This window comes from Opisthocomus hoazin, chromosome 6 (assembly GCF_030867145.1).
Source record: "Opisthocomus hoazin isolate bOpiHoa1 chromosome 6, bOpiHoa1.hap1, whole genome shotgun sequence".
NCBI lineage: Eukaryota > Metazoa > Chordata > Aves > Opisthocomiformes > Opisthocomidae > Opisthocomus > Opisthocomus hoazin.
Window position 1 is genome coordinate 42,623,994 of NC_134419.1, and position 1,153,433 is coordinate 43,777,426.

General features: G+C 39.5%; 4 protein-coding genes across 30 annotated transcripts; 1 reads left to right on the plus strand and 3 right to left on the minus strand.

Annotated features, from left to right (window-relative positions):
* Positions 1 to 76,993: 76,993 nt before the first annotated feature.
* Positions 76,994 to 587,280, minus strand: KCNMA1 (potassium calcium-activated channel subfamily M alpha 1). 21 transcript variants are annotated; one of them, XM_075422929.1, is made up of 32 exons: positions 587,125 to 587,280; positions 586,353 to 586,567; positions 451,249 to 451,413; positions 355,909 to 355,970; positions 289,075 to 289,168; positions 282,637 to 282,748; positions 257,455 to 257,530; positions 253,358 to 253,433; positions 251,457 to 251,627; positions 249,735 to 249,826; positions 237,395 to 237,505; positions 235,040 to 235,145; positions 233,248 to 233,330; positions 231,261 to 231,330; positions 229,286 to 229,441; positions 214,669 to 214,778; positions 206,609 to 206,677; positions 202,454 to 202,465; positions 193,340 to 193,426; positions 189,179 to 189,255; positions 151,149 to 151,242; positions 139,493 to 139,616; positions 136,324 to 136,548; positions 132,887 to 133,079; positions 108,726 to 108,839; positions 107,947 to 108,030; positions 105,336 to 105,466; positions 95,924 to 96,118; positions 94,252 to 94,370; positions 91,924 to 92,148; positions 89,823 to 89,851; positions 76,994 to 84,139 (listed from the first exon to the last, which is right to left on the minus strand). In XM_075422929.1, the coding sequence occupies exons 2-32, from the start codon at positions 586,533 to 586,535 to the stop codon at positions 83,985 to 83,987; spliced, it is 3,600 nt and encodes a 1,199-aa protein (XP_075279044.1). In that variant the 5' UTR covers positions 586,536 to 586,567; positions 587,125 to 587,280; the 3' UTR covers positions 76,994 to 83,984. The 21 variants fall into 21 exon arrangements, with proteins under 21 accessions (XP_075279044.1, XP_075279045.1, XP_075279036.1 ...); XM_075422930.1 differs by having other exon boundaries at positions 587,119 to 587,280; XM_075422921.1 differs by lacking the exon at positions 587,125 to 587,280 and having other exon boundaries at positions 76,994 to 84,136; positions 586,353 to 587,027.
* Positions 587,281 to 655,058: 67,778 nt separating this feature from the next.
* On the minus strand, positions 655,059 to 772,333 carry DLG5 (discs large MAGUK scaffold protein 5). 4 transcript variants are annotated; one of them, XM_075422943.1, is made up of 33 exons: positions 771,778 to 772,333; positions 732,229 to 732,297; positions 713,979 to 714,144; positions 706,339 to 706,482; positions 703,468 to 703,651; positions 699,627 to 699,886; positions 695,635 to 695,947; positions 693,297 to 693,527; positions 691,083 to 691,267; positions 689,948 to 690,073; positions 689,086 to 689,218; positions 686,201 to 686,328; positions 685,316 to 685,491; positions 684,685 to 684,788; positions 683,858 to 683,950; positions 681,918 to 682,937; positions 678,791 to 678,929; positions 676,125 to 676,269; positions 675,514 to 675,635; positions 674,358 to 674,447; positions 672,906 to 673,074; positions 668,869 to 669,031; positions 667,780 to 667,913; positions 667,082 to 667,246; positions 666,514 to 666,697; positions 665,124 to 665,272; positions 664,644 to 664,814; positions 663,328 to 663,524; positions 662,454 to 662,597; positions 662,146 to 662,273; positions 661,233 to 661,342; positions 659,313 to 659,422; positions 655,059 to 656,955 (listed from the first exon to the last, which is right to left on the minus strand). In XM_075422943.1, exons 1-33 carry the CDS (start codon positions 772,067 to 772,069, stop codon positions 656,852 to 656,854), a joined length of 6,048 nt encoding a protein of 2,015 aa, XP_075279058.1. In that variant the 5' UTR covers positions 772,070 to 772,333; the 3' UTR covers positions 655,059 to 656,851. The 4 variants fall into 4 exon arrangements, with proteins under 4 accessions (XP_075279058.1, XP_075279057.1, XP_075279060.1 ...); XM_075422942.1 differs by having other exon boundaries at positions 676,125 to 676,272; XM_075422945.1 differs by lacking the exon at positions 732,229 to 732,297 and having other exon boundaries at positions 676,125 to 676,272.
* Positions 772,334 to 786,899: 14,566 nt separating this feature from the next.
* Positions 786,900 to 825,765, minus strand: POLR3A (RNA polymerase III subunit A). Of its 2 annotated transcripts, XM_075422947.1 has the most exons (32): positions 825,325 to 825,765; positions 824,706 to 824,841; positions 824,049 to 824,186; positions 823,334 to 823,505; positions 821,867 to 822,021; positions 820,678 to 820,917; positions 819,543 to 819,705; positions 819,208 to 819,344; positions 818,539 to 818,642; positions 816,984 to 817,125; positions 816,329 to 816,469; positions 815,013 to 815,082; positions 814,209 to 814,336; positions 812,670 to 812,808; positions 810,589 to 810,753; positions 810,134 to 810,306; positions 808,845 to 808,956; positions 807,750 to 807,868; positions 806,179 to 806,316; positions 804,448 to 804,618; positions 803,528 to 803,641; positions 802,282 to 802,317; positions 798,715 to 798,801; positions 798,547 to 798,629; positions 796,969 to 797,139; positions 796,320 to 796,413; positions 796,133 to 796,225; positions 795,532 to 795,696; positions 794,687 to 794,851; positions 794,234 to 794,365; positions 792,726 to 792,858; positions 786,900 to 788,860 (listed from the first exon to the last, which is right to left on the minus strand). In XM_075422947.1, exons 1-32 carry the CDS (start codon positions 825,366 to 825,368, stop codon positions 788,712 to 788,714), a joined length of 4,209 nt encoding a protein of 1,402 aa, XP_075279062.1. In that variant the 5' UTR covers positions 825,369 to 825,765; the 3' UTR covers positions 786,900 to 788,711. The 2 variants fall into 2 exon arrangements, with proteins under 2 accessions (XP_075279062.1, XP_075279063.1); XM_075422948.1 differs by lacking the exon at positions 802,282 to 802,317.
* A 22-nt stretch (positions 825,766 to 825,787) lies between these two features.
* RPS24 (ribosomal protein S24) lies at positions 825,788 to 831,816 on the plus strand. Of its 3 annotated transcripts, none has more exons than XM_075422949.1 (7): positions 825,788 to 825,894; positions 826,588 to 826,653; positions 827,024 to 827,233; positions 827,712 to 827,822; positions 827,945 to 827,959; positions 830,727 to 830,762; positions 831,615 to 831,816. In XM_075422949.1, exons 1-6 carry the CDS (start codon positions 825,892 to 825,894, stop codon positions 830,727 to 830,729), a joined length of 408 nt encoding a protein of 135 aa, XP_075279064.1. In that variant the 5' UTR covers positions 825,788 to 825,891; the 3' UTR covers positions 830,730 to 830,762; positions 831,615 to 831,816. The 3 variants fall into 3 exon arrangements, with proteins under 3 accessions (XP_075279064.1, XP_075279065.1, XP_075279066.1); XM_075422950.1 differs by lacking the exon at positions 827,945 to 827,959 and adding an exon at positions 828,697 to 828,714; XM_075422951.1 differs by lacking the exon at positions 827,945 to 827,959.
* The last annotated feature ends 321,617 nt before the right edge of the window (positions 831,817 to 1,153,433 follow it).

Below are 1,153,433 nucleotides of genomic sequence, written 5' to 3' on the forward strand. Positions count from 1 at the left end.
ATGCATTTTTTTTCCCTTAAGGAGATCTCCTTTGTAGGTGTGATCTACAGAGCGATCAAGCTATCAGATTTTTAATTTTAAATATTAAATATTCCATGGGTTCAGATGACTTGGCTGTAGCTGCGGTGGTGGTAGTTTGAAATTACTGTGTGCATTTCTAAAATCATTATATATTGAAAACAATATACTTACACCGTATTTGAAGATATGTTCTGTTTTGTTATTATGGTTTTTAATGGCCTTTGTTAACATCTCATCATAGATAGGTAATGACATACGATTAGGATCACTGTGAGAGCAGGGAATGGTTTTAAAATGCCATTGTTTTTTCAGAATGAGTTTTGAGCACCATGCAGAACTGATTGCAGGACAGCAAAGATTGGTGAGATTTGCAGGTCTGATGTGTTGTAGTAATGTGACAGGAAATAAGTGCAAGTTAATGGGAACTCTACCAATTTCTGTCAAGCGGGTGGTCTTTTTTCTCTTTTGGTATTGTAGCAACATTTTACAAGTCTGAATTTGATGGGGGTGACTTTCTTTTTATTCACTAGTTTTACACCAGCACCACCAGCTTGGTTTCATTGGATTATCTCCTGATTTATGTTACTGAAATACAGAATACTCATTTCTCATGCAGAATAGATTTCACATGCTAATTTTCACTTTCATGTTGTTGCTGTTTATTCCATGTGGTATATTGTCTTTTTCAGTAATTGTGAAGTTTCTCCTTCTTTTATCCTTACACATCTATTTGTCAATAGGTGCCTCATTTGTTCAGCGACACTGGGAAAATAGCTAGAAGACTTTATTTCTAAGAGACCTTTCAGCTTCCCTTTCCTTCAAACGGTTAAAAACAGAAGCAAAGAATGAGTAAGAATAAAATGTTTAAAAAGATACACAGATGGATCTTTATCATGGTCTCTCAGTATTTCCAAGATAATGGAGCTGTTAGATCCACATCAGATCATGCTTCTTTATGAGTAGTCAGTACAGTCTGTCTGCTGCCATGAGATCACTTACTGAGGGTTCTTTTAAAGTTTGTGTTGCTACCCGGATTTCTATTTCTGCTTGCCTAGTAAGCAGCATCCATTTTCTTCCTTGTATTGCAGATCCCTTTTGCTTACTTTGTTGACTTCATGCCTGTATCAGAAGCAGCACAGCTTTCAACAGAACTAGTAAGCCTGTCATTAGGGACTTGATGGAAGCCTTCCTCAAATTGTAAATAAATTATACTTTATGTAAGGCCATTATCATCTTTCTCTAGGGGTTTCAATGGCTCCAAGCTTTTGTGGTATAGACCATATCCCTTTAGGCAAGATATCCCTTCAGGATATTTCCCTTCAGGCATGATATGCTGGTTGTAGTCATTACAATATTACTTTGATTATTCTCTAAATTACCCCTCATTACTGTACATTTTCTTGGCTTTTCTCATTACAGATGTAAACATTGTGTGTCTGTTGTGTTTTCAGTCATCTCTCTATTCAGCTCTTTAAGATACAGCTTCTCTCAGTGATTTTTGATAGATTTAAAAAAAAATGCAAAGTTTCTAGGCATGTTTAAGTTTGAAAATACAGGGAAGTCAGAATACGGTTTGTTATTTAATTCAGTGTGCTTAAGTAACTAATTAGCCACAGTAGAATACTAAAAAGCATCTTTATGGCTCTGTTGGGAAATATTATGAAAGAGACCTTGCTCTACGTCTTGATTGTCAACCTTCCTGGGCTCTGTCAGAGCTATAATAAGAGAAGTGAATTCCAGAGGTGGAGGGCTTTTGTTCAGAATTTTCTGTCAACATCCCCTGACATTTATGTTTAGGGACTCAAGCATTGCAGCTGACCTCAGCTGTCATGGTGGAACACAAGGGGAGAAGTAGCTTACTTAATTACAGTCATTCAAACCTGGCCGATGCTTAACAAGTTCTCTCTTACGATTCCCATTGGGTTACACAATTTCATGGACATGAACTCTATTGTCCGTTACATCACATCCTATGGGAGCATATGAGGATTTATTATGGAGGGTAAAATTTATGCGACAGCATCTTAAGCTGACATATTCAGAAAGTTCTTATGACCTTAATGACTTCATTTTCAGTTCTTTTGAATATAAGAGTTATGCCCCTAACGTATATACATAGCAAATACAATACATTTCTGTCAATATCAGTCTGTAATTTGTTCCACTGTTTTTAACAGAACTCTTGAAGATTTACAGAAATTTCACTCTCCATTTAGAAAGCTTGTCTTTCTTTAGCGCCTATAACAGCTCGAAAACCACTTATGAGTGTCAAGTGTTCCTTTTGTCATCACTTTTCATAAGCTCATAGGTTCATCTTCATTTCCATCAATCTTTTTACTCACTGTCCACATATAATGTAGCTTATATTCTGTTTCCACAGAAGACATTACCCTTGTATTTGAATTTATGCTCCAAAAAACAGATTCTCAGGTAAATATCCTCTGCCTTTGGAGGACTTTGGGTTTTATAAAATTCACTGAAACTACCATTTTTCTGTGAAGCAGAATTAGTAAAATAGTTGCTCCTGTACATGTTTGTTTGCTTGTTTGTTTGTTTTCCCCTCAATGCTGGATAGTGTTGAAATTTCTCAGGAGCATTAGCGATACTTCCAGGAAGAAACCTCGCACCAAGGGGAATGTCAGTGTTCTTGTTCTAATGCTGGCTGAGACCTTCTTTGGATGTCAGACCATGCAGCTCATAATTTCTTAATAATAACAGCTAATTATTCAGATATAGCTTTCCCTATTGTTGCATGGACAATCAGTAGGCAGCAGCAGTGGTCCAAATTAATCCATGAGATAGTATGATGGTTCTCCTTGAACCATTTCAGTAGCTGATGGAGTTTCTCTTTAAGCAAAGCTGGAAGCTGTGAAGGATAAAGATATAGTGTTGTCATCATCACAGATTTCTGTTTGTTATCCCTTCGGATTTTTTTTTTTTTTTTAGTTTATATTAAATTTATGTGGCTACATCCAGGATGCTGACAGGCTAAATTATGCCATACTAAGAATGTCAGAATAATTCAGGTATGACTTTTTGACCCTGTCCTGATTTTGGCTGGAATAGAGTTAGTTTTCCTCCCAGTAGCTGCTGTGTTTTGGATTCAGTATGAGAAGAAAGTTGACAACACTGATGTTTTCAGTTGTTGCTAGGAAATCAAGGACATTTTTCAATTTCCCATATTCAGATAACGAGTGGGTGTACAAAAGCTGTGAGTGAGCATTGCCAGGCAGCTAGCCCAAGCTGGCCAATGGAAATATTCCATAGCATAGAAGCCATGCTCTAGTTTATAAAGGCGGGTTGGCTTGGGGGCAGGAATCCTCTCTTATTCCAGGAGTTCGAACTTTTTTGGGAGTTGCGCAAAGTCTACGAGTTCTGCAATCGCTGTTCAGGAACTCGCTACACAACTGGTCATTGGGCAGTGAGGAAAGCTGTATTGTGTATATTCATATTGTGCAATATGTGCATATTCATTATAATGATTGTCAGTAGTAGTAGCATTTCCTTTGTTGTCTTATTAAACTGTCTTTACCTCAACCCATGGGTTTTACCTTCTGTCCATTCTCCTCCCCACCCCTCTGGGGGAAAGGGGAGGGATGAGTGAGCGGCTGTCTGGTGCTGAGTTGCCAGCTGCTGGGTTAAACGACGACACACCCTCTTACGGTGAAGCAGAAGATCCTTTTCCGTTTGAATCTTACGGTATGTTTTTCCAGGACAAAGCAAATGTTTGCTTTAGTCCTTATGATTCTTAAAGACCAGTTTTTGTGGTGTTTGAAGTGACTACCAGTAGCATTTTTCTACCCTTTATTAGACACTGTGTAGTTCCTATGTCATTTAGATTGAATATCAAGTTGAAGAGAGCCTTCAGTCTGTTTTCCTGGTGCTATCACTACCATCTTAAGAAATTTTTTTTTGCCATGTAGATACATATTTGATAAGAAAGTAAGGTCACTTATCATAAATCGGTTCTTTGAGATGTTGCAGTACCTATAGCTCTTCAATTCTGCCCCCGTTTTAAGCGTTTGAAAGTCGCAGTAGCAAGGAGCTCTGAATTGAGACAGAAGTGTGAAAAAGTAAAGAATAGTAATGTAAAGGCTCTTGATGTCTTCCTGTGGAATCTATTAGGTTTAAGCAAATGTATAGTTCTGAAGAATGCTATTAGTTTTAAAAACAGACTTTGGCTCAGTCAGGCCTTTTCTTCTCTTTGAGTGACAGTTTTCATGGAATTTGCAAGAACATTTGTGAGGCTTTTCAAACTTCATTTATGGGGACAAAAAGTTCAAACATTACTCTTGGGGGGACTGAGGCCTTTCTCACAGGAGAAACCTGCCCTGTGGACTTCAGTATAACATCTCAAAGAGCCTGAAATGGCAATATAAGATAAGCAGGGGTATTTTTTCCTTTATTCCATAGAAATCTTGATAAGCTATGGCCTTTTGTCATAGTTTTTCTGACTAGCCATCTCTCTATCTCTTGGTAGTCCTGAGCATCAGTTAATTTCAATTCTTGAAGACTTTTGAATCTGTGGCAGTGCTTCAGGATCAATGTGGCTATGCTGCAGGTAGAATATGCTTGGTCCTAGCTTTAGCTTGAATTATATGGATTATTATGCTATTAATTTTAGGCTAATTCTTTGTCTTGTAAGTTTGCTGTTTTTGCAAGCCTCTTAAAAGGATATTCTACAACAAAAAAATTTGTAAGTTACCTTAAAAAAAATATGCTATTTGTTGCTAAAATCTGTTTACTTTCATTATAGAGGACTCTGCTAAAAGAGATTATTAAATGTTTACACACACACACACATTTATACATGTGTGTATAAAGAAAATTATTGTTTAGAGAACTTGCTCTGTGACTTTAAGGTACAGGCTAATGTGTGAAATAGAAGACTAGATTTGGGGTTTCTGAAGCAATAATATACTCAAAATGATTTTTGCTAAGAGTATTTAAACCTCCAAAGTCAGTTCAAGTTTTTAAAGAAAGCATATGCTAATATCCTCAAATTTTTCTTCAAAATTAAGCACTTTTGCTTTACACTGAATAACTGATTCTAGATTTAGGCAACAGAAATCTGAGGCTTTAGTCTCCATGACCTTTGTTTTTTGTGAGATAGGATGTCACCCTTCAAGTATCAGTTGTATCTTTGGAGTAACTATATACTACAGATTTTTTTTATTATTATTATTTTTTAAATGGCAGCACTGCTTGAACAAGAACTTTAAATAGATATATGTGAAGCATCATGCCAAGAGACACATTGTTCACAAGATTCTTCTCCAACAGGCATTCTTTAAAGCTTCCTATGCTTTTTGGTTTCTGTTTGATCTACGATGGGATAGTTTAGTAATAATTGCAATCTTCAGTCAGAAATGTCAGGAAAGGTATATTTCTTTTCTCGCTAATTCTTCTAGTTGGTGAAGGCACCATTTGAACTAACATTAAAATATTGTCTCCTGATAGAGACTGTAATTGTCATCACTGATGATTATGAACTATCTGGAAGAGTTTCTGCCTAACAATCAGGAAATTACTCAATTTTGATGTTCTCTATGCTTGTTAGAAACCTGAAAGAAATGCCTCTTCTTTATTGTCTTTCAGGATCCATGTGGTATCACAAATACAGATATCTGTCTTCTAGGAGCTAATGGTTAATGGGAAAATATCACTTAGTTTTAAGAAAATCAGCTTTGGTTTTTCAGTTGTTGCAATTGTAGTTTGTTTGCCTTTTATTTTTTTTTTCCCTTTTTAGAATGGTCTGCCATTATGTCAGCTTTAATTTACATGTAGAAATAGATCGTTTTACCTCATTATTTTTTGGTTAACTTGAAGTGAAGTTTCAGTTGTCATATAAAATGAGAGATATCTTAGTCACGTTTCAGAATTAATATATAAAATCCTGTCTTTCCTCAATGTTCTTTCTTATGCATGCACGTACTATCAGATTAGAAAGTAATTCAAGATTAGTGATACATGGTCAGGGTGATTAACAACCAACAATTAAATCATTCCCCAGTGAAAGACCTAAATACTCTTTACTTCTTGCTATTGGGTTGTATAGATCCTAGTACCTATTACCCAGGCTGCCACCAGGGCCATAGGGAATAGTCTTAGCTGCACTTTGTCAAACTCCAGCAGAGTATGTGGAACACCCTGGACAGTACATCTCTAAATGTCTGTGATTCTATCTAGAGACTCTTTTATGCAAAGCATTTATGTAAAATATATCAAAATAATAATATACAATTATCTGTATCCTTGGAAATTTCATGCTACAATGGTAAATTTGTGCTTGAATAACAAATTTTTACTTTGCCTGAAAGCAAACTGCACAGGCTTACTGATGTGTATGAGCTTTACCCAATTATGTAAAATAATGAGTGCTGATTTGAACCTTTTGTGCAACATAAACTAATCAAGGTAAGAATGCAATTGTCAACTGGCTTAGAGAAACACACTGTGTAAAACCTAATGTTGAAAGAATTAAAGAAAGCACTGCATATATGACTACATATGATATACCACTAATAAATTTAGAGCACAGAATGACAACTTCAGGAGGAAGTCTAAGATTCTGTATACTTCCTGTCTAAGGCTTGCTCTCACTGCAAATGTTACTGGGAATTCATTCTTAAAGTGTTGTCTTTCCCTATTTGAGGCTGTGAGCGTGAGCAACTGTTTAAAATTTTCACCGCCTGTTGAAGAAAAACAGAATTGAGCGCTGAAATATTTAAATGTATTCTCTATTTCCTAACTTGTGGGGTTACAGTTCAAAGTCTGCTAGATTTGAAACACAGAAATACAAGTCCTCTGTCACATGCAGCACGGCCAGCATTGCGGCAGCCCTGCAAACTTTCCCTGTCTGATCTGTCAACCTCTGGAGGGCACGATGCTCAGCAGCTGATAAAGTGCTCTGTGCTGAAACCAAAATTATGCGTTCTAATGAACCACAGAAATGTTGCTGTCTTTGAAATGTGACTCCCTGTCCAGTGAGAAGTGGGCTGTTTTCACAATATTGAACAACCACTGGATGATAATGACCTTCAATAGCTACAGCTTGGGGCTAGATTTGAGTTTGATACTAAGAGGTGAAAAGCTTTCAAACTCAGTACCAGTCCCTTGAGCTATTTAGTCCTTCCAGTGACTTATTTCTTGGTAAACATAAATCCCCTTTGTCCTCATCGTGCTTGTTACTCTGCAGCAGGTTTTGTACAGGCTTTGTATCATGTCTTTACGGTAGATTTTCTGTATATTTGAACCCTATTCTATTCTCATTCACATAATCTGAAATCAAAAAAATAGTGCTCTTGGAATGAGGGTTTGTTTCAAAGGCCACCAATATCAATGAACTCTGGCTTTGCTGGGTTTTGAGGCTTCAGTGAAAATAATTTGGGCAGCTGCGTATTTCTTCATCCTTTTCCTTAGTGCAATACACAGCTCAAGCTCAGTGGTGCGGTGCCTATTTCTCAGAAATTAAACTGGTTAAAGTCAACTCAACTCTGTTGCCAGAGTTGTGGGTAAAAGTACATCTTTAAAGCAGTAAGTGCATGAGTGGAATAATGAAAGGTAATCGCTCAGGTTTACTAACAGCTTAGATTTTCTCTTTAACATAGATAAAATGTTCTGCCCAGGGTTCCTCTTTCCTCCTCATAACTTCTGTCTTCCTCTTGATTGAGTAGGTCAGTAATGTAAACTGATAAACTGCTGAGAAACATGATGTGGACATGCAGACTTTCATCAAGCTCATCAGTTTAGAATGGCCTCAGGTGAATAGCATGTATACCTACATGCTTACACGTTTGCTTTATACTGACTATTTGGTAAACATTTTCATGATAGCTATAAAATAACATGCCATGCCCCTGTCTTACGGGGGACATACTGTGACAGTAAGAATTCACACTAAAAGCCACAGCCCTAAAGCATCTTTAAAGTAATGTTCATATTAAATATATCCTTTCCTTACCTCGAGTAGCACCCGCATGTGTAGGCTGGCAAGTACAGAACAGCTTTTTCCTTTGAACATTTCCCTCCCTTTTTTTTTTTATACCACTGACTGATTATTACTGTATTTAGACCATACTTTATCCCTGCAAATTTACTCAGTTATAACAGTGTCCTCTTACAAACAAATTCAGATCCATTCAAATATATCTTGGCTTGGAAAACATATTTACACTGTACTTGATTGTAAGGACCCTAGTAGATTGCAAGCATTATCAAACGAAGAATATAAACCATAAAACCTTTTGTGCCTTTGTTGTTGTACTTTAATTCTGTTAATCGCCCTAGGTAAAGATTAGCTGCTGTTGTCAATTTAATTCAGCTTCAAACAAAGCAGCAAGGTCACTTTTTTTTTTTTAAGCAAACAGGATTGAGTTGTCATGTAGTTCTAATAGGCAGCACAGGGAATCATTAGTCCACCTCAGCTCCCTGACTGATGGGCATTTCGCTTCAGCCATCTGACTGAGCACTAGTGGCCCAGTACTATTGACACCGTGTCAGAACTGAGAGAAGATGCCTTAATCGGCTCAGACACTCTCTGCATTGATTTGACAAGTTGCTGTAATGACCTTCTTGTTTTTCTGAAGGATTACTGTTTACCCAGGGAGGTGCTGCTGAGCGCATGTACTACATCGTCATGGAAACTATTATTGTTGCATCTTGATCCCATTAATGCTGTGGTGTGTGACACTGATATGAAACACTGAGTATTTCAATGAAGTACATCCCACCTCAGTAATACTAATCGCTGACCATTCATTAGGCTTACAAAATTTGCAGCAAGCTAGTTCTGTGTAGCTTGGCCAAGAGGAATTAAAGGGCTGTGGCTGCTTAGGGCACTTTCCTGCTTTCTTTGGGTATTGTATGGGGCACAGGCAGCTTCCTTACTTGTAACTAAATTCTCCCTTGTTCAGTGCAAGCATATTTTTTTCAGCCATTTCCTTCTTACATTTGGTATATTAGTGTGCGATCATTACTATCTCTAGAAATTAGTTTCTTAGTGTGCCACATTCAGGAAGAGGCTGAAACAACCATAGTTCCACAAGAGATTTAGGCAAAAAAGAGTGAAAAAGAGCCACTGATCCGAAAAAAATTTTTCTAACAGGTTAGCCTGTAAGACATGATAGTTGATTTCTTGGAAAAGGCAGTATTGCAGGCTCTCTTGCCCACTAGATCTAATGATTGAACTGCAACAGTAGTGGTTGTTCTGACAAATTTGAGCAATTTCCTGTCTATCGATTTTTGATGAGAAGAAAAGAAAATCCCTGAAGTTTTTTATTTGAAGAATCATCTTTTGTACATAGCTTAGTAACTGGGAAATATTGTTTGAAAACATGTCGATAGAAGATGAGCTCTTAGCTAGTGGCCATGAGCTGCAAATGAAAGAATGATGCTATGGAAGTAGCACTTTAGGAAACGGGGGTTTTATTTGAAAATGAAGAATTATTTCAGTTTCATTCTTCAGTCTTCATCTTACATATTGCAAGGCTACCCAGGCTAAGAACCTGTTATGTCTTAAGATATCTGACTGGAAGTGATGCTGCAATCACCACCCGGCTGCAGGAACACCTGCCATTTCTCTCCATTCAATTCAATACACAATCATCCAGTCATCAGTTAATAGTTTGGGTTATTGACAGATGTGTCTTATTGACTTCCTTGTTTAAACTAATGAATAATGAAATGCCTTTCACAATATTTGAGAAGCTACTGAGCAATATTTGCTGCACTGTGCAATCAGTTTTCATCTCATCACGCAGTCATTAATATTTCTGCTTTGATTCCGAGTTTTCTTGGCAAGATATTGTCACAGTTTCTTAGCACATCATTGCATGGTACGGTGTACTGAATGCTCTTTGTGGCATTCTCCTTTGAGAAAGATGTGCAAAAATCACGTTTTGAAATATTTATTTCTCAGAACACAAGCTAGAAAGGTTTTCCAGTAACATCATCTGGAACCAAAAATACAAATATCTCAGGTTTTTCACATTGATTGACTATTTCAAATGCAGTACTAAGGTCAAAGATGGTTATGACTACATTTTCCTCTTTATGGAGAGGAATAAATCCTTCACAGGTATAAAATGTCTCAAAATCTTTTGGTAAGATCTATTCTTGAAAGGCAGAATATCTGTTCCTGTATTTGCATTTATAGTTATTTCCTGGTGGCCTCTGGGGTCAGTCTTAATGTGGGAAATGTTCTCTTTGTATTAAGAAAACTCTCTGGTGTAGGGCCTGCTCTTTACTTGAGCCAGACTAAGTTTATAAAATGAGTTCTGGCTTAGAAAATCTTTGTCAGGTTCAGATTCTGAGCTTTCGTTTGCTTGGAACGTCCTAGTTCACTGTTACGACAATGATAATTCTGCATAGCAGTAGTTTAGCATTACTTAGTAAATGCATCTTGCTGTAAGTAAGCTCTGGAACTAGTCAGGGTCTGCGACTGTATGGAAGCACTGTCTTCATTGCTTGACAGGTGCCAAAGTGTGCTTGGTTCCATTAGACAGAAGAACTTCTCTGACTGGGACAAAAACATGGCTTCTGTATCTTCTGCCTTCAGCCCAACATACAGGCAGTTGCTTGTTACATAAAGCAGGAAGCAGAATCCAGGAATTCTTCCTTCCCTGATCCAAATGAAGCTGCATCCTCTCACGCCACACACGCCTACCTACTTATTAAAAATACAGCCTTACATTGTCAACTGTTAAACAATCAGGCATAAATAAATAAAGTTAGTAGTATTCAGTATTTTAAAATTATTTATGGGTTAATCTTACGCATTTAGAAATGTATTTATGTGTCAGATGTATACATATTTCATGTACTAAATAAAATGTGTTTCCATACTGTGAAATCAGACAGGAAAAGACAAGAATATGTACTATGTTGAAACAGATTATATGGAGTTCAGTTACATAAATTTTAAAACTACAGACTCCAGAAGAGATTCACTGTAAAACTGCTAGTATACAGTATGTTGTCTGCTGTATCCATATTGCATTACCTGCAATTCAAATTAAAGACTGAGTGAATGTGGGATTATTGTATCACTTTAAATTGAAATATATTTCAAAGTGATAGCTCAGCATAACTGAAGAATACCTATATGGCATAAGACTGTTGATTTAGCCAAGAGGGATACTGCATGCAGCCAAAATAGCACTTAATGACCTTGAAATTAGCAGTGTAATGAGCTTTTCTTTCTTTTTTCCAGGACATACTCTTGAATGAGACCCTTCAGGCTGAAACAGAACACCGAGGCTTAAATTTTTTTGCTTGCTTATCTATTAAAATTTGCCTTGGTCTTGCTTAAAAGCTGAAGTAGATGTATTTACACTTGGAAGAAACTTTTCTTGAAAGCTAATTTTGTGAGACTTCAAAATCAAAGGTATTTTTGAGAACTTTTATATTTGTCGAGATAAAGCATCCTGCACCTAGCACTAACTTGCAGTTTAACCACTCAGGATGTTTGCATTTCATTTTTATAAAGATGCAAGATCTCACGGACATCTATCAAACTTTTTGATGCAGTCCTTTCAGAATTGCTATTCAAGTGCTAAGCATTCAATATCATCTTAAAAGACTCCTCCCTAATCAAATCGAGTTCTTAGGTTTTACTTGCCAAAAGTGAAAACCTACGTGTGACAGGTTTTTTGCATAGAAAATTTGCCTTTAGTCCTTTTAAGAAGAATTTGATCCTTTTCAAGGAGGCCTCTCTGTTCTGTTTGGTTTCTTTCTACGAGCAATACACACAGCTCTTGGTGAGTTATGCAGAACTTGTATTTGGAGATGAATTTTAAAATCCAGATCTGAAAATCAATAAAACTGCATTCTACGTCTTTAAAGCCTGCCTCAAATTTTTACTGGTAGGCTGAAAAGATGATCCTCGTTAGAGCTTGGTACTAAGAGAGGCAAGGGAAGGAGGCATATGTCCCGTTTAAACCAGCCAGCAGAGCTGTGTAACAGACTGGTCCTGGGGTTTCTTTGAGGAGGCATGGTTCTGCTCTAGTAAATTAAAGGACTTTGTCATAACCTAAACCCAGTTTAACAAACTAACAAATGAGTTCTCTTGCATTACTTATTGAGTCCCTTCTTGCAGAATTGGTTCCTATGTTTGCATAGAATACATGGATTTGGAACCACCAGATTTCTGCTGCAATTTCAAAGCCAGTACTTGTATAACTACTGATGCCGTGAAAAGCCGGAATTGAAGACTCAATAGTCGGCAGACTATTAAGCAGGTATTCTTTATTGCGGCGCCGGGCACACGGGGGATCTCTCCTCCAAACATGTGCACCGAAGAGACACAGTTACTAGGTATTTATGCTATGTTAACATACATATTCATTACATTTCCAAGAAATGTTTATCATAGTAATGGCTTTTCGAGAATTCATTAATATATGGTAATGTCCATCGCACATGTTTGTTTGGCGTCTCTCGGCAGGGGTCTTCAGATTATCCTGCAGCCTCCTTATCTCTGTAGTTTGCATACCTGTTCTCCCAAGGCCCAGGCACCTAAAGGGATTATTCAGGAGTCCCTTGTCTTGCAACCATCCGAATTATTCACAAAGTACCAAGACTTGTTTCTGACCACCTGAAGTGATAACATCCCCTACATGTTACATTTGTTACATTTACAGTTATCAATCCCTCCTTTTCTTTTGAGGATTTGTAGCTAGAAAGCTATGAATCCTCACTATTCTATTTTGTAGGTATTATTTTCAAATAATTCTATTTGGTGCCTAATCTTATTCCTTTTTCCAATCACTGTGTGTCTCAACTGAATCCCAACAACACCAAAGGAGACATTTGAGAGACATGCAAACAAGTATTCCTAAAACGACCAGTGTGATCATTCCCATGAACAATTGTTTCAATCACTCTAAATTGGGGAGCCAAGAGGTTAAATTTTGTTCCCCTACTTACAAGTGGGTTGTCTTCCCGTTTGGCTTGTCTCCATGATGTTCTCAATATGCCTTTAGGTATTTGGGACCGATTATATATTCGGTCCTGGCTGACTAGATGACCTATGGTACACATTCCCTTCCAACCTGCAGGGAGTCGCTTTCTGCTAATGCCATCACCACATAGCCACCAATACGTGTTGTGTAATTTACAGGGCCCCATCAGTGGCTCTGCAAAATGTTCCGCGGTTTACCCAGCCAATTGGTACATTCCTAAAATAATCCCAGTTCAAGGGGCTATAGGTTTCTAATTGGGTTCTGTTACAAAAATCTATATATATCACGCCTGTCCCTTTCAAATCCCAAGTTCCTACTTCTACTGTAGTTTTGTTGATCAAATAATCATTCCACCCATCTCTGCAAGTACAATTTTTGTGTGTATGGAAGGGGGTCAGCACGAACAAGTGTTGGATCTTGCTTTCCATAGGCAGCTATTATTGCTGACCAATATCTGGGTGTTGTTATCTAATATCTGTAGGTCACATCTTGGTCCAGTCATGTAGTTCGAGTTGTCATGATCGCAGTATCCTAAAAAGCCTAGGTTTAACAAAGTTACCGCCGCAATCATAGTTTCAAACTGCCAGCCTTTTCGACCATCCATCCTGGTTTAGGAGCCTTCTTCACTCGGGAATAATGGATCCAGGCCGGTTGTTCTCTAATCTTGATTGCAGTGAAGGTAGTCAGCAATACCTGGTAAGGTCCATTCCACTTCTCTCTCAGTGGATCACCTGAAAAATTCTCTTAACATAAACCCAATCTCCAGGGCTAAATGGATGGATCGAGTGATCTAACCCTTTAGCCCTGGTACCCAAAACATTTTTACTAATCCTTTCTAATTGTTTTCCTAAGGATATAACATAATTCTGTAGGTACTGGTTTCCCAACTGGTTCAAATCTTCCCCCTGATATTTAGCCTGATATGGTCTCCCATATAGTATCTCAAAAGGGTTCAAATTTTCTTTGGCCCTAGGCTTTACACGTATCCGAAGTAGTGCAATAGGCAATGCTTGGTACCAATATAGATTCACTTCTTGGCATATTTTTGCATCTTTTCTACTTGCCCACTGGCTTGTGGTCTGTAGGGCGTATGTAACTGCCAATTGATTCCTAACAGTTTGCTGACCTGTTGCACTACTTCTGCACAAAAATGCGTCCCCCTATCTGAGGAGATAATTGTCGGTACCCCAAATCGAGGTATTATTTCATTTAATAATACCTTAGTTACTTCCCTTGCTTTATTTGTTCTACAAGGGAATGCTTCTGGCCAACCTGAAAAGGTATCCGTAAGTACTAATAAGTATTTGTACCCTCCTTTTCTTGGAAGTTCAGAGAAATCAATTTGCCAATGTTGTCCCGGTATACTTCACTTCCCAATACCTCCTAATTGTACCCGGTTACCTGTATTGGGGTTATTTTTAAACACGTTTCACACTGTTGGGTTACTTGTCGGACTGTAGTATACAAATTTTTCCCTATTAATTTCTGATTTAAAAATTTGTACAGGGAGTCCACTCCCCAGTGTGTCCTATTGTGTTCTTCTTTAACCACCCCCCATATCTGTTTAGCAGGGATTATAATTCTGCCATCACTTAAGTAGGCCCACCCCTGGGATGGAACTTGGCCCCCTAATCCCTCTATTAATTCTTCATCAGCTTTAGAATACTCAACATTTTCTTGGTCACTCAGGTTTCTATTTCTATAATCTGGAATTAAGGCTAAAATCTCTTACATTCTCTCTGCTGCCTGTTTAGCTTAAGAGTCAGCCAACCTGTTACCTCTTTCCTGGTCAGTGTTACCCTTCAGGTGTCCTCGGCAGTGCATGATGGCAACTTTTGCTGGTAGTTGAACAGCTTCTAATAGTCGAAGGATTTCCTCAGCATATATAATGTGCTTCCCTTGCGCAGTTAGTAGTCCTCGCTCCTTCCAAATTGTCCCATGAGTGTGGACAACTCCAAAGGCATATTTGGAATCTGTCCATATGTTTATCTCTTTCCTTTTGTTAACTCCAGAGCCCTAGTTAGGGCAACAGTTTCAGCCTTTTGAGCTGATGTTCCAGCAGGTAGTGACTGAGACTCAACTACTTCGTCTGCTGTTGTCACCGCATACCTGGCCTTTCGAATACCTTGTCCGACAATGCTGCTTCCATCTGTGAACCAGGAGTCCTGTGCATCTTCCAGGGGTTCCTCTTTCAGATCTGGTCTGCTGGAGTACACAGTCCCTATGGTTTCTAAGCAATCAGGTACCAATGGTTCAGAGATTAATCCGCTGAGAAAAGAAGCTGGGTTCGTAATATTAGTCCCTGGTATCGTAGAAATTGGGATGGGGAAAGCCAGTAGTTCCCTTTTTGTTGCAGTACAGCTGATACTCTGTGTGAGATCGGTACTGTGATCTCTTGCCCAAGGTGAATTTTCGGGCTTCCTGAATAGTCAAGACCACCGCCGCCACAGCTTGCAGACATCCTGGCCATCCTTTGCTTACTCCATCCAGCTGTTTAGCAAAATAGGCCACAGCTCTTTTGTAGGGTCCCAGCTGTTGAGCTAGGATCCCCAGAGCTATGCCTTGTGTCTCATAAGAAAACAGCCAAAAGGGTTTAGTAACATCAGGCAGGCCCAGAGCCGGGACCTTCATTAGATCCTTCTTAAGTGTCTGAAATGCATTTTGAGCTTCTTTGGACCACATCAATCGGGTGGGGTTGTTTTTCAAAAGTTCACATAAGGGTCTCACTATTATTCCATAATTATAAATTCATAACCAGCACCAACCTGTCAGTCCCAGAAAGGTCCTGAGCTCTTTTACCGTCTGACGGAGGGGAGTCCTGCAGATGGCTTCATTCTGTTCTGTTCCTAGTTCTCTTTGTCCAGACAGCTCGCATCCAAGGTAGGTTACCCGTTGCCACACCATCTGAGCTTCCTGTTGAGAGACTTGATACCCATTTAATCTCAAAAAGTTTAACAAACTGATAGTCCACTGTATACAGTCAGGTTTTGTTTCAGTTGTTATTAATGTACTGTAAAAGGGTTCCATCTCTGGAGGAAGGGTTCCATGCTTCAAGTTCTCGTGTTAGTTGATTTCCAAAGATCGTTGGGCTATGCCTAAAACCTTGGGGTAACACTGTCCAGGCAAGCTGGGGTTTTTTTACCCGTGGTAGGATTTTCCCACTCAAATGCAAATAAATTCAGATTTTCTTTGGCTAAAGGCAGACAGAAGAATGCATCCTTTAAATCCAATACCGTAAACCATATTTGCTACCACAGGGTGTATGCCCCTAACAATATTATTCACTTCTCTTAAATCCTGTACTACCCAGTAAGTTCCACCTGGTTTTGCTTTTTTTTTTTTTTTTTTTTTTTTTTTTTACTGGTAACACAGGAGTATTGTATTCTGATTCACACTCCACTAGTAGTCCATACTGTAAAAAGTTACCTTGCTTCCCCTCTTTTTCATTTTGTTTTTCTGTTGCTTAACTTCTAAGAACTTTGTTTAGTTTTTTTTTTTTTTTTCTTCATTTAGAGCAGCAGCTAGCAAAGCAGCTTGTAACTTGATACCTTTCTGTTCTAATCACTTTACACAATCCTTCGGAAAATCCAGAGGGGTTTTCCTTTGGGGTTTTTTTGTTTTTTTTTTTTTTCAATACCGCGTTAAACTTTTCATCTCTTATACTTTTTAATTGTCCACAAAACCGCATCAATTCTAACAACATATCATAATTCAATTAATTGTTTCCTTGTGAGGGGATCACCTCCCTCCGAAGCTCATGTTACAATAAAATAACTTCTCAACTTCTCCACCAATCGGTTAACACAACAAACACACACACACACACACACAACCTAGAAGCGATCTTTTAAAATGCTTCTGTTTACAAACTGTATCACCTAAGTACAACAATATATACAGGCAAACCACTTGTTAACATGTTTATATACATAGAGCTCTTTCAAAACAATATATACAGTATATTTAATACATACCCCAAAACCAGAGTCCCTAAATGATCGATCAATGCCAAATAACTAGAGAACTTGTAACCCCACAATATATACCAACTTGTATTTTAAAACCAATCCCCAAATTCCCAACTCAATTCCTAAATCATGCCGATTTTCTTTAAGCAAACCAAACCCCATACATTATTAAGATGTTGTTGAGTGAGGGGTCTCCCCCTACTTTTCCCAATGTTGCCGTCTAGATCCTGGGAGAGGCTCTCAAAATCCCCCCCACGGGAAGACCCTGCACTGATCAAATACAACAGTCCCAAGTCAAAAACCGGAAATCAGCAGAACATACAAAACGTACGTGGTGGTTTTTTTTCTTTTTTTTTTTTTTTTTTTTTGACTTACTTGTCTTTCACACAGAGGCTTCATACACAGTCACACAAGCTTTCCAATGTGCTAGAATACATCCTAAGGGGCTTTTCTTTAAAATACCACTGCTTTGCTGTCCCCCCATTTTACTTTACTGATTCTGTACTTCTGTTATCTTTGTCTTAAAATTCTAAACTGTTGTCCCCTTCTGTCCCGCTTTGACCACGTTCCGCAAATGTCACAATTAATATTCTGGTCACATAAAAAAAGAGGTTCGCCGTACAAGGTTCTTAACGAGCCAGTATCCGAGATATCCGATATCCAAGTTCAATACCAACAAATCCGTATCACCAGAAGTACAACTTAAGCAGGTTTCCTAGGTGTACCAATACCAAAAGCACGTTATTACAGAAGTGCAAAACACAACCTGTGCCTGCACCAACGCACCAATACAACAATACCAAAAGCACGTTATTACAGAAGTGCAAAACACAAACCGTGCCTGCACCAACGCACCAATACAACAATACCAAAAGCACGTTATTACAGAAGTGCAAAACACAACCCGTGCCTGCACCAACGCACCAATACAACAATACCAAAAGCACGTTATTACAGAAGTGCAAAACACAACCCGTGCTTGCACCAACGCACCAAGACGTACACCCTCAGGCACTAGTAGCCTGGTGTACAGCGCTCAGCGTAGGACGTCTCCTACGACTTATGAGAACTCTCCAAATGACCGATCTCACATACCAAAACAGAGAAAGAAAGTAAAAAAAAGAATACCTTTACTCGTTTAGATGGTCCTTGTCTGCTCCCACAGTGATCCGAGTGAGGCGAGGAGCCCCTCCGGGAAATCCCGGGGGTACCCTAGGGAGTCCTGTTCTCAGCGGGTCCTGCAGCCGAGCAGAGCGGGTCCCATCTGGGGTGCCAGAAATGATGCCGTGAAAAGCCGGAATTGAAGACTCAATAGTCGGCAGACTATTAAGCAGGTATTCTTTATTGCGGCGCCGGGCACACGGGGGATCTCTCCTCCAAACGTGTGCACCGAAGAGACACAGTTACTAGGTATTTATGCTATGTTAACATACATATTCATTACATTTCCAAGAAATGTTTATCATAGTAATGGCTTTTCCGAGAATTCATTAATATATGGTAATGTCCATCGCACATGTTTGTTTGGCGTCTCTCGGCAGGGGTCTTCAGGTTATCCTGCAGCCTCCTTATCTCTGTAGTTTGCATACCTGTTCTCCCAAGGCCCAGGCGCCTAAAGGGATTATTCAGGAGTCCCTTGTCTTGCAACCATCCGAATTATTCACAAAGTACCAAGACTTGTTTCTGACCACCTGAAGTGATAACATCCCCTACATGTTACATTTGTTACATTTACAGTTATCACTACTGTTGTGTGGAAAGACTAGGTCATGACAGCTAAGCACTAATCTTTTAGAATACCATACTTGATAAATTATCTCCAAAAGCTAAAAACTGAAACTTCAGGATGGGTCTGCTGAGAAGAAAACAGTAAGACAAAGTTGTCCATTAAGCTCCCTTATTCTGTTGTGATATTTCTGCCCTTCATACAATCTTGCTGTTACTACAGTTTAAAATGACATAAAAAAAGCACTGGTGAAGCATTTGATATTATTAGGTACAAAGTGTGAACTTTGAGGCTAGGCTGACAAAAAGATAACTTGACATTATACACAAAGTAAGACAAACTGCAAGCAGACCAGCTGCTGCCTTGCATCTGAATGAGTCTGGACGATGAGAAGGGTGATTCTTCCTACAATCAAGCTGTGAACTTGTCTCGACTGAGCATGAATTGCAAATCTTTTTTTTTCCCCCCCAAATGTACAAAAAGTTTGTGTGTTAAAAAAACATCAATTTAATTTTTTTTTTTTTGAGGGATGAGTCAGCTCTCTTATTGATTGTGTGTTTCACTTGCCACGTCTCAGCTGTCGTAAAGGTCTGCTCTACCTTAGAATTGTCTTAGAAGACTGTTGTTATGCCATCTATTCATGGGGTTGTTGCATCTCCCCTGGTGCCCTGTTAAAGCATAATCAGCCGTATGATGTGCCTTTTTTCGTGCCACCATAAAACAGGTGAGAATGGAAAATAGGCCACTACGTATCATTTGTGATGAGATATATTAGGCCATATCTGCAGTCAGACTGTTAGAAGCTAGGTTTATATAATTAAAACCAGATTGGACAAAGAACTTGTAAATACAGAATGATAAAAAAGTTTTTACTGGCATGATAGTGGGCTACTTACTGTAATTTCAGTGGCCATTTGGGATTATTATTTTTGTTTGTATAATGTAATTTCACAGGGACAGAATATTCAATAAGAAGCCCCAGAAAAGACAACAGAGGTTTTACAGAATAAATCCTTCTTGTGGTATGCCAGAATTTGCATTAACTTCAATCACTAGTCCCAATTCAAACAACTGCTTGTTGCTGGCCAACCACTGTAGCAACTTTTTTTCAGGCGAGACTTCAATAGTCGCTAGGTTTCTGATTTCTTCCGATGAGAATATACTTGCTTGCTGAAACCAGTACCTCCACATTTTCAAGCAGAAGTTCCAATTACCAGTCTGGTAGCATTAAAATATTCTTTATACCAAGATTAAGAATTTTAGCAATATTTCAAAATATATGAGATATAAAGATCGTTCCAGCTGCATATTGCGCACCAAGTATCTAATTTAATTGGTTCTGAATTTTCTTTTACAATGTTTCCTCTTGTTTCTCATAGCAGGGTACCAAATAGTCTCAAACTGAAGTCTGATCAGCTTTCATTTTGCAGTTTGCAATCAAGTATCCTCTAGCTATCCAACTTTTTCAAGCTGAATAACTATGAATTTTGCCAGTATTGAATAGATGTATGTTCCATCATGTTTCTCAAAGCTCTGTTTCCTTTTTGTGGATCTTTTCAATTCTGCTCTGTTGTACTTCTGATGAGGTAAAACATACAATACTTCATACGAGGGCATCCTATTGTGCAGCACAAAGAAGCCTCAGCTCTTCCAAGTCATTTGTTCAGGCTTTTTTAATTATTATTCTATATTAATTGCACTTCATTTAGTAGTCACAGAAACTAAGAATTTCCCAAAGACATTTCTGTTGAAAGCAGTTGGGAAAGCATAAATCTGTTAGCAGTTAGGTGGAGGTCCTGGAGAGTAAGAATACAAGCAAATATTCCTCTGAATATTTCATTGAAAATGTGACTTTTCTGGCAGATTTAAAGCATTTGTTTAGCTAAGCGGAGCTGGACAGTGAGTTGGATTTGGTTAGTTGGTTGTTTTGTTTAAGGAGAGCATATAAATAAATTATTGGTGGTGACACTACCAGACCTGCCATAATTAACATTGCAGTGAGAGATCATTTTAGGTAGCCATAGGGAACAGACCTAGGTCTCCCTGTGACTTTTGGCAGCATACAGTATCATTGCATAGCAATTCATAGCAATAAAGAAATATTACTTTACAGAGCTTTGTTTTTGCCTGTCTGCTCAAAATTATGCTTTTTTTTTGTTCCCTAAATTTTTCATTCCCTTAGTACACTTCCCTTAGTTGCATTTTTTTGCCCTTATGTAAATGAGCAGCTCAAGCTGTATTTAGTTGCAAAAGCTTATGTAGAACTTTGTTTCCAGAACCTGGGCTTTAGTTCAGCTCATACCCTTATGACAGTGCTCCTCGATGTACTTTTCATATCTCATTAGAGTGAATACACTGTTGGTTTTCTTTCAGCAGAACACATCATGCGCTCTTCAGTATTTTCCTGCATTTGGTTATTTAAACCTAAGCCACCAACATGCCCACAGGTGTCCAGAAAGTAAACAGGCATGCACCCATGAAACAGCAGTTGTGCAGTGGTAGTTGCCAACGTACATGGTAGCTGTGATGTAGCTCAGAGCCCTGGGGACAGGTGAAATTATATTTGGGCTTTAGCAGGACAGCCACAGCTGTCCTCACCTTAAGCTAACTCTTCTATATATGCTACCTTTGGTTCTTCAAAGCAGGAGGCCTGAAGATATTCCTGGTAGAATAATCTTTCAGGTTGCCAAGGGTCTGCTGTAATTCCTTTTGAAACCAAGAGTTGGTACAATTCTTTTGGTAGCTTTCCTGGCTTGGCTTCCTTCTCTTATGTCAGTGTGAACAACAATAGGCACATCAAACTCAAGATCAAGATTGTTTCAATCCATATTTCTGTTACTGCCTTTGCTTGCATGCTTTTGAGAAATTGCAAAATTTTTTATGTTTTCTTATTCCATCCTTTTGCAAGATTCCTTCTAAGGTTATTAAATCATATTCTCTATGTGGTGAGGATTGTGCGTGGGTTTTTTCCTTTAGTAGTATGTCTAAATAATACTATTTTATTTATTAATTTAAATGTCTTGTTACTACTTTGATCTGTTTCCTTTGAAACTTTTCCATTTTCTTTGTTGCGGTATTGAATTGTCTGGTCTTTATAAGTTAGCAGAGCTTTGAGCATAGTAGTATGCTGTTTTTTCCTCTCTCTTTCAAAGTGTCTTTTTGAGAGCATTTTCAATACCTTTTAATATTGTAAACTTCTTAAGAGCAAATTTGCTTAGATTAACTACTTGAAGTTTTACTAGCAAATTTTGGCAACACTTTGAATTTTTTTGTAGCGGGAGAACATGTTTGACTTTTCTTTGGCTATGTCTATGTACCACACAATCTAGAGAACAGACATTTTCTGATCATTTTGTGATGGGTCTTTCACATCTTCTGTGGGGAAGTAGCAGCCTTTAGAATTTTTCTGTGTATTCTACACAGAGCAAGGTGTACACCTGTCAGTAAGGGAAGGAAAAGAGCCTTTGCTGATACTGTGGCTTGCAGTTCATCGTGTTGTGTCTCGGAAAATGCTATTTGTTGATTGTTCTGACAGTGGCAGTAAATAGAGCGAAGTTTGTTTTACATCGCTGATGAGAATGTGTATCTCATGACTCTCGATGCACGCTCTGACTTCAGATCACTTCTCCTTATCCCCTTCCCCCATTTAAACCAAACACATTTTTTTCTATTTCATTATATGAACATGAATTAACACAGAGGAAATATGAGAAATCATTTTTATTGCATATTTTTTCGACATGCAAGTCTTCTTTGACTTCTTAGTAAAAATTAACAGCTACAAATTGTATTTCATCTGTGAACCCTGTTATAGATTTCATTATTCACTCAATTGACTGTAACAGTTAAGACGATTACCATCTGTGATCTAAATATATGTTTATATTGGAATGCAGAAAGTATTTCATTATTAATGCCTTCTTATAAATCCAACTCTCATTTAGATGGCAATCAGTTCACTTTATGACAACCAGAGCGTGTTCTAGTTCTTGCTTGTGTTTGATCATTGTGTGCAAGTTGCAGACTCATTTAAAATGTCTTTGACTAAGGAATACAGGTATACATTAATCTTGCTTTTGTTAGGTAGATCATGTGTCCATGATAGATGTAAAATCATACACTAAAATATTCATGGCAAGTTTGTGTAAAGTATTGTGAAATATTGTATTTTAATCAGGAGGAAAAAAACATTTACTTTGCAGTAGTTGGAGTAGTAGTTCATGAATGTGAACCCACTGTCATTTATTTAAACAAATATTCAGTGAAACAGAATTCTTGAAGGTTTTTTGACACATAAGGACCAACAAGTGGTCTCTAGTCTCAATTTTGTTTGATCTTCACTTCCAATCAATTTACAAATGCATCTTCAAAGTCAGACGGATTTTATGGTACTACAATTTCAATTTCTGGGTATCTGCCTTGCTAATATATTGGAATGTTTAAAAAAAGTGATGCAGAGCTAGTACAATTTACAGGACATTTCCTGGTCCTTTATTTCTTGTACCTTTGCAGTACTGCAAAAAAATAAAGAGACTGGGAAGCTATGTATTTCTTATAGTGATTGGAATTCTCTCCAGCTGGCAACAGGCGGAACCAATGGTGTTATGACACCCTGCCAACATCTCTGAAGCTCTCCATGGTCAAAAGTGACTCAGGAAGAAAAAGTGTGCATTAATGGGATCTTCATGCTGATGCCCAGCTGTGTATTCCTTTTGGAGCACAAGCATCTGATAAATGCAAGGTGAGTCCTTGAAGGTCCCGAACTGTACTGGAGCTTGATATTGCACTTTCATTACTTTCGGAAGTCTGTTTCTGCCATAAGTAATGAATCCATTCTCCATCATTCTTCCCTAAAAGATTTGCCAGTTCTTTCTTTATTACAACTCCTGTAATAGCTCATGTTTAGAAAGGCACTGTAACTTAGGTTCAATACTGTGTGTTCTGTGATGAGAAAACCCGCTGCCCCTTCCCTTCTAATGAATGCCAGAATTATCACAATGCTGAGCCCCATGAATAATGTATATAGACCAATTACATGAAACTGCTGTATTATTTCTCATGGGAGGTATCTGGTGGAAATGACAATCTTGTAGGCAACAGCACTGTGTTTGACACCTGAAGCTAACCACATGTAGCTACTTGTAACATTTTAAATCCTATGAATTTATAACTTTTGTTTTCAAGCAAACATAATAATTGTAATTCTGAGTGCCTGAATTTATTTCTTTGCATTCTCTGAGGTTGTAAAATAACTTACACCACCAACTTTCAATGAAGTGTAGTGGCCCTGACTAATACTGGATTCACTTAGGAGGTAGAAGTGAGAGTCCAAGTGAAAGTTTCTGTCTGAAAAGACATACTGATTTAATATCTCAATTAAAAGTAATGTCTTGAAAACAATAGGCTTTTAAACATTTTACTGAAGTTGCTGCAACCGTGGTGGATGGGGGTTCCTCTGTGAAAATGACTCCATCACTGGCTGAGAAATGTTGAAGATATGTAAAGCTTCATCAACCATATAGCTGGAAGAGTAAAGCGAGCGCAAGTGCTGAGACATCCAGTTGACGGCAGCCTTGCCAGCTCTGCTCCAAAAACAGTACAAAAAGAAATCCCAGCTGTCATGGGACTTCCAGCCCTGAGCAGGTAAGTCCATTCAGCATAGCCCTACTTAACGGTTCAGGTCCCCAAGCTGCTAGGAACCTATAACTATGCTCTTCATGAGCTTAAAACTGATAATCCACAAAATCAACTTGTTCTCTCGAGAAGACATCTTGAGATGAAAAGCTGAAATTCAGCTTGCTTATAGTTATTAAACCACATATGGTGCTTTTTAGAACAGCCAATGGAGAGAATAGTGCAGGGTGGGATTTTCAAAAGTGCTTAAGGCATTTAGGAGCATAACTGACACTTAAAGTCTATGGGATTTACACTTTTACACGCCTCTGGCACTTGATTAAAAAAATCCAATTTCAGCAGATAGTTCTCTGGACTGTTGCTGGGACTTATGTTCTGTTGATTCAGCTATGACCTGCTGTTGTGGACCTGCTGTTTCAGCTCTCTCTGCAGCTCTCATCCTGTACTGGCCTATTTAGACAGGCATTTTCAATGACCTCTGGAGTTCTATCATGCAATGGAATCCCCATATCTCCCTGGGTCTTTCCTTTGAACTGATCAGCTTTGGATTGCAGCTTCATAAAGTGAAGACCGTGTCTTCTTAGAACAGGTTTATGATGGGCTTAGCATAGACCTGGGTTTTGATTGTGGCACCTGAATAAAGCTACCATACAAACACCAATATTGCCTTTCTTCATGAGATTAAGATGCTTTGGGTTCTCTGTGAATGTGAAGACTTTTATTATCTTTTATAGAATCATTTTAATTGGAGCTAACAATTTTTTTTTTTTATTCTAACATTTTTTGTGCTTGGAGTCCCATTACCATACTAAGAATGCTCTATGGATGCATAGTCTTATGAGGAGTAAATGAGCATTAATGCAATAGTCTACACATAATGGTACACAGAATATGTCACCTCTGGGCCACTATCTTCAATTTGACTCCGAGATCATTGACAGCACCGAATTATCATCTGACAGCAATGTGTTGGCCTATGTGAAAAACGGTGATTCCAGCCTAAGTGGTCATGTTGCAAAAAAAAACCCAGCTTCCTGTGCTGCTCTGAAAACACATTTAATCTTGAAGTAGAGGTATATTAAGACACCTGTTTGCGTGTTTCCTTCATCCACACTCCTTGGTCTTTGCCTGTGCATTTTAAATCCCAAAGCCTTCAGTGGAAGGGTTCTCTCCGTCTGCCATGTTTGTCCATGATCTAGTGCAATACCCACTATTGTTATCTAATTTCTGTAATAATCTGGGAAGCTTAACATGAGTCTTAGATTTGCAGGTGTATTGCTCAAACTAACAAGTAAATGCTTTGGGGCGTTGTTTCCATCACTGCATAGCACTCAGCAGATGATCAGTGTGATGTAATATACTCACCACATCAAATCTAGAAGACCTAACCAGAGACTAGAGGTTGTCACCTGCTCTAGAACATTGACAGAGAACTCCACTGTAGAGTAATTAACTGAATATAATGCAAATATTGGCTGAGACACTAAAAAATGGAGGGGGGGAAAAACAAACAAAAAAAAACACCCCAAATTTTGTCATCTTGTATACTTCCCTAACAGAAGTCTGTCACAGGTAAATGCTCAATCCAGTTATGAACAGCATATATTATGTGCTCAGTTTCTTTTGTCCAGATCTTTCATGAAACAGGGAAAATATTTGTGCTTAATTTCAGTATATGAACATTAAGAGTAGGTTGTATTTCTTCTCCAAATAGCATGAGATGTCATCACTTCACACAGATCCTAAACATCCAGAAATGGTCTGATGCCTTGCTACACGTGATGTTTGGGGCATAACTATGTCTTTCTTACACTTAACAGCAGAAAAGTTGCATATGCAAAGTTTTTGGAGGTGGCTCAGAACTCCAGTTTATTTTTCTTCTTCACAAGCACCCATCCTTAAATTGAAAACATTCCTGTAAACAGTACCATGAAGAGAAGATTAAGTATTTAAGGTCCTTGTTAATTGCAGCTTTTGATTAAGCTTTTTCTTGAGATTGGCACCTAGAAGATCAATTTTGTTTACATCTGGGGAAATTGAAAAAGGATGTATAAAATGAGCCACTACCATCAATGATGGTAGAAGAGAAGCCTGCTGGAACTGAGCATGAGTAAGGGGGAATTCTGGAATCTCTCTTTTTTTATAGATACTTTCTTAAAGAAAGGAGACAAAGCAAACTAATCTCAACAATTAAATGAATCACTGTCGTCCATTTAACAAAAGGGAAGTTGAAAGAATTCAGGTGCAGAAGAACTACATGTATTGATTCCTTCTTCAAAAAACAGAGACTATATTGTTCAAGGACTTGGAAGTTAACTTTATTTTCAAGTCAATGAGTTGCTATCAAATCATCAAGCTGCTCTGTTGTGTACTATCTTGTTTATGGCTTTTGTGTGGTTGAGCATAAGTCAATTTTTCCTCCAATTTTCTTTACGGGCAAGGACAAGAGAAGGGTGTTGATGTTTATTTGTTTACATTCAAATTATATATCATATCATGAAGGATATACAGCCAAGCACAGAGCACGCTCTTTAGTGTATGAACTGTATACGCCTTGAATATCACATGCTGACATTACTTTCCATTTTCTAAAGAAATGTGTACTTTTATTTTATGATGACAGTTCCTTTCACAGTTTATTTTGTCATAGAGTTCTAACAGTGCTTCAGGTCTGCTTATAGATTATTGTTATTGATGTTACAGCTTTGCTGATCAGAAACAGTTTGTTTTTTTTTTCTCACCAATTAACTTTTTTCAAAACTCAGAAAAGATAAATACAGTAATTACATGTAATAATGAGAAAGCCTTGTATAATGAAGCATGAATTTTAAGATTAATAAATAACTGAATGTGAGCCTGATAGCCTGCTTAATTAATCACTAAACTGTGGAACCACTGCAATTCATACGTCAATCCAGGCTCTTTTATGGAAGTGATTTGAATCAATTGCTAATGAAATTGGGAAATTTAGAAGCAGCTTTCTGACTTTGAAGTGACAGGGCTCATATTTAACTCCAGAAATGTGACAGTTAATGACAACAGAAAAGTGCTGTGAATTATTTTCCAGATCATGTGAGAATTACAGCAACAGCCTATTGAAATAGCTCATAGCTGATCAGTGTGAAAATAAATAGTCATAATGACATATTTAGAAATCTATGATGTTGCTTTATATACAAGAGCTTCTACCTGAAATAAACCAAGGAAATAATTCTACAAGTATAACAATAATATTTCAAGAATTCTCCTAATTTGCTACATAGACAAATTTACTCTTACCACTGTTAAAACCTTAATCCTTTAGAAAATATCATTATCTTTATTAAATCAATTACTTTAAACTGCCAAAGTAGTTTCATGGCTCATTCTTCTCTTTTAATGTAATTAACATGCTTACTGTTACCCAGTTAGTGGAATTTAAAAGATTCTGCTGTTGTATTTTTTTCCTTAACTTTGCACTTCCAGCCACATTTTAATTAATTAAAACTTCATCCAGATATAACGAGACAGTTATTGTGTGTTAATGAAATATCAGTGGAAAGTGCACTAATCAATAATTAATTTAATTAAGTGTGTATGAGACAAAATTGCTATATAATTAACTGAAAACTACATAAGTAACACATGCATATTTAAATTTTCATTAATAAGTTTGTTAGGAATTTTACATCATGCTGTTTTATGGATTTACATGAGATGTATAAAATTAAAATGTTTGTCAAAGAGATTCTGAAATACACATTAAATGCAGTCCATTTTGATAGTCCTCTAGCAAATATAGGCAATTGAAGCCACACTAAGGATGAGAGTGTGCCTTCTTGGAAACGAGATAAAAATCTGTGGGAGATTTCTTTTAAGCTTTGAGAATCACATATGTATGAAAACCTATGAGGTGAAGCTACATGTGAGAAAACATTTCTGTACTTGAAAAACGTGCCTTAGAAAAGATTATGAATAGTGGAAGTATTTTTGCAATTCCGCAGCTAATGCTGGATCATCCCACTAACATGCCGTTCAGGCACCCGCACCCTACTTATTAAGGACTCTGTTCTATTAATATTGATGAAGTTGTCTCATTTGCTCATTGTGAATGATTTTTTGATGAGCATTTATCAATGAATCTGCTATTTAAAGGTGCTGCTAATTTGATACATTTGCTAAAATTTTACATTCCAAATGAATAATACTCTTCATCTTTCCTGTATTTTCAAAGTTCATTACAGTTTGTGTTGTTAATGATTATTTGACCCAATAGTGATTATTATTAGCAAGATTTTTCAAACCCCTGAGGTTTTATAATTAAAAATACAACCTCTTCCTTGGATACCTTAATCATATTGTAACTACCAGATGTTCAGCACAAATCTTGACTTTATAGAGGACTTCTAAAATTGGGGTAAAAATCTGACTCTCAGACTAAAAGTTTCTAAGTTAAAACCTCATTATTGTATTTTAACAACTGCTAATGAAGAGTTTTACAAGGTTAAGTATTTTTCATGAAGAATAGTGATGTTTTCCATAACAGACTCCAACCATAGCAGATGGAAGACTGAGAGATTTGTCATACTGATTATCTTCTACAAAGTGCAGCCCCTATTTTGGATCCATGTCAATTTTTAAAGTAGATTTAATATGCACATTTTTCCTATGTTTAGGTGAAGCACATTAATAGATTTTTCTGTTGTATCTGTTTATTGGGACACCTTCAGTAACCTTGGAAGCATGCAGTCCCACAGAAAGGTGGATGTAGAAGGCCAGTGTTTTCTCCTGGGACAGATTATGGATGTCACTGTATTCTATCTGTTATTTCAGGGAGAGGGAACATTTCTGAGTGGGAGCAGGCAGCATGTACTTTTAAGATGTCTCACATTTTCATTTCATTGCTTTTACAATTTGTGCAAAGTGTGTCAGCTGACAAGGCTACTGCACAAGCAAAGGTCTTGACAGTTGCTGAAATTTTCAGTGGAATTTTTTTCTTCTAATGCATTCAAATATCTCTGAATTTGTTTCTTTTGGGTTTATTTTGAGGTTTTGGGAGACTTTTTTGTTAGAAGTTAAAAACTGTAGCCCCGTAAATATCTTGTTGGCATTGCTTGTTATAGGCCACAGGCTTTGTGTTAAGCTCACAACAGAGACCTTGGGACTTGTCAGGACCTCTCTGGACTTATTTTGGCCCCCCTGGAGAATTGTTTTAGCTTGTAATAACTTTTCTAAAAATTGGATGATTATTTTTCTGATCTGTTTTAAATTTGGCCTAGTGCAATACAACTGTGTTTTAATTCTTATTATTGTATATATCTTTGTAACTGATAGACAGCAACAACAAGTAATTGTTCCAGGTAGGATGAATCGGGTATGATGCTAGAACAAAAAGGAGATTGGAAGAGTCTTCCCTCAGAAGGTGCATCTTCACCAGGAGCCTGAGCATAGCAGGAGAGCACAGGTACCGGCCTGGAATTGTGCCAGGGCTGTAACTCACTCACCAGCTAGGTGTTGTTGAAGGAGCACACCTTTGGCAGAATGCAACCATTTTTAGGGCTAACAAAGAGAACAAAGAACTACAGAACAGAGACACCTTCTCTGTACAGTAAATTCAGATGTAATGTGAAGTTTCTAGCCAAAGAAGAAAGAGGAAGAGGTGAAAGTATTTTAGGCAAAATTCCCCACCTCCAAGTCAGTCTTAGAACGAGGAGGATAAAATCATCAATAACAACATTGTGCCCCCCACAGCAAAGAGGAAAAATACCCCAGGTACCATCAACGTCGTCTTTTGGAGAAGCTGGTAACATCAAAATCCTGCCATAATAGACCCTGCTGACATAAATCCTCGACTTCATGATCTGGAAGTGTAAGTATGATAGCAGAGGAAGGGGTAGATATGGGGAGCGTGTACAATAATTTCAACTGTATTATTATTACTAAAATGTATTCTGTAACACTATTCTTTATTTTCTTTCTTTTTTCCAATCTTTTTCTGCAATGGTTAGACTTGAGATAACGTTAATTCTTTAATTAGACTGTTGTTATTTTAGTTACACTAACTATTAATTCCTGGCTTTATATACAAAGCAAATTGTCATTTTGCCCATAACAAGTTTTTTGAGTATAACAACTGGAACAAAAAGGCTATATCAAACAGTGATAAAATAAAAATTCTCCTGAATGTTGGTGATATTTCCTACAAGATGGAATCTGGATGTCTTGTGCCTCACCCCGACTCTCCAAACTTTCATGGGGCTTCATGGCAACAGAAGTGGAAATAGATTTACACTTGCACTGACCTGAGACTAAATATTTTGGCTCAGTTCCATGAGCTGCAATACTTCAATTTAGATCCATTTGAGCCAAATCTAGTGATTCTATTGTAAATATCAAGATTTCTGTTTGTTTTGTTTCATTTTGGATCATAAACACTTGCAGGGCTTTTGATTTAATTGGTCATGGTTCAATGGAAAACTGTGTTTCAGGGGAATTATTTCAGTAAAATAATTTTTTGTCTTATTTAACAAAAATCTGGCAGAAAATACCCCAGTCACTTCTACTAACAGTATAATATTCTTATATATAACTAAACCATACTACAACATACACAACTAACACATACAAGTCCACATCAAATCAGCAGACATAGTTTTTAAGTGGTATTTGTCGATAATTTAAGTAGTTGTTCCAAGAATTAGCTCAATCCCACTTTGTAAGGAAAACCTGCCACAGCATGTTAAATTTACAGTATCAAATAAGAGAAAAATGATTTTCTTGAAAATAATTTCTATCTATGCAGAATAAAGGTGATGTTTATTTTCATGCCTTATGGATCATAACTTTTTTCTTAGGAAGAGCTGCAAGCATATGGTAAGAAATAAAAAATTTTGACAGCACAGTGGTTTAAAATTAAATTTTAATGATACTTGTTTGGTATTATGAAAGAAGTACATGCCACTCTTGTGCCATTTATTGTACAGGTGAGGTGCTTTTTTTAGCTGAGTTCAGATTTCACCTGTAAGAAGGAAGATTTTTCAAAAGTTAATTTACCTCTTTCTGAAAGAGGTGTTTAAGATGTAGGGAGAATTAATTGTCCTCAGTAGCTCTCTTTATGTCTCAGTTTTGGAGGGAGACTTTACAACTAGCTAACAGTTGCTAGCTAATTTTAAATGGCTTATATTAGGCGAGATGATTTTTCAACTATGTTGCCTGCACATTCAATATATGGTTGGAAGTAATGTAAGTTAATAACAGCTGGTTTTTTTGGTTGCTTTTTTTTTAACTTATTTCATGTTAATACAATAGCTTGAACAATAGCTTTAAAAACTTCTCACTTTCTCTGGCCAACTGCTGTGAATCAGTATACTCATTAATTATATGACTAAAGTTTTTATGTGTTTAGCAATGCAGTTTTCTGTATTTGAGTCATAAGGTAATATTCTATATAAGTATTGATTAATAAGAGTTACAATATTTCAAAGGGATGCTGTTTACATAGAGATGTCATATAGCCACATGCTTATACTGTGAAAAAAAGGTATGGGCCTTCTTTTTTGCCCCTATTATAGGAAAGATTACAAGATTTCTATTTAAAAATGGTGTATATTAATTATACATTATTTATGTAGTATAGCTATATTATTATTATTTCTATAGTATAGCTCTTTTAAAAAATAAAACTATATTTTATATATTAGATAAAATATTTATATCACTAGTTTCAAACACTGGTTAGTGCTTCTCCTGGAAACTGTTAACCACCGTACTAGATAAGACTGATTTCTAAATACATTTTCAGAATCTCAGATTCCTATTCAGCTTAAATGTTATTATATACCAGTCCTCCCTCGGCAACTGAATCTGTTATTTAAAGCGGGAAGTAATGCTGGAAATTGCAGTGTCATGGAGATTGTAACTTCACAGCTGAAACTGAAAAATAGACCCGGAGAGCTGCACCTGTCTCATTTTCTGACCTCTGTGCAAGCTCACGTCCACTCCTGTAAAGCACGGGTGTGCTCTCACAGCGTGGGACTACAAAGGCTCCATCCAAAACTGAAAGCTTTCTGCTGCTGGCATGTCTGCTGAGGGACTGAGCCCCCCGCTATCTCCTGGCAAATGCAGAGATGCTGGTAAGCTCCCACTCTGGAGGGGAAATCTTCCCAGGGAATTCCACTCCCAACTTGAAGAATCCCAATAGCCTAGATCCAGGGTGGCCCTTGATATCAAATACCTGCTGCATTTGAAGAATGTAGGTCTCCTGCTCAACTCTGTTAAACCCCTAGTTGTGTGTATTCAGTTGTAATTGCATCTGTTTTACATACAGGTTGATTTTCCACTTGAAATATAGAGGGTTTCCCCTACAATGTGTCTCAACATGATACAAATACTGCCTTGGAACAAAAAATAAAATAAGAGGTCTTCCTATCACTACAGAGGCAGCAACCTTTGAGCTCTCATGGCTCTACAACGGCCCTCAGTGACAGAGGGAACTCAGATGTCACCTGAAATTCATGTAATAGTAATTTCAGGATTCTGCCTGAGTTGAATACTTGACATGCCTGTCACCTTCTCAAAATCACACTTAGCACAGGGAAAAGGGTGTATACATGTGACTTCATCACGCCAGGAAGACTAACACATTCAGAGAGAATTGGGCATTTCCTTTCGGAAGCAGGAACGTGGCAGACAGAGGCAAGCTACCTCCTTGCAGAGTCCCCAGATGCATGGTATGGTTCAGTCCATTTTGGTACCCACAGGTGAGCATTCCTTAACCACTGAGCACAGAAGCTTGTCCATTCTGTTCTTGTGAATTCTTCCAGCACACTTAAACCCCACTTTTTGGAGCCCTTGGCTGTTATGGCCTCTCAGTTACAAAAAAACCTGCAGAGGTTTCATTTCCTCTGTCGGGAGCTTAATGGAACCCCTAAACCAAATATTTTGTGTGAAACACAAGTTTATCCATAGCTGAAACCTCACTAATAGTGGTATCTCAAGAACCATGTTAAAAAATAATTCTTACTCTTTTGCTAAGGAAATAACCCCCACAAGCCGTGATAGTAAATTGCTTGAAGTAGGTGTAAGGGAATTGTGTTGGCCTCTGTTGAATGTGAAATAATAATACAGTATCTACCACACTGAACGATTCCTTTTATAATTGTAAAAATAAAACCAAAGAAAACTCCTTCCCCCCCAACACTCCAGTAAGAATACAAACTACTTAATGCATCATGCATTTTTTCCCGTGTGTTTTGCTGTAGATCTCAAGGTTATGTGCAGAATTTCTACCTTGGGATCTAGTGTTGGGATAATATCTGTGGAGAGGCAAACTTTTTTCCGTTCGTTCATTGCTGATGCTAGGCATGAAATCCTAACACTAGCATAACTTTAGTTCTATACCAAAATAAACTAAATTTATTCTCTGAGATAAAACAAGGCAGCAAGTCTAGTGCAGCTTGTTTTCATGCCTTCTAGCAACTGGAGTGACATGCTGCTCTTGATGTCCCATGTCAGAATAGACAGGCTTTTGCACCAGTCTTAAGTTCTGTTCATGTTTACTTGTTTCTCCTGAAGTTCGTATGGTATAACCCAAATTCCAATAAAAATAGTGACTGGTAGATGGTGTTTCTTGTTCTTGCTGCCAAAGCAGCATCCCTGTTCATTTGGCTTTTTCAAGGGCTTGATAGTCCACTTAGGCTCTGTTTCTAAACTTGTCCTCCTTTTACTTATCATCCCAGGAAGACACTCCTCCTCTTTGAAGTATCATGAAGAAATGTGAAAAAAATATCCAAGGGGGATGAAAACATTGCAAATTGTTCTCATGATGTCACAGATTCTGTTATTTTTATCTCTTTATATGATAAATATTTTCTGGTAAAGAACTGTAACATACTATGTCATACATAGAGCCTTGTAAGACTTTGGTAACGTTAATTTTTTCAGTGCTAATTGACAAAAACACTAAAGGGCCTTCCCAATCAGGCCAGTCCAGTTGGTTAACACAAATAGACAACGTCTTTCTGTAGCTCTAGCACATGCGAGCGTGATGTGGCTAGCTCTGTCCAGACTCCCCATCTAAAGTCCCAGTTCATATTACAACGTGGGCAGGTCTGAGAAGACAGGCAGATTTCCCTTTCTAGTGCAAATGCAATCTATCTTAACTGCTCTGTTATGATGCTATTTATAGTAAAGCTAGTACCAAATATAAATTACTGCCCAGAAACAATTTAACCATAAGAGCTATGGGGAAATAGAAAATTGAAGATTTTTTTATCTTACTTTTCAAGCCTAAGGATAGTGACATGACATTAGTACAATTTACTGAGTATAAAACTAAATTAAATCGGTGCTTGAAGCTTTCCTCGAATAGGCCTCAAATTCAGTTCATCTACCATTATTGAAAAGTATCAAAATTAAGTCTTAATAATTCTTTACACTAGAGTGCTATTAATGTCATCATTATTATTATACTTCCCTATCTTTGATATATTATAGCTGTTAGAATTGAAGTACAAAAATCAATGGGAAATTTGCATTTGATATAAAATATTCTAATCTATCACAATTAATTTCTTTCCCTGAATTATGCTAATTATCCTCTTCCCCACCTGGGAAGAAACCCCTGTTGCATTCTTGACTAGATTTAGATCTAAAGCTGGTTCCCTGAAGTGCAAATCTTTGATAAAAATTCCATACTTACTCTCTCTTTTCTTCTGTCTTTTGTACAGATAGCACAGTGAGAAATATTAAATGAAACGTTTGGTTTGACCAACAATTTTTGAATACAGAAGACATCTGGTCTTCCTTTAGAAAAAGAAAAAATACTCCCTCAGTTCTTGCCCATGGGCGATTATCTGCACATATGCGAATTCAAGATTAAAAGCAGCACTGAAAACCCACTCATGATTGACTGCTCAACAGTTTATAGACATCTAAAGAAATATCTTTGACATGCAGTTTTCTTTCAGTTGTTTCAAACATTAACTTACCTCCTCTTCCTAGCTCCAGGAGAACTTCTTATCCCCGAAAGTCCTAGAAACTCTTCTTTATTGAGGTATTATTCTAGATAAATGATCAGTTATTGTTCATGGACTTGCACTCCTGTCAGTGAAAAATTGAATATTTGATTTATCATAAAGACAATTCTTTTAGTCTGTTGGCATCAGCATCATTGCTGGCTTTTCCAGACCTTTTCGCAAATATTAGAGTAACAGAATTTGCACCAGTTACCACCGTTTGCACTGGTTTATGTAAGTCTTTGTTATCTCTGTTTTTTGCTTTCCCCTGTGAATGCTGCTTAAGGAATCCCTCTTTCCACCCTGTTCCTCACAGCTGACTGACGCCATGGTCTTTTCAGTTTAAAACACAATTTCTTTATGGCCAACACACTTTCCTCCAGTTTTGCCCACACGGATGAATCACATAGTGCATGGTCATGAACCCTGGCCAGTCTGGGAGCTTGGAAGAGATATATGTACCAAAGCAGAGTGATCCATTGACAAAAGCGGTTCAGTGCCAGACCTGTAAGAATGGGGCTTTAGCCTAAAGGTTGAGGCTGTTTATATATCTGGCTATTTGCCTGTTTTTAACAGCTTTTTTACTTGGTTGTAAGGTTACCACCACCAACAGAAAAGAATTATTAACGCTGACATCTTCTCAAATGCTAAGTTTCTTCTAAATTGACAGTCAGGAAATTTACGTTGTTTAGTATTTTTTGCCACTGGCTTGGAGTTAGTATATGAGATCTTTTTAGTGTAATTTTTTAGTTCCCCTTTGCACACTGGATCTGGAGAAATTTTCTAAAAGAGTAGTGAAATGTCACCACGTCTCTCACTTTAGAATTTGATTTGCAGTTTGACTGAGGTTATAAAGGCAAAATGCAGGAGAAAGTGTCTCTTTTGCTTGCAGCCAAAAGACATGAGGAAAAATCTAGTTCTTTAAACATCTAGTTTTACTGGAATGTGTTTTCTTGATAATTTTACTTCTGTAAAACTATCATTTACAGACAGTCACAGGTTCAGAGGGTAGTTAACACAGAAACTGTTTTGGCAAGGAAGATTCTCGTAGGTTCAAAGTGGCCCAGTGTTATAATAAGTAAATAGTTATGTCATTGATCACAGTGATTATGTAGTTTTGTACACTCCTCTGCGCACTCTCCTTTTATTTCATTTTTTTTTTCCTTAGCAAATAGCAGATAACAGATAACTACAGAATAATTAATCTTCCTCTGGAATTCCTAGCAATTATGTTTTTGAACAAGGGAAATGATTTCTAGTAACCTACAGGGAACAGCTAGAAATTCCTGTGGACTTCACCTATGCTTATGTACTTAAAAGGCAATATATTAGACAAATAACAAAAAGATGTGGCTTTCTATTCAGTATTCTATTTTTTGTGAGTATCCTTGTACATGTCTGAAGTTCATTAAAAGACAAGATTCTTCATGTGGCTTCTTGATACAGTTCAAACAGTGCTGGGGTAGGTAAGTGATATAACGACTGGAGATTTCATCATTCTTTGAAGAAGTTTGCACAGAATGAAAAGAGTTTTTGGGACTCGGCTCTTTCTCGAGCAGAAAAGCCCCAGCCTCGCTTACACACAGTGCAAGGGTGTTTGCCCAGAGCTCCACATGCTTGTGTTTGCAGCGTGCTTAACCTGCTGGGGTTATGCTTTGCGTGTTCAAATGGCAATAGACTATATGCAAACAATACTTAGGAAAGAACATAAGAAATGTGTAAGGTACACTGTGAAATATGAAAGTGATGATGTGTTTCCAACTGTTTTGATAACGAGATACAACACCAAAATACATTAAAAGGCTGTGGACAAAGGAAAAGGAACTCCAAGCCACGGCACACTGGCAGCACTAGTACTGCCTTCTTCTTGTGCAATTCTGAACCATTTAAAAAAATGTTTTAATGGCTGAAACAGACTTTTCATAGGCACGAAACTGGTTTGATAGTGAGATTTAGTAGTATAAAGCCAGATTTGTTGCATCTAGTCATATGGCTGTGGTAGGTCAGAACTGACTTCATTATCACTCCCACAGTAGCAGATCTAGTGAGGAAGATGTTCATTAGAACTGGATTTCAGCTGACTTCTTCCTTGCTTTGAAAGATATTCACTATGTGTATGACTGGGAAATTGCAAAAGTTACAGCTTTTGCATTAAAGAATTTGAGTCTTCAACTATACTTGCAATTCACATTTCGAAGCATACAACTGCTGCTAACGAATGAGATGTGGCTTATTTTCACATATTCATGCTTTCAGTTGCCTTTTCAGTTTTGTGTGGAAATGAAAGATACCTACGATTCTTTATTCCCAGGGGGATCAGAGTGTTTGTGAGAGTGTGGTAATACTGGAGGAGGAGACCAAAGACATATTTTAATCCAAAAACAGGAGCATGAGTCTGGAGAGAGTCATGAACCACATTTTCGTTTGTGATGGAGAAGTACCTCTGGAGTTATCATACTCTGCCCTTGTTTCTTTTGTTGGTATGTAGTACATGTGGTAAAGGGCATTGCAATTGCATTGGTGCTGGTATATCACAGCATACTAGTCCTTTCTTAAGCAGGTGCAATGCAAATACTAATCAACAAGATAATGGGGAAGACACGGTATTCTGGACTAAAATCTGTGTTAACGGTCCCTTGTTTATGACAGTAAGTGCATTTACAATCAGTTTCTATATGTGTATAATGTATGCATCCTAAAAGATGTGGTAAAATACCATCTGCTGCCCAAATGTTTAAAAAGAGCTAGCTAAAACTTCCACACAGTAAAGGATGTTTTTCAATAGATTTTGAAACTTCAGAAGTTCTAGAGGGCTAGAAGAATGCTCTTCAGTAGAAAGGGTGAAGAGGACGAAGCGTACTGTGCACGCCAACACTGATCCTGGGCAAAATAAGATTTCTGTTTACAATAGGACTCGATTAAATTAAAAGATTGTAGTGCAGTTCAACAGGAGACCTGAGAACAAAAGGGCTATAAGAGGCATACTGAATGAGAAGACAGGCAAAATTTCTCTGAATACTAATACAGCTGCTTCTGGAATATGTGTCTGAACTTCATATCAGTTAAGAAGAAAATAGGCAAACTGGAGAAGGTAATAATGTTAGACAAACAATTAGAGGATGAGAAAATATGTTTTTCAGTAAAAGAGTCCATTTATCTTACAGGAACATGGCTAAAGGACTGTCTGATATCATTTTCAAGTATATGCAGGGGAAACAAGTTTGGTAGGAGTTGTAATGTTGCTGGCTGACCTAGAACTTCAGCTCTGCTCAGAACAGACTTTCCTGTACAGACAAACTGCACAAGTATAATGAGAATCACTGAACATGAATTGTGACTGTTTGTTGGTTTATTTTTTTTTCAATTTAATAGTAGTTAGTCAGACTGCAATGGATTTTTCATAGTGAAAGATTAAAATCTTTTTCCAAACGTCCGAGTTCAGGCAGAAGTTAGTTTAAGGAAATCTCAGAGAAGGGTCTGCAGTCGATGTGGGCACCAGGTGACATCATCAGTATGTATGAAGATGTGAACGTGTAAAGAAACTGAATCGGGTAATATGCACCGGCTCAGTCTGGAATGGCTACTGCTCTCATCTAAACCCACAATGAAACCGGTTGTGCTTTGGTATTCTTCTTCCCTTCTCATGACCTCATCATTCCACATTACATGGACAGCTGATAAATTGTTTCTTGAGTTTTCCACTAGATTTTGTTGTGTGCAATGCATCCATATATGAATTGTGTCGGATCTTCAGGCAGCAAAATTTGACAATGTGTCTCTATTTCCGTACTATGTACATGTGAACCAACCTCTGTGTGATTGATCATGCTTGATGCCTGTGCCTGGTTGTCCAAACAGCTGCTGCTTTTGAATTGCCAATCTTATCTTGAAGAAACATGTCTTGTTCAGTTCAGAACCAGGTAGCTTATCTCACGTCTGAGGCTGCACATCAACCTGAGGTCTGAAGTGAAATGACTTCTGCGCTATCAGATCAATTTGCTGTGAGCAGCCCACATCACAATACCGGCACACATAATTCAGCTGGCTTTGGCAGTTTGCTCAGGAAAGAGCTGGGTCTACATTTGCAGGGGCATTGAATTATTTCTCCTCTCTGGAGACGGAGAGTCAGAAAAGATCCCTTCAGGTCAGGGTTGAGGACTCAAAAGGAAGCCAGCAATGAAGCAGCTAAATTTTACTTCAGTATGCTGGGCATTCAACGCTTTTCAAGGCCAAAACAGTGAAGGTCAAAAGGCTAATCTTCTCAAGAACAGATGATCATAGAAACTAATGTGACACATCCAAAGGTTGTGTGTGGCTTCCTAATTATCCTACTTAATAACTGCTTTCTCTTAAATTAGAGTCCTTTCCTTTTCTGGCAAATCGTAGCATTTATTCTGAGTATCCAGAGATGTGGTTGATTGGCTCACAAGACCTCTGTTTTGATTTTCCTTTTAGATGCAAATATATTGCCCTTCACAAACTTGTTTCTTGATAAAGACATGCTCGACTATTTTTGACATTCAACATGCATGTAGGAATACAGGTAATACATTGGTTTCCTTTATTACTGACAGTCAAGTTTTTCTTTCCTTTCTGTAGCAATAAAAAGTAGTTTTAGCTGTCAATATTTAACTCCTAGGCCACCAAATCGATGTCAGTATCTGCTTAGTATTTTAATTTCTATGTTATCAATACCAGAGGAAAGCAGGTAACAGTAAGACACTACATTACGCATCTCATAAGTTACAATAAAATAACAATTTGGGTTTGTGGCACATCTTGGGGTCTTTCCTTAGATATGTGTGAGTAATAAGTCAGACTGACTGTGATCTTAATGCTTACAGGATTGAGGAAACCAAGTGCTGTGTTTCTTTAAGGTAAACACTGGTGCTAGTGCAGCACTTCTCAGTGACTGCCTTCAATTTGAATCAGTTTGGTAGATATTGACAGTTGTTAGGTGCGTTGGTTTTTTGTTTTTCTTTAGCCCCAGGTGCCACGAAATGCTCTTAGCCCATAAGTAGGTACATAAAATGGCCCTCAAAATTGCTAACAATTATCACTGTTAGCCAAGCTCTGCAGAGAGACGAAGGACTGAACTACTTCAGAGGACTGTCTCCCTACTTCTCCAGGTAAGCCTGAAAAGGCTGTTGAAGGGGAACTTGTTTGGTAGGTTAGCTAAAACTCATTTGCTAACACCATCATCTGTATCCACTGCTGCGAATAAGACAAGAACCGCTGTTTGCACTGGGGCGTACTTGGTATTTTTCTGCAGCTTTGAATGTAATTAACATATGGGGTATGTCTATGCAGGAAGGGGGAGGAAGGATTAAAAAAAAAAAAAGAAAGTTTGTTTAAATGCCACAGAGATGTTCTATGAAGGAGGCATTATGGATGAGGGATGGTTAGAATCATTTTGCTAAGCCCTCACCCCTCTCGTGCCCCGCTCTTCTTATCAGCTCTGAGGCAGTTAATATCTATTCTCCTTTCACTTACCCACATTCTCTCTGACACCTTTCACTTACCCACATACATTGTGTTCCCCACGGAGTTTTTCATCTTGTTGTAAAAATGACACTTTCAGGGATATGACTGTAAAGGCTGAAATGTTGATTACCTAGCATTAATCATTTCTGGAAATACCAGTCTCTGAAGATGCTAGTCCTCTGGTGTGTGTGTAATATGCATGGAGAGGGACAGGCTGATAGGGTGTGTTGGGAGTGCGCGGGACAGGGGAGGGAGAAACAGTACATATTTACTCTTGGCCATTTAGGTATTGATTTATCCTTTTGTGGTCACATTTTAAAAATATTGTTGACTTCCCCCTCCAGTTAATTAATTAAAGGAGTCCTCTTCATTTGGTGGTGCTCTCCACTGGTTTCATTAATATGTAATGAAATTTCCCCTTGTGCCTTTATTGTCAATGGTTGAAAGCACATCTGCAGGGAAAGCTTTGTACCATCGGTCCGGAATCCCACTTCATTCTCAGCTGCTTCTCTCCGTATTGATGGCATACAGGATAAACAGAACAAGTTAATTTGTAATCTTAGATAGAAAATGATAGCTGCACTGTTTCTGTCATTGAGCACTCTGCCAGTTTAAACAGCTGATTAGTCAGCTTCTGTGGAATCGATCTGAATCAGTTCCACCTGCGTGCACCCACCAGGAGCCGCTTTATTGTAAATCAATCATTCTGAAAACATCTCACAAAGGGGCCAGTCCTCACTAACAAGCCATCAATTTAAACTGTCTGTCTGGAGCACTCTAGAAATTAGAAGTGCAACAAACATTTATTTTAAATTTATGGAGAAGTTGTTATATTTGTTTTTAAACCACATCCTGTTAGTATTTAGTGCTGGTGGTGATTTTTTTACTTTTTTTTAATTATTATTGTTATTCATACGCACCAGGTCAGTTTTCAGACATCCCAAAAGTGCGGGTGCTTTCTCATAGGAAAAAACAATAGCTTGAGAATTTTAACAACAATGGGTGGAATGGATGGCCTTTATTACTGGAAGGCAATGTTAACAGTAACTCAGAGACTTTATATCCTGCCTTTGTGCCCCTGGGGTGTTAAGATCGATCCCCAGAGTCAGAGAAGTTCTCCTTATTCTTTGACATGATGAATTGCTAAATTTTGCCTGTGCAGAGAGTGGGCCTTCCAGCTGGCTGTGGTTGGAGAAGCTGCCCCAGGGGGGAGATACAGATATATGGCTTGGTCTCCAAACTCTTCCTTTAAGACACTTCATACTACCCTAAATAAAAGAGAGTGGAGAAGGTATATTCTACCTCTTTTTTTTTTTTTTTTTTTTTATTGGCCTGCCTGGGCGTTTCACTTATGTCAACAAAAATGCTGTGAGAATCATGTTTTCAGGTTGAGTGCATTGTTCAGAATCTCTGGAGTCTTATTCAGCTTGAGCAAAAAAATATGGCAGCACTTAGTTTGCACAGTGTAGTGCAACATACTGCGTACGACGTTATGCTGTGTAATTACACGCTGCCACATGATTGCATTGTCAACACTGCATCTGATTACAAGGTAATTGCTTAGTTACTAGTTTTCATGCAAAGCTTCTCAGAGACTTGCATGTTAAACAAGTGTCCCACTCTTGGAAATACAGTCAAAATAAAAGTTAAATGAGACCTCATGTGATTGTATGGAAACTAATTTTACACTCAGATGATGCTGTGCCTGATCTATCTCTGGTTAACCTCAGCTGAAATACTTTCTGTCATCCTCTTTTACTGTAGGATGCTTTGGAGAGATGTCTCTTATCAAAGAGTGTACAGTATTTACAGCAAGTTTGGAGCTTTGGCTTCTTCCTCTTGCAGGGTTCAAAAGTGATGCAGTTTCATACACTTAATATGGCTGTAAGTCTTGCTGTCTTCCAGCCCACGCATGTGACTTCTGCCGTTAGTGTCTCTAACCAGTCTTACTTATTTTTAGAAAAGTCATAAATAGGAATAAGGCAACACGAGCTGTTAAGCCACATTATCTTTTGACTTTCTGACTGTATGGATATTCCCCCCCCTCCCCAATGTTACATGTTACTATTAAAAAGCGGGGTGCCAGGAATTTAGGTGACATATTTCTAACATGCACTTTGCTAATGCCCATTTATGTGTCAATCAGTTGTCACTGAGAGGTCAGGCTGTGGCTCTACATTAAAGCTGCAGAACATGGCAATGATCCTTTCCCCTTCCCAAGCACAAATCTTGCCTTTCCTTGCCCACTGGTCTCAAGGAGCTCAGGAAGCCTTTTCCTTCTCCGTTGCAGAAATTCCCTTCAGCAGTCCTTTAGGAAGGGAGAGCAGTGAAAAGCTGTGCAGCTGCCTTCCCCCAGCCTTGTCTCTCTCTGGCTTTTAAGCCACAGAGGGCAAAACATAAAAAAAAAAAAAAAGCAGTAATCATGTCCTTAGATGCTGCACTGAAGACGCTCTGAAACTGTGGCAGGATTGATATTACAGAATCACAGAATCACAGAATAGTAGGGGTTGGAAGGGACCTCTGTGGGTCATCTAGTCCAGCCCCCCTGCCGAAGCAGGGTCACCTACAGCAGGCCGCACAGGACCCCGTCCAGGTGGGTCTTGAATATCTCCAGAGAAGGAGACTCCACAACCTCCCTGGGAAGCCTGTTCCAGTGCTCCGTCACCCTCAGAGGGAAGAAGTTCCTCCTCATGTCCAGACGGAACTTCCTGTGCTTCAGTTTGTGCCCAGATAATATAATATATAATTACTTATATTATTTATAATATATAAATATAATTACTTATGTTTGGACACTGTGCTAGAGCTCATTGATTTCTAATCCACGCCTTCAAACAAGAGAAATTACTTTGGCAGGTAAGTGAGCTGTTTCTGGGCTGACTGATGACGAGAAGTGTGTGGGATCCTCTTTTCTGTATAGAAAGTTCCCATGCAACTTTTGTATTAGGGCTTTCTCACGGAGATTTCTGGGCTGGCTTCTTTCAAATGAGACTCTTGCTCCTCAGCTGACTTCCAATGCTATTTTCAGCTAGAGCTGGTCCCACTGTTTGCTGAGTCTGTAAAGGTGCTCGGTTTAAATGATTTCCTCTAATATGACAGGCTTGTGCTACACAAGCAAGATGACCGCTGTTTGGTTTTATCAGTCAACTCACATTTTCACACAAGTAATATTTTTGTCAGTGATGGCCATGATTTCTATTTAATTTGGTTTGTATTATCTGATCATCAACAGAATCCCTGAGCTCATTTGTCATCATGATATTTACAATGACAGGTTTTGAGCAGAGTGTGAGTACCAGATAGAAACTCTGCAAGAATGGTTATGGTTTCCTGAAAGGGGAATGATTTCAATACAGAGACTAAAAAATAGGAAAAAAAATTCTATTACACCTAGGTAGGAAAATAATTTATTTCTGTAAGTGTATTATTTACTGTCTGCCCACTCGCTTTGCAGAATTATGCTGTATATCCTCACCCCAGTTCCATGGACTACCATCAGGGTGGGGATCTTTACTTCTACCTAGTCCTCCTGTTGTTGCTGAAACTTGTAAAAATCATCATTAGAAGCAAAAGCCCCAGCATTTGCAATAGCAATAGCAAACTATTGATGCTGTCATTGTATGTGTCCATGAGCACAGCAGCAGATTTTGCAACCTCGGAATCATGAAAATCTGAATATTCCATCAGTGTTGCCCAGAAGATAGTCTGTATTATCCTGTGAAGCAAATATACTTACAGAAAATGTAAATTAAAATGTATATACACCATAATGATTTTAAATTAAAAAAGAAGACACAAATAATCGAAACTTCTAATTACCGGAAGGATGACGTTTCTTTAAATACCTGACTTTGCTACCCTGATTTTTTGTGAAAATGTCTTCAGAAGAAAAGTCTGAGAATTAAAATGAATAGTTCTAGTGGATACCAAGAATTGTAGCTCGGCTGTAGAGGCACTGATGTTCTGGCTCCTGAGATGATATCATGCTATAGATACCTGGTCTGTGCCCAGGGCTCCCAGGACCTACAATGATAGAAATAATAACACATTATTTCCTATGACGAAGTTTTGTTTTCAACTCAGAAAAGTGATACTGCCAATAATCTTCCCAAATTCTGCACTTTCTCTCTCTGATACAGCTGCCTACTTTCTGACACAGAGTTCTGTGTCCTATCTGTGCAGGAAGATATGGCTTTAATTACCAGTTTGGTTTATTACTGTTATTTGAATATGACAGTCCTGATGATTCTACAGTGTGTACTCACTTGATTCTGCATATGGAATGCCTCACAATAGACACTTGAAGATCACCATGTAAGCTGTCTCATGAAGACATAGGGAAGACGATCTTACAAAGCAAGGCTTTGTCTGCTTATAGTAATCCTGTGTTAAAGGAAGTAGGAAAAAAGGTGGTCTGGGACAGTTATGCAGCTGAAACTCAGTACAGCAGAAATGTATGCAAAGCAATTTTAAGCATTGCAATTCTGATTCTGAAAGTACAGTACAGGTTAAAGAAAGCTAAGCTACGTGTGTAAGCATGAGCTTAAAGAGGCAACAGCATAAGCTAGAGGAGACACTGATGCGTTAATGAAACACTGACACAGACTAGTTTGTCCAGCTCCAGTATCCTACTGGTCTTCTTATGAGATGACAATGTATTAATGGGCTGTTATTGGTAGTTCTGCAAATTATCTTTGGCCTGCAGCGGGAGTTATGTAGCGACCGCTGGGTACTTATAAAGATCTTCTTTCTCTTTGTGCTCTTACAACAAGGCAAATTCTTAAATGAACAATGCATTTCAATATCTCTTTCCTGAGTTATTTTTGGCTAATTAGGACTTCTTTCCTTTGTGTTCTTTATGTGTTGGAGTTGAGTGCTTTGCACTACTTTTCAAGTTAGTATATTTTTTTACTACCATCTTGCTGCTAGTTAGCAAGAATGTTGTGCATTGATATTATTGTACTGAATGCTCAAAGGGGTACCACAAGAGGGTACAAATATCATTTTTTTTATAATGACAGCAATTTCTAGAAGATTTAAACTGGAAGATGAAGATAAGGAAAAGTTCAAACATGGTTACTTTCAGATTATTTCATTTCATCATCACAGGATGCTGAATTAACATAAACTACAGTTGTAATGCCCGCATTAAACTGATATTGAATTGTAGAAGTAACAGTTGAAAATATAATGAAAATGACAACTACTATGTGGTGAAAAAAATATTTTAATAGAAAGAGTTATCATTAGCTTATTGAGAGAGATTGTTGGTATCTGTTGATATCAGTAGGTATCTAGCTCATAGTAGCTACTCCTGAAAATCTGATTTGCAAAATCACTCTGAGCATTCTAGTCTGACCCTAGTGGCTGTCTTAATGGCTGTGTTGCAGTGCATTTCAGGATGAAATGGGACAACTGAACACAGTGTAATATGCAGAGTCATCTATCTTCCCTTCCCATCAAATTGTTGATGCATTATGGATTCTTTTTTCACGCTTTTGATCAGGAAAGCAGTAAGGATGTGTCTAGCAAAGACAATATAATGTGTGTGATGGAGCAGTGTGGTTTTATCGAGCATAATCAGTTGCTTTTTCTTTGGGACCCTGGTATGCAAGATCCCACCGTGGGATGTGTATGCTGGCAGTCAGTGAGACTATGCAGATCTCTCCTGACTTGTCAGAGTTCCCTGGCATGTGATGTTGACTTCCCTAATACAAAGCAAAGCCCTAGGCACATCTGCCATTCCAGCAGCTGCCAGAGTCTGGAAGAGCTGCATTAACCAAAATAATAAAGCTCAGAAGTGCAAGGAGTTGCACTGCAGGTATAGTGAAAGTTATTAGCATGATGATAGCTTGTGCACAAGGGATCAAAGGGCTGAAAAATGAAAACAGCTCCATCTGTTCTTGCCAAAAGGAACCAAAGGAGAAACTCACAAATTTTCAGGTGTATGTTCGCTTGGTTAGCTTGCTTAGATTTCCAATATAAAAATGACACTTTAGTAAAACAGTGCAAAACTTCCATAATTTTAATCAATGCTTATCCATATTTTTTTCCTAGTCCATCATTGGTTAGAACACTTTCTGTTGTAGCTCACCCACACTCTAACTGCCTATGTCGTGCTGTACTGAAAGTGGCTCCATTATATGCCATTTGAGGCTTCATATTTATTGTTTTGCAGCATCAGTTGCGCTCTGTTTGCAAGCAAAACAAACCGTATTTATTTTAAATGCCAATTCTGCAAATTTGACTTGGGACCTGGGAATAACAGTTTATTTTTGGAACTGTCTTTTGACCCTGGCAATAATAGTTGAGAATTGGCAGAAATTTCCATAGCTCATTTGAAGAAATTCTCTGGTCCAAAGTCTAAATAGAGAACATATTTCAAAATAGTATGGATTATGTGTGAACTAAAAAGGATTGTGCTTCAGTCACTATGATATTTGAGCCAGTTGAGCTACAATAATAAAAAGTGCTAAAATGTATTTGTATCAGTCAAGTGAACTGATCTAATTTAGAATACACGTGCAAGAAGAGGTAAGCAAATTCTGTTCTGTTGCTTTGGTTTAAGTCTTCTTATTCCATTGATTTAAACTGAATTTCTGTGAACTTAGCCAGTGTAACTATGCTCAAATTCAAGCCTGTGAAGTAAAACTCAGCATTGATGTGAATGATGATCTGAATTGCACTACTTGATCATTTATAATGTCTTTTCGATCAACCAACACTTGATGAACTTCTTATAGTTGCTATTCACATCCTGACACATTTTGACCCAGACTACTGTCTAGCATAAGTAGCCTTTTATTCTAGGCTGTATTTTAACAAATTTGACTTCAAGTGAGCCAATTCAGCCTCTTTTTTGCACTGTACTCTTAACAGTGTTGTGTGGTTTAACAGAATTTGGACTGAAACCTGAAGGGCAGTGAGAATTAAAGAAGCTAGGATAAAGATGATAGGCTAGAGAATCAGATAAAAAGACCATGAAATTTGTTTAATTTTAAAAAGGCACCAAATTATGTCCTTAGAAGCTATTCTGTCATATCCTTTGCTTATATTAGAAATAGGAATGTAATATTTATCCCTGATGGAGAGCTTCATTGAAGCACTTTGATTTGCTTGTCTGAGCAAAGATGGTTTGTTTTTCTCAGGTCTCCACCGGTAGTTCTTTGAAAGAGAACTGCTCTTGGGAAGATTTGTATCTGTGTTATTTACTGATATGATATTATTACTGGACTAAATGCAGAGCTTTTTTAGAGGAATAACCCTCTGCTTAGACATCCAGTCCAACTGCACTCTACAAAGGACTATTAATTACAAAATATGTTGGTCTCGCTAACAAGAGCAACGAGACTGATCAATCCTCCTCAGCAATGAAAAATCAGACAGTCTAAAACACTAGCATGAGAACGATGTATAGTTTGGGACCTAAGAAGTGCAATGACAATAACAATAAAAATCCCCATTTATGGAGCACTTTATCAAACAAACATCTCAAGGCACTACACAATAAAAACATAAGAAAATGAAATCAAACGGAGCTGTGGGCTTGATTGAAGAGAAATCATTGATCCTTATTCCTAAAAGCATAATGACAAACCCCTTCATCTCTTGAGGTCTAGCATGAAAGTTAGAAATCTGCTCTGAAGGCCTAGTACTGATATCCTGGAGACAATTTCTATTCTTGCTAATTCTGGATTTGTTCTGGCATGGCACAAAACAGGGTGCCTGAAACAGTAGATTGATACTGATTTAGAAATTATGGTTACCACCTTCTAGTCCAAAAGGTTGTTCATGATTATAGAAATAATATCTAAAATTTGAGAAACAGCACAGGAGTTCAGCTCAGATAATTCCTGAACTTTTAGATATTTTATCTCCTTTTTTGATGTGCTGTATTCTGTCTATGCTTCAGATCCATGCAGGTGGCTCTGCTATGTGACCGTACCAAGACACAAAACAATTCTGTCCTTTTGGCTGCTTTCCCAGTCCCGGGTCCCTTTCTGTCGATACTGGGATTCCTGTCTTGCATAATTCTTGTGGCATTGGACAAGTTTGTAATACGCTTCTGTAAAAAAAAGTGGTTAAAATTTATCTAATTTGAAGTCAATGGAAAACCAGAAATAAACAGATTTTTGAATTTATTTTGCAGCAGCAGATGCAAATCTTCACTGAATTCATTAAACTTTCATTACAGAATCACAGAATCACAGAATGGTAGGGGATGGGAGGGACCTCTGTGGGTCTTCTAGTCCAACCCTCCTGCTGAAGCAGGGTTACCTACAGCAGGCTGGAAAGGACCTTGTCCAGGCAGGTCTTGAATATCTCCAGAGAAGGAGACTCCACAACCTCCCTGAGCAGCCTGTTCCAGTGCTCTGTCACCCTCAGAGGGAAGAAGTTCTTCCTCGTGTTCAGATGGAACTTCCTGTGCCTCAGTTTGTGCCCATTGCCCCTTGTCCTGTCACTGGGCACCACTGAAAAGAGCTTGGCCCCATCCTCCTGACACCCACCCTTCAGATATTTATAAGCATTTATTAGGTCCCTTCGCAGCCTTCTCTTCTTCAGGCTCCCTCAGCCTCTCCTCATAGGGGAGATGTTCCAGTCCCCTCACCATCCTTGTAGCCCTCTGCTGGACTCTCTCCAGTAGCTCTTCATCTTTCTTGAACTGGGGAGCCCAGAACTGGACGCAGTACTCCAGATGAGGTCTCACTAGGGCAGTGTAGAGGGGAAGGAGAACCTCCCTCGTCCTGCTGGCCACACTCTTCTTGATGCCCCCCAGGATCCCATTGGCCTTCTTGGCAGCCAGGGCACACTGCTGGCTCATGGTTAACCTGTCGTCCACCAGGACACCCAGCTCCCTCTCCACAGAGCTGCTCTCCAGCAGGTCCACCCCAAGCCTGTACTGATGCATGGGGTTATTCCTCCCCAGGTGCAGGACCTTGCATTTGCCTTTGTTGAACCTCATCAGGTTCCTCTCTGCCCAACTTTCCAGCCTGTCCTGGTCACGCTGAATGGCAGCACAGCCTTCCAGTGTGTCTACCACTCCTCCCAGTTTGGTGTCGTCAACAAACTTGCTGAGGGTACATTCTAACTCTTCATCCAGGTCATTGATGAAGAAGTTAAACAAGACTGGGCCCAGTACTGACCCCTGAGGGACACCACTAGGTACCAGCCTCCAACTAGACTCAGCGCCGCTGACGACAACCCTCTGAGTTCTGCCATTCAGCCAGTTCTCAATCCACTTCACCGACCACTCATCCAGCCCACACTTCCTCAGCTTCCCTAGGAGGATATCATGGGAGACTGTGTCGAAAGCCTTGCTGAAGTTGAGGTAGACAACATCCACGGCTCTCCCTTTGTCTACCCAGCCAGTCATGTCATCATAGAAAGCTATTAGATCGGTCAGGCATGATTTCCCCTTGGTGAATCCATGCTGACTACTCCTGATAGCCTTCTTTTCTTCCATTTGCTTGATGATGACCTCCAGGATAAGCTGCTCCATCACCTTTCCCGGGATGGAGGTGAGGCTGACCGGCCTGTAGTTCCCTGGGTCCTCCTTCTTGCCCTTTTTGAAGATTGGAGCGACATTGGCCTTTCTCCAGTCCTCGGGCACCTCTCCTGTCCTCCAGGACCTCTCAAAGATGATGGAGAGTGGCTCAGCAATGACATCCGCCAGCTCTCTCAGCACTCGTGGGTGCATTCCATCGGGGCCCATGGATTTGTGGACGTCCAGATCGCTTAAGCAATCCCTCACGCAGTCCTCCTCAACCAAGGGAAAGTCATCCTATCTGTAGGCTTCTTCTCTTACCTCCGGGGCCTGGGATTCCTGAGGGCCAGTCTTAGCACTGAAGACTGAAGCAAAGAAGGCATTCATTAGCTCTGCCTTCTCCGCATCCTCCGTCACCAGGACACCCGCCTCATTCAGCAGCGGCCCCACATTGTCCCTAGCCTTCCTTTTGCTGCTGATGTAGTTGAAGAAGCCCTTCTTGTTGTTTTTGACATCCCTTGCCAGCTTCAATTTCAGGTGAGCCTTGGCCTTCCTCGTCGCATCCCTGCATGCTCTCACCACGTTTCTGTACTCTTCCCAAGTGGCCTGCCCCTCTTTCCACATTCCATGGACCTTTCTCTTCTGCCTGATCTCCGCTAGAAGCTCCTTGTTTAACCATGCAGGTATCCTGCCTCCTTTGCTCGATTTCTTTCTCAGGGGGATGCATTGCTCCTGTGCATGGAAGAAGTGTCGTTTAAAGAGCGACCAGCACTCATGGACCCCTCTGCCTTCGAGAGCCCTGTCCCACGGGATTCCTCCCAGTAGCTCCTTGAAGAGGGCAAAGTTAGCCCTCCTGAGGTCCAAGGTTTTGATCCTGCTTATCGCCCTGCTTCCTCCACGCAGGATCCTGAACTCGACCATTTCATGGTCACTGCAGCCGAGTCTACCTCCAACCTTCACATCCTCCACCAGTCCCTCCTTGTTTGTTAATACAAGGTCCAGCAGAGCGCCTTTCCTTGTTGGTTCCTCCACCACTTGCATCAGAAAGTTATCATCGATGCTCCAGGAACCTCCTGGATTGCGCATGCCTAGCTGTATGGTCTTCCCAGCTGATGTCAGGGTGGTTGAAGTCCCCCATGTGAACGAGGGCCTGTGACTGTGAGGCTGCTTGCAGCTTCCTGTAGAAGGCCTCATCAACCTCCTCCTCCTGGTCAGGTGGCCTGTAGTACACACCCACCGTAATGTCACCCTTATGAGCCTGTCCCTTAATTCTAACCCACAAGCTTTCAACTTGTTCCTCATTTGCCCCCAGGCCAAGCTCAATGCATTCCAGTTGCCCCCTCACAAATAGAGGAACTCCCCCACCTCTCTTTGTTGGCCTGTCTTTCCTAAAGAGTCTATAGCCATCCATGACAGCATGCCAGTCATGCGAGTTGTCCCACCACGTTTCTGTGATGGCGACCAAGTCGTAGCCGTCCTGCTGTATAATGGCTTCCAGCTCCTCCTGTTTATTGCCCATGCTACGTGCATTGGTGTAGACACACTTGAGCTGGGCTGTCAATCTCACCCCTGGCCTTGGCACGCCAAGCCTAGGCTCATCCCTAGTGAGCTGGGCAATATCCCCTTCCCCCTTCGAACCTAGTTTAAAGCCCTCTCAATGAGCCCCGCCAGCTTAACATTCATTAAATACCCTTGCTGGAATATTAGTCACCATTAAGAAGTACTGTGCTGACTATGTGTACTGATAGGTGGAAATTTTACCCCAGATAGATTATAGAGACTACAATAGGTTTTCCTTACTTTTATGATCCAAATACGCTGATATGAGCAAACTTCTATTAACTTCAGTAACCTGATAAAGGAAATTGCATTTCAGATCTCCGAGACCATTGTCTAGTTCTGCATCTCCGAAAAAGTTTCACAGAGGTTGGTTTAGGCTAACTGGTAGAGCATACTCCAAACAGGAGCAAGTGTAACAAGAAGTGGTGCTCTCAGGTTCTTACTGAGGTAGAACGATCACAGCAGAGCAGATCCCGGTCCACCTGGATGTCTGCTTTGTCTTAGCAATGGTGGATCCGAAATACTGACAAGCAACAGCCAGCCTGCACAGGCGTTAGATATCAGCTATTCTGTTTGACAAAGTTCAGCCTAGGACAGAACCCCTACTCTAAACTTTCAGTCCTATTTTACATTATTTTCTTTTATGTCTACAATTAATACACCTTCTTATGGCTCACAGGTTATCACCTTGTAGGACTATCAAGAAGAAAGACCAGTTTTGCCCCACTGGGTTTGACGGAGTTGTGCAAACATGCAGTGTTTCTTTCTGAAGTCATTTGTATCCTGCCATGCTAGTCATACTGATCCAATTGGTTGGAGAAAACCTGAAAAATTTTCTCTACCTCCAGAAACCATAAAAATTAACAGATATTGTTCATATTTAGTGAGGGATGGTGTCAGACACCTGTTTGTTTCAGGTTTGTAATAGAGCATGTGCTACACAATACATGCAATGGCTTAATCACAAGTCCTTTCCATTAATGATGGCTTAAATATGAAAGAGTCCGAGGACTTTCTGCCCCAAGAGAGGGAGCTGTCACGTGTACAGTTTGAGAAATCTGTGTTTGAAAGGTAGAGGTCTTTAATGACTGATTTTAATTAAATAAAGGCTTCTATTTTTAACTTTATTAACGTTCTCTTTTAACACACCTCCTTTTGCAGTATAAGATCTTTTTAATGACAACAAAATGTACATACATTGTTTATGATCTGATTTAATGCCATTTATAAATGAGAAAGTTTTTAAAACATGAATCATGTTGCAGCTAATAAAAAATGAAAGGAATCACAGGAGCAAATGTCCAGTCAGAAAACTGTGGCTCTTCAATGCAGAAATTTTTATTGTGTGATGCTGTTAAATGAATCACAGGGACTAATCTTTTAGTTTTTTACCAAGGCCTATACGGGAGGAATGAGATTCAGACTAGACGGATGCATATAGTCCATGGGACTTTGTATCTGCATTTGAGTCTTAAATAAAAACTGTCTCTCAAAATGCTTCAAGGAATTGAATACAACTCAATGAATTGATTACAATGCAATGAATGAGTTGCAAATTAGTAAATTTTCATTTGCAGGTTGATAGAACATTTAAAAAGACGATATCTAAGCAGTAGGGGCTGTGATACATGGCACAACTGAGAGCAGCTACCCCCAGTTGGAGGTTTGAAAGCCATGGGGACACACTCCAGGGCATGTGCATGGAGCAAGGAGGAATGGGAAGCTGAAGTAGCTAAGAGCTGTTTGAACTAACTCTCATCATTTTTGTAGCTTTAGTTAATACCAGGAGGTGTCACCATTGGCACCACTATGGCAGAACCAATAAGGTGAAAGGAGGGGTGTGTACCAAGAGGGGAAAGGGTTTTTTTGTTGTGTTGCCTTTTTTTATATGCATAGGTCCATCAAAACCTGGCAGCCTGCAGTGATGGGAAAGATACATAATATGATAAAGCTTGGTAACCGGCATGTGTGACTGAACAAACCAATGAAGAGATAACATTTGAAAGCTTTACAGCTTGGAAAGCTGTTAGCAAGCTGGTGTCCCCTTCATCATTTTTAATTTTACTTTTACTGCCCTTCATTTGCTTTGACGGGTTGATGTTGCCATGGTGCAGTTGAAATTCTCATAAAAGTGCTGTTACCCTTTCAAGATGGCTATTTTTTCCTAGGGTTTATACCACATTTTATAGTTATGTCAGAAGGTTTACTTGGTTTATGAATTCTCCAAGCTCTGAGACTGCTCTAAAAACTCTGGGTTGCAGTTCAGCATTTGCCTTTTAATTTGTGAGATTTAACAACCATCAATGTGTTGTATCCCTACATAATTAGAAAACTCATTTCAAATGTATCCTTTTGTTCATAAGGGTAAATAATATTTCAGCTTGTCCCTCACCTCTTCGATCTCTGGTTTCTTTAACAAAAAAAGAAAAAAAAAAAAAAGCTTTTTTCTGACTAGAGCTATGGGGTTCCTTTTTATAGTAATCCCACAACTTTTAAATGATTTATCTTGTGTAGGAAAATATTTTTAACAGGTCTTTCTACTCCCTGTGAAATACCATGCCCAGTGTTCATAGAGATACTCTCATGCTTGCAGTGGAATTTGATTCATGTCAGATGTGAATTGGTCCCATGGTGCTTTTGCAATCACAATTAATTTCCCCTTTGCTTGCTCTGTAGCAATTCAGGTCAAGGATCTACAGGGCGAAACTCTTGTCAATGGTGTTGTGAGTTAAACTTTTTGCAAGATGTTTTTTTAAAATGAATGTACACGTTTTGATAAACTTGAAAGCCCGTTAGTCATTAGGAACTGTGCTACATGACCCCTACTCAGTGTGAACGACAGACCAGCTTCACAACTTTAATGGAACTTTGGGGTGGGAGAGGATGGAAAGGCAAAGAAGAGTGAAGTGCGACCCAGTATGAGGCAGGATCTCAGATTTACATTAAAGTTTAGAAAAACTGTTCAGGAAAGAAAAGCTCTGTAAGGGCAGCTGGTGAGATTCATTCATTAATTAGCATTTCTGTATTGTTTTGGAAGAACAAGTGAATCTAGTAAATGAACTGTAGCTGGCTTTCGTAGCAATACTGGTGCTAAGGGAAGGAAGGAAAGTTTCAGACACAGCCCTACTGAATTGGTATTTATTGCCTTCGGCAGAATTAGAAGCAAAAATTAGAAGCTCCAGTTCTGCTGTATCTTCCCAAAAGCCCACCTGTAAGGCTCTGGGAAAGACATTAAGCTACATCATTAAAGGCAGCAAAAACTAATCCACAGATGAATGTAAGTTGCACCTGGATATAACTTTTGGATAATCAAAATTTTCAATCTGCTCAGACCTGGTTTGGTCCAATTTCTGACACTAACATAAAATTAAATGAGCAAACAACGTTTAAATGTCAAATAAGAGTCAACAAACAGACCAAGACCCAGAACTGGTGTATTACTACTATGGGTAGTTTTAGATACATCAATTCTTGTGAATAAGTACCTTGCTGAAACAATGTGTTGAAGAGCAACAGTTAGGCATAATTTTATGATGCTTTGGGGAAAAACTAAATAAAATCTCAGATACCTACACCTCAGGAGACCTACACTGTACAATATTTAATCCAGCTCTAACAGGAACAGCTATTGTTAGTGCCTTTCACAGCTTTGCTTTTATTTCCTTCCACTTACCTATTTTACACCATAGTGTACTGACCAGTACAGTTATATATACATTATATTTGTGCAGAGCACAAGGGCTGTTTCCTTACATATGACTGAGTTATATCCTCTAAGCAATAGAAGAACTCAGCTAGTTTTCCTGGATTTATTACTCGCTGAAGTCGTTTTCCCCGAATTTGAAACATACATTTAAAACTCTGGAATTTAGCAGAAAGCTTGTCTTTGGAAAACAGAAGATCAAAAAATTGCATCTCCATATATGTGTTGTCCAGCTATAGATTTTATCGGGTCATTTGAATAAGCAACATATATTTGCTTCTATTTGCTCTTGTAATTTAGGGAGGAGTGAAAAGGAAGTAAAATACAAACATTCTTGATTCAAAGGTATTATTACAGCATGAAGTGGGTTTTTTTCCTCCCAAGTTAATAGGTTTGTTCTCATCACCCTTGCCAGAGTCCAATGCAGCTCTATATTATTATTTCATTTTAGCCGAATGACAGTTTAAATGTCATTGTAATCATGATCTGTCCTTAAAACTGTATCATTTTTTTTGGTCTCTTGTTAAATACTTTCCTCCTTAATTGCCTTTTCATTCAACCAGAAGACTTATAATGGCAACCACAGCACAGCTGAAAAACAATTCATTCTATCAGTCACAGACTCTCATAATGGAGCACGTTAATAAGAGCAAGTTCTGTACTTCTTGAAGGCATAAGATAAATTAGGTTCACAGTCCATTATTTGAACAAGGGTATCTGACTTATGGCAAATCTATCTGAAACAGTATTGTAGAAGTGTATTTTATCTTTAAGAAATGTGTTTTCTAAAAGTAAGATATTTACTTCTGCTGCAGTAAAGGATTTAAACAGAGGAATTTCTCTCTAATGTTTGTTGAATCATACTAGAATGATGAGGTAGAACAGAGTCATACATCAAACAACCAATGTGAAAAACTTATCGTTGTATTTTATTTTGGGAGGGAAGGCTGAGCACAGAATGCCCAACGGTTTTGCCCAGAGCACACTCTCTCTTCCTTATTTACCAAGCTATATATACAGTGAAGGTGACAGCACTCTTAAACTTTTTCTACTGCTGAAATTTACGGATGTGCACATTTACTTTTTCTTTTGCAAAGAACATCACAACGGCAGTACTGGAGACTGCATTTCTCCAGCTCTGCAGAACAGCTACAACCTAAAGCGAAGTAAGGCAGTTGTTCGGTGGGGATTTTTTTTCTGTATATGCCCTATCAGTTTATTCTTTTTGTCAAGTAGAGAGCTGAGAATGGGTGGAAAGAGAACGCTTGCTTTCTTCCCAAGCCTGTTTTTCGGGGCTTTTCCTTGCTGTGTAGTAACAACTAACAAGTACCACGTGTACTATTTACTCTGGTGGCCATTTTCTAATAATGAGTTTTCTACCTTAAGCACTGAACTGACACTAAGAACTCATTTTTTGGGTGCCTGTCAGGCATCATCAGACAACGACTGTTTTTTGTATGATCTGGAATGGATTCTGACTTTCAGTTTAAAATCTGAGAAATACCATAATGCCCTGTTGCTTTGGTTTTGGCTCGGATAACACAGATTCTATCTTCTCATGTGAACACTTGCTCCTAATCTTTACCAGAAGTGTCAAGAGGTCAGCCAATCCTTTCTTGATATTTCCTGATCCACCACTAGGATATAGCTAAGATTTGAAGCAATCAGTTACTCTTTACACAAAGTTTCTCAAAGTAAAAATGGAAAGGAAGCTTACTGTGATTTTTGATCCTGTCTTACCAACCCCTTCATTCAACTGTCTCAACGTCCTTGGCTGGCAATTTGAGCTCCTGCTCCTGCAGTAGGGCTATTTCACTTAGAATAAACAGATGAGATGCCAGGTAAAAAAATGTGGTTACTGCAAGTATGTAGCTCTCCATTCTTGCTGTGTTAGCTACTACTATAATTCTGTGTACGGTTTTACTTTCTAAATACTAACCCAATGAACTGTGCTTAATCACTCAGTCTCCTTGGTCCTGATGAGAAGGTATGCTTGACTGACTGCCAAGTCAGTGAGATGAAGCGGAGACTTAGGAACAAAAGCAAAGTGAGTGAGTAAACTCTGGCTGCAAATGGGTCTACTAGAAGTGGGGTTTCATAACCACTTCACTGGTAAGAGGAGTTAAGTTCAATGGTGCAGTTTCTCCCTGTCATGGATACAGAGTGCCTGCCTAACCAGGTGGATATGATGGATGACACAAGTCCTTCTGGTAAAGCAGGTTTGATTCAGAGTAGTAGATACGTGGTGTTGTAGGCACTTAGAGTAATTACTGGAAAATTTGCAATAGAAATTATATGTGTGGAAGTAGGGAACAAGAAGACTGAGAAAAACCTTACAGCTGCTTCTCCCAGCCATTAAGGGTCCATATCTACTGGGTGCCTTTCTCCTCCTTCTCTCTTGAACAAGGAAACGAATTTCAGGTCTCCCCTAAATACTGGGCCAGATGCTGCCCTGCTATCACACCTGCAGCATCATGCACTGTTTCCTTTGAGCTGCAGACACAGATTTCTGGCCTAAGGATCTGTAAGTCAAATTAGAAGGGCTGTGCATCCATGTATAATTATTGCTGTTGTTGCTAGACATCTGACATTTAAAACTTAAGTTTATGAAGCCACTTTGGGAACAGGCTTCCTGAGTTACGAGAATAATTAACTCCTTCCTTTCTTCAGACTTCTGATTTGCATGTGGCACTCGTCCCGCTAGCATTCCTCTAGGTTTTGAGTGCCTCCTGGGTCAATCTGGTTGTCTTCTGTGTGCTTTCCACTGGTTCAGGATGGCAAGCTAACACATCTCCTTCTGAGTCTTGGTTCTTCAACACACGGGACTCTTCCGTAATGTAGGCTTGCAGTAAGTTCTTCTTTCTGACTTCTAATAAAATAGTTTTACCAGCCAATATTTCAGCTGAAGGTCTGGAATGTCCCATGTCCTGGGGAGACAGATGCTTCTTAGTCTGTACAAACTAAAATAAATGTGAGATTTGGGGTGAAAAATGGCTTTCTGAGCAGATGAAAGAGATTTTGATGCCTGTTGCATGGCAGCATGAGGAACAAACGCGTCTAAAATGAACATAGCTCTTAGATACCTCAGGGTCTGCAGTTACAATAATGAGTTTGTCTGTAAGGTACATGGCGAATTTAATGGAGAACCCTCTTGAATATGTAAGTAAAGACAGTTTCCAAGATGCAAGAAAGAACTCCATAAAGATTACAGCCTAAAATCTACCACTTTGAGACATTCCAGGAGGAGTACTAATTTTATTAGACTTTTATTAAGTTTACTCATGGTGAGAGACTCTTTCCATGATGTGGAAATGTTACCATAACTCCTTACAATTTTGAGTATTTATTCCTACTTTCCAAGTAATCCCTTTCTCAGAGAGGACTAAGAGACCTGTTGTTCTCACACATTTTTATATTGAAAAGTTTAGTGGATCTGTGATGTGGCTGACATGACATTGCTTCTGCAACTGAATATTTTATAATACTGAATCTTCTGTTGGCATCCAATGTCAATAATGTGGGTCAACACAAAAGAAGATATGTGGTATCATGATGGGAATAGAGGCAATATAATTGCTGGAAAAAATATTCTGTAAGAAAAAAATCACTAGCATTGGTTTTCCTTCAAAAACTTAAGAAACAAAGTGTTCTGTTTGCCACACGGATTATATAGACCTCATCTTATGATTCAATAGCATTCTCTTGACCTCAGTCATATTAATTGAATGCCTCTATATCATAAATGGTAAGATTAGGATCACAGCAACAGTTGAACATATAGCTGGCTCCACTAGACCTAGACTTCTGCTTAATGTGCAGATGGATGTTATGTAGAGGGCCTCTGATCTGGAGGTTTATACACTGGTGTTTTGGTTTCGGCTGCCGCCGGCAACAAAAGTGCCACGCGGCCGCCCCTCCCTCCGCCGGCTTGCGGAGGAGAATGAAAAGAAACAGGCAGAAACCGGTGGGTCGGGATAAGGGCAGTTTAACAGAACAGCAAACAGAGGGAAACAGGAACAACAACGATACAGATAAGGAGAAAACACGACAGAAACAGACCCGCTCTCTCGGACCGCACCGGCGCCGCACGCTCCCGAGCCGCGAGAGTGAGTTCCCGCCACCCCCATCCCCCCACCGGAACCCAGCGTGACGTCACATGGTATGGAATACCGGGCTCTGTTTGGCCAGGTGGGGTCAGCCCCCACCCTCCGGCTGTGCCCCTTCCTGGAGTCCGGTGAAAATTAACCCTGTCCTGGCCAAACCCAGGACAACTGGAAATAGTAACACTAGATAGACAGTGTGTGCTTGTTTGACTAAAATATACGCTTCTCTGGGTTGGGACAGTGATAGAGATTTTGGGCATGATCAGTGTTCAGAGGTACGAATGTTTGCTTTGCATGATTTTGCTAGGCTGCTCTAAATGAAGAATAGGTTTGTCAAAACAGTAAATACAAGGAAATTGTCCTGTTTCATTTCTGAATGCAAAACTGTTACATTTCTGAATCCTGGGATAGTAATTTTTTTTTCTCAGCTTTTCCTCTCCAGCCTCTATTGTATTTTGAAATGTCTGTGCCCGGTTTTATATCCAAGACTTCCTAAGATGGGAGTTTGGGGATCCTGGGAGTATGTTTCTGGTGAAGATTTTTTCTTGAAGGAAATTTATCATGAATAGCTAGGTGGATTCTGGTGCAGCTGAAGTGTCTGATACCAAGGCAAATGACATTGCTTGAAAATGATGGCCATGAAATGCAAGTACATTGCAAATCACTCAGCTGCAGAGGCTTGGAATAAGAGCACTGCAGAGCTGATGTATGGACTGATGTTGCCATTTAATGTGGTTTCCCAGCAAACCTTTCATAAAATTCATGACTGTAGCTGACCTCTGTTACTGTGTTCCTCTTAGGGGGGGAAAAAAAAAGGCTATAACCCAGCTCTCTATGGCAGTGCACTGAAAAGTGATGTGTGATGTGAAGCAAGGTGAGGGGAATCATGTTCACTTCACCACAGACACTAGAGGTGAGCCTGTAGTCAAACAGTTGATTAAATGTCACAGCATATTCGACAGTCTTCCAGGCTGACAAGGTTCTGTTCTGACCAGCTTCAAACTAGGAGACTGTTTCAAATCATTTTCTACCAGCTTTACGCCATTGTCAGTGTTGCTATACACCTATGAAAGTAAAAGCAGAATCGGCCATCAGCTGCCAGCAGGAAACACAGAGATTCTTTACATTGTTATTACCACAAAACACGAGACGAGACACTGCTTGTAGTATTTTGCTCTTGTATTAGGTATAGTTATTTGGCTTGTGGTTTATGCAGGACTGTGAGTGAAGATGTTTCCTGAAATCAGCAATTCTGATCTGTCCTAGAAAGTCTTGGCTGTTTCTGTAAAAATTGATGTGCTATTTTTCACTTCCGCTCTAGCTTACAGTCAAGGGACAGTGGTTGATGTATGTTAAATTAACGAGTGCCACAGCAAGCTGAAACTGAAGGAAGAGGACTGGCTGATGCGGTCTTCATGTCTGAGCCACCTCCAGAGGGAGCAGAAAGCAGGGCAGGTGGGACAAAATGTAATAGAGGTGCTCAGGTACCATGAAAATGTGAAAAGAGGCAAAGAGTATCTAGGCAGACAGATGGCATATTTAAAGGGGAGGGGAGACAGAAGCTGAAGAAGCACTTGTTTTCCTCCTTCCTCTGTGTAAAATGGTAAATCAAATCCACCTCTCATTCCTTCTTCCCTGTCTTTGAACTTCCCACCCTCCTCAGAGCACCTCTTTAAATTATTGAGCGTTGAGAAGGCATAGAATCCCGTATATTGGGAAATGGAAAATTAACAGCTACCAGTGCACACTTTTATCGCTACCACCAACCAAAAATAATTTAGCCCTTTCATTCCATCAGATCAAATTAATAAACAAATATGTGCGTAATGCTTTTGTCCGCATGTGAATCTCTACCCTCCTGATGAAAATTTGTGAATACAAATTGAGGGGACTATATGTCTCCTAATCACTTGTGTGATCTTGATAGCCACACGATCTATCAGCAGAGTTTGCCACATTGTATTTGCTTCTCTAGGCGGGTAATCCATTAGCCCCTAAATGTCTGTGGCACAGTTGAGAGCAATAGCTTGCTTCTCCCTAACTCCACCTTGTCCCTTCCAGGTGTCTCTTCCTAAAGTTTTTTTTCAGATTAGCTACCAAAACCATTCTCCCCAGCAGTGATTTGGTAATATGCAGTGGTGACTGCAAGTCAGAAGTTCCACAGTTCCATCCTATTTCCAGCCCAAACAAGATGTATGTATAGTAATATGGTGCAATAGTGTAAAAAAATTTACAATATAATTAATTTTTTTTATTCTAGTTCTCTCTGGACTATATAGTCCCTGCCTGTTGTTTTATTTACTCCATAGCTATTCTTGTTTTGTAGCTATTTCCTTTAGCTTGTATCTCTAAGGTCAGTTTAAGGACAAGATGTCCCTTCCAGAGATGAGTTGTGAACAGTAACAAGTAGGCTGTGTAAATGCTTTTCTTCTGTGTCATTCTGAAAACCTAGCTTAGGAAAAAACAAAAAGAAAGCCTCCTTCAGCTCAGGATTTAGGTCCTAAATTCAGATTTTGAGGTTGACATCATTCCTTTGATGCTGCCGAGTAAATTACAACAAAACAGTTGCAAAGTGGTCCAAAGCCATGCCCATGTAAGTTGTCATTCCCCACGCTGAAACTGTTCTTTGGAGCTGCTAAAATGTATGGGACAGAATTAATTTTTTTTTCTATTTTGCTAAATAATTTTTGTCAATATTCAAGTAATTGTTTGTATTTTTAAAATAATGTCTTTATAAACAATGTTACAGACCTTGCATCATGCTGGAATCATCTGTACTTTGCTAGCACACAAATATGAGTGTAATAGTTATGGCTATTTTTCTAAATATTTACTCCATGAGGGCAGAGGATTTTAACATCCAGCCAGAACAAACAATAGAAATGGAAAGAGTAGAAGTACCACCCTCAACTCCTCTTTTTCTTTCTTCTTCTGGACGATATAAATGTGCTGGTGGTGCTAAATGCCTTCATTCATAAGTGAGTACAATAAAGATTAGTCTTTAATTATTTCTGGCATATGTCCTTTAAATTCAAAGCCTGCAAATCGCAATGGGCAAAGGGTAATATGTCTTAACAGGTTACACCTCCCAAAGGATTTGTTGATTGACATCAAAATTGTTTCCCCTCCCTCTCTTCTGACTGACAGCATGGCAGGTGTGAAGTGATGTCAGTGTGCTGTAATAATGTGTCAAAAGATCTTAAATCAAGACTAATGTGGCTTCAATGCTAAGCTCCCAAACGTTTGTATGGCAGAAAATGGAACTATAGGACAGATTTATCTTGGGACTATTATATCTTTGCACTTTCTAAAACCGCTTTTTAGTTAGGGTCCTTGGATGATTACGGGGCAGAGGTTTTAGAAGTATTTCTTCTTACAAAGTCATCGTGAGGAGAAAACCGTTTCTATACTTACTACTGGGACATGAAGAACTTGCATCTAGTGGCATTTTTTGCACAGTGATCGTTTAATATAAACATAGTCCAGAACCTGAAATAGATAAAAATGTACTTGTTTCAGCAGCTACTGATGGTCTTCCCTTTGAACACAACTCAACATTTAATGCTTGAAGAAACAGGAGAAAGGCAGTGAGCATAAATAAGGGTGAATACACAGAGAGATGGTTTCACGTAAGCCACCTCTGATGCGCAGTTTGTACAGAATTTCCTGACCTACAGGGAAACTGAACTCACGGTCGAAAGGATGATGGGTCATTAAATCTGCATTTTATTCTACAAGAGTCAGTCTTTGCATGAAAAAATATAAAAAAAAATGAACAAAATAGCACAGAAGCTGCTTAAGTCCACTCAAATGGTGATACAAAATAACCCCCAGAGACTTCACGTAAGGTGTCCAGCAATGGTCTGAATTCTGCCCTAAGGGGCAGACAGATGTTCTCTGACCTTCCCAAAGTTTTGGATCAGGGACTTATTCCTCAATTTCTGTATTTGAGGGAATTTGAGTGGAGTGCTTGAGAGTACCAAATGCAGATTTTTGTGTACAAAACCTAAAATGCTTTTACACGTTGTTACAATGCCTCTCCAGACAAGAGATTTTGCATTTGTTACACAGGTTTAGCCAGAATGTCATGAATTCTAATGAGGGAAAAAATGGCAGTCCTGTTGATTATTTCTCTTCTTTGGAAAGCAATTTTTGTGCATTAAAACTGTAGGGCATTTAAAAAAAATCTTTACCCAGAGAACTTCATGGTGAAAAATTATAGAAAACCTGCAATTGGATTTTTGGCATTGTCTATAGAAGTAAAAGCTTTTCTTTTTAAATAATGCAAATATATATAATTTATATATATATATATATAAACAAACAGGGAAATCATTTAATGATAGGTGCAGTGCATGGGTGTGGGAAGGCAGAGATTTCTCCCTTGAAGTTTACTCATCAGCATTTATACAGGATGCGAACAATGGCTGGAAACCCACTGCTGGTGTGATAGACGACATTGAAATGTGCAGGCCAGCACAACCCAGTCGGAACTGAACAAACATTGTAGTAACACCACGTCAGTGTGGGGAGTATAGGAAGGTTAAATTAGAAACGCTGAGTACGAACACCAAACAGAGGCAAATTATTGCTTTGGCCTTAGGCAACGTTCACTGTGGATGAGGGATGAACAGGGTTGGCAGGGCAGGTGGGAGAAACTTCCAATAATTCCTCAATAGCCATTCCTGACCTGTGAGAAAATAGAGTTTTTAGGTTATCGGGGCTCTCCAAACAAATTAAACTAAAGATAAAACAATTGAAGATCTTTACTTAATGCTTTTATCTGTGGCTTCTTGTTTCAGGCTCTGTCTGCCCAGTGGCAATTAGCTAGGACAGGTGGCACAGGAGGGCAGATCTTTATGGACAATTCCACGGTATTTTGTACTTTCTTGGAGACAGCACTGTTCAGAGCTGTTTCCCAGCAGGTCTGCATGGAAATCTCTTAATTAGTTCTCAGCAATAGCATGACAGATACTGGAAAATAAGAAGGACTTGTATGATAATACTGCGTTCTGGGTCAGAAAAAAACCCTTACCACCCTGTGGTTTCTGGAAATGGTCTCTGTTGCAACTCTGGCTGCCTGCTTTGGTGCTTGTTCCTGATGAAACAGGTATGAAAAAATTAGGATAGAAGGTAAGCCAACTCAGGCAAAAAAGGAAATAAACAAAGTCACAAAACAAAAGGAAAGCCAAGACAGTCTCTTTACATTACAAATGTAGGTCAGTTTAAAAAAATAAATTACCTCTAAAAAATTCTTGCTGACAGCAAAGTAAGGGTCATGACAACTTTGGAGAAACCTGTTCTACTCACCTTTCGGAGCACAACTGGGAGCTAGTTCTGACAGAGGGGAGTCTATGCATAGCAAGAGAAAAGACCTGACTCCATCTTCTATACAGTAATATGAGTGAAATTTGACTTCTGGGAGGGGGAGGAAAGGGTCTGTGGTCATGGACATACAAAAGGTGTAAATTAAGCACAAGCAGAATGCAAAATTAAGACTTCATAAAAATTATTGCATAAATAAGTTGACTTGAAAGTAAGAGTATGAAACAACAAAAAAACCTTAGTGCTTCCTCAGTACTACAACTGCAAACTGGTCTAGAAAGTGAAGAAAGGGTTAACAACAAACTAAATTGTGTCACTAGTGCTGAAGAAGATAGATGGAAATATCTATTTATTTGAAGAAATAAATTGTTTACAAAGGCTGAGAATGAAACAAGTCTTCATGTGGTGCAAAGACCTATCTGGCAAGACACAATATAATACAAATGAAAGCTGCCAGACGGAGTGCTCCATTTGCATCATCCATTCACAGTTTATCTCCAGTCTTCTTTTCATATAGCTGCTTTTTAAAGACAACCTCACCCTAAGCTTGAGTCACTCTTTATCTCTCCAGGTTCCCAGTCGGAGACTTCACAAGTGTTTTATCCTTGTTTCTTAAAAAAAAAAAACAAACCCTCAGTTCCCTCCTTCTTATCCCAAACCAAGGCCTAACAAGTGAGCTGCCATTGTCCCCTTCCTCCCTCCCTCTTCTGCATTCACCCTTTACTAAACTCATGCTCCAAGGTTCAGAATTTCAGCTGCTTGCGTACAATGGTACCTAACTTAGGTAACTTCTACCAAAGGTGACTCTACCAGACGCAGACTCTAACAGGATCCCAGTCCTGGCTCCAAGGGTCTACAAGCAAACTTTTCACTCTGTGTTGCTAGTTTCTGTTTTCTCTGTTGAATCCTGTGACCAAATTTCCTTGCTGTTTGATAGCCTGTGTGAAATGATGTAGTAATTTCATTTTATATAAGTACACATACATATAGATGTGTCCCAGTGGACATATATATGGTCCACCTTGTTCTGTTCACCTGGCAATTGGGAAACAAAAACTGAATGTTGCTTGAAATTTGTTTTCATTGCCTAAGAGGGTAACGAGAACTGGAAAGGTGTCAATCATTTTGCTGACTCTTACCTATGACAACTTTAAGACAAATAATTAAAAAAAAACACCACCAAAGCAACAAAACATGAGACAGTCACTGCAGTTTGCAGTGCATTGTATTTCAATGTACACAGCCTCTTCCCCACCCCATGGCCCAATTTCATGGGGGCGTTATTGTCCCTTGGCCCACAGTCGTGGTCTAGGTCAAAAGCTGATTCACAGCACTGATTTTCAAGTTTGGCAGCTCAAATATGCCTGCAACCAATAAATGACAAGGCCACTGGCACACACAACGGAGCACACTAACATACAGTCAGTAATTCATGTTCTATACACTATTCAAATGGGAGTACACTGCTAATAACTATGGAAGAAGAGTTCCTTTTTGTCATCCAAACACTTAAACCAAAAAATGGATTTTGAAAACTTTTGTGCTTTACAATTTCTTTCTTTTTCTTTATATATCTTTTAAGTCCCCCTTACTATGTTTGCGGAATAGTAATAATAATTGAAAAAAAAGAAAAGGTTTAAAAATATTTGCCTTTCTTTTTCCCCAGAGAAGCTTTTTTTTTCCTTTTTTTTGTGGGGTGAGGTGTGAGAGCTAGTTATTTTGTCTGACTGTCAATTTTTTTAACATAAAACTCAGCGAAAACATGCACTATGGTAAAGTCTCAGCCCTCCACCTAAACAATGGATAAGCTGGTAAAATATGACAATATTCCTAAACCTCATTTTTCCTCTGAAGCATTACTTAACCCCCAGGCAATAAATTTAATAACTGAAGTGAGAAATGGACCCTTTTAATAAGGCTTTTAACTACACATTTTAATGAAACCTAAACAAATGGTGTCCCTGCCACTGCTTTGGTTGCATGTGTGTTTATGTATACCACGAAAGCAAAAGAAATATTTTTCATACTTAGAGATTTATTGTTCTATGGTAATTTCTGAACAGCACTGGAATATAAACAGGCAGTTCTTCCTTTTTAAGAACTGTAGTTTGCCAGCTTTCTTCTTTAGGTGACTGATGACCACCAGGAGGGGGTTCACAGCATCTTGGTTTGTTACCAGATCCAGAAAATATGCAGTTTTGTCTACAAGGACAGTGTGTGCATTTTAAGGTATGTTTATCTTGACTCATTTATTTGTTTGTTTTTCTTTCCAAATGTGTAGATGTGGCGCTTTGGGATATGGTATAGCAGGCACAGTAGTGTTGAGTGGATGGCTGGACTTCATGATCTCAGAGGTCTTTTCCAACCTATGATTCTTTAAAGACAACTCGTATCTCTGACCTCTGACACTGGCTAATCCATGCTGCAGGCTGTGCAAATGGAATTTTCCTACCTCCAGGCATTCATTTTGCATTAGTTAAATCCCTGCATGCTACTCTTGCCTCCTTCTCCCCGCCCCCTTCCAATTCTACAGAATTTTGTGCTTTACAAAATCAGGCTGTTTCAAATATGAGTAAATCTGTATGTCAAACCCACCTTCTTCCACACAAATACAAATCTGAATATGAATGTCAGGACCCGTGCACACTCCTAGTTTCTGTATGAGAGCATTCTGCCTATCTGGAGAAGTGATTTGACTTCTCTATATTGCATAAGACCACTGTCATTAACGACAGAGGTGTCATTTTGATGTGATCTGTGAGGCAGTAGAAGCTTTGAAGTTGAAAGATAGAATAGACATGGATAAATTGTGCTCTGAGTATGCTGCTATTGCACCATTATTGCTGGCAATTATTTCACCAAGTGACACATCTGATAAAAAGTCATCCGCCTTGCTATGGAAAGAAACCACAGTTCGCTGAAGCACATGGGGTAGATCTGTCGACTTTAGATCCTGACAAAAAGCTCATTAGTTTTGGCCTGATCATTCTGCACCAATCTTGAACTCTTTTGCATTGTTCCCCCCTCCCCTTCCTTGTGTTTTCTGTTGGCTTCCTTTTCTAAGATAGCAATTCTGCTTTTCTGTTTTAATGTTTGCCCGTTTTCTCGCCCTTCTCCATACCACTTTCCCCAACACACTCCTTCCTAACGATGCTCTTCATATGCCTCCCGCTTCTTTCATCCCTTCCCTAACTGTCTTGAACGATGTTTATTTTTTGTTGGTGTCATAAAGCAGGGTTGTTACACCATTTTTTTTAATCTGCAGAGCATGTGAAATCCAACTTCTCCAAATAAACAGCAGCAGATTCCAGGTAATTAATTTTCAGGTTAGTTTTAAGTTAAACATGGAATACAGATTTGTTCCTTCACTTATGCCTCACAGGGTGAGTTCTTAAGTGGATTCATATTGTGCAGCTCCACCTAAGTAAAGACTTTAAATAAGAGGAAGCATGTAGAACTACTGCCAAAATTCCCACGGGAATTTATTTATGTTGATTCCTTGGACGATGAGATGTCTGTGATGGAGAACAGGGAAGAGAGCATGCAAGCAGGAATCCTTTAAATAAACTGTATGATCAAGAAAAAGGTAAATGAAACTATATTTTTAAGTGTGTAGGTAACAGGGCGAGATAAAAGGCCGTAATTTATCATTAGATGTTTTTATCTGACTGGCAAAGAAAGAAATAAAACAAGACAGCGGATGTACAGCAAGAGAACAATTGCATTGTTAGAGGGTGAACCGTATGCACATTAGAAAGCAGTTCCTTGTCACATTAAAGGATTCTGAGCAAATAGCTCTAAAGCACAAGTTGTAAGGAACAGAGGCATGGAAAGTGTAGAGTTATCATAGGTTTTAGAGATTCTCCCTATTTCTAAGCTAAAGAACAACTTTGTTAGAACACAAGCTCTTGTTCAAATACAAGAAGCTTCAATTCTTGTATTTTCCTGAAGAGGTGAGTTGTAAAAGAAGGTGACCTCCAGCCACCCACCTTACGAAAAGATCTTTGATCGCAGTACATCAGAACTGTTCTTCCATAAAGGGATCACAGAGTGTGTGGCATATATTGCTTCCACCTAAACTCTGGCATCTCAGATATGCAGTTGCATTAGGCTCCCTTCATAGAAAATTAAGACTGATTATCATCTTCAAAAGGCAGTGTACATTAAATGACTGCTGCTTGCTGGGGTGAACATGGTCCACCTGCTTACTAGGCAAGCTAAACCTATTATGAGACAATGGTAGAGTCCATGGAAAGCAAGCATGGCTTTGGAGCATGCTCTGTGAGACTTGGACACAGCAATATGTGGACTCATGTCCAAGAACATGAGTTTTACCAGGATTGTCCCACTCAGTCTGCAGAATTTAAATCTTAAAAGTCTTCCAGACAGTATTATTTTTGCTCTAAATTAATGGTCTCAGTCTAATCCCTATAATTATGTCTTCACAGCATTTATAGCCAGGGGACAGGTGATTTAACTGGCTGGAGAGTCTCAGTTCCACTAGGAACAGGCCTCTAGGTCAGAGGTGTATTAATGAGAGAACTGCTGGAGGATGATGAGCTGATCCTGCAGCCTCTAACAGCACTGGATTAATTACAAGGGACTTTACAGAAAAAAAAACTTCCAGCTAATAACTATGCAAATCATACTGCAGACAGAGCTATTATCATGACTGCAAGCACTTTTGCTGTTTGTCTTGGAGGGGGCTGGGGCAGTTGTAGCAAAGCCCAGGCCACACACAAACTCTCCAGTGGTCACTGTGTAGCACACCACAGTGTTTGAAAGGGGCAGTAGGAATATACTTTACATCCATTCCTTCCAGAACTCTCATCCTGCACCAGCTGAGGTGGAAAAGATCCTGTTTTCTAGAGGGCTTCTCTGACCAGTATTCTTCATGCGATATATCCCATCTCTGCCCAGTATTCTTCAGATGGTGTATCCCAGTAGAAGGAAATAGTAATAGAAGTATTAGAATTACCACACAGAACTAAGCTACGTGTTATAGGGGATAAAACCAAACACATTCTGCTGCTAGTACTTGGTACTATTTGCATTAGAAAAGCATGTTGTAGTTAGGCGTGGCATACCCCGACCCTGTTCATTCTGAAAGGGATCTCTGGGACTATCTTGGATATTTCTGACAAAGGTGGATGAAAAACATAGTTTATAACAAGTATAGATTTTCACATGGTTTATAGGGACAGTTTTGATTTGTTAGTTGCAAGCAAAATGCATGAGGTTGATAACTGATTTGAACAAAGAATGTAAACTAGAAAGGACAATAATCCTTTACTTAGAGCTTCTTGGCACCTGGCAAGCAGTTAGTTTCATCCTGGGCAGAGACAGGCTTTTCAGTGAGATTCGAGATGTCAAAGAAGCATTACAAAGCCCAGCCTGCTGATTTCCCTGCAAAACACCCTGCAGGCATTCAAGCACACATTAACAGAACTATTTCTTGGAAGTCCGGCTACAACAAATTGAATCAAATGGCTGTAAGCAGTTTCATTGTGTGGTGCTATGATCTTCCCTGCAAATTCTTTGGACAGCCTCCAAGTACAAGAAAGCATCTGCAGAACCTAAAGTGATGAAGTAATGTACCCTTGCAGAAACTGATCCAACACTGCAGGGAAAGATGAATGCTGGAGCAATCAGTGAATTTAAACATGTTTGTCACACTTGCCATCCATGCAAAAGAATGGGTTACGCAGCTACCCATATCTCTACCCAGCTCCAAATCCTCTCTCCTTAATCCTCTCCAGCTCCACTGTCAGATATAAATGTCTACACACCTAAACATCTCTTCTTTTTCCGGGTTTCCCAGTCAGGCCATGAGTTTTTAAATAATTTAATAATTTTAATAATCTACTTAGATTTGATTCTGTAAAACACTCTTTCGCAAGAAGTAATTCATCAGGATGGGAGACTATACGGTAGCCTAACCTGACAACTTTCTGGGTTTCCCTAAATTCCACTATCTTGAACATTTTTATTCTTTCTCTATTGCAGGTCTGTCCATATATAGGATGATGAAAGGATGGGAGTTTGCGTTATCTGACTAGAATATTGCAGAAGAAGCCATGAAGTTCACGCATTACGAAAACACAGAACAGAGATGGCTGATCATGTGAAGCGAGGGGAGAGGAAATGAATTTTACAGCACATGTCAGAAACTCTATGACAAGGAAAACTTATCTTTGAAGTGATCTCTTCCTCAGCAGGAAAATATTATATATATATATGTGCAAATCATGGCCTTTCTTGGCTGTAACTGGTATCACCAAAGATATCTTTGAAGTAAAGGAACTAGTCCCAAACATTCAAGCGCTATGGAACTGGCTTTTAAAAAAACATTCAAGATGTAGACATGGGGTGGAGGGCTACCTAATTCAGCCTGCACACACATATCATGCACCCTACGTGTAAAGTCTTTGATCTCTGACAAAACCAACATTTGCTGATTTGTTTTGTACTGTTCCTTGAGATAATTGCATTTCAAAATATACATTGTATTGTATCTGATGTCTAACAAGAAGAGGTTGCTGAGTGAGGCTTGAATGAGTGCACTGAAAAAATTAGGTATGTTTACAGTTTCTCGACAATCAGACGTTTCAAGTACTATATACTGTTTTACAAGTCTACTGTGGTTTGTTTTGCAAACCTCTGTGTAGAGTCGAAGAAGACAAAGATGTTGGAAATAAGAGTTTCTTCTTCCAAGCGGGAAAAACAGTGCTCTAGAGTGTTCATCTCTCACCAACACATCCGCTGGGACTCTTTGAACTCACTCTCCCACTGACTGTAAGATCTTTTTGACAGAGACTGAAAGTGTCTGGTTACTGGACACCAGTGTCTAGTTCTGCAAATAAATGAGCAAGTAAAAACAGGCAAACTGCACCCAGAGGCAGATGAAAATTTTTGCATAATGGATATTTTGAAAGAAGTTATAATAGTGTACATGTGTTTTCAGGCATGGGGCCTGGGAGCAGGGGAGGGGGAGTGCTTTTTAAAGAGGTTGGTCAAGTATGTATAGCCAGAAATCCTGCTTAGAATCTAGCTTAGCTGCAGAAACACTGCATACCTCAAGCCCTGATGGATAGATAATTAAAGTCTTTTTCTGACATAACCAAGCCTGTACAAAATTTGTGCCAATGAAATCTGCCTGTGTTCTTTCCCATTTTGTTATATCTGGATATTGTTTAGTTTATTGACCCTGCTCTTTCCTCCCTTTCTTTCACAGCTAGGCGTTGTTAGATACATAATGCCTATCTGGAAGACTTGGGTCTTTGTGCTAGCTTATGAAACAGCCAGGCACAGTGAACTCACTTGCTGTATAAAAGAGTAAAGATCACATAGAACCGTTACAGAAAACAAAGAAATGCTGCATAATAATTAAGAGGAATTGACCTACTTAATAAAGGCCATTGTATGGCAGCATAGTTCCATTTTAAGAATAAGCACTGGCTTTAGAGATGGAATTCCTTCTTAGAAGGACACTATGAGACAGATAAGCAACAGAGGATAGACATGAGGCTATCATGTTCTATAGTTTTTCCTTTTGGTCCTTTGATGGGGATAGTAACAGGTTTCAGTCCCCTGTCAATCACCATTCTTGAAGAGGATGAGGAGGGAGGGAAGAGCCAGGATTAAAACCTGCATAGTTTTATCAAATACTCGCCGTGAATGTCCAGCTCCTTTTCTTCTGATACTCTTAAGACCTTTTCCCTTGATTTCACTCACATTTGTAATTTGTCTCCTTGGGATTCAATTACATGATAAATTCTCTCTAGTAGTAAATCCAGGCTAAGAAGGTGCAGGTCCCAGCCGTGGAGCCTTTCCCCAGACTTTCCTGATGTGCTTATACACGAGAGAGCCCACAAACAGCGAGCCAGGTAGCAAGCGGGCCCAGCAAAGTGCTCAGGATGAGAAACCCTGCTGTTGAGTTGGACCCAAAGCCTCCCTCCTTCCACCCACCCTATGCTCTGAGCAAGATCCGTGTGGGCAAATGCCTCGCATCCCAGCTTCCTCAGGACAGTTCTGGGGCAGCGTGGGTTTTTCCTTCTGTCTAGGAGTAACTTTCATGCTGTAAGACAACAGAGGCCCCGCTGAATATGAGTAGAAGGACTCGCTTGTGTCCTTTGCTTGGCACATAGCTTTTGAGGTATTAATATGTTAAGCTTTCTGAGGCTGTGCAGACACTTTATTGCAAGGTCTATCACAGCTCTTATATACATCCACAAAAGAATCAGGTGGCAGGGGCTGCTGGTATCTCTTCCATTTCAATAGCAAGTCACATTACTTCCATTTTCCTCCTCATCCCTGTTCAGGTCATAGGGTGGCTTCATATTCCTGTTCGGAATAGGAGCTCCTTGCACCCAAGTACCGTGGCACTGGCAGTCAAACTAGTGCCAAGACATTGGAGTCCCTCACACTCATCAGTTACTCCGCTTCTGCCGTCTTGTCTAGGACTTCCTGGCATCACAGGATGGCTGCACACCAACGAGCACGTCACTGCTGAGGTCCTCGCAGTTACCTGCCAGGACAGCCATGCTCTTAAACTGGGACTCATTCACTGCGCCCTTCCTCAGCCGCAGCTACCTTCCCAAAGGGGAAAAATCCTTTAGTCAAGATACAGGTGTGGTCAACAGCCATTTATCTGAAAGATACACATATTTCTTTTATGTATATTTATGTACATACCAGTAGACATATATACGTGTGTGTCTGAAAAAAAAAAAAATGTACTGCCCTTTAGTCCAGAACACCTAAAGAACAAAAATGCCCTCTAGTCACATTTACTAAAAGCAGACTACAGGTTTCAATGCCCTCTACCAAAACCTATCACTACAAACAGCTCAGTGCTGGGAGCCCTATAATATTTGACGGAGTAAGAACGACCAAAACTGGCCTCATGACAAGGCCTGATTTCACGACTAAGAGGGATTGTGTTAGTACTAGGTGACTCTAGGCGGTAGTCTGCAGCCTACAGCACAGGTAGTGGGGCTGTCACCTACTATAATGCCCAATAATATCTTTTACATTACTACTACTATAGTTTTTGTATTTAAAGACATTTTTAGTGATGTTGGCTATACTTAAGAGCTCAAGGCTGCAAGATTAAACTGATTCATGACTTTTTTTTTTTTTAAGTGATGAAGCACATAGCTGTAGCTAGGCCATGCAAGTCAGTATTGATTAGGAGCAAGGGAGTTTACATCTCTACTACCAACCCACCTGACACATAGCTGTTCTTCTAACAGAGTAGCACATATCAATGATACATCCCACTATTGGCTTTTACGACTTGACAAATATCCCACCACCAAAAAAAAAAACCAACTTAAAAAACAGAATAAATCCTCAACCACACAAAATGCTTAGAAAGCTGAATTTTGGCTACTGGAGTTTACACACACATATTTCTCACCTCAAGATGTCTTTTTGGTCTGTCTTCATTTATTTATTTAAAATACTATGTGTCAGTCCATTCTGCTCGCATTCAAGGAACTGGAAAATCAACTGATTCTGTATAAATCTGGCTTTCCAGTTTCTGTTTTTCCCTTGAGGTGCAACATACAGGCCACCTGGTGTAACTGCACGGTGACGGATTAGTGCTGGTTAGCAAGCAGTACTGGGTGATGAGCCAGCAACTCATCCCTGCTGCTGCGTGGCTGTGCATGACTGGAGGGGAGGTTAAAGGCCATAAACCTGGCACATACATTGCCCGCACTCATTCGACTGTCATGTTTAGCAGATACTGTACAACCACAGCCCAGTGACAAGCTTCACATTTTTCTTTTTCAGGTATTAGCTGTGTCTAAAGATTGTTAAGTTTCAGGGAGAGAGAAACAATCAATTGTTAGCCCTCTTTGTTTTCCCTTTAAACCACAAGATCTAGGAACAAAGCAGAGTTCTTCCATAGTCTAGGGAAAAAAATGTCAGTAACTTTTTGAAAATAGTGCATCGTGTCACAAAATTTTCATCTCTACCTCTGTCATTAGCTGAGTACTATTTCGCTGTCGCTGGCAAAACTTGTGAGCTTGCAAAGATGAAAGCTGCGATGGCTGTGATGCACAATAACTTAACTGGTTAAAGAGTCAATAAGCTCTTTGATTGCCTTTCCCTTAATACTTAGAAATAGGCCTGAATATCCGTTGCCTTTGAAGTGAGAGAAGATTTATGGTGTTTCTTAAAAATAGCTTTTTTTTTCCTAGGGGCAGCAGGTGGGACAAAGGGTGGGGTTTTGGTAACTGAGGGAGGACCAGAAGAGGCTTGTGTGTGTGCAATTAAAATAATAAAATTTGTACTTATCATCATAGACAGCAAAAGGCAATTGCATCCTAATGCAAATACTGTGAAAGAGTAGCAGGGCTGCCTCATAGTAAAGCTGTGGGCAGCCTGTTCATTCACTGCAATGACTTGCTGACCAGGACCACAAAGGGTGCTGCTCAATCTAACTTTTGTACCGATGAGTAACAGGACTGTAGATAGGCAACAAAACAGCTTCTTAGTTTTTATGTGGCCGGGTTTGGTTTAAGTGTTTTTGATAGCAAGACCCTAAAGAAGTTAGTAGGTAGTGACATAGATGCGTAGATATAAATATACATGTCCAAATGCACACACAGGCATTCATGGACTACTATGTATGGATAAATACCTTTTTTGTGATATGATCTTTGTGTAGGGAGAAGACACCTAATTAAACCTGTCATGAAGAATTCTCTTCCCACCTTAAAATGAATACCTGCTCTTGGTGACTTGGGACTTGGCTGTCCCTCACTTCCTTGTTATCATTCTCCTTCTGCAGTTAGACGTCAAGCTTACTAGTCAGTCCCTCACAGCACGACGGGATGAGGTTGAGGAGTAATGCCTAAAGTAGACCTAGCATTCATCTCTGTGCAGATTTACTAACACAGAGTAGTCCTTTCATTGAACTGTTCTAGAGAGGCATCATGGTTTTTAAGGTACGTGCACTCCCTTCCCCAGTGAGAGTATCTAAGGCTGGTTTTGAGAGGTGTACTCGGTGAGGGCTGGACCGGTTTGCTTCATTGACGGTGGTGCTGAGCCAGCTTGTTACACAGTTCTCTGCAGTCCTGCACAAATACTGTTGTGCATTGATTTCTTTTTTTTTCCACAAATCCATTGTTTGCTTAGAAAACACCAATGTAGCCTTTGTATACCAGGTTCTTCATGTTATTTACCTCTGAGTTAGGACCAAATTAACTATTTGTGCTTTTGGGGGTTTTTTTTGGATGCTTAACTGAGTCTTTTGCAATGCTCTGCCCTTCTTCTCTCCTCTCCATGATTCAAACAAGGTTTATCGTACTGTGGTTGATGATTACAAATCACTGTGGTGATGCTGCTGCACAGAAGATTAATGATGGCAACTTTAATGACAAGGTGATTTTAAATAGCAGAATTCCATCCACATGCACGCAGTCTTGAAGACTGCAAAAGAAGTTGAAGTTTTTCTTAAAAACACGGAGTTGCATGTAGGATTATACCTAGTTTCTGCACTGCAATACTAGAAGCACAGACGAAATCTTGCAAATAACTTTTAAAGGTAGTCATCACAAGATATTACAAAATCTTTGAACTGTTTATCAAAATAATCAGTCCATCATGACCTGACCTATCAGAGCTAAAGGTGCCATGAGATGCTCTGTTCAACCATGTAAAGTAGCTAAATTATACCAAATTATAACTGTATTTGAATACATAACTGGTGTCAGGGTGATGTTTGACGTTACTGCAGAATCATTCACTTCCAGCCCTCACAGCATCCTCCACGGCAGCTGAAATTAATTATTATTAGGAAGGGGCTGATTCTGGAAAGCGAGCAAGAGAGAAAGGCAGCTGGGTTAGTCTTAGTTCAAAGCATTAATAGCATTGGTTTTGTGAATAAAGCATTATTCATCACTTGGTGATGCATGTTGCATAACCTTCTGGGACACAGCCTGTCTCGTAGAGCCAAAAGAAAACACAGCAATCTCTCCTTCTTTTAGAACACAAATACATAAATTTTAATCTGAGAAAAATACAAAATGAAACCATGTACAAGTTATGTACAAACCCTTTTTACAGGACAATATATTTATCACTGGATATTACATATGACAAAGTCAGGTAGATCATTTCTGAGCACCAGCATTTGTTCTCTCTCACCAACCCATGATGGTAAAAAGTAAAATGGTGAAGTCATACTCCTTTTTCTTGATGAACTTTTAAGATAATAGCTGGTTCTCAGTGTACCCCTCCATCCCCATTCCCAAATTATAACTAAGTAGACACGTGTAGCCATCAAAACATATGGTACATATGTGTTTGTGTGTGTGCTTTTACTGAAGGAAGGAAAAAAAACACATCATCCTTGAACTCTACAGAAATGCAAGTTAAAATTCTATCAACTTTTCTTTTTTTGGAGAGAGGTTAGATTATTTGCATTGGCTAAGCATGTGTGTCCCAAGCTTTACGATGGCTGAAGCGGCGGGTTTTTTTAACTGCTGCTTAAGGAAACCTTGAGATAACTTCTGCTGACCTTTTCATGTGGTTCTGGTTAGTTAATGTCCAGTTGACAAAGTGGTCATACAACAAATTTTTGGTTTCTGAAAAATCTACGCTTTCTGTTACATGTATTCAACTGCCTATATGTTGTGTTGTGATTATTTTTTTTTTTTGTTACAAAGATCTCCTCTAAAACGCATTGACTGAAGCAGTAAGAAGCTTTCTCTCAACCTCACTAAGGTTCTAATTAGATGCAGCATTACTATGTTTAGCTTCTTAAGCTAGATATTGTTCTTAATTAGACCCAAAGTGATAAAAAAGCATTTTGTATTTTACATTTTCTTCCTTCCCCCTACCCCTTCCCATTTCGACAGTTAACACTAGTACACCATTATATAAAAAGATACATTAGACCAGCACTCCTATCTATTAAATTCAGTGGATTTACCTGCCTATATAGACTACTGCACAGTACAGCCTATACAGTTTCAGTGTGGCTACATGTTCTATAGCAGAGAATATCTGTGCAGAAGAGATACATTACTTATATAAATACAGCTTTGATAAATGCTGGGGCAGAACTGTCGCTACTATAGGCCTACGTGCCATCCTAGGCAGTGACCACAGCTGAACAGCTACTATGTTCCTTTCACTATTTCAGAGCACTCGTATTGCTTGATTCAAAAGTACGACAAAAATTGTGCCTACTAACTGAATATTAGGAGACCCGGTGTGCATATCTAATGAATTTTAAAAAACTATATCCCCTAAGCCTGGGATTGCTCAAACACCCTTAGAATCAAAAAGTAAAAATAAAAAGGTGCTTGTTGAAATGTTGGGAGTATTGGTGGTTTGGATGGCAGGGAGAAGGAACATAAAGAACGATACCCTGAATTTTTCTGTGCCTTTGACTCTGACAGCTATTCCCAGGCCAATCCACTGTAACACAGGGAAAGGCTTTCTGTTTGCGCTTTCCCCTGTTCATCGCCTTTCACACACTTGGTTATTTTGTTCAAGCACATTTAAGACTAGAAATGAAAGGTGAGACACACACTTCTTTTGGTGCTAAAGACATTCATGATGATAACAGCTTTAAAAACAAAATACCACACATACACACATATACACTCTCTCTCCCTGACCTCAAGATGTGCTCATTTCATGTACACCGTGATCCAGAAGCCCTTATGAACATGCCTCTTGACAAAATCATTTAAGGACTTGCTCTGAGTTGAACTTTGAGCCCACGTGCATCAGCTAGCACAGGGCAGTCATGAACATCTCGATGGATTCGTCAGTGAGGAACCAAGAAGTGAAAACATGCATAATTATCCATTGGTAAATTATTGCTTTTTTTGTCATGCATTAATGTATGCATCCAATTATTGCAGTAGTTAGCTGTCATTTACACACCACACCCCCCTGGGCAACAAGAACAGAGCATGCTATTATACTTTCCCCTCCTTCTCCTACTCTATGAAGAGTTCAAGAAATGCAAATCTTCCTTACGCTGGCCAAAAAAACCCAACAACCACCACCACCTCACCCACCACCACCCAACAACCTACAATAAAAGGCTATAGGCAACACTTTTGTACCATCTCTTGGACATTATATGCAAACTACTTTTCCCCTTTTCCACCTTCAGCTGAGGCCAATGAAGTCTTTTCACATCCATGCCACCTGAGTCATTAGGCAGCTTTTTTTTTCTTTAAAATTCAAAAATGGGGAAAAAATATCCTTACTGTGGCTAAGCCTGGCTTCCCGTACAGCCCCAGCTGCTACACCAGCCTATAAGCTGCTGAGGACTGAGCAGCTCTTGCAAGACATCTGTGTGGCTTAATAGGGCTGCACAGGATCCTCACTATCCTGAAGCTCACGCTCTTCACCTTGTCTAGGCAGCACTGGCTTGCCCGTCGCAGGTGAATTGGAAATAGCCCCATGCTTACATTTGCTTGAAGACCTGGAGCTGTCGCATCCCTCTCACCCCCTGCTTTCCCTGTCCCTACACTCCAGGCTTTCGGATCTGTCAGGCTTGCAGGGTCCCTTTGTGGTACAGGTGGGGTAACAACATCGTCCATGAACATGTAACACTGATCACGCCCCAGATCAGGGGGCCTGTGTTTTCCACCACATGTACTTCCCACTGTTTGGCCATCGACGCTGATTTGAAAGCTGAATAGCTGTTAAAACAGCAGTGATAGTTTTAGAAATTTTTTGAGAAGTACAAGCAAATATTTGCACCTTTTTTTTTTTTTCCTATTACTAAATACATCATATACTTATCATAGAATCATAGAATGGTAAGGGTTGGAAGGGACCTTAAAGATCATCTTGTTCCAAATCCCCTGCCATGAGCGGGGACACCTTCCACCAGACCAGGTTGCTCAGAGCTCCATCCAACCTGGCCTTGAACACTGCCAGGGAGGGGGCAGCCACAGCTTCTCTGGGCAACCTGGGCCAGGGCCTCACCACCCTCATGGGGAAGAATTTCTTCCTAATATCTAATCTAAATCTGCCCTCTTTTAGTTTAGAGCCGTCCCCCCTTTTCCTATCACTACACACCCTTGTGAAAAGTCCCTCTCCATCCTTCCTGTCAGCCCCTTCCAGTACTGGCAGCTGCTCTAAGGTCACCCCGGAGCCTTCTCTTCTCCAGGCTGAACAGCCCCAACTCCCTCAATCTGTCCTCATAGGAGAGGTGCTCCAGCCCTGTGATCATCTCCGTGGCCGCCTCTGGACCTTCTCCAACACATCCATGTCCTCCTTATGTTGGGGGCTCCAGAGCTGGACGCAGGACTCCAGGTGGGGTCTCACGAGAGCGGAGTAAAGGGGCAGAATCACCTCCCTCGACCTGCTGGCCACAGTAAGACAGTCACATCAAGGCCTCAAAAAATTGCATTTAAACTCTGAATATCTTTTCTTTACACCTCATCTGCTGCGCTTGGCTCTTGACACCGAAACAACACAGTTTTACGCTTTCGTCTTCATGCTCCTGGGCTTCAGGGGACAAACTGCCATACAGCCACGAGCCAGCCGACTGCCTGCAACGTGGGTGCACATGTGTGCGCGGGGTGAGGAGTGCCCGGGAGCGTGCGGCTGCTCCAGTGCGGAGCAGGGCTTCCGCGGCGTGCAATTAGTGCTCGGCTGGCACGACCAGCAGCACCGGCTGCTTTTTTGGTCAAACCAGGAGGAAACAGCAGGTACAATTCCTCCATGTGCTAGCCTGTAAGTCACGCTTTTGCTTTTTCTTTGTGTCTTTCTCCATCTCACACCCCAAAGTAAAAATGACCACCTGCTTGTGATCACAGAATCACATAATGTTTGGGGTTGGAAGGGACATCTGTGGGTCATCTAGTCCAAACCCCCTGCCGAAGCAGTGATGACTCTATCAAATACATATACACCTCCATATGTATGTGTGCATACATCCACACATACATATATGTGTGCAGGGGTGGACATGCATAAATGCAAACACTCTCTCTCTCTCTTTCCAATACATGCATTACCAAAAAAAAAAATTGTTTAACCTGTATTAAATGTGCAGGCAATTAATGAAAAAGCTGAAATTCCTCCCCCCCCCCCCCTTTTATTGTCTTTTGAGAAAGGACTAAGAACTATTAATAAAGATCAAAAACTTATTTCTACATCAGTCATAAAGGTGTCTGTCAGCTGTCACTTCGGCCACTTTCCCAGCCACCTGCTTTGATGTAACTCCACATATCCAACTATTGGTGCTGGCCTTCTCGTAGTCTTTAACCACTGCACGTCAAAGATCTGCAACAGGTTTCCTACGTGTCACTCCATTGAATTGCCAGCAGCCAGTCCTGCATCTTTGATCATCAAAAAGGGGAGTAAGAAAAGGTTATTGATTGCTCTTAGCTTTTCAAGAAATGGGAAATGCAAACCCGTAACTAGCCTGCTCTCTGCAGGTGTTGTTTTGTCTGTCTGTCGTTCCATATGGAACGCTCTGTGCTGGGAGACAGCGTGTGTGTATTCAGATCTTCTCTGTTGTTTACCTACAGTCAGCAGCATGGTATTTTGGGGTGTGACAGTTAAACTGGACAGAGACACACACAAACCTTCGCTGTACAAGAGTGTTGTAATTGCTTCAGTTGCATGTTTTAGCCAACGAATGCTCACTTCTGACACTCAGAAATGGCACTGTATGTGATAAAGATATGATGTTCTATGCTCCTACAGTAAAAACCAGTCTTGTAAGGCAATAAAAAAACCCACCACGTATTTGGTGAAGTTGAACACAGATTTCAAAACTTCTCCTGTACTCAGGACCAGCTTTTTTCACTCTAGTTATAACACAAATGCAGTTCATAAATGAAAAAGGAGCACTGACTTCAAAGTAAAGGCTGAACATGACCCAACGCAGAAACTGGATGTAGATCATAATGCACCACTAGCTGAAGCAGCATAGATCGGAAGAACTCACCAGAATCGTCTTCTGTTCTGGAGACTGTGAAATGGGTTAAACATGATCTAAAGAATAACGAAATAAACTGCTTAAATTGTTTTGTTACTTTGTAGGAGAGTGAAATATTTTAAACAATCCAATTTTACAGATGCTGTATTAACAATTCCTGTTATTGTCTTTAAATAGCTAGTCTACAAAATGTAACAACAAAGTAGTCACAGTCCAAGAAGTCACTCCAGAAGAAAGCCTATTAGGTGTTAGTATGGTTATAGTTGTACTGCAGCCAGTGGACAAACATTAAAGCTGAGATAGTTTAGCTTAAGTGTTGGATTATATAGTGGAGATCGTTTTCACAATAAATTAACCTGCTTTGTATTTGTTTGAGTCATCGATACTTCTCTAATGATAAAAGTACCACCGTATGTTTTATTGTGGTGTTTAACAATTCTGCAAAATTACAAAGCCTAACGTTAACTTGCACAATGAAAATCTGCCTTTCCTGATGACTGGGTCCTACGTTTTTGTTTTAATCCTTATTAGCACAGCCTTCTATTTTTGTGTGTGTTTTTTTTTTCTTCACACAATTGTGTCAGATGTTGCTCATTTGAGATAGAGAGAGTTACTAAATCTTTTAGAACACCAAATGCGTGGGTGGCTAGACACTGCAGCACAGATATGAAACATCACATCTTTGATGGCTAGAAAGCTTGTTGGCAACTTCGTGAAACCGCTGACACAAAAGGCACCTGTCAAAGGCCTTTTGTAAGTTATCGTAATAAATACATTCATTACTTTTAGTTTGATTTGGTTATAAATGGACTTTTATGTGTGGTGTCCCAGCAAAGCCAAAAATAAAGAAAAAAAAGCAACTGGTAAAATAAGCTGTTGCTCGGTGCGGGAATTAACTGAGAACAACACGTGGTGAGACCATGGAGCTGAGGCTAAACCAGCCTTTATCCTGATCCAAACTCCCCAAAAGGAAACTCGGTGTGCCTTGTACCAAGGTATGAGCTACCACCAAAGTGCAAAGATCTGGAGCTAAACCTCTATATGTATCAGGAAGCGTTTGAATGAAACAAATAAGGCCGATGCAAGGCATCAGCACTTTTCAAGTGAGTACTCAACAAAATACGGTAGATGTTTACAGTTTATAACATCATTACACGCTCTGGGTTAAAGCACTGTAATAGATGGCAAAAGAAGAGGAATTTGCCTTCCTGGAATCAGCACGGGAAGCTGAGTGCAATCGCCAGTTTTGCCGTTTACAGCAAGTGCTTGCCTACGAGCCCCTCACCTACGCAGGTCAGGGCAGCAATGCTCGCTGCGCTCGCGTCGCAGCAAGTTATTGAGGGTGCTGGGCTTCTCTGTGCATGTGGGGGGAGTGTGGGCGGGGGTTACGGAACCTTAACATAACCGGCAATTAAGATAATCTGTATATGGTAATAAAACAAAGAATATTTCAGAAGAATGTTACATGTATGAAAATATGACTTTCAACTTTGAAAATAAATAAGTTCAGTTTATTAAGAGCTGGTGTCGATGCTGAACAAAATACACATCCTTCAGTAAAGAAACATTTTGGTGAACTTGTCTTTTTTTTTCTTCTTTTTTTTTTTTTGACTTACTAAAATACAAGTTGGACCTTTTTTTTCTTTTTGTAAATATATCATTTGTCTCCCTTAATTAAGTGTCCTTATATCTGTGACCATCATTCTCCTTTAAGCCAAAGACTGAGGTTTGGTTTTTTTAAATTCTTAGGAGTCTGGCCACATATGCATTTTTTTTTTAAGGGAAAATACTTGACAATGAAAAAAAAGAAAAATATATTTTTTCTAATAAATAAAAATAATTTAAAATGCTAGATTTGTACATGACTAGTTTTGAATATGTTCATTTATAAATGAAATAGTTTCCAAAATACGTGGAAGCAATAGTAAAGGCAGACAAACAAAGATCTGTCTACTTTATCCTCCCATTAAGCTTGCCCTTCTTAACTTCTCCGTCAGTGGTTCAGCATGTAAGAGGAATAAATGTCACGTCACCATTCATGAAGTTTGTCAGGCTTTAAAAAAATAGTTCTGGCCTCGAAGGAGTCAACATTCATCTTCAACTTCTCTGATTGGTGGTATCAAGCTGCTTGTCGATTTATATTGATTGATCTGATTGGCCATGTGAGTGCTCATGGGCTTGATTTGAATGTTTCTGGGATAGGCATTATCCGGCTCATCTGTAAACCATTTCTTTTCTGCTAAGGAGCAAAATGGGTAGAGACAGAATAAGAAGGGAAAAAGAGAGTTTTAATTAGTGAAGCACATAAACACATAAACACACACACACAAAAAAAGGGGGAGAGCAGTCAGTAAAGTTTATAGAGGAAAGGCAATCAATAGAAGGTGACTTTGACTAATTACTAGCAGTACAGTGCATTAGATTAATACCTCTGAAAACACTTCTCATGAAAGGAGGATGACATGTTTGCAGATTTGATACTAGAAGCTACAGAAAACTGTCAATATGCGAGTTTGCTTGTTAAATGTAAACGAGTGCTCATTTTTTCATGCTCCGGTGAACACCCTCTGATTCATTTCTTGAAAAAAATGATACAAACAAAAGGCTGAACTGAGAAGCCAGGGAGAGCAGATGGGATAAGGGTAATGCAGAAAAGAGCAGGTGAGTCCATACACAGAGAAGCACCTCAAGAATCAGAGGCTTCTCCGAACCATTTTGGCCTCGGGGTGGTCACTACCGCTGGTTCGGAAACCATGAAGGATACCAGCAAGAAGAACTTTCCACAGTCAGTGCTAGAATAAACAAGGCTTGAATTCACGCTGCCAGACGCTGCATTCCTGCACGGGATGGCCATTATATCATTGCTTAGCAAACTGGCTGCTTGGGTGCTGCCGAACTGCCCGGGTTGGGAGGGCGATGCTGCAGGTGACTGCAGATGGGGCTCAAGTTAATCTGGAGTGGATTGGTGGTGATACACAACAGAAGGGAAGCAAGGCCTTAAAGGAAGGTTAGAGGGGAAGCTGTTCCTTCCATATCTTTGGGCAGCTTTTGTCTCCATGATCACAGGAAGACATTTATGGCGCTCTTTTAGGGTGGGGGTGGGAGCGATGTGGAGGAAGTGAGGATGCTGAGAGGCTGCAGCATTGCAGCCATTCCCTGGTTGCTTATGATTGTAACCAGTATACAAGCAGATATGGTCAAAAACTTCTCAAAATTCACAAAAGATTAAAAAGAAGGCAAAAGAATTTTCTTAAGCCCTTTAGAGAGCAAATACTGCCATAATTTCTCAATTACAGGTATGCATCTTTACAAAATAGCTCTATTCAAAGACTTAGAAACTCCTGCTCTTAGAGCAGCTTATGGCCCTGGAGAGCTTGTGCTTCGACACGTATCTGTGAACAGGGGTCTCCATTCTCGCCCTGCTTCCCCCAAGTTCCATGGGTGGGTGTGCAGAGCAGCGGGCAAAAACGGTTCTGGGAATGGCATTCTGCAGCTGGGGCAGGTCAGAGCTGCGGCACTACTTCTTGTTCCAGTGGCGAACCCAAAACGCTTCAGAAGCTCCAGTGTCTCCCTTGCATAACGCAAATTGCTACCGTACTGCTACTGCCGCATCTGGCCTGGAATCAGGGACGGAGGGGAAGGAGTGCTCACTTTAAATAAACAAATTTTAAAAAGAAAGCAAAGCAAAATCCACTTCGGAAACCTAAGGACTGAGCACAAAAGCTCAGGAGGTGAAGGAGAGAATAGAAACTGGAAGACCAGGAAAAAGGACAAATATCTGGGCATAAATGTGTAAAACTGAGCAACTAGCTTCCAAGTTTGGGTCTCTAAAGTAGTAGATTGATTTCCAGAATTAATGTACTTCTCAGGCACTCTTGTGAGTATGAAATTTAAACATTTATGCTTGATATGGATTATAAGCATCTACACACAGCACCCCATCGCCCCAACAACAAACCCCAAACTCCTGAGGGCTTGATTCTTCCCCCCCACCCCCCTGAGATTTATTTGTTACCTGTGCTTATGCTTTTCTAAAAATTTCAGTTGAAAAAAAGGAATCGGATTAATAGTGGTTTATGACTGAAGGTAAACAGAACTAGTGTATTGCTTTTCTTGCCATTTTCTAAAATTTATTTTACTTCTTCTTAAAATATCCTACTCCTTTGCAATTGGGGTAAATAGGTCCCTGCCCCCTTAAAGTTCCCTGAGTCTGAACAATGTTCAATCTCCCATCTCGCTCTCTCTCTCTCACCTATTATAATTAAGTTGCCTTTGATTTGAACAGATTGGATGATAGGAATTCATAGTGTTACATCCTGCACACTGAAGCTAACTGATTAAGTGCTTTAAATTATTCTTCCTGACAGAATGATAAAGTTACAATCTGTTCAGAGATGATCTACAGCTTGCCAGACTCCTACCGCTTCTTTCTACATTCATTTATCTTTTTGTCAAGCAGTTAAAAAAAAAAAAAAAAGGCCCCAATTCCACAGATCTTTTAAAGTCATCAGAACATCTGAATTATTAATGAGACTTTAAGGGAATAGTTCCTGATGGGGGCTGGTTTAAGAAAGGTTGTAGGAAAAAAAAATCTGGGAATGCGTACACATCCAAATAATTTCAGCTCCATTTAAAAAACCATTTTGTTCAAGTGTGACACATGAACCATTATGCATTTGTGGAAACCAATTTTATGTGATCTATGATTAAACTAACCTTTCAGAGAGGTGTAAAGTGTGATGGTTATCATGTTTTAAAAGCCTTGCAAGATCACATAAACAATTTCAAACTAACAGTTTTCTAATGGTTTGTGTTTAAAATGATTTCGAGGCAAGTTAAGCACTGTGAACTTTTATCTCTACCTTCTTTTTTAACATCTGGTGCACAAACTTTCCTCACAAACAGAACCTGGTGCAAGGTAATTCCATCTCGTAGCAAGGAAGGGGAGAGCTGTGTGAGTGCTAAGGATCGGGGGTGAACTGCACCGTGTTTCTCAGCCACCAGGGTAAAGCACCTCCGTTCCCCGGAATTTTCAAAACAAGGCAATTATTTATATGTTAATCTTTACAATAAAACTCCTATCCATGGAGATGATCTTTAAAAAGTTATCATCAAGTCTCTTTTTGCCTTTACCTGGCAAGTAATAAACAATAAATGCAGAAACTGGTAAATTCTAATTTCTTTTGTTGTTTAAATTTCTTTTTGCCAATGCTGAAGCCTTGATCCAGGCACTATCATCTCCAGCATCACATGCTTGGACCCAGCTCTATACCTTTCCTGTTCATCTTCTGCTGTTAAAACTGCCTTTGATCACACGATGATGAATCTCCTGCAAAAGCCCACCGACCTCTACACTTACCTTTGAAACGTGAGCTTGACGCTCATCTTTACTCTTGGCCACTGTGATATTCTGCTCCCAGTCACTAAACATCCTCCTTGAGTCCCTTACATACTTTTCAACCTTTTTTGTTACGCTTACATGCTGACTTTGACATCTTCCAAAGTCAACACAGATTTTTACGTATCTTAAACAAACTACTTAACTCTCTCCTTTATATCAGTCCAGAAAATCATTCTTAAAGTCTTCATATATTGCTGTCTTCACTAATCTTTATTTAGTTCTTGGTCATGTTCAGTCTGTTTCTCTCCCTTTTAGCATCTGCATATTGATCCTTACCATATGCGTCTCTACATTATGGTGAGAACAGGCATGGTTTTCCATTTTCTTTTTTTAAGAGCTGTTCAAGAGAGTCACTGATCTTTCTGCGCTATTTGACGGGTTTGTTTTTGACAGCATCGCCCGAGAGCTGTTGGAACAGCTAAGTAACCTCATGTGCCAGAAAGCAGAAGACATTTACTTCGCTCTCAAACACCTGCTTGCAATGGGCTATCACATCCCAGTGTGTCCAAGCAGGTTCTAAAGGTTTCATGCTCTTACTACAAACAAACAACAATTAACATGCTGTGTAAGGCTGTTCCCTGCAGCATAAAAAGACATAAATCATTCCAGTAAAATGTTCAAAATACAGATTTCTTCCACTTGTGTACAACTCTAGCAATTCTCTCCAACAGATTTATTGTTCTCGTGCTTTAAATTTTCTGTCATTAATTATGGACGGAGTAAGCACATCTGAATAAACGTCACCATGAAAGACCCTTGCTCCTGAGCAGAGGCAAAGCACTAGCTAAACATGACACAAAGATTTACTAAATCTGTATTCGCACCACAATCCCAGGTTACCTTACAATTGTTTTAAACATGCGGTCTTTTTCTTTTGTGACACAGTCTCAAAAGAGCCTGTACGAGTGCGTTTGCGGGCCTCCCTCCCCCCACACAGGCAGCTTGTCTATAGCTAAGCAGAAAATTCTCCCATGCAATATCTTCCTGTATGAGAAAAGAATTAACAAAAGTTTCTCCACCCACCTCCTCAGCAATTCTTTGTTTGGCACATGAATATTTAACATGTAGCAGGCAGTAAAGAATTTGCAGGGAGAGATGAAACTATTTTGACTTTCTGTGAAGATCTTTATTTTGCTTCAAGGCAACTAAAGTTTTGGGACCAAAATGTTGTTCTGGACTTGCTCTCGGTGAATTTTAATTCTTTAAACTAGCAAAATGCTTACTTTTGACACTGGGAATTTCACCGGAAAACGCCTGACTCTGCCAGTTTAGGCCAGTGGGAACCCATGCTGAGAACCTGCAGGTTTGCCAGGTGTGATTTGGTGTCAACCTTCTGATCAATAAAGTTACTAAGAACATAGTTTCCATTGCCAAAATCATGCCGGGACTGATACAAGTGGCAGGACCTCCATTTAAAGCTCTAAAATGTCATCTCTTGACATTGGTGCTGCTTTTCCACTTTCAAAACCAAACCAGGGTAGTTACTCAGAAAGTTTGACTTGGGACAGGTTTCTGAATAAATGGGAGACTGCCTGTTACTTTTCAATATAAAAACTTCTGACAACGTAACATGGTTGATTTAAACATTCCTGTACTTGTAATGACTAACCTCCCAGTTTGATTCATATCCCCACCTCAGAAAATTTCCATCGCTGTAATAAACTATTTGGTCAACTTGACTACAGTTAGCAGTTAAAATTGCACATGGTATAACTAAAAGTCAAAACTTTAAGACTTCAGATTTCAGGACAGAAGACAGGCAAATTAGACTTCAATATGATTTGAAGAATTCAGATTTGCATCCGTATTAGATATTCCTCTTCTGTTGCTCACAAAGTAGACAAGTTTCTTCTCTAATGTACACTGTGTGTATTTTTTCTATTTGAGCTGCACAGTTCTACAAATACCACTTTTTTGGGATAAAAAATCATTATGTAGTATGTGATAAGTGGCTTCATATTAACACCCTTCCTTCCTCTGCTAAGTGGAAAACGGATAAAACATTAATGGAAAAGCATTTTGGTGTCAAAGCCACTAACATTCTTCCAAAATGCATAACTGCTTTCGACTATCTTCATCAATATTGCCAACATAAAAAGATGCTTGTGAACATACACAGGGGACAGGGGAGTAAGGAGGGGAAGGAAGGAAAGGGATTGGAACGAGGAATGGGAAATTAAAGTTATGTCCGCACCAGGATAGGCATCTTCAATGAGCAGGAACCTGGGTGTTTACAAAAGGACACGTGCAATTAGAAAGGCAAGCAGATGAGAGGATAAAAACTAAAACAGGGTTGAGCAACAGCAGCAGCAGCAGCAGCAGCCAGTTTTACTTCTGGTTTGGAGGGAAAAAAAAGGCAAAAGAAAAACCAACAAAACAACCAACCAAACAAACAAACCAATAACTGAATAAAGTTTGTAACTATTTTTTTTTTTTAATTTCACAAGTTTTCACAAGGACAAAGTTATAGAAGGAAACCCACAGCAGTTGCTAGGTCATGCAGAACCATTAATTGTCATACCTTGGCCCATTCTATTCATCCTTGTTGCACTTTAGAAAAAGAAGTAAGCTATGTAAGTTTTACAATGCTTTTAAACTGTCATTTTTCCTGTTGAGCACTTTAACTGGCACATCCTTGCAGTAATAAATATTCTTAGGGCAAAACATGGCAACTTTCTTTGCAAAAAGAACCACACAAATTTGTCTTTATGATGGAAGAGCAACTGTAATAGACTCGTTTGTAGGGGAGCATCCGTAATTTGCAATGTATTTTACTGATAGGACTTACAGCTGCATTTGAATGCACACACACAGATATATATACCGTATTCCAATCGTTACGCTTAACGCTGCACAGCTCTGTAGCCCACTTAACACGGTTCCAGGTTTTGTCAGTAAAAGTGCTTGGCTTCATTGTCAATTCACACAGCAAGCAAATCTTCAAAATTGTCATGCTTGGGGAAGGGGAAGGTAGAAAACAACACTAACCATAAAAGCACCTTGTCTGGGTTGGCAGTTACGATGCTAATCACGCCCACATCCAAACATCGATTTTTCTGTCTGCATGCTTTCTTGCTGGGTAACCACGGAAGGTGGTGTGTGTTTCTGGCCTCCCTGCTCTGGGAAACTCCTCGCACCACCTAGAACTAGTTCTAGATTTCAAAAGGTTGGCATATGAAATTAAAAAAGCAAGCTTGAAATGTCCTTTTTTATGGCCGTTTAGGATAGGCTCCTTTCCACTACTTTCTTTAATTCCCTGCCACAATTTTTGTTTGGCTAGGTGTGTCATTGGTGAGAACCTGCAAGAACCAAACTCTGGCAAGCGCCTGGAACACGATGCCCCAGCACAGTGAGTATTCCCACCCCATCCCTCTCGTTCTGCTCATCAGCTCTCTTGAGCACAGCACCTTTTCTTCCCAAATGGGAGGGACCTTAAAGGCACTCAGTTGTCTTCTCCTGTATTCCTGCGTACTGGCATGCACCAGTTGAAAAGAACCAGCTAGAACATGGAGCAGAAATTCAGAAGGATCTTCACACATCAGGACTCCTGTTGGAAGATTTATACCACCACTCTCACTTGGAAAAGTTAAACGACCATCTGGGGAAAGGAACAAAGCCCCTCGAGATCTGATACTTAAGTATAGAAAAATGCTTGCTCTTTTCTGAACATTATTTATTCTGTACATAAGGTGACTAATTCACCTTTTAAAGACGTAAAAGTCCCAGGAAGGCAGTTTTTAATGACTTACATCCAATATTTATGATACATATGGCTTTTTATCCCAAAGGTCAAAAGTGAAAGAAAATATACCTATTCATGTGGCAGTATAAATAGACAGAATAATAATTTAATATGCAATTAGACTCTTTCTAAACTTAAACCATTGGAGTTTTACAACTCCATGCCCAGACAAATTTCAGTGTTAAAGGGAAAAGACACTATCTCCAAAAGACTAGTATTTTAGAGAAAGTCCTTAAACAAGCAGAAAAGTCCCTGATGTTGCTTTGGTATAAAGCAGGTGCGTAGCAATAATCTATACAAAGAGTGTGAGCTCTATACAACATAAGCTTTGAGAGTGAAAAATCAGTAGGAATATTTTTTGGTTTTTTGTTTTGTTTTTTTTTTCAATGGGTTAGTTTTATAAGCTTCAAATAAATGTAGCAACTCCTGTAAATATGAATATAAAAAAATCTACTGCAACATATATCAACACTTCTGCACTAAATGACTTTCTTTGTGTAACTCTGACATCAAGAGCAAGTGTTCATGTTAAATATACTCTATTTTCTGTTATGTAGAGTAACTGCAGTGAGTTATTTATTTTTTCAGTGTGCCTATGGGTTTAGAATTTTTTTCTCCCCTAGCATCATAAATAACTTTTGGTCCGTCTGCTTTGTTGCTGTTGTGCTTAAGGGTTTTATGGTGGTGAAATAAAAATGACAATCACATGCACACTGTCATACATATGCAAAATATGTGTACAAAAAGGGAGAACTCCATGGGAAAACAGGGAACATTACTGCTGGAAACATTAACTGGGGAGAAAGAATGGGTGGTGAAGGCAAGTTTCACACACAGTGGGAGCAGGTACACATATCAAAGTCTATCTTCCTGCACGTACTTCTGTTTTTCCCGGGAATCCCTGGTCTTGGTGCGGTTCGGTCGGTTTGCTGTTGATGGGATGGAGTGAACAGATGAGCTCTTTTTGCTGGAAGAATAGGAGGAATGGGAGGAATGAGAAAGACTGGCCCGGGACTGGCCAGCGTTGTGGTCAAATTGCATCAAACAGAAGATCAAGTCTGTCGGCACAAGCTCAAATTCATATGGTGGGTTTGTGATAACATAACTGAAAAGAAAGAGAGAAAGAAAGAAAGAAAGAGAGAAAAAGCAGGTTTAGATTTGTACTAAAAAACTTCTTCTAGAGTTGTTTTCTATGAACATTTACCCAGATTTTTGCATTTCTGTTTCCTTCAGCGTGTACCTAATTTTAGCTTACATAATACCCGTTATGATTTAGGACCTTCTTATGTCAGATATCACTTTTCGTGTGTTTTCTGTTGCACAGACGTATTGTCTGAGTAGGATGTTCTTCAAGTGAACCACATCATGATTTTTCAGAGAGGACACCGTACAAATCACCTTCCTTTCTCTAGCTGCACCGTAATGCAAAAGCAAACAGATTTACACATCAACAAAAACCAGTAACATACCCACCAGCAACAGTATTTAAAAGAATTGCTGAAAAGCAGGGAGAGGAGATTTTTAGGTGCAGTTATATCTAAATACACATTTACTATACATTTATTAAATATTTAAATACCGTCAATGGAGCAAGGGATATAATTATTTGTTTGGATTGTGACTGTACATAAAACAAGTTAATGAAAATATATCAGCAAATTTGAAATGAGGTTAATTCTGTTCATTCATTCCACATATACATTCATGGCCTCAGAAAGGCCATGAACATAACAAATGCTTATAAATACCTCAAGGGTGGATGTCAGGAGGATGGGGCCAGACTCTTTTCAGTGGTGTCCAGAGACAGGACAAAGGGCAATGGGTACAAACTCAAGCAGAGGAAGTTCCGTCTGAACGTGAGGAAGAACTTCTTCCCTCTGAGGGTGACGGAGCCCTGGCCCAGGCTGCCCAGGGAGGTGATGGAGTCTCCTTCTCTGGAGATATTCAAGACCCGCCTGGACAAGGTCCTCTGCAGCCTGCTCTGAGTGACCCTGCTTCGGCAGGGGGGTTGGACTGGGTGACCCACTGAGGTCCCTTCCAACCCCGACCATTCTGTGATTCTGTGAAAGCATTTCTAAAGAGAAAACTGCATATCCAAGAATCCAGCATTGCTAAGTATACATCCCAAGCCTGAAATAAAAACTCTATCGATTTCAAGAATCCCCACCTTCAACTAACCACCTTTCAGGGTAGGAAGGGCTTACAGACCCTGCTGCTAAATTTTTTCATGCATATGAAAAACATATTTGAGCAAGGCAACAAGCATTTTCTGCCCAAGTAAGAAAGGAGTAAAAATTTATCACGAAGCTCACAACTTCTTTCAAATTAGTTCAAGGCTTATAAGGAATCGGGCTTAGCTGCCTCAGGGACAGACATCACTTATTAATCCAACAAATAATCCCAAGTATAGGGAGTATGGTGTAAACCTAAGCCGAAAATCATTTTTTCTACCCAATTTTTCCAAATCCTTTAAAGAAGAAACTGCTTTGGTGGGCTGCAGCATTGTTTATTGATATGTTCACACAACAATGACGCTTTTTGTAGAGAATGAAGCAGCAGCAGGTGGTAGATTTGTGATAGTCCTGGTGTGGGTCTGTGTGTGTATTTCTAGCAGGCACTTAATTAGGACACATTTCAAGTAAGCTGCTAAATGGCCTTCAGTTTGCAAAGATGGAAATGCGTCGGCTCTATTTAAAGCACTGAGGTCAGCCTTCGTGCTAGTGAAGTAAAAATGCAGCCTACTAAGAGAAGTAGTAGTTGCATGTACTGTAAGAAATGATGATCAGATACAGACAGTACCAATGGGAAGGCCACAGCAACATTTTCTGAGCATTCAGAAAAAAGGAAGTCTAGCTACTATAATCTAAATTATTATCCAGTAACTTACAGCTGATTGAGACAAGCAAGCTGAAGTCCTTTCCTTGTGTGCAAGCAGTGGATCACCATAAATCAAACAAGATAAAGATATGTTCTGAAAGTTTACTTTAAAAATTTTTGATTAAAATTAGCTGAAAACTTATGCAATAATATCCAGCCTAGGATTTCAACTCAGCTAAAGAGTTCTCATGAAGTCCTCAAAGAGTCAGCTTTTGCAGCAAAGTTAGGTAAAAAAGGTAGAAAGCTCTTTGTCAGATTTATTACAGGAACTGGGATCTTTCTCGCCAAGACAGACCAGTGATGCAGAGATGTTCCAAAAGACTGGACCTACCGTTTAGTGCATTGGCTGGGAGTACTTAGATGTGCATCCCTTAATCGATAAATTCCAAAGCAAAGCATATTGTATGTTTTCAGCGCTTTACAAAATAGATCTCCATAACAACCTCCATCCTAGGAGAAAGAAAGGAGAGGGGGAGAAAAAAAAAAAAAGAGAGAGAATAGCACATTTATTTCCTTTTTTTTTCCCTCTATTAACACAATGTCAGGGAACAGGGTTTTCAGTATGAGCCTGTACAAAAAGGACAATGTATAGACAGTCTGTTGTTCATCACAAATGAGACTGTCTTACCAAGGAAATTAATAATCTATATGTTTTATTTCAAGTAATTACGTAAAATGATCATTATTTCATAGAGCCTTGGCCCAGGAAATGATGGTAAATTGGGAAGAGTGAGTGATTTACTTTAAGCTGGAAATATAAATTGTGGTACCAAACAACGCATATTCAACAAATTACATTAACTGTGGTATTAAAATTTTTTGTATTTTTGACCCTTTTTTGGCAGTAGCCATACTGTCATCTAGACAAATAAATTCACTGGGAAACACAACAGAAGTTACAGTCCTGAGTGGTTAAAAGGATAATAAAATATCTCCCACTTTAAAATAATGATGAAATGTATGCCATTTTTCATAAATAATATAAAATATTTTGATTAGAAAAAAAAAGTCTAGATTTGATAATGTGTATATCTAAAATATTACTTGTTAAGTAACGATGAGTTTTAACACCTTCTGCCTTCACTGGTGTAGTGCAACTGAGGCTCTGGGCAAACAGCATTCAAGGGATTAGTATTGCTTGTTTTTATCAGTGAAATGCCGCATACTCAAGTGTTTTGATGAGCTGCTCGTCTCGGCTCCAAACAGACTTCTACATGAACTGAAAGGCTGTTTACTTCTGTGTACTCTCACCACCCTTAATCCTTAAACTGGGATTCCCTCTCATTTCTGCGAAGAAGGTCGCTCCATTCTTTTTGAACAGAGCTGGTGAACACAAGGTTATTTTCAGAACTATCAAACCCTACATCATCATCAAAGCAAAGTGGATGCTTTGGGATTTGCCTCAAGATTACAAGATTTGATCCAGAAAACATTTCTAGATACTTCTAGATGGTCTACTTAGTTTAGTTTTGGTTTGTTTTTTTTTTTACTTGACTCTTAGGATAGTGGAGTCAAAATATCAGAAAATTGGGATTTCACAAGAATTTTAGTTCATACAGAAACAGCAGAAAACAAATCTTATAGTTCTGTTTTCAAGTTGATAAGCCTATTTTAACCCAGAGCTGGAAGCTCCATAGAAAGACCAAATAAGCTTATCAAAACCCATCAAAGGAATAGATCTTGCTCATGTTTACAACAGAATATTGTTAGAATGGTTATATCACCCAAGTCAGCTCATCCATCTCTAGCTGACAACTAAGAAGAGCCACGGGGTTTTCTGTATGAAAAACCCAGGCAAGGAGCCTGGGAAGACATATAGCTCCTTAAAAAGGGTACGAGCAAACCTGGTACCCTGTGCCGTAAATTGTCAACCGATCCTAAAGCTCTGTTAAATGAAATAATAGAAATTATACGCTAATTAAGATAGAACTCTAATTCCATCCGAGAGGAAAGCAAACCGATTGCAGACCAGCCTTGGTGGTACGCTGCCGTTGTGCTCTTACCCCTAGGTCTGCGAAGGGCCCATCATACAACGCCAGCTGAGCAACTCGACACCTGTCCCTGTTTGCAAGCGTCTGGGGCGTGCTGTAGCCTCCTCGCAAAGCGTTTTCCTCGGCGATCAGCGCTTCCAGCTCTGGTGTGGCTCCTCCTGTTACCAATGTCCGTATCAGTGTGAGGATATTGTCATTGAAGTATGTCTGCAGAGATAAAAGAAAGCTCTTTAAGCAAACACCATTAAAGTCACAACTGAAGACATCCAAATTACAACTTTTCTGGGTTTCTGCTGTTTAAAGTTCTTGACTGTCTCTTCAAATAATTTTATATAGAAAGTGAAAAGACAGCAGCCTCCAATTACTCTATTTTCTTCTATCCCATTAGGCTCCTATACTAGATCCTTCCTTTTAAACACCAATTCAGGCTGATTTTTATTAAAGTACAAAAATTTGAATGATTTATGTTTCCTATAATTGGTGTTAGTAGTGATGCAATGACTGCTTTCCTTCTCATTGCCTTCATGTCTAATAATGGGCTTTAGGACATGTAATTGTAAAATTCAGACCGCATTTAAAGCTTACGCAGGCTAGATTGCCTTTTTACTCTTGTCACCAATTCGTTGGGGAACTGCCTTTGTGCTGCAAATGTCATTACTTATTACTGTGGCTGGACTCTAGCAGTCTAACCGATGTATTGTACTAAACATCTTATTACGAGACTTGACAGTGTTCAGACATAAGCATGTATCAATTAAACATCTTGAGTTCATTCCAGATAAATGTATGATGAGTTTGGGATCCTGGTGGTCCTTTTAAAAAACTCTAGGGTATAGGGTAAGTGTGGTTTATTAGGGAAGATTTACTCCACACTGACATTTTGCCAGCATCTGTAGCATTGCTGGTCTGTCAGGCAAACAATGAGTATTTTAAATATTAATTTAATGCCAGATGAATGACTTTCAAGTTCACTTAAAAGTATACTGGTATAGTTTGGAGATACTCAGTGAAATATCTGCAGTGTAATGTACTGGGCTAAAAACAATGCTGAGCAAAAAAAGGAGACACCATCACTTACAATGTCACTAAAGTCTGTGTTTTTGGAAGCTTTGTAAGCATGGGGGACGTACGAGAAGAAAATGAGCTCTCTGTAGAGTACACAGGATCGGCATTACTGGAACTGTGGATTCCATTACTAGAGTTGTGACTTTTGCTGAATTTAGGACTGGGAACAAATGTCTGTAATCCAACCAAGTAAAAATGAATACTGAATTCTCAAGCAGTGCTTGTTGTCTAAAGATAACGCTTTTTAAATAATGCTTTTCAATGAAATTCATTGCTCTATCCATAGAATGTAATTGTATTTAATACATGGGTAAACTGAGGTACAGGTTGAAATATTTTATCCTGAGATCAAAAAGCAGAACTGGCTTCCTATCCATGTTGCTTTGATATTCCTTCCTTGTATAATGAAACTTCAGTTTTATTGTTCACTTGAGATGACAGATAAAACAGGAGAAAATTAATTCTACGTAGCAATGTTTTTCACTGTTACATTGAAGTTTCGTAACTTCAGGCTTCTCTGCTTACTTACATAGGCATGGATGCCATTCACCTGTTGACTAAATTAAAATGAGAGGAACATTTTGTTATTGTTGTACATACCCTAAAGCAAATATCTGCATCTCTTCAACTCCAATTATTTTAAATTAGCCTGGGTAAGGCACTACGTACTTTAAATACAAAGTGTACTGTAAAGAGATGTCTTGGCACTAGCAGGAGATCAGGAAGAGGGAGGTGATTCTGCCCCTTTACTCCGCTCTTGTGAGACCCCACCTGGAGTCCTGCGTCCAGCTCTGGAGCCCCCAACATAGGAAGGACATGGATGTGTTGGAGCGGGTCCAGAGGAGGGCCACACAGATGATCAGAGGGCTGGAGCACCTCTCCTATGAGGACAGGCTGAGGGAGTTGGGGCTGTTCAGCCTGGAGAAGAGAAGGCTCCAGGGTGACCTGAGAGTAGCCTGCCAGTACTGGAAGGGGCCTACAGGAAGGATGGAGAGGGACTTTTCACAAGGGTGTGTAGTGATAGGACAAGGGGGGACGGCTCTAAACTAAAAGAGGGCAGATTTAGATTAGATATAAGGAAGAAATTCTTCCCCATGAGGGTGGTGAGGCCCTGGCCCAGGTTGCCCAGAGAAGCTGTGGCTGCCCCCTCCCTGGCAGTGTTCAAGGCCAGGTTGGATGGAGCTCTGAGCAACCTGGTTTGGTGGAAGATGTCCCTGCTCATGGCAGGGGGGTTGGAACCAGATGATCTTTAAGGCCCCTTCCAACCCTTACCATTCTATGATTCTATGATTCAGTTAGTCTAAACCAACAACTAATCTCAACCCAGCTCTTAGATATGTGGATGCACTGGGTAACAATCCCAGTGTAATACTAAAACCTTTCTGAACATATTGAAAAATCAACGTGACCCCTTGCAGGAATGTAAGTCTGGAGTGATTACACGATGTTTAATAGGAATTGCCGTGGTGAGAGAGAGAAGACATTCAGGCATGATTGTTTATTCTTCAGTTATTTCTCCCTTGATGTCTCTGAGTTGAGAATTGAAATTGCCCTCTTTGGCAACTCTTCCCACTGTGCTATACCTTTCCAACATGGACACACTCGGAATAAATAAAAATCAGCATTAAGTGTAGTCTCTTTTCTTAGCCTTTGTCAGTGTATTCTATAAAGCACTCAGAACTAAAATAATTAGCACAATTCCTTAGCTCCTGCAGTTAGGTGACAATGTCACTCTACACCAGTTTCATGGATATAAAGCCAAATTCTGCCAGATCTAGAGGTTGGAGGCACTGCAGTCATAGAGGCTGGTAAAGCCCTTTCAGTACAAACATCCTTCAGCATCTTCTATACGGCACTTTAAGCACACATCTTCACAAAAGCGTGCCATTTTCTGCAACAGTCTCTTTTCCCATGCCTTCTCCAATACTTATTCAGTATCTTCGATTCCTTTTTCTTCTCTACGTTATGATATTTAGTATTACTCAAATATGCTATTTTCAGTTTTACATCTACAAATCGAGATAGAAGATGATGAAACAAAAGCATATCTTTACTGGTAGATTTTTCAATTCTGGTTTACAATGAGGCCAGCTATGGCAAGAAATATTCACCTGCTCTAAGACTAATGAATGCCGGTTCATGTAAAATAGCCTGTTTTTATAGACTGCTGACTTGCAGTGATTGGTAAAACATGCAAAAGTCTAAAATTGGACTAATAATTTTAATACTGTTTAGCAGGTATCATTAGGCCAGCCTTCACCGGTTTCCAACTCTCTCTCTCTCTCTCTTTATTCTGTAATTCAAATTATAGAAACTATAGCCAGAATCCAAGATTTAAACACATATACTCTTAGCTTATCTGAATTTTGTACTGTGTAAGTGCACAGTTACCCCTTATTGTAAATTCAGTTGTAGCTCACTAGAGTATGATCTACTACGAAATGATACTGTGGCCATATCGCTCATTATACTACAGATCTCGTATTAAACTGAGAAATGCAAGCAGTGGTAAAATAATGTATGAAGTCATGCACCTGTCACAAATTCATTAACACAAATAAAATACACCCCCCCAAACCTGGGTGCAATTAAGACCTAATGGGCCCGATTCTGACTTCTGTGCCAACCAGGAGTAACTCTGGGAGCCATACACTTGTATAAAACTAATGCAAACGAGAAAAGAATCAGGTCTATTGTCAACAGAACAGAATGCTGTCACCGGAGAAAGGCCTCCTACTGCTAGACAAATGCTAAGGCAAAGCTAAGGCACTTATTAGCCAAGGAGGCAACATTTATTTTGGAACAACGGCTTGATCTGGGTTTTACACCAGGACTGATGTGGATGTCGCCATTTAAGTAGAGGGACGAGTGCAGCCAAACCATGGGGTTTGTTTTTTTTCACATCCGTCAGTGAAAAGGTTCCAACTTTCAGGACAAACTGCTCCAACTGCATGGCAACTGACCAGAAAATGCCCAACCATAAGCAGGAAAGGACGGGTGAAATGGAAGCTGTAACTTGTCACCTTCTGCTAAATAGGGTTGCTTCCTCCTGTACTAATATATTTAACACTCCTCAGGAAAAACCCTTCTGTCCATGCTTTCAGCTGTCACAAAAATCAGACTCCTCTCATTACCCCTTGCCAGTGTCGAACTGGGGGACACTGCAAAGCTGAACTAGCTGATATACATTTCCTTTGGAATACTAATACACTGAAATTAATTTGAAAGTGATCTTGTACTTGCTCTGTGGGAGGGTACGTGGCCTGGATATGCCAGTACTTATAAGAAACCAATCTACAGAATGTCTTTGGAAAGGTGCTGCTGTACTTAAAGTAACAAGAGACTTTCCAGTGATGGTAGCGAATCCTTTTTGTTGACTGTAAAATCATAACTGAAGAAATACTTGTTTGCTACTGCCATTAACTGAACCCCACGCTGGACATCTGTACAGCATCACTATAATCAGGATCTGGAATGAGAATATGAAATAGGTGTAGTCTAAACACAGAAAAAAAAGGAAACGCATCATAGACACTGAAACTGGGCAAATAGCAAGGAAATTCGGACATAGATATCTGAGCTAGCAGTGCCACCTAGCCTGTGCTCCGGGATTCTAGTGCAGCTCTTTCAAACGTTTCGGGGATGATCTCCCGTTTGTTCAATCATTTTTTAAAGTATAATTACCAGAGTGCTTATGTTTTGCAGTTAATGCTGTCAAGCCTTTTAAACTAATTGGTCTTTTACAGAAAATTTAACTGAAAATTAGCACATCTTTTAATAACATTGCTTTAACTTTAATAGCACTTTGCCTTTCATTTATAATTAGTCTAAAATTGTCATTTTCCAAGTCATATCTGCCATTTTTTTGTGTTTGCTAGTGGTTTTTTATGGATTTCTTTTAAGAAGACTCTTCCTCCACTGCATGCAGTTTTTAACATCACTTTCAAACAAATATTTTAACTCGCTTTTCTTTTTCAGCTGGAGGAATTCCGTTGAATGAATAATATATACCCAAACCTGAGGAATGACTGAGCTAACATCAGTAACTTATACCAATAACAAAAGGGCCTTCAAGACAGAATCAACAGCAGAAAATAAATAAGTGTTTCACAGTTTGAAAACCAATAGATTTTTTTTCAAAATACTGTCTGAACTTTAAAGAAGTTTGGGACACTTTAGGTTATGAGATGTTGCTTGCTAATCCCCTGCACAGAATTGCACAAAAAAAAGTCTTCTGTTTCAAAATGTCTGTATCATAGATTAGAACAGTTTCTTTTCTATGCAAATAAGACTGCTGAGGAATCCTGAGGGAGAACTCTTGCTTGAGGGATATACTGAAAACTTATTTTTAACTCTTTTAACTATTATCTGTCATTCTGTGTTTTTATTTATAAGAAGCAAAAGTAGAATTTATTATTATAGAGCTAAAATCAAGACCTGAAGTTCTAGCACAAGGAAATAAATTCCAGGATATCAAATGTTAAGCGGTACAATCTGGTTCTGGAGATCCTTGCCTCTAATGGCACCACTCTGACAGTATATCAAGTCTATCGTCAGCAGTACGTATGGGAGGGACGCCAACCTGCCAGAACTTCTGTGGTTTTCAGAGCTTCAGCGCCAAAAGGAATAACAGAGAAGCTTTGGCTCTCAGGCCAACTGTTCAAACCTTTGAAGGTACTTTGTTGATAAACCCACCTTCCTTGCATGCACAGGATTTTCTGGAATATCTATCTCAGCAAGACCCGGAAAATAAAAAAGAAATTCTCCTCAAAAATTTGCTTCTCTTGAGTTATCCTATTTCACTTAACATTTTAATAGCTAAAGATAATCTTCATACAAAACATCCACATTACCTAAAAGACGCTTCCAATCCCATGTTTTTTAGTCACATTCAATTTGGTGATGAGAATGTGCTTCACTTTTCAGGAGCAGTGCCACCTTGAGACTGACAGACTACATATATTCTTTCCCTGGCTTTGCATATGTTATGACAAAACAAATATTAATATATCATTCAAGTCTCTGATGGCAGTAGATGTCTTTTCAAAGACACAATAATGATTAGCTGGTGCAATTTAACAATAGCCACTGCCACGCTTAAAACATGAACTATGCCTGCAGTCTTCACGCAGAGTACAACAATGTGCTTTAACCAAAGCCTGGAGAGATCACTGCTACCAGCTTCTCAAAAAGACAATGCAGTTTTTGAGCTCGTTATTTGCTTCTGAGCAATGATCTTCGAACTACCACACTGTGAATCATAGGCTTGTGGAATACGTTGCCTTTGCTGCAGAGGACAAACTCTGTGTAGATAGCCTGCAGACAGCATTTTGAAAAGTAAACTTCATCAAGCCTTTTATCTTTGAAATAAGAAATAACTGACAATTTCAAATTTAAAATATCTAATAGTGTCATCTAATAGGATATAACACTAAACTAGCAGAACGTTACAATCTGCAGCGTTCAGATTTGAATCAGAAAGTGACAACACATTTTCTGATCTGTGATTAATGACTAATAAAATATATAAAAGAAAATCATTATTTAACACTGATTAATACTGTTGAATTATTTATTACTCAATAACAAATTATTTTAAATATATTTTATACCTCTTCTCCTATATACATATACCTATATGTATGTTCCAACACCTGCAGGTCAGAAAGAATACTGTATGCATGGGTATTATTTTACTTTCCAATCTTTCTTACATCTGTTTTACCACAAAACTCCACTACTAGAAGAGATTGAACTGCTCTTAATGGAGTAGTTCATGAATTGTACATCTGTATCATAGCCCATGTGCGGAATCGGCATTCCAGAGATATCAACAGAGATCATAAGTTGAAATTTTTTTATAAAAAAATTAAGCAATAAAAACCCCTGAATCACTAAGTGGATCAAATAATGAATTATATCCTTGTCTCAAAGTGAGCTGGCACAGCCCCGCACAACGTGAATTATTTCCTTCTTAGAGAATTTCTGTGCAATTAATAGGATGAAAGCATGTCTGCAGATCTCACAATTTAGTTAGGATTTTGAGGTCAGTTTGCCGGTACTGGCTTGAAGTTAGGCGGAATAAATAGAAGCTGGTCCTTAAAAACTAGTGTACTCTAGGAAAAAAAAAGTGATAATATAGTGCAAGTATATTAGTTTGTGTGAGAAACGCTTTTTCCTTGGAGAAGTGCAAGGAGCTTACAACCTTCCCATGAGCATAAGGACAGTAAGGGAAATATCTCACACATCTTACACTTTCTGAAGGGTCAGGAAGAACTGTACTTTTCCAAATCTTTACTAGGCCTTTGCGGAATAAAAGAGAAAATAACGCTGCCACTGAGCAGCAAAGAGGTGAAAGAAAAGACAGGATGGTGAACAATTCTAACTGACCGAATCCTTGGCTTGTCTTCTCGATTAGTAATTTTTCTGAGTTAGAATTTTCTACTCTTGTTATCACATTTACTTCTCTGGCTTCGGGCTGCACTGTCCCTGATACATTATATGACTACTTCGATGTGAAAACGTCCGAAAAAAAGACTCTGTTGAAGAAAGGACTTGCAGAAGTGGAGAGGCATGTTTCCAAAAACCAAAAGTTAATAAAAGCTAGCAATAACTAAAAATATTGTGAGGATTATATGATGAATTTCAAGGAAAAATTTCTGAACAGTCACGTTCCACATATTTCTTATTGCCTCACTGTTGTTTACGTGATACACCTCTGCACAAGAAAGCAATGGTGTCCACAATGTTTCGCTCTTTTTGTGGCAATGCCAGTGACAATCAGAAGAATTAATCCTACTTTTTCCAAGATTCTGGAAGCGCCCTACTGAATGACTCATTCAGGGACATTGATTTAAATAATAATGTGAGTAGATAAACAGCTCTCAGTATAACAATTTGGAATCTCCATGCTAAATTATTTCCATTTATAATGTGAAAATGCTCACAAGTTTATACCTAGAGATTTTAATTAGAGAAGGTACAGAGATTAATTTTGCTTGCTTAGGCTTCCTGAAATTGTCACGTCTGCAAAATACGGCTAACTTAAAAAAAACAGTATTTCCTGAGTTTATTGCAAACTCCTAGACTGCATTAAAATAAAACTTTTTCAGTGTAGACTGATGTTATTCACCTGTGGATCGAACATATGAGGAATATAGCGGAGAATAAAAATCTGAATTACAGATACATAAATATGAAATATGAATAAAATTTGAAATAAAAAAATCATGGTGCATTTTTCTTAAAAGCAAAAAGCTTCATTGTGAATTTAGGTGGAGGCCAGACTTGGCTCCTTTAGGAAATCTGTTTGCTCTTTTCTAATATTACATGGAGTTTACAACAGAAGATCCCCAGCACTATGGAACTTTATTCCATTGGGGCCTATGCTCAGATTTTAAAAAGACTATGTCCTTTCTACATCTAGCTGAGCTTAAGGTCCTTCTGCAGGAAGCGCAGCTCACACAGAACAAGACTGGTCTGAAAACCTAGCCAATATGAGGCAAGGGACAATGAAAGAAGCATGACTGGGGTATTCGCTTCAAAACTCTACTACGACAGCAAACCAAAAACCCTAATGTAGACATAATCAAAGGCCACTACCTGTAGTTTCTGGCATGAACTTATGTTTTGATTCACAAGACAACTCATGTGAAAAAGAGATGATGACCTTTCTTCACACAAGCAGAGTTCACACAATGCGTACAATGGCTTTCATATACTTCTATCAGTGTCCCCCGGCGCTCATACGCAGAGCGTTGCTCATGGCTACAGGAAATTAAAAGCTCAAAAAAGTCCAGTTCTGGGCTCCCCACTTCACTCTGAGGGTGACAGAGCACTAGCACAGACTGCCCAGGGAGGTTGTGGAGTCTCCTTCTCTGGAGATATTCAAGACCCACCTGGACAAGGTCCTCTGCAGCCTGCTCTAGGTGACCCTGCTTCTGCGGGGGGTTGGACTGGGTGACCCACAGAGGTCCCTTCCAACCCCGACCATTCTGTGATTCCATGATTCTGTGAAAGCACGACTGATGCTGTCTGACATGAACTGTGAGCATAGGGACTGACACACTGAATTTGGGTCTGGGTTTCGGGAGGGGAGTACAACATTTTTTGGAAAATATTATTGTTAAAACCTGACATGAGACTGCTTTTAAAATTGTGGACTCGAGATAGTCCTAGACATCTCAGTTGTTTTAACGTCTCTATGTCCAACTAAAAAGTAACCTACTTTAAGCTCAGAAATTCTCTTGACATCCAAAAGTGTCAGCTCCTGACTACCTGTGGAAAAGGGACTACACTTTCATACTCTTTCACAATAAGTCTGATGGAAGGAAATGAAAAAAAGGTTTCATTTGCTTACTGCGCTCATGAGGGAGTCCAGCACACTGACAGCAAATGCAGTTCCACATGCAAAGGGCTGCGTCAGATACAGTTCTGTGTCTGGATCATCATCATCATCTTGGTCCAAGAACTGAACATTTGAATCATTTACTGCAAATAATAACAACAATAACAAAATCATAAGGTGCTTCTGGGTCACCAGCATGTGACCTTACACATGACACAGTCAGAAAGAAAAAGAAACGGCATATGTCTGGAAACACAGACTTGTGTCTTTAACGTCACTGAAAATGAAATCAAGATGGATGTGAAAATGCGCATTTAAAAATATTTTGACCATTATGTTGCTCGTAAGAAGTGACTCTCGTGCTCGTGAGAGGTGACTATCGCTTTACTGCAAAAGTAGCTTCGTGGTACCAGCTGCCTGCGCTCAAAATGAGACACGCGATGCTTTTTTATACCTCAAGACAATCTGGGTATTGGTCGGGCACAGTGGCTAAGACTGTGTACAGGTACAGTGAAATGTTATCACAAGACACCAAGTCAGAACCCCGTTGTAAAATAAAGGCTGTCCATAAAACTCGGATATAGCCCACAGGCATCTGTTAGATGTGCTGCTGTGATTCTTACTGGAGTGGTGTTAATGCACTTACAGCTCAAAAGAGGATAAGATGTCCCTTTAACATGCAGCTATCTGAACGAATGAGCAACACTCCAGCTATTGTCATGCAGCACTGCCTTCTGTTCCAATATTTGTCTCCATAACTTGACTTCCTTAACCACAAATTCTGTATTACACAGTGTGAAAAAGAATCTACATCAGACTGTTCTAAAGAAAAAGCCCAAATAAAGCAATATTTGTCATCTAGACTTTCTCTGGCGTTTCATTGACACACTTCAGCTCTCTGCCTCCACCTCATTCCACTAAAAATACTTGTTTCCTTGAGATCAGTGTATCAAGTGGATCATATTTCATGAAATATTTCATTTCCATATCAGTCCTCAGGCATGAAAACACAGACTGCTTAGCTATGCCAGTGAAATATCCTTTAACTCACTAAATGACAAATTAATTTCAGTTCCCATGCAAGGAAGGGAAATCAAAAACTTTTTCAGCATTTGAAACGGCACACATTGATTATGTCCCCGTTCCCCACGTGGACACATCTCCTGAGGCAACCCAGCGAGCTTTGCAAACACAAGAGCTGCTGTTAACTTGATCAGGTTTCAGCTCCGGACTTCTTAGGTTAGAAATTCTTCTGCCTGCTATGCTGATCTTCCTTCCTATATAGTTTCCTTTTCCATTCACTCCTTTTCCAACCTGTAGATACTACTGTGCTTGCCATGCTTAGCTTACAAAACATGAAGAACTACAAATAAGCCTCACAACAGCTGTCTAAAAGAAATTGGAATTGTTGTCCTCCATTTTGAGCCCTGTTGCACCAGCACTTGGCCATGATCATTCAGTCAGGACCTGAGCTGAAGTAGGATTTTAAATTCCTGCCTTCTCACTCCATGATGTAACCACGAAAACGTAACACCTCAGCGTTGTAAACAGGGAAGTGTTCTGCCCTGGGAGTCAGGAGAAACTCATCCTTGCAAACACCATATCCACAACGCTCCTTTCTTTGTACAACGCCTATCAATTTATTCTCCAGATTCTTGAGCAAAATAGTATTTAAAGCCTGACGTATCATTTCAAAATGTACTTTTTGAAAAGCTTGTGCCGTGGTTTAATTTGCTAGTTGAGAGCAGGCACTATTGACAGTAGCATCCTTTTTCCACTTACGTCTGGCAGACTAATACCTGACTCTGACACCAGCTTGCCAGCCATGCGCGGTGTCAGTTTCCAAGGTACCACAAATCTAATGTGACTCCTGCAAGTGCGGTTTTATCCTCAATATCTTTATCTTCCTGCTGTGAGCTAGCACGCTAGGACCTCTATGAAAGGTCTCCGGGCTAGGTGAGGTAGGCTCGAAGGTGTAGCGCTGTGCCATAGGAAATGCTCATCAAATGCTGCTCGCAAAAGCTGGCCAGAGCTCTCTTGATTGAGAGGGAGCAACGCAGCAGCTTGGCTGCTTTTTAACAGCTTCAAAACCTGAGCTTTTGAGAAACAGCCTCCTCCCCCGAATCAACAAACAAATAGCTTAAGGGAAAGCACGATGCTGCGGTTTCTTTCCTGATATCTTTTACTTCTTCTTGGGCTTCCTGGGAGAAGTGCTAAGGCACGTCCACCAACCTGACAACAGGCTGAAACAACGAAAAGAGAAAGAGAGAGAGCAAAAAGGAGAGGAAAATTGGTGTGTGTGGCGGGTAGGGCGCAGGAGGTGGGGACCCAGGCCAAAGAAAATGAATTGGTGAGGAGGTGCTATGAAAACAGCCGGCGGGTCAGACGAGGGTGATCAAAGAGTTACTGATGCTGCGTAAAAAAAAAAAAAAAAAAAAAAAATCATTAAGAAACCCCAGAACGAGACAGTGAATTTCAACCAGAACCACAAATAAAACACATTCAAAGCAGTGCCATGAGGGTAGCCCCTCTGATACAGCCAGATAAATAAAGGAAAAGTTGATGACAGAACAACGACGATAGAAAATAAGACGGTGATGTGAAGGAAAAAGGCGCTTCTTACCCAGTTCAGTTATCATTAGAATGTGGGTCCCACTGTTTTTTTCCTGACTGATTGAAACCAAAGGCAGAAGTTTGCCAGGCTTAGCTAATAAGTAAAGTATTTAGGAGGAAAAGAAAGTACAGAAAGAGAATAAAGTAAGGGAAAAAGACAGGTAAGGCTCTAAAAAAATAAAACTGAAAAAGAAAATAAAAAGACAAAGGACCACAAATCAAGTTTGTATTTGCCATGAAAAAAACAGAACAGCTTCTGCACTTCACATCACACCACTTGACAACATAAATACCCACAGCTAGAGTGGAAATCAGAGCCTGGTTACCGACCATCATTGTATTCTCGGGAGTAAAATGTCTCATACCATTATACAGAGTTTGGTTACACATGATTAAACAGTTCTGGACCATGAAGAAATAAACACATGGCCTCTTACTATTGATTAAATGCAGAGGAAATGTCTGCTTATACTTACAGTGGTTTTTTCTTTTCTAACCTTAGCCCAGAGAACCCTGCTTATTTGTTACACTATGTAAAAAGCATTTTGTCTGATAGAGTGCTTATTTAAGAAAATGGAGAAAACCCGAAGGAAAGAGAGAAATGTATTTCAGTTATTCAAATCAAGTGAAACAACTGTACTAATCTTTCTTTAGAGCGAGTAATTCAAAACAGTTATCAGGAGAGAAAACATAGCAGTCTAACATACAGCATAGGTAATTTTCCTGAAACTGCATAAGAAGAGAACTGGGGAAAAGATGTGGGAATGTGTCAATGTTAGCTTGTCTTACCTAGCTCTGTTATAATAGGGATGTTGGCTCCTGTTGTAATGGAGGGTTGGCGTAAGAGGCCATGCACTGGACTGTTGTCTGGAGATGACCTATCCATCCCAGGGGGTGTAAAACCTAAAAGAAAAAAAAAAAAGAAAAGAAAAAAAGATAAATTTTACATGGGACAAATTATATACAAAAAATCCCACCAACATAAAGGAATTCCCTATCTTTAATTTATTATTCCAGAAAAGTATGGTAAAAAAAGTGTCATTAAAAAAATGACTTAATTTTCAGTAATTATTTCTTAAAAGCGTAATCCTTCACAAATATGCAGGTCATTTCTACTGTAAGATATTTGGTAGCTAATGAAGAACCTGAAATCTATTTTGTTATCTTAGGTAGCCTTTGCATCAAAACATGCAAAATGGAAAGAGTAATGCTTACTTACATATAAATTAAAATAATAAAGATTTCAGTGTTAGAGAGATTTAATTTTGTCCTATTAGTATTTAAAATCATCCTGAAACAAATACATTTCCATAAACCTCAATTAACACTTTAAAGAATATTGTTTACAAACAGTAGTACAACCACAAGGAGCAGGTTTTAGGTTTCATCAACATACAGGATTTAAAAATCCTGAACTGTGTTCCAGGAACAGTACAACCCACACAAAGTTGTTTTTTTTTCTTTTCAGGTGTGCCATTCATAATATGTATTTATGAGGATTACAATTATAGGAAGACTGTAACAGAAGGGTCCATTTTAAGAAAAAAAAGAAAGAATGGAAGGAAAAAGGCACAGGTTTTCAAATGGTATGTAAGAGGGATGGCTGAAAAGAAACTAGAAAGACTTGTATACCTTTAGGGTATACATATCAGCAGGTACTCTAAGAAAAAAACAGACCTGGAGACCAGCAAAGTTCACTTCCAAGAAAGATTGTGTTTTCAGCCTGATTTTCTACATACTTTGAAATGGAACTCTTGACACTGAGCACTTTTTAATCTTTTTTTTTTTTTTTTTTTAATAAAAAATACCCAGGCAAAGCCTCTTGGAGTTTGATTGTAAGTACTGAAAAATAGGCAGTTACAAAAAAACTTGTGCAACAGTTGGGCTGGAAATTCACAGCTGAGACCAATGCCCTCCATCTCCCTTGTCCATTAAAGCTGCAGAAAGCAGGCGAATGTCCATTTAATGTCATTATTGCAGAAGTGATGGTGAAGCCAGAGTTTGACTTTAGGGTTTCATTTAGACCAATGTCAAGGCAGCATTTTTAAGCAAATATTTATCTGCTGGTAATAGAATTGAGCCAAGCTTACTTTAAAACACACATTTCTGAGAAAACATCCATTTTTTTGCCACATTATGCCTGAGTTGTTTGACTCCACACCTGACATCCAGGACCAGAGTTTTGATCCTCTGTCATTACTGGTCTGAACTAGTTTTGAATTTTCCATATAACGATTCTAAATTAATAACAGCCAGATTCATTCCTGATGTAACTTCATTATCTTCTTGCGGTGTGGAAACGGTTTCGCTGAGTTAAATTCATCTGCTACTGAATTCAGAAGACGATGATATGATATTATCTACTTTCCCTTTCTTCAGTTTGGAGACTAATTTACAGACCAGGAAATCTCTAAACTAAACTGTAGCTGTCAACACGTAGTATTGGTTTTGTATTGTCTTTCTGAGGGATTCACAGTTCTTTTCCAGTGATAACTTCCACCACTCTTATACTGTCCCTAAACATGACAAACTATAAGGACCAGTAGACCTGGACTTCTTGATTTAATGGTATTTAAATTTTTATTTGATATTCAGTTCTTTTATCCCTATGTTTTGTCTGTATCACATACAGAATATATAGGTAATAAAACTAGAACCAGTGAGAAGAGAGACTTAGCTCTCCAGAAGGTGCCAGTATGAATTCCCTTCTGACTATCACATGAAAGCCAGATACAACATGAGGATTGTAAGGACAGGATAAGTAAAAAGGGAGTGAAGTCTGTGAAGAAATTCCTTAGGAGGAAAGAAGTGGATGTGGTATCTTCAACAGGCTTGCAAGACAAAAACATTGCCACAGGCAAACCTAAGACAGTAAAGCAATTCTATGTAATATTACCGGCACATAGAAAATCTTTAGAAAGCAGATTTCTTAGAGACAATGGGAAATGCTGGCAATGTTAACCATCGGTCATTTAATACTACTCACTACTTCAGTAAGACTGTCATGGTGACAGTGAGCGGCATTCCCACCTGGTATCGGTTTGCAGAGCTTTCCTTGTGCCTGGCACTGCGACCGAGAGCCGCATTGGCTCTTTGAATGCTTACTTCTGCACGGCAGAGCCTTGGCTTTCTCAGGCTCACAGTGTCTAACTGGGTTTCTTCAGCTCCTTCCTACCTTCCTCATGAGTTAGAGGTAACCCTGCCACTCTCACAACCGCAGGAAAATTAAAGCAGGACTCCAAAGGGAGCGAATGCTGTCTGAGGACAGGTGGGTATTGGTGTGATGCCTCCTTCTGCAGCAGGCTCCGGTGTTTAAATTTTGCATTCTGTTACGCTATAGGAAAGGCAAGACATGGCTCTAGCCACGCTATATTAAAAAAAGCTCAAGTAGCTATAGACTCCTTGAGCACTTCGAGCAGCAGGCCTGGTTGCAGAATTACAAGTCAAAACAGTAACAGCAAGACTTTTTACACTCACTTATCTGAGACTAGAGAAAACACATCTTATTCCCACGCACCCTAAGGGTTGTACTTCTGGGAGCATCCCCAGGGGCCCTGCTTCCCTCTTTTTCCTGAAGGCACTTCTCTCCCCATCTCAGGATGCACTCCCTAAAACTTCTTTCAGTGAATCAGGATCTTCAGATAGGAAGAGCACACTGGTGTTTCCCTACCAGCTAAAAGCAAACTAAAGAAAGTTGGCATAACTACGTCTAAATGTGTAAGCCCTTCTTGCCCTGGCTCTGCTGCAACGTGCGCACACATGGAGGCACGCACACGCGCACTCTCCATCGCAGGCTATTTGTAGCCACCTCTCTAACCCTTCAAATATTTGTCTTCCTAGGATGGCGTTAGAAGATTGAAGAAAATGTGGCATTTCTGCTAGACACAGACTGTCAGGAGCCCTGTAATTGCACACTGCACACACAGTGCATTCAGTCTGAAATGCAGGAAGCATGCTAAAGGGATTTTGTTTTGTCCTTGAATGAAAAACGGACTCATGCCATAATATTTTTCATCCTACAGTCTTGGAAGATGTAAGAAATATCTGTTATTTTAATTTAATTTCCTTGCCTGTACTTAATTCAGGCAATTCTATGAGTCTACTTTTTAAAAATAAAAAAAATCCCGTAATATTTTCAGGAAAAGGAAAATTGGAGTACTTGGGGAGTTTGTGTGCCTACGTTTGGAGTCACAAGGCATCATACACCTTCAGGCCACATTCCTGCTCTCAAGTCACAACGTAAATTCTATAGATAGGCTCTCTATTTTTTTCCTCCAGAAGAGAGAGAGAAAAAAAAGTGCAGGAAAACTAACCTGCTTTATCAGAACTTTCATTTAAAGGCATGAAAAACTACAAGTAACAGCTGTGCAGATTCAGTGAATGTGACATTTCTGAATTTCTTCAACTTGACAAGTAAACACCTTAAATCGGTAATGCTATATGCATAATACATGACCTGTATTTTGACATCCATCATCAAATGCTGACTTGAGAAAATACAGGTTTGTAAGTCAAGGAACAGCACCCATAAAGCAGGGAGAAATTCAGGTCACAGGGTATTAGGAAAACTCTATTTCATTACAGAAGCTGAAACAAGCTAAGGCATCAGATTTAGGATCCATTTTCAGCTGTGAAAAGATTCAATTCCTCTGCACAGAGCATTCATTTAGAAATGACATGCTTTCCTCCCAGCCTCTTTTCATTTTCCTCTTCATATTCCATTTTCTCCTTCAGTCCCCAAACCTTGTTCCATTAACGCTCATAAAAATCGTAAAACAGGGCTGATAGCTGTGATCTTCTAACCACTGTGTCTCCTTGTTCACCAAATAACTGAGGGAGCCGTGGCTGCAACTGCTTAACAGGATCAACCTCTACAGTAAAATTCACACGGCCCGTGCCAGCCTGAGCACAGTCCCTGCATAAGGAAACACGGTGGCGGTAGGGGGCTTCTGGAGAAGGGAATTCTCTCTGCCAATGATTAGGAGGTGAGATGCAGCACCATCATACCGGTTCCTGCAGCCACTGTGTCTGATGCTCAATTGCTGTACTGGGTGAGTGATTGCCTTTGCATCACTTGGTTTTTGTGGTTTGTTTTGTTTCACTTTTTCTCTTCGCTTATTAAACTGTCTTTACCTCAACCCGTAAGTCTTCTTCTCACTCTTGCCCTTCTGCTTCTCTCCTCCGTCCCACTGGTGGGAAGCGAGCAGGAGACTGGATAGGGGCTTAGTTGCCAGCCAGGGTCACTGGCTATAAGTGACAATCACCACAGCATCAAACTGAGCAAAGGGCTTGGACTTCAACCGAAGGAAGCAAGCCCCTGTCCCTCTCTGCAACGAGATGCTGCCAGACACAGGCTCTGGGCTCCTGACGGGCTCAAAATCAGTGAGGATTGGCAGTCGGGAGTCACTGCTTCCCTCGCAGCAGCAGCCTCGCTGTCTGAGAGGCAGGGACTCCTGTGCCCTCACTCAGCTACCTGCTCTGAAGGAGTTTGAGCCTCCTGCAGTTTTCTGCAGAAAGCAGCTGGTTCAGCACCTTGATTCTGTGCAAAGAGATGTATTGCCCAGCTCCCTCTGGGATACTACTGCTGACAAAAGTAGGTGAAACAGCCAAACAATTTCATTAGAGGCGAGATACTACCTCTTTAAGAGAGGTATAAAAGTATCTTTAAGACTTTCTAATCTTGGTGGAAGGAGAACCTCAAGGAAACTTCCTCCTCGCAAGGAGGCAAGCTCTTTTTTCCAAGAGTCACTGGGGATCCAGGTGCTGCGTGGCTCAGAGCCCAGCAGGGTCCTTTGGCTATGAGCCCTCCTCGTCTCCCACAAAACACGACATACAAAGTGATGGGCTTCTGAGGGAGCTGTGCCTCCAGAGTCAGGCTGATCCGTGGTCCTCTCAAGAGGGCACTAACTGTGGCTCAGCAGCAGCTTGAAGGTATTCTGGGACCAACAGTGGCACTGTGATGCAGTTCAAAATTAAGGAATGCTGGCATGGCTTAACAGTGACTTCTTCCCACTGAAAGCACCAGCAATAATTATCGTTTGCCCTGCTTACGTGTTGTTTGGAGCAACTGGCCTGATGGCCAAGTGATCTGCTGATTGCGCTGGCCATAAACCACTGCCTTTTGTTCCTGTGCAGTTCAGCTGACTGAGGAACATCCCATGAAATCACAGAATCATAGAATGGTAAGTGTTAGAAGGGAACTCAAATGCAGGAAGCTTTGCTCTGCATAGCAATAAACACATCCTTTTAGTTTGCTGAGGGGCCAGTAAAGGTGTACTGGGGTTTTAACGCAGAAACAAATTTGGCTCTTCGATGTGCACTGCTTCTGTTCCACTGACTTAACTGAGACCCAGATGGGTATATTCTCAAACCAGATTTTTATGTTACATTTATAAAATATCTTCCATTCTAAAGGATTATAATGGATCCTTTATGCTCCTTTTCCCCTTTCCCCCAACCCTTTCTTCTCTGCCTCCCTTCCCTTCCAAAGAGATATGTTTTACTAAACTGGAAATCTACACAGGCAGAAAGCAGTTTCCCAAACTGAAAATCCATTTGGCAGACCTAAAGGTTGTGGCCTTGTCATTAAAGCGCCATGTAAATTGATAGTGCCCTTTAAACAATGCTGTTCTAGGGAAAGGTGCCATGGGATTCACTGGGTAAGGTAGGCACTAAAGTTCTCAAAAATATAATTTTAACAGCACATATACTATTAATTCGCTCTGGCTCATCTAAGGAGAATGAAACAACAATCATATTTTGAGTGAATATGAATAACACACAGGTGGTGAACTGCCAAACACACCCCCAACAAGCTATCAGGCAGGAATATGGGAGGACAAGGATTTTCATTAAGGGGAGCCAGCCAAAAAGAAATAATTCCCTTACAAAACGACCTCACAGCTATATCCCTCTGCTACTGTTTGCTGACAATGTCCATTAATATTCCAGTGAACTCAATTGACTGATAGACTATACCTGTTATTCTCCAAAGTACAGCCACTTGGGTATACCTGGAAAGTTCAGCAGCAGTCATGCAGCTAAAGAGCTGCTGACATTCATGGGAATCTGTTACAGCCATTCAATTTAGAAACAATTCCAGTTTCTACGTCCCATGTGGTCTGAGACAGAGAGCTGTAGCTTGGCCTCAGAACCTGGAAATCCTAAATTCCAGTTTCAGTTCTGACTTCTACTGTAATTTGTGTCTGAAGACCTAATAATCTCCTGGACATAATCTCTAAAGCTCTGGAAAAGAAGAGGAATGTGGGAGAACAGACGTGACTGCATAATCTCCCAGCCCTCTCAGAGACTGCAGCATCTTCAGAGATGCTCCAGGCCTAAACACAGGCTAAGCTGAAGCTACAGAGAGTGGAGGGTGAAGAAGGATAGCTTTCTCCGTTGTAACAGCCCTCCAACGCTTTGCGATTGGAACAACCCCTGGAGCACTGAACGCTGAGAGACGCCGCTATGGAGAACAAGCTGCCGTCCTCCTCCCAAGAAAACGCTCTTCTCCAGCGTCTATTTGTCTCCATACTGTTGAATTACTGAAACCTACAGTGAAAATGTCCAAGTCAAAGCTCCTGTTATGCAATGCAGCCATCTTGTTTCATACACATCTGTCTTGGGCACATAAAATGTACTTCCAGGAGTACAGTGACTTCCTATTCAGCCTCTGGTGCATAAGCAAATGATTCCAAAAGTGTAGAACTTAGGAAAATGATTCCTTATTTTTTAAATCACTGTATAGCACAGAGAAGAGTAAATCACAGAAACCTATGAGGGCCACGAAGATGGGCATAATGGTTACAGCCAAGCAAACCAGGATAATTGCTTGGGGCTTTTAGCCTATCAAGAGGGGAAATTAAATACTAAATTGAGACACTCTGCAGGTTCTCCAGTGTGAAACAAGAAGCAGGGACAGGCCATCAGGAGTTTACTGCCTGAGAGTTAGCACCATCTCGTAGTTGTCTTTAAGCATCTATTTTCTAAACCATCTCCAGAAATGGAAGAGTGATTGGGTAATTCTCTAATTGAAAACACCCAGGACAACACACAGTAAAATACAAAGGACTTCCAGAATGCTGAGGACAACAATTTCCAAACTACTTCACACTTACTCTATCGCTTGGGATGTGTTCACATTAATTTTATGCTATGTTTTCACAAACTGGTCTGAGAATATTTTAACTCCTTCCAATATACCACGTGCTTTGGATTTGTTAAATTCTTGTTTTGTTTTGTAATTGTAAAACCATCTTTTGTTTTCCATCTACTATTTCCCCCCTTTCTCTCTCATTATAAACCTGCTTTTCCAAAGCCTAATCCTGTTGGGAAAGAATTTTGTTCCTTCACATTGTTATTGTAGTGGAAATTTATCTCTTGGTGGCAAGTGACTCTTCATTCTTTCCGGTGGATTGTACCTCTAGGTATAGCACCTACTCCTAACACTATTGTCCAGATGCTGGACAGTAGTTTGGCTACTTCTCACAGGCTTTTTTTACCTTTGCTTTTTCTTACTTTGTTCAGAAAGAATCACTAGAATGATACAAATATTTGGAAAGAGAGAGAAGAAATAGTAACATTTGTTCATTCAGCAATTATTATGGAATACAATTAAATTCATAACATCCAAAATTATCATTCCTATGGTTTTTAGCCACTTTCATTACAAACTTTGTTTTTGAATTGTCCCTACTCTCCATTTGCCATTTAATAGTTTTCTGCACTAGGCATTTCTAGGGCACAAAGTTGGTAGCATCGAAGTGTAGCACAGGTTTGCAGCTAAAAGATTTTAGCATAAAATGACGCCAATTCCTTTTCAGTTTAATCATTAATCAACCTTGCATATTCAGACCTCAAGCAAAAATAAATAAATATGCTGAATAAAACTTATCAAACAAATTAAGCTGTATTGCCTAGTTCAGAGAGACAGGTATTTGATAACTACAAATAAAATGAAAAGTTCACCATTAAAAATGATATATTGGCATGTGAGGAGAGACTCTACATTAAGTCATTATATCCTACATTATATCAAATAAAGTAAATTTTTCCTTAGTGAAAAGGGAACAGCAAAGCCAGATGTCATAACAAGCAATCAATAAAAATATTTTGATAAATAAAAGTAACAATGTTGTCCAACACATGATTGGCAACTACTGAAACATAAATTAAACAAATTTCCCATTGCTGCTTATGGGAAAATTATGCAGATTAGAATTTGATTAGGTTTATATCATGAGACTCAATTTGGACTTTTAATCTATTAAGCTCCAATAAATGAGGCATCTGAATAGCTCCCCTGAGCAGCAACAGTAATAACCACAGCAGTCATTTTTTGCAATATGTATTCCAACAATTTCTTTAGCAGCTGATTCCACGTCTTTAAGTACCATTACTTTGTAACTCCTGTGAAAATTTCAGGTGTATGCAGTGAGGAAATGGATCCACATTAAACGCTTAAACAGACATTTTGTGATAATCAACATCTGTCACTCTGTTCTAGCAATATTGTTTTTCCATCAACTTGGACTTACTTACGGTCGACTTCATGGTCTGTGTGGGCTAAATAGTGCCAACAGACGTGTAAATTACTCAAGCTGGAACTGAGCTGGAAATCTCTGGTAAAATGTCATAAAGTTCTCTATAGGCTGGGTCAAAACTAAAATCCCACATTCCAGACTGTTTTGGGGATCAAAGATTTAACTGTGAAGGCCAAGGCCTCATTTTATCAAAGAAATCTGAACTGGATTCCCAGAGCTGAGCTCTCAGACAGGCTGGATTCAGATCAAGACCACCTCTAATTCAGCTGGCAGGTATGCTCCACAGGCCTCCTGCACATTTCCTGCTGTCTAAGCTATTTAGAAGTATCTTAAAAGCTCCTCTCCCATCTTACTCCGTAATGTAAAAAAGCAACTCTTGGCAAAGCCTGCTGATTAGACAGCATATTATGCTCGTCCTGCCAGATTTCACCAAATCCTGTCACAACTTCTTTGTGGACAGGCTGTCATAAAAGCACATAGTCAAGTGACAGTACACAAGTGATTCCCAAAGATTAAATTTGTAGTTGAAAAACTTCAAGGCTTGATTGAATGCTCAGAGTCAAGGGACGTGGATATTGTATTCAAGCGTGAATCTATTTTTTAAAAGAGAGGCTCAACAGTTCCTTCTGTCATTCATGGTTTCACCATATCACTACAAAGGTTCTTTGCAAGCAAAAAACTTTACCAGAACTCCAAACCGAACACCATAAATGGAGGGAAAACTATCAGTCATGCTCTTTGTCATTCAAATACTGCCTTCTGTAACATACACATCTTCACAGTAGCAGGTTTGTTAAACACATCTTAGTAGATATCATGTGTGAAAATGAGTATCAAGTTGTTTTGAACTATGCCACTCTACACAGCACTAACTCAACCAGCTTATCCATAGAAAGTACAACAAATCACTCACATCCAGGTGCAGTTACCGCTGTGGGGAATGACAATTGCCTAAGGAGTACTTGTATATTCCTTCAAACAAAATCATTGTGATCCAAAAATGTAGCTTACTACACCCCTGCTGCAGTTTAATTTGAACCTTGCAAATAACATATGGTGCCCAATTTGAAGCAGGAATAAGGAAACACTATCGTAGGGTTTAGAGTATACTTTCAAACTGCATACATCATCCCATCAGCACAATTATTTGCACTTCAGAATTTTCAGTATTACTGGCCAGTTTGAAAACCATCCCTGTCACGCATGATAAAGTAATAGGAAGGTAAGTACCTCCAGAAAGTACTTCCATTAAAAGAAATGTCAACCCTCTGATACTGAAGTTCACAGGAATGGCTAACACATCAAAACAGCCTTCTACTCTGCTCATCTCAATATCTTATCCCTGTTTTATGTGTCACATATACATTATGCCACATTCTAGTCCACTTTCAATATAGGTTGACTAAATATCAAAATTGGCTAATTTATTCCAATTACCCTTGACTGACTAGAAATAAACAGACAATGAAGATCTCTTTCTCCTCCTCTTTTTTCACATTAAACAAAAATCTAATAGAAATTGCACAGTTATGGAATCAGGATGAATCTGAAGTAGCTCTCTAATTGCGTATTCTTCAATAATGTATCAGTAGCAGTATAGTAGCTACTAATAATATCTAAGGTTATGTAGACACAACTGCCTGAATAACAGCAGTGATACTACTGGTAGTGCCCAGTCTATAAAGTTTGGGAGCCTCTGCTTCATTCAGTACAGGATCCAGAATCAAGAAGCCAGAAAGAAACTTATGCCTCTGATGGCCATTCTAGGGGGAAGAATATCCAAAGCATACAGCCACCAGTGTAAAAAAAAAAAACAGATAACTTGTTCAAATGTATCAAGGAAAAAGGAAAAGTATTCACAAAGCCAGTGAGGTACTGCCTTTTCTTAAGAAAAGATGAACTTTCCATTGCTAAGTTTGCATTATTTTGGCTCACAGTTTTTCCCCTCTTAGTGGATATTAATCTTAGAAGGAAAAGTAATTCATTATCATGATACAATGACTCATATTATTTTATTAGAACTTTTGCTAAAATCTTTAAGGGCTTTGCCTGCCTCTCATAGTTCATTTATCTTTTTATAGTTAAAGAAGTACTAGAAGAAGCATCTCTACACCAGCTCCATATTTAATTTATTTAAATGGGATCCAAAACCCATTACACTAGCAACCAAGCTGGTAAAGACAATGATAACAGTAAAACATAATGTGGTATTCTCTAAGCAGTGAAAATTAAAGGGCGACCATAAAACATATGCCACGGTATCCAGAGCACAGTACAGTCCTACTGAAAACTTCCAGCAAGCAAGGCTTTTTTTTAGTTTTCAGCATTATATTGACTATTTACTGTCATTCATGCATCTAAGTACTACTGTTGGATTTTAAAATGGCATAACCTCTATAACTGCAACAACATATTAACCTTCCTATGCATTATTATTTACTGGAGGGTTAAATGGGTTGATAAACAATAAAATATTTACTTCCTTGTTTGAATTTCATTAGCACTAGCATCAGTGGAAATAGCTGTCCTTTCAACTAGTGGTTTAGAATACTTCTAAGAGTCTTTAGTCTATTTCTTGCTATTTGACAGGATTCTAAGAATAAATATTCAAGTTGTAAAGTGGATTTTTGTAGCTGGTGAGGTAGTTTAAGAAGATTGGATCTGTGGTTTTGAGCAGGGCCAATCTGAAATATAAATCTGCAGATAAATTATAAGGCCTGGTTACATTTGACATCAGAATGTACATTGCCATCGTATAAAAAAAATCAAGACATGTTCCAAATTTTAAGAAGCACCCTCTTTGTCTATCTAATTCAGTCTACAGCTGTCTCACTGAAACTGGAAGATATGTCCGGATAGACAGAGTTCATATTGCCACTCAAGAACTGAATTGCAGATTTAATTGAAGAGTTAATAATAATCCAATTCTCCAATGTTGAGAAACTTGGGAGACAAAAAGGTAAAGTTGCACTTCTTGAGCAAGTAAGCAGAATTACTTCCCTCTCTTGCAGGAAAAGTATTTTGAAACATGCATCACAAGATACTTTGCATAAGTACTTTCTCCCCTTTTTCTCCTGAGAGATTTCCCATTACTTATCAAAGCTCCTGCTTTGACTCCTGCAAGGAAAGTCCCATGGAGAAATGAGTCAAGAGAACTTCAATCTTGGAGGAAAAGGTCAGGAAGGCACTGCCGTCCCCTGACTCCCTTCACTGGTCAGGAAGGGAAAGCAGAGAGATCTTCAATCCCCAGTCCATCCATCCTCTCGTGAATACCTGGAAAGAAACACTCTAGGTCCTTTCCACATTGCTAGCCACCAACTTGGTCTCTACTGTTTGGCAAGTAAAAAGATTAGGACATTCCTTCCCTTTCATGAATGTTAGGTCTCAACACTAGGCTCATCAACATCTGGAAATTTAAAAATAAAAAGCCTGCAATTTTCATTAGTTTTTAGTAAAATTATTTAGTGCTAGACACTAAAAATAAAGAAGAGGAGCTGCGAATGGAAACATTACATGCCGCGTGTCTGGCTAAGAAAGTGTTGTAAATGAGACGTGTCTGGCTAAGAAAATGCTGTAAACAAGACTTCAAATCTGTGTTTAAAAACTCCATGAATGTCATACTTCAAGGAATCTTTTTCCAAGATTTTATGGAAAAATTCATTTCTTACGAACTCTGAAGATCTGGTAGCAAGCAGCAGGCAATGGTATCAACCAGGATATAATAGAGTATCTGAGGTTTACCTGTTTGCTTAGGCACATTTATTAAACTGGAAACAGCAAGGTTGCTAAATTGGAATTATATGGAAAAATCTTTTTGACATTTGTCTGCTAAGCAAGAGTTCACCAAAACATTAAGCATCTTGCCAAACACTGATTTCAAGCCAGAGTAGATTAGATAAATCAATTCAATAGGGATTTTTTTTATATGGGTGAACTTATTTCTGAAAAGTTTGAAGTTACTGTTCTAGGAAGATATCTTCATACATGAAAAGTCAGAATGGGAACAATTCACAAATTATTGAGGATTTACAACAGATATAATTCCTAAAACAAACAGCTTAATATGCTAAAAAAAAATTGTTCCAGTATCTTTTCTGAATTTTATTTTAGTTACAGCATAAACTGTTTTGAAGCAAGTTCACAATTCTGACTAATAGAACATTTGTTCTTAAGAATGTCTCCTATAACCGTAGCATTATTAATCCAATCCATCTGTCCTCAAACAAACAAGAAACAATTCCACCAAGGTTTTCTCAGCCTCCATATGACACTGGCTGATTTCAGTGAAATCTCTCTTTTTTTTTTTTTTTAGAGGCGGCATTAAAAATGTCTGACTATCTTTGCCCTCACTTGGAGACTCATTTTTAAGTCACAGAACAAGCAGACTGACACGAATTCAGCCGAAATTAGGAAGTCCTATGAGGACATCCAATCACGCTACAATCCTGTCTATGTATTTAAGGAAAAACTCTGTAAAGTCAAACTTACACGAATATATATGCTGTTACACTGTAGAGATACTTTGCCTTACCCTACTAACCAGTAATCATGTTCCTGTATTGGTTTTAAGAGTATTTAACACTTAAAGTCGAATATAAAGTTTAAACCAGCAACCAAACCTCAGATCACTATTAAAGGTCCAATCTCAATTATACTTTTGCAGGTTCTGCTTTAAATCTTGAAAGAAAATTCGCAAAAAATCAGATATTCCTATGACATTGCAGAAATCTTATATAATCTTAATCTTGTGTCCAAATAAGTCAGTGCAAAAATTCCCATTAACCATAATTTTATTGGAGTGTGTGGAATAAAAATAAATCACAATACCTAGTGAAGAACAAAGTTTTCTCTTTTTCCTTCAACAAAAATTCCTACCATATCATTTGAAAAATTCATAGATTTACTTTTTCAGGCTTGGTTTGTTCAGATGTTAAAAAGACAAGCTGCAAAAATACATTATTAGGAGCACAGCAGTATTGACTCTCAAATGAACGCTGTGCCTCTGTTCAGCCTGCATATTCAACTCTGCAGATGCTGAAAGGTCTGGAAGGTTCTTGATAACCAGAAGCTCCCAAGTTTTTAGAGACTGCCTATTATGGAAAGTCTGGGCTGCCTCAAATTTAACCGCGTCAAATTTCAAAATCAACAGGTCTGTCTTGATAAATGAATGTCAAATATTTTGTAAGTTTTACCCTAAAGCTATCGAAGTCCTGCAGCTCACTAGCAAGTGTCAGATTCTGCTGTTCTACAACGGATATTGCAGACTAGGGTGTAACTGGAAGGAAGAAGGAACTAAAATCTGGCTTTCTCCCGTACCGTTATTAGACTGGTGGAATCTGCTGGATATTGATGCTTTGGATCTCTTCCACACTAAAGCAAAACCAGTGATGCTGATCTCTGAATTCATGTATGTCCTTTAAAAAAAACAACCACCTTTTTGCATATAAATAACCATTTATTAAACAAACAATAAGTACTGAAGCAAAGAAAGACACCAGAATTACGCTCATGAGGCTGTCTGCTATGGTACATAACTTTCAAACTATCTTGTAATCCTGTAATATATTATCTATATGTTCCATTTTCTTGAAGTTATCTTCATAAGCAAGATGCCATCACAAGTATCGTGGGCATTGGAACTATTTTTAATTTTCATTTAAAGAGCAATTAAAGAAAGACAATGGATACACAAGATAATAAAGTAAGTGATTAGCAGCATGCAAATGACATAGGCTTAATGATAATACCCTGTTCTATTCTCCAAAGGGCCTGTTGAGAGAAACCCTTCCTACATGTGGTTGTGCAGCTAATGTGCCTCAGCCTACAATTACAACATTGCTGACACCATTAACCACTGCAACAACATCACTTCAGGAAATCTTTGTTGCCTCATTAAAATGCAAAGGGTCAGGTAATTTACCAGCATTGTGTGTCTACTTTTGTTGTGGGTAATTAGCAAGCATTACCCAGCATGGACTCCTACTGGGAAATAGGGAAACTGAAATATTAAAAATATAATTTTTAAAAAATTTGATGGGACTTTGAAAGATCCACGAGTATAACCTCAACACACTTTTGTATTCAAGGGGTCACAAAATACAGACCTTATATACATTTAATGTCACAAGATATTATGGTTGGTTATTTTAGAAACTAAACTTCAAATTAAAAAAAAATTTACTCTTGTATAATTGGATCTAGATACATATCTCCTTTTGCAATTAAGAACTTTTAAAAAAGACAGAGACAGAGAAGCAAAACACCCAGAGAAGCAAAACGCCTTACAGTTTCTTAAGGACTTAAAGAACCAAATGGCTTCTTCAAAAAGACTTTTTTTAAAGTTAAAACCCAGAGATTGGTGTAGTACCTTCTAATACCCTTGTTCCCTTTCTTCTTGCTAATTGAAGTCCCATATCATCATTTAAAGCAACCTTGATAACATTCACTACTGGTTCACCATCTTGTCAGGGAGCAGAATGGTCTCTTATTCTTTAAATGGAAGTTTTGGAACATAAAACACATTCCAATAAAAGTGAACAGAAAATTATGAATTCATTAAACTACTTTGGTATCTTGCGCTATATATAATATTTATATTCCAACTACTGTAAAATATGCTTTAATATCTTTAGGCAACTATAAGGACTTAAATATTTATAAAATGGCTAAAGATAAAGTATAGCTTTCTTATTCCTACATACAGATGATGTAAGGCATGCAATCAAAGACAATAACACTTTCAACCCATTTGTCATCTTAAAGGAGCCTTTCAACTTCAGATCCCTTGTGTGCAATCTACATAAGAGTTGTTGCCTACATAGGCAACTCCAGAGGAGTTTGCTCCTTAAAAACTACCAGGAGTGCTATACTTCACATAAAACAGGGTTTTCTGAAAATGGAGACAAAACTATAAATTTGCAGACAAAACAGCTCCAAGTGGGGCTTCAAAATACTGCTGTATTTATCTCTGGGACATCTGGGAACAGGAAGCATTTTGATTTAATATTTCATAACATTGAGGCAATTGCTTCCTTGCCTGGTGTATAATTAATGCTCATAAAAAGAGCGGGGGTTTTTTATTCCTCAGCATCAGAAATGTACAAAATAGTACACCTTCATAATAGGGGGTTTGCTTTCAAGATGTTGAACAGCAGATAATAATGAAATAGAGTCACCATGAATTTACAACAGTCTTGGGATGGTTAAATATATTTATAGTTCAAGTGTGAAATCACGTCTTGATGTACTGTACGATCTACCTCCTTTGCCCAGTTTTATCTTTCTCCGGCTGAGGCAGAAGGTGTCTTGAAGGCAGAGAAGAAAGAGGCAATTGTGAAAGCTTGAAGGTATTTGGGCTAGGACCTTACAGAATTTCTCCAGTACAGGGAAACTGTGTCCAAGAAACGCGTTTCTCCAGCCATTCCCCAAAGCATTTTTAGGTTATAAGCAACAGAACTGAGAACCTCTTATCAATAGTTTTTCTCTCTTCCAAGGAAAGCTTTGAGAGAGATGGGAGACTGTTCTCCATGTGTGCAAGTTCCAGCAGCTAAGGTTAGCGTCCAGCCTCCAGGAAAATACAAGAAATGCAAATGATGCTGGGCAGGAACTTTTCTGCAAAGGGTTTGTTGTGAAGGCTGGAAAGCTAGCAAGGTCCTAACATAGATGGCTTCTAGAGCACAAGAAACAAAGTTAAGTGAACAGCCTCTCTCCCACCCAGCCACTTTAGTTTATTTAAGTCCAAATCTTGCAAAGACTTGCACCTAATCTAACTTTACACAGGTGGATAGTTTCATTGAAGTCAGAGAGATTTATTAACCTGTATAACATTGAGCACATAAGTTTTGGAACAAGCAAGGCATCAGATTGTAAACTTGCCAGGGCAAAGGCCATATTTTATTCTTGTGTATATCAGGACTATGACAACAGGCTCTTAATCCCATCTAGAGCTCCAGTGTGCTACCACAAAATAAATAACAGCTATCAGCTGATCTATCTAGTTCAGCAGGATAAGAAATTATGTGCATGTTGCAAAAAGGTAATACCAAGTTATTTATCACAGTGATCTAATCCTCCAAGATTGGATTTTTTTGTGAGCAAATGCTGATGTGGGACATGAGCAGGGAAGTTAGAATACCCTTATCTCATTTTTCAGTTATTAATTTCATAGTCAGCCTTTGTTCTAAATAACAATAATGAAACTGAACTACAACAAACACGTCAAAATACTGTTAGTTAAACAGCAGCCAAAGAACCAAGTAGAAAATTTTGTTAATTGGATTATTATTTTTGTCATTTACAACGACTGATGCTAGCAAAAATACAAGGAGCATTCAGAAACACACAGCATAAAAACATCCTTCATCAGGTATAACCCATACACTAAATTATTAATACTGAAAAACCAATAACCCTGATGTCAATGCAAAACACTTGCCATATTTGCAAACATGACTGGTAGGATTGATACTGTCTAGAAGAAAATTTTTCAAAATATCTATGTGATTTACGAAATTATGAGCTATCTTTAAGCATAACAAGCCTAAACTACATTGATTTGCAAAGACACACAGGAATCTAACTGTCGAAAAGATTAAAGTTAGTGCCATAGCTCACTGACACTTATAAAAATTACCCCAAATCTTTTGGTTTTTGCCAGCATGATTCATTTATTTATTTTTAATATTACATCTTCATTTAATAGTCTACATTTACTTCCATGCTTTCCTAAGGAGTTCAAGTAACTCCTTAAACTCTGAAATTATTTAGCTGGCTTGAGTAGAGTTTGATTTTCTGTATTTGAAGGTAAGGATCTTTATTTTTACATTTTCATGTAATATAGCAAATTAAACACAGGAAACAATGCTGGAGTTGCCACAGAATATTGAATTCCATAACAGCTTAAAAAGTAACTGCGTCTATGATTATCAAACCCTATATTCTGAAATCTTCACTTAAACACTTTCTCTTCTAACTACAAATAAGAGAAATAACAGTCAACATTCACCAAAACCCCCTCCTTCAGGAACGAAACTATCGTTTTGAACTTTAACATCTCTAACAGCATTACAATACAGTTATCTCAGAAAGTGACACAAAACCTTTGCTAACCAAACATTTCAGACAGTATTTATCCTTTCCCCTTGTTTAAGACTCTTCTCTCCAAGTTGGATAATACTGTTGTTCTCTCTCTTTTGCTAACATTTCAGAGATAAGACAATCAAGAATTATTGATTGGCAGAGGTGAGAAAGAATATATTACCTGAATCTACAATGGAAAGTAGATCTCAAATTCATTTTAATAGGAAATTTCTTGCAGTAGATTGCGAGACTAAGTCTATCAAAAATTGCAATAATTTAAGAATTAATTGACAGATTGTGAAATAAACCTAATGAAACTCAGGGGCTAACTGCTTTTGTCCTTTCAAACAAAGTTTAAGCCAGCTCCAACAAAAAATGATGATGAAGCCATCAGTGATTTTTAAAGTAACTGGATCAAATGAAACTAAACTTGCACAAGGCTATTTTAGCTTGTGTAATCTGTTACACTCAAAAGTCCATGTGTGAAATTCTGAGTATGTTCACCTGATTTTATAGGATTTTCTCCAGAAGAATCCTGCCATGATGTACAAGATGTATTATCCAGGAGTTCATCCCCTCTTTATTTTTTTCTCTTTATTCTTTCTTGCTGGAGGATCTATTACAAGAACTGTAAATGTAGGCGTTAAAAAGATCTCTATGTGTTGAAATAGTGTTTCTAGGGAAAATTCTCATAAGTTGAAGTCATTCAGAAAACAGCTGCAATTGTTACTATGCTGAAATACATCTACCCTGCTGTACTGTGATCTGTCTTGTAATGTCTATAGAAAAAATGTTGCCATACAGCCTCCCCTTTCTGTACTTTAGACTTGCTTGGAGCCATAAGATCACTTTTCTTTATTGTTCAGTAAGTGTTTTTTAATGAAATGTACTGCTCTTATTACACAGGACTCAAAATAAGATCTAAATCACTATCCAATAAAAGAAAATTATTGAGTTGGATATCTAAAGTTACGACCCAGAGGCTACTCTGGTACAGTATTTATAAATCTCTAAACATTTAAGTATAATTGTCTTTCTGGTTTTTGGGAAGAAAGCCAAATAGCAGTTTTAGTTACAACTGAAGAAAAATACTATGTGTTGGGCCCTGTTCTTCTGGTGGGTAAAACAGCAAACAAAATTCCCACAATGTAAGACTCCGAAAGAAAACAGAAGAAACATGAAAAACTAAATGGGAACAGTCAACTGTTGCTGCTTGAAGAAGAAAGGATGGAAAGGTCAACAGAATGAGGGAAAGGAGAACTACTGGAGCTCTCCCAACATAATTGCCAAGGCAGGGCCCATCCCAGACTCAACCTTCCTGGGTACTTTGGAAGAATATTATGGCTAGAGAGCACAAATGTGTAACATGGATCTAATACCCTGTGGTCTTCTCTCCAAAATACTTCTTGAAAAAATAATCTCAGTATGAAAATCAAGAAGGGTCAAGGGACAATAAAAACAAATTTCTCACATTTGAGGGTGACTTATTTTCTCCATCACAAATACAACTCTTTCCTTCTATGAAGACCATCAGTCAACATCTACAACAGGAACTGGAAGCTAAAAGCAGGACTTCCTTTGTCACTAATAAGACATCTGACTGAGTTTATGAGGCATTTCATGAAGAGATGGGCCAAGCTCCGGCTTTACAGCATTTAGTATCTCTCTTAATGAAAGTCATAGTTTGCTGCGACTTCAGTGGGATACACTTTGGCCTTTCGGCCCTTGGAACCTAGGTCTCCCAAAGGCAACAAACTGCCCTGATGATTTCCAAAACCTCATTTCAGGACATCGGAGTCTGCACCCCTAACCTCTAATGAGTCTAAGGAGTTGCCCAGTCAGCTTTGAAACATTCAATGCAGACAGCCATGAGAATGCTTTCAACATGAAGCTTTCAACAACACAGGTGCAATTTGAAAGATTTTCTTCTTTTCGAGCAGAATTATGCATTTTATGGAAAGGAGACCAGCAAATCCTTCCAGGACAGTTAGTAAGCTTCTCTTTCTAAGGAAGGTACCTTGTTTCCATTTACAGTTCTGTGTAGTCATGCGTTTGGACACATGTTGCTAGACAGCTGATGATGAACATAGATGTGACAACTTAGATAGTCTACTGTCATCTGCTCTGGGTACTCCAGGGTCCTTCGTAGCTCTAGTCCAGAATATGTTTTGTTTTCTGTGCCTTGAGCTATTTTATTCTTCTTCAGGTCAAAGCAGAGCACTCCAGTTGGTTAAGATGCAGTTCTGGCAGGATCAATTAGGACTCGAGGCAGGCAGACCAGAGGATAAAATTGTTGTCACACTACTTAGAGAAGGTCCAGATAATTAATGCTACCCAGTCCAAAAGCCTGGAAACATTCTAACAGTATAAAGAGACACTAGCAAGTCTTTGTCTCTGTGTGAGAACTGCTGTGTGTATATTAAGTTCATCTTGAACTAATAATGAGAAAATCCTTTGGCGATATAAACCAGATTAATTCAGTAGACTGTATTTCAACAGTTAACTTTATCCATTGGGAATTGGTGGCCCTCTTGTTACACAACTTCCCTATCAGGAAGGCTTGCTGTCATATGTCCACCCTCCCATTCCTTCTACAAGGCATTTCCTCTCAATCAGTCCTCTCAGACTGCATCTGGGCTCCGTTGGTGGTGCAATGCTACAATCCTGGTTGCAAAGGGCGGGTTTGGATGGATACAGAAGGTCAGCTAGCGATGAATGTTTACATGCCTAGGGCTGGAAGTGACTTTGGTGTTAAACTAGGTGATGAGGGTGAGGCTTTGGGGAAAAGAGAATGACATCCCCAAATTTCTGGGTTCTTTTTCCACTACCAACTTAGAACAAAGGAGTTATAGATATGCCCCTATGCTTCAGCACTGGCCAATGACTACAGCTTATCTGATGGTTAAATAAATTTGCATCCTGCTTTTTATGGCACACTTCTTGCACTGGTGTTCACATTTGTCTAACACTGGAGTGATATAATCACAAATACAAACTTAAAGAATCCTTGTGCATTCAATAATCTATCAATTAAATGATTGCAACTTTTTTTCTATTTCAGAGGCATAGACATAAACTATGTATCAGGTTTTTGTATGAGATTCCATTGCTTAGTGAGTGCAAAATAATACTAGCTTATTACTTAGAATAGCAAGGGTAAGATTACGCTGTTAATTCCCTCATCAAAAATCTCGCAGCTCAGCCCATATGCTTCTAAGGCTGTTCACATAATTTGTTTTGTTTCCTCTCTTTTCAACACCCTGTCACAGGTCAGCTGACATTCTTCCACGCACCCAGATTTTCTAATGTCAATGATTCCTATGATCAGTAATAGGGGTCACGGAAAAGAACAGCACAGAACACTCTTTCAAGGGATGGTGTTGGTGAGGAATGTCTTAATTCAAATCATACATTCAGATCTAGAAAAATTCAGATTGGCAATACACCAGCTAACATGTTAGGGATAAGTAAGTCAAATAATACACAAATATTTAAGCAAAAATAAAATGTCAGCTTGCTCTGTAAACAAAGGTACTTAATTGCCAGTAAGGAGCTATGAGGTAGTTCTAGTATGCTGCTTGTTGACCAGCAAAAGTTGAATCATGTGGTTTATATAATTGTCATGATAGTTGTGTCTACCATACGTTAAAGCTGCATTTCATAGACAAAAATGTCACATTGGATAGAATTTCCAGTAAAGTTTGTGCTATCTATTGATCTAATTGCTTCTGACAGTCTAACCATTGTATTCAAGGTCTTTCAAGAAAATTTACTGTACTGGAGCAATGCAACCAATTCAGGAGCTGTGGATACCATAAGCAGAGAATTTACTGGGAAGATGATTATTTTCTGAAGCAACTGCTTTTTGAAGAACCCTTCCCTAGTAGGTGCTCCCAACTAAAATGGGTTACCTGCCTTATGTTCTGCCCTGTTTCCCAGAAAAACTACAGAGTTACCTTTTTTTTTTCATATACAGACTGATATCTACCCAAAGAAGTGTCCAAAACTTCTAAAAATGTGTTAACCTACCATGCCTCTGCTTCTCTTTGCATCGGCAACATTGAACAGGGCTGAAGGGATTTGGACCATGGGCCCAGTCTACACCTCCTGATCTATAGGGGCTGTGCTGAAGCAGCATCCTGGATATTATAGAATCATAGAACAATTCAGGCTGGAAGGGACATCAGTGGGTCTCTAGCCTGTCTTCCTGATCAAAGCAGGGTCAGTTACGAGGTCAGATCAGGTTCTTCAGGGTTTTATGCAGTCAGGTCTTGAACACCTCCAAGAACGCCTCCTGAAAGGAGGTTGTAGTGAGGAGGGTGTTGGTCTCTTCTCCCAAGTAACTAGCGATAGGATGAGAGCCAATGGCCTCAAGTTGCATCAGGGGAGGTTTAGATTGGATATAAAGAAAAATTTCTTTACTGAAAGAGTGGTCAAGCATTGGAACAGGCTGCCCAGAGAAGTGATGGAGTCACCATCCCTGGAGGTGTTCAAAAAATGTGTAGTCATGGCACTTCGGGACATGGTGTAGTAGGCATGGTGGTGTTGGGTTGACAGTTGGACTTGATGATCTTAGAGGTCTTTTTCAACCTTAGTGATTCTATGACGGAAAGCAATAAGTGACAGGTGTTCATGTGGTGCACAAGACTGTTATATTGCTAGTTTTTTCCATCTTCATTCAGGGATGATTTAAAATCCAGTGTACTCGCAGAGGTAAAATACAACAGCCAAGTGTTGGAAATATCACTAACCTAGGAGCAAAGGCAGAGGAAGGAAATTCTCCGAAGACTGCCCATGCTCAAGAACAGGAAGGAAAAGAGGAAAGGGGTGAGACAAACAGATTGTATTTTTTGATGATTAAAATCACATGTGTGATAGGAGAGAGAGAGAGACACTTGACAAAGAATAGCCAAAAGACTGGTAGTGAAGGTACGCATCTGGTTTTGAGATACAAAATTTCAAATCCCAGGTCTAAACCAGCAAAATGAGGAACCTGTCTTCCACTTCCACAATGACTTTCCTAATGATGACTGTAAGCTGTCACAGTGGAAGTCAGTCTCACAAAGTTTTAAGGGAAGAACTCTAAAATATTTGGGGTTGTGTTGCTTCCAGGCCACACGTTTGAAACTTCAAACACTCATGGAACTGAAAAAACACTTTCTTCCTCTTCTTCTCTAAATCTACTTGTTGTCTAGAGAACTATCCAACCTGACTTTGAAAATTTCAAACTTTTAGTTTCCTGATACAATTTAACTCCAGTATTAAATTCCACAGTTTTATGGCTGATTCTAAGAAAGAGTTTTCCATGTTCAAGAAGTTTCCATATTCAAGATGTTACACCCCTGCCTCTGATTTTTGGCTCATAATTCTTATTTCCTGATTAGAGTGTAGAGAGGAAAAACTGAACTTAATCTTAGTTCTCGCAGTCCTTGAAGGAAAACGATCTCCAGGTCAGCCTCACAGGGAAATTGCAGCCCAAAGCAGTATCCTTCCTACACCTACATTTATAGCAGGGGGAATCCAGAGAGACCCAGAGGGAATATTTACTGAATATGAAGGTAGGACTTCAGCTGCATAAGCTGCAAGACCCTTTAGGGGTGGAATGATGATTGTTTTTACACTGATGGTCTTTGCCAGGGTGCTTATGACTGCTTTGCACCTGCTTTGCACAGGCACAGTTGGTGTAAAATAGCCTTTGGCTACCTATGAATCAGTCCCCTACTCTCAGCAGAGACAGAAGGATTTTGTTCAATGTCCTTAAACGGAATGAGTACATGTCAAACCATGGGAAGAAATCAGCTTTGAGTTAATTCGAAGTAGCTTTTTGAGCAAGGAGGCACAGCAACTGTAGAGACACTTAACTTTAAAATCGTGTTCTTTTTATTTTAGGTTTTGGCTTCTGTTACTCAGATCTTTTTCTCTGTGGCTGCAACATGCTTTATATATAAAAGAAATCTTGTTAGACAGAAGCTTCAGGTATTCCAAAGTGAGTATGAGTCAGCCATGGCTATATAACAGCAACTATCCTGGTAAGAAAGCCACAGAGCAGGGCAGGGTGAGCAAGCAACAATTTTATGTTTTCTTGAAAAATTTAAAAATGAGAAAAAATGCTAGTTGCACATTCATTCATTTTTCCTCTGCAAGATGTGCTTTGCGACGTAGCAGAGAAACTACGTGACTATCCCTTTAAAAGCCATCATACCAATCAGCAGGTTTAACTGTCAAGCAAGCTGATGTAGGGCTCTTTGAATTACTGAGTGAGGGATATTCTTCCTGCCACATCCTGTCCCCTGTAGGCACTGCAGAGAAGTATTATAGGGCAGTCCTTACCTTGGGAATTAGCCTGCAAGACCCCAATGCTGTCATCAAACTGCATAGATTTGATGTTGAGTGACGCCAAGATGCATTCCTTGTCCTGCAGCGAAGCATCATCAATATTATTCTGATTGGCTGACAGGATAACGCACATGTCGCAGAGGTTGATGTTGACAGCCCTTAAATCAGCCCGACTTAATGGTGTACCCTTCGGCACAGAGAAAAAAAAAGGGGGGGGGGGGGGGAGGAGAGGAAAAAAAAAGAAAAACAAATTAAAGATAGAGAAGGAGCTTTGGGAAATTATTTAACAAGTATCTTTTTTATGCTCTGACATTAAGCTGGTCTAACTATGTGCCAGGGAATAGGAGATGTGCGCTAATCTAAAGGGTAGTTGGTGCTGATGGCAGCATTTTAGGTTCAGTCTCAATACTCAGTCAAGCTATTACTAACAAACAAGAAACAGGAATAATGCCAGCATTCTACATCTCATCGGTGACTTGAAATTGTCTTGATTTAAGTTGCTATCATGTGGCAACCTCTGGCTCTCTGAATATAACAAGGGGTGTGTTTTAAATGCCTATTTATCTACCACCAAGTCACAATGGTCTTGGGCAAAAGAACAGCAATTTTAAGTGGAAAGCATTATGTGTCTTACACAATTGGAATGCAATCAGGATAAAGCTATTTTTTTCTACCTGAAGCAATCCACAAAAAAGGTTAATCCTTTTCAATGCATGTTTTTGGTGCCTCTAGAAGGAAAACACACTGATCTTCAAGGTTGTGTGATTAAACCATTTGAAACAGAAACAAGACTTATCTTAATGGGCACAACTCACGCCACATTCCCTGCTTCCACAATTCTCAATCAGAGACTACAATAATCAAAATGTTGTGGTAGTCTGTGGGGTTGTTTCATAGTTAATGCAAATGAGACACAGCACTTAACCCATTACATTTTGTTTAAATATAACACTTGCTTTTCACATCCAGCAGCCCACACCTCTAGTTACAGAATATTAAGCCTATGTCAGGGGGGTGGCAAGGTCCAGGGAAAAACAGATTTTTTTATGGATACTAGATTCTGCTCTGCTGCCTCACACGGTTTGCTACCCAAAGAGCCTAACGATGATGAGGAGACTAAGCTGCCCCCTTGTCACACAGAAACTTTCATCAAGCCGAGTCAAGACCCTGCTCTTCCACCTCCTGATCACTCATGGTGATCATCTCCTAAACTCCACTGAGAATATTCAATACAAAAGTGACTTTAAAATGCACAAAGTGAAGGCAGAGCTCAGTTCTTACTCAGTGACTGCCACCCGGTTTCAGCCTGACTATTCCACGTTACTCTCAATAATTTGAGGCAGGAAACCTTGTGGAAAACAGTTTCTATTGAACTGATATGATTTAGTTATAAAGTACTCAAAAGTTGGGATATGATTATTCCTGCCACCTTAATTCTGCCCTTTGTGTCTGTACTGTGCACCAAGTGAAGCAGGATTCCTGTGGGGAAAAATAATATGCAATCATGTAATTAATTAAAGGCTTACTCCTAATGATTTTATGCAAAGGGACAGAATTAAGGCTGCCTGAGGATAATTAAAATTGGCATTTGCCTACTTTTTAAGAGTTTACTCAGCAGCTTAAATGCCTCTTTTAATACAGACTTTAAATGAAATTTCCACTTTTTTTTTTTACACCAGAACAAATGTTGTTATATTGAGCTGTAACCGCATCCCCATCAGATATCAGCAGCCGGTTTTACCTCGTGAACCAAAGCACAGAGAAGTAGGAAATGAGTTTGAGTGGCCTGCCTTTAACACTCATTCCTACCAGCATGATCTCAGAAACTTTAGTGAGGACTTTTAAATTAGTATAATTAGAGCCAAATAACGATGATATTTTTAACTTTATATCACCATCTTGAACCAGATTGGCTGGGAAAAAAAAAAAAGAAAATGCAGTAATGAGGTCTGCGTGATCTGCAGCACCCTTGATTACCGTGTAAAATACAAATCCTTTACACATTCTGTATTTTTAAAGGTGCGTTAACTAGCTATTTAAGCTGTTTAACTCGAAATTAGTCCAAAACTACTCTAAATTTTGGTGCAATTTGGGTGCAAACTGATTGGGGAGTGTCAAAGTGGTGTACATTTCCTTCATGCCTCTTGAGAATTCAGAATCTAAATATTACAAATATGTATTATAATAATGGATACACATTATAGTAGTAGTTTGGAAGTAGCAGGTGGATTCTATTCTGCTCCACAGTTCAACAGCATTATTAATTTCATTCTGATTCCATAGTCTTTAGCCTTCACTGTGCCTGGAATTAAAAGGGATTGGCAGGAAGGGGAGGATATTAATTGTCCAAACCTGATATTGACACCATTTTTGTGACAGCAGAGAATCTTGTGACACCATCTGTTGGATCAATTTACAGAAAAAAAGCCAAGGGCTACCACTAAAACTGCATTTACAGTAACAAAGACCTATAGCCTGAATTGATCGGGAAGTGAAGGCAGTCTTCCCACTATATAGCTATTTTCCCAGTTCTTCAGTTTAGGTTACATCCACCATCGATGTATTTATTTTCAACTGCTGAAATGTAATTATTAAGAACTGGTAAATACATAATTTTTCTTTATGATAAAAACATACAAACTAACTTTACTCTGAACAGACAGAGAATTCTCTTTCGTACTTATACCGTGGGCTCGTTTCTCTCCTGCCTACGTCTTTGTGGGTCATTTATAGCTATGACCACCTAAGATCACTTGGAGGGCTTCGTTTGTTTGTCCTGGAGCTGATGTTTCTACATTTTGGGCATAGGATTGAATGATAATGATATATAGGAGAAAAAGGACATCTGATTTGTAGTGTTAATGGTTGACCCTACTAAAAACAATAGGAGCTTTTCATTGATTTCAAAAGGGTCAGGGTTTTGCCATGCTCCCATATATGAGCATGGCAGGACTCTGAACTGAAATGCTATGGCAATGTCCCTTATAAACTAGGCCAGCCTACAGGAAGTTTTTATGAATATAGATAGACATTATATAGATAGAATAACAATAATTTTTTTCAAGGATTTATGGGTATAAATACATAAATAATGTCACAAATAACGACCAACATTCTGTCAGGGAAATCACAGCATCAGAACCGGCTACATGTCGTGCACTACAGTGAATGTTTGATATATAACACAGCTAATACATCTGATAGCAGCTGAAATTCATCTGACGAGGATGACGAGGAACCAAACACTGGGGCAAATATCTTCTAATAAGGTCTCACAGGGCTCTGTTTTCATAGACACAGTAAAGGGAAAATCTAAGTCCTCAGGCTTATAAGCAGACAAAAGTAAAAAAAGCCTAAGATCAAAATCAATACGAATCTGTCCAGCTGGTGTCCTAAATACCAAAGTATCAATAATATGGCTTTGGACTTACAGGCAAGATTGAAACCTTGGGGAAGTTATGCAGTGTCTCCCATTCCCTTCTCAGGTATTCAAGTGAACCCACAAACACAATGTGCTTGAGTTCATGGTAGTGAAAGTTGCTGGCTCGTAATGGCATCACTAAATTTCTTAATCCAATCAAAGCAGATTTAACATCCCCAAATATGCAAACGACTACATGCCCACTTAAAACTGTCATCGCTGCTTCACTTCGAGTCTAAAAAAAAACAAAACAAAACAAAAAGACAAGGGAGAAATGAAACAAAGGGAAGCTTAAATCATGTATTGAGTTTTAAACCAGGAAAAACACAACTGTCAATATTGTTCATGCACAAAGAAGCAGTTTGATAATAGCTGTTCATTTTACCCTTATTTGTCCTTCATTAAAAGTGCTCAGCAGAAGAAAATTTCTTTCTTGTTTGCAAATCCTTCAGTGTTCAGGACGACATTGTACTGGACCGGACTCTGGTCCTGTTTATGTTTCTACACACGTGGATTAAGACTCTGGTTACAATCAAAGTACTGTGGGTTTAGCTAAGAACAGAATTTGACCTACTATGCATTTAGCCATTAAAAGGATTATAGAAAAGAGATGCAAACCCATGCCTTAGCTGGCGAATCACTAGTGGGTTTTATTCAGGACCAATTTGAAAAGGAAAATGTGAGTTCCCACTGGTCTGAGTAGGGCGTTATGGCATTACACATATCTGTTGAATCGAGGACTGTAGTCTCTTAAAGTTCTTTTAGGATAAGCTGCTACTACCCTGAGAAGCAAACAAAGAACGCTCTACATGGCTCTGCTTTACAATGGATGCTCACCGTACTCCACAGAACTTCTCTCAGTAACAAAAAACTAGTGTGCAAGACCGTGACCGATACCAACTTTTCAGGCCCACTGGACCTCCTGAGTCGTTGAACAGATAAAAGGAAAAAAGCCTCATGGGGAACATTTGAATAATGTTCAGAATTATCTTCTTGTCTCAGTGACAAGAACAAATTTTTTTGCACTAATTTCATCAGTGGTAATGTCAGTTGAGCAGGCAACTCAAACACCAGGATGATTAAATAAAGCCATTAGGAAAATATGACTTTCATTCCTAGAACCAGCCTCGGCATTATTGTACTCCATCAAATAGTTGTAGATCTACAATATCATGTTGTCAAGAAGTTGTACAATCAGTATCATTCCATAGAAGTTTTGCCAATGAATAAAACTAAGACAATGGTGGACTGCAAAATTTTCCCCTTACTTATCCGTAGTATATATCCTTTTCGTAATTATGGAAGCGTGACAATGTGCAATACAGATTGGAACATGCAGCAGAGGTGTTTGCTATGTAAGAATGGGAACTCCAAGTAGAAGTTTTTTCACCAGTTAAAAAAATACATGAGCTTTCAATGTCTCTGGAGCAATTACACTGATTTTCACACAACTCTACCAAGAGAGTGGTCTTGGCCCTTCAAACAGCAGAACACATGAACGAATGCTCAAGTGAAGTATGTAAGTTGTCCCATGCCTCTGCCTATGTGTCTGGAATACTCAGACTTTACAAGACAGAGACCAAGTCTTGAAAGAAACTATGTAAAAAATGTCACTGTATAATCATTGATCTGTGTGTAGCCATGTACATTGGACTGTATGTCAAAAAAAGTTCCTTACTACCTGATACTGCTGTAATCTTGCAAAGCCAAAACAGACCTTGGGCAGAAAAAAGAATTCTTCTTTGATTGAGGCACCATCAAGTATCAATTAGAAGACAACCTGGGAAATCCCATCATCTACAAATTATGTACTAATTTGTACTTATGTGATCTCTAAGGACAGCGTTAAATTTGCATGGATATGAATGTAGACATAAACTGTGGACAGTGACTTTGAAAAGGTGTAGGGAAGCATTTTGCTAGCAGTGTCTTTATCGGTGATGATGCATGAAGCAGAAAGAACCTGGCCCAACTTATAGATTGACATGCTGTCGGGGGGAAAATTGACATGGCACCACCATGAGACGACAAATGAGGCACTCCACAGCACCATTTTTGGAGAAACACTTTTCAAAGTGGGACAACATGTAAAGGTTTTCTGCTGAAATGTGTTTAGAACATGAAGGCAGATTTCTAGCTCTGTCTGTTACAAAGTATTGTACAGCAGGGCTTCCCCTCCGTGCCTGCTGAAGACATCTAAATGCATACTATTTAAAGCTGTTCAGCCAAACTCCGTATCACAGCTCAGTCTCTCGAATTTGGAATTGACTTGCTTGACTGTTTAAACACCCATATTGCAATTCCAAGCAATGCCACGGTTATTACAGAGACCCCCGAGGAGAAGTGGAGACAAGCTTTTAACCCCTGATTGCTAGAATAAACTGGGGCTGTCACCGTCATTGGCTACACCATGCCACAGTGCAGGAAAATCTAAGAGAGCAGGCTCAGCAAAAGCTTTATGAAGTGTGACAAAGTGAAGATCCACTAGGGAGTTCATTTCAAATATCATCAGTTTTGTGTATGAGATCTGGAGTTAGTTACTTGTTACTCTTAGGTATGAGTACATGAACACAAGTGGCACAAACTTTCACCAGGCAAAATAGACTGTGATAGGCCTTCTAATTATTTTTAATGACTTGATTCAATTTGATGGTTTCCCCAGTTGCACAAATGAAACCCAGACTAGGCTCACTGCAACATGCTGGAAAGGCAGAGTAGTAATGCTACTTACTCTGGCCTTTTTGGGCATCTTGAAATGTTGGAAATTGAGAGAGAAGTTCTAAGAGAGCAAAATTCACATAAATAAATAAGAGATAATGCAAAGAAACACTTGCCTGTATTAGAATCATTACTGCCTTGTGTAAAGAGACAAACTGTGTATCTAAATATTTAAGGATTTCCAATCTTAATTCTCTAAAGGTTTAAACTCAATATGGAAATTTCAGCTTATGAAAAAGAAATTGCCAATTTTGGACCAATTTTTATTTTTGCACTTGGCATACAGATTTACATAATCATAATTCTTTAACCAAAATGCTAGCTTTGATTTCACCACACTGTGTTTCTGACTTCAATATGTTGGATTTAACAACAGTAGAGGTTAATTTTTTGATCCATTAGACATCAGTTCCATGGTTCAAATAACCTCTTTTCAAACACGACTTATCATCAGTACCTACCAAAATGACCTTTTCAATGTCCTTGGCTGGACACCAATGAAACATCCCTGTAGAGTCATATTTTTTCACATTGGCATCCATATTGTCAATCTGCTCATTGCCAGGAATTAACAAGGGGTCATGCCTGGGGAAAAACAAGATGAGGACAACATAAGTGGAAAATATTATGAATTATGGATGGAAAGATATCCCTAGAGCTGTGTACAAAGAGGGACAAAAGTAAAAAAATGAAATGTATTTACACTTTAACATGCTTTCAACAGGGGCACTTTTAAACAAAAGCTGAAAAGAAAAAGGTTAATTTTTAAATTTTGGGTGCAGTTTCAAAGGTTTTCTACACTCTTTGCACACTAATAACCATTTCATTTTAAATGTGGCTTTCTGACACCATCACATCCATAAAAGTTTTTTTTCTTATCAGTCCCACCCCTCCAAAGTAAATATTGGAGTTGCTATTAGCATCTACAATGAAGTCGAAGGGACAGGAACAGAGCCCCATGCTGACTGACTGGCATAAGTATGGAAAGCCAATTACTTGCTTTTACCATGTACAACTTCTGACGTGATGCTCTTCGCAGTAAAAGCTTTAACAGGCTGCACTTTAAATATTTTAGCAATTTGCCCAATCATATTTTGCCTTCCCAAACTGAAGCCCTTTAAAGATTCAACAGCATGTCATTTCAGAGCAGGCTGACTAACAAATGCCCACATCTGGAATACATGATTTTAATACCAAACAACAATGTCCATTTTCTCTGACAACTCTACCTGTGATAACCTTCAAAGTGCTTTTGCAGAAAGATTTTAAAGCACAAGGCTTCTCAAAGGAGGAGCAAATAAAAGACATTTTTATAAACGTGCTCTCCAGCAACGTAGTAACACCTAAGCACAGACACACACAGTTCTTTAATTTATATGCTAAAATCAAACATTAAGCTAAGTACTAAGTAACTCCAACACTCTCAGATGTTAGCAAGGGCCCCTAAGTGATTGTATTATACAACAGCATTAGAAGGAGGACCGTGTTTACAAGGCACAGGGTAAACCGACCCTAAACTCTTAAGTTCAAGGAGGGAACAGAGCTTTGTCTGGCAAAACTACAGTCTTTACTTAAGTTATTTTGTCATGAGTGCCTGAAATGTCACGATACAGAATTCTAGCATTCAAAAGAAGAAAATATTTGCAATGTAGGTATATGCCAAGTACTCCGAGACAGGCAGACAAATTTTAAAGCAGTTTGCCTTTTCAAGCCTGTTAAAGAAATGCCCATGTTGCCTGAACTCTCAAAACTAGAAAGTTTCCTGCTTTTAAAGCATACGAGCCAGCAGACTGTGGTGAGAAGCTCTCTTCTGCATTGCCTACTAAAGCAGACCTCGAACATTCTGTATGATATAGATTAATTCATCTTGCATATAGTATGGTAGGTTACAATGCTTAAAAAAGTTCTGCTTGCATGTCTCAAAAAGGTAGTCTCTAATTCTGTCTTGGTGATGAATTTGTGTAATTTTATAGCCGCTGATCATACATCCATTGAAATCAGTGGAAAATTGTCATTCATATCACTCAAACGGGGCAACTCCACAGAAAGTGGCTTAAAAGAACTCAAGAAACTATTAATACCATGTTCCACTTCAACCAAAATCTTTTGATGCTTTAAGGAAAACCAATGCACTACACTGGTTGCCACTACTTGGCAAAGCCACAAGCCAGATTCATCTGGAAAAAGAAAAACTACATTTTCAAAGTTTTTTTCCATTCACTCAACAGAGATAGAGCTCAGCGTGTTCCCTTACGGCAGCAGAGGAGTCTCCAGGGCACTGCCTGGAGCCTCTGACCCTACTCCAGGTTTAGTAAGCCTGGCATAAGCTTGCTCCTTCTTTTGCAGAAAGCAGAGATGACTTCTTGGTGCAAAAGCTGTACCAAAGGGTTTCGTTGTGATTCGATTTTTTTTTTTTTTATTTCCAGAAAAATATCTAGGCTCTGCATTCTCTTACTCCATTTGTCAGCGAGCCACAGCCGTGGTAGCTCTGGCTGAGAGCTACCTGTGGTGCCCTTCACAGGGCATTCTGTGCTGCTCACGGTTGCATGTGCTACAGTAAGGTCTCCAAGCATGGATACAACTCCATCTGAAGGTTGCGCTATTGTTCAGACAACGTTTAGCCGTACTCTGTCCCAGCTATGTTTTCTCATGGAATGCGTTAGCTATGTATTTCAAAATAAGCAAGTTTGCCAGCAGGTTAGGAATCTTCAGGAGCTTCCACTGAGCAAAGCTTTCCTTTCTGTTTTTTTTTTCCGTTAACCTTTCACCAGATATTTCCCCATCAGCTTTTCGTAGCACAGCACTGAAACAAAAGCAAAGTTCACTGATCAAATTGCCTCCTATTTCATCCAGAAATTAGATGTACATAGAAAGGAATTTTCCTTTTCCCTTTCACTTCATCAGAGAAACTATAATATATCAATTTGTGAAAAATGCCACACTAATTTTCTAATCAGTGTTTCTTTTCTGCTCTGAGATTTAAAACTAAATAGAACATCTGCAGCTTTCACACAAGTGAGTATTTAGCAATACTCTAACCCCAGTCACAGAAAGGATATAAATTGAAAGGAATCTTATAACAAAGAAGGTGATAACAGATACCTGACATCAAATTACGGTCAACTGCCTTGAAGTCTGAGGCAATTTTTAGTGTGTGCTTAAAGCCTAACATAGTTCCCTCGTGGGCAGGAGCCTTGCATCCTAAAAGGGAATATTCAAAGTAGCTTGTCCAAAGATTGATTAGAATTTTACCTCAATACCATATTTTCTAGTTATCTTAGGTTTAAACAGACGTGTGCTGTGCAAGGGGTGAAGAATGTGAATCATCAGACGTAACTCCTTATTGAAGTTTTAGGTAACTACTAGAGATATTCTTTTAAAAAAATTTTAAAAAATTAATACATGCATAAAATCAATATTTTCAACCTGATAAACTGGATTCTTTCCTTCACTGCTTGGAGTACAGCAAGTGGGAGCCTTAAAAGAAGCAAACAGTATAGGTCACACCCCAAGAAAGTATGCTAATAGATACTATCATACTACTTTTACTCTAGGAAAATGGATTATTGCCTGAGAAGGAAACCGTGCTAAGACTAGCCACTCTGTGTGTTTCAGAATCTGTGGTTTCTTGCATATAAGTGTTTACTAAATTTAAGTCTTTTGGGCTAAGCTATTATTTTTCTCTCTCCTTGATCACTGACTTTTCATTCTCAATAAAGCAATCCCTGAAGATGTTTAAGAAGGTTGAAAACTGTTTACTACTGAGGTCCAAATTTGTCCTCAGATGTTAGAAGATACGCTGGCTTATGTACTTAAAAACCGAATTGATCTTTGGACTTTTTTTTTTTTTTTTAAAAACTATGGTCATTTTATGAAGTAATACAGTAATAAAATAGTATTACTACTTTGGACATACATGCTCTCATTAATATAAACCTGTGTTGCCAATACTAAAAATTAATTAAGACAGACACACAGAGGCTAAGGCTGTTGAATCTGCCTAAGGGTTTGGACACCCTCTTCCTATTAAAATTCATATTACACTAAGTATCACATTTGTTGCCCTTACGGACAGATCATGGACTGAATGTTTCCAGAGCCCCTCTGCCCCCCTCACCCTTGAAGCTGGCCCTGTCAAGCCACGCTCAAGTCACATTGGCAGGTTATTGGGGAGATGCTTGTCCTAGTACTGCAGCTATTATGTTCTCCAGGGCTGTAAAGTCATCTGCTTGAAAAATCAAATTATAAGAAAAAAGCCACCTTCCATCAGCTAAAATCCATAGTGTTTCTTTTAAACTAGATGTTGTCTTTTATGGCTTGCGATGATCGAAGCATTCGGTCATTCCAGTAGGAAAAAGCAGGTGCATATAGCGTGCACGTGAGAAAAGGAGCAGAAAGTTAAACTTCCCTCATCCATAACCCCAGCTTGAAAATAGCTTTTTTAGTTCTTATGGCAGACATTACATACGCATGACTTCAAACGAAGAGCAAAATATCATGTTTTCAATGTTTTGAAGAGCATGTAATGCCACTTATGATCAATTAAACTTGAAAACGACACTAAATGCCACGCTACAGCTGCAACCCCAAAAAGCCTGCCTGGAAGACAACAGCCTAAAGCAAAACCATAAATCCCACTTCCAGCAAATCTACTGCGAGGAAGTCAACATTACATTTTAAAGAGCACTGCTTTCCTAGCACACATTTATAACTACTGCAAGCTTCTTATTTGGCGGTTCTGAGTCTGGAAGTTCTGAGTAACGATGGGATGGACAGAACTGAACAGACCATTCAGGGTCAAAATGTCTGCCTCATTAAATGACTGTTGTTTGGCATATCCTTGGCTTCTGTCACCTTTGTCTTAACCCTCTTGCTATCATTCACACTCACTTTTGAGCATTAGGGCAATACACCTTCACCGATCTGCAGTGGAACCTCTCTATATGTTGAGCACCGGGAATGAGAATACTGAATATGACCAGAAGGGACCCTGGTGGTGTTTGAAAATAAACTGTAACCTGTTAGTCTTTGCACATCAGTAAAATGATGTCTTGGCTACTTTTTAGTCTGCCCTACAATAAAATTCTTCTTATATAACATCAATGGTGAAAGATCCCTGGGAACAACAAAACTCCTCTTTAACCTCTGTTTGTTAAAGTCTGCAATTATGCCCTTCTCAGGTAGATTTACCATATCTGTATTTTGCCCACAAAAAGATTTTCAGCAGTCTCCTGCTCTAGTTTCAAGGTCTTGAAACTCACCTTGCCTTTGGGCCAGGAATTTCGAGTTTTTCTACCTGACCTTGGATGTGAATAACTGTTTGCGAGTGTATGCGCGTACATCCTTAATTTTAGGAGGAAGGAGTGGGTTTGCTGAAGGTAAGATAGGAACTGAAGACCCACTAGAGGATGTCTCATGCCTTTGAAATTTCTCCTACAACTACCCTAACAAATTGTGGCAATTAAGACGCTGTTAGTGTTAGATGTAGGCAGCCAGTGCAGGTGCTAATAATTTAAAAAGCATTTAGAGCTTTTGCACCCTGGCTGAATATTTCATGATGTGCTGCATGTTTCACTATTTACTCAGTGGGCCTCTGTCACTTCAGTCTTCTCTGACTGCTTTGACTGGTGCTATAAAGCTCAAACAAGATAGAGTGACGGCTTGTCACAGGCAAACTCCACTGACTCCGGCAGCTTGCTGGGACTAGCTGCAAAGGTTGTCACGACATTCTGATGGAGTTCAGCAAATGTTTTGTGACTAATACACCCCACATTTGTCGGCTACCATTAGCCATTCACTGTGACCCTCTGCAGTCGGTGCGGATGGCATTAAGCTGTAATGAGAATTTGTTGCCTACTTGTGTTACGCTAATGACACTCTCTGACTGATCTTTTGCAGGTTAATCAGCAATGAAATTCGTAAGGATCCAGTGCTCAGATGCATGGGGCTTTACAGAAGAAAAACCAGTATAACAAGAGAAAGAAAACCCACATTTACTGTTAAACGCTTTTATTGTCACATTCAGAAGCTGTCCTAATATTGGCTACAATCTCACAATGTCTTTCTCCCTAAATCTACAAAGAATGGTGTATCTAATACAGTGGTTGGTACCTAATGTCCTGTGCATGGGCTGAATCAAGAATACTAACAATTCTCCTTCCTTCCCTCTTGCTCTGCTCAGACGCCGCTGGAGCTTTTTTTTATCCTCAGAAGCCTTAGCAAAGGGTTAATTTATCAAGACTACTGAGGACACTGATATAGAGCTGTTTATTGTAAGAGTCTTGTTCATTAAAGTATCTTGATACCTCAGGACATGCTCAGAATACGCTTCTCAAGTATGAGTCCCCTCACATAGAAAAGTAACAAAATAATTAACTTTTAGACTTTTATATGAGCAATTTAATGAGGGGGAAACAAGGCACACAGCCAATGTATCTTCTGCTTTTAATATTTCCCATTGATATCTACTCAAGCTGCAGAACCAGCAATCTTTGAGGTGTAGGAGAATAGACCTGAAAAAATATTTTTTCATTTGTAAAAAAATAAACCCACAGTGAAGTGGCATCATAAAATGTAGGACCATTTTTTACCACTTAAATGAAGTGTGTAGCCTTTATACCTTATGATAAAAGCTACCACTTTTGCAAGTTAAAGTTTATAAGAATACATTATTTTCTTTAAAGCTGGAGAGTTTTTTCTGTCCATTGCCTTGATCTGAGTGGATCTTCTGTTACCCTGAACTTTACAAAAAAGCCTGTTGATTTTTTCTCTTGGAAAATTCTCCTTCTCTTTCCTGACACTGCTCTCCCATCTCAAAAGCACTTGAGCAAGATTTCACAGTACTTTAAAAAAAAAAAATCTGATACTGTTCATATTCCCATGGTTTAGAACACAACTACCAATGGTAACAACAGTCACAGGGCTAACATATACTACCCCCCATCATTCAAACCTTTACATTCTATAACCTTGTTATAAACAGGTCTAAGATAACAGAGTGATAAAACTGGGCTACTCCTGTTGCTCGTGTTGGTTTTAGTGAACTTGTAAAGCAGAATCAGGCCACAAAACGTGCTATTAAATACCTGCCATGCTGAAGATGAGCGATCCTTGCTTACTAGCACTGCATAAAGTTAGCCTTCTAAACCCTTAACAAAGGTTGTACATTTTAGAGTACATGATGGAAATCTTTCAAGGCTGAGGGACATAAACATAAACCATTGCTATGGTTAACCAGTGAGCTTTCACTTCTTCAAACCTTACCTTGATGCCTGGTTTAGGGGAGTCATGGAAAATGATCAGTCTGAGCTTATTTTACCAGTTTTTGCTTGAGAAATGTTCCCCTCTAGACCTCCCATCGCTCTCTCCGGTTCCTATGAGATAGCTCACAGTCTCAGCTCATGGAAGCGCAGCACTGTGATGGCAGGGGCAATGCAAATTCACCCTGAGTGGCATTAGCAGAAATGTGTGAGTTCATCTGAGTATACGTAGCTGGGTGGGTGGATGAGAGCCATTGTTCATATACTTAGCATATTATTTCCCCCTCGACTTCAGATAAATAATCTCATTAGGTTTCCAGAAAGGTATGCCAAAAAGCTCACTTTTTTCCATGTCACTTAGCTGAGTCTTGACAGTCTCTGAGCAAGTTTTATGGTTTGGCTGGGAATTATTTTAGATCCTTGATCAAGAAAAATCCTCAGGCTTATGAAATTCTACTTGGCAACACACTGAAAACCCAGTGTCCTCTGATGCCTCTGATTCTTATGTGATCAGGGACACTAATGATAAAGACCCTTTGCTGAGTATGCTACTTGTCTAGAGGCCTATGTCAACTGCACCACTACATTCAGAGTGGACAGGGACAAACTATTTGTTTGCTCTTCAGGCCCCTTGGGCCCTGTCATATGCTATTTGTTCTTGCATTAAGAGGTAGTTCGACTCAGCTGGGCTGACATTTCCTTCAAGTCAGTGTATTCCACTCATGCAGTAGCAGCTACCAGAGCTTTAAGTGTGGACTTGAGCCCCAGCAACAATCCTTTTAAGTGGCTTTTTTGATGCATATACAGGGCTTTTCAAATTTTTACCGGTCATTCTGGAATCCAGAATGACACATTTTTTTTTAAAACTAGCTTTGCTATTTGATAGTCAGGCGACACAGCCTCCTCACATTTAACATGGCTGTTCATCAGTAACATGCATCAAATCTGTGACTAAATGATGAACAGGGGACTTGATATCACTGCATGACACCTGAGGTATCAAATGGTTCTACTTCTCTGTCTCATGAAGGAGACCTGATATGTGTTTACTCTGCTGCTCGCAGCTTTCCTTCCTTTTCCTTCTACTTCTTATTTTAATTTTTATTGTAATAGGATGTCCTTGTGTTCACATCTCCACAGGAGAAGTATCCATTTTTTCCTGCTGAAGTTTAGGTTATTTTTAAATAATACTCATGTTCTTGTGGGTTTCATTGGACAGACTTCTGTTGATGTAAAACATATAGAAATACTCATGACAACACAGAATATTTTTCTAGTTAATTCACATTTTTAGCCACAGTTGGAATTTAAAGGATTTGTTTCTGATTGATTAGATTCTTCCAGTATTGCATCAGTGCGATTCTGCTCATGTCATTTGATGCGATGCAGGATTCAGTTAGAACAGTGACTTTCTGAACATGAATCTAGACCGTCTGCGATACATACAAAGAACATCTGCATGCCTACCATCTATTCATTTCAGTTCGTAAATTCTTGGCATTTAGAGACAGCAACATCAAAAAGATGACATCGAAAAGATGTCTTCAATCTATCTATGCGAATTGTACTTGGTAATTCATCTTTCTACTTCTGCGTGAGTAAATCTCAAAAATTCCCACTTTCTGACCAGGTCCAAGTAAGCACCTGTCAGACCTCTTCTCCTGACATCCCTGGGAATACCTATTGTACAGCTTCTGTCCTCTGTTCTACTCCAGTGACAGCAGAAGTCCAAGTTTTCTCTCATGGCATAATACCTTTCCCAATTTGCCCCAGTCACTGCAGAAATCTAAAATCTATGCAGAATTTTCAACACTATCTTCACCATAGGGCTGCTCAGAAAGTAATTACAGAGTCACAGCTCTGATGACAATTTATAAATGAGCTTTGCACATATTCCTCCTTTATGTGCTCCAGACTTCTTGTCCTCCAGGCCTCCTCTAGATGCAGGATCACAGCTGAGGAGGGACAGGGATGAAGCCGGCTTTGAAAAGGAGCTTTTAAAGCAAATTCAGGAAAAAATATTGCAAAGATAAATATCAGCTACAGACATGACAGTGCTTTAGCTGATTTACCTCTTGTGTACTTTTAGCTGACATACACTAAAGATTTCTGGGCAGGAAAGCAAGTACCTGTCACTTCAGGTAATTTAGGAGGAGACAAAACAGCAGATAATACAGCCCACCTTTGTTTATCGGAAAGAAGAAAAGCATTTGGCCATTACACACAAAGCTTAACCGAGTTCTCTTCTGATTCAATCCACTTTCTCCTGTTTAGCACCTTGAACCAAAATGAAGTCAGCGTAGATAAAGGGTAAGACAAAGACATGGCTGGGTCTGGGGAGAGGTGGAGGGTGCCAGCACAGAGCTGGTGCATAAATTTAGCAGCAAGGGAGAAGAGGAAGAAAACAATGTCTGGCTTTGGAAGCCTGGCAAGTTCTCCACTCGCTGCTCGACCTGTATTTAGCAATTCTGATGTGCTACTGAGCAGACAGCTCAGGCTCAGGACGACTACTCTCCCTCAGTCCCTCTTCAGCAGGCAATGAAAGCAGGCTCCACTTTGAAAATCTTCCCCCATCATGCAAACTGACACAGGCATGCTTTTCAAAAACCCACAGCCAATCTGTTGATCATTACTTATTTACAAAGGCCTTCGGGCAGAAAGTCCTGTAAAAACCATACTTGATACGGTATACACTAGCTTTTTCTGCTTGTGGAAAAAAGTACCCCTAAGGCTACCTCAAACCATCACTTTCTATTGCACATAAAATGTACCGTGTAACACTAAAGTATTTAATATATATGGTATAATATATCTACAGGAAAGGCATTTGTGTAGAAGTATGTTACCCTGTATTTGGTAATTTGATGTTTTGCTGAAGGCTATGACTTGAAAAAGCCTGCACCTAGTACAGAGGACCTGTCATCTCAGTACCCAAGAGCCAATAGAATAAAGAAGTACCCTTAAGCAGCAAAACTTTGACACAGCTTTGAAGCATATGAAAACAGTATAACTCCCCAGAATTATTATTACTCAAGATCAAAGAAATGAGGCATACTTTACATAGCAAACAGGGACAGTGCGCTCAGCTCCAAATGTTTCCGCTCTTTCTCTCTCTCTCTCTCTCTCTTTCTTTTTATTTCTACTTCCCAAAAATTAGGATGGGGGGGGGGGGGAATCTCTCACATGTTTAAAACTTTAAGTGGTTAAATCTATTAGCACCAGATAAGAAGACTGTCCAAAGGTAAGTAGATTGAAAGCAATGCTAGCATGACAACTGGCACCATAAAAATGAGAAGCTTGCCAGTATGTTCATTTTATTCTTCCTCGTAAACTGTAAACAAGCATGTAAATCAGTGTCACATGGGGAAGGCTGAGCTAACAGCAAGGCAGAGAACTTTTAATGATACGTTTAACAGAAATAGATGGTCAATAGGAAAAAAAAGCCACAGCTGGGTGCATTTTCCCCTGTGAATCAATCTCACTTTTGGTTCTGTAGTCTACACAGACATGAAGATGACTTGTAGAAGTTACGTCCTTGAACATGCCCTAGATTGCAGCAACAATAAACAAATATGGACGCTTTGGTAACTGGCCATAGAAAATTTCCAGTCCACCGATGGAAGTACAAAGAAAAATAATACCTAGCTGTATTCAGAATTGTTAAAGGAACAAAATCATTGTCACCAATAAAAGTAATGAATAACTTTATATATCTATATATAGAAAGAACTATATACTCATATTAATTTTTTTCACTTAACCTCTGCAACTGCACAGCAGTTACTGTCACATATACACCCAAACTGGATGGATGTGTCTGTTTATATATGTAAATAAGTTTACCTTTTTCAGTATACACACACAGTGGAAAATCTCTCCTATGGTATCCAGTTCTGGATACAATTATGGACTGAGGTTCTAGCCTGGCTACTTTAGATATGCAAAACCAGAGCAGGAATGGCTTCCTTGTAGAAAACTCCATGTCGGCTATTCCTGTTCAGAACCTGTTCTGACTGACTTGAGCAGGGAAAAGGTGAAGCACAGTGAGACAGAAAGCAAATGCCATATTATTTTAATAGGTTACAATGTTGTGTTGCAGTTCTAGTTTTACCAAATCTCTTAAAGGTAATTTGTCCTATGGATGGAAACTACATAGTTATACAAAGGCGTATTGGTGTAAAATAATGTATACGTAGCAACAGGGGAAAAATACCATTAATAAGATGATGTTTTCATCACCCACTTTTCAAGTATATACTACCATCTTCAAAATCCCTGTATTTCATAATTAATGTGCTTTTAGCCTGAGTAAAACTGCATTAGTTTTGAACTTTGCTTTGGCAAGTACACAGATTATTAGACTTTTTTATCAGTCTAAATCAATTAACAGAAATTTGATTTCAATCGACAGGATAAAAGGAAGGTAATATTCAGGTTCATTTTTGATTGTGATGATACATCTCACATATGGCCTTAAGTACAGAAAACAGTACTCCGAGGGAATCCAGCAAAAAGAGAATTGCCCGAGGCAAACTAACCACATGAGTTCCCCTGATTGGTTACTGCTATCATTAGTGCCACTGCTGTTTAAGAACTACACACGGACAGGACAGGGTGACAGCTAAGACTTTAAAGTCTATGTATTTTTCAAACAGCTTTTCAAACTGTTTTTCATGACAGATTTTTTTTCAGCTCTATCATTAACTGCTGACAAGCTGACAGAATAAATACTTCAGGCTTTCAGAAACCGTCTAACAACCTTTTTTTTCCACCTCCTCCCCTTAGTTTTGATGTGGGGGGAGGAGAAGAGGAAAGAAGGAAGAAAGGAGATGAAGATAAGAGTTTCCTACAGTCTTACCTCATCAGTTTGGGTGAGGAGTTGGGTGAATTTCGCATGCCTCCGTTTCGCTGCTTTTTTTTGGGTGATAGTGTCGACGGCTGCTCATCTTCAACTGGAAATATAAGGAACTCATGAGATTAAGTACTGCTCTAAGGGCAATACGAAATACAAGTGAAGTAGCAAAGAACACACACTCTATGTCCATTCACGCACTGATATTTCATTGCTAACATAGGCCCAACAGTAATAAAAATCAAATACATGTTAGTTGAAGAGATTGGTTTGAAGGAGGAGCAGGGAAGAGTACCAGGGTTTTGAACACAGGCGTTCAAATTGGTTTCATACTTCAAAAACAAAGCGGGGGGGGGAACCACATTCGGGTTATTCTGAGAGTTATTTTTAGTTAATCTGCACTACAGAAAAGTAGAATTAGTGCTCTGCTATATTCCCAGAAAGATGAAGTACTATTTGCAATACCAACATAACAGCTGCCAGCCTGCTTTTGCTAATGAACTAGACACCAGTCGGTTCTCGCTCCTCACATGCCAAACAACAGAGTCTTCACGAAGAGATGTAAAATATTCAATGCCTTGATGTTCAATGATTCAGTTCGTCGGGAATGGGAACGCAGCCTGGCATTGTGCACAGATCTCCAGCACAGTCAGACCTCAGCGCTCTACCCTTCTCACAAAAGGGAGCTCTAACAGGAGTGAACAGAATGAGGTTGAATGGAAGCGGGGAGACAATACCTGTGTAACAGAGGATGCGTGTGTGATGCAATCTTTTAATGAGGATGAGGTGCATTTTCGATGACAGATCAATCTCCAGATGTAAAATCACTTATGGTTTCGCCAATCATACACTACTCTTGGATAACCTATGTCACAATACATCTTGCTTGAACAAGTGCAGCTTCCTAATAACTCATCTATCAGAATTAACCATCATCTTTTACTGTTTCACGATAGTTACTGCACTTGATAATCGGTGCATAAGGTTTACCTGTGCTATCAAAGGAAATTATCTTATGCCTGCTTTCTCAAATTCACACTAATGCTGAATTGTTCTAATATAAAGAAGGAAAAATGCACTTTTTTCCATCTTCTTGTGAACTGAAAAATGAACTAAAAGATAACATAACTGATGCCTAGGAAGCTGTTACTTTAAAGCTAAAAGGAAAGAGATTAGTAGTAGTAGCAGCTATATTAAAAGAGCTTAATAAACATTAGCAGTGCACAAGCAGAGGCTGGAAAAAAAATTATTTGCAACAAGCTACGTAGGAAGAACACAACCTGGATATCTGTCACCTGCCCTAGACTTATCAGGGAAAAAATTAAGCAATACCCTTCTACTACAACCCTCTTCTGACGCTGGTTTTATTACAGACTTCATTCTAGCCTGTCATGTCTGTCTGCCCAAGTCTGCTACTGAATTTCATTTTGCCTTGGTCAGGACCGAAGGGCTGGGCCCTGAAAAGACAGATGTGCTGTCTTTCTAAATGACCTGGCATCACCTCACAAATCAAGGGAATCAAAACAAAAGAAAGCACTGCAAAAGAAACCCCTCCCCTCCCCAGAAAAAGCTAACCCCAAAATAAATACCCCAAGGACTGGTGTAAAAGGTAATATTCAGATCAGAGCAACGACTATCTAATACTGATTCCTTCCACTAACTTAAGTTTCTTTTCTCCTTGGGCAGCATGCCCAAAGGCAAAGCCATTTCCTTATCATTTGACTTTTCCTTTTTTCCATGTCAGAGTCCCGTAGTGGAAATGCTTATTGATGATTAGTCAAGTACCACTCTTTGTTTGGCTGAGAGATAAATAAGCCCACAGAAAATTTTCAAAAATATACAAATTGAATTTTTTTCTTCTGTGAGAGTTTGTTTGGATTAAACAAGATCACTTCAGTATTTAGCGATTTGTAATATGAACTGACTATGCACAGAAATATACTACTGTATCTTTCTACTTCTAATTATAACAAAGTGCAAGTATTTGTGTGCTTCGGAACACCTCCTGCAAACCACTCTTTTGGAAATGGCCTAGTCTTGTTTTAAACTTGTCTATCAAAGTTATTTGCATGCTATTTCACACGGACAATAGCTTGCTTTCAAGATATACACTGTGCTCTCTTGTTCTGTGTAGGATGTAAATATTCAGTTCCAATCTGATGAATCCACCACTTAAAAAATCAAAGGAACAAGAACCACACAAAATGTTCCTTCCAGAAACCAGCTATAACTGATGTGTTTTGCTCTCTTGGTAGTAAAAATTCTAAATCTTGCTAAACTTAGTCTGCTACCATAGGGTTACAGAATGTTTATCAAGAGATTCAGTATCACACCATAAGTAAAGTGTATTATTATACTATTTTAACAGTTTAAGGAAGATACATAGCCTTCGGGACCATGTGCAAAATCTTACATTAACACAAGCCAGCTGTAGATCATATTATAGCCAGAAATATTTCTGTGAACAACAGAAAACACTATTAAAAAAGAGCCCTTTTCCAAGTTTTCATCTAGCTAATAAGACTCCTGTCTGATCCTTCCAAATACTGAAAGTCAGTACAAGAAGGACCTTTCGTGCTATATGGTCCAACATTTGAGTTCTCCAGTGCTGCCAGGTGACGTTAACCCACCGCCCGATTAAAAAACAAAGTCTTACTAGCAGCTATCCAGCATAACCATTTCTAGAACAGTCATTTCTAGAACTAGATTTCTAGCAGTCTACAGTTATTTTTGGTACTGTGTCTACAATAAATAAGCACCCACATTTGATATGTGCTTGTCATATTCAGACTCTGTTAACTGTCACTAATTGCCTGGAAAGTCCAAGGTGAATGTGGCTCACTAGCTAATACCTATTGGCAAAGCCTTCTGAGGGATCTCAATTTGTTGCTAAAGCAATGCCTTGCCTAAGCAAGGAAGCCATTTATTCTCATTGCAGCCATGAAAAGTGATCTATCTTAATCATATCGCATCCAAACAACACTTTGTTTTTCACAGAAATCTGTGTGCAGAGTTTACAGGGCATCTGCCATTTGGAAACGCAGCTCCATAAGCATGGGGAAAGGGACTCCATGCAGCCGAAATATTTGCATGGTATATAACAGACACCATATGGCTTGGTTCCCAAAGTGTTGAAATTAAATCAAACTCACAAGTGGCTTCTTATTACTAAGATATAAAACATATTTAATTATTATCCTTTAGACACTTATCAGTTTCCTGCATGTTTAAAGGAATAGATCTAGCAAAAGTTTTAGTAAAGCCATAAAATATCATTTCAGTTTCATGGTTCCTGTGTCTGCATTAATTTAAAAGGCACTCTTAAATTTGCTCGCTCTTATGAAAGACAACCATATTTGAATAATAGGCTGTGATACACGACAGCTCAATTCTGATGTTCCATGTTTGACCTAGTGCTTTTGTTAATAAGTATGTGCCCCCATTTTTAGTATTTTTGATGTCTTTATGCTACAGGATTACAGGATTTGTATTAAAATAGAGTCTTCTTATATTATGCAGACTTTCTTTACCAGCTTTCATGAAAAAGGCAAACAAGTTCAAGAATTGGACACAGGATTTTATAGAATCGGAACTCCATCCAGCCTCTGAATTCTAATAAAATTCAAGAGCTTGTTTGCACATCCCTAAGTATAACATTTAACGTAGTGTTGTAACAACCTGGTGCTCACTTGTCTCATAGGCACAGAATCTAACAGTTTTGCAGTCCACAAAGACTCAGTGCTAGAAAAATGTCAGGCAAGTCTAACAGGGCTTCAGATGCTCCAGCTTATGCGGGAGTTTAATCTAAAGTTACACTGATGTTTTATCATGTTTGCTTATTCTTGAGTAAAGAGGATTCATTATTTCAATGACATAACCTCCAGACAACATTTCATGAACTGATTTAAGATGTGCTGGTAATTTTAACAGCCTTAATGGGAAGCCTGAACATCTGTAACAACATATTACTTGACTTCTATCCTCATTTCATTTTTTAAGCAGAATAAAGGGAATGTCTTTCAGAAACAGTGGACAAGTTCATAACTTTTTTCTTTGTTATTTAGTTACCATTTTTTAAATAAATCTGTCTCCTTCCCTGCCTCTGCCAGGTCACAACCAGAACAGTTTACAGACACGGTTTTTTAGACCCCAAGAAGAGCTGGAATTTGAAATAATGTCTATGTTACTGAACATTACATGAATTGGAATACCTGGTAAACTCATTCTGCCTAGCACGTAAATGCTTCAGAGCAAATAAACCATATGAAAGGTAAAGCACAAACCACCCAGAAACATTAATTGACTAGCTATCTTGATTAACTTATTAATCACCACATCTGGAGAAACCCACATCTGTAAGCACTTACAGAGCATTAGTAATGTCATAGCCACATCGAAAACAGACTGCAAAACCATGCACAAGCCAATCTGTAGTGCCTTATGCATCCAACTACGAGGCTACCTAGGGAGGTCTTGGTTCAACCCAGGCTTTTGGGAGTGGTAGCGGTATTTTACAGGCAAGCTGAGTGCCCTTTGCAATCTACAGTACGTAGATTTTCCTTGTTCAACAGAACTCAATAAGTTAAGGTGCAGCAGCGAGGGGTTGTTGGGTAGAAAGAGGCTCCCTTTACGGTTATTAACAAGTGGAACAGGTTCCGAGATTCCTTCAGTGGACTTGGCACCAACCAATGCATTAGTAGTTGCATTCTTGAATTGATATGAACATTTTGGGTAACTTGATCTAGCTGCATTCTTTACTTCTAAATAATAAGAAAAAATTTAAATTAATGTCTTTGTAATAAAATTCTTTCAAACCACAGGCATGAATCAATTTTGATATCATGTGGAATTACAGACTTTAAAGCTTAAAGTATCAGTTTCTACAGCTGAAATAAAGGTTTATACCTGCAGCTTTTTTTTTTTCTAAAAATGGCTTTTTATAAAAGAATACTTATAAAAGGATTATTCCACAATATTATCATCTTTAAGCAATAATCCCATCCTAGGGTAAGTGTGTCTGAGGCAACACTCATTTCCCACATGTTGATAAAGGCTTTAAGATTTACTAGCTGCGGAAGATGTTTATTCCTTTGAATCTACTGAAAATGACAAGGGAGGTAGGGCACTCTGCTGCTATTAAAATAAATAAGGAATAATAGAAAAACTCAAAAATTGTGCAAGCATACTTATGGAATTAAGCTGATGTTTAGGAACCTACACAAAAGTTGCTGGGTATTCAGAAGTGCCGAATACCGTAAATTTCAGGAGGTCATACACAGCACCTCTGAAAAGAAAGCTAATAAATCGATTTTCTAAATATGGATTTAGCTTGAAACTGTGATTCTTAGTCTTCCATTTCTAATATACCAAAGCTAATCAAACAAGAATATATTAATTAAATACCTATACTAACACCTCTAACAAATGCCATCCTCTGTAAAAGACAATAATAAAATGTTTTTCTGGTATAAATATGCCGTAATGATCTTCTCCTAATGCTTGTTTCATTCTGAATGAGTACATCATAGAGAAGAAGGTATATTACTGAGCTACTAAGATCTGATATTCTGCTATGTATTATGAGGTGAGAGGGTTAGGTAGGGAGCAGTTTACAGACTGATAATCTTGCAGCGCTATTTCCATGCTTCAATTGCCTTTAGGTTTCCATAGAGAACTTTGGGTAGACAGTAGCTCAAGATTATTTGAGGAGGTTGGCATGTTTTTTGGCATCTTTGTCTAGTTTACCATCAGCTAGAAACACTATCTGGTAACAGGAGAGAAACATCAATAATATCCACATGCTTGCCATTTGTGTTCAAGCACAAAATCTGTCTCTCTCACAAAAAAGGTGATTATATGTGAATTAAGAGAGTCATCTGAAAGTACTTCTTAACAAGGCTCAACCATTTGGTGACAAAGTATCTGTTCCCACTCAACGATCACTGAATCAATAGCTTGCTACTACTTTGACCACGGTGGATAGAAAAATCAGTGAGAACAGAACTAGGGTCTAACTTGCAATGTTATTCTGCTCTTTGCCAACAGTAGTAACATTTCAAGTATAATGATAATACTGCATACTCGCGAGAGTTCAGATGAATTTTAAATCATTGGAGGATAGCATATATCTTTGATTAGCAAAACTTTCACAAAAAACGTTGTGATTCATATTGGATACACTACTTGAAAATTATCAATCTTACCTTGGAGTTACTGGGTTTTGTCAAATCTTGTACGTCTATCTTTGACATTCCTCCAGTGAAACAATCTTTAGATGATACAATATATCTGCAGAGACCTATCTGTCTACACAAGCCACTGGTCAAGCACTTTAAAATGTGTTAATTTGGTTCTATTTTTAAACTACAGAGATAATGTTTATAAATCCACATGGCGGCATCAGAGTATCTTCACACACCATGAAAAAAGACCAAAATCTATTAATAATGCTTATCCACCCTCCAATTGATTTGTTTAAGAAACATCATGATCTTTTTACAGTCTTTTCTGGAGTTCAATAAGTGATAGTTTCAGATATCAGACCTGACTATTAAGCACTAAACTTCCATAACAGTGTATGTCTTATAGCATATTCCATGCAGACATCAGCAAGCTTTCCCAAGGTTTTGTGCTTGCAGTGGCACAGCATGAGCCAGAACTAAACGACCTTGTCTTTCGGTACAGCTTAATAGCTCGAGCTTGGCATCATGTTTAATAGCATCACATGGTCTTGTTCAGCATGAAGGCAGACTGAGCTGCTTAAAACATAGCCTACTATCCCCTTGTTTCCAACAGTGTGGACAGGTACTACCACTGAAAAGCAAAACATTAAGCAACGGGGATAACACAGTTGCCATTTTTTTTGTCAAATTATTCCAGATTTAAAAGTTCCAACTACCAGTTTCATCCCATGACCTCTAACCTCCTGCCTCTGACAAGAGCTCAGCTATTTCACATGAAAATGGAAGAAGCCCCGCAGTGGATGACTGTGAAATACCTTGTTCATAGGGCAAGTTCCCTTCTGACTTCAACAGATTATGGCTCGTGTCTTTTTACTCCATCTTGAAAAGCAAATATTACACTACAATATCTGAATAACCTATTTTTGGTAGCTATAATTATCTCTTTCTCCATTCCTCTAATACAACTATATATTTTTTTACCCTAGAAAAGTAAAACAGGTTATTATTAGTCTAAATAACCTGCCAAGTTGTACATGTACACTGTCCCACAAACACAAGCACATCAGGATACCTGTGGAACTACATGTGCAAGCAGAGGTGCAATCTGGAACACAAGCTACTACTGTACTTTCAGATTAAGCAGTGTTGTACAACTAGGTGAGAAACATAGGCCAACACTGTCACTTCTGCAGATACATACTATAATGTGCAGAACTTCAAAAGCTTGTGGTTTTTATAGCAACCTGTTGTTCAGCAAAAGCAGTTTCTTATTAATAATTTCATAAAAATCTGATTGGGTGCTTGCACCACTACATGGTCTGGTTCCCATAGAAAACATCTTTGAGAAACAAAGATTGCTGTTAATTATGTGGAACTAAATACATCCTTACTCAATGCCACTGTCTCACTAAGTTTGGCACCCAAACTGTCTGGATTGGGGTAATGCGTTATACCACAGCGCGATGTTAAACCACAACCCCCGAATCCACAATGGTTCTCTTCCAAGTATGCGACGAGTTTAGCACCAGCAAGCCCACTAAAAGAGAACTGTTTTCTAATCATAGTTAGATTAGCTTCTCTTTATCTAATCCAACATGTGCCTTCGTTTCCCATGCAAATGGTCACAGGATGAGTGTGCTGCCTGCATTCCTTACTCTGCCAAAGTTCATTAGAACTATTCTGGAGACTTGTCATATATCCATAAGGAATTATTATCGTTAACTAAGAATAGGGATACTTGCTGGTCATTTTGAGAGTAAATTTTGAATAGCTTTATGAGAATGGCAAACAATAAGGAAGTGGATAAGAGTAGAGTAAGAAATTCCATGTTTTCTGTAGTATTGCCTAATTGCACCCTGCGTGAACATTACCTGCTTTTTAGTTAATGCTGTACAGAACTTGCCCAAGAAACGTGCCAATATTAGACAAATAAACAATAATGTCTATAACATGTGAGATATTAATGCGATTTATGTAAAGGTATTTCAAAGCTGCATACATTCCTATTCGTTCCCCCCACCCTCCTGAACTCCCTTTCAAGCTCAATGAATATACACTTGCCTACAGACTGCATTAGGGAATTGTGCCTGTTTCTATTTCTATACATTTTATTTATTATAATGAAGAAAATTTGAAATGCAATCTGCAACTCCCCGAACATTTTTAAAACAACCAATGTAGTTAATATAATGCCTATGGCAATCTCTATTTATTCTTTGCGAGCATACACTTAGCACAACTTACAACTGGGCTGAGATTTAATTTAAATGTAACAAGGCAGAATACCAGTACAGTGCTTTCAACAAAATGGCTGAAACTGGCTTCAGCATGATTTGCCTGGAAGGGAGGATGAAAATGTGTTTTAAAGGAGAAAAAATATCCTGACCAAGACCAGACATTCTAAACCACCACCGATACCCACTGCTCCTTTCCTCCCCCAGCTCTATCAGCTGCTAGGCTTTCAGCACCGTTTCTCACCAGACACTAGCGCAGTGTTTTCCTTCCTATTCAGCCATCAGCCAGAGCTGTCACTCGCAGATACTTCATTTTTGCTTCAGTCTAATTCATACTGCACCCCCTTAATCTCTGTAGTGAGTAATGCCGTGTCACTGCGCAGATATGCCAGATCGAGCTCTAGAAGTGTAAAGAATGTTTTTAACAGTTCATCTACCTTGGTTTAAAAATATATTTTCTTTCTCCCCCAAACTTAACTGTTCTCTTTGTCCCAAGCATCTTCCCAGCTGAACTCCAAAGGAGCAATCACCACTCTGCAATCGGGCACGTCTTCCACAAAGCTCAGCTTTCACGTGATGGGTGAAGACAAGCCGCAGCTCTGTATTACTAAATGCAGATAATCAATATGTTGATCGAGCTTTTGGCTACCGCCGATCTTTTGATGGGAGTGACAGCATGACTTCCCTCTTTCAATGACAAGCCTGTTTAGACTTTGCTACCTACCACTTTGTGAATCAGGCAACCGAAAATACCCACAGCAATTCCTCCAGACTGTCAGCTATCGCTGCGATTCCACCCAGCACCCCCTGTACGAGACAACAGATTAACCATTAGGCTAGATATGTTGAAAATATACAGCTTCAACCTTTCCCCAGCTAGCTCAGAGCGATGTATAGATGATTATTTCAACCGTCAGCTGCCGCACAGACTTAAACCCCTGCACAATAACTCCTGGATTCATCTGCCCCTTGTCAAACTCGCACAGCTTTAGTTTGAGCATACATAGTGTGGCAGTTTCACTGCGGATCTAGAATAATCCAGACGGCTGCTGTCTCTTTGTTAACAGGAAGCCAAACTGATGAGTTTGTAATGCATTTCTTATCAAAGATAGTTTCAGAAAAGAAAATGTGCCCCATCAGTTGGGGTTGGAACTCAGCATAGTGTTGAAATACAGTTTAATCAGAACATTGTTATGTGTTGGAAAAAAAAAATATTATTTATCCCCTTAAAAAATCACTTTATGCCAATGAACTACTTATTTTACAAATCTATAATTACTACTTGATTTTTTTTGGTGCTAACAGATGTAATGAAATCATTGACTAGAAACGACAATGCAACGGTGCTTGATGAGATACAAGAATGTTAATTTTAGAAACCGCAGAGCTGTGTTTGCTTGGTGTCTGAAATGGCATTTCAAATTAAACACGATTGCTGTTTTGGTTTCTATGTGCATTACAAACTCAGGGAAATGCATTCAATTGCGTCTTTTTTTTATACAAAGAGAAACAGATATGCTGCCTATCTCTACATACTTATACCATTAGAAAAGCAGGTGAGGCTCACTGGCTTTTAGTTGCAGTGCGTGCCAGCTGAAGCAGATAAAAACCATCAGGATCCCAGAATGTCAAGAACACATCACAGTGCTCACATGAGATATTCTCTTTGAAACAGTACAGCCCAAGAAACATCTTTTTTCTTTTTCTTTTTATCTTTTTGTCCCAGGCTTGCACCTTTTGGCTAACGGAACACAAAATTGAATGACAAATGTATTATTCTCAGGTTTCTTTTCTGTTGTCATCCAATGCTTAAATTTTATATTAATAATACACAGTCTTTCAGTCTTAATTCTCCTCACACATAGGATTGAAACTCCGCTACAGATATATTCCTCACCTTTGCTTTTCCCTGAATGGTGTAAAAAGACAGTTAATAGAACATGTGGAACATTCCCAGGCTGGATCCTGTTACAGATTCTAGACGGCTGCTTTGATATTCTGCGAAACCACAACAATCTTTAAGTTCCCAAACTTTTAGGGTTACAGGTGTATATGGCATGAAAGACAGACTGCACAAGTGTTTGGAAACCCAGCAAACTTTTAACTTGAATCTCTCGGTGAAAAAAAGTCCAGGGTATGGTTTCAAACTGCTTTATTTTTGGGGGTAGAGGAACCCCCTAAGGTTACTGTAGAACTTTGATTTTATTTTTTTTTTTGCTCCTCGAGTTGAAATGAAGAGCATAATTATTACAAATGCTTTCCAGAGATACTGGTTGCTATCACTTCTCTATTACTACGACTTCAGCAAGCAAAGGAGTGGTTTAAGGCTGTTCAAATTGTGGTTGATCTACAGTGCACCCAAGTCAAAGAAAACACACTGACTTCAGTGGACTTTAGATCAGGAGCTGTTCATATCTCACACTGCAGGGTGCAAGCTGGTAAAATGAGGCAGCGAGAAAGCCTTTCCCATGTAGACAGCACTTCATAACTGGCTTGGGCAATGTAGAGAAGAAAGGCTTCAGATTTCAGGGACCTGGTTCCTTGTTCCTATACAGAAGTCTATACGCAATGTGATGCTATTTGTACATAACAGCCATCTTCCCTTTCCCCTGAGAAATGTGCACAGCAGAAAAAAGCTACTTTATTTAATTCCTATTCAAATCCTAATTTATATTTAGACTAAGGTCCATTGAAACCTGAACATATTTTCTGATTCAGATTTTAGTAGTCCCTCATCCATTTTTCTTGATTTTTAATTTCGATTCTTCATTACCTTCTCAGTTTATGATTTGCTCTGTAATTGTTTATTCAAGTCATTATATTCTTATTGGAAAATTGTCAAATGAAAAGTTAAAAAAAAAAAGCATCAGTGGGCTTTTTTTCCCCTGTCCATTTAATTGTCCAATTGAATTCTCCATATGTTGCACCCATACAGAATACAATTTGGATAAAGTAATGTTTATTTTGGGAAAGAGCACAGAAAGAGATATGTGTCTAAATTGTAGAACTTAAAAGAGAACACGGTCTCTGTTCACGGGGATCTGTTCTCCAGACAAACATCAAAGGGAAGGGAATTGACTTTGTCTTTTGAGAGTGCACTTTGGAGAATCAGGAAACTCAAAGCCTCTCATCGGGTACGGCGAGTGTAAATATTCTCCAAGTTCAATTTGAAATTCTATTATTTCATTATGACAAGCTGTTCTGCTATCTGAACGCTGAGGAGGAGCAACAGCAAAATGTTACCCCCGTGTGTCAGAAAAGAGCTGTTCAGACCCTGTGTGTCCTACCGCGTCGCAAGCAGCGACGAACTCCAATTTTAGAGTTCCAGCTGCTGCATCTGGCAGAAGCAAAGTACAGAAGGATTGCTCAAAGCCACATGTTAACTTTTTAATAGACTACCTGATGACTCCATGGCTACAAACAGGGGACTGGGAATCTCTTGACTGGAAGTTTAGTTCTACCACTGATCTGTTACACAGCCTTGGGTTGCTCACTTGCAGCCAATTCCCTTTTAATGGAGTTCCTTATTTACAGCTTTTGCTAAGACTCAAGTGACTAAATTATCTCAAATTGTGGCTGATACTCACTAATTTACTTAGATCTACCAGGTATGAGATGGTGAGGTTGCTATCGCTGTTGGGAAAGTACATTGGGAATACATTCCATAAAAGCATACCATCTGCATATGTGATAAGGGCAAACTGTTATTACAGTGTTTTGATTTTTTTTTTAATCAGACAAGATATTGTATGTCTGTAACATAAAACAACTGTGACATCTTTTCTATTTCTATGTGGTTTCTTTCTTTCCTTAAAAAAAAATACAGTGCTGATTAAAGGACAACAAATTCCTTATGAGTGGTCCTCTGACAGTCCCCCAAGGCTCGACATGTCAAGCCAAAAGGCACGTCTTTGGGGGATTCTTCATCACACAGCAAACTGTAGTATTTCCACACCTGTAGATCTACACTCGGCGCACTGTCATAGACTGTCCTTCTCTCAATACGTAGCAATCCAAAGCGTATTGTCCTTCGTCCTACTGCCTCAGAGAGGATTTTGACATCTGCAATGGTCATGGAGGGAGAAGTTACAGCACCAGCAAGGGTAGACTGTAGCTACCTAGTTCTGCCAAACTGTAGGAGGAATCTATCCTGTTTTTACAAAGTAAAAGAAGTTTCCCCTTGGTGACTGAATATATTCACACTTTGATCAGTTACTGCCAAAACCAGGGAAGTCCTCTATGTGGATAAAACATAAGCTCTTCTTAAAATAAAAATTAAAATATAAATTTGAAAGGCCACTCACCATTGTATCTGCGAACAGTTTGCTGCTTACACTCCCCCAGCTCCATTAAATTCAGTGGGAAAATATACAATGCCTAGAGGCAACTAAGGGAAAAAGCACAGGAGTCCTTGGTGATTGCCCTGCTCCTTGGGATTAGAAATCTTGTATTTACTGCATAGATTGTATTCCTCAGCAAGAGAGAATATTTCAGTCCATAGGAAAGGGACAGCTATATGCCGACTTCTTTGGAGCAGGACTCCACAAATTTCAGCTTGGTCTTGCTGCAGTGGTTTCCTTCCCAAGAACATTGCGAAGTGCAGATTCCACTCTGCAGAAATCTAACCAGAATTATTACTTTGTTTTCCAGGTCAACGTGCCTATTTATCTCAACATCTTAAAAATACACATTTCCAGTGTCATTCCAACCTGCACATCCTGAGATTTTAAACTGAAATAACCTTTTCTCTACCCTGCTCATGACAAGTTTAAAAATAAATTTGTTATGAAGGTGTTTTCAATTAAACGTGTTTCCTGACGAAGATGCACTAGGTCCCCCAATGCCCGTTTCCCTGCCAGTACAGAATTGTTGAGTAGAGAAGAGATTTTCATAAACTTCATCTAGATCTATGGGGCTGTATTCTTATCTTCTAAGCTTTTTTATTTTTTTTAATTCTTCCTCTGCTTCCCAGTGAGTTGTGTTACTTCCAGAACACACAATTGAGGGAACGTTGCTCAGTTTGGGTTTTTTTACTAGGTGGTTAATATGCCACCAATAAATTGGATTTTTTTTTTTTTACTTTTTAAACTTTTCTACCATTTAATTCCTTTTCCCGTTTGGCTGTTGTTTACCCTTGTTCAAAATGGTGTGGAAGAGTCTCTGCCTCTGAACAAGAAGCACTGAAATCCTGACATTTAACTCTGGCTTTCTTATTGTCAGTCTCATCCAGTTTTCATCCACATCAGTGGAAAAACTTCCATTTATTAAATGTTAACAGGATCAGGCTCAGTGATCCCCAATACTCTTCAGGTTCAGCTGTAATACTCCTCCGGGATGGAGGTCTTCACACGAGTGTTACTTGTGAGGTCATAATATCATTTTCGTATGTAAACTAAGTATAAAATGCTATGCGTGTTTACATACACGCTGGTTTTATATTCAAGTGCTCACACTGTATATACCTATTCGGAAACACTTCTATACAACTGAAACGAGTTATCTGAAATACTGGAATTTTTATTTTTTTTTTTAATAAAATTTTTTCCTCACCAAAGCTGTACATAGGAAAGTTCCTGGAGGCTTTCCAGTTGCTGCTCATTTCTAAGCCAGCACCACCACCTGCTGGATATGCACAGTTCCGAACTCCAGAGCTGGTTTTCTATCTCCAAATCTATGCGTAAGTACAGAACAGTACTTCTCAGCTGCTCCTATATGTAGAAACGTTATTGCCGGAAGACAGATTTTTAGCACGCTGGTTGCAGTTTAACAATGCTCCATTACCTGAAGTATGGCTTTCACAAAAGCAGGGAATGCTATTTGTTGACAAACTAATTCTCCCATGTGAAGGACTGTAAGTCACAGGGTAATTACCCAAATTAGTCACACAGATTGAACCTGTTCTATTAAAAAGCCTGCTGTAACATATGCTGGCTTTATCATTTACAGATATATAGTTAAATACACCTCACGACACTAAGAAATCCATTGGGTTTTTTTTTTTCTAAGTGCTCCCTACTTTAGTGAGTTCTACAATGTATTCCATTCTTGTCAAGCCTTGTTTTTCTCTGAAGGTATGTATCCAAAAAACAAATATCACCTGGTAAATATATTAATACAAAGAACAACCAAGATATAAATAACTAAGAATAGATCTATAAAATAATAGCAAAAATGGCAATGGCAAAAATAGAGATGGAATATCATTCATTGCTATGGAAAATTAGGGTAGTATAGCACATAATTTCTACATAAACAATGGCAAAACAAAGGAAGTAAAACAAGACAACAATAATAAAAAAAAAGATAAATGGAAATGTGATGTCTTCCTCTGTACCTGCAAAGTACCTGCAAAGGAATTAAAGCTCACGTCTCTGCCAAAGCATACAGCAGCTTGGCTGAAATCGCTCGCTATAGGGAAGCAAGGGCTGGCAATTTCATAAGGGTGGAAAATAAAGCATAAGCTAAGAAATCCACTGGTGATAACAGAACAACGTTACATGTGTGTTTTGATCTCTAACCAGAAGAACGCTCAAAAGGATGGCTGTCTTTAGCAAAGGTCATATTTTTCAAATACAACATAAATAGGATCAAAATACCTCCATACAAAATTTTTAATTGACCGTTCTAAGGTCCCTCTGATTATTTATCTAATACTCCACATAGTGCACTGGTAACACTGAAATACACGCAGAAGGTAGGGTGGAACTATTTCGAATTATTGTAAGAGGGAAATGCATGCCACCTCACAATGACTTCATGTAAGACAAACTATAATGGTATAAAAGTACGCAGACTAACAAGCGAGAAAGCAAGCAAATCATACTAAACCTACCAAACTAAACTTATAGCCAGCTCTAAAAAAAATATAGAATATGTTTTGTTCTTTTTTTTCTTGTCACTTTGCCACTAAAGCTACACAGAGATGTGGAGCTTGCTTAGTTCACGACAAGGACCAGGCAGATCACGCAAAGAGATCACAAGGAACAGCTTTAGAAACAAAATTTCATCAATGGTAAAAGCATCACGCTACGTACTCCTGGCTTCACTAACCGAACCCTGATGAGAATATGGACGTTAGCAGAGCAAGCGAAGGGAGCCTAACAGCAGCACCATCACTGTTCTTACACAGTGCCCTGAAACAAGAGGAGAGGAAAGAAGGCGATGGAGAATTTTTGAGAGAGGACAGTCGAAGTGTGGAATTAGCCACCCAGGTTGCTCAGATATGTCTGCAGAATGCTTGGTATGCTCAGTGTTATACCAGGGAAGTCGCTTGTACTCTGTGAGTATAAAATTAAACACAGATGATGTTCTTTTTCAAAGCAGGTACCACGATAAGGAGGAAAGACGACTCATCAAAAAAAAAAAAAGAAAATTCTGCAGGAAACCACTGAACTGCCAGTATTTCTGTTATAATTACCACATCGATTTCACAATAAAGTCCACAATCACCTGGAGGAGGAACAACTCTCTCCATCAAAGATAAAACTGATATATAAGATCTCGTAAGATTTATGGGTCAGCCACTACCCTGAAAGTAACTGTATCAACGACAAATGACACTGGATGTCAATGTATTTGGAAATAGTGCCGCTGCCAGATGTTTTGAGAGTCAGATACTGAAAGCATCCAGAAATCCAGTACTCGCGAGACACTGACAGCTGTCAAGAAAGTCATCTTCCAACAGTGAATTGCTTGGAGCTCTACCTCTGAGGATTTTACTTTGTCCTGCTTGAGGAGAAAGAAGAGGGCAGACAAAAGACTCATATGCTAAAGGCAGATGAAAAACACATGCATATTTTGACATATTTTATCCTCCTCATGGGCAGAACTCAAGAATACTGCTGAGGAAATCTGTGGGACCCAAGGGACAACTTCAGGATATTTCTTGAGGAGCATGTGGGGACTGAGTATTGAGGTTGAACATATGAGCCTAAAGACACAATTCTTGCATTCCCTCAAGCTACAGTTTGAGATGAAAAACGAGAGCTTATCTATCTATTTAGCAGGAGAAATCCCAGATAAACTGTGGATGAATGAGCTGCAGCATTCAAAGATTCAATCAGCCAACCAAAAACACCATTAAAGCTTAATCAGCTGCTAGCCACAATAACACTAGAAATCCCGAATCCAAAACCAGACAATGCATTTTCATTCAAGTAGGAGGAGACAGTATATTCAGGAATTATTCAGAAAAGCAAGAAAGTAAAAAAAAGTTCCACAGACCATGCTATAATAAAGAAGAACGTGTGGTAGTGATCATAGGAGAGAACTGAAACAAAAATTACAATAATTCCATGCTTGAAAAGAGGCAAATTTAGGTGTAGGGAGTTATAAGAATGGCAGAATTATACAATAATGCCATATTGAAGTGCACATATCAGGCCCAGAATTCACACTACATAGATCAACCTACACAAATCAACATGCAGAAGGATCTGGTGCCAATGGGTTACAGGAATGCCAGTTCCTGCTCTTGCCGAATTTCAGACTGATGTAGTATCAGACAAATCTAGACCACACAATCATGGATCCTTGGCTTGAGTCTTCCCTGTCCCTGCAAGGTCTGTGTTCATTTACTTCTTTTCCAAACATAACCAAAGGCCTTTGCTGAGTCAGATAAATCTCCAAAGTGTAATGTGCCTGTAAGGTGGACTCCTTGTGTGGAAGGATCCTCTCAAATACCTAGGATTACATTACTGATTCCAATCTTTATCCAGTTGATTATCACCACAGAATGTGTGCTGAGACTGGCATCTGTCCCAAGACTACCGTTCTCTCCTCCTTTCTCCTTTATCTGAATGAAGAAATCAATAAGGTATATCTTGTTACTCAGGACAGTGAGACTCGGCCAATCAAACAATCAAAATATATGTAATGAAGTGCTTTAAATATATATATATTCATTTCTTCATGGACAATTCTTCTATGGAACAAAAGCGCTTGGTGCAAAAAATCCACCTTTTAAGAACTATGGAAATATTTAGACCTTTACCTAATGAAAACTGATATAATTTTCAGCAGATGTTTTGCACGTAAAAAGAAACAAAAATTACATTTTCATGTGTCAATTTACGCAAAACATACTTTAGCATCAATACAAAATTAATTTGAATAGTACTTATTTTAAATGTGCAACCTCACACAATTGGACAAGTATTTTTCTGTGGACCATCGAAAGCAGCTCTTCGTGTCCAACAGCTAGTAAAATCTATTTTGCTATTTTGTTGCTTTACCTGACATTGGAAAGCTTATTAGTTTTGTTCATTACCAAGAAAAAAAGCAGTATTTCATGTCAATAACAAGACAAGATGCAAGAATAGCTATAAGCCCAGTTCCATTTTTAGTGGGAAATACTAGCAAGTCATCTGAAAATTTAGGAAATGTTTCCCATATGACACAAAGGACAATACGTAGTGGATGCCAGAAAAGTACATGCTGTGCTATTCAGTGGTGCATCGCACTCCCTTTCACCCTTCTGCTGCCTCATCATGTCAATTTTATTAATTTTCACATCCTGCAATTCTAAATAAATACTGTATCACTTCTTCGCTGCCACCCTTCTTGTGACTGACTGATCACAGAGAACTTGACAGTCCTTGCATGTTTTGGCAGATCTGAAATGAATTCTAACAGAGAAAACGAATGAAAAAAAAATCACCGGACAAAAGCCTGTTAAAGAAACATACTACTAGTTTGCAACTGTGGATTTTACCTCATGTTACTCACGGAATCACAAAATAGGTTGGGGGATCGGAGAGACTTTGAAGGTCATCTAGTCCAACCCAACTGCAGTGAGCAGGGGTATCTTCAACTGGATCTGGCTGCTCAGGCTGAGCCCGATCCAACCTGGCTTGAACACTGCCAGGGAGAGGACATTCACAACTTACTCTGCGCAACATGTTCCAGTGCCTCACCACCTTCATAGTAAAGAATTTCTCCCTTATATCTAATCTAAATCTGCCCTGTTTCAGTCTAAACCCATTAGTCCTTGTGCTATCAGTACGTGCCCTTGCGAAATGTCCCTCTCCATCCTTCCTGTTGGCCCCTTCAGGTACTGGCAGGCTGCTCTAAGGTGTCCCTGGAGCCTTCTCTTCTCCAGGCTGAACCATCCCAACTTGCCCAGCCTTTCGCAACAGGAGAGGTGCTCCAGCCCTCGGATCACTGTTGTGGCCCTCCTCATGGAACAGGAATAAGCATCATCTCTACATTAGGCTCAAAACTTCTAATTGTTTATATTCTTTGGTAGAAGAACCTTAGTTGTACTAGCTGATGAATCTTTATCAGCTAGGCAAATGTTTATCTTGACTTCTAAGTTGTTGTACATATGTCGGATCTTCTATTTTTACTAAAAACCCCAGCAGTATGTCCCATACGGGATCGTGTAAGTACCATAGCAGAGGGGCTAGCTGCAGAATCAACCATCTACATTGCCAGATGGCACACCTGCTAGTCCATTCTGGGAAGAGTTTGCTCAAGAACAGAACCTCCATTTCTTGTTGCCAGTCTTCCTCCATAGCATAGTTATGGTGATGTAAAATCTCTCTCCACATTGTAGCGTCGTGTCAGACAACACATAACACTACTGAGTTAGACAGTGAAGATAATAATGTCAGGAACATGGGAATGGAGAAAGCAACATGCGTAGTGCAAGCAAGATCTTTTATGCAAGAATGAACAAAGGAAATTGCATGACAAAGATCAAAGACGCTATAATGATTTTTTGGATTTCCTTCAGCAGTTCTTCACAGTAAACAAGGTCTGCATTCCAATTAAAGTTCAGAAGCAGCTAAAAACTGCAGACGATTTTTTTTAATTGTTTTTTCCAGAGATCTAGAAATAGATTCTTCCCTGCTGATGCAGATAAACAGAAGGTATTCATGCTCTCTTAGACAGTATCCCCTTTCAAAACCTCCCTAAATTAGACAGCAGCAAGGCACTTCTGGTAATCTCCCCCTTCCTCCCTTCTGTTATGTACCCCATTTCACCTTCCTCCCCTCCTTGCCGTGTATCTATGACCTCCTTCAGCAAAGATCAGAAGACATGAACATTGGCTTCCACAGGGGAATCACTATGTCAAAAGAACACCCTTATATTCAGTACTTCAAAATATAAGGATCTCAAAGCACTTCTCAGCACATAATGTAATATAATATATTGAGAATGCAATATTCTCAGTCTCTGCACGGAAAAGGAACTATAGTCACGTAGTAAGCCAGTGGCACAGCCAGGATTGGGATCTTTGCCTTGTGCCATTTGCCTAGGTGGAATTTCCATTCAAACTAAAACGTCCACATGAATTTTCAACCGGATGACACCGGCCACTTCTTACACAGTAATAACGCTTTCTCCACCCTTCCTTTTCAGAATAATTGTACTGTGCTAACACTTCCTGATCAGCATCAGCGAAGCATGTGTGTGTGAGGTAGCACACAGTATGTTTCCCAAAGTCACTGATAAAAAGTGAATTACAGCATTAAAGCATTTAGTAATATATAAAATATCACAAGGAAAGCTCCATCATTGTATTACAAAAAGGTATGCTAATGAAAGCTGATAAATAAGTAAAAGTACAACTGAACTTTAACCTATTTTAAAGTATACCATCAACATGTTTAAGAAATTACATAATAAAAATATATAGCTACGATTTCTTAAAAATCAAGTAAAAATTTTCCTCTTCTGCTCAATTCCCTCCTGTCTACTATAATCTCAATCAAAGCAATGAGACAGGATGGGTGCTTGTTTTGTGGCACTTGAAGAACCACATACAGAGTCACGCGACAACAATCTCCTCTTTTCATGTAGCACATAAAAAAATCATGAGGTTATGCATCCTGGCATATACGAATACCTGGAAAGGTTCTAGGTACTAAGTAGAAAATATGATGATCCAGAAAAAAACTGTCTTGCAGGTTGCTTCTGGCATCCAGGCTGAGGGCTGGACCATTGGACCTACACTAAACTTGGTAAAATCTGAAGATCTCTGGTTCCAATTCAATGGACTCTCCCAGCTTAAGTAAGCATTAGGTTAGCTCCCTCTGGCTCCAATTCTAGAATCATGCCCATTAGTGGTCACACTGCAGCTAATGTGACTGCTCACCTGATTAAAGGTATACATATGTTAAATGTGCTGGGGGTCTTAATGGAATAATCAGATCCAGGTGACACTGTACTTGATTTTTACCTTCTTTCTGTTGTTTTTTACATCAAAAAGCATCAGAAGCAATAACACTCCAATACATAGTACAAGCTAAGCACATTTTAACTTGGGTTTGGAGGGCTTTTGTTCTAGTTTTTTCTTATAATAAACTGCACTTCACTTTACATATTGCTACTATATTGTGGTCTGTTGTATGCTGCAACAAGCACTTCCTATACATGACAATAATTTCAAATCACACAAAATGTAGAAGTTCTACTTCAGAGGACTTCTTTTTCTACGAATCTAAGGGACCATACTCCAAGTCAGCAAACATATTTTTCCTTTCATTATAAAAGGAGCCAACAAGTAAGGATATTAAATGAAGAAAATATTCTAACACAAGAGTACAAGTACAGACTTTATGAACCAACCATTCATTTTAGTTTGGAATCAATCTGAAAAGAACAAAATTATGCATCAAAGTGTATCTGCAATTAGCATGCGCTGATAGCTTTCTGCCGTTATTGGTTCAATATTAATTTGAGACCTTGCCCAATAACATCAACACAAATTAGCCAAGACTCAGAATGGCAATCAAGTTGGGGGACCTATCCTGAAAAGTGGTACTAACAACTTTCCAGCATGAATGAGCTTCTCAATCCTGCAGCTGTTTTTAAAAGCTTCCTCCCAAAGGCACATTTAGAACTAAATTAAATGCAACTTTGACTTAATTAACATTTTAAATGATAATGAATACAATGTAGATTCACAGAAGGCATTTTCATTGTGTTATAAAACTGATAAAAATTTAATAACTCTTTGTTAATAAGTTATGTCTCTCCAGACCCATAAAGCCTAAGGCAGTCGGTGCTGTAGTCTAAGGTCTAATCCAGGTTCCTGATGCAGGTGGAATAAAGAAGCAGAAGACTGACTTGACACTTGACATTTGCTCTAAGCCTGCTCTGGATCAAGCCACTGCTTGTTCATAAGTACTTTATTTCACATAGTAAAGGTCAGAATTTGGGCTCAAGGCAGGGCTATGACAGAAATGCTCAAGATGAAACTGAGCCAGTTCTGGCATCTGTCGCTTGAAATAGCTTGGAAACAGTAGAGCAGGAGAGCTAACCGGCTAGCATCTGTCCCACACCAAGGAGGTAACGGGAAGAATCTGCTGCCTGGTGGTAAGGAACTGTCATGGTGAGTTTCACGACAACCAGCCACACTCAGGAACTAAAAATGCAAACATAATTTCCATGTCACCTTGCATAAGACCCTCTGCTAAATTCACTCCACGGGATGCAGACAGCGTCTTTTCTAGCTTGTCCCCATCAAAGCAAGCCACTCACTAGTCTCTTCCCTGTGACCCTGGCAAGAATCACTACTCAATGTACAGGCCTAAAGGAATCAAATGCAGACTTCTTGATCTCTTCCCTCCACACACACCTTCCCAGTTCTTCAAAAGATTTTCTGCCAAACACAGCAGTGCCTCCATCCCACAGTGATGCAAGAGCCCATCTCCTTATTACAGACATCACAAATTGGGCAGAGCATCCTCTCATCAGCCTATTGGTAAATACTGCATCACAAAACTAATCTGAAGAGGCATGTGCTTCATTATTGCATGAGTAACAAGTTAAGATGGTCTCACTTTTACCACTCTACCATCTAAAAAGGAACAGCTTGGTTTGGGGGGTCGTTTTGGGTTTTTCCCTACTCTTGCACTTCTACATCTCAGTGTTCATCCATATTCTCATATTATACCCAAAAGCAAGTTAAATAATTTAGCAGCACTCAGGTTCTATTAAAATATAGAATAAAAGGGATTCATATTTAGAGTGTTTGAGACAAACTACATACCTGAAGCCGCCTATTGTAAAATACCTACTGTTTCATGTTACTTCCCCCTGCTCCGTAATTAATGTCATCTATTCAGTGAAATATAAAAGTCTCGGTGCATTCATTCACAGGAAAAAATGATGGAACAGGTACTTGGAGTTTCAGGAGGGCATACACCAGCCCACTCGGATCACTGCTTCTATCTGTTAGCAACGCAGAAAAGCATACAGTTGCGTCAAGGAGAGGATCACCCGAAGGTCTGCACATCAAGAATGATAGAAAGGCAAACAAATCGCAGGTTTGGTTCAGTGAAAGCACTGTTCCAGCAAGCACTTCTGGAATGCTGGGTAAGACTGTGATTGCATATATTGAGTCAATCCATCCTATCTCCTTTAGTAGAAACACCTGCACGCACCTTTGTACAACTGCCACAGGGAGAAGAAGATGGAAAGAAAGTTGGTTAGGTAGAATTGCAAGTATAAACTAAGACTGAAAGTGGAAGAGTAATTAGGAGATTTTCGTTCTCAGAAAAGCAGATCTCAAGGTGTCTGGCTTCTGACTTGCCAGTACCACAGGCTGGAAATATGGCAAATCTCTAGCATATACAAGCATTGACTTCATGTCAGTGGCTAGACCATAAGAACCTGTATAGAACAGCACGGGAACCTCCCACGTTGATATTTTCTTTTTCAATTGTTCCATTGTCTGGTTTTATATGCTTCAGAACCCCACTGGACAGTTTTGGTAACAGCAGCTTTCTTGACAGCAGTTCATTCTAAGAAGGTGGTTAAGGGAGGCAAGTTGGTTTTCTTCATTACTCGGTAGCAACGCAGACTACAGTAATATGTAGATGCCTGACTTTTTTCCAGCTGTATTGGACTTGTATCTTAACTGAGTTATCTAAAATAATATTTTTCTCTGCAAAACTGAACACTTAAAAATATATAAAGGTGTCCATTTTTACATTATTCTCTCTGTTTTTAAAGGGGACACATGCAGTGTTGTAGAGGTATTTAGAAGAAATGTCATATCCATGTCAACTGCTCAGGAACACAATCCTGAATACACAGGAACTGGTGTAAATGAAGTAAAAATCTGTCACCCTAAAAGAAAGAACAACATTTGGAACTAGGTTTACATAAATCAATCTATTACCCACACCATGGTTCACAGGCTTATGATTTATATTCTCTGTAGCTTTGAATTAACAGGAACTTACTTGGCACTGTGTTTCATTCTAATGTCCAATTTTCATTAATCTCATTAAAAAAAAAAAAAGAAAAACAAAACAGGCTACACAAGGTAATGCTATATCACTCTCCACTATACAGAGTTGGGGTCACTCCACAGAAGCGAGCTGTAAAAACATAACCACCTGATTATAATCACTTGCTTATGATGTTATGATGCCATCCCTGAGGGGCAACATCTGTCTTTCTTTTCCAAGCAGACCTTATCGCTCATTTACTCCTTCAATTTCTTCTTCCTCAACACATTAAAGGCGTGCTATAGGGTTTTTGTGCAGGACAAAGATGAGATCGTGTGACCACACAGGAATCAGCAGGTTATATTAAAAAGAAAGCTGTTAATGCAGCATATGGAAAAATAACAATTTTGGAGCAAATGAGTCTCCATCGCTCCTGTGGCCACAACAGAATTCTCACAGCTCAGAAAATGTGTGTAGTGGGAGAGAGCAGTGGTAGTATCCCACCTTTTCCTCCTGAGACTATTACAACTCTAATGTAAATGGGATCACATTTAAAGTTGGTTTGAGAATCTCTCAGTCTCTAGCTGGTATCTCTATCCCATAAAAGGGAAAGCATCGCGGCTAAAGGGTGAAAAGAGAATTCGAGCACTAGCTCATCCATAAAAACAAGTATTTCTTGCTGTCTTGGCTACTTCATCGGGACTAGAGAAGTAGTAGGTTAGTTCTGTTGTGTAGAAAGCAGAAGATAGGAGAAATAAAGACTACACTGTCTTTTCAGCCCGTAATTTCAGAATCGAGGACTTTATAGTCAACTGATGTAGAAAAGCCAAAGCAGAGTTAAACAACTGATGAGTTTTAGATACACTGACCGATGTGTGTGTATTATGCGTTATTCTCTCTAGCTAAATCAGCAAGCCACGTGTCATTTCAACTCTCATTACAGAATTAATTTTTTTTTAAGTTGTAAAGACACACAGGCAGGGCCTACGGTGCCCTAAGCAGCACAGGTCAATGAAGCAGCTGGAGAGTTCCTTGACCACATTGCCAGACAGGTTCAACACAGCGTATCAACCATGGTTCAACAGTCATCTTATTTAAGCTACCCAAAATGTTCATCTAATCTTGCAGAACAAAATTTTAGGTCCTTTGAGAAAAACTCAGCGGCTAACTTCTCTGTTCAGCATAAACCACGTGATGGCACTAGAAGACCAGACAGAATATATGGTTCTAAACTGGGCTTGGCACACAAGTAGGTACATGCTTTGGCTACTTTCAAAAGTTCAGCTTTCCTCCAGCTTATCTTAGCATGGTCCTTCTTTCCAAATAGAATGGCTAGGGGTTGGGGCTGAGCCCTGAATTAAAAATATAGTGATAATTAGTCTTGTCTTTTATCTCTGGAGATCCCCGATATTCCCCAAAGCCAAAGTCTTCACATAAAGCTTCTCAGAACTATCAGAGCATGCCAAAGCATGTTTTCTCACAAGCAGAATTAGATATGCCTGGGCCTAGTATCAAGAATGTCCCTGGAAGTTTAGATTCCCGTGGCAGTGGGCACGGTGACAAGTTTAGAAAAGGTTTCCTTTTGGAACATGAACTTTAGATGTTCCTGAGAAGCACAGCCATATGGCGATATGGAAACACAGAAATTAAATGGTTCAGGTTAAGTTTCTGTCTGTATGAATTCATCATTTGAATGGCACTCTCCAAGATTTGGCACAGACCTAAGCAGAAACATCATGCTTATTAGTCACATAATTTCATTGCATAAACCAGCCCAGGTTTTTTAGTGGCTAAGTGCCTCTCTCCACTCTAATTCACTTGAGTCTCCAGTACAAAAAAAATGCTTGGCCCACTTGACTGCTGTTCATGTAGCAACCTACCCAATGCAGCTAAACCTGAAAAAATGTAGACACAAAAAAATTTAAACTTCTATTTCCTTACATTCACAAAGATCATATCAATTTTTTTCCAGGGAGCTGCCTATAAACTCAAAAGCTATTTTAATGTAATTACATTTAATCAAATTATGATTTTCTTTTTCTGGAAGTACAGGCAACAATATAATAACAGAGAAACCGATTCACAGTGGAAAATACACTGCAAGTGCTGTTTACGTATTATACAATTAGTACACTAAATCTTGTGTACATCACTGAATATGCAAATAGGTATCTTCTATGTGACAAGAGATCCTTACAAACAGCATTAATTCCTACAAAAGCTACTCATTGTTTCAAGAAGTTTCATACAATGGTTTGTGATTTTATTTACCTTGGGAAAAAAGCGCCTGCTTTTATAACCAAAAGGGAAAAAAAAAAAAAACAAACCAAAAAGAAAATGGAAAGAAAGAAATGCATTAAGCAATTGTAGAAGCAAACCAACCCAGCTGGGGCACCACGACCAAAGCAAGCCCTGTAATAGTATAATGACCTTTAATGAGTGTCTGGGGAAACAATACAGTCCTAGCATAAAAGACAAAGGGCAAAACCCATCATGGCTCCAGTAACACTAATTCAAAATGATTTTTAGAACAACTAAAGAATGTAAGAGAGGTAATCTGATCCACCAATCTGACCTCACTTTGATTCCAGGGCCCTGCTGCTGCCATTTCTAATTGTGAAACACTCTACATTTCACATCTGCTCATATTTAATGAAAAGCCGACTCTCACCGCCATTCTTTCAGCTAACTAGCTCTGTCAAGATGGGCATCATACGACCCCTGTGCACTGCAAAGAAAACACACTGATTTCTACTGAAGTCTTGCCAGCGAAACGCTGCACTCGTGTGTGTATATATATATTTTAATTGGAAAAGAAAGGCTTATGCTGCTTTGCAGAGAGTGTGAATTGGTATTGATTTTCGTACATATTATTAACAGTCAAAGGTGAGTAGTCTCACAAGGGGCAGAGGGAGATCTCTTTTGATTTGATGGAGTGATGAAGGGGGGAAAAGGCCCTTGAAAGATAGGATGCTAAAAATCCCCAAAGCTGTCAATATCACTTACTCTTCTAAACATAATGCAGATCTAATGTGTTTCCCAACAGTACTGTTTTTGGTGGCGATAATACCATTATTGTGGAGGTTTTTGGCTCAGCAGGCAACACAATCAAAAATGTTTACTTTATCTTCCTCTGTAGAGTCTTAAGTGAACTTGAAAGCTATGGTAAACCTACAAATCATGGTTTCTCTTTCCTTGCCAAACAGAGCTAATAGCAGAAACTTTACCCATTTGTAGGGGACATAGTCATTTAGCCTGGTCTGGCTTCTGTTAACACTAGTGCTGGGACCCAACCACACACTCTCTGCACTGGTCTGTGTTAACGCAAACTATACCAGGCACTGTGTCATCGAGGCTGTTAGGCTGCGTAAGTAACACTGCCTGCAGTAATTCTCAATCCGGGAGGGTTTCTTGTTCACTCTCCCTAACAAAATATGTTTTGCTATGTTTTACTCTGATAAAGGTCTCTCTTAAGGATGCTCCTGTAACTTAGAATAGGACTTAACACTGGGAACCATCTCCCCTGAGGTCATGCACAAGTTGCAACCAAGAAGATAAAAAGGACATTCAGAGTGCTTATACACATATACAGAGAGATTTCTGGTGAAATCTCTAAGAAATCCTGTTAGAATCAGTTTAATTGACGCAGTCTCCAGACAAAAAATGCTAACAAAAATCATGGTATTGTTATTTACGCCACATTTGTGGCTAGAAAAATAGTTCAAATGGCAAAATAGTTAAACCCATGTCATTCAACCACTTGGACTATTTAGTGCAACACACATATGGTATCAAAAGGCAATCAGATGTGTTATCTACTAACTATAGTACAATCTTAGTAGTGGAAGGCAATTTTCTCCATGATGACTCGTAATATAAAGCAGACATGCTTCCTGATCAAAACTCCTAATACTCCCTTATAGATCTATCTGAATGATATTATAGGTTTTCTTTGCCGTTTGGGTAGGGAAATGAAAACAGGTCGTGTCCCAAGACATAATTTTGCCTGTTATGGATGTCTAAAGAGGGTAAGAAAATAAATAAAAAAAATCCAAACACCATTTTATCTAACAACCTTTCTCAATTGTTGACACCACGCTGATAAAGGACGCTTTGGAATCCCTACTGCTTGCCCACAGAATTAACAGCTATGCAGAATTGTTCTCATTCTGTCTTTTCCCTCTCAACTCTGATCTTTCAAAAGAGCTTTTGAGGCATATTCCAGAACGGTACTGTCCTATGGGACAGATTCTACAATAAATTTCAAAAAGTTTGCCTCCAGAAGTTTGCACTAGCCTAGCCTTTCTAAACAGGCACTACAAAAAGTACAACTGTTTTTACTAAGATTTCTGCAGTTTGGTGTTGGATGGAAGGTCCTGCTTGATTGAGAATGACGGGTTACAAACAAAGCTACAGCTAATGGTAGCAGTACAGAATAGAATTCCAGCTACTACAGGTCAGCTACTAAGTTGTATCCTGTACATTTATTCACTGCCTATTGTATGCTGCTCTAGCGCCAGCACTATTAAAGCTGTCTGCTTAGCATCAGTCATAGATTTAGACACAGGTCTGTCCCTCCACTGAAGCACTTATTGTTTAATTAATGACAATTATATTGTATGAATTAAATAAAAAAGATGTCACCAAACTGCACTACTAAGGTCCTGCATGCTATTGCAAGAGCATGCTTCAGAAAGAGCACACAAAGCAAAATAACGAATTACATTTTTCATATTAAAAAGAAACTAAAACAGAAATATAAATATAGAGCTCTATTAAAATTTGGGTTTGACTTTTTTAAAAAGCATCAGCCCAGTAAAACTCACAGAACTACAATGTACGACACAAGACGGGGATGATACCACAGACACCACAGACATGGAACAGCATGTGTTGGTGTTAAAACTTACAGGCACGTAAACTGGTGGAGCAATCATTAACAGAGACAGAAGAAAGTGGGAAGGCTCTCTCAAGGGTGTCCATGTTACTATGTACACTGCCTGACATGCAAGAGCAGTCACGCTCAGAGCGTCCGCAATCAAAACAACATGCCAGTTTCATTCTCTTGTAGATGGACATCTTGGCTATAACCATGTGTTGGATGGGAGGAGAGGAAGAGCAGCAGGTTAATGGCAAGGTTATATATATAACAAGGCAGCTGGAAGGTAATTTAAGGGATTTAATACAGGCCTTAGTTTATGTTAACAGTCTTGACCCAGAAAAAAAAATGCAACTAGATTATTGATAACGCTTTGGCTGTACATTAAAAGTAGGGCAAAAGATAAATTGCTCTTTATTTCTGTTCAGTCTTACAGGGTGACCGCAGACGTGGGGAAGAATTACTGTTTACAGTCAGGTGTTTAGATCAAAAAAGAACATAGTAAAAGCAGAGCATCCTAAGAAAATATTTTTCCCTTGGCACAATTAATACTATTGGGCTAAAATGAAAAGAAAAATCTAAAGTTGCTAATCCATTAGACATTTTTGGCTTATCCTGCTTCCTGTAAACATCAAGATCTTTTATATATCTATATATATATGTATGTATACACACACAAAAACACACATACACATATATTCTTACATACACACGCTCACACACATATACATTATACACATACATGCATATATATACATATATATAAATATATTCATTCTTAAACATATGCTAATAATTTCTCAGTATTAAACTGTGCCAGGGAACACCTTCATCACAATAAATTACACAGTACTGAAGAATTACAAGATGTTCATAAAATTTTCTGAAAAATTTACTTTGTTTACATTATATCTTCAGGAATTCAAATTAAACTCTTGACAGAATACCAATATTTGTCCATATAAGAGACACAACTAGTAATGGTAAATATGCTCGACATTAAAATCAGTTCACAAATAAGGCATCACCAAAAGCAGACAGAGCATTGGTCCACTGAAACATGCTGAACCAATCGTTGGCACTTTTTCTGCTCTGGATTCAAAGGCAGATTGAGAACCAGATAACCAAGTGTAGAACTAGAGGCTAATTCCAAAAGGAGTGCCGGGTTCGAACAGAACATTTATGTCCTTCAAGTCATGGGAATGTCCTTGTTATTTCTTTCTAGAAATATACAGCATCCTATTTTACAAATGCATGTGTGATTACCATCGTGCAATTTTGTACGTGACCTGAACCACAGGTAAAGATTAAGTCTGAAGAAACGCAAAGGCCACTTCGATTGTTTTACATGTTGCACTGAACCAACACTTTTGGTAATGGTTTAGATTGAACTGACTCAATTATACTCAAAACAAAACAGAACACTGACAGGCAAAAACAAAACCTTAAAAGCAAATGCAGAAAAAAGGTAATGTTTCTCTGGCCTGTACCTTCAGTTTAGGATGTCTTTTTTGCATTATGTTAATGACATTAAATTTAAAATAATTTTTTTTTTTTTTTTTTTCCAGTTTCTTAATGTCACAGTCACCAGGGAAGAAGGATTGAAATCACTCAAATGGGTCAAGTCCTGTTCTAAGGCCTTGATGACTTGCCATACAGTATACTCGTCAAGCAAGGGTAACATTATGATTGTGGAAAACAGGCATTGAGGGAGATGAATGAGTGATCTCTTCAGCAGCGACTCCATTCCTCTAAAACTTTGCTCACATGACTAATGCCATATTCTTTTAGCATCCTAGTAGAGTTATCTTACAGCTGTTCAGAAAGTCATCATGCAGCGCCAGGCTTGTTCATTGCATGGTACATCATTCCTCAAGAGCTCGGCTTTTAGTAAGATGGTTTCCACTGCAGTTTTTGATGCATACACATTCAAACTACACAAAATTCAAAACAGCGTTTGTTTTCCTAGGGTTTCCCTCTGTCTAACTCTTCCCAATACATTCTTTAAAATCGAAAAGTTGGGCAGAAAAAGAAAAGCGAAATATGTTACCAGAAATGTGGAAGGCTTTCAATTGTGCCTATTTTATTATTTTCACTTTACGGAAACGAAAGAAAAATAAAGGGCGTTTGTGAGACACACTAACAGTACGTGAGGTAAAAGGCAGGCCCATTTTGTTTTAATTACAGCTGTTTTGAAGGACTTTTTCTAATCAAATGCTGTAGCAAAACACACTGCTCAGAAATTCTCAACTGCTACGTCATTGGTTAGTAACAGTCCCTGGTTTTCATTTACTCGTAGCCGTATCTTGTCAACAGTCAATAACAGGATAGGATACATTTACGAAAATTCAAAGAAATCATCCTTCAAGGCAAACAGGGTTGGGAAGGAAAACTTTTTGTACCATTTTTGTCAGACTTAAACCAATGAAGCAGGAAATTTAAGACCTTCCGTTCAACAGGGGAAGGACTCCATGGCGCTTCGCAAGAGCAACGCCCTTTCAGGGACTGTTTTTAACTGTTATTATCAGTTGTTCTGGAAATCATGCATCATTTTAATAGTTCACATCATTAACATGCAGGAAACAGGATTCGACCTGGAAATATAAGTAGCAGAAAGGACTTGCTATAAGGGTTTCAATCAGTATATAAGCAACTGCATATCAGAGCAATACATTTTGGAAAGAAAACATGCTGTTACTCTTCATTCCTTTTATACAGTCATTGTTACATTCATACCAAATACAATACTTATTTTCTTTTAAATAAAACAAAACATGGATTATTAGTAGGGATGACTAGTGACAAGATCAAAGACAAGACAGAAATGATTTTAAATGGTTCAGCCACACACATACCATTTCCTACGAAACTTCCATCAACATTAACAAAAAATGGGAATCATCAGAGAGACAGGGGGACCTTAAGAACAGCCTCTGGGTGGGTGTTAAATTCATTTGACACCTGTAGCACCTGCATAAGAATCAACTCATTTCTAGTCATAGAAATGTTATGGATGTGGAATAGAATTGTTCTTTGCAGCTAGCGAAAATGTAAGTTGGGACGCAAAGGAAATTACTTCCCTATTTTCAATTGAATAATAAATGGACAAAAAGGAAGAACAGGTCCTTCTACTTAGTCTGATGACAATCCCACAGCATTCGTAAACTGAATTAGGAAAAATTTCAGGGGAAGTTATCATGGACATAGATGTCAGACTACTTAAATAATTTACTGACAACACAAGGCATATATAGAATCATAGAATCATTAAGGTTGGAAAAGACCTCTAAGATCATCAAGTCCAACATTTTCCGATTTGTTAAGAGAAAAAGGAAAGCAGAATTTCTGTCTATTATTTATAAAGTAAATACTTTCAGAAACTTTTTTATTGCAATTTTTGTTGTATAAAGTAAATACTTTTAGAAACTTTTTTTGTTGCAATTTTTGTTCCAATTTTTCTCAGAAGGCAATAGCCTTCCATTCAGATACGGAAAGAATGTGCCTTAAGATGTCTAAGCTTCTAGCAATACCTTGCTTTGTGTCCTCAAAAACTCAAAAAGTCCAGTCAAAATTTCTAGATTGGCTGGATCTGAGGTGTTACTTAGAGTTCACAAACAGTAATGGGAAATAATTCCAGCTGCAAAAATAAGCTAAGAAAACTGCAGATTATTCTCTACCTAAGATGTCAAGGAACAGCTCCTTTTCTTTAAAGCAAGCAGAATAAAGTATCTCTTCATCTTTGTTGATTTTTTTTTTAAAAAAAACCCCATAGTCTGCCCAATCCTCGTCTTCCACCCATCGCTAAAGCAGTTCTCCTCGGGACCTCAACGCTAACAAAAAGGTAGATCTACGAGGCCATCTAGTGGGTCTCCAGCAGATAACAGCTGGTTAAGAAGATGATTAACTGGAGGTTTCTTGACCAGCAAATGGTAAAAAAAGGTGCTGCTACACTTACGAATTGAAATGCACACGGCGTCATTTCAATTCATCACGTTCTCATGATCCACGCTATGAGTAAAATAGCAGCAGCATTAAAGGACGACCAGACTGATTTGATCGCCTTTTTGCAATGCTGCTCAGCATCATGAGGCTGAAATATTGCAAGGACTTCCCCCAGCAGTTTCAGTTTCCTGAAAAATACAGCAGCCTATCTCAAACTGTTGGTGAGAATTTATTTTCTCTTAACACAACAGGAAAAGCTATCTCTCCATTACTGAACTTTTACAGAACAACTTCAAGACCACCAAGTCAGCTCGTCCACTACCTTGCAATTTCTGCAATCAGAGGCAATTGGTTAGTAGTTTGCTGTAATTCATACGGTGCTGGTCATTCTCCAAGCTGTAGAAACAGCAGGTGACCTGAGTGGCATTTTGCCCTATTTTAGTAGCTATAAGAATGACTCACGGGTTTTGAAGTAATGGCACATTTATAGACCAGTTCATTTGAATTTGCAAATCTGATCATGACCTTCCTTTCATTACCTTAAAGAAGACTCTCAGCCAGCGTACGCTCAAAGCTAACTCCATTTCTGAACAAACTGAAGCTACTGGGGAAATGGAAAAAAATAAGTCAAAGCTACATGACCTTTTCGTTTTGAACACTCTCTTAGCATGAAGAGCTCTTATTTGTTTATTTATTACTATTTAAACTGATTTCTCTGGTACAGAAAGGCCTCGACACAGAAGCACATTTAAAATATATACATTGCTTCAAATAAATCCAAATTATTTCCAGTATTTTGTCTCAACGTCATCAGGATTTATCATCTGATTAATAGAAATTAGTTTCTTTCTGTTTTATTATTCAGTACTGATTCTTGTCATGTTGACCTGTTTCACAATCTGCTTTTTTTGTGCTGTCCCGTCTTTCAGCTGTGTCATCCTATTGGCTGCAAATACATCTTTGGAGAAATTTCTGTTCTCTATTTGAGTGCTTTCTACCACAACAGGATCTCAATCCTTTAGTGTAGTTTGCAGGGGAAAAAAAATCTCAACCCTGATTAAGACCTGAAGAGTTATCACACAATAAATTCAAAATATCTGGTGAAATGTTGAAAAACTCACTTATTTAGAATAGCTGCAGCTGTGCGGTATGGTCTGGTACAGTAATGCCTCACTGCAGCTATGAAATATTTGATCCGTCTCGTTGTTTGAAAGAACAAGCCCATATAATCCCAACACTGCCCTAGAACCAGTACATCTCTTTGCAGTGCAAATTCTTTCCATGTCCCAAATGCTGTGTTTATTTAAATTCTCACAGCTGTACACACCAGAAGTGGCTGACGAGAGCCTTCACAGATTCTGTACACTTTAAAATGGTATGACTTCAACTGATATGAAGTGGTCTATAAAGTTCATATTTTATATATAATAATAATATTAAACTTTACAGCTTAGGTTCTGAAAAGTCAGTGAGGCTCCACTCAAGAAATTAATTTCAAAACAAGCAAGCTGGGGAAAATAATCACTGTAGCTTGCTCCCTGTTGAAGATATCTGTAGGTCTATACATTAAAAATTAGCCACACAATTTTTTTTTTGCTGATGGGGAGAAATGAGTTGGATAGGGACAGTAAAAGACTGTTTTGCTCTGTGTCAGCTATGCAATGGAAGAGACAAAGTACAAAAAAAAAATTGAACACGGGTCTGCCAACAAATTGCACTTAACCAGGCAAACAGTGCTATAGTCGTAATTACCCCAGCCTAACCAATATCCCTAAAAATTCATGAAATATCATTAGAATCATTTCAGGGAAATGCCACTTCCAAGATCTCATTTTCAAATAGGATTAAAAATAAGGTTGTGGGGAAAAAAAGGGGCAAAAAGGTGGAAGAAGGGAAAACTGCTGTATTTTCTTCAGCGTCACCCTAATCTCCGTGGGTGTAAACGATGAGAAACTTGTGGGTATGACGTCACTGCTACATGCAACATAAATAAAGAAAAGAACCAAAATACTGAACAAAAATACTCTCTGCTAGAGAAAGACAGGTTGGACCGTACTCTGGGCTACAGGGAACCCATTTTTACTCACAATAGATCACTATCAGTGTGCAGTTAAAATATAGTAGGGGCCGTGTTCCAAGGCAGCAAGAGGAAAAATAAATCAAAAGTTTGTCAATTGTCATAGATTACAAGAAAATTCCTTCAAACACATCAATGTACACATGATATGTCCCTTCTGGGGCTCAACCCCCACCGTTCACAGCAAGCACTGTCACTGGAAAAAATATATAGACAATTAGACCATAGCTGTTGCACAAAATGAAAGATACAGGAGGAGAAGGTCATCCAGTTTAGAGATTTCATCCCAACGTGGCTGCATTTTATATAAATATATACATATATTTGGCCCCTTGCTGCAAAAACTAGAGTTAAATGGAATAGGAAAGAGACTGAAAACATTAAGAAAAAATATTAACAATCTGCGAACAAAATTTCCACGCAAGCATTTCTCTGGACAATGCGACATCAGCATTCACATGTTATTCAGGGAGTGGGATGGGTAAGGAGCAAGGGGTGGCAAAGAAACTGCAAAAGGAAAGCAAGGTTACTGTAATTATCCCTGGCCTTGTGGAAACGTACCAATCTGCCCTGAAATATTAATATTAGGCCTAACAGGTTTGGACAAATGGCTATGTAGGTCAGACTCATGTTTAGACCCCAGCAATACCACAAGCTAATGTTCAGACTGTAGCTGAATTGATGTGCAACTTCAGATGCATTTTTGAAGAATGTGGTTTTGCAGTGTCGTAGGAAGCTGCATTAATTAATGCCACCATAATTGAGTTTTCCATGTAAAGATATTCTTTCACATTTAATTCACCTGAATGCGTCAATATTTTTACATACCACCTTTCATTTCATCTTACACATTTTGTGCATTCAGTTGCCTCTAATTGCTATGTTACTCACTAATTAAAATACATATTTATCATATAGGACTACAGATATGCATGTGTGACTATTCATAGTGTCTTTGAAAATCAAATTGACGTATTAGCTGTTGACAGATCAGTTGTCAGTTTCCTAATTGAAGTGGGAAAGAGCCTTCTTAATTTATGCTTTGTTCTGGTTAGGCTGCATTTTTTAAAAGCAATGATTTGTGTAGCTTACAGACGGATAACATAGTTAGGATTTTTCAAAAGTGATTAGTGATTTGAAAGCTGAAGCTAAGACATTTTATGTGAATAATAGACTGCACTACTTACCTTGAAATAAAAAAAAAAATCAGGTCCCACAAATGGGATCTCCATATTATCACAAAAAATGGAGAGACCAAAAATCACTAATTACTGTTGAAATTTTTCATTTAATTTTTTTGACAACTGAGGAAAGCAAAGAAATTGTATTATTCCTAATAGTTGTGAGTGTGCTCCTAAGTGGAAGCTGTTTTGAGATGTACTGAGAGCTGCCAGCTATCACCATACCCGTGACCGTATGTGTGTGTGCAGGTAGGAAAGGAAAAGGAAGATAGGAGGAGAGGGAGGGGGGAGACAATGAAAGGGAAATTTAAGATTTTACTCTCACTGAGCATTTTTTTTTCCTCTTTTTCACCTGACTTGGAGGCTTCCCTCCTTAGCGTTCAGCTTTCGCTGCAGCAGCTCTGACAGCCGCCTCCTTCAGCCTCACTAACCCCATCATTTTGTTTCTTCATCTGTCCGACACCCTTTCATTTATCGGACTGCTACGTGTGACCATGCCATTTGGAACATTTCCTAGTGCTACACACAGAAGTCGTCACTCTCACCTCTCCACGGCCCTGCTGCTGGTAATGCATCCACTGCGCTGGCTGAGTAAAAAGATACTCTGTTTTCTCCCTGCTTTCCTAGTATTGAGGAGGTTACATTGATTTCCATTCATAAATAATACAGGGCTCTTGCCCTTTATACTGTGAATTTCTGTTTCCTGTCTCCTAACAGATTTCAATTAAAAGTGTAGATCTCGCTTTAAAATGACAGACCTTTGGGAACTTATTTTTTTTAAATCAGCACATGTGTGAAAAGCATACACTATGTGAAGGAGGAGCAGAGAAGAAAATACAAATAAAATAGGTCATCTTTGGCAGAATTAGATAAAATGAAACAGGTAACATATTTCTCTTTAACTGTTAGGTAATTTGGAAAAATGATTGGGTTTGAGAGTTAGAGACACCCCAAGGCATTTACCAGAACTTACTCAGCAGCCTCACTGGCTTTGGCAGCAGTTCAAAGGTCGCATTCTCACATGGATAAACTGTTCCTGAAGAATTTTTTTCCAATATGTTAGGCAATGCATACATTCCTTCCACATCAGGCATGCTTTCCATGTGCTTTGCTCTCCTTATGGCTACTGGGAGGATAAATACCACTTGCTGTCAGTGTTTCAACTGCTTTCTCTCAACTATACCACTTTGTTCAACACTCCTGCTTTTTTGTGGAGAGAGGAGTTTCTTTAAAAACTCCAGTGACATATTTCTTGTATTTAAAATCATCTTCAAGAATTCATCAATTTCAGGCACCCCTTCAAGGCAGAGAAGGTCCAGTTTAGGCTTTCTTCCATTCTTTAAGACAGATAACACTATGACTGGATCTATAAACAAGAGAGGGTTTTTTTCCCTTTTAAAAGTAATGGTAAAATAGACCTGATCAAAATCTTCCGAGATCTTTCAATTTACCTAATCCATACTTTTGAACTGAATGACCTTTTTCATGGCAGAATACCATGGAATGCACATAAATATTCAGATACCCATTGAGAAATGGATCCCTAAATCCTTTTGGTATCATCATTACAAATACGCATGGGTCAAACACATCTTGGGCCAAAATGGGGTTGTGATAGCTCCTGCAAAAAGTCCTTTCAAAGTATATATAGATAAAATGCTAATTTGTATATCTTTGTAAAAATACAGATGCAAAGCTTGATGTCAATTCCTAAACTCGTTTATCTCTTCATGCAAACTTTTCCAAATGATTTAGAGAGCAAACCTAAGAACTTAACTAAACCAAATACTAGCATTGCAACTATGGAATCTTCTAAAAGGATAGTATCTAAGAGGCAACTAAGATTTAATTTCATCCAGACAATCTCTTCTTCCACTAAAACTGATCGTTTATTTCCATAATAATTTATTTTAAAAGTTATATGATGGAATACTATTCCCTAGTTTCTTCTTTTACAGAATCATGTTCAGCAAGATAGACAGAAGTTCTTTACTTTGTAGAAAATTATGGAAATCACTGGATTTCTGCATGGTATGAGTGAGCGCAGAACTTTACTCTTGGCTCATTCTTAACTGAGAAACCTCCACAATTAGGTCTAGTTTGATTTAATTCTTCCGTTTTTGTTAGCTTTGGACTCTAACTGACTTTTTAATGAAGAAACAGGTGTGAGCGGTGTGAAACGTAGTAAAAATGTAAGCACTTCAGAAATGCAAATGACACTTACTATGATGCTGTGCATTTATTTCTTAGCTTTTCTGTACCACTGTGTAAAACATGTAAACACATGTACAGATATTCTTCAAGGCTGAACAGTTCATAAACAGGAGAGGAGGGGTGTGACAGAAATATTACTTACGCCGTTTGCAGCCACATTTTTTTATCCTTTTGGGATCCGTGATGTCATCATGACAGGCTTTGCAGTAAAAAAATGCCCTAGAGAGACAGAACGGAAAAACTGACACATTTCTTAATCCATACAAATGAAATTAGTCCCACATTTCCTCTTGATGCAGTGCCAAATTAATGAAACACGCCAGCACTAATTTCCTTAAATCTTTGAATAGGTTTAGACATTTAAAGTAGGAAATATTTGCTGCGAGACCATTAATTTCAAACACAAGACTCCAAATTAGTGTTTCTTTTAATACACTTTTACTTGAAAAGTAACTGGGAGAAGGGATGATAATTATGACACAGTGTATCGGTTCATTTGCCTTTCATCTTAGAAAAAAGAGCATCCAATGAATTTTGTCATAAAAAGTATATATAATGAATTCTCTGTTCTTATTGGATATACCAGATTTTTTTTTTAATTTTTTTTTTGGTAAAGACTGTCTAGCACCCTTGGCCAATTTTTCAGCCTGGTCACAAGTAGCACTTCATTTTGGATACAATAAGAAATTGCTATAAGATCAATGTGACAATAACATCAGATAACGCTATTTTCCAAAAAACCCCAACCAAAACCAGATGGGGAAAATCCACTTAAAATAAGTTCCTAAAGGGACATATAAATGTAAGAACTGAAATAATCTTGATTCAGACTATTTTTTTGTCTTTTAAATTTGAATAGAGCAGATCCATTTCAGTTTTGAACAGACAAAAGCCAAAATTTCAAACAAAAATATGCAATTAACAAGGTGAACCATCTAGGTTTCCATTTAATGGTTTTGCTTATGAACCTCTACTCTTGTACCAACTGCCTCACCAAGAGGTGAAGCTCAAGGAAAAATAAGGAAGTGAGAAAGGCTAAACATCTGACTTTCTATAAGATTAAAACAAAACTCCAATTTAATAAATACGCATCAGACTGCCCACAGGAGAACTGAATCATGCCTGTCAAGTTACCGTGTCATGTAAGGCTGCTGCGACAAATTCATGAGGACCACGCAGCTGGCCGCTAGCTGCTCAGTTACAGTTAACCAGGAATCTCACTGGCATAGAAATTAAACATATTTTTTAACCTGCTGAAATCTCCCTGTATTTATCCATATTCAGGATATGTCCTTGCCTAGCTTCTCCCATTGCATACTTCTCAATACAAATTGGCAGTAAGAACCAAAGGTGCCAGTTTGCAAGCACCCATGGATTTTGCTGACAGTACTGTTCATACATTTAGGATGGTTGGATTGCTACAACAGTATGGAGGCCACTGGAACAGAACAATCTACAGTCCAAAATATAAAAAGAAAAATAAACAATATTAATACACAGCCTCTGAATAAACACAGCCTTTGGCAGTTTAGCTAGGATGATCGCTGCTAACTCTTTTTAATTAGACAGTGTACACCACACGTGGAACTATATTAAAGGAAATGTTCAGAAATATGCACTAGATACCTAAATCAAATAGTTACAAATTTATCTAAGTTATTTTACACCTCTGAATAATGGCCCAGGTAAAGCAGCCCAATGGAAGGAAGGCAGCAGATCTAACATATGAGACATAGACCAGAGAATACAAATTTAAATGTGCAGTAAGACCTTGTTGAATGTTATTAATATTTCTAAAATCAAGATAGTACGGGAGCTACTGATGGAAGATATAAGTCCTAAATGTAGCAGACTTAATTTCTCCAAGAAACTTCCAGGAAGATTGCTCTTTCAGACTGTGAAATTGTCTTCTTATTTTCAAGAAGCAAAACGTAAAATGAAAAAGTCTTCTCTGAGCACATGTATACTCTGCTGCAGAAAGTTTCTGGTCTTCAAAATACTCACCTTCCAACAAAAAGGAAACAAAACGTCTCCTAGTAAATGACAATAAAATATTTTTCAAACCTTGAGCCAATGTCAAGACATAAGCAAGGAGTAAAACGCCTCTGACTTTTACAGTTTCTCCCCAGTCCAGCTGTAATCCCCTGTATTGCACAAGAATCCGCTCTCACAAATATTCCCGCACAAAACTTCATCACACGAATTGGACATAGGTCATTTCTACAGATCACTTTTCTGCAGTCCACTGCAGGACAAATGTCCTAAAGAGTACCTTCAACCCTCTGCGCAAAGTCAGCAGCAAATGCCTGAAGTGACTGCTGCAATAAAATTATCTTTCTATATAATTGGGTTGAACTAAGTGGATTTGAAGCATGTGGATTTCTGATGTTAGTGCTAACATGTAAATGGATAAAGAAGAATATAGACACAATTCATATAGTTTGTATTATAAACACTCCACATTTTACACAAGGCTAATTACCTAAACATAATTGTTTCTAGGTATAATTGTTTCTAACATGAAGCTATTGTTCTAAAAATGAAAAAGTAACTCTAGCAAGAAGAGTAATTGAACATCGCATAGCTTTAGCTTAAAGGAGCTGAAATTTCTCCATTAGCATGTGACACAAAAGCAGAATAATCTAATTTGAATTTCAGGTATATAACATGTTTAATTTTGCTTTATTAAAAAATCCTTTTTTTTCCTCCAGAAGACCTCAGTTTTAGAACATTTTTCTGACTAATTCATAGCTCAAAAGGGTGAAATCAACACTTTACATAATTGGGTTTTTTAGTTGAAACACTTCTCATAATCATTTGCTTGGCACAGAAGAGCTAGGAAATGCGGTAAGGGAGGCAGCGTGTTTCTAAACAAAGCCTTCTGCAAAAAGCAAGGCAGAACTGGGAATTTTGTTTCATCTTGTTATTAGATAAAATGTGCTAGATGAATGATGTGTAAACTTTCTATAAGCACATTCATAACAGCCAACATCTCCCTGTTAAAAACGCTATGCCAGGTATGTTTAGTTACAGCCTGAAATAATTCCATTGGAGAGTGTAAAACACCTTATCAATGAAAAAAAGCTGGTATCTCAGTGAAGGAAGGCGAGGACAGTCCTGTATATTCCAATGAAGAAAAGCACCAGTGAGGAAAAGAACTATACACTGAGAGGCAGCGTGGCTGAGGCAGAGCTGGATGCAAATACTCCAAAGGTGGTGCTAGAAATACAAGGGCACAGGAGGCTTCATCTCCTGCTCTGTAGGCTTCATCTAGCCAGAAACTATCTTGGCTCTTTAAATGAAAACAGAAATCGAGCTCTCAGCGATTTCACTGTTTTGATGTTTTGACTTTCATTAAATATTCATGGCAAACATGTATTGCTTAAATATTATTTTCACTGTAATTTAATAATAGAAAGTTTAGGACTTCATAAAGGTTATAATTTGAAAATTTTATCATTCCAATATAGAATTCAGTTAAAACCTCCTGATTATTGATAGCACGACTTACAATAAAAATACAAATTACAGGGAAGCACTCGGCTGCAAATCTTCCTTTTTTTTAAAATCTTACAGACATTGAATAATTATTTCTTTTAAAAAATATTTTCTCACATTGCTCTTTTATTCCTTCCAAGCATATTATAATCCTAACAAACAAAAGTACACACGCTTGGTCCTAAACACAATACCACAAAATCCCTTTTCATTCAATCCAAATCTAATACAGTGAAGTACAACGAACCAGTGAAGTAGTCTACGGTGGCTGGGATACACTGTGCTGTTGTAGTTTGATTTATTATTATGAGGCCATAGAGTACGCAGTTCCAGTAAAGAAAAATGACAAGAACACTAATATTATTCTGCTGATGCAATTAGTAATGAAATACAGTAGCTTGCTCACATCAAGTATTTGCGAGAGTCCTTGTAAATAAGAACTACTCTAAACCTGAAACTTGGACAAAACTGTAATCCCTGTCCTCTCTCAAAGTAATTCCACTGAGAAAAATTCAACAAAAAGAAAGCAGACCAAAATTTTTACATTTTCTAGTAGGACTCAGGACAAAAGCCTCTTCGTCTCTTTTCACATCTGCTGCAAAATTATTTCATTTCCTTGATATTTAGGACTACAGTTAAGAAAATGGCATGCACACATGGCTGGTTCACTAGAGCACCAACTCCATTTCACCTGAGAATCTTTAACCAGATAATAGTGAAAATGAGGTGAGGTGTTCACATGTAAAGAAAAAAACAGAAATTCAATACTATATGTTTAAATTTAAAGATTAAATATATGAATTACCTTTTTACTTCTTTGGCATCACTTGCAATGAAGAATCCTAAAGTACCTTCTTGAATCTTGACATGGTTTCCAGGATTGATTAATATACTGCTCAGTGAAACAAGAACAAAAACAACAGAACCATAAGTTTAAAATACTTTTAACTGAATGTTCCAAAATAGCTTTATTTGGCTTTTTTATAGGGGACCCACTAGTTAGCAAAGGCTGCAAGGACATTTTAAGCCATTCTTCCTTGAAATTTCCAATTAAATAACAGTTTCACATGCTTTTTACAAAAAATTAAGTTTGAGATGGTCACATGCCTCTGCCTATAATCATACCATTTAACTGTTTACATCTGTTTTCTTATGTTTTTGCATTCAATATAGACTACACAAAATAACAAAGCCTCTCAGAAACACGATGTGTGAAGCTGAGCATTTCAGCTTTCTTGCTCTGTCATGCAAAGTGGTGACAAAATCACAATACGGTGAAAAGGGAAGAACCAGTAACCACCACTCAGTAGCAATATAAAATATCGTTTATGAAGCTAAACCCTTTAATGCAAATTTTTGGCCAATTTCTAGTGAAATAGAACATTAATGGGACCCCTATCTGGACACATAATGTTATTGTTTAAAATGATAAATACACACATACACTCAAGGGGAATGGTACAAGACAATCAGTCACGATAGCTGAAAAAACATAATAGAAAATTTTTAAAACACTGCTGTGCAGCCATGGAAGAACAAAAAAACCCCAACCACACTGACAGAATAGCCTCAGCTAAATTTGATGAAGGAAATTACAGACTCCTATCTGGAAGTGAGGTGCTCCTCACTTTGTAAGTCATAATGTAGTAATGGCACACATATGCAATTTACAGTAAAAAAAGGCTACCAGCAATTTAAACACTTATGGACTTAGCAAAAAATTGATTTTTTGGAAGTATACATATACACAAAAATAAATCAAGCCCATTTCTGACCAGATACACATTACTAAAATTTGAAGGCCAAAAGTCCTTCATGTTATTGTTAGGAGGGAAGATGGGTCTCAGCAGATCTCTTATTCAAGATGTTCTTTATTATTTATACAGTAGTGATAAATTAGCATGACAAAAAAATATACATGAAAGCTTTATAATGAGCACATTATTTTGTGTGATTACACCTGCCTTCAAAGCCCTATGAAAAGAAGATGCAGGCTGCAAAATGAAGCGCTCATGAGATAAGAATTAAAAGGTTGGTCATGCAGCCATAATTCAAGCCCCATTATGTAAATATTATGATAAAATTCTTCACTTAATAGCCACAAACTACTTCTTTCTCACAATCTGTGACTGGTGTTTTACTGCCATTACTCCAGGTATGGCTTCACGTAGTTTATCTTTCTTTAAAATCAGTTTCATACTTTTCCTATCTGTTTTTCTGCCGTGTTCATCGCTACAGCATGCAAAAGATTCACAAACACATAAATTATTTTACAAGAAGAATGAAGATAAAGTATTATCCCATTTTACAGATGAGAGATTAAGTCACTATGAGATATAGTAGCTATTAATTTGGGATGCCTACAGGCCATTTCTCGTAAGTGTTTAGCTTTGCATAGCTCCATCTACACCTTCTAGGGACTTCTGCTGCCAGTAGGAGTGCTCAGCATTTCCCAAAGCCCAGCCTCTGGTTCCCCAAATAATAAACACTTTATCAGAAGTCTTCTATAAAAGATTCGGTTTAAATTATTAGCTCACTCTCACACAGATATTCTGTGGCAGTGGCTGGAACAGAAATTAAATCTCAAAGCAAGCATGTACCCAGATATCCTTCCTTTTCCTTCATTCACAGTTTCAAGCTTTGCAACAAAGAGGAGAACTACAGAAAGTGGAAGCTACCCTCACAGCAAGCAGGTTAATCTCCACAGCACACTTCAGCAGTATCGCAAAGAATGAAATGTGAGGGTGTAAACAACACCTACATTCTGCAGGCAGATACGTGGGATGAATTAAAGTTGCACAGCCAAATTTCACACCTCGTATTTCTTTTGTTAGCGTATTGGTCTTAGTGGTTGCGCTTGCAACCAAAACATTTACCTAACGCAGTTCTAAAATGCAATTGCACAATTTTAAAATGGAATAAAATAGGAAAAAAAAACCTCCAAACAACCCCACAAGAATTTCTTCCTATGAAACTCATCACTCCAGTCACAAGTAGGTCAGAAAATTTCGCTTCTCTGCACAACCTTCTGTCACTCGAGCCACCAGAGCACTCACTAGCTGTTAGCGGTACCCGAACAGCTCATCACTAGCAGAGATGAGACACACCCTCTACCAGTATACTCACAAAAAAAGGTCAGATTGGCCTATCTTAAGCCTGCGAGCCTATGTGAGCCCAGAAAAGTCACTTCGCAAGAACCAGGAGAGAATCTTTCTGCCAAAACTTTCTCTCATGTCCGTAACTGCATCTGTGTTTCAGTCTCCACTTTTCCCCTTCCCTGCCTGCTAATCCTTAACCTGCCGTAACACTGATAATTTAGCTTTTAAACTCAAAAATCTCCTACAGATGCCAGTCTCGGTCTTTTTTACTATCTTGTTCCTTCTAAAATATGTGAAGACTTGTAATATTGATAGGGTCGGCTATTTCTCTGAGGTACAAATCGGTACTGCTTTGTCAGAAAAACACTTTTTTGCCCTTATTTCATTCTTTGCCCTTAATCACGGAAGTATTATAGCTTTTCAGTGAAAACAGATAAACGCATTTCTTTACATAGACTCATTTCTTTTTCCCTCATACCATCCGTGGAGATTGATAAACCTTACCCAAACAGTAAAAATTGCTACCAAAAGATCAACAAGCCAAATTCCACAAGCTGACATAACCACTAGATATGTAGTGTTCACTCTCCCTCACAGAACTTCAAATCTGACAAAGTAATAAGGAAATGAAGCAATTCTTTTAAGAAGCAGCGAATACAATCTTAAATCAGAATTAACTGGCTTCATTCATTTTGTCATCTATTGTGACCACGATTTTGTATCTCAGGGTTTTCTGAGACACATGAAATCAGTTCAGATGGGTCTGTGTACAGACTTTATTTTTGTCAGACCTTATACTTCATCCACATATACGTATTTTCACAAATACAATGTATTTATAGTCACAAAGTATAGATGTGATCGCAGTTGATACAGTACGACCCCAGCAGCAAAATCTTCTGTTGGGAATAAAAGTTAATTTGCCCCATCACTGCTACTGGCCAAGAGTTATAGCAAAGGCTCATAAAGCTTTGGGTTTGTACACACACTGATATTTAACCAGAGCAAAGTCATGAGCAATTTCTACTGAGTCTATATAGATTTACTAAATATGATGCTTATTAAAGCAGCAATTAAAATATTTCTTATGAGACCTGTAGTGTCTTTAGCTGAAGTTCTGCTTTGATAAGCACTCACTCTAATACTGACAGCAAGTGAAATGTTTTGAATTTAAAGAACTGAATATAGAGAACAAAGAGGACAGAGAAAAACAAAATAGGTCTATGAGCATAACAAGAAGAATGCATCCACCAGTTATTTAGAGATGCATGTATCTGTTTAGCAGCTCATGAAAATATGCATATCTATATCCCCACAGTTGAGAAGATAAGTACATGGCAAAGTAAATTGGAGTTTTAAGAGAGAAAGCTTCAGCTAATGTCTCATTTTAATCTATCTCCAAGGCTGGGGAGTGTTGCAGGTATAGGAAGATTAAGGAAAAGAGAAAACAGGACAGAAATTCATTATGTTTAACAGCAATATACACAGCTAATTCATATACATTCTGTGCCATGCATTGGAAAAAATGCTGTTGAAGGTGACATCCCTGTTTTTTCCAAATATATGTTTTTATCATAAAATATAATTTGACCTTTTTGTCTCCTAAATCAGCTCATGAAATCAAGTAAGGAATGCCAATTACTCTAAAAGCATCGAAGATCTCAGTGAAATATTCTAATTTTATAACATTTCTAGTTTAGGTTAGCTCAGAAGGTCATCAATTGAGCTCAAAAAACTTTCAGCCATAATTTCCTTAATTCCAGAAATACATTCTCCAGTACAAAGCTTTTCATGACAGGGGTCACATGTCACTGCAAAATAAAAGATTATCTTTTGACTTGCTTGCTCCTTCACACAGGAACATTTAGAACACATGGCAACTACAGCCATGTAATTTGAATATGTGTAAACTAAATATGATTTGGTGAGTTTAACGGGACTTTAATGTACTTCACCAGCATGAACTTAGGAGAAGGTTGTTCCATTACTCTATGATCATACGACAATTTGTAAGCCACTTGTGAAACAGAATATTCGGTTTGGAAAACTCTGCTTTACACTTATCCGCTGTCTAGCAAAAAATTAGTCTATTTGGTAAACAAGCTTCACTTGGTGACTAGGTGCAAGATCACGCATCTAAGAGCAATGAAAATGTCACACATCGAAAACGTAGAAATCACCCTTGAATTCAGTTGAACTCTCAGGAATCACAGGATGGCCGGGGTTGGAAGGGACCTCTGTGGGTCATCTAGTCCAACCCCCCTGCCAAAGCAGGGTCACCTACAGCAGGCTGCACAGCACCGCGTGCAGGCGGGTCTTGAACATCTCCAGAGAAGGAGACTCCACAGCCTGCCTGGGCAGCCTGGTCCAGGGCTCCGTCACCCTCAGAGGGAAGAAGTTCTTCCTCACGTTCAGACGGAACTTCCTGTGCCTCAGTTTGTGCCCATTGCCCCTTGTCCTGTCACTGGGCACCACTGAAAAGAGTCTGGCCCCATCCTTCTAACACCCACCCTTCAGATATTTATAAGCATTTCTAAGGTCCCCTCGCAGCCTTCTCTTCTTCAGGCTAAACAAGCCCAGCTCCCTCAGCCTTTCCTCGCAGGAGAGATGCTCCAGTCCCCTAATCATCTCTGTAGCCCTCCGCTCGATTCTCTCCAGTAGCTCCTCGTCTTTCTTGAACTGGGGAGCCCAGAACTGGACACAGTACTCCAGAATCACAGTATGAACTGTAGAATGGTTCGGGTTGGAAGGGACCCTTAAAGATCGTCGAGTTCCAACCAACCCCATCACAGTCAGGGATATTTTTCACCAGAACAGATTGCTCAAAGCCCCATCCAACATGACACTGAAAACTTCAAGCTTAGGAAAGAACCAGGAACAACAGTGTATATACAGTTGACACCGACTTTCCAAACTGACTGAAATATAAGCAGGCAAAGCAACAAATGGGAATTAGTGCACTTGAGATGCACAGTCTAAAAAAAATGAAAAATTAAAACGGGGTCAGAAAAATTCTAGACTAATGCTTATGGATCTATGTACATAGATTGCTCAATGAAAAGTTAAGAAAGGACACGATGACTTTTCCATATGTCAGTGGAGAATAGGTATTTGTTAATAACTCTGACAGTGTGTTAATTTTGATCAGTTTACTCACTTACGGGATTATATCTTTCTGATGTTTTAAATATACATGCTACCTTCAGTAAAATACAGACAGATGTAAATATCTGTTCATCCATTCTTATTTACCTGAAACTACCCCAGAACATGAGCACTGATCAACACCTTTTTGGTAGTGCATGGATGACTGGCTGCACAATACAACAATACTGTGACCTAGGTAAAGAATACCATATTGCGTCTTCCCTTAAAGCATTAAAAGTCAGCTAAGGTTTTGATTACTAATTGCAGATCTTCCATGTTTTGCTGAACTTCAAGATACTTGATGGAGAACCTGAAAGTCCGAGGTTTGACCTGTAGGACAATTTGTGAACCGACACTTTGGGGCAGGAATAATTCCTTCCAGCTCTCTACTTTTTACTCATTTCTGCTTTTGGGTGATTTTTATTTGTCTCCTGCTTTAAAATATCACAGATGTTGGACTCAAATTATGTTTTTTGGGTTGAACTAGCATTACAAAGTTTGATGGCTGATATTTTTCCATGTTATTAGAATATGTAAAACATTATTTCTAATAAATTTTCAGTATACAAAATACTTCAGTAGAAGAGGAAAAGTATTTCCTGTAGCTTTCTGTAATATTCAGCTATCTTCTATGTGAACCACATGGAAAAAAACAACTGATCAGCTTTAGAGTCTGAACCATCATGACACTGTATGTATTTATTGGTAGGCCACTTGCTAAGTGACATGGCTCCATGATTTGCTTTGCACAGCTTGAAACTGAGTAAGCTTCCATTACTGCTGAAGTTGTAACTGGACATAACTTGGAACTCTTAATCTAGAAATAGCATTTATACAGCAGACGACTCTCAGATTTATAAAACTATCAGTCTTTTGAGAAAAAGTGAGTGATCTTATTAAGATGGCAGAGGTGCAGTAAAGGTCTTAAAACTGAGCTGACAAAGGCATATGGAGACACCCAGCAAGTACAGCACAGGAAACAGGCAAGGGCAACAACATTTTAGCAGCACTATATGAAGACTGAAAATTGGAAGACATAGATAAGGTCAGTCAGTAGAAACGTACAATGGAAGAGTTCATTTAAGAATTTTCCTTGCCATCAGCCTCAGTTATGTACTATTCTTGTTTGTTCTTACTTTTAACGTTACATTTTAGACAGCACTAAAGGTGGGATTCATCTCATCTCTCTTAAAATGGAAGATGCTTACATGAACTGCCTCTCTCTTCCTTTGCAATCATGGAATAAGTTGATAACTACCAGGAGGTTAGACATCTAATATTTAGACTGATAAAGTTGAGATGAATCCCATTATCAGTGACCAACTGAACAGTTCATCCCTGCATCAATGAAACTTGTCTGATTCAGTAAAACTCTCCTTTTTTTTTTTTGCAGATTTATGGCTACCCTTGTAACTGCCATCATCCTTGCCTACAAAAAGAAAAGACTGATTGTTGAATTAAATGAAACACAAACAGCAAAATTTTGACTAAACAAATGACAAAAGCTGTAACAACTCTGTTTTAAACCTTGTGGTAGATGTACTGTACCATTCCCCATGCGACTGAAACAGTAGCAATATCATCTAGTAATCAGGAAGATATAATATTGTTTAAGTACTATTAATACATTATTTAAAACACAACTATGTGGTATTACTGACTATAGCCACCACATCTTAAAATAAAACCAGTTATTATTCCTGATTATTTCATGCCATGCCCAGATGAAATGCACCATTATTAGCGTAACGGCTTTTTAAAGTGTGCCATGTCATTAACACAACTGTAAAATTAGAATTACAAACTTAGTTTGAGACAATTTCTTTTTTTTTTCAGGGTATGTTTTGAAGTGGAGCATGAGGGTAGGTGCACAAATCCCAGAGTGGGAGTTGCGTGCATACCAGCTTCACACTGATTGGAACTCGTAAGTATTGTTTCTTTCTTCTGGGCTCTATCGTTAACGTTAGTTCAGATCCATATCGCTCTACACAGAAAAATCTAGTAAGACACTAGAAAGAATACACGGCAAAAAACACAGTGCACATTACATGCTACAGTATATTAAAGCTTAATTACTACAAGCATATAAAAGGTTGCTCCCAGGAGTTAAGTTCTTTACAATAGCAACTACTAAGTCATGGTCTACAAGATATGCGCAAGGCATTTTACTGGGGCATAGTCCAAACTAGTTCAACTGTGCTGGTGAATTCAACACACTTTGAAACATTTAAATTATTACTTCTGGTTCCAGAAGTGATTGATTATCAGTACAACGAAGCAGCACAATATACTTTATTCTGGGAGCAAGCAACTTCACTTGGTACAACACTTCTTCATATTGCTCATCATGCCAGCGTTAACATGCCTTCACCACAAGATAATATATACTTAAAAGCAAGAAGCGAAGTAGAGGTGCAACAACTGCAGATCCTTGAAGATGCTAAGTGTTGCAGTAACTTCTCTGCAGTTGGATCATATCAATAATGCCAAACTGACAGGAAGCCACCTCTCTTTTCACACATCTACTCAGAAACCACAGGAGAATAAGACTAAAAATTAAATAAATAGAACACATACAACACACGCAACAAAACAGACATGGAAAGTAAAGTTTGGAGAGTATGACAAGGAAGGATATTGAAATATCTGGACAATGAGAATGGGTCTCCAAAGAGCACCACCGACAGTCAGACAGACTGCTATAAGCAATTAGCAAAAAAAAAAGCTGCGAGGAAGAAGAGAGATGAGGAGGGGGGAGACAAGAGGATATGGAAGTGCATGCCCGATTTATTTCATCCAAACCAACAGCAGCAAGATAGAACATAGATTACAGAGGGGCTCACAGCATGGTGTACCAAAAGAAAATGCAAAACATGCCATCCCAAAGAAAAACCAAAACTGAGAAACAAATACATTCGGTAACATCTTCATAAATGAGCTTAATAAATGTCATTAAAATGGATGTGACATATAGTACAAACTATCCATGGCACTTTCACTGGAACAGTACAATAGTTTTGATGAGTACTGTATCATGAACAACTGGGTCCAAAACAGGACCAGCAATAAAAAGAATCAGGTATTTGGTTGTTGTTAATGGAAAGTGAGACTACAAGAGAACATGAACTACTGTACTGTAAGGCGTGTTTTGAGGAAAGACTCTGGGGAAAGGAGGACATCAATGAAGGTGTGAATATGGAGACAATATGGCAGCACAAGGGCTGGTAAAGATGAAATATACATCGTCAGGATACAGTACAAATGAAAAAAGAGGAGAGGAGATGTTAACAGTAAAGTCTGTTTTTCAAATGCAACAATCTGATACATCAATGACTGCACAAGGGGATAAAAAAAAGCCTAAAAAACTGATACCGATTCATTTTGTACTTCCTGCAAAGAAGTTAGTGCGTGAGTCACAAGAATCAACAGAGAGACAAAATACTGTTCTCTCTCCTCTTTGAGATTGGGGGCTCATAGGTAAATATACACACAGATATATATATACACACACACATAGACGGATGAATATACATATGTATATATGTGTGTGTATATACAGAGAAAGATAGACAAAGATGTTATCTTCCTGTATTCTTGGCAAGGAATTAGTCCTGAAGTTAGAAGGAGTGGAGGTAGGATTGAGGTTGGAAGGAAAGGTAACGAAGAGGGCATACCGCTTTCGGCTTCTGCAAACGACAAGAAAAAAATTGCAAATCAAACACTTTGATAAGATATCAAGTGACACCAAAGCAAAAGCAAAAAAACCCTTTATTTCAAAGTCTTCAAGGCTCAAAGGTTTTTCTGCTGAGAATGAGAACAAATATATGGATAGACAAAGAGAAAATTTAACAAGAGGAGTAAACACAGGGTGCAGGAGGGAAGAATCCTGGTTAGGCTTTCCTTCTTGCCTACTCATGTGGGGAAAAAAAATACAGGGGGAAAAAATGAAGGCAAAAATATCTCTAAAAGGTATTTTAGATGAGAAGTTTGAATGTCTGCATTTTGAACTTATATTTCTTACTATCTATTCAGTACTCTCTGCTGGGAAATTTTCAGGTTGATGTTCTCAAAGTTCCGTTACCATTTGTTGTATGGAAGAAACAAAACCTCTCTAAAAATGACCTGAGAAAGAATATTTTTTTAAGCTAAACTATTTGGCTTGCAGCAGGGACACAAAAACTGATTTAAAAAGTGTCTCCTGCTCTTAACAACTGATTATAATATTCACAGACACTAACAAGAGATGAAGGAATGGTAACTCATGATATAACTAAGGTACAGACCTTAGTAACTGGTCAGAAACTCACTGAATTCAGTCACACTTTGTAAACTCAGAGTCTTCTTTGATAACTGAATGGTAATTTAAACATTAAATATATAAATGTAATAACAAAAAATCTAATAATGGTTGTCTTAATTAATCTTTAACATACCCTGGTGAGAAACAGTTGCATAAAAAGATAAACATACTATAGATACTTTATCCATTATTTGAAAACTAGTTTGTATTTATCATATCTATGACTATATTACCTATATTTAGGCTTGAAAACATCTAACTTCTGCTTTTAAGCAATCTTGTAGAAGCATATATTGTTTATAATTAACAATCCATTACTGTCAAAACTTGTTATCAAGGTGTGCTTACTGTTTTGTGTAGCTTTACTAGGAGTCAGGAAAAAAAGAGGAAGAAACCCAACTGCAAGCAGGAAGCTCAGCTACTGCAAACACGTACATTAATATTAGCCTAGATGGAGTTCTGATGAATTATAATTACTATTGATTTCAAATTCCCTATGGTAGAGTTAACAGAATTTGGCAGTAATTCAGGTAGCTCTAGAAAACTGACATCTAGGAGACTACCTAGGGAAAAAAAAAGTGCACAGGTAAATGTGTATTTATGCCATTCTAAGTGTAATGAAGACATTAACAAAGTCAACGAAAATTCTGCCATTGACTTAAAATGGTACTAAGATTTATCCTTAACACTGAGATGAAAATGCAGAGAGGGAATTAGGCAATCTAGAAGGCCCTCACATTACCACTTCTGAGAGCTGCACACACTTCTGAATTCACTTTGTGTTGCTTTAGCTCTGAGTGCAGAGTGATGAAGGCAGATGGAACTAATCTTAAAAGGAAACTCCCTGTGTAAATACAAAAATTGAATATGTAATTTCCTTGTACAGATATTCTGTTATGACTAGTAACAAAAATTAAACTGGTGGGAGTAAGATTTTCTCATTCCTAAGGCAGAAAGAATGCTTTGAAAATCTCCTCTGCTTCTGAAAATACTGGTCCTAGACCTGTCTCAGCTATGGCTGGAAATACTAGCTCTGAATAAAAGTGTCACCTAGATACTATGCTACATTTTTATTTGTAATTATCTTTTTTGCTCTAAATTGTAAAATGTGTAACACCTCTCAATAGTTCTACAAAAGATGAAATTAAAATATAATCATAAAATAATTTAGCACGTATCTACTGTTGGTCACTCATAAAGAGCAAAAGCTCAAAGGGTACCATAATCAGTTCCCCTTCACCTTTATGAAGAATTACCAATAAAGAACTTAAGATATGAAGTAGAATAAAATATTTTTAAAGTCAACATCAACAAATATACTTGGCAAGTGACATATTTATCTTGTTCAAAGCCAGCTTACACTTGTAAACTACGTTATTCTAATTTTTATCTTAAGTTCTCATATTTTCATTTAAGAAGATACAAGGAAATGCAAGCATACCTAAAAAGGGAGAAACTGAAGTTTTGTTCCATTACCTTGCTGGTTAGACTAAAAGGCTCCAGCTCAGAAAACCACAAATATGTACTTAAAATATTTGAGTTGAAGAGCCCAGGAACAAGTAGAACAGTAAAGATACGCTGCAGGTAGCTCTGTGATTCACTGAACAGTGACAATAAAATTATCACTTGTCAATAAAGTCAGCAGATGCCACTGTGGATCGGAGTTATAAGAAAATGTGAGTATCTAGCTTACATGCTCTCCCTCTTGTCACATGCATATTCACAAAATCCAGCTGTTCATATCCCTTTGTTAGTGTTGTTTCCTGCGATTTTTAGGCCTTTTTTTTTTTTCCAAATCAATTAATTGTGAACTGTTACCTGCGCAGCTTTAAGTAAGAAGGAACATATGATTGCATCACGTTGTGCTAATTTTAGTGGGATTCTCTGCATCACCTTGTGATTAAGAGCTCAATCCAACTGCCACTGAAGTTAGTGCAAAGAATTATATGGAAACTATGAATTATCTGTTATTACTGAAAAAGACTGTAATATTAGCACTTCTGTAAGTAAATGACCACTGAAGTTGGGCAATAATTCTTCAGAGAACCAACAGAAACCAAATATTTTCTAATATTAGAAATACAAAATCTGGTAAATAGTTCATCTGCTGTTACTGTCATATTTTTCGTTTTTCTAGGAAGACATTAAAGTGTTCAGAGATAAAAGAATAACAAAACATTTGCTTTTCATTAGCTAATGTAGAATGAGATTATTCAATGGAAAAGTATTTTAAGAGCTCCTGGGAGCTGGAAACATTTAAAAAATTTGATTTTTTTTTTTCAAAAAAGCATTTTTTAACCAGCATAGTGTGGACCAAAATAATATCCGCTAGCACATACACCACTTCACATATCACTTTATAACATAGGAAAGAATCAAGCAAAACCAACTACAGGGCACGGATATACTCTTATAAACACTTGTAACATTATATTTTCCACATCGAATGCTCTGCGTAGATTTTATAGACATGTGTTACAAAGAAAAATGAACACATATATTAACAAACATTAAAATAAACTTTAAAAACCTCAGAAATTGTGGCATGAGCTCAAATGACAGAATTGGATCTCCTGTGTGGAGAAACAATTACCCTCAAAATTTTTAGGTAATTAGTGGCCAAAAATAAGATGAACTAATATATATCAGCCCAGATTTACTACAGAAGTACAAAATGCAATTTTTGACAGAGGAAAATCAAATTCAGCTCAGTGTCAGTATTATCATATTTTTACTATCTGCCCCTCCACATGTTGCAGAGCACATTTATAACATTTTTGTTATACAAAAATGTATGCTGTGTAAAGCACTGATGGACGAGTCAATAGAAGATTGACTTCAATGTTCACACATATGCTTATGAATTTTTGTATGAAGAAAATGCAAGAAACACTTCCTGTCTGTGAATCTGTACTAATAATAATGACTTTTTTTCTTTTTGGTTGATGAAAGGACTCAACCAGTTGGTAATTTCAAGGCTAAATTAATATTTTCGAGTTTCATGATGTTATTCATACATGCAATTTTTCTCAGAACAGATACTGTATAAATACTATGTTTATCCTATATTTCTGTTTATTCTGCATCCTATCTAAATTAGTTCTTCCAAACTCATATGAATTAAATTATTATTTTGAGAATACACACAGCTGTAATGAGTTTTGATATCACATCTGTTTTCTGTTTTTCCATTTTCAGCAAAATAAGTTGGACCTCCAGTTAAAACTGACAGATTATGAACAAAAACATTGAAAGTAAAAATGAATTGCACTTCTGGAGATGGGACATACGGACCACTGCCCGCTCCACCTTCTGCTAAGTGTTCTGACCTAAAGTAATTTTAGCGAAGAAGGAGGCAGAAATAAAAGCCTTCCAGCGCTATGTGAAATGGTGTAACATGATGGCATGCTAATTATATTCTGAAACGTTTCAAAAATATGAGAATAACTATGTTCATTCTGAAAAAAAAGCAGGCACAATTCTTGACAGTGCATTCCAGAACTTCAACATTCGTAGGCATTGGACATACCTGCTTTCTCGTTTTTCCGACTTGTATTCTATGGCTATCATTAAGAGCTTTAGTTTCGCAAACACCAGTCTGCAGGAAGAGAAGAGGCCAAGAGTCAGTCCTTTTTCACAACCAACTTCACTTACGTAGAGATGGCTGCGGGGTATGTATTTTCTTCGAGAACTTACACTAAGATCCTTTCCCATTTTTTCAGTTAGGTATACACAAAACGTATACTAAGGTCTTTATTTTGAAGATAACAAATGCGTATTTTCCTAAAAATATAAACTGACAAGTTGAGAACAGTAGCACAAGCACCAACACTATGTTACTAAGTCTACTTAACCAATAATAACCAAGGTCATGATACACAACATAAAAATGCATTTGGTTATAATTGTGGACGACTTGGGGAAATCTTTCAACTCTTTGCTGGAATTTAGCCATATATTGATTGTGGTGTACATTCCTATGTAAAAATATGCATATACTGAACTGAACTGAGAGTACAGTACTAATACGTCAATATTTGCCGACTACTGTCACAGAGGAACGGCATGAATGGCAGCAATTACTGACCAATGTATGGAAAGTACATTCCAATACTGCAATACAGATTTTTTCAGTTTTAAAAGTCTGTAGAAGTGGCTATTTATTAAAACAACTCAAGGGTGATACTCATAGACTTGCAGAACTGTGAGTTAGCACAACACCATTTGCTTCAAGCTAATGGGCTCTCTGAGAATAAGCAAAGAAACAATTTTCCAATTTTGTCTTTGAAGTGTATGTAAATTCAATGCTACTTGCTTCCTGTTCTATGAAATTGTCACAAATTATTCTAGGGCTCACCTTCCAATTAGATGGCTGCCATGTTCTGCATCACACACTAACTTTTCCAGTGCTCATTGCTTCTCTACAAACTTACTTATTTCAGTGCTGTTCATATTTTTGCATATATTTTGAGAATATTTATTTTCTTTAAGCAATATTCTGCATACTTTGCATCCATCATACACTTGGCAAAAAAACAAGGAACTGGCTGCTGAATTAGTAATATTCCATTTTTATAATAAGTTCCAGAAATCACCGTGAACAGTTAATTTCTGCTATTTCTTCAGGATAAGAGAATAATTACAGATAAGCATGGATGTAGGGGTTCTGAGGCAATGTGCTGCATATCACGTAAAAACACATATAATAATTTGCTTTGTTTAAGTTTTGCAGTGTAATATTTGAGCATAGTTTTTCTTCAAAAAAATTTCCTTTCAAAGGATTGTAAAAGTAGACTACTTGTCTAGGGAGGCAGATGATATCTCGGTACTGGGAGGTAACACAGCAAGACAGATTGGGGCAATACTCATTTCACTTTTTTCAAAACTAATCAAAACTTTTTCTACCCTCAGAACACCAGCCATTGTCACAAATGGGCAGACAAAATCCTGAGAGTTACCAAATTCTCGATTAGGCCATCACCACCCATCACCTTTTAAGAGGTTAACAAAGCCTATCAGCTTCAAAAAAAGAAACATAAAACAGAAATTCAATTGTAATACTAGAGTACATTACATGTTCTATTAAGACTATGACCAATCTGTTTTTAAAAAGATGATATCATAAAATCCAACTTCATGAGCCGTGAAGTGTCAAGAGTTCTAAATCTATTTGTTTTATTTTGAACACCTACATTCCTTTAGGAAACACACTTAACTTCTCTTCCTTGGTTTCCCAGTATTTGATAACCTATCTACACATGTATCTCCCTAAAAACTAAAAATATTTAAGTGGTAAAATAAATAGGTTTACATGCACTTGGCTATGCAATTAAAAATAAGGATTAGTAAATCTCACCATTTAACTGATCTCTAATTATTACGTAGAAGTCCACAAAAACTGTCAATGACAGTACATGAGGCATTAATTTATATTTTATTTTCAACTGTCAGCATCATCTGCTAACTACTGATGAACACAGATGGCCATGAACAAAGGCTCTTCAGAATTTGAATCTGACCATTTCTATCTACCCAGAGAGAAATAAATTGGTTTTGACATTAAATCTTCCTTCTTTACTGGTAAGACTATCATTGGCATAAATTAACCACAGATACCTGCGTTATTACTTGCATGTGAAAGTACTGGGAGTTTTAGAATTTCAAGAAATTATAATTTTCCTTTCTGAGCAGAAAAACATGAAAATACAAACTTGATTAGTTCTCAACTATTTAATTTTGTACCAAACATTAAAAAAATGGTTTTAATTAGAACACCCACTGGAAGAAAGTTTTTTCACTTCAAACAAATTTTTGATTGAAATCCTGTACACCGTATTCCATTCAATTTTTTTCCTCACGGTCACTTATAACATTTTTTGCTGAACTACTTTTGACAAAGGAATAGGTACTCTCCTCAGAGGAGAAAAAGTACTTTCAATCTACTTCCATACCTTGGTTCAAGCTGCAGTTAGCAAAAGTATTTTGATACAAGATAAATCATGTTGCTATTCCCCTATTAAAAAATATATGGAAAAATATTGTTCCTGATAAAAAAAGTAGTGTCTTCTAGTAGCATCTTAAGCTGAGCAAATTACTTACAATATCAAATATATTGTTTTTGTCTTCTTTTCAAACAATTTTTATATACATTGGCAACTGGTGCTTGCTAGTAGGCTGTGTTCCTTAGAAGTTGGAAGTATATCAGGTACTTTAATTATATGGAGCAGCAGTGTCTAAAACAAGTGTAGTCAATGAGGTTTGTAAGTTGAAGTAGAAAATATCATAATATATATTTAATAACCCAAATATCCCTTTTAAAGGTTTGGTAATTTCAGGCTCAGCTAATTTCCAATCATACAAAACCGGCAAAAGCACGGGCACCTTCTGCTTTCAACCCACAGCTGGGTTCTTCCAGATGCTGAGTGTATTTGTACTGCTCAGGCAAGGAAAAAAATGTAAGCAAATACTCCAATAGTAGAGTTTCACAGAACTACTCAAAAAATTTAAAGGTAAGCACTGATGTAAGTGGTTATCTGATCAAGTTTAAAATGATAATAGTATCATAGAATAGTTCAGGTTGGACGGGACTTTTAGAGGTCATCTAGTCTAACCCCCCCCGCAGTGAGCAGGGACATCTTCAACTGGATCAGGTTGCTCAGAGCCCTGACCAGCCTGGCCTTGAATGTTTCCAGGGATGGGGCACCTCCCACCTCTCTGGGCAACCTGTGCCAGGGTTACACTACCCTCACTGTAAAACAATGTATTCCTTATATCCAGTTTAAATCTATCCTCTTTTAGTTTAAGACCATTACCCCTTGTCCTATCACTACAGACTCTGCTAAAAATCCTGTCCCCCATCTTCCTTATAAGCCCATTTTAAGTACACACATTACTTTCTCTATTTACACATATATAGACACAGAAGTACTTCATACAAATTAATTATTTGTACCACTTCCAGTCAGTGGCTGCCGACAAGATGAAGAGCAGGTTAGCAAATAAATGTGCTGCTCACGCTAGTGGACATCAATACCATTACTAGGATGGTAGCGAGAACATGAGCTGAATATTGAACAGGCTTTGGTTGCTGACCTGTCAGTCCGTTATGAAACACTGAATGTAAGAAATGTCAATACAGAACACTACATTGATTTTTGTCTGTTTTTCCCACAACAAATTTTATCTTGGTTTATAAGATGATTACTGATTTGAAATGCAATGGAAGCACTGTGAAGTGCTGCAGAATACATCCCACTCCAATCCACACCTGGCTGAAGAGTTTCATAAATCTTTGTCATTTATTACTTTTGTGTATACTTATCCTGCTACACAAAACTATCACTCATTCTTTATGGCTCCCATTAAAGCTGATCATGTTGGAATAAGAAAACTAAGTAAGGATATTGTTCCAATAAGAGCTCTGCTGAAGGCTTTAAGCACAACAAAAACAAGCTTGCTTTATAAAAATAGGTATTGTTTGCTTTCTAGCCATGAATAGGAAACTTGTCTGCCACATATACAGAGTTTTGAAAATTTATCCAGTAATTACTAACCCACTAATTATTACTTGTACCATGTGTAGTAAAATCCAGGTTATACAAAAACATGGTGTAAACATCGGCAATGGTAACATAGGCCTCCATACTTTACACGCGTTAAAGAACTGTGTGAAGCTGTAAGGCCTCTGTGCTGATCTATGGATAATTTTCTACTGAAACCACCTTTTCATACTCGTGAAAAGGTTGCTGTCCACTGAGACAAAATTAGGGAGCACAGAGGGACCTTACAACATGTTTTCATGCTTTGGATCTTGGAGTCTCGGAGGTGTGCTGGCGGGACCACTCAGCATGTATGCATTGCATAGGTGGAGGCAGTGGAGGTGGCCAGCCTTTCACTGCAGGGACCCAGAGTAGAGTTCCCGAAGGCATAAAGTGGAGGAAAGTGTAAAATATAGGAGACGTCTCTGGCAGAAGCAGATGGAATCTGATTTTAATCACAGTCAGAAGACGGAAAGGTTCATTTAGAGTCATGTCAGTCTAGAGGTTGTCTTGTGACTCAGCCACTATCTGAGCTGGGCTTAGGTTTGTTGAATCCAAAATTTGACACACATCTGCAATGTTGAATAAAACCCTGGGTTTAAGAAAAAGCTCTTATTTTAACAGGTATGGACTGATCCAGCATCACTGCTTCAGAGCAGTGTAACTGGTCATATTACGTGTGGCTGAAGTCTCAAGAGTCCAAAAGTGCCTAAGATATACTTCACTCTCTGAGACAAGTTAGAAATCTAGCTGAAGACAATGATCCAAAGATAGAGGCAAGAACTTGACAGTTGCAGGTAGCCCATGCTGTCTTTGCTCTGCGGAAGACTGGCTTCATTTGGAGTCACTCTCAGACTAGGAAGTGCTACTACTATGAATATATCCAAAACATAAATAATCTGTGGTGGAGCTGAGAGAGAACGCAGACAAGTGCCGAGTTACCTACTCGCCTAACTTGGTTCTCCTTTCTCAGGACAGTGAAGTTTCCAAGACTTCCGTGATTAGCTCACCAAATGGTCTGTTAGAAAACGATATAAAGAACTTCACAACTAATGTTGGACTATACCTTATAGTTATAAACTGTGGAGTCCTGGCTGGACGAGAGGGGACATAGTTTGGTGCGCTGAGCAACCCAGGTTCTGATCCGGAGGTGAGCCTTGGGAGCGGCTGACACGGAACCCTGCTGGGAAGGCAGAGCGACGAGCTCGGGACACTGGAGCAGGGGGAACATCACCGTTTCCTGCCACACTGTCACTTCCTTCCTGCCACTTTGCTGTTTCCTGCCACAGTACTGTTTTCACTTCGAGATGCAGCTCTGCACCAATCACAACGAGTTGCAGTAGTTTTGCCTATATATGGGTTGGGGCTTTAACCATTCAGATGCTGTAATAGTTTTGCTATATAAACCTTGTTTTGCTGACTAATAAAGCTGTACGATCATACTCATATTGGGGTCACATCGTTACAAAGGTCCGTTACCCACGCCTACAATAAACCATACATCAAGATGCTGCATATATACAGTGATAATGACATCTCCATAATTTCACCTTTTATTAAAACATGGCTATGTCATTTGACTGCATGAATGACTTCAAAAATAGAACCAACAGAAAATGGGCCCAACTTAACATATATTAAGAGAAGCGGACACCTTTCATATACTGTTTCCACTGCTAGGTGAAGTGTGAATCCACAGACATGTTGCCTCACTAAGGAAATTTTTGGGTGGAGAACGGTGGGTCTAGAACCTGGGTGAAGGTTAGCCTTGCATTACTAAATATTAGAAAGTCTGCTAGAAGACTCTGTGCTAGTGGGGGACAGTTTGGCTAGTTTACTCTTCAATCAGCACCATCCACATCTGGTGCAACAGTATCCAAGGGCACAGAATAATAGCAATTACATTCACATATAACATATATATTGCTGGGAATATGTTCACACAGTACACACACATTTACTCAGAATTAGAAATAAAAATTGCAGACTGATACTAACTTCTACTTTAACTTAATTTCTTCCCCCTGGTGTTGATATCAATAGCTTGGAATTCCTCAACAATATTGAGTGTCCCATCCCCACTGAAAGAGGAGATGTTTCTGCACTCTCTGTTTGTTATCCAAACTGTATGGCAGCCTATTTACCAAAGCATCACACTCCTAGACCGGGAATCAAGATCAATCAACTGAGGAAGCAGCACATGTCATTTAGTGTCAGGGTTTTAAAATGTCATTGATTGCATGAATTTTCAAAGCTAAATTACAAAAACTGTTTTCAAAGTCTGTACATTTTGTGGGTAGTTGATCACATTAAGCCTTCCCACTGATTTTATTTCCCCTTTACAAACCAATGCAACAGACTTTTTGATGTCCTTTGGTTCTTCTGGAAATCAAATAGACAATTCTTACAGTAACGAAAATATCTATGCCTCAAACTCATTAATATGTAATACTATATTTTAATTTTCAATGTGCTTTAAATAACCTGAATTTAATAGTTATTAAACTATTTGAAAATTTGAGATAAATATTTTTCTTTAATTGAAATGAGGAAACACAGTTAATTAAGCCTCCAGAAAACCAAATGCTTGAGGAGAGCTCCCAATTTCGACATGTTTCTAAATCTTAATAAATGCCCTTTCTTTAGTCATTATTTTATCCCAGGCACAGCTTTATGTCAAATACAGTCTCAGTCACATGTTTCTGAGAACTCCTATAGAAACTCCACTATGTTTGACAATGGTTTGGCATGGAGATTTAGTTTTCATGATTGTAGTTAGTGTAAACAGCACAAATTACCATTCATTCTGAATAGAATACAAGTTTCTAGAATATCTTACGAGATTTTCTCTTTCAAGATATCCAGGCAAAGTTTTGTGCTTATAGTTATAAACATTCTTCTTCAATAACCTAGTCACAGTCTGTTTAACGTAGTGGAGGAATGGACTGTGAGCCCCTTCATTTTGCTAGCAAAGACTGGACTCTCTTCTAGCTACATCCCACCAATAGACAGATTTTTAAATGGGTAACATTTGTCTAACAGTTGTTTCTCCCTCATTCTTATGTCATAACTTATATTTATGCTACTGTAAAAATTCAAAAAGGTGGAAGAAGTGAGAGGAGCCAAACCAAAATCCTTCTCCTTTACATACAAGATGGGATCTTACTTCTTCCTCTATTTACCCCTTTAAGAATGGAGTCGGCAGAAGTTTTTCTGTTATTTAGTTAGACATCAGATCTCCAGAATAAGGTGTCTTTTTAAGCATTTGAACAGTGCCTAGCAAAAGCTGTCCACAGTCTTTGTTGTGACCTTTTGGTACGGCTGTAACGAAGAACAATGCCAACAGAAGAGGAAATGCGACTGTGCTAAACTTTCTTGACTATGTTTGTGGCCATAGCATTTATCATACAAAACCTCTGCATACAAATCTCTCATTCACAGAACCATTCTAGGACAAATAGAAGGATTTTCAGTCTCTAGAAATAAAGCCGTAGCATGGCTTATGCTATGGTTATATACAATACGCTTCAAATGCTTCTTTCTCATTACAAAACAGACATTATTTTTTCTGACATATTTCACTTGTTAAAAGTGGTTTGCAACCAGCTCCACAGAGCTCTGGGTGCCACATTGCTTATATGACTCCGCTACATCTGTTTCAATCAATGAATAGCTTCCTTGGAATGGGATATAAGCCCGGACGGTGGTGCTGACAATCTCTGTTCAAAGAATGGGAATCATTAGAAGCAGCAGTAGGACAGCACTTACGAGTAAATAACTCAATTTAAATAGATTGCCGATTAATTTGCTCAACCCTGAAAACATTTATGCTTTCATTTACTATCACTTAATTCCAAATCTCTTCTGAAGCAGGCATTGCAATGTTTGGAATACTTCTGTGCAGTGATTGCTTTAATGTTTATTTTATTGGACCCCATCTGATGTAGCAACATTAGGACTGTAGCAGAGTGAAAAGATCTCCTGCAGAAACTTAAGATTTCAATTCAGAGAAGGCAAATACTAATGCACATTCATATGTATTTCTACTTACTCACAAACTGCAGGGAAGGACAAACCCACAAAGGCACTAGACAGATATTCTGTGTACATTTCATTTGCAACTCCTTCCAGGTAGTATTTCTGCCACGTATCCTCCTCAATCTGAAACAAAGAAACACAGATGCAGAGGTCTGAGTAAAACCAAGATCGTTCTTTAAAATTTACAAACAACTGCTTAAACATGCTCCAGATTTTAGTAAGTCAGTGGACCCTTGTAGAAATTAATATTGGTTATTTTAATAGGATTTCCTGGAATGCCAAAAAAAAGAAAAAAAAAAAAAAAGAGTCCACATAGTCAGTAAATCAAGTGTTCTATGTAAAAATAATACACTCCATTCTTGGCAAGCACATTCAGCATGAGTTGAAGTAAGGTTGTAAATAGCTTGAGGAAAAATGTTTCTCAATTTTCTCTTTCCAAAAATTCTCCAGTGAAATGGTTGCATTGTATTGTTATTTGAGCTTCTCTAACAATGTTTCAATTGTTTTCACCTGTTTTAGAAGTCGATCAGCTGTCAAAACTCATCGCTTAAAATAAAAATATTTTTTTCTTCTCTGATTCTGTAACTTACAAGGAAATACAAGAAGCATATATTGAAACCATTTCTTCAATGGTCACCAGTGCTTTAGGACAGTAACTGAAGAAAACCTGTATTTCTAAATTCAGAGATCTTTTACTGTTGAAGGTACGAAGAAAAACAAGTTAGAAGTACCACAGGACTAACACCAAAAGCTCAATCTATTTGCCTAAGCAGTTGTTTTGGTTGATATTTCAGATGTGCGTGCAATCCCTCCTAGCTTCCATCTGCTGCCCTGAGGTCCATGGATGCCATGCCGTATCTATACAGCTTATGCCTCAGACACTCTCTAAGGTCTTTCAGTCAGCATCAAACACCTACATTAAGGTCACTAAATTGAGCTTAGTATCCATCAGCAGCAATAGCACTATAATTCAGAAAAGCAAATACAAAGTCAGCTGATATGACTGGAAATATGGCATATGATGAAGCTTTTCACTGTTGAAATCCCAGTTTTCTACACCGTAGTTTGTGCCCTCATCCAAAGTTTGTTTGAGATTTCACTGCCATTCCCAATGAGACCTTCCCAGGCAAACAAAGGAAACCACCACAAACACGCAGCCTGAGATACCTAAGGCTTCACATCACATGCTTGCTTCCCTATTTATTATATCACATCAAAACAGAGCAAAAATTTCAACCACAATGGGACAGTCCTGTGTGTAATTCTCTCTTTGGCTTTATTCACTAATTTTGCTATTTAAGTTTTGTGAACAGAGAAACTCATAGCTGCAAGAAATATACACAGGACCAAAAATGTACGTATGATTATACAGTATATGTAAAATGAGCAAGAAACATGTCAAGTACACCAGACTAGCAAAAATAATGCGACATATTTTTGTTTTCTACATTTTACAAGTCCCAGAGCCAGTGACACAGTGACCAGCTAAGTATGAGCCAGAAATTTTTTTTCCCATTACATAAAGAACTCTCAACATATCAGAAATTCTTATCAAGGAATTCAGTCCAATAAGCTAAGCAACTTACTACTGCTTTAAAATTTTGTGTAGCTACATTACTGCCCACTATGTCACATGCCTTGCATAATATCCAGTCAATGATTTTCATGGTATGAAATGCCTTACGGCAGCAAAACATAGGCCCCTATACTCTTTATGGTAAAAGCATTATGGTATGTTAGGAAGAGTGTGGGGTTTGCTATGAACATACATTCCAAACAGCGATATAAATGTACATCTCTGTCAGTATTGAAGAAAAGAAATTAATACATGGGACACAAGTGACTTGGGTAAAGGTGTCCAAAGTAATTCTTCAGCTATTCAGCAATAAATCAAATTGAGAAAAGCATTTTTAAGCATCAATTTCTCTTTCTCTGTTGTGTCAAACTACAGCTGTTTTAAAACAGGTTCTTGCATAACATACAGGGCTTAAAGGAAATCTCACCATGTAAATTCAAAAAAGGATAAAAATTTAAGATGGGAAAACTTAAAGCACATACTTTAATCACCAGACAGTTCAGGTCTGTGACCAACAACATACTCTCTGCGTTTATAATGTATCCAGCAACTGGCTTTCTGCCTCTTAAATTTCAAAATGAACTCATGCCTAAATAGATGTCATTCAAGACTTTTTTTCTGGATATTAATTCAATTTTTCCTTTAATTGGTTTGTTTATATTGTTGTTTCATTAGTTGTACTTGTTATTCTACTCTAAATTATACTTCTAAACAAGGTATAATCAGATGAAAATTGTAAGTGTTTAGCAAAACTTTTAAGTTCAGTAATTGTTATTTTTTAATTTTAAATTAAATCTTCAGGAACTTTTAAAACCTTACATGCTCTAGGAAACAAGATTATATGAGCACAAGCTGTAAAAGTAAACTACATTTTAAAAACAGAAGCTATAATGGTTATAGAGTTCTATTCGTTCCCCAAGAGTCTAGAACAGATGTATCTTGTTCCTTATTACACATTTTTATTAAACACCTAATATTTTCTAAAAGTTATAAGTTATAGTTCTGTATTCCATATTGTTCCTCCAGCTCCACACCACGAAGCTCACAAAACCCCATAAAATAAGAATTCTACAGAAATGCAGTGATGTTCGTCTCCCTACTCCTTTTTTTGCTCTCTGGGACAGCGGTCTTCATCCCTGCCTGCAGTTCCCTAAGTCTCTGCCCTTGCCTCTGCCTTTTTGTTTCTTCCTCATGTTCAGATAGAACTTCCTAAGCTTCAGTTTGTGCCCATTGCCCCTTGTCCTGTCGCTGGGCACCACTGAAAAGAGTCTGGCCCCGTCCTCGTGACGCCCACCCTGAAGATATTTATAAGCATTTATTAGGTCCCCTCTCAGCCTTCTCCAGGCTAAACAAGCCCAGCTCCCTCAGCCTCTCCTCATAGGACAGATGCTTCAGTGCCCTCATCATCTTTGTAGCCCTCAGCTGGACTCTCTCCAGTAGCTCCTCATCTTTCTTGAACTGGTGAGCCCAGAACTGGACACAGTACTCCAGATGGGGCCTCACCAGGGCAGAGAAAATAATTTCACCTTCAAAAGCTTTAAGAGACAGCAAGACCAATTCCACGTCCAAATAAGATTTTATGGAGAGCCAGTACCAAAAAAAGTGAGGGATGCAATACTGTCATACATACTAAGCTCAGTGTGCAAAACCAGAAGCTACTGGAGAGAGTCCAGCGGAGGGGTACAAGGATGGTGAGGGGACTGGAACATCTCTCCTGCGAGGAAAGGCTGAGGGAGCTGGGCTTGTTTAGCCTGAAGAGGAGAAGGCTGCGAGGGGAGCTTATAAATGCTTACAAATATCTGAAGGGTGGGTGTTAGAAGGATGGGGCCAAGCTCTTTTCAGTGGTGCCCAGCGACAGGACAAGGGGCAATGGGCACAAACTGAAGCAGAGGAAGCTCCAGCTGAACATGAGGAAGAATTTCTTCCCTCTGAGGGTGACAGAGCCCTGGAACAGGCTGCCCAGGGAGGTGGTGGAGTCTTCTTCTCTGGAGATATTCAAGACCCACCTGGACAAGGTCCTCTGCGGCCTGCTGTAGGTGACCCTGCTTCGGCAGGGGGTTGGACTAGATGACCCACAGAGGTCCCTTCCAACCCCTAACATTCTGTGACTGTGTGATTCTGTGATATTCTTCATTGCCAGGAAAGAAAGCAACAGCCACATTAAAAGGCTCCAGAAAGAGAATTACAGCTGAGCAGACGTATGGTTGCAGAAATACACGGCGGGAGTGCAGTGTCCTAGCAGCCTTTACTCCGCTCTTGTGAGACCCCACCTGGAGTCCTGCGTCCAGCTCTGGAGCCCCCAGCATAAGAAGGACATGGGTGTGTTGGAGCGGGGCCAGAGAACGGCCACGAGGATGATCCGAGGGCTGGAGTACCTCTCCTACGAGGACAGGCTGAGGGAGTTGGGGCTGTTCAGCCTGGAGAAGAGAAGGCTCCGGGGTGATCTTAGAGCAGTCTGCAGTACCTGAAGGGGCCGATAGGAAGGATGGAGAGGGACTTTTCACAAGGGTGTGTAGTGATAGGACAAGGGGGAATGGCTGTAAACTAAAAGAGGGCAGATTTAGATTAGATATTAGGAAGAAATTCTTCACCATGAGGATGGTGAGGCCCTGGCCCAGGTTGCCCAGAGAAGCTGTGGCTGCCCCCTCCCTGGCAGTGTTCAAGGCCAGGTTGGATGGAGCTCTGAGCAACCTGGTCTGGTGGAAGGTGTCCCTGCCCATGGCAGGGGAGTTGGAACCAGATGATCTTTAAGGTCCCTTCCGACCCTTACCATTCTATGATTCTATATACAACAGCTACAGCTCTGCTAATTGTCGAACTTAAAGCATTTTCATACCACGGCCACACAAGGCTTGTATCGAAATGTTATAGTAGTGCTGAGCTTTTCAAACTCTTTTACAACTTAAAAGCACCTCTTCCCTGTAACAGCCAGATCCACAGCTCATTTAAACTTCAACCTTCTCTACCGATACCTGCATGCTTACGATCACTATCTGAACAGCACAAAGCCAAAAGAAACAACAGTATGTTTTGACATAATGATTTACGTTAGAAAAAATAAATCAAAATAAATTTCAGATTATATCATTGCTATGGTGCAATTTTATATTATTAAATGAAACTTGTTAGATTGTTGTATTACATTATTAAGTATTACTAGTGCTTTTATATTATATTATTATATGTTATTTTATAGTATAATATAACTTTCATTGGAATTTGGTGTGACAAATCTCTCAGACAAACAATTTTCCAATATTAAAAAAAAAAAAATCTGAATTTCACAGCTATTTTGACAGGACTTGCATAGTATTTTATACAAGTTTGCATTTTTATCCCACAGGCTGAGTACTAATTTGGGATTCATCAATCTTTTCCCCGTATTAAACTAGTCAAAAGGCACTCTTTCAAAAGAATGTTTTAAATAACAGAAGGATTGGAAACTGTTTAAGAAACCAGTGAAATATTAATTACAATGAATTGATTTCTCTTAAATTTTCTTCTCCTGTTGATAGGCTGCCAGGTAACCAGTTACTTTAGTTCTGGAGAAAAAAACAACTGCAAGAATAAATTGCAATATGGAGATGTTCCAAATCATACACTCTCTGACAAGCAGGCTGCAAACAATCAAGACAGAGTTCTTCCCTATAAATTGTTTAACCAGTCAGAGACCATGTGGGACTCTAAAAGGGGTTTGCATTGGGTTTTTCTCCACCGCACACAGGGAAGTCACATCACATTTTTTAGAACCCTTTCATTTATGTGAAGCTTGCAAATATTGCTTATCAGAAATTCTTCATATAGAGAAAGCAAGGACACGTTTGTAACTTATGGTCTATTTTGTGTCTTTTTCTTAAATTGACACTACCTGGGGTTGGAAAAAAATATACATTGCGTGTTTGTCCTTTCTACTTTGTTCCCTTGCTGTCTTTTCTTTAGGCAAATAGCTTTGGTTTGGAGGAAGCAACTGCAGATCAGGCCTGTATGTAGGTGCTCACCCTTCGTCAAGGTCCAAGAAAGGACTGGAAAAAACCCAACTCATCCACAAAGCAGTGATCAAGCTTCACAGGTACTGGTTAGTGTTAAATTGACTTTCATCAAGTGATTGGAATGTTCAAGATACCTTCTGATAGGATATAATGAAATGTTGATTAACAGATTTAGAGAATTACTGATGTTTGGGATGCTACATTATTATAAGGTAACAATAATAATGGACTAAAGATTGCATTTTATCTTGCTCATTTTATCTTGCATTTTATCTCCACCTGAACCACAATGTTTGCCCTGTGATTTCAAAGACAGAGATGGTCACCTGCCTGGTATTTTTTGAAGAGCAGTACCTGCTGGTCTGTTAGAAATGAAACAATTCTTAAGACTCTCCAGTGTTCAGTATGGCTCTCCTAATTCCTTGAGTCTCGTAGTTATCCTGAGTTTTAATACTAAGGTTCCACAGATGAATATAATCTGTTTCCCCCATAATCCACATCAGTAACGTACTAATTTCAAAATCCTTAAAGCAAGAAAAACATACTTTAGGACTCGCTGTGTTCTTGACTAATTTAAGCCTTTGTGATGATATTTTAAAGTCTGCTGCTGCAGTTAATTTGAAAAATTGAATCCCTAAACAAATATGATTCTTCATAATGTGTGTTTACTTTCCTTTAAAATACTTAACCGTAAGTCAAGCGATTGCTGTCCAGTCCACCTCTGGACTTACCGATACTTATCTACTACTTACTCATACTTATCTATACAGTAAAAGTTGCCAAAAAACCTAACTGTTTATATAGAGATGAAAAAAAAAAATCTGTCCCATATGCACTTAGGAAACGGATGTTTCACATGTCTGTTGTCTGAAACCAATGGGGAATAGTTAAACGTTACGCAAACTTTACAGAAGCAAAAAGAGCTGAATTTGGGGTTAGTTTGGTTCAAGATGCTACTAATCAAGCTTACCAAAATTGTCATTCAGTAAAACTATCAAAGTTACTTATCTGGTTAGTGAAAATATTTACCTTGATTTTAGCCTACCTGAAAACATTGCTGTGCTTATAAAGATGAAAACAACCTTGATTTTAACTTGAAAAACAAAGAAAAGCCTACAGTAGTTTCAATTTTACAATCATAAAGACAATTTTGTTACTGCAAAGAATTAATGATCCATCCTGTTTCAGCTCCTGACAGCAGAATCTGGATATTTGTATTTTCTAACTTTGTACAGTATGGACTAATACAGTTGAGACGAAGAAAATAAATTTCATTTCAGTGAAAAGTTTTCTGTGGTAAAGCTTTGCTTGTTGGCTGAACAAACACATACCTTTACTAAGTGAGTTCCAGGAAGCCAAAGTTTAGTTTTGATATGAGAGAGTGACACCAGGCTTTATCTCCTGTTCATCATTACCTCTGCGGGTAACTGCCAGTTTGAGAAGTTCAGAGTTTAGATCATAGAATCACAGAATGGTTTGGGTTGGAAGGGACCTTTAAAGATCACCTCGCTCCCACCCCCCTGCCACGGGCAGGCACATCTTTCACTAGACAGGGTTGCTCAAAGCCCTGTCCAACCTGACCTTGAACAGTTTCAGGGACTGGGCATGTCATCCCCAGATAAAACCTTTACTATTTACTGGAAAATAGTGTCCTGGCAAAAAAAAAAATTGCAAATAATTAAGCAGTCAAATACTGCTTTGGAATGCGGGGACGCGTCTTTGCTGGCAGAGTAACTAAAGCAGAAGTTAATGCCACCCAATATTTAGAACAGAACAAAATGAAGCAGAAAAGCTGCAGTAAGGAAAGAGCATCAGAAGGCATGACACGCACAAACACGAGAGCAGTGAACCACTTCACTGTGGGAAAAATAACCAACAAAAAACACTGACATTATTGGGTCTTGCTATCATTTATTCTTTTCCCTTTCACCTCTTCTCATTTCTTGCATGCTATTTCTGTTTTTATTTAGCCTCATACACAGCCCTCTACAGATCTTACACAAGGTATAACTGTTGGATGAAGGCACACTAATTGATCAAGGACAATTCTATTTCTTCTTTTTAACTCAGACCTCCTTCTTTACTCATCAAATATTGTACACCTCAAGCGCATCACCAAGCAATGACAAAAAGCACTTCTACATGCCTTTCCTTACAGAAAAGGAGCATCTGTCTTTATGAAAGCCCTTCCCCTGCACAACCCTAAGGAGAAGGCTTCACAGGTGACTTATTTTTATCCCTGAAGTTAAATAACTAACATACTTCAAGTTGATACTGCAGCAACACGTGTAAATGTAACACTCTAGAAAGACAACAAGACAGTACAAATAGTCATTGATACAGCAGCGAGGAATCACTCACTATCTTCTAGTGGTGACCACTCTATAAATTGTTAAGAGTAAGCACGTAGCATTTTCTTTTGACTTTGATGTTAAATCATAGCAAAATGTTATCACAGGATAACAACACTACACACACTAAGAAGTAGATGTTTTTTCTTCAGAGACCTCACAAACTCAAGAGAATATCATAACAAGTAGCAACAAAAATTTAAGTTGTTCCAATCACAGCTAAGTAGAAAGTTAAAGAGAGTTTAGATAACTGTTGGACCTGAAACGGAATGTGACACGCCACGACAGTAACTTGAATCCGTATCTCCCAAGTTACTCTCCAGCATTGTAAGCACATGATTATCTTCCCTTGACTACGTAACATTGCAATTCTGTCTCCTGGATAGTCATAAAACAAATCACCCACTGATTCAGTAGTCTGTATGAAGAATAGCTGGAAGATGACATAGTATATACCACCAGAAGAAATCTAATTTTTATCTGTATCTTTCTTTTAAGTCGCAATGCTCCTCTGCTCTGCTCTATCTGTATATAGATACAATGTTGTCATCAGCAAACGTATTTACATAATACAATCATTTCCTAGTGAGGCATGGTGACACAGAGATGAAAAAACAATGTACATCTTGCAAGCAATACCATTAATATTGTCAGGAAAAAACCTAAACCTTTAACACACCCAATCCTACCCCCTAGCAGTGTAATTACCAGGAGCTCTGTAGCCCCAGCTGATCTATCTTGTTCATAGCATTTGCTTCTCAGGGTAACGACGTAAATAGTTACATGAAAGAGACTGAGTATATCTGAACCTGATAATGCTGTATAATCTCTTCTGTCGAGATCTAAGTTTCACTATCAAGACAGAGAACTAACGGTAGAGTTGTAGTGTGACCTAGGATCTTTTACTGAGTTTTTCAAGGAAAAACAGGGAGAGGATGGAGGGGTGTCTTTATAAATATTAAGGAAGTGACACAATGAAAATTCCTTTATAGCAAAACAAAAGCCGCTGTAAAGTCTGCTCTCTAGCACTGAGCAAGCTCAGCTTATCATCACCAAGGAAAGAGCACAAAACAGTACAAAGCTTTTGAGAATAATTTCAGATGTTTGGAAGAAGATCACCCACTTGATATTTTAGACATATATTTACTTTCATAAACAATCCTATCTAACTGAATAATAAAAAACTCTACAAAAAGTATAGTAAATTCTATTAAAGTGATCTTGCTTTATTCTAATAGGCTAACTTCTTTTGTTCAGCATACATGTCCCAGTATGCAGTACTTTGTCTAAGTGCATGCAATTCAGAAATTCCGAATGGTCTTCCCAAAATTATAAGGTTTACATTAAAAAAAAAATCAGTGTTGTGTAAACATGAAAGTTGTTACCTATTTCCTTTCTAAAATACATTAAAAAATTTCTCTTCAAAGAAGCCCATAATGCCATGTAGAGAAATGTGTTAGAAAAATGCCTAGAAAATAACATCTGCACTAAGGCAATTTTCTTGAGCCTTTGCTAAGCTGTTTTCATCTACTTCCATCCAACACAGGGACTCCTGCCTCCCCCCAGGCTCAAAATGCTTCCAGGGCTTCCTGACATGTAATATTACAATTCTCTTCTCCACAGCACTGTGGATTTTTTTTCCAGCAACATAGATGAGAATAAAAAGAAAGTACACACAGAATATTCTTGACTGGTAGTTGAACAAGTTGTACATTGCAAGCTGTGTATTTTAAACATTTCCTCAAGTTCACCTATAATGCCCTTTCGGTCACCCAAATTGCTTGTGTGAATGTCTGGTTTTATTACACCTTTAGATATGGATATCAATATCTGACAGATAAACAGTTGGCTAAAAGAATCACAGAATCACAGAATAGTAGGGGTTGGAAGGGACCTCTGTGGGTCATCTAGTCCAACCCCCCCGCCGAAGCAGGGTCACCTACAGCAGGCTGCACAGGACCTTGTCCAGGCGGGTCTTGAATATCTCCAGAGAAGGAGACTCCACAACCTCCCTGGGCAGCCTGTTCCAGTGCTCCGTCACCCTCAGAGAGAAGAAGTTCCTCCTCATGTTCAGACGGAACTTCCTGTGCCTCAGTTTGTGCCCATTACCCCTTGTCCTGTCACTGGGCACCACTGAAAAGAGCTTGGCCCCATCCTCCTGACACCCACCCTTCAGATATTTGTAGGCATTTATAAGGTCCCCTCGCAGCCTTCTCTTCTTCAGGCTGAAAAGAAGTTCATACATTGCTAGCAAAGAGTGAAGCTTCCTCGATTTACAGTCTTAAAATTAAATTTCCTTGAGCATTATAAATTATCAACTACCTCTTTACTCAATCGCATTGTCTGCTTAAATCATAGCTAAAAAGTATCCTTAGAGGTATAAAAATTTTGCAACATCAGCCAACTATCCCACAGTTCTTTCTGTATGCAAGAATTTTTTTTCTAAATAGGCATGAAAAGAGTGTTTTATAAAACATCAAATATGTTAATTAAGATTAGCTCTAATTACATATGAGAGCTAGATGAACTTTTTCATTGTTCATACTAATGTAGAGTCTCGTAGTACATCAAAGCAGAGAGAGTATTCGTGAAATATTATGACACGTACTTCTTTAGATGCTGGCCTTGATGGGTTTGAACTCGAAGGCATACAAGGCTCTATTTTTAACACTTTCAAATTTACAAAACAGAGCAGTATGTCTATTTAATCATAATGCAAAAGACAGACAGGTGTTGATCTGTTCAAATGATTGACTGAAAAACGCACACCACGGCAGACTTCAGCCTGAGACAAATATACCACGTTTATCACAGGACTGATACTATTTGCAAATAGTGAACAGTTTTCAACCACAACAGTTTTTACTTCCTAGACTCCATGATTAGAAGTACTATATTCAGGCAGACCTTCTAGAGAATAAATATATTTGGGAATAAACATATTTTTGGCTACATTAATATTTGGTCTAAATGCTGCGAGGAGGATCAGGTACTCAGTTCATTATGCAGCCTCCTGAAGAACTTTGTAATAAGTTGAGAAGTTTCATTCCCTCACCACCCCCCTTTTAAAGTTCTCCTTCATTTGAAGAAATTCACTGTGTATACCCTAGTCTCATACTTTAAAACAGTCCAAGGCTGCCTAGGTGACCAAAAATAGATAGCAAACCAGCTGATGTGCTCTATTGGTGCAGGTAAGCACCTGACTGATGTAAATCTGTGTGGATTTCTTACTTGTCTCGTTCAGGCTGGACTAGCAAGGAATATAGTGGGAGAAGTGAGCATTGCATACGTGTGGGTGTGAGCAACGGCTGTCAAAAGAGCCCACAGAAAATTCCTGCTCTCATAATAGCCTAGAGGAGAATTGAGACGGCTCTGGATCATTTTTCAGATTTGGAATGAGGTGTACTGTCTTACCAACAGAGCAAAGACAAAACTAATTTGTTTGTGGACTTGTGTTACACTCCAGAACTACATTCCACATTCTATTAATTCAAACAACAGTACTAGCTCATATTGGTTTGCATCGTTGTATGAAGGGACAAAATTTGACCACCTCTACCTTTTATTCTTTACTTACTCTTTGCAGTGTTTTTCATATGGGTAGGCTTCTGGTACGCATTTGCTAATTCAAACAATACAGAAATTGCACTACAGTATAGTATTTCTGTCTTTTTCTGAGTCCATGCAAGTAATAAAGAGTCCCAAGTCCTTTATTAATACACTAATGACAACATTCTATGTTATAAAAAGAATGGACTATTGAAATACAGTTTACTGGTGTAACTTTGGTGTGCTTTGGTTTTTTGCTTAACATATCATTTGGTGTGCAATCTATCTTTCTTCCTTTAAGTGTTTACAGAACTTTAATCATTTTGAGCTGATTTTGTTATTTGGTGCCAAAGAGAACATAAAAGATGCCATATGAGATCACATCGCTAAAACCAAAAGGAAAATATTAGGAACAAATTTAATATTTTGAGGTTTCTTTGTTTGTTTTGCCTCTAATACTGGGCAGACTGTTTACCCAAATCATTTTGCTGTAAAGTAACACATAATGAGTTAAATGTGTGCGATGCCACCATCAATCATGTTAATTTGTGTTTGACTGACCAAACATTTATGGCACATTAAATTACTTTCTAATCATATTATGAAGGAGGAAAAAACACACATTCCAAGCTTTCTTTTAAAAACACAGAAGTTTCCTGACAATCTCCTCACTTGTGGGAGTCTCCACTCAATGTTTGCCCAAGGAATTTATGAAGGTCTGACAGCACTTAAATTCAGTGCTCTAAATGTAAAGGAGCGGAAGTACTTTTAGGGAATGGACGTCTTTCTTTTCAATAGAGTCCTCTTTAAAAATTCCAGTCAATGTAGCTGCTCTCCTGCAACACACTGTTGATTCACAGCCACCAAGTAATAGTTTTCTCTTTCAAATGCAGTTTTAAGAGTGGGACAGCTTGGAGAAAGAACTTCCTTTCAGCTAAATAAAGAAACAAAGCTTTTGCTGTTGCCAATTGAGTTGGATTCTCATGAAGAAGTATGTCTCAATTCTTGTATGTTTATTTTGCTTTAGATTTTAATATACTCCGAGATCTTGGGAAATGACGATATGCATTTTACTTGCCTGGATGTACATTCTTAGTTAAGGAGCAGATGCCTTTTTAATCTACTCACAGAGTCTTGCATTCTCCCAAGGCACTATTTGACAGCTTTTTTCTCTCATTGCCATCTGAAGATGACATCTGAAGTAAGGCAAGTGAAGGTATGTCTGCATCCTATTCTGTTTATAAGTGTACACAAATCACAGACACAAGAGCAAAACTGGCATTGATAGCTTCCCTCAAATCAAAATCATTGCTATTTTTATGCTCATTCTGTGTCTATAGAAATCCTCAGACGTAATCTGAGCAGTGCCTTGCAAAGCTGAGCCTTCAGCTTGAAACTTGATCAGTGAGGTAGTCCAACCTGTCACTGTACTGAAATTATTACAAGAATATCTTCTAAAGCAAGAAAAAACAGGATTGAAGGTGGGTAAGATAATGACGTAACTGGTTAGATATATTTTCTGGAATGATGATACCTTTACATTTGCAGTTTTTGACTTGCCTAAACATTTTAACTATGAATCCAGGCCATAAATCTGTTTCTCTCTAGTACAGTTCCCCCCCGTCAGATGTTTGTACACTTTGTCACTTTCCAAATCTCTCAGTTTTTTCACAGCAAGTTTAAATTCAGTATTAAAATAACTTGCATTAAGACTGAGGCTTCTGAAGATATCCGTATACTTGGATGCCTGAGAGAAAACTGATCCTTTCTGATTTTTGAAAGACAGAAGCTGAGAAAAAGTTTCAGGCCTACTCCTGGTTTCAAGAGCAAGTTGACAGAACAGGTTGCCTCACTAATTTGGATACACTAGCGTGACTGTTGCAAACGTTTGAGACTCCTGAAAGCTTTGGGTTACCACACCAGCCAAGCGTGAGGCAGACCAAAATGACCGACAAGAAGAATGATGTTAATAAGAGATATAGTTTTCTTTTGGGATATACATAGAAAGGGTTAATATCAAAGTGACCATATGCTGATTAGTCATAGACAGTTCCCAAGTTTGGCTTTACTGAAGTAAAACAGATTTTTTTGTTCAGAACACAAAGAAAGATGCAAACATTGTAAGTGCAGACAGTACAGCGCAGAGCCCAAGCTTATTTCCATATTGAAAACTGGCATTTTTTTGACTATATGTAATAGTCTGGAATATTTTTGACACACAGGAGTCTGCTGTCCCCAGTTTTTTGGAGGTGTCCAAAGGATACCTTAATAAGAAATTCAGGACTTCATGAGAAGTTAGTGAAGATTCACTACCCTGCACTAATACGTCCACACCCGCAAGAACAGTCCTGGCTTTCTCACCTGAGGACATTAGGTTTTTTTAATTTTGCTTACTTGCACAATGGACTTGAAGTGGACCATGGCCTACCTTGTACTCCAGCATTTCCCATCCCATTAACAACACTCATGGGATTGGAAAGAGATCGTCCTTTATGTTTGGAATCAGCATCCCAGAAAAGCAGGAGGAAGGAAGCACAGATTGCTGCCATCAGGGCCTTGGTCAAGTGAACTAGTATTGCTGCCACAGAAGTCTAGGAATAACTGGGTTAAAATTTTGCCATGTAGGTCCAAAAGAGCTCTTTGACCAAGGAGAAACACATACATGAATGATGTTGTATAGGCTTCAGTTCCAACACATGTTCCGTATTTACTCTCACAGTCAGAGGTCTCCTAGCCACTTGATCCAAAAAAACAAAACGATTAGTCCTTTTTTCTGGGCATTTTGTTGCTATATGGGACCTACATAAATCATATTTTTGTTTTAGCAGCAGGGGCTTTTCTCATAGCTAAATATGTGTTTTGACTAAAATAAAGCAAAACATGCAACACCAGAAATATCTCCCTTGAAATGGATGATGCTCTGAATCATCATTTAAAAGCCAAACACTTGCTGAATAAAAATAAAAACATAGCTTGACAGAATCTGGCTCATTACCCAATTTGCAGCAGAGAACTTATGTATCTACATGTGTGCTGGGTTTTTTTTTTCTTTTACAAAATCTATCAATATGTTCCTATCTGTTTCATATTTGAGTCACATTCTCTACTCCGCTTTCTGACAAACTGCATTGTGGACTAAAACATTCTGATGAGACAAGACATTACCTTTATGAACGACCTCATAGAGAAGAGGTTGGCTAACATTGTTGAAAGGCCCGGTGCCAGGCAGCTCTGGGCTATGAAACCCAGCTTGAGCTCGGCAAGACAGATTGCATCATCCCCTTCTTTCCAGTTCCAGCTTGGGATATTTAGCAGATGAGCCTGGAAAACGAAAAAATAAACAACAAACCTACCAGTGAAGAACCAGAAATACTTCTTGAAATACAGTACAGTATTGAAGGAGAGAGCAGTGAATGATTTTCTTTACTACTGGCTTGACTTCTTCTGAGTAGACAGAAACACTAAAAGTATTTTAGAATGTAAGTCTATGCTAAGAAATCTTCTAATCTTTTGTTATAGACAAAATCTTAAAATTTTCAAACCATATTCTGGCTGTGACACTCTGCCAAGCCTATCCTCACACCTGAACAAACCACAGAATGTTGTAAAGATTTCCTTCCCTTCTGTGTATTCCTTTTACAGTATTTTGAACCATTCTCTGACTGGTTACACACATACATAAGATACAGGAAATTACATAACTTAGATTACCACTTGTGTGAAGCTGAAACCTTTATAAGACATTGTAATTTAACAAGGTATACAACATCTTCTGTCTTTTCTATTTTGTTCCTTCCACCCTGAAGGACAGCACGTGACTTAGTCAAAACACAAACTTTTTCCTAAGACTGCTAATTATAAGCATAGAATAAAGAAAATAGCTGATCAAGACAGACCTCCAGTATTGACACTGGTTAGTTAGATAAGTATTAATACTGTTCATTTATTGGCATAACTCTATCGAACTCCCTCATCCATCTGCCTCATAGAAATGCACAGACATAAGGAAACACAGAAGCCTTCATGCTTGTCTCCCTTCATAAGTTAATGTTACAGTTCAGCACTTTGACAAAAGTTAGTCTTGAAGACACATGCACTGGAAATGCAAAGGAAAAAATGCAGTATTTAAAAACTCTTCCCCCTCCAAACCTGTTTAAAGCAGAGAAACACCTTGCTTTTATTCTATGAAAAGACGGGCTCCATCCATTCACATACAGTTAGAAGACATCACAAGCAACAGTAATTGTTGCTCTTGTTCTAGCTGAAGATCACAGGTATAAGGAGTTTTTAGCAGTCAAACCTTCGGAGTACCAGGATTATTGTATTGCATTGAATGAAGGACTACCCAGCCAAGCCTTTTCTCTAACACTGGGCAGTGGTTAACGCTTTTAGAAATAACAAAAGAAGCAGGTCACATATCAGCAGTCTGTCCTCTGATATAGTCTTCCTAGGCCTGCTAGTCAGCAGTTTATGGACTTCCTCAACTCAGGACTGAATGAATTGACCTTACTGTGTTTAAACGCCACAGATTTACCATCTAACATTTACCAAATTCCTTTCCAAAACGGATTTAGAATTTTGACCTCCACAACATTTTTAGGAACAAATTCCACAACTGAAATATGTTTTATATGACAAAACACTTAATTCTGTTTATCTTCTACCTGCTACTTGGCAATTTCAGGTCTACACTGTCATGCAAGAAACACAAAATCACAATAAATCTCCAACACGACTATAATTCTATGATTTTTTTTAAGTATCCACAAAGAACTGACTTCAGATAACTTGCCCAGAGGCCACCAGTTCATCTCAGGTATCTCTAGTGTGATAAGATGAGCAAAACTTACAGAAGCTGAGCGGTTAAAAGCTCAGCTGGAATCAATAGCAACTATGGACAATGCAGTTTTGAGAATTAGACCCTAGGCAATTAATAAATGTCAGAGCATTTTGATAAGATCCCTTGCATATATAAATAAAACTGAACCACCTTGTAACTGGATTACATGACAAGGCTTATTAGGACATTCTTGTTTGTAAAGAAAAATGCTTACTGTTAGTGTAGATAGGAAAACTGTGTATAAAGGATGGCAACGTAGCAAAAAACTCTGGGGAGAGACACTGTTTGTTGTCACGTTACCTTATTGTGATACTGCAACATCTGGGTGATAATTCTTATCTTCGGATGATAATTCTTTATTGATATTACTCTAAAAAAATAAAATCAAGACAATAACTTTTAGCTGGTTGGATATTTGGATAACTTATCCCAATACCTTTATGTTACTGGGCTGTCAAGTTCCACAGTTAAAACTGTACCCTCTTATTCATCCGGCTATAAAGCATATTGATTGAAGTCAGACCTATGCAATATTTAATTCTAGTCAATTTCAGTTAATAACCATCAGCTAATGGTAGAGAACATCAAGCTCTGGGAACTATTCCGTTGAATAGCTCACTCTTATGGAATTTGCAGAAAAAGAAACTTATTTTAGCAGCTCTGTTCAGATACTGTACTCATTCCTTTAAGTAAATAATACACTTGCAACTACTACGTCATTCAGTGATTACCTTCACTTCTTTGAATCAACATAATTGGTCAAGTTTTCCAATGATAAATGTCTGAAAATAATCCCTTTCTGCCCCATTACATATTATTTATTTATAGTTGCAAGACATTAATCATATTTAAACTCTATGAATAATGATTTTGTTTGACATAAATCCACATGCAAATTCATCTTAATTTTTATGGGTTATTCAAAAGCTCAATATTGAAACTGATATCTGATGTCTGAATTTATGAAATATGGGGCTACTTCCATAATATGCAGCTTGACTGCACTCGTAATTACTTAATGAGCCTAAGATATACTCAGCTGTGTACAGACTGAAAGTGGCTGGAAAGAAAAATATTTGAGAAATGAGTGGATTGCCAACATTTTGTGAAGAGATGAACATACAATTTAAAAATTAAAAAAGCATTGAGCAAAATTAAAGAGAGAAACAGGCCAAAAATAATCAGTTCTGTAGACACAAACTAAATACAGAGAAAGAATATAAAACAATCAAAATAGAAAATAATCTGAGTTATTATGGAATCACCAGTCTCATAGGACTCTGAGAGCCATAACTGTTTACACTGGTGTTTTGCAGGAAGCATCTTGCAAACTGCTAGTCTGGCTTTTGCTTTGAAGCATACCAAAGCAAGGGTATGAAATAGATAAAAAAACTGTATGCATTATTTTAATTTATGTTACGTTTTGGAAGGAGAAAACAAGTCTTCCCTCTAATTTCCCATTTCTTACTGGATTATTTGATTAAACATTCAATTTTCTTGAATTAAATTCATCTAAATGTGAGAAAAGACACAATAATTCCACTCTTAAAAGAACATTTTTGCATTCTATTACATGTCATGTATAAAATCTATTAAGAATTCACTAGTCTCCAACTGGAATATTTCCAATGTATTTATGCAATTGATGTCAAAATAAAGTTTCTTGCATTGAAACTCAATAGCATGTTTGGAAAACTAAATTAGGTATATTCAAGCCCTGCACCTTCCATAGACAGACAGATCTCTCGCATCCAGATCTAGGAGACCACTGTATCATCACCATCATGAAGCGTATACCTTGCTTTCCCCGAAGCAGCATAATTACTTGTAGAAGCAGACATACCAAGGAGCAATAAGGTATGAAGTAATTAAGAGTCATTCTGTCCCATCGTTAACACCAGCCTATGCAATACATGCACTCAGGTAACATATTGTTGCAACAACGTAACTGCATTCCCTTTCCTCTCTTTTCTATTGGGACTGAGTTCAGCTACAAATACTTAAATCCTAGGTCCTGCAAAATGACTAAGACTACCAAAGCTTGTGCTACGAGCGTCTCTTCTGACACACTCTTTCTACAACAGTCAAATTAAACCAGTTTAGGCAGGAATTTAGGGTATCTTTTTCCAAAATTTTGAGAGAATCTTTTAATTTGTCCCCTAAAAAAAAATCCTGCAAGTGCAACAGCTGAGTAATAACGTTGTGTGCGGCTATAGCCTATCTGGACACCAGAAGTTAGCTAATCAGAGTTAAGACCCAAAAACCTATTAAAAAGTAATGAATTTACCTCATAATATTGGAGGCATCTTCAGCATCTGGGTCAGCGCAGTATTTATTGGCAAGGATTAGGCACGCATCTGCTGACTCTATCTGAGACACCAAGGAAAAAGCAAACATAAATAACCACTTCTCTTTCCAGCTCTCCTTTCATCATAAAGTATTAAGGAATCCAAAGCTGCCATCATGAGTGTGGAATGTCAGTTCTTAATGCTGCTAATCAAAAATATTATAAGGCTAAAGTGAGTTAATGTGAGTGACGATAACAGCTCTTATAGCAATTTCTTGAAACCTCCTTACGATGCTCAGACCAGACCAGTAGTTCAATTATCGACTCTTGTTTTGCACCAGATGAGGCACAGAGATGTTAATGGACATGTATTTTGTAACCAGAGACTGAATTTTAGACCCCTAAATCCATAGCAACTTCCTGTTATATCACTGCAGTGCTCCCACTGGCCCTGCAGCTTTGTTTGGGAATTGGGAAAATTCAGGAGTTTGGGAAAGAATTGGAGGTAGCTTCCTGTGTCCTGGTTTCAGCTGGGATAGAGTTTATTTTGTTCCCAGTAGCTGCTGTGTCATTGATTTAGTATGAGAAGAATGTTGATAATACAGCAACGGTTTTAGTTTTTGCTGAGAAATCAAGGACCTTTTCCAGTTTCCCTTGCTCAGCTAATGTACAGGCGTACAAGAGCTGGAAGGGAGCACAGCCAGGCAGCCAGCCCAATGGAAGGGGGGGAAGGAGTGAGTGAGCGGCTGCGTGGTCTCAGTTGCCGGCTGCTGGGTTAAGCCACGACATCCTATTAGAGACACGAAGAGGCAGCTGAACCGATGATTTAGAGCACCAGTTTCAGAAAGCTTGAGCAGGAGAACTGATCTGTTCACAGACCTCTATGTCCACCCAAACTTTGGCTCTATTTAGGTCAAAGCAGATGACAAAAGTATTTTTCAGTGCATACAACCAAATACCAATACAAAGAAGGGTGGAATACAGAACACAAAACACCAACGCACAATTTTATGGTCACAATTGGAACATTTTGTTCTGATGAACCAAAACAGTGTATGTTGGGCTATGAAAGGTTATGCAATTTCTGCAGCCAAAATGGACAAAAGACATGATTAATACTCCAGAAAGTGTTAACATTGCACTAAAATATTCTTGGCTTAAGAAGCTTGTTTACTTTCCTTTAAAAAAAAAAAAAAACAAAAATCCCAGAAACATAAGAGTTAACGCTGTCTCTGACAGCTTGCCATCTTTTTTTTCTTCACTTAAGCTTCATGCTTTGCTTTAAGAGTACAAAATAATTTACCATAAAGAATTCTAGACAATAAAACCATCTCATTTTAGCTACTAAAAATCTTAAATTGCATTTTTTTCCCAAGGATTCTAGAAAATAGAAAAAGGGTTTGACAGGTGAAAAATTATTTTCTAATCACTCTGATGAAGGTAAGACAATAGCACTTTAAGCAATTATTGTAAGACAATGTTCTATTACATTGAACATTAATGTAAAATAGACTCTTGAATTAAACCTCAATGAAAAATTCATACATAGTTCAATGGAACGGCAGACAACGTATCTTAAGTCACATTGTTACTGCAGCTTTGAAGATCTAAAGATATAAGGAACACAAGTTTTATAAGGATAGATATTATCATTTACTAGGCAAGCTAATAAAGTTGGAAAAACAATCATCTGGGTTACATGAAGAAGAGCTTTATTTTTCCAAATAATCATATGCAATGAGTACTTGAAAAAAAGTCAGTTAGCAGGAGAACAGAACAACAGAGCTGTTACCTTCACTCTCGCCAGGTCATGGGGATTAAGGACTGAACCCTGATAAAATTCCACCTGAGTGAAGTGTCGCTTAAAAAGAGCTTCCAGCTCAAGGTTAGGGGAGATACTGCATTGGGAAGAGGAAGAAAACACAAGAGCAAATGTGAGTTTCCGTAACTGCCCCGTTTCCTTCATTTATAAACCAACCCATTGCTTCATTGTAGGTATTCAGACTTCTGCTGATGCTTTTCCTGTGGTGCGGAAACAGTGTGCGGTACTTAAAAGACAAATGCTATACTGCTTTCGCTTCCCTACTTCTGTCGAGAGAGCTCCTGGCCCACTTTGTTGTGACACTCTGCATGCTCACCGCCAGTCTCTCACAGACGTGAATCCAGAAGAACCGGTGCAAATAAACGAAATCTTCCTCACGCAGCACTCTCACAGAATCACAGAATCACAGAATAGTAGGGGTTGGAAGGGACCTCTGTGGGTCATCTAGTCCAACCCTCCTGCCGAAGCAGGGTCACCCAGAGCAGGCTGCACAGGACCGCGTCCAGGCGGGTCTTGAATATCTCCAGAGAAGGAGACTCCACAACCTCCCTGAGCAGCCTGTTCCAGGGCTCCTTCACCCTCAGAGGGAAGAAGTTCTTCCTCATGTTCAGACGGAACTTCCTGTGCCTCAGTTTGTGCCCATTGCCCCTTGTCCTGTCACTGGGCACCACTGAAAAGAGCTTGGCCCCATCCTCCTGACACCCACCCTTGAGATATTTATAAGCATTTATTAGGTCCCCTAATTCTCCACAGAAATAATCTAGCTAGACACTCCTCCTCCCCATGCCCCCACCATTTGCAAGACAGCTGATTGCATCAACAAAGCCCAATGCAAAATCACTCAAAGCCCAAGAAGGAACCCTACAGGGACCCTGTGGCCTGTGGGAGCTGCAATTAAACATAACTATACCATGACTTGCTGCCTCATTTCGTTTTGCCGTAAACAAACAAACAAAAAAGTATCACAATGTATTACATCATGTGGCACCAACCTTGCAAATACCTTTTCTGATGCCACTCATTAAAACAGAAGGGATTTAATAGCTACCTAGCAAGTGCATGAGATCTTTGTCATGCCACATGCTAAATTTAACAGGAAAATAAAAAAAGATACAGGCAAATATTTGTCTGTGAAGGTACAGAAGAAAGCAGGCACAAGCAAGTAGCCTGGTGCTAAACTCCCTTCAGGTGCACATACAGTTCCCTGATTCCCATCACCGTGCATCTACATTGTGGAAAGCTGGATCTCTGCTTTCCTCTGACCGTCAATTCTTCTTATTACTCAGAGACAAGAAAGACGCAAAGAATGTAGTTACTTAAGGGTATCATCTTCAGTTCAATTTGAAAGGGATACATAAAAAATATTGTGCAAGTGCTGCTGATTCTTAGTTTTTGATGTTTTGATGATTGTTGAATCATCACAAATCATTCCTTAACTTTTCAACCATTTTCTTTGACAAGAAGAAAAGTGCAGAACTGGCTGCTAAACACAAAAATATTACTCGTTCACAACTTGCAACAGTTCTGAATGGATGCATTCTGGAGCAGAAAAGACTTTTCGTACTGTCTCTCTCTCTAGCACAGGGCTGCTCCTAGCAGCTCCTCGTACAGGCGTGCCTATTTGGTGCTGGATTATGGGTAATACAGAGCCTGCAACAAACAGCAACGACCTTCACACACCTTTCCAAATCCCCCATCAGAAAAATGCCAGAACCTCTGTGTGTAGGTATGTATTTGTGGGTAAAAGAGCAGTACTAATTATCACCCTGACAAGAATTTCTTCTCTGTCTTCACTATATCTGTCAAGTAACACATCTCATTTATATTAAAATTACATCCGCACCTACATTTTTCTTTTTATAAATAGTTTGCAATCATGAAATATGCATTTTTTTCATTGTGAAATCAAAGGTGAAAATACTTTTTTCAGATAGCATAAGTTCGTGATGTGAATTTTTTCACTGGTTTTGCCAATTTTGGTAGTTTCACTAGAAATATTTGCCACTAAAGAAAATTCTCACTTCTACTGATTACTACTTTAATATTTTTAATTTCCCACCTCAGCTTTGTGTATAGCTATCTGCCTCACAACTGACACAACTGGGTCTGAGGCCCATCTGCTTGTAACACCTATACTTTGCAATGGGTTATAAAAATCACAGAAAACGCTGTTTTCAAAATACGTTGATAACAAAAGTAATCACAAACATAAATTTTATGGTTACTTGGAGCATGAAAGATCCCCTGTCTTCCCAAAAAAAGATACATCCCAACTTAATGTGTTTTAGTAACAGATGATACGACTGATCTTGAAAGATTACTCACTTATGCAGAAAGACGATTTCTACGTTGACATCATCCCTATCCTTGTGCAGGAAGTCCTTCAGGAAGTTGGACACGCTTTCAAGTGTTATGTGACCACAGACAACTATGTGCCTGTTACAGAAAAAGCAGAGTTAATCTTGCAAAGGAGGTAAAATGAGCAAACAAGAAAGCAAAGGAGGAAATGGTGATAATTTGTTATCTTCTTGATGTTTCTCTAGATCCTGTTCCTTGAAGTCAGAGGAGGAAAACACCAGTTCCAAGAGGTGCTTTGCAGTTGCATATACATATACACTCTCACTTGCAAAGACTATTATTACAAACCGTTTGGCCAAGTCGTGTTACACATTTAACAATAAGTGGCATAATTTATATATATGTTTATACACTGTTTTAACCAGCCCCTTTCAAAGTCACATTTCTTTATTTTACACATCTTTCTCCACACCTTTATCTCCAATACTGACATTTACCATTTAAATTTTTGGTTTCTGACATAATGAGACAGCAGATCTCCCTAAAATGATTTGATTATTTTTCCATGGTTGAAAGCAGACACGCCAATGAAGGCAGTGCAAAGCTTTCCAATTACAGGCCTTAAGAAGTAAAAAAGAAATCTTTTCCCTAACATAACTCCTACAAGGAGAGTACTTCACAACAAGAAATGATTATTTATTACACCATTGCAATAGATTGCTTAGAAAAATCAAAGGTCGCACAGATTGTGATGTCACAAAGGCTTCTACTGCTCCACATTTCCACTATTAGATGTATCTGCCCATGTAAGATTGAAGCACAATATATACCTATGTACACATCCTTGAATTCTACATCTTCAATTCTGAGACGCTGAAGAAAAGGCCTAGGAAATTGCACTCTTCCTGACTTCAGGGATCTTTGCTCCTTTATTATTGTAAAGCAAAGTCCAAAAATTTGTGATTAGAATATCCTACACTGTCTCACAATGTTCTTCATGGAATAAACTCAACCCCAGCTTCCATTCCCCTCACGGGTTTAAGACAGATGGTATGCCTATTGCTAACACTTCCAGCTACCACACTGCTCCCAGAAGTCAGGAAAAGGGACAAGCTGGTATAGACACAATTCCTGAACTAACAGAAAGTTACACTTTCACATTTGAGGATCAGGATGATTCCTTTGGAAGCCTCAGCAGGCATCTGCACCTTGGTTTCATTTTAGCACCCTGATTTGGGGCTGGACGTTATCTCCCTCCTTTCTGTTAATTTATAGCATGAGACAGTGCCCTGAGCAGTGATTGCAACAAACCCTCCTGGTTTTCAAACAATATTTTCCAGTGAGATACTTGCACTAATTATTGGTTGAAAACTCCCACAGAAAAATGTCCTTTTAACATAAATTATATTTTTGCTTAGAAGTAGAAGAAATTTAAAACAGATTTCCTGCTTGCCCAGAGAGAGTTACTAGGTGCATTATTTAAGAAAACGTGGAGAGCTTATATTGTTCCAATCTGTCCTGTATATGATTTGAAGATTTATAACTTCCTGTTTGTTGCAATAACCATTCCCTTCCCATGTATCACCCCTTTTCTTCCACGCACTGAGAGTTTAAGTAAAGCCAGCATAACTGGATTATCTTTTGCTTTCAGCTAGAGTTGGTTTTGTAGGAAAACACTGTAGGAAACAACTGTTTCTGTTGACCAATTTTTGGTCAACAGAAACATCTAATGTCTGCATTAAGCTTTTGTTTATGAAAAACCTCAAAAATAATACAGTATTACAGATAAATAATTATTATTTCCAACTTTTTTTCATTCTTCAAAAACGAAATGTAGAAATCCCCTTACAATACTGAAAACCAAAATTCAGGAACTTAAGACATTTTTATTGCTGATAAGTATTCAGGAGGATTAAGGTTTCTGTTAAGTAATAGTTGTCATTGGTATCATGTACCAGAGGGGAAACTGGTTTGATATACCAATGGGAATCCATATTGTGTGATTGTGAAGCTGCAAAAAGAATTTTTTAGAGAGAATCAAAAGGTTATCACGAGCCACATTCTATCAACCAATAAAGCCAGACTAAACCATTCTCTCCCATATGTATTTAAAATTCTCAAAATTAATTACAGCGACCAAACAGGAAAAATCAGTAGTTCTACACAGTTGAAATTCTCTACACTACCTAATTTTTTTCTGCTCAAGCATCGACATCACGGTACATTTGCTAAAAATGCACTAGCTTCTTAAAGAGTAAACAAAGATGGCAATAAAAGGTCCAAAGCCACCGCAGATACAAACAGTTTGAGGAAGAAAAAAATGAAATAAGCAAAAGCTAAAACATCTAGAAATCTGACGTGAGATAATTGAGAACATACACTTAATCCATGTAAATAGTACTGTAAATGAAAACAGATCCGTTGTGAATAGGATTCTTCAAAAAGGATTTTTGTGTGGTTCCTCCTTCAGAGGACACAAGACAAAAGGCAAATCTTTTGCCTGTTTATTTTGAAAGAATTTATATCCATTTTATTGGAACAAGTATAAAGAACTTGAAAAAACCCACTCTAACTAGTCTGTCATAATAAATCACAGATAATAAATACAAAATTCTGTTCAGCACTCAGTTGAATATAGGGTGTTCACTTGTCAAGTAACTAAATGAAGTGTGGCACATATTGATCTAGATTTCTCTATAAAACTATAATATTTATATCAAATACATATGCTCAAAACTCTTTATGGTCTTTCTGCTTAGTGTTCAGATCATGCTGTCGTCTATTGCCCGTCTAAATTCTTTCTTTGTGTACCAGTAGCGGGCTGCTGTGGTTGAAGTAAATGGGTTCTTGTAAAGTCTAACTGTTTTTCCTCAACAAAGAATGGGTCTCAGTTACTTTTTCTTATTAAGAAAATCAATAAATGTCAACAGAGACTGTACATACGGTCTTGTTTGTCTATTAGTGATGTGCATTCTTTACATATACACCAGTTTACAATACATTTCTGGCTGCTTATGCTTTTTACAATTTATGTAACATTATTCAAGATTCTATGAATTCAGTTCAAGTAAGTGAAAAGTCTATGCATGTGCTTATGCGTGTCTCATTTGGCTAAACACATGTCTTATTTTAATATGAACTCCGCTCTTACATTAATAGAGTAATAGGTCCTGTACAGTTATGATTTCGTGTTTTTCTTTTCACAGAAGACTCAGACCTAAGGATGGTCCTCTAACGAGCACTTATTTAGCAAATGCATATAGTGAGCCAGAACAATGTTACAATATTTTAAACGTTAAAAAAAGCCTATATATTGCATATATGACAAAAGCAAAGACTGAGAGCCACTCATCTAGAACAGATACTCATGGACCAAAAAAGACATACCAGGTTAGATTTAAAAAATCACTGTAGCGGGTACGAAACAAAAAAGAGTTACTCCCAAACTTGCCTTTCTGCATTAGTCATTTATGTCTCTGAACACAGAGCTCTGAAAACAAGTCACGGGGGTTTTCTTTAAAATTCAACTGTAAGCTCTCTATTTGCTCACTCTGATTCTCAAATCAGGCTCCAGAAATTTTCTAGTACGCAGGAGACAAGTCAAAAATATTCAAGGATATAGCAAATTGTCTGTCAAGTGCGCAACAACCCAGCAACTTTACTTTAACATTTGTTCTGCTTCACCTGTTTGCTGGAAAGCAGATTTTCATTATTCTCTTTACTCCTGAAGGATTAAAAATTTCAAAAGCGTTGAAGTTACAGAGAAGCCAAAAGCATTGACTTTCAAATATGTATCAACATTAGATGTATAAATGAACATGACTACACAGTGACTGGAGATGTGATTGCAGTATGTGAGAACATGTCTGAGGTACCTTTAATTTCTGTAAATTGGACCTGATAGCTTCAGCTGCCAGCTATTTCGGAACCAGAGAGAACTCGTGCAGCCTCTGCTGAAGCCGCTGTGATTAATTCTGACTATTTCTGACAGAAACTATCTGTTCTTTCCAGTAGGTTCCATGCTCTTTGGAATCTCTCTTATGTTGTGCGTAAAGAAAAAGGAATTAGTTCATACCAGATAACACTCAAAGAGCTACATTCAGTGTATAGTACACAGTACAGATCAGTGGAACAGCACTGGATCATTCATTAGACTAACATAAATGGGAAACCAATAACGTCAGGCATTTGAATGTTTCCTCTCACGCAGATACTAAAATACTCAGTGACCAGTATAAGTATGTAAAATTAAGAATCAAGAAGGATTCATTTCAAATTCTCTTAAACGTAAAATTGCTAATGTGTGACAAATATCCAGTCACAAGACGACCCTAATTAGTTGTGAATTCTTACAACTATGAAGCTACTTCAAGTGCACTTATACAAATCCAAGTACAAACGGTACAAAAGAATCCACTTACACAGGTCCTCAAATATTTTATGCCCACCTAAGTGAGATTTCTACTAGAGAACAGGCCAACAGAGTGCATTTCAGATACTTTAATCCTGGGTAAATAGCACACTCCTTTGTTTAAACTGCATATTAGAGCTTGCATCAAAGTCTGTTTGCAATCGCATGCTATCAGAAGAGATTCCCTGTGAGCTGCTTTGTTTCTTTCAACTTCCTTGCTCAGTTACAGCTAAATGAATTTATCTTATATTTTTATGATCTAAGGAACTGTGAAACGCTTGTCTATAAAGGAACTTAAGAAATAAAAGTTAATATTCTTTGCTTGATGCATACCTCTGAAACTGCAATAAGAAGAAGAAAGCACAGTGATTTGTTTCTGCCAGGGTCTGGATTAGTTAAGAAGCTTCCACTGTAGCTTAAAGTAAAGGATGAATTCATCCTTTCCTTCAGTTTTGATGGTAATATCTAGAGTATTTCTGCTTTCATAAAAAATACCACAACATTTAGACACAACACAGCTGTATCACCATAAGAAATAAGTGAATAATTTAGTAGAAACAAGTACAAACTGTTAAATGTTATAGCACGCACAAGGAGTCGATAGCAGAAAGCTTACAGCAAAATGCAGGGCACCTCCAGCATTAGCATCTCGGTTACAAAGAGACCTTAATCTACTGCTCTAATCCAAACCCTGGGTTTCTTTCTTGTACCATTTTGTGCAGCAATCACACACACAAGACACCCTGTTATTACTTTTCAAACCAAATGAAAATATTTTCCTTTAAATAAATTGCTTTCTATGTTCCCATTATTACTCTTTTTCAAATTGCCTTACGCATTTTTTTAAATGCTCAGTGACTCAAAAAATAACTAAAACCTTTGTAAGTGACACAGAAGTTAGCAGAGGCTTTAAGATCTTTCAGCATTTCATTCACGACCAGAGCCAATGCATTTCTTTCCACAGAAATCACCCCAAAATGTCACGACTAATTTTCTGAAACAGAACCTGAGCGAAAGCAAGAAGTCATAATTCACTAAAACTTGCTGATTAATTCACCACTCCTGCCATCTCACGTTGCACTCCTTGGAATGTCCACACTTAAAGTCATGGCCTCTACATTTTGTGGAATATGGCAGATCAGCAGATTTATAAACCAGATTCAGTCTTTCTTGGGTCAAAATTTGGACAGCAACAACTGATATTTTGATGCCAAACCCAGAAGTTTTATTAAAGTTTAGACAGAGAGAAGGAAAAGTTGGAATTTTTACAATTTTCACTAGAAATATAAAATTAGTGCTGCTATTGTAGGAATGGAACGTGATTTGAGACCTAGAACACACATTTAAGTCATAATATTGTTATATGTCACTTCCCATGTTTCCTTTCTTGCTTTTTTCCTGAGAATGGATATAGTTTAATAAGCATGCAAAATTGGAAAAAAAAAAGTTTGCCCTATTAGTTCTATCTGTCAGCCTATTTAACACTCGTCAGATTTTCTTTATCGCTAAGTGAGACTTCATTTGCAACAGTGGGATTAGAAGAATGGCTAGCAGATGGGAAATAGAGACACCCCTGGGGATCATAATGCAATCCATGTCACATTCTCTTATTACAGTCTCATCCCACTGGAAATTAATATCTTACATATTGTATCAAATTATATAATGTAATAATCTAATGTCACTTTCTTTGGAGCTGTGCCTCTCATTACTGCAGCAGACGGAGCTTTGCCAAAGTATCTGGATAAGAGTCAAAACCTTTTTTCTAATTTTTAATCAAATTCAAATGTCTAATGAGTCCAAGATGGTCTGTCAACTTCAATTCTCTGTTTGTCTTTCTGTTTACCATATCTATCTGTCTACAGTTTTTATTTTTCTCTGTGAAGTTTAGTTATTGAATCCCATGTTTCCTTCTGGAAGGAATCTCTAACAGATGATTCTTCCCGTTGATATGTTGATGATTTGCTAATTTATGGCTTGCAAATTTAAGAAATCTGAAGAAATCTCTGGGAAGCAGAGCAGATCATGAGAGAAAAGAAACAACAGGTTTTAATGGCTTATAGAGTAAAGAACTGCGACTTCACTAAAATACAATTTTTAATCTTACGTATGAACTATGGTAACGCCTCTGGATCTTTTTTTTTTAAATCTTTTGAATATTTAACAAAGTTTAGCATAATTATTTACTATTGGGACAAGATAAGCAGTTTATATATACACATACATGTATGTAAAATAATAATAATCCCTCTCTCTGCCAACATCTATTCGTGGGAAGCTATGTTCTGCTTGCTGCCCTCATAAAGAGTTTCCACTGGATTTGATAACAGTTTTGCATGAAAAAGACAAAATTAATTCAGTCCAGGGAATTAAAAGTTAGTAATTCAATTTAGAGGAAATGCTGAAAGAAAAAAAAAAAAATCACTAAGTTATCCAGTCTCTCTCTCAGTCCATTAGTGTACAAATGTTCTTTCCATATGCTTTCCAGAGCTTTCTGCAGGCTGATTTACAGTACGCTAATGTCTTCAACTGGAAAATATGTCACAGAATTAACATCCAGCCTGATCACACGAACACATGAATACAGAAATGAAACCACTGGATAAGAACAAATCTAGATTCTCAAGTAAATGAGTAAATAAAGAATAAAAGATTAATTATAAATTAGTTAGAGGTAAACCAAACCTGGATCTTTAACCAAATCTCAGACCAGACCTGACTAATATGAACACTACACAATAAACAAACATTTTAAAATTTTTCTTCTTAAAAGAAATAATGCAGATGATCTTGTAAGTCCTATTTTGGCTAGACCTGAATGTGTAAGTTCCATATATCACAAAAAGAGTGAAATGGCAGAACTCTCATTATCTAAACCCAAGAATTTCTTGAAGAAAAGCCCTGTCTCATAAGACTTAAAGCCTGAACTTCATAGTTAAGAGGTTCATTAGAGCACTCCACAAAAACATCCAAAACCAAAGTGATCACCGCCTCTCTTCCAGCTTCCAGAGGTAAGCACGCGTGAACTAACCCGTAGGCTTACTGCTACATTCTAAAACCAATAGTCTATTGGCTATGGTGATAGAGTTGAAGACACTTTTTCACCCTTCTACTGTACTTCACTTTAAAAATACCTACTTTAAAATGATCCCTCAAATACTGTCTACAGACAGGTTACAGAAAGAGCCGATGTTTAGGCTCTGAGTCTACCCTGTATCATACTGCAGATATTTTCCAGTGTGATGACACTGGTGAAGTTCCAGTGAAGTTCTGGTGAAGTTCCCACTGTTTGGAAAAGCGAAAAAATAACTCCCATTTTTAAAAGGGTAAAAAGGAAGACCCGGGGAACTACAGGCCAGTCAGTCTCATTTCTGGGCCCAGCAACATCATGGGGCAGATCCTCCTGGAAAGCTGGCTAATGCTAAGGCATGTGGAAAAATAAGATGATTGGTGACAGCCAACATGGCTTCACTAAGGGTAGAACATGCCTGACAAATTTGGTGGTCTTCTACAACGTGGTTACAGCATTGGTGGATAAGGGAAGAGTAACTGATGTCATCTACCTGGACTTAAGCACAGCATTTGACACTGTTCTGCATGACATCCTTGTCTCTAAATAGGAAAGACATGGATTTGACATAGACCATTCAGTGGATAAGGAATTTGCTGGATGGTCACACTCAAAGAGTTACGGTCAATGGCTCAATGTCTAAGTGGAGACCAGTGACGAGCGGTGTTCCTCAGGGACTGGTATTGGGACCGGCGCTGTTTAACATCTTTGTTAGTGACATGGACAGTGGGACTGAGTGCACTCTCAGCAAGTTTGCCGATGACACAAAGCTGTGTGGTGCAGTCGACACACTGGAGGGAAGGGATGCCATCCAGAGGGACTTTGACAGGCGGGCTTGTGCGAACCTCATGAAGTTCAACAAGGCCAAGTACAAGGTCCTGCACATGGGTCAGGGCAATCCCAAGCACAAATACAGGCTGGGCAGAGAATGGACTGAGAGAAGCCCTGAGGAGAAGGACTTGGGGGTGCTGGTTAACCGGAAGCTCAACATGACCCGGCAATACGCACTCAGCCCAGAAAGCCAACCATGTCCTGGGCTGCATCAAGAGTTCTGATGGCTTCACATGCCTGAATTTTATTTCTCAAGTTACTGGGCTGCATCAAGAGTTCTGATGGTTTCACATGCCTGAATTTTATTTCTCAAGTTACATCCTAGGTGTGTATAAATATATTTAATATCAAGTATTTTCTGTCTTTGTAACTACAGTCTGGTTTTCTCTCTGTCATTTATATTTAGTAGTGATTATGGCAAGAAGCGATGGTTTGTTCTGAGCATAACTAAACCAAAGCGGCCAGTATCTTCTCGGCTAGTGACCATCTGATCCTGGTGTATCAGGACACAGCATAAAAATTAGAGTCTCCTGATAAGCTGATCTGTAAACAGTAGCAAAACAGCTGTTTAGCACTAATCTCATCACCTAAAGAGCAGACCTCACTGCTTATAAGTCTGAAAATCAGGATAAGGCTCATCACTTTTTTTGGTAACTTCTTTTCTTTTTTTTTTTGCACTAGGTTGTAATTGTGCCAAAGTGCCTACCTTACTCTTCATTAAATGTGTATGTTTGGTCTCAGTCACATTTTGTATAGATATACTGGTATGCATTTTGGTATATATGCAATAGTGCATATAAATGCTATAATAAATATGCAACAAACCTGTTGTTTATTTAACAGGTGAAACTTCAGTCAAAGACTATAATGAAATTCCTGCTTTGTGTTCTGTGAGACCTTAGAAGTCTCGTTATGGGAATATATAACAAAGCAGAGATTATAAATTAATTTTAAAATTTAAAAATCCCTGTGGAATTTGTAACAAAACTACTTAGTATCCAGTAAATTTAACCAGTGATACTTGCACACTACCTACAAACTACTTCTGTTTCCAAACTCTGTACGTATGTGTCTCATCTAAGAGGGAAGTAACCTTATTTATTGAGCAAAATGATTCCTTTAGAGTTTATTAGTCCTTTGGAGATTTTGCTGGCTGAAAAGCAAAACTAAATGTGAGATCAAACTTCCTGGTGTGTTGGTTGTTTTTCTTCTTTAGTAAGTAGAGTTTGTAGAAGTAATTTTTATGTGTACATTCAAAGTGCTTCATTAGTTACAGTTCTATAGAAAGGCTCTCCTTAGTATAAAAGCCACGTAGTGCAATCCTCAAAACGTATATGATCATATGCTAATTTTAACATCCCACCTGAATGTTTAATAGTCACTTAGAAACGTGTTATTCCACAGACATCGTTCATGAGGCAACGTATAAACATATATATAAATGCTACAGAGCAGATTCCATGTATTTATCTATTTTGGTGAAAGTTAAAAAGTATACACATTTGCTATTTTAAGAGTCAAAACTATATCTTTCAACAAAACTTAGCTGCTTTCATTTTGTACATGCATTTCATTTTATCTGGAAACTTTCTGATGTTAGGAATAGAACAACTGTAGTTTCTCATTACGTTTGCTGACAGAATCTATGCTTGGTTGCTCAACTAAAGGTCTTACATTGCTAATTACTACCACATGCCCATATTCTAAGCAACGGAAAACTTATTGGTTCTGACAATTCATCCTCTCAACACTGAATTCCAAATGAAAACTTAAATTTTGGCCAAACATAACATTTCATCAATCTTGTTCTACTGACTGCAAAAGCAACATCAAACAAGGGGTGCTAATGGCTTTTTACTGTGCAGTTCCCAAGCTTAGATTCTCTGATGAAAGGCCCACATGAGCAAAGGACATCTTTAAACTACTTAGTAATTAATAATTGAACCAGAAAACAATGCATAAACTAAATCGAACAGTTTGTATGCTGATGATAGAGCTGAGTTTCAAACGCCAAGTTATACAGGCAGTAGAGGTCAGCAGAGAAAGCACTGACAGAGTGAGCTAAAACCAAACAGATAGCGCATATAAATAAAAAAAAAAAAGTGAAAAAAAAAAAAAAAATTAAGCACACCCCAAAGCTAGCAGAAGCCTGTAATCTGGAGTTGAGCTTTTCAGTATGTGGGGTTCTGACTGAAGATCAGGTCTAAGTTTAGAGACATCTGAGCAATGCTGGGTACTAGTGACAATGTAGAAGGGGAGAGACCAAAACTCTGTATGTAAAATAATTTTTAACCATATTGCCCCCCGCTTTTGACTCCTTCAGAGCCTCAAAAACAAAGGTGTAAGACCTGTGTTTTGAAAAACTACTCTCTTCAAGAAACTAAGGATGAATACAAATATGAAACAGAGTAGGCCTTTGCTACCAATAAACATTTTTGGAAAGTAATGATACTACCCTATCTCAGAAATAAATTAAGGCATTTTGTTAATCTAGATAAGTGACTTACGATGGAAGTTTCCAACACTAATCTTTACAGTAAAAAATAACTTGAGACATTTGAGAGTATCTCAAAAAATGAAAGTATTGAAGTTTTCAATTGTGTCCTCTAATTGCTTGAGTAGAGCATACAATAGTCTAAGCTGTAAGTAAAGAAAAACTTTAATTTATCTACCCAGTGATATAAAACAGTACTCTAGAATTAGCTCTGTTGGGCATTTACAGTCTTTCTGCTCCACAGAGAGGAAAAACTACTTGATATAACCATAATCCACATTTATAAAATGATGCAGGGGTGATGATTTGAAAGGAATAAAGTAAAAAAACATATCTTCTTAAAGTAAGGAGAGGCACAATTGATTAGATGCGTTGCGTGCAGTACCTTCTTTATGTTATAGTCAAAGGATCCTATATGACTAGTCTTTTAGGGCAAATGTGTCTCTGCCAGTGAACGTCACAATGATATGCAATGAAATAAAAGCTGGCAACACTAATGGTGATATAGAGGAGAAACTACTGTATCTCCAAGTACATGTAGTACATACATGAAAGGCTATAAACCAGCAGGTCCAGCTACTGGGAATGCCAGAAAGAGCTGGCTTTACCTTGGTCAAGAAAACAAGCAGAATTTCAATAGAAATATAATGAGCTGATGTGGTCCAATAAAATTTAACTTTTGCTACCAGGTAAAAAAAATAGTATTTTTTATGGGTTTAGTTATTCTCCATACTATATTGATGCTACGGCTACTACTTGTTCTTCTTAGGACACGTTTTATACAGTGTGTGGAAGAGAGTCACTTTAAAATCCCTGGTCATAGATCTTAAAATCATGAGTGTTTGTAATACTCATATGAAATCAATAGGAGCTTCATGAGATCTGAATTTGCTCTTTGAACGAGAGGCAGCACTATTAGTCTTCACACAGAGTCAGTCTAATGGAATAACTTCATCAACATAAATCTTGTACTTTGCACTCCAGTAAACCCAGCTTTTCTAAAGACCCAAGTTGTTTGAAAATCATGTGAATTATCATTGTCCCTTAGTTAAGAGAAGACCACATGATAATCTGATGTCCAAAACAGTGAAGTGACGAGTCAACCTTGTTCCAGAAGGTAACTGCATATGCAACAGCAGCATTTTTCACAAGATACGTCAGCATAGTCCTAGTGGTATCCAGGGTCTCCTGAAGTAGGGACAAAACGTTGTGACTTGTACCATAGCATAGCCCAGGTCTCTAACTATAGTGTGACAACTCTCCCGTGGTAACATCTGATGCCAAGGAACACAGCCTTACAAGCTGTGAGTCAGCTATTACCACCTTCAGGGGCTCTTTAAAGTCACACAACCACACCTGGTCTTTTTTGACTTACTTTCTGCCTCGGGTTGAGTTAAAAGTCCCGCCGTATTTCTTCCGATTAAGGATGAGAGCAGCAATTTCTGGCACGTAGCGAGCAAACATTGCCTACATGCATGAAACAAAAACAAAAAAAAAAGAAAATGGCATGCAGAGAGTGTTCTACTGCAGCAGAGGCAGCAGAGCCTCTTGGGATACTTACTTTCTTCCACTAACCGCACTATAGGAACCACCATATTTCTTGCGGTTTCCTATTAACTCTATGATTTCAGGGACGTAGCTGGCAAACATGGCCTAAGAAGAAGATAGGAGACAGAAGAAAAGACTAAAAAGAGAGGCCAAAGAAAGGGGGATGATGAATATTTTCAGAAGATACATATCTTTAAGATCTGAAAATGCAAAATAATTTGATCTATGAAGCTGTTTAAAAAGAAAATTTAAAAAATGTAAAAGTTCTTTTCAAACAAAATAAGAAGGGCTCAATGTAAAACTTGGTCTTGGAGAAGACGCACACCTTATAAATTAAGAAAATGGTCAAAAGAGGAAAAATAGGCATACAAAACAAAACAAGAACAAAATTAATTCAAACTGGTATCTAATCACAAAATACAGTTATGTCTAATTCTTACTGAAGCGGGGAGGGGAAAAAACCTATCCAAGCTCCACGGCAAAAAGCAAAAACAAGTATTATAATTACTGTTACATTTCTGTTTGAAAAGACAGACTTCTTTCCCCCATGATTTGGATTCAAAAGACAAAAACAAGATGGAATCAGGGGTTAACCGCCCGTCAAGAAACAAAAAAGTCACCCCCCACTCCCTCCAAAAAAAACAACTTTTCCAAAAGTTCATGTTTTTAAAAAGATTGGAATAACATGTGACAGAAAAAAGGTTTTGAGGAGAAAATAAAAATTATTCTGCCATGTTTTGTCCAACAAACATCTTCCTTGTGGCTGGATACTTCGAAGAGCTACTGCCAGTTGACATGGTCTTTGTATGTCAATAGGCATAGATGGGAATGGATATATTTATGCTCATACATATGCTGACATGTATGTATCTGCATGTGCCTAATGGCATTCATAATATTAGTTATATACATACCACCTTTGTAAGATGGATATATATGTGAAATCAATATATGAGAGTAAAGTAACAATATACATGTGTATGTACGTGCACAATATCTATTGAGTCATCCATAAAGCATCTACCTTGCACACTGTAAATATTAAAATAAACCTTGCTGGTTTAGTGAATAACATTGCAAGAAGTCATATAACATTACTAAGTGATAAATAATACAAAAGTTGACATAAGAAAATTAGCAGCTTTGGTGCTATGTACATACACGACAAAACAAGAATTTGCTGATATAAAAGCACACTGGTTATGGCCATGTGATAAACGGTGAGTTTAAATTGTGCTACATGACATGAAAGGATGTTTGAAATTAAAGAGAATGTGGTTTGCCACCATCTGGATCAGGCAAGCTGCTCTTTAAGGCAGTCCAAAGCCACAGTGTTTGTTGGAATTCTGGGAAGGAACACAGAAGGGTGGGTAGGACTTCTGAAACCGCAAAGTGCCTTGAAGTATCAATAGCAGCCTCAAAAAATGCACGACAGTCAGTCCCTAAGAAGTAAAGGACTACCAATAACGTTCTAAGCTAAATTATTAAGGCACTTCATGTATTCACATGCATTACTCATTTAAATGGATTAGAAAAATTCTGACTCTACTAAACTGGACTAATTTGACAAGGTCTGCCAAAACATTTATCTATAGAAAAAAATAAGGCATATTAAACATAAAAGTTCTGTAATTAATTCACAAAAGCAGGCACATTATTTCTTTAATTACAGCATTGAGATATACAGGATCAAGTATTAAGGTAGCTGGAACAATAATAAAAAAAGAGTTTTTACCAATCCCCCAAGGATGAAGAAGACCATGAAAAGGCGACCAAGGGTTGTTTTTGCATAAACGTCTCCATAGCCAACAGTGGACATTGTAACCATCAGTAAATAAACACATTCCCAATATGTTAGCGGTTGATTATTTTGGAAATTTTCCCATGGATCCCCTGAGTTCTCCACCTAAAATATACAACATATCATGAGTTCACAGAGTTGTACCACAAATTAACTCTACTGATATATACATTGTGAGCATGTGTGTGTATATATGTATAATCTGGCACAAAATACAAACTCTGGATCCTTTCTTGGGATTTTGAACAAATACAGAATCTAACCCTGCCCCAGTTACAGCATTACAGTTATTTTGCCAATATTCATAGCCTTGTCACTCATACTAGTTACAGAAAGTATCTTTTCCATTTACCACTATGTAATACTACTTACTAATGCAACTAGGTAAATTCATTTCATACCAATTTGTTTAGAACTTCTTCAGAGTGAATCTTACTTGTAATGCAATTATACTTCTTAATGTATTTGTTTTAAAGTATTATGTAGCTATTCGTGGCATTAGTGACATGTGAAGTTTAGTGACACACTATTACTTTTCAAAGAAGCCAGCTACTGTATGTGATGAAGCTGTAAATTTATCAGTGGGAAAGGAGGATGCCCTCTAAAATTTGTTCCACAGTAAAAAGTCTGAAGTTTGAGGATTCCTACAGTAGAAAAGAGAAATTTTTGCTGGAAAGCAAAAAAACCAAAAAAAACCCAACAAACAAACAAAATCCAAGTCCTAGAAAACAGCATCCCCTCCCTCCTGATATAATTAAAAAAAGCTTGGGGTTTTTTTGGTTCAAAAATAGAAATAGGTAATGTTCCTATTATAAAAATGCTACATTTGCCCAAAGGAACACAAAACTGCGGTCCATCCATAAATGAGAAATATATAATAAATTAAAACTTCCAACATTTTAGTGCATCTTTATAAGAGTGAAAATCAAATGACTATGTGTTATAAGAAGAAGATAAACATTCTGAATTTAATCTTCTACAGCTGGATGCAGCTCAAGGTGATTCAAGAAGTCAATTAAATTGCTCCAGACTAACATCAATATCATTAACTTATAATATTAGTCCAGAACCATTCCCGAATAACTTCTTACTGCTAGCACCTTCAAATTTTCCTAAGTTGATCATAAAATGTACTTGAAGAACAAACACTTCACCAAATTTAATTCTGTTTTTCCAAACAAATCAGTAAAAGATATTAGTTTAACATGTTTAAAATACACAATTGACATATACCTATCACATATATGCATATTCACATTTATGAACTCACGTGTACTACTATACTATCTTACATGCTTCGAGTATTCTTAAGTGCAGAACAAAAATTTATTGCAACGTGTTATCAGTGACCGAAAGCTACACCACGAAACTTGAAATTTAAAACAAAAGAGAAGGAAACAGTCTCTAAAAAGTTGCTACCCGCCACGTTAGCAATCCTGTTAGTTGTCGTGGAAATACAGAACTGTTCTTTTTTTTCCAGCACAATCATCGACTTCCCAGGACCTCAGCATCATTTCAGCTCCACCAACCCCTTCCAGGAAGCACTCCAGGTAGTTATTTAGGAAACATTGCCACCTCCTGGTAAATCGTAATCATTCAAGAAGTTGCTTCAGTTCAGATCTCACATTTTATTGCTGAGGTTAATGATGTATTACTGTTGAGAATTAGTTTTGAGTAGAAGGCTAAAATTCGGGAAGCTGTGATGTCTTTTTTTATTGTAGTCTACAGATGCGTTAAGGGATTATCCAGAGCAAGGCAATTTCAGGTAATAAAGTAGCTCAGAGAGCAGATGATCCATGAGAACAAGTCAATGAAGTCTTTTCAAATATACTTACCAAATGTATGAACCCAGCTGCTGTCAGCCACGTGCTGATAAATATAGAGCACAGATTCACTAGCTTGATGGAATTACTGAAAATAAACAAAACCCAACAACAAATAGGAACTTAGACTGGAATTTATGATGCAGTTTTAATATGTACCTGTATACTACTGCATACTTGACATTGGAAGAGTCTGATGATGATTTCTGAAGAGATGCAGGCTCCTGAAAAAACTTAATCAAAAGCCTACGCAAAACATGTATTGTTTTGTCTTCGCAGAGTTCAGATTTACAGAATTTAGATAGCTTGAAAGAATAATTCCAATGCATTTGAGAGCAGAAAGACAAATGGAAACCTTAGCTACATCTGTTCTCATAATGAAACAAATAGAAATATATAATGCTTTTTCACAAATCTGGTTGCCTCTTACACTCACCTTCCCATTTTTCATTGCTATATACCTCAGCAATTATATACACGTAAATATTCTACTACGCTGGAATACACCCATGCAGGTCCAATGATGAAACTCAGCAATGCCAGTTAACATTAGCTGCTGAACCCTGCTTTTATACATACAATTGACTGATGGGTTTTTAAATTATTCTTATTTAATTATTAATTTTTTCTTAGCTTGCATGCTTCTTTTATATTTATTGTGCTTTTGACTCCAGACTTGTGGAGGCTTTAAAAATTAACAGCAAGAGGATGCTTTTGTTGGGTACTCACCACGTGTTAACACTTGCACACATGACCACAAGGCAAGACTACTTCCCAAAGTTACAGCAAACAATTAATGGAACTATTGCAGCCAATATGTAAATGCCATGCTGCTTTTGTGAAAAAATTATGACTCCCACATTAAATAACTTGGGTATTTTACAATTCCTGTGTAAAGTTCTAAGAAATTTTCATATTATTCTGCTTGCACGAACTCCTATGGAGTTCTTTGTGGAAATTCATACTGAGCTAGAGTATTTCATACTTCACATTTTTCCAGAAAAAGAAATTTTATTTTTTTTAATTGAAACTGAAAACTCTTTTTAGTCCCATTGAGCAGTATTGCTCCCTATCGTAGCCAGAATTGATTTTGAAGCAAGGACCTCACTCCGTTCAGCAGGAAAATACCACCATACTTCAAAGTTTGTGGAAGAAATATAAGTAAAGCTCGCTACCTCTCTTCTTAAAAAATCACTACGCTTTCAAAAGCTAAGGAGGATATTCAACAAGTACACAAGGAACTGAAGTCCATGTGTTACTATGTCTAAATAATCTTACTCATTTGTGGAACTGTGTTGGAAATAGTTCTCCTTTATTTTTGAAAACATTTGTCATAAATAATAATGCCTCAGAAAAATCACTATTATTCCTAAAGCAATACACTCCAAAAGAGTACAAATCAGGAAAAAATCACTATCGGTGCTAGTAGTAGTAATACTTCTGTTTATAACTACTTTAAGGACAATAAAAATATAAGTTATAGTTAGTGAAATGGGCAACTGTGAGTACTAGGACAGAAACACAACTGGGTAATATGACAGATGCTGTAATGAATAGTGTACTCAAAAATAAGATTAAATACCAGCAGTTCTGCAATTAATTTGCTTTCACCAACATCAACACATATTCCCTACTTCTCTCTTTCTTACGTATGGCTGGTAGGTTCAGGTTTGCATTTTGTTGGTGATAGCATTGAGTTATAGCACAGGACCCTAAACAAAATGATAGAAATCCTGCAGATGTAAAGCTCCAAATATCATCTTAAATATCAGGATGAAGGGCTACATATCATCCTTCACCTGAACTCAGCACAGGAGGGCCTCCTGCTACAACAATGGGTCAGCTGGTCTCCACGTACAATTCCAATAAAGGTAAACGACAGCAGTCATTATAAAGAACTATTTACATGACTTGTTTGGTACATTTTATTTTTGCAGATCTATTCAACATTGTACCTTATCTCTCCTCTATGAAACAGTCCTGTGTTTCCGCCGGAGTCTAAATATAGATGAAGGATTAGTCACAAACATTTTCCTGCTCTTTAAGCTCTTTCCAACATCTGTGCAAAATCCCTCCCTGTGAGCCCTACCTAAGCCTCTGTCGTTTTGTTGAAAAATATTAGAAAACAGCGAAGGAGACAATTCAGTTGAACACCACACCATTCTATTTCCTAAAACACAGGAGCAAAAAATATTGAGCAAAATACATTTAATTTCAAATTGGGGAAACAAATAGATCCTTGGCAGAGTACAGTCTTTCAATATGCAACAGTGAAATTTTACTTTGCCTTACTGATTCTTGTAAAATATAATTAATAATTTTTCATATATTCTAATAATTATCTAACACTCCCACACTACTTTGCTAGTTTTCTGACTGCCTCTGTTATTGCACTGTTTAGCTTCTTCCTTTGGATTCCAGTGTTTGGAAACAACATACATTCGTAAATAACATATGCTCCTTTAATCCTCATACCTCAGCCTCTAATTCCAGGAATAATTTTAATTTACAGGTCAGAGTAAACCTTTTTCTTTACTCTAGGGAAGAGGAAAAGAAGGACAGAATTTCTTCTCTGATTGCACCAAATACTAAACACACAGCAGCGCCCTTTATACCCTACCAGTTTCTCATCTTGTCAGTTGTTACTTGTTGTTAATGCCAAGTACGCTGAAACGCCCCTAGTCAAAAACAGCCATAATACAGAAGCTCTGCTTTACAGGCTTTGTAAATATCAACATTTGGGTTTTACAGATATTTGGACATTCATATAAATTATCATAGAGAGGATAATACCTAACCTCAGAGCACGTTTTGCACCAGACAAAGGCTATTTAAATGAACAGGTCAATCTTGAATAAGCCAGCTCTACATACAGTGAATGTGATTAATGCAGTATCCCTTCATTTATGGATCTGGAATTTTACAAATCCACCACTCCTGAAGGGGCTTTTAGCCTTTTTCCAAAACCCTCTGAGTTTATGGAGCTTTTCCACTGACTGCCATTGCTTTTGGTGATGTTCTCTGTGTTAAGTGCAAACTCATTGGATGTTCTGAGCTCCTGGACAAATTCCTCTCCTTCAACACGCTGGTAGCATTCTAAGCTACTGGACTACATCTTCACTGCACATGCTTTGATTTCTTTCTTTGGTAAGAATTGGATTTTTCAGTGTCACAGGGCTAAAGACAGACTGTGAGAAATTTACGGCAAAGAGAAAAGTTTCAAGGTCAAGGACTGAAGAAACCGCTGTTCACCATGAGTGTGTACAAACCTCAAGGATCTACGTCCCCAACAAGACTTATTAACATAACAAGTAAATGAAGTTACTTGCATATAAAGCCTTCACACGTTCATCAACTGGTGGAGAGCCCACAGGATTTCAGAATGGAACAGAGTTTACTGGAAGCTGAGTTCAATACTTCAGCTGGGGCATTTTAGTGAACAACAAAAGGCATTGTGTCTTCAATTCCAGGCATGGGAAGGCTCCTTTTTTTTTCACCCCTTTCCTTCAGATTGATATTTTGTTCAAATCTGTGCTTCTTCTGCACAACTTTCATGTATTAATAGCCCGAAGAATCAGTGAAAGCCAGAAGGTTACTTGGAAAATTTTAAATATTTTTTCAAAGAAATGACAATAAACACACTATAAAGATAGCTGAGTGTAAAATTAATTTTTAATATGTTTTTTATGTGAAGGATGCTTAGTTCAAAAAACTGAAATACTGAAATAATTTCTCAAAATACTTTTTAGCTGTATTCTGTTGAATTGTGACTTCTGTTTCTCCAAGGCAGCGGAATGTGGAGTGATTATGTGGAAAGAAGCAATATTTAATCAGTGCGGAGCTCTAACTCATTCTGCTTTTAGTTTATCAGCACTCAGTCTTGCTCAGATATTTCAAATGTAACAACACATCAAGTACAATCTTCTACTGATCACATGTCAAAAGATGCTGACACCGGTAAATCATTCATCAGCAGAAAAGGGTTGAAAGAACAGATATCAAGAGTTTTTTTCCAGAAAAGAAAATCCCCTATTACTAGGACCAAAAACCTAAGCCATTTATTTTCTGTCACCAACGCAACTAGCTCAGTATGTAAGAAAAGGTCTTACCTTGTTTTAAGGATATTCAGAAACTGCAAAATTTCTGAAAACTGTATCAGTCTAAGGGCTCTTAAAAATCTTAAACCTGCAGTAAAGACAAAAAACTCTAGTAAAGAATAATTCAAATTATAACATTTCATTTACAATGACAGTGATCAATGAAATCAACATGGGTAGCATACAAAATGTCAAATACCTTTGAAACGTTCTTCCATATTTAATGTTTCCAAGATCCTTACCAGGTCTTTTTCAAATTGTTTTAAACTTCTTTCCTTAATAGATGAAGTATGCTACCAGAAAGCCTTAGTTTATGTAGGCAGCCATGGGAGGAGACATACAGGCTGAAAGCTAAGGGGAAAAAACCTCACTAGGTTCTGTTCGTAGGTCTAGTGCACATGTCCTTCTCTTCCAGGCTGCCAAAGACTCATTCACATCTGAAATGCCTCAGTCCTCCAAGCTCCCACGTTGCTTAGTGAGAAATAAGAGATTATGAGCAAGAGATCTGATAACCTGAATAAAGTAGGCTGTGTATATGCCTGATCAAATTGGTAAATCTTAATGACGTAAAATCTTTTATTGTAATAATGCTCCTTATCTCCACCCTAATTTCCAAAAACTCAAGCAGGAGAACAGAGGAATGACACTTTCTCTCTTAAAAATGACAAATCTACCATAATGCTTTCCACCAGGCTATAACTACAGGAATAGATTACACTTTGACTATCAAAGAAGTAACTATATTTACAAAGAAGCAGCATTTCTGTGTTGAAATCAGGTTGCATGAATAGCAATTCCCAGACAACTGCAAAGCCAGCGAGACATACACAGAGAGTATGCGCAAGAGAAAATATTATAGAAGATTAAGGGCTTAAATTATTAAAAGAGATTTATGCTGATAGTAAATAATTTGGCTGCAGATCTTCCGCATATGAATAGAAGTACATTGTGGATTATACACATCTACAGCTTATAAAATTAAAATAAGGATTTGAGGACAATTTTTATTAGACAGTACAGCCAAGAGTTACGTAAAAGTTGTGTAACATGGTATTGTGACTGTTACAGCTAGATCCAGGGCAGCTTCTTCTCATACTTTCGCTTTGCTGACATTTCTCTTACCCAGTTCCAGCGCTATAAACCACTTTTTATTTCTAGAAACTTAAGACTGGTCCTGGCAAACATGTCAACCTGGTCACAACCTTCGTCATCTCAGTGGAGTCGAGAGGTACCGCTTAAGAGCAAAGACGCTTGTAGTGAGGTGTGTTTAAGTCAAGGCTTTATTTCTGCAGTATTCTTGGAAAGTTGTTAAATAAAATGTTTACTCTTGTTAAGGCTAATAAACAGCCTTGTTCAGGTTCATAAGTAGCCTTAACAAAGTAAAAAATCACTCCTCTTTGTGTATTACATGGATATAAAATTTCTTTTTAATCACTGACTATAGGAAAATCTAAAGATGAATCACAACTTGAAAACTGGATTTCGGGATCTAGACGACAAGGAATAAAACAATGCTCAATAATCATAAACTTCAGATCCATTTGCAATTAGAGGATAATCATTTTGGTTCCTAGCACAGAAACCATGAAAGACATGTCCCTCTGCTCCCTCACAGTAGTTCCCACAGTTGCTACTTCTATCCAAAGAGATGTGGCTGGACAGGGATGGAGATGACTTTTATCAGCAACCCTAAACTTCCTCAGCTCTATTTCATCCAGCTACCTCCCTCCTTCACTCCCCAGGAACGTTTTGAAAGATGGCTGGTAGGAGAAAAATCCTTCTTTTCAAATGTTTTGCATTGCATCTGAAGTTAAGAAGATGGCCAAGTCACCCATTGCAATATTTCAAAAAGAAGCCTGAGAAACAGCAAACTTAGCAATAAAACCTCTGTCTCCAAACTCTTACGACATTTAAGACATATTTTAGTTGCCCAGACATGAAATGATAGAACAAAAAAGTACAGCTTTAATATAATTTTTGTGAAAGGAAAAAAAAATCATTATAGATTAAGTTCTGCGTTTGCTACAGCCTACACTATTTTAAAGAAATCCCTTCAGAGAATAGAATTAAAAAAGTGGAGAGTTTGCTTGGACAGTTTACTTGAACTACAAATGGAACTGGTTTGTAATAGTAGAACGTTACAATCACCTTGTAGCCTCTGTATCTTGTCTCAGACATTACTCATGGGGCTGTGTTTTATAGCTAAAGGAATTATTACACAGGAAAGCATTAAATTTTGATCTTCAGAAACCTCAGTGTATTACCTGATTTGTACGGCTCGAATATGAAGAACAAAAATGAAATTAACTGCTTTCCTTATCATTATGGCAAATGAACTCTTCCCAGTATTCCACTCTCTTCAAGACCCAAAAAGTTCTGTTATTAGGTTCCTGTAGATATGTCCTTTTACACAAGTTTTTGTACTTCCTGTCTTGCAAATAATCTGTGAGTTCCATCATCCTCACATAAAAGTGGTATTTACTAAAAATCTCTTCCTATGTTCATAGTGTCACGACATAACAAGGCATAAGCCCTATTAAACGGCACTAAGAAAAGGCAGATTCTCTAGGTAAGATACTAAAAACTTCATAGACAAACTACCATGATCCTGTACGAAGTTACCTCTTCATATTTTATAGATAACATGTTTTTATTTTATTAGTTTTGTAGAAACACCAGTCATGTCAGAAATATTGAATTTTTGTCTTTATAATAACGTATATTCTCTACTATTCAAAAAAGTCCTCTGGTAAATCAGTATGTATAGGAAATAGAGATTAGGAAAACCCTTCATGACAACACAACTTTGCAGCCTAAAAAAATTATGTATTTCAACTATTTTCAATGCTCATTAAAATCATATTCTCAGTTTTGCTTCAAAGGACTTCTACAGGGTGTTATGTTTTTTTTTTCATGAAAACTTATTTGGAATATAATATTCTTTCCAGCTGTGTAGAGACATCACCTCATATAAATTTATCAGCAGAATTAATATAGCAGGAAAACCATTTTGTTTGCCTAGACAGTGACTGCTCCTGGACAAGCAGTACAACCTGCCTCGGTGGGATAGGGTGTTCGGGTACTGGATTTAGTAACGAATCTACTGCTTCACTTCCGAGCTTTATAATCCCCTTCAGCTAAAGATCTAGCCAACTGAGGGCTTCAAAACCCAGTTGACAACGGCTAATGTCAGAGTCAAGGAGAACTTGGCTCAGGAGGAAACAAGCAGAGACTGGGACTAGCATTCTTCATATAAGCCATGGTGAGAAAGGCAGACACAGCTAGCCAACGGGGTTGAAAGGCTTACAGCTGAGCAGGGAAGAAGTTTGTTTGAAGTAGGAAAATCAGGAATATTCATAAAAGATAGATATTCCAGAAGAGTATAAAAAAAGAACTCTGAAAAGGGATCCGAACAAAACACCAAAGAAAAAAGGACTGGACAATGGTAGGGCTGCAGCTGGTAGGTTTGAGTATCCTTGCCTCCAGGTACCCACAGTATCCTGTTCTCAGGGGCTGACCGTGCAAGCATCCCTTAGTTCAGTGTTCGCAAGTGAAGCCCACTATGTCTGCAGTGTTTACTCCCTGTAACACTATTAACACAGAGTCAGTCAGCCAAAACACCTCTGCATAGTAGGGACACACCTTCTCTTAGGTTACTCCGTGGGAAGACTTTGCGTGGTCTGTGGGGCAACCACCACTAACACTAGCTGAAATAAAACAAGGGCAAAAGGAGAATTCCCCTTTTTGAACAGTTATTTCTAAAGATTGAGTGTGAAAGCAGTAAGAGGTGCTGGTTTTGAATGAATCTGCTTGGCACTCTGAAACGTCTCTTAGCATTGACTGCTTGACCTTCTAGTAAATTACACGCATTTTGAAAGACCGCAGCTAATTCGGAGGTTTTAGCCTTATTCTTCAACTAGACTACAAATGCTGCTGCTGAGAATAAACTGTAAGCATAAAACTTGGATGCAATGAGTTTGCGCCTAAATGTATGATTATTTATACCACCGTGAACTGAGCAAGGGGGTGATGAATCAAATGCATAATTCCCAGAGGAAAAGTCCACACAGCACTTCATTCTGGTGCTGGTATCAATGACGTGCGAAAGTGTGCTTGCAATCATATGTGCATCCGTAAACTGGTGACACAGTAATCCTCACAGCAATAACCTTGTTGCAGTGAGACTATTAAACTAAAAATGGCCTAAATTATTCAGTAGGTACGCTTACTATGAATCCACACAAGATCAAAATTAAAACAAGCTAAAGAGAAAAGATTTTGACAGGTCTAACTCAGGAGTAATTATTGACAAAGGGTCTGTAAAAAACAGCCCACCTCTGAAAACTAATCACATGTAATCAGTAACACAATGTCCCATGCTATCTTCTCTCACTGTTTTCAAATCAAATTTGACTCACAGGTAAGATGTTCTCTCTTTCAGACTCACCAACTCACCAAGAACAGAAGTTTTTGATATTTGTTTACGCATCAACAATAGTAAGCAAAATTCTCTAATAGGAGCATCAACAAAAAAATCCCATTTTCCCAAAGCTGTCTCAGCTACTTAGACAAATCTGTACATTGCTCTTTCCTTAGCAATATTTGGGAATGTATTTTATACATGCAGGGAGGAATAACTTCTTTTAATATGAAATAAATTGAAAACTGTTTTACATTTAAATGACATAATCACTAGTGGAGATAGGGTAAGTTTCTTATGTATTACAGTACAATCTATTCTAATTTTGCATGTTTAGTAGGAACCAGCATGCTAAAGTTAATTGAGCAAACTGCTGAATAGAATGCTCAGGAAGTACTTGCTCGTTGGTCTCCATCACGTCACTCAACTTTTTCATGCTGTGAGGTTTTATATAGGAATCTTCTTATGGGATCTGACTAGAATAGGATATAATCTTCTATATTATGATTTATTAAAAAAAATCAAAATATTTAATTTACCTAGAAAATCTCTCCAATCACAGAAACATATACAGATAAAATGAAGGGCCTCTTCAGGCTGTCACTCGTCTGCTGCTAAATGGATGAGTAAACTATGCTTCCAAGCTGGAACTTTGAGCTGCAACACCGAGGATAAAGCTAAGAGATTCACAGATTTCTAGATCAGGAAAAACTTTCACGATTATCAAACCAGATTCTTTCAATAACATGAGACAAAGAATTTTAGTCAATAGTTTCTGTTTCTAATACAGTAATTTCAGTTGTAAGTATCATGATTCAAATGAACCTCCAAGTATACCACAGGATTATTTTCTTGCTGTGAAAATGTTTGTTTAGCTGCCTGTGTTGCCTGTACAGCCAAAGGACCATTTTCAAAGTACACTGAAAATGCAAAATACGTGTATAACATGTTCTATTATTTTTACTAGGTAATTTCCTGAATAACATGCGTGGTGTAATTTTATTTCAGATTCTAAGTGTCCAACCTGGAATCTGTAAAAAAGAAAAACAGCAAAAAACCTCCCAACAACCACACCTGACTCTCAGGAATCAAATGCCTGCCTCCTGAAATTCTACACACTGAATTTAGATATGAAAAACTGACATATTCACATCTTTCAGGCCAGTTTCGAAGGGTCACTAAGAGAGGCCAAATACCCTTCAACAAACTGAAATCGGTCTTAAATATTACAAAACTCAATAATCTGTGCAACAGGAAACCATGTGCTAGGTTGAAATACTGGGCTAGATCTAAAAATATAACAGGACTATTTTTATTCACTTCACTTGTTTGGTTCTGTGAGGTGAGGTGCAAATAACTCTTCAGCTTTCTGAATGTTTACTAAGGACCCAGTAAAATGGATGCTTTAGACCAGAATATTGATATAAACATGACCCATAAACTATGTGCCACTAGAAACGCAATTAACGTAGAAAATTATTTTCTCGATAATGTTTACAGCAAAACAAACTACTTTATTTCAAACTTTGACTTTACAGTCTTAAAGGTGCGAAATACAGTATTTTCCTGTCTGTCAGACAGTTTTGCAGTCTCTCAGCTGAACTGATACTTTCCACTGGATTAATGTACAGCAGCAATCAGGATTACCCATAGGTTACAAATCCTCAAAAAAGGAAACTTATGATTTTAAATCTCTAAAGGGGAAGAGGAGGAAACCACTACAACTAAACTTGTTTGTCTTTAATGAGATTCCAAAGAAAAGAAACAGGAATTGAGATATTTCTTCATTCAACATTCTGGCCAATCCACCAGAATACCGTCAAACATTACATTTCTCATCAATGAGATACACAATCCCTTTCTTATTGCCATATATTGCTTTTTCTGTCAATAGCATATCCGAAATATTGGTATCAGGATTCAATTCAGAGAGATCCTGTATACCATTCCTATTCCTGACAAACCATTCACCCATTCATCAGAACGATATTTTCGTCAAACCTATGAATGGCTACTTCTACCCTATATTTGATTAAGACCATATGGTTTACTGAAGAGTGAAAAAGACAGAATTCATGTTTAAGAAATCAGAACCTTTTCTGAGATGCATATAATGGAGGGATAATTTTTAGGATGCAAAATAATCCTATTCCAAATGTCTTCACACAATGCAACAGAGCAACCTGAGATCCCACTTCCTGCAGATAGGTTTGAAAATGAAAGCCCAAAGACAAGAAGAAACAGCACGGAAGGAAAAGAATCTGCCATTCCTTGGAAGCAACACAGCCCAAATATTTTGATACACTTCTCTGTCTGTTACACAAGTGTACAAGCAGGGAAAACAGCCCACAGCATGAAAAAAATCAATACCCTGTGAACCAGGACAGCAAAACTGCATCAAGTTCAGAATCTATGCAGGTTGTATACTAATTGCTTTCAAACAATGCTGTATCAAAGACTTGTTAATAAATCTCTCTGTCTCACATTTCTTTAACTTACTGTAACACCCGTGAAAACAATGACAGCAGTTTTAAAAATAATTTCTTAATAACTCCACTAATGCAGATTATTATATTCCACCCTTCAATAAAGACTGGATTACTTGCTTCTAGGTGAATACTGAACCCCTTTGATGGGGTATTGGAGGCATGGGCACATTACAGCATGTAAGTTTGGGAAGGAATTTTTCCTATAAAGCATCTGAAATCCTGTAGCATTACTTAGAAGTTGAAAAATCACATACAATATCTGTTTAGAAAAGAATCACAATAGCGCCAGGGACAGAATCACAAACCATAGTTGTGAAAAAAAGTTTAGAGTTGGACCTTACCCCAGTATGAGCCGACCCTATAACAAGACACCAAGGAGTTTCGAAAAGTATGCTGTTCTTCCTTTTCAGGGATATTATGTCCAGCTTTGACACGATAGCCATTTTGGAACAATTCTCCAAGAGATTTTTTACGCCTTCTAGTACTTTTATAAGTTTCTGTACGCGTGCCCCCAGAAGGGTTGTGGTAGACCAAAATCTTTCCGGGAATCATGACTAAGTATCTTCAGCTTCAGGAGCACTGCTCGTCAGCACTGCAGTCCAGTCTTCAGTCACAGCATCCACTAATGGCGAGGACAGTCATCTATTTACCCTTCTTTTTGCTAATTCGGTATCAACACAGAGAGACAGCTCAGAGTTCTTTCTTTAACAGAACTTGTCTTTGGAAGCAGATTTATTTAACCAGTCACAGAGTAATGCAGAGTTCACCATTACATGTTGTTACCAAAAGATAATTCAGTATAATCTAGTCCATTTCTGTTAGCACAAAACAAACAGAATTAATTCAAATACAAAACTCTGCCTCACAAAACAGACTAAGAGTATCACAAACCGGATGGACAAAACAAATCACAGAAGCAGGCAGGCAGTGCAGATGCTCCTCTGATCCATGATGTATTAGAGCTTAAAAGCCATCTTCTATCCGGATATTACCACATAAGCTTCTTTCAGATACACCAACAAACCACACCCATCGACCCAAAACCCACAAACCTGATGCTGTTCACTTGGAATGAACAGGTACTCTTGTCAAGAATATAGCTGTAGTTCACATACAGAAAGGGAACTGTTTATTGTGTATTATTTTCTTTGGCAACTTTACACATCTGTCTTCCAGTTAAAGGTAGCATGCAGAAGGCAGAGGTCACATAATCAGCCAACTCTCAAAGGATTTATCCCAGATGAAATAAAAAAAAAACCAAAACAACAACCCTTCATCTAATCCCAGTTAATGACAGCTATATTACCGAAGGAGAACAAAAAAACAAACAAAAACACAATTTAGCCATCAAGCAAGAGCACAAAGAATAGAGCGCATTAGTTCTCTCAAGCAGACTTACTCTGTGAATATCCACTAAATTGGATTTTTCTTCAGTCAGCTACCATCTCATTCCATTAGAAAAACACTCTTTAAAATAAAATGTAAGCGTGAGACCTTACCTTCCATGATATATGATATGCTTTCTTAGTGAACATTCCTGCTTTGAGCATAACATACAAACTTCATCTTGAAAAGCTATCTTTATTTTGAGGAATATGCTTATCATTCCTATATTTTGTCCCCAGAGGAGCCACAAGGATGTATATGCCAAAAATACATTCATGCCATCTGGAGCACAATGCAAAGCAGACACAAAAATAGACAGCACCATGTGCTTATAGGAAATGTACAGGATCTCAAAGCATTCTGGAAATGTTATTAGAGTGTGACAATGCCGAATATAGAAATGGGGAAAACAGTACTCACAAATCTCAAGTACTGTGCAGTGAGAGAATCGGAGGCAAACCACTTCTGTGACTTCTTTACACTATAACCTTTACACTATGTTCTTACAAACAAGCTGGCCATGTTCCCACTGGTCACGGTAGTAAAGTTCCTTCAAGTCTAGGAGGAATAGTTATTGATTCTATACATAGGCACGCAGATATGTATGTAATATATCTGTGAGCCCCTGAATCATTCCTCTCAGATGGGAAGGATCTGAACAACGTAGCACTTATCTGTGTTACCGATCATCTCTTGTACAGCTCAAACTGAAATCATGTCCTACTTACTTTTTACCATATAAGGCATTCTATTTTTCATTCTTTTTCTATTTCATTTTGAACAGTATTACAATCTTGTTATTATCCAATTTTAAATCTAGCATTAGTGTACTTTGTGCTTAGTATAGTAAATATTTGAGTGTAGAATCCATTTACCTTGCGAGCCTGGAACATCTCTAAAGGAAAACAGTATCCAAGTAATAAATAGCAAGAATCAAGCTGTTTAGTTTACATAACCTACATTTTGGTTTTAGCAATTTGACACTATTCCTTTAACCCTCTCAGCTCCCTGGCATAGCCAGATTTTTATCAACTTTCTCCCTTTTTCTGTCAGTGCACTGCTAAATTTGTTGCATACATCAAAAATCTGATAACGTGATTTAAATAACAAAAACTGGAAACCAATCTAAAATAAACCCGTTCCACAAGATAAAAATATGAACCTAAATGTCAGCAGCAGCAGGATGATAACATATTGGGCTGAGAAGCACTACTCCATGTCACAGAGCCAAAGATGTTTGTATTACTTTCCTGTGCAGAAGTTTCTGCTTTCCAACAGAATTGTTTTTAGCATTTTGTTCTACAACCTGATTATGCGAGACAGCTGCTTGTTTTCAGTGAGAGTACAGTTCTCTATCATCTATATTATCTAGCTATTACTTGGCCAAATTTTTCATAATAGATGTAAAATTAGATTACAGAAAATTGTTCTCTGTAGGCTAAACTACTTTTTTCTTCAGCTGTCAAGAAAACTACCTTTTAGATATCCCACCACCTAGCTCTGGTGAGCATCTCGGTGAAAGTCTGAAGTCCAATTAAGCAGATGAAGATGATGCCTTTAGGAAAATGGCACTGTTTCCAGTGTTTCCATATTTTTTCCTACCCCTGCAGAGGACACAGTTCACAGTCCTTAAAACTCCTAAAACTCTGCGTTCTCAGAAACGCCGGACATGTGTGCAATCTGCTCTGAAGTATTTACTTCAAACTAATCAACATGAATTCTGTTCTAAAGATGTCTAGGATGACCCGTCAAAACCTACTGTACCTTCAATGAGCCCAAGCTACTTAAAGTATGTTACGACTGAAGTTTTCTGTATTTTCAACAGAAGCGTATCTTTGGAGGATATCACTCCATGACCCTCCTTGAATTTGCATTAAAATGGATAGATATACTTATGGAAGCATTGCTACCACTAAATGACAACTCGCTTTCAAAGTCCACCCAAATGTGAAACTATTAATCTCCAATATGCAGGAGAAGAAAGCAAGACTTCTCAGCAGCTGAGCTCTGCTTTACCTTTGGCTGTGCAGGAACTAGGTGCTGCTGCGCCATCTTGAAGGACGGCAAGGGAAGAGCAGCTCTTTGGCACAGACAACCAACTTATTGGGTAGAAGAAGGTATCAAATCATTGTCCTTTAAAGCACAAGTTAGGCAGGGATGACTGACTTGTTGTGCTTTTGTGGGATACTACCTGCTTACAGTTGTGCCCAAAAGCACAATCTAGAAAAAACATGAAACACCAGGAAACATATCAAGGAGAAACCTACTGCAGTGAAAAATAACTGTGTTCTATCCAGTGACCATTCTCTCTTTGAAACTTATTTTATTTTACAGTATGGCAATACAGGACATGCCACATGTTACCTTTCCTGTTGCTGTTTCTGAAACTACAGTGTAAAAGCCATTGTTCTACAAGAAATAGCCCTTAAAATTTTCATTGGTCCTAATTCAAAAAGAGTACAAAATTATTCACAGAAAAAAAAACAACCTGGTTTTCTCTGAACATAAAAATATACAGGTTGGCCAACAACTACTTTTTGATACAGCTTTGTAGCATTGTCTGTGGGTTATGCCAAAACCAGAACAATCCAATGTCTGTTCTGCCAAGCACTCACCACTCATTAATCTCACTAAATGATTTAGAAGGCAAATTTACGATCCAAACTTGAGTTCCTGAAGAAATGCATGTAGTTGCATTATTTACTTTTTTATCTCCCAGCCTCAAAGTCTTAAGACTTTAAACCATTTTCAGAAAGCTTGACACTAGCAATAACAAAACCAGAGTCACTAATTCTGTAAACACTAACTTTGCTGCTTTATACCACTCCAGGCCATGCCTATGTCATAGTCCATAAGACAAGACCTATTGAGTAGCTAATGAACAGCAGATCTTTACATAAAATCAGAGTCTATTACCTTGTAAGCATTGTATTTTACAAATGAAGCATTATCCCACCAAACTGATAGTTATGCCATTTTTAACAAAAGGTTGAAAGCATGAAGGGAAGGATAAACAATATTCATACTTACCACACCGAAAAAACAGCTAGACAGAAAAGGAATTTATTCATCCCTCTCTTCTTTTTTTATCATCTTACAGTTATGTAATGCTTTCGAGATACTGAAGTCCATTTTCAGAATGGATGCAAAATATGCCTTTTTTTAATTGTTTGATTCTTGGAGAATAAATTAATTGGACACTTTACTGATGATGCTACTGAAATCAAGCTGACCCTTGAAATACAAGGTTCCACCTCAGCAAGCTAACCTCGCAGAGAGAGGTGGCACTGAAGGTTGGAAACTTGGGGTTTGTTTTTTAAATTGCCCATTACAACTCCTCATAAAGTAATTTCACATCCTGAAGAATGATAAGTTAGCATCTTGCATAATTTTCCCTGGCATTCAGCAGGAACAAATTGCACTAAAATCGGGAATACGCTATTCTGAGAGGCTGTAACCCTGGGGTAGGACAAACGCTAAGAACAAAGGCAGACGAAGGACAAAGGCCAGACCTAAAGCCTAACTCATGCTGCAGGACGTTTGTTTAAAGAACGATTTGCAATTCTGCCTGTCTTTGCTCCTGTGAGTCACAAGGCACGGGTCATAACTGCCAAAGAAACAATCAGCACACCATGAAATAAGACTTTAAAAGGAGTCAAATATTTCAGTTCTAATCAACTGGTATCATATTATGCATCCTAGCCCTTTAATCTTCTTTAGCCTCTGAATCATACAAAGCAATTATTTAAAGAATAGATATGAGCAGATACATCAGAAAACTCTATATGTGATTACAATCCAAGGGCAATGAAAATTTAAAAATCTGTTTTCTGACCAGATGGGTGCCAAAACTTGTAAAATATTTATACCAGTCCAAGAGAAGTGATGGCCTTTTATCAGTGTAGGGAATGATCCCTCGCCTATGGCTTAAAATTCTATTGTAATAACCACAAATGGCATCTTACACCAGCTGTTGGATTAAGAATTTAGGCAGAACATTTCATAGAAATCAAAGATTATAGTATTTTAACTGCTTCTTGGAATTATAGCTGTCATGTAGGTCCACATACCAGTTCTCAGTATCCCTTATTCCACACCATGCCAGTACTAAAAAGCAGTCTTCACCTATTCAGTATTGTATCACGTTTAAATACAAAGTCTGAGAACTGCAAGTGCCCATTCAGCACTAAGGCTGAATCAAGAATAAATCCAGTAAAGGGAGTAGCATCCAAAACTCTCCAAATTCATATCAGACAGAAAATCTGTGTGTGATCTGCCTACTGAGAAGGAAATTCTCAGGGAGTTTCAAGTGCACACAAATGCTTGCATTAATAGGCAAATGTTGTCAAATTACTAGGAATAGATACAGAAAATTTCTAGAAATTTCACCTAGAAAAGTAGGTGTCTGATGTTTTCCTAGAAGATGCCATTCCTCCAAATTGATGAATCATTTGCTATTTTCCACTGAATGCAACGTATTTTTTTTTATACGATCCACCTTGCATGCAATTGTGTATCATTTTTTTTAGCTGAATTTCCAAGAGTGAGCATGAGAGAATCCAGATGAACCTCTCTTGGTTTGTTCTTATTTTCTAGACATATCTGCTTTTACAGGGCTGATATTTACACCTTGCCCACAATAGGAATGAAAGTGAAACAATGCAGAAGAATCCAAGTTCAGTGTTAATATAGAATTTAATAGAAAATAAAAGCTATTTGCTTTACAAATTATCCCTTCACGTTTGAATTTACACTTGTAATATTTTACATGTAGACACTCAGATGTTCATTGACTGCCATGCCATCACAATACATATTGCCTGCCAACTAACCACTATAAAAATAACTTTTTCTTAAGAACTAGCATCGTCCTAGCCACATATCTAGCCATTACTAAACACTTCATTAACTATACTTTAATAAGTGTCCAAAATTTAAATAATTAAATTATATAAAAATTATATATGAATTGTATATACACTATACAAATTTTACTACATAATAATAACATTATCATTATCACTTAATCACTTCATCACATATTTACAAAGCAAACTTCTAAATAATATCGTATCTATTACCTACAGCAGTCTTTACATAACAGAACATTTCTAAGAAAGAGGAAATGGCCTCAAGTTGCACCAGGGGAGGTTTAGATTGGATATTAGGAAATATTTCTTCCCCACAAGAGTTATCAAGCATTGGAACAGGCTGCCCAGGAAAGCGGTTGAGTCACCATCCCTAGAGATACTTAAAAGACATGTAGATGTGGTGCTTAGAGACATGGCTTAGTGGTGGACTTGGCAGTGTTAAGTTAATGGTTATACTCAATGATCTTAAAGGTTTTTTCCAACCTAAATGATTCTCTGATTCTATGAAGTTGGATGTTGAATAGCAAACGGATGCAAAGGTGGAATATTGAAAAAAGAATAAATGCAGAGTTTGTGAAAGGCATTCCAATCACATTAGGATTTTCTACTTATCCCACTGTGATTGTTTCCTCATCTGTCACAAGGCTGAAGAGGCATTACATCCTTGAACTTCCCTGACACACTTGACTTACCTCAGAGAAAAGCATTCCAGATCAGAACAAAGTAAAAGTGAGCAAACTGACAGAATGTGAAAATAATACTCACCCTGACACCAGCACACAGTGTCAACGCCGTACTTGGCCACTAACCTTACAGCTGGCTCATAGCAATAAAAGACCTTTCTCCTAGGTAGAAAGAGGTGCTACAGAGGTATGCATCCACAGCCCCCAAGTCTAGCATCAACTGAAATTATTCTCCATCTTCAAGCATACGACACTTTGAATGACCAAGGGGCTGTGGAGTGGATGGATGAGATTGGCATTAACTGCTAAAGGCACGGTGGTTGGAAAGTAACCAATCTCTGTGGCACAGCATGAGCACACCTGTACTCAACAACTTACACAGTTCTGAAAGAAAATGTTCCATGAAATAAGGGGTTGATTAAAGAGCAAAATAACCCGCAATTAGGAAGACAATAAAGTTGATAGATAATTTATACTGAGCAGCAGAGTAACTAGGTGGTAATGGAGAAATAATGACTGGAGAGCTCCAAGTACCTTGGAAATCTCATAATGCAGTAGACGAAACCATTTTGCTCTCAGTCATCTTTGCTTCTGAGGGACTACAATATTTTCCTTTTGATTATGCAATTATCGTCTCCAGATAGCCTGACTTGAATGCAAAGTCTCTTGAAAATGAACTTGACATTTAAGATACTAAATGGAAGATTCTTTGCAGCTAAACCTCCACAGCGATGTCACGATATCATTATTTTTAATAAAAACAGCACTCCTTATAGGATAATGCTGAACAAAATGCTGCATACTCAACCTGCCCCTGGACAGCACACTTCCATCTGCCTTACTTTATAGAGGCTGATTTAAAATGAAGGTAAAATAATTTCTATATAAATCACTCATACCTGAAAAAAAAAATGGCTTTAGAAAAAAAAAATGGTTTATATACTAGATGTTTTACTTCTGTAGAAAAACACTTTTTTTCTGAGTTTAAATACTATTTTTTAATTAAAAGATGCATTATTCTATTTCTGATCTTTATTTGCCACCTGCTATATTTTTACTAGCAACAGACAAAAGAGCTGGTAAAGTCAAATAGGCTGCTTTTCCAATATTTCAGCTTTTGACCCGAAGTAGCAGCTAGGGAGATTTCATAAGAAAGCCTACTTTGGGCAAATGCATGCGCAGTTTTGAAGACAAGATAACCTCAGATAGTTGGAATCTAAAATACCAAGAAAAATCAAATTTTTTGGCTTCATAACCCTTTATACATAGCAAATCAAAGAAGCAAGATTGGTACACAGATTTAGAGCAGAATGTGTCGTAACTAACATAAGCCTGTATAAAATTTGCAAACACAGTGTACTGACTTTTTTCAAAAAAAAATTAAAAACTAAATGCCTGAATGACAAAAGTGCACCCCAGAGTTTAGTAGCAGCTTATTGAACACTGCTGCCTATTAGAAAGTTCCCTGAACAGAAGAAACTGGATAAAGCGGCAGAAAGATCCAAAAGCATGCACTGATAAAGAGCAAACAGATGCTGCCCTCTGAGCATCATCAGCTTTACTGGCAAAGACTTTCTGGTCTGCAGCGCAAGCAGCTATGGAGGAGTCAGTAACTTCAGAGACACTTTTGTGATGCAGAGAAATGCCCTTCCATTTACAGACTGGATTTTCTCTGCCATGTTTCTATTTTCATGTTATTATTTAGAATGTGAGATACCATGATACTGAACACTGCTGAAGGCGATAATAAGGTTCATGAATGCTAAATGTCTGGGGGTCAGCAGGGAATCAAGAATAAGCCCTGCATAATGTAAGCATGGACACTATAAATACCGAAGTACTCGAGAACCTTAGGCGTTTCAAAAAATAGATGGGAAACAAGCAGTCAAAGTGTCACACTATGAAAGACACAGTTTTCTTGACTTAAGTCAATATTTTATGGAACTCTGCCACATAGCATAAATATCCTGCAGCCCAAAACCTCAGAAAAAGCCTTAAATACTGTAGCTAGAAGAACCCTTATCTTTATATCCCAAATCTTCCTTCTCTACGTTACCTGACTTTGTCTGGCAAATTACTGCAGTTACAAAAATTGAATATGGATCAAGGAACAGATCAAGCTGGAAGGCAGCACTGTTACAAACTACTATCCATCCGACTGTTAGCTCTGAAATGCCACAGCAGCAGGAAGGTCAGAATTTTGCTTATTTTTACACCTGAAGCACAGAAGCAGAAGAATTAATCTTCTTAAATCCCAGTGGGTTTTTGGCCTATCAGGTGATGGTCTGCCAGCGCACCTAAATAAATGTCTTAATTGACATTTCAGTACATTTAGTCCAGGGCTTAGAAGATAAAAGTGATCCTTTAAGCCATGTTACAGAAGTTACATGCTTGGAAATACAAAATGAGCTAAAGCTCAAAAACGGTCACCAGAAATCAGAAAACTTAAGTTGAAATTACCAGCATATAAACTTTCATGTTCTAGGTAGAAAGCCTTCTGGCTTGGGGCTTATGCAGATATTAATTATATTATTCATAAAGTATAAAATAGTGCAAGCATGGAAAATTCAAAGTTGAGAAGACCACACTCTGCAACAACCTTACTCAGATTCAATGTATTAAAAAAACCCAAAACAAACAGTTACCAAGAAATCAGTGAAAAGATATCGGGAGAAAACTACTGGATAATGTATAATTAATAGACGGAATGCCTACAAGGTACTGTACAAGTTAACGTACTATCTTCGAGCAGAGACATGAAATTTTCTTTTCAACAGTCTTTCAGCTGACTTTTAAAAATAAGAAACAATTACTTCAATAGAAAATTTAATCTTATCTCTCATATTACCCTCCAGGAAAGCGTACAGGTTAGTCACATGCTGTCGGTAGCTCAGGAAAACTTGGGAAGCACCTGACTAGTGACAACGCAATGATCTTTTTGCACATTACAAGGAGCATTTTTAAACGCCCCTCATGCAAAGGAAAACAAATACCAGAAGACAGCACAAGTGAATTACGGGTTTCCGAAGCAGTTTGAAGGAAAGGGTTTTCTTCTTTTAGAACATTATTCCACATTCTAGTACAGACAAAACTGTACAGTTTGGGAAGTCTTCATTTGAACACAAGGGACTTAATCACAGAGTTTGAAAGACCGCTGAAACCATGAGAGCAGCCATAAAGTAATTCAACTGATAATAGAAAGCAGGGTAAAAAGAAATCATTAGAGTGTTTTTTTCACATAATATCCAGTTGTTGTGAGCGTATTTTGATTAGACAAGAAGGGATATGGAGAGAAGAAAATTACATAATATCTTACCAAAAAATGTAAAATATTTGGCTATTAAGAGGAATTGCAATGATTTATTTTTCAGCATAATTCCCATCTACTTGATATTACCATCCTATTATTACCCTAGAGGGAGTATGACTATATGAAATATGAATGGAAATGTTAAAATCAGTTATTATAAACTACTTACAATTCAGCAGTCCATCTATACCAAAATGACATTGTGTTTCTGAATCACTAAATTTGGCAGACTATGATGATGAATGTTTATGGATTGATGTCCAGAAAAAAACATGAAATAGAACATTAACCAATGATGACAACAGCCAATTTGGGTGTATCAGATGATGTGAAGTCTAGCTGCGTGTGTTCTTTTGTACAACACATGAGGAAAAATTTTTGTTTATACCATGAAAATGTCTATCTGAAAAACATATGCTGAAGAACATTAATATACCTTTAGAAGTTCTAAATATTATAACCACAAAAGAATACTAAGAGTGTTTCACTGAATAGAGGGTTGTCTGTAGGACTTCATCTTGGCAGATAAGAAAAAAGTAACTATGGAACCCAAATTTAGGCTGTTTAAATGAAAATACTAATTACATTTACTGTTCATGGGGAAAAAACAAAACAAAACACACAAAAAAAAACAGAAGTCCATAATGGTAATCTATATTTTGTGTTTAAAAACATCAAATTTCAAAAAGAAGAAAGTATTTACCAGCTATGTTAACCAACCCAGGACTTACTACATTGCAGATAAAAGACATTTTCATTGTAGCATTCTATTACTAGCAGCATAGTGGAATCTCAGTAACAATGGAGCAAAGGCAGGAGTGTCCCATATATATTTCATTTTAACTGAGAAAAAGCCAATCGTGTAATGATGGCACACTTCCCTTCCTATCATGACTAAGGAGAATGCTAATAAACCAGACATTTCTAAGTCAGCATGTCTGGGTAACTTGCGTCCAATAGTTTTAAAAGCTCACTCTGTGGACTACCTAATCTTGGTTTTCAGAGAGTCTGGCACATACAGTTTCAAGGTTCCAGGAATATTTAAGAAATTTAATGTTATTTCCGTATGTTTAAAAGAAGTAACTATAGGTCTATTAATCAATCTTGGACAAAACAAAGAATTCCACTACAAAGTAATTAAGTGGTCAGGATAAAGAATTATATTTATGTCTACATTTTAGGAAAACATACTATCCCCTTAGCTTTTCCATGAAATGTCAAGAACTGTTAAATCTTGAAATGAATCTGACATGTCCTCCCTGAGAATCTTGTCAGGGATGTGTTCTTGACCTTGATCTATTTTATACTTCTACTAAAATTCTGGAGGAGAAGTAAGATCCACACTAAATTAACCAATTGTATTAGAGGATGTAACGTGTGATAAGAAAGAGAACAAGCTAGGGACACAGAGGGCTTGGGATCACATGTAAAGCAGGATGGCAACAAACTATACGCATTTGTTTATAGGTAACTATAAACTTAAGTCTGGATTTTTTTTTTTCCACTAAAGATGCATTCCTGCTCAAACAACTTTCTCATCTCAGAAGGAGAAAAGAGTAGAAAAGATGCAAGAGGTCAAAGTAGTCCATCCATCCATCCAAATAAACTAGGAAGCACTTTTATTTAAGGCAACATAACTGGTACCAGCTATGATATTAACTTGCAGTAGCTCCTCAACATTCAGAGAGCATGACTACTTTTGGGCTAAGTCTGCCAGTCACTCACACAGCAAAAAATCAAGATGATACTCCTACTTATGGCCCCTCCCAATCAGAGTAGAACAGAAACCAGAATGAATTTCGGGTCAATTTTCTATGCAATGTGAAGCACCGCTCACAGACAGCGATAGACTGGGAACACAAGATGATTTAAATTATCCAGTTTACTTTGAATTCAGCGTTGTAGGGAAGCAAGCACAGAGTTTCTATGAACGGCAGCTAGATGACAGGAGCTAATGACACTTGAGCCTAGCACTGTCCTCATGTTCCTCCTCCGTGCCAGTGTCTTTTGAGGAACTTCTCTGACTTCTCCTCAGTGGAGGACAGACGAGAAGAAGCATATTTTCACACTTGTGTGCAATACTATTCATAATGACTGGTCGTGGATGTTATGACAAATACATATTTTTCTCAAGATTACCTTTTGCTATTAACATTGTGCCAACTCAAAGCCTGTTGTGAAGTATCACTAACTGGTACCCTGTCAAAAATTACATGCTCTGTGAAAACTGCTTAAAGTATCTAGAAGAAAGCAAAAAATTGTTGTCTTCAACATAATATAAACACGATACAGCTCACTAAATGACATATTATTGAGAAATCATCAAGCAGATTAAGAACTATTTTCAATAAACTCATTCTGATACCTGTTTGAAGGCATTTGAAGTGTATGCAAAAACGCTACTGCACTTAAAAGCAGTGCATATGCCCACGTACATAAAAGACAATTCTCCTAGGAAATCTTACAGAATTTAGCTTCCATTATATATAAACCAACTTATAATGCAAGTAAAATGACACAAAATGCTTTAAAGCTGCATAAAGTAAACTCACTTTGTAAGAAATGTCGTAGAATTTGGATGTGTATTCAAAATTTTTCACCAATAGATGGCAGAAATGCACAATACTTAACCAACAAAATTATGGCAAATGATTGGAAATTTCAAGCGCTAAGAAAGGGATAGTTTTGACACTCGTGGATGCATCACAAGACAGTAAATGATTTATAAAGTTTTGGAGCTCATAATTCCTCTCTTATACTAGTATCCCTACAATTTAGTTATTAGAGTACTTCTTTGTGTCAGTATAACTAAGGTACTGCTCTGAGTCTCGTTAAACAAACAAACAAACAAAATGTATGCTTTCCAAAAGGAAAAAAGCTTTCTGCAGATTCAAACAGATTTTCAGGCTGAGCTGTTCCGCAGAGGTTATGTCAAAAAAGTCTACAGGGTATTGAAACAAATGTTGTTTTCGTGTCACAAAATTTACCTAAAGCTTCATCTTGAAGCACACTTGCTGGATGGGCAGGAGGCATTCATACCACCAGCTTAACTGCCTTAAGAAGACACGCAGTCTTTTCTCCTAAGCCACCTCTTTCTACAGAGGGAAACCGATTTTGTTCTCTGACTCACAAAAATCGCTGAATGTCTCCCAGAGATATTGGAAACCATCTTCTCACAACATGAATTGATACTGAGAGCACAAGCCTCCTCCAAAATTACTTCAGACGTCTGTGACAGGACCTGGATAGCATTTGAGCAAGGACTGGAAAAAAGGATCCCCTCTCTTCCATACTATGCTAATCACCACAAAAAGACATTTGTTCTCTATGCTGTGCATGTGTCTACGCTTGCATCTGTTGTCTGTCTTCTTTTTCCCCACTGCAAATCTTGCATGATTTTCTGAAAAAATAGCATGCCTTCAGCAGCAGCCTAGACTAAAGAGGATGTCAGGGAAGAAGGCTGATGAAAAAAGCCTTCCTATTAATAGAATTTATTAGGAATCAAACAGTTTCTATTGCTTTAAATTTTCTATAGTAGAATAGATGAAGCACTGAAAGCACATGGTCAGGAAAAGGAAATGAATTAATAGAGCTTTTCTATCTTTAATTTGTGTGATTCAGTAATATGAGACACTATCAAACCCATATATTAGGCTTTATTTAAATCACTGTAGTTCTAAGGCTGATTGTTCCTCATTCACATGTCCTTGTAAATGTGAAGCCGAGATCATACTTTACATGTTTAATCTTCCTCTAACAATACCATCCTGTCAAGACAATTTGTTACAATACAGTCTGCTCATAAAATCAATATTTCCTTTTTCATAACCATGCAAGTACATGCTAAAAGACATTTCAGTTATTTGAAGCGTCTTTGCTATCATGGAAGATAGAATAACAGTTTTTAGTGGTGCGTAGAGTGTAAATCATTACTGGATACAACTGGAAGATGTTCATTTGTTGCAAGGCTCTCCAACTTGGCAGACTGCAAGCCATCCAAAGAAACAAAGATCTGAATCTGAAACATAGCTATGGTACTCAGATCACAATGGCTTTGTGTTAAAAAATGAATTTTACCATGGCATTATTTTTCCCATTGCAAATTTTCTGTTCTCATCCAACAACCTTTGTTTTTCATCCAACAACCTTTTCAGCCTACCTTCACTTAGACTGTAAAGACAGTACCCAGACTCAGCAATGCACTGAAATAATTTGGTTCAAATTAACTGTCAAAATTACCTGTACAATCTCAGGATCCAGAAACTCCACCCTTTCTGTTATCATTCTTCCCTTGGGAAGATTCTCTCCACTCTACAGAAGCCTGAACTTAAAGTGGATTATTGTCCTTCTATCACTATGAGAAAGTTTCTTGTACAGTGTGGTGCAAGATATATTTATGACTTTATGAACCATAGCTTTAGTTTATGTGTAAGTATCTACACAAATGCTACTGTTTGCAAAACGGTTGGAAAAATGTCAACGGGATCTAGATGCAAATGAACATCAGAAAACACACTGATCACAGAATCACAGGTTGGAAAATCCCTCTAAGCTTACCAAGTCCAACCATCAACCCAACACCACCATCCGTACTAAACCACATCCCGAAGTGCCACACCTACACATTTTCTGAACACCTCCAGGGATGGTGACTCAACCACCTCCCTGGACAGCTTATTGCGATGTCTGCTTATATCTGCACAGTTTTATGTCAGAGCATAAGAAATTTTTATACCGACTGTCGGAGCAATGTGTATCACTGAATTGCAGATTCATTAAAATGTTCTTCCCTTTCTCCATTCCACCCCAATCTTTCAATATGCAGAGCATTCCATGGGCCAGCTGTATTCTGCTCATATAGTTAATTTTCTTACGCTACTCTAGGCTAGCAAAAATTATACCCTAGAAATCCTTTCTAAAATATTTATCAAATCTAAAAATTTGATATTTTGCAGGTTTAAAATGCTGTTGTGCCTTCAGCTATACATTACACAGCAAACGCTCTACTATTTCCTAAAAACCTTTTGATGGAAAAGCGTAATCTGATCCGTCTTGTATACTGAATTTTGTTTGCATACTGGAATTCAGGTGGAAGATTACATATGTAACAACATCCTTTATAAATACTGATGCAAATTTTCATTCACATATGGCATTTTGAGATACAAAAATACATTTTATGAACAACTGAATGCAAAAGAGTAGTGGGGAAAGTGGAAGGCTTCACATACAAAGAGCTACGTAATAGCTAAATGGTGGCATTTCTGAGCTAGCATAAGATAAGGAAAAAACGCACTAGCTTTCCACTACAGTACATTAAAAGATGATACATTCAGATCACAGGTACTCTGCTATACTTCACACCTTTCTATGAGCATTTACTGCTTGAAGGCAAAGTTTATTTTTAATTCACAATGGTTTGGGGTTTTTAAATACTGTTTAAACTGTGTGTTTCTACTTTACTGTGAGTCAGCTAAACCAGGACAGTTTTTCTGAAATCAGGAATTCAGGGAGCCACGTTCTGGTGACTTTCATGCTGTCTAGTACTTACATGAACCCATCACAGCTGACTGACATGAATCAATAGTGAAATAAACTGGAAAGACCGTGATGCACAATATATTCCAGACAATGTATTGTATTTGGGCTCCTAAATGATCTTGAAATCTAAGGCGTATAAAGGAACCCTGCTTAATCGGTAACAAATTCTTTAAACATGAAAGAATTATTGGGATACACTGAAGTCCAAACCTGTTGAATGATTTTCACATTGCCTAACGTTAACCACTCCCTATTTACTTGCCTCGCTAGAAGACTTAACTGCCTGTGATTCCTATTTCCACGGGGACACTTGGTGCAGAAACCAAAGCTTCTCTGTTCTGAATCGCCCTCTGCACAAGGATATTTCAATTACTAAAACGACAGAAAAGGAAAAGGAAAAGTAGGCATCTAACCGGAGAGTATAAATAATAAGGTCCAAACAACCTCTTTTCCCCTCCACTCACAGTCCCAATCCTGCTAGTGTATTACCTATAAGTATGTCCAAAGTACTTCAGCTCCACAGGCAGAGTAAATTTTACGATCTCTTTAAAAGGTGTAAAGGAATAGACAACCTTCACTAATACACTTCAGTGCAGTCACTTAAAAACTCTTTCATCACAGCATCTCAAAACAATAATTTTCTGATTTTAATTACAGTTATGTCAGGGACCCTCAATAATCCACATTCTTTAATTAGTGAATTATTTCACTAAGGATGATTTTCCGCAGGTGCAAAGCTCAAACATTATAAATATGTCACTCCTAAGATGACTACACAAAAAAAATAATATGTGCCTCAGCAGATGATAAAGGTCTCAGAAGAATTCCGTGAAAAAAACAGGTAAAGTGGGACTATAAACAAGAAATCAAGAAAAAGTGACTTTGGCATAATTAAGAGAGAAGGAAATCCTTTCAATCGTATGAAAAAATGGAAGTACGATGCTAAACTCTGCCTGCAAACTGACATAAATCTTGTAAAAACTATCCAGCAGAAACTGCTAAACAGCCAAACTCTCTCATTCTTCCTCTTGTTACCGTTAGTTGGATTGCTGTGTCACCATGAGTCAGTCAATTATGCAGTCACTTTCACAAAGGTTGTTCACCTCATACAATTCTCTCTTCGACTCATTTCCCAAATTTTGCAGTTTTGCTATTTTCTCATTTCATATTCCTTTTCTATGGATCCTGTAAGTCTAGTTTTTGCTCTTACTTAGCTTTCGTCTCCAATGATGTCAATCTCAAAGTTCTGGGGAACACCGATATGTCACATTCAGGTGTGAAGATACACCCCCTTAATTCACATAATGCAAAGAATCCAAGATTGAGTTATAGCTAGTGAAATTAACAACTTTCTTTTAAGCATAAGCTTGTTTCAGTTTGCACACCTTCTTTTTTACTTTTATTTCCTATCATAATATGGAATCATACAACATTTTCTCCTTCAAAAAGCATTACTTTGTTATACATATGCGACAGAAGTATGCAATGAAGACAGCAATCATATGAGGATCTGTAGTGATCTCTTCTGGCTTCTTCAATGCTTTCTTCTTTGGCATACTAGTAACAGCTAAAGTATATAGTATAAAATCTAACCTTGTTACATATTTATTAATCTCTTTTCATATAACATTTATACATCAATGATTTTTGCATCTGTGCACTTCTGTATCAAGTTGAAAATATGATGGTACTATAAAGCATCCTCTGTTTTTTTTTCCTTTCCATGTGAAACTTTTAAGATGACCACTCTCTTAAGTTTTCAGGGGCAATGAGTGCCTGTATTTCTGGAGAAATGGATTGTCAAATTGTGAGCTTTCATCTGTTGTCTAAAGACACGGCATTCACCAAGGATGCCATTTCAAGAAGCTTTCCCTGAATAAAAACTCCCAAATCTTGACCTTCATTTTACTTAACTAGAGAGAATATGCAATATGCACAAGAAACTTCATTTGTACATTATGGGTGTTCTTCAATTGATTTGTCTGCTCTGCTTCATTTTATATTCCCTTTTACATGTGGCATATTCTTTTCTAACGCATTCCTAGCAGTCCTACACAAACGTTAAGCCCAGGGTCTAAGCAAATCTTCCAAATCTGTTGTTTCAGTGGATTTACAATTTAGCTATACTGGCTAAATTTCATGGCAATCCAGTTCAGTGAATGAACGGTCTGGATTACCTCCTCAGGCTGTAAACTGAGACAATTACATTATGTTTTATAAAAACGGCCTCATGTTACACAGTACTTCCAAGCTGGAGTGCACCACCACTTAGAGTAGAAGATTCTATTAATGAATCAAGAATAAAACGGACATCGTAAGCGCTTTTTCTAACATAATCCACTTGTCTGCTGAAATGGCAAATTCACTGCAAAAACAATTTTGGTAACATTCTTCCGCTTACACGATGCCATTAGATGAATAAATCCAGCGTCAAAATGTGCAACGTTTAAGTTTTTTTATAACAACTATTAACAGCAAAAACTAGTTTACTTACCAAGCCAACTTCTGTTTAAATATACTGACACAAACACTGGAGGAACCGTGAAGAAGTCTACTACTGAGTTAACTTCTAGCCAAAACCATAGCTTGTCATTGGCTGCTATGAACTGAAAAAAAAAGAGGGGGAGGGATGAAAGAATCAAATTATGCTCACAGTGGTTGCAAGTATGTGCAATATTTTCCATTCTAAAATACTAAACTCCAAAGTTAGTGGAGCAGCAACCGATGTGTTAGGTCAGTCCAGACAGAACTACTTGTCTCACTGGAAGGAAGACTGTATTGTGCATTGCTTGATAACCACGTTGAGGTTAAAATGAAAGGTCTAACTACAGAGACAGATCATTTATATGATGAGTTGTAATATCTGTGCTAAAAAACCTTTTCTCCACATATATTAACAATGTATCAGTAATATTAGAAAAGTGTAGGTAAATATAAAATATTTCAAAGTCTATCACCTTTCCTTTAGCACACCAAACATGGTGTTCGCAGTCTCATCATATATTTGCTCTTCATGGGTTTCTAAATACATTATAGTTTACAAAGAACCCCATTATTATCCTATCCAGAGGTAATCACCAGGCTGACTCCTAGAAGGCATAATTCAGGACTGCAGCAGGACTTCAGTCCTTCGAATTGCTCCATGGAAGAGGTTATTATTTCTCTCTCCTGACTACGAAACCAGCCTAGGGAAACTGGCAAACTTAAATGCCAAGGACATCACAATTTGAACTTGTCTATTAATTTCTGTGCTTAAATACGGTCAAACTGCTTTTCACATTCAAGTAACAATTAAGACATATGCTTTATACAAATCTGAAATATAAATAGACAAATCAGTAAAAGATTTTAGTGCACCACAAAGATATTTAATGGAGTGGTTTCGCTCATGTAAGTCTTAAACCCTGGACTAACCTATTTCAAAATAGTGCTTGTGTTGTTTGAATTACAAACAATATCCATTGTCTTTCTTCCACAGCAAATACTGACATTCTCTATTTCATCTACTTAATATCCTTGCTTTAGAATTACTTAAAAACTTTAACAGAAACTGTTTATGGTGCATACCAACTTTGCTGGAATCCCACATAAAATATTGGAAAGGGGACTTAAATGATGTCAAGAAAGTTGAAATCATACTTAGAAAGAAGACAGACAGTATGAGCAGCATTTGCCTCAGAGGAGGCTCAAAATCAAAAATAAATTGACATTTTATTAGTCTGTATTACTCATTATCAGTGCTCCAGCATGAAAACTGAACAAAAATATCCAGTCTCAGCAGAAGTTTTCAACTGCTTTCTGTTGAATGTAGAAGTAGTCAGAATATTTGGAACAAAAAGCTTTTTAAGATGTCAGATCAATATTTTCATAACCTGCAATATATGTTGTAATCAATGTTTTATCTTCAAAGGTTAAAGTGTGCTATTCAACAATGAAAAAGTCTGTTGACTGTAAAGGCCACTCGTACTTTTTTATGGAAGTATTTGGACAGTTCTTCATTCAGGTAATTAGCAACTAATAAAAGCCCATTTCATTACAGAAGCAACCCTGTCATGCCTGAAGAGATAGCATGTTCTTCTAGAAGCACCAATTCTGTCACTTCCAAAGAAGGATTACTGTCATACCTGCCATATCTCTGCCAGATTCTATTGCTTGATTACGCAATTTGGGCTTAGCCTTCATCAGCAGTTTGCAGACTTCACTTCTGAGTTCTTACATAGTTGGAAACTAGCCAAGAAATATTTTAAAATGGATATATGTGTGTTTGAACACAAATATCTTCTACCTATGAAGTTATGATAGTATTTATGTGATTTTAAGTTACAACATAATTTCAGGGAGAACAGATGGAGAAGGATGAGATTTTAAAATATTTTTTCAAATACTTTAATTTGCCGGAGATATTTATCAGAAAACAAAACCCTTAAAATAGCTAAACGTAGGAGATGCTTATTACAGAACTCGCAAACTCATTATCGATCCAATTCTTGCATCCACATGGCCAAGTATCACCTTTTCCTCAGGAACTCCTCTTCAGTTCAGCAGGACTACTTGAACAACTGAAGTTAAACGACTATCAGCATTTTAAATTAGATCAGGAGTACTAATCCGAAGTGAATCCTTATCATCCCCACTTAACATACTCAAGATGCGTCACTAAGCAGTTTTGGATAACATAAAAATTTGTTTCACAGAATCACAGAATAGTAGGGGTTGGAAGGGACCTCTGTGGGTCATCTAGTCCAACCCTCCTGCCGAAGCAGGGTCACCTAGAGCAGGCTGCACAGGAACTTGTCCAGGCGGGTCTTGAATATCTCCAGAGAAGGAGACTCCACAACCTCCCTGAGCAGCCTGTTCCAGGGCTCCTTCACCCTCAGAGGGAAGAAGTTCTTCCTCATGTTCAGACGGAACTTCCTGTGCCTCAGTTTGTGCCCATTGCCCCTTGTCCTGTCACTGGGCACCACTGAAAAGAGCTTGGCCCCATCCTCCTGACACCCACCCTTGAGATATTTATAAGCATTTATAAGGTCCCCTCGCAGCCTTCTCTTCTTCAGGCTGAACAAGCCCAGTTCCCTCAACCTCTCCTCGTAGGGGAGATGTTCCAGTCCCCTCACCATCCTCGTAGCCCTCCGCTGGACTCTCTCCAGTAGCTCTTCATCTTTCTTGAACTGGGGAGCCCAGAACTGGACACAGTACTCTAGATGAGGCCTCACTAGGGCAGTGTAGAGGGGAAGGAGAACCTCCCTCGTCCTGCTGGACACACTCCTCTTGATGCACCCCAGGATCCCATTGGCTTTCTTGGCAGCCAGGGCACACTGCTGGCTCATGGTCAACCTGTCGTCCACCAGGACACCCAGCTCCCTCTCCACAGAGCTGCTCTCCAGCAGGTCCGCCCCAAGCCTGTACTGGTGCATGAGGTTGTTCCTCCCCAGGTGCAGGACCCTGCATTTGCCTTTGTTGAACCTCATCAGGTTCCTCTCTGCCCAGCTTTCCAGCCTATCCAGGTCACGCTGAATGGCAGCACAGCCTTCCGGTGTATCTACCACACCTCCCAGTTTGGTGTCGTCAGCAAACTTGCTGAGGGTACATTCTAACTCTTCATCCAGGTCGTTGATGAAGAAGTTAAACAAGACTGGGCCCAGTACTGACCCCTGGGGGACACCACTTGTTACCAGCCTCCAACTAGACTCAGCGCCACTGACGACAACCCTCTGAGTTCTGCCATTCAGCCAGTTCTCTATCCACTTCACCGACCACTCATCCAGCCCACACTTCCTCAGCTTCCCTAGCAGGATATCATGGGAGACTGTGTCGAAAGCCTTGCTGAAGTCAAGGCAGACAACATCCACAGCTCTCCCTTCGTCTACCCAGCCAGTCATGTCATTGTAGAAAGCTATCAGATTGGTCAGGCATGATTTCCCCTTGGTGAATCCATGCTGACTACTCCTGATAACCTTCTTTTCTTCCACTTGCTTGATGATGGCCTCCAGGATAAGCTGCTCCATCACCTGTCCCGGGATGGAGGTGAGGCTGACCGGCCTGTAGTTCCCTGGGTCCTCCTTCTTGCCCTTTTTGAAGATTGGAGTGACATTGGCCTTTCTCCAGTCCTCGGGCACCTCTCCTGTCCTCCAGGACCTCTCAAAGATGATGGAGAGTGGCTCAGCAATGACATCCGTCAGCTCCCTCAGCACTCGTGGGTGCATTCCATCGGGACCCATGGATTTGTGGACGTCCAGATCACTTAAGCAATCCCTCACACAGTCCTCCTCGACCAAGGGAAAGTCGTCCTCTTTGTAGGCTTCATCTCTTACCTCCGGGGCCTGGGATTCCTGAGGGCCAGTCTTAGCACTGAAGACTGAAGCAAAGAAGGCATTCATTAGCTCTGCCTTCTCCGCATCCTCCGTCACCAGGACACCCTCCTCATTCAGCAGCGGCCCCACGTTGTCCCTAGCCTTCCTTTTGCTGCTGATGTAGTTGAAGAAGCCCTTCTTGTTGTTTTTGACATGCCTTGCCAGCTTCAATTCCAGGTGGGCCTTGGCCTTCCTTGTCGCATCCCTGCATGCTCTCACCACGTTTCTGTACTCTTCCCAAGTGGCCTGCCCCTCTTTCCACATTCCATGGACCTTTCTCTTCCACCTGATCTCCGCTAGCAGCTCCTTGTTTAACCATGCAGGTCTCCTGCCTCCTTTGCTCGATTTCTTTCTCAGAGGGATGCATTGCTCCTGTGCATGGAAGAAGTGTTGTTTAAAGAGCGACCAGCACTCTTGGACTCCCCTGCCTTCGAGAGCCCTGGCCCATGGGATTCCTCCCAGTAGCTCCTTGAAGAGGGCAAAGTCAGCCCTCCTGAGGTCCAGGGTTTTGATCCTGCTTATCGCCCTGCTTCCTCCACGCAGGATCCTGAACTCGACCATTTCATGGTCACTGCAGCCGAGTCTACCTCCAACCTTCACATCCTCCACCAGTCCCTCCTTGTTTGTTAACACAAGGTCCAGCAGAGCGCCTTTCCTTGTTGGTTCCTCCACCACTTGCATCAGAAAGTTATCATCGATGCTCCAGGAACCTCCTGGATTGCGCATGCCTAGCTGTATGGTCTTCCCAGCTGATGTCAGGGTGGTTGAAGTCCCCCATGAGAACCAGGGCCTGTGACTGTGAGGCTGCTTGCAGCTGCCTGTAGAAGGCCTCATCAACCTCCTCCTCCTGGTCAGGTGGCCTGTAGTACACACCCACCGTAATGTCACCTGTGTGAGCCTGTCCCTTAATTCTAACCCACAAGCTTTCAACTTGTTCCTCATTTGCCCCCAGGCCAAGCTCAATGCATTCTACTTGCTCCCTCACATACAGAGCAACTCCCCCACCTTTCCTTGTTGGTCTGTCTTTCCTAAAGAGTCTGTAGCCATCTATGACAGCATGCCAGTGATGCGAGTTGTCCCACCACGTTTCTGTGATGGCGACCAAGTCGTAGCCGTCCTGCTGTATAATGGCTTCCAGCTCCTCCTGTTTATTGTTTAGTTTCGGTTGAAACTAAAACTGAAAAAGGTGTTCTAGCAGTGCATCTCTCATACTGTAACTGCGAAAGCATGTTTGCTCAACAGGACCAGAGTGGACTTTGCAATACTCTCTCTCCCTTCCAAAAAACAGAGTGTGGATATGAAAGTATTAACATCAGCTCTCAGCATATTGTCTCTTACTGCGCTCTGCTTCTTGATAACGTAGCCTACATTACTGCTTTGAGTAAGAAAGAGTGGCCAATACATAATTTTAATTCCCTTGGTAAGAACACATGACCTTATCTACAGGCATTTGGATACTTCTGAAAAAAGGGCTCTTGGAAGTTCACAAGTACAGTGCATTGAATCTGTTATGCCAAAAAGTTAACCTATATTGCAGGCCTGGTGGACATTTACACAAAAGCTCCCCCAAATCTTCAAGGATTAGGGGGCTATTACACTACATGCTTTTAAAATACAGCTTAGAATGCATACATAGTACTGTTAAAACTGAAAGAATTTCTCTGTTTAGCTAAAGGACAGACACTGCACCTAGACCGAGTAATGAAATAATATAGATTTGCAAAAAAATTCCTTACTGGATCATCAGAAAAGGTTGGTAAAGTTGGTTGGAAGTGAAACAGGAAGAACTCAACTATAATTGTGACATACAAGTTCCTGTGATTCAAGAGCAACATGAACAAAGGAAGATCATGAGGCAATACTTCTATGAAATTTAAAGACCAACGTGGCAGACTTTCTGCTCACATGAGGTTTTCCTTATAGTTCTGTTATGTTTGAGGTCTTTTTTTCCTTTATTTTCTAATGAACAATGAGCAAAGTTAGTTCTCAAAGCATATTTAAAAAAAAAAAAAAAGAACCGAACAAAAAAAAAGCAAACCAACAGCTTCAATCGCATTTGAAAATCGGTTTTCAGAAAGTGAAAGATATACATCTTTGCACGCTGACTAGTATTTACAGCTTCTGCAAAGCATTCATTAGCAGTCTGGGAAAATAGATGGGCATAAAACTGAGGACAGCAGCTGTACCAGCTGTTATCTCAACCTTCGACTGCCAAAGACATACCCAGCAGCAAAGGAATAGATCAAGTATTTCCAAGTCCTGCTGAGGTAGTTATCGCTCCATTGAGAACATTGAAACAAGATTTGATGTCACTGACCAGCACTGAGCTATAACAGTTTTCACTTTCTACCATGCAAGAACATTCTGGAACAGACGGCTCAGCTTACAAACTATCGGTCTCCTTAGCGATCTTAGATGCTTATTATTATTACCTACACGTTCTCAAGTCAAATGCATTGCTTATGCATTTTAGAAATTAGCTGAATTTTGTCCAGCCATGGTAAAGTCAGTATTCAAAGACTCTCCCAACCAAACAGCCATATTCCCTCCCTGACTCCTGCTAGTAAAGATACACTACTTACACGCAAGCCGAAGTAGAGTAGGAAGAACACATTGAAAGCCATGTCGATCTGTAACGTGAAATCTTTGTAGAAATTCTGGCAGGATTCTATTGGGCTATTTGAAAGAAAAAGAAATTGGAGCAAATTGTCAGTATGTGAGTTTCTACTCCGGTGAGATTTTTATGCATTTCATTAAAGACCTTGATTCAGAAATCACATATGGGTTTTCCAGTCGTTTACAAGACACAAGCAAGCATTTCCAATCAATTATTTCATTCATTCAGTTAGTCATTCATACAGTCTTTATATTCATCTGTTCAGGTAATATCCAAGAACTAACATGCAGATACCTTTAAGAAAGGACAAGCAGGAGAATACCTCAGGATTCCTTAACCCCACATTAACCCTTAAAGAACTGACTTCTTTCTGTAGGAGACAGACCTACAATACTTTAGGAGCAAACCTAACAAGCACAGAGCTACAGTGAAGCACTATGTGATTTTAATTCATGCCATAATATCAAACCTTAAAAAAAAAAAAATAGTTGCTTAGGAATACATTACCCATTAGCAACCTGGGGTACTTAATCTTGTAGAATCTCTTGTTTATAAGAAGTTGGTTCTGAGTGGGGTTTTTTTTCTTTTTTTCTCACTTCTTTTCTGTGTATGGCTATTTAATGTACTTTATGTACAGTACTATGAGCTGAGTAGAAAAGCAGCATAGCCCACTGGTAAAATTAAATAACAAAATAAATTGAGGAATTTTGAAGCAGTACTCTAAGGGTTAATTTCTGCATGCAGGTTAATTAAAATACCTTTGTGTGTGTCAGGCAGCCATTGCAAATTCTAGCTTATTATATTATGCTTTATTTAAGAGTAGGACAGGTCCAAAGCATACTCTATACAAACTGGTAAAGATCTACTTTTATCTAAGGAAGGAGATAACTTCCATGAGTGTGCTTAGTGATTTATTTGTGAGGTTTCTAAAATAGCTTGCTGAAGCCACAGACCAAAGTGAAAGTCACGGCCCAATATATGCTGATGTATATACTATATATACATAATGTCCCACCATATATACATATATACACACATATATTGCAAATGATCATATATTCATCACAGTTGTAGTAAAGTGGAAAACTAGAATGTAGACTATTTGATCATTTGGAACTCTAGAAAACATCCTTTTAGCAAAGAAGCAATTCTTTGGCTTCCCGGGTCAAATAAATCACCGAATGTGAATGTAATACCAGTTAGTATAGCAGCAGCTCTGCAAATATAACGCTAGACTGCTCAACAAGCAAGATTCTATGCATTATGAATGTCAGTTACCTAATTTAAGGCATAAAGGAAATTACCTGGGCTACCAGGTCATTACACATGCAGCCAAATTTTCCATTCCTTGTATACGTTACAGGTCAAACAAGTTATGTACAGCATGCCCTCTCCTGTCTTTAGATGCATGAATGTATACAGCAAAATTCTCCTTCACGTACAATAGCTTTATATTTTTAGAAGTTTCACTGCTATAGGAAATTACATTAAAACATTTTTAAAAAAAAACTATCTGCAAAGACGTTGAAGTCGCAAAACATTTCTGTTATAGTTCAAATAAAATTGATTTACAAAAGCAGGCAGAAGGGAAGAGAAGCCAAATGTTAACACACAGGACGGAAGACAGCACCTCATCCTTCACAAATACAGCTTTAGCTACAAAAAGATTGGATGTCATCTGAGAACCCAACAGGATGATTTTCTGTATGGCATTACCAAGAGCAAAGAATTTTGTCAAAATAAGGTAGGCTACACACTGAGTGAGTACACACCCTATCAACAGGAATCACAGCAAGTACAGCAGAAGCAAAATGAACAACCCTGCACCCACCGAGAGGCTTGGACCCTCAGTTCCAGGCTAGGTTGCTGTAAAAGTGCAGGAATTCACTGACGCTAATGGAATTGCACAAATTTATAATGAGGCTAGAGAGCTTCAGTATCTTCCTTTGCACAGGTATTTGCTGTTTGTCATGATTGTTAGATCAGGTCAGCTAAGGTTGCCGCTAACTGCTGGACTCTTATACCACTGCCCTTTACAAAAACCTACAAGAACCGACTAATTAGCTAATGCACAAGACACCTCCATCTTGTTGGCAAAACACTTACCACAGCAGACCACAATCCTGATTTGGGACTTTTGTTTACCTAACACTAGAGCTACTTTGTCTGCTGGTCATATCTCTAAAGCACCCTCCATTTCAGAGATCATCTCTCTCTTTCAATTTCTACGTTATCCATTTCAAATACAAACACCATAGCCTTACCTTTTTATTTTTAACTATGATTGTCAGAAAGGCATGTCACTAGGGCTAAAGAAATTATTATTTATACTCAGAGGATACATTATACCAGATGTTACATTTTCCAAATTAAATTTTGGTGTTATTCTTCGGCTACAATTTTTTGTTTTCACCTGTAGCTCACATTTGAGCCAAGAGAAGAACATGGCCACTAATCTTTATCATGGCACCATTCAGCCTGCTGCAGAAAGGAAGCCAATTTGAAACTCCTCTTTATATCGAGTTTCCCAAAACCACAAGTGCTATAGTTCTCAGAGCTCCAGATAGTAGTGTGCTGAGGCCTCCAGGAGTAATAATATATCCCCTGTTTTAAACTAAAAATCAGACGGGCTTATCCTATGCGATTTCACCCCTTTAGGTCAGCACAGGTTTCACCTTCGAAGGAGGCAACAGACTGTTAGAAATGCTTCTATTACTCTTCTGTGTAAGCATGATTTCATGCATTTACACCACTAAAAAAACAGGAGAAACTACACTAAAATCAATGGAATAACATTATACTAACAATTATAGGAAATATTTAACGTAACTGGGTAAAGTTACAGTAGTGATACACTAACTCTAAATGTAATATTTATGAGCACTTTGAAAGAGCATCTTTAATTTGTTACACAACAAAAAAAAAAAAAAAAAAAAAAAATCAAAAAAGTCCCCTGTAGCCATGGTTTCCTGTGTTTTGAAAAGAAAAACTCATAACACCAATTTTATGTAACACAGGGATATCCTGTGATAATCTATCAAGGACTGTAATTCCCCTTTGCCCTGCCATCTTCTTGTGTCACAAACTAAATGCTACAAGCAATGCCCCGGCTATACAAGCAAGCTTTGGGAGACTGATGGTTTTCCTCAGGTCAGCATTTACATCAAGTTATCCTTTGCTGCAACCGTGTGCTCTGTGCTACAATTTAATATAAAAATCGCACCTAGAGAAACAATGGGGGGGGGGGGGGGGCGCGCATTTGCCTAATCTGCAGGAAAGACAGAACCTTATTTGATTTTTCAGGCCTGGACTACGCTCTGTTAATTCTCTTCCTTCCTCTCCTACTCTTTAACCAGCGCTATCCATTTCAGTTTCACATTACCTCCATTTGCTTGTTTTGTTTATTATGACTGCACTTCTCTAGCAATACTAGTTATACAGGTATCAAAGGCAGAAACTACTTCAGTGAGCATGAGTGACTACAAGAAAAGTAACAAAATTACTCCAGTTTATACAGATGGGGCAAAGTTTTGACAAGGTACTCCCAGCATCCTTAAATCTTCTTTGCAATGGACACCGAAGCCGACGCTTCACATGGTACTTTTACCACAGCTGAACAAATGAACGAACCCCTTGTCACGTCAGTTCAAATAGAATTCACTGCTGTTTAAATAACTACTTTGTCACAAGTTTATTTCATGTATTTATTTATTATTCTCCCTTCTTTCCTGTTCATTTGAAATGCTTCTAATGCATTTGCAATGGTTCTAGTGGGATTATTCTTTGCACAGTCATAGAATGAGTGGGAGAGAGCAAAAATAGTATGCGTTATAATGTTTTTTTAAATTATTTGTTTCCGTGATTACATTAACACGAAACTTCCCTCAGAAGAAGCCTTCACAGAATGTTTCCAGGATTCTGCAATTGCAACAGAGTTGAAAAATATCTGAAGTGTTTTCTCCTGTATCACCCCACCTCTTGACGGGAGCTGTAAAGCCCATTTCTAGCTCCAGCTCCCAGCCCTGGCACTGCACACCAATCTGTGCCACAGGGCAGGCACTGCCATCGTGACCACACTGAAGAAAGGCAAAGAGATTCACCGTTTGCTCAGACTTTCGGCCAGCTTTGCAATCAGAGTGAGATCTGTCTGGATGATTTTACATAAAATGCTCCCCACGATGATGGGAAAGGTTGCGCACAGCCCAATTTGGTACTTGATATAACTATCCAATATGCAATTTACAGTTCTCTATTCTTTCTGTCTAAGGAAGCGGACTCTTGGATTTTTGGCACATGTCATGTCAGACTGCTAATATTTTTTCGCCTTTCTTTTCTTTTTAACGACAACGCCTGCAAAGACTGAGCTGGAAGCCAATGTTTATCTATGTATAATTATATACCAAAACGTAAAAGGGTAATTTTAAGACATATTAATCTAGTTACATTTTGCGAAGTATTTTGAAGATAAGAAGTTCTATGCAAAACATCCTTAAACCACCACAAAAAAAAAAATTACTTTTACTAACTTCAGGAAAGCACTGATGTTAACATTGTACCACAGCTATTACATCTTTAGAACTTTAAGTAGTGATTGAAACTTTTAGAAATTCAGAGAATTGTCCTAATTTACAATTTTAATTTTTGGAAGCAAAGTTGTCTTCTGAATGGTGGAAGAAAAGTACTATTTAAATAATATTAAGAATTAAAATATATGTAATATAAATTAAATGTAAAATTGTAAAAAGTTGGAACTCAGAAAAGAATTGTTACAAACTTTATGTGCCTGAGAAAGAAATATAACAACCTGATACTAAAAAAAATTAGGAAGTTATTATTTTTTTTGGCTCATGACATTTTTTAGATTGCACAATAGTACATTATACAAATAAACACTAAAATATGCAGTTTCTATCAGAAGGAATGTGCATTGATGAGAGTGAATTTTAAAATCAAATTATAATTATGTACCGAAATATCAGTAGAGGCTGCTAAAATATAATGAACACAAATCAGTAAATAATTGAGAGCAACCACTCAATATTCAGAAGCTCTTTAGTGTCTCATCATTTGAAGACATTCCATTCACTTCTCACTTTCAAAGTGTATTTGTATTAATATGTATTAATTTGGGCATGTAAATTTTCTTTGTTCATAAAACTGTTAGTAGTGGTCTTTTTGTTCCCAAACTATTTTATTTTACTGGAAGCTCCTCTGTAATACTGAATTCCTTCAAAATTATTTATAGAATAAAACACAACTTTACAAAGTTTAGAGTAAAAAATCAGTTTGGCACAAATTTGATATGACAGTGTCTGCTTATACTCCTTTAATACATATTTTTAACAGTACAGCTAAAAAAAAAATTAAGGGGGTTATGGTTAGGCTTTTTAACTGTGATGCAGTGATGCAGTACTCAAGTCAAGCTAAGGGAAAAGCCAGATGTATCATTTAGTAAAAGCCATGTTCATTCAGTGCCGAACACTTTCTGTTCCTTTAGCTATAGTTTAGTTGTACAGCTCAGAAGCGAATAAGCAGTTAAAATCTTCTTTACGGAAACAGGCATGAACGTATAGCAAAATTCTACACGTGGATGCATATCAGGTGTCAACCTAGTGAAACAGGTACCATAATTACAATAAATCAGCCATACTAAATAAGAACTGAAAGTGTCAGACATCTCACAGAGCGACAGCATAACATTTTTTCTCTTAATTCAAATGCCTTTAATTTATAAATCAAATTCATAGTATTTTCTTGCAGTATGTGTACTGATTTTCTAAATGCAGGATGCCTTGGTGAATAACTCAGGTTAGAAGGCCTTCCTTTGAGTCATAACATTAATAAGCTCATTAATTTTTTGATGGCAAATGTCTTCTAAATTCCTTCACTCTCACTTGACATGACATGCTCCGCCACCGGGGAAGTTTTGCTACTAGCATTTTCCGTTAGCACTGCAGGATACTGCAGGAAGAGTGAAGTTGGTTTCCTTCCCAAAAAAGGGAGCGGCAGCCAGCTGGATCAGAATAATGCTGCAGTGAAGGCAAGGGGAAGACCCACTTCGCCCCTAGCAGAAGTGCAGCATAACCTGTCATCACTGCCCTAAGTCATGGGATCCACAAAACTCCACAGGATCATTATGACCCTAGGTACAGATATTTTCTAAGGGGTTTTGCGTACCTGGAGCTAGTGAGTGAAGGAGGAACAATTCCTTTCTCACTGAATTCTACAGATAGTGATGACTTGATAGCCAAGGATGACGCTGTGACCATTTCCTGTCTCTGCGTATTTTGTCATTGAGAATGATGTATTTTTGACCACTCAACCTCTCACTTCTAAATCCTTCGCTAACTGTTTCTCCTACACACACACACATACACACCCAAAGAATTTTTTGCTCCCAACATGTTTCAGTGCCATATCCTGGAGCTTCTTCTTTATACTCATAGCTAAGATGCTGACCATGCTTGGTTGTCTCTCTGTCACGCTTTTTTATTGTACCTTGCTCCTGTCTGGACTCCATACTGCCTATCCTTTTATCCTCCTCTTCCTTCAGAGAGCATCACATGAATACTCCTGCAAAATTCCTTGGGACTTGGCCAAGTACCTGTTTTTCATTCTCTATTCTAACTCTCCTTTGCTTGATAAATTAAACCATATTTGCCTTTCCAGTTGCAAAAACTCAAATTCAGCATGTGATGAATTTATTTTGGATTACTCTGTCTTACTGTCATTGTTTCCATCTCCATTCCTGCCTTGTCTACATGTGGAGTGGCCTCTCTTCTTCACTTTGATACACATCTGTGCCTTTCACATTCCTTTTCAAAATGTGTTGCTGACCTTAGGCTCATACGCACTAAGCTGTCTTTGAGTTACATCAACAACCACTATCCTCTTTGTTCAATTTTAAAGTAAATAAGCAAAATAGAAATCTGATCAAAATAAAAGATGAACTGCCAAATAACTTGAAATAAAGCTATCTTCTAAGATTTCTTAGACTGTTTCTTAATCTACACCTTATCAATTGCAAGCACCTCAAGGGAACTGCTTTTCAGAAGAAAAGCATGAACAATGCAAGTGCCTGTCTTTATTTCCCTGTCCTAATTTCTATCACATCTTCTGTTCTTCTATAAAGTCTGACAGATCAGAAGCTGGCATTAGAATATTACCCTTCCATTCCCAACCTAATTAAAAAAATGCATCATGACTCATCTGTTCTGCAGATGCTTTCTACAACTAAGTACTTTTATATTATCTCCCTAGCACACTGGAGAACCTTGACAAGCTTTTAGACTAATTTTGGATAAAATTAGTAAGTTTCCTCATGCTTCTGCAATAAAAATCCACTGTCAGAAGAAATAAGCAACAACAAAACCAGCTAAATCAGTAATAAATTGGTACAGCAGCATCATTTAGTAAAAATTTTTCTAAGAATCACAGACACTGTTTTTCCTTACGACTCTTTCACTTTTCTGGATCATATAGAACAGGGCATAAAAGTGGGGTTTTTTTTTTCCTTTCAATGCTAACTTGTTTTAAATTTAAAGATACATTTAAATGTTGTGACTTGACAGTTTTTAATGCAAAATTAATTCAGTTTAGAAACTGAGATAGAGAAGGACTTCCAGTGGGAAAGAAAGAGAGGCTCTTGATTATAATTTGTCAAATTCATACACAAAATTAAGAGCCAAATTAATTTGGTATAACTGCAGAATAAAAGTATACTTTCCTGATGTCCATCTCAGATGCGCCAGATTTTGCCTGGCGTAACTCTAGTGACTTTTACAGACTATTTGTGACTGACAAAATTCCAAGTGACAGAGTCAAGTTAACTTTGCTAGTACTTACTTTACCTAAATGAACTAATACAACGTGGTAAAATTCAGTATAATGTTGTCAGTTTTCACCTTTCTTTTTCAAGTTTTCTGCGAATTTTTAGTTTAGCATCCTTCTTCATAGACTACCCCAGTAAAACATAAGCCTGCCACAGAACTCCACCAAAATCAATTTATCTTGCTCAGCCCAACCACAAAATTATATACCAGTACGATAACAATAAACTTTTATGTACATTTTTATCTTGAATTGCTGGGATATACAGAAAAGATGCACACTAAAATCGCTCGCTCTGAAAACAGCGTATTTCCTAATTTCAGCAGGGTGCGTGTACCTTCACGACTGCCTGCAGCGTATGCCTTCTCTAATTCCTGACTTCCACAAACAAAAGCTAAAGGAAGATTCCGGCAGAAGAGGAACCAACCAGGAACTGAGTGCTGAAACAGGCACAAGCAAACAGCCCAGAGTCACTCTCCATAACTCTTCTAAGTTCTTGCAGTAATGTACAGAAGACCGAGCATGCGCTTTCTTGCGAAATACACCATTAAGATCTTCATCCTACCTGAGCTAAATGCATTTGAAAAGGTTTGCTGAGAACCACATCGTAGGAAGAGTATAATATTTTATTTTGCATTAGATTTGTTAATTGCTTACCGTAAGGTGAGGACACTGGCAGCTGCAAATAGCATTAATTACCTCAACAAAACAACCTCCCTGATGACAAGCCAGTTCTGAGAGAACAATAGAATAATGTCAGGGATCATATTTTTAATCAAAGGTTTTCACGTGAGACTACTAATACATTAAAAACGCCATTATACTGTTTTGACTAACATTATATTATTACCTTTTTTGACATTTAATAAGTCACTTTAGTTATACTTAGTATGCTGACTGCATTATAGATAGACTGTTAAACTGCACACCCTGCTTACCTAAGCTGACAATCTTGCATGTTTCTACTTTGTAATAAGACTCCTTTCTATTACTTCTCATCTTTTATTATTTGATATAATTGTTCTTTAATATTCCTTAGCAAAGCATATCAAGAAGTAATAAGTTGCTGTAGCTGTTTACTCCACAGAACAGAAAATAATTGGTGACATGAAAATGCAAACACATCATACGATGCTGCAAAAAGAATACTAATCCCTCTTCCATGGTCACATTGAATTGAACAAATGGAAAGAGATCAAGTTAGTGAGAAGTATATCAGAAGCACAAAACTTCTTCAATTAAAACATATAGTTAGTTCTTTAGGGAGAATAGTGAATCTTAGACTTTTAAACCAGTGGTAAATACTTTTCGGCCTGGATATTAGGATCACTTAAAGTCCTTGCATTTGCGTATGTCAACAGAATGATCTACATGTGATATTTCCAAAATTTCCTCCTGCTGTAGGAGAGGGTCTACAAACCACTGATCTCTTAGATAAGTGTCTGCTTGAATAAATTTATGTGTAGCCACTCTTACCTTGCAGTAGAAGAGTGACTTCCTGAGATTCCTTATTGCTCTAATTTATGGGATTCTATTTTGCAGCTGCTGTCTTTTAAAATTACCCAAAGGTGCTTTTCACATTTGCTATCCACTTTCCTCAGACTCAAAGTTTTCAACAGTCCATTATCATCATTGGTTTCCAGTTCCAACTACTCCTCCATCTCAGTGCCTTTTATTATCCTTTTATTCTGTTGGTACTGTTGTCCAACTTTTAAGTCTCCCTCATCTGACCGACCCCTTTGAAAAACATGTACAATATTCAAAAATGAATGTCCTCTACCTACCTTACTTGACTCCAAATTAAGATTATTAATCACTTTTCTTTTGCACATGATCATAAAACTGAGCTCTGATTTTCTGCTTGATATGCATAACAGACTCCTCCAGATGATTCTGAATATTCTTTCCATATATTTCTTGCTTGCTTACATACTGTAACTGAAAAAAATTAATCTCGTCCCATGAAATTTCATCTAAATTCAACTACCCTAACTGAAAATGACAAAAGTACCAGATAAGTTGGAATGTTAAAATATTTCCCATTCATTCATCTGACTTTCTTTTCTAGAATTCTCTCCTGTGATACTTCAACAATAATATCTGGTTACTACCTAGTTTTTACTGAGCAGTAATAAACCTGAACCTAAGGTATATTATTTGACTTTCATGTCAGTGAATAAAGTAATTGAGCAACGAAAGCCAGAATTATGCAAAGTGGTAGAAACTTGACGTTATGTTACTAGATCAGCTTTTTTGGTCATGCTTTTTATTGCATGCACCCAAATCTATTATTATCCATAAAAAGCTATTCATATTGTGTTAATGGTAATTCTAAAGCAGTCCTAATACACAGTTACACCGGGTAGGATATATTGTTTCATGTTTCAAACAAAGGCGTAACTGTAACATGAATCATGTACATTCCTTCTAAAAAGGCTTCATAAAACTAGAAAATATATTAGTCCCAAATAAATTTTCAAAATTTCAGATTCTTTTTCTCATTCCTCATGAGGACCTTTCAGCCTTACCTATCCCATCAGCATAAGGGTCCTTTTAAGCACCTTAGTCATTTAATACCTAAGATATATTTAGAGTGCCACAGGCCACGCAACTCAACTACTCCCAGTCTAAACTACTACACATCTAATACCCTTCTAAATTATCACAGGCATGTCTGTATTTATATACTTGTTCCACTTTACTAGGAATAATGCCTTTATAGGAGGATTAATGACACTGTCTTTCCTTTTGAGTAGGCACTTTATCTCCATTAACAAATGGGATAAGGTATTGCAAACACCTGTAGCAGTTGCTCAAATCAATTATCACAAGCCTGATATAAAACTACTTCACACAAATGTAAAAAGAGGATTATAATGATGTTAAAGACTAATACACAGTAGCCTTTTTTTTCCTCACACTATCTCAGCATAGCTTGCAAACCTGCACTGTATCCATCCAAAAGCTTTTTATCCTAGCTGCTGTGCACAGGAAAATGTATGTGTAGTCAGGCTTACACACTGAGCTACTGGGAAGTCAAAAGGACTGGCGGAATAATCCATTTTGCACCCATTTCAGGAAGAAGAACTTCATGTTGCATATGTCTGAGCAGTTTTACAGTCCTAAAAGAATTTTCCTTCATTAGAAGAAGAAAAATACTGTCATTATGTGGAATACAGAAATAACATTAAAAAGAAAATCTTAAGTAATCCTAAATAATGAACATTGTCAGGGCAGCACAGTATCAGTATGTGGGTGGCATGACAACAGTTGTGGAAATTACTTCCCTTTTTTATTGTTTTGATTGTATTGCACGTTGTCTGTTATCTGCTTAAAAGCGCATACTAAAAGCATATTTCGACTTTTTATATATCTGTTCACAATTATTTTTCAAACATCATAACATTTTACATTATAGGCCCTCAAAGTTAAATGTGTGGGATAAACAACGTTTATTCACCAAGTTGATTATTAATTTAAAATCTGTAAATTAACTTTGACCCCCCCATAAAGCCCAAAATGTAACCTCTGAACACATACACCCAACATTTGCACGGATTAACAGCACTACAAAACTGTGTTCAGACACAATGTTTTAAGTCACTTTCCAAAGCACCATCTCATCACTTTACCAGGAAGCAACAGGATTAGCATTAAATTACATCATCTACTGTGCTGATAAAAGATTTATCTAAAAACCTTCAGAACATATGAATAACAGGTTTCTTAGGATGGTCACAGTGTCATTTTTAAAAGAACCTTTGAGCAGTATTACAATTCTTCACATGAAATTTCATTTTATTTGTGTTTTGTAAATCAATACACTTTATTCCGCAGGCTATTTAATATTATAAAAAACCCCTGCTGCACTTCAAAATTCTTCCCAAAATCTGACTATTAATAAATGATTATGTATAATCTTACCTCCTTCCACTGTCACCTGCTGCTAAAGTTGATAGCAGGGAAAACTTTATCTTTCTGAACACTACTGGCATCGCTCGGCAGTTGTCACAACAGAAGAGTTCGCGCACTCTTCCTTCCCCACATCTTGACCACCCTGCTATTGCCTATCTACTCAATAAGCTACCACAATATGCTGGAAATTTTAAATATCTAGACCTGATACATATTAAGTCTTATTCATTCTATAAAAGCTTAACTAAAGATATTGATAAGCATAATTGACATTTGGTCAAACTTTCTAATTGTATGGGTTCTTTTAATTCCAGTTCATGCACTTAATGCTTAGACTGCATTCAGTGTATACACCGTTATGGTAAGCACATGGCATGCACAGGCAATACAAGAATCGATTCTAATTAATTCCAACAACCAAAAAAAGGTGAAGTTGCATCATGCAATGAAACCACAGCTTGGCCTGGGCTGCCATGCAGAAAAAAACCTACATCAATGAGTCTGCTGTACGGCTCCTAGGTAAGAGTTGATATGAAAGAGGTGAGTTATTTCAGCAATGAAGTCACAGGCTGAAAATGTTTATATTACTGTAAACAAAATACTGTACACAGCACCAGTATTACTCGGGGGGAGGAAAGATGCTTCGAGAGGAGGACAAAAAAGATGAGAAAGAAGAGGGAGAAGGAATTATAAATTACAGTAACAAGTCTGAAATCCAAATGGTCCTTTTTAACAAGCATTTTGTTATTTCAGTCAAAATAATCTCATTTGAGCTTCCAAAGCAAATCTGAATTTTCAGTGTGTTTCGCAGAAAACCAATAGATGAAATAATGAGATACAGGATCATTTCAAAATGTCCATATCGTTCAATAACTGATGAAAAACTGAAGACAATTAACACAGAGATAAGTAGAGGTGAATTTTTCAATGCAGCACACAGGATCTAAACGGCACAACTTCAACTGATTTGAATGCATAACGTATTGGACTGAATGAATATGGGTAATCTACAGGATGCAATGATATGAGTGATTTACTCAGCCACCTTCTGCTCTTCTTTTAGTAAAAGACATCTTTCTGCTGAATAAACCAGGTGCTTTTTTTGCAGAAATAGTGGTAATTCTAAATTGCCTTTACCTTACTCACCTTCATAGTTTTTCTGAATGTAAAAATGTGACCCGAATAATAGGGTGACCACCGAGCCTGTTTTAAGGCATGTACATCAGGCCCAGTACTTCATAGCCTGATTCCAATAAGCTCAGAAACATATAGCTGACCCTGTCATTTATTTTAATGCAACACTCACATAAGAGGATCCTACCCTGTGATGAAAAAAACTATGATTCTGTAACACTATAATATATTATGTGTATATTCCATTAGAAAAAGATTTGTTCCATGTTTTTCAACAGGTATGCTGGTTTTGCAGATTTTTTCTTAATTGCCCTTAATTGTAGGCGGTCACTATTTTTATTACAGTTGGTACCAACGAATTATGCAGGGCAGCAACTCAGGGAATAATGAAAAAAGTTTTATCACAAAACTAAAATTGTACTCATTGAATAATTTTTTAACAGAATCTATTGTTGCTCCAGTTGGAGAACGATTGCTTTTGGTATCTCTGTTTTTACTCCCTGATAATTTTTCAAAATATTAATTTTTTTACTTTGCAAATTGCCACAGAAATTTAGATTTAAATAAAATCTGGTTAATTGACAGTAGAAATTATTTTCTGGCCTCTTGAAATTACTCAGATTTGCTGCAAAAACTGTTTGCATCTTTTGAATTTGACAGCTATAAAAAATATTACATATTCCCATTATAAAACTTCCAGTTGCACTACTCTTAAATAATGAAATACTCTTTTTCCAGCCAAATGCTTCCATCCTTTTCACAGGGACAGAACATCCAGTTATGACCCATACTACTTTCTGCCACTGTGTGCTATTTAACAAGACTAGTAGGACGTTTCATTAATTGTATATTAAAGATGTGAACATTTGCCTGGGTGTCCAGGTATGCACTTACAAATTGTTGCACTATGCATGCAGATGTCGTTGAATAGGAAAAAGTCAAGATAGACTTAAGTACTGCTGATGAAGCCAGCAACCTAGTAAATTAAGGCAAGCAGATGAGAAGCCCAAAAAATTAGAAACTGGACTTGGAGACTTCCCAAGAGTGCCATTCAAATAGGCCCTGTACGGTCATTAACAGGAATTATGGCATACATAGTATGTACCATAACATCTATGTATGTATCACAACGTAAATGATACATATTATGTATGTATACTTAACCATTATTGTGGAAATAAAATAAGCTATCTTTTCTCCCTTGACAAGCACTGATTTAGCAAAATATGAAAAACAGTCCATTTACTCTTAATACAAATAAGACACGGGTAATTTCTCATCTAGTCATGATAGAAAAGTCCTCAAGATGCAGACAGAACTCAGAGCTAGCCTTAGTTCTACAATCTCATCAGTCTGAACGTGAACATAACAACGTAAAAACAAAAGGAGAAGAATCATATCTCTCAGTATCTGCTACTAATGCAGTAGAGGATGACAGATGCTACAAATGTAAGGATCTCTGAAGATCAGGTTAAATTACAGTTTACCATATATCTTCACAACAGTCTATTGTCCTGTGAACAGTGTTTTTTCACTAGTCTTGAGAGATCAAATTATTAGGCTCAAGAAGAGATTCAGTCTTCTGTTTTCAGATTGTTGCTACGAACCAACCTCACATTAGAAGTTTCTCTGCTTCAGCTGGAGAGAAGCTATCAAACTTACTAATTTCCTAACAAGCTAAAATGGTCAAAGTTTCTCCCTTTTGGTATAGCCAAAAGCCATAACGAACTTTATATAGATCATAAATGTTTGTTGCAAATTATAAATTCTAATCACTATAAAGGATTCTGTGCTGTTGAAAATAAATTATCACAGCTATCAAATTTAACTGAACTGATGGGATATTTTGCTCTGGAGTTCAACTCTTTCCAATCCCTGAATATGAAATTCCTTTTAATAAATCATAGAATGCTTTGGGTTGGAAGGGACCTTCAGAGGTCATCTAGTCCAACCCCCCTGCAGTGAGCAGGGACAGCTTCAACTGGATCAGGTTGCTCAGAGCCCCGTCCAACCTGGCCCTGAATGTTTCCAGGGATGGGACATCAATCATCCCTCTGGGCAACCTTTGCCAGTGCCTCACCACCCTCACTCTAAAAAATTTCTTCCTTGTATCCAGTCTAAGTCTACCCTCTTTTACTTTAAAACTATTATCCCTCATCTTCTCGCAACAGGCCCTGCAAAAAAGCCTGTCCCCAGCTTTCTTACAATCCCCCCTTCAGGCACTGGCAGGCTGCTCTAAGGTCTCCCTGTAGCCTTCTCTTCTCCAGGCCAAAAAGCCCCAACTCTCTCAGTCTTTCCTCCTAGGAGAGGTGTTCCAGCCCTCGGATCATTTTTGTGGTCCTTCTCTAGACAACTACTGGCAAAGTTTAGGCTGGCTAGCTTTCAGTTTTCTCCTAGGCATACCACGACACACAGCGGTTAAATCAGATGGGTCAAACTGCAGTCTTAATGTTGTAAATGCTTCTGCCTATATACTGCATGGATTTCAGGTACATTATTCACATGCAGTGTTAAGCACATTGGATGGAGCCTTGCATAAATAGTGTCCAAAAATTCCATACAAATCTACAACTGGTAGTAGTATCACAAAAATAACTGATCCAACCTACTCTTTAAAGAAAGCTCATTGGTATTCAGAGCCTTTTTGTCTAACCCGTTCTGAATACTTGCATGAACAAAGATTTCAAACATCTAGATAGTTTTTTTCCCAATGCTTCGTAGCTCTTACAAATACAGAAAAACCTAACCATGATTAGTATCAGTAATTAATAACAAGCTTTAATTGTATTATTCTTATTGCTTTTGACTGTATTTAGGAAAATGTTTACAGCAACAAGAATTTTCCCCTCTGACTTCAAAGGAAACTTTCTAACATGTCAACATTCTGGCCTTCACTTAATTCCAAGTACATCTAAGCTTCCAGAATCTAGAGGGAGTACTGCATTAGCAAGCTGTTGTCATTTTTTTGCTTAAGTTTGCTAAAACTAAAAGTTGATGTTTTTAAGAAATCCAATGATTGAAGGTCCTGAGTGGTTTTGAAAAATTTAATTCATTACACGTTCCATACTATAAGAAATGTATAAGAATGTGTCAATATTTTTGTATACATTGCTTTTTTCTATGCACTTTGTATTGACATTTCAAAAATTCAGTTCCTTGTGCTTAGTCAGATATGATGTTAAAGTGAAATCAAGTTCAACGAGTCTACAATAAAGACACAATTAAACATTCATCCTTATTTTATAAACCTAAAGAAGAACAAGGACTAAATATTAAAGCTATGTAAGGTGGTACCATCTTGCTTCAAGAAGGAATTTGACAAAACACGCTGTCCTGTGTTCGGCCAGGACAGGGTTAATTTTCACTGGAATCCAGGAAGGGGCACAGCCAGGCGTGCTGACCCCACCTGGCCAAACAGAGCCGGGTATTCCATACCATGTGCCTCATGCTGGGTTCCGGTGGCAGGGAACAGGGCGGTGGGAACTCACTCGCGGCTCGGGAGCTCGCGGTGGCAGTCGTGGAGGGCGGCTCTCTGGGTTGTGCGGTTTGTGTTGTGTTTTCTCCTTATCTGTACCGTTGCTGTTATTGTTCCCTTTGCTTGCTGTTCTGTTAAACTGCCCTTATCCTGACCCACCAGGTTCTGCCTGTTTCTTTTCATTCTCCTCCGCACCGCAGCAGGGGGAGGGGCGGCCGCGTGGTGCTTTTGTTGCTGGTCACAGCCAAACTATAACACATGCCTATACTTTAAATAAAAAGTGTAAGTTGCTAGGAGAAATAGTCAAGAGATAATTTTATCGATATTGCATTAGCATTCACCAAAAATCAGATTACTCATAATATGATGTTGGAAAAAATAGCAGACTATGGATAATCTGGTTTTCTCTATAGTGGAATCACTTAAACCTGACAATTGAAATGAAGATTTGCCACAATGGTGCAATAAGCAAACTGTACTCTTAACACACACCAAAAAAAAAAAAAAAAAAAAAAAAAAACAAAAACCAAATCCATCAACCACTGTTATTGCATTTTCATTATATCTTGTAGTATAGTAGAAATAAAATGACTGTAAAACATTGTTGTCACAAGAGTTTTTGTTTCAGAAAATTAGTAGCCAGCAAAGGGGATCACTAACTGCTATCTCCATATTCCATAATACAGAACAGATGTTTACTCTTCAATTAGAATCTATCAAATTACATCAAACTATTTTAATTTTTTAATGGAAAGCTAAAAAGATTTTTATATTATTAATATAATTTAAAATGACAGAGATTTATGCCACAGATGCTCTTCCAAAATATTAAGATCTAATTTTTACTCTGATATTGTACAATAACAGAATAAAATCCTATATTACAGAATTCTGTATCTATATGTGTTCTAGAATTCTATATCTATAATCCAGCTTTGAGGCTGTGGAAATCATAATATGAAATTAAGAAAAGAATTTATCCTTCAAGAATACAGGAACAGTGAGCCAGAGGAATTAGTTACAATTACATACACTAGACTGAATCTGGGAAAGGAAGAAAACGAAAATGGAGCAGGTCTGAACTTACAGATGTAAAAATTTCACATCACAGATCACGCACTAAAAATATTACTGAGAACAATCTAATCTCTGCCTCTCCATACAGAAGAACGATAGCAAACACAACAAAATTAGAAAGAAAATAAGTGTAAAAACAAAGAGGCCGATACAAGTGGAAGTGCATAATTAGTTACCTAACTTTGAAGCACAATGTACGCCGAAGAGAATAATTGCAAAAAAAACGAGAATAAGCCACCGAGGAAGCCTTGATGATATGTGTTTAATGTACTAAATATCGCACTACAGAAATGTGAAGTCTAATCAGTAAATAAAAGTGATATGAGTAATATTCTGCACAGCCGTGTGCTAACATAACTGTTACTGTCTGTATGATCCCTTTACGTCTTTGGACTTGGTTTCACTTAACCAGGTAGCAGAGTCAACAAGTTTGAGTAACCCTTCTGAATTACTTGACTGAAGATGGCCATAAGCAAGTCACTGGAACTCCAAGGTGACTGGATTCATACCTTTTAAACCACGGTGGTTTGAACAATTGGATTACCACTGCATTTTAGCTACAAAATCAAATGCATTGGAGTTTCAAATTCTCCCTAGGTGGCTAAGCTTATTCAATTCACATCAAGCATTCGTGTTTATGACAGAGAACTGGTCTAGACAGAGAGCTGGTCTAGAGAAAAAGCTTGCTTTCCCATGAAGTAACAGTGCCTTGAGACAAGCCTTGAGATATCATGCTAGAACAGTTCTCAGTGAGCATACTTAGTAGCCACCCTTTCACAGACAAGGGTAGACTAACAGCAGCCTGTCTCAATTGCAGTAGCTGTTTATCTCACCTCTTCCCCCACCTCCATCAAGGCCATTATGGTTCCTTTCCAGAACTCATCTCTTCCCAGCCAGTCTCTCTCACACAAAGAAAAAAAAAAGAAAAAAAAAAAAAAAATCAGAAAATGTCTCCCTAATTCTCCGTTTCTTCCTATAAACACTATTTAAGGACCACACCCCAGTTTATCGCTGTCTGCCCAGGATTTTCTCTGTAATGTCCTTCTATACCTTTTCGTAATTATTTTGTTTTTCCCCAGATGATCTGTAATAGCTGAAAGGATTGATATGCAGGTAATGAAAGAAAGACAGAAAGAGAAGGCAAGACCTAGCTGCCTTCTGGCCAGGAACCTGCGTTGCGTCTGATCTGCTGAAGTGGTCACCACCTGTGATCTACTGAAGCAACCACACCTGGTCAAGAGCATTGGCCTTCGTGATGAGAGGGCAGACTGCTCGTCTCTGCTTCCTACAGGACAACTCTGTCTTTCTTCCCTGCATTCAATACTCCACCTGTCTCTTGCTCCCGCTGCCAAGTCATACTGGAGGAAAAAATACACTCTGTTTTGTTTTGTACTGAAAATTGGAAAAAAACCCTAACTCCCAATTTGTAACGCTTGCATCAGTGGTTCCATGTAAGTGAATTAGCATAACAAATATTACCAGCTGTTAAGTTAAAGAAAGGGCAGAAACCTCTGGCTCTGCAGAATGTGTGTTTGGGGTAAGATGCACAACCACTGCACGGGTGTTGAAAGTTTAATTTATGTAAGATGGTACAGAAAAAAATAGAAGATGAACCATTTTCTTTAAGTCAACATTGCAAAAAAGAATTTAAAAAATAACTAAAATCATTTTACATCCTCTTGAAGGAGCATATCTGCATAAACACACTTGGCAAGGTAGAGCACTGATAGAACCTGGAAAATTAAGAAATACCAAGGGGAAAGGAAGGACACAGCAACTGACATCAGAACTTGTCTAGTCAAGGTCTTAGGGAAGCTAAGGAAAAAGAACAGATGAGAATTTTAAGCTACAACTTATTCATAGAAATAACATGACTTTCTACTAGAACATGATTTAGTAGGGTTCTACATTGCTGACTGGGAATACCGTAAAGACTATTACTAGAATATTCCAAACACCTTTAATCCCAAAGGGCTTGTCTAGACAAAAGCAGGAAGAAAATAAGTCAAATCTATTACAGAACTAGGAAGAGCAGTGTCCCAGGACTTCTAGGAAAAGCAAGCGTACCGTAGTAGTAGATAATGCAGTAAGGACTGAAATACACACTACTTAATCCATCTCTGACAATGACAGTAAAGAACATTTTTCTATTCAATACCTGCTTATCTAAAGAAGTGTTCTGCAATGATCATCAGCCATTAAACGGACTAGCGTGATGGAAGATTTATCAGGATTCTGCTTTATGGAACAGCTGGATCCTTAATTATTCTTTCTAACATAAGGCATTTGATCACAGACTTTAAGTTACAAACCATCTATGACGAACTTTTGCACGGTATTATTGATTAGCATGTTAGCGCAGCCACCATCCCATCACTACTGTAAAATCCTAGACCTTCAGGTCTACCCATAAAGCAGCTTTATGAAAATTTCTGTGGGTAGATCTATATTTTCGTGATGACACTGCCAAAGGACATTTTTTAACAAAGGTGTCAGATTGACAGACCTAAAACTTTGAGCTGAATAAGAGCTGGGAGGAGTTGCAGTTAACTGAAAAACATTTTCACAATAGTTTTATTAAGAAACATATATGTCAACAAAACCTCAAACAAAGTTTCACTAAGCGTATTTATAACTATTTTTACTAGAACTGCTGAAAACTAAAATTCTCATACTTTTGTGAAGTTTAGGCATTTGACTCCAAAGCAATATGATCTGTGGGCTGAACCTTCATATCCCACCAAATTCAGCAGCAGTTCTGAGTGCTTAGTACTTCTGTAAATTAGAACATTAAAGCATTAGACTCAGATACTTATTTTTGCATACTAAATTTTGAAAATTTAACATTGAAAATTACCATAGATAACAATTGTTTGTGTATCATAATTTAAGAGGCTTTTTACTTCTACTGCTGTAGAAAATTATGCAAGCGTTTGAATCATTTCATCGCATCATCACAAGCAATTAAAAAAAAAAACCTCACATGGGAGAAGTCTGCTTTTTGTATGTTCACATAATGCTACAGGACTGAAAGTCTTTTCTATCTGTGTAGCAACAGAACCCATGCACCACCATTTAGTTCATGGCGTAGTAATTCTTTCATTTATGACTCTATTAGTAAATCTCTATATTCTTTATTATCCCTTTGGCACACCCCGCAGAAGCCACTCTGGAAAGCTAGAAGAATTAGCATTTTTGAACACTAAGGAAAATCATCTCCAAACTTCATTAACCACAGAATCATCAAACCATGAGTACTGTAAATCTTGGCACTAGCTGAATAGAAGCAATTAGACCAGCCTTATAAGTCCACAGGGGGCTTCCCTCCCTGCTTGATGCTTGTTTAGGTGGAACACAGACTACCAGAACCAATATTCTGTAATTCATGCAACCTCTTCTAGCAGCTTACATGCATCCCTGAGGCCTTAAAATGGGTTAGATTTATCATACACAATGGCAGCGACACATTGGAAGTTAGAAATTATTGCAACTTCACTGACAGACATGCTTTTCAACTTACACTGAGTCTGATGGTGAATTATAGCCTCGGGAAAAACAAGGAGTTGAAAGACATGTTCCCAGCTGACTGGGACACTACTTCAGTTCCACACCAGTAAAGAAACATATACATACGGAACAATCTCTGTGCTTCCATAACAATCAAGGTTTTCAGTCGACGGACTTTGAAAGGCTACACCAGCTCTATTAAAGCAATATTTTTCTTTTATGTATATTTATTCCCTCTCCCAGAATGCATTAGTGTTACTAATGTAGTTCTAGATCAAAAAAAGATAAAATAAACTATCCTAAACTCCCTTCTCTGATTAATTTTTGAGAAAAACTGAGAAAAGTTTTCATGCCAGCATCACTATTTGGTACGTGCATCAAGGAACACTGCAGTTAAAAATGCCTAAGAATTTAATACTATGCAAATGCATAACTGAAGGGTGATAGAAATTCAAATAAACACAGAGCTAAAACAATCTGTGCACCTGCAAAGTATGAAAACTTTTCCATTTACTAGAGTGGCATGATTTTGCTTTGATATAGACCAGCCATATGCCATAATTGTTTATGCCCTTCTCTCTTACTGTTAACACGAGCAGTTATAATGAGCAGCATAACAATTTTTTTTTTATGTTAAAGTGTAGATTGTACAGTAATTTAGAATCAAAATATTTTAGGGTTTTCATACAAATGCATTACACTACTTTCATTTTGTATGAACAGCAAAGACTAAACGCTCCATAGGAAAGGAATTACTGCTTTTTTTTCCACTGTAAAAGGGTGTCTGTCTTTAGGCTTACGCATATTTAAAAATATAATTCTTTTCTGCCTAGTCATTTTTCACTGCATATTGTGAGCATACAACCACAGATACAAACTTCAACAAATGAAAGACTTAAAGCCAGTATAGCTGGCAGGAGAATAAAAGAGCATATGAGGTACTTAAAATATGTTTCAACTTTTTTTCGTATTAACTACATTTCAAGTTCATGATGTTCCTAAAAATTACATTATAGAACTATACATCACCCATGCTCCAAGTGCTATGTTGCCTTCCAACCTGCTGTAAGAAACTACGCAAAATGTTTATGACATGTACTAACAGACTACCTTTTTTGATATTATGTTAGTAGATAATTATGAGATCATTAATCAAGATGATTGACAATTTTCATGGTCAGTATTTTCTGTGAGGGATTTTTCTTAGTAATTTCTTCGATCCACTTGACAAAGTTAATATCTGAAGGTACACACTGCAACTCAGTTTTCCTGATTTCTATTTCTTTTACTTTGTAAGGAGGCAGATGGAAGCGTATAAAAAGTGGCATGATAGTCTGCTGCAGTTTTTATCACTGAGTAGACTCCATCTTGATTGACTTGCATGGAAATGTGACATGTGTTAATAACATCATAAGTATGGATATTAGTATTTGTGAAAACAGAAATGTATGAATAGTAGACACTTCATGCATCTGAAGACATGTATGTAAAATAAAAAATCTACACATAATTAAAAATGGTCACTTGTCTATCTGAAATACATACTGAAAAGACTTTGAGCCACATTAGAGCACTGACCAGTTTACTCCGGCCTATATGACCTACCCTTGCATTATATATACTTGCCATACAACAGACACTTCAGAGACTGAGGAAATACATTTTAGAAGCTAAATCGGAACAAGAAACAAAACATTATTTTTATCCTAGCTCTACACTAACTAGGCTACCCTAGATATGCAAATGGGCAGGGCAGGTTGGGAGGTGAAGTGCTCGCACTTTAATTTTCACTAGTGGAGTAAAAAAAAAGAAACAAAAACAAAAACCTTCTTTTGAAGGCACAAGCTCCATTTCTGTACAGTTCCTGCCTTTCAATACTCCACCCTGATAAGGGAAGGGATTTGAGATATCCAAGTTCCACACAGATGCTTCCATGACACAGATTGTCATCATTCTTTACACAGGTACATCAAGAAAAGATAGCAGGATCCCAAGATAAACATCCATAGGACTTAAGACTGGAAACTGTTAATGAACTCAGCTGGACGTCTTGTACACCACAAGCCACTGAACTTCACCAGCTTACTTCTGAAGGAGGTAAAGTACTGGCATTGTAACTGAAGTATAATTTATGCCATAGTAAAGTGCACCTTTCAGGAAAAACAATCATTCCCAACACGAACGCATACAGAGGGGAAGAGTCCTCATTTTCTCTCAATAGAATATTTCAGTGGGCAGTCACTCACACTATCGACATTTTATACCTTATTTTCCATTGGAGTTTGTCCAGCATCAGCTTCAAGATACTGATTCTTGCCAAGCCTTTATTACATTAAACAGCCTTTTACTTTCTTTCACAAAGATACGTACTTACAGTATAACCAAATCACACATCAATCCACTTCTCACTAAACCAAAGTGATTAAGCCCTTGAAATCTGCTACTCTCAGGAATTTTCTCCAGCAACCACCTCCAACGCTCTCTTCCACTCACTTTTTGCATCCCTACAGAGTGAGTACCTGCAATCTCCAATATCTGCTTCCACAGACTTGTGATACTGCCCCAAAGCTCTGTGAAGCTCAGTTTCCTTACAACTATAAACCCCTCTTCGCTGGAAGTTACTTTTTCAGTGGAAGACATTGCCACCAACGCGGCTGTCAAGGGCATGCTTTAGTCAGTGTGTATCTCATCTTCTCGTACAGCTCAGCAAGCTGTAAACAGTCGAAAACACTGTTTCAGATCCTCAGACATACCCCTGGGATGGGGCTTGGAGCACACTGGTCTAGTGGAAGATGTCCCTCCCACGGCAGGGAGATGGGAACAAGATGATCTATAAGGTCCCTTCCAACCCAAACCATAAAAAATACACAAACACCCCTGTGAGTTCCTTCTTTATAGAGGTAATGGACACAATTTTGCCTGTCGTTCACACATTGCAAATCACTATTAGGTTTATTTCATTCTAAGCTACATTTTGTGACTACTTTGAGGGGAGACGAGTGGCAGGAAGGTGGAGGGAAAATCAGGCTGTACAAAACAGTCCCGATAGCTTTAAGGCCCTTACAGATGTGCTTGTTGAAGATAATCAAAACCTCAAGACTGTCAAAACCAATATTAAATCTTGTAATTTCTGAACATTTGAAATGTCTTTTTTTTTAATTTGTCTTTGCAAATAGCATGAGGAAATGTGCTTGAACCATCTTTCCAGACGGTTTAAACGTTTCCTGTGAATCTTAAATTCTTTTCTCACTCTTTTCTCTGATTTTTGCTCTGCTAGACACAAATAGATGAGGCTGGCTGATAGTCACAGCAAGTCATATAGCCTCTATAATCTTTAATCTTAGATGACTCTTCAATTTAACATGACCCTTCTTTCCAAGAACAGACATGAAAGTGAACAAGAAGGTTTAGAAAGACTTATAACAAAAGCGCTAAGGACACCCCCCAAATCCTATACGCTTTTATGTCACAATCCCCACATTTTTTGCTTCCTTCCCTTCACATATGTGTGTTTCAGCCAGCAAACAGTTTCACAAATTCCCAGCTGGAGTACCAGCTTCCTCGTATCTGCTGGAAATTAAGACCTAGCTGCATACGAACTTCGTATAACTGCTAGCTGTATTCAGATGGCAGTGCAGACAGCAAGAAAAATTAACAGGAGTTCTGCATTCTCTTCAGCAGAAAGCTTCCTTCCCCATCACTCAAACCAAACCACAGGGGAGTGCATAAGCTATTTCGACTCAGAAGAGGTAGAAGATGAACCTAAGTGAGAGAAGTACCACGGACCCCTTCCTATTCCAAACAATGTTTTCAAGGAATGATGAGAGTAGGGGGTAGACCGGCTGCAGAGCCCTCTAAATGCAACAACACTCGATTCCTTTCCCCATTTTGTCACACAAAATCCTACTCGGAGAATCTGTGTCATGTGACAGGATGCTACTGCAAGGGTAATAACCTCCCTTGTTCCCCTCAGCAGAGCAACAACTGTTTAGAAAGTGGGGAGGTGCAGAGAGGGGAATTCTGTCTATAAACAGTTCTGCCTGAGCTAGGATGACACAGAGTTTTCAAAACTTGTCTTGTGAAACTGATATCCCAATCAATGGATCAGGATGGTGGTGCCAACAACTAGTATTTCCCAACTCCATGTTCCCACCTGCTGTTTTTCATTTGGTTATGAGCTTCAGTTCTTCACACCCTCACACAACAAAACGCTGAAAACATATTAATTTATTTACGTATATCTCTTTAGAAGTGTCCTTTGCTATTGGATGCACGATGTTCCAAGCTGCTAAAAATCACAGTAGGGCAATAGCTTTGGCATCTAAATGTCTATTATTTTAAGGAAGTAAACAGAGTTTTATCAATCATGCATTTCTTTCTTTTAGTGAGGAAAAGGACTTTTTTTTTCTCGTTTAGTCTTCTTTTTCTCTCATGTCTCTCTGTTCTAGTTAATTCGTGAATGGGTTGTATGAGCCAAGACACATCCAGTGGGATACCATACAGAAGGATACTATGAATTCCACACTTGGAATTAAATATGATATTTGTGATGTCAGCAGCCCCAGAATGATTAATTCAAATTGCAACGAGTTACCAACATGATTGACAAATGAGAAGACCACTGAATGATAGAAATTTAAAAGCTTAGGTTACTTAACCTGACAAAGTGAAGAAAATAGGTATGATTCCTCTCTATGCGCACACTGAAGATTAAACACCATGTAGGGACATAGACTTTTAATCCAAATTATGTAGTCAGAAGAAAAACGAGTATTCACTGCCCAGGAATAAATTTTGTTTGGAAATAAAAAGCTTTCTCACTATTACAGTAGGATGGTTATGGAACAGCCTGTAACAGGAAGGGCAGGGCAAAAAAAAAGAAAAAACCCAAATCAGTAGTTTGAAAAAGGAATAAAGACTATTTATTTTAACAAACCACCTCTGAACCCCTCTCCTCCTCTACTAAAATATCTTTTCCAAGAATTTATTATGATCATGACAGAGATTGATATAAATAGCTATGCACCTGCATGGAATTTTACTAGCCACCTGCTGTGAAGTTAATGCCCAGAATATTAATTTGCTTAGTAGGTCTGCTGTCATGCTACGGTCTATTTTCATACTGTGTTCCCTCATTTTGTTGCATGGAAATGTTTCCTTGAATAATTTTTTTACCATGCAACAAACTGTTCCTTTGGGAAAAGCTTTTTTAAGTACTATACATGCATTTGTCTGTACTTCACAGACTTGCCTTCATACCACATCACTTACTTGCTATCCTCTGTAAATACCAAAAAGCATATAACTCTAAAGACAGCTTTTCAAAATGTTGAGAAAATGCAATCTTCAGGGTAATGTCTGCCAATTTTAACTTCTAAAACTCAGAGAATGAGAAATCTGTCTTTATACAAATTATGTCAGCCTGCGAAATGTACTTTTTTTTTTTTGTATTATTTCTTTTTTGTGGTATTTCTTTACCACTAACCTGTAGTTGTCTGCTTGTTTACTAGAATTTTAAACTTAATGTTCTGTTCTCTTCTGCCTGTTCTCTGTCTGTCCGGGAGGCACTCAACCTTGGGGGGTTTTTGTTGTTTGTTTGCATACAGAAAAGAGGAAAGCTCCAAATGTCTATCAGGTACTAGCCTTTGAGTGAGACACTTATGATATTAGACTAGTCTCAGCAGACTTTGTTCTCATGCAGGCAAGTCATTTATTTTCATTTATCTCCTGCCTGAGAGGTTACTCCACTGATTAATCTACACAGGCAGGTTCATTCCCCATCTCTCCAAACCTCGTAAAATTTTTAGTGACATTCCTCGTCAATACAAAAGAAATCTGATTTACTTTTCACTGTCACTTACCTGCAAAAACTCTCTTTCTCCAAAAACCCAAGTTTTATCCATGTAGCAACCAGCATCAGAAAACTTCTTTCTGGAATATTAATCAAACTCGCCCACATATCAACCCTTATTGAGCTTTGGTGCAAGACTTCCAGAAGGTTGTCGACATCCTGCACACTCTTGTACCACTGGGCAGCAGCATCCCGTCCCATCCCATCACCATGTTTTTCATGTACCGATAGATTGGTTGACAAGCACAGACTTTGTCCACGATGAAAAAGTATTCTGTGCTCGACATCCCTATTAATTATGATAACTAAGGACAAATAACAAGAACAATCATCTCAACAATCCTTTTAACACAGCTTGTCCTTGTCAATAGCAACCATCAATGAGACAAACAAATTTCTAGCAGCTGGTACAGACTTTGCTTTGTGTTTTGTAAAATTTCTCCAAATTTTTTTTTTTAATTCAATTCAATTTTTTATTTTTCAACAAATATTTGAGGAAGACAATATTTAGAAGAATAGACTTTATAAAATAATTGATACTTTAAAAGAAATTTTGCCTGACTTTATGATTACAGCAGGAACTCACCCCAGCAGCTTAATTGCCCTAACACTAATGCAGTTTGCAAAATTGCACAGGTAAGGAAGGCCATGGGGGTTTGCAGAGAGAGGGAGTGGGGAAAGAAGAGGGTGTCGTCTTCTGAACAAGAAAGATATATGAAGAAATTCTTGTGACTGGAAGGAAAAAATAAACCTATACAGCTCTATGTATCAGTGAAGAAAATCAGTCTATTACACATATAAAGTCTCAAAGGAAAAATAATGATTTCTCAGCCTTCCTCACGGTTTCTGAGAAAATTTTTCAAGACCAAGTAGAATAAAGGAAGATACACTAAAAGCACCCTTGTTACTATATTAAGTTCATCTGCCATGCTCTCAACTTTGCAGATCTGTAGATTTACTGATTCTTAAAAAGTTATTTTGAAACTCAGCTTCATCAGCTGGGAGGGGGATGGAAAAAGTATGTCCAATGCTCTGTGTGACCAGAAGACCTTAATTTGATGTTCAGTATAAGCACCACAAACAATAGTTTTATAGTTTAAGCAATCTTCTTTCACAGCTCACTGGCACCATAATAGTTAGGGGGTAGGTCTATCATTTAAGAGTTAGGAGGGTCTCAGCCAAGTTAAACATTACAATTTTCTTTAAATATACTATAAATGTGTTTAAATGCCATTTATGGCATCCGTCACAAATTTTGTGAGGAAACATGTCTATGTGGTGAAAGAACCTGTTGACCAGTCTGCTGCCAAATCCGTTCTTATTTCCATCCCACAATATGACTCTTCTCTCTCCCAAAATATTGGAAGATTGTTTTAACTGGGTACTAAACAGCCATGACAGTGCTCTGTTGGCAGAAAAAAATCATGGTTCGCGTGCCAGCTCCCAGAACAGCATGCTTATTAGTCATGGCTTTGTAAATTCTCTCACGTACAATATCTGAACAACTTGAGAATTCCCAGATTTCTCATTGTAAAAATGTATCACTAGCTGCACCTTAAAGTACTAATGCTTAATAGACAGATAAAAAAAGCATTGTCTCCTAATGGTAGATAAAAAAAGTTATAGATACTTGCAAAAGCAATACTCATAATGTCAAATAAATTGCAAAAGCAATGCTCCTAATGTCATACTATAAACTCACTAGGATTAAGGTCTGCCTACATTTCCACTTGCCAAGTTCCAAAATCTTGGAGAAATCTGGTGGTTACACACTAAGTACACAGAAAACACACTCTAAGAATATTTAATCCTCGTAATTTTGCACTTACATGAACCCAAAGAATCTTATCTTTCACGGGTAAACTAGCAGGTACTATTTATATACCTCTTAAAAACTGAATGGGAAACTGGGATGTTTTTAGCAATAACTGCCTACAGAGAAACGCACGCCGTGTTAGTCGACACCATAACTATCCTGTCTTTTCAGATATAACTCCTATTGTATTCACCATTTCCCTAGCACACCTGCATCACGGGAATTTTTACCCATTGTTGTCAAAAGAGAATCTTTTGGAAGTTACCAGTCACATGGCCAGCGATGCGCCCAACTGCCAGTTCCTTCATAACCAAATTGCCTATGACCTCTACATGTAAACTAACTGCTCAAACAACTACTAAAACAAACAAAAAATATTCAGGAAGCTAAAGTTTACAGCCTAGGTTAGAAGATTCTGCAGTCCCAATGGCTTAGCAAGAGACTCTACTCTGACCGTTGGTCAGGAATCACAGATCGTAGCTTGCTGTCTTCGATGGGCTTACCTTCTGAGCAAAATTCTTAAGCTCATACAGACCAGTGAAAATTGCATTATTTTTTTCTTGCACATCCAAGATATTACTATGAATGCCAAGAAATTAGTTTCTACTATCATCTAAAGTAATTAATATACCACTATTTCTTAATGTTGATTTTCAGTTAGGTATGTAGAAGATAAGTTTTGCCAAGTCAAGCAAAAGCACCCCTGGGGAATGCCCTTAAAAATCAAAGGGTGATCTTCATTAGCCTGTTTTCAAAATTCTGATTCCAAAACTGGGACCCACACCTTTGTCAATGTAAGTTACACATACTGTCTTCTTTTACCCTGGTCATCTGTCCTTCCCAACTCTACTGTTGGCAGAAGATGATGAAAAGAGCTAGGAGCAGAATGAACCAAGTCTATCAGCAAATATTAGTTCCATTTTGGGGGAAGATGACTCCCATTGTGTGATGGTCTTTTCTGCCTTTGCTGGTGGTAACCCTAATTGTTGTATTGGTGAACTTCAATTTGCCTTTCCCTTCCACACAAAAAAATAGGAAAGTGAGTTGCTATCAGGAACTACATGATCTAAGAACAGAAGCTTCTGTTGGTGACAGGTGAGGCCTACAACCCACAATTACCAGCTGGAGCTGCAACTGCAATCTCACAAGAAAATCAGCCAGAAATTCCTGATCTAACAGCAGCTGTTCAAAAGATTGTGAGCAGCGGCCAAAAAGTGACAGAAAGTCGTGGGAGTCCCAAATATTTTGAGAGATCTAGCAAGTAAGACAATAATCATCACATGTTAAGCCAGAGCTCTTGATCCAGAACGAAGGTGTGGCATATTGCCCAAAATGAATAAGCTTAGTGACCTTAATTTATTTTGCATGGCTCAAATGATCATATCAATGAGGGAATTAGTGGAGACATGTTTTATTTCTTTCTTTTGATTTTTTCCTTCGTCCTTCTGCTTGTCCTTCTGTCTGTTCTGTACATCCGTATGTTTTTTGACTCTACTTGTGGGTTTGGTAGAGACGAGATTACTTTCTCATTTCTTTATGTAGCATAGAGAGGTTCTGAAGGTTAAGATGCACAGGCCTCAGGGTTACCACTAACAATAACAACAACAATCTTAAAATCCATTCAACACATTTTGCAATCACAGCACCTGTTGCTGGAATGATTAACATGCTGCACAGACACTGAAAATTTACTGTCTTCTCTACCAGATTGTTTTTCCAAACGCCACTAGGAAAAATTAGCTTGTAGTACTGCTGCTGTATTGCTATTACCTTACAAAAGATCACATTTCCTATGTTTGTCATTCAAAAACCTCTCTTACATATGCTTAATCAAAATTGGAACTATGAAGAATAATCTGAGCTACAATATTCAGCCAAAACTGTAGTTTCGCTACAGGTTAAACCACCAGGGGTAATGCAATTGAGCTTGCCTAGTACTAAACAAACAAACAAAATGTACTGAGGATATAAAACCCTAAAATAAAGCACTGATTCTGTAGGTAAAGCAAATGAAAATATTGGTTTCTCCTCTCCTCAAACCATTCTACATGTGCCTCTTTCCTCCAGCTGTAAAATTGCGTTTATAGGTTTGGGGTTGTTTGGAGGTTTTCTTCCTCCTATTATTCTATTACTCATCTTACCCTATGCTCATATCACATTCTGTATTTTACCTTGCATTTGCTCAAAAGCCAATCGATCAGAACCTTGATCAAGCGGACTTAGAGCGTCTACAGTAACATAAATACAGCACAACAGGAAAACTATCCATCTTCTCCCTGGATGACCTAGAAAACTTTGAGGTGAAAACCCTGCTGTGCTTTGGTGTACAAACCCACAATTTCCTGAGTTCACAATCTCAGCTTTTCCAATACAAATCCTGTCTTAGTGTTGAAGCAAATTGTAGCTGATTACAGTTTATTTGTACAATTAATATAACTGCACTACATCTTGGTAAAAGTCTGAGTTATCATATATTAGCAGGTATTCTACTTGCACAAAATCACATTATTATGAGATAGAATAGTACAGCTATGTAATAATGTGGTAGAAAAATCACTAGGGAGATTTCTGAGAATAAAAAAAAGAAAAAAAAAAAAACACACACAAAAACCAACAACATTCTGTGCCTGGTTGGTAGCCCCTATAAAAGCACTGCCCAGGAAACAACATTTTTAACTACAACATAAAGCATGCTTAAAGGAAGAGCTAGGAGAGCAAACAAGACAGGAAGAAAGACTATAAAAATTAATACAGTTTGGATTAACAATTTCAAGGAAAGCAATTAATTTTTTTAATTTAAGATCTCCTTGACTTGTGAATACTCCCACAATTCATTTTAAACTGCTTTCAGCAATCAGGGCTCCACAGATTCTCTCGAAAATTTCAGGCAGAGCGTTCCGGTGCCTCTTCACATGTTCAGCTTTAAACTGATCACCAGATTATGAAACAGAAGGCTTCCCCCACCTCAGCTAAGATGACTGGGGATCGTTGCCAAGCTCTCTGGTTATTTCCTGGGATTGGCTGGGGATTTAATCTAATTTGTATTTTATTTATTTTAATTATCATGGAAAAGTGTCTAAACATTCAAACTGCACGTTTGTGTCACCACCACATCTCACGGAAGTGGATGAATGGCTTATCTTGACGCTGTTCTGCGAAACGCCAGGGCCTCGAGGGCCCCAGGAGGCCTCCACGGGCTGGGCCAGCCTCGCGCACGCCCTGCCTGGGCACCCCAGAGCCCCATCGTGGCACAGCGACGGCGGGAGGTAACCAGCAGCCCCGGGTGCTGTGCCAGAGGCCTGGCTGGGCCCTCACGCAGCGCACTGCTGCCAGAAACGGGTCCCGCCAAAGGTCCCGATCACCAGGGGAAGGGCAAGGCAGGGCAGAGGTGCCTGGGTGGACCCAGTAAATCCCAGCTGAAGCTGAGGCAGCACCCCAGCAGCCCAGCTGCGGAGGAGTGTCAGCGGGCTCCCGGGCCATGTGTGGGGAGAGGCCCCTGCGGAGCCTGTCAGGGCCATTAAGGCCGATTGATGCCAGAAGGAAATTTCTTCCAGGCCGAAACCTAGCAAGTAAATATTTAACCCTGTAGAAAATTTTAATGGCTGAGATGCAAAAGTATTTTTCTGATGGAAATATTATCGCAGGCTTATGTATGGGAGGTTGGCCAGGAGCTGCAAGATTATAAATTGTTGCTTTTAAGTAAAAGCTGCACAGTATTATTTGTGGAATTGCTTTCATAATCTGTCTTCCCTAGTAAGTGCTCTCAAAATTGACTTCCACAGTAAAAATTAATTTACAGGGTTTTAAGCAGTGAAAGAGAGGACAACAAAAATACAGTCTTATGGCTGTTATGCTAAGGACATAAATGAGATGGAACAAACTCAAAATGAGCATTTATCCGCATTATTTTATTTTGTCATTACTACCTAGTGTTATTTTCCATTAAAGGAAAAAGGTAGTTACAAAAATGTGTATCATTAAGAAAATGTCATTCCTACAACATAACCTATGCATTCTGCAGGCACTGGCAAGCATACAGCTGTAGTCTGATCGCACATAAAAATCCATAGAAAAGATGGTTTTCCTGATCCATCTCACAATATAAAGCTACCTTGCTCCCTTTCAGAGGAAGCCCACGAATAAAGCAATAAAATTCTCCTGTAGTTTAGATATGAGTGCTTTTTTGCAAAACATATTTGTACAAATGTTAGCAAAAGTTATTCTAATATTAAAGGACAACAGTAATGCGAAAGAAAGGAAAGTCAAGGTAAAGTACTAAAGGGTACTTTGATAACAGAGAAAAGCAACATGAACATGTCGGAATAAAATATTCGTAACTCAGTTTACAAAAGTCCTGGAATGACTACCAGGCTGCAGAAATTATGTCATGGTTTTATTGGGAAAACACTAACTAAAGGTCATAGCTCCACTGTTGGCTACATGGAAAAGTATGATTTTTCATAACAATGCTGACTCTACAGATTTAAACACTACAGTTAAACTTGAGAAAATTTAAATTTAACACCAATATTAACATCGGTGCAGAAGGACATGCAGATTTTTAGCTTTTTAACATCTTAATTTGTGAATCTTCACAGAACCTTATCTAGGTTTAACCTCTAAATGGCAAGCACTGAAGTGACACCTACAGAAACCAGCTCCTTTGGCTGTGCGTTTCCTGAAACACTTACAGCTTTTAGCCTTCCAAGCAGCCTGGCCTTTAACTACCAATGTTTAGTTGCATAATCCTATGTTTAGGGTCAAACATCATTATCAACACATGTTAACAGAAGTCATTTACAAAGAGACTAGCCAGTGGTTGGGACATCTTTCCTCTTCTGTCAACTTTTTCCCGTATCAACATTTTACATTTGCCTGAAAGTTTAATGAGTGATACACCATCACAGTGCCAGCTTCCTGAAGTTGTGCAATAACTGAGCTCTCTTGATAACAATGTTCTCAGTGCCAGCCAGTGAGCTAACAGAAGCCTGAAAGGTTCTCTGAGCATGAACCGATGCACTTCACCATTATTACAGGAGACAGCTTTGCTATAAGTCTACAGCTTTGAAGTTCTCACTGCAAAACAGCAGCCCTTATTTCAGCAGTCAAAAATCCTCCAGCTCTCAACCATAAACTCCTCGGCCAGCCTTGCTAAGTTACCTATATTTTGACACAGTACAGAGTCTAACAGATATTTCCAAGCCTGCCATGTAATACCGTCAGAGTTGCTGGCAGCCACAACTGCTGTCACATACCATGTCCTTCTGATCTCTGCTGTTAACAATACTTTAAGTGTCAACAGATGTCATCATGTGCAATGTGTGAACAAGAGCCAATGCATGTGTGCTACAGTTCACAGATTTCCTTCCAAGGATATACAGCATGTATATTCTGGAGGCAGGTCCGTTATAGCCATTCAATGTAAATGCACTAGCTGCTTTGGAAGTTTGCACCAGTGTTTGCTTTTAAGGCGAACTGATTCAACTTGCTTTTGGAAAGCGGTTTGATTAAAAAAAAAAAAAAAAAAAAAAAAAAGAGGGGGAAAAAGTGCCCCTCAACCAGACCACTGACAGTTCCTCCTGCTTGCCCATGAATATATCACAGTTCTTTGGCAGCTGGAGATCGTGACCTCTTCCATCCCTGGCTAGACTCTTTGGCGGTTTAACTGTAGTGTTAAGGTTAAACCACCACAGCTCACGGCAAACTGTGAAATCCACCATGGCTACTCTATAGCACTTGCACACATGTAAGGAAACGTTCCGGTATGATTTTCAGACCACAGACATTGAACTTCTAGAGACAGTGTTTGCAGATTAGAAACATCTGTGTGCCCTACCCATGTATCTATCAAATGCATGGAAATTCTGTTTCTTTTAAACAAATCTCTTCATCTAATCCTGTTATGAATGGAACCAATAACTTCCAATGTAATGAATAATTTTCTGAATATACTTAGTACTAAATTTGCATATACGCCAGACCACAAGTCATCAACAAAACACTAACATAAGTGATCACAGTCTGAGACACTCAAGTCAGGAAGCTAATACATCGAACCCGCCAAAACTTGTAATAGGACTTAGCCAGTATTGTTCTGAAGTGTACATAGCCATTTGGTCAGCTGCATTCAGATCACTTGATATGTTCAGCTGTTTGTTCTGTTCTTTTCAGAAAGCAGTAGTTCTCTGAAAACGTTCTATTCACATAAAAGAAAAGATATTCCCACCACAGCAGAATTATTCACTGCTATCCTAGTTTAGAATGATACCACTCTCCGATACAGTGAAAAGATTAATTTTTTAGAGGTTACATCAGCCAAAAAGGAACAGTTCACATATAAACTCTAGTCTACAGTGTGATGCCAAATCAATTACTTGCCAATCCTTTGATGAAATTTGTCAAAGGCTGTCTAACAAACAGCTTTGAGAAACTGAAGAACGGTGCTCAATTTAAATTGGTAACCTTTTGACAAGTACTTACGTGACTAAAGAGTTTTCAGTCTTGACATGACTGTTCAATATCATTACGAATTACTTAACAATAGATGTTGATCTTATTTGAAATTATATACATTTTACATACAAAGAATGGTACTGCACTACACTCAAATAAGAGGACTTAAGGAAACAATTACTGCATTAAACAATGATTCATTAATGTGCAATTTAACGGATTCAAGTTTCCACCAGCATTGCTTGAAGCAATGGAAATACAGGAAATACAGGAAAATACAGATTTTTTTTTTTACATATTGGATGAGATTGTAGAACTCCACAGTTCAATTAACCTGTAAGGTACTGCAAGGGGTAAAACATATTCTTTGCTGAAAAGAATTATTACAAATTCATATTAAAAAAAACCCCATTCATAATACACATATGGAGGGCCACTGTGAATGAAAAATAACGAAAGAACATGCACTTGACTGAACACATAGGAGATCAGCATTTGGCCAAATACTGTTAACGTTTGGAGGCTATTTTGTGATCTCTGAAGGTAAGCAAGAAACACCAGTGTTTCTATGGAACATAAACCCAGCAATTTCAGCAGTCCCTTTGGCAGCATTGTAAATAAAATACACAACTGGCTAGGTCGTTATGATGCATCCGTCTTACACTACAGAGGGTCCATTAAGGTATGTGTCTAAAGAGGCAGGTCTGTCTCTATGCACCGTAATGCATAATGCACTTCTGTTACATTCATTCTGGCACCCTTCGTAAGTGGCAGAGGGACCAAAGTATCTTCAGTGACTAAAATCATTACACAATAACTGGATAAATATATAGATATAATTCTACCTCTCTTTCAAGGATTAAAGAGAGAAAATTGAAACATTTAGACAAAGTCCTATAAAAATGGGAGTTACTTTCCAAAGGTATATGTGAATTTTTATTTCATGCATCTGTAAAATTAACACCATTCAAAAACTTTTGAAAAAAGGGACATTGAGCTCAGAGTCAGACAGCTACCATCTTAGAAAGAAGAAGAAAGAGGCCTTATAAGCAGAATAACACTTGAAAATACACAGCCTGTAAAATAACATTAAAAAAAAGAATTCAAAGAATTTCTTTAGCCAGAAAACAGTTCTACAGTACCATGTTCTCAGTATGAATCTGTTCATTAAATATATATAAAATTCCTTCTGCAGACAGCTGCTACAAAAATTCTTGTAAAAAGCACCTAAGTATACAAGATTTGACTCCAAAGTATACTGTTACACTGCTAATATTAGGAATGGAGAGGTAAAAGTTATTGTGTGAACTTTATAAAGTCTTATTGCTCTGAAGAATTTAGTTTCTATCCTTGCTACAGATGACTTCACCTAAATTGTAACTGCCGAAGTGATTACATGTTTTTACTGAATTGTTTTAAAGCAGGAATCATTAAAAAAAACCAAAAACTCTCACACATGCCAGAGAATTCAATTTACAGTTCCCATCCTTCTTGCAAGCCACCACTTCAAAGCTTTTTTCTATAAGCAGGTTTTGATACTCTGAAATTGTGAATATCCTTCAATATTAAATTGAGCTTTACAAAACTAATTTAGTTACTAATGCACATATATATTCTAGTCAGCAACTAAATGTCTTTCAACTGCTTCATACATTTCTTCTCAAAGCGCCAGATAGTTTCAAATTAAAGTCGACTGGGAGAAATGTTTTGCTTTCCTTCTGGTAGGAAGCGGTTGGGAATGGTAGGAAACGCTGGGAAAACCAAAAGAAATGTCAGAGCATAAGATCAGGGAAGGGGTCTGGGAAAGACAGTTTGGGAGTGGGAGCTCTGTATTGTAAACTACTAGGAGGTGCTGGACATTTTGGGCCATTCGACATCCAACCTTGGACACTACAGCCTGCTTTCTCTTATAAGGTACTCTGATTTGGGCACAAGGACAAGGATTTTATCTGGTTCTGCCACTCTTTTTTTCCTTTGTCTTTCTTTTTTCCTGTTAGAAAACACGTAGCTCTAGATAACAGGATATAACTGAAAGGTGAAAAATCCAAAAGAAAAACAGCACATTTCTGTAGAAGCCCTTTTTTCCTCCCTCACATCCTGACAGTAAATCTTTCATAATTCTAATGAAGAAATTAAACATTGTGTATTACACAGTATGGTTTTTTTGAAGATGACAAGGCCTACCACATTAAAAAGAGAGACACAGGGGAAAAAGGGGATCTTCCTTAGGGAAGAAACAGGTCAAGTTTCTTGAAACATGAGAGCACAACTTAATTTGAATTGGCAAAAACTTGCAAATTCTTGTAACAGGGTAACAGCTTAGGGAAAAATCATACCACAAACTTCAACTGTTTTTTGAAATAAAGCCTCAAAGGAAAGGGAAGGTAAGTACTATCAATCTCACATAAGACTGGAAGAAAACCAACTTGTTTAATAACTCTTCATTCTCTTCACAAACTGCCAGATAATTCTTAATCTACATCATATTTTAAGAGGTTGAACCTTGTATTTAATGCAGACTACCAACTAAGGAAGTTGCCTGTCAAGCACCTGTGCAAATTTTATGCAAATATCTTGTGAAAAACAATGGAATCAATTATTGAAATAATTCTGCAAAACAGTACATGAGAAACAGCTTTGGAAATTCTAGTCTGTATTATACCTACACAGGCTAAATTTCCCAGTAAGGAGAGAAATCTTTGCGTTTTGGGAGGTTTCCATTCATGTTATATATTACCCAGGAAAAAAAAAAAAATCACAGTCCTTTTTAAACATGGCACAAAATGTTCTTCTAAAATACCTACAGATAGACCCTTCGGGTCTGAGCACTCTTAGCTGATAAAGACTGCAGATCAGACTTTCCCCTCTCCTTTTGATGTCTTCCTAGCACAATCTCTTCTCTTTGGGTTGCCACTGACCCTGTCCTGCCTGATGTCAGGTTCCACCAGGATGGCTAGAGTGCTCCAGTAACTAAAGACAAGCCCCAGTACAATTCTGGATCTGGATACTCCAAATCCATCAAGCGTATGTATTGAGATCTATGCAGGTGACAAATGAATTATTATTACACTTTTATAAATGTGTATTTAGCATTTCTATAGCAGCAGCACACTGTGGTGCACTAAGTAGCCCCAAGGGACATGGTAACAACTCTGGTTAGCAAAAGAAAACTCCCATAGCTCACTTATTAAAGCTTACATAAACGCTGGGGAGGTCTGGCTAGATTCTTTTGTCTTCTGATGCTACTACTAACGTAGATGAGGTTTTGTGTGGTTTTGCAAATTCAGTTTAGTAAAGATGAGATTAACACAAAATTACTTTACATAAAAATGATTATATTTAGCTCCGTTTAAAGTCACTTGGGTTAGGAGAATAAGCAGCATGGATGTTGGCTTTATACAGAGGTCAACTGGCTAGGAAAGAACTCAGAATGCTGTTTTACATCCTTAATAACATTAAGAAAATAATTTTTAAAAGGTTTCTAAACCCCTGCTGAGGTAAACCATAGCTATAACTGCTTGAAAAGCTCTTTTCTCTGATCCTAGGTTTATGAAAAATACTTGGTTATTAGATTGAGCCAAGTCCTCTAATGCTTTAATGTGTAGAACAGGTACAGCATGACTGTAACATCAACAGTGTCGATGAGACCTGAAGTCAAAGGACTCTCTAGAGAAATGAGGTAACTGTAACAAAAGACTAAAATTGTACCACAGAGAGTATTATTTAGGAAAATGCATACAGAAATGTATCTAATGAATTCACTTCATACATTAGCGTACCAAATAAGGCTGACATCCTCCTCAGTCATAAAACTGAGTTTGAAGTTGTAGGTTACCCATTTTATTTATGCACCAAACTCAAATACCCAGTGAAAAGACTAAGGAGGGGTTGCTATACTTTTCTGGGCTAGTGCAAAGAGGTAAGAGAATCCCCTTCTCACACTACTGGCAATACATAAATTAACAGGCAATATATAATCAACAAGAGACCACTTGCTCTTCTTAAATTCTGGGGTTAATTTTATGTCTATGCATCCCCTTTTGAAACACCTTTTCTTCTCTGACTTTCTGGTTAAATTGTGGATCTATGCTTGAACACAGTGGCCTGGATTTCTCCTTTTCCTCTCTCTGTTTCTGTTGGGCTCTGACAGATTTGTACGTTTGATAGAGAACATGTCAGGGCTGATCTTTCTGTTGCATCTACCATATGATCTCTCTGTCCCACCTTCACCTCTCCTTGTAACGTCTTTTCAGACACATGGATTTAAAGAATCTATTTCTGTCTCTAATGTGTTTCTACATCAGTTCCTTTGAACAAACTCTGAATTTATGTTAGAGAATCCCTTGTGAGTTACCTCATGATCATGTCATGATTCCTTCCTCATGTCGAATGGGATCTATTCCAGACTCCACAATTTCAGGTGGTCTCCCTTTGCGTTAACAGACATTGGTCTCCTGAATCAGACTGAAGTCCGCACAGAGCATATTCCATTCTATCAGCATTTGATGTAGAAACCTACATCAGATGCCAAGTGGGGGTTGGAAAAGATCTGGCAGCTGGCACGAGTGGGAGTAAGCAGCCTAAGGACAGCATGCAAAATGCAGCAATGAATGACACTTCCATTTTTATCAGAAGCTGAGCCTGGGTTTGCTAAAGAATCTCATCTGCTGATTAGAACTATATTTCTAACCTGCAATTCTTTCTTATTGCTACTTCCAGCACTGATGTGAATTGAAATTCAGTATAAATGGGGCTCACTAATATCTGGAAAAGGAGGGCAAGTTATCACCCTACAGAGTTTTATTGTTCCTTCTCTTTTTGACTGAGGCCTGAATCTGGATTTAGACCTCAGCAGCTGTGAATCTTCTTTGCTTTACTTGTGTTCAGTAGTTATTTACAGAATAGATCAGTCTTTAGACACATACATGTGTATGTGTGCACACACACATCTAGAGAAAAGAGAACATGAGAGACTATCTCTGTGTATTAGATAAGCTTTAACTAAGAGCTTAGTTTACTATAAATGCCCAATGGAAAAAAATAGAAACATTAATATATATTTTGTATTTCAGACAGTGATACTTTAGGTAGCATAACACATATATTGATATTAAAGACCCTTTAGTTTGATGTAGGGGAAAATTTGCTACTAAGTAAGGATCTGTTCAGGAAGCTCAGGAAGTGTGGGCTGGAGAAGTGGTCAGTGAGGTGGATTGAGAACTGGCTGAATGGCCGAACTCAGAGGGTTGTCATCAGCGGCGCAGAGTCTAGTTGGAGGCCAGTAACTACTGGTGTCCCCCGGGAGTCAGTACTGGGCCCAGTCTTGTTCAACTTCTTCATCAACGACCTGGATGAAGAGTTAGAATGTACTCTCAGCAAGTTTGCTAATGACACCAAACTGGGAGAAGTGGTGGATACACCGGCAGGCTGTGCTGCCATTCAGCGTGACCTCAACAGGCTGGAAAGTTGGGAAGAGAGGAACCTGATGAAGTTCAACAAGGGCAAGTGCAGAGTCCTGCACCTGGGGGAGGAACAATCCCATGCACCAGTACAGGCTTGGGGTGGACCTGCTGGAGAGCAGCTCTGTGGAGAGGGACCTGGGCGTCCTGGTGGACAACAGGTTGACCATGAGCCAGCAGTGTGCCCTGGCTGCCAAGAAGGCCAATGGCATCCTGGGGTGCATTAGGAGGAGTGTGGCCAGCAGGTCAAGGGAGGTTCTCCTTCCACTCTACTCAGCCCTAGTGAGGCCCCATCTGGAGTACTGTGTCCAGTTCTGGGCTCACCAGTTCAAGAAAGATGAGGAGCTACTGGAGAGAGTCCAGCGGAGGGCTACAAAGATGATGCCCTCATCATCTGAAGCATCTGTCCTATGAGGAGAGGCTGAGGGAGCTGGGCTTGTGCAGCCTGGAGAAGAGAAGGCTGCGAGGGGACCTTATAAATGCATATAAATATCTCAAGGGTGGGTGTCAGGAGGATGGAGCCAGACCCTTCTCAGTGGTGCCCAGTGACAGGACAAGGGGCAATGGGCACAAACTGAGGCACAGGAAGTTCCGTCTGAACATGAGGAAGAACTTCTTCCCTCTGAGGGTGATGGAGCCCTGGCCCAGGCTGCCCAGGGAGGTTGTGGAGTCTCCTTCTCTGGAGATATTCAAGACCCCCCTGGACAAGTTCCTGTGCAGCCTGCTGTAGGTGACCCTGCTTTGGCAGGGGGGTTGGACTAGATGACCCACAGAGGTCCCTTCCAACCCGTAACATTCTGTGATTCTGTGATCTGAGCCTCTAAGTTGCCAATAGTCTTCAATTCCTATTGAACTCAAAATCAGAATCACAAGATACTCCTTTTGTATTATTTGAGGGAGTGTTTGTAAAGAAAACATACTTAGTTCTGTGTCTGTGATTAATATAGATAACTAAAGGGAATAATACTGTATAATTCAAAACATTAACACTGCATTATGAGAAGCAGATACCAAAATTATTTGCCTATTACTATAAGGTCTTCCTGGTGCCTTTTCATTTTGCTTCAAAAAGATCTTTAGTTAATCTCTCTCAAAAACATGAAGAAATAGGTACATCTGTGAAACGCCTAAACATAATTGAGTACAAATCTTGGTTTTGTATACATGGATTTTACCTGAACCATTTCTAGCTATATTTGTTGTCTTCCAATTATCGTGTATATGTAGCAGTCTCCCTAGCTGCTGAAATATATATTTTGGGACAGATCTGTTGCAATTTTGTATTGCAAGTAATTTCTTAGCATGAAAATCATTGATCAAGGGTGCCCCATCTAAAATAATGCCTTTTCCATCACTGTTAGGAGGAAAAGTGGTAACTGATAGCAGGTAATCTACAACATGACCACTGGGGGTCATTCATTTTACACAAATATTCCAGTACAGTACTTATTGTTTTTATTGAATAGGAATAATCCTTTTAATAGAATTAATTATTTCTAAAGAGAAGAACACTCAGAGATTAATATACAGATCTTACCCACCTGTGTTCTCTAGTTTTAAATGGTAAGTGGGAGAAACGAATACTACATTGTTCAAAGAGCTAGCCAGAATAAGATCAAGAAACTTAAAATAACAGGCACATCATTTAATACCTATACAGAAAGCCCCCACACACACCTTTTCCAGGCTTTTAATTATGTTTTTAAGAGGACAAACAGGAAATTGTAACTGCTCTGACACGTATTATGAGAAATGAAACACTGAACTCTGATTTACCTTGTGTGATTTGTGCTTTTATCTAATGGTCTGCAGTCCTTCTAAGCACTATATAGAAGTCTCAGTGAAAGCAGAGCTGAACGTGAACATTCAGAGAAAAAAAAGCATTTGATTAATAAAATTTTTGTGTGCTAAATAAAAAGCAAGAGAGTTCTTAGAAGCACAAATCCTATATACTTGCTTGCCAGTCAACTGTAAATATGACTTAAATACCAAACTGCACTTTATAAATAAAACAAATGTAACACGCTCACCAAAGGTTCAAAAAAATTTGAAGTAAGAAAATAAATAGTAGGTACCGGCACCTAACATCTCACATCCAAACTTTTTAAAATTTCAAGAAAGTAGTTCATTTTATGTTATAAATAATCTATATTTATATGTACTCATAGTTAAGAAAATGAAGCACAGAAAAACTCTTGAAGTTTTGTTTTCAGCAAGAAAATACCAGCCATACATTGACAATGAATGATGTTGATGTCAGTTTTCCAGTGAAACACTAAACTTTGTTGTTTACCTACTTGTCTAGACAGTATCTGTACACACAGACCACTAGACATGCGTATTACAATTTTCATTTTGAAACTTTAAAATTCTATCCAGCATAACATTAACACTAGATATTGTGGCTTCTAATTTCTGATCAAGAAATCATATGCTTACAGAGAAAGACCAGGCCTCTACTTCAGTTTATATTCTGACTCATTACTGGCTCCAATTTATTACTCCTCATTCCCTCCCAGGCGTACCTACTCTCTTTTCTATAGGCACACTCATTACTCTTTAGAGGACAAACTTCATCGTCACTTTAATGATACGCTCAGAAACGTTTCACATATATAAAACGATAGGGCTTAGCATCTGTTCTAACATAATTATTACCACTGAAGCACAATAAACCTCATGAACAGTGACACAAACCCAAACCCCAGCCCAACCAACTATATACATCCCACAGCTTTAAGGCTCTCCCACCTTCAGCATTCCAAAATGACTTATGCTACAGATTTTTTTTTTTTTTTTTTTTTTTTTTTGAGTCATCTGCAAGCCCTGAAGTCTCATCAGGCATTTCAGACTTGGCAAGATAACTTTTTCCTTTGCCAAAAGAGGAGGAAGTTCACACAGTAATACACCCAGTAACCAAACATGAATATTGTATAGTGGGAAGAATCACTCCCTGTCTTCCTTTACATCTCCTGATGTGTTAATTTTCATTGCCTTTAGTTGAGTTGTTCATTTCAGAAACAACTATATCTTATTTGCTTTAGGAGCAAGTAATTTCCACTGGGGAAAAAAAAATTTTAAAAGATCAACCTATACATGTATAAGGTGTCCTCAAAAACAGAAATGATCCCAACACCACTAATGCCTCTGTTATGCTTTTTGTTTAGTAGTAACAACGAATGCCTCGGCAACGTTAACTCTTTCAATATTTTTTTATATGAATGCACTAGAATCCCATAATAAAACGTGACGTACATGTTTTTGTCCACTAAGTTATCACTAAGCCTTCCAAATCTTGTGAATTCCTGTCCTAAAACTGTATCATGATCTGGCAGTTTAGTTAACTTTTGAAAAATCAAGGTCATGAGGGACATGAATATTAACTGTACTGAGAACAAGTGAAAAAGCAGCAGTAACTGTAAAAACAAATTGTACCACTCAGTATATTCTTCATGTAGTGGAAACTACCTGAAGTAAAGTTTAATAAAGCAATTAGAAAGGCAGAGTACCAAGTTGTTTACTCTCAGTTTTTACATTAAATACGCAACTTACCCCAAAGTTTATCATAGTGCAAATCTGGTTACATTTGTTGTGCTGTGGAAAGAAACGGAGCAACCTCAGAGTTCAGACAACTTCAAAATATTTTGCTCTGTGTAGTGCCAGTTTGACAGAGTTTAGAATTAAATTGAGTGAAAAAATGTTTCGTATGATAAGGATCTAGCTGCATGCTGTTGAGTCGCTCGTTAAATGAGACTTACTGTTCTGGGAGCAACTCAGTACACTGAATTGGTGTAGCCAATCTAATTTGTCATCTACTACAGGGAGCTCACCTTCAGTAACTGGCATCTTCTTTCCTCTTTCGCACAGCCAACATGTCAGTGCCAACAGAAGAAATTTCTTTGCAAAACTGTTGAGTTTTATGAAGTTACTAGAAAAAAAAACCCGAGTTCTATTATTTAAGGAGCATAGAGTTTAGATTAACAATTAATCTACTAATCCATCTCTCACAACAGCCAACTTTGACGTGATCACCATCACGACAGATCACAGTATGAGACAACCGATCTGAGTGTCAGTCTTTAGGTACCTGGTGGCACCTTGTTGCCAGGTCAAACAAGTATTTCGATTACAGAGAAAAAGGCACAAGCAGGAAAACATCGCACCAAGCCAATAAAAGAAATTAACTTGCTATGAACTTTCTGAATTCTGTATCTAAAATATGTAATTTCTTATCAAACAGCAGCTCATGGTGGCCAGATTCTGCTGTGAGCAGCAACAGCTTCCCTGAACCGAATCAAGATAGGGACCCTGTCCAGTGAAGGCTGGCACACTAACCACAAGGTGTCTAACACTGCAGCTCAGACCAGTTTAAAGCTCACACAGAGATTCATATTACTGAGACTCAAAGCTCATCTTCAGCCATGTGAAAGAGTCTTCCTTCAGCTAGGACGCTGAAGTTCAGTACTACCTGGCCTACTAAAACCGAACCACAGAGGAAAAGGAATGACTGTTCAGGTAATCTACAGGAATCCACCTATTCCTAACCCACAGAAGATCGCACCACTTCCCCCCAAAATCATCAGTTTTGGCAATGTGAAGCAAATATAATGCATTTTGATCTTGAGTTACACAGAAACAAGTCTGTGGTCAGGTAAGGCTCATACGGTGCCTGATAAGGCAGGAAACCTGAATCCTGGACTGTTGGAGCCACAAAGGAGCACAACAACGAGCAGAGGCAAAGGCCAGCTAAGCTGCTAACGAGTTAATGTACACCCTCCAACAGCACCAACAGGGCTCCTAGGCCATCCTTAAATCTGGCTTTCCACAGGAGAACCTTCTAGGAAACACAGATGTGTAAACAACATCTGTCCCACCTTTGGAGTGAATCCAAGCTACTGCGGTCTCTCTTGGTGCTATGGATCTGCAACCAGAACCATCGGGATGTGAAGAGTAAAGCAAACCAATTTTTATTTAAGCATTTTGATGATTACGTATCTCAGTTCAAACACAACGTATTGCTGAGCAAAACATTTTGTCTTAACACTATGAATTTGCCATTTTCCCCCATTCTTTTCAGCCTGAATGATCTAGTGTCCATACATAGGAAACACTGCACACTACACTTAAGCACACAGAGGAAAAACAGTGAAAATACGATATAAAGCACAGTGCAGGTTGTTTTATGTAGCGTATTGGCACCATATTAAAAATTATGCATTCTTTACAGATGAAGAGTCTTCTAGGTTTTAAATCAGAGAGGTGGAGTTTCACATCTCTGAAAAATCAGCCATGAAGAATTCGGTGTGGTAAAGTCGCCCCTTAAGATGAGCTAAGAGATGTGATTAACTTTTTAATTTCTGACAAATAATGCACCACGATAGTAAGATGTCTGAGGTAACGTGTAAATACTTCATTTTCATGTCTTCACACAGAAACCGACGCTGACGAACACTTACCAACATAATACATATGTCTGTAAATAAGATCTAAAAGCTATATGTAAATATATAAATGATAGGCATACTTGGAATAGATATGGTTTTGATGAATTATTATTCACTCTACTTATCAATGTATATCATGTAAATTATATCTGTGTAGAAAGCCAGTCTGCTGTAGATTACTTGAATTTTGACTTTACCTAAATGAATTTTACAGGTAACATATGCCCGACATTGCAGGACCCTGGCAAATTTAAGTACCTTGCTGCTTTATAGAAAGAAGAGAGTATCCATTACTTATTTTCCAAAACCCAAGCAGATTCAGATAATCAAGGTCACATACTTATGTGATTAATTCTGAAGTATCAGGTGAGGCAGATGGCGGAGGATGATTAAGAAAAAGAAGGTATCAGAAAGAAAAAACAAAAACTATAAAAATTATGTTCAAACTCCTATTTTTGACATCGAAATACAAAATGCAACCATATGGCTGAATAAAGGGGAAGAAGGAGGACACAGTGCAACATCTGGCAGAGACAAATAAACATCTCCATTTCTGAAGAAATGTAGGTGCTTGAGTCACAGACATTTCTCTCAAGTCAGTCTTCAAAAGACCAGAAAAACCTTTTTTTATGTCCTGCTTCCTCCCGTATCATTATTCTTTTGTAATGTAGTATCTCAGGTGACAACCCAGTACTAGTGCCAGCTGGTGCCAGCCGGTGCTGTGCTACTGCACAGTACTTGCAGCACAACCTTAAATACTTGTACACTACTTCTTTGCATTAATTGTCAGAAAAACTGAAACCCAAGGAAGGCTCGTATCCCTGAGAAATCAGAAAAGGAAGCAACCACGGATATGCACGCAGAGTCACACTGAGGAATATAAAAATCCCCTCCAGTTCTTTGGGAAGTCCCAGCATTATTCATGCCTGAGTAACAAGAGGAAAGGGAACTTTGGCTTCACTGACTCACATGTTCCAGTGACTTTTTTTCTTTTTTTTGGTCCCATTTTTAATCTGAACATTATAAAAAAATCCCTGACAATTATTTCTGCATTGATACCAATTTATTTCATAACTACTGTTACCTAATTGCTGCATAACTTTTTCCATGTTGTGTCTTTCATTCAGCAACATCAAACTGTAGGAATCATAGAATGGTAAGGGGCCTTAAAGATCATCTGGTTCCAACCACCCACCATGAGCAGGGACATCTTCCCCTATACCAGGTTGCTCAGAGCTCCATCCAACCTGGCCTTGAACACTGCCAGGGAGGGGGCAGCCACAGCTTCTCTGGGCAACCTGGGCCAGGGCCTCACCATCCTCATGGGGAAGAATTTCTCCCTAATATCTAATCTAAATCTGCCTCCTTTTAGTTTAGAGCCATTCCCCCTTTCCTATCACTATACACCCTTGTAAAAATTATTCTCACTTTAAGCTCTCGCTGCATTACAGAAACTAAGACACAGAAATTGGGTTTTCTTCAGCTCTCAGATCACACGTCAGGACTAAGGTACAGAAACTAGATGTCCTTCACTGAAATCTCACTGTCTAATCCCACTTACCTTATTCTCTCCATTAAAACATGAATAATATATAGCATAAAAATTCAGAAAAAAAGAATCAGAACAAAAATGAAAAACCACACATACCAGGGCTAGAACCTAGATTTATCTAGCGCAACTTTTCCAATAAAGTCAACAGAAGTTTGGCACCTCTGAAAAAACAGGCTGTAAGCAGCTTGCACACCGTAGTAACAAAAGTTTAAGACTTAGAGCTAAAATATAGTCCAGATCTCTGGGTTTTCTGTGATCCGCTACTAGACTGGGAATAGTAAAATGAGATCGGTAACATACCACAGGTAATTCTACAACATCTCACTAAGAGCATTCAACTAAGATGTGAAAATAATTTCAGCAAAGGCAGCCTTAATTTCAAGTAATACAGTGTTGATTTCTGACTCTGGGTTCAAACAACATCGACATATGCTCTTAAAGTAAAATAAGGACAGCTGTGAAATTGGTCCATGAAGTAACAGCAGATAAGATTCTTAGAAAATATAAAGAAAAAACATAATTCTATGAATCTTTACTGAGAGGAGTTATGGCATTTTGCAACAGTGATGAACAGCTCTTCATCCTACTGTCAAAGTTGTAACTGTGAGAATCGGCAATGCATGGAAATTCTGAGTTTTGTGACGTTTAAGGAAAAAACACTGGCAACAGAAAATGCTGATTTTCACCATGCTAACAAGGCATTAAAAAATCATTCCCTATATCCTGACAATATTTGTCTACTATTCAGTAGTTTCTGCTCACCTTACAATAGGAGAGGTCTGGAAGCTCTTGGAGCTAGCATTTTTATTTGGATCAAAACCATGTTTTTGAAGTTAATCTCCCAACTGTGCCTGCCGGCTGAATTTCAGTTTCTCTTGCAGAATAGTGTCAGAGCACACAATGCAGATTCCTCTATGATGAAACTAGGTAGGAGGCTGTGCTCCAGGGACACTCCTAATAGCCCTCAATTGCTGAAGAATCTTCACTCTCTGGGAGTCAGCCAGATCTAGTCTGAAGTGAACTCCCTTCAAGATACAGTGTGGACACAGACTCCTCAGCACCAACTGTTGTAACCAAAGAACATCTACTACTTTTGGACAACTACTTGCTAACGTAAACACAGCTTTTGTTTTCGTGTTTGCAATTTTCATTTGTTTTTAATCTATAGACAACGATTTCTTATTCAGACAAGCATTGCTTAAAAGGTTAGGCATTAGAAGCCGATTCATTTGCCACTTGTTCCAGAAGTATGCTATGCAACATCTTTGGCTTCAGTAAAGTTGCTCCAGACTTGCATTGGTATGACAGACGAATTAAACAGACTTTCTCCTAAATTCCTTGCTACCTTTAAAATCCCACTAATCCCTACGATGCTTATCCAGCACCCTTGTTCTCCTTCGTGCTGATGACTGCCATACACTCTTGTCTCTGAAGCGGATGATGTAAAGATTCTTTGAAGAACGGGGATTTGCATTCGATAGTCCTGGCTATCCTTACACAGATGCTACCAAATCCACGGACACAGAACACAGAGCTGCTATCATAAGCTGGGGTGGGGGGGAAGGCTTCAAAAACTTCTGTGGTTAAAAAGCAGGAAAGCTCATTTCCACAGCAATGCAATAAGGAAAAAAATATGCTAATAAATCACTAACAGAAAAGCTGTTATGCAAAGACAGAACCTTTTCTACCTCAGTATGTCTTCCAATACGTGATCTCACTAAATAGTCTATGGAGAAGGTCACCAACATATACGTAGGAGAGTAAGTTGTTTCTTCTACAGTTCTGGCAGCACACCCCATCAAAATATCATTTAGAATTCATCTGTAAAAGCTTTAGTGATAATGACAACTGCAAGAAAGACAGACTCTAGACTAATTTGCAACTCTTAGTTTCTGGATGGTAACGACAGAGAATTTACATTTTGACTCTGAAAAAACAAAAATCGAGTTCTGGAGTTGGAGTCCATTACAGAAATGCATATGACATGAAATTGTTTTGAATAATTACACTTTCTCATCTGTTTTGAGAAGTATTTATGCCACCTGCATTTTATTAGTATGTTTCAGTGCTACCATACCTACCTCAGAACAGCATAATTGCATTAAAAAACCCTTGCAACCTTGTTTCGAAGCCAGTGAATCCTACACATCTTTGTTTAAAATATTAGGTTGACAGAAAACAGAAAAAAGTGCCTCCCTTCTGCTTTCAGTAGTTTAAGTGGAATATAGACCCATTTCCATTTATGTCCTGGAAAATATATCCTGTCAGTATTCACAGCCCTGTGACTTAGCAACAGTGTTTGGAGAACAAAAAAAAAAAAAACAAATCCCCAACCCACACACCACACACACTCCAAACAATACTGTTTATATTTCCTGGTCTCCATCCCATATTACATTCAGTGATGACTTATATGAAATTATATTTATCTTTCTGAAGTTTAATAAAAAGGTGATTTACTTACAGAATATACAGTCAAGTAGTATAAAATATCCTGAATTTACTGATCACATTTTATTATTATACAACTATGAATTTATTCTAAAAAAGAAGAATAATGCCTCTTTCTAATTGTTTACAGAGAGTGTTCTACTGTTCTGCTCCATTTCCTTTTACAGGCTTTTACAAGCAGTCACAAACTAATGCTACTGCAGTGAAACTGTCCAGAAAAAACAGAAATACAAATTTTTTTCATTCTATTCATTATAGTCTTTGTACCTTCACATTCTGTATGTCACAAGAGTTGTGAAAGAAACTGGGAGAACAAAGAATATATAAGCAGCTACTGTGCTGATCTACACATAGGGACTATTCAGATCAAATCAAGTTTTAAGAGGACACTGTCAGAAAAGGAATTTCCATACATACACGCAAAAATGAAGTAATACATAATGTGCTAACCTACACATATAATAAATGAGCATGCATATATGGAGACAGGTTTCATCAGTTTCAAAGAAACTGAACCCTAGGCTTCAGTTCAAATAATAAACAGCTTCTACAATGTGAACTAAAGGAAAAGTCTTCTTCGAGACTAATAGCATGATACTGTCTTTGTTTTGGCTGATTCAAAGATCCAGTAGAAAAGAACCTAACCTAAAAACTAGAAAATATTAAGGCTTCTTTGTTATAGTTTCACATTTCTTACAATCCCCTCTATCATAGCTAAACGGGCAGCAGTGAAAACAGAGCACTACGTTAACTTTGCCTTTTATAAGTAGCTATCGCGCCTTTCATAAATAACCAGAGGAGAACAAGAAAATGCAGAGTTTCCACTGAAATGAAGAATTCAAGATCACTGAAAAATTAATGTCCAGCAGCATTCAATTTGGACTGTAAAATACTTGAACCAAAATGTTAGAAATAAAATGGAAATGCCAAGCAGCTCAGAAGAAAAAGTTGCTACAATGATTCAGTCTAAAAACTTGTACTATTTTTAGAAACTGAAAATGAGCTTAGTAAGTTCAATTAATGTAAGAAAATAGAGGGGATTAAAATGTGATTTGTACATGTCTAGAGATATCGCTACAAAATATTACAGTGGAAAGATCACTGACAGCACAAAAGGAGATAAGCAGAAGACGAAGTCAAATGTTTAGATTGAACGTTAACGTACATTTTTAACAGCAAGGTGAGTTAACCACTGCAGTTGGTTCTCTAGGTGAATGGAAGACTTTGTATCACATCACATCTTTAAAACGAACTCTGAATATCTTTCTGATCAGAAGATATGTTTAAAGCAAAATACTGTAGGAACTGCTATATTAAAAAATGTGACAAAATGATCACAGTAGGCCCTTTGGCTTAAATTCCACAACCAGGGCTATTTCACAATCACATTTAGCCTTTTTCCCAGTCTACAACCACAGAAATTTCAAAAAAATAAAGAAATCCTTAACCTAAGATACCACAATGTCTTCATATGCATGTAAGTATGAAATGAAAGAAGTGAAACATCAACATTTTATAATGGATAAGTAATCACCAACAGTGGTCAAGAGGAATTTAATTCTTAGTTTTATGTCATCTTTACAAAATTTTCAAAATCTGTAAACCATAAAATCCTTTTCAACTGATGTTTCCTCCAGATAGAGTTCACAGTTTAAAGAATTTCCCCAGTACCCTGTTGCAAATTAATTTTAACTAAGGCAAGCCAAGATAACCCTGAAGTTATTTTCACTCTTCCCCCTCCCCCCTTTATTCTACTCTCTTTCTTAATTTTACACAAAAGGTTTGCAACGCTTCAGATCTACAGTAAAAGTAATACTGTAAAAGTGTTATAGGGCTTTATATAGAATGATTGAATCTGGCTGATACTCAAATAGGTGATTTTTTTATTTATTATCTTTTTTTACTGTGATGTAAGTTCATAGATTCTAATTATTTCTCCCTTGAATTTTATGATGACAACATAATGCATGTCACTGAACACAAATTTCAAATATAAGGCGAGAAAAATTAAGGTTAAAACTAAGCTATCAAAGAGCTTTAAAGATTTTTCTAAAGCAGTAGTATTATCCAGAAAGATTATATTCAGTGAAGACTGGATTTTCTGTAAATAACACTATACCTGCTGTTGACTTCAGTACTGCCTTCTTTTTTTCAAATTCGAAGTCACCTAAGAGTGTTTTGACTAACATGACTATTTGTGGACAGCAGACCTAGTTATCCGAGTTCAGTTACATTAAGCGGACTTTTACTCTGTTTAAAATATTGTTTAATAGTCTAAATACGATAAAAACATACTTCATATACTCAATATAATTTTATTCTTGTCATTCCATTTTCTCATAGGAGTAGACAGAAACTGAGTCATCTTTGGTGAAAAATGTTATCAGCATAGATGGAGTATAATTAATAGAAATTTGAATAATTGTATGTGAATAGAAAATTCCTCTGTTTTGAGAAAACATTAAGTTCAAAAAGGTAACAAGAACAACACATCTAGCCAATGCAGTATCTTTCAGGGCTACTAGCATCAGACTAATTAAATTGCATGTTCTAATGAATCTTACAGGTATCACACCACCTCTAGCAAACCTCTGCAATGTTCTGAATGATCAAAATTTATTATTTTATAGCTGTCTCAAAGAAACCAGCTTGCATGGAACCCACTTTTTCTACTGCTGACCAAGGTTCAGAGCCTGTGAGAAAAACAAGCCTGCAAATCTCCAGAAAAATACACGGCATTGAAACTGGTTTATGTGCCACCAAATTGTTCCGCATGAGTGGCTGGCCCTCATTTTTGAGGCCAAATAATTCCTACTAGTACCAGATGAATAAATATGCCACAAGCTAACACTTCTGCTAAAAAACAGAGCCTGCCCCTCTCCCTCTAACTGTGCTGGGTCTGATAAGAGTGATAAAAACTTTATGAGTGTTTAAGTGAGCAAGGTCTATTACAATGCAACAAATCGCCGTTTTTAATATTAATCACTTCTGTATTTTATGCTCTCTGTCTCAGTGAGGCTTGCACAAGGTACCCTACCACGTGTACCTTACGCAGAACACAGTTGACTGAGCGCTGCTCTCTTCCAGCCCTCTGCCTATTTGCTCCATTACGACTTTTCTTCTGCACACATTAACCAGATCTTACAATTCCCTTGGTGAAGGTGGTGGTCTGTCAGGTCTCAGACGATTTTAAAAAAGGAGGGAGGAGAGAAAAGTGGGATAGTGATGTTCATTATATTGCACCAGCTCTCTAAGAAAGGCTCAAAATCTCAGGAACATATGGGGAAGGGAGGGAAGCACGCAAGTACATTTGTTTACATATATGGGATTTCCTTTTTCTTTTTTTGCAGTGTTGGATTCCAGCTTTGGTATTTACTGGAGAAATAGCTTCCCCTCCCCCCTCCCCAGCTGCTTAATTAACATGGCATAATTTGCCCTGTAACTCTGTCAGAAATGACACACGCGTCAGAAGCACAATGGGTGTCCTTGCTGCAAGGAATTCTATTTTTAAGCAGAAATGACTCATCAGCTGCTGGGGTGTCCCAAAAGCTACAATTTGTCAAGCTGTCAGGAGAAATGGGAGGAAAAAAACGAAAAGAGGTCACATCTTTATTTGTATCTGTAGCTTGAAAAGCAGAAGGTAAGGCACTGACTGTACGTTCAACTCAACCCCGAAAGGCAATCTTCTATGCAAGCCATGTTTTGATAACAGCTATATGGTATCTTTAAAACCTCGTCTGAGTTACCTCCTCTTTTATATTAAATAGATTTGTAAATTTAACCAGTAGTACGGAAGAATGCTGTTAATTCACCGTGCATAACTAATCTGTCTACAGGGAAAGCAAGCACGGGATGAAACATTTACAGATGCATTGTCAGATGCTTCAGGATGAAGAAAAATGCAGAGATTCCTCTGAAAAGAGGAAAGGGATGAAAACTAAAGAAAGGTTCTAACCTGTATATCAATTGTATACTGGTATGGTTTTTAAAAGAATTTAAAATGTAATTTAAGAATATGTTCTTACAGCAATGCTGGAAACACATCAAGGCACAGTGTGAGTTTGTAGAAAGAGAGAAGCGGAACTGAGCATGCCATAAACGTGATCTACACAGCTTCATTACAGAAACTGATCTCCAAACTACTGCATACAATAGGTGGTGAAAGTCAACACAGGGCAGATTTCCCCAGAACTTGTTCCCAGTGAAAGCTGCTGGAATCTAAGCTGCGATTAAATGCTAGTCCAAATTTTTTTAATCCATATTTCTTAAGTTCAGATCCAAGTCATCATCAAAAGAATGTGTAAGTATAATGGTGTCAATAAACTTATTATTACTTCTGTATAGACAGCAAAATATTATTCAGAGAGACAACCATGATTAGTAAAATTGTAAGTTCAGCCACCAAGTAGCTGCTCTTCAGATGCAGCGTAATATGTAGTCCTGTAACACAAATAGTAAATATAATTTTCAAAGTAAACATAAATTTACAAGACCAGCAAAACACAGGAATGGGAAACTGAGATCTACTGCAATCACTTTTTCATCCCATGGAAACACCCTGTACAATTATTCCCTGAAGCACACTCTTCAGACTAATTTCAAGGGTCCAAGGGAGGAATATTTCCTATTACTATCTATGGAAGACAAGGAAAATAGTAGCAGTAGCACCAGTCCCCGCCTTGGATCAGAAAAGAAATGAACAGACATGGACAGAAATTAAAAATGCACATTGGTTCTGGGGTTTTGAGATAACAGAGGTACTTCCACCGCTCTGGCTTCTCTGGCCTCATGGACCTACGAGTTCATGCAGAGATAGGAATTGAGTATAGTATCAAAATTAATGCAAGATTTATGCAAGCAGGGCAGCAGAGGATAAACTACGCAACTTAAAACACATTTTAGAATTCCTAGGTTTTCTAGACATGCCTGATAATGCCTGACATCTGCTCTGAACCTTCAGGTTTCTTACTCTTACACAAATCAAACTTTGAGATCCCGCCCTACAAAAAATAATGGAATCTCGAGCCAATGGAGACAACTTTCCCAAAACAGAGCTAGGAAGCTACGAAGACTGCCAGGAATCAAGTAGAAGCAGCTGTCAGTTTGCAGTCCTTTTCCAGCCTGATGGGTAACTCAATGCCTTTTGATGTCTCAGTATGCAAAACCAGAAGCAATTCATTGGGAAAGCAAGATGCAGTTTGGCACATCCAAGTGCTGAAGACCAGTCAGTGGTGTTCAAATGCCGTTTACCCATGGGCACTTGCTTGGAGAAAAGTTGCCAGGTGAGACAACAAGCTCCTATAGTCTTTGTCAAGCCACTCTCTTCCCTCCCACCCCATTAAGGAGCTCAGGTATCCTACATAAAACATACAAAACCAAACCAATCTTTTTTTTTTCTTAAACACAGCAGAGAGAAAATAATTTGACTCAAAACCAATTATAACGTAGATGTGCAAACCTGTGCTTTTAAATCTACTTCTTACAACAGCTCCAGAACCAATGTAAACCTTCTTGCCATGAATGCCATTTGTCAGGAGATGACAGAACTGACTTGCAACACAGTAAGGGGAAAATATTTATTTTCTACCTGTTGGTACTACATCCTTGTTGGATTTGTGACTCATTTTCAGGCAAGCTATAAAATGCTAACATTTTCCATCAAATCCTCAGAAGCATTCTTGTGTGCCTATACAGAGCCTCTGGATTAACAACAAAGTTTCCCCACTGATCAGCTACAACAAAAGGCCAAACTCATCTGAGCAATTGTGTCCTTACACTGCACAGCCACACGCTAGGAAAAGAGAGCCTGCCCTGGGCCAGAAAGGATCATACATCTTCCTTGTGCTTGGATACAATTTCAATCTTCTGAGAGTCTCTGAGTTTATTATCATAAATAATAAACTCTGTTATCAAAGATAAGGGCGTTAACGTTAGCTTTTTATCAAGACCATTTTTTAGAAAAAAATATTTTTGTAAGATTGAAGTCTTATAGATATACCCTTGCTGCTCTGCAGGCTTAGATCCTCAGAGCAACAAAGTGGTCTTCATTTCCTTTCAGTGTCCCAGGCCACGTATTACCAAAGACATAATAATCAGACAACCCAGCATCCTACCAACAAGAGTATCAGCAAGTATACGCACAACTGCGATACCATCTTCTTCAAAGGTCCTTTTGAAGGAAATCCCACAACCATTTCACGCTATCCAGTATTTCACCACTGTCACAGCTATCAAACCTTCCTTAAAAACCAAACTAACTCTGCAAAGTTGTAAATTATACAGAATTTGTAGTTTCCCCAGACACCATGGAGATGACCATTGGTTATCCTCCCATTTAGATATTGGAATGGTGTCGTGTCTGTCCTCCTCACATCACAAGGCGGAGGGGTTTTGTCTCCCCCAGGCTGAACAAACCCTTCTCCAACAACCGCTCCTCATTCCTGTAACGTCTCCACCACAAGAATTTTCCTAAACTTTTCATCATTCCTGTTTTTCTGCACATACTCTCGTCAGTTTGTCTACATATTTCTGATAAAACGGTGTGGAAAAAGCAGTATGCTCTGAGGCCTTACCAAGACTTAAGATACTCTACCGGTGTTAGTCTAGAAATTTCACTGCTGTGAAATATTTCCTTTCCTCTCCACAAAAAATATGAAGCCACTTTTTAGTGTAAAATCCTGTCCTTTGAAAAAGCCTTATTCTGTTAATATAGCTAACAGGCTATTCAAATTAGCCAACACTTCATTTAGAGCTGAATTTCCTCCCTTCATCCTCAGCAGAAATAAACTAGAGACAGCAACGTGTCATGCACTCCTGCAAACACACCAGCGATACAGATTTTTGTCCATAATAAAACCAAGTATCTGTCTAGAAGGAAAAACTAATGGCAAAATGCTTCAAAAAACCTTTAGCAAATTCCATCTAGCCCTTAAAAAAAGGATCTGATTCTTGAAATGCCATATTCTCATTTGTCCAGCTAATATTCTAAGAAATGCTGAAAATTTAAACCGTATAAGAATTGGCTCATGAAAAATGAAGACTTAGCTTCTTGAAGATCAAACTCTTAAGCCTGCTATGTTCGGTATAAACACTATTAATTCAAGTGACAGATATTTACATAGAGGCCTATCTGGCAACATTTTCATACAAATAAAGTCAATAAATATCACTGCATGTATAAAGTTTTGATATTTAAAATTGCTGACATTTTTGGAATAACAAAACGACACAAGCTTGAACTTCGGAGATTCCTTCACATGCAACTGGCTGCAGCTGGAGAGCAGCTTGGCAGAAAAGGACCTGAGGGTCCTGGTATACAAGCTGAATATGAGCCAGCAATGTGCTCTTGGAGAAGGTGGTCAGCAGCATCCTCAGCTGCATTAGGAAACGCGTCTCCAGCATGGAGACACAGGCATACAGGAGTGAGACCAGTGAAGGGCCACAAAGATGATTAAGGGACTGGAGCACCATCGTATGAGGAGGGCCAAGAGCTGGGACTGATTTGTCTGGAAAAGAGAAGACTCAACACAGTCTTATCAATGTGTATCAATACCTGACGAAGCCTCCTTTCGGAATAAGAAAACAGAGCAGACTCTTCAGTGACACCCAATGACAGGACAAGAGGAAATGACATCAGCCAAAATACATGGATGTCAATTAAACGTAAGAAAAAAAAAACCCCACATTTGACTGTGAGGGTGATCAGACACCAGAACAGGTTGCTCAGAGAGACCGTGCAATCTCCATCCTTGGAGATATCAAAACCCTACTGGACACAGTCCTGAGCAACCTGTTCTAGGTAATCCTGCTTGAAGCAAGAGGGTTGGATAAACAATCTCTTGAGGTCCCTTCCAATCTCAACAAATCAGAGATTCTGCATCAAGACAGCTGAAATAAAAGTTACATGTTGAAATATAAGCTGCTTAGTAAAATACTGAAAACAAACCAAACAGAAGATGATAATGGCTTGTTTCCAGAACTGCATATACAAAAGCGACATGTTTTATGCCACAAATTAATTTATCAATTTCTCTTTTTTCAGATGTTCTCCAGAAATTTTGACCTTACTGAAATGTTTTACAAGGCCTAACACTTCAGAAAAGTTATCCCAATGCAATTTATCACATCATCAAGGTTGTGTATCATGAGTAATAAGAGTTTCTGTGTAACACCAAGGAGTATAAACAGTAACAAAAATTTCCCCAAAGCTTGATTTGCCTACTTTACTGAAGGAATTTTTTTTGCCATTTTATCTGAAACTCATTCACAGCATTCCTCATTTAATTCATTTGCAACAATTAATTTTGACAATGGAGCAAACACAATCTACTGGCATCGATTAGTAGAAACTTCATTGCATTGTTTTGTCTAGAGAAAACAGGATATTTCTATATTGCCTACACAGTGATTATGTACAAGTAGTGAAAATCATTGTAATCCAATGTTTATCCATCAATATGATAAACACATATAGAGGATTTATCTTTACTTATTATTATAATCTAGCTGAAGAATACTAGAAAGCTTTATTAAGGAGTTTTACAGTCTTCCACAACTCCTAAGCAGATTGGGAGAGTTATTCAGATAGTGTTTTACAAATTTTATCTGCATATAATTTACCAAACTCGAGCATGTCAGAGAACAAATGCAAACATTGAGCTCAGAGATGGATAGCACATAAAACATTCATCTAATTTCTACAGGTATGCCTCACTATATCTGACTTTTTTTAAGAATTCAAGAAAGAGAACACTTATAACGACTGGTTGCTGTATCTCAAGGGACGGATGTTTACCAGCAAAACCTAGAAAACATACGATCATACCTAACCCTGTGTCCTAGACAGCTAAGTGTATGCTAACACATGGAGGACAGTTCCCCCTGCCCCGTTGTGGCTTGTTTCTTTTGGTTTTTAGTTTATAATAATCACATCACTGTTGTTGCTGGATTTCACTCATCACTAACACCACCCGTACCCAACAAAGACCTTCCATCTTCCTGGCACTCACTTGCCTGCAGAGGCCGTGCACTGCATTGCCCGCCCACCAGCTTCAATTGTAGCATGCCATTATGAAAGCAGGGAATCTTAGCTACGGACATTTTCCTATAAAACTCTGCAGAGCAATGAAGAAAATGAACATTCATTGCCACAAAAACTCTGCAAATTGCTTTTCAATTAAACCAACAATGGCATGCACTCAGTTATCCGGTACAAACATAGTAAAGTTAAAATACACCCTGACTTAGGACTGAAAAATCTTATCTAATGCTGTACCAGTTTAAAGAGTGCTGACAGTCTTTATAAACCATACTTTTATTTTGTCATTTGCTGAGAATCAGCAGTAGGAAGAGCTGAAGTTATATTTTTGTTATAACAGTAAAAACCAAGTGACTTTGAAGTAATGACTCAAGAGAAATGCATTTACATACTTAACCAAAATTTTCTTTACATCAAAAAACGACACCTATCACTTCGTTTGACCTTTGAGCAGTAAATAAAACTAGGAGTTGTTTTTAGGAATTCACTCTTTATTTTTCCCTCTTTTTGTAAAGGAGAGGTGGGGAGAACAAATCCAACTGCATTTAATTCAGCATGGGACAAAATGTATCAGCTCACAGAACTGGCCAAAAATTGCCGCAGTATTAACAAAATTAAAAAGAACAAAAAATCAAAATTGACAAGTAAACTGGCTGCAGGGTACCATGGGGGATTTGGATAGTCTGTATGAGACTGCGTTATTTCCCGCGAATTCTCATTATGGAGGGAATAATACTGTTTCAATCTACTTGCCAAGATACAGCCCATAGTAATTTTAGCACAATTTAAGCAACGGTAAATATAATCTAACAGCATTTCCTTGAACCAGATCCCAGAATTTAAAGTCAGCTCCTTCATCTCTGTTCACGCATCATGAAAAAAAGCATGTGTGTATACATTAATTCTACTGTGTATTTAAAGTATGAAGGAATGCTCCAGTGAGCATAGTGTGGTTACTGAGTGTAGTAAGACAAAGAAGAGTTTTATAAACACAATTAAGATATTTTTGCATTGAGTAAATTTCACTCTAAGTAGGAAGGGTTGACACAAAGCTTAGTGTTATTTAAGCCCTACTTACTTAATTCCTCAGATACAAAGACTGAAATGCTATGTAGAATCTGTATGCACTCAAAATACTGGTAAATGCAATACTTAAGAGCATAGAAGCCCGAACTACAAGAGATGTCCTTAGCAAAATGATACAGCACAGCTCCAAAACTGTTTACTGGAGCAGAAAACAGCGTTCTTTTACATTTCTGTGTCTTGCAGTTTTAAAAGAAAAATACATCCACAACGCTTAAAAGAAAGAATCAAACTGTAACCTGAAGCTTATAATAAAATTTATTAGAATATTTTGTGAAATAACAAAATCAAAGATCAAAACATTGAACTTTCTCCAAGAATTGTATTTCTGATCATCTCAGACACATCTCCGTTTTTTTTTTGTATATCAGGCCACTAGGATTCACTCGAAATTCAGATGCAGCAGCATTGAATTGCTTGATTTACAACTGAAATTTCAATTGCTTCTTCCCTTAAAAGCCATGAAACTGAGAAAGAGTTATCAGACTGTTCTGCAGATTAGTCCAGGAGGTGTGGAAAAGCTGACTGATTTTGTAATGAAAATATGAGATTACTATCTAAAAATACTTGATTTTTAGTGTTTACAGAGCCTTAGTGAACTACTCAGTTAATCTTCGTACCTCGGATATATCTGTAAAAGGGGTAACACAGCCTAAACAAAGATATGAATCCTCTTGTGCAGTGACAGTCTGTATCTGTAATAGATTTAAATAAATAACCCTCACCAGGTTTGTAGTACTTCTATAGAACATTTTTCTGCACTAAATCAAATGTCTTTCACAAGACAAAACGGCAGCAGCAGCAAACAAGCAGCAGAGCCAAACGTGGTACACAATCACAACTTATCCTCAAATATTCCCACAGAATAACAGAGTTCATATGGACTTGAAATAAAATGCCACTTAGAAAAAAAAAATTTGCTAGTAAAACATTCCAAGAGAGCTCGCTAATGACACTTTTCTCCTTTTGCTGTGACAGGAAATACCTCAAATATTTATTTTCAGTGCATCCTTCCTAATCTGTTCCCACACAATGGCAAAAAACAGTGTAAATCCTCCAAAACAAGAAACCAGACTTCTCATTTTGCACTGTTTTGTTAAGCAATTTTCAGTATAGCGTCTCTCACATCTGTGTTTCCATCTAATAGTGCTACTAAGCAAGCAGGCAACAAATTCTTGCTTTGCACTAAATAATAAAGTCAAGGCCAAAAAACCGAACTGAAAGGCACCAGAGGAGACAGATGAAGCTCAAGAAAACTGTATTCCAAGAGGGAATGGCAATCCTTTCTAAAAGTCATCCACGTATAGAACAGAACACAAGAATACAATTAGTGTGTCATTAAGTGAGACGGCATCTTTCTGCAGCCAAATATCTATGTGGATACTTTATATACATATATATAATAAAAGTCAGACAAAAGAATGAATAATGATGCACTAGTCCGAATGTCCACAGTTAAGCTGCGGATGTGACAATGGAGCTTAACAATTAAAGATGTTTTTTTCTTTCTTATAAAATTATTTGATTAATGTTTGAAATTAAGTTTGTTGTTTATTGTCAAAGAACACTACCTCTGTGAACCACATCCTACAACAGAGCTGTAAAGGTAATGAATCTGATAAATTAAAACTGTGTTTTGAATTGCATTATCCCGTCCTCTTCAGAGATAAATTCACAATTAATGCAATCCCAGACGGGCCAAACTCTCCCATTCCCACAGAGTCGAGGATGATCAGTGTCAGTCAAACCTTACTTTGTGGTGGCTAAAAATACCTCTTCTTACTCTCTCTCCTGCTGTGGCATTGATGCAAGGGGTACAGATAGGAGGAGGATATGCAAGGTATTTTCTGATAGTTTTAGCAACCTGAGAAACTTTAAGGCAGGTCTAGAATAGACATATTTGCCAAAAGCACAAAGCTTATTTTAAAAAATTAGTTTAGAAATCAAGCTAAGAATCAGAATAAGGGCATTTTCCTTATAGTGTACTTCAGGCAAACTTTTACGTTTGGGCAGTATGCAGGTTCCTTGGGTATCAGATCTAGACAAACGGGATTTTATACAGTCAATATGCAAAAGGAGCACCGTACTTCTAAAAATCTCAGACATACAAAGATAAATAGAACATAAAAAAAAAGTAGAGTTGTCTCCAAGTTTAGCTTTTTTTATTTTCCACATAGAAAAGGAAATAAAGCTGTCTGATTAAGAACGCAACAGCTGAGCACAAGCTCAGGGCTCAGCATCAGCCTATATGTCTGTGTGTATATTTGTATAAATCTTCCTATCCCCAGTGCCACTGTTATTCTTAGATCCAGCTGTTTTACACTCATTGCCAGATGGCACTTTTACGTACAATTCTAATCAAGCACAATACATGACACAGTATAGGAAAAAAGTAGCCGTTGAGGAATAACTACACTGGCGCCTCTGAAAATACAAGCAACTCAAAAAACTAATCTGAAAAACACGTGTGAGTAGAACACAAAGCAAGCTGGGAGAGCTTTTACGTTTTCACCTTGGCACTGATGGGCTCTATTAATTCTACACGGATATCAGTTTTTAGCGAACTGACATCAGTAAATGAGGTAAAATTCAAGAGACAGGACAGTAACAACTGGTCATTAGAAAGCAAGTTCTTTGGCAAAAAAAATGAAATTTCTGAGCCCGAAAAGCACAACTCGTATCTACGGTTGCATATTACATTGCATTGCACCTCTGAAAACAGAAACAGAACAGAAAGGGCTATTCACGTCCTAAACAGTTTCCATGCTACTGCCATTACAAAAAATAGAAAACGTGAGTCCCGAGTTACCAGTTTAGTTGAAAATTCAGTTCTCTGCTAATGCTTTTACTGACCATGCCTAAAGATGAGCATGGCAAGCAAATATTTTCTACTCTATTTGAGTCACTAATTCAGTACGATATGCAGAAGTCAGGATGTCAAATGGCAATGAAAATGAGCATTTAATCTTTAATGCTGATGTAAATAAAACTCAGAGAAGTACTTCTATATGTATCTGCTAAAACACCTTTTACATGCAGAAAAATAAACAGAGGTGGGCACAGCAAGGAGGAAGATCGTGAAAACCATGTACAGAAAAATCATGGAAAATTAAAAAGCACTGGCAGACATCAGCCTCTCCGTTCCACTGCGGCACATTCAGCAGACTCTAGCGAACCATCTAAAGAGTACACACCAAGTCAGATTTTCCTCTTAGGAATGAAGGAAAATTCCATTATTTTCTTACCTTGAAGAATTAAATGACAAACAATTTTAAAGGAAACATGCATTGTAAAAGAACCATCATTAGGATATATGATGCTATTCTGTACTGAAGTAGATCACTTTCTTAATCAAAACTCTTTTAAATAACTGCTTATGACTTTTTCTTTGAATGCTTTGCTTTTATTCAAACTAAAAGACAGACTTTGAAGTGAACGAATGTCTGAAAACAAGTGTTATTATTTGATTATTTGTTACCCAAATAATTACTTGGGTGACACACATATATATATAATATCTCTATGGCAAATGTTTCATGTCAACTGCTACTTCCAGTATTCAAAAATATCATTGTCCAAGAAAACAGTATTTTATGAATGAGATTCTACAAATACAGGAAGGAAGGAGTCTAGTCCTTAGTAATAAGTGAAACATTTCCTGCCAGGATGTGACTGGATTTAATTGACAGGGATGCCAAGATAGTCATTTCTCTGCTAAATAAATTCCCAGTTTAAGAACTGAAACCTTCCATTAGCTGCTACCATGCATCACTGAAAGAGTACATATCCACTTCAAGGAAAAATTTTCTATATACATCTTGTGGTACCAGGAGACAGTGATTCAGGTTGGTGGCTTGTAAAACGTAGAAGCAGTGAATAAACAATAAAATAATCTTAATGAAGGGTACTAGAACAACCCCTATGGTTTTCAAAATTAATAACCTTCATTCTTTCCATCAAGAATGATTATTTTTGTGATTTTGTTTAGAACCTTTCTTAAAAGGCAAGTTAAGTACTGCTTTTTACTAAGAAAAGTCACTTCAGATTAAAGTAGTCATACTGGCCCACAGCCATGCCCGTATTTTGTAATGGAGTATGGTGCAGAGATCCCTAAGTTTGTGCCAGAACCAGAATTAGTAGCGACATATTGTATAGCAACATAAAGCTGCTTAATTGGCTCTGCTGAGGTGTATGATTAACTGGTATGAAGGGTACTCTGTTGATGAAGCTACACTATTTTCTGACCTCAGATGTCTCCAAATAGCATTGCACTGGGCATACCACTTCATGCGGTAGTAGTCTGGAAGAGCACCTGCTAGCGTGATGAGGTTGGTAGCATAGAAATGCTCTAAGTTTACACCCCTCTCACAGCTGTGATGGCATTTATTCAGCCTCCAGTCACATTCCCTATACCATGGATATAGCAGAGGGAGCAACAGGTAGTTGTCTTCAGTATGAGCCTTATTGGCTTCCTCTGTGTCTCCCACTAGAACTAATAATGACACACATCCTCGCCTGACAGAACTCAGTGGTCTTTCCACTCTTCCCCCATCCTCCACCATCCAAGAAAGTGGTGGTGTTATTCCCACCTTTCTTGATGCCCCTTATGCACAAAGTCATGTAGGATTCCTTCGTGGACATACCTGCCATCGCGTCTGCAAAACTCCTGACAGATAAAGTTTTGGATGAATAGATCACTGCTATGTTGTTTCAGAAAAATGCTTACACTTCAGCTTTGGACTGAAGACATGATTTTTGTCACTCTATGCGTAAGATCAAATGACAGCTAAGTGTCCATGGCAGAGGCAGAATACAACAGCTACAGAACGTGTTGTCAGGGACATCATGCAATGGTATATGTCACTGTCTGTCCAGTGTGCACACTAGATCCTGCTTGTCTCCCCTACTCCTGCCCAAGCCGAAGTCTCTGTTCCAGTTGTGTTGAAGCTATCACACGCCTTCCTCTCACTCTACCTTCACTATTTCCTGTTTAAACAAATTCTAAATGGAAATAATTTTACTAATCATGAACTTGGGGATCTTAAATAGACTGGTATTTCACTGCATTTAATTCTACATTGCTGAAATGGATGTCAGATCAGCTAATACAGAATAAAGCAGAATGGTTCACTTCAGGGGTACATTCTGGGAGTTTCTAACCTGAATTAAACTACTAATGAGTATTTACCAAAAAAAAAAAGGGGGGGACAAAGACATACATGTGGGAAGAAAGTAGAGTAAGAGATAAGGAGATTATAAAGGAGAGTATATTAACTTGAGGCTGTTGAATTTAAACTGCAGCTGGAAATTAAAAGTTCGCTAAAAACCCAGAGAAACCTGAAGTTAAAACACTTTTCTATCCCCGTCGACAGAGTAGCCCATAAGCTGGTAGTTGTACATGGATTAGGTGGCCCACAGAAAGCTTAAGCATCCCAGAGACATCTCCAGTGTCATCAGTTTTGCTGTTCTCGAGGAACACAATTGAATAAAGGCTACTAGCATGAAGTGCCTAAAAATCACTGTATAATCTAATAGTTTCACAAAATACACATGCCCCAACAAATAGTTGTATTTTGTTGGTCTGAAATTGAAATGTAAGTGGAAACAGGTTTTATTCTATCTGATACTTTTGACTATTTGTGCTATCTAGGCTACAAAAGTATGGCTCGAAACTCACAGAATACAGAGCTGACATTCATATATTCAAGAATGCCTTTTGCTGGTGCTACCATCTACCTAAATATCAGTACGTACAGGTGTCAACAGCGAAATGTCCGATTTTCCACATCACATAAGGATTGGTTCAGAACATAACCACAGGCAGCTAGGTGGCTCCACCATACCATCTTCACCGTTGCAGTAATGGCAAGCCTAAAACTAGTTTGGAGAAAACCAGTAGTCCTAGAGCTTTGAAATGCTATTGATATTTCAGAATATCATCCTCCCAAAATAATTGGATTCAACAGAATAATATTCTATTAAGTCCCTTTTTATTGGTTTCTTCTGCATTAGGCTACCAATTTGCCTGTTACACCACTGACAGTGTCCGGCTTAATATGAAAGCAAGGATGGAGTCTGAATGATATCAAAGAGAATATATTCCTATTTATACTGGTTTGTATCAAACCATTACACACCCCAAAAGGTCAGGACAAAATCTACTATTGCCTGGCCAAAATCGAAAAAACACTGAGATGCTTTGCTCACTTTACCTTGGGAGAAATCTATCAAACCCAGGAGCTGGAAATACAAAGAGATATGCAAGGTATAACGTTCACACTGACTAATTCATTCAGAGTTTTTCAGAAGTGTTCTTGTCAGTCTCCAAAGGCACTTTTTTTGCTCCTGCAAACTGTAATTTTTTGGCATACACTCTTCCCTTATATTTCTTATTCTCATCTTGAATTTGAAAGATTCCACATATGCCTAATGAAAATAAAAACTACAATTTTGCAACAGTATGCATAATCTCAACACACAAAAGTAGTTTTTCTCTCTATTCATTCTACAGATCCAATGTGATTGTGTTCAGTCTAGTTTATACAAGATCTTTTTCCCGTTCTTGAGTTATTTTGGTAGCCCATGCACTATCACAAAGTTCTTTGCATTCAGGCGATGAGACCAAGCACTGATTTGAAGTAGATGAATGGAGCAATTTAAAGATGTATAATTGCTGCAGGAAAGCAGGGAAAGGAAAACGTACGAGAATACTCACTTTGACGAATCTATGAAGTATATTACAAGAGCACCAATACTAAGAGCGAAGACTAAGACAACCTACAAGAGAAAAGAGAAGAGTCATTACTTAACAGTGTTAAAGTGAAACACTTATTCTTTTACACAAAAAAAAAAACAAGGAAAACAAATCATAAACTAGTATTTTTTTTTTTAATTTCTGCTGTCATTTTCCTAGAAAACTTGAATTTACAACACTATGTATTATCATAGAATGCTTTCTTGCATTGAAAAATAGACAAAACCAAGTTGTATCCCAGCTCAGGGAAACCCAATATACAGTTAGGTCCTGGCTCCTAAGCTCTGCTAAACTACATTCTTTAATTTCAACTGTCAAGCAACAGCATTCAAATCACACTACAGCTTTATCAGACCTATCCTTCAGGGCTGCAGTGAGGTTCTGCTCATTGGTAGGCAAACCAAGAGCGAGGACAGATTAGACTGAATCTCCATTTATATACGTGCTTGTGAAATCCACAGGAGCAGTGTAAGAATATATAAAAATACGTATTTACTTTGCATTCCTGTCCATTGAGACTATAGTTAACTTTCAAACAGGTTAAAACAACAGCTTGATGCAGCACATCCTGATACAGTGAATGCATACCCCAGGCACCTTGTCCCTTTAAATCTGATGAAGTTTTTGAAACAGATAATTTTGTTAGGTCGAGCATCCAGCCCTTATTAACAAGGTAGAACTTGCTTTTCTGACTAGTGCAGCAGCAGGTGGATTAATCACATCTCTGTCTGTCTCTAATTTCTTCTTTCTGAACATGAAGCCAGTACAATTCTCTGTTCTGCTGGCTGCCCAAGATTCTCCAACGGGAAGACTTAGTTTCACATCCTACCCAAAACAGGTCTGCATCTACACAGGACACCACGACAGAAATTTCCATGCTCAAATTTTGGCTTGAAGAAACATGAAGTACGCAACAGTTTGTGTGCCCATTGCAACTTAGATTTCAGACATTCCTACTCCAGGTTTCTGTCTCTTGAACAATGTCATCCACTGAGTAATTTTGAATCTGAAAGCATGAAGCCAATAAGCTATTTTTTGTATCTTAGAGTGCAATTCTTCTGGAAGAAATCAGAAAAGATTCCTGTTTGCTGCGATGAGGATGGGAAACAGATGGAAAGTTATGTCTCCTGTAACTCATCTGATCTGCTGGTCTACAGAATCAAAACATAATGTCCATCTTCTGGCAGGCACATCTCAAGTAGCTGCTTAGAAGTAACGGCCCTTAAAATAAACCCAGAGAACTGATCACTGAGAACTGGGTAAACCAGAGTACTAACTAAGGGGACATGCAGTGCCTCAAACTGTCGGTTGAAATACCACTTCTTAGATCAGAAGTGGCTAAAATTTAAGACGCTATATAAACAACTGCATATGCGAAATAAACTAGGGGTGTCACTTCAGTTCTGAGTAGATTTATTAATCTGTATTAATACCGTAACTAATGCACACTATCTCCACTATTGCTACTTCTGTTGACAGTCTCAACTGTTAAAGCAACAGATGAGCATCGAAACAAAATTTTCTTCAATACAGGCTTCAGACCTTTTTCTGAAGCTGCCATATTGGGAAGGAACCTGACCATCACAGTGCAAGCAATGCAAGGGAACACGCAATGTGGTAATTCTAAATAGACTTACTGAAACAACAATGGAGAAGATCTACTCTGCTATCACTCAACGCTGTAATGGTAGTATCTGAAGCAAGGTATAATTACAATTATATAACCAAACTCAAGCTCTGCAGGGCCAAAATCAAATATGCATATATTTTCCAATAAAAGAAACTCATTAATTTCTTAATATTATGTAATTACTGCAACTTGTTAAAAAATTAATTTCAACTGGAAGTTTAATTAATTTTTCATTCCTTTTAGATCTTGCTGACCGTAAGTTTTTGCTTTGTGAATGTCTGAGAAAGAGTATTTTGCCTGAGTACAAGTACCTGTTGTCTTATCTGACACATCATTCAAATCGGTGAGCAGTGTCAGTCAAATTCAAGGACTGAAGCGTAAAACTCTTCAAATAACATTTTTACTACCTAAGTTTAATATAATGTTAACATCTAGAGTCTGAATCTTCTTTCATTAAACTACATTATTGATCAGATGCGTACAGGTATTGCAAGTTGAAATGAGCTATTAAATCCACACGAACTGGTAAGAGTCTCACCATCTCTAAGCAACTAACATAGTGAACAGAACTTGTGGGTTGTCTCCTGGCAATATACCCCCAGTTATGATTAGCAGTGATCCCAAGAGCTGTTTTTCTCTGAATTAAGTTACTGGAATCAAACTGACTGTGCACATCCCACCCCACCCCTTGCAATATTCCAAGCCACACACATACACAGTTTGGACTGAATCAAACCTGCTTTGTTGTCCACCTCTGTAATTCCTTATTATCAACACATTTCAAGGGAAGTCTTTAGATATATTTTTAAAAACAGAGTTAACCAAGGTGCTGAGAGTTCTGGGAATACAGCACTTACGTTTTTGGTGAAAATTTTCATTTGACCCAAATCAGTTTTAAACACAGGTATTCAATCTTACATGATTTGAAATCAAATGGTCATGTTTTAGCTGACTTTATGTGGAATCATTTATATACTAATAACACCATCAAAGCCACTATTAAATACAAGCATCTCCATAAAAAAAAAAGAAACACCAAAGCAAAAAAAAAAAAACAAACACCACTAAAGCAAACAACTCCACCAACTAACAAAAACAACCCAAAAAACACCTACAATCGAAACAACAGATTCACCCTATAGCAGAAGTTTTGAGCTGAAGAATGCCAAAATGACCATTTAATGCTGGAAATGAAAGTTGAGAAACTAAGCTTGTAATCTGTTTGGGACTCTAATGACACTCTCCTCGTTCTTTCAAGTTTTGCAAAGTACACAAGTAAAGCTGGACTTTTATTTTCTATTTCCCATAGCAAGTTTTAGGTCAGAACCTTCCATCATTGCCTACTAACCAAAGGAGTCCTCTAGAACAAAACCAGCATAACTGTATACCAGCCTCGCATTTTAGTTATATCCAATCCCTTAACAATCATCACTGTGCTGCTTAAATAATCTTATGTAGATTCTGGGTAAGATCTTCCAAGACACTTAAAGAATTTATATGTTTTATGGCAACTCATAGACCTGCCACTAAAATGCAAATATTTACATTTTGCCAGAAGCTCCAGAGTCCCACGCTACACCAAGCAGTGAGGTATTTATGCAAGAGTACACTATTCCCCTACTGTAATATACATATGATTTTAAAATCAAGGCTTGTTTTCTGTTCTATTGCCCCAAAACACATATCTAACCTTACAATTCATAACATCCCCAAAAATCACAGAAAAGGCATCAGAAGAGAACAGAATCCTAAACTCCATTTTTATCCTGCTAGCAGAGAAACACATTTTTCCTTTGCTAAGCGACAGACATATCGAGCTGAACTTGCACACATCAAGTGTGTACAAAAAGCAGAGCCTGAGCCAATCAGGTTAGAGTTACATTAAAATTAAAAAGAAAAAGAAATTTAATACCCTCCCATGCTATATAAACACATTTGATATAGTCTCGGATGCAAGTTTTTTTGCTGTATTCCCATCTAACAAAGCTGAATGCAACCTGATTATTCAGAGCCAGAGAGACAACAACTGAGTTTAGGTCAAGATTCAGATTAGAGTCTTCGCTACATTGTCATGGGAGAGAACACCTGTTTTGAGAAACTTCCTATGCTTGAAGAGAGGTATGAACATAGACAGACAGATACCCAAACTCACAGCAACTAGTATCTAAGGGAGGAAAAAAAGTGTATACGTATGTGAATGATTGCCTTTTTTTTAACCAGGCCATGGGGAGAAGCTTACTCGCTCTGTTTATTATTCCAATGCATTTGGCCCACTGATGTGACTGCCACACACCTACTATAACTTCTCTCTGTCTGGAAGGAAAGAATCTTTTAATCTATAATAACTTACTGTTTGCTTAAGATTGAGAAATGTGAAGTTATATGCTAGCAGCTAGGCTAAGCACTTAATAGAAAGTTAAAAATAACCACCAACCTAGTTAAAGGAAGGAGGGAGGCAAAACATGGAATAGTCACTGCGTATCTTTAAATCTTTCAAAAAAAAAAAAAAAAAAGAAAAGAAAAATCCAGCCACTGAGCTGAACAAAAGCATACAGTGCCTTTTTGAGGCGGGAATCAGAGAAACTGCAGATAAAATCCACTTAAAGATAACTGTAAAAATGCTTGCTCTCCACTGCTAGCAAGCTGCCCCAGAAGAGCTCTGACTGCCCTGTTGCAGTCAAACTTTAAGCATTCACACTAAGGACAGAAAAAGGGGGAGAGGGGACACACACACCCTGGAAATTTTAAGAAGGATTTAGCAACATAATAAAACTGCAGGGAAAGTATAGGCATTGAGAAAATCCCATCAGAATTAAGCCGTGACAACTGCAAAGGGGCTCAGCACACCTTCCAGGACCAGGGCTATGTAAGAAACGGACAATACTGATAACCCAGTGAGTGGCACCGTTTCCTCTACAACTGCACTGAAGCGATGTCCCAGCATTATTGAAGAAACGTGGGGAAATGGCAAGGCTGTTCACATTAGAGAGGAGGGCCACAGTTACTACATCCACGACCATGAGTAATGTAAGGACTCTAGAACAGGAACTTCAATCTCTCTTTACCCTGCAACATCTGGACGGTCTGTGGAACACAAAACAGAACTCACTGAAGTTTCAAAGGCAAATTCTTGCTTATACAATAATGAAATATCCAAACATCACTAATACAATATAGTACAGAACTCAAGAGGTAAAGCAGGAAATAAAAGAGGAATAGTCTATTATTACATTCCTCTCAACACTAAGTATTAAAATAAGAAGTACACAGTGAAAAGAAAAAACTTGCAGGAATCCTGTAATCCCTAACACTTCAGGACACCAGAGAATCTGTATTTTGTTATCTAATACCAATCTGTTGTGTATTCTTCAGAAATGTCTTCTTGAAACTCTTCTTATTCTAAGGTTAATTTTTTCAACCTTTAGCTTACTGTACCACTTAGAGTATATTAAGTTGTTCATTATTAGTATTTTTAGAATTTCATTTAATTTTACTTTCTACATCCATACAATAAATTCTGTTAATAAGCTACTGAGCGTTTTCATACAATGCTTTAAAATAAAGCTCTATTAGCTTTTATATTTCGAATTACTTAAAAAGAATGAAAATAATTTCTTATGATCATAAAGCTACATCCTCAAGGATTCACTAATTTTGGAACACTAAAGTTTGCAATACTCTTACTAATAAGATGTCACTAGCCTGAGGCTTCAACCCAATTTGAATGAAAATTCACATACTTTAAATATAAAAAACAAACTTCCTTTAACCATAAAAATGGAAATCCATTGTATTTCTTTTATGGACAAACAGAATTTACTTGCCTGCATTTGGACAAACAGAATTTACTTGTCTGGATTTGTTAGGCATGAAAATTAACATTTCAGAAGTAGGAATTACTTAATCCTTGCTTGGCAATCCCAGCATCAATTTGCAGATTCTAGGATATGCACCAGCATCTCTGCAATTATTGCAGTTTAACAAAAGTAAGATTTGAACAAGTCTAGACCACAGAAGAGCCAAAATGGCTTACTTAAATTTCTGTCTCATTAACTGATACCCTATATGCAAACAACAAAATTCAGCAAGCATTCCACGTAGGCAAATCTGTAAGTGGTAAGAAATTACGCAGCTGATATAAACAGCTGAGCAATTAATATATCTTAGGTTACTATAAATACAAATGAAATAAGTGCTATTTACTGTAATGCAATATAGTTTCTTGCTCTAAAAATCAGCATTCTAGGACCTGGTACTGTGCTCTGGATGGAGCCATATGCTGACTCTCTGGGCTTAAACACGTTGCCCACTCTCCAGTCTTTCTGCCTCTGCTTCTTTACCTGGTCCTTCCCAGGCCAATGTATAAATAACTAAAACGAAGAAGGCAAAAATACAAAATATCCACCATCGACTCTATGAGGGCGTGAATTCCAAGGGCCTCTTACAAGGTCATTCTACCTCATTCGGGTTTGCAAGCTCATGTGTCTTTTAAGATCTCACTGATGAAATGCTCTCTTGTTCCTCCATCTTGTTCCTATCAGCAATAAATAACAAATGAAAAGTTCAAACAAGGATTCTAAGAAACTGGGAAATTTTCTGTCATTTACCTTTTATTCATGAATATATAGAAACAGATTTTGCAGTTAATGTACTCCCTGTATAAGAGCCATGCTCGATGGAACGTAACACGATGAAGAAGGAGCAGTGATATACGCATTGGTTCTCATGCAAGTACAGGCAAAGTGCAAATTCTCCAGCCAGCGCCTGCTGCTGACAACGGCATACACGCTAACAGCTACGAATCTTCAGGGATGTGTCTGCTGGGTAGCGTGCCAGCTAGGAAATCTGTCTCAGTGACTTCTTGATCCTGCCATTTTGCATGCAGAAGAGGCAGGTGGTGAAGGGGGGGAAAAAAAAAACCAACATCCAAAACCAACAAAAAAACAAGCAAACAAAAAACCCCCTCAAAACACATTTCTACCATTTCTTCCATGCTCTGAATGTCAGATAGGATTTAGCACCCAGTTCTAGAAGGAACTAAGCTCCTCCAAGCCAGACAGTGAGCAACCTCGTCTTTCAGGGAAGTCAGAAAAGGTTCAAGAGGACACAGCTCTGAAGAGCCTTTGCTAACATTTAGTTTTGAGCCTGAAGCAATTAAAATACTAAATCCAAACTTTGCAACTTTGATAGCCACATTAAAAACTTCCCATAAACCCAAAGATTTGAAAATATTTGTACAGAAGTTATGTCCATTTCTGCTTTTTCACTCTGTTTACATTTATTGCACAAGGAGTTAACAAAAAAGTTAATTAGTTATTAAATTCTACAGTAAATAAATCAGTCACCAACATGCATTAAAGAGAGTACTGAAAATTTTGGCAGCTTTACGAGATTCTTTGCTACATAAATTTTCCCCTTCAGCAAAGCTCATACTGACTTACCATTTACCAAGAAAAGTCAAAGTTTATCCAAAAAAAGGAGGTGAAGCGGAGTGAGAAATGACTGTTCGATAAACCAGTAAGTCCCAGTGAACCTCTCTGGGACAATGCGTTGCAAGGATTTAATTTGAAAAATAAAAAGCAGCAGTAAGGTAGGTCAGCACAAGCTCTGGATGCTGATCATGAGCAATGAGAAGACTTGGTTATTAGCCCTAGTTCTGCCACTCAGGTGGTGTGTGACCTACAGCATATTACTTGACCTCTCCAGACTTCCAGTCCTCCCCCCCTGCTTTCATTTGGCAAGGATACTGCATGTCAACTCATCAGGGCAACAGCTGTCTTTCATTACAGGTGTTTGCAATGGATCTCACACAGCTGAGACCTCTACTGCTGCCACAATAATAATAAAAAGCCTGAGTGGGACACTATGTAACAGCATCAGCACTACCTAGGACAGCAAAGGGACTTTATTTATTAAAGCATTTTATTTCAACAGAAAGGTGTCAACATCTCTTTCTAAGATCAGCTTCTTGTTTATCTTTCTGGAATTCTATTTTTGGTCCCATTAAGTCACTACCAAGTATAGCAGAGTTTTACTTTATTACTGAAACTAAAATTACATATTTATTGTAAATATGTCTTCAAAAGTAGAGTTCATACTTAATACATTTCCTTTACAGACCTGCATAATAGTGATAAGAAATATACAAACAAAATTGCCAGGAGAGAAAACAGATACAGCAGATACAGAAGAGTTACCAAAAAAAAAAAATTGGCTACGTATTCAGCTCCCACATGTTAAACTTCTGCATCAGAACAGTAACTTGAGTGTAATCTGAAAGGTACAGGTAAGATGTGTGGTAAAGGCCTGAATCACTGTGAGCTTTCCTAACTATTCATAACTGTAGTAACTAAGAAAACAGGTCACTGGGAGTAGGATACGTACCATCCCTGAATAAAACCATGTAAAACAGAATTAGCGAATTCAGCCTGCTTGCCATCAGCTGCATTTTATTCTTCCTCCAGTAAAAGACTCAACTTTGTTACATACGCTTTAACAGACTACATCTCATTTGAGCAGACTGCTTGAAATTAAGAAGAGTCTTTCTTATTAAAGGGATGCTGTGGGCTCAAAATTCAGGAATCAGAGTAAACATCAGACTCAGATATACGAAAAATCAAGCAGGAAATAAACCAGAGAAAATTAATATCTTAATGTACTTGTTTCCCACACACATTCCCAATCTCATTTGGGGAAGAATTTTAAAAAAGGAAATATCTTTGTTATGTCCTGTTCTGTACGTGTTTCTAATATGAGTTAATATTTCAGCTTCATTTTTCTTTCCTTATACAAAATTTTTTTCCCTCAACTTTCCACTGGCATATTGACAACAAAATGAAAATTTCTGTTCAATCAATAAATTTGAAAAGACTGATATTTTCTAATTAGTGAAAAAGACAAGAGAAAAAGTCCCATCTGTTAATGGTGCTCTGTAGCTTGAAGTTAATTAGGTTTTCTGGGAGAGTGCCTGGCAATAAGACCAATTAAAAGTGCATGCAACTCTTGCAACTCAGTATTTAATTTCATTAGTCGAAAAAACAGCCTCACTTTCTAACACAGTGTGCCATTTTCTATAGCTAAATGCATAGCATTAAATGCAAGGAATGTGTGCGTGTAGATATACATGTATATATTTTTCCTCCAATCTGAAAGGTCCTTCCTCCTGATTACCTAGCAGTCACGTAAATCACCTCCCATTAAAGGTCAACAAAAATAAAACTCACTTTCTGCGTATTAGTAAAAGGATAACTCTGACTGATTTCCAGTGGATGGATGATTGGCTCTACAGTCACACTGAGCAAAGAGTTATGTTGGTAACAGTTACCTGCAAACTATTCTTCCAGTTGTCAGTGTTCTCATTTTCAAGTTCCTCGTACCCTGATTGGAGACAAGAGCCATCACTGAGCCTACTGGCATGTCATTTTAGAGAAACGAGTGACTGACCTGTCAAGCAATCAAATCATGCTAACTGACAAGCAAACTAGATCAAAAGCAAAACTGCTCAAAGGCAAAAAGAACCCAGCCCTAGAGCATGGTCCCCCTATCATACACAGCACAGCATGAGAAGGCTGATTACTTGTAGTTCCATGTCCACTGCTAGGCCCAGGGAAAGCCTCTGCTTATTGTGTCGTGCCTTGAAATGCAGCATATCGTAATTACTTCTGTTGTTGTTGTTTCTATGTTCATATGTTTCAGTTGTGACAGAAGGCTCTTTATCTCCAGGTGAAGAATTGGAACCAAATAACTTCAGATGGAACTCTGTTCTAGTAATACCTCATCCCACCTCAGGATAAAGAAAGTGATCAAGGTAAGTGAGATGAAGAAGCAAGCAAAGACTCTTGCACTGTCTGGTACAGCACCTACACACACACACAAAAAAAAAATCTCTACCTGCGCATGGCACTAACTTATATAAAGAACAAAAGAGACAAGACATGGCCCCAAAACCATAGCCAGAATCTGTATAATTAACTTAGAAAATAATCTATCTACAATTTTTCAACGTCAGGGAAATTAATTACTTGTAAGAAGAAGAAATCAAATAAGGTCTACAACAGTAAAAAGTAAGCATTTGCCAACAGTTAACCCAGACCTGTATCTGGAACACCACAAAACAAAACTGTAAAAAACAAACTTTAAAAAAAAAAAAAAAATATATATATATACTGTCAAATGTTGTCTTCTTGAACTAAACAATTTTCTATTTCTTATTGGTATTTGTTTAAAACAAAAAACCACCCCAAAACCCAAGCAAACCAATTTCACTGCTGCTCTTCGCTTTACTTCAAAATCCTGTAGTCCTCACCCATTCCCATCAGCAATTTGTTAACGGAACAGCAACGTAAGAGAACATCCGAGAAACTGTCAAGGAAAAAAGATAGAAACCAAAGAATGGTGATAAAAACACCATAAAATAATAATATAATAGGGTAAACAAAATACTGTGTCTATTCAATGTTGAAATTGGAAATGTATTTCTGGAGATAAGGGTTTGGGGTAAAAAAACACTAGCAAATGCTCTCAGGAATGAATAAAGTTGCAGACATGGACCTTCTGAGAATTTAGGCCCGATCCCGCAATCCATAGTGTGTTGCTACAATATTACACACACTAACTCTGCTGCTAAAGGAACTTCAAGCTTTATTGCCATGTCTAAAGAAACGACTAAAAGGAACTACTGTCTTTGGAAATGGATTACATGCAATGAAATTATTTACCTTACACATTCAGATTAACGCCAGATTGTATGACGGACAAAGTCATTTGGACATTAGAGTCAAAGATGCAACCTACACAGCAAACAGTCACGTCAATAAATGTTGAAAGAGAGATTAAAGAAGGACTAATTAAAAGAGCCTACTTCCCCTTGCTAAGGTTTTATGATTGAATGGGTTGGGTAAGTCCATCTACTCAGCTTTGCTGTTACTATTCCTAAATTTTCAAATAGCAGAACCCCACAAACACAGAAACAACTACCTCCCTTTTCAGTGGTTTAGGATCTTAGTCACAAGAATCCACACATGCAGCAAAGGGGGATGCAGCTGTGGAAGCAGTCTCTGAAAAAATGGAAAGCTCTTGGCTTCAGTGAAGCCTTGTGAAATTTCATTCAAGAAAAAAAATGAATGAAGAAGAAATGGTCAAATCATTCAGCATACAAAAAAGCATTTGAATGCCTGTCAAGGAACATACTTTAAAACAGTACGAAAACAAGACAGTCTTCAGAAGGGAAAAGAATCACTGCTAAATGCATCTGATTAACTGCAAAAACAGTTTTCTGCTGCAGTACTCGACACTACAGCTCTCATCTTCTATTTAACGTTACCTCATGCAGTGGTTTTTTCCTTAAATCTTTTGTAATACAAAGATCATTTCCAGAATTGCGATATTTCCACTTCCGTTCCCAGCACAAACACAGAGCACAGAGAGTTGCTGATGCCTGCGAATGACTGAAGCCTTGTATTCACCGGTCAAGCTCTGTAAGTCCAGGAAAAGCCAAAGCTGCTTCAGAGACTTCTAAAGAGAAGTAGCCATAAACAGCATGCCTTTTCAAGGTGGACCACTGTACCTTCAGAGATCTGCATGAGGCTTTGCAAAAGCTCGCTATACCTCGAGTCACCTTGTCTAATCAGTAATTAGGCACAGCTTACTACCAACTACATCAGAAGCTTTCTTGTGGCGATTAAATGAAATATCAAACCCTGGACATCAACGAACCAAGTCAATGTGAGGAAACCACACTAAATAGGAAGGGGGAAAACTATTGTTGATGGAGTTAAGCAATGTAGTACTTTTGAAAGTCACCCTTGTAAGCATGTTTTTCCTCCTTTTTCTCTGGCATTGTTTGTCCTTCAGTTGTTTTGCCAAAATTGACAGCTTTGACTGATAGCCACAGGAAAACATCTCTCATACCAACTGGAAGACTGAAAAAATGACTTTTTTGATCATTAGGATTAAGTCTAAACCTACTTAATCACCCAGCTTTCTATACGAATTTGTGACTACAAAAAGCTGCCTTTAGTTAGTGTATGAAAGAAAACTAGAGAGAGCGGAAGTCTGAGCAGTGACTGTAAATTGTAGCACTGACTAAATTTCAGTCATTGTATGGACTTGAAATTGCTGATAATTCTATACAAGAGCATATATCTCAACTTATCAGAAAACAGAAAATAAAACCAGCATATTTTTCCAGGGGCTATTTCAAAATATAATTCTAATCAGAGCTCTCAATCTGTGCAAGTATTGTTACACACTACTACAGGTGAAAACTTGATTCACAATTTGGTGCAAGGCTGCACTGCTACACGGAAGTTTCTTTACACTTTGGTATTTCAGAGAAAGGCACAGAAGTCTTTGATACCATCAATTACAGGCATTGGTGATTTCCATACTGTAATCATCAAGAAAACGCTGATGGCATGTTGTGAGTATTGTTACTATGCAATTATAATTTAACTCCATGTACCAAATGATGAGAAATGCACATGAGGTATGAAACGGAATCAGTGCTTTGCAACTATCGCTAAAGACCAATGTAGAAAAGTAATGATGTGGCAAGCAATGGTGTAGACAACGGTGGAGCAAGCAAAGGTAAAAAGTTATTTTTACACAACAAGCCGTTACGTGTAGTATTTTTTCTGGTTTTTGAGGGGTAGGATGAAAAGAGCTGTTTCTCTGTAAGGATGCAAAGACTGATCTATTCAGCAAACTTGTTTCCTGCAGGTGAGTTTTCCTGTGTTGCTATGTGGCTATAATTCTAAAACTGAAAGCTTTTTTATGAGCCTTTTTAATGTGGTTTAAAGATACAATCATACAATCATATGATTAAAGGCTTGCAGAACCAACTTCCAGTATAACTCTAATAGCCTTGTTTACAACCCTTACTTCTAAAAATCATACAGCAGTGACCACTAAATCTGGCCTTGAAATCAACTGTTACCTCAGCTGACCTCTTCTCTTGCTAGTAACAACACTATGTCAGGTCCTTTAACTTTCACTCTCTGGTGTCATGGCTTTTGGTTTTCTTTTTACCTAACGTGAAGACTTTATCTAAAAGATAACGTTTAAAAGTCGTCCCTTCCTCTGGGTCCACAGTCTTTGCATCGTTTACCTGGCTTTGTTATCCTGTGGTATCTCCCAACAGCATCTTCTTACAGATGCTCTCTTAAGGGTGGGGACTTCTTAAATGGTCTGCCTTCCCACACGCTTTATACGGTTCCTTGCGAAGGTTTAAGGCTGTAAGAGTTTCATTCTGGATTCGTCTTATACACAGACACAAAAAATAGAGGGTGGAGAATGAGGAACTTCAGCTTATGTTCTGTATTATAACTGTTCGTTCGTATATAATTTCTCCTCTTTTCTGCTACAAACACGTTTATTATGAAAACCACCAAAACCCAAAACTGGACAAACCACCAGGGAATCACTTACTACCCTGGCTAAAGAGATTTGTAAGAGGTATTGCTGCAACCCCATGTCCTTATGTTAGTACGCAGTTTTAGTTCACATTTTAAAATATGATGGAATGGGAAGAAGTTGAAAGTAGATATTGGGTTTCGAGCAATTTTTTAAGTGTTGCAAGAAAAAAATTATACCATGTATGAACTACATAAAATCTAGCAGCAAACTTTGCAAAAGGCAAAGGGTTTTTTCTGTGAGTGAGTAGTGCAGAATCTGGCTGAGATTCTGGCCAGGTAAATTGTGCCCTTGAAATACAAACTCCTCTCCTTTTCTTTTTGTTTTCCAATGTGTTTTCCTTCCCTACCTCCTGAATTCTACTTACTATTGATCTATACAGATTCAGTCCTATGTTGCTTTATTTAAAAAAAAAAACAAAACGCTTTATATTCTAGAATATACCATTCCAGAATATATTCTAGAATATACCTTTCTATAATCTATTCTAGAGCAGAAAATTCGAAAGGCATATGTGGAGAAATTACCTTTTTAACACATGCTTTTTAGATGTAACAACAGCTTAAGTCTTCAGTCTGGGATGAGCAGTTTCTCCCTCCCACCCGCAGGCCCAGCTCCTTTCCTCCACTGCACTGAACTCCCAGCCCCACTGCCCTGATGCTCAGCCTCCCTTGAAGACACCGCTGTTCTCTTTTAGTAAAGAGTGAAGGAAAACGTGGCAGGTGGGTGGGCTATCTGTTTCTGTATCAAACCAAAATCCCACCAATCCCCTAGCTCTGCCAATGACCTCCCCCTTCCACTGAACCAGCTCACTGCACATACAACCTCCTGCACAAGACCAAAAAGCGGAAAAAACAAGTAGAAAATCAAAGGTAGTTCAATGACACTTTAAAAACGCTTATACCATCTACAGATGAGAAATATTTATACTCTGGTGATGACACTGAGCAAGAAGACCTTGTGCTCTGCTGGACCTTGTTTTCACCAGCAAAGAGGGGCTGGTGAGGAATGTGAAGCTCAAGGGCAGCCTTGGTTGCAGTGACCATGAAATGGTGGAGTTCAAGATCCTTAGGGCAGCGAGGAGGGCACACAGCAAGCTCACTGCCTGGGACTTCATGAGAGCAGACCCTGGCCTCTTGAGGGACCTGCTTGGTAGAGTACCATGGGATAAAGCTGGGGCCTGTACTGATAGGACAAAGAGTAGTGGGTTTGAACTGAAAGATGGCAGATTTAGATTAGATATAAGACAGAAATTCTTTGCTATGAGGGTGGTGAGGCCCTGGCACATGTTGCCCAGAGAAGCTGTGGCTGCGCCCTCCCTGGCAGTGTTCAAGGCCAACTTGGATGGGGCTTTGAGCAACCTGGTCTAGTGGATGGGTGTCCCTGCCCGTGGCAGGGGGCTTGGAACAAGATGATCTTTAAAGTCCCTTCCAACCCTTACCATTGTATGATTCTATGATCAAACACTATTACGTCCTAACGCTAACAAATTATTCATTTTCTCAACAGCTTGGCTAACATACTTCCTCTCTGACTCCTGGAGAGGGCTGGAAGAAAGAGCTTTCAGCATTCATCATTTCAAACATTAAATTAAGTTAAAATTCCTTTTGCTGATCACCTACAATCTCAAAACCACTCTCTGATCAAAACAATCTTACGACAAAGAGCTATGTAAAAGCGTTCCAAGGCAACTGAACACTGCTGACTCAGAAAGGAAGTCCACCTACTGATTCATCAACATGACTGCCAACAGCACTGACGTCTTCCTGGGAGATCTCTCGTTTAAGCAGTTTCTCAATGCATACTTTGGTTTCTTATCACGGTTCCAGGCATATTAAACACCAGAAAGACCAAACATACACCATATCTGCTTACATACCCGACTCTAAAGCTGTAGCTTTTTCTTAACTATAAGAGCCATAATACCATGTCACTAACAACAATAACACGCTGCAGGGCTATTCCACAGGGTAAAACACGGCCAGGAGGACAGGTGTTTCTGAATGAGGAAAGCCTTTGTTAGAAGGGGTGACACGCACACGGTTAGCACCAACAAGGCAACCCCGAGACAGGTGCTCTGCCACTGACGGTGCAGTTATAATCTGCACATTAACAGCGCAAGCGGTCTTCTGTTTCAGTCCCTTGGTAGATTAGAAGCAAATGACTACTGTACTGAATATATAGAGCCATTAAGCCTGTATTAACTCTAACCACTTCACATATTTTCCCAGAACAAAGCCTTTTGTATGATTCAACAGAACTTCAGCACAATCCCTTTATTTGCAAAAAGCCACAGTCGGTAATTCACCTTCTTCCCATATCTGCTAACTAAATCTGAAACAAAGGCAAGTCTGTGCAGCAAACTTTTTTGGATGATACAGTTCAAACATGCCCATGCAGGTATGGACTTAATTAATTATATATAAAAAAAAATTAAACTAGTTGAATAACACCTTATTGATACTTCTAATTTCTGAAATATTTATATGGAAAAAGTAGAACAACAATTACATAGATGCATAAAAATAACATGAGCAACCCTCTTCTTCCTCTCCCCTACATCCAAAAAGAATCAAGGCTGGAAAAAAATAAATCAATTCCTCCAATGCCCTTCAAAAATCTAACATTTTATAAAAAGCTGACACTTTTAAAGCAAAGACTTTCTTATATAGAAATGTAACAGGTATCAGATCAAAACTTCCTCTCAGTTGCCCCAGAATTCTAAATTTGTATCTATCCCTTCATTTAAGTGTGTAACAATTCTAACATCTCAATAGAAGTTTTTTGATTCCCTGCAAACAAAAGGAGTCAGTACATTCACTTACGCTCAGTTCACGTTTTGAAAAGGTTCTTCAAGACCATAGAGACTAGAAACTTAAAAAATAGAGTTTAGGGAAAGTATTCTGATACCCAGGAAAAACCACAAATTGACAGTGCCCATTTTAAAAAAGAGCTTTTTTCCCCTCTGTGATTTTATGAAAAAAATCCTGCATTTTTTTGTTTCTGCAATCCAAGAGGTACTGAATGATCAAAGCTCAAACACTATTTTGAGTAAAATTCTCAGTCTGTTAGCTTGAGAAAATGACTTTTTTTTATATTAAGACCCCGAGACTCCTGAAGGAGCTCTTCTAGTACTTGTAAAAGCAGCCGAGTGTGTCTAAATTTCTATTTTTGAGAGCCATAAATTGTTCATAAAGAGAGATACCTTGGAGCTACTACTTTCAGATGCCTTTTCAAAAAAGGATTAAATGCAGATTAGAAGCATTTGAGCTCAGTTCTTATCGAGAGGTTTGATGATCTTGCAGAAACACTGCCCTCCTCCATAATCTCCTAGGAACGGTACAGCTGACCAACAGCATCATAACTATTTTAAGTGAAACAGTTACCATTATTAAAGAAAACCAAACAAATCAAACTAATCTCTTCTGCGTTATCTGCAGTCCACTCTTGACAGTACCACTTAACAGCAGTTTATCACGAGTCTTGCCAAATTGCACTGGTTTGGTCTGTCATTTCAGTTTATGTCCGAGTTTCCAGAGACATGACAATACGAACATCTCAGTTTTCATTAAAAAAAATTAAAATTAAAACAACCCACCACAATTATTTTCAGCCCATCTAGTTATAAATTAGAAGGTAATAAAGTCTGACCACAGTGAATCATTTTAATGGTTGAAACACATGAGTTTAACATGGAGAAACCTCACGGTTTTTAAAACCGTATTCTTTTGAACATAATTTGATTATAGACTTGGGCCTGGTAAATACTTTGGGATCTGTGTTATTGACAATACTGCTTATTACATGTTACAAAGCTGGTGATCTTGAACTTTTACAGGATTGTTTAGTTTTCATTGTACAGTTTATGCAATAATTTAAAAAAAAAAGAAATTTTAAAACAATAAAATCCCCTGGAAAAGTTACCACCTTTCAAATTTAACACCAGGTGTACTATGTGCTAAATTTACAACACCAGCTTAAGTCCTTCCACCACAGTAAATTATTAGTAAATGGCTGTAGTTTTTTGCAACACCTGCATAAAGAATAAGAATATATAGACTTTAATAGTAAGGTACAATGAAATTTAGAATGTCTAAAAATTAAGAATAATGTTAAACTCTTCCAGAGAAAAACAACTGCCAAAATATATTGATTCACATGACCTATATCATTCTAAAGAGATAGATGACCCAAAAACTGGAGAAGAATAAGCACAAAGATATGTCAGTTTGCAATGATAAAATTGTACTTATCTTCTCATAAATACCAAGAAATGAAGAATGTTTTAATACATATGATTAGATACAATGACTGAATCAACTTGTCCTCCTGGAAATTTTCGGATAAAGCAGGTTTGCTTATGTTTAACAGCATTATATTTAAAGAAAAAACCCCCAAATCAAACAGCACTTCAGTGGAAGCATACATACAGGTGCAAGAATTTCATCACAGATGGGAAGTCCATCCATTTCAGAACAGCCAGTGGTCACTGGGAAGGGTATTTATCCAAGATGCATGAGTTGTTGCTTGGGGTTTGTTTTTTGAAGTGAGATTAGCGCAGTAAATCTCAGTCTTTGAACACGAGAACCTCCACGGCATCTCTCTCAATTCCTCTTGTCTGAGATGTTCTATTTTGTGTCAATAATTAAATATCCCTTGGAAGACGAGCATGCCACATCTCCCACGACCAAGCTAAGTGCTATAATTAGTCTGCTCCCGAGAGTTCTTCTTACAGTCTCCTTTCTCTCCTCTCAGTCTCTCCTTTAAATTTTGAATTATTATTTTCAAGTAATATGGTTTATCCTGAAGAAAAATTAAAATTTTGCAGAGCTGGTCAACCAGACTCTAGCTTCTTACGCTTTAGTTTTGGGTGGTTTGTTTTTTTTTTCGTTTAGGATTATATAGACAACATTTAGATTAGGACATTTTTTACTTTACTGCTGTTTAGAGTTACTGTGAAACCAACTTATAGAAAGATATATCCCTAGGGACAGCGCAGAGGTACCTCATTAGTAGCATCGTAGAATGATTTGGGTTGGAAAGGACCTTTAAAGATCACCTCATTCCAACATCCTGCCATGGGCAGAGACCCCTTCCACCAGACCACAGTGCTCAAACCCCCATCCAAGCTGGCCTTGAACACTGCCAGGGAGGGGCAGCCACAGCTTCTCTGGGCAATTACAATGCGTCTCTCTATTATTAGATAAAGGGAACTGCATATTTCAGGTGTATTTCATATGTTGCAGTCTTGTACAAGATATGAGATTTATCAAGTCATTTATATCTTTGGTCAGAAATATCTGAACGTATTTGAGTATACCCACTTCAAGTACTCAAGCTGCATCACAGGGCAATTTTGTGTCAGGGAAGCTAACGCTGAGCCTTAAGTGTCCTGACTTTCAGGCCAAATCCTGCATTTCAAAACACTTCTGTCCACATCTGTGAAAGGACAGTTCGTTTTGCTTCTCTGATAAATCTCTGAACTAGAGTTACTACATATTTTAAATTCATTTTTGAAATACATGTGAACGTGTACACATTTTACTCTCTCATAAACATAGACCTTTATGCAAACACTTGTTTTGATGAAGTTACAGAACAACTAGCACATAGTAACTTGTGGGCCCTGTGTAAAAAGTGATAGGAAGAAACAATTGTTTTCTTTTTTTTTTTTCTTATAGTTGCCAGTTCTGTTCATTGATCTGGTTTTGGCAATGAACCATATTAATTTTTGCCAAAGAAAATGTAAGCACTGACATTGTGCTGAGGCTAGCAAATCATGTAGGACTTCATTTCATCAAAGCAAATTGCAACTAAACTGCCAAAAAACCAACAGTGATCCATTACACATCAAAAGACAGGCAGCTTAAGCCCAGATCCATTTACTGTGCAACAAATTCAATAGTCTAATGCCTTCAGCATAAAGCTTTGATAAGTAGTTGTCCATTTTAATCAGATTTTTGCAAACTGTATTATTTGGCTGGTTAGAGGGTTTGAATTTTTGTGTTTTCCTCATACAGTCAAACTTATTTTATGATGCATCTCGCCCGTCAAAAAAGATCCAATGGCTCCAGACAGAATACTGGGAGCTTATTATTTAAAAAGGGACCTTAAATTTTATATTTCATAGAATAGTATAGTTTCTTCACCACTAAATAACCTCCTTTTCTGACACTCCAAAAGAGTTTCTACAAGGAAGCAAAAAGAAAAAAAAAAAGGGGGGGGGGGGGGGGGGGAAGCAGTTTCACACCACAGAAAAGACAAAAAAGGAGCCTATAGTGATAGGACAAGGGGTGATGGCTATAAACTAAAAGAGGGCAGATTTAGATTAGATATTAGGAAGGAATTCTTCCCCATGAGGGTGGTGAAACACTGGACCAGGTTGCCCAGAGAAGCTGTGGCTGCCCCCTCCCCGGCAGTGCTCAAGGCCAGGTTGGATGGAGCTCTGAGCAACCTGGGCTGGTGGAAGGTGTCCCTGCTCATGGCAGGGTGGTTGGAACCAGATGATCTTTAAAGTCCCTTCCAACCCAAACCACTGTGTGATTTAATGTTTCTAAATGATTGTTATTTTTCCATCAGTTATAAAGCCATAGTAATCAAAAAAAAAGCTTTACTATTCCAGCTAGCTACTAAATCTGTCCCAAGAAGCAAGATATAAACACAGCAAGCAGAGGTGTAAAATCAGGGGGTTCATCATAATAACTTTAAGTAACAGTTATAATAATAACTTGAAATAATTTTAATTTGTTTTTTTATTATTATTATCATTCTTTGAGGACAGTGAGCATGCCTTCTTATGTAGAAGAGGAATGCATGACAGAATTTACTCCCATCTCCTTTATCTGCACCCAGCCAGCTGCTGAGCACCCCAGCTTTCTGTCAGCCTCTGTGGAATCTAGATTTCTCAGTTTCACCATACTGCACTACTGATCGCAAAGGATTTCTCCAGAAGGCAACATATCACATTAATAACTAATGCTTGCATTATAAATAAAGTAAATAATATGGTGTAAAAATAAGCAAAGGAAAAGAGAGGATGTCAGCAAAACAATGAGTTCTATTCATCTGCACACAGAATCCAAAGGGAAGCAGTGCTACTCCCATTACACGTAACCTCAGTTCGAAATCAACTCATTTTAGCATATATAAACCCAATGCTTTCAGTCTGAATACTTTAGAGAAGTTACAGCAGAGAGTCAAAGAACACGTACAGGTGGGAGTAGCAACATGATTAGCAAGAGGACCGAGACCTGGCTAACAAAAGTGTTCCCTTAACGGCCGAACAAATTAAAGGTACACCAGACTATTGCTCATTAGTTCACGTGTCCTCCAGTAGTACTGGACTGTACATAGAACTCATTATTTCTATTATATCTGGCTGTGTTTGTCATCTAATTTAGAAAAATACTATGGATATTTTTTATCTAGGAAGTATTAATAAAGTATAAGCTGTATCTTGTAATACATGCATACAATTAAAATTAGCTCAAAGTACCTTAAAATAATATGCTATAACTAGCAGCCCTGCAGTAATAGAAAGGTAGACTAGAATGACCAAACTTTCTCTCTCCCTGGTGCTATAAGGCCAGATATTAAAGCTTAATAGCAAATTCCATTTAGGCTTTTTAAAAAGGGGGAAAGATTTTGATATGAATCATCTCCCATTTCAATAATCCTGACACTAAAAAATGCTTGGCAAAGTCAGTATCGGAGCACTTTAAAAACCCAGTTTTTAACAGAAGTGATTCAGTTACAGGATATTTCCCATTTTGTCCAGAAGCTTTCAAAGCCTATGGCCAGATCAATGCCCATATATTTGATGCTCACTCTGCAGTGTCCTGAAGCATGCACAAACTAGGAAAGAAGAATCTACATTAGACAAATGCATTGCTGTCCCTTTGTCACAGAGAAAAAAAAGAGAAATTGGTATGACTCTGTGATGCCACAGTGTTTTCAGTATATGAATAGCATTTTCTCATGTTGACATACACTGAAAGTATGAGGATTTTATAATCTTAGTTTTGTTTATTCTGTATTTGTTCACGTCCTCAAAATACTGCCTCTAGCAGACTGATGAAAAGCCCAGGCTTTCATCTTTTTTACAACGATAGAAAACATTTTAATGGACAATAGTGCTCGCCTTCTACCAAAGCAGCTGAAGCTGCTTGACTGTGATGCAGAATTCAAAGGAGAATCTGAAACACTACTGTAAAGAATGCTCTAATACAGTAGCGGAAAACATACAAATTGAGGGAAATTTGCAGATTTCCAAGGTCAGACTATACATGGCAATTTAGGATCTAGACTGCTATAAAACTGTTACAGGTTTGCGTGGCAAGGTTTTGGTAGCAGGGCAGTCTACAGGGGTGACTTCTGTGAGAAGCTGCCAGAAGCTTCCCCTATGTCCAACAGAGCCGCTGGCCAAGGCTGAGCCCATTGGCGATGGTGGCAGCACCTCTGTTAGAACATATTTAAGAAGAGGGGAAAACTACTGCAGCCAGGAGAGAGGAGTGCGAATATGTGAGAGAAATAACCCTGCAGACCCCAAGGTCAGTGCAGAAGGAGGGCAGGAGGTGCCTCAGGCACCGGAGCAGAGATTTCCCTGCAGCTCGTGGAGCAGACCATGGTGGGGCTGGCTGTCCCCCTGCAGCCCATGGAGGTCCACAGCGGAGCAGATCTCCACCTGCAGCCCGGGGAGGACCCCACCTCGGAGTAGGAGGATGCCCAAAGGAGTCCGTGACCCCCTGGGGAGCCTGTGCTGGAGCAGGCTCCTGGCAGGAGCTGTGGCCGTGTAGAGAGAGGAGCCCACACTGGAGCAGGGGCAGAGTATGAGGAGTCCTCCCCCTGGGGATGAAGGAGCAGCACAGACAATGTGATGAACTGACTGCAGTCCCCATTCCTCGTCCCCTGTGCCGCTCAGGGTGAGGAGGGAGAGAAAATCAGGAGTGAAGTTGAGCCCAGGAAGATGGAAGGAGTGGGGGGGAGGTGTTTTTAAGATTTGGGTTTATTTTTCATTATCCTACTCTGATTTGATTGGTAATAAATTAAACTAATTTCCCCGAGCTGAATCTGCTTTGCCTGTGACGGTAAATGGTGGGCCACCTCCCTGTCCTTATCTCAACCCACGAGCCTTTTGTTGTATTTTCTTTCCCCTGTCCAGTTGAGGATGGGGAGTGATGGAGCGGCTTGGTGGGCACCTGGCATCCGGCCATGTCAAGCCACCACAAAAACATGGAACAACTCCACTCCCTTGGATTTACCTCCATTTCTGTGAGATTATGATCTTCCAGTATCAAGATCTCAGAATTCTTTAAGATGCTTTCTTGTATTTTACTTCTAGATGTCTTTAGCACAGGGCAGAACATTCTCCTTAATGTATCATTCAGTTCACCATAAATAACAGCTCTGTTTAAACATTGTAGGTGCTAGGGGTTCGATATCACACATAATTCCACAGTTTTGAGGCTATGTTTCTAACTGCATAGTTGGGTGGCCCTACTGGAAGGAGACAGATTACTCAGTCCTGCAGATCCACTGCCCTCTCCGTGGCACAGCAGGAGGAAGGCTGTGTCTGGGGAAAGGCAGGAAGCAAAGAACAGACAGAGCTAAGCAAGCAGTCATGGAACATGCCCAGTGTATACATTAACTTCTGCTTAACTTTAAAACCCCACACCTCTTAAATTTTTCTGTTTATAGCACACACATTTTCTTCACAGTATTTCCTTCACACCATGCGGGCTGACACCATTGAAAAGTAGGCCATGCAAGTTTTGCATGAATAGTGCACTTCAAAAATTGTTCTGGCACTTTGTTTCAAGAGCCAGGTTGTTCTCTGCTGGTCCTGGGGCAGCAAGATGTGGTTTGAATCTGTGACCCATCACATTTGAACTTCCTGTTGGAAGACCACAATTAACCTTGATTGTGTGAAAACTGAACTTGTTTTAACAATGTACAAACTTCTTTTAAGAAAAAAATTAGCTGTATGCTTATTTTTAATTCCTTCTGCCCATTGTACATTCGGCTAAAATTCACTTCATTTTCCACTTCCAGTAATGAACTTGAAAGATCCTGGATTATCTGTTTCCCCTGTACCAAATAAAATTCCAATTTGAACCAACAATTCGCACTCATCCCGCTTCATGATCCTACTTTTCAGTGGTGTGACAACTTCAAGCTCTTCAGTTTTAATGCTCAACAGTGTAGCATCATGCATTAGTCAGCTTTTTAATGTCACTACAATCAAGTTGCATTAGCCATGAGCTTGAGAGCTCCTTTAGCCGCAATTTCAAGGACTCCAGTTTATAATACATCTATGTGTATTTTTCTACACCATATGGCTGCACTTTGCCACTCATTACGAATCAACCAAAAGTTAACTTCTTAATTAAATTTTTTTTTTTTGTTAAATTATATTGCATGCTTTCATTGATACTTTTGTATGATTTCTTGGTGTTTTAATTTGCAGAGACCTGTAAAGCTGAGTCATATGACAATAATAAATACAAAACACACACAGACAAGAAGTTTCCAGTTTGGGTGCTGAAGATGATGGAAATCATTCATGTTCAGCAGTGTCAAAATGAGACATTTGTTCAGGTATCTTAACAGATTAAGTACTTAAATATCTAAAAAACTGGTGCACACAGACAGCAGAAAATAACATTCAACTACACTTAAAATATTTGAAATATGAATGAAAAAATAGTAATATTTATATGCTTTTTTTTCCACTTAAGAACAAAGACAGACAGACTTATTGGCATCATTCAGTCCAGCAAACTTCTTTAAACCATGGTTAAAGGTAAATCTTACAGCATAAAGTATCACCTTTTTGCTTTCATCTACTGGATAAACTGTTTTCATCCAATTTTTTTTCTTCAAAAAATACACATTTGATGTAACCAAGATTATGAAAGCCCGTATGTATTTTTCTGTATTATTTGGAGTAGAAAAGACAGTCAAAACATTATTTCAATCTCTTCAAAACATATTTGCAGCTTTCTTTTATTTCTGAAAGGACTGTATTCTAACAGACACATGTTATTTGGTAAGTAAGAAAGTTATTTATTGCTTTGCGCAAAATCTAAAATAGTATCAAATGTAATTTTAATTGCACCAACTTGTCAGCTGTCACAAAAATAACCTGGCCTGTTATCTATTTCCATCAGTCTAATTATTCTTTTACAACCTCTACTTTGTTTCAAAGTGCAGCTGCCTATTACTGTTAAAGTATCATCTGTGTGGAAATACATCTTCCTCTCAAGGGCCTTGCTGATTTACTAACTAGCAACAACTAACTTCCTCCGTGAGTTTCCAGTTTGCAAAGGCACTCATTAAAATTCACGTTTTTAAGCGTTTACGGCTTTGTTCCCAAAGCAAACACTAGAAAGTGCTGTTGGGGGAAGGAAAATAAACAAACCTTCCAAAGAGTCTTATGAATAAGTGACAAAACAGAAAGCGCATTATCAGGCTGGGCTCATTGTTCTTAGCTCCAATATGGTGTCACAGCATAACAAGGCAATTAATGTATAATGCATTAGTAGCAAAAGGATCACTTTCCATTATATGAATGAAACCGTATCTACACTCTGTCTCAGCAAATGCCTTTTTATGAACTCTACATAGTTGGTATAGGGGCAAAGAGAAACTAATTTTGTTTGATTCTGTGATGTCTGGAGTGGCATTAAAGTTTCAGTTCCTCCGAGAGATCCGACTCTAATTTAGATGGAGTAGCCAAATAGACATGGTGACAGATATAGGATCCAATCTCCTATTTAGAGCAGGCAAAATCCACACATTTTAGCAGCAACAAGAAATAATGCATTTTCTTTCAGGAAAATTTTACCAGGAGACCTGGTTTACTTCATTATGAAGCAGTGAACACTGCATAAGAACTTGAGTAAGTGAAAGACGTTTTTCTGTTTTGGCACACAGATACCCAGCTGCTTTCAAAGAAACTTCATGTAAGTGAGGGCACTGGCGTCATCTCCTTGGAGCACGTCTAAACCTCCCAAGCGCCCCAATATTTCAGCCTGCAAACTGCAGGAGACAAAAACCTTACCATCATTTTGACAAAACATCTTCAAGTGCTCTGCCAAATCAGGCGAGTGTTTCTTTGACTAGTCTGAAATTACTGGCAAAGACAACTATAACATTAGTATAGCTTTTCTGTTGCTGTTAATTAACAGTAGACAAGTGTTTATTTCACACGTGTTTTAATGTCACTCTTTATAAAATAAGTTCCTAACTAATAACAGCTAAGTAGGACATGTCAAATTTCAGGATATGCCAATAATCTAGACCCTATCCAAGGCCATATTCAAGCCAATTTCATATAGCTAAGCTGCTTTACTTGATTTAGATGACAGCAGCTCCATGACAGCATGGTACACAACACAAAAACTTCCCAACAAACCAGAGGAATAGTCAGCTAAGATATATTAAGATCCATCTGCCCTTTCTGTACTGCCAGAAGTACCTCATCTGGTTTTCATAAAATTAGCTTTGCTACCCCAATACTACCAATTATACTTTAAAGAACAGATCTGATGCATTTTGCCTTGAAAATAACATCTGTGCTGTGCTAATGGAAATGTAACCTAGATATAAGAGTAACATTCTACTGGTGTTATCCAAACTGAGTAATGGCAAGGTGTCTCAGTGGGTTTACAAGTAAACCAAAAGCATCAAAGAGCATTATTCAAGCAACTGCTGAAGACCGTCACCCGTCTTAAATACTACTTTATATACCAAATTCCTCATTGAAACAGAAAGAATTGCTTGGTAGATACTGCAGAATACCTGAATGGGGATAAGTGTGTATGTGGGTTTTTTTCAATACACGTATGCATGAAGTTCACACAAAGCTACTCAACCTACATGAATATCCTACATTGATGTTTACTGCAAAGTTGTACAGTTTTGTCACCGAAAGCACATAAAAAATAAGAATACTAATACAGATATGATAGTGAGAAATAAGATTATTTTAGAAAAATGAAGGTGCTACAGTATTTCAAACTTTGTATTAAAATGCCCCAATACATATCCATACCTCTAAGCACTGCAATGTGAATACAACTTCCAAAACCTCAGTTCTAATGACATACTCGCCTCCAGCATTTCTGTTCTACTGAAGTGAATTTTTTCATCTACTAGTGGAAAAGATGTCTGCCAAAGCATAAACAGACTCACTAACATATTTGCAGAGCTTCTTGATTGGCATTACTTTGACTTCAATTTAAATCTATTTTGGTAATCCATTTTACTGCTTTGAGGGGGAGCTGTGGTTATTCCAATGTGGTCTAATGACTTTCAGAGCAGAAAGAGAACAATTTTGATTGCAGAGATAATACAATAGATGACACACAGCCTTGAGTCAGTCATGGTGTCCTATGTGTGTTGTTTCTCCCATTTTCAATCTCATCTGTTCAAAAAAACCCCTTTCTCTTTATTGAGCTATCTATATCAGTGGAATGCCATGAAAATTCATCGTATGATATTTGTATTGAGTTTCAGAATTTTGTTTAAAAAAATCCAGTTTTTTGAACAATATATTGTACAATGTTCCATAGCACAAAGAAGGACATACTCAGACCACATTGTGCGTAACTTAGAGACCAGCTAGCTAATGGGATTAGCAAAGAGGTTTACGGCCTTTCACTTAGAAGACAAAAATTAACAATAAACAAAGTTATTGCATAAGAGTTGCTCAACAAAGTGTATTTCTTAATGAATATACATTCCTCACCTTACCTTACAGTGTAAATACTACCTTCCCCTTTGCTAAAGCTTTTAGGAAGCTAAATATGAGGATGGGGACTGAAATGTCTCTCTTGAAAAGCATTTCTTGTGTATATCCAGAGAAGCGGGCAGTCACATATCCCGAGTTAGTTCTTCTGTTTCCAGATGCTTCAATCTATTTCACTTTCTGGCCCTTACAAGAACAATTGATAAAAACAAACTTCCAATACACTTACAAGTGTTGTATTTTAAATATATTCTAAAGAAAACTGTAAAATTTATTTGAGTATGGATTTCAAGAAAAATGTACTCTTGCAGACTGTTACAGACTGGTGAAACTAATTTGAATTTCTAAGCCTTTGCTTCTTGTCTTTATTGCTTTATTTTTTGTGGAGATTCAGCCAACTAAAAATGTGCTTACTTAACTGAGGTGAAGCTTGTGTTTTTACTCCTTTTTAGAGGAGCAGAAGAATCCTTGTAGAAGAAGTGTAAAATGTACATCCCTACAGACAACACAATGTTGATTCAGTGTTCACTTTAACTGGCATCTCTTTCCGTCTGTGTTCTTTCTTCAATATCTCCCGTGGCTTTTTTCCACTCACCCTACTATGTTTTTCACTGATTTTTTTTTTTCCTCTGCCTCCAACCCACACTTCAACTTCTGCCAAGAGAATTTCGAGCCATTAATTGCTAAGTCAGATTTCCATACTCACAACATTTAACTGAATGCAACAACCCATTCATCCATATCACAGTAAAATAAGCAAAGACAAAAAATAGAACTACTTTGGAATAATGAAACGCCTCTGCTTTCTAGAGTTTGATAATTTCACTTAGTACATAAACATACTCAAGGAACAAACATGCATTAATCAGGATTGGAATTCTCATCTAATGACTTCTTTTGTTGCCGTTTTTTAGACACTTACGTTAAGAGGATCAGAATAAGGGCAAGAAGAATGACACACGAGTGATTAGGCACTTATGCGCTGTGCTTACTTTTCAAATACTGAAATATTGGCTGAAATGCAAAATTTCACCAGGAAGCTGAGTACCATTCTAACATGTCCCCTGCCAGTCATTAAGAAAAATATTTCCATGAGAGGTCAGTGCAACACTGGAACAGTTTTCCCAGAGAGATTATCAAATCTCTGTCCTTGGAGATAGTTTCAACACTCAGTTAAATAAAATCACAGCTGACCTAATCTCTTCAATAGTTCCTCACTGCAAGGATTCACTCATGCAATAACTTTACAAAGTTCTCTAAGTCAGATGTTAAAATAATCTATTGGGGAGTCCCTAACTGAAGGGGTATGAGCAGTTTACAATGACCAAGATAACCTGCAGAGTAAACTAAAGACCATTTTGTTATACAGTCACAGTCTGCCTCTCTGATATAAGAACTATGACATTATTGTATTTTATCAAAATAGCAAAATAAAAAGACATGATAAACCAAATTGCATAGCCAGTTAATTGCAGACTAGAATACTCCTCTTTTAGATGAGAGGAAAAAAGTTAAACATAAAAAGGAAAGAATTACTTATATGAAAAAGTAAACACAACTAGCACATATTTTACAACATTAATTTGAAATTGAGACCAAGAGAACTATCAGTAAGGTAACAAGTAAAACCAGAAATGACTGGAAAATAAAATAGAGCAAGTTCAATTCACTAACCCACAGAAGAACTGCAAAATGAAACAAAAATACAATGGCTGAAAATTAAGATTTTCTTTTTTTTTTTTGACATTGAAGTATTTTACTATATCCCTTTCAAGGCAATGATAGTAATGAGGGTGGTTTGATATTTTCAAGTTGGATGATGTTGCTTCTCATAGTAACGTTCCCTTAAAATCAAGGGGTTTCGTAGTTACGAATGATCACAAACATAAATCCATTTTAAATAGTCTTTTCAGCTGGAGGCCGTAAGGTCTTTGTTGGAGTTCTTATAAATAGACCTTGACCTAAATACCCTGAGATTAGGCAAGCCCTTAAAGAGTTACAGTTAAAAGCATTACCTGCAGGGGATTAGAGTAGACAAGTAGTCATGCTCCATACCAAACTACGACCTTCATCTAACACGAATGTCATGTTCATTTAGGAAGGGTATCTGTGCAAGGAAAACAGCACTCCTCTCAACCAGCTTTCTCTCAACCATGTGGCTCAGCGTATTTGATTTCATACAGTAAGCCCCATACATAACACAGATCACCTGTATTACACAACTTTGCAATGCTCTATTCCACTGAATGGAAAGCTAGACAAACCCTCAGGACTGTATTCTCCCCTTAATGTGTATGTAACTTCTGTCACTGCTAATGAAGCCTAATTACACTCATTAGTCCTATAAAACACCTCCTATTCAACATATCGATTTCAATAGGACTTGCACTTTAGTGTGCAGCACCAACTAAAGCCCACGCAAAAGAAAAAGAAATGCCTTATCTTCCTATTATTAGATTTTTGTTTATCTTCCAAACATTGCTTTTCATTTAGAGCTTAGAGGATGGTGCATATAGTCTGACCTAAAGAAACCAGAAAACAGATTTACATTTAATATATTTATTTAAATGTAATAATTTTGCCTCCTCTGTTGCCTATTCTGTCCTGGTAAATACCACATGTATTTTTCCATGGATTAACTGCATTATTTTAGAGCATCAGTCTTCTGCTGGAAATGCACACAGAAGAGAAGCAGCATAATCACCTTGCTTCAAACCAAGTTAATTTATTGTGAAAAGGTGCAGAAAACAAATAAATCCTTTGATGGATATTAAGTTAAATAGGGCACAGGGATAAACAAATTATAATGCAAAGTACTGCTGTGGTATGGTATGGAGGAAGAGGAGAAAACAGTTTATGATGAGAAATTGCTAAACTTTAGCCAGGCTACAGGTTCCCTGACTACATTACAGAAAGAAAAGCTACTACCACTATGAAATCATTGTAAAATCAAATCATTTTTTAAAATAAGGCTGTTGGAGGACTTGGCAATTTAAATACAGACCAAGTCAAACCTATTTTTTTCACTTGTGGCCATTCTACCTTATATTAATGAGGCCACAGCAACAAAAATACTTGCAAATTTATCAACTATAACTAGGGCCTGAGCATTCCACGGCTTCCTAGGATCATCATTTGTTGCTGAACTAGTATCTGAAATCTGAGCTTTGCTTTGTTTAACTAGCATTGCCATTTACCCTGCAAAGGTGACTTAGTGCAGAGTTATCTGCCTCACACTGCAGACAACACACAACAACAGCTTGGAGAAAGACAAGCTGTCAAAACTATCTCCAAGCTTGTAAACGTTTTTATTTCATAAATATAGGATTCTGTATATGACTCTCTTATTAGAATAATTCACACTATGCTGTAGCCAAGCCCATCAGCATTTTGTTTTCCGTTTCTTCTGTTTTGTCCAACTCTAACTTCCCAATAATTCCACATCAGTTCATAGTTCTGGCATTAGTCCTTAGAGGTCAGCAGGAGGTTATCAAGGAGACAGAGCAACAGTGATGGAAGCCAAAAGAATACTCTATCTAACATAATAAATTTAGTTGCTTAGGCAATAATATGGTCACTCATGGACAGAGAGACAGAAAGTGGAGTAATAGGATGCGACCGTAAATTCCCTTCCCTTCTCCCTTTGCTCTAAGTGGAGATCAAGGATGCCACTGCCAGAACTGAGGAGTGGCAGAATGATGAGCAGAGCTGAGATCCTTTGAAACTACTTTCCTGGGTATGTTTTTATCACACTTATAACATGCAGTATGGAGAAGGACACTGTATCACAATAAAACAAGCTAAAATAAACAGTCAGAGAAATTAGGTTAACTGAGTAAATTCATCATGTTAAATATCAGAGTTGCTGGTTGCATATAAGATCATAAAAAATATTTGAGATGGCAACATTTTCAAAAAGTTAAAAAGAAAACTGTACAATCTTTTAATAGCTTTTTCTGACTTGAGTTCTGTCCAACTTCAAACACTTCTATACACTTAAGAAACACTTTCTGGGCTTGTTAAAACTTTTACCATGGTCCCATGATCATGGTAAATCACCTACCTAAATGGGAATATACATGCCAAACCTTGAGCTGGCAGAAGCAGAAGCTCCATTAACACCAGTTATACTGTGCCTACTTTCACTACAGTGCTTTGGACTCTCAAGGTCCAAAGCTTTAGGGATCTCCAATAATGAAAAGCTCTTACAACATTTTAATAAATTATGAGCATATTCTAACATTTAAATAGCAAGCAGTGCTCCATCTGATCATTTATCTTCTCCTCAGAATTCCAGGGATGTTACAGTAAAGGTGTCCTAAGCAAGAACGTGCTTCATGTATCACACATATACATCAGCACTATCAGCATAGTTGTTTGTTTCTTGCTTAGTCAGGTGGACTTCCTGCCAAGACCTCTACAAACTGCCTGAATTTAGAATATTACTAGGAGTAAAATCCTTTTTTGTATTTACATGTATTTTTATATAATACATATAATTTTGTAATAATACACAGATAATATAAAACTAATATTTTGCTTACTTCTGTAACAGGTTAAAGCTACAACATCACGTATGGACTTGCAAAATTTTTTGAAAAACAGCTTGGTGTGAGAGCTTTCTCAGCCAGTTATCACAAACTGCAGATGATTCTCAGTCCTGCTTCAGGAATGGGACTTAAAGCAACATGGCAACATTGCCTGACCAGCTGTATATCACACATACCTCTGTCATCTCTGCATTTTTTGCCGATTCAGACAATATTAGTTCGTCTTCAGTGAAACAGAGGAAACTTGCACCATTAATCTCAGAATGATGGTTGTTTTGGAACATCTCCATTAAGTAAAAAGCACCACTTACTATAATTGGCCTGAGGGAAAAGATAAATGTAAAGTAATGCCTAATTCTATAATCTGATTCCTTCAAAATAACAAAATTAATTTGGGGGGTTTGATTAGTTGCTCTTTGGTTTGGGGTTTTTTTTGGCAGGGGGAGCTGTTTGGGGTTTTGGGGCAGATTGGGGGATTTTGTTGTTGTTTTATAACAGGAGTACCACCATTGTTTTCCACTAGAATGAACTTTGTTTATTTTCCAAAAACATCAGGCTCCTTTTTATTGTGGCCTCCAGAAACTCTACTCACGGGTTAGACCCCTAGGCTGCTAAAGACAGAATTATTAGCCTTTCAGGTTAAGGACAGCAAAATGTTAGTTAAGGGTGCACTGTATTTTCTGGGATTCTTCTCCTAGTGAACACACGTATCCTGCTGTAGGCTTTGCCTGATCTCCACTGCAGCTGAGCCTGTACCTGACTACGTACCCCCTGGACCGAGACCCCAATCCTGACTCACAGGTCTGACTTCTCCCAGCTTCACCTCAGGCCGTCTTCATAGCATGTCCGGGAATCGGAACTCCTGGCTGAATGCGGTTACGGTTGCCAAACGTACTCCGTTGCTCTGGTTGGGGTACTGCAGAATGATGCCCTGATTGCTCACTTTCCCTGCAGGACAGCCGGCCCTGTTGCTCCCTAACACAAGCTATTGAGGTTTAACAGATAAAATAGAAGGTAAAAATTCTCCACTTAATAGGCATATACAGGGGAAAAACAAAAAAAAAAACCCAAAAAATTATTTGCCTCTAGTAATCCACAGGTCAACTCTGATTCTGACAGCAAAAGATCTAATTAAACAGGAGACTTACACCACTCTGGAAAGTCACAGCTACAATTTCAAACTCCATTGATAATCGCGGGTATGAAGGTACTTGTTCCTTCCTATCTATAAGGCACATCACTAAAGACTTTTTTCTTGATTAATAATAGACTTATCTTGATTAATAGGTATGATTTTAACCTACAAAAAGAGTTACAATGCATGGGCCTTCAAATTATTCTTTTTTCAAGAAGTTTGTTTGAAATAAACTTTGCATATTCCCAACCCCAAGAACGGGCTTGACAGTGCAACTCAACCACGGAGCACGCAAAATACTGAAAGAAAACCAAAAGAAAGTCTACAGACTCTCCCTGAGATGCTGAGAAACTTGACGGATTTCAGCTGGACTTCTAGGAACTTAACTTGGGAAGCCAAGAGAATTTGTGCCTACACAAAACACTATTTCGGAAGCATTTCTGTCAGAGATGTCTCACTGGATGTTGTACAGGTAAATATTCTGTCGTTTACGCCGAGCACAGTGAAGATTTTGATTTGCCTTCTCAATCTATTCTGCTCTCTTATGTCAGTGAATATAGAAACAACAGTAACTTCGGAGCCTTACACTGAGAATTTGTTATGCCAGACTGCCCAGAGCAAGTACTTACAAGAGAAACAAATACGTTTTAAAAATTCTAACAAAAAATACCTGAATTTTACACAGCACAAAGCTATTATTAATTTTCTTCAGAACATATCCCTTAGGACACATATCCTTTTCTTTGTTGCTTTTACATTTTCTCTTACCTTTGAGCTACTGAATATGTACCCCAACTTTTAAAATGTCACGAGCTAGCCTATGAGTTTATTATCTGATCATATGATAAAATGTACTCTTTTTACATATGTACCACATGGCAAACAAAACTGAGTATGTTAAGATTACTCTTCCCAAATGTACAAGGCTCACAAGTCAGGTATCAATTACTAAAAGACTTTGTTTTAAAACAGAATTCAGTGTTCTTTTTAGTCATCTTCTGGTGTGAATTATCTAGAGATCATGTTTTTAGGCTTGGCCCTGAGACTCTTTAATACATCTTTAATTATCTTTCATGTCTTAAGAAGAAAAAAAAAATTAATATTCTTGGGCACATGATAAAATTGCCTTATTTGTAACGCAGTTGTGGATGGCCTTTCCACAAATATGTATTTAAGCAAAGCCTTCTTCAGTAAAGGATTCCGAGATGAAAACAATCCATCATTCACATATCCTGAAAGATCAAGTCTTTAAAGGTGAATACAATTCTTCACTCTCATCAAAGATGATTTAAGGCTGACAAGTAAAGCTCTAAAATGTAGGGAGATTATTAGAGGCCAATAAAGATGGATGAACTGACACATTTGATTTTTGGAGGCAACAGAAGAGCCAGAAACAGCAGCGCTATTTTATTATTAGTTAATAACAAAAATTGAATAGTCTTTAGTTATGTGACCAGCAGTCAGCAAAACCCTTAGGACGTCATTTTTCTAATTTATTCCATAGTAAACTGTTTAAAAGACATGATGTGCCCTCCATTTTTAAATGATATATTTTATAATACTATTTTATTTCAAGACAATCCTTACAAATTCATTAGCCCAGCTTCACTGCGTAATTTACCTTCTCTCACTGTATCTGTTCACAGACACACGGAGGTCAAGGACACGGCTTATAAGAGAAATCATATCAAAACAAAACGCAACCCACTAGCCAAAGAGTCATGCTTCCAATCCTGCAAGTTAAAAGACTGTAAAGAAAAATAATTCAGTGGAAACATAGTTAACAGATAATTAGTTTTATGTGCAGAAAAACAAATTACTATGGAGCGTGGACAAAACCAGATTTTTTTTTTTTTCCAGTAGATCATTCTAACGACTTGAAAGCTATTCGGGTATTTCATGAGTATCCATAGGACCTTTTGAAATCTTGATATTAGACTGAACAAAAGGATTCTTGTGATGGTATCTATTCACTCATCATTTTAGACAGCTGCAATCAGAGACCGTAAGCTCTGCAGATAAAGGACCAATTTCCAATGGTATGTTTATATATTTTGCTCTTTGCAAATTGTGCAAATCATAAACTATTACTGTGTTTTACATAATAAAAAATAGTGACATAAACTTGACAGTGGTATGCATATTTTCTCTCCATAACATTCCTGCCTGACAAGGTGCTCAGGCTTCTGGCAAGGTATCCTCCACTACGCTGCACATTTGTGATGACGTACTACCTTACTTTTTCTTCTTTTTTCCATTGCTAACGCTTCCTTTCCCCCAGTGAATCTAGGCTCATTACAATCCATTCAGCACTTCTGCTGTAACATTCGTAAGGTGATTTGTCAACACTGTGGTATGACCACATAAAAGAAACAGATGCAAGGTCCCAGACACCAGCCTGATTAACGAGTAGAATGAAGTGTAATGACAATTTCTAGTGGCTAATGTAGTAGCAAGAAAGAACTAAAAATAAACAAAGACCCTTCTGGTACAAACTATTTCATATGAGAACTGTGTAAAATATGGCAATACTTATCTAAATCTATCAACTTGTCTAAACCAATAACAGTGAAATAGTTCTCAATCACGCCAAAGTTATATGATTCAAAAAAAACAAAAAAAAAACCCAACAAAACAAAACAAAAAAAGGCCACAAACTTAAACATATACTTTGAACTGTGCTAAAACAATGCCAAACATCTGTGACTGTCGACCTAGAGTTTACACAGATGCCTGGGGGGTTTCATTGGCAAAATTTGGCTTTTCCTTCTCAGTAGAATGAAGTTGGGACCAGAAAAATCATTAAGCAGTGGACATAGCGGAATCAGGGGACCTAACTGGATATTTTCTACTGTGAGGAAAATTAGGATATGTGTGGTCTAATTTTAGGAGCTGATAAAGCACAACGCATACTTAACATGGTGGCATGAAATGAGACACTCAGGAGTGGAAACAAATTCACTGCTTCTGTCTTAGGTTGTTTCCCTTTTGCCAGACCACCCACAATTACCTCACACATCCCAATAAATAAACAAGAAAACTCTTAATCTACATTCTTGCATCTACTGGAGTTAATTGAACACTGAAAATTGAGGACTATGTTAGGAAATTTGCACACTGCATATGTAGTCACAGAAGGTTGAATGCAGAAGTATAGAAGAAATTAGAGCAAAAAGGCAAGTCGTTCAATAGCAAAACTTAAGTGTACTTTAATACTCAGTAGAGGGGACTGATAATCAGGTGGGAGTAACATATACTCTGTGAGCTACTGGACTGTCACAAGATTCTGACCTTCAGATTGCTTCTTCAGAAAAGGCTGTATTGTTCCCAAAACGCGTAGCATCTGGCTAGCTCACAATTTTGAAGAAAAAAGGTAACGATCTACAACATACATTAATTTTAGTAATTTTTTTTCTTTCATCACCTGACTTACTAAATTAAATGTTCAAGTTACTGGCCTAGTTCCATGTTCTGAACTGGGGACAAAAGGCATTACAAAATCATATACAGACCAAAGATACCCATTTCCATCTTTTACTGTTATGGAATATCCCCACTGATTGTGGTCAAAAGGTAAGCATTTGATGCCGTTCTCTCTTTGAACATAAATTTTCAAAACTTTGACCTTAGGAACCTATTTTGCTAAAGTTAATAACATATTTATGTTTTCCAAATACTTTCATTTATCTAAGGCTCAAATTTTTAAGAAGTCTCAGGTGACAAATCAGAACATGTAAACCAGGCTCTTGCTCTCAAATGACCACTGGAGTAAGAAACTTGCTCTTACTTCCTTCCTGGTTTCCTTATCCTCTCCCCAGTGTCATGGAGCAGTTTACCTGTCCATTACAGTTTTCTCTTAGAGTTAAACAAGCTACATGTTGCCTTACCTACCTCCTTTAGAAATTCTACCCAAACATATTATGCATCCGTTAGGACTACAGTCTTATTCATTGTTTTGGAAATTCTGGATAATAAGCACAACCCAAACTTACATTCCTTCCCAATCTTATTTTTAGTCCTGTTACCAGTGGAATAAGACATTACGCTATCGCATGGCCAGCCTATATTCACCCAAAATTTTTCTCCTGTTTCTAAGTTCAACCAAATTTGACAAAGCAATTAAGATCTTAAAATTATTAATATCTTGTATTCTTGATAATCAGCATCTAAGGAGAGTGTAGTCTCTATTAGTGCTCCTTCTGAGGAAACAGGATAGAGCTGACCTTTTAGCCACCTTTATCCATAGGGCAATAGGCAGTGACTAACTAGGCCATTAGCACACACCTAATTCCAGACCACCCCAGTATGTCATCTATGATCTTCCTGACAGGCCACACAGCTGAACGAAACAAAGTTAAGAAGGATTTTAGGACATGAGGGAAAGAGGGATGGGATGGGGTAAGACTGAGACTCTTACATGGAATAGGTAACCTATGAAAGAGAGAACTACTGGGAAAATTTCACTGATGTGGAAAAAAAAAAATCAAGAGCAAGTTTTGGGTCAAAAAGGGAGCAGGGAGATCCTGAGGATACTGCAGTGAGAAGAGTATTATACCACCATATGAACCATGATCCATTAGTCGCACAATGAATAATAATGAAATATAACTTTGAATTAATAACAGCAAACCTGCACATGCATACACACATTGTACATTAGCCATAACAGCTCTGAAGCTGATCATTCAGTCACACACCGAGGTCTCACAGGTGTTGGTTAATTAGATGGCTGAAAGGATTTGAGAGATCTTTCTAGAGCAAAGTTAGCACTAATGACTAAATTTTTGTGGGGGGAAACCAAAGAGGAAGAAAACTTTGGCTTTGCCATTCCCACACTGTAAGTATACAGAGATATATGAAAGGTATTTCAGACTACATCTCCTTCAGGATTGAGAAAGCAAACAGAAAATCACATGGGGTCATCATGCCAGTGGCAGAGAAAACAAACAGCTGATCTTGAGAGGCACTGGTAACCTGGAAATTGTGCCTGTGCTTTTAAACTAGGATGGAAATCTCTACACTATGTAATCAGTCAGCTGTATTGTTTTTTAGTTTTAATATTATTGAATAGCACAGATGTGGACATTTTGGCTTACCATCCTACTTAAAAAATAAATTGGGATAGCTGCAGAAATATGTCTTGATACTGTGCCTAATGCCACATTTTAGAGATTCCTCAAGGCAAACAAGAACAGGTTGCCCTGCTATGACTCAGGCATCTTTTGAATCATATCTGCTATTATAAATTGGCTTGGAGAGCATCTTTCTACGTTATTTTTTGCGCTTTTGGAATTAATAGCCATTGCTGCTTTCAAATTCCAGCCTTCTGTCTCAAAAACTAAATCAAATTATGTTATACTGTTCCATACACATGGAGATGTGTGTTCTCCACACATACATCAATATATTTTCACATTTAAGAAAACCCAACTGAAGAAAAATCAAATTTCAGAAAAGTAAACTGTAATGGAGGAGTTTTAAACAGTTCTCTCCCAAAGTAATCCTTATAAATGAAATAAGGGCAGAAAATAAAAATGCATGTCTCTTGCAATAAACTGAACATCCATGTATTATATATAAGCTCCAGTAAACAGGTGCATATCCTTAGATTTATTAAAAATGCAGCGCTGTTGGGTTGCAGTTACTTCAGTCATGTAACTGTTCTCTGTTACAGCAACTTCATGCATACACTGCTGATACAGAATGACACAGAACAAACAGTATAGTCTTCACATAAAATACACATTAATAGAGGTCTCTTCATGCTAAACATACTATTTTAGCATACTATTTTAAACACATTGTTTGAAGTCTTTTGATTTTTCTCTCTCTTTTAGTGCTCTAGAAACAATTATCAATCATTTTCACAACCTAACCATGCATACGTGTATGCAGCTGCAAGAGGGAAGAGCAAGGTAAAATCCTCACTGACATATAATCCTTCTCCGTACAACCAGAACTTGTATTACTGAAAGGGATGTGGTTGCCAGAAACATACTTTCCTTTTTTTCAGTGCTCATCTGTCTTATCACACTTTGTTTTGAAACAACGTTTGTTTCATGAAATTCTTATTTCCTCTCAAAATTCTCTCATTGATGCAGTCTATGTACCATCCTCTTTTGTATCTTCCTAATCTTGGAAGTGCTGAGGTACAGCCAAAACAATGTGTTCAAAAGACAGCAAAAACTTTAAAAAGCCTGAAAATACAGCATGAAGTACACTTCTCCATCCCCATCAGCTTCTCCTTGCACCATGCAGCACCTGAACTGGTAACATACTGTTTACATTTAAGAATTAAAGACCTGACTTAGAGGTCAATGACCTCAACAGAAGCCTTTCCACTAATGTCATTTGGCTTTGGACCAGGTCCTAAACCAACAGAGGTCACTAAATTGTTCTCTTGTGCCTTGTTTTTTCTCTGCCAGTCACTCCAATTCCACCATGATGCCATACGACCCGTCACAGAAAACAGACTGACTTTTTACATCGTCACATTAACAAACCCTGAGAGCCAACAGAAATATTCAAGTGTACAGCCAATAGAAATGTTCAAGTGTGTAGATATTCATTTTTCAGTACGTTCTAGTTAGTGCCACATCTTGGCTTAGGCAGCTAGCACCAATGAGATCATTTTTAGCTCTTCATTTGCAATTTAGTGTTTGGAAATTAACAGTTTTTAAATCCATTAAGAATTTCAAGTCTAGAAGGAGCCAGTTTGCAACATCCCTTACCCATTCCAAACATTGCTCAAATCCTAGCTCATAAATGTCAAGTTTTATAATGCATAGTTCCATTTATATGCAAATTATGACACAGAAAAGGGTGAATTTTATTTACTTTCCTCTGAAGGATTTCCTTCTTTTATGCTTTTGTTCTTATCTTTATGCAGTGGATTTCTTTTTGCCTATCACACCCCGTTTATCTGGGTGCTGAAGGACAAGCCAATAGCAACAAAGTACTTCAGAGAATTTGGGAACATTGAATGCAAACTGCACCCTCACTGACCCCCGGGAAAAAAGGTACCTTTCAAATGTATTTTATCTGGGAACAGAAATTACATAATGCCTTTAAATGACAGTAGTAATAACATCTAAAAAGTTTCCACTCTCTTCCACAAAAAAGCAACTCAGTGATCCTGGAGGTTTGAATAAATCACAAGCAATTAAAACTGGGTGTGAGGCAGATTGCAGATCTGTCTTCATTTCAAACGTCTGTAAGCTCAGCATTGGTCCTTCCAAGAGTCTTTACGTGATCCAGAAATAAACCCTGCTATATAGGTTACAGTGAAACATGAGAGTGCCCTGGAAAAGAAACACTGCTTTGTGGGGAAGTGATGCCCAGAAGAGCTTCAGGCTTTAAAGAACTAATGAATCTGGCCTCCTGCAGATGCTATTCTACTAATTTGCCATTTCTTCCCTCAGTGCATCTGTCTGGTTCACTATATACCACAAAATGTGTTAGGAAGTTCATTATGTCTGGTTAGATAAGTTAGTGCTGAATGAGAAATACTACCAGCTAGAAAAAAGAATAAGAGAGGAGGGAAAACAGTGCCCTGATTCTTTTGAAAGTATCCTGTAATTCTGCTCTTTTTAGAATTTATTTCTAATTCTCTTAGAGATGATAAGAACTTCAGATAGTTATTATTAGGATACTTTCAACATTTCAGAGAACTGAAGTATGTGATCAGACTCTAGCAAGACGACAGGTCTTTATTTCTCCACGTGCTAGAGAAAACAGCAACAACCTCTCTGATACTTCCTTTGAGTGACTGCGTGGTCATTACCCTGGATATTCAATTTGCTAAGAAACTAGTAAAGCTACTTTAAAACAAAAAGATAAAATATTTAAGTCTTTCAGGAAGACTTGTGGGGGATCATTGCAAAGTAAATCAGTCAACAAACAATTTAGTCACAAAGCAACGACGAGATCATCCCATGTGCCTTCACATGTGACACTGGCCCGAGGCATCTCTTGTCAGCACAGTAATCAGGAGTCTTATTTCTGGGAAGCTATTATACTAAAGATTGTGCATCTTTAGAAAGCACGTATATATTTACTTTATATTGATCACAGACCAATGAGTTCCCTAAACTTAAGCATACATACATCATTTTGGCTAGATTTCATTTCATTTTTAGCACAAAAGTCCAAGGCTGATTCTCCTTCCAGTTAGTTTTGACTTCCAGGCTCCATCCAGTAGGACAATGTTGCTATAATGAGCAATGCAGGAAAACTAAAATGACTTTTAAACCAAACCTTCCTGTTACTAATGACTATCTTGTCTTTTTAGTGAATTCTTGAATGCTCATTTTAGTAAACTCAGCCCAAATAATTAAATAAAAGGATTCATCGCTATCCTCACTCTGACAAGGTGCCAGTAGTTCCTATTAAAAAAAACTCCTCTTAATGGTAATGGAAATGTAGTACCTTGAATGATACATGCTCTCTTCCTCAGTGTTATGAACTGGTGTTATGTTCCACTTTGACATGTTACTTTGGTCTTCTGTGTTTTTTATTACTAGAAATGATCTCCAATGTACTCCTGAAGCATCTGATTCGAACAACATTAACATGATGTGGAGAGGTGGGAGCAGACTGGCAAGGGAGAATACTTCACAGAACCTGAATTCCTGTCCTTGCATCATCTTATACAGAAAAATTAATACAAAATAAATACTCATTTTCTTATTCATAACAGCTAACTTCCAGAACGCAAAACAGGGAAAGTTTCAAAATAAAACTAGTTAAAGGCTGCCTCTGAATTTTAAGCCCACAAAAATTATTGAAACATCACTTCACTTAGAGACTATTAGCTAACGCACTGATTTTTTTAAATAATAAAGGATATAAAAGTTTAATTATTAACTGATAACCAAACATTTGTACACACACAAAAGTCCCCACACACATATATGTATATACAAAATTAGACTTCAGAGGAAAAAGTGTTAGGTTTTTGAGAAGCATCTAGCTTCACTATGATAGAAATAAATAGGTCTCCAATACTTGAAAAAAACTAAGCAAAAGACATTTTACTTTTATGCTCATCTACTAGCTTACAAAGGAAATAAAGACTCCATAATCAGTATTTTCTTGTTTAAAGACTTCAAAAATCTCTTCGTTGTTTTTTCCAACAGTTACGAGGAGGCTGGCCTTGCCAAAGGTGGTAACACCCCTGTTGCCAGCTCAAGGATTTTTAAAGCTCAAGGCAAGCTGAAATCTGTCTGTCTAGCACAGCCTAAAAATCATTCACACAATACAAGCCCAATAAACAGTTCATTGCCTCTAGCAACCACCTGCTCGACCCATATGTGGGCACTGAAAATCTAGTTTAAACCGTATCTTCTTCACTAGTCATTATTTATAGATGAAAGAAGTGTGCTCCGTTGGGATGCAGCTCCATGATTCAGGGAGGGCAAACTGCAGTAAGCTTTGATTTTTAAATTGCATGGCCACTATATGGAGAAAGAAAATTAAATTAAATCTCATTCACTAAACTCATATTCCTGCCTTCACCTGAGGCAGTGAATAACAACTTCTCAGCTGTTAATCTCATGCCCTTTCTAGAATTACATTCACGTAACAAGGAAGAAAAAGGATGCCAAATAGCATGACGTCTGCATCTAGCGTCCCGACATCAAATATGTACGTAATTGTATACATCACTAAAGATCTTTGTCAATACAACACTAGGAGTCAAAGTAAATATCTGTACAGATCTCCTTAGTCACAAATTGAAATAAAGTGTCCCTACCGTCCATGTGCAGAACAGAACTAGGAGCCTGGACTTATTCAGGAGTTTTGCACAACCACGTGTGTCTCTGCACATCATACAAAGAACATCAGACCTGTATCATGGAATGCATCATGTCAGCTGCTGTGTCTGGGTGCTGTAAAAGGATGCAGAACATCCTGAAGCTGTATTTAAATTGACAGGGCTTACTATATTGGGAGTTTTTGCTGTCTCAGTGGGAGCCCGGGGACATTACTGTCAAACCAAGAAGCAAAGGTTGCCCTGTGAAGGGAGCCCTGTCAAATTCTTTTGCATCTTCCACAGTGAATTCTTCTCCATTGTTCATACTTGGAGACTCCATGTGCTTACTTCAGTCTCAGATCCACATCTTTAAGTTGTCAGTCACTTGAAACAAATCCCCCTACCACTCCTTTCCATCAAATCAAAGTGAAGCTAACTAGTAATGGAATCACCTCAGTGCTATGCTTTCTGGTTAGAATAAGCACCATTAGACCGATTAATTCCTATTTAATGACAAAAAAACAACAGGAGTCTCTGCCTGCTCAACATTCGTGAAACTACTGGCCAACTCTCCTCACACGTAGCTGCACATTTGTACTTAGTATATACTTCCTGCTTACCAAAAGCTTGCTGATGTCATGCAAATCAGATTAAAACACATTATACAAAAAAAAAAAAAGCTATATATTCAGTACAGCAAACTAACCCATTCTGACACAGAAAAAATAATGTTGCTTGTGGGATATCTCTAGACTTTGCTAAACCCACTTGCCAGCTTAGTTTCATAGAATCATAGGTTGGAAAAGACCTCTAAGATCGAGTGCAACCATCCACCCAATACCACCAGTCCTACTAAACCATAACAAGTTTGGCTCAAGTAGACTGGGATGGGAGGGAAATCAATATGGAAATCAAGACTTCTTCAAGGCTGGCATTCAGACATACGATTTTACGACGACTCATTCAGCTGTCTTACTCAAACACAGCAGAAATGGAAAGAGAGGTAGGCTGTCCTCCAGAGTCACAACACTTAAATATAAAAAATGACACAAATAACAATTAACTTCAATTGTGTCCTCAGTGTCTTTGTACATCATGTTATTCATACATAAAAAAGAATGCCATATAAATTTTTAGTAGTTTGCTACCCTAACAATTCTCTTGTGATTTTTGGAGAAATAGGTATTTTACAGTCATAAACGTTTTGGGGGAAGGGTTTGTTGCATGCATTAGAATTCCAGTCCTTATTAGTTTTCGTGGACCATAAAGCTAATTAAATCAAATTAAGGTTTTTTTTCCAACTAAGAATTTTGGGCCTACATCCATTAGGAAGAACAATTACTATTCTGTATAAAAATTCCTCTAATCTAATAGTCCAATGGTCTCTAACAGTCAGATCTCTATTTTCTATTTTTATTACTCTTAGATATTGGTTGTAATGAAATGAAAATGGATGGATATTTTTTCTTGTAAACATAAAGCAATCTGAATACTCATAATTGGATTTAGAAATTACGCTAACATTCACATGACATTTTTTGTATGACGAAAACAGATTTGTCAATGGACTGATGGTGGTGCTCTGCTTCACTAATATCTAATGGAAAAATTGTAACTTCTATCGCTACTGTCAATCAGAGCAAGAAAAAGCTGAAGCTTGTTGTTCTGGAGTTCTGGGTCCTTGGAAAATTAAGTCGCTGAGATCAAAATAAGTAAAGAAAAACTGGGGTACTAGACATGATCAGGTTCTTCTAGGGTTTATGGCGATTTATATACCAGAAAAAGAGAACTGTAGCTAACTGCATTGCATTTAACTCACATTGCTGAGAGTTTCCAGTTAGGTACTGAAAGCTCTTCCCAAGCAGTAAAATTTAAGGTCTTCGGGGAAAGTTTCTGACAGGAACAGTCCCCCTGCCAACTTGTCTTTGGCATGCTTAAGGCTTGTAAACCACTTTTCATGGAGCTGTCTAGCATTATTTACCAAATAGCTGGGACTTCATTACCTTTTCAAAAATAGTATCAAATACCACAATTTTCCATTTCTCATCCACTTTTTAAGTTACAAGAATTAAGTATTTAATTGAGCTTCATTAACAATGATGTACATCAAAAATACCTCTTCCGGGCAAAATGAAATTCACAGCTAGCCAGGTTTCAAAGTACAGATGAAACTCAGGACATCTCTGTTTAACTGACTTCTAACCACACAAATTTGTCTGACTGATGGACAGCTGACACTGTAATGTTGCCTTCCCTTGCAGTATTGTGACAAGATGAAAATAACTTGGATTTATGGTAAAGAATGCTGACTCCAAACACTCAAGTCGAAAAATAAAGACAGGCATACTCGTCCTGCAGCTCAATTCCTACCGAGGTATTCATTGGGAAACCCTAGAAAACCCCACTACCGAGAGTTTAGTTATGCTTAATTTTTTTAAGCAAAGTTCAAAGATTAGACTACACATTGAAGAATACCTGTAGACAGAGCTTGCTTATGCACCGAAGTATACTTGCAGGCACAATTATATGCTTTGTGATTAACAAGAAATAGGGTGACACTAGTTTTCAGTAGAACAGTAGCCTCATTAAAGAAGAGCCAAAAGGTTTGGGGAAAGAAAAGTGACCATAAAAGTATCTAAAATCCCAAATCATCCTAAATACTGGAAAATCACCTGGTAGCATATCACAGAAAAGAAAGTTGCTTTATTTGCCTGGAAAGACTGTGAGGGTATTCTTCTCATGCCAAAACAACATATTGATGACAAAGAATATAGCTTGATTTTGACAGTGAGGTTTTGTATACGGAAACTGTCAGAACAGGGTATGAGGAAAAGTCTTTAGTACTTTTAATATGGGCATATACCAAATATGGAATTGCCAGGACATCAAAGAATATCTCAAGTTGGAAGGGACCCATAAGGACCACTGAGTCCAACTCCCTGCTCCTCACAGGACTAAACCACATGACGAAGAGCATCGTTCAGAAGCTCCTTGAACTCTGACAGGCTTGGTGCTGTCACCGCTTCCCTGGGGAGCCTGTTCCAGTGACTGACCACCCTCCCAGTGAAGAGCCTTTTCCTGATAGCCAATCTGAACTTCCCCTGGGGCAGCTTCACACCATTTCCTCGAGTCCTATCGCTGGTCACCAGAGAGCAGAGATCAGCAGCTCACCCTCTGCTGCCTGCCTTCAGGAAATTGTAGACTTCGAGGAAGTCATCCCTCAGCCTTCTCCAAGCTGAACAAACTGAGCGACCTCAGCCGCTCCTCATAAGTCTTAGAAGCTGCCCAATCCAGAAGATTTATTGTATGCAGTCACTCCATCATGATAGGCATTTTTAAATTTTTTAATAATTCAGTGCAAAACTAACTTTTTTTTAAAAAATAGTATTATTCTCTTCTTTTGTCTGTGTTTTGTAGACAGAAAGGCCTATGCCCTGGAATGTTAAGGAAGCAAAAATTAAGTTTGTTATAGGATATGTTTATATTTTTTTCTAGAGTTCTTCATTGGATTTGCCACTAAAGTACAAAGACCTCTTCTCCATTTGAAGGCAAATTCCACTATTCTTCTGAACTTTTAAGGTAGGTCCCTTCTTTCTAGAAAATACCGTATAAATTTTTTTGTTTTCTTAGAAAATTACTCAAAAACTATATGCTAACTGGAGCACTATATCACAATAATATGCTCAAGAGCATAACCCGACAAACAGTGAATCTGATATTTGAGTTTGTGATGGAGAGCACACACTTGCAAACTCAAACTCGGCTAACTAGTCCTCCACAGCGTGAGGAGCATTATGACATTGACATCCCTATTGAAAAGATTTTTGTTTTAAATTTAAAATGACTCTGTTGTTGTCTTGACAGAGCTAATGCCATTTTCCATGTAAATCAAGGTGTTGACAGGGATGTCCTGACAAATTTCCAGTGTGAATAACTGTACTCTTTCTCCTCCTGTCCTTGACAGGTATTTAGTTGCCTTGCGGACTTTCTAGCTGCCCGAGGTGGCTGCAAATCATTGACAACATGACTATTAAGGGGAAGCTGCTTTGTACATGCAAATGTTATAATATCCAGAAAACTGAAACAGCAAGATATTTTTTCAGTATAAAATGATTATTCATGACCATAAATTAAAACACTACTGATTACATTTTTGTAATAGCTTCCCAGTTAACTTTATGTTAATATCGTCTTTCAGAGAAGGCCCTCTTTACTTCACTTTTTCTGAAAAATTTTTCCTTTGAGAAAATCAAAGTAGAAGAGAAGTATTTTTTAGGAAAGTAGAACTTCAAATTGAACTTTTAACTTCAAAACCATCTTTGTACCAGAGGAGTGTCTTTTCCCCCCCACATAAGGAGAATAAGATATTCTACAAACACAGCTGTTATCTTCTGAGAGTGTCATTTAAGTCTGCTACATTAATTATTGTTTAGAAGTCACTCAGTCGAGTAAAATTCCAAACCAACTGATGCATCAACGAAGCAACAGGACCGACATTATGTGACTCTTCAGTCCAGAGTGAAAGAACAGCGGAAGCGTAGGAAGTGAGCTAATACCTTCCAGACCAGTGAATTCACTTAATTGTTTTATGGGGGCTACATCAAAATTCAAGACGCTGAGTACAATTCTGATGTTATCTTGATTTTATTGCATTGCCGCTTGCAGACAGACTTGAATTCAACCAGCACATGCCCACTGAAACTATATGAGAAAATTGAAGTGAGCACCACAGTTAAAAACAAAAGATAAATCATGAACTGTCTGAATTTATAATACAAAACTTGTTTGAACTTCATACCCTCCTTTCCCAAATCAAAATTTGATACTCTAATTTAGCATATTCAAAGATATTTATATTTAATTTTAACAAAAAACTAGAACAATAATATATAGGGATGATACCAGTATCTAGATTAGATAAAAAGTAATGGGATATTTCAGAGAGCAAATGTCACTGCAATTTGCAGACAACTTCAAAAGGGTATTGTTGTTTTTCACTGGTAAAGCTGAGTGAGGCTGAGGACAGATGTGAGTGAAACTGTATAAAATCATTTCAGCTAGGCTTATCTCACAACCAAATATTCCTAAGTGTGTGTAGGTTTTCCACCCAACACTTATACGTGGGTGGATTTTCTTATATCTGATCATTTGTTTGGTATTTCAGATGTGCAGATAAAACGGACAGAACCTACTCTGTCCACTCCTACTACATGATCAGATCAATGCTTTGCCTTGGGCTTTGAGCATGAGCAGGGACAAAAAGTGAATCACACAAAAAGGTGTGGGCTTGGCGCACAGCAGGCTTCCAGCCCACAGTCAGCTCTGCCTCCACCAGCTGCATTAGCTCCTTCAAGTTGCAGCACATTTGTCCAGATTGCCATCACTGAAAAAGCTTCTCCCCATGAACCAAGTTACTAGAGTGAATGTTCAGTTGTTATTCAGCCCCAAAACAGCACATCCATCTGCTGAAACAAGCACGTAATTAAGAGATGCATTGTTACGTAAGCTATATATTCCATACTGTTCCCTTGTCAACTTCGGAAGGTGTTAAGCCCAATTCATTTCTGGGGCTTCCCTTCAGTATAATTTAGATCAACTCATGATTCAGACTATTATTTGGCTATTAACAAACATAAGGTACTGAGTGGATGTGTCTAAATTATCATGGAGAAACAATTCAGCTGCACAAGGGCCCATTGATCATTATCTCCTGAACCATCCAATTTCAGCAAGTCATCCTTGTACAACTCCCACCTACACTGCAAGTCACAGCTTCTGTCTTTGCATCTTCAACAAGGATTTCAGGTTGAGGACAAGGCTAGAATCCTCAGTCCAGATGCCAAACTCCCCTCTGTATCAGGCTTCCTCTTGCCTACTTTTAGTTTCCCAGTTTTTGAGCTTTTCCTCCATATTTATTTTTCCTCTGTCAGAAATGTGGTAGTCCAAACTGCAGTGATAGAAGAACTCAGACTATATGGTTTCATACAGTCTTCGTTAGAACCTTTAAACTCACTTGATTGTTTATACTTAAATTTCAAGTTCATCATATGACTTTTTTCACAGTTCAGCTGGAGGTCAGCACCCTAGCATCATTACACCTCCTAGCACCAGTTCAAAACACGTATTCACAGAACGCTGCTTGCCCGCTTTCCAGTTCTTCATAGTGTGCTAAAGTAATCGCACAACTCAGTCATGCTCTTCAGGCTCCAAATCAGATGTCAACACACTATGAAACTACCAGAAGCTCAGAGCCAAGGAACAAAATAATTCAAAATGAGTGCATGCTTATACTTTTATCGAATTCTAGGCACAGAGAATGATATTGTCTACATACACAATCTTGTACTGCTGCACAGCTAAAGTAAACATTAACCAGAAGAGGAAAAAAAAGCTACTTGGTTTAAGATAGTAACAAAAACTGTAATCCAGCATGCAGAAAAAGGTGAAGGTATGAACTTGTCCATTACAGAATTCTTAAAAAAGGCTTATTGCACAGGTTTCATAATTTTAAAAGTACAGAATACAAAAAAAAAGGGAGATAATAGTATGTCATTTTCTGAAAAATCATATATTTTGAACTACCAAATGCTCATTACATCAATGACATCAGTTACTTAATGTCTGATTTCATCTGCAGTTTTGAATATAGTGCACTTCAAGCAAGGAGCTGGTTCAGAAAAAGTATCTTGTAGAAGCTTCTAGGATCCATACTAAGACTTCAGTATCCAACTACGCAACCAAGAGTCTGTTCTGATGACATGAAGCTATTAACTCGGGCTTTCACTGGCTTACAGGCTTGAAGCTTAATAGCCTGGAGGACAGCCATATTAACCCTAGAAAAGCACATCCAACGCAACTCTTACTGAGGCCTTATTCTGTTTTTCTAAGCTATCTCAGAACTCTGTCTTACTTATCTTTGAAACAAAAAAGACTTTACAAACAAAATAAAAACCCTTAATGCAGATTAAAATGAATAATAATGACATATAGTGTAATGCTTATATCTTTGCCAACAGCAGGCTATAACAATGTATTCATTAATTTTCTGTTATCACTGATCACTAAAACAACCTGTATTCAAAACATTTTTTTGTAGTTTTTATATTTTATGCTTATGTTGTCCACAGGACAAAAGCTCCTATGTTTGAACTAAAATTGATTTTAAAGAATAAGAGTTATGCTATTGCCTAATAAAGTTTATGGTTGCTTATGTTCAGAGCACAGTTCAACAGAGGAGCTATGAATGTGCCATAGCAGACTATACGGACTGAAATCTGCTGAGCAATGGAATAGTTCACATGCTATTTCTTCAAGGGTATGTATTTGCCCGAGGGCTTTCAATAACAGCAACCACCGAAGTACCTAACAAAGCCAAATTGTAAAAATCAGAAGAGAAGTCTATCATTCTTCCTTCCTATCAAAACAAATGTACTCCTGTTTAGACACAGGCTTTTCAGAGCAGAGATTGTTCCCTGTTACTACCTTTTTCAGAAGTTTCTACCTGGCACCAGTCTCAGATGGGGCTTTTGAGCAGCAACATACCATCAACACAGGAGTTAACTGTAACACAGCAACGAGTTATTTAAATATGTCAGTGATTTGCCTTCAAAAATACATATTTATCACCAAATGAATCAATACACTGAATCAATACAATATGACCAGCATTAGAAGCCATGAGGTTTCTCTGTCTGTATTTGATGCATGACAGCATTCATTTTTTAACATTATTTTTTTTCCTTAAGTAAAAGTTTCCCCCAGCACTTACAAAGTCTACTCATGAGTGAAGCTTTGAGAAACAAATCTGGACAAACTCTTCTCACTAGCTAAAGGGAATTAAAAAAAGCTGCAGGAGTAGATGCTGGAGCAGACAGAAACACAAAATAATGTGCTTGCTCTAGTCAAGAGGACTTGACATTGGAGTCAACGGCTACATCCTAACAGCTTGAAATAGTGTGAATGAGAACCAAATAGAAATAAATATAGAAATGATTGAACCAATCATAATTAAAGTTAGTAAAGATCCTGTGGCAGGAATAGGAATGGCAATATCACTGGTAAGGCTTGAAAAAAAGCTTGTTGTGTTTAGATCCCGATGACAGTAGAGCTGGTAGAAGCGTCTGAACAAACAGAACCCCTCTTAGCTTCCAGCTGATATTTAAGTGCTTCCCTAATGGGAAAAATATTGCCATCATATCACTGTCCCTCATGATTTCTCATGATAGAGAACTGACAAATATAAGACTAATCAAACTTACAAGGTAACCTGAGAAAACTGATGATACAGATCACACTTGCATTACAATAAATATACAGAGCATCCATATAAAACATCCACAGAAAGTTCTACTGTACACCTTAAGAATTTGGCAAGCCAATAAAACATTAATCCTTGTCACACTTCAATATCTTCTCTTTTTAAGAGTTCATTTGGCTGCAAATGGCTGTCATCCCTAATCTAAGTACCGTGCTTGTAACATATGTTGCCTTAATAACTGATCTGTGCTGGAAATGTTTATGAAACTGCACACAACAGCACAGGATTTACTGCTCCAGCGCTCATCCTCTTGGATTTCAGCTTCTGCCCCTCTCAATGAAACTTTCTACTGGGCTGGCAAAAGCAGATTTCAAAACACAGTGCGACAGGTTTTGGCAGACCATTGAGAGAGTAGTTTAAAGTAGTGCAAGGCATGAGCACCATAATGGGCAGGACCCCCAAGGCAGATAGAATATATTGCTTTGAACATCTACTTCGTACCAGTTGTTCAGCTATCATGCCAATTACCAAGGACTAGCAGATCTGTTTTGGAGCAATGCTTATATATATATTCAAATGAGCCAAAATTAATCAATAATTCTAGTGACATAGAGGATGGGAGGACATCTTTGTTCTTTTCTTCAATCACCAGTTGTGATTGTTATTTGACAACTAGCAGTAGGGGTTGAAAAGCATGTTTCAGAGTTACAAGAGACCTAAGGACACAGCAGGGTTAAGGAGTTAGACTGTACGCAAGTAAAACCTCGTATCTGTGCCTGGACAGCTCAACCTCTGTTCTGGTCCTCTGAAAAGGCTTTATTTTTAAAGGAACTTTGAAGTGAAGTAAAATATTACCTTTACCAAAAGACTGGAGTACTTGTTGTTAAATCGTGAGACAATTCACCGATTCAACTCCTGATCGTTCTATCTCCTAACATGACCCTACAAATACTTAGTTCAGTGGATTACACTTTGAATATTCTCCCTTTATTGTTGGGGGGCTTCAATATTCTGCGCAGATACAAGTTCTGAAATGGAAGGTCATTCTAGTGCTTCTTGGTTAAGCGCTGTAAAACACATTCTCAGAAACGTGCATAACAAAACTCCACACAATTTTATAAATAAATATCAGAACAGACATTGCACTTATATCTGCTTCACATCTAAAGCGGTTTACCTTTTGATCCAATGAGTAGAAATCCTAACAATACTGAAGGAAACACAGGTAACTACCGACATTCAAAAGAAATCAACACACTTTCTGCTGAGATACCTTTTAACAGCTGAAGATGGACTCGTGTGATACCAAAAAGGTTGGGATTCTTTGGTTTGCATTTGGTCTCCTTCAATCACTGTCACCATTTAAGGCATCAGGAAAGCTGAGGCAAGGGACTTTTCTTCCTTTAGTACATAAACACAACACACACAAATATACCAAGACATGCAAGGCATGACCACAGAATTTTAAATTTAATAATTTAGAGATGATAAAATTACTGTTTATTTGGCATGCCGGCCTATTGTCTGTGCTTTCCAACTGTTGTTGCTGTCCTGTTCACAAAATTACGGCACAAATGAAGATTTCCTTTTCTCTTAAAAACAGGCTTAGGTAAACAAACAGGACATTTTGGTAACTGGCAGTGGCTCTACTGTGTGTTAACAATATAAATGTAACTGGTATTGAATTTAGAACTGCCTAAATCTAGTAGCTTCTAACAGCTGGCAGGTAATGTTAAAAGACAATAAACCAGCTAAATCCCAACTGAGTGACATGAGCTGGACTTTTTGCATATTCAGATACAATTCTACAGATGACAGCTATTCCCATGCTGTTGCCAGTGACAGCTTCATGCGAGCCACTAGAGACGTCCATCCTTGCAGGCCTCTCAGCCCACTCATGCAACTACAGCAAGGCTTAAAAAACAAAAGTCTACACACAGCACACCTAGAATTTACCTTACATATTTTATAACTGCTAATTTAGAAGAAATTGCATGTCTTTGCTCATTAGAACACAGTGGCAGCATTTGCTATTTATGGCACCCTTCCTTTCAAGTCAGCTGCCGTGTCTCTGGAGAAGCGCTTTCATTATTGCTCCTACATCACAAACTTCTTCCTCTCTTTCTTTGACCTGCCACCTACAATTCACACCACTCAAAGCACCTCTGTAAATATTTGCACAGACAGTTGCAAAATCAAAACCCCAAACGTAGGACTAGGACACAGGGGGTCACTACAGCCAGTAAATAGGATGTAACAGTCAACGTGCAGTGCTCTGCAGGGACCATGCAGAAGAAACAAGGCATATTGTATTTTCAAAAGGGGAGAGAAACTGGTGTTAGGACCAAATTAGGAAAAAAAAAAATAAACACTACCACCTTCTTTCAATGGAACCAATTTGTAAAAGTGAAAGAAAGACACCATAAAGATGTTTCGCTGGTTCTTTTGGACAGATTCCAGAACATGAGCATTGAATTAAGTGCTCTGTGTTCAGTTAATTGTTTTTGTTACCTAAACCTTACTAAAGGAAACACCGGTAAGATCAGCCATTTCTATATTTTATTCCAGTTCTAGTGGTTATGGAGTAACTTCTGACATTCTACAGAGGGTTCAGCAGTTATAAGAGGTTACTCAGTTCCAGCTGCTAAATTGCATTATAAAATAGACTAATATTAAAATACAATCTTTCCTTATAATATTTGTTGGAGTTCTCATGGATGACTAATGGAAGGAGAAGTTCCACAAGTCCACAGTTGCTCATAGGAGGTTAGAGAGATTCACAGGATAAGCTGTTGAAAAGTGAGCCATGCTAGGAAGTTTGAAAAACCCTCATCTAAACGAATTTCAGTTTCTGAACAGCAAACTTCAGCACCTGCGTGGACTGTATTCCCTTTTATAGCATCAATGACAGTTTGCAATTCCAATTCAGCATTGTCTTCCCCATCCTAAAGCAATGTTCTAACCACCATTCTGTAAAAAAAAAAAAAAAAAAAAAAAATACAACTGGTGTCTCTCTTGTTAGACAAAACTTCTCCCAGGGCAAGTTTATGTTCGAAGATGCTTAGGCATCACCTAAAAGGTTCTGACCAGCTCAAACTCACATATCAATATCACGCCTTTTTTTTTTTTTGTGCCTCTAATTTCTACCCTTAGGCTAAAGAATTCTTACAAGAATGATAGAGAAGTTTGTTCCTTGCACTAGGACAGATACATTTCTGAAAGAGTTCTCCAAACAATTTATCATTTGTATGAACCAACATTTGCATTTTCTTTAATTTGCCCGAGTACTACATTTTTTGGGTTTGTTTTTGTGGTATTTGGTTTTGCGGTTTTTTTTGGTGGTTTTTGCTGTTTGGTGTTGTGTTTTTTTGTTTTTTTTTTAGATCTGAACACTTCTTAAAAGTTATAATCAGGGTATAACCAAGTTACAAAATGATTAATGAACTACAAAAACTTAAATTATTGGACTTTCACCTAAGGCAAAATGGAAATACATTTAACATTTTTTTCCTTGCTAATTATTTGCAGCTAATCATCCTACACCCTTTTTTCCACGTTTGGTTCCATGGCTATTCAGAAACTTTGGTGAAAAAAAAATAGAACTAAAAAGATAACAGAAAAAAATGGCACATTTTTCCTTTCAGTTTGGTCATGGTCACTGACACACACACTGGTGAAATATTCTCTTGACCTTGAACCTGACAGTTCAGCTTGTCAGTCAGAAAAAAAAAGCTCAATTTTTTTGGTATAAACCTGCACAGGGTACAGTTACATCCCTACAGAAATACATCACCTGATCCAGTTTTATAGTTAGCGTATCAATTATCTTATCTCAGAGCTAACATTTTTTTGTAGATAGACTGACTTGCATTTTAGCTATAGATACAACTGGAGAATCCAAAGACATTCAAGATCTTTCTCCACTTCTGGTGGGCTATTCAGCACAATACACACATGGCAAATACCTGTTTGATAGATTGCGCTTTTTTCCAAGCGCTGACAAGTTATCACTTCAGATTTTAATTGCACAGCATGGAACGTTTTTTGATTTTTTTTTTTTACTTTTTTAAAGCAGCTGTAGTGTTTGCACACATTTTTAACTGGGAAAGATTTAACAAGAGGGCAGACGATCACCAGCACCACTTGTCACAAAACGGGCAGGCAACCACCTAGTTTCCTGTTCCCTCCCGGTTAAATCAAAGCTGTTCACATTTGAACAGACATGTCAGTAACAGAATATGTAAACTCTGAACGATTTTCTTAGGCTGGATATTGCTAAGAGGAATGAAGCAATAGTCAAGGCTTCATGGTTTCAAACATTGGCCATTGTAACAAGGTGAATGATTTCTGCAATTTTTCATGACACTTTGACTTCTCATTTAAAAACAGAATGGAAAATACTACCTTTATTCTACACAGACTTGAGAACTAGCAAGACAGAGGACATACACCGAGTTGGTGACTCGAGAAAAGTGAGATATGAAAAACTGCCACTGTGAGTTTCTTGGGTTATGTAGTCTGAATATCCAATCATACAATTTAAACTGCTTCAAAAAACAAACACTTGTATTTCCTAAATCTACTACATATTCTGGAAATGCATTGCATGAATTTAGCAAAGATAGGATTAGGTGACATTTTTACCAGTCGTGAAGTCTGAGCTATCTATTCAGAGAACATTCTGGAAGATCTCTGAAATCTCAATGCTTACATACAAACTAAAATAAATTAATAATTTCTGCAATATTGTGTCTTTAAAGCCCAACAAAAAATAAACTGCATAAACAGCCAAGTTTGCATAAATACCCAATTTTTGCTCAACTTTCTACAGAAGATTGGAAAAAACTGAAAAACTGAAGAGTGTTCTACCTCAACATTCGTTCAGAAGAATGCTTCCAATCAATACTGAAAATCAGTCTCAACTGACATTTAAATTGAATTTCTGTGAGCACAACCCACAGTTCACAGTGAGAACTGAAGCTATTAAAAACTCTATGTACAAGATGAATTAGAATACTATTTTAATAATTGAAAAAAATCTAAATTTCAGAAGGCTGTCATTTTTTAAGCTTATCCAATTTTAAAGCATTTAACAGATTATACAGAATTCACAGCAATTGCAGCTATAATTTCCCTTCAATACAGTATTGCCACAAGACAGAAAAGTGGAAACAAGGCTATGAATTGGCAGGCAGAAAATACATTAACTCTCAAAACTCAGATTTCTCCCTTATAAATACTACCTAGGAATACAATAATTAGATGCAACAGCTCAGGTTGGTAGCCTCAGAATTCACATAAAATCCTTTATTTTACAGATCCATTTGAAGGCTCAGTGCTGTCTTGTCAACCCAGTACTGAACTGGGGGAAAATAAACATAAAAATGTTAAAATCTTTTCAATGTCCACCACCAAAAGTGTATGATTATACTGACTCTCAAAATTGCAAAAGCTCAGCAGCATCCTTTGTTTTGCTAGACCCTTCTCTATAAATTAAGCTCTTTTAATGTGACAAGTACATAAAATCATGTCTTTTTTTTATTTGGAGTTTTGCCTTGGTTTTAACTTAAAAGTTCCCTAGACAACATTTACCTTGAGAAAGCTAATAAAAAAAATATAAATGTACTGGAACAGTTAAACTACTGCATTGTTATCCATAACAAAAAGATACTTAAGGACTTCTTAAAAAGGCTCCTCTCTATACCTGTGACACAGAACTGCATGAAAGGCAGGATAAGCGTAAAGCAACTGGCATCCTCTTTTTCTAGACTTTACAAAATGTTTCATATATAACACGTTATAAATGAAATTTAAGGACCGGTTATACAGTTTTGTATTTTACTTTAAATAAAAGTTTTCAATAATATCTTTGTTTTTAAAGTTGAAAATACCAAAACTGCCTGGATCATATGAACATCGACCGGTTATACAGTTTTGTATTTTACTTTAAATAAAAGTTTTCAATAATATCTTTGTTTTTAAAGTTGAAAATACCAAAACTGCCTGGATCATATGAACATCGACAGCTACTAGGAACTGTCTGTGCAGATCAATGGAGTAGCTATACAAGTCCTATCCTAGTTCATCTTTGCATGTGGTTTTCAACTCCTATTTCTCTAGGTTACAGGAAAGATACTACCCTCCTCTAACCCTCTAATGGAAGAACTTGTAGGTTTTATCAGACTTCTTAGGCTGAGAGTTTCTCCACTCCTATATAAAAATGTATACATATGTAGCTGTTTTCATACTATTTTTCCTTTTGTTCAGTATTGGATTACAAAAAGTCAAAATATTTCATAATATTTGCGTGTGGGAGGGTGGTGCTGCTTATTCGTCCACAGAAATACAAAATGAGACTTGGAACAATAATTAGTACGTACCTAATTCTTGGTAGCCCAGCTGAAAATTATTTTGTATTGTTAAATTATAATTGGAGAAGGCAAAAAGGAGAAAAGACCCATTGTATTTTAACTCCTTTTGCAGGCCAACAGCTGTGATGCTCTAATCAAACAGATATCACTATTTGAATTTCTAATCATCTCAGGATTGAGAAATACCAACAAAGGAACAAATTGTTTTGCTTTTGCGGATAGTATTTTACATGGTGAATATAGCTCATTTTTTTCTCCCTCAAACTTAAAATTGGTTTCCTCAAACTCAAAAAGCTCAAAGCCCAAAAATACTTGTGGGCCAACAAAGAGGTTTTCAGTTTACACAGTAAATTAGCAATTGAATACTGATAGTTATTATCTCAACAGATAGTACCACAAAGGAAACTTCCTAAATCAGTCAGCATCTTGTAGCACGTACGATTGACCACAACGTCTGAACATCTGAAAAAGATGGCGAGCCAATCCCATGATACTCTGTCAGCAGAATTACACTTCTGTGACACTTCTTCTTTCACTCAAAATATTATGGATTGAATTGTTCAATAAAGAGTAGAAACACTTGAGGGGAAAATATCATTTACAAGCACCCGAAAGGTCAAATTAACTGCCTCCAACTCTGTCAAGACCACAAGTTACCAATTTTCAAGCATAATCAAATCACAAGACTCAAAAAAATTGCATGCTATCATTTAATTCTGTTTAGTTCTGTCTATGGAAAAAGTCTCTCCATCAAAATTACATTTCCAAAAGAAATAAAAGCCCTTACCTTTCCTTCTGCCTACAGTTAAAATCACTTTCCTCTAGTGAGAGAACCTCATCATTTTTTATCCAAATATGCTTATAGGCATCTTGCAGCAGAAGTATTATAATTCAACAAAGCACCATAAACTGCCTCTCTGTAAGAAGCTACCACAGTGTATCTGAAGTGAACTATACGTAAAGGGAAATAAGAACAACAGTATTACTGTAACTTACTCAGATGTCACCTGTTGCTCATTTTCACTCAAAAACTAGACAATCTGATGAATTGGTTTAAAATATGTACACTTTTAGCCATTCAGAAAAAACACCAGTGAGAAATGCAGTGTTCCTTGTAGGTCAACTGAAAAACCCCTAAACTTTCAGAATTTGTTTTGAGAAGGTGGCTGAAGCAGTAAATTTACAATTAAATAGTAAAAATCACGTCAGCCACTTCCTCCTACAGCGATACTGAAATCTGTAGTTTACTCTTTCTATAGGAACACTGAATTTACAATTTACAAAAGCAAAGCATATTCAAAAAATAATTAAACCCCCCCACCTTTAGTCCTTACTTTCCATACGTTGTTGAGGAAAGCTGTGATGTTTTTAGCATTAAAATACCAAAATAAATTATTTCAGGAACACAAAATAGAGGTTGGAAGTTTCTTGTACCTGAGAGAAAGGTCTCTTAGTGGACTTACTGAGATGCACGATATTTTCGGGGTCAACAGGTCTGGAAAGGCACCAGGAAAAGATTCATCTCTATCTGATTCTTACTCTCAGACCTGATTCTGTCTAATGAAAATTTGGAAACCATTCTAATTAGAGAAAGCTCTAGCATTAACATATTTTCTCTTTTTCAACATGGAAGCACTGGAAATCAGTAGTTCTTTGGTCTTATATTTCTGCTTTCCCTTTTTGGAAGATATTTAAGATTTTAAATGTCAAATGATAAACATGTTAACAGGTCATCCAGAGGGATTTATTTCTTTGTTTCTACGAGATTTCTCCAGTTTTCCCACCCTGTTGTGTGATGAATTGCAGTTGTTCAGTAACCAGTAACATAAAAAGACATCATTATAATCTAAAAACTGACACACAACAGGACTTCTGAGATGCCCTGCAAAAATTTAATTGAACTTGTCAAAAATGTCAGTTATAACCAACATTTCTTCTTCCATGCAAATAACATCTTTCAGAGAGCAAGAACTCTACCTTTCATCAACAACTTCCAGAAAATGTCAGATTTATTGCATAAGAATATTTCATAAGTGTAAAAATAGAGATTAAAAAGTAGAGGTAAAACTGATACTGATGATCTTCTCTGTTTATGTAATGTATATTACAGTTAACAACGTCACTCTTGCATTTATATTTTTTTGAACCTAAATGTATACAAGTGATAAAATCTCCCTTGCCAATTAGTCTGGTATTCTGAAGTTCTCTGTCCATGACAGACACTGGTTCTCAGGTGATTTTCTTTCTCTTCCTGCCAATATTTGAGGCTTTCATCCTTTCACTATTGTTCTCTACCTCAACTTCCAAGATGATCCTTGGCTTTTCCCTTTACATCTCCAGGCAGTCAATTACATTAGGGTTCAACAATGCTTTCCGCCTTTCAAAAGTATAAACCATCACATACACTTACTTAATTAAGAGTCAGCAATGTTGATTCAGGAAGAACTGCAATCAGAATTCAGATGTATGTGTACTAAAACTAAAAAGGGACTAAGAAAAACACCCATGCTCCTATTCCAATATATTAAAAAAAATTTTTTTTGATTTAAATTCTATGTTTCATTATGCTGAACTTATGAAGCTGTATCTGGTTTATAGTGGTAATAAGGGGAAAAGAGATTGATCTCAAATATGTTTAAACTTAAGAACGAAGTCCCTAGATAATCAATTTTCAATAGGAATTCATTACAGTGTGTAAATGTATTCATCTATTCACTATCTCTTCAGTGACAAAGGCTCTTGATACATAGATTAAACTCTCAATTCAACCTCAGTTCCATCACCTCGTACTCTGACCTCTGCTCAAACTGAAAATAAGAGTCACTCATTTGGAAAACCTGGTAGTTACCTATTAATAGAATAATGACCTTCCAGTCCAAATGACTGTCTTCCTACTCCATAAACTTTTTTGTTCACTTGAATTTACAATAGAGAATTGCCACAGTTAGCTCTTCGCTGACACTGTAATTATTATTAAACTACAATAACTTTACGTTCGCTTCACACAATTCACATACACTGTTATGTTGGTTTAACTAGCAGGTAAAATCAGAAATATATCAAATAAGACAAGGACCATACCATTTATCAGGTTGGGTTAGTGGTCAGTTACATATCTCCTCCAGTTAATATACTATGTCTGACAACATCAAAGCCTTCAGAAGACTTTTTTTAAAAAAAGAGGAATATCTAACCTTTAAAAATACTTCTTTCTTACCTCAGGCAGCTGGCAGTTGTTCTCTATAGCTGTTTTCTGTTTCCACATGCTTTACATTTCTGCTACATCTTATTTTTAGGTGAAGTGATGAGAACTAGTCACAGTATACTGAGAGCTCCCACTTGTGTTCTACGCAGAAAAGTTTTATTGAAGGCTTCTTGATTGAATTGCTCCATTTCAAACTTGCTTCATGACTTCTGCAGCGAAATCGGTGTAGAAGAGGTTACGCAAGTCAAAACAGGTTTACTCACTCCATGGGCTCTAATCTTCATATGATTAGAGACAGGAGGTCAAAACCCAGCCCAGTTTCAGAAAACTTTTAGACACAAAAGCCTTCTTATCAAGGGTGGTTCTAAACTGTATGCGTCGCTATTCTTTTGCTTTTTTGACATTTTTGTATGCTCCATAAGGGGTATTATCTAAAATCACGAGCTCGTATTAACACAACGTTGCCCTGACTGACTCTGATATTAATAACAAGGCTAAGGAAACACTGCCCTGCAGTTAGGCAATAATTCTTTACCATTCTACGTAATACTAAGATGCAGCTTAACAAAGATTATTTGGCTTATCTGGCTCTCCCAGAACACCACTCTTGGTTTAAATTAATGATGAAGACAGAAGTGCAAGAGTGAATATTTCAGGAAGGTTGCTTTTGTATCACATAATCCTTGACAAATCTTGTTTTACCAGCATGTTCAATGCTGTCCAGCATTCACTACTAACAAGACTTTTCAACAATTAAAACTTCCGTCCCCTGCCTGAGATCTTCAGAAAGAATAGCAATGTTAGCATTGACTAACGTTCCCCAAGTTAACTGTTATGTCTGATGATCTGCCTGTGTATACCAGCGTGTCAAGCAAGTGGAACACTCCTCCCTTAGAAATTATACAGCCATAGTGCTAGATTAAAGAAATTCACTTCTTTATATCACTATTACAAGACAAACATTTGGAGAGTGACTTAACGTTCTGAAAAGGTGGTTAACATTCAGAGGGAGTGTATGTGCATTTCAGAGAAATGTATTTCCTAAACTTTCATATGCTTCAATGTTCTAGTGAGATATGCGCAACAATCTCTCTGCATTGTGCCAGGCCATTGCAACCAGTGCCAGTTACTGAGGACCAATGAGGCAGGGACCAAATTGTGACACTCACTCAATAACAAGTAGCAATATCAAACTGAACATGCTCTAAAATACTGCTAATGAAGGATGAACACTGCTTCCAACTGCCATTTATGTTGTAACGTTTTAAAGTAATATTTAGCAGATTACCCTAGGGACTAATACAGGGTCACTAACACGCTCCTGGTGGGATGATGTTAGAAAACATCATCACATTAACCAGTAATGAGGGACATTCTCAGATCACGTAGAAGCAACTGATTTATTTTGAGGGATCTGCAGAGTACTGGTGTTTTAAATCAAAGCAAAATAAATTGACAGAACTTCATAATATAAGCCAAAAAAATCCCGAAATCATAGCAATAGGGAATTGCTTCTTTTGTAAGCAATCTGAAAATGAAAACAGAGGGGCTTTTGTCCTGTGGGAATACTTGCACCAGTTGCAAACCAACAATTCCTAGTACTGAGTCCTAGAAGTTAGACATTTTCAACTACTAGGACTAGATTCTTTCTGGTTTAAAATACAAGACTACGAAACACAGAGTTGGCAACACTATGGGACAGTCCCAAAAAACCGTTTTGCATCCATTTCGAAAAGCAAAAGGGAACCTCTTTAAATTCTCCCTTTCTCAGAGATCCTTCTCAATAGCAATCCGTGCTGCCAACCCATTAGGGAACCATCCCCCTGTGAAAAGCATCAGGAACTGATCACACATACATATTCAGATACTCTGTGGGCAAGAAGTAATCTGGATTAGTCCTCCTAACCTGACCATGCTTTTTGCTGGTTTCTTCCATATGCTTTTCTATTCCTGCTTTATCTCACTATGGACATATGTACACAAAATCAATCTTTCACCCACAAAAACACAAAGCCCTGCAACAGTAGTGATTTACATTGCTAACCACTGGTGGTTTTAAAATTTTAACTGGTGGGCTTTTTTATTATTTTCATCTATTTGTTTGGATTTTTTTTTATTTTTTTTTTTACAATTACTGAAAAGGACACATCATGAGATCTGATCATGTTGTTACAGTTTAAATCATATGGTATGAATCCCCTATCAGCCTATCAGTATCTTTACTTTCTCCACTAATAAAAACACCAATTATTAATGAAAGCACAATTTTAGATAAGACATCTGTCAAAATAGCCCCCTCAGTCAGAGGCTATCGCATGTTCTTCTAGTCTTGTGCATGCCAAGGCAAAAGTTACACCACGAGTAGAAAGGTCTACAAAAACCCATGCCCAAGTAAAACAGAGCACTATTTGCCCTGAACTTTTTTCTTTTTCCTTAAGCAGTGGCCAAGGGTGGGGCCAATGAGCTGTTCTTAAGTCCCTTAACATTCCTCCCTGTTTCCATTTTTCAAATAGGAATGTGGGCTAGATAAAAATTGTTTACAGTCCCTTCATCTAAGTTTTGTACATGACTCAACTGATGTTAATGCATTCAAAGTTCAAGTGTATAGGTATAAGGAACAATTCTACTCGTCCCTTATCTGTGTACATATAAACCAAGCTCTCTGCTGCTAAATGGCTTTGCATACATGTGATCCACTACTGAGTTTATCAACAAGATAAGTACTGACTGAGAGATATCACAGGTAATATTCCTATCCCCAAATCCTTCAGAAAACATCAAAATGTTTTTATTTCCTAGCAACATAGGGCTAAAACGCTGTGGATGTCCAACCTCAGGCACAAATCACCATTAAAGATAAGAACTTTACAATACATGAACACGAGCAGACCATCATAATGCTAACATTAATTTAAAGTCAGAAAAAGTATGAATAACATTTCTGTAATTTCTGCTATTGAAATGACAGGCATTAAAAACAAAACCTAGTTCATATACAGGACAAAATGCCAAGGCGGGGGGAAGGGGGAAGAAAGAAAAGAAATATTCATGACTTGAATAATGACATAAAGTAAGGCTTTGCAAAATGGTGCTAGTTTACTATTTTCTCTCTTTTCTTTAATTGCAAATTCATAAAATTCACTCCCTTTCCAAGACACTTTATTTGCTTCTTTTTCCTCTTCCAAGTTTATACACATACACACTGTGAATATAAACATATACCTAGCAATTCTGAAAAAATATAATTGTGCGGCTATTCTGCAGACGTGAAGGAGTGAGTGTGTCCTTGGGCAGTGCAAAAGCACAATGTGACTAAATTCGAACCTGTGATGCTGACCTATTAGAAACAACATTTCTTTCAGTAGCAAAACAATACTGTTGCAGCGAACTGCATTAATTTTCTTAGAAAGATTAGTTATACAAGTTGTCTCCCCTTACATCGTCTTAAAATTTATCTTACAGTCTTGCAAAGATTACATATGTAAGTCAATACCATACAGTTATACATATATCAGGCATTTTTGAGCTTGGAGATTTACTAAGTACTGACATCATTTCTCTGATGTATAAATCACGAAATAGTCAGGATTAGCAAATAGTGGTAGAGGCACAAAAGTGAAAAATTTAATGCTTTTAGGTCTCAATCACGCCATTTATTTCTGTTTTGTTATCCACCACGCTATGTGTCTGCATTAGTTATCTGGCATTCTCTCTAATGAAAGATTGTTTTGAGACTCTATTTATAGAACCAAGGGATTTTGTATCTCTGAAGTAACGCACTAAAGAGGCTCTTGAAGCTTCTGCAAATAAATGAAAATGTTTAACAGAAACAGAGATACAGTTATTGTTCTAAAAAGGACTGAAATTCTAGCGTTTCATTTGGAAGAATTATGTAAGAATAAAGAGACAACTACAAAAACTAATTTATGTCTGATTATTAGAAGGTGACAACAATTAAAAATTTCAGATTTCTGGAAGATACACATATTTTGTGGTCTTAGATACTACCCAGGCAATGTGTTTTCTTCATTAGACTAATGCAGGACTGGAAAAAACTAGGAAGATTAAAAGTGTGCATACATACCCTATCTAGCTACCCATTGCAATATCAACTGCTGTTCTTAAGATAATCGAGAGCTTACAATGACCAAAAAAGCTATAATGTTCAGAACTTTAACACTTTTATCTTCTTTCCACACTAGGAATGGGAAGTAGAAATTACAACAAACTGTAGTTGCTGGATCTTCTAGTTGAATATCAACTTACTGCTTTTAACCATACATATGCTAACTGTAAATAGTAGTAGGGAAATTCAGGACTTCTCTGCCAGTCTAACAAGAAACAGCATTTACTGGGATGATGCATTATGTCAGTAATAAAACTTCAATTACAAAAATTGAGCTCTTATTGAAAATCATTTTTGTGGCCAGCCATAGGAAGCAAAGCAGCGTACAGCAATGTGTGAGAAAGCAATAAAACACTATTCAAGGGCATCGAAAGTGAAAGAACTATGAACTCTTTTTAATTTCCTGACCTCCCAGTTGCCACAAACAGGATACAGTGCTCTGAAGGACCACAAAAAAGCCACCAAGATGCATCTTATAACCATCATGCTCGCATGTATTCATCTAGCATCTAGTCCATAGGTACATCCTAGAGTATCATCAAAGGAATTGGACAAGATCTAGGATCTCCTGTCTTTTCAAACATTGGACACTTTAATGCTCCATGCTACTGTAAAATGACAAGGAAGTTGGTTGGGGTTTGTTTTGGGTGTGTTGGAGGGGCTGTGGCGTTTGGGGTGGGGGGGAAACGTGTTGTATTAAATGGAACTTCATTTGTTGTATTACATAGAATATGCATAAAAAAAACTTGTTCTGTTTCCCTACAAAGATCATAGTAAACCATAGCAGAACAAGTGCATCCTTACTTTTACAGGTTAAAAACAAAAAACAAACACCATTAAAACCTCACCAAAAGTCTCTGAGAGACAGTTTTAATTTTCTGACACAGCCCCACAATCACATCCTGATTCACTAGAAAGGTTGGTCTTGCCCCTTGCACTAATTTGCAATTTTTTGTTTTGTTTTTTGTTTTCTCTTCCACCACCTATTCCCTCATTTACTTTGCAAGTGTAACTAAATAGGGTTACATATCTTGGGACTACAAAAGCGATTGCCAGTACAATGACATCTTTACATGACTATCTGTAACAGATGTTCCAATCATCAGCACTAAAATGCCAAACCGGTCTCTAGCCGCACCATTACATTTCTCATTCAATTATTACAGAAGTATTCTACAAAAACACAACACCAGCAATTCTGCACAACCATTCAGAGTCTTAGCTCCCGAAATGAAAATTAGTGTGATCATCTGCCAGATTTCTTGGTCTGCCTTTAAATCACATTCTCATATGAGCTGTCTACAGCAGATCAAGCCTGGTTCAATATATTCAATAAAGGGCTAAAGCAAATGAGCCACAGGTGACATTCCGGTCAGCAAAGTAAGAAGCTTCAGTTCCTCCAAAGCAAACTTTTAAATGTGCGCAGTTTTCTACATTTTATACTCGAATTCAAGCCACAAGCTCTTCGTTCAGATGTGCTGCATATATTGAACTTCTGTATATATATGGATCTTTCTATTTTATTATTTCAGTCATATTCTAATATCGACCTAGTTTTACATAGCTGGAATGCCACTGACATCAATTAAATTAATTCAGATTTATAGTGCCACAAAATGCAAGAAAGAGCAAATCCTCAGCTCTTTAAAGCATCACGAAATTAAAAATGTCCATCTTAATACAGTAAATATATTCCGTGTGATATAGATGTGTGTGTAGCAAATGCTGAGGTTTGAGTGCCTCTAATTGTTCTACAATGATGTGGTACTACTCACTTGGAAACCATGTCATTTACGTCATGAAAGACTGATGCGAATTTTAGCTGCAATGACTGGAAACCCAAATTATCGCACCAGCAGAACAGCCCTCTTTATGTCTCTGTTTAATCAGTTTATGAGTCACCTTGGAATACCAAGCAACCATCTTCCAGTTGTTGAAAGGGTTTGTTCTGTGTTGGAATCCAACAGAAATTACAGGAATGACAGCAGGTAGAGCAGGCTAACAGCAACTTATCGAGGCACGCAGGTGCAGATTTCTCATACAGGGACTAATGCAGCATTATTTTCTTCATCAGCTACAGCTTTCTGTTCCCACATCACGCCATCCACACGTGGCTGCTGCACGGTGCTGCAGCTTCCCCATGGAACTCTAAAGCACCACGATTTGGTGACTTCCAGAAAAAGTTCAAATACTGTTTTACACACTACATGAAAATATCAGCTTCCAGGATATTCTTTCCAGAAATCCTTGTTTCATAAGAATTTTAGGTATGATTTCCAAATCAAATCCAAACCAATATATTGCAGCTATGCTGAAGTCATACTATAAAGTAGCTCAATTTCACTGGCTTTCGTCAGCATTAAAAATAGGAAAACAAAGATTTTCCTTGCTTCTGGAAAAATGATTACAGAATTATTTAATAGAGTTTTCCCTAGGGGCCAGGAGTAAACAAGCATCAAGAGAATGAGCAAATACAAATAATACAACAGCTACATTCTATCACAGCAAGATAATGAGGCAACCCTGTGCACTCTCTAATAGTTATCAAGAGAGTCTTTTCATAATTAAATTAAACTAAATGTCAACTAAGTTAAATCAACATCAATTCCTTACATCCAGGCATATATACAATTAAGATTTATTTCTATTTCATATTTTTTATAATGTTTTGTGGAAAGGGGTGAATGTGGCATTAGAGATATGAACAAGACTAATCAGAATACAGACAAAAAGAACTTAATACGAATCCTGTATAAATCCCAGTACAAGTTGGATGGCTGGCTATACTTCCCCATGCATCTTTGTTTTCTCTCACAAAGGTGATATTTTTTTTTCAAAAAAAAAATGGACAAAAATAGGATTTTCATTGCACAGGAAAACTTATTGGGTTTTTCCCTCTTTCCGCATTTGCCAGCCACCTCTGAAATGGTTAAATAAGCTGAGCTAAACCACAGCATAATTGGAGTCACTCCGACTTGATAAATGATACTTAACACAAACATAACGTATTACAGAATAAAGATGAGGGATATTACCAGGTACACCACAGACTGAAGTCTACCCTCTCTACATCATCGCATCTTACATTTTGCTCGGAGTGAAATTAGATCAGTGGTGTTCCTTCTGATTGACAGGAAAAACTCTACAATAGCTTATATCCTTTTGACAAGTTGTGATTCTTCTGAACATTCGGGCACGTTCAGACATGACTACAAAGTAAGGTGCAAATGGGTTTTGCCATGACTCTACCTATATTTCAAGGCACATCACCCTCAAAGTTTTTTAGATATATTTATAGGCACATGATAACAATAATAAATTCTTCTCATAGAATGGGTTGGAAGAGACCTTAAAGATCAACTAGTTCCAACCCCCTGCCATGGGCAGGGACACCCTCCACCAGATCAGGCTTCTCAGTTTGAGAAGGAAATGGGAAAATGTCCAGTTCCCAAGTGGCACCATGTGCAAACTGTGAGCTTTGAAATAAAACAGACTTTCAGCCATTAAATATACTCTTTCATATGGGAGATATTTAGCTTTTATTTCTATCCAAGTAAGTTCTGCTAGCTAATGAAGAGACTATGATGAAACATCCATTTGAACCTACAGCAGTGGATACCCTTCTATACATTAGTCCATAGTATTTTAGGCTTGAAGTTTCTTCGCATACACTGTATTATTTAATCATGTGGGAGCCATATTTTTCTAGGTCCTACATTACATCAGCCTTCCACCCTAAACGTTTTACAGCCTAGACAAGCAAGAAAATGAAGTTAAAGGTGGAAGGCAGCAATAATTTCCACTTTCAAACAGGAAACTAAGGCCAAGCAAGATCAGTGTTCAATGTCACGTAGTACATTAGTGGCAGAGTTGGTCCCAATTTGCAGCCTTAAGCCACAGATATATGCTTCATATAGGTATTATATACATATACAGATACTCTTCTAATATGTTATGCTATACATATATGGACACACGTATACCTATTCCCTCAGTGAGCCACGCACACATCCTGTCTTGATGTTGTCATTTCCTACTCAAGAATTTCAGTACAGTTCTTCTTACTTGCATTTACATCTTAAAGCAGTGACCTCAGCTTTGATAATCAAAAGAATCCAAGCCAAATTTAGTTTCACCACAGCAAGCAGCAAGATCCAGATGAACTAAGCATAATGGGAAAACTTTCTGCCAGTTCAGAAACATAATAAATTTTTAATGCTAATCAGAAATTGTAATCACAATGTGACAGTATAAGATTTTAATTGTAAACATCTTTTTAAGGGGTTACTTCTAATTCTGCCTTCCTCCTCTAATATCGAGAGTGCCAAGTAAACAGGCTGAAAATATTTACAAATTTGCCAAACTAGAAAATAGGTGGAATACAGGAGCAGGAACTGATATGATGCTCCAGCTGTTCACCAACTGGAAAATATGCTGTAATATTTAAATGAGTTCTACCAAAGACGTAAAATCAGACTGGAAAGGAAATAAAGTAGCATATTCTAGAAATTTCACAGGATTTTCTAAATTGGTCCAAACAGGAAGAAATGCCTGCTTGTTTCACATGCTTCCAGTATCACTTGCACGCAGTCCAAGAAAACCATAGTGGAATTAGATTGGGGATTACATTTTATTTTTTAATTAATTCTTTTCAGTTGGAAGGATCATACCCCTTTTCCTCACTCAAGACACCGACGGGATCAAAAAGTAATGGGGGCCAAATGTGACAAGTGTTATTGAGCAACTGGCTGGGAGCCTCGCAAAGGTCTCTTGGGATCCGTGGGGCTCAGTGACATGGGTGGTGGCTCTGTCAACAGAGCACGATGAACAGGCACACGAACAACCCCAGAGAAATAAGCTTAGGCTTTTCCTCCTATAACCATTACTTCTTTGTCTTCACTAAGCCATCAAATATTGCCACTCTAGCAAGTCCAAACAACGACCTTTGCTCACGACATCTTCCCCATGTCCATATCCATCTAAGACAAGGAACACTATTTCATATGCTTATAAATGTTCAAACTTCTTAAAGCTCTTCTTGTTCAGTCTAAAAAAATGAACAAGAAGTTATAAAATTATCCAGCTTCACAGCTAGCACTTTTTAGTGCATTTCAATCCAAAGGTTTCTATATGCAACTTTAAAAAAAAAAGAATGAAGTTAAATGAAATTTTTTAAAGTGGAAAAAATGAAAATATAAAAGTCATAAAAGAAAAACAATATAAAAATTGTGTTGAGCAGCTTAAAGAAATATAACACCAAAGAAGATAAGAGTCAACAAAGATGGGGACTCACCTGACAGTAAAAAAAAAAAAATCATATGAAAAGTACGCATGGAGAGAAATAAAAGAATGAAATGCTAGAATTACACTTCTTGCAGCAAAATAAATGAGGTGTTGGAAAACTTGGAAAATATGACCAGGGAAATACTGTCATTAGATATTTGATGGGAACTTAGATTAGCAGAGAGGGGATAACTTTGTGCTAATGCAAAGCAGTAGGACTTGACTCAAGAACTTGTTTTGAACACAAATCTGTAATACTTCGGCAATGCCATATTTCTGTCACACTTCTGATTAAATTGCTTTTAGAGATTTTAACACAAACCTCTGTACAATTCAGTATTTGAATACGTGGTTAAAGAAATACGCAAATAGTACTATCACAGTACCAGGTGTCATCATTAATTTCCTCAATGCATAGGATTTACAATAGAGGAATTATTCCAGTTTCAGTCATCTGAATGGACTACCAACTAAATAAAATGTTGAGACAAAGATCTAAGGACATAAGGAGTTATTAAATATCTAAGTTTTTTTACAAAAATTATTTCAAATTTTCCAAGCCCTGTCGATCAAAATTTATTCTGTAGAATTAAAAATAGCAGAACTCAAATAAAATAAAACCTAGTGTAGGCAGACAGGTTTTTCTAATTAAGCGTCCTGAATATACTGCTAAAATTACTTACTTCACTGGAATCCAAACACTACAGTTAAAATTGATTGTTTCAAATTCCTTGTTATCAAGGACTACATGAAACTTAGTATTTGCATGTAAACTATAACTCTGAAATATATTTCATTGTAATTTTTAGCCACTGAAATTTGGTAGAGAGTTTTTTGTTCTTAATGTATCAGACTACAGTAGGCACCGTTATTCAACTTCTGAGCAGCAATCACTTTGTCTCACCACTCCAGGCAGCGAGCTACGCAGAAGCACCTCCAATAATCACTGCTGCAAATGCAGGTATTGATATTTAAAGAACTCCTTGACCTGTCACCTCCTTGTAAAGCTGATTCCTCCTAGCTATTTTGTCAATATTTCAGACTAAATACACTGGATATCCTTTAGAGATATTAGACTGCTGAAAAACTAAGTGACAAGATGCCAAGATTTTTGGAAATTTCTATTACTTATTTAGAATAGACGTCCTGTCAAAGACTTCTGCAAATTGCACAAATTATCATCCTGCTACACAGAATAATAACAGAATTACTGTTGAACAACAGTTCAGCATTAAACACTGTGAAAACTAAAACATAACACATAAATCTAGTGTTCCATAACATTATTGCTTTTATATCCTTGATTTGTCTTTCTGCACTTGTGCATTAAAATATTCCACTTGATTAGAAAATCACAGATTACCTTTTCCAAATTCTCTGAGTTAAGGAGATAAATAGTACGCAGCTACTGCACGAAGACAATGTAATGAAAGCCATTCTAAAGACTTCATTCATGTTTCATCCATTATTAAAATTTTAAAGTGGGGTAGTAAACACAGCAGACTTTCTGCACAGAAAAACTCAGTTCAGACTGCCAGTGTCTCCAGATCTTAAACAAATTTGACTTTTATTTCAAAAAGTGTTTTGAGAAGTTGCAACAACCCAAAGACTTTTAGGATATTTTTGCACACATACAATTTGTGATGTAATCAATGCTTTAGCTTCCTGCCACTGTTAAACATGATAGAAAAAAATATAAAGATACAAGGACATAAACCCCCTAAATCTGCTTAGTAACAAGGTATAGGTAATATATAAATTCCTTAGCCATCCCTCTGCTGCAGCCTATTACATTACAGAATTACCTCCCTGAAGAAGTGCAGATGTTTGATCAGCCGGGTGACTTCAACCGGACCAGAAAAGCCAGTGTCTAATCGATACAGAGCATATAAACAGGTATGACAGTACAGAGTGATGCTATTATCGCTACCTGTATGTCTGTATCGAAGAGGCAGACGAATGAGTGAAGTGCCTTAAACAATCTCTGTCTTGCGGGGATTTTTTGTGCTTTATTCTACTTGTGGCACGATTTTAACTGTGTCCAATATTAAACCCGGTGTAATCTGTGTGTCATTCCAACATAGGATGTCAAAGGTAGGAAGACATTAAAAATGCCTTTGTATGATAAGAAAAATCACTTAACAGTTCTTAAACTTAGATTTTCACGTGAGAAAAAAACCACACAAATCTTCTGCAATAAATGCCAACAAACTGGAAACCTGAATGAGGTCATATCTTGTCAAGGGAGAAATGAGGAATTGTGCATCTGAATAACAGAGTTCTGCTGTCATGCTAACCACTAGACTGTGGAGATAGATAGCTTTGTTTAATGATGAGATCAGTACAAAGACTTCTGCAGAAACAAGAGACCCACTGCAGACATTTACTTCACAAATTACTTAATAATCATGAACCTTTTCCAAGCAGGCCAGGATTTCTTCTGAGGGAATGATTACTTTATATCTATGGTTTTCAGGAATTACCCATTGTTGCACTAAATATTTAGAGATGACTAAACAAATTCTCATGCAACTTTATATATTACAACATCTAAAAAGCTACTTAGTAACTCTCTGTTCAGATGTAGAGTTCATAGAAAATACATATTTTCAGAGCACAATTACAAGTCCTCACTGAAGTTTTTAAGTGGTTCCAATGGACACAAAAGACCACCAATACTTCTGTCATTTCAATCACAGCATGTCAGCTGAACAGTAATGGAAACACCAGGCAGTAAGTCTCAAAATCTCTTCTTTCTTTACCAGGTCAGAGAAAGAAACATCCCTAGATCATCCTTGATTCTATTTTCCTTTTAAGTACAGTTGGCAGAAGTCAAATGACATTGTTCTCACCCTTCTTCGAAAGACACCTTGCAAATCTTTCTAGTGAAGGTGCATTGCAATTGAATAAAATAGTTTGTAGCTGTTGAAGAATACTAAATTATCACAAGAACATCTCTCTTCCCATTACTACTAGACTGCAACATCAAATCCAGAACCTGAAGTTTCCTGTTTTGGAATTCCAGGCAAGCGCAGAGTCATGACCACAGCCTCCACACTCGCATAACGTACCACACAGAAGGTGACAGCTATTTCTCTCCACTTCCACCATTTTAATTCAGCATTAAAATGTAATCTGCTAAAAAGTAACATACAGTAAGGTAAATATGGGAGTGTTGCCATAACACACACTCGGGGAACAAAACCAAGCTGAAGAGTATTGCAAAGCAAACAAGAAGCCCCATTCTCCCACCGGCACACTCCAACTCCCGGTACAGCACCCCGTCCATCCTGTCCTCAGCTTTTCACAAGGCAGCACAGAATAAATTGTGCAACGGAAGGTTTGAAAACCTGACAGATAATCTTGGAATTTCTGCACTTCATGGCCACAATGACTACTGTTTAAACCCCGTACCAAACAGCTACACTAATTACACGCAGCACTAAGTTCGCTTCAAGTTGTCCAGAACATCAGTATAGGAGGACAGGAAAATTCTAAAAGCACTGGGCAGGATGATGCAGAAAGGTCAACTATGAAAGCACATTCATATGGATTTGCTTTAACAGCTCATATTCCAAAGATTTTTTTAGAGTTTTTAGGTTTGGTGTTGGGGGTTTTGGGGGTTGCTTTCTTTGGTTTAGTTTTTGGGGGAGGTTCTTGGGGTTTTTTTACAACTTTTTAGGATGCAATTCGGTTTTATATTTCAAAGCCTAAGAAACAACTTTAAAAGTTAGAATAACAGTATTTTTTCGTTATTCTAACCTTATTAGTTTTTTTCATACAGACAAAAAAGGAACCAAGTCTACTGTTATGCAATAATATCACTCTTGCAAACTAAGGTAAAACAAGTGTTTCTTGATACAACCTGACAGAACCGGCCGGGCATGCTATTTAGAGGTAATACTATTTGAAGGCAGGTTACCTTTTCTGAAAAGGCTAGGGGGCAAAAAACCAACACTTTATGATAATGTGTCTGGGTTATAGATCCCCAGATACTTCCCCTCGTCCAAGTCACCTTCATCCCAAGTCAATGAGAAAGTAGCCACCCAGGATGCAAACCGAGGCAATATTATTTGCAGTATTTGCAGTGCTTAGCAAAATTTATGAGATAACATGAAAATCTTAAATCTTTTTTACATATTTGTTTCCTAAAACTAGACAAGGTTTCTTTTACTGACCTTTTTTGCCAGCAGGGCATCAGTAAAGCACTAAAAGTTTAAAACTTTCTGTTGTATTTGAACAGCAATCCCACTCAACATTTGTTAAGTAAGACCGATACAACAAAAGAGCAGCTATATAAATAATAAATATATAGAAAAACATAAATAATAAATAAAGCCTTTACATCCTAAACACATATGAAAAGAAAGATATGTGGAGGGAGAATTGACTTCATCACGAACTTCTAGTCTTAGTCGGGGGGGTGGGAGGGGGTCCCCTTCATTTTTCTACTGGTAGGTATTTCCTGCCTCTGCTATGAACTTTCAGCCTGTATATCATGATTCTGACACTATCTCTGTCTTTCAGGAACAGGAAAAAGGACATTTTTTTTTGCTGCTGTTGAACATTCTACGCTCCTTCAAACTAAAATCCAGTCAGAGCGTTTGTGTTAAAACTGAGGAATGCAACAGAACTTTATCACTTGTTCCATGTTATCTTCATCCAGAAGTTACCTAATGAATTGTTCTTACCATAATCAACGAGTGTTACATTAGCATGGACTTGCCGATAAAAAAACCATTTGTAGTAGGTAACTGGTTTTGCTATTTGAAATAGATTCTCCTGGGAAGATAACTTTAATGAAAGTAACTGCACCTGCAGCAGGACAGCTGTAAGCACAGACATTTTAGCCATCATACTACTTCAACTACTACTGAGTCCTGTACTGCGGGGTGGGGAGGAAATAAATAATCAATCAGTGATTCCAAAGTGACAGCTCAGTGCTCTGTGGTCATCATCCAACTGAACAAGCTACAGTGGATTACTACATTCTATAAACAGTGACATATAACCATATAAAATGTGGCTTTGAAAAGTCATTTGTTGCTCGCTTCATCTAGAAGCAATTTTCCAGGTTGTGCCTTACGTGTACGTAACTCAGCTGAAGCAGCGTTACATACCTGTCAGAATGTTAAGTTATGCCACTTCTCTTCTGTGGCATTTTATATCAGTGAAAGTTAAATTTCCAATCACAGTTAATTGAAATCATTATGTTGTCAAGATATTTCATAATATTAACAGTGGATTGACAGTCTTTTCATGCTACTATTTCAAAATACTTCTCAAAAGAAATGTTTTGCAATTTGCTATGTTAATTAATGCATTACCAGATCTATTGATTTTTACAAGAAAATGTTGACACTAATATAATGCTTTCCCTATAAAAAGTATTACCTTTTCCAGAAGACTGGTTCAACCCGGTTAAATATGGGGGACCTTCAGCACAGCAGGACAAGAAACAAAACATCATTTTCATTTTGCTTTTCCAACTACAATTAATAAAGCCAAAATATGCCTCCCACGCAAGAAAGTCTTTTTACTTCTAACTGATGTTTCTATTCGGCGAAATACTATGAGATTTCGTTGCTGCAATGGTCACATTAAAAACATTGTTTTGCATAACTACCAAAGGAAAATATCTTGAGGAAAGGAAAAAAACCAAGCATTAAGCTTTGCATTACAGCTTCCCTTGACCTCGCCTTAGTAGGCAGCAGTACTAAAGGCTCTACATGGCCGTGTTATAAAGTCTTCTGAAAAATCTTATCTATAGACAATAGCTAATACACCATGCAGTAGTAGGAAAGCAGGCAATATTTCATACAAAACCTGCATTTTTTTTTAACAGTTCTGACAGAACACTGGATCTGTCAATAAACCTAATAATTTTTTGTCATTTAAATTGCAAGACCAAAATTCATCTTCATTCATTTATTATCTAATATTGATTTATCCATGCCAGTTTAAGGATAATGAGTATGGCAACAGAGAGAAACATCCTTATTGTCCTATGTCAACTCCTACAGGATATGCAACAGAAAAATTACGTGCAAGATGTAAATCATTAAAGTCATTCCAAAAGCACTTCCCTCCTGTGATTTCACGTCAATGCTTTTAACAGTTTTCAAGGAAAAGCAACACTCGGCCTTCAACTCATTATTCATAAATACAGAAGGAATTACTTTAAAATTCAATTCTTTGCTACAAAGTTTTCTAAAAAGGAGAAACTTCAAAGTAATGTTTATTCATCCAAGTAAATTTGCTGTTGAGTATTTTATTATCAAATTAGTGAGTGCATTAGAGAAATGCAGAAGTATCATAATTTCTGCATGAAACATATGCTTGGGAAATGAATAAATCTAGCAATTTCGGTAACATTTAGTAAGACATAGTCAAAAAAGAAATTAAGTTCTCAGATTCTGCAATAAAATCAGATACCTTTGTTTCACTGTAGTGCAGATGAGCAAGTACTACTTCAGAACAGTAACCAAATCTAATTCTTATACTTTAAAACCTACACATATGGTTTAAATAATATTATGGCTAAACACTGCTCCCACCGAAATCAACAGAAGACATACAGAATCATGAGTTCGTGTTTTCTTTGCTCTCTTTTGAGAATATACTTACTAAAGTACTATACCTATATATACTTGTGTCCTTGGGAATAACTGTCACACTGATCTATTTCCATATAAGCATACTTCATGGACCGCCAGTTCAGCAGTCTATAGGCACAAAGCACACTATCAGACAATGGTTTGAGAAACAGTATTTTTCTGAAACTTATCAGTTCACATCACCTTCCTACAAAAATGGGAGAAGTTTACTATTTATTTCATGCCATTTACCAAGAAAAAAAAAAATAGCAGGGCTTCCAGAATGAGATACAATTAAGGCTTGAGAAGGAAAATATAATTCTGTAGTCACACACATGAGAAAACCTTGCCCGCTGCAGTCTTCTAGGGAATTTTCTGGGCTCAAGGTCAGATGCTATTGAACAGAAATTAAAGTGAGAAGTTTGAAAAATTTTTAGGAAAGTTTCCAGCATCAGTTTCCCATTTTGAAACTCATTTAGACTCAGTCTGCAAATACGAGTGTGGCATTCCAAAACCGAAAAGATGTCTAGAAACCTGCAAGTGCTATGGAGAACCATATGAAAAACAGAATTTCTCCAAACACTGAAGAAGTTGCTTCAGCCAAATTCTTGCTCAACCTATAACAACTGTTCCTGACATTAAATTTGAATTGTATGTGTGTATCTGGTCCTGCCAAGGGGAAGGCTTGACAGTGGGAGTTTTGACAGGTTTTAATTTGTATTCAATAGCATCTGACCTTGAGCCCAGAAAATTTCCTAGAAGACTGCGGCAGGCAAGTTTTTCTGCTTTGTTTTGTTTTAATTCTAAAGTCTATTCACCTTCCTTCAAGGAACACCCCACAATTATTTTTACATTAACAACATCCCTGCACATATATTAGTCTTTAGATTTCTTGTAAGAAAGCAGGTGCCTCTAGGTCTGATAAAGTTACATTTGGCTCTTTGACAGGAACAGGCTCTTCCAATTGTGTTATTTTCAGCCTTGAAAATAGCAACTACATCTGTGCTCAATTAAACCAGTGCAAATGTGGATTAACTGTGCTAACTTTGATTACTTTACACTGATACGGGCGAGACCAAAATTTGACCCAGAAGCTGAAACAAATTTAAATTTCTGTTTTAAAATGCTTTCAGTCTTACAGTGCCTTTTTTTTTTCTTCTGACCTATTTTTTGACATTTTCATAATAAATCACACGATGCATTTTTTAACCCAAAGCAGCAAGCAGGGAAAGGTAATTCAAATAACACATTTGTCAACAATTCTGTAAGTTAAATTACGCTTTTTAGACTTCTTTCTTTTTGCTAGCAAATAAAGGTAAGTATTTTGTTTTTACAATACTTGAGTGTTTCAACAGCTCCTTGAACTAACTGCTTATCATAGCAGACGTACTCCTGTCACATTTCTCTACGTGGAGAATTTAAAATTGTTTTATTTCAAAATAAAATAAAAAACCAAACACCAACACTTCAAAGTTCTTTTTAGCTACACTGAGCAAAATAGCTTTTCTCCTATTTTGAAAATACTTGTCCTCTAGTCTACAAAGTAGAAAACATCCAAAAATAGAAAAATAGTCAATTGCACTTTGCTCCTAGCACAAGATGATTATACATATATATATGTATAATTACACACATTCACGTTTAATCCAAGTGAAACTCATGCTTCCCAAGTGAAACTCATGTTTCCGCTGAATTCATTCTAGTTGGCTATTTTACACAATGTTAAATCATGTTTTTACTTCTCTCAAGCTGAATCTAATCCAGCATCCAAGACCCATAAAAGAGGGTCAGAAGGCACTTACTGTTTTTCTTTGCTATCACTTCATTTAATGTCTAAACCAGAACTCTTGGACATAACTTCACACTCTGCTAGAGAAATTGGAGGACTTTATATCATCCACCAAAATAAAATTGTAGAAAACTTACTATATTAGGAAAAAAAAGGCATGCACATATCTTTCTGACGGTGTAAGAGATGCAAAGGTGCACTGCTCTCCTTGTAACCTGAGAGATGAGAGCATGTCATCGTTTTTCCAAGTGCACTTTTTATTATTTGTTTCTACTTACGAGTAAAGCACCAGAGATCACAGCACATTTCAAACTACCAAATCTCATAAATGAACTGCACCTTTAAGCTAATAGTGCCTTTTGTGGTCCTTATATAGAGTCTGCCAACAGGTAAGACGGACCCTTTGCTCCTTTGTCAGACTCCTCCTGAGGACTTGGAAACAATAAAATACGCACTATCCAGCTCCGGTATTTTATTGCCTTTCAGTTGAAGACAACTCTGATTATCTTCTTTAGTGGCTTTGGACTCCCTACAGAAAGTTTCCTTGACAAACAGATCCCTTGCTTTGCTCTCAAATCAGCTCTCCTCGACTGGAGATAGCCTAACATTTATAGAAATAATGCTTTTGTGGAGTAGTATTTAAAACAACCTTTACTCCTAATTTACTTCCGTTATCCATTATAAATTTAAGATAAGAAAAAGGAGGAAGTTAAAAGGCCAGTTTTACAGTAAAAGTGAAGTAGTTTGTGACACAGAAACACGGTTCCTCAGCTGATACAGAATCCTTGAACTGACCATGGAAACCTCCCAGCCTGGAACCATCTGACACATTCAGCACAAGAAGAAAATGCGGTCAAGCTCAACAAACAGGAAGGACCAAGAGTTTTGAAAGTTTAAGAATAAAGGTGCTGAACCAATAACAAAAAACATTAAGTCCCTCATTCGCAATACATTATATTACTAACAAACAGAGAACTGGCCAGTTCATTTTATTGTATTTAAACTTGTACCAGGTGCTAACTATCACATCAGAAGGAACAGAAGAGCATGCCTTAAGTACCAAGTCAACTGGTTGAAATATTAAGAGAAGAGTAACGTAAAAGTTTAGAGAAATATGCATCATCAGTACCAACCTCAAGAGTTCCCATAAAGTAAACACATGGCTTTGCAAATACCTGTCAAAATTCTCTCTGTAGAGTATTTTAATTGCAACTACATAGTAAATCTTCATACAGTTCAGGCTGCCACTATTTGCTGAAGAAAGCTTGGAAATCTTGACATCTAAATCAAACAATATCAAATGGTTATACCTAATTTATGGCAAAGAGATCACTGAATTTAAGGAAAAAAAAAAAAAACCACCCACACAGACACCACACCACCCCCCTACAAAAAAATAAAAAAACACATTACACCACTTGGAACTGATAACAGTATATATTTTTTAATACCTTCCCTCAATTTTTCTTCTTGGCAAGCAACACAGCATGAATGCTTTCCATAGTAAGACTTTACAGTAAGGAAAGTGTTGGAAACTGCTCAGTTTAACCTCTCAATGGTCTCAAAGTTCTATTGGTCAAACAAATCCACATTTCAGCAATGTCTTAAACTGTTTCTTCTCTACTTTCTGTGTCACTGATGAAATCAATGGAACTTCCTGACAACAACGGCATTACACTGAAGTCACAAAGGAATAAATGAGGTTCCTGAATTGTGTAACAATTTTGGGGGGTGAAAAAAGTTCTTTCACAACAACAAACAAAAAATGCAAACATTATTTAAACCGTCTAGTGGCTAGACGCAGTCCATCAATTAACTCCATCGGTTTTTAGAATCATTTTCATATCTAAGACGTTGCTAACAGGTTCATTTTTTTTCAAAGTCACAAGGATTTACTCAATGGGAATCTGAACACGTTATCAATAAAATAAAAATATAAACTATCTGATCTCCTCATATATAACTATTTCATGTATTGTATTTTATTTCACACTGATATTGTTTGTTGAAAAATAGCTTGTTATTCTTGATATCCTAACCCTGTAAATCATATCAAATTGTGATGGCCAATTTGCAGGGAATACTTCACTCTAATCATAGTATATGTTTTTAAAGTATTGGCATTCTATATAAAGTTAAATTTATGTAACACCTAAATAACACTTAAATGCCAATATTCATGCCAAGTCAGATGTTGCTGTAGTATTAAACCTTATTTAAATTAAAATGGGAAAGAGGTTTCCTATGTACTCATCATTGTACCTGTAAATGAGACCAAATAGCAGGTAATAAAGCTGCTTACAATTAGCATGCTAATTCTGAATGTGCAACAAAAATGAAGAGTTATTTTTCAAGTTTTTTCATACATTCCTATTCCCCAAATAATAAGAAAGAAAATAAAGTAGAGAATTCCCTTATAAGTCCAAGTGTCTAATGTCAGTATTCTTAACTATACTAGGCAAGACAAAGCTGAAGTCTCTCTCAACCCAATGCTTACTTAGTGGCAAATCAAAAAAATTCAGACTTCTGCTTATTCCATATCAGTGAATTAACTCATGCAATGAATTCTCAACTAGTAATATAACTTCTGTGTTCTAGAACCAGATTTAACTTTTTTTTACCACAAGATATGTTCTCTTAAGGAAAATAAGAAAAGATCTCACATAGGCAGGCTTTTCATTTGTAGCAGTAAAACAGTGGATTTGGATGTGCAACAGAGCTGCATCATTAAAAAATAGGTCTTTCATATCAAGAGCCATCAGCTATAAAGAGACCATGAGCAAGTAGTGTTGATGCCCAAGGCTCTTTCCAAAAGAGAATACATAACAAGTCTAATGGACTGAATGGCAAGGAAAAATTCAGACTGTTTATCTGTCTGCACCTATCAAGGCCAAAAGAGATAAAAAAGCAGAAGTACAGTACAAAAAGACTAAGGAAAGGACCCTGTACAGTAAAAAAACATTTTGCACGTGACTGTGTATATATAATACATATATAATACATAATATAAGTGTGTATATATATACATATTTATATAAAAAGGACATAATATATATTTCATAATATTAGATGGATTTAACTGTCTGGGACAGCAATGTATTTTAGACCTGCAAATGTGCAGTGGCAAAGTTAAAAAAAATTTACTAAATAAATTCCCTGATTCCAGTTCTTTTTAAAAGCTGATTTCAATACTTCTTATCAGGACGGGTAATTATTTTTAATCCTAGCTTGCACAGAAACAAAGGGAATAGCAAATTTAGTTACATGTTCAAAATCACCCAAGTCACTGTTACAGCTGAAAACAAACCATATCTAACTTCCAGTTCTGAGCTGCATTCACTAAATCACACTGCTCACACTATTTTTCAAGTGTTATAGAAAATGCTTAGGAAATTAAGAGCTACTGTTTACGGACTGCACCATCTGTTGTACATCCTCTAGCCGACACTTCAGAGAGAGGACAGTTTTCTGCCCAGCTAACTCCTCCAATGGATTTAAGCCAGTGGGTGACAATCGTTTCCAGTCTGGAGACCCCTAAAAAATTTCTATTGTACTTACAAACACCAACCAGAACTGTAAACCTATAAACTGTTGGCTTGGTTTTCTCAGTTACTTTTCACAGCCTTCTGCAACAGCAAATTGAAAATCATCAAACAACTCATTCAAAACAACCTTGCAATAATTACCATGAGAGAAAACAAGGCAATTCTAAAAAAAGTAATATATAAGGAAACTTTACTACAACAGTTTTCTAGACTTTGATAGAAAAAAACATATAGAGGTTTCTCAGATGTATTTCTGTTAGCATGACGTGCAAGCCTTTTATGTTCAACATGCTGATTTATATTGCTGTTTTATAATAATGAAGACTTTCCGATTTGCGCGTACTTCATTGTTTTCAGTAAAATGTTACAATCCTTTAAGTATAGCAGAAAAGGACTTCAAGATCTAGTCTGACAGTGCAGCTTCACATTCCTTGAAACAAATCCTTAGGCATAAGCATCAATGACAAAATTTTCTCAGGCCTTCATTGAGAATAAAAAAAAAAAAAATGCAGTCTTGAAAAAAAATAAAGTGTGAGCAAACTGCTATCACATTCAAGTAAGATCCTGCTGAATTCATCTTTTCATCCCTGTGCTGGATTTCCACACATAATACCATGCCAGACTTTTGAGGAGTAGGAGAACGTGACAGTTTAGCTTTGTTTGCATTGCTTGGAATAGAATTTTTCAATAAGAGGACTGTGGGCATCTGACAGATCTGGATGTCTCAGTTCGCATGCAGTGAGGAGCATGTCTACGCAAGACAGGACAGGTTCCACCATTTCACCTTAGTTCCCAACATGGTATCCTCACGCCAAGGAGTAACAATTATACTGTGATTGAAATCACATTTTTTGAGGTTGGGACTAGAAATAGAGCAAGAATCAGATTAAGTTTCCTTTACCACTCTATACCCTGCCTCATTTCAGCTCATTTTGAGAGCCCCTCTCCATGACCAGTCAGCAGCTCATCAGAAGGCTTGGAACTACATTGCAGAAATTGCCTTTTCACCCATCTGTCCCTAGGTAGCTACGCTGAACAGAAGCAATCTTCACAAGATGGAAAGAAGAAGCGGGACTGCTTCAAACCTCTGAAAAGTCCCATCCTCACCCTTTTGAGAAAACATTAATAGCTCTTTCCTTTTCTCCCATCTTCCCTCCTCAAACATTTCTCCTTTCCTCATTCCTGAGACGAAGGGAAGTGTCTGCAGGATGAAGGCTCTCTTACTAGGAAGGAGGGAGCAGGATCAGTCAAAGCAGACATGCAAGTTTGCCCCTTAAACTGACAGCATTTTGCTATAGACTTCTAGAAGACCCTGAGAACTTTCAGCTTCTAGGTGAAACACGTGGAACAGGCAGTTAATATTCCCCAATTTTTACTTTGAATTCACAACCACTTCATCCTAGTTTCTGCCATTAGATTTCCTGCTCCCTTCTCAGAAAGACAAGTAGGTTGTGTATTATCACTTCAGATTGAACCAAGCCTTCCAAACCTTACCACTAAGGAGAACTGCTATATATATATATGTCTATGTATATATATTAAATAGGGGATACGTCAAACCAGGCTTGTGAGTCCTGCATGCCAGTAGACAGCACTGTACCGATTCTGACTGAACGGCACACTATTCTTCCAGCAGTACAACAGACATGAGACTTCACAGGAAAAGTGGGACTTTCAGGAGCTTTAGTGGTAAGCTGTGAAATTGTCTCTGCTGCAGTATTTGAAGCTGAAATAAAGCACTAATTACAACAGAGGGGAACCTCCTGTGCTAAAGCAATGCATGTTTAAGGACCCATCTAAAAGTACTGAAGCCAAGCAGAATATGCCGAGAACATTTCTCAGGAAACTTGTACATATTCAGGTAACTATCAAAACAACAGTTTAAAAAAAACCACTGAATATTTAAGAAGCAAAAATCAACTGATTTTGATAGACAATACTTTGTATGGAAATTAACTTATTTTTTACTAAACAACAAAGTGGAGGGATTTTTTGTTTTGGTGGGTATTTTTGGTTTTTGTTTGGGGTTTTTTTTTGTTTGGTTGGTTTGGTTTTGTGGGGTTTTTATGTTTGCTTTTTTGTTTTGTTTTAAACCCATGAGCTTAGCCGTTTGTTCCATTTACCCCACACCTCAGAACAAATCCTTGATGGCAGAGCTGCACAAAAACATTTGCAGAATTATCTTTAAAAATATGCATTATCACATCAGTGTTTTGATTACAAGCACAATTTTATCAAACATACTAAATGCAAAGAGAAAAAAATATTAAATAAACAATGTTATCAGCTGCATCACCAGAGCAGCCCTTTGCATGGGAATGGCGTAAATGCCTGACGGGGAAGCCATCTGTCTCCTTGTCTTGAGCTTTGCAAATGTGCTTCAGTTGCAACAGTTGTGTCCATACCTTTAGTTCTGATGTTGTGACAACCTGGCTATGGTCAGCGGCCCGCAGATGGGAAGGCAAATTTCCTCTGCACCACATTCTTATTATGAGGATGCAACACAGCGCTGTCAGAAGGAACACTTCTGTACTTATGTAGTTTCCTTCTAGCTGTATCTAAGAAATAAGTAGCTAGGACTTTTCCTAACTTATGTTTGACATACAATCTTACAATTATTTTTCAACAATAAAGACCTGTATAACAGAAGTCACCCTCTACAATAGTGGTTGCCCTAAGCCAGTTTTGCTATAAATGTCTGAACACTAACCATGTTCTTGACTTTCTTCAAATAATCACACCATTCAAAACTTGACACACCGTGATCTTTACAAGTGTTTGCCCGTCTTCATTTTAATGATAGAATGCCACAGATACCTTAATTTAGAAAAAAGGAATCGGTAGATGTCAAAGATGTCAGCAGAGTATATTTATTCCCACTGTAGGAAAAGTCACGTGCTTTATAATAGTATCAGAATAAATTCTACAGCCATGGCCATCTATCTAGGGGTCACAGAAGTCACTGCAGCACAGCAGAAATTTCTGAAGATAACTTTACAGTAGGTAACTCCCATCTCCCATAGCAGCAGCTACAAGCTGACTGAAACACCAGAAAACAGGGTAGATCAGACTACACTGAGACTGGTCTTACAAAAAGAAGGATTTTAAAAATTAGTAAAATTAAGAGAAACATTTATGAATTGTGTGATGTATATACTTCATTTTCTATTTCTCCACTTTGAGCTAATAATTCAATCACAAGGTTTTAAGTCAAATTAAGCCCAGTTCTCAGTACAGTTCATGTCACTCTTTTGCAAAACATACTGTTTATCCTCTTGATTTGCTTTTAGCATCTACGCCTACCTTATGTTCACCTAACCCACCTCCACAAAGCAGTATATAACTGCCGAAATTGAGGACAACAAATACTATTAATGTTTGATTAGCCATACACTTCATAGGAGACTTAAGAGAAAAGAAAGTTTAAGATTGGCATATATATTAACACTAAAAGCAAGCTGATAGAGAAAAAAATTAGTCATCCACCTTTCTTCCCATATTACAATGTCATAGCTGACAATAAAGTAACTTTTTGCTCCTAGATATTGTCTCATACTGAGAAATTTGCATGTTCTTGTTTTTATTATTTTAGTTTAACCACTAATTTTTAAAAAAATTTTTTTTTACAAGACAAGATCCACTGAAACTGCAGCAGTTTCACAAACATAAGGTGGCTATCTTAAAGGTGTAGTGACATTCAGAAATGCTACAGCTACATTGCAGAAGTGAATAGTACAATACTCAAGAAATACGTATGCTAAAAGAACTTTCTCTCCCACAGGACTGTGAACAGAAGCCCAGCCCTTGATCCAAAGCAAAAACCCTTCAAAACATTCCTTAGTATTGTCAATTATAAATAAATATTCAGAAAAAGAAGACACATAAATGGAACTTAAACTAGCTGCAGTTACCATAGAAACCAGCAAGACTTACTCAACACTTCCTACTCTATTCCATTATCATTCAGTATCTCATGAAGTCAAATGGAGAATTATTGTTCCTATTCCTATGGAAACCCTGGAAATAGCCCACATCACTGTCACAGGGGATTAAAGCAATCTAGAACACATCACTTGGATTCATTTATGTGCTTATGAATAATTAAAAAATAACTAAACAAAGTCCATTTCTAAATAGGGAGTAGCAGAATCCAAACCATTCCCTATGAACAGCAGGTAACCAACAAACATCGGCAAGCAGTTTATAATCTGTGGACAATTGCAAAGAACAGATCTGTACAGTTACACTAACCTGCTGAATGGGACATTCTCAGCAGCTTTGTGTACTGTCTTTACACAAATGCCCTAACTTGGTAAGATTACACCCTTCAGCCCTTACGATCAGGGTGAGGAAAGGGGAAATTTTATACAGATGTAATGGTATGTAATCTACAATGCACACACAACTCTTTTCTCAGAAGGCCTAAACTAAAAAAAAAAACAACACAAAAAACACAAAAACAAAAAACCACAAAACCCAAAAAAGCCCCTCTGCTACACAGAGATTCAGAAATACACATACTGTTAAATAAACAAAATTCATGAATATCTGAAAGAGTATGTTTTAAAGGTAAGATGCTTCCCCAACACTCCCTTCTTACTAGATAAATGTCTCCTTTTTCTACTCTATCACCCTATGCAGAGTAAGGAACCTTTAGGTCTAGTGATTCAAAGGTATGACTGCAAGCCATAAAAAAATGCCCCCCTGAGCCAGTGCAGTTGTCTATCTAGCATGGAAAAAAATCCCCAACCACGTTAATTCAAGATGCTTTTTAGGAAGAACAGGAAAGAACAGTAACCTTCTGTAGTCCATTCCACTCCTACAGCCTTTGGAACAGGTATGATAGGAGATTACCCCTTCCCATACTCTATAATAGCTGTTTAGTATCTGTTGCCCAATATTTGTCCAATCCATTTTTTGAACACATTGATGCTGTCTACACAATCTTCCTTTACAAAAAAAAAAAAAAGTCTAGAAGTTCACTGATCCTCATATTAAAAAAAAACAAACACACACTTTTTAAAAAGCCCTCTTCAGTTGATCTCTAACAACTTTCATAAATCGCCTTTGTTTTTAGCATCTCGTTAATAAGGGTTTGGCACAGATTGTTCACCAGCTTCCTTTGTGAATGCTGCCCATATCCCATGCCAGCCTCTTCTCCAAACTGGAAACTCCCAGCCATTTTTACCTTGTAAAGCAGCTGTTTCACATCCTTATTGCTTTTGTTGCCTTTTTCTGTCCTTTATTCTGTTACTCAAGATACATAAATATGGACTTCATGCAGTAATCAAGATGCGTATACACAGATTTTCTTTTTTTTAAGTAGCAAAATTATGTCATCTGTCTTGTCCTTGACAATGCCCAGAGCCAATTACTTCACAGAACTAACCACAATAATGCCAAAAATCTTTCGTCAGCTGTATCTACCAGTTCTGCTTAAGAATCATGTAAGTGTGGTTGAGATTTTTTCCCCTTGATACATTCCCCTATTGAACACTGCACACTGAAGTTCATCTGCCACAGGTATGAGTGTGCTACTTATTTCTACATTCTGAGGTCATCATCAGCTTTATGCTTTATTTTCTTCATCCATAAAATAAAAATAGTCATCTACCTTAAGAGACAGTTGTATACTTAATAAATTAACAGCTACTTATTGTTCTGTCATGCTCAGGGACATGTAGAAAGGCAAATTAATAGTTAATGTGATTACATAACTTATAATCATTATAATGTCCCTGAAATGTTTAGCAGTCTCAAATGGTCAGGTAAAATCTCATTTTTATGCTACAAATCAGAAGTGGATTCAGTAGTGAGTAGGAGAAAAAGTACGTCCTCTCTCCTAAAATAGGATGAACATGAGGAAGAACTTCTTCCCTCTGAGGGTGACGGAGCACTGGAACAGGCTGCCCAGGGAGGTTGTGGAGTCTCCTTCTCTGGAGATATTCAAGACCCACCTGGACAAGGTCCTGTGCAGCCTGCTGTAGGTGACCCTTTTTCAGCAGGAGGGTTGGACTAGATGATCAACAGAGGTCCCTTCCAACCCCTACTATTCTGTGATTCTGTGATGACACTAAATGTTGTACTGAAACTTTAGTGTATCTTTTGAAATCTTTCAAACACATCCCGAGAAACCCCAATTTTGCTTTAACTTTTGTGAACGATTTTACTCACTTATAAAAACAAGTCTTGATATGGGTCTTGGTTCAATGAATATATGGTTAAAAAAAAAAAAAAAAACAAACAAACAAAAAAACAAACCAAAACAAGAAAACAAACAAACACCAAAAAACTCCAAGCACTGAGGACATGGAACACCCTGTGGTTCCTGCCTGTGCAGTCAGACCTGGGGGCCGAGACAGGCTTCCTCCTCCTCTACTTCAGAAACCTTGAGCACAATACAAGGAGAATATGGCAGTAGTTATTTTTGCCAAACTAGGGCAGTTTACACATCACATCAAACTTCCCTTAATTATCTAAGAAAAATTGTAATGTTATAACCAATAGAGTGCAAAACAAAACCCGTTCTTCAAGAATGCATGTGCTTCACTGCTGAAAAACTAATGTCATGCTTGGATATGGAAAAGGTTTGGGATATTATGAGTATGAAAGGCTAAATCACTGAATAATTAGTTCAATTTCTACTGTCAAGTCTATTAGTACGTTTTATTCTAAATTAAAGTCCTATTCACATTAACTGCATCCTAAGAACATTACAGGTGCTCAGAAAAAAACCTGTGTTCATTCCACAAGACAGGTTGCAAGATGTATCCAGGATGAGAGGATCCCACAATGGAAAGAAAAAGCACAAGCAAAATTTATGAGATCTTTGTTCATCCTTGAGAAAGCTTGTTAAACTCTGTATCCAGATTCTGATGTTGCATACTCAAGGGTTGCTCAAGGTTTCTCTTCCTGCTTTGCAAATCTAGTAAAATAGCCCATGTTGTCAAGAACACTGTCAAAAAAATCTGTACCTATACCAAATGTACCTGCCCTCTCCAAATTCCTACCTGTCAGGGATGCCAAATTATCCTTTGAGTACCTCTTCTCATTAAAGTCACGAGAGAACTATTAGTGCCTTTGGAAGCAGGGAAAAACCTGGTATAATTTCTGTGCTACTCAATTTCACTCTGGCTGCTAGGCAACTAGGCAACTGTAAACTTATTTAAAGCAGTGGTGGGTTTTTTTTACCCCTCAATGTTAAAAGAAATTGAGTTTTATCCTTCAGAAAAAAAAAAAATGCAGCAAGAGCAAAGCAAGCTGTGAAAATATCATGAAAAAAAATGAAGCAGTATATAGCATAGTTACATTTTTTTTCCCAGGAAAATCTACTATAGTTACCTATATATTTAAAAATCCTTGTAAAAATACTTGTGTTTTTTCAAAGCACTCCACCAGCTCTCAAGCAATTTACCTGAATACAAACTTTAACCCCCCCCCCAAAAAAAACCCCTCCCTCCCCTCAAAAACACCCCCCCCCAAAAAAAAACAACCCCAAAAACCCCCAATCAGCAACCAGTAGCTCTAATTCCATTGCTTCATGTATGGGTTTTTTTCCCCTCTAGAGTACTCCTACTTTATATAATTTTAAATCAATCTCCTCTTTATGACATATTTATAGACAAAACCTACGTCTTCTTTAAGTAAAAATAACTGACTTGCACTTCAGAATGTTTCCTTGGGCAAGAGTATTGCAAATTAGTTGTATTTCAGTACCACACATTTATAATCAAACCGCGACCACTGTAAACAAATTAGAAAACCTGCAGGATTACATTTTTAGAGTCCCAGAAAGATGCCACACTCATCTTTCCCTGAATGAGCAGCGAAGCCTTCTAACATTTTTAACAGTACTTCAGAAGCCCGGTCACAGGTCTAAGGCTTCCCATAGTAAACATTTAGCGCACTCTCTAGTCACTGAGTGGTCTTCGATTCAGGCTTTTAATCACATTCTAGAGTTTTGACATCAATTTCTCAGCAACTGTAATCTGCAGACCTAGCAGAATGAGACCTTCTGCCAAGCAGAGTCGCAAGTCCCAATCTACTCCCAAATTTTATTACTGACCTCAAAACTTTGTTCTGTCTTGCCAAAACATTTGTAAGACTTGACTTTGTCAGCCTTTGAAACATGTAGGCCAGTCAGAGCTGGGGAAAAAACAATGACTTCTGGATTTTCTGGATAGATGAACAGAATGTAGCAACGACTACACATTCCGACCAAACTACGTCACAGAAAATTTCTATTTCATTTTAAATGTATAGTCAGGAAGATACAGTCACTTTTTAAGAAAGCATCTTCATATACCACTTCCTCATCTTTAGATTTTTAAATGTTGTTAGTGCTAAGAACATTAAGAAAGCAACCTAAAATCTTCTAATAACTTTGCAATAAACAACTTTGATTAATATACTCCTGTCACTAAATGCCATCCCCTCTTTTCTGTCCCCTCTCCCCCTCCAAAGGCCTTTTCTTCTCTTTCTTTCCATGCTGCCAATCCAAAAGACATTTTCATCACACAGTGATTAAAAAGTAAAGCCTTCTATACTCCATTTTAACACAAATTTGCCCGTTTCTGACTGTCTCCTTTAGGTACTGTGAGAGTCAAGGCAGTAGGCAAAACCATCACGTCGCCAAGCACAAGCTAAGTACAGCTCCTACCTCTGCTATGTGTTTATAAGTCACATGTTAAAAATGGAACAAAACAGTTTGCTCCACCATGTAATCTCCTAGATTTGCAATTGAAAGCATGATTTTTCTTCCTTTGTCAGTTTAAAGGAGAGCCCACATTCAACTGTGCCCTAGATTGAACCGTAGTAACTTCAACCATATACGTTTGGCTTCCTCTTGTATACCAAGCACTTTGCCTAACTGAGGACGTCTTTTTCTTCTCACTCAAATGATTAAAAAAAATTAATTTCAGGAAGCAAAATCAGTTCATAAGCAACTTTAACTTCCTGCTTCTTCAGATAATTATGAATGTGTCTGATTCATCTTTGTGAAACCCACCTCAGGAATTTTTATCTGATACTTCCATTATCTACAGCATTATATAGCACTTCAAAGTAAATTGGTATTTCCCTGAACAGATTTTAAGTAACCTGTCACCTTTTATTGTTATCGATATTTATGCCACTCAACATCAACCGCAAACAGAACTGCACGGGCTCAATCAGCATGTTGTTAAATCATGTGCTTATGCAATTTATCATGGACATATTTTTAAACAGTATTTAAAATTCACATCTACATTATTTCAGAGCAAATGTCACACTTTCAAAGGCTGTTACCACCAAGAACATTAAGTTCCGGTTGTGCTTCTAAAACCTAAAGAATGAGAAAAGGCTATTACAACCACACAACCGTAGGCACCATACCTAGCCAGCTCAGTTTTCTGCCCTACTTCAGAAAATACGAACGATTTCTAACCAAAGGGCAGTCTGGATTGCCCCCTGCGAGTGTCTTCCTCCAGAGCCTGCCTTCAGATGAAACTGGGTAGTGTGAATACACCTCTGTGCATAAACCACTTCTGAAGGGCCAAGTGCAGAACTGAGCTCTTAAATCAGTAAGAACATCTACTTCAGTACTTGATCTCTAAAATGTTCACATAAACTACTGAATCAACTCCAATATTAGCACAATCCCATGTCCACACCATTTTTACACCTATTCCACCTGATCTTGCTGTCACTGTTAATGACAAGAATTACATGCTACGAGACACTAAGTTGACATAATAAAACAAGTGACGGTCACATGTTTCAAAAATCTGATGGTTTAATTATTTAGCAAGTAAATTTGCCATCTTTGTTTCTCATGTTGCTCCCCCCAACAAAAAGAGAAAAAAAAAAAGAAGATTCTTTTTTACAAAATGAAAACTACTCCTACAGCCTGAAAGAACAGGTATCTGTTTCCTAGTAGTTCTCTTCTGGAATTAATACCAAAACACTCTCAGGAGCAGGAAACAGAGGCAACTCCTACCTCACGTAACCTAGAGCTAAGGATACAAGTGGAGATGTTAACAGGATATATTTGAGACACTTTCCAATAAACCTGCTCTTAGATACTCATGTGATGAGGGAGTAGCATACTATGAAATAACACAAGGCAAGCACTTCCGTGGAGCAACGCACGAAACTGGCAGCAGCAATTCCTCTGTGCTCCGAAAAAGCAATAAAGAGTAGGCGCAAACAATTCTGAGTTTTACACAGGAGCACCACTATGAGGAGCATTTGTGTCAGGGAGACAGTTAATTCTACTAGTGTTCAGAACCACTCCCACAGAGAATGTGTGAAATTTTTTTCTGTATACAGAGATTGATTTGCGCAGTACCTGTATCTTTGGCTTCACCTAGTTAGCTTTAACATATATATTTAACAAATATTGCCTAATGATAACAAATACTGCCTTAAATGATAAGACTGGTTTTTTTTCCACAACTCACAGCAAACACTACTGGCAGGCCGAGACATCCATTACAAACAGGTTTTACAGAAAATTTCAGATACTTAAAAAGGTTCATTTATTTTATTTGAAACAGAACATTTAATTGAAGTCAAAAGTAAAATATTTTAGGGTTTGAGAAGGTTTTAATTTCTCCTCTCTGCTTAGTCTTTAAATGTAATTCTTCCTCTTTTATCATTGGAATGGGAGCAGAGGAGACCAAGAATACTTTTTTTTTTTTCTGCTTTTATTTCAGTTACAGAAATCCCCCCCCCAAGCACCAATGAATTGTATGTTTTCAAGATAACTAGTATTGGGGAGAATCATCTCTTTCAAATATTTTCGATTTTTCTTGTTTGTCAGGAATGGATTCAGTCATTTCACTGCCTCCAGAATGACCCAGATCACGAATAACAAACAACATCACTTACGTTCCAGTAGAGGCACCAAAACCTGTGATTCAGAAAATGTTTTTTCCAACATAAATTTAAAAAAAAACCCCACCCTGCACCCCCACCCCCCCCAAAAGAAAATAAACCACATTGTTAAGTTTCCAACTAGCTCTACAGCTACAATGTTGAAGAAGTCCTTCTAGTCTGTATTTTAATGCTTGCCTACTGGTTTGCATCTATTATCTAAACAAAAAGATTTGATTTCACAAGAAAACTGGGCAAAGGGTCCTATGTTGATGTAAATGTCCAATTTTATTCAACTGCACAGATATGAAGCTGTGACCTTTAAAAATAAAATTTTGTCCTGCAGTTGCCATGCTATTAGCCTTTATTTTCTTCACCTGTGGGTAGTCGTGAAGTTTAAATATTGAAGAGATAATTACAGGAGCAGTCACTATATAAATATTTGTTCCAACACTCACAAAGCACCTGGACAAACTGATCTGATCAAATAGGAAGTTGTTTTGTAAGGTTACTGGGGAAGAAATAAAAGCTAGACCAGGCATGTTAAAGATATGGTGGCAGACTCCAATAGAGAGAAGTCCAAAAAATACTCAGTTTTGGTTCCACAAACAGCACTTGACATTCCACCAAGATTCACTTCGGAGAAAATTACTGTCCAGGTAAGAATAACGATGAGAGGTTTTTTCCACGAACAGAAAACACAAATAAGATTCTACTTCACACTGATGCGTGTTCACCACCACCAATTTGTCTATTTCACTTACCAAATAAATCCAGGCAGCAGTTACACAACAGCCTTCAGGTGACCATGCTGAACTGAAGATCAGTTATAACCCTTTTCCCAAGTCCATTTGCAGTGGACCACTTTTAAAACTTTTTTTTGTAAACACTAGATGCGTAAGACTGATTTTCTTTTAAACTCTCACAGTGTAAAACATACTACAATTTCTTTAGCTGCAGATATCTAATACACCTTTGATTTCATAGCACTGTAAAGCCAGCAGTTCTCTCTCCGGGGGAAAAAAAAAAAAAAAAAAAAATAGTTCCACGCTTTTATTCAGAAATATAAACGCAGCTTGCTCCTGCCAGCTATAAGTTACTAGGAATTCATGAGTAAATCATAATATTTTCAAACAATGTACTTCCATAAAAATATTGACTTGACTTAGCTACATCTCGTATCTACAAATAACGTGAATATTCTCTCTAGCACAAATATTCATTGAAGCAGCTAACCTTTAGCAAATATAACCATAAAGCAAAATTTAAATGAACAGTAAAGGTTCATACTAGAAGTTGTCCTCCAGAAATTACATCCTATCAATTCAAATTCCAAAAGTGATGAGTGACGCATTAAAATAACTGCCTCGTGTTTTCTAAACTGAACAAAATTAACTAACAAACTCCACGTATCGCTACTTATTTCTCAGAATGTTGGTCATATTGATGAGCCCAGATGTGTGCAATACCTGCTGTTATACCTTGACAAGAACATAAATATACTCTCAGAACTCATCCGACCCAATGATGTTGGGCAGCTGTCTACAAAAAGACTCTGGAAACAAACTAGTCTCTTAAAGATGCAATGGTAAAGTGCAAGCACGTAATAAGTACCCCAAAAGAAATAAGCACAGTCATTAAATGGAATTGAATAAGTTCCCCCAGTATTTTGAATAAAATACATGGTAAAACGTGGTTTATATTTTAGGTTTTGGTATTGATTGTTGGTTGGTATTTGTGCTCGCATATACCTCCGTAAAAACAACACAGACCAATGTCTGATTGCATAGCCAGTAGCATAGGAGTGGTTTGGTGGGATTTCTAGCCTTTAGAGTTAAATTGGAACAAGAAGCATGTCTCCAAGTTTTGCCATTTTCAATGCTGAAAATGAAAATGTCAGGAAAACATGCAAAACATATACGTCACTTTTCATGAGACGATCAATTTGTCAGTAGCACATCGAAGACATGTAACGCCCAAAGCAGCAATGGAACATGCTTTCCAGCTATCGACAAAAGTCAGCATTTAACATAAGCAAATAGGCAGAAGGTATTTTTAGGAAAAAATAATCACAATAATATTCTTACAGAACTAAATAGAACAGTAGCAATTGAGCCATCTCAACTTTCCACTGTAAAAGACTTGATAGGGAAGTGCAATTTCTTATTTTTTTTTCCCCTCCGTTCCCTCCCCCCATTCAAATAATTGCTCTATAGATCAGAACTGACTCACAGGAAAATATCTCTTAATCGAAGTAAACACTCAAGGACACAAATTCTGTTTTCATTTTAACCCAAACTATTTCCAAAGGCTCACTGGGATTCTCAATTTTTTAAATCGGATTTAAATCACTTTAACTGTTAATTTATAAGTACATGCAGTCTAACAGGGAAACTAATCAAATCACACAGGAGAGACCTTTTACTGCAGTGAACTCCGCAGAAAACCCTTGGCAATTAAGTATGATTTAACAAGGCTATAAAATAATTATATTCAAATAAAGTGAAAACTATAATGTTTTTTTACTGGAACTTTAAACCACCTGTTCTCAATATCTGATTTGTTGCTGTGTGTCATACAAAACCGACCACAGGTTTGAAGGATTTCCTAAGTTAATAAAGAAAAAGATCAAGAGAACATAAAATCATTACTAGTCTACTGAAAATATCACAAATCCCACTGCATGGCCAATTCAACTTCTAACTGGCTTCCATTTTTGCTAGCACAATTTTACTTCCAGACAAAACAGGCCTATAGTTTTAGCACTTCATATGAAATTACTAAACTCAATGTTTGTACCACAGTTCATAATCACAGTGCCACGATACTGAAATAGGTTAGTGCATGGGCTGGAAGTAATTTTTTTTTTTTTTTACTTGCTGTCTCTGCTTCTCTCTTGCGGTGGGAATTAGTCTCCTATTTCGCTTCCAAATGAGAAGACTGAGACTGACTCAGCAACAAACCAATCAAAAATCCTGGGACACAGTGTTTATCAAAAATGTTCTTTAAAATGAGAATATAGAAAATTATAGAAAACTTACAAGTACTCTGCCAGTTAATGTCTGGGCAGAGATCATGACTCCTGCCCAGTCCTTCACAGAGGTCATCCATCCCACTTCTGCTGCCACGTTCTCTTCTTTTTCATCTGTTGGTTTGCAGGCCCCGTCTGCCTGTGTATCTCCACCACCATTGATCTTCTGGGCCTCCTGCAAAGTAAGTATTTGGGTCAGTTAATGTCTAGCAATTTGACAGCAAAAGCCAGCCTGCAGCTCTGCCTAAGAAATGCTATGAAAAAAGCTGATCAGCCTCCTGGGACTCCTGCTAGATGAAATTGAGCACCTAACTGGTCATATCTCTTTAGAAATAATATCAGTGGTCTATGAGGTATCAGACAACTAGATAATAATACTCTACTTGACACTAAATCTTAAAAACATATATTTGACATAAAATATGCTATATGCTTCTTCCCTACAAGCAGCTTAATTGCCAAGAGCTATACATGCAATTACAGAGCTACATATAAATGAGTTTTTCAGACGTACTACTGAAGGACCTTTTGACGTATTAGTTCTAAACAACATGTACTAGGTGCAAGTGTAATTTATGTACAATTTTAATTTACTATCACTTGAATTAATTATCTGAGTAAACTTTCACTGAGAAGCATGATGTAACAAGACAGTAATTATCAAGTGTGAGGGGAACAAAATACACCATAGAGAATCTGCAGGGAGCTGCCATGCTATCGGCGAACCGGTGTTTCAATGAAAGTGTTTAATCTATCACAGGAGTTCTGCTGTCAGTAAGAGGCTCTCGTTGAATGGAAAGCTAGAAATTACAGAGGAGCCTCAGCTGCATTAAGCTGACGGGTGAGTCACATGCCTTGAGATTCATACCAGTCTCTCATGGATGCTGCAGCGAGGATGTCATGCTCTGTAACTGCCTGCTATGTGCTACAGTCACGGATGCTGCACAAAAATCAAAGGAAATGACAGGAAAAGCCAGCCTGGATTGCACAGCATTTAAAACGTATCATATGCAAAGTATCAGAGTGTGCCATGAGCATGCTTTTGGTGACAGCATACTACTAATGACTTCCGGAATACATGACAAGTTCTGCTAAATGAGCAAAGCGTAGGCGAGGCAGCAAAATTCAGTGCTGAGGCAAGTACCGAACACTTGAACTGCACCCATAGACCTACGTCAGTGCTTCCAGCACTCTGCACAGACCAACAGCTTGAAAGATCTCATTTATAGATGACTTGCTTATAGGCCACTAAGCAGGAAATCAATTGCCATTAATTCCCTTTGGGATATCCATCATACAAGCAAAGATGTTTGATGCCGGTTCAGTGATTACTACTATGTAAGGAATACTACACTACCACGGCCAAATAGCATAGCTGCAAGATGGCCTTGAGGACACGGCTGGACGTAAAATAAGGGCACTTCCCCAGAGCAGCACTGAACTAATAACGCAGTTGCAGCGAATATGTCAGCAAAGGACACTAGAGCAATTCTAAAAATATAACACAGAGACCAACAGTTGTTTTTAGAGAATCTCAGCACTGCAATTTCATTAGTTAATCAGATGCTTCTCTGTTAGTCTCCCTCCTGTAATGCAGCTCTACCTTCTTGCTAGCAACTACAGAACAGTGCATGGTGCAGCTATATTGATAATAACAAGTTGTTCGGAGTTACAACAGTAATTCAGTACTTCCTAAGCAAATAACCAGACCGAAGACAGAAGCTACTTTGTATTTGCATAACTGGACCTCATTCCCTGACAAATTTGGATCCGGTAAATCAGACATTTTGCACTCAGCATTGGAAGACGTACACGGCATTGCACAGGCACAGAGCACAACCTACAGGAATGAGCTCATTGCTCCGGACAGTGACGCCTCGCATGGCACAAGGCATCTCCAGGAGAGTCATGCTTCTCTAGGGACAATTTGAGACCCGTATCATCACCAAGCCGTATAGGTCAGTCCCAAAGAAATGCCTTGACCACCATCAGTGCTTTGATTATCAACCAGGAAAGAGAAACCTAGCTTTTTGTGTGTGTGTGTGTGTGGCTATAAATCACAGAATGTCAGGGGTTGGAAGGGACCTCTGTGGGTCATCTAGTCCAACCCCCCCTTGCCAAAGCAGGGTCACCCAGAGCAGGCTGCACAGGACCACGTACAGGCGGGTCTTGAATATCTCCAGAGAAGGAGACTCCACAACCTCCCTGGGCAGCCTGGGCCAGGGCTCCGTCACCCTCAGAGGGAAGAAATTCTTCCTCGTGTTCAGCTGGAACTTCCTCTGCTTCAGTTTGTGCCCATTGCCCCTTGTCCTGTCACTGGGCACTGCTGAAAGGAGTCTGGCCCCATCCTTCTGACACCCACCCAAATACCGGCAGCCGGCTCCCCACTGCCCCGTCCTATCCAGCCGCAGGCCCTGCTGAGCCGGGCCCCAGCAGCCCGGTCAGGTCCCTGGCCAGGGCGCTGGGACAAGGTCCTGGCTGCCAGGCCCAGCCATGACAGCCTAGGCATCCCCCGGCCCCGCAGTTCCTGCTACTGACTTGTTACATATTACGCGTGCCATTTATTTCTCTCTTCTCACCAGTCTGTCTGACTTTTGGAACGGTTAGAGCGCGTCTTTCAGACTGTAAACTCTACACGCCAGACTTCACTGCATGGTCCTCCTCTAACATTGCACAGTGGGTTTTTATACTCTGTACAAGTTTATACTGAACACAAGTATTAATGTGGTTTTCTCAATAAAGGAGCTGTAATTATCTCTTCCTCTCAGATAAGAAACTGAGACGGTGATTAAGCACCTAACTCATTCACCAGAGAAGTCGTCGGCAGAACGAGGGTGAAACCACAGGCTTTCTTCATTTATCCACCCAGCACCCCTGTTTCAAATCTCAGGGATACACACCTTGCTAAAAACATTCATAATTATGGATTTTGGTATAGAAAGTCACAGAACTACAGATCGTTAAACAAAAAGAGCTGAACAGAAAAATCCATTTTCTTGTAGGGGACTTAAAAATATTCAGGTCGGAAAATTCTGTTACTGTTTACATACTCCTTTCCTTACTCCCAATCTTTTTGTCAATACATCAAACTGAATTTTAAAGACGTGACTATTCATAAGATTATAAAAATAAAATTGCCTAACACTCAATGAAACAGTAGACAATTTACTCCATTGAGGGAGTAGGGTAGCTTTTATATTTTCAAAAGGTTCTAATACCCTACAGTTCTTTTAGCTGTATTGACTTTTGGTTGCCAATAGAATAGAGCAGTTAAGTTGTGACAGACATATTCAATATTTGATTCTCTAAAGGTATTAAAGTCTATAATACATTTGAACAGTCATACTTCTGCGATTATATGACTTCTTTCACGTCCATTAAAATCTCACACTCATATTATTTCTCAATTAAAATACAAGTAAAAAAATCATCCCCTGCCAAGTGTCATTCGGAACAGAGTCTCATGATTAGCTACATACCAAGCCTAACTCTTGCCATTATTGTAGCTATAATTAATATGCAGATTAGTTGCTGTTATGTAATATTTGTATTCAGCTGGGATATTTTATATTTCTCATCTACATGGCTAGCTTCTTAGCTTACTTAATTGGCAGTTAAGTATTAAGAAAAGTTTATTCTCAAGTCATTATGCAATTGTGCAAAGATCACAGTGTGTAGACATCAGTCCTGTTATTAACTGTATAGTCCTGTTCCATTGCTATTTCTTCACCTCAAAGCACCGAGTAAGCAATACCACAACCTGAAAAAGGTGCTTAAAAAAGAAACCTGACAGTGACGATAATTGTTTAATTATTTACAGGCTCAGTAGCTACAAGTAAGATAATACTATTTTTATCCACTCTGCTTATCTGCTGTTTCACAAAGTGTTTGTTATTTTAATTACTTGATGACAGGAACATTCAGGTAGATTCAGTGAGAAGCAGCATATTTTTTGAAATATTTATTTCCCCACTTCATGACAAAATGGAAGAGAATGCATGATGAGAAGTACAGGGTACAGGAGTCAGAACACACTTCTACCAATGGTTTGACACAGACCTGGACCAGAACCTTCACTGCTTTGCCTTATACTTTGAACAATAAATATTTATTTAGACTACACAAGCGCTGGCATGCTTAAACAGTTACCTTAACAAACTAGACTTCAAAAAGGGAAAAGACACTCAAAACCAGTTTTGATTTTTGAAAATGCAGTCTTCCCCGCTTCGCTTTACCTCTCTCTAGAATATCTGCACAAACACAGAACTAATGCACAGACACTCCACTCAACCTAGGGCTGCACAAAAAAAAATCAATCAGAAAATTATTTTGAAAACTTAAAACATCATCTGAGAATAATTTTCCATTTTAGAAGCCCTAAAAAGAGAGGAAACTTGAACGTGAGAAATAAATGACTGTATGGAGATTTACAAACTTCTTTGAAAAGAGTCTGTCTTGTAGGAAAGAGAAAGCAAAGTCTACGCTAACTAAATATAAGCTACAAGGTACTCCCTATAAACTAGCTTATCCACAGCATTTCTTTGAATATTAGAGTCTTTGTCAATATTGGGTTACATTGACATCAATTCTCATACTGTAGCTATAGTTTGGCTAGTTTCAAAGGATTAACTATTGATACCCAGAAAAACATTATTCCTTTCACTGAATACAAGGAAACAGAATGATCTCCGGAAAACACGGCTGATAAGATTGCCAAGCATTTTTCTCTCATAAAATATTCACAAGCTACGTAATCTGGTGCTTGCAAATTTGGCATATTAAGAAAAGTTAAGTCCAAAATAGATTCCAAAACTTTCCTTATTAAAGACTGAGGTGGTAAACTCCGAGACAACTATTCCTTTTCTTTTCCACTTTCCTGCAGGAATTCTGGGAAAATCCTTGCCAGCCCTTACTTACAGTAAGAACCTGACTCCTTCACTGTAAAGAGTCTAGGTCCCCAGACAAAAACATATTTTCTTTTTCCAGTGATCAGCTTCTCTGTTGCATTTGTGCATACGTTCAGTAATCCCGACAGATTTTGTTTCTATGCCCTTCATATTTCTGGTATGGGTTACGTGTACAAAACCCCTTTTCACGTCATCATTTTGACTGACAAAAATTGCTGCAGTAGAGGAATAAATTCTAAAACCTTGACCTGGGAGGCAAGGGAAACTAGATTAGCAAAATACAGTGTTCCAGCCATGATCCCACAAACAGCATAACAGTCTGTCAAATCAAGGACTCCTTGGTATGGCTCTCAAGAACATGCAACAGCAGACACCTACATTACCTGAAATCTGAAGAAAAAACAAAGCCTTTGTTCAAAGTTTAAGAATTTCTACACGTTAATGGACGTGTTATGATGTAACACCTCCACGACGTAAAACAGTATTTCTGAAAAACTGGAAAGCTGGCTGAGTGATTTCCATGCCAGTCTAAGAACTGGGAGACATGCTGAAGTCCCTGTTCTGCCACCAAATTATTAAAGTCCTCAGCCACATATCTAGTCTTTTCATGTCTTCACCTGAACAAGAGTAACAGTATTTTCTGGTGTATAGGGATCTTATGAAGATAAGTGTATTTAGGATTTTAAGTGTTTCAGTACTACACAAATGGCAGACGACGCAGGCATAGTGTAGGGAACCATAAACCAAGACACACTAAAAACACACCGGTAAAGACTATTAGACTAGTTATACAAGACAATTAAACATGTAAGACAGGATTCTAAAAGAGAAGCAATGAAGAATACCAGGCATAATAGTGAAATGAAAAATCATAATCTCATGATATTAGGCAAGTAAAACTAGATGATAAAACCAGTGCCCACTGAAGTTAAAGAAGAGTAAACAGAGAAGGAATATAGAAAGATCGTGCATTATCCAACAATTTTTTTAAGATCACACTTAATGAGTCACAGGAGAGCATGATTCTTGCAACTAAAAATTTGCGATAAAAACGTCATTACAGTTACATGCATTCAAAAGGACAAACAGGGTGTTTTTAAAACATATGATTCTTGGTTCAAGTTAGGAACAGTTTATAGCAATAGTTATGTAAGCTTTGACTAAGTTGAGAAGTTTGTGTGAATAATTTCTTTTATATTTATTCATAAAAATAAAAAATTAAGTTTCTTCTTGTTCCTTCTGGTTGTATAATCAGACCACATTCATAGAAATAACTAACTAGTGAACTTGTCATAAAACTACGTAACAAGTTAACTTACTGATTACAATACATAAATAAACAAATAAAAGCAGGACAAGTCAGCGATGTACAGGTTAGGAATATTCGCTGAAAATATTTCACGAATTGTCCAACTAACATCTAACCCATATCCATAAATTTATTTTCCTTTTCTATAGTCACAGAGAATTTCTTATTATCCAAATTATTATTGCATTAAAATATTCCCTAAAGACCTGGTTCAATTGTTAAGTAGCAGACAAAAGGGCAAAACCAGCATTTCATTTTGTTAGTGGGGACACTAAGTTTAAAGCAAAGGAGACACGTCATTATTCTTTGGTCCCTACAGACTGTAGAAATAGGTACATTAGGCAGATTAGACAATTACTACATAAAACAGAATATTAATCTTTAACTATCTTTTCTGTGATTCAAGCATTATACCAAAACCATTCTTTCAAAATGTATTTTAAAAAGAACTTTAGAGTAGTCATGCCAGATCACTAACCTTAAATATGATGGAAACTAAACTTGTAAAAATATACGAAGCAATATCAGATGGGACGGAGTTACCAAAACTATTGAAAGGGAAGGGATCTCTAATGGAGAAACATTGAGATGGATAGAAAGGCGCATGCATTTTCTGTTCTCCTCCCATTTTGTTTCCTCCCACCTAACAGAAGGCAAATCAAAGAAAGCATACAATTGAAAATAAAATTGATACACACATTATCATGAAATGAGCACTGCCAAAGTACTGACATCCTATTGACCGATTGTAGAAATTTCTTTGTCACAGATGATAAAACATTTTAAATATCTATAATTCAACAAAAACTTGTTAGAAGCAATAAAAAACACATTTCACTTACTGTCTTCATACTTCACTCATTTTTGTGACACTATATGATTCATTGTAATCCAAAATAAGGAAAAAAAAAAGTAATCAAGAGTGGGGAAATTACCTAACTTGTTTATCCTGATTACAGGAAGTACTTTAGCTGATTGCTGGTAATTTTGTTGTTGTTACTTTAAGTAATACCCAGCTCCAAACCAAGTTTTTCATTCATGACCTCTTGGCAATTTTCTTTTTTTTTTTTTTTTTTACTACTGTGAGGGGATGAAAAATACTTTGAAAAACAATGCATTTGATTTTGCCCAGTTTTAAGAGAAGAATTACCAGTAAATCATTTATGACCTATATGATCTAAATTATGAAAGCAGCTTTTACAAAACAATTACGTGGTAGAAGCTGAAATAAGAAAAACGTTGAAAAACCTATTCTCTGCCAGGCATATTCAACATCAAAATAGGTTATTACAAGTTTCCAAAAGACACATACAATATACAAAATAAGTATCAAACTGCTTTGGCCAGTGAAATTAAACTTTGCAGTATCTTTTCAAGTTGCATACTTTTCTCCATCCTGCTCAGTTACAGAACAGGCTTTTATCTATTAGCAAACAGTACGCTTGCTTTCATTATATCAACTTCATAAAGCTTTGTCGCTTGCAGTATCAGAGGCATCCAAGACAAAGAGATGCAGACTGGATTGTAAGAAGTTCTTCCCCTCTTCTGTGTATTTCAGAATAATAATGCAGCTAGCACCAGGGACTAAAACTGGTGCTCAAAACCACCTCTCTGATGAAAGAAAAAAAAAAAAAAAAAAAAAATCACAAAGACTCCATGGATTACGAAAAGGATTACACAGTTTATGGGACAGAGACGCTAAGGACAAGGTATCGTAACTACTCCCAACGACTCCCAAATTTGGATCTTAGTCTTTGCGTAAAAGAATTAACTATCACTTCCTTGAACAACAGAACTGCCGAGAAAACTCAGTGACAGGAACTTTAGGTCTTCATTTGATTCAAATCAAACATTTTCACATGGGAGGAATGGACTTAAACACTGGTGGTGGCTATTTTACGTGAAATAGCAAATTATTAATATTGTGTGGGAATACAGGCAACTTTCCTCAATGTCGAGCCTGTCACATAGAATTTATTTGCATTTACATTTTTACAAACAGATTTATGATTTTTTAGAAGGTTTTAGAGGTAACAGGACGTAAGATGGAAGGAAGCAGTGGAACAAAAATAACTCAGACGCTCACAAATATAACTATTTGGTAATATCATAAAGCACGTGGATCGATGACGATTTGAAGAATGCCAGAGAATCATTCTATTACCTGCCAAGCTGGACAAACCAGTCATCTCTAAGGCCTTTTTTGATTCAAGGTTAGTAGATAATATTTATGCTTATTCTATTAAAATTATAAAGGAAATCACAATGAATTGGAGGCAGCTCTCTGTAGCATATAAAGCCATATCTAAGCCTTTACTGACATAGGAAATTAAGTTCCAGTGTGCAGCACATAAATATTTGAAGAGCAGCAGGTCAGCCAATAACTAATTAAAAATATTTAATAGCACACAACACTTCTCGCCTCAGAAATTACAGAGTGTAATGCAGCTTTCAGACTGGCAGAGCTTTATGGGTGTGAGAGAGAGTCAGAGAGCACACAAATGTGCAGGAATATAGAGGAAAGATACACAGCTCTAATATTCAAAAATATTGAAAATGCAGATCTAGTTGTAAAGTAACAATTTTAATGATTACTTTGAAATAATTACATTAAACTACACACTTCCCCCTAAAGGACCAGTTATCTCACACGGTAAGAAATGCACAAGTGCTATTATTTAATCAAGTAGATATGACCTTATCCATTACCCACTGCTATGGAAACAATTTTGTTTAATCTGAATCTCATGACTCCCTCACATAAATGATTAAGTAGACAAAAGTTTTTAAACCTAAAAGGAGAAAAATTCCTTGTAGATAAATTTCTTTTAGGTAACATACATTATTTTGGTTCACTTCCCAGACACTAAATATCAGCATCCAAATTATCCACAGTCAGTACCTGTAGACTACAAATGCAGCAGCTGGTACATTTGTGATGCAAAGAAACATACACCATACCTGCAAATTTGTAGATACTGACTGAAATCTAAAGCAGAGAAGATAGGAAAGCTAAATTTTTGTTTGACTTCCATACCATAGCTCCATTCATTTTTATTTATGTCGTACAGAATGAGAAGCAGTCCAGTGAATTCTCTTCGACTTGCTTAACCTTAATCATTTTAAATAACAACAATAACTTTAACTTGCACAGAGATCATCTCCTCCTTGTGGGGGTGTACCAGTGATGCACTGCTAGGAACTGATGCCTGACTGTGACATTGAACATAGACTTTGTAAGCAATCAGAAGTCGGACTACTGGAAAATAAAGATACATGGTGTTTATTCTTGGCTCTCATAACATGAAGAATTATATTGAAGTCTTCTTGCTCACAGCAGGATTGAGTTTGCCTGTACCAAAACTTGTAGATGAAGCTCCTACTATGACAGGTCATTATCTAAATGAGAACAGCAACTCTGAAGTTCCTCAGAGGCCCTAACTCTTAGAAGCAGCAGAGTTGCATCCATAGCAGAGGGCAGGTGAGATGCTTAAGGGCAGACATTGCTGTGTCTCATGAGTCTGCAGGTTTTGTCTTTAAGATTTACGAAACCAGCAAATACAGCATATGTCTCAAAAACATGTTACCTTTGAATGCTCACTGTCTATAAATTATGCATGATACAGCCAGTAGTTACTGCCCACTGATCAGGAAAGATAACGAACAGAGCTGAGAGGATAAGTCAATTCAAATTTTTAGCCCTTTTTCTAAGATTAAATAATAGCAAGAAAAAAATTAAAGGATAACAATTGTTAAATTATCACAGAGTATTGAGTTTTAATTTGCTCAGCCTTCAGAGGAACAGAAGTTGACAGCAATCACGAATAAAACTAACTCTACTACTGAAATTTCAGTCTTGAGAAGAGGTGGAAATAAACCTTGGCCTTTATTTATATCTTGCATTTTTGTGATAATCTGGTAACTTTATTACAGAGCCTAGAACTCAATTTTTATCTTACAAATTTTATATAAATTGTTCTGGGAAAAGAGTCTGCAGCAGCATAAAGATCAAACAGCTCATTAAAGCAGGCTGTCACACTTTACACTATTCACAAGTTGTGTTTTACGGAACCTGCTCATCAGCCTGGAGCTTTAGAGTCTTTCTCCATTGACAGCGTTGCATAATTACCTCGCGCAGCTTCCCGAGATGCAGGTGCTCCCTGTAATTCATCTGTGAATGAGATTCATTGACAATCCCATCCAAGGACCACATGAAGTTAAAAATTTTACCTTTACTACTACTACAAGGAAAAAAGGGCTTAATTAAGCCCTAGTAAAGAAAAAACAAGTAATGATTCATACATCAGTAATTCACATCTTCCAAATGTCTGACCAGTTTATTCAGTAACAAGACATTGAAGTAATACATATAACTAGAGAATGCATTTGAGAAATGCACTTTGAGAAATAAATGATCTCTGTATTTCAGATTCAGCTCATGGAAATCAGAAAAAAAACCCCATAAGATCAGCTTTATTTTCAAGTTTAGAAGTATGATTTCTGTCCTCACAAACTAGTTTTTCAAGGGAAGTGGGATCTATAGTGTACAAAGGCAGAAGTCGTATGTAACACGATTCCCATTTCACCTGCAGATACACAGCTCTAAGAAGAGTTTTCAAGGATATTTTTTTTCCTGGTCACTCTCTAAATGGTCACTGCCACCAGGAGATGCACTGTGCCTAATTCCAGTGCTTGATTTTATTCACGCTTGTAAAGTGCTCAATATACTAAAAGCGATGGGTAATATTTAAGTAGTTTTACTTTCGATTACCGATGATATCCATACTGGCAACCACTATCGCCTTGTTTTACCAGATAAAGGCATCTAGTGGTCCTCACCCTAGGCTGTAAAAGATATCCACTGAATAAAATCCACTTCCTGTGAAGAAGGAAGCTTCTTCCTTAAGGCTAAGTCATATATCAGATTTTTGTACTGTGCTGTTCAAATCTATTTTAAAGGGCGCTCTGTGGAAACAAAGTCTCCTTGTTATTGACTGGATCAACAGAAAGAGCTGTAAAAATTCAAATGAAAAAAATGTTATTTCAATTTTCATTTTTTTCAGGATTCAGAAGTGATAAAACCCTTTTATTTCCTTTAAAAACCCACTGCTATTGCCATATGAATTTTAAGTTGCAATCACCACTCAGTTCCACGGAAATCTTTTCCTGTACTGATTTCTGCTCATGCAGATAACCACAGGAGTAACAGAAGGCTATAAACTAAACAAACTTCCCAAACTCTACTGCCACTTTTATAAAGCCAAAAGTGTTTTACACAAAGTTCCTAGTAATTACCCAAAACAGAAGCTAGTGTAAAAAAAGAAACCCACACCCAGCAAATTGAGCTATTTTCCCTTCTATCAGCTTTCTTCCTAAAGCTATGAGCTTTGTCCATCACATGCACCAACAAACCTACAAATCTTTAGTGCTTCTGCTTGTCAGAACGTCATCTTCGGGAGCTGCCATTAAGTACACATCACCTCATCAGTTCTCCCGCTCTATGACATCCAGCAGTATCTTTGCATGTATGGTGCTAAATGCAGCTTCCCTTGTTTCTCAACAAATTCACAAAAACAGACACAATTCAAACACAGAAAGAGGAGAGAGTGACTGGGCTTGCACACCCCTACCTTCTCAGAGCTCTGCTCCCACCAGAAAGATCCTGGGCATGTTTCCCATTATGATCAGCTATAGCAGCTGCTAACATAGGAAAGCAAACTCTATGAAAGTCTATAGTGTCTTTTTTAAACATAATACCAGTCAGAAGAGGGGAAAAAAAAAGAAGCCTGAATTTTGCTGCTATCCATCTCTCTGGATACTACCATCTCAGTAATTATAACCTAGAAAAATAGACTGTAAATGTTGTGAAGCATCATGTGAAACTAATAAATTCACGAAGTACCACTTCGTCCACAGGTATGGAAGTACACAGACGAAGCTAGCAGTTCCTCTGACTGGGTTTGGGTTGACAGAAAGATCAGTCAACGGTGTGCCCTGACAGCCAAAGGGTCCTGGGGTGCACCAAGCACAGCACAGCTAGCTGGTCAAGAGGGGCAGTTGTCCCACTCTACACTGCACTGGTGCAGCCCCTGCTCAAGTACTGTGTGCAGTTTTGGGCACCTCAGCACAAGGAGGACATCGAACTATTCGAGTGTGCCCAGAGGAGGGTGACCAAAATGGTGAAAGGTCTTGAGGGCAAGACTTCTGAGGAGCGGCTGGGGTCACTCAGTTTTTTCAGCTTGGAGAAGGCGGAGGGGTGACCTCCTCGAAGTCTACAACTTCCTCAAGGTGGGCAGCGGAGGGTGAGTTGTTGATGTCCTCTCTATGGTGACCAGTGATAGGACATGAGGAAAGGAAATGAAGCTGTGTCAGGGGAAGTTCAGATTGGCCACCAGGAAAAGGTTCTTCACTGGGAGGGCGGTCAGTCACTGGAACAGGCTCCCCAGGGAAGCAGTGACAGCACCAAGCCTGTTAGAGTTCAAGGAGCTTCTGGACGATGCTCTTCGTCATGTGGTTTAGTCATAGGTACTCCTATGAGGAGCAAGGAGTTGGATTCAGTTAGCCTTATTGGTGCCTTACAACTTGAGATATTCTATGGTTCTATGATTCTGAGTAATGTTCTAACCTTCAGCCTAAATCTGCCTTTTTCTAAACCTAACCTTTCTAATCCTGCTGTCTTTATACACCCATGAACTCTGACCCTGCTAAGGTGTTCATCCAAACACAGCAGTGACAGGGAATAAGCCTCTGAGCTTCCGATTAGTTCAGCAGAATTTATCTACTGACAAAAAAAATATGCTGAGACAAGATTATGATCTGAGCTGTTTATTCGGGAGATAAAAGGATGATACTTCTCTAATTCTGTACTTTCTATTTGCTTGATTTGGGGACGGGTGAAGAGGTGGCAGTTTTTTGAGATTTTCTTCCTTTTTTTTTTTCCTTTTTATCCCATTCAATATATAACAGCTTGTCATTTGGTATCTGCAATTTTGGCTCAGAGCATCTTCTGCTATTGCCATTGATTGTGGTGGCACCAAGTACTGAAAAGATGATTAACAGCAGCACGCATCCTTCTGGATGAAGCTCCACCAGCCTTCTGGGGACAACAGATATTTTTGTTATTCCTCATGTCTTGTAGGAGCCAGTAGCAATCCAGGGAAGGAGCCAAAAACTGAAAGCAAGACTGACAGGAGGACTAATCTTATGGTCCAATGGGAACCGAGGTCACTGATTAACTAAAGGCATTCATGGGAGGATACATGCCAAATAACTAAAATAGTTACACAGCCTTCCGTCTCGTCGAAAAGATTTTTGTTGCTAGAACAAAATAAAAAGGTAATTGTAATAAAAATATACCATTAGGCAGGGTCTAAACCCAGCAGTGTGCTGGGCAAGATTACTGCAACTGGGACACTGCAATAATAAAAGCTACCAGATACAGTAATCGAACTCCAGAAGGAGAATGAAAGTTGCATTGTTTTGACTGTTTAATTGTAAAAGCAAGCATCTGAGAACTGCTAAAATGAATATTCACGCACAAACAGTGTGCTGATGTACGGTTTACTGGAATTAGGGAGAAAAATGAATTTCTGAAAATTAGATAAATTGAAATTTTTATTTTTATCACTACAGAATTTGCTTGAGTCTGTTTCATTATTACTTCTGCAAAGAACTTTTTTGCTTAGTAAATTTAGACACAAAACACTTTCATCATAAACCGAGAGCTCGCGTTGACAGGTATCCTCTTAGTGAGGTCAGAATTAAAATTCTGTCCTACAAGGAAACTTGAACACTACAGGGATTCTCACAGGTTAGTAGTTTTTAGTTTATGTGGTGAAGTTACCTTTTCCTGAAGATACATTCAATAACAGCGCTGAACATTTCTTTTTTAAATATACTTTGAAATAAACAATTTCAGTAAGTAAACTTAAAACTGAATCTTTTATGCACACTCAGTATAGTGACTATTTTACGTTATACAGAAAATAAATTATACATAATTTTCTTAGTGGTTCCAAGGGACAAGTTGAAGAAAGTCTCATTCACCGTGACACTTTTTCAAGCCATGAAAATTTCTATGCCAGTAAGTTTCCAGCAGATAATTAAACAGTTTTATTCTAAAAGCAAACTGAAGCACATCTACCTTTTTTTTTTAAAAAAAAAGCAGTATACAGCTTTCATTTTCATTTGGTGCTTTCCAAATGTTCTATTAGTTCAGCTCAACCTTCATTTTCAAAGGTACTTAAGAAACACATTAAGACAGGCTCAAGTGTGGCTAGAAGAATGGAGGGAAATAGATATCAATCCCCACAATTTATGTTAGAAGTAAAGCAAGCTTCCCTTCACAGGTGAGACTCCTAACTATGTTCCATGACTCCCCTCACCTTGCAGGAAGAGGAATATCAGAGGTGTGCCTACAAATCTTGTTCCCGGCTACCAAATTAGCACAAAGGCCATACTAGCAATTAACTCCTAACAAAAAGAAGGGCCAATTCCTTACAAAGGGTTTAGAGACCTTTTATCAATTAATTCTAGGTTATTACAACACAGCTTTTGAGTCTGCTTCTGACATCTTAAGAGTATTAGACATCCAGCACCCCAGCGATAGTGGCATCATGGGCTTGCTGTGCTCCAGACGCTAGACCTCAGAAGAATGCTTCTATTACCCAGAGACCTGGCAACAGTGGTATTTAATAAAATGATCATCAGTCACAAAAAAAAAAAATACATTTTAAAAAATGTATGATTTTCTGCTGTGCTCTGCGCTCCCTGTAATCAGCGAGTTCTACTGGAATCCAAGTGGCGAAAATTTTTCATCAACATAGGCACATCAATTATGAGAATGTCAGCCCTGTTGGAAGCCAGACAAATTGTTGTTAGGTAGGCTGTTTATGAGATGGCTGGAGCAAAACAGCAGAGAAGTATAAAAATAACAGAATACTTAACAGAAAAAGTAAGGTTAGAACTATATACAACTTGCACACAAGTTCCAAGTCACTATAATAAAACTGTTCGCCCCTCTCCTTCAGTTCCTTGAGTGGTAGTTTGGGACTGTGTGTGTTTGGTTTTACAATTAACTCTCACATACACACGCACACTCCAGGTATTTTTGAAATACACTCTCATCCACCGAATTGCAGCCACCTTTGCTGCTAACCACAGGTACAGCACACAAAACTGACAAAAGAGAATCTAGCTGATGCCGTTTGCCAGTTGTTCGGATCATGATAAACCATTACATCAACAAAATTTAAACATTTCTACAAACATTGCGTGTGACTTCTGTTAAGCCTGAAGTTGGCAAAACACCTTCTGTGTTTGGTAACTGATGACTAAACAAACATGAAGTGACTGATTTTGAGAAGGTAATTCCTACTGAATCAACAAGGGTTGCTAAGAGCGCTTACACCAAAGAGCTGCCCCCCTCAAAATATCACGATACTCTCTAGGATGGAAATTCTAGTACAGACTTCCTTACACACTAGATACTAGAACTGAGTTCCCTGAGAGACCCTAGAAGCTGTTTGAGGGTCTCTTCATTCATTGGCATGCATTAATATCCACGTGAAAAAAACTCTCAGAAAGCAGATTAGTCCATGTTATCAGTATTTTTGTCCAAATATATTCAGACATACAAACAATGTTACCTCTGATAGTGCTGAATCTTTCATCACCTGCTCTGAATCTATAAAATCCGCAGAGGTCCCTGAAGAACTGAATACAGCTTCCTGAAAAAATGAATGCTTTCACTTTTATGAAAGCATGCGTACTTCTCTCTAGACCATAGTGTCAATACTTCCTCCTCTTCATGTGTCTCTTTGCAATCAAAATATAGCTTGTTAAAATACTGGTTTTCTTTACAATGTGCTGATATAGCACGGCCATCAGACGACTTGTACGTAGTCTAATCAAAGCTAAAATCCTGATTATTAGAATATACAGGGTAGCAACCTAATCACTAGCACAACAAAACCAGCAGGTTTTTGGTTGGCTGGCTTTGTTTTGGTTTTTTAAAACTAAGAAAATTCTAAGCCAATGACCTAGACAATAAAGGTATATTGATTCTTAAGAACCAAAGACCTGCGCCAGCAAGTATAAAGACACATTCCCTCTAGGACAGCACAAAGCATATGGCTCTATAAATGACTACATATAACTTCAATGTGGCTTCATAAATTATCTTTTGCCTACCTATGTTGTATTTGCTATCTTTCTTTTTACCACGCATACTTTATTATATCCCACAACCACTCACAACTAAAATTTAACAGTACTGCATAAGCATAACCTGAAAAAGGATTTTCTTACGGGCTAAATATAAAAATCAGTAAAACTGCAGTCAGTCTTCACAGAAAGAACATGAGTAAGTAAAAAATTAGTAAGTACCCAATGGGTTTGTCGCCACAGATCAGTCATTAAGCTCACTTAGTCCTACGGATCCAGTCTGGGAACACAAATGTACCTATGAATTATATAAGTAATCCCTGTGGTTCTGGCAACTAGTGCCATGCAATGACCACTAGCCTAAGTTACTTTTGCAGGATGAATGTAAATGAAGTGTCTTTGGTTTTGTAGACATTTAAGAGTTTTGTGACTAAAACTGGATCCAGAGAGATTTCAGTTCCAATGGACAGAAAAGAATCAGATTACTGAAGACAAAGTCAGATTCAGCTACTTACTTACACACAGCACCTATTTAAAATATTTAAATAATAATTTTATTACAAACTGTATGGAAGATTTTCACCAGTCTCTCGACCAATTTTCATTAAACGTAACTTGGCAGCTTTGTTCTTTCTCAGTTCAGGAGCTGACAGATTGCTATCGGTGCAAACAAGAATAAACCACTTGAGGTAACACTTTGAGGGAAGACTTGCTGGGCTTTCACTTCAAATAAATAAATAAAAGCCTTTACATAGATCACAAATGAAGCTATAGCAGTCCAACATCAGATATCACCTGTAACTAACGAAACAAAACTTTAAAAAAATAAAAAACAAATAAATACATGTATCACAGAAAGATACTTCCATTTTCACAAGATGCAATCAACTCAGAGAGTGTAGCCTCTATGACACGCTACTTAAATTTTTAGAATATTCACATTAGGCAATAAGAATATTTATACAAACGGGATAAACTGTTGGCTACAGTATTTGTTTGCTGTTTCAAAATGATGAATAATCACTTGTGGACAAGGTTTTAACTCAAAGCTGCTGATCTGAACTGGACTTCCTTCAGGTCAAGTCCATCTGTTTAAAAGCTACAAAATTCAAGTTCATAATTTAAACCTGACTTCCAGTCAAACTGATTCTTTTGCTAATAGTCAAAACAGTCTTCGCACCCAACCGTTTATGAAAGGATAAGGGCTAAGAACTGTTGCACTCACAATTTCTCAGTGGAAACACCAAGTTAGTTGCATGACTTCACTTTTGCCTGTGTATCCGCCTCTCGCCTACTTCACCCATGGTGCATCAAGTCAGCCTCAGGAAAGAAATAATGGAATAAAGAGAAAGAAAATTATCTATTTTCCTGCCCCTGAATTTTGCTGCCTACATCAGTCTTCGAACACACTAACAGGGAAGACCAAGAAAGATAACTTTTTCAGCATGGTAGTGCTTGTTCTGGGGATAACCAAGAGCTTTATTCCACAAGCATGTTAATTCAACATTTCTTATAAACACTAAAAGGGAACATAAAACTAATAGGAAATCTTTATAAACAGTAACTTGCTTGGCTCTCTCAGAATTCACTGGGACATGGATTAATAATGAAAATTACTTTTTGTACACTGTCTATGTTCAAGTGCACCAAGAAATAGTATTGAAAAGTTAGTGTCATTCTTATAGAATCATAGAAAGTTTTGGGTTGGAAGGGACCCCTAGAGGTCATCTAGTCCACCGCCCCCGCAGCAAGCAGGGACACCGCTAACTAGATCAGGTTGCTCAGAGCCCTGTCCAACCTGGTCTTGAATGTTTCCAGGGATGGGGCCTCCACTGCCTCTCTGGGCAACTCATTCCAGTGTTTCACCACCCTCATTGTAAAGAATTTCTTCTTTATATCCAGCCTAAACCTACCCTGTTTTAGTTTAAAACCATTACCCCTCGTCCTGTCACTGCTGTCTCTACTAAAAAGATTGTCCCCATCTTTCCTATAGGCTCCCTTTAAGTACTGAAAGGCTGCAATCAGGTCTCCCCGCAGCCTTCTCTTCTCCAGGCTGAACAAGCCCAACTCTCTCAGCCTGTCCTCACAGGAGAGGTGCTCCAGCCCTCGGGTCATTTTTGTAGCCCTCCTTTGGACCCGCTCCAACAGTTCCATGTCCTTCTTGTGCTGAGGGCTCCAGAGCTGAACGCAGTACTCCAGGTGGGGTTTCACCGGAGCAGAGTAGAGGGGCAGAATCACCTCTCTCGACCTGCTGACCACGCTTCTCTTGATGCAGCCCAGGACACGGTTGGCCCTCTGGGCTGCCAGCGCACATTGCCGGCTCATGTCCAGCCTTTCGTCTGTCAGTACCCCCAAGTCCCTCTCAGCAGAGCTGCTCTCGATCCTTTCATCCCCCAGCCTGTATTGATAGCGGGGATTACCCCGACCCAGGTGTAGGACCTTGCACTTGGCCTTGTTGAATCTCATGAGGTTCACACAGGCCCACCTCTCCAGCTTGTCCAGGTCCCTCTGGATGGCATCCCGTCCTTCTGGTGTCTCAACCGTACCACTCAGCTTGGTGTCATCTGCAAACTTGCTGAGGGTACACTCGATGTCACTGTCCCTGTCATTGATAAATATATTCTACGCAAGGAATTTTTCAAGGAATTGTAGGGTTGCAAGGAATCTATCAGACTTGCTTCAGCAAATACCAAGATCTCATATCAGTATGCTGCATTCACTGCTAGGTGCAAGTTAAAAACTTTACAGTACATATGCCAATAATACTTGATTACTACATCTGGATTTCCCAGCATTACTTTTTTTTCCCCAAGCAAGCGAAGTATGGCGAGAGAACGAGAAGGTTTACTTTATGGCATGATTTCTGGGTAAAAATGAACTGACAAAAGAGTATCAGTATCATTAGGGGTCAAAGGAAAGATAAGTAAAAGGAACAGAAAAACTTCTTCCTAGCTTGAGTAAATCTGCTCCCCTCTCTACTCCAGTTCCCATGGCTCCCCTTATATCTTAACCATTGGGTTGTGACTTCACTTTCCAATAATTTAAAACTACAAGTTCTTGTAGGTTTACTATACCAGCTGTATTGCTAATTCATACTTCAGAACCTTAGACGTTTTTACCATGTAATATTAATGTCACATGATCAGTTATGTAAGCATAATTTTACATGTAAGATCCTTTATGATTATTCCATACAAAAATTTCGATGTTTTTACTACAAATACATATATATTCATTTTAAAATTAAAAAGAATAAAAAACGTATTCTAAAACCTCCCTATAAGCTTCTAATTATAAATGATCAGTTATTAATATTTCTTGTTTCACTGAAAACTTTCTACTTGGTTAGCATGGTTAGCATGGTTGCAAATACAGTAACTAGTTCTACCATCACTTTTTCTTTCACAACACTGAGAAAATTACAATACATTTACTTATTTATAGTTGTTTCTAGAATGAACATACAGCTGGCTTGTGTTTAAACAAGTGATAACCAAATGATTTCAGAAGAGAAATGATGGTGCAGTCAAAACAGGCAACAACATGAGAAATACTTTGGAGCCTCATTTTTTTTTCTAGGTAAATATGTAGATATAGAAGCTTACCCTTAGCTAGGAATGAAAATATATTACAAATATTTCCCCGACAAATCAAAATTATAACATCATATTGTAAAGCAGTAGAATACACTATGAAAATTCCACATAAATAGAAATAAAACTGACAATTTCCTTGTATATGCTGAACAAAAGCAAAGCAAAGATACAGTATTCTATAAGGAAAAAACAGAGTTAGTTTTTTAAAAATAAATGTTCTACTTTTGCTACTATGTGTTCGTCAAACTACTCCAAGTAGGCACCTTCTTTAATGCCTAAACAACACCCTGAAACTAATGAGAGTTCACTCACAGAATGGGTTTTGGGTGCCACCAGACAAGTAATGAACACCAAAGTATCCACATATTATAGTTTTCTCCCTCCAACAGATATCACTACGCTAATCCTGTGAGCAAAGACTACCTCCATTAGCATCATTAGTACCAACTGAATCACAAAAATCATTTATTTGCACACAGTTGCTTATCTCAAAACACTGGCTCTGTAAAATCAGAATTGCTTTTTGCACATCGCAATTTCGTAACACAATTTGGGAGTTTCACTCTAACTTACCACCAAGGGACATTCGGAGAACAGAAAGTTGAACAGCTACGGGACCGGATGAGGACTCTGAGGGCTGACAAACTGCCTTCATTAACAGCGCAGCAGAATTTCAGGGATGAATTCAGAAAGACAGTAATTTGCCAGCCTCAGCTACATCATTTGCACACTTGAGATCGACTAGTTATATTGGCTGGAAATGTTTTCCTACTTTTATCATCAACAACATTTATAAAAGATTTCAAGCAGTAGGGACTGAAGATATATAAGCAAAAATTAGGTATTTATATTATCTTGCTATTATTAGAATAGTATCAAAACATCTCACAGACTTCAGGGTTTACTCAGAACACTGGCGGCCTTGAAATCATTGCCTTCAGATTATTTAGACTAAGCAGGGAAGTGTTATTTGGCCCATTTTTCCAACGTAAAAAAGCAGGTACAGAGAAATTGAAAGGCATGCAGGAAACCTGTAACAAAATACAGATCTGATTTCAGGTGATGTGTTTTAAGCTATAGCAGTAATGAACGGAATAACCTTCCTCTTTCACATGGCACATGTAAGCGGAATACTTTGCCTTGCTAAAGAAACTACACATAGACTTGCAGTTACTTCCGAGAAATCCTTTGTGAGTCCTTGAGGTCTTCTTTGCAACATAACCCCATATTACTTGGTGTATATGTAAAATGCATCCCTTATAGTCTGGGTCCTTTGACAATTTCCTATTCTAATTAGTTTCTATTGCGCTAGAAAACATAGTACTTCTCAGGACTGTAAATTTAGCCTACATCCTCATTTTTTCACCCTTCCTTAAAGCAAAAGAGTCATCACAAAATTCAAGCTATTCGCTAACCATGTTTTGGCAGTGTTTTTGTAAGACATTGTCTCATCATAAGAATCCCTGCAGCAAAGTTGCCATTTAGAAAACAGATTACCAATTTAATTCTTTGATTAATTCCTTGTATCTCCCACCAGCAACTCAATCTTTGAATGTAATGAAATAAAATCAGATGGACCTCTCCCAGATACAGCAAATCTGCACAAAGGCAGAACAGTAGCTTCATCCAACACACTAACCCTAGGCTTCTATGACCAAGAAATAGTTGTCCTTGTTGTAAGGAGACCCATTTTCACATGAATAACATAAGTGTATCTGAAAGTGTTCTCAGTCAAAAAAAACCAGAACTGCTACTTCAGCTCATGTTTAAGAAACTTCTGTGTACAGTGGCGAATTCCCGCCTGCCATGCCAAGGACTATACTGTACTCATCTTCTATCCAAAGAACTGTTCCTACAGTCTGTGAACAAAGTAAGTTCAGTCTCATGAACAAGAGAATAAAAACCTTGCATTCCAAAAATGAGTTTATTTTTCCATATAGAATTTCAGAAAGCAGTAGGTGATAATTTAGAATTAAATACACAGTACTGCAACCCTTCTTTCAGAGACTCGCAGTATCTACAAAAGCAACGTCCTCTCTTCATGTAAGAAAACCAACATACTGGCTGAGAACTATACAAAAGCAGTTTGTGTTTTATTCTTTAGCCTAAAGAGTAAGAAGTGAACATTAGACTAAAGATAATTAGGAGCAATAACTGCTTCCATCTGCTATGATTTCTGAATATTAAGATCCCACCTTATGCCTCAGCTGTGCTAATATCCAGCACTAAGTAAGCTGAACTATCATGATATCAACCAGTACTGTAACCAGTTAAGCACGTCAACCACTGGACTGCAAGCAGGAAGGTGATATGCCCAACGCTTAATGCATGCCATGGAAAGTGATATTTCACCATGGAAAACATTAAAATTTCCTTGAGCATTTTTGAAGCATTACTCAAGTTCAAACTCTACCAAGTTGTTTTTCAACAGCTACTAAGTTAACAGCAACAAATAACAGGCTAGATGGAAATTTCCAAACTGTCTTTTGACAGCAATTCAACTAATATTTAGCAGCAACACTTTTGGAAGGTATGTTTATAAAACAGAGAAGGCCGATCACAGAAGCTATACTACTGAGTACTTTCACATTTTGTAAATCAACATACCTTGGAGAACAGCTCTATGAACATCAGGTTACATGTCTTTAAATTCTTATTGTGCCATTAGGACTTCTACTATTATTATTATTATTATATTAAAAATACTCTTTATATTTTTTGTGAGGTTTTTTTGCTGCTGCTTCAGGATTAAATTAAGAATATGATGCATCTACATCAGATTGAATTGCAGATGCTGAGATTTGGTTCACTGAACTCAAGCAGTACTCATCCAATATTTAGAAAGTTAATGAACAAAAGGATTTTATTTGGGTTGTGGTTTGTTTTTTTTTTTTTCTTGATTTTTTTTCCTTTGTATCCAGGATTGCTGTTCCACTTGATAGCTATTTTGTTTTTAAAAAAAAAATAAAAAAAAATCCTAGGGTCTGTGAGGGGGTAATGAAGAATGTCTTCATATGGAAAAATACTGAGGAGCCATTTCAATACATTTTTTAGATGACAAACAACTTGTTCAAATTTCATTCTGTAAAATGACATGAGAGGTTTCTACAGTACAGAGAAATCTCTCCCAGTGTTCTACTCCTCTAGCATTTTCAAAACACACTTTTGAGTTATACTTCATATCTATATTCGTTAGGCACAAAGGCAACGTGTGACTCAGATCACAAAAAATCAAGGAATATTAACCTTTCAGCCTTTTTTTTTAATGGAAAAAAAAAATTACACTGTTTGGATCCTATAAAATAGACAGAATGTTGACAGTGATTCTACTTCATTTCCTCTCTGATGAGTAATTCAGTGACCTATTGTGAAATAAACAAAAAACCCACCCAAGTGCATCTATTGATGAAAGCTCCCTCTTCTATAATTAGCTGTACCTTGACTGCTTTCCTGAATATATTTCCACAAAGATAATTTTATTGTAAAATATGTACATACAAAATTTTTCTTAATAGTTTCAAATTGTCCCAACAACTGTGGCAAATTACTGTATAACACAATGTAGTTATACGTGTCAAACTATCACTTAACTAAGTGCTGAAAAATTTACCAGAACAATTCTAATCTCCATTAACAAAGTACATTCAGAATTCATACCAAAAGGAACATCAGTTAAAGGTCATAAGAAACTTCACCTGACAAACAGGAACTTGAAGTTAAAGTATACTACAGTGATGTGATAGATGCATTGACACTTACCTACCAGAACAAAAATATTTAATTCTTATGTAAAACTAAATAAGAAACAATCCTTGATATAGTATGAGCAAAAACCCAAAGACTAGAGTAGATTTTATTGACCAAGCAATACCATGTCTTCCATCCAGTTTTAATTTGCTGAGATAACAGATGTTCTGTAATAACTGAACAGATACATGCATAGAAAAGGGCAGAAAGGAAGCAATTTCCTACTCAGTCTGATTGCACCCTTGAGGATTTGGTTTGCGTAGTAAAGAAAATATTGATTTGAAAGTCTTAAGCAGTTGTGTAGCACTGATAAAGCTTCACAGCCTGAACAACAGAAAATCAGAAATTTCTCCTCTCACACATGGAAATGCCAGTATCTATTAATAATCATCTATAAAACACAAGTTTCTGAAAAATACCTTAAATCACAACATTTAAATTTTGTTTTCAGTAATGTTAATACCACTTATCTTTACCCTGAACTTGCTATTGCGTAAATTTTGGAGTTGTATTGAATTTTACACCTATATAGTAGATAAGTTACAAAAATTAAATGGTTTTGGTGACAGCACTCCATTCAGTTGAACACACTGAAGCTTGATGCTGTAGATGCTATGAAGTTGTTTGGGTTCAATAAGAAACTGAACAAGCTTATGGACGAGAAATCAACCATGAATTGTTAAATGCACACTAACTATATTAGGTTCAGAAAAAACGCTCTAGTAGCAAACAGCTGGAAGTTTGGAGAAGAATAGGAGGGGATCATTATATAGGCCAGCCTTGCTTAAACACTCTTCTATAGGCAAACATTTTTGGCTACTATTTGCAAAAGAATATTTGGCTCCATGGATCTTTGCTACAAACCTGTTCATTACGTTCTTAATCAACAAAAGGGAATTATTTACTTAGATTATTGAAAATAATGCTTTGCTTTGATTTAGCTAAATTCCAAAGGAAGAAAGCAGGGCAAACAAATACCATCGTAAAGAAGGTAAATGCTTGGAATCTGTAAAGCTAGAAGGATTACAGTCACCCGCCACAACACATGCATACAAGGTTTGGGTCAAAAGTTGCAAGTTATACACATGGCTATGTCAAGGAATATGCTCCTTGTATTAGCTAGGTTACAGCAGAAGCAAAAAGAGCTAAAGATAACAGACAAAATGGCAAAGAAATCTGGTGCCTTAAGGCCTATGAACAAACTCTCACCTGTACATGTTTGTGTTTTCTTTGTCTAAACGTTTGCTTTGTTGTTATGTCTTGGGGAAAAAAAGATACAGAATGCAAATACCTACACCTGATGACTTTAAAAAGACATGTGAAACACGTGATTTGAATCTGGTGCTCTTTGGGTTTTTCCCTTTGCCATTCTTCGCATGCTCCTGGTAAAAACTGTCCTTAGACAAACATTAGGGGAAACATTCTAATTAACTTTGGCTTCGAAAGACTGAAATGGAAAGTGTCATTCTGTAATTGAAGGAGAGCTGGCTGTTACTTTGATAATGACGCACCAAATGAAGATCTTCTCCACTGGAATATGTTGCTACCCTCGATTATAGGTTAAATTCCCAGAATCAAAACCCCATTCATAAGGATTTGAAAGCCTGAGTTTAAGACTTGCCTTCCATATGCGCCTGTTCTCACAGAACAGCGGATGCTACTCCGTAACTGCCCACAGGAGCAAACAAACAGAACAAAAACACGGCTGCAGGGAACATCTTTACACTATAAATGATTATTAGCTGAAATACACCGCGTGCTGTGCACCTTATTACAGTCTCAAAAAAAGACTGTGACTGGAAAAATGCCAAAAGCCTTCAGATTTCTTCACTTTTTATATAACATTTGAGCAATACAATTTCTTAGGCGATTTCCAGGCCACTGGCCGTTGTTTATTTATTTTTGAGAATATTACTATATAATAGTGTTCCTGCAATCAAAAAAAAGCATTTACTTTACCTGTCATTGCAACTCTCTACTCATTTAATTTTAACCAGAGGCATAGAAAAGAGAATGGATTCAAACCGTGTTTTTTACCATATTCTGATTCTTCATAAAATCTAACAATGCGTAAGAAGAGTAGATGTGTAGTTCACAGTGTAAACGGTGATAAACTATACTTTTCCTATGTGTAAAAGGCAGCAGACTCCAATCCTGACATAAAGGCAGTTCACACCGAGTAACTGAAGACCACCAGACAGCGCTCCTGAGCTTCAGTCTCAAACACAGAACCGAATTTCTGAACTGTTTTCTCTAACACATACACAAATGCAGATCCATGTTGGGAGTACAAGTTCCAGCTGATTTTAACAGGAGTTAATGTGGGTTAGTCTGCAGTACACAAACACCACATGTTTACCATTTGGTGCAGATGCCACACGCATCATATTGCCGACTAAAGTTACGAGGCTGAGTTACTCCTGCAGGCTAGAATAATACTTCTTTTTCAGCAAATGAATTTTGTTCACTGCCTTTGCTGCTCACCGAGTGGAAAACCATCAAGTTTGGAGCTGAAAACGCAATAGAATCAGTAGATAAACTCTGTGGACCCGTGCAGCTAATTGTTTTGCTTTTGGCTATAGCACATGCATTACTTGACTGCTAATTTCACGCTCCGATACTGCTTCTTTATAGCAGCAGATGAAACTGAAGCTCTAGTACCCCGTTCAAACAGGCTGATAAATATGTATTCCACCCCTCCGCAATATGTTTGACACAATCCTCACCCATTGTTATGCTTCCCTGTTATGAAGTCTAAAACAATCCCCTATTTTAGCTTATGCTTGCCATTGTGAAACCAAATTTATATATGCTCCTAGCTTATTCAGTATGCAAAAAGGAGTCCTAGTTTTCCTGTTTACAGAAATCCTCTCACAAATTTGTCACGTCTGTGGAGTTCTTAGGTTTAAGGTGGGGGTAAACACTGCTGTACATGTATAAAAAACTTCAAGAGAGTAACACCAGCACACTTCTCTGCAGATGGATAGACAAACACTGAAGAAACCCTACTGTTCCATGTGCACGACCGCACTTACCCTTTCAAACTGAGATTCAGATTCCTTCTAGGAACAGCAAGTATTGCCGCTGTAGTTAATCGTGACCTACCTGGCTGTAAAGACTGTCTGAGACCAAGTTACAGCATTGTGGCAAAGCCTAAGAGGGTGGCTGAAAAAACTAAGCTTTGGCTGGTCCCCGAATTATTTGAACACCGTGACGTGAAAGCCGTGTTTCTAATGTTACCTTTAAATGAAGTAAAAAGCAACCAAGAACACTGAAATCTATCAAATCCATAATAATTACATAATGGGGGATCATACAAGAATGATAATAATAAACAAATGGTTGTGAAATCCAGAACAAATGGGATGAAACCGAAAAGCAAGTCTAAGGAGACAAATTCTGCTGGTTGAATTCAAATTTATATTCATTTCTGCTGAAACACTACAGTAAGATTGTATGTTCTCACACCATTGATACACCAGGAATATCTATAATATTTCAGCTGTGAAAGAACCCATAACTGTTGCATTCCTATATTTTTAAGTGACTTTTTAAAGTGAGTTTGATTCATTTTTTTAAAGGAGGAGGGATTTTTGCAGAATTAAAGGATCTAAAAGCCAGATTGTAAATAGAAGACTCAAAATGAGAAACAAAAATGAGAGGAACTGAGGTAATCCAGGCGTGTCAAGAATGAGGGGACTTGGAATGAGTAAGTCTTTGGTATGCTCACGTAAGAAATCTAAGAAATCCATAAAAAAACACTAGTGTATGCAAACTTTCAAGTTCATACTTCTTTGTGAATTTAGCAAATACATATACATACATGCATTTATATACATAAAAATAAACACACACACGACGGGCATACAATTTTAGATCCTGTGCAACACAAATCTGATTTCCTATAGAACAAACCTTCATCATTGCCTAGCAACCAGAGCTATTTTTATGTCAAACTGTAATAATTCAACATCACAGCTGTCTTCGCTGAGATTTGAGAGTGTGGGAGATCACTTAAATCCCATCTCTTCCCATTTGTCCCTCCAATACTCTGACATTTGAACTTTTCAAAACCAAGAATTGCTCCTTCATAGAAGCCAAGTTAGGACAATTTCAGCATATTAAGTGCAAGCCTGAGGAAAACTCCGAGTGACAGGATAGGACGTTACTCAGCAAACACTCCTTTCATTCCATGTATGGGTACAGTCTACTGTAATTTATATTTTCTATTTTCAGAGCCCTCCGTAGGTTGTGATGCAATAAGAAAAGGTCTGTGCAGCTAAAGCTGTGTAATGATGTGTAGCACAACTAGTTCTTGTTTTAAGTGCTCAGTAAGTCATAACATTATAGTCTTGGACATAAAGGGCATTTTACTGAACACTGTAAACTGTTGTATTGCATTTTAATTACAACATTCACTAGAAGAAATGAATACTATTATCCTGGGATTTTATACAAATAAGTTAACTGAAACTCCCTTACAAGAATTATGATACAAACATGATGGAGGAGGGGATGGGCGTTTAAAGCCAGAAAATAGGTACAATACTTTCCCAAATCCAACGCCTGTTTCTGTCAACAAAAAAAGGCTAGATATATTATGTCAGAATACTATCCCTGCAAGTATATAAGGAAGATAAGACACAAAAAGTATTAAAAGACTTGGTCCTGCACATTCAAATGGCTTGGGCTATCTTGAAGACAATCTTCCACATATTCTTGCATATCTCAACTCTGAATTTTTTAATATTTTTTTCCAACACGTTCTGTGCTTTACCTTTTGAAAAATCAGCATTAAAGGATTGGAAACACATGTGTTTATTTTAAGCTTAAGATGAAATTCTGATGCATCCACATAGCACCAGAAGGTAAAAAGATGTCTCCATGGCAATTCTCATGATGGAAAAATTCTAAGAGCTGTTAACATTACATAACCTGAAAATGCACAAGACTGAAATTCCTGAGGAAAAGATGTACCAAAATACAGCCTTTACCCACAATTTCCCATAAATAACATATCTAGGCAAGAAACCTACAGAAACCTACACCAAAGCATCCTCCTGGCAAGGTTACCTCTTCCAACCAAATAATACACTTTGGCCACAGCGTGCAACCATCTTCTATACTGTCTTCGGGTAAGAATATGAAAACTAGCACAACCAAAACTCAGAGGTGCCTCTCGGACAAGCTCTACTCCTGTTTTAGAAACAAGGAAACTAACTTGAACACAAGGAAGTTCAGACAATTCCCAATGACACCAATTTTAGGGAAGCAGAGCTTCAGTGCTGGGTCCAAGAGCAGAAGGTGCGTAATTGCTTTAAGATGTGCTACATTTCAAAGATATGAGTGGTTAGAAGATTGCACAGAACACAATCAGGAAAATTTGGCTAATATTAATTCACCAATTAATTCCTGTATGTTTGGAGATAAATCAAAAGGCAATTTCAATTGTTTCTTAATTACGGGGTGCACAAAGTATTCACCATGTAGAAACGCACCAACTCCAGATCTTTTCTTCCTTAAATATTGCAAAAATTTATAAAGATCCTTTGCTCTGTAGGGTTTTCCCAGAAATAGATTTAGGCATGGTACCTTTTCTTAGCTGTTGCTTTTGAAATTTCAGTTCTTTCTATGGCACTTCCAGGAAAGTGTTGTTTCATGGAAAACACTGCTGATGCCCAAGAGCCACGTTTAGTCACATTTCAGGAAATAAATTATAACTCTTTAGAAAAATCTATGGATCTACATAAAAGCAAAAAATGAGAGTATAATTTAATCCTTTAAATGTTCATTTTTATCCTCCAGTATGATGAGCCAGTGGTAGTCTCAGTGCTTTTACTAAATATTAACACTTATTCTCTAAAATAACTAAAGTGTATTAAGATAACACATTCCTGATGATTACGTAAAAAATACCTGTAAAAAACCAGTATAGAAATACTCGGAGACTAGGACAAGGAGCCAAAGTGCACACAGAGAAATTCTAATTAGAATTTCAGTTGACATAGGGCAAGACAAATTTCCTATGCTATACAACAGGTAGTATATGATTCTCTTCCCTAAACTGAAAACATATCTAACGTTATGTGTAATATATAATAATATTATGCATTTGGGATCTCCAAGCACAAGTGGGGCTTCTAAAAATTGAGACAATGTAACAGTGTATAATTACATATAATACTTGCCCCTTAAAAACTTGGAATTTTAAAAACACAAAACAGACAAAAAAGTGAGAGTCTCAGAAAGTGTGCACCCTGTCAGAGAAGAAAACTATCACAGCCAACAAATAATTCACAGCCAAACATTCTCCACTCACTATCCAGTTTTTGCTTTTCTGTACCAATTATTAGCAAAATTATGGTGGAAAGCTGGAGCAACTTTTTCTTACTTTGGCTATTATTACACTACTTGCCTTTTTTTTTTCTGGAAGATTCAATGTAAAAATCATGTCAAAAAGTTCAGATCTCTAAAACACTCCATCCATGCAGTTGCATACACATGTGTATTGAAAACATTTAAAATATTGTTTCCCACAACAAACAGAGACAAAGATGTCTAAAGATACAACAAAGTTTCTTCCTGGCTTGGATGCTTGGTGGCTATGTTTTAACTTATAAAAACTATTCTGAATACCTCCTAATGTAAAACGTTCCTTTAGGAGCTTTGGGTATTATTATAATTGCAAATTATTATCTCTTATGTTAGCTCTATTCTTCCAATGGTCATCAAAAAAGACAGAATGTCCTCAAACTACCTAATTATTTGCCAGAGATATGTCCTAGTTTTCAGTTTATTCAGGTCTAGATTTCTATTGTTTATATATAACAATTTTCTAGAACATTATCATGTATATGGTAATGACAGTGTAAATGAGGAAGAACCTCAATAAAATTTTAGAACTGATAAAGAATAAACGCACGCAGCAGCAGCCCAGTATCTTTAGAAGTGGGTAAAGTAAGTTCCAACAGGCCTATAAAGATTACTGAGGCCAGAAGGCTTATTTTAAAAAACTAATCTCATAATATTAGTAACAAAGAATAACTGCAATAACTGTTTGGGGTTTGTGTTTGGTTTTGTTTTTTGTGTTTTTTTACTCCTCCTATTTTCCCCTTTGGAATACTGTCCATTCTAGTCTAGATAGGCTAGAAATTATAATTTCATTCTTCACTGCTAATAGCAAGGAGTGTAAAGTCCTTGGCTACTGTATTAACCAACAGATATAGTTGTATCTCATTCTTAAATCTGTCTATAAAAAGAACACAGAGATGTTCTTCAATGAAGCAACACAGGACTATTTGATAAATAGGATATTTAAAATTAACAGCTTCAATGGATAATAAACTGAAGGTTATTTGATTACTATATCTGCTACCTTTAAAATAAAAAAAAAAAATAAAAAAAAAAATCAAAGAACAGCTACATGTTTTAACATAATTTTTTTAAATGCCATTACCTCAGTCATTCAAAGCCAGTCTAGGAAAACTAGGTCAGGCCATGTAATTTCATTCATGTAATTCTGTCTTTCTCTTTCCATTCAGTTTTCATTCTTTTGTGGCTTCAACCCAAGGAAACATTACTTCAAGAATATATCAGGGCTGTGTGGCTTGAATTTTTTTTTTTTTTTAAACACTACATATGATTGGCTTAACAACAAGTCAGCTTAAGCCCAACAGATGCACGATGAGGTTCACAGTAAACAGATGTTTCTGAATGAGAATAATAATAAAAATAGAAGGTTCTACTCACTAGCATTCTTCCTATGAAAAAAACCAAAGGATGCTAAGAAAGCTTAGAGTACTTGTCTCATGACTGTGCACCTAACATTACAGCAGCAGGGACAAAGTCATACATCTTCATAGCCAGAACTCTCCATCAGGAGGATTGTAATGAGTAAGACCTGTCAATAAGAGTTTTAGGATTTGCTCAAGTATTTGAAGGAAATTAAAGGAAAAAAACACACACACCACCACACACAAAAACTTTTCTATTATGGACTTTCACAGCATGGTATCGTCATTTACAGTTGATTTTGCCCATGTTCTTGCTATTACCTTGATTTCTGTCTAGTGACCAAAAAAGATGCCATAGTTATGAAATACATGTAAATTATTATGTCCCTTTCACTAAGTACAATTAATTTTACAGAACACAGCAGAAGTGAAAACTTCCATCATTGTTACTCATAGTTCAGACAGATTTAAATTCCCACTCAATTCAGAAATGCAACATGTAAATCTCTTATTTCACAAGGAATAGTTAATGAACATTTATTGCATCTTTAAATAAACAGTACAACTGGAGACAAACAATGTTCTCTGGGTCACCCATCACAAAATAAAAGCTGCTTTGAACACTTACTTGCTTTGCACATTTTGTAGCTTAGGAAATGCTTTCTGTAGTTATTTCTCAACAAAACCCTCTGAAAGGTGTTTGAATGCTGATGCTAGACTAGCCAAAAAAAAATCCATATCGAAAAAAAAACTCACACCTAATTTCACAGACCAGCGTCCACCATCCTGTTCTGTCAGGCTAATATTTGACTTAGAATACACATGCTTTTGACATTTGCCCTCCTCAAAAGGATCAGTATAGCATTCATTGTTCTTAATATACCACAAAAAAAATTAATAGAAAGCTTTCTGGTTTGGATCTGAAGCCCTATGCAAAGTGTAGAATATAATAAGAGTATTATAACCTTTTTTTTCCTGAGATCATTGCTTATCAGCCTTCTGGGTCTGTTTCTCCCCCTTCCTAATTTTTCTAATATATCCTCAGTCTCCAGTGGAAGAAAAATAAATTCTTATTTCAGGATTTCTAGTAATCAATAGAATCTCTTCAAATAAGGCCTTTTTTCATTTTAAAAAGAATTACCAGAAAAAGAGTCAACACAATCTTTACCTTTAACTGTTAACACATTTAAATCCTATCAACTGTACTATCTTCATTAGATTTTTACTCCGTGTGTGTTAGCGCGTCAGCTTACACAAGTGAAGAATACGTCTTTTTCACAACAACACTCTAAGGAGTCTTCCAGTTTCAAGACTATCACCACTTACTGCTGTAAGAACAGGACCTGGTTTCCAGGCTGTAGTGCGTTTCGCAGCCATTTCTACTGGAACAGCACTGAAGACTGATCTTCAGAGGTGTAGCTATTTTATTGCCAAGTAAAACAGACTCAGTGTAAAGCATAAACCTAACTCCAAGAAGGTCAGAGCTAACACTGGATGAAATAAAGTGTTTAACAGTCTGCATCACTAATGCTTTGTCACTTCCAAAGGAGTGGAAAATTTAATTTTCTTTACCTCACTAAGACTATCTTGTTACCAGATGAAATTTGACAATAAAAGAACTAAATTTTGGATTATTTCCGAGATGATAGACTTGGTCAGTTACAGAGTTCTGCTATTATAATGCATAAAAGCAATATTAGCTATTATTTTCTAAACACTTACCATTAGTGGTACACCTGAGTATTCAAGTTTTTAACCTGTAATGCCTTAAACAGCCTAGTTTTCCAGAAACAGAAATAGCTGAGCATATACCTTTCGGGGGAAAAAAAAAAAAGTTCAAGCACCTCAGAAAATTGCTAATCATTTATGAGCCTACTTTTTATTTTCTTTAGGCTGCAGATGTTTCACCTCTCCTGGGTGTTTCCTACGCAGCGACAAAAGAGAAAGGACCTTCAGAGAAAAATGTTCAAAATCATCAGTTGGAAGAACAACATAAGAATCAAGATTAAGCGACCATCAATCTGTAGCTGTAGTTGATTACTGAAGAAAGGTCAAGGTATTTGAGGTATCTAAAGATTGCTCTTTACATAAAGAGAAGTAACAAGGCAAAAGCAAGACAGCGTAGTCACTTGGCTACTGTGGCAGACCTTCTGACAGCGTGACAGAGGGACTGAGATGAAACCGCCATCTTAGCGATTGACTGGAAATTAGCCTTTTAAAACTAGACCAACAGAATGTTAAAAAAAATCAAAACAGACAAGGAAACTTTCCTACATTTTTTCAGGATGATAGCGATGGAAAAGTTTATACTTGGCTGTGCCACAAAGAAGAAAATTCTACAACACTTACACAGAATGAATGTGTACCGTAGCTGTTAAATAGCTAGAAACGTAATTGAGCTTCCTAAAATCTTGAAGGAGCATGCAAGTTTATAAAGCCATAAACGAAATTCATAGCTGAATTTCTAAGCATGGCCATTAACCTACAGAATTGCAGGTTAATTTTGCATATTAAAAGTCACAGAAGAAATTTTTATTAGCAGCAGTGAGAATGTATTCAGGTTGAACAACGCAATCACAAATTGTATGGAAGTTAATTTTTGGTCACCTTACACTTGAAACTTCTGACTACAGAATAAATTATATATGTTCCACAATAAATAAAATAGCAGTGCTTATTCAACCAAGCAGCACGTGTATCTGTACTGTCCACATAAACAAGGGCAAACGGCAAACAGGAAAGTAAGTCAGTAGAGATTTAATTGGCAACCCACTGAGATCTTGGCTTCTGTGATTCAGAAGCTCTAAAAAACATTTTTTCTTCCATATAAATATTTCAAGGAAGACAGGATCAAAGCCCCTTCCATTTTGCAGGTATCTCATAGCTTTCATCCTAACTAAATATAAAAACAGCTAGAAATTATATTCTGAAATGGCAGCCAGAATTGCTCTTCCTCAGAAAAGGGCTAAGAGTGGAACCGTCTAATCCAATTAGAGGCACCTGGTGATGTGACTGGCAAGCTCTGGAGAATCAAATCCAACGTGGCAAAGAACCAGCAGAGATAAATTAGGGTGCAAGACAGAGAAATGTGACTTTTTAGACACTCAGGTGTTGAAGTAAGACCTCAGAGGGAAAACACTCAAAGTCTCCATGTTCTCCTCCTCTCTGGCCCCCCAGCCTAAACACCTAACCTGGGAATCTCATGAAAACAGGTTCTTGCAAAACTTCTGTCCTTCTTGCACATTCTTCCTTCAGTGTGGAATTTTGCCTTTCCACTGAGCATACCATATAGACATAACATCCACGTACTACATCCATTTTTTGTGCTCCTTATTTCATTAGCAACTCATGCATTCTATTTGTAGGTAATTTTTTTTTTACAGACGGACTGCTTCTGGAATATGCTGTCTGCCTGCTCAGCAAGTAGCTTCACTTGCTAATCAGAGTTCTAGTACAAGATCTTTTACAGAAAGTTAATTGAGAATCAATAATGCAACTGGATGAACACACAGACTTCCTGATTTAACATGCATGCATTTTATTCATTCAACTTCAGTTAAGACAGCAAGCTCCCTGCAGAAGTGTTAGAACAAGTTGGTTTTTGTTGAATCAAACATGATAGAAAATTGTCATACTGTAAGCAATGTTTTTTTTTATTTTAAGAAAAAAGAATTTGTGCTTTCAGCCACAGAAAAACAGATGGTCAAACTAGTTCGAGGACCAGACCTTTCCGTGCCTCAGAAAGGTGATCAGGATGATCACACGTACTTAAGTTTTCCCCCACATTTTTCTCGTGTTGCCAGCATACGTAGCTCAACACAGAATGCTGGGAAGCACTCCTTACCGTCTGATGATTGGAATAACTCTATCGATATTTCAAAACTACTCTTTACTACCATGGCTGTCTGTAGAAGCATAAAAACTTTTCTCTTGTCTCTTATTTGTGGGGTTGTTTGTTTTTTTTTTTACGTTGGAATAATTGCATTGATTACGTACAAGGAAAGAGGTGGTCTGATTTCTTCAACTCACAGTAAAATTCACACGGAGCTGAGAACAACTCACTAAATCTGAACTAATCTAATAGTAGGAATAATTTATCACTACAGAAAATGGTAAATGGAGGCATTAAACTCTCAGCAATGGTAGGCTTAACAGGTTTTCATGTCATGTTCTATCAGCGTTAGCATGATGTGCATCATTTACACAGATTAGCTGTATCTAATTAAAAAAATAATTATACATTGATTTTGAAAATTACTTTTCAAGTCAGTGAGCACAGAGGTAGTATACAACAGTATAGATTTCATGAGAGTTGAAGGAAGCAATGAAAGATAAAAACCAGAAGGACAAAATAAAGTATCTAGAGAAACGAGATGAGCTCCCTGCTGAGTCTCGCTAAGTGAAACAATATTTGAAATTAATTCTACTGTAAATAAGTACTGTTATATTCATAATTGTCATTTACATTGCCACAGCACTGTCACTTTGAGTATAAAACCAGAATTACTTTACGGCATCTCCATGCAGGAACTGAAATGCTACATAACTTCATCATAGCTCGTGTTTCTAAAACAATTTCCTAACAAGATCCAGTTCCCTCTTATTTATGTGTATGTTCAGATCTTTTATTAATGCTGAACCATTTCCGGCCAGCAGAAAGGTAAAGTGTTCTCCAGAAACAGTCAACGTTTTCAAGGAAATAGCACTTAGAGATTGCTGATGCTTAATATCTCCAAACAAAAGCAATTTTGACTTGTAGAGGGACAATCATACAAAGTAAATGGAACTGAGGTTACCCTTAGTGTTCAGAAATCACTTTCATTACCAAACTGAAAAGCATATAAAAATAATCTTGTTCAAACAGTTTAGTCATATCAAAGATGTCAAGGTGTTGAAGGATAAGTACCAAGAATCCCTTACAGCGGCAACCTTAAACCACCAAGTTAAGCTTATCTTACCTATTTGGCCCACATCCCATTACATGCTGTTTTCACATGAAAAAGATGTCCGGAAACTGAGAGAGATCAAAGACAAATCTGACCTGGAATTTTCCAACTGAGCATATAGAAAAAGAAGTGATAATCCTTTCTCTTTGCCAAACAAGAGCCCAACCATTGCTCTGCTGAAGGAGGTTGTGAACAGAAACTCTAGCTAACAGGAAGGCTTTTAACCAGCCTGGAAGAAGAACAAAAGCTGTCTCTCTCAGATGGGATGACATTATTTTAAGATACGTAATTCTCAACCCCTTTGAAAGTAAAGTGTCATATATATGAGTTATTTTGTGTCTCTTGATTTCTTCTCATGCTGCCCGTGAAGTGACCAGATTAGAAACCAACTTCTAAGAGACAGAGCAGATAAAGCATGTTTATGCTAAACAAAACACTAAATAGCAATGCTATTACCAAGTTTAGTTTGGCTAATGCTAAAAGCGAGATGTTTCAGCTCTATTTTCCCAGTCTTCCTTTCTTCAGATTACCCTTTCTGTTCTCTTAATATCATTACAAATCACAATTACTTCAGTTTAGTACATCAACTCCTTAGGGACAATAACAATTCTGTACAGTTACTTGTTAGCTGGTTTTTAGTCATACTGTTTTAGACTTCTTAAGTTCCTTTAGTTTTCAATTGGGAAAAACCAAAGCATTTCACAATGGCTTTATTTCACTTCACTTGGAATATTTAAAAACATAGAATTAACTAAATTATTGCTTCCACTTTGTAAGAAATGAATTGCTGTTCTTGTTATTTGACACAGTATTTCATGAGACACAATGTCGATTACACATTTTCAGGATATATGTTACAATTTTATGCTGTGACCATCCTGATCCAAAAAGGCAATTAAAGTAAGGAAAAGAAACTGACTTGAAATAATATTTTTGAAGTTATAAACCACCTTATTTTTCATATGTGAAGGTTTCACATTCTCTTAAGCTAAAGGGAAGCTTACTAAGTAGTTTTTAAGGCTACTAATACCAAAGGAAAGCAAGTGCTTTAGTATTGACTTCATGGTAAGTCATAGACTTGCTGAACAAGAAAATACTCTTATTCTTTGTCTCGACTTTACTTCGGACATCTGGCCCAGCATCAATGGCCATGGACTTGCTCCTGCACTGATCTTCCTAAAATCTTCCTTTGCAAAACTTACCACACCGTCGTCATTACAAGGGAGCACTGGGAAAGGAAATAAGGAGAAAGAGCAGGGCAATCAAAATATATTGACAGCATCCCCAGAAGGACTGGCAGAGCATGGTTGTACGTTGCTAACACCTGGAAATACTCAAACAGGAATGGGCATTGGCAGGCTGCCCAGGTACCAACAGCGGTCATCACTGTCGTGAGAAACGCAGTTCCATCAGTTGCTACAGTAGCATCGCATGAAGCGACTCAACGGTTTCTGAAACCACACAGTGGAGACATAGAAAAAGGTTTCCCTTAGAGGCTGAGAAACTATTCAGGTATTGGGTCACCTTAACATGGGACTTGTCCTCTTGTGGAGGACTTCACTACAATCAGGTGTTAACAAAAAAAAAAAAAAATTAGATTATGAAACAAAAAAAACCACTAGCATTGCCTAAACGTTTCAGAAAAGGCAAGACATGATTACTGGTAAGAAAATGAGAACGTGGGTTTTGATTCATAAGCCAAGCCTAAGAATTTTTTTTTTCCTTTTTGTAATATACAAAATTAAAGGAATCACAAAACAAAACATTGACTGGTCAATATTTCTCCCCTCCTGGCAAGGCTCTAGCTTTCAGAAACTTCTCTGCATTTGAGGATCTCCGAAGCACTCTTCATACTAGCTCTTGATTACAGCAAAGGAATTAAAGAATGCAAGGAAAACAAACTAACCTTAATCTACCCATTATTTACAATGTTTTCAATATTTTCAGTCTCACTAGCAACAAAATCCACTCCCCCCCCCCCTTTTTTTTTTTTAAGTGAATTCAGCTGTGTCCAGATTTGGTCACAGTGAATCAGTGAGTGAACTGGGTTCCTTCCTCAGTTCTGGCCTCTGACAACCACAGCAATCACAACATCCTCACTGCCAACCAGGCAGTATCTTTCTCATCAATCTTATCTTTAGCTGTCTGTCAAGGGGAAAATGGGAACATAAAGCATCGCTTTGTGGAAACTCAGATAAAGCTTATCAGTGACTGAAATTTTACAAAAAAAAACTGGAAAAAATCCACAACCACCACCAAGGGAGATAAGTGTACCTTAAGAGGCCTATTGGTGGTATAATTAACATCTTCTTTTAAACTTACCAAAACCATTCTATAAACATTTCCAAATTTCTAGATTTCTATAACATTTCCGATTTCTACTGTTACAAGCAGATGAAGACCTTTATTCAAGTTTACGTTTCACATCAGGGATATAAAAATTCTCTTGCACACATCACCCATGCAGTTTTGTTAACTAGAGTATATGCAAATTAACTTGTTCTAAGGAGTGGTTATCAGATAACTCTTCGGATGAGCAAATTGGAAGCAATGTTTCCACTACCAATTACTCGCCCAAATATCTGATAAATTCTATTTTTTCGGGGCATTAGGAAGGCCTGCATTATGGTATGACACTACAGCTCTTCATAAATGTTTCTTCACAAAACTGCAACGAGATGATAGCACCACTCAATTGCAAATGAGCCACCGATCCACAGAGATTTCCCAGTGTCAACCAAGAAGCTGGCAACACGACAGAGGTTTTAAATGAGTTCTCCCATGTCCAATACCATACCTTCTCCTCTTTCATGTTTTGCTTTCAACAAGAACAAATAAAACGACATGATACTAAACGCAGAATAACCACTTAAGTAATGTGTAAGTAATAGATGTAGATGATTAGGGAAAAAATATTTTCTTGTTCCAGAGATATTAAGCAACAGGGACTATTTCAAACATAATTTTCCCTTAAACTGCACAGACTGTTAAAGGGTGCTCAACTTTGCAAGCTCTGGCAAGTAGGAAAATCAAACAAGCAGAAAATAATGTAACCACATTTCAGTCAGATAATACGCAGGTTGCAGAGTTAAAGGAAAAAAAAAATCCAGAGAAAATGCTGCTCGGTATGAGCCAAATTCCTCGTTCTGGAATTCCATTCATCATTTTTTTAATCTTTGTACAACAGTCTCAAAGGTTTGTAAATAATTCAGGATGAGTTTTCTAGAGCTGGTAGAAATTTGCTTAACTCATTAAATACAGAATTTAATGTCTGCTTTACTGCTGACACCTTTTTGAGTTAAACCAACAATAAGCTGTTCTGAAAATTCAGTTTTCTGCAGGCAAAACAGATAAACCTCCCATCCTTATCCTTTAAGACTCCAATGTGCAGGTCTTCAGCAGTTTGGTTGTTTTCTAATAATAGAACAAGAAAATAAGTTTTCATCCTCCTGTACTAATTTTGCTCAATGCTCCACTTCGAGGGAAAAGCTCCAGAGCAGAGGGGTCAGTCAGTGAGCTCTTTCAGGGCTTATCTGCAGAGACTACACAGCACGAGGGGTGTGATGACAAAAACTTTTTCCAAATTCACACTGGAATCCTACTGCTTTCTATCCTTCATCCTTCTGTGTACGCTTACATTTATATACACACACACCAAAGATTTCCACATCTTTTCACGTGTTGAAATTTATTTTTCATAGACATTCAACGAAATACAGAGCAAGTGCATCACCCTTATACAAGATGCCAACAGAGCTCCAAAATCTGAACTCTAAGTTCCCTGTGGGAAATCTTGCTGCAGCACGAACATTCATTCATTATAGAAACTGATTAAGCTTTTCCTTCTTAAAGCCTTAAGGTTATTTTCAGATTCTCCCTTGCCAGAAGTGGGTCACCTTCACTTCCCTCCCCCCAAATACATAATTTACTAGCATTAATTACCTAAATTTAAAATAAATTCAAATAAGCAGAGCATGAGAAAAAGGATTCCAGCAATACAAGGACTGTCTCTAGAAACATCAAGTGGATCAGGATCAAGCAGGAGACAAACTAAACCCTTTCTTCTTAAATACCAAACAGAAACCCATCTGGACTTCCAGGACAGAACATACATGCTGATTGTTATCTATACTCACTCCTTTCTTTCTGATTGCCATCATTAATAAACTCTGACAAAATAATCTACAATATTAACTGTCTTTGACCTTCCAGGAGGGAATTCCCTTTTGGTCCATTCTGCACCCCAACTTCCCATCAGAAATGTGACATTTCACGTACACAAGTCAGGATAAAGCACCTGTGTAGATGCAGATTTTGATACAGTCCTTGCCCTGAAGTACCTATATTCTGACAACGGTGAACACTGGCAGTGGTGTCTCTATTATGTGCAGAAGGACACAGCCTGATAACTAATATTGCTTCTCCAGTCTGTAACAACTATGCTGCTGCCACTTCTAAAACATCGACAGGAGTGCTAGGCAGCACACCACCCATTTAGAGGCTATGTTTTGTTTGGACATAGTTTGACCATACACAAGGCAACGGTACATTGAAAAAAGGATACTGCAAAAATAAGCAGTTACTTTTTAGGCATAGTTGTCAAGGGGGAGGTGGATAGCAGCCCATCCCACGGCCTCTCCTGCGATGAATTACAAAAGGGAAGACACATGAGGCAGGCCCAACTGAAGAGAAGTATGGGGCAAGGGGAGAAAGTTTACTTTGCCTGTCCGTTTTGTAATCAAAATTGGGAACACGGGAAAGAATGATACAGGAGTAAGAATATGGTAAGAAAGAAACCAGCAGCTGAAAACCCACTGCTAAGACTTGAGGTCTCAAAAAAAAAATATCTCTGCAGCCGACATGGAAAGATGTTTCATCACTTCCATTTGCCTGTAACTTCTGAGACGGTGGCTGATGTAGATGGAGGGGGAAGAGAAAAGCAGAAAAGTGATAGTATTAAGGACTATGGAAAAATGGAGTCAGCTCTGCCAGTGGTGAGCAATTAATAGAACAAGGGAGTGCAATCATACCAAAACTATTTCCTAATTAAATTATATTAGCTGGCCTTTAAGAAGATATATTTATAGCAAGTGTGACAAGCTATTAAGGATTCAATTAAGATCAGAAGTCTCAAATTATGTCTTTAGGTATGGGGGGAAGCGAGCTGCTGGCAAGCACAATAACTCATCTCACATTAGAGTCATTTGTCTCTGGCAAGGGACATAACTGGAATTATTCTGCTAAGATCAGAATTCCAATAACTTCTGTGTGTAAGTCGCAAAGCGTGATACATTCAACACACTGCTGAAGTAGCTGTCAAATGGCACCTGATCTGTAGTATTTCTGTCATAAGTTTTCTTATACAAACACCACCTTTAAAAGTTCTTACAGTCTTTGGTTTACTCGTTCATTTTTTAATAAATTTCTACCCAGTATATAATAAAACCTACAAGGTTCTCACAGTTGTATTTTTCCTATATTTAAATATTGTTAAAGACATCTGGAGTCTCTCACCTCTGCGAAATTTACACAGATCCTATGGGTGGTCAAAACATCCAGAGCCAGCATGTTAAGACTGAAACCTCTACACTGACGGATCTAAAAGGCACGGAGTTTTAGAGGTCAGTGAGGAATACAGGCAGGAACAAAAAATAATGAGAAAATTCCCTAAAATTTTTCCAAGTTCTTTATTTGCATCGCCAAATGTAGCAGAGCTGATTAGAGTGGCAGGTCAAGATCAAACAATGGGCATCCCGAAGTCAGACTGTGAAATCAGTAGTTCAGACTCGCTCTTTCTAAACTCAAACACTCTGTGAGTACAAAATCCATCTCCTGCCTTGCAGATTGCTCATCAGGTTAGTCTTAAAGGATAAATACACTTTATATTGTACAGAAAATGCTCTTGGAACCAGATCAAAGGCATTGAAGGTACACCAAGAGCTTACTGCCAGCAACATTCAGTAGAAAAGCCGTTTTATGTCACACACACCTGATGGACTATACGTGTATATTGTAATTTCTGCAATCCATAGAAGATGCTGAAAAAAATTTTAATCGTCAATTTAATCACACTTCATGAGGTACAGAAATATGTAGAAAAATAACATATATTATGAATTCAAGGAAAATTTGCTTGACTGGTGTTTTTAATCTCAGCTGTCGTCATCAGCGTTTCTCATCCAACAAAGGCTTTTTTCTCATTAGATTTCCAACACTTGGCTGCTCCATAATCCTAAACCCTACTACTGAAGGCCATTTAATTCACCTTTTTGATCCCATTTCACTCCCCAGACACTGCTGTTTCCCAGGAGTAAGCTTGTCCTCCCTCTCCAAGTGCTTATGTGCGCTTGTCTTCTGCCCTAGTATTCTTGCTATGTACAGTGATTATTGATGAAATTATTTTTTTCCCCTGAGCACAGTAGCATATTAATAATCCACGGATTACTTTAGCATGTCAGGGCTCCATTTAGCAATGTGGGAAGTTCATTTGCTACCATGGACAAGAAAAGAGAGTTCTGCTGACTGCAGGATTAAAAGGGATAATCTGGAATACTGAACCTGTTGGTATCAATCGGAGTGCAACACAGTGCTCAGTAAATTGGCAATTAATAGACATCATCCTCCTAAGGAGACCAGCACCCCAGGCCACTAAAAATTCCAGAGTCTGCTTTGTAGTTCAGCATGGGAAGTCCACATAGTGCCACAAGAATGATTTCCTTCCTATTTCTTTCATTAGAAGCAATGGACCATTCAGAATACCTCATTTTTACAACACAAAAATGGAACAGAGAGAGATGGCAATATCCCTAGGACTGCAAAAGTTTTATGTTTCTTTGTGATCTTCACCAAAAAAACTAAGAGAAAAAAACAGCAGTTAACTGAAATTATGTTTTAAGTGGATGGTAACCAGACACATCTGATTAATTCACCATTGGATCAGGCAGTAGGTAAAGTTGCAGCAGTGCTGCTTCAAAGAGCCCCAGATCTCCTGTCCTTTCAATGTCCAATCTCACCTGTTCTTAAAACGCTACCATCTGAATACCATCCTCTACCTCCCTTTAAAGCAATTGCATAGGTTACCTTCGCTTGATCTCTTAGGCATTTTCTTCTTATCCCTTCCATGATGTAAGTAATTTCACCATGATAACACATGCCAGACAACATAACAGTCTTGTTCCCATTTATGACAATACCAAAAAGCCAGCACTAACTCTTAGTCTACTTCCTTGATATTATCTGCAGAACAGTTATCTAGTAAGCCTACAGGTAACCTAGGCTTACCTCTCAGCATTTTTCAAATGCACCTTAGCCTATTAAAAAAATACATACAGAAGGAGTGACAGAGAAAATAATTTCTACTTTGTTCTGTTTAAGTGACTTTTTATGGAGAGCACAAAGAATACAGACATTTGAGTTCTGGTTCTGCTGGCTTTAATACAGAAGTTCATTTACTAAGAACTCAATGGACAGCATCAAATCATTCCATACAAGTCACACCAAAAACATACCATAGGTATTCTTTGAGGTCCATCTTCTAGAATGAAATTAATGACGAAACCATTAAACGTGACACTTGCAAAATATCTATATTTCACTGTTTAAATTCATTATAAGGCAATTATCCTTTTAAAGTGTACGTATAATCAGCTTTATCTTTCCACAGTCCTGTTAAGCTTTAGAAGTTTGACTATGCACTTTATACAGCTATTAGTGCACCACTGTCGTGAAATTAACTCCACTTAAATCAGCAGTCTGCTAATGGGATAATAAACACACACCCAGCAGTGTAAGAAACAACGGCATCATGTCCTTGAATTTTAAAGTATTGAATAATTTCAGTAGCACATGTTCTAAAACTAAAAGATTTTAAAATTCTAATACCCCCTCCCCAAGTAATGTAATTTAAACATTTTCCATATTGCTTTTCATATACAACACTAAAAACAAGAATAGTAACAATGACCTCTACTGACAGTATTTCAGCTCTAACTTAGATGGATCCAATCTAACAGAGAGGAAGAACATGCATGTCCTCCATACGCTTACATCAGGAAGACTGAGAGCTCTGAGGTTATTATGACAATCTGAAAGCACTTTATTCTACAGTACTGGAATGAATTCTTAAGTCCTTCCATTTTATTTAATCAAAGCAAAGAATTCATATTAGATTTGTGCAGTTCATTCATCAGACTGAATTAAATTTTTGATAAGTCATAGTTAAATTTTTTATAACGATCTACATTATAATAGCCCTCTCACTCGCTTCTCGTATGCCTTCCCTATTTCCAGGCCATCAACCAGACTGAAGGGCCTAGACACTGAAGAAAAAGAAATATCACTTACTGTAAAATACTGAATATCAGAATATTCACAAAGCTTCAGGCTGAGCATGAATATTCACAAAGTATTAAGTCAGCAGATACTACACTCTTATTAGAATCAACACAGTGGAATCCAGGAATCAAACTTTCTTAACAGTATATCCAGAGTTAATTGAGGGGCTATCCCCCTCAAAATTTCTCATATATCCCAGATGCAAAAAATTATTCTCTTATCTAGGAACCTACCACAGATAGTCCCAGAAGATCAAGAGAACCCCTCTTTACAGACATTTTTGCTCAGACATTTTTGCTCAGACATTTTTGCATGAAATGCTTACTCCATCAAGACTAAACATTTAGGAAGCCTCTCCTGGTTTTTCTGAACTCTCTCCACAAAACAAGCTTCCAATCTTTGTCTTCTACTGTTCCAGCTGTTTGTCTTCTGAAAAGTCCAGCAGTCTTTGTTCCCGAGATGCCCATGGTCACACAGACTGCATAGAAACTAAGGGTTCCTGTTATAGGGTTCGGGATTCCTTGTAGCCCTATCAACCAAATCTGTACTACAAAGCCAACTCTGCTTTAATTTATTACAAATAAGTTAATATGGTACTCAAAAATGCAAGTCTACTGATGGAAGGCATTTGGATATAAAAAATAAATATAAAGCAAATAGTCTCCCAACTCAAGACAAATTTCTCTTCTTGAATATGGTATTTGTTGCAGCTACACCCAAAATAGACTTCTTATTTGGCAGCAGGAAGAGGAAGCAGAGGTAAGTGTGTCTGATTTTTTCCAATCAGCTTCCAGTTTCGCTAGTCTCCATTCAGCATTTATCTAATTAATTCACCCAAGTGCTCAAAAAGCACTCTTTTTTTTAATTCACGTAGTCAGCAGAGATTTACATTTCATTTTCTTTTAAATTGAACACTGTGTTAACGATACATCAAAACCAACTTTTAAATCCCAGCTCCCCAAAACCTTTCATAGAACCATTCAGGCTACCAGGGACCTCAGAAGGTCAGCTCATCCAAACTTCTGCTCAAAACAGGGACAATACCAAATTCAAAACAGCTTGCTCTGGACATCTTCCAGTCAGGTCTTCAGGTGTCGTTCCCTGCCCTGGGTGGTGCTCCCTCTCTTTATTTCTCCAGAAATTCTTGTCAGAATATACAGTGGAGTATGCAATGGCTGCTGACTGCTTTATGAAGCAGACAAGTTAAAACCATCGTTCTTTCGTTCTGCCTCAAATTATCATGAAGCTAATAAGAGAATCCACTTACATCTCAAGTTCATACACTTCTGGATTCATTTTAGTAATTAATAGGAAGAAAAATAGTATTTCAGTGGCTTGTGTTGTTAATGGACTTTAAAGGTAGTTTCCTCACTAAACTAGCCACTGTTTTCTTCAGTCCATAATAAAGCTAAAGGAAAAGAACCAGTTTTATCTGTTTGAATTTGTGAACAACTAGGAGAATATGCCAGGTTTCCCAATACAATAAAGATGCTGGTCTCCAACACACAAAGCTTGCCACACTGGAGCAATATTTATATTTGAATATAGATAGACTATGTTCTATAGAAATAAAATTGAACCATTACCATAGACAACTAAAAAGCGACTCTGGCACTACTAGTTCCTCTGTATCCACCACCAAAATACTACACATGAAACCAGTAGTCTCACAAAAGATTCAGTCTATCTTGTATTATGCAAATATACATATTTCACATAAAAAAAAATTTGTGCAAACTTTCAAAAAGGCAATATTTACATGTAGCCAAATTAACTTCCATTGGCTGTAATTTCCTATTAAATCACACAGTTACACATTCTACCTTCAAAAAGAAACATGCATGCCTGTTGTTGCCCAACCCATCCCAACATTTCAAAATACACAATGGTGAACCACATTTGAAAAATATATATCAACTTTTCTCTTCTACTCAGAATTGACACACTTTATAGGAGTCACCACAGAATTACAAGAGCAAACTTCACTCAAAACATGCAAATCCAGATCTGTAACCCTTCTCTTTAAATCTGAAGTGTTGGACTATCAACTATTTGATGCCAGCTACCTTATCAAAGCTGACCAAAACGTAAGACATTTTCACGTATTTCAAGCTGGACAGATTTTAAACTGATATATCTTATGCCTTGGCCAGTTCGGAACTATTAGGTTTCTGATCTACTTAAAAGAAAAGGAAAAGATGCCTTTTAAAAAACTGAGTAAAAACCTTCTTAAATAAATCAAAACACTACGTTCAGATACAAGTATAATACCACGCTTTTTCCCCCGCTTCCATTGCTAAGTTGGTATCAAAAACATGAAGTTATTTTAGAGCTTTTCTGCATAAATTTGTGAATTCCAGCACAAGTATTGGGATTTAATTCAACAGAAATCCGTTAGAGAAAAAGCGTCATGCAGAATGAAGGAAGACTGCTCAAGACAACAGCAGCTAGAACTGCTTGGGGCTGATGTCAGAACTGATAGATTTGGTTGGGTTCGAACCCAGATCAACCAAAACTATATGCTTTATTTGGGCTAAGGCAAAAAAATGAACAAAAAAAACCATACAGAAGGAATCAGTGGTGCCATTTCTTAAGATTCAAAAGGAATGTTCTCCTTGTGGGAATCACTGTACTTGAGTACCCACTGGAAATGTGCAAATCAATGAAGCAGGGAAGGTTCTGATTGTCATCAGGCAATATTAAGACATCAGATAAGATACATGCACATTCCTTTAAAAATAATTAGTCTTTAATGGATTTGCTTCTAGTAATGACAATACTTGAGAAACATCTTATCACTAAATACCAGTAAACAAACACCTAGAGGAAAGAACTGCAGATGCTCATATTCACTCAGGTCAGCATAACAAGGTGACCCATCCAGAGGAAAAACTACAAAAACTATATCCCAGACTAAAGCACAACGTGCACCAAGATATTGCCCTTATATTTAAAATACCAGATGAAAGCATTTTTCCCTCATTGATATACCAACAACAAAAAACCTCAACAAAAAACACTGAAGAGCAGAATCGCAGAGTAAGGTAAAATAGATTTTCTGACTTCTTTTTTTCCAAACATACCCTGTAAAGGAATCTTCCAATTTGCTATACACAGAGTATTTCTGCATATGATATTTCAACAGCTAGACATACATCTGAACAATGTCCTTCCTAACACTGCCTGTATCCACTGAAAGCGTCCCAACAAATCCAACGCACTCCCAAGGTGGATCAGGCACTGATGGAGCAGTTAAGCCTTGGAACAGTGGTGGAAATGACACTGTAAGACTGGGTAGAATTTTCACTGGGGCAGTACGGTTTGTGGTTTGCATATCAGCATCAGATAAGGCTGACGCTCTTCAGTATATCCAGAAAAAACAGAACAGCATAGCAATGGCTCAGATTTACACAGCTTTAATCCCATATAATTCCACAATAGGCCTCGTGCCTGTTGGTTCTTATTGGTTGGCTCCAGGCTTCCAAAGGCATGTAGCCAGTAGGAAACATTAGACAAAAGGACTTAGGTGGAATTAGGTGGCATTTAGGCTGGGCAAATCTGGGCCACGCTACGCTATCCCGTTTCTGAAAGCCCCGAACAGTGCCAGTACATTTTGACCAGATGGATTACTGGAAAAGAACTGCATCCGAGTAATGCGTTGTACCAAGATCTTAGCACGTACAATCAGTGTCTGGTTTTGATATACATCTTCAATTCAGTTTCTCCAACAGCATTGGGTATATAGAATTTCATGGCCTATAGTCCAGTGGGATATGAGGGAAGCATCCAGTTCATAAACTGATTTCTTCCTCATTGACTTTGCCAGTGTGTAACAACACTACAAACTGCTGATCTGTGACATTCGGCTCGAGTTTCTGCCCTCTTCATTTGCTTAAAAGAAAGGATTCAAGCTGAACTGTTATTGTTCAATTACTATCATAATAAAAAAGGCATCAAATGGATAGAGTTAAGGAAAATTAGAGACATATCTCCTAGAGTGCTGAATGCAAAATCTACTTGCAATCCCATGTCACTATAATCAAACATTTGTCCTGCCTCTATTTATACTACTTAATATAAATAATTTTTAATATAGACATCCAAATAACTTAATAGATAAGTGAACTGCTAAAAAAAATTTGATTGAGTTTCATTATAATCCTTGCATTAGACTCCTTTCTAATTTCGCTTTTCTGCTTCCTAGTCAGGTTATGATCTGCAGTGATACACAGCGATGTCAATTTATTTTCAGATATGTCCAGGCATAAACTCAAGTCCTAATTCTGAAATTAATTTGTCATTAATATTAAAGATAATCAGAGCTGAAAAATTAGTCAAAAGAAGGCTTCCAAAACTCTAACTCAAAACAACCTATTTCTCTGGTCATTCACACACGAAGAGCAATAAATCTGTTTTTCAGGAGCATAAGGGTCCTTGCATGACGAAAGGTTGGAGTTCTAACACAGTAACGCTGTAACTCAGCAGGCTCTAAAGTGGGGCGTGCAAGACAACCCACTGGGGTGCAGGAAGAAAATACTAGAACTCCAGTAGTACGTGTATATAATTTATAAATATAGGTCCATACATTGCATGTGCATAGTCAAAATTTTTTTTACTGATACGGGTGCACAATAGAAGAAGTTTGGAGACCATCACACTAGCTGATTCTCCAAGTGATTCAGGGCCATGTCACTCGGATGCTCTTCCCCAGGTAACTCAGTGGCAAACTAAGTAAAAAAGTAAGAATCTGCCTTCACACTAGGTATGTGCAGAACCTTGCAAGACTTCTGGGCAAAGCACTTTACCATAAAACAAAGGAGGCAAGTATTCTGAATCCCCTAATTGATGTTAATGTGATAAAGTTCTACTGGAGACAAGCAGTTTCTAGCTTACGTACAAGCTATGAGGATAGCTTACACACACGCTTCACTGCTCTCTTCTGCTTCCATGCAACTGCTGAAAGTCTGCCCCAGGAAAGGGTTATTGGGGTTTTTTGTTTGTTGAATGGGGCAGCTCTGCATTAAGGACCTGGTAGAAGTTCACCTAATGAACCCGGAAGAATTTGTCCATTGTGGCCTCCAGCCTCACCACCTTTTCTAACCAAAGAAAAGGTCTCACTAGTGGCTCTACCTTCCACATTAGCTTCTTAACCACATCCCTCAGGCCAAGCACTCTCAAGGGGTAAGTCTACCTGCAAGTAAGGTCTGAGCTAACAGATCAGCTTCCAGCTCTCAGTCTATATAAAAACATGTTTTGTAGACTTACACGTAAAAGCCACATACTGGCTGGTTTACGTTGCCTAATCAAAGTTAATATTAGAACTCTCTTAGAAAGACAGGGACATGGGATAAGATAGACAACACCTGGATCTGATCAAAACCTAGTTTATATTTTAAAGGTCATGTTTAGTGAAGATGAAAGGAGAATGCACCTATCCTCTCCTAGTTATTTGCCAGTTTATTTAAAGTAATCAAGGTTCCTCTCAATGTAGGGAGAAGAGAATCCTTACACTCTTTTTGAACAGTTTCTGCTAGCAGTTATAAGTGCTAGAAATCAAGGCACGAAACCTATCTTGTCTACAGCAGCTTTACCTGTTCAATGACTCATTCTCATAGGATTCATTATAGAATGAACATATGCCCACCCATACTCAGCTATGTCCTACATATATAAAAACTGATTAAGTGAGGTTACAAGCAAATTTCCATTAAAATGCTTTCCAATACTATAAAGTAGGTAGTAATTCGAGCATCCACACTACGTTTTTTTCTTCTTTTAAGGCAACACTTCTATTTGGCTCTGCCAAATTTGAAACCCATCCAGGTTTACCACAATAATTAATGTATTTTGATATTATCTTTTGGTGGATTTCCAAGTCAAATCAGGTCTTTGAGCAACATGCCACAAATCTCAAAATGTTCTTAGGTATACTGAAACAAAGTCTCTATAAAACTGTACTTGATTATCATTCTTTTAATTGTTGGAAGATTCCATCATTTAAATTAATATTTCTAACATTTTAAGGCAATTCACTTAAGTGCAATTAAGTATGTACCCACTTTAATTAAATGACCAAAACTGAACAAGTGATCTGGACAAGGAGTGACTTTTAAATTGAAGTCTGTGCAGTAAGACAGATCATCACTGAAGGTCTCATTAGACACTGAAAGACTTCACAAAGAGACCACTGAGAAATGCAAATTTTTGGTTTTGGAAAACCTCTACACCAACACTCCACAGTATAGATGCTGTTGTTTTCTGCAGCATTTTATATCAAAAAAAGGGTTTAGAATGATTAAGACTGAGAAGCCACAGCACAGACAGCTAAAATATTTGTGTGACAATGTCATTGTGTTACTTGCAGAGAAAGCATCAGCAGCCTTTGTTCATCTACTGCAACTCTGTCTGAGATTAGAACTATTGAACTCAGAGCATGTATTAATGGGCACTGGTACCATGATGTCTGTACCATTTTGTCCTTTTGCAAAGATTTGTTTTCAAGGCAGAGAGAAGTTATCTGTTATTTTCCCCTATGTAGATCGTCCAATTTAAAAGTCAAGAACAGAAACAGCCGAAATTCCTTTAAGGGATATTAAAATAACACTAAAAACAAAACAAATGGAATAGACGGTACAATTATAAGTATTTTTCTGTAACTTGCCTGTCTTTGATCCACTGACAGAAACATCTAAGCAGCATTTAGAGATACTGAATAATCCTTCTAACTACTCCATACGCATCCATACCATACTTAAACCTTTAGATTATACAGCTACAAACAAAATAATTTTACTCCTTGAGAGAAAATAAATTCAGAAAGAGAAAATCTTACTGTATGACAAAACTCCACCACCTCAACACTAATCCTCAGGTCTTCAAGTGAGCATGCTGAAATACAGTGCATTAAAAACCAGAAAATATCATTGAAGTAAATATACATTTTGAAGCTATCACAGCTGATCTCCCTACTACTTCTTCAAAACAGTTGTACTTTCACAAGTTAAGAATTACAATCTCTTCTTTGCCCAAACTCCCTAGGATAGTGGAAAAGCAGACGAAGCTTCCAAAACTGATAGGTGACTTCAACAGTTAGCAAACACAAGAACAAGGGCCATATGTGAGAAACCTCATCAAAAACCTAGGGATTTAGAGAACAGTTAGCATCATAAATGAAAGGAAAGGGGACATAGTAACTCCTGTACTTGACTGTTTTGAAGTTCATGTATGTTGTTTCTCTGCATCCTTCACAACAGACTACACACAAGAGTCGTTTGAAGGACATACTAGAAACTGGTGGAGACTTCAACCTTTCACTCATCAGTGCGGATCCAGCTAGTATCATCTTGCCTATATAGTAACTTGAGATATTTAATAAATCTCTGTAGCTAATGAGTCTAGGCCACAGAGAACAATATGCTCTTTTGTCATAAACTGCAGTGGAAAGGCCAAGCACCAGAGGAACGCAGGAATGTAGCAATCTTCACAGAGCCTCTGGAGGTGGCTGTACAGTACGGCTTGGCATGCACAGCCACACCCTCTCGCAAAGGACTGGTTGCATCGCATTTCTCTTCACGTTACACATTTTGTAGACAAAGAGAACCCATTCCTTTTAGTGCTTTTGTAGACAAAGAGAATGCATTCCTCTTAGTGCTAAGTCGGACACCTTTCACGACAAATAGGTCATTTACACAAGAAGAGAACATTTGAAGATGGGAGCGCAGGGGCATGACGCATTACTCCAGCTTCCCATCGGTCAGGCAGACTTGCTAGTCTTACCTTCCCGATTCTGCCAGCTAATTACGCCTTATGACAGCAGCAAGCAATTTCTTTAGTCACACACTCACATGCCCTTAGTCTTCACAGCACATGGCTGGTAAATAGCATTCGTAAAAAATAACCGCACTATATCTTACTCTCAAATACTTTCAAACAGAAGGGGAATCTAGGTATCATTTGGAGCACTACTTCACAACTATTTCTTTGAATGTGTCAGCAAGCAGACAGTCACCCAACAGGTATAAGTGGCCTTTGATGACATTGTTCAATTTTCTTGAGGCAGGGTAGGACACAGCACAGCAGGCTGTGTGCTTTGCACTTACCGAGCAACGGATACCATCAACCAATAGCTGCTACATCTTTCTTTTTAATCAGTCCAAGTAGCTGGGATGTCAGACATCACACAAAATGAAAGAGTTACAGGTGGGAGAAGGATCGCATTATCACTCACACCATCGAAAAATTCAGCTTTTGGTTTTAGCAAAAGATTTGGTGTCTTCAGCCTTCACAACCAATAATGCAAAAGGATCTGCTCACAGTGCATGCAATTGTGACTACCACATGGCTTGCAAGACTTTCTTGATTTACTTTTTTTTTATTTCTGGCAAAGGAAGCGGTCAGACTGCACTTCCACCCTTCTGCCTTCGCCTCATTAATTTAACAGTCTCCTTAACAAAGGGCATAAAACACGTACGTCAGTGAGTGATCCATACAACCGTTAAATGACCCAAGAAGCCAAAAAATAACAAGTTAAACTTAAGATTCCAGTCAATTACTTAAACATGACCGTGACTTGAGTTTTAGTACTCTGACAATCCTTCAGCTACAAGCAGAAGTATAGGAAGAGAGTATTTTCCACTCGACACCTTAGCACATTTATCCTCTGTGACTGACGCAGAGTGCATTCACACACACACCAGCAGCAGCATTTACATTAAGTCTACCTAAATGAAAAATAAACGTAGATGAGAAATACATTTTCTACCTCTGCTTCTCACTGAAATTCATATCATTTGTTTTTTCAAGATGTTTGAAGTTTATATAGACAAGACAAATGCAAAGATGAGAGTCTTCTCAGCCCTACAGAATTAGCTACAGACTGAATAAAACAGGTCATTTACTTTCATTCTGGTGAGACTTGCTGTATCGTATCAAACTTACCCTGGGCATAGGAAATGCCTCAGAAAAGCACAGATGTAAATACAGATGTGGCTACACTGCAGTCAGTCATACCACGAACTGCAGCTTCTGCCAGTCCTGCAATAAACCAATGCTGAACCTCGCAAAGTTGGTTTTCTCATGGAAGGTTGTTCAGGTAAAGCTAAATTGCCTTTCTTAATTATTTCTAAACTGTGTTTTCTCTACTGGTATTTTCAAGCAAAATTACATTCTAAAGAAAAGCATGCTATAACTAAACATCATTCATACTCTGGAGACTGTATTTTCAACCAGATTTCTTTTTTACAGTTCTCTTATTACACAGAACAATGCTGGCTCATACCAAATACTCAAGTTTACCATCATTCACAGAAATACAATAACCATAAAAAAAGTTGATAGTAGTATATAAGAAACATTCTAAACAGCATTTAAAAACACATTATGTACTGAAAAATTGTGCCTGATGGCACACTAGAACATGATCAACATTTTGCAGGGCTATGGTTCTCTGCAGACAGCTAGATGTAACTCTGACAAACGTACGCTCGGTCTTAGACACGCTGCCTCTGGCTAAAACAGATCCAGGTTAACACATAGCAAATTTAAGCAGTCAAGCAGAAATCATTCCAGAAGTTAAAACAAATCAGTAATTAAGTGACCCTTTTCAGAAATATAATTTTAGTTCTCATTTCCTTTTTTCTAAATACTTTGCTGGCTGTTATTTTGAGACTGCTATTAACTGCTAGGTTATTTTTGATGTCCTGCATGTGACATGTCTCTGAAATAAAAGGCAGCTGAAGGACAAACTCATTCTCCAGGATGTTTTTTTGTCCAGTGTTACTGTGAGGATCAGCCCCAAATACCCTCTAATAAACTCAGAAATCACACTGGCAACTTCCATACAAATAGCTATTAAAGACCACTGCTCTTCCTCTTACTAACGGAAGCCTGTATTTGCAGGACATTTAACCTTAAGGGAAGGAATCATGGTTAACTAGGCTGAAAATACCCTAGAAGTGGGATCTTAGTTGAAATTGAGACAGGGGATAAGGAAACCAGAACTAAAGGGTATTCTGCAGACAGAAATCTGGAATTGCTTTTGCTGATAGTGTCATTAAGATGACGAGGATGACCACCACACGGGTTCTTAAGTCAGCAGCTCCTGAGCAAGTTGCCATACACCAAGTAATTGCTACGGAAAAAATGAGGAAAAATAGATAGAAAAGTCTCTATAGTAAAAAATATCCTTAGAATAGCAGTAAATGAGTTATCATTACATTCTGGGTCATTATAAGAAGTAAAAATTCTTCCATAATACAGTATCAAACTGGGTCTGCAAGATGCACACATCATTTCTTAAGATACCAGATAAATTTCACACTGAAATGATGTGATCAGACAGGAGCAACGCAACCCCTGTCTCTTCAATCCAGGGATAATAAAAAAAACAGCTTCAGACCACTCAAGATTAAATAGCGTATTCTTTACAGAAATGCTTGAAAGAAAAGTAATAACCAGTCTGGTGGGGTTAAGACAGAAGATCGCTTTCTCTGAGTCAACATTTGGGCCTGGTATTAACTGAAGTTTGAAATATTCCATTACACACCAAGGAGCATGTTTGCACAACCATGCAGAAGAGTTCATCTTCTCTGAAAGGCTCTTCCCTGCATTGGCATCATTTTACTGGTACCACAGCCTTAGTCACACTTGGGTCGCAATGAAAGGATAGCTAAGACGTGATGAAAAACACAGTCCGTCTTTACTCTTTGGAAAGTAGGTTACATCAGTCCTTTCGGATGTGGCTGAGGCAGAATGTATAACAGGTGCCAGAGAAATCCATCTGTACTCCTTGGAAGTGCCAAAACACACAGAACTGGAAAATGTTGTTGCAGACACTCTCAGGTCAAAAACGACCGCAGAAGACAAAGTAAACCACCCGCCAAGGAAATCTACTAATTTATGGCAGCAGTTCTGTTCTTGTCCCAATTAGAAGGCAAAGTTTCATAATATCAGTACTTAGTTGCCCGGTATTCATTGTCAGACCAATGTTTAAAAGACTGTTAGCTTTGCCTACAGATCAAGCACACAAAGTCACAGTACAGGAGACAAACAAGGCAGACAAAAGTTCCACATTTCTCTTGGATCCAAATCTGTTAAAGAGATCTGAGACTTTCTATCAACATAAACATGCAAATGCTGCCTTAGAAAGTGCTGCTGATTGGACAAAACTAATTCAATGCCAGTTTCCTGTGGATCGCTTTCATTTATTTGACATGGCCTTCAAAAATCCAAAGGATCGAAACCTTCCTACTGTACATACTGAGGATAATGGAAGGAGCAGGGGAGGAGCAGTTTACTTAGCCTTCAAGTTAGAGTTACCATTGGTCTGCTAAATTGGAAATTTAAGCCACTTACTGGGAGGTCAGTAACTAATTTCACCATTGCCTTATTTGCTCTGATTCTTGTGGGCTTGGTGAAGCAATACTCCTTAAGGAATTTTTTTGAAGCAGTTATCTTTAACAGTCTTTTCCTCATTCATTCATAATAAAGTTCCAAACAATAGTTGCTCAGCTTCAGCAAATCAGTTCACACTGCAATAAGAGTGTGGCTGCTATAGATTACAATACCCTCAGCTTCCAGAAAACAGTAAAAAAAGCAACGAGTTAACACAGAGGCGTTCCTAATACCACAAAATGACAGGTAAGGATTTCCTGTTATTCAATGAGAAAGCCACTTCTGTTTATTCAGTGGGTTATAAAACTCAGCAAATACAAAACTAGAACTACAAGTCTTCCCAGTCAGAGGTTAAGAACACTCAGTTTTTTGCAGCTGTGCGCAGTATCCTAGAAAAGTATTTTTGTCTGTATTAATATGAACACTTGAAGATGGCAGCCTATAAGGCTGAGAAGTGTTGAATAGCTTTCTGGACAAAATCAGAATTCTATTTTTAACTCAAGAAGACTACCTTACTTTTTAGCATGTAAATATTCCTTGTATTGCTTTCCAGTGATGATGAAACTATAAATTCTACGTGCAACTCAACTTAGGTTTTGGAACCTTTAATCAGAATGTCAGTCAGATGGAAGAACGTGATCTAAATCCTAACGGCTGTTCAGGTCAGTTTAGGCTTTGGCTAAGAACAATGCTGAAGATTTATAAGAAGGTCTGAAAACCCTTTTATTCATAGAGAATAAAATATAAATAATGCTTTTCTACATAATTTTCTCTTTTGAAGTGGAAAAGAAATGAACATGAGACCCCATATCAAGAATTTCTGAATTCCACTCCAGTCTGACATGATGTCCTTTATTAAACTTCTACGTCTTACTAGTCAAGACACTATTTCCTTACTTGCTAATTTTTTTAAGTTTTTTTTTTTAATAAAACATATTGATCTGGTTGAACTAAAAGAGAATAAATCCTTGGTGAGCAAGCATAAATTCTCCACTTGTACAATGCTCTGAAGACAGAAATGGCTGGGTAACACATCCGCAGATGAAAGTTTTAGCATAACGGGGAAATAGCTTTCTTTGTAAGGATGTCCACATGATGTAAAACTGTGTAAGAGTCACAATGTGCAATTACTTACGTTCCACCTTTTTTATTTTGGGAGGGTCTCAAGGATATTTCTGTGATTTGACACTGTCCTGCATGACAGCCTTGTCTCTAAATCGGAGAGACATGGATTTGATGGATGTACCACTTACTTGGTGGATAAGCAATTGTCTGGGTGGTCGCACTCAAAGAGTTGTGGTCAATGGTTCGATGCCCAAGTGGAGATCAGTGACGAGTGATGTTCCTCAGGGATCAGTACTGTGACCGGCGCTGTTTAACATCTTTGTCAGCAACATGGACAGTGGTGATGAGTGCACCCTCAACTTGCCAACAACACCAAGCTGTGTTGTGTGGTTGACATGCTGGAGGGAAGGGATGCCATCCAGAGGGACCTGGACAGGCTTGAGAGGTGGGCCTGTGTGAACCTCATGAGGTTCAACAAGGCCAAGTGCAAGGTCCACCACATGGGTCAGGGCAATCCCAAGCACAAATACAAGCTGGGTAGAGAATGGATTGACAGCAACCCTGATGAGAAGGACTTGAGGATGCCGGTTGATGAAAAGCTCAGCATGACCTGGCTGTATGCGCTCGCAGCCCAGAAAGCCGACTGTATCCTGGGCTGCATCCAAAGCAGCATGGCCAGCAGGTCAAAGAGGGGATTCTGCCCCTCTGCTCTGCTCTGGTGCAACCCCAACCCGAAGTTCTGCTTCCAGCTCTGGAGTCCTCCGCAGAGGACAGACATGGACCTGTTGGAGCGGGTCCAGAGGAGGCCACAAAAATGATCCGAGGGATGGAACACCTCTCCTGTGAGGAAAGGCTGAGAGAGTTGGGGCTGTTCAGCCTGGAGAAGAGAAGGCTATGGGGAGACCTTAGAGCAGCCTTTCAGTACTTGAAGGGGACCTACAAGAAAGCTGGAGAGTGACTTTTCACAAGGGCATGGAGTGATAGGACAAGAGGTAATGGCTTCAAGCTGAAAGAGGGTAGATTTAGATCAGATTTAAGGAAGAAATTCTTCACTGTGAGGTTGTTGAGGCACTGGAATAGATTGCCCAGAGAAGCTGTGGATGCCCCCTCCCTGGAAGTGTTCAAGGCCAGGGTGTATGGGGCTTTGAGCACCCTGGTCTAGCGGATGGTGTCCCTGCCTGTGGCAGCAGGGTTGGAACTAGATGATCTATGAGGTCCCTTCCAACCCAAACCATTCTATCATTTTATGAGTCTGTAGATTGGTTCTACTGACTGTTAGGTGTAATTTTTAGGTACTCATGGTCTAACAAGGAGCTGTCAGTGTTCTCTTTTGTGTAGTATCTATCATATGAGGGTCAGGAATTGACCGAAATCTTTTTGCAATTCAAACCTTAATCTGCGGCTTCCAGTGTCAACAGCATAAGAAAATAACTGTACAGGCATTCTGTTATTCAGACTGGCACAGCAATCTGCAACTCTATGTGTCCTTACACAAACAACCCTGTCACCAGGAAACTAAGGCCTGTATTTAGGAGAAGAAATAACTATTGGATTAGCAGTGAACTGGACTAGTTGTCACTTTTTGATCTGCTGTGACTGAAATCAGTGCTCCAGATAATACGTGATACTAGAAAGTCCACAGCCATCTGTTTCATTTATTGTCCCCACTTCTTTTTCTAGACTGGAGCATCTCTCCTATGAGGAAAGGCCGAGGGAGCTGGGCTTGTTTGGCCTGGAGAAGAGAAGGCTGCAAGGGGACCTTATAAATGCCCATAAATATCTTAAGGGTGGGTGTCAGGAGGATGGGGCCAAGCTCTTTTCAGTGGTGCCCAGAGACAGGACAAGGGGCAATGGGCACAAGCTGAAGCACAGCAAGTTCCGTCTGAAGATGAGGAAAAACTTCTTCACTCTGAGGGTGACGGAGCCCTGGAACAGGCTGCCCAGGGAGGCTGTGGAGTCTCCTTCTCTGGAGATATTCAAGACCCGCCTGGACAAGGTCCTGTGCAGCCTGCTGTAGGTGACCCTGCTTCGGCAGGGGGGTTGGACTAGATGACCCACAGAGGTCCCTTCCAACCCCGAACATTCTGTGATTCTGTGATATGGCAAGAGAATTAAGCAATTAGCTATTTCTACTTTGCTCCCTCACACACCTATTCTTTCTGTCTCCTGGTGCCAGAATATGAAGTTAATTGCTGCCACGATTTTGTTCTAGTAGGATATGTAACTTTAGTTCAGCAGGACCTAAATATTATCTCCAGATCTCAGAATGCTATAAATAGTTCTTGCTATTTCTTAACTGCCATGCAAAACTACAGATGGCTGTCAGAAGGTTTGTGTAGCCCTGGCTGCAGGGTCACTTCTCACTCTGCTGAAGTTCACTCCCACAATAATGGCTGTTCATACAGCAAAACTTAGGACAGGCTGATGTTTTACATTTTCTTCTCCAGCAGAGCTTCCTTCTGCCCTCCCCCAAAAAAAATCACAACGGATTTCTGCTTTTTCTGTCATTTCAGTAGCACCTTGGGCACTTCCTGCTTCCTTTCTGCCCTTTCTACTTAATTTAGTTCTCTGTTAGATAGGTAGAGTCACATAGAAGTTTTCCCACTATCAGCAAAAAATGAAGAGAGTTTATGATTACTCCTGAAATCCTGAAGCTGAATTTCCCTCCATTTAAGTTTCTTCTTTTTTACTTGAGAAACAAGACAGAGATTACATTTAATAATATAACAAGTCACAACAAAATATTTTTCCTATGTACACACTTGTTGATTTCCTTCACGTAATTACCATTACAATATTTTTTTATTTTTAAAACCAGCTTTGTGCAAGAGAAGGCTGTCTTATGATGCCTTAAGCTTTTTCTTAACAATCTATTAAATAAAATACTTTCTTCCTAATATGTGGGAACTCAGTATATCTTTCCAAGAGATGTGAAGTTGCCAATAAAATACAGACCAATTAAATATAGGACCAAGGTGCATGCTTTTCAGGAAAAGGACAATATACTAAAAAAGCCCTGAAAGGCTTTGTGATAGTATTTCTATCCCTGAGCATGCACCCTTGTTTTTAACTTCCAAACTGTGCTTTTGGTTTTGGGGTCAGAAGAGTGTTTTATTTTATGGGACAAGGGAAGTAAGAGAAATGTACAATTATCTAAGGCATTAAAGCAGTTTAAAACCATCTAATTCCATAAGCTGCTTTCGATGCCTTCGATCTGTTTAAAGGAGGAGGGTGAAGGAGAAAACCACAAGAAAAACATTCTGAAAAAACACAAGAAGACTTGGTGATACAGTAAATCAGGAAGCACATTTGATATAAGTTTTTTCAGAGGATACTTGTAACATTTGGGGGCAAAGATATGAAAACTCAAGATTAGCTTTCAGGAAGATACACAGACTGGTGATCTGAAGCTACCAAGTGCATAATTCACTCTTAATGACGGATAGTTGCAGCCCTGGACTAGCTTTGGACAGTTGTTTCTAACATTGGAGCTAAAAAGGGAGAGGGCAGAGGGAAGTAGAACAGACAACCAAATACGATAATAGAATGGCTGCAAGCACAAGCACGTACAGCAAGGCACCTCAAAGCGTAGACACAAAAACAAGGCTAGTCCACGGACCTTCCAATGTAAGACCTTTCCACATTGACATAAATCCATCTTTCACCGTAAAGTCACTGAGCTTCCAAATGTAGTATTAAGCATTAACAGAGCTACCCTTGGAAAGGCATTTGCTTGAATTATCACATTTATATTAAATTGTCTTCACTAACATTCTCAGATGTACTGTTACAGAATCACAAAATAGTTCAGGTTGGAAGGGACTTTTACAGGTCCTTATCAGGCACATCTTCAACTGGATCAGGTTGCTGAGCCCCATCCAACCTGGCCTTGAATGTTTCCACGGATGGAGCATCGACCACCTCTCTGGGCACCCGTGCCTCACCACCCTCACTCTAAAAAATTTCTTCCTTGTATCCAGTCTAAATCTACCCTCTTTTACTTTAAAAGCATTACCCCTTGTTCTGTTGCAACAGGCCCTGCGAAAAAGCCTGTCCTCATCTTTCTTAGAAGTCCCCTTTAAGTACTGGCAGCTGCTCTAAGGTCTCCCCAGAGCCTTCTCTTCCCCAGGCTGAGCAGCCCCAGCTCTCCCAACCTTTCCTCCCAGCAGAGGGGTTCCAGCCATCGGATCATTGCTGGGGCCTCCTCTGGCCCCACTCCAGCAGCTCCAGGTCTGTCCTGTGCTGAGGGCTCCAGAGCTGGATGCAGGACTCCCGGGGGGGTCTCACCAGAGAGGGGTAGAGGGGCAAAATCCCCTCCCTCGCCCTGTGCCCACGCTGCTGGGGATGCAGTCCAGGGCACAGTTCTAGTTATTTTTCTCATATCTAGATATATCTGGTTAATCTTGGCAAAAATACCAAACAATATTAAAACCTGTAAAAAGTGATTTATGATTAGGAATAAATGCATCTTGTGGTTATCATTCACTAAACAACAGAGACTCCAGCATTAGGAGTCCACTGGAGATGAGCTAGTATTGCACACTCTGCATGTTGTAACAGAACTTCATTGACAGCCTCTATTTTATTTCTCCCCTCTTAGGGGAACACTGGAAGATTAAAACGTTGAACAAATACTGCTAAGGTTTTACAGAACAGGTTTTTCTTTAGTCCTTGGGGAAGAAAAAAAACACCCACACCTACTTTTTTTTAAATACCATTTTTAACCATATTTATATCACAGGGACATTCTGTTGTGTTGGTAGACCTGAGGAGAGCTTCATTACTAAACAAGAATGCTACTTTCTGTTCCAGTCTAACACAATATTCCATGCCAGTGATCATTCAAAGCCTACTACACGCACCAAGATTAATGCTGGGAATTTTCAACTAAGAATCTAGATTGAAGGGCCTTTGACAGCTTTTGAAGGTAGGTCTTTAGCTGCTCTCAAGTAGCTGTTCATTACTCCTCACCTGTCTTGCATGACTGACAAGATTCTGGAGCTGAAGCATCCCAGTTCCCTGTACTGCCTACAGATCTATTAAGTAAAACACATAGTGTCTCAGGAATTGAAGCAACCAGCGTGGTCTGGTGCTTGTAACTGAGTAACTGCTGGACATCAGTTTGTGTAGACACTGACGAACACAAATTAACCAGCACAGGGGACAAAACAGAAGCTTGAGCCATCAGGGGAACCAAAGGTTACTGTTCCAATATTTAAGTCGCTGATTTCAACAGAAACAAAAGTCGCACTTCAGATGTGTTTCTGTACCGCTGTTACAGCTAGTCTCAACAAAGCCAAAACGTTAGTGGACAATTCCCATCAGTAAGCAACACCCAAGCAATGCAGGACTGATGGGTCTACTGTCCACTTAGCAGCCAAGATCTATTCTACTCTAATGACTTCACAAGAATGTAAGGCAGTTTCATTAAATCTTTTTGGAATTTCAGCACAATTAGCCCAGAAAGAGCTAGTTTAATTTGTTATTTAAAAACACCGCCTAACTTCTAAATTACTCTGGAATGTCTTCCTAGCTAAGTAAATCATCTTTTCCCTGTTACTTCCGCAGTTAATGCTAATCATTCATCGACTAGCTCCTCAGTGACTTTTTTTACTTATAATATTTCCAGCCAAAGTACTTCAGGATTATTTCAAAGTCAAACCAGTGAAATGTGAAGTTATTTTTACGCCTGTGTTGAATTGTTCATTATCTATCTGACATTCTGAGAATAATTTAGGACATACAGCCAAGGTAATTTTTCTTAATTAGAACAATGTCCATACAGTTTGTGATGACTTTTTAGAAGCTTGAAACCAAAAACTACTTCCTCAATGAAAAAGTTGTTTTTCCTACCTGAAACTAACAGATAAAATACAGCACCTTGCTAGATTGCTGGAACCGAATGCATTTATATTGACAGAAGCAGCATGAAAGCATTTCTAAGTGAAAAGGAGAAGTAAAAAGCTATTTGGACAACTCAGAATAAATGCTCCAAAAAAGGGTACGCATAAATCAGACAAGGTCAATGTTGGGTGACCTTCCTTTTAGTTCTCGGGACATGAGTGTTTGCATGCCTCAACAATCAGAAGTTAAATCATTATTTATTACAATAAAATTATTACTAAGAAGAATTATCATCATGACCACAATAAATGTTTTTTTTCAGGAAGGGTAGCTTCAATTCAAATAAACCATTTCACCTCATCTTTCAATCGAGGAACATGGAAAAATATTTTCCATTTATAGGGATACAGAAATCCCTGTTGAAATTCATGGCACCAGCACGACATTCATTGCATAGGCCTAAAGTTAGGAAAGTAAACAAATTTTACCCTTTTAAAACACCACCATAGCTTTCTCGTTTTTTCCCCCTCAGGTGAAAAGCATGGAAAGAAGGACATCACCATCTTATTTATCCACTTCCCATTTCAAACAACATTAAAATGCCACAGTTTCCAAGCGATATTTTTCTTTTCCAGCAATTCTTTTTTTTTTTTTTTTCTGGTTATATACTACTACTGCCCAGCGCCACCCACTGATAAGAAACACAGTAACATGGAAATCAATCGGCAATGCTTACTGAAGTACTGGGGGTTCAGATGGATTTTACCATTGATAAACACTGTACCCTGGGTAAGAGAAACCCTACCCTCACGGCAACTATTCAGTAAATCCTACCAAAACACGTGGGCATTACCCATTCCTGGAACTACTAGATGTTGCAAGGGCCCATTTCACGTCAGTGCTGAAGGCTCACACCACCAGCCATTCTGGATGCCATCTTCTCATGCAGTAATGATTTCTGGTTCGCATGGCATCACCTCACCCATTGTTTGTAAAGCTCTGCTTCAGAAGACAAAAAAAACAATTTGAGAAAATAGCTGCAATTACAACACAAAATTATTATAAAATCTAGTTTAAAAAAATCCAGAGCTTCTGGCTTCATGTTTTTTCCCCCCATTCTGTGCTGCTCAATCATTAGCATATTCATATTTTCTGGATCGTGCTATCAAAATCTACATAACAGAGATGAACTCCCTCACACAGCAAATACGTGTGAACATCTCTTAGCAACCACCGGTCATGAGCCAGCAAGGAAACTTAACAGTGATCCCACTTAAAACATCCCACTTATGCATACCAAATGATAATGCCATCAGTAAAAATCTGAACTGTTCACTAAAGCAGCATGCTTTTGAATGCTTCAAATTAAATCTTCCCCACAGAAGCCAGACACCAGAAGGAGCTGTGCTTTGTCCTTGACAGCTATTCCAAGAACACTTGCAAGGGAACGGTAATGTCTGCTCCTGTCCCCAACTGTTTCAGTTCCAAAATCTTTCACATTCAGGCACTGCTTAAAATTCACTATGCACATAATGTGCCTACATTACCATCATCAGAGAAATAAAGGAAGAGAAAGAGGGAAACCATTAACAGTTTTCTATGTTACTCAACCACGTGGAAGAGTAATTTTGCCAGACTAATATAGGTACCAACCACTGCAGCATTAAAAAAAAAAAAAAAAAAAAAAAAAAAATCAGACTTCCCCACTGGCTTCTACAAAGATGCCTGAAAAATAAGAGCAAGCTTGACCTCAGCAGCCTCCTAACTGCACGTGTAACAGCAAGGGTAACTCTGACAATGATACAAAGGTTTTAAAGTTAGGCCAGCTTCATGCAATTCTCCAACTGAGTGGAGGGGTCCACAAAAAAACAAAAATCTGATCTCCTGGTAAGCACAGTCTTCTCTCTTCTCTCACCCTTTTCTGCCCAATAATAAGGCCTTTATGGGTAATTACAGAAACACTTACAGGTGTAACTCCTCTCCTTTACCATCATGAAGAGTTCCTTCACTATGACAGACACTCAAGCTTCAAGGACGATGATCCTCCCAAAAGTCAGGTCACATTTATACGCCTGCAGATAGACTTGGTGGATTATTTTATGCATGCGCTTTGTTTTCTGGTACTGATCTTGGCCAGAAAGCTCAGCTGCTCATGGCAATGAATTTCACTCACTGGAGTGACACTGAATTTTAAAAAAAAAAAAAAAAAAAAAAAAAAAGAAACTTTCTTCATTTTACTCTGGGCTATAGAACCTTTAGCTTTATGGAGCATACTTTTCAAAGGGCTGCTATATATTAGGTCAAAGGCAATTAAGCATTCACAAATCTATTTGGGGTAGGTCGGAAGAGGACACTGCCATTTTAAGGCTAAATCAAGAAAAGATCAGTGAACTAGTTCAGAACATTGGATAAAAATAAAGCCTGACCTGACCATTTTTGCAATATGCAGACCATACACGACAGGAGTGAACTTACCCCAAAACCAAGGTAATAAATAAGACAAATGCCACTGATACTGTGTTGAGGAAGGGAGAGATGCAAATGTGATGGGAAAAGCAGCAAAAAGACAATGCCTTCATTAAATTCAGTCCAATTTCTAGAAATAATTCTTTAACTTGGGCCTCAAGTTTGAGTTGACTGAAATTTATGAAAGAGGGGTACTAACTGCTTGTTGCTCACTAGTAAAAAAAGAGCCATTGAGAAAGATACTGAGAAATATTTTCAAACTACTTTTTTAACAGAACTTTCAACCCAAAGAAATGTAGCTACATTGCCTCAGATAAACATCTTTACTCCAGATCACGTGTTACAAGTTATATAGCAAAATGCACTGCATACTTCCTTTAACATAGCAGTCAAGCAGTCAATGCTTACATTAAGAGGATAAACTAAAACTACCTCAGCTCCTTACTTTTTCTATAATATCTAACATCATCTTAAGTATTCCTCTCCTCATGTTTTATATCAAAAACAGATACGCATTTTTCATCTTGAATACTTCAATACACACAGACTTCTTTGAATTACAATAGTTTCACTGAAAATTATATTGCCATTTAGTTAGCTGTGACAGAAATAACGGTCTGAAATTCTACGTAGGGGAAGCAGCCCTCCACTAAAGTTAAGACTATGACTGCTGCCAGATACTTTAGACAAAATCATCCAGCTTCAGTGTGGGTTGTATAGCTTCACCACTTTTTTTTGTACTAGTATATATCATATTAAATAAAAAGGAAATGATTCTTCAATATTCAGCACAACATGATTAAAATGTTTAGCAGCTTATCAGTTCAATCCTTTCATATTCATTTTAAGCATATACAATAAAAAGTCTCTGAAATCATAAATACTAGTTCTAAAACTATTACTTGGTAGATTTTGGTACCTGTTATCAGGCACTGAACTCTTCAGAGACGTTACAAACCATTCTCCTCCATATATTGAAAGACCACTTGTCCATTACTCATACCTCAGGAACTCAGGAGTCCTTAGATGATTTCACATCGATAGCTTAAGCAAAATTATTTGTTCGCTAGCTAGTTGAACAGGGCAGTTGTTATCCATCTATGATTCTATGAAGCCATATATCAACAAGCTGGGAGTAGCTTTGATGATGTGCTTTAAGTAATAAACTTCTAAGTAGTAATGAGCTATATGCAGTCTCTGTGAGTAACTCAAGATAAAGCAACAACTGTATGTTGGATAGCAAATACAACGTATAGCGACATATAAGATATATAAATTTCTTCAACCACCTTATTAATATTTTTAAATAATTTATTTAAAAAAGGAATTAAACCATGTTTCTTTCTGATCTGATTTCAAGCTTTAGTTCTCAGAAGCAGCATTTTGCTGTCAGGTCATTCTACCAGTTTCGAAGAACCCTAGCAGACAATTCTGAAAACAATCTGAGATGAAGTATAGCATGAGGCTGCGCTTTACTGCAATCCCGATTTCAACTTCATACACCCTGCATGAAACTCTGCAGATTAAGTCTTTTGCTTTACTAAAGCAAGACTATTTTTACCTTCAGGCATGTCAGTGATTTAAGTGAAGTCAGCATACAAAGCACGCTACCAGCATTTCCCAGTGGTAAATAAATCAGTTGAAGAGTGGTGTTGGGCAACACCTCGGGGCACCAACAACCCAAACCAGGTTTTACAAATTCAAGAGGCATATGCCTCCTGCCTAGCTGCAAGCAAGAGGCTTGGTGTCACTAGGTGCTGGCTTCTGGGATGAGAGTGCCCCTGACCAGGGGCAGTGCAGAGGGTTCACAGTCCCAAACATCTCCCAAAGCATCCCACAGTCAAACTGGGTTGTTTGTTGTGAGAGAGGTCAGTTATGAATGAACAAGGGGACTGAGTATCCCTCAAAAAAAAAAAAAGTAAATAAATCAAGGAACACTGACAGAATGGCACTGGGAATTCTCCATCTATATTTCTTCGTATGGTTCATTTCATGTCCACACGAAATGGAGATAACAACTGTGCTGTTGTTCTGAATTATGACGGCCCATTTTCGTGACATGAAGCTACATTATTAGCAATCTGGCACAGAGAGAAATTTGCATATAAGGCTGAGAGAGGACTTGCTAATAGCAAATCACCTATCTGCTGATCAGGTATTTTGGGGACCACTGGAAATTAAAGATGGCAGACGACACCACTGACTCCGGTTGGCCACCACCGGTACAGCATTCAACAAGACTTCAAAGAGCTTCTCACCTAAAGTCTCTCATAATGCCAAGAGTACTAAATGTTCCCAAATTGGAAGAGCAACTATACAGAAAGAAATTGGGTTAAATCCAGAGGGATACTTTCAGATAAAAATCCCTTACCACTATTCTAAACTAATAAAATTTTGCAACTCATTTATTCTGTCCTAGACAATTAAAAACATTTAAGATGCATAATCTAATAGAATGTAGTCAGAGAACAAGGCAGAAGCCACTCTCTTCTGATACAATTAGTAATTATGTATGCCATTTGTTGTTATGCAGCTGAACTGACTCAAAGATCTGCGTTAGCCCTCGTATCGCAGCCCCTTTTACATAGAAAATTGCCAGCTTGAGTATACTCCCACGTTGCAATGAGCACGCCATGAAATGGCTGTGAATCACAGATGGTGCCAGCAGAGATCTACCCATTCTCATCTTTAGTCATTCTGCAGGCAGGGAGACGCACTGGGCTGCAGAGCACCCATCACCCGGAGCTTCAGCAGCAGCTCTGCTCTGTTTTGCCACAGACGATCAGCTTACATGCCTGCGCCCATCTCTTTAGTCTAAAGATGCGTTCTGCATTCACCACATGCAGAAATCCCTCGTGTGTTGCTGACGCTGCAGCACTTTTTAAAACCTACACATTAAACCACTTACCCCCTTGCCTTGGTCTGCAAGTCAGTTGTTACCCACAGGCAAGCTCAGTGCAGATATCAATATTGCTCCAAACATGGTAAAACTTATTTCCTAACACGTAACTATTTCTGTAGCAGGTATCTTTGTGAAGAAAGCCCTTCCTTGTAAAGAAATCCCTTTAAGCAAAACAGAGTCAAAGTTTCACTTTCTAAAAGTGGCAGAATGACATATTTCAGCGTATCTAACTTTCAACATTTTTAAAGTAACCATCCAAAAATACGGAAGCAGAAGCTACTAACCACACTTGATACCTATAGCATGTGGTTCCACTTCTACTTAAAAACCTTAGTATCCCCCAAAAGTTTAAAACTAATACTATATTATGCTTGAGAAACAAAAATTTATTGGTCTCTTGGCTAGGACGATGGTAGTAAATGTCCTGGCCTTCCTCCCATTTCATGATTAACTCCCTACATTTCCAAAGAAAGTCAGAAGCATTAGTGTAGCCAACTAGAAATATAAGATATCTTTAATAGAAGTCAGGATAAATACTGCCATGGCACTTAGTGGAAAGACTGGATTAACACAGTGGCTAAACAGGGGAGAAACTGAAAAAACTCCAAAGTATTTAAGAAGCTCAGTGTAAAAAAGGCCTGGGACGCACCACTGACACAACAGCAAAATCTCTGTTACAGACGTCTGGCCACTAAAATCAGCATTGATGAGTGACATGAAAGAGTCGAGTCCCTGAGACCATGTGCCAGGGAAGCCTCCATTGCTCCAGACCAGCAGCAAAGCGGCTTCAGCAGTGCAGCCAGTGCTCAGAAGAGAGCACAGCTGTGCAGCACACCTGCATCTGCTTTATTATTGTATTGCCAGTAAAACATACCGAGAAGCATCATCTGTTATAGATGTGACCTAACTTGCAGATCTTGTCAAAATACCAATATATACTAACAGGAGAACAGCCATGTTTCCTGTTTTCTCAGGAAAATCAGGATAAACTAAGCTATAGGTATGTTCCTCCTCTCCCCTCTGTTCACTTGTGCAAAATTGCTGTTCACCCCTGTTAAAAGATATCAAGGGGCTGGTACACATCCACATCGATCAAACTAAATTCAGCACAAATGGAAAGCCAGTTCTGCTACACTTCTCATTTAACAATACAAAAATAACACCTGTTCCACCAAGGAGAAAACAATGTTTTTGTTCATAATTTCTGCTTGCCTTCCTTGAAACTGGGACAAATCGTCCTCAACCATTACAGGTCTCCATCCCTTAAGCCAATGCTGTCACAGGGCTCCAATCCTCAGCAGTGACAGGCAATGGAATACTCAACTGTGTAGCTGAACTAAGTATGATTTTTTTGTCCAAGTTGAATTTCACTTTATATACAGAACAGAGATACAGGTATACATACACAATATAGCCTGTATATGTACACACACACAAATGTGGTGCGAAAAAAACACTGATTTGCTCTGAACTTGCTCGATGACTGGAAACAGTAATCAAAGGTTATCTGGAACGTATCATCACTGTTAGAACTGCAGAGTTTATAATATACATGAGGAACTGCAATGCTTACTTCACCTTTGCCTTCTTCCCACCTCGTCATGAAACATTTTAAGCTTCAGAGATAAAAATCACGGTGGATTAGAGGCTACAGTCCTAACTAACACCTTGTACTGTCTATTTCATGTTCATCACCACGACACGTGCTTACACATCTGCATTTTTAAAAATTAAATCGCTTAAGGGCCATCTCCACAAACTGAAATATGAAAAAGGAATTATTCTTATTATCTCGTCAATATCAGAAAAAGTGGAAAAAACCCAGCTATATGACACTAACAGTTCCTACCTATGGAAAGTTTGTCCATTAGCCATCATCACTGCTCCTAACCATTTTTCATGTTTTCAATAATTCTAACAGACATAGGTTTTAACATTTATGATTGGAGAGCCATACAACTCCTACAACTGAAAACGTGCCACATAAATTACAAACAAACAAATACTCATGAATCAGCTGAGAAAACACATAACTATTCTCTTCCATTGGCACTTCTCTGAACAAGTCTAGAGAGGTCCTGTTTCTCCTTATTACTCCCTTTCAACCTCAATAGCTTTTTATTTCTGTATAAACTAAAATACTAGCTATTGTTACTGAGCAGTATTTTGTTGGCTGAAAACTGAAAAGGTATGTGAAAATGGCAACAGAATAGACCTACATTTGGAAAGATGTACATGCAAAAGGCTCGCTGATAAGAGGTTTTTATCAGGGTCACTCACATTTGTCACTTGTAAAACAGATACACATTGAAGAGTATCAGAGTGAGAACTGGCAATATGACAGTATTTTCAGTATCTAAATTATAAATTAATTATGTGACTATTCAGATTGGAATGTGTGTGTTCACTTGAGCACCACATGTGACTTCAGCTTTCTAAACGACTATATATTACAGCCTTCCGCAATCCAACAGAAGCTTAGCACTCCAACTGTTGTATTATGACATAAGGGAATATTTAAGTTCTATTTTTCCTACAAAAAACATTTCAGCTAATTTACAGTGGTTCAAATTTTACATGATACACACACACGGAACTTGTATGTAGATTCAGCTCTTCTTGAATAAATATTTTCCTTTGCAATTATCTATAAAAGCATAATTTTTTTTTCCTTTGACTAGGGGTATATCTAACAGCCATTCTTCTGTAAGTCTTGTTTATAGCACAATGATTGTGTAGTTCGCATTTATACACAAATTAAAAGACTATCTCTAAACAGGAAGCAATTCTCCTGCTTATTAAAACCATGAGCCCCAAGTTCAAATTTCATGTACGAAAGTCTTGTCGTGCAGCATGGAGTATCAATACATACATGTGCATGGTTACCTTCCCAAAGTCAAGCTGTAAATTGTAATTCACTTGTAAATTCTATGTGGACCTAACATGGTGCAGTAACAGTTGGGTGTGTTTGTATTGTTTTGGTTTTTTCTTGAAAGCCAGCAACCATAAATAAAATAAACTTGAAAACAAAGTCAGAACAAAGTAAATATTTTTGCCTGTTTTCCCTTACCCCACAGAGAAACTATGGGACAATGTCACCACACACACAATTGTCGGATCAAAATTGGAGCAACTCCCACTTTTCTCCAACTAGTGTACATATCACATAATACTGCTCATGCAGATCACAAAGCTGAGAATTTGAAAGTGAGCTAAAAATGACCTCTTGTTTTTCTTTCCAGTCTCTTTAACCACAACCTTAGCTGACTAAGGTTAAGTCATTGGCGTACAGTATCGCACCTTGTGTATCCCCTGAGCAGCTTGCACTGCAGCATGCTAAGAGATACAGAAAACGAAAGGTGAGAGAAAGAGAACAGGAAGGTAGCAACTCAACATCAAGAGATCTGTACTGTGGTGCCATAAAAACAAGACAAATATATTTATTGCTGGAACAGGCTCATGACATAACCTACTGTCCGTGACCACTGTCTGCAGGGCTCGCAGACAGCTTATAATTGTCACCTATTCTCGGCCACAGAGCAAACATCAAGTTGTTTTGAGACAGCTAAAACAAAAAGTCAACAACTAAAAAACTTCCACCATTTATATGTAAACTGGGATAAAGCAGCTGTTTATAACTTTTCTCTCCCTGTTTATTTCTCTCCCTTTACTAAATACTTTATAAATCTTCAAGCAAGTTCTATGCCTATCAAAATACTAGGCACACATGCTACTCCTTGTACTCTTACCTGCTCTATGCCCTAGAGTGAGAAATACTTTTTGCACTGTTCTCCCTAGGGCCAGCAAAAGCTCTGCTTGAGGCAGAAATACTCCGGCAGCTGAAAAACGTTTTTGGGAAAAATCTGGTATTTGCTAGCGACCTAATAATTCTAAATATTTTGCTTTTGTTCATTTTGGGGGGTTTTTTTGAGTTTTTTTAATTTTTTATTTCAAATAAGGGTAGGGATGAAAAATGAAATATCTCACCCACTACTGTCTGATTATAGCGCAAAGACAGGGCAAAATCCCCCCCCTTCAATAAAGCCAAAGATAACTTTTCACTCTTCTTAAATCAAAAATTAGGCCTTTTATCCTGGATCTTTCACATTCTCAACCAGTGTCTTAACAGAGTTTTGTTGTATCACAAAAAGGAATCAGAAAAAAAAACTGTCAGCCTCTGTCCACTCAATTTGTGACTGACAGGGTATTTAAAAAAAAAAAAAAATAAGTGGTTTGTACAAGTTTCAGTCTTCAAGCTACTAGTGAAGAATAACCAAGATCAAACAAATAAGGAAAAATTCAGAGAAGAATCTACATCTCCGAGCAGCATGAAAGTTATGCAGCCCAACAGTCCACATCATTCATTTGGATGTGTGAAATGCCCTATGGAGAGGTTTGAATCTTAAAGTAGTTCTCTCAGAGTAAAGGATGAAATAGTGCATGATAAACCAACTTGTCAGGAATCCTTTTACAGCTATTCCAACTGGAAGTACGCAGCATTCTAGGAACAGCAAAAGAAAAATACTTATGTCCGATACGCTTTGTCTCTATGCCATAAGAAACTAGCCTGAAAAGCCTCTTTACAATCTTTAAGGGATATATTAATACATGGGGACAGAGAAAGATTCCTTGTAACTGCTGGGAACAAACTACACAGGAGAGAAAAACAGATGATTATTTACAGGAGAAGGCGGTGGCCAGCAGTAAGAACTGATACAGTTGGCATTCTTAATTGCCCAGAAGGGGAAGTTATTACAGCTTCTCCCAAAAGGGTTTCAGAGCATGCTATATAACAGAAATAAAAATTCTGACACACTTAATAGAACAAAATACATTCTAAATGTAATATGAACCTGAGAAAGATTTTTTTGTACAGACCATAGCCTGTTTCTTCTATTGTGTGAATAATCCGCTGTTCAGCATCTTATACATAATTAGCCTTTGCTGTGAGATACATTTTGATACGAGGTTTCCTGTTTCAGTTAAACTCAGTGGAATTACCCGGGTGAGGAATGATGGCTTACTCAATGACTAAGGTTTTGACAAATAGTTTCTGTCGATAACGATAACGAAAGACAAGCACTAGCAAGGAACTGAACATTTCAGCAAATTACTATACTCGCTAAACACAAGAGCAGGCAAAAAGCCAACTACCGGCTTTGGGTATGTATAGGTTTCCCTCTGAAAGCAGTATCAGCCACTTTTGGGGATTTAAGGTGAAATCCGGTGCTGGCAGAAAACCACCCTTTAAGCTATCATCCATTTCTGTGAAATCTGCACCTAGCAAAACTTCAGAGCAGTTGTGTAAATTAGGATACAGCTTGTAACCAACACTAAAGACTTCTCTTTTCTTAGTAACACCATGGTTGTATTTGATGTGGTTAACTCCACTCTGCCCTCTCACGGTTCATTTAATTGGAGGATCTGGAAGAGCAAAAAGAGACTGAGCACCAAGCCCAGGCACTGGTTCTCCTTCCGCCCCCCACGTCTGCAAGACCATCGCCCATGTAAGGCACGAGCCACAAACCCTGCAGCACCCCTGCACAGGAAGCACAGACGGGTTTGTTAGAGCATGATGGTTTTACTCTTTCCCCTGAAATCTATAGCTGCACTTTCTCCACCTTGCTCTGAACACTCAGCAGAGCCTTTAAAGAATTATGGCTTTTTCCCTTTTTTTTATTTTGAGCTAGTCTCTGCCTGCCTGGTTACAAAGTGACTGGTTATACTAAACCATGCTGGATTTCCAGCTAGCAACATGTTGTATCTTCCCATGCTGAGGGCTGTCCCTCAGACAACCCGTATATGTTTAAACATTTCCCAAATCCTTTAGTTTTGCAGAGAGGTTTTGTTACACATTAAACATGCATCACATCCTATCAGCAGTGCCTTCCGCAGCCATGTCTTGTTTCCAGAGGAATAGGAGAGGGCGGGGAAGAAAAAAATAAAAAAAAAAAATCAAACATCAGGTAAAGCTGTGCAGACACAGCACAAATCCAAGCTAGATTTTTCTTCTTACCAACTAGAAGCAATTAAATAGAAGATGCTTACTACATTAAGAAACCTTTTCTTCCATCAAGACGCTGACAAGTAAGGTACATAACTCTTGTAAATGCCAAGCAAAAGGCTTCCTCAGAAAAAGCAGTAGTTCAAAAATAGTTGATGGAGCTGCTGTCTGTAGACCGGACAGCGTGTAGGAAACTGTACAGTATGGTAATAACACATATTGAAGTGTTCACTGTGGTTAAAAGCTGAGAAACAAATACTCTTCAAATATGAAAGCTAATGAGGATTTAATCCTTATTCTTAGAAGTTTTATCTTCAGTGTTATTTCAATGAAGAACTGGAAGTCCTAATTGCTGTGAATAAAAATCTGAGCTTATATGGATACACACAGTACAAATGAAGAAACCTAGCAACGTGAGTTCCTACTGTCGGATACAGAACAGGTCAGTAACACATTAACTTATGAGTCAAACTTCCACTCTTAACCAACAATCCTGAAGCTCTGGAAACACAAAAAAAAATTTAAGCTTTATTATTAATAGGTTTCTCTTCATTGTCCTCTTCACAAGTCAGAAGAGTAGAAAATCCTCCACGTGGTCACGCAGTCCAAGGTGAGGAAAAGACGTTGGAAGTAACCAGGGCTCAAGTTATTATATTCCACTGAAATGGTCCTCTCCACTATAATCCAGTCGCTTACCTACATGTAAAAAGCCAAATAAAGAACTCCAGCTGATGGAAAAAAACCTAGTAAATCTAAACGGAACTGTTCTGTACAAGTCCCTGCTTCAATCTATTCTGGCCTGCCTAGAATTTTCTTCCATCCCATTTGTTACCCCATTCCTATTTCTTCCCTTTTCTGCATCACCCCTTCCCTTCCAGTAATTTACCTTTTCAAAGGCCACTGCAGCAGCTGTCTTTTTCACTCTCTCCCTCTCTTCCCTCTCATCTTCCCGACAGCAACCCTACATTTTACTATTACAATTTGATGCGTGGATTGTTATAGCATGATTTACTCCAAGACAACTATAATTCTACTGTAATTCAGGGCCAAGGTATACTTAAGCCTCTTACAACCTGTACCTGTAGAGCTGTGTTACCTGCCACTCAGACCGGGTCTACGAGCTCTATGGCCAAAGAAAAAGAGGGAGTGTGAGAGAGAGAGCATAAATAATGTTTCATGCAGACATGTGCAAGATATCTTAAAGTACACAACAGATAATAATAATAAAACCTGTTGCAGAAGACTTACAGAAACAAAATGATTCTGGAAGAATCTATCTAGTAATCTACGCACCCAAAAATAAAATGAGATACTGCATTTAAAAGAAAAGTAAAATCAGGCATTTGACTGGAGATTTCACAACTTCACATTTACACAGACACACAAGTGGCGTGGAAGACATCAGAATGACCTACAACTTGAAACTGTTATTTTTTTCAGTTAGATTACAGTGTTCATCCAGCATATAAAAATAGGTCAGCCTCTGCCACCTGGATACGTCAACCAATAAGCCAGAAAAAGTGTAACCCAGTCTGATCATCTTGGAATTTTTTGTGTGTGTGTTACGTGAAATAGCTACAGCAGGAGATCAATTCAGAACTCTCTGCAGCACCTACTCTGTCAGGCACTTTGAGTGCCTTTTACTGAGACCCAACAATTCCTTTTTAACCTAATTTTTAAAAATCTTTTCTGTATCTCTCAACACTTGCTCTGACATAGTCCATAACTATACAGAGACTTTTGGCAGGAGAGACAAACTGGCCTAAAGTTTATTTCTCTGTGCCAAACCTGCAATTTACTCAAGGGGCATGCTAAGTCTCCAGGAGGTTTGAAAGGACTAAAGTTTTCTTACTCCACAGATGGCATTACTGGACAGCTGTGTTCTTTCCATTTGCCTCGTGTCTTAAATTCCAAAGTCTACAAAATCTTTCTTAGCAATTTTCCAGTTAGCTAGTAATAACTGGGAAGTTTTAGCAATGGCTGAAAGACCACAGATAAAAACTAGATCAAAGATGAAAACTGGTGTACCATATCACAGCAACTGATACACAGAAAATCAAGTATCAGACAAAAATAACTGGTATGCTGACGACTAAGGAGTGAAGCTATCTCAAGGATTTAGAAAGGGTTCAGAGTCTGCTCCCAGAAATCTGGCAGAACATATCCAAACCAGGTAACAAGAGCAGTTCAAAATTAGCTTTTCTCCCCTGAATAAATAAGTGAAATAGTGCTGAAACTGCGGTCACAGCTGGAAACTTTTATTAATGCCATCTTCAGAGAAACCCAGGTTTGAATAACCATGGAAATTGTTCAGAATGTTAAAATATGAATTCTGAAGAACATAAAGACCTGTACGGGTGTGAGGGAAGATTACAACTGAATAGACCTGGAGAGTCAGGTCTCCAAGATTGCCAAAACTAGTCCACTGCCAAAGTAATAAATTGACTTAAAAAGAGATAAAATAAACTCAGTCTATCAGCATTTAACATAACATATACAAATATGAAATATATATAAAAATAATTTTAATATAATTTCCAACACCAAAACTCTGTATCACAGAAATAGCTCATAAAAGCCTGGGGAGAATCATCCCCTGCTATCGCTCAGCAACTGTTTGCACAGTGGAAGGGGCTTCTTTCTTTTCTGAGAAAAATGTATTCAGTGAGGATAAATTTAAACTCTATTTTTCCTGTGGCAATAGCAACAGGGGTTTTCAAAATAATTGCTTGCTTATTAATCGGAAACTAACCGAAGATACACCCACCAAAACCCAGTAAAAAACTGGAGATAGAAAGGAAGGAAGCAGAACATCCTCGTGAGTCTGCATTAACAACACAAGCTTCTTCCTCACATAGCGATAAAAATGCAAATGGAAAAACAGGTTTCCCAGGAAGGCTCTGAATAGTAGCAAGTGAAAGGGAAGTGCATTAGGTCTAAAAATAAATATGCCAACAACTTGTCTTGTAATTTTTAATGAAGAAAAAATTCTCTGAAAGATCTGGGTTTATGCTAAAGAAAATTTGACTTACTTTTTTAAGAAAACTTCATAGTAATATTTTGCTAAAAGTAAGTATTTTAGGATTAAACAGATGTGTTAATAGGATTTAAACAAAAAGTAGTTTTAACTTTTAAAATTTTGAGGATCTTCTCTTCAGGAAAAAAAAAATCTATTTTTTGGACTGAATTCCAATAGCACATAATTAACATTTTGTGTCTGCCAAATACCATGTTATTAGTGTCTCTCACTGGTTAACAGCACAGTTCTTGACACGATCATGACATTCCATTGGAATTACTAGTTTCATTTTATGACCAATCACTCCTACTATTTTAATTGAAGCTTCAAAGTTAGATCAACATTTACAGAACAAGCTCTTGGGTTTGACTGGGTCTTTGACAACGCTGATGAATGGTGCCATTTAGTTATTGGAGGTTTCCTTTCCAGATAATTTAAACAAAAGCTATTTTGTGGTTTGGCTAATGTTGGTTACATATTATACAGGCTTCCGTTGCAACTGCTGTGTCTGTCAAGGTCTTCAAAATGTATAACTGCCGATATGGTCATAACAGAAGAATTCTGAATTACTGATCTTGTAATGCACACAATATGCAATAAATGCTTACTGTGACAGATCGTTCTGATTTTTTTTCCTCTATCCTTTTCTTTTATTTGGAACTCTCTCATTTCTTAGAAATTCACTTTCTACAAGACATTGGCAAGTTTCACGCCCTTCTGTACCTGAAGATGACTCTTTGAGATAGGTCAGCCTTATCTCCATATTGCAAATAGACACAACAAAACACAAAAGAGTTCAAAAGCAGTTCACACAGAAATATTTTGGAATGAAGTAAGGAGGCATAACTCATTTCGCTTTAAATTTCTTCTATCATATTCCCAGTATCTGCTTGCTTCAAAACTTCATACAAAAACATTATTAATAGCTTCAAGTGAAAAATGTTCCTGCTTCCCAGGATTCTTAAGATATGTTGTTCAAAAAGAGGAGCCTAGAGAAGTATTCTGACTTTTTTGGATCCTCTCTTTGCATATATCCCCACACATATAATAATTTAAAAAAATATCTTGTTTTCCTCCTACAGACATTCACTATATTTTGCCAACCTATCCCAAACAATCACTATTTTATTTTGCACTTCTCATTTTGTGGAACTCAAACTAGTATTCCATTCATTCTAGGAAAATATCTCTTTGCATAATAAATACTTTCATTTTCATGAATTTATAATACTAATCAGAAGATGCATTGGATTTTTTTCAGAAGGAAATACTTAAGCAGTTTCAAAGCATTTCTGGAAAAGAGTTAGTTTGTTGGGGCAGGGGAGGTGGTGGTGGGTTTTGTTGTTGGGCTTGTTTAAATTTCAATCACGCTGTTTAATGAACTAACAGTAAAAAGACAGAAAAGCCAAGCTTGAAAGTACACTATTTAGATGTGCAAGCCTCAAAGTCAATTCTGTTCTGTAATCCAGACAACATATGGTTTGTTTACAAACATGTGTATGCATAGGAATACATAAATATGGTTAATGTAAACTAGCCAAAATTCAAATTTGACATTTAACAGGTCTTCATAATATCTGTTGTCAATGAGAACTTTAGACACATCTCTGCTCCTCCCTACTTTTCTTTTTTTAAATACATCCCAGAACCCTTTCTCAAGCCCTTACATGGCATTTAAGCCACTAGCCAAATGTGTTGAGGACAACAAACGTGTATCATGCTTTTGCTGAAGTAAAAATCATCTGCACAAACTCCTGGACACAACAGGCCCACTTAACTACAGGAATTGATTTTCTTCTTACAGAAACGTAAAATAACTGTTTTACTTCACTATTGGTATCACAGTTCTATGGAAAAAAAAAAAAAAGAAAAAAGAAAAGCACTACATAAAGGCATAGCGTATTTTAATCATCACTCTGTAATACTGAAATCATATATATTTATTGCCAACATCCTAATATCTTCAAGAAAATAAGGTTGCCTCTGAGGAAAAAGTAATCTTTAACTGAAGGGTCAACACCAATACTTTTATGATGCATGCACTGAAATGCCTATGTAGCAGTTCGGAGATCACACATAGAAACCCTTACAGTGTTTCAGAGCTTTTTAATAATAAAGAAAACACAGTACAAAGCCTGTGAAACCTTATCACGTACCACAGAGCTAGAGTAAAAGCTGTGTTTATTGCCACTTCAGGAAAGGATCTACCAGGCAGATTAGGGAGGCTTTGGCCCCCTATAGCTAATGACCAAACTCCCTCTTCTCTCCTACATCCAGAGAACAAGAGGGAGGACTCTAAAAGGGACAAATCTATTGCTTCATTCTTAGAAAGACTATTACTTTTTCTTTCGCCTTCAAGATTAGCACATTTCAGGTCCTAGTCACACTAAGACAATGCCTCTGCTAGACAGGGACTATAAAAATCAGGTTCAGGCACAAAAAAAATGAGTGATATTTAGAAAATACTTGAAATTTCTGCAGAAGTGGGACTCTACAAGGACTCAGCTTTGGCTCCTTCAGGAAAATCCAAGTTAGGTCAATGCTGTAGAATTTGAAGTGTCAACACAGCCATTTATTTTACTAAACACGTCATCATCTTTTACTAACTACTATTATTTCCTTATTTTAAACTTTTTCTCTATACTCCTGACATATCATTGTTACTTCCTCCTTTTAGTGTATTATTGCAATTCTAGTGATGACAGAGCAAGTTATCTGGGAGTCATCTGAACACACATGCTCAACATTGGCCAAATATTAACATAAGCCAAACCCTTCCCACGTTGCATTGAAGTGCAGTTACAAAACCACTCGTTTTTGTTCTGGCATCACACTGTGCAGGGCAGTAACCTTCACATCCCCTCTATTATATTTGCTTTTTCAACTTCCAACATACCAGCATTTTCCAAGTATCTCAGAAGTGAAAATGAAAGAATATGCGATACACCGTCATCATTTTGCAGTGGGTTACACTAAAGCCACCACGAACTGAGGCTGAACTCCCCACAGCGACTAGGAATGCTCTTGGAGAAGGGCGAAGCCCACTTACTGCTGGGTTTGGTCTCCAACGGCAGCAGCAAAGAGGACTACATTTCATTAACATCAGGGCACCTCCGAGGTATCGTCTGATGCATGGTCTGTTCTTCAGTCCCAATGTGTTTTTTCAGTTCTAACATGTTATAAATAACAGAATAAGAAATTTTTTCTTCCATTGACATTATTTGCCTCTTACAAGTTTGGCTTGATGACATTTACTCATTTTTAATTAGATGCTTAAATGTTTGTCTACAGTCTGTCTGGCACCACCACTGATGGGCAGAGGAAAAAAAAGCAGAGTAGTCAAGACAGCCCTTGTTTTTTCTTAACCTCATTTCGTTTCCATGATACTTTTCAAATGAAGAGTCCAACAGGAGCTCCAACCCTGAACTAACTCACTGTACAGGTCCGAGTGTTGTTCTTCACAGTGACATTTAGAATTGTAAAGGGAATTCTGCCTTCTAAAAAGGATCTTCTACTAGCCTAATATGGGATTTTTGATTATTTATTTAAATCAACTTAGACAAAAATAAATGGCTATTCATCCAGGCTCACAGGCCTCTTCAGAAATCACTAACAACTGCTGCTATTAATGAGCTATGAGAGAAAACGTTATCCAGGGTCCAGAGATTGCTCCAGCAGATTTAAAAACCCAAATCTCTGTAAGCTCTGCAGTCAAATAAAGAATTGCTGCCTGTACTAGACAAGTATCTCTGTAACTTTATTTCTCCAAGACAGATGTTTTTCTTATTGTGAAATATATGTCTCATTGTCGACGTCTTACGCAGATTGCTTTTGTCAAAACGCTTAAAACCGCACAGGAAGAATGAAGTTAATCCCAAATCCATCAATGCTTTTACGCATCTGAAGTAATGTTCTATTATTGTAGACTACAGTTAACCATCTATTTGGATATCTTTTCAGAACCTCCATCTTAACTTCTTTGGTTCTGCCAAGACTCCAGCATTCCTGGTAACCTTTCAGCTAACACTTTCAGAGGATAAAAGTTAGGCTAAAATTTTGGTTTCTTGAAAAACACTGAAAGAAGTGATGTCACTTCTACAGTCTCAACGTAGAATTTCTCACTTCAAGATGGAGGAGACTCAGTTCATGATTTCTAGTCCCTTCCTTGGCATCTAGATTTTTGCAAAAATCTATCTCAAAATTATTTCGCTGGTGGTCACTAGAACTGCATTCCTGACATTATTTCAATAAATTCACTATTATTATTATTACACCTCTTTTTCTTCACGTGTATTACTGTCTTTTGCAAGATTCTTACTTCCAATAGTCTGTTCAACAGCTGGAACCAAAGAAAATTCAACTCAAATTTAAGTTTCTCAGAAACACCAAAATAAACATAAAATGTCAGCATCCAACTCTATTAACAGAAGATAAAACGTTTTCCATCAGGACCTCCAAAAACAAGAGGCATAGGCTGGAATTATTATCTTTATCAACCTATCTACAATAGGCATAAATTCCCTAAAGGTTAACTTGTCCAGGCAGATAGAGCTTGACTTTTATATTTCAAGATATTTAGGACAAGTTGGATAGGGCTTTGAGCACCCTGGTCTAGTGGAAGGTGTCCCTGCCCATGGCAGGGGGGTTGGAACTGGATGATTGAGAAGGTTCCTTCCAACCCAAATCTTTCTATGAAGGCAGCAGGGCCCTACTTCACTAGGCAAGGAAGATCTCATCTTACCACTATATCAGTTTGTCCACTTTTCTCAGGTTTGTAAATAACAGGACATGATTAAATGTGGGTCTTTGTATCCCTTCGTAAAAACCTACACCTCAGTTTGCATTCATGAATTATAGTCTTCCATGGAAATGAAACCGGAACATGCTGCATAAGGAGATATTGCTCTTCATCTGTTTTAAGTAATAGATCTTGAATTCTTAACGGCAGGTTCTTTATTCACATTTAGCTTAACATAAAGAATCTCTAATCTTGAACAAAATAGATTTTGCAGTAGACAAAAGTTAGTTTCAGTACGATTCCTGAAAACATACAACAGACAGGATATTACCGAGATCATGAAAGAAAGATTATGAATATTGGATAAATATCAGGATTATACTTTGAGGTGACAAATAGTAAGAGGGGTGGCAGCAATTCCAAATCACACTGATGTGCATCAGAAATACACCGTTAGGATCTAATAAGTTGAAGTGTGGATGAACAATATGCACAAAATGCTTCTTAAGCCCACTGTTTTGTCACTGAATTAGTCACCAGCAATTCCTCCTGCAACGCTTCTGAAGTTTCCCACACTGCGGTATATTTTCAGAGCTTTCTGAGTCATTGGGCCAGGAAGGAGACACTCCTGGGTACATTATCTCCCTGAAAAAATGTCAAGTCACACTAAACAGTATTTAGCATCATAAAGTACATTCTTCCCACTGGAACCCAAATACAGTTTCAGAGAGAGAAGCCAAGAGGAGGAGAGAAAAAAGGGAAAAAGCAGTCCCTCAACTCTAAGCACAGCAAATTTCAGTATGACAGCAGACATATTTGTGTTACTATTTTGAATACAGTTCAATCCATCCCTCTCAAGCATATTTTCAGCAAATCCCAAAAGTACCAATTAAGCTATTTCATTTTTATTATTGTTCATCTGATACAAACTGCAAACTGGCACTTGGGCTAGACTACACTACCTTTAGCCATGCTAAGTAATATCTCATCTCTGAACAGTTTCATTTAAGATAATTTGGCTTAACGAGAGTTAAAGTACCATTCAATGAAACCAAGAATATGAAATGAAACTTCCAATTCTTATTTACACTGTTTTTGTGTGGCATTTGTACATCTGCTCCACGTTACATGAAAGTAGCTCTATTCCTGTCAAGGAAATCAAGCGCTCCAGTAAGATGGCTGATTAGGTAGAGGTGCAACCTCAAAAGGAAAGATGCCATGACCACTGTAAGAGCGTGGTGGAAGGTGCACAAGGAGCTTCCACCACTCGGTATCACACTCCCTTTATTCACTACAGACCTGACAAGTTATTTGCTGGTATTCTGCAAACAGGTAAGAAAAATTCAAGTAATAAGGTGGAGTTAATCACACAGGCTGCAGAACCCAGCCATGGATTCACACTGGCATAGTCAGAGAGAGCAGTCCCTGCATCCACACCCAGACAACATTTTACAGGTGTACACAATATATACACAAAGTGAAGAAATGCACGTCTGCAAAACTGTCCATTCAAAACCTTGAAGTATTTCTCAATCCCTAACAAAATAAAACTCTGAGTTTAGCTGCAATTTCACTTTTTATTGATTTTTTTATTACAGCTTGTTCATAGACACCGTTTTTATTATTTACCACATTTAAAGACACCATTCTTTTGCTCCCAGGAAGAAACTGAGCTGATTCTTTACAAAAGTGGGATATGTTAGTGTCTAAGACAAAGGTGATCCAATGTTCTTGCTTTCCCAAATATTAACTTTGTATTCTATCAGAAAAAAAACATAATTCAGACAACATTCAAGATCACAGTTAAGTTTTCGTATTCTCATGTAAGACAAAGTATCTTCTCCCGAACAGTCAGCATTAATTTGTCTTGCAGCACCTCCATTCCCACCAGTCTACCACTGAAAGACCAATAGAGTCTAAAACCAAAGACCTTTAAAGAAGAACCAAGCATTACTACAGACATCTCTGAAGCACATCATTTAATCCAACAGAAAAAGCAGGGAATCTCTTCACTCAATTCTTTTCAGAGAGAAGATGTCATAGGCATGATGAGTCACACTGGTTTCTCAAAGATGTTCCAGATCAGGCCATCTCATTTTTGGTAGGGCTTAACGGATTTTAAGTAGGCATTGGAATGCTTTATTGCAAATACATTAACCTAAACTAGCTTAAATTGACATTAACCCGAACTAGCTTAAATTGACATAAGTAAAGCTCAGCTGTCATGCTACTGGAAAACGCAACAGAAAAGAGTGATAAACAATGTGAAGACATTTTCTATCAGTAGGCCAGTGACACTAAAGAATAGAAAAACGTATGCATATATATATATAACCTCTGTGTGTACTGATATACCTTATGATAATAGAATAAAAGCTCTTTGGGATTTTGAAATTAGCTATAACATTCAGAAGTATACTGTATAGCTATTTTTCTTTATACATTACTTATATTGAATTACTTATATAGGTTTTCTTTAACAGGCTTTTACACTTAATTACGGGGGGGGGGGGGGGGGGCACAAGTTCCTTGGATTTTTCTGTTGCGTAAAAATAAGGTTTTCCTTATGACAGAAGGACAAAGGAAAAGAAAACTAAGAAGTTGCCAAGGTTAAAAAACCAAACAAACAGAAGCCCAATTAGCAAGTCCAGCTCAGTAAGAGTTAGGATGATTCCAGTTCCCTTCCCACTTGTTTCCTTAGACTATGATTCCTATTTTTCTTTCCTGTTCATGACTCATTTACCTGGATGAGTCTATGCACTAAATAAGGCGTTACTACTCTATGAATGCATTCATCTCCTCCTTTCTAGAATCCTATATATATTGTTGTGGTTTCTGGTCTATGTCCCATAATTACTTGAATCACACATTTCTAGCACTCAGTGAGTTTTTTTTCATTTAGGCTATACCACATAAAACCTGAGTAGGATTCTGGACAGCGTATCTGCTAAAGCAGACAACTATCCAAAGCGTTATGCTAAGATATATGACGCCAGCAAAATAATATCTATTTTCTCTGTTGTATACAGCCACCCCTTTATTAAAATAAACAGCCCAAACCACATGAAGAGAAAAGGAAGCCCGGCTTTTGCACGCTGTTGTGTAGTCAGGGTGACAGTGGCAATAACAATCAGGAAATGAGAAAGCGCATGGATGACAGCCTCCCACCTCAAGAAATCCAGTGCTGACCTTCGAGACGCTTCTAGTTACTGGTTGTACCTTTGCAGTACTGTAACCCTCTGAATGGCTCTATAAAGTTGATAATTATGAACTGCTTGAAAAGGAGTAAATTTGTGTTTGTACTGTTGGAAGCGCAGACACACGTGCACCTGGGATTCTTCCTAACAAAGTGCTGCAAGGTGGTCTGTACGTACATCAGCCAAATAATTTAGACTTGAACAATTTTCCTGTTTATCGATACCAATTACTGATGTCTCCTTCCACCATATATATCAGTGAGGGAAAAAAAAAAAGCTGCTGATGACACAGTGAATAACAACTGGCACACAAAGCACACCAGATCTTTTCAAACCATATTCCATAGGCTATATCTACATATGGAAAACACTGCTGAACAGAAAAAAAGTTACTGATTATTTTTGAGGAGTATCTCCCCTGCCTTTCTACCTTATAATCATGACTTCTTGTACAAGCTGTGTGCTTTTATATTAATATAAACTATGCAAACCAATGTTGTTTTGATAAGGAATGGAACACAGCTGTAGATCACAAGGGGAGCAGCATCAGATGTAAATGCTTTCACCAATAAATGAGGAAAATAAGCTTCAGTGACAAACTTGCACAGACAGTGGGAGTAAAATCCTCATTATTGTATTCGCAGCAGCTGTCAATCTTTGTCAGTGATACAGTTTAACCTTACAAAAGATATTTCAAAACAATATGTTCTGCTGACTATCACAGCATTAATCAAGCAGAGACAGTACAGCTCTAGACATATGTACTGTGATTAGAGAGGGATAACAAGTGGTAAAACCAAAATAAGACAGTGGCTTGTGGAGTAGATAGACAAAAGTGACCCCAGAAGCTAGAATTAAATCATTCCAGGTCACGCATTTTCTATAAAGGGTATTAGACTAATTGACAATTTGATTCTTTTGTGTTCCTTAGCCCTATCATTATAAGCACTCTTCCAGACTTCTTTAGACTGCATTATCTACATTACGGATCTTTTCATACTTACTATGAATAGTTCTCCTAAGTTATCTTAGGCTTTTAACTTTTTTTAATACACAGGTATATTACATATAAACAAACAAAAAATATCACGCACTATGAAAAATATCATTTTTTTTCCACCGCAGTACAGCAGGACCTCTTATTCTGAGCTGCATCCTAGAGTTTCATCTCAATACAATTATAGTACAAGATGTTCCGAGAAGAGTCTGTGTTTTCTTGATACTTATATAAAGCACTGCCTATATAATCAGTGCAATACAGAAACAGCAAAAGGTTACTTTGGAAAAGATAGGTTCTATTAATACATAGATCAAGGACAAAAAGATAACAACAGACTAAATATTCTTCCAGGTAACAACCTAATAAAAGGTCTCTGCCCTGAAACCGAGGGAACAACTGTCCTGATGTCGTATCAGCATTTTATTTGCTTCCCTTCCCATGTCTACATACTGCCTTTATAGCTACTATGTCACATTAGGCCATTATTTAAATTGTTCCTGAAAGCAAAATATTCCAACTCTAAAATATCAACTCTTCAACACAGGCCTAAACATACAGCTTCTTGGTGTCCCGCTACTCCCTTAAGTGCTATATATTCTGCATTGACCAAAGCGTTACTTGATACAGGTATGTGGAACCCAGAATTTCTATTCTGCATAAAATTCTACATACTTTTTTTTTTTTTTTCCATATCAAGTGCGGGACAGAAGCCAGTACAAAGCTGGAAAGCAGACCCTGCAGCAGCCCCCAGAGCCCAGCAGGTCCTGGGGGTTCCCAGCACTGCAGCTCTCAGCCCAGTGGCAGGAGCTGAAAATACTCCAGAGCCCTGCCAAGCTGACAAGAGAGAAGGTACGAATTTCCAAAAGTCATCCCACCTTCCCGAGGATGCTTGTCAAGACAGACATCTTTCAGTTTTGACAAAGTGGTGTTTGTGACAAAAAGGACACATTTCATTGGAGCACTCCTGGTGAGCTTTGTTCAAGGTAAGATAATAGAGCCATCAAATGGAGCTTAAAAAACACAAGTACCATATTAACTGCACAGAACTAGGCTGGTACCTTGCTCATTCAGGTCCAGAAGTACCACTCATGTATGGGTCCCTACAGCCTTCCCTCATTCCACTCGTCACGCTTTCCACAGACCCCACGGTGTGGGCACGGGGAGGCTCCCCACCTCTGCCATCCCACATTGGCAGCTCGGGCTTGCAAGGACAAACACTCATATCTCTTCTTGTTGCGGGTTTCTTGGGGTTTTTTTGAGGGGAGGGGTTAATATAACATGCATTAAGGTAACACTTGCCACACTTCTACTTTCCTGTAGGTGAGTAAACTTCAAGAAAATTATTCTCAACTTCACACAAAGGTTAGGTTTATTCCAAAGCTTAGTATCTGCCCTTGTCAAGTCTGCCAGGTGCTGAAGAAACCTCCTTGACAGTTTTTCCACAAATTTTCACACAGCAGTGGACTGCAGATGTCAAATCATTTTAAGTTACTACTAATTGATTTAAAAACATAATGTTGCAGAATAAAGCAATCATCCTTTCTAATAATTTCCATGAATTCAAGACGCCTCCCTGACCTTTTCTTACTTTTCAAAGCTACGACTTCATTTTTTTCTTTGTCAGACAATATTTTATCCTGGGACAAGCAGTAACAAATATATTTAGTATTATAAATAAATCTATTTATTTTTATAAGCTTATTTGCATATGCTTTAATATTTCCCACCCTGATTACATTTTACATCCTGTGTTGACCTCACCCTTCCCCTCCTGTTGCAGCTTTAAGAAAAAAGCCTTCGTATTGAACTTGCCCTTTTTTTTTTGATACACATCCTCTGCCAAGTAAGCCCTCACATATTTCTCCCCTGAAATGTAAGGTGTTATGTTCTAACTTCTCGCTCTGCCACCAAGCACTTTAGCCAGCAAAGTATTTATGTTATTTCTCACGCTCAAGAATTTTCCTTACAGTAGTTCAGGTAATTAAACATTCTCTAGCTTGTAAGAGCTACCTACTGAATTCCAAAATCTTAATGACAGTAAACAAACAGGCCTTTTTAGCACACTAAAGAATATCAAAAGCATAAGACTGCATATCCCTTGCACAGTACCAAAGAAAAACCAAGCACTGCCTGGAAGGGTGACCCCGATACTTCGGCATTGCCAGGGCAGGGCAGCCCTGACTCTTCCTATCATCAGCTTTCTGTTCACCTGCCCTTGTTCCACAGCAGAGCCCTCTAATTTCATTTCTGCCCAGATTCTTTGCCAACTAGATAGGAAAATTGAGTTTTACCACTTTCAATCCCACAAGCTGCTACGAAAAAAAAAATAAAATCCATGTAGAGTATTACATATTCAAGTCATAACTAGAGACAGGCACTTGCCTGACAACAGGAAGAACTAAGAAATTTAGAGGGGTTGAGGGGATATCGTACTACGTCCTTTATTAGTGAAAGCCATTTAGTTCATACATTGTCCCAATGGTTGATTTCAAAATGTTGCCCATGACGTCACTTTTATGATTTGATTCAAATGCATCATCTTTAAACCTTCCTTGGTTGTTGGGGCTTGGGTTTTTGGTTGTTTTGTTTGTGGATTTGGGCAGGGGGGCCACTTTTGTGGTTGTTTGAGGGTTTTTTTGAGTGTCTGTTCTCTGCAGAACCGGTTCTGTTAGAACATTTGAGTGCTTTGAATTTCTCTGTTAAAGTGAATTTAGACTTCTGTGATAAAACCCTTATTTTTTAAACCCAATGAGATACTAGACTGAAAAATACATGTGTATATAGATACACAGTATATCTATATAGATATAGTTCACGAACATATGTTTCTCTAAGAAAAAAAAAATCTAGGTTCATTTTCGTGACTGCCTTCATTGGGACAGACAAAACAAAGGCTAACCTAACTTCCTCTGGCCTGTTAACAAGACCTCCTTTTTTCCACACACATTATGTATTCCACGCTAATGAAGAAAGAAAGTTAAGCTGCACTCTGTGTAAGGCAGTCTGCTTGGTCTGAGAATAGGAGCTGCGCTTCATCTCCTCTCCAATCAATAATCCATAAACTGGGGTTGAATGTGCAGGCTGGCTGCCAGTCAGCTGTAGCCGAGACCTCCTCATCTTTTCTAAGCCTTTCCTTTTCTCCCATGGTTCAATCAACTCTGCCCGAAGGAAACATTTCAAATGAATAAAACAAAACCCCATGTCTTAGAGTACTCTAGTTTGCCGTTTATTCCCCTGCAGACCAACGTTTTTCACATGCAGCAAATCCAGTTTTTAATGAAGCCTGGAAAAACAACTGCATCGAGATGAGAGTTGTCCAGCCTTCCACAAGAAAGGAACAGGTCCACTGTGAAATGGACCAATATACATAGCACCTTGTGTGAAGTTTCCCGTTTTCATTTCAAAACTTAAACCTATGGAGGTTTATGTATGTGCAATCTTTTAACTTTACAGGTATTCATTAGGTATACAATGCACACACAAAATATTGCTATATGCAGATTTCTGTGCCTTCAACTTTATATTAAAATTTATTTTCATTTACTTCACCACTGTACATCTTGAAAGTTGTCTTTTAAAGCATCACTTCAGCATGCTTGACTTCTAAACCTTGGCATCCCTGAAGCTGTTATAGTTGGCTTTAATTAACCACTCGGGCTAGTGAAGCCTTTTCCAATGATCGCAGAATTTAAACGCAGGTATGCAGAAGCACTACTGAATTTTTTAATGAAGCCGGCAAGAATGGTATCATAATGATGATGCCTACAGCCAAGAACCAGGACGCATAGATTGCAAGTTATTGGTCTGGCAGGCTACCTAATATCAGGTATAATATATTTTGTTTCCTGTAAATGAGTTATTCTTTCACGAGCTTATTCTGTTGTTGCACAACCATCATTCAATTGCCTGAGTTCACATATTTATGTACTTCAACTATGGACACAAGTTGCCATGTACTTATTTTAAATTTTTCACAAATTTTTTAATTTTTCTCCCACGAGAAGGTGAAAAAATATCACAATCTTTATTAAAGAAGATACCTAGGACTCTGCTTCCTGCTTCATACAGACACAACTGAAAAGAAATCAGAAAACTATACTATTAAAAGTATAAGGACATCATAAATTGGTATATCTGTAGCACCTATATAAGCAAATCTCTTCAATACAAGATTTCTTTGGGAGATGGAAGTGTTGTGTGTGTACACATAATGCATTAGCTAGTGATAGCCTCAATTGTAATTGATACTCGATATCTTTTCAATTTACACTAAGATAAGAAGAGGACAGACGGGGGCAGGGAACAGGCTTACAAGTCTTAGTTTTAAATTTTTAATTTTAAAAAGTGTTATTTCAGCTGCAGTGACAAAGTTAAAGCTACCTTTGAATTTAAATTATTTGTCAGCTCCTGTGCTATTGTAAACATTACATCTGAAAAAGAAAAGATTCGTTTCAGAAATCCCCTTGGTGCATTTCAGTGCATAGTATTTCCATTGAATGGCTGCTTTTTGGAGGGATTCTTGCTTTTAGGTTTACTCATGCATCCCAGTTAAGTAAAAAATATACACAGAAAGATGGCTTCCAGACTTATGATCCACTACACTAGGATACGCACTTCAAGCAAATAGCAGAGTAGCAACACGGTATAACGTATAATTTTTAAGTGTATCATAGTACTAAGATCAAATTAAATTTTAAAAGAAAATACAAAAAGAGTATCCTTGTCCTTTCTGGTTCATGAGGTACCAACTGCATTCACAAAACTGATCTTTTGCATATAACTGATCTGCCTACTGGTCTAGCATTCCTGCCTCTTCACAGTAATTTTCGCTTATCTGTCATTACTCAAATTGTAACTTTGTAATTAAACTGGCATTTAGTAAATAACTGTAGATTATCATGCCTGTTTCTGTAAAGTCCGGTCCTGAGTTGTTGTTTGGTTTTTTTTTTTTCCTCCCTCCAGCCATGACCTGAAACATGGTACTCTGAAGGAAGGCAGAAGACATCCAGCACTTCCATCACCTTGCACTGTTTCTCTCAGTAACTGTCACTGTCTACAATGCCTGGGACCCAACCATTAATCTAACGAGGAACACCAAGGATGTCATACATTTGGAATGCAGCATCATTGCCTCTCCACCCATACTGAGTCAGAAGACCCCCAAAATAACATTAAAGGCATATATGTGTAAATAAGAGGCCAATGCCTGCTGTAATAGCGGAAAAAAAAAAAAAAATTAAGTAATCAATGTTTATCATAAGGAAACTGGGAAAATAAAGTTTTCAATTAAAATAAACCTAATATAAAGTCATCTATACAAAAAAAAAATTTTTCTTTTTTGCCAAGAGAAACATTTTACAAGAAATCCACATATTCCCCATCACCTTCAGTCTGTGACCAAATGCTTCCGTTTTCAGCTGAAATACTGGTGCGGTCAGGGGAACTAGGGATCTCCCTCTTGTCCCAGATCTCAAGATACAGCACTGATATTTAAAGCTGCACTAAGGATAATATCCAAAAGGGATGTTTTGGATTGTAATTAAATGAGTAGCAGGATGCACATCTCCATGGGCAAACAGCTCAGGCTGTCAACATCTGCTGCAGTGAACCTGACTGTGGGTAAGAAGATCTACAGTTGCACTTGCCCCAGGATGTAAATTTAAACTATTAAAATTCATAGGGCGCAACACAAGAATAAAAAGAAAGGAAGAGGGACAGCATTAAAGCTAGGAGAAGAGATCAGGTTTTACATTTTTCCAATTCAGTTCATGCTCACATAATTCTAAAACACTTCCCACCAAACAAGTCATACATACTGCTGGCAGACAGACACTGCCTTCGGGACACGAGTCCTATTTTTAATTTCTAGGGCATTGTTCTACCCAGTGTGCATGCAAGAAGGGAGAAATTCCTTAAATTAAAAATTACTGAAGACTCAAGCCATTCAGCATTGAAGTGATTTCTGGTTGTAGCAAGGAGGAGACAAGGCATTTTGTTGAAAAGTAACTCGATTGCCTGCATAAGAGCTGGGAGTTGTCATCTGCTTTTACAAATCTACCCATCACACCAAACTTGACTTGCTATATTTTACATAATGACCTCATGATGTAATTTTACTGCAATGGCTACATGGAGTGTAATGATATCTGCACTGTAGTTACACATGAAGCAGCGCCTATTTGCATAACGCAGCCACAGTACTGGATGATGAAATATTGCACCGACTCCTCAAGATTATTCCAAACATACTGGGCACAAGGGAGATCAATTCTGCTGTAAACTGGGGCTGACCCAAGGAAAACAGCTTGATGCCTTATGCACAGAGGACGCTGTGTTCTCCCCAGGGGTGGGCACAGCCCCTGGCCGGGTGAAGGACAGGTACACAGGGAGCGGGTAGCACCAACAGGGTTCCGAAACCCCTCGCTCCGTCCCAAGCCAGGTACCGGTTTGGAGACCAGCAAGGGCAGCTTCACCTTACAGGAAGCTTCCTACCATCCCCTCTTCAGCCCAATGATCTGAAAACTTCACATGGTGAGAAGCACTTCTCGCCACAAGCAAGCTGTGAAATATTTTTGAAAGTTTCCAGTTCCGAGGGGCATTTCTGGAGCAGCCAGCTGCTGGGAGCATTTATTTTGCTAGAGGAAAGCAACTACACCTGTGACACAGATACAGCCAGAGCCCAGTGCAACTCCCAAGGAAATCTCAAGTCCAAGCAAGCATTGTGTCATCCTGATCCTACAGTTAAACAAACAATTTTTATATCTTAAAAAAATCTTAATTCCACTACAAACTAGACAGAGCTTCTTTTAACTTATTTTTTAATTTATTGGGAGAGTATTTCCCCACACACACCAACTTAAAACCTTTATGTAACAAAGCTTCAAGCAAAATCAGAGTAATGTTTCATTATCTGCTGTAAATAACAAATGATCTACTACCTCAGAGCCTTCACTGAACACTGTCTACTAAGATCGCAGGCAGAGAGCCAAATTCTGGATTTGTGAATATGCATGTGCCTCTCGCCGACTTCAGTGTGAGCCACATGAACGAATCTGAAAGCTGAAGATGGCTCTAATTCATGTTTTAAGCCTAACGAACTGGGAATAATCAAATGATCTGCTCCATTTTTGCCTTGTATTGCTAATAAGATATTAACAGCAAGATTAGGTAAAAGAAATAGAGCACAAACAGAAATTCCCAGCACACAGTTCCTCACTGATCTTAAGTGTCTCTGGTAAAGTCCAGACAAATTTTGGACAAAAAAAAAAAATTAAGTTATTGATTTTTTTTTTTTTTTTTTTTTATTTTCTGTTCTGTGCGGGATATAATTTAAAAGGTGTATTTATGGCACATAAGCATAAGGTAAGCAACACAAACCAATTCAGTTGGCTTCAGTTGAGTTCAGTTTTATTTACTGCATAGAAGCGTCTACTAGTGGAGTCTCCCACCAGCCAAAAGAACAGGGACAGAAGAGTGACAGTGATTAACAGACAGTAAAAATAGTAGGGAGAGTAGAAAAAAAAGCACGAGGGTCAGATGGAAGAAGAGCAGCCTGACCAGTGCAAGGGCGAGGCAGAGGAGCAGGCAGCAGATACAACTTAATTCCGTGAGCTGCTCCAGGGGAGGGTGTCCCTGCCCATGGCAGCGGCTTGGAACGAGATGCTCTTTAAGGTCCCTTCCAACCCAAACTATTCTATAACATGAAACTAGATTTCTTATGTTGTTGTTACATCACATTTTGACTCACTTAACTGTGGTTTAGGTCTTTTATATTTATGCACGCACTCATCTAACAAGGCAACTACACCGTTAGAAACAGCCACAGAAACCACTTGCAAGCACAGGGCTGGGACTCCTGCAATACAGACAGGGGTCTGAACTAGGACTGCATGCTCTGTGTCCCGGAAGGACAAAACTCCACCTATAGCTATTTTTTTAAAATGCAAATATCATGTCTGTATTTTATTAGGCAGTTTCATCAAAACTAAATGTGGTTTATCAAACCTACCATGCTTGTTACTTGCTCGACTAGATTAATAACAATTATTTGATTTATTGCAACTTTTGTAATAAATTTGACAGTGCTGTACTGCTGCAATCTACATTCATCTCAATAGGTAGCTTGAAATCACTACAATTGATTTCTAAATAAATATATTTTAGATCACTAGCCATTTCATGTCCCCTTGAGGAAGTTTTGGCCCCTGCAAACACAATTACTCCCGATTCATTTACAGAAACTAATTTAACTGAATAAGTAATGGGAGTTTATTTTCTCACTTGTGTATGAAAAAGTAAAACTGAATATGCATGTGTCCCTTGAGAAGATGCAATAAAATAAAAATATTTATAAGCTAGGGACTTCCCATTCTGACGTCTACAATGGAAAATAATATTTCAAAAACTACTGCACCTTTGCATTTCTTATGTAAAACTGGAACAAGTTTGCAGATGACACTACTATTACAGTAAATATTTAAAAACAGAGCAGTAGGACAAAACCCAGAATCAATGCAGCCTTTGAGACAGAATGGCATCACCTTTTCTTGAAAGCAAGACAACAGTGTAAGAAGGAGCAAAACAGCATCTTCCTTCCTCACCAGCACCAAAGGCAGCTGAGTTTCCTCTCACTGACCCAAAGCTCCCAAGAGTTACAAACGGCTTTTACCGTTCTGATCACAAGCAGTCTCTTCCTTGCTTTTAACAGTACTTCACACCTGAGCCAAATATAACTGAACTGAGATTTGGCTGCTTCCATGGATTCCGCTTCTTTACTATATTTACAAAAGTGAACTTGCTGAAAGTTGTTAAAAAAATTAAAACCACTAAAGCGATGTTTCAATATAACTCAAATAAACTAGAAAAAGGTAGCCCTTTAAGATGATAACTTGACATCTGCTGCACCAGATGGTAAAAAGGAAAGGACATGACCCATTTAACAACCTTGTCTTCTAATTGATCCATTCCTGGTAGTTTCTCACATTGAAACAAGCCTCCACGTTCCCACTGAAGTGTCTTGGAATTGGCTGCAAGTCTGCTTCTTATGGGAAGGCAAGGTCCCTTTTTACCACAGTTTTTCCCCGACTGGCCTTCCTGCTGTCAGCATTCCTAATTCCTACCTCTCCAGCTGTCTCCCTGTCTGAAGCTTTATCTATCTGAACAAGCTCCTTTCTCCCAGGGAGGAACAGTCTCCTTTCCCCCCCCCCCAAACGGGCTGTTTGCTCTGACCCAGACTATCGCAGGCTGGACTGCACAAAATAGCCGTCTGTCTTCTTGCCAGCCATACCCTTTCCAACAATTCATAAAATACATGTAGTAAACTGTAAATAGACATGACTAGTATTTCTATCGTCTATTACCAAAGATATGTAAATTGCTAATTTAACTTCGAATGACCTATTTAGCTCCAACTATTTTTAACTCTTCATGTGTTGAGTAACAGCGAGTATTAAGAAACTGCTCCCCGTTCCCAATGAGCACATTTATCTTCCTTTGAATTTTGCATTTTTATAGAAACATGAAGTTTTCCAATAACTAAGGCCAAATATTTTAGTCTGAAAAATAAAATATTCATTTTGAAGTAAATACCTAAGAAATATACCTAGAAATAACTATTTGCACTGTTCTACCCACCCTTCCTCCCGCTCCCACCTGGGGAGGGTTTTAGTGGTGGTAGTACCTACATGTTTTTACCAGCTATACTAAACAATCCCATCATTTCTCCCCTCCTCTTATCTCATACTAAAACTCTTGACCTTCCTAACTGACTGATGATGACCCATCACGTGCAGCGATGCTGCCCTGCACCCTCCTCCCTGCCCCAAGGCTGTAAGGCTGGTTCCTGCCCAGAGGACTCAGCTGAAGGCATCAGCATCTCCCTGAGGAAGCCTGACCTCTCCCAAACAGTGGAGAAGACCTGCATCCCCGCCTTGGGTGGAAATCAATCTGGTTAGCTTAAAATCATCTCTTGTGTGTACTGTTGGGAACATAACCATGACAGCCTGGAGTTCGACATAGGCTCCAAGACTTGCCCAAAAGAAGCGGCTAGCCCAAACAGGGCTGTGTGTTGCCATAGCTACACTGTTGTCATTACTCAAACCATCTAGTTTAAAGTTAGCAACACCATCCTCACCAGCTCCAGTCCCACCTATGACTGCTGTGGAGATTACTCAAAAACACACTGGTCTCCCACAAGGAGTAATTTTCACAGGGTCTACAGAAATACACAGTTCAATTCCTCCTTTCCTCCCCACCCAACTGCCAAAGCAGCAGGCATTTCCTTAAAAACACCCTGCTGAATTTCTAAAGATGGGTGTGCATGTATAAATAGAAGTGGTTTGGCATGATGAGAACCCAGGGAGTAAGTTGGCTCACTTCAACTTGCAACACCAAAGAACAATAGTCAAACTGAAAAGGAGGACAGAGATCTTTATTCAAAATTCTTACCAAACTGTGGAAGAGAGATACTCAAGAATGTCAAACTTCCAAAATAATTGGAAATCATGAGAGATCTTTTTCAATAGCAGAGTGAGGCTATGCATTCTCAAGGGTCAAAAGAAGTTAGCTGCCTGTCTTCCATAATGGAAAATTACCTGATCAGACCCAGGGCTATTTCTGTAACCTCCATTTAAAGTAATTATCTGGTCCATAGGTCTAGCTCCCTTTTACTCTTATTGATTAATTCTACCCATCTGCAAAAGTGCTATGTGAATTCTTATTTAGGAAAAAAGAGAAAGACCTTTTCTGCAGGTGTTAATGGTATCAAAGGACCTTCCTTATTTTGAAGCATCCTATGTTTACACTGAATCCTCAGGATAAAGATTATTAGCACGCTCTTTACAAACAATTATGTAGTGGCACAAACAGAATTGATTAGATCCACATGTTCAAAGGCATCACTTTCTCATCACAACACATGAACCACAGAGACCCAGACAGCGACCAGTACTGCTCAGAAACACTATCCTTAACACTGCAAAGCCTATTAGGAAAACCAAATAAAGGGCAGGGACACCACTAAAACATTAACATCCCAGCTCACCGATTAGTAATTTTATCTTTGATCCAATAGCTCAGGGCCATCCTGCAAGCTCCATTATGGCAAACAGTCATACTCTCTAAAGAATACTATTGGGGGATGTTAGCATTTTGAAAAATTAAGAAATGAGGAGGGAATTGTTTCTGAAAACAGAGCTGGACCTGCTGATTGTTAGAAAGGTCAGAACCTACATAAAAAACTGTACAGCACAAACAGCACAGGCTGAAGAGTGGGCACAGTGTCGCAGTAGCAGGGATGGTTGCACCTTCCGGCAGGTACTCGTGCAGAGCGGTGCCTCTCCCCTCAGCCCCTTCATGTTTAAACATACGATCCTATTCGTTTTCCCTGTACACACTTATATGACACATTTTGTAATACAGGATGCTGAAGCATAGCCAATATTTACATAGTTTTCATTTCTGCCTCTGCAGAACAGGAGCTGATAAGCTCCTTTTTGTTTCAGGTTTTGTTACTTTTAATTTCACACAGTGCACATAAAACTAATCTATATGCTGTGCAAGGAGCTATGTCAGATAACAAGAAAAAACCCTTCGCTGTTATAGTAGGAGCCTTATGTAAGTATCCAATGCTGCATTTTTATTGCCTCAGCTGCTCTCCTGCCAGACTGGTAATATTCCTGTTTCAGGTGACCTGCGTAAAGGCACCAAAGATCTAGGTATGGACGGGCACAAGAAAGTATCAGCTAATCACTGCAGTGGGTTTGCTGTACAACGTGTACACTTGCCTTGTTAGTAGTCAAGGGCATTTCTTCCTCAACAGGTAAGCGTGATGCAGCTGAGAAACCAGGAGCAGAAAAGGCAATACAATCTCTTAGCTAGAATCTCATACAAATTCCAGTGAAAGAAGTTACAGTCATCATGTTCTCAGCTCAGGTTCACTATGTCACACTCCATATGACAGGGCAGGTCTTAAGATGGCAAGAAATAAATTACTACTTTTCACTCACCAAGCCTGGATGTTCTGGCTTTGCCTCAAGAGAATTTTCTAGCTTGCTAAAAGTGTGAAAGTGGCATACCATCAGAGAGAGCCTGATATCTAAGCAATCCCACTTCTGCCTTTTTAAAACCTTCTTACTCTGACTTCAAGATATTTGCACTTACACATCATATTCTTAACCCTTCTTTATACTTCTTTCATGTCTTTAGTCACACTATAATCAGACCTGTGCTCAAATTCCAGCAGCAGCAATCACACAGTAGCCACACTACACACCCCCACCATTTTTTGCAGACAGAACATTTCCCATTTTTATTGTTTTACAGCTCCTAACAAAGGAGGGTCGGCACTCTTTCAAAACAGACCTCAATCTTTTATTACCAATGGGCCTCTGGCAGTGTCTAAGCTAATTTGGATGGCCAACTCCCCCTCCAGAGAGCTCATTCTAGACATGGACAAAGCAGACAAACTGCACTGGACAGCAAACTCATGGGAGCAGGGAAATAGTCCTGACTGCCTGCTCAGCCCTGCTAGGCAGGCTGTGACTGCCGTCCACTACTGTGACAAAGAGGTTCAAGTACAGAGGGCAGCAGCTATTGCTAAGAGCAGCCATGAAGCAGGAGGCACGACTTAATCCTGCTCTTTTGCCAGCACCAGCAGCGCTAGCCCACTCTTGCCTGTAATTTCCACATCTTTCCTCTACTCATCCCCAGCACAAACCACCGAGCCCTGGCCCATCTCTGGCCTCGCATCCCTGGGACAGCAAGCAAGAGCCCTGAATCACATCAGAATGCCAGGACTTGGGTACATTCTGTGTCTATTCTCCAACCTGATCTCTCAAGACCTTGGTTTTTTTTTACCCTCTTTCTTTTTTCTCGCCCCTTAGTTTATTCTCCTGTGAACAAGCCCACCCCAAAACTCAGTGGCAGTAACATACCACTTGCCTGCCATCCCACTGTCCATCCTGATGATCTATTGTATCTTTGTGTGCTGTCTGCCGACTCCAATTGGTCTGTAAGCCACTCAGTGCAGGCTGACATGGAATATTGAGTTTTTGGGCACTGGTTAGACTATCACTTCAAAACTCCCATAAAAATTCTGCTGCTATTAGATCTTGTGTAAGTATTTCTATACATACATACATTGTTTTACCTTAAATGGACTGAGACAATATAAGTAAAGATGGTTTTAAACCTATTTTCTTAATCACAGCAGTTTTGGTTTTTCAAATTACCTTCCTTTTTCTATTCAGATCAGCCTTTCCCATAAATATGATCTTACCTTTGAGTTCAAGTGGTAATGATTCATAAGATGTACAAAGAGTAGGCCCCTGGAAGTGATCTTCTCAGGGATGGTATTTCTGACTTCATTAATAGTCTCCTGATATTCAGGCATTAGCATTCATTTAAGTGTTCTTGTGCTAGAAGTTGCCGGTGGTTGTCAGCTCTTGAGAAGGCTGGCACTGCTGCTATGATAGAGTTAGGCTAAAGCTGGCTAAATTTTTTTTTACAAGTTTTTGTTATTTCAATCACTCCCATTACAATATACGAGTCAAAAATCAAGCCCAAAGTAGTAGTCTAATACTTACTAAATATTCCTTGAAAGGCACATTCCTGTAAGAGTATAATTTCAGATTATCTGTGTGTTTCTGTCCTGCCATACATTGTATCTGGAACTGATCATGCCAGCTGACTTCCTCAATGCTGCCTGATCATGAAGCGGCAAAGGCTGCCAAGGTGGATTTTGACTGGCAGACAGCTATCCAAGGGAACAGAACTCAGAGCAGGCACCAATTACTGTGATGGAGGCTTTAACTCTCAGAACACAATGAAACAGGACTAGTTTAAGAGACCATTAGGAATCCTGCTCTTCTAATCAACCCTGATCTTCTAATCAGTGCAAGAGCTAGGCCAAATCCATCATCAAAATATGCCTGCTATCAATAGTTCTATGGGAGAGACCAACTTTGGACAGATCTGTCCTATCCTCAATAAAATAAAATGCTTTACAAATAACCCACAATGACAATTCAGAAGGCCACTGTGCCTCTCACTAGCTGCTCAGGCATAGTCCTCCAGAAATTACCTAGAGCTAGCCTTCTGCCAACCTGTGATAATCCACTTTCAGAGCAATCATGCATATAAACAAATACTGTCTTCTTAAGAGCAAACTGAAGGCAACCAGGACAGCACAAAGATTCTTCCATGGCCACTATGCTAGAGAGTAACTTCACTCCGACAGCCACTCCATCAGAGACAGGGGACCTAATACTCCTCCACAATAACTAGAGAAAGTCAGAAGTTGCGAGGCAGTCACTTTAATTATTTTGTATGCTTGCTTGTCATGATCTAGAGGAGCTTAACAATCTATGTCACGTTGCTGCACTGGTGACGTCTGCTTCATTGGGGAATCTTCTTCAGTTTCCTTGTAGTAATGATCACATCACCTCAAAGTCCCAAGGGGAAAAAAAGCAAATCAAAACACTTCTACTTCTTTATGATTTCAGGGGGAAAAAAAAACACCCAAGAGGCTTAAACACATGAAACATTAACCAAAATAACTAAGATCTATTTTGGAGAAGGAGCTGTCTCCCTTTCCACACTTCACTTCTCGAGGTAACCTGCAGAAAGTCAGCCAAGAAATATTAACCTTATTTGGATCAGAACCCAATCCAAAGGTTTTAAACAAACTAACCAGCATGTTTTAGGCTCTTCTCTTCAAAGACTGACAGCAATCAGTGCTGCAAGCACACAGCATTGCCCTCAATCCATGACCAGTTCCTTGACAGCACGGCCATCAAACAAATAGCACTTTGCTTTCCCTAAAGCTGCAACCTGCTTTTCTCCAATTAATATTTGGAGAATTCATTTTGAGGTGACAAAATCCTGACTGAACCTTCATTTTACAAGCATGCCTTCCCTTTTCTCATATTTCATATGAAATTCACACCTGGTTTGACACAAGCATTCCACGAGTTGAAATTGTTCATGCATTTTATACTTCACCATGTGTTGAGCCTAGTACATGGCACACTCTTGACAACAGGGATACAGACTGTTGCATCACGCTGTTTATATTGTTTTAAGTGCATTTAACCCAGCCAGCTTCTTAGATCTATTAATTCTTTAAAGCACATATTATATGCATGAGACAGTTGTACTGTGTAATTTCCACCTCCCTAAATAGAGCCACACACCAGTGTAGCTATAGACTTCATTCTGTGTTTTCTTTGTTAGGTTGGTGAGGGCTTTACTCATTCTGAATCACTTTCCCCTCCCCTCCCCCCCCCCCCCCCACTGTTTTCATTACATCTCACCCTGAAATACTGTCAGGACTAACACCAATGACCTGCATACACCCAAATATCTCCAAAAGCATTCTCTTAAGATAGCTTTCATAAGTATTGTTACATTACATCTAAGGATAAAGAGAAGATATTTCATGGCAGCACTGGTAAATGAAGTTTCTTTTGAAAAGGGCATTTTTTTTTAGAAGTGCTTTTACTCAGACTTTTCACCAGCTTTAGAATCGCTGATTCTCAGCCACTGGCAGGGAACAAAAAAATAACGGAGACTATGGAGAAGCTCCTGTGTCCCAGCTTACACTGTACCCTCAAGAACAAAGTGGAATGAGAAGACAGGGATGGCATTTGCACTGGTGGCAAACATCTATTTATAACATCCTAAATTAGGATATTGAGGATAGAATTAGTTAAGTCGCACTTTGAATAAAACTAAACAAAACTGAACACTGCCAATTGAGATGAAACTCAAATTAATATTATGCTATAAAATTTACCCAAAATGTGACTAAATTTGCGCTTGCTTAAAATGATAAAATCCTGCCAGTCTCTTGCATCATCCGCTTTTTCAGATCTGTAACACTAATGAAAAAGCACTCATGCTCTAGAAAAATATGATTTGGCACTCTGTAAATATGATCCGGATTAAATTATCAGTTCAAATCTAGCAGCAACAAATGAGAATCATTATCTGGCATCTGCCACCCAGTAGCCTGTGATAAATGCCAATAGCTTTACTGTGGTCCTAGGTGGAAATATGCCCACAAAGAAAATGCATTACATAAATGGTGGTACTTCCTTCCTGTCTTCTAATACTTTGGTCTTGTATCTGTGCTGAAGCCCAGGGAAAAACATGAAATTGCAAAATCCCCTTCCTGAAACAACTTCCATTACTTCACTGGAATTGCCATTTAATTATTTTTAAGAGAAGAGTAGCAAGTGTCACTGAAAATGACCACATGCCAGAGTTGTTAAAAAGCACGTGTCAGTATTTCCCCCTTTCTCCTCTTTGAGAGCTTTTCATTTGACCTTCTTTTATATATGTGTGTGCATGTATATATATATATAAAAATACACGTCACTGGTTTTGTTTTTTTTTTTAACTAGAGTTAATGCAACAGGAACATAAATATGAAGTCACTAGTTACTCATGATGAGTTTCAGTCTGCACTAACACTTTCAAAAAAGCTTTCCTATGGGCTTGCCTGGGCACACAAATAAAGCTAAAAGTTTGTATGCTGCAATCCCAATTCACTACAAAGTAATAGGGAAAAAAAAACCCCACTAATTAAATTAATGCTCTGTGTCACTGCAAGCATAAAGAAATTATCTCCATTCTTCCATTCTCTGTTTCAAATAAAGTTTTATTAGAAATAACACTTCCTTTCCAACTATATATATATTTTTTTTAATATATATACAAACACACACATCAAGATCTCTCTCACGCATACCCCTCTAGTGATTTTTCTTTCCATTTCCAGGAAGAAAATTTTCTTTCGCTGTATTGAGATTTATTATACTAGTCATTCAAAAAGGCAGCGCGTATTTTAAACAAGTTCTTTAAACCTCAAAAAAAAATTGAGCTGTGATCACTGAGAAGTAGGATCAAAGGGAAAGATGCATTTGTGACTTTGCTCATTTGCTTGTTTTCTTTTTTAAAAGAAAAAACAAATTGTCTTCATTCTATACAGCTCTGCTTAAAAAACAAATACAAACAATCTTTGGCTTTCTTCAGCCTTCTCTTCCCAAAAAGCATTCAAAAAGATGTTGAAGCATGGTGTCACAAAACACTACTTAAGAAATGAAGCAAGCTTAACAGGATTCACTCTTGGCTTTATAAAAAGGAATATCCTACATATTACATTTTTATGTAAAAAAAGCACGTATATATATAAACTTGCTCCTATACATTTTTATATAGTCACCATATCTACATGAAGATAAAGTGAGCATATACTTATGTGCACACTATCTGTGTAATATGCTATGCTCATATCACCACCCTTGTAAAAGCACTTAAGGGTCACAACTCTAATATTAAAGAGCAGCTGAAACAAGAATCCCACAAGTGCACAACCACCTTATGGAAGCATACAGTAAAGGATTTCTGTTCTTCGCCCATTCCCTCATTTTGCCACAAAAGGTTGCTGCCATAAGGACAGCAGGTCCACTTGTTCTAAAGCCTAATCCGCTTGCCAGATATGAGAAGAGCCAGAAACTCTCTACTAATTATTTTGGCTAAATGTTTCAAACCAGAATCAGCTTACACAAGCTCACAGGTGCCGAAAGAGCTGGAAGCATTACCCAGCTGCCTCTGAAACAGGTTACTTTCTAGATGAAAGGGGCTTCCATCCAAGTGATGCAAAGCAGCATCTGGCACATTGCACACATACAAGACAACCACCACTACTGCCATCTAGATATTGAGCTCACTTTTATTACAACATGTGCCACATGTCTGGCTAAGATGCAGCATGCTCCATGAATGCATCTCCTCAGTGCCCCACAGCCAAAATCCAACAGCCTGGACACTTGACAGCCTTCACAGAAAAGCTAAAGCCCAGAGAGAGTCACCCTGAACTTCCCTTTGAACGGGGCAAGACATTCACGCCAGTTGTCCAAACATCACACTCTAATGCCCTTAAGATGATCAGAAACCTTTCTAATAGTGAGGAGTCTGTGTTGTTACACAGTCACTCATCTCAAAATGCATGTTGGGGAGTCTTCTCATTCATAATCCTTCCTTCACGATTTTCTAGACACTCCTAAAGTCCTTGCATCCTCCACTGTGCTCTAAGCACACATCAGGATCAATCAGAAAAACTAGTCTTTTATAACAAGCATTCTGCTCTTGAAAGGAGATTCATTCTTGTCATGCTGCAGCTGTTCCCCTTCTTGTTTGGTTGTTTTTTAAATTAAAAACCAGCACATAGACATGTAAGCATAGCTTTATTAAAATTCGTTTATTGCTGGAAAAGTTGTTAGTAAAGAAAATCCTTATTATAAAGACAATTCCAATTTCTCCTTATGAAAAAATATTGTATAGCATGCACAGGTTTTCTAGTAATTTCTTATATAATCATTTTATTTAATAAGGCCTACTCAATTTTAACAACAATTAATAGATATATTTGATGTTTCACAGATCCCAGACTTTCTATCTCACCATAAGGAAAATGGCAAAACTCTGTTAGTTTCTTTTACCTAAAGGGGCTAATTCCCATCAGCATCCCATTTAAGAAGCCATAGGAAAGCTCCCTTGAAAACTGAAAAAAAGTGGCAGTGTTGCCACTCATCAAGCAGCAAGTCCACTGTACTCATCAGATGACTCTCCTAGAAGTGTATCAAAGGAATGCTAGTACAGATTTTAGGTATGTCTGCGAAGTAAGAAGTTGGAAACCACCAGGAAGAAAGAAAAATCCACCGCGCAGAAAGATTGCAGAGATGCAGGAAAAAATCCTCTTATGGATCAAGCCCTTGTTAAGAATGGAAGATTCCCACTGAATGGGGCAGGGGAGAAGGGAAGCAACACTGCTGCCCTGTGAAGCAGAAGAGACAGATGAGGAAGTTGGGGGCATATATTTGTTTGGCCAGTCCTATCTCTTCTTGGGAAATTCTGGTACCCAAGTCTGTTGTTGTTTTTTTGATACACATTTATATGAGCATTATATAATCTGTTATGTTTATCATCATTTATATCATTTTTATCAATCTTGTATAAAATTTCATAGAACAACAAATTTAGAATATCAGCTTTGATTTACTCCACTAAATAAACAGAATAAACATAGAACTTGGCTTCCCCCCCACAATGGTCAGTAAGCCAGTTACATCTCTACAGCACCATACACAGTAAAATCCTAAATTACTTCACAAACTGCAAGTGTCATCCATCTCACAGAAAAGCCTTCTTCAGGCAGGAACATGGACAGATGCTACACCTCTTAAAAAAAAGACTGAAGAATTAAAGAGCAAAACTCTGTGCTTCTCACAGGTAGATTTTTTAGCAGCTGGACAGAACAACATTGTCAGGTTTAAAACACTGGCCCAGAACCTTGCAGTCTATTCTATAAAGAGGTGTTGATTTTTACTAGCCGAGGTTTTCATCACCAGTACTCACCATCCCACAAATATTAAGACAGGCACAACCAGACTTTTGGTGGAGTTCTTGGTGATTCATCACCACATACTCATTTTCCACTCCGAAGCGTTTGTTGGTGGGGCTCTTGTGACTCACATCCAACACACTTTCTTCGCCATCATCATGGTCCCTTGGTGGAATGTCGGTGATTCATTAATGCATGGCCAGTCATCTTCACTCAAACAGTTTGCCAGACGACTACATTGTGACTTTGGCTTGCCAAGTGAATTAAAAGCATTCTTCCACATCGGTTTGTATCTCTAGTAGGTGAACTCTGAAAACAGAGCTTTTCCACTGCTATTCCCATGAGTCCGGTCTTTCCCAGGTTTGCCTTGTCCTACTATTTCTGGGGGCAAATGGAACACCTTTTCTCAATATTTAATCCCTCAATAACTAACAAAAGGAACACTTTAGAAGACTAACAGCACTACATCCCAAACAACCTATTAGGCTGAATTCCAGGGCCAGGAAGAAGACACCTTAGCTACAGCACTACAAAGTTAATGATGTTAACCAGAAGTCCAGCAGTACACGCTTTGTGCTCACTAACTATGGACATCCTGAGCACAAATTATTCTTATTTGTCTACTAGAGAATAACTTTATTAATAAACAATAGGAAGGCAGAGACCAGGGTTTTTGTTTGTTTTTTTAAGAAAAACACACAACAACAAACAAACAAAAACCCCCAAACCAAGCCCACACACAACAACCCCCTGGAAAGTTCCGCAAAACCCTGCCCTGGAAGAAATTCAAGAATAACTCTGAAGAGGCAGACGCACAGGGCATACATACAGAAAGTGTTGCCCATACATCACCCCACCCATTTGCATACAACAAGAATTATGCTGTTGGTAACTAATTTTGCTGTTACTATGGAAGATGTTCCTCCCCACCCCCAAGATCCAAAACTTCAGATTGTACATATTTTGGCCAACCAACTGAAAAAAGTAAAAGGCACTGAAGACTCCAAAACAGAAAAGAAAAAAATAGGCCTGTAGACACAGTTACCAATGTGTGCAGGGAAGATTTTTAGGACTCCAAATTATTTAGAGAGATCACTTTTCCCCCTCGGTTTTCTGTCACAAGTTTTGCCCTTGCCCTGTGTTTCCAGACAGCCTTCATACAGAACAAACAAGGTAAATGCATAGATATTGGCTATTTAAGTCCTTTCCAAAAAATGCTTTTGGTTATGACTATCTATGACATAACTGTTTATTTTTATCTCTGTTGTAAAAGTGAGACTATAGGTCAAACCTCTAACGCCCTGCTCCACATTCTGCTGTACCTGAGATTACAAACAATTAGTCATCAGTGCTCTTCTTGTTCCTCGCTCATTTATGTCATGAAAATAAGTCTCAACAGGCAGCACGTTCTGTGCTGCTGCCAGTGGTGAAGACTTACAGCCCAGGTACAGATTTAATAAACCCCCCCAAAAAATAAGTAGTTACGTCATATGGCTTTAGTTGTGGTCCTCCTTATATTCCTCAGTGAGACACTGATGCTATTTAAGTGACTTAAGAATACTGTTTCTTTTCCGTCATCTGCCAGTCACTCACAACTTAGATTAGCAATTACTTCTACACATAAAAAGAGATCTCCTCGGAGACTCTGAAAAGCTACAACTCTTTCTCTTAAAAACTTCCAGTTTGTTTCCAAAAAGCAGGCCAGCCTACAACAGCAGACAGAAATCCATGCTGTCTACAAAAGTTCCCATATTTGTTACTACCATGACTTTTGGAAAGAGAATTTATTTAGAAGTAGCTCACATTTTTCCTATCATTGTTAATTTACTTTCTCATTAAGTTTGCAGCTAGATACTCAAAATTACTGACCTACAAAGAAAAAAAGAGGCATAGCAATAGCAAAGCGATTATGTTGTATGCTGCAAGCTACACTGTTGCTTTGAAGAGGAAAATGCATAGGCATGTAGGAAGGGAGAACTTCTGTGTGTGGTTTTGTGTGTTTTGTGTTGTGATCATGGTGGTTTCTACAGTGTAAAGCCTCACATGCAGATTAGCATCCCCGTAACCAAATCGCTCTTCCACATCACTAGAATCAACCATTATGCCCTGGAGGTTGGATGTATCAGTGACTGCAGACAGTAGAAGTTTTCAGCTGTATGACCACAAAGATGTACGTTTAAAAAACCAAACCACCTCACACCCCTCTAACTACAATAGGCTGCAACTGAAAAATATGCAACAATAAATAGTACATAAGAAATATAGAGCAAGAACTTTACAGCCCACTGTCTCCAAAAAAAGATCATAGCCAGCATTTCCGTGCACACCCTCTGACTCAAACAGGGATCAAATGGAAAAGGATGAACAAAAGGACCCACCTCAAGCGTAATAAGGCAGGCAGGCAAGCTATGAATTCTTCATCAATTACTCAGACCCCACCAGGATGTGAGCCTACAGCTTCCCCAAACTCCTGCCAGAGTGGATGTGGTTTTCCAGTTGCAAAGATGAGTAAACCCTCAATGCTGCTGTCCACTCCATAGAAACACATTTTGTTTACCTTTAGACCTAAAGGGTAAGACTCAAGGCTGCATTCATACACAAAAAGGTTTGGGCTAATTTAATCCTGACAGAGTTGGAGGCACCATGGCTTGACCTTCAAGCCTGTTGAGAGGACTCCCTTCCACCCACCTGCAACTCATAGGCACACTAACAATCCACAGCAAGAGCAAGCAAGTGGAGCCTCCTAACAACAGTGAGTACTCACAACTCCATAGTAACGCCAACAGCACCCCTGAACCATGGCTCCTACTGCCATTTCAGATACTGTAGGTTACTCTTTCCAGCATGCAACCGCTGCCTGATCAGCAAAAGAATTTACACAGAGCACCCTAGATACATGCAACACTGCATATAATCAAATGCAAAAGCACGACAGAAGAACAAGAACACCCTCAGAACACTACAATTTTTTCCCTAGATGGTACTAAGCAAGCTGTGCTTCATCTGCATATATTCTAGTGCCAGATATCCACAGAAAACAAAAAACCTGTCTGTAATACCCACATAGTTACAGAAAAAAACTTAGACATGACTATATATTATAGCACATGCATACCCCACAAAGTAACAATCTAGGGATCATTCAGCATCTGTTTTCCCTTTTTTCCCATGCTATCCAATTACTCAACTTCCACAGTCATACTTTGTATGTGAAATATGGTAAATCCTAACTGACATTTAAAAATAAAGTTCCTAATTATTGCTTCTGCAACTTTCATGAGATTACATTCTGAAAGCAAGAGACACACAAATAAGAACATACTCAAGGAAAGATATGCTATTTTCATGTGTTAATAATCATATGCATCTAAACAGTCTTTCCACTGATTCATTGTGTATAAACTGAAGTTCTACACAGTTCAGACATTTTCCTGAATACATAATACAAGAGCTTCAACAATTAATGTATAAAAATATATTTATAAATGCTCACCTTTGAAGAAAACATTAAGTATTTTTAAATGAGCTTTTTCCATTTCTATTTAGTTATTTCTTCATGTTTTGTACCTAAGGAAACTTTTTAGGCCAGAATTACACAAAAATCTCCATGAAGAACTTACCGTTTAGTACACATAGAACCAGACTATACAAACACTACAAAAAACAGCAGCCCTGTATCACCCATTACTTTGTTTTCATAGCTTTACCCAGCGTATCTTTTGTTATGACAGCTGCAAAATCACCCCATTACTCAGCCCTCTCCTCCCTGCACAGCATTACAACCACGTTTACCTTTTGCACACATCCATTCACACATGCCCTGCTACACTGGCAAATGCCGAAGTTCCATCTTAGCTTTGATGCTAGTATTTATTCCTGCCTCCCCTCCATCAGAACCAGGCTCACATCAGTCTGTCACATCCCTCCTCAGCATGAGTATGAGTCTGCATCCTCAATATCAACCCTGTTTCAGCTACAGCATTTTCCTCTTTGCTTCCTTTCATCATCACATCCAGCCCATGTCACTTAAAACGGTCTTCTCTATCACCAGCAGAAGTCTGGGGCTGATCACATTCCCTTTACTATACATTCATATATTGTCTTCACACAGGTCTTTCCTCCTGCACATGCCTTCAGCTATTGGGTAGTTTAAGTCATTAAATGTAATTAAAGAACTAGCAACAGCACCTGATATATCTTCTCACAACACAGTGCAACCAACTGTAGTACTGTCTTTTCCGAGTTTGGGATTTTGCAACAGAGAAATTAAATTAGTTCAAAATGTGAAAAGATAAAATGGGAAGGATTTTAGAGCAGAAAACACTGAGTAACCAAAAACTGGGGACAGGGTGATGAGATGAACCTTCACACAAACAGCAATTACTCACTCCCTTCGGGCAGAGAGGCTCAGAGAGTAATGTACTAATACAACCAGGCAATGCAACTTTCAGTATTGTTTAACCTGCTTTGTAAGCAATTACATTTATTTCCTCAGAACTGCGCAAGTTAAATGCAAAATTTCAGAGCCATGTTATAAAATAACTCAAAATGTTTTAGACTACTCATTAGGCAGCTGCATAAATCCTGTCTCCTGCCGCTCTTCCGATCGCTCCAACAGGAAATGCCACTCTCCGTTAGCTGACACTTCTGCAAAGCAAACATGAAATTGTATTGACAGCAGACTAGTCAGTGCAAACCTCTGACTCAGGGCTCCTTCGCAGTTTCCAGCTGCCTCAGGAGCAGGGCAGCAAGGAATCAAACCAGAGGTAGAAACGATTATTTCCTCTCCCTGCTGTTCTGAAAAGTAAGACTCAACAAACAAGGAGTTCATCCCAAGAGTTTTCAAAGATGGTCTGATATGCTTTGGTGCCCACAAAATTCAGATCTTCAAATGCATGCACGTATATCCAAGACCAAGTGCAAGAACAGCGGAAGAATTTGGAATTATGCATGCTTGAAGGTTTCTCTGAAATTTGGTAGTTTACACTCTTCTTTCCAAGCCATTAGGGTTGGGGTTTTTTTTTATTTTTAGATCTGTTCCACACGACACAATTTTGGTTGCCTCTGACATAACTAAAAAAAGTTTGAACCTTGACATATAATACACCAGACGAAATTTAGTTCAGTATTTACCTTTATATTGCACTGATTAATTGAGTTCCCTCCTACTAGGCAACAGAAATGTTTACTGCACCTATCCTGCAGATTAAGTCTATGGTCATCAGCATCTTTCTTAAATATAAGAGACAGTGAAACCTATAGCAATCCTTAAACTTGCCCATCTGTTGTACGTCACTTGGTGTAGTTTTAATTTCTCCAAAACATTACCCTAAGAGTCACTTTAAACCTTAAATGAAAAAAAGACTTGAGAAGGATGGTTATGCACCACGGTCAATATGTACTGTAATTTGTTTTTGAACATTGATTGGCAAAGTTGCTATCTCTTCATAGTGGCACTGTGCAAGTACATAACATTTAGATAAATGGAAAAAAGGGTATTTTCTTTATTTAAAGCAAGTCTTTTCAAGAAATCTTGGGAAAGATACCCTTTGTAAGCCATCTCCCAATGCTGGACAGACCTTCCAAACATGGCTAATCCACTGCACGCTAACAGAGGCAGCTTTCAAACTTGGAAAATATAGCCAACAAAATCTATACAGCAGAGTTGGGAAGTTTTCACTTCCAAGTGATTCATATTTAAGAAGCAAAACTCAGTAGACAAGTACTCATATAGCATCTAAACATCTAGGAGACCTGGAAGCTGAGAGAGTCACGTGAGCCTGCAGGCTGCAAGTGTTTCACATTGGAGTTGACATGAACTTAAAACACAGTGGAAGTCATTGCATCAAAAAGGCAATCACAACCAAGCCAGCTTTTCACATTCCCTCTCTTGATGTTCGCTAACTGCACTGCACTCCATCCCTGTTCTTAGTTATGAGGAGTGCAGAATGCATACGTGGTTCGGAGCCAACAAACATCCTTCTAGGTTCCTGAAGGGTTTTCGAGATCATAAAACAGTAAGTAACAGGAATACCACCACAGTCCATTTACTAGACATTATCTGTCAAATAATCTTCCTACATAAAGCTGGCAAAAAGCCCAATTAAGATGCTATAAAAAATACAGAAAGAAATGTTGAACCATGCCAATAACAGACCAGACTCCACAGACCTTGTGTTTTTTAATGTTACTTGAGAAAGGTTACACCTCTAGGTCTCTCAAGAGCCAAAAAGAAGCTATCCTTCATAGCCAGGTTTATCAGAGCGAAATGACAATATTTGACATATTTTGTAGAACTTTGTTAGGAATTTTAAAGACGCCTCCCTCAAAGCAGAATTTTCAGAATCCACAATTGAAATAGTAGTGTCAGAATTGTTTGGATTCCATTTCAAAACCAGAAAGAATTCAAAATATTATCACTAAACCATACAAAACATGCTTATCCGAGATCACCAGACATGATTCTAAATAGATGAAATTTTATGGCTAGGACTTAGATTACCAGACATCCTTGGGCACAACAAAGCAAATAAACCAGGAGTGTCTGCATTACAACTGCACCTACACCCTGAAAGTATTTAACATTGAGACTACCCTTCCCCAGGTATGGGTCCAAGCTGTTCTCATTTCCTCCATGCTGAACCGCATGGGATCGTTACAGCAGACAGCACACTTCACTTAGGCAGTGCTAGTTGTCACACAGGCAGCGTTACAGGACAACTCCCTGAGCTGGACACCGCTACAGCAGAACCTGCTGCCCAACACGCCACATTCCCAGGGGGAGTGAAAACCAACACCCTACCTGTACCTCCGGGCTTTTTATTGTGATGATATTCCTGAAGGAGTGGAAATTTCCTGCAATGATGAATGCTGGTCACTAGGAGGACTGTGGTCAAAACGTGCTTACCATTTTAAACTAGATTCATATTTGAGGTAGTTGTGCTTTGAAGAAATTAATGACCAGCCCAGGCACTCAGACCTCAGATTTCTTGTTTTCTCAATATAACTGTGTGTGGTCTCAGAGCTTCACTCATTTAAATGAACCCCCAATCCTCTCATTAATTCAGAAGGGGGAGGGAAATGGCCAAATGTCTCAAGACAAGCTCTCAGTTTGATCATATTCAGCAATTCAGTACTATCACCTCCTCTAATTAAGACTGCATTTTCCCCCCCACTTACCGAAGCAACTTCAGTCCTCCATTGCACTTTCATCTCAGCCTGACTGAACACAGAAAAACCCATTCAAAGCTTCTCAGTAGAGATAGTTTGAATTACACCAAGTGCCACAACTTAACTCTGCCTCAGACTTGGTGTGATTTTCGCATGACTCCATAACTGAACTATTAGAGATAACTAGTATAAATTTAAAAGCTGATAATATCTCACACAACTAGTGAATTAAGCAATAATATGCCATTTTACTGTCCCACTAAAACCAGCGCTAGAAGCTGTAACTGTTCATCCATGAAGGCACGCCGTGCTGTGAAAGATCTCAGCGGAAGCACTCATTTTTTGTGTTTTCATACATGCAAAGACTTTGTTATGTGGGGCTACAGATGTTAGAAGCATCCATATTTTATCTTCTGGTCTCAACAGAACAGCACATGCCACCACACCAGAAGCATTACTGTGGGAAACTGGGGAGGAATTATGTTAGTCAGCTATTCTGGGTCCACAGGTATGCCAAATAGCCTGGTTTCTAGAGGGTTAGGACCCTTGCAGACCTGCAGTTCAAGCTTTATTTTCCATGCTTCGAGCCTTAAACGGACTTGGGAGCGTTTCCGCCATCTGCAATTCACTCAGAAAAAGTGCTAAAGACTACGAAGGTATAAACCTCATCTGTGTATTTTACATCCTTTTACAGCTGCAGCATCTGCCTCCATATTGTGACCCAAGACTTTCCATCTACCAAGACTCTACAAGGCAGGTTTTATAACTGCCACTCCAGATTTTTCTATGGCACCACATTTTATTATTTTTTTAATACAACACCTATCTTTCATCTCTTAGATCACAGTGTTTTAAAGACTTAAAGTCTGTGCCTAAGTAAGGGTCAAGGCCTGATTTTCATTCACTCCATGCTTATTTGTCTGTGATACTGGTGAATTCTGTGATTCACAGAACTAGACGGAAATTTCACATGGCAAAAGTCTTTAAGTTATGTAGCTCTCCAACTTTGCAGTTGCCAGAAAATGTGATATTTGAATCAAAAGTCATACCAGAATTCCCAATTACCTTACTTCAAAGTAAAAGCAAGTAAGGCACTGACATTTATGATTAATAGAGGAAAAAAGATACTGTGATGCTTGTATTTCAGTGTGGATAACAGCTGTGCCAAGCTTATCTGCTTCCATTAAAACTCCAATCACTAGTAAAGCTGAGAGAGCTGCAAGTAGGAGCATCAATGTACTCTGGCATCATCTAGGTTTCTCTGCTTTCCATGATATACTATATATTCTTACCTTCTTTCCTAAAGCTTGAATAAAACCAAGCAATTTTCTTCAAGCTTCTCTCTTGGAATTTACAGAGGTCATTTGTATTTAAGAAGCCCTTTCATCACAAGCAAACTGAAAAATATCTTCCTCATACTGCTGCCCTTTCAAAGGTTACAAAAGCACCATTTAAAACACTGTGTTTCCAAGAGACATACAATGATTACATCATCTCAGCTTCCATTTTTACAAAGTAAACTTCTGGTTCCTGCGGTGGACTTCAATTATCCTCATTTTACTAAATATTTGTTTCCTTTAGAATTCCAGGCCTGTCTTAACAAGTGGAACCTTCACAGCAGCCCACTAGCCTTCAAATACTACATAAATGGCAATCTATTTAAGGAACTGTTTTTCTAACACCAGAGAGAAGTATTTGGACTTTGGACAGAACGCAAAATTCCCACTAATGTCAGTGAAAGAAGTGTTTGGATGATAAACCGAGACCAATAGTGACATACCACAATCTTTTCCTATTTACACTGGATAAAAAGAGGGCACTGGACACAGACCAAGCAAATGTAAAAAGAGGGGTTTTTTTTCTAGCAACAAGCTTCCTACAGTCTGTCCAAGTCTCCCACCCTCTTCACTGCAATTAATCTTCCTGAAAGATGTGGTAGCTGCTGGGTTTTTTCCCCTCTCTGCTCCTCATCTTTTAGGACAAGCTCCTTCAACAAAAACACTCCACCCAGGAAGCTTCATAGCTGCTATTCTTCACTCCTTTTCTACTGAAGCTTCCATCTCTGCCTTGCATGGGCAGCAAGAACAAAAGCTCCTGAATTTCTCTGCAAATTGCCATTTATCTTTCTATAAATCAGGCCTGTGACTTATATTATTTCTGATATTGTTGGATTTATTGAAGCCTGAAGAATATTGTTTAAGGCTGTTCCCTGTGCCAATTCCATATCGTGTATCCTGCTTTCCCTTTCCAAGGCCAGAGCATTCTCCACCCTCCCACACCACCGCTATGTCCCTCTGGGATGTGGAATACGCATTCTTTGCCTGGGTGGCTTTCTTGCACAAGGCACACGTCCAGAAGAGCAGACCACAGGAAGCGTAAATAAGAAATGTGATCGATCTTGTGCAATACAGACAAAGGAGGCCTTCACAGAAGCTGAAAGGGCAGAGTTTGTGTCACAAAGAGGACGAGAAATAGATACAGGGGTGGAGAAGTGAAGAATGTTGCATAGGCTCTTTCGTGGTCTAACATTTCTCATCTTTTTACGCTCCAAAACTCAACTTTTCAAAATACAGAACTGGCTTATTTTCTAGGTTCATTCACAACTCTCAGTAATTATGTATGTGCATTTATGTCTGAGATTATTTTAATTTTGAGCTTCCTGCCAAATTTCATTTTGGGTAAACACCTTTGAGTACCTAAAGTCAAATTTGCTTCAAGTGTAACATTCCTTAGTCCTCTTTCTTTCCTGGAGTGCTTCCATGTGCTCTTACACAGCTGCTACACTCCACTTAACTGATGATTGATGGTTTTCACACCCATACACATTTTTCCTGAGATCTATTGTTGCCCAGCTCTAACTTCCTATTCCTACATGACACACCAGAATTTTAGCAACTGCTGTTGCATTACACATGGATGTTTTATATCTATATTTTATAGCAATCCTAGAACAAGTAATTAAACATGTACTGTTTGACATTGCTTAGCACAGACTCTCCCAAACTGAAAAAAAAAGGAATAAAAATATAGCTACTCAAAATTTTAGACATCTCTCCTAAACTTATGGGACACATCTTGTTTCAATAAGAATGTTCTTTAAAGGAAAATTAAAAAAAAGCCAGGAAATTATCAGATCAATATGATACCAAAAAAAGAAAAATGATTCCAGCATCATATAATCCTTGATTGCCCTCCAGGATCTGTTTGTAGCTGAAAATAAAATAACGAGTTACAGTATTTCTGGTACTATAGAATGCCAGTCCCTGTAAGGCATATTTAGTACTTTGTTTGAGGTTTGAAGAGGTGCAGGTTTTTTTGGGGGGTGGTTGTTTTTTGTTTCTTCTTTAATTATTCACCTCTGGAAAATTTCACCTAGTCCAAGATTCTCTTTAAAATAAAGAGAATATTTCATCTCTGGAAACCGACTACTCAGAGGATCACAAACTTCCTGGGCATTCAGTATTTTTAAACTCATGTTAACCTCCTTACAACTGTTACCAGGGGACTTCCAATACTTAAAACACCAAACAGCTAACACTTTCAAAATGCTGGAATGTCACCGATGACAACGGATGGCTTTGGACCTGGAGTGCTGGAAAGTTGCCAGTTCTGGTCAAGGATTTACTGAGTTTACCTTGGATTTTTGGACTGAATTCTAAAACCGCGTATTTGGATTTCACGCTTTGGCACTGGCCCATTCGTATCCCTAACAGCAATAAATAAGGCAGTTAAGAATTTCATACTGATTTAAGAACCTGAACTGACGGTGGCTCAATATGAACCAAGAGTTCTCAGAACATCATGGAACAAGTGTTTCAGTCCTAAGCAGATAAAAATTACTTAAGTACAGGTTCAGATTTGACTTGACTACTTGCTAGATGCATAAAAAAAAGAACGAGATAACACTTCTGAAACTACAGAATGTTATTTCTCTTCAGGAATGCGGAAGATACCTCTATTAACCTCTACCACCTCTCGATCCCAGGAAAGACCTTCAGCCAGCCAGCCCACCCAACATGAAGAGCCTCTGCAGGAATCCCCTATGGAAACCTGCCAAGAGCTGAACTTGAGAACTGTTGTGGAAATTATTGTTACAATAATGAGACATAAGTCTGTATTATAATAAGACTTCATACCAAAGTGTCAAGAGGACCCCTACTAAGTAATGACTGAAGAAATGTAAAAACTGGAAACCCTCAACTCTTCAAAGTAATACACAAGCTGCCAAAGACTACGCACCCAGGACTAGATGGATCTCCATAACCATGCACTACAATCCTGCAGGCAGATATCACTCTATTCCAATTTCTATATAATACATGCATTACCTGGAACTTATTAGGTACCCTCCAACATCATTAGAAGAGTACCAGAGGGACTTGTACATAAACTTATGCTGGCACTCAGTAGCATATTATATTGTATAACTTTGAGAATGCACCAGCTCCATGTGATATTCATTCAAAATAATCCAAAACCAACATCTTGGGAGAAGGTACTCGCACAAAGCCACAGAAAGGCTGCTCTTTGCAAAAGGAATGAGGCACAGGGTAAAGACAGGAAAAGGGTGGGTAACGTAACTGCAGAAATAGCAGGGACTTTAAGTCTATTATGATAGAAGTATTTAATCAGAAAATTACTCTGACAAGAAGAAAGAAGTGTTTAGTCACTAAAACAGAAAAATAAAACTGCTAGGAGGTGGTGAACAAAAGCAATACAGTGCAGCTTTTTATATGGCATCTTTTAATGCACTGTGTTACAGTACTGTAATTTGGATTAAGGATAAAAGTAAACAAAAGAGAAATACTATTTTTGCACTAATATAGTCCTCTAAATGGTTTTGGCTGTACCGTTACCAGTTACATTTGTGTAAGCATCACACACAAAGATCACAACTAAAAGAACAGTAAGCTCTGTGGATAGAAATCTCAAAGAGCATCCAAGAACAAAAGTCACTCCAGGTAACACTATCAGAAGTTACGTTTTTCTGTGGCATCTATGTGGATATTTTGCAAGATTTCACTTAGGACTGATAGAAATAGCAGCTTCCAAAAAGCACTTACACAGAACATGCTTATGAAGTATCATTAGCGGGCTGTGATAACATATGATAAAATACACTACTTTTTCTTCCATGTAATCACATGACAGAGTTTTAAGAAATGAAATTGTTCTTTTATTTGAAATCACCAAAACCTATCTGTTAATAACTTCTAGAATCAATTCCTCCCTGTAAGTGCATTGAGAGAGAAAGCATTAGCCTTTCTTATCTCTTTGCTGGTACTATCAGTGTGTAAAATTATTACAAGATTTTGGTTAGCCTCAACTTTTTACCAGGAAAGGATAAAGTAGAAAACTTCTGTTTTAACCATGATCCCGTCACTGAGCTATATTTTAAGTACCTACACAACGAACGTTTACTTCTTAAGTTCTATAGTAACAGAGCTTCTCCCCAACAGGGTAAAAGGATCACATTGCACAGCACCGAGGTAATCAGAAAACCATCCAGATAAATTAAAAAACAGTTAAGGTTTAATTTCTCACTAAAACTGAGCAATCACAGCTCCCTCTGAAGTCAGACTGCAGACAGCTCAGCACTCGTAGAAGCTCAAGACTTCAGAGCTCATTTAAACTGCAGGGCATTGCCTATTTCTGCTACACCAATCAGCGAGTTCCAACCTGGAAACTTCCCTCCTGGACTAAACCTATTTCTGGTCTACCTCCACTAAGACCAAGATGCTCTGTGGAGTACTCATGAGGCTTATAAAGAAGGCCACAGAGGAAGAAAGTGAGCTCTTGGATTTTTTTGCAGAGAAAAAAAACCTGGAGACACTTCATCTTAGAAGACTGCTGCATTATATTGTGAATTAGAGTACCATGCATTTCCAACTCAACTGGCCAACACCATGGAGTAGCAAAGTTTTGAGTAACATTAAGCATTAGCCTGTCACATATATTGCAAATAGCTATTTCAGATCACTTTGCAAAGTAGAAGAGCCTGGGATATTATCAATCTATTTCTCATGTAAGCACACACAAGCAGTGTCAAAGCTTCTCTGAATTCTGGTAATCAGTCTTGCCAAAATTCTGCCACTAACTGGGAACTATGAGTTACACTCAATACAGCAACAGGCCTCCACATTCTGATGTTCACCTCTGCGGGGGGAACAAACCACAAACAAAAAAAAAATCTCCAAACATCGAATGATAGTCTCCATGTAATTTATTGCCATGAGTACCTCATTCTGTGTTGAGAGCATAAACTTCAGATGAGATGAAAGAAAACAGCATTATAAAGCTAAGTCCAAAAAAATCACACTGAAGAATTAAGTGAACTCTATAACACACCAACAGGCACACTGATAAAAAAGAACAGTGTAGGAATGGCCTAGAAAAGCATGAATGCATCAACCACTTAAAAAAATTATGTAATATTCAACATTTTCCCTGTCTTATCACAGACCAGCTACTTCTGTGATGTATATTGCTCTCATCTTGCCATTTCTTTCTTTCATTCCAGTCTTGAAGAGCTGTGTTAAATTTCCCAAGGGCTCATCATTCAGTAAGTATGCCTGCCACAATGTACTTGCGTGTCTCTGCTGCAATAATTATCTCGACAAATAAACCACATAAAATTCATAACAAATCTACAATTACACAAAAACAGAAGAATTATTAAAAGCCAATACATCACGTTAAATAACTGACCACAGCTTCTATAGTCATTTAGCTGCTAAATCCTTCCTTATTGACTTGAGGGGGACTGCAGAATTTAAAGAAAGTGAGAAACATATTTAATTGCCTCTTCTTGTATGCTTTCCACAATCAAGTACAGACATCAAACTGAGCGTAACACTTACTTTGATAACACTGTAAAAACACCTAACTTTAGTGTAATTGTTCATAAAAGATTTGGTCACATCTTTATATATATATAAAAATACGTATTTTACACATACATATTTATATTTATATAGTCATACCCTAAGAATGGAAACATTCAGAGAATGCAGCTGGGCAGAGAGCATACTTGATGTACTGTATAGAATTTTAAGATAAACAAATCTACTTGTAATATGGAAAAAACTCCTGAAAACTATAAAGATTTGTCAAAACAAGATTCCTGAAAGAAGTAAATCAAGCTGTTAGCTGGCTTTCGTTTTGACTTTACAATATGAAACAAAATAGAAGACTAAAAAGTCAAATATTTATTTCCTGTCAAAAAAGAAAAAAGGGAAAGAGTTTAAGTATCATCTTTTGCCCTCCCCCAGTTAAACTGACAGTTTTGCAAGTATTCCAATTTTGGCAGAACTATATTCAGAAAATTTATTTGTTAAAAATGGAGTTCCTTCCTCTCCACTATTAAAAAGACAACCAACATTTACGTAATCTTACACTTCAGAGTTGGAAATTCAAGTGAAACAAATGTGACAAGCTCCTTCCAACCTGCACATGAAATAATCTTGTGGTGGTTTGTTTTGTTTGTTGAGTTTTTAAAAACTACAATAAAGAAGGGAAATTTACACAGCTAGAAATAAAATCACAGAGGATCCTGGAAAAATTGATAGGTGAGGACAGAATTTGACTTAAGGGCAGGTAATAAGATTTTTTTTTTTTTTTTTTTTTTTTTTTTTTTTAAGCTGGATAAAGATCTGGCTGCTAAGCTCCCAAATTCACTAAAAGCTCTATGGCTTATTTTCTCCACTTGTAAAGTCATGTCAAAAGGCCCAGGCACCAGCCCTGCCCTTGTGAAATACAAGTTCCCAAAGATCATGCATGAGACGTCTTCTATCAGACCCATGCTCCGTAACATAGGCAATGACACAGAAATCATGTCTAACTGGTGTCATAATATAAACAGAATGTGTGCTGAGGAGCCCTGCCAAACTACAAACCCTGCACTGCAAATAGACACCGTCCTTTAATCTCTTCATTGTCATTTCTTTTCTAATCTAATTCACTTCTTCCAAGTGTTTATACTGTTTACCTTTTGCATGCCTCCCAAATCAGGTAATACAATTCAATTTTTACAGTCATTTTTACATTCCTATTCCCAGCGATGCAATGACTACATCGAAAGCACTGCAGAAAACTTGAAGACCAAGGTAATTTTGGCAACAAAAATGTCTGCACAGAGATTTTGTATTCTTCTTACACAAACATAAATCTGGGGGCAAAACTGGGTTGGCAGCGTACCTTTCACAATTTTTAGTTTGGATAATAGCTTTCCAAATTGTAAACAGGTTACTATTTTTGTGAAATGGTGACTTTGTTTCATTTTGTTTCAAACAATGTCAACCTATTTGCAAGCCAATCCATCCAGGGAAATGTACCTTGTTTACAGCATGGATTAAATACATTTGTTTCTTATTAATAATGAAAAAAATTAGCTTTTTAGCAACAAAACAGAAACAAGCGTTTCAAACTATCCCATTAATCCTTTCACTTAAAAACAACACCGCACCAAAAGTAAACAGTCTGACACCAAGATTAGTCTTCTGCTTGTGATGTGTCACAAATTACATTACGGGTTATATAACACACTATATGTTTATTCTGGCTCAGATTCTTTCACCTGTTCTCCCCTGGCATTGCTAGCACTGCCAGATGGGTCCATTTTAGATTTAATTAATTTACCCCCTCTTCTAGGATTTCAAAGAAGTATAGTACTAACAAGAAGCCTCGTTCTTTCCTTTCTTGGAAACAGAAAAAGAAGCTAGACAGGGAGAGATTTTCCTTTTAAGAACATACTACAACATTCACAAATAAATATCTGAGGAGAACACGTGTTCAAAGAAGCTAAAAATAGTACAATCAACAAGCATCTGTTTAACTGGGCACCTTCCTAGATTCTAAAAGTAACATTATTCTTCAAATCCAGTGTGGACAGGAGTACTCAAAAACAGTTGTCTTTTTTTTTTTTAATGGCAATAAACCAACCGTATTCAAAGTGTCTGCATACCAATAAAGTGAATACCATACACTGCATACTGAAGTAGACAGACTCCCTTTTTCTTGTCACCAGTCTTAGTACCCTCCACGTTATTTTTATATCTTTACAAATTCCTCAGACTACAGCTAAAATATCATTTGATCCAAAATAAAGATTTTTTTTAATTCCTTTTATTCCCTACTTATGTAAAAGGTAAATCTTCAAGAAGGGAACTTCGTATGGCACAGCAAGTTTTAACCACCCGTAGTTCTTTAAAAATAGTAACTGCTCCAATGGACTCCCAAACCATGTTTCCTTTGTAAATCTAACAAATGGGGTGAGTGGCTGTACATTAATCATCTGCCTATCTTGATCACTAGGTTGCTTTATATGGACAGGGGCAAACCAGTTCTTTCACAACCCTCCTCCTCTCCTTATTATCTGCTTTCAGATCATAAGATGCACGAGGCAGAGGATCACCCCTTTGTCAAAGCTGGTAATGGGATCTGGCATAACTAAGCCTGCAAAACTGCATAGCCGCTGAATACAACAACAATAAAAATAGTTCACGTAGACCTTCTAAGTTGCTAAGTCCAATTTTGAATACACAACACTCCTTCTATAGAGTGGAACATTTCAAACCATATCCTAGAGCCCTAGTAATGAGTTTTCCCACTTGCAGAATACACTATGCAAACCACAAACCTTTCAGCCCTCTGAAAGGAACATGGAATGGTGCAAAAGCATTGATGCACAGCACAGGAACTAATTTTACTTCAAATATATCAATATGAAACACAAACTGGCTTACCATGAGTGCTGCTGCCTCTCCAAAGCCTGTCTCTACAATGGATACACTGCATCACCCTTGATAGTTAAACTTTTATCACAAAGTTTTAGCTCCAAGTGTCACACAACTACACAGGAATCTCAGGTTGTCAACTTCAGCCGTCTGGTGACAGGCTTAAAGAGTGTCAACTCAAGACTGCATAACCTAATCAGAACCCTGAGGCCAGATGACAAATAGAAACAACCTATAATAAAAATCTGAAGAATCTAATGTGTTTTTTTAATATCAGTGTAGCATTCTCTAAGGATCTGCACTGAATCAAACCAGTATTTTAATATAAAACAATAAAAACACCCAATTATTTTAAGACAAGAACAAGCTAATACTTTAGTTTAATGTGATATTCTTTTAAATTATTAGAAATGAGCCCAAATAAACCAAAATAAGCTGATCACGTAAAAGCAGACATCCAGGAATCAACATGAATTTAATCACAGGGGTGAAGAACCCTCTATTTTTCACTGATATTAAGGGCCAAAACACTGCTATGGTCTTAAGACACATGATTTGTTCTGAGATTAAGTGAACTGTTATTCGCATCAGGTCTCATAGAACATTCTCCTTTACCTACAACCATTAGAGCCATGAATTTTAACAGTCATGGGCATTACATTTTTTCTACAGGTGTTACACAATAGCATACATTTACATACCATTTAAAATCCAAAGAGTATTTTAAAAACCAACAGAAACCACAGCCTTACAGTCACTGCTGAAAACAATCCATTCTCAGGACCAAAACTATTTGCCCCCAGGAAAAGACTACTCAATCTGAGAAATAGGTATGAAAAAACCCACATTTAAAACAGTTCCTCTACTCCTTGTTCATAAAGATTTTTTACTGAGCTGAGAGAATATAAATATACATGAGACAGAGTCTTTAGAAGTCTGTTTATATTGCCAGAAGCTTTTCTGGAACTTTTACCTTTAATTGAAGCTATCATTACCTTTCTCTCCATTTCTAATAAATGCTTTGAAAATGAAAGCTCTGGAGCTCAAGTTCTCAGTGACAGGAAGAGGACCCAAAAAACAGTCTGGGCACCAAACTCTATCACCTTTTGTCTCAGACTACATCAAAAAGGCAACAACTCCTTTAAACAACCTGTCCCAAACCCATTATCTTCCCCCTCAGTCAGAACAATAATATCTTTGTCCATAAAGACTTCATACACTTGCCAAAATCTCAGAAGATCAATTAAAAAAAAAAAAGGTAATTTTAGAATACTTATACTGAAATTAACGAATAGTTCTGCCACAGCTCAATACCTGCAGCATTCTAAGGCAGTAAGATGCCACCCAAACTCACAGCCTTACCATCATCTTTACCAGCCCTGTGCGTCACCATCCCATCTGCAGCCAGGGCCAGCATGGCCAGGGCAAACAGAAAGCCCGTGAGCACAAGCTGAGCGCTGAAGTCAGAATTATGGCATAATAAAAGAAAGAGCTCTCTGGAAGAGCAATTGTAGAAAGCTGTACATACATTGTACACTGGCTAAAAGAAGAAAAGAAAAAAAAAAAAACACAAACAACAAAACACCACCAAAAAAGAAAGGAAAATAAAGCCAGAAGCTTACCAAAAAGCTCATCTAGGATTCTTCCTAAAAACACAGCTAACTTAACCCTTACAATGAGCAAGACACAACAAGAGAAGGTAAGAGCTCTACAGTCTCTGTGCTTAATCATTTATACCCTCAGACTAGTCTAGCTCAGCTGTGGGGACTGAAGCCCATTACCAGGCTGAACAGATCAGGAGTGCTCCTGGAGCTCATCTTCCTACAGAGTTTCACCTGAAGGGAATCCACCTAACCACGCTGGAAAAGCTGGAGTGTACTTCAAAACTGCATTCCTCATCCAGCTAAAATGCTGAAGTGAACAAAACCATAAAGCACATAACGAAATTAATACTTAGCATGCTAATAATGAAACAACCTCACTTTAAAAACTTTTCAGTATTCAACTTTTACCTGTGAAATCCCTTCTGCTCAGTAAAACTGCCTAAACCCTCTTATGATGGTTTAGGATCCAGAGCTCCTGCCACCTGCCAGTCACAGTGAGGCTCCTCTCAGGCTTTAAAGTTTGGATTTATTAGCACTGTCAAGCCACCACCTCAGGACGGCAAGCCCAGTCTTACCACACTAAATCAAAAATATGGCTGCCCCAAAACACTTCATTTGCTCTGATGGATTAAATTTTGTTTTTTAAAAAGCAGTAAGTGATGTAACTTAGCTTCAACAGGGATTAGGTCAGATCAGGTATGGTTTACACCACCTTCACTTCATACCAAGTCATACAGTAGATGTAAACACCGCATAATGTGGCTCAGACACCTTCACAGATACCATCCTGCAATCAGATATGGTCTAAAGCAAATCTGTATTCCCCTGCCATCTCAGGAGCACACAGGTGCAGCACAGTTAAGCGCTGAATGACAGCGTGGAGCTCTGTCCCCCACAATCCATCCCCTCACCCTCCAGCACACTCACTCACACCCCTTAAACCAACTGGCGGTGGGATGTGACCCACCTCTTCACCAGACTTAGCAATACCCTGGCTGATCACCAGTGAAGGATTTTAACAATTAGTAACTCCACAGGTTTACTCTCTTACTGCACCTGATGCAATCTGGAGTCTTTGTGGTAGTACCTGTCAGCTGCTGCAGGCAACTGAATATTCTATTTCTCTGCATATCAGAAGCAAACAGACAAGCCTATGCAATTCTGGGTTTACTTTGTTGTTTAAAAAAATAAGTAAACATTTCACCCTAGAGGCTGAACTATTTTCCACCTCTACAAATTATGAACATACATTCTGTCATTTGACCACTCTTTATTAGGAAAGAAAGGTCTCTAAATAAAATTTCTGTAATCAGTTGTAAGGATACATTTTACTTTTGTACACAGCTGGCATCAGACCAAGGCTAAGATCTAGTCACTTTAAGCCATTAGCATTTCTCACTTTAAAGAACACAAATCCAAAGATAAATAATTGCATGGACAGTCAATAAAGGCAAACGTTTGTATACAGCTTTGTCACAACAACTGTAGCTATAGAAATTGTAACGTTCTGATTACCCCCACAATTTCAATATGGGACCATGAAAATTTTTTTTAACTTCTTTTAATTAAAATTATTTCTAAGAGCAATCAGACTAAAATGAATATTTTTGATTAGGGAATGTGTATCAACCTCTTAGGTAAAAGAAAATTAAAATTAGAGTATTAGATGCTAATGCAAGAGACACTGCTGCTTTGAAGAGCTTTCAAACAGTGTGAAACTTTACGAACTCTGAAGTACCTCTCTTGTGTTTATATATACAGAGAAGAGAAGCCAGGGGATGAAGTAAACCCTAATCAAGTCCACAAAATGATTCGTAAGGTCAACATTAAAAAAAAATAACAGGTACCAGGATTTTAGCTGTTACATTCATTGACAAACATCTAAATAAGGAAATAAGTTTTCAAGAACAATAATACTTCTTTCTCAAATCATCTGAAATTATCACTGACTCTGAAATCAGACTCCTTATGCAGATCTTAAATATGAATTTGGGTGTCTAAACAGCTGTTTTGTGCACTTGCAGGTTTAAGTTCCACATATTAACCTAAACAACTGCTATGTGAGTTTTTTTTAAAAAATATGCATAACTTAATAACAAATTAAATGCTATCAACTGGAAGTCAGAAAAATCAAATGTTTTTCTCTTCCGCCGCTGGAATCACATCTTATCATTCAGCTGGCAACTTAAAGATATCAAGGTTTTCCTCTAGCACACATCATTTAAGTTAACATTAAAATTTTATCACTTAAATAATACAGCCAGAGCCAAAACTCCACACTTTGGACAGCATTCTCCACTTTCTGTAAATTAAAACTTTATTATATCCTAGGGACACATTCCAACAAAGCAACTAACATTATTTTTGCAAATATCAAAACTAAAAGTTTTTAGTGTTGTTTGCTTTTAGCAACAACAGATCTACAATACAAATTCTGCCCTTTTGAATCATGAAAAGACAACACCGTAACTTACACATACAAGCCAGAGTCACAGGAGGAAAAAGAGCATTTAGAGAGGTAAAATTTTTTATGGACTTGAACAAAAAAAACAGACCCTCTCTCCGTCGAAGACATCATTCCTTAAGCATATAATCCACGTCTCTCCGGAAAAAGTCCAACATTAACAAATGGTGACTACAACCTTGCCCTGCAGACAGCAGAAAAATAACATTACAGTAGAGGACGTGAGGAAACAAGTATGCATTACTGCCGAGAGCCTTAAGTGATACGAAAATAATGTGAACATAAAGCCAGCAGCCCACTGTTTCTGATGCTGAAGGAATCAGAAGCCTCTGGATATAAATGCATTGGGAATAAATGAAAACTAACACAAAAATCTGGTAAACACTTTCTGCACAACAAAATCAATTTATCAGAAGTGTACTCATGGGGAAAAACGTTTGCACCATCTGCCGTATTTTCTCCTAATTAGGCTGTTCTTGTGATTAAGAGGAAAAAAGAGCGGTTTTCCTTCAGTCCTTAAAACCCAAGTAGAGTTTATCAGCTTCCTCATGAAACAATATTTATAGTACAATAACCTAGAAAATGTAAAAACACCACACAACACCTGCCTGTTGATCTGCAAACTCACTTTCAAGAAAGTGATGTCAAATCACTTGTAGCCAAAGGAGTCACCGTGATATCCGAAAGCATCTGAAGTGCTCAACACCAACTATGACCATTATAGGTCAAAGAAACCAGTAACCTGTTTCTAGAAATTTCTCTCCAGCAAAATACCCACTCATAATCACAACTAAAATGAGTTTAACAGAGTTCATACTAGAAAAAAATTACAAGATGCTTAAACAAAGAATCACTCTAATGTATTTCACTTTATTATTGTAATATTAAGATCACTATTTGCAAATAGTTTTTTTAAAAAGATGTATCTGTAATAATGTTTCCCCTATTCTTGAAACAGAAAATGAATCCAACACCAGTAGTGCTAGAGTTAATCTCATTAACAATGGCAAATTAGAGTGAGTCACCTTTTTAGTTTAACAAATAACAGATAAACCATTATAAAAATGTAAAAGATACCATGAAAAATGAATTACATTCAACAAGAAAGAAAATGCCAAATATTTAGTCAGCACTTGCTTGGACAAAGAGGAACAAAATTGTATTACAAATTTATTTCTCGGTATATAAAAAGCAATAAAAATGCAACACAGTAGACCTGTATCTAACAGCTGCTGTGACAAGCCACTTAAATTCTGGACCAGTTGTCACATTATGCCACCATTGTTTATGATGTTACAGTACTTCTTAACACTCTCCGGCCCAGTGATGAGATTTGTCTTTTTTTCCTCCATTATATGCTAGCAGTTCCGCTATTTAAGCTAGGTAGTGAAGCTAAGGACACGCAAAGGGACTGCCAGGACACAGGGCTGTAGCTGCAAATGCATCTCCGTCCCACAGGTGATCCACGGGGCGAGGGACCTGTGCCAGTTCCACTAAACAGGGACTTACTGCAGCTCTAAAAAAAGAGCCAGTATTTGCCATTGCACATCAGCTTGTGGGAGAGATGCCATGCTAGGATATCATTAGTAGTTCAAGCACCCAAATTTTGACTTCCAAGGAGGGCCTGGCAGAAGGTGTAAGTCTTAACGGGAATGGAAACATACCTTGTGTGATTTTTAAATATTGTGTTTCTAGTGTTGAAATCCCAGACATAATGGCCACAAGCCAAGTAAATACACCTCACTACAATAAAAGAAAAAAGCTTTTAAAAGCTTAAAATGTTAACACAGGAATAATTTGAAAAAAAAATATCTGATTCATCTAGAACACTGTGAATATCTAGGCCTGGGTCCAAAACCATTGAAGTTATTAGGATGGCCTCCTTCTACTTCAACAGGCTTTGGATAATGCTCTACGTTTCTGTAACTATCAAACCAACAAATACACACAATATATCATCTCAAACCAAACTGAACTCAACACTTTTCAGTGGCAGGAAATTCATTTAAACAGAGCCATGAATACTATATATGGGAATAAAGTGTTCCTCTCAAAGATGCAAACCCAATGTATTCTCAGGCTATAAATACCACCAGGATTCAAAACGGGCCTTTCTTGACCGATACATCTTTGACAGCCGTGGAAGATAGGTATCTTGCTTTCCCATTTATTCATCCAGCTATATTGCTCGTAAAAGTGCTAACAAACTTCTACTGCATGTCCACTTTCCCTTGTCACCCAAAATGACCCATGTACCACAAAAAGAGTGCTCGCCCTTAGAAACCATGAGGTCTAATCTGCAATTTGTGTGTTTAGCCCCATGTAAAGTTGGTATAAATGCCAGTGCAGTCTTGTGATCTGAGAGCATTTTGCACTCACTTCGCAGGCTGGGTGGAAGAGTCAGGTGTCGTAGTCCTGCGAGGAGCAGGGAGTTGGACATCATGACCCTTAGGGGTCCCTTCCAACTTGAGATATTCTATGATTCTGAGCCTTCATCCATGTAGCAGCATACAAACTCATTACAGCAACACAGCATTTTATGATAGCTTTCTAAAGTGTTGTCCCTTTCTTTTTGTCACTGAAACGACATGTGGGGGAGAAAAATATTTTTTAACCATTAACACCCACACATTTCTGCAATTTTTCCCTTAGAAAACCTCCGCAAGCTGTATTCACTGTGTCCTTCTCAGACTTCTGATAATTCCATAATTTTCATACATGTAAAATACATAATTTTACGCAATGTGACTAGATGTGTTTAACAGAACCAAAAGGATACCCCTCCCCCTAATTTCACCCAGAGTTATTTTACGTTCACGTCTCACCAGGGTCTCTGGAACTGCTGTCCTACAATCTCACACTACACAATGCTTCACTGCCGCTGAACTACAGCCTGATCTTGTCAAGGAATTATTACCTGAAAATCTCACAAACTTTTGTCAACCTAAGTTGGATTCCACAGAATGGCAGAGCCAATCTCGGAAGGAACACTGACTGTTGCTCTGTATTTTACCTGCTGACTAGAGATTACTGCTTCTTTTTAAGATTTGTCCCAGGAAGGACACTCACTGACTAAGACTCACAATCCACTTTCTTGCCATAGTACAGGACAGACAAGAAACATCATTGCTTTTATAATTATAACCATTAGATCCATTAGAGATTATACATAGGACTAGCGCTCTCTAAATTTTCAGTGTTTCTACCTCTGGGTAAGCTGCCCTCATTCTGCATTAAGAAACCCCACTGCATCAAAACTGTGTACATAGATCATTGTTACTTAAAAGCTTTTCATTCCCTATTACAGGCATTTCTTCTGTTGAGCTAAACTGGAAAAAATTGTGAAATCTAATGGTTTCCAACCAGCATTCGCAGATTTGCAAACATGTGAGAGTTGCAAATTCCTTCTGCGCACAGATTTTCTCCTTAAATGTATGTGTTGCAAAGCCTCGAAAATAAGAGACTGCATCAAAATAACATTTCCGTCGAGTTTGTTAGGTTCACAGCTTAAATCCTTGTCCATACATTTTCTTCTCTGCACGCATAACCAATTTTAGCATGAATTTATAAAATCTGAAATCCATTATGAGCTCCAGAACTCCAAAAGTGCCGTCTTTTTTCACAGCGCGGAAAACAGCAGCACACCCCTCCTCGTATCGGTGCCTTTTTCACTTGTAGAAACACCATCTGCAAAGAGTTCAAGTACCTTTTCCTTCAGTCCTTGACCTCTCCACCACATCCAGCTCTCAACTGGCAACATGTCCGGTGGGGTGCTAATGGAGTCATTACGCACAGACCGCCTGATAGCCATGAGACAGGAACGACGCGGTGCCGCGAGCCAGGCTGCGCGTGTGACCGACAAGCGAAATGCGTTACAGTCCGCCGCTAATCCCTTGAGCCTTCCAGTTGTTCATACGCTTCTGCTTGGTACGTCTTCGCAGAGTCAAGGTGAGGCTTCCACACACAGATTTCAATGCTGGGATCTCCTGCGTTACCTGTCCACGCGCGCCTTCTAATATATTCACATACTTTTCTCAATACATAGTGCCTTGTTTTCAGTTTGCTCCTTTGATTTTAACTGGAGAGGAGGTTTACGCAGGTATTGCTAGCAAAGTGACAAACCTAGCTATATAAGAGCCAGTTTGGTAGAAATGCTTCTTCCTTTAGGGAAAACTGACATTTGTTCACCTAAAAATTTTCTCAGGCCTTGGAGGTCTGGGTGAAAATTCATAACTTCTCGAAGGAGACTTTGGCAAATATTGTACTTCCAATAAAATGTCACTTTTCCTATTCAAAACAAATGGGAATGTTGATGGGTTTCTACTGACCAAATCTAGCACTGTATATTTTATTAATCTTCCAAAATATGTAGACTAATATGAAGGAAGATTATTATGGCTGGTGATTTCAGGACAGCAACTGCCACCTATAATCTTAATGTAATTTCATTTTATATGTGTATGAGTCCTAGGCTGGGGCAAGGGGGAAAGCTCTTCAAAACACTGAAATCATTCCAACAGGAGCATAGCGATAAAGGCACATTCTACCTGCTAGAGCCTTGAAGGCATAAGGTACATAAGGGGTACCACTCTCTGGGGAACCAAGGGGCAGTGATACAGGGTCTGGCATCACACCCTTCGAAAGGGTACAAATTCCACTTCATTCCGCACTGGCCAGCTTCAGGAGCCAGCTATGCCCCAGACTTGTGCTTTCGCTTCCCACTGCACCTTCTTCTTGTTTAAGAGTTTGTTCAAAGCCAAAGCATAGTATCGGACAATGTCAGCAGAAAATGCCCTTAGGGAGCAGAGAAAATGCAGTAGCAGACCCATATAATCAAAGGAAGTACATAATACGCATTTAGCCACTATGGGTAACTGTACTTCACTGTGAATATTTTTTTATTTTTCTGCTATTTCCAGAAAGAAGAGCAACTAATGGTGTCCAGACCACTGAATTTCAATCTCATATTGTACTTTTCATAGACAAATAAGAATGAGTTGGTCAAGAGACAAAGAAAAAGCAAAGGGAAGACAAGTTCTTTAACAACATCTAAGCATTCCTAAAAATGTAGAAGCAAACACTGAGGAGAAAAACAGCATTTGTTAAGTCTCTGCAATATGACTGTAGCTAATTTTGGAAGAATTACATCTAAAATTATATACCATATCAAATAAAGGAATACAAGGGTTTTGATGGTAATGACATTACCTCTCACATTACATGAAACACTGACAATGCTGCTCAAGATTTCCATTTTTCTTTTCGACAGATTTTTAAAAAAAGTCATCTCACAAAGCAAGCACATAGCATAAAAATACGAAAGCTTCAGCAATCATTTTTAGTACATGATTAATATTAATGTTCTATTCATATACCATGGCATAAATTGGGTATGAAACTTCAAGGGGCAACATTTGTCATTCTGTTAGCAGAAGTTTTCATATTCTTGACTTACGGTATCTTGACTTTCTTATCTCCAAGAAAAAGAATAACTGCAGTGAAACACAAAGTGTTAAACTGTTTATATCAGGTTTTTAAATTCCAACCTTAAATTCAGTAAGTTAAGAAGGAAAAAAAACCCCACAAAACCACATTCTAAATCCTTCTATGCAGCCATTAAAGTGTTACATCCCAATCACTGACAAATCTGAGGAATACAATGTGGTGCTTAGAATATAGCAAGAAAAAAAAAAGGAACTTTTTGCAGTTCCTCGCAATAACATATAAAGACACGGGTGTTAGCACAGTAACTCTGTGAATTTTGCACATATATATGTGAACTGTTCGGTAAGAAGCCACAGAAAGTAGACGTATGAAAGATTTTTCTTAGCTCACTCGCTGGGACCACTCTGTACGTTGGTGGTAAGACAATGTAGGATGACCCAACTCTGCTACAACCTGCGGAGCAGTGGAAGAGGCAGCATGGGGAATCAAAGGTCCCAACGTGCCAAAAACTTCTTCAGTCCCGCAGCAGGAGGAGTTACTTCTCGTAAAATTGCTTTTGCTAGCAGGTCCAACACAGTCGACACAGCGTATCTACGCATTCACCTTTTTCACCAGCAGCCTCGGCAGCCTTTCCCAAGTTACCATGCAGCACAAAGCATGTGTTTGTAACAGCAGAGTTTAAGACTTCTCCAGCTGTTACTTCAGTTAGCCTTTATACCATAAATACTAGAAAAGTGTTTTGCAATAACTAGTTACTCCTTACACACACAGAATCCCCTCCAGTTCCCCGTTTTAGCACGTAAAGAAGGCAGGATCAGGCCTTGAAAGTTCTTCACCAGAGGCTCGACAACCCTTACAAGTGGAACAAACACAATCTAAAAAGAGACGTAGATCTCCCCCTACCTGCAGAGTCCTTCATCCTCCTGCCCCAGGGAATGATATTCATGGACACAGCTACTACCTCAGGTCTCAAACACGAAATGAACTCGGATCTTACAACCTGACATAGCTGCAGCATGTCAAATGATTCAGACTGGAAGTGCTGGGACCCCTCGACGACACCTGCTATTGAGCAAGCTGATACATTTAGCCTAAGAGGTTTTAAAGACAATTTGGATACACCTTTCTGCGCTGGTTAAGAAATGAATGATCTGCTTTAACTATGTCCCAACAATGGACTATCAGACCAACAATACCCACCAAGATACTATCAGTAAGAAGTCTGTGTACAAGTTTCTACCTTGTCATCCTCTCAAGGAAAGAAGCACGAGGTGACAACATGCAGGATTTTCTTTTTCATCAAGATCCCTGACAGCTCTTGCAGATTTGCCTCATCATGTGGGGAGGAAAATGCTAAACACACCCAGAAGAAACAGAAAGTAAGTCTTAACTACAAACCCACTCTTGAAAATCGCCTTGTACAGTTGTAGGAAATGGTATTTTATACGACACGCTTATCATCACAAATTCGTTTGAGCTTTGTCATCATACCTGGCTAACACCTCTCTCAGAAAGTTCAGGTTTGGTTTTGAATGGAATAAAAAATGCCTATAGAGAAGCAATACTGCCTAGCAGGTTTCATGAAGCCTAAGGCTTAGTTAAAAGCTTTTATTTATTCCTTATCTCTAGCAATCACTTCTTCCACAGACAGGCCGAGTTCACTGTAACTGATCTACTTCAACTGGAACGTGGAGGTTCGTTTAGGCAATCAGAACTGGACGCCTACATCGCTAAACCCAAATACACAGACAGACAAGTACCATAATTTATCACACTCAAACTTTGTTTCTGGTTTTCCCCAAGCATTAGATCCTTCTTACAGCTGGGTTATGGGCTGCATCGCATGTGTTTAGGGAGGAGGGGACAGGAGAAGGGGGAAGACAGCTCACTGTACGTCAATGCAAGCCAGCAACCTAGCAACCATATATTAAAAGGTGTGTGTGTTTTTGTGGGTGTCTGTGTGCCAGGAATAACTGAAGCAGATATTATTCCGTTTGTAATCCAAAAAATGTGAAAAGGGAAGGGGAGAAACTCCAGCTGCTGGTCTATTTTGGGGTCCGTCAAAATCCACTTTCACAAATACAGAGTCTTAACACTTTCTATCCCATTTGTCTTAAACAAAAAACAAAGTCCAGACCTGAGCAAGTTCTTAGCTTTGGTTTGAAAGAGACTCTTCAAACCAGGAGCCGACCTTACTTCACGTACTACGCCTCCTTCCAGCTGGTAATACGCAAAAATCAAAGGGGCACAGAGGTTGCCTCAAAGATTTTGCACTTCGGTTAAAAGAATATTGATCTAGCACGTTCCTTACCAATGCACTAAATACTTCCAGAGATCTACATTTAATTTATCAAACAGAACCGTCAGAGATTCTCGGGGAGTGGAACTAGCTTTAAAAAGATCTACTTGACTGAGAAGTGTAGCTTTTTAATTTTGCCAAAGTTTCTCATTCCGTCAGAGAACTGAGAGTTTCGATTAGCAAATAAACACTCCCACCAAGCCACCATACACGGTCCCGGGGCGCGCATCGACTTCCGACCCACACCGTCCCACCACACCAGCGTGTGCCTGACCATGAGGGCGAGCCAGCACCAGGCGTAGCTTTTGTGCCGCCGGATGAAAGCGTGCGGTGGGAGGGAGCAAGGGGGACAGGCGGGCACATCTCAGGGGGGCACCCAACACCTTGCCCCTCCGGCCACCGCTCCCCACGTTGCGGCTCCTGACAGCCCGCGGTGACCCTACCGCAACAGCAGACCCAACAACAGCCCGATGCATCTCCCCCAGTGCCACCTCGCCCAACAACAGCCCAGGGCATCACCTCCTTCAGTGCCACCTCGCACAGGTGTCCGCTCGTCCTGCTCCTCCTCACCACCACCGCACCAAACCCACCACCGGCACCAGGGAGGGGAAGGGGAGGGGGGGGGAGTTACCTTGTTTTTGACCCCGCAGTGGCAGCAGACAGTCCACAGGTACTTGAGGGTCCTCCACAGCAGGATGATAAACAGTCCCCCAAAGAAAGTGACCATGGATGAGGCGAGGAAAGCCCACCACATGCGCTGTCCGCGGCTATCGCAGGGCACCTCCATGGTCACCGGGATGATGAGCGCATCCATCTTGGGCACATTGACGGGGGAGGAGGACGAGTCTGTGTTGAGATTGTTGGCGTTGATATTGTTACTCATTCTAACGCCGCCGCTGCCGCCCGGGAAGGAGCCGCCGCCGCCGCCGCTGCCATTTGCCATAGCTAACAGCGAGCCGGGCGAGCAGGGGCTGCCCGGAGCTCCTCCCGCCAGCGCCCCCCAAAAACCCCATCACCAGCCATATTGCTGCCGCCGCTCAGCGGGAAAAAGGGAAAAAAAATAATAATAAATAATAATAATAAAAATAAAACCCCTGATCAAAACAAACAAACCGACGAAACAAAACAACAACAACAACAAAAAAGATGAAGACGAGCGACCGCGCAATCCCCGGGTCCCTCTCGGGAGCCGGCAGGGCGGTGAAATCCGAGCGTCCTCCTCGCACGGCGTAAAGCAACGTTAAAAAATAAAATAATAAAAAATTTAAAAACAATAATCAAAAGGTAGTCTCCTCCTCAGATTCCCACCCCTTCCTTCTCCCGCATACACGGCCCCCACCCCGCCCACCCACCACCCCCCTCCCAAAATAAAAAAAAAATAAAAAAAAATCATCCACCACCACCGCCACAAACTGATGCCTCGGAGCGTCTCTCCAAGCTACCCAGCGCTGCAACCCCGCTGCCCTCAGCGGGGGGGATCTCTCAGCCTCCGCCGCGGATCTTCCCGGAGGTGCTCTGTTATTATTGTTATTAGTCTTTAACTTGTTATTAGCGGTACTCCGTGCCCCCCCCCCTCCGCGCACCCTCCTCCTCCTCCTCCTCCTCCTCTTCTTCCAAGTCCAGCCCCTTCCTCTCCTCTTCCCCCCTCGGTGCCAGCAGCAGCCTCCTGTGGCTCCTAATTCATCCTCCGCTGGCCCATCTGTGCGTGCGCTGCCGCCGCCTCCTCGCCCATCCTTCGGCAGCTCCCTCCGGGGCCCAGGGCTGCCGCGCAGGCTGTTGCTCCCACTCGCGCAGCGACGCCGCCGCCCCTCCCTCTCCGCCGCCGCGACGGCCCCGCTCCCGCAACCGGCGGCCCTGCCCCGGGGTGCGGGGACGAGGAGGTGGCGGCGGGGCCCGCGAACGCTGGTGCCGGGAGCGGGGGGAGCCGGTTCAGGCGGGCTCCCGGCCCCCCGTGGGAGCACGGCCGCTCGGTCCCGCTGAGGTAGCGCGCGGCCGCTCGGTCCCGCGCTCGGCGCCGGGGCCGCTGAGGGAGCGCGCGGCCGCTCCGCAGGACGGCGGCGGGGAGCCGGGATGGGGTTTGGGGAAGGCGGGGGGGGGGGGGGAGCCGAGGCGCTTCACAGGTAGCGGCGAGGCGGTGCCGGGCCGCGGCGGGGAGCTGCCGGTCCAACAAGTCCTACCGGGCCGGGCGGGCCCATCGCCGCCGCGCAGAGCTCTCTCCGCAGCCGCGGGGGGGCGGGGGGCGGGCGGCGGGCTTCCCCCCCCCCGCCGCCATTCCCCATTGCGCGGATCTGGTTTGGCGGATGTCGTGATGCAGCCCGGCCCCCGCAGCCCCGCCGGTTCCCCCCCCCCCCCCCCCCCCCCCCCGGTGCCCATCTTCCCCCACGGCGAGAGCGGCCCCCCCGGGCTCGCAGCCGGGGAGCAGCAGCAGGTGCTCGGGGCAGAGGGGTTGGAGGCGCGGAGGGGGAGCGTGAGGTGAAGATCGGGCGGCGCGGGTCTTCCCGCCTTCAGCCTTCGCCCTTCGGCTCGGATTGACGCCCGTGGCGGGGAGGGAATAACTGCGCGTCCCCCAGGAGCATTCCTGAAATTAACCCTTGGAAATAAAAAAAACACAATTTAATTTAACGCGCTGCGGGGGGGGGGGGGGGGAATCCAGCAGAAAATCTGCTGCTTTTTTTTCACCTCTCACCTGCTTCCCCCCCCCCAGATTCCCATAGAGAAGCAGAGGAATTTTAATATATCTATATATTTCTTTATGTATAAAATGCAAATCTCCATTTGGCACGTGGTCTGCTCAGCCGGTTGTCTGCACAAAGTATTATGCAGATCCTCCTGCCGTCTTTCCAAGGGTATAAAACACAAGGGCCTGTGCCTGCGCGACGCTCCCCCGCCTGAGCCGGCCGCTACACGCGTGCAGAGCCACCGTTATGAAACACTAATCTCTCAACCTTTACTCACGGTAGTTCCTGTTGCTGCATCTGCCCTGGGTCTGTTTATTTTGGTTTTCTACTTAAGTGGTGGTAATGAGATTTTATGAGTTCTCAGAGCTTTTTTATGGGGGCTCTCTAACCCTCTCGCCTCCACCTTTTTTTTGTGCGCCGCCGCCGTTGGGTCTGACGTCGTGAGTTTGTTGTGATGCCCCCCTCCAGTCTGTTCCTCCAGTCTGCTCCTTCAAGAGAGGGCTTCCCTCTTCGAGAAGGGGTTAATAGAGGCGTCTGAAAAAAGCACATAGACAATAATAAGGAGGCATATACAAGTAAGAAAATACTACATTCCTGTCTCCCGGAGGAAAACTGATAGTGATGTAGTACACCTGAAGCAGCCTGTTCCCGCGAGGCTGTTGTGAGAGAGAATGAAGTGGAGGATTTCTGGGTGTAGGAAGCAAGTCAGGTCGAACAGAAACTGCCTGTCACAGCTGCCACCCCCTCCCGTGGCCGTCGGTTCCAACCCTCCCCACAGCTGAGAAGCCACGAAGTGTTGTCTTGACGGGGTCACGCACCTTGGCCCAGAACCTGGTCCCAACAGTCACCTGCTCTGGGCTGGTGTTCAAGGAGTGCCCTTTCACAGCTGTACGCATGCCTACAGAGTCTGTTATCCATCGGCAAATGCCAGGAGTGGAACAAGGGCAGGAGCATCATGAGACAGCCACTTGATGTCTGGTCTTCAGAAGCGCCAGGTACTTACAGATGCTTTTACGGTTAATGGAAACCACAAGCTCTTTGCACCTTGCAAGACCTGGGCAATGAGCAGCAGTAGTGCAGCAGATCCCAGTGAAGGTTTTTTGCACAGCGGAGTTTCTTCTGTATTCTGCTTTGTTAGATAATAAGGGCTGGATCTCTGAAGCCACGGATATGGCATGTGTCTTTCTGTTGTCTGAGAGGTCCAGAAGATTTGACGGAGAGTCTTAGTTTTCTCAAGAAGAGCACTTTATACTTTCAGAAGGTATGAGTTTAGAAGTATTTTTTAGAGCCACGGTACTGTTGCAGCCGAGTGCTGCAGCACACATTGCTCTCGTGAGTACTCCAGGTGCAGACAGGACCATTAGGCACTGCTAAACCACCATCCCCATAGTACCGTCCCCACAAATAAAAAGGATGGTCCTAAATTAAAATTCAGACTAAAGCAAATCAAGTGCACTAAAGTATATGCACTGTACTTTAATGTGCTTTTAACATATTTACACAGCATTTACAGATTTGGACAGGGGTGGGAGATTTACTGTGATCATTCGTAAAAAGCTGATTTAAAATTCTGCTAGTCAAAGACTCTTCACAAACCAACACATGCACTGGGAGTTCTAGTTTATGAAATTCACACTATATATCTAGGAAAAAACCTTTCCTGTTATCTGTATAAACAAAACTCCTCTTACTTACACAAATAGGCTCAGTTCTACAAATATTTATGATGAAACTCACCTACAAATGTACACTCGTTGATATCAACTGGTGAAACTGCTGAAAAGTTTGCTTCGTAGGAATAACCTGCAAAAGACAAAGCTTGTATGAAGTAGGTAACTTTGTCTGTTGTTCACCAATTCATAGGTAGAGATACAAATGATACTTCAATGAATATCACTGAAGTTCAGCACCATTTGAGCTTGCTCCTTTATGAATAAGGAGAGGCTTGATTTCTGGCAAAAAGGGTTCATAAAGTACAGTTTGAAAAGCACACTGGGGCTGCATGCTTCCTTTACTGAGGCAACAACTGCATTTCCCATTGCCTTCAGACCAAACGGGGTTTTCCAACTCTGTTTCCTAGAGAGATCTATTCTGAGCAAACCCAAAATTTAACATGGGTTAGTTTTCCGATTAGTTTTCTATTTAATAGTTCAACACGAGAGCTCAAAATCTACGAATTTAACTGAGTACTGTTTACAGAATATAGCAAACACTGTGTTTACCTGCCTTTTTCCTATTGCTACCATATAGCATAGTCCGGGACGTAATCATGCCAGCTTGACATAAATCTGGAGGGTTTGGTTCCAGAAAGCAGCATTTTGGCAGCAGACATGACCTCTCTTTATGTAAAACAGTTCCCTCTTGTGGATATTCCGTGTACAGTATCACAGAGAGAAAGGGGTTGAAATATTCATCAAACCTGGATCACTACAATTAAAAAAAAACCCCTCCATTCAGCAATGATCTCAACACACAGGACATCTCATTTTTAGCAATGAAATTTACAAGTAAGGAAGAACGAGCTATTACGTTTAATCAGATGTAATTCACCTGCAAAATTGCTCATTATCAATAACAAATTATTTAATTAAGTGCAATAAACACAACAAAGCTAAAGAAAGTTGCATAACTGTACCTATATGAGTCAAGTAAAAATCACAGTGAGTTTTTTATTTTGCTTACATGAGAAAACCTTCCGCGCATTCCAATAAAGAAAACCATGATTAAAAAAGAAGGAAAACGTACACAATGTAAAGAAAAGAGACAATAAGAGTGAAATAGCCAGGATTTCCAGGGGTCCATGTACTGAGTACTGCAGGCAGAGAAACTCTTGGGAATGATAAATCTTTCAATTAGTAGTAAAGAGTCCGAGGAAGTAAGTGGCACAGCTTCACTGGTGACACAACGTTGCACCAGGGATTAATTTGGCATGACAGTTTAAAAAGCCATATGAATGGAGTAACAGTGTAAGATTTCTATGTTCTCTAAACGATGGCTACATTATGCAAGGAAGATTTTTTTTTCTTAAGAAGTAAAATGTGAGAGAATGAACATGTACTCCCCAGTTTTGCCAAAAGGCATATGGTCGAACTCAGTCTGGGGAAATGATAGAAAAAAATTTCATGTTAGTATCTTGAGGGAAATTATATTTAAAAAGGCTGAAAGCCTTTATACACCAATACACCATAAACTTGTTTGGCACAACTTGTTTGGCACAACTTGTTTGTTTAATGGTTGTATATAAACCCTTCCCATTTGATTCAAGGTACAGAGTAAAAGTTGAATAGGCAGCGTAAGATTTCTAAAGGTAAGTACTTTTCCGAGGTAAATACTTTTCCAAGATAAAAAAGTCAAAGTTCCAACAATTAGGTATGTATTTATTCCCTGCAACACCAGGCTGCAGGTTGCTACGTGAACAATCGCGTATAGGATATGATGTTGTTACCTTATGTGATGGTTTAGCCAGCGTAAATAATTACTTTTTGTGACCAACAACCTTCTTCTTTACATTTTTGTCATCACCATAAAAAATGCTGTTGGCTTTTATGTGACTGCAGTAGCTGTGGCAGAGCAAGAACTTATACACTTAAGTACAATAAAATAATAATAAAATTCATTCACTAGTCAAAGAGGTAGATCTGTATTCCTGGTGTCAGTGGGGCATTTGATCTTGACTTCCAATGACGGAGGCACAAGATCAGCCAGACTTTACATATCATCACGGATGTCTTGCGTAGTTACCTCTCAGCCTTGCTTTAATACTATTCCTTACTACGCCTACTTTGCCCTGGCAGAAGGGAGAAAAAGAATACTTTTTTTTTTATTATTGATTAGATGGGTACAGGAAAGAAAAACTCATCGTGAAATAATTCTGAGAGATTCCTCATTTAATGCACAATGTTTGCTCCCTGAGATGCTGAGGAAGATGCCATGCTGATGTAAGACACACATGAGCACGGATCCACTGTCCTTGTATTAAAGACTCCAAAGAGGAAATACTTGCAGGAGGTGATACTAATATGCATATAAGAGTAGCATGGCTGCATGTAACTATATATTTGCATAGGGCAAATTATTATCTTCAGCGTTTGCTCTTTTCATAGAATTTAGTCAAACTTTTTCAGTGCATATTAATTGAAAATCCTGTTTAGCTTATTTTGCCTCTACCCAATCCCTGTTTCAAGACCAAAGTACATCTTCAACATGATAATATATTGCACTCTATAACACCATCAAAGCACTTTGCAAATATGAATACATTCAGCTTCATCACATCTCTCTGTAACAGAATACGAGAACACTATTCTTGGCAGCGAGGTTACGCAACGATTTCCTTGAATTAGTTAAAACCTTCATATTGAGATCTATTTTGGCACTTAACCCTGGCAAAATCCTCCAGCTGGCAGGACAAGGACGCACCTCAGCAGAATGCTTTAATGGGTCACCCAGTCACTCACAGTGATGATCTGAAGAGTACTGGAACTCTTGCACTCAATCCAGCCAAATAAAATATTAAAGAAAATGCCTTGTTCATGTTAATCCATACAGTACGAATAGAAATTTAAGACAAATTAGTACTGCAAACTGAGAGAATTTACCTTGGACCTTTTTTTTTTTTCAGTAAGGCAATTCTTGAATATCCTTGTATTTTGTTCATTAGTTGGACCTAAGCATACTTACTTGTCCTCATTTTCCTCTTACCAAATGTCCTGAACCACACAGTATTTGGTTAGATGCGACGTTTCTTGCCAATAGGATCACTTCTTATTGGAAAATAAATATGGTTTATGTATTAATGGAGTGTTAAGAAGAAGTGGCTAGCTTCTGAAAAAAAGATGACAGCAGAAATAATGACTTTAAGAGCAATATTAATTAAGCCATTTTATATCTTCTGAAGTCTGTAAGTGCATTTAATAAATATCAATCTACACGCTTAAAAGTGCTCTTGACTCCTGCGAATCGGAGCCTGTTTATTAGCGTTTGTGCTAACTTTATACCAGCGATTTTTCCTTCCAGTCAGGGATTTTGCCACAGGAGAGGAGAAACCGGGAAGGTATCAGGGAGTATCCTGAAGACAGAATAGTAGCAACCACCATTAAAACACAGGTAGGCTAACAAAGGAGATACAGAAACAGCAGTGAAACAATGCATCAAAACAATACCCAAAACAAATCAAACAAAGACCTTTAAAATGTCTCTCTTAAACCATTAGCTCCCCTTTTTCTGAGCAGGCCTTGACGTCCATCCAAACCGTAGAAAGAGAGAAGCAGCAAAGCCTTCACCCTGAACTGAATGATAATGATTGAACGACAGAGAAATCAGTTGTGTGAAGTGATGCCCAAAGAGTCACTCCAGAAGCAGGGTAAAAATTGTGTTGGCTTTGTTGGGTTGTACCAAATCAGGACCGCAACATCGCCCTGCAAACATGTTGGTGCAATGCTGGGACTTTCTTCTGCACTACTTTGCAACATTGTTTTGTGGAAGCAGCTCTCCAGTTCAGGCCCAGAAACTTCTAACGGAGTAATACAGCAACTATTATAGTAGCACAGCAAATATTTAAGTTCTTTATGTGCCACTATCATGAAAACACAAAGCAACGTGAGTGAGTCTCCTGTAACTTTGTGCAGTTTCCAGCAGCAGTGTTCCCACTGTGGCTATAACTACTAGTTACAAATAAAGCATTCCAGAACTACTCTGGTATTGCCATAGTGATCACAAAGACTGATACTATTTTTTAAAAATGTAATTAATTTGGAGGACTAAATGGTTATTGTCTCATCTTTTATTATTTTTCCATTCATTTTACTTGATAGCTTGCATACTGGAAATGCCTAGGCCAGGTAGCTTTATTTAATTGCTTCTAGGAACCATTTGGATTTGACTCTAGACCCTTCTAAGACACAGCTAAAAGGCAAGTGAGGGAAAAGAAGTTTCATTCTAAAATATGGTATGCCTAAAGATGCCTGTTTGCATTGGACAGTTCGCTTTTAAGTCCAGCAGCCAACGTTGCCATGTGGCACCTGCAGAGGGACGCTGCTGTCAGAATCAGAGCCCCTACGGTGGAAGCACTGCCAGCCATTCCTGAAACCCGCCACCAGCCTTGACGTACTGCAGGGCTCCAAAGTCTGCAGTGTACAATTTTAAGAAATTACTTGGGGAGCAAAGTAATAGCAGCAGGACTGTACTGCTGCTCTACTCCAATTAGGCCAATGGAAATTTTCATAAAAATCAACCAACTGTGAAAAACAAAGAAAAATGTGAAGATGTATGTGTACTGAAACCAGCCACTGAGAAAAGCAGCTCTGAACACTGGCTAATTTAATGTCCACCTGGTGTAAATCTGCTTAACGCTGAAAAATCAGACATCAGGCGTCCTGAAGCCATAAAGGGGAGCGCATATGTTTACAAGCAGCCGCTCTGTTTATTTGCAGCTGATTGTGACGCTTACACTTGGTTCTCCCGAGGATATATTCACCTTTAGGAACTTGGTGTTTATTTTTGAGAATAACCTCAACATAATTTCAAGGAGAGCAGTATTTGCAATGATCTGCTTTGCTTTCTTGTCTCTCACGCTTGTCTGGAACACAATAGCTGAGAACCGAAAATTTGCAACTGAAAATAAATTAGGACAGAAATAAATCAGGACCACTTTCATTATCAAACATACGCACATATGGTAAGGTTTGAAAAGCTGAACCTCGACATAATTGGAAGACCCTCTTTCTCATCCCACTACGTAAGCACATACCCACCCAAGAGTTTTTCCAGTAGGACGAAGAGAGAAAATTCAGTTAATGAGCAATCCTGCAAAATGCCGAGCATTCCTGCTTTGATCCAGCAAAGCATTTAAACAGGTGTCTAATGTTATGCACAAGTAATCTCACAGAATCCTGTAACCAAGTCACATGTTCAAAATTAAGCATGTGTTTTAGGTCCAGGGTGACAAGGCTCAGCACCTTGTATGATTAAGTGACTAGTAAGCTGAAGAGGTTGTGTAGGAGTCATGTCCTTAATTGCTTGCTGACTTCATCAGCGCTTCGGTCTTACTGAGGTAGTATTTGCTAGTGTGCAGTATAAAGGTGACCTTTAATTCCAGCATGAGTATAGCTTTAGGATTCCCTACCCGGTTTGCAACTGTATGTTCTTCAATTAACAAAATAAGGGAATAATAATACCCAACTTAGTCACGAGTTTTGGAAGGATCAGTGATTAACTGACATGATTTTTTTATATTCCTGATAGAAGATGAACCTCTGGAGTACTATCCTGAAGACATAATATTCTGTTTTCTCACCAACAGATCCAAATATGTCCTCTCACAAGTCAATAGTGCTGCTAAAGATCAAATATATACCAGTAGTCACAGATACGGGTCAAATGTCATAACTCTGCTAATGCAGCAATATTATATGCGGTACTAAGCCTGCAGCAGACTATAAAACAAAATGCCCTCCAGCTGGATTCAAACTAATTGAAGTCAAGGCCACAACAAATGACTGCCTTAATAAGGCAGTATTTTCCAACAGAACTCATAATTTTTTTTCCAATGCTAAATTCAGGGGAATGTTTGGATATTTAATGGCAACCGACAAAACGAAACTCCAGTTATGACCTTCAGCTGCAGCCTCTGAGCAATATAATATTACTGGAATGAGGCTTTATTAACTGAATAGTCTCATATGCTGCATCTACTCATATTCATGGCTTTAATTTAATCTTATCTGCGGGCAGATGTTAATTTCTGTTTCCTGACATAAGCTAATTGTACCTCACCCTATGGTCAGAACTTAGAGTTGGGAACAGGCATGGATTGTTTGTGTCTTAGGCAGTGGGAGCAGGTTTGCCTTCGAATACAACTCTGTAGCTGCATCAGTGAAAGATACATGTGGATATCTAATAATAATCCAAATGTGCACATCTAATAATAGTTAGACACTGGTTAATTTGTCATCAGCGTAGCAGTATTTTTGGGGAAAAGCATAATAAAGCATCTATTTTCATAAATGTTCACAGGTGGATATCCTGCAGATAATTTTTAATTACTAATTAACATGCAGTTTTAGGCAGTGGAATACTAGAATGCATTTAAAAGTGAGACACATTAATCACAAACCTTTCACGTAGTCACATTCTCAGTCAAGTCTCATTCAAAGTCTCTGACAATAAACTCTTGTGTATTATGTTACCTTATCTCACACAACAGGTTTTCCCAGTGCCTCCTTTACTAGCAGGAAGTTCACTGCTATGCATGTGATAATACGTTATTGCTCATCTAACCTCAGTATGTGAGAAACAAATATATACAGCCTATTGACAACTCTGGTAGGTAGAATATTTTTAATTTTTGCATAGGGGTTTTTTTTTTAACTTTGATCATAGTTAAACATGATCTGTTTTTCAAAGATTATAATACTAAGTAATACTTTGTAAATTGCATATTGTAAAGTAGTACTTAGTATTATCAACATTTACTAAGCTTGTCATCAAGACTTTCTTTTTCCTCTGAATTTCCACAGTGTCATATTTCAAGTGTTTTCTTTTTGCATCAAGAAATGGGTAACATAGAACTTCTTAAGGTCTATAAATCAGTGAAGCTCTATAAGCATCCATGTCTCTTAAGATCAAGACAGGTGAAATGCAAAGATGTGTAAGGTGTTTATCACCCACAGTTAAAAAGACAACACCGGAGAACTCTACAGCCATATTAAGATCCTATAAGACAGAATCATCAGTGGTCTGAGTGCGGTCCAGAGGAGCCCAAGCAGTGTGATACTCATTCTAATTTAAAACAAGAAAAATGAAATTATAATTGCAGGAATGCTTATATGTGGCATATGATGGCATGGACTCAGCTTGTGGTGCAAGTGAGACCAACAGTGCTTTATACATCTTTACCTGGACGTTGGTTCCCTGGGAACTTTCTAGCCGGATAAGGCAGCTATTTGCACGAGGTTCTCCGTTCTCCTTCTGTCCAATCCGTAGCTGTATCACATGCCAGGGCAGCCAGTGAGGTTGCTGATCACGCACTGTCCATGCGCTGGCTGACAGGAAACAACCACTGTTTTTTAACTCCTTATCATGTACTCGGCTCCTGCAGCACATCCAGAAGTCCTCTTTACTTCAGCATTTTTCTCTTCTGTTTGTTACAGCAATCTGCTTTTGTCCCGTTCCTCTACACTTATACTCACTCCCATAGGCAGAACAGGCTCACTACTAAGTTGCTTTCCTGGAAGAAAACTCACCTTCCTTCTCTGAAACAAAGAGTTCATAAAACACTTTGTTTTGTTTGCGGAAAGATTCAGCTGTTTAGAGACAGGTAATCATGAGCAAATTATTTACTAACTGCATCAGAGCAATAGGACAATGAAAGTTTGTCAAGGGCAGGTTAAGATTAATATAAATAAATACAGGTTCAATAGACAGTATTTAGACAATACACTTCTTTCATTGTGCATCAGGTTAGTGCCCTTTCAGTGACAGGCACTGTCAACTAATTAGGATGTGTTTAAATCTCAATTGGTGTGTCAATGCAACACACTTCTGTGTGCATTGTAAGAATCACAAAGTAATAGATTTAACCATTTTTTTTATCACTATCATTAAAGTGAAAGACATAACCAAGATTACGTTAAGCTTTTTTTTTTTTAAAAAAAGGGGTGGTTCCACTGCCTTTTTTCCTGGATGGCACAGCAACTGCTTTCTACCACCACCTAAAACATAGAGCCAGATTTCCTCAGTGGTTTATCTTCTCTTTTGCTAAAGAATTCCTGCCTTCCAGAATCTGATAAATTCAGTGTTAGCCATTTTGAAACATGGAGTGTCATCTCTTCAGTCTTCTCTGGATTAAAATCACGCTTCAGGAAATACTAAAGGTAGAACTATTTCTTGTTTGGACAATCAGATCAGAGTTGCCTTACATTCTTCAGCTTGCTCCAGCTTCTTCAAAACTTCCATGTTACTTGTTCCCCACCTTAGACCGATACTTCTGCACTACAGAAGGACCTTTTCTAATCATCCGAGTTCTACAGCTTGTTAAATCCTGCTAGATGGAGAATGAGATCGCTACGAACTCAAGATGCTGAGGATAAAATGACTCATACTGAGGATAAGCTGTATGTTAGGAGCCAGTGCTTTTCAACGGTTCTGCAATGTGACAGAAGACAGTTCTAGCCTTGGCCCTACTGCAGGGGAATACACTGGGCAACATCCAAGGAGGGGCTCCACGATGGAAACAGGGACTGAAGGCAAAAGGATATTCAAGTCTGAGAAGTGTTTTGAGTAGTTGATTATAAAGGAAATGCAAGGTGCAGGTTCAGTCATATCCAGGATTTTTGTATCCAGTTGATGGTTTGAATATTCAGACTGGCATCCTATTAAACTTGGATCCGTTGGATGTGGGTCAATGCACACACGCTTCCTGTTATATTTTCCTCATGATGCCCAATATTTCTTGTATAATGTGTACGTGTTCTTGAAAACTAGACAGAGGCGTTCAAATCTCTTCTAAACCAGGCAATGTAACTATTACTAGAAAGTACTACAGATGGCTGACTAATTGAACCATGGAAAGCATTATCACACCATTTCTCCATTTAGAGCTCATTATTCATTTGAGTTCAATCTCATTTCATTACTGTTATAATTCCATACACAATTAAAGTGAGTTTCAAATTTACACACCTGCTTGAGGTTATTTTGCAATCTTGTCAACTACACCTCATTTCCAGCCTGTCCTACCAGACTACTGAAAATGATTTTTTTATTATTTATTTGCCTATTTTCTGAGGGTTTGGGATTGTAGCTTGCTTATTAGAGCAGAAGCCCTAAGGCCGAGATGCACATGCAGCCTTGGCTCTGTGACCTTGAGCGAGTCACATGTGCTCCATGGGTTTCACATTTACTTCTGTGCAAAGGGTGTTGTGGGGGTTAATATTTCTACAGTACTCTTAGAGCTTCAGATGAAAAGCACTGTAAAAGCTCAAAGCACTACTTATTAATAATAGATACATATATATATATATCTTTCCAGTTTATGTCTCAGGTATCCAGTGCAGTGATTTGTATCCCTACAAAGCTGAGGGTCCTCTCCAATAAAACAGACTACCACAGCTACTTATTTAAAGTTCTTTTGCACCAGATTAACTGAATGCCTGAGAGAACGATACTAGGTCACCTTCTTAAAATGGCCTGAATACCAGCAGAAGATTAAGAAATGGTGAGAGCAACTATATTTTGTTACACAGAAAGCATTACAAGCAAAGTGTATGTGAGCAAAGTGACATTCAGTGACAGATTGAATTGCATTATGATAAACTAAAAATGGCAGAGAGACTCAGTCCTTTGGAATAGTAATTCCTGAAGATTTTCCATTTTGATAATCAGTTGATTGACAGGGGGCTTACAATAAGAAAATGGCTACGACTTTTAGTTGGGAAAAAAGCCGCCTTGTGATCTCGCCTAGTTTCACCATTAGAGGGATGGTGTTACGACCTGCAGCTCTGCTGGTTTTCATGAATGCTGGATCATTCCTTAAAAAAATTACCTAATACTTAACTCTCCCAGCAGTGGCACAACAGCAGCTGTAACCAAATCCTCATCACACCAGATCATACGTGACATAGGAACACAAGCTACCTTTCATCTGGCCAGGATACTTACAGTGCCACCCTATAATTAACTGTTGCTGTGACTTTTTTTGAAGACCATGTGTGTGAAAATATAGTTGGAGTTCCAAGGTTCTCAAAGCCTTAATGCCATCCATTTATGCAGCTTGTCTCTCCTCCTGAAGTCTCGTAATACAGAACTTGAGCACGTGGGCAACTTTAATAGCATTTATAGAAACAAGCATCGGAGAGCAGTCTTTTCTGCTGTATTAGTATAGGTGAAACAAGGAGAGGAACAGAAAACACCTAGGAACAGACAAAGCTGCTACTGGCAGCTTTAGAAGTAGAGAAAGAAACATGAGAAAATCAAGTGCCAAAAAAGACAGGCTAAAAAGACAAAGACTTTACTGAGTTTTTATGTCTGCTCGGCAGGTTACTTTGCCATACTTTTTGGGTGGTTGCCTACGTTAACAAAAATGTTTGCAAAGTATAATGTCAAGGGTTTCTCTAGTCAAGGTTAAGCAAGTACCAGTTTACTGATAACATATCATTTTATTTGAGTGATATGTCTAACTGATACAGCATAAGCGATGGTATTGGACTATTATGCATGAGACTTTGCACTCTGTATTAAATTTCTAATATGCCCCTGTGTGTGTATTTTATGGGGTTTTTAATGAAAGATGTGAATGCAATTAAATCTTCACTTAATATGTTGCAGTTTTAATAGATTGCAGGATCAATTTCCAGCATTATATTTCACACTGAATGGCAGCTTTTTTTTAGCTTTTATGAAAGAAAGGTCGGGGTGAGAATAAACTTCCTAACTGGCCAATATCAATGTAGAAAAGGAAATATTTTTTCTCCAGGCCTAGTAACATCCAGCTGAAAAACAAATCTACTTTGTCAGCATACCGTGAGCCAAGTCAGTCAGTCACCAGCAGCTAGAAACCAGGTCACAGTGGTCTACAGCGATCCTGCTGCTGGATCGTATTCTCTAACAGAGAACTTCTGTGGACATAGGTTCAAATGGCATCAGCAGCAACAGCTGGGCAAAATAAGGTTTAATTGCTTATTGGAGCCAGATGGTGGGCTATCAGAAACAGTCTAAAGCTGCCCTGGAGGAGCAGGAATAGGCTTGAGAGATGCTGCAGCAGGCAGGGGCTGAAAGCATTAGTGTAAAGACTTTGCAGGATGAACATGTCGAGGCACTCATTCCTAACATCTCCCTACCTCTATTATAAATTTTAAGGGCCATGAGCAGAGGAGAAAGATACAAATTATAGAAACAGATGGAGAGTCAGTGAGGCATAGAAACAGGTGCCATGTGAACAGATGGGGGGGGGAGGGGGGAAGGAAAAGAAGAGTGCTAAGTCTGAGAGTCAGTGGACTCTGCCTGTCCCTGGATGCACAAAATTCTACAGGTGTATAACAGGTCAGCCTTTGAGGGGGATTCAGAAATTAATTACATCACTTTTTTTCAGATAGTTTATTCCTTCCCACCAGGGACTGTAGTTTCTTCCCTCCCCCACGTGCATTAGAACAAGTTGACTTGTCCTTGAATGCATTGGACTGCCAGAAGTTTTTAAGAAAGTTATCTTGTGGCAGGGCAGAACTAAATCAATATCACTAACTCAGAGCCCTTATCTCCTTAATATCATGGTAGTGCCTTTTTTCCCAACTCTAGACCTCATTAGTTTACAGATCGATGTTAAACACAATGGCAAAGCTGGAAGGCTCTTGCTTTCAATCCCAAGGCTGATAGTATCACTGTCCTAAAAGATGGTGCCAGTAGAGATATTCAATTTGGTTAACCATCTGATAAACTTAGACTGCATTCACCTTATGCCAAATCCAACATAACCTTCCCATTACACAGCAAAGCACAATCTCATTGTCTGACATTAATTACATCAATTTCCCTTTTGTAGTAAAAGGACAAAAGACGGATGTTATTTATCCCCAAAAGAGCTGTTTGATGACTTAGAAAACTGTGAGGTAACTCTTAAATTCAAAATTAGAGTACATTTCCTCCCTACCTTTGCTGGTTCAGCACAGGGAAATGTCGTTATGAATGACAACATTCTGTAGCAGAATTGGCTCTGCAGAGCCTGCGAGGTTTAGCCTAACAAGAGTCCTCACTGGTAGCAGGCTGGGGTTGTGAACTAGGTCGACTGGAAATCTTTGAATTCACAGATTCAAAAGTCATACCCACCGTGCCCAGGCTCAGCTAGGGAGGCAGCCTCTCCTCAGCAGCTGGACGCAGGGTTGAGGCCTTTTACATCTGAGGACCGGTTCTGTCATTAACCATTCGGCTCTGATGAAAATCCACATACGCCTTCTGTCCTGAGGGCTCGCGTTTGAAACACCCCGTTTGGAGGAATCTACATTTGTAAGCAAGGCATGGTATTTCCTTCCATTCATCATTCTGCTTTCTTCCATTACCTTTTGGAAACCAAGGACTTAGTATTCCAGGCATTACTTGCTGGATATCATTGATCATAAAGCTCTCAGCTTCTCTATTTTTGAAGAGAGTCTCTGGTTCTTTCCTGAAGCAGCATGTCTATTTGAAAAACAGGATTGCTAGGAAAGAAAATGATTTATCATTTTCTCGTTAAATCCAGAAGTTAGAAGGGAAAATATCTGTTAGGTCAACTAGTCTATCCTCTTTCAAGAACAAGACTTCTCCCTTTCACACAAGCTTTGCAGGACATGCATAGTTTGGCTTTGTTGAGAGCATCTTCTGTGGGAGGAGTGGGTTCCATTTTGAAAGATTGCTTCTAGAGCTCCAACAGGGACATTGGAGTCTGGGTTCATCATTTCAGCTTCCATGTCTTGTCCACAGCAATGCTTTCATGAAAACCCCAGATACCACCCTAAACATTGACATTAGACAATGTCAGTGCTCAAGCCTTTTCGGGCATGTGATCCGAAGCAACGTGAACATGCACAAATGCAGCAGAATAGGCTGGGATCCCAAAGTGGCATCCTCATGGGTGCCACCACACTCATTTTCTGCCTGTTTTTTGGGTCGCTCTGTATAACCCTTTGCTTGGCCTTTGATTGGCCTTTGATTCTTTGGTTCCGTTTTGTTACCTCAGTTTAGTTAGCTTTAGTTATCACTGATTTACATCAGTGTTTTGTCATAAAATCAGAATTATATCACAAAGATCTGCCAGCTGGCTGAGGAGCAAAGTTGAACGCTTATTAGATTTTGAAGGCAATATGCAATAGACCACCATTTTAGTAGATTTATGCAAGTCATGTAGCCCTACTACAATTAGATGTCTCATAAACTATTAGCTTTGGGAACACTGCAGGATAAGGCATACATTAAGCAGATTAAAATCAAATAGGAGGTGGCAAAAGACAATAGAAGCCATTAAAGGAAGGATCACAAGATCTGTTGGACAGAGTCAACACTCCTAATGTGGAATCACTCTTGCGCAAAATGGAGAGTTTGAGCCTGCTGCAGTGATATTCAGAGCAGCAGCGAGAAGAAAACTATCACCAGCTACCCTGAGAACCAGTGAATAATTCAATGCAAGCAACCGCCAGTACCACAGAGCACTCCTGTCCTGAAGAAGCCTTCCTAGCAAAGTATCTGAAAGACGTTTGTATACTGAGATAGTAAAAGAACAGGTGCTGACAATCTGTGCAATTATTGTTTTTACAGTTGCAAAGTCTTTTTTTTTGCTTGGCTAATATATTTAAAGGAATTTATTCTTTGACTTATCCAATACATGCAAGAGCTGAAATCTTAGTCAGAGAAAAAACTGACTTTAAATATTAATTCAGTTATCAGAAAAGGTTCCTGCAGATATGAGAAAAGAGACTTTACCATCTAAGCTGTTGTTAAAAAGTGTTTTGGCCTGATTCCAGATGCCTGTTCTTGTATGATCCAAGAAGCAAAGGGAGGAAACTCACAAAAAAAAAAACTGTTCAGAAATTTTTTGCACTCATGCACAAATACACACAAGAAAATGTATCAAGTCTACAGTCACTAGCATGACAGATGCACCCAAGGTCTTGCTGACATTGGCAGCCTTACAGGGGCAATCTGTATATAGGGACAACATGTTCTTAAGCAATTTTTCCTAATGAGGTAGACTCACAGATTAGTTCCTTTAATATCTCTGGCATGAAGTCTTCTCTAAGTCAGTCTTTTTTGCTTATGAACTGAGCAGTGCAGAATCATTGGAGGACAATACTGAATAATAATAATAATATCATTTGGTAGCAGGTTGATGGCAGGCCCTCAAATAGATCCCTGGAATCTTCCTATCCATATAATTTTTTTTCTCCCTAACTGGAGACAAAGCAGCTCGATAAAAGGCTCAGAAAAGCCTGTATCATAAGCATTTTACCATTTTCCATGAGCACGAGATTGCAAAGGGGAAATCATACAGACTGTGAAAAGCAGTCTAAAAACTATTATAATTTAAGCATGCCATATAAAACATTGAAACAAGCATCTACTACTTTTAGGAAGGGCTGTTCACTAGAAAAGCTTATTTAATTCCAGGCCTGCCCATTCTTTACATATTTAGTCCATGGAAATGTTGGTTTTATTTCAATAGGTAAAATTAATAATACATCATAATACATCAAAACAAGGACACACTACACATCCTTCATTTACTTAGGAACCGGTTGAATGCATCAAAGCTGGTATGTCATGAGGAACAATGCAATCCTGTGTTAAAGGATGTGGGGAAATAGCCTCTTTTATGATACTGTGACAGCACTGAGAACTCTAAGTCCTGTTGAATAATGCCAAGAGGAAGATCCATGCAATATGAAAGAAATGGCTTCTGAATATCTCCCATCCTGCTTACAGTGGTAGAATGAAGCAGAATCATGGGAACCCCTGACTACAAATTCAAGGAAAGCTGGGGCATTTTTTTCCCCTGTAAAAAAAAAAAGACTTAAAATGCTTTCTGGGTCATGATTAACCCATTCTTCATCCCTGGGGTTCTTACACATGCTTCTTATCTCTGTGACTGGAACAATTACCCAAGAAAATGACACCTACTTCTCTCTTCCCTTCCCCTCCAAAGCTCCTATTAACCTTAGCAAATCTTTATCTTATCAATATATAGCTGAAACCTTTCCAGACTGAACACCGCATTCTTCTAGCACTACACTTTTTTGGCCAAGTGAACTCACAAAGTGTGAATCGCTGGCACAGAAGGTGCTGTTTCATACTTAATTGTAGTAATTTCCTTTAAAGCAAGAAGGTTTCCTTCTGTTTTTTTTTTTAAAAAAAAGTCATTTAGTGCCTCTCTTATGGCCACTCTCTGAATGATATATCCCTGATACACAAGGATATAGGTGAGGATTTTTTCCTAGAATCTTTATTGAAAAGATGCATTAAACATACCTATATATATATAGTATATCTAGATATGTTATCTATTTGTATTATTATGGGACTTGGATGTCCTAATTAGAGTCAGTCTCACTGAACTGGGTGCTCTATTTTGCATCTCCTTTTCTTTTTACAAGGTTACTTAGTAAAGTGGGTACCTTGAAAATAGCCCTTGGTGGACCTGATAAAGTAGAGAAAACTCATATAGGTTTGTAACTTTTTTTAACATTTTCTATGATGTTTGTCGATGTGGTATCTGAGTCTTTCATAGACAATTAAGGTACAGGCTCTAATCTCTCTGCAGTGTTTATAGTCATTTATACAGTGACAATGAGTGTAAACTGAACCTGATATGGCAGCATTATTTTCACTAGTGGCAATAAAAGTGACACCTGAAAAGGTAGTTCTGCTTCATCTAGCCTTTTAAATAATTAATTGAATAAGGAAGAATAACCATCCCCATTGCACAAACCAAGAACTCAGCCAGAGAGATGACATTACAGGTCCAAAGCTTCCCTGTGAAGCAAAATTAAAACCAGAAACAGAACAGAAATGAGCCTACGTACAACAGCAATGCCTATGTAATGCTATTCAGAGTCTAGAGTCTGAAGATCAGTCGCAAAAGGAAAAGACCGGCAGAAGTATGTTTGCCCAAAAACTTGCTGGAACTCAATTCCACCTACCAAATATGTGCTGTAGTAATGCAGTGGATCTTCTGTGTTTTGGCACCAAAACAAGATGTGGAGACCTCAGGTCTGCCTTTTCATTTTTCAAGCATCCTCTTTAGACCTGGAAAAGCGCAGCTCAATTATGAGTGAATCAATGTACAGATTTTATTCTTTTTTTAGTTTAGCAATTTTACTTGCTAATAACAGTAAAAACAATGGTTATCTTTCAGCAGTATAGAGTAAAACTTGGCATTTCTTTTCATAACGTGCAGCAGAATCAGCTCAGCTGTATTGTTATCCTTTCTACAACTCATGAATCAGCCATTCATATTTTCACAATGTCATATGAATTAAAAGATCGTAATTTTAGTCGTTATTTTTAGCAGTTATTTCATTTTCAATACCCATTGCAGGCAGCTCAAAACTTCACTATGTTACAGTTTCTTTGAAGACAACGCTTCCACGTGCGTCTTCTTCCACTTAATAATAATCACTGGTTTGGTTTGATCCTTCAACGACATTTATGAATGAAAGGAAGAGCCCCCAAAGGGATGATCCATGTTAACACTTCAGTGACTTAAATTGGTTATTCATACACTTCTTGGCATTCAGAGAGGCATTACCATGCGTGCAGGGCAGTCATATGGGTAACAAGATCAACTAGGTATTTCAATCTATGTGATGTGAATAGGCTTCACCAAAATGAGATAAATGCCAGAGTTATAAAAGGCAGAGCATAGATGTCATGTTTATTTTGTGCTTTAGGCTCATTAGCTCTAATTAGCTGTCAAGCCAATTAGCCTGAACAGACATGCCAAAATCCTCCCTGTAAGACCAACCCAAGCACGTGAGCCAGGGACTGGGGAACTCCACGGCCGTCCGGTGCTGCCAGTCCCTTTCACCTCCTTCGCGCAGCAGCAGGAATGAGAACCTGAACACCCGTTTTTGCAATGGAAGAGGAAAGGATACAGCATACAGCAATGACAACTTGAACTTCATGGAATAGAGAGAGCCCTTGCTGAGTCAGCCTTGATGACCTGCAAATTGCTATATATGGTATTCCTTTTATTACCTCTTATTTATTGCAAGACATCCCGGCAGCTAAAGGGAATGGACAGGATTTGTCCTGAATTTATTCTTAAGCTGAGAGCCACCAGAGGATTTATGTTTCCCTTAAACCCTCAAAAAAAAGGATTAAGCGTGACTCGACTGCTGTTGGCCCAGCCAGTTCTTTTACACAGAGGTGTGAAATTCATCTAGTCTGATCACAGCAAAAATATTTTAGTCTCCTTTTCCAACTAGTATTAAAACTAACTTGTGCAGAATGAACCTTTTGGAGGAACAGCTGCAGTAGCAGTAGCTAGGGAGACAGGAGGAGAACCCTTGAATTTTACAAGCTGTTTTAAGCTCTCCCAAGGCTTAGAACTGTTTTAGGGTAGTTATGTTCACCCCATTTTTAAAGCTGCTCTGGTTTTGGGCCTTTATTAGATTTTTGTATTATGCATTTTGTTATATTTGTATGTATTATGACTATATTTCAGTTGTATTCCCCTTCCTGAAAAACAAAAGTTCTAAAAGTAAAATTATTAACTCTGTACTATTATGTAATTATAACATCTTTCTAAATAAGACTGTTGTACTCAGTTATTTATCATGTCACAGTAGAAGCAGCTAGTCATATCCTTTGCAGGGTATGAGTATAAAAATATTCTTTTTTAGATGGTGTTTCTTTATTCCCTAAAGCTAAGAAGACAAAGTTGGAGACTAGGTCTTGAAGTCCTCATTTAATATTTCAGGTAAAATCAGAACAGTAACACAGATAGCCCTGAAGATGAAAAGTAACAACCTACAGAGGACTCAAGGGGAAGTTGCTATGACAATGGCTTCTGAACAGAGCAAAAAATAAAAAAATCCCACTTGCTTACCAGAAAGGAAGTGTGACACGGGAGTTGAGGTCATTCTGAAATTAGACCCCCAACATCAAAGCTTTCAGTCAGACCCTAGATGCTGGAGCTTTCAGTAAAGCCCTAGCAGCTTTTGTGAATCCAAATCTCACTGTGACCCCCCAACATCTATAGAAAAGTATGAGAAATATGTTCTCTCGCTCGCAGTTGGAAAATAATGAGACAGCTAGGTAACCTGCATGAAACGACAGAATCAAGCACAAGCTAAGCAGTTAAGAATGCTGATTCTCCATTCCATTTGTAGGTACTCCATTTGAACATCAGGTAAAATCAGAACAGTAACATAGATAGCCCTGAAGATGAAAAGTAACCACCTAGAGAGGACTCAAGGGGAAGTTACTATGACAATGGCATCGTCATATTGGCATATTTTACTATGCATAAGAGGTACACACACACTGTTCTACATCCGCTACTGAAACAAGTCAATTTTCTATGTTGGGGCTCCTCTAACGCCTCACCAGTGTGACATGCCTGGTATGCACCACTCCGAACACGGGAGCTCTTAACTGCCACAGTGCAAGATTTCCCTTGGAGGAGAATTCCCATGGTGAGATTTGTCTGCAGAGCCTACTCTGTGCTACTCCAGAGACAGCTGTTACAGCAGATGACAAAATCTGAAAACAAATTGAGACAAGCGTGGCTTTGATATGTGGAACTGCTGTTTTAGAAATGCCAAGAGGTTTACGTCGCAGCGTGGCTGTATTTGTGGAGTTCCTGCGAGACGTCAAGGTCTGCATTTGGCACACACAGTGTATACCAATTCAAGGAGATACAGCCAGGAGGAAGCGGTTGTTGGGAAGTACGACATACACAATGTGTACGTTCTTAATGAAGGGAAGTTGTGTCACCAAAAGTATCAGTTTATGAAGGTAAACCTTCAGGCACCACCTGAAATGGGAACAGAGGCTCTACAGATTTGACATTAAAGATTACTGTAAGGTTTCCCAGAGTGACTTTGGATGCCTTCACTTCAGGATGCCAAATCTGAGACACCATTAGAAACGTCTGCTCCTCCAGTAAACTCCTCTGATATCAATTCAAGGGGTCTTGTACTAAATGCCCAAAATAAGCAGCAGCCCGATTGACTGGTCATTTCTAGATTTCTTGACTTTTATCAGTCATTACCAATTTGTGGATTTTCTTTTTGGAGTAAACAAAAGTCAGCATATTTCTACTAGAAAGAATATCCAGTTGAGGCTCTGGGCCACCAACAGGTTCCCTACAGGCAGGCTCTTCTGTCTGCTTTGGCCATACAGAATTACATTCTGTAGCAATAAGCAAGAAGATGGTAATGTATCTTAGCTGATTGAGTTAAAAAAAGGAGATTCTGAAATGACTACATGTTCTTCCAAGGAAGTAAGAGTATCAAATTACAGTCTGCTGAAAAATATATACGCTCATGTAGTAAATAGATAATATCCACACAGAAGTAATTTATAACTATTAAGCTATGGCATGGTATTTTTAAAATAATTGTTATGCTTAGTTTGTCATCAGTTCTTTGTTGCAACTTATCTTTAAATTCTGATACAGAATCTCAGATTAAGCTTAATGTAAAATTAAGATAAATATTCATGCATTTTGAGTATGTCATGAGTTAATTAAAAATTATATTCAGCTACTGAAATGTTCTCTCCATCAACACCATTTTTACTACCTTTGCAATAAATTTCAAATGGCATGTGGTGAATATTTACCTCTGTACCAAAAAAATGGATACTTTTTTAGATTTTTTACTAAGACGACATCACATTTTCTGTTGGAATTTGTATAGATCAATTGATTTTCATTTTGACAGCAAATTTGTTGTTTTCTCTCAGCTAAAAGCATATGTACTGATAAGGCAGAAGCTTTTAGTATTGCCAACAATATATTTTCTCTTTCAGCTCAGCAAAAAGTTAGAGGCTTGGTTTTAAAGGGTGTATTTTCCTGTGTGGTTACCTATGCTTCAGCCTATGAAAACACTGTAATGTTTTGAATAGCCATTTGTCATTATGCATTTGAACCAGGATAAATGTCTGTTAGTCTTTACTATAAAGCACACTAGTATCTTGAATTAGGAAAAAAAATTATGATTTTATTATGTTTTGCTCTTTGTTTTTAAAAAAACAATAAAACACACAAACAAGCAAAACAAACCCCACAGTTATCCATTGGCTGAATTTTACAACACACATAATTTTTCTATACTGAGTAGTTTTTATACTGGAGATATTTTTTCCTAGAAACATGTAATCTCATGACAACCTCTTCAAGAAAGAGTTTATTTTCTTGCACTTTTCTGTGTAATAACATAATATGTAATCATTATATATTATATATAACATATATTGTATATATAATTCTGTGAGTTTTCCTCAGACTTCCATCTTTTTAATCAACAGTGGAAAAGCCATACCTGCGATGTCCAGAGAATAAGATAAAATGCAGCCCAGACTGGAGTCTTTAATCAGCTAGACTGTGCTCACAGTGGTCTTACTAGCCTACACATAAAAAAATGCCTGTGCTTATTTTAGACAGCTTTCAGATCTTGATCCATTGATTTAATTTCCTTTAAACATTGACTAGTTTCATCGCTTAACAGGAATGGAAATCATATCCTGGATTCTTCTTCTGGCTTTAAAATTTCACTAGCCCAACACTCCAGATCTTTGCCAAAAGATGGGTTTCGCTGTTGACTCAGCCTGTGCAGATTCACAGTCAAAACAAAACAAAAGAGCTGTAGATTAATTATACCCAGTGTATAACTTAAATTTAATCCACATAGATTTAGGGATCACGTTTCCCTGCCAGTCCTTGTGTGCTGAGCAGTGGGTGATCGATTGGCTGTTAACACGCGGCGTCGGCGGTGGTGGCAGGTCTGTTCCCAACAGGGAGCGGGCATGGCCCACGACCTGTTCGATCCCTTGCTCACTGCTTGTGCGCTGCTCTGCCCCGTGAGCAAGGCTCCGAGCGGGAGCAGCACACCTTTACTCTCCCTTCAGCTCGGGAAGAAACGCAGCTATGGCATTGGAGCATGATACAACCGTGCAGGATAAAGAAAAGGCAGCCCCAGCCTGGCTTTGGCTGACCAGAGTCGCCGTGAGCCCTCAGGCAAAGGTCTTGCCCCTGGCTACTTTATCTCTGGCTCTTTGCTCCCTGCATGCCTCTAGCCAAAGGAGAGACGATATTTCTCTGCCAGGCAGGGCAATTACTGCTTTCCAGCCACATGGCTTTCTCCCAGCTATCAACTGTGTTACTTTCAGAACAGGATAGAATCAGAAAATTTATGTACCGAGTTTAGGCTCAGTCTTCCATTTGCAACCCGTATGCCATAACAACCAGAAAGCGTGTCTCAGGTTAATGACAAAGAGCTCCACTTAGAGCAATTACCCAAAATGTGCTCCTGAGGACTTTATTTGATGGCCTGTCTCACAAAATTAAGAGTATTTATCTTAATCACTGCCTGGAAAGAATGGTTCCCAATTGTAAATATAAGGCATTTCCCTATTTCTTTAAGAGAATTTGTGAATTAATCCTCCCTTACCTCCATTCCTTCTGTAATCCATGTTAGAAATAGTACCTGAAGCAGACAAATTATATTTCTTGCGTTAATTTGCTCAACTGATTGTCAAGAAAAGTTGTTCGCAGCTGGTAATGTAAATAAAATATTACTGTATATAGAAGACAGAAAATATGACCATATAGCATACAGAAGGTATTGCTTTTTAAAGGCACCTGCTCCTCAAAAGACATTTGAACAGTTCAACGCTTTGAAAATCTTGGTAATGCAGTGACGTCTGACCCGTGTGGTTGCCGTTACTTGACACACCACAGTATAAAAAATAACAGCAAATGATGAAGTGTAGTGCTGAGCAGAAAAGACAACCCACGTGCTGTGGGAAGAGTCTGGAGCATTTCGGCTGACTCAGTTAACTCCATCCAAGCTTTTTAATCTGGGACCAGTTGTTACAAAGGCAAAATGCACAGGAAGTCTGATGGCCACTTTCTACTGACTGACCAAAACCCCAAACTTACAAGCCTGAAGTGTTTTCACATGTAATCAGTTCTCATACTGATCTCAGTAGTGGTAATGGTGTCCAGCCACATAGATTTTTTTAAGAAATCTTGGAAGTTATTAGCAGTATTGGTATAGCTTTAATTTCTGCCTTCCTTATTATTTTAAATATTACTGCAGTATAGCAAAAACTCTTGAAACACAGTTTTCAAGCAAATTTTTTCCAAAGCGACTTGCAACAAATGAGAACATGTTGTTTGATATCTGTAGTAAATGAGGTCTTTTGTTTAACTTCTGAAAAGATGCAGCACTGGTAGCCTGGGAGAGATATTCCTTACAAAAGAGAGAGTCCTCTAAAACCATTTCACTCAAGGTCTCCTTTTGAGATAGGCAATAAAGATGCTTTTTTTTTTCTTTTCTTTCATTAAGAAATAAACTTTAACCACAGCATCATCTCACAGAGCACCTGATGTCAAATGTTCAGAAATAACAGTGAGACCAGAGCTGAAGCAATGATTGCGAGTGACAGTTTCTTACATCCCATCACCAAATCCCTTCAGGTCAGCAGTGCAAGATTATGTCCTAAAACATCTGCTGTCGGAGAAAAGCCTGCTCACTTACTGGCCTCACTTATTCCCCTGCCCCAAAGGAAGGGGACACCTGAAGATGGCTCTTCATGGCCAGCACTGCCCTTCTACGGAAAGGCCACGCAAAACTCCATGTTCACGTGAAAGGCGATGGCAGGGTAAAGCCATTCAATGGCAGCAGTAGGAACTGTGTGACGTGGTCGTGGCCAGCCTTGAATTTTTACCGCATACTGGCAAAGGACAGTCCAGCTCTGGTGCACCGCCTGCTCTTCCAGAAGGGAAGGATTTAATCCTATTCTGTGGAGCCCACTGCTTTCTGGCAAGAGTCATTACAGTGTTATCTGTGAGTAGCAATCTCCTTCTCCACTGAGCCTGCATGCCCTCCCTAAGGCAAAACAAAGACTTTCAGGGTTTCTCATGTCATAAAAAATAGAGTTGAAAACACCCTACTCAGTCATTTGGTGCATTCGGGTAGTGTTCTGTGCAGCGTGTTTGAGCTCTTTGCACAATGCAGTTTCACTCTCCAAGGCATCTGTTCCTCAAGTAATGGATCTAATTGAAAAAAAAGTTTCTCCTTTAATCTTTACGAGGACATATGAATACCTTCCTCCTTTAGAAAATAAAAGTTAATGGTTCTTTCTTTTCAGACGTACATTTGATTATTCATTTTATATGTTTGAAAAGGGTTGTGCACATAGTCTAAGATGCAATATTTGATTTCTAGGCTCCTGTCAGAAACAGCAGTGAAGATCATTAGACATTTTCATTCAATAAAGAAGGCTAAAAAGGGATAGCCCTAATGGACGCCCTGTCACATCTTATCCATCTTAAAAAATACACCTCTCCTAGTAAACACAGAGCCTCTAAAACACAACAAGATGCCTCACTGCCCTTAGCTTTCCTTTCAGCTGAGCAAACTGAAGTCATTCAGATTCTACAGATGCTATTCACAGTACCTTAAAAAGTGAAATCTCAGCCTTGGAACACCTGCCAAGAGAAGAGAACAAAATAATATGAGGAAAGACTGCGTAAAGGGATTCAAAAGCCTCAAATCCCTGAGAGAGCTATTATTAGCTGACAGATTTAGATTTCATCTCTGCTAGAAAAATTTCAGACATTTAGGACACTTCATCATTAACAACAGAGCAGAAAATAAAATATAGTGACTTTTATCACATATCGTATTTGAAACAAACCAGATACTTCAAGCAAAAACTGTTCTCAAATTAGAAGCACAAATCAATATAGTCAGGACAGATTACCGGAGAGTTTGCCGATTTATGTCTCGGAAGAAAAGGAAAAATTTTAACCTTTCTTAATAATAGTCCTTTCTCATGAATAAACTAGGTTGTGCCAGGAAGTCTCCCAGATTTAAACGGGTTGAACCATGAGAGGAGAACAGACCATGGTAGGACTAAAAGTTCTTCCATAAGTGATTGGAACATTTTGGGGGAACATTTCAATGAAAATGGTGGAAAGTAAAAAGTTAACTTTGGGTTTTTTTCTATCTCTTTTCACATTTTTTTCCCCCATCCCCATCCCACCTTCAAAAAGCATGGAGAAAACAGCTTTAAAACAGAAAGAAAATGGCTTTAAAAAAACAAAGTGCCAAAAATATTCAAGTTCTAAATAGCTGGGGGGGGGTGTTAGAGAAATTGTGTGCCCTTTGTAGCTCTAGTTATATGGAATCCAGCAATTACAGCAACTGCTCGTGTGAAAAGCACCTACATCAGGGGCTTCCTTTCTCACTAGCAAGCCATCTCAAGGGGGTTAACGGGAATAACAGGAGGAGGGTGAGGGTAGGGGAGTAGTTCCATAGGTAGCAGGACTAACAGAGCTCTATCCTGCAGTCTCTCCTTCAGTCAGAGCACTAACATGGTGTCCCCTCTCTTTCCAGCCCTATATTTTCACTTGATCTGTAGAAATTACATTTTCTTAAATTTTTTTCACTTCAGTCAAATGAGAATGAAATCAGAGAGCTGTTTTAAAAGGGGTTTCAGCGAGACAGCAGTTGCAGGAAGCAGACACAGCCAGCATAGTAAGTCATCTTTCTTTAGGAGACCAGACTATAAAAAACTAGGTAGACAGTGAATGACAGTACATTTTCTGCAAAACAGAAGGCTGTAAGCCACCAATCGCTGCTTATACGTGGAGCTTTGAAATGAAAATGCACAAGGAAAAGTTCAAAAGCTAATGAAACATTTGCCAAAATACAATTTTATAAAAGAGTTCACATTATTCTGACACTCCATCCTGCTGACAGCAACTTTAAATTGAGTAGATGGAGAAAAGTAATTCTGCTGTTGAACACCAACTATTCAGCAGCCAGAAGCAAGGAGGACATGCATGCAAGGGACTGAGTTGCAAGGGTCATCGGCTCAAGCCTGTGTTCCCTTCCTGGCCTTGCCGTTGTCCTGTAGCAAGACCTTCAACACATGGCACTTGTCATGCCTTTTTCTCCATCCCCTTAACCTTCTTGGCCATTTAGAGTGTAAAGCACCACGATGCTACAGCTACAGGCGTACTTTAGGATTTGTGCTCTGTTTGCTGTCTGCCATACTTCCTTCTGGCTAGGCAAGATTTTTAATAGAGTTACATCTCTGCATATCTTAAAGTCCTCCTTAGATTTCCATGTTTTAGTGAAAAAAAAAAACCTAAAGGCCTAAAGACTTTAGAAATAGTTATTTTACATGAAAGTAAAAGTGATGAATAATTCAAAAGCACAATTCAAGCAGTGGTCATACTCTGGTTGCACTTAGTAATAGCTAGGAATAACAGTAATCAGCAAGGGTCTTTGAAAATGCCTGTGGAGTTTTTCTCCTTCAATCCTATACAACTTACATTAATATTTTATTTTCTATTCTCTGAATTCTGCTTCTTTTTTTTTCACATGCATCGTTACACAGCAAAGAAATAGCAGAGATTTCTTATTTCTTCTTTTTCCTCTTCCACTAAAAAATATGAAAATACAGGGAGAAGGAAGGTTGGGGTTTTTTATTTATTTACTTTGGGGTTAGGTCATAACGTGTTTCTCCTGCCTTCTGCTTGGGAGGTGCCTCTTAAAGAAATAACAGGATTGTCTCGTTCTTTTTCTTCATGTTTTCATTTGTAAGGTATTCCTCAAGCTTTATCTGCTATTCCTTTTTTTCTGTCTAGTGCTTTCTTCCCTTCTCTGCCCTTTTCACAGAGAGGGAAAGATGCTGATGTATTCAGGAACAGTTATCAAACAGGTCCAAACCCAGGCATCAGTATGGTGAAGCTGGATATAAAACCCACAGTGTACTTCAAAAGGGAGACATTAGCTGAAAGGTAATGAAGGATACTTCATTGGCAATAAGAAACCCACTCCTGGGACCCCAGACATAGAACAAAGAACAGCTAAGGATAGAGTGCCCTATAACGGACAGATATATAGGACAGGACTACAGCATAGCTCAGTCTCTCATGTGCTACGTTAATCAAACCTGACTTAAGGAAACCAGGTGCTTAAATGCCTGCACACGTGTTGCTAGCGTCACGGAATACAGAGAGGAGAGGGTCTGAAAACAGAGGCCATGGAAGGAGCTGGTGGAGTGAAACAGCCAGGCTGCAGGAATTCAAGGCAAGATGCAAAGCTGGGAGAAGACCCTTACCTACAGAGCTTTATACTGGTCATATCACCAGCTGCTAATAAAAAAATAGAGAAAGGAGCAGTTTCTACCATATAGGCCACTTCTGGAGCTAAGATCCTCTCTAACATAATGCTTTTCCTCTCCCTTTCAGTTTGATTTGCTAAATAAATGACTAATTGGACTGTGAAACATGGCAGAAGGATATTGAAGGCTATTAGCATGTGAAATGAGCTGTCTGCTGCTGTAGTTCTAACCCCGCGTAGTGAAAATTATGTAATTCATATGGGACTGATGGATAATTAGTCCTCAGTGGTGCCAAAAGTCTCTGATGTCTGAGAAATTAGACAAACTTCCAGTGAGCTTTCTTCTGCCGCTTCTTTCCCAGGCACCTCACCATGGTCCAGTTATGCACATACAGATATACATTCCAAGGTTAAAAGCTAGTCCAAAGGCAGACATAGGCAAGGCAGCAACCCAAAGAGCCTCCTGTGCTGCTGGTTATCAGCCTGGCTCTGGCCTGAGCTCCACTTTCCACATCCCGCTGGCAAAAGCTCTGGAGAGCTGCTGACAGATTGCGCTGCACACAAGCTTATCCAGGTCAAATGGAGAAAAGTGAAAGTTCTCGCAAAGGCACCAAACACGCATGAACTTTGTCTCTGAGGGCTCTCTGCTGCTAGGAGTCAGCCTACCAAAGCATACCCTTTCACACTGCCACTGCAGCTGAGTTTAGTTTTGAGATCCAGCTAAGACGCTCACAACAAAACAGAAGAAGAAACCTAATGGTAGAGCTCCGTGCTTCCCCTTTCGCCACTCAAAATCTCCTACCCGACTCGGTCCCTGGTTGCCAGGTTCTCCCTTTCCAAGGCCAAGGCAGGCGGGAAGCCAGCAGCGCTCCACAAAATCTGGATAGCGCTTTTCGCTTTTTTGTAACAACTGTTTCAGTGCTTCATAAACTTCTGTACAGATTAAAGAGAAAAAGAAAAATGAGATTAGTGAATAAAATGGCATTTTTTTCTGTAGAATTATTTTCTTTCTAGCTTCTTTAGCCTGGGGAATCGCTTTTTGCCAGAGGATACGCACTCTTCAACTCCAGTTCTGTACTGTGAGAATACTACTCATTCAGGCTAAAATAAAAGTTTACATTTTCTAGACTGTGGCAAAATCTACATAAGAAATGTTCCTGCTGATAGATTCTGTTGCTATGCCAGCAAAGGAGACCACACTACAGCTCTTCACGTTCTACCACCTACCAACAATACTTCGCTCTACGGTCTTATTGCAATGGACAAAGCTCTTGGGTCTCTACGGAGTCGAGTCAATAAGAAGCCATCCAGATGCACATGCTGTACCAAAGCTTTCCATCTGCCCTGCTGTCCGAATATATAATCTAATCCCTGAAGTCCCTTGGAATCCATAAGCTGCTCACTGTATAGACAGCACTGTTTTACCTTTTTCTGAGTAGTATTTTGCATTCTACTTAAGTCTTCGAGAATTCAGTGTGTAAAAGCATTGGAACATAAACTGCTTACAGGGAAAACAGGGTGATAAATTCAAACAGAATACAGGTACAGATTTACGTGGACCAAAAGCACCTTATAAAATATTAACTGAGCAAGAAGGAGACCGTGGTGAATTACAAAGGTTCTAGAAAAATTGAAAATCAAAGAGGACGGCAGTTTACTCCGTGAAGTCAGATAAAGAACCAGCAATACAGCTTGTTTCGCCCTAACCTCTCTGGTTTCCATTAAACATTCTTTTTGTTGATGTATGTGTGTATATATACGTACATACACACACTGGTGAAGCAGCTGAGATTTTCCAGATGCAGCTGGACAATGTTTATTTATTTTATCATTCTAATCTCTTGCACTGTGTAAACATTTGCTATCGGAATATCGGGAAGGAAAATTTCCAAAAAGGCAGTAATGTGTCAGAGTGATGCATGTGTCAACAAAACTTTGTAATCCCTAACATTGATCTAAGGAACAAAAGGCATCAGAAAGGTTCTTTCTCATCTTGCAAGAACTTTTTACTTAGCCGAGTTTGAAGAAAATGAAGAGAAATAAGAGCATAAATGAGGAAAGAAGAAAATTTCAACTGAATGTGCAGCCCGTTGGAGGTCCTAGCTGCCCTAAGGGCTCTTGCCATTGGTAATCAAATGGTTGCAAGGGTCAGGTCTTGCCTTCTATAATTTGCAACATGGTGTATTTGATAGCTACCCAGCACTGTGCTGCTACCATGACATAAGATTGACGGAGTCTAGCACTGTCTACAAGTCGCCCAGTCATACCTCTTTCTTGCTTATCCCTTTCTTTTTTATTAGGATGCACTGTGCTTTTTTTCATTGGAGATGATGTATTTTAGCACTTCTCATACTAGTAGGTAATTATATATTTCTTTCTTGCTCTGTCCTGGAATACAGTTGCTTTGCGAATTAGTTCCTTTGCCTGAAGTTGCAAGATTTGGTATAATTCATATTCTCAACATTCTGTTGCGGATATAAGCTGTGAATCTTACCCTGTACATGAAAGAAATACAGATCTACTGAGTTATGGAATCATCAGAGCAAATCAAAAGTTGCATCGTTCCACCAATCATATTGCTTTAGTGCCTTTACTTTGATTGAAAGTTATTCCTCCTAACTTTTAACTCATGAGGCTAGTGTATGCAGTACTGGAGAACACCTTATGGGAGGGATTATCTAAGAGCACCCAACACTCTTGTGTTCGTGCCAGTCATCACTGTTCTACATTCCCTGCAGCTCATTTGCCAGCATTAAGCTTGTACCGTAGGTTAATGCAAGCATTCACGCAGCGAAGTTCAGCTTCTGCTAGCCGTGTAGCTGCTGCAGACCGATTCAGCTAGAAAACTTGCCCAGGAATCTAAATAAATATTGAGGCAGCGAGCCCACACTGAGCTCCAGTCTGCCACAGCTATATTGTGATAGCAATATTTCACTTGTCTAGTTTCAAGCTAGTTTCTCTGTCTTGTGCATTACGTGCGGTCACGGCAGCGTTGATCATGTTCTCAGGGACATACGGAACGCAGAAGTACAGGGCTGTAGAGCAGCGTGTGCATGACCCAAGCTGGGACTCCCAGTTTCAGGCGATCACCCAATAGCTGTCTGTCTAGTTCCGTAAAAGCCACCCAACATCTATTCCATGCCAATGGCACAGGGCACAGAGCAGCACTATAAAGGTAACACAGGATAAAAACAGAGCCTCAGTCATGTGCCTCGTGAAGAGAAAAGGAAGGGTCAAGGGAAATCACACCTAAAACTTAACAAATAAAACTCGTAAATAACTTTAGGCAGTGACTGTGCAGAGAAGGAGGTGAAAACCTACGGTGAAACTTAGCAGCCTGCTGGGCCCTCCCCATCCTGACTGAAGAAGATTGCTTGAAATAAAGAATGGGTTCTTACCTACAAATGAGAGTACAGGTCACTATGAAAGAAATTTGAGTTTGGCGTCTAGCTTCTTAGTTCCTGGGGCTGAAAGTGTTTGACAATTTGCTGGGCGATTGCATCCACATCTCTCTACCAAGATGACCTGGGATGGAGTGAAACCTTGATCAGTCTCAGGACTCCCATATATTTCAGTTTTGAATGCAGTTATGTTTAGCATAGATACACTATCTTAAAAAGAGTAATAATAATTTAAAAAAAAATTTGAATCTACTTACCAAAGAAATGTTGTGCCCATATATGTGATCCTGTGTCATAACAGCTCAGGCTCTGCTCTGAGCCTTAATGAAGCTCATGTGCTATCAGTTATAAATGGGAACTGTGCAGAGCAAGTGACACAATGTATCTGAGAGGGAGTTATAAAAAAATATGCTAATTCTGAAAATAAGATTCTTGGAAGGAAATGTGAATATGTTGATGGAACTCTACAGAAAGCAGCATATTCCTCCACAAAAATCTCGCTGTTGCCAAGAACCTTTTTACCCATCTTAAATGATTACTTTATATAAACGCAGAACCGGTATGTGTTTTTACAAAAGAAGGAAGATTCTCTCTGAGCAGTGTTCACATGCTCTTGAGGATGCAGAATCTTTAATCAGCCGTTCCGTTATACAGCCTTTCAAATGTCTCTTTATCTCCCAAATTCTGATGACTGGAACATGTTTAGAACAAGAACAGCTATAATTGTATCGACTTGTGCCTTTTTGAAAAGTCATGGCTAATGATAGCTTTTTAAAATGAGCTTCTCGGTACTCTGGATCCTCTCGAGGGCTGGTGGGAGGAAGGGATTACATGCATTCCTGGTTGCTCCCTTCAGTTCCTCATTCTGCTTCTGAAATCTCTTCTATACCTTTCTGAACTAGCTGTCGTGAAAAAAAAAAAAACCACGGAGAACTGAAGCTTTTTGTGCATTTATCAGTTGCAGCATAACCCATTAGCAAAAGCAGCATATTTTGGAAACTGCTCAAACAGTTCCTGTGAACACATTTTCTGTTCATTTTTCACTTTTTTTTCTCAGGTCTCTTTTCCCTACCTTGATTGAAGATAGAGGAACGGCTGAAATTTTTCAGTTCAAACAATTTTGTTCAAGAAATTTTAGCTAATCAGTTAAAAAGAATTTTTTCAAGAATGCTGATTTTACACAGGTTGGTTTGGTTTTTTTATGAGAACAGAACACTTTTTATTACTTATTTGAATGTCTTTCTAAAGCATTGCTCTAGTGTTTCATACTACCTACAGTTTGTGTTCTTCGACTTCTTTTCTCCCCCATGAGCTAGGATTCCTCCCTGAACTCTGTGTCTATGCAGTGGCCCAGACTCCCTATCAAGAGCAGATTACAGCATCCAACCACAGATTTAATTTATCCAATACCAGCTGTACAAAAAGCTCACCAATCCATTTCAAGATGGAAATAGAGCTGTTTTCATTCAAAATATTACATGGGTTATTTGCTGTGGTTTTCATTAACACTCACAATCTACATTTGCTCATTGTTCATATGCCAATGGAGATGTAATGTGGTAAAATTATCCAGTGTGGATGCTGTGATATGTAAGCTAATTCACATGATGTGAGTTCAGTTCTTTCATAAACAAGTAGAAACCTTTAAACATACTAAAGGCCAATGACTAATAATGGTTAATTAATTAAAGCATTGGTCTAATTGATGTAGCTGTTAAAATTACAGTAGCAGCTTATATCTCTCTATTCTAGGGCTTCCAAATTCGCAGAATTGAACCAAGGTCGGTGCTGTTGCCCCTAGAGGCATTACTTTATACAGTGCCGAGAAAGTGAAATATGAAATCATGAAAAAAATCCAGAAATCGATACAAAACCCAACAACAATCTTGTTATTTCTTTGGTTGCTTTAGCAGCTAACATATTTCGGCCAGAAATGAAGCCTCCCCCGCTTTTTGCCCATGAAGATACTGATAATTAATGTCAGAGTGACACACAGAGTATGCACTTCTATTACCTATAAATATTTGACCAGAAATACTTCCTGCTCCTTTTTAACTCCATAAACATCAGAAAAAATGCATTGGATTTCTTGCCTTTCTATTATTCAAATACAGATGAAGAATAACATAAACTGCAAACACAGGTTGGGGAATAATCCCACCATGTCAGTTAAATTGACAGCGTATAGAAAAATGCTGGTGAATTCACTGCTTGTTTCATTTTACAGCCACATCAGCTTGAATGGTGTATCTGGGAAAGCTTCTGTCTAAAAGAGGTTTTTCCAGAGAAGAACATTTATTATAGTTGTCTTGGCAACATGAGCTCTGTGGAAATTTAAATCAGAGCTTAAGAAGGTTTTGTTTTCAAACTCTGAAATAAACCAGAAGAAAAATAAGACAACTCGGTGAGCAGAACTTTATGGTCTGGTCTCTGTTAAAGGCATGAAATGCCCAGCTCCATTACGTGTTAGAGTATTCCACCTTGCTTCGTGCTGACGAAGCTCAGAGTGGAGTACGGTCTTAAACGGGAGCCAGGAGCAATGCAGGGAGAAAGATGTAAGCAAGCTGCACGCAGCCCACATTAAAACATCGAACAGGACAATAGGCTTAGAGGAACAGGACCCTTGACAAAGTTAGAAGGAATTCAGGATAGAAGATAAAAGACCGAAGGGACTCATGATTGTGATTTTTCAAAACCTTAACTGTTATTATAAAAAGAACAGTTTTTAAATGTTCCACATGGCCATCAGGATTCCAGCCTTGAGAAGCAATGCAGGGAAAGACGGAAAAATTCAGCTTAGAAGGAGCAAAATTTTAAGCTGTAAATTAATGAATGCCTTTAAGAAATGTAACAAGTTACCTCAAAAACCTCTCTATCTCATTAGTAATTTTTAAGCACAGAATAAACAAGGGATTTTGATTATTTGTTCTTGTACAGTTGCAAAGAAATTGCTTCAAAGGTTTACAAAAATGTAAAATATTCTATCCTGCCACATTTTTTTAAAAAATAAACTGTCATCTAAAAGGAACCAAAAGGGGTAGTCAGAGACCGAAGCTACTCTAAGTATGAATTTCAAAAATTTCAGTAGCACCTTTTTCAGAATTTTTGTCCTTTCTCAATCTCATCAACTAATCTCATTATAGCCGAGGTTCTCAAAGCACTCCTGGGGATGTCGATAGATGAAACTTCACACAGAGGCAGCGTGTCTGGATAGAAATTGCTCAGTGTCCCAGTAAGGCATTTCTGTTCTACCTCAAAGAAAAGCTCAAAATATTCTGATCTTCAGAAACTCTTAACTTCTTCCTGTAAATGTAAAAAAAAAAAAAAAAAAAAAAAAAAAAGTGTCTTCCTGCACTTTTCTTTGTTGTTCTTTCTCCTCTACCACGTTAACCTAGGATGTAATAAATCACCTCTGTGCAGTAAGGCAGACACGAAACGCACACCTGTGATCTTGAAACTTGCTCTCATCTTCATTTCAGACATAGCGAGGGACAGTAACACCAGCTCCAGGAAATATTTCCAGTTTTCATTTGTGCTATATATGTCACGGCATGGCTGCGTAAAGAGAAGACTGCTCCCGAGTACAACCTCTCGGCAGAACAAAGTCGAAGTATAAAGATGAAACGACATCAGGGCACTTAGCGAAGCTCTGCAAGGCAACAGAGAGTTCTCCTACTTTAAAATATTTTTTTCAGAAAGCTGGTATGCTGTAAGATCATCCACTGATGTAAGTCTGCCTCTTGTCTACTCACTGGTTAAGCATTTGCCTTGGCTAAACTCATTAAATTTCATCTCTCAAGTTAGCTGTTATCTTGGATTATTCTGTGCTGCCCTGACTGAAGTATCTGTGGAACAAAGTCTGTGATGCACCTATCTTGAATGCATCCCTGTGAAACAAAAAGTACAACTTTCCTGTTTTATTCACAGGTAATGGAGACAAAAGGCACTGAAGGACGCACCTAGAACCTCAGGAGAACCGGCAGAGTGAAAGAGCTCCACTGTTCCAAATTTCGATTCTGCCATGTGAAACTTCACTGAATAAAAAGCTTTTTCTTTCTTCCCCCCCCCCCCCCCCCCCCCCCCCTTTACTATGACAATTTACAGTCTGCGAGCGACTCTTGAGAGCAGCAGCAAAAGAGCAGGGGAAATGAAACCTAAGATATGTTGAGAGCTTCTCAATATACAGGAACCGTCCTGCTTATTTGTACAGGGATGGTTGGCAGCACCAGGAGTTTCATCATGTGGCATCAAACTGTACTGTGCCTGCAGCAGGCCTTTTGCCTGCCTTGACCAGCGAGGTTCTGCGCATCCCTGGAACCATCCCCTTTGGCTCCAGACTAAGAAGAGCAAATTGGCTACTTGGGGCTGGATCAGGCAGATATTCTTGAGCAGGCTGCAAGGCTTTGCTTTGTTTCTCATTTCAAAGGTGGAAGCGTGTACACTTACGTGACAGAAGTAAGAAGGAAAATGATGTTTAACTTTTACTCGGAGAAGACAGATGCTGAATTTTCACAATTGCCTGCAATAATGTGTTATTCAGAAGATTCTAGTCTAAAAGCTGCTCTTTCACTTGCCATATTGTCCTCAGAGACAGGTTTTGCTCATGCCAAGCTTGAGTGATCCCAATATCTGAAGCGGCAGCATGATGGCAAGTGCAGAAGAGAATGAGAAATAAAAGTAATCGCTCTCTAGTTCAATCCCTTTTCATTTGATGCTTGCTGCTGATGCCACTGTGGCTGCAAGCATTAGGTTTCTGGTGCAGAACCTCTGGCGGGAGACTCAGAGCTGGTAGATTTAAGAAACAAAGCAATGTTGTTCACTACTCTGATTGTCAAGAGATACTTTTGCTTTACTAATGGCATCCAGCAAGAGCTTGCTGGAAGATTTTCCGTGCATGGGAGAATATGGCAACCGTCAAAGGAACTTTAACTTTCTTTACTCCAAAACTAGTTTCCCAGCCTCTAGCTGTTAAAAAAATGTGCAGAATGTGTATGTATTCTAGAACATCAAAAGAGCTGCAGGGCTAGGAGACCAGATCCTACATTGATATTAAGGTAACTGTATTGTACAATATTATAATAATATATATCAATATTAATATCATATATAATATTAACATAAATTATTGATAGAATCAATATTATTAGCACCACAAAAATTATCAGAGGGCTGCAACACCTCTCCTAGGCTGAGAGTTTTGGGGCTGTTCAGCCTGGAGAAGAGAAGGCTCCGGGGAGACCTCATTGAAGCCTTCCAGTATGTGAAAGGGCCTGCAAGAAAGCTGGAGAGGGACATTTTACAAGGGTATGGAGTGACAGGACAAGGGGTGATGGCTTCAAGCTGAAAGAGGGTAGGTTTAGATTAGACATAAGAAATTCTTTACTATGAGGATGGCGAAACCTTGGCACAGGTTGCCCAGATAAGCTGTGGCTGCCCCCTCCCTGGCAGTGTTCAAGGCCAGGTTGGATGGGGCTTTGAGCACCCTGGGCTGCCCATGGCAGGGGGTAGGAATGAGATGATTTATACGGTCCCTTCCAACCCAAACCATTCTATGATTAAGGTTGTGAAGTAAGCATCAGCTATAAGAACATCTAAGAATAAGAGGTAGAAGAAGAAACCAGCTGTTGTAACAAGATGGTTACAAACACTCTCTTCTTTGTTTGGCTGGGGTCTCTCTCCAATTATTATACCTCAGGTAATATTTTTTTTTTCTTTCAAAGCCCATTTAAACATCACACTGTAATACATGATATAAAAACTCAGGTCTCCGCTAGAAAATGTCACTGGAAGTGCTGTTTTCATAACACTCACCAGAATTAGAATAAAGGCCATATGAGTTGCTATTTGGAGTTAGTGCAGACACATTAGTTTTGTAACGAACGTAGTGTTTTCTAAATACTTTGTGCTTTACCAAGTGGCAACTTATTCTTGAAGGCATTAGCAAAGTATAGTGTGGTGTGACAGTTATAATCTGCTGGAATTAATATGTAAAAGTATGATCTTATACTCCAACTGGGCAAATAGGTGTTGAAGTGATTTCTCCAGTCTTTCTTTTTCTGATTTTTCTCTACAAATTTCTTTCCTTAGGTCTTACAGATTCTATAAACCTCACTGACAGCATTTCAGAATGTAGATATAGTAAGAGACACTTTTTCATTCTTTACATCTGCTGATTCACCTCCTCTCCAAGTGGCTGCTCTAAAAGCAGGGGATATTTTCATCTAGAATTTAACATATTGTGGTCTAAAGTTCAGATTTGATTTGTCTGCTATGTCAGCCCATGAAGTGCTACGTAACATTAAGTGCTCTGAAAAAAATCTCTGTTCCTTTGTATATAAAACAGATTGTCAGAACTGGAGAACAGCTGCATTTCCCAGGTCTTCATCTGTCAGTTATGAGCAACAGTATTCACTTTAATCTCACAGTGACAGCAGGAACACAAATTAATATTAACACATCGTTGATGTATTTTCTAGATGCATCCATAGAAAAGGCCATGAATATGTTGCTGCTTTGCCATCAGAACAAGGTCATGTCAAACTAAGTTCTTCAAACCTGTTAAAGGTACTACTTCTCAGTGTGCTTAATTAACAGTGGGAGGAAAGGGGGGAATCTAAATTTCTATGCTCTGCAAAGACATTCATAAAAAATATCACACAAATCATTTTTCATGACTAGATACCCCTCTCCCCCCTCCCCCCAAACCCTATCAGAATTAGTCTTGCTCCACCTAGCTTATGGGATTCATGTTCATACAGACTGTACTCCTGGAAAACAGCTGGATAGTTTAATATTTGAGCCAATTATTATGAAAAGTTGAAAAAACCTAACTATCATTGTTCTGGATCCTTCAGTAGAGGCTTCTGATTACACCACAACAAGACTTTCTCCCTCTTGATTTCAAAAGAATGCAGGATCACACCTACTGGGAATAATACTTTCCTGTTCATTATACTATGGTTTACATAGCTTGAAATGATGAATTAGAGGGCTTGTTAATGCTCCATAAAACAAGGGCATCTTTGAATATGAAATTAACTCAAAATTAAAAATAAAATATTAATATCTTAACAGTATTCCAAAACTTATAATATATTCTAAATATATTGCAAACTACTTAATATCTACTCCTTATATTCTAATATGTACTATATTCTGATACATTCTAAATACAATTAAGACCTATCTATAGCTCATAATGGGAAGTTTTGCTCACCAGATATGATTCTGTCTTGGTAAAAACACATATGCTGCTATGCATAGAAACCTCTTGTTAAAATATTGTTGGAATAAAAATGTACACAAAACCCCATTAGCATGAGTGCTTTTCTCATTATATCTAACGGCAAACCCTCATTGATTACAACCGGAGCTCTTTTCGGTGAGCGTTTCTGCTTACTTTTACTGCAGGCCAAATTATCCGTCTGTCATCTCTGGAACCCGTAGTATTTTCCATTGCCACATCAACAGCTGCTAGCAAGCGCTCAGCCTGTTTCCAAGTGCACGAGCCTCTGCCGATGTCCCCAGCCGGCTCGCTCCGCAAGGTCACGTCTGAAACACACACGCTGCCCTGTTCGAATGGTCATTTCCCTCCCATCTAAGAACTCCTCTCAGCACAGATTTAGACCAACTCACACAAAAGACACATGTAACACAGATATTTAGGTGTAAATGTCTCTGCATTTCTGGGGTACTGGATCAGCTTAATAAAGATCAGAGACAATCCTATTTTAGCTAAATCAAGATTAGTTACCAAAATACAAAGAAGTAGTATAATCACCAGTTTAAATTAGACAATGTTTGTTTTGACCCATGCTTTCTGTTAATTTGATTCAAATCTGCTTTGATGAGGTAACATGTTAGGGCATGGAAGGACAGCAGATGACTGCATGTAGATAAAGAATGCACGTTGCTTGCCATTTGGCATGTTTTTTTAGAAGGCTTAAATTATTGCTTATTATATTTACTTTCTATGAGTATGAAGAATAGGATTTTGGGTTGGTTCACCTGCAGCTATTGAACTCCAAAACCTCCCGTCTGTCAGCATCTTCTCCTTTCCAAAAATGCAAACTCTCCGCTTCTCATGGTCACTCACTCGGGGAAGATACACACAATATTATAGTTCACATAACCAAACACAGCTGTACACAAACTAGCATATATTTTTAAATAGTAATAGATCCTGGAGTAAAAGTAAAAATATTTTTTAAATCACTCCCCTTAAGGTATTTCTGAATTGAAAAGCTCCTAAGCTTCTAAAGAAGAACCTGCAATAAAGAATGATGTAAGTTTACAGGGGAACCGCCCTTTGGGATCTCACCCAAACTGCCATCTGATGGATGTAGATGGGTTAACTGCTTTAAAGCAAGAGGCAAGGAGCTGTCTACATACACGGGAAGCTGTGAAAAAAACTAATGCCCATAATGCTAACTGCTTTCCAGGCTCTGACAAACTCATGGTCGTGAAGAGCAGTATTTCTCATGTAGTTAATCCTGTCACAGGAAGGCAGTAGCTGTGGCAAACTCCTCCTGTCCTCAGCTAGGTTATTTTCTCTATTTCTGTGCTAAAGTTTGTGTACCCTTTTCATTTGTTATACTGAGAGAGATAGTCAGAATTTTGCCTTTTGCTGGCACTTCAGCTTCTTCCATTTCTCAGCTGATGAAGGAGACAATGAGCTCATTATTACAATGACGTGCTAAAGCCTATGGTCCTTCTTCAGCCTGCGCCAGCTGCAGATATGGATCAACATTTATAATGGTGCTGAAGGTACCATTCACCAAAGAGAAGAAAAACTCAACAAAGCTGTAAAAGACAACAATGAAGATAAATTTATTATTATTATTATTCAGTCTCTTTTAATAAGGTACCCGTTCAGTGTGCCAAGCCAGAACAAGTAATATCAACAAACTTCAGATACCTTGGAAAGAATCTGTTATCATTAACAGAGACATTCACAGCTTTACCAGTGAAGTCTGACAACGTACATTGTACAAAGTTTTTTTTTTTTCAATGTTGTAACTGGATAAAGAGTTGAAGGTATTATCAAATTGACAAGGCCGCTGACATAAAGTATGCAGGCAATTATTTCAGTACGTTGATGGCTATGTTCCTCACCTATAGCATTTAAACACGATAGCTGCTCTTTTCTTTCTGATGCCCATGTGTAATTCTCAGGAGTATTGCCATTAACTATGCAAAGCAGCATATAAACTTGTTGGGTTCGCTTTGCAAAGGGCTGGGCTCGCAGTGTTTTGTTATTATTAAGGGATATACTTTGTACAAACTTCTATTTACCTGCCTTGTTTTCTTTCCATTCCATTAGGTGTTTCTGCAGAACCTAGAAAACTGTGCTCAGTTATCTGCTGACTCATGGAAATAAGAGCAAGAAGCCATGGGGACACATGATACAGGAAGCCCACTTGTGAAGTTTACTAGTTCCACAGGGATGGCAGCAATGTTAGCACGTACTGACGTGTACGTGTGCGAAACTGGTAGAAGAATCCTGTGACCAGAAGCAAAGTGAAATGACAATTTATCCCAGAAGCAGTTTTCCTGTCAGAAATGTTGCTTTGAGAGGTCGTTAATGAGATAAATCCACATCAGTTCCTGACAGAAAAAAAAAGTTAAAGCAGTAAGCTACTCCAGGAAACAGTGGTTAATGTCTTCTTTCACAGTGGAGTGTGCATTTTAATCTTTAATATGTTCTAGTATTTTACGTTATTTCATTGCATTTGTTGCAGATGAGTTAACCTCAGAATGGCTTCACTGGATGAAAGCAGCAGCCAGCCAGACTCTCCAGACAGTGCCCTGCCCCCCGCAGGGGTAACTAGTGGGTGCTTATGAAAGAATGTTGCCCAGAAAGGGGCCTGCTTCCCCATAAATATCTTGCCAAGGATCAACAGTTTGAGATCTGCTTGATTTGGAGGATCGTGCAGCTCAGATTCAATAATCACCGATGGGCTCCTGCTCCAAAGATCCATTTGCAAAACAAGGCATGCTCTTTGCCCCCACAAATCCTCTAGCAGCAAATACATAAATGCAACTTCTTTACTATATAAAAAAACACGCAAAAATCTCTTAGGATGGCTCTTATCTCTTAGTCTGAGACATGCGATAATTTATTTCTATTCCTCTTTCCTACATCATTCATTAATTCAGGGAGCTCAGTATTCCCCCACAGATTTCTTGTGTCTGTTTTGTGTCTCAGTAGTTATACACCTCTCATCATCCTAATTAGAACTAGAAAACTTTTATATATCCTTCCATGAGGCTGAGGGACTCCGACAAGGCTCACTGCTGAAGACTGTGCTCCATGGATTTGTACAGTAAATGTGTTCTATTTTATTTGCTATTTCTTTTCCAAGAATTCCCTACACCTTATTTACCTTTTTACCTACAATAAACATTACACTGACTGTTCAAAAAGTATTCAGAAAGGTGGTCATAGCTAATACAGAGTCTACACACACACACAGAGTTAAACTGTCAGCTATTAATCACATTACCTACACACGCATACATATCTTTGCCCTTTGTATATTGCTTTGCATTTGCCTTTCCACAATTCCCTGTAGTCGGCTTTTGATTCCATCACCTCCAATAACTTTGGTCACCCTACATTGTCTCTCTTTTATAGACAACAGAGGAATATGCTACTGGCAACCTTCTCCTGGTGGAAAGCCAAGCACTTTGTCCTCCCCTTTGTTTCCTGTTACTTGGCTCTTAATTCGCAAGTGGACCGTTCCTCTCATCCCAGCGTTACCGAACTGCCCTGACAGACCTCACAAAGGGCCTTTTTCAGTGCTTTCTGAAAACCCCAGTATGCCCCAGTAACTTTGCATCCTTACCTCATGAGGTCTTTGACAGCATCAACGCACACAGCGGCGTTGAGGGATCGACACCCCTTGCACAAAGGCGCTCTCGCCTCTTCTCTACTGTGTTACAGCTACCTGCGTGCCTGCTCCTTGTGCTCCTTACTACAGCTTCTACTCATGTGCCTAGTATGCAAGTCAGATGTATGGCCAATCTGCAGGCATCCCTGGATCCACGTTGTCAACATCGCAGCCCCTGACCTCTGGTAACATTTGAAGGAACAGGTAACATACCACATTACCACACAAACAATTTCATATTTAATGTCTTTTTGAACCCCTTGATCTCAGATCCTGGCACTTTTTACTACCAAAACTGGCAGCTTTCTGTAAAAGCCACCTCTTTTATGGCTTTTTCATATTAAGAGCTCTCCAATTAATGACTGGTTAAAAAAAAAAAAAGAAGAGTACTGCTGGAAGAACTTCTTTGATCACCTTCTCCCTGAACACTGATGCAACCAATACATTTAGCTTTTCAGCAATGGCTTTTACCTTCCCTGACTTCTCCTTTTATACCTAGATCAACAGTCTGCTCCAAACAACTCTCTCAAAATCTTCCTAGGTTCTGATGTGATAAAACCAGATTTTGCTACTAGTTTTCATATTGCTAACAGGATGCTCCAATTTTATCTTTAACTAGCAAAAGGTTAGGTTTATTCATAGTTGCTTGCTTGGAAATAATTTCTACTTCGAAAGAATTCTGTTTTTTTCGATTTCTGAATTACTTCCTTTACACTGCTGTGCAATCATGTTGGCTTTTGAAGGTCATTAAAATAAAATAACATGCTATTGCAGTGGGTTTGTTTCAACATTCCTCTTTAAAAGAAGCGTTGTTCTGTACAGAGTATCTCTGCTGCCATCAGATCTTGAACTAGCCATCTCGCTTCAAAATGGCAAGTGACAGCAGAGCATGGAATGCCGTAGCCTGCATTATGCTCATCACGCCATTTATGTAAAATGTCATAATACGGCATGAAATAGTGCATTGTTTTATTTTTAATACATAAAACATTTTATTAAAAAGACTAAGATTAGCCATTATGTGATACAGGTTGATATCTATTTATCTGATTTATTGGATAGCTTGTGATACAAGTGAACACCAAATACAATGAAACCATGTAATACTAGGAAGAAGAAAAACAGATAAGCAGTCAGCATGCTAATTAGAGGAGCAGCTATTTTCTGGATCTGTCTGCTAGCCTGGAATCATTTTTCTAGGATATTGAAAACAGATGCTCTTTTAATTAGAAGCAGAAAAATTTGAGTTTCAGCTAGCAAAACCCAAGAGTACGCTTGACTGTATTGGAGACACAAACTTTACAGGAGTTCTACCACCTTCTGCTGTGTAAATGTCTGCTTATGTATACAGCTGCTAGACGGCATCACATCGGTTAAAGCACGTGCATCTCCACGGGGCCGTGATGGTCCCTCCCCTTCACGGAGCAGGGACTACTAGTCAATAAAATGCATGACCTGTTCTTCTTTCATACCAGCGGTTGAGATCTGTAGTTTTTTAAACAGAGGATCCTGGATTCTATCCTCCGTGCTGCCTGTATGCAATTTAGTTGGCTGTTGCTGTCTACGACTATATATAGAATCAGATTTATTACTATGGGTGTGTTACCAAATGAGCAGATCCAGCCTGATGGAAGGAAAAGTATTAATTCCCTAGAGTTCAAAAACATCTCCTGTAGTCTGCTTATCCTTTTCTCTCTTTTATAGCCATGGCAGCAGTGATAGATGCCTAAAAAATACCTAAGCCAGAATAAATCTCAGCAGATAACACAAAATGAAAAGTGACCTCTGAAAAAATTTTGATTTTACAACAAGAAAAACACAATAGCACCATATCGCAAATGACAACTTCATATACAAAAAGAAAGCAAGCCCATATGTTCACAACAGGTCATTCCATGTCTAAATGTGGAGAGCAAGAATGAGAAGGGAAAAGCACGGCTTTCTCTACAGTGCTGCCTCCTGAGGTTCAGGCAGTCATCCCAAAAATAACGGCCAGAAAGTCACAACAAAAAGCACAGCCTGGACTTCAACTTCTTTTGGCTCCACATTAGGTAAAAAGTAACTACAGCATTTTCATTCCTTCACAGTGCAGGGTTGTCCATGACAACACAGTTAAGACCATTCTTATCTCCTACATAGTTTTGACTGCCCAAAGTTGCATCCTGTTCACCAGGCATTTCGAAAGGCAGAAACATCCTGATGTGTTAACCTTTCCCTGGTTAAAGTCTCGGCTGGAAGCTGAGAGATAAGTGAACAAGAGGTACCCTGTTGGCTCAAGATGACACAATCGACCATGAGACCTGCCGAAGCTGAGACAATGAGCTAGTACCTTCAATGCTCTGAAAGCTCCAGGATCACTGGTGTCTACCAAAGACTGGTTAGCTCTGATAAAAAGGAAAGACAACTCCTTCTTAAGCTCTTTCAGTTACTTTAAAGAATGAGAAGAGGAAAAAGAACTAATGGAATAGGGCATTAACTGGCTCACCAGTGGTAATTAGCTAACTCAATATACTCTCACTGGGTTTGAATAAAAAAGTTGGGCTGTTTAGATGGCGCTGTCATGTTGAAGATACGTACAACCCCCAGACTAGCTTGCAGACCTTGGCCCTAAGCAGACCGCAGGACGTCTGAACGCAGACCGTAGCTGCTTGTTACTATAGAGAGGACGGCGTGGAAGGCAAGCAGTGCAGTTTTAAATAGGCTTTAAGACCTAGAAAAAAGCCTGAGTCAACTGCAGAGAATAGGGAGGGTGAAGGGAAGGAAAACTGATATAGTGAGATGCATAAGCAGACTGGCAAGACTTGTGATGGTGTTTTCCTTGGAGCCTCAGCTTTTAGAATTAAGGGACTAAGGAGAGAGACTGATTTAATTTAATATTAACATATTTCTAGATCTTGACCAGGTCATTTTAATACCAAATTTTTAACTGCCTCTCCTACTTTACACATCAGTTTAATAAAAATAGTGAATTCTTTAGAGACAGGAGAAGGAGTTTAGGAAACACGTAATTTACACAATGTAGCTACTGAAAGCTAAAACATTCTCAGTGTAACTATGGCTTTGTTTTGAGAGTCAGTAATCCTTGACAGAGTCACGTGGAAGTGTAGAGGGAACCAGCAAGGTTGTGGACAGTAGAATGCTAAAAGTGAATAAGGTAAGAAACTATTGCATTTTCCTTCCTTCAAATCTTGTTGCTTCTATTGTAGTTGCCTTGGTACAGGGTGTTTAAAAGCTAGCTTCAAATTACACAGTGTCATCCAAAGTGAATCTAGAAATCATAGTAACCGGGGCTAGAGACCGGAGGGTGCACGCCAGCTGTGTCTGGACCTCATGTGCTAAGACAAAAACGTGTCCTTCCCAAAGGATAATTTGAACTTTTCCACTGTAAAATTCTTTTTCTTTTAGAGTTCAGAGAAATGAGCATCGCATATATCTGTGGTCTCCTGCTCATCACTACTACAGCTCTGAGGATCCTCAAGCACTCCACAAATATGAATTCCTTCATTCCCACCCAGGAGCTACAAAACCGGCGTTGTACCTACACTACAGAAGAATAAGTGGTGGTTTGGGCATACCACACGACAAGCTCAAGGTCACACAGCAAAGGAGGAGCAGATCTTGGAATAAACCAGAACAAGCCTATAATTCCTGGTCCTTCTCAGCTGGCATTCTTTCCTATTCCTATGCTCGAGTCTGATGAGTGTACAGCACTGTAAATACCAGCCAGTCCTTCAGCACAGAAGGACAGGGCTTGCTTTAATGCTATTTTTAGCTAAGCAGATCCCACTTTTAAATCTGCAACGCCTTCATTCTCAATATTGTGATTATGTTTAATGTTCCATAGGAAGATGAGGGGATTAGTATGAATCAGAAAGCACAATGCAGCGTAGGCAGTACCATGCTGCCTTCTGAAACACCAGCGCGGAGCAAGCAGGAGCTTGGGTGGGGGCTTGGCACGGGGAGGAGGCATTGGGCAGCTGGACAGTGCAGCTGGGGGCCTCATCAGGCAGCTGGTGCAAGTGGAAGGTCAAGAGCGCCTTTACTGTTTACTGAATTTGTAAACTACTAATTACTCAGCTCACTAAGCAAGGCAGGCTCATTGCCTGCGCGTGATATTCCCCCTCCTGTTAAGTCCAAGCACATATGGGAGAGCAGGAATTCTCAGCTATATTTTGATAGATGGAAGTCATTAAAGTACCATAATGAAGGGCATCAAGAGCTATAATGGGTAGGTCACTAGTAAGTCTAAGCACACTTCCATATTTATCTGGGAAAAGGTGTAGAAAATAAAGTCCTGCTGTGCACTGAAGAAAGTACTCCTTCTCTGCAGAGAGCCTGGGGGTAGCCTCGCTAACCAGGAGACGGCAAGATGTGGTACCAGTGTCCAGGAGAAGCGGCAGCTGGAGAGACCATCTCCGAGCTGGGGTCATCACCAACAGAAGCCATGGGAGCTATGATGCAAGAAAAGAGACTGCCAAGAAAGGAAGCAAGGACACGGTCTGCAACGTGGGGTCAGAAAATAATTATACGCTGGGCTTTGAACCAAGCCCAAATGAAAGGAAAACCTGGGGAGAATAGATCCAGCTCTTGGTTACCTTCAGTCACAGTAGCTAAGAGGCATCATCTCCAAAAGTGTGTCCCTGTACAGGGAAATCTCTGCTATGAGAAGAATCAAAATGTAATTCTTCTGGAATGCATAGGGTTGAAGGATGCAGTTACACTCTTCACAGTCTTTGGTTGCTGCAACATCTACAAAAACCCTGTAGGATTGTCCTAGACTGAAAAAAAAAAGAAGATTAACCCCTCCCTGTACTTGACTGCTCAGACAAGAATGGGAGTGAAGATGAACAAATGAGTGGATCTTCCCAGGAAAAAGACAACGAGGGCAGTACAGAAAAAACAAGAAAAGAGGAATTCTAGGTAAACTGAATGTTTGACATGGAAGGAAGGAAATAAGGGTCAACTGTAGCAGATGAATGAGACAGTGCTTTTTCCAAAATATTGCAAAAATAGAAGCAAGCAATCAAGGTGGGAAGCATGGACTTAAAAACAAACAAACAAAAAACTTGCTTCAGTGGAAAAAACAACACAGTAACGAAAAGCAGCCATTAAATCCAACAGAGAGTCTGTGAATAAACTGTTTTGCTTCAGAAAAAGTTCTACGCCCAGACACCTCCAAACAAGTCACTCCATCTGCACGTGTCCCTAGAGGCCAGGCTTTCAGACAGCGTGCAGACACTGGAAGCAGGGGAAATGAAGCAATGAATTGGTGAGAGAGAGGTAAAAAGAGTATTCTGCCAGCTATGGCAAAAAGATTTGGGTTTTTTGATGGCAGGTTTCATATTTTCATTCCAACTGTGCATCAGGAAGAGGACATAGGTCTAAGATGAGGTGGCTTTGAAATGACAACACTACGTGGCTTCACCCCCCCCCTTATTTTCAGAGCCAGACTACTTTAATACAGGCTTCCGTGGAAAGAGGCAGTTCACGACTTTTTCAATCACAGTTTGATTTGCAGTCCCTGCATTACCCTAAGATGCATGAAATTGCAGCTGACACTGAGAGATGTTTCAGAAGTAAGAGGCACTACCAGCGTCTCGAAGCCTTTCACACAGCTCAAGATCCAGCGGATAGATCCTTACACCAAGGCTCTGCCAAGAGTATTTCAGTCCTACTGCATATATAAATAATGCATGTACATATACTGGTTTAGAGCATGTGTGAAGCTGTTCCTCTAAGCCTTCTCAATACGATTTATGACATTAATGTGCATCTCAGATTATTTATTTTTTTTTTGTAGGTGCTGTTGCAAGTTATGATCTCCTGTCAATACCTGGTTTCCTAGCATGGCTCTGTGGGAGGTAACCTCAGGGAAGTTTGAAGAGCTCTAGAGGACTGGAGCTTTTAAGAGCACTTGAAAAACTCCATCAGTCATGATGACGTGCTGAGTAGTACATACACAGTACTCTGAAACGTGTTCATACTAAACGTTAGTATACTCCAGGGGCAGCTGCACACAGGTCAGCGGGGCATTAACTCCGTATGGGAGCTGACTTTTAAGAATGAGGAGGGAGGGCAGTGGCTCATATTCTGTCTAATTAGAGAAAAGTTTTCTTTCAACTGTTACTTTAAAAGCTGTCAGGTTATAAAAGAAATAACATTCCTATGAAATGACTAAAGAGACCTATGGGACAAATTAAACTGGCCGAACTGCTGTGGAATATAATGCAAACAGCAGAGGCAGAAAAGCAGGCAACAATATCCTATATGCAAGTATGGCTAGAAACGGCTTCTCCCTCGTTTTCATCTTCTCCCGACCAGAAAAGGGCCGTACAGAGATCCAGGGAAAATCTAGCCAGGGATAAACATCACACTTACCACGCTATTTCCATATATCCCCTCAGTGTGAGCAGTGTCTTGACTCTTTTGCTCCTTTCTGAAATAAATTTCATCTGTTTGCCTTTGGAGCTTAACAGAATAACCAAGAAGTGACACTTTAAAGCAAAAAGCAGATTTAGAGATCCTCAGGCTGTTGAATAATGCGATTATTGATCTTCAGTTGTTGGAAGGAGCAGCAGAGTGTGACGGATTAAGTTGTAATGATTTTAGCACATCTTTTCAGCAAACTATATACACTTGCTACAGTTTTGCTCTGTTTTCCGCAGAGGAACATCAGTCACTATCACCACAGACTGGAAGCTTCTTTTGGAAAGGAAGAGCAACAGTAAGCTTCGGTGTTTGCAGGTACCTCTAGTGACCCCCTTTGCCGTTTTGTCAGTGCTCCTGCTGCACTGCCTCTCCACCCAGCCCCAAGCTGAGCTTGCAAAGGCCCATTAGAAATCAACCACAAAATAATTACCGCAGTGCTTGGCTCTGGAGCTGACTTGGAAAGTGCTAAGTAATCAGCTCCACAAGCCACAAATTATCAGATCTCGTCAGTCTCTATGACAAAAATATAAAAGCTGCAGCTTCTTGAACGCACATCTAGACATAGCCTAAATCCAGCCCAATTAAAATAAAAACCCAGCATGAAAGTGTGTAATGCTCTCTCCAGGTGCCTTTAGCACACGGGGGCAAGCAGATACGGGTGGCCCTGAGACTGAGCAGTGCTCATGGCACCCTGGGTATGTTGGTTATGGTGTAAACCTGGCTGGAAAAGCAGGGAAGACTTTTACGGTGGAACTTTTCCATATTCTTAAGATAAAGAGAGTCTTGGACACTTTTTGCTTTTCCGAGTTCCATTTGTCCTCTCTTTGTGCCTGGCTACATGGAAAAAGTAACATTTAGACATAGGACTAATGATGCAGGAGATAAACAGACTAGAAAAAATATTTTGTTTATGAATTGCCATTGAACATTGTCCTGTTCTCACATCTATGAATATTCTCCAAGTAATTTTTGCAGTAAGTTTTTGGCCTAAAGACTTTAAGCAATTCCAATTTTTTTTAAACCCTAACCTTGCAGAGCACTTGATAAACAGCTCATGTGAGCTGTTTCCATCACTCTGAGTAAAACCAGGCTTCTTTTGCAAATCGTTGCGTCTTAGAGTTCAACATTTGCCTTCTTTAAATATTTTACTTTTATTTGTCTAAGATTAGCTGTTTCACAAACATTCTTTGACACAGATTTCTTCAAACCCCTCGCTAAAATACTCTAAGACAAGAATACTGCTCACAGATAAAATTCTCCATTTTCTTAAAACAGAGACAAAATGTACTTCTGTTTATTTGTCCAGCTGTGTTAATAGGATATTAATCAAACAACTAAGAAACATTTACCCAGTTGTTATACAGACTCTGATACTGCTGCATTTCAGTATCTCACAGTCTTGTCCAGAAAACATTTCTACGAGGAAAGGATGTACCAATGCTCCTATTTTATAGCCTAAGAGCAAGGCCTAGGGATTGCCCTCAACTTTTGACAGAAAGGAAAACCCAACCACAGACTCCACTGGAATATCTCTTCTTTCCTATTTACTGATTGATCCTCTCCAACCAGCATCCCTTAACTATTTTTTGTTTTTGTTTTTTTTCTTCTTTTGTGGTCAAAATATGACCATAAAGAGTGCAAATAGTAAACTACCAGTAGTAAGGCTGGTGTGGTCTTTCAAAAATCAGAGACTAAGAGGAAACATACAAGTCAAGTACGAAACAGGGACCCAGCCAGACCAAAATTTTCAGTCAAAATCATCAAAAGGGAAGCCACTAAAAAAAAAGTATTACTAAAAAACCAGATTACTATGTCCTACTCCATGTTTTAAAGCTGGCTCAAAACTGTTAAACACAGACTATCGTGTCTTCCATTCGATATATAAAAATACTTGTATTTGTATATATATATATATTTTATATATATATATAATACTAACGGGAGGAGCCAGGAGCACCTCCCGACATTCCAGAAGTCCAACGGCTAGATATAATCTGCCACGGATGCTGCGGCCTCTGGGTGACAACTGCCCAGGGTGGCAAACAAGACCTGGCTAGGACACAGTGCTTCAGGAAAGGCACACACTTCAAAAGAGGTGTTCAGCCATGAGAAAGGGAGCTGGTTAAAGCTAGTCAGTAAAAAAGAGAAAATGCTAAATGTCTGGGTGAACCCTTGAACCGAACTCCCCGTTGGAGGTAAGTCCTTCTGCTCTGCAGGGTCCTGCTTACTCAGCTCCAGCACAAGCCTGAAGTGTCACCGACCCCCCAGCCCCAGGGTAAAATCCTCAACTATCCTTTGAAAGAACAGAGCAGGCCTTGCTGTTTTCCCGTTAAAAGAAGGCTGCTAAGGTAGAACAGGGAGTCGCCTTTCCTGTGCCACAGCAATCAAGGCCTCTCATCCCGAAAACGGGAGACCCGGGTGCTGTAAGGACCCAACAGGAGAGTGTGTGGGTATCTGAGCTGCGTCTCCCACTCCCTGCAATGCTGCAGCTGGGAAGGGTCTGCAGAAAGGAATGGACAAGCAACAGCATTTTGAACAGCACTCGGAGAGCACTGATGCTGCCAGAGTCTTTTAGGAATACTCCAGGCACGAGTCCCTGTTTCAGTCTCCCTGGCACTTTGTCTCGTTTCTGCATCCCAGTGGTACTGAGGTAGGATGTGTTTCGGCACACCATGAAATGTCCCAAACTAATGTGAAAGATTTATCCAGAAAACTTTCCGTAAAAAATGCAAGAGTCTTTACAAGTATCCCATTTACTTCTAAATTGGAAGTTAAAAAATCACAAACACTTTAACTAGCTAAATATTTATAATAGCTTGTCTTATGCATGCAATGCATAACGCCTTCCAAGTACTTTAACAAGCTAGAAACAGAGAAACATTCAAAGCTGAAAGACCCATATTTGGGGTGAAAAATGGGAATTGTTTAAAACCACCACCATCAGTTCGAAGAGAAATGACATATTTTAATGCATGGGCTATTTTAAGTCGAGCAGGCTGTAAGGATTATAGTTAGAATTCGGCCCGAATCTCAGGCCAGGATGTCATACTCGCAGCAGAAAACAGCTGTCAGTAGTACAAGTAAATAAGCAATAGGAGCCCTCCAAAGAGAGACATCTGCACCTAGGGCCAGTCCGGAGCCCGAGCTCGGGGCCAATCTGTGTACCATGCTTGTGGGGCTCCCTCCTGCCATGCCCTGGGTTTCCCGGCGAGGAAGCATCCCCCGAAATACCTATTTACTGCCCAAACTTCCATGCAAGATGGCCAAGCTATGCAGTGTCATTGTATTAATTGGTGTTACAAAGCTCTTGTAACACGGATGGTATTCGCTTACTGCAGGTTTTCCCCTCACTGAAGCAGCAATGTTCGCTTTTCTACCCCTTGGATTTCTCCCCGGAACACCCCAGCCCTTTGATGGCCAGACTGCTGCAGGCAAAACGCCAGCACAACAGTGATGTCAACAGGTGAAGGCTCTGTCCAGTGCGTGCCTACAGCTTCCGCAGACATAAAACATCTTTGTGAGGAGTTCATCATCTCGGCAGAAACAGCCAAAGATGTGTACTCCAGTGATGCTACAGCTGTCAGCATTGTCACTCGGCAGCGGCTGGCAGGACAGCTTACCACTGCAGACCTGACCGCAGCCTCCGCTGCTCTGGGTACCCTGCACAAATCAACTCCTACTTTCTCCCAGGTCACAAAATGCAATTTTCTTTATTGGGAAAGACCGAAGGGGCACAGATTTGCTCTGCAATCAATAATTTCCTCTTTAGAAGCAAAACTTTGGGTAGACAGACACAGGGCTAATTGTCCTAAGCATTTGAAAATTTGTACTAAATACATTTATATATATTCCATTTACCAATTTTCTGCAGCTTACCTATGTAAAATTGCGATGTGTGTCTGCAAAATGCAAAGTTTTATTCCCTATAAATCAGAAATTACATCGTGACACTTGTGCCCCTTGTTTTTCCCTGCTTTTAAAGTCTGTTTGCCAAATGCAGTATTTTTATTCACTGAAATTTCACGAGAGACAGTGGACGCAGACTGATAGCAAGGCATTTTCAGAAGCAACGAAAGTGCTTTTGGCTATTCCTGTAGGCTCCTGAGGAGCTCAGCCCAGCGAGGCAGGGCAGGGAGGGGAGCAGGGGGAACCACTGCTCCTCTCGAGCTGCTTCGCCACTGAGACTCAGCTGGGTGCTGCAAAACACCAAACAGTCTGTGACCAACAAATAACACTATTTTGTACCTCACTTCCTGTTTCAGCAGCTCCAGACCACCCCCTTTCACCAGACAGAGATGTTATCTAAAAGCTGTTACATTAGTATTTTCTTCCATATACAGCAGTTCTATGAATTTTCCTATTCAGGCCACACAGGGGCCACAAATGAGATCACAGCCTCTTTCTACAAGGTGTTATATGAAATCATAGATCAAAAGCTACAGCCTGAAGTCAACAAGACTAGCAAGGAAACGCAAGTGGTGTTACTCTTCACTCCAGCCAGACAAAGAATGCCACTCCTCTGGGGTGAGTCTACACAGTCTGGATGGCCCAGGAAGAAAATGCATTAAAGAAGATGAAGATACATACAACTGGGTCAAAGTTTCCCAAGCCAGGGTAGATTTACGCCAGTTCAAGGATATTATAACTGTAATATTTTCCTTTTTTCCCTTCAAGTCTGCTGAGATTTTCATGCAATATCTAATGTCAAACCAGACTGACTTGCCTAGGATTATAAAAGCAGGCCAGCATTTCTGAGAAACCGAAGACAATTTTTGGAGTCCCCACCTAGCAGCTTATCAGCACGTCCTTCCTTATTTCTGCAACTTCCACCACCACAGTACATTGAATGCAACCTCAACTTTGAACAGAAAGGTATGAGTCACACACAGAGGGAACAGCAGCCTGTAAACTACTATGCTTCTAGTCATGGTACACATCGAGAGCTTCAAAAAAGACGGAAGAAGAGTGGCTATTTCAAAACCACGTGGCTGATAGGAGGATCTCCCATAATATAAATATGCTATATAGGTACAGCTATAGGTGAGCAGTTCTTTGGAAGCATACACCTGACATCCCTCGAGATCTTCACCCTGAGCTAGTGTAGCTTCTGATGGGCTTTTTTGTGTACGTCTCAGCACGTTCACTGAATCTCACTCAGTCAAAATAAAGAGGCAGTGACTGAGCCAAGAGGAGATGTTCCGAACTGCTCTCAGCTGGGAGCCGCATCTTACACAGCTCACAGAACGGCTTCTGGAAAGCAGCACATTAACGCAAAATACAAGTGGTAACCGAACAGGATGCAGCGAGACTGCTCTCACAAATTTCTCATCAATAAACACCATAAACGCTGTGCGTCAGGAAACAGTACTTCATCCACCAGTATACGCAAACCATAGTAAATAATGAAAACGTAAATGGGAGAGCAATAAGGAAGGCAGGCAGTGAGTACAAATGACATCGCTGAAACACAAATAAAGCTGCAAGGTTACTGGTGAAAGCAGAGAGTATTTTCTCTAAGGCAAATTGTGCATATCTTTCTGCTACAAGAGAGGTAAGTGCTAGGGTGAAGAGTAAAGAGCGTGGATTCATTCTTTTATCAAGATGCTGGAGTTAAGAGAACCGAGTCCTTTGTGTTTGCAAAGAGTCACTTGGGAAAAATAATTTGAATTTATTTTTGATTGAAGTACTTGCCCATCTCGCATTGCAATGTGAATGCTCTCATCAGAATTCAAGGAGCTTTTGTTTCCGCAGTGTAACTCGCTTCAAAATGCCTCTGTTCTTGAATGAGTTTATCCAAACTGTCCATTTTGGTTCGAGTTATCAATGTTAAATTCACCTGACTAGATTAACTGTCTGCAGCACCTCCATACAGACAGGCAGTAAATGGGAAAGGGAAAAGAGATGCACCAAAGACGAAGACAAGAGTAAGACAAGCCTATAAGGCTCATTTTATCTTGTGCGGCAGGCAAGGCTTGCCTCTAAAGGCATCAGGTAAGCACAAGTGCAGTCTTAAACTAATCCAACAAATGCACAAACCACATTTGCACAGAAAATGAATAAACTAGCAGTCACATGAAAAAGGCACTAAGAAATTAAGCTAAGGATAAAAATTAGAATCTATTTATTCTTGAGTTCGTAAAGCACACACGTTTTCTTTAATTAGAAGCAAGCATCCACAGAAGAAACGCACCCTTGTAACTTTTAATAGCTGAAGCGTAAGCGTAATCAGTTGTGATGGAAACTCCAGATTACATGCTCTCATCTCTTGACCTTGGGAGTCTCCATGTTTCTCTCCAGCTGTAATTAATACCCTTATATTAGGGGGGCAATGACTTTGCAGGGCATGCCAGTAAATACAGGCACCCTCATACCCTTCGTATTGTCACATGCCGCAGGCCGAGCCCGTGTTTAAGGCTGCTGCACACCAGCAGCCGGCAAGTCTCCTCTCTCGACACCAAGGATTGCCGCAGATGTTCAGTGGGGTGCACACCCCGGTCCCAAGCACGGCGAGGTGAGCGCCGTAGAGCTGACCCTACAGCAGCCTGCACAGGGCCACGAGCTCCTAGCCATGGGCTGCCTTCCCTCATTAACGAAAAGGGTGGGATATTGCTACTCAGCCCTCATTGGAAATCAAGGCTGCAGTTTTGCGGCATTTCAGCTCTCCTGCATGCAAAACTAGAGATACCAAGAGGCTGCATGACAAGGACTAATCTTCTAGTACCAAACGGCGGTAGATCAAACTCCATGAACAAACTAAGCACGCACTCGGTCTAGACCTTTCTTCTTCAAATTGTTCCCTTTGTTCTACAAGTTTCACAAAAGCAAAAAGCAAGCAGTCTAAAAGAAAAATGTTTGCATCTTGTTGCAGAGGGGTATTTATGTCCACCTCTGCCCTTGATCAGGTTAAAGCTGACGGATGACGACTCCAACCCTGGCTGCAGGCCATAGCAATACCCATTACGTGGACTGCCCAGCTTCATATTTGTATAAACTCAGCATTACCTCAAAAAAAAACCAAAAAAAAAAAAAAAAGGAAACACCCCCCCCCAACCCACACACCCAAGAGCACCAAATTTATCTTTCATCAGTCTCTCTGCAGTAAAAAAAAACCCAAACAACACATGTTTATGCCCTCAGTCCCCCCCTCCATTCCTCAAAGGTGAGAACTGTCGGGCTGCTAAATGATGACAAAAGGCAGCAACAAGTTTTGTCTTTGAGCTGCAAAAGAAACTCCACTGCCTTCAGTTGCCCTAAAGCGAGAGTTCAAAGTCTGTTCTGGAAGATCAGAAGAAACAGGAACAGTATGATGCGAGGAGTAAACTCAGAGAAATGCTGATTGTGAGATACTGAAATGTTATTTCCTGGAGTAATTATTTGCCTCAGTGAGTGCACGGAAATCAGCAGCACGAAGGCAGTCTGACACTTTACACAGCATCGTGTAGGACAGCTCTCCTGTTAAGCTACATACTTCGAGTAACACACCTCTCCTCTTTATGGCATCCTTTAGAGTATTTCTGTTAGTCGTTTTTAAAAATCCTTTATGATTTCTTAAAATTCAGTCTATTTGCCTCTCAGTTTCCTAGCTGTAAAACGTCTGTAAAAAGATGTTAAGCTGCACAAAAAGGACTCTCTGATCTTCTGGGATAAAACACAGCCTCCTCCAAGAACCAAAGGCACTTGGAAAAAAAAAAACAACTTTTCCCCTGCAATGACATCTGGTAACGTGGTGCCTCTCGCAGATCACCGTTGCAGGGTTTAATTATTTTCCTGTTTGAAGTAAGAGCTAACCATTCCCTGACCTTCCTGCCCCATTCCCTCTCTATGCGCCTAGATTTTGCACGCACATAAACAGGTAAGCCTCCGGTAAAATCCCAGTAATTAAAACAGTTTCACAGTACGTCCATGGTCTCAGCGAATGAAAAAAAAAAAAAGATTAGCAAGCAGGGGCTCTGGGGCCTCCAGCGGGCTGAGGAGAGAGGCAAGAAACACAGCCAGCGTCTCAGCCCCTTAAAAAACCAGCACGCCAACCTGCTCAGGGCAAGCGAGTGGCGGGCAGAGCTGGATCGCAGCCACGCTCCGACCCGTGCCGGAGCCAGACCATTTCTCCCGCCGTTTGCTGGCGGAGGTCAGCGCCGGCGCCGGGGGCACAGACCGCAGCAAAACCTGGGCACGGAGGTGTCGGTAACTTGAATCAAGAAATTGAGAAGAGAAAGGTCATGGCCCAAGGCGCGGGTTGCAAAAGGAAAGACACGTAGCGACTTCTTGTGAGGCACCGCGGACAACCTGCACACGCTGCGTACAAGACAGCAGCACGTGGCAGAGGAGTTTGCTGACAAGTTAACAACTCTATTACTTACATTGGTGCCTAAACAAAAGAAAGATGCAAATCTGTATCTATATTTTTTTTTTCAAGTGAGAGCAAGTTCTGTGCATCTAATTTTGGAAGCCGGTAGCTAAAACCCTGCATCTGTCGGTGGGAAAAAATGCTGTTACCACTGAATTCCAGACCTTTACAATTTAAAGCTCAAAGTCAACTTAACTCGAGATTGGTATTTCAAATACTTACGTCTTAGAGGTCTTCCTCCAATAATTTGTGTGAATATACCTTAAAGGATTGTAGAGAGCTCTGAATATGTCGTAAAAGGAAAATGCTACTCAAGCTGTACATAATTTTCCATAATGAGAAAAGCATTGTATCTGTGAAGCCTTACAGCACAGTGACTGCTGCTGTGAAAGCCTTGTCGAACCAGCATATCACAGAATATCACAGAATATCACAGAATAGTAGGGGTTGGAAGGGACCTCTGTGGGTCATCTAGTCCAACCCCCCTGCCGAAGCAGGGTCACCTACAGCAGGCTGCACAGGACCTTGTCCAGGCGGGTCTTGAACATCTCCAGAGAAGGAGACTCCACAACCTCCCTGGGCAGCCTGTTCCAGGGCTCCGTCACCCTCAGAGGGAAGAAGTTCTTCCTCATGTTCAGACGGAACTTCCTGTGCTTCAGTTTGTGCCCATTGCCCCTTGCCCTGTCACTGGGCACCACTGAAAAGAGCTTGGCCCCATCCTCCTGACACCCACCCTTCAGATATTTGTAGGCATTTATAAGGTCCCCTCGCAGCCTTCTCTTCTTCAGGCTGAACAAGCCCAGTTCCCTCAGCCTCTCCTCATAGGGGAGATGCTCCAGTCCCCTCACCATCCTTGTAGCCCTCCGCTGGACTCTCTCCAGTAGCTCTTCATCTTTCTTGAACTGGGGAGCCCAGAACTGGACACAGTACTCCAGATGAGGCCTCACCAGGGCAGTGTAGAGGGGAAGGAGAACCTCCCTCGTCCTGCTGGCCACACTCTTCATATATCAGTGATTAAGGTTAAAGCTTCCTGGCATTGCTCCGATTACTCAAAACACTTCACATGCTTGAAAGAGAGCTTAACTATATGCTTCTGGCAGGAGCATTTATAACGTGAGAAGCCTCAGTTCCTGTTCTTCTTCCTACAGCAAGGGGTCAAGTGTCCATTTTAGTGGGACGAGGATGGAGGCACAGAAATCAAACTGTTTGGTCACCAGTCCCAAAACAAGACCAGAACTTTTTCATTATCAGGAAATTCTGAACACTTCATTTTGAACACAGGTGGATTCAAAAGAGTTTTCAGGACTTGGATCTGACACCTCGATCTGATGCCATTGCATCTTACCTGAGTTAAAAGTAGAGGCAGTTTTAGTGAACTCCTATTATGCCCGCATCCTACAAACACGTAAGGGTTTTCCTTCCAGGGAAGAGTGCAACAACACGTTTAACAGCCTTTGCCTCTAAGAAAAAAACAGAATATAATAAAATAACAGTCTTTGGAGGTTTAGGGAAGCCACTTGTGTTTTTTATTTTAAAAAAAGTGGATTCAAGAAACAGCTTCACCTATGCTAAAAGAGCCCATGAATCCTCACAAATTTTAACACAGTTACCTTCTGGAAAAACAATTACTAATGAAGAAAAACCATCTGTCATTCATAAATTAGAACTAGTCAAACATCCATCAGAAAATATTTATTTGACTAAAAAAAAGAACTCTCTGCACCCTTCTGTGTTTAAAGCCAATTTCCTTGCTTGTGTATTCACAAACAGGAGGAAAATAGCTGTCTGCACAGGCTACACACATGGAGTTAGCATAAACTGTCACAAAGGCTTTCCATTTTAAGTCATACCTTTTAGAAGTCTGACTTGACACTGAGCCAGTCTGCCCGATGCGCTCTCATGCTTTTTGCATACTTTCGAGACCAGATTATTATGGTCTGGTCTCAGCTGAAGGTCCGTGGCCATACAAGGCTTAGTATGCCTTCATCAATTTAGAGCGATTGTTAACAACACAGCCCATAATAGGTGTTTGGATTTAACACACTGGAAACGCTGGATTCACAGATAAGAAACATGCGATACCTTCCAGTATCTTCAGAACCACCGCTGGCTGGACTACCATCAGCTGGGCATTATAGACTGCAGCACACATGATTTTAACATTCAGTCACTTTGCTTCTCCACGCCACGCATGGCAGCCACTGATTTACAGCCATCACAAAGGCTGCCAGTTCTCACCATTGATTTTGCTAATACTTTCTGTTCTATAGAAGAAATTGTCATAGAATACGTAATCTTTTATTTTCTTCAACCTAAGCATGACTGTCTGGTTTGATTTTTTGGTTATTGAAGTACTTCATGATTTACAAAAAAAACAAGAGAAGAATTTTCTGCCAGGCTTGTGACCTTCAGGATGACGGTTTTAAACTCTGCTCTTAATCTGCCAAGAAAATACAATCAGTGCTACAGGCAGCATAAAATGACTGTAAACGAGACGTTGTAACTATAAAAACAAATAGAGTGTCAGAGATAATGTTTGATGTGTCAGTTTGCATCAAAGGAGAGTTTCTCGAATTTTAAAAAAGCAATGTGATAAATGCAAGTCATCTTCCGTGTATTATTGTTTCTGCTGAAGAAATAATTTTTTTATGTCGTCTTTTCATCTGTTGTAGCTTTTGCACCGGCCATATTCACATACTGGGAAAAGAAAGATTTAGTCTCTCACATACCAGAAATATTTTTTTTCTCCAATCGTTACATTCTGTACTACACACAGTAAAAATCCCCAAACAAAACTTATAATGATGAGTAATTATACAGTATAACTGCTGCTTTGAGTAGCTGGCTTGAGACACCTCTTAAAGGGTGCTTTCTTTTTCCAAAATTACTGAACATTTTACTGAAAACAGTGAATACCAAGAAATTGGATGAAATAGAACAACAGCCTGCCTTTTGCTGAAACCTAATGCCTCATTTCAACGTTTAGCAAATGAAATATTCCATCCCAATTCATTTACATTTTCCAAATATGACTTTCAGGATCAAAACACCTTTTTAAGGTAGGTATATTAAAAATGAAACATAAGCTAAACAATTGAAAACCAGAACATTGGGGTTGTTTTTTTCTCATGTAACCCACCAGTTTCATTCTAAACATTTTTGCCATTTTTCTGTTTCACATCGAGTAACAAACCATATATTGGTTGGTTACTTATCTGCAGTACCACTGATTTTCAGGAAGTGTATTTGCAGAATTAGATTAAAAAAAAAACCAAACCAAAAAACAACCACAGAAGAACAACAACAAAACCCAAAACAAACCACCACAGTCCGAAAGCACCAGAACATCTACTCAAAGGGGAATCCCACACTGGAAAGGTTAGCTGACCTCACTTCTCCCCCCCTCACTGAGGAACCGGACACTTCGGTTTGGCTTGACTACAGAATCATGAGTTCACACCATCGAACAGGGTGACGACTCAATGGGTTACGATGAAACAAACCCTTATTTAAACAAACCCACATCCAACAGGTAGCAGGGGCTAACAAAAAACCATAAACCCCAAATAACTGAAATAAATCAGGTTTACATCTGACATACTTGAAGGTTGTCTCTGGATTAAAGACCTCTTTTAGGGAACTTAATGGAAAAATAAGAAACCATCTCAGTTCTACAGGGCAAGGTAAGATTGTGGCAGAGCTGGGAACTTTCTGTGAATAGACTCTTCCTTGCTCCAATAAATGTCATTGTTCTGTACCAGGAGAAAGAACCTCTCTTCCTTCACCAACATTATTTTCAATGCCTGGAAAGCAACCTTTCCATTTGTTCACGTGGTAGTAAACTTTGGCTACTCAAAGTAGCTTCATTCAACCTAGAAAAGATGCAGAGAAGAGGTAGCAGGAATGAAGAACCTACCATTGAAGAGTCTAAGAATAAGTTTGTTTTGCCTAGTAAAACAAAAACTGAAAGTGCTCTGCATCACGGAATACGTATACTGAGGCAGAGAATAGTATTTTCACAGGTGCATTTGGTCTGGACATCAGATGATTTCTAAAAATAAGGGAGTTAGGTTCAGAAGTCTCATTATCAGAGCACTGAGAGCAAGAAAGAAAATTACTTGCAAAATCTGGCTTAATTGTTTCACGAAAGGATTACTGTTTCTGAGTAGCTCTTGGTGCAGGTAAGAGAACCAAAAAGGATTTTAAGGACCCATGACTTCCAACATCCAGCACCGGTTTGTCGCTGTTCTTGTTCGTTCCATCATATTGTGTATTACAGGCTGCTGGCATCTTCAAATGACTGACAGCACAGAGGGTGGAAAATAAAAACTGGGCTTTAATGCAAGAGTAGGGTGGGAAAGAAACAAGAGAAATACGGCCTCTTCTGACGAGTTCCAGCATTTCACGACTCTTTACAATATGACCTCTTGTAACTTCAGTAACATCCTAAGTTATAGCAAAAAAAGGTTAAAATTAGAATAATGATAGTTTATGTCTAGTGGAGGTCAAGCACCATTTGTGGATCTCAGTAACTTGCAGCAAGTCAGTTCGGCTGTACTTCTGCATACCTTACCAGCACTGTGTCATCACAGAATCAGTGCAGAGGGAAATTCAAATTAATTCAAAGATTGCAGCCTCCGTAAGCCCGCAGAGGTCATAAAATCCTACGGCAGGTGCGTGGACTTTCTGAAGTTGCCTTCTGTCGCTTACCAAGCAGGTTCTTTTACAAATGTACTGCTGACACTGCTGGAAATACAGTAAGGCATCACTTTCAGAAACTGCAGACGTGGAATCCTTGCTAAAACATCATCTGAAATTGCAGGCTGCTGAAAGCTGGAGCGGATCAGGCGCTGCTGTTCACGAGATCATCAACAGGGAGTATAACAAGCATCTAGAATCAAAGTAATTAATACACAGCCGCACAGTATGTTTTATGAAACAGACTTTACATAATATCCCATAGTACCCAGTGTTAGATAACAGGGTGAGGAAGAGAGATTAGGTTGCGTCAGCAATGGAAAAAATATCTTTGAGAGTTTAGACGAGCAAGGAGTTGAGGAGCAGTGACACAAGTGAGGCATGAAGCAAGGAAACGGGGCAAGCAGGAAGGCTGCACCGGATGGGAGATGCACCTTGAAAGAAGATTTATCTGCTGATGGCAGCGAGACTATATAGCAAAGGGAAACTAGAGCTGAATGTAACAGTAAAAGCAGGGGAAGGCTTGTCATGTATCCATAATACAGTTCTTGGGTAAACGAGAAGCATATTTCTATTCCGAGAAAAATTTCATGGAGCACTTGCCAAAACTACACCACTGTACGGTTATGTAGCAGAAAGGGGACAACTGAAAGGAAAAACGCAGCAGCAATCGCTGGTGAGAAATCCCATTTCAGCTCTGAAAGGCACCCAACTACCACCGTGGAGCCAGGCCCGGGAGCATCTCGCTCGGGCTAACTCACACAAAGAGCAAAGCTTTATGGAGTATCCCACGGAGCAGCACAGCCATGGACCGCAGCCGATGCGGCCCCAATGCCTCCTCACTCCACGCTGGCAGGAGACAGCTCTGCTCACGGCCAGTGCAGGACAGCAGAGCAGCGTCGGCATCACATGGGAATTCGAGCGTCTCTTGGAGTTCTGCTCCCACATCTCTGAGGGAGACTCTGCCGCGTAAGGCCAGGAGGTGGGGGAGGATACGCAATTGGTTTTTACATTGTCATTTGAATTAGTTTGCAGCTGTAAAGCAGTCACTCTGGCACAAAGTATGTGGTACCACCCTGAAAAATGAATTCTAAATAATTGAACTGCAAATCAGCCAGAGCAGGTCTCAACAGATCGCACTGTAATTGCAGCTATTAAACAGACATTTTTTACTACGGTACAAGTCAGGGTATAAAAGTATGAGTGTTCACCCGAATGTTGCAAACACATTTGCAGCCACAAGCTCTGCAAGGCCACACAGTTCAGCCAAGCCCAGATGTAAGCGACGGATATTTGCCACTGTGAGACCAACCTTCAGGGTTGCTGAGGACACGCAGCTTCTGTCACCATCCTGGAATTCAGCTCCACGTGTTTGGTATCTTCAGTAATTGCACTTCTTGATCTGTGCATCACAAACCTACTTGTTACTAAAATTATGTGGGCAATTGCTAGCACTCTCAATCACATCTTCGCAGCAGAGGATGAGCTTCTATCTCTTAACTTAGGATCTTTTGGCTGTCTCCACTGGAATTATCCTCTCAAAATGCTGTAACTAAGTTATTTTCATCACAGAACTGTAAGACTTACAATTGCACTTAGACTCCTTGCACAGATTTAGACGAAGCACTGCATTTTCAGCCTTTTATTGCTTGCAGTAGCCAAACATCAAACTCAAATCCTAGAAGCTTAGGTTTGTCACAGGTGGGCCACAAATGCTGTCTTAACTAGGTTAAAAAATTAGATGATTTGAGCATCTAAACGCTAAGCTGAAATGCTAAGCATTTGTGGAGCAGATTTGGCAAATGAAGGAATTATGATGATTTTAATTGATTGGCATTACTGCGAACAAGCTAAGATGAATCTGCAGCAAAACCAGATGCAAAAGTTGGGAGAAAACAGTGACTGAAGATCACAGTCACCACCTTCAGAAAGCCAATCATCCCCTGCGTTCGGAGCAAGGGCGCAGGGAAGGTTATGGAAGAAATATCATTCACATCTGTGCTGAGAAAAACTTCAAAAGAAAAAAGCCATTGCAAATACGAGTGAAATTTTCTAGAGAAACAGATACACTTTTAGTTGTTGACAGTAATTAACATTCTAACAAACTTGTTCCAGTTTTGGAGACATCAGTGTCTTGTTAAATACGCAGTATGTATGTGGATTAAGTCAAGAGTAAACTGCTGTCTTCATTTTCTGAACTTTTAATAGATCTTGAGGAAGATGGGAAGGAGTCAAAATCCTAAGAAAGGCCACACTGGACACTTGGGAAGTGGGGTTTGGGAGGGAGGGGGCTGTTTCGGTTTGTGGGTTGGGTTGGGGGGGTTGCATTGTTTTGGGTTTGGCTTCTTTGTTTTTCTTAACTAGCAGAAGCAGTATTCTAGCTCCTGGATATTCTTGTTATACTGTGAACAAGGGTCATAAATCGAGATAGTGTATCTCCGAGTGCTTCCTCAGCCACTGGTGTTGTACCCTGCAAAATGACGGACACAAAAAATAACCCAGGGAACACACACATTTAGCATATAAAGTACTGTTAATTAAACATAGCAATGACAGATCATAATAAAGTGATTATGTTACATAGTACACAGATTTTGGTGATTTGCTTCTTAAAACAATGATTAGATCTCTGCTATTTTCCCTCCTACTTTTTTAGAGAAAGACTCATTTTTTTAAAAAAAACTTGTACTTGTTAAAAAAAATCATCTGGAATTTCCTGCTTTACACATAGGGGAAAAAAAACTCACTGGACCTTTAATAGGTGCATTTTGTACAGGAAAATTAATTACAAACGCTTACTTGAATGAGATCTATTGAAATCAGAATACCTTTAACACTCCTCCCTATTTTTAAACTAAGTTACAATACGAAATAAATATAAAATATTTTAAAAATTCAAAACATCTTCCATAGCCGAAGTCTGCAAGATAACTTCCAGTACTGAAAATTTTGAACTCTGTTTAGTCACAGTATGCTTTTTATGCACAGGTTTCTTCACGAAAAGGATCCATTTAGACAAAGTTACAACATTAATCTAAAATTACTTGTAATAAATAACCATTCTTACAAAAGCTTGTAAGGAATTGTTTGTTAAAATGGAGCTGAACAATCCCAAGTGAAGCCAGTATGTTTACACTTACGTAACAGGATCCCGGATGCGCCTGGTTTTTGGATTCAGGCTCGCATCATTTGGGCTGTGCTAGCAAAAGCACCTCTTTGAATACTAAGAGAGAAAGAAGTCAAATTGAATAGTTAAAAAGTGTGCTACCAAATGTTCATCAAAAATGTACTTTTTCAGCGAAGGACACCAAGACATCTTCTGAGCAAAATGACAGAGAATGAAGTTTGAAAAAAGAAAAAAAAAAAACGTCTTTAAAAGCAACCGAATGGACAAGAAACCCTTACACTCACTGACTTCACTCAGAAGCCATAAGAAAATCTACAGAAAGAAGCCAAGGCCCTTTTTTATATTGTTCGGCTTCTACTGCAGGTCTGGGACCTTTATCCGCTATGGCACAAGAGCAAAGTCTGCCTTGTTGGGCATCTGTATTTTTCATAGCAGTCTCTTCAGTTTCCAAGCCAGTGCACATTCTTCTGATGTCAGTGTACTTTAAAAGAAACTGTCCATTGTGAAATGCAGGAGTAGAATCTTACAAATTACACTGAGCCTTAAACATAAGTCTAAAAAAGATTACCAGGCTCTACTTCAACTGTGAATACATCCATCCAAGATGCATCTAGGAAAGCTGCTCATAACTGCTTAAGGCAACGTTTGCACTCCCTCAAAGGGATTATGATATGGCCTCCAAATTTCTTAGACACTGATAAAGGACCTTGTGTGAGGTGGAGTGGTCGGCAGCTGTCGGAACGCCGTTCTGGATCTGGCAAACGCTTGCCCTGCAATTCAGGTCAATGTGAACAGAATGCAAAGGTTGGAAAGCAAGCAGATGCTTGTCAAGGTACCACCAACAGATCACACATCTGGGCTGCAGCATCTTCAGCCATTTTATGTCAGTTTAGCGATAAAGAAATAAAGTTAAAAGACACCGATTACTAGCTAACTCCTTACCTGTAGCCATACGTGCTGCATGGTGGTTTATGAGCACGAGGGTGAAATCTTCCAACCTGTGTTGTCTAGCTATATTAGTTTTAAACTATTTTTTAAACACCCACAGAACTATATTCTTCATTTAAACACCTGGACAAAGTTACTCTTTGGAACAAAAAAATCTAGCTCCAGCATGTAGTATTATAAAATAAAATGGTGTATCAGGAAACTCCTCATCTGAGCTAAAGAATCTTTCTAGGGTTTAACCAAGACTTCAATTCTAATTCCTTGTGATCAGAAGACACGCAAGGTATGACTGTTACTGACCTGCCAGAACCTGCCTATTCTCATTTTCTTTGTCCTCTGTTAGAAGATGGCACCATTTTTTCTTCAAGAAAAGCAGACAAGGTGCTAGTCCTCTCTTACAACTGGAGGCTATAACTAGGTACGCAGATTAGAAGACAACCGACCATCCACCAAGCTGATTCACGCTGAAGTTGACTATTTGGCATCTGAGAATAAAGCAACTGATGAAGCAGAAAAGTTAATACACAATAAACACCTTCCCTAAACTTTCAGGTAACTCACTGAACAGAACAGGCTGGTCTGTCTGAAGTGCAAAAACCAACGCAGAGAATTCTAGAATGTGCCTTCAAGCTAAGAATTCATATTTCTGCCTGTTAGGTTTTCTCTGTTTTCCCGTAACACTCTCTTGGAAATAACAGTGATGATGGACTCATTCTCCCATTAAAGCTTCCACCCAATCTACTGCACTTCCGCTTGAAATCCTTCACACCACTGGGCCAGAATGTTAAAAATATGTTAACACAACCCAAAATCTTACTTCTTGTCTCCTGCAGGTTTTGAATATCTTTCGTATTTACGTATGCAAGGCTGGGCAAAAAAACAAAACTGAAACTCTTTCCTCTCATGGTGGGCACCTGAACCTATATGCAACAATTTTAGGCATAAAATAAAACCTTCTATGAGGACTCAACTCAGAGTCAAGGAGAACATTAGCTATAAGCAGCTTTTACACACAAGTCAAGTTACAGAAATTGACCTTTATTTAGTAATCAGTTTCTTTAACTTTTTTTTTTTTTGTTTTGATACAAAGTGACATTTTTATTTTAGTACAGAAAATCCACGTCACAACAGTACCTGTCTGTTTGGGTTGTACCACTGGAGTCTACTCTGACATCAAACTTTAAAAAACAAACAAACAAAAAATGAGATAAACAAAAAACAACTGCTGTCCCTCACCATGAGAAGTACTTTGACTAGTAATTCATCCATACCATTTCCTATTTTTTAATTTATATATATACAGTATTATAATTGTACGGTATAATACTATATATATGTATTATAGTTCAAAATACTCTCTCTATATAGTATACAACTATATAAATACTATATAAAGTATTTTGAACTATAAAATAGCATCTGTAAAACAGACTTTAAATTTAGGACCAGATCTTTCGTTGAAGAACTGTGCAAGAAGAATCCCTTTTTTTAATTAAAAAAGCTGCAAACAGAAGCAAAACTACAGCCTGCAGTGTAGACCTAGAAACCCTACATAATGAAATGTTAGGAACAGTGACTAAGAAGCAATTCTACTCCAAACGATATTTTAAAAACAATTAAAATACAGTACCCAGGAAACATGGCACAAGAGACAGAAGAGACAGGTACAAAACCTGTGTGAGGAACACAGAGTCAGAAGTGCAAAACAAAAAGGGAACCGATACAATGGAGCTTGGTACAATAGGTAAATAAGTATTGCAACCAGAACTAAACCATCACTTTTTTTTTTTTTGGACAGTGAAAACACTAACAATTTAGTACCTTCCTAAAGGGTTTTAATCAAAGCCCTAAAACTGCGGCTGCTCTTAAATAAAAACAATCTATGTGAATGCTACACACTGAAGTACAAAGCTTAAGAATTACCCTGCAAAATTGCACCAACGTAAGCTTTCCATATTTACAGTACCTAAAAGTGACAGAACACAGCATGCTAGGCCTAGCTTATGACTCTTCCCCACCAGTACTTAATCCAGGCCCAACAACCAAAAACTATTATTTCTCAACACACGTTAAGCTTGGATTGTTCAGATATATTATGACGCTTAAATATTAGATTCATGCATACAACAAGAAACGATATCTTTGATGGACAAGCGTTGACGGGATACAAACAGTGGTCTGCCCTGTAGAGGAGCGTGCTTCCTTCTGAGCATACTCCCAAGACGTACCGATTCAGTCCCACGTTATTACCTGGTTGTCAAGTCAGCAACGTGCTTAGAAATGGTCAAAATTGCAACCGAGAGTCACATTGCGCATAAACCATTCGCTCATATTCAGAAATTTCACTCCGTTTTGCAGAGTTACCTCATGAAGTGAAAGGACACAGAGTTAAAAAAAAAAACAAAACGAAACAAGAAGCCAAAGGAACCACATTCAAGTAAACAGCAACAACCAAATACTTTGAAAAGGTTTTTGTAAACTTGTCATTCTACCGGGTTTTGCAGCATTGTTCAATTCATTACTCATGGACAAGCACACGCAGGTGGCAAACCCTTGTGACAACCTGTCCCGTGTACACGTACGACGTTGAGACAAGCTCGGTGTAGTGATCTACCCCTTCCCCCGTGCCTCGTCGGGTCTGAGCAGGGTCAGTGTTCTCATTCCCCTTCATAAAACATGAATCACTTACGGATATCTTTATAAAGACAGAAATGGACAGAGTCCGTTGGATAGAACGTTAGTTGGTTATTTACATCTGCAAAGTAGTTTCACAGCCGAAAAAAAGTCTACAGCGGGCCAGCTGGGATCCACAGGACTTTGTTTTGTTCTTGATTGACAGTTGTCATAATCTGAGTGCAAATGCTTGAAAGGGCTCCTCCCTGGACAATGCCTGGAGAAAAAGAAACCCGCCCCACGAATGAGACTGGAACAAACAGCTATGACTAATTACATAGAGCAGTCTTCTGCATTTTTCTGCAAAGTGTTTATAGACAGATCAGAAGTAATCTACCCAATTCAGTATTTGCCAGATGCGTGACACTTCAAACAAGAATAAGAATAAACAGAGCAAAGAGGCCAAATATTCAATAACCAGTTTCTTCTGCCAGCTTGTAAAACACCCAGGGAAGTCGCCGAACTGATGGCTATAATCAACTAAGACAGCTGTTTTATTAGAGTCCTTCATGTACTATTTTCAGAGGCATCAGGTGGCAAAGTTTAAGTCTAAAGATGGTCAGAAGCTGCTGTAATAAACCTTCCCTGTTCAGCACGGGGTGTGAAGAGTTTTGTATTTAGGTGGTAATATACATAGAGACTATAGCTGTAGCAACTAGACACTATTTACAAATCTTAGAAGCAAATTATGAGGCAGCTCACAGATCGCTGAGCTAAATAAAACAGTGGCGTTTGCTACTCCAATTCGTATTGTCAGCTACGTCCAAGGAACAAAAGGCCAACAGCGAGCAACTCCCTGAAAATCAATTCAAAAGATAAATGAACACCTTGCATTCTGCCCTTGCTAAACATAACAGTCAGAAAAAGTAAAATGCTAACACTGACAAAGGAGAGGAGAATGTATTAGCTTTAAGACTTAGAAAGCGAGGAACTTCACGAATTGAGAAATACGTCAACAAAGCCTCCGGCCTCAGCTAACGCTGGAAAAATATGGAAAGTCTTATAAGGCTTAAGGTACAATTTCCATTTTTTAAAAGAAAGAATTTGAGCTCACGTAAGTAACTACTTGACCCTGCAGCAGCTACTACAGTTAACGGTGTCAGGTGAGTTTGGCTACAGAACGCAGTGACCAACAGGCTCCACAAAAGCTGACAAATGGCAGTGAGAAAGTGATTCAGGTTACACATTGTGCCTACCATTTGGTACAGGAAACCAAGCCAACTTGAGAGAGTCCTTAGTCAAAAAAATGTACTTCATTAAGTAGTCACAGAGCTCAGGTCTGATAGAGCATGTCATATATCTTCATGAAGAGGCTACCACGTCCACCACATCTATCTACAGGCTTATTTTATGCGTAACACTACAATTTCAACAAGGTTAAATGTCAATGGAGTTTGAACACCAGTCCTCTCTGACCACTAGCACCTGGAAATGTTGATGACAGACGGAGCTCACCGGCCTTGGCACAACCAGAGGGAGACCCTTCCCCACAGGACATGTGAGCAGCTATGTGCAGGATCCTCTTGGACCGAGCACTACTTTCAGGGTGAAATTAATACGCAACAAATGACTTAACAAGGAGCAGAAGATAACGTGGTGATGCGATCCAGCCGGGCACATTTCCAGCTCTGTGAAGGTTTAGTACGTATCGTTTCAATGAACATTTGTGTGGCTGTTACACACCAGGTAACTGACTTTGTTGAGACCGTGCAGCTTCCCTCAAGAAGCGCTGAGCTAGCTCTACACCAAATACATGCCCCTGCCCTTGGCAGGTACACCTCAAACAGTGCTGCAAGAATGTCATTGCTCGGGGGATGAAAAGTTGGGTTTGGGCTGGTTTAGTGGCGTTTGGGGTTTTTTTTTGATTTGTTTTTTTTTTTTATTTTGTAAGTTTTGTTGCCATTCACAACCAGATGGCTAGAATTTTATCCCTGGTCTTTTGAATGTACGTGGAACCACACGGAAACACACTCTGAAATAAGCAAAGACAGTCTTCAAACACAGTTTTCTTTCTCTGGTAAAAATACAGTATTAACTATAATCCAAGATTCACACAATATACTTTATGACACTAAAAAGGCCTCTGAAGTTGAATTTAATTATTCCATATTACAATGCATACTCAAGAAAACTTTGATAGTTTTTTTTCTTCTCTTGAAAGATTTAAACTGTGTCTCACAAATCATTTAATTTACACTACAGGGGTTTTTTGTTTGTTTTTTTTTTTTTTTTACATCTGCAAAACAAGTTATATTCCTTAAATGGTATAAAACTGACAACACTGTGTCAAATTATCTTCATCATACTCTTGGCTTGTAATAAAACATGCTCAGAATCTCTTTAGATCACAAGATTCATAGCATGCTAAGATAAAAACATTTAAAAGCAAAGAATAATACTTCTATATTGAGATTTCCTTTGCTGATAAAACTCCAGAGCATGAGTTTGCCAAAAGGGATGGTAGACGGAAAAAACACAAAGTCCTCTTTGAAGGAACACAGAATCTTTTAAATTACTGTGTAAATGGATTAAATTGTCACTGTGTTCCTAGTGAAATGTTGATTAAATACTAACCTGTAAAGTACTTGCTATACTCTTGTTCTATTTTTTGAGCTGTCTCAAACTGTTCTTTGGAATGTTTTTGTGTAACTTTGTCCCTTAGGAAGATTGGGTCTTTTTGCTCTCTGCAAAAAAAGAAAGAAAAAAAGAAAAACCTTGTGTAAGAGTAATGTTATTGCTTTTTTTAATGGACTTGAAACGATTACCTGCAGTCGGGGGAACACGAAAGGCTAACTGATTTGCAGGCATCACCCTGGGCATGCAGTGCCATCTACTGAGCTTCAGCAGTACCAGCACAGTCATGAGGACCATTTCAGTGCTAACAACTCTTCTATCAGATCAAGACAGCATTCCTTGAAAGTCTCAGAGACCGGGAGGGAGGTGAGGGAGAAGGAATATAATATTTTCCAGTTCATGCGAATTGGATCATCATGTTACATACATTCCCGTACTCCCTACACCAAGCTAGGCTCAAGTACCGCTCCTGTAAAGGGCGTGAAGTGTCAAGCATTGAGCAAATAGAGCACTTCTATGTCATCTTATATATGACATATTTTTGAGATGACTGTTCTTCTACTAGACACGCTGTTGGAAATAAAATTAGAAAAAAATATAGAGAAATACAAGTAGCAAAAAAAGTATTTTAATTCCAATCAAGGGTTGTAACCCTCTCCTCAATTCTGACTTCCGGTCCCCAGTAGGGAATTCTGCTTAAAAGGAAGCAGAATTTACAATCAACTGGTGTGGTCACAAAGACGGGTACTGAAACAATATAAGCATAGTTTCTTCTAGCAGTGAGAAAAGCAGCACAATTTTATCTTAGAAGTGAAAAGCATCACTACTAAACTAACATATCACTGCTGTGTAGCATTTCAGAGAATGCCAACAGAACCTGTGCTATATCAAAAAGGCTCTTTGGAAAAACTTTGGTGCTCGTAACAGACTGAGTCAATGTGCCACTGCGCCTTGTTTTGATGACTGCTAGAAAGCCTTGTTTGTCTAGTTCAATCGCTCTCTGTCACTTTCCGAGAGAAGGAAATAGCATTAATGGTCACCATTCCACTTCCAAAGGGGCTCCAGACATGACAGTTCCATTTATCATTCAAGTGCATGATCCTACAGTGGTAATGAAATACACCGCATTGCTCTATGTCTTGCTTCTACTTGACAGCGGTGATATTTATCTTCTTTATTAAATAGATAGTCATCAAATTTATCTACAGATCAAGACTTGAAGAAGTTTTCAACTTTCAAAACAAAGACAGCACAAGTATAGAATCTCTCAACAAAACTGTTTCTTAATAGTTGCGTTGGGAGATAATGTTTCTTCTTGCCAAATCAATCTATCAAAATGCATGAAGGCTTACTCAAACATGAGGAGAGGGACCAGGGTTTGTAACTCCCACCTTCTGTTCCTGGCTATATTTGAGCAGGAAATTCCCAATTACTGAAAGTGCATGGCCCAAGCAGTCCACAGCACACACGTTTCATGGCAAAAAAGGGACTTCCCTTGCTGTTCTCACTGGAGCACAAAGGAGGGAAAGCTGAGGCTATGAATCAATTGGCACTTCACCGAGACACTTGGCCCCACTTAGAAGATGAAGAATAGCTCTTTATCACAGTCACCACTTAATCCTCAATGGATCTCACCCTTATCTGTCTTAAGGTTTAATACAAAGGCCAGCAGGAGAGATCTGAGGGTCTCCTGGAGTAGATACAGTTTAGCCTATATTGTCTGATTTCTTTGAAAGCTTCATATCATTGTCATGCAACCAAAATGAAGTTAGGACCATTTACCTCACAGCTCTTTTTACGAGGACTAATTTCCACACTTTAAAGAGATTTAAGATGATCAGGATGAAAGAAACAATACAGGTAACAAGCTTATTTTAAGTCAAAATAAACATCCCTGAACTATACCCCTCACAGACTTACTTGATTTGTTTAGCATTTTTGTAGCGAATAAAAATTACAATAGGGTAGATATGAACACTGTGGAGCCGTTCGATGGCATGAGGAGCGATGTCAAGCAGACAATGACAATCCTAAGATCAAACGTAAATGCAAAACACTCATTCAGTTAAAGAGCACAAGCACACATGCAAATCCCCCATTTCTTCCCCTACTGAAATCATAGCAACCCAACAGAATTTTGCTACACATACAGCATTTTGGGGCTACTGTGCAATTTGTACCCAAAGGATTTATAACAAACGACAGAAGAAGATGAAAAACTACAAGAAATTCCATCCATAGTACCAAAAGCATGCACTGATAGAAATAAAAGTATTTGAAAAACTAATGAAATGAAAACTCAGATTGAAATATATGCTATGTATTTTTTCCCAAATTCAAATATTCACATTCATTTTCTCTTTCAGAAGTCATAAGCAAACACAAGTGTTAAAGTAGTAAGACTTCCTGGGTGGTTTGACAGAAAGCTATAAGCAACATACAGATTTTAATTAATGTCTGTCTCCAGGATTAATACAAGTTTACGTTCGATATGACTGCATTAAAGGGAATAGTTCAGAAACCTAAATCCCCGTTTGGGGGGGGGATAGGTGGTGGAATCTATGGAATCTGAGAAAATAATTTCTAACTTTACATAATAATACTGTAAAACAATACAGACATTCCTAGTTTCTACAAAGGTGAGCTTACATAAAATCATCTTTGAACAGTTACGTGCCAAAGGGAGGTAACTTTTCTCTTACTCAGCGGCCTGCGGAACAGTTCCCTGAACGCCCTAAAGGAGAGCAAGGCTAACACAATTTCCAGCCCCCCAACACAGTACGTCCCTTTATTGCAAATTGTACCAAGAGCTACAGCACTAAAAGGGACTCACCTTTTCCGTTATCTCTTTTATTGAAGCTACAGTTGTCACATCGAAATGTCCGCTCCTCCGTTTATAATCAATAAACAGACAATCCTTCACACCCCGTTCAATGGCTTGCTGGGAAGCTTTCATGACCTCTGTTTCACAGAACCAGAAGAGATCCACTTGCGTTACTACTCCAAGGCTAGCACAACAATGTCTGCAAATTCAGATTCTTCAGGTTTTTCCCATGTTTGTGCTACCATTGAGTTCACTTATATAGATGTTACTATCAAGTACTCTCATGAAAAATAAATTGGTTATATCTGCATCCTTACCAAGAGGACATCTGCAAAACTTCCCAGGGGATTCTTTGACCAACATGTCTTTCACAGCATCAAGTAAAGGTCCCAGAATAAGCACAGGCCTAGGAGAGGTACAGTTCACTTTCTGTACACGCTGATAAGCCAGACTTGAAGAATCTGCACACAGAAAAGATTTACTTATAAAAGTGTAAATTATTTTCGTGGCATTCCTCAGACAAGCAGAAGCACCTTAACAGTAATCATGCAAACAACTCCCTTGCAAGGGGTAAGGGCATTGACAAGTACAAGAAAAGCTCACTAGCCATTATTGCAATTTTCTCCACTTGATAGCTTGAAACAGACATTTTGCTTATTGAACCTGGTGCTTCTCCCTTCCCCACTCAAATTGTAAAACAAATCATTCCTATTTTTTCCTAAAAGCATAAACAGGACACAGTATTTGGTTTCTGTGGTTTGTTGAGCTCTTCCAAGGAAGTAAGCATTGTAACCAGCGTGACTTTTGTAGAGGAGGGAAGAAATAGAAGTGAAGATTTTTGAGTGGTGCCCAGGATTTCTGTCTAGACTAAGCAACGTGGACAGTAATTACATAGTTGAAAGGAAGATCAAAATCATGCATCAAAAAGTATTCTCCCTGCAAATGAAACATCAATGCCAATAAATATAGGAATAAACTACAAAAAAAAAAAAAAAGAAACTAAACACTCTGGCCTGTTACTTAACACAAAAAAATTGGTTATTAAAAGTAATGTACGTGATGGGACATACGCTCACCATTGATTCAGTCCGATCAGAAACCAACATTGTTTGTTAAGTGTCGTGCTGCAGCCATTGAAAAATGAAAGAGAAGGAAAGGCAACCCCCTCTCAAGTATAACAAAGGTACTTGCCATCCAAGAAAGGAATTGAGTCTGTACTGATTGTATCGAGAGCCAGCAAATCCTTTCCATCTTTGGAACCACTTCGCTTGTGTTTATGCTTTCTTCTGAAGAATGACCTCCGTGCTGCTGCTGACAATGTCTTAGATGAGCTGTTTTCATCTTTAGCCTCAGACATGCTGTGTCTCCTGTAGAATTCCTGATCCATCCTATAATGAAACAGATGAACCGGTTGGCATTTAAACTTATCTTTTTAAACAATATCACCGCTGCTTCTGGAACACACTGGAAATGCTCATCTCAAGCCTTAGCCCAAGTATCTTCATCACAGAAAATTAATCTGAAACAAATGTTAACATAAATCAAATACTAAGCATCTGAAAACCTCGCACGACCATCATTTCACCAGGATTCTTACAATCTAAACAGCAGCACGGCACACGGTACGACCACTCTGACGGGCAGGCGAATATTCTCCAAGGCAGAAGCAGCTGTACGCAGCCACTTGCCAGTAAAGTCAGCCTCGCACAGAAGTGAAGATCCCATTCTTTCTATGAAGCTGCATGTTACACTCAGCCTTACAAATAATTTCTTAGCAATCCTAAATAACAGTTTTATTTTATATGAGCACAAATATTTTGGCCACATAACACATGTAAAATGTAGTTGGTTTTACTATCCATCCACAGCAACAAGCCTCTCAATGATGCTTAGGGTCTGTGTATATATTGTACGTCCACACATTCCACGTAGTACCATTGCTCCCAGTGTCAGGATGAATTTTGAGTTATGACATGGTGAAAAGACTACTAGAAGCAAAGCAAACCACAAAACCGGTTGTCTTCAAGCAAAAAAAGTATTTTAATCACTGAGTGAAAACTGATGTGATTTCAATAGCATTATAAAAATTTCAGTTCCTGCATGTTCCTCTGAATTGCTCTAACAACAAGATCGTGGCAGATACACAATCTTATAACAACATTGTTGTCCACAGGTAAGTAAAAACACTGATGCTTTCCAAGAACAACTGCAATAACCTTGGATTCAAGGATATTTTGGCTGTGGTTACTCTCAGTTTTGTTACTGAATTACCTATCACAACACTGGCCTATGCATCAGCACCATTTCTAGTTTACTATTCAGTAGCACTAGGAACAACTCGGTAGAGCAATATATTTAGTTCAACGTTATTAAAATATGCCATCCCTAAAATGACACGTCTAAGAATTAGTATCTCCCAGAAGGAATAAAAGCAAACAAGTCTATCACATCTCACTAGTCAGACTTTCAAAGACTGTAAGATAAATACTGTAACTGAGGTCACTCACATGTATTTACTTGGAATCTGTCCTCTTTCCAGCTTCTGAGCATTCTCGTCTAGCTGCCAAGCCATCCAGCAACCGAAGTTTCCCTGTGGTAGAGTGTCATCAACATACAAAATGTCATCCTTCTTAAAGCTTAAATCCTGTTCCACCTCTGCCATACGGTCGTAAAGTGCTCTGGAAAGGAAGACATAAACAGGCTCGGCAACTGATCTCCATCAACTCAAGGGAAGAACACGCATACTTCTTCTGAAAAAAGTTAACAGATTACTGGTGCACACTCCATTTCAAGAGCACACCGTTTACAGCGAAACGTGCAGACTTACTGTATTACAGACTGCATACTCACTGTCAGAGACTAGCTGGGATAAATTAGTAAACTTCGAATTTAAAAAATGGGGTAAAACTGATGTACTATCTCTCTCATGATGGTCAGCACATTATCCTAACAGCCTCACGCTGTCATTACCAGCAACGCTCAAATACCTGATATAGAATCCATCTCCAGGAAGCTCTTTTATCTTATTAAACTCTTCTATTCTGTATTGAGTCTTTATTTTGATGTTTTCACCAGGCTTCAACATTTCAAGATAAGCTTCCTCAGCTGTTTTATTTCGCATATCAATAGATCCATACTGCAAAACACAAAAACACAAGAAACCCTTAGGTGAGAAACTGTATCTTAACAGGCATTAGCAGTAGGTGAGCTTGAAAAAGAGGCAAAAGGAGTTTGTTTTCCCCGCTGGCAGGCTCTATAGACAAGTAAATCTTGCCACTGAACTCTAGTACAGTTTGCACCTTAAGATGTCTAGCAGGAGACGGAGACTTAGGGGTGGAAAACAAAATACCCCAGTGAACAAAGCAAACACACACCACGAGAGACAGTCTGTGTTTCTTCAAATAGGTCTCAAAATATAAGCTAAGAATCATAAAATTCACACTGGAAAAAATTTAGTATTTTTCACGAAAGCAAGTCTGGGGGAAGTCAGAAACACCATTATAAAGCAAAATCTCTGTCTGGATACTAGAGGCGCAATGGGAGAGTCTCAGTGCTAGGACGTCTCAATGCTTAGTTGTATCTGAAAGGATCATAAACGCATATGTGTTTATCACCTTAACAGTCCCGTCAAGTAGATAAATACTCTTGTCTCAGACATAGAAAGTAGAGTCAAAGACATATTGCATCATTTTCCCTAAATTCTCGTTAGAATTTCATAGTGATAATATCAATATTCTCTGTTTTGCAGTATCTTGCATATCCTTGCCTTACTCCTATGTACAACAACTGGATTCAAGGCTTCCTATTTAGACAAAGAGAGCTGGTGTCCTTAATTCCAAGTGGACATACATCAGTCCTTCAATCTTGTGGGCAACTTTGCTCACAGCAGCGCTAGTTCTCCAGGTCCACATCATCCAGCTCTTCATGTGTCACAGCCAGAACGAAGGTTATCACAGAATCACAGAATGTTCGGGCTTGGAAGGGACCTCTGTGGGTCATCTAGTCCAACCCCTCTGCCGAAGCAGGGTCACCCACAGCAGGCCGCACAGGACCGCGTCCAGGCGGGTCTTGAATATCTCCAGAGAAGGAGACTCCACGACCTCCCTGGGCAGCCTGGGCCAGGGCTCCGTTACCCTCAGAGGGAAGAAGTTCTTCCTCATGTTCAGCTGGAACTTCCTCTGCTTCAGTTTGTGCCTGTTGCCCCTTGTCCTGTCACTGGGCACCACTGAAAAGAGTCTGGCCCCGTCCTCCTGACACCCACCCTGCAGATATTTATAAGCATTTATGTATTTATACGACTGCCCCCTTTACACCACCATTACACATCAGGATACCGACATTTTGTTGGTATACTGCAGACTTTCCTTAATAGCTTACCTCAAGTATCTTGTCACCCAAGACAAGTCCATCAGGTCCTTTTGCTGGGCTATCATCATCTACATCTGAGACAAATATTCCATACAGGTTTCCACCACATATCTGGATCCCAAGATCCACTTGGGATTTTTTAACAACAACAATTCTAGGTTCAGGTGTCCTTTTGTTTGTGTCCACAGGGCCCCTTTTGATAGGGAGAAATAACACACGCACTTCAGTTTAAAAGCTTGCATTATATATAATCAACTAGCCCTCTGAAAAATATATATTTATATAATTATTATTCAAAATAGGTCACCTACAGGTACAGTCTTATAAGAAAAACATCATGTTCCTTGCAGACCTTCTTAACTAAACCAATCTTATAGCAAACTTTCTTCACACCTTGCAGACCCCGTCTTTCAAAAACAGTCTGAAAACATGTACTTTTATTCTGGCATCCACTTAACGTGTCTGCTTACTTATTTCAACCAGACTCAGTTTTCACAGACGTGCACTTTGATTTTTAACATCCTTCATGTCCACCCTGAGCATTTTTTTTTCTTAAGGCCAAAATTTTATTCTCTACCTTAAGGAATTCCGGGGGCTTGTAGTTGGCGTGGTTTGTTTGGATGGGGGTGTCATTGTTCCTTCGTCCTGTTCACTCACAGTGTCTATTACGGAATGATTGTCAGGCGTTGCAGCTCCGCTGCCTTGAGGGGTGGAATGATTACTCACAGGTTCTAGGCGAGAACTAAAGGGGGGTGGTGGAGGAGAATAAAAGACCAGTGGTTAGTTTTTCACCAATACCAAATATTTTGCATGCAGACAGTTTTTAATTTGGCCATAAATCATGTATAAAGTAAGGAGAAAAAAAAATCCCAAAACCGGATGCCAAATAACATATGTTCCCCATAAGTCTAAGAGAAAGATAAAGCTCAGTTTTGAAGTGTGATCGTGCATCGAAACTCCAACTATAAAAAAATTTGAAACTGATTTGAAGTCCTAGAATCCCTTAATCCTAGGAAGAAGTCATCTTTGGCTTTAGTTTAATGTATCTGAAGACTATGTTCAAATAAGAAAGAAAATATAGTAGACGCATTGAGTATTTTTCTTTCCTTTTGACAAACATGTATTCACACATTACTTTTCTAAGCAACCACATTTCTTACTGGCACAAATGTGCCGATGTTTGCCAACACATTACCTGTACAGAAGTCACCTGCTAGCCAGGTAACTGCATAGACCAGAAAGTTTTTATTTTTTTCAAACTCTAGCTAGCCTTACCTTGATCGTGAATGACTGCCAAGCTGATACATATGTGGGTTATACTGAGCCAGAATAGTAATGGTGTCACACTGCTGTCCAATGATCAGACGAGCCTGTTGCTCTGTAGCATTTCTCAAATTTATTCCATTAAACTAGAGGGGGGGGGGAACACAAAATAAGATGTCAAGTTCTCAAATGGGAACTCGCAAAATGATTCTTTCAGTCTCCTAATTATTTCAATGTCTAAATGCTGACTTATTTCCACTGGGGTAAAGAGAAGGCTGGAAGTGCTCCTATGCAATGATTCCTAGGGTTTACTCCTTGGAAGGAATCACTGTGATTATAAAATATTTGGTAGCCTGACCATAAGTTTAAAGATCTTTTAACTATTGAAAGACTTCTGTATTCTTAGCTGTGTTATGATTTGATACCATGGATTAAATACAAGTTGGTTCAGGTCACGAATCTGAATAAATTCAGGATTTAAAGACAAATTTGGATCCGTGATCCATTCAGGTCCATTGCAGTATTATCCACACACTGTGCAACAGAAGATGCTTTAACACACACAAGTATGAACAGATCTAGCATTTACAAAGCAGCTCCGTACTTTACAAAATGCTCCTCCGCATGTTTATTTAATACTGTAGGCAAACACATGACTGTAGCTAATCTAAAGCCTACCTGAGTATTTTTTAAAGCAGGTATCTCGGGGTAAGGATATGACACAGCAACAGCAGCATGAAACTTGGTACAAGCCAGCTGCTTCAATATTTACTCACCTTATCAGTCAGAGCGTGGTGTTGGGACTATTTTTTTTAAGTACTGAAACTAGCTGGTTTAAAATCGAATTGTATCTACACAAGATGCAATGCAGAGCTACCATCAAAAGCCATTATTTTACAAAAAAAGCCACAACAATCACAATTACTGGAATCACAATACTGGATTACTGGAATATTACAATAGAGCACACACGCTGTGAGAAATAAGGATATTTTTATATCTTTATATCCACACAAAAGATATTCTTTTGGGAAAGGCAGTTATGCCTGCAGTCACACAAAGTGATTCATTAAGCCATAGGAACAGTAAGCAAACAATTACCTCTAGTAACTGATCACCATATTCAAGGCCAGCTTGATGGGCAATGCTCCCACCTGTTACTTTAGAGACAAATATTCCACCATTTTCTCCGCTCACAATGGAAATCCCTAGTGGCTCAGAACCCTTCTGCACCTTAACATGACGTGGCTCTTCCATGTAGGGCCTTTTAGAGGAGATAATTAAAACTGATTTGGACAAAATTGCACTTAAACCATCACAACGTCAAAGTTACATGCAACACTTTATGGCTGTCTGAATTGTAGTCATAAAATAGGTTTAAAGATTACCTTAAAAAAATTACTGTCAACTGTCTAAAATGCATTCCTTTAACACCATGCAACGTACAGTGGCAGAAGTAAATTTATACCGGGTACGCGAGTGTTCTAAAACTTTATGGCAAATATGAATTATAAATAGCATGGTGGTGAAATTGGTAGGAAAGAAGCTTCTAAATGCATTTTTTATAAAAGTAATGGAACCACTGTATATAATATGTAATTTACAAACCATATTCCAGAAAGGTATGTTACAAACACAAATGCTGGGAGTCTTCATTGCCAGTGAACATAAACATCATAAATGATAAGGTGGTAAACCAAAGAACAGCAATGCACAAATGCCCGATTTCATATTTGTATGCAGAGAAACATAAATTAGTAACAAAAACGAAGCAGTTGCAAACTCAAGCCATTAAGACAGCAGTTTGCATGGTAGCTTTACAATTACCATGCAAATTCTCCTCAGGGCAAATATCCAAACACGTAAAATAGCACAAAGTGCGCAATACTGCTCGAGAAGGACAACCTTATGTCAGGCCAACCTCAAACTCCTTAGTGATGAGAACCTAGGCCTAGGAGCCACACGGATTCTCAGAAAAGACCTATTACGGAACAGATATCTGAAAGATGTAGAAGATTTGAGAAGAAAAGAACACTTAGAAAGAGACACGCAGTAGTAAGACACTAGTAAGTATAACAAGAGCATGGCTTACACAAGAGAACAGCCTGACATGTTCCCCTTTCCTCCCCCCATAGCTGGGGCCTGTCCAAGGGCTGGTCCCTTCATGATGTGTAGAAACAAACAGGAGCCTCCTAAAAAGCGTTGTTTCATGCTACGATCGACTTCACGTCTACACAGCAAAAGGCATCACCAGATATTAACAGTTGAGCTCGTCCTGAATGAAAGAGCTTGGGTACCAGGTGTGGTGTATTTTTTATTTTCATAGCGTTATACTACTTTTGACAAGCATTGAGTTGAACATATTCTTTCCTAATACTTCATTATATCGTATAGACGTTCTCTAAATTATGCCAACTGTTTAAACTATTTAAATCATGCTGTGCAGGGACCAGATGCATAAACTGGACTTCACTCACCGCTACTTCTGTGAGCAAGACTGAGGAAAGGTGTTTTTGGAAAGAGTAGGATTTGGGGCTGGGGGTGGAGGGAAGAGGACATCATTTCATAAATTATGCTTATTGCCACAGCCTTTGAAGGTAACTATTTAGTAGCCTTCTGCAGTAGGGGCATAATAGTTTGGCATCTTTTTAATACATGAAAGATAAAAGCTGGCTTACAATACGAATGCAACTCTGGAACCCCATAATCTTCTAACAATGACACCACTGTTAGAGGTAATGCCCTCAGAGCCTGTCCATTGACGTAATGAAGATAAAGCAGGTTTATTACCAGCAAACTTCAACTGAAGCCCACATTTTTCATATGTAGCATATCTTAACGAAACTGTATTAACTCCCATAAAACTGCAATTTATGAACTTTTTTTAATTTACTCCTTAAGAGCATGTAAACCATGATGTTGTATGAAGCTTCTTAATATCACAAAATTTATCAAGGCATACTATCTCATTAAGAATTAAAATTACAACTTTCAGATCTTTAGTTATTGTACCTTTCTGCTGTTCCATCTACCACATGCATTTTTAAATTTGTTTTGTTTGTTTGCTGTGGATTGGAGTAAGAAAGCATCAAACCCATACAAGTTGCACAGGATCTTATCTTAGAACTCTAGTAAATACGAAATGAAAGATAACTAGTAATGCATGTAGTAGAGAATCAACAATAAAACAGATTGGTAACATTAAAAAGGTGTCTTACTTAATAATCAGTGTTATTAAAATCAAGTGAAGCACATTCTTCTAGAACATTATGACTGCCTGCCAGAATCACTGAACACCGATTAGAAAAATTCTCAATTGATCAGATCTTTTAATATTCATTTAAATTAAAATCAACAGAATGAACAGAAACACTGGGTTTTGGGGTTTTTTTTTATCTGTACTATTATTATTTTTTTCTGGGGAAAGGCCAAGCAAGTTACGTGTATTTTGTGGGGAACACAAAGAATTATAAGACCAAATAACCATTTAAAATGCTACCTAGGCATCTTCAAACATTTTCTTAGGATAGGCTTAAATTAGCTAGTTTCCTAGATTAAAATCTGTTGTTTAGTTTTTTGTTTTGCTTTGAAGAAAAAGCAACAACAAAAAAACCCAAACAAACTTAGAATTATTTTCTTTTTAGAAAGTCAATTCAGACCAGGGTTTCTACATGTGCATAGCAAGCGTGAAGGGGCTGGAACCTGACCATACTTTGATCCTCTGATCAACATGAACAGAAATGGTTATTTCCCAGAGATCAGAACACGTATCTGGTGCTCAGAGATACCAAGTTATAGGGGTGTCAAAACCCTAGCTTTTTCAGGTAAAGATTATACACCATTAGTCACGTGAAAGAGAGGAATTTTGACTTTGAATTTGCAAGTGACAATTAGAGGAACATTTATATGAGGACACAAATTGAGTACATGTAGTGCAAAAGTCACACTGAAGTAAGAAAGAATGAAAATTCACAAAGACCTCTTTACATTCCCTTTCAAAGTGACACTGTCCTTTGTACACCATACACAATCTAGAGTTACTACAATAACTTAGTTACTGATTCTTTAAATGAGACAAAGTTTCATATAACATTTATGAATTAACTTTTTATTACTACCAGAAAACTCAGAATACAGAATATCCTTCATACTTTATCATTCACATTTTTTCTGGTCAGTCCTTTTACATAAATCAAGCAATACAAAGGGGTCTTGAAGTCCACGTAACTGTAATCTGTTCCAACACAACATAGCGCCTTTACATTGCCAGAATGGCATTTGGCTGCCTCACTGTAAATAAAAGCCTGATTCAGATTTGTGTCTTACTGTTCAATGCTTTGAATTCATGCAAACTTTTTCATATATTCAGTCTAGCCAGATCATGATAAAACAAAATCAGATGTCTGAGATTGATAGCATAAGCGATGTATCTTGAAAATATTCATCATGAGATATAGAAAGCCGTTAAAACACAAAGCTCTTGCTTTTAAGAAAGCTATCATATGAGGTTCAAATTCTGCACACAGCTACACAGACACTTAACGCTACGGGTAGCAGTGGTCCAGGCACAGCCAAAGGGATCAGTCACGGCTGTAAAATGGCACCTGTACAGACAGATGCATTCCTGCACAGTTACGCCCTCAGTTTTTCACGTTATCTGGCTAAACTGAATCAAGGCACAGCGGTCAGAGCACATAATCTACAACACTGAGGCACCTGATACCTAGCTATCAGATGTTACTAGGTCTTAATTTTATTTAGTATTCCAGAGTACAGAACAAGCCTATCATAAACAGGCATCTGAGGCAGCTCAGCTCAAGGGGTCTCTTCCAATTTAAACCGTTCTTATTTGCTGTGGCCATTACTCTAACATGGAAGATATAAAACCCTTATGAAATTCCTTAATCTTTTAAACTCATGAATCTACTCTTCGGTTTTGAAGAAAAACTCCACACAAAGACCTCTAAAATACTTTGCAAAGAAAATAAAAATGTCAAGTAACGGAACCTGAGATGCACCTCTGCGCCTACATATCTGTCATTTAAATTAAATGTTCACATTCCTTCAGCCCAATAAACAAGTGCACAAAACATCCTCAGACACATTTGTATTAAAAGCAAATAACGTGGGGACCTTACCTATCTTTTCTACGTTCTCCAATAGACACTGGGCTAATGGAAATCCTAGGTAATGTAGAAAGGGAGTTCTGAGACTGGCTGCTGGCGAAGGAAGACGTTTCCAAGTTCAGAGGCGACTGCGGAGGAGTTATCAAGCTGGGACTGCTACATTCAGAGTGTGACAAGGAGCCTGCGGGAAATCAACAGCTCAGTTTTAGTATCCCGCGTCTGTCACGGTTTGGAGACGTACAGAGACATAGCGAAAGACACCCGCATCCGAAAGAAGAAAGAGGAGCGACTGTCCACTAGCACTCTTAACCGCGTGCGGAGCTTAGGGAAACCAAGTAACTAATTTCAGACACTGTAAACTCACTGTCCTTAATGACTGTAAGTCAGATCTGTCCGCTGTAAGTGTGCGTACAGCTATTGCCATTCTCAACAAGAAGAGAAGGTTACAGACAAGCTACACCATATGCACATCTGAAAACGCTTAGCAATGCAAAGTTCAAGAAAAATAATAAAAAAAACAAAAGGGTTTTTGTAATAAAAATAATAAAAAACACAAAAAATAAAAATCTAATATGTAGGTTTATTTTCAGATGCAATATTTATGTACAGCCCTTTCCTTTGGGTATGAGGTACATTATGAAACACCTGAAAACACCAACAAGAGTCCAGTATGAATCATACAGAGAGACAGGAAAGCTCTGCACTTTCAAACAAGCTTGACAGGACTCCGTTTGTGTGTCTGCCCCGTTGTACCCTCCCTGAGTAATTTCCTGAACAAGTGCCCTGACAGAAACATTCAGTTTGCTTCCTCTGAAAAAGCTACAGAAAATAAACCTCAAATTACCTATCACAAATGAAAGCCATTTAGAAGAATTGCATTTGCCCAGTTAGGAAACTGCAGCGTACAATCCATTAAGGCTACGGAACATCTGAGCTACGACGGCAGCCAAGAGCTGCCATTCACCATCAGCAAACTCTGAATTCTACAGCACTACAACTGGCATTTGCATCATGGCTTTAAATAGCCTCCACCAAGCAATTCTGAGTGACTTACGAAAATATTTTCACTGCGTTTAAAAATATAATTTTACAATCCATAATACAATAATATGCAAAACAATATACTTCAAGAATTAAAAAAAAATGTAGGCCATCTCACTGTTAAAACTTTTAAGACATTACTCTAGAAGAAAACTACAACTGTAAAACATATAGCAATGCTTATTCTTGCTTTTTTGGTGCACTTATTCTTAGTGTGCCACATCCTAGAGTCGACTAACAGAAAACTCAACTTTCATTAGAAAGTTGGCATTTGTTTACCTTTCTGTGGCAAAATGCAAATTTTGTAACCTTAATAAAACTGTCACACTCAGATTTTTGCACAACTTGATTTAGCAACTGCAAAGGCTTTGGATTGGCAATATTGAAAACAGTACAACTAAAATTACTTATGAAATAATTCACCTCTGTCAGAGCCCATGATGGATCTTGGATATCTTGGCGTTAAAGGGATCTTAATTCGTTCTGTTCTGTACTGCAAGTTACTTGAAGAACCTAATTTTACAACAAGAAAACATTACGGCGACAAAAATAAAAGCAACTACATTGAACAAAAAAAATACATTTATATTCTACTTCTTCATTAAGCATTAAAACGGCCTCCAAATTTATGCGCAAGCCTTGATGACTGCCCTCGTATATACTGTGTATATCATACTTCTAGTAAATTGTCTTGATTACAGAGTCAATATAAACGGAGCACAACACAGCTATACACTATACATGCACTGTTCATTCGTGTATGAAAAATATTTTTAATATTTTTCAATCAAAGGAAACCTAACTTGAAGTCTGAGCGAGAATCTCACATCTCTCTTTACTAAGAATCCATGGAACTTTCCAAAAGGCATTTAAAATATTCCGATTGCATCCTGCTTGGATGAACACGTAATTTTTTGACACTGATTACAAACTGTTCTGCCATTTTTTGCTGTGGTTACAAAGCTGCCATGTTCTATTCAAATGCAACTGCCGGTCATCGATGGAACACAGGAACACATACACGCACAAAGAAGTTATTTCATAATTTAAAATTTTAAAAATTCTACAATGTTAAAATGTCGTTGCTACAAAGCATGCATTTGCTTTGGTATTACTAGGACAGGCATAAACAATCTTACACGGCAATCAATCAAACATAGCCGTAACTTCTCTTCCAGCAGTACAATTTACACTAGGCCATTAGTCATCCTTGATTTTTTGTTCTGGGGGCTCTCTCCTTTTCTCTTCTTCTCTCCACCTCACTGAACCTCAAAAATACTCTGGCCGGGTCTCCCATCTTTATAAGGGTAATTTCAAACAGTAACAGGCACGGTAAGGAGAATCACTCGCACACACACAAAGCATTTTAAAGAGACTGTAAAGTATGAATTAAACACAGCTGCTTCCAGGGAACACCTTTCACCATAAAACCACAAAAAATGAAGCAAAGGAACACAGGAAGCCTTCAGGTGTTGCTAACTATGACAATCTCGTAACGCAGGTACTTCAGGAACTTTCCATTTATTCTTTGTCTCCGATATAGGAGTTCCACAAGAAATAAATCAGAAAAGCTGGTTACCAAGTCTCGCACTGGATGGTAATGAATTTGAGCCATGAGATGCTCTTGTACGTGAATTTTCAGAGTAGTCATTGGAGTGTTTATGACTTAGGTCCAAGCTCAGGCGACCTTGATGTTGGGAACTACATCAAAAGAAAGGGAGAACAGGGCAACAGTTAGAACTTGGCAAAGCACCCCCGCAAAGAGCAGACTTGCCAACAAAAGATATTCGTTGTCCCTGAGTTACTGAATAAAATGAATGCTCCTCTCCTTCCCACATCCCAGTTCTCCCATAATTTTATGGATTAAGAGAAGTCAGAAGAAAGATAGCCTAAAAGAAAGATAGCCTGTTTTAGCAAGGAGAGGAAAAAACATAAGAAATTAGTTCATTAAAAAAATGAATTTCTTTGTCAATATGAGCCAGTGGAGCAGAGCGAAACCTAATCCATCAGTTACCGAAAGATATGAAAGCAGCTGGCACATCACTTCTACACAATAATGGTTTGAGAACCCTGGATCAAAATAACACACAACAGCGGGGTGTTTCACTCTGCACTGTATCAAAACAACTACCAGAAGCAATTTCTTCCTAACGAAAATGAAAATTTAAGGAGATCTAAATTTCAAAACACCTGGGATGCAGATGCTGATGGCATATTTGGCTGGCGACTGATGGGCAATTGCTGGTGTGAACTCTATGGCTCCAGGCAGTATAGATTGGGTTTCTCATGACAGCAGTTACTGCAGGGCACGGTGCTAAGCCTCTTGGTACAGTACCTGCTTAAGATGACAAAAACATGTTCTTCCCAACATTATTAGCATATAAACTACAGATTTAAATATATTTAAATATTAATATAATTATGCATTATAACATTTGCATGTATGAACATGTATCTACAAATAAAAATTATTAGCACACAGAAAAATACATTATTAAGCACCACATGACACCTTTTAAGTAGTACATGCATATTTAAAATCTGGATTATAATTTTGTAATGAGTGCAATAAAGTGGATTAGATTAGCAAAAAATGAAGTAATTCACAGCACATCATTTTATATATGCACTGATAACTAAGACATTTTCTCTGTTTTCAAGTATCAAACTTTTTTATACCGCAACAAAAATTCTGCATTTCTCTCTGAGTACTCATCTGACAGGAATACAACTTTTTTATTTGGTACTTGAACCAACTGCTGGTAAAATGATTCTTGTTCCTCTTCTGTTGCCTCAGACTCACACGTCTAGTGTGTCCTATGACACAGTACTTCAATATTTATTTATTAAGCTATTAGTCAAGCTGTTCTTTTAAGTACACTCATCCTTCAGTACTCAAACAGTTGAAAGCAGCCCTGAGGAAAAGGACTTGGGGGTGCTGGTTAACCAGCAGCTCAACATGACCCTGCAATGTGCGCTGGCAGCCCAGAAGGCCAACTGACCCCTGGGCTGCATCCCCAGCAGCGTGGGCACAGGGCGAGGGAGGGGATTCTGCCCCTCTGCCCCTCTCTGGTGAGACCCCCCCGGGAGTCCTGCGTCCAGCTCTGGAGCCCTCAGCACAGGACAGACCTGGAGCTGCTGGAGCGGGGCCGGAGGAGGCCCCAGCAATGATCCGAGGGGCTCGAGCCCCTCTGCTGGGAGGAAAGGCTGGGAGAGCTGGGGCTGCTCAGCCTGAAGAAGGCTCCAGGAAGACCTTAGAGCAGCTGCCAGTACTTAAAGGGGGCCTCTAAGAAAAATGAGGACAGGCTTTTCAGCAGTCTGTTGCAATATGACAAGGGGTAATGGCTTTAAACTGAAAGAGGGTAGATTTAACTAGATATAAGGAAGAAATTCTTTACAATGAGGGTGGTGAGGCACTGGCACAGGTTGCCCAGAGAAGCTGCGGATGCCCCCTCCCTGGAAGGTTGGACAAGGCTCTGACCAACCTGATCTAGTTAGAGGTGTCCCTGCTCATTGCAGGGGGCTTACACTAGATGACCTGTAAAAGTCGCTTCCAGTCCAAACTACTCCATGCTTCAACCAAAGTCTATTTGACCAATTTCCTCTTAAATGAGTTGGTAGCATGGAATACAATAGCAAAAACTTGTTCACATTTCAAGACATACAATCATATCGTCAAACGTAGGTTCGACTTGATTGTGTTATTATACAAAGGTATCATTATAAGATAAAGCTTTTAGTTGGAAATAATACCTTTTAATACATTTTCTACTCTCATTAAGAGAGAAAGAAAACAGCAAAAGAAATCAAAGAAGAGCAAAAGCTTCTTTGATCTGAGCTACTCTAGGGCATGTCTTGACATTCTGAAAATTGATTGGAATAACAGGGTGTGAAGCTGTCCATTGTTCCAGATACACAAGTCATTACCTCCTTCACAGTCTGCAGTAAGAAGAAAGTCTTCCATAATTTCTACGACACGCAGGAGTTTGGGGCTTTCCAGAGAATTGAGGGTAAATTCATAAAAATCATTATTGTCTTGATTTGAAAAATCAAGTTTTGTATGCAACTGCTGAAGGTAGCTACGCTAAAGACTGAACAATCCATCTGGCAACAAATTTACCAGGTCTAAGCAAATGCTTCTGACCAGTTCAAAGCAACTAGTGTGTGATACCCTAACGAGCTCCTGAAGCATTCCATTTAGTTTGTGCCATTTTAAAACCTACTAACACGAACCTCAGCACCAACAATTGTTCCATCAACTGGGACAGCATGCTAACTGTTTTCTGTTCTACCTGATTGCATCAATTTCTGTGAAAGCTGCTTGTGAGCCCCCTCTTCAGCAGCTTAGTATTTCAAACACACTGGCATGTAATCTTTAGATTAAGATCACAACCAGTTTGGGCACTCAACTTGAGATACTCCAAACATTTGACTTCCAATAGGCAGAACTTACATGTTGTATTTTCTGAATATCAGATCGTTTTCCTTGGCAGTATTTCAGCAGTTAAGTGTCTAAAGCTTGGGATCCCTCCACCTAGTGTTTGCTTTCAAACATATTGGAAATATTACTTGTCTCCCTAATGGATAGGCTACACCTTGTTCACCACTAATGCATTCAAAACTCCTCTGCACAGAAACCGATGCAACACAAATCCTTCAGCCAGGAGTTGCCCAGTTTCCTTAGCGGTTCTTAAACAGGTTTCACTTCTTTCCAGTCCAAAAGCTGAACAGACCATGGAAACATGTTGTGTGTCGTGTTTGTTCTGCACTTATCATGACTAATCCCCAATATTGTCCAATATGGACAAATTCCTTGAGGCATTCCTAAGAAAGTAACCACGAGTTCTGTCGCCCACCTGCTGACATGCTGCCCGTGTATAAGGCAGCAGACACAAAGCCATCGCTGTGCCTAGCAGACCGCTTGGGTGAATACGGTGCCCAGTCCTGCAGCTCTGGAGACAGATGCTCCTCACTAGCTGGAGCATACTTCTGCACCTACAAACACACAGAAATTTGATTATAGGAAGTTGGAGATTCAGAAGAAAAAAATAAAATAGCCAGAGTTTGTAGGCAGTAAGCAACTTCAGTCTTTCTAGTATCTAGTCCAGAACGTGCTCGGCACCACAGTGCTTGTTACACCTTTGTCTTTCAATGACGCTACTCACTTCTGCCCCTTCCTTCCTCCATCCTGCTCCGTTCTTCCTTTTTATTATTTTGTAATCTTTTTAGGCCAGTGTTTGCAACTTAACTGGTATATTTCCCTTCACAATAAAGCACCCAGCACTTAGTTACACTTCTTCTTTAACATACTGCTTTCACAGGACATTTCAACCGTTCTTTCAGCCGCTATTGCAAGTATTTCCTAAAGAAGACCTGGCTAACAAGCCAGAAAGGGTTTTCCTCTAAGCTCGTATTTTCAGACATGTGTGGAACAACCTCTTCAACAGAGCTACTCAAGTCTTGGAACCATCATAACTTCTGTTCTGTACATAATGAGTAGACACTGGTGAGTAAAGAAACCTGAGAATAGCTCAGATGCTGACAGTGATGCTAGTGAGCTACAAGTGCAGGGTTCAGCATGCAAAGGTCACACACTTCAAATGTACAACACAGCACATCAGTTTGAAGTATGTAATAAGCAAAAAATAATTACTGAAAAGGTAGTCACAGTTTTTATGACTGCAGTATTTTAATTGAATGAAGAGTTACTGAGAGCACAAAGACTACAAAATGCAGAGGTACCTTCTTAGAACAAATACTTGATCACTACCACAGGTGTATTAGTAATTATACCATCTGCTACCCAGGGACGAAAGTTCTCCTAAAATTATTAACTTCTCAAAGTACACAAACTTAATTGAGTATATACACAACTAAGGGAATTGATACCACCCAATATGGCTATAAATTCTACTACATTGCATGTTCTAGACACATATTTTTGGTATTACCAGCACTTCAGCAATGAATACAGGGAGACTGGATACTACTGTCACACAACCTAACGTAGGTGTAGTACACAAAGACCATTGCACGAGAGAGAAATATTCAGAGTGAATGGTGTCCACTTTTTGAGGCACAACATCACTTTTGCTCTCTAGTCAACAACTTCTGAGTTAGAAAGCTCCTCTTGTTTTCTGGAAGGATGGGGGAAAAATTAAGGGAAGGGGGAAAAAAAATCAGAGAACCTAGTCCTAATTTAACCCTAGAAACATAAATCAACTAATACATCAAGTAACCTTAAAAACCAAAAATTATGACTTTATAATTCTATTATGCAATTTTCTTCACCTCGAACCAACACCTATCTGATTTCTGCACTATCACTTGGATAGTATGTAAAACCAACTGTAATATGTTTTTCAATCCTTTCTGGTCTTTTTAATAGTGAGTGCCAAAAGCACTCCCTCTGTTCCAGCTAAAAAATTCCTTACACATAAGCCCTCACCTACATGTGTCCTCATCACAGTTGGAAACTTACTATAATACTACTACTACAGTCATAACCAGGACAACACATATGCTCATGGCAATGCACTATAACGAAGCATGGGATTATCAGCGCTAAAGGATCAACTTGATATTCTATGTAAAGCAAACACCCTGTATTCAAATATGTTCAATAGCTCATCTTGTTTTCTTATCATCTATGTGCCAAATGATGACATTATTATACGCCTGCCTTCACTTCTTGCAGCGCAATTCCTGATGAATTCCTTTCTCTGAGCCATACTGCTCCTCTTCAGGCCTGTTCAGAATAGATCTGTAGATTTCAGCCACAAAATTAAACTCTCAGGCTTTTCCATCACTGATAATGCAGAATTTGCTGGACACTTTCATCAATAAAAGGCTTAAAGCTCTCCATAACTATCTTTCCCTCAAAATGTTAGGGAATGTAGAAGGAGTACAATGGAAGCAGCCAAAAAAACACAAACAAAATTGCCCATTGTTCTCCTATACCAGCATTTTTGCAGAATGTGGCTCCAAACATTGCACTACTTCCAATTCAGCTTTGCTTCTAAAACTCCATGAAAAGGGTGGGATTATCCAGGTATAATCAGTTAGAGGCAAAGAATACGCTATTCTAAGTCATTATGATGTGATTATATACATGCAAAAATAACATTTTTGAAACTTCTGATTTCAACTGGGGAAGAAAAAAAAAAATCTGTATCTGCCACCTGAACAAATCTGAGGCAGTAGACCTGAAACCACATTATTGATTATTTAATCAATAATGTGGTTTATCACTTTATCTAATGCAGTCTTCTAAACATGGTCGTCTTCCTAGACCACATAAAATTTCTCTTCCACCTACTCTGGTAAGGCATGACCTAATCTCCACAGCGGGGTTGTTTATTCCAGCAAATGATATTCTCATTCTGAACTGTATTATTAAACCACATTCTCGTAAACAGTCTGTCTTTACAGTGTAATATATCTAACGCCCTATGAATTTCAGATTAGATTCACAAAATTATTTGAGACGCATAGAAAGACTTACAAAAAAAATAACACTGTGGATGGTATATCCTTCTCCATTAGTTTGTACAGTAAGCTGGGCAACCAATCTCATTTTTCTAAAACTTAGGAGGCTCCATTTTCAGCTTTTCTAAAACTGCCTCTTTGCATTTTTATTTATTTTAGGGGTTGGGGGTTTTTTCAGGTTGTCAAAAGCATACAGGAAAGAGCTCTGATCTTCCATCAAGCAGCATTACAACCTGAGACGTAGCTACTAAGCAGAACCCTATTGTTCTGTTTGGTGGCCACCACTGCCTGCTAAAAACTGCAACCCCATCAACTGGTTTTGTATTCTGTGATACTGCAAAGTGCCAGTGGAGTCTGGGGTGGTTTCCCAGGGAACCTGGATTTTGAGAACAGGCCATGCTTCTCTTGTTATGGTACATAACTGGGCACCCAAACCGACAGTAAAAATATAATTCAAGGTTTCTGGTTTTATGCTTCAATATAGCAAGCTTCTACCTGTAGCGCAGGATTAGGAATGGGCATAGGGGTCATTTTATGCCTCAGAGCAGGAGCTGATTTTGGTCTTGGTCTTTTAATCTCTGGCTCTTCAACTCTTTGAAAGCCAATGTCGTCTTCACAGGATTTCCTTGATGAGAGATGAGTGCAGTCAATTCCCTCCTCCCGATAATAATGCCCAGCGTTCCTGCCGCGACCCTTGAGAGTAGCAGAGTCCTGTTTAAGTGCCAAGGAAGCTGGAGCCTGAGCAGCGGCTGGGCTGGTCGGTGGCGATCCAGTCGTTACTGTAGACTCTGATGCAGAGCTTACCTGCTGTTTGTGTTTAAATTTGATAGAGTCACTTCTCTTAGGAGGAGTTGGAGGAGTTGAAGCCACTTCAGCTTTTGATGGCTGAGGTGAATGGCCTGTCACTTGATTAGGGGAAAGGTACTCCACTTTGGGAGGAGTTGGTGGTCTTTTGAAAGTATCAGGGTCAAAGATAGATTTCCTTTGTTTTGGCTTTTTGTACACAGAGAACTTTTCTGTTTCTGCTGCCGAGACATTAACCACGACTTTTGGCCAGGTACCACCACTATGCTTAGTTCCATGTCCTTTATCAAACGCAGTCTCGACCATCACACAGTCAGCACCTGTAGGTTCATAAGGCAACCTCCTATTGTCCAAATCAACAGTTCCATAGCCTCGGTCCCCGTAGCTCTCTGGGCTGAAGGAGCTGAGACTGTGTTCTGAATTACTGTGGCAACTGTGCACTGTGTTCCTATGAGAGTCTACTCGTAATGTGTTATTAGGGAAAGGTTGATGATCGCAAAATGAACCACTGCCCTGATCACTCTGGTCCTTCTTGCCATCCATGATGTCTGGATTGAAAATGTCAGTCTGCGTTGAGCTGTTGAGTTTCAGATTTCTTTTATTTTGGGCTTGTATCTCCGATGCGTGAACCCTACAATTTGATATTTTTTCTGAATCCTTCAGATTTTCAAATATATTTTGACCACTCCAAGATGAACTCTGAGGAAAAACCTAAAACAAAAACCACATGTGATGAACTCCTGATTATGGCTGACTTCTGTTTAGTACGAGGCATATTCTAGCCTCCTTGATTTACCTTTACCTAAATATATACACCAAGACATAGATACAGTTGGGAAAGGTTTAATAAAACCTTACAGATTCAAAGCACAGAACATCAGATATAATAAAGCTCGAAATTTTTTGAAACACACTTTCAGAACAATTCCAGAAGTGCAACTCCACATGGTGGCAGAAGCACTCAGCTGACAGCACAGGGACCTGCATTCTGCTTCTGTCTCTCTTAAGTGATGCTAATAAGTCATCCTTCATTGCCCGTTTCCCCTCAAACATTTCATCTTTCTAGTTTCTTAATACCTCAAGCTCTTTGGAGCTGGAATTATCACTCCCAAAGTCTGTGTGACAGGCTCAGTATAATGGGATTCTAAACTCAATAAGCAAAACAGAGTAATATTTTTATATCAATGAGCCTGAAAAAGAAAGCCTTGTACTTAATCCTCACGATAGCCAGAGCTCAGTTTTCTGCACAACTCCCTCCTGACTAAAAGCAAACCCTTCTGTAGTCAGGAGGCAGTTTATCTTTCATGTACCAAATTGCTGCAGCTCTGAAGCAGAAACCAAGAAGAAAGAAGCAATTGTGCTAGGAGTCATTTCACGTGACCAGCAAACAAATGGGAAAGTAGTAGGAGCAATGAATAAGTTTCATTTCCTACCAGATGCCACAATAGCCTTACTTTGGAAATAACTGTGGAGTGAGTGTACGACCAGTGACATGCATCCAGATGGCTTTATTTTAGCAGAGACTTTCCCATGATGATATATTCATTTTTTCATATACTCTTCCCCAACGAACTAAAACAATTCTGCATTAAGTCCAAGAAAATTTTGCAAATTTAGCTGCTTCTACTCACCTTCATCAGTGACAGGGTGAGGGAATCCCTGCAGTTCCGTAGCAAAGCTTCACACTCAGTAAGCGACTTGTTATCTAGTGCAATGCCATTGATCTACACCCGAAAAAACCACAACAGACATCCGTAAATCAAGGGGGTGGGGAGCATCTTAAGGTACCACCTCTGAGGCAAGGAAAACACTAGTTTTATAAGTATACACGACTGAATTCTGGTTGACCTTGTCCTGCCTTTCCCCATTCTCTGCTAAAACAACCAACCCTCCTAACTACAATTTTCCTCCTCCTCCTCCTAGAGATACAGCATAACTACACTGGTTTCACCACATTAGCCTCTACCTATTCGTACATCGACACCAACCCCTTTCAGCTCCACAGTAATTAATACATCAGGCAGGTCGTTCAAGGCTGCAAATGCACACAGGGAAAAATTTTACCTCCCCAGAAGGATGACAGCTGTGACACCATAATTTAAATGATAAGAAATGTTGCATCCAGCCAAGGGATGTCTTTTTGGAACTGACCTTTCCTATCCAGTATAAAATCCACAAGTATCATTACATACAAGCCAAGTGTGAAGAGTAAGTCTGTGACTCTATCAAAAATTCCCATATGAACTAATCATAGCAAATAACCTGCACATTATATTAATCACTCAGCCTACAAACACATTAATTTACAATACATATTTTCTGAATATACAAAAATGGTGTAACAGAACGTAAGTAAAAAATTAATTGGAAAATTTGGGATCTTAAAGAGTAGTATCAATGATAAGACTCTAAAAAAAATTAAAAATTAAAAAAAGGAGAATGCATTCTTAAGACTTACAGCAATTATTCTATCTCCCACAGTAAGGGAACCCTCTTTGGCAGCTGGGCTTCCGGGCACAACAGCAGCAACAAATATTCCATTTTCTAGGCTGACCCCACTATCTGAAACACACACACCAAAAAAGAATTTACTCCTGCAATTCAAATACCTTGCTCAAACAGCATGTCTGACCTGCCTGCACAAGAAAGAAATGTAACTACCAAGCCAATTTAATTTCAATTTCTGAAAACCCCGATAAAGAAATAAGAATGCAATGAGGGAAAAGAGGGATTTTGGATATCCCACAATTTAAACATAATCATACAAAGGTTGAGTGACTGATGGGTTTAGGAGTCTTGTTTAGACTCCCAGTAACAGTCCAGACAGGCAGCTAATTAGAACTAAGTGTTAAAAAAAAAAAAAAAAAAAATCCAAACCAAAACCCACCCAAGAACAAAAAAGAAAGCCTGTACTTGCAGAATAAAGCTATCATCAATATGAGCTAAAGCAATTCATTAAAATCCCTATCTAGGAGGTAGCAACAGTTTAAGCGGGATTTAAGCAGAGGCTCAGAAGATGTACCTTCACATCAAGCCATTTTTGGCTGACCAAACACGCACCATTTACACACAGCCTTTATAGCCATTACCTTTATGTCCGGAAACATTGATGTGAAGAGGAGTTATCACTCGCCCACCTAAGGACTTCCTTCTTCGAACCACCATGTTAATAACACCTCCTCCATTTAGAACAGCTTTTATAACTTGCTTTTTATCCTTATTAGTAAGATCCACATCATTTATCTTTAGCAACCAATCATTCACTCTGGCAGATGAACAGAAATAAGCAGGTCAGAGTCACAAGCATGCTTTGCTAGACGTAACACATGAATAACATCCATGAAAAGGGATGCAACAGACCTGATCTCAATATGCTAATCCTTATCTCAATATGCTAATCCTTAATTATCTGGAGTTCTCCATTCCTGAAAAGGCATTAAATAGCAGCTAAATGAAAACCAGGACTTCCAGTCTACACTTCACTAGCAAAAGTATATCCTCTAATCACTAATAACTACTCCTTTACTTTAAAAGCAGCTCTTTGGACAAAGGAGAGTTATTAAAAGCCTCCTGTCAACACTACGAACAGGAGCAGGTTTCAAACTATCTCTTGTTCTATTCTCCTTTCCCCCACCCTTCCCCAGTAGCTCACCCTCATGTCTTTCCTAAAATTTAAATTAATAGAGCAAAGGTTGAGGAGATAATAAACGGATTAGGTAAGACACAGGGAAACAAGAGAACATTTCAAATCCTGGTGAGTTTTAAGGAATGGGTCAAACAGTGGTTAATTTCTGTAATGCTTTTTAGGCATTAGTGGTCTCAGCATGATTTCCCAACCAACGTTAATAATACACACATGACCAATGACAAAAGAACTTTAAAAAACGGGAAAAACTGAAGACAATTTATAATGCACTCCTATTTTGTTTATTATGATCAACAAAAGACAAGTATCTCCCAAAGTCAAACCCTACCTTAATCGACCATCAGCAATACTTCCTTTGTCTACTTTGGTAACGAAGATGCCACAGTCTCCAGGGAGGTATGGTTCATTCACGCCTTCTGCCACATCAAAACCAAGTGCTTTCAAGTCCATATCATCCTAATAAATATTATTCACAAGTGACTTATCTGCACTGGCAGCCATTGTGCCACTGTCTGCTAGCAAGAGGCACATGTTTGTGCCGTGCACTTCCATCTACAGGGCACCTGTTCCAGACAACTTTTTATATTTTGTACTGCAACGTATAAGCTCCCAATTCCATTAGTTACTAGGCATCCTCTGGCATTAGAACAATCCTTCTCTCTGACATTAAGGCTAAAATAACGTGGGAGGGAAGATTCCCCAAAGAGAAATAAGAAAACAGAAGAGCATTCGAGAAAGCACATTCAGACATGTATAACCTGTTTTAAGGTACGATGCTGGACGTGTAATGAGAGAACAAGGACATATTCCTCATAAATGGGCACTACTTGAGGAAAAAAACAACTGTAAAGGTAAGGAAACAGCCTTGTGCCTTAGTGATGAACTCAGCAAGACGTCCGCTTTGGTCTGGCTAGAGACCAGAAGTAAACATGAAAGAAAGATTTAACACTATGGGGCACCCTGTCTAAATACAGATTAGAGGTGATATTCTAGCAACCCAGGCCCAAAACAGATCATTCTCAATGTGAAGAGTTATAAAAATTAGAGAACTCTACTTGAAATCAACTGGACCAGCCATCTCAGCATACTGAAGGGAGATGATACTCGAAATTCAAAATCTGACATGCAAAAATTAAATAGAACTTAAATCAGACATGTAAGGCATGGTTCTAGACATGGCTGGATGACTAATCCCCTTCAAAATCATAATCATAGAATGCTTTGGGTTGGAAGGACCTTTAGAGGTCATCTAGCCGAAGAGCATAAAGTCTTCAGGGAGGGCAAAAGACGCCTGACAAAAGCTGAAGACAAAACATGCAAAAATATGAATGTTTACCAGAAACTAAATTGAGCTAATCCTGCCAAAAAAATACTAAAATCCTTATGATTCTTCCAAATGTTCCACATAAGAGAAAAGTTCACAGGGAAGAGCATGGGACTGCCATAAATAAAGACTGAGTAGAGATCACAGTGTCATTGCACAGCCTCAGAGCTGAAAAGTGAGTAATATTTCTCTCAGTTCTGAGCTGAGTGATTATGTGGAACACAAGCTTAAGCAGACAGGTGAAGCTGAAGCAAAAATAAAAGGATTTAAATTTATTCAATTCTATAATCTCCACCCTGGAATTCAAACAAGAATTATCCCATATACCTAATCAAGGTTACTATAATTTGATAGCAGCAAGTGTAATCTTTATGTTTAGGAAAGAAAAACATATATTCAGACAACAAAATGTACACATTTGATCTCAGTAATGCAAACATTTAGAACATCTTTGAAGTAAAGAATAACTAAATAACTGCACATGAATGGAGAATACATCAGGCTGCCATGTTGTTTACCACAGGTACAGCATGTGCTAGACACGCTAACTAATTTTCCAGACAATGGAAAAGCAAAATTATTAGCTATCAGTTAAAATTGAGAAGATGGCAATGCACAAAATCCAGTGATGAAGGAGCTGGTTAAAAGAGATGAAAATACATGGTGAAAGTGGAATCCTTATCCCAGAAAGAATTTACAGACGGTGGTCCTGATGGATCAGCATTGGTACTCGGTCTTTTTGATTTATATATTTCAACATATAATAATATTCTATAATATTTTTAGTATCAAAAAAGGAATGTCTTAGTGATTGTTGGTATGCACTGTCAGAACACAGACAGATTGCAAGTGCAAAGAAAAAAGATGACCCCGAATATTGCGGTAAAATAAAAGAGATTTAATTTGACAGCATTAAATCACAAACTTTGTTATTCAGGAACAAGAAACAAATTCTGATATATGCAGAAACTGTTATAAATGAAACACAATCTGGAAGACCACCTGTGTGTTCTATGTGGTGGAAAAAAACACTATTAGCAAACTATGTGATGTGCCAGCCAAAAAATTTCAAATAGAACAGTATACAAGACTTGCATAAAAAGCAGTGAAATAAAACTTTTAGATTACAATGAAGAAAAATAAAATGAAGTACTACTAGGATAATTAAAAGATGTAGAGATTATCTAAAAAGCTAAACCTAAGAACTTTCTTTAATATGCCAAAATAGAAAAGGGATTTAACTCCCTCTACAGACAAGCAAGAGAGATTAGCATCTCCTTTCATCCCAAATTTTTAAGATGGAGGCCCTAAAATATATGTTCATCATGAATAAATTCTTCTAATACTTTGAAATTTCTAACCATCGAATCTGAGCAAAAGTAGAAGTAACTTAATGTAAAAGCTTAAGTATTTTATATTATGGATAGATTATAAGTGCTGCTGCCTGTAAAAGCAGAGGACTGGGTGCTCTGACATCAGTGTTTCCACCACATCTTAAGTTTCGGCTGCCTTAGCACTGCCATTTCTACAATGAATCCCTAACTTTAAGAACACTAAAGGTTTAACTTCAGATATGCTTTATAGTACATTGACCTGGGTACCCTGCAAGATCAGACGGAGGAACTATTTTTAGTTATAATTCATATGAAGAAAAATACCAAGCTTGTGTATAACAGGTTTGCTTTGTCAACTACTTTCACCTAGTTGTTACCGCACTTGCTGCTCATACATTTGTGTGTGATTCCTAGCACAACAACAATAACGAACTAAAAAAAACACAGATCAGAGTTATTTTTAATCATACCTAGTATCAAAATGTTATAATCGATTTCTAGGCTATCCAATATCTAAGCCAATATATTATATTCAATATATAACTTTTTACTTACTCTGTCTTTTTCAAATTCTACAACTTCTGTTTCCCACTCCAGAGAGTCTGTGTCTATGGCTGAGTCGTGGGAACTATGGGCCATCAATTGACGGAATCTGGCCTCCTTTTCCAACTGATTCTCCATCTTCTCCCTAACCAAAGAAAATGACTGTTTACAGCACAGACAACCCTTTTAAAGAAACTGATACATAACATTATCATTGTGAGACATGCTACACTGCTTCCTAAATCAAAAATCCAAGCTGTGCTAAAAATTTGCCCCATGCTTCCATTTTTCCAATATTCTTGGGCTGCTATTGAATTGACTTTCCTTTTCTATGTGTTATCCTAACATAGACTTACATTTTTTGCATTATTTTTACATGATCCAAGTGCACAGCTAGGTTTCTAATATCTTCCAAAATGCATTTAATTTACCCTCCGACGAGCTGCATCAGTAAGCCCAGGACAAGTGAGGCTTGATAAATACCGACAGCAAAACCTCTTCCACAACGCATTGAGATGACACATGACGCACATCTTCCTTGCATTCATAAGCCAGTGAGAATACAGCTAGGAGGAACTAAATTGCTGTTAAACTGACTTCAGTGAAAGAATCCCATATTGCTTAGGTGTATCTCCACAGCACAAAGCTTAGAATATGAGTAGCATTAATAAAATAAAAAGGTTAAGATAGTAAGACTTAGGATCCTGCCCATCACGATCATTTCCATGATAACTAAAAACACAGGCAGCATTTTCACGTACAATATCACGACTAGCTGCTGCCCACAGCTGTAACCGTTCACTCACAAACACAGCTAACAGACCAAAGTTTCTATCACAAACTCCCATGCAGTTTGAGCATTTCTCTAACATACTTCAGTTCCTTCAGTTCACGCACAGCATCATTTTTCTGCTTTCTCATGTCATCCAGATTGCGAAGGGCTTCAGCCAAGTCACTCACAGCCCGGTCTCTCTCCCTCCTTAAGTTGTCACACAAAGTCCTTCGAAAGGAAAGAAGTTTCAATTTAGTTACTTAAAACCCTATCTAAGTAACAAACTAATTTTACCACACTGTATAGTTAACGCAAAATTTTAAAAAGCAGTTTCAAAAGAGTGCTCTCAAAAAAAAAAAAGTATAAGGAAGAAAAAAATGACATATGCTAGGTCTTAAGGAAAAGCTTGTCAAGGTAACAGAAACTTTCTTCATCCCCTTCAAAACTTTATTTCTACTTATCTTCTCTAAACCAGCAGAAAAAAATTCTGATTAAAGTATTTTCCCTTACTTCCTTACATACGTTTAGTAGCAAATATGTTGGGTACTTTTTGTGAAATGTCCCCACAGGTAAGGAATTACTTGCAGGACTATAGCTATAGAAGGGCTAGGTATATCACGCCTAAAAGAACGCATAATTTCTGTTCTTACGTAGCAGTGCTGTTAGGCTCTGTGATATTTACTAGAGACTATCATAGGTGTGAAAGCACAGACAAAGCAAAGCGGTGCCTCCACCCTGTCACGACAGTGATTTGTTCTATTTTTCAAGGGTGTATAGTGATAGGACAAGGGGGAATGGCTATAAACTAAAAGAGGGCAGATTTAGATTAGATATTAGGAAGAAATTCTTCACCATGAGGGTGGTGAAACAGTGGCCCAGGTTGCCCAGAGAAGCTGTGGCTGCCCCCTCCCTGGCAGTGTTCAAGGTCAGGCTGGATGGAGCTCTGAGCAACCTGGTCTGGTGGAAGATGTCCCTGCTCATGGCAGGGGGCTTGGAACCAGATGATCTTTAAGGTCCCGTCCAACCCTTACCATTCTCTGATTCTATGATCTTATAAGGTGCCCTCAACTTAGAGGGGAAAAAAAAAAAAAAAAAAAAAAATCACCCTGTGACAGCTAATGCAGAAGTTCCAACAAGCTGAAGAAAGTGCTAGCAAAACCCAGCAAGTCCTAGAATTGCATCAATTGCACACAAGGTGTTACAAAACTCACTCGTGTACTATCTAGCATTTGTTTACCGTATACTTTCCCTCTCTGCAACAATCTTATCCCGCTCTTGAAAGGCCCAGTCTCTCCTGCACTTGGCTACTTCTGCTTCCTGGACAGCTTCCTTGAGTTCTTGGGACATTGCCTCATACTGTTTCCGAAGCATTTCAATTTCTTTGTTTGCTCTTTCTATGTCTAGGGTAGCAGAATCTTGTATCTAGGAATTCAGAAACATAAACAAGTATTTTAGGCATAGTTTCTAGGTTAGTATGCACAAACAGCTTGTATTATATGTGTTACCTCATGTGTTCAATTCTCACGTTTTAATGAAAGTGTTCATTTATCTTAAAGGCTACTTGGGCTTGGGGGGGGGGGGGGAGATAAAATCTGCAGTAATATATTACATTCAGTGGCACACAAACTTGTACAAATACAATCTACATGAGTAAGAATCCCTACTTCAAAATAGCATCAGTAAACATTTTGTATTTCAGAGATGACATTCCATGTTTCTATCTTGTTCTGTTTAGCAGACAGGAAAAAACTTGCAGGATATTGAGACATCAGATACACTATTAAAAGGATTCACAACACAGATTTGCTGCTTTAATGTCTGTTCTTTACCCTGGGACAACTAGATGTACACGGTCACAACATAAACGTGTGATTCACACAGGTCCCTTAACTCCAAAGCAGAGCAATGGAATTAAAAAATTTTGTTTGAGTGTTTCTTGTTTTGGACAAGAATTACTTTCTTCTTAAATTAACTTGGTCCTTCAACATTCTCTATTTTGAACATGCGATATGGTGACAACAGTAGGACAGATACACAGGGAATACTCCAAGCTTGCAGCGCAATAGACACAAGCCAGCTACAATGGTATAGCCCACCGCAAGCACTGAACACCATGGGCTTGCAAACAACTGTGTGTGACTAATACTAAGAATATAAATAAATCTCATGAGTCTTACTAGACTTGTTATTCGACTAAAGATTAAACTTTGGAGGAATGCTTTTATGACCCAGATGCACGTACATCAAAAAGAGACTACTAAGTCACAATTAGTATCTTTTAAAGGCCCTTTTTTTCCTCTAAATGAGTTACAATTATGTTCAAAAAATAAGAGCACTGAACCTTAAACCCCAGGTTTAGATTCTCATCTCAACATTAAAAAACAAAAACTGCAACAAATAAGACCAAACAGAGGCCATAAAGAGTTATACCGGGACTTTCAACTGTCTTCTTCATTTCCAAGGACCACTTTCTTCTCTTCCAGTCCACTGGCAGGAAAAAGACAATCAAAAAGCCCACTAGGATCAACTAACAGATGTTCATATTTGAAACATCAATTCTGATCTGGAATCTGCCAAAGCTGAGCACCTGAGCAGGTCCATTGCTAAGTTCACCCAAGCTTACTCAGCTTCCTTGAGAAAAGCACAAGTTTCCAAAATCCCACTGGCTTAGCCATGAAAAATCAAACACAGTGAAAGACTTATGTCCAGTACAACTGCAAGCATAGTTTAATTGCTTCCCCACACACTCCTTCGGGATTGGCAAATCCGTGTGACAGGCAAGACTGAAAAAAAGGGTCAGTATTCACTGAAAAGAGAATAGAGGTTTAATGAAAACAACCTAAAATATCTAGTTTATTATTAAATAATTTTCTATTCCTTCGTTATTTGAAGAACATAAAAGTTATGATCCTATGCATTTTCATACTACATTACACGTAAGCATTCACAGTTGTACGTGGATTGATGTCCAGTATCACGCACAAGCGAGAAGAACTGTAAGAATGTTACTACCCACACAGGTACATCAACCATCAGAATAGCATGTTTATAGTAAGAATATGTATAGATTAGAAAATTTACAATCACACTACAATAAACTAAATAGCTAACATACTGAGCAGGTCACAGGCACCAACACCACATGTCAGAGACTGCAACAAACTTACCCGCAGGTAATAAACTGCCTAGTCACCCGCTGGATCACAGTATTTTATTTGCCATTTATTTTTGCAAACAGAAATCTAATATGAAGCATGACTATTTCTTTCAAACAACAAGTTCTGTCACTATGTCTCAAAGAACATACGTGCATTTATATGTAGGTATTTTAGAGTGACTCGGGGAAAAGCAGGAAGACACCCAATGTGCCCAGACCTTTAAGTAAGGTCTTGAAAATGACTGACTCTTTGAAACTAAGAAAGAAAAAGCCATCTGTGAAGACTTGCAATACCTGACGGGCTTGATAATATTCCCTCAGTAGATGGTCTCTCTGGATGATCGCTTCCGTTCTCTCTTTCCTGGCAACATCTCTTTCTTCCTTCACTGTCTCTATATCCTTGCAAGCTTGGTCAAGTTCCTTCTGGGCCTCAGCTTTGTCCTTCACTTCATGACAGTATTTTTCCAGCAATTCATTCCTCTCACAAATTGCTCGATCTCTTTCCACTAGAGCTGAGTTTAGCTCCTAAAACAAGATACGTTGTTTGCAGTAGGTTAAGTATAGAATGAAATAGTTCATCTTTCCAACTGGATACACACTGACACCTTAAAAGCCTAGAGTTTACCACTAATGATCTGAAAAATGGAGCAAAGCAGACTGTGCTCACATTACATACAAATACTAACAAAGAACGTTTAATGTGTATTAAAGATATCACACCATCACATTAGCACCGTGCTATGTCAAAAGTAAGCAAGAATCTGGGAGCACTCACCATTTGAGGAACCTAAATGAGGGAAGTTTATTAACCAGTCAAACTTGGTGTTTTAAAAAAGGCTTTAAATATGGCAAAGGGTAGTAATATATTGCAAGTATTTTTAAGCAACTGCCTGGATTTTATAGGACTGAAATAACTTAGACAACCCAGCTATATAAGTATCTCATAATTTCCTGGTGAGTTTTAAAGGGACATTAATGTCACGTGCCAGTAAAATACCAATGTGTAAACTACAGAATGTGCAAGATGAAACCACAGTATGTCATAAAAGCAGGATGACAGTACATCTCATAAATGTGGAATTCAACTACATCATAGTGAAAAAGATGAGCAAAAGGTAGCTCTAAAATACAGTCTTGTCCTTATAAAATAGTTTAAACTAGACTTCCTATTGGAAGAATGAAGCATTGAAACAGTTGAATTTCATGGTCCTCTACAAGCATTCAGCCAATGGCTACAAAGAAGTTCTCCTACATATTGGCACTCCTAGCTGGAAACTATTGATGTTTTGATCTCAGAAAGATTACTGGAGATGGCTGACATCTGAAAAGCAAATAAAATGGTCCAAACACTTAAGGATAGAAAGACATCATGTCATCAAACTGACTTCCATTCTGTTTTCCTCTACAATTTGCAATGAATAAGATTGAGTATTTAAAGCATGGATGACAACTCTATTTTGTGGTAGTAACATAATTGTTTTTGAGATACGGCCTCTAATATAAGGCTAGTCAGGCTGTTAAAACAGTTCTGTAACAGTATTAAAACAGATATTTGTGCTGCAGAGTAACAGACAAGCACTAGAATTTGTGACTCACTCTGTGAATTTTAAACATCGCAATTACCAGAGCACTCAAGCTTTTTCAACATCAGTGAGAGCTTCCGTTGCTCAGTACCTCTGCAGAGAGCAATCCCTGACCCAGCTGGCGGTGCAGACAAGTTTTAGTACTGGAAGCAACGTTTTACGCAGCTTAACGGTAGCCTGGATAAAATGGGCATTCAAACGCGTGTATAAAACTCACACCAAAGTATTAAGTCTTTTCCAGCACGCAGCAGGGATGAAAGTCATCAAGTATCAAGGCAGAGGGAAAGCTGCCAGCAAGCCCTCCATTAAACAGAAATTTACAATGCTTTAAAGTTGATTGGAAAAAATACACATTGCCACAGTTTATTCCAGCATGCTCCATACAAACTGAGTAAGAGCGGCCATTGCCTCCAGTGGTCAGCAGTAAAATTTCACCTCTGTCTTTTTCCCGTGACATTTCCAGAAGATTACAACATGACAGCACAGGGCAATGTGCCATTTGGCGCTGATTAGAACAGCTTCTGTTTGGAAACATTACAGCGTGAAGAATAATTCTGAATTTAAGGCATGCCTGAGTTCTACTGAAACATCTTCAAAAATATCCTCTTAAAAGGCAGAAGGAGGGCACATGAGTAAGAACATGCATGTCAGCATAGGCTTTGCATAAATATTTGAGACTGTTTTATCATGTACCACCTTAAGTAATAGGAGATAGTATCCAGTAGCTCCTGTAGAGGTTAGAAGTTAATAAATATTTAGAGCTATACTATTACAGACAGCATTACTTCAAAAGGCATGGAAGACAAACTCAGTAAAGGAAGGATTTATAATCCACAGAACAGAATTAAGTCAAGTGAATAGCAAATTCCAGCTGACAGGTACTCTACTCAAACATGCAATCTTAATAAATTGATAGTAAAAAGGACCGCTGCAGGAAAACATTAGCAAGGAATTTCCTTTTTGCAGTGCATTCATATTTTCCATGTCAGTTACACATTTCTGATTCTAAGCATCAACAGTGTATATTCATTTCCCTTCCCCGTTAGTACCTGTCTTAGAGCCTCCATCTCCTCACTAGCCACTCGCTTCTCAGAAGAGGTGTTCTTCAGTTTGGACTCCGCAAGCTCCAGCTCTGTTTGAAGTTTATCAACCTCTTTAATTACTTGATCCCTCTCACTCATTATGAGGCGGTATTCATTGAAAACGGAATCCCTTTCTTCCTTGTATTTTTCTGCATCCTTTGCTGCTTTCAGCTGCATTGTTTTGAACCTTGTCACCTCCGACTGTAACCGCTCCATCTCTCTCTGCAACTCTTTGTTTTGTGCTGTGGTGTTGCTCAGTTCCTGCTGTACCGATTCAAATCTAAAACCAAGCAGAAATGTCTATAAGATACCTGTTCCTCATTTTCCTTTTTCATACATTAAGGACTTGGCTGGATAACCAAATGTATGCATTAGTAAAACACACCCGCAGAGGACATCTTTGACAACGCACTCTCAGTGCTGTAAAATAAAAGTCAGACTAATTACTGCTTTAGGATTATTTTGGATCGTTAGGAAAACTGGAGAACCTCTTTAAGGAACTCAAACATAAAAATTATTAGAAGTAATTTAGAATTTAATTATTAAAAGTAAATTTCTACCAATTTACTCTAAAAGGAATGCACAAGCTTAACCTTATTTATTGCGTTGAGCTCTGCTCATCTTCGAAGTTCATTCCTCCTCCCAACACACACTCCCAGGCATGTGGGAGGAAGGGACACAAATGCAGAAACCGGAAAAAACAGAACAACTTCCACATGCCCAAATATGCCACAAGGTTGGTAAGGGACAATTCAGAGGAGAAAAAAAGTGGGTTTAGAGTAAAAATGCAGACAATGGAACTAAAAACAGGTAAGTCACACACTACTGTTTGTCTTCATCAGTAGGTCATCCAGTAAAACCGAAATGCAATACCTTCAACTGTCAAAAGTAATTTTTTAAAATTTGACACAGATGAAAACACAGGCACTTCATCATACAACCTACTGAAGGACATAAAAAGTTTAACTTCAGTCATGACTTTTGTGTTTATACTGCAAAGCATTCTTAAGAGCGGGAATATAATTCCACAGACAAGTTCACAACTAGGTTTGAAAAGGAACTCCTTCCGAGAGCAGTGTTTTACCACAACTGGACACTAAGCTTTCCTTGCATGTTTTTTCCAAAACTCCTAGGCAAATGCCATTGATGGAAACACTGTACCTAACCTGATGGACTTCTAGGGTTATCCAAATTTCAAGTGCCCACAAACCTCTGGCAGACTTTATTCTCTTTCTCTCTCACACACGCCTCACGCTGTTTAAAAGTGCAATTTCTTGTCCAACCCAGCATGTTGCCTGACCTTTCCCAAGCGAGAGCTGTAAACCCAATTTCAAATATTTCCTTGAAAGCCTCAGTGTATTCAAAGCATTGCCACAGCATTACTGAGGCATCTGCCAGTAATTTCAAAACCACCACCCTGCTCCTTTCGGAAAATTCTTCAGTTTAAGAGATCATCGGGCTTGCAGTACGGAAGACTTAACATATTACAATCTGCATTTCTTTTGCCTTTTCAGAACTACGAGGAGGAAGGTAAGAAGAATATACTAGAGAAGTACAAGGATGTATCAGAAATCTAAGACAGAGACTATGCCAAACCACCTCACCGCCACGTGAGAACCATAGTACCTTTGAAAACTATGTGTGGGTCAAATCAAGGACATCACTGGGAAGATCCAAGTGAGAGGGGAGGAGAAAAGATTTCAGGCAATGTTTGCCAAACAAACAAATTGTCATCAGTAAGGAAGGAAAAAAAAAAAACCAAAAACAAAGGAAAAAACTGACCCAAAAACCCCGAACCGTGACAAGCGTACTAGCATGGGGATTTGATCAGAAAGGAAAAGTCCCTGCCATAGAGCAACTCTCGTATTAAACAGTGTTAAAAACCTGCATAAAAACCTGAAAGCAAAGCTCCAGCTGAAAGATTGTTGTCCCGCTGGACCTTGCATTGCCTCCTAAGGAGGAAATCCAGGCTGCTGGATCACATTTTCACAGATGCCTTCTGTAGAGAAAGCCCATCAACTGTTGTGAAGGGACTGCAAGTAGCAGGGTTAGAAGGGTCAGTACCAATAAGCATGGGTTTATAAGGCTGAAAAGAATCCTCACCAGGACTATCTGCTTTGTCTTCAACGCAATTGCAAACTACGGGCAGATTTGCCCAAGTGCCATAGCCCACATTCAAAACGCAGACATACACACGTAGGGTAAGGTTTAACACACAGGCATTACACAGACATTATAGCTGATTTGTAATCTGCAAACAAGTCACCAACTAAACCATCTTGGTAGCATTCATATGCTATGTATTATTGTGACAACATTACAGATAAAAGAAAAAAGGTTGAACACTTCCCTGCCAGTTTTTAAGGCCAAAGATTAATTCAAAATGCGACCTGGGCCATCACTCTTCCTGTTTCTTAAAACTGATTTTGATGGTGTTTACATATGGTGCTAATAAACACAAATAGTGCCGCAATTTATGGCCCATTCATCCTCAAACTACAAGTCTGTTAAGTCTAAAAACTATACTCACCTGAAATGCATTTAAAAAATTTTTGGTCAGTCACCCAGAAAAATATGGTTTTGGTTACGAAGAAAGGGTATAAATATAAGACAAATAAACGTTTCTATCAATAGAAACAATTGAAAAAACTCCAGACCCAAACCCAACAGAATAAAAGGTAAAAAGTCCTGAAGTTCAGATCTGTTAATTTAGCTGGACCACTGGTTCACAGAAATATGAGTATCTTTCATGAAATTCTTAAAACCAACCTCTGCTCAGTATCAAAGCACACCTTCCTCTCAAGGAGGAGACTTAAATCACAAGGCCATAATACAAATACATTGAGGTTCTGCATGTATCAGCACGGTTGCAGTGTTTCTTGTAGTATGTATCAGGCTTTCCCCCTCTTTCAGGAATCCACGGCAGTCTAAGTTACATAACTTATTCTCTTATTACTCATATTCTCCTATAACTTTATTAGATGTATCACAACTACGCACATGCTATTCAGGTGACCTTTATTATCTATGCTCAATCTCACCTTTCTGAAATACTAAAAGTCTATGAATCTGGAAAACAATCTTTTTTGGCATTAGTTTGTGGGAGTTGTGTATTATCCCTAACTTGTGTCAGTGAAAACATTCTCAGCACGCCCACGGATGCTCTTTGGAGTCCTTGTGTATATTAGCATTCTTCCTACCCCATACGGGTATCTGTGCAGGCTCAGTATCGAGGAGAAGGGGAGGGAGGTGAAGTGTGGTGCGACACAGTATTTGTGCCCTTCTGTTTTGGCACTTGCACTGCTCAGCGCAGCAGCCCCTTCCCAGAGAAGCGAGACTCCCAGACGTCTGCATCCAGTGAACTCTGCTGCCAGCCTGATAGCTCTGTCTCCGAGTCCCACACGGTCTGCAGCTCTAACATCACTGAAAGTTAACTTATGCTTAAGAACATATTCATCTGCTGAACACCTTTGAGAAATCATATCCTCCTGTTGACTTGTTTTTTATATTTAAATGAAGATATATATGTTGACAGACTTGCCACCCATTGAGGAGTATGCTCGGAACACTAAGTCTGAGGTTTAACAAAACTGTGATTGACTCCTGTGTCCGCAACTAAGAATAAACATAGCTTGAAAGGCCGATTATCCCTTTCTCCCATGAGCTAAACAATGATTAAAATTCCTCATACAATTCCAACATCCTAACTGGGAAATTCATTTCTCAAGAAAAAGCACCATTTCTCCAAATAAACATCCCCATCACACCTTCTAGGACGTGCCAGAAAATCTTATATAGTAATGTATGCCAACTATAATAAGATAATAGACACTGGAGAAAAATTTTCAGAAAAAAGTTAGAAAAGTATTTGTGATTCTACCACAGAGAAAATAAGATGCTACATTAAGCATTGTTACTGCTTTCACAGCGTATCTGAAGGTATCAAAACCTGATTCTACCTTCTAAGAGAGGTGGAGTACTGCTGCTGGAAGTGTATTGCTGTGTCCCTTTGCTTCATTAACATGTCAATCTGTTTCTGCAGCCGTCTGTTCTCCTCCTCAGCCTGTTCCAGGCGGCTCAGGTCTGTATTGTGACTTGCGATCTTCTCATTGTACCGTTTCCTCAGGGCATCATAATCCTTCTTCACACCCTCTAGCTTGTCCATTGCTGTATCATAAAGTTTATTTAATATCTCTGATGAACCATTTTGCTTCATAACCTAAAAAAAAGCCAGAAACTGTATTAATAAACTCAGTTTTTAATCAGTCTAATAAACATGATTTAAAATATACACAAGAAACATTATTAGAACAAAAATATATTAACCAATTTTCATAATCGTTCTTTTTAATGACTACAGAAACACAGAGCCTGTTCTAAACATTGCTGTTACTCTAATCATTACTATCTGTATCTGCTTAATGTTGACTGGAAAAAAAAATCTGCTTTATCACAACTTGGAGTGCACAAGTTTACGAAAAGCTCTCTTGGAGGGTAACTGCTACCAACAGTTGTTAAGCTCACGTTGTTTTCAAAGCACTTTGTAGTTCTAGCAAAAAGGTAATCGCTACACGAGGAGCAAGCTGATAGCTGTAATTTAGGCAATGACCACGAGGTGGCATTCATGACAGGTTGCCTGTATCCTCCACGAGCAAATTCAATCCTTTAAAACTTCGAGAGAATAAAATCTATCCCAAATACTTTACACACATAGGCATATATTTTAATACTCATACAATATTTCATCTGAACTACCCAAGAGATTTGTGTTTCAAAAGGTATCCATAAAACATGAACAGGAAGAGAAAAAAAAAATCCATTTAAACATGAATAAAGCCTGACCTGAATCTCAGTTTCAAATTAATTTCCATTGACATAAGAATCTTGTTGTAAATAGCAACGCTGATGACAAATGACCAGCCACAACAGAAATCCTCTAATGAGCTTCAGCAAAGCTAGTCCTTCTTCCTTACCAAAAAGTAAAAAAAACTGCTTGAAATGAGGCTTTATCTTTTTTCTTTCCTTTTTTTTTTTAATGCTACGATAGTTTTTTTTCTGGTTTTATCTTTTAAATTGAAATTTGGCCTTGATGGAGTGTTGGGAAGAAATGGAAATGCTCTATATAGAGCGGTGCCAGGAATTTGTACAACCCTAACATTAGCCTACAAAGGTTCCTAACTATCTGAAAATAGAAAGCACTAAAAAATTAGAAGGAAAAAAAGATAGAAACCATGAGCTCTATAGAAAGTTGAAGCCAAACACACAGCAACTACCCTATATGCACAGACTGGCTCCCCATCTTCTTTTGCGGCTTGTATCCTGAGTATGAACCAGTTCCTCAGCATGGGAGAACCTGGCTGCCTGCAGACCAAAGGAAAGGAGACCAGAAGAAACCGCCCGCTCTTTGCCCGGTACTCGCTCCCCACGGCCAGCAGACAACCACCGCTGTCAGGAAAGCACTTCTCTACACAGCCAAGGTAGAAGAGGCAAAGTTCTTCAGCCTGACACTCACCTCCTTTAACCAACCAAGACACAGAAAAGCAGTGAGGTACTGTTCCTAAAGCAGTCCTGGAACCGGCTGCACTTTGGTGAGTCTCACTGCACGGCCGTTTCCACGCAAAGCCCCATCCTCAGTGGGGCATAACCTGCCCAGCAGCATAACCTGCCCTCAGCAGCATAACCTGTGCAGACCCACGCTTAGCTAGCATGCTTCACTGAACAGTTTCAGATACGCTACATGTGATCAGCTGGAGGCATATGTAAAGTGTAAATACGTGTTGATTTAAACCTGCTCAGAAGGAGCCATTTTCCTGAAGACTACTTCCCCAAGCATTCCGAGAACAGGTTTGAGAACTAAGTATTTGAGAATCCAAACAGAACCAAACCACTTCTCACCGTCTACAGCATATATGGAATGTCTTTTTGCTGGAAACACACACAAAATTAAAGAAGGACAAATATACTAGAAATTGGAGGGAACTCAGCATAAACTTGCTAACAGAGTTGCCAGAGGAAGCCAGAAAGGCCATGAAGAGGAAGCAGTGCAATAAGAAAGGTCTCCCATTCAAAATCCCAGTCTGAGGAAAAGTAAATGGTCCCAGCTGGCCAGAGGAAGACAGCCATGGCAACAAGAAACTTCCTACGCGAGCAGCAGAAACTTAAGCTGGTCAACTGCTACGCAGCAAATCCACGGCAATCCCACGCGAAGAGCAACCCGATCAAAGGGTTTGGCTCCCTGAGGCCCCCACAACGTTGTGTTTTGCTACGGCCTGACAACGCAGCAACACGTGAGAGAGATTGACACACAGTTCGACTCACTCAGATGAGAAATGACACAGGCAAGATGAGACTCTTGGCGTCCCTTCAAGACACCATGATTCACTCTGACATGCTGAGAAATGGAATTCTACAACTTTCTCACCGAGAGTCACGTATGTAGTTTCCTTTAAAGGTTTAATCGCCATGTTGACACGAGACTCAACTTCTTTCTGTATTTACTGACAATGATACGTCAGCCGCCTTCTGGGCTGCCACATCATTTCAAACTTCAGGAGAGAACCTCCAAACACAATAGCCGTCTCTTGGCGGGTTTACACCCCTGCTTTGCAGACTGGGAAACTGAGGCGCGGAACAATTAAACGATTTGCCCAGGTTTACACAGCAAACCCCTTCTGCTGTCTTCTGAATCGAGCCGCTAAACCATTTCACCACAGAACTCTCAAGACAGCGTCAGAGGGAAGGATCAAAGGGAAATACAGGTCTTCACTGCTCCTGGCACTGGCCCTCCAGCACCTCCTGAAGCGCCGTTCAGCACACCCAGCCGCCTTTGACCTTTCCCCTCCTACCCTAGCAAATCATTATTTTTGTTTGCATAGGTTTTGCTTCTCAAGCCTAATGTTTGACTTGCAAGTTTGCCCTGTGAATCAGCCTACACACAGTTAACCAAGATATTCTGTTTAACCATTCCGCATGTTACTGTAACGATTCTAACTAAATTATCAGACTTCTCCATAGCTGAACCATGGATGCAATATGACTGGTTGCTCCTTGCTATTACTCTTACTTTTGTTTTGTCTTCACAACTTGTGAACAACGTTGTCCTAGAGACAGCCTGCTATATACAGCTCCGAAACATCCACCTCTTCCTGAAAAGCTTGTCGTCTTTTGTTTTAAAGTTCAAAAACGTTAATCAACCTGTAGCTTTGTTCAAACTGAAAAGCGTCTGCAAACCTAAATAACCAAACCTAGCTCAATCGTTCCCCAGACCATTACGGTGTCACTAGAATAATTACAGCCCTGCCCACTCCCCCAAAAAACCCCCACAAAAAACCCCAAACATATGTGTCGCTTTTTTTGTTGTTGTGATACTTTCCAGAAAAGCAAACATAGCATGCAAGTTTAAAGCTAGCCCTGTCCCATAAAATACCCTGGGAGAACAATCATTTTTTTAATCACTTTCCAACTTCAAGTTAGGATTTTGACGCCTCTCCACCCACTCAAAAAAAAAACCAAACATGCATATACAGTCTTCCTCGTACATTTTTTCATCTCTGCATCAACATTTCTTAATACAGCCTCATATTCTGTATCCCTCGTTTTTTTTTTTCCAGCTAAACACAGAAAATCAATTCGTATCCAAGATCTCATTTTCTCCCCTAGTGCTGGAAAACGTCAGGCGGATGTTTCAGATGGAGTACAACATACAAGGCAGCAACCCTGCACATCCAGTTTTACCAACTAATTTACCAAAGGAGCAATTCCTCATCTCTCCCAGCGCTTAGGCTACAAGCTGTGGCTCACCTGCTGCTGCTGGCTGCGTAGGTCCGTTATCTCCTTCTGATCCTCATCGTGAAGTCTCTTCATTTCCTCGCACGACTGCTGGAGATGATTATGTTCTCGCACCAACTGCGTGTTTTTCCTCTTCAAGGTATCCATGTCCTCCTTCAGCTGGGACTGGTCACTCAGCAGCCGACTGTGCAACGTGCTGTCACGGCACACAAAAATGCTCTTAGAGGCCAACTTGCCAGGACAAAGTCCTGGACTAACGCATTTCAAACATGAGTTTCCTACCAAGAAAGCAGGTCACACTAACTCAATTCTGCATATTGGAGTATTCCAAGCAGCAGGTGGGGAAAAAAAAACAAAATCAGAAACACACAGGGACATAAATATGAAAAAATGTGAAAGCACAGAGCACTCTTAAACAGCATCAGAAGAGATGATGGCTTTATGCTGCCTATCAATGTCATTCCATAGCCATCTTAAAAGCAAGCAGACAGACAAACAGAAACAGTGCAATGCGAGTATAAGATGGTCCTGGACATATCAGGAACTATCTCACTAATCCCCTCCACTTTCTCTTGGGCCCTCCAGCTGAGCAGCTGCTAACGGAAATACAGATGAAAACTACAGAAATCTCCTTGTATGCCATTGTTTTAAAAACCCCAAACAAACAAAAAAACCCCACAACCAACAAAAACACATTGCGTATGTTTCGACTACGTTCAAGCAGGTAAAAAGCTATCCAAGTTACTCCAAACTTTGTTATACAAGCCGTAATTATTGAAAGAAATACATTCTCCCTTAAAAATCAAACAACTGAGAGCTACACGATGAGACTATCATTCAGGTTATAACTCCAGGTAGCAGTCCAAAATTAGACCAAACCACTGCTGAAAAAGAGCAGAAAAATCAATTGGATGTATTCTACAACTGCAGATCAAATAGAGAGTGACATTTGGAGACTGACAAGTATTTCTGTTGTTCAGACAGAACCATTCAAACTGAACTCTCACACCTGCTGGTAAAGTATTTAAAGTCCATATTTATTAAAAAAAAAAAACCACATGAAAATTAATAGAATCATTTTACATTTTAAGATACTCTGCACTCCTTCCTTATGAAGTGAAATACCAACATTTCCTGGACAGAATCACAGAATCACAGAATGTTCAGGGTTGGAAGGGACCTCTGTGGGTCATCTAGTCCAACCCTCCTGCTGAAGCAGGGTCACCTACAGTAGGCTGCACAGGACCCAAAGCATTACAAAAATTACCTGAAAATTAGAATAACCTGCTAAAAAAAGCCCCGTCTTTGACAAATTATATTCACACAATTAAACACAAGTGATCTTTAGACGTAGGTCAATCTGTTATTTGTTAACCAGATTTCATTGGAAATTCTAAATTCTTTGGGATGGTAACTTTTTGGTTTTTTAAAGCATGGGGTTTTAAGAATTACTGCAGGAGAAAATAACATAGCATCTTCTACTTAATTCATTTCTTTAACAAGAGAATTGCTCACAGGACGAATAGGAATTGCATGCATGGACTTCAACATGCATTGTCACATTTTGGGCACCTAAACTCCAAAAGTGAGTTTCAGCCTCTTGAAACTTTTAAGCAGGAAACTGCATTATTCATATCCAAGTAAATAAGTTCTTAAAATAAAAAGAATTACCTCTGAATCTATTTAAACTTGCTATACTTGCTTCTGACCAGATAGTCTGTAGTAAGTGCAAATACAAAAGCTTGTACTTGTTCATATGCATTATTTTGCAGAAGCCTAAATTGTTGGTCTCTGAGGAACATAGTTATATTCTTGGTATACTTGCATATTTCAATCAACCACTCTACCTTTTAAAACTCTGAGCTTTTCTCCTGACATGAGAAGCTAAATCCTTTTATATTACCATGAAAATACAGAAATAAACAGTGCAGCACAGTAAAGTTTCAGGGACTACAGAACATCCAAATAAGGTGAGCAAAACACCCATTTTTAGGACAAAGAACACAAGCGTTTCACATCAGCACGGGATGAACATAGGTAATTCAGCTCTGAAAAATCCATTTACAATGTACAGAACACTAATGCTGCGCACAGAATTCACTAGTGAGTTGAAAATCCTCAAACGAAACTACGAATCGAGCTCTTTGCAAAGAAACCACACAACTTGCTACATCTGCACCTGTCGACAGCCTTTAACACTATTTTCATGGTTTGGAAGAAGAACATAAGGAAATTATTCTTTCAAGGCTTGAAGCGCTGTGGGTGAAAGTGCTGTGTGAGAACTAGCAGTCCCCAAGGAAAACAAACGCTGTCCTTAAACACTAATCACACTTGATAGCGTAGATTTAAGTGAAATAAACTTCAAAACCAAGAATTTATTCGCATTTCTATTTCTGAGCTGTCTTCCTTTCAAGTGAAGAAAACATGTTCCTACTTACATCACCAATGGATTTTTAAACAGAAATGCATGCTAGAAATATTCACCATTTCTCCTTATTGTATTGCTTTTTCGTAAATGCTTACAATTGGTCTAAGCCTGTGCGAAAACTTACACAAATCAGCATGACAGCTATCATGACCTATTAAAAGAGAGTAAGAAATTACATTCTCTGAAACTATATTCTGCTCTCCAGCCTGACAGTAAGACTATTGGATTGCAATTGAAAATCAGTAACCAGGCTTTCCTTGTCAGCGTCCCATCAAGACATCAGGGATTTGTCTCAAATTCTTCAAAAACAGAACAAGCAATCCATACTTCCTGATTTCAAACAGGCCAGAAATATTTAATCTCATATTGCCATGTTCTGATGCTTTGTATCTAACACTTGAGGATCTAGCACAGACTGGTAAACTCTTACCTCATACAGCTTTACTAATACTTACTGATAAAAATCTGCCTCTTTTGCTGCTTCTTCACACCTTTTCAGTGTCTTGGTGTGTTGATTCTGCAGAGACTGTAGGTCTGACATGGCCTTCATGCACTGAATCTTCAGTCTTTCATAATCATGATTTGGTTTTGGACTAGGCCTAGGGTGGGAAAATAATCTAAAGTCAATCAGGTATTACCGAGAATGAAAAATCTGTGAAATGATTATCCAATACTTAAACGGTATGACACAACTGTTGATACTTAGGTTATATTTAAATATCGACTCCTTCACATTAAGATGCAACCAAAAGTAAAAACTCCCTGACTTTAACCCATATCAGTTTTACACTAAGATGTGACGTCTGAGAAGGAGACAATTCCATCTAACACAGCCAAAAAGAGTCCTGAGGGTGCACATCCCTTTGTTCCGAGCAGCCATATTATCATGGAGCAGAACCATTACTCGATACGAGAACAAGTCAATCACAGTATGCTCAGCTTTTCTGCGCTACCACGTCAAAACTCACCAAGAAAAAGCACAGAGCTGCACGTGAGAGTTGGAAAGAGGCAGCCAAAGACAGGAGGGGCTGCATGGAGACCTGGGCTAGGGAAAACTTCTCATCCAGGCAGCGGCTGGAGGACCTTGTCCGAAGGTCCCTTGGAAAATCAGGCTCAGGACTGAGAGAAAGAATTTCGAAGGACACCAAACGCAGGCACCTACGCTGGCAGAATTTGACCAGTTTGACTAACCGAGCATTGAATTCAACCCGTTTCACCAAGTCATTCTGATGAACTGCACATCTGATTAAGTGTTACCACGTTCTTTTAAACTACTATAAATGACTGGGAAAACATGTCAGAATCTACCTCACACTTCCACAAGATAACCTGCATTTTGTTAAAATAACCATTAGGAATCTCCAACACAACATAATCTCCAATAAGCATTTTTCACTAAGCTGAAGAAAGCGAAAGCCAAAGTCAGTCAAAAGAAAATTTCTGAATGAAATGTTTTGTAGTATATCAGTATGATTGGGAGAGGAAAAATTTTCTAAAATAGGCTACCTTGCCAAGCAATTGACCAACATAGATTATGCCTAGAATGCACGGTCACTGCACACAATACCTTTATTTCTTTTTTAGAAAAATCATACATCATGCTAGAAACAATTAGCAGGATTATGCCTTCTTCTTTTGAAGTACTAAGCTTCTAAAAAAGACTCGAAAGTGAACTGTTCCTCCCCTACACAGTCACAAAACTTCTGCACCACTGAATTTTCTAGTTTCAAAATGAAGCTTCTGAGAGCCATCCCTGTGCCATCTGCTGGGTATCTCCACAGGCAATGAAGAAAAACCCAATAAGCAAACAACTGCTTTCTCATTTAACTCTGTTTATTCTCCTATCAGATTTGCTCCACTGCTGCACAGATCACCCTTTCTCCCTCCCACCTCCCTCTCTCCCAAATGGCTTCGCTCTAAGCGCTGCCTGAAAAGCAATCAGAATTCTCTTTGCTTCACACACACAGAAACAGCAACACGGATTCTGGAACTGAAATGCAGCTGGCATGCACTGAAATGAGAATAGTTTCGCACTGCTGCAGCAGTGAGAATTGTTAAAAAAAAAAAAAAACAGCCACATCTGATTCACAGACTTTTGGGGAGCGCATGTAGGGTTTGAAGGTGCTTTTCAGCAACCCAGTGGCGTTTGTGTTGGTGAGTAGCAAGGCCTTCAACTGTAGGTCCTCTTTATCTCCTTTCTCCAGAGAAGCGCTCCTGGGCAAAACAAAACCAAGAAAATCCTTCCTTGACTGGCAGATTTTAGCAACAATTAAAAGCCAGATTCATATAAAGCAACTAAATATTCAAGTCATATCTACAGGGATGTCTTTTAGGGGGTTTTTTCAATTCACTATTTAGCAGTGCCAGAAGAAGTCATATGTTACTCACGCAGTGTTACAGACATATTACCATAACCACTGCAGTGTTATTCTTTTAAAATACAACCTTAGTTAGCATAAGTAAAACTCAATTTGAAACGTTTCACACCCTTGACAGAATCATTAAAAACCCAGGTATTGATTTAAATTAGACTTCAGGGTGAAATTATTGAAAGTAGGCACCATCTGCCCACTGCAGTCATTAAATTGACAACATTAATTGAAGCGCAGTTTAACTCTCAGTTGAAGCATTGAGCTTACTGAGACCCATTAACACATGTTCATATTAAGCTTGTAATCATCAATGCATATTTTTGCAAACTACTTCAGTGTGTGAATTTTACTAAAGGATAACTGTTAGGTCAGTCTCAAAGCCACGGTGATGACTTGCTCTCCAACTCTAACACCAATGATGTGTATTTCATACATTGCTGAAATAACACTAGCATCATTCTAAAACAAACCAACCCCACAAAACGAAAAAAAAAAACCAAACCCACACAAACATACGGGTACCATACAGGTAACTACAGAAGTTAGCCTATCTATGCAATGAGGAGCAAGCATCAATGCCACCAGTAACATCCTGCATTCTAGCTCATCTACATGAAACAAAAAACACCTGGATAGCCAAGGCCATATGTTCCTCAGTGCACTTTCAAGGGTTTACGTCTCAGCAAGAAAAACACAGATATGCACAGGAGGAGCACTGGTCAGAAGGCCAAACTGTTGCACCAAAGCAGTCCATTCGACCGCACGTAGTAGATGACCCTTGTTTAAGTAAGACCACCACAGCTGTATGCCAAAATGCCTCAAAAAACCAGAAAGCTACGATTTCAGTAAATGAGAGGTGTCAGTCACCATTTTGGAAGAATCAGTTCAAACGATAACAAAATTTAAAATCCTAGTGTCAAAGCCCAACTGTTTTCCTGATATTCATACAACAACTCTAAAACTCCTTTGTATTCCAGGCGAATTACCCCGAGCATAAATGAAGGCTACATCGTGACTGACATTTAAATGTATCTGATGCGGACATAAAACTTAACGCCAATGGCAGATCCAGTTTTGTGGGCAATGCCTATCCAACAGCTTGAAAAAGTTTTCACTTACTACTGCAATTCTACCACCAACAACAACAATTACAGAAAAAAAAAAATTGTTTCTGTTTACATAAACCAGTCTATTCTCAAAGCCAGTTTTCAGAGGTTTTATTTGTATTGCAGTTCTCTTCTACTACTACATAAATGGTAAGAATAGCAGGTTGAAGTCTATGAAGCGCACCTTGAGCACGCTACATTATCTGGTCAGATCTTTGCTTAATCACCACGGCACGTGCACGCATCCAGCCACCATCGAGTGACACCAGCGCCACATGAGCAATCCTGCTCCTGTCCGGCGGGATGACACACGTTCACCTGATTCAGCACATCGCAATCCACTCCTGTGGCTCCTCTTCCACTGCTCGAAGCGTAGTCAACGCTTGCTCTGCCAAACAGCTCTGGGTTTTGCAACTGCCAGCCTTCGCAGCCAGTGCAGTCCAGCCCACGAATGCGTTGCGAGCTGCAAGTGTTTTGAAGCACATCGTCGTGACGTGTCAAGATTTGCCTGCACACCACCCATGTTTGGTACGGCCATCGTTAGAGCAGCCGACACAGCCAGGAAAGCAAAAGCCCTTTTTGGGTCGTAAAAGTCACTGTCTATATAACGACGTTTCAGCTTTCACACTTCAGTGTCTAACAGTTTGCAGTGTCTGGGCTTTGACTCCTGGAAGGCTGAAGATTAGTTTTATACAAGGAAAAAATGCAAAACAGAAGTAAAAAAAAAAAATACCAGCAAGCTTGCAAAAACCACAGATCCGTATGTGGATGGGAGGGGCAGTTGCTTTTATACCAAAGGAAAAAAACATCAACACATAATCTTCATTGATTTCCCACTCTTCAAATATTTAATTGTTTGGAAGGAGCGTCCTCCACCCAACATACACTGTCCAAGCACTGCCCAAATACAATGCTTATTTTGATGAGTTGTTCTTTAAACTGTAAACATTTATATTTTCCAGAACATACGAATCCTACACAGAAGATCGATTTGACAATTAAAGAGAAAAAACTAGGGCAGTCTAACAGACAGCTCATCAGAACTTTATTAAGAGCATCCTGGATTATGGAGAACATCACTGTAAGCCATAAAATCCTCAATGCCTGAGCTTTAGTGACTTCAAATAAGAAATCTCTCCATATAAATAAGTAACTGGAAGCTATGCAAAGGATGTTGACATTTGACAACCTTTTCTTCTCCCACCCCCACAACGCTTGGAGACCATTAGATACAGCACAATGCTCTTAAAGGAGCCCTCAGAACTGATGAGGGTAGGAAGAGGGCATTAAGACTAGTAGCTAATGAGTGAATAAAATGCCCAGATTCTCTCAATTCCAGTTCACTGGTTCAGATCTTGACCTTATCTCATTAGGACAAAAAAATTTAATTAACCACCTAGCCACATTCAGACAGAACTAATAAAGTAACAGGTACAAACGACAACAAGTAAAACACTGAAGCTCAGAGAAGTTATGCATCATGACAGCACCTTCCAGGAAATCTGTTCTTTGCTCTCATTTCAGATTCAGTGACAGACAATTTTTTCCGAGGCTCAAGAGATTTCTCTTGCATGTGCTTACTGTAGCCAAAAAGTACTTGCTTAGTGTGCCCAAAGTCACATTTATAAACACTAGTACATCTTTAACCCTCTAAACCACACCAATTCTGATTCCTACCCAATAAAACCCTTACCTACAATTAATTCATACTCTCTCTGAGTATTATCTTCCACATAACTCCTCAATCCCCAAATTAGAATGAGCTGCATAAGGCTGTTGGCCATTAACTGACTTAGAACACACGTTATTTTAATTTGGCAGCACCCATAGCTTCTCAATGGAGGCGAGTTCCTTACTCTCAAAATGTCAATGCTACACAGTCCCCCAAAACATGCATACCAGAAAGCCTATCTCCTAAAAAAACACTTACTCCCCTCAAAAGAAGTCCAGACCTCTCTCTCCTTGCAGAAGCACAGGAATAGCTAAGATTTTTTTTTTCTCCTCTCCTGATTTCTGTCCTCCAGCCAAGTATTCAGAGCTATCTCCCTTTCTTCTCTCTTGCTTTCAAAACTGCAAACGCTTCAGCCACCGTCTTCTTTCTCTTTCCGCAACGCAACCCCGGAAGCCTAAACAACTCATTTGCTTTCTTCTCTCAACATAGAGATGAGCCTGACTGCCCTCATTTCCACAATAAAATTGCTGGAAAAAGCAGGAATAGGCATTCAACAGGCAGCTCTGAAACGTGGATGTGGTAACCTCCTTACACGTACACCACAGAATCACAGAATCACAGAATGGTCAGGGTTGGAAGGGACCTCTGTGGGTCATCTAGTCCAAACCTCCTGCCAAAGCAGGGTCACCCACAGCAGGCTGCACAGGACTGCTTCCAGGCGGGTCTGGAATATCTCCAGAGAAGGAGACTTCACAGCCTCCCTGGGCAGCCTGTTCCAGGGCTCCGTCACCCTCAGAGCGAAGAAGTTCTTCCTCATGTTCAGACAGAAATTCCTCTGCTTCAGCTTGTGCCCGTTGCCCCTTGTCCTGTCACTGGGCACCACTGGAAAGAGCTTGGCCCCATCCTCCTGACACCCACCCTTCAGATATTTGTAAGTATATATTAGGTCCCCTCGCAGCCTTCTCTTCTTCAGGCTGAACAAGCCCAGCTCCCTCAGCCTCTCCTTGTAAGAGAGATGTTCCAGTCCCCTCACCATCCTCGTAGCCCTCCGCTGGACTCTCTCCAGTAGCTCTTCATCTTTCTTGAACTGGGGAGCCCAGAACTGGACACAGTACTCCAGATGAGGCCTCACCAGGGCAGTGTAGAGGGGAAGGAGAACCTCCCTCGACCTGCTGGCCACACTCCTCCTAATGCACCCCAGGATGCCACTGGCTTTCTTGGCAGCCAGGGCACACTGCTGGCTCATGGTTCACCTGTCGTCCACTAGGACACCCAGGTCCCTCTCCACAGAGCTGCTCTCCAGCAGGTCCACCCCAAGCCTGTACTGATGCATGGGGTTGTTCCTCCCCAGGTGCAGGACCCTGCATTTGCCTTTGTTGAACCTCATCAGGTTCCTCTCTGCCCAGCTTTCCAGCCTATCCAGGTCACGCTGAATGGCAGCACAGCCTTCCGGTGTGTCTACCACACCTCCCAGTTTGGTGTCATCAGCAAACTTGCTGATGGTACATTCTAACTCTTCATCCAGGTCGTTGATGAAGAAGTTGAATAAGACTGGGCCCAGTACTGACCCCTGGGGAACACCACTAGTTACCAGCCTCCAACTAGACTCAGCGTCGCTGACAACAACGCTCTGAGTTCTGCCATTCAGCCAGTTCTCTATCCACTTCACCAACCACTCATCCAGCCCACACTTCCTCAGCTTCCCTAGCAGGATATCATGGGAGACTGTGTCGAAAGCCTTGCTGAAGTCTAGGTAGACAACATCCATGGCTCTCCCTTCATCTACCCAGCCAGTCATGTCATCATAGAAAGCTGTTAGATTGGTCAGGCATGATTTCCCCTTGGTGAATCCATGCTGACTACTCCTGACAACCTTCTTTTCCTCCACTTGCTTGATGATGGCCTCCAGGATAAGCTGCTCCATCACCTTTCCTGGGATGGAGGTGAGGCTGACCGGCCTGTAGTTCCCTGGGTCCTCCTTCTTGCCCTTTTTGAAGGTTGGAGTGACATTGGCCTTTCTCCAGTCCTCAGGCACCTCTCCTGTCCTCCAGGACCTCTCAAAGATGATGGAGAGTGGCTCAGCAATGACATCTGCCAGCTCCCTCAGCACTCACGGGTGCATTCCATCGGGACCCTTGGATTTGTGGACGTCCAGATCACTTAAGCGATCCCTCACACAGTCCTCCTCGACCAAGGGAAAGTCGTCCTCTCTGTAGGCTTCTTCTCTTACCTCCGGGGCCTGGGATTCCTGAGGGCCAGTCTTAGCACTGAAGACTGAAGCAAAGAAGGCATTCAGTAGCTCTGCCTTCTCCGCATCCTCCGTCACCAGGACACCCGCCTCATTCAGCAGCGGCCCCACATTGTCCCTAGCCTTCCTTTTGCTGCTGCTGTAGTTGAAGAAGCCCTTCTTGTTGTTTTTGACATGCCTTGCCAGCTTCAATTCCAGGTGGGCTTTGGCCTTCCTCGTCGCATCCCTGCACGCTCTGACCACATTCCTGTACTCTTCCCAAGTGCCTGCCCCTCTTTCCACATTCCATGGACCTTTCTCTTCCACCTGATCTCCGCTAGCAGCTCCTTGTTTAAACATGCAGGTCTCCTGCCTCCTTTGCTCGATTTCTTTCTCAGGGGGATGCACTGCTCCTGAGCATGGAGGAAGTGACGTTTGAAGAGCGACCAGCACTCTTGGACTCCCCTGCCTTCGAGAGCCCTGGCCCACGGGATTCCTCCCAGTAGCTCCTTGAAGACGGCAAAGTCAGCCCTCCTGAGGTCCAAGGCTTTGATCCTGCTTATCGCCCTGCTTCCTCCACACCACCAGGATGCAGATAGATTACGAGCAACATATACACATTGCAACCTCCTTGCCGCTTTACAGGCAAGCAGGAGTCAAGACACGTGAAAACACTACTGAGGACTAAATTAAAATGTAACTTTTCCTTTATTTTTACCTGCAGTCATCAAAAGTTGATCCAGGAGATGAAAGTGCAAGTCGCTTGCGCAGCTCATCCCTCTCTCGAGTTACCTGACGGAGCTGATACAGGATGGTCTCCAGCTTCTCACTCATCTGTCTCGTGTCTATTACAGGTGGTGGTGATGATGCCTTACCAGTCGTACCTGACCAAGAGAGAAATAATTGGCAGTCAGAGCAGTCCTCAAAAGAACAAGACAACTTCACTGAAGAAGTTATGGCTCATTTAAAAGCTCCTGTATTTTTGGTTGCAGAATCCTGTTCAAAAATGAAACAAGTCATGGAAGCTTTCATTAGTGAGCTGACACGAGTGACTCCAGTCAGATCCCATGCTAGCAACAAGGCCTGATCCGTGTCGCAAGTTTGCGTGAGTAGGTTCCTTGCTTACCCATGAACCTAGAAGTTGTCTAAAAGGCAAGACAAGATGGTAGTCACAATTGCAAAGACCTCAGAAACTACCATAGTGACAGAAGTCCTACGTACAAAGTTATTTCCAATGAAGAAGAATGTTCTTGCTTCTAAAAAAAAACCAAAAAAAGTAAATTCCACCCACATCAACTTACCGCAGCAACAGCAGAGAAACTGCTGCAGCACAGGGGCAATTTAACGCAATTCTGAGCTTTCACATGTTGCAATTATCAGTCCAGTACGTGAAGTTAATGATTTGACTTGCCAAAAAATCATGCGAAACAGGCTTCATTTTTAACAACATTGGCTCAGACGAGCACATTACAATCACTGCAACTGGACTACACATCAAATTTCCTCTAAGGGGCAGTCATACATTAAAGAGTTCCATGGTATCTTTTAATTTGCAGCTTTCTTAATATCAGAGACGAACGATGACGCCTACCATCTTCTCAGACAGCTATACCAATAGCAAGAGGTCTTCGTCCACCCAAGAGATGAGTCTGGTATGTTATGTTTCACAGTATGCTGACTATTAATTTAACTCTAATTTTAGTTCTGCTCATTTTAATCCCAGACACATGAGAGCAAATTCAGAGATATAGATCACAGATGTGAAAGTTACAGGTCTAAATGTATAGAGGAGATTACCATTTTCTACCCAAAAGAGAAATTGTAGAAATAGTTTGCATAATTATACAACTGAAACAAATTGCTGAACTATGTATTAACTTGTCAGGATGTACCTTTATTATGCCTTTTTTTTTTAAATGAAGAAACAAAAGATACAATAGTAAAATAATGCTCTCTGATCACTGTCTTCTCAAAGAAAGAATTTTAAACGAAGTTATTTAATTTGATCAAATGCTAATAAGTTGCAGCGATCAGCTTTTTATCTCTATATCCAGTTCAGGAAGGTATTGCAGTACGCTTTCAAGTTCTCACACCAAAACCACTGCAGGGTCAGGGCTATCACACGTACAGCATTTCAAATAATAGCATCCCTGTTCTTACACCTTTCAGCTGCTACTGTAATTCTGTAATGAGAATTTATGAGCACACACTGTTCTTTTCATCTAACTATTGCATAATAATGTATGTAAATTCTCTAATAGCGAACTGAAGAAATCAAAAATTGCAGGAACAGCCTGCATTCTGCAGGAAAAGCACAAACTCCCATGACTGAAAGGAATCCTCAATGGGGGCTGTGTTTGCACGTTCTCCTCCTGCTTTGTTTCACTCCTCCATCCAGATGGAACCCCTTCATCCGTACAGACTGAGGAGCTCACACTTTCAAAATGCAGTTATCTCTTCTTTTTCTGAAATAAGAACCATTCTACACAGTTTTTAAGGCAAGACTATACAGAAACCAGTAATAATACAAACGCGCAACCCTAGGCTCATGATATAGCGAATAAATAGGGAAAAAAAAAACCAAATGGACAGATTAAAAAGTCAGAATATGTATTCATTTGGAATAGTTTGGACACGCCAATGACCAGTGAATTTCATAAAATGAAAAGGTAATGGCACACAAACTTCATTCAGGTACTGACAGGCTGCATGGTCTTGGGTAAATTCAGAGGCAACCTGCACATCCTCTCACTTGAGCTCACACATCAGAGTACGCACTGAAGAAACCCCCTTCTCTTCCTCCCAGAGAAGTTCAAAAGCTTATTTGTCATCCTGGGGCTGTTTGCAAGGAAACCAGATGAGCAGGATGCGAGGGGCACCGGGGAAGGAGGAGATAAATGAGGAAGGCTGGTGTGCTTTCCATGGAGGAAAGGGCATTGGATTAACAACAGCCCATCGCTAGTACAGCAGCAGTCCCACAGACAACGTCTGCTACACAAATCCCACACAAGCATGCAACCACTGCTCCGGGAATCCAAAACACAGCAAAAGGAGGCAAGAGTCACACCTCTGCTCGTCCACTTCTTTCCACCCCCAGCTTTGACAACATCCCAGTGACAGTCTTCTTCAGGCGAGTGGAACATTTGTGCACACAGTTCCCAAACTGCGCCTAGCAAGACAAGACTGCTTTAAATAAAGACAGGCTAATTAGCCTTAGGAAAGAAGCTTTCTTGGCTAACGTGAAGCCATTTGTCTTCGTACCAGAAAAGGTTAGTTTCCATTAACTTGTCACTTTTTACAAGTACCTCAACAAATACTTCCATCTCAAACGCAATGATGATGTTGTCAATGAATAATACCAGCCAAGAGATGTACACCTGTTAAGTGTCATAAAAACACAGATCGATACAATCCAGATATTCCCCCTCTTATCCTTAAAAGAAGTCCAAAAAGTTTATCTCTGCTCAATTTACCGACAACCTTACATTTTCAGTAGTTGTACAAAGGGTCTCATAAATCAGATTTGTGGATGCTAAAAGCCAAAGACTTCACCGAACTCCTCTTTCATCAGAAAAATTCAACACACTTCATTTCCTTTAAAGGGGCTTTTACAGCTGAACACTAAAAACCTTTTATTGCATCTGACATCCTGATGCAGCAGAAGGCAAGCGACCTGTGCTTCCAGCTTCATATTCTTTTTCCATCTGACTGCATATTTTACACAACAGTGCTTCCTTTCTGCACTTTAACCAGTCAAACTGGTCTTAAAATGTACAAGCCTAAAGGCTAAACCTCCATTATCCAAATCACGCCACCTTTCAGTAACTCACCTGCTTTTTCAGACAACCTGGAGTTGTGAAAACGTATTTACTACTTCTCCTGCCAAGTGCAACTCATCCATTCGCTTCGGTAAGCCTCATGTTTTGGTTTCGGCTGCCGCCGGCAACAAAAGCGCCACGCGGACGCCCCTCCCCCCGCCGGCATGCGGAGGAGAATGAAAAGAAAGAGGCAGAAACCGGTGGGTCGGGATAAGGGCAGTTTAACAGAACAGTAAACAGAGGGAAACAGGAACAACAACGATACAGATAAGGAGAAAACACGACAAAAACACACCCGCTCTCTCAGACCGCACTGGCGCCGCACGCTCCCGAGCCGCAAGAGTGAGTTCCCGCCGCGCCGCCCCCTCCCCCCGGAACCCAGCGTGACGTCACATGGTATGGAATACCCTGCTCTGTTTGGCCAGGTGGGGTCAGCCCCCACCCCCCGGCTGTGCCCCTTCCTGGAGTCCGGTGAAAATTAACCCTGTCCTGGCCGAACCCAGGACATTATCCACCCCTTATTCCATACCATCTACATCATGCCCAGGTCCCCCATTGTCCAGTTGATCACCACCACTTCTCCTGTCTCCAGATATCATTCCTTTAATCTATGGATCATCACTCTAAAGTGTCCGTTGAGTTCATTTAATCCATGACTTCGGGCTCCATCTGTCGTTATGGTCTTCCGTGGCAGGAGAGGTGATGTGTGGTGATGGGCGGTCACTTGCTGCATCCGGAGCTCACGGCTGATGTATCTGGTGCGGCCCGTGCCCACAGTCTGCAGGAGATGTTGATCCTGATGAAGTTGCTGGATGCCAGTTGTTGAAAACCAGGTCCAGTTCCATCATCCCTGTGCTCTGCTAGGGTTCATCAAAAAAGTCCATCCTTCTTTAATCTGGATGATTCTTACTATGCTACTACTGGTACTAAATATAACAATTGTAACAGTGATAACAGACACTGACAGGGCTATTTAACAATTAACTTTATACAATTTATTTATGGACTATTCTCCCCTAAAATCAAATCCCCATGAGGTACACATCGGACTTCCCCATCCTTCCGCATTACCCACCAGGTACACTCAGGTCCTTGAGCAAAAACAATCCCGCGGACGGGCTTGCCTTTGCCCGAGGCAGGACTGACCCAAACCGTCTTCCCTAACATGTTCCGCATGTGCACTACAGGGACTTTATCTCCTTCTACGGGGCGCTGAGGTTTTGACTGGGCAGGACCAGCCCGGTTGGTGGACCCTCTGGTTAACCAACCAGGTGGCCTTTGCTAAATGAGTATCCCGATTTTTGAAAGTCCCACCCCCCATTGCCCTCAAAGTGGTTTTTAGCAGCCCATTGTAACGTTCGATCTTTCCAGAGGCTGGTGCATGGTAGGGGATGTGATACACCCACTCAATACGGTGTTCTTTGGCCCAGGTGTCTATGAGGCTGTTGCGAAAATGAGTCCCGTTGTCCGACTCGATTCTTTCGGGAGTGCCATGTCGCCACAGGACTTGTTTTTCCAGGCCCAGGATGGTATTCCGGGCGGTGGCATGGGGCACAGGGTAGGTTTCCAGCCATCCGGTGGTGGCCTCCACCATTGTGAGCACATAACGCTTGCCTTGGCGGGTTTGTGGCAGTGTGATGTAGTCAATCTGCCAAGCCTCCCCATATTTATATTTTAGCCATCGTCCTCCATACCACTGAGGCTTTACCCGCTTGGCTTGCTTGATTGCAGCGCATGTTTCACATTCATGGATAACCTGTGCGATGGTATCCATGGTCAAGTACACCCCTCGGTCACGAGCCCATCGGTATGTCACGTCTCTTCCTTGGTGGCCCGAGGTGTCATGGGCCCACCGAGCTATAAAGAGTTCACCCTTATGTTGCCAGTCCAGATCCACCTGAGCCACTTCAATCTTAGCAGCCTGATCTACCTGGTGGTTGTTTTGATGTTCTTCAGTGGCCCGACTCTTAGGGACGTGGGCGTCCACGTGACGGACTTTTACAACCAACTGCTCCAGACGGGCAGCAATATCTTGCCACAATGGGGCAGCCCAGATAGGTTTGCCTCTGCGCTGCCAGTTGTTCTTCTTCCATTGCTGCAGCCACCCCCACAAGGCATTGGCCACCATCCAAGAGTCGGTGTAAAGATAGAGCACTGGCCACTTCTCTCGACTGGCAATGTCTAAAGCCAGCTGGATGGCTTTCACCTCTCCAAACTGGCTCGACTCACCTTCTCCCCCAGCCGTTTCCGCGACTTGTCGTGTAGGGCTCCATACAGTAGCCTTCCACCTCCGCTGCTTCCCCACAATGCGACAGGATCCATCCGTGAACAGGGCATACTGTTTCTCATCTTCTGGCAGCTGGTTATACAGTGGGGCCTCTTCAGCACGTGTCACCTCCTCCTCTGGCGATGCTCAAAAATCTTTGCCTTCTGGCCAGTCCATGATTACCTCCAGAATTCCTGGGCGACTGGGGTTTCCCATTCGGGCGCGCTGGGTGATCAACGCGACCCACTTACTCCACGTAGCATCGGTGGCATGATGCGTAGAGGGGACCCTCTCTTTGAACATCCAGCCCAGGACCGGCAATCGTGGTGCTAGGAGGAGCTGTGCTTCAGTGCCGACCACTTCTGAAGCAGCTCGAACACCTTCATATGCTGCCAGAATCTCTTTTTCAGTGCGAGTATAGCGGGCCTCGGATCCTTTGTATCCCCGGCTCCAAAACCCCAGGGGTCGACCTCAGGTCTTCCCTGGTGCTTTCTGCCAGAGACTCCAGGTTGGGCCATTCTCCCCAGCTGCGGTGTAGAGCACGTTTTTAACATCTTGCCCTGACCGGACTGGACCAAGGGCTACGGCATGAACTATCTCCCGTTTAATCTGTTCAAATGCCTGTCGTTGCTCAGGGCCCCATTCAAAATCATTCTTCTTCCGGGTCACGTGGTACAGAGGACTTACAATCTGGCTGTAATCTGGGACGTGCATCCTCCAAAAACCCACAACACCCAGGAAGGCCTGTGCTTCCTTTTTGCTGGTTGGTGGGGACATAGCTGCTATTTTGTTGATGACATCCATTGGGATTTGACGGCGCCCATCCTGCCATTTTATTCATAGAAACTGGATCTCTTGTGCAGGTCCCTTGACTTTACTTCGCTTAATGGCAAAACCGGCTTTCAGAAGGATCTGAACTATCTTCTCCCCTTTCTCAAAAACTTCCTCCGCTGTGTCGCCCCATATAATGATGTCATCGACGTACTGCAGATGTTCTGGGGCTTCACCCTTTTCCAGTGCAGTCTGGATTAGTCCATGGCAAATGGTGGGACTGTGTTTCCACCCCTGGGGCAGTCGATTCTAGGTGTACTGGATGCCCCTCCAGGTGAAAGCAAACTGTGGCCTGCACTCTGCTGCCAAAGGGATGGAGAAGAATGCATTAGCGATGTCAATTGTCGCATACCACTTGGCTGCCTTTGAATCCAGCTGATATTGAAGTTCTAACATGTCTGGCACGGCAGCACTCAGTGGTGGTGTGACTTCATTCAGGCCACAGTAGTCTATTGTCAGTCTCCACTCTCCAGTAGATTTTCTGACTGGCCATATGGGACTATTAAAGGGTGAGCAAGTTTTGATGATCACTCCTTGACTCTCCAGCTGGCGGATCAGCTGATGAATGGGGAGAAGGGAGTCTCGGTTGGTACGATACTGTCGCCGGTGCACCGTTGTGGTCGCGATTGGCACCTGTTGTTCTTCAACCCTCAGCAACCCCACAACGGAAGGATCCTCCGAGAGACCTAGCAAAATGGACAGCTGTTTAATTTCTTCCATCTCCACAGCAGCTATGCCAAAAGCCCACCGATACCCCTTTGGGTCCTTGAAATAGCCTCTCCTAAAATAGTCTATCCCAAGGATGCACGGAGCCTCGGAGCCAGTTACAATGGGGTGCTTCTGCCAGTCCTGCCCAGTGAGGCTCACTTCAGCCTCCAGTACACTCAGCTCTTGGGACCCCCCAGTCACTCCGGAAATGCAAATGGACTCTGACCCTTTGAACTCTGATGGCATTGAAGTACACTGTGCACCAGTGTCCACTAGAGCTTTATACTCTTGTGGATCTGACGTGCCAGGCCACCAAATCCACACCGTCCAATAAACACGGTTGTCCCTTTCCTCCACCTGGCTGGAGGCAGGGCCCCTCTAATCCTCGTCAGAGAATTTGCTGCTCACCTGCTGTAAAAATGACTTGGAGGTCCCCTCCAGAGGATCGGAATCAAGGTCAAACTGTCTACCTGGTCTGGAGAGCTGGCTGCTGGAAACTGGAGCGGCATTTTTCCTAACAGAATCCCCTTTTGTGATTGTTTTACCTCGCAACTCACGTACTCGTGCCTCTAGACTTGAGGTGGGTTTTCCATCCCACTTCCTCACGTCCTCTCCGTGGTCACGCAGGTAAAACCACAGGGTGCCCCGGGGTGTATAGCCTCTGTATTCCCTCTCCTGAGCAGAGAAACGCTTGCCCCTAATAGCTGAGACACTGGTCCGTACAGGTGGGGAGTAGGACATATTCCTGTCTAGTCGCTTGACCAGTTTTCTCCACAGCTGAGACAAGGGAGGAAGAGAGACTTTCCTCATATTGCCGGAGCCTGACAGCCACCTCATCCACTGTTGGTGCCTCTTTACCTTTCCAGTCTACTATTGCCAGTGAGTTGGCGTATGAGGATGGTGCGCTCCGCACAAACTTCCTCCACATGGATTGTGAGCACTGGAGTTCATCTGGGTCTGTGGGTACCTGCTCATCGTCTGTGTCACAGTAAACCAGCTCCCGCACAGCTAATTCCCTCAAGTACTGAATACCCCTTTCCATATTGGTCCACTTGCCAGGACAGCATACAAAATCGTCACTGAAGGGGTACCTCTCCCTCACACCTGACAGAAGTCTCCTCCAGAGGCTGAGGACTTGTTCCTTTTTCCCAATGGCCTTGTCAATGTCCCCATCCCTGGCCAGGGATCCCAGCTGCTTGGCTGCAGCAGCTGCCGTGCCCGCCAGGGGAGCCGGGACCACACCAGTGGCTGCAGCAGCCGTGGTGCGTGGGGGGCTGTGACTGCCTACTGGGCTGGAGGGGCTGCAGGGCTGGCTGGGGGGGCAGTGCCAGTCGCAGTGCCTGCCGCTTCATTTCCCCCCCTTTCCCCTTTAGGGCACTGAATCAGGTTGAACATGGCTCGGTAGGCATGGGCCAGACCCCAGCACGTTGCTGTGATCTGTGTCTCTCTGGAGTTCCCAGGGTGGCAGCACACTTTTTGCAGATATTTTACTAGTTTTTCCAGATTCTGTACTTGCTCAGGGGTGAGTTTAAAAAACATCGGGGGTGTCCACTGCCCTAGGTACTTGCCCATGCTGTCCCACACACCCAGCCACTCACAGCTATCCGGCCCCGGGGCAGGTCCCTGCACGATGTTCTTAACGACTTGCTTAACCCTAAACAAAAGCTGAAACCCATTCAGGAGGCAAAACAAAAGGAGAGTGCTGGCCTGAGCATCCCACGGGTACTCGAAATTCTCAAAAGCCGTTAGGACCAGCCTGAGGGAAAGAGTGGGGGCGAAAGAGTGGGGGAAGGTATCCCCTTCGGTTTTCCCCACAGACTGGGTTTGATTATTCACAAATTCTAAGACATAGGACCTGAGGTACGGAAATGACCGCAGTGCCGCATGCAAATACAAGCCTAATTTCATACACAGTGATGCTATCATGTCATAAGTCGATATCGTACAGTAGACGAAAATCATCATCCTGATCTTTTTCCCAGCCATGATGAACAGCATGGCAATGAACACATAGTGCAAGTACGGATTTACATAGCAGAGCCACTTGATCAAAGTCAGAAACATTTTTTTTCTTTTTTACCGGCGACTACTTAACACAGAAAAACGCGTATAACAAAATTAAAGCAAATCTAAGAAAACAGTTTTAACACCCGCTGCTCAGCCCTGCCGTTGTCCCTGCCCCACGCTTGGGCGCCAATTTAATGTTTTGGTTTTGGCTGCCGCCGGCAACAAAAGCGCCACGCGGACGCCCCTCCCCCCGCCGGCGTGCGGAGGAGAATGAAAAGAAAGAGGCAGAAACCGGTGGGTCGGGATAAGGGCAGTTTAACAGAACAGCAAACAGAGGGAAACAGGAACAACAACGATACAGATAAGGAGAAAACACGACAAAAACACACCCGCTCTCTCAGACCGCACCGGCGCCGCACGCTCCCGAGCCGCAAGAGTGAGTTCCCGCCGCGCCGCCCCCTCCCCCCCCCCCCCCCCCCCCCGGAACCCAGCGTGACATCACATGGTATGGAATACCCTGCTCTGTTTGGCCAGGTGGGGTCAGCCCCCACCCCATGGCTGTGCCCCTTCCTGGAGTCCGGTGAAAATTAACCCTGTCCTGGCCAAACCCAGGACACCTCACCACTCATTTTACATGTAAGCTGCACTTGGGCTCTGAGAACCCAACCGTACGGAAGTCACCTCCCTGGTCTGCCTCCAGGCAAGACGGGCCCCACCAGCTCCCGAAACAGCCTACACGAGGGACACGTTGTGAGGGCAAAATGCATTTTGCCCATAATGCAGCACGCGTGTGTTAAGTCCTGAGTATGCATTGACTTACTCCAAAGCAAGATTTTTGCACCATTTCCATCACACGTAGAAAAGAAAAGCCTTAAAAACAAACTGGAGCAGTCCTATCTTCCATAATTATAGTCCAAACACTGGACTTCACAGAAACCACAAAGATCCATTATTGTAGTACATATAAATACAATTCTTGATGATTAATCGACAATGACTGAAGAGATAATACAGGCACACGGAAAGCACTGCTCATTTAGCTTTATATTTGGGGATAAGGTAGCACATTTTCTGAAGAAAAAAAGAGAACATTTTAAGAGAAACAGGGCTAGGAAGGTTGTCCACGTGACCAAGATGTACCATAATGCCAAATCAATATAACGTTGAGGTAGGAAATGGGTACCAATGCATAAACAGCTACTTTTAAGAAATATTATTAACATATTTTGAATTATAATAAACCCATTACTGTGAGAAAGACACTTGTATGACAGGTTCAACTAATTCAAAAGGCAATCTGTCACAAGCTAACAGAATGTCTGAATTTTAAAATGATTTTTTAAACTCATCTTAAATTTGTGTCAGTTCTCGCTTGCAAACAAACAGGAAACTATTCATCGCACAGTCAAGCCTTTTTCATCATTTGCTTTCATGAAAAATAAAATCAACATGGATGTTCAGAATAGTACTTCTTTATGGCCTTGTAAATCATGACAGAAAACCATAAAAAAGACTTGTAAGATGTATTGCAAAGCAAGGTCAACAGGGTTTCTCCCCAGACTCGGGAAGGGGCAGGGAGTAAAGACTTCTGCTTGCTGCAGGAAAACGCATGCTAAAATATTTAGTTTCTTTCAATAATTTATGAGGACTAGAATGGGATTACATATCCAAAGTTATCATTTAGATACATTTCTTCAGATGCATCTTTTGAAGTGGTCTTGAAATAGCGGAGAGCACAGAACAGAACCGCAAGCAGGTGAAATCACATGTTAGTAAAAACAATCTGCAGCACATTGAGGAAAGGACAGTGAAAGGGAAAACAATGAACTGTGGAAACAGTTTCATTTGACGGACAGAAAACCTAATAGGTTATGAAAGCAGTGAGGATCATGTAACACACAAGGACAAAAGAATGGGTAGCACTTCGGTCTTTGTTTTAATGTGAAATATAACAAGCTGAACAAACCCACCAGCACGTAAAACAAACTTTCAACTTCAGCAAGTTTAAGACTTTCGAAAGAACTGAACTGTGGTTCTAGAAAGATCAACATGAAAGAAAATCTACAACTTAATACTCAAAAACAGCAACGAGAGGTGAAAGGGGGCAGATATGTCAATTTGAAAAGTCCTTACACAACTTTGCTGAGCTAAAATGCAATAAGAGTAAAATCTGTTACCATGACCAAGCTGAAGCTTCTGGGTTTGACTTGTCCGGGAGCTCGCCGGTGGGAAAGCTCAACCCTACATTTGCCAGGCTCCCAGCCGCACACTGAAAGCATAACCGAGCCAAAAGGGCCCAACCCCAGCTCAAGCGGGACGACTGTTCAGGTCGACCACTGCACTCTGACCAAGGGATGAGAGTCCACCAGCGCGCGCTCCTTTGCGGCTTCTCCGGCAGAGGAGCTGGGAGCATCGCCTCACCATACTGTTTTATAGCCTCGAAAGAAAACTGCTGACACCGTCAGGATTTCCTGAACGCACAGGCTGATAAAGGGCCTCGGGGAGTCGTGAGAGACAGCGTGTTCCAGACATGCTGTCTGGAGAGCAGGAGACGGGTATTCATTCACATACGCTGTATTTCCATTCATATCATTACAGGCCGACCAGATCTTCAGCAGTTCCTCCAGGGAGCTGCCAAACGTTACAAAGATTTTACAGCAAACGAAGCACCACAAAGTGGTCAGCTATTCATTAGTGGTTCTCAAGCCCTATCTATGCAGGTCCCTTAGGGAACAAGAAGTAACTCAAATTGATTTGTTACAGGAAATGTTAAGAAAAAAAAAGCCACGCCCCAAAACCACAACCAACCAAAAAACCCAACCAAACAAAACCATAAAAAACCCCCAATGGCCCTCTTCCAAGACTGCATCAGTACACATCAAAGTTCACTTCTTTGTTGTTACTGTTTTTTTTTTCATTTAACCAGGGCATCGCATCCACTGAGCATCTTGTGGGCGCCTCTGAAGTGACAGAAGTTGAGAGAACGTTGTGCTTGACTACGCGTCAACCCATAGCTGCCTGGAAACGGACACCACAGAAGTCAGTGATAACACATTAAAGCTATTCAGAGAGCTTATTACTTAAGAGAAGGTTAAGGATCAATTTTAGACATCTACATGATTCACGAACAGAGTAAAATAGGGGAGTGAAAATACTTAAAAGTTTGTGGAAGAGAGTGTTTATTTCCTAAGTTACAAGTCTTGGTTCTAGTGCACTAAACAGGCACTATTCAGATCAAAGGACAAGAAAATCACATAGGAAATGATCCTATAAAAGGGGCTTCCATTCAATCGTTGAGGCCAAATTTTACAGGAAAATTACTTCTGAGCAGAGACTGTTGGGCGAGGAGGTGGAACATCGAAGGCAATCACTGCAGGAAGGAAAAGCATTCTGATGTGGTGGACTGGTAGTGTTCCTAGTAGCTTTTCCATTCCTCTGTGCCATTTCAGCAGGTGTAACACCATCACTTCTTCCTTTGTCAGTTTGTGTTAACTGTTGAGATCTCTTTACCAAATATAAATTCTGTGTTTGTGTTAGTAAAAAAGGCAAGAAATACAATGGGAGACTCCTATAGGCTGTCAGAGGGGAAATAAATGAATCACTCTTTCAGACAAGGAAAGTGTGTTTATTTTTGACTGCCAGAGTATCATAAGCCACACCTGCAACTGAACACTTCTTATGAATAGTGAAAACATTTACTTTGTTACATACAGCCGCAGAAAGCGTGAAGCAATAAACTGAAATCACAACAACATACAAGGACAGTTGTCAAAGTGGCCAACATGAAAATGGGGAATGAAAGACTATACGCTGTTAGGAAGGAATCATCATCTGATGGGACGGGGGAAAATGTTTGCTTTGGAGTCAGAATTAAGGCTCTCAGATTAAACAACCTGAATTGCAGTTAGTAAAAAACTATCTGTCAATAGCTTGTCAGGCTGATAAGCTAGCAAAGCAAGGAAACACTGTCGGTTGAAGTCAAAGCTGGATGAGCTTGGTGGGGACAGATAGCTGACCACCTGATGGCTGCAAGAAAAAAGTCATAAAATTGTAGTGCCAATGGCAGTATTTGTTACAGACTGGTATGTAAATTCCCTTAGGAAAAGGCAGTGCAGTGATACGAACAGTCAAGAGCGAAAAAAAACACTTATGACTAAAAAAGTGATACCATTTGCAAAGAACTGAACAGCTGGAACAAGAATAGTCTGTTAAAAGTTAAAAGATAAAGCTGATAAGATGCAATGGGGAATCAAGAGGATACAAGATTGACAGGTGTAATCAAAACAATGCAAAGAGATCTGGCTGTGGAAAGAAGGAAGTTATGCACGTGGAAAGACAGAAGGCCTTTTCCATCCTCTTATCAGGATCTCAGTATATTTTCAAAGAATGGAAGAGAATGCAATGCCTTTCTGTTAAAAGCTCATCCTGAAAAAGCAAAATGGAGGCAATACTCAGAGCCACAGCCTGACTCCTGCATGCAAGGGGTTGGTGTCTTAAAAATTAAACAAACAAAAAATACTGTGCATTGAGGAGGGACAAAGAACCATGTTGTTAAAGCACTAAAGGAAAACTCTGCAGTTTCATTATGGTACTGGGGTAGGTAAAAGACAGCTCGATTCCAGAAACTATAATCCTGTCACAGCACCATATTGCTTAGGCCAGTAGTGTGGTACTGGTGGCTGTAAAAGTACTATTGGGCATCAAAAGTCTTGACACATACCCGCTAGGTCAACACATAGAGGATTTTTAGGCGACGTGGGCCAGAGCAATAACTTACCTGGCTACTGTGAAAAGGAAGAACGGAACCTGATTTTGGAAGCAAAGAGCAAGGAAAGCAAAAATTAAAAGCGAGAAATTGGGAGTAGATAATTGAGAGATGCACAGAAACTAGCAAGGATGCCGTGTTACTACTTCCTACAGCAAACAAATTCGAAGATTTCAGTCTGGTCAGTAGGGTGATATTTGGCTGATGCTATATCATTTACAATCTTCCAGAACACAGGCCTTGGTCTTTCCTCACAGGTCCAAAAAATTCTCTGCTGGGATACAGAAAGAACATCTGGTCCAACCCTCCTGTTCAAGCAGGACCACTTAGAGCCCGTTGTCCAGGACTATATTATTTAAGTTCAATTCAGTCCTTGGTGTGCATTTATCTTCAAAATTATAAATGTCAAATGAGTGCACCATGCAAAGTGGCAGCACACTTTTTTTCTTTTTTTTCTTGTTTTTAAAGAGGGTCTTTATTCTATGTTCTTTCCCCCTCCATTATCATGACCAGTCAAGTGGGAGACTAGCCAGTGACTGTCACGTATAGCTGTGTTACTGGGTTCTATCCAATTCCTAAGTGACACTGTTGTTCCATGCTTGGCACGCCAGGCACTGAATCTCCATAAATAATTATTCTGATGTCAGAGAGGCAGGATTGTAGCTCCATTCAGAGAGCCTGCCGGGCACAGGGAGTGGGCAGATGAAGGATGCTTCTATTTACACACAAAAATCTTTGTCATTAGCCAAGAGCAAAGAGAAAGAAAACAGAGAGAGAGCATGACAATCTAATGATGATTTGTTCCTCTGGGGGGAAGAAGGTAGGGCTGAAGCACAATGGTGGGATGCAGGGATTACAACAGTTTATATCATACTTCTTTTGGAAATTAACAGTGACTATTTGCCCTCAGTGCCATTGAAACTACCCATTTTACATGCACAGCATGAACTTTATTAATACATAGGAAAGAAAAGGCAGGAAGCATAAGAGTAAAAAGAAAATGCTGTCATCTAAACCAATTTTGAATGGTGAGGAAAAAACACATGAAAAACTTGTAAAGAGCAGTGATCTGTCACTGTATTTTTCTTTGCATACAGATACAAAATTGGGAAAAAAAAAAAAAAAAGGCAGATACACCTATGGTCAAGACAGATAAGCCTACGAAGAGGAGTTTCTTCTCCACAATTCCTACCCTGCTGCTACACAGGTGGGAAACCTAGCTTCCGCTCAACTGCTTGTTCTACCACAAGCACATGAGGCTGGAAGTTCATCCTCGTTGCATCCCTCATGCTCTGCAAGCCCATCTAGGCAGGGAGAGAGGAAAAAAAGCTTGGATGACACCACAGGACCTGGGACAGACTAGCCCTAAACTCTTCTGAGTCACATTACAAAAGCCACATCACTCCTTGCTCTCCTTTTATCTTTGGACTACGGCTGCTCTCCACACCTGCTGCCCTCTTCTCTTTCAATGGGATAATCAGAACTGCAAATGTACCCAAGACTCGGGCACACCATGGGCTTATACAGTGACAAAAAAAAAAAATGTTCTCTTGTCTTTCCCTCATTCTTTCCAAATCCTAACACCGTGTTTTGTTTATTTGACTGAGCTCGTGTTTTCTTTAGAACTACCCTGTAAGAACACTCATCTTAGTACTACTTAAGCTTAGTTCTCAGATCAGGGCCTTTTTCTGGAAAAAAAAATACCCTTGTTATATACATCAGCTTCATAAATTAACTCTGTAACCCAGGATAGCTGTAAACCATACAGAATCATCTCAGTTTCACAACATACTGGCTTACCTGGAAGTATTTCAGAGAAAGATCATTTAATTAAGAACGCTGGCAGCAGAAGCCACCTCCAACAATAGCTAGGGTGATAAAGGTTGGGAAGAAAAGATGAAGCATATGGACATATCCTTCTCTAGTTATTTTTATGAATTACGGAGTCCAAAGACTACAAATAAAAGATTATATTATCTCTCCTAATTAGAAGATGCTAAGATTCACTCTCTGCTTCTTCATATGGGCTTAATTAGTGACCCCAACACCCTTCTCATTTACTCTGACAGGTCAAATACATAAATATGTTTCTGAGCTGCTTGACAAACAGAAGCAAGGCAGATCAGAAATAAAAATTTGTTAAATGTTAATGAAAACCAGCGTTTTCAACTCAGGAATAATAAAATAGATCCCTTTTCTACCCCATGAGGAAGGCACGTGTGAGTGGGGAAATGAAAATATTCCTTTACACGCATGTGTGTGTGCATATAACTATCAACATCCAACTGCACATTTTCCAAAGCTTACATTGTCTCCAGACCATGAGCTATTTACCTTTTTTCACTGATGCGCTCGTTTCAGAGGCAAAAACCTATCATTTCCACTGCACAGAATGACCCTCGTGAAAATATATTCCCGTAAGGTGGGGACAGCGGGGGGAAGACGTATGTAAAATTCCTGAAACACTACAGCAACTCGGTATTTGTTGGGATTTCATTCAACGAAGTCACACGAAGCCTTCAGGGAGCTAGCATGCAAACAGCTTCAGTTATGATGGTTTGTCATTCAACGAATCAGTCAGTATTACAATAATCTGACTGCAGCTTCGAAGTGAATTGCAAACATGTCTGTTAGGGTACGTTGGTTATTGCACAAAGAAATTTCGTTATTGATATTAGATCACATTAAATATATTACCTCTTGCAAAACAAGATGTGAGGGAGAGAAAATGATAGGGGTAAAAAATGACACTCACAAATAACAAGTCTATAAACAGACTATAAAACAAACATGCCAGCTTCAAACAAGAACTCCCCTGGCAGTTAGTGTACTAAATATTAAACACGAAACTTACTTTAATCATTAAAATAATAAAAAAAAACACCTATGGAGAACACTAGATCACAAATCTTGTTTAATAGCGGGTCACTTCATTTTTAGGTTATTAATGACTTTGATCACTGCACACACCAAAGGCATAAAACACTTCCAAGGACAGCCCTTTAGGTAAAACGCACAGATCAGGATTCAGAACGAACTTCAATACTTTAAACCATGAACAAAACATACTTCGGAAAGAATTCAGGTCTGACTCATATATGGGAATAATGGATGTCTCATAAGTAACAGGCCAAATTCTAAATAAGTGTTCAGGAACAGGAATCCCCACTCCATAGGATACTATGCCACAGAAAAATAATAAAACAGAGACCTCTTATCTGTGGCTTGCAAGTGGTCACTGTTAAAGCAAAAATTCTCTTTGTGATGGCAAATACTAGCTGTTCATCTACCTACTTTCACTTCCAAAACTACAAAAGGTCAGGTAAAGTGCATTCAAAGTTACAAAAGTTAAAACAAACAAACAAACAAACAAACAAAAAAGTTTAAGCGTACCTTTCCTTTTCAAAATCAGGAACATGGTACTAGAAAGGACCACCTGCATCTTCTCCTTTCTCAGGCATCCCTTCATGTAATTATTCCACAAGCTTACTGCATTTCACCTTAGAGGAACTTCATTCTTTGGAAGGCTTCTTTTTGACTCTGGCAGTACTAAAAATTTAGGAACTTTTCCCTTCCTATTTCCAGCCCCAAATTTATCCATAGCAAATTAAACCACACCCTTCCTTCCGGTAACAGCATGCAAGTGTGATCTTGATAAAATCCAAACTAACATGTCAGAGCCACTTTCAGCAAACAGTTCAGTCAACCTTAAAATCTTGTTCCTGCATGCTGGAGTTAAAAGTTCAACCCGATGGACGACTGCAACAGATGTCTGCCCACATCCTTAAGCAGACAACTGGCTTGCCTGGTGCTGTCAGGGCAGTCTACAGATGCCTGACACAACACTGGAACTTTAAATATGCAAGAGCCTACATTCCCCAGCCAAGGCAAATGACTTTTACGTGGTTTTCACAAGAGAAGTTCTTTGCATAAGTAGAGGAAAACTGACAGCTAATACAGCTAGTCCAAGACCATCTTGTTGTTAGAGGTGTTTTGTCCACATTTCTTTTACCTTTAACTTTTGAATATTTTAGTCTTTCCCAACAACTTGAAAAACAGAAAAAAACGAAGCAATTCTTTGCATGCAGGAAATAAAAGGGTTAAAGCTTGCAGCCACTTCCAAAAGTTTAAAAGTTCATGACCTTGGCTAATAATCTTTTTTATTTTTATAATGTTTTTGACTCTGACTACAGTTTTCACATCTACATAAATATATACATACACATATACTCTCACCTATATATTTTTATATGCACAGACTTGTGCAAGCCTAAAGTTGCCACTCTTACATCATTTTACTAAGTAACTCAAAGTGTAGTTACATCATTTAATGTATCCAAATGTAACAGATTTTATTGGCAACAACTGCATACACCCATGAAAAGGCTTCACTTGCACTCCACCAACTGGGCATACACCTCCTGGTGAAGACGCATGCTTACATGGTATAGTTCAGCTTCGTTGATTGTACGACCAGAACCCCTCTACCCTTTCCAAAGGCAACCTTACAAACCCGTTCTCCCAGCTCCCAACAGGCACACACATTGAATTGTTCCATCAGTCCTTTACTCACCAATGCTACTCAGAGAACTGCTGCTTTCAGAATCAGAAGGCATTATAGACAGCACACTGTAAGTAGACCCTAAAATTGGAAAAATAAAGACAGTATTACTTTTTTTTTTCTTTTCCTATCCCCAAGCCAAGGTAACCATTCATTTTCTTGATACCGTAGATGCCAAAATTAGAAAGAACACACATTACTAACACATAAAAATTTCATAGAAAAAGTATAATTTGTAAATGAACATTGCACTGTGCACTGAGTAGCAAATCATTCTGGATGAAATGGTAAAAATTAGTTCAGCAAAATATTGAACTAATACAGTTGTTACTCAGATACACCAAAAATACAGTTTCATCTCTACATTATGAAGATTGGGAGTGACACCTATGACAACAGTCAGAACCTATTTTGGTTTCTTACCTTTTTACATGTACCAGCTCCTATTCCATTGTGTAACTGATTTGTATTCTTATCCTCAAACTTCCTCCCAACTTAGAAATTTCATTTCATCGGTAAATAAGTTTTGCTTGCATCCATTCACAACTTTCAGTATCTGACCTTAAAAGCAAGGACCTACAAAGCTATCTGTTGTTACTGATGACAGCAAGTTTTTTCACATATTCATAGATCAATACACAGAGGCGCCTTTTATTTTAGTTAATTTTATACGTATTCTAGATTTTACTTACCAGAAGAACTAGAAAAACAGGTCCTACTTCAAAACCTTACAAACTAAAGAGCTCCTCCATCCCTCACAAACAGGATAAACACGCCGCAGTAAAGACAGGGAGTGACTATGTGCAAAAGCCATTTGAAATCAGGCCCATTTTCAGCACTGAGTAGGCTGCAAGACCCATCTTCCCAACAGCTGAGCTCAAAGCCAGTTTCACTGCTTTCAGGAGCTGCCTTTCCTATAGCTCTCCTTCTCGCATTTCAATATTTGTTCCTTCCAGTGTTTCCAAAATGAAGAAATAAAAGCTGAGAAGCACCACGAGATTAAACACATGGATCTACCTTTGCAATAAAAAAAGGACAGGCTGAAAAACAAGAAAGAAATCCTAGTTTTAGCTTATCTCCTCTGTTTCCTACTAGGAAAAGACATGACATCTGCAATTACCATAGTGTTAGAGGAAGGAAAGACAAAATGTGGTAAAAAAAGTTTACTAAAAACACAAGCAACAACAGCAAAGTGAATTAAAAAAAGCAAACACACTTAGGGCCCGATCTTCAGCTAGTAAAAGCAACATAGACCCCAACTTTAACGGGGTGCGTTTACTTATCTTGACAAAGAATGAGGCTCCCACGTTTCAGAAAAGGAGGGATGTCTAGGCAAAAAGCAAACTTTAACAAGTATTTGAATGTAACGAAAGCTCCCTCCAAGCAAATTCTCCAGTTCTATTAGCAGACCTTGCAGAAAATAAGTACCAGGACAGAAACTGAATCTTCAAGTAGACTGCTTAACCTGACAAATCCCTGTGAAAAATGATTCAAAATATATTTCTAATGAATTATTCTAGTTGATTGTACAGGATGTAAGTTTTTTGTCATGTTCTGATTTTTAAATAAAATATATGAAAAGCATGTCACTGACAGACTGGCTCAGGAAAAAAAAAGCTGCTGCGCATTTTTGCTTCCATTTCAAGCATTGTCACATAACAATTTAAGCTTTGTTCCTGTTTCATTAAAGATTATTAGAAGCAAAATAATTTCTATATTAATTACAATCAACCTCTTTGCATATTCTAAACTCGTATGACTTGCAATATTTCTTGTAGGCTGGACTGGAAGGATTAGAATCACAAGGGAAGTTGAAAAAAGCAGATCAGTACATTAAACAAAGTAGGACATCTTTACGACAGACACCGTGTACTGAGATCGTATCAAAACTGCGTGGGACTCAAGCTCAATAAAATCTTGTGCCAAGAAGTGTCACTTCATTCTACTCGGCAATTTAAGGCAAAATCACCCAGTTCCTCTACAAGATTACACAGGATTCTCACACCTAAATTACCTTTTACTGATTGTTAGCTGCTTTCACTTCTTATATTATGAGTGGAAAAAGAAAAGATTCAAAATCTCAACATCTTAGCTGCTCTTGCTTTTATTTATCTTCAAGAAGCACTGATCCTCTCTGTCGTCTTTTCCTGCATTAATAGCTCGAGCCAGGACTCAAAACGAGTTAAATTCTGCTCTCTGGAACAGACAGAAAAATTTGGTGAAGCTGACTTCATCCACGGAGACATACGACTCTCCCCAGCCGTGCTCTTCAAACATTAGCTTAGATTAGTAAGCGCAGGATCCGGTATGCATGGCATGTTATCACAAGAAAACAATTGTGAAGAGGGGAGAAATCATCTGACCCATTCATAATTCCGCACTTCTGGCAGAAAAGAAAAAAAAAAAATCTAGTAGCATTTGTGTGGCTTCCAAGACTGTTTGTACGCTTGGTTTTGGTTTGTTTTTTAAACTACACAGGATATGAGTCAATCATCTGTAACACATGCCACCTTTGTCAGCAGCAGCAGTACTGCTAAGTGTCAGAAACAATATCCAGAGGACTCCATGCAGCTTTCACAATATTAAAATTCACCTTCAGGTACTGAAGTGATACACATCCATGTATTCAATGCAAGCTAAAGCAGCATCGTACTTGACATATTCTGCTTGATCAACTAGCAACACCTCAGCAGTATCTGGAAATGCTCCAAGACAGCGCTTCCCCGCTCTGTAGGATGCCTCCTCACATAAATGAACATGCTCAAAAATCAGCCCGACAGGAATTCAGATCCAAGCAAAAAGGAAAGGAAAAAGGCACAAGCTAGGTCGTCGCCAGAGGCACTGGAACACCCTGTTTATTCATGAGCTACATAACCATGGTATTTTAAGAAATTTGTTGCAAAACCACCACCCCCCCCCCCCGCCCTTGCTGAGCAATTTTCCGGTTTATTTCAAATTCTTAAAACCTTCTGACTATCCATCTTGTCAAACCGCACAAAAAATCAGATCCGAAGACAAAACCCAACATGAAGCCATGACTACTTTTTCAGGTTAACGTTGAAACTGCTTCACACCTAGGGGCTCACATGCCTTTCATCGTACTTTTCCCAATATTTGTCTTCCACATTTTTCCACTAGTATTCACCTCGTCACCTCGCATGCCAAAGTCCCCAAGTACTAAAACTTGCTACGTTTGATTTCAGTTCACTGACTCATAACAATTGCTGACGTATTCTTTAAGTTCAAAATTACAACTCAAAATTACAGGATTCTGAGAAACACAGGAGATACTACTCACACCTAATTTAAAAAAAAAAGTGACCTGTCTTTTACAGATACACTTTCATACAGAGAGGGAAAATTATAATTAATAAGCATCCTGTCTTCACATGGCAGACTTGCTTTTGGCGCATTTCTTTTTTGCTCATCCCGATTTAAGCTTTGGATCAGTTCCTGGCTGTATTAAACAGCTTCGGCAGAGCAGAGGGATTTAGAAACTGCTACTGTATATACTTGAGAATCTTAAGAATCCCATTTCCTTCTATTTTCAACAATTAGAGCAAGTCAAACTTCTTAAGTTATTATTGTCTTTATTAGTCAGATGACAGGAAGGACACTTCAAAACCTCACAAACTCAGGAAAGGAACTGGTTGCTTAACTGTGGCAGTCACCTCCAGGGACAGGAGAGGAGCGGGATTCTTCTTTGCCTCCCTCTTGCACACAATGTCCACACAAAAAAAGCGATGAATATTTTCCTTGTGAAGACAGAGAATGACAGTGGACGAAGAAAAAAAAAAAAGTTACCTGTCCTAAGACGGCACCAACTGTCTAACTAAGCAATTTCCTCATCAGCAATGCCAGATCTAGACTGATGGAATTAAATTATTAGCACAAAAATTAAAACAGAACATTTCTCTCTTCTGGCTTTCTAACCTTTGAATCACGAAACACTACGTAACACCGGGCACCACCTGCACTTCAAGAAGAGACTGAAACAGGCAAGCCAGCTAATCTTAAAGCAAAGCCTCCAAAACAAGCTTGCACTTGGTACCTTCTGTAAGGAAGCAGCACAAAGAATCAAGTAAAATATCTTCTGGGATTAAATGCCAAATTACTGAATGACTTCTAAGAAAAACACACTGTGTTCAAACTTCATGATGTGGCACGAAGCTGAATGTTAAGATTGCCAAGGCTGAGTAGAACCTTCTCATCCTCCTCCATGCTAATACACGTACGTATGCAGGCTCTGCTCGTGGCTCGAAAGCCGAGTGTATCCAAGGGGAGTGTAGTGGCAAAATAAGATACAGGGACTCAGCTTTCCAAAATTCTTTGGACATATGCTTTCAATTCATTAATTTTTTTTCAAAATGTATATATTTTACTCTCATATATTTACAGAATTATATCTATAATTCAACAGAGAGAAGGCTATTTCATCATCCACAATTTGCTACATTAACTAAATGACTGCGTAGAAAAAAGAACTACTACTCCCTCAGATACACACCTTCAGCACAGGGCCAGGTATACTGCACCTGTTCCAGTGTGTGAAGAACCAGGGTTTAACTCAAGGAGCATCAGGTTCATCCCACAAGATGGGAAGTGCTCTGGTCGTAGCCGCACAGCTCTTGGCACGTCACCCATATTGAAGGATTGCGTTAAGATCTGCTGTATGGTCGGCTCCTAAACGAAGCGTGTTTCCTAACTAGAAACACTTAGCTCATCGTAGGTCAGAGCCTAGGAGGAGTGCTTTGCCTGTACAAACTTCTTTTACAGAATCACAGAATGGTCGGGGTTGGAAGGGACCTCTGTGGGTCATCTAGTCCAACCCTCCTGTCGAAGCAGGGTCACCTACAGCAGGCTGCACAGCACTGCGTCCAGGCAGGTCTTGAATATCTCCAGAGAAGGAGACTCCACAACCTCCCTGGGCAGCCTGGACCAGGGCTCCATCACCCTCAGAGGGAAGAAGTTCTCCCTTATGTTCAGATGAACTTCCTGTGCCTCAGTTTGTGCCCATTGCCCCTTGCCCTGTCACTGGGCACCACTGAAAAGAGTTTGGCCCCCTCCTCCTGACACCCACCCTTCAGATATTTGTAAGTATATATTAGGTCCCCTCGCAGCCTTCTCTTCTTCAGGCTGAACAAGCCCAGCTCCCTCAGCCTCTCCTCGTAGGAGAGATGTTCCAGTCCCCTCACCATCCTCTTAGCCCTCCGCTGGACTCTCTCCAGTAGCTCTTCATCTTTCTTGAACTGGGGAACCCAGAACTGGACACAGTACTCCAGATTGGGCCTCACTAGATCAGAGTAGAGGGGAAGGAGAACCTCCCTCGACCTGCTGGCCACACTCCTCCTAATGCACCCCAGAATGCCATGGGCTTTCTTGGCAGCCAGGGCACACTGCTGGCTCATGGTTCACCTGTCGTCCACCAGGACACCCAGGTCCCTCTCCACAGAGCTGCTCTCCAGCAGGTCCGCCTCAAGCCTGTACTGATGGATGGGGTTGTTCCTCCCCAGGTGCAGGACCCTGCATTTGACCTCTTTTGCTACACCTCCGCTTTTCAGGATGACACGAAACAAATCTCCATGTTCCCCTGCTGCAAATTTCCCTTGTTAATTAAACCCTGCTCTTCCTCCTACCTCCCTTCCCAGCACAGTGACTACCAGCTGATTCAACTTCTTGTCAGCAAATGATTTTTCTGATGGAGGTCCACTGCACCGGACAAGAGGGCAGCGTGACAAACATTTGTTTATCCCCATCTCCGTGCAGCAAACTAAACTGACTTTGGCAGGACTCCTACTTGCTGTGGGGGAGCAAAAAAGTCTGATTAAAACTGGAAATGACCCAGATGACAATGTTCCCATTGCCTTCACCGCAAACAAAACTGGAAGCTTAGGATCACATGGATCTCTGAGGCTACTCTTCTCTTGGCAGCCTGCGTGGGCAGGTTCGTCAGAAACCATCAGACACAATCATTTCTTGCAAGTTGTGTAACATTCAGATGTTAAATCCCCACCTCATGTAAAACCTTCAGCTGCATATCTGCTGAAGATACACTGCATGGCTATCCATGCCACCTTTATTTCAGACATTTCAGATGCTTTTTTTTCATACGTCCACAGTCCTTTGCCTTTAAGGACATGTATAACTCCAAGAACAAAGGTACAAACATAGCAGTAAAGGTGAAACAGTAGTAGAGGACATATCAGCAACTTTGCTGCCTCTTCCCCCACCTGCTTTTAAAACATGGCTTTATTCTGTACACCTACAGCTCCTTAATACTGTGCCTCGCAGCATAACATTCTCTAATTTTTAGGACACCGTCAAAACTATACAAACATTAAATGACTTTTTAAATAATCAAGCAGCTAAAAATCTACAATTCTTATTTCTCAAATGCCTCAGTCTGTAACAGTTTCCCAGAGACAGTCAAAAAGTTTATTTTCCTTTCAGAATGGAGAAAATATTTTACACCACCAGTCATGAAATATTAAGAAATTAATATTAAAAGTGTGGTTTCCAAAGAGATACATACTTTAGTGCTTAAGCCACCTTTCAGTTCTAAGTGATTAAGAATAAACTCTGGTTAAGGACAGAAGACTTCACACATGAACAAGGACTTCGGCACCTTTTTCTGAAACATTTATGAAAATCCAGCACTGGTGACAGAATAGCAGGTCAGGCTGATTCTCATTTCATATGACAATTTCTGTGCAAGTTTAGATGCAGAAAAGTTCAGTAACCTGCCAGAAGCATCAGTAAAGAAGCCCTGGGTTCCGACGCTTAAGTTCCTAGTTGTCAGTTGTACAGCCAAGTACAGTATTTGACCTTTAGCTGTTAAAAACAACATTAGACATAAATATCTCTAAGATTCCTATTTTCTTAACATCTGTTCAGAACACTTCATAGAAGAATAAACCCACAGATCGGTATTTCTAAATACGCACTCCTAAGTGAACCCTCTCTAGCAGCATCTACACTCATTGCTATAAATTTGTTTTCTTTAGCCAGCAAGCAACACAGTGAGTTATACCAAAAAAAAATTCATTTTTAAATGAAATCTAAGTCACTGGACTATTGTCATGCGCCTAACTACAATGTGGACTATGAAAGGAAGCAGACGTTGATGCCTTCAATAAAAAAAAATGGAAGAGAGGCAGTGACAAAGACAAGAGGAAAGGGCGAGAGACAAGAAAATGAGGTAGCTCGTTTGTCTACGTTATCACCTCCTCATTACGAGACACTTGTGGCTGTTCACGTACTTTATTAGTGTTCTTTGTTCTTGTTTACTGCATTCTGAGCACTGGGTCAAATCATCCTCTTTTCACATGAAGAAGCACAGAAAACGTTTAATATCTTTACAGATCTGAATGTGCGTAGCTTGATTCACAAAGCATGCGATGACAGTGCTTCAGATGACAGCATGCAAGCCATTTTGCCATGGACATGATGCTCTAATAATGCCTTAATGAGGCGGGGCAGAAAAAACTTATAAGAGCCAAATTACCATGAAGTTTTATTAGCGGGACAGCAGCTATTCCCAACTGGTAATCAGCAGCAAAGAGGTACAAAAACTTATGGCTGGTTAAAAAACAAACAATATCACACCCAAGTATATCAGGTCAGCTAGAAATAATGCCTGCCCCTCACTACCTTCCAATCTTTCATTTCTTTATTTGCAATTTATAAAATGACTAATTTACTCTCTTGCGCTCTGTGAAACCACATCAGAAGTGATTAAATATATCTGTTGGAGCAGTAAGACCAAAGACGTGATCGTAATTGCTACTGCTATTACTTATTTCAAAAGTCCTGCAGCAATTCAGGTTCTGAACCAGAAAAAACTGCTTTAACCTTTGTCTTCTTGCTTTTTGACTGGGATGGCGTTTAACTCTGATTTAGTGAGTGCATTTTGTCTTGACGACGTATTTGTCTCCAACACTCCATTTCAGCTGAGGAGAACTGCAACAGCAGACAACCATGCCCTCCTCTCACAGCCCTGAAATTCCATTAGGTAGTGCAGCGAGCTGGGTGATGATTTTTCAACAGTTATTTTAAGGCTAACAGCAACATACCTAGCTACCGTGAAAATATCAGCATACAAACTGGTCTTACTCAGACTCTGGCAAAAGAACAACTTTCAGTTTGTAGAGCCGCACGCATTGCCGCCACTGCTAACTTTCTCACAAGAGAAATGTGTATTTTTATAGGCTGACACCCAAAATGCAGAGAAAAGAATAACTAGATCCAGATTCTTTTACCTCAGCTTTTAGTACAGATACAAAAAAGCTGCATTTAAACTCAATTCTTAGTAAAAGTGAAAAGCAGGCAGGGGAAACAAATTGTCACGTATTTCAACTCGTGTGGATTATACAGGTGGTCCTTGCATTATCATCAAAGCAGCAGTGCTGTCTTCTGTTCTGCACAAGTATTACCGCTGACTACTTTATCAAACAAATACAGAAACAGATTTTATTAATTATTTTTAACATAGGTGCTTTAACAATGCCAGTTAACCTATTCTGGGAAAACCCATCTCTGTTCCACTGGTAAAAAGCCCAATGTATCCATTAATTTTTTTCTCTCTTCTAGCCACCAGGAACATTACATTTGTTTGCTGGATTATGTATGATAAACCAGAGGAGACAAGGGGGGGGGAGAAAAGCAGGCATAACAGCATCCGACTATTTTAATAAGCTTCCTGCAACCTCTGACTCTATTCCTCTTAAAGTTATCTTCTCAATCTGGATTACTCACTAAATTATACATAAAGGATATAATTAATTTTGTTTATTAAGCTAGAGAGATGTAAATTTTCATTAAACCTCCCAGATTACTAAAATGCAGGAGAGGATGTTCGCCAACCCCTTTCCCTCTAAGAGAGGCAATTGAATAACCTAGGGCCTAAATCCCCTTGGCAAGCACATGTTCCTTCAGTACTCCATCTGCACAGTGTCCAGCAAAAGGGCTCTCTGACCATTCCCTGGATATTCCAGGTATTGCTGAAGGGCCCCAGGCTTCTTCAGCTGGGCAGTGCAGTGCTGGCAGTCACCAGCAAGCAGCAGGCCCTCATGGATCCACGGAATCTTGAGCACAGTGCTCTTTGCCCCTACAGCCATTGATGAGATGCCATCTCCAATGGGGAGCAGCCACAGGTTCCTCTTCCTTACACTCAGGGTAGCGAGAGGGCATCAGCATACCACCCACCAATCCCACCCAGGAGCATCCACAAGCTTCATACAATCATTATCATAGAATCATTGAGGTTGGAAAATACCTCTAAGATCATCAAATCCAACCATCACGTCTTTGTTCTCTGTATCGGTGCTCAAAGCACATCCCAGTTCTGCATAGCCTTACGCCTAGCCCGGTCCCATTTGGTCCCAGCTGCCTACTCCTCAACACTGTCCGAATAGCTTGTGGTAACTCAGACCCATAAACTTCTAAAAAATTGCTCATCTGCCCTGTTTCTAGATAATGATCTGTTTTCATCTGTCAGACATTTAGAAAACGTCGCTTTCAAGGCCACTACTCAGTCTTTATGGTCCATTTTCTGAGTTTTATGGCAAAGTACAGGGCAGGTAAGAAGTTAAGGCGTCTCGGCAGATAACAAGTTAAGGAATTGTCCAAGTCATTGCTCTTGCTATGAATGGTCTCTGTCAACAGGAACTCACGCTTCAAACCTGCTGAACCTCATACTAGAGCTCTTCAGGGCTGTAAAGGCATGGTATGGGAAGAGCTAACTGGGCAGCTCCAGACACTGACACTGCAGAAGCAGAGATGCAATCTGGACTCCTCCCAGGCCACGACTGAAGGGTGGTATTGCTCGCTACAACTGGAGAAAAAAAGGTGAACTGGGAAATATGACAAGTCATCCAGAAAGGCCACCCCAACCCCCTTCAATGCTGAGGTACAAAGTTTTGAAAAAACATCAAGTTGAGACTTGAGTGACAACTCAAAAATAAGGAAGTATCATACCTCTGGTTTTATTCTGGAAGAAAAAGGGATAGGTAGATGATGCACCAAGTCCCATGTCATTATATGGGCTGGGAACAGACACCTCTTAAACTATCCTTCTCTTTCACCAAGCTTGGACAGTATTCCTGAATATCTTCAAATCTCCTCACCAGTTTCTTTTAACCCCAGATAGTAATAAAGTGATACCTATTTTTCCCAGTATGCTAACCAGTTCTTAAAAGATTGAAGAAAGACTTGTTGGTTGCCCATTCTGTTATGCAGCACTCCTTCCAGGGAAAGCTCACTTTGCAAAGGTATTTCCATATCTGGAGGCAATTCTTTACATCAAGCCATAGTCCAGAAGCTTTGCAAGTCATCTGACAGATTTCTAGAGGATGACAGCATCTGTCATCTGCAACTGTGCCCTAAAAGGGTTAAGTGAAAGGGTTAAGTGAAAGGAAACGACGTTCAGAAAATACCCACACGCTATGGAGTCAAAAGCAAGAAACTGTTGTGGGATGAAGGTGGTGAATACTACATCCCTACAAATGCATTCTCAATCAGCAAGTTGCCTTACTAAATCTGCAAAGGTGACAATCAAGAAAGTCAAACTTCATTTAATTTGCTGATATACAGAGCCTTGTAGCATATTATTTCATCAAATAATTGTACAGTCAGGTAATATGAATGGCAAAATAAAGTTTAAAAAATAGTATTATTAACTGTAGAACTAAAAGTTATATTTAAAATTTAATTTAAATTTTGGAATTAAATCAAAGTAACCACCTAATTACGTTTGTAAGGAGGCCACACCATAAAAAAAAAAACCTACATGGAAGAACAAAGCAAAAAGCAACTATGGGTGTTTAAAACTGCAGACACTGACATTCAAAAGACTAGTAATCTACCAGGTAACAAGCATTAATTCCTCAAGATTAGCCTCTTAATGCATCCAGTCCTCTCCTTAACTCGCTGTACCTTGCAAGCTGGTATCTCCTCTGCAGAAGCAGCCTGGGGCACGCCTGGAACTGTGGGCAACGAGCACGTCCATCACGTGCCTAACCTGAGCCTTTCTCCAGCAACCCCAACTTTGCCCATGGCAAACAAGCATCACGGTTCCAACTGGTTTTTTAGGACAAGTCATCAAGAACACACATGTACCTACACCCATCCATAAATGCAGTCTAAATATAAGAACCGATCTGCTCTGGTGATAATGGTACAGTTAAAGCCACATAGCTCTCCTCCTCTGCAGAGACTTTTACAGAAGGACAAAGGGGTTGAACATCGTTCTGGCTTACTGCTGTATGGCAACTGAATTAGGCACACAAGGAAGAAAGCACCTCAATGCAAACATAACTACAATCACACCAAGGCACTGTGCTATTTACAGCTCAGGAAAAAAAAAAAAAAAAGCCACGTTTAGGCCAGTCCAAGCAGAGGAGTAACATACCAAAGTCCAAAGGCCTTTTTCCCTCTCCCCATACTAACCACCTTCTCTGAACTTGTCTGTGTACAATTTAATCTCATAAAGCTACCTTCTCTGAATATCCTTCTCATTTCTACAGCCCTAGCATATCGACAAGGACCAAGCTTCTCAAACGAGAAACAGAACAAAATAGTTGGAACGCTCTTCTCAAAAAGCAGCCCCTGTTACTACTCATGAACTACTCGAGCAACTAACTGAAGAAGTTCTGGTTACACAGCATCTCCTCATATGTTGTTGTCCATATTAAATGCTATAAATAATCACTAACGAGGAAAACATACGAGCCTGTTGTTTCTAGCCTGAATTCCCCATTTTCCTACAACTTTCAAACCAGCTGATGTCTACTGCTCATAAGGATTGCAAGAGATGTTATCAATACAACCATCCAAACTCGGGCTACGTGGGAGTCAATACTCAACACATCTCCTTTGAAATTCAAGTGGCATTATGAGATTTGACTTTTTCAAACCATGCACCTCTAGAAAAAGTGATTCGTTTTGCTTGGTAATATTACTGGCATAATGCTCAAGTAACCTTTCACCCTTGAAAGGAGATGCATGCTCCCCAACTAAGCCGTAGAAAAATGAAATCTCCTTATATTGCTCTTCATAGCATGCTTCAATATTCTGTCTCTAAGCACCTCCTCTTCAGGAGAAACAATAGAAAAACATACCGAGACGGTATCATTAAGGTATGTCAGAGAAGAGTTTAAATTCAACTTTGTTGTGTTGTTACAATGGAAAAAACTACACGCACTTTCATACAGAAGCGGGCTCGCATCCAAGTTCCTTCTCTGTTTACAGTGATTGTTACTTGAAGTGGTAATAGAAAAGATATATCTGAGACAAATCATTTTATCTAAGACTTCTTGTCTCCTAGGCAAGTTCCCCCTCCCTCCCCCCCCCCCCAACACTCCACTTCTTTTAAGAAAGCAAAAGGAAGAATAAAACATAAAGCTTTTTTTTCCCTCCTCCTCATGCTATAGAGTGGGAAATCCTGCTGCCAGCAGTAATTCCATATTAAATACATCTGTCTTTATACTGCAGGCACGGAGTCCAAGGGTGTGCTCAGCAAGAGAGACACAGGTCCCTGCTACCTACAGACTTCAGGCCTCAGTCCTCTTCAGGATATTTGCAGTTACAGGAGGGTCAGCAGAACTGCATGAATTTACCAGCACACAGCAAGTGCTGCAGACAAAAGAAACATTGAATCCATGGCAAAGTGACTGAGACCCCTCTCTGAGACTGGACAAACTGAAGCAAACACTCTGTACGCGTCTATATATGATCTTTCCAGAAATGTACACATTTTCACAAAGGTAATAGCTTAACCAGACAACTTCTGAAAGCACCAAGCAGTGATATGACCTCAACAGAGGGGGTGGAGAAGGTAACGATATCAATCAAGAATATATTTGAGCCACAGACTGTACTTTTTCAGAAGACAAACACACAGACATTAAAAAGAAACCACACCTACGCCCTCATTTAAACAACGCAATTAAGTACGTCCTTAAGTGCTCTGCTGTACTGGGCGATTATCACAGAAGTCTATTACCTATGAACTACCTACAAAAATAATTTGTTGCAGAAATCCCCCGGGCTGAACCTCATGCTTCTCCTGGTTACAGCTGCACCACCCACATCCCTCCCCAGCGGCAACCTTTGGCTGCGACGACAGCAGCAACAGGCCGACAACCTCCTCCTCCGGCACAGCAGCGAGCGCGTGTGAGCAGACGCACGCAAGGAAGAATGCCGGAAAACGGTTCCTCAAGCTTCCTCACGGCAAAAGCAACACGTGTAACCAAATACGACAAAAAGCCATCTTCCCCCACGTACCAGGCTGCTCGTGCGTACAAATGCTGGCTCTACCTGGGAGCTAAGAGCAGAGAATGCTGGAAAAAATAAGGACCTCATCTGGAAGCAATTACGGCATGCATTCCTCTCTCCCCCTTTGTGCCTCTTCTCCACAGGACATGAGTGCTGCTACTTTTCCTTCTCTCGTGGTCACGGCAAGAGTCCTCGGCCTCTGCTGTGGCTTGAGAGAGCAGCGAGGCAGCCCTGCATGGCCACGTCTTGCTTGGCAGTGCTGAAGGAGCCTGCTTGCTTGGATATAGCTATTCCTAGGGGCTGCTTCTCCCAGGCTCATCTTTTACTTAACTCTGTGATGACAGACCTGGTTTGGAAAATAAATCAATTTTAGAGCCTAAGGAGGATTTTTTCCTCCATAGCAAGGGTATCACCACGCTAGATGGACCTTTCAGCCTTTTTGAGATTATTATTTTAGGAGAAAGTAAAGGCAACCGCTGCAACTCCAGCAAGTCACAGAGTGGCTAATGGCTTTAAAATGGCTTAGCTCTGACCTTCTAAGCCAACAAATCTGGGTTACCAAGCAAGCAACTGCAGTGAGCATACTAAGAATAACTGGGAGCTTGAGGTACTAGTGACAGCCAGGCAGGTCTTAGTAACGGGAGGGTTTTTACAAGCTAAATACTCCCCATAAGATCAATTGTAAGGAGGAAAAAAATGCCTGCAATACAGGCAGCCAAATGCTATCGGCTCCATCAATTCTGGAAAAGAATTGATGCACTGACGATGCACCTACAAAAGACTGAACTCACACTTTCACCAGGAAGCGGTAGCATTAGCGTTACATGACAGCGCACACCGGGCTCAATGGAGCGCAGCAGACCTCCCTGGCAGGGACGCAGGCTGAAAATTCAGCGAATGCACTCCATATCCAGCATGCGACTCCAAATGCAAATACAACGCCCTGGTCCCCTAAGACAATGGCAGAAGAGAAGACAAAACAAAGCAAGACCACAGCAGTGAAGAAGTAGAACGTGGCAGATCAGACAGCACAAGTCAGAGCTGTCAAGGGGAGAAAGAGCAGCCTCCCACCCCAGAGGAGTGACCGAGCCAACAAGCAAGTCAAGACCTGCCCTGCTTGGAAAGTCACCTGCCTGTCACACAGCTGAGGTTTCCCTTCAACCCTCTCTCACGCATATCTCAGGGTAGAGGAGCAGATGAGGATGCTGCCTCCCCACCAGCATCACTTGTCAGGCGTGAAGGTGGAGCGAGGACAGCTCTAACATGGAGGTTCACGCGCTGCTGCCAGCACAGACATGTCTTAAGTAATCACGCCAGGTGGTCTGGAGTAGCAGATAGACTGCGTAACACTTTGCAACCTCTTCATTTAACCATATAAACATCCACATGTTACTGTTCCACTAACAGCAACAGAAGAGGCAGTAAAAATGGTGCCTCCACAGGCAGCCTTGAAACAGGCTTTGTTGCGAAGGCTTAACAGCAGGTTTCGACACCTCTTCTCCACGTCCAGCCTCCAATGAACTAGCCTTCTTTACATGTTCCTCCTTGAACACGTTCCGAAGATACCGTGGATGTTCCTAAAGGAGACGGTGCCACCGAGAGCAGCTCCCAGCAGGATCAAATGTTTCGTTTTGTTTCCCATTTCAGCAGTAGCCATGAGAGCAGCAGTGAGGTCAAGGGTGGTCACGGGACAGAAACAGCATGAGGACAACGGCAGTGGGTTTAAACAAAAATATGAAGAGACACATCCATTGCATCCATTATTTTCCTCACGTACACACTGCTTTCAGTATGTAACACTGACATACAGTTAAGGGCTGATTAAATCATAACTAAAACCGTGCACTTCCTATACAGTAAGAAAAGGTTCCCCTCAAAAAAAAAAACCCAAATGACCCAAACTGAGATGAATTCGCATGCTACTGTACCCATAACCACCAAATGTTTGACACACATTACAATGAAGATCAAATTCAACTAGCCTGTAATATGAAAAAGTGCTTATGAAATGACCATGTAAACACAGGTTAAGACAGATCACTGTTCAGAAGCACAGGATGAAAATCTGCCCTGTCATGATTTACAACAATCTTTGATACTGCAACACTTTTCTACAAGACATTTTCACCATTTGTTTACTTATTCTTGCATAGCACTGCATCATCTCCTGTGGTTACAGAAGTATTTTTATTATGTATTTTCATTAGATAAATAAAAAATATTCAAGATATTTAAATTACAAACAAGTAGGTTACATTCAATTACAATTTTTCCACATCCATCTGCTCTTACTTTGCTGTGGGATTTTAACATTAAGAATACATGGTTAAAAAAAAAAAACAAGGAAGTTTAATTGTGTAAACTGAAGCATGTAAAAGCAAATAGATGATCTGAGCTCAAGTCAACAGTTGTGACTTTTCTAATCGCACTGTAAACCACAAGTTCCTCAAGGGAAATACTGTATCTTCTCCCTGCTTGAGTAGTATCTTCCAAAAACTGACATTTTGAGTACATTAGAAGATATGTCAGAAACAAGCGTGAATATTAGTTTTGATCCATTAGAAAGTGGTTCACATTTCAAAATCCACAACGCAGTAAATCCCAAGTGGGTTTTAATTTGTATTAAAGCACATGACCATCTCTCTCCTTTCATAAATAACATCAGTGGAAAACTTCAGAGAAAACTTAAATTCTTCAACTGAAAAAAAGGTCGATAGTATCAAGCTCTTCAAATCTTTGCTCTCCCTTCCTGTCCTACACTTCATCCTGCTGGGAAAACAAATCCTGCAACTCTTCACTTGAAGGGCTAAATTTGCTCTATAATTAGTGATGCTTATGCTGATTCTGTTTTACTTAAAATGCAGAGAACCTTCCAGAAATATTTAATAAATCAGTACTTTAAACAAAAATATAAATCCAGAGAATGGAGATAATTGAAAAAAAATAGGGAAACCTAAGCTACTGTAAAGACCCCTGAAAGCAAAAAATGAAAACTTGTTTCCAACCAGGGCAAATATTTAAGTCTTTATAGACTTGCAGATAGGTCTAGACTTTTTTTGATTAAGGGCAAAGTCAGATAATCTACGCGCTACTATCCTCACTATGAGGACAATGGGATAAAACAGCAAGATTGAATCCCGAGAGCACTCTCATTTTTTAGGATGTTCTCTGCATGTATCCAGTAATGTACCCGGACAGGTGAGAGTTCGGAGGTTGGTCGTATTCATTTATTTTTCAGTTTCACAAAGCATGCTTTTCTCCATTCCCTAGACAAATTATCAGAGGGAAGGGACTCCATGCACAAATGTAAATTAACACTTGGGAAAACGAGCAAACAAAACCCCACACAAACCCTCTCCACCCACCTAGAGTTGCCTACCACAGTCCCTTGCACTAGAAACAAGTACAGGCATCACAGTCCTACAATATAACAAATAAAACAACCAAGTTGCTACCTTCACGTAGAGTTTTAGAAGAAAGAAGACCGTAAATTGAGGGAGAGTTGCAAATGTCTCTGCCCTGCCTAGGCAAACTGCCTGTGCCAGCCAACCATTTCACCAGAAAATGGAGCTGGTGACTCGCCACCAGCCCCACGCAGAGAAAACACAGGAGCTGATCATTCAGTCTTTGCACCTATCCAAGATAATTTGAGCGGAAGCATCCTCACAGGCATACAGGAGAGGCTTTACAATTCAAAACTGAGCTCACGTTGCACCCAAGAAGATCTGGAATCTGTTTCATTTTAAAAACATCAGAGGTTTCCCCATAAAAAAAAAAAAACACAGCTGCAGGTGCTCTTTGGTGACGCCATCCAGAAGCAATTACCACATGGAAAGGAGAGCCATCAGGGAAGTTTTGAAAAATGAAACCTTGAATATCTGAGCTACCGTGGCCCTTCGGATAGGCGAGCAACACGCCTGTGCTGGAAACCTGTATTAGGCAAGTACGGCTTATTAAACAAGACAAAGAAAGTGTCCTGCCTGGCTACAGCACTGACCTCCCCCTGCTACTTTCCGGCCGAAGCCCTGTAAGCATTCCTAAAAGTGGAAACACTAACCACTACCATTAATCACTTCACGTTTGGACGCAGATCAGCATCATCTTGTTTTCAAGACGAGAGGATTCTAGTCACGACTTACTTACTTCTAAAGCGTAATCTCCCTGGTTCCTCAGCTTGCCATAAGCAGGGAGAGTATCTGCACAGACTAAATGAACACCCTCCGATTCACGCCTGCATGGCAAGTATGTGCCCTCTGGCCAGCGAGATTCAGAATTCATCGGAAACAACACGTGGGCAGATTTGGACTTGGGATGATTTCTCCCACACACATACACACAAACACACATTTATCACCTACACAAATCAATAGCAGATACATATAAAAGCAGCATTCAGCAAATTAAGCAGCAGTGACAACGGACAGCTAAAGAGGACAGAAGACTCAATATTTCAAAGAAATGCTGAAGATAAACATTCAAACAGAGAGGACTACAGATCAAAACAACCGGGCCATCACATTTCACTGGCACACGTAGAGAGGCACTGGAATTTGCTTTCTGTTTTCAAATGTACAGTGGATCTCATGAACCATTTCCCTCCCATCAGATAAGGAAGAAAAACAACTAGTAGAACTAGTAGAAACAGGATAAGGAAATCCACGCTAGCATCAGCAAAGTTCTTCTTGGTCCATTAGGACGCTGGAATACAATGGGAAGAGGCAACCAGGCTCCTTCACATTCCCCCACCAGTAGAAATCAGAGCCCTGAGGAACCTGCTGGCCCTGTACCACTCTCATCCCTCCCAAGGGGAGGTGGCTCCTATCTCCTCCTTATATCTCAGTGTAGAAACAGATCTAGTCCTAGCTCTTAATCATCATCGTTCCTCTGCTTTCCAAGACATAGCTTATCTTCTTACTGCAGGCAACCTCTTTAATGTTCCCACTTTTTAATTTTTGGCTGTCTTGGCAAGAAAAGCATTTTCATCGCTGTGGGGAAGGGGAGCTCTTATGATCAGTATTTGTGGAGAAGAGAAAGAAAAGCTGTGTTCTGAAAGCAAACAGACCAATTTTCATGGGACCAGAAAGTCCCTGCTATGGCCTTTGGCTCCAGACACACACATGATAATCTTTCAAAATCTCCATTATCTCACCAACATTCCTAACTGTTTCCTTCCCAAAAATCCAGTAATCTATTTTCAAAACTAGAAACCATGACATGGTGACAGCTCAGCCTGAAATGCAGCTCTCAGCTTCACATACCCACAACAAGAAGCAGGCATAGTATGAGGAAAACACAGTAAGGAAGTCACAGCCATGTAAGGCAAAATAAATCTCTAAGTGGGTGACATCTTTTCTGTGCATTTTGGTATTATGCTAACACATATTAAGTTAAAACCTAGACAGCAAAATACCAATTTGAAAACCAAAAATTAGTATTAGCACATGGACTTTTTTTCCACTAAAAGACTTTCAGCAAATTCAAAGGAAAAAAAATCCTGGATAGTAGTACAGCCTACAAATGCAATTTAGCATGCATATGCTTTCCACAGCTGTAGCAGCATGTTTAAAGAGGAATAAGATGCAGTAACCAGAAGTCCTAAAGAACAAGCCACAGCTTTCACTTTAAAGAGTCCCGTTGCCTCCGTGTTTAGCTGTGAATGGCAAGAAAGCTGTCAGCATGGCTTGTATACACACACAGAAAAGGCAACCAGAACAATAAAACCTGCTGCACTACCAAGACGGAAGCTCCAATAGGACACTGTTGGGGTTGTTAAAACGGCAGGCCTAGAAAAATGTGCTTATTGTCTACATATAATAATAAAAATACTACAGAGGAATGGATGTAGCAGAAAACATATAAGCAAGAGCTTTGAGAGTGCTTTTAGACTGCTGGAGAAAGGGATGAAATTGAGAACCTGGAGAAACCTGAGCTACAGCTGGAGCCAATGTTTATTTGTCTTGATATTCCTGTGCCTGCTCAGAGAGCAAGCGGTGCCACCGGAGGGGGTGCCAGTTGCCACTTACTAGTCTAAAAGACAAACGTATATTCTAACAATTCATCTTTTACCAAATCCATGAGCCCAGTAATCTAAAACATAGCAAAAGCAACGTTTATCTCCCCCACAAGACGCATGGCTCACATAATTTAAGTGCCACATCAGTGAAGCGAACGGTAAAGCCCAGCGTTCTTCACACTGTCCCAGGACTCTGTCCCTAAATTTGCCTGTGGACTGAAAAAGAAGCTGCTGACTGTTCAAATCTTCGTCTTCACACAAAGGTGACTGTGGTCCCCATGCTGCTTATTTTTCCTCAAAACAGCCAGAAGATCTCTTGATGACCTGCACAGGAGGCACAGCCCCATTTCAGCACAGCCCCAGCAGAAGACAACTGCTTTGCACCACCTAGTTCTTATTCTCATCCTCAGTGACTTTTTTCTTGTGTGGAGTAAGGAGCTGATATGTAGGATGAAATGCTACTTGTTTTTTCAAAACTTAGAATCATGTTAATTTATTGCAGTTTGCTTGTTCTGAAATCTGTTCTCACGACTGAAATATTACACTAACTATTGCACAAGCAAAAGGACTGAGAATGGGTATTATTTAGGTTTCATACCTTCAGTACATAATGCTTAAAAATAATCTCCTTCATCTGAATGTCTTGCAGTGGTATACATTACAGATGTGCCTAACAATGTGTGGGTAGGTACAAAAAGTCACTGGAAAATGTTTCAACATCGGCTACACATCTCAATTTTCTCATTAAAAGTATTTTTTTAAATAAGCTCAATTACGATCAAGAGTTTCACAAAAACCAACAGCTCCAAACTGCAGCCCCGCTTACGTCTTCAATGAGGTCTTCCAGAAGAGCCTGGCAAGCTTCAGAATTGACGCTTTCGGCCGTGACCCATTCGACACACATTGTGCAGAACCCACACTGTGACAATAAATTAACTTCTACAGGAAAAGCTATGCATTAATGCCCCTCATACCATCCAAAATATAGGCTGTGGCATGTCCAAAACACAGCAATTTCCATTTGATTCTGCAGCTGCAAACTCAGGACTTTGTTAGAAACACCACCATCGACACAAACCCTCCTGTGGGATTTGCAGGAAAAGTTCCTCAAGACCTTTAAAACAAAGAATGAAAAAAACCTGGAAAGGGAGGATACAGAAGTGAGAACACCATGTCTGAGGACAGTGACTGGCAAGACCTCCCTTTACATACAGGTCATTTGTAGAAAGCCCTAGCTGTCGTCAGGTTTGTAATACCTTGGTTTTTCAGTTCCAGCTGCTAGTAAGACCATATCCTCTATACACGATTATAAACGGAGGAAGGTTTAAATTCATACATCACACTTGCACACCCAGAACTTCAACATCACACTTAGAACGTCCTTTCTACCAAACTATGATTTCGGTCTGAGACACGTACAGACCAACAACGTTCTTGGAAATCTTTCAACAAGCCATTTTAGCTATTGCCGATTCGTTACCAGAAATCCTTTCACTGTTTGTCTCTAAAAAAGCTGACTGAGTAGGAACCAGCGTAAGGTCTGAAGAGATGTGGAACAGGACTGCCTGCTACTGGTTCTGTATAAAGCTAGTAAGGTAATCTGGCTTAAGAAGAAATTATTTCACAGCACGCATACGGCTATAACACAAATCCACAGGGGACACACAGGCGATAGAAAAAGAAACAACTTTTTTTTTAAAGGAAAAAAGAATTCTCTTCCCCCATGTTTGGCTTTTAATCAGTCTCCAGACAACCACAGGAAGCCCGGGTGGTTCTGACTTCAACTGCAGAGCTTGACATGCTGCTGCGCGCTGAAAGCGGGAAGTGGGTTATGACACTGCCACCACCAAACCGCCAGAAAAGCCTGATTTTGGTCTCAGGATGTTTCACTTCTTCATGCTGCACAATACTTACCAGGATTCGACATCAGACTGATTTGCCAGTAAGAATGTTTTTCCTTCTTTAAAGGAATTTTTGCAATTTATTTAAATTAGTTATTGCTTGTAAACAGCAACTTTCTGTATTTTACAGCCCAACTACTGCAAAGAATGGCATCAACCCTCTGTTCAAGATGCAGATCAATGTTATAATCAAATCCCTCAGAAAGAGAGAAGAGCAACACAGAGGAATTACAAATGGAAAAAAGAAACATTACTCCCAGTTTTTCATGCCCTTTCTCCATTTCCTTCCCAAACCAAGCAGAAAGCCAAAAAAACAGCCGACAAGGAGCCCACAAACCCCTCAGCACCGATGCAATGACTCAGCTTTCCAATACCTTCCAGTGCAGCTTTACAGTAATGCATTTCTGCGTCTGCTCTCTTCCAACTCATCTTCCACCTCAACTCCAAAGGCTGATGGTCCAGACGGTATCTCATATATGCTGCTCCCGAGCCCTCCCAACCCAGCAAAGCTTTGTCATTATCACGTTGCTATTGTCTTCCTCATCAAGTCTGTGTTCTGCAAACACATCCCTGATTAAAGCCAGACAAGTCTGCTTAATGACCAGTCATTATCACTTGGTTTCAGGAGCTGCCTGCAATAACACGTGATTTCCATTATTTTTGCTATGTTATAGCAATAATTTATTTGTTGCACTCTACAGCATTGCTTTTGGGATGAGTGAGACCAGCAAGCAAGTGCTCATAAAATGAAATAAGCCTTAAGCTTGCGTTAAGGCAAGCTTGAAAAACAATCAGAATGACAATCAAAAAAAAAAAAAAAAAAGGCACAAGGGAAGTGTTATTAGAAGTAGCCATACTACTTTTCCAAGCATTGTACGCGGACCAACATACATTCTATGCATATGTATCAAATAAACTCTTCAGCTTAGTCCCTGTGATTTAGAAATATAAGTTAATGCTGCAGGGGGGAGTGGGGAGGTGGAGCTAAAGAAATTATAGTTCTGGACACTGAACAACCAAATATTACTGGTACTCTATTAGTCAAGCTTCAGAATGTATTTGTATTAAAGTGGCAAGAAGATATAAAATCAGCACTAACAAACCTAGGAGCAATGTCTGAATAAATGCACCACGAATTCACATCTTGCATGCAAATCAGTTTAGATACAGTTTCAAAATACCTCACATGCTTTCTGGCATGCCAATATTCTTATGAAGCAACATCTCTGTAACAACCAAAATTATTGGTTTTCCAGCTCCTCGGAATCGTAAGACAGTGTGCATGTATCAACATTTTTCTGTTTAAAATTTTATCCTCGACACCAAGGAATTTATTCACACAGATCTGGAAAACACATCCTAAAATTAGTTTTAACTATAAATGAGTGGCAGTCTTTGCCTAAGGGCTGCTGTTCCAAGCCAGCACTGAGGTGGTAGCTGGACCAGTTGGCCCAGTACCCCGTGCTGGTCTGTGGGACAAGGGAGGCTAGCTGTGACCCAAGCAGACAACGAGGATGCGTTGGTGCAGAGTTACTCAGAGATTAATTTTAGCACTGCAGTACAACTCCTTTATAAAGCAGTATTATTGGCTTCTTCGTGAAACTAGCATTCAGATTCCACCCCCCCAAACCTAGGGAAATAACTACAACACTGTGTGTTTTCTGTATAAAGCTTACTGCAAATTTCAAGTGCAATTCTTGAGATGAGCTAAGTAGCCTTAACATATATACAACATGATATCAGTTTGTAAAGGACAGATATCATGGTTCTTCCACTTAAAGATCCAGGCAACCATGTTAAATGAGATGCTGATGAGGAAGGGGGTGAGCAGCTATGGAGTAATTCGCAAATACAAAAATCACACCCTATTGCCAAAGACACTCGCCTGCAGCAATAAAGTACAACATTCCCTTCAGAAAGTATAATCAGCAGAAAGTAAAGCTTCTCAGTTTTGTACATATGCTACAAAGAACATATGCTACAAAGAACAGTTCAAGACATACCCCCTCACAAAGCAACCCAGCTGAGATTTCTTCCCTGTTGAAGACACTGCCAGTGTCAACATCATCTATTCCACCGCAGGGCACTGCCCATCTCACCAGCTCAAATCCCAAGCGGCTCTCTCCTCTCTCAGTAACGCCGCTCCCCAAGACACAACATCCCCTTTTAACCACCAGTTCCAAATGTGTTTGGAAAACTATTAAAGCAAGCCAAAAGAGGACCAAGATGCCAATACACCCCTGTACTGTACCAGTCCTTTAATCAAATAAAGAGAAGAAAGATCTTAGATGCTCCAGTAGTAAAAAAATCAGATCCGATTTCTCACTTCTTCACTAACTCTTAGCATGGCTCCAATAAGGCTAAAGATCACTGGTTAATCAGAGATTAGCTCGAGTCAGCTACTCTGAACAGTTACATAATGAAGTCACAGAGTCTTAGGGCAGGCCTTGACACAGCCCTGTACTCGGAGGTTCACAGTGACCACCTCTGGCCAGCTGTACAAGACCCTAAACCCTAAAGAGTTCCTTGGCTTTATTTTTCTCCTGTGGCAAAACATAGACCTTGTGTAGTCTTCTACATAATGGCAAAACACATGAGAATTTGGTGGTCTGAATGGCACTCAGAAAAAACAGATAGGTAAACAAAGTTGTTAACACTTACTATTGGAATATAAAATCGCGTATTTTCAAAATCTAAATTATGTCCCAGGTAGAAAGCAACTTCATTGTCCTAATTTTTAAGGGAACTTTAAAAAGGTGTATTACCCCATGATTTAGGTGCTTAATGCAAAGTTTCAAATGAAAATACAGAAAACCTGAGGTTTGAAAAAATATTTTTCATGCTTTTCCTTCAGTCCAGCATCTCCTGAAGGATCTTCCAACAGGAGCAAAGAAGCACCAAGCTAGGGCGTTTAACTTCCAAACACTGCCAAACAAACTGGAATGCCACTGACGCTATGAGAGAGCAAATTTTGTTTGCAAACTATCATATCAGGAACTCAGGCACTGGTTTAGCAACATGAGGGCCATATTCAACCATCTTAACTCAGGCAAGCGGCGATATCACAAAACCCAAGAGAGGGAGTGTTCTCATGCTGAAGAGGAGCACATGCTTACGCACCTTGTTAAATTGAAGTGAACCTTTTAAGTGGTCCTGTTTAAGGAAAGACTTTAGGATACCCCCCCACCCCACCTTTTTTCCCCCACCCCCACCCCAGCATAGGAGCTTGTCTTATTGAAACTCACTTCACCTGAAAAAAAACCTCTTGGGCCCAAATCACTGTTTTTACAGAGTTTAAAAAAAAAAAATCAGTTCTAAAGTTATATTGCAGTACTTGAAATTAGATTAACCCAAATAAAAGACAAGTATATATTTTCCTTCTTTTTCTCCTCTTAACCAAATCATTAGCACAGACAGAATTTCTCTGTCAGCCTTCTACAAGATTGCTCCCTGAGAGATCCCACAATACAGTAAACATTAACCCCTGCACATTTAATTAAATACTTCCAAATCACAGCTTTTAGAACCAGATGCATTTCAGCCAGGACACCATCAGAACGTAAGAGTTAAACACAACCACCTTACCATCACAGTTCAACCTTACTATTGCAGTTCAAGAACTAAATTAGTTATTTCTGAAAAACGTGATATTTTCCAGAAAAATGTTATTAACTATACTAACTAAAATACTATACACCCAACTCTAAGGGATTTAGTATATCCATATCAGTATCGGAGCTCCATTCAACAGCTGTAAATCTCCGAACACAGAAAAGAACTATCTTTCATAGCACTCAATAATTTTTGAAATATTACTGTGATCGCAAGAAAGTCATTTCTGCCTGCTTTTACCTGCTAATTAAAAAGGCAAAGAGCAATAAGCAAGAAGACAGAAGCCAAGAGCAAGATGAAAAGAGAAATAAACCAGATGGCATGGGAATATATTTATATATACTTAAATTATTCCCAAATTATGAAAAAAGAAAGATCAAAATGTTTTCCTTTGCTCTATCATCAGTGTTCTTTCAGAAAAGAGATTTTAGATATTTTTATGTAAAGTGGATTGCGAATTCTAATTAAGACCTAGCTGTAAGCCAGGATCCTCCATCATACAATTAATCTTAAATCCAGCCTTTAGCCGAGCAGGGTACAGATGGAGTTAGACAGATGTAATTATAAAGTCCATCAGCAGTAAGCCACTGGGAGAGGTTGCAGGCTTTCCTGTATTTCTTCTTTGTGCTGGGTGGAAGGCTATTTTTGTCAAAATATACCAGGAAGACACAGTTGCCATGACACAGTCACAGCACCTTAATATTAGCTTTAGTTTGCATCCCTAATTTTGAAAATAATTACAATTACACTCCTATTTCTGTGGGCTGCACTGCCTGACAGTGCTGGAGCACATACTGCATTCCCAGCTTTGCTCCCACCCTTCGGGATGAACTCCTTCCTTCTCTGCTTCAAACGTCTCTGGTGGTAAAGCTGCATTTTACCACCGTTCCGAACCTGTAAATTGAGACAAATTATTGAAAAAACATCATTTTGAATAAAAATTCTAAGAAAAATAAGATGTAACTTGGCAAGACATTTATGTTTTCGTAAGGCGTGATCTGCTCTGCCACAGCATTCGTATTCACACGTTAAATTTACCTCGAATGACAGAAACCCTCTCCAAATGTCCTCAGTTTGTTACTGTAAGCAATGCATTCATGGAAATCAGCAATTTTTGCCAATTTCAAGCAAAAGAGACAAAAATACCCTGTTTCACTCAAGAATCAACTTTTCACCTGGAAAGGAACAGACATCTTCACACTCTGAGGACAAACATTGCAATCCCATGTCTAAATATGATCTAGCAATTTTAACTACAGCACAACCGTATTTCTGTAATTCCCATTTCCTTACAGTGTCAGTGTTGAAAAGGAATATCCACAGCAAGGCATATGACATCTCATTTCATATTTTCCACTCACTGCAAAACCACAACCATGCTTTCTGCTTAGTGTCTGAAATCAGTATTAAGATTGCACGTTTTAAACGTTAATACATTTCCAGTTCAGATCTGCAAGTAGCATTTGAGCACAGCAAAAAAAGGATGTTCTGTCTTTGTATAATGCAGACCCTTTACATTCCATCACCGTATGTGAACCATTTGCGTATCTGAAAGTAGCAGCAGAGATAATCAGTTAATTTGCACTAACCATTTTACCACGGTTATCCCACCCAAGCTGGGGAAATCAACTCCGTCTCACATGCACTGCAAAGGGCTTTTTGTACGAGTTTTACACAGCAGCCAAAAAAGTAATCACAAAATAGACTTCTGTAATGCAAGTCATAGCTGGTAAAAAGTTCAGAGGCAAATTCTTACCTTGAGGGTCATGAACTGACAAATTTAAGAACACATTGGAGTTACGGGTATTCATATACATTTCCGATTATGGATCACTGCTTATCTGGCCATGCCCAAGCCCTGGACTTTGGCTCAACAAACATCCTGACCTTTCATTTTTGTGTTCAACATGATATGCCAAACCCAGATGTATTTTACTAGAGTCGCAAGAACTACAACAGTACTGGTCAAAAAAGTTTTTTTCAAACATTTCTTATATATGTGAATTCTTCATGCAAACTCTAACTAGTAGCGAGGATAATCTCCACTAACTTAATTGTCTTTGTATCAAAGCAAGCAGGGAATGCTCACAACCGCACCTGCAGAGGAAGTTCAAGAAGTTTGCTCTCGCTTCTCCCAGCCACCCACTCCACGTGTCAGCCCTAAATCTCCGTGAGGCTCATCCACTCCACCCATGCTACGAAGCCAAGAGAGCCCAAGCCCAGGCTGGCTGGCGTGCCCACCTCTGACCCAGAGTTCCCAGAACACCTGAGCTGCAAGGCAGGTTGAAAGCAGCGTTCAGTCCTCCCCCCAGCCCAAGCCTAGGAAAGGTCACCCAGCTCTACAAACAGGCTCAGGGCTTAAGCAAGCACGTATCATTACCTGTGATCAATTTTTTTTCCCTTACAGAACTCCGCCCAGTTTTCATCGCAAAAGGAATCTTTGCAATGAGTTGCCTCATACTTTATTAACGAGACATTATTCGCACCCTGCTCTGAAGACACATTGTTTTCCCTCTTCTCCATGGCACAAGTCGACAAGCCCTTCAGAGGCGGCCGTTCCATTAACAGCATTCTCACACTTACCTCCACGATGTTTATTCCCAATTTTCGCACTAGGAAACTAAGGCAGAGCAATTATCATCAGTAATGCTGGATGTTCAGCTTAGACATCCACAAAATGGCTGAAACACAATTATACAGAAGGCAGTTGGCAAAGCAAGCTTCTCTCTAAAAGGCCATTTTTTAGGAGGATTATTTGAAGCTGAAATTGTTTTTTATACGCGCATGAAATGAGCATTTTTAGCTTGAGCATTAGCAGGTTCACGCTTAATGAAGCTCTTGGTGAACACAGAGCTGTCTGGAAGACTCAGAATAACAGCTTTTCCCTGTGAGGTTTCCAGCCAGAAATGCAGATACGTACTATATCTGATAGAGGCAACAGAATGAAACTTTCAGGGACTCACAGTTACTTTATTTAAACTCTATCCTTGATCTAGGAAAGGTTATAGGGAAAATTGTATAAATATATATAAAAAATGTATTTCATTATGCTAATAAATCCATTCAAAACCCACAAAGCATTTGCTTTGAAGTTAAAAAAAAACACACACATAATTTTGGTAAGACCTGTGATATGAATAAGCATTTTGACAAACCTGAATTCTATGTTCAGAGGGCTGCAGATGTACTTATTTACAAAAAAAACACCCAAACAACAAACAAAATAAACCACCCCGCCGAAAACCAACAACTGTTGGAGCAGAAAGACTGACTTCCCTAGATGACTTTTGTCCAAGATGAGAGAACTCAAGAACAAGTTCATTTCTTCAAGAACTTTCAAAAGTCCTTTCTGGAAAAGCCTAGCCACTGGTGCACCTTGCAATCCAACAGCCAAAGACAGCAACGCTTCGTTACGACTTCCCAGTGTACCACGCCTATTTATTACCTTTATTTACAAATACTCAGAACAACTTTTCTATCCAGAACAACATAAACATCGGACACCTGCGTTTCACATCACTTCTCCAAATCACAATTTATTTAATTTTGGGAAAAACATAACCGATCTTTATTCCTTTTGAGTCTCACTGAAAAAGTCGTTAATATAAGGACTCTTAAGCAAGTGCAGGGTTACTCGAAATTATGAAAAAAATTAAGTGCACTCAGTGATTTTCTGAAACAGATCTAGAAAAGAAAGCATTTTCAATACTAAGAATTCCACTTAAAATGTGGACACTATCCAGCATCTGATATTAGTTTGAATTAAACCAAAGGCCAAGGTCTTATGATCTAACCTACAAGGTCAGAAATCCTAAAGCCCCAGTGATCCAAAGTCACCTCCTCTCGCTGTCATAAAGACCAGGGAAGCTTTAGCCATGGCAATTTTATTATCTTTCATGGGCTATTATTTCACCACAATGCGCTATAAAAAGGTTTTAGTGATTACTGGGGGTTCGTGTCTTACACAGTAATGATAAAGTATGCAACCATAGTTCAGCAAAACTTTAATTTTGGGCTGGTTTTTCTCCTTTATTGTTCTCTTAAATCCATTGTAGGAATAAACTCTCTTTGATAAGAGAGAATAGGTCTTTAAAAGTCTCATCTACTTCCGATATAAAAATTTCTCCCCCTCAAAGTGTTTTTCATTACTAAAGCAGCACGCGTTAAAAATTTCGAACTTACACACAAAATACATTTGACGAGGTGAATTCACAGAATATTTTATGCGGATTCCCTATATCAGCTACTACAACCCCCAGACACAATCTGGCTTCCATGCCCATGAGAAAGCTAAACGGATTCAGAGCAAAACCAATAAACTCAGCACTGTATTGTTGCAATGCAGAGATACAGAAGAATTAAAAAAGAACTTAACAGAGATGCTGAGCAACATGCCATGTAGCACCCTGAAACTCCTTACACAGGAGCACACCATATTGCACAGTATATGCAGCAAACTGCTCATCACCGCAGGCAGTTAACAGCCACGCTGCAATCCTTATAGTTTCCCCAGTGTGCCTTTACCTTCCAGTTATCACTGGAAAGGAGGAAATTGGCAGCCCCAAAAGAGTAAAAAGTTCAGTAGCAAAACCATACAAACGACCTGGCTTTTTGCAGCACTTAATGAATTTGCTACAGTTGGCTCTAAAATGAAATTGAAGTTTGACATTCTAGACGATATGATGGGATACTCCCTGGAAAATGAAATTTTCTACAAGTCATGTATGCACAGCACATCACTGAAGATCAACCAGTCAGCCAGAGATAGAAAAACAGCTTAATATTTACACACTGTGTTTTCGTCCAGTCCAGCACACATTACACATGGGTTTCAGCTGAAAACCATTGTACAGGACTGTCACCAACCCTGCCAGATGACAATTTCCTTAATGGATTTACTGATTTTCATATTAATACCAGTACTGTTGATATCCTACCAAGTCCCAAAAACCCGAGGCAGAAAGTATCTCTGACCTCAGTATCCGAAACTGCTTCTCAGCGTTATCAAAGAACCTTCTCCCGCCCAGTCAAAACACTGCTCTGACACGCAGCTCACAAAACGCTCCCGACTGCTGCAAAGATGCCAGAAAAACAAGAACCAGGGTAACAGATTAATATATTCGCATTATGAGCTCGTGTAGCGTACCTGAAAGTGCTGGCCTACACACTTTCAAGGTCAGCGATTTAGAAAAATAACTCACTCAGTATCTCAAAGTTCATGTCTGCAGTCTATACATAAGTCAGCTTCATGTTACTCAATGAGGTTTGGGGTTTTTTTAACCCATTAAGGCAGACTAATCAGACCCTTAACCTAAAGAAGTAGTCAATGCATCTTACAGAAAGTGTGTTTCCCTAGCATGCCCCAATGGTAACGAGAAGCCTTGGAAACTTACATTTCTCCAGCAGAAAAAGCAAACGCTGCCTGCTCACTGGCAGAGTATCAAAGGAAAGCTTTTGCAGCATATCTGAAGCAAGAGGAAACAAACAGGCAGTCCGAGCATCCCAAGGACCACTGCCACAGAAAGCAAGCAGGAGGCTGAGCAAGCAAGTTACATTTTTTAATACTCCTTTCTGTTAAACAGGAAAAACAATACACTTCAAGGTGAAAACAATCTAACTGAAAGTGAACTCCCTCTTGAGAATACCTCTTTTGAGATTTTGAGGGGGTTTAGTCTTGCTTTTTGTGATATCATTATTGTTAAAATCCAGGTTGTACCTACATAGCTCGTTCTGAGTCTAGCCCAACTCAAGAGCTACATGATGGAGCAGCTCAGGACAACAAGAAGCCAGTCAATCAACTAAAAGACTACTGTTGTTTAAGGCTTGTTTGGGTTTTATTGTTTTTGTTTAAGACTTAAGCTTTGTATATTATTTTTAACCACACCTACGTAAGCCAAATGGACTTTAACAAACTGAAAGAACAAACCCATTAAAAATACAAAACACACCCCATCTTCAGTTAAAGGTTAAGCGAGCTCTCAAGTAACATCACTCTCTCATAAAAGCATTCAGAAGGGAAAAACCAGACTGGATATTCGTGCTTGTTTTAAAGATTAAGAACTGACATTAATACCTGAATATTTTCATTGTGGTGATGCATATAGCCTCAAAGAAATCCTTGAGCTAACCTGAGGTTACCACCATTAAACACACGCTCACTTGCACACCAGCTGAAAACTAGCACATCATCACAATCTAAAGTAGACCTTCATAAAAATCATTGCAAATGTTCCCAATATCCTGTATGAAGCGTTTAAGAGAACTTCAAAACTGCATAACAAGAAGCTTTCCTGAAAGAAGTCACATCTGTCAATCTCCTGTTGACATCCAGCTGAAGACCTCCCAACAACCCCATCAGCCTCTCTTTCTGCAAAAAGACCACAGGCGAGGAAGACAACCTGAAATTGCTTCAGAGCTCCAAAAGAGCAAGATCACGTGGTTACCCAAGTCTCAAAACCATCTCTTCCTAGAGTTATTTCTCCACAAAAGCATGCAACAGGAGAAAGCTATCCACAAGAAAATCAAACACAAACAAGAAACAGAATCAATAAAGGAGAGAAATAGAATTCTATGCTTATTAAAACAATACATGAACATCTATGTAGCAATTTAGCAGCTGTATTTGGTAATTTTGATATGGATATTTACCACACCAGCTTTATTTCCCCAATCCAAATGTTCTGATGCTTCTAAGACAACCCACACATGCACACATGTGCCAGCCTGTCTGTCTCAGAAAGACAGAATATACTTGAAAAGAAAGAATTTTGGTGCGCCATCATCAACAGGACATAGCTCACCCGCACCAAGTGAGTCCAGAATTCCAACTGTCATTTTACATCAATCCTCAAGGAAAACACCTCAACTTACGCCACATTTTGAGCACTATTGAGAAGCAAACAGCCACCAGCCTCCCTTCCCGAGGCCCAAGCGCACAAGTGGTACTTCACTGAAGACGTTGTCTTATCCAAAGAGCTTAGTAAGCAAGGCCTGGATCATGCCAACACTTGTACATGCCTAACCTGAAGCATATAAAAGGGGATTACTCACATGCTGGAAGGTAAACACATGAAGAATAAGCACGTTCATCAATCTGCAATTACGTTCAGGTAGAATAAAAAGCCAAGGAGAAAGGGGAGGGGGCACAAGAGGAAAGAGAGTTGTGACAAGGCATATTAATAATTATAAAAGCGAAGGCTCCCTACTGAACTTTTCGGAAAGCTTAGAAATAATGATAAAGAACATTGGCTTTGAGGGTTTGGGGGTGAAAAGGAGGAAAATTTATTGGTTTGTCATCTGAATACACAATAAATTGTCACTTATGTATAAAGTCTGCCAAAAAACAACCCTTAGACTGCCCCTCTTTACTCAATCCCGCCAACTCTCCAGCTGAAACACTCACTGGTTTTACATTCTAGCTTGCTTTCTTTCTCCAGCTACAGGCCAGCTGCATGCCTGGAAAGCTTCTGACTCAGGGCAGTATGGCCTATTTAAAATTCAATTCCTTTAGCAGCCAACTCAAAAACAGGAAAATAAAAAAATATTTTTCTAAAATACAAACAGCAGCTCTCCAGAACAAACTAACTAATGCTGTGAACAAGCAAACTGCTGAGCAACTCAACTCAGGAACTGTGAAATTGGAGGCTTTAGAAATTATGAGGAATAAGAAGGTGGGGGTTATATACAAAATGACTTGCTCTTAACTTCCTCCAACATCAGCTTGGGTCAGAAGGACCTTCCAGTTCTAGTAAGTTACTCTGTATTGCCTAGTAATCATACACTGTCAAGAAAAATATCCTTAAGTGTTCACCCCATGTGGCCAAGTACTTCCATCGGCTTCTTCACGATCCGTCAATTCCAGGTACACCAACTGCTACCACCAGCTTCTCAAGCCTGCAAAGGGTGCCCCGTGGAAACCAGGCTCCTCTTGCACAACAGCTTACAACAGGAGTTCCCAAATTTAACCTTACATGTTAGCTACAACAGCCAGGGATGCTGGTATTACCACCTGCCACCACCAACACACCTGCCGGTGCACCACAGCCTATGGCAAGCACACAAATTTATCACTTGTACAGGAAACATTGTACGCTAGGTATTTTGAACAGGTTTCTAAGCTACAGTGCTATGTCCTTCAATATCTTAGTAATTCTCTCTTGCACTGACAAGAATTAATATACCAGAGTAACACCGAGAACTCCAGAACACGGCCCCTTCGGAAAAGCCAGGTTCCAACATTCAAGACGCACCAACAACACTTGTCTCTTTAGGGGACAGCACCCTTCTTTCACACTTTCAGTAGAAAAGCATCGTTTAGCCTCAAGCCAAAGCTCAGGCGTGTGACATTTCCAGCTCCTACAGCAGAATGACTCAGTTCTAAATGATCATTGTTCACAATAAAGCGGCCAATGACTTGCATCTTGAAGGTCACAAATAATGTTTCAGCATTGACGACTCAATGTCATCTGAAAAGTCACAGAAGCCTAGATGCCTCAACTTCGTTACTCTTTTCATAGAATGTTACATGCACTAAGTTTTGCCATCTCGACCAATAGTATGAACTTTACATAAGGAGTTGTTTTCACTTTATTCTATGTACGGCATTTTCAAATTGTTTATATAAAAAAAACCCCAACCCCCCCCACAGGAACTAACTGCCTCATACTGTAACACCCAAAACGTGCTGGGGACTGAAGAGCTCTGAAAGATGAAACTTCTGTCCTTGAGGTCTTACAGCATAAGAATGGTTAGAAAAAAGTGAAAAGTAGAGGGAATTAATCAAGACTTACTGGTATCTTTCTAATGACTGGGTTTTGAATAAGGAATTGTAATGCTACAAAATAATAATTGAAAAAACAATTAGGAATAAAAGGAGCAAGATACAGAGAGTTAGCAGGAGCAAGGCAAGCTAAGCAACAAATTGAAAAAGACAAAGAAAAAATGAGAAAGTGGTAAAAAGCAAGCAGCAAAAGAGAAAAAAAAGAAAAAAAGAATGAAAGAATGCTTAGCTCAAACTGCAGACTGGAAAGCCCAAAGTCACTACCCCTGCGGTGGCTGTGGTCTTCATTATCTAGACCAAAGGTCTAAAAAACTCACAGCAACCAAGGCTGGTTAAAGGTACCAGACAACAATGAGACTCAGAATGGTAGCTAAATCAAGTTACAGACCTGAAACCTCTGAGACGGGCAATCTTTAACAAAAAAGTAAGGAGCCAGTTACAGATGTTGGTTTTTCTTACTGATCATGTCTGAAAGTGAAATTCCTGCTTCTATTTCAGGATATTCATAGAAGTAACAAGCTAAAAGAACCACTCAAAAATTTATGTCTCTGCTCTTTTCTGCAATTTTTTAAGAGGCCAAGTCCTGTCTGTGTCCAAAGCAGCTCAACAGCTGTATCCACCGATACCACAAAAATTATTATTATTCGTTTTACACTGATGAAAACCATGTCCCCATGAGTTTATTCTGGCCAGCTTTCTTTCCACCCCCTCCCCGAGCACAACAAAAATTTAATTAAGAACTACCACCCTTGGGATCTGTGAACTACTAAAACACACGTTTCCTTCTTTGGGATCGAGAGCCTGCTTCCATTCACTCACTATTAGACTTTTCAGGGGGAATACCCCTCCGGACACTTGCTCGAAACTTCCTTCATTTTTTAGCCTGGCAATTCCAAGAGATACCACAAACCTGAGACCATCAGAAGACACAGGTACTACAAAACTAGCACTGGGTATTTTATCAAGTTTAATTACTGCTCAGCACTGCTCAAGACCTGTACTTGTCCTCCTAGCGCAACTTCTGAAAGCTGCCTGCTTTTTCATCTGCGCAGTTTAAGAAATCCTGTAACAAGGCTTGCGAAGCTACCCTGGGAGCTAATAACAGGTCTGGAAAAACCCAGACATGCTGCTCTACTTCTCCCACTCTTCAATTTTCAGTGACGGAAGGGAGTGTAAATTGTACTTAATTGCAAAATTGTCAGTTCAGCCCTTGAGTCAGTAAATTACGCATTTACAATCTCTCCTCATTCTCCCCCCTCTCCTTTCCCAGGGAAGGCATGCCTCCAGCATTACTTCTCATCCTCCCCAAGCAATTCTCCTGTCTTGTTCCCCCACCTCAGCCCACAGCCTCCCGAGCCTCACTTGCTCGTACAGCACACCACATCCCACCCCCACACCTCACACCCTTCCTCCACGCAGTCTCTCGGCTCCTCACACTCCCACTCCTGCTCGCCAGCTCCTCTCCCCAGTCACCAGTCAACGTTTTGTGGGGACCAGTCAACACTTTTGGGGGGGACAGGGAGGAGGGAGCCCAACACAGAGGCCCCGGCACCAGCCCCCAGCAGCCATTCTTCCAGCTCCCCAGGGACAACCTTGGAATTACTGCATTTCTTCTGGGTCTCCTCGCTGCCGTCAGCAAGGGAAGCGTGTCCCAGCTCTCCATCTCCTAAACTCATCCATACAGAGCTTGCCTTTGGTATTTGTTTTTAAATATGCTGAACTACTTCATAACTCCAAATCAGATATTGTCCGAAAAACTCCTTTTTTATAAAGCAGAGGGAGGAAGTTGATATAATCCCTCTAAAAAGCTATAAAAGTTTGAATTCTAACTTTTTCCTACTCCTATAAATCCCCACATTTACTTTTTGGACTGGAAATTAACATTTCGTCTCTGACCAAACAGAGTCAGAAAAATAAGTCATCTTAAATAATAAAAGGAAAACTTTCAAAGTCAATCTACAACCATCCTCCTTCTTTCCTTCTTACCCCCTTTAAAGAACTTTTTAAAAAAATGCAATCAATTTGGAATTTTAAATTTTGAAGTTCTAAAACTTAAATTCCAATCTTGAAACTGTTAAATAAAACCCTCTGAAGCCTAACATGCTCTGCTTTCAAAATCCACAATGGTGCTAAATCCTCGCAGGAAAACAGCCATTATGTTATGGTTGAGCTTAGAGACGCACACTCACTGACTGCAGCTCTATGGCTACAGAAGGAGACCCAACTGCTAATATAAAAGCAAACTGTGAATCGAAAAGTTTAATAGTTGTGAAACCAGCAGCGAAGCTTTTTAAGTTTAACAATCTACTCTGCTTGAGGATAAAGCGCTAGGAGTGCCTTTGTAGCCCTACAAGTTCATCTCAAAACCAAATTCCAAGCTTGACAACCGAACTTGCCTTTTTCCCCACTTGTTTAATATCACAAAAAGCTCTATGTTATCTGAAGCAGTCTAAAGCCTACACAGTCTCATTAGATTACTCGTTTAGCCCTTTAATTAGATTTAAAAGAAAACACATTTTTAATAGCACTTGTCATGATGAAGTATCTTCCACTGTATTCTTGTCTTGGACACATCTTATGTCACAAAATTCCCATTGTATTAACTAAAAGAATGAAATATTATCTGCTTAGCAAGATAGCCAAGAGATAACTTGGGTCAGAAGTGATTTATTTCCACATCAGAAGGGATACGGTAGTCTATCAGGATACAGGATTTCTCACATGCACGATGGAGGCAATTTGCCAAATCAAGTATTTAATAATAATCCACCCGTTGCCCCCAAAATAAATAAAAGCGCTTGGCACACTACTACAAGAATTAGTCCCTGTGCAAAGTACTGGGAGATTTAAAATCAGCCAGCGCTTTCACATGGACAGAGCCAATTTCTCACAGAAACTTTTGCACCAAAGCCTAAGGTAGTAATCAAAGTTCTGACTCAAGGAAGGACCAAACATGACTAAGCAAAACGGAGCAAATCGCGCTTTATTCAGCTGCTGCTTTGGCAGAAGGCAGTTTCCTCTTACACTTTGCCCTCTGTTTACTAACACTGTTAGGCATGCTATTCTCAAACTGGAAACAAAGCAAGCTTAAAAAATACACATTTTATTGGAGAAACTGACCCACAAACCACTATACAGGTTTAGGTTTAAAACCAGCAACTGGAAGGGACTCCAGAAGACAAATATATTTAAACAGGGACCGAACTGGGGGAAAACCTACAAAGAAAAGAAAGCTCCTTGTAACATAAAGACAGAGTTATCCATACTGGAAGTCTTTTGGCAGTTACTAGGACCCCAGTTCTTTCCCTTCAGCAGTCAGACCAGCTATTTACATCCCTCCGTGTTCTATAGATAAACACTTATAAAAGTGTCAGCTCTACACTGTCCAGCCAGCCACGAGAACTGTTGGGACAAATAACAGCCTGAGTTTCCGTCCGAGTTTAGAGATCACCTTTAAAGTCCAACAGAAGGTAATATTTAAAATCAGCACAAAGTAAAAGACAAAGTACACATCAAGTATATGAAAATGGGAGGGGAATCACTCACACTAATTTAGTAAGCAGGCTGCGTTCTGCAACTTTGAACAAAATTATGTTGCTGATTACCTTCCCGTTTCCCTCACAACAACAGCACATTGGAAAAAGAAATTAGCAAACACTGCTACAAGTAGTTACTGGTTATAAATGATTTCCATCTCCAACAAGCATTCAGGAGATGTGCTTTACATTAACCTCCTCTTCCATACAATACTAAAATTAAGTGATTCACCCTAAACTGTCATTTGTGTCATATACTAATGGTAATTTTAAAAATTAATTCAGTTGAGTACGTTCAATTAAAGGGATGCTTAAGACGCACATTTTTTGCCTTTAAGAATAGAGGCATTTTACATAACATAAGCCGAGGACTGCTTCACTTCAGTATTTTAAATAGAGAATCCAACAGTTCTCCTTACGACCTTGTTTACAGTCTGCAACTACACCCAAAGAGCGAAAAGCGACCCGACTCCTCCGCCTTCAACACCCCCAGTGAAATGGAGTAAAACTCCTAAGCAGCACGAGAAGAGCAGATGGGTGGTCAGGCTTCCCACAGGGAGACATGAGAGTAAAACCCAATTACACCTGAACACAGGTTGAAACAAGAACCTTTCTACTGCAGTTACCCTCGAACATTAACTCTTTGCATACCACACCCAGGACAAACTCGCCCATCGCCCAGAGTTTCTCAGAGGCGTTCAGCGGGTACACAAGCAGCCTCATCGCTAGTTACCACGAGACCTCCACAGGGGAGTAAAGTTGGAATGTTTACAGCAGCGTTTGAAGGCTCAGGCCCTTTACCTTCCTATGGGCATGATGGTTTATTCTTAAACTCGCTGTTAGCAATCTCCTGTGTACTAATTTGCAAACGTTGCTTATCGCAAGGGAAACAAATCCGTAACTCTCAAAGTTAGCTCTTTATCCCTACTGATAAATGAAAGTAATAAAATTTTAAGACCCACCACATCAGGGGAACATCCTTCCCCATACAGATGTTAATTTAACTCAGATTAGCCTCATGAACACATCCAGTCAAGGAGGATATAGTTCATTTTGCCAGTCAAGCTGCTTTTCCCTGGAGAGCTCAGTGTTGGGAGACATTTTGCAATTCCATCTTGTACTTCAAAAATAAAAAGTGTTACTATATCCAATGCCTACTTCGTTTTTTCCTGCCACTCACTCATGTTTCATACCTTTATTTTTAAGGCTGGAGAACGCTAGTAGCCCAGCACCATTAATGCATCTTCTCAACAAGACAAGACCGAGTATTAATCTAACCACACAAAAACATCATGGGTCCCATGCTGAAAGGCAGCGAGTGCCCTCGTCTCCCACTGATGTCAGACCACATAACGCTAGAAGTGCTGAGGTCTATTGTTCAGTCCATTTTTCCCCATCCTGTGAGGTCCTGCCATATAATCATTACAAAAGGCCATACACTATCATACATCAGCATAAAATGAAACAGTACGCACTTTTTGGTGTGTTTACCAAACCCCTAACACCAACAACACAATTCAAGTAAGGGCAGAGTACAGGGTGCCACTGCACATGCAAAGAACTATTTTCCAGGTGGAAGCAGCTTTTATAGAGTTTTATTTTCTTAAAGAAATGGTGTAGTTTTTAAGAGCCGGAAAGCTCTCGCAACGCAGTTCCTTGTGTAAAGACATCATCACCCCGCAACTCCCAAATGGGTAAGAAACCCAAAAAGCGACCCCACATTTCCGAATCAGCCAGCTTGGACACACGCTGGAAGAGAATACCCACACATCACTTGGCCAGCTGCACAGTCTGTACCTGCAATACAGAACTACCATTTATTTCAATGTATTTCTCATCTAGAAACGCACTTGCAAGGCCTTGTGCATCATCACCCAATCTTTTTTGTTAGTATCGTTATTATTTGAAAGCCTGGTATTGTCCACATAACAGTAGGCTACGACTTGTTTTGGAAGGGGGAGAACACGGGAAGACCTGCATGTCAAAGCCCAACTTGGTTAAGGGGGAGGTTTGCACTCAACAACTCTTCTCATCGGGATTTGCAGCCGAATGGATTGTTCTCCTGCTCTCACCGCCAAGCAGAGTTACAATAACGCAGCCTCACATCAACATACGTTTCTCCGGAGAAAAACAGTTACAATATTTATATACACGCACATCTGCCAGCCAGCCTGGCTCCGGGCGGGGAAGCCCGGTTCTGCCCGGCCGAGAAGCGACCGCTCAACACCCCCCCGGAGGAGGACAAACCCTTCGGGTCCGGCTTTCCCCAGCCGGCTCCGGGGTGGGGGGGTGAGCAACGAGAACCAGGCCGGGCTGGCTTCTCCCCAGGGCACCGGGCAGCATCCCCGGCACCTCCCGGGCACCCCCAGCCCCCTGTCCCGGCGGGGACGGGCGGGGGCACCCGCCGCCCTCCCCCTCCCCCTCCTCACCCCCCCCGGCCCCGCTCACCGGCCGTCTCCGCCGCCCCCGCCACGCCGTTGAGGTAGAGGATGGAGAGCAGGTGGGGCTGCGTCTTCTCCAGGGCCACCCGCAGGTCCTGGAAGTGGTCCCGCTCCTTGGCCAGCAGCAGGGCGATGAGCAGCTCGGCCTTCCCGCCTCCCGCCGCCTCCAGGTCGCGCAGGTCGCGGGGGCCGAGGGCTCCGGCGGCCTCCAGCAGCTCCACCACCTTGTCCACCTCGGTCATGGCCGGCGCCAGGCTCTGGCGGCACTGGGCGAGCAGCTCCTTGTGCTTCGGCTCCATGGCCGCCGCCGCCCGCCCGCCAAACTTCGCCCGCCGGGGCCCGGGCCCCGCCGCTCCCGGGCTGAGGGGAGGCGCCGGCTGCCCGCCCTCCTCCCCTCGGCGAAACTTCGTCCCGGGGAGGAGGCGCCGGAGCTCGGTCGAGGGCGGCTTCCCCTCTTCCTCCTACTCCTCCTCCTCCTCCTCCTCCTGGGGGCCGGGAGCCGCCGCCGCGCTCCCCTCAGGCAGCCGCCGCTCCTCTTCCTCCTCAGCCGGAGCCCCGCTCGCCGCCCTTCCGCCCCCCCGGGCGACCAAACTTCTCCTCCTCCTCCTCCTCAGAGCCCGGACGGGGGACAGCCGGGCACCCCCCCACCCCTCCCGGCGGGGCAACCCGCGGAACTTCGCTGCTCGGCTCGCTGCAGGCCGCGGGGCGAGGAGGAGGAGGAAGAGGGTAGGGAGGAGGGGGAGTGAGGAGACGGCTTCAGCTCCAAGCGCCTCCTTTCATTCGCGGGCTCCCGCAGCCATATTGGTTGCACAAGGCTGCCGCCTGCGCCCGGACGGAGCCGCGGCAACCCGCCCGCTCCGCTCCTCTCCCCCGGCCCGGCCCGGCCCCGGCCGCCGCCCGCCTCCCTCCCGGCTGTCCCTCAGCGGCTCCCGCCGGCCCCTGTGCGGCGCGGGGGCGGGGCGGGCGGCAGGGGGACGCCCCGCGCCCCCCGGCGCTGGCTGAGGGAGGCGGCCCCGCTCCTCCCGCCGGGGAAGGAGGGCCCGGCCGCGGGGGTCTCGGTGGCGGGGCGGGGGCTGGACGGGGCCCGCTGGGCAAAGAAGCAGCGTGGCGGCGTTTGGCGGAACCCCGGAACAGGCCGGGGTGGAAGGGATCTCGGGGATCCTCCAGTCCAACCCCCCTGCCAAAGCAGGGTCACCCAGAGCAGGCTGCACAGCACCGCGTCCAGGCGGGTCTTCAATATCTCCAGAGAAGGAGACTCCACAACCTCCCTGGGCAGCCTGGGCCAGGGCTCCGTCACCCTCAGAGGGAAGAAGTTCTTCCTCGTGTTCAGATGGAACTTCCTCTGCTTCAGTTTGTGCCCGTTGCCCCTTGTCCTGTCGCTGGGCACCACTGAACGGAGTCTGGCCCCATCCTCTTGACACCCACCCTGCAGAGATTTATAGGCATTTATTAGGTCCCCTCGCAGCCTTCTCTCACTGAACAAGCCCATCTCCCTCAGCCTCTCCTCGTAGGAGATGCTCCAGTCCCCTGACCATCCTCGTAGCCCTCCGCTGGACTCTCTCCAGTAGCTCCTCATCTTTCTTGAACTGGGGAACCCAGAACTGGACACGGTACTCCAGATGGGGTCTCACTAGGGCAGAGCAGAGGGGGAGGAGAACCTCCCTCGACCTACGGGACACATAGGGCTGCAAACAAAAATTCCTCTCTCGCGGTTGCCTGTGTAAGAGAGGAACCTTGCTGTTGCCTCAGTTTCTTGACTCAGTCTAAACCTTCCCCAGCAAAAGCAGGGAAAGTCTTCATCAGACTTCGGCATATGCGTCATCTTTGAAGACTCAAACTATGGAACATACGCAATTTTCTTATGCCAGAAGTTTATGAAGTGACCAAAATTCAGATCATCACCGTACCCCAGAGTGTACAACCTTACTGCCGAAATAAGAAGCAAACCCAATTTTCAATTAATCCATTCCTCCTCCACTCCAAAAGAAGAAACAAAACAAAGAATAGGCAAAACTCTTTGGTTCCCCTGCCAAGTTTTCAGAAAAAGAATATATCTGTGGGGTAGATTTTGAAAACTAATATCTAAATCAATCAAAGACAGATCCCTGAAAAGAATCGAAGTCTACGACTTGCACAGACTATGTGAGAATCTACCCAGTGTTTATCAGTGCACCGAAAGGATGGCAGTTTGGGGTTTATTTTTTGTTTAAACCAAGCAAAAGGAAGGATTTTTAACAATGTAATTAAGACATGGAGCTCTGACACAGGATGTCACGGGTGCTTGTGTAAAACTGGATTCAAAGCACAACTTGACCAATTAACAGAAAAAGAAGATCAGTAGATTTTTCTAAGCTTTGGAAAAGCTTTCCAAATCTTTTTTCGAAGATTTGGAAACTTGGCGACTGGGGCACTGGAAAAAAAACATTGACTTTCTGAGGGAGCAGATTCGGCTAGCAATGGCTATGCCTATGAAGGTCGAGAAACATTTTGGGGGACAGAACAGGGACACAGAGGCAGAAATTGGGTTTTATTTTTGCTCAGTTTTGTATCTTCTTCTCAGAAAGAAAAGGCGAAATGTTGGCATTGCCATGCAGAAATGAAGTCTTTCCAATATAGAAAAAACATACAAGGCTTAAGAAGGTAGCGGACTTTGGGAATGATTTTCGAAAGCAGAAATTGGAATTTGAAAAAGCAAGCTGGGTATCTGCTTGGTACACCTGCCTCTGGAAAACCACCCTCTGTAGATTGAAGATGGGGGCAGTGAAACACTTCTTTTAAGTCCTTGTCTTGCAGAACTTTCTGTTGGGAGGACAGGATCGTCCTCAGCACAAGCGTCAGGTTTCAGCAAGCTGCAGTCCTGCAGCTGAAGACTTGTTTTATTACAAGTCCGTACAGCTCTGTGCAGTATATGAAATCCCAGCAAATTCCACAAAATTAACTACAGCATAAAAAGCCATGCAAGCCTTTGAAAATACTATGGTCAGAGTCGAGAGCAGCAGGAGCAGAACTGAACCTTTAGTACAAAAAGATTTAGTTCCCATAATTGCCAATATACCTTTTTGTTTTGCAATCATCGTCACGCTTGTGGATGCAAACTCAGCACATCGCCCGAAATATAATCTTGTGTCATACATTCACGTTAGAAACTGAACAGAGACTGGAACTCGGGTAATCCAGCACACAGTTCTCGCTGTAAAAGCATACCTGCTGTACAGATCAGAGAACTTGAAACCAAGAAGACTCCAAACATTGTGATGATCAAGCTGGAAAGGGAAAGAGGACAGCAAAGAGGAAGAAGAGAAAGAAAAAGCAGAGAAAGAAAAACAGAGTAAAAAAACCCACCTGCTTTGAGGACGGATTTCAGTAAGACAGAGTAAAATGTTGCATCTGCAGTGGCAGGGACTGCACCCAGCGACAGTTCTCCTCTCTTGCAAAACTTTTGCTCCCAAAAGCCGTTGGCTGATGAGATTTATATCCTACATCCACACACTGAGTGACGCTGTGGTATTATTTCAGCTTGGTATTTTCCGGTAAGACACCGTTTAGGACCATCTGGGCTTTAAAACAGATTTCTTCTACTCACTTGTACAGGACTTTTGACAGGAAAATAGTCTTCTGTGCAGAAAATACCCGTCACTCCTCAGATACTTCCCCCGTCTCCGCACCTACCTGCTCACCGCTGCCTGAGCCACCGCAGCAGCTCTGCTGCTGAAGTTTTACCCGTAAATCCCCTCCTCCGGATCATCCATCTGAACCAGTCAGAAATTCTAATGGCCAAAAGTAGAGGATTCTCTTTAGGATTCGGAGGGGTTTTTTTCTGTTATTTTTAAATACCTGGGAGACATTTTATTTGCTTTTTTGTTTTGGACCCCTTAGGATACAGGTCTTCCAGCTGCATTGGCAGCCATGTGTGCTAGAAACGGTTTTGTAATGAAAGCTAAGCTTCTCACGTAATCATATGATTCAAGGAACTAAGGGTTTAGGGAAAAATACCAAGAGATTTCCAGTAAGTTAACGGAAGCTGACAACACTGTGTGGATCCTGGGAAGGAGGACTATACAATCTCTGAGACAGGTATATGAAAAATACAAGAGATCATCAAGCGAAGATTAGAGCTGTCTAGCATGAAGAAAACACAACAGTGATTTTGTAATCGGTGTTACGTGAAACGCTAACAGCTAAGCAGTTCTCAACAGAAGTTTATTTTTTCAGATTGGTGTCATTCACGGACAAATAATTAGCATTTTCAGAATAGGAAAGTGCTGGTCTAATGGGCCAGCAGATCCAAAAATGTCATTTACTCATGGAAAGGAAAAAGGGCACCATAGCATGAGCAGTCTCAGCACTGCCCAGGCAACATACGTCGTCCGGCGGGATCGCCTCCAGGAACGGGCCATGCCCATGAACCTCGAGGTCCTCAGTGCGGCTGTTGAAGCCGAGGGAGCTGCCATCGGGCTCTCACAGAAGCACAAGGATCATTTGTCTTCCTAAAAATGTGTAAATGTGAACTCCGGGAAATGGTTTAGCTCTGTCTGAAGTGAGCTCCTATGACATAAAGCATGTAGGAAAGCAGACCAGAGGATTATATGGCTTTTTCTTTTTTTTTCTGCAGCCTTAAAACCTATCAGTCATTTTGTCTTGCACTGCACTAGGCAGCTTTCAGATGCTAATTGTTTTGGCCCATTCCCACTCTGGGTGAGAGCTGAACTGGTAATTCAAATTAAAAAGAAGAAGATCAGACAGTTTCTTCCATCTGCTTCAATGGAAAGCAAACAGTCTGTCTGCTGAAGGATTTAAATTTCCCGGGGCTGTTAAAACAAAAAAAAAAAATGCTTTCCTCAAGCAACTCAAGATTTGCCTGTTCAAAGAGGACGAAAAGGCTTTCCCCTGGGGCAGAACGCCTGGCAGGAAGGGGGTGGGTTGGTCGGCTTGTTGGGGGGGAGAAGAAAAGGGCCGGTAAATCTACTCCTCCTGCAGCTGTGAGCAAACACCATGGCTTCTGCTCCTCAGCCAACCGCTTCCAGAAACAAAAAGAACCCAGCCACGCTGCGGGGGAAGGCACCCTGCCTCCGCGGCCCAAACGCCCGCCTGCGTACGGCAGGACTGGGGGGGGGGATGTGATGTTCCGTGGGAGGCTGGGCTGCCTTGTGATGTGGTTGACTTCTGCAAGCGAGCAGATGCTAAGCAGCCCCGCTTAAAAGCTGGCGCTTGCTGTGTGTTATTGGCTGAGTTTCTAGGTCAGTTTTCAAGTCGAGCCAAGAGAGGCTGCTTATACCGATCGTTTGCTTTTACTTCTTTTAGCACTAACAGGGAGATAAAAGCAAATGGGTGCCCAGATCTCTGGGTAACTTCTATAAACAAACCACGCACAAGCTGGGAATTGGTAAAAAGAAAACCCAAGCTGCAGCGGGAGGAGGTAGACAGATGCAGCATTAAGGACTGGAGTAAGTCTCGGCATGGCTGCACCATCTTCATTGTTTTTCTGTCAGCAGTGAGCGTTTTCAAACCGGATTTGAATCTAAAGGCTCTTGAATAAGGAGGGGTGTTTTCTCGTGTCCCATTTCATATTTGAAGCTTCAGATCTGCAAAGACTTACATATGTACTTTTAACAGTAAGTAGTTCCCCCGCTCACTGTCATGCAAGGGTTTAAGGGTTGAATACACCTCAGTTACGAGCTAAGTTTTTGAGGGTCTTCAGGTCAATGAAAAGAGCTAGGGCTTGATCTACATCTCTTGGCAGGTAACAACGATCCTGTCATTGATTTTTAAAGGGCTTTGGTCCAGATGTCTTGCTCATTGTTTACAGAAATGCACACATTTTATTCTACCATTAGAAAACTTAGTATGTTAAAAAAAAAAAAAGCAGACAAAGGGAAGTTGGTTTGACACAATATAGTTCCTGCCAGGTGTTAGCCCGATGGGTCTAGAAAAAACAAAAACCATCTTGTCGTGCCTAGCAGGCAGAAATGCCAAGGCAGAGCTCCTGAAGGCCTCAGGGCTTGCAGAGCCGCAGCAAACCCTGCCTGAGACACCCAAAACCGCATGCTCTTACAGCCGGGGAGCACAGGGCACAGCTTGAATTACGGGCTTGAAGAAAAAGGCTACTGGTGCTAAATAGAACCCAATAATCCTTGAAAGCTCCAGGGCAGTCCAGGTGTCTCCAGTCCGAACCCAAAGAGCTCCCTGGGGACACGGAGACTGCTGTGCAGGCAGCTGTGATTCTCTGAGTACCGTGCAACACGTTGTCTTTGCATGCACGCCTGAAGAGCTAGGCCCATGGCTGGTCCGTTCTGCGGTGCTTAAGCTAAGGGGGGAACAGTAGTGGGAGCCCAGCTCCTGAAAAAAAGCTGTGCCCGGCCGATCTGCGTGGGAGAACCAACGAACACACGGGTTTGGTTGGACTCCAAAAGCTTATCGTGCATGGAAGCAGATGAGTGGGATTGTGGGGAGCATCCAGCTGGAGGGAAACTTCACCCAAGTCCAGCAAAAGCTGTTTTGCTTCGTAATGAAATGCTCTAGTGTTCTGAATTCCTCTGTTTTATGATATGGGAGAAGCATTTCTAGTATCTTCATTTACTGTGTAGTTTTACAAGTCTTTGTGAAAACCAGACAAATGTAAATGGTCAGGAGATTGAAAAATATCCTGGTCTTTAGGCAGATTGTGTGTGTCACAGGCGTAGCGAAGATTTTAACTGCTATTTGACAGCGAAACATTGATTTCTGTATACATAAATACCTCATGAATTCCACTCCCCCGTTCAAGAAAGCTGAAGAACTACTGGAGCTACGAGGATGATGAGGGGACTGGAGCATCTCTCCTACGAGGAAAGGCTGAGGGAGCTGGGCTTGTGCAGCCTGGAGAAGAGAAGGCTGAGAGAAGACCTTACAAATGCTTATAAATATCTTGAGGGTGGGTGTCAGGAGGACGGGGCCAGACTCTTTCCAGTGGTGCCCAGCGACAGGACAAGGGGCAATGGGCACAAACTGAGGCACAGGAAGTTCCGTCTGAACATGAGGAAGAACTTCTTCCCTCTGAGGGTGACGGAGCCCTGGAACAGGCTGCCCAGGGAGGTTGTGGAGTCTCCTTCTCTGGAGATATTCAAAGCCCGCCTGGATGCACCCCTGCGCAGCCTGCTCTGGGTGACCCTGCTTTGGCAGGGGGTTGGACTGGGTGATCCCTGAGGTCCCTTCCATCCCCAGCCATTCTGTAACATACTTCTGATTTGAGAATAAATTTTTACTTTTAACATTGCAGGATATTCCTTGCGTGGGAGAGGAAAATTATTTTTGTAGGAGGTAAACACAAGACTGAGATTACAGTGAGAATAAAGTCAAAGAGAAACTGTGGTACAACTGCCTATGGTGACTTTGCTCAGGCAAAGCAGACTCAGCCAAGATGTAGGTACTAACTGCAGAGGGCTTAACGTTACAAAAATGCTGGACTTAACTAAAGTCAGTTCTGAAAACAGTAACTAACACAAAATGAAGTAACTCCTAAGTTACACTCTAATTTAGAAGGCAAAAGGAATACAGTCGCTGTGCCAGTCTGCATGCTTTGGCAGGGATGGGAAAGCCATCAATGCCTTCCAGGATGAAATAATGCCTCAGCTTGGCCCAGCGGCAGCTGCATTACTAGCTTCCACAAGGTTGGGTCGTCCAGTTGAAACTGAGCCGCGAATCTTCAATGCAGCTGTATTTTTCCCCTCATAACACAAATGTAGAAATTAAAAACTCAACAGTTCAAGTCGACTAGTATTTTTCAAAGGAAAATGCCATAAAGTAATTCAGAACTTCAATTATTATAAATGCTGAGATTGGTCAGAACTGAACAACAAATAAAAAAAACCTCCTAAACCAAACAAAAAATTCCCCACCTCAATAGTAAATAGGTAAGAACGTACACGGCGTGGCCCAGAATGAGCAGAAACAGCTGAGGCTGAGTCCTGAGCCGCAGGGAAGCCTGAAGAAGGACTTAGGTTGAAATGACTCTTCCTGGCTCAAGTCTGCAGCAACGATGTTTACCCAAGTGTTGTGCAACTGTGTGAAATTTATGAAGATGCATTAACTGGAGGGAGTTGGATGGACAGAAATATTTAACATAATGCATATATCAAAGCTCATCCAGTTCTGCCGAGTTTGAGTTCTCTAATTGGTTTCTAGGGGAGTTGGATTAAACCCCAATTTGGTAATAAAAATACCGTGCAAAAGAATAACTGAAATAAAAAGTCTCCAAGTCTGCTAGGGATATTCCATGAAGGATAAATACACTTCATCAGCAAGGCAAGCCAAATATTATTCTTTTTACCATGGGCTATTTGTACTATTAGAATTTTTTTCCCTTAACTCATCTTCAGAGCTGCCGCTCTCGCTCTCCAAGAATATTAACGGCACCAAAGCGCTTCACTGCTTTGCCCTCTGCTTTTCCTGCCGAAGTCGGTGTCTGTCTTGCAGCTGACTTCAAGAAGAGCAACTTCCAGCCTTTTTTCCGCTTCCGCTTTCTTTGAAAGAATAAAAAGAACTGCACACAGCAGACGCTAATCACATCATTTAATCCACACATCCTGGCAATAAAAACCTAGGAAGACAAGTAGATGCCGTTTGCTAAGTCTTCTGTCTAGCATGTGGGTTTTGATGAGCACTGGCCCTTCGCTCGCCTTGATGATTCTGTTTCCTCCTCTCACAACCACCTTGCTAAGGAGACTCTTATCATCTAATAGCCTTTATTAAACAAAATCTAAAGTACAGAGCGCCTAAAGATTTCCCCAGGTCATGTAAGCGTGCAGCAGCAACGGTTAGCTGATTCTACGCGTGCCAACCACCTACCACGCTGCTGTGCTTCTCCCCGCTTCTCCTTACCTTCATTCTCGGCAGAGTAGCTCCAAACACAGGCAGGGCAAACAACACTGGTGTCAGGGAAGTGGCAAGGACCAGAAGCAGGCTACAGAGAAAAGTGTGTTGAGAATTAAACAGATGAATACAGTTTCCAGTGCTGACAAAGAGCCCCGTGAAGTGGAGAGGCCTTTCACTTCAGTTTAGAGAATGAATATGCTCCCTTATATAATATGGTTGTTTTTTTCAAAAGTTATTTGACTGTAATTGCAATTTTGATGGCAGTAGACTTCCACGTCCAGATGTGCTGAGGAGGTGGGTTTTTTTTTCCCTTGAGTGGTTTAATTCTCCTCCAGGCAAAGGCTCGCAGTGACCTTGCACGGCTGAGACGCCGCCAGCCAGCGGCACTGTCCGCTGGCAGAGCAGCACTGCTGGGGCAGCAGTGCCAATGGCATGGACAGTCACGACAGGTCCAGAAGGCTGGAATCTGCGTGAGAAACAAGGACAAGGAGAATGGAATAAATGCAAAGGTGAACTAGAAAATGCGCAGCAGTGGCGTGAGTCAGGAGAACTAAATATCTTCTTAAAAATGGAAGTTTAAAGGAAGTCACTGATCTAACTGGAAAATACCACCAGGACCTTAAAAATCTGGAAGAATGGCATATGGGAAAGGGAATGAGCTGTTGCGTGGGCTTGTCAATCATAGAAACACAGAATGGTAAGGGTTGGAAGGAACCTCTGTGGGTCATCTAGTCCAACCCCCCTGCCGAAGCAGGGTCACCTACAGTAGGTTGTAGAGGACCTTGTCCAGGCGGGTCTTGAATATCTCCAGAGAAGGAGACTCCACGACCTCCCTGGGCAGCCTGTGCCAGGGCTCCGTCACCCTCAGAGGGAAGAAGTTCTTCCTCGGGTTCAGCTGGAGCTTCCTGTGCTTCAGTTTGTGCCCATTGCCCCTTGTCCTGTCTCTGGGCACCACTGAAAAGAGTCTGGCCCCATCCTCTTGACACCCACCCTGCAGAGATTTATAGGCATTTATTAGGTCCCCTCGCAGCCTTCTCTCGCTGAACAAGCCCATCTCCCTCAGCCTCTCCTCGTAGGAGATGCTCCAGTCCCCTGACCATCCTCGTAGCCCTCCGCTGGACTCTCTCCAGTAGCTCCTCATCTTTCTTGAACTGGGGAGCCCAGAACTGGACACAGTACTCCAGATGGGGCATCACTAGGGCAGTGTAGAGGGGAAGGAGAACCTCCCTCAACCTGCTGGTCACAGTCCTCTTAATGCACCCCAGGATCCCATTAGCTTTCTTGGCAGCCAGGGCACACTGTTGGCTCATGGTCAAGGTACCAGCAAATAGTTTAGCATCATTACACTGGAAAAATGCAGAGGTCAGGGTAGAGCAGGGAGCGAGGTGTGTCCGTCCATCCATCCATCCTTCCTTCCCAAAAGAGTCCCCTCCCCGCTGCGCCCCTGGCCAAGGAGTCCCGTGTATCGCTGCTGGTGCTTCCAGCCTGCCCAGCGATATGGCCAAGGCCGCCCTCGCCGCGCCAGAGACAGGCACTTTACAACAGAGATGCTGTGAATCGGCCCGAGACGAGGAGACCCCGGCCCTGCGACTGCGTATCGCGCAGGCTTAAGGTCTTCGTTCTGCAGAGAGCGGGACTTCCAGAGGCAACTTGTATGTGAAGTAACGGAAAAGAAAATAATATCACAGGATTATAAACAGGGATGAATCACACCACACTGCTAACCAATTCTTCTCAGAAACCAACAAAACCCTGAACAATAAATCAAAGTCAAATGATTTTTAAATCTCACTTGCACCCAATTGTGGCATTTTCTGGGACTCCTGACGTTTACCGGCACAGTCTCACTAATGCTTTTGCATTTCTTGGCAACTAATTTTTAAAATCTGCACAGTTTAAAAGGGGTGTATGCAGATAAAATTGCCATATCGAAAGATTAGCCAACCAACAACCGCTTTCAAAAAAAAGGAGAACAAAATGCCTGCGGTTAACAATCCAGATACCTGCTGCTTTCATGACCGCTTCATTTCTGGTCAACAGCATCTCCAGCTGACAAAGCACAGCCATCACGGAGGGGAAAGGCACTTGGTATGAGATCCCGTGGGCCACCCCGGCTTTCTGCGGGCTGTGAAAGCCACAGCCAGAGGCACCCGCGTGTCCTCTCTTATCCCCAGACAAAAGCTCCTCAGCACTGTCCAGCTTTGAAGGCAACAACATCACAGCGTGGCGATGGCAGGCATTCATGGCAAATAGTCGTCTTTTCTTTTTTATCAGGAAGAACAAAAATCTATGTAGAACAGCTTTTCTTTTCAAACTCTGGTGAATTATCCATCTGATCTTCGTAGATGTTGTAGACTCTCTTCTAGAGGGAGACTAGGAATTTAAATGATCTGATTTCTCAGTCTTGGCCCAGATACATATTATTAAAAACTCCTCAAATAGGGCTTTTCCAAAAATGCTTCTGATCTAACTGCAGGTATCAACACTAAAAGACAGATTCCTGTTTGCCCCCCAACTGGAGAGACGATCTTTCACATGGACCGTACCAGAACCTGACAGGCAGAGCAGTTTTTACACTTAACTGCAGCAGATCACTGCCATTAAGGAGCCATAATTGTGTACAGTTTGTTGAAAGAGTGTTCTAACCAGATACAATAACTGAAGGAAATAATTCAGAGTTATTACTCATTATGAACAGTCATCTAATGAGTGACTGATGATTTAACAATCAGTTGCCACAGCCAGTGACAGTAATCTCCAGTACAAATGAGGACATTTAGTTCTCAGGAATACACTTCCTTTTTCCAGCTGTTTCCATCACTTCACTGGCACTCCTTGCAGAAATTATGAATACCTGTGTGTCACTTCACCTAGCTGGCACCTGTCTGCTTCCCCCCCCAAAGAGATATGAACTTCCACGCTACTTTGACCCCCTTGCTTACCTTCACATACCCTGTCTTTTCAGCTTTCTTCCCTCTATCCTCACCACCTGCAGAAACCACCGCATTCCTGGGCAACATCAGCCACACCTGGCACCGTTGCTTCCAAAAGCAACCTCCCATTATCGCTGATCTTGCAGGCTTGGGCTCCCCAGACAGCCTCTTGGGATTAAGAAACCCCTTCTGCCATCTGATGCGCGCAGGGGCTTTACATACTACTAGAAGAAACCGTGGTGGTTCAGGCAACGTTGTACTCCAGGAAGTTCACGGCCACCGGAACCCATAAGCACAGCCACTCAGTCCAGAGTTCTCGCTCAAACGACCACTGTTAATTGAGCTACACACATGATCGGAACTGACGAAGCTCCAGGCATCCCCGCAGCGTTCAGCCATTGAAGTCACCTTTCGTAAACCTTGCTGTTTTCAGCCCTCTGGACGCAGAGGCAGCCACCCGTTTCATACTATTTTCAGTCCTAAACAGTGGTCTCTTGCCTCTCTCAGCACCGCCTTCAAGGGTTTTTAACTCAGCCTTGCTCCAGGCTTCTGCGGACACGCGAGGTGTGATGCAGGGAGCTGCCAGAACTTCACCCTTCGGAGGAGCTCTTGCAGCCGTGTTTCAGTACTCACTGCAGAGAGCAAATGCAGCCCGTTAACAGTCGCCACTGCGTGGGAAATGCTGCGGCCCAAGACACGTCCCCATTGGCAGCACAGACACGCTGCTCTCCTGCCTGCCAGCGGCAACGCGCTCTGCTCCTGCAGGAAGGGCCACAGCCTTCGGCTGAGTGGCTGCTTTGCTTGGCTGCCTGGGTTTGTTAAGCCAGGTGGGGCAAAAGATCAGCAAGTCCTTACTCGTTCATGAAAAAGCATGCCTGGAGGCCGTTTTCTCCTTCTTATGAAAATGAATTCCCTGCATCTCCTTCCTCATGTGTATGGATTTTAACAGGTAGCTTTCCTTCTCATAGTTTTCTTTCAGCCCTGATATTGCAGAGAACATTTTCAATATAAAAATAACGACTTGCTACCCAAACGCGTCTTTTCCCAAAACAAAACGCTGCTCTCTAGTGGAAGATGAGGATATGATCTCATTCCATTGGAAGGAATGTTTTAAAAATTTCGTTTTATCATCTACAGGAAACCTCGACTCATTTTCACAAGCACTGCCAGGCAAGAGGAGCAGGGCTGGTTCAGTTTATTTCAGTCTTTCAGACTGTCCTGGGAGATTTGGGTGTTTATTCCTCTGGATAAATTTGCTCTGCGTTTATCTCCACACTGTAATCACACCCAAATAACTTGCCAAGTATTGGCGCATTACAATATTAATGCACTTTCTAATTTGAGCCCTTTTAGCTTTTCTGTTCTTAGTATTAAAAACTCAAGCCAATTTTTCTTATGTTTTTTCCACATCTTTCGTTACCAACCAACTTTTCTAGGTCTGTATACACAGCTTTAGCCGAGCAGTTTGAAGATGCAGCATTCATCAGTTACATTCACAGACGAATTTAGGTAAATACGCAGATATGATAAAAATCTTTGTCCTGTTTGCTATGGCTTTTGAAAGACATCCCTATGTGCAAGCACAGCGATACAAAATTGAGGAATTACCTGTTGCAGCGGTTCCTTCCGCAACAAGTGGTCAGATGTTGAGGAGTACTTGTCCTGAAGGAACCAAATTTTACCCTGCTTGTAGTTAATTTGTGAAATACAGCATTTATTTTCCTTTTTTTTCTTTTTTTTAAAGCATAGATTAAGCAAAAAAAAAAGGAAGAGCCCTCCATACTAAATTTCTTCAAGTCACGGACCAAAGCAGCACAGTTCCAGATTTCTTCTCAGCTTCCCACATTCACAACAGGAATAAGCACACGCTTCCGTTTTATCTCTCTGCAGAGAAGAGACACGTGTAAAGTAGTTTCCTGATAAACATATGAAGAAAGTACTTTTTTACCTTTTTTTTTTAATGTTCTTAGCTGTGTCTTGCCACCCGGAGCTGTGTCTCACAGCGAACACCTGACCCTCCCGCCACAGCCTCGGGAAGCAGAGCTTCAGAGCTTCTCCGTTCCGTCTCTTCACTGTCCTCTTCCACCTTCGCTTGGGCTTCTGCTCTGTTCTAGAAGTAATTATTCAGCTACTCCTATTGTAGACAGAAAGAAACGTGAAGACTGAAGGGGTTTTTGTCAACCACTACACAGAAAATCCAGAGCTGCTTGAGAATGCAACCAAACGACACATCTGCTCTGCCACTGCCTTGACATTAAGACAGAAAACTGTTCTCAAGCTTCAGCGCAAGTCACACAGTAAGTAGCATTTTCAGTAGACCTCACCAAGGAGGAAGAAAAAAAAGAATAATCAAGGATCAATTTGTGAGTAATGACTTACCGAGGAAAATTGCTAAGCCTGACAGTTAAGGAAAACTTCCTATTTGCTTTAAAACAGATGAAAAATACGGAGAAAATTAGAAATCAGGATATGGATATTTGTAACTAACTTGATGAATTTTGGGGCCAATTCTTGCTTAAACATGCGGCACCAGCAGCAGCAATACGCCTCGGGGCTCACACCCCAGATCGCCTGCCGCACCGCTGGCTGGGAGCTCGTACTGGAGAGCCTCAGCAGCCCTGCCATTCCCAGTTCAACGCTGGGGCTCTACAGCGGCCAGGCGACAACTCACAATTTGAAGGGCACCTGGCGATCAGATTTGAAGGGTAGTGCCTCATCATTCCCATCACCTAACCACTAGAGATTTTAGCACGAACTTCACAGGTGGTGTTACTGTAATTCTGTTTGTGCGCTGTAGTACACAGACGATTCTGAGACATCACAAACGAACCAGCGATGCTTTTCCAAGTAGAGACGTGTTGGCTATCCGGGATGCTCTGTTCTAGGGCTTCTACTGATATCTAGGCATTTTTCAGAAAGAATTTCTTGACAATTTAAATGAAAATGTAAATTTTAGGAAATATCCCAAAGTTCTATTTCTTTGGCCACCAAAACTGACCCTCAAAAAAAGCTGCTTACGAGTGAAATCCAACAGCTCACGCTTTTACTGACTGTACAGAAAGCCCAAAACGTAATTACTAATTTGGAGTTCTTGTAAACAGTCTGGTTTTGGCCGAAATAGTTACGAAGTACATAGCCTGCTCAGAGGGCAAGATGTGTTTATATTTACCGTAAGCAAGACAGGCTTTATATCACACATTCACTTAGGTTGTAAATACCCAAGATTTAAGCTCAGGAATTCTCAACTGTCCTAATAACTAAGCAAATGAGGGAGAGGGAGGTTAGGTCATCCATAAATTAATCACGCACAAATATAATGCATCAATAAATAAACACAAGGTTTACATTTTCCTTTATCTCTGCCTCTTTTTATTGTCATATTAAAGACAATGGTAACAAAAGTAATTTACTGAATAGCTTTAGCGCACATAAGAAAGTAAACCCACCATTTAAATAGCTGCATTTATTTACAAAAAAAAAAAAAGGAAAGAAAAAAAGAGGTGGTTACTCTTTCCAATACAAACCCCATCCATTTACACCCTCAAAAGAAATTTATTCACTTCCAGTAGAATCTCCCATGATAAAACGAAGTATTCATCCACAGGAAAGGTTTCTGGGCTTTCTCTCCATCTGGCCCCCACCTGTCTTATACTTACATCTTTAAGAAGAAACAGAGACTTCTATACAGACAAATCGTAAGTGGCAATCTCACTGAGCTCACAAAGAAAATTTTAATTTAATCTGACGTTTCTGTTGTTAAAAGGGAGATAGCAAAATACATACGGCTTTTAGAGCAGATACTAAATGCAGTACATTCTCAGTCGTTACCCTGCCAAAACCTAGGCAGAAGTGCATCAAAGTACCACATCGAAAATATAAAATAGTTTCAGAACAGCTATGCTGAATTTCACATCAGGTCTTCTCTCCACGGAGGATGATTTAAAAAAAAATGAACACAGTGGCACCTTACGACTTCACCCAACAGATTTACATTCTCGGAATGCAGCCTTATGCTTTCCTTTGGGTTGCTATGTGAAGACAAACTGCAGCACAAATCCATCCGTTTTCAAAAGCTAGATCGTTCAGCAGCCTGCTTGTACTTCAGGAGTGCACAACTTCAGCTCTTCTCTATCTTGTTTCTCTCCAGCCTTGACCCATGTCACAAGCACACTGAACATTCTAACACTGCGGACAAGAAAACACGAAGATACGTTCCCTCCAGAGCACCAGAGTAAACTTAAACATACTACACTGAAATAATTTAAAACCCAGGTTCATTCTAAAAACTGCTCTAGTGGCCTAAATTATTTCCAATTATTTCATGGTAATGCACGAAAGCAGCCTCCCTTTCTATTTCTACTTTATACATCAAACTAAACCAAGGTTGTTCAGATGATCCTGCTCAATTATGAAGCTTTCCCAAAATGAAGACTGCTGTAAATGACAGATTCCAGCAGTTTAACAACTGCTATAATTTGAAAACCTATTTATAATTTGTAACGTTCTTCTAACAGTCTTCTCAATATTCAGCAGCAGCTTTACCATCCGCAGCTTCCTGCAGGTACGTCCCAAAGCAGAATCCTGGGGAGGAAAACCATTTACCAGTTAATAACTTGGGATAAAAGACAAACAATTAAAAAGCCACGAGCAAATATTTCGAACACTTTCAACAGCACTCCTGAGGGTTAACTCAGTATGAATCAATCAGAGACTCGGTTCCAGCTCTCTGCAGTCTCTCTTCTCAACAGCCATAGACTGACCCCCACAGCCCCCACTGAAAGGCCATCTCCAAGTGCACCCCGCGCCAGCTCACAGAGCTCTCCTGCAGGTTTGTTTTAATCAAATCTGAATACACGTGCCTAATGCTGAGTTAATAACAACTTCCACCCATTAACATTAAAACAAAGATCTAATTCTAGCACATGAAAAAGAAAATTTTATCAGCCGAAATCCACTTTAAATTCATTTCCACTCTCTGGTGCAGAGAATCCTCTCCTGCTTACAACCGGTGGTAAAGAATCGGGCAGTTCTTTTGAGAGTATTTCACTGAACAATTCACAGTTACTGAGACACACAGAACTGACAACACACATTTCTTAACTTAAATTGATACTTCCTTGCTATTTTTTGGTTTGCTGTCTTGTATAATGTCCAAGTGCTACGTAACAATGGGAATATGAAATTCATTATTATCAAATATCAGAGGCCTCCTAGGAGGGGCTGATTCTTTGTCTGCTTTGTGTAACAGTTTAAAAAGTCCCGTTCCAATATTCATCGGGATTCCCATGATGATGCACTCAGAAACACCTAGGAAAAAAAAAAAAACACGTTAAACATCTGAAGAGTAAGGGTTTACAAAACTATTTTCATTTGCCCATTCTGCATGTGTTGCCTACCAAATCTCCTCAAGCCCCACACGTAAGGACCCAAGGTCTCTTCACTAGATACACTCAAATGTTACGGTCATCCCATCAGCGTTTTATTTAAACTGTGTTATTTAAATTCTACACACAAAAAGTTCAACCTAACCTAAACATCTCCTCTAGGAATGAAAGAGCTTCAGAAGGTTTGTTTCTGGAGAAGACACATTCCTCTCAGCGCTGACAGCAGAAGCTGCAAGGCAAAGCTACTTTGCGTTCATTCTCTGCCCCAGTGCTAAGACTTCAGTCCAACTTGGCCGAGCTCCTTGAGGCTCCTGCGACTTCCCGGCGAAGGAGGCACACTGCTCCTCCAGCTTCCTTGCATTTTCATCATTCAGAAAGTGCTTGTTTTCAATTTAACCATCTAGTCTGTCCCAACTATTTGGATAGCTGTAAGATTTTCACAGCAACGTGCTGACACATTTCTATTCCAGATCTACTGACATATACAACTGTTCCAAAGTACATTTGACATTAACAGCAACCTATCAGATAACAATTGTTTTTTTTTCTCCCAGCATACTGTTATGACCCAAATGACACTTTTGCACATTCTCAGGAGTGTAAGAATATTGTCCTTCACACAAACGTTTAAGAAAATAACAATAAATAGCTGTACCTTTGAATGCACGAAGGACAAAGATCAATTTACTTAAAATTCTGGCAAGATTTGATCAGTAATTTAAATGTATATGACTGAAGAGTCTGTAATTGTGCTCTTAGATCACTGCTGCATTTCTACTACATATTTTCCAACAGTACACACTTAAAAATCCTGTGCCAAACAGCATCCTTAGGAGTCACTGTATATTTAGGCCCACTCCTTTGCACAGCCCCTGCAGCATGCAGGTTACAATGGATGAAGGAAATACCTTCCTAATCCCTAGCAGAATAAAACTTAGCGGGCTTTGCACAACCACCTCTCAACCTCAGCCAATCACTGAACCATGGAAACTGCGTTTAGATTTCGGGAATCCTTCTTCCCTTGCGCTGCCTCCATGTACACCACCAGCAGCCTTCCTCCCCACCTCCCTTCCTCCTCGGGGACTGCCTGCAGCACCCGACAGCAGTCGTGTACGGCAGGAAATGTGTGGACAGAAGACATTGCTGTACCAGCCATGTGTGTGTTACATCTGCTCAGGCTAACGTACACCAGAGGCCAGCGACAGTCATATCAGAGAGGTGAAGATAATGATGTTGTTGATGGCAGAAGAACAGCCAGGACAGCATCTTCTGCTCTAACGACCATCCAAGCCTCCTCCAGCGCAACGTCTGGTTATCACCTGCTGCAGATCTAAGCATCTGGCCGGCAGCTATGACCGGCTGCTCTCACTTCCAGCTGGAAGAAGCTGTGTAGAGACGAAGCCAGTAATACTGCTCGTACTGCAGAGTTTATTTTTGACACTTCCCTTCATAAATTAACATCACAGCAGCGATCTGTAGCTCTCAGTTCCCACTCTTAGTCTAGAAAATAGTGTTGTTGGCTATTCTTTGGTAAGAAGACAGCAAGATAAACTGACTACACCTCTCAGCAGCAGCACACCCCGCTGATCCTGCTTCCAGCATCCAGCGGATGCTGCTGGAACCAGAGGTACTCCTCTGCTGTAGTTTCAACCCACTCTGCCCTCTGAAAGGCGGCAGCAGCAATTCCCAAAAGAAAATGTTTGTCATTGTGCAGATAAAGCAGGAATCCTCTGTTCCCCATTTTCTGAGGGGAAAGCATCTTACAAGACAAAAGGGATTCAAAGGCCACACGGTCTAAAACGAGACCCACACGTTCAGGAGAAGCACCAATGTGAGATGCCATCCCTTTCAGCACCTATAGTCGATTTTGGGTATGTACTCATTTTTCTGGGCAGTGTTGGTAATTTTTTCCTGCTCTGGAGATGCAAACCCAGGAGAGTGTAAGAGTCTTGTCACAGCAATTCAAAGAGATAACTAGTGATGGCCACGTCAGGCAGCTGCACGGCACTTTTTCATGCAAGCAAGCCAGCATCACCGCTTCAGTTTTGTAAGACAGACAACGATTTTCTGTTTTGTCCATTCCATTTCCTTATCTGAACCAAAACATTTATATAGAAGGCAACATGAAAAGATCTTTGGTTTCCACATCATTCAAACCACAATCTTACCAGCTCAGAGGGGGCAATGAGAAAGCATTTTCTTTTCCTCATTGCCCAGGATGGAATCAGTCTCCCATAGGATCTTTGCTTTAATCATGGGCAAGTAATAATTAAAAAAAAATAAAAATAAAAAAAAGAAAATCCCACTCATGGGGAATGCTGTGCAGCCAAAAAGTGGCAGCGTTCTTAAAATATGAACTGGTAATATAAAGGTTTCTAACAGATTCCAGCGATTCAGAAAACGTATTGTCTACAAATCACTGTTTGAAATTGGCTACGCTAAGCCCACCTAGAAATACACGCCAACTAATAAACCTGAACATAATACATTCATATTTTCAGACTTCATTAGCACCCACAAACTCCAGATGGGTGGTTACAGCTCCAGGATGGCAGGCCTTACATAAACAGACGCTGAAGAGGGTGAAACCTGCTCGACTTCTCCTTTTCTCTGTTTAACCTGCTAGATAGAGACTTTTTAACACATCATTCCAAAATGTATTGTAGCTGCCAACTGCCAGGCTAAACTACGTCCGTAGGTTAAAGGAGAATGACGTCTGGGATGAATGGTGGCAAAGGAGTTAAAAAAAAAAAAATAATTTCCATTCCAAATACGAGAGTACGTGGCAGAAATGCAAAATTAAGAGACAAAACAGTGACAAAACTAATCTATCTGAATTTTCTGTTTGGCTGTATGTACGTGTGCACGCATGCACTTGTGTGCATGTGTGTATATATATATATGTATACATACTCCTAAATTTTTATCAGATTCTTTGATGAATTCAGTAAGAATATGATTCAGTGGATGTTAATGAACTTAAAACTGACAAACAGATACATTTAAAAATAAATTTCTCAGGGCAGGGATCTTCTCTGTTCTGTTAATGAATGGAGTACCGATGAACACGGCTTCTAATTTGAAAAAAAAAAACCCAAACAAACCCACAATTTTTCTCTATTTACATCAGAACTAATTGAAGAAGTCAAGTACCTTGCCTTTCTGTTTCTTTCTAGGTACAACTGACAAATCACATAAGCAATCATTATGCACAGTACGATATTCACCAATGCTCCCCAACACATATGTATCTTCCTACTCCTCAGTAGGAATGAAAATGAGTATTTCACTGAGCTATGTGATGAGAAGTAAAAGCAAATTACTGAAAGGCTGCTTTAAGAAACATCCAACAGATGTCCAACGGACTGCAAGATCTGTGACTGAGATCAGAAGTCAACAAACATCCACCAAACTTCCAGGATCAAGAAGTACGGATCAGCCTCAGACCGGAAGTTTTTGACACGTAGGCTAGAATCACAGAATGCTTTGGGTTGGAAGGTACCTTTAGAGGTCATCTAGTCCAACCCCTGCAGTGAGCAGGGACACCTTCAACTGCATCAGGTTGCTCAGAGCCCCGTCCAACCTGGCCTTGAATGTTTCCAGGGATGGGGCCTCCACTGCCTCTCTGGGCAATTTGTTCCAGTGTTTCACCACCCTTATCGTAAAAAATTTCTTCCTTATATCTAGGTTGAACAGAAAGCTTAACAAGGGCAGAAATCCAATGCTTTGAAGAGGTTTACAGATGCTGGGTAGGGACCACAAACTGCAACAGAATTTGCAATACCTACCACAAACAGAATCCTTCTGTCCAAAGTAGGCAGCATCAAAGAGATGGTCAGCAGTCTTTTCAAAAGAAGCCAGCATTAACACACTTTCCTTCATTTTTGCCAGTCCAAACCTAGTAATGCCCAGCACTTCACCCTTGATTGATGGAAAAACCCAAAAGAAAGACTATCAGAATTGTGGCTGGAGGTCAGTTACATTTGCTAAAGAAGCAAATCAAGTGAACCACAGAAACGTAGTTCTTATTCTAGCACACACATGGAACAAGTAATAAGTAAAAAGGTTACTATCTACAATATGGCATTGTCATAATATGCTGCTTCACACTTCAGCAACTGAAGGTTAATAGCTTGGTAGTAATCAAACCTTAAATAAACCAGAAGTGATTATTCATATGCAACAGAAGCTGTTACAAACGGTTAATAGTTGTGGGGTTTTGTTTTTGTTTTTTTCTAAACAAGAACATTGGAAAGATTGAAAGAAACACAGCCATGAGAAAAAAAAAATAAAGTATCACAACTATAAACTAGCTGCAGAGCTACAAACTTTAGTGGGGTCTGAGCACACTATACTGAACCTACTGCCTATTGTCTACCAATAAATCTCACTTCAGCTGCCAGGAGATGACAGAAGATGTTAAATCTTCCTATTTTCACTCTCCAGAAAAAATGTAATTAGCTTTTCAAACTAACTTTGTTCATTTCTGCCTCGGTTTCTAACAAACATCCTGATTATAACAGACTGTGCACAGAAGCACAAGTCAGAAGTACAGACAAAAGAACGCACGCTAGGAGCCCAGCAAGCGCGGATCGGGGCCCTCCGATGCCCTTTTCCACTGTTGTGCTGCAGCTCCATGCAGCCAGCCCTGGGGACTGCGGCGGCGCAGTACAACAAAGCCCTACAGTTCTGGGAGAAGTCAGAACTCCTTCAGCCATTTTACCCAAATTAAACCCTTGCACTCTGGCAAGCAAAGCGGAAAATCTTACTTCACTAAGTGCACTCAAATCTAAAAAACGCATTGGATGTGAAGGAAAGAAAGTCAATCAATAAAGAACAGATACAATTTTCCACTTGCAAGTTCTGGAAGACTGTTCATACTCCACATGTAATCTGATTCTGTCTGCAACGTCTGTATCCTTTGACTTTTATATACAGTGCAGCTGCTATGAACCACACCCCGTGTGGTTTTCTGCACAGCAAGCCTTAAATTGCATGCATGGTTACCCAAACAGTTTTTAAGTTTCCTATTTCCAATACGGAATTATGACTCCCTACTCATTTTATCAACTGGTTTTCAGCCAAAATAGACCTCCTCCCCACCCCAGTCCCAATAACTAGACTAATTAAGCATTTCATTTGATACACAATCAGCAGCATCTGACCAGTATAACTTCCAATTCTTTAAACCTATAATTGATCTCCATGTCCCTAGCTCACCCATTCTTCTCAAACATGGTAAAATTAATTGGTATAAACAGGCCAATGCAACATTTAGAAAAAGCATAGTACCAACCTTGTAAGTCATTAGATCAGACAGCAACATCACATGTCTCCTGTCAATGCTCATCCCATGGTTCACCATTGTATACTGAATCTCATTGATAATGGTCGTCCGAGCAGCTTCAATTCCTAGTGTCTTCTCTACCTACAAGAGATTATGTTAGATTAATGAAGAACGAAACGCTTGCAGCAAGTACATTCCTGGAACAAATACCATCTAGTGTCAGATAATACTCCATTTCCATTACTATCCTTTCGCATTTCTGTGTTTTAAAAATATTTATACAAAAAGCTTCTTTGAAGTGAACAATGCTGCCAGTCAAATTATTCTCTTGCGCTAATACATTCTGACAACTACTACCAAAACCAGGCTTGAATAGCTATCAACTGCTGCATCTGAGCACAAACAAACGCTTGTCATAAACACGCTACGGGGAAAAACCCACCGTGCCCATTCGAACCTTACCTCGTAAGTGTTGTTAGAGGACGTTTTTGTTCCTTTCACTCCATGAGTAGCCATAACAGCTCGCAGATTATCACCTTCAACTAGAAGTTTATATTTCTCCTTTCCACTTTGTTCATCAATATGAATGACAGCTCGAGAAACCTCTGGTATACCTTGCACTACCACCTGCACAAAACAAACCCAGTAACTTCGTGTACAATAATGCATACAAGTATAAAAGGGTAACCCTTATTAGCATTCAAACCTATTAAGAAGCTCCAGTCTTTAGAGTAAATGCTCAGTTAAAATACATATGAAATGAGATTTCCTGTTCTTAAATACACTAGTGCAAATGTGACGTTCACACTGTACCAAAAACCTCACTCACTACCTACGTTTCACAATTTACATCAGATATCCCCACACGCAGACCTGGGTCTCTGAATGGCGGTAGATCCACACAAACGAAAGGGCATCCTGCCAATAACAAGGTTCACTTATCACTGTTTTTCAAATCCAAAGTAGACAGCCTCCTCACAGAAAGCTGCAAAAATGCCAAATGCTGTCATGTGGTTCAACTCTAGACGCAGCTGGAAGAAGATGTAACTATTTCATACAACTGCTCCACTTGGAATGCTTCAGTAAATGTTATAACTAAAGGATCGAGGCTTCAATTTTATTTATAAAGATCAGTAACAAAGGCTTAGTTTCAGATGTAAAGCAGCGGCATCGCAACCTAAGCATTACAGACTCAGCCTATCTTCATCGTCAATAGTGACAAGCATTATTTATCTGCCCACCACAGAACCCCAAATTATTATTACTGATTACCTCCCACAAAGGCATGAGACAGCCTTTGTTTTTACCTTTGGCAGTTCTTCCTTCAGGGACTGCAATACATAATACATGGAACTCTTGCTATTTTCACGAGGGGTCACGCATACAACCGCTTCTCCGTGGACAGCAACATCCCCAGGCTTTACTCTGAGTTTCGATATGCAAATCGAGTAGCGCACAGTCTCCGCATTCACCTGTGGCAAAAGTCAGCCAGCAAACATTAGGGTATCTCTCTTAACATATATAAATCTGCTCAAATGCATGCAGCAGTCTTTTAACAGAATATAAAAAAGCAGAGGTAGAAAACTAAATAAAAATTTGTACTCTTCTAAATTGTGTGAAATACCATTCTATGCTGAGGGGACCAGGCCTATATGTGACAGAAATGGCATCCTTGTATTTAGCAAGACAACAAGAAATGAGCGTATGTTCTCTCATGTCCAAATAAAGGAAAAATTATCCAATTTACAAGGAAAAAAAAAAAATCCAGATGAAGTGTAGCCACAGGACATCCTTCGTTCATTTTATTTTTTTAACTTCCACTGGTCTGATTTCTGTTTCTGAGACAGAATTAAGAGACCCTTTGGAACGTACCCAAGGCATATTCTGCCTAAAAACTGAACAACTCACCTCTAGTCTCAGTAGCCTAATGCGCTCTAAGGACAGCTTCACTAGGATGAAACAATCATCTGGAAGAAACACTTCCTCAATATATTCTGAAATCTTGAAGAGGTAAGGATGAAATAGTTAGCACGTGAAAGTGGTTAAAATGCCCTGCTGACATTTAAAGCATTAGCAATAATACAATTTTTCCTACCTCTCCTAATAAAGTTTTCTCGATTCTTCCTTTAACCAGACGGGCAAAATCAGGATCGTCATCTTTGTCCAACTGTGCTGTTATAATAGGGGTGCTACAAAGAATAAACACACAAAAATCCCCAGCTGTTAGGAAACTGCTCAGCCAGATTACAGACGGCAATCTGAATTACAGCTTGCCTTACGGAACCCCTTTGGCTTCCTCAGGTGCATTTAAGAAAATCATTGTTCATGTACTTCAGGCTAGTAAAAACAAGCTAACAGACAAGAGATCGTAACACAAGAGCTAGTGACTATTTTTATGGCGTACACTATTTTGGTATTATTTAGGTATGGCTTCATGGATACCCAGAAATCGGTGTGCATGAACTGCCACTAAACATCAACAAGTTTCACAATGTATGAGACACCTAACGGAATATTAAGCTCAGTAAGTAACCACTTTACCCCATTTGATTTTCAGAAAAATACAGCTTGGCTCTTCTCTGGCCCTAAGTACCAGTTAGTTGGACAGACAGTAGATGTCTCCTGTCTGTGTAGTCCATGCATTCAGCATTGTCTAGCATATTACTGAGAACAGGGAAATGCTATCGCTTATTGCAAATCTATAAAAAAAAAACCCCCACCCCAAACCAAAACAGCATTAGTACCTAATAGCCTTTGAAGCATTAATGATTTCTTTGATTCTCGGCACGCCCAAAGTAATGTTCATTGAAGCAACGCCAGCAAAATGGAAAGTCTTCAGAGTCATCTGAGTGCCAGGCTCACCAATACTCTGTGCGCAAAGAGCTCCTACTGCAGAACCAGGCTCCATCTGTGCCCTGATAAAGAAATTCTCTCATAAAAAATACAGAAAGAGACATAGAACTCAATAAGGTAAAAAACCCTAAGCAAGCAAAGACAGAATCTATTCTGGGAGCTAGACAAGAAGGTTGTTGCTTTTTTTTTTTTTAAATAATAAATGAACAGGAGAGAGGTTAAAAGGTCACCAACACTCAAGACTGATCTCATGCAAGGCAAGAAGATGCCCTGTCACACAGGCATTCTACAGATGCAGTATAAGACCCATAACAGAAAACCAAAGGTCTGTCCTCCTCCTCAGCATCACGCAGTAGATTCAGGATTCCCCATTCAAGGAAATTCCGTATGCTAACATTTCCAAAACTCCCCTTTATACGTTTAAGCACAAGAGACCTTTATTAAGTCTTCTTTAAACAATTATGCAGATCACTTTTTAATCAGAGCAAAATCCAGGTATTACTTACTCAAAAGCCCTGTACTGACGACCTACTTTCCCTTCAAGTTATACATGTAATGGGCTCACTCCCACGTTTGTCTCTTTCTAAAATCTATGTACTTTGAGAACTGGCTGTCCTCACAGGAGGAAAAATGAAGGCCAACACACTCCACTGTGTGATCTCAAAATGACACCTGAGGGGTGGTTTACATTCTCCCCTGCAATTTTGTTCAGATCCTGCAGCTAGCATTCTTAAGTTTGCACAGAGTGCAAATGTGATCTGCTTTTCTACAGCAAACATCACCTCTGAACTTCAGGCACAATACCACTTCCTAACTCAATCTGACTTGTAGCAGCTTCTTGCATTTTCCTTGATGAACTCTTACCACGTACAACTGCTGTCTAGTAGTGATTTAGCCTGTAACATCTACACAAAATAATTCTGGGTGACTGTAAAACAAAATTATTTGAGGTTATTGTTTTCACTGTAATTTGGAGATCTCTTTACATTCATGTCATATCTACTAAAACTTGCTGTAATCTCAGCTGAGAGATTTCTCCTGCTAAAATGCAATAGTCTATAAAACAAAAATAATAATCACAGCAATTAGATCCTTTCCAAAGGTACCATCTTTCAGTTGTCAGATCAGCACAATACAGTATGCTAAAAAGACTTACTATAGTAAAGTAGGCAATTCATGTTTAAGAGCACTTAAATCAAATATAAGTAAGTAATCCTAATAACTGAGAGTAGAAAACCGGTAATTGTTTTAAAATAGTTGAAATAGTTCTTTTGGCATTCTACCTTTGTCTTACAATGTTAATGTCATTGAGGCCAACTGTTTCTTACTCTTTATTTGTACTGCATTCGCAACAGAACCAACATTCATACAGTAAAATTAGCAGAAATACACTCCTAAATTGCAAACCAAGCAACAAACACTAAACTGGGGGGTGAACAAACTGAGAAAATGACAGGCTAAACACTTACCTCATGTATTTGTCCCTGCAAGTCTCTAGAAACTTCTCGAGTTGTGTTGGAGTAATCCTATCCAACTGGTATAAAACTCGTGGCTAAAAAGAGAACAGAACAGTCGGAAAAACAAAAACTTATGAAGACTGAAAATAATTACATAATCACTCCTTTGAAACTATTTACCTCTGTTGTGCCATTGTCATTAATGCCATACTTGTCCCTAGTTTTTTTTATCTTCTCAGAAACACCTTTGATGAATTTTTTAATTTCCTGAAATTACATTAAAACAACAGTAAGCAAACACATGGTGTTCATATTGCAGTCTTCAGCAGTAAGTTATTTGCTTAGAGCTCCAAATGGAATGTTTACAATAATAAATTAACAATGCACCACATGAAGAGAGGAACATCGAAACTTAAGACACACACATACATTACAATTTAGCAAACCAGATCCACTCTTCTGTCACCACAAATTAGTAGCAGTACATGAGGAATATGGTCCACGCTGAGTTAAAAGCATCCTTCCTGAGCACACACTGAAAACTTACAGAGATTGGAGTTTGGTTGATCCTTCCTTCCTACCCACCACTTACTGAAACTGATTTCTATTATTAAAAAAACCAATACAAAACAAACAAAAAAACCCCTCAAAATTCTTATTTTTTGAGTATACCGACACAAACACATTGTCACTCATTTCATTTCTCAGTATTCAAAATTAGTCAAAGCAGAAAGACTGTGGCAAGAGAGGCAGTATATAAAGGACACCTGCTGGATAGATTTCAGAGATTCCAGATGTACTTTATATGGGGGGAAAAAACCTCAAAACTGATACATACATGTCAGTCTCTACCTAACATAGTTGAAATAACTTCTCTATGCTGTGCAGACGTCTTTTCCAGCCTATGATTCTATGTAGTAATACCTAATCCTTTCACACTCTTGCCAGGTTTACCCAAAAGTAGTTCTAGCAGTCTTTACTGGAACATAAATTGAAATAATACTGTTAGAAAAATATCCAAAATTTCTATGAAATATCATTTGGGCATTTGGATATAGACATGTACACTAGAAGTCATTAAATATGAGGTCCATGATTAAACTCTTCCATAAACATAGACTCAGTGCGAGTCATTACCATAACACAGGGTTATCAAAAACAAAATATAAACAAAAAGCAAGAGGAAATCCTTCCCCCGTCTACTTCAACAATGATCTAAGAAAGCCTCCGTGGAGAAGTGAACAGTTTGATTTTTAGAGTTCTTTTAAACCCTTTCCCTGCCACTAGTCCTGCCTGACAACCAGCATGATGATTGTATAATATCAGCTCTTCTTCACCAGTACTGGACTTCTTCCAACCACTGGACAGACACTGAAAATATATGAGTGATTGTTTTTTTTTTTACAAATTTATTAATAAATCATTATCAAAACGCTTCCACTGCATTATAACAGAATCCTCAGATTCTCAAAATAACAACATTTTTACCGGTATTCAAGGTACTTTCAGACAGTACGCTATTTTCTGCGATTGCTAGAATAAAGTTCAAATGGAAGAACCGACAACAGAAGTGTGCTGCTAGAATGGATGCTTCAAGGGTTTCCCCACTTGGATGACAACAGGATGCATTCATACATTTCTGCCCCTTTTGCCCTGCAGTAAGCCATATTGATTCACGAATGAAATATTTTGCCATTTCAAAGGTTTTTGACCCTGAAATCTCTGCATAAAATCGATAATTTATTTCCTAAAATAAGTGTTCTGTAATAATAGGGCATTAGAAAAATTAATTTTTTGACTACGAATGCATAAAAAAGGAGTATTGCAGGACTTGTGGAAGATCACCCAGAATGTTTGATCAAAAGAAATAAAACAACATTAAGGAAAGACTTTAAAAGTAATTATGTCTTGTAAGATGCTTCTTTTGTGGAGGGACAGGAAGGGAGGAGTGGAAGGAGAAGAAGGCAGAAGGTGTAACACTAACTTCTCCCTCTAGAACACTGAAGATGAAGTTCTTTTAAATTTTCACCTACTCCCCTGAAACCCGGGGACAGTAATAACCACCACCCCACCGCCAACTCCTCAAAAGCAGTTGTCATTCTGGCTGAAGAGTTAGTCTTGTGGTCATACGGAGAAAGTCCACAACAGGGCAGACCTAAGACCAAAACAGCCTAGCAACTGCAAACAGTGTTATGGCAAACTATTTATTGTCAACTTTTCCTCTTTGACAGTCCTTGAATACCAAAATACTTTTCTTAAAGTATTTATTCTTAAAGTATTCAGACATACTAAATGAATTGTTATGCATCGTTCTGAACTGTAAAAATGAGGTACTCGAATGAAACATTATTTCCATGCACCAGAGACAAAAAATAAGGGTGAGAAATAAAAGATAAATCTCCAAAGAGATCTATTTTCCATTGTCAAAAGTTTTATTTACGTACAAGAACTAGAAGAGGAAACAACCTATTGCTCTCAATTTTCAATTATCTATTGGTAGTTTATCCAAACCATGGATTAATTTATGCTACAGAAAGAAAGCGTAGCTCCCTTTACGCTAAGCCTGTCTCTGTGGAGTTATCACCTTCAGTGCAGCCCTGTCCTCTGAGCACGGCTACGTAACTTCCAGAGGGACCTCAAGAAACCACTGGTTCTTTTACACAGTCTAAACTTTAAAGTCTTTTAGTCTGGACCTGTTTAACAAAAAGGCAGCAAACTGACTCAGCTCTGGCTCAGCGTGGGCCTTGTCAGCTCGTACAGAGCTGATGTGCAGTCAAAACCGCAGTCCAGGACACAAAGCCCAGTCACTCGGGTGTCTGTGTCACGATTCCCAGCACTGGAGCTAGTGGGATCATTTCTACACCTGAAGGACTGCTAAGGTAAGAACCCTCACAGTTAAGAAGCCCACCGAAACATGGAGAGGTACAGACAATCCCACATGATTCAGCAACAACCCATGCGAGTGCAGGCAGACCCATCAGGTCAGCTCCACATGCGCCAGCACCAACCGGCTGTGTGCTGAGCCTCTTCCATGTTTGCACCGCACTCCCCAGCACCCATATTCTAGCACCTCCAAAAAAACCACAGAAAAATGACTGGTTTTTTCTTTAATTGTGAGGGTTTCTAAAGATCTTCCCAATTTCGGTCATAAGAAAACAAAAATTTCCCTTCACCTGTATCTTAATATACTCAAATATGTTTAAATATTAACACAACTGAAACCGTGCCAGCCCAAAATCTGCTCTTCCACCAGCTCAGTTCCCTCCAGTGAGGGCAGAGTGCAGGCAGAATGAACGCCGGTCGGTTTGAAAAAAGGCTGTTTAGCCATACTGTTTTGTGGACAAGAGTGGATAACCCCATTATAAGAACCTCCTGGTAAAACAACAGCGAGAAGTACTATCTCTGTTCTGGAAAGGAAAAATGGAGGAAGGGATAGGAAAACAACAGAAAAACAAGCTAATATCCCCAAAGGTTGAAAGAATGAGTTGTAGAAAGAAAGTCATGTACTAAAAGAAAGCTTTCTCACATCCTCAAAATTCTCGTATTTAACTATGGGTATTAATTCATATGTCATGGTTTTCACCATTAAACAGGAATTGGGTAAATTATCATGAGGAACATCTACATTAAAATTTAACAAGCAGTAATGTATATATGCTAATCAGTTACTTTAGCACTATACACACATCTTCAGCTAGAAAGCACTAACATTAATGCTCACACAGTGCACACACATGCTACAATTACCTCATTATATTTTTCATAACCTGTCTCAGTTAATGTCTTCAAGGATGAACAGAAAAAAAAAGGAAAGAAGAAATGTAACAGTATCTAAAACTTAAAAATATGAAGTTAAACTAATTACCATTAAGATGATGTAGCCATATCTGTGCTTCTGAAATTAACAGCAATTATTTAGATTTCCCTGATACAATTAAGAAAAATGTACACTTCATCTCCAAATTTTGATATTAGCATGTTGTATATTATTTTCCTTCAGAGATGCAGTTAAGACTCACAGAATATTTCAACCGTGGATATAATCACTTTTTCAACTCTGCTCTAGCAACAGAATTGCAATTCAGATTCATAAAAAACTGCTTACTAGTGTTGTCACCTTCTGCTCTGAAGCACTCTTATGTATTAAAAAGAAACCCTCCAAAAGCAGGTCACTAAATTCATGTTGTTCTCATCGCTGCCAGTAATCAGAAGGCTCATCAAGATAACAGCTTTGTGGGTCCACAGGCAGCTTAATTCTACAGTTTTTATCGCTGTTTCCCAAAGTAGTCTTAAGTGTGGCTGCTCTCATAAACATTAAAATTGCTTAATAGTCTTTCAAATAAATTGACTTTTACAATTCAAAGTCATGTGAACATTCACTCATCCTTAAAAGACGTGTAAGTACTCCCCAGAGGATGAGCCCTGTCCCACAAAGCACTTCACACGACAGAAGTTTTTTGCCTATCATAGAAAAGCAAGGTAAACAGGGGTAAGTTACAGCTGGTGTTTCCAATACAGGAAAACAAGCAAATGAGTAAAACCAGTTATTCAGAAAGCTGGCAATATCAAAACATATGCATAACAGAGTACGAGACTCAGTCCTAGTGGTTTCTTACAAAGAGTCAGTAAGTATTATTTCATTTCTGACAAACCAGGGGAAGCATGTAATTACTGTACCATCTTGCTATGGAGAGAAACTGCAGCAATGTATCTCAGATGAGCGGCACCTTCTACTCAAAAACCACTAGGTTTTTCTCTAATTTCTAAGGTTATTGTGCTGAACGTGAACAACTACCATCATAACTAAAATTACTAGTCCTATCTCCCCGCCCCCTAAACGTACAGAAGTATATTACCGAACAAATTACTACTCCTGCTACTAACATATAAAATTCAGCCATTCCTCCTACAGATTGGTAAAACCATTTTATTTCATTTCCTTGATTTCTAAGGAAAAGTTAATCACAGCGCGATAAGGAAGCGAGATAATTACCTGCAGAAAACTGTCTCGGCAGCAAAGAAATTCATTCTTCTTCATGATGGACTCAGATGTCAACACCAATTCATTTTTACTAAGGGCTGGTTCACTTCGGCATGGATATACAGCCTAAAAAGGAAAAAAGTTACTACTTCACATTAAATATATGAACAAAAACCTCATTGCAAAGACAGAGAATATAGACGCATACAATTGATTAACAACATTCTTTAGTTTTGGGTTTGGGTTGTTTTGGTTTTTTCTGTTACTGTATAACACTAGACTATTGTGAAGAGAAGGTCCACATACACTTCTGTGCACTTATGTAAATCTGCAGGTACACACACACTTCTCTAATTCCATCAATTTATTACATTCACACTACAGAAATCTGAACAGTCATTTTGGCAAAAAGCTTACATCTCAGGGCGGGGAAGGGGGGTAAGAACAGTCACCAAACAAATAAACCCCAAAACCAAACCCAAACAATACCATTCTTCAACCATCAGAGTATGCCCAGGGTTATTCCACACCACCCCCGGCCTCTGAGATAAGCAGCAGTTCAACACAAAGAACATGAATGTCTTGATTTAAGAAGGAACTACTTTGTGCAGTAAGTCCAATCTAGTACCCAACTAAGCCAGTAGTAATTTATCTCCTGAGTTGGGTGTTAGGCCCTAGAACTACATCTAAGCACAAAAGAACATTCTATTTTTCACAGCTCTTACAGAGCTTGGTCCTAGTTGCTCTGTTCCAATGTAAAAAAATCTCTACAACTCTTAGCATACACATGCTGAAAGACTGACAAGGACCACCCAAAAAGGCAATTAAAAATATATTTTTCAACTGAAACAATTCTTCCCATAATTTATAACTTCCTCCTACATGCTTAATAGTCTTTTCACACTTCCAACGAAGACGTCAGTAATCCTTACTCTGATATTGTCTAGAACTCGCTTGAATTCCAGCGGCTCATCCTTCCCTTCCATGGCTGCAGGATCCAAGCCGTCTCCTCCATAAATAAACTGTATAATATCACCCGTAGAACTTCTGACTGTCAAATCATACTGTGAGCAAAGATCTTCAAGTGATTTGACCAGCCGCCTCTGAAAGGGAAGGAAAATAAAACAAGTGCAAGGAAAGTCAATGGGATCTTTTTCAAAATAGCTATTGATTTGGATTACAAGAAGTATAGAAACTGGACTCAGGAAATAAACCTGACACAGTGATTGGCAGGCATGAAAACCTATTTTAAGTCATACGTTATCCCAAGGGCTTTACTGTGCATTCTCCCGAAGAGGAAAGCCAACTACAATAAAATTTAAAGCAACAACACAATTCTCCACATTTAGAAATTCCATTATATAGGAAACTTAATGCGAAACTGCAAGAATATATTACAGTCTGAGGCATTTGTGGGTTTTTTTGACAGAATATTCATATTCTTCCAATCAGGTTTACCTCTCAAGGGTACAACGGTTTCCACACATGGAAGCAAAACCAGCCAATTATTTTCACCGACAAAAACCAAAGAGCTCACCCATCAAAGCCAGTAGTTGCTATTTTTCCACCAGTATTAACTACCTCTCTTACATTAATACATCGCAGTGGGAAATCCCCTTACTACCATCTTCCTTCCTCCGCCTCCCTAAAAAAAAAGGGCATGCTATGAAGCATTAGTGGCTAAATACATTTTCCTTCTAAGATGGAAAATTCCATCTTAGAATTCTAAATTCCAAAGTCCAAGTGCTACAATTTATTCATGTAGGCTGAAAGTTGATGAGGAAAAACATTTTGCAGTTGCTTATTATATTTACTGATATCTGTATATACTTACACACATGCAAACACTATTCTGTTAGTTTGGGACACAGTCTAGTCAGCCACCCACCCTAACTGGAATCGATTTCAGTCTTGTAGAGTGACTTGCAAACCTCTGCATGTGTCCCCAGCCCCAAATTATCTGTTCTACTGCCTGTTACACTTGGAAGAGGCCTATACTTAAACTGCTACTTAAATATTTTCAGTGAAGTCTTCAGACTGCTCATAATAGCAAGAAGTTTGGTTGGAGGGACGTTAGTTTTCACAGCAAATATAGCCAAAGACACTAACACCTTACGGAACTTTAAGTCCAAGCCTATATGGCCAAGGTGCCTGTTCCCTAAAGAGAATAGGTACTGAAAAGGAGCTTTAGTCATATTTCTGTCAGCCACAAAATATTTTTTTTAAATAACCCAAACCAAGGATTTGTGTTTTCTGTTCCTCATTGTTGAAATTATCTGAAAAAGCACTCATAACTCAAATCTATGCTATGGTGGCCAAACAAAAATTCTATCGTTCACATGGGTTTTAGGAACACACTCTACATGGAAAGTAGTCCTCACTAATTCCACAGAACAAGGGCTTTTATCACCCATATTCAAGAGGAAACAGCTTAACAGAAGCACGTTACTGTACCGTTGCCCGAGGTCTGTTTTACAAACCTCACGTCTACTGAAGAATGGAGCAAAGTCACATATTTCACAGTATAAATTACTTTCTGTTAGGTTAAAAACAAACACACGCATAATGTACGTGCTTCTCTCCCCACCCCTCACCTCAATACCCACATAAGAAACATCCTCCTTTTGCAAGACTGATAACAGCCCCGCTCCACTGGCAGTTACCTGCATATATCCAGTTTCGGCTGTTTTTACAGCTGTGTCAACCAGACCTTCGCGACCAGCCATGGTGTGAAAAAAAAATTCAGTGGGAGTCAACCCAGAATAGAAGCTATTAGCCACAAAGCCTTTTGCTGCTGGGAGCTGCAGAGAAGTGTGGGGAAAAAAGGTTAAAATGCAATGTACGTTCCGTATGCATGTTACAGAAAGACGTGTTGTATGTCATCTAAATTCTTTCAGACAGTTAGCCAATACGTACACAAACACAGACCAATCATCTCAGTTGCATTTAGCTTTGAAGTTCAATGTTTGTATTTCAGATCTGAATAAAGGCTTCAAAACCTTGGCCTAGCTCTTCCAAACTCATCCAATAGACTTCCTCCTTCTCCAAGCTTTGTCATGCTTCTAGCCATCCCTTGCAAACACTACAGCAACTTCTACCACTTCAACCTCCCTTAAAATTGCAAAAATTCAAAAAGCAATAAGAACACTCACTTTGTAATAGTACAGCAAAGGTATCTGCAGTGCTGAAGAGTAAGGAATCCCGAAAAAAATATGGCTGGAGGTATGTACATAACTAATTCTTTCAAATGGTCTGCTCTCACCTCTGAGAAGAGTTCTTGCCAATGAACTTAATACAGGCATCCCTTTATGTCAAATAACACCAAACTGCCTCCATGATCACACAGAACCATGTACAGGCTACAAAGAGGTTCATCTTACAAGACCACTTTTTGTTGTTATTTAACAGGTAGTGCCTTCTAAATCAGTAAAAAAGCTAGAGTAAAAATTTAACTTTTACCTTCTCCTCTAATGCATCAAGTATTTTTTCTTCTTTAATTTATTCAGAAAATAAAAGATTTTCTCAGAAGGTGAAATTTGGGCACTTTGTGACAAATGCAAGTGTCACGGCTACCATCTGACACTTGAGTTATCTGCCTAACACACTAACACGACTGATGACTGGTATCTAGAACCTTCTCTACTGATCATTAGACTTCAGATAGCCATTTAAAAAAACTAAAGAATCCCTCACTGAATTGTATTAACAAGTGCATGAGACTCCTTATTGCTTCATGTAGAACAGAACTCAAACACGGAACGTTCGGAACAGCCCATGATATCTATCCTAGTAGAAAAAGAAGAACAAAAAAAATCGGCTCCAGAATGGTTTACCTGCCATGTTTCACCTGCCTCAAGACACCAACACACACCCAGCAGCTGTCTTGAAAAGTCTTAGTAACACGAGAGAGAAACTTCAACAAATTATTTTTAGGACTCTCAAGAAAACCAAAAATGTATTGTCACAGACTTACTGTAATTTTACTAAATCAGAAAGGTCTAAGCAAGGCTGAGCAGTAAAAATTCAAGCTAACTAGTCACCCTATAGCAATTCACAACACTACTATTAACTCCCAAATGACATTCAAAACATTTTACATTCACGATATGGGATCTTCTTCCTTCACCCTGTCATGACGACACATCCTATCACAGATCCTTCTTAAAATGGTTTAAGGCAACTTGTTTCACTTTTCTTTACAGCGTAGTACAGTACTGTCAACCCACAGAATTACCTTAGAATGCTTCTCAAAGTGAGGCAAGGATCTGTTCTCAAATCCGTCAGGAACTCGGGAGCCGCTGATAGCCTGCTGACCTACACAAGCAATCATCTGGGATATATTAATGAAGGAGCCTGAAAAGAAAGAAAATAAAAATAAATCTCACTCACAAATGAGCAATATCATTGCTCCTCTGATGAGCTATCTCCACTTCTATGAAGATCTATTATTTAGCTTCATAATTCGTCAGAAATGCACTTCACAGTTGTAACAGTTCAAGCAGCTTTTCTGTTACTTGTCTTGACCATTTCAGCATTTATGCAGAGACTGACAACTCCTTTTAAGATTTCTTTGGGTCACAGACATTCATGCCACCACTACCTGACTACAGTCTTCATACTACCCTGTTTTGCATTATGGATTGTGTTTTATACAACCCATGATCCTAACCTACATATTTTGATTCACATTTTCTTCAATAAACATATCTTAACAATATTTTTCATGCAGGGTTCCATGCCTACCAAGATTCCTAGAACAAATTAAGGCCCAGAAAATTAAGTCACTAACTCAGAAGTTCTGTTTGCTGAAGGCATTTGCAAACAATGCCCTCCCCCCCCTCATTATACAGTTCGCATATCCTCCCTCTTAGATTTCAGAATTTCTTTAGAAATACCAAATGTCACCCTGAGGCTTTCCACAATTTACTGGAGACAGATAAATAAAGGCACAGGGTTAAGTGATCTCTTCAAATTCTCACAGGAAACAAAGGAAAGCTCAGGTAAGAAACTCAGTATAAAACAAATATTTACTACACAGGTGATCCTTCAGAAACAAAGCAGTTAAGTTGGCTGAAATATTAGTTCCAATTCTTAGTATATAATTTCCAGTTGATTTTTGTATGCGATATGGATACTTGAAGTCAGAAATGCAACTGAAAATTTTACTGATGAATTAATTCAAGTCTTAAGAACACCTAAAGTTCCAATCTACATACGAATTTAATACTTGCACAACTGACCGTATAAAACAAGCTATAAATACAGAACAAGTAATTCTGAGGACAGTAATGGAGTGAGCAATCTACTTCCAAAGTTCAGCTATCCCTACCTTTAGAACCACAGAGCGCCATGATCAGGGGACTGTTGCTCTTGTCCAGTTCTCTGAGACAGGCACTGCCAGCGTGATCTCTGATAACAGAGAGCTCTTTCAAGATTAAAGCCTGAAATCCAAGATTTCGGAGATTCAGCATTTGTTAAAAATACAATGCTCTACCACTCGCGAGCAATACCTTCAGCAGTCAAAGGGAATTCAAAATACAATAAAGAGAAAGAAACCTAGACATTGCTTTGGGTAAAACAAGTTTAACTTTTAACTTGCATTAACTTTCCAATTTGCTGCACAAAAGGTCTTTGTGGGGGTAAGATCGGGGTAGCCAGGGACACGACACCTTTTGTCAGCAGCACCAACTTAGGCTAAACTGAGCACTGAACTAAGCTCTTAAGTCTCGCTGCGGTATGTGAAAGATTACACAAAAAAAAAAAAGTATTTTTGGACAGCTTTCAGGGAGTACAATGCTTGTTAAGAACATGACAATCGTATCAAAAAAACATTTTAGGGTATATATCGGTGTCTGACGAGCAAGAGTGGAAAAGACTGCAAGCCACTTCTTTCAGCCAGAGTGCCGCTTCAAACCGGACAACTGTGGCAGTGCTTCATCGCAGGGTGGGGTTTTCTGGCTGTTTGCTGTTGGTGCTGGCTTTGTTTTGTCTTTCTTTTTTCTTTAAAGGTAAAAACTAGACATTGACTAGCGAAGAAGACGAATGTATAAAACCATTAAAGACAACAAAAAGAGTGTTCCTCAGCTGACTTCATTAAGTCCTTGTCTGTAAGTTTTTGGGCAACAGTCATTGCTCTTCATCAAAATTTCTACAGAAAAAAGAAAAAAACCCAGCATAACCACTAGTCCACTGAACTTTTGCCCCACTAAGGGGCAAGAAAACACTTGCATATAAACAGATCTATAACTAAAGGAATGTCTTGCTTCTCGGATTAGGTTCTTTACTGTTACTGTTCTTTGTTAAGTTAGCAAATATTGATAGATGTAATTAACCCCATTCCAATTACCTATGTGATTTTATTCTCTTGTATGTCACCCCAAAACATCCAGCCAGGAGGGAGAGAGGATCTCAGTTGCTTAGTATTTAGCTAACATTTTTAGATGCATACAAGCACCTAAATGTTAAGCTCAAGTAGACCCAGCTAAAGTTGCGCACCTAGGGACCCTATCCGTTCACATTTTTAAGTTCTAGAGGACAACTTTGAACTTCACAACTTACATGAACATATTAATGAAGTCTCTACTCTAAATATATAGTGATTTAAATTAAAAACTTTACCTCTAGTGTCTCTTCTGCAGTACAACCAGGCTGCTGCTGTAGCTTGCCAGTGTTCAGAGCTTCAATATACTCATCACATTTCTTATAGCCAGCATTCAGGAGCTCATACTTAGCTTTTAGGAGGCCCTGCCCAGGGGTTACATCACCAATTCCAATTGAAAAGCCACGATTAGCTATTAAAAAAAAAAAAAAAAAAAAAGGAAAAAAATTATACTGATCGCTTCATCTCATATAGGGAAAACAAACTAAAACCAGGAAATGTTATCATTGGGAGCTTTATTTTTTCCTCCCACCATGTGACCTTCATAAGCACAATCAGTTGTTCCACCATTTCTGTCAGCTTCACAACTAACTTATTTTTTTAAAACCTGGTACATCATATTTAAAGCAAAAATCTTGCCCGATTGCTCTGTATTTCTGCTTTAAGATACTACTTCACAAAGAAACGTACTTACAGAGGTAGACAGGAGCAAGTCTGGCTAGTCGTGACATGGCATCCGCAGCTTCTACCTGTCCCCAGTCTCTCAGCAAGATGTAGAAGATGTTGTTCTTGGAGCCTGAACCTAAGGTTCCTTTGTCCATACTGCCACTCATTAACTCGCTGTTTTGAATTGTGACATCTAGGAATAAAATGGCAAAAAGAATTCATCAGTTCTCTAAAACAGCACCTCAACCCCAGCAATCAGTTATGGAGTAGGTTTTTAAGTAAAAGCTCTGTTCTTGAAAAGAACAAAACCTGAAGACATACATTTAATGTATCTGTAGAAGTGCATGAGTAAGTATGCAAGGGGAACAGCTCACAACCTGACCCTACCAATCTGAGTTAACATTTATTTCCCTCCCTCCTTAGAAAGGCAATTGTACTCAATTTAAGACTTGTAAGAAACATTGTGATTCATCCTTTTTGTTAAAAATCTTAAATTAAACTTCACTTCATTAATCAGAATACAGTCTTCAAACAATCTTATTTGTCCAGAAATACAGTCCTCGATCATGCATCCTAAACCAATGTTCTTTACTTATTTATAAAGACTCTGATACTGAGTTCAACTCAATCACCTCTGGAAGCACAACTTAAAATTAAACGACACACTGGACTCTTTAATTACAAGCATATCATAACAACATCCCTCTTGCCTGTAGGCCTGTACACACAGCCTCTTTTAGATTACTTCCTTTTGCTTCACCTGGAACCTTCCATTTCAGGCACTGCATCTTCCTTACAAGCTTTAGCCTTTAACCAATTAAAAAGTATCTTCTGTACATGAACTTTAGACATATTTTCTATGATAGCCGTACAACAGATGTTCATCCTCAACTTCACTACGCATCTTTCAAAGAAGAACAGGCACATGTAGATGGATCCAATTTAAATCATTTCATGCAGAACGCTGTAGATGTTTGCACACTGTACTTTATGCTCAGTATTTTCAATGTGAATTTAGGTAATCGTCTTCCTGAACCAGAAGTCACTGCTCTATCACTTATGATATACAATCAAAATATATAGTAGGGTTTCCTGAGACTGAGTAATTTGCTGAGGACTTTCTGAAGAGAATTAGCGTAGCTTCAGAAAAGTTTTTTCAGAGAACTGAACAGAGCCACCAATGAAATCAAAAAGTCTTCCACATCACCTGCTACTGTTGAACTCTGAAAATGGAAATTCTTCCTATATTTCCTAAAATGAAAAGACTGCGGAGCAAAGATGGCCTATGTTCACGCAAGTATGAACAGGATTGCTTTCTTGCCTTTCACTGCACGTTTCTTAGAGGCTGAAAAAAACTGCGCCACCATGTTTACAGCCAACTTCACCACCACTGAGGGGTCCTGTCTTCTAAAGAAATCACTCAGAGCGTGGACTTGAGTCCTAATTGGTAAATTGTCTCTCACATCAACATTGCATGACAGAATTACTGTAAATCAATGGTTCCTCCCTAGGCTCCTTAACTCATGCTTCTGAGCAATAAGGAACCAAACCAATCCTGCCTGCTCAAGGTCCTTTCCAGCTGTTACCACACAAATGTTAAATTAGTAAAAAAAAACTTGCTCATCTCCTACAGCCTCTTCAACCCTGATGCTCTGCATTCCATCTGCCACCCTGACTTCCCTAACTGACAGGATACAGATGGTTTGATATCCTAGGGATTCCCATCTTCCCTAGATATCCTAACTCCTTTCACTGTTTAACATCTAATCCCTGTATCACTACTCCCACTTAAGACACTAAATTTTTCCACTTGCCTTCTATACAACCACTTCCTAAGCTTCTTTGCTTTTATTTCTCACCTTCAAATACTGTGTTAGCATCACACAAAATAAATTTTATTACAAGAAAACACCCAAGTCTCTTCTTCCGTGTTCAGCATGACTTCCAACTTTTGAGAAAAACTGCATAGTTTTATTTTTAATTTCAAGAATACTTATGTGATGTACTGCTTTAACTCCTACAGGGAGCTCAACAGCAACAAACTCAAGAAAACAATCTCTACAATTTCTCTGAAGACTTCCAAAATACAGCTTTAGAAGTGTCACTCACAAGAATCATTGTAACACAGGTCTTCCCCTTTGCCACAATACTGTTTGCCCTTGGTTCGCAGATTGGCTTTTACAGGACAATCATCACTGGGTTTGAGAATCAGGCTGAAAACCTGTTTGCCTGTCCAGAGTGCTACAGGCTTAGAGAAACAAAAGGACAAGAATTAGGATTACAGAGTTTACGCTACAACTACAGTAAAACAGCAAGCAAGAATTTAACTGTAAAATCTTTTTCTATACAGAACTATAATTGTAGGATAGCAGCATTCCTTCGAATATGGAAGTGTTATGCACTTCTATAGATATAAAAACACCGACTGCTGAATGGTTATCCGTTACATAAGGGCGTGTGCATGCATTGACAGAAACGAGCTCTATTGCTCCCTCTTACTGTCATGTTTCCCTTTCTGATTAGAAAAGGAAAAAACAGATGCTGCTGCCATTTCAGTTCTCAAAGAGGTTGCAACATTCATAATTCCTTCTTTATATAGTGCCTTTGATCTCAATTTTTAGGAGGTTAAAGATTCATATAATTACGTACTCCCCTCAGCTGTAGCTAAATGTAACTGTCAGTCACAGCTGGCGCTAAAATTATTCATCTGGAGAAACAGCAGCAAAGAATCACTGCTCTTGGCTATTACCAAAAGTTCATATAAATTTATAAAATTCACATTAGATGCTGTCCATAAATGCTCTCATCTTGCTTTAAATTAGTATTATTCACAGGTATTTCAATTTCACTTTCTGAATTTCCCTGATACTACACTTACTATTTTGAAATTAAATAAAGGGTATAAAAAAAAAAAGTATCACCAGTACTTAGTAACTATTTAACAGATCTGCAAGTGTACCGGTCTCTCCAAACAATACTGTTTGTTATTGTTCAGTGTACACGAATGAAGGCTTAACAGACACTATAGCTCTCTTCAAAGTTTGTGATAAATAGACAAATACTCTGACCTTCATAATAAATATTTTGTGTACGTGATGTAACAAACAAAAAACCCAACCAAACCAAACAAACAAAATCACAGAGCACTCATCCTCTTTAACACCTTGCCACGTTACCAACTAAAGCATATTCGTTCCCAGGTTTAATATCTCCTAAATTTGGGATACTGAAACCTACGACTGTTGAGCATTCCAGGACATTACTTGAGGTCACCCAAGGAATAACACAGCTCTTCCACTTGGCCCCACATTAGTCTGCATAGCTAGTAACAGTGAGGTTACTAAGAACGATGCACCTTCTACTGACCACTAACAACTGTCTCACAGTAGGAGGATAGTAGCAAAGCTACATCTGAACCCTGAAGGAACCAACCCTGCATCTGGACTGCAACCACGCAAGGTTGGCTCTGTTCAGCATCAGGAACCATAAAACAACTTCTCCACAGTTTTGACCCTGAAATCTGATCCTTGCACTCTACAAATACAAAATCTCACACAAAACTCATGTCAAAGAAAAACTGTCTCTGCTGAGAGCAGCACCACACAACAGAGAAAGTCTTAGTAACATTAAAAAAGTAGTTTGACACACCTTCAGAATTGCTGGAGGTGGAAGACGAACTTTAATCTTTTCATCTTTGCCAACCAGGATAGAAGCAATAATTTGACAGGCTTTGGCTCGATCAAAAAAGGTATCTTTTAAGGTAAGAAGATAGGCACCTAGAATGTAAAATATTATTAATGTGACAGACAGATTAAATTTAAAAGCTACTGCATATTCAGTATCAATGATTTCGCTCTAATACTAGTTACCTACTTACTATGCAAAATGACAATAGTTTAGACAGCTTCAGTGCTAAATCCCTTCCAGAAGTTTTTTTTAATTGCTCCACACTCAAACTTCTAAAAATCAGAACCTGTGCATTTCTATAACCTATTCTCTCTCTCACACTATTCCACAGGTAAAAATAAGGCCTTGGCATTAATTTTTGAGCACTTTCTTCCTTATATTCATTAGACATTTCCCAAAGAATTAAAGAAACTTGAAGGTACTTATTGTAGGTCAAATATTTGACTAGTGAATTCAACTCCTCTACCACAACCACGAGCAGTTTACCTTGTCTGCCTAACACAAAGACCCCAATTTCAGAGAAACACTTGCAAAACACAGGCACAGGTAACAGTAACTGCAGCTACAAAGGTAAACAATATCAGAGGAGATTCTGAGGACATCACTGTATATCACACTAACAATAGCCTTAACTTTCATAATGTTCCTTTGACTCTTGAAAGAAGAAATTTTTTAATTAATATAGGGACATCCTAGAAGAGGGAAGTGACTTTTAAGGAACAATTGTTAAATCATGCAGCTCTAAAATAAGCTTTATCTACACACCTGTGAGGAAATCTTGAATAGCAGCGATAAGAGGTTCTCCATTTCTTGGTGTTACCAAGTTCGCTTTAGTCTGTATGATACCAGAAACAAACAAACAAAAAAATCACGCATTTGAAGACACTGATATTCCATTTGTTATCCCGAAGGAAACTTACCATTTCAGACAGTTGTTTTAGCAAAAATGGGAACAGCTTATTCTAAATCAAAGTACAGCTTTCTTCAAAAAGACAGAAAAAATAAACTAGAAGTTTCAGTTCACTACAGTCCATGCAAATCTACTGACAGTTAAGCAATAATTTGAGAATAGTTACTAGAAATCACATATTCTGTTTCCAAAGCAGAAGTTGCAATCAACTTCATGTGTTCGGCAGGTTACTGTTCAAAAGGGACAGGGGAGGGAAGACAAGCAAGCTTTGAGAACCTGAGAAGGAACAAAAGAGGTTACGCTCGCTACAGGGGGCTACTGAAATACTGCAAGTTGTGTGGTCCCTACTGATATATAACAATCAAACTAGCCACTTCCACTAGCCCCATTTTCTTATGCCTTACTCTGACTACTGCTCCAGTTATGTAACCCCACCTACGCAGCAGTTTTTCCTGAACTGTTCATAGGCCCACATAAACCTGAATCACACACTTGGGGAGGGTGGCAGGGTCTTTTTAAGCTTGCAAATCAGTTCAGCAACCCAACACATGCTGCAGCCAACAGCTGTATTGGTACATCTGACACAGCAGTGGCATTCAGTCACCCTAAAAAAGCAACGTGCTGGAAAATCCTCAGGTTCATTGCTACTGGCTGTACTTTCACACCAGATCAGTGCCTGCAACCATCACATCCCTCTATCTACCCTCCCTTCATTTTTTTCCTCCCTTAAGAACCTACCGGCTCCTGCTTTCTCTGGTAAACTGCCTTCTCCATTACAAGCATGCTACTGCAGTCTCACTTCCAGTTGGGCTAACTGCTGCTGGGGTGTCAGACCAGAAAGCAAAGTATGTCTCTGTCTGGTAAAAGAGCCGCCCTATTTCGGCAGCATTCACTAAGGACAGTCAGGCAGAAACATACCAATCATGTGTACTTACTTAAAAGTACTGAATATTCCACAGACGCTAAACATAAGTGTATTACACCACCACTGTGTAACAGCCCTAATTTATTCTAAATTCCCTTCTGCAGAGTTTTCAGGCAGCTTCCTAGCCACATGTTATCCATACCCAGGAATCCTGGTAGTATTTCAGACTTCACACACAAGTTAAGAAATACAGGGATCAGCCCATCTGTCACTAGCAAAATCCCAACCCCAACGTTATCTACATACCCCCATTAAAACAAGCGCTTCTGCTTTTGCTTCTTCTGTCTGAGGAAGGTGAAGGTTCATCTCATCTCCATCAAAGTCTGCGTTGTATGGTGTACAGACACATTCATTAAATCTGAATGTCCTGTGAGGTTTTACTCTAGCCTGAAAAAAAAAAAGTGATGCACATGCAGTCAAGCATGCTAAAAGGTGAAACGCCATGCCCGAGTGCTTCCTTGTAGGCTTTATCATTTCTTTTTATTACAGATGTGACTCAAAATTTCTGATTATAGGATTTAACTCAACCAGGAACTGATGGAAATTGTACTCAGGTTATAAGATACAAATGTAGCTAGTAACTTCCATTATCAAGAATTTATACAAAGCACAGAAAACAGCTTTGTAGAGATCACATCAACTCTACAAAAATGAAATGCTTACGCAAGAACAGATACCGAGGTCAGTTACGGCTAAGAACAGAACTGTCCAGACGGCATACTGCCCAGCTACACATCCATGCCCACGCAAAATCACAACTGCACTGTACCCATGCTCATCCCCCACGCGGTGTTTCAGAAGCTGTTTATTTTTGTGTGTGCAAGAGACAAACACCAGCAAAGGTAAACCACCAAATATTCAGGGATGCACGACCTGTACGCTGGGCTGTGTGGGCACTTACAATGTGAGCCATGATGCTCAGCTTATGAAGAGAGGGCTGTCGATTGAACAGAACTATGTCACCATCTATAAGATGTCGCTCCACGGTATCACCAAACTTCAGCTCCTGGGCCATCTTTTCTCGGTTTCCATATTTCAAAAACCTTACAGTAACACATAACAAAGGAGTCACAACAAATACAGCCAGAAAGATGTAAAGACAAGTGAAAATTAGTTCTGTATTTATAATGCAAATTCTTCCATTAAATGTTGGAGTATTTGTATCACAGTAACTAGAAGACAAAACTGGTGTGGATTGCATCATTAAGCATCAGCCCTGCTGCTATTTTAAATAATAATCTATTTGTGACGTTAGTTAACAAAGCTATAGTTATTAGGAAAACAAGAACAAATCTATTTATAAAAACAAAGAATTTACTTCAATTGTATCAGGGTGTTTAGAGAATTTCACTCATATACTATCAATTCTTACTACCCATAAACTGACTGCAGATTAGTGCTCTCATGAGAACAGCCAGTACAACATGCCCCAAACTGCTTGTTTTCATTTCTCTATACTACATCCTCTACCGAAACAAGAGTGAGTCATTAAAAAAAAAAAAAAAAATCTAATTGCAGTTCACTACCATTGCTACGTAACAGATTATCTAAAAAGAAATCATACACTAAACCTGAGTGGATAATGACAATTTTTTTGTTACTGTCCTTTATGAATGGGGTGGTTTGACTGCAATTGAGTTAATTTTCTTGATGCAGTTAGAAACTTTTCTTTCTCATAGCCAGCATGGTCATTGTTTGGGTTTAGCTCAAGCTGGAATGTAAGAGCTTACTGATATCTCAGCCATTACCAAGCTCTTCCCAGGCTTCCTACTTGCCAGCTGTGTGGCAGCTAGGAAGGGGGCACAGATGGACAGACCTTCACTGACATCCAGGCTGATCAACCAGAGCATTCCACACCATCAATGCCATGCTTTGTATACAACTGGAGTCGGCTTTTCTGCTTCATTACAACAGTCCTTTTGGTCAGAACAGTCCTCTTTGGTAGAGCCGTTCTGGGCAGAACCATTCTGGTTCAGTTCTGTTTGGTTAGTTCGGCCTTTTGCCGTTCTGCAGTCGGCCTTTGGGCCTTCCTCCCTCTCTTGCCTCTTCACTCTCTCCGTGGGATCAGCTGTCCTGGACCAGGGTGCTCTCTTCTCGGGACTGGCTGCTCAACGCAGGCAGAGTTCATGAGGAATTGCATTTTATTTTATATATTACTATTAGTGTATCAGTATGATTTTGTGTATTATAGTGTATTAGCATTATTACTCTATTAAACTGTTTTTACCTCAACCCATGAGTTCTCCCTTTTGTCCATTTCTCCTCTGCATCCCGCTGAGGGGAAAGGATAGGGATGAGTAAGAGGCTGTCTAGAATTTAGTTGCTAGCTGGGGTTAAACAATGAAAGATTCTAAAAATAAATCTTAATCTCTGTAGGTATAACTGTTGTCACACAGCGGTAAGAACAAGCTGATGGGGAGACACAAAAAGTGAACCATTACAGATAAGCACGATACCTTTTCATCTGTGTGTGCCTTTGCTGTATGAAGTTGGCTCCGGGATGAAGATCAGGGCCATTACGGACAAGTTTCCTCATGAAATTAATATTTGCTTTGTTCACCTGTTGCATAAAGACTTCAATCAGAAACAAATGAAACACGTTTCAGGACCTCTTTTTTGCCGGTGGCTTTTGCATTTTCAAATTTTAGGCTCAACTCACAATCCCCTTCACAGCCTCCAGCTGCTGAAGGGAACAGGCAGGAGGGAACAGAGAAGGAGAATGTAAGCTAATTTTAGAGCAGAACATCAGAGTGAAATTAAATTAAAAATCTGGGAAGTAAATTCAGAAACAAAGATACCCAACCCCTCCTCAAATAGATACACCAACAAACACATGAAGCTATGTATGAGTTCAAAAAACATCAAGCAAAAATCTTCTCTCTTGATACGTCACTCCCTACACCATGTTCCTTCAGAGTACTTGCATGTATCTGATAGTACAACCTGCATTTTCCAACAGCAACAGAAGTGTCAAAGTGTCACTAAGCGACATTTCAAACATAAAAGCAATACACTGACTCCCTTTTATAGTAAGGCTATAAAGAAGAACAACACTGATGTCTAATTAAAAGGAAAAAAAAAAGCAAAAAAGCGCACAGAAACGGTTTTGGTTCTACACTACTTACCTTCTCGGGAAAAGTTAGTATTTTAGCAACATGAATAGGCACTGCTACTTCATCTATTCTTAAGTTGGGATCAGGTGAAATGACTGTTCTGCCAGAGAAATCCACTCGCTTTCCAGACAGATTGCCTCTAAACCGACCTAAAATAAATAAGCAAGTGAACATTCTTCTGTATAAAAGTTATTTTCAAAATGTTATCTATTACAACAGCACATTAGAAAATATCTCAAGGCACGTCACCGAAGCACAACACAATAGAGGCAGAGAGATGCACTGGAATAGCAAATATTTGTGGCTTCATTAAAAAAAAATTAATAAAAACAACTTTCTAGACAAACCTTGCTTTCCCTTCAGTCTCTGAACAAAACCTCTGGTCCACTTTTTAGGTGCCATGTTGAGAGGAATTCCCGAGAGCTCACTGTTAATGTACAGGGCACACTGCAGCTGAAGAAAGTCCCAGTCCTCCATAATCATCTGTGTTTTGGCTCCTGATATCCTATGCTAAACATAATAGTCACCCAGTTCAGAAATAAGTGTAACAACACATATTAAACTAGCAATTAATTTTTCTGATGCAAGTACAACTCCTCTTTCAAAAATAACGTTAAAATTTCTTCATTTATTGGAACGAGAAAGGTGAGATAACTCTGTAACAGGATGTTATATTGCTATAGCATCAGGCTATTCACCAGAGAACCCAGCAAAACCTTCTTTTGACCAGCACTCACTTTGGACACATGCTCACAAAACCACGTATTTGTTTAAATTCTATTTTTCCCAGGTCACTGAAGTTAAGCTCATATAACCTCACAGCCAGGAAAATCACCAGCAGTTCGTAATTTTTCAATCACAGGAGAGTTAGTGCTCACTTGATTTTGTTTTCCTGACAAAAGACCAGTTTTGAAAAGCTGAAAAGTATTAGTCTGGTAAAAGTGTTCTTCTAAACAAATGACACATTGTCAAATTTACTTCTAGTCTCAGTTTGATAACCATGCTAGCCGAAACCTGATATCTTCAGAACAGACAGTGAAATAAAGAAAGGAAAAGATGTAGTAAAAAAAAAAAAAAAAAAAGGAGGTCTACATGAAAAATAACCACCAAAACATAATAGGTATAATGTCTTCCAAGTGACCCCTCAAAAAGTGTCATAGTGATAGGAAGGGGGGGAAACAAAAGAATAAAAAAAAAAAAAAAGAAGAGAAGGCTTACAGACCAGAACTCGAATGACAAAACATTTCTCGCAATCCATCAGCAGATCTTCAGCAGGTCCCACGCTGCAAGCAGTCAGTCAGCCAGCTTCGTTTGAAGCAAGCTTCTCTATTTCTTCCAGTAAAACCCCAGACGACATAGCAGTACAGTACAGACTGCTTGCCAGATTCTAACCAGTAAGACAAGTAAAACCACTTGCTATATTCAATTCTAACCAAACCTTTTTGAAGGCAACAGTGTCTGTGGGCTTGAAGGATGACTCACCTTTTTTATTACATCGTTGAGGAAAATTATCTCCGTCAGCTTCATCGTTAAATCGTCTTCGTTGGTGCCAGACTTCAAGTCACTCACCACAGAGGGTCTGATGCACAGTGGAGGCACTAAGAGCCGCGTGAGAATCAAATCTGAAGGTTTACCTGCTTCTGGGTTCATTAGAAGCAGAGGGATATCTTCCGCTGGGATTCTTTTGAAGAGGTTCAACACTACCAAAGGGTTTAAGTTTTCCTACAAAATCAAGTGGAGAAAGGGGAGAAAAAGCCATCATGTAGCAGTTTCAATGCTTCCTCCCTCCCCTCAATTACTGGTTGTTCAAAAATAAAGTATTTTAAAACAACAAATAGATAAGAACTATTAATGCAAACAAAACTATGCTTTATTCTGAACCAATGCTTTTAGCATCTCAGGTACTAACTTGCTATTTTCTTTCCTTATACATCATTGTTTACTTCTCATTGTGTTACTCCCTTTTTTTAAACAGTTAACAGAGTATTTCATAGTTACTTGTCAAAGCAACTCAGCAAACCTCTCATAACAAACTTATGGTACGTAGTAATCATTTTATTAGTAAGAACTAACATGAATTACAGTACTTTATAGACTTTTTTTTAAAAAAAAAAGAAACTAATTTCTCTCTTGTTGGTACAGCTAAGTATATGACCTAAGCACATGCTGCAGTATAAGAAACTCCAGATATTTGTCAGTTTTTCAGCCCAAATATGTACCCCGGGATCTTCTCAGCTTTTAAACAGCAGAAGGAAACAAAACTGCACACAATGCAAAGCTGGTTTAAACAAAAAGGTTTGGTAAATAAGTCTCCTGAAAAAAAAAATAGTTCTGTGTATTGTAATAATCTCAGAGCTACAATGAATCTCCATGGACACAGAGCTTCCATGGGCCTTTCTTCTGCCTTTTGTAGCTTATGGAAGTTTCACACACCAAGAACATCCCCCTTCTTTATAGACAGAAAGCGATGTATCAGAGCATACAACTAGACCAAATTTCTCATTTTTGCAAAGTTAACATTATCGAAAAAATACAAACATTCTTCAAGTGTCTTTTGATATATGAAAATCTTGTATCACCACAAGGCTTAAGCTGATACACTGAAAACCTTTGAGGAGTCTTATTTCAAGCACAAAAACTAGCACAAAACTTAAGTCATGACAAAATTCACCTGCGCTCTTCCCAGTAAGGGTTCTACTTCTTTGTTATGTTCTATGGCGGTTTCAAAGGACTGGAGGAAAGTAGATACTATCGGATCTACCACTTTCTTATTGGTTTTGTACTTTTCATGTATTATTTTCAACAAACCACACTTCTTCACAGTTCCTGCAAGCAAACAAATGTGGGTTGTTGGTTTTCTTTAAACAACAAAAACACCAAACAAAAAACTCCCCCAAATTTAAAACAAGTAAGCCACTGTTCCAATCCTAGTTAAACCTTCAGTGAACACAAGAATAAAAAAAAAGTTTTATTAACCAGTCTCCTAAGTTCTCAAATCGAAGAGGACCATCAGGTCACGTCTCCTTCTAGGGCTGGCCTGGTGTGCCTAGAGCATGATGCAGCTTCTGAAGCTGAGAGCAGGTGGTTTAGCCCACACTTTAATTCAGCTTCCCCTTAACCATAGCAGATTTTTTTTTTTTTGAAGTAGAAGCTCCCCCACCAAAACAAGGACTAAGATGTGCCATTTCTATACCATCCCACCATCTCCCAAAACAATTTTGGAAGTGAATTGTAAGAAGAATCTGAAAACTACTACTTTCATGTCATGCATATGTACTTTATGTGGAAGTATCCATAAAACTTCCACAGACTAGTACAAGTGCTTTCCAAACTCAACTATTTTTACTAAAGTACGCTGACCTACCGCTTAATTTTGTAAATACCTATTGTTCGTGCCCCTAAATGTACATGCAGCACTTCCAATGAAGCAGCTCTCTGTTGATTCAGGTTGTTGATCATTACAACAAACAACTCAAAATTTTCATGAGTTAAAAAACATAAAACCATCGACTACGAATCTGTAACGCTGCAAGTCCTTTAACAGCAGTACCACTTGATCAGAGTACATGAAGAAAAAAAAAATACTTTGAAAAACAAATGTGAAATCTTATCAAGATATCTGCCCTGAAGTACAGACTCCAGCGTAACCCAAGATCATCACAGCTCAAACATTGCCAAACTGCAGAACAGACCCTCCTAGAGGACAAGAAACACATCTAATATTAAGAAACATACTTTAATGATGAAAAATGAAGTTCAATCAAAATCAAAGTCTACAAATGCTTCTAAATTAAGCTATTGATCACTGACAATAGCTCTCAATATTTTTAAAAACATGTTAAACCAGAAGATTTTCTGCCACTATTCAAGTATCAAATGTCAGTTACTGCCATGCAGAGATACCACATGAAATAAAACAAGCAACCAGGAGGATACCTCTGTTCACATAACTGAGATGTGAGCGAGCAGGTAGTTGGCATTAAGAATACAATTACCTTATCGTTAATAAAGGCCAGAGAGAATACCCACTAGCTAAGGGAGGAACAAGGATATCCAAGCTTTTGAGACCTATCACAGCCACCAAGGTGAAAACCATCACAGCAGATAACGATCACTAACTGCTAACGCCAACACTCACCATTAAAAGCACCACAGTAAGGGCAAGTGTTTTTCTTTCGGCACTTTTCAGACACTTTCTTTTTCAGCCCTCTCTTCTGAAGATAGGTAAGGCCAGGTCGCTTCAGGTAATCCAAAAATTGTTTTTTTTCTTCCACTGACAGCAAGATACGGCAACAGGTTTTGCAGATCATCTTAAATGTAAACATATATAAACATAGTTGTTTAAGGCACACGCAGAGTTGCAACCTCTTCTACTATGACTTAAGTTCTTCAGCAGAGGGTAGTTTCTTTTGAATGAAATACAATGTTCTTGGCTGAAAGACCAACTCATATGCCGTCATACACAAAAAAGAATACGTGGGAAAAAAAATACAGTCAATGAGGCAAATCCTTATCTAAGGTCTGTAGGATCTTTAAAATCTAAATATAAAGCAAAAAAACTTTAATTTACTGGAATGTCCTAAAAGTTATACTGCATATATACAATTCAAACTATTATAGAAAAATAAGTGATTAATCAATCAGTCTGAGATTATATAAAACAAAACTGAGGTATTTACATCCCTAAGACAGGTACTTCAATACGTTTATTTTACCAAACACAAGATGCATAAAGACAAAACATGTAATACAGCCTTATTCTGTTCTTCTCAACTACTCTTTCAAGCATCACCTTTTCCGCTAATTTCTTTTTTCTAGACTAGAAACTGAAGACAAATCATAATTGCGTTTACCTGTAAGATGCCTATCACAGCTTTGAAGTATCCAACGTGAAAACAGGGCAGCTCTAGGTCAATGTAGCCATAATGTCCTAAACAATCCGCTAGATTTTTTCCACAGGTTTCACAGGGACGGTCTTTTTCACTGGTTCCCTTTGGGAGAAGGGGAACACATGCAGAAAAAAGAAATAGCTGTAATGAACTGAATACATAGAAAATACAGCAGTTCTTAAACTAGTCAGCTATCCTGATGGCAGACCCACAGCGCTTACTCCTTTTTCCCAGAATCAGAAGCATGCCAACAGCATTACATTCACTCCAGTCCTTCAGAAAAATGTCTTCCCTACGCAGGCCCTACTGATACCAGTGGTATTAACTCACGGCCTTGTGACTGATCTACAGCCTGCCAGTCTACAACGAGGCATTTTGTAGATGGATGTCTCCAGCTCTCCCGACAACAAGGCAGAAAGAACTTCTCTCCTGTTTCAAAAGAACTGGCTTTCCTGAACCACCGAGAAGCATGAAGTAGCTACAAGTGGCAGTCTACGCAATTCAAGTATAGACACCCTTACATGTATTTTGGACGAGCAGTAAATATCAGTCATCCCAACTTATTTTTAACCACTTCATGCAATCCCATAAAAAGGGTCGGAGAAGCCCCCCAGCTCTCACCATGCGATGGTCGAGCACTCCGTACTGCAGCGGAGAGTGGTGGTTGTCCTGACTGTACAAGTTTTTGCTGACCACTTGAATGTGAGCTTGCTGACGCATCTCCTCCGGAGATTTCATCCCAAAACAGATGTGGCTTCTAGAAGGGAAATTGCACATGTATGTACGCACACATACATACGCAGAAATACTTTTAATGACTAGCATACATAGACGTATGTATCTGAAAGCAATGTAAAGGTTGCTGAGGCGATTCACAACGGAGCTGGAGCGGTTGTTTTTTTATTAACTATAAAAAGCAGAGCTGTGTTGCAGAGAGTCGGTGGTTTGCAGCCGGGGGGGGGGTATGGATGTTCTCGGCCTGAGCCAAGGCCCACGGCGGCGCTTCTAGGGGGGCACTGGCGGTACCCCCGACCGCCCCCCCGCCCACGGAACTTCCCCACGGTCCTCTCACGGCTCTTGGGCCGCATCCCGGGATCCCCCCCGCCCGCCACCACGGCCCCTGGGTCCACCCGTGGCAGCGCCAGGGGGGCGTCGCGCAGGCCCGGGGAGCGGAGGGGCAGCCCTGGAGCCTCCCGCCGCCTCCCGGGGCCCAGGGCATCACCCCGGCCACCCCACTCACATCTTCTTGGCCACGTCCGTCTCCCTGAACTGCTCCTTCACCATGGCGGCGGCAGCGGGACCCGGCGCGGCTTCCAACGGGGCTGCACGCCGCACCACAGAGCCCCCACCCGCTCGGCGGCGCAGAGCGGCAGCGGCCTCCCATCGCAGCGCCCCCTACCGGGGCACGGCTAGGGTCCTCCCGGGGCCGTCTCCCGCCGGCAGCCCCGCCCCGCCCGGCCGCCCCTCAGCGCTCTCGGGGCCGCGGGCGCTCCGTTGCCCGCTGTGGTACCGTTACAGGGCAAGCGCCGCCGCTCCCCCGGGGCTAGGAGCTGCGCCACCCTACTCGCTACACGGTTCTGCCTTCGCCACGGCAGCCTCGGGCCCGGCACCCTGCAGCCGGGCGGGGCGGACATCAGGCACGTACAAGCTACCCTAGCCGCCTCCCTCCAGGACCGGCTCTGCCAAGGCCACCCCTATGAGCGGCCCCGCCCCCGGCGCCAAGGCCCCCTGTGCCGGCTTATGATTGGCTTCGCGGAGATTCTCTTTCCTTTTCTCTCTCGCTGGCAGGGAGGCTAACTCCGCCGCCATGGTGAGTGCCGGCGGGTAGGAACGCGGCCATCCGCCTCGTATTGCCGCCATCCTGCCCCCGCGGGGCTCCTGGGCCGTCGGGCCCCGACCGGCTGGCCTGCCCGCAGCGGGCTGTGCGGGTATGGCGAGAAACTGAGCTGGGGCTCGGTTTCCGTCTTGGGGCCGCGGCTCCCGCGGCCTGGCCGTGGCGCGGCGGTGCCGGTGAGCTCCGGGTTGCGGCCTGTGCCTGGCCTGCCGCGTCGGGGTGCTGCGCTGCGGCGTGGCGCTTCGCTTGAGGTGTTGGAGGGGCGCGGGGGGTCGTGGCCGCCCGTTCGGGCCTGTGGCCGCTCTCGGCTGAGGGCGCTGAGAGGACAGCGTGTGGGTCGTTGCGGGGGCTTGCGTTGTGCCGTGTAACCCGTGTGTTGCGGTAAGAGCTGCTTCAGCCTCTCGGGACGGTGGAGGCACGCACGTTTCAGCGGTGTTTGGAGGCTGAGGACGCATCTGTCATCAGTTGCTGTGTACCTAAAAGCGCGTACGACAGTGAACTTTCCAGGGCTGTTAGCTGTAGCCCAGGACCAGCCCGCTCAGGCTGTGAGCCCGCTGTTGGCATGTGAGACTGACTGGTGCTGTACCGTGCGTTATTTATGTGTTTATTCAGTTTAAATCGTATGTGTCGTTACTGGTTTGCCTTACTGCTTTCATTCTTCTCTTACAGAACGACACTGTGACCATCAGAACCAGGAAGTTCATGACAAACAGACTGCTTCAGCGCAAACAGATGGTATGAGAGCACAGAAAATTGTCTTTATTTGGCTGTTGGTTCTGCCTGCAGGTGTTCTTCAGCCACTATAAGTAGGGGACTCTTAAAAACTCCACAGCTCTTATTGCAAGAGCTTGTAGGTTTAAAAGTGTTAATGCATGCTGAAAGTAAATTGTGATGGTGAGGTAGCGAGCTGTTTTGTCTTTTGAAGCAGGAAACTGTTACGAATGCTTCTGTATCAAATTAATAATGCTATTAACTGTAATATTAACACCTGCTGCTAAGGTGGGTTAGTTTGAGTGAAGCTCGTGATGGGACTGTAGCACCTGGCTGCCGTATCGGTTGTTGACCTTCTCTTGCTCTTATACAACTTGTAAAAATTTCTTCCTAGGTGATTGATGTTCTTCATCCTGGGAAGGCCACAGTCCCCAAAACAGAAATCAGGGAAAAGCTGGCAAAAATGTACAAGACGACCCCTGATGTAATTTTCGTCTTTGGCTTCAGAACTCACTTCGGTGGTGGCAAGACAACAGGTTTTGGCATGATCTATGATTCTCTGGACTATGCAAAGAAAAACGAACCAAAGCACAGGCTTGCCAGGGTGGGTTGTTATCTGGAAACTTCAAAACAATTAGGATGGATTTGAAGTGTTCAGTGGTTCATGATTTATGCGTATGAAAGTTGGAGGTCTGTGAGAGTACTGTTAGCATACTCTGGGATATGTGAGAAGTCTTAAAGTAGCATAGGCTAGCTTCTGTGTCTGTGGCTTAGGGTAAGGTTTTTTTATTGTTTGGTATAGGGGAGTTGCGAAGGCAAAACCGATGTTACCAGCGATGTTCAGCAGTAACAGATAACTGACCACTATTAAAGGTCTTGAAGTAGAAGAGATGAGACTGATACATACGCTAGTTCAGTGCTTATGTTCTGTGTTGAATCATTCATCAACTAGTGAGCTTGTCTTACTGCTTAGCTAATATTTCAAATGTATGCCGTATTTGAAGAGTCCAGAAATAGTAAAACTTCAGGCGCTGCTGTTGGTGAAACAAAGTTAAGTGCAACTTTACCTGTTTTTTTCATAGCATGGCTTGTATGAAAAGAAGAAGACTTCTAGGAAGCAGCGAAAGGAGCGTAAGAACAGAATGAAGAAAGTCAGGGGCACAGCCAAGGCAAATGTCGGTGCTGGCAAGAAGGTAGGATGAGAATATCTCTAAGCTAGAGTGAACATGTTGCCTTTGAAATGTTGATGAGAAATTGTTCAACAGAGTAACGTTGTTTTTCTTCCATTTCTTTTACCTGTTCTGCTGGATGACAGAAGGTAATCTGTGCGGTATTGTAAGCTTCTTACCAGCTCAGTAGCTTAGTTTTGCTTCTTACTGCTGCAAGCTTAGCTGGTGTAATGTGAAACAATGCTTCTTCAATGATTGTTTCCTACCTATCACTGGAACTAAAATTAAGCTTTCGTAAATCTAATGGTATTGCTCTAATCTTGTAACTCAGCCTTGCAATATGCAAATTGGATATTCATAACACTTGTTATTCAGACTACCGAAATGCCTAATGCTACTCCACCAAGTTACTGTTGTTTATGGTGTTGTTCGTAGAGGAAATTTTGTTGAGGATGTGTGGTGGTGTAGGCATTGAGGACCGTGTGTAAATACAAAGCAGAATGCCTGCTTTATCCTGATTTTAAGTGATTCATGCCCAGGCTAGTGGGTTTTTTTCCCCCTGGTGAGAGCTGCTTATGCTGTGGCTGGAACTTAATACAAGCTTGTCAGGTATGCAGCTTGGAGGGAGACAAGAGTTCCTCGAATGCTAAACAAAAAACCTGACCGAAACTGAGGGAACAGCCTGTGTGTGAAGTAATCTTCCTTAGCAGCTTTTTGTCCTTTGAAAAACACTGAGTAAGCTGTGCAGCTGAGTGGGTTTTTTCAGTTGTTTTAACAAGGGGAAATAGGACAATGGGTTTTGACACTTAGCTCTATAGCTGCCAAAGTGCTTTGACATCTCGAAGTTTAGTAATCTTCACTTTTGCCTTTTCTCTACTTTCTTGGAATTCTCCGTCAGAAATGAAATATCTAGCAGGTACTGAAAACGAGCGTGGACGTGGTGACTGAATTATACATCACTGAAACACGTGTCCATCCTTTCCATTGAAGCACTGTACTGCCTTGCATGCATGCATGTTTGTTTTTAAACTTCTGTCCCGTAAGGGTTCAGATAACTACGCAATGAACTTTATTCCATGAGACTTAGAAATAAAATTCGGCTGATAGTGAACAAGACTTTGAAACTAGTGAAACAACATGAAAATGAGGCATTCCAAATGAGAAGAAATCAGAGGAACTCAGTGCTGTTGATTTGAAGCATTGGTTCGAAACACCTCCGGTTCTGATGCAAAGCAGTACAGTGCAGCTGCATGTGTGACTTCACCTTTGTGTGACAGTAGTCGTGCATCCTCATGAAAACCAAGGCACATCACAGCAAGTTCTTCATTTACTGTGTAAGTGACGGTCTTGTTATCACTGGATGGGAATAAAGCAGTGTTGCTGCGAAGTACTAGAGAAGATTTGTAGCCCTTTTCCTTTCTGCTTTAGTGCTGTTTGAATAATGAAGTCCTACAACTATTTACAGTAAAACAGCACAAATTAGCATTTGGTGTAGTGGTAACACTAACATACACCCTTTTGTGAACGTCAGGGGCGTCGTTTAGTGTTGCACTGATAGCAGTGGTATGGATGAACTTCTTCCCTTCAAGGTTTTTGCACTTGAAAGTAGCTGAGTGTTAATACAAAATGGTTAAAGGACTGTCACTTGAGTTACTAACGCTGTGCAGTTCATAGGCATTCTCTGAAAGCATGTAAGCACTTCAGAAATGAAGAGCAGGATCATGTGCTGTGATAATTATATAGCAGATGTGACTTCTGTACCAGGTCCCTTTCAAACTAGCAGGCAAACATCTTTTAAAATGATCTTTTAGTTGACAAGTGTGCGTGGGGTAGATCGTATTTGTTCACCAGTTTTGTTTATCTTTGTGTCCTCACGTTAGACTTAAACTAAAGACTAATTTACATGCTCGGTGGAAAACTTGGTTGAAGAGTTCTGTGCTGCATGACAGAAAAAAGCTTGCAGAATACACTTGTGTCTTAAAGCTTTGTCTTGAAAAATGCATGTTTAAACACAGTGATGTGGCATGGTTCAACATCCTTCATCGCAGCCACGTGGAGGAATTTTAATAGGAGTCCTGGAATATGTTTTGGAGTCCACCTACACAATCTGTGAAAACTGTTTATCTCGGAAATGTGTAGCACTTGATTCTGAGACATCTTCAGGCAAGTCTGTATTGTTCCAAGAGTTACGTACCATGTAGTTGTGAAAACTCTTGAAATGGTGAATCATACTCGCATAGTTTTTCTGGAGCTTTTAAGTTGGACATCAACTGTGCTGATGTTTGACTGTTAAAGGTTTTCCTTAGCGCTTCCTTTCACTTCTTGCTCCTTAGAATTCCCGTGCTGTTTTCCCTGCAGTTTCAAGACAAGTATATTAGTTTGTAGTGTTTAATGTATTTTGTAGCTCTGTAGTTAGCTGGGCTCACATAAATGTTTGCAACAAGTAGATGTGGGTGCCTCTCAGCTAGTGTTTGCATTGACAGCAAATGCAGAAAAAACTCCACCCTACCTTTCAGTGTCACAGCTGGAGTTGTGACAGCCTTTCACATGTGAGCCTTCCAAACAAATGTTGGTTGTTTTTTTTTTTAAAAAAAAAAACAAAACTTGATCAAACAGAAGTGTGGCTGGACTGACACTTTAAACCATTGTAGCCTGTAGGTATGATTGAACATGCAGCTGCATTCTGAGTATTACGTAAGCTCTGAATAATTACTGTTAGGTCTCACTTGAGTTGGAGGGAATGCATGAAATCTAATTCTACAGCCTCTAGAGTACTCAAAACTTCGAGGTTTTCCTGTCACATTTCACTGTGGTAATTGAAAAAAGCACAGTGTAAGTGTTAGTAAAAAGCCTTAAAAGTCCATCTTCTATAGTAGTAGAACTTTGATAAAATCATTATCTTATTAATTGATGCTTTTTCTTTTTCAGTAAATGAACATACTTCAGATGGCAAATGGATAACAGGTATGGTTTTAGATTGCTTTGTAAGGGTTGGTGTTCAGTAGTCTGTAGTCATTACGATGACATAGATCTCGTGTTGATTTATGCAAAGACCATTGTACTGTGCTGATACCGAACCCAGTGCAAGAGTTGAAGACTAAGAAAGACTGTTGTGCTTACTACTGAGTTGCTCATTTATGTGACTTCCACTTATGTGCAGTACCTGTTTAGCATGAAGACTGTAGTAATAAATCGTGTGGTTCAGACTTACTGTTGCTAGAACTGGTGATTATTTAGTCTTATTGTAAAGAAGGCTTATGCTTCTCCTTCTGTAGGTATGCTAAAGAGAGGATAGTACACCCTGGGGTTTTGATTGTCTTAAATAGATTGTAGTAGGGTTTCTATTTGAGGACAAATGTCTGTTTTCTTATAGATACTTACTTCAAGTAAATTGCTTACAAACAAACCTCAGACAAGTCCTAGACTCTATTTTTTTATCTTTGCTGTAGAAACATAAGTGAGTTGGGTGTGCTGTGGGCAGTAACTGTTACAGACAAAACTCTGGTTTTATTACAAGTGGTCTGAATGGCTCTTTTTAAAGTAACTTAAACAGCCTGTCTGGGAGCTGATGTAGTGAGTATAATGTCTTAAACGGAAAGCTGGTGAAGCAATTGTAGCTTGTTGAGCTGTTCTGCAGAAACGGTGGAATCCAGGCTCTTATTTATTCTCATGACAGTACTGCGAAATTTTGAACCTTAGTTTCTGAGAAAGGCAGTGTGCTTCGTCTGACTTGTTTGGGAACCAGTTTTTCAGGCTCTATAAAGTTATGAGTATAAAAATTGTTTTAATCGTGTGGCACTGATCTGTCTTTTACAGAGTGCATTATTCTATGAAGAAACAGAGAAAGAACTGTCCTGGAAAGAAGCTGTTCATCTGGCTTAACATCGAATAAACTATGTCAATAAAATGCTGGTTTGCCCTTTAGTTTTGATTTGAAAACTACCATTTTGTAAAGTTTGCGGAATTCAGGATTGGTGCACTGTTTGCACTGAATTAAAATCTTTTCGTAATTAAACAACTCTTGTTTTGAGTGTCAATTTGAAGTGAATCAGAGCTTTGTATGGGTGGTAGCGTAACCAAACTCCAAGCAGGTAGCCTTAGGTGGTGGAGGTAGGCATGCTTTTGTCAGCTGGTGCTCAAACTGGTTTGGAAAGTCCTTTTAAGATATGTTTGTTTGGCTGCCTGTGTTCTATAGACCTGTAGAATACAGCTGAAGGGAGAACAAAACACATAGACAAGAGATTGAGAGCTGCATACTTCCACAGTTAAGATTTTTGCGAAGGGAGGAGTCAGGCATGATGTGCCTTCTGTTTCTGAGCTGTCAGCACAGGCTCTCGGGTCTGCCTCTGGCCTGCAGAGGTACACCCCTAACTTTACCTCTGGTAGTGTTACAGGACTCATTATAGGTTGGATCAGTGGCTGGAGGAGGCATGCTCTGTGCTAGAAGCGTGGGGATTCTGGTGCAGGTCTTTTGAGTAGCAAGCAAAATAGAAGTTTTGTATTTTAAATGGGACTGAAACAAACTGGGCAGCTTGAGCAGCTGTGCTGATGAAGGCTCTGACTTGATTATTATTTAGGCTTGGCATTTTTGAATTGTACTGCTTTGGTACGGAGGCAGCCTATTGTAACACAGGTAAGGCATGTTTCATGTCCCGGGGCAGGGGGGAACCAACAACTTATAGTTAGAGCTGGTAAAGTGGTTGGAAGTGGGTACCGTCATCCTGGTAACTTCTATACAAGACCTGGTAAGTATCAATAGAGCACTTCATGCCTCTCATAGTTCCTTCAGTTTGAGCCTGGAGCTAGTGGGGTTGCTGTTGTCCGCATTCAGCAGTATCGCACTTCTAGCTGTACAGCAAATTTTCTGTGCCTCACACTATACTGCTTCTTCCTTTATTGTGATTAGTAACTGGGATGAGTAGGCAGTGGCCCTGGTGAAAGGACAGGTACTGCAGCTTGTTCTAAACATTGGTGAGGGATATGTTAGACTAAGGGGATGGTAAAACACAGTCATCGCTTCTAAAATCAAGAGTTTTGATTCTGAAGTCCTGTGGAGGTTAAAAGGCTTTTTCACTTGGTGGACAGACCTTCAAAGATCTATTGGATGTTATTCCCAAAGGCTGTAAGTATATTAAATTCTGAAGATTTGCTAGAGGGCTATTAAGAGTGTGCTTTGTGTACAGAAGTACAGTAAGTATGCTCAACTCCTCAGTCTGTAGATAATGTTTTGAGTAGGTGACAGCAAATTTGTGACAACTGAAAGGCTTGAGGGATATGGAGCAAATGTTATGCATGCAAGGTTTGGAGTTAGAACCTAAACCCTTTTTAAAAGGCAATACCTGCAGTAAACCCGTTCTGTATGTAACATTCAACATGGCAGGAGAGGAGAGTCATGCTATTAAATAGAATTGAGCAATCACTAGGGGGTGGTGTGAACGCAGCAATGCAAATACGAGGAAGGCTTCTGTGGCCATTTTGCATAAAATAGGCTGAAAGGAAGCTGAATTGTCCCCAGCCCAAGAGGTCAACTCCTTTGAAAACAGACAATAAAAATAGTTGTGTTTAGGATCTGAGGCTTGAAATGATATTTTTGTTTCACTGGTTCTTTTTTGAATTGAATGAAAACCATCTGTTTCAGTGGAGGCCGTACAGTTAGTGTTTTCCAAATGTTTACTGCTTTAAAGCTGTAGAGTGCTGGCACAAATTCTAGTTGCTCTTTTCAGAAGCCTCCTTACCTTCGTTTTCAGCAATCAATAAAGGATCTTCAGATGAATGCTAGCATGAAGGTATGTCTTGCGTAGTCATCTTGATGCTGTGACTTCACATAAACAACACTGTTCTGAGGTCGTGTCCCTCTTGAAGCAGAACTTTGTTCTGGAGTTGAAGTGTTAAAGATTCCCTTCTTGATTTTGTGATTTCTTAGGTGCATTTTGTTACAGGCTCGTCTAGGAGATACGGGAACTTTTCGAAGCAGATGGATTGAAATGGGCTGTCTTACTGCTTGGTGCCAAAATGTGGTGTTTGATGCCCCACTGTGACAATTTAAAACTGACAGCAAAAAATACCTAGCGATCCCGTAGAGCAACTGACTCTTCCCTTGTTGTGTGGCTGGGTTACAACCACATACCCGTAAGCAATACTTTTGTCTTGCAGTATGAGGCATTAAGCCCAAAAAATGGGGAAGGGGACGTAACGATGTTAAGTGGTCTGGAATGAACTGATCAAATTGGATCACTCTAGTGGAGTTTTTCCACCATGCTGCAATATTCTGCATTGATGTGGCTGTCCTTTTCTACTGTCACTCTGCCTGGAAGATGTGGCTGAGTAGTTGTCATGGGACAGCCTGGTGCTCCCACAGCCTGGAGGCATCAGCAGCTCTTCGTGCGAGTTCTGTTCTGCTAGCGTTTTGCCTTCTTACACTGGTGTAAGCAATGTGTAGCAGATGTGCTGTTAGTCAGAGGTTTAATGTGTGTGACATGCTATGAGGAGACTCTGGGTTAATCCCCTTTCCTATGAGACGTAAAACAATTAAGTGGAAAGCATTGATGAACAGGAACCTTTACTTCTCTCCCTACTGTGTGCTGAAGGTACCCTTTTCTTTCTTGCTGACTGTGGCACATCCCATCATATGCTGGCAGTAGTTTTTGTCACTGCTGCTGGCTTTTAGACTTTGGCCTGGCCCTCATATTTCAATATCCCGAGTATTGCATGTATTTGACTAGTCTGGAGCCCAAATTAGATGTGAAGGGTTTCCGTAGAAGGAACTTCTAAATTAAACTGTTACTGAATAATCTCATATTGATACATGTGGGAAGACACTCATTAACCCCTTACCCTTTTTAATGGCTAGGACTTGTCTGAGTTGTGTGGTTTTTACAAGGGAGAAAATTACCATGTAAATTGGATTGTTCTGGAGGAAGGACTCGAAATTGTATATCTGGACTAGTAAGAGTAAGAGTGAATGAAGTCTTCCTGTGAAATACTTGAAAAGCTGCGCAGAAGCCTCGAGGCTTGACCTGATTGAAACTGGATCAAGCGGTCCAACTTCTTGCTGAGGTTCCACCTCCATGTTCAGTGAGATGTAGAAGTTGCAGCTGGATAGTAGTAGCTTCTGTCTGAAGGAGATCGTAGTCTAGAAGGCAAAAGACAAACTACAGTGGATCAAAGAAAGATTCACCAGGGAAGCAGAGTCTCTCCTGGAGGAGCGGAGATGAGCATCTTGGTGTCATAAAACAAGATACCTGTGATATAGATGAGTGATGGTAAAATTTGGCATTCCCTGGGCCATGAGGTGGTTTTGTCTCAGGAGCAGCTTGCAACAGGCTTGAGAACGACTGTTGAAGGAAAGAAATGAAGCTGGCTTGAAGTAACCGAGGCATAATACGCCATGAGAAGGCTGCAGTACCAGTAGGCAGTGGGATAAAAGGGTGATGTGGTTCTTTTTGTTTCTAGAAAATGTGTCACTTTATTCCTCAGGTATGCAGGTCACTAGCAAATCTATTTGCAACAGTCAGACAAAATTAACTTGGCCGTATTATTCTGGTCAGTTCCTATACGAAATAAATTTTAATGCCATTAGTTTCCTACATAGTGGAAATAGAACCCTGTCCTGTAGCAGCTGTTAATATTAGATTTGTACAGTAAGTTTGAAATTCTGGTTGTGAATGCTTCCTGCTCACGTGCTCTTCTGTGAGCGAAACCAGATCTATTGGGCCTCTTTTCTGGTGGATATTTTGGTGGTGCTAAGAGACCAGATGAGAGTAGTTAAATTTTTTTTTTTTTTTTTTTTTTTTTTTTTTTTTTTTTTTTGCTCTGAGTGCTGGAAAAGTTGCCTCTGAGCAGGAGAACTTTCCAATATGGGTGGCAAATGTTTCTTTTGCTCCTTATGTTCCTAACAGATAGCAGTAAGGCTAAGCTGTTTCTGTGGACACATTTGTTACAATGCCCCCAAAAAGTAAAATGGAAAGGTTTAAGTAAGATTCAACAAGTCAATGTCAGGAGTAGGCACATCCTAGTACATTAATGCTTTTGGACTCCTTGGCTTTAAAGGGATTAAATGGAAACTTAGTCTTATGTTTGTTGCTAATGATGGTGAGCTCTAGTTAGGTCTTAAAAAAAAAAAAAAAAAAAATCCCCTGTGGAATTTTATCCTCATCTGGAATTCAGTAAGCTTCCTCTTAATTTTAGTCGTTGCTCTCTGGTAAAGGCTGCAGCTAATGAAACAGCTGCAGAAGTGGCTAAAAGGCATCTTGTGCGCTAGGAGATAATTGTGGTTTTTTCCAAGAGCTGGCCATCGGCAACCAGCACTACTAATAAAAAAATCTCCAGTTACAGCTGCTCATACAGAGAGGTCCTAAATAAGGTCCAGTAGTGCGCTGAGGCAGGAGGACTTTCAGAGCATCTGTGGCTTCTCTTAACTCAGTAGATGTTTTACAGCCAGCTAAAGATGTGTGCGTGCAGTGCTTCACTGGGGTAGGTGACAACAGTTTGTACTGGTGTTCACTGGGTTAAAACACAGCTTGTTACTTAACGAAGCTGGCCAGGCTGCAGACTGACCCGCGTCAGGAGAAACATGCTCTGCTGCCTTTCGTGATGATCTGATTCGATTGTGCTGGAGCTACTGCCCTGCTGTCATTTTCTGCTGGTTTTGGCTGGCCTGTTTGTTAAGCCAGGCGTCGTTTGCGCTGATTTGATAACAGGTTTCAATCACCGATAATAAAACTTCTGCAACAACTGACCTTGGATCCATATCTCCTGCACGGTATTGGCTCTAAGTAGAAAATTGGGACTGACGCTTTCCTTTTTCCATGTTTTCTGTCTGGTTTAACAGCCAATGAAAAAATCACAATGGAAGTGGCTTAATATTTTTAAATTAAAAAGGGGGAAAAGTTGATTTTGTTTCACTGTTTCCTTCTTGGTTTGATGGATCCTGCTACAGGCAGAAGTGAAATGAAGCATCTTTTTTATTTTTCTTTTAAGTAAATAGAGGGTATCGTAAAACTTAGGACCTGTCAGAATTCATGTTTTAAGTATTTTAATTGATCATTTCTGGTTATTGGAAAAAGTCAGGTTGATCTAGGCCTTACAGCAGGGCTTTCTAAAAATAAAGACTAATGTAAGAACCCAGAATTGAGAGAAATTTCTTCATATTCACAGAGAAATATTAAACTCTTATATTTTTGAGGAGTTAATTAAAATGAGAGTATATTTTGCCTAGTGTTGAACTCCGTAGTGTTTAAACAAACACTGAAGCGCTGTACTAATGCATAAACCTGAGAAAATGTGAAATGGAATTGTCTGGACTCAAAGAAATGCTGAAAAGTAAACACCTGGCGTTAAACACAGCAAGTACAATATGCATCAAAAATATCTTCTTGTTTTTATTAAATGGGAAAATCTTTGCAGGCATAAATGTCTGCTAGTTGCCTTTTGTGAGTGACTAGTGCTTTTGAGGGGAAAAATTTCAGTGGCAAACGATTGCTTTAAAATACTTCCTTTAGTTTATCAGCATGTTTTTTGGCTCCTGGCAGTGCTTCATCAGTATGGCATGTCTGGTGGCCTGGGGGAAAGTCTCGGTGTCAGGATACTTCTACAGAAGCTCTAACATGGTGCTGCACAGACCGGACACTGGAAGGTCTCCTTAGTCAAAACCCGTGCCAGCATGGAAGACGAGTGCAGACACTCATACAGTGCCAGCAGGATGCTGTCGGACAGCCTTACATATCGCGACAGAGCTGGAATGTTCCGGGAGTCCCACTTTACAGATGAAGCACAGAAGGATAAAGTGCAAAGATTTTTTTTTTTTTAAGTACCTGAGTGTTTTAAAAGTGTAGGTATGAATGTACTTGTGTACAAGTAAATGAACCTCCTGTTGCTAGAAAAATATCTCCTGCCGTGACCGGTCGCCGGGTCAGAAAACAGGCAAATGTTCTTCTTGACAAACCAGAGCCAGGGCATGCTCCGGTGGAAATAGTCTTGGTGAGAAGCTCAATGTTCATGAAGCACCAGATGCAACCGAGCCTCGGGCAGCTGCGCTCTGCCTTAGTGGTTTTCTACAAGGCAGTCTTTGGGTCAACAGCTGTGCAACCCTTAAACTTCGACCCAGCAGCTAGTCCGTGTTCAATGTTTTGGCCGGTACTGCCAGCCTGATGCCATGCCCCTGTGGAGGAGCAGCTGATTCTTGCTGCTGGGTTCAGATAGCTCATGAGATGACTTTCCTTCCTCTAAAAGCTCTTTTCAGAGGTGATGAGGTTAGCTGGCACTAGTATAACTATTTCTGCTACAGAACGCCTGTGTATCGGATGTCTTCAAAACAGACTTCCAAATCTCAAATACATTTCCACTGGCTTATGTGGGGATCAACTTTTGCTTTTGTCAGTGATAACAGACCAATATAATTCTGTATCTTTTCAGTCTCAACTCAGCTGTACCCATAACTGACTTCTTAACAAGGGGCATGCTCATTAGCAAAGTTCATTACTTTGTAACATAGACAACTTAGATTTTAAGGTAAATAGTTTGTGTGATCGCTACCGATTTCAATGTTTTAAGACATGGGGGAAGGTAGTTCTTCAGTCTTCCATCTCTTGCTGTCCCCTTAAGGAAGCCTGAGGTTTGTTGAACCCACAAGTCTGCCTGACCAAGAGAGTATCTTGTCTTCATTCAAGCCACCTATTGCGCATGGCCCACGCTGCTTTCTCAAACCTGGGTCAGTCCTTTCCACTCGCTTTTAGGAAATGCTGCCTCTGTGGCTGTTGCACTGATACAAGTCTCAAGGTATGTATTCTTTGTGATAGATCTCAGTGTTTCTTGTGTTTCCACTTGACATCCCCTCCCTTTCCACCCCAATAGTGTCTCTGTTTCTTAAATCTGTTCTGCTTGCAGATGCTTGTTCTAGCTTTCCTTTCCCATAGACTGTGTAGCAATGAACAGTAATCACATAGCTTCTGTAAAAGGAATTTATTTATCCGTCTCTTTCCTAGTGGTTGATCGATGCTCTGCTGGCACCTTTGTGGGTACAAGTGCCAAAAAAACTGGAGGAACCTGAAGCTGCTGTCTCCAGAGTTGAGTGCAGATTGTAGAATAGTTAGTATTGCTGCTGTTCTGGGGATGACAGGAGATAGGCTTCACAGGTATGTCAAGGTGCCACACTTCTTTAGGCCTATATTAGCCCTCTTTATTTAGTAAAGACACAAAATAATTTCTGGAGGGTTTCTCAATTAAAAATAAAGAAACAGAAAAAAACCCCAACAAAACAAACTCTTCAGTGCCTCACTTTTATTAAAATTAGTAAATGGAAATAGAAGAATATTAAGCAGACACTTACCGAGTAAATACTATGCACAAGGTACTTCTGAGGTCCCTTCTTCAATTAGTAGTTTTCAGTAACTTTGGTGACAATTACTGCAACACTGCAGAGAGAACAGATCCTCCAAGCTCAGATGCAGTGATGCTTCTCTCTTGTTTTTCAGCTTAGTTCTCCAAGTACTTATCACACTCCCCAGCCTTTTATCCCTTAAATAGGTGTCTTGAGGCGTGAAGTGCAGGAGTATGCACAAAATACTTCACATGGAGCTTGCTCAGTAATCAAAATGTTTTTATCTAGCCATTTTCAATCTACACAAACACCAAGAGCATGTATCTTGCTTTTCCGTGAAGAGGCATACAAGAAAACAGCTTAGATTCTCAAAGAGATTGTGCAAAGTAATCCTTCAGCCAGCAGAGGACTGTAGAACCACATATCACGCAGTTATTGATGCAAAAATGTTCAATCACAAAGAGAGAGGGGAAAATCCATGTAGCAAACGATCTAGTTGAGACAGTCTCTTAAACATGGTAAAATACTGAAAAGGGAGGGCTCTGTTCTTTGTTTGTTTCTCAGTAAAGAATTTAATTTGCCCCCGGTTCCCTTTGTCAATGAAGATCTATGGGAATTTTGTTTACATTTTGAAGCACATTGCCGGGAAGAGTACTTCATATGGCAACCATACTGAACCTTTTGGGGGAAAGACAACACTACAGAAATGGTGGTGCATTCCCTAAAGGAAAACATACTTCATTTGTAATGAACATTATGTCTGCAGAAACTAATGGCACAACCTCCTATTCAGTTTATGTAAAATAAAACAGGCCCATATGCTGCTGCTTTTAGAGTTTGGGTGTTTAAATTAAATGTTGTTTAATGAATATTCAAGCCCATTTGCTCAAAAGTTGTGCTCAGCATAGCGTCTTTTTCCTCTGTCTTCCATCTTACCTAGAGTATTAAGCCATTACAAGAGGGTGCTAAAGCTGAGGCATCTGTTTCCAACTAAAACTTGGATATTAAAATGCTAGAGCAGATGAGAGGGTAAATAAAGACATACAGTAAGAGGATCATGTTATTTTTTTTTGTTTTGTAATTAAGACTGGGAAAGGTTTGATATGCATGACACCCTTTAAGAAACGGGAACATTCTCCACGCTGTTACAGCAGCTGCAGTTTGGGTACGTTGTAGTGGCATGCTCACTCTGCTCCTCATTTCCTACAGGAGTTAATTCAGTTTTTTCAGTACATGTGGGCCAGATGCCTCGGCAGCCTGCTTTCTGGAGATGTTCGCATCCATCTGGGGCTATAGGCAGCTTCTGGATCTTCGTGCCTGGGTGTGGGCAGGTTGACACAAGGCACTCTGTAAAAGCTGGACTTCATATGTTGCAGGTAACAAGGTTTTACCTTTCATCATCTGTCCCCAGCTGAAAGTCAAGTAGAAATATTAGTGGGCTGAAAGAAATGCTCTGGAAGCCAGATCTGTCCTATTGACTGCCCTATTGAATTGTCTAGACCGTTCAGACTTGAAATACGTCGGGCATTCGTCATCAAATGTTGGTAACTGCACTGCGAGAGGTTGCTTTGAGTCAGGAAGAAACCCACAGCTACAAATAGGTGGTTGAATTCAGTCTCGTTGTGCATCTACTTGCATCTATTAAATCGAGTTTTCAATTCATGAAGGCACTCCTGCATATGTTTAAATCTGTATCTTTTCAGGAAAATCTCTCAACAAGACAAAAGCTGAAATATATTCTTAAATGTTTTCATGAACTTCATCTCTCAGCCCGGGAATCGACAGCACTATCCTATTTTTTCTAATGGCATGGAAAAAAATCTCATTAGAAGACAGCTGGAATGTAAACACAAATCACAATAATTGGCTTTTACGTATTTTCATGAGGGTTATTCAGATGCTTGTTTTAACTGCACAAGTGCAATATTGTAGATATACAGTGAAGCCCTCTTCAGAGAATAATTGATACATGGATAAAACATTTAAAAACATTCTCTAATGCTGCAAACCTAAATAAAAGCTAAGAATATTATGAGAGCAAAACAAATATTCAAGCCCTCAAATTCTTTAAAATTCTGTTATTTGCTAGAGCTTCTTCAGCCTGACTAAATCCGCCGTCTCTGCTGAGCTGGGCGGTTAAGCATTAGTGCAAGAACAGAGCAAGAAATTGCCTGCCCAATGAGGTATCACCTCAAGATAGTTAACCTGCTCCGGGCATGTCTGTAGACATAACGATTCCGCATTTATCTCTTTTTAGAACATTTGTTAGGTATTTCCAATTAGAAAAAGAAATCTCTACATAGAGAAAAAAAAATTAATGAAGTTAACAATACCATCGCTTGTCTGCAATGTGAACTTCTGGGATGAACCACACTTTAATTTCTTCTTGTAATTCAGCAGGAAATTACACCGTTCTGGCTGCTGTACAATAAGCAGGGAGAGACAGCCCTACCCTGAAATACTGATTTTATTTTGCATCTCAATTCTGATCTCCTAAAACCTGCAATACAGAGGAAAAATGTTTTTCTTTTAAAAACTTGGTATGATTAAGAAATGTTTAGTGGGATTTTTATTTTATTTTTAAAATAAAATGTTAAGTTTATTTCTTATGCAATCCTCTGTGTGTATTCAGTGAGTATATCTACTCACCGTAGTGAAACAATTCTTTCTGATTTTAGCATTTATTATTTCTATGGAGCCAACCCAGACAGCAAAGGGAAATGAACTGTCCCTTGCTGTTTGTCATCAGCCGAACCGTTCAGTGGTTGCCATCAGCTACAGTTTTCTAAACCCTCCACGTGCAGAGGGGTAACAGAGAAAACCCTGACATGTTTGGGTGATCTTGGAGTCAAACTTTGCTGCAAGTGCATATATGTGTGTGTGCTGAATTTGCAGATAATCTGCTGCTTTTAGCTATTGGATAAACACAGTATGAGCAATTTTGTGTCATGTCCATAGGATGACTGAAATATTTTTAGGTTTGAACTAGAGGCTTGAAACCATTTGAGTTGCGATTTGTGATTCAAGCTTGAAATAGGGTTGAAATCACTATCAAACGGCTTCCCAAGGTGGCAGTGCCCGTTTGACTGCAAGTTTTTAGTGCCCTCTGCCAGACAGCATCCTGGCCAGCTCCGCATTCAGAATTGAGCCCACAATTCCCATTTTGTTCCCCTATGTTCCTTCTTTTGAAGGACTCCCACCCTTCACCAGTGACAATCTGTTTAAATTGCGGAGAGCAAACTATTCTCCAAACACCAGGAAAATAAAAAAGACTATATTTTTTTTTTCCCTACCATGCTTTAAAAACACACTAGCTCTTTCTTCCTCACCTTTCTTCTTGTCAGCTATAACAAACACAAACTGTCCCTAAGGAGAAAACAAACACTTGCTGCGGTATGCAAACATGCTCTGAATTCATGACATCAGTGCTAACGCGGCTTGTTTCAGCACAAATTTAAAACCCATTCTCCTGCACCTTATGTCAAGCCTTCCTGGCTATCTATCCAGCTTCTTCCAGGTTTGTCATATTAATCTGGCAGCCACCCTTTTGAATGCTAAAATGTGTTATCCCCCCTTTCTACAGTAGCATGCACATTAAAACATTGAAATATTTTTGCATCCTCCTTAATGCTACATAAGAAAGATGAAAGAGGCCGTGGAGAACAATTGTACGCCATGGATCTAGCCCTCAGGATAGGAATGATACCGATGACAACCTGTCGAAATGCTGAACTTCTGGTGGTGTTTGGATGAAAGAGAGAATGCAAATGAGGGATAAAGAGAAAATAAAAGCTTCGGGATGGGCAAGGGGGATTTTCCAGCAACAGAACAGCAAACGTTGTCAGAGCATTTGTGATTACAAGTCATACAGTCCTCCACTGTTGGGAGCCAGCAATGTCTCTACATCATTTACACTCCTTCCCAAAGACATTATAATGCTTGAAAGAAAACAGATTTAGAGAGATTCCACCAGCTACAGAAGGAACAGTTGCTTTATTAAAGTCTTAGAATAAGACTCCTGGACTCTGCTTGCACACTACCTGCCAGGAACAGTCTGAGTGTAGACTGAAAGTTAATGCATTTCCATGACATTTGGGGCTTGCATATACGGCAAATTCACATTATTAACAAAACTGATAAATTGGTTAACGGGCATAACCCCTTCCTGTAGACGTTCTTACCTGGTTTCAGTTAATCTTCAAACAAGTTATCTTAGCTTGGCTAGACAGTTACATCTGTGCTGGTTTCTGTTCTAACTGAGACCTTTAGACAGTATCTAAGTACTGACGTTAGCAGTAAGGCTGCAGTTGACTGTTTTGGGGGAATAAGAGATATAATAATGCCTAAGCTTGTGGGATGTATCTGTAGACAAAGAACTAATATGCTGTAAAACCTATACTTTTTCTAGAAGACATCCAGTAATTATGCTATACATGAAGAAACCCTTTCCCAGAGCTCACATGGGTGTTTTTAGGGAGGGAAGAATTCTGTTTTCCACCTAGCTTTTAGGCATACATGATGCAAATATAATCAAAAAAGGGTAAGCAGCACTAGGTAGAATCACTACAAAGAGGAAAGCTGATTCTCTCCAGTCCTGTATTTTTCTGCACTATCCCTCCCCCTCACTTCCCTCCATTGCCTTGCAGGTAGGACATTAAAAGAAGTTGTATACGAGGAACCGAGAGTAATCGAAGCACAGCAGTCTTTCTTGATTTATTACTTCATTCATTAATCCATATATAAAATGCAATTTAGGACAAGGCTCAGAAATCCTCACTTTGACATGTTCTCTCATATTTGATAAATGATTCCACTGGAAGAGGCTTGAAGGGCATCTGCAGTAAATTCTACCGAGATCTATTTCTCAAAACATTTTTACACTTTCATATCAAATTAGAGGATATCTCATAGATAAGGGTAAGTGATGGGATTTCTGTCACTTGGGTGCACGTCTCATAACTCACAAGAGTGCAGGAGTACAAGCACCCAGCACCATAAGAAAGCCACAGCTTTAGGACTGTCCCCTGAAAATAATTCTCAGAATTGTTTCCTTTCAGCCCAAAGCTGTTAATAGTCATTGAGATGTTTGAAGACATTGGTATAAATACTGTTTTCTCTAACTATCCAAAGGAAGAAGCACTGTGATAAATGGATTCCATTTGAGTTATTCCAGGCAGAATGTGGATTCTTGATATTAATTTGGGGGAGCTGAATGAAAAATTAATCTGGCAGTCACACAGTCTCCACATACAGGACCGGGATACCGGCAAGCCTGTAAATTTGGAAACTACATTCCTTTGATTAGGCTGGAGAGGAGTGGTGGAACAAAGAGTTTCAGTTTTGGAGAACCTTCCTCTCTCTCTCCAAACTGGCTCCAGAATATATATCCATCACTGCAGTATCCTTAGGCTTTCCTTTCCCCTTCCACTCTGTTTTTGATACTCTTCTTTACACTTTCTCATTTCTACACATAATATTCCCTTCTCCTAAGTTCTTTCATTCTTCCCTAAGGCTTTTGTCAAGCTATCCATCCTGTTCAGGGCATGTGGGAAGTAGTGAAGAAAAGGAATGTCACTCGCAGGAATCTGTGGAAGTGATTAAGTGGGAAGGTGATTGCTTCTCATATGACCGCATAGGAAAAGTACCTGTACCCAGTGGAGGTAGCTATAGTCATCTTCCACCTTGCTTTATCAAACAAGGACGTGATGTGGGAAAACGTGCTTACGGACCTTACTTTTTCTGACACCTTGCTATGATTTGTGTGCTCGTTGTATGGGAATATGCACATACACGTAGAGTCGTCTACAAGTGCACGCCTGCGTTCCTGCTTTGCCTGTTTGAATGGCAAACGGGTCAGACAATTCCCAAGCTCCCATCGATACATCAGAAAAAAGGGATGTGAAGTGGACATTCCCCTCCTGTTCTCTTCTGTGCTCTGCTAAACTACTACAAATTAGAGAACAGGATCAGTTTAGTGAACAAGACTGTACTCAGAAACCATTCATGTGCAGCTCCGGTAGAGACCTACTGTCAGCAACGGGACTTTGTGACGGGGTGAATGAAGCTTTAGTACTTTATTTTTCAGAGAAAAAAAGAATTCCAAATTAGCAAGATTTGGTCGTGAACAAACAACTTAAGCTCAGAGCTAATGAGATGAATTGATATCTATTTAAAATCTCAACTTTAAAAAACAGAATTACATTGCTCTTCTAGGTATGTAAGACCTAGATGCTCATTTCCCTCTAGTCTTTAGATTATATTTTGTTGAGAAAGCAGCAAATAGGTTAGACTCTGAATTCCAGTGACTGCTGTTTTCTGTCATTCTTGCCAACCCTTTAATTCAAGCACCTTTTGTCCATTTCTCCAAAAATTTAGTACAAAATGTCTTCCTGATGACAAGACATGAATTCAGGGATGCTGCTTTCTATTAGAAACTCAGCTGCAACATTACCTCTACATCTGCAGTGAACGTAGCATGCCGCAGATCTCCATCATGTATTCAAATTCTCTGTGGATATATAGATTATTGCTGCTGTGCAAAGGAAATCTTTCTTTCCTTGAGTAATATCCTCTAGCCTTATTCATCCTGAAAGTATTTATCAGAAAGTCATTACAGCTGTTTTGTTTGCATATAGCTTTCATTCCTCGTATTTTAATGTCTGGACAGCATTAGCTCAGTTAGTCTAATGAACGAGTAAGTCTTCTAATATTTACTGTCTAATTAGTTTATTGGCTTAGATGTAATGTGCTAGGTCTAACAGTGCAACGTGTCTAGCCAAGGCTGCCCTGAAGAACTTTGTGGTCGATTTCTTTGATATTTTGGCGCAGCACTTTTTGGAAGAGAAAGAATGGGCTAATTTCTGTATATGTTTTCCTAAAGATTGTCAAAGCGATAAAGCGTCCTAAAAAAAGTGACACTCTTGCCCTCTTAGCAATCTGAGTGGATTAGATAGCACCTGAGAGAGAAACTAAACAAGGGCCACCTCTTGATTTCCAGCTGACACATAGCATGCAGCAACAGAAATGGAGGACAAAGCAGCAGAATACATACCAACGATCATACTATTCTCTCTCCAAAGGGAATAAAAGAACAAATGCAGAACAGTTGCTAGTTGTATTACTTATTAAGCTATTTGAAAGTGCCAAGAAGAGCTCATATCAAAACATGTAGCTACACTATAAATGGAAACAATTCGAACAAACACTGTTATATATCACTAAAGGAGCTCAGACTGTTTCTTAGAAAGCAGAACAAGTTCAATAATACCTTTTTTCCCCTCTGCATTTATTTTATGAAAAAAAAGATAGCTTATCAAAAGACTCATTCCAGCAGGTGGAACAGCCTGGCAGGTTAATCAGCATTAGTCCTAACATGCAGGGTTGTATCTAAACCCAGCTGTGGGTACTGATGCTGTAACAGGCCCAGCTGGTGCTCGTTCTCTCTGCAGCAGAGTCAGCAGGTCTGTGGTGTAAAACAGCAGCTCTTTATACTGCTAGTCTTGGGACTTGGACTTTTTACACTCAGGGTTGCTCAGAATCTGAAAGTCCAGAGAAAGCAGGATCAGGAGCAGATGGCTGAATGTTCACAGGCTCATTCATTCTGGATAAGGAGGTGGAAGAGTGACTGCTTGATTGAGATGTGTCTGAATGCTCTGGGGATCATCAGCTTAACCTGAAACTCAAGGGGAACAGCCCTAAGAAGTCTTTAACCGGGATAAAGGTAGGAAAACTCTGGGATCTCTGTTTAAGACTGCTGGAGCTTTGCTACTTCTGTTCAGCAATTGGCAATGTTTAAAAGAAAAAGCAAAATGTTAAGTGTGTGAGTGTAATAGTGTCTAACTGTCTTCTTAAATTTAAAAAGCCTAGTTTGACCTGCCTCTGAACTTGAAGTTGTCCTTTGCTGTGTCAAAAACAAACAAAAGAGAATACAGCAAAGTAAAAAGAGCATGTGGTTGAGTGGGTAAAGAAAATACATTAGGAAGAAATATCTAGAAATAAGGTCTTTTTTTTTGTAATTACTTTTGCTTGTTAGCCCTTTAGGTTTTGACTCAAAAGGTGGCTTTATTAAAAGGTGTTCTCTAGTTCAATCAATATTTCTAGCTAGCCGAGAAACTAAATTGGACCATGCAAGCTAAAGCTCTTCCTCTTTACTCGGTCTCTGTTTTTTCTGTATGGTATATCCCGCAGTTTGGAGGCCGTATAGCTTTGTTTAAGTTCTGCTTTAACCTGGAGACACCATGCACAGCCGTAGGGCATAAAATAAGGCCATGGAGGGCTGTACAGCTGGGTGCATCTGTGACTGTAAAGTTACTCGTTGCACCCTGCTTTGGGTGGTATTTCTCAGTGTTACAAGGGGCGTTGTGAATTCCAAGGCATTCCCAAGGTTTGCTACAAGATACCTGTACTTCTGGTTGTGAGGGGTTTGCCTCAGAGGAGACTTGTTCTGCCTTCTAGTCCCAGTTTACTCATATGACAACAGATATCAAAGGCTTCTGAAGATGGACATTGGATTATCTCTTTAATGTAATATTGTTGTCATAGGGGATAAAGTTATGGTTAGGAGCTATAATGAATACAAGAATCTGCTTACAGAGCTTGGAAGTGTGGTCTGAAAGGCAATCTGAGCATGGGAGGCACCAGATATTTTCCTCTTGAAATACTTGCTGGGGCAGTTCAGTGATTCACCCCTAAGATGAAGAGGATGCAATGGGTTATTTTAGCCTTAAGGCATTTTTTTTCTGTATAGCAGCACCACTGCTAATGATGCTGAATGAACATCCCCAAATAACTAACTACTGGAAGCTGAAGCAATTTGTGAAGCATCTTAGAAATGTTTGTGGAAGCCTTGGGTAGATGTGGAAATAAATATGAAAAAAGCAGCCTCTCGCTGTTTCATATATTATTTACATTCATAGTATATGAAATTGATTATTGTGGTGTCAGAATTACTTTAGTGTGCCACATGCATTAACTGAAAAAATGCATAACTGCCATGCAAGCATGGTAGGTGGTCCTTGGGTAGCAATTTTGCTTCCTGGCTTTCAGGAAGCTATTTATATTTGGGCAGGAGAAAGGAGATAGACTTGGCCTTTCATATTACCAGGTTCGAGAAGTCTTGACATGAATTATTTTGGAGCAAGTCAGTTCTCTGATTCTCTACCTTGCTAACTGCTGCTGTATTTCCCAAAGATGAATAATATGTAGCACATGCACCTGCTGTCATGGGCAGTAGTAGAATGCTTATTGTTACTGACCCTCAAATAATCAGCGCTGTGTTTCAGGATTAACAAACTGTATTACGGTAAATGGTTAAAAAAGAAAAAAAAAAAAAAGACTTTATAGACTGTCCTTGTAGCATTTCGGGGAGCCAGTTCTAGCCTGATTCACTGTTGGAAGATTCAACCTGTGAACTGAATCTTTGTGAACAATTACATATCAGAGGGAAAGTTTTGTCCGCATGGCAGAACTTTTCTGAAGGTATGTGATTTCCTAAAGATGCCAGTTGATATCGTTAAGCACTTCTAATACCTTTGAAAGTCTGAGGCTATATTTCATTGTTGTAGAAACATCCACTTATATGGTATAGTAGGGTGTCAGCATATCGGAAAGCTGTTCTGATTGCTGTACTGGTAGTATTGATTGCCTGTGATCAATAATGGTACAATCAAAACTAGCGTAAGCACTGCTTACCCTTCAGCTTTGCATCTGGCTTTTTGCAAAAAGGGAATATTTCACTTTCTGAAGCTGCCTTTCATCCTCAGTGGAGTTATATGTAAGCTATGATGATGCATCTCTAAAACAAGTTTGAATCCTGCTTTGCCAACATTTATATATATATTTGTAAATTGGCCCCAACATATATTGTTACCTCACCTCTGAGCTCTGAGTGTTGGTGGGGTTATTTCTGATTCCGTCTACTTCATCAATATACATTCACATAAAATCATGTGGCAGTTTAGAGCCAATTAAAATTTATAAGCCACAAGTAGTGAGTGAAATTCTGAGGATTAATTTACTCACTGGAGTATTAATCTGTGTAATGTAGTAGGTTACCCTTCAGTAAACTTGGCTATATGGAGATAGGGAGATACATTTCCTTGCATGTTTTACTGTAAATGCAGTAATTAGTCCCACTGGGCTGTTGAGCTTGAATGGTTACAGCCAGCAGTACCACCACAGCCTTGGTGTGAACCTGGGAAAAAGAACCGAATCAGCAACATGAAATCCAGTCGTGTTTATCTGACAGGATCTGTCTTGATTCTCATTTCCTGCTCAGAGTTTGAGATCAGGAAAGAAAATGCAAAATAAATAAGACTAATCAAAATTGAAAATAAAAAGACAACCTTTGCTGTGACTATCAGAAAATAGAACCTATTCCCTCTACTTCCCCCAGACCTCACCAGAAGTGGTTGAGAAGGGCCTGGAAAGGAAGGCAGTGATCATAAATTACTTAATGCATTTGGCAGAAGGCTCTTCCTCCTTAAGGCTTGTGAGTCAGGATCTTTTTACACTTGGAAAACCTAATTGATCAAGCCTAGTAAATCTGACTTTTGTTAATGGGTTTTTAACTATCATTTATTCAGCTAATGATCTCACTGATAGGGAGCGGGGACCGGAGGAGATTGTGGCTCATGAAGGGCCACAGGAAAAGCTGGTGCCTGATCCTATGTTTTAATTTAGATTCTTTACTCGCTGCTTCAAGATGTGCTTCCTTTCACCATCTTCTGCCTTCCTCCTAAGTTATTAACTGTGAGCTTGCTATGGTAAGCACAGTAGAATGCACATGTGTTTAAAAATAAAATTAAGTAAACAAAGCTGGAGGAAAAAACAGGTGTCCAGGGAGACTGGAAAATAAATTATTTTCAGGATTTTCTCTGGAAAAACCCAGTCAGGACAAGCAAATGAATAAATAAATAGGCTGTAGAAAACTGTATCTTGGGAGCACTGAAGTTTCTGGATGAAGAGCTGCAGTAAGAATTCATCTCCTAAAAGAGGCTAAGCCAGATATTCAGCCCTGGTTTTTCACTGCTGTCGCTGGCTGTTGGAAAGCCAGCATCCCTGTTGTTATCTCACGTTATTGGATTTATCTATCATATTCCCTCTGACAAGGATGACACTGAAAGGCCAAAACCTGCTGAATTGCCTTTATCTGGATGACATGTGAATTATCCCCATCCAACCTCCTAGTTCTAATTCTTGTGTTTGTCAGTCGATGTGGAGCAGAAATACATGTGTGAAAAAGGTAAAATGGCTTTCTACAGGTAATTCCCTGCCAGCTGGGAGCAGAACCCAAGCTCCTCTCCTCGGCGAGCCCTGTGCTGTCTCCCAGGCTGTGCATCCTTCCAAACACATCTTCTCAGCTCCCCTCAGGACCAGCCAGGTCCTCAGGAAACTGTTCATCCCGTGGATAACTTGAATCACAAAGTGGGTTGTGACCTTCCAGGCTGCTGTGTGGCAGTGGAAAGCAGGCAGAAATCACGGTGTGGCTCCCGGGCTCGCTGGCTGCCCGTGAAGAAGCCACGTCACCTACACATTGCAAGAAACAGGGCAAGAACGGGCTGTTTCTCACCTCTTTACAGGACCAACACTGGAATGGAGCCCAGAATAAAGGTGTAGGATTGAAATGTTTTGTTTGAACTGGAAATCATGCCAGTGTGCACTTGTGTATGTAATTAAGCTAAAAGACCCTCATTAAGGCTGTCAGACTCTAAAAACTTTTCAATATTACAGAAATAGGGTCATAAGTAACACAGGTGTTTTTCTGGGAGGGATGGGGGGGAGGAGGAGCCAAAACCAGCTTGAAAACTTCTACCAAAGAATCTGCTGCTAGGAGTAGAAACTACCCTTCAGATTTCATATATCTGACAGAAAGAGTAACTTCTGTCTCAATCAAATTCAAATGTGTACTACCTGGTTTTAAATGGTACTTTACTTCCTATACAGGCAGGTACTCTGAAGAAAACAAAACAAAAAACTATGTGATACATTTTAAACTCATTCATGGGGGAATGCTACCTTGTTTTGTACTGTATTATTTCTAAATTGCCAACACTAGTTCTTCCTTCCACCTTCTCTCTCTCCAGTTATTGAAGCTTGCATACATTCTATTTTTGTGTGCACTGTTTCCTAATTATCTTCTATGAGATATTACTACTATCTCCCTGCAGAGAATGACAGAAGTTTGTAGAGATGCATAAAAAGCATTTAGAAAACTCTCTAATGGGTATGTGAACGTGGGGGAAAACAGTGATTATCTTTTTGTTCTAGCTTTTTAGATGTCTGCCTCTATTCATATAGTGGCATTCAGGAGAAAGATTTGATTAGTATAATGTTGTTCTGTGGTATTTTTTTCTAGGGGGGAGTCTGGTTAGAGTTACCTTTCTTAAAGGTCCCAGACATAAACACTAAGGGTTGTCTTTTGTTCTTGCAATTCCCAACAATTTCTTTGTTGTTATTTTTTTTGTTACTCAAACTCAGTCACTTTTATAGGTGTTTTTTTATACTCAGTATCCAAAAAGGATCCTCACCTGTTTGAAATAAAAATGGGATGAAATTGCAAGTATCCAAGTGTAATTGTGCATAATGTGGACTTCATAATATAATTTACTCTTGCAATTACTATAGTCACTTTGTATTTGAATGAATCGTATTTTTTCTCCATGACCAGAACTGAAATATTCCCTTGCCAAGGATTTTCCCAAGACTTGACTCCATACGAACAGAACTGGAAAATAAACTGCCATGAAATGAAGATTCTTGCACTGCTAACTTTGGGCCTGAAGGACTGGTTGGATTCTCTATCAGGGAAATAACTTGCTTTTCACTGAACTTAGACTTGTGAGGCTTTCCCTCAGGTGTAGCAAGGCCAGCGCTTGGGTAAGGGAGTGTGGTGGGGCAGGCAGTGTCCGCCAGCAGCACCTGGACTGTGCTGGAGGGTGTAAGGCTGGGCCCGGTGTCGCTTTGGTCTGGCAGTTATGATAAGGGTGAATAAAACAACACAAAGCTTTTAACTGAATGGAAAGAACGCCACTGGCTTAACTGGGCTTTGGGTCAGCACTTCTGAGAGTGGATCCTAGTCTGTAACACACAAAAACTGAAACCTTGACCCTATTTGCCTAAATAATTAGTGGTGCAAACTGCTATATTGTGAGAAGCTCCTGTTATTGACTGTGAAATGCGTGCCACATGAGATGTGCTGCAGCCTGGTATGAGCAGCATCTAGAGAGATGCACGGACTCAGCTGGGAGGGCAGATTTAAAATTTCTTCAAAGCATTGGGAGGTTAAAGCAGTTTGTGATTTATTTCAAATCTGGATCTGTATCAAGAAGAGTGATAAGACTGCAGACAGATGGGGTGTTTTAAGCAGATCAGTTAGAATTGCAGGATTACTGAGGGTTTCTCCTTAGCATCATGCTGTGGTCCTTTTTGAGTTATAATGGCAAAATTACATGTTGAGTTATTTGGTCTTTTTTGCTCCTTAAGTGACCTGCACACATCTATATAAAACTGTTTGATTTAACTTCCTGTAATGTATTTGAACTACTCATTCTTCTAGATTAGCTTGGAGACCACTGTGAAGCAGCGCTCTTTCTCTTGCACCTCAACGCCACCGGTATTTGACTGTCTCTGCTACTGTACCATTTTGCATCCCAGGATGAGCCCTGCTATTTTATGGAGAAAGGATTGAGTTCATCGATGTACAGCTGTATCTTGCTGAATTTCTGCAGTGTTTCTGTCTTCTGCAGGTCTCTGGTTTGATCTTTCTCTCTGCCTGTTATAAGCTATAGCTGAAAAAGCTATTCTCTGCTGATTAAAATGCAGGGTGACCTGGCTGGCATTGCTCTTGGCAAACATTGCCCTAGTCACCAGGGTGGGGAATGTGTATGGAATACATGGAATACACATGGAATAATGAGCTTTAATCCTTGTTAATGATATATATGAAACATGCAGGCCAGCCAGTCCTGGGTGTCAGAAGACCCTGATTTACCAAGCCTTGCCGCTTTGGTAAGAAGTGATCAAGATTGATCACTGCTTTTTGTCCACTGATGTTTACTTCCTATTTATTCTGTTCTTGACCTTTTGTTGCCGATGAGCTTTATGACATCTTAGCAGACCCTGGTGTGGTCTCTCGCATGTCAAAGAACTGGCTTGTCAGGCAGTATTTTTCTTTCTTTTTTTTTTAAGGTCGTAATTATTGTTCGTGCACCAGCAGTAAGTCTGTGTTTAAATTTGTGTAAGAAGGCATTTGGCAGACATGTTTGCGTGACCATGTGCTGAGCAAGGTGACGCAGCCAGTGCCCATCATATGAGTAGTGTGCTGGCTTTACATGTGGAGAACCCTATGGAGATGGCAGCACTGCACTCCTGAGCTGCAGGGGCTTGATCTGTGCAAGTCCTTATCCCAGGCTGAAAAGCCCTGGATGGGTTGTGGAACAAAGGGCGTAAGTTACAATTCCATAACCCTTTTTTTTAGTGTTGTGGGGGATTTTTGACAAGAGAGATGCTATAGATAATGTGGGGCCCCTTTACCTTGCCCCAGGCCCTGTCCCAGCTGGCTCCTGCCTGCCAGCCTCCCAGCTGCAGGCTGGTGTTTGCTGAAGCTGCAGCTGTGAGTTATTGTCACGATGCTTTTGCTGCTGTGTCTTCTGTCCTGGGAGGGAGAAGATGCTGCGTTAACCAGCTGTTAGGGCTCTTCTGCTGTCCCCGGTTCTGCCTCACTCAGCCACTGTGGGATGGCTGTGAGGGGTAGGGGGGAACCCCCAACAGCGCTGCCAGGCTCTGCGGGGCTCTGTTCCTGCGGCTTGGCTCTTGCACCCTCCTGTATAGGACACAAATGAAGAGCATCATACAGCCCTTTGCACTGTGGTAGCAAACGGCTTTTAGTGTTTCATGTCTACCAAAGTAATTTAAGTGTGTGCACATGGGAAAATGTATTTTGGAGTTTTCCAGGCAGTACCCATATCATTATCTTGATAAAAATGTCCAGTTGGCTCAGAAGAGATAAGAACGTTGGGTGAGAAGAATGTGTGTCTGCTGTGGAGAGCCCACAAACAGACTGGTGGTTTTCAGCAGCATTAAACATTATCAGTCTATATTTGCATGACTATGTACATATATAGCTAGCATCATTGCGGGTGTGAAGGCTGTAGAGTTTCACAGAAGGATGAACCTTGCGTTCTTCACATACTCTCCACAAACAGCAATCCATCTGGATAACGTACAAAACTTTGTCTTGTTCCTCGGTTACTGTATGGGACCCTCAAGGAGTCACACGTGCTACACACTCCTCGCATCTGAACTCTCAGTTGAGAAAAGGTCGCATAGATAATCTGGCCTTCAGCTCTTGTTGACTCCCTAAATGCTGAAAGTTTATGCCCTACTTGTTAAAATTGCTGTTCCCTGCGCATTGTCACTATTGGTGAAGCTCCGGTGCAGTTTGAGCTTGAAAAGTGAGATATGGCCTTTCCCGTGTGGCCTGTTGTATGTCCCAGTGCTGGTCATGATTTCTTTGCTAGATCCTTTGTGGGTAGAATCACAACCCTGTCTGCTTTTCAAGCTGTTTCTTTATTTTTAGGTTCCTGCTGTACTTGGGCCCCTTCCCCAGCAGCAGCAACACACTTTGCCCCTCTGACAGAGGCCTGAAATGTAAGACTGGTGATACTGGTTCAGAGCAGGCAACAGCTACATCTCTGCTTCCCCTTGCTACAGTGTCTGCTGGTGGCCTGGAACACTACCTTGCTCCAGCAAAATAACTGTATGCTCATGTATAGTTTATGGTAAATGCTTCACTTCTTTAGGAAAACATTTCAGTTGGGAAGGTTTATTTTTTTGCCTCAAGTTTTTTAAACCCTCTGTTGTAAGCAGAGATCAGCGGGCAACTTGCAATCCATTAGAAGAAAGAATTCTTATATTTGTTTTTCTTTACTATTGATACATTGCCAAATCCCAGAACCTTATTTGTCTGCCTGCTTAATTCACTTTTGTGAGCAGTGAGTGCAGTACCCTGTTCTGATGCTTAGGCTGTGGAGCATTTTACGTAAGGAAATTCATATGAATATTTGGGAGCATAAGGATTTGTCACATTTAGGGGGCAAGCGATCGTCCAGTACTTGTGTGTCTATATTAAAAAATGTATAAAATGTTAGAATTCTTGGATTTGTTACTATTCTGGCATTATTAAATAGGGAGCTAACGCATTCTTTGGAACAACCTTAAGGAGAATGTGGTTTAAAAGCTAATTGTTTAACTCCACATAATGTGATTCGTTAACATTAATATTTAATGGAGTCAAAAGATTAATGCCAGTGTTTATTTCTAAAAAAGGCAAAGATGCTGCAGGACAGCATTTAGCTTTGCTGTGCTTCAGGAAATATTACAGAGGAAAATATGCATGCTGCAATTGTACAAATATTCCTTTCCTTCCCCTTGCCCCTCCTGAAATATCTCCATTCTCTTGTTCCTTATTCCTAAAAATAAGCCATAGGGTACTAATGGGGACACTGATTAAATATTCTACTCTGTAATTTATGCAAAAGCGAATCCCAACAGGAATCAGGGACTCTGAAAATCTGTTGTGAAATAATTATCCTGAATGACATTGTAGAAATGGTCCATGAGGATGTTGTCAATAACACATTACACAAAATCTGTTTGAAATAAACCTTGAAAATTACATGATATTCATGGGAACCTGAAAGAATTATCAGAAAACAAATTTAATCATCTTGATGTTATGCATACCACTCAACCTCTTATTATCTGATCATCTAGGTTTTAGAATGCTATGGGGAATTGAATGACAATTAATACTAAGATAGAGCTGTAGGAGCTCATGTGGTGGCTGCAGGACTACCTGATTCTCTTAATATTTCCTCATCTCTCTTCATTTGCATTCATTTCTCGCTGCCACAGAGTCTTCAGTGACACCCACTGATGGTGACCTGGCTGTTTGTTGCTGCTGCCGTTCCCTTAACAAGGAGGCACATGTTAACAAAGGATGAGCCTGCTTGACAATGAAATCATTCTAATTCTTCCCACATACTGTAAAATGGTTATACCAATGACTACACATTTCTTCTTGTGATATCCAGGCTGCATTGTGACAACAGAAGCTAAACCACAAAATCAAGTGCAGCATAAACTGCACACTAAATTTATTGATGCTTCTTGTGGTAAAAGGCAGGACCGTGGAGAACTTCACTGTAAGTAAGTTCAGAAGAGGTGGGACCTAATTCTGCTTCACTGAAGTCAGTAGAAATTTTGCCACTGACTTACAAGAAGAAGCAGGATTGTAATTTCATTCACCTAAAACCCATGTTTTCAGGCCGTTGGTTACTAGATATCCACTGAGAAAGTCATATGCTGGAGGACTTGATGGCAGCTTCAGAACTTCCTTTTAGTAAATAGGAAAACAGTGCAGGCTTCATGTGTTTCTTATTTGAGGCTGTTGGTCACATATATGCTAACATCTTAGGACTTAGCCTTAGTGTCTGCTTTCACAGCTGTACGCATGCATTGCTTACAGGGATTTTCTGCTCTGTGAGTGTGTTTGGATGAAATCACATGATACTAGAACCGCGCAGTGACATCCCTGTCCAAGATAATGCTTCACTTCATTTGCTAGTTTTAAATATTCAAGGGAGAATGCTGCCAAGAAAAGCAGCATCCTTTCACAGAGAAGCCACAAGTTTCATTAAAAATTATTCCTTCAGGCTGGTTTCTGTCAAGGTGGCAGAAATACAGCCAGATGCATTTTTAAAAAAGATCCTCGATGAGGGGCTGGAAATCAGTTGATATACAGTAAGTTTACATCCTTGCCCATGCCTGCTGTCTCATCTTTAGGCAAGTCACAATAGAAATGACTTTTGCAAGTATAGATGATGGATATATATTGATTTCTGAAATAAAGGGCAAGTACTTTATTCCTGATATTAGCAAGATGTGTTCTACTAATTTTGGGGGGTCTTGTAACAATTTTTCGTTATGATGATCACCACGAAATCTACAGACTATCTTGTGTTTCGAAGCAGAGTGATAAAACCTTTTGAAAGAAGAGTTTTCTTGAAGGTAGGGTTGTGAAGGAGCTTAGAATGGAAAGAGAAATACCTTTTTCTGTAACATTTAGCTGTGCTGAAGCAGGATATTATATGTTGAATGGGGCACCTCTCCATATTACATTTTGGTGTATACCAGTCTGGATAAATATTGATTGCAACAGTATGTGCTTCACAAACTTTTACTTTTCATTCAGATCTTTTATCCAGTTCTATTTTCTCATTTTCAAAGTTCAATGGTTTTACCTTTGCATCACTTTAGCTAAGCCATGGAAATGAAAATTAACTAATCAAGCAGAGTATCTGTTTTTCTCTTATTATAAGAACACTAAAAAAATTAATGGCATTTTATTTATTAAAAAAGAAATTACTTCAGGCTGGAAATAAATGAAATTGTGAGGCAGAAGATAACTTTTATTACCAAGATAAAATGCTTTAACCCCCTCTCTCTGAGGGAAGATGAGAGGCCAAATGGCTGACATCAGGAGGAGACAGGATTTAGGTCTGCTACAGTAGTATCTAGTTAGTGATGTCTTTGCTTAACTGAGTCTGATTTATATTAACAGACAGTGTTTAGTGCACTATACTAAAGGTCTTGCTGATAAAACCTTCAAGCTGGTAAGTAGGGGTGGGGAGGGATGGGACTGAAAGAATTTAGGACTAGTCTAGTAATAAACTGTCATCAGAATAACTTGCTAGGTTTTAATGGACTATTTTGGATTCTGTTAATACGGGGAAGGGATAGTAAACAGATGTAGAATCAAAAATGCTGTAAGTCACCTAAGCTGGGAAAACACAGATTCGCAGAAGACCAAAATCCTGGTCTGTATTATGAGGCTTTTATTTTTCAGAAATCTGTACCTACATCAAGCAGCAAATTAGTGCTTGGTTGTTTTAATTACAAGCTATGGATGATATCCATGTGCAGGGGGTTAACTAAATTTCCCCGCAAAACCTAAGAGCTATAAACATGTTTGAGTTGTTGGAGGTACGCTCATAGTAAGAAGTTGCACGGAACTGGCCCGCAATCAATGCGTGAACTGCACTGTCAAAGGCTACACAAGAAGGAGATTCTCTAACAACCCGCTTTATTGGAGTGCTTTACTGAAACAATTGGTCGAAGCCCTTTCTATTGACTGGACATTTAATTACAGATCAGTACCTATACAGATAAGGACAAAGTCTTCCAAGTAATTTGTGTGATTTGGAATATCTTTATCTGGCTGAGCCTACCAAATATGCCTACCATAATAATGTGAAATAAGGTGCTCCTATCTTGCAACTATTCAGATTTTGTGATGTGCTGTTAAAATCTGAGCAGTTCCCCTGATTAGGAAATTACAAAATATAGACCTGTGAAGACAAATCTACAGGAAAAAAAGGCAAAACAGGCCCCTTCTGACTCCTTTTATCGAGTACTTTGTTAAAGCTTACTTAGAATCATTTGATCTTTTCTTAGCCTGTATCTTGCTTGATGAGCTTAATTGGGGGGCATACACTCACATTGATTCATGTATTGAAATCCTGCGGTTGCTTGCTGTTTACTTAGAAACCATGATATTCCCATATTCCTTTTGCATGCTTGGTAAGTTCGATTCACCTTTCATCTGCAGGTTTATGAAAAAAATGGTACTGGCCAAACGAGTGAGATGTCTTGCCTTGTGTTCCAGTCACTGGAATACTCCAGGCCGTACCTGACCTTATATAATAAATCTGTATCTCTTGCTCAAGTCAGCTTTATATTTTTTTCCCATTAGTATGAAGTATAAAGGATACGTCATTAATGACCTGCTTCTGCTCTCCCTCCCCTGCACTAATGGTTTTATCTACCCAAAGAATATTTGATGCGTAATGACTACAGGAAAACAGTACTATGCATTTGAAAAGGTTTCTGCACACAAACTGTAAGTCTCTTCCTGGGTTTTTGTAACATTGGTCATTACAGGTGTTTCCGTCAGCCGGGTAGCTGGTGTTTAATACTCTCTGTTACTTACTGTGTTGCTCCTTCATTTATATAATGCAAACAAACCTTTTAGTGTATGGTTGTTAGTCAAATAATTTTCTGAAATCAATAGAGTTCTAGTAGATGTACACTAGAGCATAATTTCATCCTTTTAAGTATGTACTTTCATACAAATGGGGTTTTATAACACTGTGTAATGTCAGATTTCTTTTGCTACTGTCAGAAGATTTTGTTCAACACAATGCAATACAAAGCAAGATGGGAATACATCTAGTTATGAAAGAGAAAGAGCGGGAAGTAAAGGCAGTAGGATGGCTCTACACATTAATGGTGCGGCTAGCCTGCTAAATGAGCAGATGAAATCTTGCTCTTCTGCGTGGCTTGACATTATCCGGCACTGGCACTTGTTTCTTTCTACTCTTGACAAAGTAGTGGTTAAAAGGAAAATGTGGTTTGGTCTGTTTACTGACAGTCCTGTTCATAGGTAGTCCGCAGCAGTTTGGCAAGGAAAAACTGAACCTTTGTTGAAACTGGTATGCAGGCAGCTGAATAAGAGACTGGAAAAATGACATATCACACACAACACAGATCCCAACTTCTGTCTCCTCACGTAGGCAGTAGTATAAATACATATTCGGTATCCTCTTTGTATTTCTTCAACAAACTCCAACTAGGCTATTAAACTGTTCCTCTTTCCCATTCTGGCAGTTAAAAATCTTAATAGGAATCCAAAAGCCTCCATATCTGACAGTGGAAGACCAGCTTTGCTCCTGATTTTCCCACGAGTGGTGTTCTAACAAGGTTGATGCAACCCAGCACCCCAGGGTTTTTTCGTTATTTCACGTCCTGTAGAAGAACTTTATCCCACCTGAGACTGGATTCTCTTAACTGAAGTAGGTGAATAACAAGCACAAAATATGTATGAGAAAAGATGACAAATTTGGATAAATATAATTCAGTGAAGTCTTGTACTAATGTAAGTCAGTGAAGAATGGTTAATCTGGTCAATGAACGTTGTGTAACCCATCTAAATTAACTATGCTGTCTCATGTATGCTAAATAAGTTTTAAAAAAAATACTATCTTGACAGAGAAAATAGATGAGGTTTCTTACTTTTTCACAGGGGTAGGACAATGGGATCTTAATCCCAAATAAGACCTGAGAGGGGCTGTTTAACTAAACCAATCCATGTAAAGTGCTCATAACAGAAACCACACCTATGACATACTGGTTAGACTTCTCTTGTCCTGTGTCAGACTTCTCTGACGTTACTTTACTTTTCAAAGATGCTTTTTATTGCCTTACTGTCTTCATGAAATTAAGACTTGGCAGCTCTGGCATGAGGGTGAATCAGGAGAACTCACTCTGCAAGCCCATGGTTCACAATTACATGAAACCTGAGAAGATGACATCCTATTGCGGCGCGTGTTAGACATATCTTAAATGTTTGTGTTGATATGGTAGGGAATGTGGACATACTGTACTGGGCAGAACAGTGTCATCTTCTAGTTTGAAAAATTAAACTTTTCTCTTATGGATCTTTTCCCCTCTTTTCTTGTGTTGGGAATGCCACCTTCCTCATCAACTTTGATGCATGCTTCCTATGTATGCATTTAGCTATGCATTGAAAAGGGAGCGGAGAAATTTGGATACTTGCAGGTATTCAGGTATTCTAGTCTTCAGTTCCTCTGGACTTGACTAAGCCCAGTTGTCTCCTAGTCTTTGATGCCACTGTCAATTGGCCTTCCTGCTCTGCTACCTTCTATTTGACATCCTGAAGCTTCTTCCCTGATTCAAACTGTCATTAGTATTTGCTGAAATTTGTCTCTCGCCTTCCCTTTGGGAAATAACTGAATCCAGCAATATGTCAGTTTTTCAAGGTATATCTGTTACTCCCTTCACCATCACTCAAGTACAAGGCCTTTGGTCATCTTAGATTTTTATTTCTCTTCTGTGACGTTTCTAATTACCGTTGTCAGGATTGGACTCTGCTGAATAACTAGTAACCAGGGTTTTGGTGTCCTGGGTTGCCTTAGCCTCAGATGAGCTGTTAGCTTGGTGTGCTCTGCCCACCAGTTACCAGCCTGGGCAACTCCTCGCAGACATGCTCTGCTCATCTTTGGGTCTGAGAGCTCACCAACGCATCCAGTGAGGCCCTGTCCCATGGGCTTTTGAGGTGAAGCTGCTGTTATGGCTTGCAAGCCCAGGATGAAGGATGAGTGAATCTGACTCTTGAAAAGTCAAGCTTACAGGTTGTGAGGTAGTGCTATGACTTGGGGATGTGATGGGAGCTCGTCTAGTGATGCTGATCTGCTTGTTGCTGATCTAGTTCTATGTGTTTGTCTCTGTGTGTCTGTTCCTGTTTTAATCTCATAAAATAATATGTGAAAGTGGAACTGACTTCATTCTTTACATGTTTATCAGACCTATTTTATACCAGTCTTGCAGTGACCAGCTGAAATCTGTTGCTGTCACCATGACATAGCCAGGGAAAGCATTGTCCTTTTAACACAATTTAGTTGAGAGCCCAAAATAAAAGTAATATTCAGGCAATCATAATTCATCCATTCCAGGGAGGCTGTGGTGATCAAGCTTATTGATGCAGGCCTAAACTATTCAGCCAATCCTTCTTACTGGCCTTTGAATGGAATGATAAGCCAAAATCACAGAATCACAGAATCACAGAATAGTAGGGGTTGGAAGGGACCTCTGTGGGTCATCTAGTCCAACCCCCCCGCCGAAGCAGGGTCACCTACAGCAGGCTGCACAGGACCTTGTCCAGGCGGGTCTTGAATATCTCCAGAGAAGGAGACTGCACAACCTCCCTGGGCAGCCTGTTCCAGTGCTCCGTCACCCTCAGAGAGAAGTTGTTCCTCCTCATGTTCAGACAGAACTTCCTGTGCCTCAGTTTGTGCCCATTACCCCTTGTCCTGTCACTGGGCACCACTGAAAAGAGCTTGGCCCCATCCTCCTGACACCCACCCTTCAGATATTTGTAGGCATTTATAAGGTCCCCTCGCAGCCTTGTAATGTATGTATGTAAATGTAAATGTATGTAAACTTGTTGAAAAACTATCCACAATTACTCAACCACTTCTACAGCAGCCTGTCATGTTTCTCCAGCAACTGTTCATTGTTGTTTACTCTGCTTGCTCACCCAAATGGCTTGAGTTATGGTGTTGTCTGTCTGCTTTAAAATAACTACTGCAGTCCAGCTGTGAGGTGACTATATCTGAGTAGCGGGTAAAAAAAAAAAAAAAGGTTTTAAATATGTATGTATGTGTGTGTATACATACTGAATTTCTGCAGTAAGCTTGGATGTCTGAATGTTAGTCTACGTTCACACATTTAGGTAATAAACACATATATAAATATACACACACTTGGACACACTCACATAGGACCTAGTCCTCTAAGCACTTACTAATGCTTGAGTTTATCAGTGAAATTGATGTGAGGAAAAGTCTCATGGTAGTAAATAAAATAAATGTTTTTGTATGAAGGCTTCCAGCATCAGCCTACGAGTTTCCAGGAAATCCTCAAGGATTTTTAGGAATGACTGTGCTGAGTAAGGGGAATTCAACGCAGCCTGCAGTAACAGTGCAACAATTGACCATAGTCTATGCTATCTTTGAAACAAGGTTGTTTTTATCTCTCAGATGTGCGTACCTCTAGTTAAAACCAGCCACAGATAGAATGAGAATTAGCATCCCACTTCCTCTGCTTTATTTTGTCATGATTGTTGTCTGATAAATCAGAAGTAGATGGCTTTGACTGCTGAAGTCATCTGAATTCATGGACTGTAGGCAGAATTAATACGGCAAAGCTTGCATATTTTATTCCTGGTTCACTTGGATCTTTTATAAAAACAATGTTTATTGTGTCAGTTGTACCATTTCGCATTTTAATAAGAGGTGGCTAAAACACATGGGTGCTGCAACCAAACAGACAAAAAATCTCTAGCATTTTCATACTGGCACTGGCAGTAACTCTGAGAGCACTTTGGGGATGAGAGGCGAGTTCTCATGCAAAGCACAAGTATTGTACATGGATTTATAGTCCTGTGTCAGAATGGAATAGAGACAATGTTTTGCCCTGGGAGAACAGAATTTACTAGTGGACTCAAGAATTACTTGAGCAAAACATGATAGTATTGGATGCGGCAATATCACGGTATTGTTTTATTGGCAATTAGATTCCAAACTGGCAGGGATGTTTGAATATAAGCCTCAATTATGGGACCGTGGTGTTTTAATGCCATCTGTCAACAGTTTTGCTCCTTATGCCACAACATGTGTACCTTTTGGAGAAAATAAAACGATTTAATAGAAAGAATGAAGCGGTAAAGCATACCAAACTGTACTCCCTTTTTTTAAATGCTGTCATTTATGGAGTTTGATGCGATGCAAACAAATTTACATTTGCAAAACTACACAAGATGAAAGGTTTCCTGGTTCATGCAGTATATTTTGGCAATAAGCAACGTATATTGCTTGAGATCTTTTTGACCTAAGTATGCTAGTGAAATGTGATACAGTACATGTGTAAAAATGTGTTCATAATTCCTCTGAATTATTTGCTGTTGTAAATAATGTCTTGTAAATGAAGCAGTCCTACCAGTATGGGGATTTTGCAGATGGCTATGGAAGTCCTTGCAAGGGTTTACCAGTTGCCAGGGTAGGCAATTGTACTGTGATTATTTATGATCGCTTTATTATGTTCTTGATTATTATTTTAAGTTCTTGAGAAATCTGCTACCATCTGAACTTTTGGTAACTGTTATTTTAGCACTAATGGGTAGTACTTGGATTCCCAACCAACCATAGGACACTGTCGGGCTACGGGCTGTACAAACACAGCAGCGAACTCACTAAGATGAGGCAAAGCAGGTGGAAGCAGACAGAACAGCTAAGAAGGTGGGTGCAGACACACAGCATGTCATATCTAACTCCAGATCCCAGCACTGAGGTGACATCTCCACAGAGCTAAACCTTGACGCTTTTTGTAAATAGCACTTGTGTAAGATGTATTTTAGCATGACGCAATGAAAACAAAATGAATATCCCCTAAAAATTAGGACTCTGAGCTGTTCTGGTTTGGCTGCGACCAGCAACAAAAGCGCCACACGGCCGTCCCCCCCCCCGCCGCGGTGCGGAGGAGAAAGAGAAGAAAACAGGTAGAAACTGGTGGGTCGGGATAAGGGCAGTTTAACAGAACAGCAAACAAAGGAAACAGTAACAACAACGGTACAGATAAGGAGAAAACACAACACAAACCGCACAACCCAGAGAGCCACCCTCCACGACCGCCACCTCGAGCTCCCGAGCCGCGAGTGAGTTCCCGCTGCCCCGCTCCCCGCCACCGGAACCCAGCATGAGGCACATGGTATGGAATACCCGGCTCTGTTTGGCCAGGTGGGGGCAGCCCGACCGGCTGTGCCCCTTCCTGGATTCCGGTGAAAATTAACCCTGTCCTGGCCGAACCCAGGACATGAGCTTAGGGGCAAAATAAATACGTTGAAAGAAGAACCTGTTCTAGTGATTACAGATGGTATCAGTCTGCTTCTTCAGCTTGGTTCTCAACTTAATGGTTTCCAATCTCTTTCAGACTGTTTTCTTCTATGTATCCAAAAACAAGCACAGATTGCATACAGTCTTTCTGAAGCTGCAGAATCTGATGGTCCAATATCTGATGGTGGTAGTGATAAAGGTTTTGCCTTGTCCCTGTTCTAATTCTCATTTTTCTCTTTTTTTTTAAAGAGGAAAGAGAAACAGTTGTGTACCTGGGAAAGATGAGGTATTAGGAAGTAATCACTAACATGCTGTGAGGTACTACCTCTAAAGCACTTCGAGTCACTGTAGAAGTATGTGATTGGATGGTATCTCTATTGTCTAGCTTGCTGCTCTGTACGGAAGATGTCTCTCTATAATGTGTGTTATATATTCAGATATACACAGGTACACATGGTGTCTGAATATATGTTTATATGAATTCATTTGAGATGTTAGTGATGGTAAATACTTTTAAAAATTAAACCAGTCTGTAAAATTAGTAGGTTTTGCTAAGGTTTGGCCCTGGATGGAGTCAGGACTGAGAAATATTGGATGTGAAACATTCATAATGATTTCAATCTTTCTTTGAATTCCTGTATTATAAAGCTTCTCCAGAGTGCTTGTTTCTTCCAGAACACTAACCGTAATTTAGAATCCTTGGCTTTGACTTTAGGGGAAAGAATATGTTAGAGTAGATGTCATCATTTTAAACTAGAGTAAATCAGGAGTAATTCTGCAGGCTTTCAAATGAAATACTGTTTACTGAAAACAGTGGTTGGGTGGAAGAAGAACTAGATTCCTGGTGTTTGCTGCTCAGCTGGTTCTACTTGAACAATAATTCCACTGATCTGGGTTGCTTCTTTTCTTACTCTGTCAGGTAGCACTAAGTGGGTTTTTTTGTTTGTTTTAAGCAGCAGTCTAGAGACTGCAGAATAAAACTGGCAATGCTACAGCGTCAGTCACAAGCCTTGCAGGGAAAGAATCCACTGTCAAGCTAAAGCAAGAAGAGGTGAAGGTTGGGCCAGGTTTTATACAGAGTGAGGTAAAGCTAGCACATTAAAATACGGAAAATGGGATGGGGGGAGAGGACTCGACAACAACAAGACAGCCCAAAAGAGAGCGTATAGGAAGCACAGGAGAATTGTATCAAAGAAAGGATGAGAAAACTGGTTTGAGGAATGTTAGTTACAACTAAAGAAACCTATTAAGAAAGGAGGGTGTGTGAATAAAACAAGCTTAATAATGATCGGATTAATTCTCTGTTTTTAAATACAAAATACAAACGTATTTGTTGACTGGGGGGAAGAACAGAAGTGGTGAGTGCTGTGAGTGCTGTCTTTGACTTCCAAAATCGCTTTTCACATCATTCTGTTTGCTTAACTGTGACATGGGTATTGTACACTTTGACTATTTCCCCCAGTGCTTCAAGCTCCTGACTAGGCAAGTAGACTGCTGTTAAAAATATTTGAAGATTTCTTTTGTTTCCCAATAGGTATAAGAGTTTACTGTGTTTTTACCTTCAGAGTTGCTTAGAAACATTTGCTTTGGAAATAATCATGTTGTCTGCTTCCTATAGTTTGCTCTAGAGGAAAGTTGTTTATGAATCTAGCAGTGCTTTGGGAATCACTTGTGGGCCCCAGCATAGCACATGCACATCTCCATGCATTTGAATGATCTCACTGAAGTCGGCAAGAGTATTCTGATGCTTAAAACTCTTTGGGTGTTTCAGTATTTTGTTCAGCATCTTTCTGACCCGGTGTCCTGATATATTCCCACAGGCTGTTCTGGTTCACTGAACAAAGAAAATTATAAGGTGAATAATAGGGCAAAGTAGAGAGTTGTCTCATATCTTGGAGTTGCCACTGTATACAACAATGTTACAGGAGGAATAAATTCCTTGTGAAATGAATAGTAATGTTGTGAAAGGGCCAGAAGTCTGAGAAAATGAATGGGTTAAATAAGAAATGACAAAATGGTTGGTAGCTGAAGTTCACCCTTACCTCTGAAAGGTCAAGTTTGATGCTTGTTATTACCAACTGCGCTGACTTATTTTATGGTAAAAATCTATGCTTAGATATTTTTCTTCAGATTTGCTTAAAAAGGCTGAATCTATGAACTTTTCAGGTAAGCATAGTCTTTCCAATTCTACTATTTCAGAGTAAAAGTGCAAAAAAAAAAATTGCATTTTAAAAGCTGAAATGTAAGCTGACAAATTGAACCACAATGTTGTTTTTAAGATCAGTCTTGGAAATGTTTTATCTTGATGTGGATTTATGGTTTTGAACTGTAGCATCTCACTGAAGATGTTGCCTGGCATTAAGGACAAGGAATGTGAATTTGAGTCCAGAATTGCTGTGTAATACACGTTGGTGGAAAACTCTTCAGTTGCTTGTCTATGGGTCATCCACAGATGGGTCTGTCCATCCCTGTTTCTCTTCTGCCTGTATAAAAACTTCAAAAGATCCTGGAGTTGGCCAAAGACTGAAAAAATCAAGTGAAAAAGGCTCAGAATTTTTGGCAAAACACACTTTCTGTCTTCCTAGCCAGACCTTCTGGCAATACTGAATTTCCTGGTTTAGAACCATGCTGGACTTGCTGTCCCCATTGTTGCTGATAAATATGTTGATAAATATCCTTAGGGCCAAGCACTTGTGATCTCTCATGATTATTACACTCTCCACATAGTTTTCAGCGATAATTTAGATATTTACATTAAGGACTTACTAGTATTTATATGCCATATTTGCATTCTTCTGTGAATTTTCTACATTAATTCGTCCTGAGAAGGTGTGAGGTCATATTTCTTGCTTATAAGCTATGAACCATCCTCCTGTTGAACTCTCTATTGCTAAATTGCTGTAAGCGAAAAGTCAGATAATGTATAGATTTAAATAAAATGGAAAAGGTGTCAGTGTTACAGTGGTGCAGAACCAGCTAACTTTATTTCCTTCATTTTGCAGCTTTCAGGGCAGATCTCAGATTTGTGTGCTGTCTTGGAACTTGCACTCTAGTAGTGCTAGAAGAAGCTATAAGTCGATAATTGCAGGCAGTGTCTCCTGCACCCAAGGCACGCCTAACTGGAACCTAATGTTGACTTTCACCCTGGTTTCACTCTGTCCTAAAGCAACAGTTTTGCCACTCAAGCAATCGAAGGCAAAGTTGGGTTTTTTTCTGTGAGCTCTAGAGGTTTTTTGCCACTTGGTATAGCAAGTGAGAAGGTAAAACCTGGGGGAGGGTATTAAGCTAGAGAAAGAAAGAAAAAGCTCCAAGTAGCTCTTGACAGATGGTGCTTGAAAATGAGTATCTCTTTGGCACCATGAATGCTCCCTGAGGGGTTCTTCATTCTCCGACTCTTTCTCTTTCTTTTTTTCCCTTCACTTGCTCCCTGACACTTCCCTTCATTTGCTGTAATTTAAATGAAAGCACAGAAAAGGCATATTTGGTTTTAATATGTAAAGAGCCGCTCCTGGGTTTGAAGCAGCCATTTAACTTGCAGGATGAGTGAAAAGAGAACTGGAGGCTGGGGCTGCTGGCTGTCAGTTCCTGCCACAGCAGTTGCTGCCATTGCTTGGCTGCTATCAAAGATTCATCAGGGGGAAGGCGCTGCTTTGCAGACAAAAATAACAGATGGTTGTTCATGTTTGCCTTACTCCAGGGGCCCTGCCACAATGCACGAGGTCCAAGAGAATTTGCATTACTGGGGGTGGTTGCTTTTTGTGTGTGTGTTCATGCATATTTGAACAGATTTTTTGGTTTTGGATTTTATAAACTTGCTAATGAATTTAATGATGAACCTATAGATTTCCTGAGATGCTTACAGGATGTGTTGGTTTTGAAGTGAGTTTTAATTAAATTTACCAGCACTCATCCACAATTTAGCACTGTTCTGTTGCAAAACAAGCTTCTTACCACAGGTGGCAGGGCATGGATGTGACTCAGAAAAAAGCTCTCCCTGTTGCCAACCCAAATAAACATGGCTCATTTTGGAAAAATACTGATCACATTTTTTGTCTACAGCAAACTAAATACTCTGTAGGCAAAATAAATGTCTGTTTCAGCCGAAGATAAATAGAGCGGAATAAAATAATTAGGTTTTGAAATATTTTCTTTTTATGTCTTTAAACTTACAACATTGTTTTTTAAAGTAATTGGCTTTATCTTTACAGAGAAGTTCTGTTACTTAAAACTTGGCATCAAACTCCTCAAAATCAGGTACCTCTTAAATTCTGCGTTTGGCTAAGAAATGTGACCCTTTGTCTTTTTGTCTTCATTTCTTTAATATTAGGATTTCCTGTTAACGAGGTCTCATTTGGTATTCAGACTTTTCATGTAACTTACATTCAATGACAGCTGACAATGACTTTATCTCTGAAGAACTGGCATTGCAAGGAAGAAAAGCTATTAATCTTCTGCCTCCCCCTTCTCACTGTATTAGCAGTTTTCTCTTGAATATTTTCAATTTCTTTTCACATCATAGGAGAGTTACCATTTTAACAAACAACATGTATTTCTTGCATAAAGAAAACTTCCACTTACCAAGATGGTCTGTGGGCTCTTGTTAAGAGTACATGGCCAGATTTTCCCCAAGCTGGCTGTGAAATCCCTTCCACAGGTTGATCCCAGGAGACGGGCAGCAGCTCTGTAAAGCCATTGTGCTCCTTTATCCTTTGAGCTATTGTTTTGTAAGCAGGTTTGAGGAAGACTTGAGCTGATTTTTGCTTATATTACATTTGCATTCTATGGATATCACCTTTGAGGCTGAGAAAAGTATTGTTTCCTCTGTAATGTGCAATTTGGCTTCCAGTGGTTTTGCTCCTGTTGCTGAAGCTTGTATTTGGCCATTGCTACAGGGGCATGATGCAAACTGGTCTCCTAATTATCTGAGTTATCTGGCTGCTCTGTCCTGCTCATATATTCAAATGAACTGTCTGTCCAGCTTGGGTCAGGAAGGACTTATTTCACAAGACAAACCACTATTGATGGTTTATTTATCATTGCTGGGTGCATTTGATGCTTTAAGCTGTTTGAAACTATTTCCTTCTCTTTCAGGGGTACAAAGCATTTTGCAGTGCCCTCTGCTTTTGTTCTCTTCCTGTTGTGGTACTGCAGACTTCTGCTGTAAAAATAGTGAAGTGATGGTTTGTGTCCAGTGGGACGTGGGGTACTTGTGGATTGCGCTGCACTAGCGATGAAGTTGATAATTCTTAGCTGTAGTACTCAGTGGCACCACGGGTTTGGCTCCCCTCTTCACTTAGGTCTACCTGCCTGTGACTCCAGCAGACAAAGAAACCGTGAAACCTGTAAGAAAATATGGTATGTGAAATTTGTAATGGTTGGACTTAATCTATCATTGACAGCATAAAAAAATTTAAATAGTACATAAAAATACATAAACATACCATATTAAGGATATTATTTTATATAAAGTAAGTCGGTGATCTTTTTTTTTTTCCCTGAAAGAAAAGTAAAAAGAACGTGGGACTTGGAGTCTCTCCAGTGGAAAACTTCATAACTTTGTGATTCCTAGCTCATTGAATATTTTGCCTTGGGTAAGAGTATTTTCATGGAGCTATTTTTCCTTTCATGATGTGCCATATGATAGGGTTGCTGAAATATGTGAAGCATGCATTATTTCCCTGGTACAGTAAGGCTGTAGTTCTGAGACTCTTTCATACAACATATCATTTGGTACGTGAATTATAGCTAGGAATGTTTCATACTCTTAAGGCAAGAGACGGGTAATAAAACAGGGTCTTTCAGCCACTGAGCAGGTGTTTCCTGGACTTATTAGTAGACACTTTGTTTTTATTGCTGGTCAAAGTTTTAACTTACTATTTTCCTTTGGCCATGGAAACAAGAAGAATCCATAGGGTACAGCTGCACTAAACTTACACTCTGCTACAAGTGCTTATTTTCATTTAATGCCAAATTGTAACTACAGCTTTAAAATAGTTTTTTAATTTCTGTCACAATGTTAGTCTGCTAATTTTCTGAATGTCATTAAACAATTGTGTTACAACATGAGGAGGGACTTTGATTTGCTTTCTCTATTAGGTTTAAAGGAGGTTGCTTATAAAGATCAGTTTGTCCACCTAAATGTCAGTGAGCACTTGTCTGGGGAATGTTCCGTGAGATCTGTGCCACAGTGTGTTAGTCTGCCTCTGGGAACAGTCTTTTTAAGTAGATGTTTACAAAAAAAATTTTAAAGTGTATATGGGAGTACGCTGTCAATGTGGAGTGTGTTTCTATTCATAAACTGCAAAGTGTACCCTATTGCAGGAGCGGTGATGAGTAAAGAACAGATCCAGACCCAGTCTATTCTTTGGCCCTACAGGGGTTCTGCCCAAGATGAAACAGTTGTGTAGGTGTATTTGGTGAACTTCTGCACATCATGCCAGCGATGCCTGATTGGTGCCCACACAGAGGTGGATGTGGTAGTCTTGTACAGTACACATTTTGTACCAAGACTGTGTGTGCCAAGGCAGTGATTCTTCTCTGTTGCTTTAACTTTGAAAGATTACCAAGCAACAGTTGCGAACAAAACCCTACACTAAAGACTTTGATTTGTTGTTATCAAACAATGGCAATGAGGCTCTGTAGCCTGTGGATCCTGACTCCTGTCACCTGTCTGCTTGTAGAACCCATAACCTAGGCCTGGGAGTCATTCTGGGAAAGCTGTGTGGGTAACAGTCTAAAACACTATACCTGCATCTGACTGGGATTTTTCAGTATGATATATTTTTCTTTTCCTCCTGAATGGCCAGTATGGCCTCAGCTGGCCACCACTTGCTTCCTATGTAGCAGAAGAGAAGAAGGTTAACAGGTGCCTTGATAACTGGGTAGTGGTGGGCTTGCTTGAATTTAGGAGTGAATTTCATGCTAATGCAGTGGCTATCCAAGCATGACTGAAAACACGTGTAAATTGGGTTAGTTTCTTTAGTATGGCCAGCTGAATCTCAAGTGAATTTTGCTAGATGAACTGTGTAATCAAGTCATTGTATTATGAAGGTACAAGATGTACTCCATGTATAGATGTTTGGTAGATGAAAATTATTACTGTAATTTTGAGCTCGGTACACCTTTTAACGTTAGAAGGAGAAAGAGGCTGGCTTACTGTGGTGAAGACCAAGATAATCTATCAACGAAAGTCTTTGGGGCTTTATTTTTAGATATGCAGAAGCATGGTCAACTGGTAAAAAGCATTTTGCTATTTTAGTCAAGTTTTTCGAACTCTATAAACAGACAAATTAGTTGACAACACAAAATAACATAGTTGGAGGCTTGTTTGCCCAATAATGAAATTATAGTTGTCTTAGCCATGCCGATATACTTAGGGTTTTCTCAGTAATGCTTCTCTAAACCCTGCTTCTGGCTTACACATAGCTATGAGCAAACTTTAAAACTATTACAAATGTGACTAATAGTCACAGAATCACAGAATGTTAGGGGTTGGAAGGGACCTCTGTGGGTCATCTAGTCCCACCCTCCTGCCGAAGCAGGGTCACCCAGAGCAGGCTGCACAGGACCTTGTCCAGGCGGGTCTTGAATATCTCCAGAGAAGGAGACTCCACCACCTCCCTGTGCAGCCTGTTCCAGTGCTCCGTCACCCTCAGAGGGAAGAAGTTCTTCCTCATGTTCAGCTGGAACTTCCTGTGCTTCAGTTTGTGCCCATTGCCCCTTGTCCTGACTGATGCTTTGTAACATCAGTGAGGGGCTACTGAGTATTATATATCTTTGCGCAGAGATTTCAACTCTGCCCATTATTGCATGCAGTTGTTGTTACAAGTCAAGTATATTTCCAAAACTTAGGATTCTAAACACTAGAATCTGCAGTGTTTGGCTAAAAGTATTAGAAGGAAAGAGTTTTTGAGAGCTGTGTTTAAAAGCTTGGTATTTTGGCAATAATTTCCTGGAAAAATACTGTTTTCATTTTTATATGACAATTTACAAACTTTCCAAACTCTTACACTGGGTAAAAACTGATATCTTGAATCCCAGGAAAATTCAAGTAATCTTTAGTGTCAGTACTCGTTTAATTGAAATATGAAGATGCTTCTTAAAAAAAAAAAAAAAGGCAGAGTTTCTAAACCATTTTTCTTTTTAACAACTTGAGCTCCCTTTGCTCCACAGCAGACAAGCACTTGGGCTTGGTTTAGAATTCAGACACACAGATTTCATGCCTCTCTTCAAATAAGGAAAATTTTTGCTCCCTTATGTGGAAACTTTCCAAGGAAATGCCTGGTTTTTGGAGGTGGTTTAGCCCCTAAAATACTGATTTCTTTTTTTTTTTTTCTTTGCACTCCAAGTGGAAGAAATACTAAAACCATCTGCACACAGATTATTTTTCGTGCATCTCCCTTTCCTTATTAAAGTAGTGTTGGCTGTTTTACTGTTTCAATGCTTGTAGATTGTTTTGTGACCCTGGGCTGAGAGGCTATTAAGTGTAGTTTGGTGTAACTTGGCCATTAATAGTGTGATCAAGAGGATAATGCTTTGCAATGTCCTTCCCAAATGAGTTTACCATCTGAGCTGTGACTCCAAACTAGTTCTGGTGAATTTAATCAGCTGGCCATAACCAGTAACTAGTAAGCTGGGAGAAATTCGAACCCTTCCGATGACTCAGCATAGAAAAGGGTCTGTTTTCTTGCAATGTTCTGTGCAAGGTAAGTTCTCTACTCTGCAAGTTTAGTCTTACTTTCTCTGGGTGGTGTCCCATCTGTTTGTATCATCTCTAAATGCCATATGTGTTTGATCCAGCTGGAATCAGTAACTTGGAAATTTTTAGTTAATGGCAGATGCTTCATGAGAATGAGAAGCCCTCCAAAAGGTAGAGAGGGAGTAACTTCCCAGGCAGCAGAATGAATTCTTGTGGTTGTGATGTGAAAGAAAGTTGTTGTGTATATGGCAGCAAAGTTTGTTTCTAGCTAGTCTGGGTTTGACAAAACCATGGCCGGTTCAAACTGGGGACCGTTTTTGGAGATACTGAAGACTCTGAAATAACTCCTGGACAAAAATTATCTGTAGATACAGTTATCTTGAGATAAGTTTTCATCTTGGTGTGTTAAAGCTATGCTGTGAAGTCTCAGGTGACAGCAGTGAGAAGGAGGGATATTTCCCCTTGAGGGTTGGTAGTTTTTGCATTTAAATTGCTATTTTATAGGGTGTGGAAGGTAAGACCAACTTGAGGGTTATATTGTAAGCACATGCAAGTAATATAATACAAACAGTTAAGCTGGAAGCCACATATATTTACCTAAAACAGTCCTGAAGCACATGTGAGATAATACAATTTAAATATGAAAAAAAATATAGACAGAGAGTTTGAACCAAGACAGGTATGTGCTGGAAAGAGGTGGGAACAATCAGAGAATGAGCTGGAGAAGAGAGTTTTCTTTGTGTTTAGGTTTGCCCATAGCTGACCACACATCCGCCTAGTCATTCTTTCTAGAATGTCTGAATTGCCACTGGGAGGCAGGTGAATGAGACTGCACTGTACCAAGGTCACTTTGCCAGGTTTGTTACTGAGAAAGGAATACCAGCTCATGGGAAGACAAACCCTGCTGCTTCCTCCTTAAGCCAGACTGCATCAGATCCTCAGGTAGTAGAAGCTGTTGTCTGGAAAGCTGGAGTCACAACCAAGAGAGTGGATGTTGAAGTCAGTAGGGCGCAAGGTCTGCTAGTGAAAATAAACAGTAACTGCAATCAACTATTGAACACTCTGGGAGCAAGCCTTTTTACCACAGGAATAAAGTACCTCCTTTTTGTGATGAGAGCTTGAAATTGCTTTGAACTAGATGTATGTTGCCTGGTGTGCTGTCAATAGGCTATCTAGAAGCTGCTAGAAAACCCAAATTAGAAAATCTATGACAAAGGGTAAATTCTAAAATCCCTGCTAAATGCTAGAGATCGCTCCTACAAGTTCTGTGCAGTAAATCGAGACTGAAGCAGCAAAGCATCCAATTCTTGTTAAACTGTCTTGATAAAATGGTTTGATCAAATCTATTTTGTGTTCTTGGTTGAACCTTGTAATAAAAGCTCCAGACTGGGGCTTGTCATCTTATTTACTTCTTGACTGCACCATAAACCTCCTGTGCATCCTTGGGAGAGCTGCTCAGTATAAACCTCTCAGTTCTCTAGTGGTAAAAATATGACTATAACTTTCCTTCTGTTCCCCATTTTGTCTGAGATGGCAGATTCTTGAGTGGTCACTATTTCCATAATTCTCCAATGGATTTCTTGTTCTACCTGCAGCTTGTATGAAATGAGGTAAAATAATTTAAAACATGTAATGAAATCATGTTTTTTGCTTGTCTGTTTTATAAGGACTCTTTAGAAATATGTTGGTTTTCTATTCCGTCCTCTCCACCTTTGTATTCCACAGTTTGAAGAAAACTGAAGTATAAATGCATTTATCACAATGGTGTCTTGTTGCAAGGAGTTAACTGTTTAGTCAAGCTCTTTAGATAAACTGAAGGAATGTGTAATTCTGTCTGCTTTCTCCAAGTGCTGCAGCTAGCAGACTGTAGGAGTATATGAATAAGTTGTACGGAGTGTGAACAAGTTGATCTGTTGACAGAACTCAAATTAGGAAAACCAAATGTTCAGGTGTAGGAAAAGTCTTTAGTCTCCCTGCATTTGTGTTTTCCAGCTTTATAGTGCAGTTGTTCCTGTCTCTTGAGGATCTGATGAGAGGTGTTCAGGTGTTGGTTATAGACTGCTTTGGGTTCAGGTACCACCAAACATTATGTTCATTCATACGTTTGATTCTTGAGATGGTACTTGAGACACTGTATTTTGAGAAGTCCCCTTCCATTTATAATGTTTATAACCTGAATGCATGGGGCTGAGTGGATCTGGCAGGGATAGAGTTAAAGGCTTTAACTTCCTCTCTAGACCACCAGATGCTTTTCCATGTGCTAACAAGGATGGGTGGATTAGCAGGTGCTTCATGCAGGAAGGCTAATGAGGTTCATTGGCAATTGGGGATATGAAGCAGCAGGGGAGGAGTAGGAGAGCTTGGTGTCTGGAAGACAGTGATGATGGGGTTTCTGGCTGAATAAGGTTTCCCAGTCTATGCTGCAGCTGCCTTTTCTTTTTTGTTCTATGACTAATAGAAACTCTTTTTTTTAAAACAAATGTCATTTGTATGCCATTGGTGATGATGAATACTGTGGAGTTTTTTCTCCTTGCTTGTTAACTCTGGCATCTGTGGATTAATTGTTTTGTCATCCCTGGACTGCATTTCTTACTGTTTCATTGCAGTTTTGTGTAATTGTATTGCCTGTGCTAGCTCTGTGCATGCTCAGTAGCTTTGTCCTGAGAGAGCTTGTACCCTAAATTGCCAACGACTCACCTTAATGGGGTGGACCACAGATGGTGCAAGTTTCCTTTCCAAAGTTCCGCTGCCCCAGCTGGGCTGTCAGAGTGAGTTAACCAGATTAATTTGGTCAGTGCAGCCAAGTTGATTGTGATGGTATCGAAGTGGTGGAAGGCACTAAACAGAATAGCTCTGCTGAATCCCTGACTGTTCAGTATCTGCCCATCCTCTCCTTCAAGAAAGGAGAGTTTTAAAACCTCTTTCACTTTGAAGGGTCTTTTTTCCTCTGGAATCAAATGAAATTGTTTTCATTCTCTTCCCCATCAATGTAAAAGGAGAAGGTCTTGCAAAGCATTGTGTAGATGCTTTACGAGTTAGTAAGAAAATTTAAGAGTTGTGATAGGGTTGTAAGATGTGCTGCTCTATCAAGCTGAAATGCAAACAAATATCTGATGTCAAGAAAGATCCACTGTCTGCCTGGTTTTTAGAAGTCTGGTATAGTTATGTTTGTTTAGATCACAAGAAATACTGTCTTTGAAAATCCTGTGATGTGTAAGAAGCTTAGGTGTTTTCAAATAGACAATGGTAATAAAGATGCACAATTTCTCTTCTAAGTCAGCCATACATACTGTTCTTTTAATTAGCTTCAGTCTGCCATATTGGGATTAAATCAGTTAAAGCTTTCTACCTCTTCTAACCAATAATGTCAGAACTATTGTATGCAGATGGTCATATTTGGTTACAAATGAATGGCAGTTTACTGAATTTTGGGGGTTTAGAAAATAGGAAAGATTAAATTGTCATTGCTAAGAGATGGAGAAAAAGGATGATAGGTAAACCCAACAGCAGGACTTGCCACGGCTTTGTCTACCAAATACTAGCAGTGTAAACAGCTAATATGTGTATGTGTGTTCCCTTTTTTTTTGTGTGTATATAGATTCCCTCTATGGCTAGAAACCTCCCTGGTGGTTCTGCATTTCTCTGTTTAAGGCATTGTGCAAACTGAGCAACCCTTGAGTGGCAGTGGGCCAATTAGCAAGCCTGTAGTTTTCAGAACTTCTTTTCTACTTCGGGATGTGTCAAATAACTTGTTTTTTGATTTAGATAGACATTGAAGAAGTCTTCTAGGAAAAATAACATATAGATCGAATTTAGCTTTCAAATGGTTCCTCAGGCCCAGATCTAGGGATGAGAAGCCTTATAGAGCTTCCTGGCCGCTGCTGAGATGCGGGAGGTCCTCAGTTTAGTCTGAAGTATCATTTGTTTTTTAGGGCATTCTGGTCCAGTGACTGATAGTTGGGGTGAGCAGAGTTATGTAGGCTAGGATTTGATTTAACATGGGTAGCTGCTTCTGGGCTGGAGTTCATCTCGGGTTGTTCTGATTCCTGAGATGACCCAAAAAGATCGGAGTTGCAAACATGAGGGGAGTAAAGATGACACATGTGACCCAGCTGGTTCATGCGACTTGAGCCTCTGCTGCATGGCAAGAAATGCACGAATATAGAAACTATGTCGACAGACAAGGTGGCTGATGCAAATGAAAAGCGGCAGTTCCACATCCCCAGTGCCAAGTGCATTACTGAATAATTCAGTCCCTTGTACTGTACACTTCAATTTCTCTTGGAGAGGGATTTGTTAGTTGGCACAGTAATTCTGCTCCTGTCCTCCTCACAGCTTGGCCATAGGAATGCAATAGGGTGTGCTTGGGAGGAAAGACGAAATTTATAGGAGACAAAAGTTACCCTGTGCTCCATCTGTTGTAGATTTTATGATAGATCCTAGGAGTTACTCTAATTTACAGCTAAGAAGAGAAAAAGTGAGAATGCTTTTTCAAATCAACACCTTGCACAGCAGCACTTCTTGCATGTTACTCAACATGCATTCTTGTAGGGAGAAGTTTTTTCAGACTGTAGATAATCTTCTATCCCCAGGAGTTTTTCTTGGCATTATGAGTTGCCATGAGCTCAAAATTCCACCCAGCCAATTCTTCCTGTAATCTTCAGATTTTGCAGTAAATTTGGGACAATTAATGTGAGAACCCATGTGTCTGAATAAAAAAAGTCTCCTAATTCTTTTGAAGCACGGCTGACAATTATTAAATTTAGTGGGCTTCAACTTTAGGGAAAAGCACAATAGCTCCCACAATGGAAAGCTTCCTCGTACAGGAACTCTTAAGACCTATCAAGGCTGTCTTCCAGATGCTGAGCATCTATTGGAAGTACACTGAGGTTTTTTTCTGTTCAAGGCAGCTTACTGAGATCTTTTGGCATCAAGGAAGAAAGCAGGGTTTGTGTTAAAAGTCGTGGCTTGAGCTATTCCTCTGCTTCTGCCATGGACTCCTTAATATGAAGTAAATCACAGGACCCTTTTTGTGTCATCTTGTACTTGACAGAGGGCTTTTGTGAGGAGCACGTTCACTTAAATAATACCGATCACCTCTCTTTTCTTCCAGAAGTAATTTTTTGTGTGGAATACTTTGGTTTTCTGTTAGTGCTTTAATTTTCCTCAGTAGAAGAGGGGTGAGACCCCATGCTGTATATAGTTGCTGTTTCTCTAGCAGAGAAAGGGGAGTGTGGGAGCGGGTAAACTAGAATTTACAATGATGTTACTGTTCTTGATGTAAAGTGATAGACTCAAGCTATAAAAGAGGTTTGTTTTCTTCTCTTTAGGCTGTGTTTGATAATTACACTTCTTAAACAGGACATTAGCGTTTTGCAGACCACTTGCAGAACAGTAGCAGTAGTAGGTGGATTTATACCCTAGGCAACAATAGCCTGTAGGCTTGTATAGCCTGGTGGGTAACTCAGTGTGAGCTCCTACTGCAATACTTTTCTAACTGGGTTAGTAAGGCTACTGTTTTCTTTGTCAATAGCAATAGGCTGTTACACGCAAGATACAGTCTTGTGTTCTGCAAACTGCAGCTTTTTATGTACAAGTATGTAAGTTTCTTTAATTACTTTGTTGGATTAACACCAGTGTTCAGATCTCCTCCAGCATTTTTTCCAATTCCTGCTTTTTCAGCTGACTCCATACCTCCAGCGTCGAGGGTGTCTATCTCTGACTTTGCTCAGTAAACAAGTGAGGAGATGAAATGGAGTTACCCAGCGGTTGCATTTGGCCATCTGTTCAAGTGGATCCCTGGCTTGCTGAGTTGCTCTTTGATTACGCAGGTGGTTTTTTTTACTTTCAGATAAACTTTTTCCCTCAAAACAGGAAGCTTTTTACACTAAGCGCTCTCATGCCTTTCCACGTTGTTGCAGAACTCAGAGGGAAGTGTATGGTAACAAATGACAGGGAGTTGAGGCAGAACATGAAATGGTTGTAAAAACTTGAGATAGAGTGGTGGGGGGAAAAGTGAACAACATTTCCCCATGGGTAGATGGAAAATGACTGGGGATTGGGGAGGAGGGGTTATATTCCTCAGCTGGACTCCTTAGAGCCCAGATCAGAGTAGTGCCCCTTACGCAGAAAAGCACTTCAGTTTAAGTCTCATTATATTCAACTGCTGCTGGCTGCAGAGGTAACCTGCTAGCTTGGGATGGGAGAGCTCAGGTATTAGAAGCAGTTGAAGCACAGCAGCACAGAGCATCGTTTGACCTGCTGAGACTAAACTTGCTTCTGGTACTAAACTGGTACATAGCTTCTTAAATGCAAGTTCATGTGTTTCCCCACTCTAGGGCAGCTGGTAGTTTAGACTAATCCTTGAGCACATGCTTAAGTACTTATCTACACGAGGGACAAGCAGCATGATAAACAGTGAAGAAGTAAGGACAGCGCTGTAGAGCAGTAGACATCATGTGGAGACCAATGTCTGCTCAAATAACTGTGGCTTTTTTATGCTACTGGCCAGGTCAGACATCGAGGGTTCACTAATCCATGGCTACTGAGTTGGGAGCGTTACTCTGTGCAGCAGTGATGCTGCAGTCTCAGTGATGGATTAGTGCCTTAGTGTGAGCTCCAAGTGTGCTGTGATGGCAAAATGTCTGATGTGAAACTTGGATGGGGGGAACAGCAAGTAGTGATGACACTATGTCTTTGTGCTCAGTTGAGTACAAAATTCCAGGCCAGTACTGGAATGCTTTGCTTGATCCACAATTTCATCAGGACACTGCCTGTGGGGAGAAGGTGTAGGAAACAACCATGATGTATTTGATATCTGGTCTTCAGTGATGGATCTAAGAGGCATGACGCATTTGGGTGGTTGGGAGGATTAAGCAGTGTCTTGGTGAGTTATGTTGTGGTACTTTCACTTGGAGGAAATTCTAGAACAAAAAATACCTTTTTCATCTAACAGCAAAAACATAATAAGCACAGGTGTCTGAAAGCTGAACCCAGGAAAATTCAAATTAAATGTGAAACAAATTTTTGCTAGGTGGAGTTGATTAACTGTTGGATCAAAGCATCAGGAGAATTGTGGAGTCTGTTTCCCTTAACTCCCTCAGGTTAAGCTGAGAACGTAGAATTTGATCAAACAAGTTTCTGGCTTAACCATATAGGTAATTGGTTAAAATTTTAAGTGCTATCTCAAGCAGGAAATTATATTACTCTGTAATGGCATTCTTTAGTTTTAATATGTCTGATCAGCTGGGGAAAAAAGAACAGAACATTTTTCTCTGTCACTGAAAAATTACATTTCATTAGAGTTTGATCTGGAGAATAAAAACATTTTTTTTGGGTTTTATTTAGCTTTTTGTTATTAAAGAACAACTGAATTTCTTTATGCAAAGATATTCCTGTTTCATGAAAACGTAATGTCAAGAGAATGTGTCTTGTGTGTGCACACATACTGTTTATTTTATTTTGAAAATGCATTTCAAGAACCTGTGTTGTGGCAATTGATTGTTGCATATCTGATAGCTCAAGATCAGGAGGAGAGGACTGAAGCTCCTTAGAGAAAGGTGTATGGTGTTTGTTTACCACCTACTGCTGTTCTTTTGAAACACATCTGTGAGCAGAATATTCTCAAGGGATGTTTATAAAATAAGCCAGGAGCCTGTCAGCCACTCAGCCTTTTCTCTGTGTTCTGGTGAATAAGTTAAAATTCCTCTGTGTTTTCCTATCCCTCTTGTAAGATAAAAATAATCTGAAATCCACAGCAACGCAGACAATTATCTGGCAGCTGGGAACCTGGCAGCCCAAGTAGGCTTTTATGAAAAGAATTGACCCTGGCAAAAATCTTCACATGCTGGGGAACTGTGTTCATGTTGTCTTGCTGAAGGACTGGGAGCCTCTTGTGTGCTTTCATCGTGCATCTCCTAGATAATATTTGTTCATTATTAGAAACTCTGCACAATGCCGAGGACTTGAGGAAGGAGTCTTGTAAAATGTTTCACCATGCTGGCCTTGGAGGGTTTTATTGACTCTGACTTTATGGAAGCACACAATGAGTAAACTACTTCTGCTTACCCAGGGTTCATTCTTTGCCAGTGCTTGTTTCGGGAGCTTTTCCGTTGCTGCTCCAAGCATATTCCTTATTCTAAAGGTCAACAATGGCATTTGTTCATCCAAAGTGGAAAAAATTGTCCCTTTTAAAGTTTTTCTTTTTTTTTTTTTTTTAAAGTCAACAATCTGATACCAACAGTGAACTTTGGGAGCTCTTGCCTGATTGCAAGTACAACATAATACGTGGCAGTGCATTTGAGCTTCGAAATATGAATCTGGAGATCCTTTTTCATCTCTGGGCCTAGTTCCATGGTTATACTGGATTTAATTCGACTTTCATTTTGTTAGTATACTTCTAACTGAAAATTAAAAATTTTTAAATTAAAAAGATTCTCATGTAAAACTTGGCTCTGAACTTCCCAGTGACTGTTTCAAGCGTAGTCTGCTTGCCTTCTAGTGAAAGGCAGCAGCAAGGGAACAGTTTACTTCATACTAAATAAAATGGAAGTAGCTACAGCTGTTTACACTTAGTGTTCTCTTTAGGCAAATGATAAATTGTGTTTTGCCCATATCCTACCTCAGTGATACTCTGTAACTCGCTGGGTATTTTCTGCCTGCTGCCTTAGGCTTCAAGTGTTTTAACCAAACAAAAAGCGCACCAAACTAAACAAAAAAATCCCACCTGCAAACAAACACCCACAAAAACCCCCAACCTACCCCAACCCTTTAAAAAAACCGAAGTGCTCTGAAGCAGGAACACTGAAACTCACCCGAAGCGGTGGTGGTGGTAGGGAAACAAAGGCCACAAACCCCGAGGGGTGCAGCTTCAGCTGCTTGATGTCTCAGCCGGTAATGTGTAAATGTTTTAAAAACAAACAATTGCCACCCCTCAAACAAACAAAGCTCAAGGGCAGCCCCGGGCGGGCCGGGCCGGGCCGCCCGTCAGGGGCGAGGGGAGGCAGGGCGGGAACGAACTGTGAGGGGACCCTGTGAGGGGACCCTGTGAGGGGACCCTGTGAGGGGACCCTGTGAGGGGACCCTGTGAGGGGACCTGAGAAGCCGGGCCGGAGGCGGGTTCCCCTTCACACGGTGCTGCTGGGGCGGGTGGAGGCCTGGAGAGGGCCCCGGGGTGAGTCTGGTGAGGGCGGGCCAGGACTGTGGGTGGCCTCGGGGCCTGGTGGTCTGGGGGCTGCATGGGGGTCTGCAGCTAAGATGGAGGTGCGGTGACACAGGCTGGCTGCGCTGCCCTGGAAAGGGCAAAAGGAGCAGGGAAACTCCGTTCTCCCCTCAGGGCGGGGGGACATCAGGTGGGCTTCGCACTGTGCCAGAGCCATGCCTGGCCTCGCCTGTTCCCCGCTGGACTTTTGCTGACTCCTGTGGCACAAACAACATCCAGTTGATAGGAATATCAAGCAGACGATGAGAAAACACACTCCTCAGCTGTGTAAGTAAGTTTGACCGTACTTCTTTTATGCCGTGTGTTAATATGTTTAGGTTTTATGGAATAAGTTGTTATGAGAACTTATGTTTGGTTTAGGAAACAGACGCAGCATTAGGAAGTCGTTTGCCCAAATCCTCTGTTAGGATGTCCAGTGTCCCACTACGGTTTTCTAATCTCCTGGGCAAATGATGAGCCTAAAGGTTGCAGGCTGAAGTCCTTCTTATATCTGTAATGAAAACATCTGTCACTGTTTGCCTGCCCTCATTAGCGCAGAAATGATCTGTGAAATGTACACAAAGAATGATGTTTCAGCCATTGCAGGTGTGAAGCTAGTCTTTGCAGTCAGAAAAACAAGGCAAACGGGAGTCTTGCAGTATTGTGGGCAACGTAGTGCTTTTACCTGGCTTCTGAGCGTTTCTGCGAGGGCTTGATGCGATGCCACGTACCTTGGGGCAGCTGTTGTGTGAAGCTTCATCCTGCGCTTGCCCGTGTGAATTTGTGCATGATGCTTAATGCCACGAGTGCCAACCAGGTACCTATCAGGCAATCAACAGTCGCAGCCACTTACCGATGTCATACTTCATGAAGCAGCTAATAACTGCGTCAGTATCGTAGTTTTTCCCTACATTTGTTTAGTGATAATGCATTAGCAGCAGTAACTCAAGTGGAGTGTTTGAAAAATCAAGCTTTGCAAAGGTTCTGGGGCAAAACCACAGTAACATGTCATCTTTATCCTATCACAGAAATCACACAGAATATTAAGCCTTTGCCATACTGCAGGGCAGAATACAAGAGATCTGGCTGAAAGGTCAAGAAAAACAATCCATCAGAGGCTTTGTAATGCGTGTTGGGTGTAGTAACAGCCCGCCAGTGGCCTGTGGCTTCACTGCATCTTGGTTGTCTCCTTGAGTCACCTGGGATCTTGATTTTGTGCAACTAAATAAGAATTTCAGGGCTGTATTAGGGTGGTGTATCTAAACTGTATGTCTTGTACGTGAACTTAAATTTTTTGCATGTCTACTAATTTTTACTGGGGGAAAGTATATAATTTTACCAAGGTTTAGGTAGAAGGAAGCAGTGGCTCAGCCCCAGTTCTGCCAGATTAGCCAGGCTCTGGTGCTACTTTGCAGACAAGAACCACAGCAATACCCTGTAGCTTGCCTGTGGTAGGGTGAGCAACTGCATGACAGAGGTTTTCCCCTTGGAGTATAGGGAAACGTTGTTTCTGGACCTTAAAAATGTTTGGGCAAAACACACTTGTACTCCAAGCCTTGAACAATGAGACTCTCTGATTTATGGTCTGTACGTGTACCTGCTTGCAGGTCCTATTTATATACAGAAAAGCTCAAACAGTAATTGCATAGGTGTGTACAGATGGTGATTTGTGAGAAAACTGAAGATCACAGACAGATTTTTCCAGGAGAAAATTTGGTGCTTGTATTGCTAAATTAAATATTAACTTTGCATTAGGGGCTTTCTCATGTGTAGGACTGAAACAAAGATTTGGCATTCTGTATAAACAAAAGAGCATATGGTATTTTTTCTGCTTGAAGATGCTATCTGAACTGGTAAATCAAATCACACTCGCGTTGTCTGTTCATCGTGCTTTGAACTAAAAGGTGTTATGCAGTCTGAAAATATTCTGGTGACTGATTTTCTAGGGATCAATCACCGTTTCAGTGTGTAGTTGTAGCCTATGGTGTTGATTCAGTTTGTTAAGAATGCTTTACATGATACTAAATGAAGTTGTAGCTGGCTCTTTTCCTTTAGGTAGAAAAGTTTGTAAAAACTTTTGATTTTGTGTGGTTTTATTTGACCCATGGTGTAGGAACTTCTGGTTTGCTGTATAGGCAAAACTCTATCAATGATAACAAAAAAAATTACGAGAAGGTGACCTCTTTCAGGAGTTTATTTTGATGAAGACTCAAATCTTTTTCTTCTGAGCTTTGAAGTATATCTAAATTGTTGGCAGGTAAATATAATGATCTTCGTAAAGCTTAAGGCACTGATCTTTCTTTTCCTGTAACTTACCTATCCACCTAAACCACAGTGGTGCTGGAAAAGGCTACTCTTTAACTTCAGTCCTTATCACAAAAGTGTGTCTTGTTAAGTTAGTTGCAACTACTATTGCTACTTGGGTAGTCATGTCTCTGTCTAATGACAGAATCAGCCTGGCATACCTAAGAAATGGTTGTGAGAGAATCCACAGTAGCTAAAGCTCCCAGTACTTAAAAGCACTTGCCATTTTGAAGCAAATGCAGTGGCAGTCTGGATCTGCAGGTATTAGTAGAAAGGAAAAAGGGATCTGGCTGCCCTGTGTTGGTGTCTGCTGTCTTCCCTGTCTTCACTACTGCCAAGAGCACCATATTCACATTTCCCCCACCCCATACCCGAATCCCTAAAGGACCTTAATAGCACCTTCCTGTCACATTGTTCCTACTGCATCTAATCTGTAGTTTGCATCCATTTAATCTTTGCCTCTTCACATACAAGGGGCTATTCAAGGTACGTGTGTATAACTTTCATTTTTGTTCCCAAATGAATACTTTAATCCAAATACCTGGTAATAGACGATAACTCTCAGCTGCTGCTGGAGACATGGAAGGGGTTAGATCTTCTGCATTTAGAACAAAGCATTAGGTGGTAACTGGTAAATGTTCCGAGGCTTCCTTTGGTCAGAGAGGGAATACCTTGTGCATTTCAATAGGCAGAATTTCATTTTGCCTGTGGGCCCTGTATCCTTAACAACGCTCCTGGCTATAGCACAGGCAGGCCACCAGCTTGGAGGTTATCCAATTGTCCTGTTGGCTGGCAGAGAATAATATTCGAGCCCAGTGTACGAAATGGCTTTGTAAGTCAGAGAGCAAGTTGTCTTGCTTAGAATCGCTGCCCCCGCACACAGTGGCAATCCCCAGGGTTCCCCGGAGCAGGACCTCCTCCATATGTTCTCGCTGGCTGCGAAAGCCTGCACTGCAGCGAGGGGGCTGCACCCATGACTGGAGACCCAGATGGAGGGCTGAGAGGCAGAAGCTACTGTTGCAGTCAATGTCAGCTCAGACGGAAAGAACTTGGATCAATGGTTTTCCTGTTTTAAGACAACTCCAGCTGGTCGTTTGTTGTAAACACAAGCTCGAGGAATCTTTGGAGTATGAAAATTGAGCGTTTCAACATAGCAGCGTGATGGTGTGGAACAAAGTGGGCAGCATGCTAATACTAGACCAAGAACCTTCACACAAAGGTTATGGTATCATGGGGCTATTTTGCTAGCTCGTTTGATTTAAAGGGGTGTGAAATATTGTCTTTACTTGGCCTCTGATTGGAGAAGTGCTTCTGTCGAGTGCAGCAGAGGTGGGAGCTGATTCCAGGAGGTGGAGCTAGGAAGCCGAGGTCATTCTCTGCATCACGGATTCTGAGACAAAGGCATGTTTCTGCACATCTGAATCGGGGTGACTTGTGAGCAACTTGGCACATGGAAAAGCTTTATGCTTTTTTCTGACTTGGCAGCATTCCTCAGTGGTCTGTATTTAACATATGGATCAGTCTGTGCAAGTGAATTACAACAAGCCAGGCACCCCCCCCAACACATTACTACCTGTGTTTTAAAATATCGATGCATAATCTATGATCGCTTTATTAAATAGCATAAAACTTCATGTGGCATAGGAATCTAAAATCATACTTATTTTACAGTTGCACAAGCTGAGCCAGAGAGCCTATCTCTTTCAAAAGTCTGATGCTGTATAGTAAGCTAAGCGTGTTGTTTGTTGTTGTCAGAACTTGGATAATATTGTAAGTGATTGTAGACTTGTTGCTGTGTCCCTCATCTAGATGTTTTTCATGCTTCGTATAGAGAGAAGAATCTTTCCGTGTACACTAGTGCCTTTGGCTGAGGGATGAGAAAGAATTGCTGTATCGAAAAGCAATTTGTTACTACAACATTTAAATACAGTTTTGCTGTGTGTGTGGTTTTTTTTTTTCTCATTGATGCTACTTCTTCACCATGGCTTTTATTTCCTGCTGATCTTTGAAAGCATCAAGTAAAACTGTGATGTTTGGATGCAGGCTGTGAATTGGCTTCTGACAGCAGAGGCTGCGTTAAATAAACTTCTTAAGTGCCAGTAGGGTGCTATGACTGGGAAGATGTAAATGAAACGCATTTTCCAACTAGTTTGCCCACCACTGCATGTGAAATGCAAGGAGCTTGGTCATTCTGTGTGTCTCAAGTTTCGTTTTGCTGTCCTTGCCATTGTGATTAGGCGATGTGGAAGACTTATTGTCTACAACGCTTTAAAACAAATGATCCCTCTTGCAGAAACAGATATAAAATAGATCTCGCGTTACCCTTCTGCTTTGCAGTGAGTTCTTGACGGCATGCACAAGGCATGCAGAAGCAGCCCTGTGTGGTCCTTTGCAAATGCATCCGCAGAACAGACTCCCAGATGCCAAACGGGGAAATTGGGTAGTGATTTTTCAGCAGATAAAGTCTGTCATTACATCAAAGAAATCCTGAAACAGGTAGGTTTGGGGAAGAATTCTGGCCTAGTCAATGTGAAGGCAGGCTTAAGTTTAAAAATAAGAGTTTGATATCTCTATTTTGCTGGTTTTGTGTGGGTAAAACTTTGACTTTTTGGACCCGAACTGTGAGCTGGTTGCATGTGCCTGTTGATCTCAGTGCTCTGCAGTCTGTGTGGCCTCTCGTCTTAGAAATGGAAACTGCTGAAGCATCTTTCCTGGTTTACCAGAGTGGTGGAAGATCTACTTTAAACTGGTCTCGGACATAAGTTAAAAAAAATTTACTTTCCCTGAAAGGAAAGCTTTTCCCTCTGAGGAGTGGCATTTTGTCTGTCAGGCTTCTACAGAATGATGAAAGTAAATAGATTTAAAATCTATTTTCTTTGGAAGAGCGCTCATGGGAGATTATCTAATATTGTCTGGGTTAACATGCTGGACTGAGAGTGCTTTGGAGTCAGAAGAACACCATCCCCATACTCACCTATCCTGTTTAATGTGTGGTGGTCTTAGGCTACTTGTTTGGGCAGAAGGATTGATGGGGTAACTCCATTAATGTTAGCTGCTGTCCTCAGTGTCTGTGTAGGGTTCTCTTCCGTAATTCAGGTATGCTTGTTTGAAGGTTTTGTAATTTCAGTTAAAATATTTGTTTGTGATGAGTGTCTTGCCACTTAGAACTTCAAGTGGAAAAAAAAAAAAAAAAAAAGGTTTATTCCTACAGAGGTCTCTTGTCCATCCTTATCTTATGAGATGTAAATATTTTGGGCCCACACAGCTGCTGTGCTGGGTGGTTGCTGTTAGAGACTTGTGAATCAAATGTGTTAGATAGCATCAGCAGTAGTGACAGTGTTGCTGTGGCTGTTTTGGAAATGTGTGTTCTCATCATACCTTCAAATTGACATGGTTACGTATGTATTTGTAGGGACGAGTGAAGAAGCTGCTACCTTTCACCAGCTGAGAAGGCAAAGAATGTAGTGCCGCTTGGTAAAGATGACAATTAAAGTGTTAATTATTTTACATTGTTTTAGTAATTTCTTGTTATTTCTACCTCCTAACTTCTTTTATATTCAACTCAAACTTCTTTTTTCCTGGATGGAAGGAGAAGAATGAAGATAAAAGTCAGAAAGGAGTCATCTCTTGGGGCTGGGGGGGAATCTTTTTTTCTTCTATAAACTACTGGAGCATACATTCAATCCTAGATTGTGAGAGACAAATCCAGACAAAATACAATAAAATGTGATAGGGGAAATTAAATAATTTCATTCTCCTTCAGAGTATTTGTAGTTAAATGCAGCTTAACAATACTTTGGGTTGCTGCTGCTGCTTCAATTTATTGTTTGTTCTGCTGAGTGTATTGAAGGGGTGCATCACTTCAAGATAGTTGTATGGGATGATCTGCCACTAACACATGTTGGGGTGCCAGGGCAATAAATAAATAAATAAAAATCATGTGTAAACTTAGGAATTAGTATTTCGTAGCTTAACTGTTTATTGTGTTATTTGCAAGTTATACGCATAGTTCTACATAAAATCTCCATAAAATTATGTGGTGAGACAAATAAGCAGGAAAAAACCCCCAGGAATGGCTGCTTAACATAATAGGAAGTTATTTATTTGATCAGTAATCAGTTTACGAGTGTCTGACTAACCTTTTCTTTATATTCAGTGCTTCAAGGCTATTAGACAAGTACTCACCCGGTGGCAAAGATGATGGGAAAACACATCACTTAGAGTAAGAAATACTGCCACAGCACTGAAAAGACAGTAGCAGCTTAGTGATTAAATTGCATTTCTTTCCCCAGCCCCACTTCACAGCACACCTTTTTTTTATATGTTGCACAATGCCATTGCTCAGCCAGGGGCTAAGAGGGGGAACGTAGGTACACTGCATACTTGCAAGAGACTGGAATGTTCCATCTTGAAAACAGCATCTGTATTATAAAGACAAGATCCTACATCTTCTGGCCCTGGTGTCCTTGTTATTTGCATCAAGACACCAGCATGAATCAGTTCACTGCGGCAGCAGTCCAGCAGATGTGACTTGCATTATTATCAGGTACCTGATTACAGTCTCTGGATGGATGGAGGCTTGGATGTGACTAGCATATCAATATGTGTGGTGCCGCCGCCGCTGCTGCTGTGTGATAGTAATCTGTGATGAGGACAGGAGCCTGCTCAGCCCTGCAGAGAAGTTCTATAAGGACACAATAAAACTGCTTTGTGCAATTCTGGTCATCGCGATGATTTTTTTTTTCACTCTTTGACATACGACCAGCTTGTCCAGAAGATGCTTTGACAAACATGTTTAGGCTTTGTAGAACCAAGAAGGTACAGATTTTGGTTTTGAAATCGCAAATGTTTTCTTCTGACAGAGTTTTAATTTGGAATTCGAGACAAATTTGTGTGGTTCCAAGACTAAACCAGTCCAAGTGTTGTATTCCAACACTGCATATCACAATTTTTCTTTTCAAAACTTTTTTAATTTCCTGTTAACGTAACTGTGTCACTTAATAAAATTTTGGGACAAGGCTTCTTACTTTTTATGTGTTGTGATAAATGGTTCAAACACAGGGTCTTGACTTTCTGCTTATTGATCCGGAATCTCCATGATCTTGCTGTCTTCAGTGGAGCAATTCCTGACCTGTATTGGTTGCAGATTGTACAAAGTGATACTAAAAACATGCATTTCCAAATGGAATCTGATTACCAAAACAAAAACATTTTTTTTTTCCATTTCTGTGAGGGGTGAGTAGAATAAAAAGCCTGACATAAGGTCTTTCCCTGGATATTCCTTTTGTAAATGAAGCAGCTTGATAACAGAAGGAAACTAATAACATGCAAAAGAGATAGAAAAAATATTCTGCTCTGAATGTGAAGACAATAAGAAGCTTTTCAGATACGTACAGCAACAGAGGAATGACTCAGAAGTGCAGAGATCCTCCACTCCAGTGGAGTGCTGCACTTAGTCTATTCACCTTGGGGGGCCAGCCAGTGAAGGATATTCCTGACTTATAAATTGGTCCCTCAATCACTCAAGTAAGAAATATCTCACTGAGCAAAGGGGGGACAATCAAAAAAAACTTGAAAACTTTGTGAGCTACACAGTTAGCATTGCAAAAATAACTTTTATTTTTTTGTATGAGCAGGTCTAAGAAATGGTATTAGATATTCAGTATGTGAAAGTCATCTAGTGAAAGGAAATAGAGATATTCAAAACCTACCTGGATGAGGTCCTGTGCAGCCTGCTCTAGGTGAGCTTGCATTGGCAGGGGGGTTGGACTAGATGATCTATAGAGGTCCTTTCCAACCCCTACCATTCTGTGAAATGATTGTTTTTTGCATTGTATTTTACTGTCTTAGACTTCTGCATATTACTGATATGCATCTTTTATAATGTTGCAATATAATGAAGTTTGTATTGCTGTTTGAGTACAACAAATAATTGTTTGTTGGCAAATTTTCATCCTCTTTGTAACATGATTTTTTTTTTTTTTTTCCTTTTTTTCATTGGATGTTTAAGTGCTGTCCGGGACAGCTTGCCCAAGAGCAGTGTCTCACCTGCAAGCCTGAAGATGACAAGAGAAACAGAATTGCTAGTAAGGAAGATAGCAAACCTATGGCGTGGATCACTTGTTTTGAGTGGTGGTAGGCAGTTATTTAACAGATCAGAAGTGTTGCAAATAACATGTGGTAACAAACAAGATTCAGTCATTGCCCATGTGCTATATCAAGGTGAAAAGATCAGACTGGAATGCGGAAGTTAACACAGCAGTCATGCTACTAATGTTCCTTGTTGGGCCAATGACAAATTTCTTACCATGGTTGTAAGCAAGTTTGTTTTTTTTTTTTTATTGGCTCTGGTTTGCCCTCAGGTATTTTCAATTCTGTCATTTTCACAAAGGCTTGGTAGTTGCCACTTCATGAACATGACAGTGTTTGGCTTGCATTACAACTGAAAAAGGATAAAGCAGCGATGTTGTTTCTGGCATTGTTACTGAGGTCAGAGCAGTCTGTTGTGATACTTAAATGACCATGGTGTGGTCTGCAATGTAAAGTTTGCCAATACGTTTGAAGGTCTGTGTTGAACATTATGGTGGTTTCTTTTTCTTCCGATATGACTGGCTTTTTTACTTTGAGAGCTGAAGCAGAAGTGAGCATATCCAAAGGCTTTAGAGAAGAGGCTTTGAGACTTGTAACACGTTTTAGCAGAATTGCATAGGCTGTAGATTTGAGCATGAACAAAACCCCGCTTAATTTTGGAGGCATTAACTTTCAGATCTGTCTCTGAGTGCAAGTTCTGTAAGATCATAACGGCTATGTTTTTGAACTCTTGCGATTATTATTCGTACTGTATTTTGAATAGTTTGGAGAAAATCTGAAGTTACGTTCTTTTGAACAGAAGCAGAACCATGGCGCCTTTTACACTGATAAAAGTATACTGTATTGCAGTGAGCTCCCAGTATCATCCATTCTGTGAACTGTCCTTTGTTAGCTGCTTTCTGATCCTTCGTTGAATTATTTATATCTTTATTTCAGCATCCCCCTTAGATGAGGCACTAGAATCTCCAGGACTTCTGCTATCACATTCACAGTAATAAAGTGCAGGATAAAACAAAGTGAAGCTTTCGTAATAAAATCCTAATTTATAGTCCAGCAGGGAAAAGAGAAATGCATATCCGTCAGGGATATGAAGGAGAAGATCACATTCAGATGGAAGAAGTTTTCAATTTCTATGTCTCAGGACCTTATTGTATCTGTAAAAATCATCTACTTTCTGAAGATGTGGAAGGTGTTTCTTCAGAACGTCTTATTCAAAAGTAGGCTTGGGCATTCAGACACTCAAAACATTCTAGTGCTTGTTCTTTGCTTTCTCAGTTTTTACCTGAGAAGTTGTTTATGATGACTCTCAATGCTTCCTTCTAGGTTCATAAGGCAGCTTTAAAACAAAAAAACAAACAAAAAAACTCCAAGCTGGATGACAATATGACCAGGTCCAGTAAAGAATACTAAATTACATTAAAGCATCTGAGAGTGTATATGCTTTTATTCACCTAATACAGTAATAGACTAGCCTCACAAAGGTAAAAATTAATCGCTAGTTGATTTTAATGACAATACAAATATATTAGCACTTATCTAGAATCAGAATGGTGAAAAACCTGAGATTTTAGAGGGGAAGTAGGAGAAATAGCTTGAGGTATGGAAAACTTCTCTAACAGTGAGAAATGACAGGACAAGATGACACCAAGCTGAGTGGTATGTTTGATACACCAGAAGGATGGGATGCCATCCAGAGGGACCTGGACAAGCTGGAGAGGTGGGCCTGTGTGAACCTCATGAGGTTCAACAAGGCCAAGTGCAAGGTCCTACACCTGGGTTGGGGTAATCCCCGCTATCAATACAGGCTAGGGGATGAGAGGATCGAGAGCAGCCCTGCTGAGAGGGACTTGGGGGTACTGACAGACGAAAGGCTGGACATGAGCTGGCAATGTGCGCTGGCAGCCCAGAGGGCCAACCGTGTCCTGGGCTGCATCAAGAGAAGCATGGCCAGCAGGTCGAGAGAGGTGATTGTGCCCCTCTACTCTGCTCCGGTGAGAGCCCACCTGGAGTACTGCGTTCAGCTCTGGAGCCCTCAGCACAAGAAGGACATGGAACTGTTGGAGCGAGTCCGAAGGAGGGCTACAAAAATGACCCGAGGGCTGGAGCACCTCTCCTGTGAGGACAGGCTGAGAGAGTTGGGCTTGTTCAGCCTGGAGAAGAGAAGGCTGCGGGGAGACCTGATTGCAGCCTTTCAGTACTTAAAGGGAGCCTATAGGAAAGATGGGGACAATCTTTTTAGTAGAGACAGCAGTGACAGAACGAGGGGTAATGGTTTTAAACTAAAACAGGGTAGGTTTAGGCTGGATATAAGGAAGAAATTCTTTACAATGAGGGTGGTGAAACACTGGAACGCGTTGCCCAGAGAGGTAGTGGAGGCCCCATCCCTGGAAGCATTCAAGACCAGGTTGGACAGGGCTCTGAGCACCCTGATCTAGTTAGCGGTGTCCCTGCTTGCTGCGGGGGGGTTGGACTAGATGACCTCTAGGGGTCCCTTCCAACCCAAAACTTTCTATGATTCTATGACTTCTGAACAGCTAAGTAGAAGGAAGGTTTAATAACAACTTTTGCTGATGTTCTGTAACTGTCTACACAGCAAGAAAAGATGGGATGCTGAACCTCCAGAATGCCACATAACTGTTTTGTAGCAGAGCATTGGAAGCCCATGAAATTCGAGCAATGAAGTAGACATAAATTTTTAACCCGAGGGTATAAATCATTAGACCAGAGTTTTGAGGGTATGGTAAACTTTTATATTACTTGAAGTAAGTATATAAATCAAAATAGTATACCTAGATAAAAGAGACAATAGCTTTTGACATACACTAGGCAGGAATGACTTCAGGAAATCATAGGAAGTAGAGGCTGGTGTAAAAAACTGTAATTGTCTCTTACCACCTTTAATGTTTCAGCTATTTATGAATAAACTGGCTTTTGACACTCACTACTAGTTTGTGCAAAATGATATTCCCTTCTCAAGTCTCATAAGGTATTTCTGGTAGGCCTCAAAATGTATTCAATTTGAAGTATAAGACCATATTACTTTCTTCTGATTTTGGATAGGAGAAGAGGATCTTTCTGGAGTACCTTGGTATTGCTGGCATCCTGTAGATTAATTGTTATCAGGAGATATATCACGCTGACAATTGGTGAGAAATCAGGAGCAACTGATGGTTTTGACTTCCTGGCACATGCAGGCTTAACACCTTGTGTATTTACATTGCCTGTAAAGGGAATTTCTATCTATAGCTAGTAAAATCTGATGTTTGGACTACCCAAATATCCTGGTAAGAGTAAAGCTCTGATTTTTCAGGAATTCATACTGTGCTTGATCAGTGTTGGATAGACATTTTTGAGCATGATACTCCTAATGTTGCAATGTGATTGTATTGTTTGCACAGTTTCTAACTGCATATATTTGTATGAAAAAAAAATAGTTATTGAAATCAATATGATTAGATAAAGTCTTATTTAATCTAGCTAGCATGTTAAAAATACCTTCCTGTACCTCACTACTCTGGTTGACAGGCAAAGAGCAAGAATTCACCAAGTAACTGAAACACTTCAGTTGCAAAGCCATTTTCAATGACATACATTCTCTCTGCTGGGAACAGCAGGAAGGAAAAATACGAAGCGCAAGATACAAAAGGATCTTTGTTTTCCTAATATTGGCAGACATGAGAAGCTTGCAAAACAAAACCAAGTCTTGTCCAATGGAAATGAAGTGCGTGTACAAAGAATATGACTCAGGATGAAATGAGAAGCAAAGTCATTCATGTAGTTTGGTTCATGCTTACTGAAAATTAATCCATTTTACTTCAGAATTAGGAACAGGAATAATCATGTTGTGTGCTTAAAGTATTAAGACTAAAATTATGTGGTCTGTTTATACTGGGAAAGCAAAGGATAGGGGAGTCTTCTCAGTCCTCTTCCTAAAATCTGTGTGTTAGCTGTTGTGCCCGTTGTATGCAGGGCAAGTGAGCAATCGAAGACCAGTGGAGCTGGCTGCTTGTGGAGATTCTGACAGATTTCTGTCTACCATTACACTGTAAATACTCCTTAAACAACTGCAGCTTTGCTAAGCTGTAGACACTTCTCCAGTACCTTTGTGATGTTCCTGACATAGCAGTGAACAGGTATTGTTCAGTGGTTCAGCACCTTACAGTTTCTTTCGCTGAGAGCTGGAGATAAGAATGCGTGTGCTTTGTTTGGAGGAAAAAAAAAAGGTTCAAATTTCTGCAAAAAAGGCTGTTTAAGTATTTGGTTCACCTCAATTGCTCTTAGATAGCATACTATAGATAGACTACCCTGAGTGTAGTCTTATATTTTCCCTTGAATTGTGCAGGCCTTATTTCTGCAGTAGTCAGTTAATTTTGGGGGAAGCATTCTGTCTTTCTATACATGTGTAGCATTCATACTTGCTTTGGGCATTTGGATGTTACTGGCCTTGAAAGCGAATTTGTGTGACAGCATACGCATTCTGTTTTATTAAGAAATAAGTCTGTTAAATTTGGCTATGCCAGATTTAAAAATGTTTTTATTTCTCTTAGACAGAAAAAAATGCTGTTGGGTCATTTGAAATACTTATCTCTGGTTTAGATATTTTTTGGAAAGTGCTTATTCTTTTATCAATATGTTGTGGCTTAACCCCAGCTGGCAACTAAGGACCACACAGCTGCTCATGGCTTGCCCCACCTTGGTGGGATGGGGGAGAGAATCAGAAGGGTAGAACTGAGAAAACTGGTGGATTGAGATAAAGACAGTTTAAGTAAAGCAAAAGCCGCACACGCAAGCAAAGAAAGTGAGGAAATTATCCACTACTACATTCCTTCACGGTGTTGACAGGCAGGTGTTCAGCCATCTCCAGGAAAGCAGGGCTCCATCACATGTAACAGTTACTTGGGAAGACAAACGCCATTACTCCAAAAGTCCCCCTCCTTCTTCCCCCATGCTTTATATGCTGAGCACGATGTCATACGGTGTGGAATGTCCCTTTGGGCAGCTGGTGTCCGCTGTCCCTCCTGTGCACCCCCAGCCTCCTCGCTGGTGGGGTGGGCTGAGCAGCAGAAAAGGCCTTGACTCTGCATAAGCACTGCTCAGCAGTAGTGAAAACAGCCCTATATTATCATCACTGTTTTCAGTACAAATCCAAACCAGCCCTCTAGAAGCTAATGTGAAGAAAATTAACTTTGTTCTAGCCAAAACCAGCATATAATACAAGGTAAAGTTTTTGAAACAACCACAATCGTTCAGTCAGGCAGTATCCACATAATCTGTTTTGGTATTTTCAGGTCTTCTGAGTCCCCGTTTTCTTGTGTAACGATTCTACCAGTACTGACAAAGCTCAGAGGGTGTTCTTATTTTGGCACAACCATATTTTCTTGAAATTTCTTAGCTCTAAATAGTAATAACATGGCTATTTGTGTAGCATAAATAGCTAGAGCCAGTACAGAACAATCTCTTCTGAATGCTGCTTCCCTTTTTTGTATATTGTTGTTTTGGATGCTTTGGTTGCAGCTGCTAGCCTTTCCTTGAATCGTGCATTTTAATTTCTCTTTGTGTCACTCAACGAACTATAATGCAGCCAGCCCTAGGTTCTTTGGCCAAGTGGTAAGAATGAGCAGGTTTTTTCAATAGTTTTGCCCATATGCTTAAGTATGTCTTTGTTTGCCTTTTCTCTCTTTTGTTTCTCATTTTGCACTTGTGTTTCAGTGCTGCTGGATTTTTCTGATAATTAGGGTAGTTTTGGGGTTCGTTTGTGTTACAAAACCTATTCAGCTGGGCAATGTCTGCAGTCCTGAGTGAGGACTAAAGCTGGGTAGTCTCTTGTACGTGCTATGTTTGTAAGTGATTAATTTTTACAAATGGCTTTGATCAGAAAAGAGCAGCAGGTTACTGTGTCTCAGACTATTGGAGTCTGACTGCTGAGCTCAAATTTACCAAATTCAATAGAAATATTAAAGCTTTCTGCAACTGGCTCTGGACTGGGAGATAAACTTTTGCAGCTAAGTATTTAGTAGGAATCCTAGAGGGTGAGATTGGCCACTAATGAATACTTGTGATCAGTAAGAAGAATCAATAATGGATTAAAAATATAACCTTCAGTATCCCAGTACATTAAGCTATGATATTTCATGATACAGATTACTCCTCAAAATGAAAATTCTTTTATGCATCCACTTCCCTTAACTGTGCTGTAGGACTGAACTGCTATTCACGGTATTGTTACGTGGCCTCTTAAGGCCTACTACTGATGCTTGTGAACCAGGCTCTTAAACCCTGCGCCTGACGCTGTAACTCGTGTTTCTTGAGGTGCCGGGAGATGCTTAATAAATGACACTTTCTATGTCATCTTCAAACAGGATATCTAGATCTAATTCCATCTTGTAGCTGATCAATTAACAAAAAACGATTGTAGTGCCATCCTTTGAAAAGCCTTATATCATTTGAGTTCGTTTTGGGCAGTGAGCTAAGATGGCAGTTGAACTCCTACTTTCAAGGGGTATGAGAAGATTTCTGTGCTTGCAGCTTCTAGATGGTGCAAAATAAAGTGCATACGCAATGGAGAAAAAAAACCCTGAAGCTTTCTGATTTTGCTATAGACTAAAAACTTGATGTCATCAACCTTGTCCATCCAATTCTACTCTACTAGACAGAGTTCCTTTTTTTACGAACTGTGGATCGCTAGCTCAGGAGCATTTCATGGCCAAGTCCAAGTAAAGTCTCCAGGAGATATGAGCTAGATTAGCATGGTAGATGTAGAATTGTGAAAGCATAAAAATGAATAGCCAGCACAGTGGGAGAAGATCTTTGAAAGCATTAAGGAAATCATACAGGACAATATCTTAGAAGAGGAATAGCTTAAGGTTGTATTAAGAAGTATTGCCTAAACTGTGCAATACAAAGAAACTGCAACCGAATCTTTCCAGCAAACATCTTATTCAGATTTTCCTGCTACCAGTCTGATAGAGATGATTTTCAGTGTTATTTTGAAGAGAAAAGGTTATCTTTTATGTCTTAATGATGGATAGAGATTTTGTCTGAGACTTGAGTGCCTTACAGTAGCTGGTAGACATACCTTGAAGCAGAAGTAAATAACCCTCGGTAGAATATAGAGGATGAGAACAAATGCCACTGTTGTTGAGTGTCAGTCCAGTGCCTTCGCCACAAGACCACAAAAATTCATCTTGCATGGTGTAGATAATACAGTGGCGCAATAACCTGGGCTTTTTTGGACACATGCACACCAGGCTGAACTGGAAGCAAAGAATACCTCCCGAGTTGTTTTATTGTTTGTCTTGGAGAACAAATAGTTCACTGCAGAATAGTGTGAGCTTCAGATAAGAGCCCTGACAGTGACATAGTATGATATAGTGTATTACCACTTTATTTTTATAGCATCTTTTGTGGAAATGATATCTCAAAGGCTTTACGTGGTCAGATAATACAGATATAAAGTTAAGTGGCAGCAAGGAGAGAGAAATTAAGACTTCTAGGGAAAGAGGGGACAATCTGTTTCCAGATGACATCTGGAAGATAGATGGCAAATCAGTATGGCAGAGACTTTTTTTCAAAAGCTTTTTCTAGATGGAAGGGAGTGTGGGAAAGTATTTAAAGAAAGCGAGCAGAGAGGCACCTGTGTAAAATTACTGCTGAATCGAAGTTTCCTCTTGCTTTCCAGCACCTACTTTGCAGCGCACAATCTGACTTTGACAGATGTGTACATAAATAATTGCACCTAGACCTAGATTTCATTGGGTTATATTTATACTGATTATAGTTAAATTACTCCTGAGTTGTGCTGATTTAAATGAAGTAAAACTAAACACTTAGGTTTTATTCCTGTGCATCACTGTCTATGGTGAGTTTTACCTTTTGCCTCCCTTTCCTAGCTTTTCGGTGGATTTCCTTACAAGACTGTCCTGGGCATAAGAGTCTTTACTTACAGTTTTTACTTAATTTGCTGCTGTTTGACGCAAACTGCAGTTTACACCTGATACAGACTATTCTGTTCCTTACCTGTAGATTCTTTCCAGAAGCTTGTGCTCAGCATGAAATGGCACTGAATGCAGAGAGTCTCTTCAAAGCTAAAGCTGGATTGAGTTACGGGATCTGACTTGGAGACAAAATGCAAACAGGTTAGAGAGAGGAGTTTGTTTACACTGCTGCTTCTTGTCCATTTGAATTGATCCCAATTGAGTCGAGTACTCGCATCCAAGCTATTGCGGACAGGATAATAGCCTTTCAAGTCGTGCAAACGTGCAAAGTAAATGCAGCCTGTGGATGTTCAGGGTGAGCATGGTATTGTCTTCCGTGCTGTGGCCAACTAAAGTGCGGCTGCAACTGCCCGGAGGTCTGTCGCTAACTTGGCTGCAGAGGTGAGGTTATGTGCGGGACCCTCAGTGCCATGTGCCTGCATGAGAAGTCCACTTAGTTTTTTGCACTGGACAGGAGCTTCCCCAAAGTGCCTCTGTTCACAAACTCCTACCTGGAAGATCACTGTAGGTTTCAAACAGCTTCTGAGCAAGTTTGTGGTGGTTTATGCATTCCTCCAGATGAAGAGACTCGAGTGGACTGGTCAACATAAAAAACCCCGAAATCTAACCTAGGAAAATGTTTTAAATGCCTAGTTTATTCTGCTGCCTTATTATTGATTGCAATTGCTGTGTCTCTGACAGATACACTGTCAAAGATGTTCAGTAAATATGTTTTTTGTTTAGCATGTTACTGTATCTCAGTGTTTGTGTGTTTCTGTGACCAGAAATGTAAACTGATTATGTATTTCTCAGGCATATATGCAGTGTAGACCAGTCACAAGGATTCTAACTGAAAGATTGTTTTTATGGCCATATTTGCTGGTCACTTACAAGTGAAATTGTCGGTTTTAACAAGGACTGATTTACTTGATAATTATTTGTATGAAAAGGCTACATCAGAGGAGTGGAGCAAGTAATATACACTACCCCAAAAAAGTGGTAAAGGACAATGATGAATACAAGGTAAAAGGAAGAATGAAACTGAGAGATTTATTCTGGAAGCAGAAATTTAACTTGGATCTCTGACTCTTCTTCTATCTTCTTAGCAATAATGATTATTTTCTGATGAAATCAGGGACATAAGTTTGAGGTCTTTTTTGATGTCTTCCTTCCAGGTTTTTCTTTGTTTATAGAGAAGTATTGTTCTCATCAAAATATGCCTTCCTTTCACTAAAATTTTTTAAGAATATTTTCAGCAGTGTGATAAACTTTTATGTTGCCCTCATCTCGTTGATTTCAAATCTGCTTTGTACCTTTGAAAAACACCATATCTGTGTTTACTTTTGAGTTATATTTGTTTTCATTGTTCACTTACGAGGACGATGTTAAAACCTTCTGTCACCACCAGCTGGAGAATCACAGCTACCTTATAAAATGTCTTCATATTTGAAAATAATTTTTGAAAAGATAGACTATGGAAGTATTACAATATGCAAGGAATCTTCTTACATTAAGGAAACTATTTCCGTGGGTTTTATTAATAGTTCTGTTGTTCAGATTCCCCCCTCTGTCTGTATAGGAACAAGACTGAATTTTCTAGCTTTGGTTACTAAGCTTTCAGCTCCTGCAACTGCAGTTATTAATCAGCTGTCATGGCACACCATAAAAAAGTGGTTTTAAAAAACATGTTTCCTTTTTAGGCTAATAGTACTAGGAGGTAAAGCTGAGAGTGGTGCATAATGCATATATTTTAATGTGCCTGTGATAATGTTGCAGTCTTTAGTTGCAACAACTTGTATTAATTCTCACAATAAATATCCAAGACAATTTGCCAACAAAGCTGATTCTCCTCTCCCCTGTTTAGTTGACTTAATTTGTGTGCCATAGCCTAATAGATTTGCAGTGGCCTCATTTAAAGCTTTTCTTATGCCTTTTGATCATTTGCTAATAAGTATTATGAAGTAACAGATAAAGACTGAAGGATTTGCTAGACATGAAAGAGTAACTTGGACAAAAATCCATATAACGGGGAAAAAAAATCCACAGAAATTCCCCAAGTGTTGTCTGCACTGGAGTTTTAATCTGCCTGCGAATTCACGCTAGTGTGAGGTTTCTAAGTGCATACAGGCAAAGCTGCTGCCTCTGGTGCTTTACATCAGTGGAGTTTCCCCCCTGCTTGAAGCTAGTGCTATGCCTAGGGCCTGTCTGTTCTAAGTACTGAGGCGGCTTAAACCAAGGCAAGTGTTCAGTGAAGACAAGAAGGACCTTAACATTAAAATAACTAATGTTTCTCCTTGACACCGAATTTGACTTATGTCAGGAGCCATGAGAAGCTGATAAATGAAGCAGAGGAATAAAATTCTCTGTTCCACAGAGTAGCTTCTGTAAAATTTGTAGCAGCCAGGCCTTGATGTTGTGCCTCTATTGTCCTCTAACCAAAGCCGGTCCCTAACGCCTGTGCCTTACGTTTATGGAATCAAAATGAGATTGGTCATACTTCCTCATCAATTTGAGGTTTTTGTTGATTATGAGCTTTCTTAACTTTGCTTCTGATGTACTTTTCTTTGGAAACCTGCTTGCATGAGCAGCACTCATTCTGTTAACACAAGACTTTGAAATATATGCTTAATTGAACAAAAAATCTCTTAGGAAAAGCTTTTCTACTCTGTACCTTCCTGTCCCAGCTGCTCACTTCCTCAGTGTGTGTTTTGAGAATGATGGGACTCTGTGCACTTGAACACAGTGAGGGGTTCTCATATGATTTAGTGGTAGGAAGAGCGAAGCACACTCAGAGAAAGGAGGTGTGAAAGAAAATTACAGTCTCTCTGCTATTTTAAGCAGTACAACTATGATGGTGTGCTATTTCAAAGTTGTAAACCCCTTTTAAAGAACCACAGACTCATTACTTGATAGGTAGTGGTTTCTTGCTTATTGAAGGCTCATTTTGGACAGTTTGGTGTCAAAAGATTCAGTGTGTTGCTATTATAGAAATACAGTTCCTAAAATAAGATTCCTGTGTTACTGTCAATTCCAAATATTCTAATTTCTGTATTAGCTATATACGTTGTATCGCGTGTAATGATTGTTCATTTTCCTGTATCTCCTCAATCCATTTGCTACTGAACAATCATGATATTTACTAGCATGTCAGTCTTGACATTAAAACTTGTTTAACAGGTTGTCTATGGTCAAAAATTAATATCCCATTCATTCAAATTCAGATAATAGTACTGTTCCTGCTTCAGAATTAATCCCAGGAGCCCAGCTGGCAGAGGATACCTAGGAGAGATGAAGTCAGGGTGAAGTCTGGCTGGTCTAACCACATCTGTAGTCACTGACATGCTAGTTCCCCAGCCTTTGGGAGACGCTGACAAGAGGATGAACATAGCATGTGTTTTGTGTGAGTGATTAAATCAAACCTTTCAATGACAGTCTTGACAAACTAATAATGGGACATAAAAAGGGTCCTTTTACTTTTACCTCTCATGTTATTTTACAGTAAGACTCTCTATATCTGAGAAGTAGAGTGTAGTGTAAAAATGAAATTATTATTATTATTATTAAATTTTTTCTCCAATTTATTTCCAAGAATAAAAGCTTAGGATAGATGTGAAAATAATTTTTCATGACAAATAGAGAAGAATGACATCAAGGTCTTCGTATCAAAAAAAAAAAAAAGTCTATTCAGGGTTTAACTGTAAGTCTGCATTAGTGTTTTAGCAATTCAGAAATGTAGAACCAAGTTTTAGAAATTAAGGTGTCAAATGATTCTCAATGGGGAGGAAAAAAGAAGAACCTGTGACTGAGAAACCATTAATGAACCATAACAATACCAGGCTGCTGCATATATTCTGGTGAATATTTTCTGATTTGATTAACACAAGAGACGGAGGTTTTGAGTGTTCTACCAAAATATGAGTGGACAGTTGAAGGGATATAACTTGTTTTGCTAATGTCTGATTGAATATACATTAGCAACATTCATACCTTTGGAGTCTGGATCATGTTGGAAATTTTAATACAGTCTGCCACCATTGCACTAGCTTTACTGATGCTGGGATCAGCATGAGAACTTAAGCATATAAGCTGTTGACACTTTTTTAACTATCATGCTTCTTAGATCTATCTCCAAATTTCAGTGTGGCTCTGGAATTATCTTAACTGACATACATTGTTTCATTGCTACAACTGCAGAGTTCATAAAGCTAGTAAAGCCTCAGGAAGTTTTTCTACAAAATGTCAGACATTGAGCATGTGTGTCTTCACGTGGGTTACAGTAAGGGATGCTTTTTGCACTTTCTGCCCACAGGGGAATTTGCTATTCTTAATGCAGTTAATAATAATCTAATTAATATAGAAGAAACTCAGATGCTTATAAGAGCAAAAGGTCCGGAGAAGATTAAAACAGCTTCTTTGTTGCTCATGCACTTTCAAAAAGTTTACTTGAGGATTTTCAAAAGCCTGTGCAAACTGAAGAATTCTCAATGTTTCATTAGTCCTTTGCTCTAGGTGCTTATATATAGCACTCAGTTTCAGAAAATGTACTTCTGTTAGCTAACTGTTTATCATCGCTTTACCCCAAATTATTGAGAGCTTGTACACAGAATGCTAAGTAAGCCAATCCTAGCTTAGTTTGTAAAGGTAAGCTATGTTGAGTGTCCATCATATTAGTAAAACGGTGTTGAGGTTATATCTGAAATGACTAGCAGGTCTAATTCAGGAACTGTCTTTTTGAGGTGAGGACACCTGTGCTCTGGAGACCAGTCAAAATGAGTACGTGGATGGTATCCTTGTGCTGGGAATATCACACTGTACAAGAACTCTGTTCTTGGGGCTAATTGCAGTGTGGTGGTAAATGATTTCAGGTGTCAAAACAGGATCTAGATCAAAAAGTAATTACTGAACAATCTCATTCTAGAGTCCTCTTAAAGAGGGTGTCTGAAATGCTGAACTGTTTGAATTAGCAGAATATGACGACTGAAAAACAGCCTGGAGTTGGTGTGTAGTAGCGAAGTGATGAAATACGGTATACAGAAGTGACGAAGTGGTTCATATTTGTTCCTAAATTTGTTTAGCACTCTTATTCCTACTCCTAAATGTTGAATAAGTATTGCTATCAAAACTAATCTCTCTAAATTCAGAGCCAAAAAGATGGACACTCAAGGCAAAAGTCAAAGGGCAGTATTTATAAGGATAGCTGGAAAGGTGATGAAAGTTGAAATAGCTACTGTGTATGTTACTCTGCATCATTTGGAAGGGTCTGTTTTTCTGGTTCCCTTAAAAATGAAAATATATAAGTAGCACAATAATTATTTTTATGACTTAATTGTTTGTAATCCATAAACTTAACTGTTGGTTCCCTGATATTTTTTATTGACTTAGTTTTTAAAGAGTAAGTAAAGGATACTATGAGAAGTGTATTGTCCAGCTTGATGAACTGTCATGCAGAGCTCCTGAAATAGTATTTTTGTGAAGTTGACTTTATTGGTAACAAATCTTAGTCAGATGCATGATCTATACAGAAAAGTAGCTGTTAAAATACTATGGTCGCCAGTGTTGGGAAGGACACAAACTCTACTTCGAAGTTGTGCATTAGAATCACATTCTTTCTCTTTTTAAATTTCTTAACTTTCTCCTGGATCTCATGCAAGCAAATGAATTAAACTTCTAAAGGCTGTGAAAGTATAAAATTCACCCAAGGATACAGAGAGGAAGAGAAATGGAAAGATTGAGGGGAGACACTTTGGAATGGAATGCAGAGGGAGATTTGCTAGGAGAAAAGAGTAGCAAGTTTTGATCACAGGGAAGATGAGAAATACAAAAAATAACCACATCTTAAGTGATCCCAGAGGGAAAGATTAGTTTCCAGGATCGAGGTACTGGCTAGAACAGGTTTGCCTATAATAAGCAGATAGAGTGTTGTCAGAGTAGCTTGGCTACACGTTATTTCAATCATATCATTCACTGTTCCCCCTAATAAATTAACTTAATGATGGTTGGCTGACACAAGCCTTGCAGCCATAAAACTCAAGATCCACCCTTAATAGGCAAATGAGGGACTTGCAAGCAGCATGCAGCTCGTCTCCATTTTTGACCTTGTGCCTAAACAGAGGCCTGCTAAAAGGAGGAGGGAAGCAGGCACTTTGGGACACTAACTCAACTTAATGCCAAGTATGATTGAAGCTGTCTCTGTAGGCAGTAAAGTATACACTCCATAAGGTCTAAGACTAATGTCAGGTTGTAAATTCGTTTAATTTTAAAAGCTTGCTCAAAGGTAGAATTACTAGAAGCACTTCAGCTTTAGTGTGGATCTTGGATCTGGATTTTTTTTTAATTTTTTTTTTTAAGCCTACAGCCTCACCAGGCATCAGTTACTTCGTTATAGCTCTGGCTTTAAACATCCAATAACCTGGATACAGATTGTGCTGCGGTTGTGGGATCACTGAGAGCAGAAAGCATATGAATCGCTTTAGTGGTTCGTCATTTTCCTTTGTAATAAGCTTGGTTTAAAAAAAACCAACCCACTAACAACAAATTAATTTTTTAAAGTACTGTCCTATGTACTTGCATCTCTATAGTGTGTAGTCTAAATTCTGCCTCTACAATGTAAGTGCAGGGCAGTAGTAGAAAAATGGAATGTGACCCATTGTCATAGCAGGCATGTGCTTGCAGCCCATGTAATTACCCGTCTCTAGCCAGGCTGAAAAAACCTGTAACCTCGGAGTGAACTCCAGACCCAGACCTCTACACTGCAAGCAGAAAAATGGCATGCTCCAGCAGTCACTGGGAAGCAACACAGCATCAGAATATACTTTCATGGGCTGATTTCCTCCCGAAGGCATGGACGTTGGTTCTTAGTTTGTATGGGAAGTGCATTTTTCTAAAGATTGATTGTCTTAAAGGGTTCCTCTAGGCTTTACAGGGCACTATTATGCTTTTTTAAAAAAAAACATAAAAATATAATTTGCTATTAGAGGCAATTATAATCTCTGCTGTCTGAAAACAGTCGTTCTTAGAGCCTACTACTGCCTCAGATACTACCAAGAATGCTGCATTTCCACTAACAGAACACTCACTCATCCTGTTTCAGCTTTATTCCTGTCTTGTGCAAGTCACTCTGTACTGTTTTGATTCAGATGCATTAAAATATTTGCTAGTAACTTTGCTTTGGTTTTGGGGAAGATCCTTTTGCATCTTCTTTCATTAACTTTTACTAGTGACAAAATCCATTTTCCCCTCTAGCTGGGTAAACCTTGCTATTTTTTGCAGTGTTCCGAAGCTAGTCCGCTCAGGAGCAAAGGGGTTAAGATGTAGCAGTACAACAATCCTACTTTGGATTTGCTAATGTGATCAGATGTGCAAAAAGGCATGTTTGTCGCATGACAGGCATGTTTGTTGCATGACAGGCAGTGGCCTCACAACTACACAGAAAAACTTGTGTAGCCCTGGCCAAAAGGGGCAGAGCTGCCCTCCTTCCACCCTGGGGCAGGTTTCTTGCTTCCTTCCCTGTGGCAGCAGTAATGCTGGTGAGGCTATGAATCTACTTTCATCAGTTCTTCTTTGCGATTCAGTTGGGTGTTTGCCCAAGAGAGGTGATGGGACCCTCTAATTGAAGGGCATAGGGGTTTTGGATGGCTCCTACTGGGGTCTACCCGCGCTTGACCTGATCTTCAGCGAGCCACCTTTCCTTGGACTCCTGTGAAATCAGGGAGATGCAATTATCTGCTCAACTTCTATGATTTTTCTCTTCATGATAATGTTGTGAAGCAACATGGTGTTAATTTTGTGGCAAGCAATAATAGAATGCCATGGGAAAGTACTTATTATTTACCTGATTTACTTCTGATTAGGCTTTTAATTGGCACTTACAGAAGCTATTTTTGTTCCAAGAAGATCTACAGAAAAACGTTGCATGAATTTTCTTTCAGCCCTACACAAGGAAGTTGTTTGCACTAAATCTGATGTACAGCTGTGATTACAGTTCATTGTGAACTCTGTTTAAAAGAGTGAGCTATATAGTCAAAAGGTTGTGACTGATAAATACTGAAAGAAAAAATCGTAAAATCAAAAAATTCATGGGCAAGTGACAGGTAACTGTACCGGCTGTTAGCTAACTTGGAGAGTTAGCACTTCTGTGCTTAGCCTGTTTCCTGAACAGAGATGAACTTGTTCGTACACTTTTGCTTTCTAAATGTCCAAAGACAGTGGTATGTCACAACGAATGCAGTGTTCATGGTGGCGTATAAACCTTTCTGTGAAGGAGGGAGCAGGAGGCAGCTGTCTTTTAAATGTAGGAGACTGTAGTAAGGAAATGTACCTGAATGCAATTCAATAGTTCTTTTACTTCTAGCACCAAACCCTGATATAAATACACTCCAGTGGGGCAATAGGGGTTTTTTGTTTTGGGTTGGTTTTTTTGTTTTGTTTTGTTTTTTTTTTTAACAAAACAGATTCATTAAAATATTGCTTCACTTGATGATGTTATACTGATGGGTCTTTCCTTAATGTATTCCAAAAGTAAGATAATTTTGCATGTGTTAACAGTCATAGAATTTAAAAGCTGGTATAGAATAAATTCTGTTAGTCTCCTAAAAAAACCCACTGTTTCCAATGGATTGGGGAAGGTATTCACTCCAATCTTGCGTTTAAATGCAACTATGCTCCTACTCCGATTCGTTAGTCTGCCTCTTGCCAGGAAATAACTGTGCATTGGCTGCATCCCGGGGAAGGCAGGTCTCGCCTATGGAGACAGAGAAGCAGTAATAGATAGCTGGGGGTGGTGGTGGTGTATGTGTCAGTCTGTATCTGCCAAGAAGTAGCTCTGTTTCTCATTAAAGGGTATTTGGAGATCTGCAAGTGTCTCTATTTTTGGTTTCACAAAAAGAGAAAAAAAATCTTGTACTCTTCTATAAGACAAGGTTAACCTAACAACGAGCAATCTGCCACACCTGCTTTGTCCTAAATGCCACCATTAATTGTGTATTTTTGGAAAGATCTGTGAATAGGGTTTGTTTCTTAAGCAGAAAATCCTTGTTTATCTGTTAAAAATTGGTATCAATCTGTGTTATTGAGGCCTAAGAGTCAATATTAAGCAAGTCTTTTTTTGCTGCCCCACTCCTTTTGAGGTTTTTTTGGTCCTGTCTCAGTAGCCAGGAGGAGTAAGTACCCCTACGCCATTCCGCAGCATGTCTTTTCATGGAAGTGACTCAGCGGGGATGTTCCATTCTCTCTGACCTCTGACAATCCCTTAAACTTGTGTAAAGGCAGAAAAATCTCCTCATATGAATGTTCTTGTGGTGGAGTTTTATAGCTGCTACTCTACATGTTTCAAAATGGTAAGTTCAGCTCTCAATTCTGAGGAGAGGATCAAGTGACAAGGGAAGTGAACTCTGTACTTCACTCGCAGCTACCTTCTGGAACAGTTTTTCCACAGCTTGACATTTCCTTTATTGTAATGTATATCACTCCCCATACATTAGGCCCTTTTTAATTTCAGAGGCTTGCCGAGATTGACATTTTGTAAATCTATCTACATGTGTAATCCTTTCCTGTTACTCGGATAAATACTTTTGACTCTCCTGCTCCAAACCAGAGAACTAGGGAAAAATGAGTCAGTTCTTTTGTAGGCAAGGAAAAATTCTATCCGCAGCCAGAATCAGTCATGTCTCATCTTTTGAAACTATGTGACTGAGTAAGAAGCATTTCTTCAGCAGAACTGAGATAGAATGGGGAAATTATTTCTTGGAAAAAACCCCCAACTTATGAAATTAGAACCAGAGTATTTTGCTCCAGCTTAAAAGGATTTTAGATCAGGCCTGTAGTGCAGTTTTAACAGGAGACATTATGGTGTAGTCATTCCATTCTCGCTACAGGATCCTACAAGCTTTCACCAAAAAGCTGACACTATTTACCTGTGCCTACGTTTTTAAATCTGAACTGCAGAGTGACGTCGGTGTAGCTCGGTATACACAAGTTGCAAACTGGTGTACTAGAGCTGCGTGGTAAGCCAAGTCCTTTCTGTCAGTGCTTACCGATATGTGTTTATGTAAATATAAACAGAAAACAGTCCAATAGTGAGTTTATCTGTAAGACCACTTTGTTCACCTGTGCTTTGTGCTTTGCATAATTAAAAATTGTGACTATTATAATAATTGTGATACTGTATATTGTAAAAATCCTATTTTTCTCAGTACTGCTTTCTACAGAGCACATGCTTACGTGAACACTACCCTAGGCTAAAAATGGCAGAAACAAAGCAGACTACTCCATCACCTTTATAACATGGTTACACAGTTAGAAATTGTCCTCGGATAACATTGTGGGTTTTTTTTGTAGTAAGACATAATAGAGTAAAATCTGTAGCTACTTAACATTATAGGCTTCTAATTCATGGCTACAGTTCCCAGTGGCTACAATGATATAAAGAATATGTACGAGGCTTGCTTCATTAGCCGTGTTAGTTGTGATGTGGACATCAGAGGGACTAATTCCTAATAAAGGTTAGTGTGTTTTAAAAATACTTTTTTTTGTTAGTGGGGGTTTTGTTTTAAGGCTCACATATCCATTTATGTCTAGATGAGGTTTATCCCAGGAACAGTTGTTTATTATTTGCGTAGTAGTAGGTGGGCAGCTGGAACCTCACTTTCCTAAATTCTGGACAAGCCTATGTTAGATAAAAATTGGTGCCACAGCTGAAGAAATCCACCATCAGACCTGTCAATCTCAGTTTTTACATATAAGGTTCAGTTGGCCCTTTCTCCTTGCCGTGTGGCACCAATGCCTCATATACTTGCAGTGTGACCGGTAGGGCGCTAGTTGGGGAGAAGCACGAGGATGTTATGGGCCAGCCACGTTGGAGTTTTGTAGAGAACACTGAACTGAAAAGGTTCTTGCTGCAGGATGTGTTTGCTGGCAGCAGCCTGCACCATGCTATGACTGGTTCAACCAGGCTTCCAGTTGCTTGGCCTTAGATGGAAAGTCTTTTGTGCTGGAATTCGGGTATGCAGGGAATGCAGCATGGCAGGACGGAAGGAGTGATTCAGTTTTTGGGACGCTAATCTAGCACGTATGACATCTAGATGCAAGTCCTTCTGCTGTTGCGTCTTTCCTATAGCAAAGCTGTTGAGTGTCTTTTGAGCTACTGGGCTTCAGGCTGTTAATGGCTCTGTTCCTCTGCTTACAGTGTTAGCAATGCCTTATATGGCTAGGGTGAAGTTAAGAAAATTAAATGGATCATGTGTCTCAGATGTGCTTGTGAGTACCATAGTAATATCATTGAAATGAAGATCATGTGCCAAATGTCTATGGAAAAAAAGGGAGTGTGTATACCACAACTGCCAACATCTAGTGTCCTATACACTTCAACAGTCTGCCTGTACTATATAGTTTTCCCAGAATTTGCTTATGTGCTGGTTTATATGAACATGCAGCCCTGAAAATACAGATTTTTTTTTTTCTAGATTCCTGTTTTTACCTGTGTTAACATTTTATGAACAAACAAAAAAGTTGGTAGTTTGAGGGGGGATGTAGTTTTTTGCAAAAGGATGAAACATTCAATTTCTTCTTAGAAAATCTTATAAACCAAAGAGAACATGAGACAAATGAAGATACAATTTTATTTTTGCAGTGTACAACACCTGTCAAATGGTGGTGCTTCTTTAGTCAACCTCCTATGCCTCAAACTGACAGTAATTAGGATTATTACAATAAAGGGCACCTTGAAGAATATTGGAATGAAGCTTGTGCTAAAATATGCCTAAGCCTTATAGATCAGACCTAGCACTTCAAAAATCCTTTTGGAATGAGAAAAGTCCTCTAATACATAAAACAGCCTCAGAAATGCCATTTGGGAAGAGAATACGCTTGGATGTTTTGATTTTTATTTTTGTAAGGCAAAATACTATGGGCAAATATGGAATCTGAACCGCTACTCTGCGAGATAACTGTACTACACTGTCAAAAATTGGTTTTTCCTTTTTGTCTTTTTTACCCCCAAAGTTACAATTCACGAGATTCTGGTGAGGAGGTTCTCCTGAAACTACTCTGGACTCATGAAATGCCTAGTAAAGATTTCACAGTCAAGATGTAGCTTTCTCACGAAATAATTATTCAGCTCAAAGTCGCAGGTGTTTTCCCCTTGCAAGCAAGGGGTTAAACTTTGTAGTAAATTTAGCTGTGAATTTGGGCACTGTAATCTGATGGGACTTCATTTCATGTGCGCAATAATGTAGGCTGTAAGCAGGTCTGAAGCAGCCTAGCTGATAGATGACTTTTCTTCCTAAGAGAGCACATTGCCACCGGTGCCAGCTCCTCCTTAGCGCACTGCAGGAGATGCGGCAGGTGCGATGTTCGCGCTGAAAGCCCCGGAATACCTGCTCTGTAGGGCTCAAAAGGGATGGGTACGGCCACATTGTCCAGTCTTGCAATTTCTGGTGTGAGTCCCGTGATGGTTATACTTTTTAAACTATAATTTATACAATATATAATTTTTTTAACAGGTACTGAATATCCTGCTAAATTGCAACTAGTATCTGGAGCCATTTATTTCTCTCTATTTTATTTGCCGTTAGCATTATCCAGTTGGCTGGTTTAGTCACAAAATAGGCAGGAAGACAGAGTAAAGCCAGGAAATGATAGCCGAATTGGCAATACCCCAAATCCACTGCCTGCGTCTTTTACAACTGCCTTGAACTTGCATGGCATCACAAGGTATATGCTTGCTTTCTGAAAAATTATGCCCTTCTTAAAGGGAGGGGGTGAAAAAAAGTCTCCCTTCAGTTCGCTGGAAAGAGTGTGCATCTAGAAGGTCCTTGGCCACTCCTTAAGGTATCATTGCACTTTAAGCACAAAAACACACCCCACCTCCCCGAAACCAAAACCAATCAGCTAGAGAAACCCCAAACACTTCCTGCCTTTTTTCCTAACTTAGGTATATTCTTATGGGGTGTTTTCCCCAATAATAGCTATACTTGCCAGTTGTAAGTATCTTCTGGGGTAGGGAGGTAAAACTGTAAAAATTGCCACTAGCTTTACTGTATCGGGCAAATTTCATCTTGTGATCTCTCTGGCTGTCTCTAGTACTAGCTGCTGATAGCTGAATTTCCACTTGTGGTAGTTCAAGTAGTTTTGGCTTTTTATTAAAACACTGAGGCCCTAGATTTCATGGTGTGTCCGAGTAAACCTTTATCCAAAGAGAAAACATAATCCTATGCTCATTTTCACACCCTTTTCTATGCTGAACACAAGGCTAACATAATTTTTTTTGTTGCTGATTGTTGGACAGAAATAGAGAATACCAAACAACTCGGTTGGTAATTCAAAGCCAGTGTAGTTGTATTAGTCGTAACTTCTAGTATGTGTATCTATATGCTTTTAGCTTGAATATGTGCTAACATTTTGTCATTTTGTATTTTTTGTATGTGTCCATAGATAATGTGATAGTGAGGAGCCCTGCCCATTTGCTGGTGTATTGGATTTGAGCATTACGACATCCCTATGTATTATCTGAGGCATTTTGCTGAGCAGAGGAGTGTGATCTTTATGTGAATGGCCGCTTTCAGAGGATGTACAAACGTTGTAGCATGGATAACATGAAGAAAGTATGAAGAAAAAGGAGTTGGCATGGTTGAGGGGAGGAAAACTGGAGTAAAAATTGACGTAAAGGTGTCATATGAGAAAGCATGGCATAGGGATCGGTGAAGGGTGAGAAAATAAATTGAGGTAAGTAAAGGCAGAAAAGAGAAGAATTGAGATAAGAGTACCAAAGGGACAAGGAGGATACAGGAATAAAGATATGGTAGAGTGTGAACCTCTAAAAGACCAAAATACCACATTTGTGCCCAGCACTACTATTCACAGTCCTGGGCAGAGAGCAGGGCAGCAGTGTGGTGACATGAATTCGGCTGTGATATTTAAACAGTGGAGCCTTCTACTTTTCTGGTACAGGAACTGATCACCCCATATGCAATTTTTTAAAATGTGCATGCCAATAGTCTTATAAGATATTAAGCAGAAAGAACAGGCTTTTGAACTCTCATTTGGTGAAGTGTTATAGTTCCGGTTCGTCATTTTATAAGTGTTTTGCCAAGTGTAGTTTGGAGAAGCATAGAGCCGCGCAAATGATACCCAAATCTTCATGTTTGTAATGGATTTTTTTTAGAAAATTGACTTACTGCTTCATTCCTATTCTTCTTACTCTTGCCTTTCAGAAAAGTGGCTGTTTGAGTAGGTCTTCTCAAGCTGCTTTGCAAAGTGTCAGGAATCAAACTAGTTAGTCACTTCTGTTATTTAACATGAGCTCCTTTGACATACACAAAACCATTCAGTAAGTATTGCTGTTGTAACAGATAAGTAAAAATAGTTCATTTGTGGTTTCAAGACCGTACTCTGAGATATTAATCTGTAGCAACTGAATAAGAGTTTGCAATTAGATCAACTATTCTAACAATATATTTCTAGCTGGAAACAATCTGTCACTATTAAATTGATTTCTTTGAACTGCTATTTACTGTTAGGATGAATATTTTTAACAGTTACATTTACAGTGCAAATCATAAATGGAATTTATGGCTTAAATGGTTAATTTACTGCAGTTGGTGGTGCACTTTTGCTGCCAGTTACCCAATTGTAAATTTACAGGATTTCAAATTTATTTTTCACCTAGCACCTCAGCACTGACAAGAAGGAAGCTCAGCCAAAAACACATCAAATGGGCAGATCATGGGACAAAGGCTGTGTGTGTTCTGCTATGAGAAATCTGGAGGCAGTTCACTAACTGAAGGCTTCAATTACTCAGTTGCCTTTGTTACCTGCAGGGTGATTTCTCTCCTAGACTATGGGCATCTTGTAGCAGTCAGGGCTCAAAAAAAGGAGCACACTCCATAACCCCTCTCTTCTCCTAAGCAGACTATGATATGAATAAGAACATAGTCTTGGCAAGGATTTTCTGATCGCCCCACCAACTTGCTGTCTGGTAACTTCAAGCAATTGCACAGTGGACAGTGAGTTGAGAGGAATCCATAGAACATCTTCTGCATGCATATATACATATATGTTTATAAAATATACAGTTTCCATATGACACAATGTTACTAAAAATTTTATTCTTTAAGTATGTGTCTGTGTATATAAGACATAGAAAGCCAACAGGATAGATCAGTGACCCTGTAGTGACAATGGACCTGTTAATGAACTTACTAGGTGATTCTCTGGATTGCAGCACTACAGAAGTAAGAAAGAACAAAAAACCCCACCCAAACAAACAAACAAAAACCCTAGTGCCAAAACCCCAACTTCCAAACAAGCTCTGCAGCAGTCTCTGCAAATCTAATTTGCACAAAGAAAGTTTTGCCCAAAAACCTGGTGATAAATTGTAACTGTAAGAGGAATGCATCTGCAGCATGTTACATGTTACTGTTATTACAAGCACTGGAATCCAAATACTTTCTTGAGCTATGTACAATTTCTGCTGGTTCAGAGGAAGATGTTTTCTTCCTATTTTTCTTCTTTTGTGCACAATTGAAACTATGCTTTGGCTGGGAAAAGTGTATCCTCTCCAGGCTTCTGTAGGTAGCCAGTAATGTTCTGAGATACAGGATTCGTAAGTGCAATTATAATGAAAAAGAACAGTGATCTAGTTTCATTTGAAGTTCTCTCTGTAAGAGGCCACATCACAGATATATGTGAGTTCAAACATCAAGATTAAGCTTCAGTCTATGAAATTTTCCAGCACTATCATTTGATCTTTTTCCTGAATTTACGAAGCACCAACCTAAAAGTAAAGTTAGGTTTCTTGTAGTAACTACTTTGAAAATATCTTCTTGCAGGACTAGTTGGAGTAATATTCATGACTAAAGTATAGCCGTTCGATCCTTCCTCTGTCTTAAGCAGTTTTTCTCTCTCCCTGATATTTATCTCTAAACATACTTCTGAAGTCAGATCTTCTTTCTCAGCATTTATTTTGCTAGCAAAATAAAACTGCCCTCTTTTAATATTTCTTTGCAGACACTGCATTTTTCTAATCACTGTAATTGGTCCTCTATGAATTTGTTCCTGTTTAAATTCATTGTTCTTGCATACACATGTCGAGAACTGTATATGGTATTTCAAACAACATCGTACTGACGATTTGCCAAATAGCTCTCATTTGATAGATCCTGAAGCCAGAATATCAACCTTCATATCTCAGCACCAACTTTATTACTAGGTTGCAGATAAACGAGATAGGATCGATCCTAAAGTCTTTCTTAGGTAGCAGCTAATAGTCTGTTGTATTTAATTGTTGAATATAAACAGGTATTCTTGGAAGTGATGCAGAAATGGTGGCGATATGAGTTACACTGCAGCTGTATAGTTTTTGGGCCTGCTAAAGGACTTAGGAGTGTGTTTTATGCTATGATGAATGGTGGCTTAGTGAAAATATTCAGTAATTTTGGCAGAGATTTTTCTTGTTCTCAGTCTTAGATGTGTCTGGCATACTTTTATAAAAAGGAGTCAGTCTGTTGGTTTTTCTCTCAACTTTGAGGCCATGTAATAGTCAGGAGAGACCCTGCCGATTTCCTTTTGCCAATAGTATTTTCATTTGAATGGAGGTTGCAAAATTTATTGTGATTTGGAACCGTTTCCCTGAAATCCAGCTGCCCAGCATAGTAAGAATTCATTTACCTTCAGTACAACCTGCAGATTTTTTCTACTTAGCTCTTCTGTCGAAGTAATGCTGTTTTCAACACACCCATACAATTTCACTCCCTTCTACACTCTGTAGAAACCAGCCTTTTCTGGAAATACTCTTCAGTTTTTTGCTACTATTGTTTTCTAGGTGGGTGGGTGGAGATGACTTCAGTGTGACAATAAAGGTACCAATAAACTTTTATCCTGGGGGTGAGAAACTGAGCAAAGGTTTTAAGAAGCACAATTCTGTATTTGCCCTATGAAGTAGAGGTGAAGCAGGATTTAGGCACCATATCCATTTCAGCCGTGCTGGCACGCACACTAAGCGAGGGGAGTACAAAGATGGTTTCTCTGCTGGGTTTGTATACACACATTTATATAGGTGTATATAATCATATAATATATGCTTATGTACAACTAAGGGTCTGTCTTGGGAGTTTTTATTAATTGCATTACATTACCCTTTAGCACTCCTCAGAATGTGGTTAGGCTGTGGTAATTGTCAAACGAGGCCTCTTTGGCTGTAGCAGTGTGTGATTCGTGGGTCACTGGTGCAGTCAAAATTAAGAACAAAACTTGATGTTTGCCTTTTCCAGATAACCTGAAGGCTAGAATTTTGGAACTCTTGTTTTCTTTGGCTGTTTCTTATGGCTTCTTTCAATTCATTGATGCGTCAGACAGAACGTTCCAATGTTAGTTTTTAATTGGGGATTCCGAACAGCAGTGGATTTGGGAACTCTGATCAATTCCTGAACTGTAAAGCCGTGTGCTCAGTCCCTCTTTGAAGGCAGCTGTTTCCTCAAATACACTGATTTGGATTTGTATGCCTCATATTACTCAAGAAAGGTTAAGAATGCTGCTATTAACATTTCAGTGCCTCAGTTTACCCATCAATAATAAGATACTAAATCTTTCTTATCACAAGAATTTTGTCTGCTTTAATTCATTAATGTCTACAAAATACTGTCATCTTTAAATACAGTCAGCTAATCAGTGCCAAGTGTTGGCAAGCACGAGTGCTCTGGAGCTGTCTAGTACGAACTCCAAGTATGAGCAAATGCAGCCTTTTCCTCACATGAATTTCGAAGGAAATAGTTTACCTGGAATTACGGCATGTTGGGATTTTTGAATGATAGTGGAAAGGCTAATTTCTGTGCAAACAAACTTTTGTGTTGTGACAGCGTGAAGTTTCATATTCAGTCACAGGAGTAGGGCTTGGAAGAGTGGAAAGACATGGAAAGCCTGAAGGCTTAGATCTCACTCAGTAAGAAGATACAAGAGCTTAGAGCTTAGTTACTCAGAAAATGAATAACTGTGCAGGGGATATTGTAACAGCCTTCAGTTCAGTATCTACCTGATTTAAAGTTCCTTTGCACAGCGAGGCAGTGTGAAGGGCTCCTTAGGGATATATGAGAATCTGGCCCTCCAGTACTTTCAGCTGATGTATATTTTTGAGTGAAGTCAGCTCACAATACAGAGAAGCAGTGTTTTATTAAAACAAAAGAAAGGAAGGGAGGGGGGAGGGAAAGCTACATGATAGATGTGCAGGTAATTAATATGGATACTTTTTCATTACTGTCATTGCTGCTGTGGCTTTTAACAGTTTTACCTGTAACATGACACTTTAAACCATAATTTCATCATGATTTAGAAAATACAAATCAATCAGCACTTAATCTATTTTTACAAAATTAAGTCGTGTGGAAATGCGAGTGAAAAATTAGCAGTGGAAGTAGCACAGAAATATCCCGAGTTCTGTTAATAACAATGATTTACATTTATATAGCATTTTTCATTCATTTTCCCTCATTTCATTCACAAGGCATTTTGTTAGCTGCCAGGCTGACATGCTTGTGTTGAGGAGCTGCAGTCACCTCTGTGGTGTGGGGGGTGATCAAATGTTCTGCAGCAAATTGCAAAGCTTTAGGGAGGTGAAACATTAGGTCCCAGGTAAAGGATCCAAATGGTGAAAGAAAATGCCAAGGGCTCCTCCATCGGGATTAGATGAGATCTCAACCTGATCTATTTGGTCAACTTACAGAGTTGTAGTCATTTATGAAAGAGTAGGAAGCCAATTCTATCCGGATGCAGGGTAGTAAGTAGCTGTTACAGTAGTGTAGTTACAAGATACGTAGCTTCTTTCAGTTACGTCACGGTGAAAGGGATTCTGTCAGCGTGGGTGTGAAGAAATTTAGTTTTATCTTTGACTCGTGTGCGACTTAAACTACACTGGCTTACGTTCCGGTGAATGGACTGCTATGCCTTGTGCTCAGGATTGTATGACAATACTAGGAAGACTTTTCAAAGCAGTTGCTTTGAAAATATCCCACTGTCTCTCATCTGAGCTGCAGCTACTTCAAAAATGAGTTGTTTTGTCTTTTGGGCACGCTGTAGGTATGTTCTGCAGATATTTTAAAACGCTTCAGCTAATTGTTTCATTCTCATCACTGCAGAAATATGAATGCTCAAATCAAGGCTCCCTGCCACATTGACTATTTTAGAGTTTATGGTGGGGTTTTATCGTAGTTATTTTTGAGTCTTGTAGCATCTTGGGAGTTTTGCTGCTGATTTTTGTGATACATGGATTGTGGCTGTGCAATTTGTTACATTTCTTCAACTGCAAAACCTTTAATCTGGAACCTGTAGGAGGTTCTTGTTAGAATCTCAGTAGTAATATATCACTGTTATTAATGAGCTGTTCTTAAATTACACTCCTAATGGCATTTACTTTTGAGTGTATGTATCGGCGTTCGTATGAGGATTTTCTTATGCAGATTGCTGCCTATCCAGTGATCCGGGAGGCACTCCAAAAGCAGAGAGACACGGGAACAACAGACTATTTATATCCCTCTGATTCTAGCAGAGCTCTGTTAAATGATGTTTGTTTGTTTCTTTGTTCCTTTCTTCCCTCTATAGCTCTGTAGTCTCTCGTTTGAATGAAGGAGTTTGGCTGTGTGATACTTTATTCTGTGATTTTCAGGGACTGCTGGTCTGGCAGCATTAGGCAGTTTACAGCAGGTGGCACTATTTGGTGACTTTTGCTTCAAACGGTGTTTGATTTCATTCAATACATATGCCTATGTCGATATATGATCATTTTTCTGTTGGCTTTTTATGGAAACACTAAATAAGGTACACAGTCTGAAGAAGTATATACGTGTGTGTCCTTTCTCCTAATGAATAGTAACAACTCCAGTGTACTTTCTGTAGCAAATCAAAGATATCTGTTTAAAACTGTTCTGTTTTGTGTTACTAATAATGAGATGATTCTTACTAATTTTTGGAGTGATTCTTCGACTAGGTATGATCAACTTTGTAAAACGTTCTGGGCGAGTGATAGTGTTTAACTTCTATGTAGTGAGGGTTAAATATTTTTAAAGGGCTTAGAGGTCTCTACAAAAAACATTTCTTTTTTAGCACGCAGCTTTATTTTAACATCCTCTTTACTTTTGTCATCATGTCATGAGAGGCAAAGCAAAACCCAGTGTTGCTTAGATGAGGCCCCTGTTTGTGATGGAAGGGAGACTTCTTGCTGTGTTGCTTTTCCAGCATAGTAACTTATACAATAAATGCATATTCCATTAAACACACTGATGAATAAAAGTGTATAGTTACATGCACATGTGTATGCACTTTTAAAGTCACAGTCTACTCTCACACTACTTTTGCAGTGGGGAGATTTCTTTGAGCCATTTGACTAACATGGGTGTCAGTAAAACCAGAGTTGAGCTGATTAGACTTACACAAGAAAAATACAAATACTATCCACACCTGATTTCATATTTAGTATGGCAGTTTAACAGGTGTAGTTAACCTGAACATGTCTGAAACGCTACAGATAAATTGTTTCTCTCTTAAAAAAAAAAATAAATAAAACAAGGTGGTGGTGGGAGAGAAGGCAGTTTGCCAGCAAGCACTGGTTTCTGCCACTGCTCTTTTTCTAATGTAACAGAGTTATTTTTAGCAGTAGAAAGTACAAAACATGTTTAAGAGAAATAGGCTGGAAAATGCGACGTGCATAACCCATCTTTGTGGGTGGGTGAGGTTTCTCTATCAGGGTTGCTCTGTTTGCTCTCATTTGCATCCTCTTGCTGAGAGCCATGCTCTTTTGAATTACAGATGTGTTTTGTGGCTTAGAAACCCTATCCAAGCATATCTCTGCAAGACTGGAAAATATATTTAAATGATACAACGTACAAGCTAGTGATGTTGTTATAATCAATTCTGGGAAGAAATAATTCTTGATGTTTTGACTCAATATTTGTACTTTCTGTTTATCAACCTTAGACTAATAGCAGAGTTAGAGGGAGATGGATGCGTTGAACATGGTCTTAAAATAACTTTATATTTTACAGGAGCAGGAAACAAGCAAGTACTTAAGGTTTATTTCCAAGGATGAACAGTTTATTTCTGCACAGGACAGGCAAGGGGATGTCCTGGTTTCAGCTGGGACAGAGTTCTTTTTCCTCCCAGTAGCTGCTGCATTTTGCATTTACTCTATCCCAGCTGCAAACAGGACAGGGGACCTGAGATTTGTGTTTTCTTGCTGCCTCTATTCTCTGTTCTGCCACTGGCCTGTTTGGGGCAAGTGTTTTCAGTTCTGTGTGTATTGCTTGCCTTTATGCTCAAAATGAGGATAGTGATATGATATGATTTAAATGATGAACTTCTTGTTTAACCACTTATACACGTTTGGATGAAAAGCATTGTAATGGTTTATTAATTGTCATGTTTTGCTTCTGCCATCTGCTTGTTTGCTTGTCTGCTTATTCAAACGGAAGGACTGATGTTACACCAAGCAATTTTTTAATCTTCTCTTCAGTGTGTTCAAAATTGAGAGCTTGGATGATGCCAGTCAATTGGTGGTTGGGTAACCTTAGTATTACGTGGAAGAAAGTGTTTTCTCTGAGGACTACATATTTATGAGTGGTCTGAAGACTGGAGAGTACAGGGAAGGTCTCTGCATCTCCAGTCACATAGTAGAAAGTTGAGAGGAAAGTTTCATGTATATGGGGAATCTGCAGCTCCTATGCCCTTTCGGTCAGAAAGGAAGAAGTTGCCTCTTGCAAATGGAGCTGCTTCCCTCACCAAGTTATTGATCCACACCTCCATCAGTTTGCCTGCCTGCCAGCTCAATGGGTATTCCTACCGGGTAGAAAATGGATTCCTTGCTCCGTGAGACAGGGTCAGTTTCTTCTTTCTGTATACAAGATTATGGGTCACTATGATTGCTTTAGTTACGTTCTTCCCCCCTGCACCCAAGGCCTCAAAATAAAGATGCCTGAGCTCAGTAATCTTAATATAATTGACCATAATAGTAAACTATGAAGTATTTCCAGTCCTGTCACATCACCATCACATTTCTTCTATATAGTTGTTGCAAAGAATATAATGCTGAAAGATTCTCCTCCTTCTTTTTTTTTAGTTTGCATACACCTTTCCTTTTTAAATCTTTTTTTAGGGAAGGAGGGGAAGAGTGATAGTTTGTCTACTGCACAGAGAGTCAATGTATACTTAAGTTATCTTCTTAAAACCAAAAATGGTATGGTGTCATCTTAAACTCAGCTAACACCTCTCAAGGAGGAGGGAATTTTGTTATGAAACAAAAAAAAAAAAAGTCAGTTTAATTTTTCCTTGAGAGAGTTCACAAATAGGAAAGTGACACTGAGCTTTGCTCTCCTTGATCAGGAATACAGATGGTTTACCATAACAGTACTTAAAAAACCAAACTGCACGCATACATACATCACACACATATATGCAAAAAGCTTGTGTGTTCGAAGTACTTGCTCAGGCTGTCTTTTTGCCCTGGTGGGGGAATGCAGGGATTTACAAATATTTCTTTCATAATTATATTAATCTCCAAAATTCACACCACGCTCCACCAAGAAGCCTGTTGCTATTTTGCTTTTTAGCTCTGATAGGGCTCAAACTAGAATGTAGAGAAATGTAAGGTATGCCACATCTCTGTAAACCAGTCATATGTGTCCTTTATCATCACACTAGAGTCAGCAGCTAAGATAAAAACATACCCTGGTTTTGTGTGTGTTGGGTTCTTCGTCGGGTGTGCCACAAGGTAAGCAGGTTGGTATTGGTGTCGGGCTAGACAACTTGCAGTAGTAGAGAACCAATACATAAGGTTCTCCAGTAGAGACAATACTGAATTAATAATATTCATAGACAACATTAGGAGCTTCTTTATTTTTTTTTTTTTCCTGACAAGCCTCATCTTTGGAGATAAGAATAAAAATGTAGTGTAATTGTTTATTGAGAATGTTGGAAACCCCAACTCACTCTGAAGATGTTTCATAAGTAGTTTTTTTCCTCAAAAAGGACTCAAGAAAAAACATCTGTTTTATTGCCTTTTTAGTTTGTGTGGCATTTTGGAGGAGCCCAGTTTGCCTATTAAGTGGTGCAAGAACTAAAATGTATACATATCCTATTACGTGGAAAGTTTCACACTGTCATATAAACTCAATCTATTATGTTTCTGTAAGTGCAACTTTTAGTACAGAACTGTTGAAAGCATTAGATTTTTATTCCAGGATTACTACAGGGTATGTAGAGAAAGAAGGAGAAACAATCTAAACTTTGTTTTTGTGTACAGAATAATTCCAATTACCTGAGCCTTAATTATTTCAAACTTTGTTTACAAAACATCCATCTATTAACTATGCTGAAACCATCCTTGAGTACCTGAAATCCTGATTATCTAAATGTGCTTATTGGTCCAAATGACTTTGAGATAATCAAGATTGTAAGCTTCATGCAAATTAGACACCTAGCATTTGGGGTAATTCCTTGTGATATCTTGATATCTTCCTTATCGAAAAAGTGTTTAAGATGTTGAAAGAGACCGTGACTATGAGCATAAACAGCACTGAGTAGCAAGACTCTGGTTTTGAATGTGTAAGCTGGGAAAGCTATCTGAAAAGGTAAGGGTCTCTGGAGGAGGCACCATGGTGTGTTTTCCAGGCTGACTAGGTACCATTAGCAGCTGTTCACATTAATGGGGAAGTGATGTTTTTGTTGCCTTTCCATTAAGGAGTCCTGTCCAGATGCTGCCTTGCTCTTAGTGCAGTTAGACAGCTGAAAACCAGAAGAGAAATATCTGTGGAGGGGCTTCAAAGAAAACACTAGCCCCAAAACCTTGGAAGTCATAAATCATATATTTTTTAAAAAATTCACACTATACCTCTTGTTCTAATATGCAGAAGGCTTTTTTTCAGTGTTTTATCAGCTTTGGATACCTTGATACACACTTGCCTGCTTCTCAGGGACAGAGGTTGAGATCTTAGTGCAAAGTGAGCGTCTCCAGTTGGGTGCTCAGACATGCTTTTAAAAGCGTAGGCTGTGTAATGTTGACATAATACCACGTTGCTCACTGTCCCATATTCTATTTCCTATTTTCAAAGCTTTTATGAGAATATGAATGATTAAAGTTCAAAAGGATATGCGCAAGGCAAATGAAATGACAGAGGTTCATTATCTTAGAGCCATTTGTAAAGTAACCGCTTTGAGGTGGTTTACAGTTTACATAGTGTTGTGAATATTGGTATGAATTTCTCTTTGCTTCTCCAGGTGCTGGTTTCCAGAGACAAATATAACCTCCAATTCCCAGCAAACTGATCTGTCTAAACACAGTTTGACATGCGTTGCTATTAGCTTAGCACCTTATCAAATAATGTGCCCTGATAGAGATAAAAGGTTTTACAACCTTGCCGCCTTTGTTTCTGTGTGCGTTCACCCACAGAGACAGCTCTGCAGCAGCTAATAATTAACACAAAAGACAAAGACAAATCTATATGGCTCAGTGTTGGAGGCTCCAGCGTGCATGTTAAGCAGTTGGGGAAGTAAAATCTACAGCAAGACAGTCTAAAATGGTATCTTCAAATGAGGCTTTAAAATGGATTGAAGTTGGGCTTTGTAAAGTCTCGGTTTTACATGATGGAGCAGATGTCAAACTGTCGTCTGGAAATCAGCACAGCTCTGTGTGTCAGAGCATTTACTCAAATCTTCAGAGAACCTCTTGCTGCTTTGTTAGCAGCAACGCTATGTCACTTTGCATGCCAAGTGTAAGCAAAGTATCTGAGAAAGGAATTAAGTGTGCTGAAAAAATCAGCCAGGGAGATGATATAAAATATTTACTGAACTGAAGCCTTCCTTTCTTCCTTCCTAACTTATTTAAGTTTTGTGTCTTTGTGGGTGTACACAGTTTTAAGTGGTAGCTTGGGGGACTAAGCCCAAGGCCATGCTGGCTTTCTCTGTTTTATTTCCATTAACACTTCAGAGGTGAGTGAGGGCCCCTCTCTTACTTCTCTCTTGATTCATCCAGCATCTTTAACCTACTTAGCATTTTAAATGTGACCTTAGCCAGACAAGATACCCCAAAAAGGGAGCTGTTCTGGCACATATGGCTAGGTGGTCCAGCATTATACAGGACTGTGAAGCCATTTAGTTCCCATCTTCTCCCTCCAAAGGCTTGTCAAGTACTTCAAAAGTAAGAATCTTGCTTTTAGACCGCTAAGGCACTGTTTTAATGTCTGAATAAATCTACAGTCCCTGTTAAGTGAGAGCAGCGAGCTGCTTGGTAGTTCTAAAAATCAGGTCAAAATTGTAGTTACATGTAAACATGTTCTGTTTTTCATTTAAATCAATTAAAGCCAGACTTTGAGATACTTGACAACCGAAGTACGAGTAGATGCCGTGGGGGATATTCAAAGTTGCGTGTCTACAGGTGCTTTTAAAACTCACTAACCACCCATCTGGATTTTAAAGCTTATGAATCTGTCTCCACACTTTGAATCTGGGTTCCTCTGAAAATTTTCTTGAGTATGAATTCAGAGTCATGTTATTCTTGTTTCTATTTTTAAATGTGGCCTTGTATTAAAAAAAGTGTGATCCTTAATAGAGTTGGAAGATTTCCATAAAGCTGAAAAAGTATATAGGGACAAGAGAAATACTGAAAGTACATGACTTTTTTCCAACAAAATGAGTAGGAGATACTTCAGTTCATTACCATTTGTATTCCTATGATGACTTTTAATTCATCACCCTAGCAAAGTAATAAAATGAAGCTGGAACATCCGAGTTAAAGCTCCAAATACCCACAGAGACCATAAGTGGAATAAGCTAGAGAGCAAACAGTGATAGCCGGAGCTTGTCTGTAGAATGGGTGTTTCACTTTGAAACATTGTGGTGTCATGCTGATCCAAACATCCACATCAGATTTGTATAATTGTAAGTTGGCTGAAATTTTTAAAAGCAGCCTAAGGAATTTTGATACCAAATTCCCACTGAGTTTCATTAAGACTTTGTATTCCTTTGGAAGTCTATCTTATTGGTGTTATTTTTTTTCTTGAAGTTTTTCTTTCATGCATCTCTAAAAATCTTGCGAAGGTAAATTTGCGTTCTGTCCCTTTGTTCCCTGACATAGCTTTCCAAAGGGATATTTTTGGCTTGACATTTAGTGTCTGATGTCTTATGAAGCTGATTAGAGATGTCTCATTTTATGTTCCGACTTCACTGGCAGTAGTGATGATTGGTTTTAATTCCATGAACCTTCAGTTTCGTGCACGTTCTTTGTGGTGTAGAAGTGTAATGACAGGCCAAAACCCTACTCTCCTCTGGTGGTCTGCCAAATGTGCAATGGAAGCAGGTTGTACTATTGCTATGGCCCAATTAAATCTTTGATTTTTGTGGGGTGTGTGTGTTATACGATAGCCTTATAAATTCACCATCCCACCAAAGGTAGTGGTCTGTGTTTATCAGCAGGACAAGGCGAAATAGTGAAAAAAAATCCTTCTTACCAAATTCTTTATATCCTCCTGAATTAAAACTGTTTGCTCTCTGTTTGCTTTCTAAACCATAGAATGAGATTCAAAAGATTACTCAGCTACCAAAACCTACGTATTAGTCTTGCCTGAGCTGAAAAGTAAAATGGTATAAGACCATATGGTCACAAGTAGCTGCTTCCTTTATGATGTCTGTGATTTGTGCATTCAGCACCTGTTGTTTTTTTTTTTCTCAAGCACTAAACTTGCTAGAGTGGCCTTCTCTAGTTTTTTAAATAAACTTGAATTTCAGCCTCCCTTGATCAGTGTATTTTGCTCCTGCCTTTCGTTGTTGGTCATCTTTCCTCTTCTGCTCGTTTAGTCGCTGGAAGTGATGGGTTCTGATCCATTGCCTTGCTTGTGTTCTGTTGCTTGAAAATATTTCTCTGCTATTTTCTACTAGCTATATTTTTGTTTAGTTTCTTTGTCGTACTTTTTGTGATGTGTTAGCTTAATTATGCCTGTAGCTTTGTTAGTAGTTCTCTATCTAGTGCAATCCAAAACCTAAAAGCAAATAATAGGAACTGAAGTGCAGCACAGAAAGCCTTCTTATGATCCTGAATTGCATGGAAAAACAACACTGAGAAGAATCTGCAAAGGTTTCTTGGAGAAAGTCTCATAACAAGGGCAGGATCCCCAGGGACAGACTTGGGCAGGGCAGTTTAATTCCTAATGCTGTTCAGTGGGGCTGAAGCTTGCACTTGGAGTTTGCGACAGAATATGTGATTAAGAAAAGCAAGATGATCTTAATATTGAAAGCCCTAAGCGAAACATCCCAGACTGTACAATTTCTTTTCATAGGCTGATGTCCGTCTGTCTGGCAGAATCTGGGGAGCTTGTATCTCTTCGCAAAACTGTGCAGCTCATTGTTGCCTTGAAGTAAAAATTGTAAAGACAACAGCTTAGGCATGAGTGAAAGTAGTACTGTGATTTTGGAAGTGGTTTTGCTGCAAGGTGGGGATGGAACTGGGTGGTCACAGAAAGATGTGTATTCCCTGAAATATTGTTGTCAGTATTGATCTTTAGATTGATGATGCTTCAGAATAAGTTGGTTTGGTGGTATCTGGTATGTTATCAGTTATTGAACTATCAAACCGTGTGGCAGGAAGATGGAAGCTCTTTCTACATTCATGACCCTGGAAGCACATAACCAGCTAAGCGTCTGTCAGTAAAGCAACTCAGTTTTTGGTAGATGTAGTGCAAAGAGGGAGAGTAAGAGTTTTCAGACCTTGATTGTGCTTTCTTTGAAGACCACTGGTAAAGCATTCTTACGAATGTTTTAGTTGAGACTTTGCGAGGGTTAATTGGTGCATTATTGAACAGAAAATAGCATCATGGTCCAGTGGTACAATGTCAGAGGGAAGGAAAGGCCGAGGCCTATGGCAATCCATCCTCGTGTTGTTCAAGCACTTTGATAAAACAGTGTGAAGGAAGAGGATGGAACTGGGAAGAGACCTGATGGGACTGGAGATAGTAAGAGGCACGCTGTGAGGTAGTGACACAGTCTATGTCCCGCCAAGGGGCTGATGAATCTGCCCCAAGCATGTATGTGGGGAAAGTAGTAATGTACTTTACTGAATGTAGACATGTTATTTGCCTATAGCAGGTTCTGATATCAATGAATACAACATTCCTGAAATTGCTGGGGAGAGGTATCTGTACCTGTATGTCCTGCTGACAAAAAGAGATGGTAGAATTTGATGGGTGAGATCTAATTGGTCTGGTCTGAATCCTGTAAGAGAAGTGTTGGGCTGGGCTGATGACAGGCTACTGCCCTATGCCTCCTCTATCAAATTTTCTTAGCTTCAACAGCCACTAAAATTTTCCAAACTGTACAAGCAGTGAATAGAGACAAAGTGTATGAAGCTTGAACTGCTATTATTTTCAGTCAGTTTCTTTGTTTGCAAAAAGAAAGCTTATAGACGAACATCCATATTTTAATAATTTCATTAATATTCATTATGAAAAATGTTAAGCACCTTAAAATCATCTTTTATTAATATGACATATTTGTGTTTTAGTATTTTCTTTCCTATTAGCTGGTGACAAACTGTGAGATTTATCGTTTGTGCCATGACCAACCTGAGAACCTCCTCATCTTTCTTCCTGATTTACAGCTCACAGGAGAAGGACAGATTAGTCACTGAGTTGTGATTTATCCTCTGACTGACCCTGCTCTGGCAACTTAGCTTTGTTTCAAGGCTTTTTACTTTGCGTGTGAGGCTTTGTGGGAAGGCTGCTAGCAAGGTGTAGCATCACATTCTTATAACTCAAGCAGTTCACTCATAGTTTCACACTGTGGAGCAAGCTGTGCATTGGAAGCATTCGGTCCTGAGAAGATTAATAATATTAACTATGCTTTTTGTTTGCATTGTAACAACTTAGAACTTCTGTTTGAGTACTGGACCCCTGTTGTGCTAAGCACTGTACGTGTTTAATAAAAGAATAACTCTGGCATCTGATTATGCATTGAGGCCATAGGTGGGTGCAAGACCTAGAAGAAAAATACAAGATAATACAGAGATGATAATGGCTAGTGTAATAGCAATGGTTAGAGAACGCTCGTTGCCTGAAGGGTGTCAAGTGGTAAGAACAAAAATAGAGCCTCGTTACTCTGGAAGTTTAAAAATGAAATCTGAAGCAGCAGTAATATCTTTCTGTTGCTGTCTCTTATGGGAAGTAGAGATGAGGACTGATGCAGAGCAACATCACGTATCTTTTGACATCAAGTCTGTCTTGGTCAACAGCCAGAGGAAATGCATTTGGGGCCGTGTTCCAAACTGTTCAGGTTCCCCAGGGACCCTGAAAACTTACCCCTGGAGAATTAGGTGATTTTCTTACTCTGGAAAACCAAGGGAGGAAGCTACACACAATGCAGCTTTCTTCTTCTTTTGTCACTCTGTTTTTTCTCCAAGGGAGTTGTTACGGCTTTTATCTAGTGAGCTTCATGGTGGATGCTCGGTGATATCTTGAGCATCGATCTTTTGGCCGAGTCAAAACTAACTATTCATCTAGTACGCAAGCGGAGGTGAAATAAGAACTAACGATTAACTCTAACTTGGGTGTTCCTGCAAAGTTTTTTTAACGATCATGTTGAGAAAGGAAGCTTTTGGTTAAATTGTGAAAGACGTGATCTCTGTGCAAACTTTATTTCTTGAATTTCAGATCAAGTTAATTCATTCAAATGAACGCCTCTCCCTTTAGTGTCTTGGAGTTTCACAGACAGTTTTGTGACCATTTACATAATTATCTAAATGGGAAACCCTTTGTCATCCATCATACTTTCCCTCAGGACCTCTTGATTTTTTTTTTTTTTTTCTCCTATGGTCTTTTGAAGTCCAGCCCACGATTTCTGGGGTGTAGGTATTGGCTTGATTAACTTCAAAGAGACACACCACTGACTATCACATTAGCTTGTCAGTTGGCCTCCAGCAGACACTGTGATTGTGAATGGAATTGAGTAGCTTTACTGTAGGTATCTTTTTTATTTTTTCCCAGAGCAATGGCAAAATAATTAAAGATGAAGGTTAAACAATGTCATTCAAGTAAATGTTCATTTGCTAGCTTATAGTATATGCTATAGCTTTAAATGGAGAGAGGTATGGGGTGCCAAAATATTTTCATGTCTGTTGTTCACTGTTTTGCTGCCGCAAGAAGAATCCAGAAGAAAGTGGAGATGGAGACATGGCAGAACTGTAACCAAATTCCTTTCCTAGGTCTTTGGGAGACAGAAATAGCGTAAGATGTGGAATGATACTGCCTTTTTTTTTTTTTTTTTAAGGTAAAACTTGACTGACATTTAACAAACTACTCTTTGTCCCTGTTTTCCATGCAGTACTAAAGATCCAAAGGTCAATGCAACATTTCTTTTTTTATGTTGATAAAACTATAAATTGCCTGTCATGTATAATCGTTTGTATAAACTGCATCATCTAAATGTCAGTTATGTGATACAATTGTATTTCTTGCTGTACTAGTTTCTCTACCTTATTTTTTTTAGTAAGAGATCTAAAAATATCATCTGGCTGTGGTAGTGGATTACCAGAACTACTTAATCATGAAGAGATATCTGTGAGATGGGAAAAACATTCTTGATGTTTTGACAAAGATAGCTGAGGATTTTTAGGGAAGGAGGAGACCTTTTCTTAGTAGAGACTTAGTATGCTGTTTGGAGTGATATGGTTGCATCTTATTTTTCGTAATACCCCCCTTTTCTGTCTTGAATATCTGTATGCAAATGATAGATGCCCAAATGTAAGCTCACTTAAACATGATGAGATTGAAAGTTAAATATCCTCAGACTGTGATAAAGGTTTGTTTTTTCTGAGATCCAAAGTGAAGTTGCTAGTGGGCAGCATTGGAATTTAGATATCCTTCTTACTGTGATTTCCATGAAGACAATATGGGAAAACACATATTTAGAGCTCCAAGTAACTGCATATGTACAGCGTGTGGGAGATAGTGTGTTCATTTTGGTTGTAAATACAGAAGCATTTAGAGGAACTACGTATTGTCGGACAAGAGACATGCATAGGTATGGTCAGAAGATTATTTTCTTGGCCTTTAGAAATGAATGGAATCCAAGTTACTTAGCTATAATAATAGGTCACAGATTAGCTAGAGAGATGAACAAATTAGACCAATGAGTTATTATAGGGCGCTTTTTTAGATATTTTGATGGTACAGATACACCGTGATTGCATCTCTGTTAGCCTGCTACTCATTTGATACAACTCAGTGCATTTAGAAATGCTGTCTCTCAAAATGTAGATTAATGCACTGCAATCTCATACAGTCTTCTGTACAAATAAGACTGTACATGTTATGCAGCAAAACCCTGTAAATTACATGTATAATGAAGGAGAAATGAGAAATTAAAAATTCAGTCCCATGGAAGCACTTGCATGTCTCATTCCAGAAACCAGGCCTAACCATAAACCGCTCCAATTAATACTGAATACTGCATATTATTTGATTACAGTTCAGAAAACTTTTTTTGGTAGGTTGCAGCAGGGTGGCTTGATTTAAATCACCAATTTTAATCATGATTTAAGTCAGCAGGCAGGAAACCCGTATTTAAATAATTAATTTTAATCTGTACTTAATTATTTTCCTAAAGAAAGTTTCAGTCCTGTTGGTGGGTATAAACAATTACAACAGACTGATTTGTACCACATATGATCTTATGGTAATAATTGGTAATATTTATTGCTAACAGGGTATATTAAAGAAAAAATATGTAAGTAATTACATAACTTAGCATACATTTATGCATATTATTAATTTTTGCATATTATGATATTAGAGAATGATGAATGATGTGTTTGCTGTCTGCTTTGAGCATACTTTGTTGGTTAGGATTTTTTCAAGAAGCATGCCTTGCTTCCTCAAATGAAAATTAAATCATTCATGAAGGTACTTAAGGAGAAAAGCCTGTAATGAGATGGATACGTAATTTTAAAAAGTACATTCTTAAGAAGTTTTGACTTGTATTTTCAATAGAGTCACTGAACAGAAGAGGTACTAGCTATAGTGCCTTACCTAAGGTCAGCACAGTGAATTTTTGAAAGTGTTTAGGTACCTAAATGACACACAATTTCAGTTCAGTTAAGCATTGTCGCTACCTAGTTTAAAAATGGAGCTGGGCACTCAAATCCATCTTTAGATGTCCAAACAATTTCGAGTGTCTTTCCCCAAGTCTTTCAGAATTTTCGAGTTTGCAGATGTTGTAGTCTTCTGCATCTTTTGTATTCACAGACAGAAGAAAACACCATCTCTCCATTTTCAAGTTACAATTGGGCTTATCTTAATGAATTTAACCTAGTGAAGAAAATATTAATACCATTTTTAGTAGATTCAAGTGCTAAGAATAAATATTAGTTTAAATAAGAATGTGGCTTAAATAAGACTGGTAAGGAAGGTTAAAATGATTTAACTTTACTTAGGAGGAAAATAGTATGAGGAGCGCCAAGAAAACATAAGTTTTCAGAAGGACAAAGCAAAGAAAACAAAATATTGCTTCAAGAAAACAGCTCTTGTATAGTTCTGTTTCTCACTGTAGTGGCTAAATGGACACACTAAAACAGCTTCTAAGGAGCCATTAGACCGTATTAGATCAATGACCGATTAAATAAATACTCCTGTTTGCAGGTGGCATAGTTGCATCTAAAAAGTCATCATGGACAGTCTGGTTAATATGAAGAGATACATGCTCTGCAAAAAAGATTCTGATTGTGGTTTAATGAGTAAAGAATATACTTTCTATGAAGTCTATAATTATGTATTTATCTCATCAGTAATTAAAGAGGTTTCAAAATATGTATAACAAAGTAGAAAGTTTTAAAATAAAATACCCTATGCTCATTTAATAGATTAGCAACACTAAAGCAAGAAAAGGAGTTAGATTTTAAAACCATGTTTTACTGTAGCTCACACCTTTGAAGAAAAGCAAGGGGCTAGTTGTAGGCTGAGCGGTGATGTTTGGGGTGAAATGCTTGCTTTAGAGCTTTCTACATGGCATCATTCTTATTGAGTTTGGCTTGATAACAGAACAATAATTGAGTGCCTTTGCGACACTCCCTAGGTCCGAGGGAGGCCTCCACTGAGGTGGCACCAAGTTTACAGGAGTGGTGTGCTTTCTCTGCAGCGATTCACTCCGGGAGAATTTCCCTAGCAGTGCCCAGGAGAGAGGGTTTGCAGCAGGGCTCGCTGCCATCATCAGTAACGTCTGCATCTTCTGTCTTAGGATCAGCTTATTTCTCTGCAGCCTTTGGCTGAAAGGAAGCAGATCCATGACACCTGTCTAACCCTTTAAGTATCCCTCCTGCTACACAATTCAAATGACCTCTCCCTAACTTGCTCTTAGCCCCGTGTTAAGCGCTAAACAGGGCTTCCTGGGGTTTTTGATCAAAGCTGTGCAGATTGACAATAAGGAACCTCTCTCCAGGTTGGTGGGATTTACCATCCTGACAGGTGTACCTTTCTCCTGTACCAGTGCACTGGGGGGGATATTTTTCTCCTTCTTCCCTATAAGGATAACTTCATGAGAAGCCAGTCCAACTGGTGCTGATTTGAACAGCACTGTGATCCGGGGAGAAAGGCAAATCTGCATTCTCTGCAGTAAGACCCTGGGAATGATCTCGACTGTCATGTCAGATGAAAATTCATGAGTCTATGCTGTCACCATGTGAGGCAGCATAATAGAATATGGTATTATTCGTATAAATTCCTGTTTTCTTCCCCTGCCACTTGTCTTTTTAGCTATTTAACAGGGTTAAGGGCCCTCATGTCAATGTTATTAATACCGAGAATCTACATCAAGGAGGCTTTTGCCCTTCTGTTCCTTGGGAAGTTTCTCTCAGTGCTAGAATTAGAAGTGAAGATGAAAGCTGGGGGCGGGGGGATGGAGTTTGAGAAAAGGGTAGATATTCAGCATCTCTTTTTCAGGAAAGGAAACTCAAGGGAGATTATACATGTAATCAGATACTTTAGAGACACTTTTCTTCCCTGATGGTGTCAGAGAGGGAAACTAGATCTAAACAATAGATTTGTGGCCTCACCATGGAGCATCTTAGAATAAGTTACAGCCTAAATCCTTATCAAATGATCTTGAATGTTAGGGGCTTGTTATTGTTGATTTCAGCAGCTAAATTATTCCAGTCACTACAGGGATTTACTTTTTAGGTTTCCTAGCTCAGAGAACTGAACTTTCCCTTCAGGATGATTACCACTAGCTCCTATAGACCTAATCAACATAAACCTTTAGCCCAGCAGGCAGGTGTCGCAGTAGCAGTTAGTTCACAAGGTAAGTACGTAAAAGATGTGAGAAGTTCAGAATTGGGAATGTAAGTCTTCTGTCATTTTTATCATTGGACCCTGCGGGGAGGATCTGATTAAATGGATATTCAACTCTTTGCATTAATGCTCACCCAATTTTAATTTGCATATAATTAACAGCACAAAAAGTATAATTTTATTATTTGCTGTTGCAAAGCAGATCTCTGGTAGCAAGGAGCTCCATGCCATTGCTAAAGTGTGATATAAATTACTTCATCTCGTACCTCTTTCTTTCTTTCTTTTTCTGTTTCCTGCAGCATATTAATTTCAACATCTATCTTGTCTGGTATTAAATGCAACATCCAAGTTGTTTCCTGAACTAAGTTGCTTGACATGTTGATTTGTCTTCGAAATCCTTTATGTAAAAATAATAACCTTGTAGACCTAGCAATCTCCAAATGCCCTATACAGTGTCACTGAGACACATGTTTGGAGGTAAGATGCATGGTGGAAATCCCAGCCTAGGGATCTGATCTGGATTTCAGAGGACCTTAGTTCTGTCCACATCTTCTGACTTCCATTTGGGAAGCGACGAGGAGCAAATCAGTTCACCTCTCTGCACCTTTGTTTCCCCCCTCGTTGTTGCCTAGCTGGTCGGTTCAGACTCTCTGGACCGGGGTTAGAATAAGAAGGGAAGAATAGATTTGCTTACGTATTCGCTTGGTTGGGTCTGTGGCTCTTGCTGGGCATAAATTGCCTCTGTAATAATTGAAAATAAAGTTCCATACTAAATTTTTTAATCGAATCAATGAGTTTTATATTTGAATCTACATTTTGAATATACAATTATTTGATTTTTTTTTTTCTCTAAACAAGAATTACAGTATTCTAGGACGAAATCTTGTACATTTCAGTGATGTCCTCAACTACATCACTGGCATGGTGAAGCTGCTCTTGGCAAACTACTGATTTTCAGTGTTTACTCTTCTCAATCTCCTAACTGCTGCTTGGTGGAAGGTTGGTGGCTGTATCCAAAAGATTATCCTGTGTTTACCCTGCTTCCTGTATTCTTCTTCTACACCATATGCTGCTGTGGCGGTACTGGATAAGATAGATCTTTATTTCAATCTAGTATGGCAGTTCTCATAATCTGATATTAATGTATGGGGGTCCTGCTACCTGCTGACTCATGAGCATGACCCTTCTCCTCAGAAATCATGCCCCAGAAATACATACCATCAAGACTTCACTTAAACCGACAGCTATAGTAGCGCTACAACTTATTGTATGCTCTGCTCTTCCAGCAGTCTTAGATCTATAGCAGCCTTGGAAATGCTGTATTTCATTAGACTGTACCATTTCATTTTAGTAATGTAGAAATTATTTAGTATAGGCTTCTATGCTGATTACATGTGAAGAGCCACACATCATGTATGTACTGTTAAACCAACACAGGAACCAGTACATGGCACTGGTTCATACACTTAGGAGTGTTAGGAATCAGTGTTATCAGATCTTATATATTATTGTGAAACTGTAACTTTGATTAGTTGAATTTTCTAGTAGAAAACTCTTCCACCAAAGTTAATTGGAACTGATTTACACCAGAAGATTGAGTTAGTCAAAGATTTACATGTTCAATGACATCTCTACCCAGATTTGGAGAAATGCAGCACAAAAAGTATCGTCCTGTTAAATAGAATTGAAGTAGACCATTGTCTGGAGAGTGAAATAACGGCACAAATGCATGGAATAAATGCTAATTTCTAAACTACATAGCTTAGAGGTAAATCTTAGGTGTCAGGAGGACGGGGCCAAACTCTTTTCAGTGGTGCCCAGCGACAGGACAAGGGGCAACGGGCACAGACTGAAGCAGAGCAAGTTCCAGAACAGGCTGCCCAGTGAGGTTGTGGAGTCTCCTTCTCTGGAGATCTTCAAGACCTGCCTGGATGCGGTGCTGTGCAGCCTGCTCTGGGTGACCCTGCTTCGGCAGGGGGGTTGGACTGGGTGACCCACAGAGGTCCCTTCCAACCCCTACCATTCTGTGATTCTGTGACTGTTTTCTTAACCCCTAATTTGAACAATGCTCAAGGATGTGCATTTCCCTGGCAGTTACTTTTTAAAGTCATATGAAAGGAACAGATCTTAGTCCAGTAATCATCAGTTATAAGAGCATTTAGAGTCTGGAATCAGGTGGTCCAATATTTTCTCACCTGACTCTGGATCAGAATATAGATACACAATGCTTCTTTACTTAGCTTCAATACTTTGTGACTCGTTCTCTGTCAGAATAAGATAGATACAAACCGTCAGCCATATGAATGCTGTATGATGAGACTCGAGTGCTTGTAGCTCGCAAAAACAAGTTTTGCAGTGCTCTAGAGGCTGAAGAGCTTTAACACACATCCAATTTCTAGACAGAGTTAGAACTAAAGCAGTTCATTGCGGGGCTCAGAGGGTAGTTTAGCAGCTGTTGCTTTTATAATTGTACCAGGAGGCTGAAACTAATTATGGCACTGTGGTGTGAAACTCTGTTCTAGCCTGGTTGCATTGATTATTTGAAGAAACATCTGTAACACCATGCAGAATTTTGTTTTTAACTTATTGAAGCAATTAAAATTTTAATTTGAGCTGTCTCTTCCTGGTTTGGATACCTAGTACATCTTTCATTTGTTAGCATACGGTCTTTGCATCCTGTTCAGTGTGTCGTTCCTTGGGCCTGTGTGTGCCAGGAGAAAAGTTTCTGCGTTTTGTGCAGTCTATAAGCAGCAGCAGCAGATCGCTGCTGGAAAGGAATTAAAGTAATTGACTGGTGTGGTCACAAACAGTTAACTCTGTGGGAGAGGTGTTAGGGCTAAATGATGTTATAATGGCATTTCTGCTCAAATAAGTGATACCAGCATAACAAGGTTTAGAAGTAGTTTCCAAATGACCAGGAAATGGAAGTAAGGAAGCCATGAATTATCATGTACGTTCTCTTAGCAACAATCTGACTGTGTCATGTGCTGCCAGTGGGGCTTTATCAGTGAGCAGTAGGGATGACTTGATGTCAGGGAGGCAAGTTTCAAGCTTGTTCACAAGTGACACAATGGGCATAAGCTGAATTCAGGGTTCTCTCTAAGATACATACGCTGAAAGCATTTACAGAAGACAGGACTCTCATTTGCTGTGTCCTTAAAATGGATTTGTTTTATCACAGGCAGGAGAGTTTTAGTGAAGCGCTAAGGCCCGGATTATCTCAAGAATTTAGGCACTTGTTTCTTATTTAAGTGTTTCTAATCTTACTGATGAGAAATCAGTAGGAGTGACACTCTTTAGACTGATGTCATACTGTTACTACTGTTGCTCCTATGGCTTTTTCCAGTGGGAACATCCCTCACCCAGGTCCCCAGCACCTCTTATTATTGGAATAATAAGGCATATTTTAGAGTGTGCTGGCTCTATATGTATCAGTCAGATGTATATGTGCCTTCTCTCCGTTGGTGTGATCCTCAGCAAGTTTCCCTCTTTCCCACGGAAGGGAAGGGAGCACGACTCAAGCTTGTTTCTTGCATGGTTATGGATCCTATACTTTTTGGCCTGAAGAATCGCCGCGTGCCTCTAAACTAAAGAAAGATTTCTAGTCCTGTCTATTGCTGCTCCTGGGCTGCAGCTGTTTATGGCACTGAAGGTGCAAGAGGCAGAGGTTTTTATTTGCAGTTGCCAATTGTCTTCACTAGCCCAGTTCCTTTATCTGACATGACTCTGGGGGAAGCTGTAACTGGACATGATAACCTTCTCTTTTTCTACTTATGGTAGGACAGCTGGAGATTCACATACCTGAGGTTACTCTGATTCATGGTTTTGTAACCATAATTTTAACTGAAGTGATTAATAATTGGTAATAATTAGCATATTAGTATAGCATTCAGAAAGTATTTCTTTCCTGGGACACCTGGAAAGCTGTAGAATGTAATGAACACAAATTATAATACAATAAACAAGGTAAAAATGTAAATTTGATGAAGTGAACTGCATAACCCTTGTATCACTTTGTCCACCCAGTAGCGGGCTGGCCATAATCTACGTGCTAATATACTGTTTTAATGTATCTCTGAAGGAGCGATAACTAAATAATGAGAGATTATCATAGTGGCTGACCACACCCAATAAAAGCAAGATCATCGTAAGTGATTTACATGATAATAAGACAGAAGCATTAATACAAATTCATAAGTGTACTTCGCATCTGAAAGAAGAATTGTGAACTCTGAATCTGCTCTAGGCTGTAGGAAATCTGCATGGCCCTAAGAAAATGTGACTGTATGAATAGGAATTTATTGTCTTTCACTACATGCATGGTCAAAAAATTGGGGATGCTGTTCAAGTATCAGCCGCGTCCTTGAGGCTTGCTGTTCTCCTCCTGTCAAATACTTTTGCTCTTCTCTTACAGATCATAAATTTGTTAGCTTTTGGAAGTATTTTGTGTGGATTGCAGCGCATGAGAAAAATGGTCTTTGGAGTCTTCTAAGCAAAAGAGGGCGTATTTGCTTGCAGCGAAGGGTGTCCCAGGGGAATGCTCCTAGGTGTACACTCCTTAAAGTCATCTGTGCCGCAGGATTTTTCAGAAACAGCAAAGTGATTTAGGAACATGGAGATCCTTCAGTTGAAATTGTGTTCCTTGATTCATTAGGTGCTCTTTGAAAATGCTCTTCATAATGGCTGCAAATGTATTTTTCTCAATAACAGGTTCTTACATGTACCTTTATTTTTGAGAGCTATTCATTAAAATATTTTAGAATATTGTTTATTTTACTTATGTTTGCACTATATAGAATATCTGCAGCTCCAGGCCATGGTGGAAAACTCAGTCTATTCAAATATGTCTGCAGCTTTGTTTGGGTAAGAAAAAAATGTATTGATTTTGGAAATCAATAGAAACCAAATACTGCGAAAGTGCTGTGTATTAGGACTTAGAGGCACATGGGACAAAGCAAGTGTAGTTTAACTGCAGAAAGTCTAAGGCTCCAAAAATCTACAATTGAAATGTAATAATTTATTTTGAGGATCTGACTGGGAAAAAACATATTTTCTCCAATAGTCACTATTCTAATTTAGTAGAAGGAAGCTTTTACACAGTAGTTGTTGCCAAGGTAACCACTTCCCTCATATCCATGTGTTCAGCATATGTGTATCACTTTCTCTCTTAGCTCTCAGAGGCAATATCATGGCATTGCATTCGGGAAATTATCATTTTTTTTTAAAGCTCTTAACATCTAGAAGATTCATTAAATGATGTCACTCAAGAGAGACTTTAATTATTCTTTTGGGGTTCTTTTATGCTAAAGTTCTGAATGTGACTGAGTTGTTATCTCTTCAAACTCAGTGTAGAAATAAAATTTAACAGTAAACAAGTCAGTGTCAATGTTTTATTACAAATGCATGTGCATGATGATTTATGGATTATACTTAAACAAGGTGTATGTATAAATGGATTGTTTTTATATATGTATGCAGCATGGATTGACAAAAAGAAACCTGAAGAAGTCTTGCCATCTTGATCTTCGTTATGGTTGATGTGTTTTGGCACTAAATTCTATTAACTGTCCAGCCACCTGGACCCACTTGAGACTGGGTCATTTGAGCTGTTGGTATCAAACAGAAATATTCATAACAGGAGTATTTGCAGTGCTCTAGGGACTTTAGAGAAACTGTTTAAGATTTGTTCCTATGTCACTTGTGTGGTGACCAGCAAAGAATGAGTGGTTTTGCCGATTTCAGTATTTGCTGGTAATCTCTGATGAGCTTGGCAACAGAGCTAATGTAGAAGTTTCAAAAAGAGGAGGGTGGACAGACTGAAAATGATGGCATAGATAGCTGTATTGCATGCCGCATTTGAAATACCAGCAGTATCATTTTCAGTGAAGCTGAGCAAGTCTAGTTCCTACAGACATAGTAGAACCAGGAGTATGCAGCTTTTGGAGTTTGTCCTTCTAACCTTAGGTAGCCTTGCAAAAAACCCTGATGTATCTAAAACTAGCAAACACATGGACACTTCTTGGGTAAGGTTTTTTGCAGGAGGTGGAAGAAAATCCCAAAGCCAGTGTGAACTGTCTTCCTGTTGGCATGTGTACACAGTTTAAATAAAGACATAAAGAAAAAAAGATTGTGCTAATATATTTATGCAGGTGTTTTAAATATATCTTGAATAAAATTCACTGTGTTTATCTCGCTTAATAGTTTTGATGCTTTTAATGTTTTAAAGCTTCTGGAAAGTACATTTTTCTTTATTATTATATCTCTTATTTTTACCTTAAACCAAAATTTATTTTAGTGTCTATCTGGTGATTATTAGAAAGGAAAAGATATTGATTTAACAGCTATTAGACCAGATCCTTTGAGTATCAGTGAAAAGCAATGAAGTTTATCCTTAGGAGTTGAAGTGTAAAACTTGACATATTTCAAAGCTCACCTGTGCCCATTTTGGGACCTCACTCTCTGCACAAGCCATCCTTACTTCAAAATTTTTAATCAAGCTGAAAGAACATGGGAACAAATGGAAATGTTCTCTTTGGATCACATTTCTGTGTAAGTTCATTGGTGTACCCTCTCTAGGAAGAAACTCTCTGCAAATACAAGTTTGTATAACTTACGTTTTCAGGCAAACAGCTTGTTCAATAGAGGCAATGCAAATGACTTGCCCCTTGAAACCTCTTGTCGTCATAAGCCCACCAGATGCAGTCCAGCTTCTATGACTTAGTGCTGCACTGTCTTAAAACTGCAGAAACTTTAAATTACTTGAGACATTTTCCTTCCCGCTTGTGCAATAAATCACGAGGTCAGTGGATGTTATACTTTCCAGAAGTCTCATTCAAAGATCACCCACTTAAATCTTGTGCTGTGGAAGTGCAACTGGCTCTTGTAAGTACCACAGGTAAGGGGAAGCGTATTCATTCTCACTGTCACCTCTTGTTAGCACTTGAATAAGTTGCCCAGTTTAGTTACATTAGTTTAAGTGAAATAAAAATGGAACACACAATTTATATCAGCATAACAAGAAAAAGGATGAAAACCTATATTTTTGCTATCCTTGTTCTTGCATATGAAGACACCTTATTTTCATAGTTTGAAGACTTTAAACTTAAAACTGTGGGGTTATAGAATTAGTACCTTTCATGTAGTTTGACTTCTGTGTTTCCCTTTCTCACTAGGCATTAATGCTCCACACCTTTGTACGCTTCAAACTTCCTCCTCGTATTTCCTTACCCACTGCCCTCTTTGTTTTAAGGTGCATGGGCTCATTAAACTCATTGGTCTGTACAGAGAGATGCACCTTTATCGAATCCATACTTGTTGCTTTTTGCACATCACCTTTTGTCTGGTTTTATTTGTTTCTATTGTGACACACAGTACCCATCTCAGTTTGACTCTGCTGTTCAGAGGGAGCCAAACTTGGCCCAATGATCTTCTGTATCCCTCTTAGAGAGCAGATCATGCAGAAAATTATCTTACTAATAATGCACGAGTTCCCTCTTGGAGAAAACTGCTCGGAGTGTTTCTAAAGGAGAGCCCCTGAGCTCTTGTGTTGTGGAAGGCCAGTGTGCCCAGCTGTTCCTATAGGTACAGACTTATACATACTTGACATGTTTCAACTCTTACGGTAAGGTTCTATGTTATACTTTGGCGTGCTCTAGTTTGTTAAATTTATTTGAGTGACCAAGTAAAATGTAATAGAGCTTCATGCTTATTTTTTACCACTGACTTCTGTATTCAACTTTCTTCATCTAACGATTCCAGAGCTTGGGCCGCTCTTCAAAGAACATGCTTAAACACAGAAGACAAATTATATTAGAAAGGATTAAAATTTCTGATTATAACTCTAAACTTATTGTCAACTTGGATGGTGTTATAATTAAACCTAATCAAGATAATTGAATAAACAAAGGGCTTTTTATGTCCTTCTGCTACTGTGTAGTATACTGGCATAATGAGGCCAGAAGTGGATGTAAATTTGCTCTTGTATCATATGCCTCAACCTTATTTCTGATAGGAATGTTATTTACTTAGTGTTTTGGAAAAGCCATGCTGTCTTGAGATCTACATACTGAAAGCAAAATTGTGCGTGTGTGGAAAGACCATTTCAATGGCATCTCCAGAGCTGTGGCTTTGTTGCATTGATTCTTTTTTGGTTTTCAGTGTCATCATCTGCACTGCTACTTCTACATACTTGTAACTTGAAGGTAATAACTTGTAATGAGCAAGTCCTCTTCAGTGAACCTGCGATGTCAATGTGGTGTCTGTGTTGGAAACGCTCCCTTCTAGCTGTCAGTTTTGTTACTGAGTGCTGCTGTGCACCAACATTAGTTAGTAAGTGCGGGACTCAGATAAAGTCCAGGTGCGGGGCAAATTAAGCAGCATCAGTTCCCTGCAGTGAAGCACGAAGTCCCTAGAGTTTCTGTGTGTCCTTATGCCCAGATTCCACTCAAGTTAAATGTCTGTCTGTGTACTTCTTACTTAACAGTGAAAGCTGGATTAGGCTGTTTTGATGCAACGCTGAGAAAAATGACACAATTTGTTTGTGTGTGTTGTTCCAGAGGACTTACAGGTTTTTACTTCTAAATTCAGTTCAGTTGTGTGTTTTCAGGCATGGCTTGCAGGTGTACTGTGTGAGTTTTTCTTCCTGTTTTTTTCTAATGGCATCAGGATCTCTCAAGCATTCCTACCCCACCAACTGTGTTAATTAGCAATGGCAGTGCTTCAGACCAGTTGCACATGACGTTATGGTTGGATAAGCAAACCAAAGTCCAGATACTCATCCTGGCTGTCTACCTGATGTCTGGTACTGCTTGTGCTTTTTGCTGTTCTCCAGGGTCAAATAACTTAGAAATAGGGAAGCTGTGTGAATTATTGCGCTGCTAAAAACACTTGTGTGAAAGCAAAGAGAAGAATGCTTGTTACCTTTACACTAAAATTTCCCATCCTCAACTTAAAATAGTCAGTTCTAGGAGTTCTTCAGTAAAAAAACACCGCGTTGTACTGTTGTTGAAATGAAGGTGGCCGCTTGGCTTACGGTTGGTTGTATTGCATAAGAAATCTCTCTGGGGTCAGTAACATTTTGCAGAGGGACAGAGTAGACAGTTAAGGATGATAATATTAAAACACTTCAGGCAGGTTTGCTGGAAGATGTCAGGTAGAGCCTTTGACCCTTATGATGTACCCTGAGGGCCAGAGGAAACAGGATTTCAGGTCTTACTACAATCTAAGAATGGATGTCACGTCAGTGAAATGCTCGGAAGTACTTCCGTTGACCAGAAACTCAGCTCTTGGCAAAATGCAAGAAGAGTTTTTTTGCTGTATTCATGGTGAAGCTGAGTTTTAGAAAAAAAAAAAAAATACCCTTTTCTACCCTTCCACCCACTTTCTGTATGCTCTATTCAGCAGGTGCTTGACAATGTCTTGGTTTACACAGCTGGCATCCAGAAATCCTAGCAACTCTCTTGTCCTGCCACCACCCAGCTCCTGCACAACGCTTCCTAGGAAATCAGGGGAGTTCTTTGCAATCCTATGTGACCGTACAAGACTTTATTGTGCCTGCAACGTTCAGTAGTTAGCCTGAGGCTTATTTGCACATGAAAGTTTTGTCGGTTAAAAGAGAACCCCCCATTCTGCTTGCAGATTCTTTGATCAAGAGCATACTCTGAGGGAAAGGAATGTGTTCTGTAATGGAAGGGGGAATAAGATATCCTGGTATAAAGCAAAATTGTACTGACATACTGCAGCTGCACTGGGGACGACACAGAACTGTAATAATTAAAATAGTGATATTGGTACAGGAACAATGTTCAGATTGCTCTTATGAGTTTGGATCCCAAGGGAACGATCTAAAAGTCACTCCTGTGAAAGGGGTTTTTAGATTGGCTTGTACAGGTTTCGGCTTGAGAATTTGGGCAGATCTCTGGGCATACGTACAGACACATAAAAATGCAAAGACCACACATAAAATGCTCATTTCCAAAGAAAGATTAAGGCGTCTGCTTGTTTTTTTATTGTTTTTATTTTTTATGAGTATCATGTTCTTTGGAGTTGTACATTTTTCCCAAAGCTGCTTCAGCATTGTAAATTGTTCCATATAGATGATTCTGTGCTTTTGTTTGTTTTTCTTCTATATTTCAAGATTTCTAGGAAATACTGTGTAAGAGCAAAACCTCTTCTACTGGGAAATCCTAGACTTCTGTTCTAATACAGTTACCTAAATAACTTCATAATGATTTTATAATTTTAATTACCTACAATAATAATTGGTTATTAACTTAAAACTAATACTAAGTGGGATAGAGAGTTTGAAAATGGGGATCCTTAAGGGCAATATGTAAATATAGAAGTCTTAGTCTCTAGCTATCTCTCCCTACCTGCCACTTCATCACTGAGAAGTCCCAAAAGGATCTCTAAGAACTCTGAACTGGGTATCTGCACAGCTCTACCTACAGTACGAAGAATGATCATTAGGGTTAGGCAAATATTTCATAAGTAACAGTGAATGCATTCCCCTTCTCTCGTTCTCTTTCACCCTTTTTTTATGGCTTCTGTAATAACAGGCTGATTTCCGTAACACTTTAAGAATATTTTGCTCTGTACTTCTGTGGATCAGTTTGAGTATAGTTAGATGGCAAACTGTTTGTATTGAGTATTCATTTGAATATTTTTCTTTTAATTGGCAATTTAGCACTTTGGATGGAAAAATCTAGTACTTCTGACATTAGTGGTAGTCTCTGATTTGATTTTCTTTCACCACTGGGAACCAAGAGCCTTGTAACCATGCCTGACTAGTATATGAGTGGGAAGAATCATTTAATCTCAGCCTTGGGAAGGGCATTGCAAGATAGATCTGCTTGTGCAGTGATTCTCTGCAGGGTCAATAATCATGAAACTGTAGGTTTTCACCAACACTATAGAAAATGAAAACAGGTGTATTGAGATGACAGCAGTATCTGGAATACTGTCAGATCGGATTTTAGTAAGGGCTTCAGTTTTTCAGCTCTTGCAAGGAGTGATTATGGATTTCCTTTTTTTTTTTCTTGGACTTACATGTGAAAAATGTGGGGAGGAAGTTTCTGTAGTTACAAAGTGAGATTACAGCAGTGTTGAAGCAAGTAGAAGTACAATTTAGCAGCAAAACACCTGAGCGGAATGCGATGAAAATGGTGACCGTGCTCCAATCTGTACTATTGTCTGCTGTTACACAGGAGTTTTTCTCTTTCAAATCAAGCTTTCCAAACAGCGTGTTGTAGACTATAATTTTCCCAAATAAGTAATTATACAGTCAATCGACCATTAACAGTATTGTTCCAGAGTTGGATTATTATATATATTCTGTGTCCTGCCTTGTTCACATGGTAAGAAGGGATGCATTAGTTCCATACATGTGATGGAGGGCTTTCAGTCTGCATAAGCTGAGCGAAAATTGTAAGTGATAATACTGATAGTAAGTGAGTAATATTGATAGAGACTGATATCTCTCAGGTTGGAAGAAATAATATGATCTCAGCAAAAAAAATATTGACCTCCAAATGTTGTTTTTCTTATTTTTTTTACATAACAGCTTCCCTTTGAATATTAGTTCTGTCTAAGAATCTGGTGCATAAATTGAAGAGGTTAGATTTGTACCTGCTCACTTCATTAACAGCTGTTACTAATTAGTAGAGCTTAGTCATTAAGGAACCTGCTGGTGTTTGAGGAGAACAATTTATATTTTTTTCATGGCGTTTAAGCACACAATATGCTCGTGAGTGGAAAAGTTTCATTTGGGAGCACTCGGGTTTAGCAACATTAGCATACCCATGGTGGGCCAGACTGGAGTTGTGGAGGAATATAGCCCCAGGGTAGGAGGCTCAGGAGAGACCCAGGACTTGAGTAGGTGCTCCAGGAGGGGGGGTTCAGAGCAGTCCTATGGGCTTTATGGAGCTGTGCCTGCCCCAGGAAGAGTAGTGTGCCCTGCTCTGTTGGTGCTTGGCGAAGCTGCATTGCTGTGAGCTCTAGCCTCAAGCAGTCTTTGGACAACAATTTTCATTAAGCCTCAGCATATGGACAATATGATGCCTCGTAAGAGTATGGGGGAAGAGAATTGCTTCTGCATGGGTTGTTCAGCGCATGTCAGGCTGGGCACACATGGTGCAATCTATTTGAAAGGTGTGGGCTGGTTTCCCTAAATCATTATTTTTGTTCTGTGGAGCGGAACCATTTTCTCACCTTCCTTAATCTAGCCCCTGCTTCCGGCAGGTAGTGGTATACTTTGTGTCTGTCTCTGGAGTGTGTTATTCTAATAAATCCCAGTATTAATTCAGGAGCTAGGAGGGGGTTTTTGTGTGTATGGCTCTGTCATGCTCTTCTGTACAAGCTCTGGTGCAAGGCGCCCTGTGAAGTGTAAGGACACGAGTTTTGAGGAGTTCCTCTGCTGGGGAGAAATGAGGGAGGGAAGCCTTCCTGCTCCCTCTCCCCCTTGAGCAGCTGGGTAGGACAAGTCACATGCTGCTGGGCTGACTTCAGGGTTGGTGGTAGTCTCTTAGGAGGTTACTCTTTCTAATGGCATCTCATTTCAATGTACTAGATTACGTTATCAGGTCAGTCCTCAAACTTCTTTTGCATATGGACTTCCAGATCTATCTGGCTACGTTGAATTTGAACTTTGAATGCCTCCTTAATGTACGCTGTTGTGCAGTTCTTCGCTGTTGGTATGCATGTGATAAGTTGGTTGAGTTCTTCCTCAGAACAGTTTTGTTACGTTAGAAGTTGCCTCTACTTTATCTTTTAAAGTATTTAAGCACTCTAGAGTACAAGTGTACTGCAGTTTGATGGGGCTGCTGGAGGAAAATTGACGTTGTTTCCCGCTAGAGGTAGTACTCATGGATCCAGCCTTAATGGTTATACTTTAAACCACCATTGAAAAAAAAAATCCAAATAAGCAGAGGTGATCTAATTGATTGAACTCGCCCAGTAACAAAAAAGTAATTGAAAACCGAGGAATTAGCATTTTGTGGATGTGCGACTAATATTAACAACAGATGACTACAGATTTCTCTCTTGAGCTTCAAAGAAACATGTTTGAAGGGATGTGCCTACAGATGGGATGGGTGAAATAGAAGCATCTAGTAATTTATTTCAATGGTGAACCGAAGTGAATTTTCTATTTTTTTAGCTCTTGCTATAAAACGATAGCAACCTGCAGACACTTCATGCAAAGGACATTCTCAGAGTGATTTATTTATATTTTGTTGTTGAGAACTATATTCAGTATACTAAGAGTACAGCATAGTTTTGAATTTATGTAATGACCAGTTGAAAGATGAGGAGTCGTTCCTCCCCTTGGGAAGTATCTTAAGCACAACATGTGTTTGATGGAAGCAGTATTTCTCCAAAAGCAACACCCTACTTCCATAAAATTATTTCTTGGATATGATTGTATAAGCCTCAGAAATAGGTGATGTTCAGCAGAGATGCTTCGTAGCACTATCGAGAAGGTGTCTAAGCTGCAACAAAAGCAGAGCAAACATACCCAGTACCTTGTCAGGACCTACCTAACAATAATGTAAAAATCTGCCATTCCCTTTTGTTTGGTGACTGAAGTTCAACAAAGAACTCATGGGAGTCCCCAAGAGGCCTTTCCAGCACATTGCTGATGACAGCCCGGTGTGGTGTTGGGACAGCTCATTAAAATCTACGTTGATGTGGTAGAACAGAAAACAAGGAGCAGCAATGAATACAAAACATGGGAACTAGGGAAAGGAGAAAACTTTCTTGCCTACAGTGTGTCCAGTACATAAATCATCTTTCAAACTTCCCATCTCGTTTTGCTTGCCAGTTGTTCCACAGAGAGTTTGGGTGTAGCATATTTACAGCAGTGCATATCAGGTGCACAGGTGTTTAATTGATTTTGGCTTTTTGAGGTACTTGAGCCAGAGTTATTTGTAGATCAAGCACAAATTATTTTATAGAGCAGTGATAAGACACGGGATCAGATTTTCTTCCTTATTCCAGTCCCTTTATAAGACTGAAGTAGCTGAGAAGCTCCTGATGCTCCGCCGATGGTGATTCCCTAGCCAGAAGCGCCCGCCCCCCCCCTTCCCCCATAACTTGCAGTCAGAGTAATCTCTTTCTAGATAAGCTGTGCGGGCATGTGTGAGTGTTGTGGGAGGCGACAGAGCTTGCTGTGGTTTCTTGGCCGACACAGGGGCTGCTGGAGGCCACAACAAGCAGGATTAATCCAGTGTCATCCCATAAGCTGTAGAAGGACAGAGCTGGGCAGCGGAGAGCACTTGTCTCTCAAGAACCATTGGACGGCGAATTCTGCAACTGAAAATAGAAGGTTGTCGCTAACTGAAAAATTGACCTATTTTAATCTGGAAAAAGTCAGAATATTTTTGACAGTATGAGAGAAACTCCTTCCCCCCTCTCCTAAATGTGTTCAGAAAAACCCTTCTGGCTAAAGGGAATTGGCTTTGCCAGTTATTTCAGTTTTTATGGGGAACCATAGAGGCTGTTTAAACTTCCGAAATCAGTTCTGCTGGGCAGTAAGTTGTAGCAGCGGAGCAAAAGCCTCAGGATAGCAGGATTCACCAACGATGAGGAGCAAATAGGTGGCTGTCCTCACTTGTTCACATTTCTGCGTGTGCACTCGGTCACTTCAAACCCCAGCCCCTCGTCTCCAGCTACACAGCTGCTGCTTGGGCTGGATATGAGTCTGACAAGTAATTTCTTTGCTGGGCATGGGGCCTGTGGCTTCACCTTCCGTTACTACCATCTCCTGCATCTCCTGATGGATTACCGCCTGTGTCTCATAGAGAGCCTTCATCTATCCGGAGTTTCAGATTTCCTACAAACTGTGCGTTGGTCGTTTTGATGAGGGTGCCTTGGCATGAGCCTTTTCCTTGGGCGTCAGACTCCCAGGAGCGTTAGAGTAAGGGCTGAATTGGTTTCCTGGGCTGGTAAACCTGGCTGTTGGCTTGTTTTAGAAACAGAATACAGAAAAGAACTGTATTTATCTATGCCATTGTTATGTTGCTGACTCCTTGTCACTCTTCTCTTGCTCCCACGTTTTTAATCTTTTTTAGAGGGGAAGTCAGATAAACTGTGGTGCTTTCCAGAATGTTGCTGCCTTTTTTTTTTTTTTTTTTTTAAAAAAAAAAAAGATGCATTTCAAGACTAAGTTTAAGAGTAGGAATGAACTGTTGACCTCACTGAAATCATTGGGAACTTTGCCTTTATGGGCAAACTTTCCTAGGAAGAAATTCTTTTTCGATAATCTGTTTAGTAATGAAAGATTTAGCTCTGGAGGGTTATGCTAGGTTGCAAAGTATACTTCCCATACATTAAATACAAAACTAACTAAACAAAGCAACCTCAAAAAAACTTATATCAGAACTGTCAACAGCCGCCCAAGCATGAATCCTTAACTGAAGTAGTAGTACTTCCCCCGGTCTTTGTAGACTCACTGCCAATATAGCAGCAGCTTGAGTGAACCTAGTGGATAAGAATGATGCACTTAGAAATGAGAGGTTCTTCACATGCTGTATAGCACTTTAAAATGCTAAGTACTTCCATACTTGGTAGTGCTTCTCTTTTCATTTCTACAATATCTTAATCTTTTTTTTTTAAAAAGCCCCAGAAATCATATTAGGTTCTTGTAAGTGTTTGCTTTTATGTTAATAAATCTTCAGGGGAAACACATAATTTTTGATTGATTTTATAATTTGACACCTGCTTCTTAAGAAGATATTTAAACATTTAAGAACAGTACTAAACCACCTCATTCATTTCTGTTGGATGTTGTTGTGTGATAGTAACAGATACACCACTGCCTGCCAGTAATTTCATTAACACTTCAAGTGAAATAATACTAGAGAAATTAGGGCACACACTTTATAACAGGACATTTTCTGCTATTCCTTTCTTTCTTCTCCTTTTAAGGCTACTGTAAAAATAATTGGTGAGTTATGATGTTGCTAATCTTCCTGTCATGAAGGTGAACTTCCTATTCAGGATTTTAGAAAGGAAATTGGCGCTGATGAAATGTGCAAGATTCACAGAAATGTGAGCTAAACAGTGGCCCTGGACAACAGAACAGACAAACCAGAGGCATCAGAACTACAGAATTCCCCTTCAACCCTGGCAAATGTGCCTTGGGCTGACTTGGTGGGGAGAAGGGAGGTAGCTGAATCTCTGCCCTGGTTCAGATTCTTGATTCCTTGTTGAAGCTGACAGTACAAAAATCAGCTCTCAGCATATTTGACAGTGTTTTATATGCAGCATGGCTGGTGCTTGCTTCAGTCAAAGTCCTACACCAGCAGCCCACAGAGATCTTCAGTCTTCAATCTCTGTGATCTAAACTAGTCACTCATAAATCTTACGGCTGTTTCTTTGTAGCTAAGTAGTGGTACAGTAGTATGTGTTACACATTAGACGTGAGTTCACTGATGTTTAAGAGTTACCAGATACGTGATACTTAACTTTGAGAAATCCATTAAACAGTTTAAAATTTGCTTAAACAAAATGAGCAGATGTATTCCAATATCTGAACAGCACAATGTTGTTGTGGAATCAACTGAGTTCTGCTGCCAACTTCAGTGCTCTGCAAGTTGGTATGTAGCGGTGTAGATATGAAGGATTTGAAATGTCTTGGTTCTCCACGTTCAGCATGTGGAACTGCTGATGGATGGCAATGAATGGCAGGCGATGAGGATGAGTGCGATTGTTGTGGTTACAGTACCCAAGTACTGTACCTGATGTCAGTCCTTCATGGTTACTCTTTCTACAAAGAGAAGAGTGTTTCTAAAGGCTGAATATGACTCTTGGTTTGAGATTAGAAAAGAAAGCTTGGAAGCTTGTGAAATATCAAGTTGCACATTTCTCAGTCTATGTGGTGGACTTGGTAGACCTGCAAAACTGTTTGATCCTCAGCTATCCAAGATACAATTTAAATGAGGTGATTTTGACATTTGCAACTTAAATTTATTTAAGTAGCATAGTGATTTTTAGTGGAACAGTGCTGTTGCCTGGAAGGGACAGATTCAGGCTAACTTTAAAGAGGAATGGTCAGAGCCACGAAGTTGCAACTTTATTGCAAAGGTTTGGTATAATCTGATAAATACTTGGTTTAGTCCCCTTCCCTGTGCCTACTGCTTGTGGCTCATCTTGCTACCATTTTATCATTATCTTGCTATAATTTTATACACTAGATTAGAAAGTTAACATATCTCATTGCAGAATGGTTCACAAAGCAAAAACCTCTTTACTGAAGGAGTGACAGATGAGGGGACAGCACCAACAGAGAGGTTTGGTATGAAAACAAAGCCTCTTCTGACAAGATTCTTCCAGTGCCTTGTGTGTGCTCTCAGATGCAACTGCCTTAAGAAGCAATATAATATGGTGGGGAGATGGCTAAGGAAGGGTACAATGAAATTGTGTAAGGACAAAGATGGAGCAGAACTTGTTATATTCAGCAGTGACATACAGACTGATGCCAGAGAGCAGACAATACACGCCAATGTAAAAGCATGTGCCTTGTACCTACCCTGTGTCTTGACTTAAAGATACTGAGTAATGAAACAAATGTTGCGTTTGTGGTGTTTGCATTCTGTTTGTCAACTGGGTCTTCTCTTGTTCTACTATATTAAAGAATGCCTTAGCACCCAATAGCAGGCAAGACTACAGAAATGCTCAGTACGGTGAGTGAGGAAAAAATGTCCATTAGGATAACACCATGATGATATTCAAGAAATTTTGAAAAATTCTACTGAGTCTTAAAGATTTTTTTTTTTTTTTTTTTTTTTGAAATTTTCTATGTATGGTGGTATTTATTAGTTGGGAAAACTTTTCACAGTTGATTGCCACCCCCTGATGTGTTGCATCAGATTTTAATAAGATCCTTTTGTTAAAAAGATAAATGTTAGCTGAGCAGCTGGGTGAGGGGACAATTGAAGGTGATTGTTTTAATTTCTTACTGTTTTTACACTCCTACAAAAACCACCCAAACAAAAAAAAATAACCAACAAAAATCAACCAAACAAACCAAGCAGCAAGAGTTGACAGTCAGACTTACTGTTTGTTGAACGACTGTGGACACATAAATATTTTGAACTTGAAATGCAACTACCTGGGGAGGTTGTAAAGATTGTAGCTTTGAGGAGGTTCCTATCTCAGATGATGTCACATGGAAAATACTTTTCCCTTATCTGTTCCAAAAGCAATGATTTTGGTAACCAGCTTTTTATTTTTATGTATTTTACTTGGGAGCTGGTAGAAATCACTATAGTATCTGAGGTCACAGGAGCTGTACTGGTTTGAATCAGCTGAGAGTTGACTGGGTTGTTTTTTAACTTTAAAATGAGCAAAGTTCTTCAAATTCAGATTTTGAGCTCTCCTTTTCTTAGACCCCACATTTCTAAGAAATTTGAGTAAACACTTGCCAAATAGAAATATTTGTATTCTACACCTGTTTTTCTCAGACTTTATACTTCAGACTTACAAATTACTTTGGCGGGCTTAAAAAAAACGTCACTTTAAACATGCACTAAACATCAGTGCTACAGAAAAGCAGATCTGCTTTATTGACTGTGTCGCTGCAGTCAGTACGTACGAAAAGCCCAGCAGAAAAATGCTAGGGTTAGTGCAGTGTCGTTGTTCTGTTAATTAATTGGACAAAGGCTCACTTTAAAAATAGACTCACTTTTTTACAAGGAATGATGACTTTGAAAGTGTGCAGTGTCATAAAGGTCTTATTAATCAGCTCTTATGAACTCTTGAGCTGCATGGGGAGGAAAAGAAAACAAAGAACAGATGCAGTCAAATTTCATGCCAAATGTTTGTCTCCAAAACAGATTTTATCAAGTGTTTTTTCTATTTTTATTACGGTAAAAGTAACCTTAACAATTATAGCCCAGCGAATACTCATTTATTCCAGCAGAACTGCAGATTTTTCTGACTTTCCTCTTGAAACGCTTTGTCTAAGAGGATTTTCTTTAGATGGTACATGGCTCCCCAGGTTTCCATAACTTTGAAGATTACTTGTCTATTTTCTAGTTTTTTAAAAAAAACACTTCTGGATTTAGCTGAACATTGATCATATTCTAACGAATCCATTAAAAAGGAGAGACATAATCCTGAGTTCAGACCACTATTTTGATGGTAGTTAATCTGCACTATGGTGTTTGACTAGAAGGTGAATTAATTTTTAAGGGGAAATTCCTTACTTCTGTGTTTAACAAGGCCATGTTTCTGAAATACTTTTAAATAATTTACATAGAATTAAATACTCTTTTGTCATGAATGCTCTTAAATGATTTTATAAGGCTGCAAACGAAGATCTCTTGGAGATATATAATAAGATATTCCATCAGTTTACCGAGTGACACCACTCGGTCCCGCTCTTTCTACCTGTACCTTTAGTTCTGTCTAAATTCCTTAAATCTAAGTTATAGCAGTGTGCTGGGACTGTCACGCATATCTTTGGATAAAAGGCTGTGGTAGCCCAGCAGTGCCAAGTATGAGGAGAAGCTATATAATGTTTCCTCTGACACAAATGGTTAAAGGCTCCCGGGAGATGGTTTGTCTGTGTTCTGTATCTGGGTTTTTGTTTCTGAGGCATTGACTGAAATAAGTAAAGAATGAAATACCACCTGCTCTGACCAGATGGTAGGTTTGTGGGACTTCATCATATGCTGAGGCTGCACGAGTGTTTTGTACCAGTAGGGATGGAGATGATCACTTTTGCTCCCAGTCTTATTCCTATGGCATAAATATTGCATAGCGGTTCAGGAGCCTGTGAAGTATTACAAAGCTTATTAAATTCTGTGGCTTTCATTCACTGGATCTGGTCAGTTATACATTGGTATTGCTATCGGTCTAGGTGGTCTGGTCTCTGTGTAAAATTTCTGGACAAGAGGATTTCCTTCTACTTAGATACGTTAGCATTAAAACTTTAGAACCCCTTCCTGATTTTGACCAACGTGGTGTTTAACCGGTCCATCTTGTCTCTGACAGTGGCTAAAAGTGGATGCTTTCGGATGAGTAAGAACAGGGCAGGTGGGTGCCAAAAGGATGGGGCCGGACTCTTTCCAGTGGTGCCCAGCGACAGGACAAGGGGCAACAGGCACAAACTGAAGCATAGGGAATTCCAGCTGAACATGAGGAAGAACTTCTTCCCTCTGAGGGTGACGGAGCCCTGGCCCAGGCTGCCCAGGGGGGTTGTGGAGTCTCCTTCTCTGGAGATATTAAAAAATGAGGTCCTGTGCAGCCTGCTCTGGGTGACCCTGCTTTGGCAGGGTTTGGACTGAGTGACCCACACAGGTCCCTTCCAACCCCGACCATTCTGTGATTCTGGGATGTGGTACTTCCCATACACCTTCTCATTATTCAGCTGGTTCAGACGCTGTTGTTTGGATGTTCATTTTGTATCGATGGATTTTGTTGGGGTTTTTTTTTGTCTGAACTTGCGTAGGTTTACCTGAGGTGGGTATCCTTTGGTTCTCTTTTTCTAGGAGTCACAATTGCTACTGGCCAGACTTCAGGCATTGGAACAGTTTTAAGCAAAACTGTTAGATGCTATTTTTAATTATTAAACTGTTTCCTCCCTGAATTCCTTTTGAGTTCTTGGCTGAGTGTAAGCTGTTCCTGGGAACTGGATAGTTTGTCCAGATTTTAACTATGTTCCCTAGAAGCGTTTTAATTTCAGAAACATCCTTCAGGTTCCTTCAAAAATAAGGGCCACAGTGTGGGAGTCTCTGTAGTCTTTTCCACAGTCAGCACTGACACAAATGATTTTTTGTTTTCTGCTGCCTCTTTGAGAGCTTCATTTGTGTTCTGATCATCAGCTGGCCTGCAGATCGTGTGGTAGAAACTATGTTCCTACAGTTTATCTGATAGTATTCATGTTCCTTATGTGTTCGGAGAAAGATTTACGGGCAGTTCTGAGTCCTCCTAATGATTTTTACTTGAGTTTGTTTTTGGTTATACCTTGGGTTTAGTTTAATTGCTTTTTTAAAATCCTGTGTGTTTCTTCTAAATTGATCACAGCCCCAGCTTTCTGAGTGATTTCTTGCTTCAGAGAGGCTTCCTTACCCTTCTGGTTAGCCATGCTGGTTTCATTCTGCCATTCAGGTTTGCTGATGGTGAGACTCCTGATCAGCAAGATTTTGAACCACGCTCAGCATGTCAGTCTGTTTCGACTTTGCCAGCTGTTTTTGGGGGACCTCTAACTAGCAGGCCCATGAAACATTTCTCAAAAACACTAAAATTTTATCTCTGAATTCTGCCCTAAGGAGGTAATTTCCCTGATGTATTTTCCTGTTTTCCGCAAAATGGGTCGCTAGTATTCCAAGGGCAAAGAAATTTGATCCGATGCTGTTGCACTCGCGTGTACCAAGCTATTAGAAAGGTATCCAGGAGACAGTACGCAATTAATTTTCCTTGGTGATTTAGACCTCAGATTGTCAGTCACAAAGTTTCTGTTAACTGTGCTTTCTATGATGAAGACACGATGCATTTGGTGATGAACTCCACCATACAAACCACCTAATATTCGTAGGATGCAGCCGCCTTTGCTCTTTAGTCATTTCTTCTTGCAGTGTCTCTGATGCGAAGGGTTGCTGCAGCCAGGCCTCTGGTGTGCTCAGTTCCACATTTCCTCTTAGTTCTATACACAGGAAGGAAAAGAAAATTACACAAGAAGAGATGTAGCTGCAGCACGTGTAGGTACCCGATATTTACATAGAAATAATTTGCCCATCAGATGGTTACCCTCATATTCCTGTATGGTATTATAAATAAAAGAAAAATAATTTTTTTATGGAATGCTCAACAGGGTATATAACTCATTTCATACCCTTTCAAGACATGATAGGCTCCCTTTCTTCATGCTTAAGAAACTCCTTAAACCCTCAAAACTGGAAGTAAAGTTACCTCATGGTGATCTCGTGTTTCTTTTTTGCCTAGGCATGAAATTATGAAGTTGCTAATCCAGTCTTTTATCTTGTATTCACAATTATAATGTCAAGATCGAATAATCTGCCTTTATCTCTAGGGTGACAGCTATGTAGAAACTTCAAAAGGGACAGTTTTGCCAGCATCTAAAGACTCTTGTTAACTACTGCATCTTGAAGTAAAGTGAAATAAAGCAGGATGAAAAATGATATTTCTCTTTGACAACCTTGTAAAAATACCAGTGATGAAGCAGTACATTTTAAGCACGTTAAGAATGCATTTAACTGAGATTAAGACCTTTCTGATCATGGTGCAGGTTAATCTCTATAAGATACATTATAGAAAGACGTGTGTGTGTGGCACTGATGGTTTAGAAAGCTCGTCACTGGAAACTAAATTTTTTGCTTCTGTTTTCCTGTTGCAATTGACTGAGATGGTGTTGGTTGACAGTGTGCAGAAGGGCTTGTATTGTTATGTCTTCCAAATACAAATTAACAGCTTTTTCACTTTCATGAGCTTTTTGTGTTTGATATCCCAATTTTACACCGTTTTCACTACTGTTGGCCTTACCTGACCTAATTAGTGTAGAGCCAGATGGTGTATAGGTTTGGTATCCTGTATTTGCCTGGACCAGAATATAGTCTAGTTGTTGCTGAACTCTTCAATGTATTACAGCTGCAGAACTTGTAGCAGTTACTTAACCAGATTTCTCTACACCCAGCTTTTCTGGGATTTTTGAAACTAGTTGATCTAATTCTAGAGAGAAGGAAAAAGTATTCTAGCATCTCTTCTGGAATTTCATTCAGACCTTAAATTAGCGAGCAGAATATAATTAATTTCTGAGCGTAAGTCAGAGGGATAGTGAGTGAAGCATGAGAAACAAGCAAATGTGAATGGAAGCAATTCTTATAATTGTAGCTATGCTGCATATTGGGGAAAAAAAACATGGGTTTTCAGTTGCTGTTTCTTCAGGCCATCTGAAACAGGAGGCTGGTGACGGCACTGCACTGTCACTGTGTGGTGCTCCCCAGTCTGGGGTGGCTCAGCTGAAGGTGTTAGGGGTGTTGTGTGGCCCTATGTAAAATTGCATCTGTTGTAAACATTCAGGCACCTAATAAATCCAGAGAACGAGACTGGGTTTTTTTCTATCCCTTTGTCTGTGGGAATTGATTCATAGTTTTAATTAGCCTGCATTCTTTCACAAAAAATACTCTTCTAAGAAGCAAAAATTATAAATATTTTAAAAGATGCGTTTTTGTTAGGTGCATCCTTTGGTTTCCAAATTTGTACTTGTAGTGTATTTTAGAAATGTTAATTGCTAGCTCACTGAAAACTTTTAAATGTAAAATTAGCAAAGAACCTGTTAGTAAACTATCAGAGCATGCGGTGGTGTACGGTCTGTCAGGGAAGCATAGATTCCTTCCAAATCAGTGTCATTTTATTTTTAAGCATCTCGGGAAAAGGCCTGTGTAGATAAGTCTGTGTATTTCAGACTCTAAATTCAAGGTAAACAGTTGTCTGCTTGCTTCTGCTCATCCACGATCAGAAAATCTGTTGCAGGATTATTGTCTGTCTTAAACAGTTCAGTAGAAGTTATACTAGAAAGCCCTAAACTGAATATTTAAATGCTGAAATGGCTGTCATAGTAATTAACACACAGTAATTAGACCAGTTAAACAATACTGGCTATATACTAATTTAGTCCATGTATATCTAAATCCAGCAAAATGGTTACATGTAGTCTCATTGAAGTTGAGACAATTGAAGTGTTATATATATATACTTAAGTGCTTTTTTGGATTAGGATCTGAATAGTTGTTCTTTTCAAAGAAAACGCTGTTCAGCTCCTGGCTCTTAGATACTCTTGCTCATAAAAATAAACAATGCAGCCTGAATACATGAATAACGAGGAGGTCACTACTCCGAGCTATTTGTGAAGCTGGGTCTTTCCACTCTCCACTTGCCTCAGCACACATGACTTGGGTCAAGAAATGCATGGTGATGGAGAGCTGAGAGGCTGGGCAGAAGTTGGCTCCACGAGACACGTGCTGGTGGGAGAACAGGCTGCGTTACTTCATGGAAAGTGAAGTACAGATGAACTGTGTGAAGACAAGTTTTAGGTAAATGCAGATTATTGTAGAGTAACTGCTGTAGTGTAATTCCTTTTCTCCTGATGCCTTGTTGCCATTAAGAGTTAGCAAGCCTTTCTCTGACATGCTTATGTTTCCTGGACGAAAGCACTTTGAGCTTGCTGAGGAAAGGCTATTCTAGAAACTATGCCCTGGAAATGTAAAAGATAAAATTAAAAACCCCCACCCTCTTTCTGGAGAGCAGTACTGCGGGTGTGAGTAGTGTCCTGCTCTGGAAAGGGGTTCTGGAGTAAGGAGAGCGCTTAAAAAGAGGAAGTGGTAGCTGAGGACAGAGTGCTGTTGGAGAAGGCTGTGAGGGGACCTACTAAATGTTTGTAAATATCTTGAGGGTGGGTGTCAAGAGTATGGGGCCAGACTCATTTCAGTGGTGCCCAGCGACAGGACAAGGGGCAACAGGCACAAACCGAAGCATAGGAAGTTCTGTCTGAACATGAGGGAGAACTTCTTCACTCTGAGGGTGATGGAGCCCAGGCCCAGGCTGCCCAGGGAGGCTGTGGAGTCTCCTTCTCTGGAGATGAATTCAAGCCCCGCCTGGACGCGGTCGTGTGCAGCCTGCTGTGGGTGACCCTGCTTCGGCAGGAGGGTTGGACTAGATGACCCAGAGAGGTCCCTTCCAACCCCGACCATGCTGTGATTCTGTGATTAGACAGCTGACAAACTTTAGATTTCATTTGTGTTCTTACAGGTGTTATTCTTCACGCTTTTCTCCTTTTCCTCCTTAACATCTCCTTTTTTATGTACATGACATAAGAATTTAATGTGGACTCTAAAAAGAAAGTGCTTGGGAACTCTGGAAAATTGTTTTTCAAGGTCTATATTCTAAAAACCTCTGGTTGGTATGTACGAGGGCCTCTGCCTAGGCTGTTGTCACTGTAGATCACAGCACCTTGCGGGAGGATTAAAGTATAAGGAAGACAAATACGTGACAAATACAGTTGACTGTCTCCAAGGTGTATTTCACCTTAAGCCTTTTGCATCTAATTCATTAAAAGTAACTGCTTTGCCTGCAAGACAGTGTGTGTAACGTTCATCTCCTGTTCCCTCGGTGTTATTCAAATTTAGCACTTGGGTTAAAACCGGAGATGTCTTCTACCTACATAACATTCTGTTAAGCAGCTCTGTTGGTCTGTCAGCTCTGTTCCTGTCCGTCCTTGCTTTCGTCTGTGCCTTACATGCAAGCAGCTTAATTATGAAGCTCTTCTGTACGGTTACTACTTTCCTCTTGGACTGCCACATGACACAGTACTCTGCTGCAAGGGCAGGGATTTTGTCATCTGTAATATTGTCTTTCTGAGTAGCACACCTGAAAATTCCCAGATGTTAAAGTAGGAACATTATAATTTTCTGATAAAATGTAGGATGAAGCATAATGCAAAGCTCTTGTCATAGAGGAAGAGCTAACATGACTAAATCAAGATTCAAGAGCCTTCTGCAGCAGCGCTGGAAATGAAACCGAATGGCTGTCCTCGGCTTGGACTGGAGGCACAGTGCTGTCAGGCTGTCACTCCCGCGTTCGTGATGCAGATAGCAAAGCCCATCCTAAAGAGCTGGCACCACTGGATCTAGGGCAGCTGTTGCAATGCATAATTAATGCAGCCCTGGGATACAGTTTCCAACACTCTGTGTCGGTGCACACAGGAAGCCTGCAAAACGGGTAGTATTTTCAGTAGTCAAATATTTATGATGAAGTAACTTTATAACGGCATACACATTTCTGCAAAATTGGGTGAAGAGGAAGGATTCCCAAACAGATTGTAACTGAGAGATTCCAGTGGAAATTAATGTCACTTTCATTCTCTGCAAACAGCAAGGAGAAGATGAATTCATGTTTGCTTAAGCGATTTTGGGCAACGTACAGCACAAACAACAAAATGAGTAGAGGAAGAAACTTCTAGCTGGCTATTTCAGATCTAAGTAGGTCAAAAAAAGATACCGGAGGAAACAGAAATTCTACCAATGTTTAGGCAGTGTGATTAGAGAGATGGTTTTGAAGCAAGCTGCTAGGTGGAGAAGGTTTCTTAGAGAAACAGTTTAGGTAGCAAGGTATGTTATATTGAGAATTGCTTTCCTGGCAGGTTGAAGAAAAGCAAAAAGGCTGTTTAATACAGCTTCGTTCTCTATGTGCCGGTAGCCTTTGCCGTATCGGAGGAAGAGGGTCTCGTCCTTTAGCTGAGACTTTGACTCCCATAGACTGAGGATGCTACTGAAGTCTGCGCTTAGTGTCTGGTCATTGCCTAACCCCCATGTGTTTCACTAGCTGAAAACAAGCTGCCATAATGAAAAATTGTCCAGGTGAAATTTCTGAAAAAAGTTAAATAAAGGGAGAAAAGCTGCTCTAAGTAATTGTGCCTGTTGTGCTGTGTACTTGGCTTTCTTTAGCAGTGCTGTGTAGCAGTAGTAGAGAATCTCTGGGCAGAGTAGTAATTAAAATGTGTTATTTCTTTTTGGTTTTGATTTTTTTGTTGAAGTGTCTAGGAAAAAAGTAAAACACAGCTGTGGGAAAGATCCAGATGTAAAAATCTACTCTTTCTCTGACCTTAAACTTCATTCCTGCAGCACGTATGTTTTTACAAGACTATCCCTTGTGGCATCTGAATTACGTAAATGACTTGAATTGTATTCCCAATGCCCACAGTGGAAAACCTTAGTAGCTGAAAACTTTAAATAGTACCTCTATCTACATACATAAAGATCTCTAAAGGTGCTCCTAAGTATAATGTGTTTTCAGGGCCTGTTTCTTGAAATGCTTTGGATTGAATTCAGATATGAAAAGAAATCATTACTAGGCTGAAAATAAAGAGGTTTTGACTGTGTCTAAAGTACACAGTGATTTTTTAAAAAAATTAGAGGCCTTTGAGGGATGTTAAGATCATTAAACTTTATTTCATTTGTTCTTTACAATTTAGAAGACCATATATTAGGGAGAGCAGTCCAAGCTTAAATTAAATGACTTTCCACAGAAGATGCTCTACTTGACAGTACTACTATAGGAGAGTTTTTTTTTTTCTCCAGTCATTTCTGTGCTACCCTACCTTTAAAAAAACGAAACGGCATCTGTGAAAACTTGACTGAGTAGCCATAGAATGAAATCAGCTCAGAGAACCGGTATGTGTGTTGCAGTAAACTTGTGTTCTTCCTGAGGGTAACAATTCTTTCTGCGTGTTTGTAACTGGATTGTTTGCTTCTTCAAAAGGTAGGCAGCCCAGTTCTGAAAGAATCTTTATTGCACAGGTATTTGGAACTTGTGAAATTAATAACTAGGTCTGTCGGGAAACTCTTCAGTGCTACATTTAATTTCAACAAGCTCTGAAAGATCTGAAACAGTGAAGACTGGCTTTTCTAGCAGGTATCTCTTAAATATTGGTTATGAAACGCCTGCAGAATTGTTGTGAGGACCAGAGAGGCTCTGGTAAACATCCCCCCCCCAGTCAGGGAGTGCTAGCGAACGGCTTTGCACTGAAATGTGCTGTTCTGAATCTGGCTAACGACTGCTGCCGCCTCACTCCCTCTGGATTGGGAAACAAAGAGGTTATGCCTCAAGTCGAATAGCTGCAGTTCTGCCACACAAAAAGACGAATATGTGCATTACATGTCTGCTGTAACTAACTTCCGTGTACCAATCTAACTTGTTTATTAGTTGATTGACACACATGTAAACAAAAACTGATTTGATGTGGAAAGAATCAGAAGGGAGGTGGTGGGCTGCAATTAAAGCACACCCCCTCCCCCCAAACAAACCAAAACCAAAAAGAAGGGAGACCTGCATTGAGTGTGGGTGTGTGTTTTTTTTGTTTTTTTTTTTTTTATAAGGCAGTTTTGGGTAGTTCTTTATTCTTTTCCATAACTCTTATTGACAAGTCTAGAGTTCCTTTGCTTACAAAGACTGCACACGGTTGAGCAATATCTGCCCCATTTATATGTGGAGAGTTGTCCTCATTGATTATACTTGCGCTGAGTGTGTAACGGATACCTTAGAGTGAAAAGTGAAAATTGTTCCTCAGCAGAGCAGAAGTCCCAGTTAATAGAAGGGATTTTATTAATAGTTATGAATGAGTAATAATATGTATTTTTGGAGCCATGGCCAAGTGTCACCTAGCCTAAGATTCACTTAAAATAAGTCTTGCACTCCCCACCACAGGGGAAAAATAAGGGCCCCTTGTCATGTTACAGGCATGGGTGATGCTTAAATGAGCCAGAACAAAGGATCTGTTTGGAAAGAAGTTACATTAGGATTTGGTCCAGTTACTTCATATGTGTCCCCTTTTGTTGTCAGCCGCAGAAGGCTGTCCCATAATGGGTGGCCCTGTCAAAGACCATTTAGGTATAACAGAAAGAGTCTCCTAGTAAAAATGCAAGTAAATTTTTCATGTACCTACAACAATGAGCTGAAGCGCTTGCAGGGGGGAACACTGGAGCAGTTTTATTTATTTATTTATTTAGTATGAAAGCCTTGGAACAATTCCGTGGTGTAGTCCTGACCTTTTCATATACAGAACTAAGTGGTAAGGGAAATTGGGTTTCCTGTCAGCTCTCACAATCCGCTATTTCTCTCCTTTTTCTTGTGGTCAATACTTGGCTTTTCTCTAAAGCCTTGCTGGGGATATTGTTATTTCAGTTAGACCACAAAGATCCTCACCTGCCACTGCCAACATGTTTCCTAGCAGAAATAGATTAGCTCAAATGACAGGATCCAGGCAAAAGTTCAACTTTAAAGTCTGATGCCTTATAGAAAACTAGCAGTATGCAATACATGGCTTAGCTGTGCTTCAGTGTCAATATGTGCTTTATTCAAGGTTTGCTTTCTCCTTTTCTTAGAAACCATTTTAAAAGCAGAGATATAATAGAACTTTTTTTTTGTAAAGAAAATATGTTTTTGGCTTGTTGTAGGGTGAGATGACAGGAAAGGCCAGAATAAAAGTGTAGGATGATGACAGAGTAAATATTAGAAGTGGAAAAAGATCAAGTAAGCGCATTGGTCTCACTTGTGAAATTGATTAAATTAGGCAAATTTGTAAGCCAAAAGGGAATACTATTTATTGGGACTGATTTGTGGGAGCTCCTCTGTGCCACCTTTTCTTAACTGGTAACATTCTTAAGAGTTGAAATTTCAAAAGCGGAATTAGTTTAAAATTCTGAGGAAAAGGGGCTGTGTCATGTAGAATGCCTTACAGGTCTAGTGGTCATTCCTTGGGGTGAAAATTAAGGCGTAGCTTCAAAATGGTGATTAAAACTGGTTTATAAGAAAACAGAATGAGTATATACACAAAGATGAACCCTTGAAAGTGCTGATTGTTTCTACCACTGCTGTGATCTACAGCTCTCCCTCCCTGCATCTGTGACACTGTAATTAAGGACAATTAATTACCATGGATGCTTTGTTAAGACTAATGCTGGTAAGAAAAGGGGCTAAAATGGATGGTCTTCCATATCCTGAGCTTACCCATGAACTACCATATGGAAAATAAACAACAAGAGGAAAGATTTATCAGAGGCCAGAGTGTCAGGGTATCAGAAGACTTGGCATGAAGAAGAGATAGAGAATTGAAATGAAATCTGTGGGACCGAAGACTGATTGCTCTTTTTCTTTCCCTATAACTTCATATTTTGAGAAGAATATAGCATTTTGTTTTTTTGGGGAAAGGTGCATAACAGAATTCTAACTTGAGGAACATGGACTTACGAAAGGTTCTGTGGAGATGAATTGTGAAGAGAACGTCTTTCCTATGGAACATATTTAGCCCATGGATTTTCATGGGTAGAAGAGGATAAGAGGTGGTGTTCAGACAAGAGATAGTGTAAAAACTGTCATGGTATGCTATTTTATGCATAACTGCTCTATTTAGCGCAATCAAAAAAGCAGAGGTCAGAATGTAGAGGGTATCTCAGTGGAAGTTGTGTTTTGGCAGAGCTGAAGCCTTTGTTCCATGGTGAAATCTGAGAAACACTGCCAGTTTTAGTGAATAAAAAACCAGCCGTGCAGATTTAGTGGATCAGGGAATGGGTGTGAGAAGTAGAAGAAATAGCTCAGAGTGTAGTTGCGCCAGGGACCTGCCTGAACTGGCTGTACTGCTAAGGGAGGTGTTCGTGTGGAGTTATTTTGTGATTGTTGGTCAACATAACTTTGAGTTTTCATTTTGGTGCGTTTTATGTTTGATGCTTTTTTCCTTAAAAATGGATTTAGATGAGAAGAATAAAAGATTAAATAAAAAGACTGAACTACAGATGAAAACATATATCCACTTGTGTTTAATAGAGTATTTCTCATCAATCCACAATAAATAGTTGAAGACTTGAACTGACCTAGCTCTTATACCTCACCTTTTTTTTTTTTTTTTTTTTTTTTAATTTGACTGCAGAACCAGAAAACCCTCTGTTCACCCAACTGTATAATTGACCTAAGGAGTGTCAAGGGTCCATTTTTCCTTCTGTTTGATTTTTTCGTCTTTATTTCTGGAATAAATGGTGTGGATAGGTGGAAGCAAAGGCCTGTGGTTTTGCAACATTTCTTTTTACGAATGGAGGCTCCATTTACAGTTGACAACGTCCCCTTTAATAAAACCTCTAGAATTCAGTTAGGCTTTTGCTGTTATTTTTGACAAATTTCAACTGGAAAATTGTAAGTTTATTGAGGATAAGTAAGTCTAAAGCACCTCATGCCATCACAGATGCTCCTGGTAAGCATACTGATGAGTTGGGAAGGAGGAAATGTGGTTCTGATGTTTACCATATACGTGTGTGTGTTTATAGTTATGTATATAGGTGTATATTGTTGTCACACATATGTAGTAAACAGGATCCCAGACAGAAGGGACTGTAGTCTCTTAGGCTGTCGGTCAGGTACAGATTACTAGCATTGAACTCACAAAAGAGAAAAATCCACACACAGAAAACACGAGGAGAAAGCGGCTGGGAAGATTCAGAGCAATGGATATTTTCTGTTGAGGAGGTGCAGCTTTGTGGTAGGGAGAAGCATCAGAGGAGCTGCACCATTTCAAATGCTGCTCTCTTCTGTCTGATGGAGGACTGACTGGTGGTTTCATCCAGTTCCTTCTCCCTGTTGTTTTCTTATTGTGCTGCACGTTGTCCTTAGTCGCTGACAGTATCCCACAAGCTAGGAGGATCAGCGAGAGGCCAGGTCAAGGGTATGAGCAACTGACTGCTCTGCTGAGCGGACAGGGCAAAGCAGCTGAAAAGTCCCAAGCACTTAGCGTGGAAAGATGTTACAACAGCAAGTGATGCAGCAAAGTACTCCGTAGTGACTGTCATTTAAAAGCGAAGACATGACTTGTATTGTCCTACACAAATTCCTCTGGGCCTTACTGAATGGCTTGACTGCTTTTCTAGAGTGAGCTGTCCTTGTGAAGAAAATTTCTTAAGAGCTTGGATCACAGCGTATGTATTATACCAAAGGGCATGCAAAAGACTGTGGTATCAATGCCTTCTCTGCCCCAGTCTTCACTGGTAAGACCACTGGTCAGGAATCCCAGGTCCCTGAAACCAGTGGGGAAGTCTGGAGAAAGGAAGACCCTCCCTTGATGGAAGAGGAGCATGTTATGGAACTCTTAAATAAACTGGACTTCCATAAATCCGTGGGACTTGAAGGGATACAGCCATGATTGCTAAGGAAGCTGCCTGATGTCATTGCGAAGCCACTCTTGACTGTCCTCAAAAGGTCATGGCAATCGGAGGAGGTTCCCGAGAACTATAAGAAAGAAAATGTCTCTGCCTTGAGCAGGGGGTGCTTGGACTAGACAATGTTTAGAGGTCCCCTTCAAGCTCAACCATTCTGTGATTCAATTATATTGAGCCTTTCCTGGAAGTGAATGAAACTGTTTCTACCACACCAGTACGTGAAGTCTCTGCTGTAGGAGGGATGCACGAAGTAAGCTGTTACTGGAATGACAGGGCATTTACTGACAGGGACATACCAGCTCTTAGTCTGAAAACCTGTCTACAGGGCTTCTTTTTAGATTACGTAGAGACGAGATGCTCTGTGGCTGATCCTGCACTTCATAAAATCGGTGATTAAATTTCCACTGGGAATAGGATGTAACTGGTGAGCTCAGGGAGGGCTACAATATCATAAATATAGTTGTTGCCTTCTCAGGAATGCCTCGGGGAGCAGGGTATTTAAAGTAAAAATCTGTTTCCTGCTTGCCCTCTCTGGTGTCGCTCCACCTGAAAGCTGCTGGACTTTGGGGCGCAGCTGCTGAAATTGCAGCAGAAAGCCCACAGGTGAGAGAGACTGTCATGACAAAAAGAGAAGGTTGATCCAAATTCCTGCATTCTTTTCTTTTTATCTTTTTTTTTTTTTGGTCCTGAGCCACCTGAATACATAGGGATACCTTGCGCTGTCTGTCAGATATTCTGTTCACATGGTTTTGTGTTTATGTTGGCTAAATAGATGTTTCCTTCCAAATTTCACTTGTTCTGGTACAGATACTCAGGAAATCTCTATACCCTTACTGCGTTGTTGAAGGGATTGCTTTCTGAGCCCCTGCTTGTCTAGCTCCGTTAAGTTGTAACTTATTAAAGATACTACCTTTCTTAAATATGTGTATATATATGTGAGTTCCAATAAGCTTGTTGTGGCCTCTACACGTTGTTTAAGAGAATAAAGGAATAACATGAAGACTTCAAGAATCACAGAATGGTCGGGGTTGGAAGGGACCTCTCTGGGTCATCTAGTCCAACTCCCCTGCCAAAGCAGGGTCACCCAGAGCAGGCTGAACAGGACCGCATCGAGGCGGGTCTTGAATATCTCCAGAGAAGGAGACTCCACAACCTCTCTGGGCAGCCTGTTCCAGGGCTCCGTCGCCCTGAGAGGGAAGAAGTTCTTCCTGATGTTCAGACAGAACTTCCTATGCTTCAGTTTGTGCCCGTTGCCCCTTGTCCTGTCGCTGGGCACCACTGAAAAGAGTCTGGCCCCATCCTCCTGACACCCACCCTGAAGATATTTATAAGCATTTATTAGGTCCCCTCTCAGCCTTCTCTTCTTCAGGCTGAACAAGCCCAGCTCCCTCAGTCTCTCTTCATAGGAGAGATGCTCCAGTCCTCTCATCATCTTTGTAGCCCCAATAATACCTTCTAGTTGATGTATAGTTGATGATACTTCCATAAGATGTGACTGAGTGAAATGCCATGGAATGGCATCGAATCAGCTGAATTGTGTTGGAAGTAGTTACTCTGTTAATAGAACTACACTTCGATTAACCAGCTGGTGCACACTTTTTCATCCTGGCTTATATTGTACCTCATATGCTAAATAGCTTGTGCTTTGTCTGGCCAAAAATGTACTGGGAGTGGAGAAAGACTTTTTCAGGGAGTTAAAAATCAGTGAGACTATTGGGTTTTTTTCACTGATTATGACAGGATTTTATAGAAGTTCGTGTTCTGTTTTTCACTTGTAAGGGAGATGGCTATAAACATGTCTGTTGCTGAATGTGTGTTTGATTAGAATCATTTGTTCTTATTCAATTTGATTTTCCTCTCATTTTCGTGAGTTTTGTGGAACAACAGAATCATTTTGATATCTCAATGACACAAAATTGGTATTAGAAGGCTTTTTAACAAGACAGCTCTGTGTATTAGCTGACTTCTGTGGTTTTTTCTGATACCACCATTATTATAAAAACAAAAATCTTGTATTCTTGAATAGTTGTCAGTGACTTCTCTAGACAGAAGATGTTCTCATAGCAAAGGCATCACATTCATGCTCAGACCTTATTTACTATTCCTAATGAGAATGAATGTTTGTATTCCTCTTAGTTTGCTCATCCTTAATTTGTTTGTGGAGAAGCAGGACTGAATGTTCTGCAGCGTGTGAAATATTAACAATTACTTCCCAATTACATCACTGCTAAATAGCATGAAGGTTTTATTGTGATCTGTGAATCACTGATAAAAGGAAAAGTTTTTTTTCTTGAGATTAGATTTTTAACAAATCATCCTTTACATGCAGAGAACTTTCATATTCTTACTATAATTTTAAGTAATTTGCTTGATCGTTTCAAAATTTCTACTACAATTGTGTGTTCTCAATTTATGTAGCAGTGCCCTAGCCTTTTCTAGGTGTACAAACAGATATCTGAGTAAGCCAGGAATGAAGAATTTGAGGGTAGCAAGGCACCCAGAAGTTTCATTTGGCTGCAAACTTCAGAGCAGCCCACCAGCTACATTTTCTATGTGACATAAAGGGCTCAGGTTGTTACCGGTGTGACCCGAGGAGTGCGGGAAATCAGTGGTGACTGGCAGATTCGAGCTGTGGATAGAATTTGCTGCTTTACTTGTTCATTGCTCTAAGATGAAAGAAACCCGCATCAGGTCTTCTGTTAGGATAAAATCGCCTGCTTCTGCGTGTCAGTTCTGGTGCTTGATTTAACTTGCAGAGGACTCAAACTGCTGTTCCCCCCCCCCCCCCCCCCCTACACTGCCCGTGCCCCACATGCTTTCAGAGGGAGGAGCGTGACAATTTCGTGGTGGTTTCTTTTCCCACTGTTAGTTTTAGTGGTACAGGTAGTCTGCGTATGGAAATTAAGCTTGTGTTGACTGCAGGTCATATAGCCATGCTGAGGACTAGGAATAATGACACACATATCCCGAGGTGTTTGAGAAACAAACATGCTTTGGGAGGAACACTGACACTGGTGGGCTCTTTTGCTGGATAAAATGTCTGTGTCAGTGCTGCTACCCTAGCAGCTGCATGTCAGCAAGTGGGTTACGGAAAGGACGGCAATGGATACACACGGAACTTTCTCCTTCTCCTTCAGAGCCATGATATTGCCAGGAACAAACTTTCAAAAAAAATTAGGTTCCCCTAAATGTTGTGTCACTGTAGGCAGTGAAATGGGCGAATCATTTTGATTGCTTAGTTGTTAGTTTAATACAAAAGAAGATGATGTGGCTTTACAGAATCAAGAGATCAGTTTGTTTTTTTGTTTTTTCCTGTCTGACGCGCTGAAGCACCCAAGTTGATTGGGAAATAAAACCTTCTAAGCCTTAGACTCTTTACATTCTGATACTGTATGTATGAATATATGGATTCATTTATTGTTACGCGTGTGAGGAATAGTGAATCTTGGGTAGTGAATGCGCCAAGCGGTTGACTGTTAACATTACATTTGCTTTTTTTTGACTGTTACTGGCTTCTAAGAGAACACAGCGAAGGGCTAATATCAGAGACATTTTGTAGAGGTTGCATTCTCTTTATTCTTTCTATTATCTGTTTACAGAAACTTTATTTTCTGTTGCTGAGGCCATGAGCTGGAAATGGCAGAGGAAGAGAAAGACCTGCGTGTCAGTCAGTCGCTTTGGCACACAGCCAGCTGCGGGTGGGAGCAAGCCCAGGGTCCTGGATTTGGCAGACGAAGTACATGCACTTGACACTGACTAGTGCTAGTTCAGTAGTGCAACGCAATGGTCAGACTTCATCTCAAACCCAGGGTGCAAGTTTGTTCAGCGTGTTTGAGAAAGGTGAACTCAAACTGAAGCAGGTATACAGAGTTGCTATGAGGTTAATGAAAACCTGTTTTATGAGGAGAGATTGAAAAGGGATTGCTCATTGAACTTAGGAGAATGAAGCTGAGTAGGGTCCGAGTGCTGTCTATGAATACATAAAAGGACATGGAGGCAGTTAAAACAGGGAGAGAAAAGAAATGAGCTACTTAATCTGAAGGACAGGCACAAGAACAAATGGGTACAAACTGGTCATGAATAAATTTTAGGTTGGAAATTAGAAGAAGGTTCCTTGCTGCTGAAGCAGTCAGATTTTGGAATAGCCTTTTAATCAGAGAAGCAGGGGCAAGAAATTACCAAGGAGGTTGTATGATATGGTGCTGCTAATAGCGGGGGACTGGAATTGGTAAATAAGGCGGTCCATTTCAGGCTCACTTCCTACATCCTCTGTGTTCCTTTCTGGGAAGATTGTTTCCATTTCAAAAGACAGAACTGAAAATCATGGCATGACTCAAACAGAGCCATCTCACAGTACTTTCATACACTGTAATTGCAAGAGGTATTTTGAGGAAACCAGTCACATATGTCACTCTTCAGCTGTTGGCATCGTGGTATAGCAAGATTCATTACATAGAGAAGAACTGAGTGTAGAGCAAGACAGTATCTTTGCTTTGGACTAAACAGATTATTTTATTTTTTTTTTTTTTAGCAAAAATTGTAAAGATAAAGCCAGTATGCCTTAACGTGGCCAAAACTTAAATAACAAAATATAGTAGTAAGCATCTCCAAACAGTAAGGATCAAAGGGTCGTGCGGGGGGTGGGGGTGGGAAGAGATTATTTAGATTATTTAAAAATGTCTCAGGGGATATATTAAAAGGAGTAATGATACCTTGCCATTCTGTTTTCTCCAGCCTTTTCTAATGTTATATTAATAGGAAATGTAGCAAATTATAATGAGTTTGAGACGTACCATAGAGAGCGCAGACTGGTTTTAGGGATGAGAGTAGTACTGAATTACGTCATTGCCAGCCTGTGTCCTTATACATCTAAATTAATGCTATGCTGTCCCAAAAGGATAATGCAATTATACTTTAGTTAATGAGAGCTAACAAGAAAGCTGCAAAAAAGAAAGGTTGGGTGAATTTATACCATGTCACGAATTAAAACTAGTTCATGCTTCTATTTTAAATACTGATTCTGTTGCTTTATCTGATATAGAGACTATGACACTCAGTCTCGTAGTGGAGGCTGCATAAGTGTTCACGGTAGGATGGGTTGGTAAAGTAATAAACATTTCTACTGCCCTTCAGGGCTCACTGTTAGATTAGCCCGGTGTGAGCTGGAGCATGGACCTTGTGTGACCTGGTGAGGCTGCAGAGGTGCTCAGCCTCGGTCATCAGACCCTTCTGATGTCAGCATGAAGCCGTGCGAGGCAACATGAGCAGAGTTATGCAGCACAGCTGAGGAATTCAGAAAACTCCTGACCACCACCTTGTTACTGCTTTTCAAATGAGACTGCAGCTCCAACCACGAGTGCTCACTTCTGTTCTTGGGAGGTGGGAGTGAAAGGTGCTCGTTACAAGCTGAAGCCACTGCCTGCCACCTCCTTGGAATCAAAGTCAAAGAAAAAACTTGTGCACTGGGCTCCAGTCTCAGCTGGAAGGGGATTTAAGTGCTGCCTCTCAGCTGAGATAGGCTTTGATTGAGGCTTTTCTTATGTGTGTTGGTATAAACAACAAGTAGTACAGACTGCTAAGTGTGCATTTTTGTCTACCCTTAGATACGTCAGAGCCCAATACCTAAAATTAGTTTGAGTCACAGCAACGCAAGAAAATGTGGTGATGCTTTGGGTGTCAGTTCTTTCAGATTGTAGACAGTATCACTGGGACCTAGATGAGTGCACCTAGACAACTGAAACCAAAGCATTTCTGCTGAAAGTCTTTCATAAGGCATAAAAAATACAACTGTATGATAACTATTTAACTTTTAATAGCAGTAATGACCTTGATGGAAGGTAGTCCTAGGGATTAATGAGCACCTGAGGTTAATGGCATCAGCTCCACCCAACCAATCATTAATTCAGAGCAAGCACCCTAGACTTTGATCATTAGTGCTTAAAACAAAATCAATTTTACATGGTTTGGGGCACCTTTTGACCAGCAACATCAACAATACACATTCTTAATTTTGAAAATGACCTTCCTGCTAGATTTTTCTCTTTTTCTTTCCTACGTTGCCCACCATTCAATGGCATGTAAGCAGAAAATGAAAATGCCAAATTTCAGCATGCTGTGTTTTGAAATGTCTGGTTTACTAAGTCCTGAGGTGTGTTGATAATAGAAACATAACAGCATTTTACATGGAGCACTTACAGATTCTGCAGTCTTACAAATGGCAGTTCTCAATGGTTTGAAAGTCTTTTCTAAACGCTTTGGACACTGTGTTTGAATTTAATGATGTTTGAGTTCAACATACTATTAAATATGTTGGCTTTGTGCATGCCCTGCCCCTGTAGGTGGGTACGTGGTGGTTAAAGAGCTGTGTCCATAAACACTTGTGCTAATGCCTGTTTTTAGAAACAGATCTTGAATTTTGAAGGATTTTGGAAATGCTAAGCTAAATTGCAGAAAGATTCCGGTAACTTCAGGTGTTTCACTACAGACCGCAGGGGCCTAATTTTCCTGACGTACTGCATATAGATGCCTCCTTTGGAGCTGAATACAAAAAAAAAGTAGCGTACATGGTAATGAGGTATTACTATTACTGTTCATGTTTTATAAAATACAGCCTGAGGCTGAGCAGACCAAAGTGATGCCACAGTGTTGCTCTGGTGTGGGATACACACGCACAGGAAACAAACATCGATAACCTCCTGAACTGTGTAGACTGAATATTCTCCTATCCCTGTTAATATGTCTCACATACAAACTTAAATGCAACTCTCTGTTTCTATGATGGTGTGGATGCTAAGCTTCCCTGGGAAAAAAGAGCCCTGTAATTAAAGTCCCTGCCACATACGGATCTGATTATGAAGTATGTGAAGAAATGATTTTGGACAAGGGAACTGGCTCAAGCACAAAATTTTAATAAGAACAATCCCGTTCTGCAAGTGGAGCGTCTGAATAAGGAGCTCCCATCTTTTGTGTCCCAGTGCCGCGAGGTATCTGATCTCACCTGCAGAAATACACGCAGCAGCAGCAGGAATCTTGCAGGATGCCTAAATCTACAAACTGTTATGTAGACCTTGCTGTAAAATGTCAGACAGAGGTAGTATTTACTTTTTTATGTGTGTATATACATACACACGTAGTCAAAATACAAGAAAATCATTGTCAAGAATCAACATCTTGCAAAAACGATATTGCTAAAAGGCATTACTAATAACTGCTGTTTGTCTGTTTTAAACTACTCTGTTTTCCTTTATTGGAGAATAAATTTTTGCTTAAGTCCCCATATTTTATTAAAAGACTGGGAGTGGAGTCCGAACCCATTGAATACAGTGGCAAAATAGCCTTTATTTTCTGTAGGATCATAATTAAATGTAAGAATTTTTTTTATCAGATTAAAAAAACTTAAACACCGCAATCCCAAAGTGTAAAGAAAGGAGACCAGAGGAAACTAATTTACTGAAAAATCATAGAAAATACATCTGTCTGTCTCAGTGTCAAGGCAATCATTGTAAGAAATTAAAAATATTTCTTACATTTTTGAAAATATTTCAGTTCTATGCAGTGTTATTTCAGTTATATGTCAAAACAGGTGCCTAACTTGTATTTTTGGTTTTCTTGAAAATACTGGAATTCTCACACCTGTGCTCTAAGTTTTACCTTAAGCCTCCTCTAAATTTTATCTTAAGCATGAATCTTAGTTGACAACACAGCACTGTTTTCTGCTCAGTATAATTGGAAACACCTAAAAATTCAATTTGTCTGTTTTGTTTGGTGTTTTTTGTTGTTGGTTTCACCTTAGAAATACTTGAGCAGTTAGTCAAGCATAGCGACACTATTGTCTGTTGTACTGTGAGTAAATTTTTAAACAATTTTTGATTGTAGAGTATAACTCTCTCACATAACCCCATGAAAACGCTCCCCCATTTAACTCAGCAGAGCTTTATTAAAGTTATTTTTTATAGCACTGTTAGTTTTCATAGATGTTTCTCTATAGGATTTTCTTTACTGTTTAAAATACTACTGAAATCTTATTCTAATAACTGCTTGGCCCTTCAGAGTGGAATGATGGGGGAGCTTGGCGAGGCTATAAAAGAGATTGTTAATGCGGAGAAGGACGTGCTACCCTGTGCTCTGCAGCCCCATAAACAACTTGCTAACGAGCACCAGATAATGGCTGTGGATGCTAAATAATTTCTTTCCCTGCAATTGAGCCGAAATGTTTAAAATATAGTAGTTTAAAAAAAGAAAAAAAAGTCTTTCCAGGGGAAAACAAATAATTTTCTGTTTGATCTACACTACCTTTTTAATAACATTTTATGGTATCACACAGAGGAGAAAACAAAATAAATTCAGCAAATGTAGAAATCGATAGAGAAGCTGGTATTTCCTCCGGTGAATAAAATCAATTACATCTTCAGAAGAGAGGTGTTTCTTTAAAATGAGAAAGACAATAGGGGAGGGAAGGGAGCGAGAGGAGCCTTCTCCCTCCTGTCCCTGGGTGAGCTGGGCTGGGGGTCCCACCGCAGCCCCCGGGCTGGGTCCGCTGACCGTGGTCGGGGCCGGGAGCCAGCGACAGGGTTGTGACCCACCGAGCGGTACTGAGGGAGCTGGGCTCGGGTGGGGAAGCCGTCCCCGCGTCCGTGGGCTGCAGGGAAGGCAAGGGAGGATGTGGCTGGAACAAATCAATACCTTCTGGTTTGACAGGCAGTGCAGCATTGCCCCGGCTGCAGATATTTTCCCAGCCCAGGACTTCTGATAAATGAAGAGGCGACGCAGCTAAGCACGGCCCTTTACTGCATCTCCTCTTTCGCCTGTCTAAATCGATCAACTTTTAACGAAATGGCTCCACCTTATGAAACAAAGATGGACCCTGTCCAGACGCTGCTCCGTCTCTCTTGTCAGACAGGGCTCTGGGGTCTCGGGCTAACCCCGGCTCTCCATCATCTCGTGTAACGCTTTCGAAACTGAACCAGAGTCCTCGCTGCGTCCTCATGGGCGGGTGGGGGCGAGGAGGAACTCATCTGTCTCTCAAACCCCGTGGAACAAAGGCTAAGCTGTAACGCAGTGCCTGTATATGAGATGTTTGATCCACCGAGCAAATGTGATTTATTGGTCAGATTCTTAGAAATGGCAGAGAGAAACCGCAGGAAGAGCTCAGTGCTGCAGATGGTGGTAAAACCCCTTGTTATTAGCAGATGACAGCGCAAACCGCAGAGTGGAAAGCACAGATAAATTCATGGCTAGAAGTTGGTGTTTACAGCAGAAAAAGGACTTGAAGAGGGGCTGTCGGGGGTGTGCAGGGGAGGGAAAGGGAGCTGGGAGGCGGGAAAGGAGCATTGCTTGGTTCTCCTGCCCTTACACTGCAAGTAAATCAGTGTGTTTGGTGTTAGGGAGTCGCTGGAAGGAGCTGACGGGAGGAAGGCAAAGCAAGGACCTGAGAAGAGAGGTACATTTTGCTGTGCGTACCCATCTCCGTGCACAGATCATCACATGATTTTCCATCAGCCGAGCCTCTGGTGTGACAGAGGGAGGGAGGGAGGAGAGTCGCATGCATCAGCCTCATAAAATCTGCAAAAGCCCTGTGCTTAATTCAGCCATCAGCTGCTCCCAGACCTCACGCAGAGAATTACAACGAAATTCTATTTGCAGACTGACGTCCCTAATGCTGCCATGTCCTTATGTTTACTTCGGTTAACTGTCAGCCCTTATAAAGTGCACCGTACCGCAGCCACTGCTGTGGAGAAGCAAACCGTCAGCGTAGCTGCTTTGGGGGAGATATTTGAGAGAAGCATAAACAGAAGCAGCAGAGGAAATTAAAAAAAAAAACAAGAAAGAAAAGAAAATCTACTTGTTTATCTGCACAATGTGAGACTCAAAACAGAGATCATTCAACCCTTGTTTTCAGCGCATTTCTTGGTTTTAGTCTTGGCTGATAAAATATTTAACAGCCATCTTAGCACTCAGCATAGCAATAACCAAAGAACATCCAAGCTTTCAGCCCCTGCTGAGACAGAATTCCAGTGACATGAAGTTTTCTTTTCCCCCTTCAGATGTGATGTGCCATCTAGCTTAGCTCAAGGTTTAATGTGAATTTAAAAAAAAAAAGCCTCATTACGGCATGCCCTGTTACTGACACATACACATGGTTTTCTGAAATGACAAATTGAAGGATGCCACTGGCACCACTGCATTTATTGGTGAGGTTTACTGTATGTGCCTGCTTTTAAAAACACAGATAAGACAAAAGGTGCTTAATTTGGGTCCCCGATTAGGATGGAGTTACATTTTTTCCATGCGGACATAAACTGAAATGTAATCTCTGCTCCCTAGAGTATGTTTTCTAAATTAAAAAAAAAAAAAGTTCTACTGTTATTCATTGGTCTCACATCAGGAACTGAATAAGGAATAGCTATGATCCAGCCTGTGCTTTCCTACTGCTAATTGTAGGAATAGGAAATTAGGAAAATAATAATTTAAAAATTAGCTTTAACATCAGCTTTCTTTGTGGCATTTCATACAGAGATACAGTACATTAATTGCTAGACCATGATATAATGATGGGAGCCCGGTGATTTTTTTTTTTTAATTTTTTCTTTTAGAATTGCTAAATACTGACAACTCCCGTTCTGATTCACCAGTGTCTTTTCAACATGTTCGGAGGGTTGGCCCTCCCAGGCTTTTTGTAAGAGGGGGCAGTACCAGTTCTTGAGATTTTTATTATAGCTGTCGTGGGTTTTGGTGGTTTTCTGGATGTGCCAGCTGCCAGCATCAGGAAACTACACCATCCGTTCAGCTGCTGTTATTAAATAAGTAAACAGGCCTAACCCTCCCTGATGGGGGAACTTGTGATTTGGTGAGGCTCAAAAGCTGCTGATCAAATACCAAGGCTCCCAAGCTTATAATTTAAAAATGGTATATCCTTCTGAATTTTGCGTATCTAGGTTCCATACTGAAGGGATCCCTGTTGCTTTCAGTAAAGCTAGAACCAAGTGTTTTGCTTTCATTTACAATTACCTCATCTTTTTCCTGGATGCTGTTACACATTGCGTATAGTGTCCACAGACTGCAGCTCTTCAGAGCGAGTTTTCTCATGCCAGGTTATTTGTATTGAGATAATTACCTTTTTGCCTCTTTAAATTTCAGCTTTTACGCTGAATGACATCAGAACAGTCCTTAACCCTGATTCACTGAGAATCTATAGTGCTTGCAATGCAGGGGCCGGGCTGTTGAAGACCACTAGCTGAAAGAACAGATGAATGTGCGGGACAAGGGGGAGAGCGAAGCGCTGAGGAAGGGCAATGTGAGATGGAGGACAGACAGTGGTAGCTGTTGGAGAAGCCCTTTAGGAAAAGGAACGCAGAAACGGACTGGGTGGGGGGTAGTACAGGCAAGGCTTTTTGCTTGGGTAGTGACTTTAAGTGTCTCAGAGGGAGTTTCATGATAAATCTGGCATTTGGAAGATTTTAAAATTAGATAAAGTACCCATTTCTTCTGATTTCCAAAAGGCATTTTATTATTGTTATTATCTGGAACAATTCTTTTTGCCTTTTTTATTTTTTAAATCAAGGTCCAACACTTGAATTATGATGAAACTTCTGTTCTTATTACAACTAATAAACTAAGCCCTAAAACTCTTTTCTATGTATATCAATCACTTGAATTTTAATGAGAAATCAAGTAGTGTTACGAGTGAGTTCCTTCCAGTACTACTCATACATGAGGGGAACTTACACTGGTTGCTCAGCTTCCCAAGGCTTCTGGTTTTCCATCTGTAATGTGGTAACAAGTCTTGTCAATTTTCTTTGTCTGAGTGAAATCACAAAGAACTTATTTTAACAGAATGTTGAAAATTTTCTTTTTTCCAAAATAATGCACAGATTTTCCAGGAAAGTCACTTTGGATAGTTTGGGAAGGCACAACGCATCTGGACATGCACTGCTATTCTCCTTTCAGGACCTCTGGAGTGCCTGGATAGTAGTCTTTCTATAATTTTCCATAAGGCTTGTTGAAATGTATTACAATCCTCTTTGGAGCTTCATGCTCTGACGAAGTCTGTGTGTGTGCATGCGTGTGTTCGCTCGGGCTGTGACTGGCCAGCCTTGCTGCAGTCATTTGCAAAGTTATTTCTCTTAGCTGTGAGATCTGGGAAATGAATCTGTCAGCCTGATGCTGTGCGTTCAGGTACCGATGCTTGGGTTTTCTGCTACTTTCCCAGGCAATCCAGGGCTAAGGCAGAGTGGCTGCAGCCATGGAGGTCAACGGAGGAGGTGTTTAGGGGACAGCCTGACCTTCTCCATCCATCAGCAACAGCTGGAGAGAGCCGGAGGAGAACATGTTCTTTCTCATGTACGCTGCAGTATTATTTCTATGTCTATACTGCTAATAACTTGCACTACTAAACTTGAAGGAAGGGTAAAAATCCAGTTTGCTTCTTGTTAGATTTCTAGTAGCAGAGACTTTGCTAAACACATTGCTGCTACTAGCCGAACCGGTGCCTTTGCTGGTATGGTGGGAGTGGAGGCAGAGCTACTCTCTTCTCCAGCGAGCAACTCAGTTTGAGGCCCACCTCATATTAGCATCAGGGAAACTTTGTACCATTTTTGAAAATTTCTTGGGAGAGTGGAAGCTTGCGTTTACTTTGGATGAACGTACACTTCTTTATTAGGCAGACTTTCAGAAGGTCCCGTCGCTTCCTGGGTTGCGGTTGCTTAGGTTGTGTAGTCAGGTGATGCTTTGGACTCTTCCCCTGAATTGTGCTCTTCTCTATGAAGGAGAACATTTGCTAAACTAAAAGCAGCGTTGAATTGGGGTGAAGGTAAATTTCTTTTAGCTGATTTTATTTTCTTGGTTTTTGAAGAGCGTTACTTTCCTTTACAGAGCCTCTCCACCACCTCTGCCACTGCTAGAATTGCAGAGGTATGTACGTGAACATACAGACTCTGCAGTTTGACACCCTCATGTTTATTGGAGATGGCTTGGAATATATATTGGTTTTGAGAGGTACTCTTCAGTTTCCGAACTAAAGTCTTGTTTTTAATTCTTGTGTGAAGACAGCTGTAAGCTATTACAATGAATGATTTAACTTATTGTCAGAAGTGCTTAGATTATTCTGCAGTTATGCATGCTGCACTGTGTTTTTCTAGACAAATGAACACAGTTAATAACATTACAATGATAAGGCATTTACTGTTTACCAAAAAACATTTAGCTCTGCTGTCTCTGGGAATTTTTTTTTTAATATCTGTATTTTCACAGCTGCAAAATACAGGTGGCATGGGCTGTTGTTGAATCAGTATGACATGTTTTTCAAAGGCAGAAAAATGAAGTCAGCAGTCACACGACTAATTGACAATCATTAGTGAGTTGATCTTTTGCACCAATTGTTGGTTTAAGGCTTGAAAAATCTATCATTATCCCTGACAGCAAAAATTAGCCTGGTGAGATCCCAGCTCTCAGTTGACTAATTAACTTCTCTAATGCTGATAGACTTCCACTAGGTACACCTAGGCAATATAGCCATGGTAAGAATCTGCGGATGCATCCGAAGGCAGTCTCTCTTGGGAGCTGCTGTGTCCGGAGACAGGTGAGCAGTCGATCAGCATGGAAGGTGTTAAGTAGAGAAAGCACTCTCTTGATTGCCTAAGAGAAGAAGGTGGTCGTGCCTAAGCTAAAACACCTTATCAGAATTTCAAAAACTGACTTCTAGATTAGGGAGCTAGCAAGCGCTATCTTGAATATTACATACAGCATTGTAGGTCCTTCTGATTTGAATATTTCTTGCGGGAACTGCCAAGTTCCTTTTAAAAGGAGCAAAATCCTTTTAAAAGAAAGTGCTGCCAACCTCCAGTGTTTGTGTTTCTTCAATAGCTGGGAGTGGATTTGTAATCTTGTACTATGTGACTAAATTTTGCAAATTACATTTCTAATTCTGTAACAGACAAGTTGTTAATGAAAAAATACTATAATTAGCAGAGTTGAATTGAGGTAGTAGAGGTAGGAATACTAAAAATGAATTTTCCAGACAATATGACTATTCCTGTGTGTCTTTAAATCAGTGTGACCAATTGACTGGTATTTCATAGCAAGAATGTGAAGGTCTTTCAGGCAAAAACTGACATTTCTTGTCTTGGCTGAGGATGATCCAGCACAAATGGCATCTTAATAATGGTAAATAGCAAAATGTTAGATGAAAGGCACTGTGTGACACACAATATGAAGATATGAACCATGTCTATTTTATTTCTTAAGATTTTTTTGATTCATCTAGTTGTGATTCACTAAGCTGAGACTGAAACGATGATACATATTTTTGAATATTATCAAGTTATATGGCTTATACTCTGCACCCTGATGTCTTTCATATCATTTGGTCACTCACATTGCTTTGTATTCTAATCTATTACTATTGCAGACCTTCTCTGACAACCTAAAGAGTTACTGTCATTAGTTTTATCTTTAATTTTACCACATCTGGGTGTTCTGTAGGGAAGTGAAATTAATAATGTGCAAGTTCTTGAACACTCTGACATAACACTTTCACATAACTTATCACCCTCTCACACTGTATTTTTAAGTACATTTTTTCAGTGAGAGTATTGGTATCTAGTGGTGTTCAAACATGTTGGTACCAGCTTTTAATGTTGGTTGACCGCAAATATTCAATCGACAGAACAACTTAATGCCTGCTTGTGTTTATATATTGAGAGATGTCTGCCAGGCTTAAATGCTGGGATATGTTTCTGTTTTCTTGTGATTAGCCCCCGCCCCAAAAGGAAAAAACGAAAACCAAAACCTGTAACAGAAGAAACAGGGCGTGACGATTCAAGCTTCGGGAGTTACCTTTCACTGACCACGAGTTGCTAGTACTGTACACCAGAGTCACTGCAACTACTCAGCGTCTAAGTCGCACATGCCCCGTGTTGCTGATGGGTGAAGCCTGCGTCTTTCTGCCTTCAAGCCCCAAGCAGCTCACAGTGAATGAAGGGATGTCCCTTGAGGGGCTTCAGCAGTTTTCAGTGAATATTTGGTTGTACTTTGACCTACAAAGCGTGCTAATGAAAGGACTACTGAGGCACAGTTTAGCAAGATTAAAGAAAAGGTGAGAAACGGGAAGGGTCTGGACCCAGCGGCATAGCTGACCTGGTGCAGGACAGACCCTTCCCCTCTTAGCTGCAGAGCTGCAACAGAGAGAGCAGAGCCAGACCAGTCACCCTGTTTGAATACCAAAGTATTTAAACCTTTCAGTGTACATGTGAGTTTTTCATTAATAATAATTTGCATGGGTGTGCACTTACGATTATGGATGTGGTTAAGTGCTTTTCTGAACTGGAGTTTAAAGAGTTGAAGGAATCTGGTGTTCGTGCAATCTGAGTTGATCCTTCCTGCTCCTGGATATGTGTATGATTGGTCTAATGAATAATTTTAGTCCTTTATCTCAGAATGGCATGAAATTGTTCTTTGTCCACGTGATTTTTTCACCTCAGTGATTTGTCCATGTGTTTCCTGTATTTGCAGAAATCCTTGCTGCAGAAGTGTGTCTTCCTTGCAGTTGGTTCCCTCAATTTGTCCTGCTGCCTTCAGTGTGTTTATTCCTTAGCATGTGTCGGAGTAGCTGATTTACTTAATTTGGATACTCCTTTTGTAAGCTGTGGGTAAGCTCAAAGTCTTATGTTGAATCCTACTTCAGTGATTTAGGTGACACCAGGATCAGGCCCTCAGCAGTTACATACACACTTAATTTCCTGCATGATAAGCATCAGTAAGTCACATACTCCAACACTGGTCACATATCAAAGGCTTTTTTAGAGAAACAAAATGTGCCACATGAGAAGTGGTCCCTTGGATAATTGCAGATGCTATAAGGCATTCAGTACCAGGAGTTTCTGCATTCCAGCCTCGGCCATATCACTGACAGTCTGTATTATGTTTCATCAACATACCTGAAATGAAAGGACTCTGGGAAAATCTTATGATCTGTCCATTTCCTCAGTTGTAAAACAAGATTGAAATGGTTTACTTCACAGGAAGGCGAGTAATGCCTTGCAAAATTCTGAACATTTAAACTTCTCTGTACTTTACATACTATTATTTAGCTGAACTATATGAAGAAACACAATGTGCCTTTTAATAGTTACACATACGGTACTGATTGGTTTGTCTGTAGTCTCCCTCCCCCCCAATTAATTAATTTCTTTCTCTGTATGCTGTTTTAAAATTACCTAATTACCTGTAAACAAAAGGAAACATGTTTCTGGATTTTTTAATGGCAGAGTTTAATTTTTACTGATCTTGTTAAATAATAATAGTAATAAGACTTAACAGTTCTCATACAAAGAGAGAGAGTGCACTATGGAAAACATGAATATGTTTAACCAGTGTAAAACAGCTTGAGCCATTTTCATTTCCACTGCGTATTATGTATTCTTTTAAAGAAGAAAATTAGACATGGGAGAATTAATTTTAACATCATTGCTTATGAATTATTAATTCCTTATGACTGGAGTTATTTACATACTGAATTGTAGTTAGGCAAAGAGCAATTAGAAGGGTGTAGCTTTCTCCAACTTTAAGAAGCCAAAATAACGGGCTGTTGCCTTCTGTTTTGTTTGGTTGTTTTCTTAAAGGCTTATTTGGTTTGACAGTCACAATTCCATCACTTTTCCCGTATAGATATGTACACCCTTACACGCATTCTTGCAAAGGTTGTATTGTAACTTCCATAGTCTCTGCTTTTATATCTACCTCTTGATCTCCCAGTCACACTTCAGCGGTTTTGTGTTCTAACTATGTATTGAATATTTCTTTTTGGGTCACCGATATCTCAAATTCAATTGCTTTCCTACGGCTCTGCTTCCCTTTCTGTGCCTCAGAGTGACTGCTGTGCTGCTGTAACCATCTCCTGCTCAGTCTTTCAGCCCTCCGTTCATTGCCTGTTTGTTTTTCCATAAGATTCAGCTCCATTTGTTACTTTTTAGATTCTCAAATATCTGAGTCCTCACTTCTCTGCTGCATTTTTTGTTTTTCTTATTCGAGTCTGAACTGTCCCCTTGAGACTGTTCTTAGTGTGCCTTTACCCACCTCCTTCCTATTCTTGGCCTTCGGCCGTGCCTGTCTGGGGAGGTTCACCCTTCTCAGGTTGCTTCCATGGCTTGGACAGTCTTTAGGGGAAGCAGACGTGTGTATAGATCTGTGATCTGAAATCTTTTTTTGTCATAATTCTTTGTTCAAACTGCTAAAAGAAATTGCACTTTTATTTAAAGAAATGTGCCTGTTTCACATAGATCTCTGGTCACTGTTAGAGCTAGGTTCATCATAACTTGTGCCTTAGACTGATGCAGGAAGTTGTAATTTTATCTTTCACATCTTTCCTGATGTGAACTGTCAATTACTTCTGGATTTTATTTTCTTTTCTCTAGTTTTGCAAGTGTTTATACTCACCAAGGAATTTTGGCTCAGTTTCTAGAAGTAATGATGTTACCAGTACCAATACTGTAGGAAGGGACAGAAAGGCCCAGTCTTATCTGCTGGACTTTATGCCATAGTCTTCAAGTGATAAAAATGCTGAGACATGAATGATGTTGTAATATTATAGTATTTTATGTAATATGAAAGTATCTGGGGATCTCTGATAAAAAGATCTCAAAAGCTGTTCAAGATTAGTACTAAATTGCAAGAGAAAGGACGCAGGCTTGCATATTATTCCTTCCTTAATGCCAGATGGATTAGTGTTATGATAATTAATATCCAAGGAATTAAACATGATTTGTCACTTGTTGCAAAGCATTGCCCAGAATAGTAATCCGTCATTGCTTTTCCACAAAAGAAGTTTGATCTGTGAATGAGATCTCAGCGATATTACTGTCTTCATAAAACTGCCTCTTGCCACTATTAACACAAAGCAGGCTAAGCCCTGGCAGTTTAGCTGGAGTCGAGACAGGACCTAACTGAGACTTCTAATGAGATTACATGGGTTTACAGTAATGGGTTAACTTTCCTCCTAGTTACCGTCATGCATGACTATTCTCTTCTTCCCTACAGTGTGCAACAAGCAGATGGAGTGGTCAGCAAGTCAAAATATGAAATGTTGGAAAGGTCACGATGCTACAGGATGCCGCTGTCTTTCTCATCTGTCTTGCAATTAGGGTAGCTTGTTCTTGTAGCAAGAGTCATAATGAGGACTGTAATGAATACAACTTATATCTGTTCCTCTCACCCAGAAGCTGAAAACAAAGCACAGGTGAATTTGTACTAATGAGGGACCAGGCAAGGCAGCCTTTATTTACATGAGAAAATGTTTCTCCTTCATATAGTCATACTTACATTGGGAATTATTCAAGGAAAAAAGGATTACTGGATCCATCCCTAAATGAGGGGGGTTACTTGAAGACGATTTTGAGTCTTAAACCTGTTAAGATTGAACAAACTTTGTGAATTTGCGTTATTTTCAAAAAAATTCACTCAGAATGTCTATGATGAGGATAATGGGCTTAGGTTGAGGAGACCCAGGTCCTGGCCACAGAACTCATGTAGAATATAGTGAAGATTATTCAAAGACCACTGGTGTTGGTGGAAGATTTGAGAAAGGTATCTGTACAACTTCTGAGTTCTTCTAGATAATTATGAAGCAGTTGCTGAGGGAGTTGTTCTGTTACTGAATGTCTGTGGGACGGCATGGTTGGATTGTGTGTCTCTGCCCGCCTGGGACAATAGTAGGTTATTAGAATTAGGAAAGTACCTGTTCAAGGAGAACTACCTCAACTAGTTGCTCTTAAAGGAATATGAGACGCAAGGGTAGAACAACTGAAAGAGATAGTGGTCATCACATCAGGACTAAAACATCTACAGGATTCGGGTGTGATAAGAGATTAGATGAATTCACCTGAAGCATTTTTGCTGTTGCCTCAGACGATCTGACATGGCTAGAGCAGCTGACAGACCTGTGGGTAGATCTCTGTTGAGGGGCTGCAGCTACAAGTAGGGCTGCTGGAGCTGAGCTTTCAAGGTGTTGTAAAGTTACAACATTATTTCGTTTTTCTGCCTCTTTGCAATTTATGGAAAAGTACCTCTGAAAGATGGATAAGTTTGTGTAGTCAGCCTTTATGACAGCTGCAAGATAATGAAGCTCTGTGGGTTCACTCAGCAACTCCGACAGCTCTGCTGGAGCCATTTGTGAAATGGAGCAACATTTCTTTCTGTCATCCACTAACACTCAGAATCACAGAAAGTTTGGGGCTGGAAGGCACCTCTGTGGGTCATCTAGTCCACCCCCCTGTTGAAACTGTTCCACAGAACCAGCTGTGGAAGATGTATTTTCTTTGGTGTGAAGGGAAATGGAAGTAACAAAATAGTTCTCATGGCTTCTTCTGGATCTCTCTTCTCTGTTTTGTTTCAGTATCTTGACTGTCTTTTAAACCACAGTTTCAGTAAGTTTGGGTGGCTTCTATCAGAGCTCCATTACTACAAATCCTGAAGTCCGGTGTAATCTCTGCAATGTTTTCATGGCTTACCAGGCAATGACTGCTGGTCACGTGGATGAGTGGACGGTGAGGTGGATTGAGAACTGGCTGAATGGCCAAACTCAGAGGGTTGTCATCAGCGGCACTGAGTCTAGTTGGAGGCCTGTAGCTAGTGGTGTTCCCCAGGGGTCAGTACTGGACCCAGTCTTGTTCAACTTCTTCATCAATGACCTGGATGAAGAGTTAGAATGTACCCTCAGCAAGTTTGCTGATGACACCAAACTGGGAGGTGTGGTAGATACACCAGAAGGCTGTGCTGCTATTCCATGAGACATGGACAGGCTGGAAAGTTGGGCAGAGAGAAACCTGATGAAGTTCAACAAGGGCAAGTGCAGGGTCCTGCACCTGGGGAGGAACAACCCCATGCACCAGTACAGGCTGGGCGGACCTGCTGGAGAGCAGCTCTGTGGAGAGGGACCTGGGTGTCCTGGTGGACGACAAGTTGACCATGAGCCAGCAGTGTGCCCTGGCTGCCAAGAAGGCCAATGGGATCCTGGGATGCATCAAGAGGACTGTGGCCAGCAGGTTGAGGGAGGGTCTCCTCCCCCTCTACTCTGCCCTAGTGAGGACCCATCTGGAGTACTGTGTCCGGTTCTGGGCTCTGCACTTCAAGAAAGATGAGGAGCTACTGGAGAGAGTCCAGCGGAGGGCTACGAGGATGGTGAGGGGACTGGAGCATCTCTCCTACGAGGAGAGGCTGAGGGATCTGGGCTTGTTCAGCCTGGAGAAGAGAAGGCTGAGGGGGGACCTAATAAATGTTTATAAATATCTCGAGGGTGGGTGTCAAGAGGATGGGGCCAAGCTCTTTTCAGTAGTGCCCAGTGACAGGACAAGGGGCAATGGGCACAAACTGAAGCACAGGAAGTTCCGTCTGAACATGAGGAAGAACTTCTTCCCTCTGAGGGTGACGGAGCCCTGGCCCAGGCTGCCCAGGGAGGTTGTGGAGTCTCCTTGTCTGGAGATATTCAAGACCCGCCTGGACACGGTCCTCTGCAGCCTGCTCTAGGTGACCCTACTTCGGCAGGGGGTTGGACTAGATGACCCACAGAGGTCCCTTCCAACCCCGACCATTCTGTGATTCTGTCATGCCTGCCATGCTAGCAAGTACCTTGCAATCAGGTGAACAAAAGGAGAGAAACAATGCCATGAAGTTTAGTTTATTTTTGAAGGCCCTATGTTACGTTTAGTGTTATTATCTGGATTTTAGTAGTGCCCCAGCAAAATTAATAATCATTTCCTCATGCACCTAAGAAGCAATGAAGAAAAGCAGAAATGCAATTAGACAGTCATCATGGTTTTTCCCATGGTTACGTAGCAGGTGAAATATAGTCCACGTCCCGTGACTTCCCAGTGTTTTCTGCTATCTGTGCTAACTTTCACTAAAAGTGTCTGACTACACTGAATTACGCTATTGAAGGTTTTGTTCGTGGTGTCTCTGTAATAATTTTTAACGACATAGTGTATTTTCTTGCTTTCTTGTCTTTTATGGTAAAAGTAGCATTAAAAGATGTAAGAGCATGAATTAAACTGTAGCATGTGAACAAGAGAATTACACACCATGAGCATTTTGTATGAATAGATATAAGACAATAAGCACCAACCAAAATAAATATTAGAAAGTAAATACTTCTAGTGATGAATATGCTAGTGTTCAGATTTCAAACTTTTCACACGTGGCTCAGTGCTGGCTGGTTTTTATACACACCGCTTCGGCAAACGACCTCGTGCGTCAGGGAATGCAGTGTGCCTGGTTGAGGGGCTGATCCTCCACTTCAGTGACCGTAACGATGGCATGTTAGACCTTTATTATAACTAGCTGAACATGGGTGATGGAGAAAAGCCATGTATAATTTATTCTGATTGATGGTAGGAGCTTTACACAGTGAGAACACGGAAAGGTTCCGAGAGTGACTTTTCATCAAAGTTGCCTAAGTATTGGAGGTACGTCAATAGCGGAACTATGTAGGAGTTTTGCAAATATGTTTGCTAATGTTTCATTTTTAGTGAAGAGGAGAAACATCAGGAACTTAGATCAGCTTCTGTTGTTCTCAGGCATACGGTGTGTATTTTTGACTGTGCTGGAAAAATGATGGATGATATACAAGACAACTCTCTGCTGAGTTATGTTCTACACTTTTTCCAAAAGCTGCTGTATACCAGAATTCAGTCTTAGTCTTTACCTCCCACAGCTCACAAGCTGAATCTCCATGTAAAGTCCTTTGCACTGCCATCAAAAATCTTGTAGCCAAATCAGGATGGATTTTCTACAGAACATATAAAGATCAGTGGAGGGAATCTTTCCGCTGACTTCAGTGGGCTTTGAATCTCGCTGTAACTCACTCTTTGAAGCATTACAGATAGCAGAACAGAAGGCAGGAGGGTATTTGCATGTCTCCTTAACCCCCTAAAATACTAGAGGTAGTTGAATTTTTATGCCTTTTGACTTTCATTAGACTTGTATCCTTACCGCCTCTTTTCCTCTTATCTAATTCCCCCCCCCCCCCCCCCAGTATGATTTCAGCCCCCATTCTTTTGCATCATGTTTTATATATTCTTTTCTCTCTCTCTTTCTCTCTTAGGGGAGGAGGAAAAGGATCTGGTTAGCTTTACAAACTATGTTTCAAAACCAGACACAGAGTGTGTAGAGCTAAATAACTTGGATATTTTGAATGCTGTAAAGATGTCATCCTTTGAGTGTTCCTGAGTTAGGGACTTTTTTTGTTCAAGCATCCTTTTTTTTAATACTTTGTCAATGTAAGCCCTCTAAAAACTAAGCAGAGAACCAAGCTGATATTTCAGAATGTTTTATGCTGATAAAATTAGCACTAAAATGTCCAAGCTCTGCAGTTTTTCAGGAGTACTGAGTGGAAATGGACTCCACTGTAGGATTTGACCCAGAGTTTACATAATTCCCAAATGGCAAGGTATATATTCTTAAGGTTAAATCAGATAAACTAATTTTCTGCCATAATTAAACCAGTGAGAAGCCCTTAGAGTTTTGCAGAGTCCGTTATTTACCTAGTTGGTTGACTGACTGACTCTTTGCTATTGCCCTAAGTGAAGGGGAAATACCAACATGATCTTGTTGGTGTTAGGTCACAGGTGAAACAGTTTCCAGAAAGCTTTTTCAGGTAATAATATGTCTTTTTTCCCCATTGTAGATAGGAAAGTGTTAGTGTGAAGGTATCCTGATATGAAAGGGTTGCTTTATTAGGTTACAGTGTTGCTGTAAATGTTTCCCAATTATCTCTGTTATGGTAGAAATGTGAAAAAGTGTAAATTGAGTGCTTTGCATAATTTATAAAAGCTGAATGTTTCCTAATTAGTTCTGTTAGGTTAATGATACCACAGCCTCATTTTTCCGTGGCCCTGAGCAGTGACCTTTACCCTCCCCATTTTTAACACTTTCTATTAGTTCAAAAACATGTGGTGACCTTCCTCGTCTCGAATGATCTTTGGGAGACATAATGCTTTGGAAAATGTTACAAATCCCCTTCTCCCCTCTCCCTTTGAACCCAAAGAAATGGCCTGCTTTATGCAGGCCGAGTAAAAGCCTGATTTATACAGATCCTCTGAAGAATGCTGGTGAAGTGCATTCCTTCAGTGTTTTCATAGAAACTGATGTGAGCTGCATTAGCAGAAGATGTGAAAATGGTGAGGTGGGGGAGAGAAAAACCTCTCTCAAAAGGATTCTAAAATAACATTTTGCATCCTCGAGTAATTCCCAGCTCTCCCTGGCAACCATTCATTTCTTCCGAACAGCAGAAATTTGCAGTATGAAAGTGGATTGGCTTGCTTTTCCCATGGGGCTCAGTATCTCTTCATCCACCGCCTAGGGTAAAAAGCAATGCATACGTTTACAATATAAAAGTGATTTAATCGACCTCCCTGTCAGCGAGAAATGGCAAGCATATCAAACAAGCCCAAGATGTGAGGAAGAAAAAATCATAAATTATTCCAGTGATGAGTTTCTGAGCAGCATTTTGGACTACTAGATGATTCTATGTAAAGCTGTTCCTTGAAACAATAATTAAGATAATTCTGTGTGACAAGGAGAAAAATGTTCAGCTTTGTATGAAATGTGCTTTATATTTAGAAAGCTGAATGTTCACTATATTGATCAGAATTTCCCTTAGCTGCTGCAGTGGAAAGCTAAAACTAATTGAATGATTCACCATCTGTATTTCTAAGTCTTTACTTTATGCTTTGTAAAATCAGTTGGCTTCTAAATCAGGAAGATGATGGGTTCCTCTATGGGTTGGTCTCTTTGCTTGTAGACTGTAAGCTCTTCAATAACAGTATCTTTCTGAGCTGTGAATATACAGCTGTGTGGAAAACAGATTTATTTATTTATTATTGTTATTATTTTGAGTTCTGCTGCTTGAAAGACACTTGAGGGGCCCTGAGAAGGTAAGCGTAAGGATTCTTTAGGGAGGAAGTGCTCATAGGATCGTTATGCCACTTTGTTTGTCTAAAAGAACCCCTTCCAGAATTATTTCCTATTCGTAGGCACAAATGCTTGTTTTCTTTAGATGCTTTATTTCTAAAAATATAGGAAAGGTGGAAAAAATTTTTTTGGTGGGTTTTTTTTGGTGTTTTTTTTTTTTTTTTTTTCATATGGGACGGTTCCCCAGATCAATATGATCATGGTTGGTTCCTCCTCTGTGCCTCCCTCCCCCAGCAATGAAATTTTTTTGTTTTACCAGATTATCTGAAGTCTCCTATGCCTTTTTTTTTATTTTTTAACTCTAGTACAGTGTGGATCAAGCCACAAGGACCTTAGTTCAGAAATCCATACTGGGATTTTTGGTCCCCTCCAGATCTCTTTCTGTGAAATATCTGGTCATGTAGGATCACTGGAGGCACCAAAAGGTATTAAATTTGTGTATCCCAGAAAGACACTATGCCTGGATTTTCAAACCACTTCTTCCTGACTTTCACTGGTTGTTATTATTTTAAATATTACACTATTGCATGTAGCTCTTCACTACTGATATAACACAGCAGGAGTTGGTGGAAAGCTTAATTTTACCTCATATTCTTAAGAACAGGATTTGGCACAGTTATCTTCTTTTAGTCTACTTCATCCTATTAATAGTGAAAAATGCTTCCTGTTGACCTCTGTCCTCCATTGCAAAGTTTAATTTGTTCATTGTTTAGTTTGGATTTTTCTTTTTCCCCTGTTAGGAACGTACAACTTTATTTACAGTCTCAGCCCCATCATCACTTGCTTCACATCTGCCTGTTGCAACTAAGGTTTTGGTTAAAAATAATTATGATCTAGTGGATTTTTCCAATTCATTTCCTACATTTTAATGTTTTGACCTGGTGTAGTATGTTTCTTTCAAACTCCTTTGACAGAATGTGTAATTTTTGAACTTTACACTTGTATTCTTGGCTCTAGCACACTTTGAATTACTGCCTTTCTCCCCCTCTTGTGAATAAATTATAGTTCCTATCTCTTAGAGCACTGTCATATGTCTCCTTCACTGACCTCATGTTCTTAATTCACTTGAAAATTTCTCGTTATTTAGCTTAACCTCTTGTGTAGCTTTGCTTTCTTCCTCTGCAGTGCATTTGCTTTTTGTACTTTCGAAACTTCGGTGTATATAATCTTCCCAGTCTTCTTTTGTACATGATGTTTTACCTCTTAAACCTCTTCACAGCAAGGTTGGTATTGCTAGTATCCTGGCAAGACTCCAGTTTAAGTAATTACTTTCTGTCTTTCTGAATTCTTCTTACTCTTTCAGTTGGGTGTGATGGTCCCTCTCTTCCTGCCCTTCACTATTGTGTGCATTGCTAAGCAGTCCCCGTGCTTCAGCCTGCAGCTTTCCTGCTTTATCGTCCTGTCTGCCATGCTGTGGGACAAAGGGGAAATTTAAGATACTAGTTACTGTTATTTAAACATGTAAGCCATACCTCCTTCATGCTTTACTTTTTCTGACCTTCAGGGTGTTCTCATTCAGTGCTTCTCACTGTCACTCCGATAGCTGTAATGCTCTATTTCTGCTGCAGGGCACTTCTGCGGGACTTCGGGTCTTTCGTCCGACGCATGTTTCTCTCCCTTTCTGTCGCTTCTCCTCTCATGGGTATCGATCTCTGTTGTTTGTTATTTTTTTCCACCCCCCTTTTTTTCCCTCCCCCATTTTTACCCCTAGTCTTTCTTCTGTGCTTTAATATTTCTAGTGAAGTTCTCTCTGTTCACAAAGGACTTGGTCTGCTCACAAATAAATGATGTCTGTGTGTATCCTGTTCACTTCATGATTACACGTGCGTAATACCTTCCCATGCTGCAGATGCCTCCACAGGCAGACCAGACTCTCGCGGCTCTGTGCAGACTCCAGTAGGCATAAGGTCAGTATTCTTTGGTCTGCGTGTACAATTCAAGGTGATATCGCTGCAGATGGACGAGGAGATTGAAATGTCTTGGAGCTCTACAGCACCCATGTTGCACGACAAAGAGGTGGACGTGTAGGTCACTTACGGTCCCGTTCTTTTTGGAACAAGACCATCCTGCATTATGTGTCTTGGCACAGGAATGGGTGCTGTGAGGAGCTGTATCTCTGGGTAACAACCAACAGTTGGTACTAACCACCTGCTCCCAACGCACTTTGGAGGCGGGGGGCAGAGGTACACGGATGAAGAGCAGAGATGGGGTCCTCTGTAGTGTCAGCGCTTTGGCCTCTCAGAAAGGAAGGTGACTGTGCCACGCTGCGGAGGGTCATGGCAAATGAAATAGCATGCAAGCGCCCCTTTCCCTGAGCTTTCCATCTTTTCCTTAAAGGAAGGAATTCTTTGAAAATGTACTGTGCCACGGTGAATAGGTGCTAATGGCCCCTGATGTGAAATAATGGTGTTGAAATCACGCGCGGAATGAATTGGGTGCTGATGTTGTGCACTGGGATGAACAGACAGAGAAGCCTTAAGAGCTTGGGTATTGTGTAAGAGTTTGGCTGATGACTTGATCTAACCTGTGAGAGTCATGCCAGGGCCAGCAATGAGATGATGAAACTAGCTAGGTTTGGAGCAGCGTATACCTCGGGGACATCAGAAGAAAGTGGACTTTATCCCTTAAAACAGATACCTATTTTTGCTTAAGCAAGTACTGTTTGCATAAAATACAAGGTGTCTGAGAGAAGGTGGTCACGGCTCTGCTGGGTATGTGATTATGGTACAGTGTGACATAAAATATAGCAGAATCAATGGAAAGATTCAGATGGTGATTGAGTGGCTTAAAAACAGAACTGTACTCATCAGAATACTTTCATCTCCCAAAATCTTGCACACAGAATAGTTTGGGGTTTGTATTATTTTGTTCTTCAAAGCAGTGTCTGTTAGCCGTCTGCAGCCATTGCTGTTTACCGTACGGTTTCTTTAAGCCTTCAGTGCTCCTCAGCTGAGGCAAAAAAAAAGACTATATTAGTTCTTACATTGACATCTGCAGACCCTGTTGCAAGGCATCTGATCTAGGGACTGGATCACAAAGAGTGTTCAAGAGCAAGGTATATAATTAAGGAAAAGCAGTAATATATCTGTCATAACCATAGAAACAGTCTAGCTGAACTATAGGCGTGAGAGCATTCCTGTGAATTGGATGCAGCTCCATGTGACAGCCAGGGTGTACACTGTGTGACTGAACCAAGGATAATAACTGAAGACTTCCAGAGATGCAAAGCAGCCCGGGGGAGAGCATAGCAAGTGGAAATAAAATACGTGGTGGCGAGATACATGTTTCTTGCTAACTGGTTTCTTTACATATTCAAATCTAGATGTAGAACCTCCTCTTATTCAGTGAATTAGCTGTAGCCAACAATGATGGGCTTCTCCCTGCCCTCCCCCAAACTGTGGTACCGGGAAGGAACGGCTATGCTGTTACTCAGTTATTGCGTTTCCTTTCGTTTTCATGAAAACGCTGCTAAAAAGACACAAAGCTAACAAATCAGCTTTAAGTAGTAGGAAAACAATCTCCTCGAACGACAAGCACTGCAGCTCTGCTAAAGGATATGGTTAGAAACCTGGCGCAGTGCTGCTATTGCTGCGAGCAGATGGACCGTCAGCGCATTCCCTGCCAAACCTCCCCAGCCTGCCCCCGAGCCGACGCAGATGCATGGCAGGACATCTGAATGAGTGGCAGCTTGCTAACTCCCCCCCTTTCATTTGGGTTTTTAACTCTGTGGATATATAAATTTATATTTTTTTAATATATAAATGAACATACGTAATCCTTATGAAAAAGCTCATAGTAACAGTGACCTTGTACTTAAGTCATATGGATAACCTGCCACTTTACTGGTGTTGGTGGTTGATGATGCAAACCAAATTCTGGTGGTGACAGCAGTGGCGGCATCCTCTGCCACGGGCATTGTCTGCTTCAGGACAGGGCTGAGCGGGAGAGCTGAGTACCCCGGGGTGCCCACGGAACAACCTGTGTATCCCTACCGTCCGCCGACCAGCGATCATTTCTAAAAGCAGAATAGAGTTTCTCAGCTGGTGGACTGTGGCACTTGAAGGAGAACGAGGTTTGTTTACAGTGGCTGTCAGGAAAAGTGAGCAGGACATTACTACAAGTCTTTTTATGATATAAAGCAAAACTGTGCTCCTTCACACTCCGCCACCCTCAAGGCCAAATAGCTGTCAGCCTGTTGCTGCATGCACAAACCTTTTTTAGGTTTTTCTCTGTGGTATGTTTTTATTCTAACTCTTAGAAGCAATGTCTTAGAAGACTGTTGTGGCAAAACCCCCTTTGATTAAGGATACTTTGCAGCTGAAGCTTTTTCTGGAATAGTAATTTTCACCAGTGTCTTTTAAGAACAGCAAGACTTGGGACACCCCTTTTGGAACACGTGCTGAAAGTAGGCCAGGCTCTGGCACCAAGATCCACAAGGTTTTAAAATAATCCCACTGTAGCAGCAGTTCATGACCTTTGTTTTGGATGGCATCGGGCCGCCTGGGCTACTTCTAAATATCCTGTTAAAGCAATGTTGTACAGAGTCTTCTCTGGTCAGTCAAGTGATGCCAAAATTTTCTTTTTAAGCCTGATACCAACAATATTTCTAGTCCTCAGTAATGTTATTTTCTGATAAAGTGTGAGTACTGTGGTGTCTGCTTTCTAGGAATATTTTTAAATGCTTTTGTTTTCAAATTGGCTAGCAGATATTGGAAAACAGTTTCTGTATTTTCACCAGTTCGCTTGATGCTGCGAAATTTTTGGGGACATATAAAGGCAGGACAGCATGAGAAAGAATGAAGTACACCAAAATTCTCAAAGGACATGAGAAAGATTTCAAAAAATATATAGGCAAGGAGGGATGTAACAGCCATGAATATCAACAGGCCTTATTCGACTGCCAGATTAAGGCTGTTTTGAACATTGGCATTGGTGTGTGTCTTGGAACACGTGAAATTTTACTGAAAATCAGAGTTTCTGTGGTCTGAAACAGCCCATTCATTTATAACCTTGGCTAGTATTTCTAAATGTAAAAGAAAAAAGATAGTTTTATATATGCATATGTGCTTTGATTAAAGCGTGAAAAATTATATAATGCTCTTAAGATAGTTTAAAATGTTCTTATATATTTTAATAGCTGCTTGTAGCAGTTGTTCTGTGTAGTAAGCAAGGTGGGCGTCATTTACCATTCTCTGGCATAACAAAACTGGAAGAGAAGAAAAAATCTTAGTAACTGTAAATTGAGGTGTATAACTAGCTAAAGTATTTATATTATCTTTCTGTACTCAGGGTTTATACATACATACCTACACGCAGTATCTGTGCAAGCGTCTGGTCTGTATGTGTCTGCTGAAAATACACAAGATATTCTCCCCGTCAGAGAAGAGTTACTCCACAGCTACTGGAAAGGCACTGCAGAACAACATGCTTCGAGGGTTAGACTGCGCATCGGGAGAGAGGCTTTAGAGAAACAGCTGAAGTACAAATTGAAAACAGATTTGGTGTCAGTTACTTGTGTTCATTCGCTGCCATTCGCTCTTTTCAGTCATGATCCGCTTCTGTGATGGTGTTAAATCAGTCCGTCTTGTTTGACTCTGCTGCTCTCTCTCCTTCCTCCTTCCCTGCTTCCAGTTTAAGCAGGTACCCCTGGACAAGGTGATACGGTGGTACTGGCACTATTATAACTGAAGGTTTGGTATTAGTAGAAAGCGCATGTATCTAAAGTGGCATAAACTGTAAACCGTGCATCTGAAAAACACTGTGAGAACAGGTGGCAAAACAAATCAGACCAAGTAGGTGCTGGTCTGACCTCCTCGTGTATGCTCAATTAATTCAAACACTCTTTCTTCTATTACATGTAAGTATAGTACACAGAATTCAGTGTTTCTTGGTGTATTAGTATATATGTTTGTTCATTAGCGTGTAGGTATCAAAGTAAAGGTTAACCATAGGCACTGACGGTGGTATATTTGCTCTTACTTCAGAGCTGGTGTATCATATCATTCCAGATTTATCTCTCTCTGTCTCAGTACTGGCAAGTGTTCTCTAGACATTTACCATTTTAAACTATTACAGTCCAGTGCATTTTCCAGGGACCAAAATCAATACTGATCTTGAATATTTTTCTGGAGAGGTTCTTTTTGTAGAGTCACAAGTAGAACTAAGACATGTTAAAGCTATTCAACTTGGCATTTCAAAGCCTCATTGACATATTAGATATAGGCATTATCCATGACTGTTAACCTTACAACTGTTAAGTGATAAAAATCCTGCATACATATTTATTAGCTTTAAGTTATATTGTAACATGCAGTATTACAAAACAGAAAATAACATACAGTATGGAAAAATACATTAAATTGGACAGATCTCCACTGCCTTCCACAAAGTACTTTACCAGAATGCTTCACTTGTGATGAACTGCTTAGGTGATAATCTGTTGCCGCTCAGTTTTGGGGCCTCTTCAGAGACTTCTTGGCAGTGCACCACTATAGGACACAAGTTGGGACAATCCAATAGGGTATTGGGAGTTTTATTAGTTTGGTTGCAAACCATGAGGAGGGTTTGACACCCACGGTGTGTTTCACTGAGCTTTCTTTCTAGAGCTCCAGCAAATGGAGATGATGCTTTGCTAAATGCTGTAAAGTCTGGTTGTCACTAGGCTGTTGGCAGTTGTAGAAGACATTGGATTTACCTGCAGCTCTGGTCATGGAAACTGGAAGGATACCTCTAGGGACAAAGGACAGACCTTTTCATTCTCCAAGATACTGGTTTTGGACTGTCTGCAGACCTGGGAAGACATCGTGGTGTCTTTTATCAGAGTAACGTATCTTGAGTTTTTGTGTATGTTCTTGGTGTATTTTGGAACTTCTGGCCCTAGCCCTATCTCTTTTAAATGGTAACCCAAGGACAGGAGATTCTACGTTTAAGCTACTTGCATCTTAACTGCTATTTCATTCTATTCCTTAGGTGGCTCTCGTTTCTGTTCTTACTACTTTTCTCCCTTTTTGATTATATTGTCATCAAGTTTCTGTTTCTCTTGAAGCTGTTTCTCTTTGGACTCTTGCTTTCATGAACACGGGTACTGTCCTGAAAACAAGTCTTCTGATCCACAGACACTTTAACTTGCTTCTAGACTCTTCTGATCGTTAGAGACTCTGTTCACAAAGGGGGAAAGTACAGCTGAAAGGGAGAATTCCCCTTAGCGACTTCTAGGCGAAAAGGGCCATTGAAAGGGCAAAGCAGAGAGACTGCATCCCTCAGTAATCCAGCCAAGAGATTAATAGCCAAGATAAAAATAGAAAAATATAATTATTTTAACTTCATTACCTCTCTTAGAAAATAGAGCAGGCAAGACCTTCACAACCCTGATTCCCAGGTTTGTATCTCTCTATCAGATTTGCATGACTTGAAGCACGTGGAAGCCTTAGAGTAAAACTAAGTGAATAATTTATGGTGAACAGCTTATTTGATGAATTACTGAAGCCCCTTTTTCTGTTTGTGCGGCAAGTTTCTAGCAGATGACAATTTCTTTCAACTTATGTATTATTCAAATTTACTTAGCTGTTTTCTTTAATTGTTTTTTTTTTTTAGCATGCTGATTTACTGCAAGTAGTTTTCCACGTCCTGAGCAGTAACAGCCTCTTGACACTGCAACTGGTGCCCAAAGCCACGTGGGAGAGTTTGTGTCTCCCAGTTGGCTGAACGTAACCTTTACACTGAGGTAAAGTACTCAGAAGGGAGGCAATGCTCATACTTGGATTTTCATATGGAGAGGCAGTAATGGGTTTGAAATTCCCTATAATTCCCTAATATTTTTCCTTTCTGGGTCACAGAGGCATTGTATGAGGTGTCATTCTTATTAGGTAAAAGGCTAATATAAGATTTATTGGCTGTGGGTAGAGTTCAGATTAAAATTTCTCCTGTCACGTTCATACAAAGTAATCGCCTGCACGTTTACAGACCTGCTAGGAAAGGGGGTAGCCAGACCCCCATCTGCTGCTATTAATTGCTTGCATGTGGGGACTGTGTAAAAAGCGTGTTTTGTTTTTACTTCCCCCAAATTCATTTTGCTCTGCTTTGTCAAGCGGTGTGTCATCTTGCCCCACATCTTCATCTTTTGGGGTGCAAAAGCTTTATGTACTTAAGTGATAGTGAGAAAGAGAAAGATTATTAAGATTTGTAAAACCAAAATTCTTTGTGGGAGGTGTGATGGCAAGCTCCCCAGGGTCTATTCTCCAAGTGAACATGGGCAGTAAGGAGCAGATGTGCGTGGGGCTCTGCGATGACACCAACCTTAGTCAAGAAAAACGGGTTTTTGAAATGGAGGGCTAATATGATGGGTTGGCAAACTGAATAGGGGAAGAACATTTGGTCATCTGTAGACGAGGCTCAGGGAATAGCGCTGAAACAGAGGTTAAATATTATAGCTTTAGTTTGCAGTTACTTATCGGGGTTTCTTTGGAGAGACTTTGTGGACATTGGAGACTTAGTTCTTAGAGAGGGGCAAAGAGTCGAGGGGTTGTTAGCAGGTAACAGCCTTTAACATTTGAGAGAGAGGGGAATTTGTAACTGCAAATCTTAGCAATTCCTTCTCTAAATCTTTCTCTTTTTTTTCCAAGTGTTGTTATAATACTCACCATCGTGAGTCATCTGTCTGTATAGAATTGTTTTTATTTATGGAAAATAAATAAATTGCCTTGTACTTGACATGCTGCTTTGTTTTGGCCATTTTTCTTTCTTTGCTCAGCATGGAAGGGGGAAGTTATGCCCTCAGGAACCTGTGTATCCCCTCGCCAGTTCCTAGCTGAGGAGATGGGCTCTTGTGTGAAGGCACGTCTTTTAGCAGAGAAATCCTCAGAGCCCATCTTAGTCTGCTCTGCATTTACTGCTGAGGTGAAGAAGTTTGCACTGCATGTCTAGGATATATTACTTCAATTAATGTGGGGACAAATTAGTATTGCTGGTTTCTGTGTGAAACATGTAGAGCTAGGAAAGAATTGACAGAAATGGGATGCAATAAGTTGAGCGTGCAGTTTAACAACATGTCCAACCTATGTCACAAGAAATTATTTGGGATTTTACTTGACTTATACCTTCTGATTTTCCTTAGAAAAGGAGTCGTTTCCATAGTAACAGCCACATTACATGGTTCTATACTTATGATACCTCTGAGATAGACCAGCATCGCAAAGAAATATACTTCTCAATATGTCGTGTAAAAATCCTGTACTTGTTAGTAAAGAAAAATCTTATTTTCACCAAAGTGAGACACTTGTTTGAGGTTTCTAGGCTATGGTTAATTTGTTTATAGTCTCTTTTTCTGTCCCTCTCATTTATTGTAGGTGATGCTTACATTGCTGCCTATTAAGATGCCTGACACTTCCCATTATGGGCTTTTGTCTTCAGCTGCTTACAGCTTTACCAAATATTAACTGTTTAGACTCATACTTTCTGTTCAGGATCTCTGCCTTGGGCAGCATCCTTTTGGAACATCTCAAAGCTGTGCAGCTATTTCTGAGAATTATTGTGTGCATGTTATCTTTTTTTTCTAGGTTAATTGCTCAGTGGATCTTTTTTAAGATTTCTATATCCCCTCTGGGCAAAAAGCTCATGTAGGGCGTGCCTTTTGCTGTCTGTCTGTTCTCCTCCTCGAAATTTCACTGAGTTTTAGATATCTGCAATCTCCCAGTGTCCATGCTGTCCGTTCCTGACTTTTGAATGCTTCTGGGATTAATAACACGCTGCTAACACATACATGTATTTATTAAGTGCATGTGTACATATAGATACAGTGCATATATTTATGCCCTTAAATAGGTTCTAGTGGTTGTCTGGAGAATGACAAGTATAACAGTCCTGTTCCATTCGTGTCAGAGGAGTAAGAGATCAGATACAGATATTACAATAACTGAAAAATGAAGATAGGACATAACTCTAGCTCTTAACAATTCAACTAGTCGATGAAGACTCCAAAGGGGTGAGCAGCTCAGTAGTCTGAGCATGTTAATTTGCTGCCTGTTCAGAAGCTGCCGTGGAGACTATTAATACCTCAGACATTTCTTAATGAATTTGAAAAACAACGTGTGCTTGGTTACTGCAGCCGAATGCTGTGTTGTGATTCATTCCTGTTAGGAAATGTACTGAGGTGCTATTTCTGAGGCCAGCGCTGTTCAGTGCATGCAGAATTGCTTCTCTGGTCCTTGGTATAACACACCAGGGAATTTTTTAATGATATTTTAGTATTTCAGGATTACACTTTATTTTGTGAATATGTTTGTGGTTGGTTTTTTTTTTTTGGTGCTGTGAGCTCTGCGGGTTTATCACTATGCTGCAAAATAATGCGGTGTCAAGATACTTGAGTTAGCTCTGGAGTACTAGTGCGGCTTCTCTTGGTGCAGTACTCCATCACTGCTAAGTGTAGTTAATTTGGCTGAGCCACAGCACTGCGCAAATCCGGTTCCTGACACCTGAATTCTCTCTTTTATCAGCAGCTTGGAATATTGCGTAGTTACACATTGCTTACCAAACTGCCCCTAGAAGTGCGTTTCTCCTGGCACGCAGGGCTGGCAGAAATCTGCCTGTGGAGCCTGGCAGAGCCCCTCAGCTGTTTCACCTCTTTCTGTTTGCTGAAGAGAAGACACATGGGGTTGTCAGGGTCAGGTTATTTAGCACAGGAGTGAGAAGCGAACCGTTACCTCCTGCAGCCTCCACGGTGCTGCTTTCCCAACTGCTGCTTTGATTTGTCACCGGAGTAGTCTCCTCCAGCCGCCTCCTCGCATGGCGATAGTTAGTGCCTTGTTGTTTCACTCTGCGGTGCGGATCTAAGGCTTGGTTCCTACTAGTGCTCTGCCATTCCTAGCTTGTCAGGCAGCAAACAAATCGCCCTCGGTAATACAAGCAAGATCCCAGTAATTCACGAATCTCTGAAGCACCAAAGACATATCTGTAGATGGGTATAGGCTGTGTATCTATCACTGTAACACTGTATTTTGACAAGCTAGCAGATTTGTGGTTGTTTTCTCCCTCGGAATTTCGATATCTCTCAAGCTGTGACTCTGGCGTTACTGATCGGGTGGTGTGTAACGGCAGGATTGCTGTGGGAGATGTTCAGAGCACAGGAGTGGAGACACGGCTGAGCACGTACGTGTACTCCGTCCAGATGGGGGGCATCGCTTGCTGCTCCTCAAGGAAGGACTTCTCAGGGGAATGAGTAAGAGACAACGGCGTACAGTAGCCAGCTGTTGGTCTGTGTTAAGTCACTCTGTTGGCCTTCTTGAAATAATTTACCAACTTTTCTCCTCCTTGCAATTCCTCTCTTTAGAGCTGGGGAGCAGTGCATTGGAGGCGAGTGGAAATGCAGCAAGAAAATAAGGAGGGAAGTTCTGTCAGTAGGTTTTGGGACTGAGACAGGGAACCTGCGTGGAGGTAGCTGAGTGTGAGTAATGTTCTTTGTAGTGGATGATAATTTGGGGGAAAGCTTTGAAGTAAGAGCTGCAAAGTAAGTAGTATGCCTAGGTATTTGCTTTTCCTGCCAGCTCTCTTAGAATCTATCTGTGTATTGTCTTCTCCTCTTGTTATTTAATGCAGTACAAAAAGGCATACTAGTGGCTAGAAGCCGAATCAAGATAAAGAAGTATAAGAATAGATGTAAGCTTTTAAGAGTGAGAGCAATTAATCAGTAGTCTGACAGGGTTGTCTGTCGCTTGCAATCTTCCGGTGAACACTGGCTGTGTTTCTAGGAGATGTTCTTAGCACAGAGCTTGATGCAGAGTTAATTAGATTAGAAACTATGGCCTGTGTATACTGAGTCATCCCAGGAGATGAAAATCTGTGAGCCTTTTGGGAGAAGATTCTCTGACTCATGTTTGTCTTGGCTGATTGCTTCAGGTTCCCTAATTGACATTTATTTTAATCTTACCTAATGTCAATACTCTCAGGTAAAACTATCTGAAAGTGAAGCTTCATTCTTTCATCTGGATGAAAATAGGTAAATGTATCCAATGAAAAATATCTAATATTACAGAACCAATATACCATGTTATCAGAGGCAGTTTTTAATGTTTAGTCCTGAAATTAGATCAGCATAGGCATGTCTTGGTTTCCAGAGTTCATTGCCTTCAATCCTGCAGATCTGTTTGCTGGATCATTGCCTTGGTTTTCCTTCACAGTACTGAGAGGATTATAATTTGTGTCCAAAATGATGGAATTCACACCTCAAATAATATTGTGTGTTAGGATGAAAAAGTGTATGGGCCCAGATCCGAAGGATCATAATCCTGTGACTGAGCCATAAAATGAAGGATGGAATTAATTTCACTAAGTGCAAATAAACATATTCAGGTGAAAAAATAACCTTCTCTGTGTGTGTGTATTTCTACGTATATAAAGCAGTGGCTCTAGATCAGCTGTTCGCACACAGGGAGTGATGGTGGAGAGCTGTTTTTGTATTAATTATGGGGTAGTTGTGCTTGGTGTCGTGCCTACGGCTCTGGTTCTTCAGGAGTGCAGACTGACGGACTGAACGGAGCACGGTTTCTCTGCTTTTCTGCTTAGGCATGTGTTTGTTTCGAAAGGCAAAGGTGTGTACTGAGATCCCGTTTGGGTATGTAGCTGAGACGTGGTGAGGGTTCTCACCAACACCTGGGAGCTAGGAAGTGCTGCTTTTGCTCCCACAGTTTAGTCTCGCCTCCAATGGACAGTTTTCTGAAAACGTCAGCTCGTTGCTCCAAAGTTGTCCAAGGCCCAAAAGAATGATTCCAATGTTAACGTTGTTGAGTTCAAGTGCTACAGGGAAAAAAAAAATCACATTATATCATTGTAGGGTGCATGCACCTTCTGAATTTTCATTCACTTTTGATCATACCTTTGAAGAATGAATGAAGCAGAGGAAGAAACGGTACGCTTTACAGAGAAGGATTAAAAAGGGGGAGGTAGAATAGAAAAACAGAACAGTTTTCCTGTAAGGAGAGACTAAGGCCCTTTAGTTTGAAAAGAAATGACAGAGTGGAGACTACATGAGAGCTTAGTCAAACCTTGAAGAGATGATTAGAGAATGATCATGTAATATTTCACTCAATATGAAAACCAAAGGTACCCAGACTTAATGTGACTGAAATGAGTTGAGTTTTTTTTTTTACACAGTGTGTAAGAATTATGTTGTGTAACTAAATGCATGTGATGATGTTGATACCTAAAAAATTTAAGAGAAAGGTTTACAGCTAGCTATCAAGTACAAAAGTCTGGATAGATTTCCTAATTTACAAAATCCCTGAGTTATTGGCCTTTAGAAGGCAGTGAGATATGCAGAGGAGATCAAATTCTGGTTTTGGGACTCTGCATGGGTATTCACTACTGAGTGGTGGACTTCATAGTCCTTTGGCTGGCAGTGTGACCGTGCTTTTCCTCTTAACCAGGTAGCTTATTTTACACGTATTGCAAGCAAAAAAATTGTGCTGATTTATACCAAAAGAAGATTTATCCAATACAATATTTGCCTCTATTAGAGCAAATTTTATCATTACTTAGTTATGTAACTATTGTTTTCCATTAATACTTCTACAGTGATATTTGTACTTAATATTTGTTTTTAATTACTAAGCTGAGTCCATGCCCAAAGTAAGAGACTTTAAAAGAGTTTACATAAGAAAGCAAAAGGATGAAGCTACTTACAGTTTGTATGTAGTTTCTTTAGACTGTCCACACGTGATAAGAAGGACAGCACTGCAAATGTCAAATTAAAAGCTCAGTTCTGTGCCTGGTATAAACCAACCCTACTATGTGGCCTTCAAGTAGCATGATGCCATTTTGCAGGATCTATTATCAGAAAGGGAGCAGTAACAAATCCCTGTGCCAATCAACCCTACAGGCTTGAAAGGAAAAAAGGAAAAGAAAAGGAACAAATTACATGGGTAAATACCTCTGATGATTATTTTTTTTTTAACCACCTAGGGAAGTTCTTCCATTGCTTCCCTCTTTTCTTTTGCAGCAGCATAAATCCCTACAGTACATTTGTTCATCTGTGGGGAGAAAAACAGGTGCCATAATTTGTATGGTTCCAAATGTAAAACTCTGAAAACTTTGTAATGCAAATATTTTGAAAGGAACACAAGGCAAACATGAACGCTTATTTTCCTGTAGTGAAAACAATATGCCATTTTTTGTGAAATGGAAGTAGGTTCTAAATTATATTTCAAGTGAAGAACTGCATTCCTTTAGTGACATATTATTTTTACTGCACACAGTAACTCTGAAAGTTTCTGTGTTTCCAAAAAACTTTTGGCATAAGTTCTTAAGTGTCATCCCAGCTGTATGTCTGCAACTTCTGCTGAAATGCAGGATAATTTATAATCGGTTTCGAAGTCAATTGAAATAAATACAGAAAAACCACTGACTTTTAGGGGTTTTGCACCAAGACTTTAAAGATTTTCTTTTTTTCTTTTTGGTTGTTGATTTTGTGTGTCAGCGACACTGTGCCACCCTTACAGCTTAGGTACACTACAAAGAAATAAACTTGCAGCATCTTCCTTTCGTAGTTAAGGAAATTAAAGCACCTCCAGATGGAGTGGTACCCTGGTGGTCCCCAGGCAGTCGGGAGAAGGAACAAACCTGGTTCTGATGCCATAAGCACTAGACCATAGTGTACCACACAGAAAAGTGTTTTATTTCCTAAAATATTCCTTTGCACAATGGATACATCTAACACAATTGAGATTTGCTGGTCCCTGGCTGTATTTATGAACAGTTGGATGGATGCTGCTGGCTGCCTTGTCCATACACACGCCCACCGGCCCCAGTTCATAGAACACCATGCATTAAGGCAATGGAGCTAAAGTGACTAGCTGGTAATGGTAGCTGCAGATAAATGAAGTGATAGTAATCAGTGGTGTGAAACACAGCAGTGATGGGTGTCTTTGCGAGCTGTAGTAGCATGGGCTGTCTGCACCTGCCTTTTCAATATTTATCATATGTAAAAACTTAGTACACTAACAGAAAAGAGAGTTATAATTCACTATTTCAATAGATCTCTTACCTTTAGACTTAAAAATAAGGTAGGGTATGTTTGAGCTTTTTCTTACTCTTTTAAAAAACCCCTGAAATACAAGAAGCAAAATCCCACCGCATACTCTGGTTTTAAAGAAGCCCTTGACACTGGCGGGTGTTTACCTGTTGTGTTTCCTTCCCGTAGCGATGAACCTTCCTATGTTCTGTATAGCTATTGGAATTTCTTTAATACACAGTAAAAAGCAGGAACCTGTATGGAGCCGGTAATCAAGAACTTTAGCCTGTAGCGATGGTTCCTGTAGTTAGTTCTTTGAGATCAATTTTTTTCCGGAGTGGGAAGTGTCTGTTTCTCCAAAACCTCCATCGTCACTGTGCTGGCAGAACCAGCTCTAAGGATAGTCAGTATTATAACATGAGCAGAGCTGTTGTCTGCCCATTCTATGGTCAGTAGGATTTTTGAGAACGGAAATAAGGCCATCTGTGACCACTGTTCACCAGTTCTGGTCTGTGAGCCTTTGGTGGCTTGAGCTGGGTGGGTCTTCGCTTACTGTGGACTCTTACGCCATATTTTGCTGCTTCTCCTTGTTATTTCCACAAGCTATGTGAAAAATAGTTCCTTTCCATGAAAGCTGTTTCTGTAGCTATACCAGGAATACTATTTATTCACTATTGGAAAGTGACCTGTACATCTGTGAACAGAAGGTCAAGTGTTTCACAGGACAACGTGCCTGTTAAGTAGTGCTTGCTGTGCAAAAAAAAATTAAAAAAAAAAAAAAAAAAATTGAGCCTCTGTCAAAAGATGCAACTACTGAAACACAACTTGATGGTCCTACTTGCACGGACCAAGCATCTAACCCTGTTGTGTTTGTGTAGGTAGTTGTAAAATGCTTACCTAGGAAATTTTTTACTTAATTTTTCAAAGTGACAGCCAGAAGATTTTAGCTACATAGGTTCTGTTAAAGTCAGTGGGACTGCTGCTGATAATGTCCCAGGTAAAACACTGGACATATTTGACCTACAAAATATAATTATGTATCTCTGTACTGCACAGCCTACCTTTGGCTGCTCAACCATTGCTTTTAGGATGCAGCTAGCTAAAGATAATGCGTGGTCATGAACATGATGCTGTGCTGCTGTCAGAACAAGCTGATGTCCCTTGTCCTGGTGTGTCTGGAGGTCTGTATACATCAGTGGTGTGTTTACTGTAGAGAAGAGTCAGACCTGTTTTAATTTAACATTACAGCCGTAAAATTACTTGATCTATGACAATCAACTTTTATTATTTCTTTTGCAGTACTGATAGCATTGAAATTCTGTCCTGAATTATATATTTATACTTACAAAACTTCTGTAGTTGAAAATCAATGCAGGATTTGACCTTCAGTGTGATTACGAAGAATACAGCTCAGATGACTTAAATGAAATCTCCTCTTAGTTTTTAATTTTAGGTATGTCTGGGTTGCTGTTCATGTCCCTTGCCACTTGAGATTTTTGAGCGTACAGAAAAATTGAATGGTAAATGGTTGAACTCCTTCAAAAGGCGATAGTGGTGTAGTGTTTGTCAATTTAATATTATGATTGTTTTGGTTATACCTCTGATAACGTCTTTTCATTTGCACTCATTCACTCTGAATGCTTTTTCTGTATTGAAAACTACTCTAAAATGAAGCATATCCATTTTTCTTTCCTTTTTGATTCCTGCTTAGCAAATAGTAATGAGACTAAGACTACTTATTTACTTATTACAGAGAGTGTTAGTGGGAAAGAACTTGCTAACTTGCAGCAGCTTTGGTGAAAGGTTAGCACGACCTCTGTTTATACTCCAGGCTGCTGAAGTGCAGCAAGGAATTACAGAGAAACAGTGCTAGGGAGAGAGATGTGTGAAGAAAGGTTACACTAGGAGTAGCCATTGTGACAGCTCCGTTAACATGGGGCAACTTTTTGCAGCAAGCACAGCCATTGCAGGATACTGCTGGAGAAAAGGAGCAATAAAACGGAAAGCTCAGAAAAACCCTGTGCTTTTGCCATCTCTCACCTCACAGCTGGCTGTATGTTTGTGAAGTGAGGAATTTCTTAAGTTACTTTACAGTGTTTGCCTGTTATATTCACTAAACTAGTTTTCCTTCTTCAAAGTAAAATGAATTTGCCTCTGGGAAAATAAACTGTGGGGTCTGAACTGAGTCCTGTTGTCGTCAGCTGGAGAGCTCAGGAAGTTCCTAATTTAATGAACAAGCCTAAAAGCCGTAATAATTTCTGAAAACCTTTATATAAATATATATGAACACATATATATGTATATATTTAAGAGTTGAATTCTGTTCTATTATCCAAAGAGCATACAGTCCAAATTGAGGCCAAGAGATAGTAGATGGGTGTAAAAACAAAACAGAGCACAACAGAAAGTATCTTCTAGCCTATTTGGAGTTATCTTCATCTACCAACAGCCTAACTTTTTCCTTTATATATGGGTAAATTTTTAAACAGGTGTTTTAAAGAGATGACTTGAAAGCTGTTCACAGCCTGTTACGGGAAGAAGCACAATGGTGACTGTTAGAAAATATTGTGAGTAGATGCAGGCTGCCCTTATTGCCTGGCCAGAGGTTTTGAAGTGACATTTCCCTGCCTAATGAAAAATTTTAAGTAGGGCAGAGATAAATGTTGAAGAGCCTTGAATTTGAAGACAAGCAGTTGTAATTGCTGTAGGCCAAGTAAAAGCGCACGTATCTCCCAGTGAGTGTCATGTTTCTATGTGGTTTGTGTAGGCTGAAATGTATTGGAGCAAAGAATAGTTAAGTTTTCTAAATGTGATTTTCTGTCACTTTTTAAGGGATTAGCCTAGAAAATACATTTCATATGAATAGATGGAGTTTCTCAGGTCCTGTATGCTTTTCTGTTGTTACCCATTTTGTGCTAAAAATCTCCTTGTTCAGGGATATGAAATGTGACAGCAGCAGCTGAAGCAGCTGATTAGATGCTATTCCAAAAAAAAAAAAAAAAAAAAAAAGAAAAAAAGGGGGGGGGGTGTCAATATGTCTGTGCAAACAATATTCCTGGCTTGTACTCTGAGGCCAGGAATAGGCCGTTTGAATGACTACTTAGTTCCTAACTATGTGCCAGTATTAATACCACAAACTCTGCTAGGATACCTTTCCACCGAGATATGAGAAGGGAATGTCTGCTCTCGCTGGCTGGAAGTGGGTCCTCCTCACACAGGAGCGAACATACACGTGTTCCAGAGAGACAGAGAGATATACAGAAAGTAAAGCTGTACTTCTCAGAAGTGGCCTCTTGTACATGCCAAGTGTCTTCAGTTTTCAGTTGTCAGAAGAGTTCAGGGTGATCCATGCAAGAGGGTAGGAACATAACGGATGCTCTGGTTCAGTGGTGTGCTCCAACAGTACCACTGACACCAGAGAGGGGGAAACCCAAACAAACCAACCCCAACTCCAAACTACTAGTCCCTGTGCTACTCTCAACCTCTTTCACAGAATCACAGAATAGTAGAGGTTGGAAGGGACCTCTGTGGGTCATCTAGTCCAACCCCCCTGCCGAAGCAGGGTCACCTACAGCAGGCTGCACAGGACCTTGTCCAGGCGGGTCTTGAATATCTCCAGAGAAGGAGACTCCACAACCTCCCTGGGCAGCCTGTGCCAGTGCTCCGTCACCCTCAGAGGGAAGAAGTTCTTCCTCATGTTCAGACGGAACTTCCTGTGCCTCAGTTTGTGCCCAATGCCCCTTGTCCTGTCACTGGGCACCACTGAAAAGAGCTTGGCCCCTTCCTCCTGACACCCACCCTTCAGATATTTGTAGGCATTTATAAGGTCCCCTCGCAGCCTTCTCTTCTTCATGCTGAACAAGCCCAGTTCCCTCAACCTCTCCTCGTAGGGGAGATGCTCCAGTCCCCTCACCATCCTTGTAGCCCTCTGCTGGACTCTCTCCAGTAGCTCTTCATCTTTCTTGAAGTGGGGAGCCCAGAACTGGACACAGTACTCCAGATGAGGCCTCACCAGGGCAGTGTAGAGGGGAAGGAGAACCTCCCTCGTCCTGCTGGCCACACTCTTCTTGATAAATTTGAATATACTGACCTCAGACATATGCGTCGCAGAATCCAGCAGTCTGAATTTCCATGACCCTTTTCTAAGCACTCCAGGTTGAGCCACTTCCATGGCTTTGCAGGATATATCCAGGAATTACTTATGATTGTAACTTTGCAGGTTATATCCAGGAATTATGCAGCTGTAATCATAACTGCGATGCAGCTTCTTTATTTATCTCACTGCTCCCTCCTGATGTTGCTGACTGATCATTGTTGGCTTGCTATGACCAAGTTTTATTCAGGGTTGGTTATTATTTGCTTTTCAACAGTACTTGACAAATAACCCTTAGGAACAACAGGGTTTTATCAGCCTTGTTAGTCATTTGGGGTCTGCATGTGTAGGACTAAGAGGAAGCGCAGGTCTTGGGTTTGTCAGTCTTCTTACAACCCAGCTCTGACCGCAGACTGGCAAATGATGATCTCCTAGAGGAAAGTGCTTCTGGAGGTATGGCGCAGGGGAAAAAGGAACTGATCCTGACCTTTCTGTTTTCAAACACCTCTATAAAAGTAATATATGAAGTATATGAAATTGAGAAAACATTTTACTGTTGTTTAGTAAACTGGACACAGATTTTGCAGTGTACCACCAAAGTTTGGGGAGCAAAGCATTATTTGGTCCTAAGTCATGTCAGACTGACAGAAGATGACTGAACGCTGTAGGCTTTTAAATGCACACAGTGTTGGTTCAATGGATCTGCCCTTCAGCTAGGCGGGGCTGCTTAAGTGTCTGTCTGTGAGGGTAATACTTTTTGTTATAACTTCAATGATCTTAAGGGCTGAAGGAGGGAAGGAGCCCTCAAACCTTCCTGCAAGACAGTTCGATTTGTGGCAAGCTTTTCAACCCTGTGGCCTGCAGCGGGAAGCTAAGCAGATGAAAGCGTGGAGTGCTGGTTCTCTCTCTTCCAAGCTGCAAACTGACAGCCGAAAAGGTTCCTCTTTGCGCTTCCTCCTTTCTGTGCAGATGGGCAACACCTGAGAGCCTGAAGCTGTGGCATGTTATTTTGGAGCCCTGAATACCTTGCGTGTCCATTCTTGCTGTCCAGTGGCACAACTGGTGTATTTGAGCGTCTGTGAGACCGTTTGTGAAATGCCACTGGGAAGGATACCTCTCGCTGTTAGCCAGCGTAGTGTGATGCTGAACACTGTACAATATGTAGCCCAGGCACTTCGAGGTAGGTACAGACCTAAACATGTCCTTGCATCATTCCCAAGGGCAATCAGGAGAATCGGAAACCCCGTGCATAGATGCGCAGTTGTGAAGATGAATCACTGAATCAGCCAATTAGTGAATAAAGAATTAAAGTTCTCTAGTATAAGTATGTTGCTACACACCCCGTATAATTTCTGTTAGCTGCTGCTATTTTTTAGCCTTTCTATAACTACATTTTTGGGAAGCACCTGCTATTGGCGTAGCTTTTCTCCTGTTGAAAGCAAGTCAGACTTTCTGTGACATGAGTAGGAAGAGGGGGTAATGGTAGCATTCAGCCTGTGGAATTGCCTTAGCTGCCCCAGGTGAGATCTTGGCATGACAATGATGGGAAACAAATGAATAGATTTAAAAACATAGTTCACAGATTACAGAAAATGCAACAGATCTACCATTTTAATCCTTCTTCCCTGACCAGCGGAGCTGCTGAGAGGCAGGGCGGTAGCTGGAACAATGCTCAGGATTTGGCAACACCTGGTGAATGAGAGGCTTAGAGAAACTGTCTTTTTGAGTGTATAACTAGCTTAAGCAAGCGATATGAGTCTAAATTTACTCCTAAGCACTCCGCACAGCTGCAGAGAGCATCCAGCGTGGCTGTGATCCAGGAGAGAGGGGTCTGAGGGCGAGCTTCTCCTTCTGCTGGCACTTCCCAGCTTCTGTAACAGGCTGGGAGTAGGAATCAAACACCCACCCACTTCCCTGTTCTCTGTCCTTATCTCTCTTCTCAGACCTCTGAATGTCATGTACATGAAGCCAGTGGTACCTGGTTCCCCTTCTCTCTGCCTCCTCCACAGATTGCTTACTAATTTATGGCCACAGATTTCTGAGTGTGGGTTTTTTTCTCTTCAATATCAGTAACTGGAAGGAGTGGAGGAAGGACAACTGGGAGAGGGGTCGGGGAATGGAAGAACAAGAGGAAGGACTTGTTAGGATCGATTCCTTTGTTTCAGCACGGTCCTGGGATTTCTTAGAAACGTCAAATAGGAAAGGGCCACTGAGTCATCTCCTATACCCTGCTGCTCCAGGCAGCATGACCTGCAGCTATGCTGTTCTTAGCAGGTTTTTGACAATCCTGCTGTTGGAGGCTCCATGCTTCCCAGGCGATCGTTTTCAATGCTTCACCATCCGCACTGTCAGGAAGATTTTGCCTAGTAATACTATATATTGGTTATTCCTTATTGCAATCCAGGCTTGTTCCTTCTTGTCCTGGCCACCATGATTACAGAAAATTAGGATCATGACTTTTTGTGGTAGGATTTTATTTAAAGGCTGTGTTTATGCTTCCACTTAATCCCCTTTTCTATGAATAAACACTTTTTTTTTAAATTTTACTCTTTCCACATAGGCTATGTTTTCTTCATTGCTTTCCACAGCACTCATACCAAATGGTCCACATATTCCTTAAGATGTGGCTCTCAAACCAGGACGTGCTTCTTCAGCTAAAAAGATACCAGTGCTGCTTCTGCTTGCTGCTACTGAACTCTGTGGATGGTGCACCTCATTTCCACCATCGCTTTCCATTTTACCACTATTGTCCAGTATGTTTCTAACTTGCCTAAATAATAATCTTCTCTATACTATCACTTTTATCTTTTGAGATAATATTAAGTTGTACCAGATCCAGGATAGACACACGAACAACCTCAGTTGATGAATTGTGATATAAATTACTGTAACTCACTGAAGAGGTCCAGTCAGTTTGGCATGTGTCTTTTCACAGTTTCTTTTCTAATCTGTTTCCCAAACTCATTTATAAGAAGGAGTGGTTGAAAGTATTGTAAAGATGAGATGCAGTATTCACCATGTTGTTCCTGTCTTTTAGGTATCTTCCCCTATCAAAAAAGAAATTAAAACTGGCTTGTGTTGACAGTTACTGAGTTTTTTTTATGTTTGTGTAACAACTTATAAATAGTGTGTTTCATTATTTGTTCCAGTACTTTTCTGGGAACAGAAGCTAAGCTGACTGGTCTTCCTGAACCTCACTGCGGCAGCTAATGGCTCTGTGATTGCTCCAGCCCATATCCAAATACAGATTATGTCTGGACCGGATACCCTCAGCTCTTACTAATACGCATAATATTATATAAATAGTATTATCAATAAGTGAGTATCTCTAGTTTTAGTTATTTTAGCTTCAAAGTGCTTGTCAAACAAATTTAACATAGTCCCCTTACTGGGAGAACAGGAAAATACTATCTCTGAGGTTGTCTGAGAAGTTAGTACAACTATTAATAATTATAGTTACTATAATTACTATTGTATGGTATAATTTTTAATTATAGGGTAACTATTGAAACTGACAGCAGTTTAAAAAACAATTGCGCTTTCTGTAATTTTACTTTGATGTCTTAGGTATTTGAATGTAGTTTATTTTTGCACTTAACTGAACTCTACAAGTACAATGGTCAGCTATCACTTATTTTTACTTCTCGTGCAGTGATAGAGTGCTGTAGTTCTTCATCTAAATCCAAAAGACTTCTATGAAATTATAAAATAAACATTTTTCTGTATCACTAATATCAAGCATTGAAAATTTTGGGGTTTTTTCCCAAGCTTTACAGATCCATTGTATGCTTAGGTTTAGAAGTTGTAATGGTAATAACTTGTAATTCTAGTATCCTGCTTTTCAGTAGGTTATGATTTACAGAGAATATCGAGTTTGACAGCTCGTGAAACTGTGGCAAAGGAGGTTACCACAGCCGGCCAGCCCCTTGTCTGTGGCTGCTTGTAGATGGATCCTCCTGCATCCTTGTCTGTCCTTTGGTGTAAACATCTTAACACTGGGAACTAAATATTGAAAATGATCTTTTATAATTTGTAGCTGGTGACTTGAAAACATCTTATGAAGTCATAATTGTCCTGGCAAACGTTCCATGACAGATAAAATAGCAGCTCTTGCAAGTGTAAATTATTTGTGTGAGTATCATCCAAGTCCTCAATTCCTCCTTAGTGCTCTCAGAACAGAAATCAATGAATCCAGCTCTTGTTAAACAGCCTTAAGATGGATGTTGAAAGCAGAGGGAGAAGAAGAAATTAGGTATTTTAAATATTTTCTCTTGTGTGACGTTTACATGCATGTTGTAATAAAGGGGGCCTTGCAGGGACCTGGCACAATTAGAAACACAATTACTGGAAAACTGCAAAGCCTCATAAAATGCCATAGCTCTATACGATAGTAAGTGTTGGCAGGTACAGACAGATGACAGACTGGCTGTATCAGTCCAGACTAAAAGTTTACTGATATTATCCAAGGATACGTTGTTTTTGTGACTGGTAAATGGGAACATCATAAAATCCTGAGAGGTTGGGGGGGGGCGGGGAAGGAATGTTAGAAATGAGGCCTAATTTGGCTAAAGAAATATAGATCCTTCTCTCCTTTGTATCATTATGTTACTCTGTCTTCTTTTTCCCTCTCATTTCTGTTCTTTCCCTCTCTTTTATTGGGCATTTGTAGCTTTTCCTTTTGCAACAGTATTATGACTTTCTTACCTGAAAACCAGTTTTAGGCTGTGCTGGTGTGTCAGCAGAAGGAAACAGGCATCACTGCTGCAGACAAAATCTGCTTTCTAAATCTATTTTTTTTCCCTCTGTAACTGAGTAAAATGAAGTAAGCTCAGACTTTAACAGTTCCACTCCATCCCAGCTAATTTTGTGTTTCCTTAGGAAGCATTCTTTTCATCATCTTTTATATCCCTCTATCAAATGATAGGCAAATGACACCTTTTGAAGACAGGAGGGGGTACCCTGTGCAAATACATCCCATCAACAGGATAACGGAACATGTTGTAAAATGTACTGTTATTTTAAATACTTCAACCATTTTCCATTTCTTTTTTTTATCTTTATCTCCTAGAAAGATACCTTTTAATAAAGATTGTTTTAACAGTCCACACTCCGTAGTATTTAATGCCCTGAATCAAGACAAACCGTAGCAGAGTGGTAAGACGCTGCTAACGTCTTTGGTCCGCAGAGACAAGTTGTTCTGTTGAAATAAATACGTCAAATCGTATTCTACGTTGTTCGTGCAAACTGCTTCACAGTGTGTTATGCAGGGTGGAGTGGACTGGAGATGCATGGGTTTTGTCCTTCATTTTGCTCCTACTTTTGAAAACCAGCTCATCCATGTGCCTCGGTTTGCCAACAGCTCTGTCATTTGGGTTTACTACATTAATACCTGCAAAATGTTTTGAAATAGTTGAGTAAAAGACTTTCTGCACTGTAAATGCTTAGTACTCTAAGCATTGAAAGGATGATACCTACTCATGACTGCTCAGTACTTTAACTATAAATGTGTTTAAAAGATACCCTCTCTCATAGATCAAATACCATTAAGTTTTTTTGTGAAAGAGGAGTAGGACACAAATTTATCAGTAAGTCAAAGGACGAAGGAGAAAGGAACGCTTGAGAAAGAAAGCGAAGGCATTTTGCCCAAGCTCAATCGTTAAACTTCTAGGAGACGAAGAGAAGGGTGCTAATATGTAGAAAACTTCAAAGGGAAAGCTAATGGTTTCATTTCTTGATGTTTGTGTGTGTTCATTTGCTTCTTCAAACATACAGATTGGATTCCTTGGAGTTAATGGAAAACAGCTCTCCTCAAGCAGCAAACCGGAGCGGTTGTGAGTGTGTATTACAGTACGTCCTCAGTCTTTTGACCCAGAGAAACCAAGGTGGCACAGCCCTTTGCAGAAAGAAATCTCCGAGTCCCGGGGATATGGATTGTGCTAAGGTAGGGAGAGAAGTCTCTCTCTCTTTCTGCCACTTGCACTGCAGCTTGCAAACAATTTATTGGAAAAATGATTCTTTCTCAAAGACTTGTTGTCGTCCATTTATACCTTCTATCTGCTCCTTCAATTTACTCTTTCACATGTTACGTTGCCTCCCTAAACACATTGCTTCCTCCTCCTCCTCCTCTGCAGTGTTTTTCTGTCACTGCTGTTTCCTGGTGAAATAGCTGGCAATTGGCAGCTCTGCTCGTATTAGCAGTTTTGAGGGTGCTTCTCCTTATCTTCAGCTAACTGTAAAATTGTCCTGGCTTTTCAGCAAAGAGATTGGGTTGTTAGGAGATCTGCAAAACCAGCTAAGAACAAGGCGGAGTGGTTACTGCGTGAGATGCAGCCTCTCTGCACATCAGCAATTTGCTGGCCGCTTGGAAAAAGTACTGGATTATAGTACTTGACGCAGTCAGAGACAGGAACTCTCCTCTTGCTCTTCTAGAAGGTTTGCTTGCACCTCTTGATGTAAAACTGCTTGGTTTAGAAATGGTCTCAGTCTTTACAGTTCCTCTCCGGTCTTGACAGTTCATCAGATGTTTTGACTTCATTTAAAATATTGTTAATTGCTGAGGTCTTTGTTGACTGATCCTTAGGCTCTTCACTGCTTTTATATCTTAACAAAAGATTAATGATCTCGTCTTTAAAAAAAACTAAACCAAACATCAGGATGTTTGGCTGATATTTGGCTGTATGACTGGAGTCCTAAACTTCTAAAAAAGGGAATTACTTTCTTACTCTTGACCTTTCACATTGACCTTTAGCTCTTGTTGTGCTATTTGCACTCTTTGATGGTTTGAAAGTGTTTTCGAGGGACGCCATTCCTCCGGTGTTAACGGTTCCTGTTTGCACCCGAATGATTCTATGTAAATGTGCAAGGGGCAGAAGGCCTGAACTTCTTCCCATATCTTAGGAATTTTTCCATAATTTAGGGGGACTTCACTGAGAAATCTGACCCCTTAGACTGCCACCAGGATGGTTCTGGAAAGGCATCTCAACTAGATAGTAGAACTTTAAGAAGGAAGCCCTGTATTGCTGCCAAGTGTTTTCTGTTCCCTCTTTCACCATCTGCTGGAAAGCAGCTTTGGCTTGCTAGTCTTGTGTGTTTCCCTGTTTTTTGTTTCTCCTGGGAAATACTTGGAGAATCTGGTCAGGGAAGCATATGAAAAGGGGAAAATATTGGAATTGTGTGTAGCCAGTAGATAATTGTTATAAACTGAATCATGGTGAGATAGAAGCAACTGCCATTTTCCCTGTAAATAATATGACAAGATTTCTCCTATTTAACAAGAAAGAATATATAGTTAAATAAATTATTTTACTTAAGTACAGTTTATTTGTGTATATATAGTCTCAAACAAACATTGGCTTTAGGATTACTTGATTTTATGCAGCCATTTTCTGGGGAAATGAGCATTGTAACCTTTAAGGAAGAAAACTTAAACAGCTGAGATGTTTTGCAGCCTGCTCTTCTCTCTCAGTATCAGCTGAGAACCATGGTTAGCAGGTTCCTCAGGCAACAAACTATTATGGCACCAAGCTGCAACAAAGACAGAACAGGGAAAAAGGCAAGGAGATTCAAGTGGTCAGGGGTGTTGGTCATACAGCCTTCTGCTCTGTTCTTCTCTGGGGCTGCGTTCTCTGGGACTGTTCCTCAGCTGAGTCAGTGGTGAAATGATGACTGGCGTGGTGACTGTGGACAAGCACGAGGCAGTTTCACTGAGAGGTAAGTGGTGATAAATACAGTGTTATGCGACGTTCTTCACGCAGAGAGTGCTATTGTGTTTTCAGAGACTGCACTTCAGAGAGTGCCCTACAATGTTATACAGACAATTAAAATGTGGTTAGGAAGATAGGCTACTGAAAAAGAAAACAGTTAACAAGTAAAAGCACGAGGAGGAAAAGAAATATTTTGGGTAAATAGATACAGGGAGGGAGCCAGTGTTTTGTCAGAAAAAGGACTCTTAAAAGTCAATCATAAGTTGACTAGTATAGGAAGGGGGGAGGACTGAATAACAGCAACTGAGGGAAAAGGAAAAATAAGAGTAGCAGAAATGACGAGGAGGGAGTGTGGGATTTTTTGCCTTACGCTGGGTTTGAGTAATTATTTTTTTGGATCAGTTAGTCTTGTACATACTGGGTATACAAGAAACTTTCCCAGCTCAGCTCAGAGATGGTATTGCAGAACCAGTTCTCTCCTGCCTGGATGCCTGTCACCCAGATTCTGTTTTTTTCTATTTGGGGATGAATCCTAACGATCTTTCAGGCTTTTAAAAGCCTGTGTATTTGAAAGGCCATTGAAAATGGCTTTCAGTTTCTGCTATGCTCTCCTTATATAGATGTCAAAGTCATTGCTGAGAAAATATGATAGCTAAATGATCAGAGTTAAAATGGTCTTGCTTATGAAGAGTACCCTGGAGAAGACAGAAATCCTAGTGAGCTGTGCATGGGGGTTCTGCACTAAAGACAGACACATGTAGAGCTGGTAGAAGCAACGTCTTAAATGGCTAATGAGAGGTCTTAACTCTGTGAGTTGGAGAGGAGAATCGATAAAGCAGATGCAAACTATTTGTGTCCCCTCAGGATGCCCTGATTTAATTTGCAATTGGCAGATGTGTAATCTCCAAGCAGTGTCTCTCAGAGATGGTAGAGATGGTGTACTTTCTCTCAGCAGGAGTTTCCCCAGCGTGCAATGGGCTGTGTAGGAACGGGGCACAGTGATGCTGCAGGAGGGTCGTGAAGGCTCCTTGTGTGACGTTGTGACTTTGCGTCCTGTGCCCACTGTCTACAAACCATAGCCAAATGGCCCAAGACAGCATCGAAAAATGAAGCTTTCTATGTAAACTGAGGAAGGTTAGTTTTAGAATTAAACTAAATTTAAGTAAAACTAAATTTAAGATGAATTCTTCTGGTTACTGGCTCTGTGCTGAGTGACACCATCTTTATTAGCTGCTATCCTTCGTTGCAGGCATTACCAGTGAAGTGCTTTTCTTACTCATTTTTTATGTATTCATCAATGAAAGGGTAAAAGTGTGACAGTTTAAAAATTCATAACCTTGAAGACCTAAAATGTACTTGTTGCTTTTAATCTTCAGAATACACGATTTGCTTCTTCAGTAGAATTAGAGATGTGAATTTTCATGGGTGTACATCCATGATCCTAAGCAGAAAGAATAAGGTAGCTGGGGCTAGGAAAAGAGAAAATGAAGGGAAATGCAGAGAAGTTTTGTAGTAGATGGGTCACTATCAGTGACTCAGCAATAAAGTAGAAAGGATTAATTTTGGGTAAAATGGAAGGGGGAAACTTGTGAGGAAAATAATGTTACTCACTAAATTCTGAGTAAAGCTTTAGAGAGCAATTTAAAATTTCACAGTTAATTTGAGCAGAAAAAAATCTTTGTGGCCGGAGCAGGTGAGAATTATTTTGTGTCTAGTTGTCTGGTATGCAAGAGCTATTTAGCACATACTGTAAGGTTTATAGAACTAGGACATCAGGCCACTGGAGTTGTATTCCCTGCTATTGACATACAGTGTAACCTTGAACAATTCTTGTTCCCTTCAGTGTCTGAATTTTTTAGTATGAAACAACTGGGAATTAGACTATTTGTCTTCCACAGAGCAGTATCATGAGGAATAGTTCATAAATATCTGAGAACTGTAGCTGCAAGAAGCAACTGGTATGACACATGATGCATACACTTTGTGGTGTTAGAGAAAGATTTCATGGGAGTACAATAAGCTCAATTAGACTTAATAGCTATCCCTAGGAAAGGTGATGTTGAGACATCACCCGCACCTGTGGAGAGATTAAATTTTCCCTAAGAAGTCTCATGTGAGTGTATTCTTAGAGGAGGAAGTTCTTTAGGCAGTGATGGAAGTGTGAGATTGGTTTTAGGAGACTATTTTTCAAGAACAAGGTATGCTGGAGGAATCCAAAACCTTTGCCTGCTTTGGTTGGTGAGAAAAGTGTTGTGCTGGAATAGAAAAAATTTTCTTGAGGGAAATTCTGGATGGGAGGTATCAGGGATCAGCCCTGGTTTCTTATGATAGGTGCTATTTGAAAAGGAACCTCGCTGGGGATGCTGCTTTAGGAAGTTTCACAAAAGAAGTTGGGTTGATTTGTGGCCCTCTGTGCAGTTCTGTGTCTTACCCTGTCAGGAAAAGCTAGTGGCAAACAGTCTTCTCCGTTGCTCAGAATTTGTAGGAACTTGTTCTAGTTGGGTGCTGAGGTCTCCGCTTCCAGATTTTTATGCAAGTGTATTAATGCTGAAGGGATAAAGCAGGCTTTCCCCCTGCTGTTTTGGCTGCAGATTGTGTAGTTGGGTTTCTGTGTATGTAAATTGAACGGCAAATTAATTTCCACTGTTGATGTTGTGAGATGTGTTATGTTGGCGTGTGTGATGGTGGTGTCTGCTAGAAACGCTGCTGTGGCACGAGTCCTTGGTGGCTGAACGCTGGAGGTATCGCTGTTCAGCTTCCTACCGCTGCGCTCCGAAATCACGCCTGTCGGTGACAAGTAGCAGCATGAATATCGGAGTTCCTCAGCAGGCTAAATCTGGTGAACAACTGCTTGGGATCCTTCAAGTCTCAAATCACACTGTGTGTTCAGGGCTCGCAGACGCGGTTTCCTTGCCGCCCCCTCCTCCTGCCACCCACACGCCTCCTGCAGCAGGGGAATTACGTGCACAAACTGTAACGTGTTCTGGAGGGGCTTGCTCACCTCGAGCTTCTGCACTGCTGACGTGTAGCATGGATAGAGGCTGGGGACAGGAGCTGAGGTTGGGTGGCTAAACAAGCTTGAAGGGAGGTACAGCTCTGGCAGAACACCCACTCACCATCCGACCAGACTGCATCTTCCTTCTCCGTTTAAGATGAACAGCAGCTTCCTCTTCCATCCCCAATACTGCAGGATGGGGGTGTCAGCTGATTTGCTTACTAGCACCAGAAAAAAACAGCCATATTCTCTGTTCTTTTCAGAGACAAAAAGGATTTGAATTGAGTTTGGCACCTGTGCAGCGATGGGGAAATTGTGTGATGTTTCCTTCTCTGTTCCTGTGGTGCAACTATTTTTGATTTTCCATATCCCGGCCATCAAGAATTTCTTTCTCGTAAATGCGCTTGGAAATTTCTCCAACATCTTTTGAACATAGGGATTTGGCAAGAGTTAACTGTGTTCTGAAATGTTCAGACGCAGTCACTTCTATCAACGCATTTCTTCTTAGAGTAACTGCTCTGCAGAACTGACCCCGTCTGCAGTTTGTTTCTACTCTGTTTGGAAGATCCTTTTAATTTATAAGAGTCTGAATAGTATTTAAGCTTGAATTTGCTATGAAAAAAGCCTCAACTTGTTGAGTTTTTTTAGTTCATTAGTACTAATTAGAACTCATTGTGCATTGTTATTGCACTTTTATGTTGTCATAAAAATCATTAAACCTCTACAGAATCACTCAACTGTACCCTAATATAAAAACTCAGCAGCAGTGCATATAAAATTAATATATTGCCAGTCAGCTAGGAGTGGAACTGGGAGGTAATGGTTGTATTTTACTTTTGTACCTGTTTTCAACCCAAAGCTACTAAAACCAAACATATGCAGAAATTTGTTAAGCAATTGGAGGTTTTTGTCTTCAAATAGCCTGGCCTTTGCACTTGTGTGGTAAGGTCGTGTTTCTTCATACTCTGTGAATAGAACTTCAACGTGTAGTATGTGCTCATGGATAATCTTGTAGAATTTGCTGCGTAGTAAGAGGATGAGGGTTCTAGGTGTTACCCGTTGTGAGTAGTTCAGGTTCTTGATTAGTATCTCCTGTCCAAAATAGTCAAATCAGTCTTAATTAAAGTAATCTTAAATTAGTCCCTAGAGTTAATATGTCTCCTTCTGCTCAGCTAGTTCCACTAAATTTGGGATTGTTAATTCTGCAGACAGTTATCTCTTCTATTCAGGAAAAATATACTGGAAGTTTTATTGTGGTAATCAACGGTAGTCTTGAAAACAAATCTTCCAGTTTTGTAGCACTGAGCTATATAACAAATACTTCCTTCTGCTACAGGTAAATCATCTTATAATTTTGACCTGTATGGTATTAAGTAGTTATTTTTTAGAAGGACTTCCTCTAGGGATTCTGTGAAGGATTTACTGTTTTGTATATGAATTAAGGCAGATAAGAAACCTCTGGTTGCATAGTTCACTTCCAGACAAGAAACATATAAAGCTTGCTGATTCTTTGCCTCTTTTGATGGTTCTGTTTATTTTTCTGTTCAGAGGCATAGACATACAATTTGGTAAGAGCTGCCATAAATAACACACCAGGCATAGAAATGCTATCTAGGGTTTTATAAAACAGGTCTTTTTTTAATCTGGAAATTTTATTTGGAAGAAGGAAAAATATATTTATACATCAAGGATTTTCAGACTGGTTTGGCTAAATCCTGCTCAGGAAGTTGTATTCTTGCAGGCTCAAATTCATGCAGTACATGGAATGATTTGGAAGTTTTCTGGTTCTGCCACTTCACTTCCATGGCACACCTCAGTGGAAAGTGCCTGTGCGTCTCGGTGCGTGCTCTTGGCACATATTTGATGCTTCTGTGAAGGCAGTCAGCCAGCCTTCAACAGGGCAAATTCTTTTGCAGCAAAGGCATGCTGAGATCTTTCCTCTTAGGCACGCTACGTGATTATTCTGAAACGCTTTTTGTCCAGCCATCTGATACTGCATATTTTTACAAAGCAATGAAACTTGAAACTGGCTTGTGTTCCAGTTTTTATGACCTTTCAGGCACCTTTACTATTTTTTTATTTTTGAAGGTGTTGTCACAGGGCAAATGAAGTATTTACCTAACACTAAGATGAGCTTTTTTGCATCTTAAGAAATTACAGGTGTTGCCAGCTAATATGAAAAAATACTATATAAAGGCCACGCTTGCAAAATATTGAAAGGTTATTAACTGCATCTTGTGTCTCTTCCTGCTGTTCTAGGTCTTTTTTTTTCCCTTGTTAAAACACACTCCAAGGATTGGAACTCTGTAGGGCTCTTTTTGCGAGAGGGTGTGTTTCTTTCCTTCTCCAGCTGTTGATGTTGCATGCTAACTTACTGAAGCCAACATAAAAAGAAACAAGTAGAAGTCTTAATATGGTGGAAATATCTTCTAAAATTTATTTTTCTACAGAAAAAATGGCATAATACGATGTTTTTTCTACTTCTAGCCTGTACTAGTGCAACAAATAACACTTTTTAAAAAAAGGTGATATTTCTATTGCCAATCATCTGACATGAATCTAAAATCTGAAAATTAAGCTGAATCCTTCTTATTTCCCTTAGTGCCACCACCAGTAGAGGTGCTGGGAGTAAAGAAACAGATCTTCTTTGCAGATGTGATCCCAGTATCACCCCTGGGAAGTTCTCCCTTCTGGGCTCTGGCATTTGCAAATGACTGGAATTTAGAACAAAGCGTTTGATCAGCGAAATTCAGCTCCTGCTCCTGGGGATGCTAATTCTGCAGTATGTGAAAGCAGGAAAGCACAGTGGAAATCAGTTGTTGTCCATTAAGAAAGCTTTTTGCACTTAAAATTACACTTGGAGAAGACCTTTTGAATAGAAAGCTGCTCTTATAATACATTTTCTCTTTTGAGTAGACTTGTTCTATAAATAGAAAATTATTTTTTTTTCCAACATGGCTGAAAATGCAGCGGAGTACATCACAGAATTTTGTTGTGTATGTGGGAAATCAGCATAGTAAATGTAGTAAATTATGTATATCTTAAGGGAAATTCAGAGACAGAAGTTAATGGTAACTCATTTTGTGAAGGTGAGATATTGCAGTTGCTTTTTCTGGGACACTGTAGCTTACAAAAAGGCATGGCTTCTAATCAGCTTTTGTGCATTACGGAACTATAATCCTTTGTACATCCAAAATACTCCACCGAGTGACAGAAAGCTAAGAAAATGAGGGAACTAGAATCCCTGCAGCAGGTTAGTAGTGCAGAAATGGTTTGCACTGTTTGCTTCTGGCCTGCAGGCTCAGCTGCGTGTTTCCTGGTAACTACAACCTGAAAAGAGCTATTTCTCTTCAAATAGCAGAACAGAAAAATCGTGAAACCAATGTATCAGAGAGCTGTTTGGCAGTGAGGAGGATGAGAGAGACAAAACAGGAGACTTACTACTCTTTTCCTACTCAAGGCAGAATTCCCCTTGTGCCTGTTTGGGTTTTTGGGCAGTACCGAGGTACCGCTGCGTTACTGCAAAGGCTGCTTGGAAATGATGCTCCCAAGAAAGCTCCCCTCCTCCATTTCTGTTTTCTCCCTGTCCTGTGCCCCCAGCCTGGTGGGAGAGGTTCCAGTCACGCTCTCTCAGCCAGGACATCCATTAAATGTGAAGTGAGCATGTACAGAAAATGTCTAAGCAAGTCATTTATTTGACTTCTTAGGACACCTAAGGGCAGTTAACACGCTGACTGATCTGGGGGTGACGCGTCTCAAGTAATAGGTAATGAACGTCTCAAATTATGCTTTAGTAAGCATCAAATTTCAATGGATATATGTAATATAATGCCTCGGAGGAGGGTTTGTTGAGTCTTGAGATGGAGCTGTGGTTCCGTCGACACAGACCCAGGGAGCTGTGCTGCCTGAGCAGAGGGACGTGGCTCTGCTGCCTCGGATGTGCTGTGGCGTGGCCTTGCCTCTCTCAGGAGATTCAATACTGCGTCCTTTTTCACTGCTTGTCTTACATGAATTTAAATTACCTATTCCTTTTCCAAATGGTGCAGTCTGTGGATTTAACATCTTTTTTTAGTGTTACACGGTAGGCTGCTGGCTACTCTTCAAGTGTATCAAGTATGTATTTCTGCTTGTTGGTACTCTGTGGAACAAGGAAGAGAAGACAGGCTGTGAATCCTCACCTCTGTGCATACCCCTTTTTTGCTTGGTCTTTGTAGCGGATTCACAGTTGCATACCAAAGTAATTCAAATTTCAATATAAATCAGGGTGTAGTGGAACAGAACGTTCTACCAGCAATGACAGAACTGGCGTGTCATGGTGGTGCTGGGCACCCCCTGAAAGGATTTCCTTTGGCATGGTTACGCCGAGGTGGGATGTGGGTCAACGAAGATTGAAAGGAGGCTGGAAAACTCAGCAGAGAAGTGGGGTCAGGAGGTACCAACCCAAAGAATTCAAGGTTGAGAAGAGGTATGGAAGCCAGATTTATTTACATTTCCTGCATGTCGGAGGGCACGCTCCCTGCTCCCTGTTGCTACCAGTGAATGGCGGAGTCTGTCAACAGAATCTGTGGACTACGCTTTGTCGACAAACAAATGCTGAAACCTGCTTGGGCAGCAGTGTTTAGATAGACAAAGGCATTTGACGTTGTATGGGCATTCAAACTTCAGAAACCCTTTGAAGAGGAAAGCTGCTTCTCCTCGCCGCCGCTCTCGAGACGGACTGTGTGTTCAGCGAGGAGCCCTGAGATGCAAAAATGTTCTCCTCCTTTGCCAATGGTAAAAACATGAAAAGTCTTAGAAAATAATTTTGAAGCAATAGTTTTTAATTTTTAGAGGCTTTGTAAAACCTTCATTTTTTAAAAGAGTCATAAGAATAGTCCAGATCTTGGCTAGCACAGCAGCGTTTCCTGGTTGGGTGAGTTTTGGGCTGTGAAGAGAGGAAAAGATCTTAACGTATAGCTGTGTGTTTGCTTAGCACTCCTCCCTTAGGCAGTGCATGGATTTGGTTTTGTTTCTAACCCAAGTGCTTTTTTTCCTTTGGGTGATCCTGTGAAGCTGGAATCTTCAGCAGCCGTGTTTGACTTCTGCTATCTGGGACACACTGGCTGATTTTTTCTTTCTGTTTTTTTCCTTCCGCCCCCCTCAATGTGCAAAAATAGCAAGTGGAAATTTTTATCTGTAAAAGTTACAACAATAAGGTGCAGTGCCCATCTCTAAGCCTGGCTTGGGAGAATCCCCAAGCTTTCAGAGTCACAGCCTAATTTGAGCTAGATCAATGAAGAGATTATTGAATAACGGAGCTCTTCCATTTGAGAAGCTTCGCCTCTGAGGCACTTTTTACTTTCACCTCTGGCTTTGGCAACACTAAAACAATCAATATTGACTCAAAAAACAGAGGCAGTGAGAAAATATTTCTCTTCTGGGGGAGAAGTGCAGAATGATCTCCCTGTTGCGATGCCTTGTTAGCGAGCAGGTAGAATATTCCCTGCATTCCCTTGATTCATGCAGATTCTCTTGCACTAAGTGTGGATGAAACTTTCATCTCTTTTGCCTCTCATTTTAGATCATTCAGTCTTGCCTTTCCTTTCTCTTACAGCTCTCCTCCTCCCACTAGTAATCTTCTTCTTCTGTGTGTCCCACCAGTGTGAACCCCACTCCACTTGCTGGAGGACCCAGTTCTAAGGATGAGAAGAAATTCCCTCCTGAATGTTTTTTGTCCCTGATTTCTGCCTTCAGACCAACATGCCGGCAGCATATTGCACGAACCACCATCGCTGGTAACAGTTCCTGCTGCTTGCTGACCTCTGCTAGGCTCTGACTGGTGCTCCAAATGAAAAGTTGTGTTTCCAGTGAAGTCTTCCAAGTACTTTGCGTGTTATTGGCTACCTAAATCAGTAAGCAGTTTTTATTTTATTATTTAATAATTGTTCATGGATTTTCATATTTTTAACAGGTTTAACAGTTGTTTTTCTGAGAAAAATTATTATTCTCTTTCTGTGTTTCCCTGAAGATACTGCAGTCTGTTGTCGTGCTTCTAAAAATTCAGATCGCATCCCATTTCATCCATTTCTTTAGTGAGAAGGTGTGCTGTATAGTTCTTGTCTGCCTTTTCCTTTCTGTAGTTTGACTAAAACTTTAGAAGTTCATTACCAGACAATAAAAAGTAAAAAAACCAAGGAACTGAAAAATCCCGACTATGCCACATGATCTTGATGGGACTATGGTGGTCTGAAGAGGTTCAGACAGAATGGGTCAGACTTGTTTTGCTCTTCAAAATAATGAGCACTGCTATGATTTTGCTGGTTCTGAAGCGTGCTGCTGCGGATGGTAATACTTCATTGGCAAATCTTGCAGCAACGTCACTAGACATTCAAGACTTGGAAGAAGTTTGTGCAGTCAATATCTCAAGAGATATAACATATACTCTTGGTCTTTCCCCTTACACCCTCCAAAAAACTCAGCATTGTTACAGTCAACCACACGGTCTGCTATATACTTTGGTCCAAATAATCTCATATTTTTTCTGTCAAGAAAAATTTTCTTGTCTTCTGACAAGAGCCCTCCTCCATTTATAACAACAGAGATAGTCTGTTTGAGGGAGAGGTTTTGAGCTCTTTTGGATGTATGTTTATTTATTTTTTCATGGAGATAGAGTTCCATGTGAAATGTGAATCTTGCCATGTTTTCTGAAGAACTGGATCTCTTTTGAGTGCAGATGTTTTTTTCTGTTCAGTGAAACAGCCACACTGGGGTAGAGCTGAGCAGGCAAGGATGAGGTAGAAGTCCAGCTGGTTGTTTTATTTTTGGATGGGTTCTTTAGCCTGTTGTTCCATCAGTCACATTTAGAAGGGGTTTTTATAGACACAGCAAACTATTGTTCAGGGGTGGGAGTGAGCAGACAGCCTGGGTGGGAGCGACAGGAGCTTGTCAAAGGGCCACTGTCACAGGAGAAGTACCCGAGTCCATCAGCTTCATTGCGCCATGCCACAGCCGGCTTCTGCGACCCAAGGTGCTGAGTGCATGTTGGTCCCTCGCCAGGCTGCTACTGCCTGGGGGATTGCCTGCTGTCAGCAGGAACGCACGTTTTTCAAAGCAATTATAGAGTAATTTCCTGGAGTACATTTGGGGGTTTATGCTGCTTTTATTTTTCTTTTTGTTGACATTGTTGTATTTTACAGACTGGTAGATGTTTCAGAGTGTAGGTGTTAAATTACCAGCCAATGTGGGAATATTTATTTTTATGCTAGTAAAATCCTTCATCCATAAGTCTTTTTTTTTTTTTCATTTGTCACTGGTAACTTGACTGAATTCTTTGTTTTTCCTGCAGTTATCTCCCTGTTGCCTTGCCTTTAACTCGAAAACAAAACAAAACAAAAAAGCGCAGCTGTTTCGGAAAGCTCTGGTTAAAAAAGACCAGCTCAAAGAAAATGAGGCAGCAAAGGCTTAGCGCTGCGGAAATTATTCCATGATGGTTACAAAACCAGAGATATCAATTGAAGTAAGAGGGAAGCAGAACACATAATTTCTGCACGCACGCTGCGTAGTCCCTCTTTGTGTTCCTCCATACAGGCTGCTAAATGTTTGTGGAGTACAAACTGTCCCGAGTGAGCGTGCTTGGCTTGCTGCAGCGCAGACTCGGAAACCCTGCAGAGTGGCTGCCTGCGCTGACAAAGCACCTCCTGCCCGTACCTGCGGAACTGTCTGTTAGCTGACATCTTCATGATGAATTTTTCAAAGGCTTCTTCTCTGTACTGAACATCAAAACAAAAGTAGGAAGAGAAAAATCTTCATGAAAACAGCATTGTTTTTCAGTTTCCCGGTGGATAGAGGCTCTTCACGAGTGTCTGCAACAACCTCGCGTTTCCAGTCTGGAGTGCGTTGTTAGGATAGGGCTGAATGACCTGTACCTTTACATTCTGTTGTTTAAAAGGAAACGCAAGGGCCTAATGAGTGTAGCAGGTAATTGAGACATACAGTTGCCAATTAAACATTCACATATTGGCAACATTTTATCTCTGAGAGGAAGGGTCTAAAATTACTGGTGTGAATGTCTGGAGTGGGGAGAAGTGAGAAAGTTAGGGCAGCGCTCCCGAGGTGTCCCCGTTAGTATGGCGCATAAAGACACGGCAATTTCCTTTGTACAAGGTCCTTTGCGATCCTGGCAAACAATTAACTTCACCGTGCTGTTGATCTGGTCCTAAAGCAGTGTAATTTTGGCTTAGGTAGATGCTACTATCTTTCCAACAGTAATTTACTTAAAAACGTTGCAAGGCTGGGGCTTTGGAGTGTCTCAGTAAATACAGGTCTTTTTTTGTCAAATGCTTGGGGAAATTAATGGCTTAATTAACCGCATCAGTTACACCAGCCATGGCGTTCTTACTCAGAAATGTGTTGCATTAGGTATGCCCTAACAGCACTAGTACCGGTTCTTTTGCAACTAGACCTGTTTTGCAAACTCATGCAACTAGTACCAGCCGTGGTTTGCAGACTTAACTAGCGGCTATGAGCTTGCAGGTGGCCATGGAGTCGACAGGAACAACAGGCCCAGGCATACTTCTGGGCAGAAAGGTGCTTGACTTCAAATGGCCAAAAAGATAACAAGTGTGTTTACTTTGAATGTAAGCAAAAAACCAGTCAAATAATTTCCATAGAGTATTATACATCTTAGCAGATAGAATAATATGCTAAGCTTAGCATAAAGGCTTTTTTTCAATGCAGTGTTTTCACTGGAAGCGTATCAGAATATTATTGGGTGATAATAATCAATATTTCCTTTTACCTCTATAGTTTCTCTAAAGCTTGGCATTTTTTCCTTACTGGTAAAAGAGCATATGTATTTCTGCTGCTAGGACACAGAGTATTGTTGATATCGGACCTTCTGAAAGCATTATGTTCACTTTGGTCTGTGGCAAGATAATGGTAGTGGTAGTGGTGTTTACCATTTTTGATGCCTCCTCGTTTTTCCCTTCTTTATCTAACATACTTCAGTCTCCTCCATCAGTTTAAGTGACAAATATTTTCTCCTTGCTTTTTGTGAGTGCTCATGAAGTTGCTAAGAGCCTTCATACCTATGCTTCTACACACCGAGAAGCTTCCATCTCTTTCCATCTCCAGGAATACTTGAGATGGAACTTCTTAGTCATTTAAAAAAGACACTATCCCTGATGAACATAGCTACTTAAATTGCATTGTTTTGTTTCTGTCTTAGTAATGTCCAATATTTTTTCTATGCAGATAAAAAAATCCAGTGAAGAGGTTTTAACTGTCTTTAGCACTGTTTCTTAGTTGTATTTAGAAAATGTGTGATGCATGCCTCCCTCTTAATATGATTCTGGTTTTAGTGCTTAATAAGTTTTTCAGGAAATGAAGAAAAATTGCTGTAGCTCAATAACATACTCTGTAAGCTGGTGTTTAATTCCTTGGGCCCTGCTCTATAGTAGAAAAGCCCTGAAACTTAAGTATTGGATTCAAGCTGTTGAGCACTGGATTCTCTCCAATCTGTTACTATTTGCGGTTACGTAAGTTCTGACGAGCTGCATTTGCTTACGTATAAAACTCTTCACATCTTTTTTTTTTTTTTCCTAGCAAAGCTGTTTAGAGCTCTGTAGTGTGACAAAATCTCCTTTCTCAATAACAGTAAATACTCAGTAAGGAGCCAGCTTTGTGTGTTCACAGTAGCTGGAAGTGTTGTTTGCAGCACATAGCAATAAAAAGAACAGCCTGGCTTCCAACTTGCTAAAGGGCACTGAGAGGAAAGGAAGCAAAAAGACACTTCTAAATGAAAATCAGTTAGCTGTAACAATCTTGTTGATGGTTTGACTGTTAGTCCTCATGTCAGCTGCAGAATGTGCTTTCTGCCCTGAGCCTCCTTCGCAGGCCTAGTTAACCTTTAGCTGCTGTGTGTCAGGCGCTTCAGGAAGGTTACTGGAAAAACAGCTTGCGTCGTGTTTGTGCTTTGGAATTTTATAGCGCACAGTGTACGGAAATTCCATATGATTCCCAGTACTTGCGCTATTACGGTAGTATTTTAACAACGGCAGGAGGCTGCAGCAATTTCAGAATTTGTTTCTTTGTCTCTTCAATTGTTAGCTATAAGAAGCAGGCTGGTGTTTGCCACTCTTCAAATGTCTCTTTTAATGTTTCACCTTTTGATTAACAAAGGGAAAAAAAAAAAAGTGTATTAGCTCTTCCACTTGCTTGAATGTTTTCTAGGGAGTGAAAAAAGATCCGTGCTTTCATGTGTTGTAAATGGGCTGGTGTGAGCTTGGGGGATTTGCGTCTGAGTTGCTGGGCTCACCATCTGGGAGAATAATTTAATTTATTTTCTTTTTTTAAGAAAGGACTGCGAAAGACCTTGAGGTCAGTGCAGCTTGAGAGAAGTATTCACTGGGCCTCCAACTGAAAGAACCTCTGGAATTCTAGTTTTATTTACAGGCTGTACTTCAAAACAAATTTAATGGAGCCCAGATCCTCAGTACGTATATATCTGCTGATAAAGTTAACAGTATTAAAAATCTCCACAGCAAACTTTGTCCCGGTGAAGTACAAGTTCTGGCGTCTCAAAGTTCCGTCTGCTGGCTTGTAGATAGTAGGAGGCTCGAGCGAGAGGCCCTTCTGTCTCTCCCTCTTCTTGCTGCTGAGTTTGTTTAAAGAAACGAGGCCAGCTGTCCCATCTCTGCGCTCCGGTTCAGCTATTTTTTCTTCGGTTAGACTCCAGGGAGAGGAAGTCTTTGGGACTCCTCAGGAGTTTTGTTTCCTGAAATTCATGAAAACTGGCTCATACCTGGAGCATAATTTAGCATAAACCCACATCTCGTACCAGAAGTTAGTACAGTTCCCTGTGTAGCTTGCTAGGTAGATGGAAGCGATCTGGCTCTTCTAGTCCAAAAGCACTTCTTCATGTAACCCCAAAGGGGCTACATAGCTGAACATTTGACTATAAAAATGTGTATTCTGTCAGAAATTCACTTTGACTCAGCAGATGCTTATACACGTAAACTACTGTTGCTTCTCTTGTCTAATTTATTAATCTTAGTAGTTACATTCGATCAGATTGCTGTGGTAATTAATTACGAACTTACACGACTAGTTCAGTATTGTGTCTGATAAATATTCTGGTAGTGAACCCTCCTTCTGTATTTCCTGAAAAGCCTGGCTTGAATGTTAAGGATTGTCACTCTAAAATCAGAAAGCAGCAAACCAGGTGTATAACATGAACTGAAGCGATGCTAAGTCTGTCCGAGCTCTTTCATGCTGTAGCCATCCTAATGGGAGGTTGTGCTTTGTTAGAAAATGGGAGTATGGGAATAGTGCTACAGATATACTGTAGAAGAGTACTCAAACATCTCACTGGAAACTCATTGGCCCTCTCTGTCTCCTCTTCTAAGATGCTGGAGTATTCGTTCCCCATGGGAATCTCCGTATGCTGTTTAGTTTACTCACACATAGATGAGAGGCGTGTAGTCCAACCTGAAACAAGTATGACAGGAGAACAAAATAAAGAAAAAACTTAGATCAAGTAACCAGTGAGGCTGCAAATGAGCTGAATACAGCTGTCGTCTTTTTAATAGCCTGCTAGGCTAGAACGGGACAGGAAGGTGACCGCTGGATGATCTGGTCCACAAATCTGAATTTTTCCTCCTGTGGTTGAAGTATCTCTTGCCTATTTTGTACTAGAGGGTGTTTCTCAAGGCCTTTACAATTTTGGGAAAACTTGGCTCAGTGAACTTGAATGGGAAAAAGAGGTGGTGGCTGAAAGCAAGCGCCTAGGAAACGGCTATTAGATTTTTGTTCCAAGTCTTGCAAATGTTGAATGGGGTATGAACAGAAAAGGCAAGCTGATGCCCTGGTGCTTTAAGAGCACGGAAGGTCAGTGCACAGTCTGCAGTTCTTCTGGCTTCCCAGTTTTGTCTCTGGTGCACTCTACCTTCAGTAGGAGGTGGCAGACGACCTTCTGGAACAAGAGTGTGTGTGTGTGTCTGTATGGGTATACAAACATACACGGTATGGGGGGAGTTAAAAAATTTATTATATTATTAATTAAATTAACTATTAATTTAAAAAATCTGAAGATTACTTGGGTGGCAGTTCTGCTCAACTTGTAAAATCAAGATCTGCACCTGGGAATCCGGCTTTGTGCTTCAGGAATCCACGGCAGAGCTGGAACGAACACTTCAGTTTCCAAAGTGCAGATTGCGGCACGGTGTTGGGACAATTCCCTGGAGTAGCTGGAGGTGGTGGGGAGGGCAGCAGCGATGGCGACCACATTGTCCGGCTCACGGAGCGTCCCCAGGGTGGTGATGTTGCTCGGTGCAATGCTGTCGCAGTGAGAGTCGCGAGCGCAATGCTGCGATGGGAATGTCACGGTGCTGTTTTGCTTTATTCACCCTTATGTTGTGGCGGCTGTTGCTACTTTCATTTTTATTAACGGATCTCTCACGTTAATTAATACAGCTTCGAGGTAGTGTAGAAGGCTGAGAAGTCAGTAGTGCTCGCTGGGCAGGGCTGTGGAATTGCCTGCGTGTGGCTGACAGTCTGCTTAGCATACTTTGTAGTACAAAAAAAGCCCTTGCTCTATTTACCAGTTCCCTTTTGGAGAAACAGTTAATGATATTTTTACACATTTTACTGTAACGTTAGTTAGTGGAATCAGTTAAGGATTATAGAGAGATTATACTATTTGTTACCACAGGAAAACAGTTATTAGTGAATAGAGCATTCAGCTACCTGAAATTGAGATACTGTTCTTCGTTTTGTTTGTACTGATATATTTTACATCCTGTCACGATCAAAGGGAGAAGAAATAGAATGTCTGTCACATGTGTCCCAAGATCAAATAAATACTTCTTATCAAACAGTGGACCTGATCTAAACTGGGATTTATTAGTTAAGTGTATTTTGTCCGGTTTGGTAGAACTATTTCATTTTTGGCATCAGCCCTCAATATTGAGAATAGATGATATAATACTTCCAGGAAAATACCACGGAACAGTCTGTTCGCAGATCACTTGTTTGTGTGGTAGCTAGTGGGAAAAGCAGCAAGAGACAGGTTGGTAGAGAAGAGCTGGAGAGAAGGAATGGGGGAGTAGGGAGCAATGAACAGGTGCGTGGGGAGAGTTTAAAGGAAGGTCAGATAAGTACTAGAGGGACTTACACAGATGGTGAAGCAAACTAATAGATACTGGGGAAAGAGCAAACAAAAATTAACAGATTTAGCATCCAGAAAGAGGGAGAAAACAGAAGTTATTAGCTCAGTTAGAGAAGTGGAGGAAAAAATTGGAAATGACTAACAAGAATAAAGGAAGGAAACTGGGCAAGGGGGACGAGAGGTTCACTGGAGCTGGGTGAGCAAAGTGGCTCTTTGGGAGCTATTGTTGTGTGACCCAGCGCGCAACGTTAATACAACCGGGTCATAAAAAGCCAGGTTATCTGTAGTCATAACTAAACTAGCTCTTAGGTAGTAAGGTCAGCTACCTCTTCTGAAATAGCGGCATTGGTGTTTATGCTGATGATCTTTTGGTGATGTTGAGCTTTATGCAGCTACACTATCCACGTCCCCACAAGCTCCGGAAATCTGACCAAATGCGAGCAGAAAGCAGCTTCTCTCCCGGTCGTTCTCCCCTACCCCTGCGGTGTCTAAGCACGTTGGGTGTGCAGGCTTTGGGTGCGAGGCTGTGCAGGGAATGATAGCAATGCAGAAATCATCTCCCCTCCCTCCCCTTCCCCAAACTGCGGGTAGCTTTATCTCTGGTCCAGTTCACTGGGTGGCTGCCAAAGCGTGTGCAGCAGTGTCAGGGTGGGGACGAGTAATGGGGTGAATGACAGCGTTCCGAATAGTAATGGGTGCAGGCTTACACCAGCAAAAAACATACATGTGTTTGTAGCCTCAGACGGCGATTTAGAAGGAAGGATTGACTTGGTGGGATTTTTTGAAAGTTCTGGTCAGGGTTGTGGGTTATTTTTTCTGGAGCAAGAAGTTGGACAGAAGTTGAGTCATGGAGAAAGGCTGTGGAAATAGCCAATTTCCGTTCCGAATGCCAGCGTTATGCCATCACAAAACTGAAATCTCTGGAAAACATTAAGAGCAGTTCTGTGTCGTAATTCATTTTCTGCTCATTTCCTGATGTTTTTGTGCAGGACACTGGTTTTTCCAGAGCGGTCCAGGAAAATGCAAGTGTGGCCCAGAACTTTCTCAAGAGATCTATTTTTCTTCTCTGCTTGCACGGGTAATGACAAGAAATCAATCTAATCTGTCTAGACTATGCTTCCAGTATGAAATCTAGAATAAAGCAGAAGTCTGCAAAGATTAAGGACCACTCGTTTATATAATCTTTTAGTTAAAGTTGGGAATTTTTTTGATGAAACATCCTGTGTATGTTTTTTACACATGGTCCTCACAAATACTAACCTGTAACATGCTTATCAGACTTATTTTCAGATTCTAACTCTCTCTTTCAGCCTTGAAAGTTCTATGTGGTCATTTGGCATGAGCAATTAATTATGTGTTAACTGGATGTAAGCTCCAACTTAAATAAAAAGCTGCATAGAGCAAGTCGAACTCACAGTGCCGCAGGATGTTTGATGGGTCCAGGAAACCTGTGCCTCTCGGGCACCATCGGTGTACGCTGCTGGCTTTACGGCTACCAAACACTCTTGGGCAGCTCCTCGTTTAACTTACTCTGCTGAAGTCCAAATTCTAGGTTTTACAAAACATGCAAGGATGACAGCCTGGGGAAAATGACTGTACCAAAGAAAAGGCACTTTTCTTCACTTCAGAGACCCTTCATGTTCAGTCCCCGCTTTACCTGTCATTCTCCCATACTGTGGAGATTTTTAAGTCTGGCCACTAATTGGCCTCTCGTGTCCTTGTGTATCACCCACTTGTTTTCTGATAAGCACCTTCTAGCTTTCTTCCGCTAACTTATTACCTCCTTCAAATCCTTCCTTAAGTTTGCTTTTTTCTGTGATGCTCAGAAAAAATTTCACTGACATCACTCTCTGCTGTGCTGGAGGTGTTAATTGAATTTTTTCTTGTGACACAATATTCAGTACACTCGGGTCACAAATTATCACCCATAAGTATTCCGAGAATGCAGAGTAGCAGACTTGAAATCTATATTATTTCTAATTTTTATTTTCATTTTGGCTTAAGTATGGTCACTTAGAGCTGTGATCTGAGCGAAATGTGTTGGGTCTCACCAGCAGAATCCTGTCTCAAAAGGTTGAACCTGGGAGCCCAAACCAGTTCAAGGCTTGCAGCCCCTAGGGCGGTAAAATTCGCATTTGTGGTGGAAGTGGCATAGATGGACAGAGCAAGTGTTGACTGGGGTTAGAGGCATGAATCAATTGGGAATGAACCTGGACGGATTCGGGAGACAGGTAAGGAGCTGTAGAGAGAAGGTCTGTTGCTGTGGCAGCCAAGACACAGGGGATTTTGGAGGAGTTCGTGTAGTTTGCACAGTGTGGGTAACGAAGGGGCTGTCAGGGTTTGGCTGTGTGAGGCTGTGGGGAAGGTTATAGTGGTTTCCAGAGGTTTAGAATGAGAAGAATGAGCAGATGGTTCTCAAGACTGCATGTGAGGCTGCGGGCTCCCTTCCCCACACCCTTCAGCTTCCAGACAGCTGTCAGGGGACGCAGAAGCTTTTCTTTCCAGAAGCCTCCAACCCTTACTTTTGCAAGCCTTTCCCCCTCCTTGACGCCTCTGAGCTGCTGCCCTGTCAGTGGGGAAGGACAACTCGAGCATTTCCTGATGATGGGGAAAGAGAAAGGATGTGGATGGGACCAGAACAGGAGAAAAACCTTGCATCTTGCTGTTCCTGGTGCTACCAAGTGAAGCAATTTCTAAGCAAATGGCATGTGGTTCTATATACCTTGAAGAACCAAAGACCTTTATGGATTGTGCAATTCTAGATCTTATGTTATAAAGGATTTTTTATTTTAATCCTGTACTCTAAGTAGAGTTCATTGTTACCTTTCCCAGCCTGTAATTTTACCTTTCAGACCAGTGTCTCCAGAGCGGGAGGCTGAAGTGGTAAATTATGGATTAGAATCACTGATGAGCAAATTTCTTGAATATAAATCCGTGGACAAAGCTCTGCTGCTGAGACCCGACTCGAACTTCTGAAGCAAACTCTCTTGGATGGTGAGCATGGGAACCGCTACTGCTGCGAGGTCTCCTATTGCCTTGCATTCTAACTAGGAATGCCTGCTGTATGTATTCTTAACATATGTTAACCTCTCTGCTGCAGTTCTTGCCAAGAAACTGTCACGAAGGTATTTAGCAAACGCAACTGCATAGGAAACGTTCCTGTTGTACTGGGGTGCCTGGTGTAACTAATTGGGCATGTACAACAGGAGGGGGAAGATAAATAAAGCTACATATATACGGTGTTTAGGTAAAGCACATGATATTTTGCATCATAATTATAATCCTTTTAGATGTTAGTGATCTCCAGAAAGGCACAATAAAAAAAAAATCAGCTAAACAAGCAAACGATGGCAGTGTAGTCCAGCATGAGTCTTCTCCGAGGCGCAGTGTTAACAACGTGAGGCAGAATCACGCAGGGCTGTTGTTACAAGTACCCAGAGTAGGAGTCTGTCTTTTATTCTCTTTGTGTGTGTGCACACTTGTACTCCACAGTTCTTTTCACCTTTTCCAGTCAGGCTTCCTACCCTCCACCCTCCCACCCCCTGGCCCCGAACTGGCCAGAAAAGTTGCCGTTTCATTGGAAAACAGCACTGTGTTTTCTGGGTGTGCTCTTTAATCTTATTTTTTTCAAATAAAGGCAAGTATTAGCTCCTGCTGAAAGTGACCTGGGTTTGCCCACCCAGCTCAGTGGCCAGGTGTATTTTCTGTGAAGCAAACGCGTGCCGAGGAAGGGCTTTGGATGTCATCTTTAAGCAGGAGCAGTGTCTGCAGGCAGGGCTGTAGGGCTGGGGAGACCTGCACAGCGTGTATGCAGGGAGCAGCAGGGCAAGGGGGAAAATGGACTAGTTGGTAGCAGATCAGGTTGTGCTTCAAATAGATTTTGGATGTACAAAGTGGATTAGAGCAGAAAGTCTCAGATCTTATATCTATTTTTCCTTCCAGTAAATAAATTTATTCCAAATTGTAGATGATTTCCCTTCCCCTTCCTTGTCCCTGGACTATGTATTCTTCCAGGCATGCAAGGCATTTTTGTTTTCTTTAATTTGGAAAGTCTGTCTCAGTGCAGGAATGCTGCTTGGCACAGGAAGCACAGTAACAGTCGAGAGAGATTGAACTGTTATCCATACAAAGAAAATTAAAAAATAATATGCGTGGTGTTGAATTTAACACTTTGCGGTGTCTGCCTCTTGTTCAACTGAAATTGCAAGTATGAAGTAAGTGCCCAGTAAGGTAATATAAACCAGTGATTTCCCAGAAGGCAGAGCCAAGGAGTGTGTGGTCTTGTAACTTTTATTGTTAAGTTTAAATTACAAAATAGATTTACAATAATGCTGGTTTTCGTTCCAGAGACTAAAGCGCTTCATCATTGTAGCTTTAATATTGTAAGCATCGGCCAATATTGCACTTCCAACAAGAGAATCATAAACAAGTAGAAATAAAATCGGAATTAAGTTGTAGATTGAGAAAAAGTGTATGCTTGATGTGCATGTATGCATGTAGAGAGTTAGTCTCAGCTTGTCCGCTTCACCGTAGGTTTGTTGAAATGGGTATAACTACCTACCTTTACTTACTATTTTAATATATGTCTGTAACTAATTGTGCAATTTTAGAGTTGCTTGAGAGAATACCAAAATAAATGTCTTTCCATGAGTGCTAGGCCAAAGGCAAAGCCAGCCTCAGAAACCCAAGATAAAAGTCCAAGACTACACAGTAATATGGACACGATTTAATAAGGAATCTCAGCAGGAGAGATTTGTAACTGTACATAAGGATTAAAAGGAAGGATCTGGTGAAAAGAGTCATTTACAGTGTTTTGGTTTTTACAGTATGATTTGGTTTATCTGTAAATAAATTAGATTTTTCTGACACAACTGTGCAGGGAACTAGCAGGGAGTAAGACCACTTTGCAGCTCAGGCCTGTATGCGACATCCATTCTGCCTTCAGACCCTCAGCCAAAGCTCGTGGCTTAGCCAGTGCAGTTTTGGATGGGTTCTGCTCAGTGTTGCGAGATGCTCGGCTTTATTGCCTTGCAGGGCTCACGCTTTGTACGTGGAAAACTGGCTGCGGCCACTGCAGGGTATGAATGAGCCCCTCACTGTGGACCACTTCTCCTGAGTTTCGTAGGTTCTTCACGTGTGCTAAGGCAATGCTATAAAGAGCATGCCTGGATGGACAGACCGATATTCTTTTCTGTACTGGTTTCCACATCAGGAATGTTGCCTTTCAGGCCAAACTTAAAATGTTTGAGAAAAGCATCTCGGGCGATATAAATTTCATGCATGTTGCACTGTAGAACAGATTTCAAGGAGGTCTTGCTGAATGTATGTAACGGATCAAAAGGGGATTTCAGTTTGTGACACTTGGACTCTTTTCATCTATTTAAAACCGACCTCTTGGTACACAGCCTCATCCAAATCACCCTGTGTGCTGTGTTACCAGCTCTTGTCTAGTTATGGAATTTAGAGTTTTCTTTGAATGCTTGGAGGTTGGCAGCATGCTGCGTACTACACAGGTTCTGAGAAAACGACTCCCTGGACCTCCCGGGGGAAGCAGTGTTGCTCGCATCTTGACTCTGGCACGATGATGCTTTGAAGCAGCAGCGCTTTCTTCTCTTGTCTTCTGCATGTTGGTTGTAGGTTCTTAAACCCTGTGTTTTCAGCTGCGCGAGCGCAGGCGTGCTCCTTGTGAAGCCAGTGGCAGGCAGCAGGGCTGCTTCTGCTTGTCAAGACAGACAGAAAACACTGAATGATTCTTCCAAAACGAATGTTAGAGGCTTCATTTCTAGCCAAAATTATTTTGGCCTAACATCTTCTGCCATCTGGCAGTACCCAGCAGAAACTCCCACTGATTCCTGCGTGTGAGCTTTGGCTGGCTCCAGCTGTAGCCCAAGGACGTGCAAGACATACAGGGCAATTTGCCCGAGGTAGTGCTGTGCTTTTTGAGCAGTTGCTGATCGGGTTAGTAACAGTGGATATTGGTTTTGATTCTTGTCGATGATTGTACCCGTGTTCTCTACTCTGCGCGTGTATGAAAAAATAGATGATTGAAACAAATCACTGTTCTCCTGTAGCTGTGCCTGTCCTCGAGATTTAGCGGCAATTTTTCTTTAGAAAAATGATGGTAAAGCTTTTGCAGGCTGTTCTTGAGGAAGCGTAGCTAGTATTGTGACAGGTAATCCTCAATTCCTTGCCATCAGGAACAGCGAAAGGGAGGCACAGTTGCACCTCGCAGCCCGCTGCTGCTGCGATCCCATTACGGCGCTGCGTGCTGCGGATACGGACTCGCAGCTCGTCCAGGGTGTCTGCTTACCTTCGTAGCTCGTTTCTGAAGAGCATTTTGTCCGTGTGTGCACGCGGGTATCATTTTAAAGCTCTTTTTGCTGTCTTGCAGGCACTGTGTTTCCTTGTTCATAGAACTGACCAGGTCTGAGGGTTTAGCATATGAACTGGCATGCTGTCAAGGCTTCCATGCACGTTCTGCCCTACGCTGTTCCCGGGGGATGTGAAGACTACTGAACTTTGCTTTTTAGTTATCCCAGCTTCTGCTGGGGTTCAAACGAACAGACTTGGTGGAACAAAGGAATCAAAGTATGTGGAGATGTTGAAAACCAGAAAAGGTTGGAGATAAAGAAAGAAAGAAAGAAGAAAAATTGCAGAAGCTATCCAGAAGACGTTTATATACATTTACACGTGTTTGCATTGATTTGTGGTTTTTTCAGAGTGTGTTGCAGCAATTCTACCTTTATTAATGTTAAAAAAGAAACTCCAGTGGAGACCAAATTTTCCCATTATTTTTCCATGTGCTGTAGATTGAAGGGGCAAAGTGTGTACAGGGGGAGGAAGGATGGTCAAATGTTTCCCATTTGAATTCGAAAACTACTTTGGATTATTCTTATAAGCTTATCTTTCCAATGAACAGAACATTTGAAATTCCTCTTGCCGATTTTTAAATTTCCAGTTGTTGTTGGGGCATACAAAATTCAGAATGCAAGCCACATATGATTAGAAGGGCAGAAAACGTGGTGAGAGAGCAGATTCCTGCTGAGTTTTGCTGGACTTTGAGTCTGGCCAAGAGACGCAGTAGCACCTGATAATTTGTTTGGAACAAATTCACTCTAGGACTTGTGAAACTAAACCCACTGTTGCAGTAATGATCCTTCACCTTAGACCACAAAGCCACTCAGAAAGTGAAAGAATCTTTGCATGGTTTTTCACAGTTCTGCTACCTGACGGGTGCATCTGGACAGCTCTGAATTCAGTCCCCTCTCATATCCTACACCTGATGGTGCACTGGTCTCTGGGTGTTTGTAATGCTGGGAATATGGAAAGATTAATGGGGAAAGATGGGGAAGGACTTCACCCATCACTTTGCTAACATCGCTTAGGTTTATTCAGTCTGTTGATTGAATAAACCTCTCTTGGGCGTAGATTTCTTTTTAATCTAAGGTCTTTTTTATTATTTCAGCATAGCTCTGCTCAGCTCCTCCACAGCTGCATAGTAGAGGAATAATTCCTAATCATTGTGTGTTTTAATTGCTGGAGTACACCAGTATCCAGATCTTTCTCATTTGTCTCCTATGCTTTTAAAATAAATTGAAGTTTCTTTCCTCCATTTCCGTTCCCTGTTCTGCTTGAACTCCATATTCCATAAGGACAGCGCTTATAAAAGGTGTGTGCTTGTGTTCTTCGTTATTAGTATAAACTGCTTAAGAAGAGATCCAATAACAAATTTAATTTTATACATATTAATTAAGATTAAATTCATTCTTTGCACACAGAAAATATTTTCTTGAAGCAAGAAAACCTTTCTACCTTGTTTACTTAGCTAAAATCAGATCACTGTCAATGCGTTGTAATGTACCAGTGTCTTTGGGTTCCCAGTGGTTTAAACTGTTACTGTTAATTCAAAGTCATCACAGGCCTGCGGAGTTGTTTTCATAATAATCAAAGATCCTGTATTTGTCCTTCCTGACTATAATCAAATCTGTCTCGGGGACTTCCTGGGTTTGTTTATTTTTTGTTTTTACCAGAAAAAAATACTGTTTTTTCATCTGAAACCTAAATGCACTTACTTTGTTACAAAGTGATTTTCTGATCAGATACTGAGGTGAATTCAGTGCAGCAGTCAGCTGGGGGCTCTGAGTAGGGCTGAAGCACATGCGCAGTGGTTTTGGGATTTTTAACCATTAATAAACAATCCTCAGCAGCTTTGTCTTTCGAAGACCTTGCTCGAATAAGCAGTTACATTTTTGTACCGTGAAACAACAAAGTAATTAACAGATGCTGGGTTAAGTAGTGAAGCTATTTGTATTTTTCAGAATAATACATTTTGCCAACAGCTCTTAAATCAGTAGGACTCCTAAGCGGGTGCTAAAACTGAGTTAAATTTTAACTTGCTGTTCTTCACCCTTGTCCTGATTTCCATTTAAATACTTACACCATGCCCCAAGAAGGCTGGAGAAAACTGCAGAGCAAGACCTCTAGCATCTTCGCCGCTGCGTGAAGATGCCGAGCGGTGTGTCTGCCGGGCACCTGGCAGTACGTAGTTCCACTGAGAAAATCGGAGATGGAAGCAGGGGACTCTGTAAACGCTGTGGAAACCCCACTACTCTGAGGTAAAAGCAGCTTGTTGCGATCTCAGAGAAACAAGATGAATCGATTCATTCTATAACTGTACGTGTGTGTGTGTATAAATATATGGATTCATTTACACCTGTCTTCTGTGTGAGTCATCCCCATGTGTGAAGACAAGTTTTTACAGTCATTTTTATTAATTTAAAGTTTTGGGGTTTTTTCCAAGCCATCTAACCATAGTAGTTTTGCATGCAATTTCATGTCTTTAAACTGATGCTTTGAAATTTAATTACAGGCATCATTTAGTTAACCTTAAACAAATTTGCATTTAGGGTCTTACTGTAGTGAATTCGCATTGAGTGTAGCAGACTATTCCTGAAGTAGCTAATGTGAACGTCAGGGAGAGAAATGACCCAAAGGAGTTCCCTAAATGGGCTGCTATCACTGTGTAGTGTTCCAGTAGACGTGGTGGGTGGCAAGTGACATTTATTTTTTGGTGTTTCCTGTAGTTCAGCAATTAGCAGTTCTTCCTCTGTGCCTCTGGATAGGTGCCTGGCTATACCTATGCTGTAACTGGCAGTTAATGGTACACATAGGCAACCTGCAGTTCATTATGGATTGTGAAACCTATTCAAGGCGCTGCAGAAATGGTGGCTAATATATATTGAGTTCTGTGCTGCCAGCTCTCCGTTAGGGCTGGTTCATGTACATTGACTAGAGAGATCCATTCTTACCTTCTCTATCATTCAGATAATCTGACTAGCCATTTGAACAGAATGCCACGAGGATTGATGGATTCTTGTATCAAAATTGGAAGATAAGCTTTAACAAAACACAACGGAACAAGTGGCGGGGACGACTGGATGAAATAAAATGGCGTTTCATGTAGCGGGTCAGTTCAAGACATGGTACTTTCTGCTGCCCTTAAAATATGTAAAGCTGTAAAATACGTATTATTCCATTCCATTCCTTTTTTTTCCCATGCTTCCCATGCTCCCCCTCCTTCCCCATCACCCTTTACTTCGGTGGATCCATAAAGACTCAGAAAAATCTGGCGAGTGGTGTGCTTATCCTTTGGGAAGTGAGCTGTTTCCCTCATATTGCTCCCCAGAACAGCAGCTGAGAACAGTGGGAAAACAAGTGCTGGCGGTTTTGTTGGCTGTGCATTAAGCAACAGGACAGTATGTTATTTGCAATGGAATTCACTCCAGGTAGTCAAGAGACAAAGATCAACATCACTCAGCGACAGACCTAAGGAGCAGAATGGGAAGAGTCGGCAGTGAGGCTGTGCACGCTGAAGGGCATCGTCACAGGGCAGCGGTGGCAAGCAGCCCGTGTGCCCTAAGCGTTGCTCCTTCTCCTAACCTGCGTGCTCCGCGTGGGATGGACACAGCAAAGTGAAGACTATCCGTGAAAAAGCGGAATAGTGCTGCATATTTTTACAGAGCCTCTTTGGAATAACTGCGGTTCCTTCCTATTTGTCTGTGAACACAAACTGAGATAATCCTCCTCCCTCCTTTCCCTTCCTCTGGCGTAATTCTTTTACTGGTTTAAAGCATCTTATAATAGGGAGGAAATTTCTTTCTGACCTGTGCCTCTCAGATCTGAATTATCCTGCCCAGCTTGGATTGAATCTCTATTGTCTATCAGATGTTACTGCCTGTAAGACCATGAAATGCTTTTATGTAAAATTTGTTGCCACTGCTTGACTTGATGATTTTAAGCAACGGTGAGTTGATCCTGTGCATCATGAAAGTCAGAAATCATTTTATCGGGTCCTCTGTTCATTCTCTTTAACTCAATAATGTGTTCCATTCATCTCTCATAAAGTAATAGAACTGAAAAAAGGACACTCCTCCACCTTTGAGACAACAGGGGACGGTGTTTAAAAATACCAGTTGGCACTTTACATTCAGTTGTATATTTTTGCTGTTATTTAGCAGCCAAGATGAAGCGTGAAGGGCTGCAACAGGTCGAACCCGAAGCGAGATGAGTCAGGATTAAGCTTCAAATAGCACGTGCCTTTATTCCTGATGTGTTTGATGTGAGATGAAATACATTCCCTAAAGCCTGAATGACGGTCCAGGGACATTGTCAGAACGAATCAGATAGACGTTTTCCAAAAGAAGATATGCAACATCCTATGATATTGTTTTATGCACGGCGAGTGGAATAGCCCAATTCAAGCAGAATTTCGGTCTTTTGAAAATTAAGCTCAAATGACTGCTTAGGAAAGAGCAGTCCATGCATGACTTACTCTTCCGAGAATGAGAACATGACTGCAGACAATTGCTGCTCCATGAGGTGTGACATACTGCGTTTGCCCTCAGATATCAGTTTGTTTGAAATACAGTTTCACAAATACAGGGAAGGAAAATCCTATTTTTGAAGAAGTGTAGCAGGGGCAAATTATGCAGCTCTTGCCCTGCTGAGGAGTTCCTGAAAGGCAAATGGAAGCAGGAGACTACTGCATGGCACAAAGTGAAGAACAGCTGGTGAGGGACGGTCGGGCAAAAAGTTCAACAGAGGAGGACAGCAAGTGAAGAACGGCGCGCCCAGCTTCCACGTGGAACGTGCCTGAATCTCACTGCCTGGGGTTGTGTCTCTTGAGTTGTGGTGGGTTGCCTGGACATCAGTATGGAATGCGTGAGGTGATCCTGTGGGATTCATTCCTTTGCACAGATCGTGGCTTGCTACATGTGTTTCTATTGAGCAAGCACAGTTACATAGTGCACCAACATCTAATTCAGAATAGCAGCTTTGTAACTTTGTGCTGTGTATATTGCAAGGTCCTGGACAGGATACACGCCGTGACACAACAAGCAGAAAAATGCCGTGAATTAGGCAGTGGTGTAGGATTGAACTCTTCCCGCTTTCCTGTACATTTCATACTGCACATCACAACTTCCAGGCCTGATGCATATACTGATAATTTGTTTTGCAAGCTGTCAGCCTTATTGCATCTTAGCCATGTCGAAAACCATTTAGAGTGTAATATGTGAAACAAATATAGGTGATTATGGATTGCTATTTCACTGAAAGCTGTTTTTATTTGAATTTTAGATTCTTATGCATGTTCTGCTAATGTTTGTGTAAATACTGACTGGTGAATTTTAAGCATTAATAATAAGTTCAGTAGCCAAACTCTTCAAGGGATTGTAAGCCTGTTATTTTTTTGTTAATTCCCTACCTTCCCTTTTTAAACTTATCTGACAAATTGAGTTTCATTAATTCCTGCCTTCTCGAACCAGTCCTTTCCGATTTAGATGCTGGTTCTGTAAGTTGCTAAAATATCGTGTTTCTTGAACTGTAAAAATGGGTAATACTGGAAAGAGATGATGAATTAGGTGTGGTGGAGTTTTCTGTTCTGCTTTGGTTTTTTCCACCCTCTTCCTCCTTCCCCTTCCCCAGATTTTTTTCCCAGGCTTCATACTGGCTAGACCTTGGAGCTTCTAGGAACAGCTTTTGAAGAGAAATGTAGGCAGTAAATGATTGGAAACCAGAACAGCATTCTTGGCAATTGTATATAATCAGATGCCTCCTTTTAGTTAGTGGTTTGTTAAATCGCTGGTTTATAGATTTTTAAATGTTTCGCTCCGTGCGCAGCTCTAAGGCTCAGCGCTACTGTCCTGGAACTGAAACTGCTGATCTGGAAGGCACACTTCCTTCCCCCTCCCTCCCCACGCATTTTAACCTTTTGTCTTTGAAAAGTTATGTCAGAAAGGGTGAAATTGTGATTGGGTTTTGAACAGTGAAATATTAAACAATGATGTTGTAACTTCACAATTTCTGATGGGAGAGTGCGCAGTGCCAGCTTACATGCTAATTTATGACACTGCGTGTAGCTAAGCGCAATGTATCTCTCTACAGCAGAAAGTCTCTTCTCAGATGAACTATCTGGGTGAAATTTCTGTCCAGGATGCAAAGGTAGCACCATGTAGCAACACCCTTTAACCAGGAAAGGTATGGTGAACACAGAACTAAACATAATGATCCAAGGACTTTATGGCAGTTAGTGCAGATAACTAAATTATTTCTTGATTATTTACTTGAATAGTTGGACAATTTTCTTCATATATTGAATTAAATCTAGCGTCTACAAATGTGTTCACTACTTCTGTGATATTCTGTAAGCAATAGTATAGTATAAGCAGATTCTGTTCAGCATTTTGTATCTCTACACCTTTTTATGAGTTCTTTTTTGATAATGACATCAAAGCGTTGAGAGCTACCATCAGGCAAGAGAATCCTGTTGTGTTAAGGTGTGTACACAAATGTACAGCAAGTAAATTGTTCCAACCTTCCTTTCTTTGTAACACACTACTGTAGACGTATGTTTTTTAGGGCAAAAAGTGATTTAATGTCTGAAACACTAACACTTACCATATTCTCTTTATGATAGGAAATTTGGTCAGTTGCATGCTTTGGTTTGCATTGTTAATAGAAAAATACAGTGATAGTGTCATTTTATCTATAGCATCTGCTCTGCAAACAGCCTTCAAAGCAGTCTGAGCTTTGAAACAGGAAAACTGCAGAATGAACCGTGTCAGTGAGCACTGTGATACTCTGAGGGCACAGTCAGGCTGAAGTTTATGGGCATCTCACTATCTGGAAGTAACTCTTGTTCAGTGTATGATAATTTTGTCAGCTGCTTGCTGCTAGGATAAAAGTAATAGGTTTACTATGTTGCCACAACAAATGCCACAGAGAGATTTCTCCATCTTTTAATGCGCTGATATAATCACGGTTGTGGAGAAATGTAACAAGTTATTAACGAGATTGGACTCCAAAGTGTTACAAAGTCCTTAACTTTCCTTTGGTGGTTCTGAAGACCGGCAATAATTCTTGAAAGATTTCGTAGCTTGTTTATTTGTATCTTGTCTCCTAGTATCTTCCTGCTGTTTGTTGCCAGGCTCTGCAGCGTGTTTTATCCCCATGTGGAACTACCCTAGGAAACTGGAGAGCCTTGCACTTGAGTTGGCAGTGAAGCTGCGGTGACTCGCTTCTTGTTGGACGTCGAATGGCTCGGCTGCGGTGGGACGCGGCACGGGGTGCGCCGGCTGCCTTACAGGCTGCAGGGCCAAGCCTGTGCCCCGCAGACGCGTGCCTAAACACGGTGAAATAAGTAGTATTTGTAGCTACCGTGTGTGTATAGATAAGTCGTGTGCATAGACAAATGACAGTTTGGGTCATACTTCATTGACAAGTGCAAGGCAGCGTCAGCCTGTACGTGCAGCAGTTATAGTGTCTCCTGTTTGATGCGTGTATTCCTTCTAAAAGCACGCTTTTTTGTCTGCTGATACATAGCGCAGTACATTCACTGCATACGTGAAATGCTTTGTCTACCTATTATCTGCCTACACTAACAGCATATATTCTGTAACCTTTCCTAAACCTTTATTTCTTTTTTCACTTTCTTTCCTCTTTCAAAATGTTCTGCATTTAGAGAAGTGCATGTGCTAAAATCCGTTCTATGGAACCATCTGTGAACAAGTACAGTATGACCCACTTCTGCTGAATATCCACTCAGCTAATTATCTACAAAAGCTCCTCTGCATAGCCTGCTGTCTAAATTGCTACCATGCACCAGAATTAATTCACTGTAGAAAGGAGGAAATGGTTTAGTAAACATTATTAGAGAAGCAGACACTTATAAAGATCTTGAGGTACTTGATTCTTAGCTGAGGGAAAAAACAAGGAAATGAGTGTCCTGTAAGGGATTTGTGGAAGAACTTAAAGAAGTGAGGAGCATACTGAGATGAGAAAATGGGGAAAAAAGTTTGTTGGTTTGGTTTTCTTGATTAGAAAACTGGAGGCTGCTGATAGCCTGTGGTCGAGTATGGAGTTGGCTGCTGCTCTCTGAAGACAATTAGTATCACATGAGTAGCAGATTTGTATGAGCTCAGTTTTAATATGTAACATTTTTTAAGATGCTTGGCTAAGTTTAATACAAACTTAAGTGAGTTGCACTGGGCTAAAAATCATGTGAAATCTTGATTGCGAGAAATATTCAACTGAGTCTGTCCCAACTCATCTTTGAATATACTTTTCTGGCTATATTTCAGGAAATTTGCTAATGTCAGAACCCGAGAAAAAGTGGTGCACAAAAATGTTGTATGATTCAATAATCAGAATCACCGTGAGAAATTGCTGTCTGTAGAAGCTGGGAAGAGTCTTAACATTGGCTTCAGTGAGACTTAGAAATTATATTGGACTTCTTTTTCTAGCTTCCAGTCTGGTAGACCTTGGGTAGAAGTGAGATACGAGCAGATGAAAAAAATGTAGTCATTATTTCATACATATGAATGTACGTAAATGTCTATCAGGTGCTTTCATATATCCTTGATACTCAAGTTTCCATACCTGTCTTCATGGTCAGAATTTTGGACAAAAGTATATGCAACGCAAAACTTCAGTTCATGGCCCCAAACTTTTAAACGCTGGACATTTACAGACAAGAAGAGTACTGAACTATGCTCGTACAATGAATAAGCTTAAAGTGTATTGTAATGTTGCACAAATTCCTCCTCCTTACCCTTTCCTTTCGTGTAGGGGAGCAATAGCAGTAACTACTCCTTTTCCCTTTTTTTAATCAAGAACATTTTTAGAGGAAGATGATACTTTTTTTTTACAGGCTAACACCTGCAAACAGGTGAGAAATTAAAACTTAGCTAATTAGTGGTCTGTTGCATATCATTTGCTCTACCATGGGAGGGGCTGAAGTTTTTCTTGTACACCATCCACAGAAGCCTACACCAAAACACTGGGTCCATAATTTTCTGCTTTGTTATGCATTTTCTTTTGGAAACAGTGACATTTGGTATGCAACTTTCCTTACGTGTATGAAATCCTCCAGTGCTCATGAAACGTGATGAGCTGACCCCCTTGATGCCAGCTGGCAACACAGAATTAAAGAGGAATTGCTCAGGGCCCCTTTCCAACAGCTTTCAGGCAGGATGGTACAATGTACTTTAAACATCTGTGTTAATATTGGTCGTTACTCTCTGAGTAACGCACGTAGTCCAATCCAGTCTTAACCTAGAGCTTTTCCTCTGCTCCTGCTAGCTCTTGTGCCCAGATGCTGGGACACACTTTTGTGTCATGTTCTGACTGTTTGCTTGGCATCTTCGAGCATGGAAGGACTCTTTCCTCGTCTGATTGGGGGCAGCAGGAAGTGAAGGGAAAAATCTGCTCTATGGCAGCAGAAAGCTGTACTTCAGCTGTGTTCTGCAGCTTGTCGAGGAAGTACTGTGCCATCTTCAGAGCTGGAAAATTATATAAAATGTGATGTGATTTACTCGGGTAAAATTTCCTTGAAGTTAATAGTGAGTTTCATCTCAGTTGTAAACCTGATTGTGCTTTTAATGCCACAGTTCCAACTAAATGCAATAAGATCTACAGGTGCTTAGTGCCACTGTAAAGCAACCCGTGTAGCTTTTACTAATTACCTTGCTACTAACAGAAGGCAAAGCAGAACTAGGAATCACAGACATATTGCTTCATGCTTTGTTCTCAGTGAGGTGCATGCGTCCAAATCACTGATGAAGGTCAGTGCTCTGTATCTTACACTAAAATTTAGTTTCTGTGTGCTATCTGAAAGTCAATTTAAGTCTGTCTTAAAAACTAGTCTGCACTTTTGAGTAAATGCAAACAATGGGGAAAGAACTGCATAGGTGAACTCTACTGCGAAGGCCAATTAAAGTAAAAAAATCTAGTTTTCAAGAAGTTGCATCATTTTTGGCTATACAGTACTCATATGCATTTAGCTATAATATGCATGTGTCTAAGAAGTGCATGTACTTTACACAGGCTGAACTCGTGGGTTGGTTTCTTACACAAACTACAGACAGAATGTAGTCTGAATTATTTTTTAAAAGTTCGTTTCAGGTTAATTAAAATAAATCCCCAGGGTTCCTACAGAGAAGGTGGTGTTCCAGAGGGACGACGGCATTGCCATCCAGAGGAACCTGGACAAACTTGACCAGTGGGCCTGTGTGAACCTTATGAAGTTCAACAAGTCCAAGTGCAGGGTCCTGCACATGGGTCAGGGAAACCCCCTGTATCAATACAGGCTGGGCAGAGAATGGATTGAGAGCAGCCCTGAGGAGAAGGACTTGGGGGTGCTGGTTAACCAGCAGCTCAGCATGACCCGGCAATGTGCGCTGCCAGCCCCGAAGGCCAACCGTCCCCTGGGCTGCATCCCCAGCAGCGTGGGCACAGGGTGAGGGAGGGGATTCTGCCCCTCTCTGGTGAGACCCCCCCGGGAGTCCTGCGTCAAGCTCTGGAGCCCTCAGCACAGGACAGACCTGGAGCTGCTGGAGCGGGGCCGGAGGAGGCCCCAGCAATGATCCGAGGGGCTGGAACCCCTCTGCTGGGAGGAAAGGCTGGGAGAGCTGGGGCTGCTCAGCCTGGGGAAGAGAAGGCTGCAGGGAGACCTTAGAGCAGCTGCCAGTGCCTGGAGGGGCCTGCGAGAGAGCTGGAGAGGGACTCCTGACAAGGGCATGGAGGGATAGGACAAGGGGGAGGGTAGATTTAGACTGGATACAAGGAAGAAATTCTTTGCTATGAGGGCGGTGAGGGACTGGCACAGGTTGCGCAGAGAGGTGGTCAATGCCCCTTCCCTGGAAACATTCAAGGCCAGGTTGGATGGGGCTCTGAGCAACCTGATTGAGTTGAAGGTGTCCCTGCTCACTGCAGGGGGGTTGGATTAGATGGCCTCTAAAGGTCCCTTCCAACCCAAACTATGGGTCTATGATTCCTTATCTATAATTAATACTGTGTTTTAAAACCGAAAATGTGAGGCTGAAGTTTGGCTGACACATTAACATGCACTTAGTTTGAACACATTTGTACAAAAGTAGTAATTTTATTGAAACTTTAATATCTAGCTCAAGCTATGAACAGTGACTACTTTCTTCTGAATGGGGGGAAAAAGTTATTTAGAATTATCTAATAAAATAATGTATGTTAATGTATATATTATTAGATTTTGTGATTAGATAGGGCTGTGTATTTAATGAGTCAGACAAAAATGAATCAAAACTGTACAGAATATAGTGGTATATTCTCATTTTTTAAACAATCTTCATATGAAGATTCCACGAAGTTTTATTATTCTGATTTCAAACACACAACCAAAGTTGTGTCCGGAGTGAAAATGCAGTTTCCAGCTCAGTCGTGTTTATATCAGATAGCGTAAGTAGGAGCATCGGATCACAGAATTTCTTGGTTTTGTGATAAACTAATTCAGGACTTTTTAAACTTAGCTTTTCAGTAGCACTGCCACAGGCAGAAAGCTGCGTGCTACTTTGCCGTGAGGGTGCTGGCTCTCCGGGCGCTGTCTGCACAGCCAAGAACAGCGAAATCTTCAGCTTCGCTGGCTATTGCTGCACGGTGGCAGCTACCGCTCGGTGCCGAGTCACGCACCGGCACGGCAGAAGGTGTTGGGCTGTTTCGGCGCTGCTTTCTGTCTCGTCGTTCCTCATCTATTCTAGACAACGGGCGGTAGGCAAAATAGCATTGGATTCCAAAGATGTTGGTGTGCTAGGTTTTGGGAAGTCTTGATTTGATGTCGTATTCTTAGCACCGGATTCGCAGCGGTACTCCAGGCACGGTCGGTAATTTTAACACAAAGCAGCAGTGCTAAGTTGTGTTTAGAGCTTCCCGTTGAGTTTAGGCATTAAAAAATAACTGGAAACCACAGAGAAGGGACTAGAGTATTTTGATCTTGGCTGGCTAGTTTATAGCATTTAACAAAGGAAAATTCTTCTCTAGTCATTCTAGCAGTATAACAGAAAATTAAAACATTTCTAAAACAATAAAACTTCTTTGCAACTCTGCTAATATTGTCGAGACTTTACGTGATTTTTATTGTGAGCCTTATGTGGTGTTCCTGGTTTGCTTTTTATTTAGATGAAATAAGTAGCAGTTTACTATAAGGTAAATATGTGAGCATCTCAGTTCTTATTAAAAACACATGTGCAGGGGCTTGTGTATTTACAAAGAAAAACAGCTGAGAAAAATGACCCAAATATGTCATAAGTATTAAAAAACACCAGTCAAACCAAAGTTTTAAAATCTTTTGTTTTTTTAGGCGGTACTCCAGAGAGACTCAGTCTTGTAGGACATCCCCTTGCAGCGAGTTGGCCTTTTTAGGCAATTCCAGCAGGTAGAGAGAGCAGTGAAAGCTGGTCGTGGAAGAGATGTCCCTGGGTGCTGGGCTGGCGCCTGATGGACTCTGTGACTGTCTGGGCAGCCAGCTGGGCTTGTGCCTGCTGCGGAGAACCTGAGGAATGAGACTGAGCCTTCAGGGACTGGGACCTTCTGCGTGCAGGTGGAACAAGGTCTCTTGAGACCTTAAGAGCTGCTGGGATCATGCCTTTGAGAGTCTCTTCCTGAAAGTTTAAGGCCTGAAACCTGCTGGTTTCAGAGAGGTCTTTAGCAGGACGTAGGTTTTTAACTAGGTTTGCTTCATTTGGTTTCAAAAGTAACTTTTTCCTGTATTCCTATGAAGCTCTGCCTGCCTCTGTTCCACTGACTTCCTGAGGTTTTTTGATACCAAAATTCTATCGTATTAGCTGCTGAATGACTTGTTCACTCAGAAATCTGCACCTCTTTCTATGCATGGTGAACAGAGGCCCACCCTTTAGTTCCTTGCAGCTTGGGGTTAGGGAGACCTGTTAGCTCACAGTTCAAATCTCCTGCGAGCAGATGGTTCGTAAGACCCTCTAGATGAAAAATAGATGACGTCCCTTTTGATTTTACTCTCAAAAACTAATTTCCTCTCCAATGCTAATCAAACATACTAAACAATATTAAAGAAGCAGCAAAACAAAGGACATCATATAACTCTTTTTGTGTTTGCCCTTCCTATGCCAGCACGGACACACACAAACGTGCACTTGTGTGGTAGTTGGTTTGGTTTTTTTTACCTAATTCAAAGCCCTAGATCACACTTTCCTGAGAAATTTGTGGTGTTCTCCTGTAAGGAAGTAATCATATCGGTTCCTGAGCTGGTGTTGTAAATGAAATGGTAGTTTCAAAAAAAATGCCTGTGTGGAAGTAAACGCTGCATCAGGGTGAACGCATAGCTGCTTGGGGCTGCTGCGGAGCCATGCCTTTACACCCTAAAATTTGTTCCCCTCTCTGCGTGCAGAGGAACGAATCTGCCTCAGCATCGCAGTGCAGTTCTCGGGAGATAATTCACCTACCCGTGAACCCGGGAAAGCTGCAGAAAGCTTTCAGGGAAAGGTGCAGCGTTATAAATATTTTAAACCTTACTGCGAGCAGGGAAAAGCGTGACATATGTTTTACATTCCGCTGCCTGCTACGGTACCATTATTTTAGAACCTGTCGCCTTTTGTAGGCTGTGCACTCGCAGACAAATGCCGTCACTTCAAAACCAATAGCTAAGCTGCCTCTTTTCATGCCGTTCCTTTCAGTTCCAACTGACGGTTAAAAAGTGTTTGTTGTTCCTCCCTCCTCACCCCCTCCATGTTCCAAGTGATCTGACCCAAAAAGACTGTAGCATACAGCTGAGCTTAAAACACAAACATTCCCTTTGAAAGCTGTAACATTCCTCCTTGGCTGGTGCCGCAGCGAAGTGAAAAAGGAAGAATCTCGGTGCCTGAGTGATGCGATTCATAGAGAAATCCATTCTCTGGGAGAAGGGGGAGGTGTGTTTAGAGTCTGATTGAGTGGCAGGAAGAAAAAATTCCGTATTCAAGGCAAAACAACTGCCTTTTTTTTCTTTTTTCTTTTCTGTTTGGAAAGCTCTGCTTTCCGAAGCATCACTGTCGCCAACAGGGAAACAAGACATGGTCAGGAGGCGTACCCGAGATCCTTCCGCGGGCCAGCAGTGGCACAAGGACTCCAACCCAGGCCTTCTGAATTCTAGCTCTGCTTTCTCTGCACCAAGTGTTACCTACTTTCTGGGATTAAAATATGTGTAAAATATCATGAAGCATATCGGGATAAATTTGAATAATCCACAGTACAGGATGACGGCTTTGTTTGGAAATAGGTTTTCTTGTAGAGTGTATTTTCAGTATCGTGGAATCATTTCAGGAATTCAGTGTGGAATGATATTTCAGATCCTGATGGCTTTGAAGTGCCTTACAAGAAATCCAGAACTCTTTGTCCAGACACTTTCTAACCTTTAGATGATAGCTAATTTTAAGTTGCAACAATAAATAACTTACCAGAGTTTTGTGCAAAATGGAGGAAAAAATTACGCAGTTCTGTTCAGTCTCTCCTTTCATAAGGAATGTGATCAGTTAGGTATTTTAAAGATGTCTGAATAATTGAAACCAAAAGACTTCACTCCCAAGCCCTTAACGTTTCAAGTTAAGGACATGTTCTTTTTAGCTCTGTACCAAAGGAAGGAGTTTGGATGCCATTGATACAGGTCGTGGTCAGCTGTTTGTTCAGAGCCCCTCTACGTGTCCTCTGAAGTAAGGAACTGAGATTGTGGAAATACCGTCCCGCAGGGAATTTAAGATCCAGGTAGATAACCGTGAGCCCAGAGCTGCTCAGGTAAAAGTAAACGCTGCGACATGTCCTGAGATCCTTCACAGCTCTGTTTTGATTCTGGGGGTTGGTTTGTTTTTGTTTTCCTTTAGCACATGTTACTGAATTCTTTAAAGCTTACCAGTCTTTCTGAAGGAAATGCTGTTCAGTTTTGTTTGATCATGATGTAGAAACTACTGGGTGAAATCTGTATCTTCTCTGACGTGAGAGGGCAGAACAGCTAGCTGAAGCAGTTCTTTGTGGCCTCCAGAAGCAGTTTTGCACTAGCTGAAACTCATAGCACCTCCTGTAGAGCTCCGTGCACACCTCCGCGCTTGCAAGGTTGGGAAGAAAAAAAAAAAGGCACCAAACATACGTAAGATGTTGAGCGTTTTATACACTTTGGAATAATTTTGTTTCCTTTAGAATTCTGCTTTTTTTCTTGGCTCTCAGTGAAATTGGGACTTCAGAGGGTTGTCAGCCTCTGAGCGTGAGAGTAACAGTCAGATAGATGATACACCAGACTGCGGTACACCTCTGGCATTTCTTCTACCGTGCCCATGGCAATAACAGAGGGGAACAAACACTTTTTAAAATGCTTTTCAAAATTAAATTGTTACTAATAAGATGCATAATGAATGATGTAACTGCAGTTAGTGCTCTAGGAGTGCCACAGACCTGCTTCCTTCACGCTTCTTGCAGTCTTTGTTCCTGTGTTTGTCACATTTCGACCTACTCAGGTAGGAACCCGGGCCTGACTTAAAGGCAGCCTGGCCAAAAGGTATGAAGGATAGAGTGTTGCTCCAGCTGTACTATGGGAAAAGACCAATCCAGTGTTCAGTGGAGTCATTTAAGAAGATTAATTTCATTCTTCCAAATATGGTATTCTTCTTGGAATATAGTTAGGTTAATAGCTGACAATTGCGTGTTAATAGTAATTCCTTTTATAATCATGAAAGAGGTATGCACAGTGTGGATGGCACAGTTTGTATTTAACTTGTGTTGACTTTTGTAAAGGTCCTTTCTTGGAGCTAAAGCTGTGTGCTGTTCAACTAGCCAGTTAGAAATGGATAATGCACAAGTGCAGAGGATTGTCAGGAATCCATAAGGTTTTCCTGATGAACATTTTAGAAAATCCTAAAGGTGCTGTATTGAAATATTGGCCCACAACGTTTTTTTCCCTAGCTGGAAGCTATAGACTTGCACATTTTAGACACTGATATATTGACAAAACAAATAAAGGTTGAAAAGGAGATGTACTCCTGAGTCTGATAGAAATCTCAGCAAGACCCTTCTTCCTCTACTCTTCCCCTACTTCTACCAATTAATTAACAACGATATTTATCGACAATTAGTTCCACTGTTCGGAGGCATCTGGTGAAATGAAATGACGTAGCTTTAAACAGTATTGTTTTCCGAGGCACCACAGGAAGGGAAGACTACTGAAAAGGTGTTGAACCTGAACGAAGGGTTGGCCTGAAATTACAAAATTTCAAAGGGAGAGTTGCAGAAAGAATTGATTGTTTCCAGACTCAGAGACCACAGATATCTGCTGGTATCTCACAGAGGAAACTGGCTGGGCAGCGTGGATTCTTCATTCAAATGCACCTACGTTCATATCTGGCTTTGATGTCAGGATTTAGAGATTTTTTTGCTTGAACATGTAGAGGAAAAATGTAGACCCATGAATTGTCATCTGATTCATTAAACAATGCCAATGCTTTGAGCAATTTTTGTAATATCACTTAAAAATTGATGTATTACCAGAGAGGTGTAGTGGTTTATGGGCTTTTTGGTTGTGTTTTGTTTTTTTAAGTTAGAGGGAGAAGTTGTCTATCATGTACACGTGTATGAAAAGAACAGATAGTATTTTTTTAAGTGCCAAAATGACTTTGATGTCTTTCTCCTCTGTACCTAACTTGGAGGATCTGAGTATATTCTTTTTGAAGTGAGTAACTACAACCCTGCGGTCTTCACTGAGGGCATCCCTGAGCCTGCAGATAGTAGGCACAATTCAGCGAAACTCGGTGAAATCCCTGTCCCGCTCATGTTAAAAGACTTGCTGCTGATTTCAGGCTTTCACTTGTAGTCTTACAGCAGTGGGGAACACCTGGACTGTGGTCTAGATTTCTGTCTTAGTTGTTTAAGCACAAAAAGTTCAGAGATCCTCTGTGAAATCGTGACATAGGCTCCTGAGTTCAGAGCCTGGGCTGCCTATAATCCAGTGTGAACATCTTCTCCAGAAGAGTAAACAGTGAGAACATACGCAGCTATTTAAATCTTCACTGAGGATCAACCTGCTTTTTCTTATCCTGTTGAATAGTTTTTGCTAAACGAGCAAATCGGTGTTTTGTGTAAATGTTGAACTTGGCACGTGAGCACAGTGCTCAAAGCAGAGCCGGGCGCGGGGCTGAGGCTTCCCCGTATGCGTACGGCTCGCTGCTGCGCACGCTGCAAGGGGAGGACAAGGGGGAGCTTCGCCACCTTCCCTGGCTGCATCTCAAAGCTAAGCAAAAATGTCAAAATTAAAAGGTTTTTTAAAACTTTTTTCCTCCTGTGGCAACATCCAGCTGAGTTTCAGAGCACCTTTCTACTTTGTTTTTTTTTAAAAACTTTGGCCTGACAATAATCCTGACTTTTTTTTTTATTGTGAAACCTTTCATTGTGCAAAATACACCAGTAGTTACCATCACAACCAAACATATCGCAGGCTTTCTTTTGTTCCTGTTAGGTGTAAAGTAAAAGTAGAGATTTGACATGCCTACCAAGCCCTCCAGAATCATCACGTAACAGATGTTAAACTGTAAACTTCTAAACAGCGACGAAAGAATAATTAACAAGATTATCAGAAGTATGTGGGTGGATCAGTGTTGAAGTGACCTTTTGTCCAACGGTGCTCTTGAAAGCCGTCAGCTTTACTGAAATAGGAAAGAGTTAGCGAATCAGCCAGACTACTGTTCCTGCCCTTAGTACTGGCTGAATCTTGTATACCAATGTCTTTCTATGTTGAGCAGGTGAAATAAAATACATAAATGACAGGTTAGAGCACGTGCTGCTTGCTCTAACCTATCACCGCTGCCCTCTTGGATGTAAGCATGAGTATGTTCCAGATTGCGCTGATCTTATCAAGGGTGTATTTATCCACGGTAAATAGAAGCAGGGAAAATTGCAATTCCAGGTGGACAATGAAAGAGATTTCCTAGTCAAAACAATATTTTTTTTTTTTAAACTTTGATTTCATGGGCCAGATCTACAAGAAAGGGTGTAGATGGTGGTGTGTGGGTGTAGAAGTGCGTTTTGTGTTTACAACGTCTGACTCTGTCTTCTAAGCTGCACCTCCAGGACTGACAGTCCTGTCTCCAGAGTCAGTACAGAAGAAGAAAGGTAATTGTGCTGTTCTTGTCTATACTCAGATGCCACGCTTCTGCAAAGGCTCAGACGCTCCCAGAAGCAGTATAAGCCCGTTATATCGGCTGTGCCACACTTCCAGCAGTCATCTTGGGCCTGGTTATGGCTTACTTTGCAACCGCTGGCCTATGCAGCCTAGGGTGCTTTGGCTCTCGCTCCCCCTCTCCTCCCACAACCTTCTCCCCTAGCTCTAACCAACCTTCTCCGGAGCTGCTGAGGTTTGGGTAGCAGCATCTTTTGTGGCATCTGTACCCAGGCAACGTGGGCCTGGGAGCTAGCCAGGGCTGCGGAAGAAGGTTTGGTCTAGTTTGTGAATTTTACTTCTCCACAGGGGTGAAGGAAAGGGCCTGTTTTGTTGTGTTAAATGCATATTAGAAAACTTAAGAAACAGTATCATGAAGCACTCTTAGAAGTTAAAAGCAGAAAAGATTAAGTAGATAATTTTATTAATTTCATGTGACATTGTACATCGATTTGCATTATAGTAGGTGCTACGTGAAAATATTGAAGCCCAGCAGAAAGACTGTCAGATTGCAAGCACTGCATGATAAATTATGAATGCTCTGCCAGGGTGGGAAAGATGAGATTGCCGGAGATGATGTCGCATCTCGCGGCGAGAGAATTCTCAGGAGAAAGTGATTTGAAGGAAAGGCAGGCAGTTGTGTTTCCAGTTACTGTGTTCAGATTGTGTCTTGTAGATCTCAGGTCTTTGGTACGTATTCTCTCAGAGCTCTGCTGCTATGTGCTACCAGTAAGAGAAATTAAAAGAAGTTCTGCAGTTTGCAAAGCCGTCGTGGCTAAACATGCTCCGGCATGCCTGTGATGAAGAGTGTGAAGGTGGAGCCTTGCATAATCTGCCCTAAGACTTCACGTGTTCCCAGGCAATCCAAGTAAGAATGAACGGGATGGACTACAAATAAAAGTTAAGTAGGGCATGATACAGGTCAAATAAAACCCAGATGTTTATGAACTATACTGAAAAAAATCTTTACGCCTTTTAGGTAGAACTGTGCTTGGAACTGTGCTGTTTTAGATGGGACATGGTGCTAATACAAACTACGCCGTATGGAAAGTGTAGAAAGGAAGGATGCTAATGAGAAAGCGTTTGCTACTTTTTCAAAGAACAGAAAAACACCTCTGAGTCTTTTCTGTACATAAAGCTTCATATGAGCAACACCCATATCTCTATATGCTAGCCATAATTATTTGCCAGTAGGTGGAGTAGTTAAATCAAATGTCTATCATTTGTGATCGGATCAGTCTCTCGTTTGACAGTCTCCATAGCTTCTTGACACCATTAAACCCTTGAATGCTTTCTAGTGTGATGATTGCGGAGTCATTGTGGTTATTGGTGAAGGCTCTCTGCTTTTGCTGTAGTGGCAAACATGATTAGTTACCTATCTTTCAACAAAATCTTCTTTTAATTCTTTTTTTTCATTTGAACATCAGACTCCTGCCAGAATTTTTAATCACGTCTCCTGCATCTCTTTTTAGGAAGTTGTTTTCCTTTCGTGTGACTTCCTGTCATAAAAAAGGGATATTTGAAAAATGTAGAAATAAACTATTCACGATGCTAACACCAGACTGCTCTTCAAGGGAGGGCAAGATTTTAGGCTCTGTGCAGATTTTTGCCTTGTCATTAGGAGACACATGATGGCCCTTTGTTCTTTGACAATATCATGTGAAATAGATAAGGGAGTTGTTTACAAACCAGACCACACCACAGCCCCTTGGTGGATACACGCAGCAAGTTTTCATTTCCTGAAGCTGGAAGTACTAACGTGTGAGAGATTACGCAACTGAGAAACCCGTTTTATTTCTCTTGACTTGGACTTCCCTGGCTGCCAGCTCCGGAGCAGTAACTTTTACAAGCCCCCAGGCTTTCTCCTGCTGCAGCTGATCTTCGTGGTGCCACAAGTATTAGGTACTACATCCATAATTCTTCTCGCAGGGACGGAATGCCCCGTGTCTTGCCTCCTGTAGTAGAAGTGAAATTTCTGCAGAGTTATTTGCACTCTAGTGAAAGAGCTGAGTAGGAAAGCTTGTAGAGCCTTTCAGTGTGTTTTTGGAAAGGTTTATGTAAACAATCCAAAAACATTTTAGCATCAAGTCTGTAGGCTTGCTAAAATTAGTCCTGGATTGTCTTCTTACAGAGGTGGTAGCTGCAGTTTCTGGGCTTGAACAAGCCAGAGGTAGTCTGCTAAGAGTAATTGTTTGAAAATTTAGTGAAGGACTTTTAATCTTTGGAAACCGTGAATTACCACTTTATGGTTTTATAACATTGTGGTATTTCTGTTGCTGATTGGGGCGAGAAAATGATAAGAAATTCTGCCTAGAGAATAGTTCAAATATGAAACAAGCTTTTATTCTATTATGTAAAAAGCCCCACTTGATTTGATGCAGCATTACAAATATGTTGGATGTCACAAAAAAGTCTTCCTGCTTAAATACAAACAGAAAGAAACCTGCATGTGTAAAATGAACAAGGAACTCGCAAGAATATTAAGGATTTTTTTCCCACCAGAATCTGAAGCATTCAGTTAACTGTAATTTTTCCAATTGTTCTAAAACTTGAAAAACCGAAAAATATCTGTTTCCTTATCTGTAGTCAGGGAAGGGAGAAAGGTGGAAAGGGAAATGGCCTGAAATGAAAATTCCTAAGGCAGGTTTTAGTTCTGATGTATCACTTACTGTGAAAAGTGGAATATAATATTCTAAATACAATGGAAATGATGGCAGATTTTTGTGTTTAGCTATATAACTAGCAATTCCCCAACAAGCCATGGGTATAGGGGCTGGAGAATCTAATTAGACATGTAGATTAACAAATGAATAAGCAATATCCCAAGTATTTAGGAACACTGGGAATTCAGGGCTAGTTATATACAATTTCAGTTATTTGTATGTTGGTTTCACTGGTGATACATCAGGGAAAATTTGGCTTCACGCATTTGTTAATGATTCTGAAGCAAATTTGTAATACCTGTGTTAGCTGAACTGTGACACAGTCCAAAATGGGGATTAAAATATGTGGAGGAGGGTGAGTGAAGGAGGTTGTATGTGGCTTGGCTAGCCTGCATACCAATGAACATATGCAAAAGCCAGTGCTTTGTGCCAAAAAAAATCCGCCAAACCCTATTCAGCTACTAATAGCAAATGGTTCAGTCCAAGGGCACGCATCAGCTACCCGCTGCAAGGGCGGAGGCAGGGTACTGTACACCAGCAAAACGAGTGCTCTCAGAAACGCCGTGAAGAACAGGTAAAGATAAAAGTGCGGGATCAAAGCTTCTGAGCCTTGCTGACAACTGAAATATGAACATCAGATGTTTTCAGACGCCCTTTGAATAGATTTCAACATTAGAACCTCATGCTTATTGCACATACCCGAAAGTTTTGTTTGAAGATAAACCTTTCAAGCTCAAGCCCATACCTTATCCGCTGCATCGAGTAACTTCTAAACAGTTCCTTGCTGCCACCTTTTTACAGTTTGTCTGACCTAACTCTTTTCTCTTTGTGGTTCAAGCAGAAATGTGTGGTAGCTACCTACTTATTTAATTGTCCTTCTGTGGATCATGCTTCTCGCTTAGTCGCTTTGAAATATCAAAAGTATGATCCATTCTCTCCCCACTGTTCTTATGTCTCCCAGGAAAATCTGTATCCACTTTGTTGCTGAGCTGTCCCTAACTGAAAGCGCAGTAATTGTTTTTATATTCAAGGACTCCTTTGCAGGTTTTCCAGAAAGAAGATATGCCGTGCTACATTTGGATATAAGAAGGCATTAAAAAGCATACTATTTTACAGAATACTGTCGATGATGATAATACCAGCAAAATTCACGATTGTTAAAATTCCTGCTGATTTCAGTATAAGACAGAAGTCAGTAAAAGCCTTCTTCTATTTAAGATCATGATTTCTTGCTTAGGAATACTGTTTTGTTCATAACGTACTGCCTTGCGCTTGCGTATTCTTCTGCATGCAGGACCTGGGTTTTCTGATACGGTAATCAGCTCTCAGTCTACTCCAGTGGAATCTGAAATCTGTGCTAGCTTCCAAAAATTTAAAATGAAATGAAACTGAAATGTAATTAGGAGAACAAGTAAGTGTCTTGTTTGAGAGCTAAGCAAGTCATTGCTGGAATGGCCATCTTTCTGATCTTCTGGCACAGCACGCTGGTGAAGCATACAAGGCTATTCCCAGCTCAAACAGCATTCAGTGCAGGTCTCTGCAAACTCAGTCCTGCAGAAGTGTCAGAGGTAGACGGGAAATGTTTTCTCTTCCTTTCAGTAAGTGTGAAGCACAGGTGATTTGTATTTCACACCATCACTATCGTGGCTGCCCCCTCCCTGGTAGTGTTCAAGGCCAGGTTGGATGGAGCTCTGAGCAGCCTGGTCTGGTGGAAGATGTCCCTGCTCATGTCAGGGGGGCTGGAGCCAGATGATCTTTAAGGTCCCTTCCAACCCAAACCATTCTTTGATTCTATGATTCTATCTCAGTGTGGTAATATTGCCACTGCTTTGCCTTAGATTTTTATATCAAATTGATTGCTGTCTTTACTGAAAAAAATGACATCTTGATATAAAAACTAGAAGAGTTGTCTACAACAGGCTTTTTTTTAAAATTTCAAGTTAATTGTCAAGTAATGTCAGGTACTCAATGTGTTCATAAAAGCTAGTATAACACTCCATATAGGTTTGCCCAGGGCTATGCATTTTTAATGATATTACAGTTCTCTGTAACAGTAGTCCAAAGCCAGCCATTTGCAGTAGCTGTTGGAAGCCCTTTGGACAGTTAATGTGTAATCTTGTAGTACTGGGGTCCTTAGTTTTCCCTTGGCACCCCATACCTTGCACTTTACTATTTAAGACTGGACCTTGGCTGTCGTAAGTCGTTGGACCACCTCTGCTCCAACCCTGATTTCTGTTGAGTGGCAACAAATTTACAAGTCACTTCTCTGCACTAGGCCTGCAAGTTACCACCTGATGTAATGAAGAAGGTGGGGGAAAACCCCTCTACATTCAACCTTGATGAATGATACTCCTCAGGAAGATGCCTTGTTGACATCTACAAATACATATAGCTGAGTAACATAGCATGAACATCCCTCTGCTGAGCGCAGGGGACTCAATACGCACCCAGTTTCTGGGTTTCTGGCATCAGAATGGCCAGCACTTGGATTTGTCCAAGTGAAGACAATTTGTTTTTCTTTTTTTTGCCCAAAGGGCTTTTTCTCAGGACTTTCATTTCCCTGTGGGACAGAGAAAAATCACTCACTGTCCATCAGTTGCATCTGGGCCAAATAACAGTCACAAAAGGAATCCTTTTCTAATAACCAGCAGGCTACAGTAGTATCGTTCAGATTGTCTCTCTACAGAGTTGCCTTAGGAAATTCGATGAAGTAGGTTTATGGACAGCAGGCCGTAACAACTGAACAACTGAGTGAGTATGAGAGCTTATGGCTACGTCCTCCCTCCGCTTCCAGCCACGCTCCTTCCTCAGCTGTGGTAGCCACACTTTTTGCCTTGGGTTAGTGAATGGCTGGATTAATGGGTTGTCTAAGTTCGCAGGGGAATCTCACGTACATCGGAGCAGGTAGGATTGAAGCAATGAGAATGTGCACCTGGAAGAGTTTGTCGCCCACTTTGGCACTGGTGTGCAGATAATTTGGCCCACAAAGCCACACGCTTACGTTTTCCAAAAGGAAGTGAACAAATTTCCTTCAGAATTCCTTCAGAAACAAGAGGTAGGGCTAGTGGGTGTAGCATATCTTGCTCCTGTATCCTGTGTACTCTCTATATTTATTTATTCTTTTGTATTGCTTGCATTTTTGTTCTGCTAGGAGTGATTGTTTACATTTGCCTGAAATATTTTGCGAAGTATTCCGTTGAGGTGGATGCTGCCTGAAACAGTGTGAAATCAGAATCCTGGAGTCTGATAAGCAGAACTGCAGAAAGATCAGACACCTGGATTTGGTGAAGACTTAAGCTTAAGGAATGAAAACTTAAGTTTAAAGAACGTTAAGAAAGGAAAATTCCCAAGTTTAAGCAATGAAAAGCTCAGCACTACTTCTCTGAATGCTTGTTGCTTACAATGGAGCCTGCTTGCTTCCAAGGCATTGTCCATTTCCCAAATGAAACCTTATTTGAACTTTGAAAGGCAAAAAGTGATTTAAATTTCGTTACTTCTCTTTTTTTTTTTTTAGCACAGCAAATCTCGGCAGCGTGTGTTTCTTGGCACAGCTCCTGCATTTGCTGTCAGTGGGCAGTTACCATACCTCTGCCACCTGAAGGGCTGTTTGTTCGAGTAGTGCGGGTAGCACATTCTGGAGTTCTAATTCACCAGTGAGACAAAGAGCCAAATCCTCCCCAAGTTTTCATGCTTATTACTATGGGAACTCTATCAAGACCGCAAACTAACACAGAATATTGACAGCATGAAACCTTGAGGAGCACGCCTGCGTTTTGGCAAATTAGATTTACTATCTCATCCTATCTAATGGGCCATTTAGAGGTCTGCCCCTGAGACACATCTCTCTAGCTGAGCATCTTCCATCTTGTAATGCTTTTATCTTCAGTCTGAACCACCACAGCTTTATGAATATGCTTCTCTGTACTTTAATTTTCTTCTTGTCAGGAAAAAAAAAAAGCTTCTGGATGGCCAGTACTGTAGTTACTACAGTTGCTAAGAAAAGGCAAACAGGGAACTGCATTAAAATGTACTCCTGGAAAAATCTGTCCATTTCTTTATTTTTTTATATATACACACACACTTTTATTTATATATATACAGACCTGCATTTATACACACACGCACATAAAAATACACTCTCCCAAGTGGGCTGATGTGTGTACAACACTGCAAAATAGATCGGCCATCATCCCTGACAGGCTGCTGGAAATGGAGTTGATTGAATATGACTCAGCCCCTCAGTCTCATTGTCCAATTCATCAGTGAATGCGCTGCAGGCTCATTGATTATATGTAAGACCAGCGGGAATGCTTGGCTTGCTTCATGGGGCTGCCTGTATTTTGCTATTATAAACACCCTCTTCTCTGCTGTGTGCATGTAAATAAGTTCAGATCACTTAAAATTGACATCTTAGCCACATTTTTTATGAACAAAAAAAAAGAGAAAGAAATGCAGGCACAATTCTTCCTGTGAAGTTGGCTGCAGCCAGAACTGAGACCGCTGTAAATAAGCAGCTAGGTTTTAGTTGTTAACTAATATTTTCTAATAAATTTTTTACTGATAGGTATTCCAGATGGAGTAGTTAATTTTTTTTTTTTAAGAAGAGTGAAAGTGAGTGTATCTGTGGTGTTTAATTTAGACTAAAGTCCAAAATTAGCAAAAGATTGTCAATGGAAATGGTTTTCCATGAGCAAGCATGATGGTATAACATATGAACAATTCAGAAAATATTTTTCTTCTGTTAATTATGCACATGGAATGGATATGAGTAAGCCTCAGTTTCCCCATAGTGAACTGCAGTGTTACCATACTATGCCTGTAGATGTGCCTGTTCTTAGGAAAACAATCACTTTTAACCAGAAACAGTATAAGTTGTTGCACCTTTAATTTCCGTGTCCATGTGTCCCTACAGAAGTTGATACAAAGGCTGCAAGGGGCTCAGTCATGGGCCTTACTCGGGGGAGGACAACAGAAGCGCTTTGCTGGCTGCTGCTGGTCCCACAGGCTCGCTTAAGGACTTGTGACTCCTCGGTTAAGGACTTGTGACTTCTGTCATATGGCCCACTGGCAAAAGATACAGGAAAAAAAATTACTTACTGTTTTACAGTGTGATCTTGCTACTTCCAGGTGGGCACCCCTAGGAAAATGGCACAACTGAAGTTTGTGTAGTTGTCACGTTTGTACAGAAAACTACAGCACCCATTGTTAGGGTTTGGAGTTTGTTTTCCTATGAGGGCAAGACCTTTTCCTGAGTGATACGCTATTCTTTCTGTAGTCAGGCGGAATTTTAGCAAGTTTTCTTCTGTTGTCTGGTCTTCATAAAGTATTCTGTGAAATCTTCGTCAGCTGGACTAACAGAGGGTGTAAAGAAACCTTATCAACCAAAACCCTTATCATCTGTCTCCCAGTCTGGGGAAAAGGAGGAGGAACGTTGAAGGAACACCATCTTTTTCACATGCACAGATATCAAATACGTCAGAAGATTTGTTTGCTAAGCATTGAAAAATATGCAGAATGCTCTTGCAATCGTGTAACATGACAGACAGCTTTTACTGTTGGGATTTTTAACTTGCGGGATTTATAGGGGAGTTTTCTGTAACCGGAGTATTTCATCTTCTGGTGCTGCTTAGGAGCCAGAAGCCCCAGCGAGGAGGCGGCGGCTGGTGATGTTGTGAGGGCAGGCTGAATTTACAAAGTAGGTTACAGGCTCCTCGTAACACAGTGTGCTATTGCTGTTTGCACTGATCTCATTAGTTTGTTTACATAGCCTGATTTTGCTCTCTCCCCAGCCCACTCCCTGTACCTTCTGTTTCCTGAGCGTTGCTTTCAGTGCTGCTCACGCAGAGAGAACAAACAATTCAATCAGGCGGCGGAGTCTGCGGAACAGCCCGTGCGCGCCGAACTCTCACGCTGCCAGGAGTCAGGCTCTGGAAAAGTGAACCGCTGCTCCGCTTCTGTTTGTTTTTGAAGTGGCAAGTCATTAGTCCTGGGATACCCAGCCTTTCTCCTGTCTCTGCTGCTGAAGGAGCGTTTGTTTTTTCATGACTTCTAAAAGGAATGTTGATGCTGACTGACAGGGGCTCTGTACGTTGTCTTGTTAACGCGGTAGCTCAAATACCATATTTAGGTGCAGGATCTTCTCGTTGTTGACCCCGTGTTTCTAAATGAAAGTCCTTATTCTCAGTTTAACTGGTCTGAAAACATGAAAGTTCTCACAAGAACCAACCTCTTGTCTGCAGAGTGCTTTATTCTAGCCAGTGGGGAAAAAAGGGAAGTCAAACATCTGCTCTTCTAAATATTCAGTGGGCTAGACAAAGACTGCTTTTTAGAAGGAAAAAAAAATCAGATCTCTGTTCACGACGGTGCGTGTATTCTGGCACGTTCTAAACTTTTTACCCTCTGTCACTACTCTGGATTTCTACTTAGGTGGTCCTTTCAGAAAGGTCAAGTGGCTCGGTGAAACCTTGGTTAGTAAATTCTGCAGGTTGAATTGGCATGTTGTGTATCCAGGAATATCCCGTCATCTGTTAATGTGCAGTATTCTGTAATATTGTCATAGTACAAAGTATTGCAACTGAAATTAGCGCCTGTGGTGACAGCTGGGCTTCCTAGGTATCAACTTTTGCCAGTTTTCTTTGGTTTTTTTTTAAGCTGCTGTTTACGTGCATTCTGTGGGTTACTGTTTTTTCTGTTCAAATCTGGTTAAATATCTAGAATTTGAACTGTTTGAAAATTGACAAAACAGAATGTGGATAGACAATTCTGCACAGTCTTCATATCCCAGAATTTAATATGTCAGAAATACCAATTTCTTTTGCCCAAATTGGATACACAGACAAACCTTTTAGAAGCTTTGGCAAACTTCACAGAAACTTCTGAACGTTCGTGCATTTAGCTGAGCTGAACCCGGATTTCAGACACTTTGAGATTCCCTCGTTAAATGGATGACATTAAAGCCAGTGCCCCGTAGAGATGAGAAGCTACGTCACCGAGCGTGTTGAACTGCGTGGCCTGGGCAATGGGGACGCCTCCGGAGCAGAGTCTTCGGGAAGCAAGCTGTTGTCGTGGCTTCGGCTTCCTCCCCAATGTTCAGTTCACAAGGGCGGAAGGATTAATTGTTTCGAAGAAGGGCCTGAAACAGAGTTTGTGGTGAGGTGGAGAAAGGGGGTTCAGAACAGTCTGTGCTGGCTGCTTTCCAGCAAGGGATATACAGAATGGCAAATGATGTCATGGAGCGGAGAAGGCAGAAAAATTCTTTAAACAGCAAAAAAACGGGGGAGCTGCTGAAAAACAGAAAGAGCTAGGTGTTGTGAAAATGTACTCTATATGTGTGTGTGTCTATGTGCATGCATGTTTATAATATATTTCTGGCTTCCCGGTTTCCAGGAAAGTGGTAAGAGGCCATAATATGCTTACACAATCAGCGGCTGCGGCAGCAGGACAGACCGGGCAGAAATGGATGAAATGTGTTTAGCCTCTGCTTTCTTCAAGCTTTTCATTAGACTATTGTAGATTACTGCAACAAAAATGTGATTCAGTTAAAAATCTGACATTAAACAAAGCCAGATGTACTTAAGTAGCAAAATATCCAGAAGAAATGACTTAACATAGAAGCTATGTGTGGATTAATGTAGCTGCCTGATCCTCCCCTTACCCAATATCTCTCTCCTCCCCTCAAAGAAACCCCAAATCAAAACAAAGCAGAGGAGGGGGTGGAAAAAAAAAAACAAGAAACCATAAAAACTAAGAATCTAAGACTTGCAGCCAAGCCAATCACCGTAAGGCAATTTGCTAATGGTTTTGGCAGAAATGATCCTGTTCAGCTTGTCTTCCTGCCATGCTAGCGAGCTAGCATTTATCCATATGTGAAATGTTTGATTTCCTCGAACAATATTTGAATATGTTTTCTTCTCTTCTCTGAAATATGAGGAATGATCTTAATTTCACTGTTGTAACAGAGAAAAAATGTTGCTTTAAAAGCAGTGCGCTGTGTAGAGTTGATTTAGAGAAACCTATTGTTATCTCAAGTCTTAAGAGCACAACTTGGAAGCAATCTGGATCCTTTCCAAGCTCTCAGAACATATTTCACATATCAGATCATATGTTTTTGCTATGAAACTAAACGAAATGGGGTCAGAAAAATTTAATCGGAACAGTAAATATGAAAATGTCACTGATACTAGCAGTGATAAGGGAAACCCCATTAGATTGCCAAAACCCCATTAGATTGCCATTCTGGATCTTTCTGCTGTAGAAGAGAAAAGAAATAGCAAAATTTACCATAGTTTTTACTGTCAAAAGTGTTTATACACAGGTGTGTTGCCATTCGTGTTGCAAGGAATTGTTCAAATTACATTTGGGCAGCGGAGAATGTGACCTGCATTGTAACTCATTAGGCCTGCAGAGAGCTTCGTGTACGTTTAATATCCGGAGCCTGATGTGATGGCTCCCAGATGCTGAGAAGAGAAAGCCTATCACATGGTGGTAGGAAGAAAGAATGGAACACAAAAAGTGGGTTGAGTTTTGGTTGTATTTTATTTTATTAAGACTTAAAACCTGTAATTTATTTCAGTTAATTTAATTACATCTGAAGAAAGGTAGTTTGTTCTATGTACCTCTATATCCTGAGAGCCTCCAACTGGTATACTGGACTGTTATTCAAGGGGAAAAGAGTTGCAATTCAAACCTATTTTTGCAAGTCTAATTGGTTGTAGTCTTCTGCTGGCAGAATTAAATGTTTATTTAGTACATAGGTATTCTGGTATATTCAATTCTTTTTCTTATTCCTGGTGCTTAATTGGCTCTCCTTAGGTTAATCAGAAGGGGAAGAAAATTACTAATGGGGCTGCTCTTCTGTGGATGTTTTTTCAGTAGATTTTTTTTCCCCCCTCCTCTTCCATCAGAGCCTCCTGCTTGCTTTCTTCTTCTGCGTACTCATGTGATAGGCATATATCTACCACTGGAAGATGATACCTCTCTAACAGACGTAAGATGACTTGATACAGTAACTCAGAGGTCATATTTTATTAAACTTGTTATGGGAGGTACCAGCTGTGTGCAAAGAGGAAAGTGATATGGGGAAACTGCTTTAATGCTGCATCGGAGGGGAGGAGAGGACTAGGCTGATGCAGAAAATCACTGAACTAAGTATAGTTGCACTGTTTGCTTAGTCTCTACTTGCTCATTTCTTCCATGTCCTCCACTCAGACTGCATTTCTCTGCAGTCTCCTTGCTTGTCATGTGCTTGTTCACTTGAGAAAAGGAAAACCCGATTAAGGAGAGCTGCTGGTGTTAAGACTGCTGTTGGCAAAAATAAATAAACAAGCAAGTAAGTCAGAGCTGTGTTCTTTCTGAATGCTTTTGAGGACTCTCGTGATGGCAGCTGGGTTGTTGCTGGTATAACTTTCCTCCATAAAATCATTTCAAAGTACTAATTAAGAAGATAAATTATGACATGGCTGTGTGTGCAGCAAGGCAAAGAGAAGGAGATTGCAAATATCAGAATGGATTATTTAAATTAAATAACCGGGAAAGAAGCAGTGACAGATTTAAAAGTTGTGATCCCTCCTGTGTCTCATTTCCTAAAACCAGGATATTCTGCCTGCTGTAAGGTCTGTTTTTTCTATTTTCTTTGCTCAGTGCAGAGATCCTGTAGCTGCTTTTGCTTTCTGTCAGGTATTGCCAGGTATTTTTAAAATTTTCACTTCAATTATTGTTTAGAATCAGCAATGTTATTATTTTGGTATCCACTTGAATGAAGAAATCCAAACCTCTGATTTTTCTTTTATAGTGTCTCCATGGCATTCAGCTTTCAAGCCTAATGCAATGAAGGAGGTCAGCTTCAAAGGGTTTCATGGATTTTATGGCTTTCTAGTTAGCATTAGAAAAAGAATAGTAAAGGCGGTTAGAAGCTGGAGTTTGGGTTGTTTTTCTTTTTTTTTTTTTCTTCTATGACAAAGGAGAGACAAAAGCTTCTGTTAATTTCTTTAATTAAGCACAAAAACGTGATGTACTTTCATTGCTGTGTCGTCTGGTTTCTATCTTGAAGATGCCGCTACTGAGCTGCAGTGCAAGTTCGTGTGGGTAGGACAGGGGATCCTGTCTTGTAGATCCTTCTGCAAGATCCATAAACATCTCAGGAAAAAAAGGAATTTTGGAGCAAGTTTCCCTCCGCCGGACTCTGTGGAGCTGTACTTGTCCTCCTTCTGGCATCTGCTAATTTCCGCTCGCAAGTCTTGTCCCTGGTTTGCAGCAGAATGCCTCCTTCTTCCCTTTCCTTCCAGTTTTTGAGCATTCACACTCACTGCTCACTTTTACAAGGGATGGTATAAAAAGGCAGTAAGTGTGAAGAATGGAAAGGGGGAAGGAAGGTGCTGTCAGGCCAATACCTTGCATGTCAGCCCGGTGCCACGTCTTCGTGTTTTCAGTCACCCATAATCGCTCAGCGTGGGTTATCTGAGTAGTTGCTTGAACAGAAGCCTTGCTTTATAGCAGTGAGCTATTTGAGGTGTGGGACATATCACTGAAAACAGAGAACCTTTCCGATGTGAAAACACTGCGGTAAATTGTAAGACAGATGGGAAAATGATAGAAGTGAACCATTTTGTTTGTTTGCTCTTCCCAGTGAAATTTTACTGCCTGCTGAGACCACTCTTTGTTTCAAGGGCATAAGAAAACAGGGCTCCCATCTGATAGCAGTATCACCGTGGTTTTTGCAGAACTAAGATTTGATGGGTGTGTAGGGCTAGATTTCTGTCAATTCCTCTGTTACTTCCTCATCATTTTCCAGGTAGGACCTGGCCTTTTTAAATTTAGTTCCTATTTGGTTCAAACAAGAAAAGCTAATAAATACTTGTTTAAAAGTAAACGTTGGTAAGGTCAGAAAAAGATCAGAAACGTAAAGAATTCATGTCTTGAAGACATGGGCATCTTGTTCTCTTTTCGTATTATAACAAAGTTATGAAAATTGAGGGCTGATTCAGTCTCTCAGTGTTTTGAGCCTGATATTTTCCACACTGTCCTGTGGAACTCATAGCTGCTTTTACTTGTATTTAACAAATTACAAAAATGTTGTTGTTCTGGTTAAGCAATCTTGTTTTGTAGCCCTTTTCTATTTCTTGCATGAAAGGAAACAAGAAATTTTGGAATCTAGGTGGCATTTACCTATTTTATCTTGTGGCATTGAGGTTGTGTGTCCTATATATGGCTATTCTGTCCTTGCTACTGTTCAATTATCAGCATGTTGCGTGTTTAAAATCACAGATAATGTAGTTGCAGTGTGTGTTAAGACTGGCTTCTCACCTGGAGTCACACAGACAAGCTAGCTTCACTGGTGCCTGAAGATAGAGTAACAAATGATGGTAATGTTCCCATTAGTGAGCTGAAATTACCCTACTGGCTTGAGGCAGCAAGGTCCAGTTTCTTCAAGGCACTACTTTTTCCCAAAGAGAAATCTGTGATCCTTCTTTTTGTTTGTTTGTTTTTGTTTTTATTTTTATTTTTCAGTCAGGAGTTGCTAGAGTTCTCTGTGTTTTTTTTCATTGTGCCTTTGCAGATGATTACTCTGTATTATTATGATGACAGGACGAATAAGAAACTTAAGAGAATAAACAAATTATTTCCATGTCATGATAGGCATTGTATTTACAAGAGTGAATTGCCGTCCCATTTTCTTAAATTAGACTGTTTACTTCAGTGTGTTTGAAATGAAAAGAGAATTGGATTCTTTGCTAGCAACAAGCACAACTTCAGTGAAAGTGTCACCAGCATTTGCACCTTAATGGGACTTCAAGAAGAATCTTGAACTATTGAATCTTGGCCTATCTTGAACAATTAATAGGGGGAAGTGGTTATAAAAAACAACGAACATGGCAAGCCATTTCTGTTTTCTTACTCCATTTTAAGCAAATGCTCTGTGCCCTATGTTTTTTATTCATGGTCTGTGAACCACGGTGCTACAAACTAAGGCTTTCCAGCAATGGCAATGCAACGCTTGGTTCATGTTGAAATGTCTGAGGTCTCAGCGATGATTTAGGATTATGAATTCCCATCCTATTTAATCTAAAATTATACTTGTTCAAGGGACCTGAAACTTGAAGTTCTATCCCAAAAGAATGGAAGGTATGCCTACTTTAAAAAAAAAAAAAAACAAAACAAACAGCTGTTCTCTGTCTTGGGCGGTACTACTGTTAGCAGTAAACCACTGTTTACTAGCCAGCCTCTCTCTTTTGAACTGTTTACAAATGTGTCAGAAAAATCCGGCAACATTCTGCTCTCTGATGGCTCTGCATCCAGGGCTCAGGTAGATGGGCCCAAACACACGTGGAGCAGAGAATGAGCAACTAAAAACTAAGTGAAGCACCATCAGCAACACCGCTTCCCTCGAGTGCTACAGCAGGCAGGGCAAGATATGGTAGTCATAAAATGGAAAAAATCTTCTCGGTGGTGGATAGTTTTCCTCTTGGGTTGCGATTGATATAAAAGACTGACCTAACAAAACCCACTTCTTTAATGTCGCACAGATGGTTCTTTTCAGAATGGGTCTTAGAGACTTAAATTGCCTGGAACTGTGGTTTATTTGCACTCCTGTTCTTTGGTACACGTGAAAGGTGGTGTTTTTTTTTTTCAGTTGTGAGAGTCATCTGTAAGGAGTAGATTTTCCAATGAGTGACAGCTGTAACTTGATCTAGCTATCTGGCAGTTTAAAGCTTGAAAAAGAGAATATTTCAATACACTCTGAAACAGACACCAAATATTCTATTCATTTGAAGCATTAGAAAATGACCTGGATGGACAGCGTGAGCTGACGTAGAAGAAATTTGTTAGAGGTCAGACTTCAGAATCAATACATTAAAATGGTTAGCGTCAAACTAGATAATCTGGTTTAGGTTAGATGAAGTTCATTAATAGGAAGAGGTAAAGTTAATTGGCTTTTCAAGTTGGAACTTTCTTTTTGCATGTAAGAGCTGGATGTGCTGGGTGCTAGCTAAAACTTTGTGCAGTGCTGTTCTTCTCTTTACAGCATGAAAGGGGCCCCTCTTTCTATTCGCTGCGTTTTTAAGTCAAAAGAACAGTCAGTTGCTGTGCTCCTCTCACTGTATTTTCTAATCTACATTATTTTAGTCATCTTATCGCACTGAAACCCACTGCGGAAGATCTGTCGCTGTCTTTTCTTTGTGGCAGTGGTAACACGGCTTGCTTTTCCATCCTCAGGCATTCCGGATTTTTGGTGTTTACAAGTTCTTGTAAAGGGATCTATATAAACAGTAGATGTGTGGTTTGAGAGGTTTCTTAACCAGTTTCGTGGCTGTTTTTCTTTTTTCCCCCCTCTCTGGGGCAGAACAAGGAAATGCTTGCGTCTGGCCCTTGAAACTCTGCAGGCCCAGACGGCTGCAGCATCCCCCGCACCCCGCCGGTGGGCGTTTATACGGCGCGTACGTAGATTTATGACATTGTGCTGTGCAGCAGGTACGAAAGGCTGCGTTGGAAACGAGGGCAAGGCCCGCTAAGTGCTTTGCTCCAGAAGAGTAAAAGAAATAATAAGGAATGTAAGAACTCTGAACATGAATGATTAATAAGAGGGAGAGGCTTTCCTGAGAAGTAATGGAGGATGGTGCAGTGCTATGGCCCCACACGTCCGCGCAGAGAAGTAATGGTGCAGCCTGCAAACAGCTACCACGGCCCATCGCAGAGGTCTGCAGTACTTCATTCCAAATATCCTGTGTTTAAAATCTCCTGATTTCAGATCTCCCGTGGCCCCCGGAGGGGCCGCGGGCACCGCCACGGCCCGGGGCCAGAGGGACCCGCCGCAGCGGCCTCCCTTACCCTGCGCTCGGCCCGCTGCACTAGGCCACGGGGATGGAGAGGAAGACTTGCATGTAACTTTTGCTTCTTCAGCTTGAATCCAAATCCTGAGCAATGCTGAAGGTTGCCATGATGTGGGGTTTTTTGCCATGTGGCAGTAACAAAGTACCGCTCCAGAAGTAACGCTGAGGGGAGCAGTGGAGGGAAAACCTGTGGAGGGAAGCGTTATTCAGGTGTGTGGTGGTAGAATTGCACGTCTTATGTCTCTGATACCTTTTAAAAATTATGTGTAGGCTTCTAAAATGTTTTATTTTTTTCTGTACTGCAGTAGCTTACAAGATGACAGCAAAACCTCTAATATCGAGAGTAGGTGTGCCGAGAGATACTGTACGTGGGCCTGGGGGATCACAAACGGATGTGACCAAAGGTTGGGACAGAAGGAAAGTAAGTTTTATTCACGAGGCATATCTCCACCTGGAAGCTCTGTCATACACATCATTTTTGTTGTTACGTTGTGTTAGAGAGCACAGATCTAAGCTCTGCTGGATCCCAGATTGCAAGCTTGAAGTGCAGCATGAATGCAGGTTGCCATTTTGTCAGCAGACCTTTTGAGGGAGCTTTCTCTTCACTCATTTAGTATGCAAGTTAGGTCAGTGGGCCCTGCAGGTACGTAAAGACAGAGTGTCACCTGAAACAATATTTAGGGATAGAAGGATTTTTTTTTTTATATAGCTTTTTATTTATCACTTTCTTATTCATACAACAGCAAGCAATGCTGTTTGTTTCAGATTACAGATAAAGTAAATAAATAAAGATAAAAGACTTATTTTAAAATGGTTTTAGGGGACTGGTATATGCAGTACTAAAATATAAAAAGCATGCACTTCAGACGTTTAAAATTGCTGATAGTTTGCAGTTGATAGCAGCAGCAGTACAACCAGGCCTACAGGCTTTCTCTCTGCCTTGTTGCTGACAAGTGCGACAAGATGCCCTCAGGTTTGCTCCCTGAGATTTAATTCAGAGGACAGGAGTCCTGTTTACCTCTTTTTATATCGCAGTTTCCTGCTTTATAAGGACAGAAAGAAGGAAGTGAGTTAGATTTGTCTCTTCTTTCAGGCTGGATTTGAGTTCTCAGAGGGTGCCAATAATTCCCTTCAGTTTAATAGACCGGCTTTAATATCGCTACACTTTCTACACTATGAGACTGATAAAGAATTCTAGAATTAAATCTCGCCTAGTGTAGGAATGCAAATGTGTACTTGCAATGACATTCAGATGTGTTGAGGCCTCCTATATTTCACTTTTTTAAGCTTTTTATTATGGTGTGGCCTTGTTCTGTTGTACTGGAAATCGACTAATCCTGGGTCAAAGTGGATCAAATGATCATAAAACTGTTTATCATACGTTGTGTATTTTAAGGAAAATAATAAACATAAACCACTTTGCACTTGCGACATCTCTTAGAAAAAGAGAAGCTGAATTTAAACTTTGGGTGGATTGTCAAGGCTGGCACTACAGGTTCCAGGGGCAGGAGGAAATGGCAAGTAGCCGACTAGGCAGGAACAGCGTGGTATGCCTGGAAAATAACAGCATCTCATTTCTATTGCTGCTTGCTTCATTAGGCTCTGGAAGTTTGACTGTCTTTTTCTTTGGGGAAAGTATTGCGTTATCATGTTTCTTTCTCTCTTTGTTCCTTTTCCTGTATTCCAGTGGCACAGATGTCAGGACTTAGTTCAGTGAAAAGAAACGATTACCTTTAGATTTTCTCTGTCTGAAATGAAAAAAATGTGTTACAAATGAGAAGGAGGAACAGCACCAGGCTGATTGAGCATAGCAGTAGAAAGGTTTAATTTATTCCAGCAGTTGGACCGGAGTGCAGTGACAGATAATGTGTTCTTGAGGAATCTGGCTCCCAAGAAACTGGTTGAGAACTACTCATGCTTTTCTTAATGAAAAGAAAAAAGAAAAACGGTTCTTCTCCCAAGATATATCCCAGTCAATTATATAACGTCTGCACCTTGTTTTGTATTATAATCTTTTCACTTCAAATAAGGCTGGAATTTAGTGTGAAAATATGCTCACATGCCTAGGAAGAAATCTTTGAGACCTTCCAGTGACGTAAAGCGTATATAATCTGGTCTTAAAATCTAATCATGCTTTGACAAGAGCTGTACGGTTACTGTTCACTGTGAGTAACAAAATCGGAGTTACTTGTAAAGTTTCAAATAAAGTTAAGTCCATCCTAACTGCATCTCCATGGACTAAAGGAAGGATATTCACTCGCTTGTAGATTTGATTTTGTTGTTTTATATAGAAAAGAAGCCAGGCGGTTTGCTCAATTCCAAGTTTGAGTTGACTTTATTTCCAGTAAATATGATTTTCTAACAAATAAGAGCATAAGGATTTTTTGAGGGTTTTGGTGGTGAAGATGACAGCGTGTTGATTTTGAAGTTTTCTAGAATAGGCACATAGGAGTAGCCTGTGAAATTTTCTGCTTTCAAATAAATGTTCTTACCCTTGTAAAGCAAATTTGGCAGCAGGTGGAGGTGGTGTTGTTTAGATTTTTTTTTTTTTTTTTTTTTGCTAACCCTAAGTGAGCTGAGGCTCTGATGAATTGCTTGGAGGGGATCAAAATATGTCCGTTTTCCAGAAAATACCCACAGTGTTTCCGAGCAGATCAACACTGGGAAGTACCAATCTGCAGTACCGTGACATATAAACTGTTTTGCACTTCGCTGCTCAGTCAGAATTTAAGTCACTACTTCAAGTAAGAATTCTGTTGCTGGGTCTGATTAAGCTTGCATAGTACTTTAGAAGTAATTGCACTAGTCACATAAACTCAAATCTGTCCATTCTTCTGATCTAGGGAGTCCAGAGATATTTTTTCTTTTCAGGGCATAGAAGTTAGGTGTGGCTATATTATAATGTCTTTTATACCTCTGTGGCACTTCAGAATCTGTCGTACTAGAGTCAAAGCTTGAAACCTGTCTCAATTTCCAGTATATTTTTATATTTTGTCCTTCATATGTTTCAGCTGAGTTTGGGCTTTGCAGGGCTCCATAGCCTTGATTTGCTGACGGTGGCACAAATGCATCGATTAGTACCAGGACTTTATAATCTTTATATAACTTAATATGACAATAATCTTTACATGATCATCTGTAGTCTTTGCTTTATACGTGTTTTCCTTCAGCTTTCTGTACAAGAATGATTGCTGTTTGTTTAATGTGTGAATACCATAGTTGTTTCTGCATGGTAGGAAGACTGTGATAAGAAAGATGTTGTTCTTTACTATTAATTTCATGCTGAGTAGGTCAGTCCTGCAGAACAGTAACTCAGACCAAATAGCTCAGAAGCGAGGTGGATAAAGTCAGCTTGGGACACGTTTGATCTGCACCCGAACCCAGACACATATTTCTCAGGCACTTACCAAACAGTGCAGATCAGGTACCACGAAGCTTGTTTAAACAAACACATGATTGAGACACCCGATAAGCTAACCCCTGTAAATCCTGACTGTTCAGAGAAATTGCTTAAGCAAATACGGGCACCCTGTTTGGTGAATACCTATAACTTGCATCTCCTTCAAGATGAAAGAAAGGATTCTTTGATCAAATACACAGGATTGCCAGCTTGCCATCTGGAGGGAAGTCAGACTCGTGTTTGCATTAGTGCTAACAGGTATAAATCCCTGAACTTTGATGCAGTTGTGGTTTTTCATACCGAAGCATGCTGGGAAAGCACCTTGACCTCAGAAGTCTGAGTAATGTTAGGGTTCTGTAAAGAGTGCAGGGCAGGTAAGATAAGGAAGGAAAAAGTCCCTGAATGGAGTTTGTATTGGGGGGAGAATTTGGCAAGATCGCTGTGAAAGAAAATAATCAAAAGAAATTCTTCTTAAGAAGGTAGTCTTTCAGTTTAGGAGCGTTGAAAAGCGAAACTTCAACTAGCTAGGCAAAACATTTTCTCATGTTTTTGTGTTCAGATAAACCAAACTTGCAAAAACAGCTGCTTGAAAACCTCTGGGTTCAGTGAAGTCTTAATAACACTGAAATTTTAAACAAAACTAATATGTTAAAATTTGATAGATTTCTTTGTGAAAATAACCTTTAGTTGTTCCACCAGCTCAGCTTGTTAAAATATCTCAATTGTTTCAACTCTCTGCTCTAGACAATGTATCTTATGACAACAGGAAAAACAGGGCAGAAAGCCAACAAAACTGTAAAACTATTAACTGAATAAAACTTAAAGGGAAAGAGAAAAATTACGGAGGGGTTGTGGGGTGTGGGTGTGTGGTGAGGAAGCATGATTAGAGGGAGAAGAGAAAACAAAGATGAACAATAAATGAAGGGTGGGTGGAAGGAGAGTAGAGAAAAAGGAAAGTGGCAGTGGTGTGTGATGAGAATGTCTGCTGAAGGCGACTGTCTGTCGTTCCATCACAGATGAAGGTCTGTCTGAAGAGGTAGGAAACATTACTCCATATTTTGAACAGATGACCTTCTTTGTGTCTGCCTTTTCATGAGACCATATTTATTCCTTCATAATTTAGAGGAAAAATAATGTAATTTTACATCTACTGGTCATTTACTGGAAGATTCCCTTTTCTTGTAACAGTTTTGCACAACGTATTTGAGCTGCTCTTGTATCTAGCCCAACTCTTGTTTTCCTGCATTCCCTAGTTCCTCCTGTCTTTGTGAGTCATTTAAAATATTTTTTTTCTCATATCTTATACATTTTCATGTAACTGTGGGATAAAAGCATGCAAAAAAAAAGTCAATCTTATTAAAAGCAAGGGAAAGGGAGGAGAAGGACTATAGACAGATGCTTCCAAGGTAGAATGGAATTAATTCTTTTTTCGAAGATTTACAGCTGACCTTCATAAAATGGGTTCATCTGTGTCACTGCTGAACGTGGGTGAAAATGCAGACACACACACGCACCCCACTAAGCTTTTCCTCCGTTGCCTGCCTACTGTTACACAGCCATGCAATGAGAAAAGTTACAGAGTTGAGGGAAAGTAATTTCTTTCACTATTCTTGTGGTCCTCTATACGTTGTTGTATTTTGGAAAGGGTGTGTCTCAATGATTGTGTTTATGATCAGAAAAGTGTATTTGAAGAGAGATGAGAAATATACCTTTATGTTCTGTTTAGTTAGTTTAAAAATTAGCATAAAGACTCTCTGAAGAAGAGTGAAGTCCATCCCTTTGCATGTGATGCTGGACATGGAGAACTTACACAGATTTTTGTCCCAGTGGTGCCAACTGGCATCTTTCTTTAGAAGCTGAAGATTTGGCGTCTCTCCTATCTTTTAGCTCCTTATACTTTACTAGAAGTGTCTTCTCTCTGACACTGAAAACCTTGCCATGGTTCTACTTATCTTCATGTCATCTTGTATGTCTGTATGTGTATATATGACATTCTCCTGATTCTTTGGGTTTGGTTTATTTAATCCCTTTTCTCAAATTTTCTGGGAAGATAACATTCCAGCCTGGAAAACAGAAATCCAAAAAAACCCAAGTGTGTGTCTGTGCAGTTTTTTTGAAAGGCAAATAGACGTTTACCCTGCCAGGTAATTGTATTAGAGCAGCACTAAGACTGAGCTAATGCAGTCTGCCTCCCAGCAGTTGTCCTGTTTCCAGATCCAAGTTGTTTTGTGGCCAGCTATCTTAATGTGGAAGCTGCGAATGCTCGATGAGAAGTCCTCCCCTAGCTTGAGAACTGTTTTGTGAAAATGGGCAACTGAGGCAGAGAAAAAGATGACATTTTACGCACTTCCCTTGTTCTCTGCCAAAACAGGTGTCCAGGTACATATAGGACATTTGCATTAGTCAAGGCAAAGCAGTGAATTATTGTTTTCCAAAAGCAAAGCGCTGTTTAATTTGTGGTTAGTTCTCTGTGCATAAAGCCAATTATCTCGATGGCTTCAATTCAAAAATCTGGTAGGATTTTAGCCCAGTTTTATGTGGTTGGTCTTCTTTAATATTTTTCAGATAAGGTTGCTGATAAGGATATCTCTGTTAAATACTCTTTCTCGGACACCGATATAAATCTACCAGCCAGCCAAGCTAAAAACAGAAACATAGTATGCTGTGTCATTTCAAGTCAGTGGTTGCTTTCTGGAAACAATTTTTTTTGATCGCTTCCACTGTCAGTGTTGACCTATGCAACATTAGATATTGTGTCACTGTCTTTGCCTAAACATCTATATTAATTCAAGAAGCCAAGAGATCATCAAACACTTTGTATTGCTGACCTCTCCTAGTCCTTCCTTCTTCTTCATCTGACAGTAAACTATGAAAGTGAATGCTGTACAGAGAGGCATAAGCCCTTGCTCTAATATGAGCTGTTGCCTGATGATCTTCAAGATCATTTAGTTAGCCATCTTGAGCTAGAAGTTTCTTTATTCCTTCAGGCAATCAAACCCCATTAAATCAACGCGGGTCCACCAGGGAGAAAGTGAAGGTAGACTTCGGAACAATTACTTGCTTCAAAAGAAAGAATGCCCGCTCTGCTGTGTCCTTCCACCAGATGTGTTAGTTGTCTACACTGTGCACATTCACAACCTGCTTTGTCTTTCTGCAGATACACAGAAGGGCTGAGGTAGGGATGGACCTCTGAAGGTCATCTGGTCCACCCCCAATGCACTTGAGCAAGTCCACCCAAGCTGGTTGCCCCGACCCATGGCCAGATGGCTTTTGAATATGCCCAAGGATGGGGACTCCACCATCTCTCTGGGTGACCTGTGCCAGTGCGTGATCACCCTTGCAGTAAAAAAGTGTTTCTTCATTTTCAGAGGGAACGTCCTGTGTTTCAGTTTGTGCCCGTTGTTTCTTGTCCTGTCTCTGGGCACCACTGAACAGAGCCTGGCTCTGTCTTCTTTGCATCCTCCCTTCAGACCTTCATATACATCTGTGGGATCCCCCTGAGCCGTCTCTTCTGCAGGCTGAACGGTCCCAGCTCTCTCAGCCTTTCCTCACATGTGAGGTGCTTCAGTCCTTCAGTCATCTTCATGGCCCTTCATTAAACTCTCTCCAGGAGGTCTACGTCTCTTGTACTGGGGAGCCCAGCACTGGACATGGCACTCCAGGCGTGACCTCACTAGTGCTGAGCAGAGGAGAAGGATCTTCTCCCGCGCCCAGCTGACGATGCCCTGCCTGATGCAGTCTGGGATGCCATTAGCCTTCTTTGCAGCGAGGGCACATTGCCAGCTCATGCTCAGCTTGGTGTCTGCCATGACCCCCAGACCCTTTTCTGCAAAGCCGCTCTACAGCTGGGTGACCCCCAGCCTATACTTGTGCCTGAGGTTGCTCCTGCCCAGGTGCGGGACTTTGCTTGCTCTTGTTGAACGTCGTGAGGTTCCTGTTAGCCCATATCTCCAGCCTGTCCAGGTCCCTCTGGATGGCAGCACGATCCTCTGGTGTTATCAGCCATTCCTGCTAGTTCTGTGTCATCTGCAAAGTTGTTGAGGGTACGCTCTTCTATATATTCTTATTTTTCTGTTCTTGTATAATTCTCACAAGAAACCCGTGAGTGACTGGATAATAAGCATATAGTGACTAGAGGTTTCCATTATAAGCAGTGTTGTCTCGCTCTTCCTTTCTGGTCTCCCCTGTCCTTGCATTTTTTCATGTCATATTTGGCAAATTTCTGAAAGTGTCTGTCTTTTAATAGCTTGTTTGCAAAATAGCCTGATGTAATACATTGCTGGCCTGTAACAGGACAGCATATCAGTACAGAGAGCCGTAGCAGATAACTTGCTTGAACTTGTCTTCAGTGAGACAAAAGAATGTGGTAGGTCCGTGCCACACTAAATACTACACTTTCAACCTCCTGGAAGACACATTAAATGTGAATTACCCAGAAGAGGGGAAAAAAAAAAGTATAAAATATTAAAAAGCATAAAATCTTGATCTTGGGTTTTAGGAATAGGGTATAACTGCAAGGTGGCGGGAACCTAAGATGTGAAACAGTTGGCATGCTTTTCTCCTGAAAGCAATAACAAAAAAAACCACAGAAAAAAACCAACCCCCCCCAAAGTCTCTGAAAAATTTTCCATGACCTCTTAACTTCCTAAGTAGGATTAATACTTTTAGAAATTAAGACTGATGACAAATACTTCATGATTTAAAAATGTAGTATTTTGGAAATTTTTTTATCAATATTATCATAGAAACTTGACTATACATAAAATGATTGTGTCCTTATAACTGATTTAAAATAATAATCAACCTGTTTGACAGTATTAGTTTGTTTTTTAAAGAACTGTACAGTGTATTCATAACTAGTAAAATAATGCTATTAATTAGACCCAGGCAGGTATTGCAGGTGTGCAAGGGTACTTTGGGCAAGAAAAATCTTTCATCTAAATGAAGTGGTAAATAGTTATTTATAGTTAAGTTTCTGGCAGCACATATTTTCAGTATTCTAGTTAAAAGAAGCACTCTTGAACTGCTCAGTCAGATGTCACTTGAGCCTTATGTTTGATGAAAATGCAAGCTTCCTCCAGACGTTAAAATTCTGTAGCATTAAGCGTATAATTGATGCTGAAGTTCTCCAAGCTAGGCTTATACTACTGACTTGAAGCGTTTTGATGAGAGTTACTCTGCTTATAATGCTTACGCTGGAGTTATTGAAATTATTCTCATGCAGCAAGTTCATGGAAGAGTTTTTTAGAAACGTAGAGTGTGATTTTCAAATGTGACAGTCACAATCATCGTACCTCATTTTAAACTTGCAGGGGTAATACCAAAGAGGAGCAGAACTGTGGAAATAACACAATGACCACTGAGCGCATCGAGTTTAGGCCTGCTGACTCCTGGTTGCTGTGGCTAAGAGGGCAGAAGAAATGCAACAGCCTTCCTCACTCACAATAGCATGCTCCAGGTGGTGGAATGCTGTATTGTAAAAAACAGCAAATATAAAAATCGTCCTTTAAAGAACTCAGCAAAAGGTATGATTTTCCTCAATGTGTTCTCTTCTTCAGCCAGTTTTGCTTTCCTGAACACAGTATGATATGCTGTTAATATTGTTGCTAATTGCCAGTCTGAGAGGACCTGTTGTAAGAAAATGGGAGGAAAGAAAAAAAACAAAGACAAAAGTATGTTTCTTTAAAAAATCATGTAACCTGTTGTGGCACAAGATCTCATCTGAATCCTTTGGGAGGCTGACCTAAAGGTGGTAGCATTTCTGAAAATATAAGAATCCTGTTTATGTTTGCTTCTTCCTCTTTTTCTTTTTGCCTGCTATTCTTTCAAATAGATTTTCTGTTAGTTGACATTTTTCCTCTGGAAGATTTCAGTTCCTGGTAGTTTACTGTGTGATGTCATAGCTACAGCTGGATAAGCTTTAAAAACATTACCTTGCCTTTAACTTCTGATTATATCTTTCAAAAGTTCCATTAAGTTCTGATTTAGAAGAAGGAAAACATACAGAGGAGGAGGAATAAGCATAAGTCTGTATAAAAACACTGTTGGAAGTTCCAGAAGGCAGCCAAGCAAGCTCCTAATTTGTATTGCTAACATGTAGCGTATGTTTTTGCTGAAATCGTAAATAATCGAGCATTGTGTATAGGATTCTGTGAGTTGTAGAAAAGACAGAATTCTACAGCGCATTGCAGGTGGTGGAGCGTGCGAAGTCCTCCGTGGCTGGGAGACTGGGCAGATATGGTTGGTGGCTCCGAACCTGCTGCGCTGGCAGCAATTACAACCTGCTAGAGACTGTCAGTTAGTTCTTGGGGACTACAGCTGACTCCCAAGTCCTTAACTTCAAGGCGAGCAGGTATTAACGATATTTAACAAGGCCAGTAGTGCTGGTTTTTCTTCCTAAAACATTGATAAATGGCATCCCCTTAAAACATTGTCATGAAGCATTCTGCTGTTACTGCTTGCAGTGCCAGTGAATGTTAAACAGAACACCAATGACTGAATTCAAGCAGACTCAATTAAAAACAACACTGTTTTGGAGAGTTATTTTTAACCTGCGCGATTGCACTGATTGAATTTGGCACACGCTCCCAGAGCAGTTGTACCTGTGGAATAGGAGTCAGTGACTGAAATGATGGGCTGACTTGGGAAGCAGGAGAGCTTCTTAAGCTAGATTAATACACTGTGAAACTTTACAGCCTCATTGCTTGTGAAAGTAGTCCCTGTTTGTGCGCTTAGTCCGGTAGTGGAAATGAGTGGTTCCCGGGTTGGACCTGCGGTTGCGTATTTTTCTGTCTTTTTTAATGTCAAGTCTTACTATCCTTACAGACCTTCATCAGGAAAAGTCCCACTAGTCACTTCTCATATCACATTTCTAGTTTAACTTGACACTTTTGATGCTTGGAAGATTAAGTATGAAATGTCCTGAGAATTAAGAGTGATTTTCCTGCTTTCCACCAATTTTTTCCTCTGAGGCCGTGGTGGGAGGCTACCTATTTTCATTGACATCTTTTGATCCCGAGGGAAATCACCAATGGCAGAGGTAGTTCACAGATTTTGGAAACCTGAGTGACAAATCCAGCCAAGACAAGAATTTATCATTTTTCATCTTGTTCTTAATACTATTCTATGCTTCAAAAATAATAAGTTATGGTGCTGTTAATGCTCAGTGCCTCACAGAAGCTGGCTTTGCCTTCACAGCTTTTTCCAGATGCGTAAAACACAACTAAGCCTTCACTGCAGTTCTTGATGAAAGAACAACCATGTACCTCTGTTTTCAATGTATTTTAAAGTTATATTACAAAACAGTAGAGAAGACAAAAGCATGAATCTTGATTGTAAAGGATAAGACATTCCTGGAGATGGAAATTGTTTCTGACTGCACCATGGATCTCTTGTGTAATCCTGGGAGAATCACCTAGCTCTCTACATAGAAGAGAGATTTAAATTTATAGGTAAATAGTTTTCTAAATCTAGTAAATAATCCCTTTATGCCTCTGTTTGCCTTGTGAAATGGAAATAATAGTATTCCTTTTGCTCATCGGGTCGCTGCAATGCTCTTGTGGTAGGCTGTATGGAAGTGTCTGTGTGCACACCGTAAAATGAAGAGTGCTCCTTTTCGAAATACAGAAGAATTGCAAAATCAGTGTCTCTATCCACCTTAAGTTTTATGCCAGCTCCTTTTTTTTTTCCTTCCCTGCCTGCTTTCAGGGGCTCACTGCTGCAATGAATGGTGCTTTCTAGGGATGCAGCTGCTCAGTCCTGGAATTAGTATGTAAATGTTCTTCTCTTATTGAAGCAGGGGAGGAAGATGGAACATAGCTGTATTTTCTCTAATCAACATACTCTCTTTTTCATCTGGAACTACAACAAAGCTGACTGTCAACCACACAAATAATAGAATATTTATTTTTGCAGAAATAAACACATCCAGAAGCATACTTTTCTTGAAAGCTTTTACTGACCAACCCAAACAATATTTTAGTTCAATATATATTTAGAACTATTCACACACAAATCAGTCATGGTTTTTCGGTAAAACAAATAGAACAAACTGAATACATTGACAGAATGCTAACTTCAGCTGCAAAAGTGTAGTGCAGAACTGCAAATGTAACAGCACTGAATTTTGCAAAATACAATTTCATGTATCGAAACTCCCTACAGTAAAAGTTCAGTTCTGCCCTCACATTCATAGATGGGGGTCTCCAGGAGTTGGCTCAAGTCTGATTTGTGTGCCTGGTTCTTCACAGGACAAAGTGAATAAAAATGCTACCCAGCAGTAATAATGAGATTATACAATTTGCTCAACACAAATGTAATTCAACAAACAAAGTGTGAGATGGTAGAAAATTGGAGCTGCTGTCTTTAATTCTATATATAGAAAATGTTTCGGGACTCTAGGTATCAAAGGTCACCAAATGAGTTATGTAGAGAGGATCACTCATTCCCTACAGAGTCTTAGTAGAGCAGAGGAAATGGTACAAGCTGTTGTTTTGAAGATTGCTTTTGATATGGCATAATATGCACTTAGATTGAAAAATACATATTCCGAAACTAGCACATGACAGGCCTTGTATGTCTTTTTGCTGATCCTTAATTTAGTTTCTTCCCTTTTAGCCTAGCAGACACATCTCTCCATTCGGCTGCAATTCCTTTGGACAGTTTGAGGCAATAGCAAAATAAAACCTGAGCAAAGAACACAAGACAGGGTTAAAGCTAAAAGCAAAATCCCAAAGTCAAAAACAAGAATTTGAAGTCAATAAAGCAAGCTATTGGAAAACAATATAAGGATTGAGGCTGGAATTGCAGGGTGGGTTGACCTAAGCCAACTTAATCGATAGCTTGGCTGCTGAGTTGGGAATAAACAGAACTGCTTGTATGTGAAGAAGAAAAACGTGACAATGGAACTTTAACTTTTAAGATACATCTAAGCTGTGTAACCTTTGCAACATGTGAACAGTGCAAACTGGCCACGTCCTAAATGGTTGAACACATTAGTGAATGTGACGTGTAAGTTGTATTTGGAACTTTTTGTACAAAGGTAGTCCTGTAACAGTCAAGACACCCTTCAGTTGGAGGGATAAAAACACTCGATACATCAATCAGCATGCTGTGTGTGGCATGAGACAAATTACATGAGATGTAGCAGACAAATTTTATTACACTTAAAATTCCTGTCTTTGATGAATTTTTTTAGAGGTCTTTTACTAAAAACTTCAGATAGTGGTGACACACTAGGTGATTCTTTCTTTCTCCTAGTGGAAGTGTTGTATAAAGAAATGGGTGAGGCACTATGAAGAAAGATGAAAAAAAAAAAAGATGCTTAAAAGGTAGTAGGATAGTAAGATAAAATGCAAAGGCACTTCTTGAATTGCCTTCCCTGTATTATCAATGTCATGATATTCCCACTTCAGTTTTTCCTCCTAATGCTGACAAAGTCAAGGAGGTTTTGAGTCAGTTTTGTGATCTATAAGCCACTCTTACAAGACGTGGCAGTTGTGGCTATTGTTGTCAGGTTGATGGCATATTTAGTTACCTTTAGGTTGTTGTTAAATAGGTGCTGAAAAGTTAACCTACAGTTTGTTGGCAGATTATTTACATTTGTCTGTATATCCATGGGCTTCTGGCCTATTTACACCCCCTGCAAAGTACTGCCTGCAGTTTGATACTGATCGCTGGGATAGACTAAACACACAAAAAGTGGATGGTACTGTTACCTCTCATAGAGCAGAGGGCACTTTAAAAAAACCCTAGCTGTTTAAAATGTGTGACTGGCTCAGTGCAGAATTTTCTTGACAAGCAGACCCAGCCACAAGTGTGAGATCTGTCCACACATTCAGTGGTTAGAGTCCGTTTTGTTTTTCTAGGCACTAAATCAAACCACTTTTTGCAAAACCTCGGTTATCTGCAGAACCTGTAGTCAATCAAGATCTTTCTCCAAACAGTTTCCACCAGGTAGGCTCAGATGCAATCCCTGATTTGTCTTCTGAAATTACTGGACTGCTCCTTTTTAAACTGGATGAGTTTTATTTATTTAATCAGGCTGGATGTCTGTAACTTACATGAGAATTGGTGACAGTGAGGGTGATGATAAGGCTTCACCAGTTAAATCTTTCATGATACAGGCGTGCCACTTGTAATACCATTTAAAGTTTTAGGTGAAGGGCAGTGAAGTCCTTGGGAGAAATCTCTCGAAGGGTCTCGTCTCACCGCCCTGCCTGTTCCCAGGCAGCCAGCTCTCTGTGCACGTAGCAGCACTAGTCAGCACCCAAACTGCCTTCCCTCGTATGTCAGGTCCCAGGGAGGTGGGAGCTCCCTATGAATCCAAGACAAGTAACAGCGCTCTATTATTTTTCTGGGAAGAAGGGGGGTGTGTGTGAAGCATTGGGGAAGAAAGAGGAGCACCAGCAGTGAGGAGGACCAGACTGTCTCCAGCCCTTTCCCCTCCTCTACCCTTGCTGGAGTGAAGATCTCGTGCGCACTGTGCAGGACAGGGCTGGGCTGGGCCAGGTCTTTTCGGGTGATACCAAGCCAGACTAGTGTTGAGAACGCTGTGCCTCTGGCTAAATGTGTGGACGCTCCTCGGTACTGGTAAGTTTAGAAACACAGTGCTGCCGTGGAGTTTCTGACTGCCTGTGTTTAATATTCTGTAAGCTCCTGCTTTTATGGTGCTTCAAGGCGTTTAGTCATCTTTTGAAGGAGGCAGCACTGGGATGAGTTCTGCACTGAGCTTTACCTAATCTCTGTTAACCTCAATGAAAATGACAACTTTGAACTTGATGGTAAAATGGGCTCAGAATGTGGGGTGTTTTTCTATAGTGTGCTGAGCATGCTTCTACTATGCTTTCCCTATTTCCCCTCCTTCCAATCCATTGCTTTTAAAATATTTTACTATTATATGCAGAGTGCAAAACAGTGTTAGAATTGTAGTTGAACTTTGATACTATACAATTTGAGTTGGTACAATGTTTAACCAACATATCCTGTATTTAATTCATGGCTAAAGTCTTTCAGAAGGGCAGAAACGCTGGATAATGGTGTGTTTGAGACAGATTGTCTTTCCTGGAGACAGGAATCATCTTCCATACTGGTTACTTCTACAGCTTCAAATTCTTCATGTGTCAGTGACAGCTTGTTAGTATCTACTTGGAATATCTGGAACAGATGGCAGTAAATAAGTGCCAAATTAATTTTTCACCAAAACCTCATATTAAATTTTTAGAATCTTGAGCAATCTCAACAGGGAATGCAATTTGTCTTTGCTAAGTTCTGCTTGCTTAACAAGCTGTCAGCTTCGTGGTTTCCTGGGTTCACTCTGAATAAATAGCAGAATACCATAATACCATCAGATTCTCATCTTCACCACAGCACCCTTACCTCTAGCTATTGTATTATCTTTGATGTGACCATAGAAATCCTGTATTTATTCACAAATGAGGAGGTTCAGACAAGCATCTGAACTTATGGATCCCTGAACCTCTGAATAAATCTTCATCACTGAGAAGAACTGTCAGAATCTTCTCATCAGGTAGCTGTAGTTCCTGCCACTCTGTATTTTTTTTTCTTACATCTTTTCATTGTAGTACCTTGGTGCCTCATACATTGAGGTGAATTGCTCTTGTCAACATCTGTGTCTCTTATGGTGAAGGTTTCTCATCTGTGTTTGATGGATACAGAATTGGAAGGACAGTTTGTCTTGATGTTTTGCAGTCCAGAGTTTTCAAGAGCAAAACTGCGTACTTCTAACTCAAAGCCAGAAGTTTGATTATTGGAAGTCTACAAAGCATATTACCATGGACTCCAGAAGTGACAACCTAATATTGATGGACTTCTTCGTATGAGTTGGGCTTAGTGCGGTTCTGTGGAGGAATCTGAGCTTGGTATATCCACTGGGAAAGGAGGTAGCATTTGTCTGTCCCTGACAGACACGTGATACCATGATGGTTTTCAGCTGTACTAAGTATTTCATGGTGGGTATCACAGTACCAACCTTTCATTGCACTGAACACCCTTTCCCAAGTCTGGTTTGCAGATTCTGGATGTCTTTTGTTGTTTGTCCTGTCCTACTTCTTATAGTGGTTTGTACAGGGTTTTATGCAAAAATGTTCTGGGACAGCTTTTCGTATACTCCTGAGCATGTGTGTAAATATACACATATATATATATGGCTGCATAGGTTGATTAGTGATGGCTGAATGATACATTGGCCAGGGTTTGTTCCGTTGCCTATTTTATTCTTAAAAAAGTGGGATCCCTGTGAAAAGAGTTTGTCCTGAGACACTTCTCCATGAATGGAAGTCAAATACCTTCTCAGGGTATACATACAGATATATAAAAAGCAGTATCTAGTTACTGGGACACTTATATATGCTGAACAGCAAAAAGAACCTTTCAGTTCCATGCAAAACTTGTATTTAAAAGGAAAATATTCAGCCCTATTCTGAATAATACTCTTCTGGTATAAACTCTTCTGGTTCAGTTACAGTTGTTAGGAAAGTGTCTAAGTGCACAGCAAGTCAATGGAATGCGGCAGAAGCAATTACACTGGCAATGGTGCTGTGCAGAAAGAAGTTAATGTTGATGTGAATGCGAAATTAGGTCCAAACAAAGAACATTCAAACTTGTCTTCAGGAACCTCTTGATCTCTGGTCCTCTGAGAGATGAAATGATCTTTCACAGCAGAAACTCAGACAAAGTGGCACTCAGAATGCCGGCAGAAAGCAGTGGAAATTGCACAGTTGAGGTGTCGCTCCTCTGCATTAGCCCCGCAGAGACTCCATGAAAGAAAACGAGGATGGAGCTTCTTGGGCAGTCTCACGGCAAGCTGAGTCGGCTCTATCCTCCCCCCCTCTGGAGTTCCCATCCAAGATAAAGCAGGTGGGACAGCTTTCCATTCTGTAAGCAAAGCCACGTCAGGTTGTAGTTAAATTATTCATGCCAAGAGCTGGATGTGAGGTTGTGCGAGCATTGTGTTCTCTTTAATAAAACCTGGGTTTGGGGTGGGAGAGGGGAAGAACCTTAACTAGTGAGATAGGATTTTACTGAGTGTGGTCGGTTATAAGTTGAATCTGAATGGGGACAAAGGGGGAGAGGAAGTGAAAAATAAAGCAGGTTTAAAAGGGCATTGAAAAGCCAGTTCTGCATATTGTTTGCCAAACCCAGGGCTGCTGGGAGAATGATGTGGCCCTGACTGATATGATTATATTATCCACATAGAAGGAATGTTAAGGAGTTCTTGGAGATTTTTGGAATTTACAGATGAAATGATGCGTTATTACTTCTGTCAAGATACTAAAAAAAAACAACATCAAAGACTGTTTTTGCTTTGTGCTGAGTGGTATGTGTATTTATTTACTATGTCATCCCTTTCCTTAATGCAATGTTAAGGTATTTACAGAACCGTGCTTAAACAAAATTTAATACAAATTTAATATAAGCCCCACATCAAAGATCTTGTTAATTGAGAGCTGAGACTGTTTAATGTGTTTCCTGTCAAAGCAGTCAATAACAAGTTAAAATTAACAGGCTAGCAGCTCCATTTGTTTTTCTTGAAGTATTTTGTTGCGCTGGGTAAGGCTTGATGCTGCCCCTGCACAGAGAGAGATTGCTTTTTATCCGAGCCTACCCAGGTGACGTGGGTAGTTAGTATGGACCTCTAGGAAGACTTGCTTCTCTCCCGTCCTCAGTGGCTAATACAGGTGAGTTACCTCTTTCTTTAACAAGCTTGTATTCCTATTAATTAAGATACCCTCTTAAATGCCTCCATCTCAGTCACACTCACATGTATAACTTTAAAGAAGACCTCAACCAGGTAATGCTGGTTTATAAACTGTCCTTTTCACTTCAGATGTCAATACAGCACTCGGCCATTGCCTACAGAATTGTGAGTTCAGAGTTATGGTTGTATGTTTGTGGCACATTTGGGGAGGAGGGGTGCAACCTTCCTCTCTGGAAACAAAACCACGCCTTTTTAGGCCCCCGGCTGCTAGTTGCAGAAATCCCTCCAAGGGGCATAGTAATGGCCCAGTCTTTGTTTTGCAGCAGCTATAGCCAGCCACCTTGCAGAATCACTTCTTGGGGAAAGAAGGATTATCTTATTTTAGTTTAAATCAGGAGTTTTAGAAATCCTGTAGAAACTTGTCTTCAACTCCAGTAGTTTTTTTGGCTCAAGCATATTAAACACTTTCAGTGGAAACATAGAAAAAATAATTTTCAGACAGTTTTTTCCTGTCCCTGTCAGGGATACGACTCAATTAAATATGGTTCTTGAGAGCACACTGTACAGCTGTGGGCAAATGGAATTAGAGCTTTCGAGCAGTCTGAAATAAGTTCTTTTACTATAGATTCGGGGTGGACAGCGTGCCTGCTTTTTACTCTTCTAGCCATGCAAATCACAGCATGAGAAATAGCTTCCATGCCTCTTTTATAATGTGACTTTGTTGCACCTGAAATTACATTGCAGAAATACTGCTCTGAACTCTGGTTTCCCTATGGAAAGCTTAGGTCAGGCAAAGTAGCCTAGAGGGATACATTTGCCTGATTAAATTTGATGTATTCTGTGTATCTTTCCTTGCTTCTAGCCTTCTCCTAGTACATTTATTCTACAAGCTTTAAGTCAGTAATCAACTTCAGCACCCACCTATTAGAGTGATTATTATTTTACGATATATAACGTCTTACATTTGGACCTCGCTGTTCTCTTTATGTAAACATAAGATGGGAAATGATTAAATTTGTACCTTGAGATAAACTGCAACGTACATATGTAGAAAGACAGCTTTAGACTTGTATTGCTTTGATAAATTAATGCCTGTTACAATAAAAAAAATCCTGTCATTGAAGCCACAAAATGTACAATTTTGAATCATCAGAGGCAGCCAATTCTTTCATTTCATTTTCTCTAATGAAAAGAATGGTATACTGGAAAAAATCCTTTTGAAAAAAGGCAAAACAACAGTTTGGAAAAAAATCCCGAATAGTCTCTTGGGTATTTTAAAAATGTTTGAAGGCATTTTTGATTGAAAATTAAATTAAAAAAAAATAGAATTGTCACAGACTAAAACCACACTGTGAGCCAAAAATAGTCTCTCAAGAAAATCTTAAGACATTTGATGAAAATTATGTTTTGGTGATGTTTGATCCCACTGTTGAAGCCTGGTTTCCAATGTATTTGCATTTTTACCTTTCTCCCCCCTTGGCTGCCTTACAGTGCTTCTGTCCCCCACGCTGTTTCCAGACACTCAGCTTTATCGATGCCCTCAAGCCCTCCCAGTCCTCCTCTGGCTGCACCTCAGCCACCCATGTCTGCAGATCAAAGGGAGTGCAGATAATTGCAGGACTCACCTGTAGTCTTTCCATTACTGGCAACAATTTTTAGGCTGTCTCTCCTGTGTCTCCACTGCCAGTTTTCATGGCACTTATAGGAACTCTTTCTCTTTGAGATCTCACCTGTTTTAAATCAGATATGGTGGATTCAAAAGCTATTAAGCTAGAGCGATGGACCTACTGGAGTGTTGTGACCTGCTCTGATGAATCCCTTTTCCATAGAACATCAGCTTAAAACTAAGCAAGCCAAAATATTTTGTCATTTTCTAGTTCAGAAAAATATGACTATGAGTACATTTCATGCTTAGAACAGAAGCATTTCAATCCTGTAAGATTTTAGTGTTGCTGAGATATTTCATAACCTAAAATTCCTCATTCAATGAAAAACTATAAAATAAAGATCTGGAGGGACAAATATTTTGTGGTAAAATGCGGTATTTGTCATGTGCTTCTAAAATTTAATTCAAATTTAATTACTTCTCCATTTAACTATGGAGAAATCGATTTTGTGGAGTTTATGTTTTTTTTGTAAGATGAGCAAAATAATCTGATCGAGTTATACATTGAGTGTTTTATATTTTCCAACTTTAAAAAATTCACTTTTTATTTTGTGTCGAACCAAATTAAACTTTATTAAAAAGCTCATTGAGTCAATGAGCAGATTTTAGCATTAAAAAGTCTTTTTCTATTATCCACTGGCCCACACTGTCTCTTTACTTAGTTAAAGGGAAAAAAAAATCAAATTATAGCAGAATAACTTGTCATCTGTTTCACTCGTAAGTCGTCTTAACATGGCCTGCAAGAGAAATCTGCAACTTGCTTAATGAGGTATGCTCTTTGCGTGAGGTGATAGAAAGTAATGCTGGGAACCAGCCTAAATAAATCAAAACTTATCACACAGATGTTCAAAGGTGATTAGAAGCTAGAAAATGCAAATAAGCATTGGCTAAATTTTTTTAAGTGCCTGAGTCAGATGCCTGACTCTCACTAATTTCAGTGGGATTTAGCTGTCTAACCTGCCTAAGTGATTTTGAAAAATAACACAAGCTGCCTGCCTGCATCACTAGGTGCCTAAACACTTTTGGAAAATTTGTCCCTGAATGTTCTTAATAAAGAAAAATGACACATCGAAATGCGAGAGCGTAGCCTCAAAGTAGAATCAGAAAAAGGTTTCAGAAAAATGTAGCCTGGTCTTACAAGAGCTCACGACAGATGACTCTGTTGATTCCTAAGTTTGTTGTAAGCCACAGTATCTGAAATAATTTTCTGCAAATTCTATTCAAATGCCCCAAATGAATTTTATATCTCTCTGATTATGCTTAACAGGCAAGGTCTAGGCAAAAGTAGTAGTCAACCAAGTACGACCTGAGTGCAGTCGCAGGTGTTCACACCGTTAACATGTGATATTCCTTTTGCTGTAAGTTGCATCCAGTACTGAAGATGAAACACTTCAATGATCTTAGCAATATTCTGTAATGAAGTGCCTTATTTAGGAAATTGTGTTGCGTGTTAACTATCCATGTATTGCAAAATAGTGCCTATTGAAGTTTAATTAGTGTAAGTAGCATATCCAGTGGTTCATGTAATTAATTGCAGATTACATATTAAAAAATCAGTGTTTTTGTTAGTGGTATGCGCAAACCTGCAATGGATATCTAAGCATCCACTCATCCGCTGGCCAGATACAGGAGCACTAGGGAAGTGGAGTGTCAGTTAACATGTCAAACATCCATTCCTCTTCGAAGTTCTGTGCAGGAAATGATACATAAACATGTACAAGTCAAGTGGGAATGTAAGTGAAATAAAATCCGGTTGTTGAAGGAAATCAGTTTGGAGGAAAAATCATACGTATGACTTTTTCTTGCCATACCCTTTCCCAAAAATCATACCCAGCACAAAGAAAAGTGTAAGAATTTATGAAGATTATTTCTTTGGAAATTGTGGTAGCTATCAGATTGTTTTTTTCCCCACGTTTTACGGTTTTACATAACTCAGTTATTCATGTGTTCTTGCTTGTTTATCATATAATATTTGAGAAAATTATATTTAATATTGTCTAGTAGGAGCTTAGCTCAGAAAAGCCAGAGAGGCAGGCTAGTCTAGGATTTGGTTGGTTCAAATGTTTGCTTTGTCTCAGAACTCATGTTGTGTAGGTCTGGGCAAGTATTTCTGCCTTGCACTTCCATTTCCATCTGTAAAGTGGGGATAACACACTGCTTTGTCTCACAGGAATACGGTTGCGAATAAGCACATTACAGTTTATATTGGAGTCAAATTCTTTACTTTGGAGATACTGTTAAGATAAGTATCTTACGTGGATTTGAGTGTAAAACACACTTTGCTCATAATCGAGTGTCATTTTTTTATATATCCATATGTGCAGCAAGATAGTTTCGGTACAGCAGAAAGTAGGAGAAGCTAAAAATTAACATGCATTTGGGCGTACAGCAGAGTTTCTGACAATTTCCTGCTATTGATTTGGCATAATTCAACAAGGTACTTCAGTGAGACCTTGATAATGCAGATGGTGCTGCTGTGTGCTGTGCAGATGGCACTGATTTACTGCTACATTCTACAAAGTACGGGAAGTCTTTCATTGTTAGTGTGGATTGACAGCTCTGAGCGGGAATAACAAGATTCTAGACTGTCTGTCCTTCTAGCTGACTGAGTATTCTCAAAGCTGGAAACTACGGAGAGCCTGAGGTAAATAGTCCAAGCCCATGTTTTCGTTGCACACCTGTAATCCTGCTACCAGCTCATGATTTTTTTGCTCCTGACAGGTGGCAATTCTTTGTCAGGTAGTTCTGACTGTCAAGGGGTTCAGTATATAGGTCTGAAAAAAGCTGGTTCTTTAATCGTGATCACGAGAATGTTTGAAGTATGATTTTGACCATTCACTTTGTTCCGTGAGTAGCCATTTACAAGCTGGAGATGTTATATATGGTCTGTAGGTAACCAAGCCACAAAAGAAGGCCCCTCACTGTCTGTTAAATGTCAGAAATGCAGCTCAACCTCAACGTGCTTGTTGGCCCTTTTTTTAAAAGGGTTGGGGTAATAGAAAGAAAGTGGCTTTTAATGTTGCCAAAACCCAAGGAGAACTTTGAGTTCTTCCCTATTTTCCATCTCCCCTTTCACATGCCTTTTTTTCCTCCATGTTCATGTCAACCCACCTGAGCCCCTGGCTGACGGCGTTCTCCTCCGCTGTGGCCCTGGGCAGCCTCCCTTCAGGCAGGGACTGCCAGTCATGTCAGACAGTGCCTGAGCGAGCAGCAGTTGTCTGAGGTGCACAAACGTGAGGAAGGACGAGAGCACCAAGCTAATTTTAACTTGTGACCTAGTCAAGGGTTTGAACCCAAGCCTCTCGAGATAAAAGGCCGTTGCCCCTATTTTTCATCTGAAAAGCCATTTGGACTGCATATAGACCGTTCCCCTTGAGAGACGGTGTCAGGCTGATGTACTGCAGAGTGAAATGGGAGTGTAAATGTATGTGATGTTCATGGACTAGTGAATAGAGCTAGTTTACTATGAAATGAATTACTAGCAAAATAAATGGCCTACCTCTAACCCTATCTACTGCTTCCTAACTTGAAGATGGTGTTAGCTCAGCTCCAAATGGATGCTGATTCTGACGCCTTCTTGGTGACGCTGACATATCAGAGAAGTCTAAATGCTGAAAACTTGTTCTCATTTTTGTTATAAATATATTAGGAGAAAAAAATAGAGGAATTAGAAGAATGGAAATTGTTTATTGCTTCGTTGTCACAGTGCTAAAGATTCAGTTATTCAGGGGCTCCTTGTCTGATATGGATATGATGGAAATTATTCAGCCTTCATATTTAATATCCGGGGAGACTTAGTGAGTCTGTTCCAGCTTTTAGTGAGAGTGCAAACAGCCTGTTACATTAGACTAAATATTTGTAAGGCGAAGCAGACTTTGAGACATTTTTACTTCATGTTATTTAGCAAATGTAAGTAGAAACTTTCAAAGGAACCTGAAATGTTGAGTATCGACTGTTTTCAAATATCTAGGCCGCTTGGAAGTGATCATCAGCAGACGAACTGCACTTCTTTGCTAAAAAGACTACATTTGATGCCTTGTGGTGAAAAACTTGGCAATGCAGAGGAAGAGATACTGTTGTTCACCTGGCTTATGATGTGAAACAAGCGTACTATAGGCAGTTTGGAGGTCACTGGAGCACTAAAATATTTAATAATTCTTAGAACCTTCAAAGATGTAGGGAATAATGAGAAATAAGAAGATCCTGAAGATCTTTTTAAATTCTTCACATTATCTAAGAGCCTAATATTGAGCTTGGGGTGGGGGGAAGCCTTGTAAATTCATAGCAGTTTAAGACCTCTCACTGTTTTGGAGTTATGGTAGCTCTTACTCTACTCAATATATAATGGTAGTGCCTAAGAATGCAGACAGTTAAGCATGATAAACTTACAAGCAATGGCTTTAAAATTAAATTGCCGAGGTCAAGTCAGTAGTACGTGTTGCCTTTGTTGGCTTGGCGACCTGGTTCAGGAACGGCACGGCGACCTACCCCCCGGCCGCTCGGGCCATCAGCTCGCAGACACCAATGTGGTGGACAGCAAATGGCATTTATTGACGGGTAGCACAGTATTATATAGCTTAGGTTTACAGCGTCACTTCCGTCTGCTTACACCTATGGGCTAAACGCTACTGGTTATCAGGAGAGGAGGGGGGGGCCTACCTTTCCGTACAGCACGACATCTTCCGACCGCCAGGCCCTAACTATCCACATTTCCCCCCTCCTTATGCTTAACTAAATAGGTTAATATAAAATATAAAAGTGTTAATACTTAACCTTAAGACTTAAACTTAATATCTGGCCAGACTTAACCTTACTTAACCTTAACTACAATTTAAAAAATGTAAATATTAAAATCTTACGATTACAAAGATAAGGTACCTTAGACAAATGCATTTGTAAATTAGCTAAAATATAATCTTAAAAATTCTATTGTTATTCTTATTCTTATTCTATATTGTACAGTAGTGTTAAAAAGTATATGCTATAAACTTGAATAGAAAACATAAGGCACAGTAAACGGGTAGAAGTTAACTTTTAGGGACGATTGAGGATAACACTGGGTAGGTACATTTTTAAAGCAGTTGTTGGTGTTCTACGAACATGATGTTAACTTTCTCTAGCCGACTCTTGACGAATGACACGATCTTGTTCAGTATACAGGGTCCAAAAATTAGTGTCATTACGATCATCGCGATCGGCCCTATCAAGGTGGATATCAGGGTGGTTAACCATGGCGAATGGTTAAACCACGACTCAAACCATCCTTGTTGGGCTTCTTTGTCTCTTTTTCTTTTTTCTAGACCTTCTCTAAGTTTGGCCATGGTATCTCTGACTACTCCAGTGTGATCAGCATAAAAACAGCACTCTTCCTCTAATGCAGCGCAGAGGCCTCCCTGTCGCAAGAAAAGAATATCCATTCCCCTCCTATTTTGTTACACAACTTCTGATTAGGGATTTTTCTAATGCCGTGATTGATTTTTCTATTCGTTCCAGGTCTTCGTCTACTGCGGCTCTTAAGGAGCTGAAACCTTGCTGTTGTTGTATAAGAGATGTTATTCCTGTTCCGGCCCCTACTACTCCAATACCTAACAAGGTGGCTATTGTGATAGCAGTGATGGGTTCCCTTTTTGTAATGTGGTGTTTTTCCGCATCCCAATAGTCATAGATTATTTTTTCTTCGTGGTATAGGATTCTTGGAATAATAATGACTTGAATGCAATATTCATTAGAAGCATTAAACACAGCCAGAGATATGCATGGAGTAAGGCCTGTTTCGGAACAGATCCATTGAGCTCCTTCAGAGGGAATAACCCATTTTGCATTGGTTTTTCCCACTGTGGACGAGACAGAACTACAGAGCTTCCGCTTTTGTCCCCACACTTTGCCTATACAGACCCCAGATCCAGAAACATATTGCATGGTTACCCCTTTTTTCTTATCTTTCCAAGAACACTGAGGTGGTACGGTTCGGGTGTCTAAGGTGTATGTTGTGTTTACCCCTATGGCCTCATAGAAAGGGGGTCTTACATCATAGCACAGCCAACAGTGTGTAGTTAGGTCTGGGTTAGTTTGGTTCAAGGTGTGATAAGTAGCTTGCATTATTTTCCACAGGGGGGGTTCATTTACTTTCCACAGAGGAGTTTCATTTACTCTCCACACGGGGGTTTCTCCCATCTTGTTTAGGGAGGGTGTTACAGTAATTTTGGTGGTTTCAATGGGGCCGGTAGTTATCTCCGGTCCACTGATGATTAGATTGGGGCCAACTCCCTGAGGAGGATTTTTTATTTCTTCCTTTTTTATGAAAATTAATCCTCCTTTATCGGTCCCAGGCTCCAAGTATCTTATCCCCCACATTCTTCCGGATATCCAGCCTTGGTCCGTGGGTTGGGTAACATTTAAAAAGAGGTATTTACAGTTTCCACGCCCTTGCCACCCTCGCGGTGGGATGCACCCGTATGGACCCCACTGGACCTTTAGGTATTTATCTGTGCCGCTGCCCGGTATCCATCCAGGGGCTATGGTCTCACAACCCCAATGACTGCAGTAGTATTGATTAGGGTAGTTACAGTACCCCTTTCCAGGATTTGAGCTAGGGCACATATAAAATCCCATATATTCCCAGCATCAGGGCCTTGGGGCTAGCTGACATAGAGTGGAAGTAAAGCTTGGTTCCCCTGACGTTATTTGGGTTGAGATAATCTCTTGGTTTTCGAATCGACTTAAAGTCCACTTAAAGGGCTGGTGGTGTTCATTTGTTGAGACTATTAAGGGGCAGCATATCCAAAGTATTAGTACCTCTTTTAGGAGAACTGGTGGGTCGATGGTAACCATTTCTGTTTGTCCTATAGTGAGAAGTTCCAAAATCAAGATCACACAAAGGCATCGCAGCCCCCTTTTGCGGAGGCTATTCTGCCATTGTTTGGGTTCTGCCGATGCGGAACTCTCAGGCTCGGACAGGATGCTCGCTGACTTGTCATCTTTTCTGGTCACCGGGGTATATGGGTTACGGGGGTGTCCGATGATCCGGTCCTGTGAACAAAAACTCACAGTTTTCATTAGTTTTATTCTGGAGGTCTGGTTTAATGGACTTAAGCGGACACCACTTAACTTTACCATCTTTTTTGACAGCGGCATACCCTCGCCCTGTAAGGACTAACCTCCACCCTTGTTCCCACTCTCCCAGCTCATTTCTGATTATGACTAACGGGCCTTCTTCTAGTGCTCGGGTGGCCCAATGTTTCTGGGTGGGGCTGTTTACCGCTTCCCCCCTGGGGAATTGATTTAGTGCTAAAAGAGCGGTAGCTAACAGGCGTGTTTGGTCTCCCGGGGCAATGGCGTTAGCAAAACCCTCTGTTTTCGTTAACACTTCTAATTTAGATTTTAAAGTCTGATTTGCTTGTTCAACTATAGCTTGACCTGTGCTGTTATACAGAATACCATGTGTTAGGGTGATACCCCACTTCAAAGTAAATGTTTGGACTGATTTAGAGATGAAATTTGGACCGTTGTCTGTTTTGATCTGATTAGGGATACCGAGCCATGCCATGGCTGTCAACCAATGCTGAATGGTTGCTTTGGAGTCGGTTTTAAGGTGTTGTGTAGCTACAATTATTCCGCTATATGTATCTACGGTTACCGCTAGCCACGCTCAAGGTTTCAGCAACTGACAGAGCGTAAAATCTGTTTGCCACACTTCGGAGGCCTTGAGACCTCTGGGGTTGACTCCACTGGACCACAGTGGTGTTTTCTGACAGTGAGGACACGTGGCTACTATGTGTTTCGCGTCGGTGACTGAGATCCCGCATTTTTTTGCTAGCGCTTTAGCTCCGATGTGGAGAGACTCGTGTAGCTGACGGGCATCTCTTAGCGTCCACACCCCTTTTGCAGCGGCATCTGCCTTGTCATTACTGATTTGGAAAACCCCTTTAATTGGGTTGTGGCTGTTAACGTGAATGACTGATATGGTGCCCTTTCGGGAGAAAAGTGCTTCTTCCAGCATTAGAGCTGTTGTGGATGTTGACACGCCGGGCCCCGACATGGCTAAACAAAGCTTGGCCACGAACATTGAGTCAGTCACTATGTTGAGATGCTCTGTTGGGAACAGTCCGCACGCTAGCACTACGGGCGTCGCTTCTAATTGTTGGACTGAAAGCGCACGATCGGTCATTTTGACACAGTGCCATTTTTCTCCCGATTGCCATACTGCCGCCGCTGTTGAGGTCGCTGAGGATGCATCTGTGAAGACCGTTGGTCCTTGTTGGGGCCGGTCTATGATTTTTTGCGGGAGGTCGATGTTGACAACTGCCATCATTTGAGTCCAGGGAGGCTTTGCAGCGTAACGAACTTCGCCGCCGAATCCGACGAGAGCTATGGCCAGATACTCTGACGTTGCCACTGACTGCGCAGGGAGTTGTTTGCGGAAGGGTAGGTATATCCTGGCGGGTTCGATGCCTAGGTGTCTCAGGGCGAGTTTTCTGCCTTTCATGATGAGATTACCAAGGCATTCGACTCCTGGAGAGAATGCGCGTGATGGTTTTCCCTGAACTACCCATTGTATTGGTTGAGCTTTTTCAGTGGGGCCCTGTGCTAGTGCTCCCACTCCCCCCCCTTTTGTGAAGTGTACATACAGATCAAGTGGCAGATTTGGATTCCATCTGGCAAGTGTGCTTGACGATACCTGTTGCTCGATAAAGTCGAGAGAGTTTGCTGCTTCTGTTGTCAGAGTTTTTTGTTCCCATGGGTTCTTTCCTTTTAAGAGATCATACAGGGGAGCCATGATTTCAGGAGGGATCAAGACAATGTTGCGGAGCCATTGTAAGGACCCCACTAACTGCTGCATATCATAGAGCGTTTTAATGTGACGGTGGATTTTTATTTGAGGGGGGGTCACGTAAGAACTCGTGATCCCTACTCCTAAAAAGCTTACGCACGGTCCTCTTTTAATCTTTGCGCTCGCGATTTCGAACCCGTTTGTTTTCAGAGTTTCCGAGACTGTTGACACTAGCTGGTCTACCTGACTTCCCGACGGCGCGGCGATTAAGATATCGTCCATGTACTGAATGATGGTCGCGGTCGGATTGCTGTGTCGGACTGGTGTTAACGCCCGGTCCACCGCAATCTGGCAGATGGTAGGTGAGTTGATCATTCCTTGAGGCAGCACTTTCCACTGGAAACGTAAGTTGGGGCGTTGGCTGTTTGGAAACACAACAGAGAAAGCAAACCGCTCCTTGTCTTCCTCATGCAGAGGTATTGAGAAAAAACAGTCTTTAATATCAAGGACAGCACAGGGTTGTCCTTCCGGCATCATAGAGTTCATGGGTAAAAACGTTTGCACAGGACCCATTGGTTGGATTTTTTTGTTTACCTTACGCAGGTCACGGAGGAGGTGAAACCCTTCGCCGGTTCGTTTGGGTATTACAAAAACTGGGGTGTTCCATGGGCTAGTGGAAGGCTCTATGTGACCTCGTTGTAACTCGCGGTCAACTAGCTCGAGAAGGGCATCCATTCGAGGCTTCGACAGGGGCCACTGCTCGACCCACACTGGGTCAGACGATTTCCACGTCAGTTTAATTGGTGGAAGTGGGTGTACGGCAGCGGCCCTTACAGTAAATTTGTCACCCTGGCTTTTAGTAGGGTTAGAGCGTCCCTTCCCAGCAGGGGTGGGATTCCTGACATGACATATGGGAAGAGGGTGATGGTTTTTTCTGGTCCTTTTTCAGTGTGAAGCGTGATTGCTACCAATTGGGCACTCTTTCGAGCTCGGGTTAATCCCCCGACTCCTCCCACCATGGGGGCATCTTCCAGTTTCCAACGTGGGGGCCAATTTGTCTCAGGGATAACTGTAACATCTGCTCCAGTGTCGATTAAAAAAGGGACACTAACGGTGGTGCCGTTTTGGGTGTCATAGAGGGAGCAGATTCCCCACACTACCGGCGGGTTATCACACTTTACCGCCAGGGCCACCCTGGGGTCTCGCCCCCAAGGGGTGGTTCTTGCTGTCCCTGAGGTGGGAACGGGTTCGGCTGGACCATTGGTTGAACCATAAAATTGGTCGCTTCTCGAGGGGGTAGCGGGTTCGGAAGCACCTCGCCCCACTTGGGGTTGGCATAATTGGGCCGCCTGATGTCCCAAGTGGGAGAGGGCTGTGCACGGCCCGAGTGCCCTCTCCCCCTTCTGTTTCCCTGGTTTGTAGATCTGCATTCTCTGGCGAAATGCCCCTTTTTCCCACAGGCCCAACACGGTCCTCTGGGTCGATTTTGGCGTGGGTCCCTAAACTGAGGACAGTTTGCTACGACGTGGCCTGCCTGGTCACATTTAAAACATGTCATCACATTAGCTACTATGGTACGAACAGCCGTCTGGATCGGGGTTAGATGCTCTTCCTTCGCGACATGCTTAATCATGTCTGCGATACTCGACCCCGCTGATAGTGATCGCAGGATTTCTTTGGTTGTCGAATTACACTGCTGACGTAAACATTCTGCTACGACTGGGCCTTTTGCCTCCACAGGCAAGGCCGAAGAATCGACCGCTGCTTGGAGACGATCCACAAATGTTGTGAAACTCTCATTTTCACTTTGCTTAATTGTGGACCATGGCGATGGTTTGGCAATGACTCTAGAGGCTATGCGAATAGCTTCTCTGGCCGCACGAGTAGTTGTAATGACTTCATGGGCCCGCAGGCCCTGGGCTTGTGCCTGGGGAGTAATCATTGTGGGATCTGTGCCCATTAACCGCTGCAGGCTGGAGCCATGCAGTGGATGATCTGCCCCAGTTACTTGGGCCAGTTGCCTCGCACAGTTGTCCTCCCATTCTTGTTTAAAAACGATTATCCCTGCCCCGTCAAAGATCAATCTACAAGTTTGTTTTATATCGAACGGGAGCATATCGTCTCCCCCGAAGACACCATCTATGAGGGCGGAGACAATGGCAGAATTAAGGCCTTTATCTGCGATTGCCTTAACAATCGCTTGTATATCCTTAGGGTTTATCGGTGTGTGGACCCTCTGTCCCCCATCCGTCACCCGGACCGGGAACGCTAGTGCGGCCGATGGGGTCCAGTTGGCGCACGTAATCTTTATTTTCCTCCAGTCCGTGAGAGGGATTTCTCCCCCTCGCAGTTTCTCTTTAATTTGGATGGGGATATTTTGGCTCTTGACTTTATTTATCTTTGTTTTCTTCTCTTCTAAACTTAAATTAGTTACGAGCCACTCATCCCCGCTAGTGTCTGATTCGGAGTCGGAACTCGACTGACTGGTTACTTCCGGTCTCCAGTACCTTTTTGCCGAGCTCTGGCCCCCTCCCCTATGGGCGGGCCGCTCCTCCCCCCGCCCGGGCCCGCCCCGCCCTCTGCTCGGCGGGGTGCCCACCTCACAGGCGCACCTTTTGAAATGCACGCGCCGGTTGGCTCTCTGCCCCCCGCTGGCCCCCCTTTCCCCTTCTAGGTCGCTCCTACCGCTTCTCTCCCCCCTGTTCTCCTCCGCCTCCCCTTTGTGTGCGCTTGATAACTTTAGCGCTTCCTCCCTGTTATCACCAAAGGAATTTTCGTCCCGCCTTTCCCCTTTGTGCTCGGTGCCATCTTGGGGCGCATAGGGCGGTGGTGTGGCCCAGACTTTATCCGACTCTGTTTCTTTCGCGGCGCCCCTAGCCTCCTTGGCTAACCCACCCCAGAAGGATTTAGCTTGTTTCTCTCCCTCTGTAAGCGGATCGGGGTCCGGGAGTTGAGGGGACGTGTCGCCCTCTTGCTGATTTTTAGGCTCAGCAGAACCGTTATCGTCTGGGGGGTGCGAAGTCTGTGTAGCTGCCCCGATTCCCAATTTTGGGGTAGCTAACAAACAGTTCTTTGCCGCCTTCCAGGTCTCCTGCTCTTGTATAGCTTTTTGCAGGGCCTGCACGACTTTCCCCCACGACTTAAGCTTTTTCCCACAACCCGAGGACATCGTTTCCTCGGCTAACGCTTTAGTGCACTTATCCCACACCTCAGGGTGGAGAATATCCACCGGCTGGTCAATGACCCCAATTTGCAAAAGCCTCGCAACTGCGAGCGTAAAATCTTTGGGCTTACAATCAATTCCCCACTGCTTATGTAATTGCAATACGACCTTCACAAGGGCTTCCATCCTCCTTGTTGGTCCGGGAGCGTCCTCCCCGCCGGGCTGGTCCTGCCGCTCCGGCCGCCGTTCACCCGACTCCAGGCGAGTCTTTCCCGGGTTTCGGCACCACTTGTTGCCTTTGTTGGCGTGGCGACCTGGTTCAGGAACGGCACGGCGACCTACCCCCCGGCCGCTCGGGCCATCAGCTCGCAGACACCAATGTGGTGGACAGCAAATGGCGTTTATTGACGGGTAGCACAGTATTATATAGCTTAGGTTTACAGCGTCACTTCCGTCTGCTTACACCTATGGGCTAAACGCTACTGGTTATCAGGACAGGAGGGGGGGGCCTACCTTTCCGTACAGCACGACATCTTCCGACCGCCAGGCCCTAACTATCCACAGTACGTCTACTACTACAGCTTTTCAGTACTTCGTACATTCTTCAGTTGTTACGAGATAGAAGGGGAGATGTTTTTATAAAAGTGACACCAGTTAGGTAGTATTAGTAAATTTGGGATTATTTCCTGTTTCCCTTCCTTTATTGAAATGTAGGTGGGACTGCCTACTGTAAATCTCAAAACGAGCAGATTGTTGTGGGGAGGGGAACAGAAAGAAAAGAATATGTTAAGAAGTCCAAACCCAGTATTATGCCATTAAAGACTAGTGGCTTTTTTTTGATGTTATGGGTGAATTTTTTGTTTGCCACTGGGGATCTAAAGTGTTCTACTGTGTAACACTGTGTAACTTCAGGTTCTGAGGTTTAAAAATCACACAGAAAACTAGACTGAATGATGTCCATTGCCTGAGGCAGTGAAAAAACTCCAGAGAGGATGAGGAACTGGTTGCTTGGCAGGTTGAGTTTTTAAAATAATAATGAGAAGGTATGACCTTATCGAAGTGGGTTACAATAATTCTTCTGTCTATGTGAAAGTACATTAAGGTATGGAGGGGTGACATTCCTTGCCCCTAAGTTCCTAACAGAGGTATATCAGGGTCAGAAATGGAAACTAGTTCTCATGGAGGTGTCTTGCCTACAGTGTTAAAACATGATTACATTTTCAGGAGGAAAGAGTTTTCAGAAATTTCAAAAGATTTTCAGTGTAAAACCTTGGCTTTCAAATATTCAAGTTTTTATTGATGTCTTAATAGTAAATCTCCACACGATATACCTTTTCCTTCTGAATATTTCAAAGAGCTTACATATTTCTTAGAAGACAAAGTGAACCAGTAAAGTTCTGTGTGGAACAGTACCCTATCAAGAGTGGCTGGTGGGGTTGGGAAGTGGACATATCCTGCATTTTCCCATTCTGGTTTTCTAATCAGAAGCTATACTAGAGTAAGGAAGTCAGCAGAGATGGCGAAGGGTGAAAATCACAGTGTTCTCAAAGGCTTATAAATCCTGTAGTCATCCCAGATGCTTTTGTTTTCATGCTTGCTTCACCTATTTTGTTTATACTTCAAAACACTCTCCTTAAAATTACCTTTCCTTCCTCTCCTTCGTTCAGAACTCTCAATTATAATCAACAGCTGATGAATAACAGTTATTATTTACCTTTATTTTTATGCCTTTGGATTCTTATAACACCACTGCTCAAGTACAACATGTAGAAGAAAACAGTTTGTATTTCGAGTTGGTATGGGTTCTGTAGAACAGCTTGTATGGCTGTTCTTCTCTAGCAGAACTCCTCTGGAAAGGTGGTGATGCTGTCATAGACTCCTTTATCGTTTTTTAGCCCGGTTGCTGTGAATATAGCCGTCAATGCGACCAAAATCCCTGTCTATCTTGGAGTGAATTTTTAACTCTGATGAGTTGGAGGTCGGTTATCTTCCAATTTTGTTTTCTTATTTAATGTAAGGGCATGTTATTTCAGGAGACATGAGACTGTAATTTTGGAGGGTTGGGGAGTGGTTGGACCACTACTTTGTGATGCTGCCTGTGATCAAAATGGTTGGTGATAAATTTGCCTTCTTGATGTGAATACGGCACATTCTCTTGTCATGTTCAGGGGGGGCTGGAAAAGCTGCTCTGTTCAATTATTTTTAATCCTATCTATTGATGTAGTTTCTTGATTATTTGTTGTTTGTTTTGATAATTTGGCAGTCATTGTCTTTACAGGTTAAATTCAAATGTGTTTGCAGTGACTGAGTGACATGTTTAGAGCAGAGTGCAAGAATAGTGCTTTTGTTGAGAGAGGTTTTAGGAGACACTACATAGGTGTTTATTAAGAGCACTTTCAAATATTAAAACTGAACCATAATGTATGTATTTAATCTTTGTCTTGTCTATTTTTCCATACATTTCTTGTTTGTTCAAGGTTTAATTTTGAGAGAGATTTGACCTAACAATGTTCATGTAAGAATTGTGATAGAAAATTCAGTGTTCAGTAGCTGCTTCTTCAAATCAGAATATGTTATGCCAGTCTAAATTGAGAGAAGCAGCCAACCAGAAAGCTCAGGGAAAACATAAGCAGTTTCTCTTCTGCTGCCAGCTACAGCAGCCGGATCAACTTGGCAAAAAAATCAAGCTGGGCCAGGTGCAAACCTACTGAAGTAAAAGATGAGATGAAACCTTTTTCTCCTGTGGTCATATACACATTCCTGTTTGACGTGATCTGGCCCTCTGATAGAAAACTGCCTGTGGCTCTGAAAAGTACCACTTGGAGCATCAAGCGGAGTTTGGTATCTCTTCTAGTTCATCTGTCCCTCAGCGGAGTTTGGTGGCAGAGCTATTCTGTGCCAGACCAAGTGTTGCTTGGGTTCTGCAGTGACTCCCAGAGAGGACTAGTTGGTGACCACCAACCTCCTTTCAGTTAATAAATTAAAATCAGATTGACTTCTTATTGTTTTAGTGGTCAAAAGAATAAGTAGTTAATGCTGTAACTAACTCAGCTCTGCAATTTTATGAGGTGCACGAACAGATGTGAATTACAGCCATGGCCTTTCAAAGAACAAGCCCCAGAGCAATCTTGACCAGTGTGGTGCAGACATCATATTACACACGACCAGAGTACTACTGGGGATTTCTGCTTGCTCGGCTTTCAGTTATGTTCTGCAGTGCAACATCTGCAAGAAAATTCTTCTTAACCTTGAGCTGATTTTCTTTCTGAGGGTCCAGGGATCTAGGAAAGTTGTGGGTAGCATTTTTTTTCTAATATACTTCATTCATTATTCAATGCTGATGCCACAGAACTGAAATTTTTTGTCAGAGTGTGTTGATTCATCAGCGTTACTGGCAGAAGCCAGGTTAGGAGATATAGAGAGTAAAGTCTCATGGTTCCTTGGTTTTCAACCAGCCACCTTGCCAGCTAGCTGCCTGCTACCCAATGGGCAACCTGACAGGCTTCCTAGCTTTCCAGAGGCTTGTCCTGCAGGTTGCTGGGCAACTGGCCTCCCCAGCTGCCTGCTTCATGACTTGCCAGGCTTCCCAAGCAGAGTCGCTGCAGGTACAAATCCTGCTATTCCATCGAGAAAATAATTTGTTTCTATAAACAAGGCACCGTACCCCCAGGCAATTAGTAAGGCACTGAGTCTGGCAACAGGGAGTGGAAATCTGACAACACAGGGAGATTCCTAAGGGTTTGTGGTCTAAGTAATTCCTAATAGAAAACCACTTTGGGTGACTTGAAGCTTGTTTTTCGAGGATAAAAGGAAAAGTCTTAGAATGTAGAAAAGCCTTCTGATTTGGTGAAATGGTTATATGGAAAAATTCCGCTTCAGCTTTGTCTTTAGGTAGAAAAGTTCTCTTTGTGACTTTGCTTCAATGATTTCTAAAGATAAGGAGTTTCTGACATCTTTACGTTCGTATTTTAGAGAGTTCTAAGCTGTGCTGATCAAAGTTTACATCAGAGGTCAGTTCCAAGCCCAGTCATATTTCATTGATTTTGCAGGCATTTGTGTGTTGGAAAGTTAAAACTACAAGGTGCATAGGAACCATTAGAAACAACTGTTATATGTTTTCATTCTTTCCCACCTGCCAAGATATTTCCTTGATGTCTGCAGCCAAGAAAACCATTACAGATGAAGATTAGATTTAAATAAATTGATTTAGAGTCTACAGGACGCTGCCTTTGGGGAGATTTCTCTCTATAAAAAAAGATTTATATGTATTTTTATGTATGTGTGTGTTTTATACATACACATGACATACAGTGCAACAGGATGCAGAAAGAGATAAATCAAATAGGTCTGGAACTACATAGGGAGGTCTGGATTTTGAAGGGGGCTGTAAGAAGGCCTGCACACCTGCAGTGTGTGTGGCTATTTTATTATTCACGATGGGCTTGGGTTTTGTTTTTAATGTGCTTCAGTCTAGTCTTCTTTAGTGCATTAGTAACTTGGAAAACGCAGGGAAATGAGCTCGTGTGTTATGGAGGTTTGTATCTGCGCACACATACGCTAGATTCGAGCACGTTATGTACAGCTACATCTGCAAGATCAGCTTGGGGGGTATGATTTCTGTGCTGTTAGAGCAGAGTGGTGGAAGTACACATGGAAGGCAATTCTGGCAAGTTCTTCTGTGTATTATTACTGTTCTTGATAGATACTGTGAATTGTTGTCAAAGAGATTTCGGTCTCTCTATCTCGTATAGGACTCTGTATCAAAGTGAAACACATTTTACTCAGTGAACTTCCTTGAAACTCATGGCTTTCCTTCATGGATCTTACCACGTACTTTGAAACCTGTTTAGAAATGCCTCTAATTCAGAGGGCCAGCCCAGGATTTTATGGGTGTCTACAGTCTCTTGCCTTTTCATTTTGGAGCTTGAGATTCTGGTTCCATGTTCTTTAATGCTGGACCTACGCACAACTGAATTAGTCACAGGTACAAATCAGAGTTCAGCCTGGCGAATCAGAAGGATTGCATTTCTTTTGAATTAACCAAATGCTGGCTAAATGCTGTATCTGGAGGGATGATTTGACAATACAAAGATCCAAACCTTGAAAAGGTGTTGGAACCAGCAGAGCCAGTTTGTATAAGAGCAGTGATTAATTCATGTGTTGGATCAACACTTAAGTCCCATTTACCAACTTACAGAATGGGCTTCAGTTCCTGATCTTCCACAGAGCTTTTTATTGAAGCTGAAATGTAGAACCGGTTGTACTGATGGACTGCTATAGTAAGACCTTTCAATACCAAAAGGTTATGTATTACAGGTAACAGTTAATTAACTCTACTTATTTTGTTCCAGAAACCTCTCTGAATTTTGCCAGACCATTCAAACAAATAAAACCACACCTACTGCAATAAAAATATCGCCTGCAAACACATATCAGTGAATGAAAAGTCTGAAATATAAATTGGAAAGAAAGATGATAAATACAGAGGCAACATGAATACAAGACAAATCTCTTGATACCGATAAAGGCAAAAATCAGTAGGAAGCTATGAGCTGTTGTTAAAATCTTTAACCAGCTCCTGTCTCTGCTGGCATTTCCTGAATCACAACTTCTGCCACTAACTTCTTTGTTATCTCTCTTTTAAAACTGTAAAGACACTCTGTGGTAACAGAGGAGGGGCAAAGAGCAGCTCCTAATTTTCTCTGTCACTTTTTGAAAGATTTTTTTGCCATGGAGTATATCCAACTCACATCTACCTTGTCTGGTAACGTCTGTGAAGAAAAAGAAAATGGAATAGTGATCTCTTTTTTTTTTTTTTTTTCATTTGCTAAACTGTTGTGGGAGATCGTAGTACGGAAACAGAACCCATGGCATTTTTATAAATATTTCTGCAGTCACAGGCACCTGCTCTCTCTTCGTGTACTACTTTGTGCATTGTCTGATGGACACAGAGCACAAAAAGGCCTCTTTTTGACCGTGGCTTTAGCCTTGGTTTCTCTCTGTAAGTCGATCTGTTAATACTTCTTCGTAAACTGATTTGTCAGTGGCACTTGAAAAGTATTGCTTAATTAGTATGTTTTATTATCAAGTATATATTTCTGATATTGGTAAAAGGTGACAGAGTGGTGATTCCAGAGAATTAGATTCTTTTAGTAATCTACACATCAGCATACACAGAATCACAGATTTTGTTTTAATTCTGCCGTCAATATACAGGCATCCTGTTGAACTGAGCATCTCAGCTCAGTCTGGGTTTTCATCCACTACCTGGACCTTTGCTGATATTATCTAGTGACACAGGCAGCATTCTCCTGCTGAGACTGCGAACTTCCTTCATGTGGGCCACCAGAAAGAAACCAGACAGCACTAGCTTTTTCACAGCTGTAAAGAAACAAATATGAACTGGTGACTTACAGGTGAAAGGGTTTATAGCTCTGTATCCACATCTGGATTATGGATCTCCTACGTCATGCAATTTTTGGTTTATTGATTCAGGTTGAGAAAACATCTTGTAATAGTGGCCTCCTGCTTGGCTTCACAGCATTTTTTCTAAATTAAATAGTAGCACATCAGCACTCACATTGCATACCTGGGCAGGGCTGGGTCAAATATTCAAATTGTGTGCATCTTAGTGAAGTTTGCAGAATTGCTGATCTTGGATCTCTTCCTGCATAAAGCAGGTCTAAGCACCTGTACCTGGCTGACCTCTAATTATCCTCTACGCGGAGAACATTTAGTGGCTAGTTGAACTGGATCTAGTAAAAGTTATTTTCTGCCTTTCGCTGCAGGGTTAGCACAGGAAAGCTGTTTCCTGAATTACAGTGCCTGGAAGCAGCTTGTACCAGACAGCCAGACTTCATTCATATTCTATGCACCTTTAAATGCTACCATTTAGAAAAAGGAGGGGCTTTTTTTTTTCTTTTAGACAAACCTTTGAGCTTTCCTGCTGAAATCTTTCCTTTTTTTCTATTCAGTTACAAAAACAGTATTGCTGAAATGAAGCATGCTTTGCCCTGTGTTAAATAACCAGATGACTGTTATCCATTGACTCTTCTCATGTAAAATCAGTCAGGTTTAGCCTAAAAAAAACCCCAAAACCCAAAACAAAAGGCTTTTCTTCTGCCTGTTTTTAAACTACATGTTGAAACTTCTTTTCTATCTGCATATTCTATTCACGTGAATATTATTTACTTTGCATTAGGCAATATTATCATCAATATGAGGATGTTATTCTGACTATGGAGTTTCTAGAAGTTTTTCTTCTCAAAATTCAGTCCAATAAATCAGAAATGAACCTTCTGGGAGTTTTGAGGGGCATTTTGGATAAGCATACTCTGGAGATTAAGACTGTGCTGAATTTCACAGCTGAGCAGAGATGTACTCAAGCTTTGTAATGAATTAGACTCAGACCAACATCATGTAGTCCAAAACCCATAATCTGTTCTGTATTAAAGGTTTGCTTTTGTATGTGTTTCTGCTGGCATTTCTTTTTTTTTTCTTGTTTATTATTTTAACCACTTTGTTAAGGAGCTACAACGTACGTCACAATCTCTCAATGTGGGACATTTTGCCACTTTGTATTATATTCTAATCTCAATTAGATAGAAAAACCCCACTTTTTTTTTTTTTTCCCTGAGAAAATCTCCCCGATGGATGACTTTCACAAAGTAACAATAAAGATACACTTTATGTGTCTGGAACATTTCTAAAATTTACCTTTGGGTAGATTAACTTATAGTTTGAGATGTCATGATTGGTGACTTTTCTCCCAACTCTTGCCTGAATTACGTTTCAAAGTATGCTGGTTTTTGCTTTACTAACAGATTTTTTTTTAAAGGTAGCATCTTGCTACAGAATTATGCTGTTCCACATATTTAATCTCTTCAGTTCTGGTGTGTTAAGTGGCAAAACTATGGTTTTAATGCTTTTTGCCTCTGCTACTACAGTATGGGAGTCTGTGTATTACTCCTATATACCAAGAACATGATATTTAGCTGAACTCCAATTAGTTACTGCTAGGCACAATCTTTCTGTCAAAATGGGGGGCATCAAGCACATCACAGCGTTACTTAAAGATGTTGCACAGAAATGCTTGACCCTGTCTACAGTAAGACAGAATTTTCCTGACGCTCTCAGCAGGCAGCAACAACATGAGCAGTAACAAAGAACAGCTGCTGAAATAGCTGTGTTTTGAGGCCCTAATTTGATGCTGCAGGACCTTTTATTGCCAGCAATGCTGTGAGAGCAGATGTCTGGTCGTGTTGGTGGCATAGTAACTGGGTAACTGGAGGAGTCTTTGTCTGTACACCGGACGTATTGATCTAGAGTAGACCAGGTGAGATTTACACAGCCATTTTCAAAGAAGCAGAATTGCACTATGAAGACTATCACAAATTAGGTGTCATAGAGCTAAACCTCATCCTTTATAGGTCTGTCATCATTTTATTATGAAAGGCCAAATGCTGATGCCAATTATTGCTAGACGTCCTGTGGGCTTGACTTGGTGTAACTCAGGGTGGCACTTGGCCTGCAGACTGCCTGGAGAGGGGGTGGTTGCTATGTCCATCCGTAACATGGAAATGAAAATTACTTTGACGGCATAATTTACAAATGTACACGAGTCAGATATGCCTGTTACCAAATGGATTGTCCTGTAGACTTTAAGTAGTGTTGTGTGTTCCTGTGTTCATTTATCCATTTCGGAATTATTTACACTGTAGTGATATCTTGCCTAGGTTGCTAACTCAACCATAAGGGCTTATTTCAGTTTTGGCTGAAGCGTGTTGACATCTGTTCCTTTTACTTTGCTGTATTAAAGAAAGACAAGAAGGAGAAGAATTTGTTAAAAAAAAAAAAAAACAAACCACAAACCACGGAAACCACGGTTGAGAGATCCATTTTTGAGAACAATTTCACTTTGTCAGGAAGCTATATTTATGAGTTTTGAATACTTTCCTGGTTGTATAAGATTTTTGTTTGTGTTTCTGCACAAAATAACAAACTCGAGCTTATTCTGGAGCAGGATACAGGGAGAGATCAAATGAATTCCTTGTGATGTCTACTGTGATTTAGTCAAAAAGGTTAACTTTTACTTGCATAGTTTTAGTAAGAGTATAGGTCCTACAGCAGGAATATCTCTCCTTTGCTCATTCTCCAATACCAATTATGAGTAAATCCCATGTGAAAATGCAATAAATTGTATGGAGGTTTTTTTTCACTATAAAGCATTTTTTAAATAGCGAGAAAGTGCTGTCATGTAGTAAAACTTTGAGAACTTGGAATCAAACACCTGGGAAGCTAAATTTTTTTTTTTCCTTTTGGGCTCTCAAGTTTAAAGAGCTCACTTTAAAAATTTGCTAATGTTGCTTTAGAACATATTTGATCCAGCTTCACTGGGCTACAGGCTGCCTCCAGAAACTCAGGAGTTTCAGAGGCAGAAATACTGCTGTGCAGTTCTAAAGTCCTTAGGATAAGAGGTATGATCCCCAGGGAGGGAACAGAAAGTGCAGTGCTTTTCACATATCAGATGCCATATGAAATTTTAATACTTATTTTTCATTTGCAACATTAGCAGCAGCAAAGTGAAGACATCTTAGAAAAGCATGTTGGTCTGTCATTCCAGGTCTCTCTGTCAACTGCTGTCCTTTAACTCATTCTTCTGTGCAAATTGCCGTGAATGGTTACTTTTGCTGGAAGTGAGATAGGCAGTACCACACAGGGGAAGAGAATGCTGTAAGAGGCAACACAGAAATGCTAGCCTGCCCATTTCACTTTCCCCTGAAGAGCTTGGGGCAATAGGTCTGCAATCCAGTCACTGTAACTGGTATTAAACTTGCAGCTGCGTGTTGTTTTCATTGGCTGAATGAGGCTACCACTGAGGGTCATGATCTCAGTTCTAAAGAATTGTTTTGCTTTGGAGGCTAGGTAGGCCTCCAGGAACTGCAGATTAGTTCAATGGGTGACCTGAGGCTTGACTAGAGAGTTTTACTGAAAAAACATTTGTTTTGAGCAAAACCTATCTACTGCAGTTCTTATGTGCACAAACCTGTGGAGGTCTGGAGGCTCTACAGAGCCCTCGTACTCCCAGGATACATTTAAGATGTCAGGAATACCTTTTTCTATAGATTTTAGTAGGTTGTATTTATCTCTTTTCATGGCTACCTCACATTCTTTGGGCTGGGAAAGAACAGAGTATCAAAATAATACATTGACCCACTTACAAGGAGTAAATGAAGGGGGAAGACCATCAGCCTCACATCAGGACCTGAAAAGTAGATCTATCTTTAAAATAACTTTTCAGTGGTAAAAGCCATTGAATGGCAGAGGGGGCCAAGGGGCCAGAGGGGGCCAATTATAGTTCTAGAGAAATTAATTTTGTTGTGCCTTGTATCTTGAACACAACCAAGTTTGTGCTTTCTCATACTAATGAAGATTGACTGGCTTTTTTTTTAGCACTGACTCTGCCATTTACCTACTGATATCTAGAACTCCTTACACTGAGTTCTCTTACTTACATTGTGTTTATGCATCGTATTATATCAGTTTATGCTGGACTGGCTTATTCAGGTCATCAGAGTGACACTGGAAGTGAAACTGTAAGTCCGCACACTTGAACAACCTCGTCTTAGCTGCAGCAGTAACGCTGTTGGCAGATGTCCTGCAGCACAATGTGGGACGGTGTATGTCCAACTAGCAAAGCATGTCTACTTACGTTGGATCACAGGTGTCCTTTGACATGTTACGACCTTGGATCATGTGCACAGCAGTCCTGTACAAAGACCCGTGTAAGCTTACTCAATAGTGTGTTCAATTTAAACACTACTTAGTGGTGCAAAATGTGCTTCCAGAGGTCATGCAAGGATAACAATCATGAAATAGAGGTGATGGTTGTGCATAACTTGGTTTTCTAGTGGAAGTTCAGATTGCCTCTCTTATATTAGGATTGCATTGATTTTAAAATGGGCTGGCTAGCACCTGCTTGAAGGTAAAATTTGATTAGGAATAATTACGGAAACATAATGTTGTTTTTTAATTATGGCATCTTGAATAAAGTTTTAAAAGGCTTTCTAAGCATCCTTTTCCAGTGTGCAGTAAAATAAATTGACAGACAAGTGACAAAACCTCATCTATTGGTGATAATTAGGATAATATACCAATAAAGCCCCTGGCTTAGGCATTCCCCAGACTACTGAATTCCAGAATCAAAGAAACTGGTTTTATGCCTTCTGGTTTTAACCATTTTCAAGTTTGTTGCTGACAACCGTTAGAATACTAACAGGGCTGTCTCTGAGGTAGGTGGTCTGATCCACTACGCAACTATTCTGTTTCCATACTCACCAGAGATTGCAATATCATAATCAAAATCTAGAAACATAAAAAACAAAGAAATCAAGATATTTGATTTAGAAATTTGTAGAAAGCCACATCTAGTTGCCTTACAACAGGACTACTGGAGATCTCCAAAAGAGAATATTCTCAAAAACGCATATAGCATATTTGGAGAAATAAATCTCCAAGGTATGAAACAAATTGGTGGAGTTTGCTTTGGTTTATCCAATTTTCTTTCTCACAAGCCTTGCTTCTTAGCTGTTGCATGAGACCCATGCTGAGCTTTATAGGCACAAAGCCTCTTTCTGCAGTTCACAGGAGAATGGTCTGTTTGCACAGAGGGGGATAACGGGTTGGAAAAGAGCAGGGGTTTTGGTGGAATAGGATCTGAATTAGATGATCTTATAAAATCTCAGACAAAGAGGTAAAAAATAGTGGAGTTTCAGGAATAATATGTGTAGACTTGCCTGTTCTATTTGCTGTCTGATTAGAGGTAAGTTGGGTTTCTTAGCGATATTTTTTTGTTATTTTTGTGGCAGAAATTGATTCAATTCAGATAGATTTTACGTCTGCAGAACAGAGGGTTTCCCAACGTATTCCTGGATAATGGCAGCTTATATGATGTTAATTGTGGAGCACTGAAAGCTCAAAGTATGTAGCCTTTGAATTCATGCTTTCAAAAGGCATCCAAATCGATGTGAATTTGCCATTGCTCTTTTCTTTGAACACTTGTTATTTGGTTTTAATAAGTCCCTGAAAATAGAACAAGAAATGAAACATTAAAAAGCCGGAGAGGTGGAGGTTCTTACAAATTCCTGTTTGTGCATGTGTGAGTTAGGGTGGGGATGTTTGGTAGATCTTGTTACCTTTGTTGAGATTAAAAACAAACAAGCAAAAAACAACCTGTCAAACTGCACAGCTCCCCAGAAACTATTCATTTGCTATGAAGTATATTTTGAACAAGAGCAGAGAAGCAGATTCCTATTATATCTTTTCCCTTTGAATGAAAATTATAATTTAGTGATGTTTTTTATTCTATTATACATTTTAGCAATGTATGTTAGGTGTTTTAGCAATTCTACCTGGTTTAGGGGAATATACATTCATTCTCTGTACTCTCTCATAATGCATTCAGTCTCCCTGTTCACGTGCCCTGGTAATAAAAAAGAATCAAAATTTTTTTGAAAAATGCAGATTTGCTAGTGAAGTGGACCACTTATTGAATTGCACTGTAAGAGCAGCTTCCCATGCCAGAGCCCTGTGATGTGTTTTCAGGTGACAAGCGATGATAGGAGAACCCCGTAAATCTCTGCAGCTCCCAGGGAGAAGCTTGCGCATTCACGGAATCACAGAATGGTTGAGGCTGGAGGAGACCTCTGAAGGTCATCTGTTCAGCCCCCACCCCAAACTCAAGCAAGGCCACCCAAGCTGGTTGCCCCAACCCATGGCCAGATGGCTTTTGAATATACTCAAGGACGGGGACTCCACCATCTCTCTGGGTGACCTGTGCCAGTGCTTGATCACCCTAACAGTAAAAAAGTGTTTCCTCGTGTTCAGAGGGAACGTCCTGTGTTTCAGTTTGTGCCCGTTGTTTCTTGTCCTGTCTCTGGGCACCACTGAACAGAGCCTGGCTCTGTCTTCTTTGCATCCTCCCTTCAGACCTTCATATACATCTGTGGGATCCCCCTGAGCCGTCTCTTCTGCAGGCTGAACGGTCCCAGCTCTCTCAGCCTTTCCTCACATGTGAGGTGCTTCAGTCCTTCAGTCATCTTCATGGCCCTTCGTTAAACTCTCTCCAGGAGGTCTGTGTCTCTGTTGTTGTCAGCTAGGCTTTATCCTCCCTGTTGTGTGTCATCTGCAAACTTGCTGAGGGTACACTGTCCCCCATCATCTGGATCGCTGATGGATACGTTGAACAGCATTACAGCCAGTGTTGAACCCTGGGGTGAACTGCTAGTTACTGGCCTCCGACTAAACTTTGTGCCACTGGTTACCACCCTCTGGGCCCAGCTGTTCAGCCAGTATTCAATTCACCTCACTGTCTGTACTAGATTTTTTTTTTTTATGACTGTGGTATACTTTGTTAAAGCACTACAGCTGCAATGTTTTCTTAAAAAAAGCATTCAGTTCCTGAATAATCCATATGCAACTGTCTTCGGCAAAATCTTGATTTGACTAAATGTTCCTAATTTCTACCAGAAAAATCAAAGCAAATATTTTGGCTGGCTTTGGAGTTTTTTCAGACAGAATGTATGTGGTGAACCCTGTGTTCTGGTTATCTTGACCTACGCCTTGATTTAAAATCAGTGTCGTAATTCATTTACCTGGAAGTATTGTCAGTTCATGGAGAAAGCTTGCACTGATTTCATGTGTTCCCTACATGTTCCTCATTTCTTTTCAGGAAATAAGATTCTCCTAGAGATGATGGAAAGGAGAAAGTGGAAAAAAATGCCTCCATCTCTAGGAACTAAGAGCACCTCTACTCCCTCATTTCCATTCATCTGGTATGCAAAACATCATAGTTCTTGTTTCCCACATTTTCCACTCCCTCTGTTCACTCTGTCTTCAGACGTTGAAGGTAGAGGAATCCACCCTGTGATATTCAGAGAAATACGTTGTACAGAGTAATTTCCTTCTGGGGAATGATCAGATGCGCTGGTGGGAACTGACAGAGAGAGTCGAGTCTGATAGTACTTTGCCATCCATCACACCCGTGATCAAGTTGTTCGGCTTCTCTGAGCACGTAAGCCCTGGATAACAAAGGCACAGGACGTGACGCTTTCTGTCTGACTTCAGGATTCGTGTGCTACTCGTTGTTCATAACGACTCATTGCTGACTGATAGGAGTCAGTGATATCCGTTCAGTTACGTGAGCATTCCTACCAGTTGTACAGATGTCATTCACTCGAGCAGTAGCCTAATTTGCATTGTCAGAGCACAGTCCAAGAAGTAAATGTGTGTGTCAGACTGAAATTGTCTCTTTCTGCTAGAAACTGTTATTCCAAGCCAAGGTTAGACCTACAGCTGAGTCACAGAAGACAGACCTCTGGTACTAATGCATTGAGAAGATGTCTAATTACAGGGCTGTTGATGAAGATCATATTCTCTTTCTTAAATTAATTGAAATCAACTGTATTTCTTTGATGCAGATAATTATCAGAAATTCCCTTTGCATTACCTTGTACATGACTTTTTGTGGTAAGTCACAGAAAGAAACTGGCAGGCAAGATTCAGTGGAAACCCTGAGTCTGCCAAAATACAGGTTTGGTGATGCTAATATATAGAGTTTTCTGGCATGAAAAATGAAGTGAAAATTTATTGTGGTGAGCAATGATCTCCTTATTACCTCACAAATGGTAATTGTATCTGTTTGTCATCGCAATATGTTGGGAAATGAATCTTATAAAGCTGTTGCCCACTGATCTGAGAAGATGTGAATGTTGATCGAACCTCAGGAGGAGGATTTGCCAAAACCTCAGCTGGTATACATTGATACTATTCCCTTCAAGCCAATGAAGTTGCATTTATTTACATCAGTCAACCATCTGGGCTTGTGTTTTAGGAACTGAATTTGATTTTCAAGGATCTGGAATTTAATCAGTCTCTGTAGTACTTTTAATTTTATACTGAAGGAATTCAAATACTCCTTTGTTCTCCCTTCAAGGTCCCCTCTCAATTTTCCCACTCATGCCCTCCTTTTCTTTTTCATTCCAACAGCTGGTTTTTTTTTGGTATGCAAGGTTAGTTTCTCCTCCTTCTATATCTGGCAGAAGGCTGGTGGTCAGGGATGCTCCACACAAGATTACTATGCAAATAGGCACATGGCGTGCAGCACCCCATTAGACATGATGGAGAATCATTCTCTAGGGATTGAGTAGCAACCTGGCAGTCAGCATTACACCATCTCGCTGTCTTGTTTCCGACGCTTGGCTTGTTTAGAAGCTGGTGAATGTGAACATGAGCTGTTCCTGGTGCAGCAGCTGCATTTGTGAGGGAATAACTGCTCCTCTTGCACTGCTGCATCTGGACATGCAGAGTGCATCCTGGCTCATGCAAAAGAAGGAAGAACAACCACCAAAGAACGCCAAGCAGTGGTCTGGTTTGCTTAGTTGTATTTATACGTTTATGGAAGTGGCAACTATCTCCAATCTAATGAAGTTTGTTTATTTATGTACTTATTTCTTTATTTTGCAAAGATACAAAATTTCATGGTTCTAGATCCTGCTTTGTATAGAAGTATCCCAGAATTTGCTGGAAGCTTGACAAGTTGAGCAGCAGAGAGCGATGACAGAAATCATGTTCTTGTGTTTGGGCAAGAAACTTTTATGTAATTCTCTAAAAGAATAGTGTTGATTTTGAATTTTTTACTTTTCTGCTGAAATCTTTTTCCTTTTCCACATGAAATTAAGATCTTTGGAAGTTTCTCAATGTACAGCTTGAGAAAAAGGTCTTCAAGGCACAGAGGAATACACTCTTACCAAAGAGATGAGATCTGGGAAACCTGGGTTCATTTCCTTGCTTGTTCATTTAAGTAAGCTGTCTCCCACAGCACCAGTGAGTGCCCCGCTACCCATCTGAGATATCACTCTTCCGTGACTTGTCTAGAAATTCCATCCTAAATCCAAGAAGCCAACTTGATGCTCTTTGGGGGAAAAATTACTGATCAGTTCTCATTAATACTGATCAGGCTTAAGTTAGCGGAATGTTGTATGGAATTGGAGACTACTCAAGACCTTTGACTTCCAGACCAGCTTGGTTACCTTTGAATTTAACACGAATGGACAGCTCAAATTCTCCAGTAAAAACTTAGAAGAATTGTTCCTCTTTCCATATTCAGTCTTCAGCTACTTGAACCAAGAAATGCCCAGAGGAATGGAAATATTAACAGAACTTTCCCAAGTTGTGGAGAAGTTTAATTGGCTTTGGTTTAAAATCCAAGGATAGGCTCTGGGTTAGTGTTAAGTTTCTCCAAATACACACGCTTGACCTAATTATGCATTAAATGGTTTTCAAAGACTCTTTTCTTTGATCCTTCTAATTTTGGAATGATGTCTTTAAATGTTCATACCCTTATTATGTGCTGTTAATTTCAAAATGTTCTGCTTACTGCTAGATGTGCTGTTTCTAAAAACTCTTTCACCTGCTTTTCATGACAAAGTATGATCTCAGATCACCTGTTTTCTTTCTTTGCCTACATGTTGTTATTCAGAGGTGCAATAGTTGTTTGCTTGCTGCTATTTTCATTTTAAGTCCAAATTCTGACTGAAAATTATCTTATTTAAATGCAGCAGTGGGGACACCTGCTCTTGACATGTGAGAACATTCTGGTGACATAACCAGCTACTAATAATAGAAACAGCACTCTGGGCCTTCATTATAAGCCATGTGATGCTTCTGCCGCAGTGCCAAGTCAAACATCGTAATTCCACCCACTGAGAAATAACTATTCCCCAGAGAGGGAGCAAGGGAGCAAGTGACAGAAAGATTCGTGTTGGTTTTGAGTCCTGAATGACTTCTGACTACCCCTATGTAACACACTTGGCTTTGGTGCCATGTGTTTCTTCTGTACTGACTTCGGATCCAAGACTAATAGGAAGAATTTTAGTGTGGTGTTCTTCCTTGGTTAAAACCGAGTGCTTTATATTTTGGAAGTGTTAGAGTTGTAAAAATTAAAGGAATTACAACAAAAGTAGTTTCAGCCTGGTAGTTATTGAAATGCTTTAGGCATTACTTTATTTTTATCCACCATTTAAACCCCATAGCAGTGAGACTGTTGACTTACATTGAGACCACCATTGCAATTAATATCCCTTCAAAGGCTTCTGTGCCAAACTGACCCTTGCAGGGCCTGCAGTCATTTCACAATCTGTGCTGTGAGATATCAGGTGTGCAGAGTATTACATTTCTAACAGAGACAATGCTTTGCTGTCCTGAAATCTGTACTGAGACACCCAAATATACTGGTTTGTTATCTCTTGCCAACCTGATGCTGTCAATGTCTGTGTCACCTCTGTACATCTATACCCTGTTTGGAGATAGTCCATGATAAAGTTGTGAAGCACATCTTTGAATTTTTTTCTTTTTTGCTTTGGTGTTATTTTTATATCCATTAAGACCAGCCTGATTTCTGAAGATCTTCATTAAGATCAAACATCCAGTTTCTCTCCTTGAACAGGAACAGTGAAAGTAATCTTATTCCAAGCTGCCATCATGGCTTGTCACAAATTGGTTGTCTGAGTTATATTTGGGTTACAAGATGTATAAATCACAATAGAATTTGCCCTGCTGTCTAGCGTATCAGCTCTTGGGCAGATCTGTTTTCTTCATAAAAATATTAGAGTTACTATGTCGCTTTCTGCAGGAATGGTTTTCTCACCCATATGTTCTGGTTTCACAACTAACTGCATTTCCAGTATTTTGGAAGGTATACAACATCCTGAACACTCGTGATTTACGTACCAGGTGGCAGATATGGAAAGTTTCTGCACTTCATGGCAGGGGAGGATGGAAAGAGACTGAAAAGAGGATTCTTTGAAAAGATCCCAGAGTTCTTTTTCTCTCTTCTGCTATTTGCAAATTTGCTAATTTTAAGTAATTTGTTATTCAGAATCACTCAGCAATGTTCCAAGTGAATAAAAGCCTCTGGACCATACATAAATGATGTTCTCCCCAAGTCTTTGCTGTTTGTTGTTGCTATCGTTATATGTTACCATGGCAATATTTTTGTGCGATGACTGGTTAAGTATGGCTAACAAAGAGGGGGGAGAATATGATCAATTTACTATGCTTTTGACACAGTGCGGTGAACTTAGGAATGTGTTGGTTTGTTTTTTCTTCTGAAAAGAAGAAACCTGACAGATTTATGTAAGTTTTAGGAGTTTTGTGAAGTAGTCAGCTGCTGGCAACAAACTTTCCTCAAGGAATGAATACTGATGTGATCCTCAAACACGTGCCCTTTGCCATCGCTCAAATCAGATGTTGTTCATACAGAGATAAATACATGCAGGGCAAGTAAACTATGAATCCAAAAGAAGTTTCTGACTCATGTGATAGTTCTTGTATGCTCTTGGCACCTTTCGTCTAGCTGTAAACATTACATTCTCTAAAGGATGCCTTCACTGAGACGGATCGCATAACTGAGAAACACGGGAAAGCAGTAAAAAAGAGTGTAAGGGGTTCTCACATGGGTTTTTGTCAGCAAAGAAAACTGCTGATCAAAAGGTTTAATCTTTTTGGTCTGTATCTGCCAGTGGATTTCAGCTGTTAGCTTTCTGTTTCCTCTCCATCATCTCCTGCTGTATGGGAAGGGTTATTCTGTGCTTAGCAATTCACCTGTTTTTCAAGCTGGTACCTTGCTAAACGCAGTACCAGTAGGAAGCAAAGCTAACCTGTTAGAGATACCTGTCATGGGACTTCACTCTGCCAAGCTACCGCAGGAAGCTCTAAGGAATCCAAACAAAATGTAACGATAATGTCCCCCAGAGAGACGCAGCATCCTTCTGCTGTGGATCATTCCTACAGAGGAATTGCATACAGTTTAAATGATCCGTGCTGTATGATCCCAAGTGATTGGCAATGTAATATTTCACATAAATGACTCGTAAGAAAAGAATGTCACTTAGTAAAACTTTCAGAAACGGAAACATTTGAAGCCATTTATTAATCCTGCTTTTCTTAATGAAGAGTGTTCTTTTTTGGGGAAAAGAAAGATTTTCCACTTAGCTGCAGACGCTTTCAATGTCAAACATAGTGCCAATACTGAAAACAGTAATCCGTTTAAGCATATTTCATCTGATTTTAAGAGGGCCAGAGCACACGTGCTTCTGATGGAAATTAATGGTAACTGTGAATGCTCAGACCCATCCACGTTCGGAAATAACTAGATTTGTTGGCATATGAGTGCTATATATGACATTCTGTCAGCCTTGGTTTCAATGGGGTTTTTGTTTTTGAGTGAAATAGGATCAGGACCCTCTTACTAAAGCTGGTAAACACAGCTTCAGCAACCTGCTTACACCATGCCTGAATCTGATTTAAAAGGGAAAGGATGGATAATTAATTTGCTCTTTCTGTTAGCAAATTTAAAAAAAAAAAAAAAGGTGGAATGCAGTGCTACACATTATAGCCTGTTGACACTAAGATTCAGCTTTTAAGTGCTTTTAGAGCTAGTGATGTAGCTACAGTAGCAAATAAAATTTTAGAGAAAATCCCTTGAACCATGACAATGAAATTACCGTAGCAGATTTCTGTTGGAAAGAATTTAGCAACCGCAGTAGTGTTTTCTTTCTGTTTTTGGATCTAGACCTCTTCCTCATTCCTTTCTTGACAGATTTTCTTTCCTGGGTAAGCATTTGGAATGGGACTAGAATATTACTGGCTTTCAGGCTAGATCTAAATGACATTTGCGTATTAAATCAGAACTAGATATGCTAACTTCAAAGGAGTTTTTGAATATTGGAGCTAGCACATGCACCGGTATCAAGGAAACATAAAAGCTGCATTTTAGGTTATTATTGTAGGTTATTATTTTAGGTTAGGGATTCTACCTGCCTACCCAAGTTTTTACTTCTGTATCATTTGAGTGGAAAAGTAACAAGTGTATAAAACACCTTCATAAAGTAAGTTGTATGAAATTTGGTTGGCTGAAATAACTAGGTGTAAATAGGACCAACTTTTAATTACAGCCAATGCCTCACGTGGAGGACCCACTGGTTTCTCTTCATGGACAGAAGAAATCTTCTCATCAGAACCTAGCTATTACAATAGTTTCTAGAAGGATCCAACACCAGGTGTTTTGGGATGTCTTTGTTACAAGGAAGTGGAATCTTGAAGGATGGCAGATAGGCAGGTAAAATATTCAAGAAGTATGCAAAAACATGCTAAGGTCAGAACAGAAGCCATTAGAAAGCAGGAGCCTAGCAAGGGAAGAAAGAGACCTTGTTGCAAGACAGGTCAAAGAGCTCTGAGGAGAAATGATCTTTGTAAATGAAAACTTCAGCATGATACAGGGAGCCTGAATGGTGACTTAGTGTCTCAGAATTACATTACCTTTCCATTGTATCGTTAGTTCATCGTTGCTAGCTTTTTGTTAGTAGGTAGGTCTTTGTATTCAAGTATTCCCTGGCACAGAACTGTCGTGTTTTTGCTAGCAGTTCCATTTTACTGGTAGCTTCTTTTTTGTTCTGTTATTACAATGTCACAAAAAGTTCTTTGGTAATATGACTGCTACCCTCGTGTTAAATAGCAAATTGCCAAATTTTGGAGTTCTTTTAGTTTGTTTTCTGTTACCTTTTCATGTCGTTAAGACTTAACTCTGTCTCACTATGAAACAGAGCGCTCTTTGTCAACTTTCCACGAGCATGTGTGTGGTTTTTGGTAAATTACCTGTTCTGGTTTGAAACTGGCAGTAGTTTTCAAGTTTACAAGAAACTTTAATAGCTTGTTATTACAAAAACTATCTGAATTAGGATTGAGTTGGAATATGCAACTAGTTTTTAGACCTGTACGTCTGGAATGATTTCCTTGTAATTGGAATTAACAGACCAGTGGAGGATGCCCTGGGCATAGAAGCGTATTCCAATTACTTAATGCCAGAACAGCCACTGTTAGCACCACTTCTCCAGTTTCCCGTGCACACAGCTGTACCAGAAAGAAAGGGACAGACCAGGTTTTTCCCGCCAGCTGAGCAAGCTTCAGCTGCTGGAACATTCCTTTAAGGCCAGGAACAAGGTAGTCCTGATAATGCTGCCCTTACGGTGGGGTCTGCTCAGCAGCTGGGTAGGTCAGGGTGGGAAACAATGTTTGAAGCTCCTTTCCTAGTCTTTTGACGATCCCATCCTTAAGCAGAGAAATTAGCACGTAGCACATTACAGACAGCAATGATGCCTTTCCATTTGCTAGTTCTGTTCAGAAGCCATGCTTAACTAGATCTGTGGAGTCATTCAATTTGTAATAAATAAGTTCAGCTCCCAATTACCCAGCACACTTTGTTTTTATTTAACTACATCATTTTTCATTGTGCCGCAGGGTATATTTTGCAAATTATGTCACTTCGAGTTACTCTCTGGAGTCTGACTGATGTTAGAGCACTGACCTGAGATGGAAAGTCAAATACTAAAAAGCAAAACAACATTTGGTTCATCACTGTGAGACTTAAAAAAGATATCTGCAACTGTTCCATTAGTCCTGAGCCCAGAGGGTTTCGGGGAGATGCAGGATCATGCTGAATATTAAGCAGAACTACAGAAAGCTTAATGAGTAGTTTTGCTGTTTGGTTGATTTGGTCACAGTTCTGCTAGAATTCTTTCAAAAACTTGAATCTGTACTTTGTAAGGGCCTAATGTCATTAAGTATCTCAGAGGAATATAAACAAAATTTGACTACTACTCGCCTTTTATTTTTTCCTTTCCCTGGAGGCATGTGTTTTACAGATTGCAGGGAGGATGTAATACCTGACTAGCTATAGCAAAGCATGCACCTAGCAATGCCCAAGGACTGCAAATGTGCTTGTTGCATCACTGGTGATGCAAGAGGAGAGCTGCGTCTTGCTGCTCTTCGCCCCATTTCTTTACTTCAAAAGACACTGTGGAGTCTAAATTTTATAGCTGGATTGTAAGAAGTTGAAAAATATCCTGACCAAAAGCTACACTGTCACTAGAATTAGTAAGACAACTGTAAGCAGACTTCAGCAGGTGCGGAGATCAGAAAGGAAATTTCACTTCGTGTGTAAAATAGTCTGAAGTGTTTGATGTATGGTGAGGTGTTTGGCCACTGCAGGAGATGGGCTTCGGTACTTGATGGACCAAAGAAAGAACAGTGTGACAGCTGCTGTGTGTGTACAGTGTAATGGACTCCTGTATGAAAATAAGAACCCATTTGATTACTGGATAACGTGATCGCCTTTGAACTCCATCAATCTCTGACTTCTTAAAGAAGCAGATGGAGGGCAAGCAGCTAAGCAATGAGGATCCCCACCAATCAGTCAGAAGTTTCCAAACCAGAAATTCGATGAGAATCACCACATGGAAATGACAGTCACTCACACAGAGAGAAGGTTTTTTCGCCGAACAATTTTGTCAAATCATTGTGTATGAGGAGTAACATAAAGCTGACGATGCTATAAGGCATGGCATAAAAGCGTAAGCTACCATTGCAGAGACCGGAGATGAAAAAGCTGTATGTTTTCAATTTAGGGGGTAAGGGCTATGTGGTTTACAAGGGGAAGGGAAGATCAAAGAAGACTATGTCAGGTGGCCCCAGAGGGACTTTTAAGTTATAGCAGGGACTGGAATAATTTGTGAGATGCTTTTAATTTCCTGTGCTACTAGTAGAGAGAGTTTTTGAATTCTGCCTAACGGAATTGTTGGAGAAGTAGCTAATAGTTATTTTGTGAAAAAGATATGCTGGATAAATGGCTAATTTTTAGAGGATTTCTCTGAGCTGGTGCATGAAACTATTCTGGTTGAGTTTTGTGAAGATATATTTCAGATGTATGTGCAAAGTACTTCAGCATTCTTTGAGATGGAAGACTATCTATGTAAATGCAAGATATTAATTAATGTGCTTCATGCATTTAATTTCTGAGAATATATATGATTCCTGACAAATGAATTTGTCACAGATCGCCACATAGCCACTTCTTTCGCATTTCCCCCACAGACATAAGAGTGCAGCAGTTGGATTTTATACTTTTTATTGAAGGGTAGATAAAAATTAAATCTGTTTTCATTTTCAATGACTTTCTAAACATATATTTAGTAATAAAAATAAGTCTGTATATATATATAAAGAATTTGAAGCCATCATAATCTGTGTAGTGACTATACTTGCTATAAACTATTAAAACTATTTGCCTTTGAAAACAATAATAAGAGCAGCATAGATATTCTGCCACAGTTTTCCTGGAATTAGTTTGTTGAGGTATTAAACTGGCTGTTGATAGAGACACTGCCTTCCCTGTGCATGTCAATACTTTAGTTTTCTAGTTTGTTTTCAGATGGTTTATGTTAGTTCATTGAAAATTTAAAATCCAGTTGGGAGAACAGAAAAAGCAAAAAATGCCCTCGTGCTTTTCCTATCTGTGGTTAGGAGCTAGATATGAGAAGGTGAGATGTACTCTTCCTAAAGTTGTGGAAGAATAGAAATAATATGTTTAAATCCATAAGTGCATAAAAATGCTTATGTTACTTAAATTGCATTTGAACTGAAAATTAGTTTATTAACACTGCAGTTTTCTTATGAAGTACACATATTTAAGACAACTTTATTTAACAAATAAAATTTCAGAATGCTTGTTTTGTTTATTTTAAGAAGATTCGAATTTCCATGCTAATATAATTGATACATATCAACTTTAAAAAAATAATCATTGTTTTCTAACATAATAAAACTAAACATTAGAAATTAAGTAAACACAAAGTAGTCATATATAATCGCCAAGTTAAATACATGTGTATACATTCAGTGCAGCAGAAGAAAAGATCACATTCTGTCATCCCAAGAGTCAAACTTTCTTTAGACAAATAGCTAAAATAGACAAATAAAATAAAATTAGAATTTGTTATTTAGATCAAAGGTTTTGCTATTAATTTAATTACGGTTCAAAACCAGTGATTTACGTTGCTTCAATTTCAGTTACTACTGTAAATAGAAGTCAAGGGCTTGTTTGGTTTCACATAGGAAAATTCTCAACATTAGGTATCCGATATTAGAGTACATATGTGGGGGAAATCACTTAATCTATTCATATTTCGATATAAAATATTCTGATAGAACAGCAGGTACGAGATTATTGATGTGAATTTACTACTTTTTAAAAATGGGGTTTGAAAGCAAGATCATTAAGAAATCATCTGCGGTCTTGGAAATTTACAGCTCATACTGTTTATGTAAATACTGCGCAGGGAAAAAAAGGCAGCTCTCTAGGCCTGCCGTCAAGAATGCACAATCTATTGCTCTGAAGAGAATAGCTGCTAGGAGAATCAATGCAAATGTAGTTTCTTTTCTCAGTAGAAAGCTCCTGAACAGGGTTCAGCCTAAGTTCAAAGATTTTGTTGTGTGGAAATACAATATGGTTACACTGTGCTACACTTGGAGGTTATAGATTCATCACCTTAGGTGGAAGATGCAGAACTGCTTGGCTGACAGGCATACGAACGTGTTGGCTTGGCTTCCTTTTTCTGCTTTCATGATTTTTGTATTTCCTCATTCAGGGCTGAGCCTGAGCGGTCTTAGTTGTGGCATCTCCACCTGCTTATTTTGGTTTTATGTCTTTTCTGGAAATAGGTTAGGGATGAAATCCATTTAAAGAGAATTGATCATTTATATGTATATTAAAATGCAGCTAGATTAGAATACAAGACATTTAATTTTTCTGATCCAGAAAACTTCTCTTTGGTACAGTAAGACCTTCTTTTTCTCACAACATAATCCACAGCTCTTTCCAGTGAAGGTGATGGAGCTAGACCGCATGAAACTGATCCCAAATTTTGATTAGCGATATCAGCTGCACAGACAGATGAAGAATAAGAGATCCTGACTCGAACCATCAGTAAGCCAGCATTATACAAATTTTAGTTGGGTTTTCTACAGGAAGAAGGTTTCTGTATCCATGCTGCGTGTGACCTCCTGTTAATTTTCAGTCCCCTTGTCTGCTTCCAAACCCAATCTGAAAGATGAGTAAGGATCTGTAGGATAAATACTGTGTTAGAAGTCCTGAAACTTGGGAGCCAGGGAAAGGAGAGAGACCCTAGAAGTGCTCCAAATGAAGGAGAGGCCGCAGGGTTGTCTCAAAAAAACTATGGAGGCGAGTGATCTTGTAAAATGTCCCAGGAATAGATGGGGCAGCTGAAGCTTACACTTCTGGAAGTGTGCAAATCCATCAGTATGTTGCTGTGTGCACTACAGCATGTTCCATTACCTTAAATGCTCAAAAAGCCATTCCTGTGGCCACTAAAATAAATTTCCAGGAAGGTGATGTGGTTCCATGGGCAGGGTTTGGAAATTCCTGCTCAGAGGGGTTCTTTGCATTGTCTTTCTAAGATACTGTTTTCTGGATGCATCAGTCATTGACGGGCTCAAAAGTTGGTTTGAAGACGAGAGCCGGAGGCTTCATTCACTCGGGGAAAATGCTGCACATTTCTGGAACTTAATCTATTATTTTTATGTTTGATATGACATTGGGTGAAGGGACAACATATTGTTCTGGCTAATATATTTGAATGTGTAATTACCAATGAGGCAACAGTACTGGTCTGATTCCCATTACAAGCAAGAAATACAGAGCAAACATGATACTGTCAGGTTCCAAGGGAACCGGGGTGAAGAGAAGTCTGCTCTAATGCTGGAAATATTGCCAGCCAGGGAAACAAAAAGAAAACCTCCCCAGAGGTATAATTAAATCAGCTTTTAGAAAATACATACTTTGTAAATACTTTGTTGTTATGGATAACATGGGAGTACTTGATCATGAAAGCAATTGGACTGAACTGAAAATGATAACTGAGGCTGGGCTGAAACTGGTCGTTAGAGGTAAATGATGCCCAGGTATCACTTGTTTCAATGGAGGTGGGTTTCATACAAACTTCACGAAGAATTTTCTGAGAAAAGTGGTTGATGCTTAAACATTTCAATATAAAGACATCCTCTTATAATTTTGGTAAATAAGAGATACAACAATATCATTTCAGGAAGTTAAAATTATTCTTTCATTTCTTAATTTTTAATTCAAGTATTATTTTTGTTCAAAGTTGACAGCAGGCACAAGTAAGGAAGAAGTGGACCTTTAGAAAGAAAGTGTATTTTGAAACCTATGGATCCTGACATTCAGATTAGCCAAGTAATAGAAGTATAAATGGAAGGAAGTGGCATAGTACATGTTGTCATTACATACCAGCCAAATGAAGGCAATGTTTACACAACAAAAACAACAACAACAATTACTAATAATTGCCTTGCATTTTAGAGCAGGCCTAATGAATTGTAGCGCTTTAACTTCAGTGAGTTGGGCATGGCATAAAACTGAGGCTTCATCCAAATAAAGTGATTAAAAAATAACCTGTAGACTGTTTAGAGGAGGCAGGAAAGACCCTGGGTTTACACTGTTTGACAAGACTGTGCTTTGGATAGTTGTGGTAAGATGTGACTGAGACACTAAAAGCTCTGTCTGGAGCTGTGGCAATTGTGGTATTTGATGTTTTGTTCGACACTTGTGCCAGAAGTAGTTAATTAATGTGAAAATGTAAGTGTATATATGTTTGTAAAATCAAAATTACAATTTAGTCTGAGCAAAATGATGGCATTTTTATTCAGATTTCTGTAATTATTGGTGTGTCTGTTTTCAGTTGTTTGATGAGAAAAGCTAAGTGCCTCTTTCCGTGTTTATTTGCCCTGTACTTGGTTTCAGGTTTTTTAGTAGAAGAGTAAATTGAAACTTCTTTAAATAAGGTTTTCCAAATCTGGCTCTATATCAGGGGTGTACAGTGTGTATACTTTTAAATAACAATAATAATCCTTACCATTCATCTGTATTTTTGTATTATGTATATCATGCACGTGGAATAGCTGAAAAAAAATCCCAAAACAAATTTGAGGTTTGTTCCCAAACTGCTTCTAAATCCCCAGGTTTTTCAATATTGAAATGCTTAAAAATCAACTCTTGAATATTTATCTAAAAATTAAAGCTGCTGTAGCTCTAGATTTCTGAAACATGCTCCAGTTTTCCAAGTCCCATGAAGAACTGGAATATGTAACCTCTCTGATAAATTTCTCATTGTTGTTGCGACCCTTGAAGCTTGTTGTTTCAAATCAAGCTGATGACTAGTGAAAGCGGTAATTTATGGCCAGAAAAGTTCTTCTTTTCATTCTCCTGAAGTCCTCTCTTAATTATGATGTACTTCAGTAGACATTTAGCCTGGCTAGAAAAGACCCAAAATAAATGTGAATAATTACTTAGAGGCTCAGCATTTTGCTTGACTGAAAACAACCCATTTGCATGGTGTCAGTTCTGGCAAGGCAGCCGGATGAGACGTTCCCACCTCTCTCTGCCCCCAGACATTCATTTCGGTGCCGCAGTTCATTGCCTTTTCAGTTGCGCTGGTACAACAGCTTTTGAGAATAAACTGCAAACCGGTCAGCTACAAGGTTCCTGGTTTTAGAAAAACAAGAATCTGACCTTAAATAAAGAGCATTTCAACCCTGTGATGCAACCGTACAAAGAGCGGTGTTGGTAGAAGGGAGGAGGCAGTGACCACTGATGCAGGGCTCATGAGCTGCCACTGGTAGGATTACATAGGGCATTTTTCTGAACTTTTTTTAGGGTTTCTCCCTGAAGTTTGGTGCATTGTCAAAATCTGAGACATTCTGTGTTGGCGAGGAAGGGAGTTTAAACTTTATTCCAATATGATTGTGAATTTTATGTAAGCACAATGAAACATTAGAGGTAAATAAACATAGCAATAAGGACAATGGAAGCAGCTGAAAGCAGGTCCTGGTACAGAAATGAAGAAAATCGATGGAATTTGAGTATTCCTGGATTAGGTGAAACCTATAAGAAAGAGTGCTTATAGAAGTCTGGGACATAAAAAGACCTTTTTCTAAATTGCCTTTCCAAACTGGGATTGATTTTTATTCACCAGAAAGTTTAAAATTTCAAAACTGTAATGTTTGTCAGGGCAAATCCTAGAAGTTTAAAATTGGTAAACTGTTAAAACTGCAAAGCTATAGCGTTAGGACAAAAAAATTGAATTGGCATTCTAAAATCGTTATGTCAAACACGAGCCTAAAGCCTTGTGACAGTAGGTGAGATAGAAGCCCTTCAGAAAAAAAAAAGGAAAAATATTATTTAAACAATAACTAAACCCATAATTATGTATGTTGTTAAATTCACTTTACAAACATCTTTGCAGAAAATCCAGGGAGCGTTCCTCGATGGTTAGGAAAACTGAAATTCAAGGATTTTTTGTTATTGTTAGTGTGCTCCATCTCATCTGAATTTGTAGCATTGCTGTTATTTAGAAGTCGGTGCACTGTTATTTTACGTGACTCTTCATTACCTGTTCATTGCAGTTCTGACCAGGACTAATCCGGTTGGCGCGGAAGGGTTTGTTGAATCTGAGTTTCTGTCTTTGGGAGAAGGCAGAGCTGAACCCAGTGAAGATTAACAAGTAGAAGTTTTATTTACAAACTCTGTAAGCAAAGAATGACTAGAACACCTTTATTGGTGAGTTTTATGTAACTGCTTTTGTTTTACTCAGGTCCTGGTACAAAGTCAGCTGAGGCCAATGTAAGAGCGGTATGATGGGAGGCATAGAGTGGATACCTCATGTTGTGACGGCATGGGATGCCATGGGTTCCACTTCTGGGTTAGCTGCTGCCGTCCTTTGTGATGCTGGGTAAGTCACCGACCTTCTCTGCGTCTTACTTGCAGTTACAATTCTCCCTGTCTCACAGGACAGTTCTAAGTAGGAAGGTGATGAGAGCATGACTGCATACACAGAATTGTCTCTGATAATGACTTAGCAGTGTGGTTCGTTGTTGCTGACCATGTTGTAATTAATCGTAAAAATGCTGTATTTCACTTTCACTGTTTTGGGGTTATTGCCTGTACTGTTTTTCTCAAGATTGTCTTACTCCCAGGGATACTTTTAAGAGCAGAAAAAGTAGTCACTTGCCTTCAGCAACAGACCACGTACCTTGTCTCTGCGTGCGTGCCAGCTCTGGGCAAGCTGCTCCCTCACCCGCTTAGCACACAGCCCAGAGCATGCAGAGAGAAGAGGTGGGGAAGGGACTTCTTGAATAATGGTGGGAGTCATCGAAGGGGAAAGGCTGAGGGCTGGCTCCTGGAGGTGGTGAGGAGTTCTCCAGCACCCAGGGTTTTGGCCAAGCTTCACTGAACCTTATTTGTAGCACCCAAAGGCTCTCATCCGACTATGAGAACTATTGGATAACTGGAATTGTTTGTTTCCTGAATGGAGATTACAGCCACATCAGCAGAGAGTTTCTCTGCCCAACTTCATTTGTGATTTGATACTTTAAAGTTGTGTCCAAACAATTTAATTTCTTTGCTAACAGTTAACTAACAGAAAAGTAGTGTACAATTCATTCTTCTGGAGATAACAGAAAAAGTTCATTGTTGTGACCTTTTCAATTCTGGTTATAGATTTCTACTTAGAAGAGAGCTTTTTGATGTTTTTTTTATTACTGTTGTTTTATTTATCTCTATCTTCTCTAAATGACCAGTTAAAAAGCACCCTAGCTATTGTAGTTCATGTCCAAAAGCTGTTATCATTTAACAGCTGCTTTTGTTGTTTTTATAGCCATATGCCACTTAAAGCTTATTTGATCTCCTTAAATGACCATAGTGTGCACTCTTATGCAATCCTATTTTAAAGAGATTTATGTGACTACAGCTGGAAATGGGGTCAAAATGGGCTCGAACTGGGATTTTCACAACTGTCTAACAGTCTGACTTGCACCAGAATGAGTGTGTGTCAGGCTGCTGGTAAATCCCTCTAGATTCCTGTCTATCCTTTTAGAAACCTCAGTGACCTTGGGGAGAACCCACAGAGCCCTCACATTATCCCAGTGAAAGCGAGAACTCCCACAGGGCTGCCTGTGGTGATACTGGTGAAGTGGGAATGCCTGGAAAGCTGAGCTTCATAGCTTCACTGAGAGCTGAGGTGGAACAGAAAAGTGTTCAAATAGCCATCAAATCACAGAAAACATAATGGATGTGGATGTGAAGGTTTTTAGTTATGTTTCTTTTTTTGTTTTATTTGACTACTGGGTCTACCTCAGCTCAGGCCTTACTAATAGTGGCATCTTCTGAGTAGTTCTCAGGAGAAGACTACATATGGTGTGTCCTGGTGTAGTCTGTGCCATGGCAAGCAGGAAGACTCACAACAGTCTGCTCTGAAACTTAAAAGCTGTGTAGGAATGTTATTTATGGTGTGTATTTCCCATACCCGCCATCTTTCCCTTCTTGGGATGATAAATAGAGGCTATTTCAGACAGAGAATTTGTACACTCAAAGATGCTTTGAGTACAGTGGCAATTAAGGATTTAGTTCAAAGCAAGGAGGGAAGGATGGAGCAGATACACAGTAGCTCATGGCCAAAAGGCTGATCACACGTTGAACTAACAAGCTCTATAAAAGTACTTCTCTGGTAGTTAAAAGTGAGCCTCTTGCACAGCAGAATGAAACACCTTGTAACTGAAAAGCAAGCCTGTTATGTAGCTTGAATTAAAAATGTCTCTGTTTGTGTTGTAACAGCCTGTATTCCTTTTGGTTATAGCCTGAAAGCTCCAAACTGGAGAATCAGAGTCGTAGGGGAAAACTCTCTCGCTGACAGAGTTTTGCTTCTTTGAGGCTGCTTTAAGCTACTTTGCCAAACTGCAGCTCACTCCTGTTGTTTTGCTTTGCTGCAGCTTCAAGCAGCAAGTTAGTCCTTTCCCAGCCTTATGCTTCTCCAGCCTTATGCTTCCCACTTTTCTCTTTTTTCTCTTTTTTTTTCCTCCTTTTTTCTCTCCTTTTCTGCTTTTTTCTCTTTGTGTTTTTTTCTTTTGGGTTTGGTGGTTTGGTTTTTTGGTTGGTGTTTTTTTTGGACACTTGCTTCACTTTCAAGCTCACTGTTATAGTATTTCACAAATGACAAATAGTTTTCTGTATTTATTTCACGATTGACAAATAGTTTTCTCCTATCCTTTTTATGGCACTACTTTCTGTTTTTGCTGTGCACTTCAAGCAGATTTGAAAAGCCTGAGGCAGAGGTCTAGATTCGAAATCAGATTCGCGTACTACTGTTCCACCTGAGCTGCAGTTTAGGAGTCTAGGACCAAAAGCGATTTGCATACAAACTGTACATCATTGCTAAAATGCCTGTTAACCCATAGGCACCTAGTTTTCTTGCCTGTAAAATTGCTTTAGTGTGTGTTCATGGTGCAATACAAATGTTGTGCAGAATCCCAAGTCTGTATTAAGTAAGAGTAGGGAATCTTACAGATACACAAGTATGAGTCCAGAAGCGATCTGCCTGCGTTAATGCGATCCTGCAATGAGCTAATGCACAGCCATTTGTTCAAAGCTAGGAGTTTAGCTGTAGTGTCTTCATTGAGTAGAATGGGTTAGGACTGGCAAGGAAGGACCGACAGGCAAGTGAAAGATGCCTGGTAGCTAGAAATTGTTGCCTAATGCCTCCTCCTCTTTCTGCACATTCGTTTAAATGAGCCAGTGGCCAAGATCAGTATACCCTCATATGTCTTGCTGGGCTTCTTGTGCTGTGCAGAGAGTCCATCAGCAGAATGCCTGCGACAGCAGTTTGCTTCTGCATGGGCAGGCATTGGCACCCAGCGCCCCTCCCTGAAACAAGGGAGTTCTCCCGGTCGCTGGCATAGTTATGAAGAACAGACCTTTGCATCATCTCTAAGCTACACTCACATACTAGAGGACAAAGCTCCTCAGAAGTAGGCACCTACTACTGTAGTTACAATTCATTTCCTACTAACCATTACTTGACTTCAACAACAGAGACTCTGCACAAGCTTTCTAGGAGATTTAGCGGCAGAGAAAGATTGAAACAGCAATGTTGAGTTATGGTAACTCAGAGCAATTCATTGAAACGGCAGACAAAAACACAGTTTTCATGATCTTAAACTCTTTATGAACAATTAGCTGGAAATAATGCATAAAAGCTCTTCTTGAGCTTGAGAGGAAACTTTGCAGTTTTCAAGTTGGGCTTATTTTATTAACCAAGGTTACAGATGAATTAAACACATGTCTTTTAAAGGAATAGGAGTCACTCTTTTCTGTAGCATTGTCATCTTCATCTTTCAAAAGCTGATAGAAACAAATTTCCAACTCCATAATATGAATTTCCTTGAAATATATTGTAATAGTCACCAAAAACATAGATGTATATCAATGATGTATGGGTGTTGAGAAGATTCCAAATAAACCCCAACAACAATTAATCCATGTAGCTGTGTGATGTCTTTATCAAGTTATAGAGATTTTTCAGCTTGAAATCTAAACCTTTGCAAGGTATAAGGTATCTGTGATGCCTAAAAAGAAAGAACTGAGAAAAATAAATCCACAGTAATAGGCTTGTATTTTGTATTGAGCACCCAAACTAGTGTCAGCTGTTCCTGGCTTTGATGGCTGAACAAGCATAAGAACAATTGGAGCCATTTGGCTGATGCGATTTAAATGCTGTGCTGAAGCGTCGAACTGCTGTTTCCAAAGGAAAAAGGAGTGAACTGGGGAGGAAGATGAACAAAGAAATGTAGAAACAGAAAATATTTAGAACTTGGTTAAAACAAAAACAGTGAACTGAAGCTGTGTTCAAAAATTATTATTCCAAAGGGGTGGAGAAGAGAATAGGAATGGATCGTATTTTTTGGATAGGTGTGTCCGGGCTTATGGTCGACTGGGTAAAGTATTAGGCTTGATGTATTTAAAGATCTCATACAATTTGCCTAGTCTATCAAGAATAAGCATGGATCATTCTGCTGCAAAGTGAAAAGGGGGGGAGCGTAGAGTGTTCATGAAGACTGTTGTGCTCGGTGTTTGTCAGTTACAGTGATCTCTATGTGCAAAGAGTGGGCTGGCCTTTTTTGCCCATTTAGATGTTGGGGTTTTTTCATCTTCCGTTGAAGTAAGCCGTCTGGACTTTTGGGTGCTATTCAGGTTTTTGCACATGTACTGTATTATATCTGGTATTAATTTTCAGGAGGGAAATTTATAAGCTTTGTATGGGATGCTTGTAAACCTCTACCACATCTGCAGGTGTGACCATTATATCTATTAGCTCGATTCTGTTTTCAGGTTTCTCTGGGGATGAGTGATCCACAGACTGCAATAACATAGAATGTTGTATTGAAAGTAATGGTTTTTATATTCTTGTGATTCTCAGTTTCTAGTCCCCAAGCTCTGATTCTTCTGCAATCAAAATCTTTCACAGGTATAAGCATCAGTTCATTGACAAACTTAAGAATGTGCTTAATTTTAAACATGTGAATAGTTCCCCAGATATGTCATAAAAAAGGTACCAATAGTAGAACTTCACATTTCATACAGTATTTAGCAAATACAGACAAAGGGTACAGGTGTACTAGAAGTCAGAGTTTTTTTCCAAAGCATCATTTCTAGTTCACGGTGTTAATAAAAGCAGCAGTGTAAGAATGAAAGCATGTGCACAATGGGAACAGGATTAGCCTTAAAGTTTATAGCACTTATAAAGAAATGAGTCACAAGGGCATTTTAAAGGGCTGTCTCACTCTATTGTGCATGACTATATTTCATCACTTGATTATCACAGGTATATGTAAAGAAAGCTAATGCAATAGCTGGAAAAATAGTTGTGGCAGCAAAAAAGACAGGTTCGCTAAAATATCTGCATTTATACTCTAACTACATCCAATACTGTGAGTTATAAATGCTCTAGAATTAAGTCATTTACAAGCCATTATTGTTAAATCAGAGGTTGAGCTGAAATTTTTCTGTGTACGTCGAACTCTGAAATACAACAATGAAAGGAAGTTGGCAAAATCAGATGCATGCTCAAAAAAATCAAGTTACAATAGATTCCCTAACTTTAGATTATTTGAATAAAAGAAGTCATTAAATACCTAGGAAATTTTTTTAAATTAGTATTATTGTGGTATAAAATACAACCATCACTTATCTGCACATTGCTGCATGAAATAGTTCCTCCTTGTGATGCTATTTCTGCCACTGGGAGATATTTTCAGTTGACTGGACAGATCTTTATTTGGTAGAAAATATGCATTCAGTAGAACTCCACTGGCTTGGTTCTGAAGTTCTGTTTCCCCTTTTGTTTGTACACGTAGCTCCTAGTTGCTAGCAGTGTCTATTTTTTTTAGCTCTTAGCTCAGTCATAAAAGGAAAATATTCATGTGTTAGCAGTCCCACAGAGCTGTGTTTTCTACCAAAGTAAAAGTAATAGAAGTATAGAGACTTGAAAAGTTCTTGTCCTGTGTTCTTATCTACCATCATGAGCAGGGAATTAGTACAACGCATTTCTAAGCAATGCTTCTAGCTCACTTCACAAATATTTTTTATCAGGTCTGAGTTATAACCAACAAATATGTTCCGCTGAATCCCACATATCTCAGACCTTTGAACTTTACACCAAATAGTATATCATAATAAAAAATTCATAGCATAATTTTCACTCCTACATTTTCCAGCTGAGATTTGCAGAGATGACGGCACTTTGTTCTGGGAGAGGAAAGCTAATATATGTCTAAAAGGCGATGAGGTCATGAGTGGGGGCAGTGATATATACACATGAAAACTAGCAATATGTAAGTATTACTGTTGAGAACTATTCTGAGTTTGAGTAGTTTTCATGAATTCCTTAAGGGTTGGTCAACCTAGTCAGTTTATTTGTAGTCCAACACAGGAATAGATCACGCTACCAGGACATCTGCTGAATAAACTGAGCCATCTGCTTAAAAGCTGATGGCACAATATAGAACACAATGTTTATAATCTGTACAATTTCAGCACAGCTAGTTTCTCATTTCTATAAAAATGTTTTTAGAGCAAGCGTGTTGTTGTTGCAAAGCCAAGTTTCCACCCTTCTGCACTCAGCATTCCTGATGGAGAAGGAAACAGAGTAGACATTGCCCTTAACGCCTGGGCCTGTAGGTCCAAGATCTCAGCAGATGATGGAGAAGAAATAGGACTGGGAAGAATGGTCCTCCTCCCTCTCCGGCACGCAGTCCTGCAATCAGCCTAAGCCGTGTTGGATGAAATTTTGAGGGGAAAAAATAAACTAAAGCTCACATGCAATATTACACTTGACTAGGTGTTAGTTTTTCCTCTCTCTTTGGCAAACAGTCATGAAGAAGGAATAAATAAATACTCAGCTATGAAGTCCACTACCAGGAAATTGGTCTATGCTAAACTGGCTTAGCCGTGATTAAAGTAACGTCAAATTCGAAGGGAATTTATATTATATCAAGCAAAGTGCATTTCAAGCTCTTGCTGCTAACCATTGTAGTCTTGCCCAGATCATGTTTGATAGTAAAGTGAAGGATGAGTTATTAATGTGTTTCGCAGTTTAATTTTTTTTTCCTATTTGAAACTACAGTCTATCTGTGATGTTAAGGAGAAAATGCATTTATGTCTCAAACTTACTTAGTACGTGAATTCAATTTTAATCTGATGCCAAACCTGTTCGCTTGAAAAGTGAGTCTACTTTTGTGTTTACAGTAGTGGACTAAGGTTGGAGAGCTCTAGGGAGTATCACTGAGAGCAATTCATCCAAATATTCTCATAGTTCAGATTATATATTTTAAGCATTGTGGGTGGACTGTGGAGTAGCACCTGCCCTTATTGCCTTTGATGGGAACCAACTTTATTCAGCCCTATCATAAAAAGCCCTTTTTCTCTTCCACCTGTTACCATACTACCTTTGTGAAAATACAAATTGGCTTGGATTCTGTGCTGTTCCTGAATGGTGTTTGTCCACGGTGGATTGTGTGTGTCTGCATGGGTGGTAGGCTATAGATTTTGGTCCTGCCTTTCTGTTTTTTATACCTATAGTGTGTGCTAGATGTGTCCCAGGCCTGTTCTGTAATAAAACATACACATGTCTCCCTTGAGAACGGTATTTAGGATAGGTGTTGCCGAAATGCAGATTACTCTTCCAGAGCCTTTCCAGCACATCCTGGCCTTGTCTTCAGGGAGAGCATTGCTGGAAATGGTAGGTCTCTAGATAGCTGGGGGATTTCTGGTGTTTAGGGAATTTCTCTCTGCAGCTGTAAGGCACATGACCCAACAAGTTCTTGATATTGTCACATCTTTGATAGTTGGTGTCAGTTAACTGAGTGGGTGAAATTACTTAAGTAGATGGAGACTTGGATGTCAGCCTTCATGCATGACATTTTGTTAGGGCAATTTGGATAACAGATAAAATTTAACCCATAGTTGTGTTAATCCTTTTGTACTACATGTAACATTATTTCAAAATTCTCTTTAATACAGTTTCAGTCCACTTGATGTCTAATATATAATTAATTTTGATCAGTAGGCTGAATGAGAGGTCATTCCAAAGAATTTAGGGTGACTTAGAAGAGAGGTTTTGATAGGCACAAAATGTAAGCTATGTGGTAAGATCACGTGTTCTGCTGCTGCTATTAATGTAGTTGTTCTTAGATGTTTTTGTTAATTAAAAGGGTTTTTTTCTTCAAAACAGGTTATGTAGTATCCTTTCCAAACTGTCCCATGTGGGAGGTCTGCGTTTTATACTTTTATATATCTTAGAATAGTTTGGCTGGAAGGGACCTTTACAGGTGACCTAGTCCACCCACTGCCTGGAGGATGGGGCCGGACTCTTTCCAGTGGTGCCCAGCGACGGGACAAGGGGCAACGGGCACAAACTGAAGCAGAGGAAGTTCCGTCTGAACAGGAGGAAGAACTTCTTCACTCTGAGGGTGACAGAGCCCTGGCACAGGCTGCCCAGAGGGGTTGTGGAGTCTCCTTCTCTGGAGATATTCAAACCCCAACTGGACATGGTCCTGTGCAGCCTGCTGTAGGTGACCCTGCTTCGGCAGGGGGGTTGGACTTGGTGATCCCCAGAGGTCCCTTCCAACCCCTGCTGTTATGTGATTCTGTGACTTGCCCTTGTTGAAGCCATGCTGGCTGTCTCAAATTATATTACCTTATATATCTGCAAATTTTCTTTTCAGTCCATGCAACCACTTAAATTAAAGTAACAGATACCTTTCTACTCAGATTGCAAAATCAGTTCAATGTTTAAGCATTTACTCATCTAAAAGGTGTAAATAATCCTGCTGAGTGCAAGCACACTGAGGAAATGGCAAATGTGCTTTTGCAATTTCAACAGAAATGATGTTTTAAAATTAGGCTGGAGTAATTTGTAACTGCGATTGTGAACACCATGTTTTCCTCACTTTAAAAAATATCAGTGCCATTACAAATTCTTTTGTTGTTGATATTTTTCATATTATTATTTTGCACTGAAATAGTGATCGTTATCTCTCTTAGATACAGAGAGAACATATTTTTCTGGAGAATTTTATTTTATTTCTCTCCACTTGAAAACTATTTTGCATGCCTAGGACCATTTGTTTTAACCTTGCACAGTCCAGATGTTCCAGTCTTCAGAATTCCAAAATTCCGTGAGGGATTCCTGGCTTTTAAATAAGTGCCAGTGTGGGTGAGGCTAAAATACATCTAATATGGAGCTTAATCTTCAAACACTAGCCAAGCAGCTGGCATTTAGGCTGACATTGATCAAAAGACACTACTCCTGATTTTGTGAAGTCTGCCAAGATGAAAATATTTCTTTCGAATTTGTTCTGCCATTAAGGTGGTTCTCCCCATATTTTAATGCTAGGGTTAAGCCAGATCTCTTTCATGTTACGTTCAAGCGTGTTTTAGCCAGAGAAAACAGGCTGTCTAAAGCCATCGGGATAATGGTGTGATTTTAAAATCTCCCCTGGGTTTAATAAAAGGTGGTAGTTTTGGTGAAATTTCTCTGATAGGCCTTTCTGTTAATGCTTATCTAGATAATGCATCTTCCAAATGTTCTGACCAGAGTGTGTGTGATATTAAGAAGACTTTGTCCTGTAGCTCCACAGATGTTTTTTCTGCACCTTTTTTATTATGAGTTGGGGTTAGAATTTCACAGCTATGTTGAAGGGTATTTTGTGTTCTCTATGCATCTAGCTATAGTCTTATGGAATTCCCCAGCGGAATCAAGGGGGGAGAATAGACTTCTAAAAGACAAGCTTGTTGAAAGGAATGCAGTGATTACTGCTTAATGCCAGCTGAGTTATCATGGTATAACTGCTTCTTATCCTCTTTGATACCAAGTCTTATGAACAACATGGGTTTTGGATGCCTGATGGTCAATGCAATAAAGAACAAGTTACCATCAAAGGAAGTGGTGTATCGGAGAGCTCCAGATGTAAATGAAATGTGTATTTTCAATTGATTTGCATCTTTGGAAAGCAGAGAGAGAAAATATTTTCCAGCGGTGTAATTAAGCATAGCTCCATTGATTTCTGGTGGCAATTTAAAGTTTGCAGGCATCTTAGGGCCTGGCCTTCTAGTCAAAGGCAAACTATTAAAGCAGACATACTTCAGATTTGCTGCAAATTGGAATTTGATTTGTTTCTTCCAATTTCTAGTTCATCTAGGAACAGACAGGAGGAACTTTTTCCCCCCCCTAAAATGTAGGCTGGTATTTAAGCTCCTGCATGAAACTTTGCTTGGCAGAATTAAAAGACAGTGAAAAAGCAAGGTAAGTAAACTTTCTGCTAATTATGTAAGTTGTTCTAGTGAAAGATTTAGGTCAGCGGACAGTTGTACAGGCTCTTTCATATTAATATTAATTTACCTATTTAAAATGGAGTGAAGCACTTCTTTTGATATACATGATCACTCTTTAAAAACAACAAAATTAAATTGTGGCTTTTCCTTCCAAGATCTTTACACTGGCCAAAAATATGTGACCCTTCAAGGAGACAACTGACTTAATACACAAATTGTTAGTTTGGTTTTATTTATTCTGGAAGCTTTGTGAGTAGCGTTGCAGTTAAGTACTGTACGCTGCTGGTCACAGAGCAATGCAGTAGGGCCTGGCTGTCCAGAAACTAGAAAGCAAATAGTCTTAACTACTCCTGTCTTGGTATACAATATACAGCCCAACACTCTACAGTTGTGTGTAGCTAGTTGGCTACCTAGCCAGTTCACGTATTTAGACATATATACAGTCCTTTGTATCCACAGCACGTGCTTTTTGCTCTTGTCCCGCTTAGAATTTTCTGGCCTGCAAATAACTCTTTGAGTTGGGTACCAGGTATGTGACATTCTTGAAACCATGCTTGGCCCTGCTTGTTTACAGTTCTTGTTTTCATTCCTCTGACAAAATCTGTGATTTCTAGGCCAATATAGGGCCCTGACAGCATTTTCATAACTTCCCAGTTCTCACTTGTGCTTGTTTACAGTCAAGGTATAAGGCAAGAATCAGAATCAGTTGCTCTGTTGGATGTTTCATATGGCTGTGTTCTGCTGCATGGGCTTAGTTAAGGGTTTGGAAACACTTTCAGAGTTACTGATTCCATTTCCGTAAAGTGTGTCAAAGAGAAACACCTTCTCTCTCATTTCAAATTACATGAACTGTTACTCTTCCCATTATTTGAATATTAAATGAGCTTGAGCCACTGGTTCAAGAGAAAAGGCGCACATATTAGAAAACCATTGTAAAAGCAGTGTGTGTGTTTATGTGTATTTGCATCAGCTCCCTGTCAACAGGAGTTAGGTTAGATGTTCCAACAAGTAATCATGTTTCATCCAAAACTGTTTTTTTCATGGTTTATTACCTATATTTGACTTTTGATGATGACTTCTGTGGCTGGTCAGCTCTAGGATTTGCTAATAATGTATGTTGTGCTAAAACCCTATACCTACTAAGTAAAAATTCATATTTTCTTACTGCAGCAATTTGCTTTATATGTTTGCTGCAGCTTTAGAGACACAGTATTCAGAAACACAGCTAAGGCCTTGACACAGTTGACAGTTCTTACAAAAGGACTAGAAACAGTTCTGTTGGTAGACCTAGACCCAGGTATCGCCTTTTGCAATAGAGATGGGAAAGCTTTGAAAATGCCTGACTTCAATTAAACTGTTAGAAGTTTTGAAGAGCTCTCCCATTTCAATCTGTTACAACTCATCAGCAGATCACAAGTTTGTTTCCGAGTTGCTTACTCTCTCAGCATCCACAGAGGACGTCGCAGCAATCAGCTATCCCTGTGATTCTGCTCAGTATCCTTCCAATTCAGTCTCTGTGCTGGATGCTACCTGCTACGCAGTGGTGTAGTTGGAGGCTGTGTAACAAACAGTTCCTCTGGCTTTAATTTATGCTACCTATGGATGAAGACTTAGCAAATATATCAGAACTATGCGTTTGGCCATCTCAGGATAGCATCAGTGACTTTATGGAGACAGTCGGAATTATTTGTGGGTGTATGCAGAGAAAATCTTCTATGTCCTCTGTACTTTGTAGTTAAGCGAAGGGAATTCTGTCACCATATGGATATCTTTTTTTTAATGTATAGATGCTGAACAAATTCTCATTTCAGCCTTTGGGCATCTTTACTACAACCTGATATTCTTTGATGCAACGTGTGACTATTCAATGTGTGATTGTTCAATTCGTTCTTGCAGACATCCACGGCAATAAAATGTCCTCCATAGTGAATATTTCAGTAGTGGTGTGTTCCCTCCAGAAACAAAAGACGACATGTGATCATCATTCTGACATTACTTTTAAGTGTTGCTTTTCTCATAAATACAGAAAAACTGGGAGAAAAAAAATGGGGAGACCAGCGCCCGTAAGAATTAGATAGACTGTGTATTAACGATGAACTTAGGTTTTGCAATAAGAAGTGTTGCTATTTCACTGTGTTCTGTAAGTGGCTCTTCCAAAGAGCTGGCTTACAACTGCGTCTGTTCCCCCATCCCCTGTTGTCAAAACGATAACATGAAATACAGCTGAATGACCTGATTTCTTAGGACAAGCTGACCTGTTTCATTGTTCAATCTTTAGCCATAAGCTTCAAGTGCCAGTCCTCTGGGGATCTTTTTGGAAATATGTAGAAACCACATTCTATAGATGCAGTCGATGTGAGGAGAAGAAACATCACTGAATTCCAGTGTTATTAATTTAGTCCTAAAGAATAAAAGGATTCTGAGCCTTGTAGTGTTCTTTGCTGTATTCAGCATGGCAGGAAATCTTTACAGTTACTAAAAAAATTAAACTGGGACAGATCTTCTGCTGATACGGATTGCCTACTAGCTTATAATTTTGGCTCTGTGATACTTATAACTAAAAAATAACGGGGAAAAAATGCGGACAAAACACCTTAGTATGACGTAACCTGGAAGCTCAAACTGAAGATAATTGCATTTAAAAAAGCTTGTGACTCAATAAAAAGAAAAAATGAAAAAAAAAATTGAGACTAAATCAGTATATTTGATTGTAAGTAAACTCACTTGATGGGAGAGTAGATAATGAACTTCCAAAAGATTAATTTTATACAGAAAATGTTTTAATTTGTCCTTGATTTTAGGGCACTGAGAAGGCACCAGAGAAATTATCATGAAAGTTTAAATGTGTTTTTGTGTTGAATACCTGAAGGTTTTTCATCATTGCTTCCATCTTTGAATAGTCTGGCTTTTGCTGTATGAGTATTCCTTATCCCATTATCTTTGATGTACTAATGATGTCTGGAGTTAGTACAGATGAACATCTATGAAAATCCTTCCACCATATTATGAAACATCTTTCTAATCACAGAATCATAGAATGGTTTTGCTTGGGAGGGACCTTAAAGATCATCTAGTTCCAACCCCCCCTGCCATGGGCAGGGACACCTTCCACTAGACCAGGGTGCTCAAAGCCCCGTCCAGCCTTCCAGGGAGGTGGCATCCACAAATTCTGTGGGCAACCTGTGCCAGTGCCTCACCATTCTCATAGTAAAGTATTTAGTAAAGTGAATACTAGGAAAGTAGTAAATATTTAGTAATGTAAATTTAGTAAATTTTAGTACATTTTAGTAAATTTAGAATTTAGTAAAGTAAATACTAAAGTATTTAGTGAAGATATCAGGACTCCTCATTGTCACCTCCCAGCCAAAGCACTGACATACAAAGTATCAGAACTAAGCATGTTGTTTAAATTTCTTTGATGGCATTATCATATCATTGCTGCAGTCTGTTTGCTTCAGTTTGTGACTTGGATCTGGGCCCAGGTGCTAACTCATGCCTTCTGAACACTGGTATGTAGGGAGTACACTGACAGTTAATACTGCCTCCTTGTTCAGTAACGTTTTTGTTATATTTGTATGGATTCACTTCCTTAGCAGAGTGGATGCTTTAAATTGTAGAACAGCAAAACCTGAAAACAACACAGGAGTGATATTCAGTGTCTCTAAATAGAAATTTTAGGAAATCATGTAGTTTTGTTCCATAGAAAGCAGGGGCAACACTAACAGAATGTTGTTCATGGGTGTCTTCTGCCAAAATATTTTGTATTGTTCAGTCAGTTCTAATTCTGGACTTGGACTTTCCTATTGAGTTCAGGGCATGCTAGTTGCTTCTAAGTGAGAGAGATAATGATGTTTTAGCCATGGCAGGGTCACTGTCAGCAACACTCTAAGCTGAAAAATAAGCCTGTGGGCTTGTTCAACTTTCTAGTAAGTACTGGAGTCAAAATTGGAACCGTCCTGTGGTATTTTTGGTTCTTAGCTGTCCTTGTAGTTGCACTGACTACCTGCCAGCAGTGCAGCAGTTACAGTTTAATGTGTCACCAGATTAGAATTCTGCAGATTATGTTCTCGTGTCCAGAGAATGATCGAGTGTCACCCTCTGCAATACTGCGTGCCTCCTTCAGAAGACTAATTCCCCTCTTACGTGTACGATTTACATGTTTTCCTGTTGGCTGAACAGTGCAAGAGCTTACACTGGATGTAAATTCATAGCTTGGAAAGTTGCATCCAGCCAATTAGTGCGTTGCTGATTTTTGTTTTATAAGTGAAAATTTAGGAAAACATGGGAAGTGTGGAGCACAGGTAACTTGTCTTATTAATCTGGTGAGTAGACCTGAAATCTCTCCTGGCCTGGATGAAGCTGTAAAAATAAGAAAACAACCAATGGCACCCACATAACATCTTCCAGTGTAATACTTATCTGCAGCTAGCACTGCTTCCATTCTGCTAAGGTAACTTTAAATAGTGATATAATGGTGATTTCTATCCTCCAAAGAGAAACAAGAAATGAGCACAGTGTGGGTTCCCAGAGTCTGGGAATGGAGATTAGCGCAGAGCATGGAGCAATGGGAGGGAGATGCAAGATGCAGCTCCTGAGCTCTCACTGAGCTCAGCCTGCCTCAAACAACCCACATGCTCAGCTGTTAAAGCTCTGCCATCTTAGGCAGAGCTGGAAGTGGGTGGTAGATGTGGATGAAAAACAGAAGTAATTTTTGTGATAGCAGATTGCTAATGGCTTTCTCAATCAGTTCTGAATTTGTTGTGCAGCTTATTGGTGTCAACATATATTGTGGGGAAGAGGCCAAGTACAGATCCTGGCCCCATAAGGTTTCCACAGCGGTTATTGCAGAATTAAGAATGCTAGCCCTGGTGGAAAAGCTTTACTAAATACGAATGAAATCAAAACAATATGTGATCAGGAAAGCAGGTATCCTACTTTCAGCATGACTATTTTGTGGTGTGTGAGTAAATATAAAATTTTACCATCTCTCAGAGTTAAGATGGTGGAATTTGCAATATCTAGAGGCTTGCTTTGTTCCCAATAGTACGTTCTCAAGATCTGAGTCTTTAATCTGCTATATAGCTAAATCCCTAGATTTTTTATTTTCCATTTCTTTTTAATACTTTTCTACATCTCTCTTGAAGTTTTTCTTCTTTCACAGGAAGACTGGATCCACCTATGTGTTCCTAAGGTGTTAACCCAGTTGGGTGTTTTTTTAAAATACTACTGTACTACTAAATTCAAGCAAGTTGACTGAGTTTCCAGGCTAGGAGTTATGTCAATCAGCTTGAAATGTGCATTACAAATTAGTAAATGAATGCAAATTCATTCAAAGTGAGATGAAATTTCTTGTCAAATTAACTTCTGCACCTCCCCAATTGCAGTGATTTGTGATAGTTGCATCTCTTACGCTTTATTCCTTGATTTTGTTATTAGCCCTTCTCATGGTTCTGTAACACATGTAGGGTATCAGTCCCTTGATATCTAAGTTCTGCACCTTGGTAAGCAATGAAGGAAATTTTGAATTCAGTGCATTTTCAAAAAGATGATGATGTAAGCACTGAACTGACTGCTACTTCTGTTTTAAAACAGTACTTGACCACAGAAGAGATTGCTGTAATCCCACTGGGCATGCAAGCATAGACTCAGCTTTACATTTCCCAAGCAGAAGGTACTTACCCAGACTGATGGCCACAGTACTTCATCCATTTCGGCTCCTACAGAAAACTTTCTGCACACACCAAATTTTAATGAAGTTTTATGAAATTCTTAATGAAATCACAGTGACAGAAATAATAATGACATGAAGGTATAATACTATTTTACAAATGAATTTAGTATAGATTGTCTTGTCTCTTCCTATGTACGTCTTTAACTTGCTTCCAAGTGCCATGTTTGATCTTTCCCTTTATCATTTACCTAGACAAATATTTCATACAAGCAGTACACTTGTAATCTGTTTTATCATACTTCTAATATATACTGAAAATGTAATGGAACTGAGATCCACTTTGAGTTGCCTGCTATCCAATGAACCAGTTAGGTATTGCATCCTTTAAGTAGATACGTGTGTATAGGTCATTTAATATTAATCATCTGCATTTTGAAGTCAACCTGTAACATTTTAAAGCAGCCCACTTCTGTTGAGGTATAAAATTACTCTTTTCTATATACCTACTTGACCTCAGCATATCATGTGATTTCATTTTCTCTTACATAATTGCCCATGAACTATACAATCACTGAATTGTTATATGAGATTTTGTAGTTTTTAAAGTCCCCTGTCCCTTTTGTACGCTGAAGTGGGATTGTGAGCATAGGTATGAGGGTGGTAACATGACAGCATTAACCAAGATGGTAAGGCACTGTATCTGTCAGGGATGGTCACAATTTCACACGCTCAAACCATCAATACATGACGCACTGTGTCAAAGAGCCGCTAGAATTTGAAAGTACTTGATGGGTGGTTTTGGAGGTTTTGTGTAGTACTTACTACGGGTTTACAACTCAGTACTGAATGCATCTGAATAAATTAATTCTTTGTATAGAAAGGCTTTATTTGGTTTCTTAATGGATGAAGTAGCCATCAGAAAATCTATAGCAACAATGTAGGTTTGAATTGCATCAAACTCCCATAGTATTGTAAAGCATTTTCAGCAGAAGAATCAGGCTTATATTTTGTGTCATTCTTTTATACTTAGTATTATGAAAGTATTCTTGTAACTCAGATTTGAACTTTCCCTCGTTGCTGGTCTCATGCTTCCCACTACGTCCTCATTCCCCTTTTAGCCCTTGGTTGTTTCTCTGCTCCCCCCACTTTTCCTGCTGGTCTTTGTGTGTTGGTTTCTCTCTAATTCTAGCCCATGGCCTTCTCGCCCTGCACTAACACAAGCACAGGACGCGGGCAGCTGGTCACTCAGAGGGGAAGAGGCGCAAGCTGCGTGTTGTGGCAGCCTGCCGCCGGCTGCCTGTCACTCAGCGCTGCCTGCCCCGGCCGATTGACTGGGTATGCTTCCAGTTCAAACCACCGACTCGCAGAGCAGCCGGCCAACGCCGACCGGCTGCAAGCCAGGTGTTGCAGCTGCTTCAACCTTCCTGTTTCATGACCATGTATTCAGGAACTTCAGACACTCTGCTAGCAGGGGATGGTTGCAGAAGGTGGATTTTCAGCTCAGAAGACTTGCGTGTGCCTCCTAAGGTATTCGTCGTCCACAGCCCATATGAAGTCAGTGAAAATTGTGTTTGCATCACAAGGATCCGCATGTGAGTTACAGTCTTAACACAGATCTCTTGGGCTTCTGCTTACCAAAAGGGTTTTATGGCATTATTTTAGTAATTCCCATGCTGGTCATTTCAAGGAAATGTAAGAGTAAAAAGGAAACAATCATTTGCAGAATTAAGATACTTTTTAACCCCTAGAATACTTTTCACAGAATCTTAGCTCTAAACACAAGAGAACAATTTATTTTGGGTAGATGGTGTTTCCACATAAGGAAGGAAGATAAACTTTTAAGAAATAAAAGCTGTGTTCTTGACTCATTTCAAACTTTTTCTTCATCCTGTTCTTCCTGATGAACTGACTGCAGCGTGTTGTGTGCATTTGCAGACTATGTTCAATTTGTCAAACACTTCATTATCAAATGGTTATTATTAAGTAAAAAAACAATGCAGCTCTTATTGTTATTCTGGAAGAAATAAACATGCCAAAATACTTAAGCACTACTAGAATAACAGAGTGGTCTGAACGTGTTTTTAAATGCAGATAGATTTTGGCCGCATGCAGTGAATACTAAGGCCTCCACAATACATTTCCTTCGTACTGCTTAGCTTTGAACAAATATAACGACTCTTCTGACAGAAGTGGCTAAAGGGCTGAACCGTCACTGCAAGTTGCATCACAAGGATCTATATGTAGCTCAGAATACTAAATTGTAGCGTTTGGCTTTAGAGCCAAATTATGCATAGTTGGTGGGTTTTGGTTTTTTTCTTCCTTCTCCGCTTTACAGTGATTCAAACACAAGAGGTGAATATCCAGAATTTTCTTTTGAGAGGTTGAGATTAACATGTTGTGTTTCTATCCCTGTGTTAACCTGTTCTATACCCAGGCTATAAATAGTTAGGGACTTGACATCTAAATATGAGTCCATTTGGGTTTCCTTACAGAACAGTATGTTTCAGTTGTTCTTATGGGCAATACCTGTCCCCCTACTTGGATAGCCCTTACAACAATCAAGTCGAAAATGGCATTAAAAGCAATATATCATTATCTTGCCATTTTGAATCTGCTTCAGCAGTGCAGAGAAGCACTACAAAATTACCTTTAGTGTATCTCTGCTGTACTCACCCACTGGTGGAGAGATGAGAGAAATTTTGCTGTATTGTGGTTAAAAAAACCCATGATTGTTACTGTTATTTTAACCTGGATTATTTCCCTACAGGCAGCTGCATAAGTGCAATCACCGTGGCTGGCTTATTTCACGGGGAAGTATAGAAGAGCAAGTGCGAGGGGGAAATGAGGTGGTTGCATCTCTGAGAAAACTTATTGTAGCACTACAGCCTCAGTTTTCTTTTCCTAAGCAAATTGTCAAAGCCCTGGAATAATATAAACCACGGCTAGACTTTCATTTCTAGCCAGTGAGTCAGATTGAGTCAGGATGATACATATCCACCTTCTCATTTCTGATGTTACATTTCTGTTATTGTAACATATCAATGTTGGGGATCTTCTGAGATGAAAATCTTGGGCACAGCCAGTCGCTTAATTTCTTGAGTTACATCAGGGGTGAATGTGGTCTAACATGGACTCAGGAGGTATTCCCAGGTATAATGTGGTAACTGCCGTATTGTCATAGCGCACACTGGCTCTAAGCACGCTGTGTTGTCAGAATTAGCCTGTTGCTACTGGCTGAGGTCATTATTTCATTTTTGAGTAGCAGTATCCATTTAAATCACACAAGAACTGGTGGAATCAGGCATGAGATAAACAAGCAGCCACCTAAGAACACAGGAAGATCTTTGGGATAAGGACTATGTTATTGTTACTTATTCCCTGCTGAGACTGAGTTTTAATCCAAAGCTGCTGCCCTGTGAGTTTTCTCTGCGTTGGGAAGGAGGATCACACGAATGTCCTGCCTTGGAATTGAATATCTGTGTTCAGGGCAAGTTTGAGGCTGTGTGCTGAGTGGTTTTACACGCTGTAAGGTCCTGAGCTGGCACTACCAGACAGTGCTGCCTGGAGCCACTGTACCCAAAGACAGGCCTGACCCATATGCTTGGTGAAGGGGGGAGTGGGAAAGATTTTAGTTCTCCAATGGGAAAACATTTGGTTGGAAGGTTTCTCGTGTTATTGTCATCACTTCAAGGTTCCTGAACGCAGAATACAAAAAGTGCTAGGAACGTGAGGTTTTTTTCTGTGACATTTTAACCTGGATTTCACGGAGTCTGTTATTTGCAGAGAACATTTGTGGATCCAGATTTGGATTTTAAATTCACCTTTTCCCAAAATCAAAGTCTGACATCCTAGTTCAGGCCTATCGCTCTTGAAAAGTTAGATCCTGCTTCGGGCTTAAAGGCTATTTCTGATATTTGGAAATACAGAGGCAGCAGTAACTTGATAGAGAAGGAAATAGTCTTATTAAGCACTGTCTGGTTCTAGCAAACCATACTCCAGTTGATCTAACGTTAGGCCAGCTGTTAATAATTTTACCAGCAGAGCGTGAAATAGCAGCTTGATACCTGACTAAAGGGGAGCTACAACACTGCACGAGAACATTTAAATGTACTACCCTTAGTGAGCAGATATTAATGCTGTTTCAAGCAGTGTCAGTGAAGAGTCTTTGATATTGTGTTTGGGATACTTGCTATTACATCCATAGTGACAGCTCCAATTGACAGGATTAAAAAGGCAAAATTAAAAAAGGAATTATTTCATGCCCTCAAGTGCAGATAAGAACAGTTACATCTCTGCTACGTGTCTTGGCTTGACAGTGGATTTTTTTTTCTTATGGCTTTTCATACCCTCCACAATTCTTAAATTGTCTGTGTCATTTCACTTAGTCTCCTCTCTTATATTCTCTTCTTTCTTGCCACATCTGTCTAGTCTCCTTACCCTCCCCCCCTAAAACCTCTGTTCTTTCTAAATGTCTCTTTTGTGACTTTTATTTTATAGTCGGGAATGATTTTTTTTGTCCTCATTATTTCTTTCTGCAAAGGCTTTTCTAATTCTTGCCCATATTTTAGAAGTGTTCATTTATGAGATTATAGTGAGAGATGGTGACAAAAATCCTTTCCCTGCCCCCTGAAAAAAACAACACAGAAAAATCATGATATGTTTGGACGTGTGGAGAGACCGTCACAGGCTAGAAAAATGTTCGTTCCTTTCTGTGTAAGGTTTTTGACATGGTGCGTGTTGTAGCTAATCTGGATGTTTCTCGGCATCTTAATGTGAGATTTTTTAAGAATAAGATTAAAATATGAGATTAAGAAATACCTATTTACAGGAAATAAAAATAGCAGGCAGACAATGTCATATGGCACTTTCAGTCTAAGATCTTGGGCTGCTCTGTGAATGACACTTTCCACCCTTTAACAAATAGGTCAGCTGAAGTACAGGAAGGTTAAGTTTTCCAAAGCTGCTCAGCAGACCAGTAGTGTAGTCTAGAACTTCTGAATCCAGAAGTCCAAAGGAAGTGTGCTGGCAATCCCTCCCAAGCAAACAGAAATGACTTTGAGGAGTGGAAATAATTGGAATTTATAAGGATGATGACTACAGCTAGACCACATTTTTCAATGAAGGTTGTTTGAAATTGAGAGACACATCTTGATTTTCGGTCCCTGAACAAAAGGACGAAGTGGGTATGTAACATCAGTCAGAACCGTGTATTCGTGCTGTCAGGATGCGCGTTGCTGGGAACTAACTGGGCAAGGCTGAGGGGAGGCTGGAGAAAGGGGCTTCAGAAATCCCAGACAGAAAACCCTGTGACTGGGAGAGTATGTATGGTTGTCTGTTCCGCTTTAGGAGCAGATTAAGCTGTTGAGACTCGTGCTAGACCAAGGACTCCAACAGTGGGTTTGGTAGGGAGGTACCACTCCAGCTTTTGGCTTTGCCATCACTGTTCCTACCCCTCAACTCAGGACTGTTGGGGTGCTACTTTTGACAAGACAAAAACCCCAGCAGAAGACATTAGGGCATGTTGAACTTTGTGATCTTGCATCTGCTTCAGGTACTAATAGGTGTCAATGTACCAATAAAGGTAATTTTTAAA

Excerpts from the sequence above, each read along its gene's own strand:
- KCNMA1 (XM_075422920.1), bottom strand. The coding sequence starts at position 586,664 with ATGGCAAATGGCAGCGGCGGCGGCGGCGGCTCCTTCCCGGGCGGCAGC. Across the intron at positions 355,971-451,248 it reads CATTAACTGGCAGAGTACTT|GTTGTCTTAGTCTTCGCTCT; the intron begins GTAAGTTTTCTA and ends TTTCTCTTGTAG. Across the intron at positions 108,840-132,886 it reads CTTGCAGGCTAATTCCCAAG|GTTTTACACCCCCTGGGATG; the intron begins GTAAGGACTGCC and ends TTTTTCTTTTAG.
- DLG5 (XM_075422942.1), bottom strand. The coding sequence starts at position 772,069 with ATGGAGCCGAAGCACAAGGAGCTGCTCGCCCAGTGCCGCCAGAGCCTG. Across the intron at positions 690,074-691,082 it reads GCAGAGAGGGAAAGTATACG|GACTTTGTGTGACAACTTAA; the intron begins GTAAACAAATGC and ends TTCCTTTCGAAG. Across the intron at positions 675,636-676,124 it reads CATCAGCATCTGCATCCCAG|TTCCCAACATCAAGGTCGCC; the intron begins GTGTTTTGAAAT and ends CTTTTGATGTAG.
- POLR3A (XM_075422947.1), bottom strand. The coding sequence starts at position 825,368 with ATGGTGAAGGAGCAGTTCAGGGAGACGGACGTGGCCAAGAAGAT. Across the intron at positions 820,918-821,866 it reads CCTTACTGGGAAGAGCGCAG|GAAAACTTAAACCCTTTGGT; the intron begins GTGAATTTTGTC and ends TTGATTTTGTAG. Across the intron at positions 810,307-810,588 it reads ACTTGCTCCTGTCTACCTCT|CTAATCGTGGCTTTTCAATT; the intron begins GTAAGTACGTTT and ends TTTTTTTAATAG.
- RPS24 (XM_075422949.1), top strand. Across the intron at positions 826,654-827,023 it reads TGCTTCAGCGCAAACAGATG|GTGATTGATGTTCTTCATCC; the intron begins GTATGAGAGCAC and ends ATTTCTTCCTAG. Across the intron at positions 827,234-827,711 it reads CAAAGCACAGGCTTGCCAGG|CATGGCTTGTATGAAAAGAA; the intron begins GTGGGTTGTTAT and ends TTTTTTTCATAG.